The 858,752-nt window shown below is 42.4% G+C and overlaps 2 protein-coding genes and 6 long non-coding RNA genes across 50 annotated transcripts; 4 read left to right on the forward strand and 4 right to left on the reverse strand.

Annotated features, from left to right (window-relative positions):
- Nucleotides 1-76,432: 76,432 nt before the first annotated feature.
- Nucleotides 76,433-92,257, forward strand: LOC147583557 (uncharacterized). The gene is made up of 5 exons (XR_015243176.1): nt 76,433-76,656; nt 78,285-78,448; nt 81,003-81,253; nt 85,287-85,409; nt 89,545-92,257. It is a non-coding gene; the product is annotated as an uncharacterized LOC147583557 (long non-coding RNA).
- A 15,253-nt stretch (nt 92,258-107,510) lies between these two features.
- On the forward strand, nt 107,511-391,963 carry LOC147583558 (uncharacterized). Of its 2 annotated transcripts, XR_015248314.1 has the most exons (8): nt 107,511-107,715; nt 162,099-162,681; nt 163,536-163,704; nt 244,049-244,135; nt 245,073-245,163; nt 287,691-287,959; nt 288,836-288,934; nt 391,717-391,963. It is a non-coding gene; the product is annotated as an uncharacterized LOC147583558 (long non-coding RNA). The 2 variants fall into 2 exon arrangements; XR_015248315.1 differs by lacking the exon at nt 287,691-287,959 and having other exon boundaries at nt 107,527-107,715.
- On the reverse strand, nt 295,724-298,557 carry LOC147583559 (uncharacterized). The gene is made up of 2 exons (XR_015248303.1): nt 297,196-298,557; nt 295,724-296,054 (listed from the first exon to the last, which is right to left on the reverse strand). It is a non-coding gene; the product is annotated as an uncharacterized LOC147583559 (long non-coding RNA).
- LOC147583560 (uncharacterized) lies at nt 312,077-633,438 on the reverse strand. Of its 29 annotated transcripts, XM_086697662.1 has the most exons (11): nt 632,896-633,423; nt 607,614-607,859; nt 588,847-588,949; nt 587,912-588,044; nt 578,332-578,563; nt 530,913-531,004; nt 491,982-492,012; nt 475,228-476,391; nt 466,617-466,719; nt 408,243-408,352; nt 407,765-407,880 (listed from the first exon to the last, which is right to left on the reverse strand). In XM_086697662.1, the coding sequence occupies exons 8-11, from the start codon at nt 475,547-475,549 to the stop codon at nt 407,774-407,776; spliced, it is 642 nt and encodes a 213-aa protein (XP_086553788.1). In that variant the 5' UTR covers nt 475,550-476,391; nt 491,982-492,012; nt 530,913-531,004; nt 578,332-578,563; nt 587,912-588,044; nt 588,847-588,949; nt 607,614-607,859; nt 632,896-633,423; the 3' UTR covers nt 407,765-407,773. The 29 variants fall into 29 exon arrangements, 21 of the variants coding, with proteins under 21 accessions (XP_086553796.1, XP_086553803.1, XP_086553802.1 ...); XM_086697657.1 differs by lacking the exon at nt 491,982-492,012 and having other exon boundaries at nt 632,896-633,421; XR_015248310.1 differs by lacking the exons at nt 407,765-407,880; nt 408,243-408,352 and adding an exon at nt 421,148-421,293 and having other exon boundaries at nt 632,896-633,426.
- LOC147583561 (uncharacterized) lies at nt 550,038-574,799 on the reverse strand. The gene is made up of 2 exons (XR_015248304.1): nt 569,212-574,799; nt 550,038-566,954 (listed from the first exon to the last, which is right to left on the reverse strand). It is a non-coding gene; the product is annotated as an uncharacterized LOC147583561 (long non-coding RNA).
- On the forward strand, nt 586,127-625,123 carry LOC147583562 (uncharacterized). The gene is made up of 2 exons (XR_015248328.1): nt 586,127-586,578; nt 620,218-625,123. It is a non-coding gene; the product is annotated as an uncharacterized LOC147583562 (long non-coding RNA).
- ADAMTS9 (ADAM metallopeptidase with thrombospondin type 1 motif 9) lies at nt 630,152-793,389 on the forward strand. Of its 3 annotated transcripts, XM_086697654.1 has the most exons (40): nt 630,153-630,647; nt 631,259-631,671; nt 636,581-636,743; nt 658,150-658,439; nt 660,924-661,007; nt 661,109-661,221; nt 661,914-661,954; nt 662,083-662,188; nt 666,824-666,970; nt 668,207-668,348; nt 669,561-669,665; nt 675,281-675,426; nt 683,923-684,104; nt 684,216-684,352; nt 685,901-686,018; nt 686,269-686,364; nt 694,668-694,834; nt 694,927-695,056; nt 695,697-695,823; nt 701,603-701,813; nt 702,312-702,476; nt 704,751-704,915; nt 707,952-708,071; nt 710,955-711,059; nt 711,197-711,364; nt 713,154-713,423; nt 718,878-719,039; nt 721,142-721,318; nt 747,241-747,408; nt 754,355-754,528; nt 766,278-766,451; nt 770,331-770,525; nt 771,589-771,721; nt 772,263-772,357; nt 772,473-772,567; nt 772,660-772,793; nt 774,820-774,911; nt 780,001-780,105; nt 789,946-790,040; nt 791,880-793,389. In XM_086697654.1, the coding sequence occupies exons 1-39, from the start codon at nt 630,533-630,535 to the stop codon at nt 790,033-790,035; spliced, it is 5,820 nt and encodes a 1,939-aa protein (XP_086553780.1). In that variant the 5' UTR covers nt 630,153-630,532; the 3' UTR covers nt 790,036-790,040; nt 791,880-793,389. The 3 variants fall into 3 exon arrangements, with proteins under 3 accessions (XP_086553782.1, XP_086553780.1, XP_086553781.1); XM_086697656.1 differs by lacking the exon at nt 747,241-747,408 and having other exon boundaries at nt 630,152-630,647; XM_086697655.1 differs by lacking the exon at nt 660,924-661,007.
- On the reverse strand, nt 726,201-754,993 carry LOC147583563 (uncharacterized). 12 transcript variants are annotated; one of them, XR_015248320.1, is made up of 7 exons: nt 754,601-754,992; nt 754,338-754,503; nt 742,881-747,601; nt 742,439-742,573; nt 738,963-742,179; nt 737,659-738,495; nt 731,059-737,407 (listed from the first exon to the last, which is right to left on the reverse strand). It is a non-coding gene; the product is annotated as an uncharacterized LOC147583563 (long non-coding RNA). The 12 variants fall into 12 exon arrangements; XR_015248324.1 differs by having other exon boundaries at nt 738,963-739,222; nt 754,601-754,991; XR_015248318.1 differs by adding an exon at nt 726,201-728,628 and having other exon boundaries at nt 731,509-737,407; nt 738,963-747,601.
- Nucleotides 793,390-858,752: the final 65,363 nt, after the last annotated feature.

Consider the following 858,752-nt stretch of genomic DNA (forward strand, 5'->3'; position numbering starts at 1 on the left):
GCTTGGGAAAAGCTGCTGTAAGCCAAATGGTAAAATTCTCTGGGGTCTTGCAGCTGGGGAAATAATTTCAGAGGATTGACATCTTTGTTTTGCAGAAGATATAATTCTTAGGTAAGCCTACACTCCTCCAAAATTGCTGATTTGAGTGTTTCTTTGAAATGGGGCTATATTGGTAAACAATTTCCTTTGATTGTTTGCAGATGACTATTGAAGCAGACTGTTAAATTCCTTATGTGGAACACTCAGGATTCTTGGAGGATGGTTTAGGACATCGACAGCCAACCTGAGGTTTGTTGCAGATTCACTTGGATTATTTCTCATTATCAAGTGGCCCTGATTTAAATTTCAGCCCCCCACCGAAGCTTCACCTTGAGTTAAATAATAATACATGCTTCGAAAGGCATGATGAGAACTAATTAGTTAACTTCTGTAAGGTGCTTTAGACCTTAAAAAAAAAACTGCTTTGAGTTCTAACTTTTACAAGTAGGCAAATTAGGCACTTTTTAGCCATTACTGGTGGCTTTGATCCTGCCTGCCTTCTCACTCGCCCCTGCGGTTAGTGCTCTAGGAGGAAGAATGTTGGAACAAGCCGTGGTGGTCCACAGTGGGAGGAGGCAAAGCTCATTTGTGATGGCTATTTTCAGATTCTCTTTTCGTGGTTAAGAGGAGGAGAGAAACATCCCCAAGGGAAATTAAAATTCCTAGGTAGTGATGGAAGCCTTGGAGGTATTACTCTGAAACACCAATAAGTAAATTAGAGAGATGGTTTGTTCCCTCATTCATAGTCATCCATTCTGTGTTCCCGTCTCCTCCCTACACCAGCCCCCACCCTGGGCCAGGAGCAGAGTGTGCTTACCAGATGCTACTAAATATCGCCCAGGTAAACCACAACCTGTGTTAGGTAATCTGCTTGTTCTATGTAGACTCTGTCTTTTAACCCCTTCGGAGTTGGCTTCCATTTCCCCTTGTAACACCTGTCCTTGTCACCTTCATCTTGTATCTGCATGACCTTTGTAGTGTGGAAAAATACCGAAGCCAAAATGGGCCAGGAACTCTCCCGGAGCCTTCATACCCCAGCTAATGGTCACGACACCTATTGAGATACAGGTGTGATTATCCCCAATTTACAGATACCGTAACTGAGGCTCACAGAGGCTGGTCTCTCTACTGTGGACACAGAGCTGGGAAACAATGATGCTAGGACCGATTGTTTCAAAGTCAACGTTGTATTCTTTCTAGAACCTCAAGTTGAAAGAAATTTCCCTGCATTTTTTTTCCATCAGCTTTTGTCCTCCTGGGAGTCTAGAAGGAAAGGCAGCATCGTCTCTGTTCTCTGGATAAACAGAAAAGAGAGATGCGTGGGTGGTTCAGTCAGTTGAGCGTTGGACTCTTGGTTTTCACTCATGTCATGATCCCAGGGTCATGGGACCGAGCCCTGCGTCAGGCCCCATGCTGAGAGTGGGGTCGGCTGAAGATTCTCATTCCCTCTGTCTCTGCCTCTCTCTGCCTCTCTCTGTCTCTCTGTCTCTCTCTCTCTCTGTCTGTCTCTCTCTCTCTTTCTCTCTCAGAGCACCTGGGTGGCTCAGTCGGTTAACCATCTGACTCTTGATTTCAGCTCAGGTCACGATCTCACAGTTCATGAGTTCAAGCTCCACATCAGGGTCTGTGCTGACAGAGCAGAGATTGGTTGGGATTCTTTCTCTCCCTCTCTTTCTGCCCCTTTCCTGCATATTCTCTCTCTCTCTCTCTCTCTCTCTCTCTCTCTCTCTCTAAAAATAAATAAAACTTAAAAAAAAAAAGATTCTCTCTCTGTCCTTCTGCCCCTCCCCTCCACTCTCACACATTTCCTCTAAAAAAATTTTTTTTAAAGAGACAAGAGATAACGGTTTGCCTACAAATACCAAGTCTTTTGGTGAATTCACCTTGGTGACCTCTCACACGCTCGTTAGCCTCTGCGATTTGGCTTTGACATTGACCCTGAGCCCACAAAGGCCATCTTTCCTAATAGACAAGTCTAGTGTCCCTATCCTGCTTTTCAGCTCTTCCCTTTCTGGGGCCCTGAACACAGCTGACCACTCTCTCCTTTGTTATCTACCTTTGCCTTGGGTGGTGTTTCCTTCTTCCCTCCCCACTGTGCTCTCCAACCCCCCTTTGTTGTCTCCTTGTCCCTGTGTAACTGTTAGACACTGAAGGCTCCCCAGGGCACCATCTTGCACATTCTTTTCTACTGAGGTGATTTCATCTATTTCCATGGCTTAGATCAGTGGTTCCTCAACTTTGCTGCATATCAGAATCACCTGGGGAGCTTTAAAACATCCCAGAGCCCAGATTGCACCATAGACTAATTAGATCAGAATCTCTGATCATCAGTGGTTGTTTAATTTTTTTTTAAAGCCCTCTGGGTGATTTCAAAATGCAGCCAAGTGTGAGAAGTAGAGATGTGAATCATCCTCTCTAGGTGATTCTCAGGCGTCCACTTCTAGCTGCCATCTCTTCCCTCAAGATGAGATGTATGTCTCCACCTGCACCCTCTGTCCCATGGACACCTTCAACGAGGCAGGTGCAAAGAGCAGGGTCATCAAATTTAGCAAGTAGAAATACAGAAGGCTCTGTTACGTGTGTATTTCAGATAAACGATGAATAATGTGTTCGTAGGAACAGGTTCCAAGTATTACACGGGACATACTTATCCCCCAGATGATTTGATGTTTATCTGAAATTCAAACATAATCAGGGCTCTTGCATTCTTTCTGGCAGTTGTATGGAAGAGAAAGTGATCTCTCTTTGAATTGCCTCTCTGGCCGCATCCCCAGAACCTTCTTTGACCGGTTCTTTCTCATTCAGCCGCCCATCCGGTCACGGCTTTTTGGACTCTGCTCTGCCATCCTGAAATGCTTCTCAGACCTCTCCTTCTCACTTCTATACTGATGCTTCCGACTTAGGTCCGCCCTCATCCTCCTCTGCCTTCGGGATTGTGTTCACTTTGTAACCTGACCCCTTTACGTCTATACTCTTTCATCATCTCATTTCCGTGATTTCCAAAATGACCTTATAAACACAGATCTGCTCATGTCACTCTTCGCTGTGAAAGCATCCGGGGGCTACTCATTGCCAAAGACTTTCTCACACCCACTTCCCTTGCTGGTTATGGCAGGCACCTGCTTCAGGGCATGGCCGCTGGACTGCCAATGACCAGAGCCTGACCTTTGGTGCCTGTGATTTTCTTTGGCCCGTGGAGCCAGTTCTGACTATGAGCAACAGAGTGGCAATGCCAGGAAGTTAAAGGTTCCCAGCCCTGGGGACCTTCCACCAGTGCTTCACAAGCTTTGGCGAATGACCTACGCTGTTTCTTGAGTTCCCAGTAGGATTAAGCGTCAATGGCTTATAGTGGTAATTTGCTTGTTAAGTCACTATTCATTGGTTCTTTCCTGTCTCCATCTCGTCTTCTCACTCCTGTATTGGCTTTTCCTGAGATCATCTCCCAAATAAGCTATTTGTCTTGGAATCCTTGACTCGGGGTCTGCTGCTGGGGATTGCCCAACTAAGACAGTAGGGAACTCTTAGTATAATCTTTCCTCCGTGTGTTAGATCGCTAACAACCATTAGTGCCTGATGAGTAAGAGAACACAAAAATTGAAGGACTGCACAGAATCAAGAGAGTTTGCATGAATGCCTTTTTAAGATATCACAAGATGAACCTGTTTTCTCTTTCACAGGGCGCTTGGGTGGCTCATGTCAGTTAAGCTTCTAACTTCAGCTCAGGTCATGCTCTCACAGTTCCTGAATTCGAATCCCTCACCAGGCGAGCTTGAGCCCTACATCAGGTGAGCCCCGCTTCTCTCTCTCTGTCTCTCTCTCTTGCCCTCTCTCTCTCCTTCCTTTCCTCCCTCCCTCCCTCTCTCTCTTTGCCCCTCGCTCACATGTGTCCTCTCTCTCAGAGATAACAAAAAACTCATTGAAAGCTGGGAAAATTTTTTGTTGTTGTTGTTAAGCAATCTCTATGCCCAACGTGGGGCTCAAACTCATGACCCTGATACCAAGAGTTGGATGGTCTACTAACTGAGTCAGCCAAGTGCCCCTGGAAAGAATTTCCATCATAAGTATTTTGGGGTGCACCTGTGCAACTCCCTGCAACCTCTTAAGTGCCCCCTTTACCCACCAAATTAAGGCCTCTGAGATCCATCGTTATAGTCTCTATCCCCGGTCACAGAATCCTGGACCACAGTGACCCTCTGACTCATGTTGTACCAATGAAATCCACTCTCTTAGGAATGTGGGCTTAGGACTTGCACATTCTAGTTCAGTCTGAATTAAGAAAACTAAAACATAGCAATGATGGGACAGCCATTTTCCACTCCATATTTCCTACCACGAGAGCTAAGTAACAGAAAATGCTAGTCTGGGGAGAGAGAGTAACAAAGTAGGCAGAGATGAAAGAGAGAGAAAACTGTCTTGGTTCCTGGCTGTTTTCTAGTCCCCTTCTGAAGCTCAGCTGTCCCTGGTTTCTAAGAGACGCCTTGCAACCCTATGATGCTGGGCTGCTGTTTGCATTGCCTTAGCCCAAGTTGGTTTCCGTTACTTGCCACCAAGGAGTTAGAATGAAAACAGTTTCCATGGAGCTTGCTAACAAAAGTGAAACACCTTTGATGTACTTCCTAGGTGGAAGATTCTTGTCTAGATCGCTCAGGTGGCCAAGTAAAAGTCATCCTATATCCATAGAGGGACTGTCTGGATGACCATGAGGAATACGATGCTTTGTGTTTCTGTTTCCTGACAGCTTTTTTGTTTTTTGATTTCTTTTCCTCTTTTATTTGGATCTCCAAATGGTGTGTTTTGGTGCCATTTTCTTTCTTTTCTTAGTTTCTTTTTTAATGTTTATTTACTTTTGAGAGAGACAGAGACAGAATGCGAGTGGGTTAGGGGCAGACACAGAATCTGAAAGAGGCTCCAGGCTCCGAGCTGTCAGCACAGAGCCCGACGCGGGGCTCGAACTCATGTGCCGCGAGATCATGACCTGAGCTGAAGTCGGCCGCTGAACCGACTGAGCCACCCAGGCGCCCCAATGCCATTTTATTTCTTAAGACTTCTTGTCTCTGGTTAAATCTTAACTTTGGGAAAAAAGTGTATCCTATGGCGATCACCCTTGAAATTAGAAATTACTTCTCATAAGCATGGTTGAATACAGGAAAGAAGCAATGCCATTCTTCGGCTCTTCCAAAAATTTGATACATTGGGGGAGGCCTAGCCGACTCAGCCAGTGGAGCATGTGAGTCTTGATCTCAGGGTGGTGAGTTCGAGTCCCCGGTTGGGCTTACAGATAACTTAAAAAAAAATGGAAAAAATATCTTTAGGCAAAAACAAAAAATGAAAAGCTGATATATTGGAACACAAGTCTTCAAAGAATCAGAATCAATCAACCGGTTTCTCCTACTCTTCCCCTGCCTCACACCATGAGGTGTTCCAGTCCTGAGAAAGTGGGCCACTAGTAACACGGTATTGGAGTGGCCACGGTGGCAGACAGGCTCACTGTATTCATCTATTCATCCCTTTTGGTCTGAAAGCTTATAGTTCCATTTCAGTATGATTCCGGGCCAGCTCAGCGGCTTGCCTCGGCCAAAAGAATGCAGTGGACATGATGGCACAACAGTTAAGAGCCTCAGGTTCAAGAGGCTTTGCATGCATCGCTTGTTTTCTTGCATAATTGGTCTTTCTGACTTTTGGACGCCAGCCATGCCAAGAGAACCCGCCCTGGCTGGTGTTCTGAAGGATGAGACACCGCATGGAGCAGAACCAAGTCGTTCTCATCAAGACTATGGGAGACCAGCCAGCCCCAGCCAACCTACCATCTGACCTCAGATACCTAAGTAGCCCCGGCTAGATCAGCAAACCAGGCCCAATGAGCAGCACCATCCAGGTGATCCATAGCCTTTGGAGAAATGATCTATGGTTGTTATTTTAAGCTAGTAAAGTTTTTTTTCAAGCTTATTGATTTATTTTGAGAGAGAGAGCATGTGAGTAGGAGAGGGAGAGAGAGAGAGGGAGGGAGAGAGGGGAGAGAGACAATCCCAAGCAGGGCTCGAATCCACGAACCGTGAGATCATGCCCTGAGCTGAAACCAAGAGTCAGACTTAACCGACTGAGCCCTCCAGGTGCCCCTATGCTACCAAAGTTTTGGGGAGATTTGTTCTACAGTCTCATCGTAGTAATAGATACGGCTGTTATGCTCCTAAATGTTTCTTGTTTGGAATTACAAATGCTTAAGCCTCTGATCTAAAACTTGAAACGAAAAGATATTACAGTTCTGTCTATGTGTTACTATAAATTTTCAACAGATTTGGAGGCTCTCTTCTAAACGATTGCCTTAATATGGGCTATAGTCTATACATAAATGTCACTCTGCAGACGACTTGGTGGCATCTGAGAAAGATGAATTCTGCAGAGCAGAGCTTGACAGACTGAAGCCTATGGGGCCAAATCCCACACATGGCCAGTCTCTGTCAATAAAATTTGAGGGGGGCGGGGGACGCAGTCATACTCATTTGTTTACATGTTATCCGGGGTTGCTTTTGTTCCACGGTGGTGGGGTTGTATAATTTCAACAGAGACTGTATGGCCCGCGAAGTCCAAAATATATACCATGAGTCCCTTTAAGGAAAAAGTTTGCCAGCCCCTGCTCCAGAGAATCTAATACTAAGGTTCCATGTGCTCATAACTGGAAGAACTGGGCCATATGCACTAAGACCACAAAGGCAGGGAAAAAAATTTCAAATAAGAGGCAAAACCCTGAAGGTGCAGCGGTATATGCTCCAAAGAGCAGCCACCCACTTGGGTGGAGGTGCTTTGCAGAGGGACACATGCTTCACGGAGGGAAACAGCAGGGGTTTATTTAATTAATGACCAAGAGCAAGCTCTCTTCTCAACAACAGGGAGCCCAGCTTGTTCTAAACATAAGCATCTTCCTTACACTCCTTGAAAACCACTTTTCTCTGTAGTCAACATCTCAGAATCTGTGATCCTTCTCTCTGGAGTGCAGATTTTTTTTTATTTTGAATATAAGAAACAATAGAGAAAAATATTGTCAAGAGATTGATTCCAGTGAACCCTGCCACTGATTTACCGTCTAATAAATAAATACAGGGAGAGCTATGAAGATCAGCCCAGCTTCTCACAAGTGATGGATCCCAGACACTCCAGTAATTTCTCCTCTTAACTCTCCCATTTTAGCAGGAAAATGTCGGGAACAAAAAGGTGTGGGTAGATGACACGGATAAAATTTTCTTCCCCAACTTGTCCTAATGGAGATGTGTGAGGGAAATACATTATCTAAAGGAGCGGTTCCTATGCCTTTGTAAATAATTCTATGCTGTGATTGCCCAAGTGCATCTTCTTTTCCCCTCTTCTTTTTGCCCCATGGATCGAACTCTTTCTATATGCCAAGGATTGTGCAACCCCCCCAACCTGAATGCTGGAGAAGCATGTCAAAGTCAACATGTCGAAGTTGGCCCTATTGATTCCTTCCCCCGAACCTGTTCTGCCCAGTCCTCCCCAGCCCAGTATAATGGCGGTAGCCACACTCGGTTGTTTACACCCCAAACTAAGCACTTCTTTGGTTTCTGTTCCCCTTATGTCTCCCATCCAACACATCAATTTCTGGAGCTCTTCAATTGAAATATAACCCATATCTGACAACTTCTTCCTATTCCTATTGCCATCATCCTGGTCTCCAACATCAGCATCACTCCTAGTTGCCTGAGCATCTCTGTGTGGTTCCATTGCTTCCCTTCTACCCTCTAGGATCAGTCCTCCCCACAGAAGCCAGAGTGATCTTTCCAAGATTTAAATCAAGGCAGACCCTTTCAATGGTCTCTCTTGCTACTCCCATTCCAAACCGTTAACGCCATCTCTAAGACCCTGCATGATGCAGCCCCTCACCATTTCTCTCACTTCACCTTCACCCTTCAGCCATCTAGCCCTCTGGACTTTCTGCTTTCCACACCACTGGCTCAGCCCACGTCTTTGGTGCCTTTGAGCTTGCTTTTCCTTTGGCCTGGAAGACACTCTGCCCGTGAACAACCTCATTGCTCACTCCTTACTCTGCTCCGGTATTCTCACCTGGGGGCAATTTTGCCCCACAGACGACATTTGGCAAATGTCCAGAGACATATTTCGTTGTCACAGTGGAGGAGGTGGCTACTGGCACCCAGTGGGTAGAAGTCAGAGACGTTGCTAAACACCCTGCATGCACAGGACAGCCCCATGACGTGAGGTTACCTGGCCCCCAATGTCAGCGGTGCCGAGGAAGAGAAACCCTGTCCTATTCAATACTCAATTGTTTCCTCCTCGAAGAAAACTTTTTGGATTCACTCCTTCCAAAACGGTGTTTTCCTTCTCCTTCCCCCATCACTCCTTATCCAGCTGAACACGACCTGTTGTTGTTGTTGTTGTTGTGTGTGTGTGTGTGTGTGTGTGTGTGTCTCATCCCCACTTGAATGTAAGCATTGTCTGTTTCACCACTAGTTCTTCAGTGTCTAGGACAATGCCTGGCACATAGTAGTTCTTCAATACATATCGATAGATTTCCAAGGTTTGGAGAAGTTAGCCAACTTGTCCACTGTCATGGATGGCTAGTGAGGAGCAAAGGTGCCCATGTGTCCGTCAGTCCCTTTAAGTCACTGCACACATGCATACCGTCCAAGGACAGCTTTGCGCTTTTTATGCAAACAGAGCTCTAAGACAATTTTCTCAGCTTTCCCCTTCCAATTTCCATACTCTTCCCAAGCCCTGTTGTAATCCCCCCATATGTAGGAATTCTAGGTCAGTTAAAAACCCAGGTCCTCTGACCCCTTGACAAATGCTTGTTGCTTATACCTTTCTGACTTCTCCTCCTAGTGTGAAAATGGCTGACCCAAGTTAGGTGGAAATGCTAGGCAGTCAGAATCCAGATTACACATGACCTGTCAGTCTGTCAGCAAACCCCATTGTCAATATTGGGTTAATTGTTTGCTTAACCTCCAGTTCCCTGCAGCATTTCCCTCCCAGACAAAATTACCAGTCTCCTTAGGCACCAAATTGGTAAAAGCAGAGGAAGACTTGAAATGATTATCCTAATTTAAAGACAGCATGAATTCCTGGCTCTTTTTTATGAACATGAAATGGTGTCCTTTGTTTCTGCAAAAGCAATGAGCTTAAAAAAAAAAAAGTCATTTATTTTCCCTTCTGGACTTTTCGGGACCTTGTAATCACTTGAAATTTTATTTTTCAAAGTCTTGGCATTTCTGTATTTTAACACTGGACATTTTCACTTTGGCCTTTGCCCATTTCTCTGGGTTTTCCTTGATTCCACCTGTGCCCCTCTGTCCACGCACACTCGCACACACGCACACACCCACACGGAGGCACACACACTGTCTACTCATTTGTGATGCTGAGTGAATAGCCGTTGTTACCATGGAACGGATCTCGACCAGAGACAGCTGTTTGTGAAAGCGAGCCCCCAGCTGGACACTACCAGGGGTAGTGACATGGATGCCACTTCCTTTTTGGAAGGAGGATCCCAGGCTTTTGGCCGTGGGCTTGCCTTTCTGCCCTTATCAAACGCTGTGTGCTTTTCGTGGCCCTGAAGCCTATTCCTTAATGAATTAATTTCTTGGCAACCCTCTTTGTGTGCAGCTGAGCACTTGGGCCTCTCTTTGGGGATTTCCTGTCAACCTTGACCTCCCATGGCTCTGGCTGGGTAAGTAGCCTGCAGACTAGCCTGATTCTAGCCTCGCTTAGTCTGAATTACCTCTTTCTTAGGAGACAGGCTTCATTTGTTCCTCCTCCATAATACTTGTGAGGTCTTCAACTTGAGAGAAGGCCTGAAGCTCTTTGAATCACATTCAAGCAGCTGTTGTATTGGCTGCAAAATTTAAATTAGCCAAGCCCAGGAGAAAGCGACTAAGGCAATTAATGTTTCAAGGAGGTAGTATATATTGAACACGAGGGAGGATGTCATAGAGTGGAAGGTGTTCAAGCTTCGGAGCAAGACCTTGGTTTAAATTTTCTTCTACTTAGTGTACGAGCTATGTGACTCCGGCTAAATCCCTGAACCTCTCTGGGCTTCAATTTCACCCACAGAATGGCATTCATAACACCTACCACTTTCGAGTTTGGGGAAGCATTAAGAATAAAGTATGTAGAATGCCTAATGAAGTGACTGACACCGAGTAGGGGCTATTTGTATTTTTACTTAAAATCCTTTTTTTTTAATGTTTATTTTTTTGAGAGAGAGAGAGAGAGACAGAGCATGAGTGGGGGAGGGGCAGAGAGAGAGGGAGACACAGAATCCGAAGCGGGCTCCAGGCTCTGAGCTGTCAGCACAGAGCCAGATGCGGGGCTTGAATTCACAAGCTGCGCGATCATGACCTGAGCTGAAGTCGGACACTCAACCGACTGAGCTACCCAGGCGCCCCTTTACTTAAAATCTTAACTACGGAATATTTGTTTTCTGTGAAAACCTCAGTACCTGTGTTTCCATATAGAGACGGTTCATGATGGGGTTCTATTGGGTTTCTTCTAATACCTACCTTGTGACCATCAGTCCTAAGTGTCCCCTCCCTGAGCTCTGAAATACCACTCTTTAAGGAATCTCAGGTGCCTTTTCAGTGTGTGCACTCACATAGATCCCATCAGTCTGTGACCTTGTGTGTGCTAAGGCCTTTGAGTGGTAGACCAAGTTTCTAGCCTGACTCTTTGAGTCGTCTACTCCTGCTTGTGGTTGAGTTGCCTCAGCCCAGCCAGTTCTGCTGGACACCTGATGAAGGGCAGTTACAACCAACTTTGAGAAAACACTGGTTCCCGCCTTTGGGTGGAGCTTTAAAGCTCAAAGTAATAGGACAAGAAAAGGTCTCATTTATACTTCCCCATAGCCTTTGAGAGGTGTGTGCGATCATTTTGAGCTTACACGTGAGGACGCTGAGGCCTAGAAGCAGTTTGCCCAAGGTTGGCTGGGTAAGGATTAAAGCCAGATTTCCCATCTCCATGGGCTGCCCCACCATGGTAAGAGGGGTGGCCTGTTGTCCGGAGCCTCAGAATGGTTTGACATTCTGCTCACTTTCAGCTTCATTAATGCACTGCCCGCGTGGCTTATATTGGGTAGTGTCACCAGGCCACATCCCTTCAGATCTGTGTCGCTTTTTCTGGTTCTCTTCCAACTTACAGTTAGTAATGGCTTTTCAACAGAGGGCCCGAATGAATGAATGGCAGGGTATGAATGGATAATAACGGTGACAATGGTGAGAATCCTAGCAGCTAATATTTATCCAGGGCTTGCAAAGGCACCGGGGTAAGCGCTTAACGGAGGTAACCTGATTGAAACTCTCATTTAATGGGCTTTATAACAATCCTGTGCAGAACTTGGTGTGCCTGTCCCCATGTACAAAAATGAGGAAAGTGACGGAGACAGGCAGGGGGACTTGTCCGGTATCACGCAGCAGGCATGTGGAATGGCCATATTGGAACCTGGCTCTTTTGATTCCGGAGTCTGTATGGTTGCCAGTTTTATGCTGCCCTTTCAATAACAGCCTCAACTTTCAGTGGGCAAATCCATTCAGAAAACTTTTCTGTGCATGTGCTACGTGCTACTCTATTATGTGTTGAGCAGATGCCACCACCGCTTGGAGAAGCTATGAATTTGTGGGGAAAAGAAAAGGATAAGCAGGTTCAGTCCAACTCTGCAGATGAGGTATTAAAGTAGACGGATCACAAAGCATTACGAGGATGCAGATAAGGGAACCAGTAATTTCCCAGAGTATCAGGGACAGCGTCCCAGAGACATTAGAGGAAGAGAAGTTTATTTGGAGGAGAAGTGAAGTATGTCCCCAGGAAGAACAATAGTAGTTATAAAGGCACGGCAAGGGGCGCCTGGGTGGCGCAGTCGGTTAAGCGTCCGACTTCAGCCAGGTCACGATCTCGCGGTCCGTGAGTTCGAGCCCCGTGTCAGGCTCTGGGCTGATGGCTCAGAGCCTGGAGCCTGTTTCCGATTCTGTGTCTCCCTCTCTCTCTGCCCCTCCCCCGTTCATGCTCTGTCTCTCTCTGTCCCAAAAATAAATAAACGTTGAAAAAAAATTAAAAAAAAAATAAAGGCACGGCAAAAGTGTAGCACATCTTTTTAAATATCAATTCTTTGGGGGTGTCTGAAACACAAGGGATAAGGAAACGAGAGGAAAGGAAATAAAATGGAGGAAAAGAATCTGAGGGATGGCAGATGATATACCAATCTAGAAAGCCGGACTAACCAATTCAAGACACAGCAGCACACAGCGTCTTGAGTACGGAAGTGTCAGGACAAGGGCCAATTTTGGGAGATCATTCTGTTGACTGGAAGACCGCAAAGGGGAGCAATGGCAGAGAGCCCAGCGAGCAGGTGGTTATCAAAGTCCAGAAATGATGTGGGCCAGATGTAAGACTGTGCAAATTAGCACGCAAGCAGAAGAGAATTTTGAGAGACACTGGGTAGAGTTTGTGGATTATGGAAGTCAGGTAGGTGAGAGGAAGAAGCTGAGGTGAGACTTACGCTCTGGCTTGGGGAGAATGGGCAGATGGTTTTAGTCTTCATCAAGAGAAAAAGCAGACTCGCAAGTTGTTTTGTAAGCGAGCTCTGCGCCCACCATGGGGCTTGAAGTCACAAACCCGAGATCGAGAGTTACGTGCTCTACCCGCTGAGCCAGCCAGATGCCTCTGAGAGTAAGAATTGGAAGTTCAAGGGAGAAATCTTTTTAGACACAAACTAGGATGGCTGCCCAGGTCTCCCCGAATTTCCCAGTGCACGTTCGTTACCTGCTCCTGGTCCTAGCTTGTCACTGTAAGGCAGTAATTCTCAGGCAGAGAGATTTTGCTCTACAGGGGATGTTGGGCTATGTCTGGAGCAGGAGCTACTGGCATTTAGTGTGTGGAGTCTGGGATGCTGCTAAATACCCTGCCACGCACGGGACCGGCCCCTGTAGCAAAGACGTAACGATACCAAATATCAACAATGCCAAGGTTGAGAAATGCTTGTTCAGGGGTGATTTCTTACCCAAATAGGGCCCAGAAGATTTTTCTGCAGGCATTTGAAGACTCAAATAGTGGTACTTACAGATTGAAGGCAGCTGGACCCGAGCATTCTGACGGGATCCCAGAAAGAAGGGGAATGAGCACCTGGTGATGCTGTCTTTAAGCTTCTCCAGGTGTTTTGTTCTTCCTTTGCTTCTGTGTTTTACTCCAAGACACTTCCAGTAAATTTATTTTGTGTTCAAGCTATGCTTTTGTAAGCCCTAGTTTATTTAGAATCGAAGGACTTGTGTTCATTGGTACTCTTGGTTGCTGATGCAGAAATCCAATTCAAGATAGTACAAGTTAACCCAAAAAACAAACTTAGTGGCTCACGATACTGGGTAATCTGGATATTTGCTGCCTTTGGTAACATTTGAATCCAGGATTTCAAATATGTCTCTCCCTACCTCGGTTCTCTTTGTATTCAGTGTGGGTTTCAGACCAGAGATTCTGGTCTGTTCCGTGACCAGAAGAGAGAAGAAGCTGGACAAGCACAAACTATAGCGTCTGCTCTCCTCTACAGCAACCGATGTCTTGGAGAATTTAACTGCCATGTTGTTTTTGTTTGCATGCGTATTAATTGCCGGACGAGCCGAAAGCAACCTTAGGGACCTGCTATTGCCAGATTATTTTTGCCTCCACGGCCTAAGATGCCACACACCGCCATCGGTGCCGGGAGCCCAAATCCAGTGATTCTCAACCTGGGACACACTCCTGTGCAGCCATGTTGAAATCTTACTTGGTGGGGAGGGCCGAGAAGCCATAGTGAAATCCCACCATGTAGTTTGAAAAATGCATTCAGGACACTTTCATGGACTCTCCATCCGTGTTGTAAAAACAGTTCAAGTGTCTCATTTTGACTCAGAGGCGTTGAGTTACTTTTTCACAGCTATTTGCTAGGTATTAAAGTCACAGCTCTTGAATCAAAATCTGGAATTCTATAGAAAAAAGCTGTTGACTAGGCACCTACATCCATATCTTCTTCTTCTTTTCAAGGACCATAAGACCATGAAATCAAGTTCTAGTCAATGGGCTTGTAGGTAGAAGCCATGCCATCACTCCAGCACTGGCCCATAAGCCTCCCTCAGGAGGCACACATCCCTTGGGACTCTTTTCCCTGCCAGCTGGATCAACTGGAGACAACTCCCAGGCATCCTTGGAAAACATGTACTGAAGTTAGAGCCTCTACAAGCCTGGATCCCCAAATGACTGAATGGGAAGGACCTCCTGTGACTCCGTTTACCTACCCAGAATTGTTAAACCAGCAAGAATTCAACCTCTGTTGTATTCTGCTACTATAGGTTTTAGGTCTGTTGGTTACAGCATTAGCCTACCCCCAGAAAGAAGTTGTTTATTTGTTAGTTTGTTTTGCTATTACATGCTCATTCTATTAGACAGGCTTTTGTAGGGTTACAAATAATACTTTCTTCTCTCACTGCACAATAGAGGAATTCCAACTCCATGGTGGTTATATTTTGAAACAGGTATCATGCTGTTCGTCTCCCCGTTGAATTTCCTGTGTGAGTTTGACTTGTCCTGACTACAAAGGCAACTAAGGAGAAATGACATCATTTCTTCAAGATCTTCAGTAAGCTACATCGAAACTTAATTTAGAAGCAGAGGACCATGCAGCATTTTTGCAGGAAGCTTTAAACTTTGTCGCAGTAGCTTTTTTCTTGGGTCTTCCATGGCTCTTGGTTCTGTTTCCAAGGACTCTTCCCTGCAGGTTTGTTAGCATGCTGTTTCTATTTTTAGAGGGCTCTATTTCCCTCCTCCCTCAGTAGCTCAAAAAAAAAAAACAAAAAAAAAAAAACACAAAAAACAAAAATCAAAAAACAAAAACAAACCACAAGACCCTAAATGAGTCTTTCATGATGAAAGGGGAGGAAGTCTTGTTTCTGCAAACTACTCAGGTAAGAGTCTTGAGAGGGCATGACTATGAGGATGAGTGAAGTCATTACATAGCAACAACAGCAGCAACACAAACATCACTCCCACCAGCACCAAGAACACCACCGCCCTCCACCATCGATAATAACCACAGTTGCAACAGCACAGCACAGAGATAGCTTTGTTATTGCTGCTGCTTGTTGAGGATTATCTGTATGCTAGAACATGTTTTATGGACATCGTCTTTTTTTTTGAGGCAAATGTCAACACCCCATTTCACAGGTGAGAAAACCTAAGTTCATAGTGGTGAAATAGCTTATCTTGTTTTATAGTGGCACTGAAGCCTGGAGCTGAACCAGCTCGCCTGGCCCTAAAACTTCCAATAAGAAACAGTCTAGGGGCCCCTGGGTGGCTCAGTTGGTAGAACATTCATTTGACTCTTGACCCTTGGGTTGTAAGTTTGAGCCCCACGTTGGTTATAGAGATTACCAAAAAAAAATGAAACGGTCTGAAAAACCCTCACCACTCGTGTGTTGGGAAGATAAGTAGGAGATTGAGTTTCCTGAGATTAGGGATTTATATTTAAGAATACACGGAGGGAGGAGGGGAAGTCTTTAGAGAAGGAAAACAGGATATTTTGAGTTGCCAGATGTAGAAGCACTTGCTGATGGAGAGAGGTGCTGTGAGGTGCTGCGGGACTGTCCATGTGAGGGGTACGGTGCTTTGACATTGACTGATGTGCTGACCCAGAGACATGCCGGCACACTTGAACTTGAGGTTCTCTAGTCTGTGTAGCTCCCAGTGGCCAGTTTGCCCGGTCTGATTCTAGTCTTTGTGATACTTGGATTGTGTTCGTATACTCTCCAAGCGTTTTTTTACCTTTTTCCTATCATTTCATTTCTCCGTTTTCCCCCTCTTAAAACAGTCATCCTATTTGTGAGTGTTCTAGATTGTGCTCCTCCAGAAGCCAACCGCCAGGGGAGCCATGGGGTGCAAGTAGTTTATTGGCAAGGTAACCCCAGGAAACACTGGGAAGATGATGAAGTGAGACAGGGCAAAGAAGAAAGTTGATACGAGGTACATTGGTGAGTAGAATACCTGTAGGGGCTGTTGGGGCTCAGTCCTTGGGGAATCCCTGCGGCACAGTTTATGAGATACCTCAATAGACGTCCCATCAGAAGTGAAGCCATCTCTGAGCAATAAATGGTGGTGGAGAGTGGGGACAATGAGAGCATCTGCTACGGTGAGATGCAGTGAGGAAAACAGTGTCTGAGGATGAGGAGGGCTGTGTTCACGTGGGGGATCAGTTCGGGTGTTGCCAGTAGAGCCCTCGACCAGGAAATACGGAGAACTACTTTCTAGCCCCAGTTCTGCCTCTCCCAGATGAGTAAGCTTGGGAAGGGACTTGCTCTCCCTCCGCCTTGGATTTTCTCATCTGCAGGAAAAGGAGCGTGGGTAAATGATTCTGGAGGCCTCTTCCAGCTCAGAAAAGTTGACGACTCTCTGAATCAAAATCCTACGATAGAGTCACAGAAGCAGGTTGATGTTTCTGTCAGTGCCTTAGCCAGAAGGACGCACGACGATGGCTACCTTCTACCGAACACTTTTTCTGCACCAAAGACTAAAATGCTGACACGGGGTATTTTATTTCATCTGCCCCACAGTACTAGAAAAACAGGCACTGCTTTTATTTCTGTTTTGTAGGAGAGGAAACAGTGTGAAGTTGACTAATTTGTCCACACCGCACGGGTAATAACGGATATAGCTGGGATTTGAGCTCATGCCAATCTGACTCATACGCACTATATTCTGCTGCCTCCCACTTTCATGGTGATGGCCCAGAACATCTGTGCTATAGAATCATTTCCCACGTGGATGCCCGAGTGGAAGTACAGTGGAACCCCTTGATCTGTAGTGTGTAATAGGACGTGTGCACACAACCCGCTCCGTCCGTAGGACCAGCTGTGTCCTACAGTAAGAATCTATAACAAGAGCACCCTGTCCCCCACATCACCTTTGTTGTCACTGGCATCACACCGTCAATCACCTTCTGATGGCTTGCAACTTGCCTGGCACTATTCCCAGAGCTTTCCGTTGGTCAGCTCGATCAGTGCAGACAGCAACCCCCCATGGGATAGGTGCTATTCTTATCCCCATTTGCCTACGGGAAAATGGAGGCACAGAACGTGTTGAGGGCCTTGGCTGGGTGCACAGCCGTGTCTGCCCCAGGCAGTGGCAGAGCAAGAAGTCTGGCTTCAGAAACCCTACTGGTTCCCCTGCTGCTACTCGACCTTTGCAGAGTCTCCAATACTTGGCCACTTTGGTGTTTGCGTTTGCCTGGTGGCTTGCTGACGTAGAGTGCATTTCAGACTGCATTTCTACTGCGCTACCTAGAAACCGCAAGAGGAGGGACTGAAAGCCATTTCAGTCAACGTTACCTGGGTGCTAATATGTGTCTTCAAAGAGAATATTCCCAGGTTGTCTTTGTTGCCTGGTACATTGGACTGATTGCAAATCCTTTTCGCCTGAAAGAAGTGGGTGAAGTCCAAAAGTCCACACTTTCTAATGTTAGTATTCTTTTTTGTCCATTCAGGGACATGGCATCTGTCTGGGTCCTTACTATTGCTTGAAAGCTGGGTTGCAGCCCAGTGTTCTCATAGTATCCGTCCTTTACCTGCTCCCGATTATCCTTGAGCTGGGGCAAGCCAGGTTCTCCTACACACTTAGCAAGTCCCATTGGGAAGTGTGTTTCCAGCTGCCAGATCTGAGCGCATTCTTGAAGTGAAGACACAGAGGTCAAGACCGCCATTCAACGGGCCCTTATGATCACTCTTCACCTAGTTACTCTGCAGTCATTCCTTCACTCATACGTTCATTCAAGAATTGCACACTAATTCACAATCAGATTCTCTATGAGGCAAACACAAAAGGTGTGCAAGACTTATTCAGAATCCTCAAAGATACACTGGCCAGCTTCCTAAGATATGGAACTGAGGCATAGATAAGGGAAGAACCAATTAATCATGAACGAGATTAGGACACAGTTGTATTGTTCATGAAACAACCATTAAATAGCGAAAAGTCACCGTGTTAAACATTTGGCCTTCAGAAAGCAATAGGAATATTTTGGCTGTGAAATATCCAAGCTATTCTTCAGACTAGAAAAAGAAGACCTATAAACATGGCGTGTTTTCAAAATACGTAACTTTTAATTGTAAATTAAAAGACATCCTGAGTACTTTTTTAGAAGTTTGCTTAAGTTCTTCCCTACAGTTTTTTTAGCAAGGTTAAAATTAGGTCAGGTTGTACTGGTAGTTCATTCAAACTCAACCTCTGATCTTAGCCTTGAGGGATCTCAAGGCTCATTGTCAATCCGGGATGGGTTCGGTTCCTTAGAGGGATCTGAAAGCAGTTTGTAATTGAGCGAGAAGTGGGAGAGAGACTGAGGTTGTTCCTGAAGGTGACATTACAAGTGTTGGAGTGCAGACTTCCCTCAGCAGTGACAGATCTGTTTGTCCTCTGGAGAGGAGATAGCTCAAAGCAGGCAGGGGGCAAATAGTTCCTTTCAGGGAGGTTTGCCCACCCTGACACCTGGAGGTGGCTTGCTGGGTTATTTAAAGAGCCCAAGAGCTGTCAAAGATGAAGCAGTTCATGGGTTTCTGACCCACTGAGACAAAGCTGATGATGGACATTCACATTCGCCTGTCTCTCCTCCTTGAGTTGCCAAGAGTCTCAAATTGTGAATAATAAGTCTACACCAGGTTTCCCTTGTTTATCCCGCACTATCTATATCATCTGCCACTGAAGTTCTGTCCACCTGTCTTCCTAATTGGTGCACTTTCTTCCTACCCACTTACCCCCTTCCAATCCCAGCCACAAAGAGACTCTTATGCCCCTTCTATCTTTACTTCTGATAGTTGCGTCCTGTGTCCTTTATCTTCAAAGACTGGCGAAATAGAATTCTGAGTTAAGGAGGCAATTTTTATGTGGTAGGGGTGATACTACAGCAACTCACTTACTTGCAGGCTGTTTACCTGGAAAACTCATTGCCTTGAAACGACAATGAAAAGCCAAGATGAAGGAAGAAAAGGTCCTGGGGGGCAAAGTATAGGTCAGAAAGCCCGGGCATCTGGTCTCATTGGAGAATTCTTCAGACCTTGATTGACATTTAGTTTGCTCTTGTGTAGTTTTAACAAGCTGATTTAGTTGGCCTCTCAAATCAGCAGATTAATAATTACAGTAATTCCTTTTGGGTAGTCAGAGTGGATGTTCCAGACTAGCATTAAGTTACTAGAACTTTCGGCAATGTTGGGAAGGTCTGTATCTTTGCTATTCAATATGGTGGCTGTCAGCCGCATGTGGCTATTGAACCTTGAAATATGGCTAATGTGACTGAGGAACTAAATTTTTCATTTAATTTTGATTAGTGTAAATTTAAATCACATGTGGCCGATAAGCAGTATTAGCAGTACAGCTCTGAACAGACAACAGTGAAGTAAACCAAAGCATTTTAGCATAGGGTCATTTAGTGTAGAGATAAAGTGGCTCTTAAAGTACCAACAATCATTGGGTATCACTGAATTATAGCCCTGATCATCTATTTGTTTATCCACTCTTCATCTGATAAATATTTACCAGCGGTTACCATGTACTTGCGTTGTTCTCATTGCTGGGGATATAACAACAGAATGTAGAGAAATATTTGTCTTCATGCAGCGTGTACTTCAGTGGAGGGATGCATCCACTAAATACATAAGTAATAAAAATATATAGGATGTGGGATGCCTGGGTGTCTCAGTCGGTTGAGTGTCCAACTCTTGACTCTTGATTTTGGCTCATGATTCCAGGGTCATGGGACTGAGCCCCACACTGGGCTCCATGCCGAGCGTGGAACCTGCCTAAGCCTCTGCCCTTCTCCTCTACCTGTACACTCTCTCTTGTATACACACACACACACACACACACACACACACACACACACACACATATATGTATATATAGTCAATTGTAAGACATGTGTATATGTATAGTTAATTGACTGTATATATGTAGTCAATTGATGATGAATGATATGTACAAGTCAGGGAAAAGGGATCAGGAGAAGAAGAAGATGTGAGAGTTGCAATTATAAATGGGAAGACAAAGAGAGGCCTCATTGAGAAGGTGAAGAAGGTGAGGAGTAAAGTCAAGGTTACCTGGTAAAAGACCATGCCAGCTTCGGGAAACTAGAAGCTCAAAGGTCCTGAGTTGGGAGGGTTTCTGGAAGATTCACAGAACAGCAGTTGGGTAAGTATCCTTTCAAGAGACTGGAAACAGGTGCTGATGACTCACCCTAGGAGAAAGCCATGAAGGTGAATGTATGTTGCTGGTAGAGTCATTTGTATTTGCTGACAATTTGGATGTGGCCTGTGAACATAAATGAGGAGTCCAGGATGATTCCAAGGATTTGGCTCAAGCAAATGAAATGATGGAGTATTGTTTACTGAGATGGTGGGTCATATTTACAATGTAATTTTGACTTACAAGAAGAGTTTGAATTGACGTGGTCAGACACCGTTTCTTTAGGCTGGGTCCATGGAACACGCTGAGCATGGGCTTGAATGTGGTCTCAGAATCATTCTTAACATAGTTCTCCTGGAAGCCCACATATGTGTTGACACTCAGCATCTTGGCACTCAATACAAAAGCATCACTGGATTCAATTTCTCATATGATTCGGTTAGGAAGGTGGGGAAATATATGATCCATCTCACGAAGGGTTCTGAGAAATGAGTTAGTTCCTATATAGTCACAAAGGACCTAATTTTAAAGTGACCTCACTTCATGACATAACACCATTAAGCATTGACGGAGTACTTACCGTGTGCTGCGTACAAGCGGTCTAGTTGTGCCAGACGCGAGAAGAACAAATTGGGTAATACATAATCATCGTTAAGCCAGTATTTATTGAGAACCTACTCCGTGTCATACACTGGGCTAGATATAACAGGTACAAAGAGTTGTGTAAGATCCATCTGGCCCCCAAGTAGCTCAGAGTTCCACAGAGATGCTCTCAATCTAATGCAATGGTTACATTAAGCATCATAGATTCACGTAAGCATGGACCTTGGGCAGATAGCGCAGGGAATCCTATTGTCTGACTTCCTCTCCTAAGGCGTGTAGGATACCATTCCCACTGTCTACGTAAACAACTGAGGGCCAAAGCGTGTTAGTAGCTTCCCCAAGGACACATACCCGAGCGTTTGTGGAAAATGTTCACAACCAAGGCAGTTTTGCCCTCCCGGGGACATTTGGCAATGTCTGGAGACGCTTTTGGCTGTCACACTGGGAAGATGCTACTGGCAGCTAGTGAGTAGGGACCAGGATGCTATTAAACATCCAGGCACGGGTCAGCTCCCCTCCGCCCCAAAGAATTGTAGAGGCCAAAATGTTGCCAGTGCCGCAGCTGAGAAACCCATCTTTATACTTACAGTGTGGAGCAACGGAGCTGTGGATGTACCACTCACTTCAGATCTGAAGGAGAGGATAAAGCCAGAGCACAGCTTTAGCAAGACGTGGGTGACACAAAACCTCCTTAAACTCTAAGGACTCCCTGGGGTGGGAGCGTTTGCTTACACAGGTGCCCAGATGGCGTTGTTTTCATCTTGACTGAGCTTTGGACTTCATTTTGGCCAGTGTTTGTGTGTTCTTAGACAAACTTGGGGCTGTTGGTTCACAGACAAATCAGGACGTTTGCTTAGAAAAAGATTGAGGGAAAAAAATACCCCTTTTCTGTTCTGTTGGCAACTTCTGTTGACCTCCCGGATGAAGCCAAGAAGAGAAAGTGGGCAGAGGCTTCAATGCCAAGAGACTAGGTTCACGATGGTGAACCCTGCCGTGTGAGTGTGTCATGTGCTGGTGATTTAGAAATTCTTCCTTTGAAACAGGTGAAAATAAAATCTGTCGAAGTTAGGAGAGTGGTGAGGGTCAGAAAGTGGCTCAAAAGTACTTTGGTCTCCTACTACATGACTGGAAAAAAGAAGTCTTTTGGGGCGCCTGGGGGGCGCAGTCGGTTAAGCGTCCGACTTCAGCCAGGTCACGATCTCGCGGTCCGTGAGTTCGAGCCCCGCGTCAGGCTCTGGGCTGATAGCTCGGAGCCTGGAGCCTGTTTCCGATTCTGTGTCTCCCTCTCTCTCTGCCCCTCCCCCGTTCATGCTCTGTCTCTCTCTGTCCCAAAAATAAATAAAAAACGTTGAAAAAAAAAAAAAAAGAAGTCTTTTAATACTCCAATGGCTTCCTGACACACCAAAGTTCTTACCATGGTCTGCAAGGCCTTGTCAACCTCTCTGACCCTCTCTCCCTTTTCTTCGCTTCCATGACACCAACCTGGCCTCCGTTCCGTTCCTTGAGCATGCCAGGCAGAGTCCCACCTCAGGGCCTTTGCACTTGCTGTTCTCTCTGCTTGGAACTTTCTTCGCCTCTATCCCCACATGGATTACTCCCTCACTTCCTCATGTCTGTACTAAGGTCTCCTTTGACCATTACCTCCCTCGACATCTCTCTTTATTCTCATACCTTGTCATCCAATATAATTTATGCTTTTCAGTTTTGTGTTCTCTGCTGTTCCTCAGCCACCCAGGACAGTGTCTGGCATATCATAGGCTTCTAATACATATTTATTAAAAGGATGCATATGGCAAGACAGAGAATACTAGCCATGTACATAGGCGATAAAGTATGCTATATATATATATATATATATATATATATATATATATATATATATCAGTGTAGAAATACTGGAAATGTTATGCATATTTGTGTTCTGCGCCTTGTCAGCTATGTACTCTTGTGTATAGGCAGTTTCTAGAAGGGAAGGAATGGGATACCTCCCCCCCCACCAAAGGCAATGATGGTGTTGTGTTAATGCCCTTCAGTTCTCTCCCTTGAGAGAGGGTTGGACCTAGCAACTCGCTTTAATGAATAAAATGTGGTAAAGGTGATAGCATAGCACTTCCAACATTAGATTTTGAAAGATTAGCTTCCTCTCTTGCTTGTGCTTTATCCCCCTGACTACTCTCACTTCCTCCCTCTGAGGCAGCAAGCTGCCATGTTGTGAACTGCCCTATGGAGAGTGACACATGGCAAGTAATAGATGAAACAGTCAGTGAAGAATGGAGGCCCTCTGTTCCACAGCCTGCAGGAACCTTGTTCTGCCAACAACACGTGTGAGCTTGGAAGTGGACCCTTCCCCAGTCAAGCCTTAAGATGAGACTGCAGCCCTGGTGGTCCTTTTTTATAGCCTTGAAAGAAGTGAGCCAGAGATCCAGTGGTGCCCAGATTTCTGACCCATAGACATTGTGAACAGTAACTATTATTGTTTTAAGCTGCTAACTTTTGAGGTAGTTTTTTTTTTTTATGGGGCAATAGGTAACTTATACATCTCCAATGAGTTCTAAATCCGGGTTTCCTTACCTGGAAAATGTAGTTGATAAGTGAAACTCTCACGTAGTGGAACTCTGAGCACTAAGAAAAAGATGACTAAGAAACGACCCTCCCCATCAAGGAGATTACAGTCTAGTAGGAGGTTTTATGTCCACTGTGGAGCGTCAGTATGGAAATGACATGCAAAAGGCACTCTCAGAGTAGAAAACAGCGTGGACAAAGGGGCAGCGGCGTGACCGTTCACGGCAAGCAGTCCGAGGCAGAGGAGTTGGTGGGATGAGAGACTGGCATTGGAGCTGGGACCAGACCAGAACCAAACTCCTGACAGGACTTTCTGTCCTGAGAAGGGGACTGGCAGAGTTTCCTGGGGGTAAAGGCATCCTGATGTACTCTGAGCACCGGAATCTATTGGAAGGGGCTTTGGCCATAAAAGATTTTAAATTCTAAGGCAACAGGATATGGCCTTCAATTGTTTTTATTTTGTATTCTTCAAATGCACGAGCGCTGTGTACATCCTCAATGTCAACAATTAATACAAAGTAAAAATCACCCTTTTTTGTTTTTTTAACCCTCATTTCCCCCTCCCCAAGGGCATCACAGTTTTGATTTGCTGTATCACACCCAGGGACGTGATGGTGATGTGCTCAAGCTGGATCCTAACAAACCTTATCTTTAGCAACATCACATTAGTAGCTTTCAGTTGGGCACATTTGTGCCACGGAAATTGGCAAGGGCTACAAATCAGAGCCAGTACCACTGCCCCCCTCCCCCAAGCCTGTCCCATAAAGCTTGCTTACAAGGTCACCGCAGGTCATGTGTATCTATTAGGACCCTTTTGTGTTTATCTACATATAGAAATCCATTTCAGGTCAATAGCTAGAAACATGCAGTAAGTGGTATAGAAGCATCGGGGCGCCTGGGAGGCTCAGTCGGTTGAGCCTCCGACTTCGGCTCAGGTCATGATCTTGCGGTTTGTGGCTTTGAGCCCCGCGTCAGGCTCTGTGCTGACAGCTCAGAGCCTGGAGCCTGCTTCGGATTCTGTGTCTCCCTCTCTCTCTCTCTCTCTCTCTGCCCCCCCCCCAGACATGCTCAGTCTCTCTCTGTCTCAAAAATAAATACAATTAATAAAAAAAATTAAAAAGTGGTATAGAAGCATGAACCCTGGAGTCAGGTGGCTTAGGGTCCAATCTTGATTTTATTCTATGATAAATGACCTTGGGTGGACTATCTAACTTCTCTGAGGCTCAGCTTCCTTCTTTGCAGAGTGTCGATAATAATAGTGCCTACCTCATAGAGTGAGGATTGAGTGAGTAAATGTCAGTGACGGGCTTGGAACAGTGCCTGCCACCCAGTGCATCTCTGTAAAGGTTAACTCGTGTTGTTGATAGAAATGGGGTCATATCGCAGGTGATGTTTCCCATCTTATATTTTTGAACCATACATATTGGAGATCTTAGAGACAATATTCTCTCTTTTACAAAAAGAAACTTTTGAAGATATTACAGATTCACACGCAACATAATTCACATGCAGAGATCTTGGGTGCCCTTCACTAGTGTCATCCTATGGTAACAGCTTATAACACAGAAGTGTAACAAAAGTCAAAACGTTGACATGGATGCAGTCAAGCTACAGACACTTCCACTGCCACAAGGACTGCTCATGTTGCCCTTTTATGGCCGTACCTACTTCCCTCCCGCCCCCCGTTCCTCCTTAAAGCCTGCAACTACTTATCTGCTCTCTATTTCTATAATTTTATGGCCTTAAGAGTGTTATATAAACGGGATATTGCAGTATGTAACCTTTCTGGAATGGCTCATTTCACTCGGCAGGTGTCTCTGGATATTCATTCAGCTGTGTGCAGGAACAGTTCCTTTTCATTGCTGAGTAGTATTCCTCCATGCGGATATACCATAGTTTAACTTTTTCACCCGTTGAAGGACATCTTGGTAGTTTCCAGTCTGGGACCACCAGAAATGGTATAAACATTCATGTATAAGTTGGGTGTTGACTTCTTCAGCTCCAGTTTGTGGATATATAAGGTAAAAGGTAAACCCAGGACATTTACCACCATGCCATTCCTTTGTAGATTTCTGGCTGGTCTGCCCTCTTCATTCCCGTGAGTATTTCCTTATGTTTCTTTTAAAAATTTTTAAATGTTTTTGTAAATTTATTTTTGAGAGAGAGCGAGAGAGACAGAGTGCGAGCGGGGGAAGGGCAGAGAGAGAGGGAGACACAGAATCTGAAGCAGGCTCCAGGCTCCGAGCTGACAGCACAGAGCCCGACGCGGGGCTTGAACCCATGAACTGCAAGATCATGACCTGAGCCGAAGTCGACGCTCAACCGACTGAGCCACCCACGTGCCCCTCCTTATGTTTGTTTTATATATAATGTCCAGCACTCCTTTTAACCCTATAGTGTGAATGTATGGAAAAATCATAGAGTATTTTGTCCATCTTTAACATTTTTCCAAATTTTTGCTCTAAACACCATGCTCTATTGAATGGCCTGGTATGTATATTTTTGCATCTGCAAGGATATTTTTCTATGGCATTAATTAGAGTGGAAATGCTTGGTCAAAGGGTATAAACTCTTATATTTTGATGGACTCCCCAAATTTCCCTGAAAAAAGGCTCTCCAGTTTATACTCCCATCCATCCTTGTATGTACTGGATAATATCGTGTGGGCCCAGGAGGACAACTGTATACCCACCTGATGTTTCGTGGGTACAGGTGGAATAAAGTGAAGTAGATCTGTGACCCAGATGTGGACTCCAATGTGGGCCCATCTTTCCCTGCATTTGAGTATCGAGTGTCTAAAAAGGTGGCCAGGTCCCTGATGAGTGGCTGGTCTGAGAGCTGTTTGCTCAGTGTACCAGAGGGGAGGGCCTTGTTGAGTTGATTACCGAGCTGTGCCTGCTGAAGGGAGAATCTATAACCAAGCGTGCACGCTTTCTTCCAAGCTTGTGAGAGAGTGTTTGGTGAGCTGGGGCTATCAGCTTGGGTTCAGAGCGGAGAAGAAACCAAGCCACAAATCTAACACTGGGGTGTCACCGAAGTTCAGAGAGATGCTACAGATTACCTTTCTTGGGGAAAGAGGAAGAGAATTTGGTGGTGGTGGTGGAAGGCACCAAGGAAGCCAGACCACAAAAGCCATGAAGAATTTATGAGGCAGAGGGAGGAGGTTAAGTAGATGCTCGTGTGAAGTCATGGCGATCTACATGGAGACATCCAGAGAAATCCCTGCAAGACGAGACCAGTCATCCACCTGGGAAGGGGGCCCTAGGAAGAGACTGAAAATCAAACTGCTGAGCAGGCCTGGGAGAAATTGTCAGCTTTTAGGTAAGGAAGGGATGAAGAAGATGCTTTGGATCTGATTCTTTTTTTTTTTTTTTTTTTTTTTTAAGTAGGCTCCACGCTCCATGCCCAGTGTGGGGCTTGAACTCACAATCCCAAGATGGAGTGTCACACGCTCTACCGACTGAGCCGGCCGGGTGCCCCATTTTGGATCTGATTCTTGACAAAGGGACAGGGTTTAAAGAATGGGAGAGAACATTCCAGAGAGAGCGCACAGTACTACCTGCACTCGTTTTCTCTGCTGTGTAACAAACTTAGAAACTTCCAACAACACACATTTATTGTCTCATAGTTTCTGTCGGTCAGGAATTTGGGCGTAGCTTGTCTGGGTTCTCCGCTCAGGATCTCATAAGACTGCAGTCAAGGTTTGAACAGAGTTGGGTTCCCATCAGAGGCTCGACTGGGGAACAGCGCACTTCCAAGTTTTATGAAGTTGTTGGCAGAATTGGGGCTCGAGTGTTCATGGCAGCTTGCTTCTTTTAAGTCAACAATGGAGACAGCACCAGAGAGAGAGAGAGACAGAGAGACAGAGAGACAGAGAAAGAAGTATTCCAGAACGAATCTGCCAGCAATATGGAGTCTTATATAACTTAACAAATCATGGGAGTAACATCTCATCTCTTTGTCATATTCTCTTGGTTGGGAGCACACACTCGAAGGGCGAGAATGGTACAAAGATGTGAACACCAGGCACCTTGGGATCATCATGGCCACCTTGTAGTCTCTTCGTCACAGTGGCAAAGACAGGGACTGTTATTAAAATAATAGGTTAAAGAGAGAAAGAGAGAGATAAACTGGCTGTTGACGAATTTTGGAGGTAAGGATGGATCTGAAGTTTGTGCCACAGTGTAGGGGGCCTTGAAGGCCAGTGTGAGAGATTGGCCCTTTTGGCATTGCAAAACGTACTAAAGGACGTTTCCTTCTATAACCTCCCATTGCTTCCTGGAGCCAGCATCCTTGCTAAGAACCCCATTTGTGGCTTCAGTTCTCTGCTCAGACACTCATTTCCCAAGCAGTCGTTTCTTCTTAGAAGTGTTTTAGAAATGAAATGACAATTGCATTTAAAGTGGAAGCATCTACATTGAATTAACCTTGACCATTTTTCTGTAGTTTCATTGTTTGGGGAGTTGAAGCCAAACACACAAACTCATCCTGCATTGAGAAGCAAGACAATAGATAACCTTTTGAATGTTTTCTCCAATACAACTCCTCTGTGGGACTAATTGTAGAGAATCAAATGTACTACTTGCTAAACGCATCGTGTCTTTAACCTCGCCTGTGAGTGTCTGTTTAAGGAGCTGTGGTAGAAAAGAAAAGAGTCTTCTGGAAATATTCAGGAAGGTAAAAATTTGTGGAGATGAAGCTCATTTGGGCTGTCATAAATAGTTCTCAAGTATTATAGAAAAGATTGAAAAATTACAGCAGTACCAAATGAAAAAGTTCCCCATAGGCAGAATGTACGAGCCTCTAAAAGAGCTATTTGCACTGTTTTAATTGCCAAAATGTTTTGTGAACTTCCATAAGACAGTGGGTGTGCCTATCAACATCTCTTGGTTAACAAGGTATATATTGACCAAAAGTAAAATCTTTACAAAAAATTTATAATTTTTTTTTTTTTTTTTTTTTTGAAAATGAGGAATGACCACTTGGATGATTCATTTTTTTCCTTCTTTCTATGAGGAAGACTCCTGTGGAAATCTTGGGGAAAGCAATGGACTTTCTCCTGAAAAATGCTTAGCAGCAGAAAACTGCCTACAGTTTCAGGAGGTTCATTAGTTAAATATGTTTGAATTATGTGTTTTTGAAACAAATAGTAAATTCAAACATAAAACTTGTTCAGTTTAGTGATAGATGTACCGATGGATTTGAAGGGCTCTCTAGGGACAGTTTGGATTATTAAGTGACAAGAAGGAGGCTTCATTAATCAAACCCTGGATGCAGAGGATAAGGAGGAGCTGCCTGTTGCTTGTGTTGGAATTTTGTTTTCTAACGTATGACATTTCTCTGCATAGAAGCTTGTTTTTCATTGTAATAGTCTGGGAGACACATAGTACTCTATTGGGGTCAATAATAAAGAGAAGACAGTAATGCCATTGGCTCTTTGCGTATGCATGCACGTGCATGAGAGAGAAAGAGACGGAGAGAGAGAGAGAGAAAGACAGATACACGTAGAGAGCGACAGAGAGACAGCAAGAGACATGTGAACAGGAAGAGGCAGAGACAGAGACACAGATAGTGGTAAAGAAATTAAGTTAAGAGGAAGGAAGAGTGAGTGATAGAGAGACACAGAGACAGAGTCGATCAGGCAGATTGTTGCAGACATGGACAGATGAGCATGAGACAGGCGGAGTGAGAGGGAGACAATTTCCAAGCCCGCGAGCACCCAGGGGGCCCCCCTACCTGCTGGCCCGCACCGGGGCACCAGCATTGTGCTCCATCATCACGACTGGGCTGTGAAGGGGCTGGTGGATGATTAAACAAAGAGGCAAGTCCCCGCCGGGTGAGTTACTTCCTGGGTATAAATTAGACGATTCAGAAAGGACATCAATATAGGACTTGTGCCACTATTTGTTAAACAGTTGTCTGGGACGCTGCTGCTGGCCTGGAAGGAATCAATACTTCTCAGCTTTCCAAGAGTTCTGTGCAACTTCTGAAAAAGTTTTGCTGAGCTTTTGCAAATGTGTTTGTCTCCTCTCTCCGTGAACGAGAGGATGAACGTCTAAAACAAAACATGCTTTCAACTCTTCCCAGAAATTTGCTGAGGTTTTTTTTTTTTCTGAATACCTGGTCTGTGGATGTTCCATAAGGCACAAAAGGTCATTTAAAAAGACATTAGACTAGTCTTTCATGGGGGATCAGTGAAGGCCGGCATTAACGTCGAGAGAGAGAGATGGAAAACTTGGTGGCAACATCTTTGATGTACAGGGAATTACTTACCCACTGGTTCCCCACGCAGCGAACGGCTGTAATTCATGCAGTGAATGTTCAGAGCCTTTAATGTCCTGTAACATGAAAGTACTCAGAGTTTAAAATCTTGCTTGGAAAAATGATAGCTCACATCTTAGCGCATATGTCCCTGATAAACATATGCTTTGAGCAGATATTCAAGCTCTCCTACCCGCTGAGTTGATGAAAATTCTAAAGAATTTACCGGAAAGCCTCCTTTTCATGTGTCATCAACACATTGCATTAGGACCTCATTTGTGTCAGAGGAATGACTTATCGTTCAATGAAACTTTGAAACGAACAGTTTTCCAGCCCCCAAAATTAAGCATCCGTCCTTCTGTCCATCCTGGGACCCAGTAACTTGAAAGACTGTGGATTAGAGAATGGAAGTGGAAATCAAAAAAATCTTGAGGAATTGTAATCTGTAAATAAAGATGGGAGTTTAGTGGATACTCACGCTATGGATGAGACTTTAACATTGGCTAGGAAAGTGCACGACGTGAGGATGTCTAGAAGACATTGCGGACCATGGGCGGAAGGACGCCTTGACCAAGGCACCTGGGATTAGGAACCATGTGTATCTTGGTGATATTGCTAAACAGGCTTAATTCAGACTACTGCTTGGCTCTTAGTGGGTGCTCAAGCCACATATTTTTGAATGGGTGGACAAATGAATGAAAGCAACGAGATGTTAAAGTGAAATACGAATCCATTAAAAGAAAGACCTAGAAAATAATGAGTAGCAATACAGAATTTTTAGGGTTTTTTTTAATTGAAGTATAATTGACCTACAATGTCATGTAGTGCCCGGACAAGTCTATATGTTTTTCTGTGCTTCCCACAAGTGTGGCTACCACCTGTCACCATACAAGGCTATTACAATACCATCAACTATATTGACCAGGATTGTTTATTTTCTTCTATTCTATTCTATTCTATTCTATTCTATTCTATTCTATTCTATTCTATTTTAGAGCATTAAAACTTTCTCTTAAGGGCGTTTTTGGTCGTGCTGAAGAATTTCATTTTTTTGAAGAATTTTAAATAGGGGAGTGACAGTCACATTTCAGATCACTATTAGCTTTTGGTGCAGAAAAGATTAGGGAGTGGCATGTTGCATGTAATTGTATTTGAAGAATTCTATGCAAGTACAGCTGACCCTTGAACAAGGATATGAATTGTCAGTTCACTTATATGTGGATTTTTGGGGGATCAATACTGTAAATGTATTTTCTCTTCCTTATGATTTTCTTAGTAACATTTTATTTAGAATGGCTTATCTTAAAAGGGAAGGTGAAGTGAATACAGGCTTTCAGACTAGCAGTTGATAACACAAAACAGATATAACTAATTTAATGATTGGCAAAACAATTTAAAGAATACTTAATTTTTTTCCTATACCATACTATTTGCTTAAATACAACATTTTGCCTTGGTGAGAAGTGAGTCATTAGGGACAATTTAGGGACCCTGACTCTGTTAGGAGAAAGATATATCTGTGAAATTCAAATATACATGCTGTATGCAGACCCTTTATTTTTCTTTTGAGATTAACCTTGTTCAGGCAATTGTCATAATTGTAGAAGCAGCCGTGAACAGCATTTTCCACTTACTCCGTGCTGGGCACTGCGTTGTATGTTTTAAAAGCTGTTATTGGGGCGCCTGGGTGGCGCAGTCGGTTAAGTCTCCGACTTCAGCCAGGTCACGATCTCGCAGTCCGTGAGTTCGAGCCCCGCGTCAGGCTCTGGGCTGATGGCTCGGAGCCTGGAGCCAGTTTCCGATGCTGTGTCTCCCTCTCTCTCTGCCCCTCCCCCGTTCATGCTCTGTTTCTCTCTGTCCCAAAAATAAATAAAAAACGTTGAAAAAAAAATTTAAAAGCTGTTATTCATTGAAGAATCTGCATTGTTAGATATTATCTTTGTTTTTCTCCAGGAGAAAGGCTCACAGAGGCTCTGCAACTTGTCTATGGTTGCTTTGCTATACTGGGACTGGTAGTTTATGTAGGAGAAACTCATTTCATTACATTTCCAATTACTCTTATTTGCAAATGTTAACTTCAATGCTAAGCTCATTTGTCTGTGACATAAATACTTCCCTGTCCAAGAGTATCCTGGATTAATTCTTTTATCCTGTGCCATGAACTATTTGCATGTTTATCAGTGTTAGTATGGGACTACTAACTCTTAGAAGACCAAGCTGGCTCTTTAAATGTCTTTCCGAAGGCCCTGCTGTGCGTCCCCAAAGCTTAACACTTAGAATGCACAATAATATACCCAACAAGTAAATAAACGAGCGAGCAAGTGTCAGATGTAAATTGGGACCTTTCATTTGGGCACGTGAAACCATTTCTAATATACAAATAAGTTTGTGCTTTACATGCTCATTACACACAAAATCAAAAGTTATCAGTGAAAATGATCAAAAAGAATGTAATTTCACATCATAAAAGCTTTTGTAGTGCCGATGAAGCACACAGCTCTGCTCTCTCTCTTGAGGCCAGTGCTGGAATCTGTGGCTCATGGCTCATTTTCCAGGTTAAGCACTGGAGATTTCAAAGTTCTTTTGGGAGCAATTATGGAGGATTCCTTTGGAAGGGACTTGCGGTGTTTTCTCTACTTCAAGAATCTTGCTATAGCTATCCTTTGAGAGTCAGTTAGCATTTCAAGGCACAGTAGCCAATTTTCTTCACGATTCTTCTTTTTTTAAAAAAATGTTTATTTTGGGGGTGCCTGGGTAGTTCAGTCGGTTTGGTGTCTGACTTCGGCTCAGGTCATGGTCTCACGGTTCATGGGTTCGAGCCCCACGTCGGGCTCTGTGCTGACAGCTCAGAGCCTAGAACTCACTTCGGATTCTGGGCCTCCCTCTCTCTCTGCCCCTCCCTACTCGCATTCTCTATCAAAAATAAATAAACATTAAAAAAATTCTTTTAACGTTTACTTACGTATTTTGAGACAGAGAGAGGATGCATGAGTGGGGAGGGGCAGATGGAGAGGGAGAGAGAATCCCAAGCAGGCTCCATGCTCAATTAGGAGTCTGACATGGGAGTTGATCCCACAACTGTGAGATCATGACTTGAGCCGAAATCAAAGAGTCAGACGCTTAACTGACTGAGCCACCCAGGCACCCCTCTTCACTATTCTAAATGTAAAATTATAAAAGGTAGGAACACCTCACAAAAGAGCTTAAGCTTAATTGAAGGCTTGAATTTTATTTATAGGTGCCTGTGAGGTGGGCCAGACAGTGTATGAGGATTGTCTCTGACTGCTTGTGTGATGGTTAATTTTATGTTTCAACTGGACTGGGCCATAGGGTGCCCAGATATTTGGTCAAACATTATTCTGGGTATGTCTTTAAGTGTGTTTGGCATAAGATGATTATTTGAATCAGTGAACTAAACAAAGCAGGTTGCTCTCCCTGATGTGGGTGATCCTCATCCAATCAATTGAAGACCTGAATAGAACAAAAGGTTGACCTTCCCGTGATTAAGGGGAAGACCTCCTACCTGACTGGTTGAGCTGGGACAGGTCTTTTCCTGCTGCAGACTTGATGTGAAATACTGGCTCATCTTGGGTCTCAAGACTGCCAGCTTTTTTTTTTCTTTTCAAAATTTTATTTAAATTCTAGTTAGGTAACGTACAGTGCAATATTAGTTTCAGAAGTAGAATTCAGTGAATCGTCACTTATGTGTAACACCTAGTGCGCATCGCAAAACTGTCCTCCTTAATACCCATCACCCTCTAGCCCACCCTCTACCCACCTCCCTCCATCAACCCTCAGTTTGTTCTCTGTCTTTTTTTTTTTTTAATTTTTTTTAACGTTTATTTATTTTTGAGACAGAGAGAGACAGAGCATGAACGGGGGAGGGTCAGAGAGAGAGGGAGACACAGAATCCAAAACAGGCTCCAGGCTCTGAGCGGTCAGCACAGAGCCTGACGCAGGGCTCGAACTCACGGACCGTGAGATCGTAACCTGGGCCGAAGTCAGCCGCTTAACCGACTGAGCCACCCAGACGCCCCTGTTCTCTGTCTTTAAGAGGCTCTTATGGTTTGTTTTCTTCTCTCCCCACCCCATACGTTCATCTGTTTTGTTTCTGAAATTCCACATATGAGTGAAATCATACGGTATTTGTCTTTCTTTGACTTATTTCGCTTAGTAGAATACACTCTGGCTTCATCCGTGTCGTTGCAAATGGCAAGATTTCATTCTTTTTGATGACTAAATAGTATTTATTCCGTTGTGTGTGTATACCACATCTTCTTAACCATCCATCAATCAATGAACATTTGGGCTGTCTCCATACTTTGGCTATTGTTTATGGCGCTGCTATAAACATCGGGGCACACGTGTCCCTTCGAGTCAGTATTTTTGTATCCATTGGGTAAATACCTAGTAGTGCGATTGCTGGATCACAGGGTAGTTCTCTTTTTAACTTTATGAGGATCCCCTACCCTGTTTTCCAGAGTAAGACTGCCAGATTTTGGACTTAGGTTTACACCACTGACTCTGCTGGTTCTTGGGCATTTGGAGTTGGATTGGGCTTGCCCTCTCAGTTTCCAGTTGACTGCCTGCTGATCTTGTACCTTCTCAGCCTCTGTAATCACGCAAGGCAATTCATTATAACAAATCCCTCTCTTTTTCTCTCTCCCTATGTGTTGGTTCTTTTTCTCTGGAGAATCCTGACCAATACAGCTTGTGAGGGAAAAATCTTTAACGCTTAAATTAGTGAGAGGTGTATTTGTCTCACGGTAGAGGTGGTCTGGGTATAGGTAGTACTAAGTTAACATGGCAGCCCAGTACCAAAGACACAGGCTCCCTCTTTGCTCCTTTTTTGCCTTTTCGTGTGGCTTTGTTTCCATGCTCGCCGGGAGGCTGTTGCACATCCGGGCGTGGTGTCTGCATTCCAGAAATGAAGGAGATACAGGGGCAAAAGGTCAAGGGGACTGTGAGGACCTTCATGTGGCAACACAGCTAATACCTCACTGGCCAGATTTCTGCCACGTGCACACCTCTGGCTTCCAAGATTCTGAGAGATGACGCATTCGCTCAGCCTATTATTGCCACAGATACAGTTTGGGGTTCTGTGACGAAGAAGAAGGGACGGCTATTGGGCAGGACACTGGCTATATTGTCTCCAAACTGCCAGGCAACCATGTCAAGACCAAAGGTAGATGTGAGTACTTCATTGGCTTTGGAGATTAGGTGGGTTCACAATGAACTTGAGATGAAATATTATGTGTAAGTTTCTCCAACACCAGTGCATCAAAAAGGATTTCACCTAACGGGGCAAAGCAGAGTTACATTTACTGAGCACCCTGCTTTCTGCACCTTGTCTTTTTTGACCGCGTTGTCTCCATTTTGCAAATAGAGAAAATGAGCCTCAGAGGGACTGTGCATAAGTTGTCTAAAATCGCCCAGCAAGCCGTAGAAGAATCAGATTACAACTCAGGTCCATCTTGGTCTGGCAAAACCCTTAGAACACTGTGTTCTTACAAGAAAAAAATATGCAGCCTTTTTGTGATGACGTATGTATTTGTAGATTGATGCTTAACAGTGTTTTGCGATTAGTCAGTTCTCAGTCAGTGTCTGTTGAGCAGATCAAATTTTCCGCTTGCTGCCATTGAAATTGATACTCCTTTCACAGGACCCTCTTCAGTCTCAGGCTAGAAGAGCCAGCTCACATTCAAAGCCAGAAAATAATCTGACCAGTAAAATGAGAGTGTCTTCAGTTTTTTGTTTTTTTTTTTTAATGTTTATTTTCGAGAAAGAGAGAGACAGAGCAAGTGAGGCAGGGGCAGAGAGTGAAGGAGACGCAGAATCTGAAGCAGGCTCCAGGCTCTGAGCTGTCAGCACAGAGCCTGACGTGGGACTCAAACCCACGAACCATGAGATCGTGACCTGAGCTGAAGTCGGATGCTCAACCAACTGAGCCACCCAGGCGCCCCTAGAGTATCTTCACTTTTAACGATTTCCAACAAACGTTTGTGGAACACCTATTCTGAACGAGGCCTTTCCTAAGCCTCTCTTTCTTTCACATTATGTGTTCCGTGTGCTGCATTCAGGATGAGTGTCTTCTGCCCTCTCTTCCCGTCCACGTTCTCTTTCTATGTGATCCGCTGCACTCTGTACACATTAGGCGTCAAATTGTTATAGCAGTTTCACTTACGCAAGTTCAGTTTGTTTCTTTTTCCAATCTGTTATAACACTTTTAATAATTTCCTATACCCTTCATTTATTTTCAAATTTATCTTTTATTTCACTAAACCAAGAACAGGTTTTTGTTTTTGTTTTTGTTTTATAATTTGTGTCTCAGAACTGCTGTATCTGAAATATTTAGGTGCCTGTTATTTCTGCGGATTCTCACTCATGGTATGTTATATCCTACGTCCTTGTTATTCTTAAATAACTGTGTGTGTGTGTGTGTGTGTGTGTGTGTGTGTGTAGGGAGGGTGTTCCTGAGGACTGAAAAACTATTTTAAGTTAAAATCCTTTATATATTTTTGTATCTGAGGTACTGTAAAATTGGGCTATAATCCTTGAGAAATGATTTACCTATTCTCATGGACAATCATTTTTGTTTACTGCTTCCTTTCTTTTCTCCTGCTCTGCTTGGTGCCAGCATACCTCTCCTTCAGAAGTGCAGGGGGGTGGGGGGACCAAGGGGGGTGGACAGACTGCTTGGTTATCCTTCCCCTGATGCCTGGCCTTTTGAGATCTCAGCTTCCTGCTCATGCGAGATGATTCCCCAGACACACAAGCTAGAACATGCCCCGCATGTTAGCATTGGTTTCCCTCATCCCACAAGGCCAGCAAAATCACAGGCTGGCAAATGGCTTCAGAGCTAACACGACTGTGAAGTTTTCCATTTACCTTTCTTACTTGAGCACTAATTTGGGGTTTTCTTTCTGTTTTGTTAGCTCCTTGATGCTGTTAAAATAATTAAAAATGTTCAGGATAGCCATTTCAGCTGTTTTCGGTGGGAGGATGGGTCCAAATTACCTAGGCTGTCATTGTCACCTCACAACCCTTTTATTTTATTTTTTTATTAAGAAAATTTTTAACGTGTATTCATTTTTGAGAGACATAGAAAGATAGAGTGCGAGTCGGGGAGGAGCAGAGAGAGAGGGAGACACAGAATCTGAAGCAGGCTCCAGACTCTGAGCTGTCAGCACAGAGCCTCACCTGGGGCTTAAACTCACATACTACGAGATCATGACCTGAGTCAAAGTCGGACGCTTAACCGAGTAAGCCACCCAGGCGCCCCACCTCATCACCCTTTTAAAGAATCATCTTTAATTACTTTTTCCTTTTATAATCAGGAAAAAAAAAAAAACCCTAAGAAATTCGGGAATTTTTCTCTCCTTTATTTGACTTAGGCCCTCTTCTTTTTCTTTCTTTTTAAAAATGTTGAGATTACTTCTAACTTCTTGGGATTCATTTTTTTTTCTCCTAATGGTATCATCAACTTGAGAGTGCTAAGGGGAAATGAGGAGAGCATATGGCAGCCCGACAGTGACACTTGGACTTTTACTCTTGTCTATACCCGAGGTGGGATTGTATACAGAATTATTGCTTCTCTATAAAATCGACCACATTGGCTAATCGACTTAACTTATATAACATGCTTCCATAAAGACAGTGATCTGAGCTGGATCAATCCAGTAGAGAAAACAGAGAGATCACAGAGAAGTAGATGAAGAAGGGAAGTATGAGCCGCCCACTTCCTTAATACGAATGCACTTCCAGATCACATCGGTTTTGCAGGTCTCCCAATGAACTTTCTTCACCTTGGCGTTTCATTAACCTTTAGCTGTCTTTTTCCATGCTTCATGAAATGCGCTTAGGAACTCTGTTTTGTTATTATCGGAATGTTACAGAAGATGCGTTCTCCTCTGTCTAATAAGTTTTTGAGGACTACGACTTCCTCTCTGTTACAAATGTCTTTTTGTTCTTTTAAAAACATTCTCTGTAATCCCACTTAGACTTTTTATGTTTATTACTCATCTGACACATGGTCAATTTACTTTTTTTTCTAAATGGAGATATTTTTGCTTTTATTTTCCCATTATTTGAGGAATACATCTCTGTAAAATGTGGAAAAACAAAGCCCTTTGTAACGTCACCTTTCAGAGATGACTTCTATTACCCTTCATTAAGAGTTTTGGTAAATGTCATTCCAAATTTTTCACTCTCTTTATAGGCACGTGCATGCAAGTTTGTGTGTGTAATATACATACTTATAACATACACACGCATATACATATGAAGTATGTGTATGTGCACACACACATATATCCATAAACCACGCTATCCAACTATATAAAGATAGGAGAAAAATACAATTTTTTTCCTAATCAAATATGTGCAGTAGTATCTTTCTCTTTAAGGGGTGGTAACATTTATTTGTAGATCAGTTAACCTTTTGCTTAGCAAAACACGGGAATAGGCCATTTATCAATAAAATGGTGGTCCCTGTACAGCTTTTTAAGGTAGGAAATTGAAACAAAGAGAAGTAACTTCTACTCATGATACAGTATGAATCTGAGAGCTGTCAGGAGTCACCATGGAAAGAGGGGAGAGAGAACTAGCTAGAGAGAGCTAGGCCAGTGGCTGTGAGAGAGGGTTTATTTTATTTTTTTCAAGATGTTTACTTTCGAGAGAGAGGGAGAGAGAACACCAGTTGGGGAGGAGCAGAGAGAGAGGGAGAGAGAGGATCTGAAGCAGGCTCTACGCTGACAGCAGAGAGCCTGATGCAGGGCTCCAAGTCATGAACCATGAGATCATGACCTGAGCCGAAGTCAGACGCGCCACTGAGCCACTGAGGTGCCCTGAGAGAGGGTTTAAAACAGGCAACGAAAAAACCCCCCAAAGCTGTGGCCCAAGTCCAGTCTAGTTACTCTCTGAAAGTGCCATGAGGACCACTTCCCCACCGCTGCCTGGTCACTCTTTTCTAAACCGTCTACAGCAGAGCTCATGTATTATCTTCTTTCCAAGGTACTTTGTGATGTGGCGGTACTTTGTATCTAATGTGACCGCACATTCTGTAGGAAATCGCGAGCAAGGGAGAGATTCCGAGCAACCATGTCAGATAGCAATGGAGTCAGAATTGGCAGGAAGACATAGAAGCTGGGACTCGAACACAGATCTGTGTCATTAACCGCTGGAGTCCTGAGCGCGGCTGCCTCGGTCCTTCCCACAGGCCATCTCTGTTGCCCTGAGCTTATCTGTGCTCTAGCGTCAGCATGTTTTCCCAACCAGCATTCCATCCCCGGCCATGTAGGGGTTCCTCAACTCCAGTTGTTACCGCGTCTTCTCCCCCTACCTGTTCTAGAATTCTCCGGCACAGCTTTGACAGACCCAAATGCTGTCTTTTCCTTTTCACATCATGTAAGGTAGGACGTTTTGAGTCATTCTTATCATTAATCCAAAGCAGTAGTTGAGGGTAACATTTGGTCGGTGGTGGCCTCAGATGGTAGAAATAGAAGCTAGGTTGGCTGATGTGCCGGATCCACACTGAACCCTAAAAAATAATAGCTACTGGTTTTTGGTTTTTGTGTTTTTTTACTTTGTGTTCACTCAACAAACTGTTTCCAAGTTCAGGGGTGAGGAATGGGGTTGAATAAAAGGAGAGATTGGTTGAAAAAAATTCTCTGGTGCTACGAGGGGCCAGATTCCCTGTTCTACCCTGTGCTGCTGGCTACCCACGCTGACAAGAGCCTGGGCATTTATTTTATGCAGAGGTTGGATGTGAGAAGTGGCTTGTTGATCATCACCCTGCAGCGTATCACCAACCCCCTCCATACAAGCAATGACTCCAGTTTGCTTTCATAGTATCTCGCTTTTTTTTTTTTAAGTAAAGACAGCAGAAGGTCGCTAACGTTTGCAGGAAGGCTTCCACTTGCCCAAGGGACGTTTTCATCTTCGTGGAAGAAAAAGAGACAAAGCAGCAACCAAGGGACGTTTAAAAACCTTAGCAGTGGCAGCAGCGACCACAGCCAGTAGTTAATATCCTCAGAGACTTTAGAAGATACTGCGTCCAGGGCCTGAGAACACGAGGCCATCAAAAAAGGGGAACATCTCAGGAAGAGAAGGGATGTTTGGAAATTCACTGCTGAAATGAAATGGAAACAAGAGCTGGAATTAAGATTTCACAGGCGGGCATAACAAAAGAGAAAATTGCCAGCAGAGAAAAGATGAGAAATTAGAGGATAATTGCAAGACGCCTAGGGTACAAATAACAAACATTTCAGAAAGCAAAACTAGAGAAAAGAGAGGGAAGGAAGGCATTAATTAAGAAAAATATCTCGAAGTGAAGGAGGTGAGCTCCAGAGTAAAAGGGACCCCTGAACCACTGTTTGCGTTGACTAGCACACCCTCCAAGTTTATGTTCACCTGGAACCCTAGGATGTGACCTTACTTGGAAATAAAGTCATTAAAGATGGAAGTAGTTAAGCTAAAATGTAGTCATAATGGTTTAAAGTGGGTCCTAAATCCAATGACTGGTGTTCTTTGCAAGAAGATCGTGAAGAGACACCGAGAAGAAGGCCATGGGGCCACAGAGACATAAATTGGAGGCATCCAATTATAAGCCAAGGAATAGCAAAGATTCACAGAAGCCACTGGCAGCTAGAAGAGAGGCATGGAACAGATTCTCCCTCAGAATCTCCAGAAAGAACCAAACTTCTTGACACTTTAATTTCAAACCTCTAACCTCTAGAACTGTGAGAGGTGCAACTTCTGTTGCTTTGAGCCACCCACTGTGCAGTATTTGATTATGGCAGCCCTGGAGAACCAATACAAGTCCCCAGCCTGGTGGATGAGATCCGAGCCATATAAAAGCACATGATCGCTATGTTTCAGAACCCAAAGATTGAAGAGTGAGTGTGGAAAGCTTCAAGAGGAAAAAATAAGTCACATGTAGGGCATCGGGAGTGAGGGCATCAGATTTCTCATCATTAGCAACACTGGAAACTAGAAGCAATGGAATAACAAAATTCTGCATGAAAATGATTTTTGAGCTAAAGTTCTATTCACTCCCTCAAAGAAGAGACAGATGACACTATCATATGTTCAAGGACTCAAAATACAGTAAAACCTTGGATTGTGAGTAACTTGTTCTCTGAGCATTCTGCAAGATGAACAAACGTTTCCCATCATTTTTAACTTGATAGACAAGCAGTGTCTTGCAATACGAGTAGTACGTGATGCCTAAGGTCACATGATCACAGCTGAGCCAATGGTTCTGGAAATTCACTTGGGTATATACAAGCGCTTTGGATTACGAGCACATTTCCAGAACAAATTATGCTCGCAAACCAAGGTTTTACTGTATTTACGTTTAGGGCAGCCTTCCCCAGGAAGATTCTGGAGGGCATGCTCTTGTAAACAACTGAGAGAACAACAACAAAAACAAACATGGAATTCAGAAGCAGGCACAGCAGAATAGGAGAATTGGAAAAGAAGAGATCAAGAACGTCAGCTGAATGGCGGGAGGTCCCGAATGGGGCACAGAACGTAGTCTCTGGGAGAGAGGTGTTTGAGGAAGAAAGAAAATGGAACTGATGCCTTTGAGTACATGGAAAATAGTATTCTTCAGAATGTGGAAGAGATGTTGAAGCATTTGGGAAATATTAACGCCTTGTACTCAGAGAACTTTTCAACACGGAGGGAAAACGGTATGTTTTCGAATCAATGAGAGATGGTGCCATGATATAAGATCCAGTATTTCTGACTTTGGGTGACTTAATAGATGCTGCATAATAGTATTTAGGGTAGACTTGTTTTTCCTTACACTTAACAATTAAGAAACTAACCCCACTTGAGATGAGCCTCTACACTAGCGGAGAGTAAGGTTACCAGATTTAGCAACAACAAACAAGCAAATAAGCAAAAACCAAAGGCCTGAGGATAACCAGTTACATTTAAATTTCAGGTGAACACTGTTTTTGTTTTTTGGTTTTTTTACTCTATGTCTCAAATACTGCTGGGGACACTCTTACATTAAAATATTGTTCGTTCTTTATCCAAAATTCAAATTTAATTGGATGTTCTGTATTTTATGTGGCAACCCTAACAGAGGTTCGGTAGATAATTGTTAGACCTCTCTCTTTTTTTTTTTAAATAACCCATTATGATCTGTCATCCAAGAATTATCAAAACCTGCTTGCAATCTATCTCTATTTTCGAGCTCTATCAACTTTGGGGATTAATGAGTTCCATAAGGTGACTAACCACCTACAACTGCAGAAGACTAAGTCTATCTGTGCTGCTTCGTCATAAATGTGTCTGTAACTTAACAACGGCTAAACTAATAACTTGGATGCAAAACCTTAAGGACAAATCTAGGTGTGTGTTGTGGTCATGAAATCTGGTAGCATTTGCAAAACGTTTGTGGTTGAAGAAAGGATCTATGAGATGGAATATCATGTCTGAATAAGTTGGTATGCCCTTGGTAGAGGGTGATGACCTTGTCTAAAGATTGTCAAACATAAAGTTGCTCTTGTCCTCCCTTTGAACTCAGGCTCAACATCTTAATAGTCATGGCTGTCACTGATCAAGCTTTTATCCTATGTCAGTCCATTTTTTTGGTTTGAATTGTTCCCTGGGACCTCTTTCACCTTTAATATAATTGCAGAGTCATTCATTCTTCTTCATTGGCAATTAGCTGGTCGGGGTTGGTATGCACAGTTTTCAAATCCTTTCCAGAATTCAGCTCTTCAAACAGCCTGGAGAAATCAAAGAAGCCATAAAGTGGTCAATTGCATGACTCTGTTTTTCAATTATTTCCAGCATGGGAAAGATTCTATCTGAAATGGACTTAGAAGTATTAAACCTCTCACTTTATAGTGGTGTTTTCTGGTTATCAAAGAACTTTTCCTGGAACTCAATGTGTCCTAGTATAATTACTTCCGTAGCTGATGCTCTTTTCTCTCCTTCGTCTCCCTTTTAAAAGGCACAATCATTTTCTCATCAAATTTCCCACTTCTTTCATTTTCCACATCTATCCAAAACATCAGTAAACTTCTCTGTCCCAAGATTATTGGCTTCTAAAAGTTTTGTAAGCTTCAGCAATTTTGTCTTTTCATTTTTCCAGTGTATTCTCTTGTAGTTAGTTTGTTCATCTTCTGATAGATCACCCCAAACAATTAGATCCAAAATGGCCTGCATTTGTGTCTGTATGTGTGCACGTAAGCATGTGTGTTTCTAAAATAAGGAATTTTGGGGGGGGGGGGTGGGGGGAGACAGAGATACTGGAGTAAGTTGTTGAGTTTCGTTTAAAAGTTCTAAAATACTGGGACTACCCAATATTCTAAAACACTGACTGGCTCAGTCGGTAGGGCGTGTGACTCTTCTTTTGCTGTTTATTTATTTTTGAGAGAGAGAGAGAGAGTACGAGTGGGGCCAGGGGCAGAGAGAAAGGAGAGAGAGAATCCCAAGCAGGCTCCTTGCTGTTAGCATGGAGCCTGATGCAGGGACTGATCCCACGAATCATAAAGATCATGACCTGAGCCAAAATGAAGAGTCCAATGCTTAACCAACTGAGCCACCCGGGCACCCCGAGAGGCTATGACTCTTGATCTCGGGGTTGTGAGTTTGAGCCCCACATTGGGTGTAGAGGCTACTTAAAAAAATAAAATCTTAAAAAAATAAAAGTAAAAAAGTTACATTGGACAGATCTGGAGGACAGTGAGATATTTTGAAAGGTGGACAAGCTAGAGAATATAAATAAAGGCACTGCAATTGCACATGGGGTGTGTGTGTGTGTGTGTGTGTGTGTGTGTGTGTGTGTGATTCTGAACTGAAAACAATAATCCCATGGTGGAAAGAGCCATACAGACCCGAATCGGAATGCTTTTCTGTCTACATAATCAACACTAAGTCCCTGTAGTTTTTCTAATCCCCAAATTCTCCAGCTGTAAAATAGTGGCATCAGGATTTGCTATGTAGATCGGGCTCAAATGAGATGAGGGTCAAGTGTACATTGTAGCATCTTTGCAACCTTGTCACGTGATACAACGTAGCTACTTAGAAAACACCTCCCCCACACGCGTCCACTACCCAGATGAACCAGTGTTGGCAGAAAATATCTCAGCCTTAGCGTAGATACATTGTTTCAAGCCTCAGGGTTTATAGCTAGGCAAACGTGGCTTAGAAGTCAGGAATTCTGATTCTCTCTGTTCTTTCCAACGTGCCACATCACTTCATGACTTCAACCGTAAGGAGATTTTTTTTTTTTTTTTGAAAGATCATCTGCTTTCTCTGAACTAATTTAAAAAGTCTTCTGCACTGTGCTTTCATTTCACCAGCTGAGAAGGCTCTTCTTGTCAAGTCTGCACTTTCATTAGCTTTTGAGAATTCCTCCCCCCCCTAGAATGCATCTAGGGTCTCTGGGGCCCCACAAACTATGGAACATAGTTACAAAAAACGTCAGACTCATAAAGTCATCAAAAAAGTGATTCATTCTATGCTAGATGTTGATGTGTGTGGTATCTGTTGGGAATTGTGAGAACATTTGTTGCCACCTGCTGAGGGCGTAAGCGGTGATCCTGAATTAGCAGGGAAGGAAAGAGTATAGTGAGGTCATGCAGGAAGGCAAGTTAGGTCTGAAGTATGTGGGGCAGAGTATATTCTGGTTGTGTGGGGGGTGGTTTTATTGCTTGGTGCCCTTTAAGAGCTTTTATCAAGATGAAGCCAGATTTCTCTCCTCTGTCTCTGAGAGACCACACAAACAAGGTTAAGTGCGTCCCATGTTCAGGTGGGCATTTGCCCAGGCATACATCTGCATTATCCATATCTCCGACACAGTTGCAGGCGAACTCTGGTAACTCTTCTCAGTTATCCTGGAAGTGTTTTACTTTGGATGGATTTAACCTGGTAAGTGTGAAACAAATGAGCGCGCCTTACGGGCAGTTCTCTGTGGGGGAATCCCCTCGGCAGAACCTAAGCAAGACAAAGACATTTGTTCTTTCTAAAAGCGGCACCCAGATTCTATCTGGGCGGGAAGTAATGTGTCTACGTCTGGGAGTGAATCATGATTCGTTTACGCCACGCCTTTAGCACCCGCCCTTGTATCACATAGCCGTTGACAGAGTTCTAGACAATTAGGTGTAAATGAAAGTCGGCCGAGGCATCTTGGGAAGCGGAGCTTGTGGAACCCCCTTCTCCCTTCCTGAACTGTGGATGTGATGGCAGAAGCTACAGCAGTCACCTTGTAACTATGAGGCAACAAGCACAAAGACAAAAAACCTAAAGGTAACTGTCCTAATCAAAGCTAACAAATATCTACCTTCATCCTTTTTGTTTAAGCCGCAGAGAACTGGGTTTTCTATTTCAGCTAAAAACACTCCTGATGGTGCCATTTGGTTATTGCCAGAGGGGTAGGTTTTGGGTCTTTTTTTTTTTTGCCTTTCTTTCCTCACATAATTCTAATTTTCTAATTCCTGCTTCCGATTAATCTTCAAAACTCTAGTTCTCCCTTCCGGGGTTTGATGAGGCATCTCAGTGAAGAAAAGAGGCTCCTGGATTTGGAAAGCTTAAATGCGATGCTCATCTGTTTCAGGGGCATGAGCGTCAGTGCGTATTTAAATCTTAAAGCCTCAGACAGTTTCTTTATCTCTAGAATGAGGACGATAATGATAATCACATTAATAATAATGATGAGGGTAATAACAGCTAACATGTATTGCCCATTTGTGGCGTGCCAGGCCCTGAGCTAAAGAAATTTACTTGTATCATGTTAGTCTTCACGTATGAGCCCTGGCTTTCATTCTGGGTTCTCGCTCTCTTCCCGACCTTGCTCTGGGGGAAGCCAAGTGGCAATGTCGTGAGGCATGAGAGTGGCATGAAAGTCGGCCGAGGCATCTTGGGAAGCGGAGCTTCTGGAATCCCCTTCTCCCTTCCTGAACTGTGGATGTGTTGGCAGGAGCTCTCAGAAGCACGTCGAGGATCCCGTGTAGCAAGGAACCGAGCCCGGCGAACAAGGGAGGAGGCAGGCCCCTCAGTGCCGGCGAGGCTCAGAGACGTGCAGCCCCAGTCAACAGCCTGACTGCGGCCTCTTGACAGACCCTGAGTCAGAACCACCAAAGTAAGCTGCTCTCGAATGCCTGAGCTGCCGAAACTAACTTTGTTGCTTTAAGGTGCGAAGTTTGGGGGCAATTTCCTGTGGATCTATAGACCACCAACACAGTCACCTGCTCAGAGAGTCTTTCCCTGACTCTCTTCCTCTGCTATCACAGAACTCCCCCCAGTCCCCTTCCGTGGTGGTTTTCTTCTTAGCCCTAAGCCCCACCTAAGGGCTTTGAGGACAGGGGTTTCTTCTCTGTTTTATTTAATGCCATTCCCTCGGCAGCCAGAGCGGCTCAGGGCACGTAGTAGGAGACATCAGTGTGGTGGAATGAATGAATGAATGAGCATTCTGCTCCTTAATCTCTACTCGCAATAGCCTTGCTTCATCCCTTACGTGTCTCATATGCAAAATAATTTGTGAAAATATTTACTGGAATGTCTAGCTTTTGTTTTTGAATCTGAATGACCTTTTGCGGGAGGGGAATACTAATTGTAAGGCATATTTCTGTCAGGGCGTACCCCTGGCATATATGTCTTCTCAGTCTGGAAATCAATAAAATGGAAGGAATCTGGGGTGGAATGTCTATTCCAGCAAGTAGATCTGAATTCTAATGCCAACTCTGCCTCCAATTTACTTGTGACTGTGAGGAACACAATCTCGTCCATGTTTATTTTTTCGCAACACTTACATTTCCTTTTTATTCAAACACGTCGTCTCGTTACACGACATGGAGTTATCTTCTAGAAAGACAAACTCCTTCCTTAGTTTTCTAAAAATTATACCTATTTTTTACGTTTATTTATTTATTTTTGAGAGAGGCAGAGAGAGAGAGAGACAGAGGGAGAGAGAAAGAAAGAATGAGCAGGGGAGGGGCAGAGAGAGGGAGAGAGAGAATCCCAAGCAGGCTCCACACTGTCAGCGCGGAGCCTGACGTGAGGCTCAATCCCATGAACCGTGAAATCATGACCTGAGCTGAAATCAAGAGTCAGACACTGGGGCGCCTGGGTGGCGCAGTCGGTTAAGCGTCCGACTTCGGCCAGGTCACGATCTCGCGGTCCGTGAGTTTGAGCCCCGCGTCGGCCTCTGGGCCGATGGCTCAGAGCCTGGAGCCTGTTTCCGATTCTGTGCTTCCCTCTCTCTCTGCCCCTCCCCCGTTCATGCTCTGTCTCTCTCTGTCCCAAAAATAAATAAACGTTGAAAAAAAAAATTAAAAAAAAAAAAAAAAAGAGTCAGACACTTAACCAACAGCCTATTTCATTTTCATTCACATCATTTAGTTTTGCTTCATAACTTGTTGATGATGATCTGAGGGGAAAACAGAGGCCAAAAAGGTCCTAATTGCTTGGTCTCGTCAGCAGGGCCGAAAGTTAAAGGAGCCTGAAAGTAGGTCCTTGGAAGTTTATCGTTAGTTTTTGAGGTCTCACATTGACCACCACGGTAGAATTTATGGAAGAATCAAGGCCAGGGGCATCTGCCCAAGGCTTTGACCTAGAATAGCTACGAAGCTAGTAAGGTTTTTATATTCAAGGTATGATCTCACCCAACAGTCTTTTCCTTGCAAGGGAGGGGAGTCGAGTGTGGTAGAAAGGTCGGGTTCTATCCACGTGAGCAGTTCGGGAGAGAATGATTCAAAACGTACTTCTTGGCTTCTCAGTACTAGCTATTCTGTTGTCTGTCCCCAATTGTTCATTCTGACAAGTTTTCCTAACATTTGGGTCATTGCCTGCTTTTGCAAATATTCAGTGCCTCTGTTTGAAAAGTTTCGCTCATCATGTCTTTGAAAGTGATTTCTGTCCAGATGTTTTGTTCGTGGCCATCTGGCATCTCCCGCTATTTACCTTACCTCACAGTCTTTATCCCCTCTCTTTCTGTGTCCCCTTCTCACTCTGTACCTTACGGTGTTTTGATGGCAAATAGCAACGTCTCAATTCAAGGTTTTTCAGAAAATGTGGGGAATTTATTGGCTACGTAAGTGAAAATCTGGAGACACAGCTTCAGACATGGTTTGATCCAGCATTTTCTGATGTGACTAGATACCTGAATACTCTTCTCTGGCATTTGTTTGATCCTTGTCTCTTCTGTGTGTCAGCTTTGTCCTAATATCGGTTTCCTTACAGTTGCAAAATTTGCTACTGTCATTCATGCATCCAGAAGAAAACACTGGGTTTCCTGGGTTCCAACCCAAAACCTGAGGGTCTGGAATAGTTTTGTCACATGCCAGGAAGAGGCTACTGCTTGACCTCTTATATCCATCCTCCCGTTCTTTCCTGGTAATAGAAGTTTAGCCGGTCACGTAAATACCTGGAAAAGCACTGTATTTTCCACCTCCTGATGCTGCTAGTGTGGCCCTGTGACGGAGTTGTAGCCAACGAAATGTAAGCAAAAGCCCTGTGTGCGAGTCTGACATTTTGTCTAAAGTTACGAGGAGGAAACATGGGTGCTCCCGTTGTAAACAGTCTTGGGAACATGCAGGCAAGAGCAGAACTCTAGAAATGGAAGAGCGACCAGATGGGAGGAACTCAGGCCCCCCTGATGCCTGCATAGAGCAGATTCAGTACACCAGTCTGAATTTTATGTGGTAGAGAAATAAACTTGGATCTTATCGAGGTCACTGTTAATTTTGGGTCTCTGTCCCATTCATAGTCATCCTTTTGTAAACACCGACTTACTCCTGAACCAATCATAGACGAAGAGGATGTGTGGAGGGGCTCAGCCGAGGTCGCAAGCAACCCCTCTAGATAGGGGGTGCACTCAGTTTCCCAGAGCCACGTGGGTCTCCAAAGGCAAGTGGAAGGCTGTTGAGAAAGAAGAGGAAGGAAGTAGGGCAGGTTTCAACTAAACATTCGTTAAGCTTTCTTGTCCTTTCTCTCTTATTCTTCTGCTTTTAGATCCCATGGCCGACCTCGCTTCCCAAACAGGGGCTGTTGTTGGCTTTAGGTAGCTCAAACCGAGAAACATCAAAAACGAGGAGGTTGCCACACATCTTAGAAAATGATGGTCCTCCAATGATGCTTTGGTGACTGTTGCGAAGGGTTTGCTGCTCCTTTGGAAGGATGAGGGCGGGTGGAGTTGCAATGCTTTTTGTTAATTTTAGATTTATATGAAGAGAGGCTGTGTCTTTCTCACAAAGGATAAGCTCAACGCGTTTGTCAGGGAATGTGTTTCACTGCCGCAGTACTGAGAATTAGACTCTGCACGGTGAATCCTGCTTGAATATACAATTAACAACAACAACAACAACAACAACAACAAAACAAACCCAAAAAAGAAACAAACAAACAAAAAATAGGAGCAAGGAATAGACTATAAAAATCTGGAAATAACTCGTACTAAAAGAGAATACATTTCCTCACTGGCCCAAAAGTGTTCAGTTTCAGGATATGTGAATAAGAGCACACGGTTATATTTAACACATTTATGGGGAGAAATCAGAAATCAGGATAGAAAAATCTTAGACATTCCCCAAATTCACCCTTTTCCATTTACTTACATGATTTGCCTGTTCATTCAGGGATGGCGTATTTAGTATGCTGAGAATTTGTTTTAAATATTTATTCTAGGGCAAGGGGTGCGAGTGTGGTGGGCTGGAAGGCAGCTCACTTTTCCACTTGTCCGTATGTATCCTGGAAAAGATGAAGTCAACTGCCACCAAATAGCCCTGCTTACCCTCATGCCTTCACCTGGGCAAAAAATAAGGTGTTCTTGTATTTCAAAGGCCAGTGCTTCTAGATTTAGAGTTTGGAATCTGTCTTTAATAGAGTTAAATCTGTACTGAAAAGACATGAACGGCAGTGGAGAAGTCCCCAAAAGTACGCTATCACAAAGGACAGAGTAAAAGCAATATTGCAGAAAAACCACCAGCGGATAAGGAGGAAATTGCTATGAAGGGGCTGTATTTATATTTACATAAGAGCTCCAGCTATGTGCATTGTTTCAACTAAATATTTTATAATATGTCACTTTAGGCATCAGTCAAAGCTTGGAGCTTTTGCTCAGTGTCTCTCTTTCCATTGTTGTGTGAACAATGTGCTTCAAACACTTGTCTAAACAAGGTTTATTGCTGCTGCAGGTGGCACCAATGACTGCCGGGATATCATACCAGCATGGGGAAAAGAGTTAAGCAGATGAATGGTTCCACTGCATATAAATGCCTGGCCTGGATTCAACATTTACTGGGCTGGCATTGACATTGGGTGCTGTTGAGTATGGTTGCCTGAGTTATTCATCTGTGGGTGTGGGCACCACACGTCTTTCATGACTTGCCGAGGTCACGCGGTGGAAATGATAGCTTTTTTGGACTGAGCTGACAGCCACATGTATACAGCCCCCAGCTCTGGTGTTTTTCACAGGATATAGGGAACAACTTCCCGTCTTGGTTAGATGGCCCACTGGGAGGGAAGTTCACTCTCAGTGTTCCCAGAAAATCAAATAGAGCTTTTACGTGTTGGAGTGAGTCTGTGCCGAGCACATAACAAGACCACTTAAGCAGTTAACTCCTCTGCTCCGAGCCTGCACAGACAGTCACGGTGGGAAATTTTGGCTCTGAACCACATGGGGAATGTTCACTATCTCCTTGGCAGTGATTAGGAGGCTGGTGCCCAACCATGATCTGGGGGAGAAGAGAAGGGGTGGTCATTCAGGGATAGTGTAACATTTTAGGAGGGAGTGGGGTAAATTGAGGGAGAGCTGGGTCACCGAGTTCAGTCTAGGAAGCTCAATATATTTTAAAGGACTGTGGGCATGAGCTACAACCTGTGATTTATAATGGAACGGAAATTAATATTTGAGCCGCCCTTAAGTCTGGGCAAAGTAAGGTCTTGACTTTGTTGCGGGGAACTGGCACCTGGAATAGTCCCCGTTGCTGAGTTATACCTGGTCCCAGGAAAACAATTCTCGGAAATCGGTGAAGACGCGGCACCATTCAGTCTATTCTGAAAACCCTGGTGGGGGAGGGGGCACAGCTCCCTCTGCCAGAGTAGGGTCATGGGGGTCATGGTCCTCTAAAGCTATGGTTTCTAGGTTCCTTTGATCTTCAGAACCCTCCCAGAGAGCTTTAAGGATACTGGCTCCCAGGCCCCCCACAGGTCGCTGCATGGGAGACTTGGGTGAGGGCTCCGACATAAAGGCTTTGAGAAAAATCCCCGCAGGAGGTTGTGAGGATTGGATAGGCTCAAGAACCCACATTGAGCCCCATTACGTAGTGGTAATGGGTGGGGACTTTAGGTCCACGTGTAGAGGGTTAAACACTGCTTGGTGACTTCTCAGCCGTTTGAGCCTAGACCTGTAACTTAACTTGTCTCTACTGCAGTGCTGTTGTCTGTTAGAGAGTGGTCCCGGTAGTACCTTCCCCATCCTGCCGTGAATGAGTGTTAATGTGGGAAGAGCTCAGCATCATGTCTGGCATGCAGTCAATACTCTACATACATTAACTATTATTATTACCTGTTAGGACAATGTTAGTCTTTAAGAGTCAAGTCTTTCCGCACCTTCCCCATCCATTGAAGCTCAGAACGATGATAGTATTGATCATAGTTAAGAATTATTGAGTATTTCCCACAAAGTTCTTTCCGGTAATTATCCCATCTTGTTATTAGAACTATTCCCTGAAGTAGGTAGTACTATTATCTCTTTTGTTTAAAGGAGGTGTCTGATACACAGAAAAGTGGAGTCCTATGGCCAGGGTCCCATTTCTTATAGCTAGGGAATGACAGTGCTGGGATTGGAACACCGGGTCATCTAACCTGCAAGCTCTCATATCTAACAAGTGCCACCTTCCATTTCTCCTGTAGCTGCCCTGAGACTCTCCTTTAGAAAAAAATTTCTAGAACTTTTAATTTTTGTAAATGTTTATTCATTTTTGAGAGAGAGAGAGAGAGAGAGAGAGTGCTCATGTGGGAGAGGGACAGAGGATCTGAAGAGGGCTCTGTGCTGACAGCAGGCAGCCTGATGCGAGGCTCGAAATCATGAACCATGAGATCATGACCTGAGCTGAAGTCAGATGCTTAATCGACTGAGCCACCCAGGTGCCCCAAATTTCTAGAACTTTTAAAATGACATGTTCCCTTAGTACTTTCACCATCTTCTGTGTATCTGTACCAGCCAAAAACTTTTGAACAAGCCTTATGTTTGTGGGGTGTTGAATGCTTTTTCATATATCCAACATCTTCTTCCTCCCTGCTAAGAATCACTGTCCTTGAACATGCGCCTACAACCAAGCCCTTGGGAAAAGTGAGTACTCTTATCCTTTCTTCTGTACAAACATTGTGTGAGCATTTTAAGGACGAGGGTGTCTTATGGTTCTCCTTTGGCCTCCCTCAGGGTGTAGCCCAAAGCTGGTGAAATAAGATATCCTGGACAGGGGCGCCTGGGTGACTCAGTTGGTAAAGGGTCCAACTCTTGCTTTCAGCTTCTTAGATCATGATCTCACAGTTCACGGGTTTGAGTCCCGCTCAGTGATTGAAAGTGCAGAGCCCGCTTGGGATTCTCTCTCCCTCCTTCACTCTCTGCCCCTCCCCAACTTGCACTTTCTCTCTCTCAAAATAAATCAACTTTAAAACATTTTGAGAGCTCTCACGTTAAGTGTTCTTACCACAATATATATATATAAAAAGGGATGCTCACACACAGTTGTTTAGAAACTCCTTTCCCTTACTCACTTCATCTTCCTCTCACTCCCCTTGGCCTCTCCTGAAGAGACCCTCTTTAGCTCTCTGACATCAGCATCCTCTTTCACCTGTTGACATTTCTGATCCCCGTGGTGTCCAGGAAGCAGGCAGATCAGCCGCCTTAACAGTCTCAAAGCACTCTGTATTTCCCTTCTTAGCACTCATCAGTTTTCCAAAGCATGTTTATCTGTGCGTTTACTTGACCAATGTGTCGCTCAGAGCGCCCAGCACTCAAACAATATTTGCTGAAGGAAGGGATGGACTTATTGTTCTTGCGTTTGTGGAGGACAAGCACGGAGGGAAATACGACTCCAAAGGACTCAGGCACCAAGAGGGAATTAGTGACTCACAAAATTGAAAATCCAGGTGTAGCTTCTGAAATGGATGCAGGAACGACTGTGTCCAGATCTCAAACAGTGTGAATCAAGATCTGTTTTTCTCCGTCTCTCAGCTCTGCTTCTGTTTTCTTCTTGTACAGGCCATCTTTTACCTTATGGGGAGCACACTGCCACGAGCTGTGGATGGTACCCTCACAGCTGAGTCATCTCCGTGGAGAAAAGTGACTTTTTCTGGATTCTTCCATCAGAAGTCCCAGACTTGAATGTTATGGGGCCAACGTGGTTAACATGCCAGTGTCCTGAACCAGTCACTGCTGCCAGGAGGGAGGAGTGTTTGAGTGGTTCGGGCTTTGGCCATGCCCATCCCAGGGTCAGGGGAGAGTGTGGGCAGCCTCACTAGCACCCTGTGGCCCGAGAGTGGAGGAGGTGTTGCGCCCCCTGCCGGAACCCAGGTGCTGCTCTGGAGAAAAGATGAAAGTGTGCCGGGCAGGCAGAAGTAACATTTTTTCACTATGGTGCCAGCATACCTCTAAGTCAGATAGTTGTGAGCTGTGATTTGTATTGGTGAAGGAGAGTGTTCTTCACTGGGAGGACTTTAGGAAAGACAGTACAGCGTAGAGAAGGGCTTCACCAACGCCATACATCGTAGCAGCTTGCTTTGTTAAGCAGGACTTAATTTGGCTCCTTCCATGATGCCCGCATGTCTCACACAGCAGGATTCTCTGTGTGTTACTAGCTGTGATTTTGCTATGTTATATTAATGATGGGAGGTGGCCCAGCTCTCTACGTTCAGTATTTAACTTCCTGGTAAAATTCTCTCGGATAATATCCATCCATAACCTGGAATCATAAGCACTTGACTTCTTGACTTCCATTTTGATGCAGTATTCATTCCTCTTCCTAATACCACTGGCTTTTTTTTTTTCTTCTGGAGAATTATCCTTCCTCTGTTGGTTGTGGGCTTCTATGCCCCAATGTCCTGCTATAGAAACTGGGGAGGGGGCTTGGGGAAGGAAAGAATATTCTTCCTCTACCTGCTCTCTCCAAGAGCCGGGAGTTGGACGTGTATCTTGAGCTCAGCTAATCAGACACTCCTCCTGGGACTTTATTCTTGAAGTAGTGATATAAGCATAAAGAACATTTTTGAAGGGATTTTCATGGCCGTTGGTCTCAGGGGCAGCATTAAGAGTTGTGTGACCTGCAGTGTTCTGAGCAGACTATTTCTTTTTTTATTTTAATTATATTTTTTATTTAATTTTTTAAAGTTTATTTATTTATTTTGAGAGAGAGGGAGACAGAGAGAATCCCAAGCAGGTTCTGCACGGTCAGCGCAGAGCCCGACGCGGGGCTCGAACCCCTGAACCGTGAGATCATCATCAGACTATTTCTGAAGAGGGCTGCTGTGCTTCCTGCTTCTAGCACATTAGCTCTCAGAATCCTTGCCCTTCGCAAACCTCACTTTCCAGCCACCCCTTGATCCTGGGCCATTTACATCTGTGCAATGAACCCTTCTCGCTGAAGGGTTGGTGTATGTTGCCTGAAGGTAAGAATCCTAACTGATGCCTTCGTTTAACAACAGTTTTCTTTGTGGCTTTAACTGAATTTTATAGGTGGGGAGTTCCAGTTCCAAATTCATCCACTTTGTAGAAAAGCTTCCAGCCTCGGGTGAAGCCTTGGGGCCTGGAGTTGGGGGAACTAAATTTACTCCCCACTTCCGCAACCATTTAGCTCTATGATTTCCGCCAAGTTGTTTAATATCCATCTCAGTTTCTTTGCCTATAAAATGGGGTTAGGAACGTTTTCTGCTCAGGGCGAGAGTGTGTGGCAGAACACCGAGATGCAAAACTGCCACATAAATGATAAATGTGCGATATAATCATGTGGATCATCCCTGAGTAGAAGACGTGGATTTAATCCTTCAGTGTTGCCACTTTATTCTCCCTCCACTCAGCACATGCTCATTACTGACAGTGGGATTCATGTATTCATTCTGGAGATATTTATTAAGTGCCCACTATGTGCCTGGCACCGGTTTCTAATTAGCATTTTTATAAGGAATTTATCATTTGTGGTGCGTCTGTCATCTTCTTCCAATTCTACTGAACACGCTACTCAGATCTCTATGCCTCCAGGGGGAAATCATTGACTAGTTTCCAGGTGTCTTGCCTTCTGTGCCAAGAGTCATTTTTTTCCCTCCTCTTGAGAGAAAGAATTGATGAAAACAAGGGCAAAAAGGAAGCAGCCTTTCTTTCTTGCAATGCCCTTCCTTTTCCCCAAAGACAAAATTTCCACTATGTAAGTGGCTTTCGTGGTGCCATACTATCCCCAGCATCTTTTCAAGGTGTCCGTGCCGGTAGCGGGGGAGGCCGTGATTAGCAAGCAGTAAGACCTTGATGTCGGTAAGAACTGGCAGAACCAGCGAAGGGGCAGATGAGCATTTCAAACATCAGCCCCTGCTGATCCTCCTTTTTGGGCTAAAGGGAAAGAAAAACCAAATCACAATACCGTGAACACTTTGGCAGCTAGAAAAAGGCACAGTACAGTAGGAACTAACCTCACCTAATGAAATACTCCTTCCGACCATCAACAACAAGTAAGGAAAAAAGGTGAGGTCTTCAGTTTAGTAAGTGAACACAATGCCTATGGCCTAAAATCAAATTTATGTGATGCGCATTGAAACATTGCATGATGAGCAGTGCATAATTCCAGACGATGGCTGCCATTAACAATAATGACTTGGAAAGCTTGGCAAGTGGGGTTTATCTGGAAGGTGCCAAGGATCCCTGATTCTGGTAGGAGCCTGAGTAGACCTTTCTTTCCCCAAAAGTGAAATCAGTTTTGCCGGGATATGTATTTGCCTGCGTTAACAGAGCTATGAAATTATACTATCTCCCAGGGCTAATACCCAGCTAATTCCTCTGAATTGGGGGTGAGAACTGAGGTGAAGAGCCATTTTTAATGTCAACTATTTATAATTCTTAATGTTTATTTATTTTTGAGAGAGAGAGAGAGAGAGAGAGAACGAGCAGGGGAGGGGCAGAGAGAGAGAGAGAGAGAGAGAGAGAGACAGAATCTGAAGCAGGCTCCAGGCTCCGAGATGTCAACACAGAGCCCCACACGGGGCTTGAACTCACGAACTGCAAGATCATGACCTGAGCCGAAGTCGGACGCCCAACCGACTGAGCCACCCAGGCGCCCCAACTATTTATAATTCTTAAGAGAACACAAAAAAGGGGAAAGTTTCCTTGCTGCATAATTATTCATGGTGATTCAACATTTCTGGAGTGCCCGCTCTAGCCCACACACATAGGGATGAACACAAGGCTAATATCGAGAGGGGCCTTGTGCCTCTGCTCCGCAAAGCTGATTGTTTTATGAGAGGTGGATGAGCCTTCCTCTGCTCCACTAGCTTCAGTTTACCACTTGAAAGCAAGCTTCTGGAAAATGTGATGCACAGACGTGTGAACTCACAAATCTGAGAACCAAACGGGACCTTGGAAATCATCAAATTCAGCCTCTCCTGTCTTCTCCCCCTCCCCTCCTCCCGCTCCACTTTTTTTTCCTAGAACTACAAAGCGAGGGGACCTAAATGAGTACAGAGATCATGACAAATGTTACACTGGAAACGAAGACTGAGAATTTCAAAATTCTCCCCCCTCTGGTATATTGTCTCTCCATTACAGAACAGACAAACAAACAAACAAAGAACCATTTGAGGATATAGCACCGTTTACATACCAAATCACGGTGGCTCTATCAATCTAGGAGGTAAGGTCTTTACATCTCCTTTATTATGAAGTATCTTGTTTATTTACATAGACTGCTGTCTAAAGTACTGTGGAGGGGAGGAAGGGACAAACAAATGCCAGTTTCCAGAAAACATCTCTTGTGAGAACAAACAGGGAAGACAAGCCTGGAGAGAGTGAGAGAGGCAGCCTCCTGAGAGAGGCTCAGTGGGCTTGATGACCTTGATGTTCATGCTATAGTTGTTATGGCAACAGGCAAGTGAAATGATGGTTGCTAAGGGACACTGAACTGAAGCAATCTCCTTCACTTACTGGTCACTCCACTGTGGAGCTCAGAAATTCACCCGGAGCCAGGATGAGTCAGCAAAACAAATTTGAAAGATTGAGCTAAAATCGGGCTATATTTGGTAGTATTTGTTCTTTAAGAAAGTCCCAAGGTTTTGGAAAGGTTGGGGTGATTGTTTTAAAAGCCTTAAATGACTTAGATGTAGTAAAATCTTCAAACGGAAGGATGGCTCATGTCGCCACGCCTGCCAACCTCCCCACACGCCAACGCACTGTTTCATTTATACACAGATGATTTTTGAAACAGGTAATGTATTCATAGGGTAAACCTTTGTTTCCAGAAAGGTCCGCATAATTGGCAACGAGAGAGCTTAGGCTATACCTGAAAATAGCTGATGGGTCATTAAGTAGAATGTTTCCCTTTATCACCTGGGAGAATGGTCGGTGACTTCTGTGTCCATTTTCCTGAGTGGTGACCCCACCCTTCCTCACATCTGTCAGAATCCAGGGTGCACAAGATGTTTGGTTGACCAAAGCAGAGCTGGGGAAAACATGGATACCAAATGACAACAGGAGAATCACTTGGCCCTGTGTTTCAATGCTCAGCACAGAGACCACGTGCCTAAGTCATGTGGAGACCTTCTCTATGTAGCACACAGTAGGCACTCTGTATATTTGTTAATTGCCGGGTGGATGACAGAAAGGGGCAGACTACTGTATACATACAGCCTGTGCATGAGCGTTTTTGAACATCAGCCGTGTGCTGAGATACCCCAGGAACGGTTCCTGTCCTTTACCCCTTCTTCTAGGACTGTCCCCTCATGCCTCTTCTTTGCTTCCTCAAGCATTTCCCAAGCATGTCCTATGTGCCAGGCACCCTGATAGGTGCTGTGGACACTGAAATAACTCAGCATATGCCTGTAACCTTCAAGGAGCATATTCATAGTGGGATCCTGGACTTGTGAACGACCGTGACAGTGTGCTAAGTGCGTAATGGAGGCATGAAAGACGCCATGGAAACGGACAAGAGCTGGCCAGGGGGTCTCAGGTTAGCTCTCCGAGGGGCTTCCTCATCTAGTGCCCTTAACAATGGGTATGCATGGACGGGCACACTCTTTTCTCTCACGGGTTTGTGAAAGAACACGTAGATGTGAAGTTTTAGTCATTTGTGACAGGCAGCTCCCTGGGGAAGCAGATGGTAAGGTAGAGGTAGGCACGTAAGAGATTTATTGGATATAATACCAATGAAAGATAAGAGAAAGGAGGGAAGAGTAGTCAGGGAAAGCCTCCCGACCATGAAGTAGGGCTGACATCTATGCAAGGTGAGGGCGAAGGAAAGAGAAGGAGCGTGAGAATGTAGGACAGGAGTCCTGGCCAACCAAAAGGGAGCGCTCAATACCGGGATTACCTATACAGGCATCCAATGTGGGTGAGCCCTGTGCTATTGCTATGTTCTGTCATTGACTGGGGTGTATCTGAGAAGTGGGTGGCCTCAGCTGAAAACTGAAGCAGAGTCTGAAGACATCCACAGGTGGAGACTTACAGTTAGCTGCCCTCCCTGTGCCCTGTTCTCTCTATTGCGATCAAAAACACATAACATGACCTTACTGTCTTCACCATTTTGAAGTTCACAGTAATGTTAACTCTGTGTGCATCGTTACACAGTGGATCTCTAGAACTGTTTTATCTTGCAAAATAGAAACTCAATATCCATTGAACAACTCCCTTTTCCCCCTTCCTTATAGCCCATGGCAACCGCCATTCATTCCATTTTTGGTTTCTAAGTGTTTGACTATTGTCATATGAGTGGAATGATGCAATATTTTTCTTTTTATGACAGACTTGTTTTACATAGTGTATTGTCCTCAAGGTTCATCCATATTGTAGCCTGTGTCAGAATTTCATAATTTTTCAGGCTGAATGATATTTCGTTGTGTATATATATATACCACATTAAAATTTTTTAAATGTTTATTTATTATTGAGAGAGAGAGAGAGAGAGAGAGAGAGAGAGAGAGAGAGAGCATGAGCAGGGAAGGGGCAGAGAGAGGGGGAGACACAGAATCCGAAGCAGGTTCCAGGCTCTGAGCTGTCAGCACAGAACCCGATGCAGGGCTCAAACTCACAAACCATCAGATCATGACCTGAGCCGAAGTCGGTCGCTCAACCAACTGAGACACCCAGGTGCCCCTATATATACCACAATTTTAATTCATCTGTTGATAGATTTTTTTTTAATTTTAATGTTTATTTATTTTTGAGAGAGAGAGAGAGAGAGAGAGCACGTTCATGAGCAGGGGAGGGGCAGAGGGAGAAGGGGACATAGAATCCAAAGCAGGCTCCTGACGCCAAGCTGTCAGCACAGAGCCCTATGTGGGGCTTGAACCCATGAACTGTGAGATCATGACCTGAGCCAAAGTTGGATGTTTAATTGACTGAGCCACCCAGGCACCCTAATCTGTTGATGGATATTTAGGTAGATTCCACCTCTCGGCTATTGTGAATAATGTTTTGATGAACACAAGTGTGCAAATCTCTTTGAGATGCCACCTCCTCTTGAAAAGAGATTTGAGTGGTACAGCCCCATGAGTGCAACAGTATTTGAGTTCACATCTCTATTTGGATGATGGTCATAATGCATAAATGGAGATGCCCATGATTGAAATGTTTGGGAAAAGCCAGATGATTAATATAAGGCTATCATTTTAATATCTAAGGGTTTTCTCATAGCTACTTTTGGGCTGTTCCTTCTCTTGGAAATTGTCCCTCTTTACATACAAAGAATATGACACCTTACAATTCATGATTGTGTTACATAATTATGGTCCTTCATGAGGAGATTGGATGAGGATATCCACCTGAGTGAAGTGAGTCCTTCCATTGGTTGGGCTCAGCCAATCACATATTTTGGAATTGGAATTGGGACAAGGGAATTTGGAATTGGGACAAGGATGATAGTGAGCTAGTTAGTGGCACCGGAAGTGGGAGGCAATAAAGGAGTTCAGGTAGTCATGTTTCAGTTTTCAGTTTTGAAGAAGCAGAGAAAGCAGACTTTGAGAAGAATGTGCAGACAGAGGGAGAGAATCAGAAGTGAGAGACCAGGAGGCGATGTGGTGGTAAAGACTGGAGAAGAACAAACAGAGAACATGGCTTCCTCGGTTTGAGCTAGCTTTTCTAGTTCTCCATTTCTCAGCAGCCTTGAAATTCCATAAGATACTCTTGGTTCTTAAACCAACCAACCAATGAAACTTCCAAAACCCCAACTCCTTTCATTCAAGGGAGTCTGAATAGGTTTCCATGTCTGGCAACCAAATGACTTTGAATGTTGGCTAAGATAAAATTAACATTAATTGTGTATATTTTTTGGTTCACAGCACAGAGCTTTCACCATGTATCTGAGAGAAAGGTGAGCTGGTTATGAAATGCCACCATTCATTTGTGGATTAGAGGAAAAGATACTGGTTCTGGACTCACAAAATCTGAATTTTAGTTCCTCTTCTGCTACTTTTTGTCTGTGTGACTTTGGACAATCTCTTTTTCTTGGGGCTGAAGTTAACACATCCTCACGATGAGACTTGCTCCTGGTTTATATTTATTTTATTTTATTTTATTTTATTTTATTTTATTTTATTTTATTTTAATTTTTTTTAATGTTTGTTTATTTTTGAGAGAGAGAGACAGAGTGTGAGTGGGGGAGGAGCAGAGAGAGAGGGAGACACAGAATCCAAAGCAGGGTCCAGGGTCCAGGCTCTGAGCCGTCAGCCCAGAGCCCAACGTGGGCTTGAACTCATGTACTGTTGAGATCATGACCTGAGCCGAAGTCGGATGCTCAACCGACTGAGCCACCTGGGCTCCCCGCTTCTGGTTTAAAAAATACTATGTTTTGGTAGTATGCACACTGCAGTATGTGTTAATGGGGTGCGATAATCTGCACAATAAAGACATGAAAGTGTGCCATTTTTCGGACGCATGGCTGGTGGGAAGGCACAGGGATTCACTGGTGCTTCATGAAAGACGACCAGACTGAAATCTATATTTAGGCTTGCATGCAGTAAATACTATACACATCTTTCACTCTGTTCAAGACCATTGCCATTTCCTTATATACCTTGTCTTCCTATTATGATTATGTCCTTAATTTATGTTAATAGTATGTTAATAAATATTCACAAAAATGTCCCAAGTATGTGGCGCCTCGGTGGCTCATTCGGTTAGGTGCCTGACTCTTGATTTGGGCTCCGGTCATGATCTCACAGTTTGTGAGATCAAGCTCCATGTCGGGCTCTGCATTGACAGTGTGGTGCCTGCGTGGGAGTCTTTCTCTCTCTGTCTCTCTCTGCCCCTCCCTAGTTTGTGTTCTCTCTCTCTCTCTCTCTCAAAATAGATAAACTTAAAAAAATGAGCCTAGTGATACTAGTGTGCCTAGCACTGTGCACAAGAAAATGAAGGACAAATGATCCCTTACTAAATGGCCACTGTGTGACTAATGATAGAAGTTATTTCAAATGCTTCATTTAATCTCACAGTAATTTTATAAGGCAGGAACTTGTCCTTTTATAGATGGGGAATCTAGGGCTCATAAGAGTTAGACAACTTGTCCAAGGTCAGCCAGCAAGGAAGTGACAAAACAAGGACTGAGCCCTATGTGTCTAGCCTTTCAACTTCCTGGGTGCTGGTAGAAATCCAGATGGAGCCCTGACCCTCTGGAAGCGTATCTGTAGCCTGGGGCAAAGTAGGGTGGGTTGGAGAATGGAAATGCCAGGAACAAAACACATCCATGCAAGGAATTCCAGGAGATGGATACCTGACGCCGTGAATCATGTTTGGTGGGCAAACTGTAATCTTGAGTAGCTCAGAGAAGGGTCAACGGGGGTTGGAAGATTGTCAAAGGACGTGATGGAGGGATGAATCTGGAAGAGTTATCTCTCATCTCCAAGACAGTCTCCCCATTGGTAAAGTGGGAGTAACAGTATCTGTTCTGCTTTCTTTACGGTAGTTAAAAAATGTTATTTATTGATTTTTTATTTTTTGAGAGGGAGACTGAGAGTGAGAGCACATGCAGGCCCAAGAGGGGCAAGGGCAGAGAGAGAGGAAGGGAGAGAATCCCAAGCTGGTCTCTGCTCAGCCTAGAGCCTGAGTTGGGGCTCAACATCACAACTGTGAGATCATGACCTGGGCTGAAATCAAGAGTCGGACGCTTCATTGACTGAGTGAGCCACCCAGGCGCCCTTCTTTGTGGTGATTTTGTGAGATCCAACCAGTTAAGGCACTTTGAACTACACAAGTGCCTGTAAATGTGAGGGACTGGTTTTATAAATAAGAATTTGTAGAAGTGATGCTGGTAGAGATAGAAAGGAATTCCAGGGAGGGAGAAGAGCATGAGGATACAGAGAAGATCACTTCTTCTATCTCTCCCTCCCTCCCTGCTTCCCTCCCTCCTTCTCCATGTCCCTTCCTCCCTGTATCCCTCTCTATGTATCTCCAGCTCTAGCATTTCTAGAGATATATACACAGAGAGAGATACAGAAATATATACCTATAGATACAGGAAGGAGTGCGATGTACAAGGGAGAAAGGGCAAGTGAAGGGCTGAGTGAGGGTAAGGAAACTCACCTGACTTCATAGGCATTCTCTGGCATTTAAAAAATAGAACTATAGATTGTAAACTATTTGCTAATGGCAGTATCTGATCTAATGGGGAAAAGTACTTGGACAATTAGTGAACATATGTCATTTGCTTTGATGACCGAGTATCCAAGCCCTGTCTATTTATGACAGACTCCCCTGTTAAGGAGAGGAAAACTTCAACATAGGTTGAAGACAGAACCCTGAGACAGACATTTGTCTGTAGGAGCACTCTTGGGAACAACACCTGTAAGGGAGTGAGGAAAACAGGACCAGGAGACAATGAACTTGAACTCTGATATAAGTTTACACCAAATGTCAGCCAACGCCATGCAGAGCTCTGAGTCTGGGATGGCCCTTCAGGAATGTCCCAAAATGAGGCACAGGGGCCTGGCCTTTGTGTTCCTGTATCCACCAGGCATTGAATAGAGGATGCTCCCTGTAGAGGATGTGCCGTGGATGAGGTACCTCCTCCCAGTGGGAAATGATTACTTAAGAGGGATTCTGTGGGGCATCTTCAGGCAACAACCCCAGAAGCTTGGGGATGAGGGCCTGGGTCCTGAAGGGAGGAGCTTGCACTGTACCATAACATTCGTTCCTGGGGCCAGTTTTCCTGTCTCCATGTTACCTGGTTCCATGTTACCTGTGCACATGAGCTAGCTCAGCCCATCATATTCTGTCGCCAAGGACTTTAAATCTTGAGAGAAGATGCCAAGAAGGTTCCATTAGCATTCATAGGTGGCAGCAGCAGCAGTAAGCATGGCTATCTTTTGAGGTTTGTGGCAGTAGTAACTGCCCAAAACACTTCCCAAACCCAGCTTCCCAGTGTCTCATGGCTCCTTAACATTTTCTAATCCTTGTCCTTTGGATCTCTGGTTATTTCTGTGAGTTTCCGATTTCTGTCCAAGAAATTCCATTCTACCTCTAGACACTGAGAGTTGGTTTTGGCTTCTTGGAACTATGAATTCTGATTGTTACAGAGAGTAAGTGACAAAAGAGAAAGAGGAAAGAAGGAAAGCTGAATTCTAGAATAATGCTTATTACCTATACTAGTATTAGTATGAAGAAATACCTTTTTAATAGGATATGGCAGTAGTAATAATGAGTCGATTTTAATTTTCCCCCAGACTTCACTTTTTTAACCCCAAATATCAAAAATGTAAAACTATTTACACACACACACACACACACACACACACACACACACACACACACATAAAAGAAACTATAGGGCACCTGTCAATTGAGTGTCCAACTCTTGATTTCAGCTCAGGTCATGATCTCCAGGGTCATGGGATCGAACTCCATATCAGGCTCTGCTCTGAGCATGAAGTCTACTTAGGATTCTCTCTCTCTCTCCCTCTGCCCCTCTCCCCTGCTCATGCTCTCTCTCTCTCAAAATAATTTTAAAATGTTTAAAAGCAACTATATAAATGAACAATTAGATGGATCATGTTTGGCAGAGAGGTGGCATCCATTATACATACACCTCTTTTGCATCCTCAAGCATATTTGCAAAAATGAATGAGTTTGCAGGGGATGAGTCTGATCAAGCCTCCTAATTAGTTGAGAAAAATGGAAAGCTGCCACAGGGCACATTAAAAGCTCTGACTGGACCAAGATGGGTAACATCAGATAAAGCCTAGAAGTTGGTTAAGGCTATAGTGCCGATTCTGTCAAGGACTCTGGGGGAAAAATTCACAGTTCAAAGCTGGCGAGTGCGTCCCAAACATGAGGTGAGATGGGGATACCGGTGGTCCTTGGGGCAGATATCTGGAGGCAGCAACTCCCAGAAGCCATTCCAAGATGTGGAACGCAAGGGTGAAACACAGGAGGGTAGCTTAAGTATTAGTGACAGCATGTTTGGGGTGTTGAAATCTTTGACTAATGGCTTAATAAATCATGAATTAATAGTGAAATCTCCAGTGGGGCAATCAAAGTTCTCAACCAATCAACTTATATGTAGATAGAGTGCTCCCTGGGTTAGGTCATTAAAACTGTTAGAATGTACTTAGCAAAGCAAGTGGTGCTAAATGTGAGACTAAATTGCCTTGCCTTGTTGACTGGATTGAAGGCAAATCAGCTCAAGTGGGTCCCCCGCCATCCAAATGCTATTCCTTTTGGAGTGTGCCTGTTGATAGAGGAAATGGATCCCAGCAGGAGCAGGTCTCCATGTATTTAATCTCTCACTGCCTCTGTAGCAGCATCTACAGCCTTGAGACAGTCAGGGTAAAAATTGGGGTTTTTGTTTTCCCAGTTTCCTGAAACAGGGTAAAGGGGATAATGTGGACAACCTCGAAGAGGATGTCAAACTTTCTTTTGGGGGAGGTGGTATTGCATGGCATTGGGCTTGGAGTAGGACAACAATGCTCTTTGGGTAAGGTGGTCAGAGAAGAGCTCATGGAGGATGCCATATTTAGGGTGAGACCAGGAAGACCAGAAGGAGCCAGCCCTACAAAGGGGTTGCGGATGAGACTGGGGGCAGTAGGAAACAGTGTTCCAGGCAAACTGAGCAACTGAAAGGTGGCCAGCATGGCTATAATGAGTGAGTGGGGGAGGATTGTGGAGGGGCAGCGGGGAGATTGGCCATCCAGACACAGTTAGAGCGTTGCAGGAAGGGGCCTGTTATGCTTCGCCATCTGGACCATGATGCAAAATTTGGATTTTACTCAAAATACAACAGGAAGTCATTGAATGGTTTTAAAGAAAGGAGTAAAGGAATCAGATTCCTATTTATACAAGTCTCTATGGCCTCTACAAGAAGATATTGGAGTCAGGCAAACCAGTGAGAGGGCAATTACAAAAGTCTAGGAGAGGCAAAATAAACAAACGAACAAACAAAAAGTCTAGGAGAGGAATGGTCATGGCTTGTTCTAGGGTGGTGGTGACAGCGGAGGTCCAGAGAGGCTGATGGTTTAAGGGTATAATTAGAAGACAGGAACAAGAGAATCTAGTGATGGTTTGGCTTGTGGAAAGGGATAGTTAAATTGGGAGGAGTCCAGAATAACACCCAGGTTTCTGTCTTGAGCCATGAGGAGTGTGCATGTATAGAGTCATTTTCTGCCTTCACTTCTAGCTACGGGTCTGGTTTCATTCTGAAATTTCATTACCTTGAGTTCTTGCTTACCCACGGTCTCAGTCACTGCTCTTCTTCACCTCATGACTGCTCAGTGTCCAGAGGGGGGAAGAATAACTCCTCACCTGAGCAAGTTGTGGCTTTTGCCAATAGAATTGAAAATGGAGCTCCTTTTTGGTTATCAGCACCATGTGACTAGCCTCTCTCACATGCAGTGTGGAATTCTTGAATGATTTAGAATCGGCTCTTCCTACTCAGCCCTAATATGAATGCAGTGCCTGTTGATTATCTCAGACACAACTTATTACCCTGAATTTAAGACTCCCTCCTTCAGCGCCGTTTCAATTAATGTGGCGATGAGTGTGCGCATTAGAATGGCCAAGCACGGCCAGGATTTAATTGATTTAATTTGCATATCTCATTCTGAAAGAATTATATGTTGTAAATTCACCCACAGGCAGAACCTGACCACTGCTGCCTCCTTTGTGAATGCGAAATGAGCTTTCCTGAAGGTTTTCCCAGACCTGGTCACCTTTGGATCGCTTGACTCCTAATGTTTGCTCCATGTTTTCAGAGGAGAGTTTTAAGTTCTCTTGGGAAGTGAATGCGAGTTTGGGGGGGGGGGGGAAGGCTATGAGTATGACTAGGTTGCTTATGAGAAGAGCAGGTGCCAATGAGACTGGCATCATATCTGAGCCATCTCCGAGGGATCTTTTGGGGCCTGCTGCTTTGGGAGCTGAAATCAGAGCAGATGCTTCTTTGATGGAAAGTATGATGGGAAAGAGACTTATAGTGTTTTTCCAGGTGAAGGTATATTTCTCAGAAATCCAGATACCTGCTTTAATACCCCTGGAAGTTTTAGGATATGAGAAAGTGTAAAACACAAACTGAGGGAGATCTTTTATTTCATAGAAACACATGCATATGAGTTGTACATATAGATACACATAAATACATATACAGCTTGTAATTACCAAATATGCACCACCATATCAGCTGACGTAATATTGAAATATTTCCATCGCACTTGGTAAATAGCTGATGCCCTCGAGGGCCCCTCTTGCCACCCTCTGGGACTCTTAGTCTCCCCATGATCCAGTAGCTGAAGTGCTAATACCTGGCTCTCGGAGGGTGCATCCAGTACACGTCCCCAGCCCCACTGCCAGCATCCTTTCTGATTGGTTTGTGAATTTATAGGTTGTTAGTTATTTTGAAAAACCATCTGTGTGTTTTGTGTTCATGTATGTGTGTGTATAATTATTTGGCATCTGATCTTATGTTGAAATTTCTTTCATTGATTTATTCACTCAACATATCCCACTACATGTGGGATACTGTGCTAAATTCAGGGGCTATGAGAGTGAGTTAGATAGTCTCTGTGTTCAAGAAGTCAATGGGTGGAGACTGGCACATATGTGTATAAGTATCGTGATAGAAGCAAAGCGAATTATATGATCACTGGGGTGCCTAATCCAGCCTGGAGTTACGGTGAAGTGAATAGTCAGGGAAGACTTCTTAATGGAAATGATAATTGAGCAGAGTCCTGTAGGATGAGTGAGGATTACCTTTATGAAGGATGGAGATGAGAAAGGGTATCCACTAGGCTTCCCTGGCAGGGGGCGTTCAGAGGAGTGGGAGAAGAGAGTGGGTCCAAACCTGGTGCTAGCAATGATTGTTATTGATTGTTATTCTATAGGCACAGCATTCCTCCTGCTAACAGGACAAATCTCTTTCTTTTGCGTTGCTGTTCCACAGTCAGATTGGTAGTCTGAATGAAGTCTGGCTAAATATATATATACACACACACACACACACACATATACATGTATATATATATATATATATATATACACACACATGTATATGTGTGTATATATATATATACATGTATATATGTGTGTGTGTGTATATATATATATATATATATATATATATATATATACACATTTTTTTTTTTTCTCTCTTGGCTCAGTGATTGATTCAGTCATGGGCTTGGGACCCAAGTCAATCCATTAAGAGTTAGCCCCAAGATATATGATGGACATATTGGGAAAAGGAGCTTTCTCTCTTTCTGCTGCTCTTGCTAAGTAGATCAGCATCTGGTGGTCAACTTGCTAATGTGAGTAGAGCCAGCCACTATTCTGGAAAGCAGAGTTCGAACATGACAAAAACCGATTCCTAATGGATGTCATCTGAGCATCTGAATTCCACTGTGCGCCCATAGACCTCTTGGCTTTGTTAGTTACACAGATAATAATACCCCTTCCAGTTTTTCTCAAATCAAGGAGAGATCATTCCATGTGCATGTGAACAGACCCAAATATTACATCTTATCTGGCAGAGTAAGCCATCAGGATTCTTGGGAACAATACAGATTAATAGGCAGGTGGGTGTTGACTTTGCCAAGAATATGAAGATGGAAATGTCAGAGAAATGGATGGAGAACATACACAGTTGCTTGCGCAAAGAGCTCTCTGCCAAGGCAACGTGTTGTTTATTCTCTTAATAAAGTCTGAGAGCAGAGTCACCTTTGCATAAGTGACCAGGCACACAGACTTCTGTTTTGCTTGAAGTTAGTCATATTCAGTCTATGTAGTCTGCTTTCCATTATTTCATTTGATTAAAAACACTTCTGTGAAATCAGCAGTTCAAAAGGAAATGTTAGTGAGGCATTTTCCTTAATACTATTGGGTCTGAAGTCGTGGGTTTTGACTTAAAAATGTTTCACTGTAAAGCCTTAAAACACTGTACTTTCTTCCTCCTTGCCTGATATCAGTTTGACGGGGAACACTTCATTTTGTCATTTGTCCTTTGGATTTCATGGCAAGCTAACTGAATAATAATGGGGTCGTGTCAACAATAACAATATTGGTCGCTTACTCCATGCCAAAGACTATTCAAAGCTTTTCATATGCAACTGGCCTATGAGGATGGCAACCATCATTAACCCATTTTATCTTATATATACAATTTCAGTTTTGTCTTTTCTTTAAATTTTAGAGAGAGAGAGAGAGAGAGAGAGAGAGAAATCAAGTGAAGGGGAGAGGGAGAGAGACAGACAGACGGACTCTCAAGCAGGCTGCACGTCCAGTGTGGAGCCCAATGTGGGGCTCAATCCCACAACCCTGGGATCATGACCTGAGCTGAAAGCAAGATTCAGATGCTCAACCAGCTGAGCCACCCCAGCGTCCCAAACCCATTTTAGACATGAGCAAACTCAGGTGTAGAAAGACTTAAATGTGTCCCAACTCATCAAACTAGTTAGTGACAAAGCTGGGCACTGAGCTCACGTTTACTCCACTTTTGTGGGGAAAAAAATCTTTTTTTATTATATGCACCCATATGGAAAAAACAACTTTCAAAGGCCTAGATATTTATGTTCTCTAACTTTGACTTTATATGGCTTTTAATTTCTTAATCCTTGGACTGTTCCATTGCTCTGTACGTTACTTTCATGTCAACAATTCACAAGGTCTCTCATTAACAACAAATAATAACTGTCTTTTTTCTTGGCAACTCTGATGACCAGTCTCTCTCACCTTCCCCCTAACCTGTTCAAAGTGATTGCCTTCTACGGATCATTTTGTGTGATTTCTCATACATTGCAACCAATATTTTATTCTTGGCTGTTTAATAAATACAATCAACACCACAGCCCTTAGTATTTCGTGGGACCCCCTGTCTGACTTCTCAGCAGTGATGAATGTGTTTGCCAGAGGAACAGCCCGAAGGGACTCTATTTCTTGTAGAATGGAATGAAATGTCCCTCCCCCACCCCCCGCCCCTATAACGCCAAACCAGAAAAATCTGGGACTTCTCTTGGTGGTATTTCATGATTTTTCACTGCTCAAATGGCTTTAAGCTCTGTGATTGGATTATTGCCCCCTCAGTGTTGTGACAAAAGCAAATAAAGTGAATGTGAGGAGACCCATGTGAGACCAGATCAGATTTTGGGTAAGTATTCAAAGTGGGCATAAACTATTCTGGAGGAGTGTTTTTTGTTTGTTATTTATAGTATATTTATTCATTTGCAATATGAAAGATGATCAAATCTCTTAGGTCTTTAAAATGTAATTTCTTTGCAAAACATGTCTGAGTCGAGCCCCCTCCTTACTGTTTTTTTTATTCATTGAGAGAAAATTGTTTTCACCCCAAACACGCATTTTCTGCCCTGCTGACTAAAAATGAAATATGACAGGAGGAAAAAAAAAAACGCACCAGGCTTCCTGGGAGAACCATTCCAGAACTTCTCAGCTTGTTAGGAGTGAAGAGAAAGCAGAGCAGTTGTCGTAATGAAGTCATTTCTAGCAGCTGCCTTATGTGTGAGACCTGCCTGTCTTACCATAAAAAGAATGCTCCTTGACAGGAGAGTTTGTCTGAGGAAAGACAGAAGTTCTTAGCCGTTAACTTCCTCAAAATGGTTGGTTTATTCCTTAAATGCCCTTGCGCTGATTTTCTACTTTAGGGTAGAAGAGTTGGAATCTTTTATACGAGTTTCTCATTTTCTTTTGAGTCTCTGTATAATCTGAGTGAGACTGTGTTTGAAAAGCTATCTCTAGATGCCAGAAAAGTAATATGCCCCCGGATTGTGGCAGATTTTGTAGTTTGGACCAACCCATCTGCTAATATAATATATATAAATATATATATTTATATATATAATATATAAATTTATTATATATATAAATATATATATTTATATATAACATATAAATTTATTATATATATAATATATAAATTTATTATATATATAATATATAAATTTATTTATTTATTTATTTATTTATTTATTTATTTATTTATTTTAAGGCTTAAGAGCGCTAAAAAGGTTATGAAAAATTTGGGGGACAAGATGGAAGAGATAGAAGCCCTCGAGAGAGGTGAAACCAGTATTTTTTGGCTGCTTCAATTCTGGTTGCCCTCATTGGTTCTGAAGGGAGTACCTGGATGTTTGCACACTGACAGCCTCGTGGGGCCGGGAAGACAAAAGTTGGAGTTCAGGACCTTCCAAGAGCAGAGAAGTTGTTAAAACACTATGGACTGGGCTGGGCACATAAAGAGCCCCTCCTCAATTAGACCAGGTAAACTGGGAGTAAACCTGGCTTCTTAGAGTCTGCAGTTCATCTTCGCCTTATCTGGGTGGTTCCTGAAGTTACACAGAGCTGGTTCGAGATTCCTCCTGCTTGCGGTTGTGACAAAAGTAAACGAATGATTCTTTTTGGGAGAAGGTAACATGATGCGAGTTCTCAAATTATTTCTGTGGACACCATTTTAACGTATAGGCCATTACATTTATATCCACAGAGAATCACGCAGACAAGGAGACTACACGTGACTAATTACAGACAGAACAACAGACAGTTGAGATAGGCCCTACCCAGATGTTGCAAAGATCAAACACATATTAAAACAGCTATGCTGAAAAATGAGAAGTCATGTCAGGAAACTGGGAAAATGACTCCACGGATTTTAAAAAAGAACCACATACAAACATGGGAATTGAAAACTGCAGTAATTAAAATTAACATCTAAAGAGATGAGTTTAATAACAAATTAGGTATGGACGAAGAGAGCAGTAGTGAGCTGTAAGATGTCAGAATAAAAATGTATATCTCAAACTGCCGGGGCCCATCAGGAATGGGATGAGCTCGTGAGAGGTCTAGAATAACTCTACTGAGCTAGATTCCATGATCCCACCCTTTATGTGAAGAATTCAGAAGAAAGTTTTTGTAGAACACTGTTCAGAAATTAGAGTGGATCGCTGTATTTATTGGTCAGGGGCCAGCTGCAGATAACAGAAGATAACCCACTTGACTTAAATAGAAAGGGATTAAATATACAAAGAGGTGAGGACTTACAAAACCCTTGGAAGGACTGAAGGAACAGGCTGTGGGCTGGGCTTTCATGGAAGATTTCCAAACATACAGTGCGCAAGAGGTTTACCAAGGGAGCGACACCCTCTGCAATGATTAGAGCCACACCACAGATGTTGATTCCAAGACCGAGTTGCCTTGGTGTGACCCGTACCAGCAAATTATTTGCCCGGAACCCTTTTTCCTGCTACCTGTGAAGCTGGGGACCGTCTATAATTGTCTCGCCAAAATGCCTCCACGAATGCACTTGCCAGAATAAACAACATAAGCTGCTAAATTTTGCATGAGTATGTCTGCTGGCAGGAGCTGCCCTGTGCACATCTGAGCTGTAAGGGAGTCTGGGATGGGTGGGTTTTTTTTTAGCTTTCCAGCCTCTGGCATCCAATAGGGCATGCTACAAGGGGGTCGGAGCAGAAAAATGTGAGCCCGTTGCAAAATCCATCACATTTGTTGTTTTTGTTTGCCTGGTACCGCATCATCCTGTTTCCTCTAGAAACAGGACTTTTTTATTTTATCTTTTTTCTATGAGGGAACAATTTACTCAGTCGTAGACACTGACTCACATCTGCCAGTTAGATGAACCTGTCTCTCTAGAGTTCTGCAAGACTCTTCTTCAAGGCTCCTCCGCTAAAGCCATGAAAAAGGCTTGTTTCTACTACTGATAATTCTAAACATAGAGGATGTGAATGTGAAGGCCACCAGTGATGGATGATTTCCCATAAAGAGAGGGCGTATCTGAAAATGAAACTAAGCAGATTCAGGAAGATCTAAGAAATGGAGGGTGATACAGATTTTTTTGATGTTGCTTGAACCTCTGGATCAAACCTGTGCCCGAGGCTCTTAACCTTTGGTTAAGACCTTTGGTTTCAACCTTTGGTTAAAACCTCCTCAGTTTTATGGTTCTATAAATTCCCTTTTGCTTAGACTTGTTCTGGTTGGATTTCTGTCATTTGCAATACAGAGTTCTGACTCATAGTCATGTGAATTAACCTATTTTGATGTGCCTCTTCCTATATTTATAGATGGAAACCATCTCTCTGTATAAAAACGATCACAACGATGGTAGCAGAAGTCCACAGAAGTCCACATTTCATTGGTAAAGGCTTTGGGGGAGGGATTCTGAGCGCCTCACTTCAGGCCTACATCAGAGCTCCTCGCGCGTGGCAGTCTGGACAATTCATCCCTTTAAGGTAGTGGGTAAACCGGGTTGTGTCGTTTATTTTATTTTATTTAAAAAAAAATTTTTTAACGTTTATTTATTTTTGAGACAGAGAGAGACAGAGCATGAACGGGGGAGGGGCAGAGAGAGAGGGAGACACAGAATCGGAAACAGGCTCCAGGCTCCGAGCCGTCAGCCCAGAGCCCGACGCGGGGCTCGAATTCACGGACCATGAGATTGTGACCTGAGCTGAAATTGGAGGCTTAACCGACTGAGCCACCCAGGCGCCCCCAGGTTGTGTCGTTTAAAACTGCGGTGACCACATTAGCAATAAGCGTAGATTATGTCTTGTACTTTTCTCAGGAGTCTTCAGCAGTCACCCTTCTAGGTGTAGGACTAGATTATTTATTCATTTATTCATTCAACGTTTTGGAAGCTCAGTTCTCTGGAGGACGGCAGTTACCTTTCAGACAAAGGGGTAGCTATTGAGCTCTACTGTTCCCAGGCTTTTCATGGTTCCACATCGCTTGGAAAAAAGGCTGCATTTTTGGCCCTTCACAATCTAGTCATCATGTGCCCCTGAAACCATAGATGCAGGTCATCTTTGCTCAGAGAGCCTTGCAGTAGACACACGGTGACAGTTACCTCTTTCCTAACAAGACTTTGCCCTCCCCTAATCCTAATACTGCCACTTTCTGCGTGTATCAATCTCTGGAATATGGACACACTTCCTTGCCTAGTTATTTTTCAAAATTGGGATCAGGTGGTCCTTCTTCTGTAACCTGATCTTTATACTAAGATCAAACCCTCCTTTGAGCTCCCTGTGTATTTTTTCACATTACTCTTATTAGACTTACCATGTCATAATTAAGACATTTTGTATATGCTCTTTCCTTTCTTACACTGTAAATGTATATTCTGTTCACACTTTAATCTTCTCTGCCCCCAAACAAACTCAGTTCCTCTCTTGTATTCTGTTGTGAGATCAAATGTTTTTTGCAATATTTATTACGATTGCAATTTTATAGTTACTTGTGTGACTTTTGGATTAACTTGTGTCTTTTTTACTAGGTCACGAGCCAAAAGGGCAAGACAGATTTTGCTCGCCAACTTATCCCTACTGCTGAACACTGTCCCTGATACATGATAGGTGCTAAAAATATTTAGTGAATAGATGGGTAAAATTTTGTTGAATAAATGAGTGAATCATAGATAATAGAATGTTAATCCCCTTCAGGAATGTTCGAAGCTTAAGAAGAGAAGACAAGAGAAGATAATGCTTTCTTCTACTGGAATGCACTCGCCTTGTCAATAACAGTGGAATTTTAAGGTGAGGGGCGACTTATTTTTTTTATCATATATTTAAAAACATTTTTAAATGTTTATTTATTTTTGAGAGAGAGAGCGAGAGAGGGCAAGTGGGCGAGGGGCAGAGAAAGAGGGAGAGAATCGAAGCAGGGTCCAGGCTCCTAGCTGTCGGCACAGAGCCCCACGCAGAGCTTGAACTCATGGAGCACAAGATCATGACCTGAGCTGAAGTCGGACATTTAACTGACTGAGCCACCCAGGTGCCTCTCCCTGCAAATGTTTCTCAGATCTCCCTGCCCATCCCACTACTTATGCAACTACTGGAATTTACGATTACCTAGAGAAACTGAGAGATTAATTTCAAATTCTGGGCATCAGAAAGGATTGGATTTGCCTGTCGTATGGTAGCCTTTGGCATCGACTCCCTTGTCAGACAATCTTGTGAACTGTCAGGGTACTCCCGTGCATTCCGTTCCTTCTTTTGGTCAAGGTCTTGATGGTAGTTGACAGTTAAAGCTGAGCTTTACCCAACAAGAAGGTTAATAAACTTCAAAAATGAGTCCAGTGTTTTAGAGCTGCTAGCTTATCATTTAATTATCTCTCTGCTGGTTGGCATTGAACTGCAGTACAATGGTGTGTTTTTACCCCTGGCCCCTCGTATGAGTTCCTGTGGAATCGCAATTTAAACAGCGCAGCGTGCCAAGTGTTACAGCCCCCTCCCTTCCAGTAAGGGCCTAGCCTATATTAAAAATCGCCTCTGCTCTACCTTTCTCCCTACTTCACTTTGATTGTGTATGTTTTTTCCCCCTTATCACAGAAGCAATACACATTTATAGGAGGGGGAAAAAAGATAAGCAAAGGGAAGAAAATAAAAACACCAGCAATCCCACCAGGCAGAGACAGACACTGATAACATATCAATTTATATCGTTAGAATCGCTTGGGGAGCTTTTAAGGCATACCAATGGTTGTACGTCACCCCTGGAGTTTCTGATTCAAGTGGTCTGGAGTGGGCTTGGGCAGGGCTCATTTTTTAAGGTCTGATGTGCAGGTGAAAACCACATGTCTGGACATGTAGTATATCAAATGTATATTTTACCAAAACGGGCACTCTGTAATACAGTTTTATAACTTGATTTTATCATTTAATAGTTAATTACTAATGTCTTGCAATAGAAGGATAAGATATCTAACCCGTCTTTTTCATGGCCTCGTAGTATGGTTTGACTTCCTTAACTGTTTCCTTGTGGTTGGATAGGCAGGATGTTTTCACCCCTTTGCAAGGATGCAGAGTGCAGGAGTTGAGGGTGGAAATGGAAGCAGAGGCGGCTTTGGAAAGCTCAGTCACTGGTGCAGAGAAAACGAAACCAAGCTCATCTTGGGTTACGACGGATGACACAAAGACTGGAATTCCTTGGCTATGGAGCTATGATTTTCGGTGGGGAAATCTCTGAATAATTGCTTATTAGCCCGAGACATATCCAGAAACTCATTCAGTTACTTATTTCCCATTCATTCAGTTATTCATTCATTCAGTCAACACAAACAGAGCATTACATCGGGCCCCCTCCCCACACTGGGAATACAAGATGGGTAACATTTTGTTCTTTACCTCAAGGGGCTTATTATCATAAAAGGGCGGAAAGAGATATCCAAATAGCTACACCGGTATTTACTGAGCCCTTATACTGTTCTGGGTGCTCTTTTAAGTGAATTTCCTCAGTTAATGTTCAACACCACCTGATGAAGTCACTTTTATTATCCCCTTCTACAGGGGAGGAGACTGAGGCCCCGAGAGCTTACGTTGTTCAAGGTTAAAAAGCCAGTGAGGGACAGAACCAGGAAATCAAGCTGAGGCAGTTTGGCTCCAGGGTCCAAGCTTGTAACCCCTGTATGCTGCTGCATTGATAAACATGTCAAAGGACGGTAGATACCATGATAGGATTCATGAAAGAGGAAGTGGTGAGCTTTAATGTGGGAAGGAAATAAGGAGGAAACATTTCAGGAAATGCTTTGGAGCTCAGAAAAACGATTTCAGTTTCTAAAGGAAAATACCATGAGAAGGGAGAGTAGGTAGACGTGTGCTCTCCGTATCCCCAATGTTGTAAATCCTGTTTGTTGAGAATATTTTATTTCTGGGGTACCTGGGTGGCTCAGTCGGTTAAACATCTAACTCATGATTTCGGCCCAGGTCATGATCTCACAGTTTGCCAGTTCGAGCTCTGTATCGGGCTCCACACGGGCAATGCAGACCCTGCTTGAGATCCTCTCTTCCTTTCTCTCTGCCCACTCCCCACAAATAATTAATAAATAAATAAATAAATAAATAAATAAATAAATAAATAACTTTAGAACATTTTATTTCCTCTCTACATCTGCTGTATCTATAGAAAGACTAATTGAGGTAGTCTTGTCGGTCTTGGATTGTGGGTGAATCCACTGATGCATCAATCCCTGGGACACTGGAGCCATCAGGCTGAGAAGGATGGGGCACCCGCAGTGGGAGAAAGGCCACGCTTGTGGCCCTTTGTCTAGGGGCGGGTGAAAGCGTGTCACAAAGGAATGGGGGGTAATGTCACGAAGGCTTTCCTCCTAAGGGAGGCCCCTGAATCAAGAGCACACAAGATAAGACTGGAGAAAAATCTAGTTTTTTGTTAGGTCTGGGGAGACTGCTCAAGGAGTTCTGATCAGTAGATTTATCTGGAGAGGTATTCCAGAATGCCTAGTGTTAAATTCCACATTGCTTTAGGTCCTTGGCTGTCTGGAGGAGGATGCTGGTTAGAAGAAGAATCCCCTGAACTCATCAAGCAAAAAATAAGCACAGAAGTAGGTATGGACAATAGGGGCAGAAAATCACAAGTGAGGATTAAAAAGCAGACCATCCCTGGGGCGTTAAAAAAAAAAAATCCTTATATATTTCTATACATTTTTAACAGACTAGGTTCTGGTCTTTGTTCTGTGACCGTCTGGATGGGTTTGTTTATACAAACATAAAAGCAGGAGCTGTAGAGATGTGAATTTCTCTGTTACAATGTCTTGGGCTGAAAGTAACACAAGATCCTTCCCCAAATGGACTTAAAGATTTTAAAATGTTTGCTCAGGAAACAAAGTCTAGAGGTAGATGGACTGCAGGGTTAATTGATTCAGCACTCAAGGAATTTAGTTTTGTTAATCAGTGTAAGTAATGCCACACGCTATGTATTAGTCTACGTGCGCTGTTGTAAGAAAATACCATAGACCGGGTGGCTTGAAAACCACAGACATTTATTTACAATTCTGGAGATTCAAGATCAGGGTGCCAGCATGGTCAGGTTCGGTTGAGGACCTTCTTCTGGGTTGCACACTACTGAACTCCTTGGATTCTCACATGGTGGAAAGAGAGAGGGCTAGCTCTCTAGTCTCTTATAAGGCACCAGTCCCATTCATGAGGGCTCTACCCTCATGACCTAATCACCTCACCAAGGCCCCACCATCAAATACCATAAGTTTGTGTATTAGATTTCAACACATGAATTGGGGAACGATACAGTCAGTCTACAGCATGCTTTAACAAACTAGTCCCGAGATCTCCATGGCTTAACACAGTACAATACTACTGCTCATTTGTGTAAGTACTCTATGAAAATAGCTACTTTTATCACATCCAAGGACCTTGGCTTCATCTATGCTCTAGCTCTACCATCTTGAAGGCTTCAGAAGCACCCTAGCATGACCCAACCTGCAGATGGAGAAAGAGAAGGAATATGGAGGAACAAGCAGGACATTTTAGAGTCCAGGTCTAGAAGCTACAACTATCATAGTCTATGGATCAGGACCCAATTCTTTTGACACTGTCTAACTTCGTGGGAGGCTATTCAGTGTGATTTGCTATATGATTGGGAGGAAAAGGAAATGGGTTTGGTGAACTCACTATGTTATTTCTATCTCATTGGTTCTTTCCATTTGTCTGCGACCATTCTCAAAGTCACTTTCCTCCTCCTTCTGGTGGCAAGATGCCTGTAACAGTTTTAGGTGTCATATCAAACCATCATGGCTGAGGGAAGAAAAGAGACAATCTCTTTTTTGGGCTATCTCCTAGGAATGAGGACACTTTTCGTATGAGCCCCTCAGGAAACCTTCTCTCACCTGTCTCTTGGCCTGGATTGGGTCACCTGCCCCTACCTATGTTTGTCAATCATTTCTTTGATAAGTCAAGCCTGTCCTCAGAGTTGGGGATAGGGGAGGTCCTCTGAAGCACATGGTTGCTTGGATAGATGAATCCCTAAGAATCTCAGGATTCTGTTAGGATTCAATAGAGGGAAATGTCAATTATCCACGCATCAGGGTGGTGTATTCTGCAAACTTGGAAGGAACTAAATTGATTTCTCTGGGCAATGAGTGTAGAGGGCACTAAGGAGGTGGACTGGTGATCTGACAAGAGTTCTGATCTGGTTGCTCTCTTCATCCCTTGTCTTCTAGCAAATCCTTCCTTGCCCTCAGGATACTTTTGTAGAAACAGGAAAAGGGCTGAGTTTTTTCATCTGAGTTGACAAACAGCAAAAGAGAATATGGAAGTGGAAGCTGGTGATCGAGGAGAAATGAGAAATGGCCGAAACCATTGGGAAGGCATCATAAACCTTGGTGTAAGACTGATCTGCCTTTAATTCATTCTCTGTTTTTCTCTCTCTCTTCATCCTATCCATTCATTTGTTTATCCATCCCTGGTACTGGTTCATGTCCATGGTATATAAATGTTAACTCCCTGCCCTCAAGCAGCTCACAGACTGTGAGGGAGACGTGCAAGTAGTCATAATATTGGGATCCAAGTGTTCACAAGATGCTTGAAAGCAGCACAGAAGTGTACTCAGTCCAGATTGACAGGTGACCCAGAAGGTTTCTGAAGGCTTAGTAGGAATAATGCACGCAGAATGGATAGACTGCAGGTGAAGAATGATACTGGGTAAGGACCCTGGAGGCTCCAGTTTATGCAGAGTCCTGGGGTCAGGAAAGTGAAAGGTACCTTAGGAATACTTTGAGTAGTTAATCATGGGCAAAGTCAGAACAATGGCTGCTAAATGCTATGAAGCATAACAAGGGGCTTGTTAAAATGCACTTAATGGAACCCATCACAGAGATTCTAACGAGTGAATCTGGGGTGAGATCCAGGAAACCAGCATTTTAAAGAAAAGTCCCCAGGTAACTCTAAGGACAGGTCATTCTACAATCCACTATGAAACAAGGGTGTTGTGTGATGTGCTGGACGCTCGGAGAAAAAAAGCCGTGGTCTGTTGCTACTCAAAATGTGGTCCTTGAAGTCCTGGAGTGTCACCTGGAGCTTGTTAGAAATGCAGAATCCCAGACCTCACTCTAGACCTTCTGAATCAGAACGCACATTTTAACAAGACCCTTAAGCAGTCTGATGAACGTTGCAATTATTAATGCACCTCTGTGGAATTTGGGGGGCAGGTGCTACAAGTAAGTGGTCTTGTCGTTACTGGTTAGTTGCTGTATCTACTAAGTGATCGCAAGCCACTGAAAAGGTGCGGTTTAGGGAGTGGTGTGGTCAGATTTGTTCTTTCAATTGGAGATACTAATCGAGTATTTCTGTTTTGCTCAACATTCTCCCTATATTTTCCCTTTCTCTGTGTTCCCGAAAGTAGCCGGGCCTTTGACTTTTCCTTCAGCCTAGGTTTTTACCTCCATGATTGAGAACCAGTGTTGCCTGAAGACAATGCTGTTCTTGCCTTTTTGAAAGCCTAAGCTTGTAAAAGATATGGGACTAAGGGTCCTAGCTTATAGAGCCGAGGGAGAGTGTTTGAGGTCAAGGATAGAGAATAAGGGAGTATTCCTAGGAATTTGGACGTACCTAAATGTGGTGAAGCTCACTGGGGACTGAGATGGGGCAGATCCATCCAATGCCCTATTCCTGGGTTGGGGAAGAGTGATGTGTACACAGCAAACCCAGAAAAGGACCATAAGCTGAAGGGGTCTAAAACTAGTCCAAGATGGCTATGTCCCCAGCAAAGCATGGCAGCCATAGAGTCTCCTTGGAGCAGTGTGCATAGATGCCCTAGCAGATAAATAGACACGTCACCCTCTTGCTTGGGGTTGGGTAAGACCTTGGGAACCGGGTGTTTCTGGGAGGGCAGAAACACCAATGATGACCAAGAATTTCCTGAATTCTTGAAAAGCTAAGCACTGGGAGTTAGACGATTTGATTTAAATGAATAAAAAACATAGAATTTCTTGTCGTCTTGAAATGAGAGATGAGATGCGACATTTAGAATGTTCCCCATAATGCTTCTTTTGTTGTGAATTTCAGGAGAGGCAAAAAATTATAGTGATGTGAACACAGTGGGGTTTTTTTTCTTAGAATGAGAAAAAAATCACAACAAGTAACACATTTCAAAAAGCTGATAGATACCACAGACATCACACAAAATCCAGAAAAAGAGCATTATACTTTTATTAGTTAACTGCCTGACATATCTCCATAGTTGAAGAACTTTTCATATGATATCTTATCATATTTTTTTCATAGTTTATTTATTTATTTTGGGAGGGAGGGAGAAAGAGAGGGAGAGAGCGTGCAAACAGGGGAGGGACAGAGAGGGGGCTGGGGGAGAGAGAATACCGAGTAGGCTCCATGTTGTCAGTGCAGAGCCTGACGTGGGGCTCGACCTCATGAACCGTGAGGTCATGACTTCAGCCAAGATCAAGAGACAGACGTATACCTGATTGAGCCACTCAGGCACCCCTCATATTGTTTTTAAGGAGAGAATAGAAAGATATTAGAGATTCAATCTCTTCTCTTGCATATTTGATCAAAATTTGATTTTTACTATTTGTGGCTTATAACGGTTATTTTCACCTTCACACATAGCAAGATCATACATTGAAAAAATTGTTTTAAAAATTGTCAAATTTGGGAAAACCTCTATTTCTTCCATATTGTAAGCTATACGAATAGACAGAGTGTTTTTCATATGAGCCTCTGGCTCTATATGTTTCAATGTTTTGTTTTTTTTTTTTCTTTTTAACATGTTTGTGCTGTCAGTTACTACAGGACACATTCATACTGAGATATGGCCTCCGGCTCAGGGCCTGCACATCACTACATGGAAACGACTATGAACCACATAAATACAATTTACTAAACCCAAATTAAATCTGTCTCCAACTTTAACACAATTCCAGAGGTGCTCATGGCCATTCCAGTACTTCAAATGAAAGCAGAAGTGTGAAGGAAGCCACATGGAATGAGACAGAAACACAGGGTGCTCAATGGCAGAGTTTAGACTGTTGCCTCACCTTCTCAGTAAAGCAGAAACCTTCAAGAAGCCATCGGAGCTCTCTCCCTCTTTGGCGTGGGAAGACTCAAGACAACGCATGCTGTAGTCATTGGTGCCGCCACGTTCCCATCATCCATCTGCCCTCTTTTCTCAGCTGTAAGTAACATTTCCAATAATGTTGGATGTGCTCCCCCCCCCTTTATCATTTTGTAGTTCTAGAACGACAGGATTGTAGGAATTCTAAACTTGCAGCAGTTTTCAGCCTTTCTGTTTTCCATCAGGCAGCGCTTGACTCTTGCTTGGTGGAATATCCAGGGCCTCCTTGCACATTTGAGTTTGGTATTATCTTTGAGTATCTCTCATATCTTCTACCGGGTGGTTACCCTGTCTCTCTGGTTCTTGAGTTAAGGATGACCAATACATGCATGCTTATCTGGGGCCAGCTCTATGGATGACATCACATACCTTATGCCTGCATTCATCTTACAACTACATATATGTGTAAAATGTCATCTCTTCCATGAATCCACTCTCTCGTTCTCTCCAAGAGCAAAGGGATCGTGCTCTTCTGAATCTCCCTTCCTGTCGACCAATAGTAGCTGTTCTCAACCTTGGCTACACATCAGAATCACCTGTGCGTTGTTTAAACCAATCACAAACAGGCAGGAATTTACCCCCAGTACATGGAATCGGCATCTCGAGAGGTGGAACAGAGGTATCTGCATATTTTTAAAAACTCTCCAAGTGATTCTGATGCACATTGATAGCTAAGTGCCACTGGTCCCTGTCTCTTGGGGGCTACTTTTTCTTCCCCTCCTTGTGAAGCCGTTTTCTGTGGATGTCACTCTTCTCTCCTTCTGGATTTAAAACTCGGGATCTTATCAGTCTGTGGCCCCTTTCCTAATAGTTCCTGCACCCCAACACATGTACACAGTCTCTATCGGTGCCATATACAAAATAGGTAATGAAAAAAAAAAAGGTAATGATTGTGTTGACAAATGTGATTATTATCCTACATTTAACAGTAATAAATACTGCAGCCAAAGAAAAACGTGCACGGCATCTGATAAAGGAAGTAAAATAATCTTAACATCCCAAATTTTTAATTAAGGAAAAAGTTGCAAACATCGAAGCCCTAAAAAGTTCATTGAAGAAGACTTCAATGAAATTTTAAGTTTAAGTAAAAAAAAAAAAAAAAAGCTTTTTGAAATTGCAGAAACCTTTCATGTTCTTTAACAACAGATCAGTAAATATCAGCCACTCAGAAAAGACAAAAAGCCCCATACATTCGGTGTCCCTTCCAAGAGAAATCCTGTCATTTCTATCCAGGGCAGGCTACTTGATGTATGAAGTGTGTTCCAGTTTACTTCATGAGATAGTCAACCTGGCCTTTCAACTGGGCCCAGCTGGAGATCTGCACGTGACTCCAAGATGAACAAAATGCACACACGCCTTTCCAGCTCACTCTTATCTAAAATGCCACCAGGATTTATTCCTCTGGCTGAAAGCTCGGTGCCATGATCGAAATGCAAATCCTAGCTAAGAATGTCCTGCTTTGCTGCCCTGAACACTGCTACTGTCTTGTTAAATTCTCCCAGAAGCCTGGGAAGAAAGGCTTTACAGATGAAGAAACTGACAGAGTGAAGTGTTGGATTTGAACTCAGACCATCTTGGGGTTTATGGGCTCTGCAGTCTACCAAGATTTTAGGAACTACTGTGATTCATCAAGCTTTTGCAGTCACTTCTCTGCGTGACCACGTTTGATCAGCTGCACGGCTGAGATTTAGTTTTGATGGGTGGAGGGAATTGCTGGGTCCAGAATTGGTGTGCTTGGGAAGGGGGGTGCCAAGGATCAAGAAAGGGGAGCCTCATAGTAGAGAGGTGAGAAAAGTTCTTAGTCTCTCCTGAAAAATGTCACAAAATGGACCTTCCCAGTCTCATCTTGTGACGGTCTCCTTCCTGCTTATTTGATTTTAACTCTGTGTTTATGTCTTTATTGATTTTCACCTTTCCCGTGTCTCCCATTGGAAATGATTCTCCTCTGCTTCCCCCCTAGTCTCCTAGCCTACTGCTATCAGGGTCCCCTTCTTCATGGAGAGTGAAAGTTCTTCAGGGAAACCTGTCCCTCCTGCTTAACTAGGCAAGACAAACCTATCACAATCACAACCTCTTAGAGCACTTTTGCTGGTCTGTCATGGAACCCTGATGGGGTTCTGTGTGAAACAATAGACCAGCAGGGGGCACACTTAAAACAAAAACAAATACTACAAACGAAAAACGAAAACCAGGAATAAAAGATAAATGGAAAGGGGGCTTCTGGTTGTTCAAGACATGGGGAATGTCCACAGCCTTAGGCAAAGCTGAAACTCCTGGCCTGGGTTAAAAAGAGCTTGTCAGAAAGCAAAGTCTGGCCTAGGAGGGGATGAGTCAAGGGTGGAGAAGAAAAGCACATGGACTGGTTTTTTAGGCCCCCCTACTATGTACTCAATCCCCAGACATCTATCATAGGCCAATGTGTCTATCTTGAGATGATCACGGAGGTGGGTCTGGAGTTTACAAACCCAATGGAAATGGAACAATTCTCAGAAGTGCTGTCACTGGAAGGGTGACGAGAACACTTCCAGAGGCTAGTTTATGCGGTCTCTTTGTGTGTCATCTTATCTTAGAGGTCAGCTTGGCTGCATCCTCTCTGCTTCAGTGATTTATAGAACATCCAGAGTTTTCTGGATCACTTTCCTACCAATATCTCGCCCAGAGAGCTGAGTAGTGGCTAATCAAGAGAAAAATACCCAGGCCCAATTTTTGAGGTAGGAGTAAGGGTTTGTGCGTTATTTGATATTAGGGTTCTGCCCTTACATTACTTATTCTTTGCAAGTAATCTTTTGCAAACCAGAAGCACTGACCATCAATTTTATGAGATACACTGCTCAGAAGTCTCCAGAGCATGCCACCATTTTTTTTTTTTTTAATTCTCTGATCTGTCTCATTGAGTTTAGTTTTAGGTTGTGATTGGAACTCCTAATTAATCTCTGCAAACATGGAGATGTGGAAAGGAACTCAGCAGAAAAGCAATTAAAGAGCTCTCTATGATTGTTTTTCCCGTTAACCAAGTCTATTGAAATCACTAGGCCAGCTGTGGCAAGTCTATTTAATAACTTTCTTTTCATTTCCTGATTTCTTACTCAGTTTCTCCTGAACTCCTCATTCCTGGGCAGCCTGGATTATTGTTTGCTATTTCCGTCCATATGCTACTTTAAAATAATCACATGTGGATTTATGTTGAAGTCTGCCCCTTAGAACTGATTTCCTTGGCCAGCAGTTAGCAATGATGGAAACCAATGTAACAAAGGCCTGAGATAAATGATGAAGGATATAAACAAGAAATGCATCTTCCCCTCCCCAGCATAATGTTCAATAAGGTGCTGAAATAATAAATTTTATTTTTAATTAAAAATAAATCTTTCCCCGAAAACGCCCCTCATGTAGCGAGGCACAAGGGGGCAGTGTTACGTCAAATTACATTAAATTAAACTTCACGAAGATGTGATTCCTTGTGGAAACTTGGAGGGATTAGATTAATCATGATGTTGGAAATGAGAATCCCTTGCTAGTTACCGAAAGAATGTGAATTATGCAAGAGGAAAGTTCAAAACCCATCTTCCAGTGCTCAGATCCATGGACCATGCTTCATGTTAGCCAATAGACAGATCTGAGAAGAGGTGAGAGATTAATCTTCAGCGACTGAGCCTTATCAGGGACTTTGCAGGCCATGACACTCTTGAATCCATTCCTAATGGCCTTTGGATTTTAAAAGTCATGACAATATTTATAATTTGGTATTGTTCTAGAGAGCTCTAGAGAGATGGTGCTAGGCCAAAGAAAAGGTAGGGGGTGGGCGGGGGGAGATAGTTGAGAAAAAAAACCTCATTATTGCAAAGGTTTTGTATCTCAGTGTTCTAGGGTCAGTGGACTTCAGGTCTTCCCTTAAGCATCTGGGCAGCTGAATGTGATTCAAGCTCCCAAGATGCATTAGTGTTTCAGGTTCTACAAGGTGCTAGCCAAGGGGTATGATTGGCCTTGAACGAAGTGGTCTTCATTGTGTGGGCTTTGTCCCTATTTGCATGCCTCATATTCTTCTGGTATCTTCCTCCTTCCCTCTGGTTATCATGATTTTGTTTTCCCTCCACAGGATACTTCCATCTACTCCTTGATGATTCCTCAGAAAGTCTCTTCGTCATCTTGTGCTTCATTTCTACACCTATAGAAATTGGTCAGAATGAAACTACAAAGTTTACACATGAAATAAAATGAGGTGAGTCTTTAGCATAATGACTGGCACATCTGTTTTTTAATAAATGGTAAATACTTGTATTATCACTCTGTTTCTTTCAGTCTGTGATATGAATGATATCACTTCTCTCATAATTTTAAGGTATTTTCAGCATCAAAATATCCTTATTTTTTTTTTTAATGTTTAATTTTTTTTTTTTTGAGAGTATGAGAGTGAGAGAGAGAAAGCACAAGGAGGGGAGGGGCAGAGAGAGAAGGAGACACAGAATCGGAAGCAGTCTCCAGGCTCCAAGCTATCAGCACAGAGCCAGATGCGGGGCTTGAACCCACGAACTGTGAGATCATGACAAGCTGAAGTGGGACGCTTAACTGACTGAGCCACCCAGACACCCCTAAAAAAATTTTTTTAGAGAGATTTACTAAAATTAGGTTGATTCTGTAATTGCTAACTTATCATTCAAGCTGGGACACCTTTGAAAGTGAAAGGTACTGCTATTAATAATTATGCTAGAATAACAGGCATAAAGCTGGACTATCTTAGCCAAATCACGATGAATGGTCATGGTATTATACAGGTTTTGCTGAAGCAATAAATTCAGATTAGAAATGCAGGAAGCCTCTCAAATGAAGCTTTATGATCCAAGCATGCAATGAGAAATGTCCATTGCAGGAATTGCAGAGAGAAGGAAACATAGCCGTTGGAATCCTTTACCCAATGTCACTGGAATAGAAGCTTTATCCTTATGGTTTTTAGTATGAAAGTCTCCAATACCAACAAGAAAACCATGCCTATGTCAAGCCTCCAGCCCAATGCTTCTTAGAATCTAGGGCCTGTTTCTCCTGAACCTCTCTCTCTCTTTTTTTTTTTTTCAGGCCAGTTTTCATAGCCCTGAAAGTTGGGTGGGGAGTTTTGATTATTTCCTAGCACCTGGAGAGTTTGCAGGTCCTGTTGGGTATGGAGCTAGGCCTAGGGATAGGATACCATTGAAATATCACCTACTCAGGGTAGGACTGTGGGAACTCAGGCCAACTCAGTGCCCCACCTCCATGGTGCCATTAGGTTCTGATTACATTAGATTCTGATCACATTACATTCTGTGTATTGTCTATTGAGGACAAGAAAATCTGTTTCATTCATCATTGTCACCAACCTATGAGGACAGTGCCTGGCACATAGTTCAATGTCCTTGAATTAAGGAGGAAAGAAAATAATGATGTAAGCCCCTGAAGAGTTGGAAGGAAAAGCTGCCAACACCCAGAAAGGACACACAGGATCCTTCCAAGGATCCAATTTTTATAATTATAAAAATTATAATTATAGCAACTAACCATTTATTGTGCTCTTACTATGTGCCAGGGCTTGCTAAGCACTTTACCTTGTGATTTCATTGAATCTTTACAATAGTCTTATTTCCGTATTATAGAGGGGGAAACTGAGGCGCAGAGATTTTGACAGCTTGCCCCAAATCATATGGCTGCTAAGTCAATTTAGACAAATGTGAAGGCTTCAGACAGAGCTGCCAAACGAGTTTCTGGGAGGTAAAACAAGGCAGGGGCTCTCCAAGGTGGGTGAGTGGCACTTCCATACTAAAGCTAACATGAAACCATCATTAACCCAAAATTCTATGATCATTTCCTTCTAAAACACGTAGACCTATCCATCAAGACATTTACCTGTTCTTTCTCTGTTCTCTGAGAATCTTTTTTTCCACATAGTTTGGACTCTGGTGACGTCTCCACTTTTAAATGATTTCTCTCTGGAGAGGTTACTTGAGTTCCTTAAAAACAAATCCAATACTGACTTAGCAAGTGCGACTTGCCACAACTGGTAATGCTTGTGGAGTTGGTGCAAAGGGTTTTGAGTAGTTAAGAAAGATTTCCTCTAAGTAGAGAAGAGAAGTCATTTACTTCTCTGGTGGGTATTTGCTGGTGAATTCGCACTAATCCTACTTGTCTATTACAGCTTCTCCTTGGGCACTTCCTGAGAGCCAGGTACATTTGCCCCTTTCCTTTGTCTCACAGATTAATGGGCAGTGGCCTTACAATGTGCTGGTTCCTTGCATCCCTCCTGCTGAGTCAGAAACAATCTGCTAATAGGACAGATTCTAGCCTTTTGCAAAGATTCTTGCCTGCTGTTTTGACACCATTCCAGGACATGTTGTTGGTGGGTAGGAAAGAAGGAGATACGGGCAATTGGAATTGTTTTCCCAATATTATTTTGTAGCCCAGATATCTTAAAAGAGCGAGCACATTGTGTTTGGTGTGTGTTTGGTGTGTTTAATTGATCATTGTAAACAACAACAAAATCAATATTTTTAGTCTGCTCTGATTGTATGCTTGACAGATCCTATTTAAGAATGGTCTAGGAGTTAAAACTTTATAGTTAAAGCTCCCTGCTATTTAGAGGATGGAGTATTTTTTTCCTGCACAGCATCTGTTTTATATCCCTCAGGATGATCTAGGTATTGACGCTATAGCAAACAACCCAGTATCTTAATAATGCCTAACAAGAAAGGTTTATTTCTTTCTTAGATGCATGTCTATGGTGGTTTGTCTGGGGGTTATTCTTAGACATTCTCTCCGAGACCCGGGTTGGGGAGGTTTTATCTAAATGCATGCTTCCTTGGTCACTGCAGTAGTGTGAATAAAATATGGAGAATCAGATATAGGCCTACAAAGCTTCTTCCAGTAGTGACACGAGCTCATATTTTGTAGGCCAAAGCAAGCCACTTGTCCACATCTAAATTCAAAGAAACTGGGAAGTATAAACTTATCATGTGCCTTGAAGGCAGAAAGCTAAAAATACTTGGTGAACAGCACTAATGGCCTCCATACCTTCTTTTTTCCCCATCAACTTTTTATCATGGAAATTACAGACGCATAGAAATATTGAAAAGTTATATCTTGGAGTGAACATCCATATACCTTCTACTCCTAGACTCAACGATGGTTCAGTATGGGCATACTTGGACTCTTCTCTTTTTGTCTTTGTCTATCTGTTGGCCTGGCTCTTTCCACTTTGTGTGTGTGTGTGTGTGTGTGTGTGTGTGTGTGTGTCTGGCCCTCTCATAATGGTAAAATACATGAGTTTTGTTTTGAGAAAACAGATTTCCCATCTATTTTTTAAATAAATTTTTAAAAATGTTTTTATTTTTGAGAGAGAGAGAGAGAGAGAGAGAGACTGACCAGGGGAGAGGTAGAGAGTGAAGGAGCCACAGAATCTAAAGCAGACTCCAGGCTCTGAGCTGTCAGCACACAGCCTGATGCAGGGCTTGAAGTCACGAGCCATGAGATCATGACCCGGGCCGAAGTCAGATATTTAACTGAGTGAACCACACAGGCACTCCTAGATTTCTCCTTTTTAATCATGTAATTGTAGGACACTGACAACTTGACTTCTCCCAAGCTCCCTTGTAGTTGCTGCAAGAAGAGACTCTTCTTCCTTGTCTGGCTCGTGCGTTATGAGGAGGTGGTGTTCGAACTGCTGTGGCCAGTTTGCGTCCATGAAGAGAGAGCTAGGAACCACTAAGGGCTCAGCATGGGAAGCCTGAGGGGAAAGCCAACAAGGGAGGAATCAGACTAAAGCGAGAGGAAGGAATAGGTCCTTGATGGTGATGTTTGAGTCTACTCTGAAATCAGGTTTACTTCTGGGCTTTTCATATGGGTGAGAAAATAAATAGCCTTTTTAATGTCTACGAATGTAAGTAAGAGACTGGAGGAGAAGACCCCTGTGAACACCATGGCATCTAAGTTGTGTTATGTGATACGTGGCTTGTGAATGATGACTGACTACATAAAACTCGTCTAGCACATCTGCCTTCCTCATCTACCATCACCCATTTCATGATAATACAGAGTTACCATTTGTTTTTTTTTGTTTTTTTTTTTTCAACGTTTATTTATTTTTGGGACAGAGAGAGACAGAGCATGAACGGGGGAGGGGCAGAGTGAGAGGGAGACACAGAATCGGAAACAGGCTCCAGGCTCCGAGCCATCAGCCCGGAGCCTGACACGGGGCTCGAACTCACAGACCGTGAGATCGTGACCTGGCTGAAGTCGGACGCTTAACCGACTGCGCCACCCAGGCGCCCCCAGAGTTACCATTTGTATAAACAAAACTGTCCTCATCTAGGCTTTTGATTTCTTATATTTTTCAGGATATTTGAAATTGCAAGTGGCCAGTACAAGCCAAACATGGCTCATGTAATGGGTAAGCCTGGTGGTGGTTCATGCTTCAGGCATGACTGGCGGAATCCGGGGGTTCAAATGATGTTTCCCTCATCCTGCATGTGGGCTCTCCCCTCAAGGTAGGGAAAAAATGAGCTCTAGCCATCGCAGAATCACACTGACCCAGTTAAACTGTCCCAGAAGGAAGAGGTACTTCTCTCCACCTGTGTCCATATATGCCTTCAGGGAAGGCGCCTGCTCAGATCACTTGCCCTTCCTCTGTCCATTGCCATTGCAGAGGAATCCTGGAATAATTTTGTTCTCGTGAGCAGGGACAACATGATTGACCACACGTGAAATAGGTGGTGATGGTGGCGGCTGTCACTTCCAGAAATAAGGGTGCCAGTTAGATGAAAGCAATGGGATCCTCTCCATCCACCCGCGTACCCATGCAGCAAGCTACCCAGACAAGTGGGCAGTCATTCACTGACAGCGTATTGTAGCCATCGCAGTATGCTAAGCCATGTCTGAGATTCCTAAGGACAGTGAGACACAACTCACAAATCAAGACGGCGCGAGGTCAGAAGGGCTAAGCGGGGTAAGGGAGACGGTGGAAAGCCTACGAACGTTCAGCTGAAGGAACTATTCCCTATAGCTAGGGGAAATTGGAAATGACTTCTCAGAGATAGCATAGTGATGTAGTGCATGTGTTACTGGCACTTAAAAACTAGGGTTTGATTCGTGGCTCCTCTAGTTATTAGCTGTGTCACATTGGCACTCTTTAGATTCGCTTCACTGTCTCCAAAAGGGGGGTAAGATAGGATCTGCCTCATAGGGACATGGTGTGGAGATGAGGCACGTGTGAGCTTTTAGCATCACGCCTGGTGTGAAACAAAAGTTCAACGAATGGCAGATGTCATGGTTTTGTTGCAGTGGTTTTGAGAGCTTTATTTGAAAAGTTGCACCTGGAAAAGAAATGTGGCATCCTTAATGACATTTGTGAATGTCCTGAGGGTACTGAAAGCTGGCACGATCACGAAAACACCCGTGTCTTGTTTGTAGGAATGAGGGAGGACAGCGTCCCTGCTTTTCATGATGGACAGTAGCCGCATGGTGGGTGGCAGCTGGATTGTGTCATACCCAGTTGTGTGCCTGAGACTGTGCGTTTCCTACTGAAGAGGACAAAGAGACATCTAAAGAAAAATAGACGTGAATCATAGGGAAAAGGGCACTGGGTCTGTTTTGGATTAGTGGAGAGGAAATGGGTGGAAAACATTTGGTTGTTTGAGCATAAGAAGAGCTATTTAAAAAGTCCCAGGTTTGTGTGTTCTCCAGAATGTTTCTTCCTAGTAATAAAGCCTGCGAAGTCATGTGACACAGGAAAAAAGATGTAATTTGGATTTGGAAGAACGGGCTTTAGCCTTGACCCGACCAGGTTCTGCTTTGTGAATGGGGGAAAACTCACCTAGGGTGGTCAGCCTCATTTTCCCCACCGGCAATTCAGGGTGATGCTCTGCCTTCCTCGCAGGGTTTCAGCGGGCACACGGGGGAATCAAGTGACTTAATGAAATATACGTTGTTGGGGGAGTCGTTAGCACTATGGGACAGTGCAAGGACTATTAGGCACAGGGTACAAAGGAGTGTGTAGTGAAGCCAAGACGGCACCAGGACCCCATATCACAGTGTGGGGCTTTTCTACCTGGGGTGTGTACCAAAGCCTGGAATTCATAGTCCCGTCTTTCGGGATGACTTCTTTGCCATGAGGGCATTTCGATATTGTGTTTTTCATTTCGTTGAAAATCTAACAAAACAACGTAAGCATGTTCTACATCATCTGGTTCCCCTTATAAACAAGTATTGCCATGCAGGGCCAGTGCCCACATTTGCATTGGTGTTTATAACTGTGTTGGAGTCAAGAAGAACTACTTTGATTGTCCCAGGCTAAAGAGTGAAGGCAGACTTTATACACAAATTATAAATCCCTGCCAAGAAAAGGCTATGTAATATCATGGGGTACTGTAGGAGCAACGCGAGGAAATTTGCAAGTGGTGATTTAGGGTCAGCAAAAGCCTCTCTCATATTACGATTTGCATTAGTATGAATTTTTAGTTTTGTTTGGATTTACTTGTTTATAGTCATGATATTTATCAGTAAAAGAAAGGCTCGCCTGGTTTCTTATTGGTATTGTGTTAATATTGTAATAACAATAATTATCACTTTAAATTTTTTTTTCATGTTTATTTATTTTTGAGACAGAGAGAGACAGAGCATGAATGGGGGAGGGGCAGAGAGAGAGGGAGACACAGAATCCGAAGCAGGCTCCAGGCTCTGAGCCATCAGCCCAGAGCCCGACGCGGGGCTCGAGCTCACGGGCGGCGAGATTGTGACCTGAGCTGAAGTCGGACGCTCAACCGACTGAGCCACCCAGGCGCCCCAATAATTACCCCTTTAAAAGTTATTTAAGCAAAGTTTGGGGATTGGCATGACTTTTTTTTTTTCATTAAAAATGACGCTTACGATATTTGTTTGAGAAACGGTATTGTTGAATGTAAAAGCTTGAGCTTGAAATAAGCACATGAAAAAATGCTTAATATTATTGGTTACTGGAGGCATGCAAATTGAAACCACAGCACAGTATTACCACATGTCCATCAGAGTTGTTACAGTGAAAAAGACTAACCCATACCAAGTGCTGGTGAGAATATGGAGCCAGTAGAACTCTCGTGTGGTGCTGGGAAGAGTGAAAAATGGTGTAGTCACTCTGGAAACCAATCTGGTAGTTTCTCGAAGAGTTAAAGACAATTAACGTATTGACCCAGCCATTCCACTCCCAGTTTTTTACGCCAGAGAACTGAAAGCATATATTCACACAAAGATACTATCTGAGTGCTCATAGCCGTGTCATTTGTAATCGTCTCAAACTAGAAATAATCTATATGTTCATCAACAGGTCAGTCGATTAACAAATGGTGGGATAGCTGTACAACGGGTTATTATTCAGCAGTAGAAAGGCGTGAACCATTGATACACCCTACAACATGGATGTATCTCAACATCAATGTGCTGAGTAAAAGAAAACAGCCAAGGGGCGCCTGGGTGGCGCAGTCGGTTAAGCGTCCGACTTCAGCCAGGTCACGATCTCGCGGTCCGTGAGTTCGAGCCCCGCGTCGGGCTCTGGGCTGATGGCTCAGAGCCTGGAGCCTGTTTCCGATTCTGTGTCTCCCTCTCTCTGCCCCTCCCCCGTTCATGCTCTGTCTCTCTCTGTCCCAAAAATAAATAAACGTTGAAAAAAAAAATTTAAAAAAAAAAAAAAGAAAACAGCCAAAAAAGGTACACAGTTTATGGTTGCATTTATATAAAACTCTAGAAAATGCGAATCAGGGTGTATGTAGGGACAGAAAGATCGGTGGTTGCCTGGGGGTGGGGTGGGCTCAGGGAGAGAGGGATGACAAAAAGCATGGTAAAGTCGGGGAGAAGGATCAAATCTTTTCTTGATTGCGGCCATGATTTCACAGATGTAGACAATTCACAACTCACCACCTCATCCCCTTTAAGTACTCATATTTATCTTATGTCAATTATAGTTCAATAAAGGTGTTAAAAAAAAAAACCCACAGTGTCCCAAAACTTGCCACCAGGCAGGCTTGGTTTTTAATGTCAGCTTTGCCTCTCACTATTAACGTCAGCGTGGGGAAATTACTTCATTTTTTGAGCATCAGATGTGAAATGGATATACTACCTACCCCAGAAGGCTGTCATATAATCAAGTGAAATATATGTGCCTTCTAGCAAAGTATTCAGTACGTACTGAATACCCAGGACGGGGTATTATCCCCACCCTGGAGTGGGTATTGTACCTAGCAGAAAGCAATGTGGGTCATACGCGTAAACATCTACTCTCTGATTTCTGGAGATCATAGCACATTCCGTGTACTTCTGTGAGTACTTCATTATAAATGTACTGCCTTCCACCTAAGAATCTTGTATGCATAGATACTAACAATAAAAGCACCCACTGCCCAGGCTGCATGCTATGTTAGGGCAAACAGAATCTCCGGGCGTGAGAACCAGGTATCAGTGTTTTGAAAGCTCCAAGGTGACTCAGCTGTACAGGGACATAAGAGAACTCCATCTCTGTGCTCCTCAAAGTCTCATCCTTAGACCAGCCGCATAGCATGTGGCAGTTTCTTAGACATGCGGCATCTCAGGCCCAAGCCAGATCGGCTGAGTGAAAAGCTTCATTTTTAACAAGAACCCCAGGTGATTTGTGTGTACGTGAAAGATTGAGAAGCAATAGGAGGGATGATCCTAGGGGGTCTTTCTGTCAAACACTGTGCCAAATTTTTTAGTATGGTGTGATAATATCCCGTTTTAAATCTTATTGGGAAGAATCAAGGGGACCAGAAGATTACACCTCAGAGAGAGAGGAAGTTCAGTGAAAAATTTGCTAGAGGCATTGCTTACTTCCCAGAACAGAAGGCCCTCAATTAGGCCTTTAGAAAATGATAATCTGGGATGACTGGGGACGAATTGACCTCAACAGAAACTCTGTATTTATATACTTACCAAATGGTTTCATTTATGAGGTTCATTTTCAGACACTTTCCAAATGCTGCAATTAACACTTAATAAATTTTCCTTTCAGAAACCTGATTTCATGGGCCAATATTTTAGTTCGATTGTAACCAATCAAACTAAATTGTCTGAGTGCTAGGCTTTGTGCAAGAACTTGTACTATACTGTCTCATTTAACCCCCATATAAGCCTATGAAACAGTTACCATCAGGAAACTCATTTTTGTAAATAAGGGCAGCATGCTATAGGGAACTCAGTGACTTGCCCAAGGTCCCATCCGGCTGGAAATTGGCAGCACAGGGATTTGAATCCATGTGTGTGTAGATCAAAGCTTTTGTGTGTGCCAAGGCTAATCATAAAGAGATAAGTGAAGAGTATGATTCTGGAGTCGGCCCACACTATAATAAGGATTCCAGTTCCTGGGGTTCCTGGGTGGCTCAGTCAGTGAAGCGTCAGACTCTTGATTTTGGCTCAGCTCGTGATCTCACAGTCGTGGGATCGAGCCTTGGGGTCGAGCCCTGGGGTCGAGTCCTGTGTCCGGCTCAGTGCCGAGCGTGGAGCCTGCTTGGGATTCTCTCCTTCCGTCTCCCTCTGCCCCTCCCACACGTGTGTGCATGTGTGCTCTCTCTCAAAAAATTAAAAAAAAAAAATGAAAAATACATTTAAAGAAACATAGAAAAGGAGGGAAGGAAGGATGGAAGGAAGTCAGAATTACTTTGCTGCATATAACATGACTGTGAGGCAGGAGAGAAGATTCATAATGCTCCAGCGGACTAGCAGAGATCAAGTAATAATTCTTATGGACAGGAGCACAGCATTCAACCTCCCCCCAGCCCCCCAACTTAGAAGGCTCGGAGTAGGGAAAATAATGTAGATAGGAAGGATGGAGTTGTAGGAGAGATGGAAGCATTGATCACAGAATGTGCCCGCTTTACATCTTTGCCTAAATTGAGTGATACGTGTAACTATCATGTCTGGCACATGGCCTGACATCTAATAGCGCTTAAATGGCCACCATCACTAGACCCAAGGACAGATCCATTGTTACTGTTTTTTCTCAAACAAGAGCCTCTGTAGAAACCAGCTATCTTCTCTTTTTCCGAAAGAAAGTCACTTCAAACTAGAAGCTCAGCCCCACCCAGCACGATCCTAACTTTATATCAAAGGTTATGAAATACCTCTGTGCAATTGCTCTCCTGTAATTCTTTTCTTTATCTAATGTAATTTTTACGGTCACTGAGTTTTAAACATACCTCTTAATTAAACAAGAAACACATATTTTTGTGGAAAAAGAGAAACACGTATAAGCAAAGCTAAGGAAAAAAATCTAACTCCAATCTTTTGCTGTTTAGTATTTAGGTAATGGACAATGTTACTATTATAAATAGTGCTGACATGGCCATTCCCATCTGCAAATATTGTGTATATCCTTTATTATTTCACTAGGATATATTCTGCCAGCGGAACCATCAAAGCCAACTGTCACCGGTTTTGGTTGTGACCTCTAGCACTAGATTTGGGGGAGAAACCCCAGGTAGAAACTTACCTCTGTCATTGGGGGAAATGACTTGAGAAGTGGTGAGAATGTGCCCTTTCTGATTTATACCTACGTTTTCCTGAGACTGAGTCTGCTCTGGGGTGTCTCAGAGGTAACATTTCAAAATGGTATTTGGGAAACGCACCTAAGAAAAATGCCCAAGGACTGCATTTTCAATTCTTCAGATTTTCCCCCAGGGTTTCCTGCATAGCTGCCTTTGGGCTCCAAGTCTGAAATGCCAATAGGAACCGTGATCTCTCTATTGAGTACAAAAGTTTCTTCCTTCTTCAAGAGAACTCAAACTACTATTTTAGGCACTTTTGCACAGCTTGAATTGTGGAAAATTGTATCATTTTACCATCAACAAAGACAAAGGCGCTCATATTGGTCATCCCAGTGATTAATAGAGCATCAGCACGGACAGATGCCAGATCTAAGCCAACCAATCACACTCAAAGTATTTTCTCTAAAAGCAAAGTGAAAATTAGAAAGAAAATCAGTTCTTTTCACTCGGAAAAGAAAGGACATAGACGAACATTGTGGGGCTTACCATTGGGAAAAACTCACCTCTGTCTACCAAGATAACATGATCAGTGATGGATGAGTTCCCCACAAGCTGAGGAAAAGACGAGCATCTTGGAGGTCCTAAATCAATTTGGTGTTAAGGACCTCAGATTATTTGTGCTGCCTTCAAATTACCTATAAGGAGAGAGATGTAGCTGCTGACTTGGAAATTAAGGCTTTAAAATATTCTCCAGTGGTTCTTGGGGGGAATTCTATAACATGTTTGTAGCAGTGTCTCCAGTTTTGTGGCCCAAAATGGACCTCTAGCCTCAACACTCAGCTGACTTGTGTTTTTGCAAGGCTCTCAAGTGTCCAGCAACGAAGAGAGGTAGTCTAACCACATAGCAAAATAGGATTCCCGTTGTCAGCCTCTTGTGTATAGTATTTGGCCAGCTGAGATGTTTTAATCGTGTGATCTTTATAAAACACTTACGTGGAAAACCTGAACCTACAAATGCGTTAGACATGGCAAACTAATTTTTTTGTGAGATGGGCAGATATGTAAGGCACTTCACAAGAGGATGGCCAAATGGACAATCAGTATTTGCAAGTATTTGAAAGGTGCCCAACATCATTCATGACCATAGAAATGCAAATTAAAACCACAATGAGATGCCACTACAAATCCACCAAAATGAACTTGATCTCAGCCAAAAGGCCAAGAAGCGATACAAATCCACCAAAATGGCTAAAAGTGACTGCACATCAGAAAGCTGAAAACATGTATGTATGTCTCATGGCTCAGTAATTTTACACTAAATGTGTTAAACATCCCAAAAGAATGTGTTCACACGTCCACTGAAAGGCAGAGAGAAGAATGTTCATAGAAGTGCTATTTTTAATAGCCACAAAATTAGAATCAGCCCAATCTGATCAACAATAAAATGGATTTAAAAAGTGCATTACAGTTATACAGAAATCCAAAAACCATAGAGTAAATACTGCGTGATTCCATTATATGTAGTCAAAACGCTACCCAGACTGATTAAGGTGTCAGAGGTCAAGATAGTGGCTACCTCTCATGGGGGAGGGGGAGTGACTGGGAGAGAGCAGGACAGAAGCTTCTAGAATGCTGGTTACATTCTATTTCTTGCCTGATTACATGAACATGAACAACTTGCAAAAATTCATTAAGCCATACACTTATATATGTGGGGCATTTTTGTGCATGTGTGTTATACTTCACTGAAATAATTTACTTACCTAAAAAAAAAAAAAAAAAAAAAGGGTTGCCATGAGAGATGCCTGATACATCAACAGGCCATCTCATTTTACCAGGTGAAGAAAAGGGCTATGATTGATTCAAGGATAATGGTTTTTATAATTATATCTTATTTTCCTCACTAAATGTAAGATGAAAATTTGTGGGCAAACACATTTTGCTAAATTGAATCTTGTTCTTTAAGGAGACCCTGCGATGAATCCATTTGACAAGGTCCTTGCTCTCTAATTCATCTTGTCTATGAACTAAGACTTCCAGTCATTAAGCTTGCTCCCCGAGAAGAGGACCCGGCTGGCTTCAAATATGGGTCATCGGCTGTTGCTTTGTTCTTATTTATTTCTCTATTTACCCATTATTTAAAGTTAATCTATATCCTCAAATAGCATCTACATTCACCACCGTATTCATTTCCTGGGGCGGCCATAACAAATCACTACAAACTGGATAGGTTCAAACAACAGAAATGTACTCTATCATGGTTCTGGGGGGACAGAAGTCTGGAATCAAGGTGGTTAAACTCCCTGTGAAGCCTCTAAAGGGGAATATTGGTCTTTTGCAGTTTCTGGTGGCTCCTGGTATTTCATAGCTTGTGACAGCAAAAGTCCAGTCTCTGCCTCTTCTTCCCCTAGCGTTCAGTTCTCTGTGTGGCTCTGAGTTCTTTCCTCTTTTTTTTTTTTTTTGTTAAGTTTATTTATTTTTGAGAGGTGGGGGGGTGTGGAGAGGATGAGTGGGGGAGGGACAGAGAGAGAGGGAGACACAGAATCTGAAAGAGGCGCCAGGCTCTGCGCTGTCAGCATAGAGTCTGGTGCGGAGCTCAGACTTGGAACCTGTAAGATCATGACCTGAGCCAAAGTCGGACGCTTAACCTGCTAGACCACCCAGGTGCCCCTTTTGCCTCTTCTTAAAAGGAAGAAGGGCCATGCTAAATCCAGGTTTTTATATTGAACACCTTAACTAATTACATTTGCCAAGATCCTATTTCCAGATAGGTCATATTCTGGACATTTGGGTGGACGTGAATTTGGGAGAGAGAAGACCACCATTCAGCCAACTACAGTGGGCTAAGCTGACCATAGCACTGCATTGGGTGTTCTCGGCTACAGGAACTGGGAACTCCCAAGAACCCCATCTCCTGAAATACTGATTTTTCCCTCCAGTCATACTCCATTTTTTTTTTTAACATTTATTTATTTTTGAGACAGAGAGAGACAGAGCATGCGCAGGGGAGGGTCAGAGAGAGAGGGAGACACAGAATCCGAAACAGGCTCCAGGCTCTGAGCTGTCAGCCCAGAGCCCGATGCGGGGGCTCGAACTCCCGGACCGCGAGATCATGACCTGAGCCGAAGTCGGACGCCCAACCGACTGAGCCACCCAGGCGCCCCTCATTCTCCATTTTTGAGTCTCTGCTAGATGCCTGACATTACCCCGGACACAGAAGATAAAGAACTCAACAACTCATGTTCAGATGTGGCTAGGTGCCAGTATTTTAATCACTGAACCCTCTCCCTAATCCTGTCGTTTTATAGATGTTGCAACGGTGGTGGAAGACGGTTTAGGTAACTTTGTCAAAGTCACACAATTAGGAAGTAATTGCTCTCGGGTCTATCTGCCCGAAAAATCAAATGCCTGCCCTTAAAACTGTACCACATGGCAGCAAGCATTAATTGTATGCTCACTACGGGCTAGGCCCTAAAATAGACCATAAAGCACAAAGATGAATGAGATCTCAAGACCCTGCCTCTGAGAAGCTCGTGACATACATACCTACTTAAATCAACAGTATTAATGGTACACCATTCCCTCAACAAATAGGCAGTGAAATCCCCACATCTGTTAGGCAGGGTTTTAAGTGCTGGTGAGTGAGTGGTTGACAAATGTGACACGTAAGACCCCTTCTTTCTTGGGGCTTACAGCTGGTTGGAGAAAACAGGATAATAATAAGTACGCAAAAGGACATCTGGGTGGCTTAGTCGCTTGAGCATCTGACTCTTGGTTTCGGCTCAGGTCTTGATCTCACAGTTCGTGAGAATGAACCTCACTTTGGGCTCTGTGCTGACAGCAAGGAGCCTTCTTGGGATTCTCTCTCTCCCTCTCTCTCTGCCTCTCTCCTGCTGGTGTTGTCTCTCTCTCTCTCAAAAATAGATAAACTTAAAAAAATAAGTATACAAAGAGGAAATAGGATATGTTGACAACATGATAAATATTATAAAGGGAATGAACTGGGAAATCAGTAAGCACTGATTTCAGTGCTTCAGTTCAGAATCACTCCTCCTGGACAAACAGTAATTTTTGTACATCGTGAGGGCTCAGCAGAGACTAGAACTCATATTATCACGTAGGAATAAGATTAAAGAAGGGGATGGGGTGATAAGGGATTGTTAAAGCTTTCCTGCCTCCCCCTACCCACAAGTACCACTATGCGTTAAGTGGACCTGCTTCCAGAGCATAGGAGCCTGGAACTCACAGCAAGCCCACACTCAGCTTAGGGAGACAACGGCAGACCACAGGGGAGGATGCGGTGAGAATCCTGCTTTTGTCCTTACAGTTGAGAGCCTTTAAACCAAGCCCTTCTCTCCTCCTCTGGGCACTGAGATTGTTTCCTACTACATCCACGCTGCTCACTGCCCAGCGGAGCCTTCCCGCCCAGTAGCCTGTTCTGTGTCGCATACACAGGCATTGTTGGTAACATCTCATCACACATGCAGGGGCACTTTGAATACCGACAGCAGTGACCGGCCGCTGGATACGGCACACAATTGCAGAGCGGATTTCTCTCTCTCCCCCTACGGTGATATGATAGATTTCATTCTGGGAGAGCTCTGTGGGCAAGATTTAAGTATGTTTTTCCCTGCTGTGAGTCTGGAATAAAGTCTTCACAGATTGCCAAAGCAGGTTCAGTGAATCACTCCTGCTTACTGGAGTTCTTCGCTCCTCTGCGTGGAGCATACAGCCTGATTTAGTAAATGTCACTCTTGCCTTCCATTCATCACCAGCCTCAGACACACTGCCAGGCGGTGAAACTCCGTTGCAGATGTTGCTATCAGCCTGTTACAGTAGTGAAGAGCCTTTGCCCACAGTGGCTTTTCTAAAGGGAGATGGCTCTTTAGCATGCCAGGGTCACTCTGTGGCCTAAGAACTGATTCCTGAGACCAATACATAAGCATCAGCTCTGGAAAAAGCCTGTTTCAAAGCTGGCTGGCAGTTCCTGTTACCATGTAGAATTTTCTTTTCTGTTGAAGAGGTGGACCATCTGCCTTGTTTGAACAAAATATTGCCAGAGGATAAAAATACTGACTCAGGAATGGTGTGGCTCATGTTTGTCTCTATTGCTTACTGTTTTTGTAGATTTGGGCAAGTCAGTTCACCTCTCTGATCCATAGTTTGTTCTTCTGTAGAATAGTACTTAATTTGGGGGGGGGGGGTGTTATGTGGTATAATGTGTGTAAAATATGGGACCTGGAACCTAGTCAACACTCAATAAAAGATAGTGATTGTTAACACTGCTTTATTACTGCTGGGGTTCATCTTATTATTGATGTTACTTTAAACCAGGCTAATGGTTAGAACTTGGCTTTCCCGGAGAGGTTGGAGAGAGAGAGATTTGTTTTTTCTTCCATCTGGATCAAAATGTCAGGGAGAAATGTACTGGTCAGTTCAGACATTGTGGAGGCTATTCACTGTGCTGTTAAAAAAAGGGAGCACTGGATTTACAGCCACAAAAGTTGATGTGGGGCTCAAGCTTCTCCACTAACTACCTGTTGGAATTTAGGCAAGTCACTTAGTCCTTTTGAACTTTCTTTTTCCCTCATGCAGCCTTCAAATGGTTGCCGGGAGGATTGATAACAATGTGTCATGCTTATCATTACAGCATCTACTATCTATCGAGTGCAAGGTATAGCTCAGGCATTGTGCTGAGGTTTTTAACAAATGTCAACGTATTTAGTCATCTCAACAATCCTGTGAGATAGATACTATCTCCAGCTTAATGTGATTCTAAAGCCTTATGTTTAACCACTCGTTGCTTGGTTAAAGGAGATCATGTCTTTAGAGATAAAAATTCTCCAGGTACCTGGGTGGCTCAGTGGCTTCAGCATCCGACTTTGGCTCAGGTCACATCTGGCTCTGAGCTGACAGCTCAGAGCCTGGAGCCCGCTTCAGATTCTGTGTCTCCCTTGAGCTCTCTGCCCCTCCCCCACTAGCACTCTGTCTTTCAGAAATAAATAAACCTTAAAAAGTTTAAAAAAAAGATAAAAATTCTCTTTCTCCAAGTCTTTTTTTCTCAGGAAAAAAAAAAATAAAGATTTCTCCAAAGTCTTTTGAGGCCCTGGGTCCCTAATATGACATTTAGGAAATTTTAAATTCTGACCCAGGCCACATTCCCATCCTCATATCCTATGGCTGAGATCCGTGTTCCTTTACTAGAGCCATCATTTTTTTTTGCCATTTCCCAGAATGCCATTCTCACACAGGCCTCTGAGCTTTTGTGTATCTGTTCCCTCTGACTGTAATGTTCTTCCCCTTCAAAACTCTTCTTATTCCCTTAGGATCAAAACAAGTGAACTTTTCTATAACCTGTGACTCTGATCTCTCAGGTAGAGCCGGTCACCTTGTCTTTTGTGTTTTCTGGGCACCCTGCATATGACTCTCATATAGCACATATCACTTTGTTCCAGGATTATCTCTGAGAATCTGTGATTATCTCTGTTCAAAACATTGGTCAGTAAACTTTGAATTCCCAGTATAATACACAGTGCCTGGCACAAAGTAGATGATTAATACATGCTTATGGAATGAATGAATGGAATGTGTCTCGTGGGGATTCCCCCACCCCCTTTATACCTCACTGACCTTCCCGACCTCACTTGTGATAGGAAAGAGTTCTTTCAGCTGAGTAATGTGTTAATACTGTAAGGTATGTTAGGACAGGCGATCTGTATTATTTAGAGAATATTGGTTAGTGTTATAGTTACTCCCTTTTTATGCACAAAATTTAGGCAAATGAGTCTGGTCTGGTCTGGGGTTAGGGAACACTTGCCATCGTATGTATCCCAAGCACACAATTGCCCCCAAATTCCACACAAGAAATGTATCCTGAGACTGTAATCAGTACTGGTGAAAATATTTCCTTTTTTTCTTTTAATGTTTGAGGGAGAGAGAGAGAGAGAGAGAGAGAGAGAGAGAGAGAGAGAGAGAGAACCTGAATGGTGGAGGGGCAGAGAGAGAGGGAGACACAGGATCTGAAGCAGGCTCCAGGCTCTGAGCTATCAGCACAGAGCACGACGTGGGGCTTGAACTTACCAAATGTGAGATCATGACCTGAGCTGAAGTCGGACGCTCAACCGACTGAGCCACCCAGGGCCCCCAAGATTTGCGAAATTATGCACCAAGGTGTTAGCAATGTTTTTCTCTGGTGGGTGGAATTATAGGCATAAAACCCCTTTTGTGTAATAAAGATATTCTGAAATTATGTTTACTATTAAAATGTATCTGTATCTATGGCACTATTTGTAGGGTTTGTTTCCTAAATGCTCACGCTTCCATTACATTAAAATAAAAATTTTCTTCCGAAATGATAGTGAAATGGCTGTAACTGATCAGAGTCTCCTTTCTATTATTTGTGACAAACTCTTCTGAAAATGACGTCTTTTGGACAATTCAGAATTGGATTTCTGGGGTGAAAAATTATCTTAGTATAGCCAGAAGGAGAGGGTGAATTATAATTGCTTCTTTAAATGGATTTTATGTTGAGAGTTCTAACTGATTGATTTACAGTTGAAATCAGGCTTTCAAAAAATTCCCCAAATAGATCCACAGACCAAAATGGTAAACACATCCACACTCCAGAGATAGTATTATAATGAGACATTTAGAATAGAGATCATAGGAAACCACAATTGCAGGCAAGGTGCCATCTGCAAGGCTAATGTAATTATATAGACCCAATCTCACATAGTTTTTCTCTTCACCAAATTCTTCTGGTGCTGAAGTTCTAGCCCTTGATTATGTGATATCTTATATTCTTCCCTACTCGTTATTTGGAATCAATTTGTTTCTCTTCATCACATGGTAATTTTCTTAAGTAAGGATATGCCTTATATGTTTCTTCCCTAGCAAAAAACAAAACAAAACAAAACAAAACAAAAACAGCTAGGGATTCTGAGTAGAGAGTAGTAGATGAGGATCCTTGACCTTGACCTGTTTTTAATATCTCAAAATGTCAACCAGACATCGTATATTTTCCCACCTTAGAACCAGTTAGGGCAACTAAAATGACCATTTTCTTTGCCCTCGCTGGAGCTATATATACAGAATGGTAATCTTAGTTATTTCTTGTTTCCTAGATGTGCCAATTGGCTGCTAAGGACATTTCTGGGATGTGTGTGGAGGACCAATGATCAGAGCCCTATAGTTTGATAGTGAAAGAATTGCAAACTGTTGGCCAAGGACATACATGAACACAATGTTAATGTTATATATTATTTGGCTTGGGGTTGGGGAAGCCTATTTCATCAAGATAAGTTATTCACTCTGCTTGACATCAAATCGAGTTGACCGAATAGCAAGTTATTGACTGAGATTTTCAATTCCACTTGTTTGTTTTGAGACAGTAGTTTCCTGTAAGTTGCATTAGAATCACCTAGGGGAACTTTTATATTACAGATTCTTCAGTTTTCCTCTTCTCTATCCCAAGATTCTGATTTAGTAGGTCTGGGGTAAGGCCTGGGAACATGAATTTTTAACAAGCCCCCAGGTAATTATTATGCACACTTAAATACAGGAATTTCTACCATAGATCAAAATTAAGTAACTTATGGGGCATCTGGGTGGCTCAGTCGGTTGAGCGTCCGGCTTCGGCTCAGGTCATGATCTCACGGTTCGTGAGTTTGAGCCCCACGTCCGGCTCTGTGCTGACCGCTCAGAGCCTGGAGCCTGCTTCGGATTCTGTGTCTCCCTCTCTCTCTGACCTTCCCCTGTTCATGCTCTGTCTCTCTCTGTCTCAAAAATAAATAAACATTGAAATTAAGTAACTTAAAAAAGAGTAGTTAGGTTTAAAGTTTATTTTTAAGTCTATGAAAAAGTAAAGAAGCCTGCAAGTGACATACCTAGGATAATTGCTAGAATGTTCCAGCTCTTGCCATCTCTTCTTTCTCCCTAATCTTATCCCCAGAGACAGCTTCTGGGTAACATTCCCTAAATGAAATGTGAAGACTGTGTTACCTGCCATGAGATTAATGAAATTCTCTGCTGATATTATGACTCTTTTCCCCCTGGCTTCAAGGATGTGGAGACTCTAAAGAATGGCTAATATCAAAATGACAAGAAACAACAAGGGTTAGAGAAGATGTGGAAAAAAGGGAACACTGTGCACTGTCAGTGGGAGTGTGAATGGGTGTAACCACTCTGGAAAACAGTATGAAGTTTCTAAAAAAAACTAAAAATAGACATACCAGACGATCCAGTCATTCCACTTCTGGGTGTTTACCTGGAAAAAAAAAGGACAACATTAAGAAGCTATATGCACTCCTATGTTTATTGCAATATTATTTCTAATAGCCAAGCTATGGAAACCACTTATGTGCCTATCGATAGGTGAACGGATAAAGAAGATGTGGTGTATATATATATACATATATATATATATACATATATATATACACAATGGAGTATATATATATATATATATATATATATATACTCAGCCATAAAAATAATGAAATCTTGCCATTCCTGACAACATGGATGAAACTAAAGGGCATTATGCTAAGTGAAATATCAAAGACAATGGGGATGAAAAATACAGCACAGGGCATATAATCAATAATATTGCAATAACTGTATGGTGAGAAATGGTAAGTACAATTCATCCTTGTGGGCATTTCATAGTGTATATAAATGTTGAATCAGTATGCCATTCACCTGAAACTAACATAATATTATATGTCAACTATAATTCACTTAAAATTTTTTTAAAAAAGGAGATGAAGACTTGAGAGACAAGGGAAAAAAAAGAGAGACGGCTTTAGTGCACATTCATAATTCTGTTTAAAAAAGGTATAATTTGCTTCCAGACTATCTGTGAATAGATACACATTAACCTAATTATTATTCTCCTCTTCTTATAAGGTCATGTGTTTTTCCAAAATTATAGGCAAGCCAGACTCTTACCTTTGCTGGGTTTGAATTCAGGATGTTTTCCGGTTTGGAAGCTGAACCCCTAAAAATGTTTCATTTAATTGTAACAATGCAGGGAGATGTCCCACTGCTCTGAAGAAAGTTATAGTTATGTAAATAATCAAAACCAACATACTTTAATATAAATAGAGCCTCACATAAATTGGAGATCAACATGTGGAAATCGACATGAAGGAATATTTGTAGTAAATGAAATTTTCTGTTAGAATGATTACATTTAAAATATTTAAGATTTGGGGCACCTGGGTGGCTCAGTCAGTAGAGCATCCAGCTTTAGCCCAGGTCATGACCTCATTGTTCTTGAGAACCTCGCATCAGACTAACTGCTGTCAGCACACAGCCTGTTCAGATCCTCTGTCCCCTCTCACTGCCCCTCACCTACTCACGCTCTCTCTCAAAAAGTAACATTTGGGGGCACCTGGGTGGCTCAGTTGGTTAAGCATCCGACTTCGGCTCAGGTCATGATCTCACGGTTCGTGAGTTCGAGCCCTGAGTCGGGCTCTGTGCTGACAGCTCAGAGCCTGGAGCCTGTTTCAGATTCTGTGTCTCCCTCTCTCTCTGCCCCTCCCCTGTTCATGCTCTGTCTCTCTCTGTCTCAAAAATAAATAAAAACGTTAAAAAAAATAAACAAATAATAAACATTTAAGAAAAAAAATTTCAAGATTCAATGCTAAGTGATGAAATCAACCCCAAAATATAACTAGCCCGAACCAAATTTGGGAGTCTTTTGTGTTCCTAAATCCAATTCCAGTCTGTGTGTGTGTGTGTGTGTGTGTGTGTGTGTGTGTGGTGGGGGTAGGTGGGGAGCTTTCTCAAACCAACAGCAATGCTATGGACATCAGCTGGGTATCCTACAATTCAATTCAATTCTGATACTGTCTACCTGGAGAGAGCATCAGATTCCACAGTTGAAGAGTTTAGTCCTTCAGGACCTCCCCGCTCCCTTCAGATGCCAATCACAAGCCTAGGTTGTCACCTGTGCTGCTGACAGAGCTGCTGCAGATTGGAAGTTCCCGTGACCTCCTCAGGTTTGATTAATCCTCTAGAACAGCTCACAGAACTCAAAGAAACATGTTATTTACTAGATCACCAGTTTCTTATACAAAGATGTGACTCCGGAACAGCTAGATGGAAGAGATGCATAGAGTAAGGCACGGGGAAAGAATAGGAGCTTACACGCCCTTTCCAGGCACAGCACTCTCCCTTACCTCCAAGTGTTTACCAACCTGGAAGTTCTCTGAACCTCATTCTTTTTTTTTTTTTTTTTCCCATGCAGGTTTCATTACTTGGGCATGATTAATTGAATCATTCATCGGTCATTGGTTATTTTTTTATTTTTAAAAAAAATTTTTTTTCAACGTTTATTTATTTTTGGGACAGAGAGAGACAGAGCATGAACGGGGGAGGGGCAGAGAGAGAGGGAGACACAGAATCGGAAACAGGCTCCAGGCTCTGAGCCATCAGCCCAGAGCCTGACGCGGGGCTCGAACTCACAGACCGCGAGATCGTGACCTGGCTGAAGTCGGACGCTTAACCGACTGCGCCACCCAGGCGCCCCGGTCATTGGTTATTGATCAAATCTCCAGACCCTCTCTCCTCCCCGAAGATCACGGGGTGAGACTGAAAGTTCCAACCCTCTGATGACAGGGTTGATTCCCCGGGCAACCAGCCCAGGTCCTTGAGTTACCTAGGGTCTTTGCAAAAGTCACCTCATTAACATAACAAAAGACACTTCCGTGGCTCTTATCATAAGAGATTTCAAGGATTTTAGGAGAGGTGCCAGAAATAGGACAGGGACCAAATATATCCAAGCAGTGCCCCCCTTATCCGAGGTTTCCCTTTCCATAGTTTTAGTTACCGGTGGTCGACAGCGGGTTTGGAAGCAGACCATACTCTTTGTGACGAATCGTCGGAAGGTGAATAGAAGCCTAGCGTGATCGTCCTTCTGACGAATCGTCAGCAGGTCAACAGAAACTAATGTTACTTACATACGTCCCGTTGCGTCTGTCATTTCACTTCGCTCCGTCTCGTCGTGTGGGCATTTTACCTTCTCCTGTGGTCGCAAGAAGGGTGAGTACAGTACAGTAAGATATTTTGAGAAAGACCGCATCATTTTTTATTACGGTGTATTGTTATAATTGTTCCATTTTTAGTTCGTATTGTTAATCTCTTGCTGTGCCTCATTTATAAGTTAAACTTTATCATAGGTATGTGTGTATAGGAAAAAACATAGTATATATGGGGTTTGGTACTATCTACAGTTTCAGGCATCCCCTGGGAGTCTCGCAATGTAGTCCTTGCGTGTAAGGGGGACTCCTGTGTTTCTTATAAATCGCAATATCATGGGGAGGAATCCAAATTGAAAAATAAATAATGATGGTCATTTTTGTTTATCTTATTAAATTTATTGTAATTTCCCCTTTGTTTTCCATCACTACACAAAGTGCATAACTTCCGGATCAGAAAGCAGATTTTTTAAAGACTGTCCGTCTCTACCTTGGGTACTTGCCTAACATTCATTTATCCACTCCCGTACAAAGGTTTGAATGTTACATAAAGAATACAGATCAATGTTTTGTGAAAGACATGCAGCTTTGGGGTCAAATGAGAGGGAAGCTGGGCCCTGGGGTTGCAAAGGTAGCAAGTGTCTGGTCGATTTGGAGTCACCCGCCCCCGCCCACCATATGAAACATTACCAACAACCTCAGCCCTCTTTCCCACAGAGTCCTGGCATCAAACATCCCAACACCCCACTAGTTACCAGCAATTGATTGGAGATGCACACAGGGAGCCATCTACTCATCTTTGCTGGCTTAATAGAGAGTCCTTGCCCCTAAGGCACTGTGTCTAATTGGGAGACATGGCAAACAGGAGATAAAACAAAGTATAAAGATTAATTCCTAGTCCAAAATAACCAAAGAAGAAATGCCAGAAGGCAGTCTGTGATTAATTGCCAAATGAATCATAGGAGGAGGGCATTTTATTTGGGGATGGTGAGAACAAATATTTTCCAATATGTACCAACACTGTCTATGTGATGTCAAAATATGTGGAAGAAAAATGTCTCCACCTCCCACTTTGCAGGTCAGATTCTTTTCCACTCCTGGATGGTCACGGCTGACACACACCTAGTTAAACAGTGACCCTGAACGTGTTGGTTTCTCTCTCTGGGTCTTAATTTTCTTTTACTTTAAAGTGAGCCAGGGGGCTCTGCTATGAGAGGTTGTGGCAAATGTGACAATACGTAAATATTTTGAAACCGTAGAAGGGCATGACAGTTACCGTCGTAAAACCCCTCCAGAGCTTTTATTTTCAGGAACTCAGTTTATCCCACAGTTCAAATAATGGCCTCCCCTTGTGTCTGCTGTGATAAGGCATCTTTTCCACTCTACTTGGGAAGGTTTGCCAAACAGGTTGTGAGATGGTAATTGAATTTAACCCCCCTTTAGGGTGTCTGTATTGCTTTCACGCCTATGCTTGATAAGAGGTATATAGGCAGATAGTGGTGGTGACAAGGTGGTTACTGAATGCATGAATTCAAGTTGTGTTGCTTCCCAATAGTGGGATGGTGGCTACTTCACTTTAATTTGTAAAAGCACGAATTTTGTCATGAGGTTTCACAGCAGCAGAACATTTCATAGTCTTTTTAGACTGCTTGCCAGCTTGAGGAAGCGTGTGAGGGCAGAGATGCTTATACCATAGAACGGCAGGATAAGGAATGGCATTTTCCAGTGCTGTGCTAGGAGTCCAAAGACTTGGAGATTAGTGCCAACTTGGCTGCTTAGTAGCTCTATGCCTCTGAGTGTTGTGTCTGTTTTTTTTTTCTCTGCCAAACTCCCACTTTCTCCTCCTTTTTTTTTTTTTTTTTGAGAGTGAGAGCGCTATTGAATAAGGGGAGAGCGGGCGAGAGGGAGAGAGAGAGGAGCAGGGCTCACTCAAAGTTGGGCTCATGTTTTTACTCAAAGCAGGGCTTGAGCTCACCCGAAGCAGAGCTCAAACTCAACCTGATTTGGGGCTCAAACTCATGAGCTGTGAGATCATGACCTGAGCTGACGTCAGATGCTTAACGACTGAGCCACCCAGGTGCCTCCCACTTTCCCCTTAGGGTAACAGAAACCCATTTATCATGAGTAACTGACCCTTCTCCATTTAATGCACATCCCTAACTGAGGGATGGAATATGAATAGACCTGACCATTAAGAACAACGGTGTTTGAATGAGAGATGGTCCTGTGACCTAAACTGGGCCAATCAGAGTGAGTCCTGAGACCCTGCTGTAAGTTTTTTGTTTTTTTTTTTTTTTTAATTTTTTTTTTCAACGTTTATTTATTTTTGGGACAGGGAGAGACAGAGCATGAACGGGGGAGGGGCAGAGAGAGAGGGAGACAGAGAATCGGAAACAGGCTCCAGGCTCTGAGCCATCAGCCCAGAGCCTGACGCGGGGCTCGAACTCACGGACCGCAAGATCGTGACCTGGCTGAAGTCGGACGCTTAACCGACTGCGCCACCCAGGCGCCCCCCTGCTGTAAGTTTTAAGGAAGAAGAATTCTCTTTTCCATGGGAGGCTACTAAACATACAGATGGCTGCCTTCTCACTCTGTGGATCACCTGCCTGAGAATGAAGCCAAACCAGAAGAGAAGAGATGTGCAAGAAGAGAAAAACATATCCCAGATAAATAGGGTGTGATCACCTAGACTCATACATTCCTGAACCCAGAAATACCCCACTCAGGACCTCAGGGGCCTGGGCATCAGGATGTTGGCTGATTTGCTTAAGCTCTGAATTAGGTTTCTGTCATTTGCAGCCAGAGTTCCTAACTTACTGGGTGGGCATTTCTCCATCAGGGCCTCAACTTTCTTTTCTTTAAAGGGCCAGCTACTTAAAAGAAAACAAAAACTTTATTTTGCCATTTGATTAAAAAAAGAATGTGTGAAAAAAAAGCAGTATATGCTCATTGTAAAGTTCTTATGATATAGGAGAGGTTTATTAGGTTGTGTCCACGTTTATCCGTTAAGTGTTGCTGTATAACCAATTGTACTCAAATCCAGTGGCTTGAAATAGCGTTTGTTATTACTCATGACTCAAATGTTGAGTTTGTTCTGCCGACGTGACCCAAGCTTAGGGGATCCCTCTGGAGGTTGCTTACGTGTCTAAGGTCAGCTGGTGTACTCACATAGCCTCATCTGTAAATCTGGTGAGGCTGGCTGTCAGGTAGGGCAGTGGTGTGTTTGGGCTGTTTCTCTTATCACACAGCAGGCTGGTCTGGGGCTTATTCTCTTAGTGGCTGAGCAGGGCCTAAAAGAGTAAGTGGAAGCCTTCTGAGGCCTAGGTTTTTCACTGTCAGAACTTTCCTCCTACTGCTTCTGTTGGCCAGAGCAAGTCACAATGCCAGCCAAGATTCAGGGGAAGGAGAAACCGATCCACATTTCGGTGGGAGGAGTTGCAAAATCACATTGCAGGCGGCATACCCACAGGAAGGGGGAATAATAGGTCCTGTTTTTATAATCACTATTTAAATGCAGTGAAATAATCACTGTTAATATTGTAAAGTACTTTCCTCGATTTATACTCAGAATACATATCTTCTATTTTTATTTCGGAGAATACATATTTTCCGGAAAACATTTCGTTTCATTTTTGGCGGTTGCTTATGAAAAATCGATACTTATGTATTGTCCTGCAACTTATTGTTTTCAATTTGACGGTTTATCTTGAACATATTTTTATGTCTCTGCATATTAACCTCTTCCATAGAGATTGAATGTAGATCATTTTCTTAGCTCTGACTTTCTGAGGGTCTGGGATTTTGTGACTCATTATGAGTCAAATTTCCCCAATCCTCAAGCTAATTTCTTCAAAGTGGCACGAGAACTGTTGGAATCCCAAACAGCTGAAAAGTTGAGCCTGTAATCCTGGCTGAGAATATGTGTCAACTTTGAGTGTTGAGTGATTTCACCCTTGCTGGTTAGCAAATTACTTATCATCATTATTACGAATTTTTATAATGGTAATTACAAGATTGTCTCTATTGAAATTCTAGCAAATGACTCTCATTAGCCCATGGAAGTATATGCTCATTGTTCTGGATATAGTTGTCTTCTGGTTTTCACCAATTTAGCAAATGCTAAATAAAATTGGAAGACAGAGTAAGCTATGAGAAAGGGAGTCCCATTATGGTAAGTGAAATGCTCACCATGTTGATTCCACGGCATCAAGTTAAAGAGAGATGATGGACTGAGGATTATTGGGCTCTGGCTCTTTGGTTTTGAGAAGTCATGAAGTCTTGAGAGCTGCTCACAGTTCTTCAAAGCATGCCCTCATAGTTCCTAAGTACCCTCAGCCGGAAGACAGCTTATACTGTAGTATCTGGCTTTGGAAACCTGAACAGATTTCTTTTGTGTTATGATTAAGATCTTTTGGGAAATTTTAGCTAATAGATGTTAGCTAAAGAATGTCAAGGCAGTTATGGATCCTATGGTAAGTGATTCATCACTGAAATAGCTGCTTTCAATCTTTTTTTCCTTTAGCATAACCAACATGTAAGCATCAGTTACATTGACAGAATTGATCCAACCTATGTGATATTGCCATGAGTAAGTGGACTTCTGTATCTATTATAAGGCAGAATCTTCCCCTCTATTCTTTCATTTATTCATTCAAAAATATTTATTGATCATCTACGGTTTGCTATGGGAATATAAAGATGAATACCACAGTTTTTGTCCTCAAAGTCTTACATTTCAGTAAAGAGAAATTGATACCTATAATGTGATTTAAAGAGTTCCATGGACAAGAAGTCATATTATGGTATAAAGGAAATTTGAGATGACTTAGAAAGATACCTAAAAATAATATAATATATAATATATAATATAATAGCTTATGTAATATTTCTTTCAGTCAGGTTTCTTCAGAGAAACAGAACTAATAGAAGAATATCTATCTACCATCTATCTGTTATCTTCTGTTAGGGGGGAGAGAGAGAGAGTCAGGGGGAGAGAGAGAGAGGGAGAGATGGATGGATTTATTTTAAGGAAATGGCTTCCAAGATTTTGGAGGCTGGAAAGTCCAAAATCTGCAGGGCAGGCTGGCAGGCTAGAGACTCAGGGAAAGTTCAAGTCCAAAGGCAATTTGATGGCAGAATTTCTTGTTCCTCTGAGAACTCCAATCTTGTTTTCTTAAAGCCTTCAAATGATTGGATGAGACTTACCCACATAATGGACAGTAGTCTGCTTTACTCGGTCTACTGATTTAAATGATAATCACATGTAAAAAAAATACCTTCACAACAACATCTGGGCTAGCATTCGACCCAAGTTGACATATAAAATTAACCATCACAATCTACCCCTTGTTAATTTGTACCTATACACATTTCCTTAACCCATAGTTAATTTCCAAATAAAGACAATAACAAGGACATACTCATATCTAACATACATGTATCCTTCTTATATCTTAAAAAGCACCAATCCTTGGGCAATGTCTACTCTTCTCCTTGATATGTAACTTAAATATTATGATGTAAAGTTAACAATACTTAAGTACTATGATGTAATGTTAAACCATCTTAGGGTATATGATATGGGAATAAGAGAAGGAAGAAAAAGATATTTGTTTGATATATACACATACAATTGTTACAAAATGATTAAGTACTAATGACAATTATGGTTTCTGTTTATTTAACTAGCCTTATAGTCATAACTGATATTTATGACTATCATCTACCACTATCCATTTTGTATTCATTTTGTTCCCATCAGGCATCTCAGCTGTTTGTGGTTCTTGTTTTTCTTTTTTAATTTCTGAAAGAGAGAGAAGGGGACAAGGGAAGAGGGAGAAAGAGAGAGAGACAGAGAAAGAGAGAGAGAGTGTTAAGCAGGCTCCATACTCAGTGCAGAGCCCAATGCGGGGCTCCATCCCATGACCCTGGGATCATGACTTGAGCCAAAATCAAGAGTGTGATACTCAACTGAGCCACCCAGGTGCCCCTGAGCTGGTTGTGGTTCTTTACATTGTGTGGTGACCCAACCATTCATTCTTGAAGAGACGGGGCTTTAGTAGTCCTGCCTAATTTTATTTGTTATAGTTTTCCATTGACTTTAATCCCAAAGCAAGAGAGTACTATGGGACACCCTAAAGGATCTCCTATATTCCATACACACTCTTCCTAACCTCCATGTGGAGTGTGATCTGGTTTTCCCTTGGTGATTAGGATCAGTCGCCCCAGCCACCATACTAACTCCCTTCTTTCCTTGTTAATTTGGAGGCATGAGGAACCCAAAGTGGTAGGGTGGCAGTCTTAACTTCCAATTAATGGAATTATTGTTGTGTTTTCTGGCGAAAGCATTCCTCCCCCTGGAACTAGGACCTCTAGCTCCACAGAGGATAAGGTTTCAGGGTTAGGAAGCCCCAAATTTTGTAAGGATCACTAAGGATATTTGCTAGTAGATCGCCCCTTGATTCCTGGAATCATCAATCTTGGCTATGGAGGAAAGAGCACCATATATTAGATGCTAATTCAGAGCATATATAGCCTCCTAGAGAACCTCGTCTCAGCTCTGCAAGGCTTTGCTCCCTAGCTAGCATTATAATTGAGTCTTTGAAAGATCATTCCACCAGTCTGACAAGCTTGCCACTCCAGAATACTGGGTAACATGCTAAAACCAGTAAATTCCATAATCATAGGCCCATTGCTGCACTTCATTTTCTATGAAGTGAGTTCCTTGATCAGAAGCACTTTTGTGTGGAGTAACATGAATGTGGTTAAGGTATTCTGTAAGTCCACAGATGGTAGTTTTGGCAGAAGCATTGAGTGCAAGGAAGGCAAATCTATATCCAGTTTAAGTGTCTATTCCAGTAAAAACAAAATGCTGCCTCTTTCCTGATGGAAGCAGTCCAGTGTAATCAGCCTGCCACCAGGTAACTGCTGATCACCTGGAGAATGCTGCTAATCAGGAACTCAGTTCTGGTCTCTGCTGCTGAGAGAGGTTAGGAGAGGTTAAGGTCACATAGCTAATAAGGAAATGCAACTCCAAAGTCTGTGTCTTAACTGGTGTACTCTATCTGGCTTGTGGCAATGAGAAATGGCCCCAACGTGAGCACAAAGTAAAATAGTTTTCAGAAAAACCCTGGGGTTTAGGATGAAGTACCTAATTATTTTAAAAAAAATTTTTTTTCAACGTTTATTTATTTTTGGGACAGAGAGAGACAGAGCATGAACGGGGGAGGGGCAGAGAGAGAGGGAGACACAGAATCTGAAACAGACTCCAGGCTCTGAGCCATCAGCCCAGACCCCGACGCGGGGCTCGAACTCACGGACCGCGAGATCGTGACCTGGCTGAAGTCGGACGCTTAACCGACTGCGCCACCCAGGCGCCCCTGAAGTACCTAATTAAACTCACAAGACCTAACTTTGATTACAAGTTAGCTAGTAACTTTTTATATGAGTAGCTCCCTTTATCCTTCTGTGCATAATTTGTAAAATGATCCTATTAACCCAAGTCGTGAGTCTTCAAATGATGTTCATAATGTTTGGTTGTTCCAAGGTTCTAGCAGTGAGAGGGCAAATGGGTGGCTTCTGCGTGGCTCCTCACTGCCATCTTTTCTTTAGCCAGAGAATCTTAACTTTCAACAGTTTCATCTGTAGGAGACTGAAGATCACTGGAACCGAAGATCAGATATCTTCTGTCTTCAATACTATAGCAGCGTGATATTGAGATTCAGCCAACATTTACTATACCAGAAGTTCTTCTACTTATGAGCTTTAAACCTAAAACTTGTTTTCAGTTATGTATTGCTTAGTGGATTAACACATCCATGTGTTATTTGTTATGATTTTTCTTAGTTGGACAAGTGGTTCTTTCGCTCCACAGGGTATTGGCTTGGATAGCTCATGAAGTTTCATTCAACTAATGACTGAGCTGTAAGGCTCCAGAAGTCCCGTTTCACATGTCTGAGGTCTCAGCACTGGCAGATAGTTAGGAAGCCTTGATTCTTTACCTCGTGTCTTTTCATACTCCACGGCCTCTACGTGAGGCGTCTCCCAACACAGGCTAGCCTGGACTTAGGTAGCATGGTGGCTTCTTTTACTTGTCATTTATGCTATATTTGATTGGTCAGTGCATGTTGCAATGACAGTCCAGGTTTAAAGGGAAGAGAAATAGGGGCGCCTGGGTGGCTCAGGTGGTTGAGCGTCCGGCTTCCACTCAAGTCATGATCTCATGGTTTGTGAGTCCGAGCCCCACGTTGGGCTCTGTGCTGACAGCTCAGAGCCTGGAGCCTGTTTCAGATTCTGTGTCTCCCTCTCTCTCTGCTCCCCACCCTGCTCATGCTCTGTCTCTCTCTGTCTGTCTCAAAAATAAATAAACATTAAAAACTTTTTTAAAAAATAAAAGGAAGAGAAATAGATTTCCACCTCTGATAGTAGGAGCTATGTGTACATACAGGAAGGAGAAATTATTGGCTTGTTTTTGGTTTCATTGATTTTCTTTACTGGTTTTCTATTCTTTATTTCATTAATTTCTGTCTGATCTTTATTATTTCCTAACGTCTACTTGTTTTGTGTTAGTTTACTCTTTTATTTCTTCTCTCAGTGTCTTACGTCTTAAGGTAGAAGGTTATGTTATCAATTTCTTTTTCTTTCTCTTTCTTTCTTTCTTTCTTTCTTTCTTTCTTTCTTTCTTTCTGAGAGAGAGTGCACACACACAAGCAGGAGAGAGGGGCAGAGAGAGAGAGAGAGTGTGAAAGCGAATCCTAGGTGGGCTCCATGGTCCTGCTCAGCACAGAGCACAATGCAGGGCTTGATCCCTCAACCCAGGGATCATGACCTGAGTTGAAATCAAGAGTTGGATGCCAACCAACTGAATCACCCAGGCACCCCAGATCTTTCTTATTTTTAAATATAGTCATTTATAGCTATAAATTTCTCTTTAAACACTCTAGCTGCATACCATGAGTTTTGGTATCATGTCTTATTTTCAGTCAACACAAAGTGTTTTCTTTCATTTGTGATTTCTTCTTTGATCCATTCATTATTTAGGAGTGGGTTGTTTAATTTTAACATACTTTTGACTTTCCACAGTTTCTTTTATTGACTGATTTATAATTTATTCAGTTGTGGTCAAACAACATACTATGTATTATTTCAGTTATTTTGAATATATTGAGGGTTGTTTTGTGGCCTAGCATATGATCTGTTCTTTCAAGTGAGTTCCTTATGAATAATGTGTCTTCTCTGTTGTTTGTTGGAGCATTTTACATATGTCTTTTAGGTCTACCTGGTTTACCTTGTTCAAGTCTTCTCTTAACTTATTCATATCATAGTTATATGTATTATTGAAGGTAAAGGATTGCAGTCCCAGCTGTTAATGTCGAATTGTTTATTTCTTCTGCAATTCTGTCAGTTTTGCTTCCTGTATTTTGGAGCTCTGTTGTTAGGTGCATAGATGTTTATAACTGTTGTATCTTCCTGACTGACTGACTCTTTACCACTATGAGGTGTCCATATTTATCTCTAGCAACATTTTTTTTTGTTTTAAAATATATTTTGTCTAATATTAGTCTAACTACTTCAGCTTTTTTGTTATTGCTATTTACATGGCATATATTTTCCCCATCCTTTTACTTTCTGTGTAGTTGTGTCTTTGGATTTAAAGTGTATATACTACAGTTGGATCTCTACCTTTTAATTGGATTACTTAATCCATCACATTTGATGTTATTACTATATAATGGGATTTATGTGTGCCATTTTACTTTCTGTTTTCTACATAATACATGTCTAATGTGCTTCCCTATCCTTCCTTTGTTTCTTCCTTATGCATTAAGTGAGTATTTTCTAATGAAACATGTAAATTCCTTTAATGATCTTTTCACTATATATTTTTGGGTATTTTCTTGGTGATTGCTTTAGGGCTGACCAATTACATATGAATTTATCAGAATCAACTTTAGATTTGTTACAAATGTAATTCTGGTATGATACAGACATTATTCCTATGTAGCTCTATTCCATTTTCCCCTGTTTATGTTATTATTGTTACATATATAACATCTATACATGTTATAAACTCAGTAATACATTGTCATAATTATTGCTTTATATAATTTTAAATCTATAAGCAAACTTGAGAGGAAAAAGGAGACAAGTATATATTTATAGAGTTTGTTATATTAACCTTCCTATTTACATTTTGTAGTTCTTTTCATTTCTGTGAATTCAAGTTACCATCTGGTGTGATTTCTTTACTCCAGTACAGCTTTGCTCTGACCCACCACCTTTGTGATGTTATTGTCAAATATTCTACACTTCTATGTGTTATAGGCCTAACTATACAAGTATATGCACCTTTTTTTATACAGCTGCTTATAAAATTAGTTAACAGAAGAAAGTAAATGAAATAATCCTTTATACTGTCTTTTATGACTACACATACCTTTGCTGGTACATATTTTGTGTGTGTGTGTGTGTGTGTGTGTGTGTGTGTGTGTGTGTATGTGTGTGTGTGTGCGTATGGATTTCAGTTACCATCTGGGAATATTTTCTTTCAGGCTAATGAACTTCCTTTAGTTTTCTGATAAGGTGATTAATGACAATTTTTGTAGGCAATCTATCTGAAATTATTATAGAATTCAGCAAAGCCATGTGCTGGACCAGAAGCATATCAGCTGTACCTATCACCAACAGATGGCATTAGAGTTTGCATCAGTAGAATCACAAATGCTCTTATGATCATATTGGCTGGAGCTTTAAGTTTAAGTAGAGGCCCTTCAATAACGCTGGCCAGTGTGCTAAGCAAGCCTTCTGGGGAGGGATCCCAGGAAGGTCAAAGAAGGGCAAGCTCCCAGGCATGGGCTAGGGCTTTGTAGTGGTCAAAAGTGGCTGCCTTGGTTGGTATGATTCACAAAACAGAGGATAGGAGGCTTCTAGCTTTGGCTTCTTTCTAAGACAAAGAAAATATTCTCAATTATGCTGTGGCAGCTTGAAAATGGGTCATATCTACAGTCTTAGCTATTTTGTCCATCTCCTTCCTCTCTATTCAATTTGGAAAAATCATTAAAATGAAACAAGATCCCAATTAGAAAAGAGATACTACATAATAGATAATTACTGTTTTTTCAAAAAATGAGTATCTTTGTATATACCTGGATTGGGAGAAGCAGTGCCAAACACCATGGGCTAGGTACCATGCTTGACATCATCAGCAGTTTCTCTCTAATGCTTCATGAAAACAACCCTGTGAGTCAGATGCTATTATCTCCTGTCTATAGAAGCAGAATCTGGAGCTCTGAGAGTTTAAGTAACACATCTAGTGAGTGGAAGAGAGTTGAAATTCAGGTCTTTGTGTCCCAAGTCTTATGGCAGTTTTGAGGGTCAAAATGGTAAATTTGAGGTGTTGAGAGCACTTTTTAGTTCTTCTGCTTTAGCTTGGACCATTTTTGTTAACATCCCACCCTTCCCCATTCTGCCTGTACCCAGTTTATGGTCCGTGGTTTGCTCTGTTTTATGTGTAGACTGATATCCTAACTAATTATACATTCTATTTGATGGTTCAGTCATTTGGAAATTTTAGTATATATTTTTTTCTGTCCTTTTTACTGATAGGAATAAATTTGTGGTGCACATTTGCCTTCTAAATAGTGAAAAGTTAGACTGGGGTTTGTTGATGTGTCAAGTTGACTTGCAGGTTGTGACACCTTGAACATTCTCATGAGATTATTGTAATCAAAGCTGATTAGATTGCTGGATGGTGGGTAAAAAATACTGGCCTGGCTGTCATGCCGTCTTATTGCATCACTCTGTCTACCATAAACCAGTTAACTGACTGTAGGCAAGTTATTTTGTCTTGCTGGACTTTAATTCTGTTAAACTAAGGGGTTGTATCTGATACTCTTAAGGTTCTTTGAATTTAGGGCTAGGACTTTGCTATGGCCTCATTAGACCATTAGCTATGGCTCCCATCAGAGGTTAGGAGAAAAATAACTCCGAAGGCCTAAGAGCTGGTGTTTTCCTTGTTCCTCCATCATTCTAGCTGCAGGGCACACAAGGCAATTGCCCAGCTGTCGGCTCATCCAAGCTCTTTCCCACGCAACCTGTACAGTTCCATTTGAAATCTCATGCCTTGTTACCTTCTGAGATTTTTTGGTTTCTGAATGCAGAGACTCACTTCCCACAATCTTAGTACCACCAGTATAATGATGGTACTTGTTGCCTTGTATTGAGCCCTACTATATTCCAGTGTTATGCTATGTTTTGAACACCTACTATAGGAACTGTTTAAAGCACTTTCCATAGATTATCTCATCTAACAATCGCAACCTGTCAGTAAAGTGGATTCATGATTATCCCCAATGTGTTAAGATGAAGAAAATGAAAACCAGAGAGAGAGTAAGAAGCAGAACTAGGTTTAGAACTCAGGCTCTCTGACACCAGAACCTGTATTTTCACTACCAGCCTGTGTCCTGTGGGAAGTGAAAGATCTCAGTACAATTAACCTGAAAGGGGATTCTGGGCATGTGGTACATCTTTTTAAACTGTATGTCTGCTTCCCAGCGGGAGAGGAATGGAATGAATATTTGGAGATAACCAGAATGTGTAATCTTGGGCTTTAGATAAAATTACTAAAAATAATTTAAGACCAGATAGGAAGTTCTCAGTAGTTCATAACTAAGAACCACCTATCAAGGCAGGGAGCTAGAAGAAAGAAAGGCAAGTATGGTGTTACCCTGGGTAGATGGAAAGGACAAGGCCCTTCCATTCAAGTTGGATGATACAAGAATAAAGACCAATAAGCCAAGTGTTTGGGTATCATGTCCCCTGTCACAATTGCATCTAATGGAATTATAGACTCAAGCAAACCACTTCAAAATGGCTTCTACCTTGTCATTCATGGAGATGTACGCCTATGGCATCAGTCATCTAGCCATAAGACCAAAGAACTGTTCTAACCAGTGCGGCCTCCCACCCATGTGAGGTGCCTTTTGTGGACAACACTGGGTGAGACTACAGAGTGGAGACAGTTGTCCTTTCTGACCTTGCTTCTATTCTTTGGGTCAAAGGTCGTAGGTGGAGAAAGGAAAATCCAGGCTACTTCCCACCGAAGACTCATGTCTTAGTCTTTGTGCTCAGATTGTTCATTATCAGCTTGAGAAGGGACATCACTAGGGTTTAAAAGGTCAGAACCAACTATACAGTATCAGTTATTATATTGGTATTTTGGTGGTGGGCAGCACTTTTGTAGTTAAACTTTCTGCTGACTTGCACTGTTTCTCTGTAGATCACTTACCTTGGTTTAATAAGTAGATGGCAGGTTATTTTGTGTGTTCTTGAATGAATTTGACATGTACACAACTTGAATCAAGCTGAGAAAATTCCCTGTTGCTGCTTTACTCTTTTACCTCAACTTTGGCCTTCCCACACAGGAAACACGCTCACAAGAACGATCTTCAGGCTATCTGCTAATGCTGTTGTTCTTCAAGGGCAGTCTAGCGTTGCCTTTACGTAGGTGGGAAAATGGAGACACTTATTCAAGAATAAGTAGCAAACGTACGAAATCTAGAATGTACCCCTCTATGTAGGGGAAAGTTACTAAATAATAATAATTCCTTTTACATAATACAAATATAATACAAATATACATAATACTAATTACAAAAATAGTAATTCTTTTTTTTAAAAAAAAAGTGCAATTGGGGCACCTGGGTGGTTCAGTCAGTTAAGCATCCGACTTTGACTCAGGTCATGATCTCACTGTTCATGGGTTCGAGCCCCGCATCAGGCTCTGTGCTGACAGCTGGAACGTGGAGCCTGCTTCAGTTTCTGTGTCCCCCTCTCTCTCTGCCCCTTCCCTGCTTGTGCTCTGTCTCTGTCTCTCTCGAAAATAAACCTTAAAAAAATAAAAAAAAGCACAACTATTTCCAAAATAAAGCACTCTGGAGTCTAAAATCTCTTTTAAGCCTCTACATCAATGATTTTTATGCAAATTATTTCATTGTTTTTCTTGTGCCAAATGCAAGTAATGATAGTCCTTTTAAAAAGCTTAACAAAGAGCTGTTCTAATGGTGTCAATTTGGTTTTACAGATTCATTTAGCTGGAGGAACCTATTTACAATAGCCAAACAGGATTTTATGGAGTAATTAGTGGCTAGAAAGAAAGAGGAACAAACATTTTCTTGAAATAAGGGGATCTCAAATGCCTTTGATAAGCAGATAGCTTGTGATGTTCTTCCATTTCCATCAGATTCATCCACTCTGAACTCTAGCTACCATTCCTACAGACCCAAAGTGCACCTTTGTTCCCAAGCAGTGGGGCCAGTGAGAGTGACTTCTGTGGCTTGCATCGGAAGAACTTGATCCAGTCTTCCTTTAGACCAAGAAAATTTTGATTCTGGCATATGTAAGGCTTGGAGAAGGTCTGGTACCATCATAAGGACCATCCACCATTCCCACTCTTCAACCATTTAACAAGTTAAAAGTAAATGAGGTAAATCTAGTTTTCATTTTCTAACACTACTGTTGACTACAATCCTGTAATATATAGAAATTCTTGAGCAGTCTAGGTTTGGGAAAACCCCTCCCTTCAATTCCCTAAAAGGATTTCTCTGCCACCATTGATTTCTGTACCAAGAACTCTACCCTAAGACACTTGTGGCTTTAAGTTTGGCTTATGAAGATGAAGTGAGAATACCCCTGCAGGGATACTTCGACAGCTCCTAAAATGGCTCTCAATGTTCCCTGCCTCCTGGTATTCATGCCCTTGTGCAAGACTGTGCTGAACCTACTGACATGCTTTTTAGAGTAGAATAGGGCAGAGTGATGGGGTGTCACTTCTGGGATTAGATTTTAAAAGACTAATTTCTGTCTTGCTCTTACTCTCTGTCTTTCTCGTTTGCTTCTCCTAATGGTAGCCAGCTGCCATGTTGTGAGTTGCCCCTGAGAAAAATTCATGTGGCAAAGAAATGAGGGTGTCTTCTTGGCAATATCCAGTGAGGAGCTGAGACTCTCAGCCCACAGGTCATGAGAATATAAATCCTGCTAGTAATTATATAGGTGAATTTGTAAGTGGATCCTTCCCCAGTTAAGCCTTCAAATGAGACCTCAGTACTGATGCTTTGATTGTAGCCTAAGAGATCCTGAAACAGAAGACCCAGCTGAGCTGCTCCTGTGTACTTGGCTCATAGAAACTGAGATAATAAATGTTTTAACCCACTAATTTTGGGGTCTTAAAGTAACATTTGCATCCTAAAGTAGAATAATTATTAAGTCAAGTTCCAATCTTTATCCTAACTCCTCAGTTTAGTACTTTTATTCCTTTGTTTTCAGTTGGATTAAATATGTTAATGTGTATTAAAAATGAATTGCGTATTTTGTTTTCCAACATTAGCATGTAGCATTTGTATGAATAATTATGATTGTAATTTGTTTCTGCTAAAATTATATCTGTCTCTTTAGCTCTTTCCTGACCCCTTCTTTCTAAAAGCATACTTAATTAAACAGAACTCTTTTTGCAAGTGTCAGAAACCAAATTCAAGCTAGCTTAAGGATAAATTAGGCTTTTTAATTCATGTGTGTGAAAAGTCCAAGGAGGTGGATCTTGGCTTAACTATGACTAGATGCAAGAGTTTCAGGCATCATGACCCAGTTGCTCTCTCTGTCTGTCCATTTCCTCAAACTCTCTGCTTTCCACACTTCTGTCTCTGCACTCTTGGTTCTCTTGTCCCATCATTATTTCCAGGCCAACTCTCTTCTTCCTGTCTGCAAAAATGTTACCCCACGGTTAGGGAATCCAGAGAAAAGGGCAACATCCCCTTTTTCTAGATTATGCAGTGATTCCCCCAAGGGTCTCTGATTGGCTCTGAAGGGTGACACAACCCCTGGCTAAGACCAATTACTATCTGTAGGATGGGCTACTCTGATTGGCCAGGTCCAGCTACATATCTGTCCCTGAGGCAGAGAACTCTTAGTTACCTGGTAGACAACGCCAGAAAAATCAGATGGAATTGGGGAGGGTAAGAGTTCCTAAAAGGGAAAAAAATACCAGGCAGCTATAAAGTACCACATATCCCCTGAGGGGAAAGGTAACAATTTATTTTTTAGGATATATGGTTATTTGTTGCTGTATAACAAATCATCCCAACTTGATAGCCTAGAGCAATGATAATCATTTATATTATATTTCTTAGAGTACTGTGGGCTCATAGGGCTGAACTAGATGTTTCCCACTTGGGGTCATTCAAGCAGGTATAATCAGATGGTGGCTAACCTGGGGTCATCTTAAATACATCATCACTCATATATTTGGTGCCTGGCCTGGAAAGACTCAAACAGCTGGCATTTCTTGCTTCTCTCTCCCTCTCTGTGGTGTCTTCAGTATGGTAGTTATAAGGTAGCCAGATTTCTTGCATGGTGGCTAGAGGTCTGTGTCCAAAAGGAGAAGAGACAGGAGTCTATGCCTCTCTAAAAGGAGAGAGAGCCAGGTGCATTTTAGGGATCAAGCTCCAGAAGTCACACACAAGTCCACTGCCTTCTCGTCCTTAGAAGGGAACCATGTTTAAAGGGAGTGGAATGAGATTCCACTCTTGAAGAGAGGAGCATCAAAGAATTTGTGGACACATTTTTACATCATCCAATGTAAATTTTAAAACATCATTTTTGTTTGAGCCAGAACTTATTGTGAATTATTTCCAGATGAGATCAAGAGTTGGCTGAGACCTAAGTGTGTTTGACAGAGGAAGGTGGTAAAGTCACTAAATCCAAAGAGGTTATTTCTAGAGTAGAAAAATGTTTTTAATTTATTTTCTTAATCAGTACTGGAAATCCCAAAGAAGCATATGATTTAATACTGAAAATTTATACACACACGGGTCTGTGTTTGTTGTTATATTTATTGACTTCAGCAATCCTCACACTGAAGGGAGGGTAGTGTATTTGGTCAGTGATAGACCATTGTAGTTCCTGTACACACAGAGGCTCCTATATACATTTACAGCCTTGTTTTCTTGTGGAAATTGCCATTTTTATTGAAGAAAGATATTCTGAATTGTAGAATTGCTTTTTGCTCTCCAGGTTTACCTAATCTTCTTTTATGCCATTATTTGTAGTATATTTCTCAAGGATTTCTAAATTTGTGTGTGTGTGTAAAGAAATGGCTTAAAATGTCTTATTAGCAAAACCAAATGAAGCAGCTATCCTTTTCTATCTGCGGAAAACTTTAATGGCTGGCCTTATCAACTCTGTTTGCAACAGTTTGGATTGTGACTTTGGACAAGTTATGTCATCTTTCTTTGCCTCAGCTTCTTTGTTGGGCCGCATTGGGCAATCCTGAGTTTATTCAGGAGCTCGTGTCCAAAACCCATAAACCTTAAAGCCTGAGGCACCCAGCTTCACAAAAGCCCTCCAATGTGTGTATCTTACCAAATTCCTTCTAGATGTGCCTAAACCCCGTGAACATTGAAATGGGATGCTTGGCTTCTCAGCAATTCCCCCACTGCCTCTGGGTCACTACCGTATGCTTTCACTCTTGTGCTGATAAGATACTGGAAGAGATGCGGCATGCAAGATGGATTTTATGATCACCCCGTTCCTCTGTTGGTAGGATATAGTAAGAGGAAGAAACGCAGGCTGGATTTCATGATATCGTTTGGGGGTTACCTTCTCTGGGAGCCGTTGAAATATGAATACTATGGCAACCTTGCAGTGCTGAGGCTAGACTCCTGCCAGTATGTCTCCATGGGAGAGATGGGGTAGGGACTCAAGCAAACACCAGAACATACTACTGAGCTTGAGCAGGATATATCTGTGAATTGTGGTGGTGGGAGTTGGGTTCAGACACTCTCTGTCTCAGAGCACAAGTGCCTCTCCTGATGTTTCAGTAAACAAACACTGTCATTATTTAAAGTTAGGACATTCTTGTGATTTGTTCTTAGACATTGAAGTCTGTGAACCATCCCCTCAGTACTGGAGTTTCCCTCTGGAGTGTGTGGCCGTAAACACAGGGAGAACAATGAACCAGGCTGGCCCTTGGAAAGGGAATCCTCTTAATGCCTTTCATCTGTAAACACGGGGTCCAAACTAGGGTCACCTCTGGAGTCTTTGTCAACCATAAGCCTTTGCTTTCAGAATCTTATTTATCTACTTCCTAGTATAGTGCCCAGCAGACCATGAGAGTTCAATAAATATTCAATGAATGAATTAGTTTATCCAAACAGCAAGAAATAGTGGAAAGAGTATGGCTGTTGGAGGTGCACAGACTTGAGTTTTATTCCCAGCCTTACCTCTTTTAACTTTGACTTTGGGCATGCCATGTATGGTTTCTAATCAATTAGGAGCCAACCAGAAAAAGAAAGAAAGTTTATGTACTTAAAATTCAGGGACTATAAGGCAGGGAATTAGTTATATGGGTGATGGAAGAGAGGCTAAGAAAGCCAAAGGATTTGGCAGACAGCAGCTGGAGGAAGCTTGGAGCACCTCTAGGGGTGAGGGACAAAGACGGGAGGTAGAATTACTGAACCTCAGGGTCTACAGTCAACTGGCACAAGGCCACTAAGTAAGAAGATGTAGGTTGAGCTTTAATTTCAGCTTATACCATGAAAATAATAGTTACTACTCATATTCTTTTTCAGACTACTTAGGCCCTCTCCACCCCATCCAACCTAATTCTAATAGCCTCATCCTATTAAGAATCACTGAAATAAGTCAAGTTTAATCAGTGAATAGTAAGCCTGGTTCATAGCAGATGCTTAGTAAGTTTTTTAGCAAAATGAAATTGTAATGTAAACATGTGTGAGAGAAGTAGCAGATAGTTGCCATCACCTTGGTGTGAAATAGTTTATAAGTTCCTTTCCTGGATGCTAGGTGACAGACGGACCTGGTAGCCCCTCTGGTTCCTTATTCAGGGGTACATCAAGAGGTCAAAATGCCTTAAAAACATGACCAGCCCACATCTTTTGGCATAATTGAATTACAAATACATGGTCTAAATTCTCCCATCTATCCCAAAGGTATTACCTGGCAGGTAATTCCTTGCTCTAAACCAAACTTTGGTATGTGTATCTCATATGCTTTTTAAGGATTCCTGACACCCTTAATCCTGTCTCTCCCTAATGAAAGTAAATACAACCAGTAACGCTGAGACTTGGAGTAACCATGAATTAGCATTTAGCCTCTCTGAGGGAAGGCCCCTGGACTGACTTTTTAATTCTTCTAGAGAATTAAAATTAGACCTTTGCCTCTTTGCTGTGTAAAGCAGGCTTTTTGGTATTGGTCAAGATGACACTTCACTTCATGTGCTTAATCCCTGTTTTCTAAAAGGAGACGGACTTTGACCAGGAGAAAGCATTTAAAAGGTTCAGATAAAAATCTTCCTTGGGGGCTAGAAGAAGGATGGATTAAGCAGTTGAGACTTTCTTTTCCTCAGACACGACGCCTTTCAAAATATACCTTTTGGCCCCACGTTTCTTACTATAGAGAATGTTTGTGCTCTTAAGAGAGAATTTGTGAATGTTTATGGACACAAAACCTTCATCTAATTTTATCAAATATAATGAACATCATTAGAGTGGTGTGTTTGTTTCCAGAAAAAGAAGAGGACAACATTAAGAAGTTATTATAAAGTTATTGATTTTTTCCCCTGTTGTTTCTCAGAATTGCCACACCCAGTCTTATCTCAGATTCTTTTGTTTATGTCCTGACAGGAACTCTCTTCAGCCAGCTCGATCTCTTCTGTCATTTGGGGGTCACTGAGATCTCGGGTCAAATGTCACCTCTTCAGAGAAGCCTTCCTTGACCACCCAACTGACAAAGTCTCTGTTTTCATAGAGCCGACCTTTCAGGGAAGATGACAAACAAACTGATGAACATTTAATGTTTAATATGACAAGACACAAAGTAAGGATAAGGGAGACAGATAGACATCTGGATGAGAGGCTAGATGACGACCTTATTGGCCATTGAGCAAAGACTTCCCTGATCAGTGGATATTTGTACCAGGTAAGGGCAGGACCTTGCTCTGTGCATTTAGAGAAAAGAAAGAAAGCCCGAGGTTTGGACTGGAGTCACTGAGAGGGTGAAGGGAAGAGATGAGCAGTGTGAGGTGACTGTTCATGGGTCAGATCACAGAGACCATGATAAAACTTTGGTTCTAAGCTGAAGGGTAACAGGGCCTAATTTTCATTTGATGATTCTGGTTGTTTTATGGAAATTAGACTTCAGGAGAGTAAGGGAGGAAGCAGGGAGACCAGTTAGGGGGCTCTTCTTTGGCATTTCTGTGGGTGACTGGGTAAAGGATTCGTGTACTTGAATTCCCTTTTGGTTTCTGGACTGTATTTCATTGACTGCCATTCTCTAAACTCTGACTGCCCATAGCAAACTGGGATTTAGCTGGTTCATATGTGCCTCAAGCACTCCCAACGTACCAGCCTCGGTGCCAAGCACAAGGGTAAGAACTTGCCAACCCACAGTTATCGATATAGCTGAAAGATGGCATCATCCTGAATGGGGAAAAGTCCCAAGTCTTCAGATGTAGCTGTTTCAGCTAGTGATTTCTTAGTTCCCTGAGGCTTATTTCACAGAAGGTGTTTCAAGGGGTGGGGTGGGAGAATGAGCTGCTTTGTTTCTTTACCTGCTTCCCTACTTGTAAAAATGTTTGTGAGACACGCACGCACGTGGCCTGAACACCAGAAGGAAGATTAGCAGAAAGGAGGAAAAATCAGATTCATCCTTTGAGGCATCTGGCAAGGGCAGAGGTCCTGAGCTCAAAGGAGGCTCTTCTGCTTGACATAACTCATTCTTTCGGCTCTGTTCAACACAGGAAGAATTTTTGAGGCCAAGCTCATTCAGTTTGGGACCCCAGAGTGCCAAGGGAGAAGTGTCTGTGTGGTGTGAATATCATTACCAGGCTCCGGTGGCTGGTAGCCAGCCTGGTAGCCTCCCGTTGCATGACATTGAAGCGACCGCATCTCCTGTGACATCCAGAGATGGCAGGAGGCAGAAGGACTCTGAAAAGACCAAGCTGGAAAGCTTTCCGGTGTCGTGTGTAATACTGCAGAGCCTGATGTCTTGAGCCTCTTCGAAACAGAAAATGAATTATAGACAGATTTGTGAGAGAGTAGCTCTACAGAAAATGCCTTTGGAATCTTAGGGCCTTCCTCTCCCCCCTCCTTTACTTGTTATCAGCTGTTAATGCAATAGTTTGCATTCATCCTGGGTATCACGTTGAACTGGAGTTGAAAAGTGTCTGCAGTTCCAACAGGCCCAATGCTTGGGGAGATAAAGACGGTCAGGATGCCAAGACCAACAAATAAATTAAATCCGCGTCATGGTTACTCTGTTTTGCTAACACGGCCTGGTGCTCAGGTTAAAATTTATTACACGGAGCTTCTCAGGGTCTTAATTTTGACTTAAGTCGTAATATCCCAAGACTTAAAGAACTGCCTTTTGTGGCTTATTTTGCCTAGTTTCCTTGGGTGGGGGGCTCAGCGATTTGCATAATGCTGGGTTAAACGACCTAGGAATATATGATACACAGATATTTTGTAGAACAGGAATAATCTGTGCTGTGAAGCACGCCAGGCTAGTAGCAAGATTTTATATATTGACCTCAAGACTTCCCCTCTGCTGAGTCTATTACTGTCTCTATTTTCTGTCTTCCTTTTGAGAGTTGAGGAATGTAGACCACAGCACAGAGCAGATCATTGATCTATCAGGGTGCAACATAAACCAGACATAGCAAGGTGACATCGACTGGACAGCTCCTAGAAGAATGTGAACAGCGGCTGTCTGTAAAGCGATGATTCACTGACGTGGGGAGCCGTGCAGACTCCAGTCCGGTCAATCTGCTGGCCACAGAAATGCTTCAGAGGAGTCTCTTCCTCTGTTCCCAGGTAGCATCCACTCACCTTTGATTTGGTTCCATCTATTCGGATCCCACTTCTCATTTGGAGACTCTTTTTAATGGATGGGATGGAGCAGGGCTGCTGTCCTGCTGCAATTCCACAGCCTCCCCTCCGCTCCGTCCCACCCATTGTCAATTTAGTCTGTGTCACTGCTTCTCAGCCATGGATGACCTTGCTCCAGAAGACATTTTCTATGTGTGGAGTCATTGTAGATTGTCACAACTGGGAGGGGAGTGCTCCTGGTGTCTAGTGTGTACAGGACAGGGATGCTGGACACCCTAGAATGCACAGGACAGCTCCCAACAACAAAGAATTATCCGGCCCCAGATGTCTAGAGTAAGAGGTGGAGAAACCCTGCCTGACGTGAATGATCTAATCCTTGCCCATCCCAGCCTCCTCTGCCCCAGTGTCTTCCAAGATGGATTCTGGAAAGAAGATATGCATGCATTTCATTTTGCTTTAAGATTCCGTGTAGTAATCTCTGTCCCACAGGGAATACTGAGTTGTTCTTGAGAGCAAATCGGCTTTGGAATGGGGCAAATGGGGTTCCCCTCTCTGGGTTTGCTGGATACTATCTGTGTGGCCTTGAGCAAGTTAACCCCTGGAAACTCAGTTCCTTCATTTGTAAAATGAAGGATATAATATCTGTGGTGAGGATTAGACAAGAATACAGAAAACGGAGAACCGTGTCTTGCCCTTAGTGAGACTTGATAAGTGATTGTTTTATAAAGAAGATTGAGCTAGACTTCATAAGCCGAACCTTTGAACAAGGCACTGCCGATAAGCATCTGTGCTAAGCAGAACGAGTGATTGCTGCATTTATTATTTTTATTGTCAGTGATTAGGAAAATATATGGCAGTTTCTGTGTCAAATAAAGATCCCCTGACCACTCTCCCCTCTGGGGAAAAACTTTGCTTTATGTGTGGCATATAATCTTTAGAATGGAGGCGTTGAAATCAAGATAGAAATACCATTATAAACAAAAGCAACTGAGGAAAGAGTGAACCCATAAAAAATTAAAGAATCACTTGGATTCTGTGGTGATATTTTGGAAATACTCTAACTGAAAAAAAATGCTATTTTTCAGGAGACGTTCTTTTATCTTGAACCATATCGCTTAATAATCCTGGCCTATACCTGTATCCACAACCTGACTCCCTAGAAATTTTTCTGAGGTACCAGAATTTCCAAGCAGGTTTCTCTGTATCCACACGAGTAGGGCTTCTAATAGGATTCTGAGAATGCCTTCAATATGGCTTATGATAGATGTCTGTGATAGAAGGCCCCTGTGGTTTTCATTTTGGAGTTGACTTAATCAAAAACAATCAGGCTAACAAAAGAGGGTGGGAGGGAGTCTGCTTTTCCCAATTTTACTATTGTGTGGCCAATTTAATGTCGGACTTTTCAAAGGGTTTTAAAATATAAGACAGCAGGAAAAACAATTTAATATAGAAATACCAGCATGTACTAAACTTAAGTAGACTAAATCAAGCATGAGGAAGTAGAGTGTATTAAGGGTACTGATTTTGCTTTTTTTTTTTTCCCCTCTAATTTCAATGCTCAACAGCAGAGTACCATGAGTTTGCTTCTCCATGCATGAACATAACTGGAGAAGACTTTCATAAGATACACGCCAGCAGGTACTGGAGTACTTCTCATCAGAGTCTTCAGACAGTCTGATTTCCCTGTTGGTTAAATATGATGAGAATTTAAGATAGGCCTAGACAGAAAAAGAGAGTGATTATATAATGTGATATCCACACTTACCCAAAATATTTCTTCTACTCAGCAGGAGTACCTGAAATTCCTCTGTAAATTTTCCTTTGAGTTAGAGCATTGTAAGCCCTAGAGCACCGATATGGTATTTTATGTGGAAACAGCAACCCAGTGGCTATCAACTTTGACTGCGTATTAGAATCACCTGGAGAGTCTTTAAAAAATATTTATGCCATTCAATATCTATAAGAAAATATAATATAATTGCCGTAGGGTAGAACTAGGCATCAGTATCTGTTAAAAAAAAAACAAACAAAAACGTCTTTCACACAATTTCTAATCTGCAACAAGGCTTGAGAACAATTGCAATAACAATTTAAGCTTGGGTCCTCGGATATTTTTTTTCTGAATCAAAACGTCTGCTGATTACCACACAGTTTATCGATCACAGTTACTCACCTTGGCATTGACTCATGAGATAAAATCTTGGGTTGGGGTAAAGGGAACCGAGAAATTGGAGAGAAACGAAGGAAAGGCTCATGTAGGGTGGACAAGCTCCTCCACAGCAGGGGGCGCTGCCCTGAGCTGTCAGAGCAGATGCTGCTTCATATGGTGTCCACTCTTTCGCATACCCCTAACTTTGAGAATCAGGGTATCAGGAAACCAGTACCTACTGACTCTTTCACACTGAATTCATCCTATTAGCAGCAGTCTCCTAGCAAAAACCTAAGTCAGGGGAGGGAAGGGAGAGTTAAGAGTATTCAGGGACCAGAGATGCAGGGTGTGGGACTGGCTGTCTAGTTGGGGAGGGAGAGGTTTAATAATAGAGCAGCACTGGACTGATTTGGGATAGAATAACAGGTGTTACCTGCTTCCTAGGGCTGCGTTGGTTCAGCCAAGTTCTTGGGTATTGGGAAGTTTCATAAACATAGTGCCCTTTATAAGAATTCTAGAGATGAACCGTAACAAACTTGGAGCTAAAAAAAAAAAAAAAAAAAAAAAAAAAAAGTCTTTTAATGAGAATTAATGGTTCTCAATAAACTCCTGAGGGTCACATAACAACCAAACTATAAATTGTAAAGCCTGAGACACAAGCAAGGGGTCACCGTAAATTGTGTACATCTTTAAACTAGTGACCTTCTGTTTGCCTGTTGGTGGCCAGGGCCCTCTCTCCTGCAGATCCAATCATCTGTGTTTTTTATGAGCCTAAAAAGTTCCAGGGAAAAGAGCAGTCCTGTTTTCAAGTGCTCCTCCAATCCCAGCCTGGCTCTGCCAGCATTTCCTCCTACCCCAAAACCTTCTCTATAACAACCCTGGTCTGTTGCTATAAGGCAAAAGTTGGAAATACAAACTTAATTGAAAATTCATACTTAAAAGTCCAGTGTGTAATTGTCCTCTGATGTGGGAAATTTGCCTTGTCCCACATTAATCTAAGATGCTCTTTGATATTAGTCTACCTTTGACTCATTTCAAGTTGATTTGAAAAAATGATGAACATTGAAAAAGGTATGTTCTTGCAGCTATTGAGCATGCTCAAGAGTTTAAGATCAGAAATCTAAAAATCAATCCATGCCATGTGCCTTCAGACACATTTCTAAGCTGTAGTGATTTATTAAAAACATTTGCCAGATATTTTCTTGCTCCTCGTTTTCTACAAATGCTTAACTGCTCATGGACAAGATTTTCCTTGACAACAATGAAGCATTACGTTGCTGAGCGGTTATTTATGTGATTTTTGAGGTCACGAGGATATTTGATCTCACCATCACTACCACCTTCAAAGAAAAGGAGAGTTAATCTTATTTCCTAGCAGCCTACTGGTAAGTGAAAAATATCCTGGTGGCAAAGACAGGTTGTTACTGAAAGGTCATTCCAGCTCCACTGTAGAACAGCCTTCATTCCTGGTTCAGAATCAGTGTTTAATGTCTGTACAAATGATTAGTGACAGGTCTTCATATACAGCTTCAAGGCTTTCTTCTTAGCCCGAGACCCCCATCCAGCCCTTCTAAAACTGCCGCTGTATACATCTTTATTCATTTATTTATTTATTATCTATCTATCTATCTATCTATCTATCTATCTATTTACTTACTTACTTACTTACTTTAAAAAGTTCTGCTGTTGGTTTTGGACCTCCGGTAGAAGGCTTCAGTTAATTGTACTCAGCGGTTGCTGCCACATTATCATCATTCTATGAGAGATTCTCTTCTGTTCTGTTTGTCCCTAGTCCTAGTGGGATGGGCTGCAGCCACCCTCATTTTCCCAAAAAGTTCTCCTGGTGCTATCAGCACGGGCATGCAACTTCCTTGAAAAGCCAACACCTGTGCACGGCCTGTTTTGGCCTTCTTTTGCCTACACACAAGGCCGCTCTCAAAGCCCTATACAGGTGGGAGGAGATCTCCCTCCTGGGTCATAACCCATGATACATCTGGCTGCACTCTGGCCCACGAACATTTCTGCACGAGATTCTGTCATGAGGGGAAGCTGCATGTCTGACATCCTGCTGCAGTCCTTCCCTCGGGGACTTCTGCTGTGCCCATATGAGGTTTACAGGGTGTGTGACAAAGCCTGCACTCAACAAAGATCTGCATGCACCTGTTTGCAGTCCTTTGTAACTGCTGCACAGTACTCTGTGATGTGCATCCATTGAATTTTACCTAGTCTGCTGTCCCCGTAGTGGACACCCAATGCCTAGCCACCATACACAGTGTAAAAGAACACAGTTATTCATGTCCCATTTTGAACCTGGGGGAAGTTTCCCTTGGAGTAGAATTTCCAGGTCACAGGCAATGCATATATATAATTTATCTGAGTATTTCCAGGTGGCTCTACAATAAAAAATTGCTCCTCTGGGGCGCCTGGGTGGCGCAGTCGGTTAAGCGTCCGACTTCAGCCAGGTCACGATCTCGCGGTCCGTGAGTTCGAGCCCCGCGTCAGGCTCTGGGCTGATGGCTCAGAGCCTGGAGCCTGTTTCCGATTCTGTGTCTCCCTCTCTCTCTGCCCCTCCCCCGTTCATGGTCTGTCTCTCTCTGTCCCAAAAATAAATAAACGTTAAAAAAAAAAAAAAACTGCCCCTCTGCTGAAACTGATTGGTAGTTGGATTCTGTTAGAAAATTGACCCTGGAAAGGTAGTCTAATCACTTGAATTGGGGACCTGAAGTCTTCCAAGTTTTGGAAATGGCCAGTTTCTGTCACCATGTCTAGAGTGGCAGAGAAAGCTGTTTTACAGAGACAGACCAAGTGGACTGTTCAGAAATACAGAGCATCATGCAGAGAGGTAAAGAGATCCAACAAATGGCTATCTAGTTCTTGGGTCCCATCCTCCCTTAACTATTTCCTGCCCTTGAGTTTCACAATATATTTTGTTCTCCTATCCCACAGCAATATTCAGAGAATTACTGTTGCTTCTGACCAAAATGAGCTTTTAACACAAAAGGGATGAATCCTTATAAAAATCAAGGACAACAGCATCAACAACAGCAAAAGCTTTAATCTGAATGAAAGTGTTGCTAAGTTTGCTTAAAGCCATGTTCTAGAGATTTTTGGAAGTGAAGTCTTGGGTTTGAATGAAAGTCAAGTTTTATCAGTGACTTTTCTCATGAAAGATGGGATACTTTCATCAGATAGAAGCAGTCCTTAAATTTCCATTCAGGGGTTTAAAAAAATAAGGTAATAATATACATCAGAGAAGTTTCATAGGATGAGGACCCTACAGAAATTAGATTGTAAGTTGCTAATGTGAAGACAGCTGTTCTAACATCTGGACTTTCAAGCAAAATTTTTGGCATCCTTCAAGCAGAGTGTGTATACAATGAGTTGAACTTTTCCTATTTAAATATTTTGTATTAGAGTATAAATTGCTCTTCTTCATTTAATCATGAATTTTAGCATAACTTTAAAATTGTAGGTATTTCTTCAGTCAATTCACTCTGCCCTCACCTGTCCTAGAATGCTTGGATGGGCTAGACTTGAGTTTGAGTAGACACTGGTTTCATTAACATTTTTTTGCAAGACTGGTTAAAAACTGTCTAGTGAGTTTCATTTCAGGGAAATGCAGTGTTGAGTCAAAAATATAGGAGTTGAAGGATTTAAGATCACTGAAAATAGTTCCTTTCTTTTATGACCAAAAAGTATACAGAGAACAGAAAACCTTGATGGCGGGACATAAAATATGAAATAATGCCAAGATATCTCTTTCTCTTCTTTCTTTCTGGGTTGCGACAACACTAAAGCTAATGCGGCTGTTTCTATAGCTTTATTAAGAAAAATGTTTTTCATCGTGTAGGGTTACTTGTGAGATCATTTTTTTGTTTTGTTTTGTTTTGTTGGAACTACCTCTTCCATCCCCATTTTCTCATATCTGACAGTTGTTCCATCCTCCGTGTGTCTTTTGCCCCAAAAGTTTATCTTTTCTTTCCTCCCATTGTATTTTTCTTGGTTCATAGCCCATATGTTGTGAATCTCAGATAAAATGTAGTAAAATTCAGATTTATGGCAAGGGAAAATCAGAATCAGGTGGTTTGCAGTTAAAGGAAAACAGGCTTGTGATGGCAAACATTTTGCAAAATCATATGTAAACCTGGAATATATTGGGTCTTCTTCACAGAAAAGAATAAGAAAGGTAAGTTAAAATGACCTTGATTTTTCAGTTGAACATTTCCACATGATCAAGGCATAGATTGGTACAACAGTTGAGGTTGTGAGAAAGCAAGAGCCAAGGTCCTGTGAATTCACCAAAAGGAAATTTAGCTTTTTCCAGTTTGTAAGCACTTGCTTTTCCCATGAAGATAAAAGGCAGAATTTCAAGGCCACAATTCTTTTGCTCCTAGGAAATATTTTTGTGTTCATACTGTTGTTACAAAGTTTAAATTTTTTCTTTCTTTTTTCTTTTTAAAATGAATTGTTGGGGTTATACCACATGTTTAAGTTTTAAACCTCTTTTAGTCTTTTAAACTCATGAAATGAATCAGGAAAAGTGGATGTGGGCGCCCAGTCCCTGGTTTCTAGGGTGTGGGATAGCCTTCTTCCCTCGAGTTGAATTTGTGTGGATACCCTTTGCTCCCTGTAAATAGAAAGCAGAGGTCTTGCGTGGAGAGACTGTGGTCATGACCTGTCAGCAACAAAGCCCTCTTTCCTCTTTGAGGGCTAATTAGATAGGACTTGAGGGAGGAGTTTCCTGGACAGTCCTAAAAGGCCTACATTAAAAGCTGCCAAAAAGTGTAAAAATGTTTTATTTTGCCAATGTAGGGTTTCAAGAAAATGTTAAATTTCAATGTACTCTCTACCACTCCTTTTTACTAACCTCCAGCTTAATTCACACATTTATGCTACTTGCTTGGCCTCTGTGGGGATTTTCTAATGCTTGGCTTTAGACAATAGACAAATGGCACCTCACACCGTTTATTCATTTATCCATCCATCCATCCACCCATCCATCCATCCATCCACAAAAGTTTACTTAGTCCTTTTTATTTACTAGGCACTGTGTTATATGTTGAGGATGTAATGGTAACATTAAAATATCAAGTCTCTGCTATCCAGGAACTTGAGTCTATACAAAAGACAGGCGCTATTCAAGCAGCCCTACTGAATGAGTGCATCATTAGAAACATACCTAAACACTGTAAAGGAAAGACACTGCCTCTAGATGCAAGAAGGGGATATGGTCAGAGAATGCTGTCCCCAGCAGACCAGTTGAGATGGAATCTGAAGAGTGAGCAGGGATTAATGGAGAAAAAGGGGGTGAGAGAGCACTGTGGCCTAAGGAAGCATTTGTGCAAGGTCATGTGACACCAAGGGCTTGGTGTGACCATAGCACAGTGAGGTGATCTTGAGCTGGCTGAACACATGGGGAACTGGCTTCAGTTGAAAGGGTCAGGTGCACAGTGGCCATCTCTACAAGGGCATATCAAGGTATTTGTTTTTTATCCTAAGAACAATGAATGTCAGTGAAGACAGGGCTGTAGCCTGGTAGATATTTCACAAGAGACACCTTGGCTGCTAAGTGAAGGCAGAGGAGCAGCAGGGAAGCAGTGAGACCAGCCAGGAGAAAGCTGTTGCTGGGAGAGAATGGTTGGTTGGACTTGTGTGCTACTGGGGACTTGGAGAGTGTTCGGCAGAGCAATAGATAGGAGATAAAAATGACAGTCCCAGGTAATGGGTTAGATGTGAGGGTGAGGAAGAGACAGGTATCAAGAGTGATTCCTAGATTTTTGGCTATGCAACAAGAGGGATGGTGGTAAATATCAGCAAAATAGATTACTTTGGAAGAAGTAATCCTACTGCTTCTTGGTCATTAGTGTCTTACAGCCTCTCTCTGGTCACCTGTGTTTCATCTCCAAGTCAGTAAACTCCAGCTACAACTTGAGAAAGATAGTGCCGTGGGGAGATTTTGAAAGGTGACAGGTAGCAAAAGAAAGAACACATTTAAAAAGATGTTTATTTATTTTGAGAGAGAGAGAGCGCACTCATGAACATGGTGGTTGGGGAGAGCAGAGAAAGAGGGAGAGAAAGAATCCCAAGCAGGCTCTGCACTGTCAGCATGGAGCCCAATGCTGGACTTGATCTCATGAACTGTGAGATCATGACCTAAGCCGAAATCAAGAGCCAGATGCTTAACCAACTGAATCACCCAGACACCAAAACAACACATTTTTTACTGAGCACTTACGATGTGCCAAGCAATGAGTAAAACAGTGGGGTTTTAGTAGTAGGGAAAATTTGATCCTGTTCCTGCTCTTTTGGAATGCCTTGTCTAATAGGGGAGACAAGCAATAAATAATTAGAGTTACTTCATTAATTATTTTTTTTCTGTGATAAGTACCATAAGGGTAAGACAAAGTGAACTAATCAGGTCTGGTTGGGAGTGGGGGAGGGAGCATGGTCAAGGCAGGTACCCAAAGAGGGAGAATAAGAATAAGAATAATAAAATATTCCAGGAGAAGGAAATAAACATTTTTTGGAGGTCCCAAGGAATAAAATGCATGGAATATCTAAAAAACCAAGGGGCACCTGGTTGAGCATCAGTTGAGCTCAGTCTTTGGTTCAGGTCATGATCTCGCTCGCAGCTCGTGAGTTCGAGCTCTGCATCGGGCTCTGTGCTGACAGCTCAGAGCCTGAAGCCTCCTTCCCATTCTGTGTCTCCCTCTCTCTCTGTCCTCCCCCTCTCACGTTCTGTCTCTCTCTCTCTCTCTCAAAAATAAGTAAATGTTAAAAAAATAACAAAAAATAAAAATAAAAGACCGAGACAGTGATGTCCTTCCACCTGGTGAAAACAGGGGCATGGTGTGACAGTGACGTCTGATAGAAATGGGGTGGAGACACAGTCCTGGCAGTTAGGACTTCACTGCTGTCATTTATGTAGGCAACTGAAAGTTGCTTTTTACACCTTCCCATTCTTAGAACCCAAAAGAAAAAAAGAGGAACTGAATGGATGGGGTGTGGTGCTAACAAGGCAGAAATTGTAACTACACACTAGTGGAAAGCAAGGAGGGTGGTCTAGAGGAAGAGTTTTGAACTTCATCTGTACTTCTGACTCAAGCTCTGATTCATCCCTTTTGTGTTTTGCCCTGGCATCCTTGGTCTGGGATCATTTCATTTCATTTCATTTCATTTCATTTCATTTCATTTCATTTCATTTTTATTTATTTTGAGAGAGAGAGGGAGGAACAGAGAGAGTGAGAGGGAGAGAGAGAGAATCCCAAGCAGGCTCTGCACTGTCAGCACAGAGCCCAGTGCGGGGCTCAAACTCACGAACCATGAGATCATGACCTGAGCTGAAACCTAGAGTCAGTTGCTCAACAGACTGAACCACCCAGGGGCCTCTGGGATAATTTTATTTGATGTCCCTTTAGTTACCATTAGTTCTTGAGGTTACTTTTGGACCAGGGTTATAGAAGATGTATGATATGGCAGGTGAACAGCTTCCTTAAGCACCCCCTTCCTCCCCACCGTGGACATGTTTTCTCCCGTGTACTTACCTCACCACCTTCTTCAGAAGACAGGGGCGTCATTCTTGCCCTGGATGAGAAAGGAGGTGAAGATGATTCGTAAAAAATAAGATGCGACAATGACATAGTCTTTGTGGCTCTGTGCACCCTGACTGCCTTCTTTTCTGACATGTATTTTGGTAGAAGATACCCTGTGGTTCTCTTCCTCTTATTTTTTATTAAAATTTCCCTATCCTCTCTTCTCAGCTTTGGTGTCCTTTGCCCTGCATAATCAGAATCCTTTCCTCATGTTGTAAGTTCCTTTTGTGAACTACAGGAAAAATAGGCCCCGTAAAGAGCTCTGTCTCATTTAATAACCGGCTTGAAAGGAAGAAACGTGTCAAGGAGCATTTTAATCTTTCCCATTTTCTAGATACACTCAGCTGAACATTAATTTGAGGCACCTCTTTAGAAAGGAGATCATGGCTTTCGTATCTCAGTGGCTTTCCTGATAATTTCAGTCGTATGCATGTGCAGACATTGGGAGTTTCTTAATGGGCAGTTCTGGGGACAGCATGATTGGTTCTATCTGGGAAATGAAATAATCTCCCACTTGTATATTTCTGCTATCAAAGATGTTCCAGCAATAGCTTTTCTCGGCCTGAAGACAGAAAAACATAAATAGCTTTTAGATTTGTTTTGAAACACATTAGGCACCCTAGATTTCACTTGAGTTGATGTGTATGTGTGTGTGTGTGTGTGTGTGTGTGTGTGTTTGGGTCAAGGAAGGCACAGCAAACACAGGGCCATGGAAAGAACATAGAACAGGGATTCCAAGTTAGAGTCTTGGCTCTGTCTGCCTCTAGTCTAGCTGTATAATCCTGAGCACATTCTGCTATGGTGAACATTAAAATATCAAGTCTCTGCTATCCAGGAACTTGAGTTTGTGCAAAAGATGGGGTCTCTGTTTCTTCATCTCTGAAATGGAAATAAGGATCATAATTCCCACCCATCCTCATCACTGTGCTGATTTGAAGATACGGAGAAATGCTTTATGCACGTGAGAAGATTATTACAGAATTGCTGCTTTTCCCCCTATGGGATGATCATTCGTCGGTACATTCATTCAGTGATGCTGGGGAGTGGCATGGCCTGACTTGGTAGGGAGAGGTTGACTGGAGGGGTCACCAGTGGAGGAGGCAGAGGGGACCAGAAAAGAAGTGAGAGTGGCCTGGACCCCTGTGGTGATGAGAAGGTAGCAAGAAGTGGACGATTCAAGATGAGATGCAGTGGTCTGGTCAGAATCTTTTGAGGGGGAGATGAAAGTAAAGAACAGGATGAGTTCTTGAGGACAAATGGTAGAAAGGTGTGCTCTGAGAAGGAATAGGTTGGTGAGGCTTGGGAACTACTTTTTTGTTTCCTTTTTAATCCTCAAAATCGTATGTTTAGAAAGGCTAAGGAAAAAAGTTGCTTTCTACATAAAAGACCACAAGTCATCAAACTGATGGCTTTTCATTTTATATACATATGGCATGAGTAATTTCTTTCTCTATTAACTTCCAATGACCTTAAACTAATTTCCCGGGGTGTGGCAATAGCAAACTCCCAAAGAAATTTGAACCTTGTAGCATGGTTCAAAATGACTTTTATGCCTTACTGAACAAAGGCTGACTTTTGGGAGAATCGCAATACCCATGGAAAGTGTTAAGACACAGACTCACAACGGAGCTGCCGACACTTTCATTTGGCTGTTACACATTCACTGTTAACAGAATCAGAATAACTATCAGTACCAATCTGTGTAGTAAAGCATGCATTATAAATCTGCATAATGGTAACGGGCCTGTTGCCTGACTAACTTACTCTTTTTTTAATATTGCTGAGTGACAAATGGATAGCACGTGGATATGAGTTATGCTGTTTGAAAATATCACAACAGCAGACGACACTGTTTAAAGACTGATTGAATTGGATTAACTACAAAAAGCATGCCTACTTTTATTACATTCTCTACTTCTAGATGGGCTAGTGCATAGTTTTTTATGATAGAAGTTAACGTACCATTATTATTCCACCTAAGTAAATGGAGGACACACATTTGTGTCACTTTTCATTCACATAGTGCTGTGAATTTTCTAGCTATATTTTGTGGGAGTCATTTATTTTTTTAAAGTTTCCTAATTACTCATGCATTTGGTGAGCATTTGTTATACCATATGATAGCCATTGTTCTAGGCAAGGGGATTCATGGAGGGCAGGCAGAGATTATTTCTTCCCTTCTGAATGGGGAAGACTGACACATTCCCCAGAAGGAAACATGCAGATTCATGAAGCAATTGCAAGGGGTAACATAATGCAGGGCCAAGTGTATTGTGGGGGGTACTTGAATTTTAGTTTGAGGGTAATGGGGTAGCTTTGTAGAGTTTTAGGCAAAGGAATATTAAGACCTAGTATAGATAAAAGATTATCATTTTGATACTGTGTGGAGGATATATTAGGCAGAATAGAATAGCCAATAAGCACAATAAAAGATATTCAACATCATTAGTCATTACTCATTAGGTGAGCATAATGAGATACTCACCCCAGTGAGATAGCACTTCACGTTCCCTAGGAAGACTGAGATCAAAATGAAAGATGCGATAAATATTGGCAGAGAGGTAGAGGAATTGGTAGGTACTTCATATATTGCTTGTGAGAATGTAAAGTAGTGAGGCCACTTTGGAAAACGGTTAGGCAATTCTTCAAAATGTGAAATATAGAGTTAACCATGAGACCCAACAATTCTGCTCTAGGTCTGTGCCCAGGACAAATGAAAATATGTGTTCACAGAAATACTTGTATATAAATGTTAATAACAGCATTACTCGTAATAGCCAAAAAAAGTAGAAATAATCCAGATGACCATCGACTGATGAATGAATATAGAAAATGTATTATATCCACACAATGTAATATTATTCAGCCACAAAAAAGAATAAAGTATGATACAATGAGGATAAACCTTGAAAACATTATGCTAAGTAAACCAAGCCAGTCAGAAAAGACTGCATATCATAGGATTCCTTTTATATGACATGCTCAGCATAGGCAAATCCATAGAGACGGAAGGGGATTCATGTGTGTCCAGAGGTAGAGGATGGGGGTGAGGATTGACTTCTGATGACTCTGGGGTTTATTTCTGGGGTGATGAACATGTTTTGGAATTAGACAGTGGTGATGATTGCAGAACTCAGTGAATATACTCAGCGACTTGTACCCTTAAAAGGGTAAATTGGATGGTATGTACATTTTATCTCAGTAAAGACGTCAAGAAAAAGAAAAATGAGAGAGGCGACCATTAAGAACCAGTAATACACAACCGGCGTCTCTTCTTGCTAATGTGTCACAATTGGACAGGCCTTGCAAGTGCTCCTGGGGAATGAAAGTGTCTAATACATACACACTAGCAATCAGGGTTCCCTCAAATTGCTCTCTGTACCTCACATACCAGCTCCACAAAATGACCTCCATTTCTCAGAACCAGTCATGCACTTTTATTTTTACTTACCTTTGCTCAGTCTGCTATGATTTTCTTTGCCTTCTTTTTCTATTAGAAAAAAAAAATTACTAATTCTACAAGCTCATTTCAGATTCCTCCTTGAAACTCTTCTTGGTTGCCTGGCCCTTTAGTACATCATTCTTGTTTTCTCTGGGCCTATTACATGTGGCCTGTGTGTCTGTAAGAACTCAACCACGCATTTCAAAGAACTGCTTTGTTTTTGATGTTTTTCTTTTCTTTTTTTTTTTTTTTAAATATAATTAACATACAGTGTTATATTCGTTTCAGGTGCACAGTATAGTGACTCAACAATTCCATACGTTACTCAGTGCTCATCATGATAAGTGTACTCTTAACCCTCTTTGTTTAACTCATCCTCCTACCACCTCCCCTCTGGAAACCACCAGTTCTCTGTATTTAAGAGTCTGGTTTTTTTGTTGTTGTTGTTGTGTTTTTTTTGGGGGGGGTCCTCATTTTTTCCCTTTGTTTTGTTTGTTAAATTCCACATGTAAGTGAAATCATATGGCATTTGTCTTTATCTGACTGATGAATTTCACTTAGCATTATACCCTGTGGGTCCATCCATGTTACACAAATGGCAAGATTGCATTCTTTTTTGTGGGTGAGTAATATCCCATAGATGTTTTCTAAAGAAGACCTACCAATGGCCAACAGATACACGGAAAGATGTGCAACGTCAGTCATTATCAGGGAAATGCAAATCAAAACCACCATGATATATCACCTTACACCTATCAGAATGGCTAAATCAGCAACAACAAGAAACATTAAGTGTTGCAAGGGTATGAAGAAAAAAGAACCCCATGAGAATGTCAATTGGTGCAACCACTGTGGAAAACAGTATGGAGGTTCCTCAAAAAATTAAAAATAGTATTACCATATGATCCAGTTAATTCCACTCCTGGGTATTTACCCAAAGAATACAAAAACATTAATTCAAAAAGATATATGTAGCCCTATGTTTATTTCAGAGATCCACTTTGAATTCACTCTTTCTTTCCTTCTCTTCTCCTTTCTCTTCTCCCTTCTCTCCTCTTCCTTTCCTTCCTTTCTTCTTCTCCAACCCCTTTTGCTCTCTTCTTCCATTCCTTTTTGACAATCAGAAAGAAGTTTCCGGCACCTGGGTGACTTAGTCGGTTAAGCGTCTGACTCTTGATTTCAGCTCATGTTGTGATCTCAGAGGTTCATGGGATCAAGACCCACATTGGGCTCCACACTGACAATGCAGAGCCTGCTGGGGATTCTCTATTTCCCTCTCTCTCCGCCCTTCCCCTGTGCGCCCTCTCTCTCTTTCTCTCAAAATAAATCATAAATAAATTTTAAAAAACCTTTAAAAAAAGGAAATTTCGGGGCACCTGGGTGGCGCAGTCGGTTAAGCGCCCGACTTCAGCCAGGTCACGATCTCGCGGTCCGTGAGTTCGAGCCCCGCGTCGGGCTCTGGGCTGATGGCTCAGAGCCTGGAGCCTGTTTCCAATTCTGTGTCTCCCTCTCTCTCTGCCCCTCCCCCGTTCATGCTCTGTCTCTCTCTGTCCCAAAAGTAAATAAACGTTGAAAAAAAAAATTAAAAAAAAAAAAAAAAAGGAAATTTCTTTGCCCTCTAAAGCTGCTAAAGTAGTACCTACTGTCTGTACACACTAGATCTAGTGTCTTCAGATCTGCCTGCAGTTGGTTTCCCAAGGCTACTTGCATAATGGAGATGTTCCTCTTACAGAGGTTCACCTTACTCTCATTACAACGTTTCCCTCCTTCCAGAACTCAGCTTCTGCTGGAAGTGTCAAAAAGGATGTAACAAGCAAATTGTTTTATAATCCATTCAGCATAACTTCCCAGTAAATATTTGTTGAGCAGCTACTACATGCCAGGCACTACTTCCAAGGGATGGAGCAGGAATCAAAACAGTCAAAGTCCTTGATATTAGTTAAGATCAGAAAATGACAAGCGTGCTGCAGAAGTTTAAGGAGATGTGAGAAAGAGTGAGTGAGAGGCATCTTGAGGTTGAATGGCCAGAGAAGGTCTGTGGGGAGATGTCGTTTGAGCTCTGATCTGAATGACCGGAAGGAGCAAAGAAAAAGCATTTGAGGCAGCGGGGACAGCTCATGCACAGCTCTAGGGTCAGATGGCATTTGGAGTATTAAAGGACCGGAAGAAGGTTTGGTGTGACTTGAGTTTGGCAGATGAGGGAGAGGAAGCAGCAGGGCCTCTGGAGGAAGAGCCACAGGCTAGATCTTCTGCAGAGTGTGCACGTCAGTGGAAGGGGTTGAGATTGACTCCAATTCCAGAGAGAAACCACTAGAGGAAAACGGGCATGTGCACAGGTTTGTAAATGTGTTGACATGTGGGCATTTCACGTTAAAAGTGGTTTTTCTTTTTGGCCTCCAACATAGGAACATCCTAGCTCAGAAAGTGAAAAAGGAAGGTGGAAAGATAGACAAGAGGAGCTGACTAGCCAAGCATTGACCCGGTAAACAGGGAACAGTACACAATCCTGAGCTTCACGTGGCAAAGAGAGAACATCCAGGGGTGTGCTTGCCAGAGGTTGCACAATAAATATCGTGGCTATGGTATTTTTGCATAATTTAATTCCGGCTTAAAGGCAACAGGAAAGGATTCTTTTTTATTAGAGTTTTAAAAGCCCTTCCTGTTAAAAACGTAAACCAAGATGGCCTTAAAAAAAGAGCCCTTTTATTGCCCCACAGAAGAGAATGTGGATCTTACAATGGAACTGAAAAAAGATCCTGTTGCTTAGAGAGACAAAGAACTATAGCAGCACATATTTCTAGCCAGGAATTTTAAAGAGCACTTTGGAAGAAATAATGCATTACGATAGAGAGCTATTGAATATAGCAAAAGCTTTAATAACGTTTATTCCTCTTGGATATTGGAAATTCCATTCCTAGTATTTACCTTTAGGACAAGTTCATGGACCTACACAATCATTTATCTCTAAGGGTGTTCGACCATTTTTAAAAAAATAGTAAAGATTTGGAAACCTTCTAAATACCCAGTAACAGGAAAATGGTTAACTAAATACTCTGAGGCAATGTAATATCTTGCATTAGGCACAATAATGTTGTAGAAGAAAATTTAATGAGAAGAAATGTTTCTGTGAAGTATGGTTAAGTGAAAAATATGACACTTTCCCCCAATAATTGGCAGTTAAGTGGAAACAAATCAGGTTACAAAATAGCATGTACACTTTGGCCTCAGTTCTGAAATTGTTTAAAAAGCCAATTGGAAGAAAACTTTTTCACAATGTTAACAGTGGTTATTTCGGAGAGGCTGAATAGCAGATGATTTTTTTTCCCTTTTAATTTATTTTCTGAAATTTCTAAACTGAATATAAATAAAAAAGTAATAAGAGAAATCCATTCATTTTTAATGGGTTATAACAAATTAATCAAAAAATTAACAATTTAATGAGTAAAAATAGCTAAAGATTTACCTCCTGTGTGCCAGGCACTAATCACTTTACCTTTTCTGAAATAAGTTTGTTTAATGCTTTTATTCATCTTCTGAGACAGGTACTATTATTAATTTAACTTACCGTTAACAAAACTGAGGCACAAAGATGTTAATAACATACCCAAGCCACACATCTAACAAATACTTTTCCTCAAAACATTAATTCACTGGGTTTGGGATCCCACACGGCATGACGTTCCAAGTCTGCCCTTTTAACTGTAGTACTATACTTCTGGCAAATACCTATACAGAAAGTAAAAAGTTTCTCTGTTGTCAGACAGATAGTGAGAATTGTTTGCTCAATTTCATTTTTAAAGATTATCACCAGTTCCTGGGGCGCCTGGGTGGCTCAGTCACTTGGGTGTCCAACTTTGGCTCAGGTCATGATCTCACAATTCGTAGGTTCAAGCCCCACATCAGGCTCTGTGCTGACAGCTTGGAGTCTGGAGCCTGCTTCTGATTCTGTGTCTCTCGCTAGCTCTCTGCCCCTCCCCTGCTCATGCTATGTCTTTCTTTCTCTCTTTCTCTCAAAAATAAATAAACATTAAAAAAAAAAAAGATTATCGCCAGTTCCTTAGTGAGGAGTGGCCAGATACTGTCTTTTACCATCAACTTTCTAGAATGTAGACTTCCTTATAAATATGGAGCCTCTCCGATTTTGCGATTAAGGAGCACTTCTTTGTATTCTGGAATACGTAGTTACTTAGACACATGGATCATTCCAGACTTTCTGAGTCAGGATTTTAATGACTCGCCAATGGGAAAAAAACCAGGTAAGCTGACTTTGCATAATTGCCTTAAGTAGGCTTCTACCCCTCTAGGTTGGCAGTGGGCTACACCACTTGTATTTACTGTCTTTTGTGCCAGTTGGCTTAGGCCGGCTCTTGTCATGTGTTCTTTTCATAAGGCTAGAGTCTACTTTAGAAAGAACACACAATAAGAGACACAAAAGAAAACTTTATACCAAGAATGAAGCTCAAAAGAGGCGGGAGTGAGAACGGCCAGTAACTGTGACAATCGTATATGTCATCTAACATATATCGTTGGTAAGTGCTTGCTAAGTGCTGGGCATGGTACTGAGCATACATAACTTAGGTTATTCCCATCATTCTTCACAACGTGTGCTGTGAGATGGGTGCTATCATTCTCCCTACTTTATGCTAGAGGAAGCTGGTGCTTGGAGAAATAAATTGCCCAAGGCCATGCAGCCAGCGCGAGTCCTTTGAATCACAAGGCTATTGTTGTTTCCACAAGGGCAAATGGCTTCTTTTACCACCGTCACCACCCTATCTCCCTGACGCTTCTCCAAATAAGAATCCATAAATTACTGGGTTTTTTTTATTATTATTATAGTTCTACTGGGTGGTAAAGAAATTAAGCTTTTTTCTTTTTGTGAGCTCTCCATGTTCTTTGTGAGAGAAGGAATCCTTTCCCTCCTATTATAAAAACTCTGTACTGAAATGTTTGTGTGCCTTCTGCCGCTCCTAAGGATTCCTGATCCTGAGCTGTGCTGGCAGGCAATGTGATGCTCCATGGTACGGAGATCTGGGAACAGTCGGATCGTTGCAAAATGATTTCAGTGGGCAATGAGTCAGAGTGGCTGGAAGCCTTTGGAATCTGACAAATTCACACCCTTCTTTATTTACCTGTCACTGTGGCTTACTTGGGGTATTCCCAGACTTCAGGGCTGACGTCCCACTCACTCTGGTGTCTGAGCATGGCTGAAAGGCTTTCTTGTTTTGCATCTCTCTGGCCTGTCTTCTGTGCAGCATCCGAGGCCACAGGCGCAGAAAGAGCTTGCCACTGTCAGAGGATCGGGCTGGCTCTTGGCCTTCTGGGAGATCAGAGCCCCCATGTGGGGACAGCTCCTCTGTCTCTGCCTGCTGCTTGCCAGAAATCCCTATTTGTCAGCAGTTATGCGGTGGTCCTTCAAATTGGGTATTCCCACCGAATGCATGGTCATTGCCGCTTGAGTCATTTTCAGCTCGTTTTTAATGTGGCACCTTTTCCTCATTGGCATTCTATACTGATCTCCACTCTCATGTCCTGAAAAAGATACTCTTTCACCTTGCTGTTGAACACATGCTCCAAGTGACTACGGTGCTTTTAACCTCACTTGCAGCATCGCTTTTCTGTTTTAGCTCATGCTTCAGTGAATTATGCATTTTAAAAAGAATAATCACTCATTCCCTTACATAAGAAACAACCAATGCTCATTTTTTTTTTAAATAGAAGAGTTAAAAAAAAAAAGAAAATGAAAACTGCATGCAATTGAAGTGGCCAGAGATGACCATTGTCATTATACAGGTGTCTTCCTTTTGTATTGGTGCATGTATTCTACACTTTATGGGTAGAGGTATACATATAGCCATACAGCTGTGAAAAATTATTTGAAAAATTGTCTGCACCTGTAGCTGGGTGACCAAGGAGGATGGACATATTCTCTTGAGAAAATTGTTGTTTTGTTTGGCTGATACTTATTTTTCTCATTTAAAACATGAATACATCGGGGCGCCTGGGTGGCTCAGTCGGTTAAGCAGCCGACTTCGGCCCAGGTCACGATCTCACGGTCCGTGAGTTCGAGCCCCGCGTCGGGCTCTGTGCTGACAGCTCAGAGCCTGGAGCCTGTTTCAGATTCTGTGTCTCCCTCTCTCTGACCCTCCCCTGTTCATGCTCTGTCTCTCCCTGTCTCAAAAATAAATAAAACGTTAAAAAAAAAAAAAAAACATGAATACATCACAGTATACAAATACTCAGTGTATACTTTGAGAAATTCTTACATATATATGTACATGTATATGTAGATCTAGATGTGGATATCTTTATATGTACCTATACAACAGCTATTGAGACTGGGACAGGATGTTTTCAGTGCCCCTACCCCTCCAAGATTCGCACTTGTCTCTTCTCATTCTCTCCTTTAAGAGAAACCACTGTTCTGATCTCTCTTCCCATAGGTTAATTTTGTTACTTATTGAACTTCATGTAATTGGAATCATACATTAATTACCCTTTGGTGTCTGATTTCTTTTGATTAATATCACACCTGTGAAAGTCATCTATGTTGTCGAATTAACAGTAGTCTGCTCTTTTTTTTTTTTTTTTAACTGCATCGTGTTCCTTGTCTGAATATGCCACAGTTAATTTTGTGGATGAACAATTTTGAATTGTTCCCAGTTTTAGGCTTCTCTGATTAAAGATGCTAATCTGAATAAGGCTGAGGCTTTGTAGTGATTACTTTGTCACCCAGCATCTCCTCTGCCCGGTCCTACTTCCCCTTTTTCTCCCCCCACTGCCATCATTCTTAAAGGACTCCCTAATAATCTTCTCTCCTGGTAATTATCTCCACCTTGCAGTCCACTTCCTGGGACCCTAACCTCTAACAACAGCCTTGATCAACAGCCTTTGATATGTTATATCAAAGTGGCTGTATTGTTTTATTTGGCCCTAACACTTGGACAGAACAACCTTAACAGTCCAGTTTTCATAAGGCCCTGGTCACAAAAGGGACAGAAACTGGCATGCCACGTGTACTTTGAGAATGAATATCTTGGTCAAAGGTAATTTTCCAAACATGAATGTGTCTTCTCAATACTTTTTGGCAAAAGTGTCATGTAAAATGAGAAAAGTGGTGTTTTAAGAGGTATAATCCAGTTTTGTAGGTACAAAGTGAATTGGAGAAGAAGTCTGTTTTGGACAATTACATTAGTTCGGACATAAGGAAACAAGGAAGGAGGGATGTGAAGAAAGGAGACACCGTCTGAGGGCATCACGGCTGTGTGTAGAATTGTCAATAAGAAAACGGAGAAGTTAATGATGACACCTGTGCTTTCAACCCAGATGACCAAGACTGCATTTCTCGTTCTCTTCATTTGGTAAAGAGTGTAAAGGAGCATGCTTTTAAGAAATATAGACATCAGGACAAAATACTGGTGTGGGGTTGAGGACATGCAAAGTTTAGTTTAAGAGCATGAAGAGATGTTTATGATGGAACCGTAAAAAATACCCATCAGGGAATGGGAGATGTGGGCCTTTTGTCAATGAAGAAATTTTATTTAATTAAAAAAATGTTTTTTAACATTTATTTTTGAGGGAGAGAGACAGAGAGAATGTATGTGTGTGTGTGTGAGAGAGAGAGAGAGAGAGAGAGAGAAAGAGAAGGGGGGGGGCGGACAAAAAGAGGGAGGGGGAATCTGAAGCAGGCTCCAGGCTCTGAGCTCTGAGCCGTCAGCACAGAGCCCAATGTGGGGCTTGAACTCACAAACTGAGAGATGACGACCTGAGCCAAAGTTGGGTGCTTAATCAAATGAGTCACCCAGTCTCATGTATGAAAAATTTTTTAAAGAATAGAAATATTTAGACGTTATATTGTGTATTACTTACCTACTGCTCCACAACAGATGGCCTCAAACTTAGCAGCTGAAAATGACCGCATGTTACTTCATAGCTTCTGTGGGACAGGAATTTAGGGGCAGCCTAGCAAGGCTTTGAGTCTGTCATGGTGCTGTGGTCATCTCCAGGCTTATATGGGAAGGATTCACTTCCAAGCTCATACACGTATTTTTTGGGAGGATTTGGTTACTTGTGCGTTGTTGGACAGAGTTTTGGCTCCTTATGTGCTGTGGACCACCGTCAGTTCCTTCCCGGGTAAGCTTCTCCATTGAGCAACTGACAGCACGGTAGCAAAGACACAAGAGGGTAGGAGAAAATGCCAGCAAGGGAGAAAGCTAGCAAGATGGAAGCTAGACTCTCTCGTAACGTCATCATGGAAGTGACATCCCATTACCTGTGCTATATATATGTATTTTTTTGTTAGGGGTGAGTCACCAGGTTTCATACATACTCCCATGAAAGGGGTTACACTGGATGTGGATACCACGAGGTGAGGATCACCGGAAATCCCAGTGATCACTGTCACAGGCTGCCTACCACATCTATATAACGTTTGAGGACATGGTGCTGATACACCACAGAAAAGCTCTAAGCATTTTTCACCACCTACAACTTCGCAGCTAGGAACCTCCATAAGAATAGCAGAAATGTTTTCCTTTGATAGGAGGCCATATACCAGTGGAGGTGTTTTTGGCATTTACTAATGCACTCAGTAACTTGATTTGAGAAGTCAACTGTGCAATACTGTATAATTTCAAACACTTTTCTAGCAAAACTGTATTACTTTTAATTAGACTGATTTAAAGCTGTTAAGATTCTTGTCAGAAATAATTTTTAAGTGGATGTGTCAAGATAAAAACAGCAGTTGTCAAGTGAAGAAAGCAGTAATTTGTGCATGTACTGTCTGGCTTATGAGCAGTTGGGTCTTTAAATGCTAACTGAGCATTTGTGCTTACAATTTCTTTTATAGAAGCCATTCTGGCAGTTAGATATTCAAACCGTTGGAATGCTATTGTTTGTGGTAAATATTTGTCCTATGACTAGCGAATTAAATTTGGTTCCTACCCTGTAATATAGACAAAAGCATCACTAAGAAGAGAAAGCATTTAAGCAATTCAGTTCAGCAATTGGTCAAACACAGCATGAGCAAAGCATTCTGGGTGATTACAGAGTGGAATAATAACAATAATGAGGACCACTCTTTGATGAAAGCAAATCAGGTGACTTTATGCACTTGGAAAAGCTTAAATTCTTTTTGGAATCTTTTTAGGCTATTAATTTCTTTAGAAAGCTTTTTGCTGTTGGGCAGTGAAAAGGAGGGCTTTTGCCTGATCTCTGTGGCAGGATTTGTTAGTACCGGTACTTGATATTTTGGGTCACACGATTCTTTGTTGTTGTGGGGGCTGTCCTGTGCATTGTAAGATATTTAGCAGCACTCCGGGCTTCTACTCACTAGATGCTGATAGTTCTGTTCCCTCCACCCCAGTTGTGACAATGAGATATATTTCCAGACATTGCCAGATGGACCTGGGCTTGTATGGAGGCAAGCAAAATCACCACTCTGTGGGAATTAACACAGCTTTTGAATTAGGGAATCCTAAATTAACAAGATGTAATGTTATCTTACTTTTATACGTTGCATTTATAAATCTGTTATCTTTTCTCTTGGTCCTAAAAAGCAAAATTCCATATGGTATATAAAAGATCATTCACTTTCCTATTTGTGGAGTCAATAAACATTCATCAAATACTTATTGTGTGCAATTGGCTTTATGCAGGCATTGTGAAATATATGAAAAAATGGAGATTTTTCTTCTCAAGAGGCTTGAAATCTCAGAGGTGGTGTAGAGATTTAAGTTATATACATATACATATATATATGGGGGGGGAGAGAGAGGGAGGGAGAGAGTTATTTAAGTTATATATATATATAGAGAGAGAGAGAGATTTAAGTTATATATATATATATATATATATATATGGAGAGAGAGATTTAAGTTATATATATATATTTATATATATGGGGGAGAGAGATTTAAGTTATACATATATATATATATTTATATATATGGGGGGAGAGAGAGAAAGAGAGGGAGAGAGGGAGAACGCGAGTGTGCGCACTAAGTTTGACAAAAGGAAGAGGTAAAATGTATAGGATGTTTTAAAGAAGAACTTCTCTATTTCCCTTGAAGACCAGTAGTAAGTGTAGGTTCATCCCTCAGCTGGGGTTCTGGAACCTGAGTTTAAGAGGGTGAAGTTGACCTGTAGTTTTAAGGTATGAGAGTAGACCTGGAGCTGGAGCTAGTCATCTGGGCCAGAACATTAAATCTAAGGGGCTAGGCAGGGAGGTAGAAACCCAGCCCAAAGCCAAAGGTTCTCAACCAGAAGTGGCAAGGTGGAGGACACACATATTTAACAGGACCAAAAAAGGGAGGAGCTTGGAGAAGTTTCCTGAAACGCTGATAAACAGAACTGGGTCCTTTTTGTAGGAAACTGGTAACAAGCCCAAGGTGCGGTAGGAGCCGTGAGAGCACTAAACTGGTTTCATGGGAGGGAGGTCTGCAGTGGGCTCACGGTTCTTCTGTTACCCGTGTTGCCCAGTAGGTCAGCAGTTTCACGTGGAGAGCAATTCCAAGCCAAATGCAGGCAGTACAAGACTAATTATCAGAGGGTCCTGCTTCCAAGAACAGAATGCTGGCCAGCCGTGCACCCAGCATCTTCACCATTAGAGCTTTGTGTGGGGGATGAGCCTCCAAAAACATAAAAACTCTCCCGAGAAGGTATTATTATCTACAAATCTCTTAGCATTGCAGTGCTCAAAGTATATTCAGAAGACTGTTAACATGTGTTACCCTGAATAGTTTTATCAGTTAAAAACCAGTATTTGGAAATACTAAGCAAAATAAGTTAAACGTATTCCTTTACCATAGGACTTCTCAGAGCCATTAAGATGCATCATAAGTCTCAAATGGAGGCATCAAATATAAACATTTCCCACATTTATGTAATTACAAAGCCTTTCATCATGTAACATCTCATGAGAATACAGTCTATGCTACATGCTTTGTGTGACTGGTTCTGAGTGAGTTTGTGAAATGAGTGACTAGACTTTAAGTGAATAGTGTATCTCAGGGAAAAATGCATCAACATGCGAACCTTCACAGATCTGCCTCCCTCACCTGCTGAAGAAAAACCTGACTTTGCCGGCTTGCCTCCGGGGCTCCTCCTGCTCCACCAGATAGATTTCTGTCTTCATCATCATCATCTTGGCCTTTATTATATACATCACTGCAAATGGTGAGGTCTGGAGATGCTAGCTAATTACTCTAGAAAGGTCAAAAAGCAAATGGTATGAGGAAAATGATAGAGATATTAAGGGGGAAATGAAAAGTGGGACAGGTTTGGAGAGGAATTGTTGGTGTTAGAACAGCGCAGGTTCACTGACCTTTAGAGCCACCTTCATTCATCTCAGAATTGGAGAAAGAGGGAATGCTCAGAGAATATTTTTCCGGGAGTTACAAGAATAATACTTAAGCTGGCATTTTTCCATATCAAAAGGTAGTAAACATTTAAATTGATTTTTATTTACTTGTGGTTGCTAGGCTGAATTTCTTTAAGTATGAAAATGAGATGAAGTAGAGCTTTAAGATGGTCTCCAAAAGGCCGGTCTTTATAAGGGTTATAGCGGGGAATATTTAGTGGGAAACAAAGGTCATCAGTTAAGGCACAGGAGGGTCAGAGTGTGTGAGTATCCTGGAAATAAAGGCTTAATGAGATAAGCCAGTGAATAGATGCTATTTGTGTCTTCCCACCCACCTTCTGCGAACACCAAACACACCTCTTTTCGTAGGAACTGTTCTGGTTGTGAGGAGCTGCTAATCACAAGACCTAGCCCTGTGGCTGCTGGCGTGGGCACACAAGTAGGCCAGGCCAATCATAGCTACCTGTTTCCAAGGCTACGGGAATGAGTGCATGACCCAGTTCAGGCCAATCAGAGTCCTTTCCTGCAATTTTATATAGAGCCATGAGGGAAGAGAGATGCTCTGGTGTGGCTAAGCAGGGGTGATGGAAAGCTGGAGTTTTCTGCACTCATGCTTCTTTACCATTCCATCGCTGAGGCTGGCCGCTAGCCAGCAGCCAATCAATAGAAAAGGAGGACATCAAGGAGAATCTGAGCTGGGAGGTGGAGAGGGATGGTAAAATATAATCACATTGTCTAAGTTACTGGGCTCCTTGAGGCCAGCTTAACCCTGGACTTCCCCATTACTAGAGCCAAACACTCCCGTGTAGCTTAATGAATTTAAGTTTAGTTTCTGTCACGTGTAATCAAAGGAGTCCCATGGATTTACCCAGCATTGTTCTGAGTGTCTTGAGGACAGAAAGGTAGAAATGGTTGCAATGAAGGGCCATGAAGAGGGAGATAAAGGGTGTTACTATAAGCTTTCTTCATGAGCTCTGCTTAGAGCAGAACCTGATGGGGAACCTGAAGTCATACCAGGGGTGGAGAGGCGATGGTAAAGTGAGTAGGAACTGAGGAATTAATATCTTTTTCTTGCCCTGAGTTGGCTGCCCTCTTGCAGTGATAAGGTGAGATGAACTGGGTCCCTTGCATGGTGATTTCATTTTGAATTACCTAAATTTATGCTCTAAAGGTTGATTTTTTTTTTCTGTCTTGTCTGTTTCATCCCTGTGGTTGCTATGGTATATTTGGGTAAAAATAATAGACTGGCCCACGGTTTTTATCAGTTGCTTGTTTTAACCACTTCATTATGGTTAGAAGAGGCTGTAGGTACAAAGAAAATATGATGCTCCTTAATGATTCATCTGGCATGGCATTTGTGCTGTCGACGTGAGTGTGATGAAATAGTGGAATCTACCCACATGCGCTGAGCACAGTTACTCCCATCACCAAGGCAGGGCAGTGTGCTTTACTGCATTGTATCCACAGATTCTTCTCATGTACACTCCCCATGTATACCTTTTGGAAATTCAGTTCATGCTGCACAAATTAATGTCTCACTTTGTGTCTTTGTGAAAGGCGGTAACTAAACAGATGATATGCTTTGAAGTAGGAAGCATTTGAGATCTTGAAAGAAAAGACAGAGACCATATTGATTTTTTTGCCGTGAACCTGAAACATAAATGAGAGCGCCGCATCAGGTTTTTTTGTTATTTTATTTCTCCATCCTTCTGTTAAAAAGAAAGTCCTGATGTAGTTGCCTCTGGTCCTTACTTGTCACCTACCGTCTCTTCAATTCCCTCTACACCTATAGGGTTGATGTAGTAGAAACTCAAGTTGAATTAGAAATCCCTTTCTAAAAGCAATTGAACCAGGAAATTAACTTACTCTTCGGTCTGTGTGCATGGGTGTGAGGTGTGGGCATGGCTTTGTGGAAGGAGGTTGGGCATGGCTTGTGGTCCTGGTCAGTAAACTCCTCACAAACTTGGCGGCAGGGCTAGGGAAATATTCACCATAATCCAGGCACTTTTCTGTCAAAAAAAAAAAAAAAAAAAAAAAAAGTCTCCGGGCTCTAGAGAGTCCTGTGGGGATTTGATAAAAGTTTTAATTTAAAAAATAGCTTATACTACTAGGCATTGGATAAAGACACTTGGGGTGTGTAGCCAAGTGAATGGAAGGAACGTGGGGAAAGTGATGATGAGGATGATGATGGTGATGGTGATAACGATGATGATGATATGACTAATACTTATTAAACACATGTAAGGCACTTTTTGAATCATTCTACGTGTGTTCTCATTTACTTGCTACAGTGACTTTCTGAGGTTGCCCACCTCTCAGATGAGGAAACTGAGGTACTGAGACAGAGCTCACACAGCTAGTGTAATGGAAGGGGATTTGGACCCAGATTTGTGGGACTTCAGGTACTGACTGGGATTCAACTAGTGAATGATAATTTGGTATGCTTATCCAGGGAATGGGTGTCTTGCCAGGCTATTTCTGGAGATGCCCAAGCCTATGTTGGGGGTTATTGTGAGGGAGATTATAAAGAGGCTTTCATGTATTAGGCAAAGAGATTAAGAAGAAGACTCAGAGGGGAAAGGCACCTGGTAGGGGAATGACCTAAGAATTTGGACAAATCAGCTGGGGTTACATATTATAAGGATTTGGTGTCTTAAGCCTGAAAGCTTTAGGAAGCATTTGGAAGGCTTCAAGCTGAGAGAGACTTGCATTTTTGTAAGATGACACCGTTTCACTGTGAAAAATGGACCTGAGTGGCCGCAGGAAATTTTAGGAGGTCATTCCATTGATAACGTTGACATGGGGAAGGTGATCACGGCTCAGACTAGGCGACTTGTTTAAAATAAATTCACCAATTTGGGCCGTGTCATCCCCAGATGTTTAGTCTGCCACACTCCCATCCATCCCTCCTGCCTTGTGATCTTTTCTGTTGCGCATCACTTTCAGCTGGTCTGAAAACTTGGGGGAATTTTCTGAACAAGCCACTCCTCAAATGTGGGTAGGCAGGGAGAATTAGCACAAATAAGTGACTTAATCTTGGCCCTGGATGGAGGTGTCTGGATGAAAGGCCAGTTACATCTTTAACTGAGATGGAAGGAAGTGGGTCTGAAGGATTGGGTTTGTCCTCAGCACCAGGCGGAAAGATTGAAGTTACTCTCTGTTCCCAAGTCAGGCATCTCTGGGGACTAGAAAAAGCTGTGAACTGAGTTGGGACGCATTGTTTTTAAACTCTGGGACCTTGGCCATGTCACTGAATGGCCTTAAGCCTGCCACTTTATCTAGATAGTGGGAATAATAATGCCTGCCCTCTGTTTCTCACAGATTCCTGGCAATATCCAATCCAATGGCGTACATGGAAATGCTTGAAAAGTCACAAACCATTCTATACACATTAACTGTCACGTCTAGTCAGTGAAGTGAAAGGCCATTTTTGGATGCAAAGAACAACCTTATGAGGCAAGCGTGCTCATTTCAAAATTTCAATTTTCTTAAGTATCTGAGTATTTTAAGGGTCATTTCTAGGATCCGTTTGTACTTTCTATTGTAAGTAGCTGCATAAAAGCTGGCATTTCTGTTTCGGAGAAGCAGTACTGCAGAGCGCTAAGAGCATGGACTTTGGAGTGAGATATAAGTTCAACTCTATGCTCTGCTTTTTGACACCTGTGTGAGCTTGGCAAAATTATTTAGCTCCTCTGAATCTTCGTTTACTCCTCTGCAAAATGGGTGTATTAGCAGAACAGGCCTCATAAGCCTGTTTTGAGAACTAAACGAAACGTTACATGTAAAGTTGTTAACACAGTGGTTAGTCTATGTGAAGAACTCATTAGGTAGTAGCTGTCACTATGTCTATGTTTTAAAATTTTTTTTAAATTTTTTTTTTAATTTTTTTTAATGTTTTTTATTTATTTTTGAGACAGAGAGAGACAGAGCATGAACGGGGGAGGGGCAGAGCGAGAGGGACACACAGAATCGGAAGCAGGCTCCAGGTTCTGAGCCATCAGCCCAGAGCCCGACGCAGGGCTCGAACTCACAGACCGCGAGATTGTGACCTGAGCCGAAGTCGGACGCTTAACCGACTGAGCCACCCAGGCGCCTCTATGTTTTAAAATTTTTACCTTTTAGCTGCATTTCTCATTTAATTATCTGGTATCAATGGGGGGAGGACTGGAGTTCTGACTGTTATGCATGGTACTTATGCATGGTACTTACGCATGGTACTCATTTATCCACTTAGGTAGATTCTGCATGGACATAGGAAGGGTCTCTTCCCCATCATTCCCCCCCATATTCTTAGGAAATGCTCTAAGGGAAGGAATCAGATGGGAGAGGGGTAGAGACAGCTTGTTGTTGGAAGGCATAATGATGAGATCAAATGACATTAGGCCACTCCGCATTCGTGACGTTCCCAGGCCCCCTGAGCACCCACGACACTGCAGAGAAGTTCCCACCGGTCTTGCATCATCAGTGGTGTTCCCGCTTGCAGCCTCATGGGAACGCACGTGGGGGCCGTGTCCAGGGGTGATGCTGACGCACAGCTGTGCGCTGGTCCAAACAGTTCCGGGGAGGCACTGGGTGCCGGGCAAAGCCGGCACTTGTGATGTCACAGAGGAATCTCAAGGCTTGGAAGGCTGACAGAACGCCTTTGCCAGCCCTGGGCTGCAAATCAGAAGGGAATTCGGCCTCCAGAAAGTTCACTTTCACTCCAGCCTGGAGCCAGTCAGAATCAGTGCAGGGATCTTAACAGATTATAGATTGATTCTGCTGAAATGGAGAAAAATGCAAAAGGCACATCTTCTTATTCCGAGTAGCACCCGCTGATCCTCTCTAAGCAGATGGACTGATAATTACTCCCATCAATAAGGAGGAAACGCTCAGTTCAGCCTTGCCGACCTGCGGATTCCCTCCTCCTTTGCCAAAGCTGAGAATGTGTATGGAACAAAAACTGTAGGGGGAGCTATTTTGTTTTGAATGACGAGTGTAATCTGCCTTTTCAAGTAGGCAAGATATTGAGAACAATTTCACTTTTTGGGGCATTATGAAAGTGCTCTAGAAGGAGGCACAGGTCATTATATAGGAAACTGTGTAATATGCATCAGTGTGGATCTGAATGAGGTATGAGGCCCATGCTCTCCCAGTTATATCACATGATATTTGGGCATCTTGGGGTAAAGTTGGGGGCACAGTCTTGAAAGCAAGACAGCCCTGGGTCCAGATCACAGCTCAGCTACTTAGCATCTCAGCAGCCTTGGACAAGTTGCTTCATAACCCTGTAAAAGGGTAAAAAGGAAAGAGGAACGTCTGCACAACCTCCCCCACTAAGTTCTTACTCGGATTTAATTTGACACTGCATTTAAAATTCAGCCGGTAGTCTGCACTCAACAAATGGTTTTTCTATCCTCCTTATTTCTCTGGAGTGTCAGATACCGCACTCTTTCATCCTCATCTATGAATGTTGCGCTTCTAATTGGTTTCTTGCCTTTTATAAAGAAGATGCGATTGGGCTCACAAAATAGGGCACATACTCAAGATTAGTCCTGCTGTTAAGTGTCCTCTGTTCATTACTTTGATGGGATGGTTTGAGGATGAAGTCTTTGCTGAAGAGTATTTGATGCTGTAGGAGAATGTGTTTGTGCCTGAGCACAGGTCAGAAGAGAAACTAATGATGGAATGGTATTTGCTTCTGTGGAGAGGCCTGGGCAGTGACTTGAAAATGATTTTTGAACAAAAGCGTATTTCCTGGTATACCAAGGATATATGGCTGTGACAGCCCGGGGACTGCTCGGCTCCTTACTCAGACATAATGCTGCTCAGGGTAAGTCTCCTCCAGAACCCAGAAGACTATAAGGTAACAGCAAGCCAATTTCTCTGCCTCCAACAAAATAAAGATTGCTTTGGAATCCATCTTATAAATCACAAATGGGGCTTACTACTAGGCCAAGGAAACAATTAGTAGTTATCCAGTAAATGGAATCAATAGAGGAAAAAACAACCGACCCACAAAAACACAGCAACATATTACAAGGGAAAATGTTCTGCATATTGTCTTCTGTCGTGCTGGGCTAGGACATCTTAATGAAGAGCTATATTCTCTCAGGATGGTACCCCAGAGAGCTTATCAGAAGTGTTAGTAAGAAGTCGTGGTCTTGGGGCGCCTGGGTGGCGCAGTCGGTTGAGCGTCCGACTTCAGCCAGGTCACGATCTCGCGGTCCGTGAGTTTGAGCCCCGCGTCAGGCTCTGGGCTGATGGCTCAGAGCCTGGAGCCTGTTTCCGATTCTGTGTCTCCCTCTCTCTCTGCCCCTCGCCCGTTCATGCTCTGTCTCTCTCTGTCCCAAAAATAAATAAACGTTGGAAAAAAAAATTTAAAAAAAAAAAAAAAAAAAAAAAAAAAAAAAAAGAAGTCGTGGTCTTAATTTTTTTTTTCTCCAGCCTCGCATATACAAGAGAATTCCATATTTGACAGCATCCTGGTACTTCCTTTATTTAACAAAGGCATCTTAATGTTTCCATGACGGTAACATGTGAGTTACCTCACGTCCAGTCTTAAAATAGTTGTTACACTTAAGGAGTATTATTAGAATAAAGCTGGAAGGAAACATGGAGACAATTACTCTAATTCCCTCATTTTATAGGAGAGAATCCAGGGGCCCTAGTGCCTTCTCAAGGCTGCACAATGACTGGGGTCAGGGCTGGCTTGAGAATTCAGATTTGTATTTCCATACCGATGCTCCTTTTTTTTTTTGACCTGTAATAATTCTTCTTGGTCTAGAAGAAGATTAGAGTATTAACAGTAGTTTAGATGTAAGAGAATACCACCAAACAGGCCCACTGTATAAATCATTGCAGAATATCATAGAGGAGGGACCACAAAGACCACAACGGTTACATTTTACAGTCAAAGAAAATGTGGCACAGAGAAGTTGAATGACTTTCTAGGGACAACCTGGCTAATAATTGATGGAGTCAAGATTTGAACTCGTTGGATCTGGCATATCTGGTACTAGTTAGAACATCGGCTGGAGTTGGCCTGGGGTTTTACTGGACTCATCTCTGTTTTAGAGTATTCTGAGAGATGTCCTGACCCTGCTTCCGCGGGCTATGAGGAAGCTTGCACTTTGGAAACACATGAGAGAGGTTGGAAGTGTGGGTTATTTATAGCCTGAGAGGAGAAAGTTGTTCAACTTCATTTCCATCCCTAACCACATGGGAGAATAGGTTGGAGTAATAGGAAGACCCTCAGTGGTTGTGAAGTGTGTGTGTATACATTGTGGTGGGGACTGTATTATGCCTGAGAGTCCTTTGGTTTTCTCTTTTCCCTTCAGCTTTCTGAGATGCTCTGCCTTATAGCCCAAAAGAGGTGGCTTTCATGGCTCCTCTGACTGAACTCGGGGTAGATACAGATGGCCCTTCTGAGAGCGTCCCACCAGGGTTTTTGCAATTAGGCATAGTGATTGAATTAGTTAACTTTGGAGAGATGTGTTGGAGTCACCTAGACTTGTGATCCGAAGCCTCCGTCTCTGGGATGCCACAGTGTGACACGGGTTTGTAACCAGGAAGCAACTGTGTGGAGAGAGAGAGAGGGGTAGGTGAGGGAATGAATGCATTGCATATGCTTTCTCTTCCTCTATCTACAGGTACTTGAGCCCTGATTTTTCAGCATCACCGTGAGTATTGTGACCATAACGCCAGCACAAGGGAAATGAAAATGGGTCTTAATAATATCATTTGGGTCTGGAATCTAGTTGTGCCCCAAAGCCAGCGTCTATCCTGGGCATTTCTGAAAAAGAGGCATCTCTCTATTTCTCTCTTTCTTTTTTGATTTAAGTCAGTTCGAGTTGAGGTTTTAGTCCCATGCAAGAGAAGGAGTTGTAACTGACACAGGAGCTTTGCACTGCCAGTAAATTGCTTTGTTTTGCAGAATGCAAAGCCAAGCTTCAAGAAGAGAGAAAAGAAGTGCTGGATGGCTCCTTTTTGATTCTAGTTTCTTATTTATTTCTTGTTTTGTTGTTTTTGTAAAGAACATATAAGAAACTCTCCAACTGAATGCCACATGGTGCCTAGATCCTGATCCTTCTGCAGCAAAAACGTTTTTCTGTTCTCTGGATCGTTCCTGGATACTGTAGTTCTAGAAATGAAGACATGGAGAGGGCTGGCTGGAGTCAAATTAAAAAAAAAAAAAAAAGCAACCTGAAGGGGGTAGAAATGATCAAAGCAAAGAAAAAAGAGTGAAATATCCTAATCTGAAGATGATTTCGTTTTCCAAAAGCTCCTAGCAAATTGAGAAGGCAGCCGAAGGAAAGGCCTGTTTGGGAAGGTATGCATCAAATAAAAGCAACAGCCATGAAAACAGAAGGTCTGTCTTCTAAAATGGATTCCTGGCAGTGAAACTCACTGGCTATAGCCAGCCCAGACTGAACTCCTTTCTTCATCCTTGAATGAATCACTGTGGTCCCAGGGATGTGATGCTGTGCTTGGTCAGACTTGAGTCACCTGTCCACTTCTGCATCTATGGAGATGATGGACATCACCCTGCTGAGATTGTGGAAAGAGCAGTACGGGGAACATCAGGATGCAAAAGAGGAATGAATGGAAGTCAGGCAGGTAACAAACAGAAACCAACAGATGAGAGTTCTCTTGAAAGCGGGCACTGTGTAGAATCCAAGCTCCTTTAATGACATATTTCTGAATGAAACATTTGTGTCTAAGATAAGCATTTCTGTGGGATTTATAGGAAACATAGCTGTCTCTCTGTGCTGGATATTTTACACAGGAATTGTTCTGAAATGCTTAAAATGTTAAAAGCCTGCAGAATACTTTTGTTTTACAAATATAACAATACTGAGAAAGTAAGGATTGGATATTATGAAATTGCGAAGACTTCAGTTTCAGTTACTTGTTTCTTTAAAGTTTATTTATTTATTTTGAGGTGGGGGAGGGGTGGAGAGAGAAGGAGAGGGAAAATTCCAAGCAGGCTCCACACTGTCAGTGCAGAGCCCAACGCAGGGCTTAATCTCACGAGACGTGAAACCATGACCTGAGCCAAAATCAAGAGTCAGATGCTCAACCAACTGAGCCACCCAGGCACCCCTCAGTTACTTGTTACATGGCCTTACGATAGACTCAGGATTTTCTTCAGAGTACGTTAATATAAATAATTTCAGAGCCATAAAGACTGTAATTTTTGTGAAATTATCAGCCCTAGGCTCTTTGAATATACCACATTCAGAACTCTCTCAGTGATGCAGCTATAGAGAAGGAAAACACTAGCTGGGGTGATGAATTGGCTCACTGGAATGGTTCTTAGAATTACATCACCACCTTGCAATAAGGTTCCATAAAAAAAAAAATACAAAGATTTGGGTTTAGTAATTTTCTCACCGCACTTTTCTTATTCCTTTCCCCAAATTTTAATACATCAATAACTTATTAATTTGAAAGTCTTCCCTCTAACATAGGAAATGTGTCTCTTTCTGAGAAGATGGATGCTCCCCCCAAAAATAAAGCATGTGGAAGGTAAATCGGTGTTTTTGGATGGATGCCTTGTTGGAAGAAGACAAGAGGGTGGTCATGCCATTCTTACCTGACTTTCCCTTCTTCCGCTTGATAGTCCGCCTTCAGAAGCAGGTAAACATGCCATCCATCATATTATCTGTTTCCTTTGTAGTAAATTTGACTGGTTTTAATCATGATATTTTGTTGACTTGATGTAACGTGCAGTATTTGAGTTGAAAGGGGGGCATGAACAGCTAAAATGACATCTCATTTTTTTTCAGGGACCTTTGTTCTTAAACACAGGAAGTTGTAAAATCTCCAGTAGCAAATTTCATTAGGTTTAGGCAATACTATAAGTGATGGCATTCTATTGAGTCAATGCCTTGAATGCGAATCAGGAGATTAACTATTGTGGCAAACTGTCAATCTTGACTCCTAAATTATTGTGAGTAGCGAATTTTTTGTTCTGGCTTTGAAGTTGAATTATTCTTTTCACTCAGTATGTCAGTCAGAAAAGAGATTTGTCTTCTCAGCTGAGCTCTGCCTGGTTTTCTTTAGGTAATTAATATTTCCCCTTTCTCCCACACTATGCCATTACTTTGTTATGATTCTCATTCATCAAGACCCAAATATTTCTTTAAAATTCTGAGGGGCTTGACAGGTTAAACTGTATCCCATTATTGATGATATTAAACAACACCTTCTGAAAAGTTGTCTTTAGGCTTTCTGTCAGATTTTCAGTAAAATGTCATCATATTTGTATCTTTATTTCTTTAAGAGAGAGGGAGAGAGAGAGGTCATTCAGAATCACTTGCTAAAGCTCTCTACAACGTGTTTTTAGACAAAAAAATATGGTTTGGGAAAGAAGAAAACTATCAATTTTTTGGAAGCATTGTAAAATATCCATTATTAACAGGCGTGTGAGCCTAAGTGCGCACAAATGTATGTCCAGGAATGTTCATTTCTGCCATGTTTGTATCCCCTAAAAAACAAAAATAGAAATAACCTAAATTTCCAAAAGGATGAAAAGTTAAATAAACCATGACACAATGTAATGTTATGTGTTATTTAAAAAGGATGAAGCACATTTACCTAGACTCGCTTGAAATGGAGCTCATGAAATATCACTAGGAATAAAAAAGCAATTGCATAATAGTCAGTATAGTAGAATCATTTTTTTGGTAAAATATATGTCTTTATCTTATATATGTTAATGTATATGAACTGTTCATTGTAGTTAGATCTGAGTAATGAGAATTGTCAGTAATGAGTTGGGGAGGGCTTTTGTTGTACCGTAACATAACCTGTGTGTTTTTTTTTAATGATAAGCATGCATAAAGGTTTTCAAATGCATATGGACAAAATAAAATAAGTCATTAAGCTCTCTCATCTTATAAGTGAGAGAACTGAACATGGCGAAATTCAATGACTTTCTTACTCTAGTCCAGCTCATTCGAGCCAGAGATGGAATTTGGATTCAGCTCTTTGGGCTTCAACATCTGTATGATTACTCCTGCATATTACTCCTCTTTCTTACATTAATCATAAACATTGTTTTAATAACCAATATCCGCATCTTTGAAATCAAACAGAAATAAACCCCTTGTCCCCACCACAAAGACCTTGGAATTTAAATCTTAGAAGCTTAAATCTTACTTTTCTTCACCATATCGACAAATCCACTTTCCTCTAGGAATTAGAATTCAATTTATGCTGCATTTATGCTGCTTTGAGTCACAGTTTAGTCACACAACGCTAGGAAAGTCTCTACGGCTCAGCTCTTCTGACAAAGGTGCTCACTGTAGTGATACCTGTGAATCCATTTCACAAAGACTCGCTATCCAGGTGGACTCTCCATTGGGCTGTTTCTTCTGCTCATTTCTTGGTCTCATCCTTTCTTTTCTTCCTGTGTGGCTGTCTGCAGGAAGTGGCTCCACATAGATGCTCCAGCGTCCAAATTCACCCTGCTGAGTAATTTATTCACTGTTTTCTTTCAGTCGTCTTTATGTTGCAGACATTTGGACTTACTAAACTGTTGATTCTCTTTCCTTCTGGGGGATCTGAACTCTCTGAGTGCTGAGGAAGGAAACCTTGCAAGGGCGAGTGGAAGACGAGCAACAGAACAGGGAGTTTCTGAGCAAAATTTCAATGTTAGCCAGTCATCGGTGTCCTCTTCCTTACCAACCATCAATGCAATTCTTGTCATCATCAGTGCCACCTGTTATTGGGCATTGACGAGAGCCTGGAGTAGGCACTTGACACAGACTTATGCCTCAGTACGGTCCTTTGGGCTGGATACTGTTAGTGTTCCATTGATACGTAAGGGGTGGAAGCAAATAAGGTAAGGCTTAGGTGATTTGTTCAAAGTCATATTGGCTAAGGACTACCTTGCCTGTTTTGGAGGAGAATCTTCTTCTCTCAGGTTTCAGTCTTTGAGTTGGAAAAAAAAAAAAGGCCAAGAAACCATAATAAGACTCATCACAGAAGTGGAATTCTCTAACACTGTCTTTCTCCCAATGTATTCAGCTTATTAGTGTATAGGGGAGCTCTAACTTTCTGAAAACGTCTATTGATTTTCTTGTGTGTGTGTGGGGATTTACAGAGACAATTCGTAGGCCTCAGATGCCGTTGTAACATTCACTGCTTTGCTGTGGATAGGAAGGATGTTTGTGAAAGAAGGCCAAGTAATGTCATCATTTGGCCTCATTTGTGAAATGAATGGCTGTGTTCCTGGCACTGAGAAGGATGCCCTAAAGCCATTTGAAAGATGAAAAGGGCTTATCTTGAAACAAGGTTTTCTGGAAGATCACAAACCAACCGTCTAAAATGTTAGTTCAGATAAAATGAGAGCAAAGAACTATTGGAATCTTCAAGTTGAAATTTCTAATTAGGATTTTAACAACTTGTACAGAAATTATCCTCGCTGCAGCCTTTGCAATTGATTCTTCTTATAGGAAGGGGAGAACGTTTTCTTATCCCTTTGCTTATGGACTTCAAAGATATACAGTGATTAGAGTGTTTTCATTTTGCCCAGCTTTGGTATCGGGGCGTTCCTGTTGGGTTCTCTAGTCAAAATTCTTGTCTGCAGCTTGGAGCTGATTTTAATATAAATAGCAGGTTTGTCGTATCTCAGGTGCTTATTAAAATGTCATTCAGCAATTAGCTGAATCAAGAAAGGAACATAGTACACCTTTATTCTGCCTCGAAGCTTATAGATATCTACGTTGGGAATCTCACTTTGCTTCCATCATACTGAAGCAGCTGTTGGTTTGGGTGACTGGGCTATACATTTATAAGGAGCCATTGCTGCTCTTTGGAGATATCTGAAGGGGAATAACTTCTGCTACCTTCTCTCTACTATCATCACCAATTTCGGAAGTGATAACAATCGATTCCCTAAAGCCATCAGCCTCTATGTAGTGTGTTATGAAATATAAAAATTACATTGAAATATTCTACACGTGTTTAGATTTCACATAATCTTGAAAGTTGGATATCAAGTGCTATCCTAAAAGAAAGAAAAGAAGAAAGAAAGAAAGAAAGAAAGAAAGAAAGAAAGAAAGAAAGAAAGAAAGAAAGAAAAAGAGAAACAAAAGAAGGAAGGAAGGAAGGAAGGAGGGAAGGAAGGAAGGAAGGAAGGAAGGAAGGAAGGAAGGAAGGAAGGAAGGAAGAAAAAGATGCTTTACCTCTCTAAAATCCAGACTGCAATAATGTATACCTCACTATTAGCAGTGGGATCCCCCACCCCCGCCCTGCCCCTGCTCCTGCTCCAACGGATTTGGGGGCAATCTCTGAGATGTTGCTATCATACTAAAGGGTTAAGTTTTTTAGGACAAGTCTGAAAGAGTTTAATTTTCTCAGCACGTTGCCTCATCTCTGGTAGCTGCCACAACATGCCTCATTTTGGTAGCACAGCAGTTGACACATTCTTTGGGCATGGAAAAAGTAACAAAAATCAGGAATCTCCCCTCCTCACTCTCACCAGTGAGAGCTATGAAGAAATATAATTAAGGATTTGCATGCTTAGTATAATGAAAATATTTTTTTCCAGTTCTGTTTGGTTCTGAATTAATAATAAGCAAAAGGAAAAGAAGCTCAGTACACAGGGTGTGCTGTGCACCTAACAAAATTTAATAATTGGTTAATTGGCACATCAATTTTTCTGTTATTTTTTTAGAATTGACAACTAATCCACTTGCCTACTTCTTATTAAATACATTTCCATACCCTCCCCCCCGCCAAGGAAATGTCTCAAGTCTTCTTTTTTTGTTCATTCTTTTCAAAATTCTGGATTAGGAATCTCAAAAAAAAAAAAAAAAAAAAAAGACATTGGGCCAGCTTCTGGAATAGTGGAAGAAGGACCTCCAAAAATTCACTGTTCCATAAAAGAAATGAGAACACTGGCAAAAGTGTCAAGATCAACTTTAGGGGATCTCTGGAAATGAAAACTGGCAAAAATCTAGGAAGGGTTTATTCAAAAACAATGGGTGAATCTTAGCAAGAACAGCAAGATTTATGACACTTTTAAACTTGCCATAATTCTACCCTCTTCCTGAGCTCGGTAGCCTTGAAAACCAGCAGCCTTGCCAGCCACTGGAGGGGAAAAATAGCTTTGGAGCTCCCCTAAAGCTTACTCCCCAGAGAATTTCCACTATCTGGCCTGTCTGTAAGTTTGCTGAAAACAAGTTCCAGGACTTGTTTGTTTGTTGAAGTCATCATGATGTATATTATTAATAAGAAGTTCTGAACGAATATTTTGTGGTTCAATGATGCTATTGAAGACCCAAGATACTCATTTTCCCGTCACCCTAAGTGAATTGATTCATCTTCCTTGTGTTGGTAACCTCATGGTCACAGGGTGGCTGCCACAGCTCTAGGCACTGTGTCCCTAGCATCCCATGCAGGAAGGAGAGTAGTATGTGGGAGATCAGTCTCCTTTAATTAGTGGAGAAGGTTTGAGAAGCTCAAATGTTCTCTTATGTCTCATTTCCCAGAATTGGGTCACATAGCCGCTCCTAGTTGCAAGGGAAGCTGGAAAAGAGAATATTTGGGGCGCCTGGGTGGCGCAGTCGGTTAAGCGTCCGACTTCAGCCAGGTCACGATCTCGCGGTCCGTGAGTTCGAGCCCCGCGTCGGGCTCTGGGCTGATGGCTCAGAGCCTGGAGCCTGTTTCCAGATTCTGTGTCTCCCTCTCTCTCTGCCCCTCCCCCGTTCATGCTCTGTCTCTCTCTGTCCCCAAAAAAATAAACGTTGGAAAAAAAAAAAAATTTTAAAAAAGAGAATATTTGACAAAGGAGATGAGAATTATGATTTATTCAGAGAAATTATGACTTATCTGTGGAAGTTCGGCACATTAAAGCCTGAACAAAAAAGGGTTTTCTTCTTTCTTTCTCTCTCTCTCCTTTCTTTTCTTTTCCTTCTTTCTTTCTTTCTTTCTTTCTTTCTTTCTTTCTTTCTTTCTTTCTTTCTTTCTTTCTCTTTCTTTTCTTTTCTCTTTTCTTTCTTTCTCTCTCTCTCTCTCTCTTCCTTCCTTCCTTCTTTCTTCCCTTCCTTCCTTCTGCCTTCCTGCCTTCCTGACTTCCTTTCTTTTTAATTTTTTTTTAAAATCTGGGAAGATTTGGGGGCAGAAGGAAAGTAATAGTGTTAGTTACAGGCAAGGATTGTCCCTGATTCATCTTTTTAAATTGAAGTATAGTTAACATATAATATCCTGTTAGTTTCAGGTGTATGTCATAGTTATGTGATATTTTTCTACATTATGAAATGATCCCCCACAATAAGTCTAGTTACCGTCTCTTACTATGCAAAGTTATTACGGTATTATTGACTATGTTCTTTCTGCTGTACCGTTTATCTCTGGGAGTTTGTCCTCCCCTCCCTCGGAAAACGTCTTCCCTGTGGTAACCAGTGGTTTGTTTCCTGCATCTATGAGTCCGTTTCTGTTTTGTTATATTTGTTCATCAGTTGTTTTTTTTCCAGACTCCACACATAAGTGAAATCATGCAGTATTTGTCTTTTTCTGAATTCGCTTTGTATGATACCCTCCAGCTCCATCCATGTTGTTGCACATGGCAAGATTTCATTCTTTTTTTATCATTGAGTGACATTCCATTGCATACATTCACCACATCTTCTTTATCCATTCACCTATCAGTAGACACTTGGGTTGTTTCCTTATCTTGGCTGTTGTAAATAATGCTATAATGAACGTAGGGGTACACATATCCTTTTGAATTGATGTTTTTGTTTTCTTTGGATAAAAAACCACAAATGGAATCGCTGGATCTTATGAGAGTTCTGTGTGTGTGTGTGTGTGTGTGTGTGTGTGTGTGTGTGTGTGTGTGGAACCTCCATTACTATTTTCCATAGTGGTTACACCAATTTACATTGCCACCAATAGTATATGAAGATGCCCTTTTCTCCACATTCCCATTAATGCTTGTTATTTCCTGTCTTTTTGATAATAGTTATTCTGACAGATGTGAGGTGACACCTTGTTGTGGTTTTGATTTGCATTTCTCCAATGGTTAGTGACGTTGAGCACCTTTTCGTGTGCTTTATGGCCATGTGTATATCTTCTTTGGAAAAATGTCTCTTCAGATCTTCTGCCCATTCTTTAGTCTGGCTGGTCTTTTTGATGTTAGGTTGCATAAGTTCTTTATATATTTTGGATTTTAACTTCTTACTGGTTATATTATTTGCAAGCATCTTCTGCCATTCAGTAGGTTGCCTTTTCATTTTGTGGATGGGTTTATTCACTGTGCAGAAGCTTTTCAGTTTGATGTAATTTCATTTGTTTATTTTAACTTTTGTTGCCCGTGCCTGAGGAGAATGGTCCAAAAAATATTGCTAAGATCACTGTCAAAGAGCTTCCTGCTTATGTTTCCTCTAGGAGTATAATGGTTTTAGGTCTTACATTGAAGTCTTTAATCCCTTTTGAATTTATTTTCAAATATGGTGTAAGATAGTGGTACATTTTCATTCTTTTGCATGTAGTTGTCCAGTTTTTCCAATACCAATTATTGAAGAGACCATCTTTTCCTTGTGGTATATTCTTGCCTTTGTTGTAGATTAATTGACCACATAAGCGTGAGTTTATCTCTGGGCCCTCTATTCTGTCCTGTTGATCTTTGTGTCTGTTTTTGTGCCAGAGTCATACTGTTTTGATTATTTAGCTTTTTAGTATAATTTGAGATCAGGGAACACAATACCTCCAGCTTTGTTCTTCCTTCTCAGGATTACCTTGGCTATTCGGGGTCCTTTGTGGTTCCATACAAGTTTTAAGATTGTTTGTTCTAGTTCTGTGAAAAAAGCCTTTGGTGTTTTGATGGGGAGAGCATTAAATCTATAGATTGTTTTGAGTAGTCTGGACATTTAACAATGTTAATTCTTCTAGTTAATGAGCATGGTATCATTTTTTCATTTATTTGTGTTGGTTTTAATTTCTTTCTTTGATGTCTTACAGTTTTCAGAGTATAGGTCTTTCACCATCTTGCTCAAATTTATTCCAGTGAATTTTATTTTATTTTTTTTGATGCAATTGTCAATAAGATTGTCTTCTTAATTTCTCTTTCTGGTAGCTTGTTATTAGTATATAGAAACACAAATTGTTTCTGTGTGTTAATTTTGTATCCTGCAACTTTCTCTAATTCATGTATTCTAATAGTTTTTTTGGTGGAGTTTGTAGATTTTCTGCATATAGTAAAAATCTTGGTGTATGTATATATATAAATATACATACATACACAATGTATATATAGATACGTACACAATAGAATATTATTCTGAATACCACTATATGCTACAACATGACGCTAAGTAAAAAAGTCCATCCAAAAGGCCACATGTTGCAGTGTTCCATTTATATGAATTGTCCATCAGCAGACTTATAGAGATATAAATTGATTATATTTATAGATTATTTAGATTTATAGAATCTTTAGCTATTATAGATTATTGCAGGGATGGGGTGGAGGAGGAGGTGGGGAGTGACTTTTAGTGTTTAATGTATGGGGATTCTTTTGGGAATGATGAAGACGTCTTGGAATTCGATAGTGGTGAGGTTGCACAACTTTGTGAATATATTTAAAAGACTGAGTTATACATTTTAAAAGGATGAATTTTATGGTATGTGAGTTATATCTCAATAAAGCTGTTATTTAAAAAAAAGTCACTCCCCAGCTGTTTTCAATTAATGCTCTCAGGGCTAATGTGTATGAATGACTCAGCAGAACCCCGTTGTTTCTAACTTATATTTTTAAGAGAGCCAAACTATTTTGCAATACAGCAAACATATATTAAACAAAATGTAATCATCACATTTCACTGTTATAAACTGGATAAACAAAACAGATTTCTTTACAGGCACCATATGGAGATGGGATTCACCCATAAATACATCCAAGTTGCTTTGGTCATTTTATAGTGAGCTTGGGTTGGCAGAGAAAAAAAGAAAGGGAGGTTAAGGCAGAACAACTCAAGCCTGATGATTTTGCTCTTGATCAGCAACACTAAAAAGGCTTTCGTTGGATTCTTAACTGACCAGCCTGGCTCCCTTTTACTGATTACTTTCAACAGATAAGAGTTTCTTGGCTAGGTACTGGTAATTATTTTAGATGTTGAGATTTTACTGTGATTAAATTAATTAAAATCTGTCTTCCTGGCATCCTAAGAAAAGACTATACCTCTCAGAGTTTAAGCAGTTTTTTTTTTACCTTGACTTGGAGAACGATTAAAAAGAGGTTGGTGTCTCCTTGAAAAAGAAAAACTCAGACTCCTCTACCCAGTACCATAATAAAAAATGATAATCAATAAAACACTTGAGCTTTCAGCAATGAAGATGACTTTAGACCATTCCTCTGTATTTTTTGTTGGTTTGACCCATTTCTTTCCAGGTAAATACCTTTGTCTACTTAATACTCACATCTTATTCTAACATTCCAATGTTAACATTTTTTTTCCCAGTCCCTGGGATGTACAAGAATATATTACAAATAGATAATATCCTGCTGGCATGCTTTTAAATGCTGTTAGAAATAACCAAGTACATCATTTAAAAAAGAGCGCACATAACTTTTAACAGTGTGAGTTTTGAAACTTGAGTTTTTAGGTGTTCACGTGCCTAAGTATTTACATTTTGCTCTGTGTTTGCTAACTTAAGTCTTACGTGCTCGTATGATCTTGATATAACCAAGGATGTAAACCTGAGGAAATGTAATTGTGAAATTGGATTGCAATTTGCATATTCCATGGAAGCAAACTAAGAATATTGTTTAGGCATGTGTTGACAGGTTATTTCAGGGCGTGGTTGAAACATACATCAAGTATAACTCTTCCTCCTAGTGAACCTCTTGTGCTGTTTGACAGTTACTTTACTTTGGACGTATTTGTATTAATTTTGTCACAAGAGGGCAAAGAGGAAGACTTTGAACTGTCATTTGCAAACTGAATTCTTTATATCATTTTTTATATTCTAAGGAATCTGGGGGCAGAACTTGTTGAGACCTGATTTATATTGTGGAATTCCCATGTGGATATGAATATGGTAATATTGAAGGATAATTGAAATTTTGATGCTTTTTCCTAGTGAGTGGTTTTGCTGAAGAATGCGTGTTAATTACAAATTAGAAGAAACAATGTCTTTAGAATGTTGAACCTGTATTAGTGACCAAAGTAGTCTAGCATTGTCATAAACAACTGAAAGATCTCAAAATGTTCCTAAATGAGGTAGGGTGGTATTGTCCCAGATCTGCTCAGCAACATGAATCCCAAAAGGAAGAATTAGATTAGTAGGAAATTGGGGTTGGCCTAATTTTGGAACAATTACATCCAGAATGGGAGTGCTTTTTCAGAACTTGGTCAGAATCAAAGTAATCTTCGAAAATTTTGGAGATTGAACTCAGGAATTTTAGGATAACAGATCCCCATGCATACATGTATGAATCCATAATAGCATTTCTATGTCCCATTCATGCAGGCATCATTAATGGATTAGGATAAACTTTACTCTTAAACCCTAAGATAAAGTATGATAGCGAGCCTCCAAGATGTCCCCCAATAGTCCTAGTCCCGTGTATCCATGCCCTTCTGTAGTTCCTTCCCATATTGCATAAGGCTGGCCTGTTTTACCAGTAGAATACTGCAGAAGTGAAGTATAGGAAAAGTGTGACTTCTGAGGTCAAGTCGTAAAAGACATTGTAACAACTGCGTTGCTCTCTCTTGCATCCCTTCCTCTGGGGGCAGCCAGCTGCCATGTCATGAGGACCCTCAAGCAACCCTATGAAGAATTCTAATGATGAGGCCCCCCACTAACACTCAACACCAACTTGGTAGTCATCTGAGTGAACCATCTTAGAACTGGATCCTCCAGCTCCAGTGGTGTCTTCAGTTACTGAGACCTCATGAGAAGCCCTGAGCCAGAACCACACAGCTAAGCTTCTCCTCATTTCCTGACCTCTAGAAATTACAAGCGATAGTAAATTTTTTATTCTTGGGGCACCTGGGTATCTCAGTCGGTTGAGCAGCTGACTTTTGATTTCAGCTCAGGTCATGATCTCATGGTTTGTGTGATGTAGCTCCCATGTCAGGTTCTACACTGACAGGGCTGAGCATTGTTGTTTAGCCTGCTGCATTCGGGGGTAGTTTGTTACAAAGCAATAGATAACTAATGCACAGGGTGTGAAAGGTGATTCTAGCAAGCTTACATGAGGCAGTGGGGAAAATGAATGAGGGAAGACAGGTAAGGTTTGTAAATGTGGGCAACTGGACTCAATCCCATTGGGGAAACTTTGAGGATTGTTTAGTTTGTATTGAGAGTTGTGTCACAAAGGGGTGGGGAAGCTTGTGTATCTTCACACCAACTGCCCTTCCTCATTGACTGAAGATTGCCTAGGGGGCCATTAAATCCTCAGTACTTCCTGGCTGCCTTGCCCTTGGCCTTTGAAAGAATCAGAAAATCCTCAGAGAAACAGGAAGCTGTAGGTGGTTGAAATGGAAGGCTGTCAGCCTGTAAAAGAACTGTTCCATCGAGGCTATAGGTGAACCCAAGATGGGAGTGGATTGAGTGGATGATGGGGTGGATTATAGAGTGAGGCTTCAATACTGTCTGCCATACAGCTTCGGTCTTTTTCATTGCCACACTTGGAGCAGCCATGCCCAAACAATTCAAGAGGAGATTCCCACTGGTCTTCCATAGTCCTCTAGTCTAGAATATACTCCCCACTCTTTGTTCTGCCTTTTCCCTCAACACCGCTTTCCACCAAGTGAGGTCGTACATAACGCTCAAAGATCAAAGGTTAGCTTCCCAGGGAACCTTCCCTAATAATTCCTTGTTTGGCTAAGTTGCTGGTTGTTGCTTTAAATAGTCACATGGATGGTAATCACTTCTTTATGTGTTTATCTCTCTGACTTGCCTGCTGGTGAACTTTTGCTCATCCTTAATACTCCCTGTGTCTGGCATATATTAGACCCTCAAAAAATAGGAGCTAAAAGAGCAGAACTAGAGGCCTCGAGGTAAAGGTGCAAACCTCACTGTTCCACAATAGTCCCCTCAGAGCTTATGCTCCCTCAGAGGTACTCACAGACGTGTTTTACAACGGGTAAAAGAATCGTATTTACATACTTCTGGATTACTTGGATTACTCTCTATAGAAGGAGTAATCCAAGTGAGAATAAAGATTTTGCCAAACTGGGTTTAGGAAGATAGAATTTTAATCTTTAAGCCATCCAGTACTTGAATTTGCTTACCGTATGTACTTTTTAAATTGTATTCTACTGGCTTGGTAGAGAAACTTTTTACTTAAAAAAAAATGGACTCTATGTTACCATGTTAAGTGTGGCATGAGGTTTGGTTCCCATTATTAAAGTTTGAAGGATATTGTTTATATGGGGAGAAGGGGGAGGGAAGTGACCAGCGCTATTTGAAAGCTGGCATTGTTTCTAAAGGTCCTTGAGGAATGTTACCATCCCCAAACATTAACAGATGTCATTCTCCTGTCCTGGATTGACCCAAGGCCCTTACCCATGGTTCGCTTGTGCAGCGGTTTAGCTCGTGTGGATTTCGTCATCTTTCCCTCCAGGGCAGGACGAGCAAGTAGAAGAGAAGTGAGTTTCATTTTACCTCATTTTGCTTTGTTTTCCTCTCATCGCAGCCACTCTGCGGCTTATGTTTAGAGCATCCAATAGTTGCTGGACCTGGAGGATCCCTTCTTGTTGGATGCCAAGAGTTAAATGGATTCAGTGCATTTTCCAGGGGGCATTATGAAAGGTGCTAACAGATGTCGATTTCAGCTTTGTCATTAAAGTGCTTCTCAAAAGCCACCTGATGTCTCTGGGTTAGAGCTTTTCTTTCAGCCTTTTCTCATTACATTTTAGCTCTGTTTTGTGAATAAACCTTTGAAGAAATCTGAGAGCTATTTTGGAAACCCAAGGAGTAGAACACTTGAAACGTCTAAGCTCTGAAATATGCGTTTGACCTTATTCCTCATGCCAATGGTCCAGAGAAGGCAAAGGCAGATGCTGAGTACTTACTGTGCTCTGAAAGATGATATTTCTTTAAAAAATTAGCCATAAGTTTCATTATAATTGCATATATGCATGCAATTACCCTCTGTGGTCTTTGTAAAAAAAAAAAAAATTCTTAAGATTTGGTGTTAAAAATTCATGTCATGTTTGGAAGCTTTGAGTGGTTTTATTTATCCTAAAGGCAGATATAGTAAATCTAGTAATATGCATTCAAATACTCTTTCTTTCTATAGTTACCTGTCATAGAGACAAGGAATAAATACCAGTATAGCTTTACAATGTGCATTTTCAGACATGGCTTGGGACCTATCTGACTTCAAGTAAACCATAGAAATCTCTTAATTCAGCTGATTTCATTTCACTTTGGTTCTAGTTGACGCCACGTAGTTTTTGATGGGGGGGCTAATTCAATTAGGATTGTGTGCAGTATTTGACTTTCAGCTAGTAGGAAATGATCTGGTACAGACATAAAATGTCAAGGATAGACCTTGTATTTGCTGACCAAGCATCCCCGCCCTTTTTCTTAGAGAAAAGCAGCCCAAGTGTCCATGTAGGAACCACCAACCTGTCATTTTCAGTCTTTCTCCCACTCCCCTAGATGGGGATGATTTTACTTTGAGGCTCCTGTAGTGGGCACAAGACTCAGACTGGGCCAATCCAAAAGCCAAGTTTTACCAGATTATAATGATTGTTTCAGGGATGTATGGGCACCTGTCCTAAATCAAGCCTTCCTGAGAACTTTTGCTGGAATTAGCAGGGAAGAGTTGCACATATCTTCAGGATCTTGGATGCCAAGAATCTTAAACTCAGACTTGTCAGTGACCATGGTGGTAGAGAGAATCTTCCCTTGATATGAAGCGCTTCAGAGAAAAGCTGAGGCAAGAGATGGTGAGAAAAAGAGTCCTGTGAGATCTAACCATGCCAGGAACAACTGACCTTAGCCTTCCCTCATAAATGAGCCAGTAAGGTCCCCTTTGTTGTTGTTATTGTTGTTATTTAAGCCCAACAGTTGGAGCCCAAACTAAACTACAGAACTGCGTGGGTGATCTTTCGGAGGGTGGACTGTGACCTCCTGAAGGCTTGACTGGGTCCTGGGAAGTGGGGTAAGGAGGGCTATAAAGAAATGTGCTGGTCTGGCTGTCACTCCAGTTCTTTGCCTGGAGCACCCTCATTTCTGGCAATTACTTTTTTTACTCATTTTTGGGTAGAGGGAGCCAGAATGAATGCAGAACACGTGCTGGGAGTCAAACCCCTGCTTTATACTAAGCCAACAACCTCATGCCAGTCCTTTCCAGGACTAAAAGCTTGAGCTTCCCATCTGTGGGCTGCATTTTCTTCAATGTTGGATCAAGGTGGATACGTTTCAAGTGGTTTTGAGGAGCCCTTGCCTCGAGGTCTTGGGGTGGAATTCACTACAGGAAATAAAGGACATTAAGTCATCACAGTTGGGGTTTCCCTCCTGCATTTCCCATCCTGTTCAAACTGCAATGGTGTGTTCATAATTGCATTTGAAGAAGGAAAGAAAAGGCTTTTTCTTAACAGTGTTTGAAAACACCTTACATCTCTAAGCTTCCTTCTTTCTTGTTTCTCTGATATCTTCAAGATGTTAATCCCTGAGAACTTCATGTTGAAGTGTCTAGAGCCTGGTCTGCAACTCAGCTGAGCTAAATCTCTAGATTGATGCGTTGAGCCAAAGATGCTGTGTTTACCCTCTCCAATTTCTACATCGTTGGTTTGAGTTCTTGGTGGTGTTAATGATGTTCAGGTCACTGACTTCCTCTCTGAAAAGGGCCTACTTAACGTATGGCTTAATGTATTTCTTTCTTTTTAAAGGAAACTGTTAAATTTTTTGAAAATTACGTGAGTAGTACCTGTTCATTATAGAGATTTTAGAAAAATCAAAATATGGAGGGGGAAGTTATCTTCCATAGTCCCACTACCTTAAAATAAGCCACTTTTCTGCTGAAATCTCTCTGATAGCTTTCCATTGCATTTGGAATTAAATCCCCTCTCCTGAGCCTGGCACACCACCCCCCTGCCAGTCCCCAAGCATACCTGTTGGCCCCCTTGCATTCTATGACTTCCTTGACTTCTTTTAGTTCTTTGGAAGGGTTCATTTGCTTTCACTTCCAGACCTTTGTGCCTGTTGTTACCCTCCTTCTTCACTTTGCTAGTTGCTGCCTGCCCTTACGGTCTCAGCTTAGAGGACCTCTGGGAAAGCTGCTTTTCCCAAAGGGGACTTTATTAGGCACCCACTTCCAGAATATTCTCTATTGTCCTGAGCAGTATCCCAATTTAATTTTGCCACTTGTTTATTTACTTTTATTTCCCCATAGCTCCATGATAACAGAAACTAACCAAGTATTTTTCAGCATTATACCCCCAGTGCTTAGTTCTCATCTGGTATAAAGTCATTACTCAGTATAGATTGGCTGAATGAATCAACGTTGTTCAACAATTTGTTTTAAATTGAGACTTCATTTTTTAAAAAAGGTTTTAGGTTCCAAGTAAAGTTGAAGGGAAGGTACAAAATATTTCATATACCCCTTCTCCCTCATATGTACAGCCTACCTGATTATCAGCATGTCCCCCAGAATGGTACATTTGTTATAAGTGATGAATCTACAAGGATGAATTATAATCACCCAAAGCCCATAGTTTACATTACAGTTTATTCTTTAAAAAAATTTTTTTTTGTTTATTTATTTTTATTTCATTTATTTTGAGAGAAAGAGGGAGGTGCGTGTGTGTGCATGTGAGCACAGGCGCGGGCATGCGAGTAGGGAAGGGGCAGAGAGAGAGTGAGAAAGAGAGAATCCCAAGCAGGCTCTGCACTATTGGTGCGGAGCCTGATGTGGGGCTAGAACTCAGGAACCCTGAGATCATGACCTGGGCAGAAACCAAGAGAGGGCTGCTTAACGGACTGAGTCACCCAGGTGCCCCATGTTACAATTTATTCTTGGTATTTGGACAAATGTATAATGATATGTATCCATCATTATGGTATCCTAACAGGGTATTTCTGCCACCCTAAAAATCCTCTGTGCTCTGCCTGTTCATCTCTCCTTCCCCTTCCCAGCAACCACTGATCTTTTTACTGTCTCGATAGATTTACTTTTTCCAGAATGTCCTATAACTGGAATCATACAGTATACAGCCTTTCAGGTTGGCTTATTTCACTTAATAATATGTACTTAAGTTTCCTCCTTGTCTTTTCATGGCTTCCTAGCTCATTTTCTTTTAGTGTGGAATAATAGTCTCTTGTCTGCGTGTACGACAGTTTACCCATGCATGAACTGAAGGACATCTTGCTTGCTTCCAGGTGTTGGCAATTGTGACTAACGCTGCTATAAACATCCAGGTGCAGGTTTTTGTGCAGACATACATTTTTAACTCTTTCGGCTAAATACCGATGTATGTGATTGCTGGATTGTATGCTAAGAGTATGTTTAGTTTTTTAAGAATCTACCCAACTGTCTTCCAAAGTGTCTGTACTATTTTTCTTTTCCACCAGCAGTAATGAGATTTCTTTTTTAATTTTTTTTTTTAACGTTTATTTACTTTTGAGACAGAGAGACAGAGCATGAATGGGGGAGGGTCAGAGAGAGAGAGGGAGACACAGAATCTGAAACAGGCTCCAGGCTCTGAGTTGTCAGCACAGAGCCCGACGTGGGGCTCGAACTCACGAGCCGTGAGATCATGACCTGAGCCGAAGTCGGACGCTTAACTGACTGAGCCACCCAGGCTCCCCAGTAATGAGACTTCTTATTGTTCTGTATCCTCACCAACATTTAGTGTTATCAGTGTTCTGGATTTGGGCCATTCTAATAAGTGTTTAGTGGTATTTTGTTGTTTTTAATTTTGTATTTGTGTGATGGCATGATTTGGAGCATGTTTTCACATGCTTATTTAACATCTACATGTTTCTTTGGTAAGGTGTTTGTTAAAGTCTTTGGCCCGGTATTTAATTGTGGGCTTTTTTATTATTAAGTTTTAACAGTTCTTTGTGTATTTTGGATAGCAGTTCTTTATCAGATATGTCTTTTGCAAATACTTTCTTCCTGTCTGTGGCTTGTCCTTTGACATTTTCTTTTGCAGAGCAGAATTTTTTTTACTTTTAATTCTTTCATGGATTGTGCCTTTGGTGTCATATCTAAAAAAGTTATAACTATACCCACGGTCAGCTGAATTTTTCCTGTGCTGTCTTGTAGGAGGTTTATAGTTTGCATTTTTACATTTAAATTTGTGATCCATTTTTGAGTGAAGTTTTGCGAAGGGTATAAGGCCTGTGTCTAGGTTCATTTCTTTGCATATGGGTGTCTAGTTGTGCTGGAACCATTTATTGAAAAGACTATCTTCACATCTTTATATTTCCTTTGCTCCTTTTTGAAAACCAGTTGACTGTGTATACGTGGGTCTACTTCAGGGCTTTCTACTCTACTGCTATCAATGTACTCATTGATCTGCTTATGTATTCATTTGCAATACCATACTGTTTTGATTATTGTAGCTTTATAGTAAGCCTTGAAGTCAGGTAGTTTTAGTCCTCCAGCTTTGTTTTCCTTCAATATTGCGTTGGCCATTTTGCATCTTTTGCCTCTCTGTATAAACTTTGGAATCAGTTTGTTAATATCCATGAAATAACTTGCTGGGATTTTGATTGGGATTGCTTTGAATCTGTAGATTAAGTTGGGAAGAACTGACATCATGACAGTATTGAGCCTTCCTATCCTTCAACACAGACCATCTGTCCATTCATTTAGTTTCTGTGAACTTTTTGATATACCTCTTTGGTCTGTTTTTTCTCCAAAAATTTATTTTTTAAACATAGTTTGTGCCAATAGTTGAAGCTTTAGCCTTTCTTTGGGTGCACTGTTAAACCTTGATGCAGTAGGGAGAACAGTTTCTCCTTGTTTTAATTGCTGTCTCTTCCATGCTGGGCATTGCCATAATTTATGTGCCCTGCCCCTGCTCTGTGCCAGGCACTGTGCTGGATGCCTGTCCAGATGTTCAGATCTAGTGTATTGCCTAGGCCTGGGCAGTATAGCAAGGCTATATTACTCCCATTCTCTAGGTAAGAGAATGGAGGCTTCTAGAAGTTAAGTAACTTACCCAAGGGCACACAATGTTTAAGTATCTAAATTGAGGTCTGAACTGGAATTTGGAAGTATGAATTCAAGGTATTGCTTTACCCCTATGATTGTTGCCTGCCTATGAACACAGGCCAGACTGTAAAGAAGTCTTTGTTGATCCATATTCAAGTTTTCACTGGATTCCAACAAAATAAAGAGCTTAAAAGATGAAATTGTCTCCTAATTCCATTAGCTTATCTGGATGGTGAGGTTGCATACATAGTAGAAAGGAAATTGTAAGTAAAGGTTTGACCCATCTTAATGTGGAACGTCTTTCGTTGTTGCTGCTGCTGCATTGGAAGAGGTTGTTTAGCTGATCTGAGAATGAGATGTCTTCCTGAAGGATGACAAGGAAATAGTTCCTCACTTCCATGAAATAGAATTAAGTAATTTGATTTTAAAAACCAAGCCCTCCCTGTCCTGAAGGGAATGACAACCAAATTTTGGCCTGCTGAAATTAGGTTCTGCTTTAAATAAGGCACTGGTTTCCTGGCGGGCCAAACAAAGAAAATAGGTTTGTGGATGGTGGGTAGTTGAGCAGTAGTCTATGAGAAGAAAATCATAGAGAAAGGAGCCTAAAACCTGTGGCTCTGGGAAGAAGGGATTCGGCACTACCTAGGAGCTGTTTGGGAGGTGGTTGGTGAAGTGGCCCTCAGAAGAAGCCCTGGGTCAGCACACTTATTAGCACACTACTCACTCCCACGAAATTACTAACTTCACATGGCATATGCCAAGCTCCAGCTGACTGACAGTCTAATCTTCATATAAGAGTATCTGAAGATACTCTTGTCTTGGCAGGGACAGTCTGGCGGGAACACCTGACCCAAGGCCTTTCTCTGCCTCCATCTAAGAATTCATGAGTGTATCTTCCCTTCCTTCTCCCAGATCTACTGTAGATTTAAGGGGACCTCTTGAAGCAGGATGGAAATGGGCACCCTCCTGTTGTGAAATGGGACTGACCATGGAGCAGACATGTCTCTTAAGCCCACTTGAATGAAGAGCCTTGCTTTCGGTGGTTTCAGAATGTAAGACTGGAATCAGAATGCAGACAGCACAGTCCAGATACCCTTTCATCTTTCATAGAAATGGTGCCACAACTAAGCTGTTAGAGGGTGGTTTCTGATACGTGTTCTGATGAAGTCGTGTTTCAGCAGAATCTTGCACAACTCAAGGACAGTGGTGAGCCTTCCTCATGATTTTGTAGCATTAGTTATTTTTGCTTCTCTCTTTCTGCTTCCTGAATCTACTTACCCTTCCAGATTTTGTATTATGTTTGATCCTACCATGAAATTCTGACTCTGCTCTTCCTGTAATAAGTCCATCCTCCTCAGTATTTTGTGAAGCATCAGTCGTTTCCCTTTAGAGTTGGGATGCACCTCAGGAAAAGGTTGTATCAGTTATCTACAGCTAATTACTGTGACCTTCGGATACTGGAAGTAACCTTCCCTGCAATGGCAGCCATCTGTGAAAGTGTGCTTTGATGGTTTACCTTGTAGATTTATATCACAGCGCCTGGCACAGTGCCCATAGCTCCATCCTTTCCATCCTCATTTATGGAATGAATTAATAAGTTTTTGCATATTTGCATGAGTAAAAAAGCAAAAAAAAAAAAACACAACAAACCACATGCACCTATAAATATCAAAGTGAAATTGGGAAGTTTAGAAATTGGCAGAGTGAAAGGAAAAGTCATTCTCTTATCTGAAGAGTCCACCAAATACACCAATGAGAAGCAACATTGGTAACTGCCTGTCATGCCTCAGAGGTCACTGTATGTCCCATATCACCAGCCCAGACCAGTTCTCTTTGTCATGCCGTGCACAGGTAGAGCCTCTCCTAGGTAGCCCTTGTAACAGTGACAAACTCCTTTCTCACTGCTGTGGCATCACATTTATTGCTTCCATCTCCTATCTAAGTTTTATAACCTGTGCAACTTTGATGTCTAGACTGGCCTCACATTTAAAGAGTGAGTATATGGGGGATGAGGTAGTGGTAGCAGTCCTACAGCTAGAAGCAGAATCCCTTTATTTCACCTTTGGTTCAGAATCTTTTCCTCTTTAACTTCCTTTCCTTTCCTGCAAATTAGGACTCACGTGCTCAGATGTTTTCTGAGGTTGTAGTGGGAAATATAAACGAGGGAAGACACCAGGTTTAAGATAAAAGGGAGTGGTAGTGAGTGTGGTGAACTCAAGCCTGTGCTCCTTCTGAAGGACAGACATACATTTTAGCTCTAAGTATTCATGCATGAGAGGGCATTGACAAACCTTCTCTTAGAGAAGTCTGAAGTTTGGGACTGAGTTGGGGCACCTGTGTCTCCTAAGGCCATGAACATGTAAAAATGTTCAGCTTTTGTATTTTGGCCGCGAATTTTTTAAAAAGTTGAAAATATCATGTGGACTAAATAGCACATGTATTCAACACCTGCCTATAGTCTTTCACTGGAAAAATTCTGCTTTATACTTCGCATTGAACTTGACTGCAAAGCTAGCACACACATGTATAAGTAGTGTCTCAAATCATTTGATATGTTTTAAAGTTTTAAGTTCCAGTTAGTTGACATATAGTGTAATAATATTAGTTACAGGTGTACAACATAGTGATGTGGCATTTCTGTACTTTCCCTGGGCCTCATCAGGACAGGTGCACTCCTTAATCCTCATCACCTATTTAACCCATCCCCCACCCACCTCTCTTCTGGTAACCATCAGTTTGTTCCCTACAATTAAGAGTCTGTTTCTTGGTTTGCCTTTCCCTCTCTCTTCTCTTTTTTCCCCTTTGATTGTTTTGTTTCTTAGATTCCACACATGAGTGAAATCATATGGTATTTGACTTTCTGTGATTGAATTATTTTGCGTAGCATAATACTCTCGAGCTCCTTCCATGTCACTGACAAATGGCAAGGTTTCATTCCTTTTATGGCTGAGTAATATTCCATAGTGTGTGTGTGTGTGTGTGTGTGTGTGTGTGTGTGTGTGTGTGTGTATCACATCTTCTTTATCCATTCACTAATTGATGGACACTTGGGATATTTCCATAATTTGGCTATTGTAGATAGTGTTGCTATAAACTTTGGGATGCGTGTATCCCTTTGAATTAGTGTTTTTGTATTTAGGTAAATACCAAGTAGTGGGATTGCTGGATCATTGGGTGGTTCTATTTTTAGCTTTTTCAGAAACCTCCATGCTATTTTCCACAGTGCTTGCACCAGTTTGCATTCCCACCAACAGTGCAAGAGGGTTCCCTTTTCTCCACATCCTCTCCAGCACCTATAGTCTCCTGATTTGTTCATTTTAGCCACTCTGACCAGTGTGAGGTGGTATCTGAGTGTGGTTTTGATTTGTATTTCCCTGATGAGGAGTGATGTTGAGCATCTTTTCATGTGTCTGTTGGTCATCTGGATGTCTTCTTTGGAAAGGTGTCTATTTGTGTCTTCTGCTCACTTTAATTGGATTATTCATTTTTGGGGTGTTGAGTTTTATAAGGTCTTTATATATTTTGTTTTCTAACTCTTTACTGGATATGTCATTTGAAAATATCTTCTCCCATTCCGTTAGCTGCCTTTTAGTTTTGTTGACTGCTTCCTTTGCTGTGCAGCAGCTTTAAGTAATTTGATATTTATCTGTGCCTCTCTATACTAATATCTGAAGATGATTTCTTTTCTAAAAACATCTTTATGTGAATTTAAAGTTCTCACTCTAATGCTACCCTTTCACTCTCTTGTGTTTTATTAAAAGAAACAAGGATGCGCTTAAATTTGTGTCTCTTTGCAAGTAGGAGAGTTAGTGGTCAAGAATACAGTCTCTGGAAACTTTATGCCTGGATATGTGACCTTGGGCAAACTACTTAGTCTTGCCATGCTTCAGTTTCTTATATATATCAAATAGAGATAATAATAGTACCTATTTCATAGAGTTGTTACAAGGATTAGCGGAGTTATGTGTAAATTGTTTAGATTAAAGCCAGGCACACAGTAAACACACAGTATTTTTTGCTATTTTTAGGATTATCTTGTTAGTATTTTTAGTGAATTGCTTATCCTTGGATCTACCCATCGATTTTGTTTTTCGTGTAGATCACAGCTGAATGACTTTTGGTTGTATGGACTGCTTTTTACAACTTGTTGGCAGATGAGTGTTAAGTGTAGCAAAACAAAATCCCCAGGTGTTCTCAGTTGGATATCCTCTTGTGGGACTCAGGAAGCCCCCAGGACATGTAGACACTGGCAAAAAAGAAGGGACAGAACTGGGAGAGACCTTCCAGAGACAGCTTCTGAAGTTCTGAGATAGGGGCCCAGGCTGATTTAAAACTGAGATCCCTTTTATACTAGATGGAAGCTATTTCTGATGTTGTCACCAATATGCCATTAAATACAGCAACCTCTGTTGCTCTGATGGCTTACTGGGCTATTCCTTTTTCTTAAAATTTCTACTAAGAGGTTTGAATCTTCATTTTCTGATGCTCTTGTCTTTTATTAACCTCATTCTTTATCGTTGAATGTAGTCATTATCTTGTAACACATATATACCATTTTAGAGCATACACTTTCTAGCTGGTTGAACAGCCTAGAACCTCCTGCTCAGGTAGAGGAACAAACCCATTTTATGTGGCAAGGGTGTGTCCAGAAATAAATCATGCAATATATTGCTTGTATTTCTTAATAGTGTACACAGCAAGGATGTGATAGCTTTTGTGTATTGTATGGTGGTAGGACCAGTCCAGGATCGGACCTCAGAAACAACTCATAGTTGGACTGCCTACCTGTAGCATGCCTTTGACTTGAGGCTACCTTGATATGTGCAGAAACCCTCTAAGGAAGAGGAGATGAGCACATCTATTCAGGTGGCAGGTAGGTGTCGTATGAAAGGACTGTGGAGCATCAGTGGGTTGTTGCCATGATGTTAAAATTGCCACATTTTCTCTTTGAGCTGTCAGAGAGGCAATGGTGGTTTCGCACGGAGAGGGGTTCTTCTTCTTTAGAAAGGTTCTTTCTTAGATGTTCTTTCTCTGACCCCTTCTTTTGTATGGATCTTCTCTTTCATTAATCTTTTCTCTTCCCTTTTCAGGGAAAAGGCTGGAAGGGATTTCACTTTCAGGGAAGAGGATGGAAGGACTTTACTGGGGTGTGCTCACCAGACCCTGCCACTTCCCACACTAACATTTATGAGGTAGAAAGAAGAGAACTTGGAGAATCTGTGAAATTTGATGTGGAAGACCAAAGGATGTGATCATTTCCTGAGGCAGGGGACATCTTGACAGGGTGACTATGGCAGGCACCCCTGGTCTCCTCGGTCTGCCCTAGGAACTCATTTGATGGTGGGCTATGTCTGTGAGATAAAGCATGGCTGGACAGTAAGAGGTCACTGGACTTCCACTGTGACCCCTTTGGGATTACTTCCCACATGCCGGGGCCTTATCACTTCCGTCGATCAGGACTTTCTCTTACTATAAAAAGTGCAATGGGACCAAAATCCGTATTATCCACATCTCTGCTCATGTGCACCATGACCCTATTATGCTTGGGATTAAGTGATTTCGTTAGAGTTTTGGGCTTTGGTTCAAGAATTTGATTGTTCTTTGATGTCTTCTCTGATTTGTAGGAAACCAAACTTTATTTCTCTATTTTGATTTGCTTTTTCTTGAAGTGTGATTTCCCCCTCGACTGAAACAGAAATGTTATCAAGACTAGAAGCATCGTGGGCTGTCTCTTGGGTGTTCATCGTATGATGTCTTCGTGATAGCCCAATTACAGGGAACAAAGCATTTTAGGCGACATCTCACCGGAGACTTGTAAACCATATTGTCACTTTGATTTCTCTTCTATCGCTTATTTTTGTATTTTCTTTGCTTTGGCTACAGTCCTCCATGTGGTTTTTAATCCATCCCAGGTGCTCAACTTTTAAAATGTATTTGTGTGGTCAACATGTTACACCAGAATGGCCTCTCTTAATCTGGAGTGAGTTTAGGGCTCATTTTACATGTGTTTGTACCAATTCTTGTTTCGAAAATTCAAAGGCCTTCCCATTTTTATGGATACTGTTAAGGAAGCTATTCATATCCTGGTAATCATATGATTAATACACACTCCATTTCATGGCTTCTAACATAGCCAACTGTAGATGAAATATTTTAGGTAGCTATGAATTCTATTTGAAGTTGTGATAAGAACTGACATTTATGTTTGCCACTGATAAAGGGATTTTTTAAATGTCCATTTACTGATTCAGCATTGGGAATTCTTTATAAGCGGAAAAGAAAATACCATGACTTTGACATCTTGGCCTCTGTTGCTGCAGAGTCTCTACCCTAGGCCTTAATGCAGCAAGGGTGATGACTTTGCTGTCTAATAGAATTTCTTGCAATACTAGAAATGTTTTACCCTGTATTGACCAATATGGTAGCCCCAGTAACCACATGTGACTGTTAAGTGTTTGAAATGTTGCTAGTGTGCCTTACAAACTAAGATTTTGGTTTCCTTTTATTAATCTAAATTTAAATAGTCACATGCATCTTGTAGCTAGTTGTAGTATTCATGAACAGAAGGTTGATTATAGAGACTTCTGTTAAGTTTGTGAATTATTTTCCTGTTCTTCCTTACCTTGTATTTAAATCTGCCTTGAAAAATAAATAATGATGGTGATAATAACATTCTTGAGTCCTTATTATGCTCTGTGTGTTGTCTGTGCTATGTGTTTTAACATGCATTGCCTCATTTAACCTTAATCTCAAACTGTAAGAGAGCTACTATTTCCATTTCTGCTTTTTTGTTGTTAAAGGGGGGAGACAGAGAGAACGGAGTTAACGTGCCCATGGTCACCCAGGGAATTGGTGTTGTAGCCTGAGGCCAAGTGATTCCACATGGGTGCTTTTGTATCTCTACCAGACGCTAAGCTGTTTATGCTTCTCCCTTGTTTATGATTTGTCTAAATGGGAGCTGTAGTAATTCCCTAGGGCTGCCATAATAAACTACCACCAATTGGGTGGCTTAGAACAACAGACATTTATTGTCTCGCTAGCTGTTTTGGAAGCTACTACCCACAGGGCCCTGTTACCTCTGAGAAAATGTGGAGAAGAGCCCCTCCTTGCCTCTTCCTGGCTTCTGGTCGTTTGCTGACAATATGTCTCCAGCATCCTTGCCTGTAGGTGCGTCACTCCCGTCCTTGTAGTGACATGGTGCCTTCCTGTACGTCTCTGTTCATGTGGCTTCCTTCTTACGAGGACAGCAGTCACATGGGATTAGGGGCCCGTCTTCCTCCAGTATGAACCCATCTTAAGTGATTACATCTGTGAGAGCCCTTTTAACCAATAAAGTCACATTCTGAGGGATTAGGGGTTAGGACTTTAACATATCTTTTTAGGGGGACAAATTCAATCTAAAACAGGAGCCTACTTTATTTTGTTAGGATTAGTGACTTTTCTGCATTCTTACATAATTTTATACCACAAATGTCTGGAAGCACAGTATCACAATGGGGAAAGCATTACACTGGGAATCAGAAGACCTGGGGTTTGAATCCTGGGAGTACTTTAGTCCCACCATTCCTTGGTCTTCTCATCTGTAAAATGGGGATTGCAAAAGCAGCCATCTGATTCCCCATTTCTCTCCTTTTTTTCCCGTCAGATCTTGCCAAGGGAAGGAAGCACACAGGCTGCGACCAGCACAAAGCCATTCCTTCCATAGGCTGAGCCTTTGAATTAGTGGTAGTGGCTTTTTCTCTCACAGCTCCTGTCTCCGTGCAAATGTCAGGACCCAGCACTTCCCACAAGTTCGGGGGAAGGCAGGGAAACGTCATGGCAGAAGGCAGTATGACTTTGCACTCGCACAGGTTTTCAAGACTCCCAAGATGCCGTTGTGTTGCACAATGGCTGATCCTGGTGGAAGAGGAGGAAGCAATGGGGCTAAGAGGCACCGCCACGTGGCGGGATGCTGTGGAGAGAAAGCTGAGCAACAGAAGGCCCTGCTGTGAATCCAGCTACAGTGTCCAGCTGCGTGACCACAGGGGACAGACTCCCTCTCTGTCCTCAGTCATCTCCTCTACTGTCACATGGAATTAGATTCTGTGCTCACTGAGCCCTCGTCTGCCCTTCCTCTTATTGACTGACGTGGAGTTCAGCCGAAGAAAAGTTTGCTTGTTTGGCCCACAGTCATTTTCATCTTTTTCAGATTTGGCATTTCTTTGGAAGAGCGGAGGGAAAGTTTGTTGATTACATGCAGTCTGCAGCTTAGTGCTGGTACCTCCTTGGAAGGTAAGGAATGTTTGTTATATGTGTGCTGCTCATCTTCCTCATGTCTAGAAGCCAAAACTTCAAATGCCTGTACTGCTGCTATCTAAAAAGTCTGGCAGTAATTCTTCTCAGTACCTCTTAATCAGTGTTCTTACAGTAAGTGGTGTGGGGTGCTCTCCTCTCTACCCTCCAGGCCTCAGTCTTCTAGGGCAGTTCCACAGTTCAGTGACTCAAGTCTTTGTGTGTAGCTTAGCAGCTAGAAAAAGACACAGGACATCAGTGGGCGAATAAAGAAGAGCTGGGGACTGTACCCATTCTTGTCTTCAAGATTAGCCGTGCCTCAAATTATAAACAGAGACAGAATCTTGACTTTCACAGTATTTTTTCCAGCATTGGAAAGCCAGCGGCAAAAGGTGTCCATCACTCTAGTCATTAGCTGCTGTGGTCTGAGCAGACCTGCTCAGATTGTTAGATGTCTATTTGTTCCCACACTCTACAACTTAGTTTCGTAAAGAAGCTGAGGGGCGCCTGGGTGGCGCAGTCGGTTAAGCGTCCGACTTCACCCAGGTCACGATCTCGTGGTCCGTGAGTTCGAGCCCCGCGTCGGGCTCTGGGCTGATGGCACGGAGCCTGGAGCCTGTTTCCGATGCTGTGTCTCCCTCTCTCTCTGCCCCTCCCACGTTCATGCTCTCTCTCTCTGTCCCAAAAATAAATAAATGTTGAAAAAAAAAATTTTAAAAAAAAGCTGACTTGCTGGAGTAGGAGTAGTGTCCAGTGATTTGAAGAATGCCTTGAAAAAGTAATGATTCTCAGGGCACCTGGGTGGCTCACTCGGTTAAACACCCGACTTGAGCTCAGGTTATGATCTCACGGTTTGTGAGTTTGAGCCCCACATCGGGCTCTGTGCCAACAGTGTGGAGCCTGGAGCCTGTTTCAGATTCTGTGTCTCCCTCTCTGCCTGTCCCTCCCCCTCCCCCCCCCCCCCATGCGCTCTCTCTTCTCTCTTTCAAAAATAAACATTTAAAAAATGATTCTTATTTATTTAATTATTTTTAAAGTTTATTTATGTATTTTGAGAGAGAGAGACAGACAGACAGATGGAGCGGGGGGTGGGGGGGGGCAGGCAGAGAGAGAGGGAGAGAGAATCCCAAGCAGGCTCTGTGCTGTCAGTGCAAAGCCCAGTGTGGGGCTTTATCACACAAACCAGGAGATCATGACCTGAGGCAAAATCAAGGGCCGGAAGCTTAACCAGCAGATCCACCCAGGCCTCCCAATAATGATTCTCTTTTAAATGGACATCTCTTAATTTGTTATGCAGCATTTTCTTCTTAAAATACGATTTTTCCTTTCAAAGATTTTGTGCAAAATGTACACTAACCTTGCTCCTCAGAAGGAGAAGAATTCCTTAGAATTCTTGAGTGAAAATTTATCTTCCAATTATGATTATGTCAATTTCCTAAATCATGTAATAGCATTTTAAAGGAGTTTAATGTTTATTTAATATGCAGCACTGGGTTAGGTTGCATTTAGATGGAAATAAGGGAAAAAAATCCCCAGACAGCAGTGGCTTAAAGAAGGCTGAAGTGAATTTCTTTTTCATATTTTAGAAGCTAGGGGAAGTCCATCTAGGGATGGTATATGGCATCAGAGAACAAGGTCTCTTCTATACTGTTTTCCTGTCACATGTATTTTCTTTTCCATGTACGTCTCCTGGTCCAAAATGGCTGCTCACTTCCAGCCATTACATCAGTATTTTAGCCCGCAGTAAAGATAATGGAGTTGCAAATGGCGCTCTCCCTGTTAAGGAACTTTGCTACAAGTTGCACACGCCATTTCTGCTTATATCCTATAAATCACTTAGGGCCAAGGTTATAACTAGTTGTAAAGAAGGCTAGTGAATGTAGATTTTATTCCAGGTTGCCTTGTGCACAGTTGAAAAAACAAGTGTTCTTTGATTGAAAGAAGAGTAGAAAGGATTTTAAGAGAACAGGTAGTGGCCTCTCCTCAAGCACTGTGTCCCAGGCCAAGCAGGTGTTAAGCTGTCTGTTCTCTGCTTAACTCTTGAGTCTCATCTTTCAAATCATTTTTTTCATGAAAATTCTAATGTCCTGTAGAATGACCTCTCAGTTTTTCAGACTGCACTTTACTGGCATTGAACCTTTATCTGAGCTGTTTCCCAGTCTAGAATGCTCTCCTCTTTCTCACCCTGATCCCATATTCAACTCTGACTTGGCTTCTGGATCTTTGTTCAAGTTCCATATTTTCAACTAACACTTACGTGGTCCCATCCACATAAGGTTCTATCATCAAATGTTTTTCTAGAACCATGTTCCCTTTCCTTAGAGCATTCATCACTGTCTTCATTTATATCTGTCTGGTGACCTATGACCTCCCAATCCATGAGACTATCAGTACTCCCTGAGGGTAGAAATTATGCTTGTGGTTTTCACTGCCAAACCCTCTGGGCTATCAGAGTGCTCGGCATATGATAGACATTTAATAAATATATGTTGAATGAATGAATGTATCAATAAATGCTCTGACAAAAAAATTAGTAGTTTCACTAGAGTGAGACAATATACAGAGTTTACTTAGTACATGCATGAAATATATGCAAATAGATAAAATCATTAAAGAAAAAATTGAGAGTGAAGCAATCTACTGAATCAGTATATCTCTCTGATAGATTCCATTTTCCCTTCCACCATGATTTTTTGTTATTGTTGTGATTTAGATTTAGCATAATAGTAAATCCGGTCTTCACATTAGTGACAATGGTGGTACTCTCTGAGTAATGAGTTTGTTGATAAGCTTTACATTTTTCCAATAGGCTCTGTTGGTGTTGTTTTGATCTGATCATGCACATGAGGGAATGTGGTTCTGTTCCTACCTTGTACACACAGCTCTATTCTCTCTGTGTTGGTTTTCTCATTTAGAAATGGGCATAGTAAGAGCACCCAACTCTTAGATATGTATTGGTTTGGATAGACTGTGCTGCCCTAACATATCCTCCCCAAACTCAGACGCTCAACCCAACAAGGGTTTATTTTTCATTCACAAAAAATCTGCTGTGAGTCAGGGGGCTCCCCAGGGCAACTGCTATCCATCCACTGGCTCAGCAGTCATCCAGGTCACCTCAATCTTGTGACATTGCCACTTCAATGCATACCTTGCTGGAAAAGGAAAGAGAGCTGGAAGACAGGGATCATTATTCCTCAGCTCTTAAATGCTTCAGGTTGGAAGGGACACATGGCACATCTGCACAGAGCCCATTTGTCAGAGCCAGTCACACAGCCCCCTCTAATGCAGAGGACAGGAAAAAGCAGGGGAGCACATGAATTTCAGGGGGCAGAGAATGTATCAACCATGGGGCAACTGCACCAGTTAAATAATGGTTGATGCTGATGGGGATGATGGCGATGACAACGCCAACAACATTCTGATAGCCATTCCCTTGAGAGCACACATTTCATTTCCCTTGATCCGTCACACTCCCTGCCTCTCCAAACAGGCAGTAATTAATACCACAAAGACCCTGAATAATATGTTTGCTTTATAACAGAACACACAAAAAAGAGCCTTGATGAGTGCTAGCCGTGTTGATGATGACAGGATTCTAATGAAGGAGTGAGAAATTGCAGCTAGATGTACCAGAGAAGTCTCCATAGAAATACTGAATACATTTGAACTGAATACATACAAATACTGAATACGTATGTGTGTCAAATAGGATTTCAAAGAAGTAGTCAGAAGGGAGGATGTTGGGAATTCCAAATAAAGGACTAGTAGGAGCAGTGCTCCTGAGGCATCACAATGTCACCTGTGATGGAAGGGAATGACACATAGCCTGGCCAGTAGAGAGGGAGTGAGGTGGGCATGAGAATCCCCTTGAAGGGATTGTCAGGATTGTGGAGTTGCTGCTAAGAAAGTCTTCTTCAACTAGAAAGATGCTGCAGCCTTTCTGTCCGCAAATTCCTGGTCTCCACTTGGCTCTCCTTCGCTGCTCCAGCTTTCCGGGTACCAGATCCCAATGAAAGGAAGACACTCACATTTTTGTGATCTGTTCATCTGATACTCTATGAACAAAGAAAGCCTTTTACTCCCCCAGACCCACGCTATGATTTCGGTACACTTTGTAATAAAAATATGGCAAATGACTTTGAAACAAAAATATCTTCTTATTTTTTGGATACTTTCATTGACTCTCCCTGTTCTTCTCTAGTAGTTGGTAGGGTTGGGCTATCTATCAGGATTCCGTCTCTCTCATCTATTTGGGGAAAATAGGTTTGTAAGAGATTTTTGATTTGTCTTTTCATCTGTTGGTTTTCAAGTTTTCAGAGAGTGAGCGAATGTCACTGGGCTTTGCTGTCCTTTCTTTTCCTGAGGAACATGTCCTTTCTATCTCTGTGGAAACTCTCTGGAACTGTTACCGGTATTGTTGCTAGAAGTGACTGATGCTTTGTGCTGTAGGAATTACTGCTTCCTCCTGGAAATGTGAGGCATTGTTACTTGATTGGACTAGATTCTCTTAGGGAGTGTTCTATGTTTCTTCTAAAAGTTACATTTCTCTTGGCTAACATTAACAACTCAGGCAACAACAGATGTTGGCGAGGATGCGGAGAAAGAGGATCTCTTTTGCACTGCTGGTGGGAATGCAAACTGGTGCAGCCACTCTGGAAAACAGTATGGAGCTTCCTCAAAATACTAAATATAGAACTACCCTACGACCCAGCAATTGCACTACTAGGTATTTGTCCAAGGGATACAGGTGTGCTTTTTCCAAGGGACACATGCACCCCCATGTTTATAGCAGCACTATCAACAATAGCCAAAGTATGGAAAGAGCCCACATGTCCATTGATGGAGGCATGGATAAAGAAGATGTGGTATATATATACAGTGGAGTATTAAACAGCAATCAAAAAGAATGAAATCTTGCCATTCACAGCTACGTGGATGGAACTAGACAGTATCATGCCAAGTGAAATCAGTCAGAGAAAGACAAAAATCATATGACTTCACTCATATGAGGACTTTAAGAGACAAAACAGATGAACATAAGGAAAGGGAAGCAAAAGAACATAAAAACAGGGAAGGGGACAAAACACAAGAGACTCTTAAATGTGGAGAACAAACAGAGGGTTCCTGGAGGGGTTGTGGGAGGGGGGATGGGCTAAATGAGTCAGGGGCATTAAGGAATCTACTCCTGAAATCATTGTTGCACTACATGCTAACTAATTTGGATGTAAGTTAAAAAAATTAAAAAAAAAAAAAAATAAAAGCCAGATTTCTCATGCTATCCCAAGAAGAAAGAGAAGAGAGAAAACTCATGGTGGAATGTAAAATGCAGAGTAGCCCAGCTCAGAGGATGAAGCTCCACCAGGAGTCTGTGGAGACTCAGGGGAAGAACATCGCCCCAGGCAGAATGTGGTGACTACCGCTATTGCATGCCATGGACACATCCTCCCAAATGTGATTGGGAACAAAAATGAAGGCTCTCAGGGTGTATCGGTACATTAATCAAGGGAACCGGGATCCTCATGCTTTCTTTATGCATGCAGGAATAAATTAAAGTTAAAAACAATCCATCATAGCCACTCCAAGGTGCAGGCCCCTTGCTTGGAAAACGAAAAGCAAGGGAAGAGAATTGCATCTGGTAGTAAGGCATGTTGTTGTGGAACCGGCCGAATTAATGAGTACTTAGAAGAGGTCTGGCAGCCAAGTGAGTTGTCGGCTTGTTGGTATCACTCTAGTGGCTGGGGAATTTGAGATAATGGGAAAAGAAAGGGAGGATTGGGGCATTACAGGCTGAGAGAGAGCAGGCTGTATCAGATGCCCATGGGAGCAGAGAGCTTAGATGTCATTATAAAAAAAATGACCTGACTAGCAACAAAGATTGATGATAAAAGAAGAAAGGAAAGGGAAGGCCCTTTTGAAAGGGCTTTTGCCTTGATCAGGGGGTAATTTATTTACTGTTTAACATGGCAAGAGATGCAAAATGAGATTCCGGGGTTGGATAGGGGGTTTTCAGATTTGGCAGTCAGTTGGGGGCTTAAAATAGACTTTTCTGAACCTGGAGGCCAAACAGGTATGGCAGTTTAGCAGTGTGTGCACGAGGAGGAATTAGCCTACAGCAGTGTGGGAGGACAGACATCTGGTGGCTGACGCTGCACGTGGATTTGCAAATAGAATGTGGAAGATCTGAGACCAGACCAAACAAGGAACACTGCCAAAGGTGTACGGAGGAAGGTCTCTGGGCCACAGTGTGAAGTAGGTTTTCATCAAAATAATAACTCTCATTTGCTGAGATTTAACCAGCAGTATTTATATTTTTAATTTTTTTCAAGTTTATTTCCTTATTTTGAGAGAGAGACAGTGTGAGCATGGGAGGGGTAGAGAGGGAGGGAGAGAGAGAATCCCAGGCAGGCTCCGCACCTCCAGCACGGAGCCCCATGCGGGGCCCAAACCCGCAACAACTGTGAGATCATGACCTGAGCCGAAACTAAGAGTCAGACGCTAATCGACTGAGCCACCCAGGAGGCCCTTCATCAGGAGTGTATTATTTTACTTAATCCTTATAACAAATTATGAGTTAGTTGAAATTATTTTGGCTCTTTTATAGATGGATTAGAGGAAGACTCAGAGATGTTAAGTGATGTGAGCAGAGCACACAGCTAAGATGAAGGGGCTTGAGATGAGAGGTACTGAACTCAGAGTTCAAGCTCTTTTTTTTTTTTAATGTTTTCATTTATTGTTGAGCGAGTGAGAGACAGAGTGTGAGTGGGGAAGGGGCAGAGAGAGAGGGAGGCAGAGACTCTGAAGCGGCTCCAGGCTCTGAGCTGTCAGCACAGAGCCCGACGTGGGGCTCGAACCCACTAACCGCAAGATCATGACCTGAGCTCAAGTCTGACGGTTAAGTGACTGAGCCACCCAGGTGCCCCTTGAGTTCAAGCTCTTAACTGCTGCCACTTTTATGGGACTCTAAGGGATAGTGTACATGCATGAAGATCAAGGTAAACATGTCCTGCCTCAGGCAGGGGTTAAAGGGCAAAAATACATGTTGAAAACCATGTTGTTTCCTATATACTTTTCTTGACTCTGTTGCCTCAGATCCCTGGCCTAATCTTTGTTTTGTTTTGTTTTGTTTATTGTCTTTTCCCCTTCCTTTATTCATACCTGCCTCTTAGACTGTGGTTTTGATCTACCTTCTCATTCAGTTTTGCTTTTTGTTTACAGCCAAACAGTCATCATAGGATAGTAATTAAAAGTGTGGCTTCTGATGCGGGGTTGCCTGGGTTCAAATCCCAGCTTTGCTACTTGACTAGCTGTGATGGCCTCTTACGCTTCAGTTCTGTCATCTGTCTTATTTATCATGCCTGTATAACAAACCACCGCACAACTCAGTGGCTTAACGTAACCACAACTACTTCGCTGTTCACAGTCCTGCCATTTGGCCAGGGCTTGGCTGGTCTCTGTTCCCTGTGGTCCTCTAACTGGATGTGAAGGAGCCAAGACCGCCTCATTCACAGGCCTGGGGACCTTAGGTGGGGTGGATGGAACAGCAGAGGACTGATTGACTCTTTCTGTTTCTTCATGGTCTCTCATCATTCAGCGATGTAGCCCGTGCTTCTTCACACGGCATCTGGATCTCAAAAAGGCACAAGGAAACCTGCTGAATCTCTTAAGGGGGTAGGCCCAGAAATCACATAATGTCATTTTGGTTGCTTTTTTTTTTTTTTTTTTTTTTTTCGGTCTGAGAGTGTCATGAGGCCAGTCCAGTTTCAAGGAAAGGGAAATAGCCTCCCACCCCCCACCTTGGTGTTAGGAATAGCATGTGTGTCAGGGATAGGTGGAATTGTGGGAAACTATTTTTGTAGATCATCTATCACATGAAGATCCTTGGGTTGTGGAGACAGGTAGTTCGTATTATCCTGACCACAACTTCCTGAGTCGTCAGGAGAAAAGTGTAACTTGGTAGAGACTCTGAGATTCTTTTTTGAGATAAAATACACATCAGTGCAGATTTTGAGCAAGACATGAATTTACTGGCAGCGAACCCTCAATATAAGCCAACTGGATGTATTAAGGTAAAAAAAATGAAAACAAATACCACTTAGGTGACATTTGGTTTCCTTTAAAGGCAGAGGCATGCTAAGTGTTTCCAAATAGCTCATTCCTCCATAGCCATATAAATTATAATTTGATTTCCATGGGGGTTTAAAAAGATTATTACTGGGGCGCCTGGGTGGCTCAATCGGTTGAGCATCCGACTTCAGCTCAGGTCATGATCTCACCACTTGTGGGTTCGAGCCCCACGCCGGGCTCTATGCTGGCAGCTCAGGGCCTGGAGCCTGCTTCGGATTCTGTGTCTCCCTCTCTCTCTGCCCCTCCCCCGCTCACACTCTGTCTCTCTCTCTCTCTCTCTCTCAAAAATAAATATTAAAAAATTAAAAAAAGGAAAAAAGATTATTATAGGAATGAGTTTGAAATAAAGCCAACTTGCCTAAGAAATCCGGAGTTTACAGGTTCTTCTTGTAAGTAGCTTATTGTAGACAACATGGAATAGTTTCTGTCTACTGCTTTGACAAAACCTATGTCACAATATGTTACATGTATCATAAATATGTGGACCCAATCAGTGCAGGTGCACTCATGATGATGATTGCTGAGAGGTGTCAAAACTTCTGAAGAAAAACCCATGAGTGATGGGGTATATAAAGTCATACAAGGTAGAATGAGACAGGGGCCTCAATAAATCCAGTAAGCTAAATATCCTGAATCTCATGTCTTTATTATAGATATGAAGATTCCTTTTTTTCCTTTTTCCTGGAGGCTCTTCTCTATAGCATTTCATGCCCCGCTTCATAGACACAGAGCTGAGTGCTGAGTTCTCTAGGCCACCTCCATGGATGACCATTATATGCCCATTTGACTTCCATGACATCAAATACACACAATAGGTAAGCCCCCAGTTACTGCATTCATGGATGAAATTAGTCCAATTATATAGGAAAAACACAGAGGAAGAATGGGTAAATGATTTCAGAGGTTTCACCAACATGGAAAGTGACACCTCACTCCTTGTTCAGGAGGCAATTAAGATTTCTTCATGCTCTGGAAAAATCTAGAGGCCATGAGAAAGGTTGACTACTAATTAGAATGTATTCTGGGTGATCTAGATGTAATTTAGATGGTGCAGGAATTTCATCTTCAGATGCTAATATGTTGGTAAGATTAGACTCTACCTTCATACTTCTACTGTTGCACTTAACGTATGGTGGTGTATTTGTTTGCCCCCTCTATTTGGATGTAAGTTAACTTGCAGTGACAGAGAGAGGCCCCAAATTATAGTGGCTGAAATAAGATTCCTCTCTTACAGAACAAACAATGAACAGTCTAGAGTGCCTATACTATCCTAACCATGGATCTTCTATCTGTAGGTCCAAGGAGGTGGCTTTAGTTATTGTTATCTCCTAGCCACCTGGAGGGGGAGAAGGGAAGGTGAAGGCAAGCAGCTTCCTTAGAAGATCATAGTGTAGAAGTTGCATGTATCACTGATGTTCACATCCCATTGGCCCGATTTTGGTCACATGTCTGTATCTGATTAAAGGGAGGCTGAAAAAGGTAGTTTCTAGCAAGGCAGCCATGTGCCCTACTGCACTCGGATGGGTGGGTAGAGAATCTGTAATTAAAAGGAATAGCGTAAGATAAATACTACAAGATGATTAACAATTCATACTCCTCATTATACTGTGAGGCCTTTGAGGGGCAATACTTTTATTCATCTACAAAAAGCAGGTGCTCGTTAAATGTCTCTTTAATACAATCAGGTATTATATAATTTTTTCCTGAATGTGCATTTATGCTTATTTGTCTTTCTTTGAACATTAATTATGTTCAGCAAAAGCTTCATATTATAGTTTACACAAATTAGGCATTCACCCATAATCAGCAGATATTTGTGAAGTATCTATATGCAATACACTTTTCTATGCTCTGGAGAGTTGGCAGAGAATAAGACTGACATAATCCTAGCCCTCCAGGGTCTTCTTCCATGAAGGATGGCAGATATTTAGTAAATACTTCTAAGTAATTAAGTAAATAATTTTAAGAGTACATAAGTCACAAAGGAAAAGTTCCAGTTGTTATGGAATATATATTAAGGACCCCAACTCAATCTAGAGAATTAGAGACCCTTCGCTGAGGAATTACATGTTTAAGTAATCAATCAGTCAATCAGGAAATAGTTATTGAGTATCTCCTTTATCCTGAGTACTTTCCTAGGAAGTGAGGTGGAAAAGGAATAAGATAAGAGTAGGGAATATTTAGATGAATAGAGTGGGGAAGAATATCTTAGGCAAAAGAAATGGCATGTACAGTGACCTGGAGAGAACCCGTGGTGTTCCAGGAACTGAGGAAAGTCAACATGGCTGGAGCTAAAAGAGAGATGGAACAGTGGAAGGAAGGAAGGCTGGAGTGGTGTGTAGGATTCCAATAAAAAAGTCTTTGTGGGCCATCTTAAGGTTTAGGGTCTTCAGCCTACAAGCAATGGGAGGTCTTTGAGTGTATAAGCCAAAGAATTCCATTCATTCGTTCATTCATTCATTCATTCATTTTCATTGAACAAATGGCTTCTTTAACCTTTATAATAGGCAAGCATTGGTCGGGTCCTAGATATAGAGCAGCAAATAAGACAGGTGTGTTTGAGACTGCTAATTGCACTCTGATAGTAGTTTCCCCCTTTTTCTATAATAATAAAATCCTTAGTTTTTTACTGAGCCTGTTCAGAAATAAAGACTGTTTCCCAGCCTCCCTTGCAGAAGGTATGTCCATGTGATTCAGTATAGGCCAATGAGACATAAGCAGAAGTATATTTAAAGGAAGGAGGGCATTGCCTCTTTTCACCTTGTCCTTTCTGCTGGTTGAAACACAGAAGATGTAACTGAACCTGAAGGCAAAAGCCTTTAAAGGTACAAAACTCAAAAGACGGAAAGAGTCTGAGCACCTTGAAGATCTTGGAGCCACCTTACCAGCCCACGACTGCTTATTTCTGAACTTCTTATATGTGAGAGAGAAATATGTTTTTATATAGTTTAAGCCACTGTTAGTTTGGATTTTCTAGGAGCAGCACAGGAAGCTCATCCTCACTGGGTCTATGCTCTCATGGAGTTTATACTCTATTGTGTGGAAATAGGACCTAAGTTGAAGGGAATGCCATTTGGAGAAAACTGCCTTGAAGAAAATGTTGGATGGCTACTTTAGATTAACATACAGTCTGATACACGAACGCCATCTTCGAACAGTACAAATACTCTGACATACAAATACCTCAAATGGAAGTCTGAAGGGACATCAGCTCATCAAACCTGGACCCCCACACTCATTTTAGTTACGAAAGTGTTCCTCTAACCTACCAGGCATAGGAGCAAGCTGCCCTGAATCTGCACGGCTGCCCAGAGGTGAGTGTGTTTTGTTTGATGACAGACTTTGTGGTTCAGTTCACCCTGCCAATCTCTATCTGCAAATCATAGATTTTAGACTTGCACAGTGACATTACTCCATGCTGAATCTGATTAACCTTTTGCAAAGGGTCAAATAGATACTTGGGAAGAGAAAGCAATGATTTGTGGGGGGTCCATTGTTCACAGAGAAGTTGTACTTTATCTGCCAGCAAGGATACTCTTTCCTCAACACTCTGAAATTAAGACTTTTGTCATTGAGCTAGAGGTCATGCTTAGAGCAGTTGATGGGTGTGGTTCACTCCTCCTGACTTGGTTTCTTCCTTCCCAGTACTACAGCATCACTCTGTCTTATTCCGTGGGACTGACAGACGAAGATGCTTTTTTTGGTTGACTAGACAGCAGATGGAGCATAAGGAATTTCGTCCTGTGGACAAAATGGATGGAATACTTTACTCCTTTCTTCTCCAAGACAGCAGGGTTTATAAGAAGGACTTCTGTAACCAGGGGTTAGAAGGGGCATTTAGATCCCGGATTTTTTTTTTTTTAATTTTTTTTCAACGTTTATTTATTTTTGGGACAGAGAGAGACAGAGCATGAACGGGGGAGGGGCAGAGAGAGAGGGAGACACAGAATCGGAAACAGGCTCCAGGCTCTGAGCCATCAGCCCAGAGCCTGACGCGGGGCTCGAACTCATGGACCGCGAGATCGTGACCCGGCTGAAGTCGGACACTTAACCGACTGTGCCACCCAGGCGCCCCTAGATCCCGGATTTGACTCTAGTTTCTATCCATAACTTCTGACTTGTCTCATTGTTGTGGAATAGCCACGTCACATTTCTCCTTAATCGGGTTCACTTCTTTCTATCAAGGTTAACATCATTACCTGTTATTTATTAGAGAGCTGTGAGGAGGTTACTTGGATGAACTTCACAGAAGAATTGTTTGTGTCCTGGGTAACCAATTTGTTTATCTATGGGAAGAGCCCTGGCCTGGGAATCAGGGGACTCTTGTTTTAGTTTTAAGCTCTTTCTCTGATTCACTCATCTAGGGACCTTTAGTCATGATGGTAATGACCCCAGCCCACTAACCAGTTCTCAGGAACTCTGCGGACGGGATATCATGTTTATACTCACTGAACTATTAGGAACACCAGAGCTGTGAGTAATTATGCACACGGAGCTCAAACAATGCTTATATGAACTCATTCACTATAGTTGATAATCTGAAAGGAGATATCAAACAATGGTTAGTCTTGGACTGTGGAGTCAGGTAAGCACAGGTTCACCCATCTGCTCTTCCACTTTTAACTGTGTGAACTTGAGCAAGTTTCTTAACCTCTCTGAGGCTCAGTTTCTTTATCTACCAAAGAAGGATGATAAAATAGTACCTTCCTCCAGGATGCAATGATGATTAAGTACATCCATGCATAGGGAGTATTTATCACAATGTCTGGCACCTGGTAAATAGGAAAAAGTAGCTTATAAATTCATTTAATTTATTAATACATAATAATAAGTGAGTGAGTGAGCACTTTTACATACCCTAAATGACTTGACTTGGAAGTCTTAGTGAAGAGAAAATAAGAGAATTTTGCATAAGCAACAAAGCTGTGACAGTGCGGTATGGACTGGGAAAAAAATGGTACTCTTTGGAAGCTGTGGAGTGTGGAGGTAGTTGGGAAATCCTCATGACAAGAAAACTCAGAAAATGGAAATTTCTTGATTGCCTTTAGAAACCTTATGTAACAGTATTGTTTCCCTTCTTTCCCATCCTTATCAAAAAAGAAAGAAACAGGAAGGAAGGAAGGAAGGAAGGAAGGAAGGAAGGAAGGAAGGAAGGAAGGAAGGAAGGAAGGAAAGAAGGAAAGAAGGAAGCAAAGAAGGAAAGAGAAGAGAAAGGAAGGGAAAGGAAAGGAAGGGAGGGGAAGAGAAGGGAAGGAAAGGTGAAGTTCTCTTATTCTTTAGAACTCCTGCTCCACTAGTATTCCTTCAGCCAAAGGGTAGATCCTCATTTGTTTGATCCCATCAAGAATTCTTTTTGCCAATAAATTATTTTAGGAGTAGGCATGAAATCTAGTACTGGTCTTTAAAAAATGAGGAGAGGTTGGCTAGGGGACTTCTCAGGAAGAACTTTTCCAGAAGGTTCTATTTCACTCTTTAATTTAAGAGGCAGTCTTTTTTGCTATATCTTGTTTCATCCACATATGAAACTTGGAACTGTGTGGGAGCTATCTTGTGATTATGAGGAGAGCTATTGACTGCTTGAGGGCCAATCATGGAAATTATTTGTTCTCTTCAGGAGGCAAGTTACCCAAGAGTCAGGAGGGTATTTTCTTATAAATGAGTAGTGAAGTAGTACACACTGAGTTCCTGGATCATGTGCATAGTATAATGTCACACACACACACACACACACACACACCATTGATAACGTTAGTAAGTATGAGATCTGATTACAGGTCTACAACTAAGAAGGAAACATATGGTTGACATATTGGAGTCCATTGACTTTTTTTTTTTTAATCTGTGTGATTCACCAGAAGCAAAATTAAAACTGATCTTTATTCCAGGGTAACTTAAGAAGAACAACCCAGAGGAAACTATTTCTTTCTCTCTCTCAGGTAGTATTTAGCCTAGTAGAACCCAGTAGAACTTACTCCCTTATAGAGTAGGTGAGAGCATTTACACCACTCTGTCCCCGCCTCACAGGTGAGATATAGAGGAGTTCAAATATTTTAGTCCCTAGTGAGAAATGGGATTCACTGGAAACTCAGGAATGATGCTGTCCATTTCTGGATGCTAGAAATCTGCTCTCCAAACTCAGATATCACAAGGAAACTGTCCTTCGGAGTTTCGGAGACCCAACTGAAGGGGACTAAGGACTGTCCTTTTATCTTTAGGTTTTTACTATTTTCCTCTATAGGTATGATCATGTGGCAGGCCATGGAAATTGGGCAAGTTTTTAAGCTCTGTTCATTAGAATTGTATACTTTTAGAGTATTATTCTTAGTAACAGAGTTGAAAAAAAACTTTAATATTGTGGTTCTAAAATCTCATCAATGGCTGTGACACTACTAGCTCATCCAATGGTGAATCAAACCCAAAAGCAATAATATAAAAAAGGGACTATCAAACTAACCATCTAATGTTATAATAACAGTGGCTCTAAGTAAAAGCACCTTCCTCTAGGGCTTGTGTGAGAAATATGTAGGTGCAATTTTGGTTTTCCCAAGGATTGAAAATATCTGTAGCTTTGTGCTTTTATGCACAGATGAAATCATCTCACTCCTTTATCATGAACTGTAATTTAGTACCCAAACATGCAGTTATATTTTGCATAATATATTATGACAAGTGACTTTGTCCCCTTCCTATTACAGTTAGGGCATATTTGTGTATTTATTTTAGTGATATGTTGGTATGTTATATTGTTGGCAAATTTTATTTCAGAATATTCAAGAGGGTGTTGCAAAGTAATTGGCTGATAACCACTACTTTACACAAAGAGAAAACTTTCTTATGGTTCAACAGAAGTTATCAACTTTATCACCAGTTGATTGAGAGTCGTGTGGATATAACCTTTCTCCTTCCAGAAAGCTTTTCATCAGTGCCAACTCCTCCTAGCTCTAAAAACATTTGAAGAAGAGAAAATTCATTATTGGCAAATAATTTAGTAATGAGTCCGTGGGGAGCGGGTACATCAGAAGAACAATTGAGAGGACAATTTTGTGTGTTTCTGGATATTTAACTAACCTGTTTGATGATTTACAGTACTGACTACCAAAGTGTATTTGCCACATGTGACTTTCCCTTTCCTCCCAGGTTATTTTTGTATATGAGGTTTATTTCTTAAGCTGTGTTTCTTGGTTACCGATTTTTAAAAGAGCTGAAATCTGCATGACTATTGGATGTGGAATGTTGAGCTGGTTTTACTTGACAAAGCACACTGTAGTAAAAATTGCAACCAAAATCGTTCCTGTATGCTTACAAGATTCTGGCCTCTTCTGTGCATAGGTTTACAGTTCGTTTCTTATAAGACCATAATCCTGAGGTCACGAGGCTTTCTAGAGCACTGCTTTCATCAGCAAAGAAAAAGTCAGTCTTCATTTCCAGGGCTGATGCATTAAGGTGGGACCAGCCATTTTGGCATGATGCAGTGAGCCATACAATAATGTGTGTGCATATGTATGTGGAAAAGTTTATTTCCCATGGTTTTTCAAGCCCCGAATTTGAGTTGAAATGTAAATATACTATCCTAGAAACATAACTCATTATGAAATTCTCAGGCTAACTCTAATTCAAATTACTTACAGAATTAGTCTGGACAGTGAAGCACAAAGAATGAGCTATATTACAGTTGAGGTTGAAGCTGAGTGCCCAAGGTCTAGTCCCTGATGCAGAGGTAAATAAAAAAAAGGGGGAGGGGTCCCAAATCATTGGTTAAAAGACTCTAGCAAGTGACGGGGAAAGTGAACAGTCCCAGATGAACTCTGTCGACATAAAACACATATTGGGAAGGCAGATTGTGAAGAGGTAGCTTGTGCCCTTACAGAACTTCGCATTCCTGTGGGAGTTTTCCTTTATGATGCTGGCACTCTTTCCCACCACCACCATCTCTTTCTTGGCATGTGAAATGAAACATTTCTTTCTCTATGCTTTGGGGTATCCCTTTTAGTGATGTCAACATATGGATCATTCCAACGGTAAAAAGGAGCTCAAACTTTATTTAGAAAGATGTGAGAAAGAATTCCTTTAATTCTTGCAGAGAAATCCCTACCAATTAGAAAGTTCTAGCCCTGGAAGGTATCGCAAGTTGCCAGCTTATCAACAGGACCAGAATCCTAAGATAGGTATTTCCTTAAGCCAGAACAAGTAGAAATAGGACATGTGACTTAATTAGTATGTCCAAGATTTCTTTTTTGGAGAGAGAGAAAAAGATGAAAAAATGATCTTTAGGTCTCTAGCCATATGAATTAATAGTACAGTTTATCTCAGGGGAAACAAAAATCAAAACAAAAATATGAAATCACTTTGCCAGGGAAATCATTTATCAGTTGTGCTTACAGAGAAGTTACGATGCCTTTGATTTTGAAGGCACATTTGTCCAATCTGTCATTCTGTGTATAGGAAACTTTTCAGGCTTACTATTGAACAGTTGGATTTGATGAAAATGTACTATAGATATCCAGCCTATTGGTAGTATTCTCTTATAAACACCTTATCATTTGAGTTCTAATGGAGAATTGTCACCCTTTGATTTTTTTTAAAAAAAAGCACCCACAGATACTGAAATTAACAGTAATAAGCAATACTGTGTTGCCCATGACGGTTTCAGCTGTGAAATGAGAAACGTCTCACTTACTTTACTCTATTGGAAATCAAAACATCTTAAAACAACATAATAGCATATGTATACAATGTTTGCCTTTTGGGTTTTCTGACTCAATTTCTGAAGTGAATGGGGGGTGTTTTTGTTCTTCTGTTTTGCTGGATGTGAGATTCTCTGAAGGAACTGAATTTCAGTGTTATAAGTAACTGAATCTTTCAGGGCAGAAACAATGGAAGATCAAATGGAGCCTAGCGTCTTCTTAGAGGAGCAAGTAAAAAATGCCACAAGTCTACCTACCCTCAGGCACATTTATGGCTTGGTGTCCGGTGAATCTTCAGATTCACACTCTCCAACCCCTATTGTCTGTGCCTGGCAAAGGCAGAAGATTAGTATCAACAGGCAGGCAGCCTATGCTGGATTTTTGGAGATACAGATCGTACCTTTGACTGGGTTATAGATCAAGGAAGCTTGCAATTTAGACAGTCCCTGGAAGGAGATTTGCAAATCAGGAAGGGGCAATCACGTTGATAGTGAAAAAAGAAGCCTGAGAAAAGAAAAAGAAAATGCATGAGGATTCTAATCTAGGAGACCAGCGATCTCATATTTTAACCTGGACAACTTCTGGCTTCTTTATTGTAGTTAGTTGGAAGTAGAGGCAAAAATGAGGGTATAGATCTTGTCTCTGTTGCATCCTGTATTCAGTGATGGCAGAAGAGGGGGTCACCTCTGAAATCTCATGGGCAGAAGTAGGGTATTTGTTTACCACCAGTTAGCTTCCACTTGAATGTATGAGTTTGGAAATTTGCTTTCCTCAAAAGAAGTTTAAAGGGGATGTTTGGAGCGATCATTTACCATTTCTCCTCCTCCAGTAAAATGTTTACATGATTTACATCTATGGAAGGTAGGAGGATTAAGATTAATCATAAAATGCACTCTGTTTGAAATATGAGCACATGGCCGGCTGACATCCAGAACAGGAGTGGTCAGCGGTTCTGATTTCTGACTCAAAAGAGTTACAAATGGATTTCTCTGGGCTATAAGTCACTCCTAGTCTTGACTCATTCTTTGGTACTACTGTTTATTGCTCTTTCATTGTTAATTTGTTCATTCGATAAAGAAGTATTACACTCCCTTTAGTTCTGAGCTTGGTATTGGGTTTTAAAAACATTATGATTCTGTTAGAGTGGTCCTCACCTGCTGCCATTTTGGCTTCCTTACATTTCATTCTTCACCCAGAGCCAGAGGGAACTCTTTAAAAACGTGAGTCAGATCAGGTCATACCTTAGCCAAGACCCTCTAATGCCTCTTCCTCTCACTGAAAGTAGTATCTGAACTTCTCCTGCTGACCTCTAAACTCACAGCAGCTGGGCCTTACCCAGATAAGTGCCACACTTACTGTAGGTGTACGACCCAAGATGAGCGAGGAGACCAGGGTAAATATGTGTATGGTGTTAATAAACCTTAAATTTTTAAATATCTAATTAATGAAGAGAGATAGAGCACAAGTGGGAGAGGGGCAGAGAGAGAGAGCGAGAAAGAAAACCCCAAGCAGGCTCCATACCAGTAGCACAGAGCTCGACGTGAGGCTTGAACCCATGAACAATGATATTATGACCTAAGCCTAAACCAAGAGTTGGATGCTCAACCTACCGAGATACCTAAGTGCCCCAATAAACCTTAAATTTTAAGGTGAAAATACATATAAAGAAGGTAGATGGAAAATAATACAAGATGAGTTTGGGGAGGTTGGCAAGACATTTTAGGTAAGGGTAAAGGTCTTTATCCTAAATACAAGGAGAATCATTGAAGGGTGATAAGGTCTGATGTCTGTTTGTAAAAGTTCCCTTGGGGCTGCCATGGGGAGGATGGATTGAAGAGACCAAGGATATAAACTAGAGAACCAGATAGGAGATTGTCGTAGTAGCTCAGGTAGTACAAAATGGGTGAATGAAAAATGTATTTTGGAAGCACAATTGATAGGATTTGATTTTATTTTAGAAACTCATTGTACTTGACTTAGGATTCCGTCAAAGATATTCCAACATCTTTTCTTGAAAATGAATGAAGCAGTTGCTAAGAGGTTTGTTTCCATTTGCCCCCCAAAAAGCATAATATTGTCAACAAAAGTGTATTACCTTGGAATAAAAAAATACCAAGGAGTTAAGACATATGGTAATAATACTCATCTCCTCTGAGAAGGGGACAGTGAACAAATATACTATCTTGGATAACTAAGTTTAAGTAAAAAATTGTAACCTATAAGAGGGTTGAAGACTTTCTGATGGAGACCATCTATTGAGTGTAGCCATAGCACGTTTTGAACATGTCTCATACAACTGCAAAATATCAACTGTAAAATATCTGCGAAGTATAGTTGAAAGCTCTGGCATCATAACACTTTTGGTGAGGTTCTTGTAGCTAAGGACCAGATGACTGGCTAAGGACCATCTTGCAATGGTACTTGTACGCTACCTTTTCACACTTTCAATTAAGATGGGCTAGTAACTGAGCCTCACAATCTGCTGCTGCCTAGCAAGTCCTCTTCAGCAAGTTTGAGTTTTGCATGTGAACAGTTAGTCATTAGTCTTAATTTTGCACTGCGTGCAGCTGGTCCTCATATTGTTCAAAGCAAGTGACATCATGAATTTTCCCAAGATTCATTAATACCAGTGGTAATACGTTGGTTTCTAACTATTTAAAATACCTTCTGAAGTCCTCTATTCTTCCCCCAAGAACGTATTAACCTGAAATCAAAATTATTAATAGTTTGGATATTACCAACAGGAATTTTAGCCTTCTGTTTGTCTTTATAAAAACAACTTTTTAATCAGTATTATTTATAATGCTGTCAGCCTTCCACATTTGTCTGGCATGTACTCCAGAAGGGTTGCATAAGCCTCTTCTCTCTCCAAAGGAAGGTTTTAATCATGAATTTTCTCCTGTATTTGTATTTCATCTAACTTAAGGACTTGCTAAAAGTTATGTAGGTAACGACTGTGTTTCGAGTCCTTAGAAATTCTGCCCCTTGTTGTTTTCCTTTTCTCTTCCTACCATATCCCTACTTTTTTCCTTCCTTCTTGTTACCCGTCTTCTGTCTCCATGTCTTCCTCCTATTTGTCTCCAAGTGGTTTTATCTTCAAGCTAACTTATATGAGCCAGACCCAGAGCTATACGTGAAGGCAGACAGAACCCTCGGCCTGAAGATAATACAACTAAATGGAGGAGACAGATTAAGAAATTGTAATATTGGTAAGAAGGGCTGTTAGAGGGGTACAGTTAAAGTATTTAGGTAGCTTATGGAACTGACTCATGTGTTCTTTATTTCATTCATACATCCAGTTAACGAATATTTTTGGAGTCTGTATGTGACAGACACACTACTGGGATTAAGGAGCGTAAGTAAAACCTAGGAGGAGGCGGTCAGGAAGAGCAGTTGAATATGTGGTGATATAACTGCAATTGTGGTATATGTTATCATGGGAAAGTGAGGGTCCTATGATCACGTAACAGAGGGCACTACTTAGATTGAGTGTCAAAGGTGGACTTGTCCTGAGGACTTGATGTTTACACTGTGAGTTGAAGGATGAAGGAGAGCTACAAAGGCAGCAGGCAGGGGACAGTGATCTGGACAAAGACCCCATGGCAGGAGAAAGGCAGTGTAGCTGAAGAGCAAAAAGCTAAGGGAGGAGGGGGTGCAGCATGAATGAGGGAGCTGGCAGTTTGTGTGGGACCGTGAATTTCATCCTAAAGGTTTTGATCTTAATCCCAAGAGCCGTGAGAACACATTTAAGCAGAAGAGGAATGGGATCCTGTCCCTCTCAGCAGTTGATTTTCCCTTTAAAATTCCTGGCTTTGACTTGTGGCCCATTTCTACAGTGGATTTGGTGGCTGGGGGATTGGAGATGAGTACCTAGTATTAGTGCATTAACTGTAATTAGAATTCATATGCCAACAGCCCAAGCCAGAAAACAGTGGGCCAATGAAGCATGGCCTGAGGATTTAAAAATCTACCAAGAGACACTGTGCTGTGTCTTAGAGGTTTACACAGTCAGCTTTGAGAGCAGCAATCAACCTAACATGATTTTTTGCCTTCACCATGTTTGTATGATAACCTGTGGAACACCTGAAGTATTATAGGCTTGGTATGGTCATTGGAAAGAACGTTCAGATCAGCAACCTCCCTTCCTCGATCTCTCCTCTTTTCCTCTCTATTTTTAATCTGAAAGATGTGGGTCATACCTATACCAGCAATTAGTGATAAAAATTGAATACTCACACCACATTTTGTGAACTTCAACACTCTTCTTGCCATCGGTATCGGCGTGTGTATGTTTCAAAGGCGTCTTTCCATGGACCAATTGAAATACTGCCCCAGAGACAAAGAGCACCTAGTGTCATGAAGGTCTTTGAAATTGTTCTGAAGTTAAATACGTGGTAATTTGTCCAAGTCAAACAGGATCGTGTATAGGTAATGCAATATTAAAGGCTATGCGTAAATGAAAACAAAATTCTTTATTTTGTTGTCATAAACATACCCAACCTGAGCTCAAATCAGACAAGCACCAAAAAGAGCAAAAGAGCCAAGAAGTTTCTCTTATTTTTTTCCTAATCTCAAAGCTGTTTTAAAGATATATTTTATGAGAGTTGTTTTCTAAGGAGAGCCATCACCTCATCTCCAGTAACCTTTAAAGATTGTTTATGAGAGATTCATCTTGGTTTATATATTTTTTGAAATGCACAGATTATACACACCAGTCACAAGAGTCGGGGTTGTTATAGTTTACCAAGTGGTTTATAAATTCCCTTTCCCACCATCACTTTTACTCATGTAGGCTCCAAAATCAATACTCTGTTATGTACATAGAAAGAGTAAAGGCTGTCAGTGCTGAAGCAGTTCACTTAGCTAACAACCAGAGCTGAAATATTCTCTTTAAGTTCCACAAGTTGAAGATTATTTTTGATGATTTTTCATTCGCTCCAGCCTTGGAAATACAGAGCTAAATCGGGGCACCTGGGTGGCTCAGTTGGTTAAGCATCGGACTTCAGCTCAGGTCATGATCTCATGGTTTGTGAGTTCGAGCCCCGCGTCGGGCTCTGTGCTGATGGCTCAGAGCCTGAAGCCTGCTTTGGATTCTGTGTCTCCCTCTCTCTCTCTGCCCCTCCCTTGCTCATGCTCTGTCTCTTGTCACTCTCTCAAAAATAAACAAACATGAAAAAAATTAAAAAGAAATACAGAACTAAAATATTAAGTAATTCAGTACAAAGATGGATGAAAGTCAACAAAATCATTATGAAGTAATGAAAAAAGTATCTTCCATTTTGGAAAGGGTATAGAATGATCACTGCTTATTTTAGTTTGCAGAAGTGGTCTTATTTTTATTTTGCCTTTCCCACGCTATTGTCTACCAAAGGACAGGAAAATCCCACAAACAGGTAACTCATCTAAAGCTGAGGTGCATAGTGGTTCCCTCTCCTCTGTTTTCATACAGAAGCGTCACCGGTCATGACACCTGAAGATAGTGAAGAAGAAATGTTAATATTTTTGCCCTCTCTCAATGAACGATGGCTGGAGACTCGTTGAACAACGCACAGCTTTTCTTCAGATTTGCTTCCCCTCCCCTCCATATTTATTTACAACTGCCCTCCATCTTTCTTCCCTTCTTGTCTCCACTTTTCCTTAAAATTCACCCACAGAATTACCCTGCCTGAATACGTGTGCTGTATTTGCCACTGTAGCCCATGGACTGACACAATTCACCATATTCAGCAAATGTATATGTGTTTTTCTAATGACTGTGAAAACAGCAAGCTTTGAATGTTCCTGGCTTTTCAGTCTTATCTTCCCTTAACATTTTAAATGCCCAAGTAGTGCCACATTTCTTGGAGGAACTCCATTTATTCCAGACATTCATCGGACGTGATTTACACTGAATCCAGAGGCACTGAAGTACTTTTGTCTGACCCTTGCCATTTTCAGAGATTCATTCTTCACTCCCAGGTACACTCACACCCCACACTTGGCCATAGCTCACTTCTGACAGCTTGGTTTGGATCTTAATCACGGCTCTCAAAAGTTTTAGTTAACATAGCTTTATCCATGAACTTAATCAGCAAGCTCTCCACTCTATCATTTCAGCCATTGATCAAACAACAGCCACTAAATCAGAGAGAGCTCTGGCAGATCCCTGAAAACTAGGCCCATTGTTGAAGCTGAGCCATTGATGGAAACTCCTTGTATATTGCTTTTTAACCACTTATTTACCCGTTTCATTTTAACTGGATTATCTCAGAACAGCTCATTAACAGTGTCTAAAAAATTTTATTTAATACCAAATGTGAAACTTGCTTTTTATTTTAAAAATGCGAAAAGTTTTGGGGCACCTGGGTGGCTCAGTCAGTTAAGCGTCTGGCTCTTGATTTCAGCTCAGGTCATGATCTCATGGTTCGCGAGTTCGAGCATTTTGTCAGGCTCTGCACTGGTAGCATGGAACCTGCTTGGGATTCTCTCTCTCCCTCTCTCTGCCCCTCCCCTGCTTATGCTCACTCTCTCTCTCCTTCTCCCTCTCTCTCTGCCCCTGCAAAAATAAATAAATAAAGCTTAACAAATTTTTAAAAATGCAGTAAGTTTGGAAGTGTGTAATATAAAATGTGGAATTTGTCTCCATTCTTTCTGTAATCTGATTCCCCTTCCCAGAGACACCCATTAAATATTGTTTTTCCTTCTGGAATTTTTATTTGCATTTTATATAATGTGTCAGAAACATTAATGTCAGCTGGATAACCATGTCCTCTTCCCATTCTCAGTACCTCTGTAGCTCAGATGGGCCATAGGAATAGTTTAGATTTGTATGCTATAAGCAGAAGCGACATGGGTCATTGCTGGGCTGATGGATAAAATAGTAGTATGAGTTCTCTATGACCTCTGTGAGCTCTATGAGTTTTTCCTCTATACTTTCAAAGGCTGAGGAGGCCCCATGTTCCAAGTAGTGCAGATTCAAAATGGTGGAACCACTGTCAGCCTGGGTCTCTGATGACTGTGTAGGTTACAGCTCTCTCTTGCCGCGTGTGTGTGATTCATGTACTCTGAGGAAAACATACCTTTGTGTTTAATTACTAAGATGTCAGGGTTAATTAGTTACCACAGCAAAACCGATCAGTGTCTGACTAATGTATACATCTACAGTTATGTTTTCTTTTTATTTAATAAGATCAAACTATATATATTGCCCATCTTATTTTTTTCACTTAACATTTCTATACATCAATCCTTATAGGTGTATAATTATCCTAAAATTATAAAACCATAGTCTTAGAACCAGATTTTGACATCTTTAATAATCATCCGCTTAACACAGACTCTGACAAAATTTATCTCTATGGTAAATATTGAATATATACCTGTCTGCAAGTGTGTGTGTGTGTGTGTGTGTGTGTGTGTGCGCGCGCACGTGTGTGTGTATGTAAATATTTGCCATTTATAAATGCGTTTACAATAACTGTGTACGATTTTAGATGTAAAACAATATAACATGACAGATTCTGGGAGGCCTGAATAGCATTCCTGTGAAGAAAAAATGTTGAAGGAAAATTTTTTAAAATGTTTATTTATTTATTTTTGAGAGAGAGAGAGAGAGAGCAAGCAGGGGAGGATCAGAGAGAGAGAGAGAGGGAGATAGAATCCTAGGCAGGCTCCGTGCTGTCAGGGTAGAACCTGGTGTGGGGCTTGAACTCACAAACCATGAGATCATGACCTGAACTGAAACTGACTGGATCACCCAGGCGAAATAAATTTTTTTAAGATAAAAAAGTTACTGCAATGAGCCAAAAGCAAACAGCATCACTTTGTTCCTGGATGAAAAATTTAGGATACCTAATTCTTAAAAAGTGGGCATAGCAGAAAACAAAGGAAAACATAAAGATAAAAACTACCAAAATGACTGAAAGTATAGCTAATTTTCAAGGGATGATAAATCAGTGTTTTTACATTTTTAATGGAATTTTAAGAAGAGTTTAATTAATCTAGGAATTTATTGTAGGAACATATAGCATAAGAAAACTACTTGAGCTTTTGTTTATAACCTTGATCTGTGAGATGAGGTCAGGGGAAAGTTTTTTTTTTAAATCATCTTTTAAAAAGATTCAAAAGACCTTTGAATATTTACTCTAGGGTTCCTGTTTGTCAGTTCTCTTTCACTAAGTTGTGTGTGGTTAGAGCTCACCGTAATATAGGACTAGCTCAGAGAATCATTTCTGTTGTGGACATTGATTGTACAGTATTTTGATTTCCACATCTTTTGCCTTTTCTGACAGTACCCTGATTTCCATTCAGGGGACCCATTGTATGCTGTCTTATAACAGTACCTTTTGTGGTGACATCTGTTTTTCTGTCTTGGTGGGATAGAAAATCAAGTGCATCCCGTTTATCATGGAAGTGAAGGGGAGCCTGGATGTGTCCTCTCTCAGCTTCTCCTCCCATCCATTCTGGCCTGGGAAAAACTGAGAAAGAAAAGAAAGTGGAGGCAATGATGGGTCAGACTCTAAAGGCGGGTTCTGAATGTGCTAATGTGGAAGGACAGAAAGCCAGCCTCCGCTTTCTCTTTTTCCTACTTCTTTTCCTCTCTTTTTCTTTTTAGTATTTTCCATTCTCTTTCTCCCCAATTTTTGTCACTTTTTGTTTTCTCCCACTACTTGTCCTCTTAATCTTCCTTTCCTGTTTCTTCCCAGCCTGTACTTTGGCTTCCTTTGGATACTTAAGGCATCCATTCCCAGAAATTTCTTTTAACATGTCTCATGTCTCTTTTCTGCCTTGCCATCTGACAATGTTTGCATCTCTAATAAAGTTTTATCCTTCTCTTCATCCCTTCCCATATCCTTATCCTTTCATTATATTAAGATATTCAAAGAAAGAAAAATGTCTTGGCTGTGTTTTCAACAAGTCAAACTGGATGTAATCTGATTGTTTGCTAAGAAAAGAATTTCATGTTACTTTGCAGGGGTCTCCTTTGTCTGGATGTTTCACTCATCATTGGCTACTCTCTTTGACTGTGAGGAATGTACACTGTGCTCAAACTATGTTGTCTGCACAAACATTTGCAACAGTTTGGTCCTGAGAACTCCAGTCTTCTGCACATAATGATTGTTTTGCTCTGTTCTCTGAATCTAATTTTCATATATTTTTTTCATTATCTCAAATGAATTTTAGCTGGAGCTGCAAAACCCACAAAAATGTAAATGGTTTTGTCAGTTGTGGACACAAGGCCAAATAGCTTCAAGCATCTCCCAGCCCCCTCAACTGTAACCTCTATTTCCTCTCTCTTATCCCTTCTCTGTCCCCTTCCTGCTCCCCAGCACACTCTCCCATTATATTTCACAGTAACAGTACTGTTAGAAAGACAATACATAAAAGCATATTCTATTGGAAACTATAAACCACTGAGCTGGCCATCAGAAGACCAGTATCATTGGTATTATACAAACGTCTATTATTTTTCAGCAGAGAAAGAGATGTTGTCAGAAATTCTTATTCTGTTCACTGTATAGAGACAATGAGGTTATACAAATGCATAGACCCAAGAAATATGATCGACGCCCTTGTGGTTTGTGTGATCAGTTTCTGTGATGAATGGCAGGCCACTAAGCAGGATCAGTTAAAGTAGAAGGAGGAAGCCTTGGGTTTATATTAGGTAGTGGTCCTTTAAGGTCAGCTTTGAGTATTTCCTTGTGCATTTCATCATGAATCTGATTATTAGCCCTGCTCATGATGATATATTTTGACTATCTCAAAGGAAACTTTGGGCACACTATTATTTGATCCAAATAAATAGAAAGAAAATATATTTAGAAAGACATTCTAATACCAGAAGGAAGTCCAAGATGAACAGGTCCAACTCCCTTATTCTATAACCTAGAAGCTGTAGCCTAAAGAAATTAGAAACTTGTTCAAGTCACATAGGCATTTCTAGATCACATGAGGTCCAGAATCAAGGTCTTTGGTCTCTATGATTCGTGCCCCTGCCTCTTCTTTGAAATTCATTTCCTCTTTGAAATTCATGTTTATGTAATTTTTCTCTGTGATAATTATATTTGTATGTCTTCTGCATCGAAAGTCCTTTTTGGTAGTTGTAATAAATTCAACAAATATGTATTCTTTCACATCTTTACTTGTTAAAGTTTATGACATGCAAAGATTTGTGCTTGTGATTTGAATGGGTGTGGAGGGAATATAGTCATATGAGTTTTCTATTGCTGATAGAACAAAGAATGACAAAGTTCATGGCTTAAAACAGCACAAGTTCATTGTCTTACAGTTCTCCAGGTTAGAAGTCTCACAATAGTGGTTAAGAGTTTGGGTTCTGGACCTCAACTGGCTTTGGTTTGAATGACTACCATGTGACTTTGGACAACTTACTTAACCATTCTCTGACTTAGTTTCCTCATTTGTAAAATGTGGATATTGATGGTAACTGCTGTTAGGGCTACTGTGAAGATTATAGGAGTTAGCTCATATTAAGTACATAGAGCAGTGCCCGGCACGTGGTTAAGTACAAGTGACAGAGAGAGATGATTCTTGTTATTATGTTACTCCTATTAAGAAAACTGAGCAACAAAATTTCTGCTACTTAGGAGCATACAGTTGAATTGTCACGAAGTGTCACAAATGAATTATCTAATTATTTGAATGATTCTGATAATGTATTAAGATGAGTGGGCTTGGTGTGTAAGAGAAGACGGGACGTTTGGAGTAGGAGACGGTAAAAGAGAAGCCTTAATCCAAAAAGAAAGTTGAATTTGAGTGTTGCTGCACAAGTGTCACAAATGGACCTAATTTGTTCATTGGCCTTTGTCAAGAACATTCATTAAATACTGGTAGCCTCTGACAATAACAGCTGGGTAGGAAGTAGATGTCTCTTCTCCTACATATAAATTTTTCTATCAGGTAATATGGCATTAGTGAGTGCCTGGCTCAAACCGATTTCTGCCCCATGTGTGAAAGTTTACAAGCAAGTCTCTTCTATAATCCTGTTTGCTAACTCTGACATTTTAGGTTCTCTGGTCAACACCTTGAGTAAAAGAGTCACTCCAAGACAAATGTGGCCATGCTCTAATGTTTTGGATTAACTGACCCAGTTGTGTCAGGCAGCCGAAACAGCCATGATGTTTTACCGACATCATATATGTATGAATGTATGAATGAAATCCCTGCAGGAGCATTGTCAGGCTGCTGGCTCACCAGATTCTTATGCCCCACCTTTGTAAGGATGAGAGCTCCTCTGTAGCATTTATAATTTACGTGTCTTGAATACCATTCACTTCACCAATGAAAAATTTACTTCCAACCCTCTGGTGTAACTTTAGATAGAGATATTTGACATGCTTGCTGTAGAATGGCTCAGTTACGGTCATGTGGTTGGGGTCTTTTAAATGTTAACTAACCTGACTAGTATTCTTAAGATTTAATCATCTGACTCTAGATTCTAAGAATGGATTTAATTTATACTCGTACACCTGTATATTGCGCAACCTATTAAAATATTTTCAAGTAAATTACATATAGTGGAACAAATGGCTATAGCTGAGGGTTTGTATTGTAGAGCAGCAGGCAGTAAGGTTGCAAGTGGTCTTTGCCTCTTAGGTGTTCTTGTTATTCATTCTTAACATTGCCAAATTCTCTATTGGATAAAACCTTCATCATGAAAATATAGTCTCAAATCTCTCCTAATGAAAATTTCCCTTGACTCCACCTTCCCTGCTGGATATTACCTCATTTCTTTGCTTTTCTTCATAAGCAAATCATAATAACTCTAGTTCTTAGTTTTCCTTTCTTACTTTTTTATGACAAAATATTTTTGAAACTTTCAAATACGTCTTGCAGATACAGAAAAGTAAATAAAGTGTATGTATACAGTTTAAGGAATAAAAATAACATGAACACCCATAAACCCATTTCCAACTTGAGAGGTAGAATACTATTCGCATCCTAGAATCTTCTTATGTGGCCTTCCTCAGTCAAGTCCCTCTGTCCCTTCCTTGCCCCAAAGTAAGCATATAATGCCTTCTGTGTTAATCATCCCCTCACCCAGCTTTTATATTTACCACACTTATATGTATTAAACTGTTGTTTGGTTTTGAAAAACTCTGAAGTAAGCAGAAGTTTGGCTGTTTGGGCAAAAGACTCTACTGTCATCATTAGAAGAAGGGCTCAGGGAGAGAAGCTCAACAGCATTTCTGGGGCATAGTCTAGTTTTAACTTTCTTGAAAATGTAAGAGTCTCTAATGTAGAAATAAGTGAGCAAGGTTAGCAGAGAGCCAGGAAAACAGGGTTTCCCACATTGGGGCATTGGCACAGATTCTGTCATCAGCAGAAATATGGCCAACGCATTTGGGATGCTCTGTATATTCTGTTCTTCAGTGAACGATGACCTCCTTTTGAGGAGTATGTCAAAGCAGAACTGTTCTGTATGGTGCAATGTCCTTAGCTGATCCTTGCGTCAAGGACACAGAGGAGAGCGGGAACACGTCAGCACATTGCTTACGCTGCCAAGTATAGTTAAGAATCTGGGGCCTTCCATCTCTCGTTCAGGACAAACTGGCAGTGGGCATCTTGGTGATGGCAGCCTCAGGATTTCTGTTTCCATAGTCACCCTGAACAAATCTGGACTCACAGCTTTCTTTGTCTGGTGCTCGGCTGTCACCCAGGGATCTCCCATCCCTGCCATCTCAGAATCCCGTCCTTTGTCTCGCTTCAGTTTATTCTCTCATTTTTGACAGAAGCTATTTTTTGGCAACTGTTGAAGAAAGGTTACACAGAAGGTACATTTTTTTTTTTTGAGAATGTGCATATTTAATTGTGATCCTTTTATCCTCATTCTTGACTCACAGCTTAACTGAGTGCAGAATTCTACGTTGAAATAATTTTCCTTGCTTCCAGTGGTATGTTGAGAATTTCCAAGCCATTCTGATTTCTCATGCTTTGTTTATGACCCATTACTCTTTTTTCTTTTCTTTCTGAAAATCTGTAGATTATTTATCTCCAGTAATGTGTTTATTTAATCTTTTAATTTTGGCATTCAATGAGTCTTTCAATCTAACTACTAATGTACTTCAGGAAATCTTGAGTTATTTTGTTGATGATTTCTACTCCTCCCTTTGTTTACAGTGCTCCTATTTCTTGGAAGTTGGACTTCCCAGACTTTTTTGTTTTCAGTTTTCTTATTTTTTCCTCTTCTGTTTTTCCTCTGTATATATATTTTTGTTTTCCTTTCTAACAGAACTCCTTAATTCTGTCTCCCAGTTCTTCTACATACTTTTTTATTTTTGATACCATATATTTATTTTTAGGAGCATCTTGTTTTGTTATGAAATAAGTATATATATTCTTGGAAATATTTGGAAAGTATTAAAAATGATAATTTTTTGAAGTTTACTTTCTGTATGGTGTCTGTTTCTTTCAAGTTCCTTCACCCCCTCCCCTGCCCCATATATTTTAATGGTCTCTTTCTTCCATATATCTGGCAATTCTTGACCATATGCTTATGATTGAGAGTTGGGGGCACTGAACCAATGGGATAACCTGAATATGTGGGTAGAGCTTGTCAACTTTGAGCTCTACTTCAGGACATTTGGGTGGGTCATTCTGGCATGAACCTTCAATGTAAGTATCTTTAGATCCTTTTCTCCTTGATTTGATCAGGTTCCCTTGAGAAAGTGTCTCAAAGAGTAGATTCTGGATCCCTGTGGTTTTGGAGCCAAGTAGGAAAGCAGATAGGGAATCTTGATTCAATATTGAATATGCATATGGTCATTTAATCTGCTTGTTTTCATGACAGCATTCACTTTATCAACTAATCCAGAGAACTTCTGTTTTATTTTCTATACAGAAAAATCCCCTAGACTTCTGTAGGGTAGCAGAAGGGTGGTTAATCAACAAGGTAAAATGGAGGGAATCTAGACCTCTGTTTTTCAACCACTTTCACCCAGTCCTTTTCATTTTAGTAAACTTCCCAAATCTCTTAGTTCTAGAGTTACTAACTATTGCTAATTCCTGTGTCTGTTGAGGACTCTGTGGTGTCATTTGGTTTATGCTCAGATTTTCTCATGAGTAGCTTGGAATTTAGCTTTCAGCCAGTTGCCCCTCTCACCCATCTGCTTTCAAGCTTCCACATTATGTTGCTATTGTCTTTTCTCCTGTTCTCCCCATCTTTGTAGGCTTGTGTCGTTATCACAACAGCAGCAACAGCATCAACAGCAGCAACAGCAACAACAACAACAGCAACTCTGTTGTTGTCTTACTGAAGTATTGGGAGGAAGTGAATTAGATGTGTGTTTCGTTCAGCATGGCACAGACGTTGCCATTATTCTGCAGCTTGCTTTGATCTGGTTTCTGTTTCTATTGCATCAGTAAAAGTGATCTTATTTAGGTCACTAGAGACCTCCATGTTGTCTTATTTAGCAGGCATTTTAGGGACTCATTTTACTGGACCTCAACGCTATTTGACATTCATACTCATTCCTTGCACTCACTGTCTTGGCTTCTGTGGTATGGATATTTTCTGATTTTTCACCTGTTTTTAAATTGGCCCTATCTACTGGCTTCTCCACCTTTGAGCCACACTGTAAATCATAGTTTTCTTTGGTTCCTTGTGTCATGTATTTATTCTGTCATCCTAGGTCAGCAATCTGTTTATCATGGCCTTAAAAAAACACCTGTATGTTGTTTCTTGCCAATTTTCATCTCCATTATTGATCTCCTCTGGGTTTCAATCTTGTATGTCCAATTATTCATTTTTCTCATAGCATATTCCATTTTACGTTTAGAGTAATTTGCATATATAATTATGCCCTTATTTTCTTTCTAGACTCTGAAGCCTATTAAGGAAGAAACTATATCTTTCTTTCTCACCATTGTTCACTTAGCACAGCACCTGTCATATGGTAACTATATATATATCTACATATATGAATATAGGTTAGATTTTGGCCCCATGTTCATTCCCCATCCTCATCATATTATACCCTTCTCTAGGACAGAGTTGGGGACTTCTCAGACCATTGGATACAGGCATGGATCACGGTCCTTGTTGTTTTCTTTTCTTTTTTATGTGCCTCAATAAAACCTTAGAGAAAAGATTCAGCCACTTGGTAACATACATTTAAAATTAGACAGCTGAGGAAAAAGTGATCATTTATATTAGGAGAGTTGAATAAAAGTTTATTACTGAAGCTTCCATTCATTTTGTGGAAAACAAACTGCAAATTATCTGCATTTAATTTCTTGCCAAAAATCACATTAAAAAAGGGGTATGCTTCTTTTTGTTTTGTTTTTTTTTTCCAGTTTCCATAGTTTTCCATAAGGGGAAAATGCATCATGAGATTAATCAGACACCTAATCATGTTTTTTCCCCAGTTCTGAAGTCTACATTCACTCCTGTCATCTTTATTTGTTGAAATATCATTTGGGGGATCCAGGTAGAGCACAACTGAAAACCAGGGGATTTCCACCAACCTCCTGGCTCAAAGGTTCCCTTTTAGTTTTTCACATTGCCTAAGGATGGTAAGCCAAAGATTATTGAAAAGAAAACAATGATTTGCCAGGTAGTGTGATACAGAAAACTCAGTGTTGGCTGTTTAGGGAATAGCACCTCCCACGCTGTTGAAACAGCCTTGCTTTATCATGTGTTGAAATCATATTTTAGGTTCTCAGCCATGCTTCTATATCTCTGGTGGCTAAGCCTGTCTCTGAAGTAAGTTCAACTGGGCCTAGATTAAAAACCAACTCAGTTCAAAGAACATTTCCACTATATACTAACCAGACCTGGCCAGTGAAACAGCCCTTTGGGAGTTGTTTCCCATTTTTAATGATTTTAAAAGGTACAATTAGCTTGATAATAATTGATACAATTTGGTCAATAAAATAGTCTAAGATATTTTTTTTCACATGTATTTTTAAGAGTTACTACACAACAGATACTGTTCTAGTTACTCTAGATATTGTAGCAAACAAGCCAAAAAGTTGGAGGAAGATAGAAAATAAGCAAATAAAAAATATTGAAAATCCAAATAATTTTTGAAAGAAGAAAATAGTGTGATGTGATATAAAATGTCTTAGAGTTGATGTGTTTATAGGTTCTTTAGACCAAGGTGATCATGGTAGATATCTTTGAGGTACTTTGAAGCTGAAATTTGAACAACAAGGAGTCAGTCCTTCTAAGATGGACAAAAAACAGCATTTTATATGGGAGAAATAGCGGGGGCTGAACATCTAGACCATCAGAAAGCTTGATGTGCCGGCAGAATGAAAAGACCAGCATGGCTGGCTGTAGTGAGGAAAGTGGGATAGTTTTTGGTGATAACATCAGAAGGGTCGGTGGGGATTGGATCAGGTAGGGCATTAAGCCTCAAAGACTACTCAAAGGACCCAAAGCCATAGTGTTAAGATGTTTTTCACAATAATACTAAAGCTTATTTGACTTTTTCACTTCTGTTCTCTCATGAGCCTATGAAAGAGTTTTCCAGAGACAACATACAACTTTTCTTGTATGTAGAATATACACACATGTCCTTCAAATGTGTGAGTTCTCAGGGCAATGAACTAACGTGAAATCTAAGGAAAGTCAGGCAGCTCCAAGGAGAAATGGTACATGAGCCATACAAGCTGATAAGAAAAATGACAGATAAAAAATTTAATACATGAGATAAAGGCTAGGGATGGCTAACATGAAAGTATAGAAACCCTGAGAGCCTCAGAATGGAGAGGACTTGACACCTACTAACAGGCTCTTTTACACAGACCTTACTGGGTACTCATGAGAAAGAGTGGAGGCCGAATTAGAGTCCACGGTGAAGCTCTTTTGTGGTGCATGTGTAGAGGAAGGGAACAGCAACCTCTCTAGGAAAGGCATGAAGCCTGACCCAGGTCCTTCAGTTAGAACTATCAGAAGACATTTAAAATTAATATGATTAGGGGCACCTGGTCATGATCTCACGGTTTGTGAATTTGAGCCCCGCATCAGGCTCTGTGTTGATGGTGTGGAGCCTGCTTGGGATTCTCTTCCATTAGTTCTCTCTCTCTCTCTCTCTCTCTCTCTCTCTCTGTCCCTCTATCCCCCCTCCCAAAAATAAGTGAACTTAAAAAAATAAAATTGATATGATTAATATGTTGAAGGTTCTAGTAGAAATCATGGACAGTATATAATTTCAGATGATGAACTTCAGCAGAGAGATGGAAATTATAAGAAACGATCATGGGGACCCTGGGTGGCTCAGTTGGTTAAGCATCTGACTTAGGCTCAGGTCATGATCTTGCAGTTCATGAGTTTGAGCCCCACATCAGGCTCTGTGCTGAGTGCTCAGAGCCTGGAGCCTGTTTAAGATTCTGTGACTCCCTCCCTCTCTCTGCCCCTCGCTCACTCACACTCTGTCTCTGTCTCTCTCAAAAAATAAACATTAAAAATTTTAAGAACCATCACATGGCAATGCTGCATATAAAAAAAAGAAAACCTTTGACAAGTTCATCTATAGACTCAATATAGTTCAGGACAGAATCAATGAAACTGAACATAGGCCAATAGAAATTATCCAGTCTGAGACACAAATGGAAAACAAAACTCAAAGCTGAGCATACAAGAGTTATGGAAAAATATCAAATGATCGAAAGGATGCCAAGTTATAGATCTAAGAAACACAGGGAACACCAAGTAGGATTCTAATACAACCCCCTCCCCCAAAAAAACCCTAGCTGAACAAAACCTCAAAACATAGACACATGATAATCAAATTGCTGAAAATCAAAGATGAAGAGAAGTTCTTGAAGGTAGTGTAAGAAAAACAGATTCATCATATAAAGAGGAACAAAGATAGAAATTAAAAAAGACTGCTCATCAGAACTCCACAAGCCAGAAGGCAATGGAGTGACGTTTAAAGCACTGAAAAAAAAACATCATCCCAGAATTCTGTACCCAACAGACAATATCTTTCAAAAACAAAAGAGAAATAAGGACTTTTCAAACAAATAAAGACCAAGAGAATTCATTACCAGGGAATCTGTTTTATAAAGAATATTAAAGGAAGTTCTTCAGGCAGAAGAATATAATTCCAGGTAAAAACATGGATCTCTGTGAAGAAATGAAGAACACTAAAAATGGCATTAATGAACATTAATATCAAGTCCTTTTTTTTTTTTTTACTTTAAATTGCTCTGAAAGATGACTCATTGTCTAAAGCAAGCTGTAATATATTGTTTATTTAGGAAAATGTATGAGTATAATGTAGAAAACAATAGCAAAAGGAGAGGAGAGAGGAACTAGAAAAATACTCTTGTAACTTCCTTGTACACCATGGGGAGCAGTATAATATTGAGGGTAGATTAATTAAAGGTACATAAGCTCCAGAGCAAACACTAAAAATTATTTTAAAAGAGGCATGAAAATACCTCATCTTTAATTTCTAAAATGGTAAATATATATAGCTATACCCTAGCTCTTAGTGTTTCTCATTAATTTTTACGAGTGTAAAATTTGGTCCTGAGACCAAGAAGTTTTAGACTTGCTGCTGTTAACATCTCAAAGGGCTTGGTAAGGAATCTGAGTTTTATTCTAAGTGTGATTTGTGATTGGAAGCTATTTAAGAGATTTAAACAAAGAAATAAAATCTAGATTTACATGATAAACAAATGTGGAGAATGGAGTTTGTGACACAAGAAGGGTCAGAAGACCAGTCAGAGGCTACCGTGATCAGTAGCTCACGTGTGGTGGTGGCTTGGACAGAAATGGTGGTGATGGACAGGAGTGGATGGATTGGATGATTTTTAGATGTTGAATGGATCACCCATATGTAAGTTTGGGATGAGAGAAAAGGATTAATTAAGGATAACTCAGACTTTAATCAACTTCTTGACAAATTTCATTCTTTTAAAGTGTTCAACTAGATGAGTGTAGACAGATGTTTACGCCTGTGAAACCGCCATTATAATACAGAAATATAGGATATTTCTGCTAGTCCTAAGCCATTCTTTGCGCCCCTTCACAGGACTCCTAGATTTTTTAGTTTAGCAACTGAAAGAATCTACAATTCCCTCTCTCACACTTACCGTGTTGCTACATTGTAATTGCTTGTTTATCCCCAAATACAGTGAGCTCCTTGGAATAATAATGACTATGTGTTCCTGCATAGAGTCTGGCACATAATGAGCATACAGTAAAATGCTTGATGAATAAGTGAATGTGAATGATGCTCAGTTTGCTGAGATTTCCCATCATTATTAAGATGGAATTCTTCATATCTGACTAGGGTAAAAAATACTCACTTCCATCCCCAGTTGCCAGGTAGACTGTAATTGATTGTTTCATTGGCAAGATACCTCTTTGTTGGTGTGAGTCTGGCTTTTTTGAGCAATAGGCAATATCTGTAAGTGGGCTGGCTGGAACAACAAAGGCATTCTAGGACTGGAGTGATGATAACTGATCAGCAGAGACTCCAGCCTCTTGAGCTCTGAGTGTTGACACAAGGAACCCAGACAACCTTCAAAATATGCTTCATCCATATTTTCCATAATGTGGTACTGCCTTCAGGGAGAACATTGATGGAGATTTAGACCATGCATCACATTTTAAAAACTGCACTGTTGGTGGGAATGCAAACTGGTTTAGCTGCTCTGGAAAACTGTGGAGGTTCCTCGAAAAATTAAAAATAGATCTACCCTATGACCCAGCAATAGCACTGCTAGGAATTTACCCAAGGGATACAGGAGTGCTGATGCATAGGGGCACTTGTACCCCAATGTTGATAGCAGCACTTTCAACAATAGCCAAATTATGGAAAGAGCCTAAATGTCCATCAACTGATGAATGGATAAAGAAATTGTGGTTTATATACACAATGGAATACTACGTGGCAATGAGAAAGAATGAAATCTGGCCTTTTGTAGCAACGTGGATGGAACTGGAGAGTGTGATGCTAAGTGAAATAAGTCATACAGAGAAAGACAGATACCTTATGTTTTCACTCTTATGTGGATCCTGAGAAACTTAACAGAAGACCGTGGGGGAGGGGAAGGGAAAAAAAAAGGTTAGAGAGGGAGGGAGCCAAAACATAAGAGACTGTTAAAAACTGAGAACAGGGGCGCCTGGGTGGCGCAGTCGGTTAAGCGTCCGACTTCAGCCAGGTCACGATCTCGCGGTCCGTGAGTTCGAGCCCCGCGTCAGGCTCTGGGCTGATGGCTCAGAGCCTGGAGCCTGTTTCCGATTCTGTGTCTCCCTCTCTCTCTGCCCCTCCCCGGTCATGCTCTGTCTCTCTCTGTCCCAAAAATAAATAAACGTTGAAAAAAAAAAATTTTTAAAAAAAAAAACTGAGAACAAACTGAGAGTTGATGGAGGTGGGAGCGAGGGGAGGGTGGGTGATGGGTATTGAGGAGGGCAACTGTTGGGATGAGCACTGGGTGTTGTATGGAAACCAATGTGACAATAAATTTCATATTAAAAAAATTGAAGTATAACATATATATAATAAAGGACACAATGAATTTTTACATATGTATTTACCTGTGTAACCATCCCTCACATCAAGATATAGAACATTTCCAGTAGCCCAGACTGTAAGAGTCAAAGGGAGTAAAGGGAGGCAAAGTGAATGATCTGTGTGAATTAATGAAAACAGACTGAAATGTATAGTGTAGTAGCTCAAATTTATTTTCATTTCTATCCATTATATAACAAAAGGGATTTAATGCCATCTGGCATATCATATGATGCACTTTCATAGTATTTGAAGGTGGATTGATTAATCAAGTATGTATATTGTAAACCTCTGGACAATCACTAAAATGTTTTTAAAGAGGTGTATAAGTTTAGGTAATACTTGATTGCCTATATTTAATCATTACATTTCTTGTTTTGTTGCCTGAGGATATATTCAAAACTTTAAAAAATTGTCTTTAAACTTTCTCCTCTGAGCTCTTATTTTATTTATACCTTCATTTGCTTAAACAACTCACTTCACCAGAGAGAACAGAAAGAAAACCTTCATCACAGACTTGGTTGAATAATTGCATTGTTCAAATTAGTGTGGCCTGAGCTGAAAAGGTTGTACAGGTAATAATAAAGAGTTATTTTTCTGCATTTCTTATTCCAGTCAGTTGCATTACAGCTAAGTAGTGATGGTGTTTGGAGGAGCCCATGCTGCTTCATTTGGGCACCTTACAGATTCACTGACTAATTTAAAATATGTCAACAGCGATAGAATGAAAACAAAAATAAGAAAATTATGTCTGTCTGCATTGCATTGAAAGTCAGATTTACTGGAAGTTGAGAGAGAGAGAGAGGCAACCCATAAGAGACTCTCAGCTGTAGAGAACAAACTGAGGGTTGCTGGAGAGGAGGTGGGTGGGGGATGGGTTAAATGGGGGATGGACATTAAAGAGGGCGCTTGTTGCGGTGAGCCCTGGGTGTTATATGTGAGTGCTGAATCACTAAATCCTACTCCTGAAATCAATATTATACCATATGTTAACTAAAATTTAAATAAAAACTTAAAATACCAAAACAGACCTTAAATAAAACATTGCAAAAATAAAGCCATAACCCATTTCCCTAGGATAATACTATGTAAGAGGCTCACATGTATTAAATAACTAATGTTCTTCTAATAACAACAGTATTTGCATTTGTAAGAGCCTTCTAACTTTTCACTGGCTCTTACACATATAATCTCGTTTAAGATCATTTTATACACCTAAAACACACATAAATGTTGGATTCCAAACCTAGATGAAATTTGCAACAGATTTTGAAGTAGTGATGAATTGCTACGGATGTACCCTCAAGAACATGCCTTCCATAACAAGAACAGCGTGTGTCTTTAAACCTCCAATGCTTAGAGGCTGACAGTTGATATATTAGTGTAAGAGGCAAGCTCGTTTCCAAGTCCCTCCCAGGAATCATGTGAACGTTTTTCAGATATGGAGTGTTCGGAATTGTTTTTAATTTGGAGCCAAGAACTTTGTCTTTTCAGCTGACTCCTTTTCTTGTTTTTACCTGTATCCCCTTGAGCTGGGGTTGTAAGGAGAGTGATTAAAATCAAACAGATACCTCCTTTCTGTGGCCAGGGAGAGAACATTCTGTAAGGCAGGGGGATTATTGGTAGAGGGAACAGCAGATTTTAAGTAAAACCTTCCACAGTGAGATGATACCAGGCATTTGGTGGGGGTGGGCTATTGCTTGAGGGCATGACAAAGCTGGGAAGAGGTGTGTGTTTGTGAATCCAAAAATACTGGTCAGGGAGAAAAATGGTTAAAACTTGTGTAGGTCTATCCACTGTTGCTCATAGTGAATAAGCTGAGAACACAGAGACCAGAGCTAATTGTATAGTTACTATGGTAGGGGCTTAGGAGCCTAAGTTTGGGTTAAAGCTGAATGATGTTTGATTCCTAGGTCAGTGACCCAGGGTGGCTTACTTACATCTCTTGGGCCTCTCTTTGTGAAATGAGGATTATCTAGTTCTCTAACATAGATTGATTCAAAGTTTAATTGGAATAATTTACATGAAACATTTAACATTCCATTTTGCACACAATATATTGCTAAATAAATGCTACCCGCCATCAGGGTTGAAATTTAACTGGTGTTATCAGAATGAATGTGCATAAATTCAAGAGGCTAAACAGTGAAAATGGTGGGAGGTCAGACTGAGGTCCGGAAATACCAAAATGAAAGAGTGAGATTTCATGTATGTCATGGGTAGTCAGGACTTGGAAACCAGCCAAAGTGTTGCTTCCTCATTTAGGGTTTCCTGCGTTCATACAATGGTAGAATGAATGTTGAACTGCTAATTCTATGAGACATAGAAATGTCATTCTACTAGAGTTTAATTTTTCCCATTGTAATCTTGATTACTATACATTTATACTTACCAACATGTTAATCATAAGTTTTGCATCAGTAACTTTACTTCGTATCTGTGTAAGTAGCCACAGAACTTTTTTAAAAAGTGAAATTGGAATGAATAAGATTTTTGTTGGTCATACTTTGTCAAGTGTTACATCACTCTTTTCTAGGAAAATTTTTGAAACCTTTCCTTTCCCCTGTCTTTTCCACTCCCCTCCCCAACAACAAATTGAAGTAACTGCTTCTCTGCTGAGATTCCAGACACCATATACCTGTATATCTGGACATACTACACTGATGATGATGATATTGTTGTTACTGAGAGACTTCTTTTTTTTTTTTTTTGTAAGATACACGGTTCTATGATCACAAAATACAAAGATGGGAAAGCAGCAAATGTGGAACCTACCTTCTTTTTTAAAAAATATGTTTATTTATTTTGAGAGAGACAGAAAGAGGGAAAGCAGGGGAGGGACAGAGAAAGAGGGAGAGAGAGAGAATCCCAAGCAGGCTCTGTGCTGTCAGCACAGAGCCCGATGTGGAGCTCGATCTCACCAACCATGAGATCATGACCTGAGCTGAAACCAAGAGCCAAATGCCTAACCTACTGAGCCACCAGGCACCCCAATGACTGACTGAGTGACTTCTATGTTCCAGGCACCGTGCTCAGCCTTTTGAAACTAACTCCTTTAATTCCTACAGTAACTCTGTGAGGCAAGTGGGAAAGCTCAGCACAGAGAGGTTGAACAACCTGTCCTAAATCAAACGATGAATAAGCAACAACGTTTGTATTCCGAACAGGGCAGCTGACTCCAAAGCCTGAACTTTTGGCCTCAGTGGCTAGATAGGGGTCAACATTAAGGCAAAGTATTGTTTGCTTTCAGTAGGGAGCCCACATGTACCAAGCTGCCCAAGACAGTCTAGTTTATGCCTAGTATAATTACTAATAGCGTTCACTTTCACTCCTAAATTGTCTTGGCTGATGATAAATTGTTGGATGATAAATTCTGTGGTCTCCCTAGTCTTTATACCCGTCTCTCATTAGGGCTTATACCTCCATTTATTATCACTCCCCCAGATAAGAGCTGTATGATGCCTACCTAGAGCCTTCTCCACTCCTCCATGTTGGCACATTTTAATGCCAAAGCGTCTGCAGAATCGCAGAAGCTCTTGCAGGTGCTGTAGCTACACGTCTGTCACCACGACACCCTTTATTCATACTCCGATGTCTCTACACACTCTGTCACTATGCCTTGATAAGCACTGACTGCATAGTGGTCCTGGTTTGGGGATGATCCCTGACAATGCTTCTGTGATTTTCCCCTCAGCTTCGTGCACCCCTACCCCATTCCATGAAATTCTCTACTTGGATGCTGAGACATCCTGGCTTGGCTTGGTGACTTTGTTTCCTTGCGTGAGAAGCCGATGATCACAAGTTATAACATACATTCTCCAGAGGGGCATCCTTCTTTAGAAATAGGCTGTTCACCTGCTAAAGGGAGGAGAACATTGAATAGACCCACATAGTCCCAACTGAAAGTCCCATTTGTTTACGAATTATCCTTTGCAAAGCTTACTTCATATAACTGTGTAGATGTTTCTAAACACGTGGTGAAAAATTTGCCTCTGATGTTACGAACACAATAAAAGAATGGGAGGTTGGGACAAGGAACCTCTCATTTTTACCCCTTTAAATGAGAAACACTACCTCTTGTTGGCTCCAGGTCAGTGCTCTGTTGTGTCGGCCGGGACCCGCAGCATCCTCTCTCCCATCCTCCCCGTTGCTGGGAGAACCTGTTCCACATCCACACAGGGGCCTGAGGCTGAAGGTCCTGAGGTGGAGACAGAGTGGGTAGCCTCTTTCACTGCAGTCACCTTCAGGTCTTGAGGTCCTGTACCTTCTGTTACGTTGTGCATCGGAAGACCCAGAGCATGAGTGTAAGATGGTAGAGATCATTACCTGAGAAAGCAAGTACTGTGTACACGGTAAATACCCACGTCTTTTCCTTCAACTAGGGTGATGTTTAAAGTGGCTCTTCCTTGAAACAATTTCCAAGAATCATCCGATACATTCCACAAGCATTTAAAGACTCTAATGATAATCCATGATATCTCTATCCCAGTTCCAGCCTTGTTATTGCCTTACTTACCCCGAGATGTAAATACTATGGTTTTCAGTTTCATCGGACCCATGCTAGGCCAAGCTAGTCGTATGGCCACTGAAGGCCAAAACCTGACGTTCTTTCCCTTCTACTCGGCCTCCTTCCAATTTCTCTTCCTTCTTTACAACGGAAATCCTACGTTGAGAGAAGAGGTGCAAGATCCAGTGTGTAAAGGAATATCCTTTTAGACAGTTTCTTCAAAAGGCACACCGGTACTGCATTTAAATGAACATTCTGGTCTTCATTTATATTCAGGCAATCCAACGTGCAGAAGTGAAGTATAGAGCAGAGAGTATGACCATTGTCATGCTGTGTTCATCTAATGCATCTAGACAGCTTTAAAGATATATACACAAAGAATTTGGCGAATGTAAATGTCCTCTGACATTTCCTTGGTGGTAAACATAAGCATCTGAGTTCCTCAGCTTCATTTGCCTTATTACTGAAAGTATACTCTCCCTGTCTTTTTCTCTTAACCACCTTAAGAAATCATATTAAATTACTTTGTATCTTTTAAAAAGTGTAAGAACACTCTTTGGAGAGAACAACAGGACGCTAAGTTTAACAAGAAGCGTCTTTTATACCCATCAATTTGCTGAATGTACAAATTTGGAAAAGAGAAAATTGAAGAGAAAAAAAACACTTAAAGGCTGATTCTTTATACCCAAAAGAATGTTTTAGAATTAATAAACTTCATTTTTTAGAGCAGTTTTAGATTCATAGCAAAACTGAGTTAAGTATAGAGTACTCCCTGCCCCCCCCCCCCCGCCACAACTTGTAATCGGGGGACCTATGCTGACATTGCCTTATCACCCAAGTCCATCGTTTGCATCAGGGTTCGCCCCGGTGGTGGAGTACCTTCCATGGGTTTGGACAAATACGTTGTGACACGTATCTACCATCGGAGTGTTGTACAAATAGTTTCACTGACCTAAAAATTTTCCGTGCTCCACCTACTCATCCCTCTTACCCCCCTACCCCCTTGCAACCAGTGATCTTTTTGCGGTCTCCATAGTTGGTAATGGGGCTGTAAGCCTCACAATTGCCTCCATATCATAACCTCAGTATGTAGTGAGATTTCCTCCTTGCCCAACATCTTAAAGTTTTGCATTTTTGTCTTAATTGGGGATGGCTGATTTCTATAAAAAGAAACTCTCAAGCTTGTTCAAGTAAAGAGAAAGGTCAGTTATGCCTACAACAAGCAACGTAGTTGGGTTTGAGGGTACGAGCTTTGGGACTAGACAGAACTGAGTTTTAATCCTTTGCTACCAGTCATTAATCGTAAGACTTGTGACGACAAATGACTAGATCTGTCTAAACCTTGGTTGTGTCATCTGTAAAATGGAAATAATAACAGTTCTTCATAGGGTTGTTGGAGGATGAAATGAAACAGTGTATGTATGATGCCTTGGATCTGTGCTCAGTAATATTGGCCATTATATGTTTATCACAAATTTGGATTCCGAATCTTCGTGAGGTAGTAGGCGGCAAATGGTTAGGAATGGAAGATACTTCTGTCTCTCTGGGGCCACCTGTTTAGCCTTTTTGTTTCCTTCATGGTCTTTCCCCGCTTTTTTGCTTTTGTAATCTTTACTCTCTCTTGACTAACTTCCTCAGTTTTCTCTTTCTGTCTCTTCATTGACATGGCCAGTGTGGCCACTCATCCTAAAATCTACTTGACTTTATGTTCCAGTGCCATCCACAATTAAGTACAGATTCTGAATATTGAGCTAAGATATTGACACATTGGGTCAGGTTTTCACTCAGAATATAATTAAGCCTAATGGTCAGGTTGTTGACTTCCAACATAATAAGTGCTGCTGTTCATCCTACTTTGAGTTTCAAAGCGTTTTGTTCTATCATTTCTGATCCTCTGGGTTTTGGAGTTAAGGCCTTGAAAAAAAATGTTTTCCTTGTTTAAAATCCAAAAGATCTGTCACTTAATAGGTTCAGGATTCTTGTAAGTTCTGCAAACTTTTCAAAGGGACATTTCGAAAGCTTCTAGACAAAGATAATTGTGTCAAAAGGGAAACAGCTGTCTCTGTATTTGCTGAGGAGAATAAAATTAAACAAATAGCAGAGATGGGACTCACGTATAATTAAAATTGGATTATTGTGGCATTTGGCTTACCAGCCGGGAGCTGGATTCCTCTGCTTCTGTATCCATTCTCTTTCCATTCCTTGATTCCCACACTGTATCCCATCCTACATTCTGTGTTTCCTTTTCATTGCACCAGAATGTTCTTTGTCTTGCCTCACAGAATGTTCCTCCTTCCTTACACTCCATCACCACTCCTTCCCTTCCCCAAAGAGTATTTGTTCTTTTTCTTTGTTTGTTTTATCCGTTTTATTGTTGTTTTTGTTGTTTTATTTTGTTTTGCTAAGAGAAGGGTATGATACACTCTTACATTGCTTTCCTTTTATTTCTGGGAACAATAATTTTAGCTTTTTGTGTGGTGAAATCTCACAGGATTCATTAAAGTCAGTTTCAGAAGTACAGTATTAATCTCTTGCTGTTTACATGTAAGCAATTTCAACCAGTTTTCCAAATGTTTATATACATGGTCAGAGGCTGTGGTTTACCTCCCTACTTTGTTTGGGAAAACCAAACTAAAACAGCAAGGCCTTTTCTCTTTTGCCTGGGTTCATGACCATAGAGTTTCTTCCTTGAATAGGAATGACATTGTTCCGTTGTGTTGTGGATGTGCTGAAAATCTCAAAATTCGTGTCAATCAGAAAAGATTTATATGTGTTTATAAAGGTGCCAGCATTTTTCATTTCATTAAAATACCACAACAGCTGACCAGCAGTATTTTTCATTGGTTCCTTCCACGAATGTTACCAAGTATTACAAAAAAAAAGATTCTACAAAGAACTAGAAGTCAAGAGAGGTAAGAGGGTGTAAGATAGATATATACTGGTACCTCTTTAGGGAAAGAGTCAAGCAATAAAGGTTGTAGAATTGTTTGAATTTTCCATGTTATTGTGGGATATCCATGTGAAGGATTATTAGAAATGCTTACGTGTTGATTCTATCCTTCGAAAGGGGAAAATCACTGAATAAATGGGTTTTGAGTGTTTTTTACTTATTTAAGACAACTAAATGAATTTGCGTCCTAACCTGAAATCTCAATTTTTGTCCACTTTGTCTTTTTTCAGATCTTCAGCAGATATTTTCTGAGCTTCTCTTGTGAATTCGACCTGTGCTCTGTGCTGCAAATACGGTGATACCAAAAACGATTATAGTAACAATGTGTTTTCTAGTACTGAGTCCGATATTAGGCAAGTAATCACATCCTTACATTTATTTATTTTTTTTTTTTTTTAAATTTTTTTTTTTTTCAACATTTTTTTTTTTTATTTATTTTTGGGACAGAGAGAGACAGAGCATGAACGGGAGAGGGGCAGAGAGAGAGGGAGACACAGAATCAGAAACAGGCTCCAGGCTCCGAGTCATCAGCCCAGAGCCTGACGCGGGGCTCGAACTCACGAACCGCGAGATCGTGACCTGGCTGAAGTCGGACGCTTAACCGACTGCGCCACCCAGGCGCCCCACATCCTTACATTTATTTACAAATTCAGTTCCGTGCTGTGAGGAAAAGTACAAGGAGCTATGAGAGCGTCATAGAGGACCTAATTTAGTTTATGGTGTTCTATAATACAGAGCAGAGTGTTCAATTATATTGGGATGGAATCAGACCTCGGTACCCATTCTGACTGTGCTGCTTACTTGCTTTACGACCAAAGAAAAGTGACTTAACCTCTTTAAGCCCCTTCTGGGAAATGGGCACATGAATCAATGCTTTCTATTTCAACAGTTTGTTGCAAGGAGCTAAACAAGAGCTTAGACATAGAATGAGAACTTTTAAACAGTAGCCTTTATTGTTAATTCTAACCAATTATTGTTAATGAAACACAGAGAAGAAGAAGTAGGAAACAGGCATTATTTGGAAGCATCTGTGTGCACAGACCCCCATGTGGAGCAGTGCTAAGACTTTATAGTTCCAGGAGTTCTGAATAGTGAGTGTTACTGAGCCTTCTTTCATTCTGCAGCTCTCTGTCCCTGGTTTTGAATGTTGTGACTCGATTTCCTCTTGATTCTGAAGCAGGGGAAGAACTCTGTGTGGGCCTGGTCATGAGTCTACCTGAGGTTATGTTTTACATCCATTTCCACTGTTATCTACACGTCATCGATCTTGGTCCCTGACATGCCTTGAAATATGAGCTTTGCCTCAGCCAGGCCTCTTTTCACGTCCTCCTTCCCAAAGCTAGAAGCAAAATAATTGCTTTTAAAGTGTAGTTAAGACTTCAGAAGGGTAGCAGAGTGGACAGCCTGAGACCCAAATGCCCTATTGATTTACAAAGCACACAACCCAGCGGCAGGCAGGCCAGCTGCTGCACACCGCCCTGCGTGGGGTCGCATGCAGGAGGCCCACCCCACCCCCAGCCCCAAGAAAGGGTTTTGCAAAATAGGAGCAAGAGTAAGGCAGCTTCTTCACCAATTTCTCCCTACTTCTGTGTCAGAGCTCTCGGAAGAGATGGGGGCAGAAGTATGTAGCTGTGGGATTCTGTCTACTCACTGGTTGTTATTCTGCGTAAGTTTATAGGTGAGGATTAAGGCAGCAGCAGTACTAACAGGCAACGCTTTGGGAACCTTTACAGTGTGCCTAAGACCATGCCAAAGGCTATCCTGACATGTCCTTGTTTTGTTATTCCTACAACCTTATGGGAAAGAAACTATCCTTATCTACCTTTCAGGGATGAAAAAGCTGAGACTCAGAGAAAGTGTCCCGTGTCTGAGGCCACTGAGCTTGCAAATGGCAGTATTAGTGTTCCCACCCAACTCTTGCTGATGCAGCGTGCACTGGCACACAGATGATGAAATTATATCACTAGATACGTATTCAGCAGTTTGCTTATTCAACATTGATTTGTTGACTGTCTGCTACCTGCCAGACCATCTAGCCATCCGAGATAAAGCAGTAAGAAACAGGCAAAATTCCTTACCTTATGAAGCTTATATTCTAGAGGAAGAAGACAAAAAATAAACAAAATATGTAAATTTTATAGTGCAAAGTGGTAAATGGTAAGGGAGAGAAATTAAGGAGGAGGGGGTGTAGTTTTAAATAGAGTGGTCAGCAGAATCTCACTAAAAAGGTGACTTATCACACATTGAAGATATAAAGCTTATCATTCAGGGCCTGGGGCTGAGAATGTACTTGAGGTCAGTTCTTTTGTTTCTCCTTAGAGAGCCCGGGAGGTCTTCCACTCGAGGATCTTTGAGCAAGCTATTTGTACATTGACCCAAATGAAACACAAAGACATTTGTAAACATTCTAAACCTCACCCTTGAGTCACTGAATATGGAATTCATCAAGTGCTTTGGTCTTGGGAATTCTATTAAGACTCCTTTATGGTTAAGAGTTGATGTTGAAATAGGTTTGGGTATGAATATGTAAAATGGGCTGCTGGATATATTCTCTCTTAGCTTAAAAGTCCCCACCAAATTCATTAGTGAGGAAAGGCCCTAGTCACGATGTCCATACCTTCCCAACACACCCACGGAGTGAAACCACAAAGTGAACAGGTGGAGGCTAGACTTGCTTCCTAGAATTGAGTTTATTTAATCAAGAAAGTTACAGAAAATGGATAAGGAAGATGTAGTATATATAAATAATGAATATCACACAGCCACAAAAAAGAATGAGATCGTGCCATTTACGCCAACATGGATGGAACTAGAGTGCTACGCGGAATGAAGTAAGTCAGTCCCAGAATGACAAATACCATACAATTTCACTCATATGTGCAATCTGAAAAACATGAATAAACAAACACAAAAGCAGATTTAGGTCTATAAATACAGAGAGCAAACTGCTGGTTTCCAGAGGAGAGGCGGGAAGGGGGATGGGCCACATGGGTGAGGGGGAGAGTGAGATACAGCTTTCAAGTTATGGAAGGAAGAAGTGACAGGAATAAAAGCCACGGCATAGGGTATATAGTCAGTGATATCGTAATGATGTTGTATGGCGACAGATGGTCGCTACACTGTGGTGAGCGCAGCATAGCATATAAAGAAGTTGAATCACTATGTTGTCCACCTGAAACGAATACATTGTGTGTCAAGCATGGTCAAAGAAAATGTTACATAAATATAGAAGATGTGGCAAGAATATGTTTCACACACACATACATCCACGTTTCAGTAAAAATTATGACAGTAAGAACTTTTAAGATCACTGGGACAACTTCGATGCATCGGGCACCAATATGGTGAAATTTGTCACTCAAGAGAGAGCTCGGCCTAAAATAAACTTTCCAACCATTTTTGAAGAAAATGGTCACATAAACAGGATATAAAAGGTAGTTGGAGATATATTTAGTTTTTAAAAACTGTTTTACAGTGATAGACACAGCCTGAGTGGCAGTTCCGGGTGTATAATGAATGTGCTAACAACAAATGATTTTCCCCTGAGCGGATCCAGTGGGACCTTGCTGTCCTTGAAGCGTCACTTGCTGCTAGTCTTTGCCCTTGAAACCAATCTGCTATATCTCCTTAAAATGTGTCCACACTTCAGATTTCACAGTGATTCCAAGTGGCCATCACCCCAGTTATTTCTAATTAGTGAGATTTGCCGCTTAGAGGCTTTGCTGTGCTTGTGTGTGAGTGGCCTACAAATGACTGGTCACAGGTGCTTAATGCCAACATTCCATTTTGCTTCAGGTACCAGTTTTCAACCCCACCTTGCCCTTTTACTAGTTTTAAGAGCTAGGTAAGTAGGATTAATTTCTGTTTCAATATCTCCAGCTGTTTTTGAATCATTAATGCTGCTTTTACTGCAGTGTATTTCCTATTCATTACAGAATAAAAATGAACATGCCTTGGGGCCTTTCACATTCTCTCAGCCTTCTCAGTTTTTTTTTTTTTTAAAGCCCACTCTGAACCTCCTAAAACTTAATGTATTTTCTAGGCTAATTCATGTCTGGTGGTGATATGCCCATTTTGCTAAAAATCAAGACACTTCCCAGTCTTGACATTTCATTTCATCAGCTCAAAATTTCCAAGCCAATCTAAAACAGATCAGCAATGTCGACCATAGCAGGAGTCATACAACAAGGTAATTCTGCCCTTTTACTGAGAAACTTAACTTCCTTCCAAAGTTTTATATAGTATTATATCACTCACCTAAGAACGATTAAAATTCTTATGGAAAAAACCTGTCCGTCCCCTAGTGAAATGAAGAAAAAATATGAGGTAGTTGGAATTAACAGGAAAGTAGTGCTGGAGTTGAAGTTTGATTTTGTAAATTAAATTGCAGGGGTCAAAACACTCCAGCCTCTTCAGGGGATTTGCCAGTAATGTAAAGGTGTCACCCAGTCCAGGCCAAAGATACTGTAGAGTGACAAGCAAGGTTGCACAGAAGAGAGCAAATGTTCCGTTTCAGCCATTCATGATCAGCTTTTAAGGGCACAGCAACTAGGAACAAAATGCACAAGTCAAACAAATCACATCTCTGGGTCAGATTTGGCCTGTGAGCTGTCAACTTAGAAACTCAGTGACTGACAAAACTAGTTAGCTTATAACTACCTGGCCAAGAGAAACAGTGGGTAACCAGATGCTGATATTACAGATACCCAAGTCTTTTTTTTTTAATATGAAATTTATTGTCAAAATTGGTTTCCATACAACACCCAGTGCTCATCCCAACAGGTGCCCTCCTCAATACCCATCACCCACCCTCCCCTCCCTCCCACCCCCCATCAACTCTCAGATTGTTCTCAGTTTTTAAGAGTCTTTTATGGTTTGACTTCCTCCCTCTCTTTTTTTTTCCCTTCCCCTCCCCCATGGTCTTCTGTTAAGAAGTGGCTAAAAATGAACAAATCAGGAGACTATAGATGCTGGAGAGGATGTGGAGAAACGGGAACCCTCTTGCACTGGTGGTGGGAATGCAAACGGGTGCAGCCACTCTGGAAAACAATGTGGAGGTTCCTCAAAAAAATTAAAAATAGATCTACCCTATGACCCAGCAATAGCACTGCTAGGAATTTACCCAAGGGATACAGGAGTACTGATGCATAGGGGCACTTGTACCCCAATGTTTATAGCAGCACTCTCAGCAATAGCCAAATTGTGGAAAGAGCCTAAATGTCCATCAACGGATGAATGGATAAAGAAATTGTGGTTTATATACACAATGGAATACTACGTGGCAACGAGAAAGAATGAAATATGGCTTTTTGTCGCAACGTGGATGGAACTGGAGAGTGTTATGCTAAGTGAAATAAGTAATGAGAAAGACAGATACCGTATGTTTTCACTCTTATGTGGATCCTGAGAAACTTACCACAAGACCATGGGGGAGGGGAAGGAACAAAAAAAGAGGTTAGAGAGGGAGGGAGCCAAACCATAAGAGACTCTTAAAAACTGAGTACACATACCCAAGTCTTAAAGGACTTTCCATATGACTTGCATTTGTCTTTAAGGTGGGATATTTATTTATGCAACTATTTGTGCTGCTCCGTGGCTTTAGCATAAGGCTATTTGCAGAGCACACTAAATGGAATCCTCCACGTTAGAAATTCATTCTATGTAATGTGGAAAGAAGGTCAACCAAATGTCAATGGTTGTGGTCCTCCATTCTTCAATGGAAGCCCTCCTGTCCCATAGCATTGACCTATTAACTCTCTTTTGAAAAGAAGCCATTATATATATATATATATATATATATATATATATATATATATGCCATTTATATATATGTATCTCATGTATATGTATATATATGTATATGTATATATATGTATATATATATGTACATATATATGTATAACACATACATATGATATATAATAATTTGCTTACAGATAATGCTGCCCTTTGTATCCACATATGGTTTTGAAAGAAACTGGCCTTTTCCCAGTTCTTCTTTTCACTCTTGCCATGGATATTTCCAATAGACAAGAAGGCTATGAATCTGGAAAACCCCCCTTTTACAGAGAAGAAACACTCAGGCTTTTTTTTAAAGATGTGTTAAAACCAGACTCATGCAGTTGGAAGCAATTTTAATCATCATGTCAATTAAATGATAGCATATCATTATCTGTAAGGATGGAATGTGTTTCATGGATTGATGGGTAGAAATTCCCTGCAATAGTGCTCTTTCCTTAAGGACCCCGTGCCTTTATAGGGTCACTTTCTTAAATGTTGCCTCCCTGTTCGTTAATAATGTACTCAAGATGTCACTCTGTGGCCTCGTATTTTACTTTTTCTTTCAATTCTTTGGTATCAGAAGCTACTGAATCTGCGTCTTGTTTGCTCAGATACCATGTGTGAATAGCTGTTGGTGGCGGTTTGTGTTATACCCATCCTAGGGAATATGTCCACATTTTAAGGCAGGTGAGAGAAACTTCCTGGCAGGTCTAAAATTGGATCTATATAGTCAGTGACGATTCTTCATAAGCACAGGCTCACCTCCAACAGAGGTGCAGTACAACACAAAGAATATTTCTCTCCCAACCAAATAACGCTTATGGTGGTGGTCTCAAAGTAGAGCTCCTAAGTCAGCAGTTATCAACTGTGGTACTTGTTAGAAATATAAACTCTTGGGCTTAAACACAGACCTACTGAATGAGAAACTATGGGGATGAGGTCCAGAAATCTGTGTTTTAGTAAGCGCTCTTGGCACTTCTGAGGCCTGTTAAACTTACACATCCATTTTAGTATTATTTTCCTCCAAGCTCTGTAAGCAGCCTGGATTTTGCCACCCATCTCCCCAACTAGACTGAATTCCAAAAGAGCAGGGAGCTCATCTGCTTGTTTATCATGAAATCCCTGTCTCCAGCAGTAATTCCAGGCACATAGTAGGTGTACATTATGCATTTGTTGAATGTCTGAAGGAAGGCGTGAGTGATTGGCTAAGCGCTTCCTCCTGTCATGGTATGTGGCATAAAGGCCACGACACTCCCAGCCTGCTCATACAGGGAGGTTAGGGGGTTGCATAGGGTTTCTTAGGAGCTGCGCTGCTTTGTTTTAAATCTTTGCTCCCTCATCTGTCAACTGTATGTCCTTTGGCAAGTTGCTTAACCTCTCTGCCTTGGTTTTGTCATCTCTAACATGGAGACGAAAACAGTACGTCAGCTTCATATAGGGTTTTTTTTGTTGTTGTTCTTTGTTAGATTAAATTACTTGTGGTGGTGGCGTTTGTTATTGTATTACCACTGTGATTCTCCCTTCCCAAGTGGCAGCCAGGCCGCTCTCCACCCAACCTGCAGAGTCTCTGACAAAGGTCTGGATAGAATTTGCCCTGCCCCTTCAACAGCATCGTATTAGGAGGACTAGATCCTGCAGACATCATCCCAACTCCTAGCTTTATCATTCTCAGGATTCATTGCATCATCTATTACTTTGATTAATATTTACATTGAAAATAATGCATTGCAGGAATACTTAAATGGACTCTCATAATCTGGTTACATACACAGTACTGATGATCTGATAGGTTTTCTGATGGCACAGCTTCTCTCCAGTCTTTCCGTACTTCTTGACGCGGGCCTTTATTTCTGTTACCTTTACCAGGACCTCAAATGGTTGTCATGGTTAAATCATTAAAATACAAACAAGTTGTTGTTTTTTCTTCTAGTTCTGCCACATGCAGTAGTGTGCTATTTATTATCTGCTCTGACTAATCCTCATTTCGTTTTTAATGCTCAGCATTTTCCTTTCTGTGGAGAGCCATACATTGGCAGGAGTTCAAGGAAAGGCTGCAAATGCTTCGTAGAAACTATTTTAATCCCAAACAGTTAATGTTTGGAGAACAGGTTGAAACATATGTAATATAGGCACCAAACTGCAGGCAATTATCTCCAAAGGGCAATAGGGGACAGAGAATAAAGGCCATGCTGCCCTGAGGTTGAGGGTGAAAACCGAAGAAACACCTTCCTTGGCTTTCCAAGGGTCACAGTGTCAACTGAAGAATGAAATGATGAGACAAATGGAACAGCTTGATAACACCCAAATGGGTGTATTTATTCACACAATTCAAGCCTGACTACTGGAGTTCTTATCCTGTCCATTGACAGCCATTCTGAGCATTGTAACAAGATCCAGAATCCGATGTCTAGAAATTCTTAATGATACTCTGGACAAAGTGGATGAGAGGTGACAAGCCAGAGGGAACGTATACAGAAGTTTTGGCTCAAAAACCCTGTGACTTCCAGCGGCGGTTCTGTGTGTTGGTTTCATCAATTTGAACAACAGAAAGATAATAGCTGCCGCCTAATTTTCTGAAGATACAAATGGATGTCCCAGAGTTAGAGTTATGTTCTGTTTGAATAATGCTATTTGTGCTGTTCTTCAAGCATTGCGTGGGACATGACAAGCTGTCTCTGGTCTTCTTTTCCATGGTTTCATCCTGCCATTTAACCATATGTACTCACACACACACACACACACACACACACACCATGTAATCCCTAGTAAAGCACTGTGTGTTATATTGCTGCTATAAGGCAGCATTAATTATTATTCAAAATCCACCATGCAGCTTTATACAGTGTGATTTTCAGAAGGGAAGAACACTGTCGGAAGCATAATGGCACCTTGCAGGATCAGTTAGGGGGAAAATATGAGCTAAGGAGGCGGAAATCCTTGTTTAGACTTACAGAGAAATAATGACAAGCCATGAAAAGTTCCACAGGCCTTTGTAGCACTGAAATCTTTCCTCTAGGACCAACTTCTATGAAAATACACTACGCCTGGAATTTGCCCTGTCAAAGCCAGACATATTTTTTTAATTGAATCTTGCTCTGAGCATAGTGAATTTTTTTTCCCCGTCTGTAATTTGCTTTTTATGTGAATGGAGAGATGTTCTGTTTCTCTTCTGTGGAGGATTGTCATATTCCTGTAAAAACAATCAGTGTTGGGCCATTTATCTCTTGCTTCATCAAACTGTGATGTGGGCTGTAAGTACGTGTACGTTCGCAATATAGATTTTTTATTTCTGTATTTTATAGTCGTATTATTGGCGAGTGGCTCTCATTTATTTTCCAGAACATTTCTTTTTTTTTTTTTTTTTTTTTTTTTTTTAATTTTTTTTTTCAACGTTTATTTATTTTTGGGACAGAGAGAGACAGAGCATGAACGGGGGAGGGGCAGAGAGAGAGGGAGACACAGAATCGGAAACAGGCTCCAGGCTCCGAGCCATCAGCCCAGAGCCCGACGCGGGGCTCGAACTCACGGACCGCGAGATCGTGACCTGGCTGAAGTCGGACGCTCAACCGACTGCGCCACCCAGGCGCCCCTCCAGAACATTTCTAGGCTGATGACAACTCTTTAGTCTTTGTTTGTTAACTGTGTCCTGTCTGTCTACCTTTTCATGTAATAATTGCTTTCAGGGAATAAAACAGAAATGGGGTATTGCTTTGTTTAATATTTTTCAAATCAAATACAGCATAACACAACCATCTGTGAAAATACATTTCAGCTTTCATCAAATTCTGCCAAGGCTTTTTTGAGGATTAATAATCCCTTCATGTGGGCATGCTTCTATGGCTAATGTAGTATTGTTGGGCAGAGCCTCAGTTATATTTATGTTCTGACTCAGGTAAAAAAAAATAAGTAAATAAACGGACTTGTTGAAGGGAGAAAAAGTTCAGTTTTTTCACTCCTAAATATGTGTTGCTTGCAGAACAAGTGCCTTTGGAATGGAAGATATTGTTGAAAGGCTTTTCTTGGTGGAAAATGTGGAAGTCAAAGCTATATTCATTTTCCTTTTAGGTGGAGTCCAATTCTCAATCACTGGAAGGGCCCTTACAGAGCTCCACCCGTATTAGCAGAACATGGACTGCCTGATGCCTTTTAAAGGTGATTTTTCTTTGGCTGATATGGGAGAAAAGGGCTTGTGTCTCAGCTGTTTTTTTCTCAGCAATTGTGACTACTGTCCTTTCTGCCCATCTTCATGTTCTATATGCCGCTTGTCCCCCCTTTCATTTCCCAAAGCCCCACAAACCCAGAGCTGTTGCAGGGAACAGGGTGAGTGAGACAGGCTGTGGCAGGGACTGCGAGATAGTATAGAACGTTAAGACACTAGAATTTTATTAAGACGCACCACTATCTTTCAGAGTTTCTTGGCAACTTCTTCCAGTAGGAATTTCTTACAGGCCGTTGGGAGACTCTTGTCCCCAGACCGCCACAATTCTCTAAGTATTTTCACAGGAAACAGAACAGAAATGTTATTGATAAAGTCATTGACCAAGTGTAAGGAAATAAGCTATGTTCAATCAGTTCTGTTATAACACTTGTTTTGAAAACACAGATTTGTTCCAATGCCATTGATACACCTTGGAATGATTTGGATGTAGTTTTTTTGTTTGTTTGTTTGTTTGTTTTATTTATTTACTTACTTATTTTGAGAGAGAGACAGACAGAGAACACAAGTGGGGGAGGGGCAAAGCGAGAGAGAGAGAGAGAGAGAGAGAGAGAGAGAGAGGGGGGGGGGGAGAGGATCCAAAGCGGGCTCTGCGTTAACAGGAGAGAGCCCGGTGTGGGGCTTGAACTCACGTACCGCAAGATCATGACCTGAGCAGAAGTCTGTGGGCGTAGTTTTGCATTTGCTTATGTGTGATGTGATCCATGAAAAGCGTTTGGTGAACCCAGAAACCTGCACCCAGGTGAACCAGACAGTGTAGGAATACACACAATGCACACCCCCTCCCCAGACAGCCATGATCCTCCTCAGTTCACCACAGCGGCACGAGCCACACCATGCCCGTCTGGTAAGGCAACTTTCTTTGCATTTCAGATAAGCTTCCTGCTGCCGCTTTGCAACGGTTTACAAGCTGCAGCCCTTATGAAATGTACTTCCACAAGCACGTCCCAAGGTCTTGTTCAAGGTAAAAAAGGCAACATTTATTGTCTTTATGTGTTTCTTAATTGTGTAACAAGTGTAACACCGTCAACCATTTTTGTTGGGTTCCTCTGTTTTTAAGATGTCATAGGTACAGTTTGTGTGGCTCTAACCCCATTTTCCCATAAGCTCCTTGATATTGTTGACAGAATTTTGCAGAGCATGATGGTTTCGAGAACACCTACGTTGCTTATAGCAGAAGTGACGATCTTGAAGCAGCACTTCTATGGCAGGGAAGAGCAGGGAGCTGTCACTGCTTTCAGGCCTGAAGGACAAGGACAGAGAAACAGACTCTGGAACCCAGAGTGGTTGCTGGTTGCCTAACATCTGCTAGCCAGAGGCCTAACATAAAGAGAGGCTGGGGAATAAACACCCTGGACTCACTCTCCTCCCACTCTCCAGTCTTTGGCAATTACCTCCCATTAATGGGCCGAACCCAATGGGAAGCCAGTGGGTTAGGGAGTCTGTTTATTGCCATCCATGGAGTTTAAACACAGTGCATAGAGCAGGGCTGAGGGATGGATCTGAAGGCATCATCTTGCCCAACACCATTAGGGAAGTTACTTTTTAAGGAATTGTTTTTATTTTATTACGTAAATCCATTTTATTCTTCTCTTTCTGGATCTCTTAGATCTCAGCCAGGGCTTGAGGAGATTCATAAAGGTGTTTTTCTAAACAAAGGAAAAGTTGCTGCCAAAAAAGAATCTGCACTCCTTTTAGTCAAACCAGTTCAAACAGCCAACTTAGAAAATAACATATTTTCACACACACACCCCGCCCCGCTTCTCATTATATATGCACTCAGAACTGTGATCATGGTCATTTCCATGTGAACCCCTTTCTGAGGGCAAACATGTTTTCACATTTAACGCTTGAATTTTGCCCAGCTTGGTTGGATACTGTTACATAATTCACTAACTTTTGTGCCTGGTCAAGAAGAGGAATACTAAAGGGATGGTGTAATTCACTTGCTGATATACTGCCCTTCAATTTGGAAATTGATTTTTGTTGTAGTCCCATTACAAGACAACTGGCCATTTTCCAGTACTGGAATGGGGGGAAGGTGGCTTGAAATGAGTCTCTGTAGTGTGTCCATTTCCCAGATGTCCCAGCTTGATCTGAAATTCGGAAGAGACTATGAGCTCACAGCCTTAAGGGTAATTATGCAATAGGATGTTCGAGCTTAAATGAATCAATTTGTCATTGACTAGGGTAGTGTATGTCTTCCCTGCCCAGAAACAGCCTGCAGACAAAAGGAGATGTATTTCACGTGGTCCTATAGAGTTCAGATGTTTATTGGAGAAGAAAATATAAAAAATGTTAAACTTCAAAAGAAGAGTAAACATACATCTTTTTAAAAAATTTTCTTAAGGTTTTCTTTTTTTAAAAAAATAAGAGGCTCAAGTTTTATTCTTCCATAAGTAAAGTTTATTGCCACATTAGCCATAATTCACTTTGCTTCATGCTAAAGTGAAGTGGGTTGCTCCTACTGGTTAGCCTTTCACTGGGGAAGGAAATTTGATGCTATTGATAATGTTGACAGGATAATGGAGATGAAAATTTAGATTCTCCTGCAGGCTCATGTACTTTTAAAAATGGAGATATAATTCATCCATCAGAAAATCTGTCCTTTTGAAACATACAATTCAGTGGGTTTTAGCATATTCACAAAGCTGTACAGCTATCACCACTGTCTAATTTCACAGTATTTTTTATCACTCCCCAAAGAAACCCCATATTGGTTAGCCATCACTCTCTATTCCTTCTACCCCCCACCCCGACAGCCATCAATCTATTTTCTGTTCTGTGCATTTACCTGTTTTGGACATTTCGTATAATTGGAATATTGTCATCTGTGGCTTTTTTTTGCATCTGGCTTCTTTCACTTAGCACAGTGTCCTGAAGGTTTATCCTTGTATAGCATGTTTCAGGACTTTGTGTCTTTTTATTGCCACATAATATTCCAGTACATACCAGTACATTTTGTTTATCCATCAATCAACTGATGGGCCTTTGGATGTTTCTACTTTTTGCTATAGTGAATAATGCTGCTATGAACATTCATGTACATGTTATTGTGTGGACATATGTTTTCATTTCCCTAGTAGTAGAATTGCCGAGTTATGCAGTAACTCTAAATTTAAACTTTTGGTGAACTGCCAGACTGTTTTCCAAAGTGGGCACAAAATTTCACATTCCTAACAACAGCATATGAGGGTTCTGCTTTCTCCGTAACTTTGCCAACAGTTGTTGCCTTTGTCTGTTTGACTACAGACATTTTAGTGGGTGTGAAGTCATATTTCATTGTGATTTTCATTTGCATTTCCCTGCTGGCTAATAATGTTCAACATCTTTTCATGTATTTGTTGGCCATTTGTGTATCTTCTTTGGAGAAGTGTCTACTGGGATCCTTTATCATTTTCTTATTGGGTTATTTGTTATTTTATTGTTGTATTGTACCTGTTCTTTATATATTCCTTATGAGTCCCTCATCAAATCTATGATTTACAAATATTTTCTATCATTCTATAGGTTGCCTTTTATATTCTTTATGGTATCCTTTGAAGCACAAACGTTTTTAAATTTTTTAAGAGTTCTAATTCATCTGTTTTTCTTTCATCACTTGGGATTTTGGTGTCATATCTAAGACAACCTTGCCTAACCTAAGATCATGAAGATTTTTGCCTATATTCTTCTAGTAGTTTTATAGTTTCATCTCTTATGTCTAGGTTTGTGATCCATTGAGTTATTTTTTTTTCATTTTGAATTAATTTTTATGTATGATGTGAGGAAAGAGCCTGACTTTATTCTGTTGCATGTGGATATCAAGTTGTCCTGGGAACATTTGTTGAAAAGACTTTTATTTTCCTATTGAGTTGTCTTGCAATACTGTTGAACATCAATGGACCCTAAATGTATGGGTTTGTTTCTAGACTCTTAGTTATATTCTGGGCTCACAGACATTGAGAACTAGACGGGCCCTTTCAGATCACGGAGTATAGGAGTCACACATTCTGGTGTCTGTCAAGTGCAGTCAGGCTTCATGAGTAAAGTGTACCAGGTGTACTTGGGGAACATGGGCTTTACCCAGTGGTTGTCATATGGAAGCGTAAGATGAGATTGGTTGTATCTTTTAATTTTTCAAAAGAAACCAGAAATTGTGTTTCTTCTTCTGGCAAAATGTCTTGAGTTATAGCCAAGCAACTAATTTAGTTAAAAAAAAAAATGCTGACTGGCCATAGGAAACATATCTTTAGGCAGAACTTGGCCCATTATCCACCAGTTTTCAACTGAAACACTTCAGCCCTTTCCTGGGTCTCAGTTTAGGTGCGTAATCCTAAGTTGCATTGTTATTTGTGGCAAATTCAGATCTAGAAATTGATATCGATGCTTTCTACTTCCTAGTTGAATATTACTAATATACTAATATCCTAAGAATTCATTATTTTTCTAATCATACTTTCTTTTTAATGTTTATTTATTGAGAGAGAGAGAGAGGCAGAGAGGCAGAGAGAGAGAGTCCCAAGCAGGCTCCATGCTGTCAGCAGAGAGCCTGAATTGGGGCTCAGTCTCAGGAACTGTGAGATCATGACCTGAGCGAAAATCAAGAGTCAGATGCTTAACTGACTGGGCCACCCAGGCTTCCCTCTAATAATATTTTCTTATTACCATGACTAGATATTATGTCTTGTTTTAATTAAAAAAAAATCCCACAAATACAACCAACCAAACAAAGGACCCCTTAGAGACCTAAACACATGTTTAGGTGGGAGCTATATTAGTAACTGTTCTCTATTGTAATCATTTAAAATAAGATATCTAACCTGTTTTCAGAAGTGCAGTATAAAGACTTTGTTTTTTGTCTGATCATAGACAAAAAAGCAATGCACAGCTCTTATCCCCAGGACTACACACACACACACACACACACACACACACACACACACACACCCCGTCTCTCCTCACAATGAATGAGGCATGCCTCTGAAAGTCTTGCCTCAGTTGTCATGGCTGTAAATATACCACATGTGGAAGGATTAGAACTCATTGGTCTCAATTTTATCTGCTCTGTTTTGTGTTCAAGGCCTTTGTCAACAACAGGCATTTCCTTCCCTGAGATCCTCTCAATGACATATTTTCTGATTCCAATAATGAATCCAGGAGGGATGTTCCCAACTCCTGTGCCAGAATCTGTTGAAGAAACGTTAGTCTCCTGCACTATTAATGCATGCGTTTCCCAACTTTTTCACCTTTGATTCAGTTCAGCAGATGTGTGATGAAGACAGATGTGCCAAGAATAATTATGGGACTACTAACATGAATTAAAAGTGTGACAGTCCAAAAGACAAACTAAGCAGAAAGAAATCTGTTATAACTAAAGCTGAAGACAATAGATTGAAGTGGAATATGACAATGACTTCCCGATGGGGGAGCTACACAAGACTTCACATTGTATGGACATTTGTACATCCAGGGGAAGTGATTCACACACACCAAGACAAAAATGTGCAAATACACTGAAATTCAGGATTAATGGATTGCGTCTACGCTAGGTTAAATCTGGCCAAAGATTAAGGAACAATTCAGTCATCCTGAATTCTTAACCTGCTTATCATCAGCCTCCAGATGTTTGATATTTAAATAAAGTGATTGGATAATTGATGGAATTTTACTTTTCATTTAATAATTTGGAATAGTCAATAATATGCAGTCTGCCAAATCTTTAGAGAAAATTTTGTTGCCCTCCTAATTTATTTCCAAGTGGCAGGAGAGAATTTGAAAGTGATCAAGAGGTTATTTGGGGAAAATTAACTATAACATGGTCAACTCTTCTTCACTTCACAATTACCTTGGGTTTATATGTATATGACAAGATGCTTTTACTACTTGTTAAGATTCTCACTTTTTTTCTTACTTTGCCAGAGGACCTCATTGTTCTTGAACTTTTGGGAAAAGACCGTGTATTAGTCTGAGACACATTTGCCAAGAGGGGATTAAATGAGCAAGGATTTAATTAGGGGAAACACCTGGGATGGAGAATGGGGAAGGAACTGGTAAGACTGGGAATGCCATCGGATGACGGAACTGTCTGCCCCAAGTAAAGTGAGGGGGAAGGGAATTTGATGAAAATATATTAGATTGCTGTGCTGTCTCAGGAGCTTTGGCAAAGCCACTGAGGAGTCCTTGAGCCAAAGTTGGCTGTTAGATGGGCCCCATATCGCCCAGTAATAAAGTTGCTTTAGTATCCCCACCACACCCAGATGGTGGGAGCAGCCTGTGGGAAAAGTGAGGGCTGGGTGCAAATGTGGTGGTAGATTTCAGACTGTAGCCTTTAGGTCTTCAGTTAATTATACTCCCTGGAGTTTGAAGTCTTTAAAGTGCAGTTTCATGGCAGACAAAAATGGTAATTTTGTTAGGTTATAGATTAGCTGTAATAAGAGACCCCAGAATATAGTGGTTTCAACAAGACGGAGTTTTATTTATCTCTTAAATTGAGGTTTCAAAGTGGATATTGGGGTTCCAGGCTCCTTCTATCTTGTTGCTCTACTATCCAGGCATGTTCCCTTTATTTCCATAATGAGTGGCAGCCCATGATGGCTCAGCAGCATGTTGGCATTGCAGCCACCGGACAGGGGAGGGAGAGGGGAAGGGCGGGAAGCACCTTTCCCTTAAAGGGCACGAGCTAGAAGCTGGATACCTCCCGTTCTGCTCATATTTTATTTGCCAGAACTCAGTTATATTAGTTACCCGTGGCTGCTGTAACACATTACCACAAATTTAGTAGCTAAAAACCACTGAAATTTATACTCTCACAGTTCTCTGTTTCCGTGGCTGAAATGCAGGTGTCCACATGGCTGCACTCCTTCTGGGGGCTCAAGAGGACAGTCTCCTTGCATCTTCCACCTTCTGGTGACTCCTTGGCTGTGACTGCATCACTCCGATCTCTGCATGCTCACATCACCTGCTCCTATTCTGCATGTAATCTCCCTCTGCCTCTGTTTTATAAGGACACTGGTGATTGCCTTTAGGAGCCACCTGAATAAGCCACGATACTCTCTTCATCTCAAGATCCTTAACTCAATCACATTGGCAGAGTCTTTTACCATGTAAGGGGACATTCGCACATTTCAGGGTCTAGGACCTGGATATCCTGGCAAGTCGTAATCCAGACTACCACAGTCCTATGGCCACACTTAGCTTTATGCAGCATCAGAAATAATAGTCTTTTGTGGAGTGCTATATTCCTAACACAAGTTAGCATGTCTTATTACTAAAGTTAGACTGGGAATGGGTATAGGGTTCCAATCAGCCATCCCTTCTTGAGAAATTTCTTCAAATTAATGTGGTTTGAACCTTAGAGTAAAAAACTTCACATCATCAACTCTAAATTATATAATTTTGGGAGTATTGGAAATCCAAGACAAGTTGGACTGGAAGGATATTGTTTTTGCCTGACCACTGTTATGATGCCTCTCCTGCTTTTTCCGGTGGTAGTGCCCTAATTTCTAATTTTCCTTTGAGTAAGTGCCTCCTGCCGGATTTCCGTCCATGTGCTGTGGGATGCATGTACCCTCCATCTGGACAATTTGCATTTTTTGTTGGTTCAAATCTGGGTGTGAAATCCACAGGGATTCTCCAAAGACCATAGGACTTACAGAAACAATGGGGAAAGTGGAGGTCTCTTTCCAGTGGGATTGCTGAGCTGATAGACGCAAGCTGGAACTGCCGATAATTCTCTTTGCACAGGGTGTGACGAGCCTGCGCAGGAGCGCAGTCAACCCGCAGGAAGAGGGATGTGAGGGACGGGGAGAGCCGTGTTCTTGGTGACGTCATTTGAGTGCCTGTGTCTAGACACACCTGAACCAAATATACCCCTGGACCTTTTATGGGAGTCAGTTAGTGAGTGGCTCCATCCTAGCCCCGCTTTTACCTGTTCTTTTGCCACTTGGGTTGCGTTCTGTCCCTTGAAACCGAGAGGCCTGACTAATGCGAAGTTGAAGAAAATGCATCAAGTTGTAGGCAAAGTCAAGGCTAAGATTCTGATGTCCTTCCTTTTGAGCTGCTCTATTGTGGTGCCTTTCCTTCTTCTCACATAATGGCTGTTGACCAGTTTCTTTTGATTCCACTACAAAGTGGAAGTCATTTAGTCCCTTAGTCAATCTTGATTTAAAAAAAAAAAAAAATGGCTTGAGTTCTTACGTGATTTCTTCTCATCTGGCCTACAAGCTTCAACAGCTTATCAAAGGAACATCACTGACAAATAGAATTTGTGACAACATTGAATACCCTGGTTTTGGTTGGGAAATAAGGAAGGAAAAGAGGGTAATTTCAAAATGCCAAGAAGAAGTAAGGAAGAGATTGATGACCTTTTTTGTTGTTGTTTCCGGCAGATTTATAATGCAATAAAAAGTTTGTTCTGCAATCATTTAGCCCATGTGGTTGATATTAGATTTTTCAGTCAAAACTGTTCATGTCTTCAAGAGGGTCTGAAGCTTTTTATTTAAGTGAAGGATGCTGCTAAAATGTTGAACTCAACATTCCCCCTGAAGTTCTTTCAAGACTATTATGAATAGTCCAGTTTTAAGAAATTCCAGATGAATTGTGCACAGCAAGATGAAAGACGGAGCGTACAAGCATCTGTGCACAGGAATTATGCAGAAGTATGCAAATTTTAACCCCAGTGATGATGGAAATGTTAACCTTATGTTTCAGTAATAATAATAACTACTCTGATCTAATGGTGAGCTAATAGGTGCAAAGGGCACTTGGAATCGAGAATTAATAAGAAGTAAGAAGGCTCCCCCCATCCCCCCCGACGACATGATGTTATTTATCTGAACACCTTCTTGTTCAGTGCAGTTCACCGTAGAAACAAATATTAACAACGACATGTTCGTGGCACAGGTACTTGTCATTAAATGTAAACCTGTTTTATAAAAATTTGATCCTTAGGCTTCCATAAAAGAGGATGCTGATTTATTTTTTTAGAAGCTGAATCCTTAAACTAAGAAACCTATGGCAGTGTTAGAATTTGGTGGCAAGCATATGTCACGTGTTCCTGTGTTGGGAAGGGAAGGGAAACTCGTGGGCCTGAGACAATGCCAAGGAGAAGACTCCAGATCTGGGCCAGTGCTCTAAAGTTCTAGAAATAAGGCTAGCTGCCACTCATTGAGTACTCACTATGTGCCAGGCACAAAAAAGCACTTCGTAGTTACAGTATCATTAAAACCTCAGAATAGCCCTATGGGTTAGGGAAAACAGAGGGTTCCATAAAGTTTCAAAGCTGGAAAGAGGTGGAGCAGAATCTATTCAAGTCTCTCCAAGCTGGTAAACACTCTGCTGTGAACACTGTGCTGTGTTGTGGGTACCCTCAAACCTCACCCTGTAACACGCAACGCGTCACTGGTGCTACATTTTAACTGTTATGTATCCACAGTCTGTCAGGCCAACTCTGAAATATCTTCTTCCCTTCAATTAAAAAAAAATTCTTGTAGGTGGTTAAAATCACTTTACTTTGCAAGCGATGCATAAATCTGCAAAAAAATAAAACTTTGCAGGTAAGGGTAGAGTTGGCTTCGCTATCACCACTGGCGTTACTCCTTTCCTGGCTTGATACTGGGTCTCCATGATGACCAGGGCCTGAGACTCACCCTGCCCATGTTTGGCAGCCATTCCTCAGGAAGAGAAAGTGTAGAGAAGATCTCCAGGGGAACTCTCGCTAGGTCCTGTCTTTCTCGGAGCCTCTTAGCTTGTTCTGACATCCTCAACATGCCCTTTTCGTCTCATCGTCCAGTATAACTTCCAGCTCCAACCATCATGCTGACTTTTGCTAATAGGGAAGAAGAAGAGGGTAAGGAGAAGGCATGCTCATTCTCTTTAAAGACTTGAATTGAAAGGTACATGTATCTCTTCTGCTCACATCTCCGTTGTTCAAAGCAAGGTCACATGGCTGCGTTCCCTGTGTGTTTGTATGTAGTTATGGCAGATATTGCCAATAGTTTCCCAACATCCATTCCTCACTCTTTTCAGTAATGGACTCTCCAAATTTCATCTCACTCTGGTGAGATCCTACGTTGCCCAGCCTCTCTTGTGGCGGTACTAGGATCTGGCCTGTGCTCTCCTGGCCTGATGAATAGTTTCACAGCTGACTAGGCATCTGTATGGCTACCCTGGAGTTTCTATAACTCATATCTGCTTACAAATTGGACCTACTCCTCAAAAAGCCCTGGAACAAATTGAAGGAGGGTAGGATGGAAAATGTAGGACAACTGGAAATCTCTATTACATTTAGTTTAAACATATAGAATGCAGGGCCACCTGGGTGGCTCAGTCCATCTGGCGTGTCTGACTCTTGATTTCGTCTCAGGATCATGACCTGAGTTGGCTGTGAGACTGAGCCCCGCATCAGGCTACATGCTGAATGTGGAGCCTGCTTGAGATTTCTCTCTCTCTCTCTTTCTCTTTCTGTCTCTCGCCTCCTGCCCCTCTGCTCCTCTGCCCTGCTCATGCATTCTCTCTCTCTAAAAAAAAAAATGAAAATAAAAACAAAACAAAACAAAAACCCCATATGCAATGCAGCTAAATCAGTGCTCAGAAGGGAACGTTGTAACCTTAAATGTACACGTTAAAAAAGAAAAAGCAATAGAAAAGTAATGTGCCCAGAACTCACGAGTTAGAAAAAGAACAGAGTAAACCCAAAGAAAGTAGGAAGGAGACACTAATAAAGATAAGAACAAACATCAGTGAAACAGAAAACAAGTAATAGAGATGATCTGCAGAAACCAAGTATGGTTCTTTGAAAAGATTAATGAAGTCGACAAGCAATAAAGAAGAAAGGACACAAAACATAACTGAGGGCAAAAAGGGGACATAATTATATAATGGTGACTTAAAATATTGTAAGAGTTATTGTGAATAACTCTAGGCTGATACATCTGATAATATCTAAAATTATTATTTCTTAGAAAACCTATCCATTGCCAGTGTTGATTTCAATGGGGATGAAGGACTTATGAAGCTGTGAAAACCTTTGATTCGGGAGTCAAACATATATCCACTCTCTCCCCTCCTCCCACCTCCCCTCACGTCCCACATGGATTTTAAGTCAAGTTTTACCACCCCGTCAACAGAGTAGAGAACTTGTAGCTTCCGTGAATTGTCCAACACTCCAAATCCTGTTTGGAGGAAAGCATATTGTCCCTTCCTGTGGCAAACTTCCTAGGTCCCCTCTTAAGGACCAAGGCATACATTCCCCTAGACGCTGGGAGTGGTGGCTGCAGACCACTCATAGCTAAGTCCCTTTCCAGGAATGTCCCCTGGGCCCACATCCAAGACTGGTAGATGCAGTAGGTCAAGAGCCCAGCCCCAGTGAATTGATTTAAGACAGCTTGGAAGGACGACCCTAGTTACATTGCTGAGGCTTCCTCGGGAGCTGCTTTGCACTTCCGCTCTGGCCCCTGTCCTTGCCCCCATAGGAATTGATCCTGAGAGCCTCACCAGTAAAGTTCTTGCACATAAATCTCTATCCCACAGTTTGATTCCCAGGGAATATGGTCAAAGACAATAATAAAACCAGACAAGGATGGTATGAGAAAGTAAAATTATAGGCCTTGTTTAAAAAATACATTATGATGCGGTTGATTTTTCTCAGGACTCGAGATAGCATGACATTTGAAATCTGGTAATATACTTAACTACGGAAGCAAATTAAAGAGAGACTATATGATTGTGTCACTAGCAAAGAACTCATACAATTCCACTCCAAGTAATGATAATTAAAAATTCACATATTACTCCAGTCTCATCAAGAGAAAAATCTTCAGAAAATTCCAGTTGAGGGGGATCCTATAACACACCTAACCCATTGTCCTTGAAATGGCCAAAGTCATCAAAAACAAAGAAAGTCTAAGAAACTGTCGTAGCCAAGAAGAGCCTAAAGAAACATGATTATTTAGTATGTGGTACCATGGATGGGACAGAAAAAGGACTTATGTAAAAACTAAGGAAATCTAAATATCCTTTAGGTTTTAGTTAATAATGAAGTATCAGTATTGGTTCATGTAACAAATGTATGTTACTATAATAATGTTTTAATAATAATGCCCATCACCCAATTTCCCCTCTCCCCCACCACCCCCATCAACCCTCAGTTTGTTCTCTGTATTTAAGAGTCTGTTATGGTTTGCCTCCCTCTCTCTCTGTTTGTAACTATTTTTTCCTCTTCCCTTCCCCCGTGGTCTTCTGTTAAGTTTCTCATGATCCACATATGAGTGAAAACATATGATATCAGTCTTTCTGTGACTGACTTTTTTCACTTAGCATAATACCTTCCAGTTCCATCCACATTACTGCAAATGGCATGATTTCATTCTTTCTCAATGCCAAGTAGTATTCCGTTGTGTATATAAACCACATCTTCTTTATCCATTCATAAGTTGATGGACATTTAGGGCCTATCCATAATTTGGGTATTGTTGATAATGCTGCTATCAACATTGGGGTACATGTGCCCTTATGCATCAGCATTTTTGTATCCTTTGGATAAATTCCTAGTGGTGCTATTGCTGGGTCGTAGGGTAGTTGTAATTTTAACTTTTTGAGGAAACTCCACACTGTTTTACACAGTGGCTGCATTTCTTTAAATATATATATGTGTGTTTATATATATATGTTTATATATATTTTTTCCCTTGGGCATTATTTGCATTTAATATTAAATGGCTATTTAATATTAAAAATTAAAGACCTAAAAAAATTTAAAAAAAAGATATACATAGTAGTGCTATTACTGGGTCATAGGGTAGTTCTAATTTTAATTTTTTGAGGAGCCTCCATACTGTTTTCCAGAGTGTCTGCCTTTCTTTATATATATATATATATATATATATATATATATATATATATATATATATATATTTATTTATTTATATATTTATATTTATATATATAAATCAGTGTTTTCCTTGGACATTATTTGCATTTACCATTAATGGCTATTCTTGCCAGATAAATAAGACAAGAAAAATAAAGACCTAAAAAAGTTTTAAAAAGACATACAAAAACTAAAATGGTAGATAGAAATTTATTGCTTGTTTGCATATGATTGTCAGCATTGCAAATATAAGAGAATACAAACTATATAAGCAATAACTGGAGACTTCAGCAAGATTGCAGGATACAAAATCAATATACAAAATCATATATACTATTCTTGCTTTAACCAGTTAGAAAATGTGATAATAATATATCACAATATCCCACAATATCCCACACACAAACCCATAAAAACTACAGAATCCTTAGAGGCAAACCTTAGAAAAGATAGAGAGACCTTTAAGGATGAAGTAATTTAAAATTATTGAAAGATATAAGAAAATACTGTTAGAAATCATATTCTTAGATGGTAAGGCTCAGAATGATATCTATATCAATCCTCCTAAAATTAATTTCTAAATTCTATTTAACATAAATTCAAGACCTAAAAAAAGATTATTAAATTCCTATATTTAAGAAGGTTGTGTTGGGGCGCCTGGGTGGCTCAGTCGGTTAAGCGTCCGACTTCGGCTCAGGTCGTGATCTCACGGTCCGTGGGTTCGAGCCCCGCGTCAGGCTCTGTGCTGACCGCTCAGAGCCTGGAGCCTGTTTCAGATTCTGTGTCTCCCTCTCTCTGTGACCCTCCCCCGTTCATGCTCTGTCTCTCTCTGTCTCAAAAATAAATAAACGTTAAAAAAAAAAAAAAAAAAAAAAGAAGGTTGTGCCACTTATGCCCTACCTCCTTTTATTCTTTCCTTTCCTTTCCTTTTTTTTTTTTTTTTTTTTTTGAGAATGAGAGAGAGCATGTGAGCAGGGAAGCGGGGAAGAGGGGCACTGTGAAAGTGAGAGAGAGAGAGAGAGAGAGAGAGAGAGAGAGAGAGAGAGAGAGAGAGAAAATCCCAAACAGGCTCCATGCTTAGCACAGAGCCCATTGTAGGGCTTGATCCAATGACTCTGGGATCATGACCTGAACCGAAATCAAGTCGGATGCCTAACTGACTGCACCACCCAGGTGCCCCATAGCCTACCTCTTATTAACATCAAGCATATATTTGATATGGGGTACTTTTTTTTTAAGGTGCAAATAGATTGTTACTAAGAAAGTGATCTCTCGTTGCCACTGTAATTGTTTCTAAATAACATGTAAATATCTGTGAAAGAGTGTTTCTCAGATTCCTAAATTCATTGTAAGTTTCAGGCTAAGTGTTGAGAAATTTGACTTCCAAAAGATAAAAAAATAATAGTTTTAAAAAATAGTCATCATTTTAAAAAAATGAAAAGTAAAATCTTTTTAGGTCTATGGGACAAATAAATTATAAACTTAATAGCTAACATTTAGAAAGCACTTTTTATGTGCTAGCCTATATGCTTAAAGCTTTGAGTAGATTTTGTCATTTAAGATCTCAATATGGCATTTTTATCTCTTTTTATCGGTATGGAGATTGAAATTCAGAAAATTAGGGAACTCATAAGGTCACCTAACATGTAACCAGTGGAGAAGATGTGCTGGTGACCAGAGCAACTGAAAAGAAATTTGATCCTTTAGGTTCCAAGTTGCACAGTCTGTTAACCATACATAATTCCTCTTATATTGTTTGCATTAGAAAACAAGAGCGATTGGGAACTGAGGGACTTTTATTCTGGTCCAAGTTTTATAGCGATATACTCAGGACGTTAGTTCTAAGTTAGTTTATTCCCGAACAAATACGTTATTGAGTGCCTAATAAGTGTAGGACGCTATTAGAAGGCGTGGTAAGCACATGGTGCCTATTCTCCAGGAATCTGTAGTCTTTTAACAGTAGTGACATTGGGCTCTGGAGAGACATCCGTTTAAGTTGTGATTTTCTTTGTGCACAAAATCTAACATGATCATCTCATTCTGAATGGTTAATATTTCTTTCTCTTGGTAGTGGCAGAATTGAAAATTCTCAAGGCACTTGCCATAGAATATATTAAGCATTCAAGACAGGTGCATTGGTGATTCTGCTCAAGGTACATAATTATCACAAGGGAATTATTTTATAAAGCATGGATGTCAGCAAATATATTTTTGAATTAGAATTGAGTATGAAATCTTCAGGTTAAAACATAGTGTTGTATTATTTAGTGCCTTCCATTTTTAGAGAGTGAGAAATGTAGTTATTTAGACTTTTGACAGTGTGGATGTACTTTAAAATGACTGTGACAGGGAATTTTATTCTAGAATTATCTTTTGATACCAAAAAAAGAAACACACATTTGAGTTACTTACATATCTGTAGACCCAGCAAATTATATGATTTCTTCATCCTAGTTAAGTCAATCCCAGTCGTGATACACATCATGCATTTGAGGGGTGGTTTCTTTCTTCAAGTACTTATTATGAGGTTAGCTCATCCTTCTGGCCAAAATTATTTCATGAACTTCCTCTAAACAAAGTGTTATTTTGCCAGGTCAGTCACAGGCCACTGCTTGGTTATAGCTCAGGATGGGAGGTGGCAATTACTTTTCTGACCAGGCCCAAGACCATATTATAGACACCATGTGTCATATACTAGGTCAGTAGTTCTCAACAGGGGTGTGATTTTTTTCCTGCTAGTGGACATTGAACAATGTCTGGAGACGTTTATAATTGTTGCCACGGCGGGGTGGGAATGCTAATAGCATCTGGGGGAATAGAAGCCAGAAATGCTCTAAATATCCTAAAATGCACAGAATAGCCCCACAGTAAAGAATTAATCCAAGTAAAGAATTATCTGACCCCAAATGTCAATAGTGTCAAGGTCAAGAAACTCTGTTCTAGAAGGAAAACATGGCACAGTTAAATAATTTTTTTTTCTGTTACCATATACAGGGAATACGTAAGAATACTTAATAATTTTAAATTTGTGGTTCAAGTTATATAATCCCATTCAGAGAGAATCTATGACAGGCTAAATATGTGGGAGAAACTTTCCTAAGGTATTTATCCTGTCCGTGATTTTTGGTCATGACATGGGGCCAACCCTAGAACCAGTTGCCAGAGAGCAAGATTTTCCTGCACCCTCACTTTTCCACTCTCCTTCTCTTTTTCCCAACTGCACTTTTGTCTATTTAACACAACTTTGTCTACTAGGACTTTCTGTGATGATGAAAATATTCTCTATGTGGCCCTTCAGTATGGCAGCTACTAGCTACAAGTGGCTATTATGTACTTGAAATGTCATGAATGGGCCTCTGGAACTAATCTTTAAGATTTTATATGATTATAATCAATTTAAGTAGAAATGCAAACAGCCGTATGTGGCTAGTAGCTACCATAACAGACAGTGCAGATTTCACATCCTCTCACCCACCATCGCAGGTCATATCTCTTTCTGGGTCTCACGTCAGGAATGGATTGTCATTGTTTCAAGCTCCCTCACGTTTTGCTTCTGAATATTTGGAGAGGGATATTTGGACTCTGAAAGGGAAACTAGGGAAAGAAATTCCTAAGTGACTTGACCTCCAAAGACATACCAGCAAGGAAAAAAAAATCTGAGTTTAAACTCCAGAAGTTAGGCTCTTTCAATTTACAAATCTACACGATACAAAGGCTGGCGTCCTATATATATATCCTCTCCCTTAAAGAGTGCCTCTCTCTGTCCTAGACTTAAGCGATCACACAAGTTCCCTTCTAGATATAGTGATGATACCTTTTTCTTAAAGAGAAGAGTAAGCCTTCCAAGGACAAGAGACTGTCATTTCAACAGAATTAATAAAGGGTGTTGTATTTTTTCTTCCCCTGTCCCAATGAAACTTCTTTTGTTTTCAAATTCCCTTCCTCTCCTGCACTCCTCCCTTTCCACCTGCCCACCTTTCTCTCCCTTTCCTTCCCCATCTGCTTTCCTCACATCTCCTCACCCCTTCACCTCTCCCTCCCCCTATCACTTGGATTTCAAACCCTCTACAACCTGGCCCATGACAATCTCTTCTAAGTTAACCAAGGAACTCATTAAATATTCATTGGGATTCCATATCTATGCCTAACTGGCCATCAGGAAAAAAATCTTTGTAACTGACTGTGCTATCTCCCTTCACAGGATAAGACACATATATGGCTAGTCTGGACTATTTGTTTGGGTCCTCTGAATAGCAGGCACTAGGACAGGATTAGATGGGCAAGCACTTTACTGGGGGAAATACCTGTGAAGGAAGAAGCCAGAGGAGCCAGAGGAGGTGCGGAGAGCCATCGGACTGTGTGCCTTCTGACCCTGTGAGAAGGGAAGGAAGGAAGCCTGCATAGGAAGGGTCCAGACTGCTGTGCTCTTCAACATGGCTGAATGGGAATCCTTCAGCCACAGTTGCCCATCAGACGAGCTTCTATCTCCCAGGAACAAGTATGCCTCAGTTTCCCTGCTGTGCTCAGTCATTGGCTGGAAGCCAATGGGAATAATGGCCTCAGTGCAATGCATGGCAGATCATAGATCCAAGGCTACGACCCATGACCAACTGTGATTCCTGCAGTAGACCTGAGAGGTAAATTCTTATGACCAGCATATCTAAATCATACTTAAATTTTTCCAGGGTTGGTGAGAAAGGACAGGGCCCCTTATGTCATGAGCTGTATTTAAGTGGTGTCCCATGACTGACCTGGTCAAATGCTAGTTTGTTTAAAGGAAGCTTATGGAATATTTTTGCCCAGTCTCCTTTCCACATTGCACACTATTACAGCAATGAGGCGTTCTCACGTCTTCCCAATCCTTACGCTCCTCTCACACATGTATTCCTTTTGCCTGGAATGAGTCTTCTCTAACCAATTCTCCAGATCAGTTCCTTCAAATTTCCACTCAACTGCCTATCCATAGGAGAGGATTCCTGAGTCCTGGACTAAGATAGACCTCAAATCTCTCTGGAATTCGAGCCTAACAATCCTCCTTCTGGATTCTTAGTACTTTTTCTCATTGTCCTTTTTGTCTCATAAACATTTGATATGTGAAGGCATAGACTGTATCTCTTTAATTTACCAAAGCCAGGCAGAGAGCCAATTAATACTTCTTGAATAAATTAATACTTTGTCTCAGATATGCTGCAATAAAAAAGATGAATAATGAAGTCCTTGCTTTCAATATGCTTAAAATGTAGTATGGGTTTCTCAGCAGAAGATGCTGTAAAAACATTGGAGTTAATGAAATATCTGAATTAAAGGGTTTTTCAGAAGATTTGAAGCTTCAGGTTTCTAGGTCAAGGATCAATCACCAGAGGATGTTACATTAAAGTTTTACCAAGCTGACTTTTATAATAGATAGGACTAATGTTGATGAATGCTCTGTCTGCATGTAAATGAATACTCCTAGGAGGAGTTTTAAATGACATCTAGGAAAATGATCTCAGTTTACACCCTTCTAATTTGGCATTTGAAGTCATTTTACCAGCTTCAGAATGAAGATTGTCTTTGAATTTTCTATGAATGAAAAATTTGCTACAGCAGTGAAGCATGTGTATATGATGGTGGGATATCTATGATTTGTAGAGTTTATGTCTGACCAGTATGCTTTCTCATATGCCTATCTCCTAGAAAGTAACTTTTTTTTCATTTATGGCATCCCATCCCATATGGTTCTGCTAGGAATGACTTTATCTTTAGCATGACAGGGATTGGCAGATAATACTATATTTGTATTTAGAATTAGTAGACTTACTACATTCCAGGCACTGTTCTAATCACTTGAAGTATACTAACCTTCTAATTCTTATAATGACAGCATGAAGTACTTTTATTATTGTCCTTAATTTAGAGATGAGAAAACTGAGTTCCAGAGAAGTTGATGAACTTGTCCCGCATGTTGAGTGACAGAGGTAGGATCTGAACTTAGGTTGGCGAGCACAGTGTAATCACCACACTCATCTGCCTTCCGTTCTTTAGGCTGCCATGTCAGAACTTCTCTTCCTAGGCAACAGTAGTTAATTCAGAAATGGAGATGTGGCTCCTCTGGGAATTTTGCTAACACTAATAGGAAAAAGATGGCACCGTCGTTTCTTAAGGGTCTTTGGCTCTAAGAATGATGTCAGTCCCAAGAATCCGTGTTTATCACCAAAGGAGAGAGTTCGTCTCAGAGAGGACACAGACAGGTGAGGAAAGCAGAGCTGAGGACGGAGAAGTGTTAACTAATGCCTGGTGATGGCATATTTGAAAATCCTATATTATAACTAACTGTTCTGAATCTTTTCAAATATACATCAAAGTAGAGAGGTTAAGTATAATGAACTTCCCACTCTGACTTATGCCCATCATGTGGGTTTAGCAGTTATCTACATTTCAGCAATATAGGTATACCTCGGAGATGCCACGGGTTCAGTTCCAGGCCACCACAATAAAGTAAATATCACACAAAAAAAGTGAATATTGCAAGAAAGCACATCGAATGAATCTTTTTGTTTCCCAACACATATAAAAGTTATGTTTAAGCTGTGCTGTAGTTTCTTAAGTGTGCAACAGCATTATGTCTGAAAAAAAAAAAACCCAACAAACCAATGTATATACCTTCATTAAACAATACTTTATCTCAAAAAATGTTAACCATCACCTGAGCTTTTAGTGCTGTTAGTCTTGCTGGTAGATGGTCTTGCCTCTGTGTTGATGGCTGCTGACTGACCAGGGTAATGGTTCCTGAAGGTTGGGTTGGCTGTGGCAATTTCTTAAAATAAGACAACAATAGGGGCTCCTGGGTGGCTCAGTGGGTTAAGCGTCTGAATCTTGATTTCGGTTCAGGTCATAATCTCACAGCTGTGAGATCAAGCCCCCCCATAAGGCTCAGCATTGAGCACAGAGCCTGTTTGGGATTCTCTCTCTCTCTCTCTCTCTCTCTCTCTCTCTGCCCCTCTCCTGCTCATGCACATGTGTGATAAATGTACAAGTGCGCGCGCTCTCTCTCAGAGAAAAAAGACAATAATGAAGTGTGCCACATTGATTGACCCACACAAATACTTGCTCTGTAGCATGTGATAGCACTTTACCCACAACAGTACATTTTTCAAAACTGGAGTCAGTCCTTTCAAACCCTGCTGCTGCTCTGTCAACTAAGTTTAATATTCTAAATCCTTAGTTATCATGTCAGCAGTTTTCACACCATCTTCATCAGGGGTAGATTCCATTTCAAGAAACCACTGTCTTTGCTTATCTATGAGAAGCAATTCTTTATTCACTCAAGTTTTATCATGAGATTGCACAAATTCACTTCTATCTTCAGGCTCCACATCTAGTGCTAGTTCTCTTGCTGTTTCCACCTCATCTGAAGTTACTTTCCCACTGAAGTCTTGAACCCCTGAAAGTCCTCCATGAGTGTTGAAATCACCTTCTTCCAAACTCCAGTTAATGTTGACATTTAACCTCTTTCCATGAATCATAAATGTTCTTAATGGCATCGTAAATGTTGTTAATGGTCCCCTTTCTAGAAGTTTTTCAATTTACTTTACCCAGATCCATCAGAAGAATCACCATCTATGGCAACTATAACCTTACAAAATGTATTTCTTAAATAATGAGACTTGAAATTTGAAATGACTCCTTGATTCATGGGCTGCAGAATGGATGTTGTGTTGGCAAGCAGGAAAACATCAACCTCATCGTCCATCTCCATCAGAACTCTTGGGTAACCAGGTGCATCATCAATGAGCACTAGTATTTTGAAAGGAATCATTTTTTTCTGAGCAGTAGGTCTCAACATTGAGCTTAAACTGTTCAGTAAACCATGTTGTAAACAGATGTGCTGTCATCCAGGATTTGTTGTTTCATTTACAGAGCACAGGCAGAGTACATGTAGCTTAATTCTTCAGGGCCTTAGGAGTTTGGGAACGGTAAATGAGCGTAGACTTCAACTTAAAGTCACCAGCTGCATTAGCCCTTAACAAGTGAGTCAGCCTGTCTGTTCTTTGAAACTTTAAAGCCAGAAATTGACTTCTCCTCTCTAGCTATGAAAGTCCTAGATGGCATCTTCTTCCAATAGAAGGTTGTTTCATCTATATTGAAAATATGTTGTTTAGACTAGCCACCTTCATGAACTCTTTTAGCTGGATCTTCTGGATAACTTGCTGCAGCTACTGTATCAGCACTTGCTGCTTCACCTTGCACTTTTATGTTTTGGGTTTTTTAAAAACCTCACGAATCAACTTCTGGTAGCTTCAGACTTTTCTTCTATAGCTTCATTACCTCTCTCAGCCTCATAGAGTTGAAGAGAGTTAAGGCTTTGTTCTGAATTAGGCTCTGGCTCAAGGAGATGTTGTTGCTGGTTTGATCTTCTAGCCAGACCACTAAAACTTTCTCCATATTTGTAATAAGGCTGTTTCACGTTCTTATTATTCATATGTTCACTGCAGTAGCACTTTTAATTTCCTCCAAGAACTTTGCCTTTGCATTCACCACTTGGCTAGTTGGTATGAGAGGCCTAGCTTTCTTCTTATCTCAGCTTTCGACGTGCCATCTTCACTAAGCTTAATTAATTTTAGCTTTTGATTTAAAGTGAGAGATGTGTGACTTCCTTTCACTGGAACACCTAGAGGACATTATACAGTTGTTAAGTGACCTAATTTCAATAGTTTTGTATATCTTACAGAATAGGGAGGCCTGAGGGCAGAGAGAGAGAGAGAGAGAGAGAGAGAGAGGACAGAGAGAGATATGGGGCAATGGTTGGTTGGTGGTGTAGTCAAAACACATAAAATATTTATAGGTTAAGTTCACCGTCTTATATGTGTGTAGTTCATGGCGCTCCAAACAATTAAAATAGCAACATCAAAGATCACTGATTATGGATTCACCATAACAAATATAATAATGAAAATGTTTGAAATATTTGCAAGAACTACCATATTGTGACACAGAGACACAAAGCGAGAAAATGTCTTAGACATCATTTTATTTCTCCATAATTGCTATATGTTGTGTCTCCAACAGAGAAGGACTTTTATTTTATTTTATTTTATTTTTAATTTTTTTAATGTTTTTTATTTATTTTTGAGACAGAGAGAGACAGAGCATGAACAGGGGAGGGGCAGAGAGAGAGGGAGACACAGAACTGGAAGCAGGCTCCAGGCTCTGAGCCATCAGCCCAGAGCCCGATGCGGGGCTCGAACTCACGGACCCTGAGATCGTGACCTGAGCCGAAGTCGGATGCTCAACCGACTGAGCCACCCAGGCGCCCCGAGAAGGACTTTTAAAAAGCATACCTGGGGCGCCTGGGTGGCGCAGTCGGTTAAGCGTCCGACTTCAACCAGGTCACGATCTCGCGGTCCGTGAGTTCGAGCCCCGCGCCAGGCTCTGGGCTGATGGCTCAGAGCCTGGAGCCTGTTTCCGATTCTGTGTCTCCCTCTCTCTCTGCCCCTCCCCCGTTCATGCTCTGTCTCTCTCTGTCCCAAAAATAAATAAACATTGAAAAAAAAAATTAAAAAAAAAAAAAAAGCATACCTACAGTGCTATTAACACACATAGCAAAATTAATAATTCTGTTATCCCAATTGTATATTGTTGACATCATCTGAATCTAGCTGTGCCACAAGCCAGTCAATTCCCTTTTCTGTTTAAGACAGAGTAAGTTGAAGGTTCTGTTACTTGCAACCAAAGTAGTGTGCTGAACAAACCACCACGGGAAGAGTTTTGGGGCACCTGGGTGGCTCAGTTGAGCGTCCAGCTTTGGCTCAGGTCATGATCTCGCAGTTCTTGGGTTCAAGCCCTGTGTCAGGCTCTGTGCTGACAGCTCAGAGCCTGGAGCCTGCTTCAGATTCTGTGTCTCCCTCTCTCTCTCTGCTCCTCCCGTGCTGGTGCTCTGTCTCTCTCTCAAAAATAAATTTAAAAGTAATAAAGAAAAACACTTCTTTAGCAGTAGCACGTGATTTTTTCAGATGGTCTTTGATAGCATACATTAACATATAAATAATGAGTTTACCAAGAATCAGTCCATAAATAACAAATCCATTAGAGCTTCATAATTCTCCATAGATTGCAAAATACTTTCACATACATTATGTTCATAGTAGCTTATGAATTGGTCAGTGATTATCATCCTTAGTTTATATGAGGAAGCTAAGATACAGATTAGTTCAAGAGATTTTTCCAAAGCCAAGAAAAATGATATGAAAGGTCATAATCAGAACCATCTTCTTCCTACATTCCCAGTGACTCCTAGTGGCTGTTTCCTATGAACCTTTGTGAGTCACTAGTTCCAGGTCAGTAAGAGCATCTAGCTAAAGATATAAGTAAATAATATATCTTAAGAACAATTCAAATGTGTGTATGTGTGTGTATGTGTTACAGTTCAAGTTAAGCAACACAGGAAAAATGATATCCTAGACAACTTAAAGTGTAGTTTCTATCCAAAAAAATATGGCAAAACTTTCTAAGCACTTTCTATTAGTCCTTTTAAAGAGGTGCTTACTTAGTAGCATTTAGCTTTGATCTTGTGATACGAGGGAAAGTCAACAAGTTTTCGTGAAGAACCACTATCCCAAGAACTTTAAATTAGACTCTTGCTTTCCAAAGTGTTAGCCAAGCAATACAACTTGGTAAACTGTCTTCTGCTCCATTTATCTAATTTGAAAGGATAAAGGCCTAAGCTGACCTGGCAGAATTTGAACTCATGGTTCCAGGAAATCTAAATGAGCCAAAGATAATGCTTGGCCATGGATCATTACCTCTGGCAGGGAACATGGACAGCTTCAAGCTTGTTTACACTGACAAAGCGTTTTATGATAAGGGATTAAAATACTCCCTAAAAGCAGAGAGTCTTGGTGTCTGTCTTAATGCAATAGGTAGATCATTCCAGAACACTTCTGAAAAAGGCCTTTGTTTGGGATACTTTCCATGGGAAGGGATAAGGAACTTACGTGTTACCAAAAACAAACAAAAAAGGCAAGCACGTTGTTCTTCCCTACTATAATATGAGTAAGGCCCAGGGAGAGAGACAATCTTACCTTGCTTTAAGATACGGTTAAAAAAAGGTAATTTTCTCCTCCCTCAGGCTCTGCAGTAAAGTGGAAGAGTTGGAACTTAAGAGAAAGACTAGCAGCTTCTGTTCACAGCTTAGATAATCACTTCTTGCCTGTCTGTAGGCAGATTGTTTCATCAGTTTGAGGAGCCTTGATTAAGGGTGTCTCAATTTACCCATATAAAATAATAGCTGTTTCATCAGGGGTATTGTGGGGTTTAATTAAAGCCTGTGAAGGGTAATGAGATCTTCAGATAAGACCCTGTGTAAACACTAAGTAATGTGTGTCTGTATACATACTTGCCATATAGAGATATAGACCTATAGGTCTACAAAACTGGATTATCAGACAAAACTGTTTTCTTTATCACATCAATATGCCTCATGCTCATCCCACACTTAGAAGATAAATTCCTTCAGGCCAGTGTTCTCTAAGGATTGCCAAATACTCAGGTAAAGCACTTGGGTTAAACGTTAGATGCCACAGCCAAGTTCAGGTCACTTGCCTTACTACAGTGTTTCCCAAACCTCAGGCATTCCTTTTATTTCCCTGCTTCTGCTTCACATATTGTACTATTCTGCCTACCACCTGTACCATTGTTTACTTATCATCTTTAAGTTGGGATACTTTTTGGCTTTAAAAAGCTTGTTCAAGGCAAAAGCTTTTTATGACTGTTGTTCATAGAAAACTAGTGTGTTCTATTAGTCTAAACATATATTTATTAAAAATGTTAAGGCTTCTTTGTGTTATTTTTAAAGTATCCTGCATATCACTAGTTTATGTGTATCACATTTAGATGAGGTCCAAAGTAGAGATATTTCAAAATTTCATATAATCCCAAGACTGCTTATATATATGGCACATTTTGATGCTGTTCTTTTTTGGCAGCTTTATCAATGAACTATGGTAACAAACTCCTCTAAACTGAGAGGCTTGAGCAATAATAATTTATTATCACTCTTCAAGCATCGATAGGTCAGCTGGGCAGTTCTGCTGATCTGAGCTAGACTTGGCTGGCATTGGCCGGCTTGTTCATGTGTTTGTGACCAGCTGGCAGGTTGGCCAGAGCTGGTTGGTCTAGAATGGCCTCCCTTACATCTCTGGTGGTTGTCTGGTTTTTGCCCTGGGGTAATGCATGGAGTGGGCCATGTCTTTTATCTTCCAACAGGCTATGCTAGACTCATTCCCATGTTTCCAGGTTCCAAGAGAAAGCCAAAGTCATAAGGCTTTTTGAGGCCCACACTAGAATCTGGAACCACCTCACTTCCACTACATTTTATTGGTCAAAGAAACTTGCAATGCCAGTTCACATTCAAGCAATAAGAAAATGGGACTTTTGCCGTAAAGTCACATTGTAGGAGGCCCTGAGTCAGGGAAAAATGAAGACCTACAGCTATGTTTGTAGCCAAGTTACCGTAAATATTTAACGTCTGCTCAGATTTGACTTTGAAAATAGCAAAGTGAATGTGAAGTGACGAGGGAAGATGACATGCAGTTACGAAACTTGGTTCCTGAGCCCCATGCTTTGTGGTGAGGTGATCTTGGATAAGTTATTTCCTTTTTCTATGTCTCTGTTTCCTTGTCTGCAAAGAGAGGACTTGGGTGACCACGAGTCACTGAATCAAGGATCGATCATGGCATGTCTGTTAGGAGTAAGTAGGTTTTGCTACAGTCCTGAGCTGCTGCTATAATGCTGAAGACTCATTTGGGACACATATTCCCCCAGAGGACTTCATGAAGGGGACTGAATTCATTTCTGTCATACCCTGAAGCAACTTATGCTGGAGAACATTGCCAATAAACAGTAGAGCAATGAGTCAATAGTTAGTGTAGCCCAACATCTGGGTGTGATACCAACAGAGGCAGTCAGTTTAAGAGAAGGCTCAGAGAAAGAAACAGAGATTCCTGCAGAAAACACTGTCACCTGGGTTGACTGTGTACATGCCCAGGTTTCTTAGAGAAACCAAACAAAATTGATAAGCATTTAGCATTCTGCTCAAGAAAAGAGAGAGAGAGAGGAAGAGGAAGAGGGAGAGAGAGAGAGAAGACAAATTGCTAAATAGATAATGAACGAGGGGGTAATACTAATAACTTCAAAGAAATAAAAATGATTACAAAAGAATATTACAAACAACTATATGTCAACAAATTAGATAACCAAGATGAAATGGAAAAATTCCTAGAAAAATACAAAGCATAAGAACTGACTCAAGAAGATATAGGAACTCAGATTAGAAACCTATAACAAGAAAAGCCCAGGACCAGATGGCTTCAGTGATGAATTTCAGCAAAATTTTAAAGTATCAATACCAATTCTTCACAAAGTCTCTCAAAAAAAAAAAAAAAATAGAAGGGAACATTTCTTAACTCAGTCTGTGAGTCCAGTATTATACTGATATGAAAACCTGACAAAGACATCACAAGAAAAGAAAATCACAGCTAATATCTCTTACGAATAGAGATACAACATCTTCAACAAAATACTATCAAATTGAATCCAGCAATATAGAAAAAGGAGTATACACCATAACAAAGTGGGATTTATCCTAGGAACACAGGTTTAGCTTAATATTTAAAAATCAATTAATGCAATATACTCTATCAATAGCACACGGGGCAAAAAACCATATAATTATCACAATAAATGCAGAAAAAGCATTTGACAAAATCCAACTCTCCTTTTTGACAAAAAAAAAAAACCAATAAACTATGAAAGAACAAAATTTTCTCAGTGATTAAGGATAGCTACATAGCTAACATTATACTTAAAGACAAGACTGAAACCTTTTCCCCATGATCAGGAACAAGACAAGAATGTCCATTTATGCCACTTTAATTTAACATTAGGCTTGAGATTTTAGTCAGGAAGATTAGGCAAGAAAAATAAAAGGCATCCAAATTTCTTCTCTTTTCCAGATGAGGCATATATATACATACATATATATGTATATGTGTATATTTTTTTAATATTTAAATTTTTAAATTTAAATCCCAGTTAACATGCAGTGTAATATTAGTTTCAGGTGTACAATATAGTGATTCAAGAATTCCATACATCACCGGGTGCTCATCACAACAAGTGCACTGCTTAATCCCCATCATCTGCTTCATTTATTCCGCCCCCCCCCCCCCCCCCCCCGTAACTATCAATTTGTTCTCTATAGTTAAAAGTCAGCTTCTGGGTTTTCCTCTCTCTTTTTTTAAAGGCATCCAAATGAAAAGGGAAGAAGTAAAACTATCTCTGTTTGCAGGTGGAATGATCTGATTTATAGAGAAAACTCTAAAGAATAAAAAATATATATTAAAGCTAATAAGTGAGTTCAAGTTTGCAGGACAAAGATCAACATACAAAAGTTAATTGGATGTAAATACAGTAACAATGGACTAAGTAAAAATAAGATTAAAAAATGAAATTCCCAGGAGCGCCTGGGTGGCTCAGTCCATTGAGCATCTGACTCTTGACTTCAGCTCAGGTCATGATCTCACAGTTTGTGAGTTCAAGCCCCACGTCGGGCTCAGTACTAACAGTGTGGAGCCTTCTTGGGATTCTGTCTCCCTCTCTCTCTCCTCTTCCACCCCACCCCCCCGCCCAAAAGAAATGAATAAACTTAAAAAAAACAGAAATGAAATTCCATTTACATTAGCATTAAAAAGAACAAAATACTTAGGACTCAATTTGTCAAAGCTATGCAAAACTTATACTCTGAAAACTATAAGGCTTTGCTAAAATTAAGGCATAAATAAATGAAAACTCATTTCATGTTCATGGGTTGGAAGACTTATATTGTTAAAATGGCATTACTCAAATTGATCCTCTAGGTCCACCCATGTTGTCTTAAATGGCATGATCTCATTTTTTGTTTTTTAAGTAGGCTTCACGCCTAGCATGGAGCCGTGCAGGACTTCAACTCATGACCCTGAGATCAAGACCTGAGCTTAGATCAAGAGTCAGTTGTTCAACCGACTGACTCACTCAGGTGCCCCATGAATTGTACATTTTAAATGGGTGCGTTGCATAATATATGAATTATAAATCAATAAGTTTATATACATAAGAGAATATACCAACCAAAAGAGAACAATCCATGAATGCCAACAACAAAAACATGCCTGGTGTCAAATTTAGCTCATCACCAATTTGTGGTTCCCAGAATAGAATCTCTCTAAGGTCTTCTTTAGCTTCAGGATTTTCATTTTGTGGCGGAGAAGTCTGACCTGAAAAAAATGAATTAATGTTCAGTATGGAGGACCAACAGGTGACTCGAGTTGATGATCTACATCTAGATCCATCCATCCATCTATCTTTCTGCTGATCTTTGTTTTAATTTTTAAAAGTTATTTAATTTTCTTTTGAGAGAGAGATTGAGTGTGCCTGCAAGTGCATGCAAGAGTGCAGGCGAGGGAGAGGCAGAGAGAGAGGGAGAAAGAGAATGCCAAACAGGCTCTCCCTAACTCACAAGCCGTGAGATCATGACCTGAGCCAAAGCAAGAGTTGGATGCTTAAATGACTGGGCCACCCAGGTGCCCATCTACCTATGTATCCATCTCAGCTGACCAGAAGTATGGAGAGATGAGGAATGAATGTTATGCCTAATTAACCAGATAGACCAAAAGAAAGAGTTGGTTGCTAATTCCAAACTTAAAACAACACAGTATGAAGACTAAAATTTCCTCCTTGGTGAGGACACATGATATTATGAACTGAGATGCAGAGAAGGTCCTGGAAAGAGCAAGAGGTTTAAGAATCAAATAGTACTGGGTACAAATTCAGGCTTTGTCAACAGTTACTGTAACCTTAGACTTACCATTTCCAGGCCTCAGTTGCCTTATCTATAAATGAAGACAACAATAACTATATTAGAAACTTGCTGGGGGATTAAATAAAACATGGTTAAAAGTGCCTAGCATGTTGAAGATACTCGGAAATATTAATTTTCCTTCCTTTTGCATGGTAGAAAATCCAACTATAGAATATAAGATGATATAGAGAACAAGAAAATATTTGTTCAGATTCACTAACTTAGACCCAAATCCACCATTCTGTTCCATACTGTCGTATCCTCCTTTTGAAAAATTCACCACATATGCTCTCCCTATATTCTGGGGAAAGCATAATTTACTATCAGCATGATAGCGTGTGATTTAGAAAATTGCGTTATTTGACTTAAAGGAGAAAAGAAAATTCCCTACCATCACTGCTGCTACCAAATGTCATCAACCCGCTGCTTCTGGATTTCAGAATAAATTGGGTGAGAAGGATAAAGAAAAGTATTTGCCCAGGAACAAAATTCAGCTTTAAACCCAGAAGTGGTCCTAAAGCAGAATTTGGTATAAAACCCTGTGCGTGCAGCCAAGTGCTACAAAAGAGAAGTGCAAGGTGTTCCAGGAGATGATGGAGTGAGAGGGGCTAACTGTGTCCAACTGGCACTTAAAGTCACTGCATCATCATCTGTGCTTCCTCTCCATTCCCCTCCCCACCAAATGGTTGGAAACTGGCCTTTTTGAAGTTGGTCTTTTAAACAATCATTCGCTGTCTTTAAAAAGTTTTAAATGGCTGTCTCGGTAAAAGCGAAATCAATATTCTTTCAGCCCAGGCTTTTAGCAGATAATGTCTCCCCATAAATCATGGGCATAATGACATTGGAATAATTCATCATCTCATTACATTTACATATGATGCGCCACATTGTTCTGAGGTGAAGGTTATCTTCCCTGCCTGGGATTCCATCCAGAAACAAATAAAAGACCAAGGAACCTGATGATTTCATGGTCCGTTTATAGAAGCTGTTGTGGATCAGTTTTCTGTCTGTCAGCTACTTTTTCTTTACAGTCCTTCTGTGCACACACTGCATGGATATACCCTTCCAGTGCAAGAATTTCAATAACCTGTAAAACTTTAACTGTTGAAGAGGCGCCTGTCTGGGATGAAGATGTTCTCTGTACGCTGGGCTTCTTTTTATATCAGTGCCAGGTCCAAGGCTATCAGTAAAACAGCCTTTATTGAGCTCCTACTCTGTTTGTAGTGTGGCACTGAGTGGTGGGGATCCACATGAAAAAAAAAGACAAATGTGGTTTGCTCTCATTGGGCTTACCATCACATGGGGATAGATGACCAAAGAACTCTTTACAGGTAATCATGCCATCTTTGGTAGTGGTAAGTACTAGCAAAGTACAAGTTGACAAAGGATGCTATCAGTAAAGGAACTTCCTACTTGGTCTGGTGGGGCATAGATTATGGAAGGCAGCTCTAAGAGTGATGTCTAAGGTAAGACGTTAATGTGAGGTATTCGAATTGAGCATTTCAGATGGAGAGAACATCAATACTGCTCAATAAATACTTGATGAAGGAAGGGCGCCTGGCTGGCTCAGTCGGTTAAGCATCCGACTTCGGCTCAGGTCATGATCTCACGGTCTGTGAGTTCGAGCCCCGCGTCGGGCTCTGTGCTGACAGCTCGGAGCCTGGAGCCTGTTTCGGATTCTGTGTCTCCCTCTCTCTCTGACCCTCCACTGTTCATGCTCTGTCTCTCTCTGTCTCAAAAATAAATAAACGTTAAAAAAAAATAAAAAAAAAATACTTGATGAAGGAATGAATGAACAAAAGAACAACCACAAAAGAGAGTGAATAAATAGTTCAGATAGTGATTCAGATTTTGAGGACCTATCTTCCGCTGGCAGAAGAGAGTTGAATTAGTGAAATATCAGTGAAGAGATGTTTAGACCTGTGGCATTACCCCTTCACCAGAAACTCTTGCCATTTATACACACTGCTGGAATCCTGACCTGGGTAAGTACTTTGAAGGAAACAGACCTGAGTGTGAATTTCAGACTTATCCCTTATGGTCAACTTGGTCCAAGCTTTCCTTAGGCGAGTTACATTCTGAATCTCAATTTCTTCAGGTTAAGAATGTGAATCAAAAGGTTCTCTTAAGGCTTCTGTGAAGATTAGAACAGATGATACATGTCAAAGCAGTAAAATACAGGAGGTAAGAAGGTAGGATGGGTCCCTTTGCAGATTGCGTCTGAATCTCTGCTGGGCCACTACTTGGCCATGAGATCTTGAGCAAGTTACAAATAATAATGCTATAATACAACATATGTGTTTCTGAAAATCACTGTGCTTTGCAAAACCAGGCAATAAGAACCACAGAGCTTATGGGGAAAATGAAGCAAGGGACACAAAACAAAAACTTGTCAGTATTTAGGAGTCTAAATGGTAGTTTACGCTTGTTAGATAGCTGGGAAATACATAAATATGACAATAAATATTGCACTTAGCCTTGAAAAAGATCTTGAATTTGCTTGCAGCAATGGGCATTGAAAGGGTTGCAACTTGTGGGCATTTGTGAAGCAGGTGGAAGCCGGGTTATCTGAAATGGGACAGAAAATTGTGGCGGCAGACAGGGATGGTGTGGTTCATAACCGTTGGTGACCTGAAGGTGGATGGCGGAAATGCAAGTATGTGTTTTGTGCATTTCTCTGGAGCCCAGTTCAGCCAAGTGCAGTTTCTGCATCCTCCCAGTGTGTGTTGCAGTGACAAATAAGCATGAGCAAACGTGAAAATCACAAATTCACATTAGGTTCAAATTGTTTCCTAAAACATCAATTATGTTGGAACAAAAACCTTTAGAGCAGAACTGTATGTATTTATCTCTGCTCTGCCTCAGTTCTCTCATCTGTGAAGGGGACATAGTGCCAACCTCATGGGGTGGGTATGATCATCATTACACACGATGATTCCATATAAAATATCTGGTACTGGGCCTGACATATAGGTGTGATCCCTTTTCTCTAAGCATTTAACATTTCATTTTGTGTTAAATTTGATTTGGAGAGTTTTAGTGGAGGGTGTGTGTCACTTCTCAGTGAGTGAGGGATCTGCCTTGCTACACAGAGCTTGACAGGGGCACGCTCCTACTCGCTCCTGGTAAATGCACTGAGTCTCCTACCCCCTTCCGTCGAACAAACAGCACTGAGGACGGAGACCGAAGGCCCCATCTTCACAGGGAGAAGAAATGGCATCAGTGGCTCTCTAGACTCAGCGAAGGGACAAGGGCCACAGGGTGAGTGTTCACCTTAAGCCATGGCCTCAAATCCCCTGTACCTGCACCTGGTACCGATGGGTCACATAAACTCTCTGTAGCTGTAATCCTTTTCTCGGTGACCCTCCAAACTGGGCCTGATAGAGGTTTCTCCATCAACGATTACACTTGGTCCAGCCTGCAATGAAACCCAAATGGGTAATTTCATCTTTCATCCGCCCTCCTTTTGGGTAGCTGCAAACCGCCAGCTAAGAACAGATGTGAGGGGCCAGGGCATGACTCATAGGGTTTGGTTGGCTGAGCTGGAAAAGACAGGCGGTCTGTGTGCGTGAGGTGCATGTGAGTTGCTTGCAGTAAACTCATGAGGCATCAGAGCAGGCATCTGTGTGCGCTCTCCTTGTGTTGTTTGCTTCCAGCTGAATCGCTTACAAGCTCCTTAGTCACATAGTCTCTTTCCTTTCCAGAGGTTTCCGCCCCACCTGTGTGTGAGGGGGCATAGCGCTGCCTCCTGCTTGGCATCCAGCCCCAGAATACCCTCTCTTATTTGACATTCCATTCTCTTCCAAGGGTGACCTCATTCCCCACACCTCCATCGCCACCTTCCATCCCTTCTTCTGGCTCTGAACCATCAAGGATGCCTTTTATTAGCTCCTTGACACCTCATCTTGTTTGTCCCTGTGACCTCCAGCTCTCTGATCATAGTCTTTTATGTATCCACATCTCCTATCCCCCCAACACAGAACAGAGGGTTGGCGTGATTCAGAGTACAGACTTTGGAGGCAGATGGAGCTGGCCTGGAATTCTGCTTCTTCTGCTTATAAGTGGGAAAATGCTTCACTTTTCTAAGCTTTAGTTGTCCTATTTCTCCAAATGGGAAATTAGTACCTTCCTCTTTGGGGTTGCTGTAAGGATTAAATGAGATAATATCTTTGAAAGATTCAACACAATGCCTGGCAGAGATTAAATACTCCATAACTGTAGCTGTTGTGATTATTAGGTAGTTTGACTGACAACCAGGGGTATGATCCCCATGGAGCTAAAGCCACACAGTTAGGAAATGCACAGTTATCAGATGAATGAGTTACCACTTATCATTAATTTTTAATGCTCTAGTGAATATATATATTTTTCAGTCAATATATTTTTATTTTGCTTTTTTTTTTTTTTAACTTTCTTTATTTTTGAGAGAGAGAGCGAGAACAACCAGGGGAGGGACAGAAAGAAAGGAAGAGAGAGAATCCCAAGCAAGCTCTACACTGTAAGCACAGAGCCCGACACAGGGCTCGATCCCATGAACCATGAGATCATGATCTGAGTTGAAATCAAGAGTCAGATGCTTAACCAACTGAGCCACCCAGGCGCTCCAGTCAATATATTTTTATATGAATGTTTCATTCGTTCATTTTTATCAATTGTCCAATATGGATCAGGCTCAAGCAAGGAAAAGGAAGATGGGAGTAAAGAGGAGAGACAGTCATTGCCCTCCTTGGAGTCTCTAATTCAGCAGAAGAATGCATTGCAGGGTATTACCCATTCTAGACTTATTCCCCCTGAGAAACTGTCTCCTGAAGGACTTTTGACATGAATTTTTTTTTCACCTGCATATATTTGAGTACATCAGGGAATGAAATATAGATTTTGACCAGCAAAATGATGCATCACATAGGTAGAACACTGATGAAATAATGAACAAAAGCCAAATGCGGAAACCATGAAATAAAGTAGACAGTATCACCAAAAGTCAACTGCCGAAACGATTAACACTCACTGACCTTGGCTTTCATGAGATTTATGGTCTATAATATTTTTTTTAATTTTTTTTTCAACGTTTATTTATTTTTGGGACAGAGAGAGACAGAGCATGAACGGGGGAGGGGCAGAGAGAGAGGGAGACACAGAATTGGAAAGAGGCTCCAGGCTCTGAGCCATCAGCCCAGAGCCCGACGCGGGGCTCGAACTCACGGACCGCGAGATCGTGACCTGGCTGAAGTCGGGCACTTAACCGACTGCGCCACCCAGGCGCCCCGGTCTATAGTATTTTTAAGTTGGACTTAGAAGCCGCCTTACCATTTTGACTGGATTCCTATTTAATATAAAAGTCCTGTTTTACGTTCATGGATGAATTGTTTCATGATGAAGGAATTAGCTTATATTATAAAGCAGTGTTTCTCAAAGCATAGATTCCAGGTGATAGCACCCAATATTGGTTTTTTTGTTTTGTCTGTTTTAGTTTATTTTTAACATGTATCTTTAGTTGATTTTGACACAGATGGTATTCACTACCTGTGAGAAAGCAGATAGATTGGTTTCTGAGAACTATAGAAATAAGTTCAAAATGAGTAAGAATGCCAGGCCCTTGGGAATAGGAAGCAGGTGGAATTGGTACTATGGGAATGACATTCAGGTGGAATACTTAGAAGTTTGAGGTATTGTCTGGAATGCTCCAAGTTTGCATCTTCACAAATCCAAAAAGTATAAAATCCACTTGTCCAGACTTTTAGCTTTATTAACTCAACCTCAGTCCACAAGTGCCTCTAAAGAACTGTGTTAATAGAAATACTGAAAAGACTGCTTGTAAGGAATTTGCAGTTGATTTAGAGATATAAGACACCTTCATATGAAGCTTTCAAATATCAGCATGGGCTAGCAGATAATTACTCATTGATGTGTGCCCTCCAAATAATCCATGTAACAGGAATTCAGAAGCAGGAGACATCTGGTCCAGCTAGAGGAGTTAGTGGCCAGCCAGGTCTAACTTGAGGGAATGAATTTAGTGAGCTCTAAAAGAGATGAAGCTTGTATCTAGGAAAAAGGTGAGAATAGGTCATCCCTTGTAGGAACCGCAGTACAAATTGTACAGGAAAGCACTGGTGTTTTCATCAGACATTGGTCCTCAAAGGGAGCACAATCACCAGGAGGCGTTTAGAAATTTGTGTGGATGATTTAGATTGTCACAACTGGGGAGATGCTACTGGCATTTAGTGGGTGGCATCTGGGGGTGCTAGGCATCCTGTTATGAGTGCGATGAACACACAAGATAGGGAATGTACTTGAGTCTTGTATGACTTTCAGATATCCTGCTGGACATTCATTGGGCTGAGAAACCTACGTATGATTATCTTAGGTAGATGATAGATGTTAGATGTTAATAGATAGATGGTTTAATATTATTACATTTTCTGGGATTGTAACTACAGAGAGTAGGTTTCAGGGTTTTTCTAAGCATTGTTCACCATTTCAGAAAATCATATCACTAGTAACAATCCCACTTGTGAAAATTTGGGATTGAGTTCCATTTTGAGTTTGTAACTGTCATACTCATGGGAACTCCACGCATGTATATGTGAATGTTCTTTAGTTCTCATTTCAAAATGTGTGATGGAAAGGTGTGGGGAAATAGGTTCTACTTATATAAATGGGTTAGAAAAAAGCTTAGGGCGGAAGGCCGCCTCGTTGGGGTGAAAGCCCCCAGGCTAGGTATCCAGCTATTGTAATGAGATCACGAGTAAAATTACTTTCCATCTGACGCCAATATACTATTGTGCTTTGATCACAAACTCCACTGACTCCCCCAGACCCTTTGCTTCTTACACACAGAAGTTAATGATTACTATCTGATTGTTTTCTCCACATTCATGTGTGTTAAGTTCTTGTATTTCCTCACTTTCACCACGTGGGTGAAATAGCTTGTAGGCTCCATAAATACGGAGACGAAACGCCCGCTGGGGGCGCTTGTCTACTCCTGGACATTAGCGCCTTTCGTATTCATTTCTGCATCTGCTCTCTTGCTGGACAAGGGAGAACTTCATACTTTTACTCTGTGACTGAAAGGGGAGGAATAGACACATTCTGTGAATACTGTAACTTTTCTTAAATCCAAGGGGATTTAATGAAAGTAGGTGAAGCAGCAGTAGGTGTCTTCAGTGTAATCGTGCCTGAGTGCTTATATTTTAAAATGCGTTCATTTATCTTCTTCTTATTAGCAGTCCATTTAAATGAGTTTTCTTTGTTTCTCTTCTATATTATAGTGAGGTGATCTTGTTAATATTTTTCCAATTGTATGTGTACATTGGCTATGTTACCAAATATTTATCATAGAAATGGGATGTAGAGTTTGAGAAGCATAAGAACTCCTAGGTTAAGACATCAAACCTGAGAATTACAAAGGACATGATGCCTTAAATTCCCTGGGAGTCGGGGGTCAGGGCTGGGGTGGGCATGGAATGGGAGTGAATCTTTGATCACCTTTTGATCTTACCTTCCTAGTGCCAAAATAAAGTTAGCTCAGATATGTCAATTTTTAGTCATCTATTTTAACAAGAGGTAGATAGGCCTTTTAATATTTTTTGCAATGTTTAAATAACTTAGATACGAATATTTATGCAATAACAGACTTGACCAAGAAAATGGCTCTTAATATAACTTCTTTTTCAGCATTTTCAGTGGATCAAAATGTTTCCTCATGTTCGGAAACCATAGCATCAGAGGGGACTCCCCTGAGAAGATTTATCTGAATAAGCCATTTTAGTGATAAGTAAAGAACACAACCCAATAACCTTCCCCCCCCACCCCACCACCACAGTTTATGTTCTTAAGCTCAATGGAGTTCCTTTTTCTTCTTTTTACAAACTAAATAATGCTTCCCCCACCGCCTGACAGATGGTTGATGCTTCCCAGAACTCCATGCTTCTCCAGAAACTATTCCTCAGGCACGTCTGAAGATCACTTAAACCAAACTTTGGCAAGAGGGAGGAATCTTGTTTCCTCAAAGACATAATGAAATAAGGAAGGCACGAGAGTCCGGTCTCTAACAGTTGGGGCTAGAAGTTGTTCATAAACGGTGTTAGAGAATTGGTGCCAGAGTAAATCCTAGGCCTAGTTTCTCAATATCTGAGGCTGGCAGAATGCATCACAGAGGCTTATAAAAGTCTACCAAGAGAAAATAAACTCACTGCTTTTACTTACAAATGAGTTTTCATGTCATTTTCAGAAACAAAAGCATGCAGCCATAAAGTCAATAATGATTGGTAATGGAAACATGACTTGTGTATTGCTGTTAGGTGTTTAATAAAAAGAATCATCTCAACTCAGTCCCAAAGATCCCCCCGATCATTATTTGAGACGAGTTTCTATTACGAGGGATAAATAACCAGGAAACAGCAAATGCAGTGCTCGTTTTCTGCTGGAATTGCAGCCAGATGCCACGTTAGCTGTTCGTGGGCCTGCTGTATCTGGTAAGAAGGGGCTCCTCATACCACAAATGGAATGCAAGGGAAATAAATAAATGAGTAAAGCTCATCCATGGTGAGCATGCGGTTTGGATTGGTCTGAGAAAAACAGTCAAGTCATTTTCACCTAGGAAATGCTTTTTGTAATGTGATACACCCAGAAATTTCTGTCAAAGAGTCCTTTTAGGATGGCTGCCTGCTGCCGAGTACATGAAATGGACTAACTTGTTTCGGTTTGGGTTTTGGTTTTCTAGGAAGTTGTTTTGGCATCAAGTGAACATTGGCTAACATTTTCAACTGGGCAATAGTCAGCAGTATGGTTACGGTTAAGAGCTTAGGCTTTGTAGGCTTAATAGATTTGGGTTTGAAACCACAGCCTTGGGAAAGTGAATGTAAGACCAATAGCAATGACAACGTTATATCATGAAAAATATTATAAGTACAATTAGAGAAACTAGTACAATGAACTGTCATGTACCCATCACCCAACTTCAGACATTACCAACATTTTGGGCAAGTTACTTAACCATGTTCTCAGCAGTGAAATGAAAACAGGAATCCTCCTGTCCAAGAGTTCTTATGAGGAATATCATAGCAATAGCATATGTGACTTTTTAGCATAGAGGCTGGCATATAATGAATGCTTTGAAAAGTTTATTGACATTTAAATCAAGAATATTCTTGGGGTGAAGACACTACAACCTATGCTGAGCAGAAGGTAGGATCTTTGTGGTTTTTACTGGTGTTTGGAAGTTCACAGAGCATATAGGCCCTAGGCATGAAATGATTAGATCTTTTCTTTTTTTTTTTTTAATTTTTTTTTTCAACGTTTATTTATTTTTGGGACAGAGAGAGATAGAGCATGAACGGGGGAGGGGCAGAGAGAGAGGGAGACACAGAATCGGAAACAGGCTCCAGGCTCTGAGCCATCAGCCCAGAGCCCGATGCGGGGCTCGAACTCACGGACCGCGAGATCGTGACCTGGCTGAAGTCGGACGCTTAACCGACTGCACCACCCAGGCGCCCCTGATTAGATCTTTTCTTAAAGAAGTAACCCCCAACTAGTGCAGGAATCCAGTGCTTAGCTAACTAGGGCTGTATCTCAGTGAAAATTCCAAATGACTCGTGAAGGGCAAATAAAGCTCCATAGGGAGATGAGACTGTCCTTGAAATAACAATAGGTACAATAAAACAACAAGTTTATAGCTAGACAGTCTTACCCTAAGGAAAGAATATTCTTTTTCCTTAGGTCTCTGGGCCACCAGCATGAGATGACCTCACAGTTAAGAACAGTCCTGCCATTTCCTCTTGGCTATTCTCACAGGCCCTTGTGGCAGTGAGTGAAAACATTCTTTTGGAGCCAGAAATAGTTGTTGCACTCAGCGTAGAAGGAGAAACTTTTTGCTGAGCTTCGGGATTCAGAATGATTAATTTGCAGAAAGCTCTTGAGGGCCAATTAGATGGGGCTCCCCTGCTTGGAGAGGCGATAGGCAAGACTAGTTTTGGAAGATGAAAAATGAGCCGGGTACCCATGCTGCTTTGCAGAGCAACTAAAAAAAAGAAAAAAATGCTAGGGAGAGAAAGGGGAGCTTCACACCCGATTTGTAGGGATCATTATGACCTGCAAAGAGTCAGCGGACAGGGTACGTAGATGTAGAAGTTCTTAGATCCAGAACTAGTTTTTAAATTTTGTTAGTTAAATTGTGAATGGTAAATTGTAAAGTATGTCAATTTTAAAAGGGGAGTTGTACCATAGACCGCATGCTTTTAGGTCTCAGATCTGCCACCTAAACGTCTAGACAAAATTCTTAATCCATGCTAGCTTTAGTGTCCTTGTCTGTGAAATGGGGATGATAATAGTGTCCTTTTCATGAAGTTTTACCAGGGTAAAAGAGATAACACACATTAATGCATGTGCACTGCTTTTATTTATTTATTTTTGAGAGAAACAGAGACAGCGTGAATGGGGGAGGGGCAGAGAGAAGGAAAGAGAGAGGAACCCGGGCAGGCTCCTCGCTGCCAGCGCAGAGCCTGATGCGGGGCTCGAACTCAGGAAACCATGAGGTCATGGCCTGAGCCAAAACCGAGAGTCAGACCCTTACCCAATGGAGCCACCCAGGTGGCCCTCTACCCTGCTTTTAAATACGAAAGGTAAAGGTTTACATCATCATTGCAACCATTACTACTATTCTTCTCATGAGTTTATTGGTGATGCTACAGGATGGAGAACTTTTTCTGAATGACACTTCTGTTGCTATTAACTTGGCACTAGGTGGATAATGAACTGGATGTGAAAAATCTCCATGCAGTGATTTTATGGTCTCCTTGTACCAAACTGCAGAAAATCCATGCATAAATCACACCTCTTCTCTCTGGCATCCAATCTGTTGACTCTACTTCTACTGTGAACAGTGAGTCAGTGCTGTATCTGGCAGGATGGGAGTTTAAAAACAACAACAAAGTCTGATTCTTTTGGTTTGATCCTAGCCTAGGGCCCATTACTAAGTAAGTGTTCAGGACTGATTAGTTGAATGAATGAATGAATGAATGAATGAATGAGGCACATTTTCAGTGTCTATTTTGGTTCTTGTACCTAGGGAAAAGTACTAGGCCATGCTTTGTTGTTTTTCTAATGTTTGTTTTATCTGCCTAACCCTAGACAAAATCAGCCAGCTCCCGTAATATATATTTTCCTTGTTTTATAACTCATTACCTGTTTTTATTTGAATAGAAGCTGAACAGTAAAAACTTGGGAGTATTTAATTTTAAAAAGCAACTCAACAAGCCCCCTTTTAGAAGAGTACAATATTGATCAAAGAAGACACAATCCATAGCGAATGAATTTAAAAGTGTAATGAATTTAAAAGTTCTTTCAAGGGGCCAGGATAGAAAAGCCCAAATACTTGGGAATTAGGGGTGACTTTGGAAACCAGTGCCATCTTGTCCATTTGCATTTCATTATTCTTCTTTCTGTCTGCTGGGCCCACTGCATTCACTATCAAAATGCATTTATTGCTTAATGGGAGTTAGACACTAAACTGAACAGTTAATCCCTTACAACCATATTTTGAGGTATCTATTCTTATGTTTGTTTTATCCATGAATAAAAAATGAGTCTCAGAGAGGTTGAGCACCTTGTCCAAGTTTACACAGCAGGTAAGCTGCAGAGCCAAGCTGGCTCTGAATCCCAACTCAACTGGCTCTGAATCCCAAACTCTTAAGTTTGCTGTTGAGCAAGGACTGATTGGGGCCAGCCAAAAAATTTTTTTCCCATAGACATTCAGACAGACTCTTCAAGTAGGATAAAGGACTTCTGTGATCTTTAACTTGACATTGTCTTTGCTTTCCCCTGGCCTGATCACATCTTCCCTTGATTATCCATTCTCCGAAGGTGATTGGCCAATGAGAGAACTAAGACCAGGATCTAGGACTTGGCGCTGAGATCTCCTTTGATGAAAATTAGGAGTTGGTAAAATTTTGCAACTATTTTGGGCACCGAGACGACAAATACAAAATGAATGTGGTATTCAATAAAAATGTAATGAGATCAGAAGTCCAGTTGCAGTGGTACAAAGAATAAAGAGAGGTAAAAATGGAAAGTGTGAACTTTTGATTCATCTGACAGTGAACAGGGAGGGGAAATAATGTATTTGAACTGTAAATGGAAAGAGGAGAGATTGAAAATAATAGCAAATAAAGGCTGGGGGTGAGACACCCTCTCCCCCCCGGTTTCAGATATAGCCGACTCCCATCTCTTCTCTCTCCCTTCACCAAATCAGCTCTAATCATGGTCACCTCTACCTTCCTAACTCCAATCGATATTCCTTAGTCTTTAGTTTAGTTGACTTCTGAGCAGCACTTGCATGACGGCCTACTGTTGCCTCCCTTCCTTGGCTTCAGGGCACAGTTCTTCCTGAGTTTTGTCCTATTACTCCTTGTCTCTCTCATGTGTTGGCTCACCTTCTACCCAGAAGTTAAATGTTAGAAGCCCTACACCCTCTACTCTTTTTATTCTAGTTTCCCTCCCTGGTGATCTCATCCACCCCCATAGTTTCATATCACACATATTCTCACATGACTCACAGTTTTTATCTCCAGTCTTGATCTCACCACTTAACTCCAGACCCGTACATTAACTGCCTACTTGCCATCTTTTGAATGCCTCAAAGGGACCTCACACTCAGCAAGTCCAAGACTGAGCGCATAATCTTCTCCTCCCGGCCGGGTCCTCATCCAGGGTGTCTCTCGGTGAACAGCAACACTGTCTAGTTGCTCCAGTAGAAGCCAGGAAACTATTCTCTCTCTTAACCCTCATATTCATCACTTATGTCCTACTGATTTCATCCTCCTCAATCTCTCTTGAATCTATCTGCTTCTGTCTCACACTCTAGTCCAAGCCACAACTCTTTTTAGACAACTGCAACATACCTTCTGATTGGTCTACCTCCATCCACGCTGTCCTCCCTGCAGTATTTTCTTCACCCTGATGCTAGAGTGATTTTTTTTTCCTTCAGATGTAAATTGGGTCACATGACCTCCATGCTTCGAATCCCTCAATAATTTTCCATTCTCCTTAGGACATAATCAGAAACCCATGCCCTGGTCTACCAGATGCTGTATAGTCTAAGGCAGTGGTTCTCAAAGTATGGTCTAAGAATGCATCGACATCACCCAGGTGTGTGTTTTCAAATTCAAAGTCTACTGTATCAGAAACTCTGGGGATGGGGTCCAGCACACTGTGTTTTAGCAGGTCCTCCAGATGATTATGATGTGTCTACTCAAGTTTGAAAAACCACTGCTCTAGAGCCTACTTTCCTTTCTGGCCAAATCTGGCCTCTTGCTCTTACTATTCCAGTCTCTTACACCTTTTTTTTTTTCCCATTCCCTCATATAGCAACATGTTTCTTTCTACCACAGGACCTTTACACAGCTCTTTTCCTTAGAAGCTTCATCCTCTCCTCCTTCCCTGGTTCATGTCTACTTTTCCTTGAGATCTTAGCTTAAGAAAGCTGATGATGACTAATTCCTCCTAATACCATAGAATGCTTCTGCATAACACTTAAAATAGTTGTATTTATTTTCTCATTTTTCTGGTTATAGATTAACATCTGTCTCCCCCACTAGACTATAAACTCCAAAAGAATTAGGACGGTATCTGGTTTTGCTTGTTGCTGTTTGTAGTGTCTGGTAAGAGGATAGAGCCTGTGCTCAGATGAATTTTCCCTTACAGTTTGTGTAAACTATTCGAGAGCACAGACAGACCGGAGTTCTCATGGTCAGCTTCCAGTGCCTTCTTCCTCTCAAATGGGATACCTACCTCACAGGTTTAGGGGGCCAATGGAGTGAAGTACTACATGGATAAAACCTGGGACACGGCGAAGCACACAAGTCTTTGATAAATGTTAGCTCCGAGCATCGTTATAATTACAACTACACCGTTAATTACCATTATTCCAGTTTACAAAATCTCCTTTAATCTTAAGGTTGAGTGTGATGAAAACCAAATTGAGTGGTTCTTAACAAGAATGCACATTTTAAAATTATAAGATAAAAATCAGGTATCTGTGCAAGGTCTCAATTTTTTTTCCTCAAAAATTATTTAGCTGCCAATATATTTGCTCCAGGAACTTCCTGTTAGCCTGTTCACTGGTTTCTAAGGCCATTCACTGATTAGGAAATAATTAGGGAGCACCCGTATGTGCCCGTGTGTACTAGGTTCCGGGGCTGTGTTAGTGCTCACGATGGGCCGGTCCTCATAGAGTTGACAGTCCAGTGGGAAAACTGTTCACCACAGTGACAATAAATGCTATGAAGAAGTACAAGGTCCCACATTATGTGTTTGAACCTAGGAGGCCACCCATAAGCTGGGAGAGGTTTTCTCCTCTAAGCTTACCTTTGGCTCACAGGTTGAAGCTGCCTGTGCACAAAGCAGATCAAGCAACTGGAGTACACAGTGGCATATGCAGCAAAACCAATTAGTGAAGTCGATGTTTTCCTCCTGCTCCGAGTCAAACTGGTCTCTGTATGTGCTAATTCTGTGTCGTTCTTATAAACAGGGTTTCCATGAAAACCGGCTCTGAGAGGAACAAAAGGGAAAGGCTGGCCAGGAAGCCTGCATTGTTAACGTGTTTCCCAGGTGCTTGATATGTACACGTAGTGGCTGAGAACTATTCCTCGTTAGGCTCTCTGCCTGATTTTTCTTTGGCTGGCTCTGATTTCTTTACCACCCTGAACACCTGGGGCCAAGACTCCTTTTCATAGCAGTGTGAAAGCAATCCTTTCTCTTTCTCTTTTCTCAGTTTGGTCCAGGTCTTAATCTTTGAACAGCATCAAATATTCATCGCCTTTGACAAAGCTGGGGTTGGAGGATCCAGGATTTTTCAAAAGCAGGTCTTGCCTTACCATTGGTGATCCAGTGAGCCTTTCAGCAAGACTGACTCTAAATCATCCAGGCTCAATTAGTTTATTTCAAAGAAATATCCAGGTGTTGTTTGACCTTCAAACATATGGACTGCTGGAGTAAATGAAAGGCCTGCCTGTTCCCATAATGCCGAGGGAACTGGATGGGGTAATTCTTTTTCATATTCCCTGAGTTTTGTAGAGGGATTATTAGGTTTGGGTTAAGTGAGTTATTTACTTTAGCAACCGCTCAGCGGTGGGCTGCATTTGCCTTGCTGAGGGAACAGCCAGGTGTGAGCTGTCACTAAGCACCAGTAAAATAGTGAGAGGTAGGGAGAGGGATTGGGCCACGGACATAGTGCGTGAGCTCTGAGATTTGGGGGAAACAGCCCGGGGCACAACCAGAGGCAATAAGGTGGGTGTCTAGCTGAGCTTTGTGTCCAGGGCTTAGCAAGTTTCCGTAGCAGGACAGAATGGGTCCTGGGGGTCTTGCCTTTTTGCCTTTTCCCGGCCCAGGGGGTGATTGCCATCCCCAGACTCCTGACTTAATATCCTAAGGTTTTCTTTCGGAGGGTATTCTATCTGGAATTGTCAGAACTTGGTGCAAAGGCCTGTTTTTGCAGCCTTAACAGTTTCTAAGAACTGGGGCAGTGTTGCAAATAATTGTCCCGTAGCCAGGAGCATGGTTTTTGGAATTAGAAAGACCCCGTTTCAAATCACGGTTCATCCTGTTTGTTAGTTGGATGACCTCAGACAAGTTACTTCTCTGAGCCCCAGTTTTCTAGAGATGGAGCTGTTAATTCTTTTTTGAGCCGTTCACAAAGTATGTTTAAAAAGTATTTCAATACACATCCAACCAAAAAAGGATTTAGTGGTCAAATATACTTGGAAAACCCTTGAGACTTTCTTCTTCTCTCTGGGATTTGATCATGCATATTGTCAGATTAAAGGCTCTGAGAAGCTCCGAAGGTAACAAACCTGTTTCACTTCGTTTCATCCAAAATGTCAAAATATATTTGAGTTCATGAACTTTTTTCTTTTGTAGAAAGTGGGAGCGGTGTTTCATGAAATACAGATGACCTCATAGGATTGTTGTAAGATTTAAGAGTTTAAAATGAATGCTTCCCGTCATGTCTGGCCCAGAGTAAGTACTCAATAGTAGTATTACAGTCGTATGATTATTATTAATGAGGGATTTTGGTTTCCAAAACAGAAAACTCTAAATATGATATACCTGACTTTTTTTTTTTTTTTTTTTTTTAATCACAGGTACTTTATCAGTGTTTGCCGGCTGGAAATGTACAGATTTCAGCTGTCAGTTATGGGTAGAGGTTGGAGTTTATTGAGTGCCTATCACATGTCTGGGCATCCATTAGGTTCTTTAACCGAATTATCACTACATTTAATGGTCACACCTGCTCAACAAAGTAGGTATTATTCTTCCATTTGTAAATACCAAAGTTGAGGCTCAAGGATGACACGTGACCTGCCCAAGTTGTGTAGACACCCAGTCGTGAAATGGGAAATTTGGCTTGGATTTGTTTTCCTCAAAGCCCTTTATTATTCTCAGTGGGTATTCTACAAATCAGGGATCTGGAGGAAATTTACAGTAGTCTACCTGAAATCAAACACTTGACCAACGTGAGGTGACGCAGGACTCAATACTTTGGGAAAGTCCCATTCCAACCCTACCAAAAATCTTGCCTGTGTGGGATTTACCTTGTTCTACCACTTTGAAGCCTTGCATTTAATCCCTGTGCCCAAAGCACTTCCCCTGTATCTTCTCCCTCGGCTAGCTCTCATTCACTTATCAGTCCTTTTCCTTGTCTGCCTCCCCATCCTGCTGAGCAGGAGGCCAGCGTTGTATCCCGAACACATAACACCTTGTGTTCCGTAGATATTTATAGATAGGTGAATGATGTCGTTTCAAGACTGGTTGTTTCTGCCCTAGAGTCATAAAGAAAAGGAAAATAAGGTTATTATTTAATAAGCACCATCTCTGTGATATATAAGAGTCTCAGAACATGGTTTCATGGAGTTTTTGGCAATAACATTGAAAAGTTCTGTGTAGAATGATGCCGGCCACTAAACTATAAGGAAAGCTTTGGGCCACAGGGGAGATTGTTGAAAATGGCAGCCTAAGTTTGCCTGAGTCTTGAGGGTGTCTACAGAACGGTGCACTGCTCTGCAGGTTCAGAAACTCTTTTTCACAGAACTGTATCTTGACGAGAGGGTGGTGTTTGTGACGCCGCTCAAAGAAACCACTTCATGTGAATGCTACTCAGTTATAATGGTTACTGTCTGTGGTGACTTCTTTTACCAAGCTGTGTCCTAAGCACATCTCACATGTTACCTCTCGTTTTCCTGGTATTTCTTTAAAGTACTGGTTAGTATTTGCGTTACAAACGAGAGGGCATGGCATAAGCCCTGAGAAGTTTTGCCACTTGCCAAAGACCTGTAGCTAGTGAGTGGCAGAGCAAGAAGTTAAATTCAGGTCTGTCTCTGAAGCTCATTTTGCCTCACGGGGCTACCTGGTCATCCAAGATGGGAGCTCTCTCCCTCTTCTTTTTATGGGAGTTGCATTGTCAACGTAATTGGTACTGGACATGAATGAATAAGTTCTCTCTGAAAACTATCCTTGTGAGAAGGATACACACTGACCTTAAACTAAAATTCAAGGCAAATGTTCCTTTAAAGCTTTGTCCGCTCGGCTTAATCATGCTACCGGCTCATCGTCCTCAATGCCAAGAACATTTTGATGGTGATAACAAGGAGCAGTTGTTAATACCTGAACATCTATTTCGGTGCTTAATTCTGAATTCATCCTTAGCCTTTGAAATCAAATTCTCCTTATGTTCCATTTCTTTGTTTGAGAGTACCTCATCTTAGGCTTGTTTTAGTTTGACATTAATTACAGTTTTGCACGCAGAGAGTAACCCTGGTTTTGAGAGCCTGACTAACTTTCTCAATGGTTGAGGGATTATTTCCTGCAAAGATTTCCATGGATGAATTCTTTGATGCATTTTATTTTGATCTTACCTATTTCAGGGCATATCTGGAAGGCAAGGAAGAGCTGGGAAAACTGATTTTCTTGAGCCCATCCTCAAAGACTGGCATACTTTCAGTTATGTATTAGGGTAGTATATTGATGAGATAATTGTTTTGGTTCAAATGACCAAGTACTGGGGAAGCAACACTAAAGCAAAGGGCATATATGTTCAGTATATGCTGGAAAATTATCTCCAGGTGATGGGAAACTAGAAGAGGTAACCAAAGCCTGTGACCATTTGTGATACTAACTCCTCACTTGCAAATGCCACAGCCTCTTAATGTTGGAAACTAGTGATGCTGCCACCTGGTTGTGACAATTACAGGCCCCCTGGCACAGGGCAGGGCACACAGCATAGAATCAACAAGGGTGATCGATAGTCTCTCCATTTCAATTCCAATGAGATGATCTTTTTTTTTTTTTTGAGATGATCTTTTTTTAAAAAAAATTATTTTACTTTTATTTGGGGGGGGGTAGAGAGAGAGCCTGCGAGCATGGGAAAGGGGCAGAGAGAGAGAGAGAGAGAGAGAGAGAGAGAGAGAATCTTAAGCAGGCTCCATGCTCAGCAGAGAGCCGGATATGGGGCTTGATCCTACAACCTTGGGATCATGACCTGAGCCAAAATCAAGATTTGGGTGCTCAACCTACTGAGCCATGCAGGTACCCTAAGGTGATCTATTCTAATTTGGCTTCTATTTCCCAAAGGTATAATTGGATACTTGGGGCTCTTTATGATTAACTGTATAGGGGCCAGTTCCTGAAAGGGTAGTCATCTCCAGGCCTCTTTTCTATTTCTTTTTTCTTTTTAATTTTTTTGTAACGTTTTATTTATTTTTGAGAGAGAGAGACAGAGTGCAAGCTGGGGAGGGGCAGAGAGGCGGGGGGGGAGATACAGAATCCAAAGCAGGCTCCAGGCTCTGAGCTGTCAGCACAGAGCCCGACGCGGGGCTCAAACCCACAAACCGTGAGATCATGACCTGAGCCGAAGTTGGACGCTTAACCGACTGAGCCACCCAGGCGCCCCTCTATTTCCATTTAAATGAAGGGACGCTTCTTTCTGTCAGAGTTTCTCAAATGTTCGATCTGAAAACCAGTGTATGAGATTCACTTGGGGCACTTTTATTTTTAAATGTTCCCACTTTACACCTACCTTACCTACATTTCAGAGGGTGAGGTTTGGGTTTCCACGATTCTAACAAGCTTCTCAAATGGGTCTTCTTAGCAGATTTCTAGCTTCAAAATGACCATCTGCAAGAGGTCAGGATTCAGAGGAGGAAGGAGCTGGGAAAAGCCTGGTAGATCATATAGTCCGTTAATTCCCTTCATTTGACAGATGAGGAAATCGAGGCATGGAAAAGCACCAAAGTTGTTAACAGCTCAGAGAGGACCTCAGTGTAGGTTTTTTCAGATTTTTTCCCAAAGACTAGGACAAAAATCCTTTTGTTTGACATTCCCTTTTTCTTTTTAAAAAAGTATTTATTTTGAGAGAGCGAGAGAGAGGTCAGGAGAGGGGTGGCGGGGGGGGAGAGAGAGAGAGAGAGAGAATATCCCAAGCAGGTTCACAGCTGCCAGCACAGAACCTGACGCAGGCCTCGAACCCACGAACCATGGGATCATGACCTGAGCCAAAAGCAAGAGTTGGCGCTCAACTGACTGAGCCACCCAGACACTCCTGACATTCCTTCTTTCTGCCGGGAAATGGATTTGCTCCGTAAGGCTATATTTTATAAAGAAGAAATGGTGACTTGGTAAAGTCCTCATGGCAGCACCACCCTCCTTTAGAGTCTCAAACAGTTACATTTCACCTAACCTGTTGTGAATTCCTCTGTGATTCCCCGTTGTCCTGAGAGTAGGGCTCATGTGGCTCATGGGTGAAGTGAGCCGTATTCTTCCTTCTGCTATTGTCTCTGTGCTGTTTTTCCTAGCCAAGCTCTCTTCCTTTTTTGACGTGTGAGGGGTCAGGTTATCTAGCTCTCCCCGCCTCAACTGGAAACATTTCTCTGAGTTCCCAGTTGTGGGTGACAGACCCTCCCAGGTGCCTACTTGGCATCCTGTACCCTTTTCAAATGGATAGGTAGTAGTATATCACAATTGTGTTGGTGCTTTTCTCCTTAACCGTGTTTTTAAAGTCCCAAGGACAGTAATTATGTTTTGTGTGGTAGGAGCACACATACATGGTATGTGTATAATAGAGGCACTCAGTAAACTACGCACTAAATAAGTAACAGGATTGGGGCACCTGGGTGGCTCAGTGGGTTGGGCGTCCGACTTCGGCTCAGGTCATGATCTCGCGGTCCGTGAGTTCGAGCCCCGCGTCGGGCTCTGTGCTGACAGCTCAGAGCCTGGAGCCTGTTTCAGATTCTGTGTCTCCCTCTCTCTCTGACCCTCCCCCGTTCATGCTCTGTCTCTCTCTCTGTCTCAAAAGTAAATAAACGTGAAAAAAAATTTAAAAAAAATAAGTAACAGGATGATCATCAGGTCCCTGTAGCAGAACGTTCAAGCAGATAATGATCTGCCTGGAATGATGATACTGTTAGTAAGTCTCAGAAGATGAGATGGGTTAGGGAAAGTGGGATCGATCATGGAAGGCTTGGGTTGCCAGTGAATGGTCGTGATTTGCTGATGGGGTGCGTGAAGAAGATTCCTGTGGCAGCGGTGAGGAGCAGGGGTGGGTGTGAGAGGAGGCTAGGAACCACGTGAAGATTGTGATGTGACTCGGGTAGTCCAGACTCCAGGCAGTGAGGGTCAGGAGCGGGATGGTGGGTGCGGGAATGAGGAGAAAGGAACGAATCCCAGAAATGCTGCCATGAAAGAAGAGTGCTTCATAGGAGAGAGCCTAAGACTGTTCCCAGGTGTATCTGTCTTCTTTCATTAAGAAGAAATTGCTTCATTAATAACTCAACAAACATTGATGGAGGTATGAGGCACTGCCTTATGACAGTAACTAAAACAGGCATGCTCCTTGCTGTTCTGTAAGTGCAGGAGACAGATAACAGATAAGTAAACAGACCCAAGAAGGGGTGCCTGCCTAACAGAACAGGCAGGTAACAAACCTCACGAATTAAGCTGAATAATTTATGTAAAGCCCTTGGCACAGTACTTGGTATACAGTAAAAGCTCAATAAGTGTTTTCATGTCCCTCTACCGAGTGCCTGTTTCCTACCAAGTTCTATGTCCTGGGCTTTGCGTGTATTAACTTGTCCTTATAACCACTTTGGCAGAGGTGTGATTGTCCTTCTTAGTTTCAGATGAGGAATCAGAAGCTAAAAGAAATTAATCAACTTCCCCGAATTCCCAGAGTTAGTGAGCAGAAATGCCTAGGTATGCCCAACCCTCGGAACACAGTTCCGTTCTCTTTCCATTATCCCAATGTCGTTTTTGCTAAGCGGTAGTGTTAGGGTGGTCTGCTTTATGGTGAATCTGGCAGGCTCTAGACTTGCCTATCCATTCAGGGAGCTGAAACAGCAAAGGTCAAGCAAATGGCAGCGGTTACATGTGTCTCAGTTACCGTCATCCAGGTATGCCCCATCGGATGGTCATTCCCCACCTTCCAATGAACGTCTTTGATTTGGAAGGAGATTTGCATAATGTGACATTTTAGCAACTCTTTTAAGAATGTGTTCATTTATTTCTGTATTTTTAGAAATCTTAGACTGGGGCGCCTGGGTGGCGCAGTCGGTTAAGCGTCCGACTTCAGCCAGGTCGCGATCTCACGGTCCGTGAGTTCGAGCCCCGCGTCAGGCTCTCTGCTGTCAGCACAGAACCCACTTAGATCCCCTGTCCCCATCTCTCTCCGCCCCTCCCCTGCTTGTGCGCTCTCTCTCTCTCTCTCTCTCTCTCTCTCTCTCTCTGAAAAATAAACATTTTTTTAAGTATAACATTTGCAGATCTAGTTGAAGTCTTTTTTAAAAAATTTTTTTTTGAGAGATAGAGATAGAGAGTGAGCAGGGGAGAGGAAGAGAGAGGGGGAGACAGAATCCCAATCCCGAATCCGACAGTGCAGAGCCTGATGTGGAGCTCAAACCCATGAACGGTGAGATCATGACCTCAGTCGAAATCAAGAGTCTGACCCCTAACCAACTGAACCACCAGGTACCCCTGGTTGAAGTCTTTTTCTTTTTTTTTTCTTTTCTTTTCTTTTCTTTTCTTTTCTTTTCTTTTCTTTTCTTTTCTTTTCTTTTTTCTTTTCTTTTCTTTTCGCCACTCACTAGAATGAAATTGAACAGCTCACTCAATGCCCTCTATGCTATGTTCTCATTACTTATGAATGATGAAGAAATAGGAGGGCAATAATAGCACCTACCTGATTGAGTGCATTTGGCATCGAATTAATAAAAGTAAGTAAAGTGTGTTCTTAACTAGTGGCACCTTTGCTCCCTCAGGAGTTATTTCACAGTGTCTGGAGATATTTTTGTTTGTCACAACTGGGGGAGTGCCGCTGGAATCTAGTGAAAAGTGACTAAGGATGCTCTAAAACATCCTACAATGCCTGGATCGTCTCCTCGGCAAAGAATTATTCAGCCCAAAGTGTGAATACTTGCCCAGGTTAAGAAACTTTGGTCCATATCTCAGTACCTGCTGTGTAGCAATGCAAAAACAAAAACAAAAACAAAACCCTCCTAAAATGATCCAGGAATGTGGAACACTTGGAAGAGCTGACATATAGCACACTCAGACGAAAATACATCTGAGGAATTGATTAAATATTTCACTTTTCATCTAACTATGTTGAAGTCCTGAAACAGATATTTATTTCCATCTGTTGATTAGGGGTGTGGGGTGTGGAGGTTCTTTGTCCATTGTTGAGGAGTTTCAGAGGCTGAATTTGCATTTGATGGCAAGCTCTGTTTTTTTCATTTCAAGAGTGGCCGACTCTACGACACGGCTTTTGGAAAGGGAGGTTTATTTGTTTTTAAGTATTCTTTTTGTAACTTAAAAGCATCTTGAATTATTAAACCAGTTATTTTCCGGGCCTGTAAATGTTTTCAGCATGTTGCCCTAAGTTTTCCCTGAGTCAGCACATAGTATTGCATGTTGGAAGACCTCAGTCAGAACCATTTCCTTAAGATGTCGGTAATTTCCTTCGGGGTTGTGATGTTTTCTTCGGGGTTGTGCTCATTCTGACAAGAGAGGGTGTTTCTCTCCCAGACCCCCCCATTCATAGCTGTGGTGGGGACTCTGCTCAGAGCAAAGGTGTGTGCGCCACAATTTCAGACTAAAGAAAAGGATAAAAAAGAGAATCACAGGTGATCATTTAATACTTTCCCCTGATGTTAGACTCTTGCTTACTTCTAGCCAGGAGTCAAACCATGAGGTAAATCCTCCAACCCACATTTTATGAAAGACAATAAGAGAGAACTTGGTTGGAGTTACAACTAAAAAATTCTTTTTTTGTGCTTCGAAGCCAAATGCTTTTACAAGGGGCAGAAAAAGAAAAAGAAAAGAAAGAAAGGAAAAACACCCGAGTCAAACTGATGAAAACCAGTCAAAATATGGCCTTGTTGTGGCTGATACAGCTACCCTGGCTGGTCCCAAAACACAGAAGGCTTCTTCAGGCATGGCTCTCAACACTGATTGAACCAGATTTCTGTGTCAACTGCTTGAAAGCTGCACCACACATTTCCTGAGTATATTACTGAAAATTATCAGACCTGTTTTGTTCATTACCAGGAGCCTGAAAAATGACCGGCAAACGTGGCTGCGAGCCTTTCTCTAGCAAGTAGAGGCCGACTTTGAAACAAATGTCCTCGCAGCCTGTGAATACATCATGTAGAGCCTTGGGCCTTGGGGCAGGTTCCCTTCCTAATAACTCCAAGGAAACCTCCACTGGCCCCTGAAGAGGGTGGACAGCCTCCCACCTAAGTGTGCTCACTTAATAAGCACTCACAACCTATGGTTCGTTGTCAAGGAGCAAATGTGTTCATTCTTAGTATTTATTTGAAACAATATTCATTGATACAGAAACCAGAGCAAGAAATGTTTTTCCTCTTTATGTCAAGAAATCTGAATTACCGCATCAGGAAATCAGGAGATTATACCCTGTGAGGACTGGAAGGGACATAGCTCATGACCCAACTCAGGTTTACAGAGAGGCTCCTAAGATCCCCAGGTGAATTAGGCCTGAATGGGGAATGCCAGAACCCCAGCCAGAGGTCTCTGTGCTATAATACATGTGGCAGTCGAGGTCTTACTTTTGCTAACTCTTCTCTTTGTTGTTTTCGGCTAAGACTAGACTACTCAGCTCTTATTTCTCCTGATATTGCTAACAGTTCATTTATAACCCCTACCCCCTTCCCCCCCATCTGACTTTGAAGAACCTGAATTCATTTAGGCCTTGATTAGTGGTAATTATTTACCTGTCAGACCCCAGCTGGACTGCATCACCAAAGCTGAGTCACATAGCCTTGCTTCCAGTGACTGCTTCCAAACAATTAAATCAGAGAAGCACCTGTGTAAATATGTAATATTTGGCGATAAGAAAATGATTAGGCAACAGACACCGAGCTGAACTGCTGAAAAAAAATAGTGAATATTTTCCCCTGGGGGCTTTTCCCATATGCCTTTAAGCGTTTCCAATCTCAAGAAGAAGGTCAGGTTATTTTCCCACCCCTCCTACCCCTTGTTTGTGTGGAAAATATAGCTCATCTGATATCACCAGATTTGATTTGTTTGCAAACATTAAAATTTCAAGGAAACCTTCTCCTGCGTAAGCTGAGAGAGAAGAAGTTGAAACAGGGTGACAGACTAACCACTGATTTTCTTTTCCAAAGCCAAACTCTCTTATCTCAATAGACAAGCTGACAATTGAAACTCATCTTGGACAGTGATCTCTGTTGTTATTTGAATTTAGGGCTTCTGTGATGAGATTCAAAGTGCAGGAGAGTGGAAAGAATGAGAGTTTTTGTAAACAGACCAGGAGATGAATCCCAACATTACCACCCGGGAGAGCTGTGTGACTTGTAGCATGTTTGGAGCCTCAGTTTCCAAATTGGTTAGAAATGACGTAATTCTTAACCCAACATGCCGGGCCGTGTGTAAAATGCCATTCTCAGTGCCTGCTGAGCAAACATTCACTGTGCTCCATTCCATAACAGTAGACTGGAAAATCTATTCAGTATTCCATAGTTAAAACTGTTGGTGACTTTTTAAAATTGTTTTCTGATGAAGATCACTTTTTAGCAATAGGATGTACCACCAGCAAGTGATTCTAAAATTTCTCTCTTATATTTCAGAAGCTAACCTGCCCTCGTTTTGGTATTTGTACCTTCTTTAACACAAATTCATATGGACTAACTATAAGAGAATCTTTTTTACAATTGGGCATAAAAAGATACTGACCCTAGCTGACCCTCATTGATTGTTTGCTGTTTCATTCGACTTGGCTGGTATTTTTAGCTAAAGGACATCTACAGGTGGGTTTTCATGGGCCCACTCCTGTTGTGTTCCTTGTAGAGTTACAGACGCCTTTTTGTGCAGAGCTCAAACCTGTTTCATCTCTTCCCAAGTTCTGCAATCTTGAGCACGTTAACTATTCTTAGCGCTTCAATATCTTCACTTGTCAAGTGGAGAGGATGATAATTAATGCATAATGTTATTCGGAGAATTCAGTGAGTAACCGTAGAGAACTTAGAACAGTGACTTGAACAGAGGGAAAAAAACCTGTAGTTGTAGTTCTTACATTACTGACACTAATGTAAGCAGCTTACAATAGAGCTGGTCTCACAGAGCTAGTGTGCACAGACCCTCAATCAAATGTTTCCAAGTCGAAAATGTTACTGTTAAAAAGTGTTATCCTCTTTCATAAAAGTTCTTAATTTCATTTAGTTTGAATGCAACGTTTTATTTGTGGTTTCCGAATTAGACAACGAAAAGTAAGAATGCCTTCTATGGAATGTTACTAATATTCATAGAAGCAGGTCCAGTTGTCCTTGGACCTTGAGTCTAAATTGAGATAGTCACTAGTTTTTAAAATCCACAGGATACCATTCACTGTCTGACCTCAAGTTGATAGGGGATAATAGCAAAAAGTTGTCACAAGTCAGGGTTTATTTACTATCTATTTTAAAGTGAACATTTTGAAACCAGGATATGGAATGTTTGAGGATATAGACGTATCTGATTCTGCTGCACTAAGATGGGAAGTTACTCGAAGCTACCTGATCGCTTTGTCTGTTTGATGTCTTCTATTTTTGATGAGCCCTTTGCTTGTTGGTAGAGCTGTCTTACTACTGTAAAAAGTGACTCTCCTGAACTCCCCCACAATTCCTGAAGCCAAAAGATGTACTTAAGTTGTGACAGCACAGCTAATGTAGATTTGTAAAAGGCTGTGAAAGGAGTTACAAGTGCAAAACTTAACGATAAGAAGGATCATTTTACTTGGGGCACATCCTTTCCCTTCCTAATCCGTTAAGCAAATTGATTAGTGTTAAATGAAAAGATGTGGTGGGGTGATTTGCTTTAGAATAGAAAAAGCACTTGGAATTATTAAGCTGCCTACACATCTGTAAAATAAATTTACTCTGAAATTCCCATTAGATCTCACTGAATTCACTGAGCAATACGGCCTCCCTGTTTTGTTTAATAGCTCTTCATTCCCAAGGGTGTTAACTCATTGTGTTAGACCAGAGCTTTAATGTTCTTCTTCCCCGAGGCCTTATCACTTATCTACAACGTTGATTAACTCTGTACATCCATATACCGTGGTCCAATTGAATAAGCTGTATGACAAGTATCTCCACAGTAATACCATAAAATCTAAGCAGAGAAATAGATGGTACACTGATAAATAGAAATGCATGCGTTAAATTCTAAAAATATGTTTTCCCCTTCTGCGGTTTCAAAGCCACAGTTTAAATACCCCAAGCCCTTTCCGTAAATGCATCAGTGTATTATTCTCTACATTTGCTTTCTTCTTTCTTTTTTTAGTGAACATTCATCCAGTTTTTCTGGAAGTTGAAGAAATCATTATTCTAATGCTACATTTTTGGTCACTTATTTATCATTAACCTTAAATTTTTTCATCTGGTTTAAATATTCTGCTAGTACCTCTTACAGCTGACTTTCTGGTCAATTTCCACTTAAATTTCTGCAGGTGCAGACTCTCAGGCAGCTATTTATTGATTGTCTGTCTCCTTGCTAAAGGTTACTAACTTCATCAACAGTAGTGCTATAAATTATACCTGTTAAGATTCTCTCATTGTTGCTAGCTGACAACGTACTTTTGTTTTTTGGCTGTTCAGTGTTGTTGACCTGCATTGTGTCCAATCACTCTACAAAGACTGGTGGACTGAATTATTCCTGGGTACCATTACCCAGTTGACACTTTGAGCTCCTGAATCATCAGCTGAAACCAAAAATCTCATGTTTTTGGCAACAACACCCAGAGTTTGTATTATCTTTAGTCCAAAGAGGCTTTCAGAGCATGCAAAGAGTATTGAGTCGTCAAGCTTTTTCCTCCTGCCTCCTTTCACCAATGCATGGCATTCAGGAACGTAGACTTGGGATAACAGCCTTAGTTTGTTGTGTTTGGAAGAAGAAGAAATAAAGTAAACTTGCTAAAGATCTGCCTAAAGAACAATTAACTTAAGCATTGCGGCATCAATACGAGCTAGAAGATTATAGATCTGTGGGTCTCAGTTGGTTTACCACCGACCTTACATGGGCACGTCACCTAATTGGGAACAGTCTGTGAAGTTTTCTTTTTGTACAACTGAAAGCATTTGCAGACATGACAACAGCTATCACTTGTTATGTTGGTCATGCACCATGATGGGGGAAGGGGCTCAAACTTACCAAACTTTGTAGGCAAGGGGAGACATCAGAGAATACAAATCTGAAATAAAAGAAATAGAAAAAAGATAAATGATACAAAAGATGTATAGGCAGAAACCTAAAATAACTTTGCCCTGTGAGTGTGTAAATAAACATATTCTCAAGTTTTTTGAAGTATAATTTACATACTACAAAATGAATGTGCCCGTTCAAAGTGTGTAGCTCAGTGAGTTTTGATATATGCATAAACACATGTAACCATCACCTAAGTCAAGAAACAGAGAATTTCCAACTCACTAAACTATTCTCTTCTGCTCCTGCCCAGACAACTTCCCAACCCCTTAGTTGCCATTACATTACTATCAGTATAGACTAATCTATCTATACACATGGAATCATGTGCTATATATTCTTTTGTGTGTGGCTGCTTTCACTCAGCAAAATATTTTTGAGGCTCATTCATATTGTATATATCAACAAACACTCACATAAATAGACTAGCAGACTGTGCACACATACTTTTTATTTTTTAGGTTCATACATAGGAGATGAACTGGTGGGTCATATGGTAAGTTTATATTTAACTTTACAAGAAACTACCAAACTGTGTTCTAAGATACTTACACCATTTACACTCCCACCACGAATGGGTGACATTTCCAGATCTGTATTCTTGGCAAATATTAGTAATGTTCCTCTTTTTTTCATTTTAACCATTTTAGTGGGTATAGAGTGGTTTAAAATTGCATTTCTTTGGTGACTGTGATTTGAAATATCTTTCAGTGCTTATTGGCCACTTAGGTATTTTTTTCATTTGTGAGGTGTATATTCAATGCTTTTGCCCATTTTTAAAATTCGGTTGTGTTTTTATTATTGAGTTATGACAGTTTTTTTATATATATATTCCGGGCAAAGATAAGTATTACGACTATTTTCTTTGAATTTTTGACTTGACATCTTTTTTGTGGTTGTTTTATCAGTAGCAAAATTTTTAATTTTGATGAAATCTAATTTATCAGTCTTTCAAATGGTTAGTACTTTTTGTGTCCTAAGAAATCTTTGCCTAAATAAAGTCACAACTTTGTACAGTTTTAGATTTTACATTCAGTTCTGGGATCTGTTCCTAGTTTATTTTTGTATGTGATAGGAACTTGGGTTCAAAGTTGATATTTTCCAACACAGACATCTGATTGTTACAGCACCAGTTTTTGAAAAGATATCCTTTCTTCTCTTTGTTGAAGTTCGCTGACCTTTACCTCTGCAGAATCAAACTGCTATTACACCTAGTGAATTTTTTCACTTTAAATATTTTTCTGTTTTAGAAGTTTCACTGATTCTTTTTTTTTTTAACAGTTTTCATTTCTGTTACTGTATTCGTGTTTTTTTAATCCAACTATTTATGATAGCTATTTTAAATTCTTCGTATGCTAATTACATATTCTCTGTCACTTGTGGGTCTATTTCTGTTGCCTAATTTTTCTTCTGCTTGTGGGGGAAGAAAAAGGTTTTTTTCTAATCCTTTGCAGGTGTGGTAATTTTAGATTAGATGCGGTGCTTTCTTAATGTTGTACTGTTGAATGTCCAGGTTTTATGATGTTCCTTTAAATAGTGTTGCTCTGTGATCTGGCAGTCATTTAAAGTATGGATCACTTTAATCTTTATGAGACTTGTTCTTAAGATGTGTTAGGGAAGGTATGGAGTAGTCTTTATTCCAGGAATAATTTTGTATCATTACTGAGGCATGGCCATTCTAGGGTCTCTGTTAACTGCTTAATGTGATGTTTCTTCAGTGATGTTTCTTCAGTGATGTTTCTTCTCTCTGGCTGGCCGGATCTTGAAGGTGGTTCAGCCCAATGGGAGATAAGGTAGCCATTAAGTTAAATTATTGTTCTTTCCCCAGTTCTGTACCTTGTGGAGTATTGCTCTATATGGCTTGATAATCACCCAAAGGCTTAAAGGCGCCCTTATGCATATTTTTTGAATTTCTTTCCTAAATATCTCTTTCCTTTCTAGTACTTTGCCCCACAAATTCCAGTCACTTCAGCTTACTCAGTCTTTGAACTCTGTCTGTTCCAGTTAGTGAGGGCCCATGTTCTACCTGGGCTTCCTTTCCCTGACTAGCCATCTGAAAAGTATCTCCTGGTTAAAAAAAAAAAAAAATTCTATTATGTCCTTACCTCATCTGTTTTCTTTTTCTTAGGGATCATAGTCTTGTGCTGTCTGTAGTCCATGGTCTGAAAACAGTGGTAATACATAGATTTTTTTCAGTTTTCTAATTGTTTATGGTAGGTGGTTTCTTCAGTAGCTGTTAATCTATCATGGCCGGAAGTACAGGTATATTTTTAAATTTTTTTAATGTTTTTATTTATTTTTGAGAGACCAAGAGACACAAAGCATGAATGGGGGAGGGACAGAGAGAGAGGGGGACACAGAATCCAAAGCAGGCTCCAGGCTCTGACCTGTCAGCACAGAGCCTGACGTGGGGCTTGAACTCACAAACTGTGAGATCATGACCTGAGCTGAAGTGGGACGCTTAACTGACTGAGCTGCCCAGTAGCTACTGTATATTTAATATAAAGGTATTAAAAATACCTACTATATTTTTAAAGAGTACAATGAAGGTAGTTACTTTACTACAAATAGGGCTGTAGTGTTAAAGGTTACCTCAGATGGGATTCATTCCTCTAGAGATCACTAGTCAAAATCAGGTTTTGAGATCTATGCTGTATGGAGGTGCTTTTCTCAAACAGGAGTTGCTTGTATTCTACTTTTTGTGAGTTTTGCTGTAAGACACTTGCATTGTAATTTACTTAAAATATTTTAATTAGGTTGACTTGCCTGTAACTTTATTTGAAAAGTAAACTCTACAACATTATGATAAATGGAGTTGAAAAACGAATTGTATTTTTCTTACCCATAGTGAAAAAAAAAGGTTTCATTTTAAAGAGTAATTATCTTTGGACTCCTGAAGACATCTTATACCCCACCAGGGGTATTTTTCTACACCTAGCCGTGCTAGAATAGATCACACAGACATTGGATGAAGAAATAACATAGGTAATAGAGAGAAAAAATGTGAAGTCCATTTTTTCATTTGTAGTTTCTGATACAACCATAAAATTTTAAAACTAGGATGGCCTTAGAGAATATCTAAACCTACTCCCTATTCCACAGATGTACTGGTTTCTTTTCAAGGCCTCACAGCTGGCTAATTAACTCAATAGATAATCATCAAGGGCTGAGCATGATCTAGGAGCTTGGAATACAGCAGTGAACAAAACAAGACTTCTTGGAGCTTATGTTCTAGTGAGGAATGGAAGCCCTTTCTTTGGCTCTGTTTCCAACTGTGTGTTGTTTACTGGTCTATTTACAACAAAAGAGACTACCCGAACCTCGTAATACCTGTCCCCATCCTGTCTCTCGGCACCTTTAGAAATAAGGTTTTGCTTTATGAAAAATCAACCCAGTTCCATAATCATCTTATTCTAACTCACCTGAGATGTGCCAGTTCACATGATGACACTTTATTTTTCCTAATGGGGCTACTTTTCATGCTTTTTACTTTAGCCATAAAAGGGAAAACAAATCTCTCCTTTTTACAAGGAAGCGCCCATTACCCATTGCAATTATGTAATGTAGAATTTTGTGGGATATGGTCAACCTCTGGTTGCAACACACATTAGAGCTTTTAGACAGGGTCTTCTGGTTTCTTATCTCATCTTGTGTCATGATCTTGTTCTTGTCCTATTCTAGTCTCTCTTGATATATCACTCTCTCAAGGTGTTTGTGCTGTTTATCTGTATCAGTTCCCATGTCTCAGCTCTGTCTCCTTTCAGACCTGGGAACTCTTACCAAATCAAGTCTCTTCTGGTCTGAGGAACAGAAGTCTCTACTCTGACATTCCAGTCTTGAAAGCAGACTCTGTTCCTGACAACTTCAATGTTTTTTACAGGCACAGCCACCCCCAGAGAGGCAGAAAGGGTAGGATGGAAGAAATCATCAGAAATGAGTTTGGGCACACAGTTGACTCTCTCTCTTTTGTCTTTAAATCTGTGGAATTAGTGAAAGCTTCTATGAACTCATGGAATTTTCAGCCTTTGGAATTCCCAGACGTCTTCAGGTTGTCTTTGAAGAATGCTTATTTTACAACGTGTGTTTTTCCTTGGAAAAAGAGAAAAGCAGAGTGAGCCTTGTTAAAGGGATAGCTGAGACTTGAAGATAACTCCCTTTTATATGAAGGCTTTGTGCAAGGCACTTTACATGCTTTTTCACTTTTGACTTCACAGCAATCTGATGAGAAATGAACTATAAGTATATGAACTCATTTTAAAATGAAGACGTAGGCATAGAATCTTGAGGAGACCATTTAGCTTACTTAACGTCAGTCAATCTATAGTTAGGTCAAGATTCAGTTGTGTTTGATACCAATGAAACCCTTCAATAGGTTGTTAACATCAGTGTCAAGGTAAAATCATGAATACAAAAATATGTATAAGACATTAAGCATAGGATTTGTCCTTGTATATTCATTTGATAGCTGAACTGACAGAGTCTGTGGGATTTGTCTCAAATATCACTAAATGAAATAAGTGGTGGTCTGACTCAGAACCGTACTCTTTTGAATTTTATTCTAAGGTTTTTCCGACACAGCATTGTAATTCCAAGAGAAAACCATTCATCTTGGCAGTGACTTGGTTAAAACCCAGTGTATGAACAGTCACAACACAGAGATTTTAAAGATAGAGTTATAACACTGGCATTATGAAAATATTCAATTATTTTGAATTCAACAACTATTTATTCAAAATATTTATTGAAGGGCGCTTGGGTGACTCACTTGGTTAAGCTTCTGACTCTTGATTTTGGCTCAGGTCATGATTTCATGGTTGGCGAGTTGGGAGTCCTGAGACAGGCCCTGTGCTGACAGTGCAGACCCTGGTTGGGATTCTCTCACTCTCCTTCTCTCTCTGTCCCTTCCCTGCTCTGTCTCTCTCTCTCTTTCTCACTCACCATGTGTGTGTGTGTTTGTGTGTTTGTTTGTTTATTTATTGAGAGAGAGCAGGGGAGGGGCAGAGAGAGGGAGAGAGAGAGAACCCCAAGCAGGCTCCACACTATCATCACTGTGCCCGACACGGAGCTCGAATCATGGATTCATGCCTTGAGCCAAAATCAAGAGTGGGACACTTAACCGATCAAGCCACCCAGGTGACCTTCATGTCCTTTTACTGATTATATTATGCCTTTCTGCTACTAGGCATCCCTAATAAGCTATTCTATTACCAGATTAAAACAAAATTGTCTTGTTCTGTCTAGATTAACTATCTTTTCCTGAAAGACTGGTAGATAAGTAACAGGTGAGAATACAGTGGGCTCTGTCTCTTTCCTCAAAATGCCTTGTTAGGATACATGCTGTTTGAAAGAGAAAAAAAATAATAGTCCAGTCAGAACCACACAGTCATTGAAAACAATCTTGTTTCAATTGCCGTCACTGCAAATGCAATTATGGCCAATTCTCATGAGTCTCTGCTAATGGGAAGAGGGTGTAACATGGATGGTTGACAGGCTCAGATAATCCAAATAACTGATTTTCAGCATTTCCCCCACTAAACATATTCACCAGAGTTGCTAGCAAGTAATGGAAATTGCTGATTCTAGTTTCCTTCCTCTCCTCCCCACACCCAGGCCCCCCAACCCCAGTCACCCTTTGATGGAGATACAGTGAGCAATGAAATGGCCATAAACCTGTGGGAGGAAGAAGAGAGAAGGAAAGTCCATCAATCCTTGAATCAATTAGAGCTATTTTAATCCAACGCTTTAGAAATGGAAAGTCCTACTCCTGTAGAATATTGTTTTGCTCACTATATTTGTACAAGAAATACATCTCAAATGCCATTTTATTAAATCCTCATCACAGAACTAATGTGTCAATTCATTTTCTCTGTTTAAAAACATTAACATTTCCGATAACTTTTCCTTGACCTTTGCCCTCCGTCTCAGACCTGCCTCCTTTTCTCAAAAGGAACACAACAATCCTGATGCTTGTCAGTGTCCAGCTTTTTATCTATTCAAATTGCTTTTATGTATGCATGCAGAAATTCAGTCAGAGAAAGTACTCATGTCCTTTTGGTTGGCAGTAATGGTAGACGATTCGATTGTTGCGGTGCGAGGTAGACCTGCTGTGCATTGCCCACGTGACTCTTCCATGAAGGACTCCTTGCCTCATTATGGAATGTCGTTAGCAGACAGTCTTCAGCTGCCAAGCCCTTCAGGGACTGACAACGTGCACAGAAGCTCCTCAGCCTCACCCCTTTCAGATTCAGCCAGCGTTCAATAACCGATCCGGTTCCATTTGAAACCACTGTGCACATTCTTAATGCCAGTTCAGTGCAAGACTCTCAATATTGGCCCATCTTGGGACAACTCAGAATGAACTTTTAGGTTCAGAACGCTGTGGAGCGACTGAAGCTGCCGTTGGGCCTGCATTGCAGCTCAGCTTTTTCCTCTGACCGATCCTGCTTCCTCACATACTGATAAAATGAATATTCCTTAATAAGTTTCCTGAACAGTAAACACCGTCTTGGAGTTTGCCTCCAAGGAACCCATTCTGTGATATGTGTCTCGCTTGCTTTTTCACTCAGTGGTATGTCTTAGAAGGCTCATTTGCTAGTAAAATAGATCAGCCTTATTCTTTTAATATTCTTACAGTATTTGTGTCGGAAACTGAGTAGTTGTTCATCAAAAGCCTGGTTCCCATTCTTCCCGAACCTGTATCTGGACCACATCATGAATAGATACGGCTTCGGTTACTGCATTCTGGCCACCGAATTGTGGAAAGAAGTGATCTGTGACCCAGGCTCGATCTATTCAAATGTCAAAGTCTTTGCTGCCTTTCCTCATGCCTTGTGTGCTAGCAGAATGCAAAAGATTTAGCAGAAGTTTCCAAGGTCCCAGGGAATGGCAGAGCCACCTATGAAATAAGGTTGGGTAATGGAATCACCACATAGGCTGTCCACGAACCGCACAACAAATTGTGAATCTGTTGAAATATTTAGGGTTATTTCTTCAAGGAATTAGCTTCTCTTATTTAAAAGTGAAAGGACCTTTCAGTTGTGTCCAGTTTCTCTCACTAATGCAAACCACGCCATTCTAAATATTTTGTGCCTGTCTTCTTGGGTGTGTTTCTCTAGTGTTAAACACAGTGAAGTAGACTTACTAGGTCTTGAGATGATGCATAAGCTTTAACATCAACGGATGTTTTCACAGCGCTTTCCTAAATGGTGAAACCAATTTCTACTTCCATTAGTAGTGCATTGGAATACCTGTCTCTGATCATTTAAACATGGAATTTCACTTTTGACCCCCAAATATTTTCATCCGTGGTTGAATTTTAGTTGGTTTCACATCTCAAGTTCCAGGACATAAAATTTAAAAAATAGTAGACACTGGGGGCACCTGGGTGCCTCAGTCAGTTAAGCGTCTGACTCTTGATTTCAGTTCAGGTCGTCATCTCGCAGTTCATGAGTTTGAGCCCCACATTGGACTCCACACTGATGGTCTGAAGCCTGCTTGGGATTCTCTGTGTCCCTCTTTCTCTGCCCCTCCCCTTCTCGCTCTCTATCACTCTCTCAAAATAAATAAATACTTTTTAAAAAAAATTATAGACGCTTGACACTTACAGTTTAGTCTCCTTGAAGGTAGTCCCTAACATTCATGCCATGAAGTTACTCACCCTTTTGCCATAGAAGGAATTTGAACTCTGTATGCCAAGACCGATGTATACCCATGTGTGCAGAGCTCCTGAATGAGCCCTATCAACTGACCAGATTCTACCTCAGACAGCTTTGCTGTTAACTATTCCTCATTCAGTAAAAGGTGAAAGATTTATGCAATCTGAAGGGAAACCAGAGTATTAACTATTCCTCATTCAGAAAGAAAAAGAAATGATGATTAAAAAATATGCTACTGACTTCTATTTGTTGAGTATGTAATATATACTTTCCACAGAGCCTGTGCTCAGCATTTTATCTGCGTTCACTTATTTGAGTCTCGCAGAAGTCCTCTGATGTGGAAGTTTCTCTTGTTTAGCCCTGCTTTTCACCTGAGGAAATTGAGGTCCAGGTAATATATTTCACAGGTGAAAAAGCTAAGGTATAAACCTAAGGCCTTCGGACTCTAGACCCAGAACTAGAATCTCTTTCCTCTTGCACTCTGTTTATATACAACTCTCATGAAAGTCGGAGGGGTGACACATTATTTAATTCCATTTTGCTCACTGATAGAAGTCAAGGGCTGTGGTGGTCTTTGTGTTTGTGGGGGTTAACCAAGTCATGAGGAGATATGCTTTGTGACTGTAGAGGGTTTATTTTAATGGGTGGTCCATCACATAGGAGGGGTGAGCCCTCTTTCTCAGCTCTGGAGGAAAAAAAGCATAAAAGCATACAGTTCCGTAAGTCATTTAAAGGTTTAAAAAAAACAGTAAAATCTGTATTCTGGGTAGCTGCTTGCAAAGCAGCTATAATCACTTGGCCAAATCACATCTTGCTCACTGTTCCTCCCTGAACTTCCTTTGTCCTCAAACTGAATATAACGCAGAGGAGGTCTGTGTGGGTCTGGGACATGATGGAATTTGGGCCAGCTGTTTGCAAAGGTTACATTAGAAACTCAAAAAGCCAAAAGGGGTTGCAGTGAAAACTGGCTTCTGAAGTTGGAGTCCCCACATGGTGTCTCATGTCTATACCAAGAAACTACGGGTAGGGCTGGAACTGGCAACACATAAATCTTCCCGAGATGAAAAAAATGTTAGGCCCTATCGATGAGGCACAAGAACATATTTGACTTCCCACATTTCTTCCATTTTTGTGGTTTTTGAGGTTGCAGTAGAATTCAAACCTCTCTGGGTTCAAGTTCATCTAGTCTTGACAAAATATGACTTCCTGTGTCAGCAAAAGAAGGTTTTGATTAAAAAAAAAAAAAGAGGACAATTAGATGAAATAGTTTTTACCAACTATAAATGAATCAAGGTTAGATTTCCCTTCAAATATACAGGGGTCAAAAATCTGGGAATGAAACATAAGCAGTGGGCTCATTTGGTGTTTCCTCAGGCCATACCACGTTGGAAACCCTGAGTTCCTGTAAATCCCAAACTGGATAAAGGGACAGGCAGAGCCCAAAGAAAAAGAAGGTTAAATGGATACGGGTAATCATTTGAACAGAAGGCTTACATTTGGTTTCTTCTCAGGCAAATGTGTTTCTTCAAAGCTGTCATCCATTTGTGTCATGATATATGTTTGTTCATTTAAGCAACTTCTATTATGTTTGCTTCATGTCCACTACAGTGGCAAATTTGTTCTACAGCAGAGAATGGAATAGATGGAATCTCTTACAGTCTTTGGGGGAAGAGATAAGGAAATAAGCACAGCTATTCATAAGCCAGTATTTGTAAACTGAGCCCGGTGCTATGAAGAAAGTGATGGGGTTCTCTGATAAAGAATGAAGGGAGAGACCTCTGTAGACAAAGTCTGCAGGGGAGATGTGGCCGAAGGAGAACCGTCTGATGGAGACACATGCAGACTGAGACTGGGCAAAGTTTCTCAGGCTGGGGTGCTGCTCAAATAAAGACTCTGAGACTGGGGAAACTTCGGGCTGATTGGAGGCTGTGGCGAGAGCCTACTAGGACAGTGGGAGGCTGGCTCCAGCAGTGGCCAGTGGGTCTCAGACAATGAGATTGCTCTGGAGAGTTTTAAACAGGGAGGTGACAGGGTCCAATTTACATTGTAGGATTATCGGTCCAGCTGTGATGTTCACACTCCATCTGGGGGAGATAGGTCGGCAAGGGCATATACGGTGGAAGCGAAGAATGTAGATAGTGGGCAATTCTAATAGTTCAAGTGCAGCAGAGCAGAGGAACAAGAGTGAGATATATCTGTTTATCTGTTCTCTTGCCATTGGCTGGACCTCCATCAAAGCTGACATGCATGTGAAATGTTTGTGTAAGTTTGATTGTGTTGCATGAATTCCATTAAGCCTTCTCAGGGGAAATAACAATTAGGGAAACCGCAAGGCCATTACTGCAGCTTGAAACTGTCAGTTGCCAGAGACTGCAAGTATCCAAAGCACCTATATGCATGATTATAGTAATGTGCAAAATAATTGAACTTCTGGGATTCTGCAAGCGTCTGCATGTGATGTGTGGTGCATGTGGTTGCCGGGTAGTGAGCTCGGGCAAGGATATTAGAAGGTGCACTTGGCTTTAGTCTCTTTTCCATCTCCTTGACGTGAGGTTGCATAGAGAAGGCCGTGAACTACCAGCAAAAATGAGTTTTGTTTTAATTTGTGTGTATGCTCATGGAATACCTTAAAAGAAGGGGAGGAATGATCTCTGTTTTCAAATGGCAGTGTGTGGAGACCAGAGCTATGAATTTTAACGCTCCAATTGAGATTTTTGACTGGCCTTTGCCTGTTCCACTGCTTGTGGAAAGCCTTCATCAAAAGCAGACATTTCTTTAAGCTGTGCTGAGCCAATGTCTTACCTATACATTTGTTTTTATTTTAGTATTTCATTGTCCACCACAATGTCTATGGAGTTCTAAGGTTGTCCATGAACTCATTGTTTTGGAGAAAGGGAATTGGATGTCCCAAACAGTAGGATTGCTAGGCGCCACTGAACGGCCATTTGAGATCTGTGGCCATGAATTTAAAATGCTGTCGATCAGCACTTTTACTTTTAAAAAGTCACAATGCCATATTCTTCTAGGGCAAATAGTCTCTTCAGTGGGAAGTTGCTTTAATTCGTTTCCCTTGATATCTGTGGTTTGAGTCTTTCTTTGATTAAGTGATGGGTATTTCCTGAGCATGTATTAGGAGCCAAGCGCTGTGCTGACAGATCATCAGTAATAAGATAAGGGAGGCAGAATGAAAAAAAAAAAAAAAAAAAAAAGAAGATAGAAGTAGGAGAGAGGGATGAAAAATAACTCAGGAAAAGAAATTTTAAAATCCTTCCGGTGTTCGCTTTTTAGTCTGTCATTTTCCATCTGTATGGCCTTGGATGAAATCACTTTATCTACGTCTTTGTTGCCCTCTCTAAATCTGAAGTCTTAATTAAACTATAGAGTCCTTGGTGGCCTTTCAGGGAAAGGTGTAACTGTAGTGTCAGGTATGACACATATTTTATATTTCAGACTTGTCTGAAACTGATAAGCTCTAAGGATTTTGATATCTTATTTAACAGGTAGCAACAGCAAGTAACTTTGATAAAGTTCTCCTCAGAGGTTGAGAACTTGGTGAAGTTTTCTGTACAGAAAAGAAAAAGAAAAAAAATTGCTATTCAGCAGACTGAACTGCTCTAAATTTCTCCTGTTTCACCTAGAAGACAAGAGCACAGGAGCTCTTGGGAGCTTTAGAGATTGTGTGTGTGTGTGTGTGTGTGTGTGTGTGTGTGTGTGTGTGTGTGTGTGTGTTAGGCTGAGCTGTGTGTGGGCAGTGTTGGCCATCTGTCTTTTTTTTTTTTTACATCAAAATATAAAGCATTTGGGGATTTGTAAATATAAATATAAAGCCTGGGTGGCTCAGTTGGTCAAGCGTCCGACTCTTGATTTCGTCTCAAGTCATGATCTCACAGTGCGTGGGTTTGAGCCTGGTGTCTGGCTCCAAACCAGGCCGGGAGCCTGTTTAAGATTCTCTCTCTTCCTCTCCCTCTGCCCCTGCCCCACTCACTTGCAGGCATCTCATTTGCTTTCACTTTTGTTCATTTCTGGGTCTCCATGTTGATAGAATCCAAGTGCTAATTTAGCCAAGTAAGTCTAATCCCCTAGAAGCCTCAACAGTCAGCCAATAATTCAGTGCCACACCACAGAACTTTCAGTTCAACTTCGCAGATTTGTGAAGGAGAAGGATTAAAAAGGGCTTCCCCCATAAAGTAGAAACAACACTGAAAAATCTACAATTATATAGAACTTTCCATCGTCCATGCTGTTATAGCAGCCTTTCCAGCTCCATTGTCTATAGGAGTGGTTCTCAGTCTGGGGCAGTTTTGCCTCCTAGGGCACATTTGCAATGCGTAGACACTTTTTGATTGTCATGGCTCAGAGGTAGATGCGGAGGCCAGGGATACTTCAAAATATCCAGCAATGCAGAAGACAGCCCTCACAACAATGTGTGATCTGGACCAAAATGTCCATAGTGACAATGCTGAGGATAAGGAACCTGGGTCTGTATCACCCCTTTAAACCCAGAATCACATGCTCCCCTTTTCCAGGTTTTTAAGCTTGCTTAGAGAAAAAGCTCAAGATTGAATTTAATTTAGATTTTCGCATGATACGTCAATAGCTTTCTGATGCAAAGGACTTTCAAGTTTGTAACATCAAATGTAAAACAGGTCAATTGGTAATAATAAAAATAATAATCCCTTACATACATAAGGTCCTTTATAGTGTGCAAAACAAATTTACAGATATCACTGTGTTTGATTATCACTTCAGTCCTGTTTAAGAGTTATGGCTGGCAACATAACCATTTTATAGAAAGGAAATTATTTTTGCCTGTTGAATCTCTGGAAATGGCTTTTCAACTTGTTATGACACTTTAATTACTGAGGAGTCACCAACAAATCTGTCACATGTCAAGTATTTCTAGGAGGAAATATTCAGGGTGTGGGCTGCCCATGTCTCTTCCACTGGGCGTGAGTGAACTTACCCGGGAGGAAAATGGAAGATTCGGGACTGCCTGGGAAGTGGTAAATTGCATGGTACGCCATGATTGTGCCACAAAAATTAACGTTTTTGGGTAGCAGCAGTAGATAACCGGAAGTGTCATTCTTACTTGAGCTGCCTTGTTTTATAGAACCTAAAATAGAATGGGGTTTTGATCAAGGGAAATTCCTGGCCTCTGCTCTGTTCTTTGTATGGCTTTAACATGCTGTGGTCCATAGACCACATAAACTTGAAAATTTAGTGAAGAAAGGATCAGGGATATCACAGGCTCAGATGTTGTTTGGGTCTCTTTGGCAAGCCAAAAAAATAAGAATATACATGTGTCAAATCCATTAGACACTTAAAGGTCCTCCTTTGACTCTGGAAATGTCTTTAAGACAGTGCCAAAAGACCAGGCAGCACAAGGATTCAGGAGAGTCCTTGCTGAATGTGAAATGAGTTCTTGCCTTGTTCAGGATGGGCACAGAGCGCATGGCATTTAAACCCAGGGTTTCGCAGCAGGCCGAGCAGGGCAAAGTGCTAGTTTGAGCACTAGCTCACTGAGACGGTAGCAGTTACACAATAGTGGATTTCCTCACCCACGAGATGGGATGGTCTCCTTTGGGGTAGCAGAGAGGATTAAAGCTGTGATGTAACGGACTTAGCAGAGCCAAGCACGTTGTAAGCACTTGAGGACAGCACAGCCTTCTTGAAGAGGCTGTGAGGTTTCGATTATGGCTCTTCTTGCTGGTATGATCCCTTTCCGTGGTATTTCCTCAGTATATCTGTTTGTTCGCTCTTGCCCGTGTGCAAGGCCACTGTCCTAAATCAAACTCGTGACATGTTTTGCGAACACCTCATGAATGACACCACGCCCTGCCTCTGCCTGGAACCCTTCGAAGAACTTTCCCAAAGAAGTAAGTCTTCCTTTGCCTGTCCTTTAAATGTTGGAGCTCCTGAGTTTTTTCTCCTTATCCAGTTGCTGCTGGCATGAATTCCCTGATGCTGTGTTTTAATAAGCATTGTATACACCAGTGTTCACAGAAGCACTATTCACTGGAACTAAAAGAGGGAAGCAACCCAGATATCCATCAACACATGAACGAATAAACAAAATGTGATATATACACACAATGGAATATTATTCAGCCTTAAAAAGAAAGGCAGTTCTGAAAGGTGTGACAACATGGAACAACCTCGAAGACATTATACTAGGTGAAAAGAGCCCGTCAGAAGAGGCCAAATGCTATACGAATTCACTCACCGAGACACTTAGAGAAGTCAAACCCGTAGACACGCAAAGGAGAAGAGTGGTTAAAACAGCAAACTTTGTTATGGCATATTTTACCACAGTAGAAAAGATATTTAAAGTAAATAGAGTATAATACTAAAAGAAAAAATGCCAATAATTATTGATTACCATGTACCAGGCATTGGGCTGGTCACGTTATGTATAGTCATTCGTTTAAACCTTCCATGAACTCTTAGAGATCGGTGCTATGGTGGTTCGTATTTACCAACGAGAAAATTAAAGCCCTAAGAGGTCAAGTAAGCCCAAGGTCATGCAGTTAGGAAGTTGCAGAGCTGCGATTGAAACCCAGATAGCAAGTGCTAAATTCTTCCTCCCTATGCTTACTCCCTCACCTGGTGCCAGTGTGTTGACAAGCATCACATTTTGAATCTCTAGCCCAGACCTTGGGAGCATGACATTGATGATGGTGCTATTGATGTTTTACTAACAATATTTTCAGGCTCTTCAAAAAATGATGAAATACTGCCCATCATCCCGATTTAAAGTTGAGAAATCTGAAGCATAGGGAGGTTAAATAACTTGTTCAAGTTCACTCATCCATGACAGAGCCAGGATTTACACCTAGGTCAGTCTGATTTAAAGCCATATTCTTAAATATAACTGCGTTCTTGAATATCCCACAGCACCCTATTCTAAGATAAACTCTCTTTTTCTTCTCATATTTTAAAATTTCTGAACTGGGGATATAACTTATTATATCCATACAGTGTTCTTCCTGCATCCCGGCATTAACTTGACAGATGGACTTGGTAGAACTCAGGAAATAGGGTATTTATCACTCTAGATATACTAAGTGCTCAGAAGAAGTTTGTTAGAACATGATGTGCCCCACAATTCCCAAAACCTGGCTCTTATGCACAGATCTAAACGAAAGAATCAGGAACCCAGATGAGAAGAACAAGTATATATAGGAAAGAATTCTCTTCCAGCAACTTAGTGAGATGCTTCTGGGACCAGAAAAACCTTGGCTATCCCACCTAGAGAGTGTGCCTATCTAATTTCTAAAGGTTTAACTGATTTTACATGATTTTGATCACCCCTGTTACAGCCACCTTTTTCTCTTGTCCATGCTTCATTCCCTTCTTAGTGAGCATCTCTGGCTCACTGCTAAGAACTGAGACCCTTGGTGCCTCTGGGTCTTTTCATGGGCAGCGGTGTTTTGCATCAACTCACATTGTTGCCTCTTTACCAGTTTTACAATTGCCCTCAGAAACTCCAGAAAATGGAACTGGACAACTTGGAGCCCAAGCGCAATTTCTAAGACTTAAATCCCTGACCCCATAGAGACCCTAAGAGATGCTGTGGAATGCAAAGTCCACCACCAAATCCAATCTGCTTTGTTCTGTGAAAGAGTTCCCTAACAGCCATGAATCATTAGGCATCATAACGAAAGGGCCAATTTTCCTGCTGTATAAAACCAGCTTTTCATAAAAATAGGCATCCTTGATGTCATGGGTAGAATTAAGTGACCCGAATGCAATTTTTTAACAAAGGAAATAGTGGTTAAGAGTTTTTGCCATCATTTTTTTCCCCTGGAGTATATCTTGCCTGTACCCAAATCTAGATCTGGAATAGTTTACTGGTAATAATAATTAGACATTACCATGACAACTGCCACATTGAAACATTGCTGGTGGCAGAAGATATGACTTCCCAGGAAAAAGATTTTTTGAGGAAATACATGTACTATTTCAAGGCGTAACAACAATATGTGTGGTTACTTTAAGATATACTACAATTTTCCCAATTGTTACTGATAATGTAAATCCAAAATGCAATTGAAATTTCAGTGTGATGGTCACAACAATTTAAAGGTTGACTTGACTGCTATTACCTTCTAGAAGGAGAGGAAGGAGCTTGTGCTTGGAGAGGGCTGTCATCAAATATTCATGCTATAAAAATTCTGCAAAATAAAATGATGGTTTCTAAACAAATGTCAAGAGTTAGGTGGCATTCGGTGAATGGTTCCCAGATGAGTGTAAATAGTGTTTCTTTAATTAAAAGCAAGCAAAAAATAACTAATTAAATGTCATGATAGGACAGGGAAAGTATAAAGAGACAAAGGGCTCAGTGGGAAACCATGCCAGAGAATTGGACTCTGGTCCTGAGGAGAGGGCAGCCACAAGCACCTTCCTCATTTCTGTAGAGCTGGGTTCCAACAATGCCGAATAGTACCATTGTGGCAAAATCGCATCTACAGAAAGGAGAGCCTTAGCTAGGTAGGGAAGGAGCCTGCAGTAAATATAATTGGGAACATATGTTGATGTTATTTTTTTTAATGTTTATTTTTGAGAGAGAGAGAGAGCAGGGGAGGGGCAGAGAGAGAGAGAGATGGAGACAGAATCCAAAGCAGGCTCCAGGCTCTGAGCTGTCAGCACAGAGCCCTACGCAGGGCTCAAATCCACAAACCGTGAGATCGTGACCTGAGCCGAAGCCGGGCGCTCAAACCACTGAGCCACCCAGGCACCTCATATCTTGCTATTATTAAAAATAATAGTAACTACCACTGACTGAGTACCTCATTTGTTCCAAGGAGTTTGAAAGCACTTTATGAATGCTATCTCACCAGGTGAAGCTTGTGTGTCGGGAAACAGCAAAGCACACAAAATCTTTTTTTTTCTTTCTTTCTTTTTTTTTTTTTTTTTGCCAGAAATGGCTATTTTGTATTTCTCAAAAAGCATTAAATGAGTCTCAGAGGAAAACTTGGAATGTTGCTGAACTACCTTTGTTCATATTTTGAATTGGTATTGTTTTTATTTGAAAGTACATAACACGTTGTGGGGGGGGGTTGTGGGCAGCACCATAACCTTTGCAGGAACAAAAGTTCTAAAGCTTTAGCAGGGGCCACTGGGTCTCCACCACCACTCCTTTGTGAATTAGTTGCCATTAGGTAATGCCAGGACTAGGAGAAAACTAGGGCGTGCAACTTTAAGTGAGATTGGAGAACCGATCCCCCACCTACCCTGAACTTGCTCTGAACCACTTAACAGCAGCACCTCCTGTCCATCCTGGAGACGCTGCCTGTTGCCAATCCCCCTTGTTGTTTTTATCTGCACTTTGTGTCTGATTCCATATCATCACTCCCCGGGATATTTCTACCCAGGTTGAAAACACACATCCCACTTCCAGGCATCTGCTTCACGTTTCCTGGATGGCCCAGTAATGTGTTTGTTTAGCTCACTTCACATTAGACTATAGATTTTGCCAGTGGCCTTTTGAACACCAGCCTCAGGATGTTTGTTTTTGTAAGTTTTTGTCTTATCTCACTTCCTCTGAAAAAAGCCTGACTTTTCACAGCTTGGCTGAAGCCTGAATACGCAGCTCTCGCAGCTCTCTGTGCCTTGCCTAACATCTTGCCAGTGCATGAGGCTAAATGATTTGCAGTTTGAAAATCATGACCATTCTACGTTTCATTTCACCAAACAGGCAGAAGGGCATTCTAAGAACATAGACAAGAGTATATAGTAAAGTGCATCAGCAGTGGTCCCTCTGCCTCCTCTCTCTTCCTCCCTCTCCCTCCCTCCCTTTCCAGCCCCACCCCCTTCTCTCTCACTGGGGAAGTGGGATGAAGTTCAGTGATTCTCAAAGGCAAGGGAAGCACCTGGGGAACGTGTTAAAATGCAAATCCACAGACCAAGTCCTCAGAGATTCGGACTCAAAACAGCTGAATGAGTGCTGGGAATCTTTTTAACACCTCCTTTCCCCATTACCACCCCTGGCATTTAGATGAAATAGTTCGTAGATCTGAATCTAAAGAAACCCCAGTAAACTGGTTAAAATCTTATATTTGAATATCTCTGTCTCAGACCCGGCTTTGAATTCTAGTTTAGTAATTGCCTGACTGGGTAACCTTCTGAATCTCTGTTTCCCTCAACTGTGGAGAAAAGGTTTTGTGAGGATTCAGTGGGCGAGGTGCAAAATGAATGTTCAAAAATAGTAGTTCTCATTAAATCATTATATTCTAAAGAAACGCAAAAGAGATGAAAATAGTAGAAAACAGAATCTTATTAATGGTGTTGTAGGAGGAGAAAGTAGTTTTTAGTCTATGTGAAACTAAAGGCGAAACTTGGACTATGTATGAAAGACAGAAAGCAAATGCCTAGCTCTTTTATTTCCAGGGGCCTTCAGCCCCTATCTCTCCCTTAACTTGGTCCTTTCCTCAGCCCCATCTCCGCTCAGCATCCTTTGGGAGATTTCTTGAATTCACTTCCTCAGGGAGGGTGACCTTCCTGACCTGTAGGTTAAATCCACATCACCAGTTACTTCCTCTTGATGTGTTCATTACGTGTTATTGTTAATTACGAGTTTCATGTCTGCCTTCCTGCTGGACTGTGAGCCCCACTAAGAGGTGGGGTCTTGTGGTCTATTAGAGCCTTATTTCTATCAGGAGGCTCATAGTATGAGCCTGATGCATATCTTTGGAGGGAGTAATCAATGTAAAGAAGATTTTTTAAAAATTCATGAGTGCTTTTCAACTAGGGAATGGAATGTCTTGGGGATACCAACTTTCCTGTCATGGCAGGTCCTTCCAAATGGACCACTTGGATATCGTGCTAAGGAAATCCCTTCAGGAATCCATAAGTTCTCTTTCAGTTGGCCACTTTTCCAGAACACACGAAGAAAATCTTAGGCAGTTTCTTGAAGAAAGACAAAGTCATAACAAAGAGCTTTGTTTTGCCTTTTGCGAGGAGTTAGACAAATTGCACAAGGAAACGCTAGATGACAACATCAATTTTAATTATGTCTCAGTGAAACACCTGAAGGTACCATTTAAATGATGCACTGCTATAGTTCACAGGACCTCCAAAGGATGAAGGGAGAATTAATGAAGTAGAGACAGAATGATTTTATTTACCAAACTACTCACAGCTTTGCTGCGTTTGATTTTGTTTTCTTTCCTCATATGGAGAAATTTTAGCTTGGCATTAATATTCCCACAAAAGAAAGGTGATTCACGAGGTGAATGAGTTAAGCATTCTACCAGACTTGTTCTCAAAAGTTGGAAAAACAGCAAAAATCACACATTATTTCAAGCCTGGAAAAGCTGAGCTAATATTTTTTTCTCCATTGTCTTTCATTTTCTGCTTCTGGCCAAAAATAGAAAGCAACTTTTATATCCTTTTAAACATGTTCTTAGGGGAAAAGGCACCTTCCAAGTGGAAGCAAGAACGGAGAATAAATGCTAAGTTCTATTTCTTTTGCAATATAGACTTCATTTGAATTTTGTTCATAAGGCTGGGGTTTTCATTACTGCAGAATGAAAGTCTTAACTGGAAGCTTTGGAAAGGTGAAGAAGGCCACTTAACTCCTAGCCATGTTCTTAATCAATTTAGTCCTCATTACATCTGAACTATTCTCCTTCTTTTGGCCAATTTCTCCAAGTATTTGTATTCCATTATTTTCAAAGAAAATCAAGAGTGCCATACAGAATGACGGTTAGGTGTGACAAGCATGTAAGCGTACATAAATTATACATTCCTCATTTATTTGCAAAGTTATGGAGATGCAATTTTTAAGGAATTTCTATACATTCCCCTATTCATTCCTTTGAGCCCATTTGTTTTCTTTCTTTCGAGAAAGAAAATACACTGAAAACAAAGACAAAGTGTACTCTCTGGCAAAGTATTAATAGTTCCAATAACAGAGTACCTCTGAGTTCTGGGAGGTCATTTTGCAAAGGCTCTGGACTTAGTCTGGTTGATGAAAGCCCCTGATACTTGTTAGTAGTTCGAGCTTTATCAGGTTTATCACTTGCCATAAGTACAAAGAAAAGCCAGTGTGGGGACAACCATCTCATCAGATAGGAAAGCCCTGAAACGTCCTGTGCTGATACCACACGACCAGCGAAATCCGTGAGAAAAAAAGAGCATGTTGTTGCTCTCCTACATTGGAAAAAGCGACAAGAAAAGGATTACTTTACTGAAGCAGTTTCCAAGGTGAATTCCTTAGATGATATTTTATGGTCAAAAAGTTTCTGCATAAAAAGTCTACGCTATTTGTATTTGTAGAGAGTCACACGCATTTTAGTCAATTAAAGACCTTAGGAATTCCTGAAACTGTATATATTTTATCTAACGTTTCCCAAATTCATTTGACCCCTTTTTTATAGCACACCTATTAACAAGAACTAGACGAATTAAAAAGATAGTTCTTTGGGGCACCTGGGTGGCTCAGTCGGTTAAGCATCTGCCTCTTGATGTCAGCTCAGGTCATGATCTTAGGGTTTCGTGAGTTCCAGCCCTGTGTGGAGCTCTGTGTTGGCAATGGAGAGCCTGCTTGGGATTTTCTCTCTCCCCCTCTCTCTGCCCCTCCCCCACTTGTGCTGTCTCTGTTTCTCTCAAAATAAATAAATAAACTTTAAAAATATATATTAAAAAAATAGTTCCTTAACCCATAAGTCCCTCTGTGCCCCCCAGCCCTTCTCTTCCTTGAGACTCTATAATGCAAATTATAGTAGTTGCATGCCACACATATGTATAACGAATTATTAGTATTTTTCCACTTAATGCTTTTTGACTTTCTTTCCCTGCCATAAAATAATCTGAATTCTCCTCTTTTAGAAATTTATGAAGTAAGGTCCCAGTAGGGGATCACTAGCATGGGGGAGGGGGTGGGGGGGGTGGGCGGGGTTGTGGGGCGCATTCAACCACAGCTTACCAGTTAGGAATTCCATTCTGATGAGCTAACAGGTATGCACAGGGTGTGACCCAGCCTGGCTGTGAAGCCTATTTGTGTACTGACTGCCGAGTCCTCTCTCCTTGCCCTGTGTTTGGTGTCTACTTACCCAGCGTGAAGTCAGATATGAGCACTGTGCCTGGCGACTTCTGTCCCACTGCCTCTCTCACTCCAAGCATTTTATGGGGAGCTGGTACTCTGTCATCCAAATGACTCCCCTCATTCCCTGTGTCAGGCACACTCCATTTTTCTTGTCTTGGTTTCTGCAAGAGGCCACAGACCAGATGGAGGAAAAGTGAGGGATGATCCATCAACTGTGCGTGCAAATGTTTGGAGGATTTTCACTTCCTTTCAATTAGGAGCCGGCTGTTCTCAAAGGATCCCCCTACCTCCACGGCCCAATTTTTTTCCGAGAGCAGACAGCTAGAATTTCATCTCACTGTCAGAGCTAGGACTCTGGGAAAAAGTAACCCGGTAGGAAAGAGGTAACTGACAAGGAAAAGTTATATTCCAGTAGGCTGATGGGAGCTGATAGGGTTCCAGATGTTCTCCAGATACACCTAGAAGCTAATTCCAGGTTTCATATTCCCATTTGGAGATTTTTAGTCTCTTCTTCATTATCATTTCCCAGTAGAATGTATTGGCTCCTTTTTATTCCCTTAAAAAGTAATCCATATTCATTGCTCAAAATTGCAACTATACAAATGAGCAAAACGATAAAAATAAAAGTCACTCATAAAACCACTATTCAAATAGAATCATAGTTAATATCGTAATGTATTTCTCCTATCTTTTTTCCTTGCATGAATATTTGTAGTTTATTTTAAAATACTGGAATATCTGTGCATAATGTATCATAAATATATTTTCCACCTCACTGTACACCTCACTTGTCTTTCATGCCATGGCATCTTCTTCTGTGATAGCATTTCTGGAGGCTGTATGAAATCCCGTCCACAGGTCTGTGTGTGTTGATATTTGATCCGTCCCTTCATGCAACTCAAAGTAGTGATTGAATGTTTCATATTGTTGCTTATTATAAACAGGACTATGGTTAATACCTCTGTGACTAAGTCTTTGCACATACCCTTGACTTTCTCTGCTTCTTTTCTTGAGAGATAAACCCACAGAAAAGTGCATAAAACATTTTTGCCGTTAGTTGAATAATGGTAAAAATGGGCATCCATGATTGAATGACAGTATGAATGTCATACTTAATGCTATAGAACTGTATGCGAATAATGGTCAAAATGCTAAATTTCATGTTCTATATATTTTACAACAAGAAAAAAGGAAAGGAAAAAAAGAACACTGATATAATTACTATGCTGAGCCAGAAAAAGATCATTGCCCCAGCCCATGAGCCCATCACAGCTCCCTCAGCCTCTCCTGGAGGTAACCACCATTATGGTATCTTTCTCTTCATCTTAGTTTTACCTAATATGAATGAATACCCCAAAATATATGTTTCTGAATTTTTATCGAAATGGAATCATAGTTTTGTATGTGACTTCTTTGGCTCAGTATATGCTCACAAGATTTATTTGTGCCGCGTGTCCCTTTACATTGCTGCATGGCACGCCATGTGTGCATATACTGTAATTTATCCATTGTACCCAAGGTGTATATCCCAGGTTTGATCTGCTGCAGGCTACAATCATCCTAGGGCACATACGCACCCATTTCTCTAAGGTACACACCCAAGGTTGAAATCACTGAGTCATGGGATAAGTGTATCTTTAACTTGAGTAGATACCCAAGTAAGTGATTACATTATTCATACCAGCTGTGTATGAGAATTCCCAAAGTTCTGTGTTCTCCAAACATTTGGTGTTTTCAGACTTAACTTTTTTTTTCTCAATCCAGTAGATGTACACAATTCATTTTGGTTTTTATTTGCATATTTTGTATTATGAGGTTGAGCACATTTTCATATATTTATTGATTGATCGCTTGGATTTCCTCTTTTGTAAAACAAAAGACTTGAATCTTTTGCAGAACTTTTTCTGTTGTCTTGCCTATTTTTTTCTTAAGGTTTTGGGAGAGTTCTTTTTGTTTTCTGAGAACAAGCCTTTTGTTGGTTATGTGTTACCCCAATATATAGATATCACTCTCTTAACGGTATATTTTTTTACTGTAGCGAAATATATAACCCTTTCCATATTGTCCTTTGTATTTTAAGACATTCTTATCTACACTGCATTCCTGAAAACATGGTTTATTCTCTCCTATATGAGTCAAAAACTAATTGGAATTATTTTGTATGTGATATTATATGGAAATATATAAATATATAAATATTTAAATTATAAATTATATAATTTAAATATATATTTATAAATATATAAGCGTAAATATATACATATATGTAAATATATATGTATATATTATATATTCTATAATTATATATACATATTTGGTATATTATGTACATGATATATATATTTATATTTATTTCCACATAACATTACTATCATATGTAATATATATTCCATAATTATGTGCACATATTCCACATATATATTTATATATTTCCTTTTTCTTTTTCAAAAAACACGGATACCCAATTGTCTCAGCAACATTTATTGAAATCTTTCCTTTCCCTCCCAAACTGCCATGCATGTGTCTTACAACAAACGCCCATATTACATGCATGGGTCGTTTCTGGGTTTGATGCTCCTTTCCACTGGTCTGCTTACCTATCCTGGTCTACAGTTAATTCTGATACAATAATTCTTGATCCCTGGCAGGGCACACGTTCCCATACTACTGTTGTTCTTCTTGCCTATATTCATCCTTGGCAATTCCGTATACATTCTAGATTCAGCTTCTCATATTGTTGAAAAATTTGGAAACATAATTGGGATTATATTGGAGGAGAATTTAATCTTTATAATATTGATGCTCTCAATCTGTGAGCATTTATTTAGGTCTTCTTTAATGTCTATTAATATTTTATAATTTATTCATTAGAAGTCTTAGAACTCTTCTGTTAGATTTTTTCTTACACGTTTTTGATGCTATTATGAATGCTATATTTTAATTTTAATTTTTTGTTTGCTAGTATATAGTACAGTTGATTTTTTATATTGATATCTAGAAAAGATGTTTAATTATTGTATTAATACATGTAACATATCTATAGTTTTGGGAGGTTTTATATATATAAAATCATACCATTTTTAAGGGACAGATTTTTTTTCTTCCTTCTTCATCTTTATGGATTTTCTTTCTTTTCTTTCTTTCTTCATTCGTTTGTTCTTTTTTCTTTTTTTTTTTTTTTTTTTTTTTGACTCGCACTGACTAGAACCTTCTGTATAATTCTTACTAGAAGTAATAGTGAGGAGCTTTGTCTTTTCTTGATCTGAGAGTAGGAATATATCTTCAAGTGAAATGACTGCTGGGGTTCTTTTTGTGGCTCTACTTTATCAAATTAAGTAAATTAGGTCCCTCACATTCCTAGTTTGCTCCAGGATTTTCTTTTCTTTTCTTTTTTTTAAATCCTGAATGAGTGTAGAATTTTTTTGTCAAATGCTTTTTGCGTTTCTGCATCCTTGGAAATCATCGTATGAATATTCTCTTTTAATGTTTTGGTTATCTATTACATCATAAGAAGCCATGCCAGTATTTAGTGGATTAGAAGAACCACCATTTTGGTGGACCTTCCACATCTGTGGAATGAGAGGACTTAGCAAGATGACTGTTCAGCTCCTGTTACTTGGATGCTCTCATGCAGTCACAGGGAGAAAGTGTCTGGGTCTGGAGTCACGTGGAAGCTCAGCTTGGCTGTTGGAGCATCCTACATGGCTCATTGCGTGTCTGGCATCTCAGTAGAGATGGCTTGCAGTCCCAGTGCAGCTGAGATGTTGGGATGGCTGGACCAGTCTTTGTCCACAGTCTTAGGCCTTTCTCTCTCTCTCTCTCTGGCTTCCGGAAGTTCTCTCCAGCTGGATAGCAGACTTCTTACATGGTGATCCAATGTGCACAGCAGGAGCTCCCTGTCTTTCCTAAGGCATGTTCCTGGAATTGGCACAGCACCACTTCTGCCACATTCAGTTGATTAAAATAAGTCACAAGCCAGCCCAGATTCAGTGCCAGAAGACTATGCAAGGATATGATGCCAAGAGGCCATCTCTAAGACCAGCTACCACAACATATTAATGTGGTGAATTACATCAGTTAGATTTTCTAATGTCTTCTAGCCTTGCATACTTGGGATAAACCTAAGTCAAAATGAATTCTTCTCGAACATAATATATAACTTGTTTAGGTTGGCTAATTTTTACTTTTCCCTCACAATAAATTTCAAGAAAAATTGGAGATATCCTTGCCCTTAAAAAGAATCCAAGAATACTCTTATATGAAAATACTTGAATGGATGAATCTAGAGGGTATAATGCCAAGCAAAATAAGTCAGAGAAGGACAAATACCATATCATTTTACTCATATGTGGAATTTAAGAAACAAACAACAACAACAACAGCAACAACAGATGAGCAAGGGGAAAGGAGACAAACCAAGAAGGCTACCATTTTAACTATAGAAAGCAAACTGATGGTTACCAGAGGGGAGGTGGGCGGGGGGTTGGGTGAAATAGGCAATGGGGATTAAGGAATACATGCGTGATGAGCACTGAGAGATGTATGAAGTGCTGAACCACTATATTGTACACCTGAAACCAGTATAACACTGTGTTAACTCTACTGGAATTTAAAATAAAATAAAATAGTTGAGACACGAAGTTCTCTCCTCTCCTCATGTGTGCCCTAAGATGAAACTTCTTTGACCTTTCCTTGGAGGGGGTGGGACATTGGAACAATTTTACTGTGCTCCCAGCATGGCAGGCATCGGACCATGAGCAGCCATGATTTCACTTGGTGACTCACTGTCACATTGGTGTGTCCTGTTCCCTGCTGATGGTGCTACCTTTTACACGAAAGCATTCAGAACACCCAGCATGGGCAATGAAGTGAATCTCCCTCACAGCCTCCTCTTCTGGGCAGCCTCACATTGGTTGCATTGGAAGGATTATGACAGCAACTTCCTTAAATCCTGTGGTGCCCACCTAATGGAGGGTGACTCATGCCTCTGACAGAGAAGTTAATGTTTCTTCTCACCGCTTATTTTGGTCACTCTTCCGATTTCCTCCCCACATCTGTTGATCCTATCTTCCACTAAGTTTACGAAAAGATTATAGGACATCACTATAAGGTGATTGGGCTAGCATTTAGTTACTATTATAGCAGATTGTATTTGAAACATTATAGCTTAAAATGTACCATGCACTCTCTCTATATAATTATTATGTATAATTATATATAATACATAATGTACGTATAATGTACATGCTTTGTGTATGTATACATATATAAAAATATATTTCCAGTGATACATATTTTTATACCACATGCTGTGTGTATATGCTTTATATATTGTGGTGGACAAAACGTAGCCACAAATTTATCAGTGTTTCTCCTATTGAGAGGTGAGTCTTTGACTCCTACCCTTGAATCTGGATGAGCTCAGAAACTGCTTTGAGCAAGAGGATATTGAAGAGGTGATGCTGTGACCATTTTCACGCTCAGGCTTTAATAGCATGGCAGCTTCCACATCCTGTCCCTTGAAACACTCATTCAGGGAGAAGCCACCTACCATAGGGGAAGTCAGCCAATCTGAGACCACCATGCTCTGAGGAAGACCAGCTTAACCACAGGGGAGTAGAGAGGCCTGACCAGCTCCCACTCAGGTGTATTGGCGACCCCAGCCCAGGAAGCAGACTTGTGAGTGAAGAATCATCACATGATCCAGCCTCAACCACTATCTGTTTATACCACCTCATATAGAGATTATAGGAGATACCAGTCTATTTATGAATAAAGATGAATGCAGTTTGGGTCATGTGATTGACATGTTGTGGGACATCCTATACTTAGAGAATATAGAAATTTAGGGTGAATGAGCTGGACTTAATATATAGACCTACAAATCCTGAATGTGCATATTGCTTTTATTTGACATCACTGGATATGGGCTACTCCTGTTCTTAGTCCCTCATTGTGGACAAGGGTCACACCCCTAGGGGAGTGTAATAGAATCACGCCTGTGGAGAAAGTGTGTGCCGCACAGCTTGAATGAACCCCTCTCCCAGGCAATTTTATTATGTGTCCCCAAGGAACAGTGCCAACCCTGTCCCATCCCTTGCCAAAAACAAAAGTAAAATAAAATGCAGACCTATAGGCTGTTGTTCGTGAGATCGGCATGAACTTTTGTGTGGATAATTTCCCACTGTTGAAGTTTTCTTTTATCAGATTATCTCTTCTGTTTTCTTTAATATGGTCTGTAAAGACCTACACCATCTGGTCCTTGCCTACCATTATGACTTCATTTCTTTTAACTTACTCTTCATTGACTGTGCTCCAGCCACCCTGACTTTTTTTTTGTCTATCCTTTCAATATACCATTCCCATTGGGGGTCCACTTATACTTATTCTTTCTGCATAAGAGCTTCATCCCTAGATCCTTTAACTACATCCTTCCCAAAATTCAACTCAGGACCCAGGTGGTACCTTCTCAGAAAGGCTATGTTTACATCCTACACCAACATGAGAATTCATCGTCTTTATAGCACCTATTTAGGGTGAAAATTAAAAAGAAAAAAATTTGTTTGTAGTACTATTAGCTCCACAAGAACAGGTTTTTTGAGTTTATAATTCCCAGTTACAAGTGAGTACATAGTAGATTTTCAATAAATAACTGCTGAATGAATAAATGAATGGTCATCTGTATGTGAAAGAGGGGGACCAAGAGAGGGGCGAGCGGGGCCATTGAGCGTGTGTCTTACAGGACTCTGTCTCCAGTGCTCCCATGTCTAGTGCCCTAGTCAATGGTTCTCAACCTCAGATACACATTGAAGATGTCTAGGGACCCACTAAAACTTGAGACCTACTCCCAGAAATTCTGATGTAATTTTTTGGGTATAGCCTAGGCATCAAGATTTTTCAAAGTTCCCCAGATGACTGTTATGTGTATCCCAGGTGAGAACCAGTCGTTAGGTGTTAATAAAACTGAGGTTATCTTTTCCTGGACCTCTTGTGACTTATTTTTTTAAATGTTTATGTATTTATTTTGAGAAAAAGAGAGAGAGTGAGAATGAGTGAGGGAGGGGGAGAGAGAGAGGGAGAGAAAGAGAGAATCCCAAGCAGACTCCACACTGAGCACTGAGTCCAAAGTGGGGCTCGATCTCACAATTGTGAGATCATGACTTGTGCTGAAATCTAGAGTCTGATGCTCCACCAACTCAGCCGCTCAGGTTCCCCCTAACTTCTTTATTAAGTAAATTCTGAGACTCTCTAACTCCAGAGCCACCCAGCAATACTAATCACTAAAGATATCTCCAAAGTACTTGGTCTAAAGAAAGATCTGGACTGCTTGTGTTTACCTTAAGGATCAAATTCCCATTGACTAGTGGGAACCTTTTAGTTTATAAGAGAAGATACATAGAGCTTTTGTTATAAACTAGCAATGGTATGTGAGCTGAATTCAGAATTTTCCACATTAGTGTCTTTCTTGGTCATTGCATATTAAAGTAGGGTAGGAAAGTAACTTAATAGTCCTCCTGGGAACAGGAGCAGGTTTTGACATTTTGAAGGTCATGTTTCTGCCCCTTAGGGAAGCATTTGAGAAAACGGAGCCAGGTTCATTCCCTAAGCCCATCTCTTGGGTATCATGAGGAAGGTACTAATGGCATTGATGTATGTGCACTATGGAGCACGATGTTGGTTGAGAAAAAAACTTAAAGCAACAAAACCCTGTTTTCAAAGAAAATCAAACTGCAATTCTAAAACTGATCAAAGTGGAGTGGTTCGTTTGAAGGAGACTTTGTAGCATGGAGGCCACTCAGTGTAGGCTGCCTCACACAGTCCCTATCCCCAGATGGCCCTGGAGGACTGAAGCCTAGGGCTCTGCCAAAGGTATCTTGAAAAGCACACTTGCAGTTGATGCTTTTAAGAGTAGCAATTATAGAGAAGTTAAAAGTAGTAACAAGTAGGTAAGGATGTGCTGTGTTTACCTTGGTTTCAAGATTGAGTATGGTGTCAGGATTAATCAGGTTGGCCCTTTTCTAGGATCATTTCAATATACACAAGGATGACCTGGGAACCTTGGTGAAATGCAGGCTCTGATTCAGTGGGTCTTGGGTGGGACCCAAGATCTGCATTTCGGATTAGCTCCCAAGAGCTGCCAGTGCTCTTTCAAATCACAGTTCATATATCAACATCCCCCAGGAGACTTATTAAAAATGTAGATCTTGGTGCCCCATCCTGGAACTTCTGGCTGCAACCCCTCTACCTGAGGGTTTGGAAGTCTCTGTTTTTAACAATTTCCTTAGACTTTAATGATGTTCAGTAAGTTTGAGAACTGTGCTCTAGCAGGTGTCTGCCTACACGGAACCCTTCAGGAACCCAGGAGGAGGGCCTGTGGCTCACCACGTGCCAGGGCTGGAGGAGGGTTTGGAGATCACTCTTTTATTGATTAGAAAACTGAACTCCCAAAGGGCAAATAGTTCTTTCAGGTGCCCATCACCAGCTGGCAGCAGAGCAGAGCAGATGCCAGTGTGGACGACCACCCAACCCTCAACTGGCATTCAGAACTTGGACTCTGAGAAGTAGAAGAGATGGCCTAGAATTTAGCCTCGGCTTCAACATTTACGAAGTGTGTGATCTTGGCAATTTTGCTCAACTATTCTGTGTTTCCTCATTTGTAAATTGAAAATATCAATAGATGCTATGTCATGAGCTTTTGTGACCAGGTCAGCGGATGTTTAACATGTTTAACATGATTCCTGGTACATAGTAAGTACTAAATCCCATGATAGCCTCTGGATTACAAAAGTGAGATCATGATTGCAAAAGTCATACCAGAAGACGTAGCATTAGGAATCTCTTGCCAACTGCCAATTCATAAGATTTTGAAATGGGACGTCTTTGAAATGATCGTGTGTAGTGCACAGACCATAGATCTGGAATGAACACACCTGGGTTTGTACAGCTTCTCGGGAGAACTTTTCTATGGCATAAGGTAGGATCACCCTTGTATAATAAAGTGGTTACTAAGATACTGAGGAACCAGGTTACTGGAGTGAATCACTCTCAGCAGATAAAATGGCAAGATGGGGTGCGGAGGGCTGAATTCTCTCCTGGGATTCTCTCCACGGGGTCCAAGTATTGGTTGACCGGCTTAGAGTTTGCTGCAGTTATGTGGTGCAACAGCTTTGAGCAATGTGTTTTAATCTTCACACAGAGAGTGTAGGAAAGATATTTTTAGCCTGATTACTAAATAGAGGAATGTGAGTTTGAAACGCATGCTTCAAGAGTTCAGTAGGGGAATGGTACTGTGTGATTATTACTATCAGGAAGTGTGTTTTTTTTGCACATGACCCAGGTTTTCAGAATAGTTCTGATATTCAGACGTTCAGCTGTTCTATGAGTAAAATTCTACCTGTCTGAGCAGATAAGCTGATTTTGTGGGGAAGTGGTTGGGAAAACATGGCCACTATAGACCAATATGATCATATCAACAATACATGGTGTTTGAGGAAAAGGTAGTACATACTATAAGTAGATGTGACTTCTCCTTTGTCTTAGTAATGAGTCAGATTTTTTTCAGTTTCAAATGACAGAAACTAACTCAAACTGGCTGAGGCAAAAAGGGGATTCCCTGACTCTTATACAGAAAAGTCCAGAGGATTCATGGCTGGATGGATGCATATTTTCAAACAGTGACCCAGCAAAGCCACCTCTCTTCACCTGCTTACTCTTGTTTCCCTATGTTGGTGTTATGTTCAAGTAGGCTCCCTCTTTGGGTGACACCAGGAGCCCAGAGTTCATGTCCTATGAGCTTGGCATTCATATATAAAGAAAATGACTTCCCATAGTGTTAGAGTGAAAGGTCTGAAAATTCACTCTGGCTGCACCTGGGTCATTTGTCTCTCCCATACCTTCCAGAAAGGGGACTGGTATCAGCAGCACCTGAACCACATAGAGTACAAGACTCCTCAAAGGAAACTGAGGCATTGAGTTCAAAAAACGAGGGCATGGGTGCTGGACAGGGAAACATAATAAATGTTTTTATATCCTTTGCTTCCCATCACTTCTTTATACCCAGTCTGCCTAGAATAAAATTCTGCCACATACCACTGACAAAAGACATACTATCTCTTCTACAAGCGATCTGCCTCTTGCCCAAATGATATTCACTTGTCCACCATTTACTTTTTCCACCTGTACAACATGAACTTCACTGAGGTCTTAGTTCTGGCTGTTGACTGTCCCTCCCCGTATGATTGTCCCTTGGAGATTTTTTTTTTTTCTCCCACACTGTCACCCTTTTGCCTCCTGGTCTCCATAAAAGTTTGTCACTCAACTCTTGTAATTCCCTTCAAACTGTGGAAGGAAGGCAAATGCCTATAGCTGCAGACAACCAAGAAGAATTTCTTCTAGGATTTCTTCTCCCATCCAAGTACTAACCAGGCCCGACCCTGCTTAGCTTCCGAGATCAGACGAGATCGGGCGCGTTCAGGGTGGTATGGCTGTAGACTAGGATTTCTTCTGAGAAACGTGTCAACACAATTTCATCACCATATGTAGTATCTTTGGCAAACTGTAGAATGGACCCACTGTTCATTTTAGTTCACCAGGGCAAGTGCTGTAGGAGTGATCTGCTTGGATTCAATTTGCAGTTTGCTTTTAGAGAGCTAATTAGATATGAATTTGCAAATGAGAATAACTACCCTTGCATGTAGCAATTTGCTTTATTAAATGAGAAATGACATGGTGTGTGTAATGTTCTTAGGGTGGTAAGGTTCACAGTTACGCAGAGAGTGGAAAAGTTCCAAGGGTGATTGGTGCTCAATGTATAGCTGAATATCATAGATTTAGAAAGGGCCTCAGACAGCCAAAAAGGGACATTTTAATAAAATGTACATTTTCATTCAGCACAGTACATCAGAACCTCCCAGAGGGTTTGTTAAAAAGAATTAAGATTTATTGACTGCTAAGTGTCAGACACTAGGCAGAACCCGTTCGCTCTTCCAAACATTCTGCAGGGAATTTTATATTTTATATTGAAGGGTTAACTGACTTGCTCTTGGTGACACAGCTAGGCTATGAGGGAACTTCAGGCCAGTGGACCCCAGACCCCAAGCTCTGACATACCGTGATCCCTTTGGCTACTTAGAAATTATCCATGGCTACCTGCTGGGTTTTAAATTTTTTTTAAAAATTTTTTAGAACAGTTTTAGGCTCACTACAAAATTGAGAGGAAAGTACAGAATCAGCCTACTTACTCCTTGCCCTCCCCACCCCCCAACATGTGCAGCTCTCCCATTATCAACATCTCCAGCTCTCCCATTATCAACATCTCCCACCAGACTGGTTCATTTGTTATACTTAATGAACCTACACTAATACATTGTTATCACTCAGAGCCCATAGTTTATCTAAGGGTTCATCCTTGGTGTTCTACATTTCATGGGTTTGGACAAACGTATAATGACAGGTATCTGTCATTATACAGAATATTGTCACTGCCCTGAAAATCCTCTGTGCTTCCCTATCATCCCACCGCTGTTCCTCCCCTGCCATGGCAACCATTAAAATTTGTAGAGTTTCCCTTGCCCTTTATAGAATGTCAAAGAGTAGAAACTATATAGTATATAGCCTCCTAGATTGGCTTCTTTCACTTAGTAATATACATTTAAGGTTCTCCCATGGCTTTTTATGGCTTCATAGCTCATTTCTTTCTAGCACTGAATAATATTCCATTGTCTGGTTGTAGTAAAGTTTACCAATTCTCCTGCTGAAGGACATCTTGGTTGCTTCCAAGCGTGGGCAATTATGAATAAAGCTGCTGTAAACATCCACGTGCAGGTTTTTATGCAGCCACATGTTTTCAGCTCCTTTGGGTAAATATCAAAGAGCACAGTTTCTGGAGTGAATGGTAAGATTACGTGTAGTTTTTAAAGTAACTTCAAAACTGTCTTCCAAAGTGGCCGCACCATTTTTCATTCCCAGCAGCAGCGAATGCAACTTTCCTGTTGCTCCATATCGTTGTCGGCATTTGGGTTGTCAGTGTTCTGGATTTTAGCCATTCTAATAGGTGTGCTACTAACTGTTTTTAAATTTTTCATTAAAAATGTATTGCATGCTTTCTAAGTGGTAGAGAATAGATGTGTGTGATGCTCTGTGAATTTTTGAGAAGCAACTGCCAGATAGTACCTGAGATGGAAAATAACAATAACTAAAATCTGTTGCGTATTGACTAAGTGCCATGTCTTGTGTTAAGCACTTTCTATATTTTTATTTTGAAACGTATTTAATCCTCCTACAGACTTCCTGAGTTAGATACCACCCCATTTTAGAATAAGGAAACAAAGTCTCAGAGAGGAGAAGACACTTGCTTCAGGGCATCCAGTAAGTGAGTGATAGAACTGAGGGTGGAGTCCAGATAGTTGGGCTCCACGGCCTTTGCCTTTGACCTCTATGCAGCACCATCCCGCAGCGCGCCTTGCCACACCAGATCCTATCAGCCTCTGTCGGGAGCAATGATACCCTGTTAGACCTCAGTCATTTTTATACCTAGTGTTCCTCAGTTACCATACGAGAGTATCTAACCCCACCCCGCAAGCCACTGGTGTCTTTTAAAGCCATCACTATCAAAATGTTAGGTGGTATTTTATTTTTAAATTCACTGTCAAAAGGACAAAGTTTTTGGAGAGGGAGATAGTATCACTGAGGAAAGAGAGAATGCTACATTATCAGTTTAGTCAACAGATTTCCCAAGAGGGACTGCATGTGCCCGGTTCTGTGCGAGCCATTGGGAGGCAGTACCACAAGAATGCACACAGTGTAGTGATAGGTATGCAAATCAGTAAGTACTATAGGGCGATATGCTGAGTTTTGAAGTAGAGGAGAGGCCCAGGTGCTTTGGGGGGCTTGATCTGAGCCACCCATGACAGCCCCTGAACTGCGTCTTCCCCTGTAGGTAATGGAAGGCTGTTCTTTAGTTAATGGGATGAGGTTCTGCAAAAGTACGTGCTTAGTGAAAAATATATCTCGTTGCCAAACAAACAAAATAGATAATAGAAATGTAAACAATTAATGAGTTAATCAGAGGTCGGCAACCTTGGTTTAGGTATCCACAGTATCTCCACAGTATCTTCAGTCTCCTGCCATCTCTACCTTCTCAGTTGTTGGCATTCATATTTACACGTTTTACCTCAATGTCACAAGATAGAGGTTATCACTCCAAACAGAACCAAGGTAGAAAGTTGACAAAGAGAGTGGTAGTGAAAGAGATCTTTTCCTGTAATGGAACTGTCCTTTTATTAACAGGGTGGAGAGGATATGAGACTCTACGGGGCACATCCTTGCACATTACAGTCACAACAGAATGACCGTTTCTCTGTCTGTAAAGAATTGGCTGGACTTACAATGGCATCTAACAGCACTTCTATTTAGAAAGTACTTTGGAGGGGTACCTGGATGGCTCAGTTGGTTGAGCATCCAACTCTTGATCTCAGCTCGGTTGTTGATCTCGGGGTCATGAGTTCAAGCCCTGCGCTTGGCTCCATGCTGGGCGTGGAGCCTACTTAAAAGAAGAAAAAAAAAAAAACCCACTTTAAAAAGAAACAATATGTAGTAGGTTGCTTCCAAGATCAAATAAGTATTTTCCTCAAAAGCATGTGTCCTGATGTTTCCAAGTCCACATAAGTTAAAATCTTCTGGATTGAGCCAAGGTTTTCTTTTTTGTAGGACTTGTAAGAATCTTTAGCATGTTTATGATTTCTTTGAATCCCCAGGTATGCATTATTGGATCAATGTGGTGATTTACTTTAGTAAGCATTTAACAAACAGGGTAATGTTTTGTATATGGGTACGTGCAAGTTAGCCTACCCAGTAGGAAAAATTAGCATTTGAAGCAACCCTCAGAAAGACTTGCACCTCAGAGGTAGTTGCTCAGATATTGTGAATGCCACTTTTGCAATCTACACCATAGGTTTGCAGAAAAGAAATAGAAATGCCTTTTTATTATTAAAATTAGTGGTTTTCAGATGTATTACAAGCCAGAATGATCTCACAGCCCCACAACCCTCCCTTGAACCACGGGAACCAGAGGATTCAGTCATCTGATCTCTTTGGTCCTTGAGGTGTTGCACCCACACTTCACGGAGCTCTCTGTCACGTGACACCGTCCTGTAGTCTGCTAGGATAGCACCCAGCAGACTGTGATCTCAGCCCGTCTTAGAGTGAATATTTTATGCAAGGGGCTTATGCGAGAACCCAAAGGTAGACTGGGACTTTCTAGAACTTACAGGAACAGTATGCGTTCATGTGTATTTGCCTATTTGCTATTGCATATGTGTATGTTTGGCAGAATGTGGTCTAGGACTTGCTTGTGTTAGGAGTTTTTATGTGGCAGTGGGAATGTGCAGTGGAGTGGAAGGTACATCGGAAGGCTTGGGAAATACTGGTGAAAATATTCATGACACCAACACAACCATTTTGCATGGGCAGCTGGGCTTAGGGTATTGACTATGGAATGTTTTCAGTGTGATACCGCTCATAACTAGTGTTCTCAGGAACACACTTTGGGAAATAAACTTAGATGCAGGGAGTAAATTTCTTAGATGATATTTCCCTTAGTCTGGAGTAGCCTGGGACTGTTGATCTAGGTCTTTCCTGTTTGTTTTTTGATTCTCTAATCTGTCGTGAAATTTAAAGGAAATGGTTAGAGGGTTATCACGGTGAAATCTCTTTTGATTTTGATTTTAATGAACTGCTTTTTTTGAAAAGAGTAAGATTGAGGAAGTTTGAGAAAAAACGAAATACATGGTCACTCCACCTATGCACTGATAGCTGATATGTAGATGAAAAATGAAGCATGGAAGGCATTATCTGGATGTTTCTATGAGTTTAAATGCTTCCTATTTATAGAGTGACATTTAGGTGACTGAACATTTTGCTTTCAGAAGCATGATGCTGTAAGACCCATCTTAAGATAGAAAGTCCTTTGTGTGAGAACATTCACTGCTTTTCTGTGGCATCTACAACCAGCACACATCTAGTAATCAAAAGGAGAACTGCATGGAATAAATACAGTAGTTGACTTCTGCCCAAATCCTTTTGAAAAGAGGAAGTGGAGCCTTTCTGCTCTTTGACACACAAAAGCACATTGCTTTATAATGGATTCCACAGAAAAAGCAAAATCCAAACAAAGCAGCATCTTTTTACTGTAACCTATGTACAATGTAAGTGAGATGCCAAGTATGCAAATGGTGGGAGGGAAGAAATGCATTTTCACTACCCCAGTTACTGGACATTGTTTAGAAATACGAGTAGTAATTGCCCATGAGTTAGGTGATTAATGTGCACATTTTTTCTTCTTCCTCTTCTTCTTTAATATTTGAGTCTCAGTCTAATTATTATATACTATTTCTTTGATGATTTCTTTTTTTGTAAAAGATGGGGTGGTGGTCTGAGAACTAGAACCATCTTCTATCCGCCCAAGTCAGCAGGGTGAAATGTAATAGCAGTTCCTTCCTTACCGATGCCCCTTTCTAGACACCAGTAAGATTTTCTCATGTCCATTATAAGCTCAGTTCTGAAAGCAAAGCCAGATCGATCCCATTTATTCTAGTGGTCCAAATGCAAGTGAAATCAGTGCCATTATGCAGCAATTTCTGCCAAGTAGACAACGCAGAGTCCCAATTTGGAAACCACAGCAGCGAAACTAGACATTCAGCCTGCCCCCATCCCCCGCCCCCCTACCTTCCACACCCTTTATTGGTTCCGTACTCTGTGTGAGTTTACTAGTCTAACCAACTCCCCTTCACTATGAGATAGGGACCTTGTTTAGTTTGTCTTTGTGGCTCTATTTCCCTCCACCCTTCCCAGGACTTGGGCCAGTGCCCCATCCAAGTAGGCTCTATATGTTGGTTGACTAAATACTTTTGAAGGACTTGAAAGAACTGTTGAGGGGTGGGGAAGATGGCTTTGCTGGAGCTGCACATGAAGGAGGTCTGATTCTACAGGCTGGAATGAAGTAAAGTAGGAGGATGAAGGATGTTTGAAAAACTGGGGGTGGAAGTCACTAGGGAAAAAAGAAATGCAAAAGGGAATTTTGTCTTCTGTTTTGGAGTTAAATTCATCAAGGCTGTATAAATCTCAATGCATCAAAAGTGACACCACCTCATAAAATCTTAGACTGTAATGTCTAATGTGGTTGTCAGTAGTCACATGTAGCTATTATATTTAGACTGATTAGAATTAAATAAAATAAAAAATTTAGTTCTTGAGTCATACTAACCACATTTTAAGTGGTCAGGTGCCACATACGACTATTGACTGCTGTATAAGACAACACAGATGTAGAACATTTACATCATCTCAGAATGCTGTGTCAGACAGCACTGCTCTAGGGGATGATAACATCATTTTGTCAGTCTTCTTGTTCTTTGATTCTACAAATACTAACTGAGCACCTGCTTTGCTCCTGGCGCTGCACTGAGAAAGGTCTGAAATGTTTAAGGGCATAGACTCTGCAATAGCTGGAACAGAGTCTGGTTAGGCTGTTCACTCACTGTGTGACGTTGGGCAAGTCACTTAACGTGCCTCTGCTTTTGCTGAATCATCTGTAAAGTGAAAATAATAAAATTATCCCATAGGGTTGGTGTGAGGATTAAATGAGTGTGTGTATGTGTGTACATGTGTGCACACGTGTAGGAATTGACATACATGTGTACATGTATGTGAGTGTAATTATGTGTATATATATTTGTGTATGTGTGTGTATATATGTATGTGTATCTTAGAACTACTCCTGGCACATATTCTGTGCTTGGTCAGTAGGAGCTGTTAATAATTGTAGTATATATATTTTAATGTTTATTTATTTATTTTGAGAGACAGAGAGAGAGAAAGCATGTGTGAATTGGGGAGGGGCAGAGAGAGGGGAAGAGGTAGAATCCCAAGCAGGCTCTGTGCTGTCAGTGTGGAGACCCGCACAGGGCTCAATCTCATGAACCATAAGATCATGACTTGAGCTGAAATCAAGAGTCAGGTGCTTAACCGACTGAGCCACCCAGGCACCCCAGTAGTCGGTATTTATTACAGAGCAGCAAAGAAAACAACTGTGCTTCATGCTGTCCTGGAATTTACCATCTTGTGGGAGCAGCAGACAATAAATCATTAAAGAAATTAATAATTACCAAGTATGTCAAGAACTGCAAAGGAAATGAATGGGACAACGCAAGAGAGAATAATAGGGGGAAAACTACCTAGAAAGCTTCTCCGAGGAGGTAACATTTAAGAAAACAAAGAGGAGAAATGCCAGTCTTGGAAAGGGAGAAGGAGAGAACCAAGACAGAGGTAAGCATACCATGAAGGAGGACAGTGTGACTATAACAGAAAGGGAGGGGTTCCGGATGAGGTTAGAAGGAGAGGAGAAGAGGGCTGAAGCCAGTGGTGCACAGTGTGCACTAGGGGACATATATTTATATTATATGTAAAAGGATCACTCTGGGAACTGTTCATGATATGGATTGGAGGTGGGGGACATGGGAATGAAGGCAGAGTGCATTAGAAGTCTATTCTAACAGATCAGGATGGGGGGATGATTTAGACTCATATAGGAGGCATGGAAGTGGAAAGAAGTGAGCAGTTTCTAGATAGTGAGCAGTTGACAGGACCAATGAGACTTGCCAGTGGATTATATGTAGTTGGTAAGAGGGAGGCATCCAGGCTGATGCTTATATTTTTTACTTTATTAACCAGGACAATAGTAGTTTCATTTACTGAAATAAGGAATACCTGTAGAGAACATTTTTGGTAAAAACAAACAAACAAACAAACAAACCCAAACCTACTTGATGACAAATAGTCTGCTAAATATGGAACTATGGTGTCCATATGAAAGGCTGGGTTTGAGATAGGCACATGGGCATCATTACCTCATAGATGATATTTAAGAGGCAGAATAGGAGACCAGTTTCTGGAATGATACAGTATAGACACAGTAAACCTTTTACCCCAGCAAAATAACTATTTAGCTGAAGAAAATTTATCTATCTAGACATTCTCTCTCCCTCCCTCTCTCTCTCTCCCCCATATATATAATATATAGATACAATTAAAAATATATACAAGTATGTGAAAATATAAATACATAAATCTCCTTAAAGTCTCTAGAAATTGTCCTAAGGGCATATAGTAAATGGAGAAATATTCACTCAAATAAATTTACTAAATCTCAGTAAGAACCATAAAGTCTGTAATATTTGAGCCATGATACCCACTTCCCAGCTGTATCTTATGGAATCACCAATGAAAGGGCAGGCTTCCAGCATTTTTCATTGTCTCCCCAAAACCCCATGTTTCAAAAGCTCTTTTCACAGTGGACTGGAGTTTCCACCTAGCCCCAACTTGTGGGACAGAAGCTGTATGCCAAGTATGACAGGCTAATAGTATTGGACTCTGGTCATGCTTGAGCAGTTTTCAGGTAGAGTAGGAGTCCCATGCTAGGAGGGTCAAGTCAAGAATAGGGGCCACCATCCCTCCCCAATGCCTGATTATAGACATAGAGCAGGGGTGTCACTGCATGAGAAGTGGGCCTCTCTCCCCATGCCAAATTCTTGTTCAGTAGCATAGAGCTTCAGTCCAGGGTGGAGAGGCAGGCCACTACATCTCTGACTGAGGGGAGTGACTTTATTTGGAACAAAACATGGTGAATTCTGTGCCTGCAGCGTTGCTGAAAACAATGGTGATCTTGATGGAGAGTAATTATGAAGATGCTAATAACTCCATGACATTGGTAGCAATGAGTAAAATGTAGAGCAATCAGAAGCTTAGCAACAACAACAAAAAACAAACAAACAAACAAAAAACAGCCACAGAAACTGACCACCAAGAAGAGCCCTCCTGGCATCATAGGCAACCTTGGGGGTTGAAGGAGCAGTACACAAGTAATAGACGGTCTCTACTCAAGAGTAATCAGAACAGGGGCGCCTGGGTGGCGCAGTCGGTGAAGCGTGCGACTTCAGCCAGGTCACGATCTCGCGGTCCGTGGGTTCGAGCCCCGCGTCGGGCTCTGGGCTGATGGCTCAGAGCCTGGAGCCTGTTTCCGATTCTGTGTCTCCCTCTCTCTCTGCCCCTCCCCCGTTCATGCTCTGTCTCTCTCTGTCCCAAAAATAAATAAAAAACGTTGGAAAAAAAAAAAATTAAAAAAAAAAAAAGAGTAATCAGAACAAGACACAGGGCAGACTTGAAAATATTTCCAAGCTCCACACAGAAAAAATGAAATAAATACAAATCTAGCATTGGCACCAGGGGCTTAAGGATAACCTCTAACCAAACACTGACTGAGCAATAAGCTACTGGAACCCAGGAGCAACTTCTAAGAAGATAGGCTTAAAAATAAAATCACATATATCCCGGGTAGTCTGGAAGACTGTGTGTGTATATGTGAGGCTGCACTCTCAAGAGTGAATGGAGAGGGGTAGTCCCTAGAAAAACAGGGCACAAAAAATGTAAACATCTTCATATGTGGAAGTAGCCTCAATGCTACTCACATATCCACTGTAAAGGCAAAAGTCTAATTACCAGCAAGGATTAAGCATGACCTTTAACCGATAAGTGGCTTATGCCAATTAATTAGTGACCCCGAAATAACCCGACTAAAAGACAAAAACAAAAAATAAGAGGGATATCACAAACTGCACACTGGGTGGAAATAGATGTCACAGATTTCGTTTAGCCAAGTAATGAAACCAATAAATCAATAACTTGGAAAACATGAATAATATCAATCCCTGAGGGCAAGGGCTGATGTAGAATCAATGTCCAGAGTTGCTGCAATACATTATCTACAATGTCTAGTTTTCAACAAAAAAATTTGCAAGATAATCAAAGAAACAGAAAAGTGTGACCTATACGAAAGGAAAAAAAGAAGGTGTTAGTAACTATTTTGAAGGAATTCAGGTGTTGAACTTAGCAAAGACTTTAAAACAGCCATTATAAATGTGTTCAAAGAACTAAAGAAGAGCATGTCTAAACAATTAAAGGGACCCGTGAGAACAATGTGTCTTCCAATTAAAACAGTCAATAAAGAGATAGGAATTATAAAAAATGAACCAAATACAAACTATGTAGTTGAAAAGTATAACAGAAATGAAAAATTTACTAGAAGAGTTCAAAAGTAGATTTTCTCTGTCAGACAAAAAATGGCCCCAGAAATTTGAGTAGATATCAATAGAGATCATGCAATTTGAAAAGAAAAAAAAATTTTTTAAAGGAAAAATGAATATAATGAATAAGAAAAATATAGGCCATCATTAAACATACCAACATACATGTAATGAAAATAATACAAGGAAAGGAGAAGCAGAAGAGGCAGAAAAAATATTCAAAGAACTAATAGCTGAAAACGTCCCCAAATTTCATGAAAAATTATACATTCAAGAAGTTCCATAAGTAGGATAAACACAAATAGACCACATTCAGACACATAATAGTAAAATATTTGAAAGTCAAATGCAAAGAGAACACCTTGAAAGCAGTGACAAATGACTCATCACATACAAGATCAAATACAAAGAAACTCCATCAAGGTAGACAGCCAACTTTTGACTACAATGTAGGCCAGAAGGCAATGGGATGGCATATCTAAAGTGATGAGAGAAAAAACTGTCAAGCAAGAATCAGCAAAACCCTTTTAAAGATGAAAGCAAAGTAAATATATTCCCAGATAAACAAAAGCTGGGAGATTTTGTTGATAGCAGACCTGCCTTACAAGAAATGCCGATGGAAGTTGTTTGGGCTGAAAAGTAGTAGCATCAGACAATAATTTGAACCAACACACACACGCACACACACACACACTCACACACACAAACATGGAGTGTCAATACAGATAATTTTAAAAGACAATGTAGAGTGATGTCATGGAAGACGATGAAGTAGGAAACTTCAGGAACCAGTCCCACCCCTGGGGGAAAAAAGCACCTCTGAGGAGGCATTTATAATCAGAATCAACTAGTGGAAATCTGGAGTCTGGTCAAACTCTAGCAGTATCTAGGAGAGTGCTTAAGTAAGACGCTGGCCAATGAATTTTTGCATTTCACAGAGAAGCTACCCTCTTCCATTTTCTGGCCTTGCATCAGGGAGCTGTGGGAATGGCAGCCTATGTTTCTGATGTGTCTTGAAGCTGCCATGTTGTACAATAAGCACCTTGGTTTCCAAGGATCAGGGTTATATGTGTTGATCTGTTTTGCAGATTACTGAGGGACCAGTGCACGAGTTGGCTATTATTGCAGCCCTCTTAGACTGAAGCAGCTTCGGGGCAGCATTTGTTGGGTAATTAAAAGAATATGATGCCTTTATTTCTTTCATTATTGGATCCATGGATTCAAGGAATTCTCCATCAGGCCACTAGCCAACTGCTGAGATAACAGAACAGAGACTTTAGTGAGCGATCACACCTGACAGGAAAAAGGGTCCTTGCAAAAATAGTTGAGAGAAGTCAGTAAACAAACAGATGACTATATCCCTCTACAAGCAACATCAGCAGTCCCCGGGGGGAAAAGGAGAATCTTAATCCTAGAGGTACCACGTTATGACATAAAAAAATGTCCAGTTCTCAACAAAAAATTACAAAGTAATGAATCAGAAATGTGTGGCCTGTTCATAGGGGAAACAAATCAACATAACATATCTCTGAGAAAGCCTAGAACTTGGGCATACCAGACAAGACTTTAAATTAATGATACTAATATATGTGAAGAGCTAAAGGAATTAATAGACAAGACCTAAAGGCATTCAAGAAAATAATGTAGGAACAATTAGTGAAATACCAATGAAGACAGATTTTTTTTTATTTGAGAGAGAGAGTGTGCATGAGTGGGGGAGAGGGAGAGACAGTATCCCAAGCATGCTCCACACTCAGCACAGAGCCCAATCAATGCAAGGCTCGATCCCAAGACCCTGGACCTGAGCCGAAATCAAGAGTCAGACATTCCAAATGACTGAGCCACCCAGGTACCCGGACAGAAATTTCTAAAAGGAACTAAATAGAAATGCCTATATATATGTGTGTGTATATATATATGAAAGTTGAAATATATATATATGTATATATATATATGAAAGTTGAAATGAAAAATTAACAAAAAGTGTTCAACAGCAGATTTATTTTTTTTTCAATATATGAAATTTATTGTCAAATTGGTTTCCATACAACACCCAGTGCTCATCCCAACAGTTGCCCTCCTCAATACCCATCACCCACCCTCCCCTCCCTCCCACCCCCCATCAACCCTCAGTTTGTTCTCAGTTTTTAACAGTCTCTTATGCTTTGGCTCTCTCCCACTCTAACCTCTTTTTTTTTTTTTCCTTCCCCTCCCCCATGGGTTTCTGTTAAGTTTCTCAAGATCCACATAAGAGTGAAACCATATGGTATCTGTCTTTCTCTGTATGGCTTATTTCACTTAGCATCACACTCTCCAGTTCCATCCATGTTGCTACAAAAGGCCATATTTCATTCTTTCTCATTGCCATGTAGTATTCCATTGTGTATATAAACCACAATTTGTTTATCCATTCAACAGTTGATGGACATTTAGGCTCAACAGCAGATTTAAACAGGCAGAAGAAAGAATCTGCAAACCTGAAGATAAAACTATTGAACAATTGAAATAACCAGTTCTGAGGAACAGAAAGAAGAAAGCATGAAGAAAAATGAACAGAGCCAAAAAAACCTATGAGATACCATTAAAGGTATCAACATATGCTTTCTGGAAGTCCTAGAAGGAGTAGAAGGAAAGGGAAAGAAAGGGGTGTAGAAAACATATTTGAATAAATAACAAGGGAAAGCTTCCTAATTTTGCTTAAACACATCAATTTATACATTTAAGAATCTCATACAACTCCAAGGAGAAAAAAGAGATCCACATCAAGAAACATTCTAATCAAACTGTCAAAAGCAAAGGCACATCTTAAAAGTAGGAAGAGAAGGGACTCATCACATATAAGGGATCCCTAATAAGATTATCAGCTAGTTTTTTCCTCTGAAACCATGAAGGCCAGAAGGCAGTGAGATGATATATTTATTGTGAAAGAAAAAAAAGTGTCAACTAAGAATTCTGTCTGACAAAATTATCCTTTAAAAACAAAGGAGAAATTAAGACATTCCAAGATACTAAAGCTAAGAGAGTTTATGTACACCTGCCCTAAAAAAGAATGCTAAAAAGAGACCTAGAGGTATAGTTCTACCATAGTAAAGGTAATTGCATAAAAGCTAGTATTACAGAATTTGGGACTTTTTCCTTCTCTTTTTTGTTTCCTGTATTATTTAAAAGACAGATGCATAAAACAGTAATGTAAATCTATGTTAATGGGCACAGAATATATAAAGATGTAATTTGTGATAATAATAATAAAAATGAGTTGGAAGACTGGATAGGACCAGAATTAATGTGTACTATTGAAGCCAAGTTGGAGTTGGTATCAGTTCAAACTAGACTGATACATATTGAGGGTTTGACTGTAATCCCCATAGTAACCGCTAAGAAAATAACTAAGAATTATACAGATAAGGGAATGAAAAAGTAATAAAAAAATACTATGCTAGAAAAAAATCAAGCACAAGTGAAGTTGGTACTGATGAACTGAGGAACAAAAACAATATAAGGCATATATAAAATAGCAAAGTGGCAGAACTAAGTCCTTCATTATCAGTAATAATTCTAAATGTAAATCAAACTCACCAATGAAAAGGCAGAGATTGACAGAATGGATTTTTAAAAAATGTTTTATACATGCGCCCTATGTTTATTGCAGCCTTATTTACAATAGCCAAACTATGGAAGCAGCCCAGGTGTCCATCAATAGATGAATGGATAAAGAAGTTGTGATACATAGGTTTACAATGGAATGTTACTCAGCCATAAGAAATTTTGCCATTTGCAACAAGATAGATAGAGGTCGAGCATATAATGCCAAGTGAAATAAATCGGAGAAAGACAAATACTATATGATCTCGCTCATATGTGGAATTTAAAAAAGAAAACAAGCAAAGAAAAAGAGAGAGAGAGAGAGAGAGACAAACCAAGAAACAGACTCTTAATTACAGAACACAAACTGATGATTACCAGAGGGGAGGTGGGCAGGGGGATGGAGGGGTTATAGGTGGTAAGGATTAAAGATTACACTTGCCATGATGAAAAAAGAAAAATAAAAATGTTTTAAATATATGCTATTTATAAGAGACTCACTTTAGGTCCAAAGGCACAAATAAGTTGAAAGTTAAAGAATGGAAAAAAATATTCCATGCAAATAGTAACCAAAAGAGAGCTGGGTTTTTATACTAATACCAGACAAAGTAGGTGTAAGTCAAAAATTGTTAACAAGGGACTAAGAAGGACATTGTGTAGTGTATATGCAAAGCAAATAAAGACAAAATAGAGGGGGAGAAATAGACACTTCTACAATGATAGTTGGAGACTTCAATACTCCACTTCCAAAAGTGAAAATAGAACATCTAGCCAAACTACCAATCAAGAAAGAGAGAACCAGAACAATACTATAAACCAATTAAATCTAGAAGACATATTAAAGAACATTTCATTGAACATCAGCAAAATACACATTCTTCTTAAGTTCATACAGAACATTCTCCAGAATATACAACATGTTAGGTCATAAAACAATTCTCAATAAATTAAAAAAGATTGAAATAATACAAAATATATTCTCCAACCACACAGGTTGAAGCTGGAAATCAATAGCAGAAAACTGGAGAAGTCACAAATATGTGTCCGTTAAATAGCATACTCTTAACCATTGGGTCAAAGATTAAATCACTAGGGAAATTAGAAAGAATGAAAATGAAAGCCCAACATACTTAAACTTACAGGATGCAGTGAAAGCAGTACCCACAGGGAAATTTAGAGCTTTTTAATGCCTACATTAAAAATAAAGCTCTTGGGGCGCCTGGGTGGTGCAGTCGGTTAAGCGTCCGACTTCAGCCAGGTCACTATCTCGCGGTCCGTGAGTTCCAGCCCCGCGTCAGGCTCTGGGCTGATGGCTCAGAGCCTGGAGCCTGTTTCCGATTCTGTGTCTCCCTCTCTCTCTGCCCCTCCCCCGTTCATGCTCTGCCTCTCTCTGTCCCAAAAATAAATAAACGTTGAAAAAAAATTAAAAAAAAAAAAATAATAAAGCTCTCAATTGGGGCACCTGGGTGGCTCAGTCGATTAAGCGTCCGACTTCAGCTCAGGTCATGATCTCGCAGTCTGTGGGTTTGAGCCCCACATCGGGCTCTGTGCTGACAGCTCAGAGCCTGGAGCCTGCTTCGGATTTTAGCTGTAGTAAGAAATTTTAGCTGTAGTAAGAAAACACAGAAGACACAAATAGCTAAAATAAGACATGAATGTAGAGCTATTGTTGCTTCCTTTATAGAACTAAAAGGAATATAAGAGAATACAATGAACAATTATAATCCAATTAATATATTGGGTAACCTACATGAAATGGAAAAATCCCTAAAATCACACAAATTACCAAAAGTGACTCAAGAAGAAAATAGCAATCACAGCATAGAACAAATAAAGCATTTGAATAAGTAGTAAATGATATCTCAACAAAGGAGAGTCCAGGACCAGAAATCTCCAGTGTGAATTTCACCAAACATTTAAAGAAGAATTAACACCAATCCTTCTTAAACTCTTCCAGAAATTTGAAAAGGAAGGAATACTAACTAAAGTAATCTATGACATCAGCATTGCTTTGATAACAAAACCAGACAAAGATACAGCAAGAAAAAAAGCTACAGGCCAATATCCCTTTTAATATAGATGCAAATAACCTCAACAAAATGGTAACAAACCAAATACAACAGTGGGCTAAAATGAGTATATACTGTGTCCAAATGGAATTTATCCCAGGAATTCAAACATAATAAACGTGCCTTTTAACATAAAAGAATTAATTAGTGTGATATGCTATATTGATAGAATTGGGAATAAAACCACATAATCATTTCAGTAGATTCAGAAAAAGCCTTTGACAAATTCAACATCCTTTCATGATAAAAAAAATTTTATAAATTAAGAATATAATGTGTTAAATTTTTTTTTTTTAAAGAAGGGGCACCTGGCTGGCTCAGTCGGTTAAGCATCTGACTTCGGCTGAGGTCAGGACCACACGGTCCATGAGTTCGAGCCCCACATCAGGCTCTGTGCTGTCAGTTCAGAGCTTGGAGCCTGCTTCGGATTCTGTGTCTCCCTCTCTCTCTCTGCCCCTCCCCCCACTCATGCTCTCTCTGTCTCTCAAAAAAAGAATAAACATTTTAAAGAATATAATGGAACTCAATAAAGGGCATTTACCACAAATCCACAGCTAGCATCAGAGTCAATGGTGAAAGACTGAGAACTTTCCTTCTAAGCTCAAGAACAACAGAAGGATGTAGGCTTTCACCACTACTGTTGCACATTGCACTAGAAGTCCTAGGAAAAGCAATTAGGCAAGAAAAAAAAATAAAGGCTTCTAAATTGAAAAGGAAGAAGTAAAACTTTTGCTATTTGCCCATGAAATGATTCTATATAGCAAAACGCCCAAAGAACACACATATACAAAAACTATTAAAGCTAGTAAAGAGGGGTGCCTGGGTGGCTCAGTTGGTTAAGCGGCCAACTTCGGCTCAGGTCATGATCTCACGGTCCGTGAGTTCGAGCCCCGCGTCGGGCTCTGTCCTGACAGCTCAGAGCCTGGAGCCTGTTTCAGATTCTGCGTCTCCCTCTCTCTGACCCTCCCCTGTTCATGCTCTGTCTCTCCCTGTCTCAAAAATAAATAAAACGTTAAAAAAAAATTTAAAAAAAGCTAGTAAAGAAATTCAGCACAATTACTGAGTACATAATCAAAATCAGTTATGTTTCTACACAAAAACGAACAATCTGAAAAGAAAATTAAGAAAATAATTCTATTTATAATAGCATCCAAAAGAGTACTGCAGGGAGATGAAAGTCTTGTACATTGACAATCACAAACCATTGCTGAAAGAAATTTTTAAAGATCTGATTAAATGGGAAAGGACTCTGTGTTCACGAATTAGAAGATTTAATGTTGATAAGATGCCAATATTCCCCAAACCAACCTACAATGTCAGTGCATCCCTATCAGAATTCCAGTGGCCTTTTTACAGAAATGGGAAGATACACCTCAAATTTGAAAATATTCCTCAAAATCTATTTGGACCCCCGAATAGATTAAACAATATTGAAAAAGTAAAAGAGTAGACAGTAGAAGAGTCACATTTCCTGTTTTCAAAACTTATTACAAAGCTACAGCAATCAAAACTGTGGTATGAGCATAAAGATAGACATATGGAACAGCAGGAAAAAATTGAGGGTTCAGAATAAACCCAAAAATCTATTGCCACTTGACTTTCAACAAGGGTACCAAGATCATTTAATGGGATAAGAATGGTCTCTTCAACAAATGGTGCTGGGACAGCTGAGTATACACATAGGAAAGAATGAAGCTGGACCTGTGTCACAGTCCATTTATAAAAATTAACTAAGAGTGATTAACAACCTAAATATAAGAACTAAAATACTAAAGCTATTATAGAATACAGCATAAGGGTAAATTTTCATGACCTCATTTTGGCAGTGGATTCTCAGATTTGATACGAAAAGCATGAGCAAGAAAAAAAGAATAAACGAATTTGACTTCATAAAAATGAAATACTTTCATACATCGAAAATTATTATCAGGAAAGTGGAAGGGCGATGTAGAGAATGGAAAAAATATTTACAAATCCTATATTTGATAAGGGACACTTTACTATTAAGAATAAATAAAGTCTTTTTACAACTCAAAAACACAAGGACAGACAACCCAATTTTTTAAAAAAGCAAAGGGCTTGAAAAGTTATTTCTTTTAAGAAGATATTCCAATGACCAAAAGCACATGAAATCATGTTCCATATCATTGTCATGAAAGAAATGCAAATTAAACCACAATGAGATACCACCTCATGCTCATTAAGATGGCTATTAAAAAGGTGGGGTGGGGGGAAACCAAGAATAGTAACAATTGACTAGGATGTGGAGAAATAGAAACACGTGTATACCGCTGATAGGAATATAAAATGGTGCAGGCAGTATGGATATAATTTGGTATTTCTTTAAAGAGTAAAAACGGAATTAGTATATGACACAGCAGTTTACTTCTGAGTATGTATCTAAGAGAAATAAAAACATGCCTGCATAGAAAATGGTACATGGAAGTTGATAGCAGCATCATGCCTTGTAGCCGAAAGATGAAACTGTAAACAACCCAAATGTTCATCAGCAGATGAGTGGATAAACAAATTGTGGTATATATATACAATGAAGTATTACTTAGTCCTAAAGAAGGAATGAACCTACTGATAAATGCTACAACACAGATGAACCTCAAAAACATTATGCTAAGGGAAAGAAGCTAGAAACATATTGTAGGATTCCTTTTATATGAAATATCCAGAGTAGATACATCCATAGAAGCCACAAAGCAGACTAGTGTTTGCCAGAAGATGGGGGGAGGGAAAAATGGCAGGTGATTACTTCATGGATGTGGAATATTCTTCTGGGGGGCATTGGAAGGCTTTAAAACTAGAAAAGGTGGTGGCTGAACAACATTGTGAGTGCACTGAGTGCTTCTGAATTCTATAATTTACTATGGTTAATTATATGTTATGTCAGTTTCACCTCAATTTTTAAAAAATGACAAAAAAAGACAATGTACTTGCATTATTTCCCCCCTTTTTCCTCTTAACCGATTTTAAAAAGTAAATGTGTATATATAAAACAATGTATATATAATTATACTGAAGGGCTTATACCGTACAGAAAGGGAATGCAGTCGAAAGCAACAGTACAAAGGAGGTGGTTGGGAATAAAGCTTTTGGGGGGGTAAGGAAATGATACCAGATGATAATTGAATCCATAGGAATAATAGAGATGAATCAGCAATGGTAAAAAGATCAATATAATAAATTCTATAAATAGGTACTTGCTCTTCTTCTCCCAGGGCCTGTAAAATACATAAGATTGCATAAAGTAATGATTATTACAATGCATTGTTTAGTTTGTAACATATTTAGATCAAATGTGTAGAAAAGTCATATTATAAAAGGAAGGGGGAACAGCACTTGATAGAAGTAGAGTTTCTACTTTTCACTGGAACTAAGCTACTAAAAATATGAAGTAGATTTTGATAAGCTAAAATGTGTATTATAAGCTCTAGAGTAACCACTAAGAAAATATTTTTAATGCAATGAAATGTGAGTGAAATCAAAATGTTCCACTAGGAAATATCCATTAAATACAAAGGAAGACAGTAAAAGAGAAACAGAGGAGCAAAGAAATTTGAGACCTAGAAAATCAAAAACCAAGGGGGCAGATGTAAATCCAACCGTATCAGTAATACCATGTAATATGCATGATCAAACAATCCAGTTCAAAAGCAGAGGTTTTTAGATTGATTTTATTTTTTAAATATAACTTATTGTCAAGTTGGCTAACATACAGAGTATAAAGTATGCTCTTGGTTTTCGGGGTAGATTCCCATGGTTCATCACTTACGTACAACACTGAGTGCTCATCCCAACAAGTGCCTTCCTCAATGCCCATCACCCATCTTTCCCCCCTCCCCCACCCTCCCTTAAAAAACCAAGCAAGGGGCGCCTGGGTGGCGCAGTCGGTTAAGCGTCCGACTTCAGCCAGGTCACGATCTCGCGGTCCGTGAGTTCGAGCCCCGCGTCAGGCTCTGGGCTGATGGCTCAGCGCCTGGAGCCTGTTTCTGATTCTGTGTCTCCCTCTCTCTCTGCCCCTCCCCCGTTCATGCTCTGTCTCTCTCTGTCCCAAAAATAAATAAAAACGTTGAAAAAAAAATTAAAAAAAAAAAAAAAAACCAAGCAAGATCCAACTGTATGCTGTCTACAGGAGATCACATATATATATATGTATGGAGAGAGAGAGAACAAGTTTGTAAAAAGATATATCATGAAAATAGCAACTATAAGGATGTTACGTGGTTATGCTAATATCAGACAATACAGACTTTAAAACAAGAGCTAGAAAAGGGTGAGACCACCCAAGGAAAAAGCACTGCTAGAGAAGAACTGAGGGTTTGGGGTAGAACTTTGGGAGTTCTCCAATTGAGAGGTGGGAGAAAAGGCAAGTACCTTGAAAAGGAGACCTGGAAGCTACAGTATTTTCCAGACTTTTACATATCATGCTTTGGCGTAAACACACACATTGGAATCCTTCAGCATCAGCCCTAAGATTGCATGCAGTTGAACTGATCCATTCACTCTTTTGTCCACCTCAATTTAACAAATAAGGAAGAGAAAGGTATGCACAGTGACTTCCCCTAAGTCCGAGAAACACAGTTAACAGAGCTGAAGCTAAAAACCACATGCACACACACACACACCTCAACAATATAGGTGTGGGGTCTCACTTTTCCTTCTTCTCTGGTATTCAGTTATGTCTTTACTTGTTTTGAGAGCCTTCAAGGTAGACTCTCAGGGTACAGCCCGTTTAGGATCCTAGTAGAAATTTCTCAAGATGTTAAATCAATGGAATTCATTTGGGTTGAATGTATATTAGCTGTGTCGTTGTGGATAACTGATTAACTTTGCTGAAACCGAGTTTTCTCGGCTCTGACATAAAGAAAACCATACACTAAGAGAGATATAATCATAAAGAATGAATGAGGAGCACAGAATCCCTTAGAGCTTAGTGTGCATTTTAGGAGCCCATCACATTGGTTTGAAAACCACAGTCACTCTCCCTAGGACCTCTTGAGGACACCATGAAACATTCAAGATGTAATGTCTCTGCATTGCAAACTTAACCTCCACAAATACAAAGATGTTCAGTGAAAACTCCATTCTATGTTTCAGATACTGAAGAAGAAACACCACAGAATTCTTTAAGTTTCCCGTGGAGATTCCAACCATAATATAGGTTTCATTAACATCTACTGTAGAACTAATGTACAGTCACAGTCTTGACATGAAAATGCCAGTGATTCCATACTACTAGAAAATTAAAGTCCTTGTTGGCTTTTAAACATGCCATAAACTAAATGGCTAAAGGCATTTAGTAAATGCCCTTGTGTGTTTTTTTTTATTTGGGTAAATAAATCATCTACAGTCAGATCCTCTCATCCTTAAGCAGTCACTTAGAGTTCAACAGAGGTAAGCCTAGTTTATCCCCTTTGTAACTGTCTCCATGTTTTCCCCCTTGGTTGTTTGCTATGATGAAAATCTGTCCCCAGTGTTACCCTACTTTTGACCATAGTAGAATCAGGTCAGTATATTTTTTTTAAAAAGTTATTATATACAGTAATTTTTAGAATAACAAATCAATATCACAGTACACACACACTGAGCCAACTCTTCTCAGAACTTATAAGCAACGATATGGGAGTAGATTCGGTACTGTGGAAAACCGCAGGACCCCCACTGGGATTGTACCATAAAGCCCACTGCAATTCGGGCCATTTTTCAGCTTTACTTAGGTTTTTATCAGGCACTTCCTGTTGCTGACACTATGGGACATTGAGCTAAACATTTTGTTACTTATAACCTATGGTACCGCTTCAGGCTGGAGTTAACCCATAAGTTCATTTCTGGGCGACTAGGAACAAGTCACTATGCACAGTGGAAAACAGACATTTGGATGCTAGGTACTTTTAATAAACAACTGTCGTTGTCAGTAGAAGCAAGAAAATTACAGATGGAGTAGAAGTTTCTGCTTTCATGACAAAGAGGTAAAATACTAAAATATGGACAAGTCTAGAATAGTTAAGTGGCAAATAGAGTGATCTTGACTCACTATTGGAAAGTACCATCCAGAGAACTCTATTCGTGAGGTTAACAAAAGTTCTTAACACATTTTCTTAGAGGAAATTGTCTCTCCTCAGTCTAGATTGCCTAATGAATAGTAAGGAACATCATTATTAGAGTAGAAGGGATTGAGAGGGAGGAAGAATAGAAAGAAAAGGTAATCGTAATAAATGTTATTGCAATTGCTCAAAACATCACTATTTTAGCTCTTTTTCCAATGGTGCTTTTTCTAATCAGCTTTTCAGTTAAACCTGGAAATTACTATTCAGAAAATAGAAAATAAATTTCTTAATATTTATAGGCAGAACATTTTCTCTCCAAGAATTTATATTCTTGCCTATATATGGTTTCTTCTTGTAAGTTGGCATTTGCAGGTTATTAATATTATATTAAAATTTAATATCCATTCTTTTTCTTTTCAGTGATAGCAATCAGCTTTCCACATTGCATTTCTTTTTGGTATAAATAAAGGAAAAGAGTTAAATTTATAAAAATCAGTCTAAAAACAATCTATTTTGATTAGAGCCTAATCTTTTCTTGAGTTTTCCTTATTACATTGTAAGTCCTTTGCCCCTCAGATTTCTATTCATTAATATATTAAGCCAAAAATCATTAATAAGTGTCTTGCCTCATTATAAATTGCCAGAAGTGGCTTTCCATGCTGGAGTTTTACACTGATGATATAGCTTCTGGGGAACAATAACATTTTCTTTAACTGCTCTTACTTCAACTGGTCAGCATCATATTTGTCTGGACAAATCCCCAGATCAGAGTGACTTTGAGTGTGTACATTCAGCAAAAATATTATTGCATATTGTTTTTAAACAATAGTCTTGAATACAAAAGTATATAATCTTCCCAACTGCTTTTTCCCCATCATTAACTAGTTATTCTTTCCAATAACCTTATAACAGAAGCCAGTATAAAAAAAAGGAAGTAGATATAGAGAAAGAAAATTCTACAAAAAAGGACTATGTTGGAGGTTACACATTGCCAATGTCATGTTCTGATGGGAGCAGGTGTCTTTCAATGATTCATCTCTGTTGATGGTCGTTTACACCCCAGTGTGGCTGATCAGATCAATAATTCTCCTTAAATTGCTGGGGAATCTAAAGCTGGGTTGACAGGAAAAAAATTTTCCTCTTTATTTTGGTTAACCCAATCAGAAACAGGCTTCCTGCAAGGTGATAACATTGGCAAAGCTATGGTATCATCAGATGTTCCATTTGTCCATCCAGGAAGTAAATTATCCTTGGACTCAGAATCACAGCCTCTTTGAGTTTAAAAGGAACATAGTCCACTGGTCCTCAGCCTTGTTTTGGATATATGCTCCTCTGAGTCTCCAACATAAACTGGGAATGGCATCTCTCTCCCAAAATATTCTCACAAAAAACTTTCTGCAGTTAGAACCCATTCATAAAACTTGTCTTTTCATGTGACGAAAATTCAGACCCAAGAAGGTGAAGTTAAATGCCTAAGTTCACATAAGTCCTAATTTTGTTCTCTTCAAATTATTCATTGCTACTTCTTGAGAGGGCTGAGGTAACTTCAGATGTTTTTGAACTGTCCTACCAAACAGAAGTACTCTGATTCTAAATAATTTCAGCTTCATTCATCCGATCGTCAGCATTTGTTGAGTTTTTCTATATGCTAGACACTGTGTTATTCATTCTTCTCTTCCAGAGCACAAGTGTGAAAGCCAAAGAAGAATCAAAATGGCAGTCTTATCTGTTGATCATACCTGTTGGTAAAGTTCCAGAGAACAATGTTTTGCTTTCTTTTCATCAGATGAAGATAACAGACCTCTAACAGAGTTCTAACTCTGCTCAGAACCTTTAATGTTCTTCCAGGCTCTTAAGACCAAACGTAATTCCCTGCCCATGCATACATGGGAAACTTATGTTCAGAGTCACCTTTCTGCACCCCCTTTGCACAAGATAAACCATTCGATTCACTCCATACCAAATCATTAAGACAAACAAATACTAGTACCATTGTTCATTGAAGCTCTTTTCACCTGGAAATTTACTATAGTTTTATTCATTTTTCAAAGCCTGGGTCATATCACTTTTCTCCATGCATCCTATCCTGGTTACTTAACTTCAAATCCCCTCTTTTTCCTCTTCATTCTTACAGCTCATATGGCTATCCCCAAATGGGGGGCTCATGGTTCATGGTCATGTTTTATCTCATTCTGTATCTATGACTTAGCGCCCCTGATATATTTAAGCTTTTTGAGAACAGCTAGCATGTCTATGGTTCACTCTCTAATAACCTCCCTCACTTGATGAATTTGTTCAAATCAGGGCTAGTAGAAATGGCCTCTCTTCAAAGGATTCCCAAACTATTTCTATTTTTAGTAGTTGACTATTAACAGAAAGCCCAGTCTATCCACATATTGAAATCCTTGACTCTGCCTTGCATGTGGATCCCTTAGCCAAGAATACTCTCATTTTTATTTTCTTCTAGAGTCCAGAAAACCTTGGAAGGCTGCCTTATGGGGTGATGGAATGAAAAACCAGACCAAACCAACCAGACATGGGCTCCTTGTATAAATGAACATTCCACAGCCAAAGACAGAGCATCTTCCATTTCACTGCTCAGCCCCCAAATGTCTCCTGGTTATAATTAAGTACTTCAAAGTCTTCCAAACACCCTTTTAGAAACGACTGCCCCAAATACAAGATGATGTCCAATCAGATGTAAATCATCACCCAGCAGGGAGGGAGAGGCATGAAAAGTGGTCATCAGCACTTGGACTAATCAGAAAGTCTAGTCTCTTGATGAGGATTTTCATTTTCTCATTTGTCATTCTAGCCACTGAATTCTCAAGTGGCCAATTTGCTCCCTATTGGTAATCAGCTAGTTATTTTTACTCTCGTCCCTCTCTCTGGGACTGTCAGAGTCTTGGAGCAATTCATCACCCACATGGGCCTAACCCTTGTGTGGCGGGAAGTGGGGGAGGGAAGCCATTATCCTGGAAAAGATAAGTAGAAAACTATTTCACCGTTTATGTTCGGTTTTTAAACAATGATTTCCCTGATGAGGTAAGTAAAATAATGACCCACCCGGGTAAGAGTGCAACAATGGACGCTTCAAGGATAAGCACATTATGCAATGGAAATGATCTCCGGCTGCGAAGTTTGTTCCTCTGAAATGACTTGTTCTTAGATTGTCTTTACAACCCCCCAAAGGAGCATCATCTTACATTCATTACTGGAGTTTGCAGGAAGTTGCCTCTATGAAAATTATAAACCCAGAAAGGAGAGTTTTAAATATGTATCATGCACTGGTAGTTATTCTAAGTGACGGTACCCCACCAACTGGGAGGAAGGTAGCCTTTGAAGGTTGTTTTGTCTGAGGCAGGCAAGTTGGACTGTTCTTTTTCCATTTTTCCCCACAGGTCGTCTCGATTACAGAGTCTCACTTTGGTTTGCTTGCTGTCCTGTCCTCCCTCCAGCAGTTGCTGTCTCTCTCTGTCTGTCTTCAGTGAAATCATTTCCAAACATGGTTTCAGGGATTCCATTTTTCTGAGTTCACCTCAGGTGCCATGGAAGAGTTAACCCCGCCACTTGTTGCAAATAAAACTCTGATGTCAGAACATTTTCTGATCAGTGGGTGTCTAATTTGATCTCCTCTCAGATTTCCCACAGTCCTTCTGAAGAACCCAAGGCCGTCTGCACTCACTATAGCCAAGAGTTTACGAACTCCACATTCAGCCTTAAGAAAGTTGTTAGTGTGACACAAATTGGCATTTTTTTTTGGCACTTCCTTTGCTCATAGCAAACTCTTTCTTCCTTAGAAGGAAGCTGAGAGTTCAATAGAAAGAGTTGAATCTCTATTCCCTTAGAGACTCTATGAATTGGGGCAGCAACATGATCTGAATCATGAAATGTTTATCTTCCTCCACTGTTTTCTATGTCTCAGGCCCTTTCTGTGTCCTTTATGCTTTGTATAAACATCTACATATGTAACTTCACTTTTAGGTGTGTCTATCTATAAGGAGAATTTAAAGAAACGGAGAAAGCACGTTTATACACCCCATATCGAGTTTACTTGCTTTTCATCTGCTAATTCTCTCCACACATGGCTGTTCTCGCACTGGGTGATATCACCCAACAGCTGCCTTGGACTAGAAACTCAAATGCCTGTAGGATTTCAGTCTTGTGTCTTACCTACTTAAGTCAGTCTCTTGTCCAAGATACCAGAATAATACGAGAAGGGTTGGCTTGCTTCAGTGAGAAATAATCCCTGTGACTTTAAATAGTTTTACAATTTATTCTCCTAACGTTTTGTGGTAATTATCCCTCATTCTAAATTTGCTTTCAAGAATCACTATCTGTGAGGATATCGACATGAACTCTATATCTGGTCTTTGGTGAAACAGGAAAAATGGTTTTGTAAAAATTGGTTTTCCATCTGCAATCTTTGAGTAGGAAATGAGCAGACAGAAGTGATGCTTGACCTGCCCAGTGTCCCAGGGTTGACCTGGACAAGAACTTTAGTATGTCACGTGGCGCATATTTGCCGATTAGCACCTGGATTTATCCAACACAGTGAGCAGAGATCTCTGTGCGTCCTTCTACAGAATTCATCTGGCCGTTTACTGATGCTCTTTCGTCCTTTTTTTATGACAGCAACAGGTTTCTCCCATCATTACCCAAAATTGCTTCATCATTAAAACCTTGCTTTCTGAGAGAAATTTACTTTCCTACCTGTTCTTCCATCCTCTAGAGTCACCTTTGTTATCACAATATTCTTTCCCCTACTTGGCCATTGGCCATTGTGTTCATTCTCTTTATTCCCAAAGAAGAATGCTCTTGGAAGTGTGAGAAAGCATCCAGTGAGCCATGGTCCAGAGGTCCCCAGACCGCCATGGATTCACAGTGGATACATGGAGACGTTGCACGCAGCTCAAACAATTCTCATAAACTGAACACATTTATCTGACCAGCACCCGGATCAACAAGAAGCATTTATGAGCCTTTCCAGCCACCTGACAGAATAATGTCTGTTGAAACTGGTAATCAGAACTTGGGGCTTCTATTTTGCCTGTCTCCTTATTCTGTTTTTAATCGTTCCTTTTAATTATATTTTTGAAAAATGTATTGACTAGATTAGATTAGAAATAATAAAATAATAACAGTGAAATAATTCGGAGAAGTAATTAACCAAACAAAATTAAAGGAAACAACAAAACTGGCCTTCACCTGTGATCGTTTGAGAAGAGCTGATTTACATGCCCAAGCCCCCTGTCGGATTTTGTGCTTGCCTCTTTTCAGCTGCTAACTTTAGTATTCCTGTGAGAACCCACCTTTTGTATGAGACTCAGTTCTCCTGAACAGGGTAACATCCCTACAATGAGCACACTCCATAGAAGTTGTTTCCCACTTCCAAATCACCTTTCCTTGGGGTTAGAGTTAACAAAGGGTGTCTGTTTGGGTCCTGCCACCGTTGCCTTCCTTGGGGTCCTGCCTTGCAAATGTCAGTGAGGTTTGGCTACAACTAGGAAAAGACTCCCTGGAGTCCTTAGAGCCCAACATTTTGTGTGAAGATTACAGCATGGTCTACACTATAGAAATTACTTTCCTGGTTCTAATATAGAAGCTGACACACAGGACCGGACTTTTCCTCCTCTCGTGCCAAGAGTGTCTGCGGATGTCAAACTTTCCTGTTGTGAATGGGTACAAGCTGTGATGTTGCCATTCAAGGACTTCCAGTAGCGGAAAGAGGAAAATTACGAACCAACTCCCCTCATAGAGGAAGTGCCTATTCAAACAGCAGTCGGTTGTGAGCATGGTAGCTGCCTCCTTCCTACCAGGAACAGCCCCACCTCTGCAATTGCCGACTCCCCCGTCGCAGGGTTTGTGAATTGGCATGATAGGAAGAGGCTTGGCAGAAAGCAGTCTTTGGCATATTCACACTTATCCCATGAGCACTTTGGGAAAGAATGAACTCCGTGCATTTTCCTGGAAGACAGAACCTCTCTTGTTCATTAATTGTGTCCTTAATTTACAACAAATGCCTTGAAAATTGGATACATGTGACTTTGTAAGCCTTCCACAAATTCTGATAGCAAATGATCCAAGGCTTACTTTCTCTCTTCTTTTCCTATTGCTTCAGAAATTGACTATTGGAATTGAAGAAGTAATACAACAGAACTATGCATTTGGAAGGGCCTATACAGATCAGCTAGCAAATCCTTCCATTCTATAGATGCTAAAACTGAAGCCCCGAGGAGGCCTGTGACTTGCCCAAGATGAGATTCAAGAAACAGATTAGATTTTAGGGTTTTAGGTTTTAATTTTGTTTGTCTTTTGTAAACTATTTTTTAAATGGTTTTTGATGTTTATTTTTGAGAGAGAGACAGAGAGACAGAGCACGAGCAGGGGAGGGGCAGAGAGAGAGAGAGGGAGACACAGAATCTGAAGCAGGCTCCAGGCTCTGAGCTGTCAGCACAGAGCCAGACATGGGGCTGTAACCCACGAACCCATGAAATCATGACCTGAGCCAAAATTCAGAAGCTCAACCGACTAAGCCACACAGGCGCCCCTTGTTTTTTTGTAAACTATTGATGGACGTAGAACATGTTTATAAAAAAAGCCACAGATTATAACCGTAAGACTCAGTTTTACATATTTCATAAATGATGCGTACCAAATAACCGGCACCCAGAGCAAGAAGGTGAATAGCTCTAGCACACTCCAGAGTCTCCATAATGCACCCTAGCCACTGCTCCCTCCCAAGGATAACCGCTATCCTGTTTTCCGGTGTCATGTGTTGTTTTGCTTGCTACTGAATGTCATATAAATAAATGGAATTAGGTGGTGTCTTCCTCTTCTACTAGGATTCGTTCATTCAACACCGTGTTGGTAAGATTCTTCCACATTGTTGCATATAGTTATCATGCATACATTTTCGTCTTTGTGTAATATTTCTTTGTTGGATATAGCACATTATTCATTTTTTCAACTGTTGATAGACAGTTTCCAGTTTGGGGTTACTATGAATAGTGGTGCTAAGACCATCCTGTACATGTATTTTGGTGAATATATGTATAATCAGATTGGGTTTTAGCACCCAATGTCTACTTTGTGCTACTTGTGTCTGATGATGCTCCCACAAATGTTAATGAAGGATCGGACCAACTTTCTGCCTGCCATTGTGCAATAAGAAATTGTCACTGCGCCCCATCTGTGCCAACCATCCGAAGGGGTCCTTGGAGGAATTTCACTAGCCACATGGCAGTCACCAATACACATTTATGGTTGGAACTGTTTGAAAAGGCTCTCAAAAGCCAAAACAGGCACTTGACATTTTGTTGATAGAAAAATGTGCTTTTAAATTTGCTTTTGTTTTTACTTATCTTCAATTACACAAGTATTATATGAGTACATTCTTGTTCTAGAAACATAACAAAACAGCAATGCCAGGACATAGGTATCATGGTTGCAAGGATTTTTGTGTTTTGTTGATCACAAGGTAGCATCAATGCTGAACACAGAAGACACTAGACAGTATTTGTTGAATGATTGAATGATGACAGTACCTGTGACCATTGCTGTCTATTCTTTGGGCTTCCCCAGGGGTAATCTCATCTCTGAGCTTGGTGTATATTTTTCATTCCTTTCTCCTATGCATTGGTGTGTGTGTGTGTGTGTGTGTGTGTGTGTGTGATAATATCATTGGATAATATCATGCTGTGTGGATTTTTCAAATTAACAGTGTGTCTTAAGCATTTTTTATTGTCAGTACATAAATATCTGTCTTTTTATGAGCTGTATAACATTCTCTGGTTTGGATGTATTACATTCAGCTATCTTTAACTTTTTGATACCATGAATGATAATGTAATGAACATTCTTATGAATATGTATAAAACAGAATTGCTAGGTCACAGGTGGTATACATTTTTAATACTTCCAAAATGCTTTCCAAGATGGCTCTTGCAATTCACACTTTCATCAGGAGAAAGGACTTGTTTCCGCTCACCATTGCTATGATTGATATTATCAAACTTAGAAATGTTTGCCAAAATGATATGTGGAAAATAGAATTTAATTTGCATTTTCATCCATATTACTGCAGTTGGGCATCTTGTCATCTGCTGATTAGGTTTGAGTTTGATTCAAGCCTGCTGCAAAGAGCAAGTGTGTAATTGTGAGTCATTTAGTGGATGGGTGAGGCCAGCCAGTCCCCCATCAGGGCATCTCCTTATGGCCGTGTTGTTCTTCATTCTGATCTTCACAGCCACGGGATCCTAGACAGTCCCTGGCTGTATCTCCATCCAATGCTAAGAGTGCAAAGAGGTGATTTAAACATTTCTTCAACATCTCAGGGAACAAGGGGAATCCTGATCTGTCCAGAATATTGGTACAAAGCAAAAGTGTTCAAAGACTGGATTTTTCAGTTAATTATCCTAGTGCTTCTCTTTATACCAGCAACTCAAGGGAAAAACCCAGTTCTACTGTGTGGCTTACCCATCTCTGCCATCAAAATGGGGTTCTAAAAATGCCCCATGGGGTATGAGATTCTAACTAAACCTGCTGTAAGCATCATATTTATATTTCTGCCTATGGAATTCATTACCCCACCGGTCCCTGACCAACATTAAGGGCAGAGGTTCTGGAGGTAAACTGTCCAGCTTTCAATCCTGATCTTTGCTGGCTTGCAAGCTGGGCACATTTCGGAAGCTCTGTTCCTCTGTTTCGTTTGCTATCAAATAGAGCAAGGAATAAAACCTACTTTGTAGAATCATCAAAATCAAAATCACCCAGTAAATGTTGGGTGCATAGTATAGAAACTGGCATATAATAAACATTCAGTAAAGGTTATTATTGTTATTATGAATAGGGTTAATTTTGGCTGTATCAGATCATGATTTGAATCAAGCTTAGCACATGTTCAAGTTCTTTTCTGCTTTCGTATTGGGGAAGAAAATCACTCTAGTATGCCCTTCACACTCATCTACAGATGTACCCTCACTTTGGGTAAAAGAGGTTACTTTGGCCTCTGATGCTGATTTTATACACAGCTCCTTGCAGGGTTTTAGTCCAGGACATGCAAATGAAGAATATTTAACAAATGGACCCACCAGACCACTAAATTCCATATGAAGTTTTACCCAAAGCATAAATTGATTCAAGTTTGCTCGGATCTTGGCCTCATGAGCCCTTGGCTGACATTTCTGTTTGAAACCTGACACCCTGCCAGAAAGTTTCTTCAGTTTGAATAAAATGAAAAGGGGGACTTAATTCCAATAACAGACGGACCCAGCAGGGCCAGCATTTGGTTCAGATTTTTATTGTCCCATAAGAATTTGGCCTTCTAGGTTGTGACTCAAGATCTCTACACGTTTCCTTCAGATTCAGGATAGAATAATCAGAGGCTCACAGAAAGGACATCTGGGTGGAATGAAGTCAAACCCAGCTGCCTTTTTCCCCCCTCCACTTCCTCAAAGTCCCTGTTCATTGAGGTCCAGCCACTCTTAGTTTTGGTGATGAGACTGATTTCATATGAAGGCATCTATTAGGTACCATTTGAGAAATGCTGGAAAGATGCACTCCTCATCACGCTCGCTCCAGGATGGCCTCCCAGGTGGAACCCCTTCCTTGTGAAAATTCTAATGGGCTTAAGAGGCATCCTTGATTAGAATCTTCTTTCAAAAGACAAGTGGTCCGAAAGAGAATGACATATTAAGCTCTTGTTATTCCATCATTCCTTCATTATTCATTCATTTATTTATTCCCCACATATTTCTGAGGGCTCACACAATGCCTGACACTATGCTGTGAACCAAAGGGACAGTGCTAACCAGGCAGACACAGTTCGTATGGTCCTCATGCCCTACATACCTCAGTCAAGTGGAGAGACACACGTTGGACAGGCAAATATATCAAAGTGTGATGGTGTAAAGGAGTCATGAGGAAGGGCCCTGAGGGCCTAGGGCTTTAGCCTTGACTTTAGGTAACCTGGATCTTCTCTCCCTCTGTGTGAGCCCACACTCTTACGGGATGCCATCATTGATGCTGCTTCTAATGAGAATTTTGCCTCCTCTGAGGCACGCGGGCATGCCACCAGCTCAGAGCTCCGGAGTAATGTACTAAGGTCTCATTGCAATGTCCCTCTTGGGGTCTCTGCCATAGGAAGATGTAGGTGAGACCACCTGGTAATGGAGCTTTTCTGTACATTTCAGCCTGGTATAAATTTAAATCCAAGCTGAGACATAGAAAAAGAGAGAGGGAGGGAAGAAGGTGGGTGGAGGGAGAGAAACAGGAAGGGAAGGGATGAAAGAATAGGGACCCCATGCAAACAGAGACACAGGAAGAAGAGAGACAAGTGGAGTGTGATCATACTGCTCTTGCTGCAAATGAATCTGGTACCTAACAGCCTTTCCTTGTCAGGAAAGAAACATGAGGATGTGACTCAGGGCCCCACGTTATACTCCCATCATTCTCCAGCTCTGACCTTGGAAAGTCAATGAACTTCTATGGCCTCATTTTCTTCCTTTGCAAAAAAGGTATTTAAATCACTACATCCCATTAACTGTGTTGTTTTATCACTTAAATGAGATGTAGCACATAAATGCCCATGAATCCATGCTTTCAAAACATAAAAATTGGTTAATACTAGTTGTCATTGTTATATATATAAATATTCAACATATGTATGCACAGTGGGTACAGAGCACAGAATCTATGCTTTTGGGTTGGCTTGGGGTCAAAGGATGGACCAAGGTTGTGAAACTCTGGGCATTCGTGAGAAAATTCTAGCATCCTTCTCCTCTTCCTTATTATCTCCAAAGTATATTCTGTGGCATTCCTGATGTGCAAAGCACTCACACACCAGTCACTTCATGTGCATGCCTCATTGTCTCAGTAGGTCCATTATTGAGTGACCAGTGTCACTCAGGCGACCCACCCCTTTTGCTTACGTGCTTCCAAATGGAGGTCATTTGGTATGACTGGATTGCTAGCCTCATGAGGCTGGAGGGAGACAGAATACATCGTAGGCTGGGTCGACCTGCATTCAAGTAAAGTCTTCTTAGACAGTGGAGCTCCTAATGTCCCTAGGAAAGAGAAAGTGTAGTGTATGGAAAAGAGGCCCCAGACATGGGGGAGATCATTCATGAGAGCCACACTTGTCTGGTCAAGAACAAGGCCCCAGCAAGTTTATGAAAGTTCCCTTCAAAAGCATCCTAGAAAGATCTTAGCCTCTGGCCTGCAGTGTCCAGGGTGCTACTGGTCCTTGGTCAAAGAGCAGCCCTCCTGGAGAGCTTCCAGAAACCATAAGCTTTTTGATATTGGCAAATGGTATAACTCTTCAAGAACTGCTTCTTTACATCTATCTGCTGTAACTACTGAAGAAACATATTTCAAACCAGGTAGGGGAGAAAAGAGGACCTATGTGGGAGACATGGCACGTAGGGCACACCGTACGTCAGCCATGCTACCTACACCTGTGCGCACTTGGCTCACCAGGGGGGCACCCAGCCTCACAGCTGCCCTGCCCTTGTGGGGCATGATGCAGGGTGGCTTTCTCAAGTCAGCGGTGGGTCCATGCTGTGTCTCTGTGTTCACAGCCCCCAACCACCCCATACTCTTCATCAGCATCCTGTAATAAGAAGACCATGGGCTTTGGAGTTGAAGAGCTGAGTTGAAATCCCAGCCCCATCACTCATTAACTAAATAATTTTGAACAGTATCTTTTATCCTTTCTGGGTCTCAATTTTCTCATCAGAAAAACAGAGGTGATACCGTTATTGTACGGTCATTGTAAGGACTTGATGAGGAGTTGTGGAAAAAGCACTTAGCACAGAACCTGAGACATAGCAGGTGGTAATCAGTGGTACTTCACTCATTCATCCATCCATTCATTTTAGGGGGGTGGGCAGAATGAACATAATATAATTTAGAGCTTTTTGAAGTTCTCCTTCTTTCCTCAAATGTGGCTTTGTCGCTGAAGCCTCTCTCAATCACCATATTTAAAATTGCAAACCTATATCACAGACGCTCCCACCCTGTCCTCCACACTCACCTCCAGCCTACTCCCCACCATTTTGCACTACCCTATTTTTCCCGTAGTACCATCACTTTCTAACAGATCACATAATTTAGTTAATGTTTAGGTTCATTATTTATGGTTTGTCTCCCCTAGACAGAACCCAAGTCCCACAAGGACTTTGACTTTCATCTGTAACACATACTTTGCAACTAGAAAACAACATGGCACATAGTACCGCTCAGTAAACATTTGACGAATGAATTATGATCTTGGAACTATCACTTAGGTCTGTTTCCAGGGCTGGTCTTGGCTCATCCTGGTGTTTGTAGCCTTTAGCAAATTATTCTCAGCCTCAGTTTTCTCCTCCGTAAAATGCTGACAGTGATGATTTCAACCACTCGGAGTCAGAATTAAATGATATTCTGTCTTTAAAGTACTTGGCATAACATCTGGAGCACATAAAACGAACGTTTGAAAAGCTCTTGATTTCCATGTGATATATACAGAGAGACAAGGAATCACCCAGAGTTATTCTCAGAAACATCCACCCCTAGCCTTATTCTGAACTCCCTTCTACAGTGTGTGCTTATGCAGCCAATAATGTGAATGTCGTCTCTTCCTTGGGCCCCTCCACTCACCAGCTTCCCCCTAATCACAGACAGCGTGATGACTAGTGGGGAAATCAGAAATCACCGCCGGTGTTCATTTTTTTTTAATGTTTGTTTGTTTGTTTGTTTGTTTTGAGGGAGGGGTGCGGGAGGGAGGGAGAAAGTGTGTGTGCACAACCCACGGGAGGGCCAGAGAGAGACAGGGAGAGAGAATCCCAAGCAGGTTCCGTGTTTAACACGGAGCCCAATGTGGGGCTCGATCTCACAACTGCAAGATCATGACCTGAGTTGAAATCAAAAGTTGGACTGAGTCACCCAGGCACCCCAGAAATCATCACAGGTATCTGGATCCACCATGTGTAAGGTGCTGGGATCAACACAGTGGTGCTGCCACCAATCTGTCATGAGCGAACAGCAGAGTTCCCATAGGTGTAGCCTGTCGTGGAATCGAAAACCATGATTACTGCCCTTAAGGAGTTTATGATCCAAAGCATTCTCAAGAAAGAATCAAGATGCTTATGCTAACAGTCACTATCATCTGCAAATATGTGTGTATGCGTGGATTGCACAGTGGAGGCTGGAAGCGTGCAAGAACCCGTTGGGTTTCCAGCCTATTCTAGTGGGCACAGACAGCCTGCCACTTTTTCCTAGATTCCCTCCTCCCAGTAGGAAAACCTTAAGGCAGATTGACCTCATGGATTGAAAATGAGCCTGGCAGTCCAGAGGACTGAGTTCAAGTCTCAGATCTGTTGTGAGCCTTTGGGTAAAACACGGGGCCTATCTGAAGATAATTGTTACAACAGGTAATATTTATTACATGTTCCATTTACCGTGGATATGTGCCAGGTGCTTCGTATATATCAGTCATTTGTTCAGCCTGCCTTACACTAGGCACCGTGGACGCAGCAGTGAACAAGACAGCTCGACTTCTTAGCTCATCTCTGGTGGTGGGGACGAAGAGCGAGTAATCCATTATACATGCGTTGAATCGTTATTAATTGCTTATTCATTCATTCAAAAACCATGTATTAAGCCTCATACTACTTGATCACTGAGTTATACTCAGTGTTACAAAGGAGAAGTTTAGTGTGTTCTCTAAGAGAGCATTTCCTGGAAAGCTGGGTGAATGGCTTCCTCTGAAAGCTCACTTGTGACTTCCTAGGAGAAATGACTCTTGAACTATAAAAGTGACGAATGGAATTACCTATGTGGTCCCATTTTGCAGATGAAGAAACTGAGGCTGAAAGAGGTCATGTAACTTGTCCAAGGAACCACAGTTAGTATTTCATGGACCAGAGATATGAACCCAAGTTTTTCTAACTCCAAAATGGGTGGTCTCTCCAGCAGGCTAGTTCTTGGACTGGGATGCACATCAAAATTGCCACCACAGGCTTTTTCAGAATCTGTGTGCTGGGGTTTCACCAAGAAATTCTGATTCAGTTGGTCCGGGTAGAACAAGGTGGGTGAAAGTGAGTTTAAAAGAGCCTCTGGGGAGCTTGGATGACTCAGTTGGTTAAACATCCGATTCTTGATTTCCACTCAGGTCATGATCTCGTGGCTCATGAGTTTGAGCCCCACATCGGGCTCTGAGCTAACAGTGTGGAGTCTACTTGGGATTCTCTCTCTCTGCCCCTCCTCTGCTCATTGCTTGCATGCGTGTGCACTCGCTCTCTCGCTCTCTCTCAAACTAAATAAACTTAAAAAAAATTTTTTTTTTAATGAAGGAACCCGTCCAGTGATTTGGATGCACAACTCTAGTAAAACCACCATCTAGTGTTTCTGCAGGTTAGCACCAGAACTTAGCTACGGCATAACATCGTGGGAGAAAATGTGACAGGGTGTCAGGGCTCTGCCGATATCACTAACTCCCTGCATGATCTGAGGGAGGTCTGGTCCTCTCTTCATGGGCTATCACTACATCAATACCACAAGCCCTCGTTGCACATTAGAGTCACCTGGAAAGCTTTAAAAATCTTGCCTGTGCCTCATGGCCAAACAACAGCACCAGAATCTGTGGGGAAAGGCCCCAGGCACAGGTATTTACCAGAAGTTTCCATGTGATTTAGCACTGGATGATCTCAAAGGTCCTTTCTGACTTGGAAATCCTCCGCATCTCTGAAATCCTTCATCCTCTCTTCCTGACAACTGAGGGAGACGTTACTGAAGGCACTTGAGAAGGCGGGGTTCAGGGGGATGACGCATTGCCAAGACCACTCTGGCAGTGTCTTTGTGAAAGTAGTAACTTTTTTTTTTTTTTCTGACTGATTTATGTGACAGTTGGAAAGCAGCCCCCAGAACAGGCTGTTCCTCCCCTCAGTACTATTAACATAAATATGTGCACGGGGGCCTTTCGCTCCTGCTTCTCCCTGTGTAAACGAGGCTTAAGGGGCCGTGAAAGCCCGAGGCTGAAGAGAAACCGGAGAAAAGGAAGTGTCGTTAGAGGCACAAGAATGAAAAGGGGAAAAGGACAGGACGTTGCTAAGAGACAATGTCAAGCTGGGCCATGGGATTAGCAGCCAGTATCAAAGCAAGTACTTCTTACTGGTATGTTCTTCCAGTAGGGCCTTTTCCAAGTGCTGGTGGACAGTGAGACCATCCAAGCAATGCCATTCCAAATCGCATGTGAAAGGCCCCTTTCCTTCTTGGTTGGACCAAAGTATTAGGTGGAAGCTAAGTGATTGAAATACATATATCTTCCAGCTAGAGGTAGAGTGAAACTGGGTTCCTCAGTGGAACTTCGCAGCATCCTTAACACACTATTTCGAGAGGATGTGTGCATTTCAAGACGTGTTTGAGAAACCCTGGTATAAAACCCAACTACTGTAATATCTGATATCACCGTGCTCTGAGTGCTATGTGCATCGTGTCTTTTAATCTAACCTGTGAGTTAGATACTTCTGCTTTCTTCTTTACACGGGGAGAAATTAAGGCGTTGACAGGTTAAGTATCTACCCAAGGTGACACAGCTAGAGGGGAAGGGAAGGAACTTGGGCTCTGGAGTTAAAATGACCTGTTTCTGTCATTTGCTGGAAGGACACATTTAGACAAATTAATTAACCTCTCTGAGCCTTGGTTTCCTTACGTGAAAATTGGGGAGAATAAAATATGCCCTGTAGAGTTGCTGAGATTAGAGATGCCATATATAAAGTGCATGGTAGATGCCCCATAAGTGACTATAGATACTATTGTCATCATCATCTTATTTTTAATGTTGGAAAAAGGGAGTTTATAAGTTCTGCCTGGAAAAGAATATGCATTTTCAGGCTGAACTTGCTTATTCTTAATCACCAGCTGGCAGTAAAGCACCCTCCTTCAGAGTTTGTGAAGAAAGAGGTGGCAGGCTTGGAAGTCCCATGGGGTGGTGTTCTTCTAGGGAACACGGGCTTGGGGAAACCGGCGGCTCTCATCGGGCTGGGCATCACAATCCTTGAGGGGCCTCTGGAATCAGATTCCTAATCCCTGGGCCTGGAGGGTCTGAGTCTGTGGGTCTGTGATGGCCCCTGGGAATATGTATCTTAAGGACATTCCAGCTGATTCTGATTATCGGTCTGCTTTTAAAACCATTGGACCATTGGGAAATCTTCCCGATGAGTTACCCAGAAGGGACTCAAAGGAGCCTGGGGTAATTATTTTTGGAATCTAGAGAGTTTGTGGCCTTTTCTTGCACAAGCACACAATAGCTTTCAAACATCTTGTATTTGAGGAACAAATTTTCCCCATGCTTTGTGGTTCATACTGTGGCCTGCGTAGGTAGTTTGTGTGGTGATAACAGCATGATCTGGGGCACCAGATGGTCCTGGGTTCAAATCCCAGGGCTGGGTAGGAGCATGACACAACACTAGAAAGCCACAAATGGTAGGTCATGATATTCTGAATAGTTAACGTCTGTGCTATCACATTCCAGAATGCAAGTGAGCAGCCAGGCTGGAGAAATAAAATCCTGAATTACATTTGAGTAATTGTTTTTATGACAATAGGAAATGAAAACACAAGAAATACAAACATTTCATTATTTTTGTGTATTAATATGTTTTTCTTTTCTTGAATAACATGCCGGTGAGTAGCCTATTGATGTCCGGCTTTAAGTTCATTTGGTTTTCCTATCAAGTAGAACTAAAACTCACTGTAAGATACACTTTTCTTAAAGTGATGATTTTGAGCTTCTTAAGTATTTATACCACCATTTTTTATTACGGGAAAAGAGCTAACCTTGGCTACTGTTATCAGCCTGTTGTCTTAACATACTAATATGTTCCATATCTGGAAGTGAAATTATCTGTTAAAATATCACTGTAATAAAATATGCACTGAAAAAAGTAAATTCCAATGCAGCCTCTTTCGAGCTGTGTAATCAGAGGCAGCATTCTTAAATTTCCTGAGCCTGTTTCTTCATTTCTAATTTAGTGGTAAAGGTAGTCCCCATTCTAATGGGTTGCTAGGAGCATTAAGTAAGAGGACTCATATCAAGTACTGGTGAAAGCTTGGCTTATGGTAAAGGTTTACTTAACAACAGTTGTCATTGTCATTATCATGTCCCAATTCAGCTTGCTTCTTATCTGCATGATGGCAGACAAGTAACTGTGCCTCCCTGAGCCTCATTTTCCTCGTTCATGAAACAGGAATAATTATGTCTGCTCACAGTGCTGTAAACAATAAAGGAGGGATTGCTGCTGTTGCTGCCTGTGAACCCCCTTGCAGCCTGCTGGACATGTCATAAGTATGTAATGAATGCTAGATGACGTCGTCTGCAAGATGGACACGTGTTCTTTGTATTTGGATGCCTTACGTCCTTCAGTGGTTCAAAAACGTATGTCAGGAATTCACAATATAATACTTGATACAAATGTGTCTTCATGTATTTCCCTGCCCTAGAAACACAGCGCCTAGAAGATATGATGTCACCTTTTTCTGTTCTCCAAGAAGGCATCCTGGGATGAGATAGAGTAGAAGAGGCAGGTGCTGGAAAGTAAACCCTGGATGCGGCAGGTCCATAGCCCCTCTGCCTGTGGGGTGCTGTCAGGGCAAATTGAAACTCTGCCGCCATCTTCCATGGGGCACAGTCTTTCCTCTGTGGCTGTTGTCTGCCACCAGGCCCTGTGCTGGGTCCTAAGGATGGGCTCATAATCTAATAGGCATGATCTCTGCCCTCATGGAGGTTCTAGATAAGGAACTCCCCCCCCCTTTTCTTAGAGTACAAAGGCTTGAAGTGAGAGACTATATTTAGCACAGGCTGGGAGAGAGGAGAGAAATCCTTGTATGTTTGTAGAGCTAAAAGAAGGTAAGTATGGCTGAAACATAAAAGGAGAGAGGGGATGTGGAGAGAAACGAGATTGGAGGGGTTCATCTGGGTCTAACATCTAGGGCCTCCAAAGCCATGATAAGGGTATGTTAAAGATGTTGGGGACCCCCTGAAAGGTTTTAAGCAGGAAGGGACATGATCAGATTTGGGTTTTGGAAAGATTAAGCTGGCTTCCCAACGGGGAAAAAGTATGTATGTGGAGAGGTGTGGGGGATGGATGCTTAAGTTTTCTTATATTTAATGCCACAATAATTGTTCCATCCTCTTGGGGTGAGCTCCAGGGCAGTGGAAGAGCTAGGAGAGCAGGAGAATGTAATGTCAAACACAGCCATCATTTACTGGACATTTAGATATATCAGGTATGGTACCAAATAGAAATGTTGCACGTGATTTTTGTGATAGGCAGGTTTATAAGATGGCCACCATTCATCCCCACCTCCTGTGCAGTCCCCTCCCCTTGAGCAAGGGCTGGCTCTCTTGACCTCCTTCTCACCACTAGAATACAGCAAAAGTCATGAGATGTCACTTCCAGGATTGGATCACAGAAGACTGATTTCTGCTTGCTGTTGCTCTCTTGTTTGCTCTGATGAAGTTCCCTCTGGAGATGCTCACCTAGCAAGGAACCGAGGGCTGCTTCCAATGGTCGACCAATGCCGACTGAAGCCCTCAATCCAACTACCCATGGGCAATCTGCCTGCCAACAACCACTGAATGAGTTTGGAAGCAGATTGTACCCTCATGGGGAGGTCTTGGGCTCCCTCTGGCACCATGATTGTGGCCTGAGAGAGACCCCGAAAGAGAGGACCTTGTTAAGCTGTGCCTGGCTTCCTGACCCTCAAAAATCATGAAATAAGCGTGCGTTGTTTTGAGCCCCTCGGTTTGGGGCTTATTTGTTATACAGTAAATAGAACCGTGGCACATACGATCTCACAGGTGGCAAGAGAGGACACAGGAATGAGGAGGGGGAGTGACAAGAGTGTCAGGGAGATCAAATATAACCAAGGATGTTAAGGAAAAAGAAAGCACTGAATCTGACAAGGAGGCAGCGTCAGTAAGCGGGGATGACAAGAGGTAGAGTAGGTTTCAAGGTTTCTGTGGGTCTATGTATAGATCCCACATGACGTAACCAAATTTAAACTGCACTTGCTGCTGCAGGTGGGAAGGATGACCTTTTGAGGATGAATAATGCAATCTGTTTTTGCTTTCTATTTCTCATCTGAATTTTGGTCTCAATCTTATGATCCTTTGCTTCTAAAAACGCTCCTAAAGGCATCTATTAATGAATTCAACATCTGGCTTTGCAGTAGCGATCCAAATTCCTTCTTCCTTTCTCTAGATTCCGTTCCCAGCGATGCACTCCCTATGCCCTTAAAGTGCATCTTTTCTACGCATTATCTGTTGTCTTTGGAGCTGACTCGAGAACAAAATGAGAAATCGACACACGGTGACCTGGGTGTGTGAAGTCAGAGACTGAGTAGAATCAAGTTCAAGTTCTTCCCTTGCTTGAGTTTCCTACTTATGAAAGACCCATAGATTACCACATGACCTGCCCGGCACTTCCCCTCTCTCCAGCCTAAACTGTTGCCATTTAGCCCAGAACAGGGGAAATATCAAAGAGTTTGGAGTCACAACTTAATTGCTGTGTGGTTTTGAGGAAATGACTTAACCTTTATGAGCCTCAGTTTCCTTTGCTGCAAAATGTAGGTAGTAAGACCTCTCTCGGGATTGTTTGAGGGAGGATGAAAGGAATTGAGGTATATTAGGTGCTGAGCAAGGTCTTGGCACAGACCCTTTTCTGGAGCCCGTGTTGATGTGAGAAGCAGCTAGCCTTCTTAAGCTCCCTTACCTGTAGGGCATACCCGGAACACTCCAGAGGCTACCAGACCAGCTGCCTCAGACATGTCATAAACAGCCTGGGGAGCAATTTGCTTTCAAAGAGAAACAGGCTGCGGGAATAAAAACAAGGCAGCCAGCAGTGGGCCCAGCCCCGAGCCAGGACAATTTGGCCCTGGGCAGCAGCAATGTTAAGAGGCACGCCGCCCAGAGAGTATGTCTCTGCAGGACCTCACAAGCTCAGGACCGTCCCGAAACTCCACACTCAAGGGGAAGATCTGTCGGGGTTGCCCCATGGCACCTGTACCAGTCTTTTCCAAACCCAGAGTTGCCTGAGATTACCTGGTCCTGATTTTTTTTCATACCACCGAGGCCCACACCTCCTCTGTCAATAGGGTTTTCTCTCTTTAATTCTTTCTCACGGCGCGTGGCACAGTTGTAGCAGCTGCCCAAGAAAAGCCTGTGAGACCCTAAGTGGCCGTTGCCAGCATTTCATCCCACCGAAACTGAGAACATGACCGGGTGCCGGCTGCAGGCACGTGGGTTACAGTACGGGAGTCCTCTCTGTGCGACCTGTTTCTGGGTTGTCTCTCTGCAAGACAGTGTTGAGGTCCTGGCCTCCTACCTTGGATGGTGGTGGGGCTGGCTGTGTTTCACTATGGAGCTCTCAGGTGACCGATCCCCTTCCTGGAGAGGCCCCTTCTGATACATCTCTCCAAGCACGCTCTTTCTCTCCATCCCCCGAAGAGGTACTTGCCTTCTCTGTAACCTTTTGTCTTCTGGCACTGACATTCTGCTGTTTCCCTGTATTTATAACAGTAAGTTGTCTATGCTCCCCACTAGAACACAGCTCCGTGTGGCGGGAATTTCATCCAACCTACTTACCTTGCTCTCTTTATCCATCCTATGATGAAGGGATGATTATCATTATCCCCATATTACAGATGAAGAAACTGAGGCCCAAATAAAGCAGATAGGTTTCTGAACGTCATAGAACTAGTTGGTGGTAGAATAGCATTACAACCAGCGAATTGTCCACTCTAGTAGCCACAAGCCACGTGTTACTACTGCGCACTTGAACCGGGACTAGTCCAAATAGAAATATACTCTAAGTGTAAAAGACATACCGGATTTTTAAGACTTAGGACACACACACACACACACACACACACACACACACACAAAGAATATTAAAGTATCCCATTTGTAGTTTTTATATTGATTATATGTTGGAATTACACATTTTTTTACATATTTGGCTAAATAGAATAGTATATTATGATTAATTTCACCTGTTTGTGTTTAAACTGTGACTCCTAGAAGATTTAAAATTATACGTGTGCCTCCAGTTGTATTTCCACGGGACGGCATTGGTCTATTTTAATCACTTCGCACAGGAACACCTGAAATGTCAGTAGGTCTGACACAGTGTCACTATTAGTGCCAATAACAACAAGAAAATTCAAATAGTTGTGCGATTTAGAAATCGCTCTTCTGCTTTCTACAGTTCATTTGTTTCAAAAAAAAATCTGCCCTTTGGGATGAGCACTGGGTGTTGTATGGAAATCAATTTGACGATAAATTTCATATATTTTTTTTTTAATTTCATATATTAAAATGAATGAATGAATAAATAAATATCTGCCCTTTAATTTACTCACATACTTTAGGTACCTATTTTGTGCACACCACTGTGCAAGATGCTTCTGCTGTTACAACTATTAGAACCTACCATCATCAGGAAGTTACAGAAACCCAACCTGAACTACCAGAGGAGTTACAGAGGGTGATTAGTTAGAATCATGGGTTGCTCACATATCTGAAGGAACAGCTTCGTGAACAATGACAGAGATAGGACTCAAAGTCTACTCTCTCCCTTTCTCGGTTCTTTCTTTTGGAGTATGGACGGGCTCCGTTTCCTCAGTCAGCTTCCTCCGATGCCCGGAGGCAGGTTTGATGGAAGCTTCCAGGCTCGCTTCTTCCCAGGTGCATCTTCATCAGAGTCAACGGCGTGCCTCCACGGGTCAACCCCCAACAGGACTCTTACTGGCTGACGTTGGTCATATGTGGATTTATCTGGCCGGTCACACAGAGGAGGCAGGATGACTGGTCCAGCTGGGTCACGTGCTTCTCATTTCAGCAGGTGGATGGGTTAAACTAATTCCCATCAGAACCGAAAGCTGGTGAAGTGATAGTTCCCAAATTAAAAGAGATTCTTTTTTGATGAAGGGCTATGTGTTTAGTAGACCAAATGGCAAGTTCATGGCGTCTTTCTGGATGCCCCCGTCTTCTCTAGGTGAATGAACTTGAGCAATTATAAAAATTTCTGTAAAAGTAAAGATGAAGAAGCTGGTACTGAATATCAAAGATATTAGAGAATTTTAACAGAAAAGTAAAAAGAGAATAGAAGTCTTTTTGCGGAGAGTATAAAGGAAATATATAAGGAGACTCAGACATGAATGGCTCTTTAAGAGTGTCTACCTTTATCCATTACGACTATCTGCATTCAAGAAAGCCACCATGAATGCAGAGATACTAGAGCGATGAATGTACTTGACTGATCACTGTTGGAATATGGCTGCTTATTTGTTGAGTATTAACAGTGCAGAAAATAGCATTAAAAACAATTCTGGTCTGGACAGTCTCATCTAGGTAATGCTTTCTGTTGAACAATGTGCTCCTGAAAAATCCCTTTAGAGAAACTGGAAAAAAAAATGCCACTTACAGTCACAATGTCTCCTTTTTTTTTTGTAAGAGACTCAGTTCTTACACTCAAAAAATATGCTTCCTCTTGATTTGGGGTTCAACACCCCCCTTTTCTGCTTTATGTTATAAAGCTGTCAGCTTATTGTCCTTCACTACCACCTCCAGCATCCAAAAGTATACCCTTCCACTGTCACTTAGTCGTGGGAGTCACATTTGGATATATTTGATTAAAACTGAGAAGAAAATTGGCCTTCAGGACTTGAAACATAATTTGAGGTGAATATGCAGACACGAAAGAGATCTTGGGGCTAGTTATAAGGCAACCCATCCGTGCCCAGAGAACCCAGTGGATATCTTGAAATTCATACGTATCCGTATCTATATCAGCTTCCCAGGGAGATATTTTTAAAAGTATATGCTCACGTTCATTATTCACTCCTTCCTTTATTTTTGGAAAGGTGTAGAATGAGTCGACTCTTGTTTTCTTTCTGACTATTCAGTTTCGCAAAGACACGGAGATGAAATCCTAACTTCGCAGCTCAGATGCAGGAGTCTTGTCTCAAGTACAGGGGTAGAAAGAGCTGCTCTTTGCTATGCATGCCTGAAGCATTATGAAAATAAGAGTCAGGTTTCTTGCCTGGGAAGACCTCATTTGGGGGGAAAGGGCTGGGGAGAGACGTCGTCTTAAGAGGCGACTCAGGCCTGCTGTACATTGTACACAATCATCATATTCTTAGGAAATGTATGAGCTTATGTTTCCACTACCTCACCTTTTGTACCTCATGGAGGCCAAAGATAGGTGGGCAGAAGAGACAGCCTTTATATAAACGCGTTTAAATAAGTTTCCTTCAGAGGTGTGGTTTTGTCAGATAAAACTTGGGAGTTCTGTCTGTACCGGTCCTCATTACACAGCTTTTCTAATTTGGGGCAAATTGATGCTTTACACAAATCATTAAAAATTAGCTCTGTAATGTATGTAGCCTCTTTGGAATGAAGATCGGTAGAGACTTTTTTAGAAGTGGGGAATGGGGGAGGGGGAGCATGTTTCCCTTCCTGGAAGCTTTCATGTTTAATTAAATCTGGTAAATTAAACATTTTTACCCTTCTGATTTTAAATCCCAGCCAACTAACGTCTTGCCTTTCTGGCACCAGAAGCAAATCTACATGTCTAGCTTTGCAGGTAATGGTGACTCATTGTTGTAACCAAATGGGAGGGAAGAAAACACACACAAAAAAGCTCTCCTCCTTACTGCAGAACACAGAATGTCGTTTCTGGAACAGTCAGTAATTTCTAGTGAAACGCTGCCAGTTTTATCTTAAAGGGACCATGACATGGTTATGCTTTTGTTCATTTACGATTTTTTTTATACCTGAGGTCATTTCAGAGCCCAGAAAAGGGATGGTCCTGACCATCCATACAGATAGCTGAGAGTCCCTTTGTAATGATTTGCCTGTATTCAATGATGCCTATGATGTCAGTGGTCATGAGATTTAAATACCCACTTCACTCATTTCTTAAGCTGTTCATTTTTAATTTCAGGCATTGGAGGGAACCGGGGCCTTTAGCAATTAAATTCCCAGTTATGTTTTCTTTGCTAATTCCGGTATATTTTTTTCCTATTCTGTAAGCTAGAAGAGCAGTTATCTCCTCCTAATATGTGCCTCACAACGTTGCCTCAGTGCTTTGGGCGTCTGGAAAACAGCTTACGTATCTTTATCTAGAACTGAAAGAAGAAATAATTTGGTATTAAATGATGAAGACTTTCCTCCCAGTAACCAAGCAGTGAGTCGAATGAATCAGTTATCAGTAACTTCCTGAGTGTAGGCCAGGAAGTTCAGGATTCATAGTACTTTATCATGTTCCCACCTCATGGCCTTCGTACATGCCGTTCCCTCCACCAACAACTCCCTCCTCGTTCTCCCTCCTCTAGATCTTTCCTACTCATCATTTCTGAGTTTACTATCACTTCCTTGATGGTGCCTGGCTCATTTCACTCCCCATGGCATCCTATGATTTTTCTTGTGGAAAAAACATAATGCATTTATCAGGTAAGTGTTTATACTTGGGGCTGGCACTGTTAGGCAGGGGTAGCTAGAGGACCTAGCTCTGCGTCTGACACATAGCAGACCCTCAGTAAATATTTTATTGAAGGAACCAGTTATTCACTGCTGTCCATTTAATTCTAGGGTAGAGGGTCTCAAGCTTACAGGTAACTAGGAAATGGGTCCGAACTAGAGCTCACATACACTTTAGAGGCCAAATTGTTCATCTCCTGCCTCACAGTTGGATCTTTTGATTATTCAAAACTTCCAGCCCTTAACCCAGGCTTTGATAACCTCTGCAATCTGTGTTCAATATTGCTTCCGATGGGTTCTAAAAACTGTCACTATGTATTGGAAGCCATCTGGAAGCCATTCTTAAAGATGCCCCCTCCCCAAACTCCTCATCTCCTTTTATTTACCCCTTTTCGTATTTGCCTCCCATATTGAATCAGGACTGGCCTGAGCTAACGTCCAAGGCTAGTAGCTTATGACTTTGCGGGGAGGTCATAAAAGGCATTGCAGCGCCTGCCTTAGTCTCTTGGATAACTTGCTTTGACCAAATCCAGCCACCGTGCTAGAGGATTCACGAGTAGCCTCGTGAAAAGGCACGCGTGGAAAGGAACCGAGGCCTCTGCCAACACCAGCTTGTAGCTCTGTGGACGAGCCACCTGGGAAGAGGACCTTCCTACCCCAGAGTTATTTAAGAACACAAAGCCTATGGTTTCGTTGACCCAGACAGAAGCCGAAATACAATGGAGGTGATTTCAGATGCTTCGTGCCTTGTCAACACCTTCTCCAAAAGGTAGAAAGGCAAGAAGGTTATTTTTCACTCATGAGATACTGGCTGAAAAATCATACTTGGAATATAGATTGCAGCTAGAGTAATACAATCAAATGTTTATTACCTCTCCATTCAATTAAAATCAGCTTCTTGGGTTAATTGCCAGTTCCAAAAACCTCAATCCAATCAGCAGGCCTGTCTTTATATTTTCACAGTTGTTTTCAAAAAAGTTTTTTTTTTTTTTATATTTTTTTTAATGTGTACTTATTTTTGAGAGAGAGAGACAGTGCGAGCAGGGGAGGGGCAGAGACAGATGGAGACCCAGAATCCAGAGCAGGCTCCAGTCTGAGCTGCTAGCACAGAGCCTGACATGGGGCTCAAACTCTCCAACTGCGAGGTCATGACCAGAGCCAAAGTCAGACACCTAACCGGCTGAGCCCCCCGCAGGTGCTCCCCCCTAATTTTTTTTAATGTTTCATTATTTTTTAGAGAGGGAGACCGACAGAGAGGGAGCAGGGGAGGGTCAGAGAGAGAGGGAGACACAGAATCCGGAGCAGGCTCCAGGCTCTGAGCTGTCAGCACAGAGCCCGACACGGCTCAAACCCACGAACCGTAGGATCATGACCTGAGCCAAAGTTGGAGGCTAAACCGACTGAGCCACCTAGGTGCCCCACAATTATTTTTAAGTTCTCGGAGTAGTTCAGTCAAAGGTGGCCATACAAAGCCTTCTTCACTTGGCAAATAGGCTCTACAATTTCTCTTCAAGATGCAATGCTCTTTTTCCAAACTTCATCCACCTCACGTGCAGTCCAGACACAGCTGTAGGCAGAGGAATAAACTTTACCTTCATTGAAGACGACGCAAAGCACCTTACTCCATTAAAAACGGTGGAGGGTGGGTCACATCGTCTGCTGGCGTGGGAACTACTAGGTGTTGTGTTGCAGCCTCACAGCCTGTGCGTTTTGTCCCATTTTGCGTCACCAAGACCTTTCATCCTTTTCATTTACACTCTGGCCAAGTGCTTGTCCTCTCTCGTGACTAAGGCTTACCTTGACGGGGGACATCTGTTCCTTTGTTGAGGTTGCTGTAGCCACCTTGGTCCCTTTTAGAACTCACATTAAACCCCAAGCTTCAGGGTCAGAAGTCCTTTGCTTTGTATTTTTAACAGTTTTCTCTGTGTTTTCTTATAAAAATCATACATGCTTCTAGTTCAGATAAATACCAAAAGATACAGCGATATATAAAGCAGAAAAAAACAATCATCGTGTCCTCACGGTTAACAGGGTTTGGTCCATAGCTTTCAAGGCTTTATTTTTTTCTCCTTTTGTGCACATCTACATGTATAAAGAAAATGCTTTAGGGAAATGGGATAATTTAATAAATAGTATTATACAACTTTAAAAAGTCTGAATAATGTATTGTGGGCATATTTAGATATGGGGACAACTTACATGTGCTGAATTATTTAGGTACCAGACTCTCTGCTGAGCACTGTATACAAATGATCTCACCACGATTCTCAGAACTGCACCATCGGACAAGTGCCATTTATGTTCCTGTTGCCGGATTGGGAAATCGAGTCCTAGAAATTACAGGTGACTTGTCTGAGGCCCCAGAGCTGGCAGGAGGTGATTCAGTCTGTGTTCAGTCTTCAGAGCCGGGCTTCGGAGTTTAAGCTCTTAGTCACTCCCCATGTCAGGGTTTACCAATCTGCCTCTCTCTCACTCTTCATAGTGGTGCACGTTACACATTCCCTTCAAACTTGGTGCCTCCCTGCGCTGGCTGCCTGCTCTAGACCTTCACTTGTTTCCCTTTCCCCTCATGTGCGCCCCCTGCAACTTACCACACCCTCGGGCCACCTTTCCAAGCTTGTCATGGCTTTGCTTTATTTGTGGACTCTGCAGAGACTTTCCCTATGCTGGAGGTGTATTTTGACCCTGATAAACTTGCTCTGTGCCGGTTTTGACAACAATGAGGTTGAGGAGGATGGGGCCTAAATACAATTTGGGGGTCCCAATCGTGAGATCTCTGAGTTATAGTATCTTACCAGTAGGCATATTGCAAGGGTAACGTTCCCTTTTTCCTTCCCTCCTACTCTCATTTTGATTCTGCTCATTCCTAACTGGGTTCACGGTCTCTTCCTGAACTTTCACTAACAATGAATCGGGTGTGTCCACACAGCTCTTAAATCCTTCCCCAAGAAAGGGAAAGAAGAAAAGCATCATTATATGTGGGCTGGGGGTGGGGGGGATAATGGGAGGAACTGGGGGCACAAAGAGGTGAACCAAGTGGGCTTGGTTTCTAGACTGGGAAGCCAGGGGAGTGGCCTGTTTCCCTCCTCGATCTGTACCGTGTCACAATCCGAGGGCACTCTCAGCTTCAAACCAGTCACTAGCCTGTGAGAGCATGCTGTCTGAGAGTGAAATCTAACTCCTCAGAGAGGAGGTGGGGTTTTAAACTTCCTTCTTGGCAGGAGCAGAATGCAGTTTTCCTCCTGTGGAAAGCAACAGACCATCACAGCAGCATCAAGACTTTGGAAATGGTGGCTTCACAACTGGCTTGGTGGCAGAGAGCCCCAGGCTCTTCGCATGGTATCCTCTCTCTATAAGTAGCGGTTGGACTGCATCCTCTGAACCATCACATCTCAGTCGAATTCCATTTCTGGAAGTTACCAAACAGTCTCCTTAAGGTAGCATCCATCACGTAGCGGGCAAAGTTGACTCTTGTTTCACCGTAACCATTAAGACGGAGGTGTGCGTCAGAAGGAGGTGTGGCAGCGGTGGCTACTGGGCATAACATTGAATGTCTGCTGCCGTTGACCTGTAGTGGCTGCCCAGAGTAATGTTAGTAGAAGGATTCTGTGGTCATTTCCAGGCTCAAAGAGAAAGAACACCGTGATCGACTAGTAATGTCTGCAGTGGGCATGGGATAGTTCATGGCAGCACGTGTATCATGTATCTCTCAGAAGAAGAGGTTGTGAAGTCATATAAGACTGGGGTGCAGGCTCAGCTCTGTTACTTTTCAGCCAGAAGCTAAACCTTTTGCAGATGACAATTTCCAGAATGTCGGTTTTTCCATATATGCAATGAGAATTTTACCTCTTGGTTACTTGAGGGGGTAGTAAAGTTCTTATCAAAGCACCTGGAACATTAAAACTTCAAAATAAATGGATACTCTCCAGACATATCCCTGAGGGTTGTGGCACTACAGAAATCTCACTAGGGGCAAGGAAAAAGTATGTGAGGTGATCTTTTGGACCATTTAATAGTGATTTTGAAGATGTTATTTTTTTCCATCTGCCTTTTCTTTTGCTGCTGACTCGTTTTATAGAGCTGACTGTGCCTTGAGTTTTTAGCTGTGTCCTGCCATTAATGGAAATTGGGGCTAGAATCCAAACTCCCACTAACTTTCGTCATTATAAACCCTGAGATACAATGGCACGGCTCTCATATCCTAGGAACCACAGTGTAATGTTGTATTTAGCTTTTTTATTTGTGTGCCAATAATTATTGGCAAATTATTTAATAGCTCTGAGACTCCATTTTCTCATTATTAAATAGAGATAATATTTACAGGATTGTCATGAGACTGCACTTGGATAGTTTCTACAAGTTACAGAGGCACCATTATTTTAAGGTTTTATTAGTATATCATAATTATTACTCTTTGTATGCATATAGCTTCTCACTTTAGTTGGCTAGGGGAACAATTTAAACAGATGTCAGAATAACCTGAAAATACCAATAATGGTAGAAATTACTGTTTCCTGAAGTCTGCTCAACACAAGGAACTAGATTAGTTTCCACCTACCCCAGGTAGGATTGCCAGATAAACTATTGAATTCCCAGTTAAATTTTAATTTTAATTTCAGGTAAACAATATTTTCTTAGTATAAGTACCTCCCAAATATTGCCTGGGCCATACTTATCATAAAAACTATTTGTCATTTATCTGACAATCAAATTTAACTAGGCGTCATTTTTTGAAAACTAAACAATAACTCTAATAAAGGCTTGCTCAGAATATTAGGAGTTAATCATTGCAACCCACTTAGAAAAGTAGTAGAACAATGTTCACATAGTAAGCACTCAATAAATGTTAGCAATTAGAGAGACAGTGCAGTATGAAAGTTACAGGTGCAGACTCTGGGACCAGACTTCCTGCGCCATATCCCAGCTGGGCCACTTATTAGCTGGATGGTCTTGCGTAAGACATTTCATCCCTGTGTGCCTCAGTTTACTCGTCTATAAATTGAGAGTGACAGTCCTTTCATCATAGAAGCGCTGTGAGCATCATTTAGTTAATACATGTGAAAGTTTTAGAAGGGCACTCAAGGCAGAGAAGGTGGTCAAAACACGACAGCTGTTATGATGTTGTTATAATTTTGCTGTACCTATTTATCAGCCTATTTTACCCTAATACTTGAGTGTTACTGCTTACCTTAATTAGTTATGTGTACCTGCTATCTACCAGAAAGGTTTCAGGTAGTTAGGCAGGTGTTTCTTTCTTTCTTTCTTTTTTTTAATTTTTCTTTTAATGTTTATTTATTTTTGAAAGAGAGACAGAGAGAGAGGGAGAGAGAGAAAGAGACAGAGTGTGAGTCTGGGAGGGGCAGAGAAAGAGGGAAGCACAGAATCCGAAGCAGGCTCCAGGTTCCAAGCTGTCAACACAGAGGCGGATGTGGGGCTCATACTCATGAACCGCGAGATCATGACCTGACCCGAAGTCAGACGCTTAACCGACTGAGCCACCCAGGCACCCTTAGGCACGTGTTTCTTTATCTCCACCGCACACAGGATGTTTCCAAGACCGGAGAGATCACTAACTCGCCTAAGGTCACACAGCCCACGCTGAGGTTAAAATCCCTGACTGTCTGACCCTCGAACAGTATCTCTACTCAAGTAGCTGACATCTGTGATCTACAAGGTGGGGAAGAAGGGTAGGAATTATAACAGCAGCATCTGTTAGATGTGCGAGCCCTCTGTAAGTTCTAGAGAACAGTATCGGAACACTATAATAGTGTTATCGTTTTGGATTTATAAAAGCACTCTTCATAATCAAAAGCATGCTATCTCCTGCATTCTTCATAGCCTCTGAGATGGGCAGGTATGATTGCTATCACTAGGCAGAGGAGGGCAGTCAGAATCCAGGAAGGTGATATGACTTGTTCAGAATCACCCGGCAGAATAAGGAATCATGGGTATGACCATTATCCACAGTTTCAAAGCCCATGTTTGTTTTCTGACCTGTGGCACTTCCCTCATTATAAACACATTCCTCCGTTAGAGCTTCCAACATGGTCTGCTTTGGTTTTTATTAAATTAAGTGTGGTGTCCACATCCAAAGACAACTCGAGTGTTCTGTCTTATAAAAATTCCCCCTGCGTTGGATTTTTCTTTCCAGTTTATCTTTAAGATAATAAAAACAAATAATTCACAAATCCGGAGGAGAGATTAGCAAAACAAACGTTGCTGTTGCTTTTGAGCTATAAGCAGAGCAAACAAGCCATAATTGCTAGCAAATGTTCTGTAGCCTGTATTATTTCATCATGCTAATTATAAAGCAAAGGCTGCTTCACCTCAGATTTTCTTTAGGAATCGCAGGTATAATTCCTACCATGTGATTACAGCATTTTCAATTTTTAATTATCCTCCGAATGGTTGCTTGCCAGTCAAATGCATGCTGTGCATCCCTTTTTGGATGCCTGAAACTCCTGTCCATGTTGCATGTCTCTAGACCACCATTAATATACAATATGCTCACCCTTGAATTTCTCTCCACTTAAAAAAAAAAAAAAAAAGCAGCAAGATGTTTATGGAAAATGCTGGGTTTGGAGGCTTTAAAAGGAAAGTGCTTTGAAAGACCAGGCAGGAGTCCAAGCTGACCTAAGGCCAAAGTTTCTATCAAAGCTGATGGTCTCCAGCTCAGCGGTATAGAACTGAGCGTGGAAGGAACTGCCAATCTGTGGATGTCACGGGATAGCCCCTTGGCCTCTGAAATACCTTCCAGGGATCAGAAGGGTGACAGGGAAGGGTGGGGGCAGCAGAAATTCTTCTGCCCTCTCCCCAAAAGACTTAGATGCTAATCAAAGGCACTAAATTTTATAACAGGATCAGGAAGGAAAAAAGAATAATAAAATTTGTAGATCAAGATCCACTTCCATTTAAAAAAAAAAAAAAAACTATGCAGAGAGATTGAGCGAGGGGAAAAAAAAAAAGACTGGAAGGAAATATATACAAGTGCAAATGTGGTTATTTCTGGATGGTTGGTCAAAATTATTTCATTGGCAAGTAACAGAATCTCAGCCAAAACAAGTTGAAGTGAAAAAAATATATGAAAGAAACATATTCGCTCATATAACTTTTTGGCCAATAAATAGAAGTTATCGTTTGGGGCCCCACTGGACGCAGGTCCTCAAACTGTCATTGGAGATCTTTCATTTCCCACCCTTCTTTCTTTTCATCCAGAAAGCTGGAATGTGCTTGCTTCTCTATTCTTCACCGTCAGAATCTTCAAACATATTCAACCTTACCTCTTAAGGGTCCCGGGAGAAAAGAGCATCATTCACTAGGTACAGCAGAAGTCCTAAGGGAGAGACAGCCTGGTCCATGGGCCCACCCCGGCAGTGGGGTCAGCTCCATGCAGACCACATGGAATTAGGAGGATTACTGTAGCATCAGGAGAGTGACTCCGTCCACCTCTACTCTGATGCTCATCTGCTTTTTGCTAGACTTTTTTTTTTTTTCCTGACTGGTTTTTAATGATCCTGTATTCGTTTCTGATAGCATTTAAGTTTTAAAATTTGTTTTGAAATATACTGTGATATAGAAGAGAGGAATCTAAGAGGTTCTAAGCATCCAGGAAACCTTAACACATCTAACATCCCCAGCTGCCTTCCAAGTAAATGTAACTGGTAAATAGCCATTTCGTCCACGAGAGCGTGTTACCCTGGCCACAGTTAGGGAACCAGAGATAAGCACCTTAGCCTGACGACAGAGATAGCACCATTCTGTCTCTGTGTATTAATTCATTTAACCCTCACAGATTCCATTTGAGGTAGGTACTATTAATATCCACCTGTTACAGATGAGGAAACCGAGGCACACAGAGATGAAGCAACCTGCCCAAGGTTAAGTGTAACCTTCACACCCAACAGACTGTCAGTCTAGGAGCCTGTTAAAAAGATCTTGAGAGGACCCAGATGTAGGGGCAACAACAGAAGCAAAAGGTGGGGGTAATGAGAGTGGGAGAGAGAACTCTCTTCTGAGAAGACATCTCAGAGTGGCTCTCATTATGAGGAACAGGGGACGTTGTTCCAGGTCTCCATGAGCTGTTTTCCTCCTGCTCACTTCCCCGTGTCTCTGGACAATAGTGCTCCGTTGCCTGACATAGTGTCGCCTCATCCTCAGCCCCAAAAAGCCTGACTCATCAGTGTGACAAGGGAGCCATAAAGTCCTACACATACCTGGTCAGCCCAGTTAACTGCCATCAAAGCCAAAGAAAGCCAGGGAGCTTATGAATTTCCCTTCTCCTGACTGTCCTGAAGTTCTCTGTGCGAATGTCCCTTTGGACCCTGATTTCATTCTGCTTGCTACTACCAGGAGTGGCCAGTGTTTCTTTCTTTACAGGATAACAAACACCTTGAGGGCAGGGTCTGTGCTTGACTCACTTCTGCAGGAGCGCCCTGCTCCGCATACATCAGGTGCCCAGTAACTGCCAGTGAAAGAAAATTGAGGTTTGTCCAGGCTCCTGCAGGATGACAGAGCCCTCTGTTGTGATGTCCCTGTCCCTAAAAGCCAAGACCTAGCCTCTTCTTTCCCCTCATCTCCTGGTCTAGGCTTTGCCAGAGGGTGAAGAAGCAACCTTCTCTTGCCATACAAGGCCAAGTGCACTCCTGAGACAGCCTATCCAGTAGCATCCTCAGGGGACAGCCTGAGGGAGTCTTGTGACTGCGCCACTGGGGATCCTTCCTGTAGAGTCAGTGAATGGCAATCCGGAAGGGACACCCCTGGGGTATGCCTCGAAGGTTCGGTTGAAGCCATTGGTGAGATCAGATGGTGTATACTCAGCAGACATCTTTCCAGCAAAAAGTGAGTCCTAGCAACACTGTGCCCTGTTTCTTTGCATTATTGCTTTTTTGGGACTGGGCTGTAAGACTTTTGAAGGGTAGGTCAGCATTCAGCTTTTAGAGTCAGGTTTTAATCTCTGAGGCCACTTGAGATCTTGGTGGGAGATGCTGAAGAACGAGATGAGATTATTGATATGGCTGTCTGGGGACACCTGAGTGGCTCAGTCAGTTGAGCGCCCAACTCTTGATTTCGGCTGAGTTCATGATCCCAAGGTCGTGGGATTGCGCCCTGTGTTGGGCTCTGCACTGAGTGTGGATACTGTTTGGGATGTGCTTGCTCTCTCTCTCTCTCTCTCTCTCTCTCTCTTTCTCTCTCTCTCTCCACCTCTCCACCCCTCCACCCCTGTCCCCAGTTGGTGCTCTGTCTCAAAAAAAAAAAAAAAAGATGGCTGCCTGGAGATAGAATTGGATCTAGACCATGGGAGCATCATTTGGTACTCAGCAAATGTTCCCTGATGCTTTTGGAGAGTTTTTTTTTTTTTTTTCCTTAAGAACAATGAAAAGGATGGGAAAATACACCAAATTTCTACTCACAACACTACAATTGTAGCCTTCCTTGTCAACCTTACTGTTAGCACTCTACCCTTTCCTCAGGACACTCCAGGCCCCTGTTTTGAGTCCTTAAATACTCCAATCATATTCCCACCTCAGGGCTTTTGAACTTGCTATTTCATCCTCCTAAAATCCCCTCTTTCTCTCCCACTGAAGCAAGGAGGTGACAGGTCATATTTTACCTCCTTAAGGATGCCATTCCAGATCACTCCGCCTAAAGTGATTCTCCCCCCAGCTGCTCTTTCTCCCATTATCCATATTAATGCCTTCATAGTCTGTATCACCATCGATGGCTATTTTCTCTATTGGTTTCGTGATATTATATTGTCTGACTTTGCTTGACTGTAAGACAGTCCATAAGAGTGGGGTTCCCCGGAGCTCTCCGGCTTTGTCTGTACCTCTACATGACAAGCCCTAGCTTGTTGTGGACGTAGCCTGCTGTCACCATACATCGGTAGGACAAGGTGCTCTTGGCTATGGGAAATAGGGTTTTTCACTTTCACAGACAGCCTGGGTTAGAACCCCATTCTAAGTTTGGATCCCTAGAAGGCTTTTTGATGTAGCATCCCATAAGTTGCGATTTTCCAAGGCTATTTCTGCTGAGCCTTGAGATTTATATGTTTGGTATTTGGTGGCATTCACAGGAATTTCCTTTGGGGTTTTGCAAACTACAGCATAGCATTCGCTCCGTGTGTTCAGCTGCAGGATGGCTTCTGGGAACTCATCGAACTGCTTGAATTTCAAATTTTGGAATTTTGTTTTCCACATTTTGGTCCTCACCTACCACGTCCACCAGGTGTGAATGGGTGTCCTGTGTGAAAAAAGAAAAGGCGGAGAGGGACACTGGTGCAGCAGACATGGTCCCACCCTCCTCCCCTCAGCCCTCACAGTCCCTGTGCATGTCACCCAGGGCTCTGTTGTAAACACCTGCTACTCTTTGACTGACATCATGCTCCCGCTACCATGCAGGAAGCTAGTGGCCCCCAAAGCAGCCCTCGGTGTACGACTGATGAGAGTGGGTGAATAAAATCCAGTTTCCTCACTGCTGAGACGGGTCACCTTTTTGAGCCTCTTCCATGGGTCCCCAGAGAGGCTGCCTTTGAGTTGCCTACAGGGGTAAACTTGCTCATTCACGCACCCTGCATCGGCCTCGTTCCCTCCCCAGTCTCACTCCCTTTCTCCCCTTCTGGTGCTTTTTACAAATTCACCTCCCAAATAAACCTTCTTGCGCTTAAATCCTTATCTCAGGGTCTGCTTCTGGCATAGTCTAATCCAAGGCAGCATTCTATGACTAAACATGGCCAAATAAACTCAGGAACTGAACAAAGTTACATAGTTCTTTTTTTTTTTTTTTTTTTTTCTCCCCACAGGACCTCCCAGTCTGACTAATGTGCTAACGTGCCCTGTGAATTTTCAAGACAAGTTTTGATGCAGCATTTCCTTTATTTATTTGGCCATGGAAACTGAGGCAGGGGTGCCCCTCACAGGAGAAATTGAGCCTTAGCACCACCACCCTAGGACCTCTTATTCCAGTCTTAATTATAGTGGGAGAAGCTCGGTGGCCGCGATCAAATTTTTGTTTAGTGACAGTTCCGTGGGCTTAAAGCTTCATGTGGCTGAAAAAGCAGTGTAAATGCACTTCCTCCATAGCCATTCATGTTCTCTCTCGGCAAAAACGGTGTATGCAGATTCGAGCTTCTGTTCAAAAAGAAACAGAGGATGGACCCGGCTTTCAAAACCCCCAGCGTCTCAAGGTTACTCACCCAAAGTCCTGCAAGTTAACTGAGCAGTTTCTTTCATCATTTATACTTTTCTTTTGTCATGCTGAAAGCCACGGGTTTAGAAAAGAGCTGATAGGAACTGACCACCTTGCCAGTTAAAGACTTCAGGATGAGTCACTTACTCACATTGTGGGGGTAAATAATACAGATGTGAGGGCACCTTGGAGCCTCAGTCTAGCAGGGGAGATGGAAGGTGAACTCATAGTTACCAAAAGAATTAACCCCCATAAGTGTTCTTAATGAACATGTGCCTATGAATGAAGAGAATATATAATGAAGAGAGTGTATAACGAAGTATCAGGAAGGCTTCCTGGAGCAAGTGGCATGGAGAGGGAAACATAAAGGGTGAAGGGGAGGGTTGAGTGTTAGAGTTGGTGCTAAGGCTGGGAGTGAGAAATAGCCCAGTGTTAGGGGAACTAACAGCGGTGGGGAAGGAGGTGGGGCGGGGACCAGGTCTCCAAGAGTCAGAGGAGGAGCATCAGGGAAACTCAGTCTGGTGGAGTGGACACAGGCCAGATCAAGTTCGTGTTGATTCGCTTTGTGATCTTATGCAGGAAACATTCCTTAGCCTCTATATCCTCATCCGCAAAGTAGGAATACTAATAGCACTAGCCATATGGGGTTCCGGGATCAAGTGAAATTAACACAGGCAAGACCCTTCACAAAGTCCCTGTCACATAGCAGGTGGTCACTAAAGGGTTATGACTTGAATTATTTATGCATTGTTCATGCTTCTTTGGCTGGTTAGTGGGAGAACTGGGATTCAAACCCAGTTTTTTTCTTACTAGAGCCTTCTCTGTTAACTTTCTTGAGATATTTTCTGGTTTGATTTTTTACAGCGTTTCCAAAGAGGGTTCTGTGGATTACTAGGTGACGCTGCTGTCAACTTTTTGAATATATTTAGGAATTATGGGTATCAAAAAATGATCAAAAGTTTTTAATAATGAAATGTATTCTGCAAAATATTAGGTGCCATCATCCCATTTTTATAGTTTTAATATTGAAAAGACTAGATTTTTAAACATGGAAGTGGCAAAAACACTATTGTTAGATAATGGAATTGTGGGTGATTTCCTAAATTTATTTTAAAAAGCCTTTTATAATTGTTCCCCCCAAATGTAATAAACTTGGTAAAGTTCCAGATTTTCTTCCTGCCCTAAAACTTAAGAATTACTCACTTCCCTATATACAAAAAAAAAAAAAAAAAAAAAAAAATTATGTGTGCAGGACCGACCTCCTACCCGGAATTGACTCAAATGGCTATTAATCAAGTTTGAAAAAAAGTTAAAACCAGTTGAATCTGCTGCATCCGGGTCCACTTTGGAGAGGAAAGGGATGCCTTCCTGCTCTCAGGCGGAAGTCAGTGTGAAAGGACAGGAGTGGTCCATTTCCAGTCCCGGCAAGCTGGCCAGTGCTCAGAGCGTCTGTGGGTTTAATGACTGGCACAAAAATAGAGTAGCTAGATGAGCTTCCTTGCCTTTCTCAGTGGTTTAGCTCCAATGCTTAAGGCATTTTCCAGAGTGTTGTGGACCGAGGCCTGGGCTTGGATGACACCTTGGAATTATTGATAAAATCTTATATGCACCTTGGTTTTTGTCCCGGAGAGAAGACCTCAGCACCAGCCCCCAGGTTCCCTTTGCCAGGTGTTAGCCACAAACGTTCCACCAGCATACTAGGGGGTGGACCCCACAAAAGCATTCTTCAGGTTTTTCAAAGAACACAATAGCACATGATTCCTTCACGGTTTGAAGTTCATCCTCAAGCACTCATTCATTCTTCTACGTACATAACATCATCGGATCAAAATGTGCCCCAGACTTACAAATTCTGCTAGCTGAAAAGATGCTTGGCAAAGAAACCTCAGCAGTATTCATTTGGGATGATGATGTAGCACATGCAGCTTTCATTTGGATTAGGATGCTTCAGCTAAAAGAAAATGATTTAATCTTGGCAGACTACCCCCCGCCACACATACCAAAAAGAAAAAGAAAAAGAAGATTTAGCTTCAGTTCCCCAAATCTTTGTCTCAACAGGTATCTTCTTGTAGCATTTTAAAGAGTATTCCAATGGACGCCTACCAGGTAGGTTTCATATACTGCAAAGGCAGTCCTCAAAGAAGAGAAACTGGTAATTTTTCTAGCAAGCAGACTCTTGGCAAATATTTCTGAGGTAAATCAGGATTTATTTGAAGCCCAAGATAGAGGATGTGGGCTCCAGATGGTACTCGTGTGAGTGAAAGCTCTTAAGTAAAACAGAGCTGACCTCAGAGTGTGAGGAGCACGTATTTGCAAATTATTAGACCATCTGTCACTTGAGGACACTTGAATAATGTCTTTCATAGGAAATCGGGGAACTTATGTGCCTCTTTTTGAAGGTCTCAGTTCTGGAAGAATATGCTCATGAGGCGTTCATTGATTTCAGAAGGTGGACCCTCAGGGTATGTAAAAGGTGCACTAAGATCCTCAAAAACTCGTGATAACCCTTCAACCACCATGATCAACCACCGCACTGAAATACTAAATAAACAGAAGAATATTTCCATGTGTTGGTGTAGGAAACATATGTACAGAGGTCGCCTCAATGCTGGGAACTCTAGAGCTCCAGGGCACATCTACTGGAGTTCGATTTACAAGATCCCAAATCATGTTGCCAGGGACAGGAGGGACCTACCGGAGACTTGAAATCGACAGTTATGTCCCTGGAATGCCTGGATTTAGACTCTGAAACACAGTGTTGTGTATATTCTTTCTGCAGCCTGCCCTTCCTTCCTTTGCGTCCCGGATGATTCTCTGCCACCATCCAAGATTCTCAGGCAAAGCGGAGTGGCTCTTCCTCATGCACCCAGAGCATTCCCTGCCTTTCTGAATAACAGCCCATGGTTATTATGCAGCTCCTTCTGTACTAGACTGTGAGTATGCTCATGTGGGGAAGCAAGTCTTATTCAACTTTGTACCCTATGGCACCTGCCACGGTGGCCAGCACAGAGTAGACCTGAAAATGGTTTTGGGGATAAGGAACTGGAAAAGGGGGGAGAGACTTCTCCGGGACCTTAATCTATTTCTCATTGGTTAATTCACAAGTTTGGGGGGATTGTTGTTGTTTTAGCGGGAGGAACCCAATGAAGAGCGGGGAAAGATGTTCATTTTCTGGCAAAATTTTGAAATAAAGCTCAGGGACACCTGGCTGAGTTCTGGAAGGCCAGTAATGGGCAGCAATACAGTTATATAAATATGCCATGAGATGGAAAATTATATCCTATATGGGCTTTTGCTGTAACCAGTGTAGTGGTTAAGAGTATGATGGAAAATTATATCCTATATGGGCTTTTGATGTAACCAGTGTAGTGGTTAAGAGTATGGTTTGGGGGTCAGAACACGTGGGTTTGGGCCTGTGACCTTGTGCAAATCATTTAAGCCCTCTGACCTGGAGTATCACTATTTATAAAATGGGGATAATGTAACTATCTCATGGAATCCTTGTTTAAACACTATTTAAAAATTAATATATGTGAAGTACTTAGTTCCATCTGTGGCAAATAATAAATTCTTGATAAATGTTAGCAATTCTAATTATTAGCCAATAACATGTTCAGCATTTTGGTAGTCCTAGAGGTTTGTTTTTTTTTTTTTTCAACGTTTTTTATTTATTTTTGGGACAGAGAGAGACAGAGCATGAACGGGGGAGGGGCAGAGAGAGAGGGAGACACAGAATCGGAAACAGGCTCCAGGCCCTGAGCCATCAGCCCAGAGCCTGATGCGGGGCTCGAACTCACGGACCGCGAGATCGTGACCTGGCTGAAGTCGGACACTTAACCGACTGCGCCACCCAGGCGCCCCAAGGTTTTTTTTTTTAATGTTTATTTATTTTTGAGAGAGACAGAGACAGAGACAGAGACAGAGAGAAAGACAGAGAGAGAGGGGGGAAGGGCCAGAGAGAGAGGGAGACACAGAATCTGAAGCAGGCTCCAGGCTCCGAGCTGTTAGCACAGAGCCCGATGCGGGGCTCGAACTCACGAACCACGAGATCATGACCTGAGCCGAAGTCGGACGCTCAACCGACTGAGCCACCCAGGCACCCCTAGTAGTCCTAGAGGTTTAAACAGAAAGTATTTTCTTACATTGGATCCAACAAAACTTCTACTTGGTGCCTATTGTGTTATGTGGCAGACTGTGGACAGGGGCTAGATTTGGGAAGATGAATGGTCCTGTCACCGAAGCCTTACGATTAAAACTAAAAGGGAAGCGAATCATTTAAACGTAGTCTTATATGTGCTATTAGTAAAGTCATTAGCAGGGTGTCATGGGAGACACATCAAACAGATTTTTAGTATTAATTTTGGTCAGTTGGTTGAGCTTGACTGCTTTGGGATGCTGTGTTCAGAAGGATTCTGAAGTGAAGTCCAGTTTCTGTGGACAAAAGCCCTGTGATTAATTAAGCAACGTCCGACACAGACAGAAGTGAGCCGGGTAGGGTCCCAGCGTCGCACATTAATCATTAGAATTGTACCCATTGAAGAAAGGATAAGGGAAGGTATTCAAGAGGAACAGATATCTGCGTTTTAAGGCATTACCTATTCTTGACTTCAGCTAAGGACTGATATCAAAACAAAACAACAACAACAACAAAAAACCCAGACCCTCCTGGGTTTACACTGGGCTTTGCTTCCTTTACTTTGCGCGTGTTACTAAGCATTTCTAAGCTTCACCGACCACAGAAGTGGAATGGAGGTAATACCGCATCCTTATGGTGTGGGTTAAGTGTGAAAACATCTAGCAAAGAGCCTAGGCCCCAGGAGGTACTTAACAAATTATATTACTGTTTAAATGATTCTCGACTTCCCAGACTATCTCAGTGTGCAATCATCTCTGTATTCTGCTCACTCCACTCAAAGACTCAACCCCCACTTGAAAGCACAAGAAAATAACCATTTAAGTATGCTTATCTTATTAAAGCCACCACCCAGTGAGGGAAACATAAAGAGAAGAGTGAGTGAACTTGCCTTCTTTCCCCCCGCACAAAGTTTAGCAACACAAATAATCCTCATTCCAAAAGATTTACCTTTTCAAGTACCTCTTGTCTTTTTAGCAAGTAAACTCCGAGAGAGCAAGGATGATGTCTCACATGGGTTCCGTAGATCCTCAAACATACCCTATGGTTGCTTAGTAAGTGAGAAAGATAAAAATAGCCCAAGAAAATAAGATACATATTAAATTGATATCATTTAGAGGACAGGAGTTGTGAAAACATGAAAATTCAAGTATTTGATTCCGGCATATTCCCTGTCTTATTTCTACATGTAATCATTCTTCTAAACTTAAAGGTAATGGAACAAATTCATATATTTGAAAAAAAAAAAAAAAATATATATATATATATATATATATATAAACCATTGATAAATAATTTGCTTTATATATCATACAAATAAACTTTATAGTTTATATAGTAGTTAAACAGATATTGGGAGCTTACCACATGTTTGTTTGTGCTATGAACTTGAGCTGCATTATATCATACACATTTGACCACAATCCTTTGACATAGATACTGTTATCTCATGAAAGTCAGAGATGACTAGGTCGAGGTTTAAACTAATTTTAAGGATTTGAATCTAGGTGCTTCTGATTACAAAGCCCTGGCTTTTGCCCCTTATACTTAGTGAGGCTCTAGTCCCCCAAAATGTGTGTAGCTTCAATACATGTAAATGGAAAGAATTTGAAGTTTGTTGTTTTAAGAACTCAATAACTTATCTTTGTATACTTCTCTGTATACCTGTTCTGTCAGTTCAGACTTTATGTGTAAGGTTTGGTTTAAGCAGAACATACCTGGGGTTACTCACAAATTATGCATATGAGGGGGTCTAGGAAACAGATGACACATCATAGACACTTAATAAATGATGGCTACAGGAAGGAATAACCAACTAAATAAAAACATTTTGTGCTGTACATATTACTATGCAGATATCCACGGTATCATTTCCAATAACTCTGCCTTTTTGTGATGTTCTTAACCACCCAATTATTTCACAACATTTTCTGGAATTTGGCTCACCTTATCAGTGCATTATCAGCTCTGTGTGAGTATGTGAGCACATCATGTGTCCGAAGTAATGACTGGCCCTCTAATGATTTTTAGAGGTGTGGATCACTTCCTTTTTGGTTAAGTGGACAATACTTTGGGAAATTAGTTGGTCCATATAAATGGATGTACTTCTTCTCGGCAATACATGCCTAATTACTTAATTCCAAACTCTATTGTCTACCATAAAAGGAAGTTTAAGGCTACTATGAGTGATGATCAGAGATTCCAAATAAATAAAACAGCTGCCTTATCAAGTCAGATGTTTACAAAACTGTGGTCTGAAAACATGGAGGTAATATACATTCTCTAACTAAACACATATGTGACAGTCAGTAATGTGGGGTAATAGATGTTTAAACTTTTCACAAAGAAAAAAGTCACCGATTATCCTTCATTCATTCCTGACTCAAGGACAAGTGTTGAAATCCCTTTGTGTTTGTTCTCAATGCAAAAAGCAGTCTGTTCCATTCTAAGTGTGTGAGTATAGTGGATACTTGGCATGGTCTAGAATATGATATCCTAATTAATCCAATCTAAGTTTCTATAGATGCCATTTGTGTATGATCAAGTGTCATAGACACTGAATACAATACAACACACTGAAAAACATGTTTCTTGAGGATTCTGGCTCTTGTTAAAATGACATAAACACACTCTACCTTATTTTTCCCACTGAATGCAGGCAAAAACCCTAGACAAAATGCACACAGCTTCTATCTGAGGAATCTGAAAAGTAAGTGGTAGCAGGTGGATTAGAAAAAGAAGCCAGAACTCTTATGTAAAATTGAGACCATGAATTTCCTAGGTTTTTACTCCCACATTTTCTGGTCCGGGCTCAAGGGCAATATGAATCCTGAAACAGCATGTGGTTACAGGGAGAAAGAACCCCAAGAAGAGCCCCTGCTTCTAGTCCAAGGAATGTAAATGGGACCCTAAGGAACAGAGAGAGTGGGGGCAATCTATGTCTTTTCTTTTGTTTTTTCTTCCCCCTTCTCCTCCAGCCCGTGGGCAAGCTTCAGACCTGTCAGCTGTAGTCCTGGTCAGTGGCAACAGCAGTAGAGTTTAGGCAGGCTCCCCAACCTTCTCTCTGACCAGAGGAACTACGTTTGAAGAGTTGGGGGTGGGTAACTGTGCATTTTTTCTTATTCTCTATCCACTTGTCGGCTTGGGGGCAGACCCAGGTGTGGGAAGTACATGGTACAAGGGGGTGGGGGAAAGCCTTTGCTTTCTAGTAAAAGGAGCAGGAAGTGGCCCTTAAGGGCCAGGGAGTGGGGGCTTGTGGAATGCTCAGGCAATCTCACAGTTGGTGAGTTCGAGCCTTGTGTTGGGCTCCATGCTGACGGCTCAGAGTCTCAAGCCTCTGCTTCAGATTCTGTGTCTCCGTCTCTCTTTCTGCCCTTATCCGACTTATGCTCTCTCAAAAATGAATACATAAACTTTTTAAAATCTTAAAAAAAAAGAGCCAAGGAGTGTCCAATGGAAATAATATATTTTATCTAGCTCACTATATCCAAAATATTATCATTGCAGCATGTAATCAATATGAAAAAATATTAACGAAATATTTTACTTTTTTTCTGAGGGGAGCATTCAGTCTTCAAAATCTCCTTGTTGCACATGGCTACGAAGCGCACAAAAGGTGGCTAGTCCAAACTGAAATATGCTGTAAACGTGAAACACACAGCAGACTTCAAAATATTTTCTTAAAGTCAATTTCACCTTATTTTTTTTAAATTTCTTTAAGGTTACTCCTAAAAAATGTAAAATTCTAGTTTCACATTCTATTCTTGTGAGACAGCATTGCTCTAGATGCTAGATTTTCACTGTAAGACCTCAACGAAAAGAAGGGTTGATAGAGGCTGGAGTCCTCAGGGACAGTTTCACGGAGGATGAAGGCCCTTGGGAGTCAGTACAGGGAACAGGCCCGGGGTGTGTTTTCCCAGAGGAGGGGGTAGGACTTCTGGCAGGTGTGGGGAAAGCCAGGGGGGGAGTGGGGAGGCCTCCAAAGAGTATCTACTAAAACCTGCTTCTGAAAAGCTCAGAGGCTGGCTGAAGTCTCCTGAGCCTGGGAGGTCCCCCCACGGGACAGGTGGCCAATGCCAGAGGCATCCTTCTATCTGCAATGCTCACAGGTGATCATCAGCTAAGTCATGTTTGTACCTTAGCATCACACAGAGGCTCCTGAGATAAAATCTCTTGCTGTTCCAGGAGCATTGGCGGGGGGGGGGGGGGTGGCTAGCATCCACGTTTTCTCACTAGGAAAATATGTCCTTTTGGCTGAAAGAAGGAAGAGCTGTTTCAGGTGACTGCCTTTTTCCCCCTCAATTATGCTGTATTGAGTGTTGAAAAATAATAACTCTGGCTCCCATTTACTAAAGATTTACAATGTGCCAGTGTGGAAAGAGAAGCTCAGAGAGGTAAAAAAAAAAAAAAAAAAAAAATATATATATATATATATATATGTATGTGTATATATGTATGTGTGTGTATATATATATATATATATATATATATATATATACATATATATATATGTATCTTCATTGTCAAACGGCTTGGAAGTGGGGGAGGCAATTTGGAAATCCAGTGCTGTCTGCCTCTTCAACAGCCACGCTGTTCTCCACGCTAGTGGGGCTGCAGTCAATTCGGCGACGGGATGGTTTCTCAGCTGCTTCGGTCTTGAGCGTCCATCCCGAGCCTAAACAGTCAAGCAGAAATCAGAGCAGCTCCTTTTCCCAGCCTGCTGGAAGGAAGCGCCTGTGCAGAGTTGCCCTTCTCCGTGCGTTTCACACGGGAGGGGGAGCTTCCAGTGCAAACGGTTATTTCCCAAAGCTGAGGCCCCGCAAGGCCATCTGCGCCATTGCCCTGCCTTCGGGCGACGGAGTCTTGCTCTGTTTATTGCTAAGGAAGCTGTTTCTGCACAGGGCAAAGGTCTCATCGTGCCAGGTGTCCCTGTTCAGGAGCCCTCGGAGGCTTTACGCTGAAGCTTGTGTGCTCTGTTCCCACAATCTGAGCACATGCCTAGCCTCGAGGGCCCTGGGAATCTGGAAGAAAGCCGTCCTCTTCCTGAGCTTTGCACAGTGCAAGGCACAGAGCCAGTGCTTGGCCAGAGCAGGTTAACTGGACCAGATGCTAGTCTCCTGGCCATCTGCCCCTACCTGTGCTACCTTCAATATACATTAAACTGCCCCAGCTTCTTAAATTAGGTCTCCTGGATATGAAGTAATGGAGGAGGCTAGGAGGGTCGATTTGGAAGGCTACACCCACGGGGAGTCTATCTAGGGAAGCAAGAGAAGCATTATGAATAAATGGTGAGGCATAGCCTGGAATCATTGAAGCCAAGGAAATTCAAGTGTGGGAACAGCCTCCACAGGGTGAGGGTGTTCCAGGAAGGCTTCCCGGAAGGACGCACACTGTGAATTCCCTAACCAGGTGTTTTTCAAACTGTGAGTCATGACCCCAGGGTCAAAAAAAAAAACCCCAAAAACAAAAAAAAAAATAACACCTCACTTTGGTTGAGTCGTGACCAGATTGTCTTTTTTTTTTTTTTAAATGAAATACAATCAGATCAAATGGAAAACAGCAGAGTTTGTAACTGGCTCAGAGCCTATAATGTATTTCTTTGTGTTCTGAAAACGTTTGAAACTGCCCTATCCTTTTACTTCTAAGAGGTTTCTCTACTGTGATTCTAAATCCACCAGCCCCTGTCGAAGGTGATTGTCTGGGGATGGAGACATGGTACGACTTTCCTGTCTTGAAAGAAATCACCCTTCATTCTTCCTGTTGTGTCTGTTCCTGCCGGGCAGTGTGTCATCGATGGAGACAAGAGCTAACATATACATATATATAGAAAACTAGCTCAGGACTAGGCAGTTTATACACATGATCCACATTTAATCCTTATGTCATATCCTTCAAGCCTCATAATAACCCTACGAGGCAGGGTTCATCCTTTCCATTGGACTGATGAGAAAACTGAGGGTCAGGACGGAGATATTACTAGTCAATTTCCAGGAAGTGACTGAACTGGGATTTGAACCCACTCTCTTCTGACTCCGATGCTAGTGTAAAGTGATCTATATTGCTATAAATAGTTTTATTTCTAACTTGCAATTTTGATTATGGAATTATATATTGCAACTAACCAGAGCATACGCTGTGAAGCTGCATTTGTGCCCTTCACAGTGAATCCTTGAATTTGTGCCAGTTTTCCCCATGATTTTTGCCTAACATAAAATTTACCATTTTATCCATTTTTCAGTACAAAGTTCAGTGGTATTCAATACATTCACAATATTGTGCTGCCATCACCACCACCCATCTCTAGAACTCTGTTCGTTTCGTGAAACTGAATCTCTCTGTGCTCACTGAACAATAACACTCTGTCTCCCCTTCAACCCCAGGCCTTTGCAACCACCTTTCTGCTTTCTTGGTTCTATGATTTTGATGACTCTAAGTACCTCTTCGAAGTGGAATCACACGGTATTTGTCTTTTGGTGAATAATCTATTTCGTTTCGAATAATGTCCCCCAAGTTGTCTCCACGTTGTATCCTGTGTCAGAATTTCGCTCGTCCTTAGGACTAAATGACATTCAGTTGTGGAGATGAACCACGTTTTGTTTATCTACTCCTCTGTCAGTGGACAGTGGCTTGATTCCATATTTTAGCTCTTATGAATAATGCTGCTGTGAACATTGGTGTACAAATACACCTTCAAAACTCTGCTTTCAATTCTTTTGGGTATATAACCAGAAGTAGAATTGGTGGATCATATGGTGGGCCACTTTTGATTTTTTGAGGCAATGCTGTACTGTTTTCCACAGTGGCTGCATTTACATTCCCACCAACAGGGCACCAGGGTTCCAACTCCTCTTTGTCTTCAGCAGCACATTATTTTCTGATTTTTGGTGAGGCGGCCTTCCTGATGGCTGCGAGGTGGCATCTCCCTGGAGTTTCAGTTTGCATTTCTCTAACGATTAGTGATATTGAACATCTGTTCATGTACGTGTGGGCCATTTGTAGCTCTTTGGAGCAGCGTGTATTCAAGTCCTTTGCCCATTTTTAAATCATTTTTGTTGTTGAGTTTTAGGAGTTCTCTATACATTTTGCATATTAATCTTTTATCAAATATGTGATTTGCCAATATTTCTCCTATTCCGTGGATTGCGTTTTTATTCTGTAGACAGTGTCTTTTGATGGGCACAATTATCTAATTTTCACTAAGTCAAATTTGTCCATATTTTTGGCTGTTCTTTCGGTGTCCTATCCGAGGAATCATTGCCAAATCCAATGTTGTGAAGATTTTTGCCTTGTGTTTTCTTCTAAGAGTTTGTAGTTTCAGCTCTTCCATTTGGGGCTTTGATCCATTTTGAGTTAATACTTGTATCTGGTCTTATGTAAGGCTGCAATTTCCTTCTCTTGCATGTAGCTGTCCAGTTTTCCTAGCACCATTCTTTCTAAAGACTGTTCTTTCCCCCACTGAATGGCCTTGGCACCCTTATCAAAATCATGCATAAAGTTTTTAAGCTAAGTTTGTAATGGAGCAGGATAGATTTGTAAATATCATTAGTGTTGCCCAATAAGACTGAATCGCCTTTCCTTTTCTACTTTTGAAGGCTTATAAATCCCCGTGTTATTATTTTTTTCAGGAGAATGGAGCTATATATTTCCTAGTTTGCGATCTAAGGTATTGTTTCCTCATCTCAGTTCCACCTCTTGGGTCCGTCCTGCCTGTCTTCCCCTTTGCTGTCTATCAGCACTGGCCAGTGTCAGCACCTGTAATAGCTTCCTAATGGATCTGTTCAATCTAGTACTCTTCTGATCTTTTTGAAATGCAAATCCCATCAATCTACTGCTTATGATATTTCAGTGGCTTCTTCTTGTTCTTTTTGGCACAGAAAGACCGCATTTGTTAGAGCGGCTACGTGTTGCTGTGGTCTGACCTCCCTCTCTTCTCCAGCTTCATTCTGTACCGTGCCGTTTGCTCCTATAATCAAGCAGGCCCCCTCTCGTTCCTCTGACCTGCCTTCTTCCTTCCTGCCACAGGGCCTTTGCCCTGTTCCTTCTGCTTACATCACTGTGCAAACCACAAATTCTTTGGTTAACGTCTGTATCCTTGACTGGACTATGAGCTCCAGAAGGGCAAGAATTGTGTGTGTCTGTCTTTTGCCCCCAGAGCCTAATACAATGTTCAGCTCATAAAGCAGACAGTAGGACATTCAATATCCAACTTTGTTGACCTCTTTAGAAGCGGGTGTGATAAAAGCTCCAGGTGCTCATGTTTGGCCATTAGCCTCAGCTCGGAGGGAGGTACGCAAGGGCAAGGCTCTGGGGGATGAAAGAGTCAGGTTTAGCAGAAAGAAGGGCCTTCTGAGAATGAATGTTGATGTCTCAGAGCCCTGGTATTTATGGTCTCTCCTTTATTTGGTTTGGACACAAGACATTCTTCCATCTCCTTTGGGTACTGTCATTTCCTTGTTTAGGAGTTTAGTGAAATCTGCACCTAATATGCTACAAACAGTTGGGGAGGAGAGGGGCGTCTGGTTTACGGCACCGAGGGAAATGTTAACTGTGCACAGCCTAGTGTAGCCACAGGATTTACTCTGTATATAAATCTAGGATGGACTTGCCTGGGCCTCTGTTAGCCTAGTCCCAAATTTAAGCTGTCTCCCCGCCTATGTATTTCCCAAGGGATCTAAGGATAGGAAGTAGAAAAAAAAAAGAGCCAAGACTTCTTCATGAGCACACACATGTTTTCTAGGCAAGCCTCTTATCTAAGCACCCACCGGCGCATGCTGAGGGGACACTATTAATAACAACGGTGTTAGCAATAATAATTCTAGCCCTTGCTGAACTTTTGTTATGTGCTAAGTCCTTTGCCTGCATTATCTTATTTAACATTCCCAACGACTCTAGGTAGTGCTTTCACTCAGGACTAGACTAAAACATAGAGAAATCAAGCTCTTTCCTCCAGACCACACATGAGGCAACAAGTGGTAAAGGGATTTGAAACTAGGCAGCTCTTGCATTCTCATTGTTCTTGGCCACTGTCTTATCTGCCCTCTTCAGTCTTTCTTTTTTATTATATGATAGACACTGGCATTCAAAGGATGGTAAGTTACGGACGGTCCCTTCCCTAGAGAAAGTCATCGTCCACTCAGGGCCATACCAACCTCATCCCCTCCTTGATGACACCGAGCATTTACTATAAACCAGTTCTGAGCTAAGCCCTGTTGTACCTGTAATATCAAAGCCTCAAAACCATCCCCAGGTAGGTGCTATAATCACACCCTTTTTACAGAGAAGGAAATGAAGATCTAAGGCCAAGTCGGTTGCCCAAGGCCCCACAGCTATGGAGTGATAGACTGGGCTCGGGCTTCAGGTTTATTTGAGTTGGTCAGATATCTGGACCTTTCACTACAATACCGGATCACAGACACGTGGAGATTGCACAGAGGAACCTCCAATGCTTTTTGAACGCACTGGACAGGGCAGGATGTGGAGCAGCCAGAGAAGGCTTCCTGAGGAATACTGGATCCAGGGAATTATAAATGTAGGTTTTCTGGGTAACTTTGCCCTTTGCCTTCTTGCTTCCATGCACTCCACAGTTGTAAGTGGGAGTGGAGGGAAATGAAAGCCAATGGGTAGGCTTCCTAGAGGACTTATATATATTCAGCATATAGAACGTTCTGATCATTTTCCCAGCCTAAGAACAGAATGGGCTTTGGGGAAGGTAGTGAGTTCCCCACCCTTCGAGGTAGGAAGGAGGCCAAAGACACTTGAGGAGAGATTCAGTTACCCGGGTGGCAATCAGGTTAGATCAGCAGCACTCAGTTGTGCGTAAGAATTGGTGGGTGATTTGATTGAACTTCGGTTCCTGGACTTTGCCCCTAGACGTCTAGTTCGGTGGGTCAGGACAGGATGCCCAGAATCCGCATTCTTAACAAGCTCCCCAGATGATGTTGAAGGAGCTGGCCACCGTGAAGTCACACTGCCACAAGCAGCAGTAACCTTTTAAATCCTCTCTAACACTGAGGTTCTTCAAAGCAGTGTTTTTCACAAACCATTCAGGCTATAAAAGGGGTTAACCGACTTCTTTTCAAAGCCAGGTAGTGAAGAATTTAGGCTTACAGTCTCTGTCACTACTCAAATTGCCATTGTAGTGTGAAAGTAGTCATAGAGAATATGTAAATGAATGAGGTTGGCTGTATTCCAATAAAATTTTACTTATAAAAATAGCCAGTAGACCAGATTTGACCCAAAGCTATAGTCTGCTGACTCCTGACCTACAAAAATTGGTGCCATATAAAAATGAGTTTCTTTTTTTTTTTTTTAATATTTTTTTCAACATTTATTTATTTTTGGGACAGAGAGAGACAGAGCATGAACGGGGGAGGGGCAGAGAGAGAGGGAGACACAGAATCGGAAACAGGCTCCAGGCTCTGAGCCATCAGCCCAGAGCCTGACGCGGGGCTCGAACTCACGGACCGCGAGATCGTGACCTGGCTGAAGTCGGACGCTTAACCGACTGCGCCACCCAGGCGCCCCTAAAAATGAGTTTCAAAAAAGCTACAAAACATATCTCTTCATGAGTAATTATGGCGCCTAGTAGCACGTTAAAGACCCCGAGAAGACCCGAGAAGTAAAGAGATCTGTTTAATCTTGGTCTACCCAAAATTTCTTAAATTCATGTACCGCAGAACTTTCTAATTATGTGGTTTATTCCCATCCACTTAGAACTGAAGTTCCACAGAACCATTTGGGAGCCATTAATTCGTATCTTACAAGTGGGCAGCACATATAACCCTTTGCATAAACTATCTTCTGAGAAGGCAGGAAGGAAACTTCCCTGAAATACTGGTCTCACTCAGGTCACTAGTGCTTACACTTAACTCATTTGACGTGGTGTCCTTGGTTCAGGTTGCTCTACCCAGATTGAAATGACAACACTCCCAAAGTAAATGCATTTGTCACGTCCCTTCCCCCAGAGATTGTTTTAAATGCGAATATTGGAACAGAAGACCTGGAGATATTTGGAAGGGGTCACAGAAAAGACATCTCAGGAAGAAAAGTAGGTAGGAAGGTGGACATTCATTAATAAGATTTATTAAATGTGTGCCGTACCCCTACACTTTATCTAGATCAGTGGTTCTTCTTCTTTTTTTTTTTTAATGTTTATTTATTTTGGAGAGAGGGAGACAGAGTGTAAGCAGAGTAGAGGCAGAGAGAGGGAGACACAGAATCCGGAGCAGGCTCCAGACTTTGAGTTGTCAGCACAGAGCCCAGAGTGGGGCTAGAACTCATGAACCGCGAGATCATGACCTGAAGTCAATGCTCAACGGACTGAGCCACCCAGGCGCTGCTAAATCTGTGGTTCTTAACCGGGGGCAGTTTTGCCTCTCTAGGGACATCTGGCAATGTCTGGAGACGTTTCTGATTGTCATGACTGAGGGTGAGGGATACAGTATTGGCATCTAGTAGGGGGCCAGGGGGCCAGTGTGGCTGCTGAACACGCCCCACTGCACAGGGCAGCCTCACTGCCTTGGCCAACAGAGGATTTTCCTGCTGCAGACATCAATAATGCCACTATTGAAAAGCCTTGATCTAGATTATCTAATTTCTTCCATACAACAACCTTGCGAGGTAGGTGGTATTGTTTGTACTTTAAGGAAATGAGGAAACCAAGGCAAAGAGAAACGTAAGTCTTTTCCTCTGAGTTCCCCACAGTTAGTCGACGGTGTGAGCACACACCCTGAAAAGCTCATATTCAACCACGTGTGGCAAAAACAACTTTCCCTTCCTTGGCCATTAATAGTTCATGACTGTGAGGGCCTTACCACAGCTCCTTCTCACCCCCTTTTGTCACCCCACCCCCTTTCATTTTCTGCTTCTGATGCATTAGGTATGCAGCATTCACCTTTGTCCACCCCCCAAAAGTATACCTCCGATGACCACTAAAACCATCCTTATTTAACGTTTGAATTGCATCTGGTGCCAGCCTGACCGTTATATGTTCAGTTAGGTTTGTAACACCAGTCAAATGATTCGAACCTATCGGTCTTAGTTTCACCATCTGCAAGTGGGAATCGTAACAGTGTGTGTCCTTCCTATCTTGATTCAGTTCAACTCAAACAGAAGCTACGGGCCCAGGATTATGCATGGAAAGTTGGGGACTCTAAAGAATGCAAACCTCCCAGGGAGAGTATGCTGAGGTGATGGGTTCTTTAAGGAGGAGGCACATTCCTTGTTTTTTATAAGCCTGTCCAGCTCCAGTTTTTTCCAGCAGCCTACAGAATGCTGCCGAGTGTGAGAACGGGCCTCAGAGGGTCTGGACATCATCACCAAAGGGCAGTCGTTACCCCGATATTTGGCCTGGGGATAAGTGGGACTGGAAGTGCCTGCGTGGCCGCACATCGCACAGTGGAAAGTTAAAAGTTTACGGGCAGAGCTCTTTCCAACAGAGCAACCCTGACAGATGTGACTGGGACTCGTGAGGAGACAGCGTGGGGCTTGCCTCGGATCCTGGAACTCTGAGTCGGTTAGGAGCTGTGAGGCCCTGATGCTTGATTTTGATCACTGCTAAAGTGAGCAGTGAATTTCAGACAGTCCACGAATAAGGAGGCTGTTGGTGAGAAGATGGCACCAGATGCAATGAGAAGATGATACCCTGTGGGTTACCACTAAGCATTGAAACCCATACTCAGAAAACAAAAGCAATGGCATGGCGTGAATACCGCGGATGGCATATCATGGTGACCAGATTTGGGTGTGGCAAAGAGTCATGAACACTGGCCGCCAAGACTGGCCTTCCCTTAGTCTCTGTCATCTTCTGCTCCTTCAAGAGATGTCTGCTCTTTCGCTCTCTCGCCACCTATACTGACTCTGGTTGTTCAGTGAGTTCATAGTGAGAGAAGATACTCCTAGAAATAGAAACGACAAGAGTCCCCAGTCTCCCGTAACATTCTTTTCAGAACCTCGAATCCTCAGGGAAATGAGCTAAACGCTGGGCTTTTGGTGTTCACAAATGCCAGGAATGGAATCGTTTAAAAAAAAAAACGCATGCCCCATAAATGGCCACTTCCTCTGTTCCCACCCATTAACAAAATAAATATTGTGATGTCAGAGTGTGGTTGCAAGGTATCAGACTGGGGGATGAATAGGGAACATTAGGGCACATGCCCCAGGGGATTTATGGGGGCTGACTGGCACGTATGCACGAACGGAGTGAGGTTGTTGAATTATTTCATAGCAAGAGATATGTCATGTTATGGACATTTGTGATGAGTCACACTTTACTTGACTGTCGTACTAAATCACATTCCTTTTTGCTTTTGTTAAGTCCTGCCTTTATAGAGTTTCTAGAAGGGCAATCAGGGGAGTGGGAAGACATAAAATTGGGAACAGGTAAAAGCAGAGGTTCTGTCTTGGCTTTGCCACTTATTTGCTAGGTGATGGTGGACCAATCATTTATTTAGCTTTTCTAGACCTTAGCTTTTCTTGACAATTCAGTAACGAAATATTACCTTTCTGATGGGATTCGAAATCAAGGACATAATGAATGTTAAGTGCCTAGAATGCACTCGGCACTCAAAAATGCTGTTATTTTCAGTCGAACAGACATGAAATGATATTGAGCTCCTGTGAAATCTCTCTATTAGAGATACCTGGCCACGCCCCCAAAAGAAGGAAAGCTCTTCATTGTGATACCTGGTAATGCGTAGCCAGCATAATTGATGATAATTTCAACTCGTCAGTTCTTTCTTAGATGGCCCTCCGACCCTTCAGAGGGGGAAGATACAGAGCAAAGAAAGAAAGCTGGAGTCCCATTATAAACAGACTTACAAAAATCCAGATTTGATGATAGAGAAATTAGTGTTGAAAGAATTCTTGCGGGCACAGGGTTGACAGTCCTTTATGGGTGTAGTTGATCTGTTTCACGTTATCGTTTCTAGGTTTCTTCAACCCGGTGACTCAAACTGGGCTGCCCTCTTAGCCTGGGAAATCCCTACAGCGGAAACTGGGGGGAAAGAGGCCCTTTGTGATATTCTCACAATGAATCACCAGTGATTGCAGCCAATTCAATCTTGGATTCGTTCAACTATGTTACCTTGAAAAGTGGAAGCACCCTTGCCTTTCCCTTTTCCTTCCTTTGTTCGCCAGCCAGCCACAAGTCTCTGGGTCCACCACACCCCTCACCTCTTACACAAAGACCTTCAGCTTGGAAGTTGCAGCAGCCCCCCTGGGGAGGAGCCCGAGGAAGCCTCCCCACTCCATTCCCACCCTCCGGGCTTTTCTGGCAGGTGCCGGTTGACCAAGTTTTCCCTTGGTGCAGCGTTCGTGTTTTGCGTTTCCTCTCTTTCAGTAACTCATGATTACTAAGGTAATAAGAATTGTTCTGTGGAGTTAGCAAACGCCTGGGTGGGTAAAACTTGTGCTCACGGTGAAGAGACTCTGAGAGCCCTTGGTTAAGAAAGCTCTTTGCAGAAGCATAACTAGGCTTTCATGCTGCCTACAAAACCCAGGAAGAAGGTTGAAGCAAACGAAGGCATCCGGTGGGATTTTATTAGGATGGGCTCCTACAGTGGTCTGTCTGGACTACTTGGGGACATGTCGGGGGGGGGAAGAAGAGCTGTGATGTTCTGGCCTATCATTGTGCCTTCCCTCTGATCCAGGGAGCAGACAAAATAGTGCTTTGAGAAGGGCAAAGCTGGTGCTGCGACAGAATTTTTTAACTCAGTCCTCTTTGACCCGATTCAGCCAAAGAACTCCTGAGCCCCAGCTCTGGACGGTGTAGAGCTGCCTTAGGTTCCATCCCCGCCCTCCTGGGGCTGCCTCCTAGGAAGAGAGATGGACACAGAGACAGGATGTTATGACATATCTGCCTTTTCCAAATGCCAGCCTGGTGCTCAAAAACATTGAATAAACATACCTCACCTCCACAAATTCTGCCGTAAAACCATACCTAACAAGAGGGTTGTCACTTGCTCACTACTTTTCCTTAAACCTCCTTTCTGTTTCTCTCTCTCTCTCTCTCTCTCTCTTTTGTTTTTCCTCTTTACTTAGCCTCACCCTCATCAATACACAGTGTGAAATTGTGGGTCTGATGTATTAGTTACATTGTTACAAATGCACATTAAAATAAATGCATAAGCAAGTAAACGTGTCCCTCCGTGTACTACATAGGCACCGTGCCTCACCTATTCCCAGCAGCGGGGGGGGGGGAGACCACCCATGGGGAATCGTTGCCATATGCTGCGTGCTGCATGTAGGAACATGACAGAGATCTTCCAGAGGCGATGCCATGGAGCTGGGGAGGAAGGGGGTAGAGTGAGGTCAGAGGACTTCCCTGAAGATTCTGAACTGAGTTTCAAATCATAAATGGGAGTTTGCTAGGGAGTCCTGGGGAAAGAGTGCTCTCGACAGAAGGAGCAAACAGTGCTAAGTTTGAAGTATTAGAGAAAGGAGCGAGGGAAGGAGTAAGATATTCATTTGTCCGTAAGTATTTCATGAGTGCCTCCTTCGAAGCCACATACGGCATCTGTTTATTTGTTAGTTCTGTACATCATTGGTTCTGGGAGGATATACCAGGAAGTGTGATGCATGGTGTTGCTCACAAGTTGCTTGTAATCTACTTATATAGGTCACACACACACACGCACACACACACACACACACACACACACACAGGTATCCAGAGACAAACATCCAAAGAGAGCATATGATTAAGGACCAAAATAGTAGCACTGATAAGTTCCGTACTGAGTTCAGAGGAGAAATTCTGCAGATAGCACTGGCTGAGGAAGGCGTCCGGAAAGTGAGGGACTTTGAAGCAGGGAGTAGAACTGGGAGAGTGGAGGAAACTGTTCTGGCAAGAGAAATAGGTCAGGAGGAACAGCTGCAGTGACAGGAACGCATTTAACTTGTCTTCACTCTCTGGCTCCTAGACCAACGGTTGGCACAGGCCCCTAATCCAGGTTCTTAACCCAGTGCCTGAAGGAATGTTCGGGGGTCTGTGACTCTCTGGGCGTTGCATGCAAATGTTGGTGTGAATTCATACGTGCGTTTTTCTGAGCAAATTATTTCTGGTTTTCATCAGATGCTCCCGAGAGTACCTCAACATTGCTTTGGAGCTTCGGCAAGTCTATTCTGATGTGCCTTTATCATCTCCGGTGATCCCTGTTGTTGTTTCTTTAAAACTTGTGCTGCTTTGGGGCGCCTGGGTGGCGCAGTCGGTTAAGCGTCCGACTTCAGCCAGGTCACGATCTCGCGGTCCGTGGGTTCGAGCCCCGCGTCGGGCTCTGGGCTGATGGCTCGGAGCCTGGAGCCTGTTTCCGATTCTGTGTCTCCCTCTCTCTCTGCCCCTCCCCCGTTCATGCTCTGTCTCTCTCTGTCCCAAAAATAAATAAACGTTGAAAAAAAAAATTTAAAAAAAAAAAAAAAACTTGTGCTGCTTTTTTTTTTTTTTATTATTATAACAAGTATCCAGTTTTCATAAACTTGAAGGACAACAAAACTTCTCAAAGTTATTGGATTCACGTGCCCCAGCGAGGTCAGACGGTGAGGCCCACCCAAGCTCTTAACCACCACAGTATCCTCCTTTGTTCAGTCTGGATTCACACACAGTCAACCTCACCTCCACTGTTCACGCTTTTACTATTCTCAGCTTGTGAAACAACACTGAGTAGTTGGCCCTGGTCACTGACCTTGACGTGAGTGTTAATTTTCTCCTTTTGACACCTGATTTTACTACTCATCGAACTCTACTTAGAAGAGCCGGTCCTTTGGGAACTCTGGTAATGAAGCATGCTTTAAATACCGTCCATACATCCCATTTTTTTTTTTAACGTGATATTTCAGTACGATAGCTACACGGGAGCCCCACAAACAGCAGTGTCACCATTTTACAATCAATAGTTATATGAACCTGTTTGCAAAGCCACTGCGTGCAATTTTCTAAATTAACTATTGTTCTCTTTCTTCTTACTGCTCAAAAGTAGGGAGAAGCTTATAACCAAGTCCCGCATTCCCATCTCCTAATTTCTTTTATAAACTCGTGGCCAATTATTTCTCCTCTTAGCCCCACTACTCACTCTTCCCACCTGGATTATTTTGAAGCAAATAAATCCCACATATATAATTTCACCCTTAAATATCTCAGCCTCGTACAGGATTTAAAGTAGGCTTCGTTATAAATAGCACAGGCCGCTTGCCAGGTCATGGAAAAGTCTTGTGCTATATACAACCGCGTGTGAAAGAATTTTATTTAACCAGGGTCCTCGTTGCTTCTCTGAACATTCCTGTTTGGTAATTTCTATAGGTTAAAAGTCTTTGTGATAATGAAGTCTGTCACACTTTTGAGGATCACTCTTGCTGTGAGGTGTAGTTTTAGTTAAATCAACTCAAGGGCAATTATGTGTGTATAGTCAATTCTGCTATAAAATCTGTTTTGAGAACGTGGATTTGTTCCAACTCCACGGATACGTTAAGGAACGATTCGGACATAACTGAATTGCATGTGTGCTTATGCATGATTTCATCCCCCAGGAAAGGGTAGGCGAGGGCGGAAAACTGCCTGCCACTTGCTGAACCGGATTGGGGTGAAATACATTTCCCCGTCCCCCTCCCCCCCAGACATCAGCATCCACCTCAGGCCACCCTGGGTGTTATGAGCCACACTATGTGCATCTGGTGCTACAACTGTCTGTCCCATTGTACGCAACGCTGCTTCCACCCACTGCGCAGTAGCCCACAGGCCGCAACCCTTCCAACGCCCATTTCCAGAGGCAAACGCCAGGTCTTTTTCAAGGCGAAGTGCAATATTTACTGCAGTATTTATGCATGTCTTTGGGTTTTTTTTTTTTAAGTTTATTTATTTATTTTGAGAGAGACAGAGACAGCATGACTGGGGGAGGGGGGAAGAGACTGAGACAGAGAATCCCTAGTTGGCTCTGCCCTGTCAGAGGGAAGCCCCAGGTGGGGCTCGAACTCCAGAAACTGCGAGATTGTGACCTAAGCCGAAACCAAGAGTCAGATGCTGAGCCACTGAGCCACCCGATGCCGCGGTATTTATGCATTTCTTAACCATTTCTTAACCATTTCTTTATGCTGTGTGACTGTTTTTATGAGATAGCTAGCCTTTTTTTCCTTTAATGAGGCCTGGACAAATTTTCAAGTGTTGTGTCCCTAACATAGGGTTTCTCAGTCTCGGTGCTTTCGTATACTGGCCTGGGTAATTCTGTGCTGTGGGAAGTGTTCTGTGCCCTGCAGGATGTTTACCAACATCCCTGGCCTTTCCCTACCCCCTTCTCTTGACCACTGCCCACCAGTGTGACAACTAAAAATGTTTCCAGACATTGTAATTGTCCCCTAAGGAGAGGGGTAAAATTGTATGGGATTTTGAGATTTTGTGAGTGCTAGAGAAGCGCTGCTATAACCCCATGTCCCATGAGCCCTGTGGTATTTTTCAGATTACTTGCATAGCATGATAATTTTTGGGAACGTATATACGTCCCATCATAGCAGAAGTGACTGTCCATATGAAATGAGTGTTTGAACATGAATGCTTATGCAGATCGTATTTATACGGCACTGTTGAATTCCCTTTACTTCGCATGGAGTTCAAAATGTAAATTTCTTTTTTTAAAAAATTCTTTTAACGTTTATTTATTTTTGAGACAGAGAGACAGAGAATGAACGGGGGAGGGTCAGAGAGAGGGAGACACAGAACCCGAAACAGACTCCAGGCTCCGAGCGGGTCAGCACAGAGCCCGACGCGGGGCTCGAACTCACGGACTGTGAGATCATGACCTGAGCCGAAGTCGGATGCTTAACCGACTGAGCCACCCAGGTGCCCCTCAAAATGTAAATTTCTTAAATGAAGAGAACCACTGACTTCTAAAAACATCTTTGCTTTCAAAGTACGTAGACCTTCAACCATACAGAATCATATAACCAAAAAAATGTTAACAATAGCTATTATTTTTGGATATTCCTTAAGAACCAAGCACTGTGGTACGAGCATTATATTTATATTTAACCTTCACAAGATCTCCTTCCAGGAGCCACTGTCACCCCCGTTTACCAGGAGAGAGCTCTCTGAAGGAAAACTGAGTCCCTGATGCGTCTGGAGATTGGCCTGGGGCCAGCCATATAACATGGGGATAGTAAGCTTCAGGACAGTGTCTCTAACTCCCAAGTCTGCATCATCATGCCTCTGGAGCCTCCTTACTTAAGGACATCAGCAACTATTTACTGAGCACCTCCTCCTAAACCGTGACTGTGGCATTGGTAACATAGCAAGTAGCTGAAAAGCCAAAATGCTCAAATGAATTATTTCATATTAACTATACTGAAGCCCTATGCTAACATTAAAAATAAGGTTGTAGAAAAAGAATTGTTTGGGAAACCTTCATGCTTTATTTACCCAGCAGCATATGTATCTATTTCTCCTAAGAAACACAGAGAAGGTAGCATTGCAGATCTGGAAGCACCATTATCATCTTCGCGTGCTAGGATTACTGATGATTTCTGGCCTCATCATTTTGCTTAACCATATTTGTGAAATCTTCAGATGAACATGTATATTATGTATAATATGTAATATTTAAAGAAACATGCTTTTTAAGAGAAAAGTGAAGCCTGAAATAGCACAAGAGATAATAAAAGGGAACTAGACACTTAATGAGTTCAAGTTGGATTAAATTCTAGAATATAGAAAGGGTTTGCAGATGTGATTACAAAACCACTGTCAGCAGTCTTAGAGAAATCAGAGACTGGGAGCAAGGCCAGGGAATTGGAGACAGGAATATGTTATTCCAGTTTTCAAAAATGAGAAAAATGTGGGTTCTAAAAGCTAGAAGGCAATGGATATAGCGTTCAGAACTCCATCATTAAACACAGCCTTCACGAACGTTTGGGAAAGAGAGCTCAGCCACAGGCAGCCAGGAGCTTGCAGCGGTCCAGGTCGTGCTGGCCTCACTTTACTTCCTCTTTCAAGACTTGCTTTTTGGTAGACCAGTAAAAAATTGCAGATATGGTGCATTTCAATTCCAGCAAGAGTATTTCCTACACAGGTGTGGGCTCCTTGTGGAAAGTGTGGACTACCTGATAATTTGATGAGTTAGATTCACAGCTAACTGAACGAGTCGTATTAATCACCAGTGGCTACAAATTGTCTGAGCAAGGAAGGTACCGTGCTGATAAGCCTCTACACACACAGCCTTGTCCCTGGGTGCCATTGGCTTAGAAAGGCTGTCATATTCTGGAAGACACACAGTGTATAAATAGCAGACTCGTGAAATGTGCTTTTACCTATTATTTCATGTTGCCTTCCTAGAAAATAAGTAAGGATTGAAATGAGGGCTTTAATTGCAGGCCACAGGTCTTTGTCTCCTGCATTAGGTTGATCAGTGATTCATTCGCAAGGAAGCGCAGAACTAGTCACGTTGGAAGAAGACATACAGCTGGGGGTTTGGACCCCTGTCCACACAACTCCTTCCTTTCCTCTGATTGTAGGAGTGGACTCTCCCACTGACAGGGCTGGGGCAGAGGACCAGAGACACATGGGCAGGAGTAGAAACCACACTCCAGGCCTCTTTCTCCAAAAATATATTTGCTGAGGTCACCATGAAGTCCAGCCCTTTCTGTACTTTCCGTGGACTTTTTGCCTGAATAACAAAGAGGACTTTGGCCCATTTATTTCATTCGTTCTTTCAGTTGCAAATAAATCTTTGGCCAAAAAACAAACAAACAAACAAAAAATCCTTCTGGCTCGGAAAATAAAGAATGTATCACTTTGTTAAACTTTCCTCAACAATGGAAGCTGGAAGGAGAAAAGAGAGAAAGAGGAAAGTAGGGATGAGCCTGGAAGAAAAAAAAAAAGGAGGGAGGGGAGGAGAAAAGGGGGAAAAAGCAGAAGGGAAGACGGAAAGGAGAGAGAGCAGAACAAAGAGTGAGAAAGGAAATTTCTTCTTCGTGTGAGATAATCAAATCAGTTTTTAAGGCAGCAGCGGGAAAGAAAGGGGTCGCAATTTCCCCAGCTGTTTGGTCTGGGATGCAGTGTAAACAAGTGTCCCTCCTCCCCGGTCAGGCCCCCAGGAGGCTGTGACTCTCAAGGGGGCCTGAGTGCCTGCTTGGCCAAACCCAGGGGCGCTTTCAGAACTGCCCCTATTTGCTGAGTCCGCAGGAGTCCTAGAGCGGAGGTGGGTGGGATTTGACCCCTTCTCCTCTTCATTCTTTTGAAAGCCAATAGCAGAGTATGCCAGTGAAGGGAGAGATCCTGGAACACTCGAGGTCAGCTCTGATTAGGAAATTGGGGCACAGTTCACAGATCCTTCCTGACTGCGGCGTTGAGTTTCTAGTGAGTTTTTTTTTTTTTTTTTTTTGCTGGTGATAGGAAATGTGCACGATGAGGATTTGGCCAGGCATAGAAGTGAGGACTCGTGGTCTGCTGGGCTTAACTTTATTTTCTTCTTCATCAAGAATACATCCTGGTACATTTGCATCAATGGAATGTTCTGCAGTCATTAGAAAGGATGATATGGACTGCAGAGCAAGAGAACTTAGCGGAAAAAGATGCCCGCGGTGTATATCTGTTACGGAAGCACGAGTGTAATACGACAGAGTTCACTTTGATTTTCTCTGGGTGGTAGGATTGCAGGTGATTTCTAAATTTCATGGTTTTCTGCATTGTCTGTTTTTATACTAATAATTATAGCTAATGTGTATGGAGGTTTGCCCATGTGGGTGCCATTTCCTGTGGGTATGATGCCAAGAATTTCCTAGCAATCACTTCACTGGCTCCTTTGCAAAGAGACCAGTGAAGTATGTACTATTATCATCCTCATTTTACTGATGGGGCAACATAAGCCCCTTTAAGGTTATGCAGCCAGAATGCACCAGAAGACTGCCCTCCAGTCCACACTAAAGCCCATTTAGCACCACCTGACCATACTTGTTTAATGAAATCAATAAAACTTTTTCAATGAAAACATATCTTGACAGTTGGTTAAATCCAATTTTGAACAAATGCAGCTATTTTTTTGAGAGAGAGAGAAGAGAGAGAATGCGAGCAGGGAAGGGGCAGAGGAAGAGAAAGACAATCTCAAGCAGCCTCCACACTCAGCACCGAGCCTGACGTAGGGCTTGATCCCATGACCCTGGGATCATGACCTGAGCCTATACCAAGAGAGAGACACTCAACTTACTAAACCACCCAGGTGTCCCCAAAATGCAGCTATTTAAAATGAATTGGTAGACAAATAATTAAGGTTGATGCAAAACGTTCCTGCTATTCCTTTATGTGAGAGCACAGACACACAGGCCTCATTCCATTGCCTGTGCCTCTATGTAACCCTAGAAAACATAAGTGTCTGTTCTGATATTTTAACTGCTACTCTTTCAGTGTGGGCATGAGGGTAATTTCATACTCTTTTCTTGATAGTGTTTTCGAAATTTCTGTAGAAAAAGGGTAGCAATCTCTCTCTCTGCCTTCCTGACACCCAGTGCACCTGCCTGAACACCCTTTTGTGAGCTTTTTGAGTAATAGCTTCTCATCCATCCCCTTTTCTCTCCCCTGGGAACTGCCACTCCATGAGCTTCAGCCTTCTTTGGCCAGAATCTGAGCTGGTGCCTTAGAGACGAGGAACAGAATCCAGAACATCCAAAAGAGTTAGTTGGCAGAACACTGCAATAGAAGCCAGCCTCCCAAGTTTCACATCTCTGTTTTGTTTGTACCTCGGGGCAGCCCACAGAGGCCAAAGCCAGGCTTATCAAAAGGGGATTGTTAGAAAGGCTCTTGAATCCCAGGGCTCAGGGTACAGGACCTGGCCATTGGACAGTTGAAATTTAAAAATCATGTCAAGATTTCTGCAAGGGTTTCCATGAGAAGCAGCTGGAAAATGTCTCTTGGGGCACCTGGATGGCTCAGTCAGTTAGGCGTCTGACTTCAGCTCAGGTCATGATCTCATGGTTCGTGGGTTTGAGGCCTGCATCAGACTCAGTGCTGACAGCTCAGAGCCTGGAGTCTGCTTCGGATTCTGTGTCTCCCTCTCTCTCTCTGCGCCTCCCCTGCTCACATCCTATTTCCCTGTCTCTCAACAATGAATAAATGTTAAAAAAAAAAAAAAATTAAAAGAAAAAGCTTTCTAAAAAAGAAGCAGCTGGAAAATGTCTCTTGAACCCGAAAGACTGGCTGTGTATTAGTCAAAGAGACTCAATGCAAGCCAGGTGCCTAGCCCTTACACCTGCTGTGCACTTTGCCTGAAATTCCATTGTTCATAGCAGAACTATTTATTAGGTGCCTACTGTATACAAGATACCGTTTCAGGTGCTTTGGAGGCAGAAGACAACAAAACTGACCCAATCCCTGTCTCCGTGATGCTTGATGTTCTAGCCCTTCTACCTTCTTGGCTGCTTAGAGATCACCTGCTCATATGTTAAGACACAGACTTTTAGGCCCACCCTGGAGACTTCCATGATCATGTGGGGGGAAAAGGGTTAGGCACACTTTTCTCAGATTCCAATGTATTTTATTGGCACCTGTTTTCTATTATATAATTTATGATAGATGTGTTTATTTGTGTGTAATGTAATTATTTGTTTGTGTCTTTTTCTCAAAGACCATGAGCTTGAGATACCTGGGTTCAAATCCAGTTTCCACCACTCAACTAGCTGTGTGACCCTAAGCTGTGTAACTAGGCTCTTGCAAACAGAAATGGGGGCAGGAGTCAGGTGCGCTGCCTTTATTCCTAGGCCTTTGATCTTTGGGCATGCTCCCCTTTGCACTCCCTCCCCCCTCCTCCCCTTCACTCCAACCCCCACTAGCTCCAACCCGCACTAGTACTCAGATTCAAATATGGAGAATTTAATTTGACTTCAAATTCAACCTTCTAAGATATGGCGGAACAACAACAGGCAAGGAACTTTGGTTCCTCAATGATCCTGTTGGGGAACAGACTGCCATCCTAGACACTTTGTCTCGGGACTGTTAGATGGCACAGAAATCTCTCTATTCTTTCAACGACTGTATTTTAGAGGTTTCTTTGTTACAACAACCAAGCCCTTGCCTTTGCTGATATGGGGGAATATTTTGGTTTCTCAAGTAATCTCTAAACACATGGCGATCACATTTTTTTACCACTGAAATTGTGACAGTTTGTGAGAGTGAAGGAGGTGCTATTAATAAGGATTCGGGATAATGAGAGCAAAATAGTCTACCTGTTTTTAAGCAACTTCCAACCTCTTCTAAGATGTAACATTTACTTGTTTTTTTTTTTTTTTAATTTCATTACTAGGATGGGGAGGAAGGATGGAGACTGGCAATATTATTAGTAGCATCTGACCAAGGCCGGCGGGGGGGAGGGGGGGGGGCGTTATTGGCTAGAAAGTTGCTGGTCTTTGTCTAGAGAGCGCAGACGGAATTGCCATCCCCAGGGGATACAGATATGGCAATTAGCAGCCCTGCAGATCCATATCCTTTGGAATCTTAGGTGAGCCTAAAGGGATTTCTAACATGTCTGGGAATATTTGATGGCTTTAAGGAGCCATGAATATCTTCATTTGCATTTGAGTGGAGAGGAACCTATAGGTGCATCTTAAAATTCACACAGAGATGGGTAGGAGGAAATGGATATGAGGATGCCCACGGTGCAGTCTCACGTTCTGGAACTGAAGCCTCTAGAACCCGTTCCAGACAACCTTTGAGACATAACAACCCCAGAGTGTTGCATCAGGGGCTAATTGGCAAAGTGCTGTGTTCAGCTTGAAAGAAGGGCATTGTCCCTACAGGCTGGAACTTGACTAACTGAAAAATGGCAGGAAATTCAGAAAGCCCCAGTGCCCACTGGGAACTGCAGAGCTGGCAGACTGGTGAACATCAGAGCTCAGTTCTGCACCTGTTTCTCCCTACATGATTTCACATATGCCCATGGAAACATGCATTACTTGTTCAATGAAACGGGTTTTCTTTTTTAGGATGATAAACATACCACCAGAAAATCAGGCCATCGGGTTGATACACAAAGAAAATGTGCCCTTGAAATGATTCCCATCACTTAAAATTAGCAGAATGGTTTTCAAGACCTCTTCATGAGGACTAAACCTTTATCCATGCCATTTTCTTTCCATTGCAAACTCATTTACTGAGCATATTAGGATTATCATCAAACTAAAACCTGCATGCCTCAATTGGACCCCCAATCCATTACGTCCTGTTCTGTTTTGTTTTGCCCTGTCTTCCCTGACTATTGTTGCATCACTCTAGGAGGCGATGTAGTGTGAGATAGGCTTACATCTGGCTAGTTAAATTTCAAGTGGGCTGGTAGCCGCAGAAAAGGTTATTTACAAGGCCACATTATAAAGGTTACAAAGCAGTTAGCTGGAGAGAGAGGAAATGTTAGCATTCAGATGCAAAAAAAACTTTAAAACCATAATCTGCCAAATAAAACTGTTTCCTTGGAGCTGAGTAAATATTCTCCCAGGGTTGGACCTGAGGAATCAGACAGCTGCATCTTTTTATGGTTTCCCCTGTGTCTCCTTCTCTCTGAGTCAAATCAGCTCTACGGAAAGCAGTGACAGTTCCTTTATAAAACCTCCCTCTTCCCAGCAAGAGACAGAGGCAGTGCATGAGTGAAACAGAGAGCCAGCTGCCATTGAAATGTTCCGACCATCTGCTTCTTCCTTATTTTTCCCTACTCTGTACACATTTAAATGTTTTTCCTGATTCATCTGTTTGTAGGGAGCAGATGCGATTGTCATCACCATTTTCCACTTACTGAACACCTACTATGTTCTAAGTGCCATGTTAGTAACTTGATACAAGTTATCTCATGTGAGACCCACAAAAATACTTAATAGAATGTTATTGGCCCATTTCACTGATGGTGAAACTGAGGCCTAGAAGTTTTAAGAGATTTGCCAAAGGCCACATTGCTAATAAGCAGGAACTTCTGAACCTAAAGCCTGTCTTTTGAAAGAACTTTGTGCCGTGGAGAAAAAAACTTCAAAAAAGTTCTGAAGAAGGTGCATTTTTAGCACCTTTTCAACGCCCTCTTTTCAAGCCAAAGGGAATGCCTTGGTGCCCTATACCATTTTTCCCAAACTGCCAAGGGTCTCAACAGCTTCAACAGTATCTTTTTTAGTGGTATTTGCATTTGATTATGAGTCTTCTAGAAAACAAGACAATGAAAGATCCAAACTTCTAAAGGTTGAATTTCAGACCATGCAAGCAAGCAAAGAGGGAAGATCTTTGTATGTTGGTAGCCTTCCCCAAGGCTTCTATGGTGACTCCAGGTAGATGCTCCTACTCTGAAAATTTTAACAACCCTGGCTTTCAGCAATGTCAAGTTCCTAACACAGGAACTCTCAAAAACAGGCTACACCTTAAGCTGTTTCATTCATCAAAACCAGAACAACAAGAAAAATTCTTTAAGCCATTGGTAGGAGTCCATAGTTATTTTGAGAGCAGGGGCAAAGTGAATTTATCCAGATCAAGACTAGAAAGAGGAGCGCCTGGGTGGCTCAGTTGGTTAAGCGTCTGACTTCAGCTCGGGTGGTGATCTCACAGTTTGTGGGTTCGAGCCCCACATCGGGCTTTGTGCTGGCAGCTCGGAGCCTGGAGCCTGCTTTGGATTCTGTGTCTCCCTCTCTCTGCCCCTCCCCTGCTCGTGCTCTCTCTGTCTCTGTCTCTCTCAACAATAAATAAACAATTAAAAAAAAGAGTAGAAAGATACAGATCCCTGACTTTGTTATGATAAACAAGGTACTTGTTTTCTAGCAAATAAAAATGTGTTCTTTGGATACTCTTCTTCCTCAAGTCCCTAGGACTGGCCTTCAGTCTGCTGTTGCAAATCTAAAACATTCCAGTTGGCAGAAAAAGAGACTGTTTTCTTGGTGGACAACTGTGAGTTGAGTTTGGACAATGATTGTTCTGCTTCCAGAAAGTCCCTGGGGGAGTGGGGGCAGAGAGAGGAAGGGGGACTTGTAACTCAGCCAGGTGTTAGACACCTCCTCTGGGGTCCTCCTCTGCTAGTCCCCAGAATCCCAGGCCTGGAACAGACCCCACTGATTTTTTTCCAAAGTTTGAGCTTTATTAGAGAGTAACAGTCAAGGGATTTTTCAGCGCACATTTCTTCAGCTCTGGAATTCTGGATCTAAGCTCCTGGTGTAAATGAACTTGCATATACCAACCCCTAAGACACGGTGCGACTATAAAGCACGGAGTTGTTTTTCTTTCCATGCCTTTTCTCATTTCCAGGAAGCGAGGCTGAATAAGAGGAGTATTTGAGATGTTATTTGGTTTAGAAGCGGGTTTGTAGAAAAGAATGTCACCCTAAGGGTTTTCTGTGATAGGTAAATTTTTCTCCTCTGCTAAATGAATAATTAATGTTGTTTTAATATAGAGCTGACCCTTAATTTAGACAATTTATATGCATGAATGCCAACCCCTTCTTTCTCGCAGAGCAAATGGATTCTTTTAACCTACTAAGAGGACGGGCCTAAAATAAGTAAACATTTGGGTGGTCTCTTGATATTCACAGAGCACATTTGAAATTAACTAATTTGCCCTCTATGAGAAACAGACTTTAATGCTGTTCAAAGAGCTGGCGCTTTGAAATTAAGTAGCACAAGTTGTCTTTGTATATCCTCTGACTTGCTTAGGTTGTTGTTTTAATGGCAGCATTTACTAATGAAGAGAAGGAAGTTGCCAGAGCTAGGGACAGAAGGCTAGGGTGGGCCTCTTCTAGAAAGTGAATTTCAACCATCAGGAATGAAGAGGAAAATTAACCATGTATGTGACTGCAGTCTTAGAACATGGTTATTCTCTCTCTTCCCCCTACATTCTTGTTTCCCCATCTCTGGCACAGGGGGCCGCCTCTAAGCTGCATCTGGGGCTCCTTGGCCAGCTAGCTTCAAGTTGGATTCGGCTAGAGAGTGATACCAACAAGGAAGTCAGGGGGCAGGAGAGAAAGAAGTCGGGGTATGTCTTCCCTCCTCCCTTAGTGTTTTGTCATTTCCCCCCTGGCAGTGACTAAGGCTACCACTTATCTCTTCACCCCGAAGGACAGTTGTCTTAGTCAGCTTGGTCTAACAAATTACCATAGACTGGATGGCCTAAACATCCTAAGTAAGAAATTTATTTTCCCACAGCACTGGAGGTTGGGAAATCCAAGATCAAGGCACTGGCAGATCTGGCGTGTGGTGAGGGAATACTTCCTGGTTTGCAGATGGACCTCTTTTCTTTGCATCCTCCTAGGGCAGAGAGTGGAGAGAGAAATCAGTTCTCCTGTCTCCTCTTAGAAAGGCAGCGATCCCATGGGGCGCCTGGGTGACTCAGTCGGTTAAGTGTCCAACTTCGGCTGAGGTCATGATCTAGCGGTTTGTGAGTTTGAGCCCGCGTTGGGCACTGTGCTGACAGCTCAGATTCTGTGTCTCCCTCTCTCTCTGCCCTTCCCGCTCTCATGCTCTGTCTCTCCTTCAAAAATAAACATTAAAAAATTTTTTTTAGAAAGGCAGCAATCCCACTCATGAAAGCGCCACCCTTGTGACCTAATTACCTCCTAAAGGCCCCACCTCCTAATACCATTGTTGAGAGGGTTTTAACGTATGCTTTTGGGGGCATACAGCATTCAGGCCATAAAAAAACAGTCATAACTACTTAGTTTTGCTAGTCTTTTAGTGCCTGGCCACCTCTTGTTTCTCTGCATCCACACCTCCCATCGTGAGCACCTTCTCATTACAACCAACCTCAGGGTTGGGGGTGCATCCTTTTAATTGCCAGGATCCTGATAAACCACACAACTGGCTTTTCCTTAATAAGTTTAAGAAATACTAAGAGTTAGCCTTCTTAGGGTGACCCCAGAGTTAGTTCAGTAGCGATCACAATGGGAGCTAATGCTTACTGGCTTTCCATGCCCTCATGTATTCTACTAAGCACCGTTCACAAAGATACCTAGGAAGTGAGGACTGACCGTCCCTGAAAGTTACTCAAGGTAATACACTGCAGGGGGGCAGAAACCACTTATAGGGCACTTACAGCTAAAGCCTGTTTAAGTCCAAAGGAAATGATTGTTTAAATAATAATATTAAATATCAATTGTATAAATACTGAATATTAATAAAAATATATTAAATAATCCTTTAAGGGCATTGGATAAATGTGAACAAGGGGTCTCTTTTAGCAAAAACTCCTTTTTGCTTAATCCTTGCGGCAAACATCTTCACCGTTAATTGTCATGAGATCAAAAGACTTAATATCTATCTTTCCTTCTCTCCTAACTTCCCTTTGAGGAATCCACAGGCACCCATAACCATCTCACCATCTCACCATCTGCCACAGGCAGGGCAACAGAACCTGGGTTAGACTCCTTTGGGGCTGAGGAGGAGGAATTTCCATTCTCCCAGGGAGATTGTCTGGGCTACTTTGGGTTCCCACCTTCTTAAGATTGGTTCTTTGTTGCCAACACACTTGCTTATGAGCTTTCCTTCTCTGGGCTTCTCTCTATTCTGGAACGTAAATTTCTGCAAATCTACGTATTCAGCTACGAGGAAGAGAAAATGAAATAAGTAAGGACGGGGTTGGGGCACAGGGTGGAGGGAGATTGGTGTGATATGTCATATGTGACGTCTTTGTTCTTTCTTCTTTTCCTTCACCAAAAATAATTGTCCAGATTGCAAGTTCTAATAAGTTTTGGGCTGTTTGGGCATTGTTCGGGTAGTGCTATTGGTGGTGGTAGGGGCATGTGGATATTTGTGTATTTGTACCTTTCCTCTGACACTCTTGATTTCTCAAAGGCAACTAAAATTAGGTATAATGGTTTTTCCTACGAGTCTTCAGGGAAACTATTGTCTACCATAGATGCCATGTTTTCCCATCCGGGGTATGCATACTCCTAATGATACACTGAGCTCACCAAGAACAGGTAAAGTCAAGTTCAAAGTGAAGTATCTTTACTCAAGAATGTGAGATGAAATTATGATCGAATTAAAATGAAATATATTATGGATGAGGCAGCAGTATTCCCATGAATTTTCAAAATCAGATGAGAGGCATTAGATGTTGCTTTCTCAGTAACTCTAAGGAATGTTCCTGGACTGCCAGGGGTGATAATAATTCTAGCTAACATTTATTGAGTCCTAACTCTGTGTCACAATTCATCTAATCTGATCATCACACCGGTCCTATGATCTACTTGTCATTATTTCCATTTCACAGATGAGTAAACCAAGGCTCAGAGAAATTAGATCACTTGCCTAAGGACACACTAGTAAGTGGTAGAGTGCTGATTTAATGATAAATTGCCTCCCTGCTTATGCATTTTTTAATTTTTATTTTTAATTATGTAGTTCTGTGTACTCATTAATTAAAAAATAAAACCATGCAATATTACACAAAATAAAAAAGGGGGAAAGTTTCAATCTTCCTCAGCTTTTTCTCTTCTATTTTGCTTCTACTTCCTTCTTGTGTATTATCCTGGCAGTGACCTCTATGGACCTTGACAAAGATCCTCAAAGCGTAGACTCTAATCTCTCTGCTGCGCTACTGTATTGTTGGAAAAGCTGAGAAGCACTTACATAAATTTTGCCAAGAGAACAATCTGCCCCATATTTAATTTAGACCCTATTTAAATCAAATTCTCACTAGGTACATCTGTTCAATCCCTTTGTTACAGTTCTCTAGAAGTTAGAAATATAATACTCCAAAATATATAATGGGCATATGTTAAGGATTTCTCTAATTCAGTAACCAAGAGACACAGCAGGAAGACAAAACTGGTTCAAAAGGAGGATGTAAGAGACTGATACATATTTATTCAGTTAAACAATGCTGGAACAAAATAACTAATGTATATACAAAACTGATTAATTTCCTTCAGGGTAATAAAACCAGAACTTGTGGAGTTATCTTCTGGGCAAAAGTTATTTGCATCTCTAAGAAACAAAAACTCTTTGCAACTTATCAGTTTTCTACCAGTTGACATCTAACTTTATGGTCTAAGCTCTAATTAATAGTAAATTTTAACACAAATTTACCTTTCCTTAGAACAGCTACCCAATAGAACTTTCTGCAGTGATGGAAATGTTCTTTATCTGCACAGTTCAGTATGCAGCCCCTAGCCTCTTGTAGCCGTTGAACTCTTGAAATGTGGTTAGAATAACTGAAGAACCAACTTTTAGATTTTATTGAGTTATTTATTGAAGTAGAGTTGACATACAATATTAGATTAGTTTAAGATGCACCATATATTGATTAGACAGTTCTCTACATCACTCAGTGTTTACGGTAAATGTAGTCACTGCCTGTCATCATACAACATTATTACAATATTATTGACTCTGTTCCCTATGCTGTACTTTTCAACTCTGTGACTTATTTATTTTATATTTGGAAGCTTTTACATCTTTATTCTCTTATCTATTTTGCCCACAGACACACCTGCCTCCCTTTTGGCAACCACCAGTTTGTTCTCTGTATTTACGACTGTTTGGCTTTTTTGTTTCCTTGTTCATTTGTGTTGTGTTTTAGATTCTACATATAAGTGAAATCGTACAGTATTTGTCTTTCTTTAACTTATTTCACTTAGCATAATACCCTCTAATTCCATCTGTGTTGTTGCAAATGGTAAGATCTCATTCCTACCATTGTGTGTTGTGTGTGTGTGTGTGTGTGTGTGTGTGTGTGTATCATTCATATACATATCTTCTTTATCCATTCATCTGTTGATGGACACTTCCATCAATATATGGGTGCTTCCATATCTTGGCTATTGTAAGTAATGCTGCACTAAACATAAGGGTGCATATAACTTTTCAAATTCGTGATTCTATTTTCTTTGGGCAAATACCCAGCAGGGGAATTACTAGATCATATAGTATTTCTATTTTTAATTTTTGGTAGAAACGCCATGCTGTTTTTCACAATGGTTGCACTCGTTTACATTCCCACCAACAGTGCACAAGGGTTCCTTTTCCTCCACATCTTTGCCAACATTTGTTGTTTCTTTTCTTTTTGATGCTAGCCATTCTGACAGGCATGAGGTGATAGCTCATTGTGGTTTTTATTCGCATATCTCTGATGATTGGTGATGTTGAGCATCCATTCATGGCCAACAGACGTTGGCCATCTGTATGTCTTCTTTGAAAAATGTCTATTGAGGTCCTCTGACCAATTTTTAATCAGGGTTTTATTTTTTGTTGTTTGGTTTTTTTTTTTTTGGGGTGTTGAGTTGTAGAAGTTCTTTATATATTTTGGATATTAACCCCTTATTACAATATCATTTGCAAATAACTTCTCCCATTCAGTAGGTTTCCTTTTATTTTGTTGACGGTTTCCTTCATTGTACAAAAGCTTTTTATTTAATTTTAATTCGGATTTAACTTAAAGGGCCCATATGTGGCTCTCAGCAACTATATTAGTTCAGTTCTGGAGCGTCAAATGACCTTTAGGGGGCTAATTAGAACAGTTAGTATGACTTTGAAACGGCTCGTGGTATTCTTTTTGCCTTATTTCCAAATTTGGGAGTATTTTTCCTAAAACTTTCGTTTCTCCTACCCTTCCCTCCATCAATCTTGTTTGACTTTTTTTGCTGTGAGGAACAGGAAGGGACTGGTCTGTTTCCAGACCGTTGCCCACTGGTGGCTCCCATCCAGCTCTCAGACTGATGGCCCCTTTGAGAACTGAGTACACAGTCCCTGGGCAATGCAGTCAGGACGGACGTACAGGCAGCTGTGGACTGAGAGAGCTGACGTGTTCTCCTGCAGAGCTGAGGAGTAAATGTCACGAGAAAAGCCCTTGAAAATGGTTCTCATCCCCTTTCTTCTTCGCAGACAGCCCAGAATGAACTGTTCTCAAATGCCAAACTGTAGTACTCTTAATGGGTAAGAAAGGCTTCTGATAAAGAAATTCTAGTGTACCAAGGTGATTAGGTTTTAATTGGTTAGCAGTGAACCTCCCAAAGAGATCTCTCATAAAGGAAATAGACCGGTGTGACCTTTAAAAAAAAAAGAAAGGAAATACATGGTCTTTATGATAAAATGATGCGAGGAGGATTTGTATTGATTTGTTTCAGATAAGCTATTTATGAAATGATTGAGATTTTTAAAAAAGGGGATCCTCTAATGGTCCCTCGTGTACCTTGTTCAGAAGGGGACAGATACATTGTATCATAGAAAAATGCATTGCTGGGGTGCCTGGGTGGCTCTGTTGGTTAAGCATCCGACTTCAGCTCAGGTCATGATCTCACAGTTCATGGGTTTGAGCCCCGCGTCAGGCTCTGTTCTGACAGCTCAGAGCCTGGAGCCTGTTTCAGATTCTGTGTCTCCCTCTCTCTCTCTGCCCCTCCCTGTTCATACTCTGTCTCTGTCTCAAAAATAAATAAACATTAAAAAGAAAAAGGAAAAGAAAAATGCATTCCTTATGCATTTCTGGCTGTATCTGCCCATTTTCAACTCTCTTACATTAAAAGCCCCTCACTGATAAATCCTAAGGACTTTCACAATCCATAGATGGAGTTAACACCTCCAAAGAATCAGAATCTAGGCAGTTATGTTACATTTGGCTTGCTTTGTACTGAAACTGGCCTGCCAATAGCTTGGAGTTCTGCCCTGGATTTGCCAGGAGCCTGTTTCTGAAAGGGGCTCAAGGCACAAGGATTCTGAATTTGGAATCACTTTGCCAGCCCTGGCAACTTGGGCGACCCGGTTTCTTTCATCTTCCCATCTTTCTTGTTCCCTCAAATAACTGAAGCCTTTATTGGAAGGTCAAATAAAGTTCACCCTAAATCATTACAGTCCAGAAGAGGAAAGTTAAAAAGGGAATTCTGAATGTTCTCAAAGAGTCTTGAAATTTTACTTTTGAGTTGTTTTTACGCACCTTGTATTTAAAAAAAAATTTCCTATTGAAACATATATAACTTATATAAACCAGAATGAGCATTGATTTTTTAAGCTAACTGAAGACTGACGAAATGGGTTTATTGTCTCACTGCTGTTGTTCAAGAGCTTTCTGAAGTGTACGTTCACCTTCTTGCCTTGTTAATCACAGTAAACATGATGCATCATATGTTTCTTTTCGTCTCATATGCCACCCTATGTCTCTAACTCATCATTTTCCACATGAGTTCCCACTGTAATTTACCCTTGTGGAGAATGGCGATTGAGTTGAGCACTCAGTAGTTTGCGTATCTCTCCTTGAACACATTGGAGGACTCTTGGGAAATCAACTTTGTATTAGAATCTCATTTTTCTTTTTGTGTCCAGAGTAGGTTGACTGAGTACTTACTGTGGGCTAGCCTCTGTGCTAAAATGCTTTAAGTGAGTGAATGGTCTCCTTAATGCTCCCAGCAGTGAGTTAGTGCTTGTTTTCTCCTTAGTAAAGATGGACAAACTGAGGCTCAGAAAAGTTAAGTGACTTCCTCGAGGTTATTCATCCGGTACATATCGAAACTGTAACTAAAACTAAGTGGTGTTCCCAGCTCATAACAGTCTTGACTTTCAATCCCAGCTCTGGATGCTATACAGTGAAATAGCTGTTTGGCCTCTCCATGCATCTATATTCCTATTTGCAAAATGAGGATAACAATATCTCCCTTCCAAAGTGGGGGTACTGAGACTTCTAAGAGATGCTGACTACATGTAATGTGTTATTATTCTTGAATGTTCATTAACTAGTGACTTCTCTAGTTGATTGGATTTTAATTAGTTGCTATGTCATGCATGGATTATAGGTGGGAAATCTCACTACCCACCATAGGGAACAACTTGGTATAAGACCTCCTGCCTTTGGACTTGACCCATTGTGGCCAAGTTTAATTTAATTTAATTTAATTTAATTTAATTTAATTTAATTTAATTTAATTCAGTTAAAGGTGGTCTGACTAATGCAATGGACAACTCAGAGCTCAGAGCCTATAGTAGTGGCCTCAGTCTTGACATTCTTACTTGTTTTACAAAGTATGCATACGTTCAGTAATCTAAATAATTTTCCCGTTAGTTTTTGAGATTGTTGCTATCTTGTTTGTTTTTGTTTTTTTTTTTAATCTATTAAGGTGGGCTAGATAGAACAACTGATATAACTTTGAAGGAGCAAATAGTAAAATTTTTGCCTTATGTCACTTTTGGGTAATTTTTCCGAACACATTACCTCTCCTACATTATTACTTCTAACTTTGGAGATGGTCCTCTTAATTTTAAATGGGACATTTTATAATTTGAGATTCTCTTTGTAACACAGAACAAAAAAAGAACAAAATGGACTTAGTATTGATCAATTCTGTATTGGCCGTGTGTTCTTTGGAAACTAATGTGCATGCAAGCAGAGAGATGGCATTAAGAAATAACCTTGGGGGCGCCTGGGTGGCGCAGTCGGTTAAGCGTCCGACTTCAGCCAGGTCACGATCTGGCGGTCCGTGAGTTCGAGCCCCGCGTCAGGCTCTGGGCTGATGGCTCGGAGTCTGGAGCCTGTTTCCGATTCTGTGTCTCCCTGTCTCTCTGCCCCTCCCCCGTTCATGCTCTGTCTCTCTCTGTCCCAAAAATAAATAAAAAACGTTGAAAAAAAAATTTAAAAAAAGAAAAAAAAAAAAAAGAAAGAAATAACCTTGGCTCCTACAGCGGGCCGTGGCCTTGCTAGGGTGACTCGTATTTTGAGGGGCATTAAAATTCAACATTTCAAGGAAATGGTTCACATAGTATTGCTAATTAACTTTAAGGGTTTTCTATATAAAACAAAAGAAAACACCTTTCCTAGTTCCAACAATGGCTTCTTTAACGAAAACTGCAGAGAAAGTGATTAAGTCACTTAGAGCTGAACTTCCAGGCAGCTTTACTGAATATTCATGATGTTTAATTTTTAAATCTCTCTCAAATGGAATTCCATAGAGACATCATACTTCATCGTCTATGAAGCCAATCGGTCAAACACAGCCACAGACATTATTAGAGAATACGATCCTCACCACAGCTTTCCCCAATAAGCCAGTTTTGAAGAAAGGACGATAAAGTCTGCCCTATCAGAAAACTTAAAATTGGCTAGAGGACGCTGAAAGTTGCTACCTATGTAAACATCTGTAAAAGCAAAAAACAGGAATGCCTAACTGGTTGGGTTGAAGGAAATCAAGGCAAGCCAAATCACATTCTTTACCTTCGCCTTCTCTTTGGCTCTTTCGCTGCATTTCTTTAAAGTACTTTTTAGCAAGGGAAACAAGAAGCTTAACAAAGCCACAGTACTGGCTACACTCTGAGGGCAAGAATAAAAACTATTTGGTTCTCATTTTCAAACACCTGACCCCAGCATCTGGGACATGCCGGCAATAAACAGAGAGGAGTAATGCTTAAACACAAAACAAAAATACAAAACCCAGAAACGTTTAGCTTGGACTCCATTTCAGGGGGAGGTTAAATCAAATATATGGTCAAAAAGTATTTCTCCAGTAAATCCTACTTGTCACCATTATAAACTTGGTATTAAAAAATCCTGCCTGCGTGTTTAGGACACAGTCATAGAGCCAAGTGAAGATAAACAAAACTGCCCATCTGTTTGCATTTAAAGAGATATTCAGCTTTCCATATTAACTATGTAGGTCTGTTTAGAATGTAATTATCACATGCTTCTCCAGGCAAAGAAATCCAGAAGAGAAAATGTATGCCCGTTAACATGCCAACACAATGTGTAAAGAAGATGAACCATTGGAAATTTGATTAACTTGACATTTTTTTCTTTTCAGAGGGGAAAACTATCTTGGTTGTTCTTGGTGACTCTAAAAGCAAGATCTGCTAATCATGTTTCTTACTGATGATGCCTCAGACAATTGGGGAGAACATGGATCTTATGGTAGAATTTTCCTTTTCATTTGACTGACACGGAAGGACTGCATTGACTTGAAGGCTATTTTAGTTAAAGGATGTACCCCAGACATCTCCTTGGCCCATAAGATGCCTACCACTGGTGGGCCTTAAGGGTTTCTTTCAATGTTTCTCCTCCTCTCAGCTCTGTGTACCCATCAGAACTCTGTGTACCGTGGAGAAAGAATATAAATAAATCATGTAATAAAATGACCTTTCCCAAATTATCTTTGGGTGAGAAGATGTTTTTTACAGCTGTCTCTTTTCTCTAACTACAGATGCCGGCACCAGTGCAATTTTTACAAGCCCTAGTAGGAGTTTGACATCGAGTTGAATTCAGTTTTGGGGAAGCTAAGTTCAGCATGATTCCTTTTCACATTTTTTGCCAACTGAAAATACATACTGCCAATGAACCAGGGCCTTGGAGCTGGCTTCTGGAGGGAAGAAAGTTGTTCTGGGGGAAAGACCTTGAGAAAAGATACTGAGAAGGATTGTTTCTTTATGTCTCGTATCTTTTTATTTGCTTGTCAAGATAGTGGATTGTGTTGTCCCGGGAATTGTCGACTGGAGTGACATGGAAATAAGGATACGGCCTGAGAAGCGGCATGCAAGTCTTCCTTTTCTGCTGTGCTTTCGCTCAGAAATGAGACTGTTCTGTGTTCACTAGGAGAGAAGATATAGCTACTTGGGGGTTCATGTTCTACAGGTAGCTGTGTTTTGTGGACTGACAGACCACACTGTCATTGCAGCCTAATCCACATGTCAAACAACATTTCCAGTCTGTTTCCAGGATATGGCATATCCGCGTTGATTACCAGAAAGGTCAGAATTCATAGAAACACATTAATACCAAAAGGGATTGGTTAGGTTGTAAAGGATGACAGAGGGTTTCTAGAGAGCACTTTTTTTTTAAGACTACGAATTTCCTACTTCAGTTTCACAGGGCTGTTGTATGACGTAGGGAACACAACAAGAAATAGACGTTTCTTTGAAAGCTATAGGTTCGTCTCTCTTAAAGCAGCTCTGGAATATTCCCATTCCTTTGCACTCCTGGTCACATTAAGATCTTTTGGAAAAGGGGGAGAAATCAAACCATGGTTAAAAAAATAGAGGAGGAGGGGCGCCTGAGTGGCGCAGTCGGTTAAGCGTCCAACTTCAGCCAGGTCACGATCTTGTGGTCCGTGAGTTTGAGCCCCGCGTCAGGCTCTGGGCTGATGGCTCAGAGCCTGGAGCCTGTTTCCGATTCTGTGTCTCCCTCTCTCTCTGCCCCTCCCCCGTTCATGCTCTGTCTCTCTCTGTCCCAAAAATAAATAAACGTTGAAAAAAAAAATTTTTTTTTTAAAAAAATAGAGGAGGAAAGAATATGAAATGGGAAAAAGTAGCTTGCACAAATGGTGTTAGGACAACTGGACAGCTATGTGCAGAAGAATGAAGTGGACTGCTCTCTTACACCATAGACAAAAATATTAAAGGGGGCTCTTTGAGTGGAAAGGAGAGACTTGGAGTGACAGTATAAAGATAGGAAACACAAAACAGCAAAAAAGAATATTTCTGTAAAAAATCAGTCAAGGAACTCAAAAAATAAAAGGATGTAAAATAGACACTATATATGTAAAATGTGAGGAGAACAGGAGTAAAGAATGGGTTCAAACTGAAATGACCACCAACTTAATATACACTGCTATATGCAGAAGAGGTTATATACAAACCCAGTGGTAACCACAAATCGAAAACCACTAATCGATATGCAAAGAATAAAGAGAAATAAATCCAAATATATTACTAAAGAAAACCAGAGAATCATGAAAGATAAGAAAGGATCATAGAAAATCTTCAGAAAAAAAACCACACAAAATAAGTAATAAATTGACAATAAATACAGGTCTATCAATAATTACGTTAAGCGTAAATAGACTAAATCCTCCAATCAAAACACATAGGTGACAGAATGGATAAAAAAAAACAAGGCTCCTCTGTATGCTGCCTACAAGAGACTCATTTTAGACCTATAGACACCTGCAGGTTGAAAGTGAGGGAATGAAGAAATGTCTATCATGCAAATGAATGTCAAAAGAAAACCAGAGTAGCAATATTTTTAACAGCAAAAGAGACTTTGAAATAAAGACAGTAACAAGAGACAAAGAAGGACACTATATGATAATAAAGGCGACAATCCAACAAGAAGATATAACAATAAATTATTTTTGCATCCAACTTGGAAGCACCCAAATATGCAAAACAGTTAATAACCAACGTAAAGGAATTAATCATTAATAATACGATAATAGGGGATTTTAACACCCCATTTACATCAATGGACATATTATCTAAACGGAAAATCAACAAGGAAACAGTGGCTTTGAATGATACAGTGGACCAGGTGGATTTAACAGATACATTCAGGACATTCCATCCTATAACAGCAGAATACACATTCTTTTCAAGTGTACATGAAACATTCTCCAGAACAGATTATGTATCAGGCCACAAAACAAGCATCAACAAATTCAAAGAGAACAAAGTCATACCATGCATCTTTTTTGACCACAATGCTATGAAACTTGAAGTCAACCACAATAAAAAATCTGGAAAGACCACAAATACATGGAGGTTAAATAACATGCTACTAAACAATGAACGGGTCAACCAAGAAATAAAAGAAGAAATAAAAAAAGTACATGGAAACAAATGAAGATGAAAACACAACAGTTCAAAAACTTTGGGATGCAGCAAAAGTGGCTAAGAGGAAAGTTTATAGCAATATAGGCCTACCTCGACAAGGAAGAAAAATCTCAAATAAACAACCTAACCTTAGACCTAAAGGAGCTAGAAAAAGCAGAACACCTTTTGCTGCTAAAACCAGCAGAAGGAAGGAAGTAATAAAGATTAGAGCAGAAATAAATGATATAGAACCTAACACACACACACACACGTACACACACACACACACAAAATAAAAAATAAACAAAAAAACAACAAAAAGCAATACAAGAGATCAATGAAACCAGGAACTGGTTCTTTGGAAAAAAAAATCAATAAAATTGATAAACCTCTAGCCAGGCTTATTAAGAAAAAAAGAGAAAGGACCCAAATAAAATTACAAACGAGAGGAGAAATAGCAACAAAACCCACAGAAATAGAAACAATTTTAATAGAATATTTTGAAAAGCTATATGCCAACAAATTGGACAACCTAGAAGAAATGTATAAATTCCTAGAAACCACAACTTACCAAAACTGAAACAGAAAATAGAAAATTTGAACAGACCAATTCCCAGCAAAGAAATTGAATCAATTATCAAAAAACTTTCAACATCCAAAAGTCCAGGACCAGATGGCTTCACAGGCAAATTCTACCAAACATTTAAAGAAGACTTAGTACCTCTTTTCTCAAACTATTCCAAGGAGTAAAAACGAGGGGCACCTCGGTGGCTTAGCTGGTTGAGTGTCTGATTTTGGCTCAGGTCATGACCTTGGGTTTAGTTTGAGCCCCGCGTCAGGATGTCTGCTGTCAGTGCGGAGCCTGCTTCAGATCCTGTCTCCCACTCTCTCTTCCCCTCCCCTGCTTGTGTGTGCATGCACTGTCTCTCAAAAATAAACATTAAAAAAAAAGGAAAAGAGAAAGGAAACCTTCCAAATTCATTTTATGAGGCCAGCATTACCTTAATACCAAAGCCAGATAAGGACACCACAAAAAAAGAGAACTATAGGGATGCCTGGGTGGCTCGGTCAGTTAAGCATCTGATTTCAGCTCAGGTCATGATCTCACAGTTTGTGAGTTTGAGCTCCACATCATGCTCTGTGCTGACAGCTCAGAGCCCGGAGCCCACTTCAGATTCTGTGTCTCCCTCTCTCTTTGCCCCTCCCCTTCTCATGCTCTGTCTCTCTCTCTCTCTCTCTCTCAAATAAAAATTAAAAAAATTTTTTTTAAGAATTACAGGCCAATATCGGGGCGCCTGGGTAGCTGAATTGGGTAAGCATCTGACTTCGGCTTAGGTCATGATCTCACAGCTCATGGGTTTGAGCCCTACCTCAGACTCTGTGCTGACAGCTCAGAGCCTGGAGCCTGCCTCGGATTCTGTGTTTCCCTCTCTCTGCCTCTCCACTGCTTGCACTCTGTCTCTCTCTCTAAAATAAATAAACATTAAAATCGGGGCGCCTGGGTGGCGCAGTCGGTTAAGCGTCCAACTTCAGCCAGGTCACGATCTCGCGGTCCGTGAGTTCGAGCCCCGCATCGGGCTCTGGGCTGATGGCTCAGAGCCTGGAGCCTGTTTCCGATTCTGTGACTCCCTCTCTCTCTGCCCCTCGCCCGTTCATGCTCTGTCTCTCTCTGTCCCAAAAATAAATAAACGTTGAAAAAAAAAGTTTAAAAAAAAAAATAAAATAAATAAACATTAAAATTTTTAAAAAAGAACAAAAAATCCTCAACATAATACAAACTGAATCCAACGATATGTTAAAAAAAAGTCACCCACCATGATCAAGTGGGATTTATTCCTGAGTTGCAAGGGTGGTTCAATATTCACAAGTCAATCAACGTGATGCATCATGTCAATAAGAGAAAGGATAAGAACCATGTGATCATTTCAATAGATGTAGGAAAAGTGACGAAATATAACATCCATTCATGATAAAATCGCTCAACAAAGTAGATTTAGAGGGAACATACCTCACCATAATAAAGGCCATATATGAAAACCACACAGCTGGGGCACTGATGAAAACTGACGATGACACAAAGAAATGGGGACATTCTACGCTCATGGATTGGAAGAACAAATATTGTTAAAATGGTTACAATACCCGAAGCAACCTACATATTTAATGCAATCCCTATCAAAATACCAACAGCACTTTTCACAGAGCTAGAACACACAGTCCTAAACTTTGTATGGAACCACAAAAGACCTCAGATAGCCAAAGCAGTCTTGAAAAAGAAAAGCAAAGCTGGTAGCATCACAATTCTGGACTTCAGGTTATAATACAAAGCTGTAGTAATCAAAACAGTATTGTACTGGCACAAAAACAGATATGTAGATCAATGGACTAGAACAGAAAATCCAGACATGAATTCAAAATTATATGGTCAATTAATATTTGGTAAAGCAGAAAATAATATCCAATGGGTAAAAGACAGTGTCGTCAACAAATGGTGTTGGGAAAACTGGACAGATACTGCAAAAGAATAAAGTGGACCACTCTCTTACACCATACACGAAAATAAATTCAGAATGTATTAAAGACCTAAATGTGAGACCTGAAACCATAAAAACCATAGGAGAGTGTATACTCAGTAACTTCTCTGACGTCAGCCATAGCAACTTTTTTTCTAGCTTTGGAACTATAGCAAATTAAAAACCTTCTGCACAGTGAAGGAAACAATCAACAAAACTAAAAAGCAACCTATAAAATGGGAGAAAGTATTTGCAAATGACATATCCAACAAAGGGTTTTAATGCAAAATATCTATTTCTTTTTTTTTTTTTTTTTTTTTTTTTTTTTTTTTTTTTCAACGTTTATTTATTTTTGGGACAGAGAGAGACAGAGCATGAACGGGGGAGGGGCAGAGAGAGAGGGAGACACAGAATCGGAAACAGGCTCCAGGCTCCGAGCCATCAGCCCAGAGCCCGACGCGGGGCTCGAACTCACGGACCGCGAGATCGTGACCTGGCTGAAGTCGGACGCTTAACCGACTGCGCCACCCAGGCGCCCCTTAATGCAAAATATCTAAAGAACTTATAAAACCCAACACCCAAAAGGCAAACAATCCAGTTTAAAAACGGGCAGAAGATGTAAACAGACATTTCTCCGAGAGAAGACATACAGATGGCCAAAGGACTCATGGAAAGATTCTAAACATCACTCATCATCAGGGAAATGAAAATCAAAACCACAATGGGATATCACCTTATACTGGTCAGAATGGCTAAAACCAAAACACAAGAAACAACAGGTGTTGGCAAGAATCTGGAGAAAAAGGAACCCTCATGCACTGTTAGTGGGGTTGCAAACTGGTGCAGCCATTGTGGAAAACAGTATGGATGTTCCTCAAAAACTTAAAATCCTATGATCCAGCAATTGCACTAGGAAGCATTTACCCCCTAATACAAAAACACTAATTCAAAGGGATACCTGCACCCCTATGTTTATTGTATCATTATTTACAATAGACAAACTATGGAAGGAGACCAAATGTCAATCAATTGATGAATGGATAAAGATGTGTCATATATTTACAACGGAATATTATTCAGCCACAAAAAGAATGAAATCTTGCCATTTGCAACAACATGGATGGAGCTAGACAGTACCAGGCTAAATGAAATAAGTCAGTCAGTGAAAGACAAATAACATGATCTCACTCATATGTGGAATTTAAGAAACAAAACAAGTGAGCAAAGGCGGGGGGGAGAGAGAAACAAAGAGACAAACCAAGAAACAGACTCCTGACTCTAGAGAACAATCTGATGCTTGGAGGGGGGGGAGCGATGAGCAAAATTAGGTGATGGGGATTAAGGAAAGCGCTTGTTGTGATGAGCACCAGGTGATTAAAATAAAAACTTAAAAAAAATAATAAATCAGTGACAGCTATTTCTTGTGTCTTGACATAGGTAAAGATTTTATTTAGTAAAAATGGTCGCCTCATTAAAGGAGACTGATCTGCTGGTTAAGCTCCAGGTTGAACTCTAAATTTGCCAAAATTCAACGATTTTTGAACTACAAAAATGGGAATTTCATGTGGTTCACTGTAGTAGGCAAGATTGTGATTTTGGCTAAGTATGTCTTCAGAGGCTTCCAAGTCCAGAGGACTTGAACCTTGGCCCCTATGTTGAATCTGTAAAGACTCAGCGGTGGAGGCTCTTCCCCTTGTATTGTGGTGATGTTCAGTTCACACAAAGGTCGCAATTACAGATTCAGCTCAACACTCTACTGAGTGTTTGGATTGCAACAGGAGACTCAAAACCTTCACCCAAAGATGTACAACTCCAACAGCTATACTTTAAACACATTATTGTGTAAATGCAGATGGAATTTTATGGGCTAATGTATTATTGAAGCTGGAATCAACCTTAAGTATTATTTTATACAAAGTCTTCGTTTGAAACACAAGAAGTATGAAATCTAGACACACCAGAAGCCTCAGGACCAGACCCTCACATGGTGGCTGATAGGGCAAGGTTTCCTGTGACACCATTCTGCCAATGTTCAAGACCTTTCCTCTTTCCTCCTTCAACTTACAGACTGCGTCTACCCAACAGAGAGAGTAGGAGAAAGGAAGAAGAGAGAGAAAGTGGAGCCTATCTTTTCTTACATGGTAATGAATACTTTACATTTCTAGGTAGTGAATAAAACCCTTGCTATAAGCTTCCCCACAAACCCCAAATCTCTCAGAAACATTAGAAAACATGCTTAAAGTGAATCTGAACATAGTTGTACTCCAAAGCCAGAAAGGAATTCTCAGTGGGTCAGACACTGTGGGGAATCCCCGGAAGGTAGAAATTGGGTAAAATCAGAATGGAGTAAAACCAAAGCCCTCTAGGTGCCTCGGAAGCCCTCTTCCAAGTTCCGAATACTGTCTCCTCCCTGCCAAATCTGCATCCCAGCCCCTCCCTCCCTGAAGCTTTCTTGACCTCAGAATACTCTTTACTGTCTTGTCCTGCATCAAGCTGTTCTCAGCCTTTTTCTCATCGTTCTTCTACGGTAGCTTTTGAAGACATTTTTCCCCTAATCACACCCACCATAGAAGTTTCATGCCACAGATCTACCATAGATCTGCTTATGTGCTGTATGTACATCTGTGCTTTCTACATAAAAAGAATAAGAACTGTTTGCCCCCGAAGAATGAATTGTTGGCCCCTGGGGTGGCATTTCCCCCTTGAGAATGTATGTTTAACACCCTTGGAATCATACCACTTCTTATAAAATGCTCTGAAGCCCGCTCGCTGACTCCTCTCAAGCCACACAGTGGAAATGACCAATATGTGCGTCTCTCTGGGCTGTCAACTCTGAGAACAGAATTGATTCTCTTTAAGGGTTAGGAGAAAGATTGCAGGGGCAGTGGTGAGGGACAAGCATTGAAACATGGTTTAGATACTTCTACTCCTTGTTTTATTTCTCTTTCTAATATTATCAGGGCATGCTTTGCAGAGATGACAATATCTAGATATTCCACAGAACATAGATATTAGCACAGAAGAAATTCACTGTGCTGGGCAGCCTCTAAGATGATCTTTTTGGTATCCATACCCTTGTGCACCCCCTCCTCCTTGAGTGTGGGATAGCAGTAAAATGGCTTTTTTTTCTAGACAGATATTGGAGGTAGGACTAAGTGCTTTACCAAACCAGAAATGAATACCAACACTTCACATCAGAGTTGGTTTTCACGTGTGATTGGTACAAGATGAGTAATAAATTTGATGGAACATAATGTGACCAGTTCAAGTAGAAACCATACTTGGTTGTCCTTTTTTAGTTGGTTTTTTTTTTTAAGTTTGACTCCATCAATTATAAAGACTTCATGAATTCCACCCCCAACAATTCAAAATTTAATTATTTGAATAGAGTCTGAAGAGTTCATTATCTTTGTGAGATTATATATAAATAGAGAGGCAGATAGGTTATACAGTATATAGTATAATTTGGTATTAGTATTTGTATTCGTATATATTAATATATAGTTAAGATTAGATAGTATACAGATTACATATATAGTATAGATTTGATATGTGTGTGTGTGTGTATATATATATATATATATATATATATATAGTACACATCATACAATTTATATGTAGTACAGTGTGAAAAGATTGCAAGGGGAATGTTTATCAGCTTACGAGAATTCTTTTTTTCCCAAGACCGTAGTAGCACCTTGACCTACAAGTAACTGGAAAACTATACTCCATTTCCTTAGACCTCATTTGTTCATCAAAATAGACTTAAGTAGACTTCCACAGGGTTCCGTAAAACCACAGGGTTTTATATTTTCCACACTCCAGCTTCATTGATTCATTTATCCATCAGATATCAAAAGATATTAAGACTTTCTTTCTTTAACTCATACTTTTAATTAAGACATTTTATTAATTCAGAATTCTCTCCCTTCAGTTACTCGCAATTAGTGAGTTCCTTCTTTGAGACAGTATCTTTCTTATCCTGGGCCTGGTGGTATTCTGGATGGATTAATTTGTTAAGAACCTACTTCCTTTTTTAAAATGGCCAGTCTTGGGGCGCCTGGGTGGCACAGTCGGTTAAGCGTCCGACTTCAGCCAGGTCATGATCTCGCGGTCCGTGAGTTCGAGCCCCGCGTCGGGCTCTGGGCTGATGGCTCAGAGCCTGGAGCCTGTTTCCGATTCTGTGTCTCCCTCTCTCTCTGCCCCTCCCCCGTTCATGCTCTGTCTCTCTCTGTCCCCAAAATAAATAAACGTTGAAAAAAAAAATTAAAAAAAAAAATACATCCCAAAAGTGTGAAAGAAGTCTCATTCATAATCTGATTTAATGAACTCATATGGCCAAAGGAGTCAGACCATAAAAGATGATACCTACTATGTCCCATGTGGTCCAGATGCAGTGAGTAGGTTAAGTGTTGTGGAGGAGTACTAGTTATGGACGTGATTTATAACACTGAGAATGAGTATGTTCTTCACCATTCACCTGCAGCTACAGTATGGCCGGGGACAAAAGCTTTAAAATTCTGCACTCCTGAATGTGAAATCTGGCTATACCTCTTACCTAAAAGTTAGCAAACCTTCTCAACCTGTCTTCCCATCTTCAAAATGGAAATAAATAATACCCTTTTCACATTGTTTTTGTTAAGTTTAAATGAGGTTAATGAGGTAATGCTTAGCCTGGGGCCCGATTGTAAATGCATGACGAATGGCTAGGTTATTATGTGAATGGGTGAACCTGATCTCTGTTTCTGATAGAGAGATGACCTACCAGGTATCAATTATTGAAACATAAATTGAAGAAATGAACTACTCTATGTTTGCTCCTCTCTTCGATGCATTAGTTTTACATCTTATGGAATTCCCTCTCTTATGGGTCAAAAATGGTCAAATATTGGTTCATATTGTCCAATCTAATGACAGTTTTAGATTTAGAAAGTTACACTCAGCTTAATCCTATAAACCACAGGAAAAAAAATCTCAAGGATAAAAATAAGTCTCCTCTGTGAGCCCATTAAAGCACTTGTATTTGGTTTTTTCAAGGCAAGAGTAAGCACAAACTTCAAATAATTCATTTAATTATCTTTCCATCCTACGAACATGGTAGTCTAAACCTGATACACTGATAGGGCCAATTGTCTGAATGTGTCTGAATGTGACATTTGAGTTGAAACTTCAATTAATTTACTGGCAGCTATCCGTTGATGTGTTTTAATCATCTTCACTGTGATTGATTTAAATATTTGACTCAATTTTTATAGAACCTTCCTCATTAATTGATTGCCTCACTGTCCGATACATTTTCAAAGCTATCATGACAAAATTCAGGCTATAGATAATGAAAGATGGTTTTCTATGTTTGGTTGGAGTTTTGTTTGTTTGTTTTTAGAGAGAGAGGGTAAAGAGAGAGTGTGTGAGCAGGGGAGAAGGGCAGAAGGAGAGAGACAGAGAGAGAGAGAGAGAGAGAGAGAGAGAGAGAGAGAGAGAGAGAGAATCTAAAGAAGGCTCCACGCTCAGTGTAGAATCCGACTCGGGGCTCAATCCCATGACCCTGAGATCATGACCTGAGCTGAAACCCAGAGTCAGATGCTCAACCAACCGAGCCACCGGGCGCCCCATTTGGTTTTTGTTTTCAAGTCCCCAGACTTTGTTGTCTAAATAAATCACTCATATCTGTCATTGTTGGCAGCCTTGGAGGTACCTACACATGGAAGCCCAAGTTCATGGATGGAACTTTGGAGCAGCAAGCAGAAAGTTGAATTTCCAGGATCCCAGATCCCATATCAGCTAATCTGGATGTCTCTCAGTTAAGGGGGGGAATTAGTGGATTACCTTCCTAAAGACCATTTAATGTGCTTTTATTACCTACCAATGCTTTACCTTTAACACTCACAAAAACCTTATGGAAATGTGTTCTGTTTTTTAAATATTTTACCAATGAGGGAAATTGAGCTGAAAGAATTGAAAGCAACTTACCCAAGTTCCCACATAGCCTATAAAGCCTAGGCTGGGTCTAGGACAGTTGTCTCAACCATGGATGATTTTATTTCCCCTTCAAGGGGACATTTGACACTCTCAGGAGACCTTCTTGATTGCTGCAACTAGGGGAGGGTGCTACTGGTGACCAGTGGGTGGTGGCTGCTAAACATAATGTACAAGAGAGCCCTTCCCCACAGCATTTAGCTGGCCCCAAATGTCACTATTGCCAAAGTTGAGAAACTCTGGCCTATAGTCTCCAGAGCTATCCAACAGAACTTTCTACAGTGGTGGAAATGTACGACTAAATAGTTGAAATGTGGCTGGTGTGACGGAGGCACTGAGTGTTCATTTATTTTTAAATAATTTAAATTTAAACAGCCACATATATCTGGTGGCTATTCTAGTGAACCACATAGGTCTTACATAGGTCTTACTTCCTATACAATTGCTTCTTCACCTGTCGAATGTCATACAATAATTAGGGTGGTTATAAGAATTAAGTGAGATTAGTGAGTGTGAATTAGGATATTAGCTGCTCTTGGAACGCCTGGGTGGCTCAGTTGGTTAAGCATCCGACTTTGGCTCAGGTCATGATCTCGCAGTTTGAGAGAGAGAGACAGCATGAGTGGGGGAGGGCCAGAGAGTGAGACAGAGACACGGAATCTGAAACAGGCTCCAGGCTCTGAGCTGTCAGCACAGAGCCTGATGCAGGGCTCGAACTCACTGAATCCCTGTGTCACCTCTTGCAACTGCCATAGGTGTTGGGTCTCAAATATTAGAGACTCCTTTACCAGATCAGTGAATACCTAACTTTCAATAACTATATTAAGGGGTAATTATTAGTAGAATTCCCCATTGCAACACCACCCCCAAGGCCAAATTTCCTTAAATGTCAATCCCCCAGTATTGATAAATATGGTTTGATCTTGGAAAGGAAAATCCCTGAAGCTTTTTGGAAGCATATCTTCTAGCCTGAATACTCAGCACTCTCTTGTCGTTTGAAGGTGCCCGTGGAAGGCAGGAAGAATGGCCCACCAGGGTGAGGACTCAGGGGCTTGGTGAACACACTAGGGACCGACACTTTGAGACTGTTAGCTAGAGCTGGGCTCAGATTTCTATGCAGCTGGGGAATAAGGTCATCCCTTAAATGTCAGGTTTTACACTTGCCTATTAAGAATCTGTGTGCATGAACTCGATACTGGAATAAGGACCCGTTAGTTTCTTCGTCCATCAACATTCTTTTAGCTGAATTCCCTTTGGAACAGGGTCTGAACTCAAAGGAAAGGAGGTTGGGACTAAAGAACAGAATAAAAATAAACAGGATCATAGCCTTTCTTTTCTTCTCTCACTTTGGCTCTCTGATTAAGTAATATCATGTCTCCAGAGGGGCCTAATTCAACCAGCATACATACAGATTTCCCACCTTACTCTTGTCTTATTTTTATCTTATCACCGTATTAATTTCCCTCAAGGCACCTTTGAGAATTAGCAATTATATACTGCTATAGTTCCGTACTTAGTTTCTCTGCGTCTCCTTCACTAGACTGCGAGCTCTAGGAGGGAAGAAATCATCTCTGTCTTGCTTGCCCATAGGATCTTCATAATCCTGCATCATGTCTGGCACATAATAGGTATTCAATATGTATTGTTCGATATATATCGAGTGGATACATGAAACAAAATTGAGTTTAAATACCATAGATTACTCTTCCAATATGTATAAGTTGTAAAAAAGTAGTCAAAGGTATTTTTTCATATTCCGGGGAATGAATACTGCCAGTGTGTAACACTTTTCCTGGATCTGAGAGAACTTCAATTCAGAAGCATTTTCCAAAGTATATTTGTCCTGTTTCTTTGATTTCAGGATTCAGGCCCAAGGCCTCTGGGGATGAGGCTTCCAGGGAGAGAATTGTGTGAACATTTACATGAGAAATGTAAATAGCAGGCCCACAGTCCACACAGCCATTGCTTCTTCAGGGGTCCACTTCTGACAAGGGCAACAGAGAGCACAGAAGTCGCCAACCATGATGTTGCCCCCAGAGAGTCCCTATTTGAGTTCCCTTAGATGTATAGTTGATGAGACTTTCTTCCCTCCCACAAACATTAACAGTGAGCCTTCCATGCACGTTGGGCCAAGAGTTGGGGCTGAGTTACAAAGAAGAATACCAAGGTGATACGGCTTAGGCTTAATGCTTTTAAATCCTACGAAGTTGAGTTCACTTTCTCATATATATGGCCACTTCCTGGTGACCTTGGACAAGTTAAACATCCTCCCTAAGGCTGTGATCCCTTATCTGTAACTGGCATAATCAGAGCACATATTTCATACCATTATGATGAACTTTGTTATTTTTTTAATGTCTAATTATTTGAATTTTTTTAATGTTTATTTATTTTTGAGAGAGAGAGAATGTGAGTTGGGGAGGGGCAGAGAGAGAAGCAGACACAAGAACCCAAAGCAGGCTCCAGGCTCCGAGCTGTCAGCAACGGAGTCCAGTGCAGAGCTTGAACTCACAGACCGTGAGATCATGACCCGAGCTGAAGTTGGACGCTTAACTAACTAAGCCACCCAGGTGCCCTATGTTTGTTTGTTTGTGTGTTTATTTATTTATTTATTTATTTATTTATTTATTTTTTTGAGAGAGAGAGAGAGAGAGACAGACAGGGCGTGAGTTGGGGAGGGGCAGAGGGAGAGGGAGACATAGAATCCCAAGGAGGCTACAGGCTCCAAGCTGCCAGCAACAGGGCCTGACATGGGGCTCGAACCCACAGGCTGTGAAATCATGATCTGAGCGAAAGTTGGACACTCAACCAATTAAGCCACCCAGGTGCCCCGTACTATGATGAACTTTAGATGAGATATTCTTGCTAAAGCATTTAGCACAGTGCCTGGCACATTAGAAAGCACTCAGTAAATGTTAACCATAAGGTGATTTTAAAACTTGGCTCCAAATTCTTTGACACGCCTCAGGTTATGTTTCCTCTTGAATCTGGATGTGCTTGTGACTGCTTTCATTCATAGAATATAGTAGGGTAACACTTGGTGTCATTCCAAAGCTAGGTCAGAAAGTATCAGCCTCCATCTTACTCCCTGGGACTGTGACTCACCTTAGAAGAAGCCCCACTTTCCTAAGGTCACCATGCTGAGGAGGGCACATGGTGATGCTCTGGCCAACAGTCCCATTTAAGTCCAGCCTTCCAATCACCCCCACCGAGATGGTAGACCATCCTTCTTGGAAGAACTTCCAGCCCCAGGTGAAGGCCTTGGACACCAGAAAGCAGACTTGGGGCATCTGGGTGACTCAGTCGGTTACGCCTCCGACTTCAGTTCAGGTCATGATCTTGTAGTTCATGGGTTCGAGCCTCACATCATGCTCCGGGCTGACAGCTCAGATCCGGAGCCTGCTTTGGGTTCTGTGTCTCCCTCTTGCTGCCCCCCCCTCCCCCCGCGCGCGCTCTCTCTCTCTCTCTCTCTCTCTCTTTCAAAAATAAATAAACATTAATTTTTTTTTTTATTTAGAAAGCAGACTCAAGCCATCCCGCTTATGCCCTCTCAAAATTCCTGAACCATAGACTCCCAACAGCACAGTAGAGGGGTTGTTTTCTCAAGCAGCTAAGCTTTAGGATAATTTCAGGACAACACAGCAATAGGTTATGAAACACCACAACTGTCATTCATGTCAGTTACTAAAAACGATTGTGACAATTATTAACGTTAATCTCAAATAGTGATCATTAGAAATTATTTTCCATGATCAAACAGACTTCTCATTCTTGCCACCTTGTATCCATTCACCCTTCTTCTGGGAAAAACACCCTGGGAGAAGCCTGGAACCCCTATATCTTTTCTCTGGGGCTTGGCTCCTTCTGTGTCCTCCCCCGGGAGCACCCTCCCTCCCTCCAGTCTTTTTGTGGCTCACTCTTGCTCATCCTTTCAAATATTTGCTCAGGTCCAGAGAGCCCGCTCCCCATACTGGGTCAGGCCTCCTCTGTAATCCTGCGAAGACCGCCGAGTCTCTCTTTGTGCCTTACACACTGCACTTGCTACGTGACGTTATAAATTTCCATGAGCTCCTTGAGGGACAACACTGCCTTATTCAACTTCATTTCCCCAAGCCCTGCCGTTTGCACAGGAAAGACAGTAACTGGTCAAAGTTTAACCACCGGCTCTGGAGCCAGACTTGCTGAGTTTGAAGCCTGGTCCTGGCAGCTTCCAGCGGTGTGGCCTTCCCTGAGCGCCTTAAAATGCTTGTGTCTCGGGGCGCCTGGGTGGCGCAGTCGGTTAAGCGTCCGACTTCAGCCAGGTCACGATCTCGCGGTTCGTGAGTTTGAGCCCCGCGTCAGGCTCTGGGCTGATGGCTCGGAGCCTGGAGCCTGTTTCCGATTCTGTGTCTCCCTCTCTCTCTGCCCCTCCGCCGTTCATGCTCTGTCTCCCTCTGTCCCAAAAATAAAAAAAAAATTAAAAAAAAATGTTGAAAAATGCTTGTGTCTCATGTACCCGGGGCTTCATGGATCCTACCTCACTCATAAATTTCCTTGCAATTTAAAGATGAAAAGATTTAAGGCAATAGATCAGTCCTGGATATAGTGTAAGCCTTCAATTAATTGCTATTTATTGATTGCAAACTATTACTTATTGGTTTGTGACCATATAGCAGGGCAGGAAGCCCGGCTATCTCATTTTTCGGGCTTGGTTTGTGATTTTCCCCTCCCCATCTGCTTTATTTTTGTTTGCTGGTTTGTTTATTTGTTTAGCCTGGGATCTACCAGTCATTCCCCAACAGGGCCATGTACCCTCGGCTCATCTTGGGGAGCTGGTTGCAAAAACTCAGGTAGTCCTTTGGCGATTCTGCAGTCATGAGTGAAACCAGGAAACCTGCAGCTTTAACAAGGTTACTAGGCAACCGAGTCCACGAAGGTGGCCCGTGTCCCGGGCCAGCATTTAGGAACACTGACCTAGGATTTGTACCCAGTGTTAATTTTCCTGTTTTACCTTCTAACTGCATTTCTCAAGAGGGTCGCTGATACATACCATTTTCCCTTCAAGCAGCAATGTGCAGTCTATTTCAAACAAGCATCCACAGGCCATTTCAATCTCTTTACAAAATGCCCTCTCCTCACCTCATTTTGTCCCCCTCATTGGCAGTTAGCATCTGCCCCCATCCTTGTTCACCAAAGGCCTCGACTGTAGTCAAAGGATGAGCAGCTGATGGCTTCTTTTAGGGGAGTGGAATTGCAAATATGGGTGATAAATAAAGCTGTTCTCTAAAAGGGCCACTCTCTTTGCCACATTTGTGCTTTCTCTACCGGCGGTGCCGCCGTGGGCGGGGGCGGGGGCGGGGGGGGGGGGGTACTGAGGCTTATTCATAAGGGAATGAATAAATGGTCCAAGAATCGCTCCAGAGAGTCAGAAGCTAATCCTCTTTGTCAAGTGGAGAGTGCGTTTCCCTATTTCATGTTTGCTTATGAATGTCACAGCATGTATTCCTAAAACACCGTTCCCGGAGGGAGAAGACCTATAATTCTATATTATGTTCTATCACCTTATCTCAGGATAAATTTCAGATGGAAAGGGGATAGCAGAAAACCAATCCTTAGAACACACCTGTGAGGCCCTTTGAATAGTGCTTTGTGAATGAATTGCCCTTTATCTCTCTCCCCAGTGATAGCATCACAGCTTAACTGGCACTCACACAGCTGTTCACAGCTGCACACAAGATGCTAGCCAGAGCAGAATGTCAACCATTTGTCCTCGTGTGGCGCAGCTTAATTTATTTCCTTTGAGGATGGAGTCTGATATTGTGTTCTAGCGAGAATCTAATCGGCAGATCTAAAAGACATTCGGAGGTCAGATTTAAGGGATGAGATGAGTTTCCATGTATGATGCATCTGCTGGCTATCTACCCCTGCCCCTGGAAACATACCCAGTTGAGAACTAATCTTGACGGTGAGTTTGTTTTTAATAGACCTTGAGCAGGAAGTGAACCGGGGCGGAACAAATGTTCTCGTTATTTGAGGGAGAACCATGGCCACACTCCACGTCTCAGCTGGGTCAGCTGATGCCAGAATACTCTTCACAAGTCACTTCAAGGCAGTGTGACAAAAGAAATTTATTGAGTGCTTACTACATGCCAAGCAAATGGGCAGGGCCAAAAAAGGTAATAAAAAGTTTTCATTTCATTAGAATGTAAGTTCCGTGTCTTGCTCCCGAATGCCTTTACCATGCCTGGCACAGTTTAGATGTTCAATAAATGTTGAATAAATGAATCAGTGTACTCAGTAAATCAGTCTCATAAGGGGTGCCTAGCTAGTTCAGTCAGTTAGGCATCTGACTTCAGCTCAAGTCATGATCTCAGGGCTCATGGGTTCGAGCCCCACATCGGACTCTGTGCTGACAGGTCAGAGCCTGGAGCCTGCTTTCAGATTCTGCGTCTCCCTCTCTCTGCCCCTCCCCTTCTCACACTCTGTCTCTGTCTCTGTCTCTGTCTCTCTCTTTCTCAGAAATAAATAAACATTAGAAAAATTTAAACATCACACTCAATTAGCTAGACCGCCCTGTTCTAGTTTGCTCTAGGAAAGACAGGGAAGTAAGTTTTGACCCTACTACTCAGAAAAGATGTTCCAAAACAACATGTATTTTAAATATCTTGAAACTAACAAAGGGTCCATTCAAATTGACCTGGGGGCCCAGAGGATTATCCACCTTCCCTGTAATTTGGCAGAAAAGTTTCAGTAACAGCCAACCAATGGTTGCCAGAGCCACAGAGATTTGCCTGAAATTTTGGGCAAATGCGTCTAAAGATTTGGTAAGAAAACACAACCAATTTTTTTCTTTATGTACCTTATTGGGTTTAATTTTATGGCAATAATATGCATTGCTTTTATAAATGGGAAAAAATAATTCATTTGGATAGAAGCAAAATACATATACACGTTAAAAAATAAAGGTAGCGTTTCTAAAACGAAAGCTTTCTTTGAGATTAGAAGGAAGTGAAACAGAATATTCAACAGCGCATGTCTCTGAGTGAAATTGCAAGTAATTTTATTCTTCTTTAAAGCTAAGCAAGAAAAATGAGGGAAAAGTTAGAGCATGGAAGTACATGGAAACGAAGAATGAGATTGATATCCAAATTGTACGAGTTATTCCTAAAAAATTAGTGTAAGTAATATACTATTTAATTTGCTAGGATTCCCATTTTTCCAATTTTTTTTTGAACTCTTTGGCAGAGAAGTAAACAGGGATAGGAGGAAAGTCAGCTTCAAATATATCTAAATGCAGAAGCCTACATTTTCTGGGGATTTTTTTTTTTATTCTGAGACAAAAGGTGGAGATTCATATAATGGAACAGAGGTCACATGGGGAAAGAAACAGGAGTAAATGAAATGGTCTTCTGAACATAGCTTTTTAAAAACCTTACAACTAAATGGATATATGACAAACATATAATTATCTAATACACTGAAAAAGTTACATAACTCATTAGAGACAGTAGTAGACATTGGGAAATATATGACAATTCATTTCAAAGTTGCCAATGTTTTCACCTGCATTTTCAAAAATATTACTATATAAGCATTATCGCTAGCAGCCCAGACCAATGGGAACCCCTTAAGCTACAAAATAGAAAGAATGAAAAAAAAAGGGACCATCAAAAACAGGGTAGACTGGAAAGGCACTAAATTTTGCACAAAGCATTAATCTCGAAGTCTCAATTACTGGCCCCTGGAGACTAATTTTTCAGTTAGAAATTGACTTTAGTATCAGAGGCCTGAGCATGAATTCATAAAATGTGCTTTCACCCACTTTTTTTTTGCTTGAGGGTTCCAGTTACAAAGAAATGCATCAAGAAAATAAAAATCTATAACAAGCGAGAGAATCCTAGACAGACCGATAAGGACGTGAAAGAAATCATTTGGCTTCTAAAACCGATGCAGGGGGTTTTAATGACCGGGGCAGACAATGGTTGAAAGGGGAAAACACTATCTGATGCATAAAGAACTCCAAGTTACTCAGAGTGGGCCCCAAACCTTCTGGGCATTGGTTTGGCTCCAAGATCACCACAGCGGATGATTAAATATCATTGTTGATACAGCAGAATAGTATACCGGAGTCTTGTTTTGGTTCCTCCCGGAGTTTTTCCTGCTCTATTAAAAAAGGTAGGCAGGCCTCTGTGTCCTCTTGTTTCAGAGGATTTGGAAAGTAGAGCAGAAGACAGAATTCACCTCAAAGAAACTTGCAACTTGGCTTTTTTCCCGAAAGTCTCTTTATTAATGAGGCCACCGTTTTTGGGGGTCTCCATGATTCATAACTGAACCTAATCCTAACTGACATCGAAATTACTTCCAACCTGAATGAGTGGTAGTTAGGAGTATAATTTAATTTGATTATAGAGAAATAATGTCATATTATCTTTGCACACCAGAGTTTAGGATCTGTGTCTCTCCCTCTCTCTTTCTCTCATACACATATATGTATGTGTGTGTGTGTGTATGTATACATATACATATGTGGATTTATGTATGTATATGTATGTATATCTATGTATGCATTCTAAAACTTTGTGTGCATAGTAATCACCCAAAGTGCTTCTTAAAATAAAGATTCCTGGGCCCTACCCCAGAATTTCTAATGCAGTAGGTCTGGGATGGGACTGAGAACTGCATTTCTAAAAAGTTCCTATGTGATGCTGATAATTCTGATTCTGATTCCACACTTCTGAGATTCGGTTTCTCCAACTATCTAAGGTAATGGGTGAGTTTTATTTTATTTTATTTTTTAATGTTTAATCTGTCCTGGACTGATGCTTTTGTAAAATACAATAAAAATGAATTACTAGAAAAATGAAATATTAAAAAGGTTTACAAATACAAGTCCTGTTTTAAAAACTGTCGCTTAGATTCCACATCTGCATACACACAGAATTCCTCTGCGAATTGTTATAAAAGTTTCCGAATGCTGACCCACAATGTCTGTACTTACCTCATTGTGGACCGGTTACAGGAAACCCACGATACACTCCTGGCCTTATTGAGTAGCGTTGGCCTGGGGGCCCTAGGGATGTTTCCTGTGTGAGAAATTCCTGCAGTAGAATGGAAGATCCCAAATTTAGGCCAGAATCTCCTACCCTTGCCATTGATGGTTAACAGTCCTTTCTCTTCGCCATCCGATATAAAGGGGGAGATGATGATTTGTTTCGGGTCTGGTTCAATGGTATAGACAGCTTCTTAGCATCGCTTACAGAAGAGCATTATAGAGGAGCTTCTATTGAAAAACTTTTAAATAAAAGTCTGGTCATCAGATCTCCCTTCCCTCTATGGGATCTGTCCCCCACTTTTAAAATACTATTTACTAATAATTGGCAACATATTTTGAACACTTACTATGTCCAGAAACAATGATAAATTGTTTATAATTAATGTATGTACTTTACATACATTATGTCACTTAAATTCTCAGCAACCTTGCAAGGCAGGTGCAATCATTATCCCCGTTTTAAGAGGAGGGAAAAAATGAGTCTTTGGAAAATCACGCAACTCGTGTGAGGTCATACAGTGGGAAGTGGGCACTTAAACCAGGTCCTGGTTTTTAACCAGCATGCTTTGCTCTTCATCTCCTGTGAGACCTTTACTGCAGAAATGCAGGACAGAAGAGGCTGTGAGCATGAATGCAAAGCATCCTGGAGAATGTACCAGGAGACCCAGGCTTAAGCCCAGACTCTGCCCCTAACTAGCTGAGGACTTAGGAGAAGTCATTTTCCCTGTGGGCATCATTGAATTGCCATCCATAATTTTCTTCAAGAATTAATGTTTCTCAGGGGGTCATAAGACATTCTGTGAGAAATGGGTTTGAGGTCAAATACATTTAGGGAAGACTGAATAGAACATCATGCTCTTTGAGATTCACATTGCCGACACCTTAAAGGGTCTCAAAAGCCTCTGTGGTGAAATGATTTTATCTAACCTAAAATTCCCCCGAAAAGTCACTGATCAGAAAAAACCTGTTAGGTAACAGTGGATCTTCATGGGCTACAGTTCTGGAAACTCTACCCTAAGGTTTTTCCGGTTCCAAAATTCTGTGTATCTATGACTGGTATTCTAGTTCATATAGAATAGGGGAAAAATGCTAATAATAATAGCAATAACAACAATAATAATAGCTAAACCTTATAGTGCTATCATTATGTGTTGGATGGATTAGAAACCCAGACACTGTTCTAAATGCTTCACATTTATTAATTCATTTAATCCTTGTAACCGCCCTATTATAATAATTATAGACATTAGTATTCCCATTTTACAACCGAGGTCACTAAGACCCTGAAAATAACAATTAAATGTCTCTCAAACTGAATCATTTCTTAAAGACTTGGCTTTTCCCGCATGCCCTGAGGAGACTATCAAGAAATGAAATAGAAATAAGTCCATTTATATTTTTTATGTTTTGCCTTGTGTGCATCATTTGCATATCAAAAGCACTCTAATGTGACTGTAATCTGCACTGTTTAATGTTTCTGACTTTCTTTTCCTCTCTCTCTGTTTAGCGTGGCTCACAGTCATTACCCTCTTGATCAAGTTACAGACAAAAGCCGCCTTCAAATTAGGCCTATTAAGATTTGTTTTTAATGAGGAGATAATTCCTCCAACAACACAAGCCAGATTCGGCTGGGGTATGATTATGCAATCAGACCGTCTCTCAGAAAGGAAAGGAAAAGCAGACTTTTGCCTCTTCTTCGAAGGTTTCCAGCCCGCCTTGAATAACTTGATGCCAATTCAAAGCCCAGGGAAAACCTAGTATTTGAGGCTTCTGAGTGATGAAGCAATCACGTGGCCTGTGCTCCTCTCTGACAGTGGGAGAGTTACTATTGCCAGGATCTGAACTTAGAAGGCACATTCTCTGGTTCATAGGACTGGGAATCACAGGAGGGAAGAGAAATGCTTTCTTTCCCCAAGTCTGAGCTGTGCTACTTGCATTGAATTCACTTGCCAGCCAGCCTTCCGTCTTTCTGGAACAAATCCCCTTCGATACTTGAGTACGACAATTTGATAATTAACTCCAACCTTTTGGGATTTTTCTGAGTGCTCTTATTTTCATTTTAATTATATTAAATAATGCAATAGTAATCTTCTGCATATTCACTTTCTAAAATGCTCTTCCTACCAAATCATTTCCAGATACATTCATATCCCTTTCATGCTCATCTTTGTCAGTCTTGGGTTAAGAAATCTTTATCTGTAACTTATTGAATGCCGCAACCGATCATTTCCTTATACGTAAGATCTACCTACTACCTCTGTTCATCTGAAAGTCTTTTACAATAATATGCAACAAGGAGAATGAATTGGGGCCATCATCGACTACGCATGCCTTAATATTTCATCTCTCACTGTAGCACTACTTTAAAGAGATGTGAGCTTCCTGAAGGATTTGTAAGCACGGAGCAACTTTAAATTGTTGCCTTTGTTTGTCCAAAATTGAACTTAGCACCATTGTTAAGGACTAGCTCTTAACCACAGGCTGGGGATATAAAAGAATCCTTTAGAAAGAATAACAGTTACTAATACTACACGTGACTCTACATGTAGAACTGGACGTAGTCACATGATGTATTTGTTCTGTATTCACATGGCAGAAACCAACCCGTAACGGCTGGGGGCTGAGTGAAGGAATCACAGGAAGTGAAATGGTCAAAATCAAGAGACCGAGGTCTAACTTGATCTTGAACACCATCCTACTGCATATGCAGGCACACACTCACAGGTGACTCACCGTGGTCACTCGTGTGAAGCTAGTGTCCATTTAATGTCATGTCCTTCCAGTTCCATAAATACTTGTTTCTTTTTCTGATTATTGTCCTTTTCACACCATATTCTGGATTTCTAGAATGCTCTTTACCCAAACATTTATGTGGGTCATTTCTTCTTTTCTCTTTCTTCTTAGCCCAAATAAATCATCAGAAAAGCTTTCCCTGAGCACAGTTTCAAAAGCAAATCTACCCAATCCCTCTTACTTTGTCTCCTCTCCTTGTCTATCTTCAAACGTGAATCTTATTTGATCTACTGTTTATTATTTTTAAACCTGTACTCCTTATTACAGTTAGATCTTTGACAGAAAAATGCCTATTTTGTCCACGGCTATATCTCCTCCCTAGAGAGAATATGACCAGATTGACATTTTACGTTTTGTTTGCTCAGAAGAATATATCTTCTTGCTCATATCTCATTGTTCGCTTTGGTTTTGATTTCCTAGTATAAATTTCCATCACTGGAGGCCAAAGTTGTGTTTTATGTGTATCCCAATTCCATCCTTTAATAAATCCCTTTATCCCCCATATATTTTGAGTGTGATTTTACCTGTTGCTTCTCAATGAATGTTGTAGGTAAAGATGTTGAAGAACTCTCTCCTTTGAGAGTTCACTTAATATTTCTCCCAGATGAACTTACTGCCTCACAAAAGGGCTCTTTGTCTTTCGAGTTTAACCGGCTCTTTGTCTAGGCTGGTATCCAGCACCGCAGGAGTAAAATGTCAATGCTCTCTATTTAATCAATGTTTTATTCTTGGCTTGTATTTCAATGGGGGGGGGGGGGGAGGAGGGGGAATGAAGCAGCAATTCAAATGTCGTTGAGGATTTTTTTTTTTTAGTCTCTTTTTAATTCCCGGTCTATGTTATGTGAATCTCAATAATTTATAATTTATTTTCAGTCTGTAGAAATCCCTTAGAGAAATGTGCTTCTCATTTGCTCCAAGACACAACAGCTGTGCTGACACTACCAAAGTCAAGGCTATCCTTTGCTCAACCTAAGCGGTCGTGGTCATTTTACTCCGTTCAGCTTTTGTGGGTTTTTTTGTCATAATTGGTAGACTTTATTGTTTGCAGAGCAGTGGTGGTTCCCAAAGTGCATTTTGTGGAACACTATCTTCCCCGTGCCTCCCTGCCCCCAATTGGTTTTAATGAGCCAGGGCTTTGGGAACCCAAGTCTTAGCCCAGTAACAGCTCTGAGACCTGTTAGAAAACCAGTGTTTAACTTTTAGCAGCTTCTCAGTGTATTTATTTGACTGTAACAGTGGTTCACGAACTGTGCTCCCCAGCCCCCCTGGGAACTTATCAGAAATGCAGATTCTTGGGCCCCACCCCACATCTACCAAACCCAAAACCCTAGGGCAAGGAGAGGCTCAGCAATGTGTATTTTCTCAAGCCCTCCAAGTGAATTTGATGTTGACACAAGTTTGAGGAACCACGGGACCATGGAAATTTTGTACTGGGATCACATGCCAATATCCCCAGGACACTGTATTCAAATCACCTGGGATACTATTCGGTAGGTCCGGAGTGTGGTCCAAGATGCTGCATTTCTCACAAGCTTCCAGGTGCTACATTGATGCTGTAGGCATGTGGAGTCAATTTTGAGTAACAGGATCACAAGACGCTTCCAACGAAACTAGAACAGGCATGGCTAGTATGCAGAGGGAAGAATATTTGGCTGTGTTCTTAGATTGAAATCATGGGGAAAGTGCCTCCCACTGCCCACCTGACCAGCCCTCCTCCAGCCGTCCACAGACCTTTGTTGGAAGTCAGGTGGCAAAGGCACCTGGCCACTTACCCTAGCCTGGGTTCAAAGACAGACACATGGCAAAGGAAGAAGTGGAGCTAGAGATTCTTGAGCTCAGGAATTTTTCTTGCACTTACAAGTCAAAACTTTATAGCTATGTGGTCCTGGGTAGCTGGCATAACCACTATGAGACTCATTTCCTCTCCGGTCAGTTGGACATACTAATAGTACCATGTTAATAATTGTAATGAAAGTTAAGTATTACATTCTTCCAAATGCTTGCTCTGTGGCACTTAGTAAGTACTTAATAAATGAGGAGGAGGATGACAACCATGATGATGACGGTCCCATCTAAGACTGACACATCCTGGGGCGCCTGGGTGGCTCGGTCGGTTGTGTCCGACTCTTGATTTCGCCTCAGGTCATGATCTCACAGTTCATGGGTTCGAGCTCTGCCTGCTTGGATTCTTTCTCTCCCTCTCTCTCTGACCCTCCCCTGTTTGCTCGTGCTCCCTCTCTCTCTCTCTCTCTCTCTCTCTCTCTCTCTCTCAAATAAAGAAAAGTAAAGTTAAAAAAAAACTGAAACATCCTGAAGTCAGCCTCGTAATTCAATAAAGGATGTGGAAGAAAAGGTCAAGTCATCTTAGTTTCCCTCCATGACTGGGGAATGCAAACTATATATTTTCCCCCTTGATTCTCTCTTTCTTATAGCTCCAGCTGTCAAAATCACCTACCTAGACATCCGCCAGATTTGTTTGTGAATACTGGAATGGCTGCTTATTTTCTTCTTCCTAGTATGACTGGGACGAAAACAGTCTTGTATAAAACTTTAAAACCTTCCCTCGCCTCAGAACATTCCACGGAAGATTAAGTATTTGCTTGGGCTCCAGGCCTTTTGCAGTGCGGATCTAGGCAAGAGGTAAGGCAGCCATGTGGTAAGAGGTCGTGCGGATCTAGACCAGAAAGGTAGAGAACCCCATGGGGAAGGACTGGGTCGGTGGCTACCACAGTGGGGACAGCAAAAAAGAGATGGGAAAGCCCGCAAGAGCTGGGGTTTGCGGTTGAGTCTGAGAGAGAAGAAGAGAAATTGTGAGAGAGCACCTGCTCCGATAAGAGGAACTGATATGTGGTCGAAGAGAGCTTTAACAAAGTCTCAGCCATGACCTGCATCTGCTGTCCCTCCATCTCTTAGGGGGACTTTGGTGACAAGCCACATTTTTTTAAGTGATTTTGGGAGGTCAGGCTTGTGACATTCTTGATGGCGACAACATGCAGAGATGGAGCTTGAGGTAATCTGGTATCATTTAAATAATATGCTTCGATGTTTTATAAGGTGTTGCGTCTATAGTCAAAAGAATACTACCTGTCTCCCTCTTCTATTCTCTTTCTCTTTCTTTTAGGAAATGAACTAGACCCTTACATTTTAAACATCCATCCTTGCCAAAATTAGTGATTCTCAAGTGGGGGTAGTCTCACCTTGGGGCATTTGGCAAGGTCTGGAGACAATTTTGGTTATTACCACTGGGGGGGGTGTTACTCGCATCTATGAGGCAGGGGCCAGGAATGCTGCTAAATACCTTGCAATCATAGGTGAGCCCCCCCCCAACAAGGAATTGTCTGCTCCAAACTGTTAATAGGGCCGAGGTTAATAAACTCTGGTCTAAATTATTAGAGATTTTCCTTCCTCAATTCCAACTGCCAGAAGGTGATTTGTATAATTCCTCTGATTATAATTTACACCCTTCTAATAATTATAATTCTAACAGAAAAAAATTCTAAGTATCAGAAACCTTGACAATTCTTACGGACTTTCATTCTATCTTCTTATTTATCACAGTAAATACCCTTAACAAACTAGCAATTTTCTCTGGAGACTCCTGCTGTAAAAATAAACTTAATTAACCACTAAATAAAATCTCCAATTCTCCAACATCAATTACTTTTGAAATTCCCTTGCCAGTAACACAATGTACGGTACATTTTATCTGATCAGCATGGCTAGTGTTTGCCATGCCAACTTGCATCTTGGAGAAGCTATTGCCAAGCATCTGAAGAGGCGATAAAGTCAAATGTAAGAGCCTCATCTGGTTTTCCTGAGCTCGGGCTGAGGTCTAGCCTGGGAACCGGTGAGCACGGGCAGTTGACAACACCTCTCTTAAGCTTGACTTCTCTTAAGCAAAATCAGTAGAAATGCAATTCAATTCACTGTCATGTCTCTGCCGGTTCACTCCAAGCTCTGATTGAGAGCCTTCTCGTCCGTGAGAAATAGTGCCTTCCAGTTGACCTTTGAAGGACCATTCAGTAAAGTTCAGCTCAGCCTGAAGCTCGAGGAAGGGTTTGTGCTATTTTGAAAAAAAATAAGGGAAGAAAGGAGGCGCATATGGCAAGTTGCCACTGTTAAAGTGCATCTATCTAAATGGAAATTTAGCATTTTCCCCTACCAAGAAAAATGTGGATCCAAATAGAATTTGAAAACTAGTAAAAAAAACTAGTAAAAACTAGATTCCCACAGAAAACAATGAATCAAAACTAATAACTGTTGATCTTCTTTTCTTCTTCTTCTTTTTTTTTTTTTTTCCAGTCAGGCCAACACCATATTAAACCATGGCCAATACCACTTCACTGCCCTTAATGTCCCTCTTCCAAAAACAAGTAAAATAACACATTTTAAAAACAACATAAAAACAATTTGCATTGAGTTCATTGTAACAGAATGTAAACCAAAACATATCTTTGAAGTTCGTGCACAGATGGCAGGTCCCAGCCCTCCCATGGTGGATGCTAAGCACAAAAGGGAGTCCTCTCCCACAGGAAGTTGAGACCACAAATATCCAACACTACAGAAATGGCCGAGCACTGCCCCTGTCCAACATGAGATGCATTAAACCTATTCATCTCCTTTTTTTTTTTTTTAAGTTTTTTAAATGTTATTTATTTACTTATTTATTTATTTATTTAGGGAGCAAGAGAGTGCACACGAGCTGGCAAGGGGCAGAGAGAGAGGGAGACACAGAATCCGAAGCAGGCTCCAGGCTCCGAGCTGTCAGCACAGAGCCCAGTGTGGGACTCCAACTCAAGGACTGCAAGATCATGACCTGAGCTGAACGAACCAAGCCACTCAGGTGTCCCAAACGTGTGCATCTTGTGAAGCAGTCCATCTCTGGTCTTCTGGGAGAAGTTTTTCTTTCAACTTGAACTTGTCAGTAGATTCTTACACAACAGCAACAGGTCATGCTCTCTTGAACCCCACGTTTTAGTGGGAGAGATGGATTTGTGCTGCTTTGTTTAATGTCTACCACCTGGTTCCCATGGTGATTCAGTAAGCATTTGTAAGAAAGCTTCCTGAAGTCTGGAGTCATGTTGAGCAAACCTTTTTGACCCCAACACATAGTTAGCAATAAATTTTATACCGTGACCCCGTATAAATATGTGCTGCATTCACACATGCACACACACACAGAGTTCCCTCAAGTACAGAATTTTCTCCGATCTTTCTTGTGTTTGGGCCTTTATACCAGTTCCTTCTGCCCAGATCATTGTTCCTACCGACTCTCTCACTGCCTTGTCTGTCTGGATGAGGTCTACTCATCATCTATGTTCCTTCTCTATCCGTGAAGGCCACAGTCTATGTCTAAGTGCCACGGTTCAACACTATAGAAAGCCCAGGGAAAAACTGTCCACTTATTTGTGATAAGACTGAACAAGGAAGCAAAATCATCAGGTTTTTTTTAATATCACTTTGATTAGAAAAAAATAGGAACAGTATTGATTATTACTTCAATGAGTCCTGTTTGCTTTTTTTTTTTTAATGTCTTTCAAATCATGGGAATATTAATTTTTAAAGGTCTTGGTTTAAAAATTTTTTTGAGGAGTGCCTACGTGGCTTAGTTGGTTAAGCATGTGACTCTTGATTTCGGCTCAGGTCATGATCTTGTGGTTCACAGGATCGAGATCCGCGTCTGGCTCTGTGCTGATGGCATGAAGCCTGCTTGGGATTCTCTCTCTTCCTCTCTCTCTCTGCCCCTCCCCCTCCTACATGCACACTTCTTCTCTCTCTCTCTCAAAATAAATAAACATTTAAAAAAATTTTGAGAGTCTTATTGACTTAGCTTGATCTCTTAAACGTTACAAATCTGGAGACTGAGCTCCAGAGAGGATAAGTGACCTTCCAAAGCCCATCTCGTTTATAAGTACAACTAGGATGAATGATCACAGCCTAAAACACAGAATTCTCCTCCAAAAGCACAAAGAATTTGTGTCATCAATGTTATGAAGGTAACAGATGACCCAGAATCTCAGTTGAGTAGAAAAATTGAGTCAACAGTTGAGTATAACAACTCTACAAACATAAGTAAAGATCTCTTGTACTCAAAGCTATGCAAGATTTATCAGAAAGTACAATGATGAATTCTATGCAGTCCTTGATTTTAATACTTTAGATTTAATCGTACCCACATTCATCCTCTTGTTTAACCCACAACTTAATTCTAATGGAGCAAGTGCTACATTTTCCCATTTTGAAATGAGAAAGTCCTTTTTCTGGCAACCTGCAAAACATCATTCAGAGCCCGAGGCCTCCATGGCTGCCACATATTGCACAGATACTTTGAGAATTCAGAGAAAGGAACGATTGACTCTGGTTGGGAAATATGTGTAAGGCTTCTTAGAAAATCTGGGATTTAAAGCATGTGATGGAGAGGCGCCTGGGTGGCTCAGTCAATTAAGCATCCAACTTTGGCTCAGGTCATGATCTCACTGTTAGTGAGTTCAAGCCCCACATAGAGCTCTGTGCTAACAGCTCAGAGCCTGGAGCCTGCTTCTGATTCTGTGTCTCCTCCTCTCTCTGCCTCTCTCTCTCTCTCTCTCTCTCTCTCTCTCAAAAATAAACAAACATCAAAAAACTAAAAAAAAAAAATACAGCATGTGATGGATTTCAACAAAAGGACTGTCTAAGGTGGCAGGTACCAAAGGATCAAAGAAGAAAAATGGAAAGAAAATTCTAGACCTACTACTTGGAAGATGTGGCTGCAGTCAGGCTACAAAGGACCTTGAATGCTGTTCCAGGAAGCCAGCAATTCCCAAGGGGTGTTCCACAGAGCACAGTCTCTGTTGGATGTCAACAGGGTCTAAACAGTGTTCTATCGCCAAACAGGTTTGAAAAGCACTGGATTAAAAGGTTTGACAGGGGGCGCCTGGGTGGCGCAGTCGGTTAAGCGTCCGACTTCAGCCAGGTCATGATCTCACGGTCCGTGAGTTCGAGCCCCACATCAGGCTCTGGGCTGATGGCTCAGAGCCTGGAGCCAGCTTCCGATTCTGTGTCTCCCTCTCTCTCTGCCCCTCCCCCGTTCATGCTCTGTCTCTCTCTGTCCCAAAAATAAATAAACGTTGAAAAAAAAAAAAAAAATTTAAAAAAAAAAAAAAAAAAAAAAAAAAAAAGGTTTGACAGGTCTTTTACTGCAGGACTGCTCAGAGCCTTGAATAGGGAACAAAATTCATAGCATTTCTGAGATTTATTTGATCACAGAATATCCATTTATGTTTTTTCCTTTCTTAAAACCCAGTTGACAGACTAACGTTCCATACGCCATACTTAGAGAAATAGTGCTGTTTGTGGCAGGAAACATTAATAGAGCTGAATCTTAGGAAAACTGACCTGACAACAGTGGGAAAGGCTTCCAAAGAGGGAGGTGAGGTACAGACGAGGAGACCAGATAGAAGGCCAGGGTAGGCATGCTGGTGAGGAGTCATGATTACCTTAAGATGAGTCCTCAAGTGGGAATAACAATTCACAAATCATTGTGCCCTGTAAGAAAAGAAAGAAAAAGAAAGAAAGAAAGAAAGAAAGAAGAAAAGAAAAAAGAAAAGAAAAAGAAAAAAATTGGAAGCAACTGAGGAATTTTGGACACAGGTTGGGTTTTAGATGGTTTTAAGGAATTATTTTTATATGTTAATTTTACATGTTATAATAGCATTGTGGTTATTGCTTTTAGAACATCTTCATATGTTAGATACATACTGAAATATTTACTGCTAAAATGATTAACTTGAAAAGAAGACAGCTTTAAAAAAGGCTTAGATGAAACAAAAATGGCAAGATGTTGATAAGGCTGATGAGTTATATTCGTGACTTTTGTGTATGTTTGCATATTTCCATAATAAAAAGCTGAAAAGAAAATCAAAGAGAGATTGGGAAGGAATATTCTTCACTATTTTAGGTTGGGTTCCCTAGGAAATTAGCTCCGACCTACAGATCTGCATGTAATTCTCTTAAGTTTAAACCCTGTAGGAGGAAGCAAGAGGTAGAACTGGGCCCAAGGAGATGTTGAACCATGATGTGGTCACAGCAAGACCTCAGTAGCTTCCTGCTAGAACGGCCTCACGGTCACGTGATGTCAGGGGGTCAGGCCTTTATGCACCTCTCTCTGCCCTCCCATGCAACACACATATTGACCAGTCACTGGATTGTGAGCTGCCTCTAGGGAACAGGCATGACTTAAGACACTATCGGGACACCCAGGTGGCTCAGTCTCTGTTAAGCATCTGACTTTGGCTCACGTCATGATCTCGCGGTTCGTGAGTTCAAGCCCCGCATCGGGCTCTGTGCTGACAGCTCGGATCCTGGAGCCTGCGTCAGTTTCTGTGTCTCCCTCTCTCTCTGCCCGTCCCCTGCTCACACTCTGTTTCTGTCTCTCAAAAATAAATAAACACTTTTTTTTTAAAGACACTATTTGGCTGACACTTCCCAGAGAGAGCCTCCAGTGTCCAGACTCTGAGCTTACGGCAATTGAGGTAACAAGAACCTCGGTCCTGAATGGGGAATCTGGACAGCATACCATGGCACCCAGCATACGTTCCATTTTCTTCATCTTTAAACATTTACAACACTGACATTTTTCTTCCATGTCACACGCAGTTGATGATTATGTGTGTGTGTTGTTTTGTTGGCTATTACAGAAGAGTAGCCTATTTGCATAAAAGGGGCACGTGTTGACAAGAAATAGATCTATTGCTTTAAATTCATCTTGCAAGTGGTTTTCATTGAACTAGCAGGAAACTAATGCCCTTTTAAAACTTTATTAAAATCATCTGGATATACTCAACCTAATAAAAGCAGAGTACACGGCTGGTGGACTTCCTGCAGCTCTGGGTCTAGAGCAAAAAGAGGCTTATGTGATATCCTACATTTGAAATTGTGGAGAAAGATATGTTCGTGGCCTAAGTAAATATGTGTTTTATGAAGCAGAGTCACAAATAGCGTCCCTGCTCCATTTCTGTCGGCGTGACTTTTTGCATGCCTTTGGCATTCTGTCCCACGTGGTGTCTTCATTCTCTGTGTGTCTACGTATGTCAGTGCTGTTTTATTGGGGCTGCCGCCTCTTCTGTTCATTCGAAGAACTTTCCCGTCTCCGTTCAAGCGAGGTCAATTCCGAAGTGAACCTGTACAAAGAGCTGTATCACCCCAAGCTAGAGAAGCATTTCCGTTTTCTCTTCCCAAGAGGCAAGCTATGCCTTCATCATAATTGGATTCTGCTTAATCTAGCCATTTTAATGATTAATTATAAATAGGAGCTCTAGGAGGGATGGGACAGCCATATTTAATGAGGTCACTCAGGTATCCGAGCACCTTTCTGGGGCATTGTGATCTTTTCCTGACTTTTTGCTCAAAGGGGTCAAATAATTTGCACCTTATTGTTGCGTTACTTTAGAATAATTGCCCCCACTGTTAATGAAAGATGTAAATACAGGTAAATTCACGCAAACACATGCCTCTACCAAAATCCAGCATGCAACCTCAATTACACTTGATTCCGGGGCTCTGAAATGCAAAGGAAAACACTGAACACAGTGGGGTAAAACTCCTGTACAACAGGGAGCTAGGAGGAAGTCTTGAACAGCATTACTCCAGCCAACATACACAAGCTTAACATTACTTTTTGAACCTATGGCCATGTGCATTAAAGATGAATATCTTGCCTATGAAAAATTAATGTCCCAGAGCTCACAGTACCGTTGTTTCTTTGTGAAATGGAGTATGCAGAATGTCTTTTAAAAATGCAGACTTTTGGTGAATAGATTGCTTTTCCTCTTTTGGCTTCCGCTAGTAGTTGGATAGGACCCTAAAGGAGTGTTAAGCAAATGAGCAAATAGTTATAAAAGCGCTCACCAGATTCACAGGAACATGGGAATGGATGGAGGCAGTGTGTGAGACCAATTTTCATCATCACGTGAAGCAAACAAGATGTCTCTCGTCCTATTTTTGTTTCTTGATCTTTTGAAAAGGTATATGCTGATTTCTCTTTTTTCGGCCAACAGATTGACTTTTAAACAAAGAAGACTCTTTTTGAAGGCCGAAAGAAGAAGAACTCCACTAAGGAGGGCAGAGCTGGCCTGGGGACCCTGTGAGTTATCAGGTAAATGTTATGTCTGGAGCACAGACTGAGATAACCAAGCCTCGTGGGGCCTTGGATCAATTTAATTCTGATGAATGGCCAGTTTGGTAAATATTATTTACATTACTACACAAGTCGGGTCTGTTCCATTCATGTTTGAACAACCCACACGGTCTGCTGTGGCATAGCCTCTCCAGTAATCCCCACGGACTGGCTTTCCCCACTGTTAACTCACAATTAGAAGGATAATTAGTAATGAGGGCACTTTGCTTTTGAACTAAAAATGAAAACATGAGTGAATAGCTCAATAATCTAGAATTTCAGCAATTCTTGAACCGCAGACCTCAAAACTATATTCTCTGAGATCTACAAAGATGGTAGGATGACTTTTAAAATTTTTCTTCTACTTCTGTTTAAGGAATAACGTTGCTAAACAGTTCAGGATTTCAAAAGGCAAGAATGTCAACCATAGTTCTATCCCTTTCATACACGTTTTTCTTTATCAGCATTTTCTATCGCTCTTTATTTACATGTATTCATTTATCCATTGACTCACTCATTCATTCTCTAAGTCTTCTTAAGCACTAACATGTGTCGGCCAGTGGTTTAGGCCAGAGATCAGCAAACATCTTCCATGATGGGCCACGTAGTAAAAGACTGAGATTTCCAGGGCCACCCAGGCTCTGTTACAACTGCCCAGGTCAGCCATTGTAGGGCAAAGACAGTCATAGACAATATGTGAACAAAGATGGCTGGTGGTGTTTCAATAAAGCTTTATTTACAAAACAGGCAGCGTGTCAGATTTGGCCAGCTGACCATGGTGTGCCAAACCCTGCCACAAGGCCATGGAATTATCGAGACAAACAAAATAGGCAAAATCCCATTGAACATACATTGCAATTGGGGGAGCCAGGTAATAAATACCAAGCAAATAATTTCAGAGAGTAACTAGTACAACAAAGGAAATGTATTTCTTATATTAGAATGATAGTATACCTCCAGTATGGTGCCCTCCTTTACTGAATTGAATATTATTTTGTGAATGTTTTCTACATAGCCACACAATCTTCATATTTACTAGCCTCACAATATATTGCCTAGTTGCTATACCATATTTTTTAATGTTTTATTTATTTATTTTTGAGAGAGAGAGAACAGGCCGCAGGGGTGGAGGGTGGCGTGCAGAGAGAGGGAGAGAGAGAATCCCAAGCAGGCTCCACACTATGCCTGATGCAGGGCTCAATCCCACAAACCATGACATCATGACCTGAGCTGAAATCCAGAGTCAAATGCTTACCAACTGAGCCACCCAGGCGCCCCAGTTGCCATTCCATATTTCACTGAATCCTTCCTCTATGTGTATATTTAGCTAAACCTAATTTATGAGCATACAAATGGAGGGAGCAAATAAATGAAGGTGTTCATCTTACAGTAAACTTTTTGCTAATTCTTTGTTTCTGCTTTGGACATATAAGTCCAATAACTCTAGATCAGGAAAAAAGCAGACACGAGGAAGTTGAATGTAAAAAGTGTTTGCCCTGTGCTAAAAAATTTGTCAGTGTCAGATATCCTGCAGTTTCAGGATGGTCCTGCAAATCAGGATCCAGAAGGCTCGACTGTTTTGAAGAAAGGGAGCAAACAAGTGGGAACCTCACACTTCTGTTCAGAGCCTGTATTTTGCCCCCGCACATTAGCCCCTCACAAGTAGTATATTGGAAACAAAATCTCTCAGAGAAAGATGCTCACGTTCAAATGCATCATGCATTGATTGAGTGCTGACTGGATGCAAAGCACAGCACATGGCCCTTTTTATGGGAATATTTAATGAATGTGACAAAGCCCCTTCTCTCCAGGTGGACACAGGGACCTGCAGGGATAGGATAGCTTCAAACCCATATCAAGTGATAAAATATATGGAAGGTAAACCCTATTCCCTTCTGCTTAGTATCCAGAGTAGAGAAAGAAAATGCATGGGACCACGACCTCTCTTTCAGAAGTATTGGCTCCTAACGTGCTCTTCTCCTTGGAAAGAAGAGTAACCTCTTTGATACGAGGGACTGGAGAACATGGGGGTGCCATGCTTTCTGTATTCTGTATTCTTTTTGTCGATACTGATAGCGACAAACATATATTACGGGAGTTTCTATGTGCCAGAGAGCAACATTTTCATCTATTCAACCCCCATGACAGTCCTGTGAGGTGCTACCATTACCATCCACTTCTTAGAGATGGCAAGACTGTCACAGAAACGTTGCGAGCTGGGTATTTCTTGGCTAATGAATGGCACGGCCAGGTTCGCTCACGTGTCCAACGCCACGATCAGAGCTCTCAACTTCTCTGCTCTGTGACTCACCTGAGGGGTCGGCTCTGTTCTGCCATGATGTCAGCCAACCTGGGAAGGGACAGTGTCCGGGCCGCTCCCCTCTTTGATGGAGGCAAAAAAGCAATTTCCATGTTTCCTGGGCTTAGCTATACCAATTGGTAGATTTGGTAGAGGTGGACAGAAAATCCAGTCCATGTTCTTCCAATTAGCAATATCAGCTACAAAACTAATCCTTTCATCTCTCTTGGTTTAATTCCTGTATCTATTTTCTCGAATTTTGGTTCTCAATTTAGAGGGAAAAGGATGTGATTCTTACCGTAAACGTCTAACATATGTACGGCTAACAGTAGTAAGCAAGATCAGCTAACAATAATTATGGTAGAGCAGTCATTGTGCTAAATGGTTTAGTTATGTATTGTCTCTTTGAATTTTCACTGCAATCCCAAACGAATTGGTACTACATATTCTGGAAAAGGAAAGAGGGCTTAAATTTTAGTCTGTCAAATATCCCCAAACAAGTCAGTACTATATGTTACAGAAGAGGAAAGAGGGATTCACTTTTAGGCTGTCACATAGGCTTCTGGTAAATAAAAGGGGAATGACCATTTTATTAGCTACATGGCATATTAATAAGCAAACCCCACACTTGATTGCGGTGGTCTTTGATGTTAACATCAAATAATTCTGCCTCGAGAGAGACAGTATGAGCAGGAGAGGTGCAGAGAGGGGTGGGGAGACACAGAATCCCAAGCGGGCTCCAGGCTCAGAGCTGTCAGCACAGAGCCCAACGCGGGGCCCGAACCCAGGAACTGCAAGACCATGACCTGAGATGAAGTCAGACGCTTAACCAACTGAGCCACCCAGGTGCCCTCTTCCGATATTTCTTAGGACGAAGACCGAAATCCTCAACACTGCCTTCAAAGCTCTGGAAGGTCTGTCCCCTGTCTGCTTCTCCAGCCCCATCTCCTCCCGCTCCCACGTCTGCACCCCGTCTACACTGGTCCGGTTCAGTTCTGGGGCTATCTCATACTACTTCTTGATCTTCCCTATCCCAGTTTTCACATCCACGCACATTCTTGTCTTTTAGGCCCCCCCTTCAAAGTTACTTCCTCAGAATTTCTTACCTGCCAGCCTAGATCTCCGTGTGAGAGGTCCATATCCTATCCTGTGCCTATACTTCAGAGGACTTATCTCAACTTGTATTTGTTTGCTTTTTGTGGGTTTTTTTTCCGACTTCATTTAAATAAAGCTCCATGAGGGCAAGATCCGAATCTGTCTTGCTCACCACTCCGCTCTCAGTGCCCAGCACAGTGCCTGGCACATACTCACCCAGTACATATTGTTGAATCGGGGCCCCAGGATGCAGTTGTACAGGCTGTGTACTGCCCAGCTCCAGGGGCACCATCCACACAGACGATATCAGTGACGCTGCCTGGATGGAATGAAAGAAGGAATAAATAATGAGTAAACGAAACCGCTGATACTGAATTGTGTTATTGCGGTGGGGCACCTGGGTGGCTCGGTCGGTTAAGCGTCCGACTTCAGCTCAGGTCATGATCTCACAGTCTGTGGGTTCGAGCCCCGCATCGGGCTCTGTGCTGACAGCTCAGAGCCTGGAGCCTGTATCGGATTCTGTGTCTCCCTCTCTGTGCCACTCCCCCACTCATGTTCTGTCTCTCTCTGTCTCTCAAAAATAGAGAAATTGTAAAAAAAAAAAAAAAAATGTTTTTAAAAAAAAGAATCGTGTTGTTGCGGAACATGATATTTGACATCCAGTATTTCCTAAAAACCGTAAAACCCCAGGTAGTTACATACGCCTTGCACGTATGTTACACGGAAGCAGTTATTTGGGCATTTTATGTGTTCTGAATGAGATCTTTTTTGCTCTCCTCTGAGAGAGCACTTTTTTTCATACTCTTGAACTTGGTCCACAACCCTCCAGGTGCCAGTATAAAGTCCCACTCTGGCTTCTTAATTGTACAGGGATCTCATTTGTAACTTGCAGGTGAAAAAGCGCTAACGCTGTATTCCATTTGTGAGTCAAAGTGTGTTTTGAATATAGGATTCTTATTCAATGGGACCCTTGGGTAATATCTGTAATGTATTATAATATGCTGGTAAAATATATACAACCCTCGGGGGAAGAAAAAAGTGACACCCCAAAGAAGATGATAGATCACAGTATTGAAAGCTGGGGTAGCTGGCACAGGGGACTTTAGATAACTAAGTGTCTATCGGAGATAATAAATCTTGGCCATGATACCAGTCTCCAAGTCTTGCCACACATCTCTACTCTGTTTATTACCCCAGGCTTCCCTGCAGCAGAAACGGAGCCATGATTATTACTAATGCCATTTATTAATAAACTTATAAAGGGTAGTGGCTTAAAAAAGTAAAATGGGAATTCTTTTGCATGAATTTGGGTTGGGTGAAGCGCGGGTTTTTTTTTTTTTTTTTTAACTATTTATTTTTGAGACAGGGAGAGACAGAGCATGAACAGGGGAGGGTCAGAGAGAGAGGGAGACACAGAATCCGAAACAGGCTCCAGGCTCTGAGCTGTCAGCACAGAGCCCGACGCGGGGCTCGAACTCACGGACAGTGAGATCGTGACCTGAGCCGAAGTCAGACGCTTAACCGACTGAGCCACCCAGGCGCCCCAAAGCGTGGTTTTTTAAGCCCAAGAATTGCTACATCATCCCCAATACTTGTCACCACTTCAAAATCCTTGAATGTCAAGTTTCTGCATTCTCCAAAGAGACTATCAGGTCCCCGAGGACAAGACCTAGGCCTTGAATTTGTTTTTGTATCTAACTTACATGCACTGACAGTGCCTTGCACAGAGAGAGTTGGCAGGTCTTGAAACTGAAGTAATGACTCAGTGAAATCACTAAACCAAAATGGCTTAATTAAACCTGAGCTAAAATGCCACACTACCCCTAAAACATTGGTTTTTCAAACTAAGGACAGAATATTGACTTGGGCAAGTTTCTCATCTCGAGTTAACCCTGGAGACAGTAGGTGCCCTGACGGGCCACCCGTAAACTTCCTTCGGGGTTGAAGGACTTATCCTCCCTGCTAGAAAGCACCCTTGGTTGTCTGCCCACCTTGGGAAAAGACGCTACCTTGCCCTCTGCCAGTACCTGGTCAACACCACTGGAAAGGCCAGGCCTCCTCTCTCCAACTCAGGACGATGTCGCAGGGTCTCCCCAGCTCCAGAGCTCCCACTGGGGTCTGCTGAGCTTTTGCTGAGAATGCAGAACAGCCCAACCTCTCTCTCTCTCTCTCTCTCTCTCTCTCTCTCTCTCTCGCTGCCCCATCCTGCTTTTGTCCCACCCCGTCCCCAGGTGTTGATCCCAAGAGCACTTCCTAATCAACCTCCTAAATGCTAATATTTGACCCTGACTTCGCTTCCCGCAGAGCACAACCTATAACCCATGCCTCTCTGTTTCCACAGAAAGAAACACAAAGGAATCCATTCAAGGACTTCCTTTCCCCCATTTGAACCATTTAGTAACAAATGATGTTATTATTTGAGAAAGCTACTGGATCTTGGGAGCAGCTGCGACAGAGAGTTGGATTCACACTATTCACGTAAGGCAACACAAAGACTCTGGTAGCCAGGAGAAACAGGCCACCTCTTCCTGCATTCCCTGGGAATGCTGCTCCCCAAACAACACGAACGAGCTCAGGGGAAACAAACGCACACTTAATTATGAGCCGTGTCAGGAGTCCTTTGCATTTTTAATTGACCTCCAGAAAACTTGTTTCCTTTCATGCCTGGTTATCTTTCGTTTATGTTTAATTTCTCAAAATACGCGCTCACGTGATAACCCTTTAAGAAATCGTCTAAGGCATTGGGTGCCCAGCTGGCTCAGTTGGTGGGGCGCGTGACTCTTGATCTCCGGGTGTGAGTTCGAACCCCACAGTAGTTGTGGAGATTACTTAAAAAAAATCAAATAAAAAATAAATTTTAAAAAGCACTCTACGAGATTAAAGAGCCATCGTTTTTCCTTGGAAGCGTTATAACAAAATATACTTAGTGATAACACTAGAGTATAATTATGCTTCATAATCTATCATAACTATCCATGAGGCTCTCGTACAAGAGTCGGCAAAATACGGGCTGGGGAGAAATCTAGCTTGCAGTGAGCAAAATGCAGCCACGTTCATTTACAGATTGTTTATGGTGGCTCTCATGCTACTATGGCAGAATCAAATAGTTGTGACAGAGATGACATGGCCCACAAAGTCTGACATATTTACTATGTGGCCCTTCACAGAAAGAGTTTGCTGACCTCTGTTTTTAGTATGGTAACATCTGGTGATCCCAATCAAGGATAAAATGAAATAGGAAAAGTTTGTTGAGGGAGAGTAGCATTCAATGTGTATGCCTACAAACACATACACGCACATGCACACACACGCACAGAAAAGAAAAACTCTCTCTGGTCTTTGAGATTAGAGGTGAATGTTTTATATTCTTCCTTTTGTGTTTTTTATATTTTTCACAAGAAACCACGTATTGCTTTTTTTTTTTTTAATAAGAAAAACAGTAAGTGCTATTTACCATTTGTGTTTCTTCTTCACGACCATTGAGAATTTTGTCATGAGTTGGCTGTCTATAAAAAATACATTTATCAGGGGGCACCTGGGTGTCTCAGTTGGTTAAGCATCCAACTTTGGCTCAGGTCATGATCTCACAGCTCATGAGTTCGAGCCTCGCGTTGGGCTCTGTGCTGGCAGAGCCTGGAGCCTGCTTCTGAATCTGTGTCTCCCTCGCTCTCTGCCCCTCCCCCACTCATGCTCTGTTTCTCTCTCTCTCTCTCTCTTTCTCTCTCTCAAAAATAATAAACATTAAAAAAATACATTTGTCAGAAGTGAAGTTAGAGAGCAGCTCTGAATGTGTGCAAACTGAAGGGTTTGTTTCATAATACTACCCATGTCTGAAGAAAATATGTAAACAATGCAATGTGGAGAAGCTCGGCCAGCTACTGGATTAAGCATCCAGTTGGCCATCAGAAGTTTAAGAATTAAAACAAAAAGCAGCAACAACAACCTTGGATTGTTTTTGTGACAGCTGGCTCCATTTGGTAAGCGTATACACGTAACTGTAAGAAATATGGCTTATTCAGCCTCCCGTTTGTAATGCTTTTTAAATTCTCCCATTGATGTAGAAACACGGCCTCCATTTTCCAAAACTGGGCCATTTCTGGGCTGTAAAAATAGCATAGTGGCCCTTATAATAACATAACTGGTTTTTGAGCACTTTCCTTAATGCTTTGTACTGTGCTTTGTACTGTGCTTTGTACAGTGCTTTGTACTGGCATTTTTTTTTTTTTTTAACAAAAGGGGAGAAAAACTCTCTCAGCCTATTTTTCAGCTGAGGAAACTGAGCCTCTGGCAAGTTTGATAGGTGGCCAGAGGGTCACCAGCTAACACATGGCTTAACCAGAAATCAAGCCACCTTTCTTTGACTCCCGAATCTGAGAACTCACTCTCCAAGCTATGCAAGCGATCTCCTGACCGTTTGAATGTTGCAAAACGTGACCTATCCCCAGCACCTGTCATAGTGGGCGCGCATAGTTAGCACTCAGGAAATATCTGTAGAATGACCAGAAAGACTGTCCTCTTTTTTAAAAATTGTTATTTAATTTTTATTTTTTATTTTGAGAGGGAGTGAGCACATGTACGTGAGAGAGGGCAGGGGAGGGGTCAGAAGGAGAGAGAGAGAGAGAATCCAGGACTAACTGTATTAATCCAGGCACCCCAGGACCATCCTCGTTAGTCTGTTCAGTAAGAACCAGTACAAGGAAGGGTGAGTTGTGACTTTCACAAGTATCGGGAGGCCGTGATTTTCACACATCAGATTATCTGGGAACAGTATTTTCAGGTGATATAAAGCACTAGCACACTATTTCTATGTAATACCAAAAGATTTCGGATTTTAAATAACAGTTTCAGGACAATTTTCGTGTAAACGTGTTATAAGACCACATTGATTTCATAGTCAGATAAATATTAAACTTTGTATAGCAGTCATATTTGCTTAAACTGATATTACATATTAACATCACATGGAAGCATACCAGAATGTGACTTAGATGTCCCTTTTCTTCTACTCTCTTAAGCATTTTGAAAACGCTGTGTCTTTGCCCACTAGAAACTTGGGACTTTTTTAACTTTTTAAACTCAAGCAAGTAGTCCTGTATTTCTGACTTTGCCACCATGGATCTGGGTAGAGGCTGGAAAACATATCTATTCATAATTGTTTTTTCCTATTATTGACTCAAAACAGAATGGGTTTTTGACATTTTGAAATTAGTGTTACTTAGCCACACCAAATGAAGAGTCAATTATTGCCAGATCTTTCTATTTTATAGATTGAATTATGCATTTCTGTATCCTTCCATTGAATCATGCATTTTGCATTAATATAATGACAAAGTAAAACTTGGGTTTGGAACTGAAATTTAAAAGTTGACAGTTCCCCTCAAGTTGTGGCAATTTGTGTTTTCATTTAAAATTCATTGGAGCGCCTGGGTGGCGCAGTCGGTTAAGCGTCCGACTTCAGCCAGGTCACGATCTCGCGGTCCGTGAGTTCGAGCCCCGCGTCAAGCTCTGGGCTGATGGCTCGGAGCCTGGAGCCTGTTTCCGATTCTGTGTCTCCCTCTCTCTCTGCCCCTCCCCCGTTCATGCTCTGTGTCTCTCTCTGTCCCAAAAATAAATAAACGTTGAAAAAAAAAAATTTTAAAATAAAAAAAAATAAAATAAAATTCATTAATAGAGGGATGCCTGGCTGGCTCAGTCGCTAGAACATGTGACTCTTGATCTCGGGGTTGTGAGTTCAAGCCCCACACTGGGTGTAGAACTTACTTTAAAAAAAAAAAAGTACTTAGGGCACCTGGGTGGCTCAGTTGGTTGAGCGTCTGACTCTTGATTTAGGCCTAGGTCATGATCCCTGGGTCATGGGATTGAGCCCCGTGTTGGGCTCTGTGCTGAGTGTGGAACCTGCTTAAGATTCTCTCTCTCTCTCTCTCTCACTCTCTCTCTCTCTTTCTCTCTCTCTCTCTCTCTTTCTCTCTCTCTCTCACTCTCTCTTCCTCTGCCTTTCTCCCTGACTTGCACATACTCTCTTTCTAAATCAAATTAGAATAGGGGCGCCTGGGTGGTTTAGTTGGTTAAGCGTCCAACTTCAGCTCAGGTCATGATCTCAGAGTTCATGGGTTCAAGCCCTATGTCGGGCTCTGTGCTGACAGCTCAGAGCCTGGAGCCTGCTTCAGATTCTGTGTGTCCCTCTCTCTCTGCCCCTCCCCTGCTGGTGCTCTGTCTCTCTCTCTCTCTCTCTCAAAAATAAAAATAAACATAAAAGCATTTTTTCATAAACAAAATGGAATAAAGCAAAAAATAAAATTTTAAAAAGTACTTGATTCTTACAATAATTATGTAGTAAATGAAAATACATTAAAAAAATAAAATACATCAGGGGAGACTGGGTGGCTCAGTCCACTGAGCGTCTGACTCTTGGTTTTGGCTCAGGTCATGTTCTCAAGGTTTTGTGAGTCTGAGCCCCATGTCCAGCTCTGTGCTGACAGCATGGAGCCTCCTTGGGATTCTGCCTCCCTTTCTCTCTGCCCCTCCCCCTCTTGCACTGTCTCCATCTCAAAAACAAACTTAAAACAAATACGTTAATAGAGAAATGAAAATAAATTGTACTTACAAACCCTCACCAGTGCCAGCCTTGACAGAAGGCCAGCAGAGTGGGTATTTTATCATTATCTCCATTGGCAGAAGAGAAATCTGAGGCTCGGAGAGATCAGGAAACATGGCCCACGGTCCCAGCCATAAAAGAGCAGAGTGGGAATGTGAATTCAAATGTTTTGGACTCTAGGGTAGAGTTCTCAACCTCAGCACTTTTGACATTTTGGACTGGATAGTCCTTTGTTGTGGGGGCTGTCTTGGGCATCGTAGGATTGAGCACTATCCTTAGTTGCTTATTAGGTGCCACTGGCACTCCCCTCCACACCCCACCCTCCCACCCCTGCCAACTGCCAGGTTGTGCCAAGTTGTAACAACCAACAATGTGTCCGGATTTTGCCATATTTGCCCTGGGGGTGGGATGCAAAATCGCCTCTGGTTTGCAACTACTGCTCTAAAGCTCCTGTCTTAAGCGCTATGCTTTTCTGCCTGCCTTTCAATTTAGGTCAAGATCACCCTTTGCAGAATGGGCCCCCAGGAAACTTGTTCCAGTCTATGCACATCTGGGCCTTGGCCAATGTGTAGTTTCTCCCTCATTCTACCTAGGAAGGAAATGCCTGCCACCCACAATCTGGGGTGGTTTGGGATGTGTACCCAAAGCTAAAATTAATAAAAAATATAATGAATTGCCCTGCTCTCATTACCAGAAATCTGAGCCAGAACTGGATCCATGTGCGCTGGGATGAGATTGTTAGAAGGGGAGGGGAGTGGGAAGGCTTATTCAAGCTCAGAGTACTCACTATTTCACTTAGAATTAATTTGAGGAAGAAACAGAATAAGAACAGCAAAGTCATCAAAGATGATGGCTTTTCCTTTATGGCCCTTGGCATCAGAACAAAGAGCCTATTTTTGTGGTCTTTTTGGATATCCAGAATAAAGGGAATAAAAATGTTTAGGTAATGTTTGGATGGTTTGGGGACCGTGCATACATTAGTGATAGGTCAATTAATATCTGAACAGTTCAAAGAGGCAATTATTTTAATTTATAAATCACTTCAGAGGTAGGGAACTGCCATCCCTTCATGTGGTTTTTACAAATAAGAGTGCTCATTGTTACGTGTGTTTGTGTGCGTGTGCGTTTCTACCCGTGTCATTCTATCTGGCCTGAATTTTCCGACCAGATCGCATACCTCGGTGATTATGTATTTGTCTCTAGAGCACTGCCAGATACATAAAGCATTGTATCTGCAATTTGACCCCTGGCTGAGACCACCCTATTTTTCGAGTTTTCACTATGCTGGAAGGTACCACCATGCACGGTGTTGCTTCCAGAAACGGACTTCTTACATTACACTCTAAATGGCAGAGTCTGGGAGCTAAGACTCCCCAGAGGGTTATAATGCCTCTTGGTAATCACTCAAAGAGGGGAGAGAGCCCAAGTGATTTCTGGGCACAGGGGGTTTATTAGACACTTTAACAGTCGGTGAAAAGTCCTCCAGTGGCAACTTAGAGCTTTCCTTTAAAACCATGTCATAAGCATCCCTTTATTTTATTTTATTTTATCTCATTTTCTTTCCTTTTCTTTTATCTTATTTCATCTTATTTTATCTTATTTTGTTTGGCTGGGTTCAGTTTGGTTGGTTTTATTTATTTTGTTAAAGATTTTATTTTGAAGTAGTCTCTACACCCAACGTGGGGCTCGAACCCACAACCCTGAGTTCAAGAGTCACATTCTCCTCTGACTAGGCCAGCCAGGTGCCCCTATCTTATTTATTTTTAATTACTGGGTAACAACAAAGTACCATGCACTATGCAAGACAAAAACAATCCGGTGGTGAAGGCAAACTAGGAAGCTGGAAGTTATAGTATAGTGTGATTAGTGCGATCATAGAAGAAGCATACGTGAGGAAGCAAGACTGAAGAAAATATGTTGGTTGGGGAAGCTTCCAGAAGGGAGTGAGCTCTGCTTCCGAGCTGAAAGGTGAATAGGTGTTAGTTTGGTGAGATTTCAGTCAAGACTCATAAAGATCCAGGCAATCATAAATTCACTGATAGCCTTTGCCATTACATATGCCCCTTCCCTTTTCATTGAAGTTTCTTCTATTGCAAATAAATACAAAGACCATTATATAGTCTCTATTTATGCCCTTGGCGTCATTAATTAAAACATCACAAGTATTACTGAGCATCTGCTTCATGCCTGGCACTATTCTAGATGCTAAGGTACCACCTGCAGACCACAGACCATTCCTACTTTCAGGGAGTTTCATTTTTGTGATGGAGACAGACGGCAGCAGGAAATCAAAGCAGAGGTATTCCCACAGCCTCGATGCTGCGAAGACGAGAAATGACAGGGTCATGTGAAAGGCTGTGCCCTGGGACAGAGGAAGAGGTCTCTGAGAAGGTGACATTTCAGCTGAAACTGAAACCAATGGGAGCCATCCCTGAGACCGGTGGAGAAGGTAGTCCAGCCCAGGGAACGGCACAGGCCTTGGGGCGGGATGATCATGACCTTGTGGGGAAGCCGAGATCAGCGAAGGCACATCATGGAAGACCTTGTGGGCCATGCTAAGATGTCTGGATACCGTTCAGCTTGGATCTTGCAGTCAGTCCTTCTTAGGATTGGACAATATTAAATGCGTTCCACTGGCTGGAATGAGTGATCTTTCTTTGCACTGTGGCACATCCCAATATTCAGCGATGAAGCGTTTTGTTAGATTTCCACTTTCTACCTTGACGTGATATACCTTTTGGCGCAATGCACTTCACGGGGAGAGAACAGACCAGGTGGCCTGAGTAACAGCCTTTAATTAGAGCCATGTCCATTTGGGCCCGAAGACCAGGCTGCTGGGCGCTGACCAATTGTTCAGGCCTTTTCTTGAAGGAAGAGCAAAACGATTCTCCTCCACGGTAATCCCAGCTCTCCACAGGGGCAACGTGTCCAGTCCGAGTGGGATTTCTATCTGTGCTGGCCTGCTGCCTCATCAATAATTAATTCCCTTCCTTAATCATAGGAAATGTTTGGGAAACTGAAGTGAGGAGGAGAGGGTCATCAGCAGGGATGTGTGTGTTCCAAGGGCTCCCTGGTGCATTTGCTGGTTCCCCTCCTGCCTCAGCCCGGAACGACGGCAAGAGTGCACATTTACAAGCAGGTGCACATGGGTGCCCACCTCAGGTCCGCTCCCTGCTGGTTGTATGGCCTCAGTTCCCCGAGTCTGTCAAATGGAGCTAACGCTTGGCTCATATGGCTGTGATGACAGAAACCTCAGGACACTCTCCTACTCTCTGTAGATTTTCTCACGTTTTCACGGCAGCTTTACTTCTCTGGATTCTACTTTTTTAGCAGACTCTCAGGCTTTAAAGCCTGCAAACCAAGCATTCGTATTTCCTCTGTGGCCATTGTCTTCAACTGGAAATGAGAACAGAAAATTATTAACTTGGCTTCATTTTATCATCACCAAAGAGTGGCAGTTAATCAAGGTGCTGCTTATAAAGAAAACCGTGAGATCCTCTTTCTGATGAAAGCCTTACCTACAGGCCACTGTTTGTTATTGAAATCGTATCAGTGCCTTGTAAACGTCAGAAATAGAAAACAAGATGAGGGCTGGAGCAGGAGAAGCTTGAGAGGGAGAATTCTTAGGGAAGTGAACTTATATTTGGCTCACCTGTAACAAGTTACATCCTATTGTTAGGAAAACATGATCATGGTATTACAAAACATTTACAGATGTACAGTTAAACATTTTTCTTTTGGTATTCTAATGGCATTATCTCATTGCATTCAAACAAAGAATGTTTGCTATTATGGCAGGTGAGTTAATAGCGTTTTAATAGCGTTCTGCTTGGAACTGCATTTATTTTGAAACTTTTCAAATGGTTATTTTGAGAGGGGAGGGTACCCTTCAGAATCATACATCCCATCTCTTCCTTCTGAAGTTTGTTTTGCAGCAGTTCATCTCAGTACGCAGAGGCAGTGGCAGGCCATGTGACGTTGAAAGAAATCTAGATAGGGACTTGCTTTGTGATGAACTGCTAACACTTCACACGGGCGGAAGTGTAGTGGCAGAGGTGACATCGTAGGTTCTGGAATTAGACAAGCTAAGGTTCAAGTCCAGCTCCATCCCTTACCGCTGTGTGACCGCATGGCAGATTATACTTTATGCCAGCCTCAGTTTACCTGCCTGTAAAATGGAGGTAACACAGTAGTGTTTACCATAAATGTTGTAATTAGATTTAAATATCATAAGCCTCATAACAACACTTAAAATGGTACCTGCTACATAGTAAGAGTTCAGGAAAAATATCATTATTGTCAACACCAATTAACTGTTACTTTTAGCAGGTGCTTTACCGCCCAGGCTTTCAATTCCTTACTTCCAAATTAGGAGATTTGGACTAGAATCAATGTTTCTCCCAGTTAATCATTCTTACACAGCCCTCAAAATTTTTGCTCTTTAAGAGGGGAAAATATCCCTGCAGTACAGCCCTGGAGAGAATAAAACCAAATGCGCAGATATTCAGTATATCTGTGTAAATCTACAAGTTTAAAATAAATCTGTCATTTAATGTAGATGTGTTACCCCAACATGTTATTGTGAAAATCCTGTCACTTGAGGTTCGACCCATTCACAGGTATGTCTGGACGCCATAGCTATACCAAATGGATTACCAACACCTTGCATGCCTTGGACTTGTCCAGAGCTATAATAGTTATCTTTTTGTTTCAAATATACATTAATATAGACACATGTGAAACGAGTAGGTACAGTGTAGCAGCTGAGAGCAGACCCTGGAGCCAGATAGCCCGGGTTCAAATCCCAGCTCTGCCACTTGCTAGCTTTGTGTTGATGGGCAAGCCATTTAACGTACCTGTGCTTCAGTTTCCTCATCCTCAAAATCAAGATAATGTGAATGCATTTAAGCGCGTTACTGTGAGTTATTACATGTACAGCGCTTAGAACAATGCCTGCCCTACCAGCATCTCATCAGTGAGCTGTGCCTACCAACATGTGCGAATACATCACACTTCAACAAGCGCTGTCTAGGATCATCTCTATGTCCCTTTTTGGCTCTGAAGCCTTTAAGGAGTTGAGAAGGAGATCCGGCTCCTCATACTCTATTCTTGAAGTAGACGCTTAATATCGGTGGCTCAGATTTTTCCCCTCTACAACTATTTCCCTACCACCTCTCTCTAGGTATTCCCTGCATGTGGCAAGGTCGAGAACGGATAATGAGTCTGTATGTGAATAGCTTTGACTCCCCCCAAAACTTGACAGTAGAAGATCCTATTATTAATTGGCCGCCTATGACTCTTTAGCCTGAGCAGAGGATCGATGTGAGAACCAAATGTTGATTGGTGAGTCTCTACTGCCGAAGCAAAACCACAGGGGAAAAGAAAACCATTTCTCTAGCTACAGCTTTCCTGCCAGCAACATTGAAGAAAATGAGACATAACGTGAATTCCATATGTCCAAATATATTACTATTCCATTCGGTCATAAAAAATAAGTCTCTCTGGCCTACCATATCTGAAACCCAAATTGTTTGTATTTCAGACTCAAATCCTTCCTCTAAATCTTCACACACCTGCATCACGTTGACATGCGAAGTAAGCATGATTCATTGAAAAGTGTGAGATTTCTGTCCAAAAAGAAGCTGCGTGAGGATAAGGGAGTCTATGTGCCCAGAGATAGGAAATAAAATATACAGATGGTGGTAGTGTGGCAAATAGATTGTAGCTTCATATGTATTGGCAGAAATTCAAAGGGACAAATCAAGCGCTTGAACTACTCAAGTAGAATTACTTTGTGTTTAGTTAGTATGTCTCCGATGAGAAAGTTTTTGTAAATCACAACGAACTGGTGATTACGCTCTTAGATACACTACAGCACGTTTTAATAGCCCACAGAGCCCCTGTACCTTTCTGCTTGAATGTGGTCACGTTTCATGTTGGGTAATAGACAAGTTCTTGTGTCAAGCTATACACATGTGGACAGACCTAAACGAGGGCGGCAACAAGGGTTGGTACCGAGTGAAGCCAAGGGCAGGGGAAATTGTTGAACCCAACGTTGGTTTTGTTTGGTTTGAAAAGAGATCATCCAAAGTCAAGAGAACATGTATGGTTTGGTTTGCTTTCACTTCATCTGTTACCTTTCATCTGTTCACTTCATCTGTTACTTGGAAGGAACAGTAATTCCCTCATCAGAGATGATCGAATTCTCCAGAATCCATTTGTAGGTTTTCGAGAGTGAATTTACCATGGCTGTGATTATACTCTACCCATTCCTACGAAGATTTGATAATGTTTTTTAGATAGGAAGATTATAATGAGTATTATATGTTACTAAATTAAAACTCATTCAATAAATTTGGCATCATATTGGGTTATAGCTAGTATTTAGGGTGTGTAATATCCTCCTCCAGTAACTTCTTTTGTAAACCCAATCCATTTTATACACCTAAGTCAGATTATTAATTAGGATGAGATTATCTTTGTCTCACTGCACCATTTTTCCACCAATGTCCTTTCAGAGATTATTTTTAAGTTTTTTTATTTATTTTGAGACAGCGAGAGAGAGAGAGAGAGAGAGAGAGCGCGCACAAGCATGAGTGGGGGAGGGACAGAAAGAGAGAATCCCAAACACTGTCAGCACAGAGCCCGACACAGGGCTCGAACTCACGAACCACAAGAACATGACCTGAGCTGAAACCTAGAGTCCGCTGCTTAACTGACTGAGCCACACAGATGCCCCTCAGAGATGAGCTTCTTTGCTTTTCTCACCCTGCAAGGCCGTAAAGGGTTCTCTACAGGAACTGGGTTCCTGACGAGTTTTGGTTCTTCAGAGCTGCCCACCCCACCCTTCTAAGAAAATTCCTATTTTGTTTATATTAGGCAAAGCCTATTTCTGGCTCTTGCACCTAAGCAAGCCCATCTAGTATAAGATACTAAACAAAATGTCACCTATATACACACTAAATATATAATATTTATCTTATTTATTGAGAATTTACCACCCTTGGCTCTATTCTACTCCTATTAACATGTAATAACCCATTTATGCTCACAACTTTATTAAGATACTCTTGCCTGCCCGCCCCCCACCATTTTGCAATGCGCTTATCTCTTTCCAACATTCCTTATAATTTTCTTACTAGGTTTATTGTTTTTGTGTCCTTCCCCCACTGGAATGTAAGCTCAGTGATATTTCTCAAGTGCCCAGGACAGTCTCTGACACATGGCAGGGGCTCAATAAATATGTGTTTAATTAATTGACTAGTTAATTGATGAGCTACATGATATTATTTGGTTTACTACAAATATTCCTGTAAATCCACAACCTTCTTCTACCTACCTTGCAGGACCTGCTTAGGTAAAATGTTTGCTCTCCTTTCTAAAGCTCTTTAAGTATGGGCTAGATTTTCACATCTGTGCTCTTGCCCAGCAACAGGGGACTAGATCAAATGACCTCCTGAGAGCTGTCTGGCCCTTGACATTCTAATTCAATTCCACTTAAATGTCCTAAAAGTAATTTGTAGAGAAATTCTTTTCCTCCTCCTCTCCCCAATTGGCGTGCACATTTATCTAATTATTTCCTTGGTAGATTGACCTAGCTTTGAAGGAGTACCGTGTCAGCTCTCATGCATTTTCCCTAAGCACTCACTTTATAAAACTAAGAGACTAAAGACTCAGCTCTCTAGGGAATTAAATTGCATTCAAATAAGATTAAGGATTTTTGAGTCACAAAAGCAAGGACAATCAGAGGCTAACTAAGAAGAGGCAATTGTTCAGCAAACTAATCCAGACATGTAATTCACAAAGGGACTCTCACAATTGGTCAGGGGGGGAAAAAATTGCCTGTGAAGGAATGGGTGGGTTGGACGGAGTGAGGGGAGCCTTCTTCCTTCCAGAGTTTAAAACCCTGTCCCTCACTGCTTAGAGGGTGACTATGTTTATTTTCTAAATTTAGTCGATTGTGGCCCAATACCCTTCCAGTGAACTGGATTAGTTTAGAGCCTTAGAGAGAGCCTTGGATTCGATCTTGAGAGCCGGGTAGTTTCTCTAAAGAAGCAACGGATTGGTGAAGTGGTGTTGGGGTGAAGTGAAATCTATTGATGTTGATCTAAGAAGGTTCATTTGTCACCCCTCTTAACCTCTTGTAGGCCATGGACTTCCTCTCAGAATAATGTTTTTAAATGTGTGAAAGAAAGAGCATAAAATTTCAAAGCAAAGTAATTATATTGCATTCCATTTATCCATTTTTCCCCAAGACAGATCAGTAGTATAGATGTTTGTGAATTCATTAAATATCAAGGGCTAGCAGTAGGTCTGAAAATTTATGTCATTTTAAAGCGGTGATCAGGTTTTTGGGTGTTTTTTTTATGTTTATTTTTGAGAGAGAGAGACAGAGAGAGAGAGAGAAAGAGAGAGAGTGCAAGTGTGGGAGAGGCAGAGAGTCCAAAGGGGACAGAGGATCCAAAGCAGTCTCTGTGCTGTCTGCACAGAGCCCGACTTGGGAATCAAACTCAAGAACCAGAGATCATGACCTGGGCTGAAGTCGGATGCTTAACTGACTAGGCCCCCCGCGCCCCCCCCCCCCCCCCGCCCAGGCATCCCTAAAGCGGTGACAAGTTTAAGTGATAATTTGAAGTATTGCAACCTCTGTACTGTGAAGTGAAAACGTCTACAGTTTATGTACAGTACTGTGGTGTGTTGCCTATATTTGTAATCAAAGAAAATGCTAAATTTCAGTTAGATGTTAATAAAAAATAACGGTATCATCTTATGCAGGCTGCAGCTTCTAGACCAGGATGAGCACTTTGGACATGGACACTGACCAGGCCGTGCAGCCTCCCCACTGAACACTACACCCGACTTCACCATGAGATGCCTGTGGTTGCTGACATGTGTTTAAACTACTATTCCATGGGGCGCCTGGGTGGCGCAGTCGGTTAAGCGTCCGACTTCAGCCAGGTCACGATCTCGCAGTCCGTGAGTTCGAGCCCCGCGTCAGGCTCTGGGCTGATGGCTCGGAGCCTGGAGCCTGTTTCCGATTCTGTGTCTCCCTCTCTCTCTGCCCCTCCCCTGTTCATGCTCTGTCTCTCTCTGTCCCAAAAATTAAAAAAAAAAAAAAAAAAAACGTTGAAAAAAAAAATTTTAAAAAATAAACTCCTACTCCGCTAAGAAAATGTTCCCATTGACCAAGGCCCACAGTGAGAAAGCTTGAAAAATTGGAAAAAAAATATCAGTGCCTTGTGCTTAATGGAATGGCCTCTCTAGGCTGGGGAGCAAAGAGTCCGAGGTTGCCATTATAGAGTAAGAAGACCTCTGACAGGAAGGTGACCAACTTGTCCTGGTTTGCCCAGGACCATCCCAGTTTTTAAATGAGAAGCTCCCCGTTCGTGGAACCCCTCAGTCCCCAGTAAACCTGGATGGTTGATGGGTGACCACAGGGTGATCTGGGCCCAGTCTGTCTCCCCAAGTCTCAGCATCTTAGTCTCCAAATGGGAATAAAAATGCCCTTCTCACAAGGTTGGACTAAGGGTTAACTGTGATTCTGTATATTAAAGGCCTAGGACAGTGTCTGTCACATTGTAAGCACTGGAGACACAGTGATTATCACCATCATCACTGCTGTTATTACAACATTAACTCCCTTCCTTCTACCTTCTGCCATCCTCCAGGAAGAGCCATGCCTTTTTCTCAAGCACTCAAGGAAAATGATTTTTTAAACTTTCATAAACTACATATAAAAAATTCACAAATCAGAAGAAAAATTCTTTAGCCTCTCTAAGTTGTACACAGTCTTCTAGGCTCCTCTTGAAGTTTTCATGAAGAATTTGCTAACATCACATGCATGATGAAATAATGTATTAGGCTGAACCCGATGAAACTGACAGTTTTGTAGATCAAAAACCGTTGAATCCTTGATAATGTCATAGAGTTCAATGTGAGTGTATACTGAGTACAGGGCGTGGCATATGAGAGGCTGTCGTTTTATAAATAAATGTCATCCTTTCTTCCTTAATGATTCTGATATTAAAAGCCCTCTCCTTGGGGTGCCTGGGTTGCTCAGTCAGTTAAGCATCCAACCCTTGATTTGGGCTCAGGTCATGATCTCAAGGTTCACGAGTTTGAGCCCCGCGTCAGGCTCAAACCTTGGAGCCTGCTTGGGATGCTCTCTCACTGCCCCCCCCCCCCCCACCTCACCTGTGCTCTCTCTCTCTCAAAATAAATATATAAACATTTAAAAAGTTTTTAATAAAAGACATCTCCTTAATTCATTCTTCTGTTATCATCCCAGGTTTCCTATTAGATTTCAGACTTCATGTCTTTATATCCTTTACCATCAAGATAATGTGTTAAACACTCAAGGAAAATGATTTTCTAAACTTTCATAAACTGCATGTAAAAATAATTCACAAATCAGAAGAAAAATTCCTTAGTTTTGGAACTGAATATTTGCTCCAGATACACTTGCCATTATGTATACCTCTTTTCTTGGCAAAGACTAATGTATTACCTTGTATTATTCTTTACCTTATATCTTGGGCCTAATCTTGACTATGTGATATTCCCCCCTATCTTTCACAATACCCAGTGTTCCAAAGAAACACGTTAATTATGGACAGTTGATAAGGTAACTTTAAATGTCATAGAAACTAAGAAATTTACATCACTAAGGTTTGGGGCTCAATGGAACATCATTAAAGAGAAAGCCCCCGACTAAATCTCTGGGGTAGAGCTGTCCAGGGTGGTAACCAGAGCCTCACGTGTTCATTGAGCACCTGAAATGTGGTTAGGCCAGATTTAGATATGTTGCCAATATAAAATACACCCTGGATTTCAAAGACATAGTAGTAAATAAAGGATGTGAAATGTATTATTAATAAGTTCACAGTGTTTGTATGTTGAAAAGATAATTTGGACATATTGAGTTAAATCAAAATGGTAAGATTAATCTCACCTGTTCCTTTTGATTTCTTTAAAAAAATTTAATGCTTATTTATGTTAGAGAGAGAGAGAGAGAGAGAGAGAGACAGAGCACAAATGGGGGAGGGGCAGAGAGAGAGGGAGACACAGAATCGGAAGCAGACTCCAGCCTCCGAGCTGTCAGCACAGAGCCCAACCCAGGGCTTGAACTCACGACCTGTGAGATCACAACCTGAGCTGAAGTCAGAAGCTTAACTGACTGAGCCACCCAGGCGCCCCCCTCTTGATTTCTTTTAATGTGGCTACTAAAATATTTAAAAATTCATGTGTGAGACAACCCAGACGTCCATCAATAGATGAATGGATAAACAAAATGTGGTAAATATGTAAAATGGAATACCATTCAGTCTTAAAAAGGAATGCAAGTCTGATACATGCTACATGGAAGAGGCTTGAAAACATTATGCCAAGTAAAATAAGTCAGACACAAATAGGCAAATATTGTATGATTCTACTTTTATGAGGTACCTAGAAGAGACAAATTCATAGAGAGAGAAAGTAGAATATAGGCAGCCAGGGGCTGGGGGGAATGGAAGGATGGAGAGTTAGAGTTTAATGAGTACAGAGTTTGGGATGATGAGAAATTTCTGGAAATGGTTAGTGATGGTAGCCCAACACGGTAAATGCCACTGAATTACACACTTAAAAATAGTTACAATGGTAAATTTTATGGTATGTGTATTTTACCACAATTCAAAGAAAATTCAGCTGTGGCTCTCATATGTGGCTCACATTATATTTCTTTTGGACAGAGCTTCTCTCAAGAAGTTTAATAAAGGGCCAGGCACAAATGCCCTTCTATCTATACTACTGATGGTATTTCAGAGTTCAGCCTTTGGAAGTCAGAAGAAGCCAGGGTTCGCCTTCTGGCTCAGCCCCTGACTGGCTAAGGAATAATCCTAGAAGCTGTTACACCTCAGTTTCCTCATCTACAAAATGGGGATAATAAAATGCACCACCTAGGAGTGTTGTAAGGCTAAAAGGGAACATATATACTACACGGTGAGGAGTATAAGCACAAGAGGTGACCCTGAATAAATGGCACTCATTGCCACTCTAGATGGAAGCAGAGTCTTCCAATGTTCACAGTACCTAACTATTTTGCTAATGCCTGAGGAATAACCTGAAAGGCTCAAGAGCATTCTACTTACCTGGGTGAAAAAGCCTGGTCAGTAAATGTCATCCCCATTCTGGAGACCACGGGAAAAGAGCTAAGTCCAACTCTATAGAAATAACATTCATTTAAAATTTTTTTTATGTTTTTTTTTTTTTTTTTGAGAAAGAGAGAGAGCGAGCATGAGTGGGGGAGGGGCAGAAAGCGAGGGAGACACTGAATCTGAAGCAGGCTCCAGGCTCTGAGCTGCCTGCACAGAGCCCTGTGTGGGAACTGAACCCACAAATGGTGAGATCGTGACCTGAGCTGAAGTCAGACGCTTAACCGACGCCCCAGAAATAGCATTCATTTTAGAACCTCCCTTCTCCTGTTGTTCCCGGTACGTCACCCCATCACGTGATACATGCCTTCCGAAAAAAATCTGTTGAGCACAAGTGTGCACTGAAAATAACCAAGATTGTAGAGCACGGAAGATTAGGGGCAAAGGACTCAAAACCTGCCCACTTTACAACCAAAGGACTAACAAAACCATCAGGTCCATGGGGAAAGAAGTGGGCCAGCTGAGGTGGGTGACTCGTCACGGCTAGAGGTTACTACAGCGGATCTTAAAAGGGCACAGTCACACACACACAAACAAAGTGTAAATGATGGCAGTGCCTTAGCTGGAGCAGGGCTGGCAGGTACTGGGACAATGTGGGTGGAAGTGGAGTTCTGAATCGTGGGAAGCCATTCAAGTGGGCACGGGAGGAAGGGCCACCATAAGCAGAGAGAGCTGAGCCAGGCTGAGGGTGCTCATCCCTTGAGAAGGACCCACAGGGGTGGGGCCTTATGCTGGAATATCCTCTAAAAACCCCTGAAAGGTCTGCTACCAATGTAGCAGGTCAAGTTGAGGACGTCTCCCTTTCTTGCTGTAGCTTTTAACCGGACTCCTGCTAACCCTGTTCCCCTTGGCTACGGAAAAAGAAAATCACATAAAAATCTTATGCCTTCTGCAGTCCCCTCTTACAATAACAAATGACCCAATTCCCACTACAGAGCCATACATGTTTTCTTTGTGCCAGGGGCAGGACCACATACATTATCCTATTTAATATTCACCCTGTCTCCACACATCTGGTGTTATTATGTCAATTTTAAAGTTATTACCTTGCTGAAAGGTCTCACAGCAAGTAAGTAGCATAGCATTCACATTAAGTCTGCTTATCTCACATCATATGCTCTTACCCACTGTACTGTACTTCCTGGTCATTTGAGCCTGCCTGTCATTTAGCTTATTTACAAATGTGACCAAATCCTTGAGCAGAATTTAGGTTCGGCTTTGCCTGAGCTCACCCCTCAACAAACTACCGCTGCCCGTTCTGAACCCACTCCATCTAACATTAGTGAAAATGGATGAAATGGTCCAGGCATCTTTCTTCTCTAAAGTACTTGGGAGAAGTGGAAGGTATCATTTCATGATCTAAGATCTCTAGCTCCGAGGCTATTATCATGAACTTATCTCCTGTCGGGGATGAAAATGAAAATCATTAGGCTGTAGGTTTTCTGCGTTCTACTAAGGCTTCCAAAAGGTGACCTAAATGGAAGAGTGTCAAAGCAGAACCGGATATGTCCCAACTACCAGATCAGTCATGGTTAAGACTGATAGGATGCAAACAGGTCTTGAAGGCTAGCACAAAGGTCTCATGGGAGAGAGTCTTGAATGAAATCCTGAAATGGCTTCAAGCAGGCTCCATGCTGTCAGCACAGAGCCTGACGCAGGACACTATCCCATGAAGTGTGAGATCATGACCTGAGCCCAAATCAAGAGTCAGACACTTAACCGACGGAGCCACCCAAGCTCCCTAGTACAGGATTTTTTTTTAATATGAAATTTGTTGTCAAATTGGTTTCCATACAACACCCAGTGCTCATCCCAACAGGTGCCCTCCTCAATACCCATCACCCACCCTCCCCTCCCTCCCACCCCCCATCAACCCTCAGTTTGTTCTCAGTTGTTAAGAGTCTCTTATGTTTTGGCTCTCTCCCTCTCTAACCTTTTTTTTTCCTTCCCCTCCCCCATGGTCTTCTGTTTTTTTTTTTTTTTAAGAGTTTAAATTCACTTATAGAAAGTATCCAAATCAAGGATGGCAAACTCCTGTGGATTGGCCAAATTTGGCTTGTACGTGGATTTTCTGAATGGCCAGGAACATATAAAAATACTGAATTCAAAAGTGAAGCCAAAAAAAAAAAAAAAAATCATTATAGCTACCCTCCCTCCTTTATCTTGTCCTACCGCACAGTTACACATTTGAAAATCCAGTCTCCTCCCCGAAGGCGTTCAAATTTGAAACCCCTATCTTAAATGCATATGACACTATCTCTGTCGTATTAGCATTTACTCATCAGCACAGGCCAACACCCATCATACGGCCTATGACTTGAGCTATGCCGTTTCTATTTTGGGGGAGAAATGGATGCAAAGCTACATTCAGAGGTTGCCAATTAAGAGTAATTAAACATTTCACTTGCCTTAATAGGTCTAATTAGATTTGATTCATCTCTAATTTTATTACCAATGAGCATATTTTGATGATTATTTTATATCTTAACTTCAGAGGAGAGAAATGCTCATCTCTTCCTCTTAGGCTTTTTTCCTCCCCTTGAGGGATGTGATAGTGAGTGATCATCCATGTTCTTCCTGACTCTTGGTGCCACTACGTAGAGCCCATCTCAGAGCTGAGAATGGAATCAGGGGCGCTGGGGCAACTTTTGGCTTTGGATCACCTCCCTGAATTATTCATGTGGAGCCAGGTGGGTGAGTGTCCAGCCACAAAGATCCAGAACCAAGGCCAAGGAGGGATGCTGGTCTGGAGTAACTGAGGAAACCACCACTGGCGCCACTGACTTGGAATCTCCAAGTAGAACCGCATGACTTCGGCTCAGGTCCAGGTGCCCCTTGACCCCTACTACTTAGTTCTCTTGTGTTAACTACAAAGGGAGCTCTGATGAGCCAAGATGTCTCTCTGACCTAGTATAAACCTTTGAGTCGTTTCTTCCAGCAACCCTGCAAGAGGTTTCAGAGAGCCTGGGGATTTTCAGAATAAACACCAATCCCCAACCTCTAATTTTCCCCTTGTTGTACTCTTGTGATTATCCCATCGGTGTTAAGTTGATTGTATGTTTTTAGTATATTTACTGAGTACCTCTGATGCACAAAGCACTATTAGAGTCTTGGTCGGGGGGTACAGAGGTGAACAGGACACAGATCCTGATCTTCAAGCATAACAACTAAGTATCATCTGGAGTGTCCTTGATAGTGGCAGAAGTGGATGTGATGTTGGAAGTGATGCCTTCAGAAGAATTCCAAGGCTCCAATGAGAATCAGCAGGAAGGTAGGCTCTGATCGAGTCACGGCATCTATTCTGCCACGGTGCAGAAGGACGGCAGAGTTTCCTTCCTGACCAGCAGCCTAACAAGGGAGATAATACTCTTGTCTCTTACCCAATCATCTATAATGTCATACAGAACAGAGAAAAATAATCACCAAAATTTGATCTGTATGGAATACACATCAGACGTTAGGTAGGTGCCTAATATACATTTACCCTTATCTTTTAAGAATACTTGGCATTGTTTCATCTTGATCACTAATGACTATGCTTAGAACTGGGATTTGACTTACGAGGTTGGCATGGTTACCCCAGCTCTAGATGCAAAGGTACAAATTCTTACATTTCTATATGGTGATAGAGGAAGAGTGCCCTAGCAGTTAGAGAGTGCAGACGCCCGTAACGCATTCCACATTTACAGCCTTCGGCTTCCAAAACGTAAAATGCTGGGTCAACTTGATGATTTACCAAGTCCCTTCCAGCTTTTCCCATTCCACCAGGAAGCCTAGCTCGCTCGCTTCACTCATGTGTGGAGGGACTTAACAAAAGTAACTTGACAGAAAATCGCCAAACCGCATGCATTTTCCTCCTCCATAAACGCTCAAAAAGCTCGATTGTGTGTTGTCATCCCAAGAAAGGAAAAGGATGCTGCTGGAAGAACTCCATGCAATCCATCTGGGTGGGCTTTGGAGTCTGTGAGGTGATATGGTCAAGGAAGTGGCCTAGGGTACAATGACTTCAGGACATAAAACAAGGCAAGAGGGTTACTGGTCTCTAACAGTTGTGACCAGGTTACTGAAGGTATGTAGGGAGAATATGTTCTAATATCGACTACTAAATTGTTAACACTTTTAATTAAGTTTGGGGACCCCAGCATTTTAGAACCAGCTGGGTTGACATTATTGAAAACCTTGTCAGCTGCCATTCAGTAACACCACAGGCCAAGGAAGCTCTTGGGAAAGTTTGCTCATTTCTTTATTTGGGTTGTTTGTCCATCCATGTAATTTTAGGAGTCTTCTTTTGAGTCCAACAGCTGTTAATACTAACAAAACAATAGCTTTTTAATTCCAGACTATCCTTCATCACATAAATAGTTAAGGTAGAGGATAGTGGGGCACTTCTAGCCATATTTTTTCATCCTTTCCAGATTATAGTTTTGAGGAAAAACAGGGACATTTGCCCTAGGAAAGCAGGAAGGTTTATTTATTCAGTCTTCAGATGAATAGCCTAAATATTATACATCGGTTAAGCTTAAATTTAGTGTGTTGGGAAACACATTAAAAATTAAAGACCCAGGGGACATTATCTTATTTTATTTCATTTCATTTTATTTTATTTTACTTCACATTTATATTTGAACTTAAACAGTAATTCCTTATGTTAACTTAAACATAAGGATTAAGGTTTTCAAACATTCTAAGCTTACTATTAAATTTGGTAGCTAAAGGAAGGAATTTGCATCACTTAGTGGGTAACTACTTATATTCTAGTTGAAGAGAGAGACAAAAACCCCAAAAGTTACTCTGGTAAAGCCGCACTTTGATTTGTGCCAGGGATGGATAGTGGTTCATGTTTCAGAACATCAAACATAAGTAGAGGCTGGGCTATGTCGAAATGTTTAATTTCATACCGCAGAACCCAGTGGCGTCCCATTAAAAGACAACCCCTTGGTGTTCCAGTGTGAATCAAACATAAGGTTTGGCTCCTTCAAGCAACCTTCCAAAGAAATAGTGCCTGAGGTGGGGAAGCAGGTTTTATTTACCTACTATTAGCGTTCTGCTCAGCAACCCAGCCAAATGGAATCTAGCATAACCATCCAAAGAAGAGCTAAATGGGGAAGAGAAAGACCTGAGAAAGGAAAAGCCCTCTCTTTTTTTTTTCATGCTATCCCATCTCTTTCTGCCTTCCTCTGTTTGCCCCACTGTCTCATCGCTTAGCCCCTTGTGAACTCTACAGAGAAGTCAACCGCATGAATATTAAGTAAACAGCCAGCAGTCCCTGGACCAGCCAGCCTCTACCCAGTCAAAAATAGATGTCTCAGTTGCCTATTGCTGCATCCGAAGCTTAAAACAGTTATTCAGTTTGCTCATGATTTGGGGTCAACACTGTGCTCTGGGGTCAGCATTCTGGGCTGTGGTTAGCTGGGTAGTTTCTCTGCAGGTCCCAGCTGGCATCACGTGTGAAACTGCAGTGATCTAGTGGCCCATCTGGGGTTGGATGGCTTCACTGTCATTTGTGGCCCTTAGTGCTGGCTGTAGCTCATAGCTCCTATGTCTCCAGAAAGATAGCCTGAGCTTCTTCTTGTGGTATTAGCATGCTGAGAGCCAAGCCCCAGTGACACAAACCTATGCTTGCATTGCATCTTCTGATGTCCCTTTGGCCAAAGTTGGTCAAATAGCCAAGCCCCATCAGTAATGGAGGTGACTGCACAAGAGCATGGGTATAGAAAGGCATGACTTACTGGAGGCCATACTGTAATAACTTACTCCAGTAGATAAGGATAAATGACAGAAAAAAAAGGGAAAGGGGGGAAGGCTTGTTTTAGCTGACTTAAGTAGCATGAGTAAAGAAACAACAGAAACAGGCTGTAAGACTTGGGATACCACCTCTGCTTTGGATTCAGAAAATACAAGGCAGAATGATGCAGATAATTTTTCCACACGCAGTAAGTTCCTTAGCCCTGCTGCTGAAAACTGGCTTGCTTAAAACAAATTGGGTCCTGGGGTGTCTGGGTGGCTCAGTCACCTGAGCATCCCTCTCTTGATTTTGGCCCAGGTCATGATCGTGCAGTTTGTGAGTTTGAACCCCGTGTTGGGCTACATGCTGACAGTGCAGAGCCTGCTTGGAGTTCTCCCTCTCCCTCTCTCTCTGCCCCTCCCCTGCTCATGCTCTCTCCGTCTCTCTCTAAATAAATAAACAAAGGTAAAACCCAAAAAACAAACAAACAGAACATAAAAATCGCTAATTGGACCTTTTATTTATTTATTTTTTAATGTTTTTATTTATTTTTGAGACAGAGACAGAGCATGAGCAGGGGAGGGGCAGAGAGAAGGGGAAACACAGAATCCGAAGCAGGCTCCAGGCTCTGAGCTGTCAGCACAGAACCCAACGTGGGGCTTGAGCTCACGGACTGTAAGATCATGACCTGAGCCGAAGTTGGACGCTTAACCAACTAAGCCACCCGGGCGCCCCTCAGATTGGATCTTTTAAAAGCATTCACTTCCCTAAGCCAATCTAAGAACAAAGTGAGTCCAGGTTCTATTTTCCTTGATTATTCCTTTCTGATTATCTGAATTCACTACCACATATTTCTAGAAGTACCAGTAACACACACACAGATAAACCTGAATGAAGTCATGGAGTGCTCTTACCGTAAACAGAAAGACATAAATCAAATGTTATAGGAGCCAATGATTTAAAAATCATACAGTGGCATCAGTGACCTCCTCCTGGAACTTTTTTTACCTTGTTATACCCACTAGCCTGAACAGCCCTGCTTTGTAATGGACACTCAGAAAGGTACGTACTTGCTTTTGAGAGATCTGTCAAATGGACCATCTGTAAGATCAGAGAATCACAAAGTTGGAAAGAATCTCAACAGTTTCCCCTTTGCTAGTCAACTTGTGGTCTATATTATTCAAGACAGATGGACCATCATCCTATTTTATACTGATGTTTGCCTCATGCCAAATTCCTCTTTCCTGCACACATCCCTTTTTTTTAATTATTATTATTATATAAAAGAAATTGTAATCTCTGGCTCGCTTAATCCCTTTATAAACCTACATAAGATAAATGGGACCTGGAAATGTTTCAGGATTTGACCAAATCCATACAGGTCTCAGTTTTGAGAGAAAGCAAGAGAGAGAGATAGCTATCCATTCATATACAATGGACCTTCCATGATTAAGTTAGTCATTTAAAATGAATGCACCGCTCCTAAAAATTTTCTCATGAATGTAATAATATCAGCAGCAATATTGTTTCTTGTGTCAGGCAATAGGCTGAATGCTTTGGAATGTCAGCATAGAGACTGTGTGTCAGTCTGGGTTTATGTTGAACAGTCCGTTCACCTACAGATGAGAGACATATTCAAAGAGATATCAGAGCCAATATGGTAGTCCTAAGGGACCAGGGAAATACCAGTCCTATCATTTCATGGCAAAATGGAAAGTCATAGAGCAGGAAGGAGATTTGCAACCCCACTTATACTTATGGAGGTTTTTCCCTTGTAAAAAGTATCTGGACATACAGAATTTTGCACACAATTTCAGGGGTTTTCACAGAGACCCTGATACCTAATAATGGGGACCTTGGACTCCTGTATTAAGAAATAGAGAGAGGGGCAGCTCTCTCAGTCGGTTAAGCATCCACCTCTTGGTTTCTGCTCAGGTCATGATTTCACGGCTTGTGGGTTTGGGCCAAGTTAGGCTCTGCGCTGACAGTGTGGAACCTGCTTGGGATTCTCTCTCCCTCTCTTGTCCCTCCCTGCTTGCTTGCACATGCATGCTAGCTCTGTCTCTCTCTCTCTCTCTCTCTCTCTCTCTCAAAACAAATAAATAGGATGGAACTGGAGTGTATTATGCTAAGTGAAATAAGTCAGGCAGAAAAAGACAAGTATCATCAGATTTCACTCATGTGGAATTTAAGAAACACAACAGATGAAAGTAGGGGAAGGGAAGGAAAAACAAGATCAAAACAGGGAGGCAAACCGTAAGAGATTCTTAAATGCAGAGAACAAATGGAGGGTTGTCGGAGGGGAGGTGGTTGGGGGGAGGATGGGCTAAATGGGTGATGGGCATTGAGGAGGGTACTTGTTGGGATGATCACTGGCCATTGTATGTAAGTGATGAATCACCGGGTTTTACTCCTGAAACCAATACTCCACTGTATGTTAACTAACTTGAATTTAAGTAAATAAATTTAAAACAATAAAATCAACTTAAAAAGAAAAAGAAGAAAGAAAAAAAAAAGAGCCTAATTCTTACTAGGAGCCTTCGAGGTGGCTGACACTTGACGGACGTCTCAACCCACCTTTACAATGGCCTTGAAAGACAGGGCTTGGGGTTCCCATTTGGCAAATTGGGAAACTAAGATCCCCAAGAAGTTAAACTTCTCCAGAGACCACACTCTTAGCAAATACCAGGGAGGGTTTCAAAATTGCGTCTTCCTGTCTTTCCAGGCTTAACATTTGAGTCAACCACAAGAGATAAAATAGAGTGTGAGAGACTAAAACACAACAGGGACAGGCATTTTGATAAGAGACCATTTATATTAGAAGCTACCGCGGGGCGCCTGGGTGGCTCAGTCGGTTAAGCATCTGACTTCGGCTCAGGTCATGATCTCGTGGTCTGCGAGTTCGAGCCCCGCGTCAGGCTCTGTGCTGACAGCTCAGAGCCTGGAGCCTGTTTCAGATTCTGTGTCTCCCTCTCTCTCTGACCCTCCCGTGTTCATGCTGTCTCTCCCTGTCTCAAAAATAAAATAAACATTAAAAAAAAAACTTAGGAAAAAAAAGAAGCTACCTAAGTCTCACAATAGTTACCCTTAAAGATACTATGATTCATTCATACAATGGAATATTGTGCAGCATTAAAAATCATACTCTCCTGAAGTACTTAATGGCATGAGGAAATGTTCACAACAGCAAGACCACAGAAGCAGAATTTAAATGTATATATTCTGGGGGCACCTGGGTGGCTCAGTCAGTTAAGCATCTGACTCTTGTTTTGGGGTCAGGTCATGATGTCAGTCGTGAGACTGAGCCCCACGTTGGGCTCTGTGCTAAGTGTGGAGCTTGCTTGGGATTCTCTCTTTCTCTCTCTCTCTCTATCTGCCCCTCCCCTGTGCTTGCTCACAGACCCTCTCTCTCTCTCTCTCTCTCTCTCTCTCTCTCTCAATAAAACAATGAACATTAAAAAAAAACTAAATGTACATATTCTATATAGTCTCTATATATGTAAATGTCTGTGTATCTATACACATATGCACACAGTATATATGTATACTGTATAATGAATACAGTATGGATGTATATGAATATACATTATACAGTATATTCCATGGATGATGGAAAAAGAGGTGATTTTTGTCTTTTTAATCATTCACCTTTGACCTATAATGATTACTGATGATTTTTATACTCAAAAATGGTGAATCATTTTTAAAGTCGAAGTACGTATAGTACTTGGATGTCCAAACTGTCTTCTAAAGCTCAGAATGAGGGAGCCAGAAGGGACAATCCTTTTTAATGATGGAAAAACTAAGGCCCAGACAATTGTGACCTAAATTCAAACAAAAGTTTACGTAAAATTAGTGGCGCTGTTGCATAGCATAGTCTTTTTTTTTTCCTTACGATAGTCTTTTATTTTTCCTTTTTACGTGCTTCTTGTAGTACAACCTTATCTGGAAAAAATGTCACCGTGAAGCAATGTTTTGAATCTCCGTTGTTGCCATGTTTACATGAAAACCAAATTAGGGCTCTCATTAGAAAGACAGATTGCCCAGGCCCCTGCAAACTCTGTCTTCTGTCCCTCAGCGCTGAGGGGACATGTAGTCTCACCCTACCCAGGATATGAAACCAAGAGGACACGGAACCCAGTTTCTATTGGAAGGCAATTGGCTGAAAGCTTTCCTTTCCTTGGGCTCTCCCTCCTGTACACATCTTCTAGAGGCTGAGGCAGATTAAAGCGAAACACCCTGCTTCCTCAGCAGAATCCACCAAAGAGACTTTTTCTGGCAAAGGTTTACAATGGATGGATGTCAGCCCCTGGGGAATATTCAAATATGTGTACATTTGTTTCCCTAATCACCATAAATATTTACATTGTGCTTATCAGTAGATTACATTATATATTTATTTAGAACTATCATTTACAGTGCTCTCCCTTAATTGGGAAACGAAACAGCTGTTTGGCACTTAAAAGAACATGTCATGTCCCCTTTGACTGATCACTTAAAGAGGACAGGGATTAGAAGTATTTACTTTAGGATTTCTAAAATAGGCCTGACCAGTTCTATGCAGAATGAAAATGATTTCTCAGGAATCTTCTGCAAAACCAGATTATAGAGATATATGGTAAGAAATGATAAGTAGAAGAGCAAATTCCTCGGAATTAAAGGGCATATGTCACCAATATAAATGTGACTGGGGAATGGCGTAGTTGGTGTTTCATTTCGAATTGTTATTTACTCCATCAGCTCCTTTGCTCTTGAGTGCGTAATGGTATATAAGTCCATGGAGTCACTCCTTGATTTGCTAACTAATCTGCCAGTGAGCAGCTCAGAGGAAAGCTCTTCAAAAGGGATTGTTTATTCCAAAGGGGTGGGGGGGGGGGAAATATATATATATATATATATATATATATATATATGCCTCTTTTAAGTCATATTTGCAATTTTTTCAAATATCAAAACATAAAAAATCAAATGGCAAGTTTTTTAAATGACTAATTTGTTTTCTATTATGATCCTGCTTATAATGGAAAAGAAAGGCTTAAAACCAGGTTTGTTTTCTTTTTAATTAAAGTGGATGTAAAGCCAGCTTTTCTGCTTGTACTTACTTACAGGAAATATAAAATCCATGGTGAATATTGGCTTTTTCTGGCTTTGCCCACATAAAAATGTATTGGTTATATATGAAAAGGTGACTATACTTTAGGGAAACAAATAAACTTACAGTGAATTCACGCTTAGTGTAGCTATGTTAATATAAAGGAAATGGTTGTGTTTACTAATGCTGTATCCAGTTAACGGTGTGTGAAGTTCAATTTAAAAATCCTATACAAATAGTTTATAGGATACAAATGCGGTCAGTTAGAACAAGTTTCTTAAAGCATAGCCGATTTACATAGATTTGTATCAACATAGATTTCTAATCCACCATCATTATCAAATTATTTCACATTATCTTCAAGGGGAAATGGTTTTGTCCCCAGTGGTAAACATAGTTTAGCACTCTACTTTGAAGGGTAGGGGGGTTGTGTGTGGAGTACGGAAATAACTCACCACTTTAGTTCATGGTATTAGACATTTTTGAATAATAGCCAAAGGGTTCTTGTCAGTTTCAGGAATTTACCAAGTACACAATTTCACTTTTCAGAAGTGGGCCTGGAATCAAACTCTTAATAGAACGTGATAGCAAGTCTGTGTCATAGATTTCAGGAATGGCTTGAGGGTGCTTTTCAGAGTTTCCACATACTAGGAATGTTCAGTCAAGTCAATAAAACTAAACTCTGGAGCCAAGCAGTCACGGTGGGAAAATGACTACGCACAGAATGCCAACAAAAAAGGCGAGCATGTTACATCAAATAGTGATCGAGAAATCAGGCATGGAGCAAGGCATAGCAGAATGGTTACCGATGAGGATTCCAAGTCAGGCTCTTTTTCTTACTGAGGTTGTGACCTGGAGCAAATCATGCAATTTTCTTTCAAAGTGATTTATTTCTGCAGTGAGTATTGATAGCAACCATGTACCCCCACTGGTAGCATTTAACGCAGCTGTAAATGTTACACATATTCTGTACTTCTTTGCTTAATATTTGTCTCCTCTTTTTAGACATTAAGTAACTTTAAAACTCTTTTTTTCGTGTTTATTTTTTGAGGGGCGGGGTGGTGCAGAGAGAGAGGGAGACACAGAATATGAATCAGGCTCCAGACTCTGATCTGTCAGCACAAAGCCTGACATGGGGTTTCGAACTCACAGGCCACGAGATCATGACCTGAGCTGAAACTGGATGCTTAACCAACTGAGCCACCCAGACACCCCTAGACATTAAGTTACTTTATTTGTTTTTCATTGTATGAAAAGGCTATAATTTATTCACTGTATTCTCTTTTTTAAATTATCTTCTTTATCACATAATAGCAATATTAAAAGAAAACTGTTCTGTGAATCACAGCTTCACCACCTGAAGTAAACAGGTATTTTGTATTACACTGAATTCCCTTCCAGGGATTTGTCGACATTAAGTTACTTTAAATCGAGGTCCTGCTCATCGTTGTATCCCCAGCATCAATCATATGACTGGCCCATAGCAGGTATCCAATGATGATTTGTTGAGTAAGATCTTAGTACACTGAAAAATTATGCAGAGCAAATGATGCAATTCATGTTGTGTTTAACCCTATGCCTGCATAGAGTCTCAATGCATGTGAGATACCATTTTCATTGTTATTATTATCTGTACCCGATTGGTGAATGTTAAATAAAATAATAAGTGCCAGGCTCTTTCAAGATAAAGCTCACTTGGATGACTCAAATTGGAGGCCACTAGGGAACTACATTTTATTAGTTCAATTTGTAGTGGTCAGGCCTAAGGAAATCACTGAAGTTTGGCTTCTTAGCCAGAATGGCAATTCATCAATTTACAATGGAAGATATATTTTCTTCTAGGGGTCAGGACTTCCTGAAATCAACGTAGTCAGAACATAGGACTGATATTCAGAAAGGTGCTTATGAATTCTGAATCTAAACACAAGGCATTGTCTCTATGGTCGTGTGGGATCTGTGATACCAACCAGAGACCGACCCTGGTTCCACTATTCTGGTACTTTTCTGGTGGTTGAACAGTTTGTATCCTGCAAATACCCCAAATATAAGGTCAGTCTTTCTCTCTCTCTCTCCCTCTTTTTCTCTCTTCCTTTCCCTCTCTGTTTTTCTGTCTCTGCCTCTCTACCTACCCTCAGAGAATGATCCATGCAGACAGATGTGTCCTGTCTATGCCTAATATAATTCTGAAGCTGAAAGGAACCTTAGAGAACATCTCTTTCCCTGAACTGTTACCAATATCACAGATGACAAATGATTCTAAAAGAAGAGGCTTGCCAAAAGAAACATTCATTGACTGTGACAAACCATGGGCCTGACCCCAGTTTTCTAACTTCTGATATTTCCTGTTCATTGGTAAGCTTTCTCTACAATCCCTATTATGGTAGTCTGAAAAATGGCCCCCAAATGTTATTCATGTCCTAATCCCTGGTGGCCATACATGTTACCTTGTATGGAGAAAAAAAATATCTTTTCAGGTGTTTGATTAAGGTCAGGGTTTTCAGATAGGGGGATTATTCTGGATTATCTGGGTGAATTCTTAATGCAATCACACTATCCTTTTAAGAACTAGGCAAAGGGGAATCAGTAATACACAGGGGAACAGGTGATACGAAAATGCCGCAGAGAGAGATTTGAAGATGCTGGCCTTGGATCTTGGAGTGATGCCACCATAAACCAAAGAACTCTGGAAGCCACCAAGTTCTAGAAAAGGCAGGGAATAGGTTTTCCCCTAGATGCTCTGGAGGGAGCATGGACCTACCAACACCTTGATTTCAGCCCAGTGATTTTGATTTGAGACCTGTAGCCTGTGGAACTGTAAGAGAATAAATTTCTGCTGTTGTAAGCTAACAGGTTCAAAGTAATTTGTTACAGCAGCCACAGGAAACTCATACACCTATGAAACTAGAAGTCCTATTTTCCTATTTAAAAATCTTGCAGCAAGGGGCGCCTGGGTGGCACAGTCGGTTGAGTGTCCGACTTCAACCAGGTCACGATCTCGCGGTCCATGAGTTCGAGCCCCGCGTCGGGCTCTGGGCTGATGGCTCAGAGCCTGGAGCCTGTTTCCGATTCTGTGTCTCCCTCTCTCTCTGCCCCTCCCCCGTTCATGCTCTGTCTCTCTCTGTCCCAAAAATAAATAAACGTTGAAAAAAAAAATTTTAAAAATCTTGCAGCAATATGATATGACAATGGGGCAAAATATTTTATACACAGACTGTGGTGGAAATTACACACAGCTCTTGGTCCAAAATCACCTTTTATAACATGACAGGACTATAGTTATATTTTACATATATTTAACAGAGATTTTTGCTTAGTTTTTTTCTGTAGATGCCTTTAAAGCCATGATGACTTATCTTATAAATAATACATACATAAATTATCCTTTGGCATGTTACTTTTTCAAAGAATTAATTCCATAATATTTTGTTAACTTTGTTAGCTTTAGTTTCAGAGGATGACTTTATTGTTAACTTTCTCCAAAAGCTAGACACACTCCATTTACAGGAATTGCAAACCCCATAACCATAAAGGCTCATCACTCTTCCCAGGAGTGGATTTAGTCATTTCATAATCTTGGCTTGGGTGTAATTGGCTGGTCCTTTTTGACCTTAACTAAAACACCTCTTTTGAAGCTTAAGTCTTGAGAGTATACAAGCCAGCCCTGGAAAGGATGCATTAGTATTGGTTGGAGATTAGTAAGCTACCCCCTAGTTCAATGAAAAAGTAGAGTTATTTAAAGATGGCAGAATAGAAGGGTGTTAATTGGTTAAGACTAGATGTTTTTGTAAATAAATTTTAACTGAGCGTAGAATTTTTAATAGCCAACAGGTATTGGCCCAAAGGCTTCTGTGATCAGTAATAAGTTATATTATTTCCAGGCATTAGTTTCTAGTGACAATTGGGTTTTGTACTTCCTGGAATTGTGTTGATTTGTGTGAAGGCATTTATCAGAAGTCCTCCTATAGTAAACATGGTGAACAAAGTCACTGCAATTTATATAATCAATTCACTAATAAAAAATTAAATATTGTAGCAATGTCTGTATGCTATCTCTCAGATATTTTATCAAAAGAATCAGTGGAGAAAAATCTGGAATTCACCACCAAAGTGAGAAGAAAATTCTCTCAAGAAACAAGGAAGTAAATGAAGGTCATGTTCTTTTTAAATTTTTTTTAACGTTTATTTATTTTTGAGACAGAGAGAGACAGAGCATGAACGGGGGAGGGTCAGAGAGAGGGAGACACAGAATCTGAAACAGGCTCCAGGCTCTGAGCTGTCAGCACAGAGCCCAACGCGGGGCTCGAACTCACGGATCGCGAGATCATGACCTGAGCCCAAGTCGGCTGCTTAACCGACTGAACCACCCAGGCGCCCATGGTCATGTTCTTTTAAAGAGCAGCAAGAATCATCTGTTAGTTAAGCCAAAGGAAATTTCCATTTTGTAGGTCAGAATATAGTAGGATGATAGCAATCCTTATGATTCAACTTAGTAGTTTGCTTAGAACTGATTGGCCTTGGATGGTCTCAAAGTGGTCTGATTCAAAGGTATGCCATGAACACTTGACTCCTTATGATCTGCTTCCCTACTTTGTCCCTTTGACACAATTTGCCTTTCAGGGGTCTAACAGAGTTGTTCTTATAGGATTTGGTGTCAATATCTAAAAAGAGGGGAGTTTTTCAGCCTCCAAAATGGTTGATATTCTACATGGAGCAACTTGAGACCCAAAAATGATCCAAAAGTCATTAGAACAGGAAATGAATGGGACTTAGGCATTACATCTCCCATCCTCCCATTCAACCCAGGGGGTAATGAATTTTGTGCTGTTTCTTATATCAAGTTCATTACCAAAACTTGTATAATCTCTGAAATCCAAATGCAGGAGGCACCACCATGCTTCATACAGGAGTGCAAGGCTTCCTAAGAAGGGTAATTATTTTACACGTTAGCTACATTTAACCAAAATGCCTCCATTCAGCCTGGAGAGTTTTTCCCCTACCTACACAGATCAGAATTTATCTCAGTGTTTAGAAGGGTTCTTATCAAATTAGAGCAATGATGGCTTCAAGTTTTTCCTTGATATAAGGACAAATCGGGGTCCCTATAGGAAAATGATAACAGAGTCACATTGGGTAACTTGAAGAGGTATTAATAAAAGAGTAATTAACAAAGGCATGGGCAGGGTATAAAGACACTACATAGGATCATGCTATACCTTGGGGCTTGTGCTATAAATTGAATGTTTGTGTTATCCCCCAAGTTCATATGTTGAAAACCTAATGCCCAGTGTCACAACACTTTGTGGTGGGGCTTTTGGGAAGTGGCTAAGTCATGAGAGGGAAGCCTTCATGCATGGGATTAGTGCCCTTTGTGTATGACACTTGATAATGATTCCTTGTCCCTTCCACCATGTAAGACCCCAGGAAAAAGATGACCATCTATGAACCAGGAAGCCCTCACTCACCAAACACCAGATCTGATGGCACCTTGATCACAGACTTCTTAGTGTGCAGAATTGTGAGAAATAAATTTCTGCTGTTTACAAGCCACCCGGTCTATAGTATTTAGTTATACCAGCCCTAATGCACAAAAAACAGCTAGTAAAGGTTGATGCACTGTGTATACTTCTAGGCCTGAAGTAAAGGGGGAGGGGGGGAAGGTAGGTGGGTGGAGAAGCCTGTCTGAAAAGAACCATGACCACTCTATAGGAAGGGAATGTGGAGAATAAAAGTTCCAATTTATTCTTTCTTACCTCCATCTCCTGTGATCTATTTTGCTGGGCCCACCATTGGCCAGAGGACATGAGAATTTGTTAATACAGTCCCTGAAGGCCAGCCCCCTAAGACACCAGTCAGACTAGAGAAAGGTAGAGTGTGGGTCTGTGGGGGCAAAAGTGATTTTTCAGCTCCCAGTATTTATGCACAGCCCGGTTACATCATTGCTTTTGAAAACTGTGGATAAACAAGGAAGTGGGTGCGACATATGCGCGGAAGGAAGTCAATGTCATGTCCTTATGAGAAACAGTGTGAGTGTCTACAAGGAGAATGGGAAGAGGGAGTAACTAGTACTTATTGAGTGTCTATTACATCCCAGATGACATTTTGGGTGATTTGGATATGCCATCTCATTTTTTTTTTTCAGAAGCACAATACACCATAGACACATCACCATCCTACAGATAAAAATGCAAGGGCTAAACAACTTCTGTGACTTCTCCAGAATCATATAGCTAGTAGGTGGCTATGGCAAGATTCAGACCAAGTGTGACTAAATTCTAAGTCTTTGCTGATCTCACCCTTGCATGTAATGTGTCCATGAGACCTAAAGCCTTATGTATGTGACTCTTCAATAAATATACATATACATTGATACTAATCCTCAAAGGTCAGAAATGTTATATTTATATTAATCTACATACTCTCAGGACACACTAGTAATATCTTCTAAAATGCACTGCCCCTTAGACATCTCACAGTGTCTTTGCACATTGCTCTCTCTGCCTAGAATGTCCTTTCCCAAACTCCCTGTCACCTACCATTTTTACCAGTCAAAATCCTCATGTTGTTCCAGGCCTACCACAGATACTATCTTTTCTGAAAAACTCCATTCCTGAATTTCTCATAATTAATGGTTTCTCCCCTTTGTTTTCCAAACATGTCATCTCGAACACTTATTACCATTAGGTGTCTGTGATAATAACCTGTGTGTGTTTCTCCGTCTTCCTTAGCCCACGTAGGAGACATTATGGGGTTTGCTGTCACAGCATCTACTCCTCCTTTGGGTGTCAGTGTCCTGAGTTTCCTTTAGAGAACAACCCCTCGCCCACTCTCAATCCCTTGTATTTAGGTTGGAGCCCTCTCTGTTCCAACTCCAGCATTATCCTTGTGACCCGGCTTGGCCAACCAAAGTATCATCTCCTCTGGACTCAGTGGTTGGCTTGGGAACAGGTCCATGACCAATCACAGCCAACTGAGGCTAATCCTTGGACTTTTGCTGGAATGACCAAGAGAAAGGAGCTGGAGACAGAGGAGAGATGGAGAAATAGGGAGTCTTTTTCTTTTCTTTTCTTTTAAATTTGAATCAGACAGTATAAAATCTGGAGTCATCATGTAGAGACAGCCTGTGTAATAGTGAAGTAGACACAGAAGAAATTGGAGTAAAAATATTCAAAGGGGACAAATCCTAATGACATTTGCTTCACCTGTTTGGTTTAGCCATTACTACTCTAAGTTTTTCAAGTATGTGATCTGATATGCTTAAGCTTTCAGATAGTTTCAACCAAAAAGTCCTAACTATAACTACCTAACAGCACATCTGGCATGCAGGAAAAATTGCTCAGAAAATATTCATTGAATGAATTAAATGGAATCCTTGCAAACTGATATTTGTCCATGTGTCAAAGTCCTAAACCAAAAGGACCATCAGGTTTCACACTCTTCTCTTTGGTTTTAAGACTTAACAAGTATTTGAAATGTGTTTGCTAAAGACTTCACATTCTTCTCTAGCATCTGACATAATCAGAGGGAAGATGCATTGTGGTTGAAATTAGGTAGCAAAGGCCATGCCTGATGTTTTCAAGGTGTTGAAAACTCAGGACGAGCCCGATCGTTTTTCAGCCCATGTGCTTAGCTGCTCCTGAGGTTCATTGGGCAGTTTCTGGGGACTGAGATGTTTGGAATATTGTTTCCTACTCTGTAGGAAAAATAAGGTTAGGATTTACCTTTCTGTCATCCTGTTACTTTTCTTTATCCAAATCCATCTGTCTCTGGGCATTTTCCTGCAATAGTAGTAGACCCTTTTTAGAGTTTCTGAACTTCTCACAATCATTCCCTTAGTTTTTACCCAACCCAAAGCAACAGACTTGACAGAAGCCTCAGCAAACTGAACCAGGGGTGGAAGCCTGAAGTGAGATGGGTCAGTTTTCCTCAGGAACCTGGAATTAGAGCCAAGAGATAGAGAATGGAATTTATTTGGTCATTTAATGTGTCTGGAACTATAACATGTGGCCTTGGGAGCTGTGGGTGGCCATCTTTCCCCGACCACATGGAATGAGGAGCAGAGAAGATGCGTCTCCTGGGACAAAAAAAAAAAAAAAAAGGAAGCAGTTGTGCAGATACAGCAGAGATGAAAGAGAGTGTGTACTCCCTGGTTCCCGCCATCCTTCCAGTTCACTATTCTAGACTTTTCTGAGCCCTCACTATATTCCTGCTCACCATTCCATTGCAACACCTCTGCATCCTTATACTATTCCTCATTTTTTTTTTTAATTTTTTTTTTCAACGTTTATTTATTTTTGGGACAGAGAGAGACAGAGCATGAACGGGGGAGGGGCAGAGAGAGAGGGAGACACAGAATCGGAAACAGGCTCCAGGCTCTGAGCCATCAGCCCAGAGCCCGACGCGGGGCTCGAACTCGCGGACCGCGAGATCGTGACCTGGCTGAAGTCGGACGCTTAACCGACTGCGCCACCCAGGCGCCCCGTATTCCTCATTTTTTGATGAAGTTTACCCAACTGAATGCATGTTCCCAGCCACCATGGAAAGAAAAAGAAAAAAAAAAAAAAAAAGAACTCATACATTAGCCAAAAAAAAAAAAAAAGAATCTTAGGGTGAGGAATTACCTACATAAGAAGAAATATCCAAATTGAGAGAAACAAGACAAAATCATCAAGAGAGCTGGCAACTGTCATTCCAAAATCATTAGAGACATGTCTCTCGGCTCTGAGAAGAGAAAGAGAAAGCTTCAGTCAGCCAGCTGTGCAGGACGGAAATAGAATGGACGTACTCCATGGATTCACATAGCTGCCGAAAGTGAATTCCTTCCTGCAGTCTTCAGCCGGCAGCTGAGCCATGAAATGTATTCCCAGTTAAAAATTCCTTTCCAAGCCCTATCCTATGACTTTGTAAATTGGTCTGCACACAAGAGCTAGAGCAACTCTCAAGCCGAGAGGTGTTATGTTTGCATCATTGTTGACATGTAGACAAGTATTCAGATGGTCCATTAAGTAAATGCTCCTTACAAGAATGGGGCACATCTGGCCGTTGGACAGCATTGCCCTGGCTCTGTATGGCTGGAAACCCCCAGTTTGGCTCATTAAGGAGGTACAGGCATGATAATTGTGTCAAAACACAAGAGTGTATTTTATTCTGCCATCGCATTCACTTATTGGCGTCTGATGAAGCGAAAGAGATTTTAGGTTATGAAATCTGCATTTCTTGCTCATATTTGTTTTGAAAATACATGCGGCATAATATGGATGAGGAACACCCTACTTGAGCTTCTGGCTAATTCTCCCCAGTCCACAAGTGGATTGGCATCCTCATAAAAAAAAAAAAAAAAAAAGAATCTATTCCTGCTTTTTTTCTTATCTGTTTTCAAAGCACACAAGCTATTGAAAACAACAGAAAGCATGTCCCTTTTTATCCTCAGAAAAACCCAAAAGTTAACCTTTCCCTTACTATCATTGTAAGAGGATTATCCACATTATTGGACATCCTTTGGAAGTATCTGGACAAAAATACAAACAGCACATTAATGCAATCTGCAGATGATACTAAATTGGGAGATGCTGTTTTCATTGTTAATGACAGTATTCATTAATTAATGACTGATTAATTAATCAGGCAGCCGGACTCAACAACAGCCTTGGTGAGAAGGGAAGGGTGCAGTAGAGAAAGTTAACATTTGTGAGAAAGGCACAAGGAGCTATGAAAAATTAAAATGAAGCTAAACCCCAGATGCCATGGGAGTGGTGAGCAGGTGAGCCTTGGAAATTCACTTGCCAAGCCAACGAGGACATGCATGGATGGCCAATTAGAGACCCCTGTACACAGGGGAGTGAGAGCTGAGTTAGTTCTGGTTCCATAAGTAGAGGCATTGTTTCTCAAAACAGATCATCTTTTCTTCCAAAACTTTAATAAGACCGCACCTGGCACAGAGTGTTAAGTTCTGGAACTGCACTAGAATGCCATTAAAGAAAGAAAACCTTACATGTGAGTTTTCCAGGCTTTTCTGTTTTTTTCCCAAGAAAGAAAGAAATTTCGGCCACCTTCATTTTGTTTTTTTGTTTTGTTTTGTTTTGTTTTGTTTTTAGTAATTCCTGACAATATGTCAGTCACTTTTACTGGCTGGGATCATCCTTGGTTGTATCTGAAAGAAATGTGGATGCCTAGGAGGCATCCCCAAATTCACAGACTCGAACCCAAACTCTGTTCTCCCCCTGCTCCCACCAAAACTGCCCCTTTCCCCAGTGTTTCTTGCCTCGGTTCTCGGCATTCCGCTTTTCCAGTTAGTTGGACTTTAGAGCGATCCTGGACTCCATTCTTTCTCTCAAACCACAAGTTCCATCCATTAGCAAATCCCGTTGGCTCGAACTTCAAAATAGATCTGGAATCTGCCCATGTGTCACCACCTCCATTGCAGCCAGGGGACTCACACCGCCAGGATCTCTCGCCACGTTTGTTGCAATAAATATCCTAGTCGGACTCTCTGCTTCCGTTAACATGAAGGTCAGATCATGTCACTTGCCTTCTCCGAAGTCTCCAGTGGTTTCCCAAATCAATGCGTGAAGGTCGACAAGGCCCTCTGTGATCTGCCACCCCTTACCGCTCTGACCACATCTTCTATTCCTGCCTCACCCACTCAACTCCAGCCACATGGGCCTCCATTCCATCCCTGTAACATGCCAGGAAGATTCCTGTCTTTTCTATGAGCCTGGATTTCCTGTGCCAGGAATTCTTTTGCCTGGACATCCACATGCTTCACTCCCTCAGATCTTTATTCCAGAATCATCTCTGCCTTGAGGCCTTTCCCAACTACCCTGATGGAAATTGCAACCCAAGTTCACATCACATGTCCTTCCCCCTCTACCTGCTTTGTCTTTCTCCCTGTACCTATTATCTGTGACCATACTTCATCTTTTTCTTGCTTATTATTTGTCTCTTCCCTGATAGACACACCCAGAATATACATTGCTGCCTTGTTTGCTTTTTGTTTTATTCCTACATGCAGAACAGTGCCTATCACACATTAGGGGCTCCGTAAATATTTGCTGGAAAACAGAATGCAACTTGATGCCTGTTGGCATTTTAATGGTGCTAACTTTCATAATCAAAATACTTGATCAGAGTCAGTAAATTCTAAAAGAAAATATCTAAGTTCACATCCAAAGAGCACTTATAAATCTGTAGCAGAGCTGGGTAAGCTTTTACAGTAGCTTTCTCGGTTGGGGCGCCTGGGTGGCGCAGTCGGTTAAGCGTCCGACTTCAGCCAGGTCACGATCTCGCGGTCCCTGAGTTCGAGCCCCGTGTCGGGCTCTGGGCTGATGGCTCAGAGCCTGGAGCCTGTTTCCGATTCTGTGTCTCCCTCTCTCTCTGCCCCTCCCCCGTTCATGCTCTGTCTCTCTCTGTCCCAAAAATAAATAAACGTTGAAAAAAAAAATTTTTTTAAGTAGCTTTCTCGGTCTACACAGTGCATATATCCTCTGTTCAGAGGCTAAATGGCATTGTTTTCTACGCCAGTGCCACGTCTGGCTAGAAGGCTGTAGTGTTGTATTTTTAAACAGTAGGGAATATATTATCAGAAGCGTGCAATAGCTAAGCTAGAGAGACTTAAAAAAAAAAAAAAAAAAACACCTCAGAAATAAGGAAAGGGATGCTCACAAAATGGAATCTAGTGGAAAGAATACTGACTCCAAAGTCAGACAAGAGTTAACCCTGTCAGGCAGTGTTCTCAGAATTTACCTGTATTAACTTGCTCAGCATTCACTACAACCCCAGGAGGGAGGAATCATTGTTTTTATTCCCATTATATCATGGGAAATAGAAGGCAGAGAAAATGCAATAATTTGCCCAAGCCTAGACATCTCTTGGGAGATGGTGTTTTGAATTTGAACCCAGGCCCCAGAGTCCACGTTCTCATGTGGCTATGCCCAAAGTCCTCTATTTTTTTTTAATCTCAGGACCCCCTAACACTCCTTAAAAGTACTGAGGACCCAACAGAGCTTTGTTTAGGTGCATCATACCTATCAACAGTTATTGTATTCAAAATGAAAACTAAGACATTTAAAAAAATTTTCCTCAGGGGCTCCTGGGAGGCTCAGTCGGCTAAGCGTCCCGCTTCGGCTCAGGTCATGAGTTCCCCATTGCCGAGTTCGAGACCCGCATAAGGGCTCTGTGCTGACAGCTCGGAGTCTGGAGTCCATTTGGAATTCTGTGAGATCTGCACCTCCCCCCCCCAACTCACGCTCTGTCTTTCAGTCTCAAAAATAAATAAACATTAAAAAAATAAATAAATAAATAAAAAATATTTCCTCACTAATGCATTTAAAAATAACAATAATACACTAATTATATGTTACAATAAGTAACATAAGATAAATGTATTTCCCCAAACAAAAAACATTTGGCAAAAAGAATAGCATCGTTTTACATTTAATGCCTGTCCTAATAGAAGACAGTTTGATGATCACATGTGCTTCTGCTTTCAATCTGCTATTACACGTTGTTTTGATTGCCGTATATGAAGAAAATCCAACTTCACACAGATACCCAATTGGAAAAGAATAGTTTACTAGCTCTTTCGGGTAATCTTAGGTGTTCTTCTTTGTATGCAAAAGTGCTATTTTTGATAGTATGGTAAGTGCTGTTGTCCTAAAGGTTAGTTGCAGTGTGGAATCCAGAATGGTATCAAGAAATTTCTCCTACCTTGTTACAGTAGGATCCATGAGTCACTTCGTATTTTCGATAGCTCTTTTGCCCACACGTGATTTTTTTTAACACTATGCATTGGACATTTGGAAGATTCCAGTTCAGTGAGTTTTGCAGATATTTCAGAAAAAAAAATTTTTTTTAACAGGTTCATTAATGTCACCCATTCTCATTTTAAAAAGGCTTTATGAAATAGAAACCTGACAAGCTAATGGTGGTGGGAACGTGTTTTCCAAAACTCTGATTTTCACTTGAAAAGTCCAAACTGTATTACTGGCAGCAAGGAATATCAGGTTACTGTCCCAGTTGCCCTTCTGGTCATTGCTTTAGCATATATTTCTAGACATCAGCTTCCAGTTATGTTTGTATCTTCTGAAATTTCGTTGATTTATGTGAGTGTGCTTATCAGAGGTCCTCACGTAATATCTCTAGGAGAAAAGTTACTTCAATTTATATAATTAACATCATTATGGAAAAAATATTTTGCTAAGGCACCAACAGCTCTACCCAGCAGTGGCTTTGGAGGCATCAGTGCATAGATTAACATAATAAAAAAAGGTAAACAATGTCTTGGCCTTATTATGCTGATAGTTTTGACCACACAGCCCTCTTAAAAGACCTTTGGCAGGGGCACCTTGGTGGCTTAGTGGGTTAAGTGTGTGGCTCTTGATTTCAGCTCGGGTCATGATCTCCTGGTTCGCGAGTTCGAGCCTAGCATCGAGCTCTGTGCTGACTGAATGGAGCCTGCTTGGGATTCTCTCTCTTCCTCTCTCTCTGTCTCTCCTCTCTCTCACTCTCTCAAAAAATGGCAAGTTGAGGGGACCCACAGAGCACACTGGGAGAACTGTTACACTATGCTGACCAGCCTCTCGCATCCAGACTGTCCCTCTTATAAACTGTACCACTCTAGCCTCTCTCAGTTTCTTCAGTGTCTGCACCTGTCAGATGCAGCTATTAATACATAACTCTGGTCTTACACAATTAACTTGAAAATTTGACATGATCACATGTAAAGCTCTTGGACAAGTATCTGGCACACAGTAGGTGCTTGAAAAGTGGCAGCTGTCATGACCTTGGCCCAAACCCACAGCAAGTTATTGGCGAAGCTACAACCCAAACTCCTACTTTTGATTCCTGCCTGAGGTTTTCCTTGCTGCCCTCCTATCAGCAGGAGCAGGATTTTTTCTATGGTCATTGTTACCACAAGGAGCAAAGAAGCCAATTCGGTTGATTCAATTGATTTAATGGTCTTCCTAGCTCGTAAGCGGAAGCAGTTAGGTGGAGTCATTAAGGATACGTGTAACCCACATTTGGGTCGCGAATTGGCTGTGTACTAACTGTGTGACCTTGTGCAAGTTTCTAAGCCTTGGGTCTCTCTTCTGTAAAATTGGATAATAGCATCTCCCGTACACAGTTACTCTGATAATTAAACAAGCCAATGCACAGGAATAGTAGGGTACCCGTCCAATGTAAATGTTCAGTGAGGGTTAGCTGCCTGCTATTATAACAGTCATGGCTATTGTTATTATCTTCCTAGCTAAGCTCACCATGTCACATCCTCAGAGAAACCTTTCCCGACCCTCTCGTGAAAGCACCCTATTTGATACTCATATTGCTCCTATACCTCTCCTCCATTGGATTTAATATAGTTGCAATGTTACATTTCAAGATGTGATCATTTGATTGCCATTTATCATGCACACCAGGCTCTAAGCTCCGTAAAGACAGGGACAGGGTCTGTTACACTCATCGCTTGATCCCAACACCTGGCACTGTGCCCAGTCCTAAGCAGGTTTCAGTAAATACTTAGTGAAGGAATGAATGAAATTATTTAGTAGCCTGGCAAAGCATAGTTATACCCCATTACATAATTTATCTGAACTTCCTCTAGCACTTGTTACTCGAAGAATGATCTACAGACCAGGAAGAGCAGCCTAACCAGGGAAGCTTGTGGGAAATGCAATCTCAGGTCTCACTCCAGACCTACGGAATCTAAACGTGCAGTTTAACAAAATCCCCAGGTAATTCATATTCTTATCAAAGTTTTACAAGCATGGACCTTTGCCTATTCTTCACCAGTCCCAATGGGGGAGGGGGCTGGGGGGAGAGAGAAGAGAGGGAAGGAAAAGTGAAGGGGAAGGAAGGAGAGGAGAGGAGAGGGGAGGGCAGGGCAGGGGAGGGCAGGGCAGGGGAGGGAAGGAGAGGAAAGGGGAGGGAAGACAAGACAATCGTTCAATTTCCTGGGTAAAATAGCGCTCTCTTCCACAATCCCAGGTCTCATTACATTCCCAATACAAACATTATTACAAATATGACCATTTCTAAAAACCAGCTGCATTAAAATTTTTTTCAGCCTTGGCCCGGCTGCTCTTATTTCGTACTCACATATGATTTTTTCCAGAAGACTATTTTGGCCTCAGCCGAATAATTTATTTCAGAGACTTTATATCCTAAAATATTCTCTGGAGGAGACAGAAACACCATTTGTGCCCACTTCTGGAAAAACAGCCCCAAACCATGAAGCAGGGGTGTCATTTTCATGACAGGGGTGCAAAATGTGAATGCCTGCCTGTCTACCACAACCTCAGAGAGGAGGGAAAAACACACAGCAGAATCCCTTCTCCCGAAATAGCACCAAACCAGTCCCGCTCCAACAGCCCAAAGAGATGATAAAAGTATGCATGGTACCCAGGTGACCTTTGGAAAAATTACAGCCTAGCTTTTTTTTTTTTTTTTTTTTTTAATTTTTTTTTCAACGTTTATTTATTTTTGGGACAGAGAGAGACAGAGCATGAACGGGGGAGGGGCAGAGAGAGAGGGAGACACAGAATCGGAAACAGGCTCCAGGCTCCGAGCCATCAGCCCAGAGCCTGACGCGGTGCTCGAACTCCCGGACCGCGAGATCGTGACCTGGCTGAAGTCGGACGCTCAACTGACTGCGCCACCCAGGCGCCCCAACAGCCTAGCTTTTTAATGAAGAGGTTATTATTCTTAGACTGTATTCCCATTTTTGAATGGGGAGGCACGTTCATCTTCGGATAGTGATGGGCAAGAACTCCAAGAGATTCCGCGAATGATTCATTTGCCTGTGTTCAATCTTACACATTTTGTGGGACAGGATTTCCAAATTCCCTTTGTTGCAGTGCTCTCTGCTCCGAAGAGAAGAAATGGGCCTGGCCAGAAACAACGCACATCTCCCTCGGCTGGGGCCTGCCTCTGCCAGTGTTCTGACCTGGCAAGACCTGAATCTGTGAGCTGATAGTTATCAAACGGTATTTGAATTTGCTGCTGCATGTTCTCCTGGAGCTTCTTCCTTGCCTGGGACTCTCCTCTCTCTGACTCTCTCCCTTCTGTCTCCTACGCGCATAAGGAATGCTAGCTTGGGAAATAAAGAAGCCGCCAAATGTGTAGAATTAACGCCTAGAGTAGATCTGTCCCTGTGGTCATGGAGTCCCTTCCCCTAACTCCATGTGGCTTCTGCCGGGGTGACAGGCATGGACTTATGTTAAGGGGATATTAGGACAACTGGAGTGAGAACACAGACAGAGATCCAAACTGAAATGATAGCTATGAGCCAAGGGGCCCAAAGGAGGTCTTTCCCCCACCTGTAGGCAGAGCAAACACAGCGTCATTGATGGCTTGGAGGAGGACAGTTGCCAGCTGAGCCCGGCCCAGGGTAATGTAAGAAATGAGGCTCATGGGGCACCTGGGTGGCTTGGTCAGTTGACCATCCAACTTTGGCTCAGGTAATGATCTCATGGTTTGTGGGTCTGAGCCCCACATCAGGCTCTGTGCTGATAGCGTGGAGCCTGCTTGAGATTCTCTCTCTCTCTCTCTCTCTCTCTCTCTCTCTCTCTCTTTCTCCCTCTCTCTCTCACTGTCCCCCCCACTTGTGCTTTCTCTCTCTCTCTCTCAAAGATAAATAAACTTAATAAGAGAGAGAGAAAAGAGAACACTTCCCAACCCATTTAAAAAAAAAAAAAGGAATGGGCTTCAAGGTCACATAGCTGAGAACTTGAGTCCTGACTCTCACACTTGCTAGCTATGCCTCCTTGGGAAAATTGCATTTTATTATCTGAGCCTCACCTTCTTCATCTTTTCAAATACTGGCATATAATATCCCTTTGTGGGCTTTTGTGCAGATTAGAGAAGGTATTGTTCCATAACACCCTGGCATGTGGGCGATTCTCAAGTAATGTTATAGTGGCCGTCTCTCTGTTCCACGGCCGTGCTGAATGTACCATGATGTGTGTCCTTGACCCTCACGATGCTGGTAGGAAAAGACAAAAAAGAAACGGAAAGTGGGGGGGCGGGCAAGAGCAAGGGAGAAGAAACTGTGAGCTCGTATTTATCTACACGTGTGACTTAAAGAACACGTGGCTCTCCAAACAGCTGTAAGTTGTTCAAATCATGAGTCCAAGGAATTCTCTTTTCAACATAAAGTATATGGCGGGCTTGTTTATTATTTCATTTTTTCCCTTTAGCTATTTTAACGTCATTTGCCTTTTGCTTATTTTTCTGAAGATTATTTATTTTGAGTGTGTGTGTGTGTGTGTGTGTGTGAGTGGGAGAGGGAGAGGGGCGGGGAGAGAGAGAGAGAGGGAAAGAGAGAGAGAGAGAGAGAGAGAGAGAATCCCAAGCAGGCTCCTCACTGTCAGTGCAGAGCCCAACGTGGTGCTCAAACCCACGAACCATGAGATCATGACCTGAGCCAACATCGAGAGTTGGATGGTAACCCACTCAAAGCATTTCTATAGATGCTTTGTGGTTTACTGTCCTCACCCTCCCCCCGCCAGCAGTACGCTCATCACGCTTGCATTTTATGATAAAGTAGACGTCAACATCAAGAGTTAGAGAGTTGGGGCGCCTGGGTGGCTCAGTCATTAAGTGTCTGACTCTTGCTTTCGGCTCAGGTCACGATTTCAGTTTCGTGGATTCAAGCCCCGCACCGGGCTCCACACCGACAGCGCAAAGCCCACCTGGGGTCCTCCGTTTCCCTCTCTCTCTGCCCCTCCCCCACTTTCACAGTCTCTGTCTCTGAAAATAAGTAAATCAACTTAAAAAAATGACATAAAAATAAAGAGTCAGCTGCTTAACCGACGGAGCCACCCAGGCACCCCCTATTCACCTTTTGAAAGCCATTAGTGCCTCTCCTCCACAATTACTTTTAAATTTTTTTTTCAACGTTTTTTATTTATTTTTGGGACAGAGAGAGACAGAGCATGAACGGGGGAGGGGCAGAGAGAGAGGGAGACACAGAATCGGACACAGGCTCCAGGCTCTGAGCCATCAGCCCAGAGCCTGACGCGGGGCTCGAACTCACGGACCGCGAGATCGTGACCTGGCTGAAGTCGGACGCTTAACTGACTGCGCCACCCAGGCGCCCCCAAATTACTTTTAAAACGAACGCTTTCTGCCATGTAGACCCTTCCTTATTGGTCCTAACTGGAGTTTGAGAAGAGGATTAACATGGCTCTCAGAGCTTTGAGCCTGGCTCTGGTGGCACTGGGACCCTGTCCCAAGTAGCCACCCCCTTGTTATACTTGGGCTACTTTATCAAGGAAGCAAGGTTGAGGAGAGGGAAACACTTGGAGATTGATGGAGTGTCAGGGAAAGGGGTCTTAATCCACAGAGCTCTTGGCACATAAGACAATCTCTAAATTGTAGGAGAGAGAAAGCGGCCTCAAGGTGTCTGTTGGGCGTTTCACTGGCTGAAAGTCTAGGCTGACGTGGCCATTATCCTCCTACAGGCTGGTAGGAGGATAGATGGGACTGTTGATAGATGAAGTTGGGTTGCCCAGGGTGAAGTCAGGAGGGGTGAGCTGCGGAGGCCAAGGGGCTAAACTGAAAGCCAAGGGCGGTTCTGCTATTCCTGTGCTCGCTGACTTAGCATCACTTTGAAGGGTAACCCACTCAAAGCATTTTTTTAAATTTATTTTTTCTGTTTAAAAATTCACATCCAAATTAGTTAGCATCTAGTGCAACAATGATTTCAGGAGTAGATTCCTGCATGCCCCTGACCCATTTAGCCCATCCCCCCTCCCACACCCGCTCCGGTAACCCTCTGTTTGTTCTCCATATTTATGAGTCTCTTCTGCTTTGTCCCCCTCCCTGTTTTTATATTATTTTTGTTTCCCTTCCCTGGTGAGGAATTAAGAGTCAAAGCATTTCTATCGATGCTTTGTGATTTACTGTCCTCACCCTCTCCCCCACCAGCAGTATGCTGATCACACTTCCATTCTATGAAAAATGGTAAGACCTTTGTAGTTACTTAACCACTCATCGTGAGCCACCATTTACCTTCCTTGTAAGTTTGGGGACACAGCAGGGAGAAACTCTGGCTGCCCGCAGGAATCACCTGGGAGTCTCAGTGCCCAGGCCATATCTCATATCAGTTCAATCTGAGTCTTTGGGAGCTAGACACAGGCACCAGGATTTTGTTTTGGAAGCTTCCCAAGTGATTCTCATGTGAAATCATGTTTGAGAACCAGACAGTGGTGTGAGTGGAGGGGGGCATTGTGTGCAGTAAAACAACCGGGGGGGTGGGGTCTACAGAAATGCTATGAGTGAGGTACCAACCCAAGTGATGCTAAGTCAGCGAGCATCAGAAATAACATACAGATGACGTGCATGGCTGACCAACCGCCCTTGGCTTTCAATTCAGCCTCTTAGTCTCCAGCAGGATTCTCTGTATTCATCAGTCCTTACACTGGGCAACTTGGGGAGGCAACGTAAATGTTCTGTGCACCTTCTTGCCTATCTTTGGAAACATTTTTTAAGTTTATTTATTTTTAGAGAGAGAGAGGAGAAGGAGAATCTCAAACAGGCTCCATGCTGTCAGCACAGAACCCCACTCGGGGCTCGATCTCACTAACTGTGAGATCATGATCTGAGCCGAAATCTAGAGTCGGATGCTCACCTGACTGAGCCACCCAGGCGCCCCTGAGGAAACATTTTAGGTAAAGTTGCATTTTTTTACGTTCAGTGTCAAGTGACCCAGCAAGCAAAGTAGATAAGCCTAGAACCCTGATCTTTTAAAAATGTTCACATGTATGCCTATATCCTCTGTACCAGGCACAATGCAAGTTGCTAGTGTTTTGATGTTGAGGACGACAATGATATTAATATTACTATCATCAGCAACAATAACATACACTCAGTGCTTACCCTGGCCAGGTACTGTACGAAGCCCTGTCCACATATTGCTAATTTATTCATCCCATAAACAGTAAGGTATATACTCTTGGCATTTTTCTTACTATGAGATTTAAAGAGGTTAAGTACCTTGCCTAAAGTTGCACAGCTAGCATATGCCAGGGATTTGAAATCTTATTTGGCATGCAATAATGAATCAGGCAAACGAGGCAGTGACCTACTTTTTAATTAATATTTTTGTTGTTTTATTTTGGCATCACCAGAGCTAACATAATAATAGGCCCATGATATCTTGTATAAGGCATTTGCTGAATTAGACATTTTCCTGCCTTCTCGGCCTGGTGTGGAAAACAGATACATGATGATTGTGATATGATATGATATGATATGATATGATATGATATGACATGATATGATATGATATGGTATGATATGGTATGATATGATATATTGTCAAAAAACAAATCAGGGACAATTAATTCTGCTTGGGTAGACAGAATGGTGGGGGAATATTTATAAATAGAAGAGGGTATTTCTTAAAGGGCTTTAAAGACTGAATAGGAGCCTGCCAAGCAGAAGAGAAAGAAGCATGCCAACTGGGGCAGACAGAAGGAGCAAACATACAGGCATAAAATTGTAAGGAATTCTGGACAAATGATCAGCCTATAGCAGGAGTTCTCAAAATTAAGGGTGCACTGGAATCACTTAAAGGCTTGTTAAAAAAACACAGAATGCTGGGCCCAAGCCGCAGATCTTTCAATTCAGCAGGGCTGTGTGAGACAATGAATTTGCATTTGTAATGAGTTCTAATGCCATTCTTACCCTTCTTGTCCAGGGACAACACATTGTTAGAGCCCTGGTCTACTTAGAAGGATCATCTGGAAACCCCCACAGCTGTGTGTGTGTGTGTGTGTGTGTGTGTGTGTGTGTGTGTGTGTGAGCGTGCGCGCGCGTGGGCACGCCTGCGTGCGTGTGAGGCACAAGCCAAAGTCAGCAAGACTTGCACCAAAAGTAAATTCTCTGAAGAGATGAGGATTTCTTCTTTTCCTGCAAGGAGTGGTGGTTAAATTTTACTGTTGGTTTTGGGAGCAATTCATACTGAAGCCATCCAGTGGGAGGAAGCAGAGAAACCACAACTCAGGGCTCAAACGAGGAAACCTGGGATTTTATTGCATCTGTGCCCCCTCAGTGCCCTTACTCATGTGTTAGTGAAGGCCTGAAGCTAGAGGAGACCAAGTGCGTAACATCTTTTGTTGTGCGAGCAAGCATTTGTGTCCAGTTCGTGGGGAAGGTGGCATTTTTTACTTCTCTTCCTGCAGTTTTGGCGCTGTGTCTGCTGACCACAGGTGAGTTCCTGTGTTTATCACCTACGTGATCTACTGACCCCCGAGGGCCATGAGCAGGGACGGGGGGGGGGGGGGACAAGTCGGGAATGTTCTCCCACGCAAAGAGTGAGGAGGGTGCTGGCATGCTGAGCTCATTGGGAAGGCCGTGGCAGATGACATCCTTGTGAAATTACGCCTTTCCCTCCATTTCTAATTTCAATTATCACGCTTTGCTTCTCTCATGCTCCAGGATGGAAAAACCTAGGTTGTGTTTGCCGTTGCTCCTCACCCCCTTCCACAGGGGTGAGCAACCCTGCCAGGCCTGCCTCCGATATCAGGATCTTCCTTTTTCAGCCCCCAACCTGTGTAGGACAGATCCCAGCTAGATCTGGAGGTCCTGTCTGTCCGGTCATCGGAAAACATGTGGCATCTAGCTCCAGTGGCCGATTTTGTCACTAGGTTGGTTTGCCAGCTGACGGCCAACAGCTGTGTGTGTTACACTCCTGGCAGGGGCCCTTCCAGACCCCACCATTACTCCCAGGATTGGGAGAGAGGAGTAGGAATCGCCGGCCAGAGAAACAAAACAAAATCGTGTTGTTGGGATTCTGTGTTCCATGTTTAGTTTCATTTCAAAGGCAATTCCCCACTTCTCTGTTGTAATTTTCTAGAAAATTTCTAGAAGCCTACTTAGGAGTCGACCTAGTTACTGGCTAAAGCCCATGGCAACGGTCATCTTTCATTTTGGGATTTTTACTTTCTTGCTGTTGGCCAGGTAGGAGGAGAAAGAGAGTGATGGTCTAAAAAGCACACAGTACCTGAGACAGGTGAGCCCTATGCTTGTTTCGTTAGGGGAATGGGAGCTTTATTATCGGTATTATTGATGAGACTCTGGCTTCCCTTGCAGAGATGAAGTATTTTTGTCATCATGTCTATTATTCTTCACAAGAACCCAATTAGGCAAGATTGCCTCAACAGAGGAGGCTGATTAAATTCACAGATTTATTGCAAAACCACTTTGGGAGTTATGGAAAAGGAGTTTAACTGCTAAGCTTCCTTGCTTTAAAGGAAAAAAAATTCAAGCTGCAAGCCTGCACCTTGGATTATCCATCTATAACAGATCATAAAATACCCATAACCTTGCACGCAGTTTATCTTTCTCCAGAGAGGCTGAAGATGCTTCTTCCAGGCTCCTCGTACCTCCCCCCACGGGGTAGGCGATGGCTTCTGTGCTCATGGAACACAAGGGGGAATTCTGACCTGGGGCAGGATGGGGTAGGTAGAGCTGCTTCCAGGATATAGGTCAAAAGGCAGATTTTGCTTTGCAAATCTCATAGCCAATTTGTGCAGGCAGTCCTTGTTTTTATTTGGGTCCCAGAAAAGTTGCTGTAAGTAGGAATGATGTAAATGAAATCTGATTTTCCACAGAAATGCGGACAGCATTGAGGATCCTGACCTAAAACCTGATGCCCCAAATGTGATAGAAACAACCACAAACATGATTTTGAAACTTTTAACTTGCTGGTGAGGGTATCTAAGACAAACAGCCATACTGCCCACCCCCAAAGTCTCAGGTTTTATTTATTTAAGGCAGCATTTCCCAAATTGTTTTCTGTAGAACATTAACCTCCAAAGATGTCCTGGAATAAAAGGCTTATGGTGCTAAAATTGGGACACTGCTGCAATGTTACGCGTCCCTTGGCCTGCAGTCCTCATTAACATAACAAAAATAAGAGCTGAGTCTCATTGAAAGTCTGCCTGAGCCAAGCACCTTATATATTTTACCTCTTTCGGGCTTCAAAAAATAATCCTCAGAGGTGGATGCTGATTGAGCCCATGTTGCACATGGGGAAATTGAGGTGTGGAGCAGTTAAATGGATTGCCTGGTTAAAAGGTGAAAGGTCAAGCCAGGTTTCGAGTCCGTGCTCGTTCCCAGATGCGCGCTCCTAGCCACTAAACTTTCTCACTTTTCACTGACTGCCGTGGCTACTTTGACCGTTTGCTGTCAACTGTTTTCGTTTTCGTTATTGCTTTTTTACACAGTTGAGGCCATCCTTAACCGTAGCAATTGGTCACTACTTGTTGGCATCTCCAATGTTTATTCATGTCTTCACACAGAGCCAAGTTGGTAGCATTTTAGGTGATAGCTTCCCCTAACATCAGGCTTTCATGCTCCGATCTCACACGGCCTTTGTGTACCTGCTCTGAGCATGCTCTAGTGGATTTTCATCTGTATCTCTGACAGTTTACAGATCCACAAAGATGTAAGGGAGGCAGGATGCGTCTGAGTTTATTTACCCCGTCTCTGGCAAGAGAGTCTTCATCCACAGAATGAAAGCGAGTAAAAAGCAAGCATAAGATAAAAAAGGACACTCAGGGTATGTCGTTAACCCTTAGGTTGGAGGGGTCGGGATTTCTTGCACCAACGGCATCTTAGTAACTGTTAGCTGGCCAATCATTTTATCTGCGAGATGTAGGGGGAAGGGTGAGGAGAAGGGGAGACCGCGAATGGTTCAGTACCCAGTGTTTCACCCTAAACAAAGTGTTCATTAAATGTAGGAGCCAGGCTGTCTGCTAATCACTTTACCAAAGCATGCACTTGCTCGGGAAATGGGCTTTGCAAGGGTGACGAAGAGAAGAATGTGAGTTGGTGGTAGGTAGGGGCCCTGTCTCAGCAGGAGCAGGGGCAAAAGGTCCTAGAAGTGGTGTCCCCGGTCATGTAAGATTGCACAGGGCACCTTATCTCCTCCATCGTGCTTGATCCCAGTTAAGTCAGCTTCCTTCCGTACATGTCTGTGCTCTCTGAGAGTCCACACATGAAAGGATTTGCCCTCCCTTTGCCCCCTTGATCAGTCAGGAAAAATTTAATGAGCACCTACACGATACTCAGCGTTTCCTTTTCACACAGGCCCGTTGCCGGATGTGGACTGGATGATGTTCAAGGATGTTTTTTGGTGCTTGAAACTGTTGTATGCTCTCCATGGACTATCTCCTTCCATACCCGTAACAGTCATAAAAGAGAGAGCCTATTATTAGTTGTAGTTTACAAAGGAGAAAAATGGGGCTAGGAGAGGTGGGATGGCTTGTTAAAAGACACACAGCTAGTGACGGACAGAGCCAGGAAACTAACTTTACTCCCTCGAATTTGAAAGCCTGTACCTTTTATGAGTCTCAAACGCAATAAGTGAATGGGAGCTCCTCCTCCCCTGTTCTTTGCAAGGACTAGATGGGTGCTATTTAGGAAGTCTAAGGCAAAAAATAAAGATAAATTTAAAAATGCTGGATTCATGTTTTAGAAATGAATGTTATCATGAATCAGGTAAGTGAGCCTCTGATGTTGCTGGAAGTAAAAAAAAAAAAACAACAAAAATCCAGGAGATCATTTATTTTAGGGAAAACACTAATTCTATGGATATAAATTCTTCTGGGTAAAAATGCCAAGAAGTCCATTGTTGCCTGCAGCCTAAACAGACCACCGCTACTTTGGCTGTGATTGAGATACGAGAATTTGCTTTCTTTCTCCAGCTGTACAAAAGGTACTTGAAGCTGGTCTGAAATCGTATTTAACTCCCTAAAATAACACTTTTAAAACTTAGGTGATGACTAGTAATCTTAATGAATGTGCAAATGCCAGTTGCGGCGGGTGGGGGAGGGAGGGGGGTGGATAACCATTCCCGTCTCGAACACTAGAAGCTTTAAATATTAAGCAGAGGTTATTCACCAATGAAAAGAAAGGAGCTATCCAGTCCCAAAAAGACACGGGGGAGCCTTAAATGCATATTGGTAGGTGAAAGACACCAACTGGAAAGGCTGCATACTATAGGATTACCACTGTATGACTTTCTAGAGAAGGCAAAACTGTGGAGACAGGAAAAAGATCAGTGGTTGCCTGGGTTGGTGGGGAGAGAAGACTAAATAAGCAGAGCAAGGAGGAGTTTTAGGGCAGGGAAGCTATTGTTCGTGATACTATAATGTGATACATGTCATTATACATTTGTGAAACCCCAAAGATTGTAAGATACAGAGAGTAATGTAAACTATGGATTTTAGTTAATAACAATGTATTACTATAGGCTCACCAATGACAGCAAATGTACCCCAGTAATGCAAGATGTCAGTAATGTGGGAGACTGAGGGAGGAAGCAATGTGAGGGAGTCGATGGGAACTCGGTAGTCTGTTCAGTTCTTCTGGAAACCAAAAAAAAGTCTATGAATTTATTTTTCTTAAGCAGAAGAGAATCACACTGTTTTTCAGCATCACAGCATCTCTGTGGATGACAGTGCCCTTGGAGAAGAAAGAAATTGATAATCCTCTCAAAACATAATACCAACTCAGTGCTCAGGTTGTGACAACCAAGGAATATATGAAAGGTCAATTTAAACGTCTCACTGGGTTGGAAAGACAAAGCGGACTTTGTGCCACAATAGAACTCATCCCATGGAACCGTGGAGATGGCAGGAGATAAAACAATACTCTTTATCGCCAGCGGACTAACCAGCAAGGACATGTTCTTTCTATTTATCCTATAGGCTCCTAAGGACAATGGGCCCTTTGTCCTTACACCTGTTGAAAGGGGAAGGAGCCCCTAACAGAGACCTTGTGGGTTTATGTGAGGCCATGCGGTTCAGATTTCTTACCTCTGTCTCTGATGGTACATCCCATTTCATAATACGCCTTCCAGCGACAGAACTTGGGAGACAGAGCCCTCAGCGTTCGAAGGGAAAGAACCAGGTCCGAGCTTTATTTGAGAAGAATGATGGAATACAGAAATCAGCGTAGGAGAGCAGTGTAACAAAGTGGTGGCATATTCTGGCTCTCAGCCAGACCTGAGTTCTGGGGGGGGGGGGGGGGGGTCTTGCTCTTTCCCTGCCCTCAGCTCCTAGGCTGAGCGTCAAGGCTCCAAAGGGTGAGGACTGCTGGACGAATGAACGTTCAGGACTTTGCTAAAGAAAAGAGAACAGCTAAATAATTCGTCAAGATTGACAGCTCATTTTTCCAGCTGTTTGACGAAAGTTTCCAGATAAACGTGTCTGTGGGCACGTGGGCATTGATGACTTTTTTCATTCTGAATTCTTGCTTGTAATGGGATCTGTTGGTTTTACTGCCTTCTTTGGGGGGAAAAAACAGTCTAATTTTCTTTGGGGCAACCAACCCACCCCTTATTGTTGGTGTGTGAAGTTTGATTTTAATACTTCCTTTGGGCTTGAAGGGATGGTCTGCGGCCTGGGCACAGCCAGATAGTGTTGTTTCCCCTTGGCCTCAGAGGAATTCAGTGAGAGACGTGTAACTCCAGCTGGGCCCATGAGAATCCCACCTGAGATTTTGCTGCTTGATTTGGAAAGAAGTGTTCTTTTCTTGCTAGGGTTGAGAAATGGGTAAAAGGCAAGCCTTATGGTTACGAGTAGACTTCATAGCCCCTACTTGGGAAAAATATCCTTGAAAATAAAGTCAAAATAGGGGTGCCTGGTTGGCTCAGTTGGTTAAGCATCTGACTCTTGGCTTCAGCTCAGGTCATGATCTCACAGTTTCATGAGAGTCGAGCTCTGCACTGGCAGCACGGAACCTGCTTGGGATTCTCTCTCTTCCTTTCTCTCTCTGCCCCTCCCCCACTCATGCTATGTCTCTCTCTCTCAACATAAATAAACTAAAAAAAAGAAAAAAAGAAAAGGAAAGAAAGCCAAAATAGAAGAAAACTGAGCTGAGAGATGGAGAAAGAACAGTCCTGGTAAACATATTTGACCAACTTGAACCACCCAAGCCTAAAGTCAACCCATTTCCTGGATTCTTCAAGGAAATGGGCCACTAAATTCTCAGGGTTTCAACCACCTTATAACCAACTGTATACACACACACACACACACACAGATACATAGAGATATATATTTATATACATATATAGAGATATGTAGATATCCTTCCAAATACATGTGAGCAGGGGAGAGGCAGAGAGAGAGACGGAGACACAGAATCCGAAGCAGGTTTCAGGCTCTGAGCTGTCAGCACAGAACCCAACGTGGGGCTCGAACTCAGGAACCATGAGATCACGACCTGAGCTGAAGTTGGATGCTCAACTGACTAAGCCCCCCGGGCGCCTCCACTTTATTCATTCACTTACGTGAGAAATTCTGAGGCACGCCTGTTCTCCCATATGTTCGCCTCATTCGTATCAAAATTTAATAGGAAAATTCTCACTGGGAGGTGTTGTTCTGTCCAGAGCCTCCCCAACATCTTGCAGCCTCTTCACCCCCTCCTATGGACAAAGATAACATCTGAAATGAGGAGACCTTGCATCACCAATTCCAAACTTCAACAAAAGGAAGAATTCTCCTTTGTTGAACATCTCACTTCACCACGGGCTCTAAATCTTTTTGTGGCTTAGAAAGAGCTGGCACGTGGCAGAGTCCTGCCGACCAGATTGAGACATCAGAGAATGGGCCGTTGGCCATGCCTGGCACACGTTCTGAAGACATGGCCCCATGCCACTTCCCCCCTCACGTTCCGTATGCCATTAACACTAGGAGTGGGCTCAAGAGCTAGGGCAACTTGGACTTGAAATATAACCCTGAAATTCATGGATGGATTTGAAGGATGAAAAAGAACACACTGTAGCTCTTCAGCCGTCTCTAGCCATTAAGTAGAAAAAGAACGAACATTAATCGAGTATAGCTGTACTACATACAGCACTAAATACTCCTCTTGCATCGTCCCTTTGAACCCTCATCACAACCTCGTGTGGTAGGTCCCACTGTAATCCTCATTTTACAGTTCAAGGAATTTGACCTAGAAAACTTAGTGAACCTGCCCCGGATCACTGGGCAGGATTCAGACCCAAGGAGCGGGCAGGCTCTCCATCATCGCACAAGGTTGCGTGTTAAGAAAAAAACGCAGTGCCTGGATCACCACAGCGATAGAACTGCGGAGATGAATGTTAGGACTGGAAGGAGGCTTTAGCATCATTTAGCCTGGTGGAAAACCTGAGACTGAGGGAGAGAAGTGACTTCCCCAAAGCCATGTAGCAAGATAAAGAACCAGACCCTGAAATCTAGCTTTGATGCCCCAGTTCTTGTGCAGTGCACATCTTGTTATTCAACACACATCACCATTATAGGTGCACCAGTTACTAAAATTCTGAAATATATGCACACCGGTTAGCAAATGACAACCATCCTGAAGCTCTCTCTTTCCTCAGGACTCCTAGACCTCCCCACAATCGATAACTGAAACGGCTATTATCTGTCCCTGTGGCCAGTTTCCATTCTGATTAGTCAAGCCCCTTCCTTCGTTAAATATTTTTAATATGAACCCTTCCTTAACACAAAAGCCAGCACGCATGCTCTTTTCCCTCCAGATAATGGGAGATTCACGGGTGGATTACAGGCCACATGTCAGTCATTTGGGATAACAGGATTATCTCATATGTAAGAAATAGATGGAAGCCAATCAAGTCAGCTGTACATAGTACATGTTGTGGGGGCCCAGGGGGAGGAGGGAGTGCACAAGAGGAGAAAGTTCTGCCCCAGCATTCAGGACTCTGAGGAGGTCTCGCCATCCCCTTCCAGGTGTGGGTTCAAATGTTCTCTCCCACAGAGAGGAAGTTCAGAGCATCTGAATTGTCAGAGGCAAGAAGGGTCCTGCCCCACCTCTCTCACCTTTCTTATTTCTTTTTAAAATGGTAGAGCCATCCCTCAAGTCCTGAGAGGCCTACTCACGACAAGTGGAAATACAAGGAAAACCAAGCTCGCCAGCTGCAGAGATAACAGCCTCAGCTCCTTGTGAAGTCAACGGGAGGTAAGCCATTTTTTCTGACTCTTCTCAGCTGCAGAGATGGAGAAGCCAGTTGCTAGTGGAAGGGAAGCCCTGATGCATAGCATGCCCAGCATGAGTCAACCAACCATGCACTACTAGCCAGTCTGAAAACCATCTAGACAGTGGCCGGTCTTCAATGGGAAGATGGTTTGCAGAGGACAAACTCCAGCTGTTTGAATATCTGTTCTTCCGTTATGCCTTCCCAGGGCCTATAGATCACCAAATAATCCTTAAATATGAATTGATATGCCTATTCATCAAGACCATTATTTTGTGGACCGGAAATCTGTTTCAGTGGTAGAAGGAGATGCACCCTGGTTGAAAGCAGATATAGGAAAGGCCTGGAAATTCCCCAGCCACCTCCCGCTCATCTGACAGTCTCGATCTCTGGATGTTGGCTTGCCTTTTATTCTCTGTTCCAGTCCTCTCCCCCAGACTAAGTTAGCATTCCCATAGCACCTTATGATTTCCCTTTTGTAGCATTTAGTGCATTTATAATGATCTTCTCAGTGCTTATCTTCCCCCACTAGACCCTAATACCCATGAGGAATGAATATGCATTGCTCTTACTAACATCTCCCCAATACTTAGAAGAGTGTGTTACCGTATTCACTGAATAATGGAAGGACACTGCACACTCTTGACACGAAGCCCTAACTATTTATGGAGTGTGCCATTTAACCACCATTAGATTACGTGGGAAAGGCACTTAAAAAGACATAAAGTCATCCATGAATACGTCAAGTTCGTTAGCTCCACCAACTCACCGAACACATTTCAGTTCATCTTGTCTTCCTACTTATTTAACTGCATTCTCTGCTACCCTGGGATTTAAGGAAACTTCCATTCCATGCTATTGTATCTGGTGCATAACTGAATTTTTCTCCGTCTGAGGTTCACGGACCAACGAGGGCTGGCTTACCTTTCCTTGGGGTTCTGTGAATTCCCTATGAGATTTGTAAAGAGTCGTAGGCATATGCTGAGTCATGTAGATAAACATTGAAAAACCGAATGTGGCTGGGGTGCCTGGGTGTTGAGCATCCGACTCTTGTTTTAGCTCAGGTCATGATCTCACGGTTCGTGAGTTGGAGCCCCATGTCAGTCTCTATACTGACAGTGAGGAGCCTGCTTGGGACTCTCTCCCTCTCTCTCTGCCTTTCACCTGCTTGCACTTTCTCTCTCTCTCTCTCTCTCTCTCTCTCTCTCTCAAAATACATAAATACATTTAAAAAAAAAACTGAATGTGGTCATGTGATTTCAATATCTGGAGGTTTTAAAATATATTTCAAATCCTCTATCACCCTTCCCTTCAGTAGGTGGGATCTAATTTTCCTTCCCTTGAATGCAGGCAGGCTTTAGTGACTTTGCTTCTAACGAATGATGTGAGGCAAGACGACCTTGCATGACTTCCAAGCAGAGGTTAGAAAAGGTGATATGGCTTCCATTTGGCTCACTGTCTTCGGGCATTCGCCTAAGAAGCTCTGAGTCATATAAGAAATCCAGCTTTCATGACACTGCCATGCTTTACCAACCAAATGGAGGGACTTCATAGAGACTGCTAGGAGAACCCCAACCATTCAAGTCTTCCCGGCCCAGCTAGCAGGCATGTGATAAAGACTTTGAGAGGGCCCCAGCCTCAGCCACCATCTGACTATGACCTCATGAAAGTCCCCAAGCCAGAACTACCCAGCTGAACCATCCCTGGGTTTCTGGCCCAAAGAAACCAGGGGACGTACGTGGTCATTGCTGTTTTAAGTCACCGAGTTTTGTGGTATATGTTACAAAGCAATAGGTTACCACTCTGTTCTTGCTTGCAGTCGAGTTTATGATTGCATTGCAACCATGTATTTATTAGGGGCGAATGAGAAGAGAATACAGGCAGACTTAATAAATGCATGTCAAGTGAGGGGTAAAGTCTTGCAGTGGTTCAAATAGAGAACAGTGACAAGAAAATGGCTCATCACACCCAGCTTGGTGTTTCTGGCAGGCTGAACTCAAAGGAATCTTTGTTCCGTCAATGCCACGCTCAAATTGCAAGCAGTTAGTGGGCTTCAACAAAACAACTTGAGCTGCATTTAACAAATGCAGTCAATTTTAATTCTTACTGGCTTTGTTTTGCTTTTTTTATTTTTTCGGATTCTCTTGAACATTATAATTCCTTGTATCTAGTTGTATACGTAGACATTTAAGTAACATTATAATAAAATACTTAAGCCAGCACCAGAGAACAGCAATTACTTTTTCTTTAAAAGGAATCTTCAGTTTGAGAATCCATGAGGGAGGGTCTTCAGGAAGGCGTATGCATCTTATAACACACTGTCATCTCATTAACTGTTAAATGAAGGAATACCTACTACTCTTCACCCTAGAGCATTTTCCTTAATTGTCCATATATGTAGCAGTTCAATTGCTAGTCTCAGGGTATCTGTCTTTAAGTCTCCCGTTGTTCTAGCCTTGCATTTGAAACCCTTCTTGAGGATAATGATGTTTTCAGTCTGTGTATTCTTAGTATATGTGGCCTGGCTTTTTGATTAGCAATCACGTATTCCTCCTATTCACGAGTTTCAGCTAAAAGATGGCCACCTATCTTTTCACTGCTCTTGACCACCCCAACTTAAACCCTTGAGTAGAGCACTTACATTATATTTCAAACTAGACCATTATAAATGTAACTTTCAAATCTGGTGAACATTCATTCACTTGTTTTTATGTTGTGCTTAAGCTAAAATATAGGAGGTTAATTCACAGCTTAGGTTAATATATTTCAGTGTGTATATATATATATAATTTTTTTAATGTGAGTGATTGGTAGCTATAACACATGGCTTTCTGTTACATGCTGTGAAAAATACCCAGAAGCATTTTGACTTCTTAAATAGAACGATAGACTGTTAATTATCATAATAAGAATTATATCAATCATTTATTGCCATCTTGAAGTACTCACACAGTACGGTGTTAAATGCTTCGTATATATATTATTTTGTTTAATCTGTAGAATTTACCTAATGGTTTAGGCAAAATTGTCATTTTACAGAGGTTTGGAGGGATGGTCATTTGTCCAAAGATAACATAACTAGAAATACAGGAGCTAAGATTTGAATCCAGATAGGTTGGCCTTTATCAACTCAGAATTTACTTGAATTCGAAATTCTTTGGACTCATCACACTTTCTTATTTACCATATTTCAGCAAAGCCAACCTGTCATCCGTTGTAAGGTGTTCCATTATTTGCGTGCCTGTATGACAAAGACTGACAGTTAAACTATGACTCAATGCTTTAACGCCACAATTTTCGCTCTATATTGATTTGAAAACACTCTATGTAATAAACAGACCCAGTTAGGCATACATATTTCCCTAATGTTACCGTTATACGAATATAAAACAGAAAGCCAAAACAAATAAATGGAAGGAGACGTTTCCTAGAGTTTCTCATTTGGAGTCTGGCTCTTCTGAACTGTTTTGTAGATGAAGGTCATCGCTATCTGTATGTCTCCACATTGTCATATTCCGTGTCAATGAGAGGATCGATGATGTAGCATTTCTTTTCTTTTCCTTTCTTTTTTCCTTTTTTTTTTTTTTTTTTTTTTGAGAGAGAAGGTAGAGAGAATGCATGCACACATGCACACAAGCAGGGGAAGAACAGGCAGCAGGGGAGAATGAGAATCTCAATTAGGCTCTATGCCCACCATGGAGCCCAATGCTGGGCTCAATCCCACAACCCTGAGATCATGACCTAAACCAAAATCAAGAGTCAAACACTCAACCAACTGAGCTGCCTAAGCGCCCCGGTGATGTCGCATTTCTTAAAAGAATGCTCCATTATTGGGTCTGGATTTTTCTACCAAACTACCATCCTCTTTTTTCCAAACTTTGATATGTATGTGCAGGCAAAGCCAATGCCCCTCATTTAAATATTTAAAAATGCACAATCTTAGAGTCAGTGGAATATGATATTATGTTTCCTGTAGACCATGTTAAAAACTCAATCATCCACAAATTTAAGTGTTTTATAATGGTTTGGTTATTCTAGGCATCTAGGTCTAATCTCAGACGCTAGTCAGCCCTGGATCATTAGTATACATTTATGTTGCTTTAGTTACATTATCTCCATTTGTTGAATACTTATGATACAGCAAGTACTGATCTAGATTCTTTGCATGTGTTAATTCATCAAAGCCACGGAAGCTGCATATTGTCCCATCATATCAATGAAGAAACTGAGATTTAGAATTTCAATTATTTGTTCAGTCACATTGCTTCCTAATTGACAGCTCTAGGATTTGACTTCAGTCTCTTGGACACCCACATCCATTCTGCTGACTACTAAGCTATATTACCATCCACATAAACCCACACATTGGCAGTGTTAGAACTGGCAACTAATATTCATGATCCCTATTATGTGCTATGTAAACTATTTTTACTTCCCTTAGCCTTCCCTCTGCCTGCACTTGGGTATATAAAGTACCATGAACATGGATTTTTATTAACTCCTCTCCCCAAAGCCAAATATTAACAGTAACCCTTCAGGAACTGATCTGGACGTAATAGGCCAATATTTCTTGCAGTCTGGCAATGCATCACTCCTATGGCTGTCTTGCTTTAAAGGTTTCTGGGGGTATTGGCTGTAAAAATGACCACAGAACTGGCCATATCACAGGACTGTTATAAGACATAGGTCCAAGCATGCGTATTTTACCACTGATCAGAACATTTCACCTTGGCAAATCACTCTATAGGAAATTAATGCCGCTTCCTTCACATATTTATGGCTCACCATATGAAAGGAAACAATAAATGCAGTTGTTGTATGTTATGCCTGAAGCAAAAGGTTTTATTATTTAGCCGCTGCCCAGTACAGCCATGCTTAGGTAATTATGGTGCTTTTAAATAGAAGGAAAATAATCTCAAAGGCACCCTGACCTCATTTTATAAACTGGAGGTCAAGTGGCACAAATATTTAGCAATACTCCTAAACCTTAGGCCGCGCAAGTAACTAATCCAAGAATCACTCACAAAATAAAGTGAAGCCACTTTCATAAGGCCAGGTCGTGGATTTGGGGAACCTTCATTTAAAGATTCCTCCTATGGTACCTTGAGACAGCACCTTTTAGCAACTCAGTCCAGGGGTTTGCGAACGTGAGGACCTCTGTAATTTCTAGAACTTGAGAGCCATATTTTGTTGGAGAAAATTAAGCGAGACGCTATGCACCAATGCACCGGGCCAGATGTGCACGTGCTTCCTCACATTTTCTCAGGTCTCGGCATCTGTGCGACCATCTCCCCAGCTACCCAAAGTCAAGACGATTCTTGCCCAAATGATTCTTACTTGGTCCCTTTCTGCACGCCATCCCTAGGGTCTTCCTTCTTGTACCTCCCCAATAAATCCCCAAGTGGGCTACCTCTCCCTGTCATTTCTTCCATTCACCACCATGCCCCGCCTCATGCCTCAGCCTCTGCTTAATCTCACTGATCCTTCCGGCCTCCAGTCCTGCTGTTGATGAGGCACAAAATCTAATCTTTTCGCTCTCTGGCTTAAACTCTTCAATTGTTTCCGGTGGCTCTTGAGATGAGGCCCCTAGTTTGTTGTATAGCTTACAAGGCCCCGCATGACGGGGTCCCCTGTCAACTTCCCCAGCCCCATCTCCCTTCTTCCCCCCCCAGGCCTCCCCCATTTCTCCACTTCAGTCAAATGGAACCACTTTTAACAATTCCGATGTCCCACCTCGAGCCCCTCACACGTGGGATTTCTCTGCCTAAAATATCCTGCCCTTTGAAGTCCAAAGTTAGATTCTACAGCCTTTGAGGGTGACTGCTTCCACGTGCAGGCAAGTTTCCTGCCCCCTGCCCTGTGTTCTCATACTCCATGATTATCCTATCACTTAATTAATGCTGGAGTTACCCACTTACTTACGTGTTTCACCAAACATGAATTCCTCAAGAGCAGAAACAGTTTCTCGTTCACTGTCGTATAGCGGGGCAACGGTTTCCATGCCATGGATGGCCCTGGTGGTACAAAGGGCAATGTGAAGGAGTATTCCCACGTTCTGAAATGTGAAGGTCATCGTATGTTTTTAGTGTTCATCTTCTCTTTGTAAAAAATGGTGTTTGCTTTCTTTATTATGGATGTTGGATGTACAGAAGTGCATTAACGGTGATCCCTGTTCTATGACACAGTCATCACCAGCCCTTGCATGGACCCACTTAGATATGTTTTGTTACTTTGTATCATAATAAGCATCTACAAATTCACAATGCAAAACAAGAGCTAAGATCCTCACATCACAACAGCTGACATTTACCCAAACAGTACACTTGTTCTCTTCTCCATCGTTCCACCTGACCCTGCCTCCTGTCATCGCCCTTCTCTTGCTTTCTGTTTGAATAGTTTAACTGCCTATTTCCAAATTTATTTTTCTTATGTTGGTTGTTCTGAACTTTATAGAAAGGATATCATGCGTACACAATAGCTGGGGACGTTTTGTCACCTAATATGTTGCTGAGAGTTGTATTTATTGTTGTGTTGTTGGATGTTGCTGCAGTTCGTTTGGTTTGACTGCTTTATTACATTCCTCTGATGAGTATACCACAGTTTAAGCATCTGTTTGCCCACTGACATGGGTTTGGATTGTTTCCCAGTTTTTGCCATTGTGCACAGCCATGCTCTGAATCTTTGAGTGTGTGTCACCTATCAGACATTGCAAGCACTTCACTGGAGTAGACTTCTGGGCCATAGAGTAGGTGAGTCTTTTTTTTTTTTTCTTTTCTTTTTTCTTTTTTGAGAGACAGAGCGTGAGTGGGGGAGGAACAGAGAGAGAGGGAGACACAGAATCTGAAGCAGGATCCCGGCTCTGAGTTGTCAACACACAGCCCGCTGCAGGGCTCGAACTCACAGATGGCGAGATCATGACCTGAGCCAAAGTCAGATGCTTAACTGACTGAGCCACCTAGGCGCCCCTAAAGTATGTGAATCTTTAGGTGATAATGCCGGAATAGAATTCAATGAGATGGCTCTAATTTACCACTACCCCTACCACCTTTTGCGAAGTCCTAGGGTTCCAAATCCTTCCCAGTACTTGTTATCATCAGCCTTTTTCGTTTTGGTTACTCTAATGTCAGTAGAATAGCATCTCCTATAATTTTGATTTGCATTTCCCTGATTATTAATAATACTGAACATTTTTTCATGCATCTATTGCACCTGTGTCTTTTCTCTGAAATGCTTATTCTTGTTTTTTTTGTCTATTTTTCTATTGGATTGTTTGTGTTATTCTTAGCGATTTATAGACATTTTAACTTATTTTGATACCAATTCTTTGTAGACTATGTGTGCTTGTTGCAGAATATCATTGAAGTTGGTAACTTTTTTTTTCAAAAGTTTATTTAAATTCTAGTTAGTTAACATATAGTGTAATATTGGTTTCAGGAGTAGAATTTAGTGATTCATCACTTACCTGTAACACCCAGTGCTCATCCCAAGTGCCCTCCTTAATGCCCATCACCCATTCAGCCCCTCCCCCACCCACTTCCCTCCATCAACCCTCAGTTTGTTCTCTATCATCAAGAGTCTCTTATGGTTTGTTTCCCTTTCTTTTCCCCACCTCTTCCCATATGATCATCTGTTTTGTTTCTTAAAGTTGGTAACTTATTTTTGTAATATCTTTAAGTGGTCCTAATGAGTAAAGGGTGATAACATACCATACATGTGACGTTCAAATGTATCAAGGTAAACTTGTGGAATACATGACAGGGAATGAAATCACCCAGTTTCTTTACTGATAAAATACCTTGTGGTGGAGGTTTCACTCTGTATTTGAGGTGTTTGGGAACCAAAACCTACTGCTATCCACATTTCCATAAGGGCCTAGGCACTCAGCCAGCGCTTGAATGAATAAACTGAAATACTTTGTGGCAACAGGCACATGAATAAGAACCTACACCCTCTGAATTGTTCAAACAGATGGCTTGCTTTTCAAAAAACAACAAACAAACAAAAAGAAACTAAAGAATGGGATTGATCTCCAGTTGATCTTCATGGTTGTGGGGAAATGGGTGTTTTTGGTGGGCTTTCTCATATGGTCACATGAACCATATCCTCCTTTTCTTTTTTTTTTTCAACATTTATTTATTTTTTTTTGGGGGGGGGGGACAGAGAGAGAGCATGAACGGGGGAGGGGCAGAGAGAGAGGGAGACACAGAATCGGAAACAGGCTCCAGGCTCTGAGCCATCAGCCCAGAGCTCGACGCGGGGCTCGAACTCACGGACCGCGAGATCGTGACCTGGCTGAAGCCAGACGCTTAACCGACTGCGCCACCCAGGCGCCCCATATCCTCCTTTTCTAAGACTGTATTTTGGAGATGCCTTGGTATTTTTGGTATAGGTAATTTTTACTGACTCATCAGAAAGAGAGTTTTGCATATATTGTGGAAATTCTTTTGGAGCTAAAGAAAGGAAAGAAAAATTAAATGCTACTTACTCCTTCTTAAAAGCCCTCTATGACCTAAGATCTCCCCACCTGCACAAATAGATCTACCTCTTTTTCTTGTTCACTCCTTGCCCTTATATAGGCAACGAAGCAAGACATATCAACATGGCCACTTTAATATAAAATCATAATGTAAAATGTTAATTTTTAATCTGCTAAAATATGGAGTTAACCACCCTCTCCAATTCTCTTCCTGTGACTCCTATCAACCCTATACCCAGCACCCCAACCCACCTCCCATGAGAGCCAAGGCAGTCGCAGGGATAATTTGCATCTGAGTGATGCACTGAGGAGGTCTGTTTTATATCTTACTTGGCAATGTTTCTCAATATAAAAATTCAGTAGTGCATTTTAAAATTTTGAAGTATTGTATAATATGTTTCATAATCCAGAAACTACATATTCATACGTATGTAGGATAAGGAGCCCCAAGACACATACCCCTAAATACCCATCATGCAGCCTGAGTAACAGAACTTCACGAATCCTACTGTAACTCCCTATATCATTTGCCTCTCTCCTCATTTATTTACTTATTGAAAAAAATAACTTCGTTTTTTTCTTTCATTTTTTTCTTCATTTTTAATGTTTTATTTATTTTTGAGAGAGAGAGACAAAGAGAATGAGTGAAGGAGGAGTAGAGACAGATGGAGACACAGAATCCAAAGCAGAGTCCAGGCTCTGAGCTGTCAACACAGAGCCGGATGCAGGGCTCAACTCACGAATAGTGAGATCGTGACCTGAGCCGAAGTCAGATGCTTAACCAACTGAGCCACCAGGTGCCCTGATAAATATAGTTTGCATGATTATTATGTGTCAAGTACTGTTCTAGTCACTGAAAGACATTAAAATAAAATAAAATAAAATAAAATAAAATAAAATAAAATAAAATAAAATAAAAATAATAAAACAATGAAAAGCCCTGATTCACAGAGCTTACATTTTATTCTGAAGTTTGGGTTCATCATTTCCTTTTCCTCCCTCATAGTTTTACTATGTCTATGTGAATCTCTAAACAATATATTAGTTTACTATCTTTTAAGCCTGGATTTTTTTCATTTAATGTTTTTATGCATGAAATGCTAGTTTGTTCATTTTTACTGTTTGTGGACTTTTATTATGTGAGTATTCTTCACATTTTCCTGTTTGTGGATATTTGGACTATCTTTAGATTTTTGCTATTGCAAACAAAGCTACTTAGAAATGGTATCATACAACACATGTTTTTTTTGTCCGGATTCTTTTGCTCAATATTTTGTTTGTGAGATTCATTTCTCTTGTGTGTAGCAATATTTCATTACTGTTCATTGTTGTATAGTTTTCCACTGTATGTACCTACCCTATTATAATTCCATATTGCTAGATTTAAGTTACTTTTAGTATTTAATGACATGTTTACATGTTTTTTGAAGCATGTATTTGTGTTAAGTATTGCTGGATAGTAAGATATGTATATGCTGAAGTTTAGTCAGTCCTGTGAAATGATTATCCAAGGTTGTTCTACAGTTTACATCCCTATAGCAGTGTATGAGAGTAACCATTTTGGTGGCAGTGTATCATACTGTACTTTTAATTTCCATTTACCTGTTGATGAGGGAAGATGAGACCTTGTATAAAAGCCTGTGGGTTGCTTAATATCATATTTTATCAAGTAGTGGTTTAACACTTCTGCCCACTTGTTCTGTTTCTCATTGACTTGAACAAAGCATATACACAAATACTTCAAACATATAAAACACAGGACCCTTGATATTAAATGTAAGTGGTAATAATAGCCAAACCTGTTTCACTCCCAATCTCAGAGGTAAAAATTCAACATTTCACTTAAATGTGACATTATAGATGTTTAAAAATCATTTATTGTAATTTTTAAAATCTGGTTTCATGGAAAAGATTGACCTCTAGGTTTACTTTCTTATCATATCCTTGTCATTTTTTGGTATTAAAATTATGCTGGCCTCCAAAATACCTAGGAAAATGATACCTCTCCATTCTGTATATTTTCTTCTGGCCCATCTCCCCCTTTACTAATTCTCTTTTCTAACCTTCTGTATCTAATCTTCTATTAAGCCCAACTGATCGGGTTATTCAATTAAGTTATTATAGTTTAAAATTTTCCAGGTTTCACTTGATCCCTTTGTATAAAATCTGGTTTTCCACCAAAATTCTCCACCTCATTATTTACTATTTTAACATATTAGTCTTGTTTACTTTATTTTTTAATTTATTTAAAAAAATTTTTTTTAACGTTTATTTATTTTTGAGACAGAGAGAGACAGAGCATGAACAGGGGAGGAGCAGGGAGAGAGGGAGACAGAGAATCTGAAATAGGCTCCAGGCTCTGAGCTGTCAGCACAGAGCCCAACGCGGGGCTTGAACTCACGGACTGTGAGATCATGACCTGAGCCCAAGTCAGACACTTAATCGACCAAGCCACCCAGGTGCCCCGCGTCTTGTTTACTTTAAAATCTATGTCTGATAACAAAAATATCTGGATAACTTATGGATCTATTTCTACTGTTTATTATTTTATATTAGTTATTAGTCAATTCTTGTCTTTTTGTGTGTCTCATTATTTTTGTGTGAGTGCTAAACATTGACTTTGAAAACTGGAAATAATTTGAAGCTCTCATCTGATCCTTTAATATTAGCAAATTCCTTAGGGAAACAAGCAATTCAAGTTATGGGTTCACCTCTCTGGGGTTCCACCCTCCCTCCAATCCTAGAATTACAAGTTCTTACTGTATCAGTATTATTTATCAATGCTTTCAAAGAAACATTTTAAGACATTTAGTCAAGCTTGTCTAGTTATTATCAGATGGAGAGACTGTCTAAAATAAACCAGGACGCTATTACCCAGAAGTAACATTGTCTACCTTGTTAAATTTTAATTTGCATTTTCCATATTTCAAATGAGTGAACATTTTTAGAAGCTTAGTTACTAGTGTTTGCACTTATGCAAATTTCTCTATTTCATGCTTAGTTTCTTCTTAATGATCTATAGAGATTCTTTATGTCATCTAGATTTTTATTCTTATCCCATGTATTTTAAATTATTTCTAATTTGTATTTTTATTTATTTTGATGAACTCATGTATTTTTTTAATGTGGTCATATTCATCAATCTTTTCCCTTTTGTTTTGTGCTTTTTATCTTATTTAGGAACTTCTTCCCCATCTGAATGTCATAAAAATATTCTCCTCTATATTTTCCTATATCATATTAAAGACTTTCTTTTAACTTCTGTCTTTAATCTTCACGTTGTATGTGGCGTGAAGTAGGGATTCAATTTTACTTTTCTCATATGAATATGAGTTTGTCCCAGGACCATTTATTGAGGTAAGAAACTGACCTATATAAAAAGCACCTTAATTTCAGAACAACTTGTTTGAGGGAATTATGCTTCAAGTATGGGAGGTCCCCCTTATCTTAGTATTAGTTATCTGTGTCTCTGAAAGAAATGATCTCTTTAAAATCTAGTATCCCCTCAAACAACCCTTTGACTCAATTTTAGCTTCTCTCCTCTTGTGTCAATAGTATTTGCTAGTCAGTATCCCATAGGTTGTTAGCTGTTTTTAAAATCCCCAAATACAGTGCAAAAACAGTGAAAATGAATGGTAAAGTAAAATTACAAATCTTGCAGAAGATGTGGGATCTTCTAAAATGAGCATAATTGCCATTACAGATAGGAATATGCAGCATTAGCAATAAAACAACAGAACATAACCAAGTGAGGTAATGCTATAGATGCCTTAAAATAAAACGACTTTAACATCAAAACTTGACATCAAAACCTACCTTCTAGGTCCATCCAAGTTGTTTTAAATGGCAAGATTTATTCTTTTTATGGCTGAGTAATATTCCATTGTGTGTATCTATCTATCTCTCTCTCCCTTCCTCCCTCCCTACATACCTACCTACCACTTCTTCTTTATCCATTCAATAGCAGAAAGAAATCTGGGCTCTTTCCATACAATGGCATATATATATACACACATACCACATCTTCTTTATCCATTTATCTACTGATAGACACTAGACTGCTTCCATTTGTTGGCTATTGTAAATAATGCTGTGATAAATATAAGGTTGCTTGTATCTTTTTGAATCAGTGTTTTTATTGATTGATTGATTGATTGGTGTGGGGGTCAATACCCAGAAGGAAAATTACTGGATCAATGGTATTTCTATTTTTAATTTTCTGAGGAACCACCATATCATTTTTCCCTAGTGGATGCACCAGCTGACCTTCCAACCAGCAATATACGAGGATTCCCTTTTCTCCACATAGTCATCGTTGCTGCTTATTTCTTGCCTTTTTGATGCTGGCCATTCCTACTACTGTGAGGTAATACCTCATTGTGGTTTTGATTGGCATTTTCCTGATGATTAATGATGCTGAACTTCTTTTCATGTGTCTGATTGCCATCTGAATGTCTTCTTCTATTTAGATCTTCTGCCCATTTTTAAATTAGATTATTACTATTATTAATGATGTTGCCTTGTATGGACTCTTTATATATCTTGGATATTTACCTCTTATCAAATATATCATTTACAAATATCTTCTCAGTAAGTTGCCATTTTGTTGATGATTTCCTTTGCTCTGCAAAAGCTTTTTGGTTTGATATAGTTCCAATTATTTATTTTTGCTATTGATTCTCTTGCCTGAGGAGACGGGTCCAGAAAAATATTGCTAAGGCTGATGGCCAAGAGTTTACTGCCTAAATTCTCCTTTATAAGTTTTATGATTTCTGGTCTTACATTTAAATCTTTGAACCACTTTGAGTTTATTTTTGTGTGTGGTGTAAGAAAGTGGTGGTGTTTAATTCTTTTGCATGTAAATATAGCTCAATTTTTAAAGACTTACAAACACACACACATACACGCACAAGAAACAGCACTTGATTCCTGCTTTAACTGTTCTAATACTATCTCATGCTTGGAGTTATGACCTAAGTTATCTTAAACACAGATTGTTTCATAAGTTATATTGTATTTTTGTTTGCTTAGAAGGGATACACCTTACCTTTTTTTGGCATACATTATATTAGTTTCAGGTATACGACATAGTGATTTGACAGTTCTATATGCGATGCTCGCTACAATAAGTGTAGCTACTCTCTATTACTATTTAACGTTATTACAATATTATTGACTCTATTCCCTATGAGGTACTTTCCTTCCCCAAGTTATGCTGTATTTTTCAAGATAAAATCCCAACCACAACTTGTTCATTTCTATATATTATAAAACCTTGACGACTCAAGGAACACTAAACTAGATGGGGAGAGTAGGAGGTCTTCAAACCACATGACTGACACAAACCGATTTCTCGATGAACTTCTTTCATAGGACAAGTTTAAATGATTACCAGAGCCAGAAAATAGGGTAAGGTGACTGAGGTGCCTAGGGCAAGGTATTGAAGAAAGTATTCACTCTCGGTTGGGATTATACCACTGCAAAGACTGAGCTGAAACTTACTGCTATACTTTAGTTTTGCCTATTCTAGGACTTGAAAAGAAAATCACACAGTACGTTCTCTTTTGTGTTTGGCTTCTTTCACTCATTTGCTTTTGAGATTAGTCCCTATTTTTGTGTGTATCAGTAGTTCACTCCCCTTTATTGCTCAGTATTCTCTTTTATAAATTTGCATTTTATAAATATACCTTTTTATATTTTATAATAAACAACTTTTTTTTTAAATTTTTTAACGTTTATTTATTTTTGAGACAGAGAGAGACAGAGCATGAACGGGGGAGGGGCAGAGAGAGAGGGAGACAGAATCTGAAACAGGCTCCAGGCTCTGAGCAGTCAGCACAGAGCCCGACGCGGGGCTCGAACTCACAGACTGTGAGATCGTGACCTGAGCCGAAGTCGGCCACTTAACCGACTGAGCCACCCAGGCGCCCCAATAAACAACTTTTTAATATAATAGTTTATAAATACACCACAGTGTGTTTATCCATTCATCTGTTGATGGGCATTTGAGATGTTTCCAATTATTGCCTACTATGAATAAGGCTATTGTGACATTAGCATCTGATTCCTTTTTGTGGGCAGATATTCCCATTTCTCTTGGATAAATGCCTCAGAGTGAAACTACTGGGTAATACGGTGTTTGCTCAACTTCACAAAAAGTGGCCAAAATGTTTTCCCAAAAGTTGTACCGTTTTACACAACTCTCTGCAATGTATGAGAGTTTTTGCAAACTCCATATCCTTGCCAATACTTGGTATTATTAGTCATTTGAATTTTAGCTGTTCTATTGCCATGAAGTAGTATCTTGCTGTGTTTTAAACATGCAGTCCCTTGAAGACCAATATAATATTGAGTATCTTTTCATGTGTGTATTAGCTATATACAGTAAAACCTTGGTTTGTGAGTACAATTTGTTCCGTAAACATGTTTGTAATCGGAAGCACTTACGTATCAAAGCATATCTGAAGAACCACTGGCTCAGTTGTGATCATGTGACGTTCGGTGTCAGGTATTACTCGTATTGCAAGACATTTCAAGTTAAAATTTATTAGAAATGTTTTCTCATCTTGTGGAATACTCGCAGAACAAGTTACCCACAATCTAAGGTTTTACTGTATCTTCTTTTATAGTCTTTTTAAGTCTTCAGCCAATATTTTAGTTGAATTGTTTCTCATTTAACTGTTGAGTTGAAGATCACTTCATACATTCTGGATTATGTATTTTGCATACAGAAGCTCTGTCAGAGTCAGGCATTGATACTATTACCCCCTGTCTGTGGCTTGCGTTAGGGTATTCCAGTTGGTGTCCTTTGAAGAGCAAAAAGTTTCAGTTTTTATAAAGTCAGATATATCTTTATTTTTAGTCTAAGAAACCTTTGCTCACCCCAAAGTTGCAAAATTGTTCTCTATTTTGAGAGAGACAGAGGGTGAGAATGGGGGAGGGACGGGGGGAGGGGCAGAGAGAGAAGGAGAATCCCAAGCAGGCTCCGTGATGTCAGCACAGAGCCCACAGGGCACTTGAACTCATGGATCATGACCTGAGCTGAAACTAAGAGTCAGATGCTCAACCAAATGAGTCACCCAGGTGCTTCTCTCCTGCATTTTATTTTAGAAATATTATAGTTTGGCTTTTACATTTATAGTTAAAGACTATTTTGAATTAATTTTGGTTTATGGCACGAATAGACATCAGAATCCATTTTTAATACGAATGTCCAGTTGTTCCCACATCACTTATTAAAAACAATTTTACTTTCCCATTTAATTACTTGGGAACCTTTCCAAAATTCAATTGACCATTGGCGTGTGGGTCTCAATTTCTAGACTCTCTTCTGTCCCACTGCTCTATATGTCGACACTTTTGTCAATGCCACATTATTGTGATTACTGGAGCTTTATGATAAGCTTGGAAATCATATAGTGTAACTCTTCCAGCTTTGTGTCTTTTCAAAATTATTTTGGCTGGTATAGATCTTTTTTGTTTTTATACAAATTCTAAAATCATCTTATCAATTTCTAGGAAAACATTTGCTGGCATTTTGACTAGGATGCCAATAAATCTATAAACAAATTTGACAGAACTGACATCTTATCAATACCAAGCCTAGCAATCAGTGAACATGAAGTATCTCTCTTAGTGGTGTCTTCTAGTTTTGGTGTAGTTTTGTGGAATATCTTTCATTAGGTTTATTCCTAGACATTGGAATTGTTTTAGATGCTATCAGTTTACTTTTTAAAAATAACTTTTTAATTTTAGATGAGTTTTAGATGCACAGAAAAAAATGTGAAGCCAGAACAGAGTTTCTATACACCCCACACCCAATTTCCCCTGTCATTAGCATCCTATTTAGTAGAGCACATTTGTCACAGTGAAGCAAGATTGATGTATTATTACTAAAACTCAGACTTTATTCAGATTTCCTTAGTTTTTATCTAGTATCCATTTTCTCTTCCAGGATCTCATCCAGAATACCTTATTATATTTAATTGTCATGTCTTCTTGGGCTCCTCTTGGCTCTGATAGTGTCAATTTACTTTTTCCTATGTTTATGGTACTATGTTTCCTTTCTCCAAAATGATAGGCATATTGCAAATGAGTGCAACATGCAAATGAGTGAGATTGGACCCCTACCTCACACCATGTCCAAAAATTAACTGAACATGCATTAGTGACCTGAATATACCAGCTAAAACCAGAGCATTCTTTTTTTTAAGTTTATTTATTTTTTGAGAAAGAGTACGAGAGACAATGCCAGCTGAGGAGGGGCAGAGAGAGGAAGAGAAACCCAAGCAGGCTCCACACTGTCAGCACAGAGCCCAACATGGGGCTCAATCTCATGAACCATGAGTTCACCTGAGTCTAGATCAAGAGTCAGATGTTTAACCAGCTGAACCACCCAGGTGTCCCTAAAACTGTAAAATTCTTAGAGGAAAACATTTGAGACAAATCTTCATGACCTTGGATTTGGAAATGTATTCTTTAATATGACAAAAGAAAAAGTAGACAAACTGGGCTTCTTTAAAATTAAAAACTTTTCTGTATCAAAAGTCATTGTCAAGGGGCGCCTGGGTGGCGCAGTTGGTTAAGCGTCCGACTTCAGCCAGGTCACGATCTCGCGGTCCGTGGGTTCGAGCCCTGCGTCGGGCTCTGGGCTGATGGCTCAGAGCCTGGAGCCTATTTCCGATTCTGTGACTCCCTCTCTCTCTGCCCCTCCCCCGTTCATGCTCTGTCTCTCTCTGTCCCCCCAAAAATAAATAAACGTTGAAAAAAAAAAGTCATTGTCAAGAAAAAAAAGACAGCTTAGAGAATAGGGTAAAATACTTGTGAATCATGTATCTCATAAGGATATAGTATCCAGCATATATAAAGAGCTTTTACAGTTCAACAATAAAAAATATCAACAATTTAAAAAGACAAATTATCTGAACAGACATCTCTCCAAGGAAGATATAACCAAAGAAGAAATGGCCAACAAGTACATAAAAAGATGTTCCACACTGGGGTACCTGGGTGGCTCAGTTGGTTAAGCCTCCAACTTCGGCTCAGGTCATGATTTACCTGAGGGGCTCGTGGTTTACAGGTTCGAGCCCCATGTCGGGCTATGTGCTGACAGCTCAAAGCCTGGAGCCTGCTTTGGATTCTCTGTGTGTGTCTCTCTCTCTGCCCCTCCCTCCCTCCCTCTCGCTCGCTCTCTCTTTCAAAAATAAACATTAGGGAAATGGAGATGTTCCACATCATGACTCCTGAGAGAAACGCAAACAAAACTCACAGTGAGGCACCACTTTGCACCCACTGTAATGGCCATAATGAAAATATGGAAAATAACAAGTATTGGCAAGGATGTGGAGAAATTGAAACGCTCATCCATTATTGGTGAGAATTTAAAGTGGTTCAGCAAGTTTAGAAAGCAGTCTGACAGTTCCTCAAGGAGTTAAACATAGAATTAGCATATGACTGAGCAATTCTACTCCTGGATATATACCCCCAAAAATTGAAAACAAGTACTCACACAACTACACGAATGTGCATATCTATAGGAGCACTAGCCACAATAGAGAAAATGTGGAAATAGCCTGAATGTCCATTACTGGGTGAATGGATAAACAAATTGTAGTTTGTACATACAATGGAATGTTATTAAACCTTCAGAAAAAAAGTAAATATCTAAGATGCTACAATGTAGACGACCTTGAAAATTTATGCTAAGTGAACAAGGGCCAGACACAAAAGGTCACTTGTATGATTCCATTTGTGTGAAATATCCATGGAGACCGAGCACAGATTGGTGGTTATCAGAGGGCAGGGTTCATTCAGGAAGGTGGGAAACAATTGCTTAACAGGTACCTTTTCCTTTCACGTGATAAAAATGTTTTGGAACTTGACAAAAGTGATGGTTGCACAAGGTTGTAAATGTACTAAATGCCTATGAATTTTTCACTTTTAAAAGGTTAATTTTATGTTATGTGATTTACACCTCAATACAAAAAAAGAGAAACTTAAAAAAAATGGTAGGGATAATTATCTATTTTGTCACTGCTATGCCTCCATCTATTTTTTTTAATGTTTGTTTATTTTTGAGAGAGAGAGAGAGAGAGAGAGAGTGGGAGCAGGGAAGGCGGAGAGAGAGAGAGACAGAGAGACAGAGAGACAGAGACACAGAGACACAGAATCCGAAGCAGGCTCCAGGCCCTGAGCTGTAAGCATAGAGCCCGATGCGGGGCTCGAACCCACAAATTGCGAGATCATAACCTGAGCCAAAGTCGGACGCTTAACCGACTGAGCCACCCAGGCACCCTGTCTCCAGCTACTTTAAGAGTATCTGGCATGCAGTGGGTGCTCAATAAAAAATCTCTGATTCCATGAGAAACAGCACCTGTCTTTTCAGCCCCAAAGTTGCCTTTTATAGCTATAGTTGGAAAACGTATATCTGGATTTGCCACCAAAAGGAACTTCCGATCCCATATATAGCTATAGTAGAAATGCACCAGCCACAATTTCTTCAAAATATAGAAGACAGGCCCAGACTCTGGCAAACAACAGTCTCTGTCCTCTATCATCCTTACTTTTTCTACAAAGTTCAAGCGGCTTGGCTGCCTATGGCTCACCATGATCCCTGACGTCCCCTGCCTCCCTATCCAGTGTGCCCCAACAAAAGTAAACTTTATTTACTGTGTTTACCCAAGTACATACTATAAAAAACAGTATGTGCAGCACGGCTGAGCTTTTATGTAAGCCACTATGAGTGCTGGGGATTAGCTTTGCCAAGAAGTACATGAATAAAACCAGCCAGAAGACGGCAAAATAGGTATTCAAAATATGTAAAGATAAATACAGCAGGAGTCTTAATTAGCCTCTATTGTTTTTGTTGCTGTTATTCAGTATTTATGATGTATCAGGCACTCTAAATCATACTTTTAATATATTATATAACTGAATTTTCACCCAGCAGTTATTTTTAGATGAAAAACTAAGGCTCCTAGAAGTGATGTAAGTGCCCTAGGGTCATGCAAAAGGGGCAGAGAAAGCATTTGAACTTAGACACTCAAGGATTGAGGATTGGCTTCATTCGGGTTTTTACCAGCGTGTTTTTCCACAAAGTGCACTTATGCTAACTAGAAGCCCCAGTGCTCTTTCTTATACTCCACTGGTTGTTTGATCAGGGCGGAAAAGATGACAAGTTTAAATAAATCTCAGGGAAGGTCTCTGATTGCATTAGCGTAGGTCACATGACCAGCTACAGCACAGGGGTCAGAGCACTATGATTGGATACTACCATTTCCCAAAAGAAAGGAGGGACTGTCGGGAGCATCTAAAACAGGCACAACAGGGGCGCCTGGGTGGCGCAGTCGGTTAAGCGTCCGACTTCAGCCAGGTCACGATCTCGCGGTCCGTGAGTTCGAGCCCCGCGTCGGGCTCTGGGAGGATGGCTCAGAGCCTGGAGCCTGTTTCCGATTCTGTGTCTCCCTCTCTCTCTGCCCCTCCCCCGTTCATGCTCCGTCTCTCTCTGTCCCAAAAATAAATAAAAACGTTGAAAAAAATTTTAAAACAGGCACAACGTTCTACCATCTCATGTAAGTTTCAGGCTATAGTTTAAAAGGCATCTGCAAAATAACATCGTCCATTAAAAATGCAATACAAGGGGCACCTGGGTGGCTGAGTCAGTTAAGCGTCCAGCTTCGGCTCAGGTCATGATCTCACGGTTTGTGGGTTCGAGCCCCGCGTGGGGCTCTGTGCTGACAGCTCCGAGCCTGGAACCTGCTTTGGATTCTGTGTCTCCCGCTCTCTCTGCCCCTCCCCGGCTCACACTCTCTGTCTCTGTCTCTCTCTCAAAACTAAATAAACATTAAAAGAATTAAAAACACACACACACACACAATACAATAAGCATAAGAGAAAGATACTCAGTCTTTTGGTCAGTACTAGTATAATGAAGGGGCTCTGGTCTCTTGGCAGGCTGAAAGTCAGGTTCTGAGTCCCACTTAGCCTCTCTCTCTCTCTCTCTCTCTCTCTGCATCCTCAGGTAAGCCCAATCTGAGCCTTGATTTTCTACCTATAAAAGCAGCAATTGTCACAAATAGTTCCCAAAGGCCTAACTCTAGGTAGCTATGATTTTCTTGGTCTAATCTTAAATTTTGGAAAAACATTCCTAGGTAGCCACGTACAGAACAAGAGAAGCATTTTATGGCTGTTTTCAGCCCAAATACCTTCTTTCTAATCTTTGTTTGGCCTTGCGGTACTGGTTTTGCATCCAGGACTATAAATCCTTTAGTTTTAAGGTCTGATTTTCACAGTGATCACGGGGAATGTGTACATTCTGTGCAATGCCCCGCTTAACCCAGCCAGAACTTCACAGAGGGAAAATGAAACAGTGAGTCATTGCTCAGAGAATTGAACCTGTAAAATGAAAACCGGAATAAAAATACAACTTCTAGCTTTTTCTGGGTGAAGATAACTTTAAAAGAGTAGAAATTTGGTGAACATCAGTTTCGTTTGATCGGCGTAGATGGGAATTTCTTAACCTTTTACAATGCGTGCCCCATTCTGATAATCCTAAATATCCCCCCCAAAAAAACCCCAGAATTTTTGAAGCACACCCTTGGCTGGGGGACAGGGCTTGCCCCTCCCTTCCTGTCACCAAGAACAGGCACTAAAACCCAGAACACAGACTCTATCTCCTGTATGTGACCACATGGCAACCTTTGCCAAGCTTTACTTACCCTCCCTTGTTTTATAAAAATTGCAAGTTGTTTTTTTTGTTTAATTTCCAACTATTAAGCTACAATATTACCTCTCCTTTAATAACTTGCCCTTCGTCTTCATCATCCTGCCCGTGGAGGGGAGGTTCAGATACGCCTCCCCTAGGAAGAAGCGTCCTGTAGTCGAGGGCCACAGCTAGGGCACACGCACTAATCGTTCTCACTTAGTGCAGACTCTGTTTTCTCCTGGAGAGGTTATCTTTGACTTCCGGTTCATTTCTGAACCTCAGCTTGCGCATGTGTAAAAGACACACAGTGAAACTTGATAAGGTTGTGGGGAAAATTCCTGGGATCGTTTGTGGAAAGTGCTTGGCACGGTGCCTAGAATATAGTAAGTGCCCAGTGAACATTCAATGATGGCCATCACGCTGCCGGTATAATCCTAGGGCCTGTGAGCTACACAGTTCCACAGGCTACGAATCAAACTACATTGTGAAGGACGGCCCCCGGACTTGTGATATGTAGGAAATGCTGCACGCGTAAATAGACATGAATATACATGTATATAGATTATATAATATATAAAATATGGTATGTCTACGGCTCTTGCCAGTGAACCCTGCAAATTGCCCAAGCACGGGGTGTCTGATTTGCCAAGACTCTTCTGCTCCTGCTGTATACTATCAACAGCAGAGCCAGGAAGTTCTGGCCGGCCAAGTACGTGGTATCAGGCCAGCAGGATCACATCCAAGTCATTTTCCAAGCCAGCTCTGAAAAAGGAACAGCATTTGTGACCCAAAACAGAGGGAAGTATAGAAATGGAGCGTTCGGGAAGGGCCGTGTGAGGCCTTCTGCAAATTTCCCAGGCTCCCGTGGAAAGCGTTTATGTCTTTTTAAATATCGGTTGTTTAGATTGAGATTACCCTGCGAGCAACATGCTGCTGTTGTTGTAAAGACTAATGCCCAGAGAGAGAAGTTCTATCTCTGTTTGTTTGGACTTGAAGCAAACGCTTGCCCAGCAGCCTGTGGGCTGTAAGTGTTTCGTAACTGGGGGATGCTTCACTTCATGCCAGAGACGTGTGACCACGAAAACAATGTGAGAAGATGGAACAAATTGAAGAAGCAAAGTCTGGAGAACTTTCGATTCGTCGCAGGCTCCCTAACCATGTGTTTTGTGGCACGGAACACTCAAAGCAGAATGTGACATTAAAGAAAATAAGGGGGGCCTATGACCAAATAATACTAGTATGGAGGATTCTGATGGGCTACCTAGCTAGAGAAAATCAAATACCTCCAAGTAGTGGGAAGTGTATTTCCCAGATGCATTCCTCTATGCCCAAATTAACCTCACGTGAGATGACACCGCTTACTTCTCTTTCCCGCTTTCTCAGTTTATTGCTCTCCAATAATTGGCAGGATTGGCCTTGAAAAGCAGGAAACGCCTAAGCCCTTCAATTCCACTTCAAAGGGCATTTTTAGCTTGCCTCCTGTGTGCTAGGTAAAGGGGTAGGAATAGGACGAAGATAAAGAGAAGGAGATCCCCTCAAGGAGTCCACGGTCTGCACAGTAAACCAGCGAGAAAGGAACTGATTGCAAAAGGGGACCTATATACTCTAACAATGATGCTGTTACCATAGTCCTGCCAGAGTGATGGCCAATACGAAAGAGAAAATAAAACACAAACGACCAATGTACAAATTTATGTCAAATTCAGACCAAAGAACGAGATGACGCCAAGAAATTCTGGGTTCAAGGGGAATCCTTTGTTTAGAGAAAAGTATTTGAGACATTTTCAAGGGAGATGTTAATCATTTGTTTTAATAGAAATTGTGTTTTTCTCTTGCAAAATAGCAATTCACATCTATGGAGGAAAATAATTTTGCATCGGTCGTTATATCCATGATTAATTAGTGGATGAATTGGAAAATCGTGCTTTAGTGAGATTTAACTTATTTAGTGAGCTCAGTGTATTTCGGAGATCTGTACAGACAAAACCCTTTTCAAAATCTATCCCCCAATCTTATTCTCTAACCACCCAGTTCTTTCATCCTTCACAAGCAATCACCAGTTTCAAACGAGAACAGCAAAAATGGTTGAATTTGGACCTAAGTAAATGAAATGTCTTCCTCTTACTTTAATATGCCTCCTACATTTTAAATAATGATCTAGTTGAAAGGGCAAGATTGGAAATTTTAAAATAAAGCTACAATTCCAGGTTTGGATAAAGGAACTGAAAACATAGTTATTTTGTGCTCCCAGGACATTCGTCGATTTGGTCTGTTTTGCAGACTCTTGTTCTCCACTATGGCCCCCAAATGGTTCTAAGAAGTCTCTGAACAGTTTCTTCCCATGCTTTCAGAATGCTTCCTTTGGCCTGAACAGAAGAGCAGAATCTAGTTCCGTACCCGTGAACTAAATTTTGTACTTTGTGATCTGGAGATAATAATGAGCTTTAGAAAATCAGGCCAGCAGATGGCCACTTTAAATAAAAATGATTACCCTTGATCAAGTACCTACTCTACGCCAGGTAGTATTATTCATTTAGCCCTCAAAGTAAAGCTGTGTTTGAGTAAACTTAGGCCCGTTTTAGAGGTAAAAAGACAATAACTTGCGCAAAGGCCAGCAAATGGCAGTGAAGGATTGAAAACCACCTTTGCTACCTTCGTGTGAAAATAATTGAATAGGTTAAAAAGCAACAGGATTTAGATGCAGGTCTCTTTCACCCCAGAGCCTGTCCCCTGAAGAAAATTAACCCCTCGACTGCACTGAGTCCCTTCAAAATGTTACTTAATATATAATATTTGCTTACAATAACACTCTCCTGTTATAGGATATTGAAGGCTCTCCACTAACACCAATAGGGCTTCCATTATGTACAAGGTCTTATGCTGCTAATATGGGATACGGAGATGGGGGCTCCATGGCTTATAATCTAGTCAAAAAAATGAAATAATCATCGGCAATGCCTGGCTATCCACATACACATACATCAGGGATGGGGTATACTCATTCATTTATTCATTTGACAAATATTCATTGAGTGGTACAGTTTGAGCATCTGAGATTGTGTTTACTCATCCGAAAAATAAGGACAATAATTTCCTTGCCTATTACTCTATGCTGTTGCAAAGATTCAGTTAAGGAATGTGTGAAGTCATCTGAATGACTGCAAACTGCCCCACTTTCATACACTTATTACTGGGAAGCAATTCCACACAGGGATTGAGTACTTCCAAAGTTTGAATTCCACTGCTAGGTGACCTAGGGCAAAGTGTGCCCTTGTTGTAAACACGTATCTCTTAGGTTAACCTGAATGAGTGCTTGTTCCTTAACCACAAAAGTACTCGATGAACACTGTCATCGTGGGGTGTTTGGGCTCTGGACACCAATATAGGACCCAAAATTTCATTCCCAAGATAAAAGCTTCTTCCCAGGATACAATGAAAACAACATGCATTTGGGCATCCAATGGGTAATCCTGGCTCTGCCTCTCACTGGTGTGGGGCCTTAGGTATATCGTATAAGTTCTCTGAACTTTGGTTTCCTCTCCCATAAAATGGGTGTTTTAATACTAGTCTCAGAGATTTGTTACAATAATTAGCTGAGAAGCGGATATAAAGCTTTCACTTATTGGCACTGCTCAATAAATACTAGTATGTTAGAAAAGCATAGCTCCTGCGTTAATAAAACACAACTCTCTTTCTTTTTTTCACTTTCTGTTTAAACTTTAATCAGTGAGGGTGATCTTGAAAAAGCTAGAGAGAATGGATAGGGCATGCCTCGCCTTCATCACCTCTCACCTTCCCTACTACCTTCTCTTTTTTAAAAAAATATCTTTAATATTTATTTATTTTTGTTTATTTTGAGACAGAGAGAGAGGCAGAGAGAGAGATACACACAGAATCTGAAGCAGGCTCCGGGCTCTGAGCTGTCAGCACAGAGCCCAGTGTGGGGCTCAAATTCCCGGACCGCAAGATCATGACAGAGCTAAAGTTGTATGCTTAATTGACTGATCCACTCAGGCGCACCTCATCTTCTCTTTGTTAACTGGAGGCTTATAGCAGGCTAGAAAGGCTTATACTTGGCTGCGCAATTTCTGGCCTGTCAAAAAAACAAAGTGTTGGCTATTCCAGATTGTCACCTTATGGCTCCTTCCTCAAGCCCTCGACCTCCAGAAGGGCACCTCCATCTACTTCCTACTAAGATCCCCTCCGGGCAGCCAAGAGTCTACACCAGCCCTCTTTCATGCATCCTGTATCTGATCTCTAAGAAATGCTCACACATCTGTTCTTCAATATGTGGAAACTGAGGCCTTTGCCCCCACAGCAAAACCCTCCCAAAATTAGCACCAGAGAAGTTGGTCAACCCTTCTCTAGCCATTGGTTTCCTTGGAAGAGATCCCTGGACAATAGTTCCCCTAATCAGGACTTTTCATATGGAAATCAGTAGTCGTGAAATGTCCCAAACACAAGGGACACATTTCAGATTTTTCCAGTACCTCTCCAAACCTTTTTGTTTTTTTAAACCAGCCTTGTGGTTAGATAGGGATTAGAAAACTTCTTCTGTAAAGACAAAAATGATAAATATTTCAGGCTTTGCAGGCCAGTTTCTGTCATAGCTGGTCAACTCTCCTTTTTCAGTGCCAAAGCAGCCATACATGATATGTAAAGGGGTGTGGCTCATATGCCAACACACTGGACAACCTAGAAGAAATTGTTCAGTTACTAGACACATTACAATCTTCTGAGACTGAATCATGAATAAATAGAAAATCTGAATAGACCAGTTATGAGTAAGGAGATTGAAGCAGTAATCAAAAATGTCCCAATAAACAAAGTCCCAGATCAGCTGGTTTCACTGCTGAATTCTACCAAACATTCAAATAAGATTTAATACTTATCCTTTTCAAACTCCTCCAATAAAATGAAAAGGAGAGAACACTTTCAAAATCATTTTACAAGGCCAGAATTACCCTAATACCAAAGGACACCACAAAGAAAATTAAAGACCAATATCTCTGATGACCATAGATGCAAAAATCAACAACAAAATATTAGCAAATCAAATTCAACAATTCACAATCAAGAGGTCCATACACCATTATCAAGTGGATTTATTCCAGGGATGCAAGGATTGTTCAGTATCCACAAATCTATCAATATGATACACCACATTAACACCATAAATGACAAAAAACATATGATCAAGTCAATAGATTCAGAAAAAGTATTTGACAAAATTCAACATCCACTTATGATAAAAATTCACAATAAAGTGCATATAGATGAAGCATATGTCAACATAATAAAAGCCACATATGACAAACTTGCAGCAAACATCACCAAGGTGAAAAGCTAAAAGTTTTTCCCCTAAAATCAGGAACAAGACAAAAATGCCCACTCTTGGCCACTATTACTCAATGTAGTGTTAGAAGATTTAGCCATGGCAATAAGACAAGAAAAAGAAATAAAAAGCATCCAAATTGGAAAGAAAGAAGTAAAACTGTCACTATTTGTGGATGACATGATACTGTATAGAAAACTTTAAAGACTCCATAGAAAAACTATTAGAACTAATAAAAATGAATTCATTAAATTTCAGGATATTAAATCATTGTGCAGAAATGTCTTGCATCTCTATACACTAATAACAAAATATCTGAAAGAGAAATTATGAAAACAATCCCATCTACAATTGCATCAAAAAGACTAAAATACCTAGGAATAAATTTAAGAAAGGAGGTGAAAGCCTTATACACTGAAAACTGTAAGATATTGATGAAAGAATTTAAACAAGACACAAATAGATATTTCATAAAGGACGAGAAGAATTAACATTATTATTATCCATACAACCCAAAATAATCCACAAATTCTTTGCGGTCTCTACCAAAATTCCAATGGCTTTTTTCGCCTAACTAGAAGAAGTCATTCTAAAATGTGTATAGAACCACAAAAGACCCCAAATAGCCAAAGCAACTTTGAGAAAGAAGAACAAAGCTGGCAGTTTCATGCTTCCTAATTTCAAACTATACTACAAATCTATGGTAGTTAAAACATTATGGTGTTGGCATAAAATCAGACACATAGATTAATGGAACAGAATAAGGAAGGCCAGAAATAAATCCACTGATATATGGTCAGTTACTTTATGACAAAGATGTCAAGAATATACAATGGAGAAAGAACAGTCTCTTCAACAAATGGTGATGGGGAAAATGGGGAGCCACATGCAAAAGAATGAAACTTGACCATTATATTATACATTATACAAAATTAATGCAAACTGGGTTAAAGTCTTGAATGTAATTCCTGAAGCTTTAAAACTCCTAATAATATAGGCATTAAGCTCCTTGACAAAAGTCTTTGAGTCGAATTTTTAAATCTGATGCCAAAAGCAAAGGCAACAAAAGCAAAATTAAAGTGTGACTACATCAAACTGAAAAGCTTCTGCACAGCAGAGGAAACCATCAACAGAATGAAAAGGCAACCTACTGGATGGAAGAAGATATCTGCAAATTGTATACCCAATAAGGGGTTGATATCCAAAGTATATAAAAGAACTCAATCAACTCAATAATAAAAAACAAACCAAAAAGAACCGAAACAATCCAATCCTGTGGTAATGTCCAAATAACAAATTATTATGTTGTACACTCTAAATGAATATAATGTTATATGTCCATTTTATCTCAATTTTTTAAAAAAGGCACAAGAATGCTGAATGAGCTTACTGGACATTTTCTTTAAAAATCTGTGTATGCAGATTCGTTTCATTCACTTTGTTATTTTGAATCTGTCATATTGATACGTCACCTGAAACTGAGACAGAAAGAGTTCTGTTTTAAAATCTTGTTGTAATAGTCATTACTGTTATTGTCATCATTACTGCCTAGAGTCTCTGGTTGAGAGGTGAAGAAAGAAATACAGTTGAATGGAGTAAATGGTGGCCAATTCTGTTTTCTTCTATTTCCATGCTAAAGTTGTTGATTCAAGTGATCAGGAAGAAGCACATGTATCCTATTTACCTGTTTTAGCTTATCTTCTCTGTCCTACAAGTGTGTCCAAGGTAAGAGTTGGGGCATGTTTTTTCCCATTATTGATTCAGTCATTTTCGGAATGTGGGCTTCAGGGCAATAATGTGACACCTTTCAGGTTCTAACTTTGTCCAGGAGAACAGAAGTTAGCACTAGGATCCATTGTCATACTATTTATGGGGCCAACATATTTCAACTTCGTGTAGACTCGTTTTTGCATATGTCCAACAGCAAGTAGGTTTTAAGGATGTTTTAAGTAGCCAATGTACATTTACTCCTATGAAGGCCAAGTTTGCCAAATGAACTACTTCAATGTCAAGCTTCTTTCAGATTTGATCATGTTTTTAACCTTGGAGACTATGAGATTTACACCAAGGAAAAGGAAGGCTCAACTTAAAAGTAAAAGAATAATGTCTGGGGTTTTTTTTAAGCAATCTCGTTTTCCTTCTGGAAGCATTACTCTGCTGTAATAAAGCTGTAGTACATCAAATGGATATTAATGTGCATCGTATCAAGGGGGCAATTTCTGGGCCACATTTGTATATAAATCCTCTTCCCTTAGGGTCACATAAGATCTGCCATCTGACAAGTTCAAAGCACTGAGAAAATGTGACCTCATTAATTTGCTCCACATCTCAGGGTCAGAAGAGACAGACATGATTTTTCTCCCATTCTGCAGGTGATGAACCTGAGGCCCAGAGAGGTTTTCACTGAAATAGGAGCACACAGCTGGTACAAGGAGGCCTTAGACGTAGTTTCACTTACTGACCTCCATACCCTTTCACTTAGGTGATGGTAGATACTCTTCAAAACAAGACCATGGAACATTTTCTCATATATACATGCACCGAGTGCATATATTTTTAAAAACTGTCACCATTCCAATCCTGTGGATCAGTGACAATATTTTCCAGATTAGGAGCAGAATTTTCATACTCAAACCTTAGCATAACATCCATTCGTTTTATATTGGGGAAAATGAGGCCCGGGGGGTATAAAAGATAGTCCCTGGTCACACAGCTAATTGGAGACAAGGAGACCACATCTCCTGACATTGTGGGATCTTTTCTTAGACTCAGAATAGCATGTACACTTCTGCATTTGGTGCCAATAGCAGACATCAGTAATCTGTCACCCTGCTCTTGTGTGGCACGTTTAGCCACAGTCTCTCATTCCTTCTAGGACTTCCAACCCTATGTTAAACAATAGTGCTGAGAGTGGACATACCTGTCGTGTTCCTGATCTCAGGGGGAAAGCTCTCAGTTTTTCCTATTGAGGATGATATTAGCTGTGGGCTTTTCATAAATGGCTTCTCTGATGTTTAAGTATGTTCCTTCTGTCCTGACTTTCTTGTGGGTTTTCATCAAGAAAGGATGCTGTATTTTGTCAAATGCTTTTTCTGCATCTATTGACAGGACCATATGGTTCTTACCTTTTTGTTGCTTAATGTGATGTACCACATTGATGCATTTGCGAATATTGAACCAGTCCTGCAGCCCTGGAATGAATCCCACTTGATCATGGTGAATAATTCTTCTTATATGCTGTTGAATTCGATTCACTAGTCTCTTCTTGAGAATTTTTGCATCCATATACATCAGAGATATTGGCCTGTAGTTCTCTTTTTTTTTTTTTTTTTGCTGGGTCTCTGTCCGGTTTGGGAATCAAAGTAATGCCAGCTTCATAGAATGAGTCTGGAAGTTTTCTCATTACTTCTAAACACAGCACTCCAGGTGGTCATAACTCATTACCCAGACTTGACACCAGAAATTGAACCTACTTACCATCCATGATATTAAACTGCCAAATACAGTTTTTAAAGCTACTTGTTGACAGACACATGGTACATACCAGGAGGAGGGCACATAGTATATAATTGTGATCTCACCACTCTGTGAGGTTGGCACTACTAGAGATAGAAAACTGAAGTCCAGAGAGGTTAAATAACCTACTCAATGTCACACGGTGAATAGGTGGCAGATCAAAGATTGGAAACTAGGCCATTATAAAACTTCTGTGTATATGTAGGTAGATACATATATACGAGTGAATTTCACTTCAAGGTTCTTTATATCTCATATCACTCCCTTTTCTATTTTAAATTATTTATTTTGAAAGAGAGGGAGAGAGAATTAGTGGGTGAGGGGCAGAGATAGGGAAAGAGAGAATCCCAAGCGGGCTCCATGCTATCAGTGCGGAGCCTGACGTGTGGCTGGATCTCACCAACTGTGAGAGCGTGACCTAAGCCGAAACCAAGAGCTGGATGCTCAACTGACTGAGCTACCTAGGAACCCCTCACTTTTTAATTTTTTTAATAAAAATTATATATATTTAAGGTATATAATAGGAAGGTTTAATGTACTTATACATAGTGAAATTATTACTCATGTGAAGACACTATGTCCAATTTTTTTGTGTTATGAATGCACCTGAATGTGCTCTCTCAGCATACCTCCATTGTTCAATACAGTATTAAGTGCAATCATCATGCCTTTACATTAGATCTCTAGACGTACTCATCCTACAGAACTGCAAATCTCTACCCTTTGGCCCACATCTCCCCATTTCTTCTGCACCTTCCAGCCCCTAATAACCACTCTTCTACTCTCTGCTTCTGTGTTTTACCTTATTTTTTTAGGATTCTACATGTAAGAGAGATCACGCAATATTTGTCTTTGCCTTGCTTCTTTTACTTAGCATAGTGCCCTCAACATCCACCCATATTGTTAGAAATGGCAGGATATCCTTCTCTCTCGTGGTTGAATGATAGTCCATTGTACATACGTATACCACATCTCCTTCAGCCACTCATTCATCAGTAGACACCTGGGTTCTTTTCGCATCCTGGCTATTTTGAATAATGCTGTAGTGCACGTGGGAGTGCAGATAAATCTTTGACATACTAATTTCATTTCATAGATACCAAGAAGTGAGATTGCTGGACAATGTGATAGTCCTATTTTCAATTTTTGAGGTATTTCCATAGTTTTCTATAGCAGCTACACCAGTTTACATGCTCACCTTATTTTTACATTCTCTTATTTTTAAAAAAATTTTTTTAACACTTATTCATTTTTGAGAGTGAAAGAGACAGAGCGTGAGTGGGGGAGGGACAGAGAGAGAGGGAGACACAGAATCCAAAGCAGGCTCCAGGGTCTGAGCTGTCAGCACAGAGCCTGATGTGGGGCTCGAACTCACAGACTGCGAGATCATGACCTGAGCTGAAGTTGGACGCCCAACCGACTGAGCCACCGAGGCGCCCCTACATTCTCTTATTTTTTAAGGTTTTTTTTTAAGATTCACCAACAGTGCACAAGCATTTCCTTTTCCCCACATCCTCACCATTGTTTGTTATTTTTATCTTTTTGATGATAGCCATTGTAACAGGTGGGTGGTGGTATCTCATTGTGGTTTTGATTTGCATTTCCCTGATGGTTAGTGATGTTGAGTACCTTCTCATGTATCTGTTGACCATTTATTTGTGTGCCTTCTTTTGAGAGATGTCTATTTAGGCCCTCTGCCCATTGTTTCAACTGAGTGATTTCTTGTTGTTGAATTCTTTGAGTCCCTTATATATTTTGGATATCAACCCCTTATCCTATGTTCTCTATTCCATAGGTTGTCTCCTCACTCTGTTAATTGGATCCTTTTCTGTGTGGAAGGTTTTTAGTTTGATGCAGTCCATTCATCCATTACTTCTTTTGTTGCCTGTGCTTTTGGGGGCATATCCAAAAAGTCATTGCCCAGAGCATTGTCAAGGAGCTTACTGCCTATATTTTCTTCTAATGGTTTTATGGTTTCAGGCCTTACATTTAATTTTCTAATCCATTTTGAGTGGATTTTTGTATATGGAGTGAGGTAAGGATCTAATTTCATTCTTCTGCATCATGTCACTCTCTCTTGAATACAGTTTCTATATCATACTCATCCTCTTTTCTCCCCTTTAATAATCTTTACGTTGGATGAGTGGGTTTCTTTTCCCTTGCTGAACTGCACAGTAAGATCAGATGCTCCAAATTCAGTGAATTAGAAATACAAAGCAATTCCCTGTCTACAGTCCCCTCTCAGTTATTACTTGCTGCAGGTTAGAAATGGCCTTTCCCTGAAAGGCATATTTGGTAGAGCAAATAAATTTCCTTTTGTTAGAGATTTGTTGTGTCCTTCTCTCATGTCCCACACTCTCACCACATCCATTTCCAAATCCCTTACACAACTTCCTCTGCTTCCCTGTCCTCAAATGAACATGAACAAATTCAGCCCTGCTGTGTCTGGCATTTTAAATGGAGCTGGGGCCCGGCCAAAATAAAGTATTCCAGCATTTTCTAGCAATTCACCAGCAAGAAGATTAAGGATATATAGCAATTTTCATTTATATCTAAACACCACCAGGGTAGCTTAAGAGGCCAGGCATAAATTCTAGAACATTTGCCTTTATCTTTCTAAATCAAAAGGAAAAGCAAAAACAAAAGCAAAATAAAGACCCAGGAGAAGTGAAAGTTACGCTGGCTATGTGGTTTTTTAGCTGTCTCTAAATTAGTTAATAAGTCTACGAGGGTAAAGTTCAAGGAAGATCACAACGAAGTGCCCTTTTCTGGACACAGAAGTAAATCTGTTGAGATGATTTTTCCTCATCAAACATGATGTGGCTAGCCTCTGGTGACCCAGCTTGGCTCGTAGATTAGAACCAGGGAATTCCCATGAATGCCTCACAACATTCGCACATGGCCTTGAGCCTGCTAACTCACAAAATGGATCCAGTTTTTGAACACCTTTGGTCCCTCTCTGTAGCTTCTATTTGAAGTCAAAGGAGATAAATGGCGTCAAGTGATCCTCTTGAAAAACGAAACGCCATTTATCCTCGTGGTAAAGACGATGAAAACAAATAACCTTAGTGTTTGCATATTGAGAGCTGAGATTCTAGTCCCTCTGGCAGAAGCCAAACACTTGGCCTCTTTCTGGACTGTATTTGAACAGTTTCAGATGCCTCGTTGTACCTGGTTTCTTAGAAAGATAAACGGACTCCAGGCCCCCAAGGGTGTTGGCTGTGACTGCTTGCTTTGCCAAAGTCGAATGTAAGCTACTGAGACGAGCACATCCTATTTGAAGGCGTACGCTTCATCAGTAAACAGTTTATTCTGCACCTTGTTAATACTGAGAGGTATTTAATGTAAACTGAATTATTCAAGCCCTGTGCAGCCTTCAGAAACACAGCTGCACCTCCTGGTGTCCTATTGAAGTTCCCTTGTTTGGTCTCCATCAAAATCCTGTAGCCGCAATGTGTTGGGAAGCAAAGGTAAATAGTTCTTGATTTCATCATTTAGATACAGCTGTGTTTGTAAGCACATGGTTGCTTGGGTAAGCGAATGCCATTTGAGATTCTTTGGTTCAATTATGCGGCTGCCATCACTCAAGAAGCACTGAGTCCACACAGACAAACCGCAAGTGAAATCTGATCAGCATAGACAGCTGATCTAAATAATCAAAGCAGCTGATAGTACGTGCCGCAAGAATCCTATACAGACATGGTATTAACAGTAAGAGAGAAAGAGAGACATCCTTTCCATCCCTTCGGTCCCTCTTCCATGATGCCAAAGATTTCTCAGAGGATGTGCCATTGGAGGTGGATGTTGGTTGGTATTCCACCAGGCAAAGATGACAGAACATATCAATAGGACCTTTTAAAGGCAAGGTCTGGGACATCTGGGTGGCTCAGTCGGTTAAGCATCCGACTTCAGCTCAGGTCATGATCTCGCGGTCCGTGAGTTCGAGCCCTGCGTCGGGCTCTGTGCTGACAGCTCAGAGTCTGGAGCCCGCTTTGGATTCTGTGTCTCTCTCTCTCTGACCCTCCCCCATTCATGCTCTTTGTCTATCTCAAAAATAAATAAAAATTAAAAAAAAAATTGTTTAAGCCAAGGTCTGATGTCTAACTGTATGTAATGTATATGCTTGCGTCTCTACCTGTTCTTTGTTACCTTTTTCTGGCATTTTTCTTCATACTCGAATATCCCTCCTGCACGCTTACATCCTTCCTGATCTAAGAGCTCTGGTCTTGTGTTTGTGTCCTCCATGACTTTTTGCACACTACCCTTGTGCCCGGAATACGGTACGAGGTTCATGAACTATGACTGAATTAACTTTTGGTTCATAGTCTACTCCTCTTCCCTTCCTTTCCTTTCCATTCTCACCCTACAGCCTATCCATGTTTGCCTTCGGACCTGCTGTCGTTCACCATGGCTTACACATGAGAAGTGGTCCACAAACATTGGATGGAGGGATGGAGGGATGGAGGGATGGAGGGATGGAGGGAGCAACTTGGTGACTCCGTAAACATGTCCACCTTGTTACATCAAGTATTGCTATACGCAGATATTTGACTCTTAGAATAGGATTATAACACAGGCACAGGGCTGAACCCCACCCCTATGTCATCTGATTGAATCTTCTCAACAACACGATGAAGTCACGACCTTCGCACGCTATAGGTGCTGAAAACAAGGTTCAGAGAGGGGAAATCACCTTGCCCTCCATTCGCCGAGATCATGCGCAAGGGGATTCTGAGTTGCACTTCTGCGCATCCCACTTCAGACCCTGGGTTCTTCCTCCCGTTCAACAAGGGAACCACTATTTCCTCCCATAGCAGACAACGAAGAACTGGCTGGACCTGCCTGTAGAGATACCCCCCAATTCTCATGTCGTGCAGAGAACAGAGGAGCCGAAGAAAGAAGGTACAGGGAAAGGGGGGAACAGAGAGCGAGTCTCAATTAAAGGCTGGAAGTGGCTCTCGTGGACGTACATTTTCTCTGGACCATCTCATTCCTACTTGCATTGCTTCCTTCCGCTTCCAGCTGCTTAGTGGATAAAACAGCAAAAGCCAGTTTATTAAGTGAAGCCTAAATGGGGAGGCCCAAGCTGCTAGGGCATGTGTGATAGAGTCATCTCTAAAGGACTTTTGCTCATCGGCTGTGGGTCGTTATTTCTGCCACTGCTTGCCAACTTGTGAGCGTATGAGAACCGCCTCCCACGTCTCCGCTTCAGAGAGGGCGCGCATACTCCCCACGGTGATGTGAAAGCAGACTTCGTGAGTAACAACTGTTGGCCTCCAGTGTCAGCCAGGTATACAGCCAGCTAGGATTCTGTCTCCTCTTCGTGCCTATTTCTTGGAACCTGGACCATTTTCTGTCTTCAGGAGAGGGTTCCAGTTCGTATCAGCTAATACCTAACTTATCACTGAATGCTCGACCGGGATTATATCAGAACCAGAGAGCTGGATGGAAGGGCCGGCTTGGAACTAAGAGGGAAAGGAGGAGAGCCTGGAAGGTGCTGTCTGCCTGCACCAGACTTTGCGGCCCAGGCGTGCACGGAATGAGCCGCTCAGGTGTGTGAGGTCTGTGTCTGGGCGGGGGAATGAGGATTCTGAAAGTCTCAAAGAATACATTTTTGTGAACTTCAGCTTGGAAATCTTTGAGCAAAATTTAGATTTTGTAACTTTATAAGTGAAGGGACTGAAAATATGCCTCTGGCAAGAATGTTTTCTTCTTTTGAGTAAAGAAGAGAAAATAAAGCCCGAAATACATTAAAGAATTAATCCATTCCGACTGGAAAATAGGAGATGGCTGTTAATGCTTTTGTAAAGGTGTATCTCACTTTCAGAAATACATAGGAAAGACAACTTTTTTCCCCTTCTGCCTCCCTCTGATTGCTCCCACCTCACGCTGATCTATATCATTTTTCATGTACCTTTCATAACATGACTATTAAAATTGCCTCTTACTGTCTGACCTTATTGCCAGGTGAAGTCAATCCGTTGTATTTCTCTGCATCCCCGATGACCTGGCTACATCATAATGCATAGAAAGGAAAGTCACTTTGAGGAAAGGGCATTGAGATTCCTCATGCTGGGCCTGTTCTTCTGTTACTATTAAACTGTTTATCCAATTACTGTTGTCAAAATTTCCATCTGGAGGCTGAGGGGGCTGCAAACACCAAGGGGAGAAATGGCCCCTTAAGCCACCCACTTACCCCACTCCTTCCCACGATACAGTGCAGAAGAAGGCAGCCCTGAGTGGAAAAGGACCAGGACACCACAGAGCAGAGGGGCCATGAGGTCACATGGGTATCCCAAGGATACAGGGCAAAGATAGATGGTTTCAGATATTTATGCTGGCTTGTTGCCAAGAAGCTAAAGATTTTAAGAGGTAGAGGAAGACAGAATGGAAGGCAATGGAAGCAGTTCTATTTCAACCCATTCCCTATGCCTGCTGGGTGATCTTCTCAGAAAACACATCTGATCAGCCCCTCCCCTGCTTAAAAACCTTCCAGGCTCCCCTTGACTTCTGAATATTCGTGATGTGGGTGACATCTCTGGTCTGGCCATTTTTGCAGTTAGTTCTGCATACCCCAGCAGTGCCAGTACTAACTGTGCTCTCTCTTATCTCCCTTTCTTGGCAAAAGGAGTCTTTTTACCTTGGCCTCCTCCGACTTCTCAGCCTCATTTGGTTAACTCCTCCGTAACCCTTGTGTCCGAGTTCGGGTATTGCTTCTACTGGGCTACCTCCCAGACCCCACCACTACGCTTGTCTCTAGGGCCTACATCAGGGATTGGAAATTTTTCCCTAAAGATCCAGACAGTGAGTATTCCGGGCTACCCATTTCTACCATTGGAGCATGAAAGCCTACACAAATAAGCAAGTCCGCGTTGCACTAAAACTTGATTGGCCACAACAGATGGTGAGCTAGATTTGGCCCGGGGGTTATGGTAGTTTGCCACCCCTGATTCATATTCCCATAGTTTCTCAAGCTTCCATCTCTCAAGACCCTCATCAGAGACTCTGAGCACCCTGGGGACAAGGACAGTCTTTCATCTCTGCATTCCCAGTGCGTGACACAGAACCTGAGGCACACATGTTGTGCAGTGGCAGTTGAGAACATGCATCTGTAGACAGAGGAGCGAAGAGGGTTCAGCCAGTCAACCTTCTTGGCTACTTCACTCTTCTACCATCAGTCCTTTCTCTAAAATGTTTTCTAAAACACTAAAGTTGCTTTGGACCATGTTGGGGGTGGGGCCCGGGGAGAATGGATTACTTAAGAAGAAGCTTGTCTTTTCGTGTCCGCTGAAGGGGAAACAAGGACACAGGAAATGTCTTCCTTTCAAATCTTTGGGCCCTGAATATCTGGCTCTTCTAAAAATTCCGGATGATAACTGGTAAGCCTTCCAACTCCCAGAATGCTGGCAGGATCTGCTGAACATCATTCCTTGAGCCTGCACACTAGGGCCATCAGCAGTATGACCCTTTGAATCTCGTGCTGAGACACATTTCTCTGTCGATTGCATCCTGCCACACTTCCGGCACGCTAGGGCAGCTCCTAGGCAAGAATTTCTGGCCGTTCCTCCAAAGCAGAGACAACTCACTGTGGGGTTTGGCCAGCCCAGGGTATCTCCAGGGACCTTATGGGGAGTGAGGGAATTCCCTTCCCTCCCCCAGTAGTTCACAACCAAATGGATTTTTAAATGCTCTAATTCTTCAACAACCACAACAATCAGCACAAGAACAAAATGCATGTCCTGCAGCTGTTTGGAGAGGGAGAGGGAAAGAGATGAGGGGTTGGCAAAAAGACAGTGAACTTTTGTTCTCTCTTCCGGCCTGGTCCACCCTTACTTCTAGGGTTAGTACCTTTGTTTTCATGCCTTTAGCTCTCAGTCCATAGGGTCTGGATGAGATAAGACCATGTGCTATGACCTAGAGATGGATGCATGATCCAGGTTTTGCCCGTCTGTATGTTCCATCTCCCCAGCTGTAGAGACTGTCTCTGAGGGATGGGCCTCTGACTGAGGTCAGGCCAACCGGAACCACTTCTGATGGAGACCCTGGGAAGGCATTAGGTGATCTAAGAGGATAATACTTAAGTCAGGCATCCAGTGTGTCAACAGAGAGGAGCACAGAGCTGAGAGACAGAGTTCTAATGACTTTGCTCGAGCTTAACATCTGCCGTCTGCCTGAAGTTTTTAGCCTTGTGAGCCAATGAACTCCCATTTTTGTTTAAATCAAAGTCAGGTTTCCAGCTCTCGTGACCAAAAGAATCCTGACTAATGGAAGGAGTGTTTACACACCCCGACAAAGCCCCTAGGACAGAGTGTTACAACTTACAAAGGGCCGGGATTCCCCATTCCTGGAAAAGGATTTTCTGCCATCAGCTTAGCTGGTACTTCCTCCCGACATCTCCTCTGAGGAGAAGCACACGTGTGAGTGACGGCCCACTTTGTTGAATTGGGAGGGACATTTTTTAGAGCCAGTTTTAGAGGTGATATATTTAAAGGCAGGAGGGTTGGCCTCCCTGCTGGACAGCCTCTGTGTATCAGTTCATTGGTGGATATCTCCCTTTAGGGTGAGTGGACGGTAGAACGTGGAACATGAGAACGCTCAGTGAAGTTGCGTTAGCATCCAGGTCTCCCGGCTCTCACCCCTTTAGTCCGTGGGCTCCCTGGCCCAACTGCTGTAACTCAGGCACTGATGAAAGAACAGGCCGATTTCCTTGAAGAGAGAGCCTGCGAGGACGTGCTTCGAGCAAAAGTGCTTTGTCTACTGTAGAGTATGATTCATTCCCTCAACCAATTATTGGGAGCCTACCCTGTGTTCGGTACACGCGTAATAGTTAACACAACGTGAATCCATGCTCACATGAAGCTTATATGTCAGCAGAGGGAGACAATAAACACCACAGAAAAATATTTGGCAAGTCAGAGGGAAGAAGAGAAAACTGAAGCCTGGAAGGAGTGCTAGGGGGCCACACGTAACCTGCCCAGGCAGGGAGACCTGACTGAGAAGGTGATAGCTGAGCACCAGCCGCCTAAGGGAGAAGAAAGACCCAATCCTGCAAATGGGAGAAGTGAACTCCAGCCAGAAGAAATAATTGAGCCTGGAGGTGGGAGCTGGGGAGCAGATCTTCCTTCTGTAAAGTCACAGTTTCATCCAACGCACCCCACCCTCTTCTATCTGCTCAGTCAGCTAGGAAGCTGTGCTCAAATATCTATCTGACGGCACTTAGCAAGGTTATAAAAACTAACAGGTAGAGTGAACAAAAAGAGCGAGGTGAAGGATGAGGGAATACAAACCATCATACTCTCCATAGAGAGAAATGTAGCAACATGTCATTTATATCCTTCCACCCAGAATTTCTGCGTCTAGGTACTCACGCGAAGAAAATAATCCAATTAAGGATATGTGCAATGACTTGGCTACAAAAATGTTCATTTATCCCGGCATTTATAACAGTTCAAAATGTGAAACATCGTAAACATCCATTCTGTGTGGAATTAGCAATAAATTATGGTATTTCCACCAGAAATTCCAGGAATGGTTCAGTTTGGGCTGACTTGATTCATGGACCTATCCCTGAACTAGTTGCTCTGATCAGGAAGACAGAAATCTGTTTAGTAAGAAGCCATTCTATGCAGCCATTAAAAATAACACTGTACAAACCCGTCTGTATTTGTGGAAACAGTACGCACTTAAAACAGGTGCATTTTATTATCTTTGCATTTTGTTGTCAATAAAGTTTATTAAAACAAAAAAAGTGTATTTGTTAACACGAGAGATTTTTATTGGGTAAAAAAAATGAATCACAAAATGGATGGACTGCATCATCTAACATATGCCATATATGAGCAAAAGTAAAGTCTGGCAGAATACACACTAAAATAGTAAAACGTTTCTTGAGTAGTGGGCTTATAGATGAATCTTACCGTCTTTGTATTAAGTAATTTTTTTACGAGAAAATTAAAACACACTCCCGATTCCAAAAAAAATCACAGTGCTAATGGAATACAAAATAAAACATGTCTATCTCCTTCAAATAACCACTTTGTTTACAAGCTTTTGGGTATTCTTCCAAAAAAAAAAAATTTTTTTTTTTGCCTACACAAGCACATCTGTGGGTGTGTGGGTTTTTCTTAGTATAAATAAGCCTTTTGAGAACACAAGTAGAAGCAAACTAAATAACACTGAACTACACCTTGCATTTCCTTTCTTAATTCATCTTAAATATCATTCACTATCAGCACTTACACGTAAATCTGTGCATCTTCTCAAATGACTGCAAATTATTCCATTATAGGGATGTCCCAAGCTTCATTTAATCAATCCCCCTACAAATGAACATTTAGATGGTCTTGACTCTTGCTAATCTCAAATGCTGGCATTATTGTTCTTTAATGTGCCTTGTTGGGCACATCTGTAAATATTTTTCTGATACCCAAAACCAGAATTGCTAGGCCAAAGAATATATACATTATTATCTTCATGGCACGTACCTCCATTTAATATTTTGTAAAGTTGCATGTTACCTGAGTACTTTCGTAAAGCAAGTTACTTTAAAATAGCGCTGGAGAGTCAACAGCTCTTTCAAAAATCTTCATTAAGCTCTGCTCTTGTTCATTCGACCTTGGGAAAGAAAGGGCCACGTGCTGGACTTATTATGGTACCGTGCCTACAGGACATGTTCTGAATAGGTTGCCAAATCTGGGAAGCCCATGGCTGGAATCTGAAACGACAGCCTCAATGTATAGTCCATTTTATCGTGCCAGAAAATCGCAGGGCTCCTTCCCAGCGTTGCACACCCATTTAATAAAGCAGCCGGCAAAGACAAGCCGTTGGCTGAAGGAAATGGGGGATATATCTCTGCTATCTTTGGCATCAGAATACCCTGAGAGAGGCAAAATGGTCAAAAACCCATAAAACTTTCATAGCCTATTAAGAGTGGCATGGCAGGCTTGGAGGAGTCTAAAAACAGAGGAGGTAAACTTGCCCTAAAAAGAAATTAATGGTTAGACTGAAATTCCATAGAGTTTATTGTTCGGACAGAGCAGCTTAAAGTTATTATAGAATCTCATTGCCAAGCAGTGTAAGTTAGCCAGGGCTGAGGCAACATGCGAGTGACAGACAGACAATTCCCACAGCAGCTGGCATCTGAGTAGAAATCTGTTAATTGTGTGTTCAGGGATAACATCGGAAAAGGGCATTAAAACGACTGTCTAAACAGGAGGAAATGAAAGCATATATGGCATGTTTCCTCAAAGGACAGGAGGGCAAATGTTGGCAACTTTCTTTAAATAGCAGATGAGTTTGCTTAGAACGCCCAGACACAGGATTAAAATAACGTGATCCACCTAATTGTTTTTCACTCCCCGGTATGCTCCTTTGGCTGATAACCTCTTCTAGCTTGTTTTAAAGTATATTGTTTTGCCTTGCGATTCCACCTCTAAAAATTATTTGCCGGGCAGTTACGTTTACATTACCATCAAAACTAATCTCTGAAGATTAATTTACATGGAAATAAGTCAGATATTGGATAAAATACATTTAGAACTTAAGGAGTAGGAGAGCAGGAAAGGTTTGCAAACAATTGGTGCAATGAAGAGCTTCAGATAAGTGTACGTTTTTCCGCCCTGTCTGACCCAAGAGCCACTGGCCACATGTAACTATGTTTACTTAAAATTAACTATAATTAAAATTCAGTTCTTCAATCACCGTAGTCATATTGAAAGTGCTCAATAGTCCTATGTGGCCCCTGGCTACCGTACTGGGCAGTACAGGTCTAGGACATTCCTTTCATCGTGGAAAGTTCTGCTGGATGTCACTGGATTCGATCTTGCAAATAATTCTCAGACCATGCTTCCGCCTACCCAGTTTCCACCAGTTCCCCCCATAGTTCTGAATGCCACCACTGGTCACCTCCATCTTATTTTCTTGTTTATGTGTCACCTGGTGAGAGAATAGGAAGAGCAGAATGGCAGAAATAATTGAAACACAGTCTGTGGCATTTTTTAATGGCAGCCATAGGAAACTAATACCAAAACCTGTTGTAGTTTGCCAGGACTGAGTTATCAAAGCACCGCAGACTGTGTGGCTCACAGAACACAAATGTACTATCTCACAGTCGTAAAGACTGCAAGTCTAAGATCAAGGTGTTGGTGGGCTTGGTTCCTTCTGAGGGCTGTGAAGGAAAAATCTGTTCCAGGTCTCTTTCCTTGGTTTTTAGATGGCCATCTTCTTCCTATGTCTAGTCACCTCATTTTCCCTCTTTGCATGTCTCTGCGTCCAAATTCCCTCCCCCAATTTTAAGAATACAAGTCAAATGGATGAGGGCCAACCCTAATGATCTCATTTTAACATGGGTACCTCTGTAAAGTCCTTATCTCCAAATATGGTCATATTCTAAGGTACTGGGGGTTAGAATTTCAACATATGAATTTTAGGTAATATGACTTTTAAGGGTAATGTGCTATCCTTAAAAATATTTGTAGGTATCAATGAAGGTTGTGGTAGGCAGAGACTCACTGGGATGGTGTGCCCTGAAGCCAGTCCCCATAGTTCTGGTTCTGTGACCTTGGACAGGTCACATCACCTTTCCATACCTGTTTCCTCCTTTTTATCATTACTTTTTTTTATAATATTTTATCTTATCCTGTCATCCTACACTTACTAAGGTACTTAGACCCATGCAGAAATAAAACAACTTAGTTCGAGGGGCACCTGGGTGGCTCAGGCGGTTGAGTGTCTGACTTCAGCTCAGGTCATGACCTTGAGGTTTGTGAGTTCGAGCCCCACAGCAGGCTCACTGCTGTAAGCACAGACCCCCCTTTGGATCTTCTGTCCCTTTCTCTCTGCCCCTCTCCCACTTGTGCTCTCTCAAACATAAATAAACATTTTTAGAAAACCAACTTAATTCGACAGTCATTTAATGCATACCCAGGAGCTAAACACTCTGCTAGGTGATGAGAACCTAGAAACGGGTTCAGAACAGCACTTGACTTCAAGGAAGCTGCTAGTTTCACGGACTTTAGGTGTCAGATTTCAAATTGGCAAATAAGAGAAAGTTAACCTATTTATTGTGGAAACTGGATGTATATTAGCTCTCCTTCATACTTTAAACTCAATTCATGAATTGGGAAGGATTCTAAGCCTTTTGAGATCAGAATGAAAATGTCACTAAACTGTACAAGTGGGAAGGGGACTAAAATGTATTGATCACTGGTTATAAATCGCCTACTTTACTTCCATCCTTCTCTGATAGTCAAAAGTATTCCAGGCAGAATTTGGGAAAAACCAAATCCAAGAGCAAAAGACAAGAGAGAAGACAATCCAACTCCTCAGCAGTGGAATTATGAAGAATTTCATTGAGTTTTACAGCTCAGCATAGTGGGACAACCTGTATTAAAATGACTCTGAAAAATGTTTTTTTAAACCTCCATCCATGAATATGAAAGCTGTAAGTACCCTGAATACATAAGAACACCAACTGCGGCTTTACACTCCATGTAGGAGTCAAAATTTAAAGGCAAATCCTAAGCACACACGTAAATAACATGAATAACAGAAATAAACAGAACAACCACTGGAGGAGATGAAGATTAGAATTAGAGTTGGTAGGGCTGAAATCTGCCTGGGACATTTCTAATGGCTGCTGAACAGAAGATATAAGTGATCTGTGCCTTAGTCACAGACTTGAAGGTACAGTGGCCCCATTAAAGGGTCATTTGGGCAATAATCGTGGTGATGATAATGCTAATGCCATAATAATAGCTCTCCACTTGGACAAGGCTGGGGGGTTATGGTTCCAGTCAGCTTCCTCCAAGCCCAACCATTTAGGTTGCACTAGCTTTTAACCATTGATCATCTTAGCATCTACATTCCTTCCTGGAGTCGTCAGGCAAACCTCCTACCTTTGAACTGAATAAATAAACGTGACAGTGAGCCCTTCAACAAATGCCCACCCATGATTATTGTAAAGGCTTTGGATCAGCCTCCACTAAAACTGAAGACAGATTTAAGGGGCCTTTGCCATTTACTGGAAACCCATGTTGAATGGGAAGACTTATGGGGGCCATTGATTCTAGAATAATAAATAAAAAAGACATGAGAGTCAAGTCCAAACCCACACAAAACCGCCTGACAGGTTGCAGAGCAAATCTAAACACACAAGCTTCTATAATAGCAAATGTAGAGAAAAACCACCAACCTCTTGCCATCCCAGCCCAACTATTTATAAACACTCTTTCAGCCAAGGTTCAGTTTTAGCTCACTCTCATGCTGAGGTCTACAGTTTTCTGGAAATAAAAACCAAAAAATAAATTACCTCTTACCAATGCATAGACATTGATAGACATCAGTGCACAGACCAACAACCTAGGGTCATTTTTTCACTGCCTAGAAGTTTAGAAATAATTTGAGTGGGAGTCACCGAATGCGCTAGAAATACGGCATAATATGGCTCTGAGTAGGAGAGACATGTACTCATCCTTTCTTATCCTCTTTGTTTCTGATTGTCTTAATTTTTCCCTTTGTAAGACTTTTTATTTGGGGGTGCATATTCAGACAGATAGCTGCTTATGGTCCTATGCTATTTATCCTCAGTGAAAGGTTGAAAAACGTACAAAAGCACATCCTCCGCAGCTGTATCTGCCAATAACTTCTGGATCTGTCTGGGGCTGATCTCACCCTCAGCCTCCCTCCAGTAACCGTCAAAATAATGGATGGTGTAACTTCTCTCTAGTGGCACTGATATAAGTAGTAACGTGCTGTGGTAGGGGTTTTTTGGCTTCTCTGTGATTAATAGGTATTCCAGACTCACAGCCCTTTTACTGTTTTCTTTAGATTAGGGGGGAAACTTGATGCACAGGGTTGGAGTCTGAGAAGCAAGAAGAGGGCTTTTCCGATTATGGTGGAAAGAGTCGCCCCAGTTCACTTTCCTTTTGCATGTTCAGCTAATAGTACAACTGGGCAGTTGAGAGCTTGGGCTTTGGGTCAGACTGAGCTGACCCCACTTCTTGCTTGGCAAAGAAGGAACACCACTTAACCTCTTCTCCATTCCCTCACCAGATGTTAGGAGTAATGTTAACACCTATCCATAGGGGTGGCGTGAGATTTGAAAGCGATAATGCTGGAAGAACATTAGCTAAGTGCCAGCCACCGTAGACCACTGCCAGGATGCGTATTAGGATCCTTGGGGAGTTTGGTCAGCTCCCACTGTGAGCTCCTCAATCCAGCCATGGATGACAGGATGTGAGGAGGAGGGCAGAGAAGAGTTTCCAACTGTTCCAGGAAAGAGAGGCCATTTTTAGGTTCTAATACAGGCATGATTCAGAAAACCGTTGGGTGCCTAGACATAAACATCATCATGGAATTGCTCTCCTCTGTTGAACCAGTAGTGGTGTTTACAAATTTAGGGCCAGATTTCCCAAAGGGAACATGATAAGCTTTGGCGAAATCCTGTTCTCCACTTCCAACTGGTCAAATGGGGTCATGATAGTTAGGTGATTGTCAAAGCCTGGGACCAGCAGCAGCAGGAGCACTTAGGACCACGCCAGAAATGCAAATTCCTAGGCCCTGTTCCTAACCTGATAAATCAGACATGATGGGGAATTTGTGTTGTAACAAGTCCTGGTGGTTGGGATGCATGGCAGAGAGCTCTTACCTTCTCCTCTCCACATATGGATCTTTTTCACTGGTAACCTTACCTGTACAAACAAAGCAAATACAAAACCACCCCACTTTCATAATCCTACAGTTGGTGGGATGAGATTGAGCCATCCTTGGAAGGAAGCTTTAGCATAGGTGTACGTAAGCAAGGTTTTATATGTCTGTATCCTAGAAGTGACTGGATCTTAAAATAAGCTAAAAAGCTAACTGGTCATCGTATTGAGAAAGGGCTTCGAGATATGGGGGCTAAATGCAGTTCAACAAACTCAAGAGTATGTTTGCTCACTCTATGGTATCCCTACACTATCAGAGCTTAGCGCTCGGAGTTAGCAGTGTATAGGCGTTTAGTCCCCACAAACACCATAGCCAAGAATAGAAGATCCTGCAGTACAAGCTGTGAATCTGCTTACTTTCAAAGTCCGAGATAAGCACCCCGTAGAAGCACCCTGTGTCACGAGCAAAGTGTCATGATTGACAGCATACCCGAGAAGAAGCATAGCTGTGATAGACATGGTTCTTATGTCCTTAACTTCAATCCCACCCATTTCCCACGGAGTAGCAGCCATAGAGTCAGATTTGCTCCGCTCCTAGATCCAGGGATGGGCCCCATTTGAACCAAATGCAGGATAATCCTCTCCCCCTTATCGTAGAGATTGACTAGGTATCCCTGCCTGGCTAGTTAGAACAGGCATCTCTCTGGCAAGAGGGATCAGTGAAGTCAAAGCAGGGGGATTTTTGTTAGGCTACAGAAACTCCTTGTTAACAGTATATGCGGTGGGGAGCCATTTGCCACCATGCAGGACAGTCACCCGCAGACAAGGCTGACCCATAAAAAATGTCCGTTGTCATCATTATCAGCATCATCCTTCCTCTCCTCCCCTGCTCAATTCTGGAAAAGAATAAGGAGTTCTGAACAGGGCAGCCTAGAAGGAAGAAATAACTTGCAGCAGAGACCAAAGATAGAGAAATACTCAAGAGTTTCCAAGGAAAAGAATCAAGAAGAAAAATAAGCAGGAAGTGACTAGCTATAGGCCTTGGAGTGAAAAGCATAAAAATAAAACACCTTGATGTGTTAAGTGCAAAGTAAGTTCCTCCATCCCCCCGGAAAGAGAAGAAGCAGGTAAGGCTTCAGGACGATATGTAGCTCTTGAGGGGGGTCCCACCTAATCTAGACAAAGAGTAGAAGGAAAGACTCTTCTAGATACGTGCAGAGACTGCGACACAAGTAGAAACACACAGAGTGTATGGACTGAAGAAAAAAGCCAGAGTGAAACAGATCAGAAAGAAACATGGTATAAGGTTCACAGACATTAAACTGTTCTCGGAATTGCTATCATGGATTGAAGGGTGGTAGTTGAAGATACAGGACACAGGTCTTTCAGGCCATGATACAAGTTGTGGTCTCCATCTGAGGAGTGCTGGGAAACTATAAGGGTGCATGTGGTATCATGACACATTTTGCAGGGAGGTGAGTCAAATCTGTACTTCTCAATTACCGCCTATTAGAGAAAGAGTGAAGACTATTACATGCCATACTCTTGGCAGAGTCCAAGAGTTCCTGCCACGGTTAATAATGATTCTATAGGCCAGCTGAGGGAAGTAGGAGACAAACTTAGTCTCCAAGGTGCAGGAAGCCCCAAAACAGAACTGGGCACTCCAAAATAGGATGCTAGTCCTCCTTCACTCCCAGATCCTGCCCTGGGCGGGCATGAGCTGTTCCCCATGTGATGGAAAACACTTTTCCACCTGGAATTTCCTCTTGGGACTCTAGTCCACAGGCATGCGGCTAGCTTACCAACCCACTGGTATGTCATCTAACAAGACCAAAGTAATTTACTACTTGTAATGATGACCTTCCTCAATTGTTAAACAAGTGTTCATGTTTCTTGACATATTCACGTTTCTGAGACGAAGGTAGGTCTCAGAATCATTATATACATTTAATATGTTTTCTTTTTTTTCCCTCCGCCCCTGTAACACAGCTGATGTTAAAGGATGCACTATGATGTCTTGACACACCAAGGAAATGTCACAGATGTGATGCTCTTGATTGTAATGGTCTCTTCTTAAGTTAGTAACACCTTATTCTTTGTGTTTTTCTCCCTGGAACATGATTACACCTTCAGTCGTTTTCTCTTCCACTAAGCATTGAGCTCCATTAAGGACAGAAACTATGTTATTTATCTTAGTACATTTCCCGCCCTGTCTAACAAATAGCAGTTACTAGGACCTGGCCCACAGTAGGAGTCAATATTTGTTGTATTAATGGATGAACCAATCGTTGAATAAATAAGTAATATCATGTAAATGATTCAACGATACCCCTAAGGTTCCCTTGGGAGAAAAATCTTTTTAATTTGCAATTTGGGCTGAATTTGTCATTTCTTAAGTATTTACAATGCCAGGCTCTGGGCTATGAGCTTTTACATGCAGTGTTTCATTTAATTTTCAAATGAGCCCTCAGTTGATAGTATGTTTTCTCCGCTTAACTAGCATAGAGAGAGAGATCGGCAATTATTTGCTTCTAAAAAGAAACACCATTTCGGGGCGCCTGGGTGGCTCAGTCGGTTGGGCGGCCGACTTCGGCTCAGGTCATGATCTCGCGGTGCGTGAGTTCGAGCCCCGCGTTGGGCTCTGTGCTGACAGCTCAGAGCCTGGAGCCTGTTTCGGATTCTGTGTCTCCCTCTCTCTGACCCTCCCCCATTCATGCTCTGTCTCTCTCTATCTCAAAAATAAATAAACATTAAAAAAAATTTTTTTTAAATAATAAAAAAAAATAAATAAAAAGAAACACCATTTCTTGGCTCTGGCCTACATGACTCCATAGCCTGTCCTCCTGGCCAGTCCATTGAAACATTTTAAACATGACCTTTGCAGACCTAAATTTTGAAATTAAGGAACAGAGTCTTCTGAAATTCTAGTGCTTGCACCCTTTTCCAATCCTTTGGTAGTTAACGATGGCATCTGGAATTGCTGGCTCAGGAATACTCTAGGGTAAGGAGTGGTTTACTTCCAATTCCTGTGTTGCATAAAGACTTAGTTCAGGAAAAGATACACATGGTAATAGAACTGTTTGCATATTTTTTTTTTTTCTATCCAGGGGATTTTCTTTTATCTTATTTCAGGTGGTGAGGTTTATCTTCATAATTCAACTTTGAATGCAGAAATGCATTCTTGCTAAATCAGACACCTCCTTTTCTCTGGAAAGGAAAGTGGAAAGAATTACAAGACACCCTAATGAGATGATGGTGCAAAATATTCAGCCTAGATTAAATTCGTGGGGAGGTACCATTGTGTATTTAGATATGTCAAATCACTGAAACATGCTGTGTTAGGAACTGTTAGTTCTTCCCCTAATACTCCCCCCTTTGTCTGTAGAAAGAGACTTCTGATTTTTAGCCAGGTATCTGGCTACCCAGTTTATCAGAGTTGGGGCTGTGTGTCTAAATTCTGGCTAGTACTCTGTAAGTGGGAGTATCATGTGGCAGCCCTTAGAATCTTCCTGAAAAATCTGTGGCTATGCTTCCTTAGCTCCATCTTCTTTATTCCTTCTTTCCTGGTGTTCGGAATTTAATGTGTTTGCATCTACACTGGAGCATGAGGTGACCTTGAAAATAGAGGCCATACACAGTAGGTCATAAAGACAGAACAAGCCTGGCTCTCATGATCTTCATGGAACAGAACCTCATGATAACCTCACACTGTCTTCCTCCAGGTCTTGACATGAGAGAGAATAAACTTCTATTTATACACCATTATAAGTTTATTCATTTCTGGCAAATCAAATCTGACCTGATGTACGTGCCAACAGCATTCCCTAAGACCCTGAGAGTAACATGATAGTAACGATGGCTAGACAATAAATACACAGACCTTGTCACAGGATCCGGTTAGCCTATTAGGAGATGGGAATTTTATGTAACTACCACTAGGACTCATATTGGAAATGGTGGTCATTTCTTGGCGAGTAAGGAGTTAGAGGTTGAGTGAAACATCCAAAAGCTAGTGCAGCTGCTGGGTAAAAGGCAAGACGGAGAGTTACGTAAAAACTAGAGAAATCAGTGAACAAACAAAACTTTATGTTAAGTGATTCAATCATAATTGGCCTGGGAACGCAAGCTTGAGTTGGCCTTTTTTTTTTTTTTTCTTTTTTTAATTTTTTTTTTTTTCAACGTTTATTTATTTTTGGGACAGAGAGAGACAGAGCATGAACGGGGGAGGGGCAGAGAGAGAGAGAGACACAGAATTGGACACAGGCTCCAGGCTCTGAGCCATCAGCCCAGAGCCCGACGCGGGGCTCGAACTCACGGACCGCGAGATCGTGACCTGGCTGAAGTCGGACGCTTAACTGACTGCGCCACCCAGGTGCCCCTTGAGTTGGCCTTTTGACATCTGTCTAGAACAGCTCATCTCCTATACCTGAGAAGAGAGCGAGATTGGAGGGCTTGTATAATGACTCTTCCTTGCCTCATTCATTCTCTGCAAGAGCACTTCTCTTCTTTTTTTTTTTAATTTTTTTTTAACATTTATTTATTTTTGAGAGAGAGAGACAGAATGCAAGCAGCAGACGGGCAGAGAGAGAGGGAGACATAGAATTCGCAGCAGGCTCCAGGCTCTGAGCTGTCAGCACAGAACCCATGTGGGACTCAAACCCATGTCAGGCAAGATCATGACCTGAGCCGGAATTGGCCACTCAACCAACTGAGCCACCCAAGCGCCCCTGCAAAAGCACTTTTCACACTGGGGATCTTATTAAAAGTGCACATGCTGCAGGGCACCTAGGTGGCCCAGCTGATTAAGCATCTGACTCTTGATGTTGGCTCAGGTCATGCTCTTGTGGTTTGTGAGTTTGAGCCCCACGTCAGGTTCTGCACTGAGTGTGAGGAGCCTGCTTGGGATTCTCTCTCCCACTCTCTCTTCTCCTCCCCTGCTTGCGCGCTCTCTCTCTCAAAAAAAGATAAATAAATAAACAAATAAACTTAAAAAAAAGTGCATATGGTGCGTCAGAAGACCTGGGTGAGGAGGCCCAAGGTTCTGCTTGCTAGCCCGTGTCCAGGTGGTGCTCATGAGACCGGTCTACCTACAGACCACGCTTTAAGCACAAAGACTCTACACAACTGCCAAAGAGATCTCTAAAACCTAAATCAGATTGTGTCAGCCTCCTGCCTAAAACCCTCCAGTGGCTTCCCCCTGCGGTTATAGTAAAATCCCAAGTCCTTGTGTGTCTTTGAGACCTACCATACTCTAGCCCCATTGCTGGCCAAGGCTCAACATTCTTCTTGCCTTGTCCACTCTCCATCAGCCACCCTGGTCTTCTTTCTGCCTCTCCAATATGCCATTCTTCTCCCAGCACCTTTTCTTCATTGTTTAAATGACACTTATCTGTATCTGGGGTTCCGACTTATTCCAAACCCGCAGAATATAAGCTGCTAGAACTTAGTCTACAACAGGCACCACCGTATTCTCACAGTGCACACCAAAATAATATCCTCACCGCACTCAACACATACGAACACCAACAGCTAAAAGCTGGACCACAAAAGTAGCGAAAGTAATTGACCCTGGTGCACAGAATTCTGGCGGGTAAGAGAAGCTGGGGGACTGAGTGACACCATTCTCGCACACCCATAGCCTAGTGTCCTAGGAGAACTGGCTCCAGTTTAAGTCACGTCCCTACAGCACACAGCACCAGAACCACACTTCCAATGTCCCACCAGATGGTGGATCACAGCAGTGGCAGACAACATCAAAAGTCATGCCAACAAGTGCAGTTGGACGTTCCTCAGTGTTGGTTGTAAGAGTCAGGCTTTAGGCTCCAGGGAAATGCCTTTGTGATAGTGATGACTTGGGTGTCAGAGGAGACGAAGCCTAGGTCAGCCCGATGGAGACAAATCTCTGCGTGTGACACCATTTCCCAACAAAGGCCTCCAAAAGAATGAGTGCGCCCGTCTCTCTCTCTCTCTCTCCTATCCTCTGCTTACAATGCTGGAAAATCCAAACAAATGTGTATGCTCCAGAAAGGTCAGGCAGCTCATGCCATGGAAAATGGCCATCATGTGTTTCCTTTCAACCTACCCCTGATTCTCTCCCCAAGGGTGGAAATAAAACATTTTGAAGGTCTGAGAACATTCAAAATAAGCCATCATTTAGAAGTAACGGCCGCTCGTGCTATGCACATAAATAAAATCCATGCTAAACTTAAACACATTTATAAGGTCTTTGTAAAGACTGGCTTTTCTCTATAAATGTCCAAAAAGATTAATTAAGAACAGGATGACTCATCCATCTAGATTGATTAAACGTATATTTAAGGGTCAGCCTGGAAACAATGCCTAGATGTATTAACATACAATTTGCCCACAGTGATTAGTCTATTTATTTTACTTGCTGACAATATTTCTAGAATTAAATCATTGTTAATCTATGACTGAAAGGAGGGACAGGACCGCCCTATTCTGCATCCAAGAAGCCGTCTTCTCTCACTTCCCAGTATTATGATTCCCCTCCCAGATTTTCACGTTGCTTTAAAGCTTGGAAAGGGACCAAGATACCACAGGATCCAGGGAGTGCTCCCAGAAGCTGCATCCCAAGCCCAGCCTGCTGCTTCCCGCATCAGCCCCCTGAACAACATCTCTGCCCCCTTAGAACTTCTACTCCTTTCTTACACCTTTCTTTTGCATCAGGGCACATTCTCCAAAAACCTTTCGGGAAGCAAGGCACTCTTTCCAAAAACAAAACATTAATTACATGCTGATATCTAGGCCTCAAGACCTTGTGTAGTGTGGTGTACTATTTGTGTTGTGCTCTTTATCTCCGTGGGCGTTCACAAAATCCTGCAAGGAGTTTGAGATGTGAATATTCATATCCTCAGCTCACAGGGACGTGGAACCGGGAACTGAAATTGTTAGCCTTGCTCACCCAGCCAGAGGTGAGGAGAGCAGGCGTCACAGCCTGGAGTGTGGCAAGTCTCTGCGCTTTGCTCTTGGACCACGTGACCTCACGTGACTTGACTCTGTCAGTTATGCGTCTCTGAAATAGGGCTCCTGGACCCCAGCTGAGCAATGGAAGACTGAGAATAAACTTTCGTCCTGAATGCCGTCACCATCTATGTCCCTGGTGGGGAAGTTAAGCTCCTCGTGTGCCCCAGACACATTTGTTGATAGAACACAAATTACGTTGGTAACTTTCCTTTGGCTGTTCTTGAGCTATGGTGGCCAATTCTCTGGCACTTATTTAAACCATGTTTATTAATATAACGGCTAGGAGGTTTTTAAAGAGCCAGTCATACCTCTAGAGTGACCACATGGTTCTAAAAAGAGTCCACCAACAGAGCTGTGAAAAAAACCAAGGCACTCTGAGTGAAAGGCTAGGAGCCAGAATCCCAGTCTTCCTCAGCAAATTCATACCAGATTGTGTTTGGTAGAATCACCAAACTACCACTCTTCTCGGACAGGTTCATTACCCTCTCTGATCCTTAGCTCCTTTGTCCACAAAAAGGGTTGATTGTGAATATTAAGAGAGATCATGAAGGCAAAGCAAGCCACACAGTAGCTGTTAAAGAACGAATACTCAATCAGTGAGAACCATCACGGTTACTGGTCCCTACCTTAGGCTCGATGCCGATCACTGCTAGCCGTTTAGTTCTAAGCATCTCACATACCTTATCTCACTTAATGCTTTCTCTGACTTCTGTAGGGAATGACTGTTGTATTCCCATTTTACAGATGGGGATGTTGAGGTCCAGAGATGTCCACTCATTTGCCCAAGGTCACAAGCCAGTCATTCTCCATTGGAAGCAGGCACTTTAGCTCCAGAGCACAGTCTCTTAACCTTGACGCTACACGGGAAGTGGATACACAGCCCCAAATCCAGTGGCTGAACTACATGAACTCCTGGAACAGAAGAGATAAGTTAATTTGCCCTCCAAGTCCCTGCTTGTCCACTCTTTCTCCCTTCCCCTACACCACCGTTTGGTTTTTTTCAGCCAATGTGTAGCTAAGGAGAAAAGGGAGGCGAGGTGATTTTTTTCCACCAGGGCTCATTCTCAAGTGGAGCCTCTCAATGATTTTTAAGATACAATGATAATGTCACGGATGTTGAGACAACAAGGAAAAACAATAGAGGAGCACTAGGAAAGCAAGAATGCTACATACAACAGACAACACACAGTGGCTCAGTCCCTGCATTTCTCCAGTTCAGCCCATCCCTCAGACTCACTGTCCCCGTAAGGGAGCCCGCTGTCCTCTCCCTACCCCTCCTCAGCTTTAATCACCAACCTCCTGCAGGACTCGAGTTGCACCCTGATTCCTACTTCTCCATCAGATTCCAGCTCAGACCTCCCCTCCTCCAGAAGGCCTTCCTGGATCCCTTTGCCCAGCCCACTCTAGCAGGATTAACTGGTCCCTCTGGGACTTCTGCAGCAAGTGGCCTATAAGCTCCACGAGGGCAGGCTCCAGCAGGCCGTCTTCTAGATCCTCAGCAGCTAGCCTCGTGACTGATATGTAATTACACACCTAGTAACCATGCTGAATGGTACCTTTGAGAACTCCAAAACATGGTAGTTCTTTTAAGCCTCAGCATTGTGTAATAAAATGCTTAAAGATCAGACTTTTTGTGACCTAGTAGGGATATAAACATTTGCAGGAAAGTATCAGCCCGTCTGTTTTCTTAGGCCACTCAATAATTTGGAAACCCAGAGAAGGTTTAATAGTACTTACTGCTGGAACATTCTTTCCTAAAGGGGCCCTCCCGTCATTTAAACTCCTTCCCTTCATTTGGTTCCCTGCAAAGGTAATGCTCAGGGGCTTAATGACGATTATGACATTTCCCCTCAGCTTTCTCTTTTCTAGATTTAATAACCTCAGCTTCCTAACCTTATCCCTGTAAAAAAAAAAAAATCTAATAATTTCCACTGCTATCCCACCTCCCCATATCACTCATATCCTAGCTCTTATTGTTAAATCTCATAATGGAAGTTGGAAGTTCATATTCCTACTTTTGTTCTCTGAGAGCTTAAAGACAAAAAAAGGAAAACTCAACAAACATATCCACGGGGTGAGGACTAAGATATGGGTTTAGTGAATGGTGATTTGATCTCAGTGTACCATCTTTTTAAGGTTCATATTTTGAAATATGCTCCACTTTATACAAAGTTCCAGAGTCAGATGATGTGAAATCCACGGTTGAGTGTAAGTGAATACATTAAGACATTAGAAATCATTCCACATTTTCCAGAGTGGTCCCATTTCAAATATTTGAGTCCATTTTTCCATGAGTAGAGCTTGTAAGTGCCATGTCTATTTCCTAATTTGGGGTTCAGACACATGGTCGATCTATGTATGACATATGTTTAGATAATGATATTAACATCAGTATGAAACACTGATTACAGCCTGCCTCTGTAGTTGGTGCTGTGGTAGTCATTCGTTGGCATTTTGTCTTTCAATCATGAAAACAACTTTATGAGATAAATGATACTTGTATTCCCATTATATAGATGAGGAAATTGAGGCTCAGAAAAACTTATATGGAATCACCCACCAGTAGGTGGCAGGGTGGGGAGTCTGGCAGACCTATTTGACAGTCTCCGCTAAGCTCTAGACGCATTGCTTAAAGCTCTCAATGGACTGATTTTGAGGTTTTGTTAGTTTGTTTTTTTGTAAATGACCTGATCCAGCATTATGCACACAGTAGCTTCATAATCATTCTTTGATTTGGGACATGAGGAAGCAGGGGCTTGCGTACTTTGTTAGCAAGACTATGAATTGGTTAAACCACCTTGGAGGTCAGTTTGGCAACATCTAGGAGTGTTGAAGATGCGCATATTCTAGGGGCCAGCCATGATGCCCTGGGCATTATGCCAGATACAACTGGTCACATGAGTCAACCCTTTTCCACAGCCCCACACCATCCAGAAACCCTCCTCTAATTGGCTGAGGAATGAATCACAAGATCCTGTTCTGCTAAAAGAGTGTAAGTGAAAATTACTGAGGGGGCCTCTAGGAAATCGTGCTTACCAGGACGGACACACTGGCTGGACTGCTTTATTAGACTTTCGCTCCTTTCCTTTCCCTCTGACTGGAACTTGACACCGTGCCTAGGTCGCTCTATTTTGTGGCTGTGAAAGAGCAAATCTGAGGATTCAAGTGCACCTTCTTTTTTTTTTTTTAATTTTTTTTTCAACGTTTTTATTTTATTTTTGGGACAGAGAGAGACAGAGCATGAACGGGGGAGGGGCAGAGAGAGAGGGAGACACAGAATCGGAAACAGGCTCCAGGCTCTGAGCTGTCAGCACAGAGCCCGACGCGGGGCTCGAACTCACGGACCACGAGATCGTGACCTGGCTGAAGTCGGAGGCTTAACTGACTGCGCCACCCAGGCGCCCCTCAAGTGCACCTTCTAAGGATGGCAGGGCAGAGAAATGGAACAATCCTGGATCCCTTGGCATCATTCGATGGCCACGGTGGTCCTAGCATGCCTACTGTTCTGTTAGGAACGGTGGCCTCCTGTGCCATTAATTCACTGTTAGTTCGGTTACTTTTGATAGGTTTCTCGAGAAACACACACATGCGCATAAGATGACATACACAGAAGTATGTAATGTGGAAAATTACAAAGCTTAGTGCCCATCAAAAGGGAAATGGATAAATAACCTGTGAGACACCACACAGCAATGATAAGGAGTGAACTCGATCTGCACATATCAACACAGACACTTCTTGAAACCAAAGTGTAGTGTGAAAAAGAGAAATTTCTGGATGGCGGCTGTTCAGTACAATACCACTTCAGTGTATTTTGAAAGTAGAGGACAACGCTATCTATTTTATGGATCTATGCACATCTACTAGAAGTAAAAAAAAAAAAAAAAAAAAAAAAACATGGATAGGGACGCCTGGGTGGCTCAGTCGGTTAAGCGGCCGACTTCGGCTCAGGTCATGATCTCGCGGTCCGTGAGTTCGAGCCCCGCGTCGGGCTCTGTGCTGACAGCTCAGAGCCTGGAGCCTGTTTCGGATTCTGTGTCTCCCTCTCTCTGACCCTCCCCTGTTCATGCTCTGTCTCTCCCTGTCTCAAAAATAAATAAAACGTTAAAAAATTTTTTAAAAAAACAAACAAAAAAAAATGGATATGAAGGAAACACACTGACTTCAGAGACGGGGGGGAGGGGGGGAAGGGATGATATTGGAAGGTGTGTGTAGAAAGCACTTCACCTGACCCTGTAGTGTTTTATTCCATAGAACTAATCTGAATCAAATATGGCAAAAAATCTGAACATTTGTTAAAGTTGAGTGGGGGATCCGTGGATATTTGCTACACAATCCTTTGTATTTTTTTTGATAAATTTAAAATGCTTTCCACTTTTTAAAAAGTTGGATTGAAAAAAAAAAGGAAAGAGACTGTTAAAAAAAATTGTTGGGCATTTACATAAAAGTAAACTGCCAAATGTAAGGTGATATGAAAGCAGTACGCGTCATAATTATCATTGCCATGGACCAGGAAGGCTATGTTGAGGAGTGAGCTTCCCACGAGCCCTGAAAAAAAGTGTAGAATTAGAAGATTTAGGCGGTGGACATGAAGTTGTGTTTTGGAGTGAATTGTGTCTCCTCAAAATTCGTAGGTTGAAACCCTAACCCCCAATATAGTGTATTTGGAGATGGGGCCTCTAAGGGGGTAATTAAGGTCAAATGGGGTCATAAGAGTAGGGCCCTGATTCAAGAAGGCTGGTGTCCGTATCAGAAGAGGAGGAGACACCAGGAGCAGAACAACACAGGGGAAAAATAAAAGCCATGTGGTGGCACAGAAAAAAGATGGCCATCTGCAAGGCCCCAGGAGAAACCAGATCAGCCGACACCTTGATCTTGGCTTCCAGCCTCCAGAACGGTGGGAAAATAAATTGCTGTTGTTTAAGTCACCTGGTCTGTGGTATTCTGTTCTGACAGCCTGAGCAGACTGATACAGAGAGTATGTCTAGAAATGTGGTCCTCAGCAGTGAATGGCACTGCATAATGCAGGGCATTTGAGACATTGGGGGTGGGGCGGGTAATTTTGGTGGTTGCTAAGCCCAAGGAGCACAAGAGCCGTTTCATGGGCAGTGACACTTGAAAAATGAACACCTTTTTCAGCGCCCAGCTCAGTCCTCACGATACAAAATATTGTGCATCCCAAATGCCTTTAAAATGTCCCACAGGACATTCACATAGAGACGATACCTATATATGACAATCTAAAGCTACATAAAAATGCAGAAAAATGTGTGGGGTTTATTTTTTGTTTTTGGTTTTGGGGTTTTTTTTGCCAGGTAGTATTATATACTGAATTTTCTGGGAGAGTAACTGCTTAGTAGATTATGGGAGGATTGTACTTTGTTTTCCTCAGAACTTTGCCAAAAGTATACTCACGACCATTTTGGAAAATCATTGACAGTCATGCTCATGATGTTTGAACATCATTATACACACAACATATCCTTATCAGTCTCCATTCACAGATGTTGTAATATGCCAAGAGCCAGCACACTACCGTTAGCTAGTCGAATCCAGGCCACCGCCTGTTTCTGTAAATAAAGTTTTGTTGGAACACAGTCATGCTCTTTTGTTTACATATTGTCTGTGGCTGCTTTTGTAGCACAACAGCAGAGATGAGAATGGCTCCCAAAGCCTAAAACATTTGCTTTCTGACCTTTTACAGAAATGTTTGCCAATCCTAGGTATAAACCTGATTCTGTGTCTAGAATAACATTCAGTACCTAATCTAGTTGATTTCTGGTATATTTACCTGTTGAAATACGCGTGATTTTATCATGTTGCTCTCCCTTTAAGTTCTATTCATTATAGTTAATGCATTGGGCAGATTCTTTTGCATTTGTGTAGATAGCTATGAATCTGTGAAGTTCATTTCAGGAAAGAAACAGAATTCATTTCAGTACAGAGGGAGAAGTATTTCTAAATATTCTCAAGAGAGTTAAGAACAACTACTCTAGGGGCACCTGGGTTGCTCGGTCGAGCAACCAACACTTAAAAAAAATTTTTTTTTAATGTTTATTTATTTTTGAGAGAGACAGACAGATAGAATGGGGGAGGGGCAGAGAAAGAGGGAGACACAGGATCCAAAGCAGGCTCCAGGCTCTGAGCCTGGAGCTCAATACATGCTGAGCCAGACTCAGGGCTCAATCTCACAAGCTGTTGAGATCATGACCTGAGCTAAAGTTGCATGCTTAACTGACTGAGCCACCCAGGTTCCCCTTGAGCATCCAACTCTTGATATCAGCTCAGGTCATGATGTCACGGTTCGTGAGTTCAAGCCCTGTGCTGGGCTCCATGCTGACAGAGTGGAGCCTGCTTGGGATTGTCTCTCTCCCTGTTTGCTTCCCCCGACCTCCGCTCAAAATAAATAAACTTAAAAAAAATAAAAAAGACACTACCCTAGATCTCAGAACAAAGACGATAAAGATAAAAGAAAGTATATGACCAAAAAGAAATTGAAAACAGGTACCTCGCTGAACATTAACTGAGCATAAGCTCAATGAAAGAAGCTCCTGGGTCTATTTGTATATCATTTAACTCAGGAACTGGTACACAGGAGGTGTTCACTGAACACGTGGCTGAATGATTCAACGAATGGAAGGATGGATGAAACATACAAATAACTGAAGGAAGAAAGACTGGAGTAGTGACCTTCCTATCTCAAGGGTTCATCAAGCAGAAGCTCGGTGGTCATTTGTTGGGTAGTTTGGAGAAAGAATTCTTTCCAACTGAAAGGACTAAGTGGACTGAGTAACTGAGTGGACTAGAGGATTCTCTAGGTCTCTAAACCTCCATTTCTAAGGTGAGCTCTAACACATGGAAATCTCATTACCTAGGGCCACTAAGACCTTGTTCCAGTTTTGGGCTGAAGATGACCTAAGGCTGCCAATACCCACCCTCCTGACCTCATCCCTGAACCAGTTACATACGGAAATAAAGAGAGGAGTACAGTGTGGGACCTCAGTGTAGAGGACTCCGAAACGAAACAGGTCTGGGTTGGAGGGTAAATTGTCGGCAGAGATGGACACCAACGTTTCCTCCCATCCTTGAATGCATTTTCCTTTGTGCTATGATGCTTCAGAGCTTTCCTTCAGGAGGTCACGTCTACAGCTCCACCACTCGTGTAGAGTATCAGCTGGTGACTTGATTTGAGCAGTAGGATGCAGCAGAAAAGACCCTGTGACTTCTGAGCCTCGGTCTCAAGAGGCCTTGTAGCTTCTGCCTTAACTGTTTGGAAAGGTGCAGTCCCATGTGATGAAGTCTGGTTGAAGACAAGGATTGGCCAGGTATGGCCCATGGGCCAAATCCACCCCACCACCGTTTTTGTAAATTAAGTTTTATTGGAACACAGCTGTGTCCACTTGTTTCCATATTGCCCATGACCGGTTTATACTACACCAGTAAAGTTGAGTAGATACATCCGTGACTGGATGCCCCGCAAAACCAAAAATTCTTACCATCTGACTTTCTGTCGAAAAAGTTTGCTGTACCTTTGGCCTCTACAGGATGAGAGTACATACAACAGAGAGGAACTGTCCCAACTGATGTCTACTTAGAACAAGCGGCTCCCACTTAAGTGACCAAAGGAGGGCAACCACATGAATAACCGCAGGTGAGACCAGCAGAACAGTCCAGCTGAACTCAGCCCAAATTGCAGATCCATAGACTTGTGAACAAATATAATGGTGGTTGTGTTAAGCCACTAAGTTTTGGGCTGGTCTGTTCTGCAGCAAGAAATCATTAAGAGTGGCACTTAGGGAAGTGCCACTTCATGTATGTAGCAGTTTCTAGCTCAGCAAGAAATCATTGAGAGTGGCACTTAGGGATGTGCCTCTTCATGTATGTATCAATTTCTAGCTCCTATTTGGGGGCGTGGGGGGGGGGAGGGTTGCGGGTGTCTCACCACCTTCATCGCAGGCTGGGTGACTTCCAACTACCAGTATCTGAAACTCCCTGCTGAGGGGCTTTCTGCAAAGTCCTGGCCAGGGCTCGATCCCAGCTGCGAAATTAACACTCCATGTGCACCCCACCCACCCTCAACCGATGATCCACAGAAGCTGGTGTGGGAATACACTGCAGTTCCCTCACCCTCTGGAAACGAGAACTCTGATGTATATGTTCTGCAGTGTTTTTTCAGAGTTTCCCTGCGGACTAACCCTCTAATCTCCCACTGGTTTAGCATCACGCTCCTTATTAGCAGCCAGCCTTTTTGTCTATTTTTCCCATGACTCTCCGCGTATCTCCTGAACATCGCAAACGAGCTATTTTCACTCAAGTCGTTGTCACAGGTTCTGCTTCAAGTCAGAATACAAACCACAAGGCACTGGGTAACCTCAGCTGTTTCTCTCTCTGAATCTTTGTTTCCTTGTCTGTAAAATGAGGATTACAGGCGCATTTGTATCACGGGCGACGGCCGTGAGGACTATTTTAAGAACGTGTTGCTCAAGCACCCGGCGCTGCTCGTAGTAGGACGCGGCGCCTGAGCTAGCCCCACCTCCTTTCCGCATGGGCTCTGGTGATTGGCCAACACCAATCTGGCCATGCACAGAGCTCTGGTGATTGGCCAGCACCCTCTAATAATCTAAGCTACTATTGAAGGGCTCTGAAATACCCAGTGTAGAGAGGCAAAACCTGCCCGAATTCGTCACATTGTGTGGGGGCTGATTCTGGCTTTCCGTCACGTCCCAGTTCCGAAGTCTGGGCCCTGCGCCTCCATATTTGGACGACACTGTGGCTCCTGAATTGTGAGTTGACGCCCTGGGCTGGAGCCTGCTGCGTGCCTGACCCCAGGAACCTGTCCCCGACAGGAAGGAGAAGTGTAGTCAAGGAAGTGTGGCAGACCTGACTCCAGACAATTAGAAAAACATCAACGTGCCTCACAGTGGAAGGTGAGCATGACTTCAACTGTGGCCTTAAAAAGAAACGGGGTGGGGAAGGATGTTTTTCTTTTCTGCCTTAAGAGAGAAGCCGGTCTACCTAACACCCTCCACTCCTCCTAACGGCCTATAAATACATGCCCAAACCTGGAGAAAAAATTAAGCGCACCCTTCCCACCTCGCAGACTAGGAAACACGTTCCTTTGCTCTGTTCTCTCTTTCAACTGCTGATTCCTTAACTCTCCTCCCTCAAGACCTGCCAAAGCCAAGACATTCAGGAATGTTTAGGAGGTAACTGGAAGGCAGAGCAAGAACAGAATGCTCAGCCGGTCCTGAGATCAATAATGGAAGGGTTCCATCACACCCCCGAGTTAGGCAGCAGCGGTAGTGACAGCAGAGTTCTGGATCACCGCCAGGCTGGGAATAATGGCAAGGCTATAATTACCTTGTAGGACTTTGGATGGAAGTGACTATTTTAGAACCTGAAAACATCTCAGCAGCATCTTGGAGTCCCGTTTGGGAAAGCCCCTTTTACTGTTGTCTTCTTGTCATGCGATAGGATGTCAGTGTCGGGAACATTTCCTACCAGAAAACCATCAAGGGATCTGTGCAGCCCCTTGGAGGAGTTTAAAAAAGGCACCATGGCTTCTAAGCCTTGACTTTGACTGAAAATGCTATCCTTTCGTCTTTCGGAAGAAAATATTTTCATTCTAGTGGTTGTTGGGTCACCATGTTCAGGATAGGTTGTGGCCATGTACTTTCTAGTCACAGAGTGTAAAGTCTTTGCGATGTATCTTTGCACAACCCACAGCATCTCATTCGAGGTCTTGTAATAATTAGACGCTTGAGGATAACTGCGTTGGAAAATAGGATGTGCTTGGGTATGGCCCCAGAGATCTCTTTGTGGCTCTGTGACGTTAGATCATGCAGCCTCTCAGAGCCTCTGTTTCCTTATCTGTGAGCTTCCTCCCTCCCTCCCAGGACTTTTAGAAACGTAAAAGGACAAAAGGTGCGACAGCAACAAAAATACGTGCTTAGGGAAGATGAGTTCCTGTCATGAAAGCATCTTTTGAGGTTCTTCAACTTGTAAGAAAAAGAGAAAAAAAGAGTGGGAAATCAAACACAGGCTGTTGGGTGAGCACTGGCTCTGGAATTAGACTACATGGGTCCAAATACTAGCTTTGCCATCTCCTTGAAGTACGACCATGGACAGTTCACTTCATTGTTCCCTGCCTCACTCTTCCTAGCTGTACTACAGTATAGGGACTCCCCTCAGTAGACTTCCACAGGATTAAATGAGACAGTTCATAGAAATGCAGCAAAAAATCCGGAATGTAGTAGTTACCGGTAGAGGACAGTTGCTCCCATTAGTATCATAATTATTTGTAAACGATTGCTATTGGAAGCCAGTGTTGTTTCATGCCTCGGAATGTGGATTGTAAATCATGTTAGCAGGTTCTTGGTAGCCGTTAGGGTCACTGCAGGACAGTACAAAGTGTCAGATCAGTTTACCTGTATGAACTCAGTGTCATAACACTCTGATGGGTCCCAGTCAGCTGGCTGAAGCTTCACAACAGAAATTTGTTATAAAGTTCATTTACATTATCCATGTATATAAAGGCTTCTGTTAAAAATAATACATTGATCTGGAAACAAACTTATCCAGACCAACCATGCTTTCATTTACTTGTATCTTAAGTCATTTTCAGTAGGATACTAAGGTGAACTTACAGCTAGCTACCCTTCAGATTGCCTAAAACCTTGCGTTAATGATAGTGATAAATAATGATAATACGATGGTGGGTAACATTCACTGCGTATTCATGCTATGTGCATTACCTACATTTGAACACGTGCTTTTTATTTGATTCTCATCAGCTTTCCCTGTGTTACTTTTTTGGATACAAGGAGGGAGGGCACTCTTACTAGCCCCAATTTACAGATGAGATGCTCAAAGCTCAGTGAGGTTAAGTACCACTCTCATGATCACCCTCTGGTATGTGACGTGTGGGGGGTTTGAACCCAACCCGGTGAGAAATAGGAGTCTCAAGTTTGATCTCTGTTGAAGCCCACACTGTAGGGATGCCCCGACTGGCAGGGCATAATAGAGCAAGGAGACAGGATTTGCGGAAAACAGACTTCTTGCAAGGATTTCCTTCCTGTCCCAGGAAAATTGTAAAGAAGCTGGGAAGTGCTGAGCAGTCAGTAGATTAATGATAAGTCACTTCCTTGGTCCATCACAATTAGGAAACAGTTTAACCAGCAGAAGGGTAAAAGTACCCGCAGTGATGATGCAGCAACTGGAAACCCTCCCAGGTACATAGGGATTTTCACTTTGCCAAGGGCTTTCCCCATGCCGTGTCATCGGTCCTTTTAAACTATCCTGTAGAGGCAGAATGAACACAAACATTACTGGAGACATACGCTGTGGAAGGACCAGCAAGACAGAAAAGGATTTGGAAACCCTAACGTACAGAAGTTAACTATGAATGATCATTCAACCTGGGCAACAAGCCTCAGCTACCATGCAGCCCTATGATCACAAGAATCAACAGCTGTAACACATACAGCCATTCTGTACCCATACAACTGTGCTGTTTGTCACTTTCAGTACAGTATTCGCTGAGTTACATGAGTTATTCAATAGACTAGGCTTTGTGTTAGATTACTTTGCCCAAGTTATAGGCTAATGTAAGTGTTCTGAACACGTTTAAGGCAGGCTGGGCTACGCTATGATGTTGGATAGGTTCAGTGTATTGGGGATGCATTTTTTAAAATTCCAATTTGTTTAACAGACAGTGCAATATTGGTTTCAGGAGTAGAATTCAGTGACCTATCACTTACATACAACACCCAGTGCTCATCACAAGTGCCCTCCTTAATTAATTTTTTTTTAACGTTTATTTATTTTTGAGACAGAGAGAGACAGAGCATGAGCAGGGGAGGGACAGAGAGAGAGGGAGACACAGAATCTGAAACAGGCTCCAGGCTCTGAGCAGTCAGCACAGAGCCCGACGCGGGGCTTGAACCCACAGACCGCAAGATCATGACCTGGGCTGAAGTCAGATGCTTAACTGACCGAGCCACCCAGGCGCCCCTGCCCTCCTTAATTAACTCATCACCCATCTAGCCCATCTCCAACCCACCGCCCTCCACCAAACCTCAGTTTGTTCTCTATTGTTAAGAGTCTCTTGTGGTTCATTTCCCTCTCTTTTTTCCCCTCCCCTTCCCATGTGTTTATCTGTGTTGTTTCTTAAATGCCACATGTGAGTGAAATCATATGGTATTCACCTTTCTTTTTGACTTATTTTTCTTAGCTTAACACATTCTAGCTCCATCCACATGAATACAAATGGCAAGGTTTCATTTCTTTCTGATGGCTGAGTAATATTCCATATATATATATATGTATTTGCAGAGAGGAGGGGCACATTTTTAACTTAGGATATTTTTAACTTAGGATGGTTTTATCAGGACCTAACCCCCTTGGAAGTCTAGGAAGATCTGTACATTCCAAACTCATTTGCCAAAACAGGCATTTGTTCAACATCAATTACTCTCTGCACTAGCATAGATAGTTTGGAGTTGGCAGTGGTGCTAGGGGGATGATTTAAATTGGAGGCAGAATATGGAGCTGGGAAAGACATTTTAAGTGTCGGTCCAGTCCTTTTCAAAGTACCCACCAAGGGGACAAGAGCTGTCCCAACAAAGAACTGAGCTATGCAAAGGCCACTGCGTGTATTCATTAGGTACGGCTGGGGTGTGCCTGGTGGGAACAGGCAAGAGATAACCAAGAACCATTTCAGCCATACTAAGGAGAGCTTGGCTCTTGTCCTCTATGCGCTGGAGAATCAATGAAGAAATTTTAAAATAGAAGTGTCAGGGTCAGGATTTTCAAAAGATTGGTGTGGCAGTACTGTGGCAAAGAGAAAGAAGTCTCTTCTACTCCAGTGTTTAAAAATTTTTTTTTTCAACGCTTATTTATTTTGGGGACAGAGAGAGACAGAGCATGAACGGGGGAGGGGCAGAGAGAGAGGGAGACACAGAATCGGAAACAGGCTCCAGGCTCCGAGCCATCAGCCCAGAGCCCGACGCGGGGCTCGAACTCACGGACCGCGAGATCGTGACCTGGCTGAAGTCGGACGCTCAACCGATTGCGCCACCCAGGCGCCCCACTACTCCAGTGTTTAAAGACCATGGTCTCAGTGCTTCTGGCAGCAACAAAGAGCTTTTTAAAACAGGGGACTTCCTCTACTGAATGTAGCCATGCCTGGCAGGTGCACAGACCCTTTTACGTCTAAAACTCTGCCTTTCAGTTCACCAAACAACAGTCCGAGGAGGTGAGCCAAGTAGAATTATCCCCATTCACAGATGGGGAAGTATCTCTAAGTAACTTCAGGACCACAGAACAATTCCCAGTCAGAGCAAATGCATTCTAGCTTGCCCTATTTAAGGCCGGAATTTGACGTGCATGGCTAGAAAATGAAGCATGTCTAAAACGCTACAAGGAAAACAAAAACAAAAACCAACCCCTGATGCTCATAAGTAGAAATTAGTGTTAGGTAGTAATCTAAGAAGTATTGATTTCGAAAACAAAGAATGAGTAACTAGCACCAAGACCCACGCCAACATACCTGAAAACAGAAGGCTGCTAGCTGGGGATCTGCTTTGGAAAAGTAAGAAACACTTGATGGAAAGTATTACAGTTTCGCGCATCTAATATGCATAGCTTGTACATGTGCACAGATAGAGAATTTGAGCTTGCCTAATTATGCACATTACAACCTTTATCAAACCATGCTGGATTTCACTTAAAAGCAATTCTGAAATGACTATTGTCACGTACGTTCTTTGAATTACAAGAGAACGGCCTTCATTCTCTACACACCTTTTTGCATTTCCTTCAAAGTATACATACCATCACAATTTAGGGAGAGAGATCATCAAATATCATTCATGAACTTCAGGTTTTATCAGGAAGAGACAAAAAAAGGAACGAATCAGGTTTGTAATATGACTCTGCACAGTCAAGAGAAATTCCCCGGCGGGGGTGGGGGGGGGGGGGGGGCGGGTGGACAGAAAGGCTGTTTACCATCTTAAGCAGCTTCCAGAGTGGAAGAAGCAGTATCTCTAGACTTCAATTGCTTCATTGTAAAATGGCCTACAAGACCCTAATTCTGGCCCCTGGCTCTGTCTCCAACCATAGCTCTTGCCATTTTTTTCCTTCCTCACTCATCCTCTGCCACAAGGACAGCCTACATGTCTCCTGGACATGCCAAACACATTACTGCCTCAGGGCCTTTGCACGTGCACTTTGCCTAGAAACAGTTCTTCCTTCAGATTTTTGTGGGTTCACCCTCTCCTCTCTTTCAAGCCTCTAGTGAAATGGCCCTTCTGCAAGAAGGCTTTCTTGGGTCCCTAAGCAGTACCTGCCTATCCCTTCACTCTATGATCTTTCCTATTTTTTGTTTCATAGCATTTATCTCTATCTGACATTATCTGTTTTCCTATTTATTGTTCCCGCCCTCGCTAGAATTAAGATCCACGAGTGCTGGAACTTTGTTATCTTCCTATTTTCCAACTTTTCAAAGAGTATCAGCAAATAAGTGGGAGCTCAGTAAATATTTGTAGAGAGGAAGGAGGGAGAGAAGAAGGAAAAAAAATGTTTCATTTTTTTTTTTCATCTGATATTCCAAATAGGCAGCGTAGTTTTAAGGTATTCTAATTAACTGGCTTACCTTGGGCAATTAACTGAGTAAAGTGATAAATAATAGTCCCATTTTTTAAAAAAATATTGTCATAAACACACACAACATTTACCATCTTAGCCATTTTTAAATGTCTAACCGGCACACATTTTTGGACTTGGGGCTTCAAAGGGCCAAAATTCAGCCTTCCTAATGTACTGCTTCTAAATCACTGAAAGACTTCCCCAGTCCACAAAAACTTGTGCTACATTCTTAAACATTTACATTAAACAGATGAACATTTTTAAAATAGAAGGAAAATGCATTGCTATGTACTTGTACTGAGGCAAGATAATTATAGAATTTACCAAAAAAAAATTAATAAATAATTCATCATAAGTAGTGTGGTCTGGTAATGGAACATCATTTAAAACAATATAATTAACTTCTTCCCATCTTGTCAGCGTATCTCAGGAACCTTGTTTAGTGATTGTGTTAAACATCTACATTTGAAACTCTTCACGAACATGAGACTTGGTCAACTGGCCCTTGTGACCCCACGGTGCTAGGCTAAGAGACGCATCCCTAATTTACAGATGGGGAAAGTGAGCCCTCGGAAAAGTTATCACTTGTTCAAGGTCAACACAATGAACAGCAAAGCTGATACTCACGTCAGGCCTTCTAACAGAAAGTTCTGAGTCTTTCTGCTATACCAGGCTGTGCAATGACTTTCCTAAATCTAAAAGCCTTGCTTTTCCATCTCCTTTTATTATCTACTTCGCTATTCAGAGTCATTCTATACTGAACTGAAATTTGTTCCATCAGCAGTCATATAAAAAGGTGGTGGGTTTTCAGGTTTTTTTTTTTTTTTTTTTTTTAGCTTAGCCCATGAATTTTCTAGTCTAGCTTCTTAGCAATAAAAAGCACCTTCCCTCACAAAGTGGCCCTACATGCCACCTGGCAGCTCAGACCTCACTTTAGGAAACACAACTTAATTTAATGGGGTGCTAGGAAGCAAGCTCAGGGTGCATCCAGCATTTTAATACAGTGTTTCTGACCAGATGGTATTCACGTGCTCCTAAACTTATCCTTCTGTGATCATGAGACTGCTTTTGTCTATTACTATAGCAATAACTAAGGAGGTGAACGCCATGGTTTGGATCCGTCGAGGGGTCAGTTCCTTTTATTCAGGCTCCAAGATGTTGTTGCTATGATTGGCCCCATTCCACCGGCAGCGCCATTTCAAGTTACAGAGTGCAACTGGGTGGATGGATTGGTGCAAATCCATTACCAGGGGGCTAAGCAGCAAACACCCAAACCTGCACTCTTGCCACCGACAGCCGCTGTGAAATTTCTAGTATATATCTGAGTACATGCTGGGTGTCCAATATAGTGTAGGATAGGGTGAATGGTTACAAAGTAAACTTTAATACTAATTCAGTGTTAATCAACTAAATAAGGAGTCCCTACTCTGTTCCTGGCACTATGCTGTGTGCTATGGCGATAATCAGGGAAGATATTGTGGAGCTTACAAACTAGAAACTAGAGTATACTCCTATAATCGATTCCTATAGTAATTCCTGTAGTAATAAGCCAGTGTCATCTGGTAATGTTACTATGTACAAAGGACTGTAGTGGCTACAAAGATAAAATCCCATTCTTGTCCTTAGGATTCCACATAAAAATGGAGAAATGCTCGCTAATGATAGCTCCTGTTATTATTTTTAAACATTTTTTTTTTTTTTTTTTTTTTTTTAGAGAGAGAGAGAGAGAGCACGCACAAGCAGGGGAGGGGCAGAGAGAGCGGGAGACACAGAATCCGAAGCAGGCTCCAGGCTCTGAGCTGTCAGCACAGAGCCCGACGCGGGGCTTGAACCCACAAACCATGAGATCATGACCTGAGCCGAAGTCGGACGCTTAACCGACTAAGCCACCCAGGCACCCCTCTTTACAGTGTCTTTGTGGTAGAACAGTAGAATTTATCTCCGCAGCATTCCTGGGCATCTGATGTCTATGAGGCTTTCATTTTATTTGTACGTGGTCATATACTGAGCAGGCCGTACTCTTTAGGGGAGTTGGACACAAGTATGTTTTATAATGTAATTTTTCAAAGGGTATCGACTGTAAGCTAACTGGGAAAATCTAGGTCACAAGAAATTGGGTCACTGTAAAGCTTTTCCTCAAAAGAGTTTTAAACTTTCCCACAATAACATTTTTGTTAGAAAAAGAGAACCCAGCCTTTGAACATAAGGTTAGCATAGATCAAAAGCGGGCAGCCTCATTGCTCTGAGGTTAGCCTATGTGTGTAGATGCTAAGATCATGAACATGGGAATCGCAGAGGCCTGGATTTGAATCTGGGCTCTGAAATGCACTGACTGGGTATTCATGCATGAGCTGGGGAGTCTCTTAGGTGGGTGGCTTTGTTAACTCTAGAATGGGTTTAACCAAGATTACCTCCAGAAATGGTTGCAAAGATTAGTGTAGATAAAGCGCTTAGCCCAGGGCCTGGCTTATAATAAGAACATGATAGCAGTGATGATGTTTATATTGATGATGATGATGATGATGATGATGAAGCAGAAGACAACCAAGATGGGGGGGGGAAGGGATGATAACCATGACATTGATGAGCTCAGTGACTCTTTCCCTCTCCCACCTAACCTAACTTTTACCTTCCCCATGATGCTATTCTAAAGGCCAAGGTTAGATATACACTATACTAGATAAAAAAAAAAAAAAAAAAAAGAACTCTGTAGCATAACAGGGCTAAATTCTTTGAACTGTGTTCCTACTTCTACGGACAAACTTGAAATTATTCCTCCCGAGTCCTCCGGCCAGGCCCTCCTGTGAGCAGGAGCTTATGCTCGTAAGACGGTTGTTTGCTTTCACAGAGCTGACAGGCCCAGGCGGGGATTCACCTTGGATCACGTCTCGCTCTTACTAGCACCATACTCATAACCAACAGAGCTAACTAGTCTGACATGAAGGAAGCATGAAATCCCAAACCAGTCCCTGAGGTTTTTTTCCTTGGCTCTACAACAGAACTGTCTGCAGAAAATATTTTTATTGTCGGGCTCCTTTTCTATCCTCAGCAGATTTTCCTTTGGAATAATTTTCTCCAGATTATGGTGACTCCTTGGGAGAAGGCCTGGGACGGAGCCGGCCTGCATTTCCTGAGACATAAGAACAACCACTCCGTTTCATTGTGAGGATCTAATAGGCACAAAATTACATGTCATGGAAACACGAATAAATCAGGACGCTGTGAAAGCCTAAAAGGACAGCAGAAAACAGGGAAATTATAACTTTACGTTGCAACTACATCTTCACTGCAGTGTGAAAAAAAAATATATCCATTACTCTATATGTGACAGAGATATCTGAAAGACACTATTTTTTCACATGCTCTTTCTACCTAAGAGGTTTTAATGCCCTTAGATAGTAGAATTTTGGCAGCCTGGATAAAACGAAGGCTGTGAATAGCGTGTGACTTAAAATATGCTGGGAAGGGGGTGCCCGAGTAGCTCAGTCGGTTGAGCGTCAGACTCTTGATTTCGGCTCAGGGCATGATCTCATGGTTCACAGGACTGAACCCCGGGTAAGGCTCTGTGCTGACAGTGCAGAGCCTGCTTGGGATTCTCTCTCCCTCTCTCTCTGCCCCTCTCCTGTTCATGCATGCTTACACTCTCGAAATAAATAAATAAATAAACAAACAAACAAACTTAAAAAAATATGCTGAGAAGAGCCAAGCAACATATGAGCTTTGACACCATGAAGACCTTTCACCTGCAGCTAATCCAGTCTAGTGATACAGGTTGTAAAATCCTCTCTTGCTTGGCTGTGGGGCTTTTGAAACCCTCACAAATTTTAAATGAGAGCCAAACCTGAATTGTCAGATAAGTATCTCGTCATACGACATTTTTATTTAGGAATTAGAACACTGAGGATGGACTTACAATGAAGTCAACTGAGTATTTTTACTGAATGTGTTATTCTTCAGATTTTAGCCATTTTGTATTTTAAACATGATCCCCTTTTGTTAAGAGCTGGAAGATACAGGTTTCAGTGCAAATAATGAAAGCCCTGAGACGTGGAAATTGATTCACTTGAGGGAAACTTAGTGATGGTTCTCTGCTTTAAACTACTTCCTGGAACTATTTTGGTGGGAAATTTGATAAAAGTCAAATTTTAAAATAATTTACTTAGTTAAAGTGACAATTAGCACACTTACTGAGTACTTCTGATTGCCTGGCAATGTTGTGCTCATAAGCACTTTACAGGCATATCTCATTTAATGAACACAACACTTTGAACTTGATAACTTCGATGAAGTGAAAAGAAAAGCTTGTTGAGCAATTAACTTAAACGGCATCATGGGAAAGGAATATCCAAACCTCCCAAACACCGTAAAAAATAATAAATAAATTAGAAATTATTTGATTTAGCACCCCCTAGTGTGAAGAATGGGGAAAGCAACTCCCAGTCAAAACTGGTTTTAATTTCATTCATTCGTCATTCTTTCATTCCATGAATATGTATGGTTTCCTTGTTGTAAGCAAGACACCGTGATGGTGCCGGTATTGAATAGAGGATAAAACAGACCTGCTCCTGCCTTCTAGAAACTCATAGTCTCATCTAAGACACCTAAAGGAAGAAGAAAACTGCACAGTTGCAAATTGTGATGAAGGCGTGGATGGAAACACGTCGGGTCCTGTGATAGAAAGTAAGAGGGCGTCTCTTCAGGGATAAATATGAAGTCGGGCTGCAGAGCTCTCTGGGCAGCGAGAGCATACGTGAAGGTGCCGAGGGCCACAGAGGTTTGGTGCTTGGGGGAACCCCACTGTGGCTGGAGCATTGGGAGGGAGGGAGAGAGGAACAGGAAGGACTCGATGAAGATGGACGTGGTTGGGAGTGTTTGTTCTAAGTGTGAAGGAAACGGTTAAAAGTTCAGACTGGCTGGGAGCTGGTGAGATCCATATGCTGTGAAGACCTCTGTGACCTGAAAGACGCTCAAGGCGAATGCGAGAGGGTCTGCTCCTTACTGGGGAGGGAGTAAAGGGCAGTAAGGAGGCTTTGTAGGAGCTGATGTAGGAGATGACAGTAATGTGGGTTGGATCAGGGATTCTCAAAGGGGGGAGACGTTGCCCCCAGCAGACATTTAGCAACGCCTGGAGACATTTTCAGCTGTATCAAAGTGGGAGTTCCCACGGGCGTCCTGTGTGTAGAGAACAGAGAAACCACCAACAGACCGACAGTGCCCAGGATAACTTCCCACAGCAAATAATTTTCTGGCCCCAAATGTCAGTAGTATAGAGGCCGTAAACCCTAGGGTAGAGGTTTAGCAAAAGTGATAGATAGGAGTAGACAAATTTTTAAAATGTTTATACTGTGGAATGTATGGGACTAAGTGATGGATGGATGTAGAGTGGTGAGGGAGAGGGACGTATCAGGTGAGACTCCCAGAACCCTGGCTTGAACAAACGTGGGTTGTCATTTACTAAGATGGAAAGGCCCATGGTAGGAGCCAGATTGCAACAGGGAAGAAATAAATAACTCCTCTTTGAATATGTCATGTTTGAGGTGCCTGGGAGATAGCCAAGAGGAGATGTGAAATAAGTTGACTTTCTGAGTCTACAACTTAATCATCGTCATTATAGTAATTAAATTACTGAGCAGTTATAACGTATCAGGCTTCATTCTAAGAAATTGTTTTTACATTATTTTATTAATCCTACTGACAGTAAGGATCAACATTCATTCTCTGAATCCTCTTGATAAATTCTTAAGTTTCCAAATTATGAGCGACGGATATCATCCTACTCCTCAAAAATTTTCCTTCAGCATAGGAAACACTGTTGAAAGCTAACAGTAAATATTATGCCTTCCCTAATAAAACAGAATGTGTCAGTAAGATAAAACATCCTAACCACTGTGCCATCAAAGATATCCAAAATTATATTTGTCATTACTCCAAAAGCTTTCATCATCTTTATTTTAGAAAATATCCTGCAAGTATTTATCTTCTTTATTGCCTCTGATTCGGATAAAATAGCAAAATTTTACCCCAAAAAGGACACTACCCTTAGGAAATAGAAGCATGATCTCTAGAAGCAGTTTAACATTCCAGGAGAGCCTTCTGCCATTTAATATTCTTCCAAAGCCATCTGGCCCTCCATTTTCCTGGCCAAATGATACAATGTCTTCAAAACACATTTCCAACATTAGCAGATGCAGCTAACTCAAGTCAGGAAGCCTGAAGGAATGGAACCACTCCATTCTAAGTTACATGATATGTAAGTCACTCTGTGATACCCAGGATGGATGTCTGGGAGCACTTTTGCTTATTTAGTCTGAGAGAAAGAATCTTAAATAGCAAGGCTGTGAAAGCTCATATTGTTACAATGAGCCTGGTCGCAGTGTTGAGGTTCAGCCAGACCTCACTAAAAGTGGGACTCCAGTTAGGAATTTGTTACCAACGCCAACTTCTGGTAGGGTATATTTGTAATTTGCCCCAGGGCTAAAGTTTCAGGTCAACTCACATTAAAGTAGAAAATAAAGTACTTTGTTCAGGTGAGATGAACTGCTCAGCTCAGAATCTACGAATACAAAGGATTCGTGATTCTCATATGTCTTGGGGCAGTCTTGCAGAGATTTTTTTCCAGTTTCTTCTCCACCTCTCTCTCCTCCACCCAGAACCTGACAGATTTCTATCAGGTGAGAAAAAAGGGCTGGTAAGCCTGCATCCTTCCTGTCATTATTGAAGGTACCCATCCATCTACAGGGACAAATAAGGTTTCACATGGCACACTGCAGTCTGCTTTCTATTTTGTCGGGGTTCTGGGTTTCTAGATACCTACAGGAAAAAAAAAAAATCTAGAATTTCTAAATTCTGTGGTTGGCTAAGGCCTATTGAAAAATCCCTGTTTTACAGTCCACGCCGTTTCCTTCCCCTGTTCTAAAAGCGGCTTAGGGATTTTTTTTTTCCCCCTGGGGAAAGAGGAGGGTCAGGAAGCTGAGTAGCAAGATACAAAAGCACAGTCTGGTGGGGCGCCTGGGTGGCTCAGTCGGTTAAGCGTTAGACTTCGGCTCAGGTCATGATCTCGCAGTCCGTGAGTTCGAGCCCCGCGTCGGGCTCTGTGCTGACAGCTCGGAGCCTGGAGCCTGCTTCACATTCTGTGTCTCCCTCTCTCTCTGCCCCTTCCCTGCTCATGCTGTGTCTCTCTCTGTCTCAAAAATAAATAAACATTAAAAAAAATTAAAAAAAACAAAAGCACAGTCTGGGAGTGCTGGTCCTAACGTGGGTCCCTCTACTGAAATTAGCCACATGTGCTGAACAATTTCATACCACCTGGTTATTCCACCTGGTTATTGACCACCTGGTCAATCCACAAGAGCACCCTGATCAGAGAAATGGCTCTTCTCCTCAGTAGTCCCCCAAACAGTATATATGAAGACTATATAGCCAATGGAATGTTTTTTGATGGAAACTTCAAGGGAGGGTGCTTTTCTACTTGCAACCTTTTTTTTTACTTTTCCATCCATCTTTCTGAAGAGAATATCCCTTTTGGGCGGGGGGGGGGGGGGGATGGTGGGGTGGGGGGAGACATCCAATGATATTTGCAATTCCCCCAAAATACATAATTGAATTCTTAATAAAAAATATGCAGTTTTACCATTGAGGAATATAAAACACTAATTCACTAAAAAGGTGAAATTCTACCAAATGCCCTCTCCTTTTACCTCCTACCCAGATTTTTAAATTGTGTCAACTCTGGGTTTTGGGCCTGTGGTCTCACGACTGAACATCATTAGCTGCCTCCAGGACACCTGTAATCCATTGTATGGTGGGAAACTAGTTTGAATCACGTAGAGAATGAAAGCTAACCTTGACTGGGCTCACAGTCTGGACCAGGCACCATGCCAGATGTTTATACCTGGTGGTTAGCTCATTTAATTATTAATGGATAATGAACTCATATGCATTTTTACACTGGTGGTGGATAATTATCTTTAATCATTTAAGTAATACATGCTTATTTAAGAAATGTAGGCAAAGTGAAAATAAGCTGGGGGGGGGGGGAAGGGAGCAGTCATAACCCCATTCCCCAAAAGTAATGACTGTTCAGTGTATTTCTCCACAATAATTTTTATAAGATTTGGCTTAAAAAAGAAGACCTAGCTGTAATGATATAATATGTATAATATATATAATCTATATATAACTATGCATAATCACAGTAATAACATACACGCAATGATTTAAAATTGTTTTTCAGTTAACACTAAAACTTCTTTTTGATATGCTGGGGTTCCACTTTTTTTTTAAACAGCTGCATTTTATTCCCTTTACGGCTGTATCATATTTGCCTTAATCACTGTGAAGTTGAGCATGGGCATTTAAAGCAACTTACAAAGGTCAGAAAAAAAAAACTTACACTGTCATTTTAAGTCAAAAAGAAGAAATCTAAATTAAGCTATGCAAAGAAATCAGAACCTTAAAAATACATTAATATTCTTTTATTTTAAAATTATTTCAGAGGGCATGCATGATTCAGAATTTTATTAAGCATATTAAAAGGCATTCCAGTTAATAAATGTGACTGAAATATGTTCTCATGTCCTCCCTCGCCTCAAAAAATAACTCTACTGGAACACAAATGCCCTGAGTTCTGTATGTACTTTTAAAACATAGCTAAACATGTATGGCAGAGGAATATGGAAAACAAGCTACTGTTTCTAACAAGGAGTTATCATCTTCCACTGGCAACATCCTTTGGTGGAAACAGTCATTAGACTGAATGCTAGGGCCGCCATAACAAAATCCCACAGAGTGGGTGGCTTAAACAACACAAATTTATTTTCTCACAGTTCTGGAGGCCCGAAGTCTAAGATCAAGGTGCTGGTGGGGCTGATTTCTTTGGAAGCCTCTCTTGGCATACCGTCTCACTGTGTCTTCACATGGCCTTTCCTCTATGTGCACATGTCCGAGTCCAGATTCCCTCTTCTTTTAAGAACATCAGTCACATTGGGCAAACACCGCCCCCCCCCCAGCCATATGACTTCATTTTATGTTAATTACCTCTTTCAAGGTCCTATCTCCAAATATTCTGAGTTCCTGGGGATTAGGACTTCAACATGTGAATTTGGGGATGGGTGAACAATTCAACTCAGCCTAGAACACTAAGCAAGAGCAGCCGTGAGGGCTCTCCTTTTTTCTTTCCTACTAGGATATCTGAGTAACAAAGAATATTCCTTCTTAAAAGAAAAGAAAGGAAAAGGGGAGGAGAAAAACGAAAAACAGATGTAACTCCTCTCTAACACCCCCCACGCTACACCACCACCAATTAAAACATTTTTCTTGAGCTTATTTTCTTCATTCAAAGTCTCCTATCATGTTTGCATTGGGCATGTTTTCAAATCTTGGGCAAGATCTCAGGATAGCAAGGGGCACAACTTTTGCACTAAATTCCTTTAAGAAATAGCCCCAGACTTGCTGCAATTTTGAAAAAAAAAGAAAAAAAGAAAAAAAAAACGTTAATACAGTTGCTGTCACTGACATATCCTCGAGACCACCTTCCTGGTCCTTGACGCCACAGAAGCACTTTTCTTCCACAATCCCCTAACTGCTTGTCCCAACCGAGACCCAAACCAAAAACAAACCCTATTTTGTTCTCAGAACCCGATCAGAGAATTTCCTACCAAATCCAAACACCTAAACATCTCCCCCTGAAATGATCCTAAATTTAAAAATAATACATTAAAAGAAAACAACAACAACTTGATTTTGTAAAGATTTTGTTAAATACCAGCCACCTAACACTTAAATGCAAGAAAGAAGTCGACTTGAAATGCAAACAGTCCAGGGAAGGCTCTTCTTTGAAGAAATGGCCACTGGCTCTTTTGTTCTTTTATTTTTGCAGGAGACACGGTGAGGGATTTTGTATCCCCTTCCATATCTTTTTGTGAAATCTGATCCTGTTTTGCTAGAGGTTTCCTTCCCTGTTCAGTTTGCCATGCCAGGGGGGTGAAAAGTTGCATTTTAACCCAGCATAGGGCTTTCTCAAGTTTATTAACACGGTACTGCTGAGGCAAGTCAGTCCCCCAGTGGCTGTCCTGGCTCCCAGATGAAATATCCACTTTCCCTATGATATGTTATTGTAAATATAATACCGAAAGATTATTATATTTTGGACTAGGTGACTGATTCTGAATTTCCTGGCTCTACTGGAATGAAAATAAAAGACCACACAATATTGTAATGGGAACACATCTGGACAGACCACTTTTCCTTTCCTATGGATGGTGAGATTATGGGTTGAAATGTAAGACTCTTGGGTCTTTTCATGTTTCATGAACTTAGGCAAATGTAGATCCACATCACCTGCACAGATAAATGAAGGCCTCTCCTCCAGTTAGGAACCTATCAGCCATGGATTATTCCATGTGATACAGGGGATGATGTTGTATTCCTTACATCTGTTATCTATCAAAATGGAAGAAGAGGAACACCTCTGAGTAAACCAAATGTGGTCACTTCAGGCTAATTAACTTTCTGCTCCTCTGTGGCCAAAGGTTGGACTGCAGTCCTACGAGGGTCACTTTGCAGGAAAATTTGGACACAAGAGGAAACACTGGAGAGCAGATGGCTTCAGGAAAATCCCTAGAAAACCCACGATGAGCAATTACCTGCCAATACACTTAGCAGGGTGGCAGTGTGAATCATTTGTAAGGTTTCTATTTTCTAACTGTCTGTGTCTTCTACTCTAAGTCCTATGAAGGCAAGCATTGATTAAAGGAATGAAGAATTGAATGAAAGAAGGAATCAAAGCACCCCAGGAAAAGTACAGGATTTGCATTTGGAAGCCTTATGTATGAATCCTAGGAGGTTTAATTCTGTAATCCTAATTTTTTATTTTTTTTTTAAAATCCTAATTTTTTAAACAAAATGCCTGTGTTCCTTATACCATGCTGAGAATTTTAATCCTCACTTTTCTTCCCTGAAATAAAAATAGCTAATACTTTCTGAAAATTGTTTGGAGTTCCTCATCCTTGGATGACCAACAGTCCCAGTTTGCATGGGACTGACAAGGTCCCCAGGATATGGAACTTTTGGTCCTAAAAGGAAGAAATTCTGGCAACGCCAGGATGAGTGAGTCATGTTATGACAATGAACAAGTTGTTTTTTATTCATTTTGATCTCCTTAATCCCCACCAAAGCTGTATCAGACCAGTAGATACTTTAATTACTCCATTTCACAGATGAGGCTATGAAGGCTCAGGCATGCTAAGTAACAAAAACAGAACTGTCAGGGCGCCTGGGTGGCTCAGTCAGTTAAGTGTGCGACTTCGGCTCAGGCCACGATCTCATGGTTTGTGGGTTTAAGCCCTGCACTGGGCTCTGTACTGACAGCTCAGAGCCTGGAGCCTGCTTCAGATTCTGTGCCTCTGTCTCTGTCTCTCAAAAATAAACACTGTTTTTTAAAAATTAAAAAAAAAAAAAAATTCAGGACTGTCATATTCCAGAGGCTGAGGACTAGTCAGCATGAATCTATACTGCTTCACATCCAAAAAAGGGGAACTTTAGGAACCCCACCTCCTGGATCTTAACGTGGTGATTGAAATGATGGTAATGAATTCAAGTGTAGCATGTGGCTATTTGCAAAGCCCTTTCTGGTTTCACTCTATAGTGAAGGGATGCCATTAAAACTAAGTTATAGTCAACCCAGGTTGACCATCTATTGGGAACTTTGTGGTCTGTTACTCTGGGCTCCAGTGAACTGTTTTCACTTCTGTTTATGGAGAAGACACACAGAAGGCAGAAGAGGAAGGGAGAGAGAAATTAATCTTCATCAGCAAGTTATTTCCTCCAGAGGGACTTTCTGATCATTATTGTAACAAAATATGTCTTTCTCCAAAGTCTGTGCTAAGGTTGAGAGAGCAACTTTAACTGAGGAATAAATGAGGTGCCTTCAAGTGGTGAGGTTGTAAATTGCCCATCAGGTCTGAAGATTCATGGTTGGCTGCCTTCTTTCTATTTATCTCCAAGAGTTCCTGGTCTTCCACCTGGGATTGCTCATCCTAATATGTATTTTTCAGTTTAGCCAAATCTCAAAGTGATAGGCAAGAAGAAACTGAATAAGGTGGGAGAGACAGATGCATTCAACGAACACACTAAAAACTTTTTTCCAGGGGTAGGTCAAGCAGGCTTATGCAGTTTAACTGAAAACAAATTCCTTGGAAATGAAGCCTACAACTACATACCAGAGTCTTGAAGACAACACAGAAAGCTCACCTGTTTTCAATTACGCTTGATGATGGATTATATTTGTAAAATGTGATGATATTTTTGGACACCTCTTTGCCACCACCCACCCCCGCAATGCCTTTACAGTTGGGCACGAAACCTTATCTTGGCAGTCAAGGCTTTCTCCAACACATCTCCAGTCACCTTTTTCTCTGCTCTCCAATCTTCTTGTCAACTTGGACCTTCCTCTCTTGCCTCCATGCCTTTATTCAGGCCGATGCTTCCCCATTCTTCATCTCCACTTGTGAAACTTGTAATGGACACCTCTCTCCTCTTTTGCAGCTTGAAGCACCCTTTATTATTTTGGAGTACTGCTCTTGCCCAGGCTCAGTTCATGGGTTCCTGGGGCTGAACCTATTTTCGATTCTAGAACTGGGCACGTGATCAAACAGAGCTGCTGATATATTTTGCTGGATTTATCAGGAGAGAGAGGCATTTTCTTTTTGCTGGAGTGATAAGAGCTGCTAACAGGGCGGGGGGTGGGGAGGGGGGGTGTATGAGAGAGCTGGTGTCTATTCTTAGCTCCACAAGGAAGAAACCTGTCTGAAAACAAAGCCAGTGCAAGGTATAACAGTCAAGAGTTGGAGAGACTGTTCTCTTAGAGCATCATTTGGATATCCTGGATCCAAATGCCCCTGAGGCAGGATACCCCCAGATTTTTTTAAGTTAGCTAAGTCCATTTTTGCTTTAACTAGAGTTGAGCTTAAACTAGAGTTGGGCTTCTGTCACTAAAAACCAAAAACCCAAACGTCTCCATTATACAAACCCTACTCATAATTATGGGTTCTTTCAAAGGTCACCAAATTTCTAAAGCTTTCTTAGCTTCAAAAGAGGGTGAGCCTTTTTTATTTCAAAATGTCCTAGGACTCTGTATCTAATAAAAATTATCATTATTATTATTATAGATAAAGGGGAAAATACTAGGGAACAACATTGGATTTACTTAAGCCACCTGGCAGATTTTCTGATACATCTGATACTATTTTTTCCATCCCCTTTATGGTCACAGGTGTATTAAAAATTGTGCATATGGGGCGCCTGGGTGGCGCAGTCGGTTAAGCGTCCGACTTCAGCCAGGTCACGATCTCGCGATCCGTGAGTTCGAGCCCCGCGTCGGGCTCTGGGCTGATGGCTCGGAGCCTGGAGCCTGTTTCCGATTCTGTGTCTCCCTCTCTCTCTGCCCCTCCCCCGTTCATGCTCTGTCTCTCTCTGTCCCAAAAATAAATAAACGTTGAAAAAAAAAAATTAAAAAAAAAAATAAATAAAAAAAATAAATAAATAAAAAAATTGTGCATAGTTTTTGCTCATTGTTGACAACTGTTAAATTAGCAAAATCCTTTTTGAAAGCAGCCTAAAAATGTACCAGAGTCAGGACAAGCCAACTCTTAGGGGTCTATTCAAATGAAACAATACAAAAGTAAAAGCTGTTCATTCCAGTATTCCTGAAAGAGCACAACTGGAAATTATTTCAGTACTCCATAGCAATAGGCCATAGTCACTCCTTCCATTTCTGAAACCAGTTTTGGAACCCTCAGGTATTTTCATAGATACGATGATGTTCTTCTAGTGCCTGGATTAATGATTTCATCAGGCTACATTCCTGGGAAATGAGTCTTAGTCAGTTATTGGTGTGCAGGAACGATACCTATGATCAGTACCTGTGGAGAAGTGAGGCAAATTGACACTGGGCAGAGGGAAAATGAACTGTGATGCAGTCATAACAAGGCATCAGCCAAACCCAGGAGCCTGGAGCTGGAATGACCCTTCAGAGTTGTCCTGCATCACCTGTCATTACACGTGGGCTGCCTGTGGGAAAGAGACATGAATTTGGATGAAAAGGCAATCTTCAGTCAAGGCCAAGTCCTGAGGAGGGATTCAACTGACAGTGTGAAGCAGCCAATGCTCCCAGCATTCGGGGGAAGGGGCATGGCAGTCCTGAAGGGGGGGATCTGGACTGTGTCGATCAGTGTCCTCTACAAGGGTCAACACTGACCCATGCTGAGCTGGTAAGATGCTGTTGTCTAAGAGTTTGAAATGGGAGACATGGAAACCAGAAACGGGGAGGCAATATTACTACAGTGTTTGAGGCAAAGTCCACAAACTCATGTGTTCCTCAAAACCACGTGGTCCCCTCCCTTCTCTGTGCCTGGTTGTTCAATGGTTCAGTGGATTTCATTTGTTTCTGATACCAAGAAAACGTTAAATACTTTGCCAGCAATCCTCAGATTGTTATGAATATGACGGATTATGCAGCCGTCAAAATGATAATAATGTAATTTTTTAAATAATGTCAAACACAAAAGTGTGTCCAAATGTAATTTTAGGTGAAACTAACAAAACAGGAAGTAATATTTCTCTATGTAAACATTAGTAAGTGCAATCAACGACACTATCAAAAAAGTGAACAGACAACCTACAGAATGAGAGAAAGTATTTATAAATCATATATCTAATAAAGGCCTAGGATCTAGAATCTTTTAAGAACTTTCAACAGCTCAACAACAAAAAAAGACAATTGAAAATTGGGGAAAGGACTTGAATAGGCCTTTCTCCAAAGAAGATATACAAATGGCCAGAGATGCTCAATGTCATTAACCATGAGGCAAATGTATATTGAAACCACAATGAGATAACACTTCACATCTATTAGGACTGCTATTTTCAAAAAAAAAAAAAAAATACAAGAACTGGAAATCACAAGAGTTGGCAAATACATTCAGAAACCCTTCGGGGGTGCCTGGGCGACTCAGTCGGTTAAGGACCTGAGTTTGGCTCAGTTCATGATCTCATGGTTTTGTGAGTTCGAGCCCCACATCGGGCTCCGTGCTAGCAGCACAGAGCCTGGATCCCGCTTCGAGTTCTGTGTGTCCCTCTCTCTCTGCCCCTCCCCCACCCCTGCTCACACACTCTCATTCTCTCTCTGTCTCTCTCTCAAAAATAAATAAACATTAAAAAAATAAAGAAAGTGAAACCCTTGGATATTTGGGGTGGGGATTTAAAATGGTTCAGCCACTGTGGAAAATAGTTTGGTGGTTCCTTGAAGAGTTAAACTTACCATAAAAAAATTACCATGCAGAGCAATTCCATTCGTAGGTATATACATAAAACAACTGAAGTCAGAGAATCAAGCACAGGTACGCACAGTAGCCCTGTTCACAATAGGTAAAAGGCGGAAACAGTCCAAATGTCCATCACACAGGAACGGATAAACAGATGGTGGTAGATCCGTACTTTGGACTATCATTCGGCCATAAAAAGGGATGAAGTATTGGTCCATGGTGCAGACTTTGAAAACATTACGCTCTATGAAAGAAGACAGACACAAAAGGCTGCATGCTGTAGGGTTCCATTTCTCTGAAATGCCCAGAATAGGTAAATCCATTGGGATAGAATGTAGATTGGTGGTTGCCAGGCAACAAGGGAAAAGGGGAAATGGACCTGCTTCCTGTGTGCATGTGTGTGGGACTTCCTTTTGCAACTAGATAGAATTGGTGGTCGCGTGATATTGTAAGTGCACTCATCGCCACTGAACTGTTCACTTTAAGACAGTGAAAATGCGAATCTCACCTTGGTTTTTAAAAAGGTAATAAACATAAAAGATAACAGTGTGGGAGTCATTTGATGAGAAGTGGTTTTCAAAAATATATCACCATGCCATATGCCTATCAGCAAATTCTTTTTGCTTTGGGGTAAACAATTACTTGCCTCCTAAACGAATTATAATAGGTTAGTATGGGAGAAGTAATAGAGTCTGCGTGATCAGCATGCTTCCTGTGGAGAGAACGCCCCATGATAACACATCCCTCAACAATATTGCCTTGGCTATCAAGTGCTTGGTAGCCGGCTCTCGTCCTTCACAGAAGTGTCCATCCTGTCATTTAATTAAGCTCAGTTTAATGCAGTGTTTCATTGTTAGCAGGTGAATATCTTGGACCGCACTTACATTGTATTGGCAGGCTTTATCTGTAGCACCTTTGAAAAATGTTCTCATTAAGTCTTTTGTTATACATTTTCTAGTATAAAACATAAGCATAATATAGTTCCTTCTGAACACTCATATAAAAATGGAAACAGGAAATAAAAATAGCCATCATCCGATCACCTAGAATGGAAGGATTAAAGTTTGGTTTTACACGTACGTGTACACACCTACACGTATATACAGTTACACACGTGCGTTTGGGGCAACAAATAAATAGTGTTATGCTGTATATGCTGTATTATTTTTCACTTTCTATCATGAGCAATTTTCTCTGTCATTATTCTTCTAAAATAGCATTTTTAATGTATAGCTGTACCATAACATATGAAACTGATTATCTCTTTCAGACGCGTAAGATTTCTTCCCCAGTATTTCTGCAATCTAGTCTTTCATTGTGCCCCATTATTTTTTTAATGTTTGTTTATTATGGGGGGGGTGAAGAGGGGCAAAGAAAGAGGGGGACAGAGGATTTGAAGTGGGCTCTGTGCTGACAGCAGCGAGCCCGACATGGGGCTCGAACCCACGAACTGTGAGATCATGACCTGAGCTGAAGTTGGACACTCAACTGACTGAGCCACCCAGGCACCTGTCATTGTGCTCTGTTATAACCATTCTTTCTTTCATACAAACATTCTTTGGTGGTGGGAGGTAGCTTCCAGTTTTTACTAAAATATTTCCAATTTCACTACAAAGAACAGTGGGATGGAATTCCTTGTATTTAAGCCTTTTTGTGTATCATTGTTTTCTCCAGACAACCTTTTTGGTTGAGATATAATTGATATATAACATTATGTTAGTTTCAGGTGTACAACATAATAATTCCTTATTTGTGTATATTGTGAAATCTAGTTGAAATCCTTCACCACACATAGTTACAATTTTTTAAAAATTTTTTAACATTTATTCATTTTTGAGAGACCAAGCGCGAGGTGGGGAGGCAGAGAGAGAGAGAGGGAGACATAGAATCTGAAGCAGGCTCCAGGCTCTGAGCTGTCAGCACAGTGCCCAACATGGGGCTCGAACTCATGAACCTCAAGATCATGACCCAAGCTGAAGCCAGACGCTTAACTGACTAGGCCACCCAAGCGCCCCCATAGTTATAATTTTTGTTCTGGTGATGAGAATGTTTAAGATCTGCTCTCTTAGCAACTTTCAATTCTGTGTCTCCCTCTCTCTGACCCTCCCCCGTTCATGCTCTGTCTCTCTCTGTCTCAAAAATAAATAAATGTTAAAAAATAAATAAATACAATACAATACAATGCAGTGTTATGAACCATAGTCACCACGCTGCACATTACATCCCCTGGACTTATGTCTCTTAAAACTGGAAGTTTGTACATTTATTCATTTTGCCCAATCTCCTTTCCCCTCCTCTGGCCACCACCAGTCTATTCTCTGTATCTAAGAGTTCAGTATTTTTGTTTGTTTGCTTGTTTGTTGTCATCAGATTCCACTTATAAGTGATATCATATTGTATTTATATTTCTTTTTCTGTTTTATTTCACTTAGTATAATGCCCTCAAGGTCCATCCATGTTGTCGCAAATAGCAAAGATTTCCTTCTTTTATATGGATGAATAATATTCCATTGTGTGTATTTACACATTCACTATAGATAGATAGATAGACCTAGATAATCTCAAATTCTTTATTCACCCATCCAGCCATCACCGGACCCGTGAGTTGCTTCCATGTCTTCGCTATTATACGTAAAGCTGCAATGAACACGGGGATGCATGTAGCTTTCTGAGTTAGTGTTTCATTTCCTTTGGATAAATACCCACAAGCGGAATTACTGGATCAGATGGTAGTTTTGTTTTTCATTTTCTGAGGCATCCCCATACTGTTTTCCATAGTACCTGCACCAGTCTGCATTCCTACCAACAGTTTGTCTTTTCTCCATATCCTCACCAACATTTCCTATTTATTGTCTTTTTGATTAAAAAAAAAATATTCTAAGAGGTGTGAGAGATCATTTCATTGTGGTTTTGATTTGCATTTCCCTGATGATTAGTGATGTTGAGCACTTTTGCAAGTACCTGATGGCCATCTGTATGTCTTCTTTGGTAAAAAAAAAAAAAAAAAAAAAAAAAAAAAAAAAAAAAAAGTTTTTAGATCCTCTAACCATTTTTTTTTAATTTTTTTTTTTACGTTTATTTATTTTTGAGACAGAGAGAGACAGAGCATGAACGGGGGAGGGGCAGAGAGAGAGAGGGAGACACAGAATCGGAAGCAGGCTCCAGGCTCTGAGCCATCAGCCCAGAGCTCGACGCAGGGCTCGAACTCACGGACTGCGAGATCGTGACCTGAGCTGAAGTCGGACACTCAACCGACTGAGCCACCCAGGCGCCCCTCCTCTAACCATTTTTAGTCAGATTATCTTTTGCCATTGAGTTGAATGGGTTCTTTATACATTTTGGATATTAATTATATGTTTGGCAGATATTTTCTCCCATCCCATAGGTTGCCTGTTCATTATTGACAGTATCCTCTGCTGTGCAGAAGCTTTATTTAGTTTGATGTGGTTTACTTGTTTATGTTTGCTTTTGTTGACTTTGCATTTGGTGTCCAATCCAAAAGAAATCATTGCCAAGACCTAGGTCAAGGAGCTTACTGCCTATGTTTTCTTCTAGGAATTTTATGCTTTCAAGTCTTATATTCTTCATCCATTTTGAGTTTGTGTGTGTGGGGGGTGTAGAATAGGGGTCCAGTTTCATTCTTTTGCATATGGCTGTTCAGTTTTCCCAGCACCATTTATTAAAGAGACTATCCTTTCCCCATGGTATATTCTTGGCTGCTTTATTGTAAATTAATTGGCCATATATTCATGGGTTTATTTCAGGGCCTTCCATTCTGTTCCATTGATCTCTGTGTCTGTTGTTATGCCAAGATCATACTATCTTGATTACCACAGCTTTATAGTATAGTTTGAAGTCAGGAAGTGCGATACCTTCAGGTTTGTTCTTCTGCTTCCCCCCCCCCCCCAATTGCTTTGGCTATTTGGGGTTGTTTGTGATTCCACACAGATGTTAGGATTTTTTTTTAAATTTCTGTGAAAACACCTTTGGAATTTTGATAGACATTGTGTTGAATCTCTAGATGGCTTTGGGTAGTGTGGACATTTTAACAATGCTAATGCCTGCAGTCCATGGGCATGGAGTATCTTTCCATTGATTTATGTCTTCTTCAATTTCTTTCATCAGTGTCTTCTAGTTACAGTTATAGTCTTAAAAAAACATTCCTGCAACTGGATATATCTAGTCCAAAGGAAAATCTGGAAGTCTTTAATATGTTTTGACAAACTTCATGTTAGGTGATCCCAATTTCCCCTTCCAAGTATGGGCGTAAGATTGTGCTGCTGTTCTCCATTCTTGGCAAAATCGGGGTTCTCGCTAATAACTACTGCCAACAGTATTATTTTACATGTTTTTTAAAATTTATTTTTGATTAGACAACATATAATACAGTTTAAATATCAAAGGAACCCAAGGGTGTACAGGGAGAGTCACTGTCGTGCCTACGTACACCATCCCCTTCTGGGGGCAACCCATGTTAACGGTTTCTTGTGTATCCCTTCCAGAAGGAACCCATGTGTTAGCAAATGGTAGGAATCTAAATATACTGTACTTTGCACTTATCTCTATATTCTGAACATAGCCTCTTCATTCTTTTGTTATGGTCACGTACTTTTCTACTGTTGAATGTAATACCCTTAAAAGTCCCCTTTTGCTGGACATTTAGGTTGCTTTTCAGCTTTTGCTACCACAGACCATGTGTCTGCGAATTACCTTGTAAATCTATCACTTTGTACATGCACACGTGTGTGTGTGCAAGTTCAGTTTCTGGGTTACTGGGTTCAAGGAGTTTTTTGATGTTTTTGCTATTGTCAAGAAGAAAAACAAGAAAAAGGAATGTGGGAGAAAAAAGAAAAAAATTAGAAAATTTAGTGAGTCTGGTGTTTATTAAATAGTGGGGAATGTCACATATTTTTCCCAGACTGCACATCTCTGAAGTTTCTGGGGTTTTTTTTCAGTAGTCTCCCTCATCGGTGAAAGGGGTTAGACATTTCAAAAGAGTAGGGGCAGGATAAAGAATGGGTGCTAAAAACCCAACAGCAGAACTGCTTCTCATCATACAGCGGCTGTTTTACCGTCCGCTGAATTCCGATAAGGAGGAACAAATGCCTTCGAACAAGGAAGGCTAAGCCTTTAAGCCCTGGAGGTGATGTTACACATCTCTTCAGAAATACAAAATGAAAATACGTTTTGTATTGGAAAATAATTTTCCAGAGATGAGATCATCTACAACATAAAGGATTAAACTTTAAAACCCCAGTCAATGTGCCTTTATTTAACAGTGAGTTTTTTTTTTGAAAAAGTCTTTTTCATTTATTTTAAGTAAACTTAAAAAATTAACGTGCAAACAGCACGGTGTGCAAATCATAATTATATAGCTTAATGAAGCTTCACGGAGTAAACACATCCCTGTAACCACCGCCAAGATCAAGCAAAAGAATGTGACCAGCATCCCAGAAGCCCCCATTGTGTCCTTCAAAATCACTGTCCCCCCAAAGTGACCATTTTCAATCGCTGTCAATTAATTTTGTCTATTTTTTAACATCATTATAAATGGAAAATGTAGGATTCAGTTTTCTGCGTCTGGTTTCTTCTGCTCGATGTTATATAAAATTCATCCATGATGTTATTTTTATTTTTATTTTTCAACGTTTATTTTTGGGACAGAGAGAGGCAGAGCATGAAAAGGGGAGGGGCAGAGAGAGAGGGAGACACAGAATCGGAAACAGGCTCCAGGCTCTGAGCCATCAGCCCAGAGCCTGACGCGGGGCTCGAACTCACGGACCGCGAGATCGTGACCTGGCTGAAGTTGGACGCTTAACCGACTGCGCCACCCGGGCGCCCCCATGATGTTATTTTTAATTTTGTGTGTGTCCACAAATATTTACTAAGCATCTACCATAGTTAGGCACTATGCTAGGTACTGGGCAAGTGACAGCGATGATACAGACAAGACCTTGGTCTCCTAGAACTTCTGTAACTTCTGCCTCTGAAAATGAACATCTGAGGATTCAAAAGTCACTGCTTTTCAGGAAGACGGCACAGTACCTCAAAGGCATCCATTTATCTAGAAAGTCATAGGGATGGTCAGGCTAAAGTGTGTTCCAGTGGATTCCTGCATGTTCATCCATAGGACCTCCTAGCATCATTTACTCACTACATAAGAGACAGAGGCCTGCAGAATAAAATCTCAGTTGCTTTCAGAGTTGCATTCCAGAACAGCTCCCTGACTGAGTAACTATAGTATGTCTGCCAGGCAAGACTCTGGGGAAGGAAGCTGTCTATAGCTTTGAAATGCTATTTCAAACATGTTTGTTTTGCAGAAAAACTCATACAGTAACGGCCACATAATGGGTTTTTTTTTTTTTCTATTAAGTTATAGTTTCTGCCCCTTTCTCAGTTTAAGAAATGGGCTGGGAGAAATACTTCTTGTGGTCAGGAGAGATTTTCAGTTAACCCCCCAAATCAGGAGACTGTTATTTCAAGACCTCACAGAAAGACAGATATCCTAGAACATGCATATATTAACTTCAGACTTGATGGTGATTATTGACATTTGTAAAAGACTTTAACACAATTTAATGAGTACAATATTGCAGTAATTAAATACATGCATTTATCAAAAGCTTTGAAAATATGAAGAGCATTAGAAATCAAATCCCTTTGCCCACCATCCTCAAATGTGTCCCCTCTCCCGTTCCACAGGTACGAATTTAGAGTGCATCTTTCTAGACCTCTTTTTATATCTTTATGCACAAACACCTATGTGAGCTGTTCTTCACCTAAAGCACACGCACATCATGCTGCAACTTGCTTTGTCCTTCCAACGATGTTTTTTTAGATCTTGCCAATGGAGGTCTCCTGGTTCACTCCTTTGTCAATATTCTGCCATATGAACATGCCATTTTCTATAATGTGGCCATCCTTCTGAGGACACGTGGTCTCGTTTTTCACCATTACAAGCAACACTGTCATGAACATCTTTGACATGCATTCTTATGTAAGTGAGCAAGTGTTTCTCCAGGGAACACATCAGGAAGGGAATAGATCATGCCATTGCTTCTGTAAGGCAGTGTTTTTTGGGTCCTTAATGGTAAGGAGGCTCCCTGAAGGCTGGGTAGGGCTTAACTGTATCTGTATTGCCAGAACCCATCACAGAGCCTGCTAGCTAGTAACTGCCTTCCACAACTCAAGTGGAGGTCCTGCCATTTCATCTCTTTACTTCGCTATGTTTTGGTTGGCTCTTCTTTGCCTACCAGCCATTTAAAAGGTAGAATCCTAGGTCCTTATTCTTGGCTTTCTCTGGTTTCTCCAGAGTCTCTTTCTCTGGTCAGCAGCTCTCTTCCCTGGCTGCACATCAGAATCCAAAGGGGAGCTTTTAAATTTTTTTAACTTTTTTTTTTTTTTTTTTTTTGAGAGACAGAGAGAGACAGGGCATGAGTGAGGGAGGGCCAGAGAAAGAGGGAGTCACAGATTCCGAAGCAGGTTCTAGGCTCTCAGCTGTCAGCACAGAGCCCAACACCGGGCTTGAACTCATGGACTGCAAGATCATGACCTGAGCCGAAGTCGCATGCTTACCCAGCTGAACCACCCAGGCGCCCCAGAAAGGGGAGCTTTTAAAATTTACCGGTGTCCATGCCCACTTTCCAGAGGTTCTGACTTAATTGGCCTGCAGTGGAGTGGGTCCCAGGTAATTGTGTTTTTTCTCCTGGTTTTCCATCTGATACCAATATGAGGTTAGAATGGAAAATCACTGCCCTGGGCTAGTGGTTGTCCAAGTGGGGACTCCAGTCAGTAATACCAGCATCCCCTGGATTTGTTAGAAGTGTAAGTTCTAGGGGCCCCTGGGTGCCTCAGTCGGTTGAGCGTTTGACTGCAGTTCAGGTCGTGATCTCGCCATTTGTGAGTTTGAGCCCCATGTTGGGCTCACTGCTGTCAACCTGTCAGCGCAGAGCCCATCTTGGATCCACTGTCCGCCCCCCTCTCTGCCCCCTGCCCTGCTTGCACTCTCCCCCAAATAAATAAATATTTACTAATAAAAAAAAGAAGAAGTCTAAGTTCTTGGGTCTTACTGAAGAACTACAGAATCAGAAACTGGAGGCAGCTGTTTTAGCAAGCCCTCTAGATGATTCTAAATTATGTTAACCAAATTTTGAGAACCACTGCCCTGGGTGAGCCCATGCATTTCCCTGATTTTGGAAACATGTAGAAGACTTGCTTTTTTCTCATCTTCCACCTAAACTCCTGAACACCACCTGCCTAGGGGACGTTCCACTAGAGTGCCTCACCAGCATGCCCAGTGCTCCTGACCCCACTCCCACTTCCCCGAAGCCTTCTCCATCTTAGCGAATGACACCCTTATCCTCCAAGTTGCTGGAGGCAGAAATGTGGAAACCACTCTTTAACTTTTTGAAAATAGGTAACATGCTCAGGTAGCTTAAAACCCAGAAGGTACCAAAAAGCAAACAATGAAAGTCTCCCTCCTGCCCTCATCTCCAATTATAGACTGAATATGCCCCCACCCCAAATTCATATAGATGAAGTCCTGACCCACAATGTGGCTATATTTAGATACAGCGCCTTTAAGGAGGTAAAGTTAAATGAGATAAGCGTGGGGCCCAAATCCAATTAAGAGAGGTGTCCTTTTCCCTTAGAAGAGGAGGAAGAGACACCAGGAGTGCATGAGCATACAGGAAAGGCCAGGTGAGAACACAGCAAGAAAGTGGCCATCTGCAAGCCAAGGAGGGAAGTCTCACTGGAAAATAACCCCGCCAGCACCTGAATCTTGCACTTCCAGCCTCCAAACCTGTCAGGAAATACACTTCTGCTGCTTAAGCCCCCCAAGCCTGTGGTATTTTGTTATCGCAGCCTGTGAGGTTTAATTTTATGCGTCACACACAGGGTGGTGAGATATTTGATCAGGTACTGTTATTCTGGGTGTTTCTGTGAGGGTGTTTTAGGATGAGATTAATGTTTAAATTGGTACACTGAGTAAAGCAGCTTGCCCTCCAGGATGATAGTGGGCCTCATCCATCCATCAAAGGCCTGAATGGAACAAAAAGGCTGACCCTTCCTCAAGTAAGAGAGAATTCTTCCTGCCTAACTGCCGTCCAACTGGGACATCTGCTTGTGCCTTCAGACTCTAACTGAAACGTAGGCTCCTCTTGGGGCTTGAGGCTGCTGGCCTTCCAGTGGAACTAAACCACTGACTCTTGGTTCTCAGGCCTTTAGACTTGGACTAGAAGTAACCCATCACCTCTCCTAGCTTGCACTGAACTCACTCTGCAGGTCTGGGGACCTGACAGCCTCCATAATCACATAAGCCAATTCCATATAATAAATTCCTTATAAGAAATCTCTTTATATAGATACTAATAGGTATATAGTGTTAATATGTATATAATAAACACAAACATGTATGCACGCACGCATACACACACACACACACCCCTTCTGGATCAGCTTTTCTGGAGGACCCAATGCAGCCTTAGCAGACTAAGAATAGATCCCCAGTGTTTTTCACACACACACACACACACACACACACACACACACACACACACACAGGCACACAGAAAAAAGTACTGTATTTATCAAGATTTTACGTGATAGCTACAAAAAATAGTATTAGCATAGTTTTAATTTGTATTTTTTTTATTATGTGTAAAACCGAGTATCTTTTTACAGGTACACATCATTTGCATTTCTTTTCTCGTAAGATATCAATTGATAGGTTTTGTAGATTTTTATTTTGGCTTGAAGGAAAGATCTCTCTCTATGTTTTGAGCTGAAAATATCATTTCTCAGTCTGTCATTTATTTGACTTTTGGATTTGGATTAGGATGTTTCTTACACAGAATTTGTTTTTGTTTTGTGAAGAAGTTAAATGCCTCAACTATTTTTCTCATGTGGCTTGTAGATTTTTGAATCATGATTAGGAATCCTTCCTTATGCCACAGATACCAAGTATTTCCTCCTATTTTCTTCTAAATCTGTCTTGATTTAATTCTTATATTCAACTCTTGATTTATTCAATATGGATCAAGCATGTATTGAAAGTGTGAGATAAGATTCAACTGAACTATTTTTAGTTAGTTTGTTTTGAAACCACATGGCCACCACGTCATTCTTTCATTGTGTTGTGAACCATGTTTTCCCAGAAAGTTTCTAACGTGGTCTGTTTCAGAAACTAAATTCTCACAGTTAGCCCTGTTTCTAGATTTTTCTAGTCTCTTCCATTGAATGTTCTCCTAATTCACAGATCAATATCCCACTATTTACTTATTGAGACTTTATATTATATATTAACATCTAGTACTAATACTACCAATGTGGAGATCCAGTGTTTTCTGAGCTGCTCTTTTGTGTTTATCTTCCCAAATATACTTTGGCTCAATTTAGCTCATTCAAACAAAACAAAAAACAACAGAAACAAATTGTGGGTATTTGTATTGGGGTTCTAATAATTTGTAAACTGTCTCAGGGAGAATGGATGGGCACCTCTGTGATAGTCAGGCATCCTGAGAATTGGCTGTCTTTCTGCATACTCGTATCTCCTCTGAGGACTTCATTAGTGTTTTTAAAATATTGTTCACATAGGCAGTACAGATTTCTCGTTATTTCTTCCCAGTGATTTTGTTGCTATTGTATGTGTGGCTTCTATTCTTGTATATTCTCTGTCTGGTTGTTATTTGTGTACATAAAAGATAGCAATGGCTTCAGTCAGAACTATGGGACTTGATGTAAATTAAAAACATTAAATTTTAAAAAATAAGAAAAATTGAAAAAACAACAGGAAAAAAAATAATAACTATGGGACTCATTCTTAACCAACTGAGCCACCCCGGCGCCCATTTTGGGACTCATTCTTGATGTCCCTCCTGTCTCATCCCTGCTGTAACATCCTTCACCATGTCATGTTGAATTAACCTTCAAAATACACTCTGCATGTGTCTAAATCCTGCCACCTCCACTAACACCACCCCAGTTCAAGCCATGATGCCCCTCAGGAACAACACAATACCCCTCCTCGACCCTAAACAAAGCAGTCAGAGGGATCTTTTCAAAACAACAAGAGCATCTGGTAATCCCCCTGCCTAAACCATTTCCATGGCTTCCCTTGCACCCAGAATCAAATGCACCCCAAGGCCCTCTATCACCTGGCTCCCGGCTCCCTCCCTGCCCCCCACCCCCTGGAAACCATCTCTGTTCACAGAACTCCAGCCACAAGGCGTCCTTTGGGTTCAGAAACACTCCCACCAATTTCCTATCCCAGACCCTGCCCCGTTGTTCTCTCTGCCACGAATATTTTTTCTTTCCATTCCTTAGGGGGTGGGCTCCTTCTTATTCACCAGATCTCAGTTTACCTACCACTTCTCGAAGAGGCCTTCTCTGTTCACCCTTTTAATCTCCTCCGAAATACTTAGAACAATGTTGAATTATATACCTGTTCATCTCTTCACTCAATTTGTGTTTGTCTTTCCCACTAGAGTGTGAACTCCAATGCTATCTGCAAAGTACATGGCCTATAGTAGACAGTCAAGAATATGTACTGAATGAATGAACAAATGGCTTCTCACTTTGTACAGTGAGGGGCTGAGAACGCTTTTACTTTTGTCCTGTTACTCAGCTGTTATTCTGCATTCACATTTTAAATGCACAGTTACTGTGTATCAGATGCTTGTATTTCTTTTCTTTATTTGTATTAATTTTTTTTTTAATGTCGTATCTTATTTTTGAGAGACAGAGACAGAGCGTGAGCAGGGGAGGGGCAGAGAAGGAGGGAGACATAAAATCCGAAGCAGGCTCCAGGCTCTGAGCTGTCAGCACAGAGCCTAACGTGGAGCTTGAACTCACAGAGCACGAGATCATGACCTGAGCCCAAGTCGGACCCTTAACTGACTGAGCCACCCAGGCACCCCTGAGATGCTTATGTTCCTAAGTCACAGTCTCCTCTCTAAAGCCTGACTTGCCTATCATAAATCTCTTCCTAGTGCTTGTTCATATATACACAATATATATGAGGTTATTTTCAAATAATGAAACACATACTGAATGGTAGAGAAAAAGCTGAAGTTATGCATAATTCATGAGAAAAATTTCTCTAAGGATGGTGAAACCATATTTTCTTTATATATTATCTTTTTTACTTTAAAAAAATCAACTTTTCTCATCAAGAAATGTATATTCTTGTTGTAAAGATTATTAAAAATATGGAGATGGGTATCAGAAATGTGGAAAGTATGAAAGATTTCCATAATCCCCAGTCCCAGAAAGCACAGCCCTGTGGCCATGCTTTGATGTGATAGCCACCTTTCTAGATTTTTTTTTTTTCTATGCATACCCTGTTTTAGTACCGGCTGAGATTTTGTTATTTTTTTCTTTTTACCGTTCTAGGACCCAATTAGACAAACAATTCTGTAACTTGCTTCATAAAACACCTTGGACATGTTTAAGTGCTAAAACACCCAGTTCTTCCATCCTCTTCGATCATTGTCTAATACTTCATGGCACTTGTGGTCTCTTGACTGTGCCTTTCCCTTCTCACCTGACTGGTAAGATGGGGAGGGGATAGTCTTGAATTGTCCCTTTTTCTATTTCTAGGACCTCTGCCACACCGGGACCTACAGACCACCAAAGTCACTGCTCAGGGAGTCCTTTCTCTACTACGACCTCCGTTTTGCCAGAAAAGGTACCTTAGAGCAAATATGAATTTTGTGAGGTACAGATTTGCTTTCATAATTAATGAACTGAATAACCTACTGTATGAAGTGTTGATTTAAAACGTATATGCAGGGACCCCTGGGTGGCTCAGTCATTTAAGCATCCGACTTCGACCCAGGTCATGATCTCTCAGTCCGTGAGTTCGAGCCCCGCGTCAGGCTCTGTTCTGACGGCTCAGAGCCTAGATCCTGCTTCAGATTCTGTGTCTCCCTCTCTCTCTGCCCCTCCCCCACTTGTGCTCTCTATCTCTCAAAAATAAACAAACATTAAAAAAAAGAAAAGAAAGGATACGCAGGTGATTTTGTGTGGCCTGCTCTAACTAGAATTCAGGCACCACTGTCACTGTGAGAAGATTGCCCAAAAGAAAATTCTACCTCCAAACCCCCACTTCTCGTAACCGTACATCTTGCACAGAGCCCAACAGTAGCTGAAGCTTATTTCAGTTACGCTTGCCGTGACTGCCACTGATAGGTACTGTTTTTGAGTGGGGGAAAAGAAAAGTGCAAAGGCAGTCATTTTGCCAACATCTGATAGGGACGCGACAAGGCACTAATTGCTAGGCTTACATTTCAGGAAGCAACCTATTTTGTGTTATTGGTGCCAAGGAATACAAGGGCAGTGCATGGTGAATATGCCACTTACAACTGGCATCGATCTGATGTCACATAATTTCCGTGCCAGGTCAGGCTGGGACATGGGACACGTTTAGGTTTTTGCACATGAATTGGGAAAATGAAGGTATTCCTCCCTGCTCTCCCCCCCCGCCCCCCACCCAGCCTCTCTCCATTGTCTTTGGTGGTCACAGTAGCTGAGATATTTTGAAAAGTTCTTGGAAAACCTTTGTACTGGCCCCCCGCAGAAACTCATCATGGGAAATTCAAATCCTATCCCACTTGTAAAATTTCAAGGTAAGCTTGGCCGTACAATGTTTTTATAGCAAGAACCAGGGTGTAGCCTGAACACTAAGATGCGGGGCTACACTGAGGGTCACCGGAGTCTACAAAAGTGGTTGTAGCAGCAAGGCTATTGAAGAAGACTAGAGTTGTCATGGGCCAGTCTTACATTTAGATGAATGAGTGGTTTAGGGTACTGGGAAGATCTTCTCCTCAATATCACTTTGGCTTGATGTTCAGAATTTCATCACTTCTGACTCCCTGAACCAGACCCCCATTGGCCTCCTTCCCTAATTGGCCTGATATCTGAATTTCTACTAATATCAATATTTCCACTCCTTCAGTATGTATTTCTAAGGATAAAAATGTATCCTGCATTAAGCTTACTAGATCATAAATACATATGACATATGTATGATATGACATACATATACATATTTATCTATACATAGATCATAAATACATATGACATACATACATAAGAGTTCAGGCCTTGAGATCAGAAAGCCTGGCTTTAAATCTCTAACTCAGCTACTCACTAGCTGTGCAACCTTGGGTAAGTTACGTATCCCCTCTGTGCCTTCATTTCCTCCTCAGAAAAGGGGGCCTAACGGCCCTCCTGTTTCATTGGGTTGTCAGGAGAACTGAATACAGTATTACCTACCATACCTAGACATAGAAAGCAATTGGTAACGTTTACCCTTATTATAATAAATAACATTAGGACAGACAGGACATTAAGCATTATCTGCAGAGGAAATTACTTTTTTGCGTGTGTAAAAATCGCTTGCCACAGAAAAACAGGTTTTTTTTCAATGTTTAGAGGGAAAATTGTGTTTTGATTATGTCAACATTCTGCCAGAAAAACACAAGGCCCAGGGTTCAAAAAAATGTTAAATCGGACTTATACGCTAGAACTGCTAATTTTAAGCAGAGTATGAGAAAGAGAGAGTAAGCTGTTTTAAAAAATGAAAATAATTTTAAACTTAAAAAAAATTTTTTTTTCAGATATAGAGAGACAGAGTGCAAGCAGGGGACAGGACAGAGAGAGAGAGGGAGACACAGAATCTGTAAGAGGCTCCAGGCTCCAAGCTATCAGCACAGAGCCTGACATGGGACTTGAACCCACGAACTGTGAGAACATGACCTGAGGCCAGGTCAGACGCTCAACCGAATGAGCCACCCAGGCACCCCAAAAATGAAAATAATTTTAAAAGAGCAAGGGGGCTAACAGCAAGGATAAGTGTGAAAAAAAAATACATAGTCAAAGAAATATTATAGCACACATGTGACTGATTTTCTTTCCCAGGAGGAGAAAGGCTCATGACCCGGTGAAGGGCAGTTAACAGGGAAAGGCGTGCTAGGTTACCACGACTGTTTTCTGTCTAACTGAATCAGAAATCACTCTTTCTAACTAGCAGAAGGGTTATCAGTTAATCAGTGAGGCCACCGATTTGAACAGAGATCACTTACTCTATGCCAGCCAATAAGCCAAGACTTTCATTGGTCAATTCACTGTCACACCATCCCTACAAGGCAGGTAACTGTAATGACCCTGTTTTTAGGATACAAAAAGAATATGGAAATTGCCACAGCATTGGTCTCTTGTCACGTTCATGATCCTGAAGTTGCCATCGGGGAGAGTCTAGCTCTGAAAATTTCTACTCCGGAAAAAAGAAATCACGATAAGATTCTAATTAAAGCAAGACTTGCCTCTCACGAGTAATGATACCATAAAAAACCAGACATTATGGCAGTCATTCCCAGGTGTGTGTGTGTGTGTGCGCGCGCGCACTGTGTATGAAAGAATGACTTTCGTTAATTAAGAGAAACAGTGGCTCTGAAAGCTGGAAATAATTTTGCAGAAATAGTTAATTCATTCATTTAAGAAATATTTATTAAGTGCCTGTTGCATACCACCAAGGGGATACCGTGATAAGAGAGACTGATCTGCTCCTTGCCCTCAGATAGTTGAAAGTCTACGGAGTATACCAAGCAACAACAATGAAAGAAAGCGTGAAACAAAGTAGGACAGGAGAATGTCAAGGCTCTGGGGGCATACGGCGTCCTGGTGCATCTCAGAATGCTGTAAGAGTTATCAGGTTCCATGCTCGCACATATATAACACCTGTTTATGTTGAATGTGCTCTTTCACCAGATGGTGACCTTGTATTTGCACCCACTGTATTGCTTTTTGAATGGACTTCAGTTTAAAAGTGGTTTGGATCTGAGCTAGAAGTCCAGTTACTTCTGAATCATTTGTAGTTGAACCCAGATATGATGGCCAGGTTATGATGGCCAACCCAATCAGTTGAACCCAAGTATCATGGCCTCTTCTATAGGGTGTTAGAGGGAATGAAATAAGGATTTGAGGTCCACAGGCTCTCCAGTGAGTATCAATGGGATTCATTTCAGGCTCTAAAGCCTGAACAGTAGCAAAAGTATGGTCTTCTGGAATGACAAGTAAGCAAGGCACACTTGATGAGTGAACAACTTTGTAGAATTGCCATGAGTTAGCTGTATCTAGAGCCCACATTAAAAATTGGAACTATGACTTTAAAAGTAGGCTTAAGAGAAGTTATTTAGGGGATGCCTGGGTGGCTCAGTAGTCCAACTGTGCAGCCTGCTTGGGATTCTGTTTCTCCCTCTCTCTCCCCCTCCCCTGTGTGCTCTCCATCTCTCAAAATAAAAGAGAGAGAAAGAGAGAGAGACGGAGGGAGAGAGAGAGAGAGACACTAAAGAGAAAAGTTCTAAAAGATCATATTCATCAGGCCAAGTATAAAGGCTGAATGATCAAGAACAATTAGGCAAACATCTTCATATTAGGAGACTTCTCTGGTTAATGGAGATCACAGGCTTTGGAGGTAAAATGACCGCAGTTCAAATCCCTGTGCAGCTCACTCTAGCTCTTTAACGCTGGGTGAGTCACTTCACTTTTCTGATTCTTACTTGCATCACATGTTAAATGGGGAGAGTCAAACCCAGCTGGCAGGACTGGCGATAAGGATTCATTAGCACAAAGTAGGGACTCAAGAGAATCTTGTGCTATTATTACTAACAGCTAAACTCCTCTAACTTTTGGTATACTATTGGTATACAATTATAACTTTCTCTACATTATCGTTTACTTGAAGTCAGTATTTGGAAGACTTCAAACAATACAGTAGTGTCCTTCACCCATGTGACAAGAAAAGAGGACCGTTTCTCCCCACCTCCCCTAAGCCAGCATGAGACCGGATCAGAGAGGTTACTGCTCGAGGTCACAGAGCTGGGCCACTACCAGTTCTCTGCTTTGTGGGAGAGTCCGGTGTGATTGAGTACCTTGGCTTATCTATTCCAGAAACCACCACTGCTGACCAGTCAGGAAACTATTCACTTTAATTCTGGCTCCTGGTCTCTCCCTATTATTCGGGTGTGGGTTTTCCCTTTCTGTGGAAATAGATGGCTGTACCTCATATCTCCTTCCTGCTGTTTCCAGTGATGTTCTGCAAACACAGTCACTTGTGATGTCATGTCTCGTATTTCCGTTGGCCAGCTTCTCTCTCCCTAGTGATTAATGTCAATCATCACTCCCCTGGGATACAATTTTCATGAAGAATCAGCCAAAGAGGTCTGCCTCTTAACCTACAATAATGTTCAATTCCAGTAAAGCCTGGGAGAAGAAAATGGACTAAAAATTGTTTCTCCATTAACTCTAGGTGACCTCCCAAAACTCTGCTTCTTTTCAAGCAAACTTTTGCGATGGGCCAGTTTACCAAAGAATTCACTTTTCTCCCTGAGCTCAAGTCATTCTATATTCCTATTTATAAAACTATCCTCTAAACTGCACGTGTGTGCTGTTATAAAATAAAGAATATATTCATTCATTTAATAAATACTTCTGGAGCACCTACTATGTGCCAGATTTGTTCTACGTCCCGAGAAAAAAGTTGTGAAATATCAGTGAAATGAAAAAATCAGCTAAGATGATTATTATGAAATACTCAGCATTAGAATAGGAAGTTAGACAGGCAAAGAAAAATTATACAATCAAGATACGTTTGAGGAAACTCTCTACGTGGTATTAGCTGACGTCTCCCAAACCAAACCCCCAAAAACCCAGCCACACTTTTGATCAACCCTTCATTCATTATATATGATAGTGATTATGAACTTGGACTAAATTACTGGAACAGAATCTCAATCCTATCTCTCACTAGTTGAGGGACCTTTGTCCTTTGTCAAATTATTTAACCTTTTACTCCTCAATATCCTTATGTGTAAAATGAAATTACAGCCTCATATAGCTGTTGTAAGAATTAAGTACTGTATAATTGTACATGGTCTGGCACGTGATAAGTACTCAATAAATGATGATGATGATGACTGATGATGATGATTTGGACTTGAATTATTTAGATAAATAGCTCATTGTCCTAAGGTAAGATTTCAAACATCTTCCTAAATTTTTTAAGCCTTGTTTATAGATATAAATTCAGAGGCAAGACAATACACTTGAGAAAGGTTGAGCAGACTTGCTGAGGATAAGAAATTCAGAAACCCAGGCTCCTGATCACGTGGCAAGGTCACCAAGAGATACTTTGTATTTTCCTTCCTTATCAGCTCTTGTTTGTGTCACCAGCAATTGTAAAGAACAGTAAACAGAGTTCATCTTTTAAAATCAAGTCCTAGGGGTGCCTGGGTGGCTCAGCTGGTTAAGCGTCTGACTTCAGCTCAGGTCATGATCTCACGGTCTGTGAGTTTGAGCCCCGCGTGGGGCTCTGTCCTAACAGCTCAGAGCCTAGAGCCTGCTTCGTGTTCTCTGTCTCCTTCTCTCTGCCCCTCCCCCGCTCATGCTGTCTCTCTCTGTCTCTCAAAAATAAAGAAACATTAAATAAAATTAAAAATAAATAAAAATAAAAAATAAAATCAAGTCCTAGAAAGAAAGGTAAGGAGGGAGAAGACACAGAGGAGACTTGTATCCCTACATAAAATAATTTCTACGCTGTCAGCTTATCTTTATGAGAAAGGTTCAAATTAAAAGGGAGAATATTGGTTTACTAGGAAATTTTGAAAAGTGCCATTGTTTTCTTTTATCCTTTGTAAACTTTATTCCTCTTACTGATGTATAATTTACATATAATACTATATTAGTTTCAGGTATTCAACAGAATGCTTTATTGTATGTATATATTATGAAATGATCAACACAGTAAGCCTAATTAACATCCATCCCCACTCAGAGTTACATTGTTCCCCCTTGCGATGACCTTTAACACCTACTCTCAGCAAGTTTCAAATGTACTAACTGTAGTCACCATGCGACATCACATCCCAAGACTTACTTATCTTACAACTGGAACTTTGTATCTTTTGCCCACCTTTACTCATTTTGCCCACCTCCCTCCCCCACCTCTGGCAACCACCAGTCTGTTCTCTGTATCTGTGAGTTCAGTTTTGTGGGTTTTTTTTTTTTTTTTTAGATTCCACCCATAAGTGAGGCCGTCTGGGATTTGTCTTCCTTTGTCCGACTTACCTGGCTTCGCAAAATGCCCTCAAGGTCTGTTCACGTTGCCACAAGCTTTCCTTCTTTTTTATGGCTGAACAGTATTCCATTGTATGTGTACCACGGCCTCTTTAGGCATTCATCTATCAATGGACACAGGTTGCTTCCATATCTTGGCCATTAGTGGTAATACTGCAAGGAGCATGGGGGTGCAGGTAACTTTTCGGGTTAGTGTTTTCAGGTCCTTCAGATGAATACCCAGAAGTGGAACTGCTCGATCCCTACTTCTATTTTTATTTATTTACTTTTTAATGTTTATTTTTGAGAGAGAGAGAGAGAGAGAGAGAGAGAGAGAGAGAGAGCGCGCGCGCAGGAGAGGGGCAGAGACAGTGGGTAACAGAGGATCCAAAGTAGGCTCTGTGCTGAGAGCGGAGAGCCCGATGCAGGCCTAAGACTCACAAACTGTGAGATCATGACCTGAGCTGAAGTCAGAGGCTTAAGTGACTGAGCCACCCAGGAGCCCCTGTTTCTAATTTTTAAACTTTCCTATGGTGCTTCATGGCTACACCAATTTACACTCCCATGGTAACAGTGCACAGAGGTTCCCATTTTTCCATATCCTCCCCAAACTTGTTATTTATCTTTTTAATAAAAGCCATTTTAACAGGTGTAAGGTGATACCTCATTGTGGTTTTGATTTGCATTTCCCTGATGATTAGTGATGTTGAGCACATTTTCATGTACCTGCTGGCCATCTGTGTATCCTCTTTGGAAGAGTGTTTTTTCAGATCCTCTAACCATTTATTTACGCTTATTTATTTATTTTGAGAGAGAGAGAGATAGAGCATGTGAGTGGGGGAGGGGCAGAGAGAGTCGGAGAGAATTCCAAGCAGGCCCCACACTGTCAGTGCAGGGCCTGATTCAGGGCTCGAACTCACAAACCTTTTCTGAGATCATGACCTGATCGTGATGAGATCATGACCTGAGCAGAAACCAAGAGCCAGATGCTTAACTGACTGAGCCACCCAGGCACCCCAGACACTCTGACCATTTTTTCATTGATTTTTTTTTTTCTTTTTGCTTTTGAATTGTAGGAGCTCTTTATATTTTTTTGGATATTAACCCCATATCAAATATATATGATTTGCAAATATTTTCTCCCATTACATAGGTTGCCTGTTCACGTTGATGGTGTCCTTTGCTTACAGAACCTTTTTAGTTTGATGGAGTCTTACTTGTTTATTTTTGCTTTTCTTGCTTTTGCTTTTGGTATCAAATCCAAAAAGTCATCATCAAGACCAACATCAAGGAGCTTACTCCCTGTTTCTTCTAGGACATTTATGATGTCAGGTCTTAATACTCAAGCCTTTAATCCCTTTGTGTTGATTTTTGTGTGTAATGCAAGATAAGGATTCACCTTCATTCTTTTGTGTGTGGCTGTCCAGTTTTCCCAGTATCACGTATTGAAGAGATCATCCTTTCTCCACTGTATATTCTTGGCTCTTTGCCCTAAGTGAATTGACTATGAACACGGGTTTCATTTCTTTTCATTTATGTATCTGTAAAAGTACTATATTTTTGCGTCATTTTAAAGTAAAAGTTCTAGAATATTTTCCATTGGAATGAGCTAAGAATTTGATTTTGTGGTATTTTTTTCCATTCCTTGCTAAATTTACAGCAACTCCCAGACACTGGGATTGCGAGGAATTTTCTTACATGATGAAAAGAAAGGTTGTGTATTAGGAGACTTATGTTTTAGTAAATTATTTTGAAGGTTTAAGAAAAAGATCTAAATGTCATCCTTTAAAACTGAGCATTTTACAGGTGTTTCTGTTTTCCCATCTTTATACTGTTTATACTTCTTATGAATTCCAGTAATACAGTTGGAGAATGGCACCATTGGTCCATTCGGGTCAACAACTTTTTTAGGAAATTCCAGTCTTACCAAGTCATTTTTCCCTCTACAAGAGAAATATTTGCATTAATATTTCAAGAGTAGTGGATACTTGTAGCATTTTGCTATTTGGTCCCTGGTATTGGTAGCCTTTGTATTTCCCATCCAGAGTGCCAGCCCAGCAAGCAACAGAAATCTCCACTTCTGGGACACTTGGGCAAATATACATTTATTGTATCTTTTACTGAAATTGCCATTTCCTTTCTCTTGAAATTAGCACACTCTAGCTAGCTTCTTCCTGAGGGCTGGTGAAGAAACACGTACTTCTGAACCACCCAGGATTAAACAATTCCCTCTGTCTCTCCCCCCACCCCGCTTGTCCCCTCACGCGCTCACATGCTCACACACACCCTCCCTGGGGTCTGGCTTGTCTAACGCCAAATTTGCCTCCCAAGGCAAAGGTAAGCATCTCCTCCTTGTCTTTGGCCAAAGTGAAGGAGAAATGATTGAGAAATCCCTCCCCAGACTGGTGCTTCCCACTCCCCGCCCCGTGCCCCGTCCCCCGCGCGGGTCCAGGACTCTTCCCGGGCACTCCACCCCCTACTGTCCTCTCCCCTGTATCTCTAAACCTAGGAGCAGTCTGGGCACCAAAGTCCCCGCCCCCTCTCGCGGCCAAGAGCAATTCTTAACCTTTTTTGGGCCGGGGACCCACAAAACACGGTGGACCCTCTCCGGATGGGGGCAGAGATTGGGGGCGGGGGGCGCGGAAAGGGCTTGAAAGCTTTGCAAAACTTTCGAAAGGACGGGGATCTGAAGCACACCCCCAACTGCCAGATTAAGAACCCCTGAATCTTAAGAATCTCTGAAACTGTTGACTTAGGGCGATTAAACCGAGAGTGGAGCTCAGATGCCACATTTAGTCCCTAGTGAGAGACTGTAGGAGGGCCGGGCGCTCCTGCTCGCGGCCACTTTCACTTGTAAGAAACCCAAAGAATGGGCTAGATGGGGGACAGAAATTCCCAAGGAGGGGACGAGAGAAGAGGGAGACGGCTGTTGTAAAGACACGGAGGCAGAAGGGAGCCAAGGGAAGGGAGAAATAGGGGAAACTGGGGCACCGCGGGAGAACCGGGCACAGAGCCGGCGCGGCAGAGAGGCAAGGGCGAGGAAGACAAAACAGAGCTTCTGAAGGCAGAAATGGAGCAGAGACAGGAGAGGGGTCGAGAAACCGAGAGCGCCTGGAAAGGGAGAGAACTTTCTGTGCTCTCCGGCCCCAGGGCAGGGAGTCTCAGCAAAGCTGATGCCCGCGAGGCGGCGGGGAGCGCGAGCCGCTGGCCGCGAGCTCCCGGCGCCTCCGGCCTCCGCCTCCTGCAGCCCGAGGCCGGCTGCGAGACTCGCACGGGCCGGCCGAGGAGGGGACTCCTCCGTCTGGAAGGAGGCGGTCCCCGCTCGCTGCGCTTTCCCCTCCCCTCTCCTCTTAGAGGCGGGCACCCGGGGTACTTGAGCGGCGGAGGACCCGCGGCCCCCCCGCCCCCGCCCCCCCCAGCCCCCCATTCAAGAAGCAGCTCCGCTATCCCCGCCAGCAAAGGGCGCCCGGCGCGCCTCGGAGCGCACGTTCCGCGCCTTCTCCTGCCCGCTCCTTGGACATTATGCGGCCGAGCAGTCGAGCCCCAGTCCTCCTCCTCTTGCTGCTCCTCCGGCTCCTCCTGCGGCCCGAGCGGCTCAGCTCTCGGCAGGCGGCGGCGTTGCTCAGCCGAGCGCAGACGGGACCCTCGCGGCGAGACCTCAGCGACTCCTAAAGTCAAAAGTTGGCGGCGGGCGCCAGGCTCCGCGGGCTCACCGCGGCCGCTGCCTCGCGTCGCCGCCGCAGCCAGGGAGGGCAGGAGGGAGGGGGGTGGGAGCAACAGGGGAGGGGTGGGAAGCACCATGCAGTTTGTATCCTGGGCCACACTGCTAACGTTCCTGGTGCGGGACCTGGCCGAGATGGGGAGCCCAGACGCCGCGGCGGCCGTGCGCAAGGACAGGCTGCACCCGAGGCAAGGTAATGAGACTCCGGCCATCGCGACCCCTCCGCCCCAGTCGCCACCTCCCCAGCGTCTGCGCCCGATAGCGGGCACCCCGCAGCGGAGGGCCTCTCTCTTTTTCCTAGAAAGAATTATCTCCGGCTTTGCCGCCTCTCCCTTCTTTAGGTCATTCCCAGCCAATTTCTAGAGAGAGCCACTGTAGAGTAGACTTGGTCTCCCCCACCCCGCTTTGCTGGTAGTTTGATCTTTCCCCTTCCCCACCTCCAGGGCCCAAACTATAGTTACTTAGTAACTGGGGGTAGCAGATACTGACTTGTTTTATTTTATTCAGATTATTTGTCAGAATACGAAATGTATCTCAGGTATTTTGACTTGTTCACTGTCTGATTCCAAATGGTGTAGCCTCAGCGTCGAGCACAGTTCCTGGCTATTCCTGGCACATAGTAGGTGCTCAGCAAATATTTGTGCACTGGCTGAGGGTGAAGGCGTGGGCTCAAATGGGCAAAAAAAATAACTGCTGGAAAATAACCCGGGACAAAGCCCCCTTCATGTTTAAACTAAAACTTGCGGGAAATTGGTTTGCGGAAAATTGAATTATTGCTTCATGTGTCTCTGCTTCTCCCTGCAGTGAAATTATTAGAGACCCTGAGCGAATACGAAATCGCGTCTCCCATCCGAGTGAACGCTCTCGGAGAACCCGTTTCTACGAACGTGCACTTCAAAAGGAGGCGCCGGAGCATTAACGCTGCCTCTGACCCCTGGCCGGCCTCTGCCTCGTCTTCCTCCTCCTCCTCTACCTCCGACCAGGAGCATTACCGCCTCTCTGCCTTCGGCCAGCAATTTCTATTTAATCTCTCCGCCCATTCCGGATTTATCGCTCCACTGTTCACTGTCACCCTTCTCGGGACGCCCGGGGAGAACCAGACAAAGTTTTATTCTGAGGAGGAAGCGGAACTCAAGCACTGCTTCTACAAAGGCCATGTCAATACCAAGTCTACCAAGTCCCAGCACACGGCGGTCATCAGCCTCTGCTCAGGAATGGTGAGTTGGTGCCCGCTCCTCCCCCCCCCCCCCCGCCCCCCGCCTCTTCACAAGTTTCTGGAAGACTTCATTGCTCTCTCTTCTAAGACCCTCACTGCGCCGAGTTTCCAGTCTGGCTCTAAATGCCCGCTGGAAGCTAGTTTGCATCCAGCGGTTTGGATGACTAGCCCAGTGCGTGCGCTTACACTGGAGAGGAGCGCACGCATCCGCTCCCAGGGGTTCCGTGTGTTTTGGAGCTTTCTAGAGTCCGAACCGAGCTCCGCTGCTCCTTGCCCAGCGCTAGCAGGCGGCTTGGAAGTCGGTTTCCAAACTCCAGAGTTGCCTGCCCTTCCTTGTAGCAAACACAGCCGCCCAGGAGCGGAGCAGCTGAGCGCAGGCAGGACCCGACTCCTTATTGGCGCGTCTCGAGTCAGGGGTGTGGGCTGAGGATCCCCAGCCTCGGGTATGGGGAGTTCCTTCTGTGTGTCGTGGAGGGCGGTGCGTAATCTAGAGTCCCTGCGATCTCTCTGGGCCTCTTTTCACGCGCCAGGAACCCTGAGGCTGAACAGGATTGACAGGGAACAGGTCCGTCCCAGGAACGGAAGGGTGGGCCAAGGACTCCAGAGGCGGGGAAGAGGGCGGAGCCTGCCCCGGACGCTTTGAATTAGGGTAAAACTCGGAGTGGGGGTGTGGCGCAGTCCGACTCTGCACCCTGCTGGCGGGGTAGCCCCTAAGAAACAGAAATAGTGGGAGAGAGCCCGCAGAGGCTGCCCGGACGAGAGTTAGGTTCTTTTGGGTTTTCTGCCACCCATACGGGTTCCAGAGAGTCGAGAGACGGAGCCTACACCGCACGTTTCCCCTACAGAAGGAGAGCGAGAAGGCGCGAGGCGGCCACCTCCCTGCGCTGCAAAATACGCACTTAGCAGGGTTTCCGAAAGGGTGCCTCGACCCCCTTTTGACCTCCCCTCCCCTCCCCACTTGCTCTCCAGTTGGTCCGATAAGGCATTCGCTTTCTTCCCCAGCACATTTGAAGACATGCTCTAAAGTTCTGACCCCAGCGAAAGTGATCCTTGACTTTCCCAAACGATGTGCGTTCCTAACACGCGCGTGTGACGCAGAAACTTTCCCGGGTCAGGCTCTCCCAGCGCACGGCGTTGTGCGCACTGCTCCCCCCCCATGATGCGTTTACTCTTCCCCTGAGGACCCACATTCCCCATCACCTTTTCTAAGGGGAGCACGGATAACTTACCGGGCCACTTGGCTGCCCCTGCCGAGCGCTGTCGTTGGTGGATCCTGCGTCCCCGGTTGGGATGTCGCATCTGTCTCCACTGCTCAACGGAAGGGTCCGGTGGGGGAACGAGGCAAGCTTGAAGAGTAGGACTGGGAAGGTTTTAGCCTGCTGGGATACGAGCACAGCGATGAGCCCCTCCAGCCCCCAGCAAAGCGCCAGGAGCTGCGGCTCGGCTCGTCGTTGAGATTGTTTGGGGGTGGGCGGAGACGGCAGTTTGACGCGCGGGGGGGTAAGGGGGTGCTGCCGTGAGTCATCGCCGCCCCAAGACCTAGGGCCAAAGCGCAGGAATCCTTCCATTCTGCCGAAGGTTATGGCTGGGGTGGGCATAAACCAGGCACTGGAACCCAGGTCATCAGAACACCCCTAGATCCGAAGGTTGTAAACACCAATTCCAGAACTTTAGGAATGGTGCTGAGTATGTACGTAAAGTTTGTAAACAACCTTCACTCCTCCTCCCTCTCCGCCTCCACACCCCGCGGAGTGGCCCCAGCAGTTGTATAAATACTTTGCTGCGCAGGACCTTAATTTCTGTTGCCAATTTTAGGTGGTATCTCGCACGTAGAACAGCAACTGGTAACTCTCTTAGGGAACTGAGGGCCGGCCGGGACTTTAGAATGATTGTATAGACCGTGACAAACCCATGTATATTGCATTTAATTTGCAATCTGCCTCTCTGGGGAGGGAAAGGTCCAGAACACATCTTAAGGATAGGTGCACTGGCTGTTTCTTTCAGGGATTAACCTAGCTCCAAAAACCTCATCCCTCTGTCTCCCTTCTCGAATTTATCTTTCCTCCCAAGACTTCCCATTACCGTTTCTGCACCGGAAGTATCATGGCGTTCCTAGTGGAAATATTTCCACCCGGGAATTCTTTCACTCTTTAGAATGAACCACGCCAATCTACTCCCCCTCCCCTCAACCCGGAAGACACACACACACACACACACACACACACACACACACACACACACCTCCTACCAGTCCGTTATCAGTTTTCCTGAATTCCATCTCAGATGTGTCTCTCACTGGTCTGAACAGGCCCTACCCTAATTCTAGACCTCCTTCACTTCTCTGCCCCTTGCTCATTTAGGACTGTTGTCTCAGAAATATTTCCATGTGGTCTGTCCTCCTCCAGTCTTCCCTCTCTAATCCCTGCCAAACACCGCTAACAGATTAAGGGTGACTAGGTATAAGATCACATTACTCCTCTGTTCACTCACTCTACATAGCTCCCCATTGCTTAGTGAACAACTACTGATTTCATCATCTGACACTTGAGACCATTTACGGCATCCCTCCTCATGCCTTGCACATCTACCCGCCAGGCTCATCTCTCAGGCTTTCCTCCACAAATTCTGGGTATCGGGCAATCTGCTTTTGCAGATTTTCTCAGAGTTTCTCTCCCACCCCAGTCCTATGTCATTGCCTTTGGGTCTCTGGGTTTACTCGGTCATGTCCCCCAGCATCACATGCTCAAATCCTACCCTTCTTTTAAAGTAACTTACATAGCTTCTTCCCCGGGAAACCTTGTCCTTCAGCCACTGTTCTCTTTCCCTCTTCACCTGCACACACACTTATCTGTACCTCTCTTATGATGCTGAGTATGCTCTCTCTTGTGTTGTGGTTCTTGGTGCACATGATCTATCCCTTCCTCCTTTGCAGCAGGGACAACATCAGTGCCTTTCTCTCCCCTGTTGGAGCCTTGTATATTGTAGGTACTTAGTACCTATGTTTGAATAAATGGTCACTTTAACCAAGAAAGGACTACTCTTTGATCAAACATTCTTCTCTGAATCGACCACAAAATTAATTTGACCTCGTAAGGATGACATTTATTGGACTCTTATGTGTCTTTCACTGTAATAAGTACTTTTTGTATGCATCATCTCATCCCATCCAAATCCTCATAACAGCCCAGTTCTGAAAACAACCAATTTTACAGATGAGGAAGGACACTGAGGCTTGGAGAGTTGGAGGCTTGCCCGAGGTCTCCTACCTACTAAGTGACAGAGTTGGGGTTCCCACCTTATCTTTCTGACCCATGCTCCTAACCATGGGCCAGAGACTGAATCTCTGTTCCTAAAAAGACTTTCAAAAAAAATTTTTTTTTACTAAAGTTTATTTATTTTAAGAGAGACAAGGTACAAGTGGGTGAGGAGCAGAGAGAGACGGAGAGAGAGAGAGAGAGAGAGAGAGAGAGAGAGAATCCCAAGCAGGCTCCGTGCTGTCAGCGCAAAGTCCAAGGCAGGGCTCAATCTCACAAGATCATGTGAGACTGTGACCTGAGCCAAAATCAAGAGTCGGACACTTAACTGACTGAGCCACCCAGACGCCCCTCAAAGTTCTTTCCAAAAAGGTGCTGGACTAAAATCCAAATTCCTGAGTTCTAGATTCAGCACTGGACACTATTAAGATTCAACCTGAAGCACGATTCAGCTGCTTCTGTATCACTGAAGAGGGACTTTAGACAAGTCACTTCCTCCCTCTGGGCCTTCATCTCCTCTTTTCTAATCAAAGGTGTCAGATCACATGAGCTCCCAAGTTCTTTCCTAGTCTTTATGACCTGTCTCTGGTAGGTTTCACGTGTTATAGTAAGCTTCCTGCTATGTGCTCAGAGAACACAAGAGTTGTTTATATATATTTTTAATGTTTATTTATTTATTTTTGAGAGAGAGAGAGAGAGAGAGAGAGAGAGAGAGAGAATGAGTGGGGAACAGGGAGAGAGAGAGAGAGGGAGACACAGAATCCGAAGCCGGCTCGAGACTCTGAGCTGTTAGCACAGAGCCCCACACAAGGCTCAAACTCCTGAACTGAGAGATCATGACCTGAGCTGAAACCAAGAGTCAGACGCTCAAGGGACTGAGCCACCCAGGTGCCCCACACACATTCTGTCCTGGCGGTTAGAGGCTAACACAGCAACACAAAAAGCCACTAAGGTGGTCCACTAAGGTGGAACCTTACAAAGGGTCCTTTTGCTAAGCACTATCCATGCATTATCCCATTTATTCTGCACAGTCAGCCTTTACAGTATGTATTTTTATCACCAATTGATGAACAAGGAAGCTGAAACTCAGAGCGATTAAGGAACTTGCCCAGGGTGGATGGGTGAGTGGCAGCGTTGGGAACCTAAGGCATCCTGACTCCAGGCATCACTCCCTATTGCACAGGGAGGGGGTGCAGAGACGCTCATGTGCCAATGTCACAGGCAGCGCCACGTGGAGTGCCTGTGATCAGTATATGCTCTCTGAATTTGAATTAATGATAAGGCCTCCACAGGTCAGCTTTTCCCTGGGAAGCTCACACTTTTCCCTAAGTGTCCGGGCTATCTTAACACAAAGAAGAATGCTCTCTTTCCTTTAAAAGTGAGTGTGGTGAGAATTTGAGCACCAGGGAAGGATTTCTTAGAAACAGATTTGGATAGCAGTTGCAATAGAGTCAAATCAAGAAGGTACGGACCTGGCCTGGCGGATTGAAAATAAACTGCTTCTCCAAATATGTCGGCAGCAAGTTCCATTCAAGCAGCCCTCATGGGGAAGGGATTGGGTGAAACGGCACCTTGTCTACTTGACAATGTTCCTTTTCTTTCCCTCCTTCTGGTTGAGTTATATTAAATCAACCTCTCCCCTCTCTTCATTTGCAGCTGGGCACATTCCGGTCCCATGATGGGGATTATTTTATTGAACCACTGCTGTCCCTTGATGAACAAGAAGACGAAGAGGAACAAAACAAACCCCACATTATCTATAGGCACAGCATCCTGCACAGAGAGCCCTCAACAGGAAGGCAGGCGTGTGACACCTCAGGTATTTCCTTCTCGCTTAAGCAGAGATCCCAGCTCTGCGAGATGGGTTAGTGGCCACACTACAAACACGTAGCTCTTTGACAGGCTGCAAAGTGCTACCACGTACGTTGTCTTGGATTCAGTCTTCAAGCGAGGTACGTATAGCCCCATGGCACAGCTGTGGAAGCTGAAAAGAGGTTTAGTAAGTTGTCCAAGGTAGCACAGCTGGGAACTCACCAAGTTCGGGTACAAGCTCAACTAGTTTCAAGCTCTCTGTGGGCAAAGCTGCCTCTCGTTGAAGTTGCTCATTTTTAGGGTCAAGCGTTAGTAACGTCTTCAGGCTGTTGCGGCCATATCGTCAATCAGCCATCGCTCATGTTTCCCGGGTGTTCTGGTGTTTTCTGTTCATGAGGGATTTGGTTTTGTTTTGTTTTTTTTTTTTAACCATGTAGGGTTATGAAAAAGTGAAAAAGTCTCACAAGTGGAACTCCGAAAAACCTCTGTGTGTTTATAGGAATTTTTCCCATCAACTTCGGTTTTCGCCGTTGCTCTGTGACTTTGGGAAATAAGCAAATGGAAGTGTAGATGGCATATCTGGGTTTGCGTCGAATGCGTATATGCCCACCCCTAGACTCCTGCCCATGCTGGACAGTTTCCTTGAGGCTTTGCGCTAATGTGCCTGGCCATTGTCAGACATGTGTCATTCTGGGCACCTTGAAAAACTTATGCTGTGTGTGTTGCTCAGTCTCTAGCCATGAGGCAACTCTTCACCCTCTTTGAAGCCTGGTCACTTTCTCAGCTTATCACTAAAGATCGTCCTTCAGGGGCGCCTGGGTGGCTTAGTCGGTTAAGCGTCCGACTTCGGCTCAGGTCATGATCTCACGGTCCGTGAGTTCGAGCCCCGCGTCGGGCTCTGTGCTGACAGCTCAGAGCCTGGAGCCTGTTTCAGATTCTGTGTCTCCCTCTCTCTCTGCCCCTCCCCCATTCATGCTCTGTCTCTCTCTGTCTCAAAAATAAATAAACGTTAAAAAAAAATTAAAAAAAAAAAGATCGTCCTTCAGTTTGATCCTGTTTTAGGATGTTTGTTAAAATACTCTTTTTGTTGTTGTTGTTCTTCCGACTTTCTGTTTCTAAAACTTTATCCTTCTTCCTCTTCTTTATTTTTTAAAAGTTGCTTCTCTAAATCATAGAACTTCCCAGGGTCTTTCTGGCATATCCGAAATAGAGCTCAAAACCGGCAGGGGGTTCCCAAAATGCTTCCCAAGTGAGTCCTTATCTCATCCTATATCTGTATCAGGTTCTTCCGCTGTGACACGGTGGTATCCTAATGCGCCCTGGAATTGTGATTTCTAAAGTGAAATCTTTCAGTGAAAGATAACATTGGCTCCTTATGGCCTGGAGTAGTCAAGTCATAAGCTGTGTGGTGTGGTAGCTCATGTCGCACCGTGTTCCCACTGCCAGGGCTAAATGGAATATAAGTGAAATACCGTGTCAGTTGGACTCACTGGAGAGCCAGGGCGAGGGAGAGCCGGTGGAAGGAGCGGCGTGCTCAGAAACAATAGTGCCAGCAACTCGCGCCCTTCCTGGCTGCCGTTAACTTTAGTGGCAAGACGTTGTCCCGTTGTTTGGACCCCGCTCGTAAGAACAGTGTCCTTTGCCTCTTGACTTCCCATATCAGAATTAGCAAGTGTTCATCTTACATATGTGTACAAACCTATATATAGCGTGTGATAGAGAGGAAAGATGTGATTCCTCCCCTTTTACCTTACTAATATATGTTCGAAAGATACCCAACTGGTATGTTCATTGATCAGTTTATTGAACAATGGCACCTGGTGACATTCTTCTGCCCTAAAGTGGCAGCAAACCAAGATTTAAAACAAAACAAAACCAACAAACAAAAACCTTCTGGCTGTGAAGGTCCTATTCTGCACTGGCATTGTGCAAAGCCCTTTCCCTTCACGACTTCCCTGAATCCTTACCACAACCCTATGAGGCGGGTGCCATTCTTACCCCCATTGTACCTGGCAGAGAAGCAGAGACGAGGCAACTTGGGTCAGGTCTCACAGCTACTTCATCATGACAGCCCATGTCTGTCTTATCCCGTGACCCATTTTGTCTGTGCACGTGTGTGTGTGTGTGTGTGTGTGTGCGTGTGCGCGTGCGCGTGTTGGCTGTGACAGAAAGAGAGAGAAGTCTTACTTGACGCTCTCGTTCAGAAAACCCTCAGAGTTTGTTTTTTAAAAGTTAATTACCTGAGTCAACGGGCATTTGGTTTCCTGGGTTAGAGGACGAGTCACTGTCAAGTCCTGTTGAAAACAGAACAGGGGACTCTCGAAAGGTGCAGATGGAGGACAAGAGAAGATGCCTCAAGTTTTCACAGGAGTTATTTGCGTTCTAGTCATTATTGGTTTGGTGGCCTCTGTGTGCCACCATCCAAATCACTGGTGCCAACTTAGTGTTCCTTCTGGTTTGTCCTTGCCAGGGACCAATATGGCTGCCTTTCCTTCACTCCTGATGAATCAGGAGCCCAGTAGTTTGATCGGCTCTTCCAAATGTTGCTGCTGGACGGGTTGCTGCCATTCTGGTTTCTCTCTTCCAGCTGCTTCTGCAACCCTTGTTTGAATACAGATGCATGAGGCTCAGAACAGTTGGAGAGAACTTTGGAATATGGCACAATTCACCAGCAGCCATTAGAGGAACAGAGTGGCAGGTCTTGGAGACCTTCAAAACCAGGTAGCCTGTGCACAGGGAGTGAAAGTAGGTGGGGGGTGGGAGAAGCCTCTCTGGTCGGAGCAGAAAATATCCTCTACCAGTATCAATCCATTCACCTGTAGGGATTTCTCCCCAGAGCAGTGGTTGGTAGCCCAGAGTACACTTTAGAAGTATCCTGGGAACCTCAAACAAACGCAGATTCTTTAAAACAACAGCAACAACAATAAAACCAACCTCTGTCTCAGGCTGGTGAGAAGGAGCAAGAAACCTGGGATTTACCGAGTGCTCTACGGGACCCAGAAGTTCAGATAAACGTGAGAGTTCGTGCTAACGTGGGATTTAAGGCAATAACCACTATCCATTGCTTGCCATTTACTTTTGGACTTGGGGTTCTTTTGTTCTGTTTTGTTTTCATGGTGACCCACTTTAGTGTTTATTTTTGAGAAGGGGAGAGAGAGCGCTCAGGCCTGTGGGGGAGAGGTGCGTGCAAGCCAGGGAGGGGCAGAGAGAAAGACAGAGACAGGATCTGAAGCAGGCTCTGTGACAGCAGAGAGCCTGACATGGGGCTCAAACTCATGAGCCTTGAGCTCATGACCTGAGCTGAAGTCGGATGCTCAACCAACTGAGCCCCCCAGGCACCCTTGGTGTTCTTCATCACTGCTTTCTAGTTCTTCTCTTGGGATGACAGAAGATTTTCTGGAGGAAAATTTAAATTGTTAGCTCTAGGCCAACAAACGAATATTCTGTACAGATGAGTAAACTGTAGTCCTGGGATGTTAAGTTACTTATTTCTAGGAGTGATACTCTATACATTCAACACCGGCCCCTCAGAATTTAAGATAGCCCTAGCCTTGGAGGAGGCTCCTGGAAGTCCCCTGCTGAGCTGGGCGTTAACCCTTTAGTTGCTGGCTGCTGGGAGTCTGCCCAGGGCCAGGCACTGTGACTGTCACACTGCTCCCTACAGATGGATTGTGAGTCCTGTTCATTTCTGATTCTTGATGTATATCTGATTTTCAAGGAACAGATTCTGAGATAAATTATGTTGAAAAGACACGTGCAGAAGGGAGTCTTATGTAGTGAAAATTTCATGGGTTCAGATGGAAGTCAACAACTTAATTTATTCATTCATGTGTGCATTCAGCCTTAACGTATTTACTAACCCCTCTGTGCCATGAGGATAAAACCAGGAACCATCTTTATTCCAGTCAGCCGTGTGACCTCCAGCATATTTAGAGCATAAAGTAAGAATAACACATACCTTTCAAGGGTGTAGTTAGGACTAAATGAGTATGAAATAACGAAAGCTCCCAGGACAGTGTTTAGCAGATGGTAGGCAATCACTGAATGGTGGGCTAGAAAGAAGAATCATGAAAATAGAAATTGAAACAACACAGCAAGGAAAGGAAAGCTCAAACTACCAAAACCCAGAGCTAATCGGGTTCCCGTGATTAAGCTTAGAGCTTCTTGGTAACCAGGTCATAAAGGGCTTATGGGACTTGCCCAAGGTCACCCTGCCAGCAAGTGGTGGGGCCGAGAGCCCTTTCTCTCAGCTTCTTTTTTTTTCTGTACCTAATGCAGCATTGTAAAAACTCATCTCTTGCAAGTTCCTCTCGGCCCGGTGGCTGCCCTCGCGAGAATGTCTCTGTTTTGGCATCATTGGTTATGTCTGTGTGTATACGTTTGGGCCAGTTGAGTGTGTCTGCATTTATCTGTGATTGTTCTCCTGTTTGTAAGTTGCTCAGGCTTCCGAATGGGCTGTGGGCATCTTCTCCTTCCTGTGGCATGCCCTCGTCACTTCACGGTCCCCTACGCAGCGGGTCCTCAGTAGGGTTCATCCAGCTGACGGCCTGTGTGCCCCCACACACCAGGGGGACCAAGTGGCAAGCTCAGGGGAGCCATTCAGGAGCTTACTGCCTTTTACAAGCCGCTTCCTGCTGATCCTTCATGTGGCTTTTCCAGATGAAACCCCAAGTTCTGTCTCACGGACACTCTGCGTTTGACTCTGAATTTTGCACAAGAGGGTTTAGTTGCTCTTATCAGTGAGACAGACGTGCTTCCTGGTAGATGAGAGAGAGAGAAAGGCGGGGGAGAGGGCCGACACAAGGCCGTTTTGTTTGCCTGGGCCTAAACAACAGTGTTTTTCCGTTATTAGAATACCTCTCTCGCCCTCCCATCTCGGCAAGCCTGCTTTTGTTTTGTTTTATTTAAGGCATTTAAGAATTACATACTCGTTGACCCATCGATGCCACTTGTAAGGAAACAATCGGACAATTGTGTATGGATGTTTGTGGGAGAATACTTAGTATGGTGTTGTTTATTATAGCAGCAGGATGGAAAACCCTAAGTGCCTCTCAGTCGGAGGATAGATCAAATATTTATGAGGTATACATTTCATGGATTCCTATGCAGCCATCAAAAATAAGCATACAGATTTATGTTAACAAATACACACACACACACATATATGTACGTGTATAGGTATATATATGTATGTATATGTATGTTTATATATGTATATATATGTACGTATATATGTATATGTGTATATATATGTATGTATATATATGTATATATGTATATATATATGTATATACATATAGTGAACAAGCAGATGATAAGTTAGTAGGTATGGTATGATCTCATTTTTTTAAAACGGCAACAGTGTGGTGGTATATGTGTGTATTGAGAAAAATCTGAAGCAGTACGCACAGAAATTTTTTTTTAATGTTTACTTATCTTTGAGAGAGAGAGAGAGAGAAAGAGAGAGAGAGAGACAGTGTGTGAGTGGGGAAGAGACAGAGAGAGAGAGGGAGACACAGAATCCGAAGCAGGCTCCAGGCTCTGAGCTGTCAGCACAGAGCCCAACGCGGGGCTCGAACTCACCATGAGATCAGGACCTGAGCCGAAGTGGGATGCTTAACTGACTGAGCCACCCAGGTGGCTCACCGAAATATTAAAAAGGGATTGTTTGTGGTTGACAGGAACATAGGCAACATTTGTCTTTTTATTTTAAATGCCTATATTTCTGACATAATTCTATAGTCATTTTATAATCAGAAGATACAGTTAAAAGAGAAATGAGGATACTGGCATGTAATCATTTTGTAGCCCCGTGGCATTTGTCACCAGATATCAACAGCCAAGCCATGATCCCATGCATTTTTTTTTTTTTTTTTTGAATGAGACAGGCTTAGTAGCCAGACAGATGAAAATCCTGCCTTGTGTCGACTTCCTTGGGACATCGGGACCAATCAAAGCTGAGGCTCCATCTCAACCCAGCTAAACTGCCTTGCGCCTGTTGGACATACCCAGGGATTACCATGGCTTAGTCTCCATGAGGCACTGGAGACTCTGTCCCCTAGGATGTCTGGTCACCTGTTGGTTTGACTCCCAAGGGTGCAGTCAAAAACGCTGGAAAATACAAGATGATGATTCAAGACATCCTTTGTTAGGGCTTTATGTGTGCTACCCACATTCCATATGTTAGCACTTGAAATCTGTTCATCAACCCTATAGGGTAGGTATTATTATCTTTATTTTACATTTGAGAAAATTACAGCTCAGAGAGGCCGAACCGCTTGTGCAAAGTCACACAGCTAGTGGGAAGTGGGCCTGACATTTGAACCCAGATCTAATTCCAGTGTGCTGCACTGTGGGCCTAACTCCATTGAATATACAAGTCCAAATGATGTCAACAACGGCTGACATTTGTTGAGCATGTATTGTGTGGCAGGCACTGTTCCAAGTGCTTTACATGGATTGTGTAATTTAATCCTTACCTCGACCTCCATGGTGCACCTGGCACGATGGGGACACAGAGAAGTGCATCCAGTGGGCTCGCCCAAGGACACAAAACTTGAAAACACACCAATGCCTACAACCATTTTGTCCTGGGGTACTTGGAGGGTTTTTTGCTCTGTCCTTTGTTGATTCGTTTGCATTCGGATATGGATTACTTTTGCTGGCAGGATTTTTAACATGCTTGCCTATAATTTGATAGGATTGGAGGAGGGCTGCCTGATGCCCGGAATTCCCACCGAGACTCTAATGACTCGCTGAGGCCTTGGTCTGCAGCTTGCCTCTGTTGGAGAGTATCCTTGTTACTCATTAACCTCTGGGATCCCATTAATAATTTAGCATAGATTAGCTGATTAGATTAGCTGCCCTGAGAGTTGGGCCCAAATGGAGTGAGAGACAGAGCTAAGGGCAGACCTCCGAGGGGGGCTTTAGGTAAACAATTCTGGGACAGCTTGAGGGTTCCAGGATGCAACAGAAGCGTTGGCTGACCTCACGCTCCTGCCCGGGCTCAAGCAGGTCAGTGGTTGTTGGCTAATTAGTTACTTCTGTGAGAAGCCGGCCTGCCTTCGTCTTCCCACACACTCTCTGTATCTTCACATCCTTTCTTTGGGCTGTTCGGCCTGTGAATGTAAGAATGGGCAACAGTCAAGGAGCCTTGTGATGGGCACACCGTGGGTTCTTTCAGTTAGTCCTGCAACAACAGCTCCCTGCAAGGAAAATGCCTCAGTTATTCCCTTTTACAAATAAGAAAGCTGAACTCCAAGCGGTCAATGAACTTGTGCGCACTGTGTAAGGGAAACAGCCCTCAAACACAGGGCTGTTTGAATCTTTAAAGATAGTTTCCACCATTTGGGATTTATTGTTTTGGCTTAATTTCCTGTCACTTACACCTTTTTGTTCCCCGTCAGTCTATATACCTTTTTTTCTCTTTGATATATTCTCCAATGACTATATCTAATACATAGTCAGATGCATTAGGCAATAAGCGATGGCCTCTCTCTTTGCAAATTACTAGAAAATTACTGTTTTAAATATCTGAATTCTTGAGCCTCTTCCCTCAGCTTTATCTTCTTTGTGGCAGCTTTTTAAAAACATCAGTGTTGGGGCGCCTGGGTGGCTCAGTCGGTTAAGCGGCCGACTTCGGCTCAGGTCATGATCTCGCGGTCCGTGAGTTCGAGCCCCACGTCAGGCACTGTACTGACAGCTCAGAGCCTGGAGCCTGTTTCAGATTCTGTGTCTCCCTCTCTCTGACCATTCCCCATTCATGCTCTGTCTCTCTCTGTCTCAAAAAAAATAAATAAACATTAAAAAAAAAAATTAAAAAAAAAATAAAAACATCAGTGTTAATAGTGCTATACAACAAAATGAAAGGATAATAAAAAAGAAACTTCTAATACAGGCAGTGTTTTTTTTTCTTTCATTTGAAATTTTTCCATCATGTCTTTTTTATTATTTATTTATTTATTTATTTATTTATTTATTTATTTATTTATTTTAGAGAAAGGGGAGGGAGGGTCAGAGAGAGAGGGAGACACAGAATCAGAAGCAGGCTCCAGGCTCTGAGCTGTCAGCACAGAGCCTGATGCGGGGCTTGAACTCACGAACCGCGAGATCATGACCTGAGCCAAAGTCAGACGCTTGACTGACTGAGCCACCCAGATGCCCCCCGGCCCTCGACCCTCCCTGGTGTCTTCTAAAAAGCACGTTATTAAGAAACGTATAAGCACACATAAACAGGTGGAGGCAATTGTAAATGAACCCATCTACCCGTAATGATAGCAAAGATTTTTTCCGTGTGTGCTTTTTATTTTTTCTCTCTGCTGGACTATTTTAAAGGAAACCCAGGTACCATGGCATTTCCTATCTGAATACTCCCATGGACATCTCTGAAAAACGAGGATACTTTCTTCCATAACTGTAATGTAAATATACCATGCTGAGCAAAATCAACAATAATCGCTCCATATAACCTGAACAGTGCCTGTTTATAAAATGTTCCTAATTGTCCCTGAAATGCCTCCTTCAAGTCCACTCGTTTAGGCTATGATCTGAATCAGCTCCCCCTGTCGCGGTTGGTTGTTCTATCTCTTAAATAACTTTTCACTTCGTTGCCAGTGTCATCCTTATTAAATTACTATTTTCCTTCTAGGTTAGATTTGCTCCCCGCGGTCTTTTCCCCCCTTTCCAGTTCTTTTATTCACTGATTCCTCTTTGTCGTCCTAAGGTCGGTCTGCATTTGCAGCCATTTGAAAGACCTGGGTCAGCCCTAAACCCAGAGCAGGTACCAAGAACAAAGCTACCAGGAATGAGCCACTTATCAGAGTAATTTCATTGAGCACAAAAGGCAGCTTGGTTGGGTTGATTTTTGCCCCTTTATCTGGAGTACCTTGATAACCCTCTTTCTTCTTCTTTTTTTAAACCTACCAATAGAAAGATCCTCGATTTACAGTATTTACTAAGACTCCCTTGTCTGCCATTCAAGGATTGTACTCACCTGTGTTGGAAGCCTGTGAGAGTCAGTTTGCAATTGGGAATTGTCAAGTGGCACGTTAGGTTTGGGCCTGAAATTAGGACCCCGTGATGTATGACCTGCTTTCCTGCCTCCTGTCTTGGCACTTTTGGTAAGCTTCTGGAACCAGAGATAGCATGAGGGCTCCCTGCTTTACTTTGAGCCCCAGATTGATTTCCTTGTCACCTGTCATCATTCCTGGTTGTTCCTATCACTTTGCTTCAGAAACCCATTGTCGGTCGAGGAAAAAAGGGTCGTAGAATACCTGGCCAATGTGTTTATCTTCCTGGTAAGCCCCTGAAACAAGTTTAGATGCACGCCTCCTTCTCAAGAAGAGATGTAAGAAACTTCAGAAGGCTTTGGTCAGGGCCAGAGGGAAATTGGTCAGGCGTGCACACTAACAGAGGGAAGAAGTATTTGGGGTTCATCGGGGCGGAGCTCAGACTCTTCATCTGACCTGAATGGGCCGTCTTTTTGAAGTAAGATGCTGTAGAATCTGTTAGTTCTCTTCGTATGAGGGAATAAACCCACTTGTTCAATGAAGGGCTATTTTATCATGCAGTTGAGATTTAAACGGTCTAACTTTGTATCTGCCAAAGTTAGGCTCTCTTTGATACTCAGATCATTACAGAATCGTTACTGTAGCCATTTGTGAGTAGCCAAAGTCGGCTCCTGTCCGGCCAGACTTCTGCATGGGCATTCTGTACAGTTGCGAATCAATAAATATGAAGCATTCTGAATACCCCAAAAAGGACCATAAGGAAATGCAAGATACGATGCTTTGTGTACCTGCAGGTGGTGGGCTCCGAGAAGGAGCAAAAGCAAGGGGTAAATGTTGGTGCAATGCTTGCTGATTTATTACTCTTCATCTCTCGCAGGACATTAGAATCAGAGCAGGGGGTTGAAGATAGCAGTTGGCCTGTGGTGTGTGGAATGAGAGGACTCCATTAGTCCCAAGTTGCTCCAGGGACAGTTTAAGCCTTTTCCAAAGTTTCCTGATGATGTGCTGTTTTTTTTTTTTTTTTTTTTTTTTTTTTTGCTTGTAAGCCAATTTCCTAATTCTCACATTTGATGCCTTTCCACTCTAACAAGTTAGATTAGAAAGAATGGAAATGGTTTTCAGCAACTATTATCTGTTTTAGCAGGTGCCAAATAGAAAATGTGCAGTGAATAATGGAGACGCGCGCACACACACACACACACACACACGCACTGCACTTCCCTTGAACATAAGCTGCCACCCACTTCTTTTCTGTGGGTGTCTCTCTGCTCTGGATTTACTCTGACTCCTTCCACCTCCCACTCTGCCCCCTGTTTGGCTGTCTCTTTGACACCCTCTTTCCAAGTGTCAGTTGACCAGGAGAGGACACTCTGGTGGGTTTAGCCTGTGTTGAATCCTAGGAGTTCATTTTTCAGCATTATTTGCTTTTCTCTTATAAAAGATAAGAACTCACAATTTTTCAATACTGGAAAGAACTTTAGAGAGAACTTCTTTTCCATTCCTTCTTTTTCTGGATCAGAGAGGATCAAAGCTCAGCATTTTGAAGGGATTCGTAATCTTGGAAGTAGGGCAAATGAAAAACCGGGCCCTGAGCACAGGCCTCTTACTTCTGCGTCCTGTGTACTTTCCAAGCTGCAGGTCAAGGGAAGGCCGTTGGTGGAAGCCGCGCCTGGAAAGACGGTGTTCCAAAGTGCACCTCAAATGAGATTTGGGAATATCACTGGATTTATTTGATGCGTAAGGATAATGAGGAATAAACTACTGAGATCCTTTAGGAAGCTATCTCAAGGCTATAGGGAGAGATAGCAGGCTCTTAATTCATGTAGGGGATTAAAGCAACAGCTGAATTTAAAGCAACAGAACATCTGAGCCGGGCCAGGGTGCTGCAGGAGGGTGGCTTGTGACTGCGGAGGGTTCCAGGTGGTTCTACTTGTAATCAGATTAGACTGTGTCCCTGTGACCACTCATTTCCGTGGTGGCTGAGACATGGACATGAGGACGAGAAAGGATGTGTAGTCCGGGCTGTGGTGTGGAAGCTAGTCCTCAGTCGTGTGTAAGCTGGGAGATGTGTATCAAAGGAATGTGGGAGATATGCCCCCGAGGAGTTGCCTAGAAGCCTTTTTAAAGAGTTGCAGGGCCAACTGCTCTTTAATCTCTGACAGGGGAGGGATACCTCGACCCCCCACAGGCACCACATTCAGCTGGAGAGCCACTGCCGCTGCAGTGAAAGGTCAGATAGCAGCAAGCCCTGGGGCCACCTCTTTTCTGCAGCCTTCGGGGCTGCTCATCTTTAGTCACGAGGCACCCCAGAACCAAGGCCCTCAGAGCCTTTACACAGCCTGGCCCTGTGTCGTTCCTCTGTGTGTATGAAGTCATTGAATCCTCCCCACTGCCCCGTTAGGGAGGAACTCTTCTTATCCTCATTTCACAGATGACAAGATGGAGGCACAAAGACCTTAAATGACTTGCCTAAAGTCACACAGCTTGAATGTGGAGAAACTGGGATTTAAACGCAGGTCCTTCTGAGTCCCAAGCCCAAACTTCCCTGGCACAGCATGTCGGATCCGGTATTCACTCTGCGAGCACCTTGAAAGGACCGTCCTATAATGGCAGCCAGCAGCCCCATGTGGCTCCTGAGCCTTTGAAATGTGGCCTAGTGCCACATGTTGAAATGATAATATTCTAGATATATGGGGTTAAATAGAAAATATCAAAATTAATTTCATCTGTTCCTTTTGGTGTTTTTAAAATGTGATACTAGAAAATTTTAACTTCCATGTGTGGCTCACATTTTATTTCTTCTGGAAAGTGCTGGCCTAGAAGGTCCCAAGCTGTGTCACAAAGGGGCCTGGGAGGCGGCCATCCAAAGGAGGCTGCAGATAGCACAGAGTGGCTGTGGGCAGCTGGCACCCCACCGCCAGAAAGGCCAGGCTCCCCTTACTGCGGAGAGAATGGAATGAGTCAAAACCAACATTTCCAGAAGAGTATTTTGCAGGATATTAATAGTAAAACCAAACAGTCTCTTAGTGAAATGCAGGCCTGGGTATGTTCAGCATGTTATACTACGTCAAATAGATATTCTTTAAATATTTTCTCAAGTTATTTCAAGTATGACTCAGTTTCCTCATTTTGAAACGGATAGAATAGTCCCTCCCATATCTGGTTGCTTGGAGGAATGATCTAGTTAATCGATATGAAGTGCTTAGAAGAGCCCCTGACACAGAGAAACCCACTCAACAAACGTCAGCCAGTGTTACTGTGCCAGGAGCCCCTTGTTACTGCTTTTGTTGAATGAGGTGCAGGCTGTTGAATGCGGAAGCTGGGCCTTTGGGTGTAGTGCCCCGAGTCTCCCCATTTGGCTAGAGGTACCCACCCGCTGGAAGATAGTGTGAGGACCCTCAGACGTGCCTCCCACCACCCACAGCCCACAACCCACCCGAGCCCCTTGAACTCTGCAAGAAAGCTTCTCAAGTGTTTTCTTCCAATGGCATCCGCTTCTCTGCCACCGCCCTCCCCCCCCCCCCCGGCCCCCGCCCAGAGGAAAGTTCCTCAATACCCTTCTTTGCATTATCTTTCCAGGACTGGGTCAGTCCCCCTCACCTGCCCTGTAACCTCACCAAGAGCCCGTAAGTTTCCCTCTTATGTGGTTCAACAAATGTAAACGGGGTTCTTCCCTGCAAGACTTGGTGTTCTTAAAATGCTAAGGAGCATGGAGAAAGTCCCAGATGGAAATGCTGCATGTAATGTTTTGCAAACCTACATTATTCGGTTCTGGAAATATGTTCTGGGACTAATGTCCCATGAACCACTCTCAGGGGAACATAGCTCACAAAGGTTCTGGCCAGCCAAAAGGAGTTTTAGCAAACTGTCTTCCACCACTGCCCTTTGCACGTATTTCCCTGCCGGCACTGAGCACAGAGCATCATGAGACACTGTGCGCGCCATTTGTGTTTTCCCCAAAGCTCACCGTTTGTACAGAGAAATGGGTTTGACATATCCCAGTGAGTATCTGGGGATTCACTCTTGCTTTTAAAGCCAGCAAGTTGAGGACCTTTAAAAAAATTAAACATTGGTGAGTTTTCATTCATCCAGGACAGTCTTCCCTCCACCCCCCAGCTCCTTCCATACCCAGTTGCTGGAAACTCATTGTTCTTTATTATTAGAACATTCATTGGTTGTATGGCCGTTTTTCTTTTTATGTTTTACCTTCCCCCCCCCCCCCCACGGGTCTTGTTTATCCATCGTCCTCTGGTCCCAATAGACTTTTTTCTCTCCAGCCGAATCTCTGTCTGAAGGCTTCATGAACCCTTTGAACAGACGGGAGTAATGCAGATCTTAGATCTGACGAGAACAAAGACAGTCTGGGCAATGCCACTGGCCTCTCCTTTTTCTTCCCGGTATGTTATCAGCTCTTGGAGTCAGTGGAGAGATGGAAGCGTTTGTGGCCTTTGTTTCCATCCCGTGACATCTCCGACTGTCTTCCCCCTATCAGTGCGCGTGTGCTTGTCACTGGACCGGATGTCCCACTGGAGCAGGGACCGGCCCTTCACCCTTTGGTCCCCTCCCCTACCCTCCCTTCTTTCCTGTAGAAGAGTCTTTCTGAAATAGAACTGTTTTCCTTGAGAAACCTTAGTATCGGCACACGAATTCCTAAAGAGGAGATCTGTTGCAAACGACTAGTAAAGACATCACTCATCATTATTATCACCTTAAATACTTAACGGATCTTTCCTGCATGCCGTGCTTTGCACTGAGGATGTTTTGGACACCCTCTCTTTCTGTCCTCACAGTTACCCTTCAATGTGCTGTTCTTGCTATTACAATTGTTGTTATAATCCTCATTTTTGTTATTATCCTGTTATTATCCTCATTTTTCAGATGAGGGAACTGAGGCTTTGAGGCACAAAGGGCAGTTATAAGAGTGCTCGGGCAGGGCCACAAACCGGGGCTGGTCTGCCTTCAGAAGCCAGGAGCAGGACCCACAGATTGCTGTCCGTTTCCTTTGGCTGCCAGGCCAGGGTGGAGCAGAAGGGAGGCATAGTCTTCCCTTTGGTTCTGTGCTATGATTTCTCTGCCCACTTAGACCATGAGGTCACAAGGTGGCTCAGTGCCTTAAGGAAGTTCAGTTAAATTTTGATAAACCTTCTGAAAATAGAGAGCAATAATTAACTTCCCAACTGTTCAAGTTAACGTTTGAGTCTCCTTAGCCCAACCCCGGCGGACATGAAACTCTCATTGAGTGACTGCTGAATAACAAGGCTTGAATGTTAGTTTCTAAAATGATTCCAGTTTTTTTGTAATGCCATATGCGTTCTATTGTATGGCAATGTGACATGAAGCGCCTTTAAAATATTTTTTACCAAAAATAGCCAAATGTTACAGTTTTTTTTTTTTTTTACTGTGAGGTTTTAAATAATGAAACCATCTTAATTTTTTTTTTAAGTTCATTTATTTATTTTGAGAGAGAGAGAGAGCACAGGCAGGGGAGGGGCATAGGGGGAGGGTGAGAGAAAGAATCCCAAGCAGGCCCCTTGCTGTCAGCCCGGAACCTCAAGCAGGGCTTGAACCCATGAGCCATGAGATCATGACCTAAGCCGAAACCAAGATGCTTCACTGACTGAGACACCCAGGCGTCCCGCCATCTTGAATTTTTATAATATAATTTGGTTAAGGATTGGCCCCAAGTTTTATTTTTGTTTTGTTGTTGATACTGTTTATTTCAACTTACCTAGCTCAATACCTTCACAGGTTAGATGTTCAAGAAGTAATTTTTTTAAAATTCCACATGTAACATATCAGGAATGTTCTATATACTTTGTTATTTAATTCTCAAGACCACCTTAACATAGGAGCATGCCCTGACATGCCCATTTAAGAGGTCAGGAAACTGAGGTCCAGAGAAGTGACTTAGAAAAGATCATTTAAGGGTACAAATAGCTTATATCTTTGGAATTGTTACTGTACCCCAGATAATTGTTTTTATGTAGCCACTCTCCCTTAAATGGTTCCTTTAAGTCCTTTATGACTTGTAAAAAAGAATAGAAAGAATAACTCTACTTACTGGTTGCTTCCTATGTGCTAGGCACTTTATATGCATGACCTCCAACTATTCCTCAGACAAGTCTATGAAATGGGTACTGTTCTTACTGAGCTTTTTAAGTGAGAGAATGGAGAGTGAAAGGCGGGCATTGGCAGGAGGGTGGGATACTTGCCCAAAGTCAAATAGGGCTTGAAGCGTGCTCCCTTCAGCGCATGAGATCTTGGAACACTGTGCTGGTGTAAGCATCACTGGTTCCGCTTAGTGGTCAGCAACGCAAAGCAGTTGGAAAAGCCAATATTAACTCATCTTCTTGTTACAAAATGTTACAACTTGAGTGCTTATGATGTGGCCTTAGGAAACACACCCCTGCCCCTCCAGCTGTTTAACGTGCCTCATTTGTTTCCGTGTGCATGCAAGGGTGCAGACTGCAAAATATTGCACTTTTTCTCTGAATGCAAGTGTGCATTTCATTATGCTTTTCCGTGTTTTTTTGTTTGTTTGTTTGTTTTTGTCTTAAGTCTATTTTATAGAACAGTTTTAATAGCAAAATGAGAGGAAGGTACAGAAATTTCCCATACACCCCCTACCCTCAGGCCTGTATAGCCTCCCCTACCATCAACATCTCTCACCAGAGGGTACATTTGTTACAGTTGATGAATTTACATTGATATACCATAATGATTATACCTTAATCACGTCAAGTCCATATTTATATTATGATCTCTTCTTCGTGTTTTATATTCTCTGTATTTGGACAAATGCATAAAATGACGTGTATCCATGATTATGATTTCATACACAGTACTCTCACTGTTCTAAATATCCTCTGTGCTTTGCCCACCCATCCCTTCGTGCCCCAGCCTCTGGCAACCACTGATATTTTACTTTCGCCATAGTTTTCCTTTTCCAGAATGTCACATAGTTGGAATCAGTACAGTGTATAACCTTTTTAGATTGGCTTTTTTCACTTAGCAGGATGCATTCAAGGTTCCTTCATGTCTTTACATGGCTTGCTAGCTCATTTCTTTTTAGCGCTAAATACTGTTCCATTGTCTGGCTGTGTCACAGTTTATTTATCCATTCAGCTACTGAAGGACATCTCGGTTGCTTCCAAGTTTAGCAATTATGAATAGGAGCCATAGACCTCCATGTGCAGGTTTTTCTGTGAACAAATCCTCTGGGTAAATACCCAGGAGCTTGATTGGTACATAATGTGGTATGGTTCGTTTTGTAAGAAACTGACAAACTGTCTTCCAAAGTGGCTGTGCCATTTTACATTCCCACCATCAATGAATGAGAGTTCCCGTTGTTAACATCCTTGCCAGCATTTGGCGTTGTCCGTGTTCCAGATTTTGGCCGTTGTAAATGACGTGTGGCGATATCTTAATGTTGTTTTAATTTGCATTTCCTTGATAATGTACGATGCTGAGCATAGTTTCGTGTGCTTATTTGACAACGGTATATCTTCTTCTGCTCAACGCACTGTTTTAAGATTTGAATGCGTACGGGTCGCTCCTGAGTTATTTCGTTAAGTGAATGTGATGAGTTTTTGAGGAATCCTCGAAGGAGAACCATCTTGAAAAAATGATCTCCTATTTCTGAGTGTCATATTTGAACTTTAAGAAGAGGCAAGAGAATGGTACAGCCACTTTGGAAAACAAGCTGGCAGTTCTTCCGAATGGTAAACACAACAGTTCTCCTTCTAGGTACATACCGAAGAGAGACATAAGCAGGTCACACAAAAACTTGTACGCGCATGATCCTAGTAGAATTACCCAATTGGATTGTTAGACCCAAATGCCGCCAATTAAGAAACGAATAAATAAAATGTGAAAGAAGCCAGTCACAAAAGGCCACGTCGTGTATGACTCCGTCCGTATGACATGAGAGAATAGGCAAATCCATAGATACATAAGTTAGTGATTTCCAGGGGCTAGAGGGAGAAGGGCAGTGGGGAGTGCCCACTAACGGGTACAGAGCTTCTTTATGGGGCAATGAAAATGTTCTGAAATCAGATAATGGTGATGGTTGCACAACTTTATGAATATGCTCAAGAAAACCACTGAATTATACCCTTTGAAAGGGTGGATTGTATGGTAAACAAATTATATCTCAACATAAAGTACTAATACATGTAAAGCTTCTTGGGGGGCGTGGTGGGAGGAGGGGACAGAAGAGCAAAAGTGTGCCTTTTGTCCTGTGCTTTCCACCAGGGTGAAATTTCACTATGGAGCCCATTCTGATAAAACTGGTAGGAAAGTAACATTGCAATTGGAAACACTAGCCTCAGTTCTATGATGCGGCCAGGTCATCAAAGAGAAATGTGGGCAACTTTCTTTTTATCCTGTATGTCCCTTGGCGGAAATCCTTGGCTGTTATTACAAATTCTATTTGTAGGGGCACCTGGGTGGCGCAGTCGGTTAAGCGTCCGACTTCAGCCAGGTCACGATCTCGCGGTCCGTGAGTTCGAGCCCCGCGTCAGGCTCTGGGCTGATGGCTCGGAGCCTGGAGCCTGTTTCCGATTCTGTGTCTCCCTCTCTCTCTGCCCCTCCCCTGTTCATGCTCTGTCTCTCTCTCTGTCCCAAAAATAAATAAAAAAACGTTGAAAGAAAAATTAAAAAAAAAAATTCTATTTGTAGGTATGCACATTACAGTTCCTGTGTTTTCAGTTCTCAGTGAAACAACGTCCATGCATTTTAGTCATTATGAATACCTGAATCTTTAAAGCTCATACTATTTTTTAATGTTAAATTAAAATTTGCCTGTTAAAATGGATAATGTGGTTGGAATTAGTCGAGCCAATTAGGTCATCAAATAGGATTCTAACTGATTAGGGTAAAAGATCAGATGGGTCAAAGGCTGGGAAGTATTATCTATGAGAAGATGTTGTTTTTGATTCCGAAGAAGTCATTTTATTCCTGCTTGTTCATGCCACATAAAGCCTACTGAATTATTTCTTTGATGTACAGATTACTTGTGAATGAAATGTCTTCCAGGAATATTAGAATTTGCGTGTGTTGTTCTGTTATATACTGTAGTCTCTTTGTGACTAAATAACTGATTTCTTCAGCTTTGTTATTTAAATAAGTGTACTTTGTTTCCAGTTAGTGCCTCCGACTCAGTTCCTCCTCAGATTTTCCATGTGCCAGTCCCCTGATGGTTGATTCTCTGAGAGTATATTTTCCCCGCTCAGTGGTCAAAAAGAGTGAATTCTTTACAGCATTTCCTGAGTGGTTTTCTCACTGCAGGTATACTTTTCTCTAACTAAACCTGATAAATCAAAATACTTAAGGAAGACCTGAAGTAAATATTATTTATTTTTCACAAACTGACATATTTTCTTTCTGAAACGGCTTTATTGAGATCTAATTCACCTACCATCCCATCCATCCGTTTAAAGTATACAATTTAATGGCTTCTGGCGCATTCACAGATATGTGCGACCATCATCACAGTCACTTTTAGAACATCTTTACGCTTGAAAAAGAGACAGCATACCCTTTAGCCATCAACCACTCACACCCCTGCCCCACCTCCAGCAACTAATCTACTTTCTGTCTCTTTCGCTCTGCCTGTTGTCACATTTCATACGACTGGAATCATATACTGACTGGCTGCTTTCACATTACTTTATTAATACAATAAATCTTGTCAGAGTGTTTTATAATTTTAAAAAAGGGCCAATTCACTATGAAGATTTAACCATAATGAATATAGATGCACTTCATAACAAAGCACCAAGATACCTGAAGCAAAAACCGACAGAAATAAAGGGGGAAATGGACAATTCACCAGTAACTCTTGGAACTTCAGTACCCCATATTCTATAATGGTTAGGCCAGGGAAGCAGAATATCAACAGGAAACAGAAAACTTGAACAACAGTGTAAACCAACTACACCCAACAGATACCCATACGATACTTTACCCAGCAACAGCAGAACACAAATTCTTCTCACGTGCACAAGGAACATTCTCCTGAATAGATCATATGCTAGGCCATAAAAAAAACTCAATAAATTTTAAAGGATAGAGGTAATACATAGCACCTTCTCTGACTACAGTGGAATGAAAGTAGAAATCCAAACCATTTAAAAAGTGGGAAACTCAAAGCAATGTGGAAAGTAAACGGCCCACGCTGAAATAACCAATAGGTCAAAAGGGAGGTTGGAAAATACTTGGAGGTGAACGAGAGTGAAGATAGAACATATCAGAATGTCTGGGTTACAGGTAAAGCAGAGCTAGAGGGAACTTTAGCACCATCGATGGCTCTATTCAGAAAGAATATCTCAGATCAGTAATCGTACCTTCTCCTTAAGACACTGGAAAAGGAAAAGAACACGAAACTGTATGTAGATGGAAGAAAATAGTAGAGTACAAATTCATGAAATAGTAGAAAAGAAAGAGACTCTAAAACCTTTGAAACTTTACTGATTTCAATAATTGTCTTAAGCTTTTACAGAAGACATTAACCAGGATTATTTGTTTCTCATAAAGTAAATGACAGTTTCTTAATATTAAAAAGCATTCCATTTTCAACATGGCCTCCGTAAAGAGCTAGTCTTTGTGAAAATATCCAGGTGCTCTCTTTTTTTCAGTTGAGATGCAACCAAACCATGAGCCCATTTCAATCCCCAAGTCTTGAGAAATCTTGCCCCGATAAAGCGGTTTTCAGGGCAGTGATCAAACTCACATCTCATACCTTGTATGGCCACTTCCTGTGTGTGACATTGGACGAGTTGCTCAATCTCGTTGAAATTTATTTTCCTCAGTAGAGGTTAATTTTCTCATTCTAAAAGGAAGCGTGAGGTAACATACACCAAAGAGCCTAGTTCAATGCCTGGCCCATAGTAGGTACTTGATTAATATCTATTCCATAGTCATTTGATGACTTAAAAAGGGACAGCCCAATGACCCATATGGCATGGGTATAACGTATATGAATGTACTTGAAGGAGACCCGAACAAAAGGATGTCATATTGAATCGTACTATGAACCAGACTTTGGGCTAGTTATGGGATCTATGGTCGAATCGCATATAACTTGTTTGACAGTATGGACTAATTTCACTATTGTAACAACTGCTAAAACACTCATCGTGGGCAAAATACACACCTTGGCCTCCATCAGTTGCTTTAGCAATGGTTTTCATGGTCAAATATGTGAACCCTTCAAATGTGAAACCACTTATAGTTTAATCTTTGTTATTGGCGTAATAAATTCTAGCACTCGTGTCTTAGGTAAGCATACTTGTCCATTGTACAATTCTGTTGCCTGTTTCAGGCTACAAGATGGTGGCATTAAAACCTGGGAGTACATTTATGAGATGAGAGGCAACATCACTGATCAAGTTCTGTTTTTACTCCAAGCCTGTTTGGGCAGGCACATTTATGCTTATTCTGTTTATTGTGTGGTTGATGACTTTAAAATTGAATTATTTCCACCAGCAATACAAGCTTCAAGCCATGTTCCAGACTCGTGCTTCTCAAAACATGCATATGAATATGAATCACCTGGAGATCTTGTTAAAATGGAGATTCTGATGTATCAGGTGTAGAGTGGGGCCAGAGTCTACATTTCTAACAAGCTTGTGGGAGCAGCCAATGGTGCTGGTCCATGGACCACACTCTGAGCAGCAAGACTGTGGAACTGACGGGGTACCTAGGCAAGAGTCAGAAATGAGTAGAGCTATTCTGGCACTATCCATCACGGCCCCAATGGCCCGTTCATACTGTCTGAATTTAATCCACTTCCTTAGCTGAGCCCTGAAGTAAATTAATTAAAAATTCAATGACGACGAATAGCCGTGATTCTATTCTTACCTTCCACGTATTACAGTTATTTAAGACAGTAATAGAAAAATAACCTTGTCATGCGTTTTCTAGAGTTCCTTTGTATTGTCCGTTAGCCTGGCCACCTCTCAGGCCTCTTTATTTTGTAGCTCCTTGAATATCAAAAGTGGTGTATATGAGACATCTCCATTTCCATTCTCTAAAGCTCAGTACCTGTGTTGGCCCTTCCTTTGTCTGTGGCAAAGAACAATGAATGGAAACCACTTAAATCCCAGCAGGACTTTGTTACTAAATGAAAAGAGTCATAGGCAATTGTTTCCCTTAAACCCATGCCTGATTTTCTAATACCTTAAGTGAGCATTTATGGAAGCTTCCGGGGAGGCTCATTTCAGGTCCTTCGTCATTTAGATGAGAGTGCAGATTGAGTTTCTCCCCTGGAGTCCACAGGGTGTAGAACCCGGTTTTGTATGTAATTTGACAACAGAGGCATCATTTTAAGACGTGGCGAATTACATTCTTAATATGAAATAGATGTGGCTCGAAACATAATATGTGCCATCTGATTTGTTACAGAACGCAAAAATAGTCACAGTGAAGACAAGAGGAAAATGAGAACAAGAAAATGGGGAGAGAAGCGTAGCCTGGCTGACGATGTGGCGGTATTAAAAAGCAGCTTAGCAACAAAGGCTCTGCCTGCCTCTGGTAACAAGACGGACAGCACGAGGGAAAAGAGGACCCACAGAAGAACAAAACGTTTTTTATCCTACCCACGGTTTGTAGAAGTGATGGTGGTGGCAGACAACAAAATGGTTTTATACCACGGAGCAAACCTTCAGCACTATATTTTAACTTTAATGTCAATTGTAAGTACATTCAAAAGAAGGTGGTTTGTGAGGTCCTTAAATGTGCCTTTGGGAAATGGGTTTCCACCCAGTGCTGTGGAAGAGCCTTCTCAGGGCTGGCATTTCAACGATTCAGGCAAGTGACTGAAGAGAACCTAAGATTATGTATTGGTTGCCTTTCTGTCAGAACAATAAGGGCTACCGTCCTGAATGTTCATTCTGCTAGACAGTGTGCTTCATTGTGACAAGGTGGCATTTCTAATCCTCCTGGCAACTCTCCTAGGTAAGCTTATCACCCCCATTTTGCAGAGAAACTGAGCCTCAGAGGACTTAGGTCACTTGCCCGTGGTCAAGTAAAGCTGATCAGGGGCTTAGAGACTGCATGTGACCTGTAGAGTGTCCACGTCCCAAACCCAGTGCTCTTTGTGTGACATATAAACTTGCACAAGCGGGTTCGGGTCTCTCGTAAGACTTTTGAGTGCTTCTTGTGAATCAGAATCACCTTGGAGCTTTTTGACCTGCAGCTATGTGCCTCTGTCCCCTTCCCCAAGATTCGAATGAAATAGCCCTGGGATGAGGCCCTCAAATCTCTCCTCTGTATTTTCCTACTCTTGGTTTGAATCAAGAAATCAATAGGTTTGCATTATTAAAAAAAAAAAAAAAAAATCCAACAGAACCAAAGACTATTAATGAAAAGTAAGTGTCCTTCCCTACCCTGGTTCCTTCCCAGAGGCGACAACTATTAAAAGTTTTTTTTGCATATGTTTCTAACCAGCACTGCCCAATAGAAATATAATGCAAGCCACGTATGTATTTTTAAATTTTCTAGCCACTCTGTGAGGAAAGAAAAAAGTAAAATTAGTTTTAATAATGTATTTTATTTTCTATCAAAATACTATCGTTTCAAAACTTGCTAATGCAATACTTTACTTTTATATCATACTAAGTCTTCAAAATTCAATACGTGTTTTACACTCAACAGCACGTATCATTTTATTTTGTTATGTTTGTTTATTTTGAGACAGAGAGTGTGTGTGTGTGCCTGCAAGCAGGGAAGGGTAGAGAGGGGAGGGAGACAGAATCCCAAGCGGGCTCAGCAATGTCAGCGCAGAGCCTGATGCAGGACTCGAACTCAGGAATCATGAGATCACGACCAGAGCTGAGATAAAGAGTTGGACCCTGAACTGACTGAGCCACCCGGGCACCCCACATGTCATTTTCGATGAGCCACATTTCTAGTATTTAGTGGTCACATGTAGCAAATGGCTACCATATTGGACAACACAACTCTAGGTATTTCTTAGATGAGTATGTATGCATATGTATCTTTTTTTCAAACCAGAATGGAGTATTAATATACGGTGTTATACATATTATTCTTTTCTTTTAAAAATACTGGGAATTGTTCTTTAGCAGCCCATATAATCTCCCCTCATTCATTTTAAGACTCAACATAGCTTTTCTTCCAATGGACTGACCCTAAGTTATATAAACAAGAATGTACTTTTAATAAATTCCTCAAAAGAATAAGAAAAGCAGCCGTGTTTGGGAACTATGCTTTAGGATTTCTTCCTCTCTCGCCCTCGCCTCTGGTTCTCTTTGTCCTTCCCCTTACTGCTGTGAACCACTCCTTTGTCCTCCCCACCCCACACCTCAACCAGCCTCCCCTCTCCTCTCCCCTCTCACCCCTTCCCCACACTCAATCCCATGTGCCCCAGCCCCCTCCTGTCTTGGAGGAAGGAAAGGAGAACCTAATCAGCCTTCGCACTGAGTCAAGTCCATTTCCAACCTATACGTTCAGACCTTTCAGAAGAATTTCAGTTTTGAGCCCGGACTCTGGGTCAAATGGAGCCTGGCTCTGCTCCTCACCGCTGTCTAGTCTTGGAACAGTTACTTAATTTCTCTGAGCCTCAGTTTCCTTACTTGTTGCACAGAGATTATAATACCCAGCTCAGAGTTTTGCTGTGGGGACTAAATGCAAATGTGTGTGCAGTTTTCAGCAATGATCTGGTACACAACAGGCATTCAATGAATGTTAGCTCTCATAATTAATGATAATACTGGGGGAAAAAAAAAAACAGGTTACCAGCTTGTGAGGAACACAAATGGGAGGTAAACATGAAGAATGGCAATATTAGCAAACGCGTGGTCACTGTGAGATTCCATAATTGGGCAATCTGGGGCTTCAACTGGGATGAAAGAGTGATCAAAAATTAATATCCAGTGCTTTGGCACAGAAAACTTTTAAGTTGCGTAGCAATGCAGTTTCCAAGGAAAACACTGAAATTTAGACTTGTTAGGTTTCATTACCATCTGAAACTGCTGTCTGTGAATTTTTCAAAGAGAGTTTTAATACATGTTTGTTGAATGAATGCAAATTCAGAACTACCAAATGCATATGTTACGTGAAAACGTGGCAAGAGGTGGAGCCCAGCGTAAGAAGTGTATTGCTTATTGCTTACACAGAGTTCACAATTAACCTTGAAAAATTTATCTCGGTTGCAGGTAGCCTCTATCTATAAAGACCCAAGTATTGGAAATTTAATTAATATTGTTATTGTGAACTTAGTTGTGATTCATAATGAACAGGTAATAAAGTTTTTTTTCTTCTTTCTTGTATATGTATCCGAAATGGCATATCTAATTGGTGTCGGCACAATGGGCCAATCATAATTCTCTTCCGCATTTAGGAAGGACCTTCCATATCTTTTAACGCCCAGACAACATTAAGAAATTTTTGCCAGTGGCAGCACTCCAACTATCCAGGTGGAATCCAGCATGACACCGCTGTTCTCGTAACGAGGTATATGGATTTTTTTTTTAAGTTCATTTATTTTGAGAGAGAGAGAGCACAAGCAGGGGAGGGCCAGAGAGAAGGAGAGACAGAATCCCAAGCAGGCTCCGCACCATCAGCACAGAGCCTGATGCAGGGTTCAAACTCACAAACTGTGAGCTCGTGACCTCAGCCGAGATCAAGAGTCGGATGCTTAACCGACCACGCCACCCAGGCGCCCCTTAAATCTTCCAATTTGTAAATGGCAGCTGCTAACTCAAAAATGTTTGAAGCGCCATGCAGGGCAACCAAGAGGGGCGCTGTCCTATCTGTATTTCTTGTTGGCCACCTTGGATATAGTCACAAACGCTTACTCTTACAAGAACTGAAACGAAAGGCATCCAGAGCCTTCTCAGGAATGCTCCCAAAGGAACTAGAAGCACTCACGCCGCTGTGGGAGGGACAGTCCCAGTTGGAGAGGTTTTCACTTGCTCTGTGGCTACCCCTGTGGCAGAAGAAGACCGCTAGATGTAGCTTTTAATCTGGAAGACTGGCTCCCAAGCTTTTTTGAGTTGCAAACCCTCGGCCTTGTTGGCGTTTTGTAACCTCCTGCCCCGCAAGGTGGCTGCTGTTGTGAATGTCTAGGGGATTGGGAAGTGTTTTACTTGTGTTGACATTTACTCTTTGCTATTATCCTGGCCCTAAGTCTGCTTTGCTTTCAGACAGGATATCTGCAGAGCTCATGACAAATGTGACACCTTAGGTGAGTGTGCTCTGTGTATCCTCCGTGGCTTCAACAGTCTACCGCATGTTTTTATTCCAAGCCGCAGTTGCTTTTTAAAGCAATTCTCAGTCCTTCTTTCCTTCTTTTTTTTTCCCCTCTTTGAATAGGTCTTGCTGAACTGGGTACCATCTGTGATCCCTACCGAAGCTGTTCTATTAGTGAAGACAGTGGACTGAGCACGGCTTTCACAATAGCCCACGAGCTGGGCCATGTGTACGTTTCCTTTCCATGTTTCCATTTAATTCACAGTGACCTAACCCTTTTCTTCCTTGGCATCAGTGAGTATTCACTTGACTTCAGAGAGTGGAACGTACTCTTAGAGTCATAATAGAGATTTTAGGATTGAAGAGCCTTGGACCTAACTGGGAGAAACAACGTAGACTTTAGAAAGTTGAGTAATGCGGTGAACCCTCTTCAGCCATGGCTGACGTGTATCCTGGGTTCAAATGCGCATGTTTTCTGTGCACAATCTGATATTCTCCTTTCCTACTGGGAATTGGAGGAATGAGGCCTTTCCAGCCCATCCACTGAAGCTGAGGGTGTATTAGCTTAGGAAACTTTTGTGACGTAACATCTTTATCTGGAAGGGTCCGTCTCTCTTCCCCTGGTTCACGAGATTTTCGCAAATCCAGATCATTCCTGATCGTAGATATACAAGGCTGTCTTTCAGACATTTAGCCTCTAGGCACAATGACATCCCTTTTTTCAGGGAAGAGATTAAACAAAGATACAGAGAAGAAAACATTTCCTAACTATGGTCACTTAGTGGTTATTATGAAATTGGCCTTTCCTTTTTGTTCTTTAGAGACAAAGGATAGTTAGAACATGGGTGAAAGAGTGTAAATTTACGAGAAATTCTTCTGATTTTTGATCTGCATTGTTTTCTTTCTAGGATGAGTTACTTATGCTATATCTTTTAAAAATAATTTTTTCAAAAGATGTCACTGATGTAGTTGTGTATCAGTTTGCATGTCATTGTTAACTTTGTTTAGAGGAAAAATAATCTATCAAGCAAGCTTTTTCATTCAACAATTTTTTTAATTTTTAATTTAAAACTTCTTTAATTAAAAAAAAATTATTTTTGAGAAAGAGAGAGAGCATGAGTTGGGGAGGGGCAGAGAGAGAGGGAGACACAGAATCCAAAGGAGACTCTAGGCTCCGAGCTGTCAGCACAGAGCCCGACACGGGTCTTGAACCCACAAACTATGAGATCATGATCTGAGCCGAAGTTGGACATTCAACGGACTGAGTCACCCAGGTGCCCCTCAACAAATGAGTTTTGAAGGCATGTATGCACAATGTGATATTCTAGAAGGGAAAGCAAGATGCATATGTAAAGCCATCTCCAATTTAGTTCAGCATATAATAGGTATATTTTAAAACTTTGAAGCATATTTTTAGAGCATGCCTGTTTTCTTTTCTCCAAAGGAAATATTGTCAGATGCTCAATATTTATAGCACAACTATAATAACACCCAACTGCCTGGGTGGCGCAGTCGGTTAAGCGTCCGACTTCAGCCAGGTCACGATCTCATGGTCCGTGAGTTCGAGCCCCGCGTCAGGCTCTGGGCTGATGGCTCAGAGCCTGGAGCCTGTTTCCGATTCTGTGTCTCCCTCTCTCTCTGCCCCTCCCCCGTTCATGCTCTGTCTCTCTCTGTCCCAAAAATAAATAAACGTTGAAAAAAAAAATTTAAAAACTGGTCCTACCAACATTTCCCAATACAAGCGCTCCAACAATAATTCCAGGAGAATGCTCTGTGAAGGGGGGAAGGATTTTTATATTCAAATGATTTGAAACATTTTTTTTCTTCCCGGTAGAGCCCTGCTTGGAGTCACAAGGCTGAGTGACATAAAGTCAAGGCTCTGACAAGTCCTGTATTAAAGTAAACTGCTTAGTTTTGTTTAACTCTCTTTTCCCAAACTTATTTTAATAGAATCTTTTGGGGATTTTGTTTCTTTTGCATAAAGTCTAGTAATTGCTTTAGACCTTTAAATAGGAGGTATAGGTTTGGCCATGAAGAGTAGGGTGGCGTTTCAACAAGGCAGACCACAATGGGGGAAATTATAGAGATAGGAATGCATTCAAAAGGCAAGAGTTTTTGTGATTAACAATTCCCCCAATGTATGGTCAAGAGGCGTATACTATTTAAAGAAATATAATTAGTTTCCTGTTAATTCCTTCCTCACAAGAGCTTACAAACTCCATTTAGATAGTCAATTTACAAAGTTTGTATTTTAAGGAAAGTGAGAATTTTGATCAGCAAAACCTGAATACTTTCAGCTACAGAGGAGCCTCAGCTGTGTCAACTGTAGTCAACACACATCTCCCCCAACAAAAACCATGTTGTTGGCGTTGGCCTAGGAGCTTTTGACATGGTCTCCCTTAAACTTCATAATCCCCACATGGTGGATAGTGTTGTTTCCCTGTGTTTGACCTTGGCAATATTAAATTGCCTCAAGTTTAGTTGCTAATGTTGAGGTACCAACTTGTGACATTGGAACTAGGGAGCTGGGAGCCAGATACGCAAGTTCTGGACTAATTCTTTGACTTGAGAAAAATGTATGCTGTTTCCCTAACTATTAGATAGGGCTAAAACATATGCACCACATCTCTGAAGTGTTCAGAAGTTTAAAAAAAAAAAAATGAAGTAATTGGTGAATGATGTGAGGTATTAGCGAAACAAAAGGTAGAGCTCTAGCCTTTTAGTGAATTCTTTCTGTTTTGGTGCTTTGTCTCATATAGTTAGGTTTGCTTATATTTTAAGGAAAATGAATATAATGAATATGTATATATATAATGAATATATATAATATATAATGAATATATATTGAATATATAATGAATATATATTATATAATTATATATAATTATATATATAATATATATGAATATATAATGAATATATAATGAATATTATATAATGAATATAATAATATATAATGAATATATATACATATATATGTATACATACATATATACATATGTATATATATATTTTAATTTGCTACAGTACTTTTTAGCAAATTTTCTAATGACCTTTTTAAAGATTAAATGTTAAGTTGTTACAGTCATGACTGTGTGACAACATAAAACCCTGTTGGAGAGGAAAAAGCAATTGATCTTATGTGCGTCTAGCATCATTGGATGCTTCAAAAATAGTTCCTACATTCTCGTACCAGCTCTGAGGTAGGAAGAATTTGGGAGGTCACTGAGTCTCTACTCTGTAAAGATACAGAGATCTTTACGCAGTATTTCTGACAAATCTTGTACAATTTGTCTAACAGGAGAGAATATGCTTTGTATATATTCCAAAACACAGAGGTTTTAGAGTCAGACTGAAGCGCTTTCCAATCCCAGCTCCCCCACCCCATCAGCTGTGGGGCCTTAATCAAGCAATTTAACCACAAACACCAGATCCTCTGCACCACAAGGAAACAAAAAACTAAGATTTGAGGGTGTTGTTTGTGTTGGGTTTGTTGGTATAAGAATGACAGTGACTTTGCATCAGGGAACTGGCAACTGGGACAGTCATTCTTTGCAGAAAATGGACTCGGAAGCCTGAAGAACTATTAATTTGAACTTAGATAAAGGTTTTCTATCTCATAATTTCCATTCGGAATTTACTCCATCAGGCAGTAATTATTGAGGAGCCCAAGTTTTGTTTTTTTTTTTTTTCCAACGTAGAAGAAAACCAAACCCAAGGAAAATGAATGAAATGCATTTTATAGGCTTTTATCTGGGCTTTGAATGTGAAACAAGTCCACACACTTCTGCCTAGCTCGCTGCTTTCCCTATTTCAGGATGAACTCATGATGCAAATTCTTCCCCAAATGCAAAATTAATCACATGCATCAATTTTGTGACTGCAGCATCATTCAGAGAGGACAGTCCCTGGGGGTTTGTTACCTGAGCTGTGAATGGCATGTGGGTCATAGAATTGATGTTTCTAGATTGAGAAATGCTTCCTGTCCTTCCCTCCCCACGCCCCCCCCCCCCCCAGGCCCCATTTTCTCTGGCAAAGCCAAGAATGGCAGGTATGTGTTAATGCTGCTGCTGAGTTCCCTCCCAAGCCCCAGAGGACATTGACACTCCATCATCGCCTTTTCTCGGGTAGAACCTGGATTAGTTTTAGAATCTTTTTGTGCCCAACTTTTTAGGAAGCCAGTACCAATCAATTGGCGTTGGCAGGAAGCATGAAACTATTTGCCATGTCTGCGTTAAGCCAATTGAATTGGCATGTCTCCGGCTTCCACGCCTGCCGCTTTCCTTAATGGGTTTTATTGTGCACGAACTTCACATTCCTTTATAATGATATACCTATGCGGTTATATCATTCGTCAGCCGGACCCAAAAGGAGGGATGCCAAGACCCATAGTGAGCCTCTTATTAGAAAGCTTTTGGCCTCAAGTTTTGACACTTGACTGACTCTTTGTATTCACGATGCTATCATAACTTGGCCAAATTCTTGACTCTATAAATTGGCCTTTAACAGCTTATTAGGAATTCCAACTACTGTTTTCTAGCACCAGCTATAGCACGTTCACAGCCTCTGCAATTCCAAAAAATACACTTGACCCAGATCATGGCCCACTGTCCTTTTTTTTGTTTTGTTTTGTTTTTTTATACATTAAAGGCCCTTTGTATTAAATTGGGGGAGAATTCTGTTTTATGCTTCACTCTGCCTCAAACCATCCAGTAGGTTTTCTTGTGATCACCAGGATGTAGGTTCTTAGCCACAATGAAGACGTCAGTTAACTTTTTGCTCTTAGATGCATTCTTGTAGCAATGATGAGAGCTCAATCCTTTGGTGTTTGTTGATGTTCCCATCTTTGTCTCTTTGGCCTTAGGTTCAACATGCCTCACGATGACAACAATAAGTGCAAAGAGGAAGGAGTGAAGAGTCCCCAGCATGTCATGGCTCCCACATTGAACTTCTACACCAACCCCTGGATGTGGTCAAAATGTAGTCGAAAATATATCACTGAGTTTTTAGAGTAAGACTTAAACTTTCTTTTAAGCACGAGCTTCTAGTGTCTGGCCTCCATGTAGTGAACTCATTGTGGGAAAGAAAATGTAGAGTCAAGCATTCCTTTTGAGTTGTTATTTTTGTTGACATTCCTGGGAGGAGGTAAAAAAAATACTCTGTGACATCTGTGCAGTTCTATCCTTGCCAGAGTTTTGAAGATTACAGACTGAGCTAAAGAAAAGGTCAGGATCTTAAAGAGAATATGTAAATGTTGCTTCATTCTTGGTAAAGATATGAAATCTGTTCAGGTCTTCGGGGAGGGACCATGATTGTGATTACACGATGAAGGAAGGCCACAAATATTTATGTGGTTGCAACTTAGTAATTTTGGCTTGGAAAGGGGGAGGGTGGTGAGACGACCCCAAAGAGGGTAATGTGGGTGGATGAAAATTACACAGACCTCCATGTTGTTGAATTGAGAACATTCTGTCTCTGTCTCTATCTCTGTCTCTGTCTCTGTCTCCCTCTCTCTCTCCTTCTTTCCTCTCTTTTCTTGTTTTGTTTTTTAAGCTTCCTGCCAGGCAGTTCAGAGATCCAATTACATTATACAATATCCCTGTGTCACAGATTTATTGCTGTTCTCTCCCAGATGTACGAAAGGTTAAGTGATTGTCCAAGGTCACTGGGTGTATATTTCTTCAGCCACAGGGAAGAGGGGGCTTATTAATCAGAACTCACCAGGTGTGAATTTTCCAGAAGAGGTGTTTGCAGAAAAGTCAAAGAAGCGGAGGGTTGCTGTTTTTTCTTTTTAACCAGATGATCTGAAGGGTTGCTTACTATGGTTGTAGGTTGACTCACTCATCTATTCAGCAAACACTTACTAAGACCTGTTGCTATAATGTTTAGAGCCCCATGCGCACATGAAAAAGATAGTATCTTTGCCCCTAAGAAGCTTGCAGTCTATTGGAGACGATAGCAAATAATAATAGGTAATTGCCCCAAAATGTGATAAATGCTAGGAAAACTACATATTTCCTACTGACTATATTGTATGGATAGCCAGCAGATCCACAAACAAGTATATGCCAAAAATAGAACTTCAGCTCCTCGAGTTTAGCCTGGGATATACAGAGTAAAGCACATTTGAAAAATAAACTATCCGTTCTACCTTTAAAAGGCGGGATGGCCTTCACTTTCATCTGGAGCCTTTGACAGCCACATCTCATCCAATGCTCTCACCATCTGTGTTTTTCTGCTTTCACAGCACTGGTTACGGTGAGTGTTTGCTTAATGAACCTGAAGCCAGACGCTACCCTCTGCCTCCCCAACTGCCGGGCCTCCTTTACAACGTGAATAAACAATGTGAATTGATTTTTGGACCAGGTTCTCAGGTGTGCCCATATATGGTAAGTGTGTGGGGCCATCTCTGCCCTCATCCCTTGATTCTGGACAGTTTTCTAACACTTTTACATTTTAGTTACTTATTTTGAGAGAGGCAGAGACAGTCCCAGTGGGGGAGGTGCAGAGAGAAGGGGACAGAGAGAATCCCACGCAGGCCCTGTGCCACCAGTGCAGAGCCCAATGAGGGGCTCGAACTCGCGAAACCACGAGGTCATGACCTGAGCCGAAACCACGAGTCGGATGCCTGATCGACTGAGCCACCCAGGTGCCCTGATTCTGGCATTTTTAATTCACAGTTTCCCACTGGCTTCTTAGTCTAACATCAGCCACTCATGTTAAACTTGAGAAGAGTCCACTGGCTGTTCAGGACAATAGTAATAGTGATGTTGGTGATCAAGTAGGAATAGTGCTTGCTGCTGGGTGGTACTTCACCTACACATTCTCATGACCCTGTCATGGCAGCCCAAAAGAGAGATCCCCATTATCATTTTCATTTTTCAGGTGGAAAATGAGCTCAGAGAGGAAGGGGTCACAGAGCTGGTGATGGCACAGCTCAGCCCTTTTCTCTCCTTACCTCTTTTCGTCTCCCCTGACTTGTCGGGGTGACCTTCACCACACAGAATCTTCTAGATTCGGCAAAGCCGGTTCATGAGGCAAACCTATTCCCCGGTTTCAGCTTGTCAGGGCCGTGTCCCGTGACCATGTGGGGCTTGAGATCATTTCTGGCAGTAGCTCAAGTGGTGGGTGTGGGATATTTTAATCTCTGCGCTGTGGGCACTTGGACCAATGCTATCCATTGGTTATCAGGGTGCAAGTGTGCTTCCATAAGGTACCCCCTTTCCTTCCCGTGGGAGTCTGTTTGGCTGTTTTGGAGGGAGAGACTTCCGAGATAGCATGGTGAATTGGGAAACACAGGGATTCCAGGGAGATAGTAAACATTTTTAGTAAAATTTGTCCATGATTATATTCCTTTCTGCATTACTCATGATGGCAAAGATTCCCCCTTTACACCATCTGAAGTCCTACCAGACGTCGAAATGTGTCTCACGGGCTGCCCTCTAAGCCTTTGGAATATTTTATCATTCATCATGGCAAGGAAAAAAAACCAATCCCTTTCCAACCCACCCTCTCTCGCCGGCCAAACGTTAGTTGAAAGCAGTCCTTGCCTGGTCCCATAACGTCTAATCGCTGAATTTTTGTTTAACGCAATTGAGCAGATGCAGTGTAGACGGCTCTGGTGCCATAATGTGGACGGAGCGCACAAAGGCTGCCGGACTCAGCACACGCCCTGGGCAGACGGGACAGAGTGTGAGCCTGGAAAGGCAAGTAGCACCCCAATCCGTTCTTTTGTCTCGGGGCGGCAGAAACGGGCAAAACTGTAGCTGTCAGCTTGGTCGCCGTCCTTTAGAATAGAAGTTGACGCAGTGTGTTTTAGCATGCGTAATACCTTTTGGGGCCAGGAGGTTCAACTTTACATTTGAAAATTGGGAAGACTTACATTACAGTGCAATAATGCTGCAAGACACCGAGCCATCATTATTGCCTCAATTTGAAAACCCCCCTTCTCTCATTTTAGCCTCCCTCAAATCCCAATGTGCTTTTCAGTGTATGGGTACATTTAATGCGAGACGGTGTTCCTTTTTCTTTTCTCTCTTTTGCAGGAGGTGGCGGGGGGGGCGGCAATGGAAGGCTGTTTTTAAATTGATGGAGGGTCTTAAAATCAAAGAAACGCAGATATACCGTGAACTTATTTTGTTCACTAGTGGGATACCAGGATTGTCCCAGCCTGTGTTGGTCCCTTAAAGGAGCTGTGAGGTCGCTTGGGATATATCCAAATGCAAATTCTGAATTTGCACTTATTCCCACTTATCTGTTAATGACCAAACAAAATCTGCTACTCGTACAGCCCGGAAATAACGATGCATCCACACCCCTAAGAATATGATCAATGCCACCTTCTGTACTTGCTTTCCACTGCAAGAATAAAAAAGTTAGTGTATCAGTGATACCATCATCATCATCATCACAAAAAAGTTGGCTACAAGAAGTTTTAGATCTGATTTTATCCCTTTGGAAATGGTGTCCTTACACTCACCAATGCTGCAGTCCTGGGACTATTTTCTGAGTCTCTTGTCATCCTTACGTAGATTTTTCCTGTCTTCTCTCTTCTTCCCTCTGTCCACTTTCCTCACTTTGAATATTCTGTTCTTGGCTCATTTCATTTGCCTCTAGTTTCCCTTGTGGAATTAGTAGCCCTCAGGATGTGTCTATAGAAGAGGTCCTCAGAAATGACAGACTTGAACTCTCCCTTCCCTGATCTTCTAGATAGGGAATTTAAAAAAGAAGTGACTTGCCCAAGGTCACTCAGCTCATCAGGGCAGTGTCCCCATACACCCAAGCCCCTCCCCACCCTCTTTTCCTCCTCTGCTTTGTCTGAAGCATCTACTATGGTTGCCATACCTCAGGCCCACTGAGCTCCTTTGGTCCCAGTGGTCAAGCAGAAAGACCGGTGGCTTCTTTACTCGTGTGTCAGAGTGGTTGTAAAGTTACATGAGCTGGCGAGTATGAAAGTTATTTGAAAAATTACAAAGTTCAGTACAAAAAATTAAAAATTACAATGAAGCTGATTTTATACCTGACTTACTTGGTGACTCTGTCAGCTCATGTTGTCACTTCTTGATGGCTAAGGACCTCAGCACTTGAGAATACAGCTTTCCCCAATAACAACCTAACCAAAACTATATATGGACGTGGGCACAGTAGCTTTTGCACCTTTCGTGAACTTCGAAAGACATTGCTCTCCTTGGCCAGAGAGAATTCTTCACTTTTTGCAGGACGTTTATCTCAACGTGTTGATGGCTAGAAGATCACAGGTTTGAGTGAGAATATGGTTCTCAGGTTTCCATTGATCCAGACAGACCATCGATGCAAGTGGTTCCTAGATTGGACCTAGGTGACGCCTTGGTTGGTTGGCTTGAGTTAGAGCCAGCTAACTAGGTTGCTTAAATTGATTCTGTTTGATCCCAGAAAAATCACTGGTGTTATTCCGTGGTGGTCCTTAGTCAATCTGACGTACCCACCTACTATGTCCATTTCTCATGCACGTTATCGCTGGAAAAACCGTAACAAAGAATTTTCAGTAATAGGATGACGTGGATTGTATTTAGTGATAGTGCCGCGAATGGGCTACCAACGTCAACGTAGCATTGTGGCATCCCAGTCAACCCTGAAACACAAAGGAAGTTGGGAGGACATTTGTCGTATCTTTTTCTGATCTTCTGTTTTCGTAACAGAAGCAGAAGATAAGGGGTTGCAGGGTAATCTTATACCTGAGGGATGGGGAAATTTGGTAGATCTTTCAGAAGTCTTTTTCTCTGTATGCTTATGTTTAGCAAGAGCAAAAGACTTCAAGGCATTCCAGAGGGCAGGCTCAGAACACTCTCAGAGAAGCAACTATGCGGAGAACACGATAGGTAGCTGTTGGTTCTGTTTTAGAAAAAGTATCCAAGTCCAGCAGCTTTTATTAAAGATGCGGGCACGTGTGTGTTTATTTCCCTGAAGAGCCTTTATGCATTTTGCATATGCCCAAGATGGTGGAATTGTTGGCGTAGAAATTCTTGTTCTTTTTTCCTCCATTTTGTTTTGTTTTCTTTTCTTAGAATTAGCAGTAAAACCATATGCCTTTTCTCCAGCCGATTCGGACTCCCTTTGCGGTGGGGTTAATTTCTTGTTTCTTTCTCTTCTTTCTGCCCTGCTCCCTCAGCAGTGATCTGTCTTGAGCTGCTGACACGATGTTATTTTGATGAATGACTCTAATTGTCTTTATTTTCTCCATTCTCTTGTTAAGTCCATTAACATTTCATTTTAACCCTTTTTGTGAGTCTGAGGTATGAAACTCTGGTTTTAAGTCTCCTTGGGACAAAACCTACCTCTTCCAACCTCTCAAAAAAGATGCATTTATATAAACTATCGTTTAAATGGTCCTGGATACCTTTAAAAAAGGCTGACTATATTTTGGCTTGGATTCCACCACCTGCTTAGCACTTTGTTATGAAGTAATGGCTCTTCCACTATGTAATTATTTGTTGAATTTTCCTGGTGAAATAGAGTCTCTTGGGATGTATCTGCCAAACAGCTCTGATTTCCAGGCACTTCTCCTATTCTTGTTGTTGTTGTTGTTGTTGTTGTTGTTGTTGTTGTTGTTGTTTTCAATAAGCTCTGTACCCAATGTGGGATTTGAACTCAAGACCCCTGAGATCAAGAGTCACATGCTCTTTGGATTGAGCCAGCCAGGTGCCCCACTTCTCCTGTTATTCTAAGGTTCTTCTTCTCCTTCCCTTCCTGCGCATCAGTGATCACATCAGTAAGGAATATTTGATTTGCAGATCAGTTTTTAATTGTAAGTATAGGAATTTCTCATTATTTTGTAGAGTTTGTAAAACATGTTTTTAGCAGCTGGCCTTGAGGGCTGGATTTGAGAGTCATCAGCTATGACCCCATTTGTATATTAATTAAGATTTTGTTTAGGTCAGATCCAATTACAGTAATGTAAGCAAATTGGCTCTTTTTTCTGACACATACAAAAAAATTAGTCCTGAACTAGACAGGTTATAGAACTGTTGTGGCAGCTCCACAAATCATCAGGCAGAGACGTAGGTTCCTAACGTCTTCCTGTTCTGCTCTCATATTCAAATGAATTTCCTCATCAAGATCACAGAATGGCTGCAGCGACTCCAGCCATCAAGTGGGTGTTCCAGGCAGAATGAAGCCAAGGGGCAGGGGACAAAGGGGCAGAAAGACCTTCCCAGGAATGTCACCCAATGAAGTCTGCTGACTTCTCTGATCTGTGCAAGAATCTGCGGAAATACAGATTCTTTTACCAAGGATATAGGAGAGAATGGATATTGGGTAGGCAGCTTGGGGTCTCAGCCTCACTTAACTATGTCATTAATCTTGCCTTTTTACAATTTTTTTTCTCTATTTAATGTCAAAAATTATTTCCATTTGCTCACCATCGGGAAGGCAGCATATGTGTCACAGCTAAGAGTTGTATAAATGTTTGTCATTATCTTACTAACTTTATTTAGTCAGGTCCCCTGACTTACATAGCTGTGTACTGGGTGCTTTAGATACACTGTCTCTAGTGTTATACTCACGACAACTTTGCAGGTTGGTGTCCGTTTTCAGCTGTGGAAACAGAGTCAGGGACTCACCTAGGGTCTCAGAGTGAGTTTGTGGCAGAGCCCCCGCTCACCACGAGACCATTGGCCTTCCAAGCTTTGTCTTTCTAAGACCTGCACCATCTGGCATGGCAGTCAGTAGCCGCACATGGCTAATGAGCCCTTCACATGTCAGTCCTAACCTGAGATGTGCTTAAGAGAAAACATACAGCAGGTGTTGAAGACCGAGTATGAGAAAAAGAGTGCAAAAAACCAAATTGTGCATTGATCGCACACAGAAGTAATACTATTCAGATACTTGGAGCTAAGTAAAAACATATTAAAATTCAGTTTTCTTTTTACTTGCTTTAAGGTGGCTTCTAGATATTAAAAACCTTTTCTTAGGTGTGTGGCTTCTGGTACATTCTCATTGGATGGTGGTGCTCTAGACCAAGCTACTACCTCTCTCCTTTATTCGTATGTGTGTATGTTCCAATAAACGTTCAAGACCCTTGTGGAGACAAATCCAAAATGATTTCGGGAAGTGCCATTGTCCCTCTTCCTCCGCCCGCCTTTCTCGGGTCCAGAGTTGCCCAGAGTTCTCTGCACAACGTTTTAAGCCTCTGCCTCACAGCCCAGGGAAAGGGAGCCGTCCTCAGATGCTCTAAGAGAACAATTACGAGGGAGTAAAGTAGAGAAAGCCTGCAAAAGTCTGCAAAGTAGAGAAAGCCTAAGTGCACCCTTTGAGTCATTGTTGGCTGAGCCTTCTGTGTGGCCGCCCCGTACAGTCTGGGACCTTCCCCTGCATCTTATTTGTCGTCCATTTTCCCAGCACGCTCCCCCCTCCACCCCACCCCCGGCCCCGGCCTCGGTGGGCCTCTGCCTCTGCCTCTGCCCTCCCTGCAGATAAATCACGGCAGCCAGCCACCACCAGCTTCACTTCAGAGATCTGAGCAAGCTGCGGGGCATCACCCTCCTGCCGCCACTGCAGCCAGCGCTTTGTCCGCTGCTCCGTGACCTCGCTTTGTGTCAGGGCCTCACACCCCAACAATGGCAGAGGGTTGAAATGGGCTTCTCGAATCCCTTGTCCTGCTGAGGAGTTTTATTCTGTTTGGTTTTGTTTTAAGCATCATGGCCTTCTTCCTGCTGCAGGCTGGAGAATCTGAAACCATTAGTAACAAAAAAAGCAATAAAGTTTAGGGCTCTCTGGAATATGTCCATTTTGCTCTAGTCTCATCCTGTGTGCTTTGGTGGAGGGAGTTTATAGGAATCCTCTAACGTGCTTTTTTCTTTTCTCTGCCACTTAATTAAAATTGGCTTTTCGAATCTGCGGGGAGCAATAAAACATATTTTACCAGGCTCACAGCATCTTTGAGCCTTCTTAATGGACATTTGCTCTGCAAATCCAGTAACTCACTTTGGCCCCGTCTGCAGCCAGTCTGCCCGCTTCCTCTCCTCACTTTTCCAAATAGACTAATTGAGCGCTTTGAGCCTGGCCACTGGAGTTACCCTGAGAGCCTGGAACCAACCACTCATTGGTTAGTTTTATTCAAGCAAGTGGTAAATGAAGACATGGCCTAAAATCAATAGGGATGAGATTAAAATCCCTACAGTTTTCATTATTCATGTAGATGATGAAATGGCAGCATTTCAAACTAGCGTGTGGCGGGAGAGGTGGGGTGGGGGGGATGAAGTATGCCATATAATCAAAAGGACAGTGGGTCCTATCACGTCTCCAGCACCGAGCTCTCCCTCACTGTTCCCCTTATTAAACGCAGCACTGCAAGTTTGGATTTTGTGTTCCCAAAGAAATGGAGGTCCCTGTGACTGATGGATCCTGGGGAAGTTGGAGTCACTTTGGAACCTGCTCAAGAACGTGTGGAGGGGGCATCAAAACTGCCATTCGTGAGTGCAACAGACCAGAGTAAGTCCTAGAACTCCTTGCTGTCATTATTGGGATGGCCCGACGGGAGCCCTCCGGAAGGGAATCGTTCGGCTGGAAGCAGATGGAAAACTCTTTCCCTGGTAGAGAGTAAGTGCCTTTCTAGGGCTGCTTAGACTGGTGGTATCCAATCAGTTTATTTCCGGGCACTGTCTTCTGTAGCATTAGTTTCTCCCACCATCCTCCATTAAGACTTCGGTCTACCCCAGTAGATGCTTTTTGTGTTGGTTGGTCTGTTTCACAGTTTGACAGTCAGGCATATCTCCCTGCCTCCAGAGCTTGGTATAGCTGGCCAACGAAGGGAAACAGGTTTTCCTGAGGAAATGAAGAAACTGGACATTTCCATCTAGATTGTAGGTGACTTGTACCCTTTCCTGTTAGCTACTGAGATGTTGGACAGGGCACAAGGAGCCCCATCGTGATAGCAGACTCTAAGGGACTGAGAACCTCAAGTCAGGAATTACTTTTAGAATCAAGTTAGTTGTTTTACGGGGAAGACACCTAAGGCCCATCCTACAACTAGACAGTATACAGCCTGGGAGTATCCTGCCTTTCAGGATAATTCTCCTTATGTGACCAGCCTAGCCTTGTAGCACATGTTCAAATGAAGTTGATTTTTTTTTCCCCCGGCATCTAGCCCAGGAGGCGTGCGTATTTATAAGTAGATTTTAAAAAATCAGATTTTGATGATAAGGAATGACATCAAATTTTGTGTGACTCCAAGATGTATCAAATCTGAAGGACTAGAAGCTAATACATCACGTTATTGCCATCAAACCTGTATAGGCTAGGGGGCCAAGAAGTCTTCGTAGACTAGTAATAGTTTTTAGATGTATGCACCGATAACCATATTTAAGAACCAGCTGTTTTGGGATTAGGTAAAGTGATTTCATCCGGTAGTATTCATTTCTTTTTCACAGACTGTGTTGGGGTAGCCAACTGAATTGTAGACAGAAGCACACAGGTACAACAGGGACGTGGGTGCCGTATATTAGGGTAGCATAGCACGATGAGTATATTAATGTATGCATATACTGGGATGGTATGATAGGGTTGTATAAGAAGGTGGTAGAAACCACGTACAGGTGCTCCTCAGACTTAGCTGGTTGTTCACAGGTAGGAAAGGGGCCTCGTGTTGGCAAAGCTTCCAGTTTTTTCATAAGAAAATTCTGAATCGGGGCGCCTGGGTGGCTCAGTCGGTTGAGCATCCAGCTTCGGCTCAGGTCATGATCTCGCAGTCTGTGAGTTCGAGCCCCGCGTCGGGCTCTGTGCTGACGGCTCGGAACCTGGAGCCTGCTTCCGATTCTGTGTCTCCTTCTGTCCCTCTCTGCCCCTTCCCTGCTCATGCTCTGTCTCTCTCTCTCTCCCTCAAAATAAATAAACATTAAAAAAAATTTTTTAAAAAAAGGAAAATCTGAATTGTGTTCACCAGTAAAGAACGTACCTTTAGGCCACTGTTGCCAGCCGTGGCCTAATAAATACTCATTCGTGCACATCACAAATGACAATCCATTTGTTTCCCTTTATTTTTGTCCACAGTCCAACCTTTATTTCATGTCCATGTGATATTAGCCTCTGTAAAGACAACCAAAGAGCTCTAAGACACAGACTATAGTCTGTAGCTATGGGTATAAAGAGTAAACAGTAGATGATCAATAGAGTCTATAGTTTCTGTTAGTTATTTAAGTAATAGCTTAAACCTAGTACATGCTTTCAAAAAATTCAGACACAGAACGATATGAAATAAAAAAAATCTGTCATCATCATTCCTCCCTCCCACCTACTCCCTGCAAGAAATCACCGGGGAAAAATGATTTGACGTGCATCACTTTGGACTTTTAAAAAAGATTTGTCATGTAATATGTATTATATGAAATAAGTATTCTGTAGATATAAAATAAGGATCATATTATATATAGTGTTCCACTACTTGCTTCTTTCAAGTCAATTACAAATCTTAGCTGTTGGTATTATTGAAGCTTTAGAATAAAGCATTTGAAGCTAATAGCAAATATGACACATTTTTTAAAAAAACTTAAGAACTATGCAGTAGCTACGTGGAGCCACATTATTACCATCTTAGTGAGCTGTTATTGTCGTGAGGATATGACTGTTGCCAACAGTAGGCATTTTTGAAATGGTGACTCAAGAATACGTCGTTGAAAAGAATTGTTTGGTCTTTTTTTTTTTTTTTTAAAGTCTTCGAGCAATTCTAGAGGTAATGTAGAAAGTGGAGAGAGATAAATCACTTCATAATTGGAACGAGCCAGACAAAGAAAATCACCAGCGTAAAGATCTCAGCAGGAAAGGATCTCGAGCCTCCAAGTGAAGCAAAGATCCGTGCATTCACAAGTTAGGGGCTGATCATTAAAGACTTCAATTAGAGGTCCTTGTCCTTGCTGTTTGCTATGGGAGGTTTTAAAAGAATACAATCCCCCCAGTTGACTGTCAGCCCTGACACCATTTCATGAAAGCGCTGCCAAGTTATTTGCACTTTGGGATGTCCCTGTGAATTGAGGAAGGAGTCTGCCTCCGAAAACTTTGAGGAAGTCAGTTTGACGAGAGAAAGGGACACAGAACAGGGAAAATCAGATCCAAATCTCAGTTTGAAAGCTCGTTCAGAGAAACTCACAGAGCAGATGGTTCATTATGCAGGAATCAGTAGTAGTTGCTGCTGACTCTCAAGGCGTTTGAGGGAAGTGGTGCCCCTGGAGCTGGCAACCTGCCTCTTCCCGGGTTGAGGAGCCTTTTGAATATAATGTAGAGCCCCATTTTTAGTCCAAGGTATGTCTCTATTAAGACCCTGAGTTGTTTTTATTTTTTTTTTCACAGTATTCATGCGATTCAAGAATGTATTTAACATCCATAGTTTGCGCTGTATTTTTAGGGTTGTTTCCCTTGAAAGCGTAAAAGTTACAAAAGAGAAATAGCCTTGTCCTACACATGGGATAACGGCATACTCGTGAACAAGCTGTGGAAACCAGATGCTTTCTGATTTTGGTCAAAAAGTGTTTGGTCTCAACTAGTAGGTGGTCCTGCTGATTTGCCATCATGAGAATAGGGCCCTAATATTTTGTCTTTAAATGTTTTATTTATTTTTTAATCCCATCTTTGACCCATGCCCTGTAGATAAGAGCTTATGTTCTGATTTGTAAACACAGTCCCAGTTTACGTCTGTTGTCCAGGAGAAGTTATTCATAGCTACCCTTTACATTCTCTAAGTGTCCTGAATTGAACAATTAACTACATGATCACCCAATCATAGCTGTAAGAAACATGTAATACAGTAAAACCTAAAATCATAACGGCCAAAAGCATAACTTAGGGTACCAAAACAAAGCCACCGTTGGAACTAGAAGTCGCATTTATCAGGCCGTGGGGCCCTACACTTGTTATTTCGTGCTCTGAATTGACTCTGAGCATCCTAGTAGCTAGGAAAAAAAAGGTATACAGTTTTTACAGTCCATCAAAAAAAAAAAAAAATTGTCCCAGTTCTTTGGGAAAGAACTGGTGCTTCCCTTCCCTCTTCTGGTGCTTCTGTTTTGCTTTTAAGTTAGGAGGTAAGTTAAATTAAAAACTAAGAAACTCATAGGTGTGAGGAAAAGATTGTGAACTAGATATTTTCCCATTTAGGCTTTCACCATAGTAACTGCTTATGAAATCTGGCATACGAGCAAGGTAATAGATGTCTATTTCATCTAAGGAAACGAATCGTTCATTTGGCTGGAAAGAGTTCCAGCAACGTTTTTTTTTTTTTGTTTTTTTTTTCTTCAGGCACTGAGTTGGGTGAGCGTATTTCAAAATTCAAGAATTAGTTGCTGTGGGAAAGCTATTAACTAATGAATGAATAAAGATATCCAGGCCTTTAGACTGTTCTATTCGGAAGGATCATTAATGATTGCAAGTATAGCTCTCTGGCCCATCCCATCTAATCCCTGAATAGCCTTTCAGCATCCACTGCAGTTGTCCATTAGACCTCTTCCCAAAACCCTCCCAGCATAGGAAACACACTACCTTCTGGGGCTGCCTGTCGAATCGTTAGAAATTCCTTCCCTGTGCTAACCCTAATCTGCCTGCTGCAATTCATTTTAAGTGTTCACAGAAGCTGAGATTTCTGTTCAAACCCATTTGCCGACCAAAATTTAGCTTTCCTGGAGGGTGAATGCACGTGTGGTGATCTTTGCAAAAATTCCTTCATAGCTTTGGCCGTGCAGTATCATGAATTTTCTTTGTATATGAATAGGCATGGTTGTGTACTATGTGCCTGGAAGAAAGATTCAGCTCAGCTGTGCTGAATATAGTTACTTTCATAGTAATTAACCTAGCAGTTTCATTAAGTCCTTTCCATCTGTATTTGACCTGCAATGTTTTAAAGGATCTTAATAGCAGGAAAATGTGGTTAATATTATTTTTTTTAATTAATTAATTTTTTTAACATTTTTATTTATTTTTGAGAGACAGAGAGAGACAGAGCATGATTGGGGGAGGGGCAGAGAGAGAGGGGGAGACACAGAATCCGAAGCAGGCTCCAGGCTCTGAGCTGTCAGCTGTCAGCACAGAGCCCGACGTGGGGCTCGAACCCACAAACCGTGAGCTCATGACCTGAGCTGAAGTCGGAGGCTCAACCGACCGAGCCACCCAGGCGCCCCGTGGTTAATACTATTTTTTAAAGCTGCATTTCCTCTAATTTTTATTATTTGTCTACATGGAAAAAAAAAATACTCCCATCCAGCGAAATTATTAAATTACAGCATGAATTTTTTCCATGCTGAAAGGTAAGTTAGGTTGGCTACCGCCTTCCCCGTTACAGTCATTGCAAATCAGGCAGAGGTACTCTGGGATAAGAGAAAAGGCACATGTTCTGAGAGGGCAAATTTAAGTTTGTTGATAAAATATAATCTGTCTTTACATAAAAAATAGCAGAGTCACAGAATGAGTCTTGATATGGAAAGAGGCCTGTCTCAAGAGAGGAAGCCGAGGAAAGACACCAGATCATGAGCTTTGAATCCGGGAGACCTGCGTTGGTCCGTCGACCAGCAGGTCTCACCTGATGGACATGTCACCTTGCCAGGTTACCTAACACTTCTGAAACAATTTCAAACAAGCCTTCAGGAGCAAGGCTGCCACTACCTGCCTCACAGCACGGCTGGACACGGTCACAGAAAGTGGCATGGTGCCTTGCACGCAAGAGTGGCTCACGGGTGGGCAGACCTTTACCGTAAAGGAACGTGTTTGCCACAAAACACTCAGTAAGTGTTTCAGACTTGAGGATCAGAGCGTCTGTGACCCAGCTATTCAACCTTGCTGATACAGTGAGAGACAGACATCCGTGACATGTGAAGGGTTGAGTGTGGCTACACGCCAATTAAACCTTATTTATGGATATTACTCTTTGAATTTCATCTAACTCTTATGTGTCTCAAAATATGTTTTGTATTTTCTTAAATTTTTATTTTTTATTCATTTAATCAAATTTTTTCATGTTTATTTTTGAGAGAGAGAGAGAGAGAGCAGGGGAGGGGCAGGGACAGGAAGACCCAGAATCCAAAACAGGCTCCAGGCTCCGAGCTGTGAGCACAGAGCCTGGTGTGGGGCTCAAACCCACAAACGGTGAGATCACGACCTGAGCCGAAGTCAGAACCTTAACCGACTGAGCCACCTAAGCACCCTTTTCCTTAATTTTTTAAAATAGAAAAGCCGTTCTTATCTCGCAGCCAGGGAAGGACAGGAAGTGGACAGGATTTGGTCCACAGGCTGTGGTTGGCAGGCTCTTGTAATAGCTAAACATTTACAGTGTGGCAGGCCTTGTTCAAGTGCTTTGAATGTATTAACCCAGCTGACCCTCGCTTACCCTGATGAAGTAGATACTAGGATCATCTCCCTTTTACAGATAGGGAAACTGATCCTTCAAAAGATTAAGCAACTTGCCCAAGACTGCACCATTATTAAGAGGCAGGCCTGGGATTCAAACCCTCTGTTTTCACAGTCCCCACCTATGACCCTCAGCGACACTGCCTCTCCCATGGAGTGTTTTCTGTGTGTTGTTTTTTCAAAATGTCATTTATAAAAGTAAGTCTGTTTGCCACTCGATAGTGGTCAAAAGCAAACGTCCCTTTCCTCTGAAGGGAAACTACCTGTAAGTATTTATTATTCACAGCCCAAAAAACTGCTACATGTGGGCCGTTTCTGGGGTGCATTAAGACTTGTTGTATAAGAGAGCCAAAAGAAAAGAACCAACTTTTGAATATTTAATTTCAAAAAGAAAAATGAGCTACTGTCAGGCGATAAATAAACGATCAATCCTGCATAGTTAGTGGGCCTTTTAAGAAGATTCCGCAAAGATCATTTCAATCTGAGGAAAAATTGCAAGAGGTCTTACATGTAGCACATTTAAAATGCGTTTCCCCTGAACAGGTATATGGGCCTGATCTGTTACTCATGTATCATCTGTGATATTGTGTGCATGGGACTAGGGCGTCTTGGTACTTAGAGAAGAGCTGGGAATTCAGGAAGCCAAGGCTCTATCTCTGAATGGCACCAAAAAAGGAAGGAAAAAAAAAAAGTCTTGACCATAGTTCCTGGATAATGTAGCAGAAAGAGCACAGAGAAGAACCCAGGGAATTTAGAATTCTAGTCCTATCTCTTCTCTTTTTTTATCTGTGTGATCATGACAAAGTACTTGACTTCTCTGAACTTCCTGTTGCTCGATATAAAAATACTGCCTCTGCCTTACCCTTGGGCAAGATAGGAGTGTATTTTAGGGAGTCAAGTGCACAGTGGAGCTAGAAAGCATATGGGCTTAATTGTGTTTCACGGAGAAACAATGAGACGCAGTTATTGTTGGGTTAGGTGCCATGTTGTATCCTTAGATACAGTTTTCTTTGTGATAAATAACTGAATATTTATCCGCCTCCTTACTAAGCTTCCCAGATTCTGAGCTTTCCATGGCAGGTGTACAATATCATCTCTGTTCTGTATGCAGGATGGAGCTCAGAGAGGCCAGGTAGTGCCCACAAAGGTGTCCAGTGTGTGGCTGCAAAGCCCATGCTCCTCCCTTAGTCTCCGCGTGTTTGATCTAGGGAGCGCGTTGCAACAGTATCATGGCGGGTGGCCCTTCCTGACGCTTGGTGCTCTGCAGGAGCACTGAGTCCTGCCTTTCACGCTGCACACCGTGTCTTAGCGCAGATTCGGTACTCAAAGTGCACGGTTAGATCAGATTAGGTTGGGGGTGCTGACATATTAGCACAGTAGCTAACATTTTCAGCATCTACTATTTGTGCTCATTTTAGACAAGGGGGCAACTGATACTCCGGGGCTGAGAACTTCAGAACTTCATCTAAAGTCATGCACCGAGGGTAGGGTCGGGACTGGAACCCAGCTCTAGCTCCAGAGCCTTACCTGTTCTGTTGGACCGGCTCTTGTTGTATAAATGGGCACGGATGTCTTTCCCATTCACCCAGGTCCCAGCTTAACAAAACAAAACAAAAACCCCTTTGTATGCTCCAGATTGCCCTGAAAGATTCATTTTAAAGAAGAAAAGTGGAAAACTTCCTTTCCGTTTCAGAGATGTCTGTAGAGTAGCTGCGAAATCCGACCTGCTCCAGCCCTGGGTGGGCGAGCCCAACTTCCTACGATTCTCTGATCTTCCCGTTTCCATGATGAACTTGGCAAGCTGTGGACTGCTAGGAGAAACGTTGTATAATTTAGTCATTGGGTCACATCTGGAAAATACATGTACATTTGAATTTCATCTAATTCGGGCTTGCATGTCGAGATGAAATTTACACTCTGGTGCTGTGCAAGGCACCCTCCGTGCTCTCGTCACACAAAAGTTAATGAAACCAGTCTGCTCTTCCTGCTCTTCCTATTAAGTTAGTCACAATATGGGGATGTTCCTTTTACTCCGTCTCACGTGTAAGACAAAACAAAGAAAAACAATGGTTGTGAGGGTGGAGAGAAGGAGGGAGGGAGGGAGAGAATGGATGTAAGTAGAATAGCACAGGTTTTAGGCTGGTCTCCTGTGAGACTGTCATGTTACAAAAAGTAGACAGGGAGCATTCCAATGACTCCTCTGGGCCTTTTACCTTCCACATTTTGAAAACCAAAGGACTGCATTTTCAGGAGAGAGAGGACAGATTATTGCCCAACAGATCCCAGGCTTTGTATTTCAAACTTGAAGTTACGTGCTCTAACGTTTCATCTTCAGCACTGCCTTACTCAATAACCCCTTCCCGTTTTTATAGATGGAGGGGCTGAGGCGTCTGGACTCAGAAGCTAAGCTAAGTGACTTGCCCAAGGTCATACACTTCATGGTAATGAAAGCAGAATGCACATGCAGATTTCAGAGCCTCAGTCCTTTCCTCTGTCATCAGCCCCTTTTAGACATGCTTCCCTGGGAGACAGGAAGCCACGGATGAGAGAGCGATGTGGGGAGAAATCCCTGGCAATACAGTGTGTGTGTTCTTTCCCTTTCCCCAGGCCCAAAAATGGTGGGAAGTACTGTGTAGGACGTAGGATGAAGTTTAAGTCCTGCAACACAGAGCCATGTCTCAAGCAGAAGCGAGACTTCCGAGATGAACAGTGTGCTCAGTTTGACGGGAAGCATTTCAACATCAACGGTCTGCTTCCCACTGTGCGTTGGGTCCCTAAGTACAGTGGAAGTAAGTGCAACCGGGGCGGGGGGGAGGGGGGCGGTTTGTCGTGGTTGGTCGGCAGGCCGGCCCGGGGGTCCAGGTCCGAAACTCACGTTGCGTCGTGTGTTTCCTCTCTAGTTTTGATGAAGGACCGTTGCAAGTTGTTCTGCAGGGTGGCAGGTAACACGGCCTACTACCAGCTGCGAGACAGAGTGATAGATGGGACGCCCTGTGGCCAAGACACCAGCGATATCTGTGTCCAAGGCCTCTGCCGGGTGAGTCCCACATCGCGTTTCCTTCACCGTGTTGTCTTGCTGCTAAGCCGTGATTTGTGGCTTCCTCGAGAGACCAGCGGCGAATATCTGTGCGCTGTCTCCAGGGAAGTGGTTTTCCGAGCGTGTTTCCCAGGGCAGCATCAGCAGTGGCATCGCTTGATTGTGATGCCGAAGTTCGAGAACCGGCGTCCTGCATTTTTCCAGCACTCTCAACCTCTGTGAGGATCTGCGCAAAACCTCCCCGCGAAAATTTATTACAATAATTTGTACACACACACCTTCCTTTACTGTAACCTCAGGGCTAACCCTTAACCATTTGGTTAAGGTTAAACCAAATGCTTCCCACACAGCGAGTTTTCTAGACTGAATAGCTCTGTTCCAGAAAGACGTCGTAAGGAATCAGGCTTCAGCCAGGCCTCCGTCAGATTTCTCATTCTGATTTCAAACACCATAGCTTCTACCTGAGACCTACCTGTTCGTTACTCTTGGATGGGACACGGAGAGACTTCTGGAAGATCGTGAAGCATGAGTGCAGTGATTCCTAGAGGGCTTGATACCATTTCACTGTTCTTACCAATCAGAAAACATTCTTAGCGTCACCAGGCTTTGAGATAATTTATTTGTTCCTTGCGTGTGGTCCAGGAAAATGGGGATTCTAGTCAGTCGGGTCTGATGCAATGACCCTGAGAGCTTCACCCATTTCCCAACTCAGAACTGCACAGTCCATGTTTGCTTGTCAGTCCGTTCGTAGTAAAACACTGAGCTTCTCCTCAGAGGCATTTTTTTTTTTTTTTTAATGTTTAGCTTTGAAAGAGAGAGAGACCTGAGCAGAGGAGGGGCAGAGAGAGAGGGAGACACAGAATCTGAAGCAGGCTCCAGGGTCTGAGCTGTCAGCACAAAGCCTCACGTGGGGCTCGAACTCCCGAACCACGAGATCATGACCGGAGCCGAAGTCACTTGCTTTAACTGACTGAGCCACCCAGGCGCCCCGAGATAGCAGATCTTTAATTGGATACAGTCACCCCCGCCACCATTCCTATGTCTTCATTCTTGAGCGGTTTTTCTCATTTATTCCACTTATTTGTAGACAGACTTCTCCAACTTTATTTATTTTTTTAATGTTTTATTTTTAACTAACCTCTCCACCCATTGTGGAGCTCGTACCTGCAACCCTTAGGTCAAGGGTCACGTGCTCTACCGACTGAGCCAGCCAGGTGCCCCTGTACTTCTCAAACTTTAATCTGTAGATGAAGCGCCTAAGTGTCTTCCAGCATGTCAGAATTCCACCCAGTGGATCTGGGTGGAGCCCAAGGTAATATATTACTAACAGCGTCACAGATGCCCATGGCTGCCGGTCCAAGGACCACATTTTCCACACCAGGGCTAAAGACAATTTGAGTTCTCAGCCGTTGCAACTTTAAAGGGACGTTCTTGTCATTTTCGGAATGCGTCATTCGAACAAACATGCTCCCTGCCATTTCATAATGTTTTATGATTTGTATAATTTTATAATACTTACCATTAATTTCAAACGTTTCTTCTTAAAAGCAAGCTGGATGCGACCACGTTTTAAACTCAAAAGCCCGGAGAGATAAATGTGGAGTTTGTGGTGGTGATAATTCTTCGTGCAAAACAGTGGCAGGAACATTTAACACAGTGCATTATGGTAAGAACCTGTCCCTAAGAACCGTGAGAGGGAAAATAGTCAAAGTTTAAAAATTGTTAACCGCATGTAGTATGTAAAAGTATTCATGTCAGGCGTAAAGTCAGTCTTATTAGGGTACTTGAGCTGTCCGGCTAGAAGACACTCAAGAGTGAGAATTGTATTACACCCCTGGGTGGCCCACCTTTTATTCCATACCTAGAGAAAGTGACTTGTGCTGTGGAATACTGAGTTTTGGCTAAATTCTTTTCAGGTTATAATACTGTGGTCCGAATTCCAGCCGGTGCTACCAATATCGACGTGCGGCAGCACAGTTTCTCAGGGAAATCAGAGGATGATAACTACTTGGGTAAGATGGCCTGTCCCCTGCCATGGGCGGGAATTCTGGTTCTCTGGAGCCATTGGCAGGTGCTCCCTCCTTCCCCCTTCAGCGCCCAGAGAGCTTTCAGATGTCGTGTGTTTTCATACAAGAAGTTGATCTTGAAATTCCTTATTTTGTTTCTCCTTCATGTGTATACCCTCGAAGTATGGAATGAAGAGTCGTGTAGTTACCCTAGTCAATATCAGGGCTTTATTCTGGATCGCAGTAAATAGGAAGGCCCTAAATCAGACTTTGAAAGCGCTTACCTTGTAAGTTCAGCGTAAAAATTTAAAGGTACCACTTCCCCTAATTTTTGTGGTGTCAGCTCTAACCAGTTATAGACCACTGGTGTGGACCTATTCGACATTTCGTTACGCCCTGTTATTCCAAAAGGTTCTAGAGTGGTACATTTTTCTCATGTCATGACTAGAATGGCCCGCCTTGTTCCTTTATAGATTCTTCATCCTTCTCTCATGTCCAGGCACATGACTAATTCATGTCTGTGCCTTCTGTTTAAACCACAACGCACCAACAACCCTGTGTTCATTTCAACAGTTTGCTCAGCCCAATCCCACGTCAACTTGTCCTTCTGTAAACCGCTGTGATTATGAAATTTTCCCAACCACTTTTAATTAAGAGAAGGACAAGGGGAGTGAGGTCATGACTGAAGGGATTCAGCTGGTCACCTTGCACAACCAGACTCCTCCAAGCCACGGAAGGCAGCGTGGCTTGCCCTCTGATCTAGAAGAAATCACAGCAGTCTGGCTGGGCAGTCACGTTTTAAAAAAAATGAATGTACTTGTTCTCTTACAATGTCCAGGCAGAAACTCTATTTAATCTATCTGAATTCAGCCTCTGTAGAGGCTTTCTCCACACATTTGGGCATCATGAGCTAGTCAGTGAGTATTTGTTGAATCAAATTAGAATCCCTATCTGTATTTTGGAATATCTACATGAAATCCTTCGTAAGTAGACAATGATCCTTTGGCCACGCATGCTAATCCAGTATGATATGCATACACAACTTCATCATAGTATTTTCTGCAGTGTATATTCATTCATTCATTCATTCATTCCCTTATTTAATATGTGCCAGGCACTCTTCTGGGTACAATAAGCCAAAATAAAAGAATAAGTAAGTAAAAATCACTGTCTCCTTGGAGCTTTTTAGTGAGAGAAGAGAGACAATAAGCAATAACTTAACAGATAAACTGTATACTGTTAGAAGGTGGGAAGTGCTGTTAGAAAATAGAACAACAGAAGGGAAATTGGGATACTGAGGATGAGTTGGGAACAATGGAGCTGAAATGTTTTCATTGTAGCAGGAGAAAACAGGTTGATTGGGGGAAGAGCATTCCAGGCAGAGGGAACAGCCAGTGCAAAATCCTTGAAATGGGAGCATGTCTAGATTGCTCCGAGAATAGAGGGAGGCCCGTGTGGCTGTAGCTGCAGCACAGAGGAGAGTTCTAGATGAGGCTAACCATGTACCAGGACTAGATAATATAGGGCCATATAACCATTGAAAGGACTTGCTCATACTCTGGGAGACATGGGGAGCTAGTGAAGGTTGGGAGCTGAGGAATAACTTGATATAATCACATTTGTGTTTTCAGAGGAGCACTTAGGCTGGAAGAAGGACACAGAGTAAATGCAAGAAGACTGGTTGGGAATTATTGCAGTAGTCCAAGAGAGAGATGCTAGTGGTTTGGTCCCCATTAGGAGCACTGGAGGTGACAGTACCTGGTTGAAATCTGGATATTTTCTGAAGGCAGAATCATCATGATTTGTTGGTAGATTGAATATGGTATATGAGAGAGAAAAAGAAGTCAGGGTGACGCCAGGATTTCTACCTGAGCAGCTGAGAAGACAGAGTTGCCATGAGCTGAGATGAGACAATTTGTTTGTTATTTATCCATATGACCAGTAGGGTCTTAAGGTCAGAGGCTGTGTCTTTATATCTTTAGTCCTTGATGTAAAGACGATACATATACATGCTAAGTAAATGATTGTTCAGTTGTTAGACGGTCAATGCTCATGCTTTTTTAAAAATTTTTTTTAAATGCTTATTTATTTTTGAGAGAGACAGAGACAGAGACAGAACGTGAGCGGGGGAGGGGCAGAGAGAGAAGGAGACACAGAATCTGAAGCAGGCTCCAGGCTCGGAGCTGTCAGCACAGACCTGACCTGACACGGGGCTCGAACTCACAAGCTGTGAGATCATGACCTGAGCCGAAGTTGGCCGCCCGACCGACTGAGCCACCCAGGCGCCCCAACTCATGTTGTCTTTACTGGGTGTTTCCTATGTGCTTAACGGGGGGATGAGATTATCATGTAAATATACAGAACCATCCCTTCTTTTAAAGACCACGGAGTGTCACTTGGAATCTTTCACTCAGTAACTGCGTCAACTTTTTCCCACCCTAGATATCCAAATGAATGGTGACTTTATAAAACAATTAACAAAGTTCTTGGGGATGCTTTTCAATTTACCTTTGGGGGGAATCCACATTTCTCATTTCAGCACCGAGCAAAATAGGTCAAGCGTTTTTGTTTTTGTTTTTGTTTTTGTTTTTGTTTTTGTTTTTGTTTTTGTTTTTCGTGCCCTGCGTTATAAACTTGAACATGTGGCTGCTATGGCCCTGGTACTTCCTAATTAAATCCTGCAGCATCGCGTGCAACCTCCTTTATTAATTCATTTCCTGAAAGCCAAAAGCCATGTTGACCTGCTTCTTTCTTTTCCTTGAAAAGGAGAAGAATTCTTCTCTCTTCTTTCCCTTCTTGGAAAGATCTTCCAAGTAGTAGCCTTAGTTCAATTGAACTTCATGAACCAGGCCAGGCACCTGAACTGGGGAGGCCTTCCTGATAACCTTGTATTCCTCATTGGAGGTTTCTTAATCTCCTTGTAAAGAATGAAAGCAAAATTCACGAAGATTTGTCATCTGGGACATGCAGGCTGAGGCATTCGTGGCTCTTTAGTGGAATATTGTGGTAAAGTCACCTGTTGACCAAAGAACTTTCTGGAAGCAAATGAGAAGTATGCAGGCGTAGATGGCCAGTCACAGTTCACTGAGTGTGAAAGTCAAGACCTCAGGGCCTTTGAACATTGCAGTGGCTTCTTAACAAGTGAGGAAGAACATGATGTCATCCAATCTGAGGTGTGTACAAATTCATGCTCGGCCCGAAGGAAGGTAGAGCAAATGCTCCAAGAAGGTTTTAAAACCCACAGCTGTTTCCATTGCTGAGGTATCTTCATCCTTTTCCCTCACATTTTTTTAAAGGCCAGTCAAGCCATGCTCTTTCCGCATGCGTTGGTGAGGAGCCGTTTCCAGGGGAGAGGGCCTTTGTAGCAACCTAGCTCTGATGGGTGAAATGGGGGGGAAACCAACCCAGGAAATTAGCTCCCCTAATCGCATTAGTGGAAGGTTGGGCAGGAGACTGTTGTTTGCAGGAAGCTATTTGTTTCACAAGGTACCGAAGCAGAAAGTCTCCCTGTCAAAGGTCATCCTTTCACACAGCCCGCTCCCTCCGGTTGGGTTGGAGCCAAGCTGCACCCAGTGCCACCATGTTCGAGTTTCTCTAGGAGAAAAAGGGGCCATTGCCATGATACGTGTTGTCTCCAGTTCACTTAGCTCTTGATTAATTATGGCAACGGGAAGACAGGAATCAATTCAGTTGGGAGATAAAGCACGAAGTTCAGTTCACCTGACGACTCCTATCTCTTTCCCTCCTCACCATCTACTGGGAGAAGGAGCACGCAGGGAAGGGGAACATGGCCCGAGTTGGCACGAGCTGGAGAGGAAGGCAGGAGACTTTGGGGAGGAGCCCCAGAATGGACCTGCGGTAGACGGTTGCTCTTTGAGTACGACCAAAACTGGATTATCGCTTAATTTACAGAACAGGCCTTGTGACATCTCATTTCCCCCGTTCTGGTGAAACATCAGCTGGGTAGCCAGCAGGCGACTTCCCTTGAAAGGACTGGGTGATTTTGCTGGCAGCACGTCCTGCCATCACCGTGTAAATGACCCACATTAGGAGGCAGCCTCGGGATGTCTGAGGGACCACGGAAACAACCTCGCCTCCAATCAGTGACCCATTGCAACTCCTGCGTCTTGCATGGCCGGTGGATGTCACGTTGCAGAAGCTGCAGGGGAGACAAGGCTGTCAGAGGTTTACACTGACAGGGAAACGGTCATTTGCCTGGAAGCACTCTGTTCTCCTTGCCATAAATGTCAGGTCCGATCCATCACTCCTTCTTTTCAACGTCACTGATTGAGCACCTACTATGGGCCAGGACCTTTCCTGGGGTTATAAAAGTGCATTGTTCCATGGTCACTTGACTGGCAAAAACAATGACTTAAATTTTTTCAAATCTGTGGCTCACCATATTTGATTTCAACTTGTAAGTTAGAGAAAGCATGCATGAATTCATTCACTCATTTAACAGACGTTCATTGACCTCATCGTTAGAAAATTTTAGTGGTTCACAGGCTCTGGAGACAGACTTCCCATGATTAGAAATCACCTTCCCTTGGGAAAGTATTTTAATAATATTTACGTCATGCTTTTCCCATCCCTAAATTAGGCATCCGTAAAGATATGGTAAGAAGACAGCGCATATGAAGGCATCCTGATCGGACAGCAGCTGCAGCCAGTGTGCACTATCTTGTTTAATGTTTGTAACAATCCAGTAAGAAACCCATTAAACAGAGGAAGAAGTTGAGGCTTAGAGAGGTTATGTAACTTACCCAAGGTCACATAAACTTCTCAGAAGGTGGAAAGAGTTGGAATCGTTATTGGTCTGACTTCGGACCCTACACCCTTAACCCACTTCATTTTCCTACCTCAGTGTAGAAAAACGTATGGCTGACTTAGGGATATGAATGGAAATTGAGGTTTATTGTTGGCAGTGAATAGTGTGGCTGGAAAGATAGGTTAAGATAAGATTGGCAAAGACCCAGGCAGGTTATGCTGAGTTTGAACTGCGTTGTATAGGTAGGGAGGATTATCAAAGGATTTGGGTCAAGAAGAAGCCAAGGTTTTGGAGGGTTTGTGTTTTTAAAAGCTTTTTTCCCTGTCACCACATTCTTCCCAACCATTTCATATGAAGGTATCTCGTTCTTCCCTCAGGACCAAGGTAGGGCTTATATGAGTGGGTAAGTAAAGTACTAGATTAGGGACAGAATTCAATGCACTTGATCAGTGACCCTAGAAAGAGTAGTTCTTGCATCAGTGTAGTGTCCAAATGACTGAACTCTGTGGGGTTTCCATGTCCAAGAAAACAAGGACCCTGGTGCCACTGAGCCACCAAGAATGTTCAGAACCTCATCTCAGCCCTCAGGCATCTCTGCAAGGCCAACTTTCCCTAAACCCTCTACACCCTCTCCTACATACACGCTGCTTCTGGCCTGCCTGGTAAAAGACAAGATATCACCTGCATCGGTGAAAGAGAGGTTAGAATCTGGCTAATGCCTAAGACAGCTCGGCTCTCCATCCCACAACCAAGATCAACGTCACTAACGTGATGCTGAGGCATGACCTCATGAATCGTGCGCTGCATAGTTTCTGGAGCAGCTGGGATAAATTGGTTGACACTGGCACCCGGGATGAAACCTACCTGCTGCCCGAGTTAAATTTCCACATGCCTTTTATTCACTTAAATACACGGCCTGTGCATTTCGATTCTCTCCCTACTGAGATTTACTAATTGTGCACCACTTATAAAAGGTAAGAGGGCCTTTTTCTGATATTTTGTTCAGGGCGAAATATTTAATAGCTCTGATTTATTGAGTGCCTGTTTTATGTCAAGCCCAATACTCAGAAGGATTCATTATTCCAGGAGTAGTAGAACTGAAAAAAAAATTAAGTGGTACTTAAAATAAAACCAAAATTGTATAATAAATACTAAGGGGGAAAGATACGATTGGGATTTTCTCTTGAGAAATTAATCAAGTAGGATGAAGATAAGTTTGTTTTTTCTTACGTTCAATAAAATTATATTTTCATGTCAATCATGCCCAGGTTTTTAGATGATAAGATAAAGCAATTGATAAATATTCCTACCTAAGTTTTCCAGTTAAATTATGTGCTAGCAGAGTAGTACATTCTTTGCTTAAATTTGTTTGAATTTCACAGAAAAATCTGAAAAGGAGTTATTTTTATAAAAGCTTTCTGGAACTGGGGAACCTAGGTGGCTCAGTCAGTTATACATCTGACTTCGGCTCAGGTCATGATCTCACGGTTTGTGAGTTGGAGCCCCGCTTTGGGCTCTGCGCTGATAGCTTATAGCCGAGAGCCTGCTTTGGATTCTGTATCTCCCTCTCTCTCTGTCCCTTCCTCTCTTTCTCTCTCTCAAAATGCATGAACATTTAAAAAAGATTTTTAAAGCTTTCTGGGGCTTTATTCACTTTCTCAATAGTCTCTCTTGCACTTGGACTTAGGTAAATGATTTCTTCTGAAGCAGCTGTCATCTTATCTTCTCTGTCCACTGTATTTACTTTCCCTAAGTTTGTAAGTGGTCTAACTCCATCAAGCTCTCAATTGGCTAATATTTTGGACAATATGACTTTTCATGCTTTTCTGATTTTTTCATCTTTTTCAAGATGTGCAGTAGATCCAGTCATTCTTTCCAAAAACAAAGTATTTATTGATGGGGTACCATGTCCTCTTTTTGAAGCTAGATATAGCAGTGCATAAAGGGGTCCAGAAATCCTTGCCCTCATGGGGCTTACATTCTTGTTTGGGGAGAGAGAGGATAAAGTGTTATGGAAGAAAATTAAGGGCAGGGGAAAGGTATGGGAAGTATGGAATCTGTGTGGTAGTGGGAGGGGGTTGCAGTTTTAAAAAGAATGGTCCAGAAAGGTATATTACTTATCTTTTATTGCATAACAAATTATCTCAAGACTTTGTGGCTTAGAAAGCAACTGTCTACTATATGCCAGTATCTGTGTGTCAGGAAATTGAAAGCAGCAGAGCTGGGTGTTTCTGGCTTGGTCTCTCATGAGGTGGCAGTTAAGACTTCATTTAGGGCTGTGATCACATCCAAAAGCTTGACTGGGGCTGATGGCTCCATTCCAAAATGCCTCATTCAGATGCTGTTGATAGAAGGCTCTAGTTGGTTTTTTTTTCTTTTTCTCTTTTTTACTTTTCTTTTTTTTAATTTATATCCAAATTAGTTAGCATATAGTGCAACACTGAGTTCAGGAGTAGATTCCTTAGTGCCCCTTACCCACTTAGCTCATCCCTCCTCCCACAACCCCTCCCCTTAACCCTCTGTTTGTTCTCCATATTTATGAGTCTCTTATGTTTTGTTCCCCTCCCTGTTTTTATATTATTTTTGTTTCCCTTCCCTTATGTTCATCTGTTTTGTCTCTTAAAGTCCTCATATGAGTGAATTCATGTGATATTTGTCTTTCTCTGAGTGACTAATTTCACTTAGCATATTACCCACCAGTTCCATCCACGTTGTTGCAAATGACAAGATTTCACTCTTTTTGACGGAGAAGGCTCTAGTTCTTTATAGGAACTCTCTCAGTGGGGCTGCTTGGATATTTTCACAACATGGAGGTTCAGCTGGCTTCTCCAAAGCCAGAGAATCAAGGAAGAGTTCCCCAATGCCTAAGACCTGGCCTTGGAAATCACAGTCTGTCATTTCCTCCTAATTGTAATGATTACACAGTCAGTGTTATTCCATGTGGGAGAGGACGACACAGGATGTGAATATCAGGAGGCAGGGATCATTGGGGCCATATTGGAGGCTGGCTACTCTACTAGACCTCAGTGAAAAAGGTGACATTTAAGCATCATGTTGGCTGTGAATTTTCAGATTTCAATATCTGTGAAAGAAGACTAACAAAGATTCAACTAATCAGACTCAACTAATCCTAACAGAAAATAGGGATATTTGCATGGGAATCGATTTTGTAATGTTCAGTTCATTAGTACATATTTTCAAATCATGAGACTTTTGCTTCCACCAGTAATGCTATAATGTAGGGCTTGTATATCAAATGCTATGCTAATTAAGACCCATATATTATATTTCAGTAATATAATTACAGGGTCAGGTGTTTTCATCTCCATTTTAGAGATAAGGAAGTGGATACTGAGAGAGGGAAAGTGAGTTCCCAAGGCCACGGAGCTGGCAAATGGCAAAACTAAGTTTTGAGTTCATCCTGTCTGGCCAAAAAGTTTATATTCTTTGCACTCTGACTCTGTCTATCAGAGTGTTATTTCATAATTCAGACAGTGAGTCATTGGCAGAAAATCAGTGAATTCTCGTTTCTCATCTACAGCTTTATCAAGCAGTAAAGGTGAATTCTTACTAAATGGAGACTTCGTGGTCACAATGTCTAAAAGGGAAATCCGCATTGGGAACGCTGTGATAGAGTACAGCGGGTCCGACAATGTCGTGGAAAGAATTAACTCCACAGACCGCATCGAACAAGAACTTTTGCTTCAGGTAAAAACTTGGCCATGAGCCCACCACCCTTTCCTTCCACTTGGAATCACCAGACCTGCAAACATCGTCTCCATTTTGTCCACTTGTCCCAGGTGTTGTCGGTGGGAAAGTTATACAACCCTGATGTGCGCTATTCATTCAATATTCCAATTGAAGACAAACCCCAGCAGTTTTACTGGAACAGTCACGGGCCCTGGCAAGCCTGCAGCAAACCCTGCCAAGGTATCTACTTTTCGGTTGTGTTTTGGGGATTTGAACTGTTTTTTGTTTCTTTTTATTTATTGTTTGTTTTTTTGGAGGCAGCCAAACACATGTGATCTATAAAACTCTATCTGCATGCATTCTCAAATCTCCTTTCCCTGCATCTTTCTGGTTATTTTTAGCTGGCAAGTTGAGCTTTTTAAGTGTTTCGGGATTTGTTGGCTTTCCTCTTTTTAAGCGATTCGGGATTTGTTGGCTTTCCTCTTTTTAAGCAATTCATATACATTGTGAAGCCAAGAAAGTCAGTTCTGCCACTTTGATTTTCCAGAGACATGGAGTTAGTAGTCATATTACGTGTCATTCATCTTGTTTCCTGCCTAAATTGGGGGTTAGCAGATTACCGCCAGTGGGCCAAATCCAGCCTGCTACCTGCTTTTATAAGTAAAGTTTTATTGGAATGCAGCCACACCTATGGGTACATATTGTTTATGAATGGTTGCTTTTGTCCTATCATGGCAGAGTGGAGTAGTTGTCACAGAGGTCATAAGGCCCACAAAACCAAAAATATTAATTAACCCAGTACAGAAAATGTTTGTCAGTCCCTGGGCTAACTAGTTTATAGAATGGGTGCTTTTCTCTGATTGTTTTCTTCCTTGCCTAGGGGAGCGGAAGCGCAAACCCGTTTGCACCCGGGAATCTGATCAGCTTACGGTTTCTGATCAAAGATGTGACCGGCTGCCCCAGCCAGGACCCATTACTGAACCTTGTGGCACAGACTGTGACCTGAGGTGAGGCTGGTGTTTGCTTATGGTCTTTACTATGAGCAGTGAGGGTCTTGTAGGGGAAGGAACGGAAGGAAGAGACAGTGGTGTTTAGTTCCTCTTCCCTTCCTTGTGTTTCTGTGAAATAAGCTTCAGCCAATTTTCCATCCCTCTGAAACCAATTATCCAAGACATATGCCTGCGGATTTCCTGTCCTTCTCCTAAGAATTAAAAATAGCTAATAGAGTATGGCACTTGCCAAAAGAAGTTCTCATTTGACTTTCACAACTCAGTACGTAGGTATTGTTATGATCGAATCACATCTTACGTAACAGTTTGGTATGAACGTCAACAGAAAAGGGGGAAATGTCATTTCTCAGAGCACCCGTATGATGTTCTCTATACACCCAGAGTGTGTATCACCCAGGAGAAAAAATCGTATGCATATGAAAGTTGCAAGGCACTAACAAGAACGTCATGGAAGCAACTAGAAGGAACTATAGCTAGAAGATATCTAGATATTGCAAATACTCTGTATTGTATTTAAGAAAATAGGAAACCTGAGGCAAGAAATAGTGAATGGGTACAGAATTCTAAAGCTTTCTCATTGACCCGCTAGGTTGACTGTGTCAGGTTTGAAATATTAAAATAGCCTGGGTATTGTGTTGTGTAATCTGCATGTCAGTTAAATGCAGGTAACAGAAGTTGATGCTTTAATTCTCCTTTTACAGAACAGAAATTATCAATGTGGAGTGGTGTGGGAAATTGTTAGGATCTTACCGTTTGGAAGTGGCAAAGTGAATACCTAAGCATTTTGCAGCTTCTTTGCCATGGTGCCAAATCTGATCAAATGATATTGGCAGCCTATAGTGCTGGAGTGAAGATTATAAGGCCCTCTTGAGGCTCTGAGAGAAAAGAGGAGTGCTGCGATCAATTAGTAATGTCTGTCACGAGAGTAGGTGGGGGTGCCACGGCGTGAGTGCCACATCTTTGCCAGGCCTGACCTGGTGGCTTTGACTTCAAAACCCAGACTCTCTCCACCCCCGCTATACTTATGTCTACCCAGCAACAGTTACCTGCTTGTTCAATGAGCTTGTTGCAAAGCATTGACAAGCCATTATAGAAAGAGAAAACCCAAGACATTAAAAGGCAGACATTGGCACTATGCGATATTAATTCTTGTTATAGGTAATGTACTTATAAACCCATTGCTTCAGCCAGTTGAGTTGATTTAGTTGAATTAGAGTTAAGGTCTTTTCAGAAAAATAATTAGTTAGCTATTTGCTGAACTGAATCACCAAAGTTTAGGGGAAAAACTATGAATTAGTAAGTAGATTCCCTGAGGTAGAGCTTCAATAAATTGAGAAAGGTGACATTTTCAGATTAGTCCTATATCAAATTATCACTGAAAATAATGATGTTCTATAATTAATAATTAATTAATATTAATTAATAGTATATGTAGCATATAAGAATATTCTATGTAGCATAATATTATATGTAGCATATAAGAATATTAATTAGATTCTAATAGGAAAATATATAACTGTTAAAATAGTTTTTACTAAATGGTTGATGATTATTGTGTTCAGAGTAGTTACCACCCCAAATAATATTAATACCAATTGCTATTATGAATTATTATTAATTAATAATATTAACATTATTAGTATTAATAATTAATATAATTAAGAATATTAGTGTTGATTACTGATTAATAATACTAATAATTATTAATAGTAATTTATATTAATATTATTTAGGGTGGTAACTACTCTGAACATAATCGTCAACCATTTACTAAGATACATTTTCCTATTAATAGAATATAATTAATATTCTTATGTGCTACATATAATCATGTCCTATTAAAATAATTAAGGCTCTATTACTATCCTATTAAATTAATATAGGGCCGACATTAATATATGTCCTATGCAATTAATATTTTATTAATTACCCCAAACAACATAATGACCTAAGAATTACAGTTAGCCTCCACTTTACAAATAAGGAAACGGGCTGAGAGAAGTTAAACAAAGTGCCTGAGGTCATACAACTATTAGTTGAAGTGGCAGGAGTCAAACGTGGTCTTTCACAACCTGGATTCTATACTCTTAAACCCTAGGAGAAAGCCATTTTAATTCAGTCACAATGATCAGGGTTACTCATTGATCCCGTTCTGTGAAGCTTTTCTACCTTTGCGCATAGAAACGGCTCCCAGGACTTCTGTGCCTCATCCCTGTCCCCTGACTTGGATAAGTAAGGCACTTGCTGTCACTTCTCCACGAGCAGAATCACACTGGGACTGGTAGAGTCTCAGATGATGACAGCCCATGCTGTGGGACTCCTGCCCACAGCGCTGTAAGCACGCTCTTCTGTGGCAAGGAAGGCATGTTTGTACAAAGCATTTCAAGTCCTAGAATGTGACCTTAAGTAAATAAACAATTCTTCAAGAACCCTGCTGAAAGCCTACCTAAGGACCAATGCGAGGGTGGAGATGTTTGAGCAATTACTTCCAGAAATGAATATTCTTAACTTCAAATAGATTTAAAGCAAGCCACGATTTAGTTTGTGGTGTTGCTAGCGAATCACTGTTCTCCAGAGTTTCTCCTGCATTGGAAGCTTTCAGATGTAAAACAAAAATTAAAGCAAATTTTACAAAGTGAATGCGATTACAGGTAGCCTGAAGTCCATGAGACTTTTATGTAGAATGATACCAAAGATCTCAACTGGGTTTCTCCTCAAACTTTGTGTTATTGGCTTCTGCGGAGCTACATGATATTAGAACTTGGCTGCAGAATAAAATACCAAGGGTGGTAGTTATAATGATAACAGCTACTCTTCTTGAAGGCCTGGCTTGTGTATTAAATGCTATTCATGTTGTAGCTTATTTATCGTTTCGAGTAGTCCTGTAAATTGGACCCAATTTCCCCCCGTTTTGCAGATGAAGAAACTGAAGCTTGGTGAGGTTGAGTCACCTGTCTGGGTGTTGGAAACACCTGGGTGTTGGAGCTCACGTTCACACCCAGGTATAACTTCATAATACCCAGGTCAAACCAGAGCTTAAAGTCTCTTCATTTCATAAAGTAGGTGTGTCAAAGGTGCTATTGTAAATTCCCCATTTGGAGTAAGCCACCTTGTTTTAATACTTTAAAAAAAATGTACTTAATTCTACAGAAGTAGAGGAGGAGGGGGATAGCAGCTCTGGGAACAAGCTTGGGTGATAATAGGACCTCTGGCTGATCAAAGAAAAGAAAGTGAAGGAACTGCAGGCCTGCCTCTCCTTGCCACTATACAGGTGCATTCTCGCATCTGAAATTAAATAGATCGTGCTTCCTTGTCAGCACTCAGACTCATTCCTTACTGAATGTTATAGACTGTCGGAAAAAAAGTTGTTCGCTGAAAAATGTACAAAAATATATACCAAGCCCCAGCAAAGGTGTTCTGTCTTTCTTCTCTCTGTGAACTTGACTGTCATTTCATTGTGGTTCATACTAATTATTGCTGAATGTCTGTGGAAAACACTGAAAGACTGGAGAGAGGACTGTTACTGATGGATCAAACTCTAAATAGTTTTTCCCAAAGCATGTTTGTGGAACACGAGTTCCACGAGATGATTTGTGGAGAACCAGTATGCGTGAGGAGCCTTACCAACTGTCTCCTCCCGTGTGGAAATACATCATGTCAGTTAACACTTGGAAGGCCCTGAGAAAGCCCTGAAATACAGAAACCTGCTTAAATCAGTAGTTCCCAAATTGATTCCTAGTTTTATGTACTTCACAGCCGCCGGCACACCCACGGAGGCATATACATTTTTTTGTTTCCACTTATAATAAACACTTTGCCTCTCTGAAATATAGTCATAAAATGATTTGTCACATGAAATGAACCAAATGAATTCAAAACACTCAAGCTGAGACCACCTTCCAGGGAGAGAATATGAAGCGGATGACCGCATTTTGAAAAGAACTTTCCTAAGGCCATGCTGTAACATTTCCGCAGTCTCTTCCAGCTTCTCTGTTCAAATTCCAGGGATTGTGTGAATATCAGTGAGACTTACTACACTTGACCTACGGGTGTATTGTTTTTTGTGGGGGGCTGGGGGGTAGGGGCAGGACTCCTACCTCCCTTACCCGGGATAAGCTTTCTACGAGAAAATGGTGATGAAGGCAGAGAGAAGGTAGCCAAGAATCAAAGAGCAGATGAAAGTTCCAGATGCCTCTGTTGAATTGGACCACATTTTTGCCTCACTTCCTCAGGGAAGTGAGAGTTTGCCCAGATTAAACTTTGACAGGATGAGATAAAGCTTTGTTTTACAATCCCTCATTTAACATGTTCCGGTGAGAACAAAATCCCAAAATACTGTGTCACTCTAACGGAAAATCTCAGTAGCCCACTTTATATGCCAAGCGTAAAAGTTGGTCAACTCTGACCTACTTTTAAGCATTTGTGAGAAACTCCAAGATAAGCGTGTGGCCAGTGCTCATTGTTTTCCAGCCCTGCCCCTGGACAGGTGTGGATGGAAGAATTCTTCAGGCTCCCTGTATTTGGCAAACCACCCAATTTCTGAGGAGACAATTAACAAGAGTTCATTCAAATGAAGAATGTAAAGAAATTATCCTTTTTTGATTACTAAATTGAACCAACAACCTACCTTTTAAGCTTATTTATTCATGCTCTTCTATTCAGTTTAGGATTTTTTTTTTTTTTTTTAATTTAAGCACTGACTGTGTTTTGGGGGCATTTAAGAATAACTCAATTCCTCAGCACACACAGAGTACATCTTGCGTCCCAAGAAAGGCTCATTAGAGGTATTAGGGATACAAAGATGATAAAGATTTGTCGATTCAATTCTAAATTTAAAAGTATATAATCATGGGGCCAGGAGGAATGAATAGATGAAGAACAGAATTTTTAGTTTTTTTGTGAAAATATTCTATGATATGATAGTGATGGATACATGTGATTTTACATTTGCCTAAACCTATGGAACATGTAACACCAAGAGTAAGCACTCGTGTAAACTATGGATTTGGGGTGGTGCTGATATGTCAGTGTAATTGATTATAACACATGCACCCTCTGTGGGTAGAATGTTGATACTGGGGAGGGTATGCATGTGTGGGGGCTGGTGCATATGGGAAACCTCTGTACCTCCCTCTCTGTTTTGCCGTGGACCTTAAAGCTGCTCTAAAAAAGTAAGTCTTTTAAAAAAATTGTATAATTAAACTGTGTAGACTATGGTCCATGTCTAAAAGGAGCTTAGTCTTTATTCACAGTAACGTATACAGAGTTCAGCACACTTGAAATTCACAGTTACCCTCCAACTATCTGTGCCTTTATTAAGTCACAGGATATTCACTAAACGCTTTTCAGCCTGGCCCCTATGAAGGAGGCTTTCTCGGGAGAGTTTCCAACAGTGGTTGTCTATTAGAAGCAGCCTTCTTGAGAAATGAAATGCTGAGTTGCATGAGCCTTTTAAATACAAAATTGCTTTTTTTTGCTCTGCTGAATTCCAATGTTTTCCTCTTTTTGGTTGCTTGAACTTCAGATTGACTGAAGGGAGAATCTTCACAAAGATGGCACCTCTGACTTCCACTCTGACTTCCATGTACATTGGCAGCCATGAAAAATACATGGATATGTTGGTTTAAAATTGGATTTCAGTAGCTGACTGTGGCTTTGGGTTTCGCGGTATTTGAGTTAAGGAAGAAAAAAGAACTCAATTTTTCCGCCGGCTGACTATAAATGGGACATACATATTTAACAGAAATGTTGGTTTCTCCCCATTATTTATGCATAGGTGGCACATTGCCAGCAGGAGTGAATGTAGCGCCCAGTGTGGCTTGGGTTACCGCACACTAGACATCTACTGTGCCAAATATAGCAGGCTAGATGGGAAGACCGAGAAGGTTGACGACAGTTTTTGCAACAGTCACCCCAAACCAAGCAACCGGGAAAAGTGCTCAGGAGAATGTAACACGGGTGGCTGGCGCTATTCTGCCTGGACTGAAGTAAGTCGGTTCTCACTCGATGAGCGTTTTCTTGGATGCTAAGTCTGAGTAGTTAATGATGGCTGATCAACTAATGGATTAGTGAGGGCTGCATTGAGAAACCCCCATTTAGACTTTCTATCTGCATTGATTTATAATGCCTGACCTCATTCTGCAGAAAAGAGTACCATGATCAATTTGTAATGTTTGATTATATGACATTGACCATGGCATGTGGAAAACCGGGGGCAGTGGAACAACTCATCCAATCCCCTTTTCCATACCCCGCAAACCGTTTCCAAATTTCTTTCCCTGTGTCCGTTTACTAATACTGACTTCGGTATGAACTTGGTAAATAAATTGATAACATGAACAGATGCTCCCCAAATCACTACTAGAATTGGGTTGGGTGGGTGGGTGTTTCTTAAGGGCCGGAGGAGACACACGGCAGAGCCAGGATCTTGACCATGCCGGATAGGAAACTTAGCAGCGGTTTTATTTCGTTCATTTTCCTTTCAGTGCTCCAAAAGCTGTGATGGTGGCAGCCAGAGAAGAAGGGCGATTTGCGTCAACACCCGCAACGATGTACTGGACGATCGCAAATGCGCACATCAAGAGAAAGTCACCATTCAGAGATGCAATGAGTTCTCTTGTCCACAGTGGAAGTCAGCAGACTGGTCAGAGGTAAGATAAGAGGACTCTTATTTCCTCAGGTCATCTGTGGTACTTTGAGTCTCTGCGGCTCAGTGCAACCTAAACCTGCTGCACCTTTCTGCCCCCTACCCCGGAGGAAGCAACTGTCGTTCCCCATCTGCCCCATAGCTGCCGTACAGGATGTGACTGGTCCACTGGTGACCTCAGAGGCGTGGTGGGTTTGGCCGGATCACCCACTGTGATAGCTTCTGTTGGTGATTTTGAAGTTCCTGCGTCTTACCTTTCCTCCTCTTTGAGCCCCTGCTAAATCATGGTAAAAGAAAACAAGGGCTTTGTTAATCCGAAATCTGTGCTGGCTTAGAACTGAAGTTAAAAAGAACAAGAAACAAAAGAGGTTTTCTACGTTCTTGTCTGTGAAATAAGATCATTCGACCCCAGTGAGTAACCTATTGGACTCACCCATCCAGTTGCTAGTGGAAAACTTAGAAAAGAAAGGACTAGTTGAGGGTTCCAGACTTTTGCCTGTCTCATCCCTTACCTGATGAAACAAAAGGCAAAGCCTCATTGCTGAGCACAGATGGCCCCAGGACAGCAAGAGAAAGAAGGAAGAGCCTTTTTCTTGCTTTTATGGTGTGGTATTAACACTCACTATTAACCCAGACCAGTGAGAGTCTCACCAAGCAGGTGACTGCCTCCGTCTTCCTTTATGGGAGCAAGGGGAGAGGAGAGCAGAAGTTCCCTTACTTGGGGGCCAAGTCAGGAATGTGGGGAAAGAGGTTTCCCTGAACAACTTCTGTGCCCATTTCCTTATCTCAACCATGTAAGCACGGTATTAACTGTTTCCTTTCAACAGCAAATAAAATACGAATCTTGAAAGGATATTATAGATGCCCCCTGAAATGGCTGAGAGTGAACGCATAGGATTAACAGTGTCTGATTCCTGCACAAGTTAACAACAAACCCACTGTTTTTGTTCTGTTAACAAGCTGCCTTAGCTTAAACTCCAGTGTTTGGTTTTAAAAAGATGAAAGAAGGTAGTGGGTTAAAGTTTTACTCAGATAGCTCATGATAGCTAAAGGACCACTTCAAATCGAGTAACCAACCTTTGCAAGAATACTTGGTAAAATGGAGGTGGGGGGATGCTAACTATATATTCAGTATGATGCAACATTCCTTAGCTTAGAAAACTGGGAAGGAAACAGCAAAATGTTAATAATGATTATCCCTGGGGAGGGAGATTTTTTTTTTTAATCATTATAGTTTTCTCTCTTCTGTTTTTCTGTATTTTTCAAATGTTCTACAATGAGCATTTGATAAGGATGATATTTAACATTTATTAAATGAACATATGGTAAGCACTTTATTTGGATTTTTTTGGTTAGTTTTCACAATTCTTTGCATTGGACACTACTGTTATCCCCATTGTGCAAATGAGAAAACTGAGGTACGGAGACATCACTTGCATTGGTACCTATAGCTGTTTGTGTTGGAATTAAAACCCAGGCTGAGCCCCACACCTAACTCCTGTGCTAGGAAACCATGAATGTTGTTTTTCAGTACAGATGGTCCCCGACTTACGATGGTTCAACTTCGCAATTTTTTTTTTTTAACTTTACAATGGTGTGAAAGCAATACACATTTCGTCAAAATTGTTCTTTGAATTTTGAATGTGGATCTCTCCCCGGGCTGGCTGTCTGTGGTCCATACTCTCTGGTGAAACTGGGCAGCCGTGCAATCAAAACCATATGAGGGTCAACAGTGGATATATCCACAACCATTCTGTCCCCGCACAACAGCTTTATTTTTCACTTTCAGGACAGTATTCAGCAAATTACATGAGATAGCCAGCACGTTATTATAAAAGAGGCTTTGTGTTAGACGATTTTGCGGAACCGTAGGCTCATGTAAGTGTTCTGAGTACGTTTAAGGCAGGCTGGGCTACGCTATGATGTTCCGTAGGTTGGGTGTATTAAGTGCATTTTCAACTTAGGATATTTGAATCCTAAGTTGAATTTACCTGGATGTAAGCCCATCGTAGGTTGGGGAAGTTCTATATCTCGTGGCGTAGTGCTGTGCCGAGTTTATTCTGTGCTTGATACCGTCCAGAGCCTTTATCAATACAGAAGGAGTGAATGAATGAGTGAATGAGTGAACGCATGAACGAGAGAAAAATGAGCCGTGCCGTATTTACAAATTGCTGTGGGAGAGAGCGCATCTGTTCCTCCTGATTACCCGTGAATAATCCCTGGGAACCACAACACATTGTTCAGAAACACCCCCGATTGTCTGTCCTTTTTCTTACAGTGCCTGGTCACCTGCGGAAAAGGACATAAGCACCGCCAGGTCTGGTGTCAGTTTGGGGAAGATCGATTAAACGATAGAAGCTGTGACCCTGAGACCAAGCCAGCCTCCATACTGACTTGTCAGCAGCCAGAATGTGCGTCCTGGCAGGCGGGTCCCTGGGGACAGGTATTTTGAACGATAAAAGTTCTTAACTACATTCTTTCCTTCTTATCTGGAGAGGGCTTGCAGAGGGGCATTCCGGTGGTGGGGATTTAACTGCTGGGTCTCATGACTTGCACTGGACCTCCATGGCGCCAGATCGAGCGCAAGACGCACTGCAGCCATTCTGCCCCAGGTCTGGGGATTGCTGCTTTCCCCGCTGGAGCTGGTTATTCCCTTTGTAGATATGCGTGCAAGTCTTCGTGCACAGATTCCCACCAGATCTCCTGTCTGGCTGATGTTAATCTTTTTTTTTTTTTTTTTAATGTTTATTTATTTACTTTTGAGAGAGAGAGAGCACGTGTTGGCAGCGTAGGGGCAGAGAGAGAGAGAGGGAAAGAGAGAATCTCAAGCAGGCTCCGTGCGGTCGGCACGGAGCCCGATGCGGGGCTGGAACCCACGAACTGTGAGGTCATGACCTGAGCTGAAACCAAGAGCTGGGTGGGTGACTGAGCCACCCAGGTGCCCCCTGATGCTACTGTCCGGAATGCGACTGTGGGTTGCTACGGAATGGGGTCCAGTGCCTTTGGCAGGGGGTTCTGGACCGGGATTTGGAAGGGATGTTTTGGCTACCATGTCACGGTTCCAAAGCTCACCTCTCATAAACCAGTCAGACACTTCATACAGAATGAGCGTGATCAAAAGTTGCAGAATCATCTCGCTGTGAAAGAATCTTTCCCATCCCCTAGTGTGTCGGTTCCACAGTCTGAACCTGAGCTTTTCTTAAAGGAGAGAGTGGAAGTCTCCCTTGGGCTCACATCTGAGAAGCCACTGCTCTTGAAATGAAGTCCTTCCCAATATAGAAGCAAAAGCATTCTGGGTACTATTTAAGTAGCACTCCAAGTTCCCGAGAGAAGCGAAACAGCTGTCTGCTGTCACTTATGCAATCTCTTGAAGAATAACTCTCCCTCCCCGCCCCCCTGCCCAGCAGCAACCAGTCTTCTCGTTTATGTCTTCATTTCCAAGATGCATGCAATAAATGAGAGCAGCTTTATTACTACCCCCTTACAATTTTTATGAACCTGATGTTCTTCTGAACCCTCCTGTGGTACAGCATCGCTAGTCAGAATGGCTGATCATATCTGATTACACTAACAAGGAGAGTCTCTTACACTCCTAAATCCAGGCTCCTTTTTGTCAACATCTGCGTAGCTCTTAGGGAACGAGAGAAAGAGAGAGGGAGAAAGAGAAGCCAGCTCAGAGTCACTGAGAAGATTTGAGTATAACATCTTTTACAACTGATGGGCGTCTTTTTTATCCATGTCTACACCAAACCATCAGCACACCAAGCCACGTTTCTGTGCTTCTTTCCTTTCTGTGGCTACTTAATTTTCCTTTATGCAGATGTACCGTATTTGTGTATCCATTCATACCAAGCTGGACATTTGGGTTGTTTGTACCTTTTGGCTATTATGAATAGTGCTGAGATGAATATTCACGTACGAGTATTTGTTTTAGTACCTGATTTCGGTTCTTTTGGGTGTATCCCAGGAGTGGTATTGCTGGATCGTATGGGAAGCCTGTTTTGCTCTCTTTAACTGCCAGTTTTGCACAAAACCCCTACCATATTACATTCCTACCAATAATACACAAGGGTTCCATTTTCTCTACTCCATCCCTTTTTAATTATGCTTATTATATTCCCCCTTTTACATTATGGCTCTTGGTGGGAGTAAAGTAGCATCTCGTTATAATTTTGATTTGGCATTTCCCTGATAACAAGTGATAATGAGAGTCTTTTCGTGTGCTTTTTGGACATTTGTGTATCTTCTTTGGAGAAATGTCTATTCACGTCCTTTGCCCATTTTTTAAAAGTTTGTAATTATGGTTAAAAAAACCACATAACATGGGCGCCTGGGTGGCTCAGTCAGTTAAGCGTCCGACTTTGGCTCAGGTCACGATCTCGCGGTCCGTGAGTTCGAGCCCCGCGTCGGGCTCTGTGCTGACTGCTCAGAGCCTGGAGCTTGTTTCAGATTCTGTGTCTCCCTCTCTCTCTGACCCTCCCCTGTTCATGCTCTGTCTCTCTCTGTCTCAAAAATAAATAAACGTTAAAAAAAAATTAAAAAAAACCCCACATAACATCAAATTTACCATCTTAACCATTTTTAAATGTACAGTTTAATCGTTCTTCTTTTCCCATTTTTTAATGAGGTTGGCTTTTTGTTGTTGAATTGTAGTTGCTCCTTATAGTGTGGATTTTAACCCTTCATCAGACATATGATTTACAAATAATTTCCCCAATCCCATGGTGGTTGTCTTTCCACTCCACTAGTGGTGCCCAGTGGTACAGAAATTTTTAACTGTGACAAAATACAACTTGTCTTGTTTTTTCTTTTGTTCCCTGTGCTTGTGGTAGAATATCCAAGAAATCATTATCCAAGAAAGTTCCATGTCGTGGAGCTTTTCTATTACCTTTTCTTCTAAGAGTTTTATAGTTTTACCTCTTATGTTTAGGTCTTTGATCTATTTAGGGTTGATTTTTATAAATAGCATGAGGTAGGAGTCCAGCTTTATGCTTTTTCATATAGACAGCCAGTTGCCCCCAAGGTATTTGTTAAAGAGACTATTCTTTCCCCCTACTGAAGGGTCTTGGCATCTTGGTTAGAAATCACTTGGCCATAGATGTCCAGGTTTATCTCTGGACTCAATTCTATTCCATGAGTGTATATAACTATCCTTATGTTAGTACCACACTGTTTCGGTCACTGTAGCTTTGTAGTGAGTGTTGAAATAGGGGTATATTGAGTCACAGGCAAGGGGTTGAACCCCTACACATAGAATTTCAATGGGAGATGGAAATAATTCCAACCATCAAAGTGATAATCGTTGTATATAATTTGTGCAGAGCAGGAGTGCCCACGTTAACCTAGGTTCTTTGGGTGCTAGCCTTCTGCTCCACTATGATGGAACTACTTTTTTTCTTATAGGACGTTATCAGGAAAGTTAGGGAAAGAGAAAATTTGCTCACGTGTGCATCCCTTTTGTTGTATTTCTTTCCCTCAGTGCAGTGTCACTTGTGGACAAGGATACCAGCTGAGGGCAGTGAAGTGCATCATTGGGACTTACATGTCAGTGGTCGATGACAATGACTGCAATGCAGCCACTAGACCAACTGATACCCAGGTGAGTCTCCTTTGTCCAGCCCAGTGATTGGCTTTGGGCAGTAGGATGCCAGAATTTCCCAGTGGTTCAGTGAGAATGGAAGTGCTCTAATGGGTAAGTGTGTAGGTAGAGTAACCAGATGATTAAGTAAATGGTCCAGATTTACCTGTTGGCTACATTTTGAATCTAATATTTGGACATACAAGTTTCATTCTTCTCTGGTTATTTGAAGTATAGGTGGGTCTGATTCTGATTTTTCATTGGCTAGCAAATGTTGATTGTTTGGTCTTGTTTTCTTGAGCTCAGAGGGTTTTTTTTTGTTTGTTTGTTTTTTTTTTTTAGTGATTTTAACATAGGGCTGAGCAAATAGTGTTGTATGTTCAGGCAGCAACGTGCTAGAGCTGGCTCGTACCATCTCACACGAGTGGATTGGTGAATGTTCAGGAATGTTGCGAGCTAGTTGCTAAATGTAGACACTAGTAAAAATTGAAAATATAAGCCTATAATTAAGTAGATGATATTTCAACGAAGCAGATAAATACTCAAAACTCACATTTTTCCATTGCTTGACTACATTTTACTATTATCTGTGCCCTTGAGGTTATTTACATTTACAGGTGTGTCCATGTGGTGGGAATATTACATAATGGTAAGCTATTGCACATCTCTTCCCAAGTCTGTGTTCATCGACATCAAGCTGGTAGTTTGAAATTGGCTGTGGTGAGAGTATTTACACCACAGGAATCAGCAAATGCTATAATTGAGGGTTAATTGATTGTTTTTAGACTTAAGAAAGTGATGGAGAAAATGATACTCATATGCAATCTACATTATGTTTAAAAGAGTCTTCTGTCTTTAGCTGTTACATTGGAAATAACACATACAAATTTCAAGGAAATACTCTTCCGGTATTTGTACATTATTGTCTGATTCGGCGTAGAAGTCATTCACGTCGTTGGTAGATGAAGTTCTGACATAGGTCTTGTTTGTTCCACTTTCTCCTTACTCTTCAACATAAACAAAATAGCAGCTCTCATTCATGTCTGAAGTGCACTCATTCAGCAGTTACAACCATATTTTGGCAACAGATTCAAGAATTCAACAAAAATCAGCGACAGGATTCTGTGAGACTCAACTGGCTACGTGGAATTTAAAAGAAAGCATTGTATATTTTATTACTATCTGTAAATTGTGTACCATACAGCCTTTGTATCAGTAAACTTTGTGATAACCAAACAAACATATGTATGCATATATAGGTGTATATGGGCATGTAATATGTGTGTGTATACATGTAAATGCATTTCTACAAACACACACACACACTCCTTTTTTCTCACGAGAGCCAGCTGACCATTACTGCCACTACTTCCTCTTTATGGGCCATGATTTTAGCATCGTTTATGGGAAGAGACTATGTAAAGAGAAGACTTGGGTTTCTACATCAGTTTTGCCAATTGCCGAAGACAGGATTTGAACCCTGACGGTGCCCAGAGCTCACGCTCTAAGGCCCCCTTTGGCCAATGCGCTGATTCCATTCTGAGGGCCCTCATTCTGTCTGCGTCAAAAAATACAGGAATATGGCAGTGTTGTTCATGTTGTCACTGATCGATGATAAAATACCACTTGTGACTTGTGTCCCCTTTATTATTATTTTTATTTTATTTTTTTTTTTACTTTATTGAAATGCTCTAAACCACCACAGGCTAAATGCCTGCGAAATGTTAGCTATTCCATCTGAATAGGCATGAACTGAGGATTCAGCAACTCCCTTAGAGATTCACAATACTTGTTTCTCTCTACATTATTCTGTAATATTCAGTGGAGTACAGGGCGGCTCCCACAGTTGAAGCATATGGACCATTTCTTCACTGTGGGAAAAGTTTCCTGTGGTTTTCTTTGGACCACCGGCAGAAGAATAGGCAGGGTCTGGAGCCAAGTAGCAGAATTTCCCCATTCAGTTTGTAAGCTCCCTAATGTCAGGCTCGGTCCCGAGCTCACCACACTTTGCACCATGCCTGGCACATTCAGTAATTTAATGGGTATGTATTTAATCAAAGAGTATTTGCTAAATTGTGAGCAAGTACGTACTTCTGTTTTCCCATCTGTAAACCTGAAAGTATTATCTACACACAAATAACCTCAATTCATTATAGGGATTTCCTCTGAGTGACTGAAGAGTGTTATTTATATACATTCCAGGCATTGGCATATTGAATAGACCTCTTATCTAGATTTGACCATCAGAACCTCAGGAGTTCTCTTTGGGTAAACCTAGAAAGCCAGTTCATGATTAGCAAATTCTGATTAGGAAATTAATTGAAATGTGAAAACAGAATTTTGTCTTTGGAATTTTTAAAAATTAACAACTGATATATATTTTTTATTTTGAGAGAGAGAGACAGAGAGAGAGCAAGTCGGGGAGAGGGGCAGAGGGAGAGAGAAAAAGAATTTAAGCAGGCCCCATGCTCAGCGAGGAGCCCAATGTGGGGTTCGATCCCATGACCCTGGGATCTGACCTGAACCAAAATCAAGAGTTGGACGCTCAACAGACTGAGCCACCCAGGCACCCCAACAATTGACAATTTTGAAAGGATATCCTTTTCTTTCTTAACTTAGCTGCCATTTTGCAATCGCTTTTTTTCTTTCCACATGAACAGGCAAATAAATATGATATTAACAATCACCAAGTAAATCCCTGCCCTATATCAGTGCATTCATGAGGTGACTCAGATTATACCCCATTTTACACTTGAAAAAAACTGGGGCCGAGAGATGCCATGTGATTTTCCCAGAATTCTGAGGTCTTAGAATTCTTCATTCTTATATTTTTATTCACCTGGACCCTTAAAGTGTGCATTGACTTCAAGGTAACTTTGACTTTCTTCCCCCTCTCCCATCTAGGACTGTGAATTACCATCTTGTCACCCTCCCCCAGCTGCCCCGGAAGGAAGAAGAAGCACGCAGAGTGCACCAAGAACCCAGTGGCGATTTGGGTCTTGGACACCAGTAAGAAATAGATGGCAGACATAGAGAGGGTGGAAGGGGAGGAAGAGGTTCCCTGACTTGACTGTAGGAAGTGGGTTGCTGTCCAATGAACCATCGTGTCCAATAACATCCCTGCATTATCTTACTTCAACACCCAGTGCTCAGCCACTTGTGGAAAAGGTACTCGGATGAGATATGTCAGCTGTCGGGACGAAGACGGCTCTGTGGCTGACGAGAGCGCCTGTGTGACTCTGCCTAGACCAGTGGCAAAGGAAGAATGTTCTGTGACTCCCTGTGGGCAGTGGAAAGCTTTGGACTGGAGCCCTGTAAGCGAGTGGATTCTTGGGAATTGGGAAATGACTGGGGGAACCATAGAGGATGACTAACGACAGGTCACAAATGTCAATGGGTACTGTTTTATAATTGGACTTAGTTTATGATTTAAATTATTTTGCCTCATATGTGTGCGGCTGGTATGAATCTTGGCCGGATGTGCAAGAAATGGATGTTGTTAAAATGTGTAAGTCAACTTGCAGTTGACTGATGCCCCATCCTGTTGGGTTGACTGGAAAACCCGGTGTTGATTGGGTCACATCGGAATGTAATAGGCTTGTGGAGCACCACAAGTGCCAGGGAGAAGAGGGGGAGTCAGGAAAGAGCCTCTTACCTTGAGTCTGGGTGCCTCCTAGAACCCAGACTCTTGAAGTTCAGAGGTTCTTGGCTTCTCTGTCAAGAGTGGGAAGTGGGAATCCTCATCCAATGCTATGGGCTCGGCCTCCTGTGCACACCAGGCACCATCTATGGGCTTGTGTAAAAGTAGAAAAACCTTCATTTTCAGGTGGCACCTGCCTTCTGCCTTGCAAAACTCCCAGCAATAGGGAAATATAAAGCTTAGGATAGGTGAGGAGAGGGCATCAGGAAAATAGAGAAGTAATATCTCCATAAATATCATAACATAAGTATGAAATTTGAGCAATAGATTCAAAGAGAGCCGTGTAAAAATCCAGATCTTGACACATACTGGCTGCATAACCTTGAGCAGTCTGGTTAATTTGAACCTCAATTTCTTCTTTTTAAAAGACCCAAAAGAGTACCTATCTTACAAAGATGTTGTATTATTTGAGATTGCCTATGTTAACTGCTTAGGACAAAGTAGGTGCTCAATAAATGATAATCTCACTCTGATGCCTTGAGCTTCCAGTCCATCCGTCCGTCCATCCATCCATCCATCCATTAAATACACCTGTCTGTGCACCAGATATTTGTAAAAGCTTAGTGTAGAAAAAGCAATGAACAGCAAATAAGAAAGTCTTAGCCTTCATGAAGATCATTCTGATGGAGGTTCCAGTCAGTCAACAAATAGAGAGAGAGATTTAGCAACAGACACTGACAATTACTAGAAACAAGTCAAGCAGCATAATAGCATAGGGAAAAATGGAGTATGCTTTTAGACAGCGTGGTCAGAGAAGGCCCGATAGCACGCTGAGCAAGACTTGAATGAAGTGAGAGAGTGAGCCATGTGGGCATCCATGTTGTTCGGGAAAAGATAGCAGCAGTTACAAAGACCCTGAGTAGAGAGTGTTCTTGGCATGGTCAAGAAACATCCGTAAGACCAGTTTGGCTGGAGTGCAATATGTGCTAGGAGATGGGTCAAGGAGGTCGCCAGTGGCCATATCACAGAGGGCCTCCCAGGCCAAGGTACGGACTTTGGACATTTTTCAAAGTGAGTTGGGAAGTCACTGGAGGAAATGGCATGATCTTTTATTTGTAGGTGTCATAGTTGCTGATACGTGGACCACAGACTAGGGCTGCAGGGAGGGGTTCGACGTTGTAAACAGGAGCCCAGCTGAAAAGCCATTGTGGTGCTCCTGGCAGGGGAAGGTGACAGCAGAGACGGTGGGGAATGGATGGATTGGGGTATCTGTGACGACTGAGCTGACAGGGTGTCTCAGTGAGATGGCTGCAGGGTGGGAAGACAAGGGAGCAGACACGGACGATGCCAGAGTTTGGGGTCTGGGCAACCGAGCGGGCGCTGAGCCACTCACAGAAAACGCACACTGATGGGTTTGTGCCTGCCAATGACCGACCCTTTCTCTTTCTGGGTGTTCGACGTAGTGCTCCGTGACTTGTGGGCAAGGCAGGGCGACCCGGGAAGTGGTGTGTGTCAACTACAGTGACCACGTGATTGATCGGAGTGAGTGCGATCCAGACTACATCCCAGAAACCGACCAGGACTGTTCCACCTCACCATGCCCTCAGCGGACCCCAGACAGCGGTCTCGCTCAGCACCCCTTCCAAAGCGAGGATTTCCGCCCCAGAAGCGCGGGCCCCAGCCGCACCCATGTGCTTGGTGGAAACCAGTGGAGGACTGGCCCCTGGGGAGCAGTGAGTATTCCCTGAAGTCCTTCTCTACTTTGCTTTCTTCTCCTTCACCCTTGCAGCTTTGGGGGCAGACAAACTAGAAACACATCTGAAGCCCTTTTTTCTCACAAGGGCTTGGCCTTGTACATTCCCATTGGTTTTGGATGAACCCTAACGGGTTCATCACAGTCCCTAAAAAGTTGTCCCCCGATAGTGCCTGCAGGCCACCTAGAAGCTGCCTTAACTGGGTGGAGGGGGAGGCATATCACAGCTGGACAACAGCATCGGGTGGCCTCCTAGGAGGTACCGTGAGGGCCAGGATGATTGATCCCGGAGGCAAGGACAGAGGAAGTTTTCTGATAGGGAGCTCTTAATGGAAGTGGTTTTCCTTCTTGCTGTTTTCTAGACGAGTGCAGTCTCAAAGTGGCATGATCCATGCATAATTTGTAGTAGTAGATCATTGTCCTGGACTGAGGGGAATCACTGGTCCAGATAATTCTGTGCTTAGGGGAGCAGTACCAGAATCTAACGGCGAGCAGCACAGGCTCCGAATGAAGGTGCCTCTGTGTGAGCCAACGACCTACACTTTCAGATTTTGAGATATTTAGCATGCCCCCTAGTCTCAAGGAGCCTCAGTTTGCTCCTTTGTAAAACAAAGTGAACAACAATTCCAGCTCTCCTGGGTGGTTGTAAGGAACAAATGTGACGATGGAAATAAAGTGCTTTGCACGCTGCCTGCCCCAGAGTGAGAATTTTCTCAGTATTCTTAGCATTGCCCTTCACGTGATGAAGACCTTGAAAAATACTGAATTTTAGGTTTTTCACTAAATATTTTTCGCAAAGTAATTATATTGTGCAATACTGGACATGTCTGATGGGACTGCAGGAGGGGTAAGAGAGCAGGGGACCCCGCATAGGTGTGGGAAGTCGGAAGATGTCTAGTAATCACCCCGGGGTCTTCGTTCTAATTGTTTACTCTCAGTTTCCTTCGCATACCACTAATTGTGTTTAATTATTTCTGAACTAAAACGCATTAGAAGGAAGCTGCGTGCTTCCCACTGTGGTTATGTTTCAGTAAGTGAGTTTTTCTTTTCCTGTGACTACTGATGAGCCGTCAGCCATTTCCACCCAGTGCAAGTATTGGTTGTCCGCAGAACGTCTGCCATATTGCCCAGGACCTTCGCCATCTCATTCTCCTTGCTGGCTTACCCCTTCCAGGCTTCCTGGGCCTGGGTTAGAAGAGATTTGGGTTCAGAGAAGTTAACAGGTGATCACAGGAGGTAATCACTGAGTGTCCCGCAATTTTTCGGATTGGAAGATTTCCAAACTCATGTGCGTTCTAATGATAGCACTAGAACTCTTTAAAACAAAATTTTAAAGCTATTCTTACTTACGACTACACTTGGAGATGATGCATTCTTTTAAAATTGAATGATTCTGCCCTTGGGCAGTGTTCCAAATTAGGGAGGATTAGGTAACCTTTTTGCAGCAATGGGCAATGCCATTCTTTTCCTCATCGTGTTTTTGTTTGAGGACTTTTTCCCCCCCACATTAAGTGAGGCTGAAAATGGACAATGTGATTTTTTTGCAGCTCTAGCCTGACCTGCTTCCAGAAGGTGCATGTTTGCTTGGTGCAGTGCACAAACCATGGGATTCTTCCTGCTTTCCATGGCAGGAAAGGCAGCAAAGAATTTTCACCACTGGAGAATGGGAATCTAATGTTTTCAGTGGATTCTGGAGTAAATACCTCAATTTCTAGCACATTCCTGTATAAACCTGGACCCTGTGTGAGGTTTGCCCCCTGTTACCCAATTAGGGGTCTCTGGTTGTGAACAAAAGAAACTGACTCTTTCAAGTGAAAACAAGACCAACAAACAAAACTTTTCGTTTGGCCCCGGTAGAGGCAGAGACCAGAGCACCTTCAGGGATCTAGCTCAGGGGTTGGCAAATCTTTTTTGGCACAGGACCAGATAGTAAATATCTTGTGTGAGGCGGACCATCTAGTCTTTGTCACAACTAATCAGCTCTGTCGTTGTAGCACAAAAGCAGGTGTAGACAATACATAAATGAGTGGGCATGCCTATGTTCCAATAAAACTTTATTTATAAAAGAGGGAGCAGGTCATATTTGGCCCTCATGCTGTGTCTTGCCAGCCCCTATCTAGATGGAACAGTAATTAGAGGGTAATTTTTGTAGGGAGTTTCTGTCTTAATAGATCCCTCTGAACGCTCATCTACCCTGCTTAGGATCTAAATTCTCAGGCAAGTCTCACTGGCCCTGCTTGTTCCACTTGCCCACTCAATGATCAGGGAGGGGCAGAGTATCTTAATACATATTCTCCCCCAAGATGACATCCCTTGGGGGAAGAAAGGTTCCTTAAAGGAGAATTGGGCTGCCAGATATAAGGGGAAGTGTGCTAGGCAAGTAAGAACGACAGATGACCACCACCTCCTACCCCTGCAGAGACCATTCCTTCTCATTTTGGCCAGTGTGGATGATAGGTACAGGGTTTTTTCAAAGAAATGTTTACCTACGAAAACATGTCATCTTAAAAGGACAGGAAGATTGTTACCAAAAGAAGTCCAGAGTGAAATGCTGCAACACGGAAGAGAACTAAGAATCCCTGTTAATAAAAATAAACATTTTTTAAATGGCCGTATTGAACCTGGAGAAAAATTATGTAGAGCCCTTTACTTGGCTATGGAATTATAAAGCCCCAGACAGGCCCTGGGTTCAGATGGTTCAAGACTGTGCTCTGTAGTTCCTTGGCCCCAGCTGAGCACTGTCTCCATCTCTTTGGTCAGATTTTCAGTAGGAAACATCCTGTTGGTCACTGGACAGCCACTGGGGTGGTTGGCCATAAGTCAGGTGACCAGCCTTGCTCCATTCAAGCATATTGGAGGCAGGGTAGCATGTGGTTTATAGAGCTGTTGTTTCCAGTAACTTTAATTGAACCAGGCTGAATATCCTGTGACTGGTGCTATGTGAGCTAACAGGGACACAAGTTATGGCACTGAACCCTCTCAAGGAGCTTACCACACTTCATTGAGGCAATAATGTTCACAGGTGACAAAAGAATGAGACAAGATTGTATTTTCAAGGGAAGAACTCAGGGGCCAAAATATATATTACAAATGCACTTACAATATGGAAGTTCCTTCCTCACATTATATATTTTGGTTCCCAAACAAAGCCAATTAAAATAATGATTTTGTGTTTCCTGTTACGTCCTAAGCTGTTTAAAAATAGAAAACAGGGGTGGCTAGGTGGCTGAGTCAGCTGAGTGTCCAACTCTTGATTTAGGCTTAGGTCATGATCTCACAGTTTCATGAGTTTGAGCCCCACGTTAGGCTCTGTGCTGACAGGATAGAGCCTGCTTGGGATTCTTCCTCTCTCTCTGCCCTTCCTCTGCTCTCTTGCTCTCTCTCACAATAAATAAAATAGGGGCGCCTGGGTGGCGCAGTCGGTTAAGCGTCCGACTTCAGCCAGGTCACGATCTCGCGGTCCGTGAGTTCGAGCCCCGCGTCGGGCTCTGGGCTGATGGCTCAGAGCCTGGAGCCTGTTTCCGATTCTGTGTCTCCCTCTCTCTCTGCCCCTCCCCCATTCATGCTCTGTCTCTCTCTGTCCCAAAAATAAATAAACGTTGAAAAAAAAAAAATTTAAAAAAAAATAAATAAATAAATAAAATAAACATTAAAAACATTAGAAATAGAAAACAAGTATTTTCAAGTTTAGAGTCATTATACCAGAATCCTCCGAGAATAGAAATGGCATTTTTGTAAATCAAAAATTGCCTAAATTTTTTTTTAACGTTTATTTATTTTTGAGAGAGACAGAGCATGAACGGGGTAGTGTCAGAGAGAGAGGGAGACACAGAATCCGAAGCAGGCCCCAGGCTCTGAGCTGTCAGCACAGAGCCCAACGCCGGGCTCGAACTCACGAACTTGTGAGATCATGACCTGAGCCGAAGTTGGAGGCTCAACCGACTGAGCCACCCAGGCACCCCAAAAATTGCCTAATTTTTTTCTCAGGCAGAAGTCATAAATCTGTTTTCCTAATTTTCACATCTTAAAATTATACCCGATGTATTTTAAAGTCACCCGTAATTTGTCTGAGATGGGCAGAGAAATTGAAATTCGGTCCAACCATAAGCCAAAAAATATATTCAGAGCTTTATTTGGAACAAGCTGACCAGCAAAATGCATTGTTTGCAAGTATTTTGAAATAACCCTGGTTTGAGCTAGGATTCGACAGAAAGCACAGATCAGCCATCAGAACCCAGAACAAATGGGGCACTGGGATAGCTCAGTTGGTGAAGCATCTGACTTCAGCTCAGACCAGGATCTCACCATTTGTGAGTCCAAGCCTCTCTTTGCCTCCAGCTCGGAGCCTAGAACCTGCTTTGGATTCTGTGTTTCTGTCTCTCTCTGCCCTTACCCTGCTCGCTCGCTCTCTCTCTCTCTCTCTCTCAAAAATAAATAAAAATTAAAAAAAATTTTTTTTAAAGAACCCAGCACTAACAAAAAAAAATTGTCCAGTGCAGTTGGAAGCTTAATAATTCATGGGAATTGCATTGCTTTGAGGACAAGTTGTTATTTTATAGGCAAACTGATTTTACAACTTAGGGGTCACAGTGAAGGATACTAGCAAACACATCGGTTTTCAAAAGATAAGGACATTATGGAAAGAACAAAACCACTCAAGATGTAGATAAATAAGAGAACTCTGAGAAGCTTGTGTGGGAAATTAGCTGAACTGCAAACATAATTCTGTGACAACCAAGAGAGGGAGCGTTAGAAAGTGCCCCTGAAGAGAGGCTTGTCAATGTGGAATCCAATTAAGGTCCTTGGGGAAGTAAAAAATAAATTAAAAAGCGAATCTTGCTGCTATCAGCCACTAAAGTCAAGGCTATTCTGAAGAGAGAGACGGGAACATTCCCTGCAAGGAAATGATGTCTTAGTGACGTTCCACTACGCTTTGGGTAACTGAATGAATTAATACGGAAGTTCACTTTCAACAGTGGTGTCTCGTTAAGCATGTACTTTGACCTCTGTGTTGAAGTCAAATGTTGGTTCTAAACGAGCATTTGGATTTTGAAAAGAAAAGAGTTTCTCATTAGGCTATGGTATCTGTTAACACCTCCGTGCTTCTCAGAGCTGCAGAGAGGTTAAAAGAAGACAGTAAATGGAATTGCTTTGGAAGACATTATCACACATGGGGCATCTTTTGAACACTTCGTGAGTGCCGAAAGTGTGCAAGGGAGAAGCCCTTTTTCTGCCCTCCAGGTTTTTATAAGGCATGCCCATTAAACAACCCCACAGAGTGGAAGTTCTCATAACGGCTTTTTGACCACGGTGGGAAATTTGAGAACGGATTCTGTCACATTTGTCTCTGACTTTCCAACCAGCTGCTTTTTGGGTCACTGAGATGTTGATCCAGGTAGGGATTAACCTGTTGACTGATGTCTGATGTGTTCAGTGTTCCAGTACCTGTGCTGGTGGATCCCAGCGACGTGTTGTGGTATGTCAGGACGAAAATGGATACACTGCAAATGACTGCGTGGAGAGGATAAAACCCGATGAGCAAAGAGCCTGTGAATCTGGCCCTTGTCCTCAATGGGCTTATGGCAACTGGGGAGAGGTGAGAGTGAGCCATCCTTTTGTACCTCCTTTGGAAAGAACACAGAGTAATTTTGCTGACCAAACTGTGCTGTTGTTCGTGATCTATTTTAAGGGAGAAGAATGAATTCTGGTGAGAGCTTCTTGATTTGGGATTAACCACGAGACCTGTCTTAATTCCAGACCATCTTAAAAGTACAGTCATTACCAATGAGAAACAGCTTAAACACATAGGAGAGGAAAATTAGGAAAGAATACAGATAAATGCTAGGCTAGATTGTTTGTTAACCTCTGCTGATTAAAAATGGGACACTTTTAAGGTAATTGGACATATGTGTTAAATTGGTCCATGAAAACGTTACCATCCTTTTCATAGTTTGGGGCTGTTTATAATTTACGCTTGTTCCCATGGCATAATCATTCTGGTGTTCCAAATCCTTGATGAAACCAGAATGAATAGGTGCTGTTATTCCTACCGGAGCTGATGCGTTCTAATGGTGGACGGGAATAATTAGCTCTATAATATCAAGTAATAAAATTCTTCAGCTGTTACCTTTTAAGAGTAATGACCAATGAGGGGCAATAGACTATTTGCACCAGACAAAACTGGATTCCATTCCCGGTGCTGACCCTTCCAAGCTTTGTCACCTGGGAAAATTATATAACTTTACCAAATGTCTGTAGCCTTGTCTATAAGTGGGAATAATCATGGCACCAACTCATGACCTATTGCATGAGATAGTGCACGACCAATACCTAGCATATATAGTCTCCAAAGTTCGCTGCTATTACAATCATCATCATTATCCTCACTACAACTACCCTTTATCATTAGGATGACTACTAGTATCAAATAGGGTTTTGAGCCACTCTTTTGTGGAGGGCTTACATGCTTATTGTTTTGTGTTTGATTGACCAAGAATGACCTCTACTCTTGAATCCTCAGAGAGAGCACATACTTAAAGCTTGTGGAATTGCTCTGTCTTGACTGTCAACTTTATAAAATAAAACGTGAAGGTTAACGTCTTGCAGACCCCAGTGCCAAGAGGGGGAGAAAGACAAGTGAGAGGGATGGGCGTGTTAGTCCACGCTCCTGGAGAACCCAAATCACGTGTCCCCGGTTTCACATAACCCAGTAGTAATAGGCAGTCATAATGGAGCGTTCTGTTAACTTTCGTTGACGGTGCGCCGTTCTGGAGGGCTTTGCCGAAAGGCAGGAAGGGGGAGTCAGGCTTTGAGACTCATGCGTTGTGGGTTTCCCAAAACTCCTCACAGAGTTCTGTCCTGTGGGGCTTGTGATTAAGCTTCTGTAATTGGACCAAAGCCAGGAGAGTACACGCATTCACTGGGATGCTTGCTGTCAGCGCAGACCAGATCATTCCAAATTCTGTGGGAGATCTGGCCTCGACACAGCAGGAAAGCCAGATGTCAGTGTTCCTGGATGTGAGCACAGCAGTGCCGTCCAAGAAACACAGCTCTTTCCTGCCTCAGAAGTTCGGGTCTCCCCCTCCACATTGTTTATTCATCCTGGGGAAAATCATCATTATCCTGAGATGCGGAGATAGCGTAAAATATCTTAACGTCGTAAAGGTCTGGGGAGGTTGGAGTCACATAATAGCCACAAGTTGGTAACAGCTTCTTACAAGCTGCCAGAAAATAAAACTGGCTCAGTCATTATTTCCTTTATTTGGTAGTGGGTGGTTTCGGGATTTTTATTGGTTTGATTTTTGCCTCTGTATACCTCCAAGAAAAGGCTGTAATCTTATCCTAGTCACTTACTGTCGAATTGGCTATGATCAAGTTAATTAACCTCTTTTAAGCTCCGTTGTCCCATTTGTAAAATGGGGCAAATAACTATAGTCTCCTCCTGATGAGACGAGACAATGCCCACACCAGCGCTTAGTACAGGGGAAGGAAAGCACTCAAGAGACGACGATGCCTACCGTTAAGTCAGGGAACTCCAGTCTATCGTATATAATAATTTTTGTAACTCAGCTTGGTCCTGCCTAGAGACCAGTGCCGTGATAGAATTTGGTTAAGAAATTGTTCTTAAGGGAAAGAAAGGAAAATTTGTCGGTGGCTGTTCAGACCGAGTGACCACAGCATCATTTTCCCCTCTTGCAGTGCACAAAGCTATGCGGTGGGGGCTTGCGCACAAGACTGGTGGTCTGCCAGCGGCCCAGCGGTGAGCGGTTTCCAGATCTGAGCTGTGAAATCCTTGATAAGCCTCCAGATCGCGAGCAGTGTAACACACACGCTTGTCCGCAAGACGCTGCCTGGAATCACGGCCCTTGGAGTTCGGTACGGCCCTAACTCTTAATGTTCGTTAACCAAACTATTTGACTAACATGCCTGATTCCAAGGTGTTCTGGGTCGCACTCCTCTGCGACAGCCAATGGTCTTGCTCCCAAGGGCATCCCCGGGACTGTGCTATGGTCTGTGATTGTCCTCATACTGACAAACAGGAGAATTAATTTTTTTGTGGTATTGCCGAAGTGACTTTACAGAATACATGTACCTCATATTGGCCTGGGGCCAATGTCAAGAAGTAGCTTCCTTTTTGAGAAAAGCAAGACTGGATAGATAGATAGATAGATAGATAGATAGATAGATAGATTTTTTTTTTAAGAAATGAAATACGTTCATGTAGTTATTAAGCTCCAAAGTGATTTAAACAGACAACTCAATAGCAGACATTCTTTCCTTTCCTAAGCTACGAGAGTTTTGACTTTGTGGGGAAGATACCTGCGTATTGAGGCCAAACCAATTTTTTTTTCTTCAATGACTGTAATTTGCCTCTGTATGACTCGGGTACGACTCTCGACGCAATCACCGTAAAGCCTGTGCCCACAAAAAAAGACTGAAATCATTCTGACAACGCAAAAGACCAGCGACAGTGGACTCCATGACTTGTTGCCTTTCAAGGCATCTGAAATGTTCCCTCCCTCTCCCCAAGACACAAAGCCCGTTTGAGGCGCTTTTTTGCATCAGTCTGAGGCTTCCCTTGCTATGGGCTCGCTGACATTGTGAGACAGGTTTTCCACTGTAAAAACTATGCAAACTTCTGGGGCGGCTCTTGGCAAACAGAAGGTCGGCTGGCTACGTCAAAACAATTCTTTGGCTGAGTTGTGTCATAATCTTTGGAGCCGTTAGGGCTGTTTCATGTAAATAGAGTAAACGTTTCTGTAAATACATTGATTGCACTGAATCGGAATTTAGTATTATATGAAGTCATATCCAGAAGCCTTTTTGGCTGCATAGGGTTCTGAGGGAAAGTCTTAACCATTCCTGAAACCAGATGAAGAACAGATTAACAGAAGTGAAATGTCTAATACCTGTCGATGCCTCTTAGAATCAGGGTTTTCAGGGTCTGAGATCATGTCTGCAGGTAGAACCTAGCTACATAAGCACTGTACTTAGTATGAAGTAGAAAGCCAGAAAACTTTAGAGTATCATCTCTACTGGAACTATTTAGCTGGGCTGCAAGGCTTTCCTTCAAGAGCTTAAGAAATGCCACTCTGAGTCAGATGTATCTTCACCCGAAGCATTTTGTCTGCAATACTGGCACCCTCCCAAAATGAACATTTTGAAAAAGATCAGAAATGGCTATAGAATGTCAGGAACATCCTCTGGCACTCCCAACTTCCCTAACTCACCTTTGACGTATTATTTTTCATGAAATTTCCCCTCTCGAGCCCATTATATTTTTACCTTGTTCGCTCATCCAACAGCAACACCACCCCAGAGTTGTGTCTCAAAACCTCTAGCCCGCCAAAAAAGTTCTTTTTCTTTAATTTCGACCAAAAAAAAAAAAAATCTCCTGACCTTCAGAGGTCAGGAGATATTTAATATATAATATATAATGTATAGTAATGTAATAATATATTATATACTGTATACATAGTATACGTGTATGGGTACACATTATATACAATATATAATATATGTTATATTGGTTTCCACTGCCATTCTCCTTGAATGCTTTCTAAATACACCTCAAATTTTTTTACACAAGATTGCCACCCTCCCCCACAGATATTTTAAGAGTTCAATGCTTAAATTTTAAACTATGATTTGCTACTTTAGCTGAAAATTTTAAGATTTTTATTGTAGTTACTCTTCTCAGGCCTGCACACGATTTTCTGAAACACAGAGAGAAAAAGAAAGAAGAGAGATTTCTAGTGCTGTGTCATTCACAGAAAAGAATACATGGATTTTTTTTTTTTTAATTTTTTTTTCAACGTTTTTATTTATTTATGGGACAGACAGAGACAGAGCATGAACGGGGGAGGGGCAGAGAGAGAGGGAGACACAGAATCGGAAACAGGCTCCAGGCTCCGAGCCATCAGCCCAGAGCCTGACGCGGGGCTCGAACTCGCGGACCGCGAGATCGTGACCTGGCTGAAGTCGGACGCTTAACCGACTGCGCCACCCAGGCGCCCCAAGAATACATGGATTTTTAAAATATTTTTGCTGCCTCTATGATTTTAGTGCTTCCTTTATAAAGTGATCGTTGTTCAAGTATATATTTAAATGCCTCTACAATCTAGGAGCAAGGCCAGTTGTGTAAGGCTTCTAGCTGTGATTTAAAAAAAAAAAGTGAAATCAAAAGCATTCTATTTAAATAGATACGTTTATAATATATTACTTAAATACATGTGTGTGAGGGCAGTCTTTCAGATTCTTACTGTAGGACTTTGATTTCACTTTTATGTCGATTTTCATGGATGCTTTGGTACAATTTCTAGGCAATTCTAAATTTAAGCATACCTCAGAGAATCGTGTTAATAGCCATAAAACCACTCCCATGGTGCTTCATCATTGTAACTGACAGTGAAATTAACAACAGCAAAGAGTATATTTGAGGTGCTAACATGTTGCTTTCAAGAGAAAGCACACTCCATTTATTAGAGACCAAGAGTAGCAATTAGTCCTTCAGTAGGATTGCTTTCTCTCCCCAGATTTTCACACACTGGCGATAGTGTCCAGAATCAGCTGCGGCCGTGTGGAGTAGGCCTTTTCCAAGGTCAAAATGGAGATAGCCTCATTCAACAGTTGTTACTAAGGAACAATATTTAGGAAAGAAAAGCCACATCATGTTAGCATGGCCTGCCAGTGTCTCTTAAAATGAAGCTTCGGTGAACGTAGGCTTAAGAACCCGTCTTAGACCCTTAGTTCTGGCTCCTGTCATTGGAGATTCGGAATCGTGATTTTGAAAAACATCCTCCAAAAGCTCAGCCTTTTCTGTCCTCTTTTAAATGTGTCCTTCCACTCTTACTTGGTAACGTTCTGATTTCTAAATCAGGTTCGCACCCTGCTAATGCCTTCCAGTCTGCTCCTGCCGCTTGTGGGAGCGGCCTGAGGGGTTGAACGCACACGTCCCATGACTAGCGGATAAATTAGAAAGAGAGCTCTATACTGTCACACCACAGCAGAAGGTAGTTTAAAAATCCGCAGCATTCTCCAGTCAGCAGATCCATGGAGAGAATTCAAGTAACAAAGGTTGCAGGTGATGTCAGCTCTCCCAGCTGGTCTTGTCACATTCCTTTCTGCGTTGCCCCGTGTATCTGCTTGCTCATCATCTTGGACCCTGTGCTTCTCCTTAGGAGAAACTGCTTGTTTGGGTTTTTTCGTGACAAACCTAAAAGTGTTCTCTGAGCCTTGCTTTAGGTGCTCTGGAACAACGCTTGTCGACCCGAATAATGAGAATTTATGAGCTCATGAAGGAACTGTGCTTTTGTTTCTGCCTGGCCAACTTATGAATTTGTGTCTACCTCATTTTCATATTAAAGTTTGCAGCTTCCTTAGGTAGGAAGAGAAAATGTCTGACATCAGTATTTTATCACCTCGCTGCATCTATCTCTAGCAAAAATAAAGACTGTAAATATCACTACCAAACTTTCTGAATACGGTTTTATGCAGCCAAGCCTAGTATTGTCTGAATATTTTGAGCAGTACAGATTTCTATGTGTTTATATAATAAAGCATATTTATTTTTTCCATGTTATTTAATTTTATATACAATGTTTAAAAATCAGTGTTTATCAGCAGATTGTAAAGGCAAATAGGCTATGTGAATTAGAAATTCATGTGTATGTTTCTTTGGGTTTTAAAAAGATACATTCTAATTTTGTAAATCCCTTCCAACGTGTCCCATCCCTCTCCCCAGTGTCCCATCCCTCTCCCCAATCTGAGCGGCCAACTGGTAAACTCTATGTAATTGGATAGTTTAAAATGTGTATTTTAAAAGGATACTTAAAAAAGAATTTTGAATTGGAAATGATGCCTAGTGATATAAACAAAAATATATGAGGCTTAATATTTTGGGTTTTTTTTTTCTTTTCTAATACTGTTGTCCTGATTCATTGAGTCTCAGCTATGAAATATGAATGTTCCATTTATTGAATTTGTAGGTAATGATAAAATATAGCCAGAAGACAAAACAAGCGATTAAAAGAAATGGTCCTGAACATGTAAAAAGAGCTAGGTACAGGAAAACACTAACCTAATGTGCATAAATTTGATCACACTTTATTCTTTGTGTTCAGATAACTATAAAAGACTTGAGCATTTGTCAATTTTGTTATTGGTTCACCTGCAATACATTTCAGAAGGAATTTCTTTCTTATTAAATAAAGAAAATATGATCAAAATAATCTTGGAAGTTTTAAGAGAGCCTGCGGTTTTCAAAAAATTATGCATCATAAAGATGATCCCTGATAACTATTGGTTTCACATCCCCTGAGTCTCCTTTTTACGTGTAATTTAGTATGGTGACTGAGAGTTAAAAGGACCAAAATCAGATGTATGTGAGTTTGGAGTTTCTATAAGGTGCCAAATAAATAAGATAACTTCTCCAAAGCAGATGATGATAGCTAACTTTTCCTGAGTATTTTCTGTGTACCAAGCCAAGTTAAGCAAATATACATCATATTTATCCCCCATGTTACCCCAGGAGGGTGGTGTTTTTATGAATGCATTTGAATACCTGATCATCTACTATAGTGTTAAGACTTCACTAACAGTATACTGACTGTACTGATCCTGCCTAGTCCGACAGAAATAGCCCGTATTCAGAATGAGTTTTTTAAACTCCCACTTATATTCAATAAAGGAGATGCCTAAAAGTCAGACTCCATCAACCTCCACGTTATTTAGCTAATAGCAACATCATCCATTTGACTCCAGCAACAGAATAATCCACATTTATTACGATTATTGGTAAATTCCCATAACCAGCACTTGTAAACACTTCAGCTGGTTATGTTTCAGGAATGGCAGAACATCTCTCTTTCATTTTAAAGTTATCACATCAGCCAGATTAGGAGGACAGTATAAAGATTTTAGTCATCAGGAATGTCACATTAAATGCATATGCATTTTTTATAAAGAAAAAGATTTTTCACTGATGAGGACACATCTTCAGTACACTGCTGGTGCCTTTTAAAAAATAAATAAGAAACACATTATTTGGCTCTATCCATACGAAGTAGTGAAAAATAAGGCTTTTTTAAACAAAACATTGTAACATATGAAATTACAAAATACCCAAATTCAGTGTAGATTAAGACTCAATAACCCACTCATCTCAGATGTGTTCAAAACAAGCAAAACACTGGCCTGCATCTAGCTCGTTGGAGATAAAACTTAACTAGCTTTTTCTCCCCCCATTGTTGACAGCTGATATGTCCTGATAGCTTGACAGATTTCTATTTTTACAGTTTTAAAAAGTCCGAAGATGGGGGAGACAGGGGTAGGAGAGTTATTAGACCATGAGGAGGAGTGTAGGTCCTTTTACTGACTCACGTCAGCGAGTTGTCCTTCTGGAACAGAAAGGAATGAAAACTTTGGAATGTACAGTGGGAGCGAGAGATTGAGTCCACGTCTAATTGTTTAGGAGGGAATCCTGATTAGTAAAGGCAGTTGAGGTAGATTGATTTTACGAAGAGGGAGTAAACAGTTCTAGGTCATTCCTTTCAAAAGGGGAGGGGGAGGCGGGTCACCATTTATTTTTCAGCGAATACTTTTTTATGTGCCTGCTGTGAGCCAGGCACTGTTCTAGGTGCTAAGGATACAGCAGTGAACAAGTCGGAGCTATTCTAGCAGAGAAAGAAAAATGTGTTGTTAAACGAATCAAACCAATTATACGTGTAATTAAAGAACTGACAATTTTTTTTCCTGGCAGCCTCATTACAACCATCAATATAAAAATACAGACTGCTCTTACTGTGTGTGTGTGTGTGTGTGTCTGTGTGTATTGTGTAATTGTACATTAGCACACAGCGGCTAATGATCTTTGGTCATTAAATAAAAATTACCCATCCTACCTTTCCTTTTAAATGTACAATTACACAATCATTTTCAGTGATAAACGCTCCCTGGCTGATGACACAGAACCTGTAAAAACCTCTTATCAGAGAGTGTTCTTCTATTCACCGCAACATTATAACCCAGGCATGAGGTCCGTGGTCTGAGAGCCAGGATAGGCAGAGATCCTGGCTTTCCATCTCTCTCTCTGTCAGGGTCCTCAGCCTCCACCCAAACGTGGGAAGCCCTGGCCGAGGTCCATTTTCCCCTTTGTTATTTGATGATCACCAATAAAAACATCTAGAACGTGGGGATTGCCACACCACCACCTTTGCTTCCTGTTGTTTTGTTTCCTCTGAAGTGAGATCCTTTTCATGGATTGTTTTAAAGACCACAACCGCCCCTTCCAAAAATGTAGAAAATGGAACATTGGCAGCCAAGAAAAGAGTGTACAGGAAGTAGTATGGAAGATAATTGATACAGGCCCAACGGACAAAACCATCATTCTTACCAGATCTGCATCCCCTTTCCCCTCTTAGAAAGAGCGTATGTCTTGGCCAGTGCGGTCCAATAACTCTCTACAGTGAGGGAAATGTTCTCTCTGTTTGCTTTCCAGCATGGAATCTGCTAGCTGCATGTGGCTTATATGGAGCACTTGAAATGTGCGACAGGGATACTGCACTTTAAATTGTATTTCGTTTTAATTACTCTAAATCTAAACAGCCACCTGCTGCTGGTGGCTACCATAGTGGACAAGGCAACCTCAGGCAACGTCTTTAGCAATTAATCCGCAACTAGCCGAGAAATCCGTAAACTTACAAAAGCAAGTTGGAGAGAAAAACCCTGTGTCGGCTCGTAAAGGGTCCCTGTGTAGGATGCCCTTGCATCCAAATGAGTACCATTCTCTTGCCTTTCTTCTGTTTTGTGCCTTTGTTTTGGAACACTTCAGTGGGTGTTCCCTGACAGCTGGGCATTAGAAAAAACAGGACAGTGGGAAGAGAGGCTTATCAGAACCAGCTGTCTTGAGGGTAGTAACTCCAGAGCCTCAGTGTAAAAGCAGCTGTTAAAACAACTCTCCTCTTGTGCGTCTTAGAGTTCAAGTTCATCGTGGCAGTAAGTTCAGTTAGGGAAAAAGAGTGTTTATGTGTTCAGTGGGCCGAAAGGGCAAGGCTTGATTGATGCTTTTTAGGAGAAGACAAAAATGGAAAACACCAGGTAGTCACCTTGTAGAAGCTTGAATTCCAAGCGATCATTCCCTCTTTGAAGGAAGTCTCCGGAAGGCAGCTTTTCATATTCACTGAGCCCTGTAGGTAAAGGTTGAGCAGATTAGCTTTAAGGGGCTGTGTTTGAAAGATACTTCTGAAGAATCAGAGCTGAGGCAATGTCTTCTCCACCACTGTGGCTCTCATCATTTAACTTGGCAAAACTTAGCCTCCCCAGTGATAAGAAAACCCTCATGGATTCATTCACATTCGTACACCATACTGACACACACCCCCGCCTTGAAATTAAAATGTGTGCAACAGCGTTGGCTGCAGATTGAACGATGATGTCATCAATTCTCTCTCCCAGTGGCCAGATAGCTGTTTGTTTGTTTTTTCCTTTAGAGTGACATCTGAATTAAACTATAAACCACTCAGGTGAAATCTTTTTAAGAAGCACTTATTAACTTAAGCTCGCAGCTTGGCGGCATACGTGGGAAATGGGAAATAAGTAAAATAGTTCTCAGGATCTCAGAAAGTGGATGAACTGATAGCTTCAGGTATCCACAAAAGAGCTGTTTCTCCCTTCACTTCATTTTGTGCCATGCATTTCTTGCCATAATTATAGGAAGGGCTTTGATTTTTTTTTTATGATAACAATCACTTGTATTTTGGAGTCTTTACTTTTTGCTAGGAGTTCTACAAAGCAATTCACCCATATAGTCTAATTTAATCCTCTCTACTTGATGAAGTTAGCATCATGTTGGGTCTAGGTCGCACTGTTGAGAAGGGGCTGAGTCAGGACTTGACCCTGGGGCGTTCTGCCTTTCAAGCCCCAGGTTTTAACCAAGATATAATTCCCTCATCTTACTCTTTAGTTGGTGAAGTGGTAAAATGCAACCTCTGTGGAAAGAGGAAGTTTAAGATTTTCTGTTCCCCCAAATTGTAACGATTTGACACATTCTGGAATTCCTGAGCCATTAACAAATTTTGCTCAGAGTTCTGAAGGGAGGAATATGAGAAAATTGTTCCTCTTAAAATTAAACCAAGTAAAAAGTAAAATTTGGGTTTAGAAGATTTTGAGGAAAAAAGCATCCTCATTTATTTATTAAACATGCATTGGGTGATATTTCTGACATTTTAATATGCAAAGAGCAATGAAATAACTTGGGGTAGTCAATCTAAGTGTTTTCTGTGTTCAGTGGATGTATAGGTAACAGGACAATAGATCAGGTTTTGTTAAAGCCAGTTGGGGGATTTGCAGATGCGTGTGGTGATGTGGTTTGTTGTCGAATGTAATCTGCTGCTTCCCTACAAGGGAATTATGAAAAAAATGATGAAATTAAAATGTATTAAAAAGTGATTTCACACTAACAGCTCTCTGGTTGAAATAAAACACATCAAACGCACTGAGATACCTTCCCAACTGGTTCTTGGGCTAAATCTAAGCTCTTCCTTGAGCAACGCTGAGTTTCCTCTATTCCCATTGGTAGGACAGTCATCAACTCTGAGTTCTGGCCTTACATTCTGTTCCTTTCTTCACCCCCCCCCCCCCCATCGTCCCAACCACTGTATTCCTCTGTCCACGTGGCTGCTGGATGATAAGACTTGGTTATGGTTTGGGAGCTGTGTGGGATGAAGAGAGGGAAGACGTAGCAGAAAAAAAAAACAGTGGGCTCGTTTGCTTCTTCTTAGCTAAGACAAAGGAACACATACAGTCACCACATTTCAAGTGAAAAACCTTTTAACCAAATCATTTATTTACTTTCCCCGAACCTTAATTTCCTTTGGGCTGAACAGGCCTGCCATTGAAGCTTGTTGCCTTACTCCAAGTGGGCATACCATAAGCAATTTTGAAATGGATGAATGAATGAATGAGCCCACTACTCAGGAGCTGAAATCCTTATGGCATTGGCCTAGAAATATGAAAATTAAGAGCTAATCTGTATGAGGGAATAATTAAAAAGAAACACATAGGATTGGATGTTGGTGGTGTATCAACAGTGATTTCCTGACTTGGGGAGTTGTATGGCATTTATGTAGAAGAGTGTCCTTGCATTGATGGGACATTATGTGTATAAGCAATATATACGTGTATATATATATACATATATATATATATATACACACACATATGTGTGTGTATATATATATATACACATACATACATATATACACATATATATATACACACATACATATACATACATATATATACATACATATATACACATGTGTATGTATATATATGTATGTGTGTGTGTATGTATATATATATATATATATATATATATACACGCCATTATTAAATAGAGGGGGGTGTTGTAATAGTTCGCAGTTGGAAAACCTAGATAAGGGGGATAAGGGAGGTCTTCATGATGGTCTTGCAATCTTTAAGTTTGATGTATTTCAAAATAAGCTATTGTTAAAATTACTTAAACATAAATAGGTTCAGAGTGTGTATTTTACTTCACAAGGAAGTGAAGGGTAGGTCTCTGGATTTATTCCAGGACTTATAAGAATTCTGACATATATTAGAAAGCTATTTTTATTCTCAGATTTCCACTAGCACATCATAACAAAAGTGAGTTCTGTAGCCAGGGCTCAGTAAAAATCTTTCTCAGTTTTTCACTGGTTTATGTCCCATGACTTTCTCTTCCCCTTGTCTCTATCTCCCTTCTTCCCTTGGCCCCCTCGTACCCATGCAACTAAAATGAAAGGCCCCTGGGAATGGTGTGGTTTTTATTCCTCTTTTTCCCAGGGAAACCCAGACTTTCATAGCAAGTCGTACCAGTAAATTCCAGTAAAATACTTGGTTGTATGCAGATTCACCTTTTTTTTTTTTAGATCTACTACTCCCCAGTAAAGCCCAGATTCCATTGAAAACTAAGGATTGTGGTCCTTTTGTTTGTTTTTTTTCCTCTAAAAACGCGTGTTTATTTTCCTTGCACTTAATAAAAAGCCCTCACCCAACCATCTCACCTATTTCTGCATTACAATGTGCCCTTTCTTGTTGAAATCATTATTTCCTTCTCATTGGTTGTCTTTTTAATCATATGTGAAATATCCAGGAACTCTTAGCGGTGGCAGGCCAGGGACATGATGTCAGGGAGGAAGTGCTGTCCCAAAGAGCGTGTTTGTTCATTGTAGTCATTGCTGTGTGTGGGAATTGGTTTCACGTTGTCCATGTCACGTTCTCTGGAGACCAGGACTTCCCAACTCTTTTAGCCTAAGACCTTGATCTTGGATTGATGTTCAGCAGGCCCTTTACCACTTCCTTCCATGAAAAAGCTCTCTGTGCCCCACCATGGCTATTAAATCAGTTACAATCAATTCCGTTTTGAGATTTTGTTGAAGGACTTTCTGAAAACCTTAGGATAAGTCAGTGGTTTTCAACTGGGGGTGATTTTTACCCCCTGGGGACATTGGGCAATGTCTGGGGACTGTCTCAAATGGGTTGGGGGTGCTACTTGTATCTAATAAATGGAAGCCAGGGATGTTGATAAGCATCCTGCGAGGCACAGCATAGCCCCCAACAGCAAAGAATTATCTCACCCAAGATGTTGACATAGTACCAAGGTTGTGAAACCCTAAAGAGACATCTGGTGAGGAGAGGGGAGGACTCCTCAGCAAAAGTCAAACTCAGGGTCGCAGATGCAAGCCCCAAGGAATGTCACTGGCTAGCTATCAGAAAACAGTTCTCTCCAGAGAGTTGAATTTTCCATTATATATTATGTGGGATTGCGGGAAGCCATCAAGGTCAGTCAAAAACTTTCAAGGATGAGCTGAAAATATGAGGCCTCAACGTTGTCTTACCAGACTGAATTTGCAAACCAATGAGTAGAGTCCCTCCTTCTTTTTTTGAAGTCGGGAGGGAGAATTGTTATAAATGTCTACAAATGTGTTCAATGTAACGCGTAGACATTCTGCATAGCGATTCTGGCAGGAGTGACCAACTTTGGAAACAAAGGCACACGCGAGGATGGGCATTTCTAAAAAGGGCTACTCTGCCATGCTCACACCTTTGGATTGTTCTGGTAGCACTGATAGTTCATACTTATAAGTTGCTTTTAACTTTGTGTTTCCGGCATCAGTATTTCCCTCATCCACGATAGAATTTGCACATGTGTCATAGTCCGGCTGTATCTAGGAATTGGTGTGTCAGAGTTGAACATGTTGGTTTTTCTTTTGGATACTTTTTAAAAGTAGGATTCATTCCTCATTTGCATTTGATCAGAGAAGTAGCAGATTGTATTTCTAATTAGAGACTAAGGCAGAGGTGCAGAAACTATTGTATGGGTTGTGAATAGGAGTGAATCAGGATACCCCCGTCTCAGCACTGTTGACGTGTGGGACCAGGTAGTTTCGTTGTTGGGGAGCTGGTCTGTGCATTGTAAGATGTCACACAGCATCCTTGTTTCTACCCACTGGATGCCAACCATCCTCTTGGTTGTAATAGCCAAAAATGTCTTCAAACGTTGCCACATCCCCTGGGCGGTGATATTGCCTCCTCCCTGCATTTCTATGGATCTCTGACAGTAAAACTTCTCTTTCCATATTCTCATGGGCATTAGGTGGGCTATGTATAGACTGCAGCATTTCCCAAATGTGTCTGATACAAAATTCCCATTTTTTTAAGTCAGAGAAGTCCTTAAAGTTATAAAATTAAAAATAAAAAGTTATAAAATTCCTTCCTCCTTTCTGGAAAGATAAATTGTTACGTTGTAGAGATCAGCAGGTTTTCACCATCAATGCCTTCAATTATTTCCCACCAGTTTTTTCTAAATCCTTAAGAGGAAGCCATACGTAGGTGATCAGCTTTTCCAGATGTGTGGCATTAAGTTGGCTTTTCAGCGCATGAACCTCTGAGCAAGAAAGTTTCTGAAGCTCTACCTCTCCTCTTCCCTTTGCCACTTTGCAAATCTTCCGTGCTCTAGCAGAAAGCAAATGCAGTGTCTCCAACCTCCACACCACCCATACGAATATACCTTCCGAAGAGCAGGCTCAACTCTGAGCATGGTGGGTCAGAGAACATTTTAGATGATGCCTCTCCTGGTCCTAGAATGAAAATCAATCTCAGTACTTCTCCTTCAAAAAGGTCACAAAACAGTGGCCACATAAACACTAAACACAAAACACTATTTTGACTCCAAAACTTTTAGACCGAAGAAATCTGTCAGTAGAGGAGAAGACAAGCACAACAAGCCCCAAGATACTGTTATCAACCTCAGAAGTTTTCTGGTAGGATCTAAGTCCTAATGAGATATTGTTTTTGACCCACAATGTTTAATGTATTTTTGATGGAATGCCACAGAAAATTTTATTAGAAGATCTGGACACTGGTGCCCGATGTAGAAGAGAGATCTCCATAAGACAAGTGAGTGCCACCTTCCAGAATTATCTAGAACTTTAAATTACCAATGGACTATGTAAAAATGACTTTAAAATTAGAAATTGACTTTTGCCTTTTACCTAATTATAATCCAAATTATAAACCTAATTATATTTATATAATTTAACTGGAAGTGGAGACATAATAGCAACGACCCCCATTTACTGAGCATTTGCAGTGAGCCAAGCCCTGGGCCTGGTGCTTTTTTGTGCGTTATTACTAATTATCATAAAATCCTTGCAGAATGGACCTTATTACGTAATAATGGATGTAATAAGGTCCATTCTGCAGGTGGGAAAACTGAGCTTCCGGAAGGAGGTAAGCAATTTTCCCAACATCATATGATCAGTAATTCTTGAAGCCCCACCTGACTGACTCCCAGGCCCCATGCTTTCCTGTTTCCTCTCTGGTAGGGCTTTCAAAATTTCTAGAACTAGTGATTTTCGATTTGTGACACACGCAAGAAACTAGCTCCTGCACAAATGGAAACCAGTGTAGCTCTCCTCTGCTTTTAAAAAAATCCATTGAAGCTGCGTCCTTAGTTTTGGAATGTTTCCCAAGGATTTTCAGCCAGGTTCCTAGTTTTGTTTACCTTACTTATCGAAAGTGGGAGGGAGCTGAATATTTGCATTTTTAAACAGAAAAATTTTGACAGTTCACTTGGTGTTGAATGGTTTTCAAAAAAAAAAGCAAAACAAAACTCCGGAATTAGGCTTGGTCACCCAGAATTCCCCAGCCAGTGCTCCGAAAGGGCCTGGCTTCCCCCTGAACATTTATGGCACCCTAGGATGATGGGAATTGATACATTTTTAAGGAAACTTCTGCTGGACTAAGAGAAGTAGGGCTTTCTGAACACAACCTGATCCTAATATTTGGGTCACAGCTACACCACTTAATCAGTCTGTGGTGGCTGGTTTATGGAAGGTGTGCAGGACGTTGGCAGTGATTGATTTCTATCGAATTCGCCCTACGGTTACGAAATCTCAGGACTCCGTGTTGCTTTGGCAGCCCTGTATATTGTATATTTTGAGGGCCTTTTCTTCAACGGAAGGGAACTTAAAAAAAAAAAAAAAAGTCCGTGGGCACCGGGGTGACTCAGTTGGTTAAGCATCCAAGTCTTGATTTTGGCTCAGGTCGTGATCTCATGGTTGTGAGACGGAGCCCTGTGCCGGACTCTGCTCTGAATGTGGCGCCTGCTTAAGATTCTTTCTCAGCCCCCACCGCTTGTGCGTGCTGTCTCTCTCTAAAATTAATTAATTAATTAATTACTGGGAATAGCAAGTGTGAGTTTTCGGAGGTTTTTTGGTTTTGGTTTGTTTTTTGCTTTTACATCTTTCCAGCCAGCATGGAGATAGAAAATACCCAACCTACATAGAACCCCTTTGTGTTCATACATTTCTTCATAGGTTGCTTTCAGTCTGTATATTTACCTTTCTCCACATGGGAGAAGTATCATTCTGAGGTGATATCTTTGGGGGTGAGAAACAACATTATGTGACGCTTGGGGTACAAGACGGTCTCAAAGGCTTAGAGCTGACTTTCAACAATAGTCTTGCCCTTGCAGGGGCAGAGTAGTATTCTGAGTTCCTAGCTTCTGCCATTTGCCGTTGGTCTTGTGTTATATTCTCACATAACCTTCCTCTTAGGTGTCCCCTGTGCAGTATTTAGTTCTTTTTTAAAAAGTTTATTTATTTAGAGAGAGAGAGAGAGAGAGCAAGTGGGGGAGAGGAGGAGAGAGAGAATCCCAAGCAGGCTCCATGCTGACAGATGTAGGACTCGATCTCATGAACCATGAGGTCATGACCTGAGCCAAAACTGAGAATCGGATGCTTACCTGACTGAGCCACTGAGGTACCCCAGTGTTGGACTGAGTAGACACAGGAGATAGGAGAGCACAATAGTTATTTATTTGGTCCTTACAATGAACTGAGCATTGTGCAGGATACTGACTTAATCTTTAAAAATTCTTGAGACATAAGTGGCCCTAGGTTCTTTGAGATGCTATTCATTCACTCATTCATGCATTCACTTGCATATTCCATAAGTATTTGAATGTTTTTTTTATGAGCCAGGCACTTCTCTAGCTACTGGGGATATAGCAGTGAACAAAAAAGACAAAAATTCTTAGAGAAGAGGAAAATAGCTTGGAAGGGGGGATGAGAACTGTACATTTAAGGAGTCAGGCAGGTATCCATTAAGAAGGTGAGATTTAAACAGAGGTAAGCTGTGTGGATATCAAGAAGAAGAGTATTCTGGGTTAAGACCTAGAGACAGGTGTATTTCAGGCACATCTTAGCAATAGTAAGGAGGCCACCATGGCTGGATTAGAGGTGGTGGGTGGTAGGATATGAAATTAGAGATACGATTGAGGCAGTATAACGTAGAGGTAAATCATGGGATGGGGATCGAGGGGTTAGGCTATTGGAATGATTTTTGCTTACATTCGGTGAAGTAGGAAACCATTGTGGGGAGAGGAGTTGAGTGGGAACGTGACTTTGTTTTCAAAGACGGATGCTGGCTTCTGAATTTAGAGGAAGCTCCTCGAGGAACAGAGTTCTGGAAGCAGGGAGAATATTAGGAAACCATTGCAGTAAATCACATGGGAGAAGCCCGTCAGTGAGTGGCTCAGATGTTCACAGTGGAAGCGGTGAGAATTGGTGGGATTCTGATGTGTTTTTAAAGTAGTACCTAAGGATTAGCTGAGAGTTTCGATACAGGCTATGAGAGAAAGAGAGGTGGTGGAATGAGCCCAAATATTGGGCAGAGAATAAGCAGAAGTTGGATGGAATTTCCATTGACTGAGATGGGGAGAACTCTAGGAAGGAGTGATTTTTGGAGGCGGACCAGGGCTTATGCTTTGGACATGTTAAGACTGAGATGCTTGCTTATTCACCGTCGTTTCATGTCTCTGTTGAGCAGAACTGGAAAGAGATGCTTGCCGTGGTTAAGCATCTTGCATAATATCACAAAGGAAGAGACAGCCCTGGTCAAACCAGGTCTGAATGATTCCAAGACCAAATTCATACCTACCACCCTCTTTGACTCAACCCTTGGATGTCCGTTTGAGTACACCTCAGAGTGGTGTAGGAATAATTTAAATTCACATAGAACCATTGACCTAATGTTAGCCACTTCAAATGCCACGTCATTCACGTAATAGCCATTTATGTTTTAGCTGGTTTTTATTTCTTCTTGTCTGATCCTTTCATAATGGTGCTTTGGAGCCATTTCTTTACCAAGTGATAAGCAGGAGGAGAAGCAAGAAAAGAAACATGGATGAGGGGCGCCTGGGTGGCTCAGTCAGTTAAGCGTCCCACTTCAACTCAGGTCATGATCTCACAGTTCGTGGGTTCGAGCCCCATGTCGGGCTCTATGCTGACAGCTCAGAGCCTGGGGCCTGCTTTGGATTCTGTGTCTCCCTCTCTCTCTGCTCCTCCCCAACTAGCACTCTGTCTCTGTCTCTCAAAAAATAAAAAATTTTTGGGGCGCCTGGGTGGCTCAGTCGGTTAAGCGTCCGACTTCGGCTCAGGTCATGATCTCGCGGTTTGTGAGTTCAAGCCCCACGTCAGGCTCTGTGCTGACAGCTCAGAACCTGGAGCCTGCTTCGGATTCTGTGTCTCCCTCTCTCTCTGACCCTCCCCCGTTCATGCTCTGTCTCTCTCTGTCTCAAAAATAAATAAACGTTAAAAAAAATTAAAAAAATAAAATAAAAAAATAAAAAATAAAAAATTTTTAAAAACGTTAAAAATTAAGAAAAGAAACACGAATGAATAGTGCCTTAACAGCACCTTGGTCTGATCTGAACTCCCAATAGAGCAAAGCAAAGTTGGAGGATGAGCGTCTAATTCAACAATGGTTAAGATAATCTTTTTTCCTTCCTGCTGAGATATGTTTCTCTGGATGCAGACTCAAATATGTATGCACGTTTCAGTTTTGGGGTGGCATTGGTATCCACCGGAAAGCAAACTAATTACATAAACTACTTCTCCCCCACCCCTGCCAAAACAAAAACAAAAACAAAAACAAAAAAAGTTGTAAGTTTTCCAGTATAAGATGTTGGACATGTTGGCATGTAAAGATGTTCCTTTCGTGCCACGCCAACGGAGGAAGGTCCAGATACACAGAGAAAGCAAGACTGTGGAAGAGGCAATGGAATAAACTTGGTCCTGGTGTCTTTTAAATGACTGAATGGCAGATAGACTAGTTCTTTCGGAGGAGGAAGAAGTTCCTGACTGCCCTGTAGTATCATGAGTGGGTGTTCCTGAGCATTGTCATCTTCTAGAAGAATGACATCTCCAGGTAACCTCCAGTCACAGTCTGCCTGCAGAGTGCCAAGAAATTCTGGTCACTGTTCCCTCAGCTGTAGCTTTGCCAGAAATCACTCAGAGACTTCTTCACTTACCTTTGCAACAGCTGAGACCTGGCACAAATATCTCACCTCCTATCCCCTATGTTCCAGACCGCCTTCATGAATAATCCCGGGGTAAGCACAGGGCATGCGTCCTTCTGTCATCTCCACCTCTTTCCTGCAAGATTATTCTGCTGATGTCAGATTACAAATAATCATCACCTATAACCTTGAGAGGCAAAAGAAGTTGTGTAAAATTAGTGTGCTTAGAAATGGGGAGTCGGAGGGCATGTTAGGGACAACAGAGCCTGGGCGTGTACTATGCCTCAGATTCCTGGGGGCACCACTGCACGTAGCCATGAGAAAATTCAGCTTTTGCAGATTTTGTTGGTTGTTATTCTTTGTCTTGATGGGGAGGAAAACTGTCATATTTACATTCTGGCAGAACAAGCACCTCAATTCGGGTTTCATGACTCATGTAGCTAATTTCATATGCTGTTCTGTTTAATGTGAATATTTGTTCTCCCCCCATAAGATGTTGTCACATTAAGAGGTTAGGAGGAGACAGCTGGAGAGCCCTGTGCCTCCTAATTCTTGGGGGTAACGGGAGGTGGAGGGCATGAGCCCTTCTTACTGTCTCCCCTTATTGGCTTGGCCCTCCCATCCGCCTTGTGAGCCATCTGTGGGGCCACCTACTTGGCTGTAGTATTGAGAGCAGCCTTCGAGTGTGCCCCAAGGGTTGACATGTGATCCTTAGTTCCTTTTCTCCCACGGTCTTAGACCTTTGGAGTACTGCAAAGACTGCCGGTGTTGGGGGCAACGGAGATGGAAGGATGGCCTCGTGCCCCATCCGGCTGGGATGACCGTGACTCGCGCATCTGTTTTCTTCCATGGTGTTCCCTGCCAATCTCCTGCTTTCTCGGCTCCTTTTCATGGTAATAAGTGCCATGGTGGTCCTGGACATAAACAGCCATCAGGCAGGCCTGTCAACATTGGCTTTACGCCCTGAAGTCACAGCCCTTGTTTCCTGGCAAAGCTTTCTCTCGCTCCTCAGTCACTCGGCTTCCCCGATACCCCCCGACCAGAGCCATTCATGGGTTGTGAGAAGCCCTAACTGTGTGCACACCCACCAGTTAACAAATAACTGTGACCACTGCCACGGCAGAGCCGAACAGAGCCAGGAAGTGAGTGAATGGGCGTGCAGTAATGGCGATCCCTGGTGTGGATTCTGTGTCTCTAGACATTAAAGAAATAACATAACAAGAAACAAATGAGAAACATAAGTAGTCCCTCAGATAATAAGTATGAGCAGGAAATGGTGGAGTAGGAGAAAGATGTGGCATTCAGATGTGGGGTCCTTGTCTTCCTCGTCTTCCTGTCTTCTCTGGTCAGAGAGACCGTATTAATAATAGTCGATAAAAGTGAAAAGGGCACCGCAGAAGCAGAGGAATCTTCGACATTTATGTCTGTTCTGTGGATTGCTCTGTGACCTTTGGAAAGGAAAAATCTTTGCCCTTTTACTTGGGTGAGATGTTGCCTAAGTCCCTCCCTTACTCAGCAGTGCCTGTGTTAGAACGTTAATCTGAGACTCCATTAGTTGACGTATATATATATTTTTTAATACCTTTTTAACCACATGCTGGGGGGTTCTAAAAGACTCTGCTGAGTAGAAATAATGGTAGTGATGAGAGTGAACGTGCATCGATTTCTACACCACTTGACCAAAGCCCCAGGAGCTCCGTCTATATGCACTATAGTCGTACATGTATACGGTTGTTCCGCTTAATTGTAACGTAACTCTGTTGAGTGTAGACTGTGCTGTTGTCCCCGTTTTACAGAGCTGAGAGAGGTTCGGTAATTTGCCCCAGATGGCCCCGAGGTGAAATGGCAGGTGGCATGCCAGCCTAGCACTGCCTGATGCCCAAATGCCCTGCGCCCTGAAATGCTGCGTTTCAGAACAAGGTGAAGACAAGTAGTGAGCTTTTGTTTCCTGTGCTGGCACTCGTGCGCCTCCATCTGTTGGAATTTGTTCTTAGCTGGTGTCCCCAAACAGGAGCTTGTTATACTCACTCTTGTTCATACTCGTGTCTGCTGTCCGTCAAAGCCAGAGGCGGGAGAATCTGTGCCTCCCTTGCTAGTCCCTGTTGGGACTATCCCTTTGGAATAGAAAGAGTCAGGATGGCTGGTTAGCCGTGGCTGCTGAACAACACGAAGAACGCCCGTACTTGGCTACAAAGCCCCGGGGCGACAGTGTTCTGTGCGGGGCACGGGAACTCCTAGTCCTAGGCGTGCACGTACTCCTTCCTCGCTGTGTCGCTGTCAGCATGCCGTGTCTCCTTTCCTCTTGTGTTCCATTTGTGAGATAAACAGACAGACTGGATAATCTTCGAGATGCCCTTACAGCTCAGACAGTTGAGAGATTGGCCCTCGGTGAATGGACAGGCCCACATTTCCATTCATGACCGTGCAAAGAGCCATTCATCAATGAACGGAAATAATCATTCGCCCCATGACATCAGGCGGGCCCCAAAGGGTGAATAAACCCTGAAAAATGGCCAAGAGAAAATCAGGGTGTGGCTTCAGCCCAAGGGAAATCTGGCCCTTCATGTATGTGACTGTCTATTTCCACACTAAGCATCTTTCTTCCCAGGGTCCTAAAGATGTTAGGAAAAAAGTAATAAAGTCAGACATACTAACTCTGTATAGGTACTGTCTCCCTGAGAGACTCGAGGAATCAGAGGCTTCAAAAATAGGCTCAAGAGACGTTCCGTTGAGGTCCTTGCTCTGTGTTGTTGACTTGAGTGAGCAGGGGTGAGCACCTTGTTTTCCTCTCCGGTCCCTTTCTTCAGTATAGCTTAAGGAAGAAAGTGGTGATTCTGGAGAGGACCTGTTTGAAGACCAACTCTGTTGCTTCCTGGCTTTGTGTCCCTGGCTAAGTGACAGCACCTCCTTGTTTCTCTTTATCTGTAAAAAAGGAATCCTCAGGGGCGCCTGGGTGGCTCAGTCGGTCGAGCGTCCGACTTCGGCTCAGGTCATGATCTCGCGGTCCGTGAGTTCGAGCCCCGCGTCAGGCTCTGTGCTGACAGCTCAGGGCCTGGAGCCTGCTTCGGATTCTGTGTCTCCCTCTCTCTCTGACCCTCCCCCCATTCATGCTCTGTCTCTCTCTGTCTCAAAAATAAATGTTAAAAAAAAAAAATTAAAAAAAAAAGGAATCCTCATAGTATCTGAGTCACACGGTCGCTGTTGGGATTAATGACAGAAGCCAGTGTCCTTCAGCCCAGTTTTCCATTCACAGTTAAGAGTTCAATAAAAGGTAGCTGGTGTGATTTCCAATAGCTCTGCTCTGACTGAAAGAGGGGTCCTGGGGTGGCCTTTTTGCATCTCAATAACTTGTGCCAAATCGGTTCAGCCCTCACACTGTGGGTCAGATTCCGAGTGGTTCTTTCTTTGTGACATTTAGGCAAACATGACGTTTCGTTTAGAGCACACTTCTGTGATGCCTACAGATTTCACGTGTCCGTTCGTTCCCGCAATTATTTGCTGGCTGCCTACGGCGTGGAAGGCAGTCTATAAGCACATGTGAGTGATGGCTGCTTTCTTTTTCCTCGGTGGCAAGCCCACGTGGTGTTCCAGGCCCCACACTGAGCTGTGTTTGAAACTCTGATCCCTAAGTCCAGATCCTTGTGCTCACATCCTGGCTTCCCCGGAAACGGCGTGCGCAGGCTGGTTTTGCCTTCCTCACCGGTGGCATGCTCCTGTATATGCCCTTCGTTCCTCCCCGTAACTGGCAAAGGCAGATGCGAACCTCGGGTGTGAGCCTCGCGTCCTTTCTGACGGTACGTTCTGCAGGTGAGGCTTGACTTTGTGTTTTGTTCAACCAAGTCCAAAGGAGACTAGAATCAGAAAGAGCCTGCTGTCCGTGAAAGACACAAAGGAACATTTTTTTAAATGAAGGGATTTGGATGTTACTTTCACATTTTAGGGATGCACAAGGGAAAGGCACATCATGATTAGTTCAGGGTCCTGCCCCCAAACTGAGCTCTGTTCGTCGGTCTCAGAGGGATGGTTCGCTCCCTGATTGGCAAAAGTCCTTCCATCAGGAGAAGCATGACTTCACTTGGTCATGGCTTGCAGTCTCTGTCCTTCCTCTCGGCCTCCGAGCTCTTCCTTACCTGCTGGCAGCCAGGCCCGTGGTTGGAAATATGGGCTAGCTGATCAGTATCCTCCATCACACATTACACATAAACAGAATGTTTCCGTTTATGTGACTGTGTATTTGCAGCATAAGTGTCTTTCTTCCCAGGGTCCTAAAGGTGTTCTGAAGAAAGTAATAAACATGTTTCTCGTGTTTGCTAGATCCCTTGGAGGTGGAAATCACCTAGATATACAGAGCAGTGCCAGAATTCTGCCAGCTGTTCTCCTAGACCATCCATTAACCCCTGTGTAGTGAGCATCTGCTATAACCAGGCGGTCCAGGTCTATACCTTGGCCCCGCTGGTGCTTCCTCTAAGCCCCGGCATCTCCCAGCCCCATCGAGAAACTTCCATCTGGCCAGATTCTCTGACCTCCAGCCTCCACTTCTTATTCCTTCTTAGTTCCTTACGGTGGCCTTACCAATTCCGCGCTCTCCTCTGTCTTTGCACACATGTTCAGGTTCACAGCTGCCTTGGCGACGCAGGAATCTCCCTCTCTCTAGGTCCTCAGCCCTTCTCATCCTGGCAGACACACTGGGGTTGTTTGCTGGCTCCTTGATGTCTGAGAGACCACACACGTCTACAAAAGTGAAAGGGCAGAAGCAGGGCATCGCGAATGCCAGCGGTAGCACGCCGGACCCTAACTGGCACCATAACCAGGGCTACCACTGAGAGAGGACAAGCCCAGAGGAGAGATGATGAGCAGACTGCCCATGCCTTGAGTACATTGTTTCCAGCCAGATGAGTTGAAATGCAAGGATGTCAAACTCTTAAGACGTTAGGCGAGTAGACCGTGTTAAGGCAAGAGCTGAACAAAGCTTCACGTTAAACATCCCCTTTGAATGGCCTCACAGAAACAAAAGCCTCAAAGCCCAGGCATTTTGGATACTGACCTTGATGTTTCTTTCTTTTTTTTTTTTTTTTAATTTTTTAAATGTTTTGATTTATTTTTGAGAGAAAGAGAGACAGACTGTGAGCAGGGAGGGGCAGAGAGAGAGGGAGACACAAAATCTGAAGTAGGTTCCAGGCTCCAAGCTGTCAGCACAGAGCCCCACAAGGGGCTCAAACTCACGAAATACGAGATCATGACCTGAGCCGAAGTCACTCAATTGACTGAGCCACCCAGGCACACCTGACCTTGACGTTTCTAAGTCACAAGGAGAGACTATACCATTGTTTGGGAGTGTTGTGCAAAGCTGGGGAGAAAGCATGCTCGTAAACATGTTCGGTTGTTTCTCCAGAGGAGCAAATGTGGGACTCCAACTGGCAATTTAGGAGGCTATATCCACTGCCCATTTAAGGACTTAAACATTCCCCAGAGCAAGAACCCTGAGACATGTAGCCCACAGATAGCACATAGTAGGTGATGCGCTGAACTTTACTCTTAAATCTCAGTGATGCACATCGACTCAAAAGTCAGCGTCTGGAAAAGGACTGGAAATGATCAGATGGAAATTTCCCTCAGAGTAGAAGAGCTGAAACGTTTGTTTATTTGATTATCAAAATGACAGCTTCTTTAGAGAAATCATAATAGACCCACTCATGAACCTGTTAGATATGAAAATTTCCATAAGCAGCTTCTTTTCTTCACTGGTAAGTTAGAAAGCATGAGATGAAAAGTGTTTTTTTTTTTTTTTTTTCTGATTAGTTACCTCGAGAATGTCCTTATCACTTTTAGATCTTCATTTTAGGCAAATAATATGTGAGTCATGCTGAACTATTGCATTCTTTTTTTCCAAGTCGGTTCCATTCAAATCCCCAGATAAGAAAAACGCACGTAGGAATGGGTGGGATGTAGCTAATCTAGATGTTAACAGGATGTTTAAGGCATCGTATTTGGGAACTCCTTTGTTCCCTTTCATTTGAAGGGCAATAGGCATGGGTCACACCAGTAGTGCCCCTCAGATGAATTAGTATCAGTGATGTTCGTGATAATTTAACTGTTTCCCTTGTGTTGGCATTGCCCTCAACAGACGTCTGTCCATCTGTGTTGCAATCATGTGGGGAGAGGTATCTAGAAAGCTTTGTGGTTACTTACACCAGGTTGGAAACACTAGTTATCTCCAATAACAGTACCTATCTCAATGGTTGTTAGGATGATTGAGACGTTGCACGCTCGGTCTTAGAGCAGTGGGTGGCACATAACTGAATGCCAGAATATTGTGCCTTTTCTCATTCTGCCTCTGTAGGTTGCTGTCTACTTTTAGACTGTCCCTCCGATGCCATGCAGATTACTGAATTAGCATTTTCATCAACTCCCCCCCCCCCCCCCCCGCTTCATAGTAAAGGACAGCTTGCTATCAATGATTTGTATGTTGAAATGATTATCCCTATAGGTGGATTTGTTTTAAGTTCATCCATGTTCATCACCATTATGCCTCTTTCTTCATTAAGCACATTTTCCCACTCAGGAATCTGTATCTTTCAAGTTCAGTCTTTTTCCTACAGATAAATACATCCTTGACGCCCGGGGCTGTTTTCCCATCCCTGTAAACGTCATCACTGTCCGGTTGCCCATACTGCAAACCTAGGAGTCCCTCCTGAGTCTGCCTTCTGCCCTGCACCCCATGGCTGATCCACCAACCACAAACTGTCATTTCTACCTTAAAAAAAATAGGTCATAAGTCCACCAACTTCCCCCACCCCAATAGCTCTGCACCCTATTTAGTATCACCATCACCACTTGCCTGGACCAGTGCACTAACTCTTCCTGAGCAGTTTTACTATTTCCCTTCATGCTGTATGCCCATCCATTGTCCTCTCAGTAGCCAGGGTAGAATTTCTGAAGCAAAAATCAGACCGTGTTTTGCCCTGATTTAAAACTCTTCTGTGATTTTTCCAAATCCAAATGCATTATGACGACCTATGAGCTCTGCACGGTCTGGCCCTGGGGGAAGCCTCAGGAGCCCTCTTGCACCCATGGCAGCCTGTGTCCTTCAGAGCACTCATTTCTGTTAATAAGCATGCATTTGTTTTTTGTCAACATTGCAGTGTTTTGATTAACACTGGCCTGTAAGCTCCGTGCGGGCGGGGAGTAGTCAACTTCGTTCATCACTATATTTCCAGCCCTTCGCATAATTTTTGAAACTTAGTAGTTGCTCACATGTTTGTTGAATAAACACAGAGGAACTCATCCCAAATTCCACTTGTGCCCCTTTGTTATTTATTCGTCCAAGGAAAGTTTCTAAGGACCAAAATTAGTCACTAACAATAGAGATTATTCCGTATGCAAGACATTAGACCGGTGGTTTGTAGGAATATTTCTAGGAGCTTCATTTTAAAAACCTTCTAGAATTATGTCCCAAGTCTTTATATATGTCAAAGCACCATAGGTTGAAAGATGGGTATTTTTGTTTTGATCTGAATATTCAAATTGGGCTCCTTTCTTCCTCACTGTATGCTCTGTTAAGATTTCCAGAATGACCTCTCCAAATCCTAATAGTGTCATAAGATGAAGCCCAAACAAAACCAGCAATGTTTCCCTTTCCTAAAGTAAAAAGTCAGGGCCAAACCTATTAATATACATATTTCAAAATAATCTATTCGCTACTATTGAAATCTTTACAATGATTTGTGTTTACTAGAGAAAGAGGTCTGGCACATTTATGAATGATATAACTTTGGACATGCTTGGTAACAGCAGTTGAATTAATACTAGGCTACGTGTTTTACGTGATGCTATTTATCTATTAGGCATGAAAGGGCACTTTGGTAATTTAAGTTAACAAAATCAGTAAGTTAGTGAGGGCAATAAGAACTATTGAATAGGGGGCGATGACACGAAATCTATTCCCATTGCAGTTTCACATTTTGTTCTTCATTCTTAAACTCATTTCCCTCTAAAAGTCAAGAACGTTATATTGGGAAGTAATGTGTCTTGAAAATCTGAGCCAGCAAGCTTATGATCCAAGTGGTAATGACTTCTGTAATCGCTAATGAGGCAATGGATGTTGAATATCTCAGTGCACTCATTGGGGCCAGCCTCTTGCCTGTTCCACAAGAAGCTGTCATATCAAATTTTTGTCCTGACTCCATGGGCGCTTTGATTCCTAGACCTTTCTGAGAAACCTAATCTGAAATCAAAGTCAAGTTCCTTAGATGTGGTCAGACAAGGTCACATTTAAAACAGTTCAGTGAACTTGCAGATCAAAGTTGAAAGGTAATGCCCCCCTCCCAGAATTGGCACAGACTTACCTGCCAGCTTACCTTTCGGTTTCTAATGTGGCTTTTTCACCTCCTTCCCAACGGACTGGGAAAATGAGAGTTTATCCTCTGAAAAATGGTAGGAGAGTTTCCTTAAATCGTTTCATTAGGAAATTGGACACAGTTGTATTTTGGAAATGCACGTTTATCCAAATCAGTGAATCGCAAGGCATTTGGTTGAAGAAGTATCCTGATCCTGCATGAAGTGAGTTGTGCGAAAGGCATCCTTTCTAATTCATAGGAAGATTTTTTACAAACTCAGGATGTCATGGTAATTTCAGGTTCATTGGCTTTATTTTTTGGCCAAAATTGTCAGGATTTACCCGCACTCTTGAAGAACCCAAAATACTAGGCAGGATTGCTGCTGAAATACTACGGACATTTTTTTTCCCCGAATGCTATCTTCTTGCCGTGTAGAGCGTTGAGATATTACCTTAAATGGTGTTGGAAAAGGGGGGAGATGGTGACTCTTGTCAGGTATGATCTTAACGTCTCACGACACGGGTTTTTATCAAACTCCATGTGATTTAAAAAAAAAAAAAACACAACAACAACCTTGCCATTGCTTTATATTTCAGTGTTCTGTCTCTTGTGGTCGAGGGCATAAACAACGAAATGTTTACTGCATGGCAAAAGATGGAAACCATTTAGAGAGTGATTACTGTAAACACCTTGCTAAGCCAAGTGGGCACAGAAAGTGCAGAGGAGGAAGATGCCCCAAATGGAAAGCTGGCGCCTGGAGTCAGGTGAGCAATGCTTCTCCTCTACGACTGCTTCCTTACCTTGGGCCACGTGGCTGACACCGGCGTGTTGGTTGTGTTTGTCTGTACAGGTTTGGTTTTTCAGAGGGGAGCTTGGGGACGGGGAGGGACGACTCTTTCCATCAGGATAGTTGTTACCTGGCCGAGTGGATTCCACCCTCGGGGCCTTGGGTAACACCTACAGTAGGATGGTTGTGAGAATTAATTCTAAGTAGTAGTAGATATTGATGTCAGACATCTAGCACGGAGTAGCCCTTTAATACTTCGCTGATGGCATTTTTATCATCACTCACCACTTAAAAAAACACTAACTCAGATGGCAGTAAGGTTGACTCTGGTCACCTCGCAGGGACTGGGTCTGAATTTACCTTTGAGGTTCTTAAAGAAAGGGCTGTCATTGTGAGGTATTATAGCGAATGTTCTTAGATACAGCAGAAGTGGGAGACAGAAGTTCTCTCGCATTTGCTAGCTATGTGACCTTGGGTGATCTGTTTTCACCTTCCTGAGCCTACTACATTTAGCTCCTATGAGGATTTAATGCAATAATGAATGCCAAGTACTTAGTTCAGAGGTCTTAAATCTAAGAGGCTCTCAAGAGTAGTATTTTGTGTGGATGAATGTGATGCGTGCATCAGATGGGGAAGGGGTAAACACCCAAGAAACTGATTGCAGTCAGACTCCGCTAATTCTAAACATTTGATAATCTAGCCAGCAGCTGGGTGAGAGAGTTTCCCTGTTGGATTCAACAAAGAACTCCAGAAGCTTCTATTTATCTATAAATAATTGTGTGAGCTAAAGTCTCTCACACGTAATCCTTGAAGCTGATCTCTTTACTCTGTATTTCAACATTTTCTCAGCTCGGTTGAAGGTACTTACCTAATAGTAATAAGGTGCAGGGGAGCCTGGGTGGCTCAGTCGGTTAAATGTCTGACTTCAGCTCAGGTCATGATCTCACGGTTCATGAGTTCGAGCCCCACGTTGGGCTCCTTGCTGACAGTGTGGAGCCTGCTTGGGATTCTTTCTCTCTGTTGCTGTCTCTGTCTGTCTCTGTCTCTCTCTCTCTCTCTCTCTCTCTCTCTCTCTCAAAATAAATAAATAAACTTAAAAAAATAATAAGGTGCAGTTTCATATATTCTGTATATAATGTTGCTCTTCCCCTCCACTGATGTGCCTCAGTGAGGTTTTACTGACTTTGTGGTTCTCCTGTGCAGTGGAGAATCACACAGCTGCCCTTAGGAATCAATAGAAAAGTAGGTTCCAGGTTGGCACCCTCTAGATTTGGTTCTTTCAGAGCCTTGATCTTGATTCCCTAAAGCCTCAAAGAAGCTTTGGACAGTTGTGTTAACATGGGGAGGAGTTGGGAACCCTCCATTTCGATGTGACTAACAGAAAGTTCCTCTAGCAATGTGAATTTTTCCTAAAGGCTCTGAGCTGTCATCATTGCCCCACATGCACGCCCTCCCCCCACCATAGCCACTTCACAGAAATGTAAAACATGACCTGCATCATTCCCTAGAAGAGTAGCCTCATCCTTCTCGAGGCCTTTATCGGAATGATCGCGTGTGTTTGTGTTTGTGTTTGTATTTTAATTCAACAATCCAAGCATCGGTGCCCAACCAGAGCTAGTTTCCCCTCTGGCTTCCCTACAGGATCAGATTTCAAGGCAGCGTTTCATATTGGTCTTCCTTAACGGTTTGCCTGAGTGACTGCTGTCCTCTGTAACTTCCAGCCCTTTTATTTGGGGAGCTATTCAATTCATGTAAAAGCCTGCAGCTAACATTATTTAAGATATTGCACTAATTAGCTTGTCCTCTTGTAGACTTTCATGCTCTGTTGCTTTTCTTTATGTTGCTTGGCCTCTACTTATCTATTTGCATCATGCCCTGAATATTAAGTTTAGAGCATGGAGATGATGCTCATTTTATAGGGCTATGTATTTGACATAGAGACAATTAAAAGAATCTTTCACTCTCTACTGGTAAACACAGAGTGAGTTTTAGCCCAGCATTCTGTGGTCTTTTGGGGAAGTCCAAAATTGCTTACAAAGCTGGGATGATTAGGTTTGAACCCTGTGGGGTTTTTTGAACATAATGTAATAGGATTATCAGACTGCCTCCCCAGAAAAGACTGCACCTGTTCAAAATGATTGCTTAGAAAAGTCTAGTCACCTTTGTAGAAAAATGCAAGTAAACACAGTTATGTAATGGTCTGTGGCCAGCTTTGAAATGCCCTGATTTGATCTGTAGAACTGAATTATAAAAGCGGGCAGGACAAGGTGCTGCATGAGTAAAATCTGACTTGTGCAGTTTCGAAGTGTAGCTGAAAATAATCAGACGCAGTGGTTGATGGAGAAAGACGGTCTGCGTGGTTAAAGACTATTGGCTTACTAATGATCCAATGGTAAACAGAAATGTCCCTAAGGCAGGGATACCGAAGCGAGAGTAATGATTACCCATTTGCAACAATGGTTGGAAGATTTTATATCTGGTTCTTCTGTTTTCTGCCGGTAGCTATATCCTAGTCATCTCTTGTTGAAGGTAGGAAGAAGAATGAGGGCAACTTCTCATCATGTTGAAATGTCTGATGATGACAAGACGTGTAGAATGTTGGGGTTGGCAATGGGTATGCTGTGTTTATCTTCATAGTCTCGCCCTCAAAATTGGTGCTTTGAGATTTAAAGGGGAATGTTTAATTTCTCCATCTTTTGAAAATCTTGAATTTGTCAAGGAAATTTTTCCAGTAAAAGGAGAGCTTTTACTGGAAGACATCCAATAAGAACAAACTGAGGGCTGATGGGGGGTGGGGGGAGGGGAGGGTGGGTGATGGGCATTGAGGAGGGCACCTGTTGGGATGGGCACTGGGTGTTGAACGGAGACCAACTGGACAATAAATTATATATTTTAAAAAAAGGAAAACATCCTCACTAAAACTGTAAAGCATTTTTAGAAGCTCATGTTCAATTTGTGTAGATGCTTTTGATCAAGAGGTAAGGGATGCACATGAAATTTTAAGACAAAAATCAGCCTCGAATTCTTGATTCAGTTTGAGAAATGTGAAGGCTCGGTAATCCCATGAAATAGAAGCATTCCTGAGTAAAAATCATTTAATCTATCCTATTCTTCTAGAAAGGCTTTCAGAAAAAATGAAGGTCAGAAACAAAAAGATTAAATGAGCAGATTAGAGTAAAAGTAACACTTTATCGTCACTCATCAGTCATGAATCCACGCAGTGGAGTCATTCATCAGTCCTGAGATGCATATGCCTCTCATACCTTAACCTCTCTGTTCTCAGAATGGGCCTAACAGCCGACAGAATGCCATGATTTAATTAAAATAGACCTTTTTTGTAGCGATACAAAACATTATGCTTTGTCTTGCAATCAGCGGTGCCTTAGGTTAAGGGAAAATAACTAATTTTTAAAAGCTCTCCACCGTTCATGCCAAAATGGAAACTGGCAAGTTGCCTTGTGAATCCACCAGCCATTTTTGGTGAGGACTTTCCTTGTGATTCCAGTGAGAGCAGGTTGGTTTTGGTGTTTGATTCTGAAGTATTTTGCAAGTATTTAATGCAGAAACATGGCAAACGTGTAGCTCGTGTCCTTTGAGAAATCAAGGAAACCATGTGCACAGAGTCGGTGATGAGAAAGGGTCGCTTTCGTGCTTCGAGCTCTCCATTGTTTTGTTTGTATTTGAACTGTGAGCACTGATGTTGATTTGTTTGAACACAGGCTTCTCACCCACACTCTTGCTGACGTAGTACGGAAGACTGCATCATATTAGCACCATATTTTAAAACTGGAAGCCAAATTCTAATCCACAGTGACCATGGTACATTGCCTAGGGCAGAATTCACTTTGGCTGCTTTTGGGTTTTGTTTTTGCTGGAGTTGGAGTGATTATCTCTGTTCCTTGCCGTATTTGTGCACGATCTCCCTAAAAGGTTTATTAGGAAGTACAAAGATATGTCGTGTGCCATGCTCGGCATGGAGCTAAGCCCTCAACTAGGGGGTGATTTTGTCCTTTGGGACATTAGGCAATTTCTAGAGACAACGTTGGTTGTCACAACTTGGTGGAGGGCGGGGAATACACCTGGCATCTAATGGTTAGAGTCCACAGATGCTGTCACACTTCCTACAGTGGATGAAACAGCTCCCAGCAAGAAAGAATTATTAGGTTGAAAAACCCTAGTACAGAGCCAGGAACATAGTAAGTGCTTGGTAAAAGGTGGCTATTATCATTGGGACTGTTCTTATGTATTAAAGTTGGTTCCGAGAGTTCTTTTTCAAGCTAGTCCCTCCTCTAAATAACATCACCACCATAATTTCAGCAGTAATTCTGGAAGAAAGTGTGTAAACACTTTCCAGTTTTCAAGTATATAGGATTCCCCACACACCAGAGGGTGCACAAAGATTCTTTTGATCCGTGGAAATAAGTGTCAAGGCCCCCGGTCAAGTTGGTGAGGCCTGCACACCAGCTAGCAATGCCCAGTACCGAGAGCAGACAGATGAAACATAGCTCCCGGCTCAGTAGTTCGGAACGAAAAACACCTCCTTTCAGACCTGCGCATCCTGTGCCGGAATGATGACAGAGGGAGCACATTAGCAGAGACTGCCCGACCTTTTTCTTTTACAAACTAACGAAAGCCTGTTCCAAATGGAACCAGAAGCATTAAGCACACACATGTGCACACGGCACAGCCCTCACCACCTCCAGGGTCACGCAGAGGTCTTTCGGTTGCTGCTTTATTCACGAGGTTTCCATACACATCGCTCAGAACTCTCCGAGCAAGCCTGACTGGCTGTGTATGCAACTTATTGCCTCCCTCGAGACACAGTGCGGGCAGAAAAGTGCAACCCAGAGAGTTCACTCGGATGCAGCCTATTACATTCAGAATAAAGATGACCCTAGATGCAGGATTCGGAAAGGCAGAGCTCATCCCGCACATGCCTTTAAGTCGTGTCAAAACTTTTATTTTTTACTTCACACCTGGCTTTGACATTATAAACATCAGAAGCCACGACGGCATGTTATATAATTGAACTTTCCTGTGTCTTTGCCTTTTGAAAAAGTATGCAACGCTGGAGGAAGTGATTTTTTTTAGTTTTGGATACTTATGGCTCTTAATACCTTACCTTCGTTGAACCATAAGTAATTTACTCAATAACAATAGCATCAAAAAGAGGTTTCATTTATTTAGAGCTTGAATAGGAGACACTCTGAAAGTCTTTCATGGTTTTTTTTTTTTTCCTTTTTCTTTAGGTTATTAAAACGTTAGGAGGCTTTGAATATATATCAGCCCTATGCCATGTTCAAATTTGTTTACCTAATGGTTCTTAGTCTTTCTCTGTATTTCCATTTCGATACACTGTTCTGGAAACGTACTCTTTTATATTTAAGACCCCAAATTCAAATGGCGGCAGGGTTTGTAGTCGTCATTGTTTGTTGTCAATGATGACGCCGTTGGAACATTTCTGTCATTCATGGGATGACACTCCCAAGTTACAGTTCCTTCATTTCCAGGGTAATCAATGGGAAACATACGTGTAGCTCCCGTGAGCCTTAAAGGGTCATTCTCTGTAGACAAGAGCATTACTTGTCTTCAGGGGCCCTCCTATTCCACCCAGGACACAATGACTTTAAAAGTCTGGTTCCTTCTGGGTCACAGACTCATTCAATCCAATTAATACAATTAAACCCAAACAATAGCAGCTGTGTTGCCTCAAAATATTTCCTTCTCTTTAGCTAGCTTTGATGTGAACATTTGAGCCCCTCCCTGGCATAGACTCATCTGAAATGATATGATTTCCCGAGCTGCCCTCTGAAGAGCACCAACTATTTTCTTAAAATATGAAATGATTGGGCATGAATACCTTTCTAATTGAAAGGATCATGAGTCTATTCTTTAAGACTTCCTCTTAGAAATACGGCTTTAATGTATGCTAAACTTGTTTTCTCAATGCCAGACAAATTAGCGGAGGCTGAGCTATTGCAAAAACTCAGGAACAATTTTAAATAAACGCAGTAATATGCTGTTCTTTCCAAGCAAATGTTGCCTTTGGTTTTTAACTGTCAAAACCTTAATAAAGACAATAATTCTTGGCCTGCCCATAAGTGAGATTATGAAACCCAGCAGTGAGGAAACCATTAAAAAGTTAATTTAAAGGAAATTTAATTGCAGATTTAATATGGCGTTTTGCAACTTGGTCAACAAAATGCTTCAGCCTGATTCACAGTATTTTTCAGGGGCTGGAAACATGACGCCCGCCTGAAGAAATGGTTTTTCCTTGTCAGTTTTTATTCTTCGTGTATTCATTTGAGGTTGTAAATAGACACTAACACTTTAGTGAATTCAGTAGTTTAAAAAAAATTCTTCTTTCCTCTATCTCCAGGAATAAGAGCAAGGAAAGAAAAAGACTGGAGAAAATAATTCTGCTTATAAGGCCCTAAAAGCTTCAGTAATTTACTCTCGTTGGGTTATGCTTTTAATCTGCCAAGAAATTCTTCTTGTACAGCACTTATCTCCAATTTTCAAGAAACTGCAATCCTCCGGGATAGTAATCATTGGGGATTTTCATTTCACATGGCAGCACTATTTATTTCTCGATCGTATCGTTTCATAACGATCTCTCCCAACCTCTCCCATCTCCAAGACTTTTGGTATCTTCAGAGATTCCCCAAGAAAGGTAGAGATACTTTGCTCGCTCACCGGCATCGACAGGCAGTGAGTTTGCAGATTTAAGTACATTATCTTGGGTCCCCTTCATTGGAAATTAGAAAGCTTTGTAATCGCAGGGAAAGTCATTGGATTAGGAGCGCATTCCCCATGACTGTGACCCTCGCCACTCCTGCCACACACACACACACACACACACACACACACACCCTCCCCACCAAATGACCCAAAGCTCCCACTTACACAGTCTTTCTTCTTAGTGCTCTGTGTCCTGCGGCCAAGGCACACGGCGGAGAAGTGTGAGCTGTCAGACGGGAACACACAAAACAGCCAGAGAGACTGAGTGCAACCCCTACACCAGACCAGAGTCGGAACGCGCCTGCCAAGCCGCACCGTGTCCTCTCTATGCCTGGAGGGCAGAGGAATGGCAAGAAGTAAGTAGAGCCATGAAGTGGGCACCTGCCAGGCATTTTGCTCAACCCCCTTGCAACCATCACATCCGTTACCCTGAAAAGCCTTCAAGCACGGTGACAAGGCTGGCTGTTTCCCAAAAGGTTTGCTGTCAGACGGCAAGCGGTTCACTCCGACGAGGGTGGGAGAGCTCCTCCTTTTTATGCAGTTCCTACGTCTGTGTTCTTGAATGTTCCAAGTCTGGCTGCCTCCAGAAAAGCTGTAACAGGCCTTGGGCCAAATGCAAACAGCCATCTTTCACAAAAGGAGGGGGAGATGGAAGAGATATTTTAAATATGTATACCCAAACTTGGTCATTCTGTGTCAGCTCAGACTGCCACAGGGCAGACTCCAGGTAGGACCTACTCTGTGTTTGTCTCCTTTCCGTGACTTGGGCTGTCAAGGAGAAGACAGGCGGTCGCTTGAAGCCCCAGTTAATTAGTGAAGCATTTCCAACATTAAAAAAAAAAAAAATGATGGAATCTGAAAAACGGCTCAGTTGATGCAGAAATAGACTTGTTTTCTCCCTCACCAAGTTAATGTTTAGTTAAAGAAAACACTATGCGTCCCTGGAGAAGAGCCTGGCTAAGGAAGGTAACACTTGGGCAGGAGATAATCTCCTGTTTCCAGAACAGAATACTTTGTAGAAAGGGGAGAAAGAAGGTAAGAAAGCAAAACTGTGTCCATTGACTTTGGAACGAAATAAAAAGCACATGCTGTAAAGGGTTCAGAGATATGAATGATAAGATAGGAATTTCCCACCAGGAGTGATTTTTAGAACAGGGAGAAACAGCGCCTGGTGTGTGCTACGTGCTTTATATTCTTCCCCTCGCTTAATCTTTTTAAGCACTGGGCACAGTGGGCATCACTATTATCATCCCATTTTGCAGTCAAGAAAACTGAGGCTCAGAGAGCCAACGTCATTTGTCCAAGCGTCACGTGCCCAGAAGGAGCAAGACCTGATTCTAAACTGAAACCATTACCTGATACTACAGCTGCATTTAAAAATCATTTTACACAAGCACTCATGGCAATGCTGATGTACATTTTTTCCAGTTGTATTGAGCTATCATTGGCATATAACATTGTATTTGTTTTAGGTGAAGACATGATGATTTGACCTATGTATGTATTATAAGTTGTTATTAACAGTAACTGTGTTATACTTAACATCCGTCAGCTCACACGGTTCCAAAATGTTTTCTGGTGTTCAGAACTTTCAAGATCTATTCTCTTAGCTTTCAAGTATATGATACAGTATTGTTAACTTCAGTCACCATGCTGTGTATTATATCCCCAGGACTTACTTATTTTGTAACCAGAAGTTTATCCCCGCTCACCTACACCTTTCCCATCACCTCTGGCACCATCCATCTGTTCTCTGTATCTAGAAGTTTGGTTTTTGTAAGATTCCATACACAACTGAGGTCGTACGATATGTCTCTTTCCCTTTCTGACTTGTAGCACTCAGCATAATGCTCTCAAGGTCCATCCCATATTGTCAGATGGCAGGATTTCCTTCCTTTTTATGGCTATTATGTTCCTTTGTATGTATACACATTTTTTTTATTCATTCACCCATCGATGGACACCTCAGTTGCTTCCATGCCGTGGCTGTTGTAAATAATGCTGCTGGGGGGAGCAGATAGGTTTTCAAGTTAGCGGTTTTATTTCCTTCAGATGAATACCCAGAAGTGGAATTGCAGGATCATAGGGTAGGTATCCTTTTACTTTTTTGAGGAACCTCCATACTGTTTTCCATAGAGTCTGCACTGATCTACTTTCCCACCAACAACGCCCAGGGGTTCCCTCTCCTCCAGATCCTCACCAACACCTGCCATGTTTTGTCTTTTTGCTAATAGCCATTGTGAGGCGATACCTCCTTGTGGTTTTGATTTGCATTTCCCCAATGATTAGCGATGTTGAGCACCTTTTCATCTATCTGTTGGCCATCTGCACGTTTTCTTTTGAGAAATGTCTGTTCGGGTCCTTTGCCCATTTTTAGTTTGATGCAGTCCCACCTGTTTATTTTTGCTTTTGACGTCTTTGCTTTTGGTGTCATGTTCAAAACAAGTATGGCCATGACCAGTGTCAGGGATCTTACCCCCTATGTTTTCTTCCAGGAATTTTATGTGTTTAGGTCTTTCAGGGTCAAGTCTTTAATCCATTTTACCCTAACTTTTGGGTCTGCTGTAAGATAGGAGTTCAGTTTCATTGTTTTGCACGTGTCTGTCCAGTTTCCCCAACACCATTTGTTGAAGAGACCGTCTTTTCTCCATTGCATACTCTTGGCTCCTTTGTCATAAATTAATTGACCGTATATGTGTGACTTTACTTCTGGGCCCTCTGTTCTGTTTCATTGATCTGTGTGTTTCTTTTAATGCCAGCACCATGTTGCTTTAATTATTGTAATTTTGTAATATAGTTTGAAGTCAAAGAGGGTGATGCTTGAGCTGTGTTCTCCTTTCTCAAGATGGCTTTAGTTTTTCAGGGTCTTTTGTGGGTCCATACACAGTTTAGGATTGTTTCTTCCACCTTTTGGAATTTTGATAAGGATTGCCTTACAATCTCTAGATTGCTTTGCATAGTGTGGACATTTTCAGAGTACTAATACTTAGAGCTGGTGAGCACAGAAGATCTTTTCATTTATTTGTGTCATTTTTGATTTCTTTTATCAGTGTCTTATAGCTTTCAATGTACAGGTCTTACACCTCCATGGTTTAATTTCTCCCTGAGTGGTGGTGTTGTTGTTTTTTTTTTTTTTTCCTTTTTGATGCAGTCTTGAATGGGACTGTTTTCTTACAGCTGCATGTTTAACCCATGTGGAGATCAGCCTTCCTCCCGGTCCTTCCCTCTCCCTCACCCTCCTGATGGACTGCTTCCATTGTCTGCCATCGTGCCTTTTCTTTAGGACTCTTATTCTCTCTGTCTACTCAGGTTTTTTTGCTTGTTTTCCTTCCGTATTTTTTTTTCTTTCACCAGAGGATGGTGGGGAGGAATGGCTAAAGCAGTTAAATTTCAAGTTAATTGCACTAGAGCCACACAGGTTATTGGGATCCCCAGAGACTACGGAATTCTGCAGTCCAGTTCATATCTCAACACTACTACTGTTCAGCCATGTGACTTCGAACAAGGATGCTTGATTTCTCTGATTCTTGGGTTTGCCACCTGTAGAATGGGGATAATAACAACTACACAGAGTTGTTGTGAGAAAATGGGAGATAATAGAGTGGTTTGGGGGTTGACACTATCAGATATGGAAGGAAGAAAGGGCTTCCTGACCTCTCGCCCCCTCAGTGTTACCTCTTGATTCTCTTTTGGTCTTGTTTCAGACCTACCCCTGCCTGCTTTCTCCTTCTCCCTCTTCATCTCGCGCCAGACTCGACCCTGTGTAACTGTTCCAAGGAACAGAAAGTAAGAGAGTGTGCTGAAATGAATCTAAGCTGACTGCTCACGCTTTAGCCAACTTTCAGAAATGCTCCAGCCAATCAGGGAAATGCAAGCTCCATTTACAATTCCTTCTGAATTCCAAAGAATAGAAACCTCGCCAAATATGCACTGAGGAAGTCCTGCCTCTGATCGTACAAAATATGCTTAGAAATGTACATCTTTGCCTGCGCTCTGCAGACGGATCCTTTAACATCCTGCTTTAAATATTGCTGTCAAGCTCCACGTAAGAACAGAACACCTAAGGAGCTAGCCTGACCTGTGGCCGTATTTAAAAGTTAGAGATTAACCATTCTCACAAAGAGAACAGAATCTTTAAGCAGTGGGAAAAGCAGATTCTTACAGTTACCCACCTGCAACCATGCTTTCTCACCTGTCTGAACCCAAAGCGGAAAGTTTGAGAAAGGTGGACCTGGGTGGTAAGAGAGGATAGAGGCCTAAGGGGGTGCCCTCACGTGACACTGAATTGGCAGAGCGAGGCTTGGGGCAGCTGGAGGAGAGAGAAGACCCGTCCAAAGCCTTTGTTCCTCCTACGCACAGCATGCTGGTGGCCCTCTTAGAATGTCCTCACGGCCACAACACTTAGAGTGAGTGTTCATAGCAACTGGGCAACCACCTTAATAGGCCAGGTCTCCCTTCCTGATTGCGTGCCCGCAGTCCTTGTGCGTGCCTAGGAAAGTTCTGCTGTAATCATTCATTGTCCCTAGTTTCATGATCAAAGTTAGCCTTGTTAAACAGCAGATCGGACAGCACAGCACCCTTCAGACTCCCCTCAGTCACGGCCCTCACCCCTCTCTCATGCCTACTTCCCCTCCCACCCACTCCCTCTTCCACCATCTTCTCTCAGACCTGCTTTGACTTGGTTCCCATCCACGAGTGACACCTCGACCTGATGTCAGTGAGGATGCCAAGGTCCAGCCTCACAGCCGAGGCCCTTGGCACCCACCTCAGAGCCGTCCTTGGCACCCACCTCGGAGCTCTTGTTTGCCTGCTGAGTGTGCATTTTTCCCTTTTGCCTCCCCCTTGTGGATTGTCAAAGCCCACTTGTTTGGGGGCAAGATGTGTGTCATGCTAGGCACATAGGGAACGGCAGCCCCCTTGTTTTGACAAATAATCCAGGTGTCCACCTTGAGGAGCACAGGTTCTGCATAACCACAACAGCAGGATCATCGGGTACGCTTTTCTCAGTCATACAGGTTGCACACTGCACAACTCTGGGAGTACCATTCCCATAGGTTACAATACGAGGGGCATCCCCCAGACTTACACAGTTCAGTGGTCGATACTGATGATAAAAATAATACATCTTTTTGTTTATTAAGCTAGGGACCAAGCACTATATTGAGTGTTTTTTATGGAAGACCTCACTTAACCTTTCCATAACTCTCTAACGAAGTAATTAAGTTTTTATCCTCATTTAAAGATGAGGAAACTTGAGGCTCAGATAGATTAATTCATCCAAGTTCGTGCATTCAGTAAGTAATAAGGCTGGGATTTGAAGCTTGGAAGCCTGACTTCTGGAACACGCGCTCTGAATCTTTATATTCTGCTCCCTCCCGTGCCAGCATTCATCTGAGGCAAATTATTTTATTTCCTTCTTAATGGCTTGTCTAGCCTCTCACGGAAGCCAGAGTTGGCATAAAGTCCAATCCCTTTATTGGGTGAGCACCCCCCCCCACACCTCCTTCAGAACATGCAATGCTTGGTCCACTGGGTTGGCAGTCCGCCCCTAAGCCAGTGGGGTCAGTCTTGATGGTGATGGAGAGTCTCACTGGGCCTCCTTTGTTGGGAGGCCTGGTACCTACACAGCAGGGAAGAAGCACCCGTGTGCCTTCAGGATACCATAAGAGTAGAGCCTGGACTTTCAGATATAAGGCGATGGGGCGCCTGGGTGGCTCAGTCCGTTAAGCATCCGACTTCAGCTCGGGTCATGATCTCGCGGTCCGTGAGTTCGGGCCCCGTGTCGGGCTCTGTGCTGACAGCTCAGAGCCTGGAGCCTGTTTCAGATTCTGTGTCTCCCTCTCTCTCTGACCCTCCCCCGTTCATGCTGTCTCTCCCTGTCTCAAAAATAAATAAATGTTAAAAAAATAATAATAATAATAATAGATATAAGGCGAGACAATTAGAGAAGAGACAAATGCTGTATCCAGACACGACTCCAGGTTTTTAATATCACCTGCCAACTTGGGGCCAGGTATTGGACCTTTCCAAGCTCAGTTTTACTCACTTTAGAATTATAATGCCCATGAGGCTGTGGAGGGCGGGGGGGGGGGGGGGGGGGGATGACTTTTTCATTGTTTTGAAAATTATCACGATGATGTTACTTAACAGCATCCTAATGATTTTACTTACTAGTATTATAATCTGACATATGAATTTCCTTATAGCTGCAGAGGTCTCAATCGAGTTTGAATTGGGTGTGGGTTATGCATCTCTTAGCATTAAGGAACGAATTTTCCAGGACTTGCCAGTATTCCTTTGTTCACCTCTACCCAGAGTATTCTCTTCATCCCTAGTGCCTCTGCGTCACAAGGAGGCTGCCCTGCTCCTTCCCTCACTTCTGTCACCTCTGCCCACTCTTCAGGCTACTTCTCAGAAGCCCTCACTGATCACACCTCCCCACCAATAACTGCGTGAGACTACCCTCCTCTCAGCCCTCCTGGCACCCCGAAAATACTCTGCTCTAGCAGTTAGCACTCTGAATTGTGGTTGCCTGATTTCCTTGTCTACAGTATCACCCGTTTGAGGCCAGAGAGTTTGTTCGCCAGAGTTTTCCTCAGCGTTTAGCATAGTACCCAGAGCACTGAACACACTTGTTGAATAAACATGGACAGCGGGACCAAAAAAAGTTGGAAGGAAGGAAAGAAAGGAAGGAGGGAGGAAGGAAGGCAAGGAGGAGGGAGGGAGGAGGAGGGAGAGAGGCGGGAGGGAAGACATTTATATATCAATACCTTCCTAAGTCCTCAGAATCATGACATTCTAAAATGTCATTTAAAACAGTCAAGCAGACTGTGTTTTTCCTGTAAGAACAGATAGTTTATTTTCTTGCCACACTGCCACGGACACGCTATGCTGTGACATGTCTGGCCTTCGCAGAGCTTCCCACCCCGAGGCTCTTTGGACCAGTGCAGAGACTTGGACCGTGTGCTCTCATACATATTAGGATTCCACGGGCTTTTATTGAGATCAACTGCAGAATGATTCCCAAGTTTACCCCGTTAGCCCAGAAGAGTTAGAAAACGGCAGGCCTCTGGTCAACCTGTTGCAAAGATTTTATGAAGTTTGCAATAGGGTGTGTGGACAAGGGCCAGATATTAACTCTGTATGATTCCTTCCCTCGTTACTTTGCTCAAGAAATCTTTACCCGGCACCTACCAAACGCTGGGGTCTGGGCATCGGGGACGCAGTAGGGACAGCGACATCACTGTGGGGGATTGACTGACCGATGGGAGAGACGGAGAGCGAGCAAACAAACATGTTCTGTGAAGTTGCCGAGTGTGAACCGTGCTGTGACGGAAAGAAGCAAGGCACTGAGATACAGACAAAGAATGACAGGCCAGTCCTACCTGCTTTAGGGTGGTCGGAGGTGAAGGGCAGGGGAAGATGATTCCAGGTGGAAGGAAGAGGACAGGGTCCAGCCCGGACAAAAGTGCAGCATGGCGGGAGCAGAGCAAGTGAAGGACCAGAAGGCTGAAACAAGACTGGACCTGCGGGAGTGCCCCGATTAGGATTCGTAGGCAAGGGCCAGGGTGTGGGTTCTCCCCCAAGCAGTGTAGGAGGCCAGCAAGCGCCTTCGTGACCTGGCCCCTGCCCGCCTTCGGAAATTCCCATCTCGATTCGAACCGAGTCTCAGCCCCAAACTGCGGTGGTCGGTCCCCAGCCCGGCTTCCCCACGACATTCGCCTCCAGCCTCCATGCACGCTGAGCCCTGTCCTGAGAATGTCCCCTCTCCTCCTTGCCTGGCTAACCCATCTCTTCATCCACTGCTTGGGCACCCCTTTCGGCACCATGGGAATTCTAGACCCTCGCCCTCACTCCTCTCTTGCTGTCACAGTTGTGGGACACCTTTGGTGGCTTCTTTTCACCATCCTGCTCTGTTACGAAACCCGCACCTGCTCCTCTGGCCATACGAGGCATCCCTAAGTGTTGAATGCCGATGGTCACCAGGTAGCCGGCTGCCCTGGCTTATGGACAGCAAGCTGGGAGTACCAGCCACCTGGGTGTCATAACAGAGAGGGAACATGAGTAGGAAGATGTCAGGGCTGTATCCCAGGGCCCAGCACAGAACTCGGTCCCCTGCAAATATTGGTTGAATGAGTGAATAACTTGGAAGTTATCAAATATCTCCATAGTCCTATTTCTGCCTTTTTCCCTTACAAATATACTCTTTGGGGGCAAGAATGTCCCAACTCCACACACCTGACTTTAAAATGAGCTTTGAGAAAGAACCCATTAGTAATTTGAAGACTGCTTTTTTTCTTTTTTAATTTAAAGCATCGTTAGAAATTGATTCGTAATTACTGTGCCTTATCACATAAAACTCTGCAGAGTATACACAAAACACTGTGCCATCAAGGTCCCCACTTGTCCTGTCACTTGTCTGTCCACACGCTCTCTGACAATGGTAGTCTTGCATTGGAAACGACTTTGTCCGTGAACAAAATCGACAGCCTTAAAAGGTAGAGCATGTAAATATGAAATGATTTTTTTTTTTCCTTCCCATGGTTAAGGCATCTCATGAAAAAGTGTAAAGCAACTTCATTACCATGTTTAAGGAAAGGCAGTTTCTACTCCCTGCGTTAAAGGACCCTCTTTAGACCATTACCCTGTGGCCAACCTACCTGGTTAAACAAAATAGTACCTTAAAAGTTTACGGTAGCTCTTCCTCATTCTCAAATGTCCACAGCTATTTTCCTCCTGTTAATCTCAGCACATTTAAAGGCATATGTAGCCTGCGGGGCGATGAGCAAGCTACCCAGTTTAGTGCAGCCCTGTGACCCGTGGCTTGATGAATTATAGTTATTTCTCAGCGCTATAACGAGAGTCGAGAAAACCTTTTGGAAGTGCAAATGAGGCTAGTTGAACTTTCTGGCTGTTTTTAGAACATAGAACATAGAACATAGAAAGAGTCCTTAATTCTGGGTTTGGTGGGCAGTGATATTCCCAAAAGTTGATAAAATTCAGGAGCTTGGGTGGGTTTGCTTTCTGTGCCCCCAGCCCCCGTGCTCTAGTTAGGACCCCAAGAGAAAAGCCTTGCCAGGTGACTTTCAGAGCTGCTGTTGACTAATTCCAACACCCTGGACGAGTCACGTATTTACCTAGCTTAATTTTTCTAAAAGCAATGTTCATAAGGTCTCCCAACTAACTCCCTTCTCCACCGGTCGGCAAAAGAGTTTTCATGGTAGTTAACCTTTCCTGGACACCAAGGCAGAAGCCCTTAAAAAGCAAATATGTGTCTAGAAGTCCTTGCATTTCTATTGAAACTGTTACTTATTGACACAGATTAGAGCCCGAGGGATTAATGAAGAAGACACTGGAAGGTTTAGTCCAGTTTGGGCCGCTCAGTAATCAGGATCTGAGTCGCCTAAGTCCTGATTTTCTAAGGAATTACTTTTTCTCCAGGCAGTTAAGTGTTTCTTCTGCATTTGTATACACATCACAGATTAACCATGGCTTTGTTTTGCTTTTGAACAGTCAGTGGCTCTGTAACTCATTTGGGATTGTGTGTGTGTGTGTGTGTGTGTGTGTGTGTGAATAAACAAAAGTGTTATTTCTTCACACTAGTACCCAGGACACTCCAGAGGAACAGAAAACCCCAAGCTAGGGTTGATCTAGGGAACCGGGCTCAACCAACCTCCCAGACCCTTTGAAGTGATTTGCTCATCTGCACTCATCACCTCAGAGAACTTTCAATTCATATTTGTGCCCCAGAAAAATTCAAATGACTCCACATTCTAGACGTGGAGGTTCGCTTCCAAGCAGCAGAAGCTATGAGTTAAGTTTGCAAATGATAAGGGGCTAGCAGGACACATCGCATATCCCTTTTACTTCCTAAAAGAACAAAGTGGCTCACAAAAGGCACGGGGTATCCCAGATGACCCAGCATTTCTACTCCTGGGGTACACCCCGAAGAATTGAAATCACATGTTCAAACTTGGACGTGAGTGTTCATAGCACCATCATAATGGCCACGAGGTGGAAACAACTCAATGTCCCTTGTCATTTGAATGACCACAATGTGGTATAGCCACCCAACAGATGGTTATTCATCCACAGAAAGGAAGAAAGTACAGATACATGCTACAACACGGATTGACCTTGAAAGCAGCAGGCTGAGTGAAGAAGCCAGTCACAAAAGACTGCGTATTGTATGATGCCATTCATATGAAACAGCCAGAACAGGCAAACCCGTATAGACAGAGAGCAGCTTGGTGGTTGCACGGGCTGGGGGTGGGGGAGGGGGGGTGGGTGGGTGGTTGGGGAAGCAAGGAGTGACTGACTGTTTCATGGGTACAGCGTTTCCTTTTCGGGTGATGAAAATGTTCTGGAAGCACATAGGGATGACGATCTTACGACGTTGCAGATGATTAAATGCCACTGAATTGTACACTTTAAAATGATTGAAATGATCAATGTTAGGTTAGGTTAGGTGTATTTTACTGCCAAAAAAGCATGGCACAAGACATATCTGCAAAGACTTTTCAGAGTCAGACTGGAGTCCAAACTGAAATGCCTGTGGGACAAGGCAGGTAATCAAAGGGAAAGAGGTGTGAGAGGAGAAAAAGATAGGTGGGGGTCCATGGGTCTCCCTAAATAGACTTAAAAAAATTTTTTTTATATTTATTTTTGAAAGAGAGAGAGAGAGAGAGTGCAAGAGAGCAAGTGGGGGAGGGGCAGAGAGAGAGGGAGACACATAATCGGAAGCAGCTCCAGGCTCGGAGCTGTCAGCACAGAGCCCGACGCGGGGCTTGAACCCACAAACCACGAGGCAATGACCTGAGCCGAAGTTGGGTGCTTAACCGACGGAGCCACCCTGGCGCCCCCTAAATAGACTTTTGAGAAGAGAAAGTTTAAAAGATACCATGCTACCCACAACTCTCGGTTGTTGTTAATGAGTTAGCTAAGGCCCAGGGGCTGTAGGACGCGTAATCCCTGGTGTGAAGGCAACACGAGTCCCCAGATTAGCTCACCGTGGATCTCCAAGGTGGTTTACAGTCTTGAAATGCTGGGACACAATAGATGCTTTAGATAGGACGGGCTTTGGGAAACCTTTAGCCCACAGATAACCAGGTTAAACTTCAAAGGTGGGTGTGCTGTTGGTTAAAGCTAAAAAGATAGGGAGCTTGCGGACAGCAGAGAGGGTCCTGGAACAGCACGTACTGCTTGCTCTGTTTTCCTCGCTTGGTGGATGGGGAATAAAAAGATGTGTCCCATCTACCTCACAAAGAGTTGTTTGATCTGGGACAAGGCATTTCGGCTACGTCCCAGTTTCTCCATCTGAAAAATGGAGATTGCAGTAACCTTTAAGTCTTAGCTGTCTCCGTCCTCAACGTCTGTCTTTGCTGCTAAAATATAAGCTCCTCTCTGAGGGCTGTGCGGCGCATGTCCGTTCTTATTGACCCAGGACCCATCACAGGCCCTGATGCTAGGAACTTGGTGAATATTTCCCAAGTGAATGAGGGATGAGAGCCCTTCATCCTGGAGGAGAAAACGCAGTCAGTTGGGGGCGGGGGGGGGGGGGTGGTGGGGAAGGTGTCACAGTAAAGCAAAGCCTCTCAAGTCCTGGAAGGGGGACGATTTGGGAGAAATGAAATTTGTCCTTCATGCTCCCCTGGAGTCGACAACTAGGACACGAGGCTGCGGTCTGCAAATTGGTGTGTGTAGTCGTAAGATAAAATGGGCCACCTGGACACGTAACAACTTCCCTGACTCTCCAGGTATTTAGACACCGTTCGATAATCATTTAGCTGTAAGTTTTAAAGAGAGTCCATGTTTGTGTGAGTAAAGCCGTCAAGCCGTAAGGTCCTTTCCAAACCTGACATTCGTTCTATTCATGCTTCCATTCCTTCCCTCCAATAGCCACTTATCAAACACTTATCGCTGTGCCAGGAACAGTGTTGGGAATAAGTGGGATAAGACACCGAGTCCTCTGATCATGCCTCCCCTCAGAGGCCTCACATTCCTAAAGGGTAGACAAGACATGAAAATAAGTCACCACAAAAACAGCATATAATAAGCCATTTATTAGCTTTCCTTATCAACACCTGTTCTGTCTGTCATGAACAGTGCACCAAGACGTGTGGCGAGGGCTCCAGGTACCGCAAGGTGGTGTGTTTGGATGTGGACAAAGGCACTGAGGTTCACGGCCTACGCTGCGACACGAGCAAGCGGCCTGCGGACCGGGAGAGCTGTAGTTTGCAGCCCTGCGAGTATGTCTGGATCACAGGAGAATGGTCAGAGGTACGTCCCAGGGATTCTGTAACCGCCTTGAGGACAGCGACAGCCTGAAGGCAACAGAGTGACCTCCGGGTAGGAACGGGGGAGACTGGGACCCACCTGCCAGTTCCACCTGCTGGGGCTAGACCCCTCCCCCCATGTGCAAGGTAGGAGGATGCCTGAGATGATCTCTCGGTTCCCCTCAGTCCTGTGATTCCCCTTGATGTCCTGTTGGTATGATAAAGGAGGAATTATCACAGGGCCTGCTAGTTCATGTGATGCCTGTTGGTGTCTGAAGAGAGTTAACATAAGAAGATGCCCTTCGCGTCAGGGAGACAACAGGGAATGGCAGAGACTGTGACAAACGAGCACGTCCCGTGTGATGGGAGCAGGCTCCCTCCCTCTCCAGCAGAGGCCATGCAGAAATGTGGGTCCGGTGGTACCAGACCTGAGTTTTCAAGGAGGACAAAAATCTGAACTTTTATGTGGGGTCTCCTAACTTTAAAACGTGGACTCCAATTTTTATTTGAAAACGTTATGTGGGGCGAAGCAAACGCTTCCGTGGGCCAGATACGGGAACCAAATGATTTTCCAAAGTATTCAAGGAATCAATTTTTTTCTTCTCTTCTTTTGCCCACATTGCCTAATCTAGAAACTTTTTATTATTAATAGACCAAACACGATCACATTGTTTTCAAACCTCGTAACACTTCTTAAATTTATTTATTTAAATTCGAGTTAATTGATGTACAGTGTAGCCTTGATTTCAGGAGTAGAATTTGTGATTCATCCCTTACATATGACCCCCAGGGCTCATCCCAACAAGTGGCCTCCCTAATGCCCGTCCCCCGCCTGGCCCATCCCCCACCCACCTCCCCTCCAGCAGCTCCTCAGTTTGTTCTCTGTATTTAAGAGTCTCTTATGGTTTACTTCCTTCTCTGCCTCATAATATTTTCAAAGACTGAAAGACCTCTAACATCCAAACCAGTTGTCATTTGCCCAAAAGGAGTTAGAGGTTTCGGAATTACCTGGGCTCATAGCAAAGTTTCACAGGGCAGCGGTCTCACATTTTCAATAGGAGGAATATTTGCATGCAGATGATATGTGTGTTGGGTGGTGAATGCTTCCTTCACTGTAGCTGGCCTAGAGTCCTTTCTAACTATGTCTCCCCATCCTTCTTCTCTTTGCTCCATTGATTTTTGCCTCCCCTTCCTCACCCAGCGGACATCTGGCAATGTCTGGAGACATTTTTGGTTGTCACAAGTGGAGGAAGCGGGATGCTACCGGCATCTAGTGGGTAGAGGTCAGGGATGCTGCTAAATCTCCTAGAGTATGTGGGACAGCCCTCCCCCACCCAGCCACCCCTCCTCCCCCCCACACACACACACAACAGAGAGCTATCTGGCCCAGATGGCCATGGTGCTGAAGTTGAGAAACCCTCCTTTACCCCGACTCTGCATGTTCTCCGACTCTTAAAGAGTGGAAGGGAGACGTGGTCCAAATCATTAGGAAGTACATTTACCATTGGCTAGCCAGGAGCCTGGGAGTCCAGATGCTTGCTCAAAATAGTCCTTGACTTTGGGTTTGAGGCATAGGTTCCAACCCATCCAGATTCCAAGCAGGGTCTGGGGGAGGGCGTCTGGGGAGGGTTCCTCTCTTCTCTTCAACTCACTTCTCCCTGGTCCTCGTCAGGCGTGGTCCATAACTTCTGGTTCTCAGGTAGGGAAAAGCCTCTCTTGCTCCTCAGGCCTCTGAGCTCTCTGAGCTTTCCTCTCTGCCTCCTGGAGGCCTCCTCTTATTAGTTTCTGGCTTACTTCTTGGTCGTTCATCTCTCTGGAGTTTCTACACTTATCACACTGCAAACATTGGCCTCTTCACTTTTCATCTTAGCCAGTCTTTTGTGTGTTGTTATTATTATGCTAAAAGAATTGCGATCTAAGACTGAGTCATGTGACTCCTATAGCTTTATTTTAACCTTAATCTTAACCCCCAACAGATGAGACTTGGAGAAGATCCAAATCTTCTCCAAAAAAAAAAAAAAAAAAAAAAAAAGTCTTCAGTATTTCTGCAAATTCTCAAGTGTATCATGGATTAAAAACTCTGGAAACTTATAGCAAAGTGGAGAAGGGTTGGAGATAGGACCTCACATGGATGCAAGGGCCACTGGACCAGAAATCCCTCTAGAAAATCTTCTGGAAATGTTTAAGAGCCACAGCAAGCCATGCCTTCTCTCTAGGACCTCTGTCCCCTGGAGAGTTGAGTGCTTTTCTCTGAGCTCTCCTTGAATTTGAGCAGGCCTGGGCCAGATGGGAAAAGAGCACCCCATCACCCCTGGCTCATCATGCATTTCTCGGCTTAGGCCTGAAGTGCATCATTAATGCAAGGAGCGCACATTCTTACCATTTCATCCTGCTTTGCTGTTATTTTCACATTAGAAAAGTAATATATGCTCATAATGAAGCAAGCACATGACCCCCCAGGGCATGGAGAGTCAAGAGTAAGAGCTTCCCTGCCTCCCTCCTCCCCACCAGTCCCCCCTCCTCCCTCCCAGCCTAGACAGACCCAGCATTGGCTGGCGATCTGCCCACACGCGAAACACCCCAGGCCAGCCTCGCCCTCCCCGGGCCTGGCCTCTGCTGGCTCTTCAAGCATTTGAACAGTGGCGAAGAAGGAAGAAACATGCACAACATTTCCAGGTCTCGAGCCATCTGAAAAGGAAGGACCAGGGATGCTCCGTGTGCCTCTGGCTGGGCCTGTCACCCTCCTGCCTCCAGGACCTCTTCAAGAGGTGTCTTCTCCCTGGAACAGGTAGTTATAGGAGACGAAAGCCACGTGGCTGAAAGCGCCAGCTCAGGAGATGTTAGGGAGGAATGACACTGTGGCTTTTAATAGCTAGTGAGACCTCATGGATGCGCCCCCTGGAAAAAGCAGACCACACCACTTGCTGCGGACTGTGTCGGGGGTTCATCCAGGACGCCTCCGGCAACCTTTGGTCTAGAGAATCCTGATCCTCTCACTTAATTTTATGTGACACCTTCCCAGGGGATGGCCGGTTATCTGACCACATTGTCTAAAAAACACCATCAAAACTAAATTCACTACAATGCACTTTTATTTTCTAAATATAGTGTATCAAGTGCTTAGCGTGGGAGGTTGAACCTACTTGAACATGGCGTCAATAGCCAATTAGGTGTCTCATCACAGGAAGGATCTTGGACACTAGTAAGACGTCCTCTCTCTCTCCTTTGGCGTGTTGTTTGCATATTTGTAAATGCCGTGTAATGATGGTCAACGGGTAAAGTGACTGCCTGATCTGGTTAGATAGGCAAAGAGATAGGAGAGCAGAAGGGTGACATTATCGGTCCAGACGTATGGGCAGGGAGAGCAAAGAGAGAAGGAGATTGAGTGCGGGGCAGACGGGAAAGGAAAACGAACGGAGCAGGAAAGGAAAACTGTGCCCAAGTCCCCTTTTGGCTAAGTGCTTGGGTTTCACCTGTAACTCAGGTGAGCTGTGACACGCCCTCCTCCCGTCCCCCGTGGCCACATCTCCGGTTTGGAGAAGCATGTGCAGTGGGGCTATGGGGAGCGTCTAAATGGAACCAGGGAGAGCTGGAGCCTCCTCCCCTCCTCCCCTCCTCCCCTCCTCCCCTCGAAATCCAAAGCAAGGGCTCAGGGCGCCCCATCCCGCAGCGGGGGCCACACTAGATCCCCGAAGGCGACTTTTAGGGTTGTCTGTCCGCGGTGCGCTCGGGGCCTGCCGCTTGCAATGCACAAACAAGCTAATAAAGTGAGAGCTCTCTGCAGCGTCGTCCGGGGTCAACGTTGGATGTGGGGGTCAGGGGCCTATTGTGGGCTGCCCCCAGGCGCTGCTCCAGCCTCTCCTCCCACCCCCTGTTTTCCCAGTGCTCAGTGACCTGTGGAAAGGGCTACAGACAAAGGCTCGTCTCCTGTAGCGAGATTTACACCGGGAAGGAGAATTATGAGTACAGCTACCAAACGGCCGTCAACTGCCCGGGCACTCAGCCCCCCAGCGTCCATCCGTGCTACCTGAGGGAGTGCCCTGTGTCGGCCAGCTGGAGAGTCGGCAACTGGGGCAGCGTAAGTAGACTGTTGGGTGATCAAATGGGAAAGCTTTGGGATCCCAGACTTCATCTTAGACATGTCTTGCCTCGGCCATCCCAAGGGATCCTCCTTCCGGGAGGGATGCTGGGAAGACACTGGCGTTAGCACCTCGAGGTGGGCTGATGGGAAGAGAAGGTTCTCTTCTCGTTCGGCAGGGTGGCCAAACCCAGAGCTTAGAGCACGGGCTCCGAAGCCAGACGCCCGCCCTGTGCATCCTGGCCCTCCTACTTGCCAGTTGAATGAGAGGTGCAACACTTCCGTGTCTCTGTTTCCTCATCTGCAAAATGGGTGGTGGTGAAGAAGGGACGAGTTAGTATGTAAACAGCTCATAGATCATAATAGCACACTTCACGTTACGCTTTTTTTACCGCGATGTTTTTCCACACCAGCTCCCGGAACTCTGTCACCTAGTAAGAGTTACACAAGAGTTCGTTGTTGCTTCCGCGGTTAGGAAGTCAGCAGACTCTAGTCCCTCTTCAACGGGAGTATTTCACTGCATTAGGCGTACAATAAGCACGAACATTTAAAATTGCGACTGTCCTTGGAGTATTGCCACCACCCCCTGGCTCCTGCCTACTAGGTTCTCAGTGTGGCCAAGCAATGAGACAAAGTACAGGATCGGTTTAAAGGGGTTAGGGTTTGAATCCTGGCTCTACCATGACCTTGAACAAGTTTCTTGACATTTGGGCCCCAATCTCCTCTCTGTAAAAATAGAATAATGGGAGTACTATCTCAGAAAATTTTTGTAAGGCTTAAATGAGAAAATTATATATCGCATATATATGTCATATATATAAGTATATATGTTATGCATGTAAATATAAATACACAGGTAAGATACACGCATATATGAACATGGATGTATAATGCTTAGCACAGAGACTGCTCCACTGTAAGTGTTGCACATACGTCAGCACTTGTTTTCAGCAGCCTAGGGTCTGAAATGACACCTCGGACGTGGAGCTGTGAGCCCCGCGTCACTAGACCCCAAGCCTCCCGGGTTCCGGGGCTGCATCACTGACTCTGGTCTGCCTTCCAGTGCTCAGTGTCCTGTGGTGTGGGAGTGACACACAGATCTGTGCAGTGTTTAACCAACGAGGACCAGCCCAGCCACTTATGCCCTGCCGACCTGAAGCCAGAAGAAAGGAAAACTTGTCACAATATCTATAACTGTAAGTGGGCCAGCTGAAGCCCTTTCTCCGGAGCACGAAGACCAGGGTTTCCTTGTTCGTTTGCCCACCCTCATTGGAAATAGAGACTTTATAAGATAAATACGTGCTGGGGATGAAATGCACAGCGTGAAAACCATAGTCAACACTGCCGTATGCTACGTTTGGAAGTCACGAAGAGAGTAGATCCTAAAAGTTCTCATCAAAAAGGAAAAAAAAAACCTTTTTATACATCTATCTGTAGGAAATGATGGATGTTAACTAAACTTAGTGTAACTATTCACAATCTGTAGAAGTCAAGCCACTATGCCCTACGCCTTAAATCTATACACTGCTATAGGTCAGTTACCTCTCCATAAAACTCAAAGAAAAAAAAAACATTTATCCCCAAAAAGGGAAAGAATTTATTCTAAGGAAATTATCCCCACCCCCCCGCCTTTTCAAGCTGCAAAGTGTTAGTGTGAACAGTATCATTCATTCCCCAGGCAGACAGCGGGGGGACCCGGGAGCATCACACTCCATTTGTACGTTTCGTGGTTTCTAGGTGAGTTACCCCAGAACTGCAAGGAGGTAAAGAGACTGAAAGGTGCCACTGAAGATGGTGAATACTTTCTGCTCATCGCGGGAAAGCTCCTGAAGGTGAACAATGGATATCAGTCATTATTTCTAGAATGATTGGAGAGTGAGTCGCCCTGGGTCCCATGGTCTCACCTCTGAGCTGCTCTTCCTAGGTTATCTCTGGCCTCTCTTTCAGATATTCTGTGCAGGGATGCAGTCTGACCACCCCAAAGAGTTCATAACCCTGGTCCACGGTGACTCAGAAAACTTCTCCGAGGTATACGGGCACAGGTAGGAGCGTTCGGGCTCGGAAGGGCACAGACAGCTGGAGATGCCCCGGAAGTAGCTGCCATCCTCACCAGAACATTCTCTCTGCGACGTAGGCTGCACAACCCAACCGAATGTCCCTACAACGGGAGCCGACGGGATGACTGCCAGTGTCGGAAGGACTACACGGCAGCTGGGTTTTCCAGCTTCCAGAAAATCAGAATAGACCTGACCACGATGCAGATAATAAGTAAGTCCGGTAGAATGTCACGGAGAAGGGACGTGCTCATTCCTCTCCCCATTCAGCCAGCGCACTGCACTCCGCACACTGGCCGGGGGCAAGGCTCTGAGATGCTGCGGGGGAACGAGATGGGTTGCCTCGCCATCCAGCGACGACAGCTGGGGTCCAAGCTGCGTGAGGGCGGGGTTGGCTCCTTTCCGTTTTACTGCTGTACAGCCAGTCCCTGGAAGGTGCCTTGCCCAGGGCGGAGCTCCCGTCAGATTTGTGAGAAACGAACGCGTGGAGTAGGTGAAGGCCACTAAAAGGGGACCACTGCAGTGGGGGGAGTCAGGACGGCATCCCCCAAAATCTGACACTGAACCTGACATCTTAAGGTCAAGTAGCAGTTAGCCAGGCACAGGGTATCGGCGTGGGGAAAGGAAGGGTAGTAGCAGAAGCTTTGAAGGGAGAAGACAGAGCAGCTGCATGCCTTAAAGAGATTCTCATGGAATCTTCCATTCCCCCAACCGCCTCCCCCCTGCACAGTGCACACACATGCAGGGGCACACAGCTAATTTTATCCAGTTGTCGATTTACAGAAGAAAAGCGGACCACGGGCTTGCCTCTTGTAACCAGCCTCCGCGCGAGCTGATTTCATCCTGCAGCCAACACTTCCTTTTCGTAGGGACGTTAATCACAGGCGTGGTTGTAGATAGCTGAATGATCCAAACGTGTTCCCTCGAATAGAGGAAAAACAGAAATAATGAATAATTTTTGCTCATTACCGTTGCTCCCGTAATATTGCATTGCTTTCCCCTCGAGGTGGATGAAACTTGATTTGTACCAAGCTACTTTTTTAATTTTTTTTTTTCAACGTTTATTTATTTTTGGGACAGAGAGAGACAGAGCATGAACGGGCGAGGGGCAGAGAGAGAGGGAGACACAGAATCGGAAACAGGCTCCAGGCTCTGAGCCATCAGCCCAGAGCCCGACGCGGGGCTCGAACTCACGGACCGCGAGATCGTGACCTGGCTGAAGTCGGACGCTTAACCGACTGCGCCACCCAGGCGCCCCTGTACCAAGCTACTTTTTATCACCTTCCGCGAGCCTGATGGGGGCTCAAGGCCGAGAGTCTGCAGTTTTTCCGCTTAGAAAAACACTGCAGCTGAGACTCCGGGCTTCGGTGTGCTGTGGCCACAAGGGCCCCTCTCTTTGCGGGACAGGGAGCTCAGACTTCCTTCCCACTGGAGCTTGGTTAACTGTACAAAGATGAAGGGCTCTTGCTGTTCCCGAAAGGCAAGGGGGAGAGGTAAAAGCGGCCTCTCCTTCCACCAGCGATGGCTTTTGCGAGATCCTTGCTTCGACTCCTCCTGCTCTGTGTAGAGCTGCTCTCCGGAGCTATGAAGAGGTTAAAAACACAAGCATTGTTTTCATTGGATTTTTTTTTTTGAAACTCCAAGGTAGCCCCAAACTTGAGAAACTGCCATTAATACTTTCAAGATGAGGGTTCTAACCGCGCCACATTTTGGCAGGCATAGTGCATTGGCCATGGGAGGGCAGCTAAAGCCCCAGGAAGTAACTCCTAAGTAGCTGGAGATACTTTTGTAGCCGATTTCTTCCCATCCTTACAGCTGGGAGGCTGTACGCAGGAGACTCACAGCCATCCAGTGACGCTTACCTTTAATGGACGTGATTCACGTATTTATTTATTTATGTGAGAATCGATTCCAAAGTCATCTTAAACCCCCCTTTTGGCTTCCAAAGTCATCTTAAACCCCCCTTTTGGCTTCCCTCCCATGGAGAGACCTTGCAGATAAAACCCAGGGAGCGAGGCTCTTGAACCACAGATCCAAGGGGGAAAGCAGTGCACATCTGGATCTGTTGCACATCTGGATCTGTTTGCTCACTAATGACACTTCGGGTATTTTTTTTCTCTCCGCTCTCCCTCTTACTCTTTCTCTCACTATCCTTCTTCCCTCCCGCCTCCCTGTGACTGTCCTCCCTTCTGTACCTTTTCGGACTTCTCTCTTCTCTCCCTTTCTGCAAAACCCCGCAGCCACTGACTTACAGTTTGCCCGGACCAGCGAAGGACACCCTGTCCCTTTTGCCACAGCCGGGGACTGCTACAGTGCTGCCAAGTGCCCGCAGGTATGTGCTAAGGGCTCCCCCCACCGAGGACCCACGTCCCACCGTGCCCGCAGGGGACCCCTGGCTGCTTCTGCTCCCGGGAATACAGTTAGAACAGCTGCTCTGGAGGGCAGTTTGGCCCCCTGCAGGAAGTCTCAGAGATGCTCCGAGCTACTCATCTAGCCATGCCACTCCTAGGAGTGTTTCCTAAGGAACCGCTCAGAGCTACATGGCAAACCTCTGCATGCAGCAAAATGCACCTGCTATAACGGTAAACATCTGGAAGCAGATTAGGCATCAGAGGGCAGGGGTTTTGCTTAAACAAACCGTGCTGGTTCACAGAGTGAATGTTATACCGTCAGTGACAGGCCGGTATAGGCTTCATGACTGGCTCTTTAAGAAAATCACAAGTCCTGCTTTGTAGCATTTTTGCCAGCCTCCCAGGTGTAAATACTCTCGCTCCGCCCCGCCCCCACGCCCCGTAACTGATTTCAAGCCACCAGCATTACGTCCCCAAATGGGGAGTCCGGCAGAAATGCACACGATCGGCTCTCGCAAGCCAGGACGAGCGCGCTCTAACCCACCACCACGGTCAGCCGTTACAAATTGTAAACGTTGTGTGACAGAAAAACTGCTATCCCTCCTTAGATGTATAAAACGTGTAGTGTCCAGACGAAAGGCAAGTTTATCATCGTCTGCTGGATTTGCTGTTCAGCAGAGCCGCTCAGCGGCCATCTCATTGCCCAGCCACACTGCCGCACGCCCTTGTCGCCCTGGAGGTGTGGATATTTTGAAACGCGCTGTCGTAAGGATCTGCCTGGGGCCGCTTTTGCAAAATCGGCATCATCTTTGCAAGAAGCTGCGGCCCTGAGAAGGCGTGACGAATTCCGTGATTCCGGCCAGGAGAACTTGGCCTCAGTTCTGGCTTTGGTTCTAAAGGGGTCCTCACGAGGCCGTTGCTAAACTCTGGGCCAGGAGTTTCCCACTCCGCCCCCCCGCCCCCCCCCCCCGGGCCTTCAAAAGTCTGGGGACCAGGACGGGGAGCTGCATTGGGAATACACCATCTCCCCAGGATGGGTTTAGGCCCAATCAGAGACCATCCGAAGACAAACACATCTGAATTTTCTTTTAACAAAGTGTTTTCTCAGCCCCCAGCTTCAGAAAGCAATGCTAAACATTTTAGGGAAGTGAAAAGGAAGCTCTCAGGGAGAAAGAAAATAAACAAAGGACATAATGGTAAAAGGGGGCCTCTCCTCTATTACCCAGGAATTGAAAACTTTTGAAGTGCTGTTTCTTTAGAGCAGCAGATGACTTCAAACACCCCACTGGTGTGGGTTGCATTTTAACAGCTAATAGATTAGCCCTGTCCTGCCTTTTTCAAAAGTCTGAGGATTTTCTTGTTTCTCTCTGCGCATCTTTGGGGAAGTTTAGGTAAATGAAAGGTAATCTGCATTCATTTCTTTTAATAATTCAGAGACAAATGAACTTATTGATTTGCTAAATCCTGACCCTGAAGCAATTGCTAAATGAGAAAACCCAAAGCCCGTGAGAAGCTAATTTGTATTTTTTCCTAGCCTGTTCTTAGCCATATCAGGGGTTTTCAGAACTCAATCCCTTAGACATTTATTGAGCACCAACTCCGTATACTGATGAAAGCCCTGAGTTTTGCAGACGGGTTTTCCAGGAAAAGGTCCGCAGAAGCACCCTTGTGCGAGGAGCTTTGGAGCAGTCGGCCCCTCCTGTGACCTGCTGATTGCACAGAAGCCAAAGGGAATGTGCTGTTTCCTCCTCGTTCACACTGTGGCTTTGGCGACTTACTTAGCAGTAAGAGCAGGTCCCCCAAGGGCCCTCAATGGGAAATGTAGCCAGGATGTGTTTTCCTCTTCTGACCACAGGGGATGCGGCGTTACTGTTACTGATGCTGGTATTGGTAGCATTTACTGAGTGTTTACTAGAGTTTAGACTTGGCTCAGCATTCCTAGGTCGGTGTGGCATGTCACCCCACAGCAGCCACCAGCGAGAATGTCCCCCCTTTTCAGATGAGAAAATGGAGTCACAGAGACATGGGGGAGGGGTTGCCCAAACCCACACAGCTGGTGCTCAGTAGAGGCGGGATTTGATCCCAAATGTGCCTGAGTGCAAATCCACGATGGCAGATGGGTCTGCCTCACCCCACTTGCAGAGAGGACTTTGCAGCCTTCTCCTTTGTCTGAACAAAGAACAAAACCTCTCCTAGCCTCAGGCACATCTTTCTCAAATCCCTCTGGATCCTCTAGTGCATGCATAACCCGGAATTACTTCTACCCTCTTAAATCAGCCACAGGAGGTAGTAGCTATAACATTCACACCCTCTACCCCTCGAAGATGAGGGCTGTAGGGGCAAAGATGTCTCACCTGGAGCTCAGAGGACAGTAACTCTTCACTCCTCACGGGACCCTTAACTTAAGGTGGTCATTATCAGCTGAAAACGTAGGTCCCCTGTGCTGGAAAAGGTGGAAAGAGAACGAGGAGGAAGACCGCCTGTTCCATCGGGTCTGTCACCCACTCCGAGAGGGCAGATCTAGCCAGACGTGTGTATGGAAGGTGCTTAGACACCGGACGCCCGGATCAGCGGGGGGAGTTCTTGGGCCAGAAGGCAGGTCAGGGGCCTGGACCTTGCAGGAACCTTGAGGTCAAAGCAGATCACACTACCTTCTCCTGCAGTGCAGGGGGAACAGACCGTCCGCATGGGAAGCAGGATGGGAAAGGGAGAAAGAGAGGGATCCTCGGCTGCAGTGGGGTCTGGTCATAATGAACGGTGTGAACACGGCCTCAGGACAGGCAGGAGAGTGAAATAAGGAAATAGCAGGTGAGATAGCAGAGCTGGAAGAGGTGTGTACCTGAGGAGGCCGGGCAACACTGGGCTTCGTGCCTCAGGGCAGCCACAATCACGGACACTTACTGAGGCCACTTCGCCTACCAACCACGAACGCCTGTAGGGTACTGTCATAATTTCCAAAAATACTATTTATTTATTTTTATTTTTTTTTTAATTTTTTTTTCAACGTTTATTTATTTTTGGGACAGAGAGAAACAGAGCATGAACGGGGGAGGGGCAGAGAGAGAGGGAGACACAGAATCGGAAACAGGCTCCAGGCTCTGAGCCATCAGCCCAGAGCCTGACGCGGGGCTCGAACTCCCAGACCGCGAGATCGTGACCTGGCTGAAGTCGGACGCTTAACCGACTACGCCACCCAGGCGCCCCCAAAAATACTATTTAAATATCACCTACTCTGTGCCAGGTAATGAGTTACATGCACTATACCTTCTACCTCACCCCCTCCTATTTGCATCGTAGGCGTTACTAACCCATTTTACAGATGGACTCAGGAAAGTTAAGCCTACACGAAAAGTAGAGGAATCTGGATTCTAGGAAAAATCCAAACGGTCACAACCAGAGTTTCTCACCGTCAGCACTATCAGTGTTTTGGACTGGATCGATCTCTGTTGTAGGGACTGTGCTGTGCATCGCAGGCTATTTAGCAGTACCTCTGGTCTCTACCCTCCAGATGCTAGTAACACACACACACACACACACACACACACACACACACACACACACACCTGCCAGTTATGACAACCAGAAAGATCTCTAGATAATTGCCAGATTTCCCCCCAGGGGCAAAATCGTCCCCTGCGGAGAGCCCCTAACTTCGATGCTCGCATCACTTCCGAGAATTGGAATGTTATTTTGTCCCCATGTCATACATGTGGAATCTAAGGCTCCAAAGGGGTTGATAGCCTCTGCTTAGGAAATAGTGATGGCACTGACACAGAGAGGGAGCCTGCAGGGTACCCCTAGTCCTGCCAAGTCATAGTGGACAAGCCAGGATGGAATATTTATTAACAATCTATCAACCGCCTATGTGTTACAGACCATTATTGATATAAATAAAGCAATACCAAGTCCCTCCCCTAAGTCTACTGTTCCTCTTGGAGCGAGACACCCAACACAAAACAACCAATAACCAGGATTTCTGAAGTCAGGTACCAGCCGTGTGCTGCATGGCTAATTTCATTTAGCCCTCCCTACAGTAGGCTGAGGCAGATACTGTTACTAGCTTCCATTTTACAGGTGGACAAACTGAGGTTCTGAGATTTCATCCCCCCTCTCCCTCCCTGCAAGAGCCCGATTTTTACATAGGCCTGGCCGGTGCGGAGTCCGCCTCGCCTTATTAAAGACTGCTTTGACAAAGTACGGGACCGTGTCAGGTTCCGAGAGGAAACATTCACCGCGAGCGTGTTGGTGCAGAACATTTTCAGATCTGAAACCGCTCCTTGTGGGGGAGGAAGCCTCAGCAAAGTTTTTCAGGTGCCTTTGTGGAGTCATTTTTGCAAGCGAGGGAGAAACAGAGACAGATGGGCAACACAGGAGAGGAGCTCTGCGGCGGCGTCTCCTTAGAAATAAACGTGGAAACACCGAGGCCCGGTTTTGAAAGGAATCCTGGAGCGGGTTGGGATCCGGGATCCCCGGCCTGGAAGAGGCGGTCCCGCTGCAGGCTGTGTAGAACGGGCCGCGCGCGCCCTCTGCTGGCCGTCCCGGAGAGCGCACCTGTCCTTTGAAGTCCCGCCCCGCTGTGCTTAGGGCGCGCAGTGCTCAGCGTGGCGGGGAAGCGGCGGCCCGGGAAGCTTTGGCAGCGAGATCTTGTTAGAAAAATTACACTGTGGCATTTTGTTCCTGAAGGAATCTGATAATTGTGAGCAACATCAGGATTGCTGGGTTAGGGAGGCAGAATGGCGCTGGTTGAGAGCGAGGACTTTGAAATCAGGAAAATGTGAGTTGGCCTCGCACTGTCTCCTGCAGAAGCTAGTCACCTCCACCGGGCCTTAGTTTCCCCATCTGTAAAGAGAACGCCTTCAGAGAGCTCTTGTGAGCATGCATGTAAAGTGCCTGGCCCAGACTTCCCCCCCACCTTCCAAAAAAAAAAAAAAAAAAAAAAACCACCCTCATTAATTAGTAGCTATCGTAATTAATTAATGTCCTTCTCCTTTCCAAGGGCCCTTCATTGTGTGGCCTTTGCTTAGGACATCACGTGGACTAAAAGTCTTTTTCATTGGCTATTTATTCCAGGGTCGTTTTAGCATCAACCTTTACGGGACCGGCCTGTCTTTAACTGACTCAGCCAGATGGATATCACAAGGGAACTACGCGGTCTCCGACATTAAGAAGTCCCCGGTAAGGTGACCTAGTGGCTTCCGTTGGGTTTTGGTTTTTTCTCTTTCCTTCCTTCCTTGCCGGGTCTGTTGTGGTGGTGCTAAAGGGACGAACGCGCTTTCCCACTTGCTGAAACTATTTTGCAAAGTGTCAGGAAGGAAACTTAGGACATAAATTGAAGGTGAAGCAAGTGTAAGTTGAGTTTATCCGAAAGAGCCTTGCTTCGCTTCCGGTGAATCCTTCCCTGAGTCCTCAACCTGTGAACCATCTGAGTAATTGGACGATGCCTAACGGGGAAGCTGAAAGCAGTTAAGAAGCCTCTGAGAGAGGGTGCAGCTCCAACACCTTGCAATTAGCCAACATTAGATTCCTTTTGTGAACGTAGGGCACAGGATGTTTGTTTGTTGTTGTTGTAAGAAAAAATGGAAATACAACAGAGGCTGGAAGGTAGGGATGTTATCAGGTGATGTTCACAGAGCGTTCGAGAAACACTCAGGGGTTTCAGTTACCAGGTTTTCATGCTCAAAAATCCTGCCACTCAAGGTGTGGTCCACATAGAGCATCAACATCACCTGAGGCTTGTTGCAAATGCAGTTTCTGGGGGCCCGTGGCTTCGAAGTCCGGATCTGCCGCTGAACAAGGTCTCCAGGTGGATCCTAAGCAAGGCACAGCTTGAGAAACCCTGGTGTTTCTCAGAATCCCCTGGAAAAGTTTCAAATGCATGTGCCCAGACCCCAGCCAGACTGACTGAATGGGAACCTCCCAGGCAGGGGTAGAATTTTTAACTCCCCTTGTATATACCCAGGACAGAAACTGCTGTGTGTTCCTTCCCTCAGTTCTGAGAACCTGCGACAGGAACCTGACCCCAACGACATAGGGGAAATTTACCAGAGTATGGCCTATGGTCCCAGGTCCTGCTTCAGCCGTGACCCTCACACGGGGTCTCCTCAGAAATGTGGCTGGGGGAGGACAAAGAGGAAGAGAACGGGGAAAGGGGTTATCATTACAGAGTAGGGTTGCCGGATGAAGTAGAGGACGCCCAGTTAAATTTGAATTTCAAATAAGCAAGGAACATTTTTTCTTTTTACTACATGCATGTCTTAAACACTGTATGGGACATATTTATTCTAAAAAGATTACTTGTTGCTTATATGAAACTTACATCTAACTCAGTGCCCTGTATTTTTATCTGCTAAACCTTATCAAAATGAATATAAAGAAGAAATTCAAGCCGCTCCCCCCCCCCACCCCAGGAAGGGACGAAACATCCGATTGTGACTTCCCAGGGAAATCCCTGAGTTTCTAGAGCCCCAGTTTTCAGCTTCCAGGGTTAAATTTGTCTATGGGGAAAAAAAAAAGAAAAAAGAAAAATCTGACTCCCGTCTTGCTCTAAGCCAGTCCCCATTGATTGCTCGTAAATCATTCAACGTTTTCCTTTGCACTGAAAGGAATAAAGATAGCTGATAGACGGCCCGCCTGCTTTAGAATGTGCCACCAAATGATTATGTTCTTCCACACCACTACCCCCCAGGGGCCATATATTCTGTTTCAGTCACTCCGAGGGACAACAACATTAACTGCCCAAAACGTGGTCAGACACGAAGCAGGATTCCGTAGGAAACCGTCTATGTAGACTCCGTTAGCTAAGTTTCAATCCCGTCAGCCCTTATCAGTATTGTTGTTTGCATCCAGAACCTAAAAATAATTACGGCGGAGAGCGCCACCTTCTGGAGAGAATGATCACTGCCCTGCAAAGACGGGTTGGCTGTTTCCCAAGCGTTTGGGAGAAGTTCCGCCTTTCCTGGAGGGGGTTGGTTTGACATTTGCCTGCCAGCATTTTTTTCTTTTTTTAAATCTTGGTGTTCCGGAAAAAAAAAAAAAAAGAAAAAGAAAAAGAAAAAAAAAGGAAAAAAAAAAAAACTCTTGGTGTTCCGTGACAGCCCGGAGAGCCGGAGCTCAAAATTAATCTCCAGGGTCTGCTGAGCACTCCTTGTGAATCCCTGGGAGCCCGGCCGGAGCCATCTGTGGCTCCTGGTTGCCGTGCCACGTGCTGCCCTATGTGCCTCACCTGCTTGTGGGGCTCTCAGAGCAGCATCCCCTGACTACGCGCCCCGAACACAGGCCTCCCTGGCCAAAGACATTTGGAAGAAAATTGTATATGTTATTTGCTTCTTGAAGAGGCACGATAAGACTGAGCTTACTAAAGGTTGGAATGAACTATACAGGAAGGAAGCCTGTGTGACTTTATCGAAACCAGTGTTGCCCTAAATCAGTGGTTCTCAAACTGGAGCGTGCATCACGTGCTGTGCTGGTTAAAAACACAGCCAGCCTCAGGAAGGGCCCAAAATGGACATTTCCAGCAGTTTCTTGGGTGGTGCTGATGGCCCTGGTCTCGGCCCACGTTTCCAGAACGGTTGGCCTGAGTTAGACCAACCCCAGAACCTTCTTTTCAAAGTTACACTTTTTGGTTGCCCCCGAATAACCTGGTGTTCCTTAGAACACACTTTGCAAAACCCTGCAATGTCCTGCTCCCACCATTACGTACTCGCGTGTTGCCCCGAGGGACTGAGGCCCTGCTTTGATTCAGCCTCCGATCATCCTCCCTTACTTTCCTACCATCTTCTGCTGAGAGCTACAAAGCAAAAGCCATGGTGAAAACCTCAATTCTCCGAACCTGGTTGGCAATAAAATGTTTTTCCCCAGCAAAACTACAGGAAGACTCCAGCTGTCCAGGGTGAAACTGAATCACCAGAATCACTTCTGGTGGCTGGCACCCCAGAGCACCAGGTGGGTCCCCACCCCACCTGGGAGTGAGGGACAACCCTATTTCCCCGCGGTGCTTTAGCTGCACCTGCTGTGCACAGGAACTAGAGTTTCTACCCTGCTTGTGTGTGAGGGGGGAGACCCACAGAAAGGGGAGCGTGGCCCGGATGTGAGATCGGAAAGGAGATTTGGAATTCGGAGCTCCTCTGCCAGTGACATTCTGTGCCCCCTCAGCTCACAGATGTGCTCAGGATACGAAAAGGCCCTCAGCCCCATCCAGAGGTCTCCCGGGGCTCCACACGCCCATCCTCAGAGCTGCTATCTGAACGTCCAGGAGGAGGTTCTGGAACAGCCTTGAGAGCTGAGCAGAGTGAAGGGAGGTTCACTTCAGGCCACATGGGAGAGGTGCCCACCAGTCTTCTTGCTTCTTTGCAGGCCTGGGGAATTTGTGGGGTCAGCAAGGGGCGAGGGGCGGGGCCTGTGTTTCTGAGGCCTGGCTGCCTGGCCCTGGGGCCTAACAGACATTCCTTATGCTGAGGGAGGGTTGTAGATTGAAGAATTGCTTTGAAATTCAAAATTAATGAATTTTGCATTGTCATAGAGGAGATGGCCTCAATTCATATCTGTTTTTAATTTATTTTTTTCATTTACATCCAAGTTAGTTAGCATGCAGTGCAACTGTGATTTCAGGAGTACATTCCTTAAGGCCCCTTACCCATTTAGCCCATCTGCCCCCCCCAACTACCCCTCCAGAACCTTCTGTTGTTCTCCATATTTAAGAGTCTCTTACGTTGTGCCCCCCTCCCTGTTTTTATATTGTTTTTGCTTCCCATATCTTGTAGCTCATTTACAACCAGTGGAGTTAAGGGAACACGAGATGAACGTGTTGGGGCGGGGTGCAAGTGTATACGTGGTCCGGAGTCAATGCTCATTCATCTTCCGTGTACTGCCTCCTACCTCGTAGTTCGCTTGTGAAAATCCAACTGTCCGCAAACATAGAAATCATACTGCAGGCCAGGAGAGAAACATGACATTTTAGACATGTGTGCTTTTTCTTCCATATGTTCTGTAGAAGTTAGAGATTTAAATATATTCTAAATATTAAACAATGGGTATATTCACATATATGTGACTGTGTAGGGTTATATTGGGAAATATATATACCTCCCATGTTTTATGGGCAGTTCACCACCAGCACACTCCAAAGAAATGTACATCAGGGGCGCCTGGATGGCTCAGTCAGTTAAGCATCTGACTCTTGATCTGGGCTCAGGTCATGATCTCACAGTTTGTGAGTTCGAGCCCCGCGTCAGGCTCTGCACTGACCATGAGGAGACTGCTTGGAATTCTTTCCCTCCCTCTTTCTCTGTCCTTACCCTTACCCTGCTTATATGTTCTCTCTCTCTCTCAAAATAAATAAGTAAACTAAAAAAAAAAAAAAAGAAAGAAAGAAATGTAAATCAATACGCTTCAAGAAAATCACAAGTAAAACCACAAAGCCTACCTCACGTTGATGGAGGAAACCAGAAAAATTTACGAAAAGTATGAAATACAAACTATTCATAATTGAGCAGAGAATCTCTTGTTTTAATTATATATAATAGCTCAAACTAAGCTAACAAAATATTCACTGAAAGGAGATTTTTAGAGTACTTGCTTTAATGAAGAAAATAAAAATGATTTATTTTTTTATTTTTTTTTTCTTTTCAACGTTTATCTATTTTTGGGACAGAGAGAGACAGAGCATGAAGGGGGGAGGGGCAAAGAGAGAGGGAGTCACAGAATCGGAAGCAGGCTCCAGGCTCTGAGCCATCAGCCCAGAGCCTGACGCGGGGCTCGAACTCACGGACCGCGAGATCGTGACCTGGCTGAAGTCGGACGCTTAACCGACTGCGCCACCCAGGCGCCCCTGAAAATGATTTATAATTAGTGTTTCATTGTATGTGAGTGGGTACTTCTTTTTTTTTTTTATTTTTTTTTCAACGTTTTTATTTATTTTTGGGACAGAGAGAGACAGAGCATGAACGGGGGAGGGGCAGAGAGAGAGGGAGACACAGAATCAGAAACAGGCTCCAGGCTCCGAGCCATCAGCCCAGAGCCTGACACAGGGCTCGAACTCACGGACCGTGAGATCGTGACCTGGCTGAAGTCGGATGGTTAACCGACTGCGCCACCCAGGCGCCCCTGTGAGTAGGTACTTCTAAGATGCTGGAAAGCATACCTTTTTCTCTGAAATAGGCACTGTTTCCATGACAATCATATTTATGCTAATCATTCTCTTGGTATGTTTTTTTCTTTGTGTTCTGTAGTAAAAATGATAAGTTTTAGCTCAGACTTGATCTAAATCACATTAACAGAGTCCCGATTAGTGAAATAGCGTGAACATTGCAAAGCCATTATCGGCACCTTTATAATTACCCAGACTTTTCTCCTTCTTCATGAGAAAAGGCTATGATGGGGATCCACACATGAAAAACTGCCTTTATGATAATAATAGCTAGTATTTTTTGAGCACGCACATCAGGCCAAGAACTCTGCTAAGCACTTTGCATACATTCTTGCTTTTATAGCAGATCTCTGAGGGCAGACAAATATTACCCCCATTTTACAGATGTTCTAGGAAACTGAGGCTTAGAGAAAGTTGCTTAAACATGCAATACAAGCCCCAGGCAGTCTGACTGTGGTTCTCTCTACTGCTGGGTCCGGAGAGAGTGAAGAAAGCATGAGCTTGTGTGAGACAGAAGACATTCACAGCACATCAGCAATTCTGAAGACCCACAGGCCAGCGATTTAGCCTCCAGAGAAGGTTCCTAGTTGGAAGGCTGGCTGGTCTGGCATCACATCCAGTTGATGGTATCAGATTGGCTCCAGAATTAATACGGGCCCCTAAAAGCAGGACCAGTTAGGGGCGCCTGGGTGGCTCAGTCGGTTAAGCCTCCGACTTCCGCTCAGGTCATGATCTCACAGTTCGTGGGTTCAAGCCCCACGTCTGGCTCTGTGCTGACAGCTCAGAGCCTGGAGCCTGCTTCCGATTCTGTGTCTCCCTCTCTCTTGGCTCCTCCCCCCCTCAAAAATGAATAAGCATTAAAAAATAAATAAATAAGAATGTTTTAAAAAAGTTTAAAAGGCAGAACCAATTTGAGTTTTAGAAATAGATCACTCTTCCAACTCAACATCACTCATAATCAAAGGCAAGCAAATTTTTAAAAGGGAGAGAAACTATTTTGTTCTCTTTGTTAAATTGACAAAGCTTTTCTTCCCTTTGTTTTTAAACAAGATTATCCATTATTTGCAAGAGACTTTCATAGTTTGGCAATATGAACCAAACCTTCATGACCTTGACCCAGTTCTGGGAATGTAGCCCGAAGATATCCTGAAATGCAGGCACAAATACGGTTCATCACAGTGTTTCTCTCGACAGTGAAAAATGTGAACCATCCAAGATGCCAAACATTGTGCAGGAATGAAAGGGTGGGGGGTGGCTAACACAACATGGGAAATTTACACAGTGAGATATGATGTCACAGTTAGACAAGGAGTTCTTCACAGCATGGTAAAGTGTTAGGGGAATTAATTCAGCAAGCGATCTGAATTGCGGGTCAAAAAGAAGAGTGTGTATCAGCTTCAGCCTCTCATTCATTCATTCATTCATTCATTCATTCATTCAAGAAATCTGTATTTAGTCCCAGCCTGAGCCGTACACTGTTGGGTTCTAGAGACCTTGAAATTTAAAAAGACATTGGTCTTGAGCACCTGGGTGGCTCAATTGGTTAAGCGTTCGACTCTTGGTTTCGGCTCAGGTAATGATCTCATGATTCTTGGGGTTCGAGCCCCACATTGGGCTCTGCACTGACAATGCAGAGACTGCTTGGGATTCTTTTTCCCTCTGTCTCTGCCCCTCCCATGAGGATGCTCACTGGCTGTCTCTTTCTCACTCTCTCTCTCTCTTTCTCTTAAAATAAATAAACTTTAAAAGCAAAAGAAGACATTGACCTTGCCATCGTGGGACTTACATTCTAGCAGGAAGACAGATGTAAAGAAAGTATTACCCAGTTTTATAGGATGCTATGTGGTAGGTAACTGGGTAAGGAAGATTTTTAAGAGAAAGTGGCTGCTAGGCTGGGTTCTGAAGAATTTAACAGTCAAAAACTGGGGTGGTCCAGTGTACATAGATGGGCAAGGGACACAGAAGAGAGTTCCAGGCATAGGCCATGGTATTGCATGTGCAAAGGCCCTGTGTTACAAGGGGCACATCAGAAGAACAACCCAACGAAAGGCAGAGGTCAGGGGTGGGGAGGAGAGAAATGATAGCATCTGGAGAGTCAGGAAGGGATAGACCGCAGGCCAGCAAACTTTTCCTGTGAAAAACTGAATAATACTTATAAATATTTTAGACTTTGCCAGCCAGGGGGCAAAAATCAGTGCTACTGTATATGTATTTATCTGACAAGAGTGAAAACAAATTTGCACAACATTTTTATTGATTCAATTTTAAAAATAATAATTGAGTACATCTTTTTGTAAACATACTTAGCAGTGAGAACCATGGAATATTCAGAAATGATCATATTTTGCTTAATTCTCTGTTATCAAAGTTGATGATAAGTATTTGTTAATGCGGGTCAACGATGAGATTTTCTGCATTTCATCTTTATAAACTTTCTTTTACACAAATAGGTATTGTCAAACACTGATATAGTCCACAACCATGTCCTTTTAATTGAGCATATTCACACCTTGGCAAGCATTTCTAGAATCCTATTCGATTTTTCTCTTGGTATTCGCCCTTTCGTACGTCATTACATCACAGATTAAGCCCTTGCCATTGAAGGCGAGATAGAAGCTTCTCAAATGCCTTGTTAAATGGATTTTGAGATATGAAATTTGCTCGGCACTTAGCCCAAAGTCCAGAACATGGGGCGGGTGCTGCCACTCAAGCTCAGAAAGTACATTCACCAAAAATGTACGTGGCCTGAGATACGGCTTCTTGTCTTCATTCTCAGCAGAATGGAGAGCACGTAAAGCGGCTTCACCCTACTTACGATTGGAACAATGTTAATTGACGTTAAAATGACTTTACCCCAGGGTAAGCTGTGCCTGTAAATGCACTTTTGCCTTGAAATTCAGGTTCCATTCCCTAAGAAATAGTGTCAGATCCATAGCAAAAGCTAATGCGCACAGCCAGGGGGGTGTCCAGTTACAGCGACTGAGAGCAGTTCTCGTTCAGAAAAAAATGTTAATCCCAGCTCTGAGCTCGAAAGTTCACGGTCCAACCTGTCCACTGCTAAGTTATCAAACTGCTAGATGGCAGCATGGGTCAGGGCGTTCCGTTTCTAGTTCTGACAAGGAAAGTCTATAAAACTGATGATGGATAAGGTTGTGGTAGCGAAAGCTGTTCATCCTCGCTCTGTAACACCTGATGGATTCTTCTATTTTCCGCCAAGCACCTACTGATGGATAATACGTTAAGTGATTATAGGCTTCAGGCACCTTACGTTCTTATGAGCTTTGTAAATTTGACCAACTAAAGCTTTCTCTGCGTTCACGTACTTTTTTTTTTACCACTGTCAGTTGCCAACACATCTTGGTAGATTCCACTTCAGCTGTTCTGTGCTAGTGTTTTCTCAGCCTCTTTGAAATTGTCTTGCCTGAATTCATTTCCCACAGACTATTCCCGGAAGCCAAGTCTGCAGTCCCTTCACGCTCAGCATCATCTCAAATAAACAACTGAATGATATCCATAATACCTACATATCAGCTCATCAGGAGCCAAAAACAAAAAACAACACCCCCCCCCCAAATTATTTGCCTCGTGTTTTAATTGATTATTGATGTTATTGTCAGTGTCATCGATTTTTCAAGCAACTGTTTTCCTCCCGAAAACGATTGTAGTCTTGAACAATTTATTTTCTCTGGACACGTTTGTTCAGCTGTTAACAATGAAACAAGGATGTCTTTAACTCACCTTGGGGCAAACTGTTTTCCTGGCTTAGCTAATACATCAGCCACTTGGAAACTTACTTGGTTTCATTATTTTTACTCAGTTTCATTTTTTTTTTTAATTTCTTAATGTTTATTTATTTTTTGAGAGACAGAGAGAGACAGACCATGAGCAGGGGAGGGGAGAGAGAGGGAGACACAGAGCCCAAAGCAGGCTCCAGGCTCTGAGCTGTCAGCACTGAGCCCGATGCGGGGCTCAAACCCACGAACTGTGAGATCGTGACCTGAGCCGAAGTCAGTTGCTTAACCCAGGTGCCCCTACTCGGTTTCACTTTTTTATCGTTGGGAAGAAACAATGCTACGGTGAGATCTTCAGTTTTGAATTTTCTAAATTTATGACCATGGCTTTCCTTGTGAGTTGGAAACGTGTGCTGAGGCTGAGGTTGGTGACGATGGTGTATATTGTATTCTCCTGGCACAGCTGTGGTGTCATTGCATGAGAAACACAATGCTTTGCCATCTAAGTTTGATAACAGAATAGCTCACATACAACAGTGCCTTAAAAGAGCAACATACACAGTCCCTTTCCGTTTCTTGTTCTGACACGATGGTATGCGCTGGTAATGAAACAAAATACAATGTTAGGATATGGCAACACGCACAGCATTGCAAACGCTGTTAAGTCACCCCTGTGTCCCTGTGGTTTGCAGTATGCTGAGTCGCGGTGCAAAGCAATGAGAGCTGTCACCACCGTCCATCCTGCTCTTACAGCCTGGAAGCAGGCACAGACATTAAGTGAATGAATGAACATGGCTGTGTTCCAATAAAACTTTATTATGGATACTGAACCTTGAATTTCGTATAATTTTCAAATGTCAGGAGATTCGGTTCTTGGTTTGCTTCTTCTCGCCGTTGAAAAAATGTCAATGCTATTCTTGATTGATGATTGACGAGCCACACAGAAACAGGTGGCAAGCTGGATTGGACCCACAGACCATAGTTTGTCAGCCTCTGCTTTAGACCGTGTGGGGACGTTGGGGTCTGCTTCTATTCAGAAGGCCTACCTCCCGTGCATGCAAGAAAGATGTCCAAAAAGCCAGCGCAAGCCTTGGAAACACTAGTCGGGCAGGGAGTCTGAGAGCATGCGTTTTCTTGCAGGACGGTACCCGAGTCATGGGAAAATGCGGTGGCTACTGTGGGAAATGTACTCCGTCCTCTGGCACTGGCCTGGAGGTTCGAATTTTATAGTTAAGGTAAGTAGGTCCCACGTTTCTCTCTCTCTCTCTCTTATTTTGTAAACTCACGATTAGCAAATGTAGCCAAGTCATTTGCCCCCGGAAAGGTTACTGTTAAGCATCTTGAAACTGACTGGCTGTTCTAACTTTTTCTTTCCTGTTCATCTGCCCTGTTCATCTGTTCTCTGCCCTTGGATAGGAGGTCCCTAGGCTTTCTGCGTCAGATTCCTCTGCAGTTTTTCTTTAAAAACTTAACCAGGCTCCATCTCTAGAGGTCCTGAGGTCTCTGGCGCATCTAAGAATCTGTATTTTTGATACAGGGAATTCTGATTCAAGTGACTTACGGATTAACTTTTGAGATACTGCCCGAGAGTACTGCATTAATAATATTCATGACATTCATTGAGCTGTGACTGTGCCAGGCACCAGGCTGAACACTTTGCTGGCATTATTTCATTGAACCTCATAGTAAAGCCACAAGAGGGGCCACTTAACCTCATTGCACAGATAGAAGCTCAGGCCCACATAATTAAGTAGCTTGCTTATGATCACAATAGATTCTTTCGGTGGAACCCATCAGTGTCCTACACCAAAGCCAGTGCTCTCAATTAATGCTCTGTTCCACACGCTTGTGACTCAGCGTGTCATCCAAGGACTGGCATGATCAGCATCACCTGGGAACTTGTTGGAATGCAAAATCTCAGGCCTTCCCCTGGACTTACAAAACCAGAATCTGTATTTTAACAAATCCACAAGAGAGTCATGCGTGTGAAGGTTTGAGAATTCCTGGTCTCGCTACATTATGCTGGCAAGTGCTCCCTCTGCTGGGCAGAGGAATGAATCGGTCACTCATTTTCTGGTCCCCGCGCCTTCAGCTACAAGGTATGAGTTCAGCCAACTCATGTGACCCTTCTGCAACTTATTTCAAGCTTTCAGCAGTCCACTCTCCTGGAGGGCTCTTCAAGATCCTGACACAGGAGTACCCACTTGACATTTGTGTATCAGTGTTTCAGTTTAATTGAAACCCGTAGTCAAAACTATGATCTTCAGTTAGGATTGTTTTTATTGCAAGAGGCAACAGGAAAAAAAGGAACTTATCATCTTAAGGAACTGAGAAATCCAAGCAGTGGGCTAGCTACAGGCATAGCTGGATCCAGAGGCTCAAACGGAGTCATCAGGACTCATTTGTTCTCCCATCAGCCAACAAGGCTTGCTTCATTCTCAGGCAGACCATTTCCCCAACACCATGAGCTGCCCCCAAATAAACGCTCACATCCAGCGTTCATTCTGCACAAGAACGCAGGCTCTTGTTTGCCACATGGGCACTTCTGAACCATTCGCCATGTCCAGGAGACACTGTCCTGAACTCATGTACCCACCTGGAGTTGGGTGATTGACAGCTTCCTTTAGAAGAGGAAAGAGGCGTTTGTTATCAGGAAAGATGGGATGGGATGGAGACAGGCAAAGTCAGCAGGTGTCCACTAGAGGTTCCCATTTTAAATGTATTTTACATATTTGATATCTAGTAAAATAGTATTGTGTGTGTTTATGTGTAGTAAAATTTGAGTGTATATATAATATTTACATGTATGTCTAGGAAAAAGACTAGAAGGAACGGTGCCAATATTTGAAAAGCATTATCCCACGTGGGGGATTTCAGGCTAGGAGTTTATTTTATTCTATATACTCCCCTGAAACGTCCATGTTCCTATAGCAGACATGCCTCACTTTAAAAATCCAGAGAAGTTAACAAGTGTCATTTTTTAAATTCTGTACGTAAAAATCTTTGGCTTATCTACTCTTGACTTACCGCAGTTGATACGGGAGATTTACTTTTCTTATTTGGTTTATTTCTAGGTGCTCTGAAAAGGAAGCCATTATGGGATGGATGAAGGATAGTAATGCAATACCTCCACCTTAAATTTGTGTGCGTGTGGGCGTGTGAGGACTTGTATGAGTGTGTGTGTGTGTGTGTGTACATATGCACATATATACATATATATACACACACACACATATATATCTGTATATATGTGTGTGTGTGTATATATATGTGGAATATCCTAATGATGTAAAGTTTAATATTTATGTTTGAAATTATTTATTGTGATGTAATATTTTTGTACGTAAAATGATTCTATTATGACTGCTTTTTGCATTATGTTGTCCCCTGCAGTCAAATCACTGCATTTTACGTACTCTACATTATATGTAGTACTATGACAAAAGTGATCCTTCATTATCACGGTACACTATTGTTTACTTTCTATCTGTAAATATTTTATTGTGTCCTTTACGAAATTGTAATTTGTCTTTTTAAAACAACCTAGCTGCCATCAAGGTGCTACAGAGTCGTGTGAGTGTATTTTGGCATTTCTAGGAAAGTATCCGCCAACAAGTAATTTAGCGATGTCACAGATTGTACCAGCCATTAGTTATGTTAACTATTCAGTTTCATGTGATCTCTGGGAAAAAAAATGCTGCCTTGGTGCTATATAATGTATATATTTAAGTGATCACCAGACTCAGAAATGTAAACACGTTTAATAAAAGGGAGGCATAGAAGGACAGAATGCGACGGACAGAATCACTTGGAAAAGCAAGACCACTTGTTCTTATTTTTGGACACGCTTGTTTTGGAAGAGGATTGGACTCTGTTCTTTTTGTTACTGTTATTAATACTTTGCTTCAGTTCATGGTGCCTAGATCTCTCTGAAGTTAAATGGAGGAGACCCCAAAGCCACTGCATTACAGAGTGATATTGAGAAAGTGAGATCCTCTCGACATTTTGCCGAGACGTTCTATAATGGTGTCCCCGTTTATCAGCTGCAAGACAGGATGCTCAGGATGGGGTGACCTTCAGCACCCCCAACACACCCGGAGAAGTTCAAAACCAGTTCCTCATCATCAGGACTGCCTTCTGCCTAAACACATTGACTGGTGACATGACTTTTCTTCAGGCCATGAGCCTGAGACCCTGCCAGTTCATGGCTGCTTCAGTAATTAGCATTTGTGAGAAGACATAAACCGTGGAGTGGAAGACACCTGAGTCTTTCCAATCTTCCATTAACCCACTCTTTGTTACTTATGTCCAAAATGGAAGTCCTGAAGTCAGTGTCTCTCAGCCCTTCCAACCTGATTGAAGGGGAGTCATTGCCAATGACCCGTGGCAGACCTTCAGTGTTTGAAATCCTGCCCGCGTCCAAAACCCAAAGAGATTAGCAAGAACCTGGGAGTATCCTCCAACCCCAAACGAACTCCAGAGTGCTCCATAAGAAGTTATACTCAGTGTATGAATAAGTGTTATTCTCCTTTATTAATACATTGTGAAAATATACTATGAATAAATACCATGACCACATCCAAACATTTGTGTTGGTTTCTGGACTCTTGATTCAACTGGGAATGAAAATATGTCTGTTTTTTTTTTTTTTTTAAGGTTGCTGGGTTGAGAAGAAATGCACATTTTCTTAATCCCATCCATTACAGTTGCCATTCCAGAGGTCGATAAGGGACAGGGTCTGTCCCTCAGGTCTGCGTTTTCACCCTTCAAATCACTTGTCTCTTCTGAAAGAGTCTGTGTGATGGGGAACAGATGAAAAAACAAAACAGGAGATTTCAGTGGGTTTAGGGGCTTGATTGTTGATTTTATATAGCAGTAGTTTCTACTCTATGGACTTAATGGTGTCCGGGGATATGAGAGCTTTCCAAAGAAGTCTAATAAACAGCAAATAGTAGGTCGCCAGCCCCTCTACGTAATTGGTTGAGCTCATCCTGACAACCACCAAGTAGATGTTCATGTACAGCAAATAAGTAGCCGTCCCCAAAAGAACCCTGTTTGGCTCTGATGGGGTTACACATCCACTTCTGGACCAGTCATATTGTTGAGGGAGCTGACATCCTGTACCACCTAGGGCCGGGTGATTGACAGCTTCAGCTGGAAAGGATGGTTCCTGGAGGGAAAGGTTTGTTTTCAGAAAAAGGTAGGTAGAATAAAGACAGACAAAAGCCAAAGGAATCCACTCCAGAGTCCCTGTGTGTGTGTGTGTGTGTGTGTGTGTGCACGCATGCACGGGCAAACTCAAATCCCATAGCTCATACCAGCCACAGTCCCACCCCTTATCATCCCTAAGCATCATCTAAGACTTGGGTTCTAGGCCTTTCTCTGACATATATTAACTGATCCTGAGCCTTAATTTCTTCATTTGTAAAATGAGGCTATTGTTACTCCTACCACTTACTTGTGAGATGGTTTTCTGAAGACCCTGTCAGCCCTGCATCAATGGTGGCAAACTAGCTGCCCTCAGACTCTGCATCAGCAAGCTTAAACTGATTTACAACAGTGAGACATGAGCTGTTTCAGTTAGGAACTGCGTTCTGCTGCTAATTTCAGAGCCCTGACGGCAATGGCTTACAACATTAGAGAGTGTATTTCAGGGGCGCCTGGGGGGCTCTGTCGGTTAAGCACCCAACTCTGGCTCAGCTCATGACCTCACAGTTCTTGGGTTTGAGCCCCCGCCTCAGGCTGTGTGCTGACACCTCAGAGCCTGGAGCCTGCTTCGGATTCTGTGTCTCCCTCTCTCTCTGCCCCTTCCCCGCTCACTCGAGTGTGCTCACGTGCACTCTCTCTCTGTCTCTCAAATATAAATAAACATTAAAAATTTTTTTTAAAGTGTATTTCACTGCTTTGTAAAAGAAGCCTGGAGATAGGCAATCCAGGGCTGGTATGGCAACTCCACAAAATCATCAGGGACAGAGGTTCTTTATCTCCTCCCCTCAATCCTCCATAGTTCAACATGGCTGCTAGGGCTCTAGCAATCACTCCCAAATTCCAGGCAACAAGAAAACAGAAGTGGAGGAAAAGGGTAAAAAGCGGCCTGGTCCCAACTCTCTATTCTTCTTTTAAAAAGGTGTTCCATGGGGCGCCTGGGTGGCTCAGTAGGTTAAGCGTCTGACTTCGGCTCAGGTCGTGATCTCGCAGTCCATGAGTTCGAGCCCCACGTCAGGCTCTGTGCTGACCGCTCAGAGCCTGGAGCCTGTTTCAGATTCTGTGTCTCCCTCTCTCTGAGCCTCCCCCGTTCATGCTCTGTCTCTCTCTGTCTCAAAAATAAATAAAGGTTAAAAAAAAAAGAAATAAAAATGAAAAAAAGGTGTTCCAGAAACCGCGTTTAACAAATTCCCCTTTAGCTCCTCAGCCAGAAATTAGTCACGTGGCTGCAGCCAGGCTGCAGGAGCAGTGGGGGAAAAGGGTTGCTTCTCAGAGCACATTGCCAAACCGAATAAAAGGAGGGATCTGTTCCTCTAAAAGAGCGCAAAATGAGTCTGAGAGAGGCAACTAAAAGTCTGTGACAGGTTCAAGTAGAGAGATTCGAGGGAGTGGTTTAGAAGCAGTTATCACCAAGGAAGCAAGAGATGATAGGATCTGGGCTAAAGCTGCGATCATCGTAATAGTAGAAAATTACAGCGTGATCTAGGTGGTGAGATTGACAGGAGCTGACAGTGGATAGACTGAGGGTGGACTGTGGGAGAGAAGGCACTGGTAAGGGTTCAGAGGCGAGGTTTCGTTTGCTTGCAAATACAGCCAGGGTGATACAAGGCTGAATGTGTAGATGGCTGAATGGACAGATACGATCTTTTAGAGTCTGTTAATCTTTTACATTTTTATAGCACTATACAAATTAAATATTGTCTTTCTATTCTTTCGTTTATTTATCTAAGTAATATTTATTGCATACATGCGAATTTCCAGGCGTGTTCTGGGCCCTAGGGGTGCACATGCGAATTTCCAGGCATGTTCTAGGCTCTAGGGTACAGGCTAGAGGCTGTATTGGTCCACTAGGGGGCGCCATAACACAATACCGCGGAGCGTGTGGCTTATCCAATGGAAATTATTCTCACCGTTCTGGAGGCTAGAAGGCCAAGCTCCAGATGTCTCACCTGGGTGAGACCTCTCTTCCTAGCTCATAGACATCCCTTTTCTTACTGTGTCCTCACATGGGTTTTCCTTGGTGTGAGGGCTGAGAAAGAGAGATCGCGATCTTTGGGGTCTCTGTTTCTCCTGATGAGGACATCAGTCCGATTGGATAGGTCCCCACCCTTATGACCTCATTTATCTTTGATTACCCCCTTACAGGTCATGTCTCCAAACACAGCCGCATTAGGACTTCAACCTATGAATTTTGGGGAGACACGTATCAGTTCCTAACAGAGGCTATAAGGAAGAGATCGCAAGTTAAGACGGTATTTATTGCTCTCTCCTCACCATGCAGAGGTCAGATCCGGTTGGGGAGTCTGTTCTGTATGTCATCGGAGGACTTGGGCTCCTTCTGTTTTGCGGCTTAGCCATTCTCACAGGTGTGGTTCTGAAGTGACTTGTCCTCACCACATCTGAGTTTAGCCTGCAGGAAGGGGGCACTCATTTCCAGGCAAGATCTGGAAGTTAAAGGACTTTAATTCACCACCTTCTGGCAATTGCTTCGATGCACTGCCTTGTCTAGCTGCAAGGGAGGCTGAGAAACGTGCTCTCTAGTGGGTCAACCGCACACCCAGCAAATGCCACGTGGAGGTGGGGGTTCTGTCACTAAAAGGATGAAGGGAAGGGTGGCTGATGGGCAAAATGGCAGCTTCTGCCAGCCGCAGTGAAAAAAAGACCTGCCCTTCGGCGCTTACGTTGTAGTGGGGACAGGTGGAGAAGAAAATAAGCAAAGACACGACCAAAGCACTCCACAGTCGTTTTCCGGTAGTAAATCTGACCCTCTTTTCCCCACTGGCCATCCAGATATTGTCGTGCCACACCACATCACTCCCTCAGCCTCGTAGCCAGAGCTTTCACACCTGCTGCTGTCCCCTTTGCCTTTGTGCATCCAGTTTTCTGTCTCTTCTGATACAAAAGGAATAAATAGCAAGTGAAACCTAGTGTGTGGGATGGTGAGAGGGAACAAAGGGAGAAATAAAGCTAAGAAGATGAACAGGCACTGCCCTGTGTCCTGAGGGGAGGGTGTTGCTATTTTACATTTACTTTATTTATTTATGTATTTATTTTTGAGAGAGAGAGAGAGAGCACACGCAGAAGAGGGGCAGGGACACAGAATCCAAAGGAGGCTTCACGGGCTAAAGGCGCTGAGCTGTCAGCACAGAGCACAGCACGGGGCTCGAACCCATGAGCCATGAGCTCGTGTCCTAAGCCGAAGTCAGAGGCTTAACTGACTAAGCCACCCGGGTGCCTGAGTGTGTTGCTGTTTTAAATAAAGTGGTCAGAAATTCCTTCTTGATTAACTTCTGCAGCTACAAACAAAGCTGTGGGTACCACAGCCCACCGACCCAGCAGGTGCGGGGCAACTCTACCTGTTACCAACAGATGGCGGGAGAGGTCTCCAGGCTAGGTCATTGCGCTGGGAAGCCTTCAATGTTTTCTGCTGAGTTTAGAGGTGATTTTGCTGGAAGGCCATAAGACCCGCAGAGCCCCTAACCCTGAAAAGATTTTGCTACTCCCCTCAAACAGGTACCTCAAAATTAAAGATAACTCAGACCATCAATTTAGTTTTTCTCATGAAGGCTATCTTTTAAAAAAACCAAATAATGATTTTTTTTTTCCCTAAGAAATTTGAAGACCAGTTTTTCTGTAGCCCTAAGTACGTGTTTTGTGGGCAGTAGGTGACCCAGCTAGTTTTACAGCATTATTAGTCACAATGATATTCTATCAGGACAAGGGAGCAAATATTCAAAGCGCTTATAAGAGAGGCATCCAGCTACAGTGGGGAAGAAGATAAAATTCAACTTTGCATAGACATATTCACATCACTATGTGGCACTTTGGTAGGACTTAGGAACAAATATGCCTTACACATTGTTGGTATGCATATCACAGAGTAGTCGAACATGGCGTTTATGTGTAGAAAAGACAACTAAGAGTCAATTTATTACATTTACAAGTGCAAAAACCTAGTTCTTAAGCTTTGGAGTTCAGCTTAGAAATTCTATTATTTTACGTATCCGTCTAGGTTTTAGCAATTACTTTTTAAAAACTGTTAAATAATGTTGGCTTCATCTTCAGGCAATTAAAAGCCTTCAAATACTTTCTACGGTATTTATACGTTTCACGAAATTTGTCTTAAGTCCTTCAATTATCTGACTAAAGCAAACCTTTCTGAGTACTTAAATATGCAAACATATAATATAAATATTACATAAATCAGTGGCATTGAGTTCTTTTAGGGTTGTCTGGAGGCTCAGTCAATCAAGCGCCAACTTCAGCTCAGGTCGTGATCTCACAGGTGAGTTCGAGCCCCACGTCGGGCTCTGTGCTGACAGCTCAGAGTCTGGAGCCTGTTTCGGATTCTGTGTCTCCGTCTATCTCTGCTCCTCCCCTGCTCACTGTCTCTCTCTCTCAGAAATAAACATTAATAAAAAAATTTTTTTATAAAGTTCTTTTAAATATCCCCAAATAGAAAATTAATCCAGGGGGCGCCTGGGTGGCTCAGTTGGTTAAGCATCCGACTTCGGCTCAGGTCATGATCTCACGGTCCGTGGGTTCGAGCCCCGCGTCAGGCTCTGTGCTGACAGCCCAGAGCCTGGAGCCTGCTTCGGATTCTGTGTCTCCCTCTCTCTCTGACCCTCCCCCATTCATGCTCTGTCTCTGTCTCAAAAATAAATAAACACTAAAAAAAAATTAAAAAAAAAAGAAAATTAATCCAGGATGGCTGTAATGTAAAATTACTAATTTAAATCAAGTACTCGATGGCATGTTTTAAATTGGCATTATAAGCTACCATGCTCATGGTTCAAATGTGTAAAATCATGGCAATTATAGAAGCTATTAAATGTTTACAAATTCCTAACACAAAAATCTTAACACAATGGTTCTGATTTCCTTAAGCATTTTTATATCTTAAGTCCGACTGTTAGCGTGAATAAAAGCTGTGCCTCCTACACCGTGTTATAGACCCTGGGATTCCCATTGGCAGATCAGGAGCAGGAGACAATCAGCATGGTTCTTCTCACTCCACCTAGGGAAACCTTCTGTATCTAGTTATTTCCTGTTGCTGCTGTAACAGATTTCCTCAGGCCAGGTTTAGAACAATACACATTTATTATCTGGAGTTCTGGAGGTAAGACATCTGAAAGGGGTCAGTAGGGCTGTGTTCCTTCTGGAGGTTCTAGGGGAGAATCCATTTCCTTGCTTTTCCAGCTTCCAGAGGCCACCTATGTCCCTTGGCTCCTGGCCCCTCCCTCCATCTCTGAAGCCAGCAGTGGTAGCATGAAAAGTAGCATCTTCAGGGCGCCTGGGTGGCTCAGTCAGTTAAGTGTCTGACTCTTGATTTTAGCTCAGGTCATGATCCCAGGGTCATGAGATCGAACCCCACATTGGGCTCTGCACTGACAGTGCAGAGCCTGATTAGGATTCTCTCTCTCTCTGCCCCTCCCCCCTCAAAATAAATAAACTTAAAAAAAAAATGAAAAGTAGCATTTCCAAATTTCTCCCTATGACCTCTGCTTCCATCATTACAACAGCCTTTTCTGACTTTGACTCTCTTGCTTCCTTCCTGATTGCATTGGGCCCACCAGATAAGCCAGGGTATTTTCCTTATCTTGAGATCCTTAACTGAATCGTATCTGCAAAGCCCATGTGATGTGTAAGGTAATCCCCCGTGAGATGTTTGGAGATTGGGACGTGGTCATCTTTGGGGGTCATGGTTCTGTCTGTTACACCTTCTCCATGCATTTCAGGACCAGAGGTTTTGGTCCAATGTTGACTTGATCGTCCAAATCCCAAATGGGCCACTCTGGCCTTTGTGTCAATGACCCTTAACTTTAAGACAGGACTGTTCCCATAGCCCATGTTCCTGGATTTGAATTCTCCATGTTCTGCCTAATTTTTTCCACTCACATTCCAAAGTCTGCAACAAATGGCTTGGTTGGATTTTGCACACAGCTCTTATATATAGATACGTTTCTGTCTTGGTCCAAAGGCTTTTGAACTTGACAGGAATTCTGTGTTTTCACATGTACTTCCTGGGACACAGAATTCCTATGATACAGAGGCGATAGCACACTGACTTCTGGTTTCTCTTATACTTGGATATCTCTGAACCGCCCTAGAGAATCAAAGGTCCCCCCCTTTATGATGGCTTTTTAGGACATACAATGATATGTACAGAAATCTAGGGGCGTCTGGGTGGCTTAGTCGTTTAAGTGTCTGGCTCAGTTTCGGCTCACGTCATGACCTCATGGTTCGTGGGATCCGGCCCCGTGTTGGGCTCCACACTAACAGTGCCAAGCCTGCTGGGGATTCTCTCTCTCCGTCCCTCTCTGCCCCTCTCCCGCTTGCATGCTCTCTCTCTCTCCCTCTCACTCGCTCTAAATAAATAAATAAATAAATAAATAAATAAACTTCAAAAAAGAAAAAGAAAAGAAAACCACAGAATGACTCCAAAGCTGACATTCAGTTAGTGTGCCTTGATCCACCTGCCCCTGTCTCTCTCTCTCTCTCTCTCTCTCTCTCTCTCTCTCTCTCTCTCTGCCCAGGAGGGGGACCCTCTTTTGGAGTTTCCTTCTTCCCACACAGCCTGAGCCTCTCCGGGCAGCATCCGTTTCCCACACTCCCCCAACTCCAGCACTTAACCTCTGCCTATTGTCATCTATGGTCAGTACCTACAGGCTCTAGAACAAGTGGGATGGCTTGCTTGGTTTCTCCACTCCCGGCTGGGTAACCTTGGACATGTTGCCTCCACTACCCAGCCTCACTTTCCTCTTCATGTCGTGAGGGATAATAGTGGCTCCCGTGTTATTTGGTTGCTGAGAGGATTCAATGTGCTAATACATTTAAAGCATTTAGAACATTACCTGGCATGGAGTAACTGCTCGGTGTCTCTGAGCTATTAGAAAATATATGTAAAACATTAATAAAGGCTATGTACAATCTATACGTTAATTTGGGAAGGGCTACTGTGGAGAAGGTACAAAGGTATTGACTCAACTTTTCGCCTCAACTCCATGTCCTATAGGTTAGAAAACTAGGTTTTTGTGTATGTCCCCTTGTGTATTCCATTTGCTCACAAAATCCTACAGTTCTTTGCTTCCTTTTCCAAAACGTAGGAAGAAGGAATTCTAGACTCTAGACTGCCTTCACGCTGCAACATCAGCTCCTTCCTGGGTCTCCAGCCTGCCAGTCTGCTTGCCAAATTTTGGACTTGCCAGCCTACACAATCGCATAAGCCATCAAGACAAATCTCTCTTTAGATAGTATAATAGCGTATATTGTCTATATATAGTTTTGTTTTTGTTTTTTAAAATGTTTATTTATTTTGAGAGAGAGAGAGAGCACACTAGTGGAGGGTCAGAGGGAGAGAGAGAGAGAGAGAGAGAGAGAGAGAGAGAATCCCAAGCAGGCTTCATGCTCAGCACAGAGCCTGATGTGAGGCTCGATCCCACCACCCTGTGATCATGACCTGAGCCGAAATCAAAGTCAGATGGTTAATGGACTGAGGCACCCAGGTGCCCCTCGGTAATTCTGTACAGATATCTATATCTGGTTGATATCTCCTATTGGTTCTCTTTTTTCTGGAGACTATTATACTGTATGACAGGCCAGAGCTGCTCTTTTGCCCAACTTCAGAGGGTCCCGTTCACCCTGAGCCCTGTGCTTTGCATGTGTCCTTTCATGGAAACCTCATGTCTGCCCTCTGGGGGAACCACTGTTTTTATTCCCATTTTAAAGCCGAGGACATGGAAGGTTGAGTCTGACAGCCTGACTCCCAGGGTCTGAAGCACTTGGGGCAGGCGGGATCCAAAGCCAACATCTCCTCCCTCCTGAACCACTGAGTTTCCACACAAGGAAGAGGAAATTTCGAACCTTGCTGCACATGAGCAAGCAGAGAAAGAAGGAAAATGGTCCCCCCCCCCCCGCCCCCCGCCCCGGAACACTTCCTGTGAGTGTTCGACTGTGTCCTGAACAAGACACAACAGTTAAGAGCCACAGGGCCCCTGAGAAGTCAGGATGAAGTCAGTTTCCCGTCAATTAGTAAGACTTCCCTCCTCTTCCATTTCTCTTTGTGGCTCACCTTTTCATACGACTGAGAAGCCCTTAAAGATGGCGGCCTCAGCGTCCTATCCAGCTTGCTGCCTGACCAGCAGCCCGGTTCCAACAGGGAAAGGTTGGGAGAGAAACGCTGGGCTCATTTGCATTCCCTCGACACAGTGACACAGTGTCTGAAATAAAACCTCTTTGTCTGGGGCAAGAGCCAAGCTCTTCCCTCGACAGCTGTCTGGTGCAGAGACCTGTGGCTTTTAAGAGGCCCAGTGTTGTCTGAAGTGAGGTTTATTTTCCATCTCTGCCCAGGTATTAGACCAGTTAGGAGCTCAAGTGTTAAAAGCAATTGCTTGGCCAGTTTGGGCTAACCCCGGGGTTCGCAAATCCATGCTTCTTGCACAATTTACAAAATATTTTCTTTGTAGTTGTCTTTGAAGCCCAAGTGGGACTAATGGCTTTAACTACCAGCCTACGTGTTTCAAAGCGATTTCCACATCAGGAAGCCATTGTCGGCTTCCCAAACACTTAATTGGTATAGGATGTGAGCCGTTCTGAAAGGGCAAGCTTCTGTTCCAGTCCCGATCTGCTACCCAGATAGGAGCAGGTTTTCAGCAGCAATTTCCAACTCTGCCTCCTCGTGTGTGCTAAATCATTTATGGCTCCATTTTTCTATGGAATAAAAGGTTTCCCTGGTAATGAACATGCCTTCTAGTCATCGCCAGTGCCTAAGAAATAGACTTGGCTCTGCGGTCACAGAGACCAAAGTGCTCTGCATTGGCGCGAGGTCCCAGAGGAAGGGCGTCAAAACCGTCTTGGCGAGCGTGTGGCGGTGAAGAGTACAGTCTCTTAAATCTGGACAACTCGCATACTTTTCTAGACCTCCGCTTCCTCGTTTGTAAGTCGTTTGTAAGTCGGGGCAATCATGGCATTGATCTCATGCCAATGTGGCACATCCAACACATCACCCCAAAACTTTGCAACATAAAACAATGCACACGTTTATCTCACAGTAGCGTCTGCGGATCAGCGACCCAGGTAGGACTTAGCTGGGTCTGAGACCCCTTCCGAGTGTCCTACAGGCTCCACTCAAGACGTTGGCAGGGGCTAAAGTCAGTTCTAGGTTGACTAGGGGGCATCCGCTTCCAAGTGCATGCCCACGGTTGTTGGCAGGATTCAGTTCCCAGAAGGCTGGTGACCAGATGCTACCCTTAGTTCTTGCCAGTGGATCTCTCCGTAGATCCAGAGCGGATCTCTGATTGGAGTGAACAAGCAGAAAGAGCCAGAAAGAGAGTGCCGGCAAGGTGGATGTCATAGTCCCTTATAACCTAATCTAGGAGGAGGGATCCTATCCCTTTGGCTGGATTCTATTCACAAGAAGCAAGTCCTTAGCTAATTTCAAACATCATGAGCTTTTACTCCTAGATTCTTCTAAAAAAGAGACATTCTCCTCCTTAACCACAATGCCTTACGACCTCTAAAGTAATTAAAATAATTCCTTTATTTATTGTATTTTTAAAGTTTATTTATTTGTTTATTTTGAGAGAGAACGAGAGAGAACAAGTGAGGGCGGGAGCATGGGAGGGACAGAGAGAGAGAGAGAGAGAAACCCATGCAGGCTCCACACCGTCAGCGCAGAATCCGACTCGGGGCTGACACTCACAAACCGTGAGATCGTGACCTGAGCCGAAATCAAGAGTCAGGTGCTTGACCGACTGAGCCCCCCAGGCGCCCCGAAAATAATTCCTTACATCACCTAAGTTCCTGTTCCTATCTTAAAATGTTTTCAGTTATCCCTGCAATTTCCCTTATGCATAGTTTATTGGAACGACGATCCATTAACATCCACCCACTGCATAAATTTGACTGTGATATCTTTTAACTCTCTTTCAATCTCCAACATCATCCTCCCCTTTTTCGTGCCATCGATTGGTTGCAAAGAAGGGAGGCCAATGGTTCCACCAGCTGGATTTATCTGAGTGCTTCCTTGTGATATCCTTGAACTTGTTCGTTTATCTGCTGTATGTTTATGTTCCTATAAACTAGATGTTAGATTTAAAGAATTATATTCAGCAAACTATTTCATCAGTGACAGAGTGCCATCCAATTTCTATTTTACTAGGAGGCACGCAATGGCTTCTTCTGCCACTACTAATGATTTTAGGATTAATCAGAGTGGTGTTTTTAACATGTTTTTTCACTCCTTTGCCTAAAGCCCTGGAAGGGCAACCCATTCATTACGCTTAAGATAAATCCAGGCCCCCTACCGTAACCTGGCTCTGGGCTAATTCTTCCCCTGTTTGTCACTATACCTCCACTGCAGTGAGTCCCCTTACCTCACACTTGCCAAGATGATTCTCAATTTAGGACCTTTGCACTACCCGCTTGGGACACTCTTCCCCTAGAGCTTTGCATGGCTGGTTACTTCTCACCCCTTCTCAACAGCCCTCCTTCCCAAACCACTCTCTAATCCATAGTCCTGTTTTATTTTCTTTTGCTATTTACCACAATTTCACCTTTTTTTTTTTTTTTTTTTTTTTTGCTTGCGTTATTTCCGTATGTGTTTCTGGGTTTATTGCCTGACTTCCCATACTGGAATAGAAACACCTCCTGGTCAGAGACCGAGTCCTGGTTACTTACTACCGCACCCCCACCCCTTGGCACAGTGCCAAGCACCTAGTCAATGCTCCATCAACTGAGCAAATAGATCAATCTTACCAGGCGGTTTGTGTTAAGATACATAACCTCTAAGACACCGCTCTGCTGAGAGTAAAAATAGCCCCGTCCCTATCTGTACTTCTGCAGCTCAGGGGTTTGGTTTTGGGGCGTATAATGCTTTCCCACCACAGACCATTGCTGCTCTTCAACGCGCGCGGCACAGACCAGAAGTCTTGGCGTTACCTGCAACTCCGTTAAAAAGTCAGAATCTTTCAGCCCCAGCGCAAACCTACTCAATCAGAAGCAGTATTTAACCAGATGCCCAGGTGGTGAGTGCATTTTAAAATCTGAGAAGCCCTGGTCTGTTAGTTTCTCCGCCCCACCCTACCTTCCAGCTATACCCAATTATACCCAGCTATACCTTGATGGCCCATCCCCGGAGGCAGCTTCTGGTGCCTCCTGAACTATTTACCGAAAGGCTTATCTTCCCTTGCTCCTTCCCGCCAGATTTCATTCTGTTTATAAATATGGAAGCTGAAATGTAAACCACGTTGAAATCCTTCTCCCAAAGGCCTGCCGTCCCGGTAAGACTTTTTTACATTTGCCGCTACCTCTTGACCTGTCTTAGGCAAACAGTTTTAAATGTTTTCGCTCGTGTCTTGGGTTTAGTTTTTCCTTTCATCTTGCCTGGTAAGCAGATGGAGGCTAGCGTGTGTTTTTAAAGCATGAAGCTTTCGCCGTGTTTCTTAAACGCGGGTTGAAGTCGCATACCGCCCCCGCCACGGAATTCGGGCCGGATCCCGGCGGCCTCGTCGCAAAGCCTGGGCTGGTAACCTCTGCAGCAGGGGTGTCCACAGAGCGTGGTTTACCAAAGTGCTCTGTGTCCAGGCTTTTCTTCGGTCGTTCCTTCTTTTGAAAGGCATGTGAGGATGTTGGAGCCTTTTGGCCGTTCAGAAGAGAACGTGAAATGAGTACACAAGTAACCCCACAAGGGTGAGCCCTGTAAATGGTGTAACACATGCTCTGAGTGCATTGGAGACTTTGGGAAGGAGGCAGAGGTCCTTGAAGAGCAGAAGACCCAGGAAGTCTGGGTCCGAGGGCCGTCCCTGAACCCTTCTGTCCGACTCTGTTCAGCATCTTGGCTGTGTTCCCCACCGTCACTGAACTTCTGTCTTTTAGGATATAGTAAGAGCCCAGGAATCATACAGGACCTCGGGTCAAAGAGTGTTCACCTCCACTCAACATTTTCCTGAGCATTTGCTAAACGCAGCACAGGGCCCGAGGAGGGAAAGCACCATAGGAAATTAACATCACAATACCACTCTTGGGCTTATGTTCTAATGGGAGATAAAAGAGGTAAATAATGTCTAAAGTGCTTGATGGCTTGGGGGTACAGAAAAGACTATTGTGACGCGTATCTTGGTTTTAGAAATTAACAATTCATCTGGGTGCCTGCGTGGCTCAGTTGGTTAAGCGTCCAACTTTTGATTTCTGCTCAGGTCATGATTTCATGGTTCATGAGTTCAAGCCCCGAATCAGGGTCTGCCCTGACAGCATGGAATCTGCTTGGGATTCTCTTTCTCTCTCTCTCTCTCTGCCCCCACCCCCCGCTCACACATGTGCACGCTCTCTTTCTCTCTCAAAAATAAATTAAATGAACATTAAAAAAAAAAGAAATTAACAATTTAAAAAAATTGTTAAAAAAGCAAGGGTTTAAGCTCAGCTTATACATTTACTTTTAAGCCTGAAACACGTGAGCTATCATTTCTAAAGGCCATTTGGAAAATGTCTGATTGCATTTGCAAACTTAATTAAGTCACATTTATAAATTTTGTGTATTCAGTTTCATTTTTTAAGTAGCTCATTTGTGTTATTGACAAATCTTCCTAGGTGCTTAAGTAATTTTTATAAAGCTATTAAATTAAGCTAATAAATATAGAGATCCTTAAAGCATCTTAATGTTCTAACGTTATATGTAAACTTCATAAGATTTCAAATTAAAATCCTAAGTCAGGATCCATTATTACTCAATTACATATTTTAAATGGCTGCTACTAGGCTGATCTGTTCATTCTAATAGATCAAATTACTGTAAACAAAATAAGCACATAAAGGGCGCCTGGGTTGCTCAGTCGGTTAAGGTCCGACTTCGGCTCAGGTCATGATACCGCGGTTCCTGAGTTCAAGCCCTGCGTCAGGCTCTGTGCTGACAGCTCAGAGCCTGGAGGCTGCTTCAGATTCTGTGTCTCCCTCTCTCTCTTCCCCTCCCCTGCTCATGCTCTCTCTGTATCTCAAAAATAAATAAAACATTAAAAAAAATTTTTTTAAAGCATATAAAATTTACATTTTGATATTGAAATATTTAAAATACAGGGGCGCCTGGGTGGCTCAGTCGGTTGAGTGTCCGACTTTGGCTCAGGTCATGATCTCACGGTTTGTGGGTTCGAGCCCCGCATCAGGCTCTGTGCTGACAGCTCAGAGCCTGGAGCCTGCTTCAGATTCTGTGTCTCCCTCTCTCTCCACCCCTCCCCCACTCACACTCTGTCTCTGTCTCTATCTCAAGAATAAATAAACATTAAAAAAAAAAGAATTTAAAAATAAAATAAAATATTAATCTATGGATTTAATTATCTTAAACCATTTTATAATTAATTGTACTTTTCCTAAGGGTAGTAATATGCTTAACCTTTAAGGAACAATGATGTCAACCCCTCCAGGTTAGGGGTGGGGGGGTGCCTTCCAGGTTCATTGAGTATCATGAGGATATTGCTAGGTAATTGAAGTGTCATGTGATACCTCAACCCCTTTTTAAGCACTGTCTAAAGAAGAAAGTGGTGGCTTCACTCCTCTTAGAGTCCCCTGTAATTCATGACTCTTCACCCAGATGGCCACATTGTTGGTGTTATATTTCATTTACAGATAAGTACATCTATTCCTAGATCTAAAAGACTTGTGAACCTGACCAGAATATTTTTTTTTTCTTCTCCCTTCGTAGTCCTAAGGCCACACAACATTTACAGCTTTCTAATTATGTTGTGAATATCTCTCAGAGGGATGTGGAATTTTTTTGGAAGTTTATTTATTTTGAGAGAAAGAGAGCACGAGCAAGCAGGGGAGGGGCAGAGAGAAGGCGAGAGAAAGAATCCCAGCAAGCTCTGTATTGTCAACACAGTGCCTGATGCGGGGCTCGAACCCACAAACCATGAGATCGTGACCTGAGCTGAAGTCGGAGGCTGAACCAACTGAGCCACCCAGGAGCCCTGAAGGGTGAGGAGTTTTTAAGCACAGTGTCCAAGGTCATTCTTTTGACATGGAGTGCACTATGAAGGGAAGAAAAGTAAGGCAGGGGTTAGAAAAAGGAGGGTTAGAAAGTAAGGACTGAGTGCTGTTTTATAGGGTGGTTTGAGATGGTCTCTGGGAGGAGGTGACACAGGATCAGAGACTGAATGATGGAAGGGACTGAGGCCACGAAGATATCTGGCAGGGTAGTGTTTCAGGTAGAGAAAAGAGTAGAGGCAAAGGCCCTGAGGTAGGCGTGTGCTTGGCATTTTAAAAGAACAGCAGTGGAGCCCTTGGGTTAGCTCAGGCGGTTAAGCAGGCGACTCTTGATGTCAGCTCAGGTCATGATCTCTCAGTTCCTGAGTTCAAGCCCCATATCGGGCTCCACACTGACAGTGCAGACCTGCTTGGGATTCTCTCTCTCTCTCTCTCTCTCTCTCTCTCTCTCTCATTCTCTCTCTCTCAATGAATAAACTTTAAAAATATTAAATAAATAAACAAATAAATGAGCAGCAGGGAATCCAGGTTTGGGCTATATACTTGGGGCAGGAGGAGTGGGACGAGATGAAATCGGAGAAGGGGCAGGATGATATGGGGACAGTCTATACATTATCCACAGAGTAAGGCTCCTCAATTCTCTTTCCAGTCAGCGAGGAAGTCATTTGACCTAGCTTAAGGTTTCCAAAACTTTCTCTGGCTGCTACCAGTTGGAAAACACGATGTAGTCCGACAGGGATTAAAGCAAATAAACCAGTTAGGAAGAAGCTCTTAAACCGGTCCCGCCCAGGGCTGGCTTCAGCCACACTGACTACTGAAATTTGGTGCCATACGAAGAAGATGAGTGCGACCCCCGCGCGGGGGAGACACGCAAAATAGTCCCATGCAGAAAGCATGGCGGCCTGTAGTACCAATGGACATTGGGCCAAGTGACTGGATTTCATATTCGAGGCAGGGCCCACACGATTGGCCGAGGGCTGGGAGAGCAGCGGAGGAACGGGAAGAATGACGTGGCTGGTTTCAGAGATGGGCCAAGTAGCAGGTGGAGTGACAGCGGTCAGCTCAGTGGAGGGCAAGTCAAGGCCCAACTGGGCGCGTGAACCCGGAGCGCAAGGCGGCGGCTGGTTTCATCCTGGCTATCACCTCTGATCTCCGCCCCCAACCTCCAGACTGAATGTCCCCTGCTCTTTGGTTCCTCCCGGGATGTCTAAGGGGCATCTCTGCCTCTCAGCAAAAAATGGTTATTATCTGTAAGCACTGGCTGTCCTGGGTGTCTGGCCGATGGAGGGAAGAGGAGATACATGGTGTATATTCTCCCAGGAAAAGGAAGTAAATCTGGGTGCCTTTTCAGAATTTCTTGTCCCGTTTGCAGTGCAACTTCAGAGGCTAATGTACCCCCGCCAAAATTCCAGCTCCGGGCTGATCCAACCTGGGTAAAATGTTTGGATGTATGTAGAGTTAGACGCCAAAACACGGGTCGACGTCCCTTGACCACGTCTTCCAGGGCTTCCCGATGCCTCCCGCACGCAGGCCTGTTAGTTCCCTAGAGCTGCCGTGACAGATGGCCACACACTGGGTGGCTTAAAATAGCAGAAATCCAGGGGCTCCTGGGTGGCTTGGTCAGTTAAGTCTTGCTTCAGGTCCTGATCTTGCAGTTGGTGAGTTCGAGCTCCGCGTCGGGCCCTCTGCTGTCAGCAAAAGAGCCTGCTTCAGATCCTCTGTCCCCCTCTCTCTCTGTCCCTTTCCTGCTCATGCTTTCTCTCTCTCAAAAATAAGTAAATATTAAAGCGCGCGCGCGCACACACACACACACACACACACACACACCAGAAATCTATTCTCTCATGGTTCTGCAGGCCAGAAGTCGGAAATCCAGCTGGGAGCAGGGCCATGCTCCCTCTGGATGCTCTAGGGGACAGCTATTCCTTTTTAATTCTAGCTTCCGGTAGCTGCTGGCCTTCCTTTGGCTCTTATCAGCCCAGGGTCTCTGCTTCTGTCTTCACATGACCTCCTCTGTTTCTGTGACTTCTTTTCTGTGCCTCATATGGACGCTTGTTACTGGATTTAGGTATGCTACAGACCGAGGGCTCATGTCCCCCCCCCGAAACTCCTGTTGGAACCTAATCCCCAACATGACAGTATTAGGAGGTGGGGCCCTTGAGGGGTGATTAGGCCACGAGAGTGCATGGGATGAGTGCCCTTATAAAAGGGACCACAGACAGATCCCTTATCCCCTCCACCATGTGAGGACAGACACAGTGATGAGATGGCTGTCTGTGAATCAGGAAGCAGGCTCTCACCAGACATCAAATCTGCTGCACCTTGATCTGGGACTTCCCAGCCCCCAGAACTGACAGAAGCAAATATTTGTTATTTATAAGTCACCCAATTTTTGGTGTTTTGTGATTTTTTTAAAGGTTTTATTTTTAAGTAATCTCTATACCCAATGCAGGGCTCGAACCCACAATGTCTATGATCGAGTCACATGTTCTACAGACTGAGCCAGCCAGGTGCTCTTTATGCTGTTTTTGCTGTAGTAACTCGAATAGATTAAAACAGGGTTCCATCCAGATAATCCAGGAAGATCTCATCTGGGCGTCCTGAAATTAGTTCCATCTGCCAAGACCCTTTTTCCAAATAAGGTCACATTCACAGTTCCTGGGGATTGGGATGCGGACATAACTTTGGTCAGGGTATCAGTCAATCCACTAGATTCCTCTAGTATTGCGGATAAAGGAAAAGATGTAACCTCTTCACACACTCAAACACCGATTAATAAATTCAACAAATATTTACTGAGCAGATTATAAGACAAGGCCCTGTGCATATTGTAAGACCAGTCTTTGCAGACACGGAGGTCAAGATAATAGGCCAAGACCTTACAGAGACCTCACGGCCTTGTAAGAGACCCAGGATACAAAAAATAAACGAAAAGAAAACAGCAAAAAAAACCAGAAAACTCAGCTCCACTAAGAGCATTCATGGTATGCTCACGTACATTATATCATTTAATCCAACCGATTCTGGGAAATAACTATTAGTGTTTCCATTTGCATTTCCATTTCCATTACACTGGGTTTCCTTAAGGTCTGGTCATCTCCGAGCCCTCAGACCTGTTAAAGAGCACGAGAATGACAAAATACATCTGAGCCTCGGCAACCCAGGCTCTGTGTCTGGATAGAGAGTGATAACCCTCCACACGTGGGCATCTGAAAAACAACAGTCCCAGTAATTGATTATAATTAAATGCAATACAAAGTTAGGGAGTGGTAGTCTGAACGTAGTAAGCAATGTGGCTTTCCTTTATACTTACTACTTGGTGAGACAGGGGGAATCCTTTTCTTTTTCTACTGTGGCTTATGGAGGCAGTCGTGTGGCCGACAGGAGACGGCGGTACCCTCTCGCAACGCGACCCCTGAGCCGAGTGATCCCGGGCACGTTGCTTCTAACCACTTGCTTCTAAAGCCCCCGGTGAGAATGTTTGTACTGAGGTGATCTCTGGGGTTTGTTCTGCCTCTGAAAGGTTGTAACGGCAAGGCTAAATATTTAGTGCTAATTATATTTGTTAGGATACGTGTTCTGTATGGTCAGGCTTAGTTTACATCTTTTATGAGACAGATGAATGAGGTTAATAAGAATAGATAATTAAAAAAAAAAAAAATACTGGATTCCCCGAAGGCATTTTACTGTGAATTTAATTATGGAAAGTGCTAATTGTATCTTGAAAGTTGTCCAACTGCTTCATGCACAAAGTAAGGGACAGCTTTTCTTAAGTCAGCCTCACTTCTAAACGCGTACCAGAGATACAGAATAGCTTACTTTCTAGCCATAGAAGGAAAGAGAGTGCCGGTCTTTTCTCAGAGTTGGTCTCTTTCTTGGCCTTTGGCAAATTAATGCCTGTGCAACAGACAAGAAATACGCATTTTTATATACAGCTCCACTATTATCTACCTACAGTATGCTCTCACTGTAGGGCTGTCACTGTGGATGGCATCTTCATTACAAATTCGCCAAAGGCACCCTCTTTCAGAGAGCATGTTCCCACAGACAGCCTGGTGACCAGGTAGCTCTGCATCAGGGTATGGTTGGGCAACTGCAGCTTGGGACGAACTGCAGTCTCTACTCATGGCCTTGGCTATTGTTCATTGCACACACTGCCCCACTGAACAAGGCAGTCCTTCTTGGCTCAATCACTTAAACTCTACTCCTCTGAAAAAGTGGCCTATCTTTGTTTTTAAAAAGCCCCTGATCACTGCTTTGGAGATACTTCCGTTTGGGACTGCAGGCAGAGGGCCTAGAATATTTGAGGGCCTTGGATTAGGAGAGAGAATGACATTTTTGAGGAACAGAGAGAAAAACCGTTGCAGCTGACATTAGCAAACAAGGGAGACAAAATTAGGAGACAAGATTCTAGAGATAGATAGGGGTCATTCTTTAATTTCTAGGCCATTGGCGAGGGGCTTTTCCCCCCTCACCTGTTTTAAGCATTGAATGATTTAAACAGATCCAGCTGCTCTGTAGAGAATAAATTGTAGGAAGCCTTAATCAGGGTCAAGGGATGCTGGTGGCTTGGGCAAGGCTGATGTTGGAGAAAGAGGAATGGATTTTAGAGATATTTATTTATTTCTTTATTCAAAAAAATTTTTTTAATGTTTATTTATTTTTGAAGGAGAGAGAGACAGAGCATGAGTGGGGAAGGGCAGAGAGAGAGGGAGACACAGAATCTGAAGCAGGGTCCAGGCTCTGAACTGTCAGCACAGAGCCTGATGCGGGGCTTGAACTCACCCCTCGTGAGATCAGGACCTGAGCCGAAGTCGGAAGTGTAACCGACTGAGCCACGCAGGTGCCCCAGATTTTAGAGATATTTATAAAGTAAAATTGCCCAGAAATGGTAATGGATTGGGTTGAGGAATGCGGGGTAATTTCAAAGGTAAGAATCTTAGCTGACATAACACTTTGATATGTTGATTTAATCTGTGGAGGAGGCACTATTCTTTGTCTCCTTTTAGAGAAGATGAACTTGAAGTGTGGAAAGATTAAATAACTTGCCCTACGTCCCACAGCAGATTTCAAGCCTGAGAGTTGGGATTTCAAGCCTGAGAGTCTGAGTTTTCTGTCCTTGCTATAAGCCAGTGGTCCTTACCTGGGGATGATTTTGCCCCAGGGGCCGTTTGGCAATATCTGGGGGCATTTATGGCTGTCGCCACCGGGGTAGGGGGATGCTATTGTCATCTAAAGAACAGAAGGAAGCCACGGTTGCCGCTAATGGATTGCTGCTACCCCCAGGACAGCAGCCAGGGTCGGAAGCTCCAGCCCTGACCACTGTGTTCCTCCACCTCTTCTGGGTACTGCCTGGGTTACACCTTAGACAACTCATTTACCAAGACCAGGAGAAGACCAGTTTGAGGGGAACTGTGGGTTGCTTTCTGGATCATCCAGTTGAAGTCCCTACAGACGCCCAAGATGGGACCCTGTGAGGTACACAGCAGGAGGATGACTGTGTATGAACCAGGAGGAAGGCTTTCGCTACATAGTACATCTGCTGGCACCTTGAACTTGGACTTCTCAGCCCCCAGAACGGTGAGAAATAAGTGTTTCTTGTTAAAATAAACAAAAAACAACAAAACACCCAGGAGCAGATGGCGAATAAATGACTGGCTGCCTGCTGGGATCTGGCATTGGTTGAAGGAGGTTTCTCTTCCCTGGCAACTGGACATACCTAGATACCTGATACATTTTCTCTTGTGTGTTTCTACCCCACCCTCTTCCAGAAAGGATGTAAAGCTTCTTAAGAGGATAAGGAATGAATAATAAGGCCATACAAGTGAAAAGTGGGACCAAGAAGGCTTGAACACCAGGGTGGAGATGGAGGGTGGAGCCAGAAACAAAGTCTGAGAGGAACCGAGCCGTCCTTCGGGCCACTGCAGGGTCGTGGTCGGGATTTGACCGGACCGGTGCATCCTGTCTCTGCTGACCTCCCTGGCTGAATATTGCCTCTCTCCAGCGGAGAGACCCTTCGTCTCATCTCTTGGCCTCTCTGTGGTTCAGAAGAAAACTGGATATTCTTACCGTCTTTTAAGTTCCTGGTACATAGTGGGAAAGCAAAAATAGTTGCTCAGAGCATCTCTGGGGATCCAGTTGTGAACGAGATACAGACTTCCCCTCAGGAGGCTGCCTTTCTAAGGGAGACATCAACCCCAAGGCAGGCATTTGGTGTGGGCGTTCATGGTTGGTTTGGAGTTTTTTGGTTTTTTAAATTTTTTTAATGTTTATTCATTTTTGAGAGAGAGAGAGACAGAGTGAGAGTGGGGGAGCGGCAGAGAGAGAGGGAGACACAGAATCCGAAGCAGGCTCCAGGCTCTGAGCTGTCGGCACAGAGCCCGATGTGGGGCTCGAACTCATGAACCGTGACCTGAGCCAGTTAACCAACTGAGAGTGAGCATGGGCTGTTCCAGGCCCAGGGAACAGCATGGGTGGATATTCCTGTGTGGAAAGAGCCTTGGCCTTTGACAGACCCAAAGGAGGGCCTGAAGCAGGATGAGGGAAGCGAGGCTGAGAGGCAGGAAGTTAGGAAAATGGGCCAGGCCTTGTGAGGCATAGGAAAGAGTATGGATTTTATTCCAAGGGAGGAGGGAGCCATGGAAGGATTGGGTGGTAAAGACCCACAGTTGTCTCCGCGTATCCACCCTCCCCTACCCCTTCGCTGATACAACACACCGCTCCGTGGGATAGGCACAACTTTGCCAGCCTCCTTTTGCAGATGTGGTCATGTGACTCAGGCTGGTCACTACAATGGAGGCTGAGGTGTAGCTGTGAAAGGAGGAATGGCCCCTTCCTTGCTGCTCTGTGGAATGTAGACTACAATGGCCTCCAATGTAGTCACTACAATGGAGGCTGAGGTGTAGCTGTGAAAGGAGGAATGGCCCCTTCCTTGCTGCTCTGTGGAATGTAGACTCAATGGCTGGAGCCCCGACGCCATCGGGGACTTGGAAGCAGCCTTAAAAAAGGAAGCCAGAGACGGAGGTGCCATGAGCTAGACGGAGCCCGGATTCTGACACCACGGAGCGGCCACACCAGTCTTGGGGAGCCTAGCGCCAGATGCTTCTATGGGAAAGGGAAATGTCCGCCTTATTTAGGGCACCTTCTCTGACGATTTGTTCCTCTTTGCCTTTCTGCTCCGTTAGTTAGTGAGCCAGCCTTCCATCAAGGCTGCTCGGGCTGCTGTAACTAAACACCACGGACGGGATGACTTAAACATTTATTTCTCACAGTTCTGGAAACTCACAAGTCTACGATCAAGGTGCCTGTGGTTTCCGTTCTTCGTGCAAACCCTGTTCCTCCGTGGCAGAGAGTGTGAGCTCTGATGTCTCTTCCTCTTCTTTGATTTATTTATTTATGTATTTATTTATTCATTTATTTATTTTTATGGTTATTCATTTATTTATTTATTTATTTATTTTTCAACGTTTATTTATTTTTGGGACAGAGAGAGACAGAGCATGAACGGGGGAGGAGCAGAGAGAGAGGGAGACACAGAATCAGAAACAGGCTCCAGGCTCCGAGCCATCAGCCCAGAGCCTGATGTGGGGCTCGAACTCACGGACTGCGAGATCGTGACCTGGCTGAAGTCGGATGCTTAACCGACTGCGCCACCCAGGCGCCCCTATGGTTATTTATTTTTGAGAGAGAAGGATAGAGAGAGATAGGGTACGAGTGGGGGAGGGGCAGAGAGAGAGGGAGACACAAAATCTGAAGCAGGCTCCGGGCTCTGAGCTGTCAGCACAGAGCCCAACACGGGGCTCGAACTCGTGAACCACGAGATCATGATCTGAGCCGAAGTCAGACGGCTAATTGACTGAGCCACCCGGGTGCCCCTCTTCCTCTTCTTAAAAGGGCCCTCATCTCATCATGGGGGCCCCCACCTCATAACCTCATCTAAATCTAACTACCTCTCAAGGCCCCACCTCCAAATACATTGGGTGTTAGGGCTTTAACATATGAATTATGGGGAGAGGCGTTGAATTTTTGCTTTACGACAACTTCTCTGACACTTCTGGTCACCAAATGGTGGGGTTTGTGTGTTCCCTGCAGCAAGCAATTCGGCAACATCAGCTGAGTATCTTATAATTTCACTCAATTCTGACACTATCTTCCTGGAGATAGGGTCGATCCCACAGACGAAGGGTTCAGCCCATCTGCTTCCGCCCCCTTCAGATGTTAGTTGAAGTAACAGGTCCCCAGGTACTCACACCTTCTGTCCACCTTGGCTACAAATTGGAGATTTTCACAACCCCCTCCTTGGGTTAAATCGTGTTGCTAGAGAAGCCCACAGAGCTCACAAAAATACTTGCTTACGTTTTCCCGTTTAGGAAAGGACATGGTAGAGAGCAGAGATGAACTGCCAGGTGAAAGGGTTCATAGGGCGAGCTCCGGGCGTGTCCCAGGCACGGGAGCTTCTGTCCTCATGGAACTGGGATGCGTCACCTTCCTGGTACATGGATGTGCTCACCAACCTGGAAGTTTTCTGACCGCTGTACTCCGGGGCTTTGTATAGCGGCTTCCCCGCCTGGGCATTCTAGATCAGTAACTACATTTCCAGCCTGTCTGCCTTCTCCAAAGAATGCGGCGCAGGGCTGAAAATTCCAAGCTTCTTATCATGGCTTGGTCTTCCTGGGGACCAGCCCCCTTCTGGGCGTCCACCTAGAATCACCTCATTAGATTGAAAGATGCTTCTGTCACTCAGGAAGTTGCTGCAAAGGTCTCAGGAGCTTTGTGCCAGGAGCCGGGTGAAGAGTCCCATATAAATTTTCTATTACCTCACAGGGCGCACAAACATTGGTTCCATAATACATGCCGACTGTACTTTCCTCCTTTCTCCCCTCCCGATCCCCAAGTTCACCAGTGTGGGCAGAAGGAAGAGACCAGGAATGCCCCAGCCCAACCCTATGCCCCCAGCACCTGTTGAAGATTTTACCTGGCCTTCCACAGAAGGAAAAAGTCCCCTCACACAAGGGAGAGGAGAGGAAGAGGCAACTCTTTAGGTATTAACCTCGGAAGGGCCCTTCAGGGTCATCGAATCCCCACTTTACAGAAGGAGAAACTGATGCCCAGAAAGGGCAGAGACTTGCCCATGGCCACATAGTGTGTCAGTAGGACAGGATTCTTAAAAAGTAGAAGCTGGAAGAGGGTGTAAAAACCATGTAGCCCTCCCCCCTCATTTAAAGAAGGGGAAACCAAGGCCCAAATTGGGGAGGTAGTGACAGCTGGGACGAGAATGCAGGACAGAGTCGCCACTGTACCTGGCCTTAGGACTTAATGCTCTGCTCCCGTGTCTGAAATTCTCATTTTATCCTAAATCTGTGTTTGTTAACTGTTGTCTGCGGGACAACAGAGCAAGCACTGAGGGCTGGGAGCCTGGATTTGTGTGAAGTCCTGCCTCTCTCTCTCTGCCTCCCCAGGTGGGTTCTCAGCCCCCCAGTGGCCCATGCCTGGCTCCCTCGGCCCCTCCCTACTCTCCCAGCCCCATCCCTACCTCGGCCACCCTCAGGGGCCTGTGGATGAGGAGGGCTGGCCCACACTCCCTACAGCATCTCGGGGAAGGGCATAACCGCAGCGATTTCTGCCTGAGGTTGGCAGGCGCCTTCAGTGGGCAGCCCAGCAGGGCTGAGCCTCTCCCCTCGCCCTGATTCGGGAAGCTAGCGCATCCTGATATGGAGGATGCAAGTTTTGGGGTCACCTGTGCATTGTGGGTTGGGGTAAAGGGCCTATGGGAACGGAGGACGCCTCGCTCTACTTCCCTATCACCCCATGCGCTTGGTGGTTGTTGAGGGAGTCTGCAAAAGAACCAAAGGCTTATATTTTAGTACCGTTAACAACACGTCTTTCCTACTTTCTGAACAAGGGCTCCGCGTTTCGCTTTGCTCTGGAACCTGACATGAGGTGACAGGTCCTGACTCGGGACCCCTGCTCCCGTCGGCCTCCAGCTCTGACTGGGCAGCGCTAGCTTTTTAATAGTCTAGATAGTATGCTCCAGGCCCTGTGCTCAGCGCTTTTTGTGTATTATCTGTCTGAACCGAGAACCCAGTGAGGAATGTCCTATTAGCACACGTCGGACCCGATAATACACAGTAGACTCATTTTAAAGGTGGGGAAGGGGAGGTGCGAATAGGAAATGTAAGCTTAGTTCCTAAATCCGGCAGGGGAGGCGGGCTCCCCCCCCCCCCCCCCCCCAGGCAGCTCATCCACCTGTCCTGCCCTGACCTGCAGGTGGTGGGGCGGGAAGAGGAAGGCCCAGTGGCTAGGAGCTGGCTTAGCTGCCTCTGCCCCCCTCCTGTGCAGGGACACGTGTTCCTCCCCTCCTCGGTTCACCCTGGGCCCTCTGAGGGGAGGAGACCACGTGGTCCAGATCACCATGTAACTAGGCAACCGTTCGAAGATGCTGCTTTTCCTCCACGCTCTTTCTGCCTTGTTCAATACCTGCCAGGCAGGCACGGCTCCTGGGAGCATCCAGAAAGTCATCCTTAAGAAATAAGGCTGACTGGGGAGGCCTGCGGGGATATTTCGTATTCATCTCTTCGAACCCCGTACTCCAAAGTCTTGAACTTGCCTGTCGAGGATTCTGAGAGAATGGTGGGAATCCAGATTCCCTGGGATTGGTTGTTGATGGACAGGGCATGGGGTATGGGGAAGACAGGGCAGGGCAACACTTGGTGTAACGTTACACTCGACCCCCAGCTGCTCCACAGAACGCCCTGTTTCCCCCCCCACTGGATGGAAATTCAAATACTGTGCTCTCGGAAGCAGCTCAGCGCTTAGAAGTCCGCCTCCTGCTCACACAGTTCCTGCCCTCTGCAGTCGGGTGCGAGATGAAGGGGATGGCCAGGATTTATTGAGCTCCTATTATATTCCCTGTGCCACACACCAGGGAAAGAAAAATTCGCAAGTCAGACCCCATTCCAATGTCACAGATGGGAAAACAAAGTCTCAGACTGGCAGGAAGAGCCCGTACCTAGCCGTGACAGCCTCTGTGCCTGCCCCTAGCACTGGTGCTGTTACTGGAACAAGGAAATTTAGGAATCCTCTAGGCCAGGGGAAACTGACAAACAGGGAGGCAAAATGTCTTCCCCCAGGACACATAGCTCGCTTGGCCTCAAGGCCCTCAGGAGCTACTTGAGCTCAGTTTTGACTGGTTCTTGGATTTGGTAACTGTTGAGAACTCAAAACCTTCTGTTCTCGGGAGGCTGCTGCCTGGTGCTGGTGCTTATGTCTGTGTGTTTCCAGAACAGTAATGCAGCAGTAGCAAGAGCATAATGGAGTAATGACTCATTCCTGCCTCTTAAGAGGAGGGGATTGGGGATAATGATTTCATCTCTTTGGGTCTCAGTTTCTTCCTCTGTAAAATGGGGATAATAATACTGACCTTATAGGATTATTACGCCTTTATAGATATAATCTATATTTAATCTTTACAGATTCAATGAGACCCCTTTGTGTCATGTGTCGAATACAATGTTGAATACTATTTGTGTCCAACTTTATGAAAAGTTTGTTTAATTATTTTGAGACAGGGAGAGAGAGTGCAAGCAGGGGAGAGGCAGGAAGAGACGGGGAAAGAGAGAGAATCCCAAGCGGACTCCACACTGTCAGCAGAGCCTGATGCGGGGCTCAAACTCACAAACCGTGAGATCATAACCTGAGTGGAAATCAAGAGTCTGACACTCAACCGACTGGGCCCCCCAGGAGCCCGTGTCCAACTTTTGTGACAGATGTTATCAAATCCTCAACCAGATGAAGAATAGGGTTTATATCATATTCTTTATTTCTTTATTGGTATCCCCAAAGCTTAGGACTGTGTTTGCAAAATGGTAGATACTCAATAAATGTTTTTTCCATTAGTAAAATTTTGAAAAATGTTGAAATGAAGTCGAGGTATACACGAAAATGGACAAAGTGGTAGTCCTCTCTTAGCTAAGATTGAATGTAAGTATTTGGGCATCCAGCCTCACCTTCCTTCCCTTCTCTCTCCCCAAACCTCCAGCCTTCTCTCAGGGGAACACTGGAGACCTACCATTTCCTTAGTGATGTGAATTTAATATCAAGGTGGCCCTCTTCCCAGAGGTGGTCATATTCACAGTCTGCGATTATGGAAACTCTCCCGTCAGAAAGAGAAGGCGGGCCTGGGCAGAGAGCTCCTTACAGAGCTCAGGGAATGAGGGAGAGACCGGCTGGCTAGTCCCTAACCTCCACATCTAGGCTCTATTTCCCAGCTTCCCTTGCAGCCGAGCGTGACCACTTGTGACTGAGTTCTGGCCAGTGCTGTGCCCCACTTCCAGCCCTGGCCCATCAGACTTCGCACGTACTGTCCTCTTCCCCAGTCATGAGGGGAGCCCCCCACCCCTCCCGCCCCCATGGGCACCCCCCTCATCAAGAGCATTGATTTTGGACTTTACTGAAGAGATGAATTTCTATTATGTTCAGCCATGGAGTTTGGGGAGGGAGGTGGTTATCTGTTACAGCATCTAGTATTACCTTAAGTAATACGGTCACGAGGCAGATGGTCACAAAAGGAAGTTGATCAGCTGCTCCCCCCCGCCCCGCCCACCATATTGTGTATGCAGGAAGTGGGGCAGGGTTCAGATTCTGCCTTTCCCACATCCTACCTGTGCTTTTCTTCCAAAAGCTCTGCGCAAGCTACTAAAAAAAAAAAAAAAAAAAAAAAACTTTCAAGTTGCGATCTCCATCATTGCTTGATCATTCTCTTCTAAAGAGATTCTGGGAGAATCAGAGAGCTGGAAAGTAGGGCAAGGGTTCTTTGATTTCAGCTCAGTTTTTTATTTTTGCCTTGGCTGGGAGTTTGGAGTTAAAAATTCCCAGAGGGAAGAGTTCTTCAAGCTCTCCCTTTGCTGCCTGCCCCTCCTTCCCTCCCTCCCTCTCTCTCTCTCCTGTAGGGGGACTGTGGAAGGAGGCAGCCTGGGATCCCAGCTGGCTCCACCCTTTAGCCCTAGGACCTCAGCCCAGTTTCTCTAACCTCCCCGGGGGGTTTCCATCTCCACATCTGTAAATTGAAGATAATGCCACCGCCTTGCCCGGTCCTTGGGTGGATTAGCGATAACAATGTTAAAAGACCAGCCTCAGGGGGGGAAATGGCTCCTGCTCGTATTATGACTACTACTTCTCAACCTTACATTCTCTAAATCTGTGTTTCTCTTCAATCCTTGACTCAGTGACCATTTATGGAGCACCTGCTATGGAACAGGTAGTGAACAAAATGACCGAGTCTGCTCACATACATTGCATCCTGGCAGAGACGTAGATCTACTAGAAGTGAGCAGACACATGGGATAATTGCAAATTGTAACAAGGGCTGTAAAGGACATGAACAGGTCGCTGAGAAAGACAATAAGAAGGAAGGAAGAAGGGGGGCGGCACTTGGGTAGCTCGGTCGGTTGAGCGTCCAACCTCGGCTCAGGTCATGATCTCCCGGTTCGTGGGTTCGAGTGCCATGTTGGGCTCTGTGCGGACAGCTCGGAGCCTGGAGCCCGCTTCGGATTCTGTGTATCCCTCGCTGTCTGCCCCTCTCCCGCTCACGTGCCTGTGCTCTTTGTTTCTCTCTCTCTCTCTCTCAAAAATAAATCAACATTTAAAAAAATTAATAAAAGAAACAAGAAGGAAGGAAAAGGTGAGGTCCATGTTGAGTGGGGCAGTGAGGGAAGGCTAGTGTGAGAAGGTGGCATTTCTATTAACCTCAAAGACTAAGAGGCAACCAGATAAGATGAAATAAAGGAGGAACCCTCCGGGCAGAGAGAACAGCTGGTATAAAGGTCTATAAGTGTTCAAGAGGCAGACAGGAGGCCAGTGTGAGCAGATGGGGTGGGGGACCCTGAGAGCGGAGGGCCACATCCTGCCTGGCAGGCCATGGTATGGAAGGGGAATTTTGAAACATGTATGTAAGTGTAATGAGAAGCCATTTGAATAAGGAGCTTGTGCTCCAAGTTATATTTTTACAGTACTGGTTCTCTAAGTGTGGTCCCCAGGCCAGCAGTCTCTGCATCACCTTGGAACTTGGGAGAGATGGAAATTCTCAGGGCCCCCCCAGACCTATTGGACAGAAACTCCAGGGTGAGGCCCAACAGTCTGTGTTCCAACAAACCCTCCAGGTGATGCTGATACTTCCTGTCTGGACTGGACACTCAGTGGTTCTCAGTCCTGGCTTCACAAAAGAATCATCCAGGAGCTGGGGCCCCCAGGTGGCTCAATGGGTTATGTGTCCGACTCTTGACTTCGGCTCAGGTCGTGATCTCGCAGCTCGTGAGTTCGAGCCCCGCATCTGGCTCTGTGCCGACAGCCAGGAGTCTGCTTGGGATTCTGTGTCTCCTCTCCCTCTTCCTCTGCCCCACTCATGCTCTCTATCAAAAAATAAACTTTAAAAAAATAATCATCATCATCCAAGAGCTTTAATGACCTATGAATGTTGAGCGACCCCCAGCTCCAAGATTTTGACTTATTAGTCTGGGGTTGGCTCCTGTGCATGGGTAGTTCATTAAAGCCCCCAGGATATGCCGGTAAGAGAGAAGGAGGAGGGTTTTAATATTTGTAAGAGACAAAGCCAATAAGACTTTCAGACAGGTAGGATGTGGAGACAGAGGGTAGGAATTAATTCAGCCTCAGAGTCCAGGTGACACCAGTATGATAATGAAAACCCTGTGCTGGTAGGTGGCCTACAGCTAGAAGAGCCTGGGAACACGGGCTGGACATTGAGAACAGGCACCTGAAGAGGGACACCTTCTCTATCTGCTTGGCAGTTAAGGCGGCAAAGATCACAGCCAAGTTAGCAAGCCCTGAGTTTCTCCCGAATGATAGATAAGAGGAGCTGCAACGTGTGCACTGCGAAAGAACCTTCGCCTTTTTTCCTGAATGTTCTGGTGGGACGTTTCTGTTTTATAACCAAGTTGCTCCAGAACACGTGAATGGGGCAGCTGCAGGGAACGCCCGGCTGAGTGACGTAGTCAGGAGTGACCAGCAGGGGGCGCGCCAGACTCGGAAATGTGCTTTGCGGGGTGTGAGCTGAATCTCGGTTTCCAACTTAACTGGGAGAAAGGGATCCACTTTGGAAATAACAATCATATCTACATTTCTAAACAGCTAGTATGCACCTAATACTGTGCAAATGCTTTACGTGTATGGTCTCACTTATTCCTTGTAGCTCTGCAAGATGGGTGCTGTAAACATCCCCCCTTTACGTACATTCAGTGAATATGTGACTTGGCCGGTCTCACACAGCTAGACGATGGCGAAACTGGGCTTCGTCTTCTAGCCTTTCTGACCCCAAAGGCACATGAACACTTCTCTGTCAGAAGGGCCAGAATCCCCAGCAGCTCTTTCTTAGTTCTGGTGGCGCTTTTACTGACAGTCTTGGGGAAATGCCCTTGGAAGAAGGTGACATCACCTGAATGAGCAAAGCCTTTGAAATCAGACTTCCATGGTTCTGAAACTCACTTGCTATGTGATGGTGGGAAAGGTACTCAGCCTCTCGGTGCTGGACCTTCTTCATCTTTAAAATCGGGTGAGGTGATGTTATCTAGCAGACTCAGACCTTGCTGCCCAGAGGAGATGGTCAGTTAATGACAGCTCCTCTGCCCACAGTGACTTCACAGGAGGTGGAAACAGCTCTGGAAGGTCCGAGAGCTGCGCTGTCCAGCAATATTTTCTGTTACGATGGAAACATTCTCTGTCTGCACTGTGCAGTATAGGGTAGTCTCTAGCCACATGTGCTCCTGAGCGATTAATAGGGCTGCTAACTTAAAATTCAAGAACAGACTTTTAAATGTTACTTAATTACAATACATCTGAACAAACGCTTGTGGTTGGTGGCCACTGTATTGGATAGTGCGAGTCTAACACATATCTAAGCTCAAGGTCTGTGTATCCCCTTGGGCGTTAGATAAAATAAGCCATGTTCGACATTTAGAACCTGGCAAAGAGCAAGTGCCCCATGAACTTGAGTTTGTCAGAATGAAAGCAGAGGGAAAGGGACATCAGCAAGCAAAGCCGTGTTCTGCATTGAACAAATTTTGTTCAACTGGGGGACTGAACTCTCAGACTTCCTCAGGGAAAATCTCCCAGTCAAGCCAGAACTCTTGAAACATTTCTTCGAGACGTATTTAGTGGGGATAAAGGAAAACACCTAGTGGGGATAAAGGAAAATTCTGGTTAATACTGTGTACATTCAAAACAAACTGCCTTCTTTCGTTCCCTGACGAAAGAAAAATACTTTTTCCTTTTCTGGGCCCCTCTCTTCAATTTTCCTTTGCGATATTACAAACCAGACCACTTCTTAGAAAGTTTTTTTTTTTTAAAGCGCGAAATGTAACTAAAATACCTGGTCCTCGGGAAACCGTACTGTGTCACGCACTTCTCGGCTCTGAAATTTCATCTGTGTGGCCTGTACCTTTAAGCAGCGGTTAATTGGCAAATGCCAAGATTCAGTCGTGGTGACTCGCAGCCCATCCAGGCTAGTTCCTCCCAGAGATAGGTCCCGTCGGTGGACACTGTCGTTTATTTCCGCCCAAGGGTGACTTCTACTCTGACAGTATTAGGACCAATTTGCATCGTAGCCAGTCAACCAGAGTTCATGGGCACCCTGTTGTCAGCTTATTTCTGAGATACGTAGTGTTTCCGCGTGGACCGGCGCTCTGGGCTGCTGGCTGTGACCTCATAGAATATGAAGCCCCTGTCATCCAGGGTACCGTGTCTGTTCCCAGGGCTGGTCTTGCCGTACTCAGCTGCCTGGCAGGTCCTGTCCTCCTTTCTTAGCATCCTGACGACGGGTACTCTCTGGGCGCTCTAACTTGATAACCCAGCCCCTCGAGGACCTGTGGTTCTAGCAGCAAGTGGCCCGTGTAAAGAGGTTTCTTTCCTACCATTTCCTTTCGCGACACATCAAAGCTCCCAAGGGACAGAGAAGATTCTTTGCCAGCATGACATATTCCTCCTTTTTTAAACTTTTAAAAAAATTGAGTGACATATACATATAACATATTCGTTTAAGGTGTACAAACATAATGATTTGATATTTGTATACACTGCAAAATGATCACTACGATAAGAGTGTCCCAATTACAATGGTTTCTTTCCTTGTATCTATTTTCTTCTGTCTTGACTTTTTATTTCTGAATATAGCTTGTTCCGGCTCCGTCACCAAAGCCCCTTGGTCCCCTGGGAATGCGGTCCAGAATGAATAAAGAGGCAGGGCATCTGGGTGGCTCAGTTGGTTAAGCCTCTGACTCTTGGTCAGATCACGGCTCAGGTCATGACCTCGCGGTCTGTGAGCTCATGCCCTGTGTGGGGCTCCGCGCTGACAGCCTGGAGCCTGCTAGGGATTCTTTCTCTCTCTCCCTCTCTCTCTCTCTGCCCCTCCCCTATACACTCTCTTGCTCTCTTTCTCTCACTCTCCCTCTCTCTCAAAAGTAAAGAAACATTAAAAAAAGAGAGAGAGACTTCCTCCTTGATTGTGCCTTTGAGTGAAGGGAGGTGGGGTCTGTGGGTGTGCCTCCTTACCCACCACTCATCACCTCTGTGTGTCCTTGTAGGTCCCCAAATGGCTGGGTGTCCTTTACTGAAAGAGCTATTTTCAACATTCCAGCAACCCAAGTGACTATTCACAAACCCAAAGCGAGATACGGTGCTAGATTATATCAATTAGGTTAAACATCTGCAGGGCTCAAACAACCTGCAGCAGCCATGAAGGGCTTCACCGAGGTCTTACCCAATCCCCTGTGGGGATGGCAGTTCTTAGCAGCGGCCAAATGTGGGTTTTCATGCTCCATTAATGCTCCTTTACCCCAGAGCCAATCTGCAACCTTGGCTCTCTCCTACCCCTCCTTCAGCCCTTAGCTGCTCACTTCTCTGCACCTGTCTCTAGGTAAAAGTGCTGTGTCCATCTTCTGGGCTTGGCATCTGGGTTCCCCATTAGACCCACTCCTCTGTGCCTGGTGGCTGACCATCTGTCACACAGTGTCTTTGCCTTTTGGCATTCAGTGGGGGCCTGCCAATGCAGAGCCCTGCAGGACATTGGAGAGAGGGGGGAAGAGAAAGAGGGAGAGGGATTTCCTGGGTCCTTCCTTTCAAGGTCACCTCAGCCAGACTGTGTCCCTTCCCTCATCCCTTCAGATCTAGGGATGTGACCCTTAGCTTCTCCTTGTTCTAGGTTATTGCACTAGTCCTTCCATTCCTCTGCACCTGCCCCGCTCGAAATAGCCCTTTTCTAAATAAACCTTCTTCTACTTGTCCTTACTTGAGTGTGTTGAGTCCCTGTTGGCATACCTTCCTTTGGCCTGTATAGGCATTCTGGCTTTGCCGAATTTATATTTCTGGTTGCTCCATGAAACTCACTACTGATATTTACCACCTCCTCCAAACATTGCTTGGGTTCAAGATGTTTGCTAATTGTTCCCAAACCACAATTTCTCAATTCTAGTCTCTTTCAGACTGACCATCCGTCTGTTCTCCTTCTCTCTATTCCTTCCTTCCTTCCTTCCTTCCTCCCCTCCTTCCTTTCTGTGATTGTAAACACTAGAAGTCAAACTGCCTTGATTAAAATCACACCTCCTGTACTTACCAATTATGTGACTTTACCTTTCTAACCCTCCGTTTTCTCCTCTGTATAATGAGGATAATGGTTGAGTTGTCATAGAATTAAGCAAGATCTTAAGAACAAGATCTGTGCAGTCTGAGTCTCCTCTGTATCTACTGACTGTGACTATTATAATGCTCAGGCCACCCTATAACCTCCAGTTTCTCAGGTTTCTAAAGACCCTCTTCCTTGCCCTTCCAGTTGACAGATAAGTTCCCACTCCCCCATCACTACCCATGATCCTGGGGTGACCTTTTGATTCCTGGTCTTTATAGAAATCCTTCATTTCCACGGGCCCAGTTTGGTCTGAGAACAAATTGTTACCTAATTCTTATTTATAGTTTGCTTCTTCCCCACGGTTACTGGCAAAGAATAGCAAAAAGGTGCCTGAAATTGTATTATTATTTTTAGTAGCTTCTGTGAAGTCTTGGATATTCAGAGTGCCTCAGAGGGAGGCATAGAGGCCGGGAATCTTTTCTTACAGAGGAGATGGGCCCAGCAGGAGGGAGAATTTGATACAAGTTCTAAGAGGCTGGCAGAACAGAAAAGTACAAAGCACTTTACACGGGAAGGCTCTGTAAGTATCTGTGGTTTTGCAGTGGATTTGATCAGGATTGTAGAGAAAGCAGTGGAGACCAGCGGTTAGCTCCGAGACTTAGGCTATACATTCTCCGTGACATTTCTGATCCATTGACAATTTTTAGGTGTTGATTATGTGATTTTTCACCTCTACTCTCCTGAGAATTGGAGGAAAGAGATTAGCTAAGAGGGGTGTGTGTGTGTGTGTGTGTGTGTGTGTGTGTGTGTGTGTGTGTGTGTGTAATTCATAGAGAAAGAGTCGAGGATGCAGTTATAGCACCTCCACTGCCGAACGCATTTTCTTGATGCCCTGTTTATTTCATACTTTTATTTTCTCAAGAGTCCCCCAGAATAGCAGTTATGCACATGTGTCTTCCCATCGAATTTTGCTTTAACAATACTGGGGAAAACACAACCAGAAGCTTTCTTTTAAAAAAAAAAAAAAAAAAAAAGAAAGAAAGAAAAGAAATCTACATATTGACATCAATGTCAAAATCAGTAGTCAGTCTCCAGAAAATTACCTTTTCAGTTCAGTTACTAATTAAATTGACCCAGCCACCTCTTAAATTCTGGGATCACGGGGTGGGGATAGGGGCAAAGTGGCCGGTAGTGCTGAACCCTGACCTGGTCTCAGAGAAATCAGCCTGCAAACCTGTTCTTTCTTGCAGTTCCCTGGAGAAACAGGCTCTAAGGCAGGTTTCCTATTCAAACAATTAAACTTTAATTACCTAAATCAGATATGAATAGAGTCTCCTTTAAAAAACTTCACGTGATGGGGCGCCTGGGTGGCGCAGTCGGTTAAGTGTCCGACTTCAGCCAGGTCACGATCTCGCGGTCCGTGAGTTCGAGCCCCGCGTCGGGGTCTGGGCTGATGGCTCAGAGCCTGGAGCCTGTTTCCGATTCTGTGTCTCCCTCTCTCTCTGCCCCTCCCCCGTTCATGCTCTGTCTCTCTCTGTCCCAAAAATAAATAAACGTTGAAAAAAAAATTTTTTTAATAAAAAAATAAATAAATAAAAAACTTCACGTGTCACAGACAAAGCTACGGTTCCCTTGGACCATTACTCCTCATCATGATCCTGACCCTCCTTACTGGAGGTTACAAGTTTGGGGTGTATCTGTCTAGAACTTTCCCTTTTGTGTTTTTCTGCGTACGTAGGTGCACATGAAAAAGAGGTACCATTGTTGAGTGTTTTTCTCCTTGGTTCCTCGCAGTTCTGTTTTTCCGGGCCCCCTGCTCTTGATGACAAAGACTAACTGAATAGCTCAATGGACATAGTTCATCTTTCATTCCTACTTGGGAGTAGGAAATTAACTGATGTCCTTGTAGGATAAATGATTGAAAATTACTTCTCAATATAGTAGAGGCTAATTTATTTCATTTCAACTTACGGACTGTAAGTTTTCATTGTAATTTGTTGATCTTGAGAAAATTAAGGGAAAACAATTTCCCTAGGATGCTATGTTCATAGAATTCATGCTAGAAAGATCTTAGATAGCATCCATTTTATACGTCCAAGCTCAAGAGGGGACATGAGGCCTAGGGAAAGGACTGGACCCCTGTCTTCTGCGTGCTGGTCAATACGCTCTTCCCTACCCCACGCTCACATAGTCCTAGAACTTGGTTGGTGGGGAGCATGTCACAAATACCCAAGGAAAAAGCTCCTCGAAGGAATAATGCAGTGTATTAAATATTCAGTGAACACAAGACTCACCTTTTGTCTTTTAAAGTAAGCAACAGAAGATAAAAAGTATCTGACCCTACCCTGTATTCACCTGCAGATAATAATGAAAAATGATTTCCCATATTCATTCCCTGTCTCTATACTGTCCTGTTCTTGTCAGGCACCTGTCTCAGTTGCACTCTCTTTCCTGAATCCATCTCGGTATTCAGTAACTTTCCGCCATGAATTTCTTAATAGCAAAGCTAATTGCCAATGTTGATTATGCTTATTCTGCAAGGGATCGAACGGAGAGCTCACCATATGTTTTCTAATTTTTCCTCTCCGAACACTATATGAAGTTGGTACTGTTATTGCTCCATTTTACAGATGAGAAAAACTAAGGCTCAGAGAGCATAGGAACCCCAGCCCAAGTCTCTCAGCAGTAAGTGCCAGGACTAGGATCCAACTTTACTTGCTCCTTAACTCTGAGGCTCACACTCTCAATCCAACCCTAGACATGTTCAGTAACTTTTTGAAACAAGCAAGAAGAAACATTTAGGGTAGAATGGGCAGAACATGTAGGTGGCTCTTAACAAGTTCTAGCAAACTGCCTCGTAAGTGGTAGGAGCTCAATGTTTGAAGCTCAAATGAAATGGTCTGAAGACGATTAATATGTGTAAGGACCTAGAAGTTTATCTGGAACCTACCAAGTTCAAGATGAGTATTAGATGTTATTGTTAATTTCTGGGGCTGTGTCTGTGTTCATGCCTCTGCGGATGCCTCAAAGGCCAGGCATCTCTTGTCTGGAGCCCAATGTCATGGGGGCCGATGATGCTACGGAGACGATCTAAAGCAACTGCCCTGAGGGGCACCTGGGTGGCTCAGTTGCTTAAATGTCCATCTTCGGCTCAGGTCATGATCTCGCGGTTCGTGAGTTTGAGCCCCGCGTCAGGCTCTGTGCGGGCAGCTCAGAGCCTGGAGCCTGCTTCGGATTCTGTGTCTCCCTCTCTCTCTGCCTTTCCCCTGCTCTCACTCTCACACACACACACTCTCTCTCTCAAAATTAAAGAAACATTAAATTACAAAATTGAAGCAAATTCCCTGAAATACCACCTCCAAGAAGCTGGAGGGCTTGGGCTTGCTAACAAAACCATCTGGGACATTCTGGCAGTGGGAACAAGCAGAGCCTTGGCTCTTTGAAGAGAAGGTTTGGAATCCTTTAGTATTACTAAGATTTAGAGTTCGGGACCTTCCCCCCTATTTTGTTTCCTTTTCTACAGAGCACAGCCACCATTATTACTTTCTTCCTGGACTTGTATGTCTTCTGCTGCTTGTCCTTTGCTCTGTTACCTTTCTGTGTTACCTTTCTGTGGATCCCTTTAACCTGTATTTGAAAGGTCAGTCATTGCCGCACCTTCCTGGGCAACCTGCATGTAGCCCAAGTAGGCATCAAATCATGTGATCTATCCTTTACCTTCCCCAGACATGATGAATCAGTTAGGATAGGATAGGTCATCAGGTCACGTGGAGACTGGCCACCAGCTTGGGTCACGTGCAAGGTAAGGAAGCAGATGAAAAAGCCTAAGTGGGACAATGTGGTGGCCTCTGTTCCTGTGTCTCCAGTTCTGTGCCCATGACACCTCACTAAACTCTGTCTCCCATTCTTCATTCCACAACCTATTTTCCTTTTGTTTTCTTTCTTTTCTTTTCTTTTCGTTTCGTTTCTTTTCTTTTCTTCTTTCTTTCTTTCTTTCTTTCTTTCTTTCTTTCTTTCTTTCTTTCTTTCTTTCTTTCTTTCTTTCTTTCTTTCTCTTACTTGAGTTACATTGAGTGAGGTTTTTGTTATGCAGGTCTAGACGAGCTTTTACTAGGATAGTTCCTAATCGGGTAATTAAGCTCTTTGAGGCCATTGTCCCTATGTGCCTCTCAAAGTGTGAGATGCCGTCTAGTACATTGTAAGTACTCAACAAGTATTTGTTTCGTGATCATGGAGATTTCATGGAGTGGAAATTTTCTCGATTGGCGGATTTGGATGGTACTTCGTTGTCTTGAGGGAGAGAGGCCACGTGGCAATAATGGACATCATGCGTTTGTTCATCCAAAGACATTTGTTCTATGTAACAGAAATTGAAAGGTGAAATAAGGTTCAGGTTCTGACATTAGAAGCCTCTCTGTCGAGCTGGGGAGATGCCATGGCCAGCAGATGAATTGCTGTTTGATTGGTTAGTGAAAACTAACTGAAATGTTCCCTGTCTGTAACTGCTGTGGTCTTTGGTCACTCGTGCAAACTCAGATGTGAACCCCGGCCCTCCCGCTAGCCACGGCCGACCCAAGGACCTGTGATTGAGTGTGCAATCTCAGGGTGATGGATAAGTGTCCCTTACCCCAATTCTAACGTAGAATTCCTTCCATTCTTCATTTTCATTGTTCATTCCAGCCTGCTAGTCACGCCTAAAATCAAGACTGGTTTCTATAGCCTCTCTTAGCATGTGGAGGACCACCTGTCCCAGGTTTCACAACGAGTTGGAATATTCTCAAAGTCAAAGGGTGTGTCCTTCGTCTTGGTGTCCCCTCATCTGGTGGACTAGGTTTGCATCATGGCTGTGATCCCTTTATGCCCCCCAATTTGAAACCCTTAGTATTTCCCATGGCAAAGGTCCAAGCCTCTGTCACTAATTCATAAATGTATTCAATTGAGTATTATGATTTATTGAATGATCAATTCTTTTTTTTTTTCTCAATCATTTAATTTCATTTAAGTATATGAAATTTATTGTCAAATTGGTTTCCATACGAGTGATCAATTCTTAATTTAACATGTATTTTTGATTACCACCCACTTGCCCTCCCTTAGGCTAGGTCTTGGGAATAGTGAAAATAAAGTAGATCCAGTCAGTACGTGTTACCTTGATCTTGGAATCCAATGGGGAAGACAGTGTTCAAGAGAGAGTTACACAGATGACAGGACAAGTGACATTGCCATATGTGGTGTGAAAGAAAAGTGCCAAGTCATCTGAGGTCACACAATAGAACGGGTGATGGATTTGGGTGTCTAAAAGATGTCACAAGGTCACACTGAGGCTGAGAGCTCTGTAGGAGTAAATCAGGTAGGGAAGGAGGTGAGAGCGTTTGGATTCAGGAAAGAACGCATCCCGAAGCTCCAGGCAGGGAGGAATAGACTGAATAAGTTGGTGGCATCAATTTGTCACCTTTCAGAGAACAAATGCTCTGTTTTAACCAAAATAACTGGCTGATGGGTGGAGAAACCATGATCTATACAAATGCCTCGGTTGAATTAGAAACTGTTTTACTGACGTCAAGATGTTTAAAAATACGAGCAGCAATTCTGGGACTGTCACACCCTGCGTCCCTCCCCTCCTCTCCCTCTCTGGAGAGCAGAACTTTGTACAACCCTGGGACCCCAGAGGAGTTTTTCAACACAGAGGAGCCACTGAGGACTGAAGATTCCTGGTTTACTTTTGTGAACCATTGGCCTCCCTGAGTTGGTGGAGACAAAAGCAGCCAAGACCCCAACATATAAGATTTAGGGGGAAATAAGCAGAAATGTCAGTCAAGCCTGAAAACTGCTGCTCTTTCTATTCCCTTTGATTTGTGACTGTTTCTTCACCATTCCCATGACCACCATCATTATCATCATCACTATTCTCATCATCACTATCACCGCCATCTTCATCACCACCACCATCACCATCACCATCTTAATCCCACCACCGTCAGCACCACCTCCATCAGCACCACCATCACCATCTTCATCACCACTACCACCATCAGCACTATCACCATCTTCGTCACCACCACCCTGAGCATCACCACCATCTCATCACCACCTCCATCAGCATCACCATCACCATCTTCATCACGACCACCACCATCTTCCTCACCACCACCATCAGCAGCACCACCATCACTGTCTTAGTCACCACCACCACTATCATCACCACCACCACCACCATCTTCATTACCACCTCCATCAGCACCACCATCATCATCTCCATCAGCACCACCATCACCATCTTCATCACCACTTTCAACAGCACCACCATCACTATCTTCAACACCACCACCATCACTATCGTAATCACCACCACCACTATCATCTCCATCACCATCTCTTCATCACCATCTCCATCAGCATCACCATCTCCATCACCACCACCATCACCATCTCTATCACCACCACCATCACCATCTTCATCACCACCACCATCACCATCTTAATCCCACCACTGTCAGCACCACCTCCATCAGCACCACCATCACCATCTTCATCACCACCACCACCATCTTCCTCACCACCACCATCAGCAGCACCACCATCACTATCTTAATCACCACCATCATCACCTTCATCACCACCACCACCTTCAGCACCACCATCACCATCTTCATCACCACTACCACCATTAGCACTATCACCATTTTCGTCACCACCACCCTCAGCATCACCACCATCTCATCACCACCTCCATCAGCACCACCATCACCATCTTCATCACCACCACCATCACCATCTTCATCACCACCATCATCACCTTCATCACCACCATCACCATCTTCATCACCACCATCACCATCAGCATCACCACCATCTTCATCACCACTTTCAACAGCACCACCATCACCATCTTCATCACCACCACCATCACCACCACCACTATCATCTCCATCACCATCTCCATCACCACCACCATCACCATCTCCATCAGCACCACCATCACCACCACCACCATCACCATCTTCACCACCACCACCACGAGCATCACCACCATCTTCATCACCACTTTCAACAGCACCACCACTATCATCTCCATCACCATCTCCATCAGCACCACCATCACCACCACCACCATCACCATCTTCACCACCACCACCACGAGCATCACCACCATCTTCATCACCACTTTCAACAGCACCACCATCACCATCTTCATCACCACCACCACTATCATCTCCATCACCACCTCCATCACCACCTCCATCACCACCACCACCATCACCATCACCATCTCCATCTCCATCTCCATCACCACCACCATCACCACCACCACCATGAGCATCACCACCATCTTCATTACCACCTCCATCAGCACCACCATCACCATCTCCATCAGCACCACCATCACCATCTTCATCACCACCACCATCACCATCTTCATCACCACCATCACCATCTTCATCACCACCATCACCATCAGCATCACCACCATCTTCATCACCACTTCCAACAGCACCACCATCACCACTTCCAACAGCACCACCATCACCATCTTCATCACCACCATCACCATCTTCATCACCACCATCACCATCTTCATCACCACCACCACTATCATCTCCATCTTCATCACCATCTCCATCACCACCACCATCACCATCTTCATCAGCACCACCACCATCACCATCTCCATCACCACCACCATTACCATCTTCATCACCACCACCATCACCATCTTCATCAGCACCACCACCATCACCATCTTCACCACCACCATCATCACCTTCATCACCACCACCACGAGCATCACCACCATCTTCATCACCACTTCCAACAGCACCACCATCACCATCTTCACCACCACCACCACGAGCATCACCACCATCTTCATCACTACTTTCAACAGCACCACCATCACCATCTTCATCACCACCACCACTATCATCTCCATCACCATCTCCATCACCACCCCCATCACCATCTCCATCACCACCACCATCACCACCACCACCATCACCATCTTCACCACCACCACCACGAGCATCACCACCATCTTCATCACCACTTTCAACAGCACCACCATCACCATCTTCATCACCACCATCACCACCACCACCATCACCATCTCCATCACCATCACCATCACCACCACCACCATCACCATCACCATCTCCATCACCACCATCATCACCTTCATAACCACCATCACCATCTTCATCACCACCATCACCATCACCACCATCTTCATCACCACTTCCAACAGCACCACCATCACCATCTTCATCACCACCATCACCATCTTCATCACCACCATCACCATCTTCATCACCACCATCACCATCTTCATCACCACCACCATCACCATCTTCATCACCACCACCACTATCATCTCCATCTTCATCACCATCTCCATCACCACCACCATCACCATCACCATCTTCATCAGCACCACCACCATCACCATCTCCATCACCACCACCATTACCATCTTCATCACCACCACCATCACCATCTTCATCAGCACCACTACCATCACCATCTTCACCACCACCATCATCACCTTCATCACCACCACCACGAGCATCACCACCATCTTCATCACCACTTCCAACAGCACCACCATCACCATCTTCATCACTTCCACCACCATCATAGTAGTAGCAGCAGTTAATAGCCATTATCTTGGTGCCAGGCATTATGATAAGATGTGCACGTGCATCACCTCATTTAATCCTAACCATACCCCATAAGGTGGGAACTGTTAGTTTGAACAATGTGAAATTGTTAATATTCAACCATTTTTTTGACCAATTAAAGTGGTCATTTCATATGGTTGAATCAGTGGGTTTACAAAAACTGTGTGTGTTTTTGGGGCGCCTGGTGGCGCAGTTGGTTCAGCGTCTGACTTCAGCCAGGTCACGATCTCGCGGTCTGTGAGTTCGAGCCCCGTGTCAGGCTCTGGGCTGATGGCTCAGAGCCTGGAGTCTGTTTCCGATTCTGTGTCTCCCTCTCTCTCTGCCCCTCCCCCGTTCATGCTCTGTCTCTCTCTGTCCCAAAAATAAATAAACGTTGAAAAAAAAATTAAAAAAAAAATTGTGTGTGTTTTTATAATTGGGGAACGGCTAAGCTGAGATTCCCACCCAGAATGTATAGTTCCAAAGTGGCTGTGCTCTTTCGCTGAGGAGGGAGGAAGGAAATAAATAGCATAAAACTTGCTTTTCTCTTCCCCTGTCCTAGTTATCTCCTCTGTGTGGCTTGTGTGTTAAGAGAGGAGAGAAAAGTCAGAAGATGCTTAAGTCTGAAGATACTCCAACAATTCTTATCCTACTCACTCTGCTTGCCCCATCCCCGCTTCTGACTCCATCTAAACCTGATTTTTCCCATGAAAGGTAATCATTGGCGCACACTACTGAAAAGTCCAGGGAAGGGGTAACTACAGGCATAGCCAGACTCGGGTTCTCAAACAATGCTTATAAAAACCTGTCTATGGACCACTCAGATCAGATATGGGCCCATATCCCACAGCCTAACACCCCCACCAGAGAGAGAAGAAAGGATTAAGTGAAGAGAGAGAGAAAAGAGGAAGGTACTGCTTTTTTTAGTACTTCCAACAAAATCCTAGGAAAGATGCCCATTGGTTCGCATATGTCACACACCCAAGCCTTGGTTGGTGATGGTCACGGCTGAATCAGTGTTCTTTATATGCATTGCTTTAACTCTTTCTCATCACAGCCTTTTAGAGTTGGGGCTATTGTTATCATTCCATTTTATAGAAGGGAAGACTGAGGCACAGAAATGATAAGGTAAGTGGCTTAAGGTCAAACCTTAGTAGTCTCTGGCCCCACCACACTAAGTGGCTCTCTGATTAAGGTCACGGACTATAGGGATTGGCAACCAAGACTCTGGAGTGGGAAGAAAGCATGCAGGGCCAGTTCCACCTCAGCTGCCTGGAATGAGGGCATCTCATTCCCCAAAGGAAGCTGATTCCTCAAAGGAACCCTGGGTGCTCTTACCCAGGAGAAGGGAGATTGGATGCCAGTCAGGGGAAACAACTGTCCTCGACAACGAGACTGTAGAAAAGTTTTTACAGAGAGGATATTTTTCTCTCCAATCTGATGTTGGGCCCCAATTTCAAAGAACAGGAGGCTATAAAAAGGGGAAAGGAAGGAAGTACTAATTAAAAGGTCCTTGTGGGCTCCGGGGTCAGAAAGAACAAAGAATTCTAGTTAGGGAGGCTCGCAGCTGTTGTTAACTACCAGGGCTCTGGGGCAGGGCAGATGTTCAGCCCAAGGACCCTAGATGGGGGATGGAAACTCTCGAACGTCTTTCTCATTTGTAAAATGGTGATAAAATACTGACCTCCCAGGTTTCCTGATAAGATTAGATGTTCTAACATACGGTGATTCCCTACCCTGGTGCTTGGCGTGTGGTTCGTTCTCAATAAATGGTAATGGCTATAGTTAATGTTGTTGCTAAGGCTCTTCAAATATTAGCGTCCTTGGGACCCTCTCAGGCCAAAATTCTCCTTTCCCCCTGTGAGATCTTTGGTTTCTTTTTTAGGATCACAAGATCAAGGACTTTTTATACTACCTAAGATCCCAGAAGCCCTGTGGCACTTTTCCAGAACTTACATTGTTCTAACATCGGAGGGGGCCATTGTGGCTAACATCAGCATGGCCAGCTCTGGTATCCTTTGTCTGTTTCTGTCAGTACTGGAGAAACAAGAGCCCTTCTATTTCTTTGGTCCAGAGTAGTGCAATGGCAGTGTCCTTCAATACTCCCTTTATACTGATTGGCTTTCTAAGGGCACCTTGAAAAAGGCTCCATAACTCAGGTGCGCTGGCCTCTGGCAGCCAATCGAGGCTCAGCCTCCAGAACTCACTCACTCTATCTTGTTTGCTCTTTGAATCTTGCCACTTCTCATTTAGACTTGACTCTGTAGGCTTTGCGAGTTTCCTGACTGATACCGTAGGTCAGGAGTCTTTGTTGCAAAGGACAGAAACCCAATTGAAACAGCCTTAAACAATTATATAATTGAAAAGTCAGGACACAGCAGGATTCAGGGGCTTCCACAATGTTATCATGTGTCAGTCTTCCTCTCCTGCCTTTGCTCTCCTCTTTGTTGGCTTTCATCAGGAAGACTTGTCCCATCAGGTGGCAAAGGCGGCTTGTACCACGTGATTGACTCCATGAATGTCTCCAATTCTTTACCTCTCTTATATGCATGCGTGCATACTCGTTTCCGGTAATGGGGCAGTTTTTCCCACCAGAGGGGGAATACGTTTGCCACCCCATTGATGTTGGGCATGGCCGTGAGGCCTATTTTGGCCAGAGGAATGTGTTTGGAAATGACAGTATGTCCGTTCTAAGCCTAGCCCTTCGGAATTACCTGTTTCATTTGCCTTTCTGTAGTGCTTCGGGAATCTCCATGAGAATACGCTACAGGTAGCCTGCCGGTCCCAGAGAAGCAAAAGACTTTTAGAGCAGAACTGCCCACTGAACACAGATGCTAACATGCAGACCCATCGGTATGATCAATGCTTACTATTGTGCGCCACTGAGGTGAGGGGCGGATCCACTGTGTAGACTTATTGTGGCCATAATTGAGTGATACACAAACCATTTCCCCAATAGCCTGCACAAAGAGAGAGCTTTTCCTTCCTTACCATTGCAACAAAAATGTTAAGACTGGTTTCAAGTGGCCAGGCTTAGGTCTACTCCCAGTACTGGGATGCAGGGGAAAGGGGGGGCATCTGGAACCAAGGTGTTAGGTGCTGAAAAACAGGTCATTCTCTACAGGAAGATCGTGGTGCTTTTACCAGAAGAAAGTGGAAGGGGTGCCAAGCATGCAGAATGAATGATTCCCATTACGTCTGTGTCCCATGGCTCCATAAGAGTCAGGAACCAACCTTGCTCATGTCTACACCTGACAGTGTAGGTAGGGTGGAACTCAATGGGAGCTAAGACCAGTCACCAGGGAGGCCCAGTGCACAGTGTTTTCCATGCTCCTGACACTGAGAAGCCCTAGCCCCTAGCCTCTCTCTTTCTAGGCCACAATGGGTGAGGTGGCTTCAGCCAACTGGCAACTTGCCCTCTCTTACCCCCACAGTGCCAGCTCAACACGGAAGTAAAAACGAGTGACTGGAATTATTGCTGGGTCCCCACCTGCCCCTGATTTATAACAGTCCTTTCTCAACAGCTCCCATCCTCAATTGTGCTCATGGGGCTTTAATCCCCAGTGGGGTTCGTGCCCCGCTGCCTCTCTGTCTTTGAGACAGAGTTGACCTGAACTGGAAGCGTGGTATGTAATACGTGTAACACCTTTGCCCTGTTTCATGGGGTCATTAAACTTCCTGCTGAACACAATTTAAAATTAAGTTGAATTAGAGGCTGTGATGGCTGTATTTTGCTTTCTTCTGCCAAATCCAACCTTTCTACCTTGACCTTTTCCATGCTGTGTTTAGCAGCTGCAATCTTTCAGGAATGCCATTTGGCTCCAAGATATCGACGGAACGGTTTTGATGGACAGTGCCCTGGAAAAGGGCACATTTCTCTCTCAGTTTGACAGTATCGTGTCCCGACACCGCATGGCAACCTGTGCTTTCTCCAGGGCTCCTATTTTCTAGAAGCATTTAGAGATGTAAAGAGCAGGCTGTATTTTCTCTATTCCAGGGGCGACCCATCCCTCTTGCCACACTCCACCCCCAACCCTCTTTTATACGCCAGCCCTCCTTATGGAACTAGGAGAAAAGGTAGGAGAAGGCCCAGGTCAGGAAAGCAAATACCATTCAATGTATTCGCTCTGATTACACCCTTACGGGCGAGACAATAGCTACTGTGAACACAAGCAGGCAAGGTTCAATGCAGCTTTCTTCCCTTCCTCAATGCAGCTTTGATCCAGCCAGGGCTACCCAGGAGGAATTTCAGTCTAACTGGGGCAGCCCAATCTGGGAACCATGCCTCCCTCTGTGGGGGTGGCTCCTTTGATGATTTGGGAAGGCTCTCAGGACCCAGCTTAGAACATTCCATGAATGTGGATCACTAGCACCCCACCAGCGCCTCCACACACCAGCATAATTAAATACTTACATTTTCAGCACATATCCCCGGTATAGGTATGACTGCAGGTGCCGTGTGTTAAGCTGTTGTCTTTCAGCCTCTCGAAGCCGCCCCTATTTTGTGATGCTGCGACTGGGACTGCCATTGCTCCCAGCCAGCCGGTGCCATGTTAGGTTCTGCCACTAGGAGGCACCAGAGGGAAGTTGCAAAGCTGGAGGACAGAGAAGGGACTTTTTCTTTCCAGCTTCTTCCAGCTTCTTTCTGGCATAGCAGTGTGTTTAAGTCTCTAGCTTTTTTCAACAATTTTAGGACTGGCCTCTTAATCATTTCTGTGTTGCATGATTTACAAGATTCCCCTGCTTAAAAAACAACCACTTCTGGGTTTCTAAAACAATCCCAGCACTCTGCACAGTTTCTGCTCACGAGGAAGGACAGAAGCATGAACAGCTGGTACCATAGGGAGAGGGGTCTCTGCCTGCATAAAGATCCAATTTCTTCCCGGGTGGTGGATAAAGCTAAGAAGATAAAAAATGACCTTTAACCTTTGAGAACAGTAATGTAAGATTAATTTGAGGCTTTGAAACTAATGAGTTGGCTCATCCTGGTGCGGCACCCCTTGAATAACATGGTATTTGCAGTCAGCCATCTTTCTTCCTCAGATGGGGCTGGGGGGAGGGAGGAGGGAGGAGAAAGAAACTCACTTTTTAAAATAATCCTCAGAGGAGAGAAATCTGCTAGGTCTCCATAAAGCTGGTTTTAGAGGAAAGAAAAAAAAGAGAGCGAATTATGTGCCTTTAATCTGCTTAGCTTTTCACTGTCGAATAGCTGAAGGGCTCAGACAGGCAAGAGTATTGTGAAGTGGTTAAATCCATGAACTTGGAGGTAGACCCCTTGGGGTCTAGCCTGATCTGTGACTTTCTCGCTGTGTGATCTTGGGCGTGTTTTTTAACTTGTGCTTCAGGGAGGTTTGGATTAGATAGTGCATGGAAAACACTTCTGTTCAGGCTGAGAATCTGGTTAGTTTTGCATTTTTGATGATGATTGAGGGGGTGGGCAACTTGAGGGTGATTTATCCACAGAAGGGGAAGTCTGAGACTTCTGCTCTGACAAGAGGAAACGTCTCGCAGCAGAAGACAAAAGTAGAACCAGACTGATGTGAATCAGGGAAACTGGTTTCAGCACCAACCAAGAAAGAGCTGTCGTGGGGGGTGACTGGCCGACAGTGGGCATGGCTGCCTGGAGAGGCAGTGAGTGCCCCATTCCTGGGAGAGAGCAAGCAGAAGCGCTTTCCACTCTGTGAAAGGATAGGTTAGATTATTTCTAGCCATCTTTCTCCCTCTATGTATCTGGCTCTTCCGTTTGCTAAGTGGGTTGCCTCAGCTCACTCTACCTCTGTCGGAGCCTGGGTAGCCTCATCCATCAGGCATTGGTGTTCATGGCTTCCCTCAGAGGGTCTCTCTCCCTTTCCCCTCGCCAAAAAAGTGACGCTCACGAGGGGCCAGGCACTGTGCTAGGCTCTGGGGACACCTCAAGGAAGGAGATGGATGTAGATGCTGCCTTGGAAAAGACTCACACATGTAGCGAGGGAGACAGATGAACAGAACATTATAAAGCAATTCCACAGATGCACTGAGAGCACCCTGGGAGCCTCGAGGAGGTGATGCATCAATCGGATGGTGGGAATATATGCTGTGGGAGCAGGGTAAGCGGTACAATCAAAGACCCAGGGCAAGAAACAGCACGTGTGCAGGGAACCCCACCAGGGGCAGTGCTGGGGGTGGGGGTGCAGAATGTGAGGGGGATGAGACGGAGAAGACAGAGGCCAGATGATGGAGATCCTCGTCTTCCGGGCTAAGGAACGTGAACATGCATCCTGTGAATCAGGAAATGCGGTGGCTGATGTAAACATTTGCCTGGCACGCTCAGGTCTCGATGTGAAAGCAAACTCTCTGGAGCCTGTGTGGAGGATGAATTAGGAAGAGGCAAAGCTGGACCACCATCTGGAAGACTGTGGAAGTCAGGAATTCATGCGGGCCAGAAGCAATGGGTGATACCACAGACCAGGCCTCTTGGGAAGTTGTACTGAGGGGGCTCCTGGGTGGCTCAGTCGGTTAAGCGTCTGACTTCAGCTCAGGTCACAATCTCGCGGTCCGTGAGTTCGAGCCCTGCGTCGGGCTCTGGGCTGATGGCTCAGAGCCTGGAGCCTGCTTCCGATTCTGTGTCTCCCTCTCTCTCTGCCCCTCCCCCATTCATGCTCTGTCTCTCTCTGTCTCAAAAATAAATAAAAGGTTAAAAAAAAAATTTAAAAAAAAGGAAGTTGTACTGAGAATCCGATGGTGAGATGCTCAGGGCAGGTCCTAGTAAAACAGGAACTGCTCCCGAAATGCGAAGGGTCATGATAATTATGATCACTCTATAAAACTTTGGTTTGGGGGACCATCGTATAAATTGGGTCTCCTCATCGCTTACCCAGGCGGTGGCAATAAAATTTGTGCATGTGGTCCAAACCATTATAAATGGTACTTGTGCTTAACGAGAGCGTTTAAAAAGGTAATGATGCTACTGGCCTGAGAAATAATTTTGCAGATGCTTCTGGGATATAGAGTTTTCCATTCAAAGACTGGATTTTGGTGCTGCTGGGAAGGCTTGGGAAGGAGAAGCACAAGATTAGATTTCGTGCCGGCGAACTAAGAGGACAGATGATGCTCTTTGAATACAACTTCTAATGGATTTGGCACAAGAGGGCACTGGAGATGGGCCCAAATGTCTCACATTTGCTCAACTGTTTTGCAGACAGCTGGGAATTTACCAGCATTATCTTTTTTTTTTTTTTTCTTAACCAGGTTATTTTAGACCTTGTAGACGTGCCCTGAAATGCCTCATCTCAGGGAGGGTGAGAAGAGCCTCTCTTGAGCAAGTGTGGTGTCTGCTTCTAGTGCTGTTTATGGCAGAACTGGAAACTGTCTTCGAAATTAACAATAGATGTGCATAAATCTTCTGCAGTTACCTAGCAACTAATACAAGACAACGCAGAGGTTCACAAGCTGGGTGGAGGTAGGCCTGTTTTAGGAATACCTGGGATCATTTCCACGATACCTGGGGGATTGTGGGGCGGCAAAGAAAGAAAATTAATGGCACTAATGAAATGTGAGTTTCTTTCTTTCTTTTTGTTTCCTGATAAAAATTGAATCAGATCCTAAAAACCTTTCCTCAATCTCGGAGGTTCCCGGCAACAGTGAGGACTTACAAAGACTCGATAATTTCGAGGGCCCCTTCCGAAGCTATATTTTTGGCTGTAAACCAGCTGCTTGACCACATGTGTAAAATAAGGGGTTAGATTAGGGGAACTGTAAAGTTTCATCCACATTGCTAGGATGTATGTGGTGATAGGGTTTTTAGAGTTCTGTTTTATTCAGTCAAAGGTGCGCTTCAGAGTCAAAGCAGATTTTTAAAAAGAAAAAGATGTTGCAATAATGGCGTCAAGAGGCATGTGACTTAAGGGACACCCACACATATACATACATATACATATATATGTATATTTCTGTATGTGTATATATATATATATGTGTGTGTGTGTGTAATTTTTTAAATTTTATTTTAGAGAGAGAGAGAGAGCACACAAGCTGGGGACAGGGGAAGAGGGAGAGGAAGGGAGAGACTCTTAAGCAGGCTCCAGGCTCAGTGCCGACCCCGACATGGGGCCTGACCCCATGACCCCGGGATCATGACCTGAGCCAAAATCAGGAGTCCGATGGTCAAGTGACTGAGTCACCCAAGCACCCCTGTGTGTACATTTCTCGTTTGTAAAAATTAGTTTATGCATTGAGGCTTGGGTTACAAATTCAATGCTACAGGGCCTGGCAGGCAACATGGATGAGTTCTGTGCCCAGAAGCCATGTGAGCCAGAAGGCTGGGCAGCTGCTGGGCGGATCCAGCTGAGTAGAGCTATAGGAGTGTGGGGTCTAGTGTTGCCAGATCTTCTGGTTTTTCAAAAAGCCAGAAACTCAGCATCTGTGTGCAGAATCTCCTATTTTTAAAATATTGACGGCTAATTCCAAGTTTTAGAAGATATTGTGTGGGCTACACAAAAGCAAGTCTGCCTTAAAGCAGAAGTTCTGAACATGTGGTTGTCTTTTTAAAAATGACATGGCTTCTCACAACTCACTTTATCTGAAGGGAGGTCGATGAGCTTGGACAGGCCACCAGCTAAAAGGGTTCATCCAGTGCTTCCTCCATACTGTGCTGGGGGCTCCCCCCATCTGCTGTGCCTCAGAATCCTCCCAAGGGATGGGACTTATTTGTCACAGGAATCACGATCCCTGTTTCAAAGATGAGGCTACTGACGTTCACACGCATCAAAGTCATACTGAGGATGGTTTAGCTCCTGAGCCCTAGAGCCCGAGTTCCAGTCCCATCTCTCTGACACTAAACCTTGCTCCGAGGGGCTGGACTCCCCTGGAATAAAAGGGGAAAGGGCTTTTTCTATTTTGGGGTATCTTTTTTGTTTTTTTGTTTTTTGTTTAGGAAAAAATAGCTGTCTTTGAACAGAATTCCTCTGTAGAAGTGTTAGGAAGCTGTATTTCTTTGCTAGAACTGCCCTAAGAAAGTACCACTAACTGGGTGGCTTCAAAGAACACAAATTTATTCTCTCCTGATTCTGGAAGCTACAAGTCCAAGATCAGAGTGTCAGCAGGCTCGGTTTGTTCTGAAGTCTTTCTTCCTGGCTTGTAGATGACCGTCTTCTCCCCCCATCTTCATATGGTCTTCGTGTGTGTCCTATATAACTGTGTCCTCGTAAGAAAAGGAGATCAGGACACAGACACGTTGGATTAGCATGCCCCCCCCCCCCCACGACCTCATTTTACCTTCCTTGTTTCTTTAAAGATTCTGTCTCCAAATACAGCCACATTCTGAAGTACTGGGGGTTAGAGCTTTAATATATGGATTTGGGGCAGATGCAATTCAGCCCATCACAGAAGCCATCCATTTTATTTTCTTCTGCCTCTTTAGTATTATTAATATTGGAGGGACAAAGAGGTTTCCTGAGCCTAGGAACCAGAGCACAGGGTAGGGCACTGGGGCACCTGAAGGGATACGCTTCTCTTACAACCTGAGACACCTGACACAGCGGTTCATCAGCCGCCGTCCAGACGTGGGAGGAATAGCTTCGTACACTTGAACCAGTTAACCCATTCCCAAGACACATCTTCAGTGTCTGAGAATAAATAAAACATGAGGTGTTTACCAATGTCACTGTTTTCCTTGACATTGCTGCTTGTATCTTCGTGTCTTGATTTAAAATAATATTGATTTGGACAAATAGCATCACTCATCATCACATCAAAGACTGGAAACAACCTCAGTGGCCAACAGTAAAGTTCTAATAGGATCCTTTGCAGCCTTTGGAAAGTATTTCATGCAAAAATGTTTGCAATGTAGAAGATTCTCATGATAGATGAAGTGAAAAAAAAATGGTTACCAGGACTATGCACAGTTCGATTCCAATTTTTTGGAAACAGATTATTGTATGTACATATATGTTCATATGTGTGTATATGAGTGTGTGTGTGTGTGTGTGTGTGTGCGTGCGCGCGTGCGTGTGTGTGTTCATCTGGAAAGGTATGCTCCAAAATACTTAAAATAGCTCTCTCTCAGTGATAGAATTATACATATTTAAATTTTTTCTTCTGTTTTTCTAAATGTTTCATGTCTTCTGCGATAATAAATATTATTTTTGCAAGCAAGGGAAAACTTTAAAAATATATAATCCCTTTAAAAATATACACACTCAGTTTACAGAAAAACCATCCTAACTTAGCCTTTTTCCTAAGGATCTCCCATACAGCTTTTCACATGGGATTGCATTTATAAAAAAATGTAGTTTATTTGCTATTTTCCAGATATATCTTTCAGCCACAATTATCTGGATTCTAGAAGAATTTTTGTGACAGGGATGAGAACTTCTCTCTTTTTTGTCTGACTCTGTTTTCCTATGAAAAATATTTTTGGGGGGTGCCTGGGTGGTTCAATCAGTTGAGCATCTGACTTCGGCTCAGGTCATGATCTTGTGGTTCGTGAGTTTGAGCCCCGCACTGGGCTCTGGGCTGACAGCTCAGATCCTGGAGCCTGCTTCAGATTCTGTGTCTCTGTCTCTGCCCTTCCCCCCCTAGTGCACTCTCTCTCTCTCTTAAAAATAAATAAATATTGGGAATTGAAGCTGGTACAGCTACTCTGGAAAACAGTACGGAGGTTCCTCAAAAAACTAAAAATAGAACTACCCTACGACCCAGCAATTGCACTACTAGGCATTTATCCAGAGGATACAGGTGTGCTGTTTCGAAGGGACACATGCACCCCCATGTTTATAGCAGCGCTATCAACAAAAGCCAAAGTATGGAAAGAGCCCAAATGTCCATTGATGGATGAATCAATAAAGAAAATGTGGTATATATATACAATGGAGTATTACTCGCAATCAAAAAGAATGAAATCTTGCCATTTGCAACTACGTGGATGGAACTGAAGGGTATTATGCTAAGTGAAATTAGTCAGTCAGAGAAAGACAAAAATCGTATGACTTGACTCGTATGAGGACTTTAAGAGACAAAACAGATGAACATAAGGGAAGGGAAACAAAAATAATATAAAAACAGGGCGGGGGACAAAACAGAAGAGATTCATAAATATGGAGAACAAACTGAGGGTTACTGGAGGGGTTGTGGGAAGGGGATGGGCTACATGGGTAAGAGGCATTAAGGAATCTCCTCCTGAAATCATTGTTTCACTATATGCTAACTAATTTGGATAGAAATTTTAAAAAATGAAAAATAAAATTAAAAAAATAAATAAATAACTAAAAACAAATATTTTTAAAAATTAAAAAAAAAATCCTTTTGGCATAAATTCAGAGAAAGGGTGGTTCCCCATAGGCACTAAAAAGGATAAAAGGCACTAAAATAAGTAAGTGGGCTAGCTTAATGTGTCTGAAGTATCATCTGAGCAGACCCAAAAAGAAGCAGGATATAACTTCATAGTGACTTTGTTCATTCTATTTCTCTTTATTTATTTGAGAGATGCTTTGGACACTTCCTTTTCAATAGAATGTGCTCTCATTGGCTAAGTATCCCTAAGGGTGTTCTTTTATGAAAGAGAGGTCTATGGGGGATATTGCTCTCATGTCATACTTAGAAGTCAGTTATTGGTCACCATGCTCAATTCTTGACATTATTGGTTCCCAGACCTCTCAATCCCCTGAAGAGATTTTGTAAAGGGTCAGGTCCCCACACCATTACAGGAATGGAAGTAGTGTGGGACTTTGGATTGGGCGAGCTCCATGTTGGAGATGTTCAGCCAAGTTGGAGAACCCTTTCTCTACATGGCTCATCAGTTTCTTCCTGCAACATCACTATAAATGGCTACAGGAACACTTCCAGAGTAGAATTTTCTATCTTGTGAGCTATGCCTACTATAATTCTCTTCTGCATAGAACTTGGATTCCTCTGACCAGTCAGAGGTTAAAAATGGAGTCACTTTGCTCATGTAACCCAATAAAAATCCCAAGGTCCCATGTGGCCCAATCTTTGTGTAGGGTCTTATCTTCAAAAGCAGGAATAATTATAGTGGTAACAAGGATTTCACTACTCACTCAAAGAATATTCTAAGGGGTCCAGTTTATAACTCATGGTAGCATTTCTCAAAACCCTAGCATTTTGGGGCACCTGGGTAGCTCAGTTGGTTAAGCGTCTGACTTCCGCTCAGGTCATGATCTTGCAGTGTGTGAGTTCCAGACCCATTTTGGGCTCCTGCTATGGATTCCGTGTCTCCCTCTCTCTCTGCGCCTCCTCTGCTCACGCTCTGTCTCTGTCTCTTAAAAATAAATAAACATTAAAAATTTTTAGGGGTGCCTGGGTGGGTCTGTCAGTTGAGTGTCCGACTTCAGCTCAGGTCATGATCTCACGGTTCATGGGTTTGAGCCCCGCATCGGGCTCTGTACTGACAGCTCAGATCCTGGAGTCCGCTTCAGATTCTGTCTGTCTGTCTGTCTCTCTCTCTCTCTCTCTCTCTCTCTCTCTCTCTGCTCCTCACCCGCTCACGCTCTGTCTCTCTCTCAAAAATAAAAAAACGCTTAACCAACTGAGCTATCTAGGTGTCTCCCCTTCCCTTCTTAACTCTTAAACCTCTCTGTTATATCAGAGCTTCTCATTCGCCACCCCAAACAAGTCTCTGTGCGAGCAGACCACATGCGCTTTCAGGGAGCTTTTCTACCTCTGTTATTTCTAAGCAATAGACTGTATAGTTTATCTCTCTGGCTGTTTTCCTCTCTAGCTGCCCTTTCTCTATTTTGCTCACTACCCAGCCTTCCCACAACAAAGGAGAGCACAGGAAATGCCTAACAAAAATCTATCTCCCTTTTTTTCCATTCCACCTGGGTCTGTTTCTGTATTTCTCAATGTCCTGATTTTGCATTAAAAAAAAAAAAAAAAAAAAAGCTAGGAACTGGAAAAAGGAGAAGCTGATAACAAAGACAAAAATCCCTGTTTCCAGTATGGTGGGGGAGGGCTAAAACTGGGCACATTAATAAGCCTTTGCTCATCACAATAGTGATTTCCCCATCTGCCACCGCAAGACTATAGACCCCTACATAGTTTATACAGTTCTTTCTTACCCCACTGCCCCCTTCCTCCAGATGTTCGCAAACAAACCCCGTCAACTACCAGTTGGTGTCTGTAAGTTCTTTTTCCACCTCCTGTTCTAATTCCCTCTGTCTGGCGACGCCTATGGATAAATACTTCCCTGATTACCACCTTGGAGGATATTAAACAGTATGTGCTGAGCCCTAGTGATTGGGAGTGAAGCATACACCATGCACTTGGAGTCTCAGCCTCTGCATCAGCCAAACCGGGCTTTGATCCCAGCTCCGCCCTTTGCCTGTCCTGTGCCTCTGTGGCACCGAGCATGTCACCTAACCTCCCTGGACCTCAGCTTCCCCATCTGTAAAATGGGGACGATCGTAAAAATCTAACTTAAAGGGTTGTAAGAATGAAATGAAATGTAATTAACGCCAGTGAAATGCTTAACGCAGAACATTGGTTGTATGGATGCAACGGTGTTTTCATTTTTCTTTTTAGCAACCCTTTTTTGGAGGATATAGGCAGAAGAAAAGGGTGATTTTGCTGGAAAATGAAGAGCACCTGGTGCAAGACCAGAGATCAGCGAACGAAGCCCACAAGCCAAATTTGACCACGCCTTTTTGTAAACAGTTTTGCCAACACGGAGTCACTCATTTCTCTATGAACCTTGTTGCATTCCTGTTGGCAAAGTTGAGTCATTGTGATAAAGACTGCATGACCCTCACAACCTGTAATACTTATCATTTGGCTCTTCACAGAAAAAGTCCACCAACCTTGGTTTAGAGCATTAAAACACAGTAACTTTTGACATGGCCTGCCACGGGGGAGATCAATGTCATAAGGGTTTCTTTAGGAAGTGCTTAACTGTAGTCAAAGATTTTTTGTGCCTAAGAGTCAACCCTCATCAACACCTTAATTACCGTTCTGTTTTGTTCTCACCAAGAATTTACATCTGCCACAATCAAGAGGAAGGCAGTCTTTCTTAGAAGCTTGGCTCATCCTTCTAGAATTACAAGGAATAGAATACTGCACATCTGATAAGGCCTTTGGGACAAGGCTGCCGAGGGCTCACCCATATCTGTGCTTGTTTCTAGGCATAAGGCTAGAAGGCATGTCCCAGTTTCCTTGCAGTAAGAGGGGGCCAAGCCCCATATCTGTGCTTGTTTCTAGGCATAAGGCTAGAAGGCATGTCCCAGTTTCCTTGCAGTAAGAGGGGGCCAAATCTTGAGTTTTTGCTGACGGATTTAAGGGAAAATTTGTCAGCATCCCCATACCCTAGTTAATCACTCCTCATTAACCCTGCCTACACTCTCCTCTTCCTTGCCTGGAGGATACAAAGAACCCAGTGGGGGGCTCTGAAGTTTAGAGCAAGCTGTCCAAAAGAACTTTCTGGAACAGTGGGAAACTTCTATTCGGCTCTGTTCAGTAGAGTAGCATCTAGCCACATGTGGCAATTATGCACTGGAAATGTGGCTAGCGCAACTGAGGAGGTGAGTTTTTACTTTTGATGAGTTTAAATGGTGGGTAAAACTAGTTAGTGCCCCCATTGGACACTGCAGTTCTCCAAGATCGGAGATCCGAAGCCTGAGGTCTGGGTGGAGCAGAGCACCTTCTTCCTTCCCCTTTCTCCACCCCTTCCCCTTCCATCTCCTGTTCCACTTGCATTGGATTGGGATGTGAGCAAGAAATAACAGCTCTTTGGATAGAGAATTGCTTTTTGGCGAGGCAGCCCTGACTAATACAGACACACGTCCTGGAAACCACTTTTATGAAGAGAGGACGATTCAGCCCGCTACTCAGCCGTTTTACAAGCTCAAGGAAGGCCTCTACCGCGATCGAGTTTTTAACCTCGTCTGTGGTGTTAATTATCCTGTTCAAAAGATGAAAAAAGTGGCTTCGTGGGCCAGAGAGCAAGTGGCTTCCTTAGTGGTTTGGCCATACCGATCCCGGCGATAAGCTAGGTAGGAAAGTTCGGTTCTGTTCGACACTCAGTGACAATTTTTTTTTTTTTTTTTTTACAATGATTTTTAAACTGGGCATGTCCTTTCCATGACAGAGAAAGAGCCATCTGGTTTGGTGATTTTTGGCTTCGAAGAGGAGAACATAAACGAAAAGTGTAAGTTTTAATACTCAGGAGATCGGATTCTGTGCTAAAGAGGAAATGACTCCACGCCCACGAGGATTCGGCCAAGAAAGGGGCCAGACTGTGCTGTGGGGGGAGAGGCGGGGAGGTAGTTCTCAACGGGGCTGTGCACGTCACTCACCATTCCTTTCATTCATTGCTAATAATGGACTGGAGCAGGACAACTGGTCTCTCTTTCTTTGGTATCATCAGGGAGAGGGTTTTGCCAATTTCAGTCCAAAGCTGGAAGGGCTAGGATGACACATGCTGTCTCACCTCCTTTGTGTTGCCCATTGGTTTCCAGGCAAAGCATCATCACAATACCTCTTTCATTGTAAAGAGGACCCACCTGGTAATCAAACAGACCTCTACCCAAAATTTCAAGTCTATCACGAACTTGTTTGGACAGGTCACTTCACTTCTCCGAGCCTTGTTTTCTTTGTCTTTAGGGATAATAACACATCCACCTCACAGAGCTATTATAGCAAGAATAAAATGAGCTTTGCCTACGAAAGCAGTTAGGACAGGGCTTCATACAGAGTCATACCTCTGGGGACACTGAGGGTTTGGAACATGTAATTCCAAGCCTGGCCCCTCAAGGAGGGGCATCAAGGTGGTCCTGCCGTGAGCATGTCGGTGTATGTGCTTACCACTACAGTGCTTCTCAAACTCCAATATGCATTCAGATTGGCTGAGGATTGTGTTTAAATGCAGATTCTGAGTGAGTAGGAGTATGTAATTTAAATGAGTTTCCAGGTAATTTCAAAGTTGCTGGTCACTGGTACCACCTTTGAAGAACATGAAGTTCGAGTCTTGTCCCGCTCTGTGTTTCCCACTCCTGGCACCTCCATAGGTGAGCTGATCTGCCTACTTTGAGTAGGTGGGGGAAGTCATAAAATGAAGGTAGTGGAGAGTTAGCGGCCGGAAGGAGAACCTAGGCAGATGAGTACAGACATCGCGGAAAAAGAGATGGGTTAGAGGTTTCCAACCCTGACTAGACTTTAAGCTTACCTGGAGAGCTTTAAAAACTCTCCGTTGTCAAGTCTCACCCCAGGAATACAGATTTAATTGATTGGGATGGGGCCAGACGTGACATATTAAAGGAAATAACTCCCCAGGTTATCCTCATACGCAGTCAGGGTTGAGAACTGCTGGGCTAGACAAAAGAGGCCACTTTCCCAGCTGGAAAGAATCTGGAAGGGGTCTTATCAAGATATTAAATCAGGGTTGGTTTTGAGGGGCTGCTAGTTGAAAAAAAAAAAAAGCATCATGGAAATTTAAGTAAGAGAAGCCATTTGGTTGAAACCTTGAAAAATCAGATCCATTTGATGAAGCTGTTAATGAAAACACTAAATCTGCCTTGCCTAAAATGGTATCTTTGCTCTGGGCCTCTGAAGCAATTTGTCTGTTGAGAAGCCAAGGGTAAATGGGAAACGTGAAATCCATGCCATTTTTTGGAATCCGAGGCTCTTTTTCTTTCATTAACGTTGTGGATTTGATTGTCCTCTGTGCTCACAGAGGCTACTGAAGGATTCTTACTGGAGCACAGAAGCCAGCTTTGGCTGGTAGCATTAACTAGGTCTTGGTTCAGTAGGCCTCTATGGGTGGGGAGGGGGTAAAGGGGCGGGAGAAATGAGCCCAGCACCGATAGTCCAACAAATTCAGACCGATGAGCATAGTCTTGCTGTGATTGAGTTTATACTTCTGAAGTCCAGGTGTAGACTGCCTCTTTGTCACCAGAAGCCAGCTCAGAATTGGCCCTTTGCCAGCTCTGACACAAAGCTCAGCCCCATTCCAGAATCCAGGCGTGCCAAGCATCTGCAAATATTGTGGTTTCACCTAAGATTCCTATGTCTTGGGTTGGGGGCACATCAGCCACTGAACAACATCTTGGGCAATGCCCGTTAGACATCCTCTCCCCCAGAATGCCTGTGCAGGCAGCCAATCAGGAGATTCTCCCCCATGACCATGCCCCATACCCTTTGTTAAGTCCTTTGGAGCAGAGTTTGGCTCTGTCCTAGCTGCTCCACACAAGGCTGCCCGTACTCAGGCATAGATAGCAAACACAAGTCTTTCTAGAAGCCTTCCCCCCCCTCCTTAGGTAAACACGTTTCCCCTGCTATCTCAGAGTAGAGTCTTCCCGTGAAACCTTTCGTAAGCCAAGAGGGTGTGAAGCAAGGAAGCAATCACCGTTTCATAAATGCAAACCTCGTCTTCAGATTTCTTGTGCTTAGTGCAAACGGGTACTAGTGCAAGTCTTTTGTAATAGTAAAGGGACATAAAGGGAGTTTTTTGGAAAGCGGGGGAGCCCTGTATGTTCAAAACTGTTACCTGGATGTTGAAGAATGTATTCTGATGAATGCAGAGAGGGGTACAGCTTCTGGAAGGAAGACAAAGGTACAGCCAATGCAAACACCATAGCTGAAGCAGCTGGCCCTACGAAGCCCTCGCCTAAAGAGCCACACAGGCCATAGCTCTGCTCTGTGACTGCACATTGGAAACACACAGGGAGTTCTTAGAATGCTCATATCTGGGTCATGCCCCTGGAGACTCTGATTTAATTGGCCTAGGGTGTGGCCTGGGCATTAGGATTCTTAAAAGTTCTCACAGGTCATTGTTAATGTCCAGCCAAGTCCGAGCTGTTTTTTTTTCTACAGTGCTTAGTGCTAAAGAGCAAGATGAAAGGCTTCTTGTAAGCCAGGTTTCCTACATTGCAGTTGGTATTCCTGTGTCCTTCTTGCTGACCCATCTAGTCTCGTCTTGAGTGTTTAAATCCCACCAAGTGAGCCTTCTCAGATTCTAACATCATAAAGTACAAGCAGAGAAAGAAAGGTTGAGAACCGCTGGATAATTCTGTGTCTTTGTGAGAAAAAGAGGCCATTAAATAGCAGAGAGATTGAGAAGGTCAGGGGAGAGAACTATTTTTGAGTTAGGATTGAGGAGAAGTATCCGCTCCCTGTGTCAGATCTTGTTGGCACAGTGTTTCTCAGGCATAGACTAGGTCAAGTGGGGGAAATCGGTGCCAGGAGGCTCTCTTTTCTTTTCATAGTTTCTATTTATTTCACAGAAGGCCCTGCAAGAAAATGAAACAACACCAAGTTGAGAGCTGAAGGGAAGGGGCATCCTTGAAGGGCAAGCTGGGGGGAAGAGAGGCTGGGAAATCTGGGGAAACAAAGGCAGTCAAGGGAGAAGGATGTTCACTCACCTTCCCAAACACGCTGTTCCCTCAGACCCATGGTGGTCCTTCAAACATACTTTCAGGTAAATTAAAAGGTGCCCCTTGGATGCAACCAGCTCCCACCCCAGGGTACATGAAGATTCCGAACCGTGTGTGTGTGTGTGTGTGTGTGTGTGTGTGTGTGTGTGTGAAAGGCAGGGGAGGGAGAGAGAGGGGGAGAGAAAGAGAAAGCACTTGAATAGAAAGCTATCCACCAAAGGCAATAAACGATCATGAAAACCTGGCACAAGGAAGCTGGGCTTCATTTCTTCTGGAACCACCTCTCAACAGCACAAGGTACCAGGCAAATCACATCACCTCAGTGAATATTTGTTTCTTCCTCTGACCTTCCTGTGAGTCTCAGGGTTCCAGCATGTTACTTAAGAATGTATTTTGGAAAGAGTAGGCTGCAACATTAGTATAAGGAATTATTAAAAAGTCAATTTTCCATCTTTGTGTTTTTATAGCCGTACTGGGACGACCAGGAGCACAGTATTATAAAGCCCTCAAGTGCATGGTTGAAGGCAGTAACAGAAGAGAAAACATATTTTTCTGTTACAACAGACATATATGTCATAGGGGAAAACAGCATAGAAAATTGGAAAGAAATAAAACCTGAAATTTCTCCTTCCAAAAGAATAGTAGTATTTGTCATATATGACAACTATTTATGCCTATTTAAAGCCCATTATGTTTTCAAGTTTGGAAGCATTTCTTAATGCAAAACAATACATGCTTCTTGCAGAAATGGAGAAAAGATAGGTAACAAAAATCATCTATTTCTACCACTTAGGACTACCTACCGTTCTAGAACTTTAAAAAGTCAAATAATTATTTATATATTTTATATATTTTACCTTTTTTACACAACAAATCTGCTTATTGTATAAAAAGTAGATGAGCAAAAGCTAAACTATTAAACCTTGAAATCCAACCCCCCAAATAATTGATTACAGTCTGTAATATTTTTTGTTGTAGCCTCTGGACTTTTTTTTTTTTTTAAGTTTATTTATTTTGAGAGAGACAGAGAGTGAGTGCGCACACAAATGGGGGAGGGACAGAGAGGGATGGGGACAGAGAATCCCAAGCAGGCTCTGCACCCTCCAACAGGGATCCTGATGCGGGGTTTGAACTCACAAACTGCGAGATTATGACCTGAGCCAAAGTCAAGAGTCAGATGCATAACTGACTGAGCCACCCAGGCGGCCCATCTCTAGACTTTGCAGTTTTCAAAGGTGAGTGTAGTTTTGAACGCATAAGAGGTACCAAAAATCTTTTGCAACTTCGAACGCATATTGCTGTTTTGCAGCCGGCTTTCCAAATGGAACAATATTCATACAAATTGCCCTATATTCTACATCACTTTTTAATGTCTGAATAAAATTCTATTAGAAGATGCACCATTGATTATTTAACAGACCCTTTAATGTTAAGTATTTAGATCATTTGTGACTTTTCGTTTTCCTCTTAGAAAGACCACTGTCATGACTATCCTTTAATGTCATGTTCGTGGTTTCTTTGCAATTTAACTTTTGGGATGAGTTGGGCCAATGGCTCTGCAGAATTCTAAGGATTTTCAAAGAGAACGATGTATGGTTCTTAGCGTAGTACATTTTGTCATTTCAAATATTTTTGCTTTACATATATTAGAATCTATTTATAAATTTAGGATGACTTAATGCCCTATGAAATACTTAGCCCACCGACACTCTTTATTCCAGTTCTGTCCTGAAAGATTTAATTTTTTTCTGCTTATGTATGTCGGCATCATGCTTATACAAGAACATTTGTAGACTATAGAAGAGTTGGTTGGGAGGAAAGAGAAAACCCTTTACAATCCCCCTGCTGAGAGAGACTCATCTCTCTGGTCACCCCTGCCAACTCCCTCACCACCCATGGCTTTGTATACTTTTTCAAAATACTCTCTGTAGACTTCAGAGTAGGGGGATGCTATCATGGAGACTCTAAGTGGTGGCTGATCTTCCGGGAGATTTTTACCTCTTTGCAACACTCGGCATTATTTCCAGTAGCTAACAGACAGAACTGTGCACCTGGGCGAGGCTGTGCTGAGATACTGTGTTCTTATTCCCTATTAAAAAGCACTGTGCAGACACATCCGTAAGGTTTCCTGCAGGTGTGTGGGAACAGGGAGTCAGAGGCTTAACAGTCACAGATTTCATATAAGAAAAAACAGAAAAGCCGAAATATAGACGACAGGCATGTTTATACCAAGAGACAAACAGCTTCTTGCCACGCCTGCTCCAGATTTGATGTTAGAAGACCTCAGGCAACAATTTTCCATTCAGATAAATAATTTTACATTTCTGGTTATCAAATGAACACATGTTCATTATAGGAAATACACTTAAAAGGCAACAAGAAAGACACATATTCTGTGTGTTTCTTTCCAGTTTCTTGATGCATATTTTAAAACAGATTAAAGCCAAACAGCCTATACTGGTTTTGTGTTCCCACTTCGTATAATGGGAAGGGTGTCTTCCCATGTCAATGATCATGTATGAGGATTCTTCCAAGTTCCATCAGTAACTGCACTGCCTTGAGAGATGACGAAAGAGCACACATCAAAGAGGTCTATGAAGAGTAAATGCAGCAATATAAAGTAAAATAAAATTGTCTACTGTTCACCTACAGCTGACAGTGAGAATGAGTTTTCCTTCCCGGGTTACTAAGCTTTATCTTCCTAACCAAGATAAAGTGGTTGTTGACTAGAGATGTAAAATACTGCTTCCCAAACAGGAGCCTTAGGTGTAAAAAAGCCCATGGAAAACAAGTTCCTGTTCTGAGATGATAAACCAAGGGGGACTCATTCCAGGAGGGGGATGATTTGGGGGGGCGTGTCTGGGTGGCTCAGTCGGTCAAAGCGTCTGACTCTTGGTTTTGGTTCAGGTCATGATCTCATGGCTCGTGGGTTCAAGCCCTACATCGGGCTCTGCACTGGCAGCACAGAGCCTGCTTGGGGATTCTCTCTCTCCCCTCTCTCTGCCCCTCCCCCACTTGAACGGTCTCTGTCTCTATCAAAATAAATAAATATAAAAAAATGTTTTTAGTTTTACTGCTTTTCTTAAGTTGAAGTATAATTAACATGCAGTGTTACATTAGTTTCAGGGGTGTTTTTTATGGCAGGTGTCAGGGCAACAGTTGTTGCTCTATTTGGGACGTGGAAGGGGGCCTCATGCACGTGGCTTGATCGGACATTACGTGGAGACCACTTACGTCTTCTTGGCATCTCTTCTTTAACCGAGAAACAAAAGCTAAATGCCCAGATCACTCCAACGATTTTCCCCAAGAGCATTATTATTGTCACATCCTTCACCAGCCGCGTCTATCCAGAAGTAAGACACGGGGCAGGACTATCGCCCCTTGCCCCTCGTACTGCCTTCTAGGGAATTTGAAGATGGTGCTGCTTCCTCAGGATACATTTCTTCCATCTGTGAGACACGTGTAATGCACTGGTTTCGTTTCTGACCTTTGCTAGAAATTTTCATAATTAAAATATAAGTAGGCACTCTCCACAGTGAGAACATGGTCCTCCCCACCCACATGTGCCAATTATAAGGCCATGTGCAGTGCAGGGCAGGGCAGGGTCTGCAGTAGCCCTGCTGAGAAGGCCAGCTGAGCCTCCTGCACCGGTTTGATTATAACCTGCCACCACCCCTGCCCCCCACCTCTACCAAAGCGACTGCCTTCTATCTAGTCATGTAACCAGCATTTGTCAAGCATCTGAAATGAGCCGGAGCCTATGCTAGGCCTGAGCAAATAAAGAGAGGAATGAGCCATGGCATTTACTCTCTGTAAGTATACCAGCTACTGGTGTTGGAGGGTGTTGGGTAAATAGATGAAAGCAATATAAAAGAGTCTACCTTTTCGGTCGCTAAACATTGGAGCATTTTTCTCAGAGCTAGGATTATGGTGAGGTGAGTGAGGCAGGGACGTATGAGTGCGGGGTAGGATCTGGTCTTTATTTATAATGTTGACGTTCTGTTCATCATGGACTTTTTTTTTTTTTTTTTTTTTTTTTGCATCAATTCGGATTCTTTAAAATATTGCCTAGGGGCGCCTGGGTGGCTCAGTCGGTTTAGTGTCCGACTTCAGCTCAGGTCATGATCTCATGGTTCCTGGGTTCAAGCCCCGCATCCGGCTCTGTGCTGACAGCTCAGAGCCTGGAGCAAACTTTGGATTTTGTCCCCCTCTCTGCCCCTCCCTGGCTCGCACTCTGTCTCTCCCTCAAAAATAAACATTAAAACAAAAATTAAGAAGTAAAATATTGCCTAAAAATATTGTCCATCTCAATTGCTGAGTTTGTTACCCCACCCCCACCCCCTGTGAATTTCGGTCCTCATGGCCCTCACCTCACCCTGGTTCTTGCCTGGAATTCAACTCAAGCCTTACTCTCTGGGCTTTGAGGATCATTAGCCAACACTGATGCACAGCGAGTATCCAAGCTGGGTCACCCTATTCTTTTGAGTTTGGGGGATGAGTACTGAGGTGAACAAGTGTGGGTCCCAGCAAATAAATAAACAAGACCCTTTCGGCCTATGCTACACGTGGTATGAGGGAGTGCATGGGAGAGGTTACAATAGGGGTGGCGGAAGTTCCCTCAGGGGAGGCCGTATTTATGCTGAAACATCAGTGGTGAGCGGACACCATGGCCTGTACCTCTCAGACTTGCAACCTTTTTTTTTTTTTGACAGCTAATCTTTAATGAGCCCATAGTTTGTGCAGTTATAATGTATGTAACAACGGCATCTGCCCCCGCCCCTCATCTCCCTCAACAACACCGTGAGACTAGGACTCCTGTTACATCTATTTGTTTCTTTTTATTGATAAGGAGACAGAATCCCAGTCAATTTGGGAAGATCACCAGCTAAGTTGGTGGGAAAAGAATGGGCACGTGGTGGGGGGAGGGGGAGCGTCAAAGCTCGCCTGCCATGATTCAACAGTTACTTAATAAGCATCTGGTATACTCCAGGCGTTGTGCAATTAGTTAGGGGCATATGTCCTCCTCCCCCTCCTCCTCCCCCTCCTCCTCCATCTACCCAGCACTTAGCGTCTAGATTCCATGCATGTCACAAACTTTTAAAATAGTCCATTTGCGAGGATGATGGGACTGCT

The sequence above is a fragment of the Puma concolor genome, chromosome A2 (assembly GCF_028749965.1).
Source record: "Puma concolor isolate L17-30 chromosome A2, mPumCon1.1.hap2, whole genome shotgun sequence".
NCBI classification, from domain to species: Eukaryota; Metazoa; Chordata; class Mammalia; order Carnivora; family Felidae; genus Puma; species Puma concolor.

What these genes read in the sequence shown, in the direction of transcription:
- ADAMTS9 (XM_086697654.1), top strand. Translation starts at nt 630,533, where the DNA reads ATGCAGTTTGTATCCTGGGCCACACTGCTAACGTTCCTGGTGCGGGAC. An exon ending in ACCGCTGTTCTCGTAACGAG is followed by an intron (nt 661,222 to 661,913) that starts GTATATGGATTT and finishes CTTTGCTTTCAG; the next exon opens with ACAGGATATCTGCAGAGCTC. An exon ending in AGAGGATGATAACTACTTGG is followed by an intron (nt 686,365 to 694,667) that starts GTAAGATGGCCT and finishes TCTCATCTACAG; the next exon opens with CTTTATCAAGCAGTAAAGGT.
- LOC147583560 (XM_086697664.1), bottom strand. Translation starts at nt 475,549, where the DNA reads ATGGCCCACAAGGTCTTCCATGATGTGCCTTCGCTGATCTCGGCTTCC. An exon ending in ACTCCCTGAAAGTAGGAATG is followed by an intron (nt 466,720 to 475,227) that starts GTCTGTGGTCTG and finishes CATTCCATCCAG; the next exon opens with GCAGCGTCACTGATATCGTC. An exon ending in GATTCAACAATATGTACTGG is followed by an intron (nt 408,353 to 466,616) that starts GTGAGTATGTGC and finishes CTTCCTCCCCAG; the next exon opens with CTCCATGGCATCGCCTCTGG.